We start from the raw sequence: 1,044,747 nt of genomic DNA, 5'->3' as shown, positions 1-1,044,747 counted from the left end.
TCAAAGCCAGGATTTCAAAGCAGATCTGTGCAACTTACAGCTAGGTGCTCTTTCCTCTACCCCATTCCTGCCCCTTAAGTGTGGCCAGGACGCTGGGAGGACAGTAGCGCTCGGGGCAGGGCTTCCTGGGGGTGGGTGGAAAGCCTTCCTTCTTTCTTTCGTTAAGTACCATGTGCTGGGGACCCAATGGCGGGCAAAGCCAGCAGGAGCTCGGCCCCAATCCTGAGGCTGAGTGGACAGAGAGGGTGCCGGCTGGGAGCAAGGGCCAAAGGCGGCGGGTTGGCTACTGTGTGCCTGGAGAACAGTTTGGAGGAATGAGACCAGGGTCCAGAATGAATTGTCTTCCCTGAGAACCGGAGGCCCATCTGCTGGGCCAGATATATATCCTACAGACAATGCAAGGACCTCTGGAGGCCCACTTTGGGCCCCAGGGATGCCGTGTAGCCTTACAGGAGCTAGAGCCCTGCTGCCAGTCAGGGCCAGGCAGGCCACCAGTGTCCCTCTGAGTACGGCCCAGGGCGAGCCACAACCACTCCCTGCCTCCAGGGAGCTTGCGTGCGTTCCCTAACCTCCGTGAGCTCTGCTCACTTACAGACGGGGGCCTCATCCGCCATCTCCTCCATAGCAGGAAGTGGGAAGATGGATCAGTGAGGTAACATTTGTGCACCTGACTTGTGAAAAAGCAGGGCACAGCCGAGGCATTCAGAAGGAAGCTGGGGAAGGGAGAAAAGTGTTTTGAGGGTTCAGACAAAACAGATCATTGCCTGAGAAGGGCCTTGAAGAGATGCTGTTTGAGGATGAGGCCCTGCTGGCCGCATCTCCAGCATCTGCACCCCTGGTTTTACCAAATCTCTTGACCTCCAGCCAACTTCGGGCCAATTCATCCTACCCTGCAGAATGGGTGAGGGCTCAAGCCTAAGCGCCTGGAAGGGGTCCCCTCCTCAGAATGCCTGTGTCCCCTTGGGACAGGCTCATCAGGAATCTATCTGATTGAGGTGTCAAGGAACCTGCTGGAGGGCAAGGTCACCAGGTGCCAGGGCAGGGGCAAGGTTGAAAGCACTAGAAAACTGGCAGCGCCTTCCAGGTGAAGGAAGCTGGCTTCTCCAGAAAGCCATCCCAGGGTGCTTCCCAGGAATCAGCTTAATTTTATATTCACAACAATCCTATGGGGTAGGTTCTAGAATTATCCCCATTTTACCAATGAGAAAACAAGAGGTTTTGTTTGCCCCGATCCCTAGTGAGGGACTGGGATTGTCCTCAGGCATTCGACCTCCTCCTCCCAGCTCCCCCAAGCCTGTGGCCTTCCTCCCTCATCCTCCTGCTGCCCCCCTGGTGCCCAACTACAGATCCCAGGTCCCACCACCCAGTGGCCCTCCGTGCTGTCCAGATACCCACACCAGCTTCCACCCCTCCTGGCCGCCCTGTCAGGTAAGCTTCGGGATTTTTCCATGCCCACATTGTCCCTGTCCTTCTCCCTGTTCTGCAGGGCCCCATCCAGCCAAGAGGCTTTTGGGGTGACTCCAACTGGACATGTTCCCTCCCCCATCTGAAATCTCCAGCTTGCTCCTCGGGTTGAGCTCCTCCCTTCCTTGAGCACCTCGGGAAGGCCTTGGCTTCAGCTGCTCCCCCTGCTCTCCTCATCGGGCTCCTCAGATTCTGACTCAGACTAGGAGGAGGGGAGGACAGAACTGCTCCTGGGTTCTCCTGCGCACAGGCCCTGGGCCGGGCTTCCCCACATTTAATCCTTACCACGGCCCTATGACCCCCATGCAACAGATGAGGACGTTGGAATTCAGAGTAGGTAAGGAACGTGCCCAAGGCTTCACAGCCAGTAAGCGGTAGGGCTGACTCAAGCCTAGCCAAGCTGACTGGGAAGCGGGTCTTCTCCCCACCACTTCACCAGCCTGTTCTTGTGCCAGTGGGTAGGTCTGGGTCATGCAGACACGCAATCCTACCAACCCAGACTGGAGCAGCCAGAGAAGGCTTCCTGATGCAGACAGAGGAGGTGGGGAAGGGGCCGAATCCAGAGGGGCCTGCCAGGCTGAGCAGCCAGCCCCCTGGCTCCTTCTAGAGGCCGGCTGACCGGGACCAGGCATCGGCTGAAGAGAGGGAGGCACTGGCCACCTTCTGGAGCTTCCTGCTCAAGAGGCCCCCAAGCTGACTTGCCGCCCACCCCCCACCCACCTGCACAGGTGAGGAGGGGCGAGACTGTCAAAGTAGCAAACCCCAGGCTACAACCATCTCCCTGGATGGGGCCGACCAGGGGGGCCTCTGGACTGCTTCTGAAACTGAAAACACAGCCGAGTGACCACCAGCCACCGAAAGCCACTTTGGCACCTTTCTTCTCCTTTCTTTCTTTGGGGAGGAGGGAGAGCTTCATAATCTGCCTTCCATTCATCCACCCCCTCCATTTCGACCCTGTCCTGGTCGTCAAGTCTGTAAAACCCTCAGTCCCCCACCCCGCGCTCTTGCAGATATACACAACACACACACACATTTACCTCCACCGTATGCACCGTACTCTGTCAGTTGCTGTTCTTGTTTAACTCGAGGGCTGACCCCAATTGACATGATGGTCATAGTACTTCTTAAAAGGGAGCCTCTCTCACTAAAGATGATAGTATTATATAACGTACATATATGCAAATGTATTATTCTTATTACTTTGACTTCTCTGGGCACCCAGTCATACTGTAGGGATAGCTGAACAATGAAATATGAGAAACTACAAAACTCTCCCGAGAACCACAGAAGGAGATGATAGAGAAATGAGCCATTAGCTTAGCTAGAAAGACCATGTCAATCTCCCAAGTACTTTAATGAAATTTAAATGAAAAATCTCAGTGGTTGGTGGTTGTTTTTTTTTCCTTTACCTTTATAATATTTCTCAGAATCACTTGGAAGAATGAATAAGTGAAAGAAATCCAGAGGCTGTTGGAATCGAGAGGCTGCTTAAGCATAGGAGAAAGCTATGATCAATAAAACAGTGTGATACAGGCATAAGAAAAAATAGTCTGTGTAACAAAACGGGTACCTAATAATGAAACTTAGTATCTATAAAAATGTAACAGAGGATAAGTAAGACATGGCTGCATGGAAAGGAAAGAAGGTCTTATCCAATGAACTGTTGTGGTATAATTGGTTAGTTATTTGGAAAATAATTAATCTGTACTCTATAAACCAAACTAAATCCAAACAGATCAAAGAGCTATGTGCCACAAAGGAAAGAAGAAAGAAAAGAAAGCCTAAGAACTAGAAAGAATGCTCAGTCCCTATCTGTTTTATTTCTTTTTGATAAAAGACTTCCTGAGTTAAAAAGCAACGTAAAGAAGGCATGGGAACCGGGGGATCAATAGGCTGACTACGTGCAGACGGTAAACAGTCATCCACTGAAAGTGCGAGAAACAAGATTGAAAAGTAGATAACCAGCCAGGAAAACTGTCTCAATAAGTGTAAGGGACATAGGGTTAAAATCCTTAGTTACGAAGAACTTATTCAAATCATTAGGAAGAGAAAATGCCAATAGATAGATGAGAACAGACAAGTCGAAGAAGAATCCAGATGTTGAAATTTTCTAGAAATAAGAGAAATGAAAACCTAAGATGGCATATCTAAACACCATTTTAATAGCTCTTTCTGATTATAAAAGTAACGCATGTTTATGGTAGGAAATCCAGCAAACAAAACTGACCTGCTTGGCCACCGTCCAGAAACGACCAGCATTAACGTTTACTGTGTGTCCTGCAAGTGGTGTCTCCTCTGCCTTTTTCTTTTTTTAATTAGGGTCGTATTGTTGGCGTCACACTTTCTGCCTATCAAGTTAACAAAGGTCGTTTTTAAAGCTCCTACTCAATGCTGGTCACCGTGTATAGCGTTCTGACAGTGTAGGTGCAGCTGAATTGGAAAGGGGCTTAAATCATCCTGTCCTTTGTCGGAGGCCACAGCTGAGCCCAGGAGACAGGGCAGGTGTAGGGATTTCAGTTGCCAAGGTCACAGCACTGCAGTCAGCAGGGAGTTTTTCAACAGGACAGACTCGGGGGCCCCACTCAAGTCCAGTGATTCAGAGGGCCCCTCTCCCAGGGTCCCCCCGGTATTCTGAGCTTGCCAGTGGTACCTCTGCCCCGAGTCTGGCTGCCCGGGTTGGGGTCGAGGGTCCGTGCCTAGCTAGCCGCGGGTACTCAGGCACTCCCGGAGCCTTGGTTTCAACGGAGACTCCCAGCTCTCAGGGTCATCATGAGGATGAAAGGACAGAGTCCAGCAAATGCGTCTAGCCCACTGCCACACCAAGTACGTGCTCAGATAGTGTTAGCTCCAAAGGACAAACTCCAAATGAGTATTTGCTGTCTGCCTTTATAACAAAGGACTCATCAAAGGATTTTTGCTGAACAAAGGCACTGTGAATTCAAATCTTTGCCTCCTGAGAATCAGAAAACTGCAGCTTCCAAATGGCAGTTTCCCCAGCTTTCCAAATATCTCCTGGCTAAATTTCAGAAAGCCCTGCTTACAGTCTTTTCTCTGAACACCTCCTACCTGGCCAAGGTGACACAGCACGTCAGAGGCAGAAATGGTCCCAGGCCCCTGAATCCAAGCCTGCCCCTTACTTCCTCCCCAGGCTTGATCCTTTAATGCCCAGGGACGAGCCGCCGGGGAGGGAAGGGAGGCTGTGGGAGGCAGGGGGAGGAGGATGAAGGCTGCTGTAGGCAGCCCCTCGAGTTCCAGGCCTGCTGGCTCATGAGGGAGTCACTGTGCCCAGAAGCATGGCACTCCTCTCTGGACAAGGGGCTCGGGCCAGGCCCCAGCCTTCCTGGCCCCTGGCCTTCCTCAGAGTCCACTGCCCACATCCGGGCTACCATTTCAGTTCCCCTCATACACTGTGCCTGGGCATCCTAAATGCTCCATTCGAGTGTACTTTCTTTTTGGGAAAGTCATTAAATTACTTTTGTGGAAACATTTTAATTCAATTAGATTGTTTTCTGATTGTAATAAATGTTAATTAATTGAGTGGGCTGGCTGTCCTTGGATCTAGCTGGCTTCTCTCCGTTTAATTAGGAGAGTGCGGACTTCTTTCTTTTTGCCATGACTCTGTGGTTTAAATTTATCTATTGTGCTAATAAAGTGATCAGGGAGTGCAGGGAGCAGATCATTTCTTCTATCTGAAATTTAATAGCCTGCTTCACTCACAGAGCTGGGTGGCAGCCCCTGCTTGATGTCATCGGGGTGTGACCCTGTTCTCTCATCTGGGCTTAATGAGGTTTCTCCATTTCTCTTGGGAAAAGAAAGAAGTTTTAAGTTCTGCAAACATCCCTTTGTTTCCCAAGAATACGAGTCACCTGGTTCCAGGGTTCGCTATCGCCGATTCCCATGGGCACAGCTGACCAGAGAGGCAGGTGGTCAGCCGGGTAGCTGAGCCCCCAAGCTTTTTGTCCAAGAGCCAGCTAGATGCCAGAGACCCTGGCAGGTTCTTCATCATAGAGATGCAGAGCCTGGAGCCCAGAGAGGGAAGGAGCATGTCCAAGGCTACACAGCATGGTTCTGGGACAGAGACATCTGTAGCCCAAGGAGTCTTAACTCATAACAATTTCAGTTCGGTTCAACTAAGATTGACGTGATTCAGGACCTGTGTTAGGTTTGAGGGCAAAGATGGATCCAAGGTCCTCAGAGAGGTTGCACAGCAGTGACTGTGATGGTTGTGTAAACCAGGGACAACAGAGGGGTCCGCACAACACAGAAGGCAAATTGAGGGACCAGCAAGTTCCCTTGTACTTGTGGGGAGGAAGGGCAGTCTGGAGAGCCTTCAAGGGGAGGTGTGCCTGCACTGGGTTTTGAAGGATAAACAGGACTTCCCCCAGGCAGACAAAGTATGGAGAAGGGCCTTCTAGACAGAGGCCCTTGTGCAAGGCTAAGTTCATTCTGGCCAACATGAGAGCCACAGGAAGCTCTCAGAGGACAGACATGTTCAGATGTGCACCGTAGGAAAGATCCTTCTGGCAGCTTCAGAGGAGGAGGGTCCAGAGGGGGAATCTAGGAGCAGCGACAGCCAGGCGAGAGAGGCTAGGAGCTCCCCAGCTCTGCTCGCTGCCACGGAGATGGAAGAGCAGGGCCAGACTCTAGAAATATTCAGGAGGTAGAGTCAAGAGTTCCTGGCTTGGGCAACTGCCCAGGTCAGGTCTCCCGAGGAGTCCCCTGGAGGAAGCAGGTGAGGAGGAAGGGAGAATTGACACCCTCCCTTTTGGACAAGTTCCTCTGCAGTGGAATGGTTTGTTCTTCCTCTGAATGGCTCTTGGTGGTGATGAGGCGGTATGATAGCAACAGGCGCTCCCACCAAATGCCATCAGCCGTGCTTTACCTGCACGGTGCGTGGAATCTTCAGGACAGCCCTGTGACATGCGTTCTCTTCTTACCCCATTTCACCAGTGAGAAAACCTGGGCACGAAGAGCGTCGGTGACCTTCCCAAGGTCACTGAGCTTAGGAAGTGGGAGAGTGCAGCTCCCCAGGCCGAGCCAGGGCTCCTCTGACCTACCCCAGAGAAACGTGTGCTCCACGTTCACATAAGGCTTAATTGGCTCTTTACCCAAAATTACCCATTCTAACAGGCAGCAAGACTCTAAGTTTTCCTCTGAGAAATCAAAAGACCTTCCTAGCACCACTGTGCCTTCCCCAGGACCAGAAGGTGGCATCTGATTCTCTCCCCTACCCATGCCCAGCCCATCCTGTCTGGCGGAAAGAGGGGAGGAGTGCAGGTTGGACTTCCTTCTCAAAGGTCCCACAGTACAGTAAGGAGGGCTTGGGCTCAAATGCACTTACTCTCTATGTGCCCCTGGGCCAGCCCCTCTCCTCTCCAAGCCTCGGCAACCCACTGTGTCTGCACAGCCCCTCCCGAGGTGGCATGGGGTCCCCAGGGCCTGGCCACACAGTACTCGGTGGTTGCTGTGATTATGGCTGTCCCAGCCTTGCTCCTGATTCTCTCTGGGCTGAGGTGGTCCGAGGACATAGGCCACCCTCGGAAAAGGATCCTCACAGGGGCAGCCACCAACCCCAGAAACTGGGTCCCAGGCCTGCCACCCAGGAATCAAGCTCAACGTCAGTGCAGCCTCTTTCTTTAGTAGATGCTCACCACTCAGAGAACCCTTGGGTAGTTTCTTTGCTGGGAGCCCCAGAAACAAGCCCTTCCCCATCCACACGCCAACCCCAACTCTGCCCGTCAGGATTCTGTTCACCCTTCAGGGCCTCAGTCTGCCCACTTCCTTTCCAACCCTGTGGAGCATCTCCCTGACTGCTCTCTGTGCCCCCCGCCCGCCCCATCTGCCACTGGGCACTTGTCTGATGCTGGCCAGCTCCCAGGCCGGGCCTCTGCCTCCGAATTGCACCCAAGGCCTGCCGGAGCCATTTTGGGGGGAGCTCCAGCTGAGGGTTGTGGACGGATGGAGATGGGAGGGAATTTACCAGAATGACATTCTATCCGCTCCCCCCACCTCACACACACACACACACACACACGCGCGCGTGCACACATATCACACAGGCCATATGCCATCTGGCGCACCTGCCCATTCCGTGGCAATGCGAGCCTCCCGTCTAGCTCTGCCCGGGCTGGCTCGGCGGCCTCTCCTCACCCAGCCCTTCTCTTCACTGGGCCCCCGGGAAGCATCCCCACCCTGCCCTTCTCCCTAGCACATATCCTGCCTGTGTGGCGGGGGCTGGCCTGAAGCAAGGTGCCACTCCACGCCACAGTAGTCCTGTCCCTGGGAAAGTGAAAGGAACATGGCTTGGGAGCTGGTCGTCTACCGGCCACAGGAAACTCCCACAAAATCCAGGGAATAAGCAAACCTAGATCCTTCCCACTAAGGCCAGGAAAGTGGACCGTGAAAAGCAAAATTAAGAAGGTTTCCTTCTCTCTCCCCACTTGCTAGAGAGCAACGCAGCAGGGCCAACTTGTTCCCAACTGACGGGTTTCCTGTCAGCGCCCACCCCCTTGCAGGATGGACCAGCTGTTGGTGCCAGATTAATGGCCACAATTAAAAGCAAAATGCCCTTGCTGTGGCCGACTATCCTCCCACACCTGTGAGTCTGGAGGCTGAGCTTTAAGCCCTGGGAATGGAAGATTTGTAATGAAATCAGACAGGCCTCTTAACCGCTGATGGTATCAGGGCCCACGGGAGATGCAGACTTATTTCCTAATCTCCTGCGGAGCATCTGTCAGCCCCACCACATAGCAATGTCACTCCTGTGTGCAGCAAGGACCTTTCATGGGGCGGACTGTCAACTGCCCGCCTGGCTGCCCACCCGCCTGCCTCCTCCCACCCCCCCTCCGGTCCCTTCCCCTTGCCCGAGCTCGGGCATCACGGACATTCACAAAGATCCACACACACGTGCGCACACACGTGCACACCGATCCATTCATGAGTTGCCTGCTCTGCTCTATTTGCATAGACGGAAGAAAGAAAAATAAGAATGGCTCTTCAGCAACATTGGCAAACAAGTATCGACAGAGTAAACATTCTGAAAGATTTCTAGAAGCTGAGAGGCAAATGAGAACAAAATGAGAAACCCATTGATGTCGGAGTCTGTGACCCACCAGACAAACTCTAGGAACTGGTTCCCCCCCAGAACCAGGGGCCCCCCAACTCTGGGCAGCAGGGCTGGGCAGAGGGGCTGGAGGAGGCCTTGGGAGCGGCATCCAGCCCACCCTTTGTCCTCAGGATTTACTGGATAGGACTGTGTGCTGAGTCAGTGGGGTGTCCAGCAGGCCTGCACAGCAGAGGGGCTAGGACCATACAACCACAGCACAGGGAAACCAGGAGGGGACTCGGCCCCGCAGTGGCAGCCCCTGCTATGCCAGAAACTTCTCTACTGCTACGGGCTATTACAGCCTGCTCCCCTGAGGGGGCCCTGAGGTCCCATTAGGAGGAGCTCCAGGAGTGGGTGGGTGGGAACAGGTGGCATATGGCCTGGATTCGGCCCCAGTCTCTCAGTGGGGAGAGCTCCCCATGAGACCTAGGACATGAGACACAAGGAATCCTGTCAATCCTGTCCCTCCATGGCCATTTGCTCTCAGTTCATGCTCTTGGAAGAGAATTTCCTGTCCACACCCCTTCCAACAAGGTTCAAATCAGGTCAGGAAACCCTGTGGCCTACATCCTCCTCTTGACATTCATAATATGCCTTACCTTATTAAAGACTCTGAAAAGTCCTGCAGTAACTTTATTGTATAAATTACATTCCATGCAGTTGCAGGTCCAGAGTGTGCAGTTCAATGAATTTTGACAAGAGCACACCCATATAACCCACAGTCACACCAAGATTTAAAGCCCTTTCATTGCACCAGAAAGCTCCCTCATGCCCCTTTCTCATCATCCCCATCCCTACCCCAGAGGCAACCATAACAATAGATGAATTTTGCCTGTCCTAAAGCTTCATATACCTGGATTCTTATGCAATCTGTGCTCTTTTGTGTCTGGCTTCTCTCCCTCAGCATAACAATTGCAAAATTCATCCACATTGCTGCATGTACCAGTAGTTCATTTCTTTTGCCTGTTCATCATTTACAGTTGTCCCCTGTGAAAACATGTTTATTACAGTTTGCTTATCTATTGTTATTCTGGTAAATATGTAGGGTTTTCCAATTTTTGCTTGAACAAAGATGCTATGAACACTTCTCTACTAGATGTTGTGAATGCGCGCTTTGCATTTTTCTTGGGCTGTTATGCCTAGGCACGGAATTTGCAGGTATATGCAAATTGCCAAACTGTTCTCCAAACTACCAGTTTACACTTCCACCAGAAATGTGTGAGACTGACGGTTGGTCGATACCCTCACCATTACTTGGTGTTGTTTCTGCAGTAACTTTTTAAGTTTTTTGTTTGTTTGTTCAACTCCTCACTTCCCACACCTATTAAACACTGAACATTTTTTCCTGTAAATCTTTCTAATATCCCATGGAACTAGTGTGCTGCAGAATTCACCATGGACAGTGAGGATCTAAATCTTCACTTATAAATAGGAGAAGTCAAAACATTAGTCACGACAACAAATCACCAGAATATGAGGAGCAAGAGAAGCTCAAAAGAGGGGATTGAGGCAAGAAGTCAGAAGAAAAGGTCTCCAGGGAAAAAGAGTGAGTTCAGTGTAAGTTGGTAAAAGTTCTGGGATTCAAGAGGATGTCACATAGATAAAACTAGAACAGGCTACTATGAAAGAGAAAGGGAATCCAGAAATTACAAACATGACTGCCAACATGAAGGTCACCTTAGAAGCATCTAAAAGGAAAATGCTGAAAATGCAGAGGGACTTGGAGAGAGAACCAAGAGCTCAAGAAGTTAGAGGAATATATCCCCGGAGCAAGGGGAGGCTTGAATTCACAGATTGAAAAAGCACACTACATGTTAGGGTGTGCTTGACAAAGAACAAGACCAATAGCGTTTGGTCCTGATATGTAAATGGACTAATTAAAGGGGCAAAATTAAGGCCTTAGAAATAGACAGAAATAATAAGAGAATTTAGTTTAGGATAAAGGTGGTATTTTAAATCAGAGGGAAAAACTATCATTTACTAAAGGGTTTTGGTACAACTGACCATGTATCTAGAAAAAAAGATGGCTTTCCATGTTATTTCTCATTCTAAAACAAATTCCAGATGGATTTTAGTTGTAAAAATGAAATTATAAAAAGAATAGAATAAAACATGTATATTAGGTAAGGGGCTATACTAGGTAAATTCCAAAAATATCAGCAGCTTAGCACAAGAGTTTATTTTTTGCTCATGTGGAGCCTGCTTGGAGGAAATGGAGCAAGCTGGGGATCTTGATTCCCAAGCTTCCAGAGACCCAGGGTGAAAGAAACTCTGTCAACAAGGGGTCTCCGAGGCTGCCCTGAGCATTGACATCCATCTGTGAGTCAGAGAACGAGAGATAGGATCATGTACGAGAGAGCACCCATATCCAAAACAGGAAAGACAAGTGGGACTAACCTTTGAAACTGAGGGATTTTAAAACTGGCAAGAGGTTTCTCTCCATAATTCTATGTAAATAAATTTGAAAAAAATCTAGTTGAAATGGTGACTTTCTAGGAATAGATTATTTATCAAAACTGACCCCAGAAGAGAGAGAAAGTCTAAATAGATAAATCTTAATGAAAGAAATAGAGAAAGTTGTTCAAGAGCCAATCCCTAAAAAAAATTTCAGAGGGGAACTCTATAAAGCTGAAAAAACAAGACATTCTCAATGCTCATTAAATTATTCCAGGGAATAAAAAAAAAATGAGGGCGTGAAGAGACAAAGTGAAATTATCCAGCAGACGAGTATGGAAACTCAGGTTGCCTGGTAGTAAGCTTGAATGTTCGCTGAGGGCTACCCTTACCTCAGCAGCCAAAGTTCAATTTTCCACCAGGCCACCAGGTGCCAGCAGTTAGTGTTCTAGACAACTCTCTGAAAAGCTGGTGTCTAAATTTAAATTGGACCTCCTCTTATGACAGATTTGTCTTATTCAGGGGATGAATTATTTTCCATTTAATTCTGAATGTAAATAGGAAATTATATGTTCAAGACATTTGCTAATAATTTAAAGATAAGCACTAATAATATGGATATGGGATATGGAACCTGAACACCACAAGAGGAACAAGGAACAAACAATAAAATACTTTGTCAACCCTACGAAATTCAGAAAAAGGAAAAAAAGAAAATATTGACAAAGAATAATGAACCAAAAACATGAAATAAAATGGCAGGAAGGCCAAACATTTCATTGTTACATTATGACTGTGAATTAATTAAATTTCTTTATTAAAGATAAAGACCCTAATATTAGGCACGCGCACACACACACATATTGTTGTATACACTCACACACAAAAATCTGATGATACACCAGTTACAAAATGCTCACTTAAAACAGAATGATGAAGATTAACATCAAAGGTCTGACAAAGATATCTCGGACAAATGCCGACCAACAGAAAGCAATGTATGGTATACTCATATCAGACAAGGTAGAATTCGAGGCAAGATGCATTAAGCAACATAAATTTTTTTCCAGTAAAAAACACAGTCTACCTAGAAGATGTGAAATAAAAAGGGACTTTAACCAAACCATAGTCATAGGGTGGGAGAATTTATCATAACCCAGAATCAAATTGAGTGGAGGAAAGAGAAGGTTTGAATAACAAATTGAACAAGCTTCATGTGTAGCCCAAAAGCAAACTATCTGCTTTCTTTTCAAATTTTCATGGAATGATAGCAACAACTGACCACATACCAGGCCGCAGAGATCTCAGTAACCAAACAGTAGAAATTATGTGGACCATGTTCCCTGATCACAATGTAATCAATCTAGAAAATAAACAAAAAAAAAGATAACGCCTTCACCTCAAGCCTAACCACTTGGAAATTCTCAAACATTCCTCTAAAGACTCAGGTTAAGTTGAAAAATAAAATTAGGATTACAACCTGTCTGATTTCATATCAAAACCTAGATAATCTGACTGAAGATTTCCTCATAGCAGTGGTCAGAGCCTTAAACTCCTTTGGGTAAAGTCAGTGACTGACTCATCCATTCCACAAAAGTTTTCTGAGTGCCTAATTATAAGCCAGCACCGCTCCAGGTGCTGGGGATAAAGTAGTGATCAAAAGAGAGAACATTTCTCTTGGTGGAGGTTATGTTCAAGTGGATAACTTAAGAATTATTGAAAAAAACATCCTGAATATTCAATTAAAGAAGCTGGAAAGGTACAATAATATGCCCTCAGAAAAGTAAGGGAGAGGAGTACGTAAAATATGAAAATTAATGACTTCAAAAGAAAAATAAAACAATTGATAAAATTAAGATCTGAATGGCTAAAATAAGAAACAACAAGTGTGGGTGAGGATGCGGAGAAAGTGGAATCCCCTTGCAGTGTTGGTGGGAATGCAAACTGGTGCAGCCACTGGGGAAAACAGTATGGCTGTTAAAGTTAAAAATAGAACTACCCAATAATTGCACTACTAGGTATTTACCCAGAGAATACAAAAACACTAATTCGAGAGTGTATATGCACCCTTATGTTTATTACATCATTATTTACAATAGCCAAGTTATGGAAGCAGCCCAAGTGTCCATCAATAGATTAATGGATAAAGAAGATGTAATATATATATATATATATATATATATATATAATGGAATGTTATTCAGCCATAAAAAATAATGAAATCTTGCCGTTTGCAACAACATGGATGGATCTAGAGTATAATGCTAAGCAAAATAAGTCAGTCAGAGAAAGACAAATACCATATGGTTTCACTCTTATGTGGAATTTAAGAAACAAAACAAATGAACAAAGGGGAAAAAAAAGAGACAAACCAAAAAACAGACTCTTAACTCTAGAGAACAAACAGATGGTTACCAGAGGGGAGGTGGGTGGGGATGGGTGACATAGGTGAAGGGGATTAAGAGTACACTCATCTCGATGAGCACTCTATATAGAATTGGTGAATCACAATATTGTACACCTGAAACTAATATAACACTCTGTTAGCTATACGGGAATTAAAATTAAAAACTTAATTAAAAAAATTAAGATTTGATCAGACTCTGCCACGTCTGACTAAGAAAAAAGAGAGAAATCACAAACATGTATCTTTAGAACAGACAAAGGGGATGATATGGCTGCAGATACAGAGAAGATTGTAAAGCTCATAAGCAAATAATGTGTATAAAACAATGTCAAAAAATGTAAAAACTTAGATAAAAATAGATGGCTACTGTGGACAAGATGAATAAATTACTAGAACTATGTGAATTAACAACATTGACTTCTGTGGTGGAAAATTTGCATGGCCCAATAACTTTAGAAGAATTTGAAAAGATTGTTCAGGATCTACTCACCAAAACACATAAATACCTTCTCAAATTCAAAGTAAAACTTGACAAACTATTGAGGCAAAGATAATCTTATTTAAACTATGTAGAACATAAAGATGGAAAGAGACTTTTGCAAGGCTGGCATACCAAAATCCAATATACAACATAAACATTGGAATTATAATGACAAGAACAGAGGCAGGAAGAGCAGGAAGGCGGGAGCACAGACCACCCTGAGGGAGAGCTGTTGTAGTGGGAGCTACTGTGTGTGTTCACTTGGACACGAGTGGCCTGTCACCCAAACGCAGCTGTGGGGACATCCCAATCTGTATTCCTACTCTCCCTTCACTCCCCGCCACTGTCCACATCTATGACTTCATGGGATGCTCCTTACACTCAGCTGGTCCACGGCAAGCGGACTGCTATGGTGTTACTGTCCCACTTGGGGGTGGCCCCAAAAGATGGTGGGGAAGAGAAATCCTCTCAAGGACAGAATGTAGAACAATACATCTTCTTGACCACTCTCCCCGAAGGCAAGATGGGCTGAGCTACAGATTTCCATTGGTTCATGGACAATGGCTAGTGGTCTAGCTGGACAACTGGGAGCTGGGAAAGAACAAGGTTGGAGGTTGGTGACAAGGTGGTCTGGGAGGAGAATATGAATGGATCTTTCAGAACTGGCCCAGAGGCAGAGACTGCTCTCCAAAATGTCCCCACTGGGAAGGAAGTTCTCAATGATCCCGTGGACAAGATGCCCACCCAGTGGATATCTATCAGCTTCTTTCCTCAGCTACACATGGGCCCGCTCAGAAATGAAGTGGTTTTGGAGGCAAGAAAAGAGACCACCTATCCAAGTAAGGACTTGACAGCCTCTCAAAGCTGAAGCAGCCAACACCACAGACAAGACTCTAATTTCCAGCAGTGGAGACCAACTTGGCAAATCTGATATACTGCAGTAGAGATGACCTATCAGCATTGGATAGCAAGCAGGTTACACTGGACTCCTTCCATCATGGAGGGCCAGTGATTTGTCCTCATTGGTATAAATATTTATATTGGAGCTGAATATACATTTTCTCTCCATGCTTCCATCAGGACCACCATTAGAGGACTTAATAAATACCACTGGAACAACCCATACAATACTGTTTCTGCCCAAGGAACTCAGTTAAAAAAAAAAAAAAAGTGAAGCAATGGGACGATGGTCATGGGATTCACAGGGCTTATCATACACCAGGAGAGTTGGGCTGATAGAAGAATAAAATGGGCCATTGAAGGATCAGTTGCAGCACCCTGGTAGACAACATCTTGTGAGTTTGGGACACTGTCCTCCAAGACATGGTATGTGAATTCAACCAGCAGCCCATGTATAGTGATCGATTTTGGCATTTGTCACTATCGAACGAAATAACCCACTTTCAAAAAATGTGCTTCTTGTTCCTGTGTCTGCTCTACATCTGCTGGTTTAGAGGTTTTGGTATCCAAGGGAGGAAAGCTCCAATCTGGGGACATAGGAAGTTAATAGTACCAACCAGCCATTATGGGCTCTCCATGCCACTAGATGAACAGGTCCAAAGGGAAGTCATGGTGTTGGCTGGAATGATTGATTGTGATTTGTGCTGTCCAATTCTATAGCTACCTGTGGCTATTATAAATTCATTTAAATTAAGCAAAACTAGAAATTCAGTTCCACATGTCAGGTGGTCAGTATCTGCATATGGCTATTGGCTACCATATTAGGTGATAACATATGGCTATTGTCTACAGAATTAGGCAGAGCAGATGTGGAACGTTTCCATCACTGCAGAAGTTGCATTAGACGGTGCTGATTTCGACAACCAAAGGGTAATAAGGAGGTCATTCCATGGGGCATGAAGAAACAGGGTTGCCTCTCTGGGACCCCTCTGCTCTACCTGCTAGCACTGGTATGAATGGGGGTCAATATGGAAGGAAGACCACAACAAACATATTTAAGCAGGACCACCAGGGCTCAGACCCCTCAAGAATAATGGTCCAGGCCACCTCACCATGTAAAGAACCCTACCCACTGAGGCGTTGGCTGAAGGCAAAGTCAACGTGGAATAAATGGTAGAGGAGGGAGGTCATACACCTTCACCAAGGCACAGAGCCCCATGTTCCCTCCCCATAGTTTCTTCCTTGCTCAGCCATGTGTATATTCACGTATTTTAATGAATTTCTCTTAGATTTCCCTTTAATCCACTACTGTATATACTGTTTGCAGAATACTGAAACAGGATTGGGACAGAATCAGAGAAGGAATGGACCTTGCCCCAGGGCCAGGCTCATCCCCCCCCCGGACTCCCCCGCAGGGGCCTGTGGCCACCATCCCCCGGAGTGGGGGGTGGGGGTTGCCAGCAGTGCCAGCTCCAGTGGGCGCTGGTGGGGCCGAGGGGGCAGGAGGGACAGGAGCTCTGCTGTGCTCTCTGGGGTGTGGGTCGGTGCATCTCGTCCTCTGGCGGCAGCAGACCCACATTTTGTGGGGCCTTAGGCTTGGATACGTCGGAGGACTTCTATAAGGAAAATAATAAAAATTATAAATACAAAATAAGGTACAAACATGAATATTACTTGGAATGAGAAAAGAAATCAAAACCACCAACAAGTACGGAAAATTGACATAGTCCAAATGTCACATAATCCCCCCAAATAGCATAATAGTTTTAAGTGCTACACACATCTTTGTAATACCCTTTTTTCCTTCATTTTTGGCTACATACCTTTTGGTCGCTTCTTCATATAATGATACTGTAAAGTACATTGCCTGACATTTCCTGTAAAGAGAATAGAAAAGATAATTTGGTGTTTCCTAAAAGGGAATAGAAAGATAATTCCTGGGGTGGTTAGCCAATCTGTTATTTTGTTACTAATAGTTTAGGAGAGTTCAGCTTCACAATTTGTCGATAAAGTTGGAAATTTTCAGGATTGTTGCCTAATTGGCAGAAACCTCTATCAAATAACTTTTATAAGTGAGCTGTAAGATTGTAGGGTGAGGACCAATCTTAAATATTTGGAATTGATGGCTCGTTAACCAGAGCAATTCAGATGCATCCTGGAATCACTGCTACATTGCTTTTAGCTGCATAATTGTGTAATAAAATGACTCTTACGCTCTATCCACTGTAGTTATTGATAAGTATGCGTAGCAGCCTTGTCACTGGAAGTTCCTTCAGGCCGTCTTGCTCTGTTGGTGGAAATTTCATGTGCCCCTTCATCTGGAACTACCAAACCTCATCAGGACAAGATGCATCAGTTACACTGAGATGTGATTCCATATAATGAGATGCATAAAACAAGCAACTTTACACAGAAATACCTACTGCTTGTGGAACTTCTACAGTACTCAAGCCCTGTAAACAATGAAATCCTGATACATTTTATTCTCCATGAATCTCATTAAAGAGAAACAAAATGTGTGATGCACTTATAATTGTATACACAGCATTACTGAGTATATTCTTTGAGAGGAGAGAATTTCCATTTTGACTGGGCATCCATGAGAAATGAGTCCTATGTTCTGATGGTGGAAGACATTTTCACCGACCCACTCTGGCTCTTTTCAATTCAAACCTTGTTTCTCCTCCACAACCTGCCAGTACTGGGTGCTGACCCCATTCATATTTCAATATGACGTCTCGCCAGAACCTTCATGTCATGATAACAGGTGGGTTGTTATGGTGGGTATTGGTGGGTATGAGTATTATTGCCCCAGAATGGCTAGCAATAATTTAGCTATACACAGGAGTGACTATAAACTACATACCTATATCCCACTAAACCAAATAAATGTATCTTCGGTTCAACTTCCCCTTAGCCAGATCCCAAAGATGTCCTCGGCCATCCAACACCATCCAACATGGTGGAAATAATGACAGGGAAGTTATAGTGAAAGAGACAGTGGTCTTAATGGAAACATTTTACTTCTGTCAGTTTTACAGAAACATTATGACCATGTACATGCATAGGACGGATCCCTCCCAGGGCTTTGCAGAAGGCCTGTGTGAGTTTCTCTAACATCACAGTATACCCACCTTTGGCTTTGGCTCTCAGAGCAGGAGTGGGGGAACCAGGGAATAGTCCCATTAATCATTCCTCTCGCCGAAAATCTCAACACAGTCCACACAACACCCCTCATGCTCACCCTCTACAGTCTGTGGAACGGGTATTATCATTTTCCCAGGCCACAGATAAAAAGTGGAGGCCCAGAGAGGAAGGGCTCTTGGCCAGGGTCACATAGTCAACAAGCAATACAGCCCAGCTCTTGTGCTTTGCCCAGGGCTCAGAGCCTACACAAGGCCTGCACTGTCTCATTTAGTGCACGGTCACTCTGACAGAGCGGCGAGGAAGGGCTTATGCTCCCATTTTATAGAGGCAGTAGCTTTTATAATCATCCGTCATATCCACACCCACAGGACAGTTGACAAGGCATTTGTACGCACATGAGTTTTATTTATAACTCTCAAGGCAACATGCAAGGAGTGTTATCCCTTTTTCCGGTAGAGGAGACTGAGGCTCATCGGAGGTCATATGGCCTGATTAAGGCCCAAAAGCAAGTCACTGCAAAGAGGCACTCCAAACCAGGACTCCCCACTCCTGGTTCAATGCTCTTTTCACTGCACTTGGCTCTCTTCCCCTTTAGAGATCAAAGGCGCCCCAGAGCATCATCTAGTCCCATCCCCTCGAGCCACACAGGAGAAGCTAAAGCCCAGAGAGGGGGGAAGGACTCCTAACCCAACGGTCGTTTTTCTCTCTGCCTCACTTCTGCAGGAGCCTTCATCTGCTCCCCCATGTCTAGGGGACCCCACTGCAGGCTGGATTTTGCCCTGACCTCTGAGTGACCCATCCAACAACAGCTTGTATCACGTAAGTCAATCACTGTCTTCCTCCCCAAACCCCTCTTCTTGGAAATAGTCTCCAACCCCGGGCCCCACCGAAGAGGGAGGAGAGTCTTAGGCAGCCTTAGATCCGAGTAGCCCCGCCCCTATGGCCACAGCCGATTGGATGACGCCAATGAGGGAGGGCAATCCAGACCAAGCAAGGTTAGACTTAGGCGCCAGAGCAGGTGAGTCTGAGCAATGGAAAAGGAGCCCAGACAGATGCAAATGCGGAGCCCCGCCACAGAAAGGCAGAAGCACAAAAAAGAGGTTAGGAGACCCCAGACAGAGCCTCCTGCCCTATGAGTTTACCAATCCCATGATTCCCAGCAGTACCTGGGCCCAGGTTATTTTTCTGTGTGATACACATTAGCACCCTCCCCACATTGAGTCCCATGAGTGAGTTTTCGTACCATGCAACTTAGACATTATAAATTATTTTTATTTTTTTAACAAGTTTAATGGGTGATACAATCATATGGTTTTAACTCATATGTGGAATTTAAGAAACAAAACAAATGAGCAAAGGGGAAAAAAGAGAAGGCGACACACCAAGAAACAGACTTTTTTTTTTTTTAAGATTTTATTTATTTATTTGGCAGAGAGAGACACAGCGAGAGAGGGAACACAAGCAGGGGGAGTGGGAGAGGGAGAAGCAGGCTCCCCGCCGAGCAGGGAGCGCGATGCAGGGCTCGATGCAGGGCTCGATGCAGGGCTCGATGCAGGGCTCGATCCCAGGATCCTGGGATCATGACCTGAGCCAAAAGCAGACACTTAACCAACTAAGCCACCCAGGCGCCCCAAGAAACAGACTCTTAACTACAGAGAACAAACTGATGGTCACCAGAGGGGAGATGGGTGGGGGGGATGGGTGACGTAGGTGATGGGGATGAAGGAGGGCACTTGTGATGTATGATGATGATGGGTGATGTACGGAAGTGTTGGATCACTACACTGTATATCTGAAGCTAATCTTACACTATGTTAACTAACTGGAGTTTAAATAAAAACTTTTAAAAAAATACGTTTTTTAAAAAAGTAGCACACTATATACATTGCTCTGTATCTTGCTTTTTTCACTGAATGGTCCTGGAAATCACTCCATGCCATAAAATGATGCACTGGTTTTACAACCAAAGTCCATGGTTTATGTTTGGGGTTTAATTGACCCGCCAAGGGGTGAGATGGCCCCGCAGGCCTGTCACTTCATCTCAGACAAAGGAGAGGCAGTATCAGGAGATATTTCTGGTCTTTTAGCTGGTGGGAGAAGGGAGGGAGTGAGGCTTTGGCCAGTGTCTACAGGAGGCCGAGGCCCTGACCTAGGGCTTGGCCGTGGCGGGGATACAAGCCCATCGTCATTATCTTACCGCAAGGCTTGCTGACTTCTGCCCCTCCTCAGCTTCCTCCGGCTCCTCCCTATGAAGTTCAGGAACAGGTTTCTCAATGACTTCATCATTCTGCCTCTTCTGCTCCACCTACTGAGTCGGTGCCCTGGAAACATGAAAGCTGCCAAGGCCTCCCTGGCTCTTCCCCCTCCCCGCGGGTCTCTCCTCCCTGGAGGAGCTTCCTTCGCCTGTGGCAGTGAGGGCTGTGTGTGCCCAGAACAGGCAGCTTCCCTCGCCCTCTGCCCCGCAACCCCTGGCCCTGGCAACTCTCTGTTGGGCTCCCCTGCCTGAGCTCTGGTGGCCTTTATCCTCTGCCTCCCTCAGGCTTCCCTGGCCCCGGGGCGGTACCCTCCCCATTGTTCCTGCCCTATGCCCAGCACCTCACCCTGGGCGCTGGGGCTCCCCTGGACCTGCCTCTTGGAATCACATCTCCCATTTACTCTTTCTCCTTCTCCCACACTTCTTTATTCTATTCTTCTGCAAATTGCTTTTGTAATTCTATCCCTGCTCTGTTACTCACTTGCACTGAAAAAAAATGTGTTTTTGAGACTTTCCAGCCTGCTCCCACATCCCGCCCATGATTTACTGCTGGTCACCTCCTCTTGTAAGGAACTCCAAAGGGTTTGCCTCTCTGTCTTCTCTCTCCCTGCCCCTCCTCCTTTTTTTTTTTTTTTTTTTTTTTTTTCAGATGTATTGTTTAGTTTATGGAGCCATTAATTAGGGCCGGGGGCCAGGACGTTTTTTCCACAGAGGAATTTTTGTTTCTGGATCGCATAGGGCCATTCCACTGAGTTGGCGTCAAATGTCTCTACCTGAACTTTGGGATTATTTTATCTGCGTGCACATGCACTGTAGCCCACAGCCAGGCATGAGAGCCCCGACTCCAGTCACTCCTTCCATCAGCAAACACTCCCTGTAGCCTCCTGTCTGTGGGCTCTGCAGTCAAATGCTCTACCCCTGAGCTATACCCCCTGTCTGTGGGCTCTGAGCTGGACAGCAGGACACACATAAGAACAGGACATCCTCAGGGCACCTGGGTGGCTCAGTGGGTTGGGCATCTGCCATCGGCTTGGGTCCTTGTCCCAGGGTCCTGGGATAGAGCCTCACATCCACCTCCCTGCTCAGTGGGGAGCCTGCTTCTCCCTCTCCTGTTCCCCCTGCTTGTGCCCTCTCTCTCTGTCCAATAAATAAATAAAATCTTAAAAAAAAAAAAAAAAGAATAGGACATGCTCGCTGCCCTCACAGATTCCCCAGTGTGTTGTGGAAGACAAGGCATGTGCAAGGATAATGGGGGGGCTACAGGTTGTATTTGTGCTGAAACTTGATCCCCTTTAGTAATTGTGAAGCATTTTTGAGCACCTGTTATGTGCCAGGCATTGTGCTGTTACTTCACTTACGTGGCCTCATTTCATTTTGACAACCACTTGCAAGTTGGGTATTGTTAACCTTACCTTACAGATGAGAAAACTGAGGCCCAGAGAGGTTGAGTCACTTACACACGGTGACATTGGAGCTGCAGCATCAGGATTTGATTCCAGGATAGGTTGACCCCAAGGCTAGGTTCCTTCCATGGCTGGAGCAGGCCTCTCTCAGCTCTGATAGCAAATAGGGGCAGCTTTCACACTGGTTCCCTACCTTGTCTCTTTTCTAACCCTCAGTGCGGCAGGTCGGGGATGTGGGTCAGAGCTGGGCCCAGAGGACAGAAGAGGGCAATTGGACTGACAGGGTGGGGGTGGGAAGCAAAGCTTGTCTGTCTGTCTGCACATGCGCAAGGACACAGCTAGCAGGGACGGTAGATCGTGGGGCTCAATCTCACGACCCTGAGATCAGGTCCTGAGCTGAAACCAAATCAGTTGCTTAACCAACTGTGCTACCCAGGCACCCCTGTCCTTTTTTTGGTGTGTGGGTAAAGATTTTATTTTTAAGTAATCACAACACCCAATGTGGGGCTCAAACTCACAACCCCAAGATCAAGAGTCACATGCTCCATCGACTGAGCCAACCAGGGACCCCATCAAATTCTTGGGAGTAAATGAGGCTATCTTTGCCTTTTCCCGCACCAGCATCTTCATTTGTGTGGAAGCCTTAATATCACGAGAATCACATCTGATAGGTGCTCCCAGCCCAAAAGGAACTACACTGTTCAATCAACAAACCACGACTGGGGTCTTCCCTAAACAGGGAGGGCATGGGATAAAGAAAGAGATGCATAAGAAAAGGTCCTTGTGGTCCTTGCCACAAGCCAATGTGGCAAGTGGCTTGATGGAAGAATGCCTGGGGGCTGGGGGCTGCCAGAGCTCAGGGAAGAGGATTTCACTCAGCTAGAGGGGGTAGATCAGGAATTCTTCTTGGAGGCAATGACTGAGCTGAATCTTAAAGGATGAGCAGTCCTTCAAGGTCAAGGCAGGTGAGAGAGGGCATTCCAGCACATGTACATGACATGTCCAAAGGCCGGGAGGGGGAGAGGGGGCAGGGCAGTTTTGGAGAACAGTAAACAGTTCAGTATGGCCAGAGCCTCTGCCAGGGGCTTTGTTACAAAAGGTCACTTAGCCAAGCTGGGAATTTGTCCCTATTCAGTAGGTGAAGAGAATGATTAAAATCCTTTAAGTGAGGGTAAGGCAGTCCGAGCTGCATTTTAGAAAGATCATTCTAGAAGATCTCTTATTCTAAATGGTGCCTGGAGAGTAGCCCCTATTGCAGCCTTCTGCAGTTCTCACACATACGCACACACAAAACACAAAAATGCAAAACAATTCTGAAAATCAAAACTGACAATCAATTACGAGAATCTGAAAGACAAAACAATTGCTTGTCCATGCTTCCACTAGGAAATAAAGCAATCCACTCATGTAAATAAAGATAGAAATACACTTAATTCTCTTTGCCATCCAGAGACCCCAAATATTTAACAACTAGAAAATCGCACAACTGCCCTTTTGCTGTAAATGGGCTGCTTTTTTGAGGTAGCCAGTGCAGTATTCTCAAATTCCTGTTTGTTTTTTTTTAAGATTATTTTTTTATTTTTTTATTTTAGGGAGAGAGAGAGAGCACAAGTGGGAGGGGCAGAAGGACAGAGAGAGAGAGAATCCCAAGCGGACTCCACGCCAAGCACGGAGCCTAATGTGGGGCTCAATCTCACGACCCTGAGATCAGGTCCTGAGCTGAAACCAAATCAGTTGCTTAACCAACTGTGCTACCCAGGCACCCCTGTCCTTTTTTTGGTGTGTGGGTAAAGATTTTATTTTTAAGTAATCACAACACCCAATGTGGGGCTCAAACTCACAACCCCAAGATCAAGAGTCACATGCTCCATCGACTGAGCCAACCAGGGACCCCATCAAATTCTTGTCCTTGCATCCACCTTTTTGCAACTAAATGAAGTTGCAATCCCCAAAAAACAAAAGGAGAGAAAGTAGGGGAGCCTACTATGGCTGGCACTTATCATCCTGAAAGGTGAAGAATCTCAAGGCAAAACACTGACATGAACGGAGAGAAGGAAGGGAGACCTGGTAATGATGTGTGATGATACACAGTTTTTCATAAACTCCACTGATCCAGAAATGGCAGAGAGACCAGACAACAGGAACAGAAGATGACCCCACTTATGGAGGAAGAAGTTAGAAAAATAAAACAGAAAACTAAGCCCAAGTAAAGTAGAAGAAAGACAAAATAACAAAAATGAGTCAAATAGGAAGACAATTTATTTTTTTATTTTTATTTTTTTTTTATTTTTAAAGATTTTATTTATTTGTTTGAGACAGAGAGAATGAGAGAGAGAGCACATGAGAGGGGGGAGGGTCAGAGGCAGAAGCAGACTCCCTGCCGAGCAGGGAGCCCGATGCGGGACTCGATCCAGGGACTCCAGGATCATGACCTGAGCCGAAGGCAGTCGCTTAACCAACTGAGCCACCCAGGCGCCCAGGAAGACAATTTATTAATTAAATTAAGCAATGCGGCTGGATCCACTCTCTATGAACAAAACTCAGTAGTACTTCTACTAACTACCTACAATTAGTGAAATTCAAAAACAATATCATTTACAATAACATCAAAAAAGCAACAAATATCTAGGAACACATCTAGTGAAAGGCTTACAAGACCACATACATTAATGAGAGAAATTAAATGAAACCTAAATCAAGGGAGGAAGGGATATACCATGTTCATAGATTGAAGGAGTAAGATTATTCATACCAACGCTATTCTAAATAGCCTGAACTGGAAACAACCCAAATGTTTCTGAACAATAACAATGCACAAATTCATCATGCTATAATCATACAATTAAATATATTCAGCAATGAGAATGAATAAACTTCTGCTGCATGCAACAACCCTGATGAATTCCATAAAGATAATGTGGGAAGGAATGCACTGTGTGATTTTATTTATAAAAAATTCCAAAACATGGGCACCTGGGTGGCTCAGTCAGTTGAGCATACAACTCTTGGTTTGGGCTGAGCTGAAACCAAATCAGTTGCTTAACCATGGCACCATGCTTAATGCAGAGTCTGCTTGAGATTCTCTCCCTTTGCCCCTCACCCTGCTCATGCGCATGCTCTCTCTCTCCCCCCCCGCCCTCTCTCTCTCAAATAAAAATAAATAAATAAATAAACAAATAAATAAATGAAATCTTTTTTAAAAAGTTCAAAAACAGACAAAACTCATCTATGGTGTCAGAAGTCTGGAAAGTGGGAGATAATGACCAACAGGGCCTAGGAGAGATTTCAGATGTTGGTCATCTATTTCTTGACCTGGGTGGTAGCTTCACAAGTGTGTTCACTTTGGTACAACCAAATTGTGCATTTATGGTTTGTGCACTTTTCTGAATATGTTTTAATTCAGTAAAAATTTTAATAAAAAAAGGAATAATTTAGGAAATGGAAAATTGTGATAAAAGGACTTACAAGGCTTCTCAAATTCCATGATCCAGATGAATTCTGTGTCATGTGTGGATACTACAGCTCCTCAAGAGAGCCAAGCACTTTATAGTTACTCACTTACTTAGCCCTCTCTGATTAAATAGTGTCCTATGAAATAGGTATTATTCTTATCATCTACCCACCCACCCTCATTCTGAAGATAGTCACAAAATCTGAAAAAAAAAAAAAATCAGCAAATGTCATTTCTCATTTTACAGGTGAGAAAACAGGCCGAGAGAGTTTAAAGTAACTTCCCCAGAGTCACAAAACAACTAAGGGGTAAGGACCAAGAGTCAAACCTCAGCAGTTGGGTCCCAGAACTTGCGCTCTATGCCACCCCACAGAGTCGGCTTGTCAGCTGTTTTTCTTCTGTTCAACTCCTTCCCCCATTCCTGGAACAGTGTTTCTCAAACTCCATAATTCATTCAACAATTTGTGCGGAGTCTTTGCCATGTTTGATGACACTAAGAACAATAGTGATTCCTATTGTGTTTCAGGACTTGCCAGTAATGGACAAACTTTTTAAGAGCTTGGAACACTGTGCCAGGATAATGGCTGAACAAAATGTCTTCTGCATTTTTGTCACTAGAAGCAGAGTTGTGATGGGCGGCATAATATGCATGTTCACTGCCAAGAAACTTGCATAATGATTTTCTGCATCTTTAAAGCCCTGAATCCATTAAGGCTTTTTAATTGGTATTGAGTAATACACCACATGCATGGCAGATATTATCCATAGCCATCCCTGAGCTCCTCTTCATACCACCTTTCATCTAGAACTGTTAAAATTACTCAGTTAACTATGCATAAATGTGTGGAATAATCAGTGTATTCTCAGCTATGTAAAAATGCAGAAAAAAATTTTTAGGAAATACACCAAATTATGAGCAGTAGTTATCTCTGGGTTGTAGCTTTTTGCATTGGTTTTTATTTCTTGGTATCCTCAAATTTTCTACAACGAATATATGTCACCTTTTAAATCATATAATTTTTTTTTTTTTTTTTTTTTTTTAGAGACTGGGGGAGAGGCAGAGGGAGACAGAGGCTCTTAAGCAGGCTCCCTGCCCAGCACGGAGCCGAACCGGGGCTTGATCTTACAACCCTAGATCATGACCTTAGCTGAAATCAAGAGTTGGACACTTAACCTACTGAGCCACCCAGGAGCCCTAAATCATACAATTTTAAAATCAGCTTAGAGTATATAAAGTTTTATATAATCATGTAATCGTAACTATGTCAAAATATGTATATATAGTAAAAGACTGGAAGAAGTTGTTAATAGTAATTATTTTCTGTATGTAGAGCAATGAGTTTTTTTCTTCCTTTAACTTTTTAGAACTTTACAATTTTTCTGTAGCAATCATCGTATCAGTCCAGATTCTAGATTACAGGGGTGCCTGGGTGGCTCAGTCGGTTAAGCATCTGTCTCTTGGTTTTGGCTCAGGTCATGATCTCAGGGTTGTGGGATCAGGGCCTCACGCTGGGCTTCGCGCTCAGCATGGAGCCTGCTTGAGATTCTCTGCCTCTCCCTCTGCCCTTTCCTTTTCCCCCTGCTTGCACACACTCTCGAAATAAATAAATAAATAAATAAATAAATAAATAAATAAATAAATAAATAAATAAAAGATACTTTAAAAAAAAGATTCTAGATTATAAACAATAGAAGTTGACTCCAGCCACCTTAAGCAGTAAAGGATTTATTGTAAGAACATTAGGTGCTTCTCAGGATCTTTTGGAAGCTAAGGAAGGCTTAGTAGAAGAGAAGCCAACCAAGGTTAAACCAAGGTCAATGGTTTGGTTAGGAGATTGTTGCTGGGACTGCCATCAGGCACTCCTAGCCAACACTGCTGCTGGACTCCCGGTGCCTGCGCTACTATAACTGTCTAACTGTCCCTGTGTCTTTATGTCACTCTCTCATGGTCCAGATTTCTGGGCAGGATCATCTGATTCACTAACAAATAATCATGTGCCCATGTTCTAGCTGCCTGAGCACAGGGAGGACTGTCTGGCTCTTGCCTGGGCTTCCTACAAGGTTTATACGGTAGGGATCCTTCCAAATTGATAGGGTGTTCAAATGTGGGAGAGCTCAAAAAAAGACAAATGTCCACTACACTCAGATATTAATATTATTAGTATTAGTATTATTAGTTGCAATGTCCCAAATCAGAGGGCAGAGCTGGTCTAATAAAGACACTAATCACCATAAGTAGGCACTGCTTTTATAATGAAAATAATAATTTTTTCCTTTTTTGATAAAACATAGACACTTGTATCATATAATGTGGATCAGAATGCATTTTACTTCACACAGTGGATTAAAGAGCAGGGTTTATTGGGGGAAGTTATAAGCCAAGGATCAGTGAGAAAAAGCAAAAGTACTCCATCTTCCCCTTGTCCCCCAGACAGGTGTGTCATGGTCGGGGCCACAGGACACACAGTGAATCTGTGTTTCTGGGGATGAACCTCAGCCCTCATTTGCTTTTTTTCTAGGTACAACTTTACCAGTAAAATCAGACTGCTTAAGCCCTGGGCAATAGGAATTTATAGAGTGCCAGGAGTTACCTGAGAAGGCTAATTTTTTAGAAAGGAGGAGTCTCCCAGTGGGTAGAAGGGTCAGCGAGGGATAGTGTGGGTCATGACACACTGGATAATATGATGGGTGTGCTGTTCATTGAACGGAACAACACAGGCAGAGGAGGGGTAGGTTTGGGGGAAGCGATGAGTTTGGTTTGGGACACACTGAGTCTGGAGAACATATGAGTCCTCCCCAGACAAGGTCAGTGTTCGCATTATACACACCCATAGCAGCCTGCAACTCTCCTTTTTTGCTTATCCCAATTGCACTTTAATCAATAATCACAGAATTAGTATTGAATCTCCACTCCAGGTCGTGAGCTCCCAGAGGTCTTGGCCCAGGTCTAACCACTTCACCGCTATATCCCCAGCACTGGCATAGGATCAGGCACAGAGTAAGTAAGCAAAACAAACATGTCGAATGAATTAATGAACCTACATGGAGCCCTGCAGCAGGCAGATATGTGGATAGGAAACTGAGAGACCTGGGATGAAGCTCTAGATTCAGGAGAGTTCCACACTTAGATAGTAACTGAATGGAAGCCACTGGCTAAGATGGGTTACCCACCGAGCCCAAGTGGGTTGAGAAAAATCAAAGAGCCTAAACCAGAACCCCAGGGAACATCATCATCCCAGGAAGGCAAGGCAGGTAAAGGTAGGCAGAGAGCAAAGGGAGGGTTGTGTTTTGGAAGCTAAGGGAGAAGAGAGTTTTAAGCATGGAGTCAGTGAAGTCAAATGCTGTCGGGAGGTCTTGTAAAATGAAAAACACCAACACTTAGGAAGCACCTGTGTGCCAGGCGGTGTCCTAACAGCTCTCAATGTACTAAATCACTTAATTCTCGAGACCACCACGTGAGGCAGGTGGGGGTTACCGTCATCGTTCCCTCCCTGTGATGAGGATACTGAGGCACAGAGAGACCACCCAGCTAGTAAGTGGGAGGGCTGTATTTTGAACCCAGGCAATCTGGTTCCCAAGTCCATGCTCTTCACCATTATATATGCTGCTTCAGAGAAGAGGTAACAGGTGGCTCATGGGTAACATCAATGGGAACAGATTTCAGCGGTGCTGTGGGGTGAAACCACATGGCAATGAGTGAAACGGTGAGTCGGAAGCAAGAGAGTCAAGACCAGAAGCCCAGCTCTTCCCTACAGAGTGGTCCAGCTGCACTGACACCACCTGGGAGCCCTTTCGACATGCAGAACCTCGAGCCCTGGCCCTATCTTCTGAATCAGACTCTGCAGTTTAACAAGCTCCTCAGGTGATTCATGTGCACAATGAAGTCTGAGAAGCGTTGGACTAGATGATCTTTCAGGAACTTTGGTTGAGGAGAGAGAAAGAAAAACACAGCATTAAGTGAAAGTTTTGTTTTTTTGTTTTTAGGTTGGAGAGCCTGGAGCATATTTATAGACTGAGACCAGTGGTTTGGAACTCCTGCAGCACATTAGAAGCACCTGGGGTGCTGTTAAAATGACCAGTTTCCTCAGGCCTACCCTTGGGAAAGCTGTGTGGCATGTGGGATGGGGGTGGAGACCTACCTGAGGGGAAGGCACAAGTAAGGAAGGACAGGATGGAGGTGCAGGCACCAGGGAATGAAAAATGGATGAAGGCCTCCTCAGGGAAATGGGAAAGGAAGGGATGAGGATGAAGAATGCAAAGGAGATATTTTGCAGAAGGAGAAAACGCAGTAACAGTAAAGCAGAGAGAGAGAAATTTTTAAAGGGTGGGGACCAGCAAGGAGATAGACGCTCAAAGGGAATCAAACCTGAGAGCCATGATTGATTGCTTTCTTAAATGCTAACTAAGACATGCGTGGTGGCAAGAATAGTACTTTAAGACAGTTACTGGCCTGCTCAGAGTCTTGTTGTATCTTCCCATCCATCACACATGGTTTACTAGGCACTTGGTTACTTTATTCTCTTCTCTCCACTGACCTCTGGCACACCAGGCTCTTCAGTGTTCCTTTTCCTAATCATCACATTCCTGCCTCAGGGCCTTTACACTTGCTATCCTCACCTATGGGCTGTTCTTCCTCCAGATATTCACATGGCCTGCTTCCTTACTTCAGTCAGATCTCCTCCAGTGTACTCTCCTCACAGAAGACTTCCCTTGTCACTCTCAATCCCCCGTCCTCTGAATTGTTTTCCATTACTGCCCAACATCAGTCCATAAAGCTACTTGCCTATTTGTTTAGGTCTGCCTTCTCTACCTGAATGCAAGCTCCATTGTCCTGCTTGCTGTGGAAAACCCACCGCCTGGAACAGTGAGGCACAGAGGTGCACTTGTAAAAAGTCTGGAGTGAATAAATGGCAGCTGCTACCTGGTGCAAATGAATGGGATGCTGAGATGAAAAGGTATTGCTGAGTGTGCCTGGGGAAGGTGATGAACTAGGGAGACTGAGGAAGAACAAGGTAAGGACAAGTAAATGGGCATCTTGAAGGGCCTGACTGAGGAGGAAGCACAGGGTTGTAACAGCAGGAGAGACTGTGGTTTCTGCATTAGACCACTCACTCTGTGTTGGTCCGGGCAAGCTTGTTAATCTTTCTAAGCCTCAATTCTCCCAACAGTAAAATGAGGCTGATAAGCATAGTACCTCCACCTGAGGTTGTGATGGGGGTTAAATGAGCTAGTAGCCAGAAAGAGCGTGATAGGCGGTAAGCTCTCAGTAAGTGCTAATTCTATGATCAATCCAAGATTGTGGGAAGAGAGTGAAATGTGGCAATGGGGGTGGGGTGGGGAGACGTTTCTGTAACCATTCCAAGTCCTGACCCAAAGTGTCCTACCCTGAGATTGACTTGTTACCTTGCCACCGCCCAACCACCCACGCAAACGTGTCTCTGCCTTGCTAAAAGGCCGTCAGCAGCCTTTTCTCCTTTCTGATGACTCTTCTGAGAGCTGGCCTAGCGCCTGGCACAGTAAGTTCTCCATAAATATTTGTTGGTGTTCACTGCACTTCTCCCAAACAAGTGCTACCTTGTCAGGAAAACGACGTGAAGTGGGAGAGATTCCGGTCTCCGACCTCTTTAGGGGAGAACGGGCTAGGCAGAAAGACAGGGTTCTGCGGGCTCTGAATCATCTCTAAGGCTGGCATAGTAAACTTAGCTCAGTAGGAGGGGAGTGGGTTTGTTCCTCTGGAACTTCCCTGAAGAGCCCTGGGCGTCCAAGAGCGGCCAGAGGCCAAGAACTGGCGCTGAATCTTCGACTCCTTTAAGAGGCGTGGCCTCGCTGTAGCTGCCGCGGGGGTGATTGGCTGAAGCTGTCGGGGGCGGGACTCGGTTGCCAGGGAGCGGCGCGGGGAGCCTGGGGCTCTGCGGCGGCTGCGCGCAGAAGCGAGGTGCTTGCTGGGGCAGGGGCTGCGCTACGGCACCGGGGGCTGCGGTGAGCGCCGCGCAGGCCGTGCAGTTCCCAGTGGAGAGGCGCTGCCGCCATTGCCGCCTCGCTCGGTGAGCGCATCCCGCTCGCCGAGCAGGGCCCCAGCGGGCCGCCGGCACCATGGGTCAATGCGGCATCACCTCCTCCAAGACCGTGCTGGTGTTTCTCAACCTCATCTTCTGGGTGAGCGGGGCCGACGGGCGGGGGAGGGCGAGGGGCCGGCGGCGCGGCCCAGGGGAGGCCTCGACTGAGGCGCTCGATGTGCCCGGCGCTGTGGGGGCGGCGGTGACGAGCTCGGCGGCGACGGGGCCCTGCGGCGGAGGCCTGTTCGCGAGGTCCCTCTCGGGCTGGGATGGAGGGCGGTGAAGGGAAGCCCCCGGCGGCCTCCGCGCTGGAGCTTGAGTCCTCGGCCGGCTGGCTCCGCGCCAGGGTCTCCGGGCCGTGAGGCTGGGCCGCCTCCCCCGGCCCTCCCGCTGGAACAGCCTGCTCGACCGAGAGCTCTCACTGCAGATTCTTTCAGGACCTCAGGCTCGAAATAGGATATTCCCCAAAGGGTCAGGCTCTGCTTTCTTTGTCAGGGCCCGGAGTCCCCACAGCTCCAGGGGCCGCCCCGAGGCGTGTGAGCAAACGGTGCCGGTCCGCGGGGACGCTAGCGACTCTGGGCTGAGGGATTTTGACTTACAGCTCTTTGTGTGTGGAGAACTGGTTAGCTGGTTACCAGCCCAGAAAACTGAAAGTAAGCCAAATAATTCTTTGCCCAAGAAAATCGGTATATTTGTTTTGGTCACTGGGCGTGAATAACCTGAGATCATAAACCCTGGTTAAATAGGATTCAGATGTCAAAACAAGATTTTGAAAGCAGTAAGTTCACTTTCAACAAAAGGTGGCTTATGATTTTTTTTGGACACGCCCCCAAGAAAGGGGTGTTTATAACCACTTCATCGCAGTTCAGGTTCTTACCTTATCAGGGACTTTTGTAATAACCGGTATTGTTCCTATCACTCTCCACCCTCTAGTCCATCTGAACCTTGCACCCTGATAAATCTTTTTAAGCATTTCTTCCCTCACATCATTTTATTTAAAAAACACCCCCGCCCCCCAATCTTCAGCAGTACAATAAGGTTCAACCTCTTGGTATTGCAGCTGAAGTCTTCAGTCACCTTTCCTTCCTCATAACTGGCCACGTTCTTAAACACTTGCTGTCCAGTCCCCAGACACTCCTTGAACGTTCCCACTTCCATACTTTTGTATGTCCCCTTTCAGCTTCTCCTTCTCACACACATACCTCATTTGGAAAGAATCCTTGCCTTCTTACATCCCCCCACCTCAACAAAGGATGAAACTTTGTTTCATGTTCAGAACTTTTCATGATCTGACTGCTGTAGCATAAAAGGATAATTACGTATAATAAGGCACTACACACAAATATTGCCATAGAGTCTTTTAGGGTATTTATGGTGTGATGGAAAGGGTCCTGATAGTACCTGTTCAAAATCACCCGCGTGACATTGGAGTTTCTATGACCTCTTCCAATTAGAGCAGTGTTTCTCATACTTTAGTTTGAGTTACAAACCTTTTTAAAAGGTAAAAGAATCTTTCGGGGATCTTCAAATGAGAGACACTCTATTAGATGATAAGGTACTTAGGCAGAGAGTTGGCTTTACAGTTTCTTGGGATTTTTATGGACATAGCTATTTGATTTTGAAAAATAAACTATCAAGTGAATTCTAGACTATTCAGTCTCAGGGACTGGACTTGTTAATGTAACAAAATATTTAAAATACAGGAACCATTTTCTTTAAATAATTAAACTTTTTGGGGTGCCTGCGTGGCTCATTTGGTTAAGCATCCGATTCTTGATTTGGCTCAGGTCATGATCTCAGGGTCCCGAGATTGAGCCCTGAGTCCCTGAGCCCCCGAGCCCCAGCTCTCACTCAGTGGGGAGTTGCTTGGGATTCTCTCCCACTCACATGCACTTTCTCTCTCAAACAAATCTTTAAAAAAAAATTAAAAATAATTAAATTTTCATTTTCTCTAAAATATCAGTTAATTCTAAGTGAATGCTCATGAATCTTTAGAAATGTCTTTAGAAATAAGTGTATGTACTACTGGTACTTCTGTAAAGAAAGGTTAGATTGAACTTCAGTTGTGCTTTCCTGGTGGGTTATTGCCAAGACTAAAGTCATACTGTGTAGTAAAAATATCCTTTTTCTAGGTTAGTAGGATAGTAAAGCTTTTGTGAACTGTGATGAGTTAAGCAGACATGCAAGGGGGAGAATGTGGCTTAGAGCAGGATTAGTGGAACATAACTAATGAGGAAACAGTATTAGATGTGTCTCCCACTAAACAATTAGTTTAAGGACAGACCGTTGGAATCTGATGATGCTGGTAATGATAACTAACATTTGAGTGCTTATTACATCCAGTCAAGGTGCTGAGCACTTTACAATGAGTGTCCTCATGGCAACCCCACCTGGCAGTAAATATTCTTACGCATATTTTACAGATGAGGGCATTAAGATTTACTGAGGTGAAGTTGCACACCCAAGGTGTGGCAGAGTCTGCCTTCAGACCCAGGTTGTCTGATACTCTAGAGCCTGTGATGTTAGAGCAAAGTGTGATTTTTTTAAAAGATTGGAAGGGGGAAGGAACTCATTAGCCAAGTTAGAGTCACTTTCTCTAAACCATACTAATTTTAACCTTGGTTAGAGCCTGTACCATCATTTAAACTACACTGACTTGTCAGTTTAAAAAATTAGGTCATCATGAGGAAATACATACAACAGATGTTAACTGGTTCTCTCTGAGAATTTGTAGTGCATTCTTCAGTTCTAGTAAGTGTATTCTTATATAGTGGCCCCTCCCTCCTTTTAATGCCTTAACACACACACACACACACACACACACACACACGGAAGAATAAACATTCCCTGCATAGAGCATATCAAAAGTTTACCTAGGTCCCCTTGGGCAACTTTGTAAAGACTTTATAGTTCTGTAGCACTGGTTCTTCACTATCAGATGGTAATGGCTGATTTGTGGATAATGGCTAACTGTGGATTAATTGCTTTGGCAAGATCTTTAAACTATACCTTTTAATATCTTGATAATCCTGTTTTAGTTGGCAGTTTGTTCAATGAGCTGTGGAAATAGGTATGTACCTGAAATACTTAGGCTTGGCACCAAATGACCTGACAGTCAAAATTGTTAATGTTGACTTGGTCCTTTGGACAGTGCAGTCTAAGAAAGTTAACTGTGGAAAGGCACAAACTAAAAGGGATAACAATCGTTTCTAAAATCCTGAAGGTTGTCTTCATGGAACTAGAGAGTTCCTTACCAAATTCCAGAATGTTAGGGCTTGTAGCTTGAAAGATAATTTTGGACAAGTGAAATCAGGTAAACAACTTGAATCTCTATTTTTTAAATGTAAGTGTATTAGTGCTACACCATGATAATTTATGGAAGACCAGAGTGTTTGAGGTACATGACTAAATGTTGAAGACTACTGGAATAGTCTTCAATTGATAATGAAATATTTCAAGGAAAACTAATGCCTCTTCTATAAACTGCACCTTTGTACCAAGGTCAGAAAGTATTCTTAATTCAGTGGGTCATTTGATCTGACCCATAGGAGGCCTCATCTAAAACAAGTTTAAATCAGTACTTTTTAATTTTCAGGTTTTATTCTGGTAAGTTAGTTTTCAGTCAAGTTCCATATTACACAAATTGCCTTTACTTTTTCTACCCTATAAGAAAAAGCCAACTGGCTAGTATTTATTTTGCTGATATGTGTCTTAGGCATTATAGGGACTACAAGACAAAACTTTGTCCATGCTTGTAGAATTTATAATGTGGCATATCTGTTTAGACTTTTGTTTTTCATTTGTGTTGAGAGGCGATAGTAACACTAAAACACTTATGGAGTAGGAAGTACTACAGGAAGGCCAGACACTTTTTAAGTGCCTTTATAAGTAACTTCAAAATGTGGCACCTTCACTAGTCATCATTCACTTATATGTAGTCCCCTATACATACAAATCATATTTGAAAGCCATATATAACCTTTAAGATTTATCTTTAAAAAAAAATTTTTTTTCACATTATACTTCCATCTGAATATATATAATTAAGGAAAGTTACTTTGTTAAATATAGCACAGATATTTGAGCACTTAGTTTATGCTTATATTATTGATAAAATGATATTGATAAAATGATGGAAAAGCCAGTGGAGGTCTTGTTCTTACAGAACTTTCTTTTTAGTGGAGTGAGCAAGCAAAAATAAGAAAAATATCAGATAGTGATGTGATTATGCAGACAATTAAAACATGGTGCTATCATAGAGTGAGTGAATGGCTGCCTAGGTTGGCAAAGAAACCTTCCCTGAAGAGGTAAAATGTAATCTGGACTATAAGCAGGAGTGGATTTGGGGGTGATGAAGGCATTTAAGGCAGGGAACAGCCTGGAGGCCTAATGGCAAAAATATACTTGGTATATTCAAATTACCAAAAAGGAGATTTAACTATATGTTCATGCTTTTGTTTAAAAAAAACTTATAATGACATATTTCAAGGAAAACTTCTTGTCAGAAATCTCCTTACACATATTTTGTGTTCTCCAGCACTTCTTATACATTTGAACTGGGGATGTGATACTTTTATTTATTTATTTTTTAAGATTTTATTTATTTGACAGAGAGAGACACGGCGAGAGGGGGAACACAAGCAGGGGGAGTGGGAGAGGGAGAAGCAGGCTTCCCGCTGAGTAGGGAGCCCGATGTGGGACTCGATCCCAGGACCCTGGGATCATGACCTGAGCCGAAGGCAGCCGCTTAACAACTGAGCCACCCAGGCGCCCGGATGTGATACTTTTAAACTGGAACTTTCATCAGACATCCTGGAATTCACTTCTCTATTTCCTGTATTTCTATCATCATGAATGACTACTCTGACAAAGACTATGTCATCAGAACACACCTTCAGCTAACAGATTTTTTTTTCCATACTTCTTTTTCAGTTCACCAAAAGAAAAGCTGTCAGTAAGCAAGTTATGGTACATTAATAGGAGACCTATTTCTTACCTTGTCTTTGGCAGTTAAGAAATTGAATATTTCCAGTCTTACTTCACTTACAGTCATCTGTCCACTGATCAAGTGCCTTGTGGCTCTGAGTAATTGTTGACTGAAAGAACTCAGCACTGGGAACTTGGAAGCAGTCAGATGACCAAATGCAGGAATGCTCTCTTTAGTTGGAATTTAAGGAATAGGTTGTTTCTTAGATTTTTAGAATATTTATCATGCATTGAAAATATTTTCATGGATTTTATTCCATAAGATCCAGTTCAGGTTAGGATTTTTGCAGAAAACATATTCCATAAAATTTATACTTGCACCAGACAGGTATACCCTAAGAATCATTCACTCATAAATGCTTGTTGAATATCTATGCTTTACTTGTTTCTGAGAAATACAACAAAAAACAAAAAGACAGTCCCTGTTCTCTAATAGCCCATGGAGTGAGGGAGCAGTTAGGCAAAATCATCTAATACCTGATTGAATTTAATTTCTAGGTGCGCCTTCCTCCTCCTCTCCCCGTCAGGTAAAACTTATGGACAGTCTCAAATCTGCCTTTATCTCTGCTCCTTCACCTACTTTAATAGTTTGGTAGAATCAGTAGATGAGAAAAATGACTTGTGTTTATATATTTGTTTTTAATTTACTAAAGGTGGTCTATAGTAAATGCCAAGATATTGTATCTTACACTGTTACTGCTGCTGATTAAATACATAACACCAAGGATGGACAAACTATGAAGTTTATGCATCTCAGGCTCCTGTATTAATAACTGATTGTTTTTATAGTCAGAGTAGGTTATGGGGACAGAAGGTCTCAGGAAAAAAATGCATGTTTAAATTCCATGCTTCTCCGATGACCCTTGGAGCCCTACAGTTGGAAAATAGCCAGTTTCCATGCTGTTAAAATAATCTGATATCTGGCAATTGGTTCATCTCCAGTTTCGTTGCCACCCGAACTTTTGGGTCTTTCAGCTGGTAGGTATAAATTGGATTAGATGAACATCTTTGTTAAAGTAGATAAACAATGGCATAAAAAAACTGAATACAGAAAAAAAAAGTGAAAATAGGGCATAATTGAGGAACATGACCTCTGGTATATCATCAAAATAATAGCGGTGTAAAAGGATGAAGATATTTCCTCTTTAGGAATAATGACAGTAATGCAGTGATGTAGTTAATGATGGAAGAAGTGGCTTATTGTCAAAACTTTGCAACCCTAAGTAGGGATTTGTTCTTTTTTTGTCTCCTTGAAAGGTGACGTTCATGTGGTGGTGGTTGGGGGAGGAAGGATAATGTGTACTGAAAGAATCAGAATTGTGTTAGATAATCAGAAAACATCTGAAGATGAGTCAAAGGCAGGTAGACCAGAGAAAAGTGATAAACGGGAGATTGGCAGAGGTGCCTAAAGTATTTGGGATGGAAGAGATGCTATTTTATGTTGGTGGTTAAGGGCAGATACAGGAATTCATTTGTGAGAGAACAACAAAGTCTCAATTTAGATATAATTTTAAATATTTTGGGACGCCTGGGTGGCTCAGTCAGTTAAGCGTCTGGCTTTGGCTCAGGCCATGATCTCAGGGTCCTGGGATCAAGTCCCACATTGGGCTCCTCCCTCTGCCTGCTGCTCCCCGTGCTTGTGCTCGCTCTCTCTCTGACAAATAAATAAAATCTTAAAAAAATATACAAATAGGGCGCCTGGGTGGCTCAGATGGTTAAGCTTCTGCCTTCGGCTCAGGTCATGATTCAGGGTCCTGGGATCGAGTCCCGCATCGGGCTCCCTGCTCCTTGGGAGCCTGCTTCTCCCTCTGCCTCTCTCTCTCTCTCTGTCATGAATAAATAAATAAAATCTTTAAAAAAAATTTTTTTGAAAAAAAAATTTTACTTTTCTGATTATGCAAATAATATATTTGCTTTTTTAAGAAGATACTAAAAACTATTTTAAGAAAACAGACTGGGGCACCTGGCTGGCTCAGTCGGTTAAACGTCTGCGTTCGGCTCTGGTCATGATCCCAGCATCCTGGGATCGAACCCCACATCCCGCATCAGGCTCCCTCCTCAGTGGGGCGCCTGCTTCTCCCTCCCTCTGCCTGCCTGTCTGCCTTCTTGTGATCTCTCTCTGTCAAATAAATAAAATCTTTAAAAAAAAAAAAAAAAGAAAAACTAATATCACCATAATTCCACAGGCAGAGACAAATGACATTTTAGTGTGTATTTTAATGTCTGCATATGATATATGCTTTTCCCTTAGCACATCACATTATTTATTATTATTATGCTTTAACAAAATATTTAAAAGCTATAATGCCAAGTATACCTCTGGATGCCAGGTTTTTTTCTTTTCTTTTATTATGTTAATCACCATACAATACATCCTTAGTTTTTGATGTGGTGATCCATGATCCACTGTTTTCGTATAACACCCAGTGCTCCATGCAGTACGTGCCCTCCTTAATACCCAACACCGGGCTAACCCATCGCCCCACCCCCCTCCCCTCTAAAACCCTCAGTTTGTTTCTCAGAGTCCATAGTCTCTCATGGTTCATCTCTCCCTCCGATTCCTCTCTGCTTCATTTTTCTCTTCCTTCTCCTAATGTCCTCCATGCTATTCCTTATGTTCCACAAATAAGTAAAACCATATGATAATTGACTTTCTCTGCTTGACTTACTTCACTTAGCATAATCTCCTCCAGTCCCATCCATGTTGATGTGAAAGTTGGGTTTCTCATCCTTTCTGATGGCTGAGTAATATTCCATTGTATATATGGACCATATCTTCTTTATCCATTCATCTGTTGAAGGGCATCTCGACTCTTTCCAAAGTTTGGCTATTGTGGACATTGCTGCTATGAACATTGGGGTGCATATGGCCCTTCTTGTCACTACATCTGTGTCTTTGGGGTAAATACCCAGGAGTGCAATTGCTGGGTCATAGGGTAGCTCTATATTTAATTTTTTGAGGCCCTCCACACTGTTTTCCAAGGTGGCTGTCCCAACTTGCATTCCCACCAACAGTGTAAGAGGGTTCCCCTTTCTCCACAACCTCTACAACATTTGTTGTTTCTTGCCCTCTCAATTTGTGCCATTCTAACTCTGGTGTAAGGTGGTATCTCAGTGTGGTTTTGATTTTAATTTCCCTGATGGCTAATGATGATGAACATTTTTTCAGGTGTCTGTTAGCCATTTGTATGTCTTCTTCAGAGAAGTGTCTGTTCATGTCTTCAGGTTTTTTTCTTTTGTTTTTGCTATAATTTTGTTACAATATTATCACATTTTGATGAACATACCTTCCATACAAATTCTTTGTTTCCATCTGACTTATTTTCTTAAGGATAGATTCCTAGAAGTGGAATTAATAGGTGTGAAAGCATAAATATTGAGGCCAGTATTTGTTGCCAGATTGCTTTCCAAAAAGATTATTCTGTATTAATCTGTACTTCAGCCTGAGGGTTCTTTTCTCTGTACCCTCACACATCTTTGAATACAGCTTGGCTCTCTTTTCTTTTTTTTTTAAGATTTTATTTATTTGCGAGAGAGAGTAAGAGAAAGCACGAGCAGGGGGAGGGGCAGAGAGAGAAGCAGACTCCCCACTGAGCAGGGAGCCTCACTGCAGGGCTCTGATCCCAGGACCCTGGGATCAGGACCTGAGCTGAAGGCAGACGCTTAACCGACTGAGCCACCCAGGCGCCCTGCTTGGCTTTCTTATTGAACAATTTGTTAGGTAGAAAATGATATAATTATTTTCGTAGCTTCAGAAAATCTTGGTAAGAGTAGATTTAATTTCTGAAAGAAGATTTGAAATCTTTGGAATAGTCTTTTTTTTCCTTGAAAGTTGATAAGAAAGTGAATGAAATATATAGCATTGGGCTTGGGAAAGGAGTAATTGCGTTTAATGATATGAGGTATTTTATCAGAGTAAGAGTTGAAACAAAGCATGTTTGGACTAGAAAATATTATGATATGTAGAATGCTACAAGAAATTTTAGGGTGATTTTTAAGACACTTGTAATGGCACAAAGGTGGAGTTTGGGGAAGCTTTCAGAAATACACTAGGTAGAATTACCAGTGGATTCCTTGCAGGAGAGAAGTGTGGTACATAAAAAACTAGTATGAGTGTACAGGAAACTGAATTAAATGTTAAAAGATGTACATAAGATGGATTTCTGCTGGTATTTTTATCCTCTGCTTTCTTTTTGAAATCTGCTTTCTTACAAAGTCTAGAGTACATAGTGTTTTTCACGTTGCCTTTTCTTGACTGTTTTTTCTCCCAGCATTCCAATCACTTTTACTTTACTAATTGATTCTTTGAGGCAAAAATTAGTCTGAAGGAGCAGTTCACGCAGGTGGTAAGAACTTGTCAAACATTGTGATTTTAGCTGAATGATCTCACATGGTCTCTTATCTTTACACTGTCTTGGTTCTTGCCAGTTCTGGACATGAATCGATGACTATACCAGTGTAAGAAAATCACTTCTCTTCTTCTTTGCTTTATCTTCACCTAAATGTTCTATAGGATGCTTTCACCTTCACATTTCTAAACTTCCATGTAGGTACACTTTTCACGACAGAGCTATTTTATTCCCTAGCTTGTAACAAGTCTGTTTAGTTTTTGATAGTGCCACATTCCCTTGTCAAGTTTCACTGTGGATGATGTGCACCCTTTCATTTCATATTCTTTCTTCCTTAGGAAATTAAAGAATTTAGTAGTTTTGTGGATTTCAGCATTTTATCAGCTGTTTCTTTCACAGAAGTTTTGAAAAATAGAAACAACAAAACAAAAAACCCAACTATAGTTTTCTATAGTTTATAGTTTCTAAACTATAGAAAAAGCAATCTTATGTGAGAATGAAATGTTTTACTTTAAAAGAGACTTTACATTTGTGTGTATGTAGTAGAAGGGTAAAAGGGTAAAATGAATATCGTACTTCTGGAACTTTGCTTCCAAAATTTGATAGCAAGATAGCTTTAGTTTTTAGAGAACAGCTTGGTATGGAAAAGCACTGGCTCTCCTAAAATTTTAAAATTCTGTGGCTTAATTTGGGGCATGAGTTTTTTAAAAGATAAGGAAGAATAGTTTTAAAAAATTATTCTTTTTGAAGCAGGGGAAATCGGAGGGGTAGACGAACCATGAGAGATGATGGACTCTGAAGGGCAGGCAGGGTTCTAGAGGGGAGGGGGGTGGGAGGACGGGTTAGCCTGGTGGTGGGTATTGAGGAGGGCACGTTCTGCATGGAGCACTGGGTGTTATGCACAAACAATGAATCATGGAACACTTCATTTAAAACTAATGTTGTAATGTATGGGGATTAACATAAGAATAAAAAAAAAAAATTATTCTTTTGGTAGTTTCAGCCCTCAGCCTTTCCTTTGAATTTCCTTTCATGTCTTTGTAAAAAGGATGAATATTTTTAGTATACTGTCCTGGCACAAATCCTTCTTTTAGGCTGAGTTTTTTTTCAGCAGTGACTAAAGCAGTGCAGTGCAGTGCAGTTGCTTCCAAGTTCTCCATTTCATCTCTTCTGTGGCACCTCCTCCCCCTCTGCAGCTGCTTTGTTGGCAAAGCCCAGATCCTTTGATAGATCTCAATCCCATCATGACCCTTCAAAAGCAGGATTTAACCCAGTTCACCTTTTAGCCTTTCTAATAGCCGTAATTCCTATATTAAACATCTGTATGACGACTCTGCATACTAGTTCAGAATTACTTATCATTTCCTCTCTGTTTACCATACAGCTCTACCTGTGTTCTTAATACTGATGGTTAGATGTCTTTGAAGAAGTTGCTTATTGTTTTTAGGCCTTCAGCTATTGTTAGGACACCTCCATATTTTCAAAGAAACTGATGTCATTTCATAAGTTGTTTATTATGCAACTTAAGATATAAGCACTGTATACAGATATCAAGAGAAAATTTTGAAGTTGTCTTCAATTTAGGAAACAAGCCTCTGTTCACGAGTAATTTGATTTATATACTCAACCAGCAATCAGTGCAGTTTCTGCTTTGGTGTGTGCAACTAGTAAGTTGTTTCCCACTATGTGTTCAAAATAGAGCTCTGTTACGTTCTCAACTCTGCTGTGTGAATTGGATGTTGACTGGTTTGCAGCCTCGGAAAAGATAACTGCTTTCAAGTCAATTAGAAAAAAATAGGCAGCCTTACAGGTGGCATCTCCTGCTAGCCTTCCATTGCATTTGTTACACGTCTGGTCACATCTGCTGTTGGTTTGTTTTTCTGCTTCCTCAGAGTCTCACTTTCAGTTGAGTGCTTCAGTCTGGGTGAAGGGTGGCACCACTGGAAGTATTTCCCTTGGCCCATTCCCAGGCAATACCAATTGTGAGTCTCTTCAGATGGGAAGCTCATCATTTTGTATTTAAAATGCAAGTACTTCGGGTGCCTGGGTGGCTCAGTTGGTTAAGCGACTGCCTTCGACTCAGGTCATGATCCTGGAGTCCTGGGATCAAGTCCCGCATTGGGCTCCCTGCTCAGCAGGGAGTCTGCTTCTCCCTCTCCCGCTCCTCCCTCTTGTGCTCTCTCTCTCTCTCTCTCACTCTCTCTCTCAAATAAATAAATAAAATCTTTAAAAATAAATAAATAAAATAAAATGCAAGTACTTCAGTGTCTGTGCTTCAGATTAATTGAATACATATCTTTTCCAGTTTTATCTTGTTTTCATTCAAATTTCTGTAGGCTAAAATTTCATTTATTAGAAGCTCAGAAATGGAGTTTATTTTAATTAAGCCTTTTAAGAAATAAAAATTACCTTTTAGAGTAAGAAAAGCTAAGAATCCAAAGAATAGAAAGATGACTAATGAAGACAAACTGGACAAAATTTGATTGATTCATATTTAGGATTTCTTCTAATTCAGTTGAGGACTGAAGGTATTTACTTTAGCAAAATATGTGTGTGTACATACACGTGTGTGTTTATCACACACATATAGTAAAAAGTAGTATTGGGATGCTTGGGTGGCTCAGTCATTTGAGCATCCCACTCTTGATTTCGGCCCAGCTCATGATCTTGGGGTTGTGAGATGGAGCCCTGAGTCCCTGCTCAGTGGGGAGTCTGCTTGAGATTCTCTCCCTCTGCTCTTCCCCTGCTTGCAAGTGTGTGCACTCTTTCTCAATAAATAAATCTTTAAAAAAAAGAAAAAGAAAAAGTAGTATTTGGTAAGAATGTTAAGTAGTCCGTGTACTTTTGTAATTAATGCACCCAAACTATTAAGCTGTTTTTCTTCTTTTCCCTTTTCTATACCTGCCTTCATCCCATAATAATATACCCTCTAAGTAAATATGTCAGTGAACTCTGAGAACTTTTGAACAGGCATAGTTGCTGTAAGTTCAGCATTTATAAACTAAAAATCTATTCCAGATGTGATGGCCATCAGGAATTTAGTAAACCGGATTAAGTTACCAAATCATGTTTGAATAGTGAACTAAAAACTATAAACATTAGACCGAAAAGGGAAAAAAACAAAAACTAAAGCTTATGATAGAAATGGGGGGGGGGTGCGATTTCAACGGAAAGGATGAGATGAATTATACTCAATAAATTTTGATTGATTGTGCCAAACACCATTCTGGGTGCTGGGTGGTGATACAGGGCTAAAAGACAGATGGGCAAAATTTGTGCCCTAAAGGTATGCTGAGACATGTATAGTTACTACAGTTGTGTGTGTGTACTGAGACATATATAAGTTGCGGCAGTTGTAATAAATGCTCTCTTAGAGCCAGGTGATGTGGGAGTGGATAAAGGGCACCTAATCCAGCCTGAAAAAGTCAAGAATCTGCATCTTAATGGACAACAAGAAGTCCTCAGGCAGGTGTGGAGAGGGCATTCCAAAGAGCACAGCAGAGAGTAAAGAAGTGAGAGTGTGTACATTTGGGTATAACAGTTTTCTCTTAGGGTGTATGTAATGGAATCTGAGGTGAGGTGCAGGGAGCAGCAGCTTTGTTCATCAGGGGCCTTATTTTGCTTCATTCTGAATTTAACCAAGCTGATGTCTTGATCTGGTTTGCCCAAACTAAATGTGTCCCATAGCCTTAAGAAATAAACTGCATGTTTAGGTTGAAAGAGTTCATGATATTTCTAATATCATTGTGGAGGCTGTTTTCTAGTTTGGAGATTAATGATTTATGTGTTAAATTTTAAAGGACAGTGAAACCATTCTTTTCCTGTGAAAGTCTCAAAGTGTTCTACAAATGGTAACTCATTACACCAAATGTTTTAACACTTCGCCTCACACTGCATTTGATCATTCATATTATAAGCAGGTGACATTAGGCTGTCAGCACAATGATAGCAAAATGACAAGGATAGAGGGAAGGAGAATGCATGTAAAACTCTGCAGCTGGAGAATGGTGTCTGGAGCAGAGCCGAAATAAGGCAGATCTCTGTTCCATGACTTTCTGCATTCACCTTCCCTTTAGGTGCTCTAAAACCTTGTTATTCAAAATGTAGTCCAAGAACCAGCAGCATCAGCATCACCTGGGAATTTGGAAATGCAGAGTCTCAGGCCCCAATCCCAGACCTACTGAATCAGAGTCTGCAGTTTAATAAGGTCCTCACGTGATTCCTGTTCACCTTGGAGTTTGAGAAGTACCATTCTAAAGAATAAATCTAAGGGTTTGCAAAGTTCTTTAGTTAACTCAGCCTTCTGGCTTAGGACAGTACGTTTTTTGAAAATGGATATCAAGGTTACTAGCTATTATTATATTTTCTTTTTCCAAGTGGGTGGATAAAGATTAGAAATGCAGATTCTGGAGTTAGATTGCCTGGATTCAAATCCTGGCTCTGCCACTTGTACATAACTAGTACATAATTTCTTCATTCGTTGAGGGCAACTACAATGAGCAAAGGCGTAACCCATCACCCCACTGATCTGTGGTAGACCTGTAGTTGAGTTGCAAATAAGCCTTTGTTGTGTGTTTGGGGGTGGGAGAGTTCGTTTTTGTCATTATTTATTGGATTCGTGGTTTCTTGATCTTAACCATCCGTTATTGAAAAGAAGGTAGCATTTGGGAAACTTTTCATCGTTAGTAAAGAAATGTTCTTACTAATGAATAATAGACTTTTCAGCTTCACTGTAAAAAAAGTATATAAGTAGATTTAAAAGTGATGGCAAATCTCATTAAATTATAACCTACTAAGAAATAGTAGGAACATTTTACTAACAGAGCATAAAGGTTTTTACCAGTGCTCTGATCTTGTTTTCTACAGGGGGCAGCTGGAATTTTATGCTATGTGGGAGCCTATGTCTTTATCACTTATGATGACTATGACCACTTCTTTGAAGATGTGTATACTCTCATCCCTGCAGTAGTGATCATAGCTGTAGGAGCCCTGCTTTTCATTATCGGCCTAATTGGCTGCTGCGCCACAATCCGAGAAAGCCGCTGTGGACTGGCCACGGTAAGTTACCACTTTACTGACTGCATGTGTCATCATCGTATGTGAGTGTATTTCGTTTGTGTTACTGGCTTCAATCAAGCATGAAACTCCATAGACTCTTTGGCTCTTATGATTGAAACAGAATTAGCACTTGTCTTCTAGCAGTTATCTCAGGTAACTGTTTTTATATCAAGACAGTATTTAGAGCAGTTTGTATTTAATTTTTGACACTGTTTTCTTCCTTACAGTTTGTCATCATCCTTCTCTTGGTTTTTGTCACAGAAGTTGTTGTAGTGGTTTTGGGATACGTTTACAGAGCAAAGGTATGTTGTCTACTGTAATTCGTATGTTTTAAAAGGCAGCTTAAGTGTTTCAAGTGAAATAGAACAAATTCATTTTATCAGAGTAAACATTTTCTTTTGCCTTACTTCGGTTTAGTCACTACTTTAAAAATCTAAAGTTAATTAGAAATTGCACAGAGAACAGAGTGGTGGTTGCCATTCGTGGGAGTTGGGTGAAATGGGTTAGGGGAGTCAAAAGGTACAAACTTCCAGTTATAAGGTAAATAAGTCATGGAGATATAATGTACAGCATGGCAACTAACGTTAGTAATACTGTAATGTATGTTTGAAAGTTGCTAAGGTAGTAGATCTTAAAAGTTCTCTCATCACAATAAAAAAATTTTATAATTATATGTGGTGAAGGAATTAGACTTCTTATGGTGATCATTTTACCATATAAAAAGTTTAAACCATGCTGAAACTATGTTAGATGTCAATTTTACCTCAATTTAAGAAAACAAAATGCATTTAGTAAACACAAGTCCAGTTTCCTGGCTTAATAAAGAGTACATACCAGAGAACTGAGCTTTTGTTTTATGTTTAAGAATATGGCAACAGGGGTGCTTGGGTGGCTCAGTCGTTAAGCGTCTGCCTTTGGCTCAGGTCATGATCCCAGGATCCTAGGATTGAGTCCCACATCCCAGCTCCCTGCTCAGTGGGGAGCCTGCTTCTCTCTCCCTCTACCCCTCTCCCTGCTTGTGCGTGTGCTCTCCCTTTCTCTCGCTCTCGCTCTCTCTCAAGTAAATAAAAGAATCTTAAAAAAAAAAAATACTGCAACATTTCAAGCTCTTTCTGAACACTTATTTCCACTGAAGGTACCTATGTAGGCATCTAAGATTGTGTTTAATGTGGTTTCTGATCTCAGGAAGTCTCCTGAAAGCTTAATTGGTTATTTCAATTTTTATGTACTTTTCTACTACAGTAATTTTTTTCTACAATGTATTGTGTGCTGTGTCAGTTGGGGTCTTGTGAGAAGCACATGCAAAGATGGTATTCAGTGTACATGGGTTATGTTAGAGGAAAGGTCTGTGAGAGAACATGGGGAAGGAACCAGGACTGGCTGAGGGCTATCAGGCTTATGCAAGTGTAATCCCAAGTACTTGTTAGTGTAATTATGTAGTTAATTAAATACTGACTAAGTCTAAGGAAAAAATGAGTATATGAAAAAAAGGAAATGAATAATTTGAAGAGACTTGGTAAAAACAAGTAGTTACTAAAACATTTTTGATCAAATCAGATATGGGTATGATCACTATTATAGGTTTAGGGGAAATTTATTAATATTTAGTAGATTCTACACTTTGATTATGTTGCAATGTCTCCACAGTTTAAAGAAACCAAACCGAAAGTCACTGTCAGTGTATTGAGGGTGTGATTTGTGCAGAACAAATGATAAAGAGCTCTAATCAGTGGATCTTATGCAAAGACAAGACAGGCTTGCATCTTAAGATCAGTGTGAAATATACATTTCTGTGCTTTAAGCTAAATGAAAATGTTTACTTTTTAAAAAGTCTGTGACTTTCTCAGTTAACTAACCAACTTCTCCTGACCATGGGAGGCTTCTCCCATTTGTTAAATACAGTATAACTGCATTTGCCACTGATTTTTATATGTGGGGTAATAATGAAAAACACAAGATATTCTCTGGATTGAGAGAGTATGTGAAAGTCAATTTAGGTCATGGTTAGGTCCTTTCACTCCACAAATATTTGTTAGGAATGGTTTTAGAACTTTGTCAAAATTATAGATGGGCTGCTTGGATTTCAAACTATATTTGACAGACATATATATTTGGGTACCATATATCTACCCAGCTCACCCAGTTGACCTTTGAACAACACAGGGGTTTTATATGTGTAAGTTAATTAATATATGACATAAATCTCTGGAACTCAAAGGGTAGAGATCAGCCAAAGGGTTTACCTACTGTCCCATATATTCTCTACCCAAGACATGCTAGAGAATATTCAGCTATCACCTGCATTTAATTTCAGCTGTCAGCTGAAGGAAAAATTTGCTTAAAATTTGATTCATCCAGGCCCACCTCTAACCTCAGGCTATTTCATGTGGTTGATTTGTTCATGCAGAATTTCCAGCTAACCCTTAACTAAACTTTATAGGCACACCGTAGTGACTGTTCCACATGGAGGAGAGGTTATAGCCCTTTGTAAAATCCTTCTGGAGCTTAAATTAGAGGCTGTTGTAGTATCTGATCACAATTCACTTTCCTCATTTGAGGCAGGATAATAGAAACATTAAACCAACAAGCAAGTAATTTCTGAACAAGATAGTTTTCTTTTTTTCCCCTTGTTGAATTCTGCTACAGTGTATCTTCTAAAGATCTAGCCTGGGGACTCTGAACTCCTTAAGGGCAAGGCAGTCATCTTTGTCCAGCAGTGGCAAGGTGCCTGGCACAATAAATATTATGAATTGGTCGATCGATTGAATGAAAAAAAATTACTTGTCAAGACTTCTAGTCTTATTTAATATATCGAAGTGTTCTACTGTTCTAATTTGTAAGTATTTAACTTTCTTTCCCTCAGAATGAGCTACAGATGAATAGTTGGTCTGAGAAGTTTGTTCAGATTTCCTCAGTGCATAAATTCCCTGTATGGGAGGGGGGACATAAAAAGTTTTCTGATTTCTGTTTTAGAGGAACTAAATTGAGGACTTCATTTTCCTTTGCTTCTTTAAAAAAAAACAAAAACCTTGGTTTTGGACATAGAAAAAGATGACTGTGGGTTGAGATCCTACCATCTATGCCCGTCCTGAGGAACGAGGGGTCCTGGTAACTTGAACACCAAGACAGCCATTGCCAGCCACTCCCTTCTTGCCCCCTTTCCTCTTTCTTAGTCACTTCCTCTTCTTTTCTTTCACCTTTCTTGCTATTTTGCCTGTTTTTGCTTTCCACCTACAGTACTGTTTAAGGCTAAACAGTCTCTGCCTTTAATTAATTAATTGGAGTATAACTTAAAGCTATGATAAAGACATAATAGAAGTATTCTTACTGTAATTTACAGTTTTAAATCAAAGGCATAATATGCCAATTTAACATTCAAACCATTGATACATAAGGTACCAGGCAGCTATGCCCCAAAAAGGAATGCATTGAATTATGCCCCTACTGGTTATCAACTTTATAGTTGTATCACATAACTGGTATAATTACTAAGTAGGTCTAATCATCTTAGAAGGGTAAGGAGAATCTGGTACAAGCAAATTTTACTAAATGACATTTTCTTGCCACTTTAGTGATTGACAGCAGTAAGTTATGAAGAGTTTATTTCCTGTCTCCTCATTCGCACAGCATTGAACTGTACTTTTTTCATAAAGGGCCACTTTTAAGGACTGATTTTTTTTTTTTTACCTGCGATTACCTTTGTATATTTGGCCAAATCTAAACATTGAATAATTCCAAATTCCATTTGGAAAGCATGTTGGTACTTGTTCCAAAAGTGGGCGGTTTTAAAGGTCTTTTATTTTTACCTCCTTTAGGAAATGAAAATGAGCAGATCCAACCCACTAAAAGTTTATTGGAAATGGAAGGCAGTTCATTTATAATTTACAAAATCTGTCTCAGGGTTCAGCTTCTTTCTCCCTCTTGAATAGATTGTTATTCTGCCATCTTGCACACAATCTTCTCTTTGAATGCTTTTAATCTGTGTGATGTAATATGTCTGAATTTTCACCTGAATCTCTGTGGAGACAGGAAGGGAGAAAATTTTTTTTCTAAAAGAAATTCACAGAGATATCTGGCAACTTGCCATACATGTCATTTAGGTAGTTTAGCTGGAGCCTTGACAAATGTTAATTTTACCTGTATTATTAAGGGACTGAATTCTTTGTTTCGATTCAGGTGGAAAATGAGGTTGATCGCAGCATTCAGAAAGTGTATAAGACCTACAATGGAACCAACCCTGATGCTGCTAGCCGGGCTATTGATTATGTACAGAGACAGGTGAGCTCTCCTGAGATGAATTTCTTTTTGAGGGCCAGTCACTGTTGCATCAACCTTAAACAAACTCTATTACTATGTAAATTAGATATGTATTTTCATAGCCATGGCTAGCTTCATGATGCGTGTAATATTTTTACCTTCACCCTTGAAAAGTTTTTTCCACTGTCACCTAATCAAAGCCAGATAAGAAGCATTTGACTTTTTACCAGAAAATAATTAGCCAGGAAGGTGATAATGGAAGAGAGGTATGGTCACAGGAAAGGTGGGAGCCTCGAGGGACTTCAGAGGAGGCAAGAGGTCTTTCATATACCTTTAGAAAGCAAGACCAGAAAAGATAGCATTGGGGGAAAAAAAAAGGAAAATTTGAAATACGTGAAGGTAGAGAGAGAATAGTATAGTACCCATAAACCTACCCCAAATTGTCAGGTTTTTGTCAGTCTTATTTCATCTTACCCCACATATCTTTTGCTAATTATCTTAAAGCAAATCCCAGACATTTCAGAGAAAACATTTGAAGCACATTGTCATTGGAAATAATACTTAACTCAGAACCAGATTTTTAACATGTAAGATATGAAGATTTTTCTTAGCTATAAATTACCCTTGCGGGTAAGGTGCTTTTCGTGTGGAGGTTCTAAGATTACTAGTCGTATGTGGCTATTTAAATTAAAATTTAAAATTCAGTTCCTTAGTCATCCTAGCCACATGGTAAGGGCTCATTCGCTTCAGGTGGCTCGTGGCTAACATGTTCAACATGCAGACAGAACATTTCAATCATTGCAGAAAGTTTTATCGGACCTCACTGGTCTAGAGTAGTTTAAAGCTCTGCAGTGCACAGAATTCTAAAGTTCAATACAGGTGTATGTGTCCTCTGAGGACTAATATTTCTCTTCTCTTCCCCACTAGCTGCATTGCTGTGGAATTCACAACTATTCAGACTGGGAAAACACAGACTGGTTCAAAGAAACCAAAAACCAGAGTGTCCCTCTCAGCTGCTGCAGAGAGACCGCCAGCAGCTGTAATGGCAGTCTGGCCCACCCCTCTGACCTCTATGCCGAGGTAAATCTGGTTTCTTGGCCAAGACTTGAATCTAGCTTGGTAACCTGTTTTTCTCTGTGAATTGTCTTTAGCTAGAGCTTTTCTATACTCTTTTGCTTGTCTTTAATGCTGTTTTATGTTATTGTAAATTCTTGTTAAATGCATTGTCTCTCCCTCTTTGGGTTTCTGTTATTTCCATTTCTGCCACTGAGTAATAATATTTGACCTTGCAGCTTTCACTTTTAAAAAAGACTTCTAATGAGGATGACTGTGTGTTTCAGGGATGTGAGGCTCTAGTTGTGAAGAAGCTACAAGAAATCATGATGCACGTTATCTGGGCGGCGCTGGCGTTTGCAGCTATTCAGGTAAGCGCAGCTAGCTGAGGCGTTGTTATCTGAGTGTGCTGATTCTCTGGTGTCAGCCGTGAATGGTTTTAATCATTAAGTGCAGTTAAAACTTTGTGGATATAGATAACTTGGAAGTGATTGAGGAACAGACCACCAGTTTCCAACATCTTCCATTTCCTGTCTCTAGACCTAGACCCAAAACGGTTCCAAGAAACCAGAGATCTGGGTGTGGGGACTGTGTTTGAGGGGACTCTGCTTTATATTCTTGACTTGAGTAGTGAGTGGCCTGTTCAAAATAGATACTGTTCCCAGTCCCAGTATATTCTTGGGAGGTATTTTAATAGAACTTCACAGAATTTTTAACAATTGTACTGCTTTATTTCACTTTGGAAATGGAAAGCTTTTTTTCAGTCTTTTTGTACTGTTTCTTCTTCTGGCTTATTTTTCTGTCCTCAAGGGTTTTCTGTGTCTATATATGTAAATCAAGAACTGATACTACAGCACTAGTCTCTTAAAGTGATAGAAGCAGTTTCACTGCTTTACAGAAAAGACCAGGTGAAAACGGAGGTTCTAACCTATTCTGGATTTGTGGACTTAGTTTTTTCAGACTGACAGCCATCAAGGAGTCCGTGTCATCACTTGGCACCTCTGCAAGTGAACCATGCCATTTTGGGTCGCGGAGGGGACTTGTTTTCCCAACTCCTACCAGTGAAAACAGTCTTTTTCCTACCTAAAAATGGCATGCACAGAGTAGCTGGTGATTGTTTAATTACCTCTGACTTTATCTACTCCTTCCTCCCTCCCTCACCTGAAAACAAGTAAGAAAGACAGCTATTTTTCTGCTCAGTACACCTACATTGCTAGTTTCTCGGGAGTATACAATGTATCTTGGGGATTATGTTAGAGGAGTCTTAAACTGAGAAGAGCCAATTGTTTGGAATGATTGAGAATCCTTTGTGTCAGATCTAGTTCTGAGTGTTCTTTTGGTAGTTCTTTTTTTTTTTTTTTTTTTTTGGTAGTTCTTGAAATATGCTTTAGGCCTAGAGAATCTATTTTAAGAAAGTGTAGGTATCTTTTAACTGTTAGATAAAACCAATGTAATTGCTAGTTTAAGTGTAAATTGCTTGGATTGCCTGCTCTCTGTATATTTGAACAAAAGCTAGTGTATTTAATGGGAAATGCCTTTGAAAATGGCAAAAAGGTGATTGTTTACTTTGCTGGTATGCAAACGGCCCTGAAATGATTCATTAAAAAGCCTAGTTCTTTATTTGCTATGGTCTCTGCCCTTCTAAGCATTTACTTTGTGGCTCAGCATAGCAGTAATATATTAATCAGGAGGCATGTATTTCATATTTTGATTGTGCAAACACATGCATTTAGCTAAAAATAATGAAACATAAGGGAGGTCTTTTTTCCCAAGTGAAATCCTGGTCTGTGCATTCTTAATGATTTTATTTGTGTTAATAAATCAGCACATACCAGCATGCAGCAAAAAAGCTTTGAAACTGTAAGGTGCTTGTGATCATGAAATATGCAGCATGTATAAAGAACACTGATGAAAATCGTTGCTTTAGCTATGTCCCTCATCTAGTTACGCTTATTAACCAGGCAGATATTGCTTCATTAAATATTTTTCAGTGGGGGCTAATAAATATTTTAACTAGTCTCTTAATTTATGTATGCCTTCTCATATGCATTTTATACTTAAATCACCCTGATTTAGGTAATGGCTGATAAAGATTTGATGTGTTCAGTTCAGCAAAACTCAGGAAAGGATTCAGAGTTTTCACAGACTCAAAACCTAGTGGTTTTGAAAATTTAAAAACTTTGGTTTTAAGGGAAAAAACATACATTTGAAATAATGAAAGAATTTTCCCGAATGTTTTCTTTTTTAAAAGAGTACCTGTTAATGTTCTGAACTTTTGATACTCAAAATCTGATTTAGATCTGTGCCCTCGGTGTGGAAAACCTGAGCAAAGGCAAAAACAGCTCAGAGATCAGTGATCTCTTGTGCATGTATGCCCATCCTGCTAGAGAAAGAGCTAGAAGGACACTTGGAGAGTCTCTAGTCCCTGTTTCCTTTGTTTTAAATGCCATGAAAATGAGGGGGCAGGGGGACAAAGATAGTATGACTAATGACCATCAGTGAAGCTTGAACCCTGGCCTCTTGTACTCTGCCTCCAATTACAAAGTGAAGAATTAAGGTTCTCAAAAGATTAAATTCTTCAATTCTGTTATGAAACCAGACAGTTAATTGGCACTTCAGCTTAAGAAAATACACAATGTGATAGCATTGAAATATCATTGGCACTTTCCTTCAGGTTCTAAAATAGGGAAGCTCTAAGAGCTGTCATAGGAAGTATGGTTTTAAATAATGTTAGGGGCACCTGGCTGTCTCAGTTGGAAGAGCATGTGACTCTTGATCTTGGGGTCGTGAGTTTGAGCCCCATGTTAGGTGCAGAGATTTCTTAAATTAAAACTTTAAAAAAAATAATGTTAAAGATTGAAAGATGATTTTTGGTAGTGTTGTATCAAAACTGAAGCATTGTCTTTTTTGAATTTGAGTGTGATTTATGGCACTGTTAAGCTACATTTTATTGAAGTTCTAAGGCATAAGGTGAATTTAAGAAAAAAATTTTTTTTAAGATTTTATTTATTTGACAGAGAGCTAGAGAGCACAAGCATGGGGAGCACAAGCCAGAGGGAGAGGGAAAAGCAGGCTCCCCGCTGAGCAGGGAGCCTGATGTGGGGGCTCAATCCCAGGACCCTGGGGTCATGACCTGAGCCCAAGGCAGACGCTTAACCGCTTAACCGGTTGAGCCACCCAGGTGCCCTGAAGAATTTTTCTCATAAACTTAATTGACGAATAGAAGGCTCTAGTTCACGTGTTAGCCATCTGTAGGTCCTACGGCTAAATCTAGCCCACTACCTCTTTTTGTGTTAGCCACACTCAATTATATATTATCTGTGACTGCTTTTGTGTTACAGTGACAGAGTTGCATGGTTGTAACAGAGACTGATTTTGTCTCTTGGTTCACAAAACCTAAAATATTTACTATTTGCCCTTTAAGAATACACTTGTTGACCCTTGTTCTAGTCTAGTTAAGTGATCTAGGTTTGAGTAGGACCAAAATGTTCAAGTTAAAAACCCTGAAAAATAGTAGTTAATTGTTACAACAGGATTTTTTAATGTGAGAGAAAGATTTTTAAAATTTTGCTACATTCCCTATTTTGTTAGCTTTCGTTTTTAATGATTTTACTTTTAAGTAATCTCCACACCCAACATGGGGCTTGAACCTACAACTTCGAGATCAGGAGTCGCATGTTCCACCAAATGAGCCAGCCAGGCACCTCTTTATTTTGCTCGCTTTTTAAAATCAGCAAGATATTTGACTTCTGTGAGCAGAGCCAGCCTCTTAAATTAGCAAATGATCAGTTAGGAATTTTATATCTAAAAGATCTGGTCGTAATAATAGACAAAAATCTAGGTTTGGATTTGGCAATCTCTTAAGTATCTGCTGTGAGTAAGGCTTTCTGCAAAGACAGTATGGGAGGGGCGCCTGGGTGGCTCAGTCCTTAAGCGTCTGCCTTTGGCTCAGGTCATGATCCCAGGGTTCTGGGATCGAGCCCCGCATCAGGCTCCCTGCTCCTCGGGAAGCCTGCTTCTCCCTCTCCCCCTCCCCCTGGTTGTGTTCCCCCTCTCGCTGTGTCTCTCTCTGTCAAATAAATAAAATCTTTAAAAAAATAAAATTAAAAAATTTAAAAAAAAAGACAGTATGGGAAAAATGGGAATTATCTGATGTCTTTGGAGTCTCATGAAGTTGGCATGTCCTCAAGATAGAGTGATCAAGAGCAAACTTTCACAGAGGACTGTTTCCCAAAGCCATGTTGCTTTTTTCTGGTCTATATGCCAAGTGTGAAGGAGGTTGAGCCTGCTATTTCCTTCCTGCTTCTTGATTGCCAGATATTCATTAAAATGACTTAAAATACATTAGTGAATAACACTTCAGATTGGGCCTCCAGATAGTTAAAATCTAGTGGGTTGATTCTGACACACTTTTAAAGAAATATTTCAAGTAATTCTTTAAAAATTTAAACCAAGGCTTGGGAAGATAATTCTTGAATGACTAGGTTTTGTTTTGTGTATCACAACCAGGGTATTGGCACTGATATAATCCACCAGTTTTATTCAGATTTTTCATTTCTATTTGTATATTTGGTTCTGTATAGTTTTATGACCTGGTAGGTTCCTGTATCTACCACCACGATCAAGATACTAAACAGTTCTAACACCACAAGGATTCTACCTAGTACCCTTTTGTAACTAACTGCACCCACCTCCATCCTGTGCCTCCTCCCCCCATACCCTGGCAACCACTAATCTGTTCTCCATTTCTAAAATTTTTGTCATTTCAATATGTAAATGGAACCATATGGTATGTAACCTTTGGTTCCTTCTTATGTCTTACTGTGGCTGCATAGTATTTCATTTGGGGGCATACTTTATAATTTATCTAATCTACATTAATGGGCACTTATATAAGTCTTGCTATTCTAGAAATGCAAGTAGTGAATATCCTCTGTATGCATGTACAAAGTCTATAGCTATGAAGTTGAAGAGTCAGTGGCTTTTTGATAGGTATTTCCACATTTTTCTCAGAAAAGGGTGTTTCCAGTGTGCAGTTTCAAAACCTTGTATAACAATACCTATTTTCCCATAATGCCCCCTACATAGTATATTCTAGAACATTTTAATCTTTGGCAGTCGGTTTTTTTAATCACCACTTGCCTCTCTATTTAGCAATCATTTTTTGCAGTTGCTTGATGTTATATTTAAACTAAGTGCAGATTAGTTCTCATGGCTTGAATATTGCAGGGAAAATTTTTATTGCAAGAAATAACTCTGGAGCTAAAATATTTCCAGGTCTATTGCTGGAAAATTTTAATAATCAGTGAAATTTCAGTATAGCAGAGCTTTGGCAGTGAGCCTGTAGTACTTAGTGATGAGGTTTGGACCATAAGAAGTTAACGTGCAGAGCTTAATGTTCATAAACAGACTCATTCCCAAGCATGAGTAGGGTTTTATCAAGCTTATTTAATTGTTTTAAAATCGGTACAAGTTGACTTAATTGAAATAAAAGTCAGGAAAAGAAATGATGCTTATTTCAGACACCATTTGAGAATGCTGACTCCTTCAGTAGAAGTTAACCAACTGAAAGGAATGTGAGGGAAGTGGCATAGGAAGAGAGATTTTTTTTCCAGAAAATCAGTAATTTCTGAGCTTAGCGTTTTTATTGCTCAATTTAACATTGCCTGGGAATATAATTGTGTTTGATTTTATAGCAGTTCTAAGAATATTTTGATGTACAGTGAATGGAAATGTATTTCTATAGGAATTAGATACAAAACATGTCCAGACCTGGCTAAAGATATTTACTGAATTTTAACAATATCCACTTTTAAAATGTCTTCAAGGTGCTTTGTGCTGTTATTGCACTTAGCAAATATTGATATAATGAAACTGATGGATTTAAGCAGCAAGAATATATCCTGAATGGGTAGAAAGAATATGGGCTAATTGAGGGCAGAAATTGGAGTGTGTGACTTTTATACTATGGAGAATTCAGTTTGAGGACATCCGTATTCTCTGTGTATTGTGTCTCATTAGTAATCTTCCACTTTAGACTTTGAGAGCTTGTTTATGGATCCAGTACATTTTGTTGAAATTGATTGACCCCATATATACAGAAAGCCTTGCCTTTTAAAAATCAAATAACTGAGACCTTTCACTGCCAATGAAAAGTTAGAACAGCAAATTAACTTACTCTTATTTAGCTCTTTTATTACTATTTATATTTTGTAAGAAGCCAGGTCAAAATTCTAGAATCATTTTCTCTTTAATCCAGTTTAATCCTCTTGCTTATTCAAAATAACGTGGCATGACTTTATTACAATTCCAGTTTGCTGCCACAGAAGGATTAGGGCTTATTAAAATGATGAAGGAAGAGTGACCTTTAAAAAATAATGTGTGTGTAATACAGAGCCAAATCTGGATTTCAAAAATAGTAAATAATTATGAAAGAGACAAAAACCTTCAAACCATTCTTTTGGCATCAAGATTAGTTTTCCACCATAGGGCTTTTGGGCTATTCATGTACTGAATTTTGTGGATTGTTAGTAAAGCCTGTGTCCCCAAATCCAGATGTCTGAAAAGACCACCAGTAAGTTTCCTTAATACACGTAGTCTTGGTCATTCCACTCCCTAGACCTTTGTTGTCCAGTATGGTAGCCACTAGCCAGTTACATGTGTCCCAAGTTTAATTTACATAAAGTAAAAAACATAATTCGGCAGTTGCACTAGCTACATTTCAGGTGCTCAGTAGCCCCATGTGGCTAGTGGCTACCAAGTTTGACAGCTCAGTTTGATAGAATGTTTCTATCATTGCAGAAAGTTCTTTTTTAGAGCACTGTTGTTGATTGAGAGTGGGGATGGCAGGAAGAGAGTCTTGTGTTTCTGCTTTTCACATATTGTTCTCAGGTGTGAGACAGGGAAACTAAAAGTTGGTTCCTAAAAAGTTAATGTATTCATTAGAAATTACTTCTGTTCCTGTTGTTACTGCGGAACTTTGAAACCGCTCCATTGCCAACCAAGAAATACACACTTGCTATGAGAGAGCCTTCAGCCTTCTTTTTTCCCCTGTTGTTTTCTTCCCACAGCTGCTGGGCATGTTGTGTGCATGCATCGTATTGTGCAGAAGGAGTAGAGATCCTGCTTATGAGCTCCTCATCACCGGCGGAACCTATGCATAGTAGAAAATGCAAGCCTGAGCTTTTTTTAGTCTTGTTGTTCTGATTTGGAAGGTGAATTGAGCAGGTCTACTTCATTAGCGGCCTGAGTTCATTTAGTTAAAGCACACAGGTGTTGGACAAAGCAGCTTGGCTCTTCATGTGCCCACCTACTTCCCTACCCACCCAGGATTTTCTTTTCCTCTAGTCTAGCTGACTCTCCATGTCCCTAAGTTTTTAAGTATGGCAGTATATGTTCTCATTTCAGAACCATTTGCAGGTTGCATAGTGTGGGAGAACCAAAGGAGGGCCTGGGCCTGCTTCTGTGACCTCCATGCAGTAACAGGGCTGCTGCCAGAGTATCACTGGGCCCTTTCAGTCTTCATGATGGAGAACTCGGGGCCAAAGGTTTTTGGGGGGAGGGGGAGGAAGCCAGCTGCGGTTAAAGTTAACACCAGATGGTGCCCCTCATCAGTGTCCTTTGAAAAAAACATATACTGTAGTCCAATAAGATAGCAACTGTATAAAATTGCTAAAATAGATTTTAGAATCATACAGTGTGTCTCTTGGTTCATCTTCAAAATCAGACTGGTTTTTGAAACTAGCAGTTTTTAATCAAAGCTGGCTTTATAGGAGGAGTATAATGTATGCACTACTGTTTTAAAACAATTAGTGTGAGTGTGTGTGTGTTTTTGTATGATTGAGCCTATTCATTGTAAGTCTAAACTCGTTAGGATTAATGTACCCATGTAGACTAGCAAAATAGTATGTAGATGTGATCTCAGTTGTAAATAGAAAAATCTAATTCAATAAACTCTGTATCACCCCTCAACATGTACTTTGTAATTATTTGGGGATACTTCAGTTCCCAAGCAGCAGTGTAATGTTTTAAATGTTGGTGCTGTCTACAGTTCATCAAGATTTGCATGTGTTTTAATTATATCAGTTGCCAAATTCTAAAGGCCTTGGGATCCAGAAAACCACAGATGCTTTTTAGTCCAGTATATCCTACAAATATAGAACACCTGAGCATGTGCATGACTCCGGCATACGGCGATGACGCTCTCCTGGCCTTTAAGGATAATGTGGAGTCCTGTTATAGGAGACATAGAAAGAAGCAGATAATTTCCATACAGGGCAATGACTGTAGTAACAAAACAATGGGAGTGCAGAGGAAGTACCCAGAGAGGTCAGAGGCAACTTCCTGGAGAAAAGGCCTGAACTCAGATAGGCTTTGTGGGAGAGGGCACACAGGAGTGTGAGATGGCTAGAGTGTGCAGGGAGCTACAAGTAGCTCATTGTGCCTTTAGCTTAAAATACAGGGCTGGGAAAAGAAGTTGAAGTGGCAAAGCGCAAGTCCTCTAGGGTGTCCCACTACATTCTGTGGAGGTCCAGTGTCCCTGGAAGGTGGAGGCAGCCATGTGTGGTGCCAGTGGACGTGTTGTGGATGTCCCTGTGGCTGCGGTAGGGAGGATGATTGGAGGGACTTGACTGGGCTTCAGTGAGGGGGGTGTAGTGGTTTGGGGGAGAGCAGAAGAGTGGTTGGTGGCAGTGGGGAGGGGGATGGTGGAATCCCATCACTGGTTGCATGTGGGACAGAGAGAAGGGAGAGGAAGGAGTCTAGCATGAGGCCCAGGTTTCTGGCTCAGTCGGCTGAGGAAACAGAATTAGGAATAGAGCTAGGGAGCAAATAAGGACCACATCTAGGGGTATGGGTTCACATTCCGTTTTGGATCAGTCCGTTTGGGGGAAATAACGCAGGTCTGTCCTGCCTGAAAATGGAGGTGTTGAGAGAGGGATAAGAACTAACTCCTATTCACGAAGCGGAAGTTAACTAAAACATTCATGGCTTCTGAGAACTACAGGTGGTTTGCTAGGTCCCCTGACCCATCCCCCCTCTTGTCCCTACAGGTTGCACAGCAGGCAGGGATGCTTTGCTTGTCCTCACGACTTTCACTAGTGCCTTCTCCCCCTAGTACTGTCTCTTTTCCTCCCCTTTCCGGTTTTCTATTGTACCATTCTGTGGCTGCCCCGTCACAGATTAGAGCTGGGGTGAACAATATCTGGACTGATGTTTTCTGCATGGCAGAACTGAGCCTCTAGAGTAGGAAATTGCTTTGGGAAAATGTGCCGATTGCTAGCCTAGTCTTTGAACTTGCCCAAGACGCTAATTTCACACACCCCTTTACTCATTCCTCTCTGCCTGGTCAAAGAGCAGCTTCCTCCCTTTTAATGGTGGACTAGGAGTTTGTATTACCCTGAGACTCTGGTCCCCAGTGCTTATTCTTCAGAGGGCAAAAGAGCCACTTTTTAGGTCTGAATTTAATGGATGAGCCCTCAGGCTGTGCCACTTTCCCCACTGTTGTCTGCACATTGGAATCACCTAGAGAACTTTGGGAACTACAGGTGCTTGGGTCCCTTGGGAGCTTCCAGAGAGCAGTGAAGGCTGAGAACCACTACCATATCCTGTTGCCTTTTCTTTGAAAGTTAATTTTATTTGGAAATAATTTCAAAGTTACAGAAAAATTACAAGAATAAGAATTATACATACAAGGCCCCCAAACCCTTCATTTAGATTCACCTATTCACATTTTGCCCTGCTTAACCTGTCACTTGTGTTCTTGCATGTGCTGTCTCTGTACCAGTATCATGGCCTTTAATACTTTGGTGGGGATTTCCTAAGGATAAGGATATTCTAATTGAGAACACTTAACACAATACTTAAACCCACCATTCGTGTTTCAGTTGACCTCACAACGTCCTTTATACCATTTCCCCTCCAGTTCTGGATCCAGTCAAGGACCAGGTGTTAATAGTTAGCTGTCCTGTCTCTTTGGTCTCCTTTAATCTGGAACGTTGCCATAGCTTTGTCACTTACGACATTGACATTTTGGAAGAATAAAGTCCCTTTTAAATGCTGCTACTCATTTTGGGTTTATCGGATGTTCCCTCTTGATTAGATTAGGTTTTGCATTCCAGGTGGTCGGAGCACTACCCGTGTCATGTGTCCTCTCAGGGTGTGACAGCAGGAGCACACAATGTCATCTGCCCTGCCATGGGGCTGTTCATTTTGATCACCTGATGTATCATTCAGGGTCCAATGAGGGGAAAATGTAAACAAGAAATGACAGAAACAGTTGCTTACTGTGGTAAAGATTGGTTAACTAGTAAAAGGGGGTTAAAAAAAAAAAGGCCCTAGAGCAGCTTAGTAGGAAACAGCTCCCACCCCGAGGGTCATGGAAGAGAGGACAAGGAACTGTCCTCAGAGCAGGGCCCTGCAAATCTGAGGGTCGGACCCCTGACAGGAGCACCACCTGCCCTGTGCTGTAGGATAAACTCCCCGAGGTGCCCAGCCCCGAGCCAGGAGAGCGGAGCGCTGGCGGCGTGGAGGATGCTGCTGGCACCCATGCCTGACCGAAACACAGTCTCGTCTAGCCTGGCCATCCTCTTCACAGGTCCCTGTTGGCCAGCTGGTAGAAGAGGAACGTCCCAGCATGGCAAGGAAGGGAGAGGAAGGGCAAGTTTGGCACACTTGGTTAGGGTGGTTTATAGTTACTGTTTTATCCCTTCCAACTCAGGCGATTTCTGGAGACATACTACTGTAAGACTAAACATTTAAATATCCTGCTCCTCCCTCCCTTCTCCCCCAGTTATTTTATATATCTATTTATATTTGCTATGGACTGATGGATTCCCATTTTTTTCGGTGGTTTAGAATTCCTTATTTTCCTTTTGTGTTTTGTTTTTGGTTCTCAAATAGTTCCAGATTTGGCCAGTGGGAGCCTCTTGAAGCTGCATTCTGTGTCCTGACATTTTTGTTGAACACTTTTGTAATTTCCGACTTAATAAAATGTTCCAGGCTCTTCTCGTCATACCCCTGGTGCCCAGCCCTGGAATCAGTTTCTGAGGAGCCTTGGTCCCTGGCTCTAGCTGTGCTCATTACTACCAGGGTGTCTTTGCCTCTCATCCTAAGAATAAGAGCTTGTCTTACTCTTTTAAAATTGCCCCCCCCCTTTTTTTTTAAACAAAAGTAACAGTGCTTTAAAAAATGTAAACCATAACAGACATCTGTAAAGAAAAAAGTACCCACAGGTAGACAAGTGTAGGATGGTGTGTATCCTTCCAGACTTTACATACATAAAACCAGATTTGGTGGTGGGGTTTAGTTTTGCTTTTGGCTAGTATATGAATTCTGTTCTACAAGGTCTTTTTTTCTTCATCACAACATAGTATGTGCTCTGTATCAGAATGTAGAATTCTGACATTTTTGTTAGCTGCATAGTATCATGCTTAACTAGCGTACAGTGGGTGGACGTTCAGATTGAATCCAGCCTTGCTGCAGTGAACACTCCCATACACATACTGTGAGGCATTTCTTTTTTTTTTTAATCTTTTTATTGAGGTGAAATTCACATAGCATAAAATTAACGATTTTAAAGTGCACAGTTCAGTGGCATTTATTAGCACATTCACAGTGTTGTGCAACCACCTCCTCTCTCTGGTTCCAAAGCATATTCATCGCCCATGTTGTGCATTTTTATATGGACTCAAGGAGTCTTAGTAGTGGATTTACTCTGGACCAAAAGTCACATTAAAGGTTTTTCATAGCTACATCCACTTGCCCTTTCTAGGTTATTCCAGTTTATATTCCCACTAGCAATTGAAAATGTGCATTTCCCTATACCCTTGTTGACACTTTGGGTATTATCAGCCTTTATTTTTCTTCCAATCTGATAGACAAGAATATGTATTTTTTGACTAGTAGCTAGGCCCAGAATGTTTTCAAAGATGTTTCAGTCATTTGTTTCTGTTGGATTTCCAGTTTCAGTCATCTGCCTAGTTTGATAGGTTGTTGGCGGTGGGCTTCTTTTCCCTTACAGGGCTAAGTTTACTTAGGAAATTTTTCTATGAAATTCAGTGCCTGTTGCTAGTGTGTGTGTGTGTGTGTGCGCGTGCGCTAATCTTCCTGATATATTTCCTAAATTTGTATCTTCTGGGTGGCTCTTTATTGCAGTGTCTCTGAGGTCTCCTAAGGGTGTCCGTGACCTTGTAGAAACACCCTAGGTTTACCTACTGAATACTTCCCTGGACAGTGCTGAGTGCATTGGTAGTGGTGAGGAAATGGCCTCACACACAGGTCCTTCTCTCCTGAGTCCTTCTCTCCTTCTCTCCTCACTGACAGGAAAGTAGATATGGAAATTCTAGTAATAAGATAGAAAAGAAATGTGTGTACCTTTGCATCCCTAGCACCTGACACATAGTGGACACTGAATGTCTGACATAAGTCACTATGGTGCCATAAGAATATGGTTTTCTTTTTTTTCTTTTTTTAAGCTGAAGAGCCCATTAGCCAGAAAGCTTCTCATCCCTGGCTGCATAGTAGAATCACCAGGAGGATGTTTAAAATATTTATGCTCAAACTCAACTGGCAGAGAATTGGTTTCAGTCTGTCCAAAGTGGGACCAAAGCATGAGCATTTTATTTTTTTTAAAGATTTTATTTATTTATTTGAGAGAGAGAGAATGAGAGACAGCACGAGAGGGAAGAGGGCAGAGGGGGAAGCAGACCCCCCGCCGAGCAGGGAGCCCGATGCGGGACTCGATCCCGGGACTCCAGGATCATGACCTGAGCCGAAGGCAGTCGCTTAACCAACTGAGCCACCCAGGCGCCCAAAGCATGAGCATTTTAAAAAGACTTGTTAGTAACTTCACTGAGCAGCCAGGGTTGAGAACCTCTGCTTGTCTGGGACAGAAACGCTACAAGTAGAGCTTGAGGTGGAGCGGGGGCTGCCTCTCTCTTCCCTTTGGCCCCCAGCAGGGTTTGTTGGGCACAGTTTGAAAGCCGCATCAGCCCCATGGTCCCGAGAATCCTGTGAGGATGTGGAGGATGGTGTGCCCACCTGCTGGTGGCAGTTCTGTTCGGGGCTTGTGCTGCTGCCTCACACGCCAGCATGGGAATTAGGCAGACGTCCTGGTTCAGCCCCAGGAGCAGGGTCCCCTGTGCTGAGGTTGCAGGGCCTGGGAATAGCTATGGGAAGGTGGTGGGAATTAGGTGTCAGGCCTCCGTGCATCTAGTTCGGCCAGATAGTGGATTGCTACCCCTTTGCTCCTTGTCACCTCTGGGAGGGACTTACTGATATAACTGCAGCTCTCCAGAGGGCATGCTGTGAGGGTGATTCTGCCAAGCCCAGAGTTGTTGCTGGTTATAGCCAAGATTCAGAGGTGGTGGGCCTTTTCGTTAAAAATGGTCATCCCTGGCTTTTAATTAGCACTTTTATCTAATTTGAATTTTATGGGGATAGCAACTTACACAAGGGGCTTATTGCACCCGTATTACTGATGATGAAAATGAGGTCCAGAGAAATGATCACTTGCCTATGATCACACAGGGAAGCCTGAGCCTGGCTTCGTCCTGATGTTGGCCATTCTTCTGTCCCCTGCTTCATCTGTCCGACCAGCCCTCCGTCGGGGAGAGGGCTGCTGTTATTTGTACATCCAGTTACACACATGCCAGCCCCCCTTTGTCTGGTACCATTTCTTCTGCTGGGAGGGCTGTCCGTCCACACGATTGGTTCACAGCCGCTGAGGTTCTGACCTGCTTGGTGCACAGAGTGGAGAATGCTGTGGAGGCAATGAATCGGACTTAGATTCATTTGTGGGTTTTTTCCCTGGGATGAATTAGGACCCACGAGTTGCTTTCAGTTCCATTCTCTGGCTCCCTGAATGACTGGAGCCCAGGCTCTGTATCTAACACTTATTACCCAGCGCCCTCTGGGGCCCATAGACAATGCAGCACCTGTCAGAGATGATAAATATCTAGGCCAAAGGTTTTTTTTAAAAATCTCTGCAGTCGAATGGAATGCTCGATCAAGATGACAGGGTATTTTCAGGGAATAAATAAAGCACTGATACCTAACTTACTCTTTTTTCTTCCCTCTTGGCTGCCACACATGACCTGACCCTGGTGGTCAGTCTCCTTGGCTGCCCTTCCTCTTCTGGGCCCTTGCTCGGGCTTTGTCCCTGCTGCTAGCCCCTTCTCTGCCTCCTGCTCGGCCTGAGGAGGACCTGCCCGTCCGCAAGGCCTGGCTCAGCTCAGAAGTCGCTCCTCACCTCCTTCTTTTCCACTCTTCCCGCTCCTGTCTCACAGCCTGTAAGTTACCAAGTCCTGTTGATCTGCTTCCCTCGTCCTTCCAGAATTGCTCTCCAGCCCCATTGCCACTTCCCAGACAAGCCGCCATCACCTCTGTGTTGGGCAGCCTGGGCTTGGCCTCCCGGTCACATCTCACCCTGCTTGCTGTCTGCCTTGTGTCAGAGGGATTATGGCATCTGTGTCCCCCCTCTGGAATGAGTGAGCTCTTTGAAGGCACCCCTTTGTCTCACACAGAGCCTGGGCTCCAGTCCTCAGGGAACAGTAGCCCCCTCCAGCAGCATCTCTCAGGGTGTGCGCAGTGGAGGAGAATGGCGTGTCCCCCTTCCACCCCTGCAGTCTGGCCCCTTGTGCTGACAGTGTTGGGCTCCCACAGGTGAGTGAGGGGGAGGCCCGGGACTGAGGAGCCACCAGTTTGCACTGGCTCTCTCCCTGACACCCACTCCCAATGCGTTTGGCAAGGATGGAGCCTTCTGTGGCCAGAGCAGGGCTTTGGCAGGCCTTGGCCAGCATTGGAAGTTGTGTTTCTGGGGGCCTGGGTCCAAAAAGAGAAAGGCCTGAGAGCATTGAGAACAGAAGACGAGTGTGGCCACCTCAGAGCCCAGGGCCAGCCCGCATGGGCTCTGGAGCCCCTGCCTGGGTGGGATTTGCCATGTTTGACAGGAAGTGGCACAGGCCGAAGTGGCTTCCCTACGCCTCAGCTGGGTCTGGGAGACAGGATCACTTGCACCCACAAGGTGCAAAGCCTGTCCTCCTGGCCTTTGCACCATGGCCCCTTCACCTCCAGTGGACTCATCGCCTATTTCCTCCCCAGACTGAGCTTGGCTCATCCCCAGAAGGTTCTAGGTGTTCCCACCTCCTCCCTGTGCTCACACATTTACCCCACTCTGATGCTCTTCTCTGTGCCCTGTCTGCTGCTGCCCTTCCGAGGCCCCTTTTCAGTCCCTCTGCTCCCAGAAAGCCTGGTGCCCCCATCACAGGACTCCTGAGCCCCTTCTCATTGCCCTACCCCGTCCCCCGACCCCTGCGGCCTTCTCCCATTTGCCCAAGTGTGAGTGTGTCTCCCTCACAGTCTGGGAGTTCCCAGACTGGGGCCAGGGCTCTTCTCCCTCCCCAGCAGACCTCGGGACAGACCTGGCCAGGGCCTCAGTGAGGACACTGGAAGTAGGCAAGCTCTGCCCACCCACCCGCCCCCCAGGACTTCTCCCCCACTCCTTTCCCTCATCTTGGTTGGGGCACTTGGGCACGGGGGCAGAAGAGTGAAAGGGACCCCTGCAGACCAAGGAATAAAAATGCACTCCTTTATTCCCTGTGGGAGAGACAGCTCAGGGAGCTGCCAGCGTCCATTCTGGGAGGCAGGCTCCATCTTGGGGCCCCAGGAAGGCCAGGGCAGTGATTGGGGGCACCACTGGCCTCACGGGCAGGGCAGGTCCAGGTGGGGGCTGCTGCCCCTTCCTCAGAGCTTTTCCAGGTAGGAACCAGGGACGAAGCCACGCTGCCCATTCCGTTCCACTGTCCACCAGCCATCCTCCCCCTCCAGGATGACTTCCAGGATGTCTCCCGCAGAGATACTCAGCTCGTCGGAATTCTGGGCAAGAGAATGAAAGTGCATTGGGCTGGAGGGGCCATTTCGGGGGCCTGGGGGTAGGCTCTGGTCGGCACCCCCACCCCAGGCAGTAAATGCGAGTTTGTCTCCCAGGTGGGCGCAGTCCTCAGAGCTGCACCTGGCCTCCTGGAGCCACAGAATGAGGCCGCTCTCTGGGCTGGGGTGGCCTTTGGAGACAGGTAGGGTCTGGGGTGTCAGACTGGTGTGGGACTCAGCCTCCTGCCCTCCCTGGTTTGTCAATGTAGACCTCCCTCACCCTGGGGCTTCTTCCCCTCACTTTCCCCCTGCCGCCCCCTCCCCCCCAGCTCTGCTCCAGGCCCAGGGTCAGGTGTGCTCACCATGCTCCAAACATTCCCAGGCCCACTGCACACAGCCTCCCCAGTGCTGGTGAGCTAGCCCCTGTCGTGCAAGCACATTCTCATTCTCTTGGCCTGTCCCCCTGCCAACCAAGGACCGGGCTTTGGGAGTCTGCACAGACCACTTAGCCCCGAGGGGATGGCTGCCTTCAATCCGGGTGGACTGAGGGGGCTCTGCAACCTTACCTCAAAGCAGGGAGCAGACTGAACTCTTGAGGATCTCAGCACAGCTGCCCTGTGGCCCCCTGACCCATCCTCTCCCCGTGGACCTCAGAAAACCAACCCGGGCCCAGCTGAGGGGCTCATTCTGGCTGTGGCTTGTTCTTGGCACCCACGGCCCCAACCTGAGGGCACAGAGACTGACCCTCGGACCCTTTCCTGCAGGTAGCCCCAGCGTCTGTCAGCGTGCCTGCTCATGCACGCACACCCAGGCAGACACAGGCCCTTGTCCCCATTCATCAACGTTTGCTCAGCAGCTCTACACCGAGCCACTCCTAAGTGCTGGGTGCTGTTCTGAGGGCGCACACGCCGGCACACTCCAGGGCACGAGCCTCTGTGTGGCCGCACTCGGGCATACCTGTGCCCTCCTGAGGAGAGGAGGGTGAGGGCCTCACCTGGGCCATGTAGTCATAGAGCACCCTGTAGCCCTGGGCTGGCAGGGTTGGGGGGCCCGGTGCCTCCTTCACTGCGATGGTAGAGTAGACAATCTCATTCTGTTCGGGGGTTGGGGTCAGGGTCTCTGTGAAGGCTGAAAGCAGTGTGAGAGGCCTGGAGCCCACTCCTTTCAAAGGCAGTGATCCCTGGAGACGCCCCCTGGTGTGGAGCTTCCCCAGACTTGGCTCAGCCTCCCCACAAAAGCATTTGGACAACCCATCCATGCCATATAGGAGTCCTCTCCTTTCCCCTGGGCTCAGTTGTTTAGTGGCCCCTGCGCCACCCCCAGTCACCTGCAGAAACTGCCAATGATGTAGTCTTGGGACTCCCGTGCAGCAGTCCAGAGAACCTGGGGACAAGAAGGAAAGCAGGTGGGCCCTGGAGGGAGGGGGATGAGGCAGGGGGCCCTCAAAGCTCCAGGGCTGAGCTCCCCCAAGGGTGGTCCCAGTGGCCTTGCCTTCCCCTGCCATACCCTCCCGGGCCTCCTCGGCTCCTGCTCCTGCTCCTGCGCCTGCTGCTCACGGGCCCTCCATGCGCCGCTCCCAGGGCCCTGTGCCCCTAGACCCCTGCTCCACCCTCCCCCACTGGTGAAGCCGTTGCCCCTCAGCGTGCAGCCCAGTCGTGCCCTGCTGGGGCCTCCACCTGCCTGGGCCCAGCCAGTCCTCCTCCCTGCGCTCCAGCGTGACCCGGCCAGCCCGGCCGCTCCCTGACCAGGCGACGTTGGGCCCCTGTGTACGCACGAGGCGGTGCCGTGGTCGTTCACCCCTTCTCCCGTGCCTGGCTCAGGCCTGGGCGAGCGGGAGTCGTGAAGGTTGTCGAATAAAAGAACGGGACAAGCAAGAGGCGGACACTGGGGCCACCAGTGGGGAGGCATGCGTGGGCACCCCACGGAGCAGGCAGGGCTGAGGGCTACATAAGAAGAGGCTGACGCCATTCCCAGCTTCAGGAAAGGCTTCTGGGTAGGGTCGGGCCAAGTCCTGAAAGAGCTTCACCAGGCAGAGATGGGACAAGGCCTGGGCAGTGAGCGGCAGACATGCAGGGGGAGCTCCGCACGGGCAGAGGAGTTTGCTGAGTGCAGTGGGCCCACCGGGGGCGTGGGGGACAAGACCGGAGTAGGGACTGGGCCAGACCCCAGGGGGTTCTGAGTGTGGCTCGGTGGGGCACGAGGGGCCTTTCCCCCAGGCGGGGAAGCTCCGTGACACCCACACCCCCACAAACAAGCCCAGGGCCCGGCGTGGACACTCGTGCCCAGGCTGGAGACGCAGGACAGGCGCGGGCGGACCTCAGGCCACGCAGCTCCAACAGCAATGACACAGTCCTGCCCCTTGGTAAAAGCCGGCAGGGCCGTGGCTGGGAGGAGCAGAGCTCGCGGCGGCCGCTGTGGGCCCTCCCTCCGCCCGTTTCTCCGGAGTTGTCTGTGCCTGTGCCAGCCCCCAGCTGTGCTTGCCTTCCAGCTGGCCCCTGCGGTGGCCCCTGCCCGCCCCGCCAGTGGCCAGGCCTCCTCCGGCCGCTGGGCCTTCTCTCGCGTCCTCATAAAGGCACCCCTTTCTGTCCTTCCTTGACATCACCCCAGGTGAGCTCTTCCGTCCAGGTGTTTAAATGACCACGTGTGTTGAGCTGCGGGTCCTCCCCAGGGCTGCAGGGAGGCCCGAGTCCCCCACGATTCCGCACGGTGAGATGGTGAGGGCGTGCCTGCCCTCCTCCTGGGGTCCTGCCTCCTGGAGGGGCATGCTGTGCCTCCAGAGGTGTCCTCAGGGGAGGCTCCAGGGGTTCCTGAGGCCTCAGGAAAAAGCTGGGAGGGCTGGGAGATCCATCCACCCATCCTCACCCTTCCCTACCACCCGCAGGCAGGGCCTTCCTCGGCAGGAGGTTGGATGGAGAGAGGGCGTCACAGGGGCCTTGGGGTGGGAGTGGGGCGCAGACACCACACGAAACACACAGATGCTGTCAGACCCCCACCGACAGGGCCCACAGACCCTCAGGAGCCTGGCTGCCGGAGACCTCCCTGAGCAGGCCATGGTGCTCTCAGTGGGCTGTCGCCGTTGTCGCCCAAGGCCTGAACCAAGAGAGTCCTTAGGTTCTGAGTCTGATGCAAACAACTCATGGGCTCCTTACCTAGCAAAGGCCAGTGACTTGTGCGGGTGACACAGTGATGCGTGGTATGAGGGCCCTCTGCAGCCAGGCCAAAGAAGGGGCCCTGAGAAGCCCGGGGAACTCTCCCAAGAGTCCTGGCTCTCGGGCCCGCGCCTGTGCCCTGATCCTGCCCCAGCCGGGAAGTGCCACCACTGCAGCGTGACTGTCCAGGGCACCAACCCAGGCTAGCAGCCGGGCCCAAGGGACACGGAAGCTGGCCTCGGGCCTCCCTGGAGCTCCCAGCACAGTCACTGGTGAGTAAGTGGGCTCTGATGATTTGCTCAATGTCTGGGACCCTTGGGCTGCGGGTGTCATGAGCCACATTGAGTCTGTCTTGTCCCCAGAGTGCCCAAGACCTACACACAGCACCAGGCCCACCGTAGGTGCTCGATAAGTACATGTGGAAGAGCCACTTGCAGGTGGGAAGGCTGGACCCAATTCCTGGTGCCTCCCCAGCCCCATCAGGCACCTCACCTCTTTATCATGCCGCAGGATGGCTGGACGCCAGGGCTGCCCGATGCCGGGGTGACCTCCCGATTGTAGTAGTTCTGGAAGGGCACCGGAGCTGTGGGCAGCAAGCCAGTGAGGCCCAGGGTGGCCAAGGATGGGGCAGGCAGGACCTATGCCACCTGATACCCCAACTGGTCCCTGTCCAGAGACCCAGACTCGGGCCCCACCTCCCCATTCTGGCCCTCAGCTGCCTCCGGGCTTGGGGAAGGGGCTTCTCTCACAGGCCCTAAGAGGGCCCCCCGTCTCTGCCCCCGCTTCTCAGTGTTGTAACGTTCTTAAACGCTGTGCGGCCTCTGCCTCAGGCGGCAGCGGCAGGCCGGGGACCCAGCCAGGGGACTGCGCCGTCCCCGACCCCTCCTCCGAGTCCGGCCAAGGCTCCTGCACCCAGAAGGGAGCTGCGAGCTGCCCTGCCCGTCCCGGCGGCGGAGGCTCGGAGAGCTGGGGCCAGGCCTCACCTGGGGGCTCGGTGCCTGTGCTCTTGGCGTGGATAAAGCCGTCGATGTCGGCTTCCACGTTGCAGCCTTCTAGTGTCACCCGCACCTCCTCATAGAGCTGCGGCAGGAAAGAAAAGAGGCTGAGGGACCAGGCCTCACCTTGACGCCCCCCCTCGTCCAAGTCCTGCACCTCAGTGGGCCTGAACTCTGGCCAGGAGCCCCCGTCCCACCAGCCTCCTCACGGGCCTTGTGTGCACAGCTCAGTGCCTATATTTGGGGGCGGTGGCATGAGGGGTCAGAGCCCCGGCTGACAGCTTCTCCTGGTTCCTAAACACTTGCTGTGCGCAAGGTCCTATGCAAGGGGCCTACCTCACTCCTGCCCTCGGAAGGAGACACTGCTTTCCCCCATTTTACAGACAAGGAAACAGGAAAAGTGACTTGCCCAAGGTCACAGAGCAAGAATTCATTGCAGCCAGACTGGATTTCATTTGAGAAGATCCAAAGCCCACACTCCTTCCTCTGCCATGAGGAAGGCACCACATGGGCTCAAGTCATTTTGGGGGGAAAACCCCCAAACCCCACAGTCCATGGGCAGAAAGGGTTAGGCAAGGAATAGCAGTGGGCATGAGGGAGTCCGAGCTACCTCAAAAGAGAGCTCATGGCTCTCAGGCTGCATCAACAGAGGTCAGAGCCCCTGGCGTGGAAGTGGCAGCCCCCCTGTCCTGGGGGACCCCACCCCAACACTCCTGGCATGTAGAGTTCAGTAAGGGGAACCAGGATACCGCAGAGAGTCTGGGGGGCAGAGGAGGGACTGGACCTTGGCTCCTGCAAGCACCAGCTGTGGAGGAGAGCCGCCCAGGGTCCTCCAGCATCTCTGCAAACCTCTGAGAGGCAGTGCCCACCAACCTCCCCGACCCCAGCAGAGGGGGCAGGTGCTCTGTGGCCCTGAGAGCAGAGTCGAGGACCTTGGAGGCAGGGGTGGGCAAAGAGGCAGACGCCAGGGCAACCACAAAGGCAGTCTTCCAGGTAGGGAGGCCAGGGCCCTATACTGAGCCCCCTGTCCTTGGGGCCCCAGGGGCAGAGGCTAAGCCCTGAGGTGTTTGTTGATGGACTCAGATGGACCCGGGCATGCTGTTGTCTGCAGGCTGCCGTCCCCTCACACCCCCACCCCAGCTCACTCTCTGGCCCTCCCTGTCCTTAGTCCCCCCACCTCATCGTCCTTGACACACTGCAAGGAGAGCTGGTTGCAGTGCACCCACATGGAGTTGCGAAGGACGGTCAGTCGGTCAAACTCTTGCAGCTGAAAGGCCTGGGAGGTGGAGGTGGGATGGAAGCGAGAAGTGAGGACAGGCTTGCGGGGCCAGGCCAGACTGGGGCCTGCCCGACGCATCCCCACCTCAGGAGGTGCTGACTAGCTCCACCCCGCTCTGCTGAGTCCAAAGGAAACACCCTTCTTGGGGATCCCCACCCCCACCTCTGTGCCAGTGCCTGAGGCTTCCGGTTCCGAATGCCCCCACCCTCCCTCCGGGCTCCACCACACACTGGAAAAAGCCCTGGGGAGTGTTGTAAGAGGAGCACTGGACCTGGCGTCCTGAAGCCTGTCTCCCAGGCCTTTGTCCACCAGCAGGACCCAGAGAAGCTATGAGTTTTGTCTGAGCCTCAGTTTTGCCCTCAGCAGAAAGGGGTGAAGGCTGCCTGCCTAAAACAAAGGGCCCCAGGGCACAAAGCCAGATGGTGAGCTCCCAGAGACAGGGACCCAGCGCTGGGCCTGGGGAGAGAGTGGACGGGTGAATGAGGGAATGAGGCCTTCCTCCCGTCACTGCCTTGCTTTCCCCCACGAAGCAGCTGGAGGGATAGACATCTTTCCCATTTTGCAGCTGGGGAAAGGACTCCATGCCCAAGGTCACTCACCTCACAAGTGGTCCGGTGTTCCTGCTCCCACTCGCCCCGCACCTTCTCCAACTGTTCAATGTTCTGCCTGTACACTCGCTCTGGAAGCACAGGTGGGCCTCAAGGAGACCAAGGCCCAGACACCCTCCCCGACCCTCCACCCCTTTGCGCCCGCAGTGCCCCTGTACCGAGTGCCCTCCAGGTCCTTGGAGTGCCCCCTCCTCCCTCAGAGAGACCTGCCCTGGCTTCTGGCGCCTCATTTGAATGCCTGTTAGGGCCACCTACTCTGGTACTGGTCTTTTGGCGGTGACTCTTAACTCCCCACTGTGCTCTGAGCTGCCCAGGGCTGCAGTGGAGCCCATACCTCAAGATCAGAGTTCAGGCCTCTTGCCATCCCTGGGTCCCACCCTCTCACACTTTCTGAGGCTTGGAGAAGGCAGCACTGAAGGAGGTAGGGGGAGCATGGGAGCTGTGGAGATGGAAACCAGCAGACTTGGCCATGACCTCCATTCCCAGAAATCTGAGGGACACCTATCTGCCAGCCAAGGGAGCAGCTGGGTCCTGGGAGAGGCAGAGCAGAAGGGAGAACATTTCCAGGGAGAGTGGGGGTGAGCTCTCTGGACTAGGAGGTGTGCCAACAGAGACAAAGCGTGTTGGGGGAGGGGGGTTCTGGCATCTGGTGAAGGATAGAAGAGAAAGAGGCCTAGAGAGGGCTGTTTGTGTGTATGAGAGAGGTGAGTGGGTCTGTCTCCCATGATGGCGGGGCTGTGAAAGTCCTGGGCTCTGGAGCCAGATAGCCTGGGTTGAAATGCAGTCACCACCACTTCTTAGCTGTGTGACCTTAGGTAAATTACTTAACCTCTCTGTGTCTCAATTTCCTCATTTGTTAAAAAGGGGGTTGCAACAGTGTGGCCGAACCAGTGGGGGCTAACCTCACCCACTAGCACACCTGCAGCAGCTGCAGCCAACCCTCTCAGCTAACTGCGCTGGTCGGTGACCAGCCCTCCCTACCAGCAAGCCTGCAGCAGTCACAGCCAAGTCACAACAGGAGGGTATATGTAGCCCACACAGGTGATACCTCTGGAGTCCTGGTTCTAGTGAACAGGAAGGATTGTGCACTGGGCCCCACAGGACACCTTCTACATAAGACCACTACTTTCAAGTCCAGGATACATAACTGACTTACCTAATACATAGAAACATACACAGACAAAATGGGGGGAAGAAGAATATGTTCCAAATGAAAGAACAAGACAAAAGCTCAAAAAAAAAAAAAAAAAAAAAAGAACAAAGCAAAGATAAACAATCTACCTGATAAAGAGTTCAAAGTGATAGTCATAAAAATGTTCACCAGACTTGAGAGGAGAGTGGATGAACTCAGAACTTCAACAAAGAGATGAAAAAAAGAACCAAACAGAGCTGAAGAATTTAATAACTGAAATGAAAAATACACTAGAGGGAATCCACAGCAGATTAGAGGATGCAGAAGAACAGATCAGGGATCTGGAAGATAGGGTAGTAGAAAATTTCCAAGATAAATAGCAAGAAGAAAAAAGAATTTTAAAAATGAGGATAGGTTAAGGGATATCAGGTGTACTAAAATTTGCATTTTAGGGGTCCCAGAAGCTAAAGAGAGAAAGGGGGCAGAAGACTTACTTGAAGAAAGAATAGCTGAAAGCATCCCAAGCCTGGGGAAGGAAACAGACATCTGGGTCCAGACATCCAGGGTCCAGGAATCACAGACAGCCCCAAACCAGACAAGACAAACCCAAAGAGGCCCACACCAAAACAAATAATCATTAAGAGATCAAGAATTAAAGCTAAGAAATCTTAAAAGCAGCAAGAGAGAAGCAACTAGTTATATATAAGGGACACCATAAAGCTAACAGCTGATTTTTTCAGCAGAAACTTTGCAGGCCAGAAGGGAGTGGTGTGATAAGAATAAAATGCTGACAGGAAAACAACAACAACAAAAAAAAACAACAACCTAAGGGTGTCTACCTGGCTCAGTTGGTGGGAGTGTGTGACTCTTGATCTTGGGGTTGTTTGAGCCCCACGTTGGGTGTAGAGATTACTTAAAAAAAATTAAAACCCCTAAAATCAAGAATACTCTACTTAGCAAGATTATCATTCAAAGAAAAGTTAAAGGAGTTCATCATCGCTAAACTGACCTTACAAGAAATGTTAAAGGGATTTTTTTTAAATGGAAAAGAAAAGGCCGTAACTAGAAGCAAGAAAATTATGAAAGGGAAGAAGTTCAATAGTAAAAGCAAACATACTGTAAAAATAGTAGATCAATCACTTATCCAACTAGTGTGAAGGTTTAAAGAAAAAAGTAGTAAAATCAATTATATCTACAAAAATTAATCAAAGAATATGCAAAATAAAAAGATGTACAATATGACATACATAAATGTAGAGGGGGGAGTAAAAATGCAGTGCTTTTAGAATGTGTTGGAACTTAAGTGACCATCAACATAAAATAAACTGCTATATACATAGAATATTATATATGAACCTCATAATAACCACAAACCCAAAACCTATAATAGATACACAAAAAATAAAGAGAAAGGAACCCAGCCATAACACTAAAATTATCAAATCATAAGGGAAGAGAGCAAGAGAAGAACTACAAAAACAACCAGAAAACAGTTAACAAAATGCCAATAAATACATATTTATCAGGGACGCCTGGGTGGCTCAGATGGTTAAGCGTCTGCCTTTGGCTCAGGTCATGATCCCAGGGTTCTGGGATCGAGCCCCACATCGGGCTCTGTGCTCAGCAGGGAGTGTGCTTCTCCCTCTCCCTCTGCCTGCCTGTCTGCCTACTTGTGATCTCTCTCTCTCTCTGTCAAATAAATAAATAAAATCTTAAAAAAAAAAAACATATTTATCAATAATAACTTTAAATATAAATGGAGTAAATGCTCCAATCAAAAGCCATAGGGTGACGGAATGGATAAAAAATAAAACCTATTTAGGGGTGCCTGGTGGCTCAGTTGGTTGAGCATCAGATTCTTGATTTCAACTCAGGTCATGATCGCAGGCTCATGGGATCAAGCCCCATGTCAGGCTCCACACTCATCGTGGAGTCTACTTGTCCCTCTCCCTCTGTTTCTCCCCCTGCTCTTGCTCTCTCTCTCTTTCAAATCGTTTTTAAAAAGTAAGACCTATCCAAATACTTCCTCCAAGAGACTCACTTCAGACCTAAAGACACATAAAAATGAAGGGATGGAAAAAGATACTCCATGTAAATGGAAGCAACAACAACAACAAAAGCTGGGGTAGAAATAATCAGACAAAACAGACTTTTCAAAAAGACTGTAACAAGAGACAAAGATGGGCATTACACAGTGATAAAGGGATCAGTCCAACTAGAGGATATAACAATTGTAAATATCCATGCACCCAACATAGGGGTACCTAAACATATAAAGCAAGTAGTGACAAATGCAAAGGGAGAAATTGACAGTAATACAACAATATTAGGAGACTAATATTAGGAGACTAACTCCACTTACATCAATGGATAGATGATCCAGACAGAAAATCAATAAGGAAACGATGTCTTCGAATGACATTTTAGACCACATGAACTTAGATATGTACAGAAGATTCCATCCCCAAACAGTAGAATACACATTCTTTTCAAGTGCACATGAACATTCTCTGGGATAGATCACATGTTAGGCCACAAAACAAGTCTCAGTAAATTTAAGAATGTTAAAATACTACAAAGCATCTTTTCTGATCACAACAGTATGAAACTAGAAATCAATTACAAGGGAAAAACTGGAAAAAAAAAAAAAAACCCACAAACACATGGAAGTAAATAACATGCTACTAAACAACCAGTGGGTCAATGAAGACTCAAAAAGGAAACCAAAAAATACTTGGGAGATGAATGAAAATGGAAACACAACATTTCAGAATCTCTGTGAGGTGGCCAAAGCAATTCTAAGAGGGAAGTTTACACCAATACAGGCTTACCTCACGAAACAAGAAAAACCTCATGTGAACAATCTAATCTTACATCTAAAGGAACTAAAAAAAGAACAAAGCCCAAAGTTAGTAAGGAAGGAAATAATAGAGTGGAAATAAGTGAAATAGAGACTAAAAAAACCCACAACAGATCAAATCAATAGATCAATAAAACTAAGAGCTGGTTCTTTGAAAAGAAACAAAATTGATAAACCTTTAGCCAGACTCATTAAGAAAAAAAGAAAGAGGACTCAAAATCAGAAATGAAAGAGAAGTTACAACCGACACCACAAAAATATAAAGGATTAGAAGAGACTACTAGAAAAAACGGATGCAGAAAAACCATTTGACAAAACTCAACATCCATTCATGACAAAAACTCTCAACAAGTAGGTTTAGAGGGAACATATTTCAACATCAAATGAAGGCCATATATGACAAATCCACAGCTAACACCATATCAATAGTGAAAAGTTGAAAGCTTTTCCTTTAAGATCAGGAACAAGACAAGGATTCCGTTCTCACCATTTTTATTCAGCCATCAGAAAAGAAAAAGAAATAGCCAAATTGGTAAGGAAGAAGTAAAAGCGCCACTATTTGCAGATAACATGACATTATATACAGAAGGCCCTAGAGCTTCCACCAAAAAACTATTTTGCAGGATACAAAATCAATATACAGAAATCTGTTGTATTTCTGTACACCAATAATGAACTAGAGGAAAGAGAAATTAAGAAAACAATCCCATTTATAATTGCACCAAAAAGAATAAAATACCTAGGAATAAATTTAATCAAGGAAATGAGAGACCTGTACTCTGAAAACGAAGGCCTTGATGAGAGAAATTGAAGACAACACAAGTAAATGGAAAGATACACCACGTTCATGGATTAGAAGAATTAATATTGTTACAATGTCCACACCACTCAAAGAAATTTACAGATTCAATACAATCCCCATGAAAACACCAACAACATTTTTCACAGAACTAGAACAAATCCTAAAATTTGTACAGAACCACCAAAGACCCTGAACAGCCAAAACAATCTTGAGAAAGAGTAACAAAGCTGGAGGTATCACAATGCCAGATTTCAAACTATACTACAAAGCTATAGTAATCAAAACACATACCGGTACATAAACAGATTCATAGGAACAGAATAGAGAGCTCAGAAATAAACCCGTGTTCATATGGTCAATTAATCTACGGCAAAGGAGGCAAGAATATACAATGGGGAAAAGATAATCTCTTCAATAAATGCCCCTTGGAAAACTGGAGAGCTGCATGCAAAAGAATGAAACCGGACCACTTCCTTATACCACACACAAAAATAAACTAAAATGGATTGAAGACCTAAATGTGAGACTGAAACCATAATGGTCCTAAAAGAAAACCTGGGCAGTAAACTCTTGGATGTCAGCCTTAGCAATATTTTTCTGCATCTGTTTCTTCAGTGAAGGGAAACAAAAGCAAAAATAAACAATTGGAACTACATCAAACTAAAAAGCTTTTGCACAGCAAAGGAAACCATCCACAAAATGAAAAGACAACCAACTGAATGGGAGAAGATAAGGGGATAATATTCAAAATATATAAAGAATTCATACAACTCAACATTAAAAAAATACAACCCTGGGGCACCTGGGTGGCGCAGTCTGTTAAGTGTCTGACTCTTGTTTTTGGCTCCGGTCATGATCTCGGGGTCGTGGGATCGAGCCCCGTGTTGGACTCTGCGCTTGGCATGGAGTCTGCTTGAGTTTCTCTCTCCATCTCCCTCTGCCCCCCACCATGCATTCTCTCTCCCTCTCTAAAATAAATCAATCAATCTTAAAAAAAAAAAAACCCCAAAACCCAATCTGATTAAAAAGTGGGCAGAAGACCTGAATAGGCATTTTTCCAAAAATGACATACAGATGACAAATAGACACATGAAAAGATGCGGGCGCCTGGGTGGCTCAGTTGGTTAAGCAACTGCTTTCGGCTCAGGTCATGATCCTGGAGTCCCAGGATCAAGTCCCGCATCGGGCTCCCTGCTCCGCAGGGAGTCTGCTTCTCCCTCTGCCTCTCCCCGCTCCCACCCGCCTCATGGCTTGTGCTCTCTCACTCACTCTCTCTCTCTCGCAAATAAATAAATAAAATCTTTAAAAAAAAAAAGAAAGAAAGAAAAGATGCGCAGTATCACTCATCATCAGGAAAATGCAAATCAAAATCAGTGAGGTATCACTTTATACCAGTCAAAATGGCTAGGATCAAAAAGACAGGAAACAACCGGCGTTGGCGAGGATGTGGAGAAAGGGGAACCCTCTTGCACTGTTGGTGGGAATGCAAGCTGGTACACCTACTCTGGGAAATAGTATGGAGCCTCCTCAAAAAATTACAAACAGAACTATCATACAGTCCAGTAATTCCACTTCTGGCTATTTACCTGAAAAAAATGAAAACACTAATTGGAAAAGATACATGCACACCTATGTTTAGAGCAGCATTATCTACAATAGGCAAGATGTGGAAGCAGCCTCAGTGTCCACCGACTGATGAATGGATAAAGAAGAAGTGGTATATGTATACAATGGAATATTATTTAGCCACAAAAAGGAAAGAAATCTTGCCATTCTTGACGACATGAATGAACCTAGAGGGTATGATGCCAAGTGAAATAAATCAGACAAAGAGAAATGCCATATGATTCCACTTTATGTGTGAAATCTAAAAAATGGAACAACAAAAAAACCAGAAACAGAATCATAAAAATAGAGAACAAACTGGTTGCCAGAAGGCAAGGGGGTGGGAAGATGCACAAAATAAGTGAAGGGGATTAAGAGCTATAAACTTCCATTTATAAAATACATGAGTCACAGGGATGAAAAGTACAGCATAGGGAATAGAGTCAATAATATTGTAATAACGCTGTGCGGTGACAGGTGGTAACCACATATATCTTGGTGAGCATTGCATAATGCTTATAATTGTCGATTCACTGTTGTACACCTGAAATTAATATAGTATCATATGTCAACTTCACTTCAATTAAAAATTTAAAAGGGGGATAGTAATAGCGCCACCTCGTAGGATTCTTATGCAGAGTAGTTGAAACATGCAAAGTACCAAGAACACGTATGTTTTTATTTTACTTGCATGATTATGTGAGAGTGGTGAGCATGTGCCTTTGTACAGTCATGTGTCCGTGTGTGTCCCCAGGGTGAGGAGAGTGGTGTGCAGGGGGCGGGGGCCAGGCCTCTCTGGCCACCATCCCAGGTTGGAGGAAGCGGGCAGGGCTGCGTACCTGCCTCCATGGCTGAGTCCTTGCACTGCTTGGCCTTGTTCTGGCTCTGAGGAGATGGAGGGAAAGCCATGCTGAGCTGGCCCCAGCCCTCGGGGTCCCAGCCTCCCCGGGGGGCTCTGAAGTGCTTCCATCCCACCCTTCCTGAGCCACCCAAGAGGACACTCAGGAGCCAACTGTGGGCACCTTCCACCGTTTACTCCAGCCTCACTCCACAGAGGAGCACAGTCAAAAAGGGTCCAATAAAAATACATAAAAACAGAAGCGTGCAGCCCATGCACACAGGTGTGACAACTGGATGTGAAGACCTGAGGGAGAAATGTGGATGGAGCCAGGTACCGCTGCTCCACCTGGCCACCGCTGACCCCGCTGGCTGGGACTTGGGCTCTGCTTTCGACTTGCTGCCCCTAAGTCGCCCTTGGGCCCCTGTTCACCCTCACCCCAGAGGCCAGAGCAGTCAAGACGCTGGGCTCTGGATGATCTGGGTGTGCATCCTTTCTCCATTGCTTCCTGGCTCTGAGACCTTGGACAATTCACTCACCGTCTCTGGGCCTGTTTCCTCTCTGTGACATGGGTCTCCCCAAGCCCCTCTCCAAGGGTTATGTGAGAGTTAGCTGGTCCTGCCTGTCCATGCCCTGAGATTCTAGGAAACCCCTTTCACAGATGGGGAGACGGGGTTTCAGAGAGGAGTGGGTAGATGTCCCAGATACAGACCTTTCTCGGGGTGTCTCTGGCACCCCCTCCTTCCCTCCCTGCCATGTTCCAGCCCTGGGTGACACCATATGGCCTCAGTGGCCCCACGCACCTTCTCCACCTGCTTCTGGGGGCCATTGGTGCTAATGCGCTCGAAGGCCTGCTCAGCGTCATCGGCATCACGGCACTTCTGCTCATATGACTTCTTGGACTGGGGGAGTGGAGAAGCGGGACTGGGGGGGCGCCCAGAGTGAGGCTCCCTGAACCCAGCCTCCCTTCTCCCTGTCGGGGGGCTGTGGGTGGAGTGGGGGCCTCCTGATGAGGGACAGGGGTCTGGGGGTCCAGAAGGGAGATGGAGAGAGGAGTTTTGTTCCCAGGCCCTGCCCCCCTGGGGACAGTGTGGCCCTGCCCATGGCCGCATCCTCTTTAAAGGCATGGTCACATCAAACCACCAGCAGGTCCCTGAAAATGCCATGCTGGCCTCTGCACATGCTGTCCCCTCTTGCAGAACCCCTTTTCTCCTCCCTAGGGGAGACAGCTCAGGGGTCCCTTCTCCCTCCACCCCAAGTCCCCAGCTGACAGCATGGATCATCGTGTGGGCCACTGTCTGGGACTGCCCGCCTGCTCATCAGTCAGAAGCTCCCCAAGGGCAGGGCCTGGGCCTATCCACATGGGCCCTTGGTTCCCCGTGCAGCCCCGAGCACCCAACAGGCCATGGTGTGTGTTGTTGGATGGGTGGTTGGAGGCTGGCCCTGTCCCAGGGGCCCAGCCCAGGGCTCTTGGGGTCCACACGATGCGTCCTCCAGGCCCGTGACCCTCACACTCACATCCATGGCCTTCTTGTAGAGAGATAGCTTGGTCTTCTGGACACGGTCCATGACGGCCTCGTACTGTAGGCGACACAAGGCTCTGAGCAGGGGGGCTGTGGCCTCAGGATGCTCCCTAGGCCAAGAGAACTGGTGTCCCTGGGATGAGGCACAGCATCCCCTCCTGGCTCTGAAGGGGGCAGTGACAATATGTCCTCCCTCTCCCGTGCCCTGCTCTTTCACAATCTGCTCAGGACAGAACACTAGAGCCCAGGACAGGATGTGCCCATCACATCTTTTTGCCTCAGACTCCAGCCACGATTTGGTCTCTCTCCCCGGACTACGCACCCTGCACACACACACACACACACACACAGCCCTCACTCATAGCCTCTGTACCTTCTCACACCTGTCACACACTGTGTACACACATGCATGCCAAATTCACATGACACACACACACACAAGTACACACTAACAGGTCCCCATTGTTCCCACTGCTCACACTTGCACGCCCAGGCCTTCATGTGCACACTCAGTGCCCACAGACATCACTCATAAGTACACACAAGCACACTCTCCTGCGTCCCTATGCACAGCCGTGGGCCTGTTCACACAGGGGCACACCCACGCACACACACGCACAGCCGACTTCTGCTGCTTGTGCGCACGCAGGGTCACTGCACCCCTACCTCACCTCGCAGGCTTCTTGTTCAGGCAGGGGAATGAAATGCGGCTCGGACAGAGGTTGGGCTGTAAGGAGCACTGGAGCTGGCTGGGCTTGGGTTCTCCGTGGGGCCCGTGTCGGCGGGGAGACGTCTGGCGAGCCCGCAGGTCACAGAGGCGCGGGCACACCCACGTGGAGACACCCGTCCCTGCTCACCGGCAGGCCCCCACGTGTGCCAGGCCCCCTGCCCCCCTGCCCCTGTCTCTCTCGCGCGCACACACGTACACACACACACGTGTCCATATGCACACACGTGTATACACACAAGCCCAGACTGTGTCCCCGCAAACTACGTTACGGTTCTCCACTTGTGGGGGCCCTGGCTGCTCTGGGGAAGGCATCTCTCTGGCTGCAACAGCTCTTGCAGACACGACAGCCCCTCTGGCCCCAGGAGAACTCAAAATAGCCAGTCCGGGGCCTCGCTGTCTCGGCGGGTGCTCTGCACCCTGCGGGCAAGTCCCAGCTCAGAGAGGTCACCTGCTCCAGCGCCTTGAGGCGGAGCTGGCCTCTGGGGCTGGCTTTGGAGACCAGCTGTCTGCTCAGGGACCCAAATTTAGAATCCTGACAGCCCGAGCGCCCGGGGGGCTGGCTGGGCGGATAGGGCGGGCAGTGACGCTAGATTTCTGTGGTCAGAGCCGCTCATCAGAGCCGGAGCCTGTCTGAGAAGACTGAGGGGGGCCTGGTCCATGGCTGGGTCCCCAAAGCTTGGGAGGTGGCCTGCAAGAGGGAAATTGAGGCACAACAAGGAGAAGAGCTTGCTCAGGACACCCAGGCCCAGCCTGGATCCAGCTGTGAGCTGGCAAGCCTTTCCCTTCACAGCTCAGTTGGGTGGACTTTTCCATTTTTCAATTCTTTGGAGAGTCTGCTATGATCCTTCATCTCCAAGTGAGAAGTGTTTCTGTGTGCTGGCCTCTCCCATCCTGTCTGGGGTGCCATCCTCAACACTAAAGCCTTGAGAGGCTGAGCACATGTCCCCACCTGCCTTCCCAGCAGCCACGTGCTCACCAGTCAGAGAGTCTCAGGCCTGGGAGGGGGCCCTGGGACACTGAGGTCACTAAACCCACCCCCCACCCCACCCCTGTAGCTTCCAGACTCTGCTTGCATACCTTCCATGATGGGGACCTTACTTCCTTTCCATGTAGTCCCTCCATCTAGGGACAGCCACGCCCTGCCCACGGGTGAGAAGTACCTTGGGATGCCGAGGTAAGCCCACAGCGCCCCACCGCCGCCCGCAGCCTCTGTCTGCCCCTCTCAGCCTGGGCAGCCCCGCAGAGCAGCTACTATGGCTGGCCACCAAGTCTGCCTTGCTCCTGGACAAGCAGCCCTGACCCTTGGGCTGAGGACCAGTTTCTAGCGACTCCCCAAATCAGGTTGCCGCCTTTGGATACCCCCAAGCTGTCAGTGATCCTCCACAGTCTGTTGTAGGAAGGTAATCAAAAAGACCTATGCCTTTCCCTCTTCCTGGCATGAGACAGCTCAGGGGAAGACCCCCAGTGGGGCTCTCAGGCCTGCACACCGGGCCCGGGTTCCAGTGGCCCATCCCCGCCCACACCCATCCCCTCGACATTGAGTCACTCTCACCCCCAAGCCTGGAGTGCTGTCTCCCCCCCTCCACGGGCTCCGTGTGGAGGGCCCATGCCCCCGCACCCACTTCACCTTCTTCCTCTGCTCCTTCTGTCTCTCACGGAACTCCTCGAGGCTCCGCAGCTCCTCGCGCAGGGCCAGGGCCAGCTGGATGTGGGAGCTGCCCACATTCTCCATTTCTGGGGGCAGAGCACAGAGGCGTGGAGCCCCAACCACCCCCCCACACCCGTGCCTGGACCAGCCCTGCACCTCCCAGACCCTCCTCCAGCCTCAGAGCCCTGTGTGCAGCCTGAGCAACCCCTCCCCGCCAGAACCTATCTGCTTCCATCTATGGGGACACGGCTATTCCCAGAAGGTCCTGTCACCCTGCAGCCTTGGGTTGGGGGCAGTCAGGACTTACGCTGCTTCAGGGAGTCAAAGGAAGCCCTCAGGGAGCTGCAAAACAGAAAGGCCAGGGTCAGGGGGAGGAGGGCACAGCAGGCCTGGAATTCCCCCCACCCCCACCCCCACCCCAGGGACTTTTCATTTGGTGGGAAGGCTCTAGGTCACTCACACACACTGATCTAGACCCAGACAGTGACCACCCCCTCAGAACCAAGCTGGGATTTCTGGAAGGCAGAGCTCCTCTTTGGAGGTGATAAAGCCATCACACCTCCCGGCAGTGGCAGAGTGCTCCTGGCTTCTGCATGTTTTCAGGGCTCTCCCTCCCTCATTGGGGTCCCTCTCCCACCCAGTCCTCTCCCATCAGGACGAGCTGAAGCAGGAGAGCGCAGGGTTCAGACCTGGCTTTAGGCAAGTGGCCTGGAGGGTGTTTGGAAGAAGCTGGGTGGGAGAGGCAAGCAGGGCAGGGGTACAAGAGGAGAGACAGGTGGGGCCTTAGGGCAGGAAGAATGGGATGTACGGGTAAGGACAGCAAGAGGCTGTCCCTGTCCCTGGCTGGGGCGGCTGGGCAGACAGTGGTGACATTTCCAAGAGAGGACCCAGGAGAGAGTACATGACCCAGGAGGGGGTATACAATAGGGTGCACCGAGCTTGGGGTGCCTGAGAGAACCCCTCAGGAGGAGTCAGGAGGCAGCAGTGTGGCCATTCTGGGGTAGAGATGTGGGTGCCACAGAGAGCAGGAAGGGAAGAGGGGGGCACTGGGGGACGATGCCCAAGGGTGGGGTTGCCAGACAGCAAATAAAAATACAGGGCTCCTAGTTACATTTGAATTTCAGATAAACAACAAATAGTTTTTGAATATAATGTAATATATGGAACATACTTACATCCAAAAAGTATTTGTTGTTTATCTGAAATTTGAACGTAACTGGGCCTCCTACAGCTTATCCAGCAGCCCTACTGTGGGGACTGCCCCCCAGAACCACGGATGGAGCTGGTGCCTGATCAAAGGTGTCAGTCCACCCAGGACCCAGTCCTGTCTCCTGGTAGGTAATGGGGCGCCATGAGGCAAACATCCCCTTGGGTCAGAAACACGAGCAACAGGGGCAAACACCTCTCTCCAGGTCACTGGGTCTCAGGGACAGGGACCTCTCGGTGGGGTGGGTTCCCCATTCCGGTGGAGCAGGAGAGTGACTGGAAATCCCAGCCTGGGGGAGCAACAGGACCTGGGCGGGGGCTCCTGCTCTGCTCTGCTCTGGAGCCGGACAGCCTGTGTGACCTTGGGCAAGGGACTTATGTTCTGTGCCTTGGTTTCCCCTTCTGTAAAATGAGGATAATAACACAAACAGGATGGTTGTGAGGAATAAATTAATTAATATGTCTAAAGCACCTCCGTCAGGACCTGGTTGTTGTTGCGCAACCCTCCCCCGAGTCACATCTGCACATCCCTGTCCTAGGTTGGGGGGGTTCCCCAGGTCCCTGAACCTGACCTGAGCTGTACCTCCAAAGTGCCCCACCTAAGAGCTTACTGGGTGCCCCCTCTTATCAGAAACCCGCCAGGTTTTGCGTTCAGGTGGGGGTGCCCTTGAGGTTCTCTGTGGGGCTCCATAGGTCGGACCCCTTCTCACCTCCCCATAGCCCGAGCGGGCACGTGGGGCAGACAGACTTGTGTTCACCAGCAGCTGTGTGAGGGGAGCCTGGGCCCGTCATGCCCCAGCGAGGGCCCGTGGGTGTCAAGTCTCCAAGTGCACCCAGAGACGGAGCACAGAGGTTGCAGACTGCCCTAGGGCAGTATCTGGGGTAACATTCTCTGCCTGTGTTGGTGGCCCCTTAACCAAGGAGGCGAAATAAGCTGTGGCTCCCTCTGCACCAGGATGCCTGAGGAGGCACAGTCAGTCGAGGCAGAAAGAGAAATTGAGGCCAGAGCGTGGCCGGGCGTGCTGGGATCACACAGAAGCAGCAGGCAGGGACCGGGTCGCTGGCCGCACGCTCCGCCGCCCCCTGCCCGGCCCCGCGCTCCCCTCCGCTCCCCTCCGCTCCCCTCCGCTCCCCTCCGCTCCCCTCCGCCGAGCAGCGCGCCCGCCCCCTGGTGGCCATATGTCCTCTTGACGTCCTCCCGGCACAGCCCTGGGCTCCTGCCCTCCTGCCGTGGTCTCCCCGCAAGCCTTGCAAGGCAGGCTTTCCAGGGGCCTCCCTCTTCTCATTGGACAGTTAGGGAAACTGAGGTCAACCAGGATCAGCAACCTGTTAGGACCCACAGGGATCCAGGCCTAGGAGAGAACTGCGGGGGTCTGGCCCGTGGCCGACCCGGGCCTTAAACTAAGTAGATCTCGAAGAGTGGTCGGAAGACCAGCAGCATGACCACCACCTGCGAGCCTGTTGGAAACACAGATTCCGAGGCTCCGCCCCAGTCCTCCTGAAGCCGGAACTCCAGGGGGCAGCCCAGCACTCTGCGCTTTAACAGGCCTCCGTGGCCTGCTGACGTCCGCTCGAATGTGAGAATGGCTGGCCTAAATTCTTTAATTCTCCATTCTCGCAGCTCTGCTAGGGAGGGTCCCATCGTGATCCCCATTTTACAGATGAGAAAAACAAGCATCAGGGAGGTGAAGAAACTGGTCCGTGGCCACACGGTGGGGGAGACGCAAGGCCAGCCCCCTGCTTCTCACCAGAGGAAGGAGAGGGGGGATTGCCAGGGTGACCCCGCCTGCCCTGGGCATGAGGGGTCAGGACTCTTCTCTGACAGAATTGATGCCTTCCAGTGGCTCTCCCTCCAACCCCTCTGCTTACTCACACACTCATGTCCTGCCTCAGTCTCTCCATTCATGGTGAGAGCTCCTCCAGGCTCAGTGTGACCCCCCTCCTCCACGGCCAGCCTCACCCACACCCCGTCAGGCCCCAAGTCCTTCATGACCACATCCCACCCCAGAGCTCAGGGCCTGCACATCCACCACCTGGTCTTCACCTCTTTTTATATCTCACAGCTCACAAACACCTCAAATGCATAATGTCCAAAACTGGACTCAGCTCCCCCCCACAAACCTCCCTTCTCAGCCCGTTTCCATCTCAGCAAAGAGCACCTGCACCTGGCTGGATGCACCAGAAACCCAGAGTCGTCCTTGTCTCAGCCCTTTCCCTCCCCCTGCACTGCCTTCTCTTTCACCTCCTCAGCCTCCTCTCTGTCTGCCACTCACTGCTACCACCCTAGCCTCAGACCATCAGCTCCGACCCCCCAGCATCAACACTTGATAAATACCAAGGCCTTTCTCAATCCTAAACCCACCCTGCCGCACCCTCCTTGGCCCATGGACTCAGGCCGTCCCTCCCAGCCTGGGGTGTCTGTCAGGAACCACAGCCTCCTGGGACAGCTGGTCCTTCTCCCTACCCCACCTTGGGATGCTGGGTGCCTGAGTCCACAGCACTGCCATGTGACATGCAGTCTCTGTTTCCACCCTGGTCAGTCCTGATGGTGACGAAGCCCATGCTCACCTTGGGCTCCCATTGGCTTGCTGCCCATTGGGGCTGCATGGGTGGCAGTGCTCATTCCACCTGGGGTGGGGTGTGGGGGGCAGGATTGCAGGCTGTGACCACTCCAGGTCCCCCCCGCAACTGCTCACCTCGGGGCTGCAGTCCTTCCTGCCCAGCCACCAGAGCTCCACTCACACAACAGGGCCCAGGACTCCACCTCTCTTTCTTGGCCCCAGACTTTCAAGAAGGCAGCCTTGGGGAGCACCTGGGTGGCTCAGTCGTTAAGCGTCTGCCTTCGGCTCAGGTCATGATCCCGGGGTCCTGGGATCGAGCCCCGCATTGGGCTCCCTGCTCAGCGGGAAGCCTGCTTCTCTCCCTCTCCCCCTCCCCCTGCTTGTGTTCCCTCTCTCGCTCTGTCTTTCTCTGTCAAATAAATAAAATCTTAAAAAAAAAAAAAAAGAAGAAGAAGGCAGCCTTGGTTGTGTGGGGGAAGGGGGGTTTCACTTTTCCTGGAACCAGAGGCAGCCCACTGTACGTTAGCCAAGACTCTCCCCTGGAGAATGGCCTTGAACTCTGATCTTGAGGATTTGCGGAGCATTTGAAGTCTTTCTCTGCTCCATCCGACCCAGAAGAGATGGCGTCTCATAGCTTTTCTCTCTCCCGGTTCCTCCCTCTTGCTGCCAGGACCTGCTCAAGCTTCTCTTCTATTGTGTCTGTGTCACATGGCAAGGACGGGGCCTCGTGCAGGCCTCTACCCTCTGTTATCTGCCACCAGTGTCCTTATGTGTGACTCATCCCATTGCCCTTTCTGCCTTGGCTCTCAGTACGCGCCCTGAAGTGCCCTGCTCAAACACGGTCAAAATTTCGAGTGTAAACACCTCCTTCCATATTCTCCCCACCATGTCACGTCCCTGCTTGAGCCTCGCTACCCCTGCCCTCCTGCTGGCCAGGAGGCTCCAGCCTCCCAGCTGACAGGAGCAGGCTCTTCTTGCCTCAGTGCTGGAGGCTGGAGGCAGGGCCTGATGGCGCTAGTGTCGGAGGGCCCCTGATGGGAATAGGGCCTGCCTGGCTCCCTCTAATGTCCTTAGCATGTCTTCATTCTCTGAGCTCAGAAGAGAGATCATGGAGAAAAAAAAAAATCCCTCTGACAGGAAAACCACAGCATTTTAGGTTGTGACAAGAGCAGGTGAGGTGGGGATTCAAACCCACGTGCCTTGAGGAGGTGTCCTGAATGGTGGTAACCACCTGGGGGCTCACGGGAAGTTGGCCCCAGCCCTGCCAGCCTTGATTTCCTTTCATTTCCAGAACCCTGTGGCACCCCAGCACCCTACCTGGGGCAATGTGAGCAAGACAGGCCTGGGCAGGGGGGAAATAGGAGCAACAACCAGAGCAAAGGCCCGGATGCTGGAAGGGAGAGTCAGGGTGAACTTTCTGCCGAGCTGGATGTGCAGTTTAAACCGTATCAATAAGCCCTTCGCCCACGTGATGAGGTCTTTAAAGTGCATTGAAAGGGCTTGTGGGGCTCCCCTAGTTCAGGGACCAGGTCTCATATGTGCATTCTCCATTCCACAGCCCAGTGGGAGTTTGCTGAGGCAGCATGTGGAGGAGGTGAATGCTGGAAATGATTTGAAGATGGGGGTAACCTCCCTTCAATATATATGGCTGAGCCTCCAGGCTTGAGCGAGGTTTCTGGCTGGTCTGAGGTCAAAGGATCATGCAGAAATGCTACATCTTCAGGCAGCAGAGGCCGGGCAGGCCAGCCCACTCTGCCCTCCTGCTCTCACTGGGCTTCGTCTGAGGTCACTTAACTCCTCAGCTTTGGTCCTCCCCATTTGCTCCTGTCTAGCCTATGCTTGCCCTCAGAGGAGCTAAGAATAAGCATCTCATGCAACCTAGGAGGGGGTTGGCCATGGGGGGGGCTGGGGACGTCACCCCACCAGGCGATGGGCCCTGGAGGATGCGCTGCCAGCCCCACGCTGAATAACCAGGGCATTCCCAGGGGCCAACCCCAACATACCTCCAAGTCTCCATGACAATGAGGAAGTGACCCATGCTTCCATGGCCACCCTTTACTCTTCCCACAGGGAGCCCTCCAGGTTGGAACTGGGACAGGGTGACCTGGTCTAATCCAAGACCCTAACAGTCACACAAGGGTGAGTGTTTGGGAGGACTTCCTGGAGGAGGTGGGGCAGGAGAAGGCCCTAGAGGGAGGGGTTCTGAAGCAAAGGATTGGGGAGGTTCCCCACGGTGTGCTAGAGTCTAGCTTTGGGATGGTGGGCTATTCATTTTGTGTTATTTTTAAATTTTTGAATTCTCCTGACTCAGCCTAGGGCATGGCAGGCTCATCATAGGCGCTCCATAAATGCTGGCTGAATAAATGAACGGATGATTGATGCTTGGCCCACGGTTAAGGAAAGGAATGACTGCATGGTCTCACTAATCTTAGTACATGCCACATGGCTCAACAGCTCCACTTACTGAGTGCCTGGTGTATGCAGTCAGCCAACCTGCACGCTGCATGGGGCATGACCCTAAGGCAGGCAGTAGGTGAACCAGGATGGGTTCGACTCCTGCCCCTCTTGCCCACTGGCTCTGAATTTGCCCTGCCTTTGCCCACCTCCAGCAAGTCCTCCAGGAGGAAGGCATCTCCCCTCCCTCTCCATCTCTCCCAGGAGGCGCCCTCCCCAGGCCACCCTGCTCTGACCACCCCAGCCTGGGTTCTCACCCACCATTCCCTGTCTGCTCTGGCAACATGCGTCTGGGCCATGGGGCCCCTGTGCTGGGTGGGCTGAGCCATGGGGCCTGGCACTCCCGACCTGGGCTCCAGCTCCTCCTTGGTAGGCAGAAAGGCGGACCCTGTCTCTACTCCTTGCTCTCTGGGGCTCTACCCCTGATGCTCCCACCTTGGACGAGGGCTGCCTTCCAGTGACACTGGACTCCGGCTTTCTAGGCCGGGGAGCGGCTGGGCCTTGAAGGAAATGGTCTAGGTTGCCCGGTCAGACTTCTCAGCCCTAAACTAAGTAGGGAGAGCCCAGTTTATCTGACATACACAGGTGCCTATAAGACCGGAAAGAACCCCACTGTTGATTGAGCTTTGCCCTGGCCTGGTGCTCTCTGCTTGACATGGTGATGCCAGAGCACCTCCGGGGGGGCCACTCCCCTCTCACAGCCCAGCCCAGAACTCAGAGGGGCAGTGACCCCCCACGGCCACGCAGTGTAGGAGGCAGGGCAGACCTTGCCCCACTTGGCCTCTTATAGCCGTGTAGGGGATCAGGACCACCCAGAGCATTGCTCCAGCCACTTCCTAGTCCTGCAGTGGGGCAAGATGCTGTGTCCCTCCCCACCTTCCCCACTGCCCACCAGGATCCCCTTCCATTTTGTTCTCTCCATCAGTGGCTTCTCCTTCCCTATTTAAGTGCCCAGTGACTCACAGGCTTCTGAGTGTGAGTGTGCCTCACACAGCTTGCCTCCAGCCCGGGTTCCTGTCATGGCCCAGCCTGGAGCACCCTCTCCCGCCCCCCACCCCCAGGAGGTCTCCTCTCTTTCTGGGAAGGTTCTCCTTTTCCATCTGGCTTGGGTGGCCAGCAGGCGGGCAGGGACACCTCCTGGGTCATACTCCCTCAATCCCTCTTCCCCAGGGAAGACAGAGAAGGGTTCCATCAGACTTTCATTCATTCCTTACCACGTCCTGCGCCCTCCTCTGCACCCAGCCTGCATCCAACCCCACCCCTGCCCTGTTTATCTGTACCACAGCCCACTGGAGTGGGCAGATGAGAACCCAACTCAACTTGTCCCCACTCACACGGTTCACAAAGGCCAAGAGGGGACTGGAGCTCATGCATTCTTACTTCCAGAGCTGTGTTCATGCTTTCTGCACCCAGGCACAGACCTTTGGGCATTGAGCATGAAGCTCCCCTGGCCCATACCACTTCTTGACCTTCTTCTAGCTCTCCCCATGTCTTCTCTGGCTCCAGTTTGGAAGCAGGAATGAGCCAGGGTCCCCTGTGTCTTTAGAACCCCCAGAGAATGTTGTATATTCAGGTTGTTCAAATGAGGGAACTAGGTGCCAGGTTTCGGAGCTCACAGGCTTTGGGGCCACTTTTGTTGAGCAGAGCCAGACGTGGACAGGCTTGACCTCCGGGGGAGCAGGGGCAAGGCTCAGGGTTGCTATGGCCGCTGCAGGCTCCACAGGTCGGCGCTCCTGGGTAGGAGGTCCTGGCCCGGGGGAGGGGGGGCAGGGCAGAGTCCACACCTTCCCAAGGCAGCCCCTCTATGCCACTGTTAGAAAGTTCTTCAGCTGCCCTCACATTGTCCCGCTCTCCCTGTCTGCTGCCCCGCCCCCCACTCTGCACACAGGGACCCAGGCCTCAGGACTGCAGGAGACCCCTGCTTCACAGCAGCAACGACCCCCATTGCCTCCCCTCCGAGCCAGGCCTGAGCCGAGCCTCTGGACTCAATTAATCCTTTGAGGAAGGTTGTGTTATCGTTCCGCTCTCTGTCGAGGAAATGGAGGCAGGGAGAGCATCAGGGAGCAGCCTGACCCAGCTGATGATCACACAGCAGACGGGTAAGGACGTGATACTGGAGCCCGGGCGTGGCCCCTCCCGCCACTGTCCCTGGTCACACCTCTGTCCTTGAGGCCCAGGCTATGCCAAGGCTACACGGGGCGTGGGCCACCAGGGGAGGGCCTGTCACCTGGCTCTCAGGACGAGGGCAGAGGTGCTGCTGGCCGTGCTACAAATGCCTGAGGACAGATGTCCTCTGTCCCCTGCCCAGAGCTTTCCTGGCACTCAGACAGCAGGGCCCCCCACCCCCGAACCTGACCTCACCCAGAATGCCCCGTCCCCAAGAGAGTTGTCCTCCAGGCATCTCCGTCCTGCAGCCATCCAGACCCTTCCTGGCCCTCCCCGCTCCACCCGCTGCCAGGAAGTCCTAAACGCTGTTGACGGGCCCAGAAAGCACCTGGCGAAGGAGGAGGGAGCCCAGGGCATGGGACCTCTTACTTGATCTCTGTCTGGCCGCCTGCCTTCCGGGCGATCTGCACCAGCTCCTTGCCATAGCGCTCCTCTGCTTGGGCCCTGCAGGAACAAAGCGCGGGCCCTGTGTCCCCACTTCCGCTGGCTGCGGGCCCTGGATGTCTGTGCTGCAAACTGAGGGTCCACCCACTCGGCCTCTGGGGGCCGGCGGGCCCTGCAGCCTCCTCCTTGAGAAGGTTAAGCCCCCAGCCCTTCTTTGAAATAAATGTTGGCCAAATACCTGCACATTTGAGGGGACATCAGATTCTTGGCCCACTGGGGGGAGGCCCTGGCTGGGAAAAGTAGGGAAGTCACCCTCCCGAATCTTCAGAGCAGGGGGTGTCCCAACAGCAGCTTGGCTGAGTGGGGGGGGCCTGCTGCTTCCACGGCCCACTCCCCCTCCTGGCCCCCTCCCGGGTCTGGCTCACCTCTGCCTCAGCAGTTCCTCCACGTCCTTGCACATCTTCCTGCCATCCAGCAGTCTCTGCAGCAGCACCTCATAGCCTGTGTGGGCCGTGAAGTCCCTGCACTGGAACACGGGACAGAGGGGTGCGTGAGTGTGGGTGGGGCAAGGACCCCACTGCCGCCTCCAGGGAAAGTCTCTCTCCAGCTGCTGGGGCCTGACCTGCCTGTCCGCCTCCAGGCCCCACTCAGGGACAGGCTCTCGGGTTTCAGGAGCCGGCTTCACGCCGGCACTCAGTGGGGCCCCCGTCCGTGGATGCGCCAGGTGTGGGAGCCCTACGCGCCATGAGAGCGCCCAGTCCAGGACGCAGCAACTCCAACACAAGGTGGCCGTGGGAAAGGCCACCTCCAAGGCCCAGTGATGACAGCCTTACAGGGTGCCCAGCTCAGCTTGCTCCTGTCACAGTCCCAATAACCCTATTATCTCCATCGTCCAAGGGAGCAAACTGGGGCACAGGTGGGGGAGGCTTGACCGCACAGGCCCGGCCTTGAACCCAGGCTGTCTGGCTTGAGTCCGTGCTCTCCACCTCAACACCACATGGCCTCCTGCAACAACAGCACCAAGTGGTGTTTCTTGATTGACAACTGTGTGTCAGCTGCCGTGCCACACTCTGTGTGTGGGCTCAGGTGACCTTCTTGTCCCCACCGGGTCAGGTGGGCCTTGAGAGCGACTTCCAGGAGGCGCACACACCCTAACACATGCCTAGGATCCCTGGCACATGGCCAGCACCCTAGGGCCAGCCCTTAAGCAGGACAGTGGGGAAAGGGGTATTTGGGAGAAGTCTCCCAGACACGACTGCCCCTCTGCTGCCTGGCACTTGCTCAGCCCATCCTGGCGCTCCTGGCCAACAGCATTCTCCCTTCTCAGCCCTGGAAGGGATTCTGAGCTGCTGGTGCTAGAGCTGGGGGACGGAGGTAGTACTTAAAGGGCCTCCTAGGGCCTCCCCTGGGGCTAGGGAGTTGTGTTGGGGCCAGGCTGCACACAGGGCTAACTGGCAGGGTAGGGAGATGGAGAAAGTGGTGAAACATGACGCTGACAGCAGGGCCTTCCTGCGTCTCTGACCCAAGCCTGGCTCCCGCACCCATGCCTGAGGAAGGACCCCCAGCCCCCACCCTCTGGGATGCTGGGCCAGGCGAGCCCTGAATTTCAGCACCTAGTTTGTCTTCTTTTCCATCCCCATGGACCCCCAAAGCCTCGGAGACTGGAGAAAGGGTCCTTGCTTTCCTGAGCACACATACCACAATCCCATCTCAGACCTCAGCGAATCAGTGGGGCCACAACTTGGGGGAGGCAAGTCAAGCCCATCTTAGGGTCAAGAGCTGATGGTGCACCTTTCCCCATCCATGCCTCTCCTCAAATGCTGTGTATGGGTATGTAGGGAGAGGCAGGAGAGGAGTCTAAATCCAGGAGAGCTTCCCACAAGAAGAGGCATTTGAGCCAGGTTCTAGGAGAGAAGATGTTGTTCTTCAAGGTCTAAGTAGAATCAGACATGGTAGGAAGGGCAGAGATTCCACAGATTGCCTCAACTGGCCCTGTGCCAGGTCCAGCCCTCCCTCAGCAAACTCAAAATAGTGAAATCTCCAGGCCTGTAGGATACCTAGGACTCCAAGCTTATTCCCTTCTCCATAAGCATCCCTAGAAATTCCTGAGGCCCAGGCTCAGCTGCCCACAGGGTGTCAAGCAGTGTGTGTGGGCCCTGGCTGGCTATTCAAGGCCCCAGCAGAAGGAAGTTGTCCCCAGAACCCCTGCCAGCCTGTCCAGGATCAGGTGTCACCCCCACATCTGGGCTGGTGTGGTTGGGCCAGGCTTGCATTTCTGTGGCTTTTGTGAGTGGCCATTCGCCCACTAACCAGCCAGCAGACCAGGGCTTTCCGCCTCTCAGTCCCTGCCCTCCCTCCAAACGCCCCTGGCAGAAGGTTGTGACAGATGGGGAGGGAGAGGAATCCGGAGCCTCAGCCTCCCGCCCTCTCCCCACGAGGGAGGCACTCTGAGCTGGACACCAGCGTTCAGGGCCCAGGGCCACAGACCAGCAAACTAGGAAGCATCTTGTCCAGTGCCCGTCAGTCCTCAGGGAAGCTGAGGCCCAGAGAAGGGAAGGACCTACTTCAGGAAACACGGGCAGAGGCAGGACAAGCATGTGGGCTTGCAGGGGACCTGTCACTGCTCCCTGGAGCCTCTGGGAGAGCTGGCATAGCCCACCCCTGCAGCTCTGCTCTCCCCTCCTAGGCCCCTACCCGGTCCCAGCTCTCCAGGGGAGCCCCTCCATCCTTACTGAGACGCCCAGACTGGAAAGACAAGCAAAACCAAACCTACGTTGGCCATTATGTAGGAGGCAGAAGGCAGCAAGGGGCCCTGCAGGCTGTGTCCCCAGGAGCTCAAGTCCCCAAAGTGCAGCAGGCTCAAGAATGGTGTTCAGCCTCTGCTCAGTGGCGTCAGCAACCGCTGTGGCCAAGTGAGCCATGGTCACAAGCGATGAGACTGTTCTGAGGAAGTGCCTGGCTCCCTAGGGGCTGCTCCCTCCCAGCGCTGCACCCCTCCCCCAGCCTGCACCCTCCTCCTCACCCCTACCCGACCACCTCCTCCTCCAGGGAATGGGTTCTGACTCATTACCCAGAGTTGGGCAGAGTCTGCTCAGGCTGCTGTTGAGGAAATGAATGAGCCAATCATTCAATTAAATAATCAATCAGTTCTGTAAGTTCACAGTCCAAGGCCCAGCCCGCATATCACCCCTGCGGCGGGGCGGAGGGGGGGAGGGGGGGGCTGGCCTTCCTTCCCAGCACCCACCCAGCTCCATCCTCTAAGTGCCAAGCACTCGCTGCCAGTCCCCCTCCTTTACTGACTCACATTTCCACAATGCAGAAGCTACCAGGCAGGGCCTCACCCCTCCTCTGTCTACCCACAGCCTCTGTTGCCTGAAACCCACCCATGGCCTTCATCTTAGTGAAATTATGGGATCTACCAGCCACACACTGGGAACATCACAGCAGTTTTCTTTCTTTTTTTTTTTTTTTAAGATTTTATATTTATTTGAGAGAGAGAGAGGCGCACAACGGGGGGTGGGGCAGAGGGAGAGGGAGAAGCAAACTCCCTGCCATCGGGAAACCCGATGCAGAGCTTGATCCCAGGACCCTGAGATCAGGACCTGTGCCAAAGGCAGATGCTTAACCAACTGAGCCACCCAGGCGCCCCATCACAGCAGTTTTCTTATTAAAAATGCCTCCCACCCACAGACGTAAGAACAGGGATGAGGAAACCCAAAGAGGGGAAGTGACTACCCAAGTTTCTCTCAAATGGTAAGGGTCAGAATCTGGGCTATGAACCCAGGTCTGCCTGTCCCCCAGCCCACATACCTACATCAGTGATTCAAGAGATAACCAGCACCGTTTTTCATTTTGAAACATCAAAAAATAATTTTAAAAAATTACTTTTGAAAATGATTACTCAAATTCTTTCCAGCTTAGATCAAAGCTGTATTTTGGGCTATCATCCAGTTACCATGGATTCACAGAGACCAGCTCTGTGCCCAGGCTGGGTCAGAGGAACTCTCCCCTGGAGAGGGGCCATGCTGGCTCCGCAGATGTGCACCCTGGGAAGCAGCAGGCAGCCAGAAGCCGGGCCTGCGCCCGGCGGCACCCAGAACAATCCATCCTGGGGGAGGGTGCCAGGTGCTGAGAAGCTACGGTCCCCTCCTTTGGGAGGCCTGCTCAAGCCAGATGTGGGAGCCCAGGCCTCGCCATCACGCTGGATCGGGCCTCCACCCAGGGAGGCCCGATCAGGACAGCAGGATGTCTCCTGAGGCTCTAGAAGGAAATGCTCAGGAAAGCTCTGAGCAGGTAGAAGCATACTCCTGCCTCAGCCTTCAGGCAGTGTGGGGAAGGCCTGGGTGTCCCGGGCTGCCCAGGGACAGCCCAGCTGCTTCCTTCTCTACGCAGGTCTACGTGGCAGCCATCGCCCAGGGTGCCGTGCCCGCACTGGGTGGATAGAAAACAGCCTTTGTACCCGCCACCACTTCTCCCTTTTCCTACCCATATCACTCTTGGTGGCTGCAGGGGCTAGACCACAGAGACCAGGGCCTGAGTATGGCATTTCTCTTCGTGGGACTTGGTTTCCTCATCAAAGAAGTGGGGGCAGAGGCCAACCTCTCCCCTGGCCCTGACAACCCGCTCCTCTAGGGCACAGCCCCCTCGGGGCACACTGCGGCTGCCGAGTCGGGACGGTGCCCAGGCCGCGTCTCAGAGACCGTGCAGACTCCGGCAGACTAGCTGTGGGTCATGACCCCTGGTCATTCTCCCTCTGCCAGTGAAATGGGCCCAGCAGTTCCCACCACCTAAGGAGCAATGAAATGATGTGCACAGCTGAGAACAGTGAACAGAGATCACAGCATGCCCGGGGTCCAGTATGAGGCTGAGGATTATTTACCCCCATTTTACAGGTGAGGAAAATGGAATGCAGGGAGGTCACCTAACGTGCCCAGGGCACAGGCGGGATTTGAACCCAGCTCTCACAGGCCAAGAGCTTAACTCTTCACCTACCAATCTCGTGCCTCTCTGCAACCCCCCAAGCTCAGTGGCTGCTCAGCAAGGGGGTACTCCCCAGGCCCTGCCCTGTCCCGGCCTGCCTGCCACCAGCCCCACCAGGCAGAGGCGTAAGAGGGATTGGCGTGCCCAGGAGTCGGCAGACATTCTTCCTGGGGACCAAGTGAAGGGCTGTGGAAGGTAGCTGGGAAGAGCTGCCCTGTGACTTGCTGCCCACGAGAACTACCTGACAGGGAGGGAGGAGCCCCCACTTGGGGCCCCGTGGAGTGGAGGGCTCAGAAGCGGACAGCTGCAGGGAGCAGAGCAGGGGGATTCTCGGGGGGATGCGGTCAGCAGAGAACCCAGAAGAGAAAGAGCTACCCCCCGGGCCTCTGCCCCCTGCTACGCCATCAGCAGCTCCCAGAGCTCCAGGGAAATAAGACCTTTCACCCCTTTAGAGTCACTGACCCCGCACCCCATCCCGTCTGAGGAGACACCATAAGCAGGGCTTATGGGGAGAAATGGCAAGTGAAGAAATGGACCCCGTCCTTTCCCCATCGTAGGCTTCCCATGTGGAGTCGGGAGACTAGGAGTGTTCAACTGAACAAGAGAGAAATTCTGATAGGAGGTTGAACTGGATGAGTATACCGAGACTAGAAAAGGACTAGGAAAAGCTCTAACACAAAGGCCCAGGAGTGGGGAGGGAAGACCTAACAGTGGCTTTAGAAGGTAGAAGAAAGAAAAATTCAGTTGCCAGCTTGCACCCTACCAGGCTCAAAAACCATTTTGTAAAATGTTAACCATTTTTGTTGAAAGCCTTTCTAATGTCTGACATGCTCTTGGGTTGATGGGCTCTTCATTCTTTAGCCTTAGGGGGAAAAAAAAATCACCTTTTATCAGTGGGAGAGGGGACAGAACAGGAGACTAGACTCACTCTTCTCACCCCAGACGCCCCGGAAGCCCAGGGCAGCAGTCCGAGCAGGCGTTCGGGGCCACACGATCCCAGTTTCACAGAAGGGACCTCTGCAGCCAGCGTGCCTCCCGTGGCCAGCTTCCTGGCAGCAGGTTACTGTTGCTTGTCTTCAGTGGACTGAGAAACCGAAGGGTGAAGATTATCAGGAAACTGAACTCTCCAGAAAGCAGCTCCCTGAAGGTGGGAAGTGGGTCTGTTTCCCTGCTGGGTCCCAGAGCCCAGCATCTGCAGTGCAAACACATTGGACGAGCGCCAAATAAATGTCTCAGGGAGGCCCTCGAGAGGATGTGGTTTTACAACTGCTGGCTCCGGAGATGTCCCGTGGAGGGGACCAGATCATTGGCTTGCGTTTCAGTGACTCATTACCCAACACCTTTACTAGCCAGACAGACTCATCCCCTCTACTTCTTAAAGCAGTATTATTGTCCCCATTGTACAGGTAAGGAAACTGAGGCTCAGGGTGGCTCAGTCCATGAGTGGCAGCCAGGCTCTTTTCAATGCCCTACAGCTACTACCCCACAGTGAGGCTCATCTCTGCCATTCTTAATTGGCAAATTGAGGAAGGCAAAGGACAAAAAACCCAAGTGTGGCTTGGATGGGTGGATGGATAGATGGATGACCAGAGACTTCTGTAAGCAAGCTAGTTGCTTCCCTGGAGTATCCAGGGGCAGGTGGGTGAAGAGAGGGTCCCAAGCCCAGGTGCTTGAGAAATCGCTGAGGCCTGCAGGCCTTTGTGGGGCCATCAGGAGCAGAGGGAGTGTCTGTGGCTGGTGTCCCCAGAGGCCCAAGCCAGGACTCTCGCGGGTAGAGGGAGGGAGGCCAACTCCAGATCAGCACAAGCAAGGGCCTCCCAAGACCAACCCAGGTGGTCCCAGATACGGCTGCACAGGGTCAGCTGCCTCAGCAGGTAGAGAACGCCCCCTCACAGGTCAGGGATTCAGCAGGGAGGGTGAGCTGACCCAAGGATTGGAGGGGTCCCTGCATAAGCAGATAACTGTGGGGTGATTTACAGCTTTTCTAAGATGGCTCAGGGTAGGTGCCAGAGGGAGAGAGCCAAGAAGGCAAAGACTGGACTTTTATTTTAAAGAAAAAAAGCACATTGAATGCAATTCAATGAGTGAATCTGGGTTCAGCTGGGCTGACAGGAGCTTGAGCTTAGAAATGAGTTTCCAGAGGATTCCATCTCTCCCCTGAGCCCCAGCCTCCCCGGAGCCTTCAGGGGCCCCCCACCCAAGCAGTCAAGCAGCAGGGCCTCTGAGATATTCAGGCGGTCACCCTGAGCCTTCCAGGGGCCTGTCAAAGCCCTGGGAACTTTCAGAGCCTCCCGGGAATCCCCCATCACCAGGAGTGGGGGGCAACACTGGCACCGGAAGAGGACCTGCTGTGGGAGGGGGCGCTATTGTTGGAGGAAAGCCAGGATGAGAGAGGTTATGTAACTTGTCCAGGCCCAGTTGTGTGGGCGGGCCTGCCTTTCAACCAGAATCAGTCTGGTTTAAAAGTTCTGTTCTTTTAGTTAGAGCTCCTCGGATCAGCAGGAAGGAAAGGTCTCCTACCGCACTCCCCTCCCCCAGGCTGTGAAGCCCTGCCCACTTCCCCTGCGCTCTCTCTAGTCTTAAAGGTCCAGCTCAACCCCCACGCCCCCTTCTCCCTCCTGCTTTATGAAACCAAAACGTGTAGAAAAAGTAGAACAGGGGAGGGACAGGGAGTGAACACCAGTCCAGGCAGAGGCCTGCAGGTGGGAATGAGCCCCTGAGATTCAGGAGACCCCTCCGAGTGGTCCTGGTGAGACCTGAGGGGTGCTGGAGCAGGTGTCTGAAGAGGTCGCATGAGGCCAGCTGCAGGAGAGCCTCAGGAGCAGGTGTGGGCCTTCCCAGGAGGTAAGGGGAACCAGGGTTCCCTTTCACGTTCCAAGTTCAGGGGAAGGGAGCTGGGTGGGGTGCAGTATTTAGAGGCCAGGGCTCTAAATACTTTGTTACCTCTAATCCCCAGAACCCCCTGGAATGTCAGGGCTGTGCCATAATTACTGCCCCCACGTTACAGATGAGCACCTGAGACTCAGCAAGGTGCATGACCTGCTTGGGCCACACGGTTCCTCTCCACCACCCCCACCAAGCTGATCTGGTAGCAGGGGCTCCCTTGATCTAGCCCTGGGTGGAGCAGGAAGCAGATGCCAGTGGGAAAGGGTGGGTAAGGGAAGCAGTGGGACGTGGAGGAAAGGAGGGAGCTGAGCCACCCCAGACCCTCAGCCCCAGAGGAGACTAACCCCTTCAGCAAGGACAGGCACTGTCCAGCCCCTGCCCGTGGCCGGCCACACGGGGCTCCTTGCCACACAGTCGTCAGCTTGTGGGTGACCAGCCAGAGACTAGAGGCTGGCAACAAAGGTCCACCTACTGTCCCTGCACATCCTGTTCCCCAAGTGTCACCACTCCCACACTGCCTACACCTGCCAGGGGAGGCCCCACGGAACCCCACCCCAGGAGGAAGTCCAGGTAGCAGAATGTGGCAAGAGCTCAGGCATTGGTTTCTAGTCCTGGCCAGTTGCATGGGCACAGTCAGTGTGACCGTGGGCAAGTCACTTAACCTCCCGAGCAAGAGTCCCTCCTCTGTAAAATGACTGTGAACCTGTGGCCCACCGCTGGGCTCTGAGGACTAAATGGAGGAGCCCAGCAACAGGCACCTGACACTGAATGAGTTCCTGGAAAATGGTGCCCACTGTAATGAGTACATATTAAGTCGAAGAAAGGAAATAAAAAAGGAGAGCTAGGTTTGAATCTGGGCTGTAACTCTTATTTGGACTGGTTGCTTCCAATCCCTCAGACTCAATTTTTTTTGAATTTGTAAAATGGGAAGAATGATTGGACCATGTGCCCTCACAGGACTGACGTGGGGTGTCTTTCTTTGTGGCTGTGAACTGCTCCTCCCTTGGGCTTGAGACTTGCTCAAGAGACAGAGATGGAGCCCTGGAGCTGCAGAGCTCCCATTGCTACACCCTTTCCTGAAAGCAGGGACAGACCCTTGCCGCCTCTGGAGAAAGCCCTTTGGCCTCCTCTGCTGGCCTTGGCAGATTCCAGGTCTCAGAGCTGACCCTGGGCTCTGGGTGCGAGCTGGGCCCCTGCACTTGCAGGGGGTCTGCACATGGGGCTCCTTGCCCCTACGAGGCCATTAACATGCACGTTTCCACGTCTCTATCTTCTAACCACAAACATCAATTTAATACAGACAAGGGGCCAGAGGCTCAGAGAATGGAGGGACTCACCAGGGCCACACTGTGAATGAAGTAGAATCAAAGCAGGGCATTGGGTTCTAAAGGTAGTGTGAGAGACAAAGATGGTACTCTCCAAGGAAGGGTTCTGTGTTGGAGGCTGGGAAATTGCTTTACCCTGCCCAACACAGCCAGTGTGCATCTGGCATAGAGCCACACTGCAGGAAATAGAGCAAGATGCCACCCCCTAGACCCTGTAGCGCTGGGCTACCTGAGGGACCCCTGGGCGATCTGAGACCATGCGCTGGTTAACTTTCCCTCTAATCTGGAAAGGCCGGGGCCAGAAGTCCCGATTTTCATAGGCCCCTCAGGTCCAGGCAGGCCAAGACCAAGGCAGACATAAGTTCCCTGCAGGATCTTCCCATGATCCACTGAGGAAGTTGGTGACCCGGCCTATGGGCCGATGCTCCTTAAGAGTGAGAGCCGGTGGGACCTCAAAGAAGCCCAGGAAGCCGGGAGGTGGAACAACTACAGACAGGATCTCGCCATCTGTGTGCTCGCGTCTGTAATGATGGTCATTCCGACATGGAAGGGGATGGAAATTGACCCTGGAGTCAAAGGAGCGAATGTGGCTGATGTCAGAACCCAGGAAAACCAGATTCTCCCAGGAGGGTGTTTCCCCAGTGTGCCCAGGCTGGGAGAGTTATAGAAGGTTTGTCCGAGACTGGTGGCCAATCCAGGCTGGGCAGCCACAGGAAGGTTCAAACCTCAGCTTCCTCACATATAAAATGGGAACAATAGAAACACTTCCACTCAGGACCTCAAATAGCCAATGATGTTGAAAAAGAACAAAGTTGAAAGACTCACACTTCCTGATTTCAAAACTCACTACAAAGTTAGAGTACTTTAAATAACGTGGTACTGGCATAAGGACAGACATAGAGACCAATGGAAGAGAATAGAGAGCCCAGAAATAAACACATACATGATTTTCAACAAAGATGTCAAGATCATTCAATGGGGAAAGGACAGTCTTTTCGACAAATAGTGCCGGGAAACTGGATATCCACATGCAAAGGAATGAAGTTGGACCCATTCCTTATACTGTATACAAAAATTAACTCAAAATGGATCAATGATCTAAATGTAAGAGCTAAAACCATAAAACTCTGAAAATAAAACATAGGGGAAAAGCCTCAAGATACTGACTTTGGTAATGATTTCTTGGATTTGACACCAAAAAGCACAGTTAACAGAAGAAAAAATAGATAAATTAGATTTTTGTCAAAATGAAAAACTTTTATGCATCAAAAGACACTAACAAGAGAATAACAAGACAATCCACAGGTTGAGAGAAAATATTTGCAAATCATATATATGATAAGGGATTCATATCCAGAATATATAAAGAAACACAGCAAACACAAATAATTCAAAATGGCTAATAAGCACACGAAAAGATGCCCAACATCATTAGTCATTAGGGCAATACAAATCAAAACCACAGTGAGACACCACTTCATGCCCAGTAGGCTGGCTGTAATTAAAACACACATGGGCACACAAGCACGTGCACATGCACACTCACACACACACACACACAGGTATTGGTGAAGATGTGGAGAAATCAGAACTCTCGTGCATTGCTGATGGGGATGGAAGTGAAGCAGCTGCTGGGGAGCGTGGGCTAGCCTTCTAAGCTAGTTAAACGTAGGATCACCGTATGATTCAGTAATTCCACTTCTAGGCAAATACCCCAAAGACCTAAAAGCAGGGATTCAAACAGAATCCCAGAACACTCATGTTCATAGCAGCATTATTCACAATATTCAAAAGGAGGAAACAACCCAAGAGTCCATTAACAGATGAATGGGTAAACAAAATGGGATATATACAGAGAATGGAATATTGTTTAGCCACAAAAAGAAATGAAATTCTGATGTCTGTTGAAACACGATGAACCTTTCCTTTTAAGGATTTTATTTATTTGAAAGAGAGAGAGAGAACAAGTGGAGGGGAGGGGCAGAGGGAGAGGCAGGCTTCCCGCTGAGCATGGGGCTTGATCGACCCCAGGGCCGTGGGATCATGACCCAAGCTGAAGGCAGATGCTTAACCAACTGCGCCACCCAGACGCCCCAAAACATGGATGAACCTGAAAGACATGCTAAGTGAAAGAAGCCAGACACAAAAGAACAAATATTGTATGATTCCACTTCTATGAGGTTGCGAGCATAGGCAGATTCATGGAAAGTAGAATAGAAGTAGGAGATGAGGGGAGGGAGGTGAGGAGTTAGTGTTTAATGGGTACAGAGTTTCTGCTAGGGATGATGAAAAGTTCTGGAAATAGTAGCGATGGTTGTGCAACATTGTGAACGTACTTAATGCCGCTGAATCACGCATTTAAAAATGGTTAAAGTGGTAAGTTTTATGTTACGTTTATTTAACACAAGAAAAAAATGTAATCGTAGAAGATTATAAGGTTAAAAAAAACAAACACAAACCTCTACCCTCTACTCATTCCCAAGTGAGTCGAACGAGGTTGCATCAATGGTACAAGCCAGGTGCGCTCATTGTCGGCAGTGCATCCAGCTTCACCATATGATGGGCACCAGGGCTTCCGCCGCACTGGGGACACACTCAAGAACTCCAGAAAATAGTGATGCCCAGCCTCCCACCCTGAAATTCAGATCTAACTGGCCGTGGGTGTGGCCTGGGCATTGGGACCTTGGAGAACTATGGTCGTATAAGATTTGGCTCCCTGTTACATTTCTGATCTTATCTACAAGTACCCCCACCTCGGTCCCTTGGTCCCAGCCACACAGATCTCCTTGTCCCTTGAACATATCAGGCACTCTCCTGCCTCAGCCCTCACCCCTCCTTTCCTCCCCAGTAGGGCTCAGCTTCTGTTTTCCCATTTCTGCTACTGGGAAGCCCTGAGCCCATCTGGCCGCCCCATCCCTGTGCTGGCTGTGATCTCTGCAGTACCAGCTGGCTCTTCCTATTGCCCAATAGTGGGTGCTGTCAACACCAGCGGAAGGGGCTGTCATTCGCCTACCTTCTCACCCATTGCTCAGGGCACCAGATCTTCGCAAACCACACACCTCCCGCTAACCCCCAGGGGCTCTCTGACCCAGGCCTGGGAAGGTAGCAGCCTGGCCTAGCCCAGTAACCCAAAGTCCACCTCGGTGGCATCCCCAGACCCACACCCCCTCTATGAGTTTTCTCTCTGCAAAACGGGAATAAGAATATCATGTTCACAGGGCTATTGTTGGAATTAAATGCATGTTGTCACTTGAAGCCATGGGCATGACTCTCTGATGGCAGAATTTAATATGCAATGGGAACAGAGTTGGGAAGGCATTCTGGGAATCGGAGGGTGCACACATGCAGCTCACCCTGGAGGTGCACATGCAATCGTAAGTCTGGGTCCCTTCAAACCTGTTTCTGCTCTGCTAACTCCCTATGGTGAGCAGCGGGAGGCGGTCCCCTTAGTGCTGCCCTTAGCATCCCCATCTCCAAAGCCTTTGTCTTAGGTGAGCATCACTCTGTTGTCCAGCAGATGAGGACACTGAAGTTCAGAGAGGGGAAATGACTTTCCAAGGCCCAGCAAGTGAAGGTGGAAGCCGGGTGAGACTTCAAGGAAGCATTTGGCTCCTGAGCCTGGGGGGAGACCCAGGTGGAGCAGGTCCAGGGCAGGGTCCCGGCGTGGGCAGCCCCCGGGGAACAGGGGGCCACTCTTGCTGGAAGCCCAGGCAGTTTCAGTTTCCACACCCTTCACTGTGTGGTTTGTGGCATCAGCTAGACTCTGGGTGAGGAAGAAGGGCATCCCGCCCACGGCCTGCTGCCTCCAGGCTCCTTTGCAGGAGAGGAACATCCGCTGCTGGAGAGCATGCAGAGAGCAGAAGAAAGTGTCTCTGCCACCACTTCAGGCCGGTCAGGACCTTTCACAATCTGGCTGGGGCCTTACCTCCCTACCGGGCGCCTGCACACCCCTGTGGGCCAGAAAACTGCCTTCCAAACCAACTGCGCCCACTTCCCCACTGGCACACCTTTGCCCTTGCCATTCCTTCCCCTGGAGTCCATCTGCCCTCCTGCGGTCTCCCAAATCCTTGCCCACCCTGCAAAGCCCAAGCAGGGCCCTCCGCCTCCATTCCAGGGACTCCCCCTGCTGTGCGTAGGTGCCAGGAACAGCCAGGAAGAGTACAAGAGTCTGTGGGAATTGGAGTGCAAAGAGGGCCATTGAGAAGCAGATCTTGTTTTCTGCTAAGAATAAAATTGAAGGTGCGAGTGACTCTCTTGACCCAGGCCGCTGCGGACAGTAAGTCCTCCAGGTCACCACTGCAGGCATCGAGCACAGCCACAAACCTCACACAGCTGACTGTGTCCTGTGGAGTGGGCGCAGATGACCCAGCTTCCCAGCCCCGGGCGACACGTACCACAAAGTGTGCACAGAGCGTGGAAGAGGTAAGACTATCGAACCACACGTGTCGCCTAAAAACACCATCTTAGGCTTGAAAACAAGAATTGCCTGGTTTTGTTTTTAAATATTTTCCTTTTATTTTTATTTATTTATTTATTATTTTTATTTTTTAAAGATTTTATTTATTTATTTGAGAGAGAGAGAATGAGAGAGAGCAAGCACATGAGAGGGGGGAGGGTCAGAGGGAGAAGCAGACTCCCTGCCGAGCAGGGAGCCCGATGCGGGACTCAATCCAGGGACTCCAGGATCATGACCTGAGCCGAAGGCAGTCGCTTAACCAACTGAGCCACCCAGGCACCCTAAATATTTTCCTTTTAAATGACATAAACAGGGGGCACTTGGGTGGCTCAGTTGGTTAAGCGTCTGACTCTTGATTTCGGCTCAGGTCATGATCTCAGGGGTGTGAGATGGAGCCCCGTGTCTGCCTCCACACTGGGCAGGGAGCCTGCTTAAGATTCTTTCTCTCCCTCCCTCTCCATCACCTCCCCCCTCCCACCGCCATGAACATGCACTCCCCAGCGCTTTTTCTCTCTCTCTCAAAAAAATTAAAAAGAAATGACATACATAATCTGTGTTCACTTATGGAAAATTAAGGGGGAAATAGAAAAATGAGCTTACTTTCAAAGCCACAGAAATCAATGTTAACACGTAGGGGGGCCCCCCCGTTTGTCCTACACGAATTATAACTCAAACAAGAATCAACTAGCCTATCTTTTTGATTTCAGGGGCAGAGTAAGTCGGCGGCCCACAGACCTGGGTGGGAGTCCCCGCCCTGCCCTGGACATGTGACCTTGGAGTAGGCCGGCCCATGCCTTCATTCAGGAGATGGGAGGACATTGACAGAGAAAGAGTCTGTCCTCATTCCTTCAGAGGGCCACAGCCAGGGAGGCACAGAGAAGCCAGCTGGTAGCAGCAAGGGCAGGACAGCTAGGGCCTCCCTCTCCCATCTCCTGCACTGTCTGCGTACAAGCCCCTGTTGCTCAGGAAGACCCACTCCTCAGCCACTGGCCTCCTTGATCTTCAAGGCCATCGGGGCCTGCCCTGCTGCAAGTTCTCCCCCAAAGTCTGAGCAGCTTCAGTTCCCAGCAGAGCCCCTCCAGGTCTGGCCCTCCCAGCCCCATCTAGGCCACTCTGGTCCCTCCTTCCTGCATCAAAAGGCTCCTGCCCAGCTAGAAAAGCGGCCCCATTCTCTCACCCAGAAATGTCTCCTCTTCTGAGAATCCACCCAAGGAAATAATCCTCAAGTGAAAAATTTTGATACACAGAGATCTACCCATTGCCTCTCTGTCCAGAAGAATGAATAACTGGCAGCAACAACCTAAATGTCCAACAATAGGGGATTGGATAAATGAATCATATGTCTACCAAACCCACAAGCTGGACTGTGTAGCCATTAACAATGGTGTTTTGAAACGAGGAAATCACACCCACACCCACACATGTTCAAAATGGAATTATGCTGAAAAGCAGAGGGGAAGGGTGTCCACAACAATGTGAGTACATTTAACCCCACTGAACTGGACACTTAAACGTTAGGATGGTGAACTTCATGTGAGGTATACTTTACCACAGTTAGAAATCAGTTTTAAAATGCAAGAAAAAGAAAGTCGGGGAGAACACAACACCGTGTACACAATCTGCTTGCACCTACGTAAAAATAATCTTAGGGAAACACAGCGAAATATTACCAGTTGTCTTTGTGTGATGAGACTAAGGGTGCTTTTTTCCTGGTTTTCTCTATTTTCCTTTTAGGATCTTATACTTAAATGAGAAGGTATATACATAGCTTCAAGTGCTCAGAACAGAATCGGTGCCCAGGGAACATGAGTCTCTCCTGATTTTCTGTGAGGCACCAAAGTGGGGCCTCTCTCCTAAATGCGGAACCTCGGAGTCTCAGAACTGGGAAGGGAAGGGGCAACAGCAGCTGAGCCGGCACATGGGGGAGAGGTGGGCCCATCCTTAGCCCCCTGCGTGTCCCTGGTGAGTCATCCCCCCACCCGGAAAGTGGTGTCTTCCTCTGTCCTCTGTGTGTTGGGGAGCTCAGCTCCTCCCAGCTGGCTGGTTTCCAGATGAGGCTGGAGCCTAGCCTCAAAGGGGAGCAATGTGGCTACGAGTCAGAGGGAAAAGTTCGGGCTTACTTCCTCCACCGCCTTGGTAGTTCCTGCCCAAAGCAGGGGGGAGATATCACTGTAGTATGTGGCCCAGCCTCCTCAAGCCCTTACTCTGCCTTTAACAACCGCCAAAGGGATAGGATGGGGATCTCGAAAAAACCTGGCCCAGAACTAGGTTTTCCCTCTTAAAACAACACCCAGTGGCTTGTTTGCATGGGTCTGGGAGGGAGGGGGAGGTGGGTGAGAAGGCACAGCTCCGAGCCCTGCCCCTCCCTGTGCCTTGCCCAGTTAGTAGGGAAGCTCAGTCTTCAGTGCTGGACAGTGACTTCCTTGAGGGCAAGACAGTCTCCTTCACCTGACTGGGTGTGGGGGTGAGGCTAGGGGTCCAGCTGAGACCACCTAGCAGAGAATACCGCCCGGCAAATATTTGTAGAATATAACTAAAGTGAAACAAAGAAGAAAAATGGGTTCAGGAAGGGACCATGGAGGCATTCACCGTTCATACCTTTATTCCACAAACACTGAACACTGTGTTGAGGATGCAGACCACTGTTTTCTGCAATAGAGTCTGGCTGCCTGCTGGGAGCAGAGCCACTGGCAAGGCGAGATTGGGAGGTGGGGGACGGGACCCTGCTTTCTCTGGGCTTCTGTGCCCCTCTGATTCACTGCTGAGGCAGGTTTTACGAGATCTAAAGCCCTCTCAGCTCAGGTAGCTGGTATTCTCACCCCCAACTTTGTCTCACTGACTGGCCCCGCTCTGAGGCCCAGCCACTAACTTCCTGCAAAGCTGCGATGCTCTTGATCATCTGTATAACAGAAATCAAATTATCCCTCCCCTGTGGCTAGTCCACCTCTGCCTCACTCCACAGTGGCCTGCATCTCAATGTTTTGCCACAGGAAAACACAGGCTATAAATAAATACCAGGTGGCCACACGGATGAAATGACAAACACAGACCTACCGAGGGACAGAAGCGGCTAGCTCCCATGCTGAGTGTTCCCACCACCTCTGAGCCATTATGTCTGCTTTTTAGAGTTTTTTGGTCTCCTCCCTGCTATTAGGCTACCAGCTCCCTGTGAAACAGTTCAGGCCCACCGATATTTATCAGTCACCAACTGTCAGGTTCCACGTAGACCCCTACTAAACGCTGCACCTATAAATTAAAAGACCACATGACTAAACTTGTTAAAATTGTGGGTAAAATTAGAGTTCATGGGCCCTAACTGAAAAATGATGGGGCAGCTCATGTGAGTAAAGTATGTGAGCTTTAATATAAGCTCTTAGTGCCTCAGAAACCACTTTTGTTTCCCTCTCTCACTGTGAACTAGTGCCAGGAACAGGGCTAGCTCTCACCTGCGCTCGGAGGGTTGAGAGTGCTATGGTATTAGACGTGATCCTTCTAGCTCACGGGCCCCCTTCCACTACGTAAGACCACTCATTTTCCCAAACTGTGAGGCTACGGGTTTAATGCCTTGGGCTACGGTGGGGGGCGGGCTGGGGGAGGGGCAGGCTGGGCTCTGTCCCTCGTACACAGCAGTTAGATCACTATGTCTTTTGTGTTACAGATTTGTCTGTAAATTGAGCTTCCAAATACTTCTATCAGCCTCATCTGATCTTCTTACTTCTCTGGGAGGTAAGAAGAACAGAAATTTCCCCTCCATTTTGCTGATGTGGCCCAAAGATCCAATGACCTGCTGTGCTGATAGAGGGTGTTAAAACACCCTGGGTGAGAGCCTGGACACTGGAGCCAGGCTGTCAGGGTTTAATCCCCACTGGGTGACCTTGGGCAAGCTACTTAAGTTCTCTGTGCCTCAACTACCTCCTCTGAATAATAGGGATGATCTCATCTACCTCATCAGTTTAAATGAATGAATAGATAAACAGTCCTGAGAACAGTGCCTAACTCATCTTTAGTACTCAGTGTTAGCTGTCCTCATGGGCTGGGCTGGCCTGAGCATCAGAGGGGTTCGAATTCAGAGGCCTGGGGGCAGTGATGCTGACAATGACCTTCTTTGGCATTTGCCCAGGCTCAGGGTGAGAAGCTCCCACTGGCCACTTCTCTCCCCATCTGTCTCTGGTCGTCCCTAGGCTAGATCCTCACTGCAGCCCAGGGAGCCAGCAGGGGAGGGGAGGAGGCACCTGGAGCTCATGAAGCCTGCAGTGGCTCAGAGGTGGGACAAGCCCAGAGCATGGCTGCATGTCCCTTAGAAAGCTGCCACAGGTGGGCTCCTTTCTTCCTGTGCTGCCTTCCCTGCCACACCCTGCCCCCCCATGCCATCCCCCACTGCAGATCCTGCCATGGGGGCTGCTCCTTGCTAGAGCTCTGCCCTCGGGAAGGTGGGGCCAAGGGCCCTGGGCTGGGACAGATGTCCTAGATGTAAAACGGTCTGCCCTGGCCTACCGAGTACCCTGGATTCCCAGGCCCTACCTCTTCGCCCCACTTCGCACTCTCAGTCGGAGCAGAGGTGATGACTCACTGCCCCACCCCCCACTGCAACCCCTGCCCCTTTGTGAGGGCCCAGCTGCCAGCCTGGTGCTTGGGTTGAGCTGAGCCAGGTCTGCCTCCGTTGGCATCTCTGACCTGAGCCCACCTCTTCTTTGTAGAGATGGGGAAATGGGAGCCCAGAGAGGAACAGGGTACCCTCCCCAGATGGCCCTCTGACCAGTGTGTGGTCAGGGCAAGCGGGAAGCAGGCCATTCGCATGCTGGCCACAGGCCCCAAGCAGAGCACGGCCCGGAAGGGAAGGAAGGCTTGGCTCATTAGCTCTCATCCTCCTGGCCGTAGGCCCCAGGAAAGGGCCCAGGGAGGGCCAGGCTGCTGGCTGAGGCTGAGCCGGCTGAGTGAAGGACCAGGGAGTCCTCTGCGGGGCTGGAGGGGGGCGCACCCTCAGGACAGCCTCATTCCCCAGCTCTAACCAGAGAGGTCTCAGCTTTGTCCCCACAAGCCACTGGGGACAGCCAGAGCTTGAGACACAGAGGGGAAGGTAGAGGCACAGCTGCCCGAAAAGCTGGGGGGATCCGGGGTCCAAGTGGGCTCGCAGGCTGCGTGGGGCCCACACCAAGCCATCTCGCTTCCCGAGCCTGTTGGGTGCCGCTATTTCATGGGGGACAAGGACTTGAAATACACCTGCACTGAACTGAAGAAAGGAAGCAAGGAATTGCCCCACCTTGCTGCCTCCTCAGAGGACCCCGAAAGTCTGCGAGCAAGAGAGGTTGTGTGAGGGGAAAAGAATTGTCATTCGGCGTTCCAGCAAGGTGCTGGGGACTTGATTACATTAGACGGCCTCTTTAAAGTCTCCCATTTGGTTGAGATGCTTATTAATATTGATCTGGACTGTAGAGCTGGGGAAAGTGAGGCTCGGAGAGGTCAAACAGCTCGCCCAGTCTCTAAGTAGCGGAGGCAAGACCCAAATTCAAGTCTGTCTGGTCCCCAAACCCTTGACTCCCACCTTCACCTCACATGGCCTTCTCAAGCTCTCACCCACATATTAGATTCTCCTACAAAGATCCTGCGGTGGGGGGAGGGTCCCCCAGAGAAGTCAGACCTGGGAGTAGAGAGGATATCCCTTGCCCACCGTGGTGAGGTTTGCAGAGAAGTCAGTACCCCAGACCAAGGACCCCCTTCTTCTCCCAACTCAGAAGGGACAGAAGCTCAGGTTATGCCCCAGGATAATTAAGGCCAAAAATCGACTGCTATTTTTATGAGAAAACCCCCCTCCTGGAGCCGCATCCCCATTAACTGCCACGGGGAAATTTCAGGCCCGCTGGCCCTCCCAGAGCCCGTTCTGCTTGTTCAGTGCCCCACCGTCTTCACTCACCCAAAAGGCATCTCTGAACTGAAGCTGGGGCAGCATCCTCAGGCGAATGCCACGGCAAAGCTTGCTCTCCTGCCACAGGCAGGGCTGAATGAGGGCCCGGAGCCAGGCGCACCGTCCCAGGCCCGACAGCGCTGGCCCAGGCCCCCCTCCTCAGCTGGCGCCGTCTGCAGCGCCTCAGAAGGCGGCCGCAAGCCAGAGAGGAGCTGCCGGAGGGAGGAAAAGGGCTCAACCTGTTTTGTTTGGGGCTAGAATCAGCAGCAAAATGAGGAAGGAGCAGTGGCCTTCCAGTGATGGGAGGGCGGGCCCTGGTGTCCGGCCGGCCCCTCGCCAGCCCTGTGCTGATGGAGACGCAGGCAGGCTGCAGCACTGAGAGCACAGATACCAGCCCGGGGTGGGAGGCTGCAGCCAGCGGGAGAGGCAGGCTGGCGCACAGGCCAGGCGGGAAGGCAGCCTGGGGCCTGCGCAGGAAGGTTTGTGCAAGTTCCCCTGGGGCAGGCACCAGGGCCCTCGCCCACAGGAAGTGGAGTCGCAGGGCTCCCTCGTGCAGCCCCGCCTGACACCCGCCACCCTGCTGCCCGCCTCCCCTTGTCCCCTTCCAAAGCCCTCGCTGGGCCATGCCCAGTGGCCAGAAACTTCGGGAGCCTGAAGCCCACTGAAGCTGTGGGCAAGGACAGGGCAGGAACCCGAGTGCTGTTGCCCACCACCCCGGCCCCATGCTGAGCCAGGCACAGAGCTGCTAGACTCTCCACCCCACCCCCCCACACCAGCAAACTGTACTTGAGAGGCTCACTCAGGCCCAGGACATCGCTATCATTCATCAAACCCTGGCTGCCTGGGGCCCCGATCCACAGCCCGCCCTCAAGGAGCTCACAGTCTGGGGGCAGACAGCTGTGTGTTGGGGGGTGTGGGAGATAGAGATGGGGTGAGCAGGTAACTAGCCAAGGGAGAAGAGCCTGAGCTCTCATAGGCACTGCCCCCTAAATCTCCAGATTACACACTCTCTGGGGCAGGAAGCCCCCCCGGCGCCCCCCCAGGGAGATGGGAGTCTTCAGGTTGAAAGACTATGGTTCAACTGAGAGACAGGATTATAAAGGCAATGTGGGAGTCTGAAAACCCAGGTTGAGGTCCCCGTTTTTGTTTTGTCTGGCCTCTGCCCTTTAGTGGTTGAGTGGGTGGTTTATCCACCCTCCAAGTCTCTGAGCTTCAGTTTCCCTATCGGCCACCCCCGCCCCCATCTTTAGAAAGGAGACAATGTTGAGAATGTTACCGGGATTTTCGGTTTGGTTGGGCAGGTGCTGGGGACACTGACCTTGGAAAGAGCCTTGGGCTGCAGCCCCAAACACAGCCCCAAGGAGCCAGGGCCTGACCACTCAGCAGAATATGCCTTCGGGGGGCCTGTGCCCAAGCTGGGTAGGTAAGAAGGGATGAGTCAGCCTTGTCCACAAATCACCACCCTTACCAATGCCTCCTTTACCACCGACTGCAGGTGGTAAGACAGATGAAAGCTCTTGTGGAAGAGAGCTCAGCTCCCAAGTGCCAGTTATGTGTGCCCAGGGTTAGAGATGGGGCACACCCATACTTCTGAAATAGCCGCCCCAGAGAGAATCCTTCAGGGAGAACTGCAGAGCAGTGGGGCTGCCCCTGGTAGACCCCGACCTCCAGAACCCTTAGGTTTGAGCCAATAAACATCTTCAGCATTGAAGGCACCCACATTTTCTGTTGCTTGCAGCTGATGATGTAGCTAATGGTGTACATATCACCTTGAACCCTGAAGGCCAAATGCGGAGGCTGCACCTTATCCTACTGATCTCTGATAGCACTGACTCAGCCTCCCTGGCCTCGGTTTTTCCATCTATCAATTGGGGTGATGCCTCTAGTTCTGGAGGCAGACTAGAAACCTGCTTGTGATAGAAGGCTTCTACCCTCTCAATGGCAGAAAACTTCACAGCCTGGCTCCTTCCCCTGCCTCTCCAGGGGTTCTTCCCATCACCCCCAACAAATTTCTGCTCCAAACAGGTCTTTTCCCTTTCCCCAAAGGTACCTTTCCACTGCTACAGTTTTCCCCTCTGCTCTCCAGCCTCCCTCTTGGCATTCCTTCCTCGGCCTTCCTTACCTGGGCAAATTCCCCCAGGGCCTACCTCAAGGACCCCGCACAGGAGGCCTTCCTTTCCCAATTGCTCTGGTCTAGCCAGGATGGCCCCGGAAAGATTACCGTGCTGGTCGCGGGCCAGATCAATCGCAGAAGGAAGTGATGGGAGGCATCCAAAGAGGCTCCCAAGTTCTCGGCTGCAGAGGACTTCCTCCTCCCCTCTCCCCACCCCACTTTCCACAGCTCCCAAGGCTGGGCCGCCCGAACAGCAACTCGGCTTTGGAGCCCTTGCCTAGTGCAGGGGACACCGTGAAGCTTTCTACATAGCCCACCACACTTGGTCCTCACCTCACCATTGCCTCCACTTCCCAGGGGAGCAAACTAGGGAGTCAAGTTTATGTGACTAACCCAAGGCCTCAGCCTGTGAACAGAGTACTGGGCTTCAGACTCAGGTCCGTCTGATGCCAAAGCCCAGGCACTTGATCTCCATGGGTGTCTTTTATCAACAGCCCTCTCTTAACGATGGGTTTCACCCTTCCTTTCTCCAGTTCTGCCTCCAGAACCTCTCACCCCAATCCAGAGCCAGAGAAACTGAGCCTCAGGAGGTTGCTGGGGCTGGTGGTGTTACTGGGCGAGAGTCCAGCGCTGCACACCTTGTCCAAGTTCACTGTGTTATTTGTGTCCATTGAGGACATGGTAGCTGCAAGAAACACAAAACCAAAGGGTCTGATGTGGAGGACGTGTGTTATCTCCCACAGGTGGGGCCGGAGACAGTGGGCCTCCAGATGGGGTGCGTTAGGGCTTCAGCTCAGCGTCTCTGTGGTTCTCCTCCATTTCTTCTTTTTTTTTTTTTTAAAGATTTTATTTATTTATTTGAGAGAGAGAGAATGAGAGAGAGCACATGAGAGGGGGGAGGGTCAGAGGGAGAAGCAGACTCCCTGCCGAGCAGGGAGCCCGATGTGGGACTCGATCCCGGGACTCCAGGATCATGACCTGAGCCAAAGGCAGTCGCTTGACCAACTGAGCCACCCAGGCGCCCCAAGTTCTCCTCCATTTCTGTCTCCCCCTGGGCCTGCTGCAGCTCTGCACTATCCAAACAAAGCCACATCTACAGGAAGGGAAAGTCTACCTCTCCTTGCATCTCATTTTCTTCAAAGTCCTCTCCACCCTCATCCTCCCAGGAGACCTCCCCTGCTGTCTCGTGACCAGAAGTGAGCCACACTTCACCACTGGGAAGGAGATCCCTTGGGGTGTCATGGATGTTGGGAGCCAACCACCGTGACTACCACAGCCTTCTCTCAGCCAAGTCCACAAACACCGCGGGGCACCCAGTCCTGCCAGGCCTTGTTAGAACTGGGGCCCAGAGGGCAGGCAGACCTGGTAGCTGCCTGGAGAGGCCCACAGACAGGTTCTAGAAAGATCTCTCCTGATGAGAAGTAGCTAGGGGTGGGGGGTAGGGGGTAAAGTCAGAAGAGGGTGTTATAATACCCCTGATAGAGAGAGAGAGGCAGGGCACCCAGGATGGAAGAGATGGACAGCAAGCCATGGAGGAGGTGGAAAAGCAGGACAGAGACACCTGAGTGCCCCTCAGAAAAGGGAGATCTTTTCGGGCCTCCCTCAGTCACCAGCTCCCCCAGGGAGGTGAATCCAGTCCTGAAAATCACAGGTTTTTAATGACTGTTCCAGTTGCTTCAAAACTCACTTTGCCTTGAGGTGCGGGTGGCTATGCCTCAGGCCAGGCTCTGGCTCCTCTTTAAAGGGGGGCGCCCCCTGCCCAGGCAGAGCCCCAACCTGTTTTGCATGGTATTTGAACACATCTGCTTGAAGGATTCAAGATGTAGTAGGTCCAAGGACTGAGAATAAAATGCAAAATCAGTGTTACATCGATCACCATCGCCAGCCCCTGGGCAGGGCTCCGCTCCAGAAGCCACTTCGTTTATCCTTTTGAGCCAAATGAGCAATAAAATCAATACTATTAGCCACCGTTGAGGGGATATCAGTACCTGCAGGACCTGCATGCATTTTACATGCTTTAGCTCACTGACTGCTTTCTACCAGGACAAGCTACATCATTTGTGGGGTCAAGGCAAACTGAAAATGTAAGACCTCTTACTAAAACAGCAAGGACAAAAATTGCCACTAAAGGCACTAAAATGTAAAGTGTTTCCCTTGGCCGTGTTCTCTCAGTCTGTCCTGGTGCTTTACTTGCTATTGAATGTGCTTCTGCCCAAACCCCATCAGCTGCTGGGTTTCCTCTCCGGCCCACTGCTGGACGGAGTTCCCTGGCTAGAGGCAGGGGAGTCAGCCAGTCCTCTCCCCTGCCCCCATGGATAGCAATCCCCAAGGGTTTTGCACACTCAAGCCAAGATGCACTTCTCTTTCTTTTCTTTTCTTTTTTTTGAAGATTTTATTTATTTATCTGACAGAGGGAGAGAGAGAACAAGCAAGGGGAGCAGAGGCAGAGGGAGAAGCAGGCTCCCCACTGAGCCGGGAGCCCGATGTGGGGCTCAGTCCCAGGACTCTGGGATCATGACCAGAGCCGAAGGCAGATGCTTAACTGACTGAGCCACCCAGGTGCCCCAAAGATGCACTTTTCACCTGCATCAGGAATGGGAGAAAGACTACCAACGCCCCCCCAAGTCACCTGCTGAATGTGCCATGGTTCTGTCAGCCTAGGGCAGTGACAGCCACCGACATGCCCCATCCTGAGGTGCCACCAGGCAACCCTGAGCCTCCCCACACCTGCACCCAGGTCCCTGGTGGGGGCAGAGAGTGGCAGTGGTTGCTAGGCAGGAGTGGAGGAAGGAAGTTGAGAACCAACGCAGGGGAGGTAGTAGGAGCCAGGACCACATAGGAGGCAAGGTTCCAAGCCCTTCACTGTCTCATTACACTTCACTTACAAAACACAAATTCGAAGATAATATTATTAAGAATTTCAAGGGGCTCCCGGGTGGTGCAGTCGGTTAAGCGTCCGACTCTTGGTTTCAGCTCAGGTCATGATCTCAAGGGTCCTGAGGTTGAGCCCCACGTCGAGCTCCGAACTCAACGCCGAGTCTGTTTGAGTCTCTCTCTCTCCCTCTGCCCCCGCCCTACTCTTGTGCGCTCTCTATCTCTCTCAAATAAATAAATAAACCTTAAAAAAAAAAAAAAAAAGAATTTCAAGATGGCAACCGCAGAGCATCAAGCCCCAAGCGCAGGGCTCTTCTGAGCAACGGCAGCCCGCATACCTGTACTAGCAGCTCATCCCTGAAGCCAAATCTCTTCACTACTGTCTGTTTCCCACACAACAGAGTAACATTTTCAGACCCAAATTTGATCATGTACCTCCCCATTGTCACCTTGCTATGACTTCCCATTGTTCCTAGGACAATGGGCATTGTTCTTTTTTTTAAGATTTACTTATTTATTTGAGAGAGAGAGAGGGAGTGGGGGGTGCGGGCAGGGAAAGGGAGAGGGAGAAAGAATCCTGAAGCAGACTCCCTGCTGAGCACAGAGCCTGACACGGGGCTTGATCCCAGGACCCTGAGATCATGACCTGAACTGAAACAAGAGTCGGCCGCTCAACTGACTGAACCACCCAGGTGCCCCAGTGGTCATTGTTCTCACACAGCTTACAGACCCTGTGTGCTCCAGCCCCAGCCTACCTTTCAACCTCTTCTCATACAGGAAAAATCTGAAGCAAGAGCTTGGAGCATCCCGGAGAGGGGAAGAGGCTGTAAAGGAGTGTCTCAAAGCTACTTGGTGACATCAGGAAGCCAGAAGGCCTTTACCATAAATTTCACTTGGAAATGGCATTGCCTGTGGTCCAAGGGACATTTTTTTTGTTCCTTTCATTTCTAACACGCTGTCTTAATAACATCTGTCATTCTCCAGGCAGGCCAGTCAACACATGCATCTCCTTCCTTCCTGGAGGAGCAGAGTGCACGTCCATGACGTTGGCCATGGCTGTCAGGTGCCCAATGGCTGAATCAAAATGTTCCTGTACCTAACCACTGTGGTCCCTTGTTCCTAGGGGAAGCCAGCAGAATCCCTTCAGGTGGCCAGAGGCACTGTCCCCTGGACTGGGGCTCACACTTTCAACCCCACCTACCTTGTCCAGGAACAGAAAAAAACCCATTGCAGTGCACTATTAGCCAACGTTGAGGGGATATCAGTACCTGCAGGACCTGCACGCATTTTACATGCCATCAGCCTCTACTAAGCCTTCCTTCTGGGCACATGAAAACAAGGCACGGCTCCTGCTAGTCTGGTGGGGGAGGAAGCCCAGGTGGGGACATGTGCTGAGTGGCAGGGCAACAGTGAGAGAGAGGCTCTGCTGGGAAGTCCTCCCACAGGAGGGGATCTGGGGCCTGGTAAATGAGAAGGAACTCACTGGTGAGACCAGGCAGGATGAAGGGAATTCCAGAAAACCTGCCATAGGCTGTTTAGGGTCTCACTGTATCCGGCCCTGTGCCAAGAACTTCATGTCCGGTAGGTCTCACTTCATCCTGCAGATAGAAAAACTGAGGCTCAGAGAGGTCAGTTAATTGTCAGAGTCCCATCCTAAGTGGAATCTTTCCTCCCTAGGGTGTGGGGCTGGAGGTGAGAGGCTAGGCCAGGGTCTGGGGCAAAAGCATGATGGGAAGGGAAAGAGGGGAAGTCCCCAGCTGAGGAGGAAGTGCGGACACCAGGGGCCGGGCTGGCAGGGGTTAGGGCTCCCACATAGTATCTGTCACCCGAGGAGGTATCTTCTCCCAGGCCCTTGATGGTTCCTGAGGGTGTGACCCTCAGCCCTGAGGCCGTGATACAGATTGTTTTTCAGTTTGCACCGGGAAAGCAGTTGCAAATAGCAAGGCTTCTTCCCACTCAGACAGCTCTTCTGACTTGACAAGAAGCTTTCAGATTTACTAATTCGCAGCCGCAGGACTGTGACTCTGAGTTTCCAAGCACTGTGAGTCTTCAGAAGCTGGGGTGCTGCTCAGGATCCTGGAATGACATCAGAGAGGTGCAAAGCGGCCAGTGGGCAGCTGGCAGAGTAACCAGAGAACCAGACGTGGGAAGGGGCTCCCTCAGTGAGGGCCAAGAGTCACCACCAGCAGCTCACTGGCCGGAGGACAGAGGCCTGCGTGATGGAAGGGCCCACAAAGACCATCTGGAGGTTCTCAAACGACAGGACGAATGCCTCCCAGAAGCCCTGAGCGATTTTGTAAAAAAGTATAAGGGAGCCTCCAACGTAGACCTCCTGACTGGGAGGGGGCCGGGGAATCTGCATAGTGTGTAGGTTTCACAAGTGAGGCAGACACACCCTTGGGTCAGAACTCCTGCTATCATCCTACTGCTCCATTTTACAGACTGGGAAACTGAGGCCCAGCAGGAGCGAAGCACTCGCCTGACTCTAGCAGGGAAGGCAGGCTGTAACCACCTCCCACCCACCCCAGCCCCTGGCCCCGCCCTCATCCCCGCCCAGCCTGTGTGTGTTTTCTATTGCGCGGCTCTCTCGCCTAAGAACTTCAGAAGTTTTTCGGCATCCTCTTCCCAGTTGGGTTGGTTTTAATTTCGTCAGAAAATGACTTGTTCACAGTAAGGCCACATCTGGCCTAGTCGATGTTTACTTATCACTGAGAACTTGGGATTCGGAGGCCAGGAGACCTTGACTTCACTTGGCGGCCGGAACTCCACGAAGTTGAGACAGAAGGAGGGGACCCCAGATGTCGACAAAGGTTCCCTCGGCGTGGGGCCGAGCCCCGGAGGCGAGAAAGTTGCGGGCGGGTCCAGGGAGGGGGCATCGAGCGCTAGACTTGGAGTAGGAACAGCGGGGTTTGAAACCTGTCCCAGCCTCACCTCGCCAAGACTCGGTTTCCTTATCTGAAAAAACGGGGATAATGCGCCTCTGTATTTAACAGGGTTGCTCTAAATTAGAGCTTAAATAAGGTGTTTCTAATGTGCCTAGCCCAGACGTTGAGAACATGAAGAGACGCCGAGCCCAGCTCGCACACACAGCAGGCTTCCAACCCACGGTGGTGACGCATCGGAGACAGGGCACTGTCGATGCCCACAGCCCTGTGCTCTCAGGCTCAGCGGGAAAAGCCTCACTCTCAGCGCTTCTAATAGCAGAACCAGCCTGAAGAGTGACTGGCAGCCTGAGCAGTGTGGGGAGCTGCCCAGACAGCAGACTCTCGTTAGACCATGAGACCCCCTGTTCTGGCGGTGCTGTTGTCCAGCTCCTAGTTCCCTCCCAAGCCTGGCCCTCAGCAGCACCCTCCTCCAGGTTATCTGTAAGAAGCATGTTTTCCAGTATGGAGGTTCCTCAGAAAGTTGAAAACAGAGCTACCCTATGACCCAGCAATTGCACTACTGGGTATTTACCCCAAAGATACAAATGTAGTGATCTGAAGGGGCATCTGCACCCCAATGTTTATGGCAGCAATGTCCACAATAGCCAAACTATGGAAAGAGCTCAGATGTCCATCAACAGATGAATGGATAAAGATGTGGTATATATACACCATGGAATATTACACAGCCATCAAAAGATGAAATCATACCATTTGCAATGAGCTGGATGGAACCGGAGGGTATTATGCTGAGTGAAATAAGTCAATCAGAGAAAGACAAGTATCATATGATCTCACTGATATGTGGAATTTAAGAAACAAGGCAGAAGATCACCGGGAAAGAGAGGAAAAACTGGAATGAGATGAAACCAGAGAGGGAGACAAACCATAAGAGACTCTTATCTCAGGAAACTGAGCGTTGCTGGAGTGGAGGGAGGTGCGGGTGGGACAACTGGGTGATGGACATTGGGGAGGTATGTGTTGTAATGAGCACTGGGTATTATATAAGACTGATGAATCACAGACCTGTACCCCTTAAACAAATGATACATTATATGTTAATTAATTGAATTTAAATTAAAAATAGTATCGGGGAAAAAAAGCATGTTTTCTCATTTTTTAAAAAACGTGTACATTTTTATTTGGATATGATTTTAAATTTAGAGGAAAGTGTACCAAGAAGTCTTGTCTCCTTTACCCAGATTTACCAGATTGTTTAACTTTTACCACAAGTGCTTTATTATTGTTTCTCTATTTTCATACATGCATATTAATTTCTTATATTATGTTGGTGTGGCATCCCTTCACTTCTAATTTCTTCAGTGTATATTTCCTAAAAATAAAAACACTCTCTTACATAACCACAGTACTGATACAACGCTATTGTCGAGGCTGCACTCCTCATTCAAACTAGATTCCAGCAATTGTAATGTACCTTCACTCTATTTTCTTCTCTCCTGCTCTCCTTCAATCCGTGAGAGTTCTTTTGTCTTGTCTTAACTTTCATGACACTGACACTTTGGAAAATTGTAGGCCAGTCACTTTGTAGAATGTCTTTCCATTCAGGTTTGGGTCTAGATCTTTTCTCATGATGAGATTTAGAGCTTGCCTTTTTGGCAGAAAGACCCCAGAAGTGGTTCTGTGTCCCTCTCAGTGGTCATATCAGGAGGCATGCGGTGTCAGCTGGTCCCATCACGGTGATGTTGACTTCGGCCGCCTGACTGAGGTGGCGTCCACCAGTTTTCTTTACCATAAAGTTACTGTTTTTCCCTTTGTGATTCATAAGTAGCTCATAGGAAAATTTTTTGAGACTATGTAAATATGTGTATCCTGTTCCTCATTGCAACTTCACCCACTAGTTGGCCTCCATTGATGATTTCCTAACTCCATCGGTCCCGATGTGTTTGTTAGTTGGCAGCCTACTGAAAGGGAGAGAGTCCCCTTACCCTCATTTGTGTATTTATCCATTTGTTTATATTAATGTGGACTTCTATTGCATCCAATGAGTTATAATCTGTTACTATTATTTATTTTGATGCTCAAACTGTCCCAGATTTGGTGGGTGGGAGCCCTTCTAAGGTGCTTTCTGTTTCCTTCTGATACAGCTCTATTGCTTTTTGAGCACTTCCTTAATTTCTTGCACAAGATGCACAGGCTTATCTTGTAGGTTACCTCCCCCCAGCTCTGCAATCAACCTTTCTCCAAGGATCCCTGGTTCCTTTCAATGGTGAGCCCAAAGCTTTTGCTTTTAACTAGTTCCTCTTTCTCTCTTGTCTCCCTGAAATGGTTGGACTAGACTTTGAGGAGAGGGTCCAGGCTTTGTAGGAGTGGGTGAGCCAAGAGGTTTTAGGTCATTGCTTAAACTGAAACCCTAGGAGTGCCTGTTCTTTGGTGGAGCCTAGAGAAGCATGAGTTCTTTTATTACCATTATCACTATTAATAACAATAAGCATTTCCACCCATTCAGTGACGCTCACTGAGTCCCCAGTCGGTGTCAGCCTGGGAAGAGGAAGAGCCAGCTCATAAAGGTATTACATGCCAGGCTGAGGGTCGGGACTTCAAGCTAAGGACACTAAGGGGCTCCTGAAGGCCTTGAAGGCAGAGGATCACGTCTCCCACTTTCCCTTGAAGACTCAAGGCTCAGGTCATGCCTCCTCTAGGATTGCGTCCTCTCTCCCTGACACCGAGGCCTCAGGACAAGATCACACAGAAATGGGAAAAGGAGAGATAATGTTTAACTGAAGAATAATCTGACGCCCTCTCCCAGCAGAAAGCCTATTACCAGACCCAGGAGCCAGCAGACGGGGAGGGGAGGGAAGTGGCGAGATATGACAAGCCTGACATTTCAAAACTGCCAGGCCAGAAAATCAGGAACCAGTGTGCTCAGAGTATCTGACTCTCCTAACAGGGACTCCCTTGGTACAAACACAGTGATTTCTTATTTGATTTTTCTTCTCCCTATCCACAGTTTTTTAAGCATCTGGACAAGGCACGGGTTTGTACTCTCCAAAATTTCTCTTCCACGGGACTGTCATGTACAGTTGAGCAGGTAGTTCATTGCCCAAGGTGTGACAAATGTGAAGATGCACTACCCAGATCCCCCTTCAAGGAAGGACCTGCTGCCCAGCTGCAGGGACAGTAATCGGCAGGCAGTCTCCAGTGTCCGTTCCCTCAGAGCCTTTCTCGGCTGCAGAGGGGAGCAGTGCCGGGCAAGGGTGAGTTCTTGTCTAAGGTCACACAACGAGCTAGTCAGAGAGGTGTTGGGCAGGCTGTCAGAGCCCCTTGGTGTCCATTCCTGCCCTTGGGCCTACCTGTGCTCACCTCGTACCTGGATTCACCTTATGTCCTGGTATTAACCCAGCCCTTCCCTTTGGATCTCAGCCCCCTGGTCTTGACTGTTCCTATGGGCCCCTCCTGTCTTCTCCCTCTTCCTTCGTAGATCCCCTTCTCAGAACCCTTTGTTCACTTTCTCTGGCCTTTGTCTTCGCCTTCTGCCCTGCCGTCTGCAGGGCTCCTGGGGGTCCTGTCTTGGCCCCTAATGACACGCATGGTGAAGACTAGAGCTAAGGCCTCACCTGGCAGCACCAGGTTACAGAGGGCCTGAATTCACTCCAGTCCCAATCACGAAGTGTCACACTGTAGCAGTAAACAATTAGTGTGTTCCTACTGGGTGCCAGGCATGGAATTACATGCTTTAGAGTCACCATGTCTCGTCCTCACAAAACTGCTCAGCCTGTCTTACCGCCCTCAGGAGGGAGAGCAGACATGGCCGGGCCACGAGACCCCCAGGTCTGTTTGATTTGAAGCCCACCCCAACCCTGTCTTGCTACTACAACCCTGTACCTCCAGACAGACCTCAGCACTGACGATACCACGACTACTATAGGGCATGCTGGGAAAACCATTCCAGACAGTCATTTGGCATTAAATATCAAGGGATTGTGGAAGGACTTTTAACATGTTGATATACTGTCAGGAATTCCGTGACAAGAAATCTACCCTGAGGAACGAATAAGAAACGTAGGAAACAATTTATATACAAAGATGTTCGTAACAGCATTCTTTATGCTGAAAACTACCTAAATGTCCAAGCCTAATTACATTATGGCATTGTTCTACTGGAAATACACTGCAGCCACTGAAAATATTTACAGAGGGTTTAATAGTAACAGGGGGAAGATGTTTATGACATAATGCCAAATAAAAATAGCAGATTTTAAATCACGCGTGCAGCTCCATCTCAACCATGACAACATGCTCTGCAACTAAAACAAGAAAAAAGGAAGTGCGAGTCTTGAGCAGCTCTACTTCTCCGGTGTTCCCTGCATGGAGGGGACACAGTTCCAACGGCGGTGTCCACGCCGATGGTGGCATCCTGCCTTGTCTCCCTCCCTACTGGGCTGCGAGCATCCCGATAGAATCTCTTTCCGAGTGGGTGCGCCACCCACACTGTGGAATGAGCGAGCAAATGAAGGAACAGAAGGGGTGGGAAGGTTGGCCCTGGGCCCAGGCCACTCACCTCTTTGGACTCAGTCTTCTGAGTGGCAGGATCTTAGATTTGCCACTTCCTGCTCTGAGCCCACAGCCAACCCAAGTCTCTCTTAAAGCCTTGGCAGCTTTGTCACCTGAGAAACAGGACAGTGTTTCCCCTGAGAGGTCCAGGATGGGGACGAGAGAGCATCCCCATCACCCTGGGCCAGGGGAATGGAGCTGGATGCCTGACCTGCCACTCGGGAATGGGCACCTTATATACACCATTCCCTCGAGTGTTCACAGCTCTAAAATGTTAGAATTGAAAGCCCCGGTTAACATATACAGAAACTAAGACTCAGGTTGCATCTTGCTCCAACTCTTATGGCTAATAAATGGCAGAGCAGAGATTCAAACTTCTCTATCTGCAAAACCCTCACCAGAACTGCAAAAGTGACCTTGGCGGGGTCCCTTCTCCTGTACGAGCCCTAGCTTCCCCTTGGACAGCAAGGTGCTAACTCAGAGGGCTCAACTGTTCCTCCCCATCATCACAGGTAACCCATGATGAGAAATACTCTGATGGGACCCCAACTCCACCCCAAGTCCCTGGGGGCAGCCTGGAGACTTGGAGACTATAGGACTGCAAGCCACCCAAGTGAGGCCATATCCACTGATCCCTTGCAGGCAGCCTTGGTCTGGGCACTGGCAGAAAGCCCAGGAGCATAGGAACACCTCACCCACACCTCAGATAGACACGTGTGTGGCAGGTAGCTGGCCATTTCACCTGACCTACTCTCCCTGGGCTGGCCTCTGAGGGGTGTGAGAGGGGCCTTATGCTGGCTTTGCTCGGCTCAGCTCTTCCAGCCAAGGAGCTCCAAGAAGCAGCCAACCGCCTCCAGCCCCAACACACATCCCGACTGCAGGGGAAACCAATGTAATAACAGCCCACACCTGCACAGAATCTCCCACTCACCTTAACCCACAAGGCGGCCAGGACAAGGATGGGCAGTCCCATTTTACAGGCGGAGATCTAAAGGCCCAGAGAAAGACAGTAGCTCTTCTCAGGCCACACAGCCGGCCAGTGGCAGAGCCGGGACTAAGCTCTAGGCTCTCAAGCCAGTGTTTAGTGTCTTCCAGTCGAGCCTGCGTTTGTCCTATTTATGTGACACACATTTACTGTGTATTAACCCCTGCCACAGGCAGGACACTGTGGGGCTGTGAAATGGGCAAGGGTTTGCAGTTGAGTGGAGCAGGGGAAGAAGGATGGGGTCTCACGCGGGGGGTTAATAGATGGGTTACAGAGATCACAATACGGGGGACGAGGTGTCAGGACAGCAGGCACACAGTGAGATGCCTGTAATACCTGCTGAATGAAAGGTTGACTGAAGGAGTGAGTTGTTTTATTAATCAGATGGAGAGAGGAGAGCAGGATGGACAGAGAAGCAGCCTGCGGTGTGGTGGCAGGAATGAGCACACGCATGGTGACACATGGACAAGGATACACATCTGAAAGGAAGGAGAAGTAAAGCTGAAAAGTTCGGTAGGGCCACATTTTTGAACCACTTTAAATGCCAGGCCAGGAAGTTTCAAAGATCCTTTGTAGATAAAGGTCGCCATTATAATACATGTTTTCAGACCATTAATTTGGCAGCAAAACAGTAAATTATCAAAACAATGGCAGCTCTGGTAGATAGGCCAGATAAGACTCAGGTTGCATCTTGCTCCAACTCTTGTGAGGGGTAGGCCTGGAGGCAGAGAGGCAGGTGAGGTTTCTAGAAAGGCATGAGGAGGCTGGGACAGGGTCAGGCTGGCACAGAGGAATAGGGAAGGATGGACGTGGGTGACGAGTGCATGGGCTTGGCTCCTGATACTGCTCGAGACAGCTGGGGCACCCTGCTGGTCAGCCTCAGTCCCACCCCATCCCAAAGGGCGGGCCTGGCCCAAGAAAGGAGACTAAGAAGACATCCAGCAGCAGGGGTCATGAGCTCTGGCTGCCAGTCAGTTTCCCGTCTGGATGAAACACAGCAACACAGTGAAGTGCCTGGCTTGGTGCCTGACATACAGTGGGCATTCAGCCCCCAGTGCTAACCCTAGACCTTGAGCTGCACCTTCCAGACCCCATAAATATCACTTCCGCTGGATGGAGGACTGCCCTGCCCCAGATGACAGAGCTGGAGTTAGGGCCGTGAACCCCAGGCCAAGCTGCTTGTGGCCCTGATGCTAGGAGCCACCTGGCTCCATATATGCATCTGTCTGGCCCTTGTTAGCCCTGCCCGCTGAACCACACCACCCCGAGGCTGGAGCAGTAGAAACGGGGCGGGGGGAGGGGGAGGGAGATTCGAAGTCAGATAAACCTGGCTGTGAATTCAGCTCTGTCCCTGCCCAGCTGCCTGTCCTTGGCAAGTTGCTTAGCTTCTCTGGGCATCATTTGTAGAAAAGGACCAACGATACTCCTGAAACAGGATGTTAAATGGGGCTTTTCTGTCATCTCAGAGTTTTGGCTGACACCCAAAGGTGAAGATGAGCAAAGATATTAGGAGACTACCTGTGCTGGCGGGGTCTGGCCAACAGGGGGCTCCAAACAGGTCCTGCACTGTTGCTCAGCATCCACCTCCAGCTTTACGTAGAGTCGGGGGCAGAGAGGAGACCGCTGACGGAACATGATCCCAGAGAGCGTTTTGGGGAATGGTGATGTATCTCTTCCTTTCCCCTCCTGCAGATTCAGAGACTCAAACATGGCATTAGAGCTTGATCAAAAGGCCTCTCTTCCCCACTCTCTCTCCATTTCTCAGCTCTGCTCTCCTTAGGGTGGGCTCTACTTTCAGTCAGGCTCTTTCCATGTGCTGTTCAAGGCTGACATCCTCATTTAGCATCCTCAGACAAAAAGGGACACGCTTCTCATCTGATGCTCCAAGGTTTCCTGCCTAGGCGCCCATCTCTGAGCCAATCACTGTGGCCAGGATGGGATGGAGTTTCCTGATTGGCCAGATCTGTGTCACATGTCCCCTCCAGGAGCCCACGTAGCCGAGGGAACTGAGAATGCTGTTGTGTACAAGGAGGGAAAGGGGTGCTGGGCAGGGGGAAACATTGCATAATTCACTGCTTCAGCCACAGGAAAGCTCGATGTCTCCTTTCCGGATCGCCCTGTGGGAAGTGGCTCCCTCCCCCCATGATTCTCTATCTCAGCAGCCTCCCAGTTTCCTTCATTGTTCTTCTTGCACTTTGTAACTACGTTTTTTCTGGCTGTTGGTCTCTCCTGCTCTCCAGTGTCAGCCCCATGACAGCCGGAAGCAAACATCTCTTGTTCACAGTTGTATCCTGCAACTAGCACGGTGCCTGACACATAAGAGACGCTCACAGAATAGTTGTGGAATCAAAGAGTAAATGTTACCCTCACAGTGAGTGCCCTTTCTCTAGGCAGCAGCCAGACTTAGAGGGTCTGCCCCCCACCGCCACCCCAGGCTGCCCCAGAGCTCACTGGCCCCCCACGGGCTCCTACTCACCTCTCCACTCTGACACCTCCCAATCTCACTGGCCTTACCCTAGCGTGGGTGTCCTTAATCTGCACTCATGCCCATAAGACACAGGTCTAGAGGGCAAAGAAAAGTATCCCGCCTCGGCTGTTTACTGTGTGGTGGTGTGTGTTCTGCACAGAAATTGGGCTTGCGTCTTCCTGAGATAAGCCAGGACACTGCTCTCCCGCTAGGGAGGAGAGGAGGCAAGAAATGGAACTGCAGGACTAGCCAGTGGTGGGGGGAGGGCTCAGCCTGTCTTGGTCACTTTTGGAAGAGTCTGGATGAATAGGAGGAGCTCCTGGAACAATGGTGAAAGATGGTGCTGTTGGAGCAAAGGTGGAAGAGAACGAAGCTATACCCCAAAGGACTTGTCCAGGTTTGGGTTCTGCCTGAGCCAGTTTCCCTTCATTCTCCCCAAGCCTTTATCGGAGTGGTCTTTACCATCCCCAGGAGGCCCCACCGAGCTCTCCCTTGGGAGCTGCCCTTGGTTCTGGCTCAGACCCTCAGATGGTGGAGGAACAGCACCCCCTAAAGGCCAGAGGGGTGGGACAGTGGAAATCAGCAAAAGCCCCCGCTAAGGTCCCCTCTTTAGGCTTGAAGAGCTTCGTGCCAGAGTCAACCTGGGCACTTCTGAATGGTATTTAGTGCCAGAAGCCTGAGCTTCCTAAGGTGGCTTCAGTCCAACAGTTAGTGAAGATGCTCCCCACAGGCCTTCCCCAGGTGCAGGGACAGGTGCATAGGCTCCATCTGATCCCAGGTATACCTGCTCAAGTCTTCCGCCTGCCCTACCCTGCTCCCAAGTCTCCTTAGCCGTGGGGCGAGAGGTGGCTCTTTCCCTACCCTGAGCTGTGCTCAGTATTCAGGACTTGTAAGCAACATTCGAGAAAAGTCTTCAGAGATGTGGGGCCTCTCAACTGGATCCCAGGATGACTATTCTCTGAGCAGAGACTGGCTGCTCCTCAACTCCCACTTTCATACCCCAAATCTGATAGTTTGCAGAGTTAACCCTGGCACTACAGAGAGGCGTTGTGGCTCTTCAGACTTCCAGAACATCTCTTCCAGGCACAGGGAAAGCATTTTGGCATCTGCTGCACTAGCAGGTTTCCAGGCTGAAACCTCCATCTCAGTCCTATGACCCAGAAGTTCTGTTCCTGTGCCCATGCTGGGGGAGGAAGCAGGTTGAGTCCATCTGCAGGGGAGTGGATTAGTAAAACGTAGGTGATGGGCTGCAGGCACACTCAGTAACATGAATGCATCTAAATGGAAGTGCTTAGTTTAAAAAGAAGGAACTCAAAATAAATAAGTAAATAGGAAATCAGATGAGATTTTATAAGACAATACCATTTCTGTACATGAATAATACAGGCATGGGTGGCGTGCTGATTTTTAACATTGGTGCTATTGCCTCTGGTGTTAATAAAATGAACACAGCTATCTTGTACTGGTGTGTAAAAGATTTCAGGACTTTGCTTATTTTTAGGGTGCTAGGGGAACGTTTTTTCATCCAAAATTTGAACACTAACTTCATAGACCAGCATGATTGTATAACATCTCACCTGTGTTAAATTTTTTTTTTAATTTGCCACTTTTGCATCTTTCACATAGTTGAAACTATTTCAGTAACTACAGTAATTCAGCACTATTCAGCAATTTAGTACTATTTTATTTTTATTTATTTATTTTTTCTTAAAGATTTATTTATTTATTTATTTATTTGAGAGAGAGCACATGAGAGGGGGGAGGGTCAGAGGGAGAAGCAGACTCCCCGCCGAGCAGGGAGCCCGATGCGGGACTCGATCCAGGGACTCCAGGATCATGACCTGAGCTGAAGGCAGTCGCTTAACCAACTGAGCCACCCAGGCGCCCCAATTTAGTACTATTTTAATAATAAAATTTGAAAATTTTACAAATTTACAGGAATAATGTACATCAGTGGAAATGTGAATATATGAGTTAATCACAATATATCTTTGCTCCCCAAATTATTTTTCATCTTCACATTGCCTGGCCCTGAGTTGGAATAACATACTTATTCTACATTTGGATAAAGTTCTTGTAATGTATTAACGCTTATAATTTTCCACTTACATTTAAGAAAAATACATAATTTTCCAAGTTAAAAAAAATATACTCACACAGAACACATGCAAGAATACGTGCAAATAAGAAGATAGGTATTAAGCACATCTGAATGTTTATAGTGGAGAGGGGGAAGAAAAGAAATGATGACATAAAAGGGAATTCATCAATTTGAAATCAAGGAGGGAGTCTCACTGAAGGGTGATAATGGGCCCAGAATGCTAACTCAACCTCCCTCCTGACACCTAAGGACAAAAATACAAAAAACCTTGAAAAGCTCCTGTCTCCAGGCGAAAGCCAAGTCCATCTTCTCCAGCTCTGGGGCCCAACAGCGTCCAAGAGTTTGAATCAAAAGTACAGTGGCCTGTGGCTTATCACTCACCCAGAGATCCTGCATTACAGAAAATTCCTAGAAGCTTGTAGGGAGGATGGTCGAAGCTCAAGTTTCACCCTATGACCGTTAAGACAGAGAGACGCGCCCCCTAGAGGCCAGAGAAGTGGCCTGTGGTTACAGGATTCTGTTTCTGGTCTATTTGAGTTGAATCAAACTTCAAGAGAATGAAGCCTGGCCATCTGTCCTGGCCAACCTCCAAGCCCTTGACTGCCCAAAAGCTCTAGCTATGAGCAGCGTTCAGGCTGCCATGGCTGTGGGGACAGGAACGGGCTGAGCAGGTCCCTGGCAGAGCACTGGTCAACCTGAAGCCTGCTGTGCCTTTGGTCCTTTACATCCAGCTCCTAAAAGAAACAAAATCAGCCAGGATTCCAGAGACACAAGTCTCAGATTCACAGAGTGCTGCCTGGCTTATAGAGCTCTGAAAAATCCCTGGCGTTTTATGTCTGCGATACATTCTGTATCACCACCTCCTATGGTACAGGAACCCTCAGGAAAATCATGAAGAAGGCAAACTTGGGTGGAAGCCTCTACCCCATCTGAAGTTCTCTGTTCATTCTTCAGCCCTCCATTCAGGGGCCAGGATGCCTGAGGCTCCGCTGCCCCAGCCCTTCCTGTGAGAAAAGCTGATCAACTTGTTCTCACTAAGGTGTGAGGGTCTGAAAGGTTTCCCCTCCTCGGACAAATTGCATGTTGCTCTGAGAGCCTGAGGCATGTATGTTGCTGCTGATGCTAATGAATGAAGTACTGATGGTGGGACTTCAAGCAGCTGAGAGGCAAAGAATTTTCAAATTAGGCCAAAAGACTGCCACCTGGCCAACCATCCCAATAACTGTTGGAGGCCTTATCCCCTGCTGTTTGGTCTTGGAAGCATGCCAGTTTCATCTTGGAGGCACAATATGAATTCAATTTCAAAAAGTGCTGTGACTTTTTAGAAGGTACGTTGTGTCTAATTGAACTGATATTTATTTACCTCCATTATAAATAATATAATTATTTTCACAATGTAATTATATTCTTTATAATGTTACTCCAAATAGTCAAATAATTATATTATTTATGTTACTCCAAACAGTCAGATTTTAAACCCTCAAAGGATGAATCAGTCTCCCAATTTAAGATGGCTTCTAGGACACCCTCTCCATCTGTGTGCCTTGATTTTCCTATGGCTTGTCATCTTGCTGTGGGAATAGGGCTGAGGACTGAGAAAATTAGCCTTTTTCCATATCCTTTAGATGAAAGTCATGTATTTAATCGTGGATTTTGAAAACTCCAAGGGCCTCCCCATTTTGCTTCATCTGAGATAAAATTCCCGTCCTCCTGCCAGCCATCACTGGTATCACCCTAGGGACCCACAGACTCTGGGCCCCATCACGGCCCTCCCCCAACCACATTCCTCTCCACAGCATAAGGAGTCAACAGGACCAAAGAGACATACCCAAGCAGAGGTGTACCCTCTTTCTGGAACAAATTTCAGGCTCCTGAACCTTTGGAATAGCCTTCCCAAACTGCTTCCAAGCCTGCAAGGGCCTCTTCTTCATAACTGTGTCCTCCTGAGGGTAAACCAAACTGTTGGCATGTGTAGACATAGGCCCAGAGGATGGCCAAGGGCAGCTTTGGCAGGCAGTGTGGACAGAGGTTGGACATGTGAGCTCAGATATCCACATGCACGTGCACACATTTCCTTGCAATGTAGGACGAAGCTGGGGGGATGGAGGAAGAGGAAGCCTTTTCCAAGAGTCCATGTTCCAGCACAGTCTAAGTATCTTATTTTATTTAAGATTTTATTTATTCGCGTGCACGCACACACGAGTGGGGGGAGGGGCAGAGGGAGAAGGAGAAGCAGATTCCCCACTGAGCAGGGAGCCTGATGATGTAGAACTCAATCCCAGGACACTGGGATCATGACATTAGCCGAAGGCAGATGCTTAACCCACTGAGCCACCTAGGTGTCCCTATTTTCTATTTTTAAACGTTTTATTGTGAAAAACCTCAAACATATCCAAAAGTAGAACAGAAGGTAGAACAGAAGAATGAACTCCCATGTTCCAACACCCACTTTCAGCAATTATGAATTTAGAGCCAAACTTATTTCATCTCTACCCCCATTTACATCCTCCCCCTCCTCTATTATTTCTGCCTTTAGATGTTTAGAAGAGTGACTCAAGTTATCATCACTATGGAAAAAAGAAAGATATTATAATCCAGAAACTCCAAGGAGGACAAGGAGTCCAAGAATTTTATGACAAGAGCTCTGGTTCTGTCGGGGAAAAAACAGACTCAGAGCCAGCAAGTGTTGGGCAGAGAAGGGAGGACCCTGGAGGCCAGCCCTCCACAGCAGCTCCTTGTGCCATCTCACATTTGGCCCCTTCAGAGTCGAAGAAGTATCCCTTGTTCACCTTTGGGACCCCCACCAAGGCAGGCCCAGACAGCCTTCTGGGCTTCCTTCAAGATGGGTTTCCCACAACATGGCAACAATTCCATTCATGCCTACCTGTTGGCTCAGGCTTTGGGGTCTGCCTTCCTTGTCATGTCTGCACCGAAGGTGGCTAAAGACTGGCATGTCCCGCTTGGGTGAGCTCCCATGACAGCTTCAGCCCTCTCCCTGCCACTATGATCCTCAGCCTCAGCTTGCGTGCACATGCACTGGGGTGCATCTGTGGGGGGAACAGGTGAGCCCTATGGCTGTAGCAGGCACACTCCTGGATTTGTCCCCCCTCCCTTAAACAACGCTATCTTGGTGATACCACATCCAAGGAAGCTTGTGGGCAGCTCAGGAGAAGCCTGGAAAGAGAAGTCTGGTTTGAAAAGTTGTCAAAGCTCCACAGAATCAGAGAAACTCAAGTTGGAAGAGACCCAAGAGGCACCTCAGAGATCACCAAAGAGGCCCCTCTTCAATCTGTTTTATAAATTTAGGTACAACGGTGTACTATCTAGCTTGAAGAAAGAGTTCTGATTTTTAAAAAAGTAATTAGTCTGCAAAACACTCACCCTAGGGCAGCTTTGTGCCTGATACAAGAATTCCCTTTCCTGTGGCATCTCTGTCACATGGCCATCCAGACTTACATGCTCGCAGAGCCAGGACGCTCCTTACCACCCATGAGATGCCATTCCACTGTTGGGCAGCTTTCATGATAAGGAGCCCCCAAGCCTCCGGGGTGGTCCTATTCCTGTCTTCTTCTCCTTGACTGGGCTGCAGCCAGTTAAAGGCAGAGCTCACATCCTTCCCCTCCTCCCCACCTCACCTCTACTCCTTATTAAATGTCCTCAGGTCCTTGGTCTGCTCCTTTGATATTTAACAGACCATTACCTGCCCTAAAGAGATTCTCTTGTCAGAAGTAAAAATGCTTTATGGCTATCACTTTAATTTGCTGTGCTACTGATTCAAAACAGCAGTTGTTTTGCTCTTTAATGTTTTTTTTTTTTCCTCCTAGTTGTGAGTTCTCTCCCTTTTTAAAGGTGTCAGATGGAAGGCAGGCCCTGGCAGGTCTGAGATTGCCTCCCCAGGCATTTCCTAGAGCTGTCCTTCTTCCCTTCCCCTCACGGAGGTTGTGGCTGTCAGGGGACTGGCAGCCTTAACTGCCAGGTTAGAGGCACAGAATTACCCAGGAAAGGCTTTCTAAACTACAAGTGAAGAGGTTTGATGACCCACACCAATAGAAACAGTCCTTCAAGCTGGTGGCTTCCCACCTGAACGCCTGCACTAGAACCATCTGGAGGGCTTGTTAAAACACATTCCTGGGCTCTGTGCCAAGTTTCCAATTCAGGAGGTGTGGGGTGCAGCCCGAGAACTTGCATTTCTAACCTGGTCCCAGGTGATGCCCCGGCTAGTGGTCACGGAACTACACTTTGAGAACCACTGGGTGAAAGGACCATGAGAAGCATTCACAATGAAACCAAGGTTTCAAAGAATGGAAGTGTTTCAAGTGCCCAGGAGGGAAGCTTGTGGCTGGTCCCGCACATTCTGCAGGGAGCTGAGCTCACCCATGCCTCTTTCCGAGGTGTACCCCCCCGCCCCCCCCCCAAATGCCTGCAGCATCAGCCCCCAGATGGACTCTCACAGGCCTGGAAGCAGTGTGTCTGACACGTAAGCCTTGCTTTGCTGACCATTTCATCCCAGAGACTAAAGGAAACTGCTCCTGGGGACCCAATTTTGGCCATTAAAAAAGAATCGGTAAGAAAACAGCCATTTCGTCTTGGCGGTGGCAGTAATCAGAGAACGGAACAGCCTGCTGAGCACAGTCATGCCCTCAACCAGCATTTAAACAACACCCATGTATGTCAAAGTGTCCGAGAGACCTCAACAAGGCACATTTCAAATTTCTGAGAACTATGGTTCCCAAGAAATGTGGCTCCTAAGAGATGAGAAATACTTTAACAATAACAGCGACCTGATTTTGCAATCCTAGACGACACTAGTAAGGAAGAGAAGCTGAGCAGGAAACCAAAGCAGGAGGCTGGGCTGTCATCAGAGCAAAGAGGTGTTAGAGTTTGGGGAAGGTGGGGGAGCTTGTTGGTTTTTTAAATTTTTACCACCTGAGCATCAAAGACTGACAACAGACTGTGAAACTTCCGGGTCCAAGAGAAAGGGCAATTAAGTTTAAGGGGCAGGAGCTGTTAATTGGTAGCCAAGGTCTGGAAAAAGAGGCTTCATCTCTGGCATCTTAACTCCCAGCTGTGGGATTCATCTTACCTTGCCACCTTATCAAAGCTTTGCCCTTTTGTTGCTTAGAAAGTCACTTTATTGAGACCTTGAAATGCTAAAGTTTTCAAACCTTGGCAGTGGCTATCAGAATTTAGATGAGCTTTAATCAGAATGTGTGTGTTTTCTGTTTTAACCTTCAAGAGGAACTGCTACAGTACCCACTGAGGTTTGACAAGAACTGTTTTATGACAGAGGGTTCCAGAGCTTTCCTTCACATTGTATTTTGGCCATGCTTGCTTCATCTTTTTATTATTACCTAGCAAGGAAAGAATTTCCTTTTTTTTTCTAGTCTAAACATTCCCCATGAGAAAAACAGTCTGCTTCTCTATTGAATAATAGGCCAAAGAGGCTGTTAATAAAAAGTAAAGTCTATTTAGAAATTAATGGTAGGTAAGAGTGAATATAATTCATGTTAATCTTATTTTTGCTACCTGACAGAGCATAAAAAGCAGATTGCCTTCCTGAGCTTCCTTTGAAGGAGTTGATTCTCTCCAAAATGTCTCTGCCATCTGTTGTGAGGACAGTTGTCTTACCCAAGGGCTCATTATTCCTTTCTAGATGAGTCAACATCTTCCTCACCCCCACCTCCCATCTCCCCACCCCCACTGTCTTTCCCTTCTCATTTTGTTAATAATCCATTTTCCACCTACTTCCCAAAACACAGATCCCTCCAAGGGCCCATGGATCAAGTCCACATTCCTCCCCAGGAGGGCACCACAGAGTCCACCACCAACCAGCCTTTCCAGCTTTCCCTTGCTCAGTCTCCTAGTTCCCAGCTCCACCCCAGAGCCATTGCCTGTGAGTTGGGCAGCCTGGAGCTCATCCATTCACTCAGCACCCACCGTGCCCTTACTTTGGCCCTGGGCCACAGTTTTTCATAACAATAACAACAGCTAACGTTTACTGAGGAATTTCCAAGGGGCCAGGCACTGTCCATTCAAGTAAGAACTCATTTGATCCACACAATATTAGGTAAAGATATATAGTAACTCATCAATGCCAGTTACCAGTAATGAAACAGACCCAGAGAGATGCTAAGCGGCTTGCCCAAGGTCAGGCTTCACAGTTGTGGGAGAGACAGAGATCTAATGTTTAAGTGTTGCAGTAGAGGTGTGAAAGTATAGTGGGAGACAGAGGAGCCTTCCACCATTCATTCATTCATTCATTTTAGTGGTTTTGGGGCACCTACTATGTTCCAGGCATTGTTCTAGGTGCTTGGAAAACAGGAGAGAAGAAAACAAAGAACTCCGATTTCAAAGAGCTTACATTCTTGTGGCAGGAAATGGACAAAAGAGAACACACATTAAAAGTAAAGTATATAGTCTGTTTGAAGGTGGTGAGTACTATGGGATCAAAAGAAGGGCTTAGGGAAAGAGGAGTCAGTATGTGAATGGCAGGTTGCAGCATTAAATAGGGTGCTCAGGGTAGCTGAATTAAGCAAGTGACCTTTTACCAAGACCTGAGGGAAGTGAAGGAGTTCCCCTATGGCTGTCGGGGGAACAGCATCCTTAGGAGAAGGGACAGCTAATGCAGAAGTACTGAGGCAGGAATATGCCCAGTGCCTGGTATGTCTGAGGAACTAGAAGGGTGTCCTGTGTGGAGGGAGAGGAGTGGATAAGGGAGAAGAGCAGGAGATGAGATTCGAGAGACAAGAGGAGGGGTGGGAAGCCGGATTCTGCAGGACCCTGTAGCTATCATAAGGACTTCGGTGGGGAGCAAGTCTATTCTCTGGTGCCCTCTAGAGAAGAGATTACGGAGAAGGAGGTGGAGGGTGGGGGAAGGGGAGTCAAGATGGAAGCAAGAAATAAAAGGCAATTACATTAAGCAGAAGAGATGCGCCAGGCAGGAGCAGTGCAGGGGGGACAAGTGGCTAGGCTGGAAATGGAATGAGAGAGAGAGGAGAGAGAGGAGTCAAGGACTCCAAGGCTTCCCGGAGCCTCGCTTAGAAGCCCGAGTGCTTTGTCTTTCGCCGCGCCCCCTCCCTCGCCCCTCCCTCCGACTCTATACTGCCTCCTTTACAGGTTCCTCTGATTTCACCGTTGGCTCTTAAAGGGCAAGGCAGCAGTCTTCGCTGGATTTGCATGCCCGGTGCCCGGCAGGACGGCCGTTTGCCCCACTGCAGGGCTCTCCATGGCTTGGTGATCTCTGGGCACTGGCGCGGCCCTGCCGCATTTCACTACGAGGAGCTCAGTGATTGTCAGAGAAAAAAAAGGAGGAGGGGCGAAAGAAGGAAGGGAGTCTCTGTGAATTAGCAGATTCGTTTGAAATCACACACCCCAAACTGGAAATAGATCGTTGAAGTTCCCTTAATATTAGCATTGTTAAAAAAAAAAAATCTACGTTAAAAAGATAACATCTACATTTTAAAATCCCTACATTTTTTTCTGTCTTTGAGAGTTAAATTGTTAAATCCATCGTCTCCACTTTTAAATTCCTCTCATAAAAAGGCAGTGTTTCTTCCTGTCTGTTTAAATCATATTCCACACGGAGATTGGTTATGTAACTTAGGAATGAAAACAATGTCATGCCTTACTTTTAGTTTGTCCCCTGGGAGGTTGGTACAGGAAACTTACTGAGGTGGAGGGCGGAATCAAAAAAGTTATAACCATAAAGCAATTCAATGAAATTTTTCTTAATTAAATGGGAAATATAAAATTCTCTTCAATAAATGTTTCAATTATTAAAACACACTCCATTTCCAACGGGTTGCTAGGTAAAGCGGGCAAAGACAGAGTCAAGACTGGAAGGAAATGAGAAGCTCCACTTTGTGCGCGATCCCTTCCATGGCCCTCTAATGAGGACCCAGACCCGGGGAAGGAGAGAGCGGCCAGGATTGCGATGCCGGCCGCCTGTGGAGTGACCAAAGGCCCCGGTCTGCTCTGACCCCAGCCTCGTGCCTTTTCCAGACACAGTGATGCAGCTTCCTGCCAGAGCAGACGCACTAAACAAACAGAGGCTTTCAAAACCAGGCTCTTAAAGCAGTACGCAGAGCAACTAGACCAGTGGTTCCAAATGGGGTGATTTTACCCCCTGGGGGACATTTGGCAACATCTGCAGACATTATCTGTCACAACTTGGGGGGGATGCTATTGGCATCTCACCAATAGAGGCCAAGGACACTGCTCAACATCCTGCTACACACAGGACAGGCTCCGAGCCAAGAATCAGCCCCCATCGCCAACTGTGCTAAGGTGGAGAAACCCTGACTGAGACCGCCTCCCGCAAACGAAGAGAAAGCCAGTGAGGCGGGGCTCCCACTGTGGGGGCCAGGAGCACAGTGGACTACCCCGGGGGGCTGCCCTGCTGACGGCCCCCCAGCTTCTGTTTCTCTTCTCTTCTCTTATTTTTTAAAGATTTTATGTATTTGAGAGAGCGAGAGAGCGCACAAGCAGGCGGAGTAGCAGACAGAGGGAGAGGGAGAAGCAGGCTTCCCGCTGAGCAGGGAGCCCGATGCGGGGCTCCATCCCAGAACCCCAGGCTCATGACCTGAGCCTAAGGCAGACGCTTAACTGACTGAACCACCCAGGCGCCCCAGAGCTTCTGTTTTGACTGCATGTCCATGGATGCCAGCTCAGGTGAGCGAACAGGTGAAGGGACCCAACTTCCCTGGTAGGCTTCTGCCATCAAAACTCGGTTTGTTCTCTGCTGTGAGCCTGATTGCCTGGGGTTTTATCCTGTCAGTGTCATTAGTGAGCTCTCTTCTCTCATGGGGTTTTGAATAAGGTTACCATACACCAAAGGATGTAGGGTCCCTTTCTCTTTTGCCAACCTTTGCAGTTATAATAAAAACTTGAATATGATACAAATGGAAATGAGAGAGGAAATATTTTTCTGCTTTCAAAGATCTCAAGAGGGTAGGAACAGAAGTCAAAAAGGGGATAATGTGGAGGGTATGGGAATTTATAAGGAAAGTTAGTGGGAAGGAAAGAGTTGAGGGCTTCAGAGGTCATCAGAAATACTGAGTTTCTAGAGGAGAGTGGGATTGGGGACTGGGGCTTAGAAAGATGGAGACCAACTCTGGTGGCTCCGCACTTTAGCTACACATGCCTGTTCCAGATCGTTTTATTCCCACAACCAAAATGATCTTCTCCAAGTCAACCTGACAAGCCCATACACTTAGTGGTGTTTTCCAGTAAACTCTGAAATGACCCACCTGGTTTTCTGCCTTTACCTCCTGGTTATATCCATCTGCAGAATCGACCTTGATCCAAGGTCTAAGGTCATTCCTAGCATCAGGAGCTACTTTATGGAGTAATTCTTACATTTTGATATAATTTCACACCTCAGGAAAGTTTCAAGAATATAACTTTGACTCGGATTCAACAACTGTTTACATTGTGCCCCGTTTGCATCATTATTCTCTTTCTCTTCTCGTCCCTCCCCAACCTCCTTCTCCATGCATTAACACACAGTTTATTTTTCTTCTGAACTGTTTGAAAGTGAGTTGCAGACATCGTGTTTCTTTCTCTTCTAAATACTTTAGTGTGTATTTCCTTAGAACAAGGACATTCTCATTAAAACCATGGTTCAATTGTCAAAAGTAAGACTTATCATTGGTACAATAGTATTAACTAATTACAGTACATTTCCAAATGCCAGTATTGTTCCATTAATGTCCTTTATACCTATTTTTCCTTTCTTCAGGATCCAACCCAGGATACTTGTTGTATCTCCCTGTCATATTTTAATCTCTTTTAAACTAGAAGGGTTCCCTGACCCCTTTTATCTTTCTTGACATGTCATGTTTGAAGACCATAGGGCAAGCATTTTATAGAATGTCCCTCCCTTTGTGTCTGTCCAAGGCTTCCCTGCAGTTAGATTCAGACTATTTTTTGCCAGGAATACCATAGAAATGATGGTGTGTCCTTCTCAATGACTATATCAAAAGACATAAAATGCTAGTTTGTCCAAGTATTGGTGATGTTAATTTTGATCACTTGGTTAACGTGGTGTCCACCAGGTTTCTCATCTATAAAGTTCCTATTTTTCTCTTTGTAATGAAAAAGTAATTTGTGGCGAGATACTTTGAAACCATAAATGTAATGTTCTTTATCAAACTTTCACACACTAGTTGTAGCATCCATTGATGATTTTTTTAAAAAGATTTATTTATTTGAGAGTGTGAGAGAAAGAGTGAGGGGCAGAGGGAGAGGGAGAGGCGGTCTTAAGCAGACTCCCTGTGGAGCCCGACTCGGTGCTCAATCTCAGGACCGTGAGATCATGACCTGAGCCGAGACCAAGAGTCAGACACTTAACTGACTGCGCCACCCAGGCGCTCCCGTTGATGATTTCCTAACTCCTTCAACTGTTCAACATTTATCAGTTGGGATTCTACTATATGGAGGTGGGTTCCCTCTTCCTCTCACTTATTTTTTAATTCATTACTTTGTATGACCATGGACACATAGATTCTTATTTCATTCAAAAGGTTATAATCTATTACCATGATTCATTTTGATATTTAAACTATACCATATTTGGCCAGTGGGAACCCCTACAAGGTGACACCAGTGTCCTTTTGACATGTCCCCATTATTCTTCTTTTGAGGAACTTTAAGAATTCTAGTTTAGTCATTTAGTTGACTCAACTGGCCTCTGGTTTGCTCTGACCTCATGGCTAAGTCTCAGGAACAAAATGCAAATGAGATCTAACTAGCAGTGGGAATTTTCTCATAATCAGCACATAGCATTTTCATTTTAAAAGCATGTAAGACTGCATTTTTTACTTTGCATTATTTTTGCATTATTAGATGCTACCAGTTTGTGGCCACATAACATCTCCAGCTCTCTTTCTATATAAATTAACACTAAGGCTTCTAGTAATTATGGCTGACTGAAATCCTGCTCCAAACGTATGGAAATCCTGGATAAAATACAATCTAAAACATTTAAGAATATAGATCAGAGTACAAGAGTGAGAAAGAGAAATTTCCAGGTGCTAGAAACAAAGAAGGAATAAAAACAAAGGAGGAATCTGGCCAGGACCATGAAGGAAGGAAGATCTCTTTGAGATGGAGACTAGAAAAAACACCACTCACTGATCTAAAATGGAGAAAGGAAGTGTAGTATCTGCCAGTCATGGGTACATAAGAAATTGAGATCCAAAACTGTACCTGTGCAGATATATGGGAGGTCTAAATTCACTCTATTGTGAAGTATGGAAACTTTAGGCTGAGAAATTTAACACAGAAACCTGTCTAGAACAGATAAAACCATGGGGTTTAACAAAGGACACTTCCACAATGTTGGACATACCAGATTCCCATGAAAACAACTCTCACTAAATGTGAATTCAGCCCCAATTTGCAAACCACAATGAGGGAGAGTCAGTTGACTAACAAATGGGAATATAACTAGAACTAACAGAATCATTTCAAAGATACTTTAACATATATATATTTAAATATCCAAAGAGATAAAGAACATAGAGACCCCAAGGCAAGAACAGGTTAAGAGACATTAAAAAAAACAAAAAACAAAAAACACAGCCATTGAAACCAACTGATATTATGTCTGCTCTCTCATCTTGTACCATTAGTAAATTCATTCAGTAGATATCTACTATGTGCTAATCACATACTCGACACATGATGGTAAAGAAGATACAGCTACAGCCCTCAAAAAGCCTACATTCCATTTTTTTAAACTGTAAGATAATACATTGATTTCTAAATAAACTGTTGTGCTTTTTCTTTTTGCCACACATAAATTTAGTAAATACCAGGTCTTTAAGTCTAGCAGGAGAGTAGCATTAATACAAACCATCCTCATCTCTTGCCTTCTCTAAGCATGTGTTAATTGTTGTTTTGCTTTGGTGGGTTGTTGGGGGGTTAGGGGGGCTTTGCTGAGGTGTTGTAGTCTATAATGTGGAAGGGCTGAAAGAGGACAGACTGACTACATTGCTGTGTAACTGGCAGGTAAAACAACTTATCAATAGCTTCATCACAGCTGTCTCAGCTTAGCCCAGCTTCCCTTTCCTGACTGCCATGAAGGTAGTCCACAATTAAATGTGATCAAGTTTTTCATTAGTGTACTCTTAGAAAATCAATCACTTGTATGATGTCACTGTTGCAGATGACAAAAAATCAATTCCGATAGTCCAGCAGCTGGCACCAAAAAGACCCTTGTTTATGATTTCAGTGTATCCTTGTAATGGGATGGCCTCCTTACCTGCGTTACTTTGCAAACACTGCTAATGTACAAGAGAGCAGAACAGTGATGCCTTCTGTTCACTGGAACCTGGTCTCAGAAGAGAAGAAAAATATCTTTGAAGAACAGAGAACTAATTAGGGTTTTATTTTTTAAGATATGTAAAACCAAGATTAAAGGCTATGTGATTTCTAAAAATCCCTTTAACCATTTTTAAATAGTTTTATAAACTCAAATAGTTTCCTTTCTATACCTCATGAACTCTCTGTCTTTGGTTAATTTGAAATGAAGATATAGCAAACTTTAGGTAATTGTTTTTCTTTGTGCTTGGATTGAGTCTTTTTTTCCAAATAAAATTGAGATATTTTGTATTTTGGTAGCTTCTCTGGAGGCCCTTAAGTAGTTGAGATACTCTCAACTGTTAGCAGTCGTAAAAAAATTTATAGCAGGCAGGAAATCTAGCCAAATATTTATTCCACAGAAACTCAATGTTGAAATGAAGCAAATTAGTTGTTATATTTCTATCAAAAACTTGATTCCAGGGGCTCCTGGGTGGCTCAGTTGGTTGAGCGTCCAACTCTTGATTTTAGCTCAAGTCATGATCTCAGGATTGAGAGATCAAGCCCCAGGTCCGGCTCCATTCTGGGCGTGGAGCCTGCTTGGGAGTCTCTCTCTCCCTCTCCCCCTCACCTCCACTCTCTTTCTCACTCTCTCAAAACAACAAAAATTTAACTCTAGTTGCCTTTCTTAAATCATTTTCCCAAGTGGAAAAGATTTCATAGCTTAAGTAGAAACTTCTCACTTAGAAGGAAATATTGTTACACAAAAACCTTAGAGAAACAACAGCACAATTTTTTTCCTTACATTTAAACCTGTAAAGGAATCTGAAAAGGCTACATATTGTATGATTCCAACTATATGACATTCTGGAAAAGGCAAAACTAGAGACAGTAAATTCAGTGGTCGGTAGGGGTTAGGGATGGGGAGGGTTATTAGGCAGAGCATAGATGATTTTTAGGGCAATGAAACTACGCTGTACGATACTATAATGGTGGATACCTGTCATTATTTATTCGTCCAAACCCACAGAATGTGCAACACCAAGAGTAAACCCCAATGTAAACTATGGTCTTTGGTCTTGGGGTAATGTTGTGTCAATGTATGTTCATTGATTGTAACAAATACCAACTCTGGTACAGGATTTTGGGAGCGGGAAGGCTGTGCACATGTGGAGAGCAGAAAGTATATGGAAAGTCATTATATGTTTTGCTCAATTTTGCTATGGACCTGTACATGCTCTAAAAAATAAAGCCTATTTTTTAAAAAAACTGCAATGGAAAGAAGTAAGGCAAATATGGCATCATGGCTTTTACCCTGAGTGTCCTGGCTTCCTTTAAATTGTCACAAACTAGACAGTCATTTTCTATCCTGCAAATTTGTCCAATCAGAACCATATATGCATTGATTTGTACAAATCCTGTCCACTTTTCCATTGTGAAGTAGTACCTGCAGTCAAACAATGGAAGTGATTATGTCCTTTAGCTAGGATCAGCCAACAATTCAGAAAGCCACATTCTATTTTTACTCTCATGTTATAAGGATAAATTTAAATTCTCCTATCAAAATAAAAATAAAAAGCAATTTTATTTTTAAGGTTTATTAAAATTAAAATCCAAAAAAAGCCTTAAAAATAAATTTTTCTAGTTTGACTTAGCAGAAAATACAGAAACTCTTTTCAAGCAGACAATTCTTTTTCTCTGTATGTTTATAAGAGCCAACTGTTTAATACTACATCTTCACTCAGGATAAGCTAAGCTCCGCTGTGGTTATACACCTCCCCTTCCTCCAAATCTCAGTGGCTTCACACACACACACACACACACACACACACACACACACACGCACAATCTTAGCGGCTTAACATAGTAAAAGTTTATTTTTTGGTCATGCAAAGTCCAGAGGGTCCAGCTGACCTCCACGTGGTCACTCAGAAATCAAGGCCTCTGGGATCTTGCAGACCCACCGTATCAACTGAGGCCTTCTCTACAATGCCATGGCAAAGAAAATGGGTTTGTCACTGGCCCAGTCTGGGAGTGACACACACTACTGCCACTCATTTTTAACTGGTCAGAAGTAGCTATTGTCTATCTGTAAGGGGGCTAGAAAATGTAATTTTCTTCTTGCCAGGAATGAAAGAACAGATGTTCTTCTAATGTCACCAAAATTCTTATATCTGCATGATATCAAGGCTTAATGTAGAATGCTAATTCTTAACTCATTAAGATGAAAATAAAATCCATATCTAATTATCTAATAATTCTGGTATAGATTTTGAAGAATCTAGTAATAAAAACAAATAGTTATCATATGCTAAGCAAACTAGTTATTCCAAATATCCCAATTTCAGTAAGGCTGACAAGTGATGAGTGAGTGATAATGGTATATCTTTAATTCTTAAACTGCTGTGACCAGGTAGGTGTTGTAGGTTGAAATGAAAACCTTGTACTTTAGATACCAAGTTAACGAGCTATCAGTATGGTATAAAAGTTTACAACTTGCATTCATAATTCACATCAGCAAAGATGAGGACGGGAGAGGGAGGCAGATGCTGTCAATTCTATCAGAAAAGAGCTTCAGGTTTTCCCAAATATTCATTAAGGCCTCATGAAGCCACTAGAAAGCTGTGTGCCATAGAGGACACGACTTTAGTCTGGGAAAAGATTAACAGAATACGTAGCTGACCTCTTCCCCCACAAATAAAAGTAATTTTTTAAAAAAGAAAGAAAAACTGGGTGTAAGGGCTAGGAAAACTCAAATTCCTCACCTTCTTACTTTTCTTATTCCCCCCAAAGGTAAATAAATTCATCTCCAGAATAAGGTTAAAACTGACCATTTAGGTATAGATAAACACTTACCAAGTATGATTTACTTTTAGTATAACAGATACTGAGCTCTACCACTGATAACTAACCAGCTCTACTGCTGATTTCAACCTGTGTAATTTTTAAAAAATATTTTATTTATTTATTTGAGAGAAGAGAGAGCATGAGCAGGGGTGGGGGAGGGACAGACAGAGAGGGAGAAGCAGACTCCCTGTGGGGCGGTGAGTCTGACATGGGGCTTGAACTCAGGACCCTGAGATTATGACCTGAGCCGAAGGCAGATGCTCAACCAACTGAGCGCCCCCAGCCTGTGTAATTCTTATGATTATTTCTAGCACCAAACAGCAAAACCACATTTGTTACAACAGCAACTGAAATATGTCAGGTATACATTCAATTGTAACATGATTCTTTTATCAAAAAGGAAAAAAAAAAAAACCCAAATAATATGCAGCAAGAATAATTCAAGGTTGGAGAACACTCACTACCCAAATATAGGAATGGATAAGGTAAGATAATGTGTAATTCAACAAAACCTATTCTAAATTTTAGGTTTATCTGGGAGATCAAAGAAAAACAAACATATAAAAAGATAGGACATTTCATTTTTAATCAGTCAAAAATGAAGAGTTCTGGACAATGTCAAATTCCACACACCATAATGCTATAGTTACACATTAAATATAATTACTATCTATACATATGCAAAAATATAAAGTTCTATTTCATACAGTAAAACCCTTTATAGAAACCATTTTAAAAGTAAGCAGAACTTCTCAACATTAAAATGTGAGGTATAAGTCCTTCTAAAGGTTCCTTTAAAGGTTTTAAAACAAAATGCTAAATCTAAAGACAATGTCCTTTCTGTCAGTTCCCAAGTTAAATCTACTTAAAACAAAAGAAAAATCGATAGCTCAGTCACATACTATTTAAATAATATTGTTCAGGCATCTCTAAAATCCTCCATTTTTTCAAGTATGGAAATAGAACTCAAATATCCCACAATACAGTACTAAACAGATGGAATATTTAGGAAAGATTTTGTTGTCATATGGCATAATATTGTTTTATTTCTTCAATACATTTTGAAATAAATACCAGGTTTTGTTTCATTTTTCTTCTAAAAGGCCAAAATTACAATCTACATTTAAGATCATTTTGGCTGTGGTAAGACTTGAGTGTAAAATATAACATCAATATTTTATCACAAAAGTAAAGCTGGTAACAAATTATAAAAGAAGACAGTATCCTATTCAGATCTACCCAGGGATTAAAGCTCATCATGATAGAAATATTCATCATGAAGCTGTCTGCCATAATCTGTAGCTTCACTGGTAAGAAACAAGTCCTGGTTCTCCAGAATCTCTGCTTCCGAGAGCTTTCTGTCACTATTCAAATCCATTTCATCAATTAGGTGAAGAGCCTTTAAAACAAAACAAAATAAATCAAGTATAATAAGTATTTTCAGCAAGATGTTCACGTTTCGATGTGATTTGTTTGTCAAAATCATTCAGGTATGCCAAGTACTCATTACTGTCTGAGTATCTCAAAATACTATACATTATAACCAGGGCTGTCTACACTTTTCTCATTATCCTCCTTCTTAATTTCTGCTAGGTTCTGCCTCCTCCCTACTCAACTCCTATTTAGGATATCTCAAGGTTAAACCAAATTAATATAACCCATTTTGGGCCCCTATAGGTAAATTATAAACTTTAATTGTTCAATTCACTGTGTGGTCAAATTAATACATGATATAATCTTAACTTCCTTGTCTCCCTGATAATCTAAAACAGCTCACAGATTTCAGTCAAGAAATGGCATGCACGGATCCTAGACAAACAACTCTGGTACTTCTCTCTTCAGCTTAAGGCTTTGAACTTCCTTTCCTATCACTAGCACCTAATTTGGGGGAGAAAAAAGGTGTATATAGTCACTTTGTAACACTCACCTCTTCTTGTGCAATGCCCTGATTATTGGGTACTACCCAAGACAACAGCTCTTGGGGGTCAAGCCTGCCATCAGTATCTTTGTCATAATCATTCAGGAATCTATCCTTCTCAACCAGTATCCACTCTGGATCTTCATTTGCTGCTTAATGGCAAAAATAAAACAATAAATATCACAAGAATGTAACATGTATCCAATAAGAAGTTTGGTACGTCCCTAGAATAAAGGAAATGAACTTAAAGCTTACTACATAAAGGAAGCCCGATGAAACAGATCTACTTATCTGAAAAGTCCTGACATAAGTACACACTATATGATTTTCCAAAGTGACACTTAAGTTTAAATGGCTCAGAGTTTCTAGATCGATGTGTATTATCACAAACTCGTAAGTCTGTTAACTGCTGCTACTTGTTCTGGTATCTAGTTTTCCCACAGTTGAGCTGGGTAATGTTTTTATGTACATCGTGTGACTATATAAAGCTTCCTACATGTGCTTAGCAAGTAATACCATGTGTAATTTTAAAGTGAAATTCACAGGAAGTGATGCTTTTCAGCAATAATTCTGTCTGAAAAGACAGCCGTGAATAGAAAAAGCTGCATATGCAAACTCCTCAAATTTCAAACGCTCAGTAAGACACCTTCTACACCCGTATTTATAGTATTTTGTTTCTCTTTTAAGATCTACATGCAAAGGTACAGGATTTTGTTTAAAAATATCAACCTTTACTTTCTCGCCCATTTGAATTGAGAATGACATTATTTGTTTGAAAAGGAAGAAAAATCTTTGAATCCAGACATGGAACTAAAAGTGAGCGAGACCACGTTCTCACGTAGGCTGAGTCCTTCTGTTTTGCTTGTATTATATCTAACTTGGCAGAACAAGCAAAAATCAGGCGCACCTCTTTCTTGTTCCATTTTCCTCTGTCAAACACAGCTCTCAATGAGCAAGACTGTCTCTCAATTCCTTTCTTCTTTAATTCCATGCTTTTTTCCCTCCTTCCACACACCCAGGGTACTTACTTGGATCTCGCCTATAGTCACCAAGAAATTCTTCCAAACTAACAAATCCATCACCATTTTTGTCATGTTCTTCTAAAGCCTCTTGAATGACAAATTCCTGTTGCATGTTCATAAAAAACCAAAATAAAACAATTAGTCACAAAATTTTCCCACCACCACCTGAATCTATTCCAGTATAGAACTTCTTTAGGAATAATCATTTTTGTTGTACATTCTTGCAAACTGTCTTTCTAAACAGTGGAATTCAGAGACAGGAATAAAACCACACGTACTGAGTAGCTTTAAATTCAACATCTTTAAGCTTCTACTAGCGAGAAGAACTCTGCTTTGCCCTCCTAAACAACCTCGGCATTAAACTCAAACTCCTATTTTCTGCATGTTTCCCTCCTTCTCCAAAAGGACACCTCTTACTACCCTGGTCTTCCTTAACTCCACTTTCCCTCCAGTCCATTAAAAACCCCAAAAGAACCCTTATCTTGGATCCCTCTGCCCAGAACTGTTGTTCTGCCTCCAGATCTAAAGCAAAGGTGCCGGGCCCCATAAACCTACACCTCCCTGCTTCCTCTTCCATCAAATCTACCCCATCCACCCCAAACTGCCCCAAATCTGTTCCTCTTTCTTATCATGGCTTATCAACCAGTCCTCTCTAACCCCAAGATTACACGATTTCTAGTTATACTGGACCCAAGATGACCTGTTTAATGGCCAGCTATTTCGGTTCTTCCCTTATTACCTTCCTATATCTTCTACCTTTTCTTACTTTGCCAGTCTCCACCCTGCACAGCACACCCACATCACGTTCTCCTTTATTTCAGAATCATAAAGTCTAAAAGAAAGAGAAACAGAAATACAAACCTAATCCTTATAATTTTTTCCCGTTTCAGTGGGCTCTCACTGCAGCTTGGAAGTCTGTCTCTGCCTCAGTTTCCCTAACACATACTCTAAAGCTGTTTTTTGAAAACTCCACTTTGAGTCTCACCGAAACACTCTCCAAATACTCTCTTGGCAAAGACCCACCCATTTTTCCAAACAAGGTACAAGGCTTCTGAAATGCCTGTTTACCAGCATTGCATTCTCCCCTTTAATTACCTCTATTTTTATGCCTATTCCTCTCATCCTTCCCTTCAATCTCAGGAATTAAAGTTATCTTTCCCCCTTCTCTAGAGTGAAGCCCTCAAGAGTCTTCCTAGATCCCATCCTTTCTCATTTCCTGAGTGCTTTCTTTCACTTTTAGCTCTGGCCTCTCCTAAGGCTCCACTCTCTTCTCTGTTAGCTCCTTCTTCTATGCCTTTAAACACATTCAAGTCCCCTGCACGCTTTAATTACCATCCTGGTTTCTTTTCTCCCATGCCAGGTCTCTTATAGGTTACGTTTATTATTCTCATTTCCTCACTACCTGCTGCCACCCAAATACCTTTCAGCCTGGATTCTAGCAACACAACTGTAACGAAAATATATTCTCAAAAGTCTCCAATTCTAGCCAAACCCAAGGGCTTCCTTTATATTTGTATGAAATAACACTTAAATACAAGTTGTTACTTTTTAAAAAATCAAATGTTACAGATTTTACATATAGAAATCAGGATCTTAACCAGAGATCCAAAGATTACTTTTGGAGAATCTGAGGATCTCCTGAAATTATTATCCCATATTTTGTGTATATGAGTATATGTAATTTTTCTGGGACAGAGTCCATAGATTGCTTATTTTTATTTATTATTTTTGTGTGAGAGAGCACTAGTGCACGTGCGCACACATGCGACTGCGAAGAGGGAGGGCTGTGGGGGGAGGGAGACAGGGAGACTCTTCAGCAGGCTTCACACACCCAGTGTGAGCCGGGCGCTGTGCTTGATCTCACAACCCTGAGATTATGACGTGAGCCATAATCAAGAGTCGGATGCTTAACCTACTGAGTCACCCAGGTGCCCCGACTGCTCTTTATTTTTAAAGGAGTCTTGATGCAAGATGAGTTAAGAATCCCTGATTAAAATGACTATTCTTCCATTCAAGTTATCCTCTTGGGAAACAACAGACTTATTTCAATAATGTTGCCATGGTTAAAATAAATTTTGGAACTTTATGAATGAAAGTTTCTCTAAATTCTAACTTTTAATCCAAATCAAAATCACCTAGTTGATCTTGCACCCTGCCTTTTCCTTTATCAAATATATTCTTAAATGGAAAAAGTGAAACACCAAAACAAATTAAGGTAAATACGAATTAATGAAGCTGCTCTAAATGAGACACCACTTTATGATCACACCTCTTATGTGCTGCAATCAACTCCAACTCGGCACAATCAAAGAACATCCTTTCCCAACCTGACACACCCCATTCTGTCAAATGTACACCATTTTAATAATTTTACACAAGCTCAAAATCTCAGAGTCATCTCTGACTCTTCCTTTCTCTTCTCATACTTATTTAGTCAGTCAACATTCCTGCTTGTGCTTCCTTCAAAACGATGTTCACGTCCATTTCATGCCATTGCCACATCATACTCTCGGACTGCAGCATGGTATGCCCAAATTATTTCATTGCTTTCACTGGTCATTCCCCTGCCAGTCTTCAAGTCAATTATTCCTTAATTCCCCAGATAATCAGTATCCATCATGCTCTGCCTGCCATGCTAGGAAGGGTGCAATTAGCTTGTCTCAACTTAATTTTGGCACTTGAACAAATTGTGCTCTGCACTGTTCTAAAATTAGGTTGTGTATTTTGTGCCAAGTGAGAAACCAGAAGCCTCAATGGCAAAAGTGGTGGCAACAGTCGTGTCTTGCCACTGAGCTATGGAGAAAAATGTTATTTGCACCCTTGTTATTCAAAGGCAGCAGCTTCTAACCATGACCCATTTAACATAAAGCTGTATCTTCCCTCCCTGAAATATCCAGAGAACCAAGCCACACAGCTAGAGGCTGAGGCTAGACAATAAACCTTAATATAAATACTTAGTCTATTTTCTACAAAGCTATTTGTTGTATTAGTCTTTACTCTCCAACATGATAGTTTCTCTTCTCAAGAAGCTTGCCAAGTCATAGTAGGGACTCAATCAATGTTTGTTGAGTTAAATGTAGAGTTCAACAAAAGTTCTGAAGAACTGGTACTTCTTTTAAGTACTAAAGGATGAGAAGACTCATTATGCCTCTTGCTGTAAACACATTAGTCAGTAGCAGCTTCATCACCCCCTAAAACCCTATGAAAAGGGATCCAAAGGTGGTAAGTTTTCCCAGAGCCAAAGTTTTTGCAAGTGATGTTGTAAACTAAACAGGAAATACTGATGTTACTGATATTGGAAAACAGAGAAAAGTCTGAAAGCTACAAAAAGGAAGGCAATGAAGGGAATGTGGCTGTGCAGGAGAAAACAGCCAGGAAGATTTACCTTCTCCCTCCATATGATGGAGATTTACCTTCTCCCTCCATATGATGGAGATTTACCTTCTACCTTCTCATCAGCACCCCTCCCCCCACCACCAGAAACCTTTTCCCACCCCTATCTTAAGTGGGGAGAACTTTGGATCTTGCTGTCTCTTAAAATTCCAGTTGCCCCATACAATTCATTTTAATGACTTAGAAAAAAACAGGTTTTAAAGTTTTGGTCACTCAAGAACTCTCTTAAAACTTTTCTTCCTTACCATCATATAATCAACTTCTTCAGGATGCTCAAAAGCAATAAATTCTTCAAGATTCAAACCAGGACCTGCATCTTGGTTTGCTTTCTCAAATCGCTTTTTGTCCTTTAAATGAAGCTTTGAAAATTAAACATTGAACATGATTAAGATCTTACCCACGTGGAAACATCATTATACATACTTTGAAAATTACATACTATGTGAAATCTAAAGTACATTCTCATACATTATCTTATCTTCCTTCACATCATTCTCTTGAAGGTAGGTTAGAAAAATCACAAACATTTATGAGAAGCAATAGAGAGACAGACTCTAGAGTCAGAGACGCAGATCTGAATTCCAGCAATGCCACTTACCAGCTGTGGCAAGGGCATTTTGCTTAACTTAGGGCAAACTGCTTACCCTCTCTGGTTTTCTCAACTATAAAATCGGGATAAAACTATTAAGCAATTGGGATGAGGACCCCTATCAAGCAATTAGTAAACCTGAGCATTTAAAAAATGTAATATGTTACATGTTACATATTATTATTACTGATAGAGAACGGAAAGTAAATGATTTATTGAGAGGGATGTCAGAAATACAGCTAAAATAGGTTGGATTCTGATCCTCCCTGTTCTTCTACAGTACTGCACCACTCTCTTCTTTAACAATCTCAGCTGTTTTGAATGCCCAAAAAGCAATAAATTCAGACTATGTGTTAATTCTTGATATGCCATTATCAAATTGTTTCTGGTCCTTGGAATGACTGCAAAAATGTTTAACAGGTTTCAGAAAAACAGTCCTCATATGAGAATACTTTTGATATATGTATCTAATATTTGGAAGTCTATTCTTGGTAGTCTCTTTATAGTGTTAATAATTATGTATGTTCAGGCATAAATATCAAAAGCTGAAGTGGACCTATTTTGAGGTTATGTAAATCTTCCTTTTTCTCTTTTTGTAAAGTATGCTCAAGTAGTAAATCAAATAGCAGCTATTAGGGACAAAATGCTTTTAATGCATTTTTCAAAGGTAATTCTGTAATCAAGAGCCTTGGAAGCCAATAGTGCTATATTGCTAATTCTGCATAAATTCCATTTTGAGTATTTCTGGGAAAAACTCTCCTTTCTATAAACTACATGTATTAAACAGCATATTTAAAAACATACAATTTCAAATATTTTAGGAGCTTTTAATTTATGTGTCTCACTGTTGAAAAGAAATGCTCTTTTCAGTTTTCTAGAACAGAAGTTAGGTGGCCGTCATTTACTGAATACTACTTCTTTTACAATGACTGATTTACAGTGGAGAGGCTCACTTCTTCCCCCAAAGAATTCATCTTTTAAACCATCCAGTTTCCATTAGCCAGTTATACTTACCAAATCATGACAGAAACAACAACAACAACAACAAACTTGTTTCCAAATAGCTGCTTTTAACTTCATGTTTCTTAATTTCAGATAACTAGACCAAATAATTTACACTTGATGTTCAGGGGTTTAACACGGGGAGAGGTAGACAAACAAGAATTTGAGATACTTTGTTGAGTCCATCAAGTTCTTTTTGAATAAACCACTATTCAAAATACTAAGTGCTTAGATTTCCTTATGAAAGAACCCTTCAGTTTGGAGCAAAAAGGTCCATGTTTCAGCAGTGGGAGCTGAATTTGGCCAAATTTGCCTATGGAAAGAAAGGATCTCTTTCAGCAAGCTCAGATTGTTTTTAAAAAAATTAAGGAAAGTAGTTTTCTGGTTCACATTTCTCAGATTTTTAAAATAAGATTAAATAATGAGATTTTAAAAAGCAGTTTTATTCATGGTCATTTGAAGAAAACCATTTAAGAGCAACTCAAATTAAAGAAGCCAATACACAGAAAGACTGTTTTTCCAAAATGGCAAACGATAACAACAAAAAAGGCTGTCAGTTTCATAAAACCTCAGCACACTTTTTTTTTTCTGTGTAAAAATATCGTATTCCAGTGGAGAATAGAAAGTGCTACATACAGTAGTAAAAAGGTAGAAATGACCATAATCATTTATTTTCATATTATAACAGAAACTTGTGAAGCACAAATCTGCCATCTTTTGGTAGACTTATGATTTTACATGAGTAAATATATAATATGTGATACCAGAACAAAAATCTAGGTCTTAAAAATTCTGATGAGCCACATCCCAGATTATATCTTACATAAATAAATATTGCTTGTACATGCACATTCAGCAGCTGGCTTTGGAAGTTACACCAAATGAACTTTTGCCAGGTAGGTTCCCAAACTTTAATTATCTTGCTTAAAAGTGCTGACTATAATTATTCATCATTACATAAAGAAATGCTTTTTCAGGCATTTCACAGCACAAGAGGGTCCTTACTATAGGTTATCTCCATTCTTTACATGGAAACTTATGAAAAATTAAAAAAAAAATTTGATGCCTGAATTTTATGTTAAGATTTATTTATTTGAGAGGAAGTATGGGGGGGGGTGGCGAAGCAGAAGGAGAGGGAGAGAGAGAGGATCTCAAGAAGACTCCTGGCTGAGTACAGAGTTTGACAGGGGGCTCCATCTCAAGACCCTGAAATCATGACCTGAGCTGAAAGCAAGAGTTAGAAGCTTAACTGAATGAGCCACCCAGGCACCCCTTTGTTGTTGTTGTTGTTTTTAACAGGCTTCCATATAGAAAAATTTTATTTTATTTAGATATCCAATTACTTTTGTTGGTTAGTTATGGTATAATGTTAAGTCTGTAACTTTGATTAAGACTGATCCATTCTTCATCCTTGCTTTTTTAATTTGAAGAATAATGCAGAAGTTTCTGGGTTCATCTTTATACCCCACGTCCAATTTTAGGGGGTTTATATCAAATTCTAATAAAGCATTATGATTAGGACTTCATGTAGAGACATGAAAAGAGACATGAGATAATATCTCATGTAGGGATATTCCTGGGTTGTCACAGAATAACCAACAGGACTCCCATTGAGAAGTGTTCATTTTAGGGATCCATCAATTCCTTAACACTATTAAGATCTATCTAATTCGGGGCGCCTGGGTGGCTCAGTTGTTAAGCATCTGCCTTCGGCTCAGGTCATGATTCCAGGTCCTGGGATAGAGCCCCGCATCGGGCTCCCGGCTCGGCGGGAAGCCTGCTTCTCCCTCTCCCACTCCCCCTGCTTGTATTCCCTCTCTCGCTGTGTCTCTCTCTGTCAAATAAATAAATAAAATCTTTAAAAAAAAAAAAAAGATCTATCTAATTCATTCTTAAAAAGTAGTCTTATAATCAACATGTACTGAGTACCTGGGTGGTGAACACAGTATTAGAACCAGACACTTTTTAAAACAAAAACTGTTCAAAAGCAGTTTATATTAATGAGTCCTGTATCTCTTCAAAGTGAAGATTTTCTTCTCAACACCACCATCTGTTACTAATCACACCCACCCAAAAATACAGACTCAAGAAACCAAACACACATATTTCTCATGTTTTGATGGGATATCATTAAATCTTTTGGGTGCCAAAAGGAAAAAAAAAAAGGACACAATTATAATCTGATTCTAGTAAGATTTTATTTTTTATTTATTTATTTTTTCTAGTAAGATTTTATAATACTATATTTAACTTCTCTTGTTACCTAGCAGGAAAATCATAATATCATACCATGGTTTGGTTTTAGAAAAGTCTCAGAACTCGAATGGTGCTTTTAAGATTAATTAATTCCTACAGGATATCTCTAGACAGACAAATCCCAAATCTCATTATCATTTGTTTCTTTTTTAGCACTAAGTAGTAAAAAGACTGATTTCCACTCTCTTCAGTCTGCTGTAAGATGAAGACCCAAATAAGGAGGAAAAAAGTGAAAAGGAATCTTAACTAATCTAAAACTGATATAGTTAACCAATGCTTCAACAATTTTAAAAAGCTAATTCTATACTAAATATTAAATACAAACCTACGTGAATCACACATGCTTTCTTCAACAATATTCTCTTAAATCAACAGAGAACTGTTTACCAGCCCAACTGCTACAATAGTATATTTAATAGTACAGTATAATAAATATATTACTATTTCTCCATACGATTATCCTCATTTTTTTGATATGAGGAAACTGAGGCATAAGGAAGTTTAATAACTTACCCACAACTACACAACTGTTAAATTATACAGCTGGATGTGAAGCTGGGCAGACTGGCTCCAAGGCTGAAGCCCTTAAACTCTACAATGGTGGCATATGCAGAGCATATGCATAGTCATTAGCAGAAAAAGCAATCCACTTTGTGTTAGTGATGGCCTACAGAGTTCAAGTGGCCAATATGATCCTAAAATAAACAGCATGTACAATGATAAATATGGCCACAACAAAAACTAAAAGGTAGGTACCCACAATGGGATAAGTAAAGGAACAGAAGAGGCTCAAATGTTTTCCAAGCACTCTTGACTAGTATTTTGGGAATAATAGTTTGCTACAAGGTGTTTGGTTTTGGTTTTTTCCACATATAAAAACATACCTTAAAAAAAAAAAAGTCTTTATAATGGGGTGCTTCGGTGGCTCAGTCAGTTAAGCATCTGAATCTTGATTTCAGCTCAGGTCATGATCTCAGGGTCCTGGGATTGAGCCCTGAATCAGGCTCTGCTCTCAGGGGGAGTCTGCTTGTCCCTCTCCCTCCCTTTCCCCACATGCTGTCTCTCTCTCTCTCTAAAATAAATAAAATAAAATCTTTATTTAAATATAAAGTCTTTATAATTACCTTTGAAATATAGAAGTATTGAAATAGCAACTTCTTAAGCTTATAGTCCTTTGTCTTGAAAAGTTCCTACAAATTACTAAAAGTTCTTATTAATTCCTAAATAAAAATGGTCTTCCTCACCTCTGCTTAAAAAGCATTAGAACAAGACATCTTTTAATTTTGACAAATTAAACCATGAGAATCAACAAAACTCATAGTGATACTAAATCTTCAAAAATGAGTTATTTTAAATGGTACAGCGTCTATGGAAGACCATATGGCAGTCCCTCAAAAAATTGAAAATAGAATTACTATATGATCGAGCAATTCCATTTTGGGGTATATACCCAAAAGAATTAAAAGCAGGGTCTCAAAGAGGTATTTGTACAACCATGTTCATAGCAGCATTATTCACAATAGCCAAAAAGTTGAAGCAACCCATGTATCTATCAGTAGATGGATAAACAAAATGTGGTATATTCACACAATAAAATATTACTCAGTCTTAAAAAGGAAATTCTCACACACAACATTATGAGAACATTATGTTAAGTGAAGTAAGCTACTCACAAAAAGACAAAAATATGTATGATTCCACTTATATGAGGTACCAAGAGGAGTCAAATTCAGAGACAGAAAGTAGAATGGTGGTTGCCAGGGGCCTACAGGCGAAGGAATGGGGAGTTGTTTAATGGGTTTAGAATTTCAGTTTTGCAAGGTGAAAAGAGTTCTGGAGATGGGTTGTATTAACAGTCTGAAGGTACTTAACACTATGGAACTGCACACTTAAAAATGGTTAAATTTTATGTGTATTTTATTACAATTTAAAAAATTTTGTATTATTTTATATAAAACTATCTGTTTAAAAATGGGAATCGGCCTCTATATTCTTAGTAACTATGATATAAAACTGTTCAATTATAACAAAAAATAAAATATTGAGATATATATTCAAAATACACTAAAAAGCAACTCAAAATGAGGACAAATGATGCCGCTGAGAAAAACAGATGCAAGGATAATTTAGGTAGTGCAGAATAAGAGGTCAAAATCCCGCTAGAAAGGAAATCATCAAAATGACCAGTGAAGTGGAACAGGTGATTGCCCAGAGAACAAGGCAACCCCAGTCTATGAGCTCAGGCCCTCTTGTGCTCATTCATGCAGGAAGGAAAAGTGAACTGATATGATCAAAAGGAACAACCTGCGCACTGGTACTCACCTGCCTAAAAGACTCCTCTTCTGCATCATCCAGAGCAGTGTTCTCATCAAAATCGATCACACGATCATACATCTGAATGTTGTATTCATCCCATGACACACTACCATCACTGTTTTTGTCATATTCAACAAACTGTTGTTTTGCTTCTTGCATAGCATAATGTTTAAAAGACATCTGAATCCACGAACTGAGTTCGCCTGTGAGAATTTCCCAGAACACAAATGAATGTTGACAATAATTCTGATATTTACAGAAGTGAAGGTTTCTAAACTTTCTCTAAAAGAAAACAAAAATCTTGAGTGTTTTCAAATACTGAGTGAGAACTAGCCCAGTTGTATCCATAGAAATAGGAGTAGAAGGTGTGAGAGTGGTTTGGAGTCCAAGAATATAACAATATGTGATCCAAACAGAATGCAAGGTCCTTGAGTAGTTTGGGTATGTTTTGTTCATTGAGGTACTCTAAATTCCTAGAAAGTACCTGGCTCAATCAGTTATTTGTTAAATGAATTACCACTTGGCCAAAATAGTACTTGACTTTTAAAAATTATCATCCACAAAATTGCAGATAACGTTTGCTAACTATCACAGATCTCTCAGGAGGTACAAATACGTTAATAATGACCTATTTATTCTAATATGTATTAGAAAAAAGTGTTTTCCATTTATTAAAGTAATATAAAGTTTACCTTTAAAATAAATTTTATTTATTTATTTTTTTAAAGATTTTATTTATTTATTTGAGACAGAGAGAATGAGAGAGACAGAGAGCACATGAGAAGGGGGGAGGGTCAGAGGGAGAAGCAGACTCCCTGCCAAGCAGGGAGCCCGATGCGGGACTCGATCCAGGGACTCCAGGATCATGACCTGAGCCGAAGGCAGTCGCTTAACCAACTGAGCCACCCAGGCGCCCAATAAAATAAATTTTATGTTGAGTTGAATCAAAACCATATTAAGGAAATAATAGATGGTAAGTAGCTAGGGCCTAAATTGTGAAAATGTATTCAAGTGACTGAAGTTTGAGAAACATTGTTACAGTATATGTCCTTCAACCATCATAAAACTTCTAGAGAAAATTTTAACAAAAGTATGGGTAGCATTTATGACTTAAGCCCTTCTTGCAACAGCTCTGTCTTGGTACCTGAAGACATGGGGGAAAGTTTCTAAATCTCTAATGTCCACATTCAGGTCAACTTTAAAAAATCTACTCAGAGATATTTACTACACTGCATTATAGAAAAAAGGTGGTAGGGAGAAGAACATGAATATTTGCAAGGATAGCAAGAGTACAGCATTTGGTTTAAAGGTTACACACCATTTGGTTTAAAGAGTGGTACCCCTTTATTGGTCTGGGGGAGGTCAGGTGAATAGAAAAGTAAAGACACTGTCTCTCCTGAAACTCTAAATTAAGGCAGAATTACAATTATTATAGCAACCATATACTGAACAATTATTATATATCAGGTCCTCCATATATGTTGTCTCTGATCTTCAAAACAAGGCAATTCTTATCATTTTCCATTTCCATTTCTAATCTAATCTATTTTACAGTTTAAGAAATTGCCATTTGGAATTGAGGACTCACAGCTGGTAAGTAGCAGAATCCAGATTCAAACCTATGTTTGGCTCCAAAGCCCAAACTCCTTCCACTGAATTTTGTTCTCTTTCAAGAACCTGAGTCCAGTCCTGGACTTTAAAGTGCAAATTAGCAAACTTCTCTGAAGGGTCCTACAAGTACAATGAGGGTTTCTTCTGGTTTATTTAAAGAGATCATCGTGACATAATAGAATACAGAATGGAAAAGGGGCCAGAAACATGGGTTCACACTTCAGCTCTGTCATAAGGGGCAAGTTTGCCCTCTCAAGTTTTTTTCTCTTATGTAAAATGAAGATTTGAACTAAGTTCCTTTTAACTTTAAAATTTTTTAAAGTTTACTATTAAATATTTGAATATTTACAGGCCCTTACAGACAGGTACCACAGTCTTCCAAATCAATTTTTTCTGTGTGCTTGCTAGTGTAACCAAAGATGGACAGACCTATTCTTAGTGGACAAACTACATTCTAAAGCTTTTGTTTTTATTTAGAGAAACCAAAATCTTAATATTCCCGAGGGCACCAATTTTACTGACAACGCATCTTAAATTTACCAATTAGTTTGCAATTCTCTCTCCAGCAACTTCAGTCCTTAGATGGTAAGCTATAAGAGTTATAGCAAAATATCTCCTGAATTTTTTTGGAAGATCAATTTGGAAAGTTGATATGGTTCACCACTTGAATTAAGCAATGAGGAGAGACAGTTGCAAAGCAACTGAATATTCTTTTAATAGTCTGTGCATTTCATTTCTGACTGGAGAAACTACCTAAGAGCACTCAGATTTTTTTTTTAATCTTTTTTTTTTTTAATTTTTATTTATTCATCTGAGAGAGAATGAGATAGAGAGAGCATGAGAGGGGGGAGGGTCAGAGGGAGAAGCAGACTCCCTGCTGAGATTTTTTTTTTTTTTTTTAAAGTAAGCTCTACACCCAACCTGGGGCTTGTACTCATGATCCAGAGATCAAGAATTGCATGCTCCAGCCAGTCAGGTGCCCCTCAGACTTTTTTTTTTTTTTTTTAAGTGAAGGATATTAAAAACTGAATTAAAAGCAAGAAATTTGGATTCTAGTCCTGGCTTTGCCACTCATTTTAGAAAGGCACTTACCCCTCTGGACTTCAGTATCTTCAGCTCTACAAAGAGAGGTGGACAAGATGATTCTAAGACCCCTACCAGCTGTAATAATTTGTGATTATCATAAATTCACATGCAACAGGTCTTTTTCCACTTAAAAAAAGATGCAAATCCTTAAATTCCTAATGAAACATATATCAAAAGAGCAATAAATCACGTCATGCCATAAGAAGGTTTCTGACATATTGTTGACACTGATAAAAGTCATATGAGGAATACGGTGTTTGTTCAATGTATGACTTGCACATATCGACTGAGTCAACGATGTTTATGTATTACTGGAGAAAGTCCTGATTTTTACTTGGGACCTCTATCTAAAGATTTTCAGATATAAACCTACTCAGCATGTCTTTTTCCCCTTCTCACAGTACACTCTCATTTGTTGCAACACTAGCAATCTACACGCAACAGACAGCCCTGCTTAAATGTTCGTGTTTCTGTCTCCTACAAAGGGACTTCTCCATTGTTAGTTGTGTAGGACGTCCTTACTTTCCGTGAGAAAGCCATCTGAGTCCAAGTCAATTTTCTTTATGATTGACTTCAGTCTTTTGTGTTGCTCTTCGGGGGAGAGTTTAACATATTCATCGACTTCTTCCTTCAGAGGGGTAAGCGATACACAGAGGGATAGAGCATTACTATCAGTGGGGCAAAATGGTGGAAAAAAAATAAGGCTACCAGAAGCCTTCTCTGCCCAGGGTTTTTGGGGTGACCCACACCTGTTCTCCAAGGCCCTTGCCTCCTACACACCCTCAGTGACCATGCCCCGTGTCGGGAGGGTGGAAGGGATCCGGCTCCCGGGCCGCGCTATTTCCTCAGGCGTAGAGGCCTCGGGGTCCCCCAGAGAGTGAGCGGCGCCCCGCCCGGACCCCATGGTCAGGCCGCCCGGGCCAGGCCTAGCCTGGCCGCCCCTTTGTCCCGGGACAAAGCCCGCGGAAGCTGCGGTTCGACGCGCGACCCTCCCAGCCCCGAGCCTGGCCACCTCACCTGGCCGCCCAACAACGCCTCACGGTCGTAGTCGCTGCGGTGCTCGCCCTGCGGGTAGTGCAGCTCCTCGGCGTCCCCGGCGCTGGCTACCGCAGCGCACAGCAGCAGCAGCCCCAGCGCCGCGGGCCTCGGGCCCAGCCGCATCGCTCCGGCCCGCCGCGGACACAGAGAGGGGAAGAAGGAGGCCGGCGGGGGCTCAGGCCCGCGGCTGCGCTCCGCGGGCGGCTGCGGACTGGCGGCGCGGCGTACGTGGGGAGGAGGGAACGCGACGCGCAGGGGGCGGTGGCCGCCGTTACTCGGGCTCGCGCAGCTTGGCGCCCGAGCGACAACTGCGGTGATGGGGATGGCCGGGCCGAGGCCTATATGGCCCGGCGGAGGGGCGGGGCGCCAGGCCGCGCCGCTGATTGGGCCGCACGGCGCTGGGGACGGGCCGCGGCGCGGTGGCGGTCCGCGGCGGGCCCAACGGCTCCTCGGTTCTAGCGGTGGCTGCCGGGAGGGGAGAACCCCGCGGGCGCCTTCCTCTGCCCCTCCGAAAACATGCCCCCACCTTTCTCCCGCCCTGTCTCTTCCCGTCGGCCTTGTTACTGCCAGAAATTCTCTGTCCAGTCCCTGTGTCCATCCGGCTTGCATCAATGAGAAAGGCTGCAGATTTGGGTGAAAAAAAAATATGGTACCTAGAAAAATGTTTGCCTTGAGGAACCAACCTACAGTATGCATTTCCCAGTCTTCAGTGCATGCCTACTTATTTATTTCACCAGAGCAGGACGAACAAACCCAGCTACCGAAGCCAGGTATTTTTATCTGATGCTTAATTTCGTGACTTACAAGTTCTGTGAGTTTGGCCAAGTTACTTGGCCCTTGAAAACCTGTTTGCTTATTTTTAAAATGGGCATAGTAATAAGATGACCTTAAAGAGTTGTGAAGATTAAATTAAATAATATAATGCGTTTAGAACAGTAGCTGCCACATAGGGTAAAGTGTTCAATAAATATGAGCTTACATCCATGTGGGTAGAAAAGCAGATGATTGTACAGAAGGAATAGCTTAGCAAGTACCCAGGAAAACCTTTATGGATAGAATGCATATACTCGTGGCTTCTATGCCATGTCTGTCTGCAGGTCTATGTAATTTCTGTACCTCAGCCTGAGCACACTAAACCCAAAGAAATTTGTAGGCTGCAGCTTGAGCCTTTTTCTTTCATTGATTGCTCCACTTAGGATCAAGCCTTTTCACACAGAAGAAAAGACTTTCTGGGTCCTCTTTCTCTTCTCACAGCTTATATTTGCATTGGGAGTAAGAATCCTGTTCCAAACTGAAAAACTGAGTGGGCACAAATCAGACAAATTTCCTGGGTCAGGATGGAATTTTACTGTTTTTGGTCAGAGATCATTGAAAGGTTTACAGAGCAGAGTAAGTTCAAATGGGATCTTTTAGGTGTTATAAAGAGCAATGCAGAATAAAGTTTTAAGTTTCAGAGTCTAAATATAGACTATGCCTTAGAGTTAATTTCTCTAAAACAAAGAAAGAAAGAAAATAAAGGTAAAAACTTTTATCACCAGCCATTTTAATTTGAACTTCAGTTCTGGGTTTTGAGGCAGTCTGTGAAAAAAGAGAAATAAATGTCCCCAACTCAGCTTTGTACCTATTGTTCTCCAGTAAGTACAAGGTAAACTTTGGCTAGCTTCTGATATGATTCCAATTACAAAGGGAAGGATACAAGGTATTATGGAAGTTCTTCCAATCTCAAAGGCTCCACACACGGAGGTTTGGGGGCAAAGGAAATCTAATGATATCTAAAGAGGCAGTGGGGTGAATAGCATAAATGTCTGAGCAACAGAAGCCATGGGTTCTGTCTTCCCTCAGCCCCTACATAGGCTGCTTTCCCTCCTTGGGCCTATTTTGTTCCTCGTAGGAAAAGGATTGGGTTAGCTCAGAGGATCTGAATTTGAGATCCTAGGGCTGCTAAGTGGGTCCTAAATGGTGTGATAATCTCCAAATCTCGTGCAAAATGTTGTGCATATGTACATTTCCGGAGATGAGGTCTATAGTTTTGCTTTCATCAGTCTCCAAAAGATCCATGTGGCAGCCCCTTTAGGAGTCTCTAAGCAATTCTTCATCTCTCTCTCTCTTTTTTTTAAAGATTGTATTCATTTACTTGACAGAGAGAGACAGCACAATCAGGCGGAGCGGGAGAGGGAGAAGCAAGCTCCCTACTGAGCAGGGAGCCCAATGCTGGGCTCAATCCCAGAACTCTGGGATCATGACCTGACCCACCCAGGCGCCCAGCAACTCTTCATCTCTTAAAATCCACAGTTTTATGATCTTGACAGTCAGGATTGTTAGGAAGCAGATTATAGTAAAGACCTGTGCTCAAGAGAGGCAAGATTGATGCACTGTCATTACCTGTAATTCATTTTATTCAGGAAAAAATAAGTATTTAAAATAAGGAGACTGTTAATCAAAAAAAGCATTATGAGAATCCAGAGATCAGCTTTCTTGACCTATAAAAGCCATAGCACATAACAAATTTGTTTTTATTTACATTTTGAGGTATAATTAACAGAGAGTAAAGTGCACAAATCTTATATGTACAGCTCAATGAATTTTTAGATGTATATACACCTGTGAAAGCTGCCCAGCACCCCAAAAATCCCCCTCCTGCTCCCTAGATACCATTTCTGCCACATGTAGTCGCTATTCTGACCTCTCTCCTCATAGGTAAGTTTTGCCTGTCCTTGAACTTCATATAGATGGCATCAGACAGCATTAAAAATTACTAATCATATGCCCTTCTGCCCTGCTGGAAAGTAGTATGGTGCCATGGAAAGAACACAGACAATCTTGGAATCAGACATACAGAGTTTGAATCTTCAGTGTCCATAGCTCACTCACTATATAACCTTGAACAAGCGGCTTCATCTTTTTTTTTTTTTGACTCTGTAAAAACTGGAATAATAAAAAACCATCTGACAAGTTTTGTGTGTGGAGCATATTAAATAATCTATATATCTGACCCATAGAAGAGGCTCAAAATTTTTTATTTTTCTTTCTTTCCCCCTAGAAAATTCCTACTCAATCTTCCAGACCCAACACAAGCATTTCCTAAAGGAGGCCTTTTCTAACTCCCTGCCAACCAAACTTTTTGATCTCCCAGATCTCTCTGTTTCATCATTGTTCCAACATTGTGCATATGTTCCTCTGCTCCAGTATTTAGCACAATCTACTGTGACTATTTTTTGACACCTACTGCAAGAACGTGGGAGCCTTGAGGTCAGGAAATGTGTGATTGCGCCTGTATTTCACTAGTGTCCCTGCTAGTAAGAGGAGCTCAATAAATTTTTGTGAAATGATTTCTGCTGTACTGGCATTCTCTTAGAAGTATGTGCCATAGATAGGAGAGTTAGCTTGGAAATTATTAGAAGAGGGAGTTTATAGATTTCTTCTTGAGTTGGGTAAAATGTGTGTTACAAACTGCGGCTTAAAAAACAAAGCAATACTTAACATATATGGTGGGGTCACTTGTGTTATAGGCCGATTCCCACGGGGATGAGGGAGATTTGGCACAATAAACAACTGCAGTAGAAAAGCCAACAAACTCAATGAATTTGTAGCTTTTCCAAAGTTGGGAAACACAAGACAAAGGAACAGACTATAGGGCAGTGACTGAAGGAACAACTTAGACTGAATGATCACACAATTAGAGGGATTTTGTTGGTTGTTTAATCTTTTATTAGTCTTTTGAGGAGAGAAGATGTGAAAATCCCAGGGTTATAATGGAGTCCTAGACGGTGACAGAAAATAGGCACGTGGGTGGTACTGTTACAATACCTAGAGAATATTTTTTATTTCCAAGGAGTATCCACAAGTGTGTAAAGTGGTCATAAAATCTTAATAACCTGTAAGAAGTAATTCCAAGAAATTCAATGTAACTGTTTCTTACTGAATGAGGGTTCCTTAAATTAAACATGAATCAATGATCAAATGTAATGACAGCTCTATCCTCAAATAGAAGCTATCCTCTATATCCGGCAATTCACATTTATGGCCCCAGGTCAGTTACACCCATCTCTGCCCTAAAGGCAGCCCAAGTGGACAGATATTAGTCAGATGCCTTCCCTGACTTGCTCCCTAAATCCACAGGGCAACTGCGTATCCTGGTTAACCTGGCATAATTGTTAATCATGTCCCTTTTCACTCTCAAAAGTATTCCAGAATGGGGTGATAAATTATAATGTCACCTTACCTTTGGGCCTCACAATCAAACTGTCCAGCCACCTCCCAGTTCCCCTCCCCAAGTCCTAGTCTTTATTAAGCCTCAGAACACTTTCCCACACTCTTTTCCCCAGGTTTTCAACAGGTCCTTAAAGTCTTAGTCAAACACAGTAGCAGTAAAAATAAAGAGTACAAAGAACAGAGGGATAAAACTTAGCTAAAGAAGGAAGTGAGACAAGGAGCAAAAAGAAGAGTAAGATTGTGGACTAAGTAGGAGTTTTTATGAATTATAATGAAATTGATTTTCTTTTGGCATTACTCAACCAGCTCTGAAGACTGTTTTGTCAGAGGAACTCCAAAACTGATACGAGCAGAGTAGCTTCTTTGAAAGACGAAACTTCCTGAATGTATACGTTTTGGGTGTTTGTAGGATGAAAACTCAGGATTGCTTTATAGTCACACCAAGCTTTACATGTTCTCAGATCCAGCTAACAGAAAACACAGTTGCTATGACTGCAACTCCATCACAAGATGGTATTCTGGGACTTGTACGTGATTTGGGCTTCAGTTTTTTGGATTCAAGATCAAACTAAGGTCTGTGGGCTTTTGAGGTTGGTTTTTGTTAAAAAAAAAAAAAGGTTGTACTGTGATGTAGTGCAGAAACAAAGGAATTACAAATATAATGCATGCTTACTTATTTATTTTAGGAAAGTCAGTATATACAAATAAGCAAAAAAAAAAAAAAATCACAAATCCCATTCTAATACATAACTGCCATTAACATTGATGTTTAACTTTCCAGAGTTTTTCTGTATGTGTTATATATACTTTTTTTTTTTAATTCTTATGTTAATCCCCATACATTACATCATTGGTTTTAGATGAAGTGTTCCATGATTCATTGTTTGTGCATAACACCCAGTGCTCCATGCAGAATGTGCCCTCCTCAATACCCACCACCAGGCTAACCCATCCTCCCACCCCCCATCCCTCTAGAACCCTGTTTGTTTTTCAGAGTCCATCATCTCTCATGGTTCGTCTACCCCTCTGATTTCCCCCGCTTCATTCTTCCCCTCCCACTACCTTCTTCTTCTTTTTTTTTTCTTAACATATATTGCATTATTTGTTTCAGAGGTACAGATCTGAGATTCAACAGTCTTGCACAATTCACAGCGCTTACCAGAGCACATACCCTCCCCAGTGTCTATCACCCAGTCACCCCATCCCTCCCACCCCACCCCCCACTCCAGCAACCCTCAGTTTGTTTCCTACAATTAAGAATTCCTCATATCAGTGAGATCATATGATACATGTCTTTCTCTGTTTGACTTATTTCGCTACACATAATACCCTCCAGTTCCATCCACGTCGTTGCAAATGGCAAGATGTCATTCCTTTTGATGGCTGCATAATATTCCATGGTATATATATGCCACATCTTCTTTATCCATTCATCTTTCGATGGACATCTTGGCTCTTTCCACAGTTTGGCTATTGTGGACACTGCTGCTATAAACATCGGGGTGCACGTACCCCTTCGGATCCCTACTTTTGTATCTTTGGGGTAAATACCCAGTAGTGCAATTGTTGGATCATTGAGGTTTTGATTTGGATTTCCCTGATGCCGAGTGATATTGAGCACTTTTTCATGTGTCTGTTGGCCATTTGGATGTCTTCTTTGGAAAAATATCTGTTCATGTCTTTGGAAAAATGTCTGTTCATGTCTTCTGCCCATTTCTTGATTGGATTCTTTGTTCTTTGGGTGTTGAGTTTGATGAGTTCTTTATAGATTTTGGATACTAGCCCTTTATCTGATATGTCATTTGCAAATATCTTCTCCCATTCTGTCGGTTGTCTTTTGGTTTTGTTGACTGTTTCCTTTGCTTTGCAAAAGCTTTTTATTTTACTAAAGCCCCAATAGTTCATTTTTGCCCATGCTTCCCTTGCCTTTGGCGATGTTTCTAGGAAGAAGTTGCTTTGGCTGAGGTCGAAGAGGTTGCTGCCTGTGTTCTCCTTTAGGATTTTGATGGACTCCTGTCTCACATTGAGGTCTTTCAACCATTTGGAGTCTATTTTTGTGTGTGGTATAAGGAAATGGTCCAGTTTCATTCTTCTGCATGTGGCTATCCAATTTTCCCAACACCATTTGTTGAAGAGACTGTCTTTGTTCCATTGGACATTCTTTCCTGCTTTGTCAAAGATGAGTTGACCATAGAGTTGAGAGTCCATTTCTGGGCTCTCTATTCTGTTCCATTGATCTATGTGTCTGTTTTTGTGCCAGTACCATGCTGTCTTGATGATGACAGCTTTGTAATAGTGCTGGAAGTCCGGAATTGTGATGCCGCCGGCTTTGCTTTTCTTTTTCAACATTCCTCTGGCGATTTGGGGTCTTTTCTGGTTCCATACAAATTTTAGGATTATTTGTTCCATTTCTTTGAAAAAAGTGGATGGTATTTTGATGGGGATTGCGTTGAATGTGTAGATTGCTCTAGGTAGCATTGACATCTTCACAATATTTGTTCTTCCAATCCATGAGCATGGAACGTTTTTCCATTTCTTTGTGTCTTCCTCAATTTCTTTCATGAGTATTTTATAGTTTTCTGAGTAAAGATCCTTTGTCTCTTTGGTTAGATTTATTCCTAGGTATCTTATGGTTTTGGGTGCAATTGTAAATGGGATCGACTCCTTAATTTCTCTTTCTTCTGTCTTGTTGTTGGTGTATAGGAATGCCACTGACTTCTGTGCATTGATTTTATATCCTGCCACTTTACTGAATTCCTGTATGAGTTCTAGCAGTTTTGGGGCGGAGTGTTTGGGGTTTTCCACATAAAGTATCATATCATCTGCAGAGAGTGAGAGTTTGACTTCTTCTTTGCCGATTTGGATGCCTTTGATTTCTTTTTGTTGTCTGATTGCTGTGGCTAGGACTTCCAATACTATGTTGAATAGCAGTGGTGATAGTGGACATCCCTGCCGTGTTCCTGACCTTAGGGGGAAAGCTCTCAGTTTTTCCCCATTGAGAATGATATTCGCTGTAGGTTTTTCATAGATGGCGTTTATGATATTGAGGTATGTACCCTCGATCCCTATACTCTGAAGAGTTTTGATCAAGAAAGGATGCTGTACTTTGTCAGAAGCTTTTTCTGCATCTATTGAGAGGATCATATGATTCTTGTTCTTTCTTTTGTTAATGTATTGTATCACATTGATTGATTTGCGGATGTTGAACCAACCTTGCAGCCCAGGGATAAATCCCACTTGGTCATGGTGAATAATCCTTTTAATGTACTGTTGGATCCTATTGGCTAGTATTTTGGTGAGAATTTTTGCATCCATGTTCATCAGGGATATTGGTCTGTAATTCTCCTTTTTGATGGGGTCTTTGTCTGGTTTTGGGATCAAGGTTATGCTGGCCTCATAAAATGAGTTTGGAAGTTTTCCTTCCATTTCTATTTTTTGGAACAGTTTCAGAATAATAGGTATTAATTCTTCTTGAAATGTTTGGTAGAATTTCCCTGGGAAGCCATCTGGCCCTGGGCTTTTGTTTTTTGGGAGATTTTTGATGACTGCTTCAATTTCCTTAGTGGTTATAGGTCTGTTCAGGTTTTCTATTTCATCCTGGTTCAGTTTTGGTAGTTGATACATCTCTAGGAATGCCTCCATTTCTTCCAGGTTATCTAATTTGCTGGCATAGAGTTGCTCATAATATGTTCTTATACTTGTTTGTATTTCTTTGGTGTTGGTTGTGATCTCTCCTCTTTCATTCATGATTTTGTTGATTTGGGTCATTTCTCTTCTCCTTTTGATAAGTCTGGCCAGGGGTTTATCAATCTTGTTAATTCTTTCAAAGAACCAGCTCCTAGTTTCGTTGATCTGTTCTACTGTTCTTTTAGTTTCTATTTCATTGATTTCTGCTCTGATCTTTATTATTTCTCTTCTCCTGCTCGGTTTAGGCTTTATTTGCTGTTCTTTCTCCAGCTCCTTTAGGTGTAGGGTTAGGTTGTGTACTTGAGACCTTTCTTGTTTCTTGAGAAAGGCTTGTATTGCTATATACTTTCCTCTTAGGACTGCCTTTGCTGCATCCCAAAGATTTTGAATAGTTGTGTTTTCATTTTCATTGGTTTCCATGAATTTTTTTAATTCTTCTTTAATTTGCTGGTTGACCCATTCATTCTTCAGTAGGATGCTCTTTAGCCTCCATGTATTTGAGTTCTTTCCGACTTTCCTCTTGTGATTGAGTTCTAGTTTCAAAGCATTGTGGTCTGAAAATAGGCAGGGAATGATCCCAATCTTTTGTTACCGGTTGAGACCTGATTTATGACCTAGGATGTGATCTATTCTGGAGAATGTTCCATGGGCACTAGAGAAGAATGTGTATTCCGTTGCTTTGGGGTGGAATGTCCTGAATATGTCTGTGAAGTCCATTTGGTCCAGTGTGTCATTTAAAGTCTTTATTTCCTTGTTGATCTTTTGCTTAGACGATCTGTCCATTTCAGTGAGGGGGGTGTTAAAGTCCCCCACTGTTATTGTATTGTTGTCGATGTGTTTCTTTGCTTTTGTTATTAATTGCCTTATATAATTGGCTTCTCCCATGTTAGGGGCATAGATATTTACAATTGTTAGATCTTCTTGTTGGATAGATCCTTTAAATAGGAAATAATGTCCTTCCTCATCTCTTATTACAGTCTTTGGTTTAAAATCGAATTTGTCTGATATAAGGATTGCCACCCCAGCTTTCTTTTGGTGTCCATTAGCATGGTAAATGGTTTTCCACCCCCTCACTTTCAATCTGGGGGTGTCTTTGGTTCTAAAATGAGTCTCTTGCAGACAGCATATTGATGGGTCTTGTTTTTTAATCCAGTCTGATAGCCTGTGTCTTTTGATTGGGGCATTTAGCCCATTTACATTCAGGGTAACTATTGAAAGATAGGAATTTAGTGCCATTGTATTGCCTGTAAGGTGACTGTTACCGTATATTGTCTGTGTTCCTTTCTGGTCTATGTTGCTTTTAGGGTCTCTCTTTGCTTAGAGGACCCCTTTCAAGATTTCCTGTAGGGCTGGTTTTGTGTTTGCAAATTCCTTTAGTTTTTGTTTGTCCTGGAAGCTTTTTATCTCTCCTTCCATTTTCAATGACAGCCTAGCTGGATAGAGTATTCTTGGCTGCATATTTTTCTCATTTAGTGCTCTGAATATATCCTGCCAGTCCTTTCTGGCCTGCCAGGTCTCTGTGGATAGGTCTGTTGCCAATCTAATGTTTCTACCCTTGTAGGTTACATATCTCTTCTCCCGAGCTGCTTTCAGGATTCTCTTTCTCTACGAGACTCGTAAGTTTTACTATTAGATGTCGGGGTGTTGACCTATTTTTATTGATTTTGAGAGGGGTTCTTTGTGCTTCCTGGATTTTCATGCCTGTTTCCTTCCCCAAATTAGGGAAGTTCTCTGCTATAATTTGCTCCATTATACCTTCTGCCCCTCTCTCTCTTTCTTCTTCTTCTGGGATCCCAATTATTCTAATGTTGTTTCGTCTTATGGTATCGCTTATCTCTCGAATTCTGCCCTCGTGATCCAGTAGTTGTTTCTCTCTCTTTTTTCAGCTTCTTTATTTTCCATCATTTCATCTTCTATATCACTGATTCTCTCTTCTGCCTCATTTATCCTAGCAGTTAGTGCCCCCATTTTTGATTGCACCTCATTAATAGCCTTTTTGATTTCTACTTGGTTGGCTTTTAGTTCTTTTACTTCTCCAGAAAGGGTTTCTCTAATAACTTCCATGCTCTTCTCAAGCCCAGCTAGTATCTTTAAAGTGATGATTCTGAACTCTAGATCTGACATCATACTAATGTCCGTATTGAGTAGGTCCCTGGCAATCGGTACTACCTCTTGTTCTTTTTGTTGAGGTGATTTTTTCCGTCTTGTCATTTTGTGCAGAGGAGAATAGATTAATGAGAGAACAAAATGCTAGCAGAGTAACAACGTCCCCAGAAAATATACTCTAAACAAATCAGAAAAGACCTGAAGCAGTGTGAAAAGAAAGGGAAAGAGAGAAAAAAGAGAAAGAAAAAAAAGAAAAAGAAAAAGATAAAGATAAAAACAAAAACAAACAAAACAACAACAACAACAACAACAAAAAGAACAGAATGTGATCAAACGTGATCAGGCTGGTATATAGATCAGTGCCACACACTAGATTTGGGGTGTATTTTGGTCTGTTAGAAGAAAGTGCCTCCCAAAATTTTAAAGAAAGAAAAACTTATATATGTACAAAAATAAGGGTTGATATGATGAAGGGATGGAATATGACTGTAAAGATGGAAATTATAAAAAATTTTATAAAAGGAATTGATAAGAAGTTGTTTGAAAAAAGAAAGAAGAGGATTTAAAAAAAGAAAAAAGAAAAAAAAAAGGGAGAGGATGTGATCAGGCAGGGGAATAGAAAACACCATATACTAGAGATTTAGGGTATATTTTAATCTGTTAGAAGAAACTATCTCAAAATTTTAAAGAGAGAACAACTTATATATATAAGCCAAAAATACGGGTAACTACTATGAAGGGATAGAATATGACTCTAAAAATGAAAAATAAAAATGTTTTTTTTAAAAAAAGGGATTGATAAGATGTTGGTTGAAAAAGGGAAAAAGAAAAATTAAAAAAAAAAAGTTAAAAAAATTAACTTTGAAAGACTAAAGAATCATGGTAAAAAAGCCGTGAATTCTATGTGCAGTATTCCCCTAGCGCTGGAGTTCTGCTGTTCTCATTGATCGGTAAACTTGGTCTTGGCTGGCTGTTCTCGCTGATCTTCTGGGGAGGGGCCTGTTGCCGTGGTTTCCAAATGTCTCTGCCGGAGGCGGAATTGCCCTGCCCTTGCCCCCTCCCGGCCAAGTAATCTGCTCCGGTTTGCTCTCCGGGGCTTTTGTTCCCTGCGAGCTTTCCGTACAGCTTTGGAGGTGGAGAGTGAAAATGGCGGCCTCCCAATCTCCGCCCCGGAGGAGCCGAGAACTCGGGGCCCCGCTCCTCAGTGAGCCCCCAGAGAAAAGCCGTCAGTCACTCCCGTCTCCCGGGTCTCTGGCCGCTCTCCCTGCTCACCTGGCCTGTGACCGAGCGTTTCTATCTCTGGCACCCGATCCCGGGTGGAGTCTCCAAACCTAGCAGATCCCTGCGGTGCACTCCCGCGCGGCTCCTCCCTGGGGGAGGAAGGTGAGTCTCCCCGGATCTGCCGCTTGTTGGGTCCCTGCTGGAGGAGCAGGGGCCCAACTGTGCCGCGGATCACAGTTTATGGCCACCCCGAGCTGAGAGCCCGCGCCTGGGCTCCGCCTCTGCAGCCGGCTTCCCTGCTCCGTTACCTGGGAGCTCTGCCGCACTCAGGCACCCCCGGTCGTCCTGTGACCCCGAGGGTCCTGAGACCACACTGTCCCGGAGGGTTCCACCCCCCGCTTAGCCACCAGAGTGACGTACCTCGGCGGAGCAGACTTTTAAAAGTTCCGATTTTCTGCCCCGCGGCTCTATCACTTGCCAGAAGTGGCCGACGGAGGCCCCTCCCCCGCCACCTATCCTTCTGAATATCGCCTCAGATTTACTTCTCCGCACATCCTACCTTCCAGAAAGTGGTCGCTTTTCTGTTCAGAGAGTTGTTGCTATTCCTTTTTTCGATCTCCTGTTGGGTTTGTAGGTGTTCAGAATGGTTTGATCCCTATTCAGCTGAATTCCTGAGAGGAGATGAAATCCAGGTCTCCTACTCCTCCGCCATCTTGCTCCGCCCCCCTGTATGTGTTATATATACTTTTGAAGGCAGATATACCTTATGCAAAAATAAGGTACAAAGGAAGCCACTACTATCAATGAAATAGCTTAAGAAAGCAGAGGAACAGGGCGCCTGGGTGGCTCAGTTGGTTAAGCGACTGCTCAGGTCATGATCCTGGAGTCCCTGGATCGAGTCCCGCATCGGGCTCCCTGCTCGGCAGGGAGTCTGCTTCTCCCTCTGACCCTCCCCCCTCTCATGTACTTGCTCTCTGTCATTCTCTCTCTCTCAAATAAATAAAATCTTTAAAAAAAAAAAAAAAAAAAAGAAAGAAAGCAGAGGAACATACCCTAGAGTGTTGTATAAGGTCTGGGGACAAGCTAAAAATCCTCACCAAATATCCATATTCTGTCTTAGGAATTTCTTGGTGTCAATTCTGTGTATCCAACTTTTGCCTGATATGCTTTTCCTCATCTTCTCCCTTTATAGTTGCATGTTTCCCCCTCCCACCACAAATGCTGCTTCATCTAGAGCCATCTTACATCTAGGCATGTGTAGTCTATTTTGGAATAGAGTGTAACAAACTAGACCTTTGAGTCTCCTGGTCTCTACTCTTACATTTAACTCATAATACCCAAAGTGAACAGTATCTCTCATGCTCTAGCTAAACAACCCCCGTCCCCCAGCACTCAATAGGAGAGTGGAATTGGAACACAAGTGGGAAAGACAGACGTGATTATATCTGTTATTTATTCTATTACAGAGGCCAGATCTTGGTCTCCTGCTTTCCTTGTCTTTTTCTAAAGAGTTCCACACAATGTGCACTGGGGAAAAAAAAAAATCTATATTCTGAAGTTGTTGATTGCAGTTTTCTATGTATATCAATTAGGTAACATTTTTTCATCGCATAGTATGGATCTTTTATATCTATACTGATATTTTTTCTGCTTGTTTTATCAGTTACTGAGAGATACATTTCATAATCTTCTACTCTGGTTATTTCTCTACCACTTTAAATTTTGTCAATTTTTGTCATATATATTTGAGGCTCATATTAATATAATACAAATTTATTATTTTTATATCTTTCTGGCAGATGGACATTTTGACATTATGAAATGTTATCTTTACCTTTAGTAAAGCTTTTTGTCATAATGGCTGCATTGTCTGATGTTAGTATAAGTACATCAAGGTTCTTTTCATTACAGTTTGCAGGTATAATTTTCCTATTCATTTACGTTTAGCCTCACTGTATCTTTATATTTAAGGTGTATTTCTTGAAGGTAGCATAGAGTTGAAGATTTACATTCAGTTCTTAAAATTTTTGACTTCTAATTTACTTATTCTATTTTTGATATAGTGACTGAGAGATTTGGGTTTAAAGCCATCATCTTACTATTTCTTTTCTGTCTGATATGTTCTATATTCTTTTTTCTCCCTTTTCTTGCCTTTTTAAAATTAATTTTCTTTTTATTATTTTGGTTTTTTCTCTTATTAGCTTGCTAGTTATGCACTGATTTATTGTTCCTTTAGTGATATCAAAGCAATTATGAAAAAATCTTTGATTTATAAAAATTTCTCCAATATGAATTAGAATTTTTTTTTTAAAGATTTTATTTATTTATTTGAGAGAGCGAGAATGAGAGAGAGTACATGAGAGGGGGGAGGGTCAGAGGGAGAAGTAGGCTCCCCGCTGAGCAGGGAGCCCAATGCGGGACTCGATTCCGGGACTCCAGGATCATGACCTGAGCCGAAGGCAGTCGCTTAACCAACTGAGCCACCCAGGCGCCCTAAATTAGAATTTTTTATTTCTCCTGAACAATGCAAGGATCTTAGAATCCTTTCATTACATTTACTACCTACCACAGGCCTTACTGTTATTGGTGCCATGTATTATAATTCTTTCTACTTTGTTAGATTCTATAAGATGTTATTATTTCACAAATCAATCTTTATTTAGTACCCACATAGTTACCCTAGCAAGTTCCAGTAGGAGAGTCACAGTCCACTTGTGTTCTACAGTGAAGCCATGACATCTATAGCAGCAGAGAATTTTCTTTGAAAATGGAGTTAACTCTGTTTTAACCATCTGAAAAGCATCTTTAGGTATGCTACTGTGCCTTGGTAAAGAACGAACATCTGGCTATGATGACTTTGTGAGAATGGGTCTCTATCTTTCTTTATTCCTTAAACTAGCAATCGTTGTCTAGTGCTATGTCCCCAGTCAGTACAGTACATCGGTCTGAGAACCAGAGAGTGGAAGTAGGAGCAGCCCTGGTCGCCATCAATCTCTGAAACCCGTTGGAAGAATTTGGGTTTTTGGTCCCCCTAACTTTAGGTCCAATGATTCTAGGTATCCTGCCTTCCAGAAAGAGGATACTTCTACCAGGGAACAAAGAGTACCATTGAACTTAATACTATGACTGCCACCTTGCCACTTTGGGTTCTTTGTGCCAGTAGAAAGGAGTTAACCATCTCGTGAAGGAAATTGACTTGGATAATCATGAGGAGACAGGTCTGCTGCTGCATAGTGGGGAGAGGCAGAAATGTTTGGCCCTTGCAGGGTGCCAGGGTGGCTCAGTTGGTTAAGCGTATGACTCTTGATTTCGCCTCAGGTCATGTTCTCAGGGTGGTGAGATTGAGTCCTGCATCGGGCTCCGTGCTCAGTGGGGAATCTGCTTGAGATTCTCTCTCTCCCTCGCCCTCTGCCCCTCCCCACACTTTTGCACTCTCTCTCTCTCAAATAAAAATAAATAAATCTTTTTTTTTTTTTTTAAGAAATGTTTGGCACTTGGACGATCCACTAAGGAGTCTCTTGGTACTCTCATGGCAGTTTTAACTATAAATGGAATTATAGCTGATAAGGGCGTAGTAATCAGGAGCTCAGGCTCCTCCAAGATGCGGATTGAGTCATCCCACCAGATAAACCACCTAGACCAGCAGAAGGACTACCTGAGGATGAGGAGAATCTAGATTGGATGGTAGAGGAGAGAGATGATGAATATCAATGATGGCCTTGGGTCCAGCTACAGCAGCAGAAGCTGTAGCTCATCTCACAAACCTTCCTTTCTTATGTTTTGCCAGAAATTGTAATTGACCAGAATCCTGGAGAAGTCGTGACAGGATAGAGTGAACCCAATGTGTTAAGCACATGGATCTGAGGAGTGCAAGAGGTAGACCTTGGGAGACATTGTTGATGCTCTGCCTAGATCTTCTGAGATCCCTTCTCTCACTTTGGTTGTTGTGTCCATTGACCAGCTACCATAGGTATTTGGAATAATGGGCCATACCTGTAACTTTCTCTGGAAGATTTCTCTTATATGTTTGAAGCCTCTGGGGCTAGAGATTCCTGGGAGTTCTACCAACCTCCCATTTCATGAACTGTGACCAATAATTGATTGGGGCAAAGTACAAAAATTCTACTCCCTTGCTTCAAGGCAAGACAGACTCTGCAGTATACTTTATACTCCTCAGCTTCTTGTAGGATGAAGCTGAAACTAGATTTCACCTGAAACCCCATTCTTGCATAATTTCTTGCCTATCCTACTTTCCTCCCTCCTCTCCCTGTCTCTTCTGATTGCACTCCAATAAATCACACACAAACAAATACCCATCTCAGGTTGTTTCTAGGGAACCTTACTTAAAATCTCTACCAAATAAACTACAGGCACCCAATTCTTTCTCCAGAGTAAGAAAGCAGTCATTCATCCAATGGATTTTTAATATCTGGGAAGACCACATGACCCTAAGTTATTGTAGGAAGCAACTCCTCAACTTCAACTTTAATAAAAAAAAATCATTAAAATTGGATCACAGCATATCTTGGCATACGTAACTATATATTCCTAAAGCATTTTAATAGATTTTGACTCACTTTCTATATGGAAGATTGTGTGTGTTTGTAGAAATTTCATTAACAATGAAATACGAAAGACTTCAAGATGTGAAATTAGCTTCAAGGGTGTAAATTACAGTGACAAGAAATTCCATTTACCACTGGAAGTTTTTTAGCTATTAAAGTGGTCTCAGGTTAGGTTGAATTTCCTGTCCTCTTAGATTTTCGAACACAAGCTGGATGATCAACTGGTGAAAACAAAACAAAGGGCTCTTCAAGCATCAGAAGCATTGGATTGGTAGCTAGTTGATGCAGGTGATCTACAGTTATGATCTGTATTCAGGAACTTAAATATAGTATTTTGAACCCTCTCTTGGTTAGAGAAAGATTCAACTGAGAAATTATTATTTCCAATCATTTACTTTTTTTTTTTTTTAACTTTGCTTTCTGGTACCTAGTACTAAATCCATCATTTATTTTGTACACATTTTTCTTCAATCAAATCTCACCTTTATGGTAATAGCTATTGATTAGAAACATAACGAACACACTAGTCTATGTGATCCTTCACTGAATTGTGTTGGGCAGTGACTATGATTGGAGGTGTGGACTGAAAACCACCAGCTGGCTTCTTATACCTGTAGATGGCTGAAAACCAGGTTTAAATTTCACTTGCTGAATTTAGACACTTATTGACACACAGCCTTTCTCTTATGTGAAAATTAAGGCATTGATTGTGAAGTAGGATGCCTAGAATTGAAGTGGAATATAGTGGAATTGCTGTCTGATGGTACCATCCAATATCCCTGCCCACCATGCCTCAGACCATACCACCATCCATAGCCCTTAAATATCTTATACACCATCATGTTATCCCATGTAATACTGCTTCTGACATGGAAAACTCACTTTATGATGAAAGAGTTAAGGCAATGAACTGATGTCTATGGGATTCACTGGTCTTATCATTTATTTATTCCATCACTCAGAAACAAGTGGTCTTATAGAGAGGTATGATGTCTATTGAAAACTCAGTAATAATGTTAGCAGGAAGATTTTCCAAGGTTAAGGTGTTACTTTACAAGGTGTGCTCTAAGTCAGCAACCAAGATATAGTCTTATTTTTTTCCATTGTAAAAGTATAGGTTCCAAGATGGTTTCCATAATGCAAACTAGAAAAATTTTTTGTTTTCCATCCCCACGATTCTTGATGGGCTGGTTTAGAGGTCTTGGTATGCACGAGAGAAATGCTTCTGTCAGGGGACCCACAGTTCTCCTGAATTGGAAATTAAGACTGCCACCTGGGTGCCTGAAGTTCTTCATGTTGCTAGGAAGATGGGTCAAAAATGGTGCTGGCTAGGATGATTGATCCTCACTATCAAGAGGAGATAGTGTCACTGATAAACAGTAGAGGCTTAAAGGACTATGGCTGGGACTTACAGATCTCCTTGGGGTTACTCTTAGTACTGCCATGTCCAGTGGTAAAGTTAATGGAAGAGTCCACCAGTCTTATGTGGGCAAGACTACAAAAGGCTCAAATCCCTTGGGAGTGAAGATCTGGGTCATTCAAGCAGGTAATAATGCCTAACCAGCTAGAGTTGTTGCTCTGGGCAAGAGAACATGAAATGGGTGGTGGAGGATGGAGGTTAGAAATATCAATTACAGCTTTTGCAGAAATTAAGGTTATAGAATCTGCCTAATTTTCTCACTTGTTCTGCTCTGCATATATTTTAAACTAGTTTTCTATTCTTTTCCATCCCTTTCTTCCAGGGCATGCTGGTGATGGTTAGCTTTGCAGTTTCACTCATGGGTTACAGAATTCTGAGACAGGATCATGATGGGACCAGAAGAGGACTGAATACCACACAGAGATTCAAGTTGGATTCAGCTACCAATGGGATTTGAGGTTATCATCATTTGAGGGAAGGAGTGAGCAAATTTTAATTTTTTCTTCTGCAGAATTAAACATGGGAAGAAGACTTTATGGTACTATTGGACAGGAGCAGTAAGGAAGTGAACTCTAGTGAATATTCTCACCTTTTTTCATCTAGCATCTGTTTTCTTCTTGATGACTGCAGAATTCCCCACCTTAAAGTCTGCCTCTCACTCTAGAAGCTGAAACTGGCAAATACTCACTTTCTTACCTTCCTTACGGTTAAGGTGTGGGTACGTGTTCCAACCAGACACAATCTCCCAATACTCAATAACAGGAGTAAGCCGCAGGAGGACTGCGGGGACTGCTAGACAACAACATTACAGAATGATCCAGTTCCTTGGGCAGCAGTGGTGCCTTCAGTGACAAATTCCAGGGTGTGAATTTTGGGTATGTTTCTGGCGGGGTAACAATGAGCCTGAAACATGTTCTCCCGCCCTCCTGGCAATTCTGGAAACAGCTTCTATATCATGTTTTTTGGTTTGCAAAGTTTGATTTTTATAAAATTTCATACTTATCAGCCAAATTGCCAAGATTAGTTAAGGAACCATATGCCCTTAGGAGGAAGGGGGAAGGAGAAAGAGAGCAAGCATGGAAAAGAATGGTAAAGCAAATGAAGCAAAGTAAGTTTAAAGGAAGGGAATATGGGAGTTCCTTAACTTTTTTTTAAGGGCTCAAACACAGGGCGTGAACTCACAATCCTGAGATCAAGACCTGAGCTGAGATTAAGAGTCAGACACTTAACTGACTAAGCCACCCAGGTGCCCAGTTCCTTAACTATTTTTGCAACACACACATATATGTGCACATATTTTTTTCTGATTCATCTGAGAGTAAGTTGTAAACATTGCTCCATATCCCTAAATACTTCAGTGTGTATTTCATAAGAACATGGGTGTTCTCTTACATAACCACCATACAATTATCTAAACCAGAAAATGTAACATTGATATACATTATCTAATGCATAGTCCATATTCAAATTCCTATATCATTTAAATAAATTGATATTCTGCTTACCTGAATCAGTGTTAGGTTCTGTGAACTCTGATTAATTCAAAGTCTCAGATATCACTTCCTCCAGGATATGTTCCTGGGTCCTAACTTTGGGTTAGGTGACTCTCTTGTGTACCATTATGATACAGGGTACTCTACCTATCGGAGTATTTATAACACTGTAATCATGATTATGTGTCTGCCTCTCTAAGCTGAATTAAGTCACTTAAAAGGGTAGCTAGGTCTCTTTTTCACTGGTCTTTCTTCACTGACTAGCACAGTTTCTGACACAGTAGAGGTTCATAAATATTTGTTGAACAACTGGATTTCTACACTTTAGTGGCAACTCAAATTAAATATGTTCTAAGTTGAATTTGTCATATTTGCTTTTTCAGTTGAAAGTTATATCTTTCAAGTTTCAATGTAGAAAGTAGAAACCATTCCAGGTTTTTTTTTTTACAGGAAGAAACTTATTATAAGAAACTGATGCATATAAGGTCTAGGAGAGCAAGATCCAGACTGGACCACTAGAAATTATTCCCAGAAAAATACAGAACTGGACCATCAACAACATTCCAAGGTCATCATTGGAATTATTTAAGACACACCTCCATAGCTTTGATCCAGGAGTCTGGAAACTGTAATCCAGAAGCTGCCACCACCTATTACCATAGATGATATCACTGCCTCTTGGTACTCAGAAAGCTGGAAAGTGGCCACTGGAATCCAGCTGCAGAAAGAATTCACATTTTCACAGGTTTTCTTGATAGTATAGAGGCTAACGAAGTGGCTTTAAACTTTATCTCACTTCTACGTATCGTATTTCACGGGTTTATTCCATTATCAGAAACTAACTCACATTCAGAAAACTAGTTGCAAAGGAACCTAGAAAAGGCAGTTTTCAGCTACCCAGGCTTTGCAATGCAGGAAGATACCCCATGGAGGCTGAATTGATCCCCACGATGCACCACAATGGCATCCCCATTCACGAAGTTGCTGAAGCCAGCGTGCAAAACTCAACGCCTTTCTGATGCCAAGATACTTTTCTTGGATGGAGGTGGTAGCACCTCTTCTCCATGAGATTAAATTTAGAGGATTCAATTTAGTATTTCCACAGAATGGGACAAAATACACCTTGGTTGACTGCTCCAGAATCACTGATCCTCTGAGCAGTTTTCTGCCCAAGAAAATGGCAGTCACATGACCAACTTGAACCCTCCTCCTTCTGGAGGTGGCCGTAACATACTAACTCATTTCTCAGGTACCCCCTGTGACTTCTGGGGTCAGTGCAGTGGAAGGAAAGTGGAGAAGCCAAAGCCCAGAGAGATGAGATCTGTGTGACGTTATGGAAAGAGCATGGACTTTATGGTCAGGTGGCCTTGGCTGGATTTGTCTCTTACTAAGTGTCACACCTGGAGCAAGTTCCTTAATTGCCCTGTGTCTTGATTTCCTCATATTTAAAATACCTATCTCCTAGGGTTGTTATGAGGACTAGATTAGATAACACAAGTGCCGGTATATAAAAGTACACAAAGGAATGTTGGTTCCTTTATTAGTTTCCTATGGCTACTGTGATAGATTGTGATAATCTTAGTGGCTTAAAACAACATATATTTACTCTCTTACAGTTTTGGAGGTCAGAAGTCTCAATTCAGTTTGGGCTGAAATGAAGGTGTTGGCAGGGCCACACTCCCTCCAGAAGGTCTAGGGGACAGCTGACCTTTTCCACCTTCTAGACTGTTTGGAGAGAGCTGAGACATGGAGGAAACATAGCCATTAATGGACATGTTGCCTGAGAAGGAGTGAGAGAGCATAATACCCTGATTGCTCCCTCCTCCCACCCTCCAGTATTCTGTCAGGGTCTCTCACTGGCCAAATCTACCTGGAATCCACTTGCCAAGGGTGCCAGAAATTATAGTTCTCCTAGAGTCAGGGCAGAGCAGGGGGAAGATCGGGAATGGACCAAGAGCAAACAGGCAAATAAGTGTCATGGTCCACACTGTTTGGTATTCAAAATATTTACCTCCTTTATCACAGTATCATGCTTCTTTCTAACAGGATGCAACTATGCTTCACACACATAAAGATGCCCTTGTCATCTCAACGTGGGTGAGATAAGTTATCATTGCCATTTTAAAGTCCAAGATCTCTAGGGAATTCAGTCTTTCCCAATAAACCCTGTTTCTTATGGTTTGGTGACATATGAACTAATTGGCAAAGTTAAATACCATTGACCTTCTTTGTGCAAAATAGTACAGGAAGAAGGAGAAAAAGAAAAAATGGTTAATATTAATATGTACATAAGAAAAATATGCATAGCTGTTAGTTATTTCTATAATCATAAGGGCAGAGTTGATATTTATCACTTTCTTCTTTCACTACTCATTCCATGCTTCTATTGTCCTCAGTCAGTGCTTTGACTGATTGTGGTTTTTCACCTGGGTAGTGACCAAAACCTTCATTCCTGAAGGATCTGAGTCCTACTGGTCCTACTGGTCTTGCCTTTATTGGTTTTTGCCTTTTTTGGGGTTCTTTAAACTTTTCTGTTGGAGATGGAAAAAGAGAGGCACCCCAGTGATTTCCCCCTGGATACCAGATAGGGTCCTCTCTGCCCTCATTGTTAACTGGACTTACCACTCCATCCAGTATTATAACCTCTCCTCTGGCTATTGGTTCAGTGGCATGAGGGCCCCCAAATAGTCAGGTGGCAGTTTCTATTTCTTATTTACTTGGGTTATTAGTGGGTGCTCATGAAAGTGTAGCTCCCTTGGGACTCTAGCAGATGAGGTAGATGCCTTTCTCCGTATCCCGTCTGTCCATCTGAGTTCATCTGCAGCTGCAATGGAGAGTCTCCTGCACAATGACAGCTTTCCCCTTTCTCTTGTCTCTTCCGGTGGGCTTTCTCTGGCACCCTGCCAAAGGGAAATAAAGCCCAGAAATGGGAAAGAGTTAATGTCCTGTGAGTTGGCGTTGATGAGTTGGTGTTGATGCTTTCCTGTCCTCCAAAAAGGCAATTCTGAAGCTTGTTCCACACTGTTTTTCAGAGGGTTCTTGGTGAGATTGAGCTTCAGTTGCCTACAGCGCTCATCGACTCATTGTCACACATTTATTGGCTTTTCTCCCTTCTCTGGCTCACTTTCCTCTTCCTCATTTGTGCTTCCTGGGATCATTGCCAAGGCAAACTATCCGCACCCAAGACCTGTCTTACAGCAAGAACTCAGACTAAGACAGGAATGAAGACCTCTAAACTAGAAGGGTCTAAGGTTGTGGAGAAGGAAAAGTAAATTTTGTCAGTGGGTCATGAGGTTTCCGGAACCTGGCTATTTTGCCTGTAAGAGGAACAGCACCATCTGTTGGTCAATGGCTCAAAGCATATATTCCATTCTGTAGGACGGCACTCTGTCTCATAGGGGTGTTATTCTACAGGTGGTGCTGTGATTATGACTTCAGGAGGCCATTCCACCAATCTACTAGGTCAATTGTTCTCAGATGATGGGGTATGTGATAAGACTGGTGATATCCAATAACGTGAGTCCATTTCTCTTGCTTTTAAATGAGACCGTTGGTGAGAAGCAACTCATTTAGCATATCATGACAATGAATCATGGAATCAGGACATTCCATAAGTCCACAGATGGTGTTGCTGGCAGAACCATTTTAGATAGGGAAAGAGAAAAAAGTGTCTATTTTAGTGAGGACAAATCTCTGTCCCTCTATGATGGTAGAGGTCCAACATAATCAACATGTCCCCACTGCCCCCAAAGAATCATAACAGGGGCTCAACACTGGCCTCTGCTGTTAGCAGGCTGGGCTTTCTGCCTTGGAGAGGGAAGTCCATGTTGTTGAGCCCAGGCATACCCTTATCCCTGTTGCCGTGGCTGCTAGTACACCGGCCCACTGAACCAGGACTGAGGTGGCTTAATAAAGGAGCTAACGTCAATCACATGGGTCATCCAACTGATAATATCGAGAGCCTTCTCTTCAGTGAATGCTCATTGATAAGCGTTCACCTGAGAAGCAAAAATCCTCATACTATTGGCCAGTTCTGAGAGATCCATCCATATACCTCCTCCATAGATTTCCTTATTACAAATATTCAGTATTGTTCTTGCCAAGCCTCTGAGTAACAGGCATAATAGTTAGCTACTACCCATGAGCCGGAAGAGGTTTATACTTTGGGCCATGTCCTCTTCAGGCAAAACGGACATCCAGATGTGCTGCCCAAAGTTCTCCCCACTGAGAGAGTTGACTTTCACCACTTTCCTTAAGAGTCACTCCTGAATGCGATGGTGACAGTGCAGTGGTCCACTTCCACCCAATGCTAACATACTGTGCAGACCCATCTCTAAATTAGACCCAAGTTTTTTTTCCCCCTGACAGCTGGTTATAGGGAACTCTTCATGAGGCCCTAGAGTCTGAGCCACCTGCCCATGCAACTTCCTTGTGCCCTCCTGACCTGCTCAAGTGTAATCTTTTCTATACCATTTTTAATTGATGATGGTTTGTTGCTGTGTGTGCCCAATCTTATGGCAGTTCAAGAATGGTAGCTGAGATCACATCAATCTTGATGTCGTCAAGACCCAGTCTCTACTAGAATTCAGTGCTCTTTCAGCAGAGGAGAACATGGCATTGTGTCAAAACCCTGGCATCCTGTGTTTTGGATCTCTTGTTGGTATTTGCCAGAGGGTCCATACAGCATCCTTACTTGCCACAGACACTTTGGATCTTCTGAATTATTAGGCTTGAGTAGCAGCATAGCAGCTGAACCTGCTGCAGAGCTTTTCGTTTCCCGGGAACACAGGTTTTTCAGTAAATGGGTCAGAGAAATATACCCAAATATGGTATATGTTGCCTCAGTGTGCAAGGTACAGAATTTTGTCTTTCATTTTGAGGCCAGGATTCTCGACTTAATTTTGACATTCGGGCTTGATAATTCTTGGTTGTGGGGAGGTGTCCTGTACATTGCAGGATATTTAGCAGCATCTTTGGCTTCTACCCACTAGATGCCGGTAGCCACTAACTCTTTTACCCCCAACTGGGACAACCAAAAATCTCTCTAGGTTTTGCCTGCTAAATGTTCCCTTGGGGACAGAATTGCCTCTGGTTGAGAACCACTGGTATAGAGAGATATTGCAACAATCCTTTTGCTGAATTTTTGTGTCTCTGGCATTCATGTGTCTTACTAAAAATAGTTGTTGCTTCCTGTTCACCAGGCCAATAGCGTGGTGTTATCAATGTAGTAGATCAGAGTGATGTTCTATGTGATATCCAGATGATCAAGATCCCTGTGGGCTATACCGTGACAACAGTTTGAGAGTCGACATGGCCCTGAAGTAAGATTGTAAAGGTATATTGCTGACAGGTGAAACTTTGCTGTTTCGTGTTAGTAGTCACAGGTTCTTTTGGGAAAGGCTTGGAGAAATATTTATAGTATATAGTTGTGACAATGTTGCAGTGTCCTTCCTTAAGGGGACCCAGTTTCTCCTGTAATCACTGGGCTCTGGGTATGTGGCATAACTTAGATCTGGGAACTAAATGAGAGGTTGTGACTTCCTTTTGTGACAACTCAAGTCAGGTTTCTGTGCAATAGACCTATAGTTTTCCCAGTTGTATATATCAAGTAATACTTTAGTAGACTGCCCATCTATTTCATTCCTAGAGACCTTGTCAAGTCTCTTCAATCATCCTTGGTCTAGAGAGAACAGTCATTGCAGAGTTTTCAAGGATGCCTATGTTTCTCTCACTAATGTTTTCTCAGTGCCTTAATGCCCTCTCGTCCTTTCCAGGAAACATAGTCAGGAAAAGGGTGAGCAGGTTACACATAATAGATCCACTCCAACATTCCCATCACTTTGATGCTTTCACACATTTTACCCTGTGGCTTGACCCTTGTGAATAAGACCTTTTACATTCATTTCTCCACATTATGTGACTGAAGTCCTGGCATCTCAGCTTCATCGAAGTCAACCAACAAAGTAAACCATTAAGGATGCTTCCAGGTGCTCAACTTAGTACATCAAAATCAGAATCTCAGGTAAGGACACCTGTATTGCAACTTAGCCTGGCTCATCAATATATTCTATCTTTTCTGATGTAGCATCCTTAGAATCTACTCCCATAGAGTTTTCTAGGTTACTGCTGATGTAAATACACACGGTATTGCAATTCTTTGAGTGTATAAGTTTTTTTATTTGCCCCTATAATAGACCTTACAATTCTGTCCTGGGTTCCTGGATTTGGTTATAGAAATGGGTTTGGAGGTAATGAGGAGTGGCGGATAGAATGTGAATTTGGAGAGAATAGACATCCCTTTCTTTGCAGGGCAACTGTTGTATACAGGATCTTTAAGCAAGGGAAGGTCAGTTTCCTAAGATGGGAGAGGGATCTGCTGTGGGATACCACTATTTTATACTTCTATTTCATGTAATTTCTTTACATGGATTAAATATAGTCCATGTGAAGTGCTTCAGCATAATACCTGCTACATAGTAAGTGCTCAATAAGAGCTAAGTACCTCTAGTATATTTTTATAGCATAATGATTCAAAGAGGGGCTTTGGAGTCAAACACACCTGGGTTCAAATCCTAGCTCTACTTGGGGCAGCTGGGTGGCTCAGTTGGCTAAGGGACCAACTCTTGATTTTGGCTCAGGTCATGATCTCAGAGTCGTGATATCAAGATTTGCACCGAGCCTGGTGATGGGCCCTGCAATGAGCCCTACATCAGGCTCCTCGCTCAGTGTGGAGTGTGCTTGAGATCCTCTCCCTGTGCCCCTCTCCCTGCTCATGCATGTGCTCTCTCTCATTCTCTTGCAAATAAAAAAATAAAATAGATCTTCAAATCCTAGCTCTACCCATTTCTAGCTGTCTGCCCCAGGAAAAGTAAAATCTGGGGCCTTTGCTGATTTGTAAAATGGTAGAAATTACCTAATTCTCAGGGTTGTTTTCAGATGATATGAGATTTTCTCTATATATAGTTTGCACATTGAAAATGCTTAGGCAAAGATAGCTATTACTATTCCAGTAATAAGGAAAAACTTAAACAGAGGCCCAGGTAGGGAGAGAAAGAGAGGAAGAAGTGAATTTTAGGGTCTCAATGTATTTTATTTTGTCTGGAACATAGGGTGGTTGAGGAAATGGCCTGGAAATGAGGCTGAAGAGGTTATCAGGCCTGATTCAGGCCTTGTGGGCCATGTCAAGGAGCCTGGAGAGATAGTAGAGCTAGTCACACAGCACATGGGACAAGTAGTACAGGCCAGGTTATGGTGCAATAACAAATGTTCCAAGCACCTGAGTGGCTTATGAAAACAAATGCTATGTGTCCACTGGGGAATCATGCAAATACATAATCTGGTTCTATTCCATGTCATCTTCACCTTGGAACCCAGGTTGAGGGAACAACTTTTCTCTGAAATAAATCGCTGGCAGATGGAAAAGAGACATGGTGAACCCATAAGCTGGCTCTTAAAATTTCTGTTTGTAATTGACCCTTCTGCTCACATTTTATTGGCCACAGCAAGTCACATGGTCAAGTCTGCCATCAGTGGGGCTGAGGAAGGGGCATTTTACAGAAGGGCACCAGAATATTTGGCAGAACAATAACTGAAACAGCTTTTGTGGCAAAAGTTAATGAGTGGTAACCCAATTAAAAAATGGGCAAAGGATTTCAATAGACATTTCTCCAGAGACACACACAAATAGCCAATAAGCACATGAATAGCTGTTGAACATCATTAGTCATTAGGAAAATATAAATCACAACCATACTTTATACCCACTAGGATGACTGTAATCCAAAAGACAGACGATATAAAGGCTGAAAAAGATGTGGAGAAATTGGAACCCTCATTAACTGCTGGCAGGAATGTAAAATGGTGCACCTGGTTTTGTAAGTCGTCTGGCAGTTTTTAAAAAAGTTAATCATAGCTACCGTATGACCCAGCAATTCCACTCCTAGGTATATACCCAAGAGAAATGAAAACACATGTCCACCCAAAACTTATACACAAATGTTCATAGCAACATTATTCATAACGATGAAAAAGGGGAGATAACCTAAATGTCCTTCAACTGATGAATGGATAAATCCAATGTGCAATGTGGTATGTCCATACAATGAAATATTATTTGACCACAAAAAAGGATTGGAGTATTGATACATGCTACAGTGTGGTTGTACCTTGAAAACATTATGCTGAGTGGAAGAGGTCAGTCACAAAATATTGTATGATTCCCTTTACATGAAATGTCCAGAATGGGGAATTGAGGGAAAAAGGGCAAGTGACTACTAAGGAGTATGAGGTTTCTTTTTGGGGTGATGAAAATATTCTCAAATTAATTGTAGTGATGGTTGCACAATTCTGTGAATGTATTAAAAACCACTGAACACTTTAAGTAGGTGAATTGTGTGGTATGTAAATTATCTCACAAGGCTGTTTTACCTGTATACAAGAAAGATAATGAGTGGTTTTTTTTTGTTTTTTGTTTTTTTTTGTCTTGTTGGTTTTGAGAGGGTCATGTGGAGGTAACCAGGTACTTAACCATGTAGATCTGGAGCTCAGGAGCAGAAATCAGGCCTGGAGATATATACTGGGAAATATAAAGCACAAAGTTGCTAACTGAGAAAAAGCAATCACCCAGGGAGAGTGTGTCCAGTGGGAAAAGAGAGGGCTTGCACTTATCCCTCAGGGATACCAACACTGAAGAGATGGAAGAAAGAAGAGGAGACTTCAAAAGAGATGAAGAGGGGTGGTTAGAGATGGAAGAGTGAGATCAAGAGAGTAAAGATGAAAGGCAAGGAAAGAGTGTTTCCAGAAGTAAGGAGTGTCAACTAATGCAGAGAAATTAAGTTAGGTCATGATGAATACGTTCATAGCAACTGCAGTTAGGAGATCCCGAGTGACTTTGGAAAGAATGGTTGCCATATGGTGGTAGGGCAGAAACAAGAGTGCAATGACGTGAGTTACTGGATATGAGTTGTAGTTGAGGAAGTAGAGACATTGTTTGGATGATTGAGGAAGTGTAGCGGTGAAAGGCAGATCTGCAGAGAAAAAAAGTAGAGGTTGAAGTGGGGTTTGGTGGGTTGGGTGGGAGATTTCAAGATGGGAGAGGTTGTTTAAATCCTTATGGGAATTAAAGGAGAGGAGAAAAGGAACAGTTGAAAAGAGGAATAAAGCCCCAACCACCTTTTATGAAATTGCAGTATGTTCCCTGATCCATCCTCCTTATGCTACCATAAGCTTATACTCTTAATTGTGAGGTAGACTCCCCTGGATTCCACGACTTCTGCATATTGTGGGTAACAAGGGAGAGGGAAAGGTTGAGTCTGAGTTTCCCAGATGGATGAAAAGTGATGTGGAATATTCATTTGATAATTATGGTCTGCCTTGAGTCTCTTTTCTGTTTTGTTCAGAATTGTGATTTAAACACCGTTCATGTGTTTATTTTGTCTTTGAAGTAGAGAAAACACATCTGTTAGGTCTTTGTACTTTGAGCCTTTCAAGCCTGGAACACAAGAGGGGACGAATAAAGCTTCACTGCGGAGGGTAAGCTGTGCTCGTCGGGCGTAGTCCTGCATGCTTTTCCGAAGCGTTTTCACAAGTACAGATTTTTGTGAGGCGGACTTCCAGGTCGCCAATCTGTGGGACTAACTGGCGGTGAGATGGGCGGAGGAAAGGGACTGAATCCAAGACTGGCTAAAAGCAGCGAGGCGAGCGCAGCCTGGGAAGAGGTCCGGAGAAGCAGCGACGCGGGGACAAGGAAACCTAACCCACGCCCAGCTTCCCGCCTCCGCGGCCGGACGGCGCTAACCCGGCTGCGCCTGCGCGCGGGCGGCCGCGGCGAGGGGCCCCGAGCAGCGCGGCCACTGCTGGGAGTCACGTGGTGCCCCGGGCAGCCGCCCCGCCCCTCCGCAGCCGCCCCGCCCCGCCCCGCCCCTTTCCCGGCGGGACGCTCGGAGCCGCCCCGAACTGCGCAGGGCGGCCGGGGGTGAGTGTCCGCGAGGGGCGCGCGTAGCGCAGACCCGGGAGGGCTTGGGCTGGGGCGCGGGCCGGCAGAATGCGTTGCGGGGTCCAAGGGACAAAATGGCGGCGGGTACTCCCCTTCACCCTCTTCCCTCACCTGGGAGTGCGGGCGGAGAGGGGCAGCGATCTGTGCTGGGGGAGGGGAGCCGCGGCTGCTCGGGAGGGCCGGGGGTTCCTCTCAGGAGGCTTGGGGGGCGGCGGTGGGCAGGCTCCTGGCCTGCCTTGCGGGTTCAGCTGGGGTGTGAGGGACGTGGGACCCTGCGCACCCCACGGCGGGGGAGTGGGCGGGGGACTGCTCACCCCATCACGGGGTGCGCGGCGGCGCGCTTGTCGAGGCTTCTGGAATGTCCAAACTGCAAGGGGCTTCCGGAGGAGACTGCCACCGGCTCTTCATTTGACAGGTGATCGCCATCATCATCTCATTCTCCGCAGGGTTTACCACGCTTTCCCTGCTCGATTATTCGGGTCTTAGTTCTGCCAGGGAAGCAGGGCCGGAATGGTCTCTCCGTCTTACAAATGCATAAACTGAGGCCTGGAGGGCTGAAGAGTTGAACCAATGCCTCGCACCTGGGAGTAATAGGACCCAGCCTTCTGCCTCTGTTAGTGCTCCTTTCCACCACTTCATTCGCGCCTTCTCCCCCCAGCCAGTGAGTGACGGGATTTTTAGAAAGCAGACAGAAAACTGATTCTCTAAGCACCTGCTGCTGTCAAGTGGCTCTCGCTGAGATGGGGCTGCCTGCCTGAGAGCAGCTTCCTGTTGCTGGTGGACTGTATCCCTCATTCTGTTTGTGCCAAGATATTTTCCACGAAAATAGCTATTCATTATAGTCATCTTACCGAATAGATAGCAATTCTTTGTATGTATTATAATTTGTTACAGTTTACACATTGATTTCACCAACATGAACTATTTCACTCTCATAATCCGAGGTGGAAGGGTGGGATAGGCATTATGTTCATTTTATGAATGGGGAAACTGAGGTTCAGAGACCTTATGACTTGCTCCGGGGTCACCCGCTGGTGAATGGTTGATCTGGGATGATGCTTTCCCATCTAGGGTTGGTAATCCGACCATTATCCCACTCTGATTTATATTGGTGCTCTGGCCCTTGTATTTTTTTCTGTGACTTTTCCTCAGAATGTGTTGGATGCAGATTGATTTATGCCACATATGGAAATGATCTGAATAATATCCACTAAGGAATTAATATTTTATTTTTCTTTCAAGATTTTATTTAAATTCAAGTTAGTTCACATATAGTGTAGTATTAGTTTCAGGGGTAGAATTTAGTAATTCATCAGTTTCATATCAACACCCAGTGCTCATTACCTCCTAATGCCCATCACCCAGTCACACCATCCCTCCACCCACCTCCCCTCCAGTAACCCTCAGTGTTCCTTATATTAAAGAGTCTTTTACGGTTTGCCTCCCTCTTTATCTTTATCTTTGTTTTTCCTTCCCTTTCCTTATGTTCATCAGTTTTGCTTCTTAAATCCCACATATAAGTGAAATCATATGGTATTTGTCTTTCTCTGACTGACTTGTTTTGCTTAGCATAATACACACCAGTTCCACCCATATCGTTGCAAATGGCAGGATTTCATTTTTTAGGAATTAATATTTTAATTAATTTAATATTAATCAGAGTCAATTTTTAATATTGGAAAATTTCTTTGTGGGAGGAAGTGTGATAATGATGGCTTTGAAGGCAAATTGATCTGAGTTTGAATCCCAGCCTCACTACTTGTCCTTTGGCAGATTACTTAATTTTTCTGAGTCTTGATTTCCTCATCTATAAAATAGAGATAATATCATTCACCTCATGTGTTTGTTGCTAGCAAGTAACTGAGGTGTCTGTAAAGCATTAAGAACTCCTTCCTCCATAGCTCTCAACAAATGCTTGCCTCTTCTTTCTCCCTGCTCCCTTGTGCTGCATTTTTTAATTCTCTATAGTTAACCACCTTTGGTCAGTCTCCCTGGTGGATTATGCATGGAAGCATAATCAGTGTTACTATACAAATGCATTTATAAATAATTTTGGTGACTAGGGTTCAGAGGATTAGTGTTTTAAACATAGACTTTAAAAATGTCCTTAGGGCTTCATAAATACTTAAGAATCACTAAAAGTTTGATTTGATATTGTTATTAATATCTTCACTTAACCTCTTTCAGGAACGTTTTAACGATAAGATGAGGGGCTTGAGATTCTGTCTTTTCTTTCACCTTCATAACTAACCACAATTCATCCTAATTTTAAAGGAGAAACAAAATTATTTGGGAATCACATGTGAACATTCTTTAAACATTTAGAAAGTGGTGGTGGCATTTAGTGGGAAGTTAAACAGAATTCTCTCTAATGGTGCAATCCTATATCCATTGTGACATTGGCGTTTCTGAAACTGTAGAAGTGATAACTGCAAGTGGCTTGAATAACAAACTAATTAATAAAAATCTCTTTCCAGTTTTATGCTTGGATGGTAACCTTTTTCACAAATATGTTTGGCTTTGACAGTACATCTTATGGGGTATAAACAGCAAAAAGTCCTAGTGGAACCACCTTACAAAATTATTAGGAGGAAATGATTTATAGAAAGTCTGTATTTACTCTGGACATGAAACACTAAAGATTTCATGAAGTTTTGCTAAAATAATGACTACTTTTTAGTAATTTCTTAAAGTAGTAAGTGATGTAGGAAAGACCTTAGGGTTCGAAGCCAATGGCCAAGAAAGAATTCTTGAGATGTCTTTGGTGCAAAAAGATGGTTTTAGTAAAGCTTGGGACAGGACCCATCGGCAGAAAGAGCTGCACTGGGGTCATAAGGAGTGGCCCATTATATCTTTTCAAGCTGGGGTGGGGATTAGGGATAGCGCAAATCTCTTAAGGAATTTTGGAAGCAAGGTTTCCAGGACCTTGAGGGGGCTATTGTTGGGAAAAAGTAATTTATTACTGTTTAGTAAAACCCTAGTCAAGAGACCCTTCACATGTATATCGGTGGGTCATATGCTTGGGGGATGATTGCCAACATGTATCTTGGGGAGTAAAGATAAAGTAAGTTTCCAAAGAAATTTTTATATGTTAAAGTAGACTTACAGGATCCTGGAGGGTCTGGTTAAGATTGCCTTTTGCCCTTAGCAAAGTATTAACATCAAAGCAGCTGAGTCCCTAGAGGAATGTCACTCTGCCTGTTTTAAGGACTTGTCAGTGGGCTGTAGGTAGTAAGGAAATTTAATTTTTCTTTTGCCTTTGTTTCCCACATCGGTAAATTCATTATATATTTTGAAAACATGTGGCTTAGAATAGTAGAATTAATTGCTATGTACCAGTCTATTTCAGTAATTATGTATGCATGGACAATCTTGTCTCATAAAAGCTAACCCCCCTTCATTGTTTTGAAGCAAATCTCAGACATATTTGATTTGTAAAGATTTCAGTTTGTGTTAGGCTTGTTTAATATAGTATTGCAAAAGAAAGGTAGTTTGGTATTTTCAAAGAGGCATGCCGGGTTCATGGGAGAAGATAAATGCCTCCTAGTTGATTTATTCATGGTAGTATATATGCGAGTGATCAGAATTGAAAATTTCATTAAACAGCTTGGAACTATAAAATGTCTGTGGTGTTCTTCAAAGTACTTATTTTGCCATAATACATTTATTTTCTACTCAGCAAAGATGTGAACAATTACTGATAGTTTTTGAGTATGCCGACAATGGCATTCTATAAGTACCAGACTCAGGGAAATATTCAGATTTTCTTCAATTTCAGAAAATGCCAGCACATTGAGTGATAGATTTTGTGAACATTGGATATTGCCAAACCCAATTTTTCTAGAATTTATTGGCAAACATGAGAACAATTCATAGATGTACTGTCCTGGCTTCTGTTAGATGGGCCTATATTTTTTAGAGTAGAGTTACTAGCAGGCTTCTCACTGTTTTGAACCTCCCATTTACTTCTTGCCTTTTCAGAACCTGTGTACGTAAACTCAGGTAAAGAAGCGAGTCAGGCCTTTGCTGGCATTTGAGCCAATCTTCCCATTTCCATTTGTAGGACTCTCAGGTGTCTCCACAGACTTTCTGGGACTGTAGGGCAGGCTAGGACAAGTGAGACTTCAGTTTATCACTGGCAGCAGCTTGTTCAGAAATCTCTGGGCCAGTCAGTCCTAGTGTCTGTTCCCTGTTTACTGACTTGTTTTTGTTGTTGTTGTTTTGTGCTCCATTTTCTGCTTGCCCATTGTTTCACTGTAGCCTAGAGTTTCTCAAATTTACTTGAATAGCACTGCCAATATTTGCCATATCCATTTTTTATATTAACTGATTGTTTATGACAGTGTTATAAATTTTCTTTTAAAATGGAAGTAAAGGTTTTAGAGAAAAATGTTATAGAAATAATAGTATAGGTGGTAGATATGGCAAATATGAAAGTAGTAACTGAATGCTTGAAATTTTGGAAGTTCTGGATTAGGTATTAGGGTTTTTTTTGTTTTTTGTTTTTATTATGTTATGTTATTCACCATACAGTACATCATTCATTTTTGATGGAGTGTTCCATGATTCATTGTTTGCGTATAGCACCCAGTGTTCCATGCAGTATGTGCCCTCCTTAATACCTGTCACCGGGCTAACTCATCCCCCCACCCCTCTCCACTCTAAACCCCTCAGTTTGTTTCTCAGAGTCCATAGTCTCTCATGGTTCATCTCCCCCTCCAATATCCCCCCCTTCATTTTTCCCTTCCTTCTCCTAATGTCCTCCATGCTATTCCTTATGTTCCACAAATAAGTGAAACCATATGATAATTGACTTCCTCTGCTTGACTTATTTCATTTAGCATAATCTCCTCCAGTCCCATCCATGTTGATGTAAAAGTTGGGTATTCATCCTTTCTAATGGCTGAGTAATATTCCATTGTATATATGGACCACATCTTCTTTATCCATTTGTCTATTGAAGGGCATCTTGGCTCTTTCCACAGTTTGGCTATTGTGGAGATTGCTGCTGTGAACATTGGGGTGCATATGGCCCTTCTTTTCATTACATCTGTACTTTGGGGTAAATAGCCAGTAGTGCAATTGCTGGGTCATAGGGTAGCTCTATTTTTAATTTTTTGAGGAACCCCTACACTGTTTTCCAAAGTGGCTGCACCAACTTGCTTTCAGGGTTTTTAAAAATAGCTTTATTGAGATATATCTCACATACCATAAAATTTAGCCATTAAAGTATATACTTCAGTGGTTTTTAGTGTATTCACAGATTTGTGTAACCATCACCACAATTTACTTTAGAACATTTTCAGAACCCCAGTGTGAAACTCCGTAACAGCCATTCCCCATTCCTGACCTCCCTCGCTTCTCCATCCTACTTCCTGCACCAGCCCTAGGCAACCACTCATCTTTTTTTTCTCTATGGATTTGTCTATTCTGGCATTTCATATTAATAAAATCATATTTGGACTTTTGTGCCTAGCTTCTTCCATTTAGCATAATGTTTTCAATGTTCATCCACGTTGTAGCATGTATCAGCACTACCTTTTTTTTTTTTTAACACTTTATTTTTTTAGGGCAGTTTTAGGGTCACAGCCAAATTGAGAGGAAAGTACAGAGACTTCCCATATCCTCCCTGCCTCTACTTATGCATAGCTTCCCCCTTTTTCAACATCCCCCACCAGAGTGGTATGTTTGTTACAATTGATTTAACTTATATTGACAAGTCCCTATCACACCAAAGTCTATAGTTTACATTTGTATTTACTCTTGGTGTTGTATTTATGGGTTTGGACAAATGTGTAATGACATGTATTGTATCCACCATTATAGTATCATAAAGAATACTTTCGCTGCCCTGAAAATTTTGTGTTCTGCCTATTTATCCCTCCTTCTTCCTAACTGCTGTAACACTTGATCTTTTCCTTGTCTCCATAGTTTTGACTTTTTCAGAAACTTTATGTCTTTATGGCTGAATAATATTTTATTGTGTGGATATACCACATTCTATTTATCCACCAGTTGATGGACATTTGGATTGTTTCACTTTTTGAATATAATGAATAATGCTGCTATAAACATTTGTATGCAAGTTTTTGTGTGGACATGTTTTCATTTCTCTTGGATATATACCTAGCAGTGGAATTGCTGGGTCATATGGGAACTCTAACTTTTTGAGGAACTGCCAGACTGTTTACAAAACCAGCTACAGCATATTACATTCCCAGAAAGCTGTGTATGTTACCTCCAGTTTTTCCACATCCTCTCCAATACTTGTTATTGTTTGTCTTTTGAATTATAGCCATCCTAGTGGGTGTGAAGTGGTATCTTATTGTGCTTGTGATTTGTATATCTGTAATATTCAACATCTTTTTGTGTTATTAGGTATTTATATATCTATTTTGGAAAAATGAGGACATAGCCTTTAAACCTCTTCATCTTTATAGATGAAAATACTGATACTCAAAAGAGATTAAATGACTTCTCAAGGTCACATAGCCAGTGCTTTGGTTGATTCCATTGTCTCTATATACTCTTTCCACTATATCATGCTTTCTCCTACTTTTTAGAAGTAAAGAATACAGATGAAATGGTCTGGAAATTCAGATGTAAAAGATCTCTGTCAGCTGGGGATGTCAGAATAGGCTTTTTGAAGATGACTTTTGAGTTGATCTGGAACAACTGGAAGGCTTTGAATATGTAGGAGGGTGAGAGCAGGACAACATGGTGAGCAAATATTCTTTAGCATGGGCTTTATTTATTAGTAAATAAGTATTTAATGCCTACTCAATGCCAGGCACTGTTCTAGGTACTGAGGCCATAGCGCTAACAAAACCAACAAACACCGTGAAGCTTATGTTCTTGTAGGGAGAGATGGACACTATACCAATTAAGTAAATAATATAAGGTGATAAATGCTCTAGAGAAGTGGGATAGGGAGTGTCAGGGGTGGGAGTCAGAATAAATAGGTTGCAATTTAATTTAATTTTATTTTATTTAAAGATTTTACTTTACTTTTTTAAAGTAATCTTTACACCCAACATGGGGCTTGAACTCAACAACCCTGAGATCAGGAGTTGCATGCTCTACTGACTGAGCCAGCCAGGCACCCTTGAATGAGTTGCAGTAATAGAGTGTTTGAGAAGGCCTCGCTGAGGAAGTGACATGTGAGCAAAGATGGAGTAAATCTTGAGTGTTCCAAGTAAGTACAAAGCCCTGAGGCAGGTGTGTGTCTGGCCATTTGGGGGAACATAAAGAAGCCATTGTGGCTGGAGTGGAATGAACATCAAAGAGGAGAGGAGTTGAGGTATGGTCAGAGAGGTATGAATATGATAGGCTACTGTGAGGACTTTGGCTTTTACTCTGAGATGGAGAGGAATTGGAGAGTTGTGAACAGAGGCACTGCATGTAAAAACAGAACAGTTTAAATGAGATATAGTTCATACATCATATAATTCAGCCATTTAAAACTTTTTTACATTAATTAATTTGACAGAGGGAGGCAGGGAGAGAGAGAGCATGAGCACAAGTAGGGGGAGCTGCAGAGAGAGAGGGAGAAGCAGGCTCCCCGCTGAGCAGGGAGCCCAACATGGGGCTCAATCCCAGGCCCCTGGGATTGTGACCTGAGCCAAAGGCAGACACTTAACTGACTGAACCACCCAGGTGCCGGCAATTCAGTCATTTAAAAAATGGCTTTTAGCATATTCACAGAGTTGTGCAATCATCACCATAATGGATTTTAGAACATTTCGTCATCCCCAAAAGAAACCCCATCAGTCATTCCCATTTTTCTCCAACTCCCTAGCCCTAGGCAACCAATAATCTGTTTTCTGACTCTATGGATTTGCCTATTCTAGACATTACCTATAAATTATATAATATATTGTCTTTTGTGACTGGCTTCTTTCACTTAGCATAATGTTTTTAAGGTGCCTCCATGTTGTAGCATGTATAATCACTTTATTCCTTTTTATGGCCCAATAATATTCCATTGTATGGGTTGTTTCCACTTTTGGCCATTATGTATAATGCTGCTATGAATACTTGGATGTAAGTTTTTATGTGGACATGTGTTTTCATTTGAGGTGCTGCATTTTAAAATGAGCAGATTCACTTGGCAATGGATAAGTTACCTAGGCTCCCATCCCTGAAGCACCTAGGTTCTAACTGCTACTTTCTTTTCTTTGTTCATTATAGGGTTAGGCCATTCTTTCTAGCAATATCTCTGGCCCTTTTTGTTCTATCTAGGTTTCTGCTTTGGGTTTCTTTGAGTAAAGGTTTGGCCACATTATGTTGATATCCTGAAAAGTAAGATCTGTTCTATGTGGAGGCTTATGTAATAGTAATTAAAATATTTTGATAAAATCTGTTTTCCGAAGTTCCTAAGAAGAGGTACAATGTTTTATATACTAGTTGTCATTCATTAGTGGGTCATAAATCAATTTAATGAAAGCAGCATTTGAAAAATGAGAAGGATATGTCAGAATGCATCTCACACAATAGGGATAAACATTAGGAAATTTTGTTTCAGTTAAACATATATTTGTGAACTGAGTAAGGATATACTGTATGTGTGTTGTGTGCACTATATAAATGGTAGTAAAAAAAAAGTCTCTGCATTGAGATCTCATAGACTATTCATTTAATTAACGGTGTTTCTCTTCTATTTAACTTAAAAAAATTTGGGGGGAGGACCTTAAGGTATTCTTAAGTATGGAATATTTAAAACATGCTATATTATATCCAAACAGGCAGTATAAAGGAGCAATTTTATTTTTCGTTGTTTAATGTAATGATAAACTTGTGATGAAACTTGTATCTTTTTAAGTATAAATATTTTTGACAATGTTATGAGTAAGAGTATATATATATATATATATATTTTATTGTAGGAGTCACACCCCAGGGGTTTCTGTGGTAAATGAGCTTCTTGGCATACAAGGAAATTAAAGAATGATGGTAAGTGATCGAGCTACCTTAAATTCTAACCTTAGTTTTTTTGTCCTCCTTTCCTTACATCTCTTTTTCATTTAGTATCTTTGCAATATACCCTAGAGCATCAGAGATCTTTATTTCCTTTAACAACTTCATAGTATTTCCTATTGATTTGTCTTGTTTTTAAACAGCTCTAATGGGCAAAGTGTAGTAAAGCACTGCTAGTCTGCCAACCGTGGCTTTAAGGAATGTGGCCAAAAACCCGAGAGTAAATTAAAAATGCCTGTGATCATCCTTAACAGATAATTCATACAATGAAAGTATGTTCACTGTACTTGTAGAATTCTTGAGCTTCTTATTCAGAACCATAGTAGTAACATTACCATAATTCTAACAAGTAAGAATTGAAAGCTGATAGCTGGATAGGGAAGAAGAGAAAATAATTGAGAATTAAGCTTTTGTGTTCTGTCTAATCATCAGGAAGTAAAGAACTCAAAAAGTCTAAAAAGCACTTTGGTCTGGGCCCATTTATCTTACAGCTACATCCTCTGTACTTGTATAGCTCCCGAGGGCATATTATAATATCATACAAAAGTTGCTCATAGTGATAACCTGAAAATACCAAGAAAAGAGGAAGTTCCTTCAGTAGCCTCCGTTTAAAAGTCAGGGAAGTATGATTTGGAGATTTTTATCCAAAATGGTAAAATGGAAAAAATTTGTGCTTAGCAGGGCAAACTTTATAGATTTATGTTGAATGCCTCATTTCCCAATGATGTTCATTTATTCATGATATACTTATTTCAGTCATTCATGATTTCTTTATCATGCCAATTTTTCATCATTCATGGGGAAGATAGATGGTAAATACAATGATGTTCATTTATTCATGATATACTTATTTCAGTCATTCATGATTTCTTTATCATGCCAATTATTCGTCATTCATGGGGGAAGATAGATGGTAAATATGTAATTATAGGATTTGAAATGTAATTGTGAGATGTACTACAAAAGAGTACAGGTTGGTTCAAGCATTTAAAAGTGGTCCTGGCTAAGTCTGGGGGTTAAAGTACTTCATTCTGAGAGAGTTACTTTTTAAGTTGAGACTTGAAAGACCAGTAGGTTTTAGTTGGGCTGGGGGGAATACCGTGTTAGCATGCTTTCAGTAGCACATGCTCAACAGTGTCACCAAGGATTTGGTAAATTATATTTTTCAAGGAATTTGTGCATTATATCAAATATTGTAAGTTGATATGTTAGTTATAATATCCTTTTACCTTTTTAAAGCCTGGAGGTTTTAGAATCTGTAGTGATGTTCCTTTATTATTCCTCATATTGGTTATTCTTTCATTAGTGTTTTCAAATAACCCATTTTAGGTTTTATTATTAGTTTTTCACTGTCATATGTTTGTCTTGTATTTTATTGGTTTTTGCTGCTTATCATTTCCTTCTTTTTTTGGAATTAATATGCTACTCTTTCTAGCTTCTTGAAATAGAGACTCAGATCATTGATTTTTAGCTTTTTGTCATTATATCATTTTATGGCTATACATTTTCCTTTAAGCATGGCTTTGGCTGCTGTACAAGTACTAGTGTGTCATATTTTTATTATGATTCAATTGAAAATATTTTAAAATTTCCAATGTGATTTCTTTGATCTGTAAGTTATTTAGAAATGTATTGCTTAATTTCCAAACATGAGGATTTTTCTGGTTATCTCTCTTTGGTACTTTCTATTCTTTGAAATTTAGTGAGGCCTGCTTTATGACCCAGGGTATCTACAGTCTGGAAAATAACATACACTTGAAAAGAATGTATATTCTACCATTGTTGAATGTTGGGTTCCAGATATGTCAAATATGTCAAGTTTGTTAATTATGTTATTCAAGTTTTCTGTATTGTTACTTAACTGTTTTTGTCTCCTTATTCTGCCAGCTTCTTAAAGAGGTATGTTAAAATCTTCCATGGTGATAGTGTTTTTTCCTATTTCAATTTTTCCTTATATGTTATTAGATACACATTAAGAATTATTATAATGCACTGGTTGATGAATCTTTTACACTTATGAAATATCATTCTATCTCTAGTGGTAATCCTTGCCTTAAAAGTCTGCTTTGTTTAATATTAATATAGCTACCATCCTTTTTTTAAATTTTATTTTAATTCCAGCATAGTTAACATATAGCATTATATTAGTTTCAGGTGTACAATATAATGATTCAGCAATTCTATATATTATTCAGTTTGTTTCTTTTGTTTTTTGTCCATTTGTTTTATTTCTTAATTTCACATATGAATGAAATCATATGGTATTTGTCTTTCTCTACCTGATGACTTTTTTTTTTAATGATTTTATTTTTTAGTTTATTTTAGAGAGAGAGAGAGCATGAGCGGGGGAGAGGGGAGAGGGAGAAGCAGACTCTGCGCTGAGCACGGAGCCTGATAGATGGGGCTTGATCTCACGACCCTGAGATCATGGCTGAGCCGAAATCAAGAGTCAGACAGTTAACTGACTGAGCCACCCAATCTAGGTGCCTCTCAATCTGGTCTTTTAATTTTCTGGGCCATATTAAGTAGACTCACCTTAAAATCTTTGTCTTATAGCTCCATTATTTGGATCATGTGTGGGTATATTTCTATTTTCTGGGTTTTTTCCCCTGATTTTCAGATATTTGACATGTTTCATAGTGTGTCATAATTTTTGATTGGGTGCAGATATTATATGTGAATAATTTATTAGATAAGATGATAATATATTCCCTAGAAAAGATGATAAGATGCCTAAGATGGTAGTATATTCCCTAGAAAATTTAGTTTTGTTTTTGGCAATGGCTAGGGACACTAGCAGTCATAGTTTAATCCTGCCAGATATTGAAATGATTCAAAATTGGCTCTGTTTTTTTGTGAGGGCTTATCTATTTCTAGTTTACCCTTATTCTAAGGGGATGGAACTTCAAGGTTTCAACCTAACGCCTGCGATGGCCCTGGACAGATTTTGTTTCTGTACTTTTGCAAGTCTATCAAACTCTGGTCAACTTTTCTGTCTTGGCTGTGTCCGTTGGAATTGCCAGGTGCCTCTGGGACAAGAGCAGACCTGATTGCTGGACTCACCTCTTTAAATTTCTTATTTTTCCTGATCTTGCCCTATGATTGCTTGCTTCCTTCACTTTTTTCTGGTGCTTTAAACAGAAGTTTAAAAAATATTTTGTTCAGCTCTTACAGTTTTTCTCAAGTGGATGGTTGGTCTGAATTACCTAGCCCTATATAAGCAGAAGGGAAGTTTATTTCTTATTCGCATAATAGTTCAGTGCAGGTATTTAGCAGTCAGCCTTTCACATTGTAATTCAGGGACCAACTCTATTTTTGTCTTTTTCCTCATTCTCTAGAGTTCTGTGTTGGATCTTCTGCATCTGGCCAGTAAGTGGGAGAAAAGAGAGAGAGAATATAAATGGTGATATATGAGATTTTCTTTATAAGCCAGGCCTGGTAATGACTTACCTTATTTTTGCCTATATTTTAGTGTGCAGAATTTAGTCATATGGCCATCTCTCTGCAAGAGCCCAGTGAGTGTTATATAGCTTTGTAGCAGGACAAAAATTTAGTGGTTTTGGTGAACATATTGTCTCTGTCACAGAGGCTGTTATAATAATTTATGTTTGACATGATGATGGCTCAGATTCAGGTGATATTAGTGGATTTACAATTTCAAGATATATTTAGGAGATAGAATTGGTAAGATTCGATATCTGTTCTAACAGAGATCTCAAAACAAAGTAGCTCATACAAGATTGAAGTTTATTTTTGTCCCTTGTGATAGTCTGGACAGCCTTAGTTGATCTAGGGCTTTACTTTACCTTTAGAAAGATGTGAAATGTCAGTAAGGTCTGACAAAGTTATCATAGGTTGCTGTACAGAATTCCAGCTCCACATCCTATATTAGGGAAATTGTACCAGTTACTCAGTTTCTCAGATAAGTTTGTGGTTTGTTAAAAGTATACATAAGTGCTACCACTCTTAGAATTTTAATGTACTCCTGGTGTTCAGTGACTGGTAATCTTGTCTTCATACTACTTAAAATATGAAGGGCTTTAGTAGTGGGAATTTAAAAGAAAGGGTCTTTCCTGAATTATTTAGAAAGCTGAAAAACCATTTTAAAAAAGAAGGGAAATAGTTTTATGAGCAAGTAGTATTATGGATGGATTTTGAAGAACTTGTGAGAAGTAGTAACTTTAATGGAGGTACAAACATAAAAATTTAATAAATAGTGCTTGAAGCCAGTTTAGGATTATGAACAAAGTTGCTTAAAGTAGAGATTATTTAGTTTTTTTTTAGCCTTAGCAGATAGGTTAAAAATTTCTTTTCCCAATCTAGGAGCAAGTCTCAGAAATTATATACTTAAATCATAAACTGTAAGTGTTAAACATAAAAACTTTCACTTAGGACTGATGTTTATGCTTTTTATTGAAACATTTAGTATTTGAACAAGCCTCTGCAAAATCTCCATATGGCACTAGGTGGCACACTGTGACTTTGGGATGAAAATAGTATATTTTGTTTAAGTCTCCTGGAAGAACCTAGATGAAAATTCTGTTTGAAATAGACATCTGTAATGTTATGAAGTATCTCAGAGTCATTTATTGAATAGCAAACCCTGATGCTTAGATTAAAATGCTTAAAACTATTGTATTTAAGTTACTACTGACATCTTTATAACAATAGGGTTATTAAAAATGACTAGAATTCGTGAGTTATTGAAAAGAGGTCACTTAGCATATGTTACAGAATGCACCTGTGATTTTATGGAAAAATGGTTTTCAGTCAGATGTTGTAGTAAGATGAATGTTATGATATTTTTGCATGTGAAGTACTAGAATTAAGAATTAAAACAAAGTCTTGAGTTGGTGATAGCTTTTTCTTTGAATTTGTGTATGTGTACTAAGAATAAAAGAACTAACTTTGGGGTGCCTGGGTGGCTCAGTTGGTTAAATGTCTGCCTTTAGCTCAGGTCATGATCTTAGGGTCCTGGGATGGAGCCCCGTATGGGGCTCCCTGCCCAGCAGGGAGTCTGCTTCTCCCTCTGCACCCTGCCCCCGGCTTGTGCACATACTTTCTCTCTCTCAAATAAATAAATAAAAGTCTTTAAAAAGAGAACCAACTTTGCAAAATTTATGGTAGAATTGAAACATTTATAGAAGAAAAGAATATTAGATTTCAAGTTTTCTGTTTTAGCATTATTATAGCATTGCTATCTTGTGATCACTTTAGTTCTTAGAAATTCATCACTTTATGAAGACTCTTAGAGAATAATGTATAGAATAATGCATTTTATGATATATATATCTCCTTATATCTACCTATAAGATTTTATGTGATTGCATAATTATCTGAAATTATCTGAAAAAGAGCTGAAAAGTAGGCCACCTATTTAAACTTGTTCATCTGGCCTATAAGGAATAGTGATACTTCTTGCTTAAAACAATGCTTAGGTAATTTAAATGGTAGATGCCAACTAAATTATTTATAGAGCTAATAATCACTGGGAGATGTGTTTAATCCAAAAAAAGGAGATTTTATAGTGTTAACTTGATTGGAAAATATGGGAATAGAGATGATTCAAGAATTTTGCACAGGATGGAGCTGAAATAGTGGTTGCAGATTAATGAGTTTCAGCATAAGTTTATGAATTAGGTAAGTAGATGCCATGTGGATATCCAGGGTAAAGTCAGAGGAATGAAGGAATGTGGGGGCAGGTATTTATTTTAAAGATGTAAAAGTTAAGTTCTGGCTGCTTTCACACAAAAAGGCATGATTGACTAGTTGTCACAGAGACTGTATGGCCTGCAAAGCCTAAAATAAAAAGTTGTTATCTGGCCCTTTGTAGAAGTTTGCTGACCCATGCTCTAGAGTGTAGTGCCTTTTTTCTTCTCTTCAAGTCATACTATTCATCAGTAAGTTACTTTGAGAATAATGTGTTGCTTTCTTTTTTACACTCCCCCAATAAACGAGCACTTAAAATCAACCAGTAGGTGAGGCGAACCCAAAACAGAAAGGAAAGAGTAACATAGTGCAAGTGAATAGTGTAATCACATTGAAAATAAGGGTGAGGATGAGAAGAACTAATTTAAGTAATTTTGGAAAACAAAATCCAGTACTTTGGATACTATAAGGCTAAAGATAACTATATAGAAATGTTGTAATCTTGTTAATAAATGCTGTGGGTGAGCAATTCTGAAACTACTTTATGTATGTAGTAGAATTGAACAGATAAGTAAATATATTTTAGGTAATGAGAACCAGGTTTCTGACTGGCAGAGAAAGAAATTACGAATAAGGGAAAGGCTAAAATGAACCCTGTGTATAGGATTGAAATCAGAGGATCAGACCTGTTGCTGTGTAAGTGGTGGTGCTGAAATGTGTACAAAGCAGTATTTGTGCTTCTTAGGGCACATTTTCAAACCTTGGTTTGTATTTATTCTTGAAATAATTTGTTTATGTTTAAAATTATAAGACCAGTCTTTTCAGAAATAAAAAGATCTGTGACTTACTTTCTTTTCTCTGTTTAACTACCTTTTCAATCCTAAATTAGTTTTAAGTGTTTCCTTTGTGAGAAAATGTGAGAAATAATGAATTTGTCAGCCAAATATATTTTATATGTTGACTAATTAATATATATTCTTTTTTCTGTATATAGGCATCATTCCAGCGCTCCAATAGTCATGACAAAGTAAGGAGAATAGTTGCAGAGGAGGGTCGTACAGCAAGAAATCTGATAGCTTGGAGTGTTCCTTTAGAAAGCAAAGATGATGATGGTATGTATTTTTAAAAGGTTTCATTTTTGTTGTAAATTAGGAGGGTATATTTAGTCTTAAACAGTAGATAGACTGAAAACTCTTTACAATTTGAACTGTTGGGCAAATTAGCATACGTTAAATAAGAAATAACTTTTTATTGCTTTTTTAAAAAAGATTTTATTCATTTATTTATTAGAAGGAGCATGCACGAGTGGGGAGGGACAGAGGGAGAGGGAGAGCAAGAATCTCAAGTAGACCCCGTGCGAGGGGGAGGAGCAAGATGGCGGAGGGGTAGGAGACCTAAATTTCGTCTGGTCCCAGGAATTCAGCTAGATAGTTATCAAACCATTCAGAACACCTACAAACTCAACAGGAGATCGAAGAAAATAGCAGGAGTTCTATGAACAGAAAAGCGACCACTTTCTGGAAGTGTATATTTTTCTGGGGTCGTTGTTACCCTTTTAGCATTTTGTTCTCTCATTCATCTGTTCTCCTATGGACAAAATGACAAGACGGAAAAACTCACCTCAAAAAAAAGAACAAGAGGCAGTACCGACTGCCAGGGACCTAATCAATACAGACATTAGTAAGATGTAAGAACTAGAATTCAGAATGATGATTATAAAGATACTAGTTGGGCTTGAAAAAAGCATAAAAGATACTAGAGAATCCCTTTCTGGAGAAATAAAGAACTAAAATCTAACCAAGTTGAAATAAAAAACGCTATTAATGAGGTACAATAAAAAATGGAGGCTCTAACTGTTAGGATAAATGAGGCAGAAGAAAGAGTTAGTGATATAGAAGACCAAATGATGGAGAATAAAGAAGCTGAGAAAAAGATAAACAACTACTGGATCACAAGGGGAGAACTTGAGAGATAAGTGATACCATAAAGTGAAACAACATGAGAATAATTGGGATCCCAGAAGAAGAAGAAAGAGAGAGAGGGGCAGAAGGTATATTGGAGCAAATTATAGCAGAGAACTTTCCTCATTAGGGGAAGGAAACAAGCATCAAAATCCAGGAGGCACAGAGAATCCCCCTCAAAATCAATAAAAATAGGTCAACACCCTGACATCTAATAGTAAAATTCCCAAGTCTCATAGACAAAGAGAAAATCCTGAAAGCAGCTTGGGACAAGAGATCTGTAACCTACAATGTAGAAACATTAGATTGGCACAGACCTATCCACAGAGACCTGGCAGGCCAGAAAGGACTGGCATGATATATTCAGAGCACTAAACGAGAAAAATATGAGCCAAGAATACTATATCCAGCTAGGCTGTCATTGGAAATAGAAGGAGAGATAAAAAGCTTCCAGGACAAACAAAAACTGAAAGAATTTGTGAACACGAAACCAGCCCTACAAGAAATCTTGAAAGGGGTCCTCTAAGCAAAGAGAGAGCCTAAAAGTAACGTAGACCAGAAAGGAACAGAGAATATACAGTAACAGTCACCTTACAGGCAATACAATGGCACTAAATTCCTATCTTTCAGTAGTTACCCTGAATGTAAATGGGCTAAATGCCCCAATCAAAAGACACAGGGTATCAGATTGGATTAAAAAAACAAAATCAAGTAGACCCCGTGCTGAGCTTGAAGCCCCATATGGGGCTCAATCTCATGACCCCGAGATCATGACCTGAACTGAAATCAAGAGTTGGATGATCAACTGACTGAGCCACCCAGGCGCCCATTTATTGCCTTTTTTTCTTAGCTGATATACAAATGGTTTCATGAAAGTGTTAGTTTTGCAGTTTCACCTAGGAATGAAGGTAGGTTTGTTATGATTGGCAGATTAGTTTTCTTTTTTAAGTTAGAGGAGATTGAGATTTTTTTTTTTATTAAATTCTTATAAAAAAATAAACAGATTTTAAAAAAATTTACTATATTCACCACAGTTACAGTTTAATGTGATGTTTTAGAAAAGAAGAGTATATTTCTTTAGTTGTTATTATTTGAACTAGAAAAAATACATTTTTAGTCCTTTCACTTTCATGGGTAGGATCATTGTGAGCACTGCCTAAATCCTGGGGATCTAGAAGATTGGATAGGGATGTAGAAAACAGGAGGTTGGGGTGTGCCAAAGGGGATCTCACTTTGAAATTTTCTCGGGGTTTATAGAATATTCCTCATCTTGGGTTTGTGCAATATCTTTTCATGCTTACGTTCAATTATAGATTTTTGGAGGGATTCTACAGAAATTATGCCGTACCCTTTTCAGTGGGTCAGAGAAGGCACATGATAGTGGTTTACTTTTGTTTCTAGTGATGCCAACATTAATCACCTGGTTAAGGTGGTATCTCCTGAGTTTCCGCATTGTAAAGTAACTATTGACTTTGTAATTAATAAGTAATTTGGGGTAAGGTAGTTTGAGACTATGTAAATGTCCTGTTTCTCTTGAAACAGTCTACTCACTACTTTCAGCTTTTGTTGATAATTCTTAGCTGAATAAGTTACTACTCTGGTAGTTGCAAAATGGTGATTTGCTAACCCCAGTGTTCCTTCTTTATTTATTAGCTGACATTCTAATGAAAGAGAGAGCTTTCCCTTTTTCCTTTTGTAGTTATATGTGTAAGTTTATATTTAATTTGTATGGAGTCATGGTTTCTTATTTAATGAGTTCCAATTTATCTATTTTGATGCTTAATTGTTTTAGATCAGTGGGAGACCTGTTAAGCTGGCTCCTGTTTCCTTTTGACATACTCTTTGAGGACACCCTTACTCAGGGGGATGTTTGAAGCTATATAGGAGTTCATCCATGTTTTATTCTTTTAGATTTACTTTACATTTACATATTTTTTTATATTTTATTTTTTATACTTTGTTATTTAAAAATTTTATTTTATTTTAGTTTTCTACATTTGTATCTCTGATCCATTTGTAGTTTATTCTTATATGTAGTGTGAAGTATGGATCTAATTTTATTTTTTTCCATATGGATAACAACTTGCTCTGGCATCACTTACTGTAAAGTCTACCTTTGCCCCATTTTTTTGGGATGTCACTGTATTGTAAATTAAATTTCCATATGTACTTACATTCTATTTCACTGGCTGTTCATCTAATTCATGTGTGAAGGCTACACTGTTATAATTCTAGAGGCATTATAGTATATTAAAATATCTGCTTGGACCAGTACTTCCTTGGTAGCTTTTCTTTGTCAGTCTTCCTAAGATATTTTTTTAAAAAAGATTATATTTATTTACTTGAGAGAGAGAGAGATAGCAAGAGAGAGCATAAGCAGGAGAGAAGGAGAAGCAGGCTCCCTGCTGAGCAAGGAGCCCAATGCAGGGATGCAGGACTCAATCCCAGGACCCTGGGATCATGACCTGAGCTGAAGGCAGATGCTTAACCGATTGAGCCACCCAGGCACCCCTTCCTAGATATTTTTAAGGAGCAGTTACTTTGAATCAAAAACTACCAAATAGAGGGAGAAATTAAATTTTTCTTTTTAAATTTAGCTCTGCACTAGCTAAAATTTTCATAAAGAAGCTTGCTGTTACATTAACTTTTTTGATAAAAAATATATATCAACATTATTTACTACAAAAGTAATAACAAACCTAAAAATGTCTTATGGTTGCTATGTATGATTCATATTATTTTAGAAATTTCATTTTCCCATTTTCCATGGATTATTCAGAACACAAAATAATCTGAGATTTATTAAACTTGCTTCTATTCAAGGAAGGAAAGAAAATATAATAATGAATCACATATCTGTATATAACCTGATTTTTCATGTAAGTACATAAAAAATTGACCAGTACAGTTTTTTTGTTTTTTTTTTAAGATTTTACTTATTTATTTGACAGAGAGAGACACAGTGAGAGAGGGAACACAAGCAGGGGGTGTGGGAGAGGGAGAAGCAGGCTTCACGCAGAGCAGGGAGCCCGATGTGGGGCTCGATTCCAGGACCCTGGCATCATGACCTGAGCCGAAGGCAGACGCTTAACAACTGAGCCACCCAGGCGCCCCTGGCCAGTACAATTTTAAAGCTTCATTCATGCTTGTTGCAAAATAATAGAACTGTGAGACCAGAGAATTAGAACTTTTGAATATCTAAATAATGATGACAAAAGAAGAATGTCAATTTCATAATTTAAAAAAAAAATTTTTTTATTCTTATGTTAATCCCCATACATTACATCATTAGTTTTAGATGTAGTGTTCCATGATTCATTGTTTGTGCATAACACCCAGTGATCCATGCAGAATGTGCCCTCCTCAATACCCATCACCAGGCTAACCCATCCTCCCACCCCCCTCCCCTCTAGAACCCTCAGTTTGTTTTTCAGAGTCCATTGTCTCTCATGGTTCGTCTCCCCCTCCGATTTCCCCCCCTTCTTTCTTCCCCTCCCGCTACCTTCTTCTTCTTCTTCTTTTTTTTTTTTTTCTTAACATATATTGCATTATTTGTTTCAGAGGTACAGATCTGAGATTCAACAGTCTTGCACAATTCACAGCGCTTACCAGAGCACATACCCTCCCCAGTGTCTATTACCCAGTCACCCCCTCCCTCCCACCTCACCCCCCACTCCAGCAACCCTCAGTTTGTTTCCTGCGATTAAGAATTCCTCATATCAGTGAGGTCATATGATACATGTCTTTCTCTGTTTGACTTATTTCGCTCAACATAATACCCTCCAGTTCCATCCACATCATTGCAAATGGCAAGGTCTCATTCCTTTTGATGCCTGCATAATATTCCATTGTATATATATACCACATCTTCTTTATCCATTCATCTGTTGATGGACATCTTGGCTCTTTCCACAGTTTGGCTATTGTGGACATTTCTGGGCTCTCCATTCTGTTCCATTGATCTATGTGCCTGTTTTTATGCCAGTACCATACTGTCTTGATGATGGCAGCTTTGTAATAGAGCTGGAAGTCCGGAATTCTGATGCCGCCAGCTTTGCTTTTCTTTTTCAAGATTCTTCTGGCTATGCGGGGTCTTTTCTGGTTCCATACAAATTTTAGGATTATTTGTTCCATTTCTTTGAAAAAAGTGGATGGGATTTTGATGGGGATTGCATTGAATGTGTAGATTGCTCTAGGTAGCATTGACATCTTCACAATATTTGTTCTTCCAGTCCATGAGCATGGAACGTTTTTCCATTTCTTTGTGTCTTCCTCAATTTCTTTCATGAGTATTTTATAGGGTTCTGAGTACAGATCTTTTGCCTCTTTGGTTAGATTTATTCCTAGGTGTCTTATGGTTTCGGGTGCAATTGTAAAAGGGATCGACTCCTTAATTTCTCTTTCTTCTGTCTTGTTGTTGGTGTATAGGAATGCCACTGACTTCTGTGCATTGATTTTATATCCTGCCACTTTACTGAATTCCTGTATGAGTTCTAGCAGTTTTGGGGTGGAGTCTTTGGAGTTTTCCACATAAAGTATCATATCATCTGCAAAGAGTGAGAGTTTGACTTCTTCTTTGCCGATTTGGATGCCTTTGATTTCTTTTTGTTGTCTGATTCCTGTGGCTAGGACTTCCAATACTATGTTGAATAGCAGTAGTGATAGTGGACATCCCTGCCGTGTTCCTGACCTTAGGGGGAAAGCTTTCAGTTTTTCCCCATTGAGAATGATATTCGCTGTAGGTTTTTCATAGATGGCGTTTATGATATTGAGGTATGTACCCTCTATGCCTATACTCTGAAGAGTTTTGATCAAGAAAGGATGCTGTACTTTGTCAAGTGCTTTTTCTGCATCTATTAAGAGGATCATATGATTCTTGTTCTTTCTTTTGTTAATGTATTGTATCACGTTGATTGATTTGCGGATGTTGAACCAACCTTGCAGCCGTGGGATAAATCCCACTTGGTCGTGGTGAATAATCCTTTTAATGTACTGTTGGATCCTATTGGCTAGTATTTTGGTGAGAATTTTTGCATCCATGTTCATCAGGGATATTGGTCTGTAGTTCTTCTTTTTGATGGGGTCTTTGTCTGGTTTTGGGATCGAGGTAATGGTGGCCTCATAAAATGAGTTTGGAAGTTTTCCTTCCATTTCTATTTTTTGGAACAGTTTCAGAAGAATAGGTATTAATTCTTCTTGAAATGTTTGGAAGAATTTCCCTGGGAAGCCATCTGGCCCTGGGCTTTTGTTTTTTGGGAGATTTTTGATGACTGCTTCAATTTCCTTAGTGGTTATAGGTCTGTTCAGGTTTTCTATTTCTTCCTGGTTCAGTTTTGGTAGTTGATACATCTCTAGGAATGCACCATTTGTTCCAGGTTATCTAATTTGCTGGCATGTAGTTGCTCATAATATGTTCTTATACTTGTTTGTATTTCTTTGGTGTTGGTTGTGATCTCTCCTCTTTCATTCATGATTTTGTTGATTTGGGTCATTTCTCTTCTCTTTTTGATAAGTCTGGCCAGGGGTTTATCAATCTTACTAATTCTTTCAAAGAACCAGCTCCTAGTTTCGTTGATCTGTTCTACTGTTCTTTTAATTTCTATTTCATTGATTTCTGCTCTGATCTTTATTATTTCTCTTCTCCTGCTCGGTTTAGGCTTTATTTGCTATTCTTTCTCCAGCTCCTTTAGGTGTAGGGTTAGGTTGTGTACTTGAGACCTTTCTTGTTTCTTGAGAAAGGCTTGTATTGCTATATATTTTCCTCTTAGGACTGCCTTTGCTGCATCCCAAAGATTTTGAATAGTTGTGTTTTCATTATCATTGGTTTCCATGAATTTTTTTAATTCTTCTTTAATTTCCTGGTTGATCCATTCATTCTTCAGTAGGATGCTCTTTAGCCTCCATGTATTTGAGTTCTTTCCGACTTTCCTCTTGTGATTGAGTTCTAGTTTCAAAGCATTGTGGTCCGAAAATAGGCAGGGAATGAACCCAATCTTTTGGTACCAGTTGAGACCTCATTTATGACCTAGGATGTGATCTATTCTGGAGAATGTTCCATGGGCACTAGAGAAGAAAGTGTATTCTGTTGCTTTGGGATGGAGTGTTCTGAATATGTCTGTGAAGTCCATTTGGTCCAGTGTGTCATTTAGTCTTTATTTCCTTGTTGATCTTTTGCTTAGACGATCTGTCCATTTCAGTGAGGGGGGTGTTAAAGTCCCCCACTATTATTGTATTGTTGTCAATGTGTTTCTTTGCTTTTGTTATTAATTGCCTTATATAATTGGCTGCTCCCATGTTAGGGGCATAGATACTTATAATTGTTAGATCTTCTTGTTGGATAGACCCTTTAAGTAGGATATAGTGTCCTTCCTCATCTCTTATTACAGTCTTTGGTTTAAAATCGAATTTGTCTGATATAAGGATTGCCACCCCAGCTTTCTTTTGGTGTCCATTAGCATGGTAAATGGTTTTCCACCCCCTCACTTTCAATCTGGGGGTGTCTTTGGTTCTAAAATGAGTCTCTTGCAGACAGCATATCGATGGGTCTTGTTTTTTAATCCAGTCTGATAGCCTGTGTCTTTTGATTGGGGCATTTAGCCCATTTACATTCAGGGTAACTATTGAAAGATAGGAATTTAGTGCCATTGTATTGCCTGTAAGGTGACTGTTACCGTATATTGTCTGTGTTCCTTTCTGGTCTATGTTGCTTTTAGGGTCTCTCTTTGCTTAGAGGACCCCTTTCAAGATTTCCTGTAGGGCTGGTTTTGTGTTTGTAAATTCCTGTAGTTTTTGTTTGTCCTGGAAGCTTTTTATCTCTCCTTCAATTTTCAATGACAGCCTAGCTGGATAGAGTATTCTTGGCTGCATATTTTTCTCATTTAGTGCTCTGAATATATCCTGCCAGTCCTTTCTGGCCTGCCAGGTCTCTGTGGATAGGTCTGTTGCCAATCTAATGTTTCTACCCTTGTAGGTTACATATCTCTTCTCCCGAGCTGCTTTCAGGATTTTCTCTTTGTCTATGAGACTCATAAGTTTTACTATTAGATGTCAGGGTGTTGACCTATTTTTATTGATTTTGAGAGGAGTTCTCTGTGCCTCTTGGATTTTGATGCTTGTTTCCTTCCCCAAATTAGGGAAGTTCTCTGCTATAATTTGCTCCATTATACCTTCTGCCCCTCTCTCTCTTTCTTCTTCTTCTGGGATCCCAATTATTCTAATGTTGTTTCGTCTTATGGTATCGCTTATCTCTCGAATTCTGCCCTCGTGATCCAGTAGTTGTTTCTCTCTCTTTTTCTCAGCTTCTTTGTTTTCCATCATTTGTTCTTCTATATCACTGATTCCCTCTTCTGCCTCATTTATCCTAGCAGTTAGTGCCCCCGTATTTGATTGCACCTCATTAATAGCCTTTTTGATTTCAACTTGGTTAGATTTTAGTTCTTTTACTTCTCCAGAAAGTATTTCTCTAATAACTTCCATATTTTTTTCAAGCCCAGCTAGTATCTTTAAAGTGATGATTCTGAACTCTAGATCTGACATCGTACTAATGTCCGTATTGAGTAGGTCCCTGGAAGTCGGTACTACCTCTTGTTCTTTTTGTTGAGGTGATTTTTTCCATCTTGTCATTTTGTGCAGAGGAGAATAGATTAATGAGAGAACAAAATGCTAGCAGAGTAACAACGTCCCCAGAAAAGATACTCTAAATAAATCAGAAAAGACCTGAAACAGTGGGAAAAGAAAGGGAAAGAGAGAAAAAAGAAAAAGAAAAAAAAAGAAAAAGAAAAAGATATAGATAAAAACAAAAACAAAGCAAAACAAAACAACAAGAACAACAAAAAAACAGAATGTGATCAGATATGATCAGGCTGGTATATAGATCAGTGCCACACACTAGATTTTGGGTGTATTTTGGTCTGTTAGAAGAAAGTGCCTCCCAAAATTTGAAAGAAAGAAAAACTTATATGTGTATAAAAATAAGGTTTGATATGATGAAGGGATGGAATATGACTGTAAAGATGGAAATTATAAAAAATTTTATTAAAGGAATTGATAAGAAGTTGTTTGAAAAAAGAAGAGGATTTAAAAAAAGAAAAAAGGAAAAAAAAAGGGAGAGAATGTGATCAGGCAGGGGAGTAGGAAAAAACCATATACTAGAGATTTAGGGTGTATTTTGATCTGTTAGAAGGAACTATCTCAAAATTTTAAAGAGAGAACAACTTCTATATATATGCCAAAAATGTGGGTAACTACTATGAAGGGATAGAATATGACTCTAAAAATGAAAAATAAAAATTTTTTTTAAAAAAGGGATTGATAACATGTTGGTTGAAAAAGGGAAAAAGAAAAATTAAAAAAAAAAAAAAAGAACAAAAGACAGTTAAAAAAAATTATCTTTGAAAGACTAAAGAATCATGGTAAAAAAGCCATGAATTCTATGTGTAGTATTCCCCTAGCGCTGGAGTTCTGCCATTCTCATTGATCGGTAAACTTGGTCTTGGCTGGCTATTCTTGCTGATCTTTTGGGGGAGGGCCCTGTTGCCGTCGTTCTCAAATGTCTTTGCGGGAGGCGGAATTGCCCCCCCCTTGCCCCCTCCTGCTTAAGTAATCTGCTCGGGTTTGCTCTCGGGAGCTTTTGTTCCCTGCAAGCTTTCCGTACAGCTTTGGAGGCGGAGAGGGAAAATGGCGGCTTCCCAATCTCCGCCCCGGAGGAGCTGAGAACTCGGGGCCCCGCTCCTCAGTGAGCCCCCAGAGAAAGGCAGTCAGTCACTCCCGGCTCCCCGGTCTGCAGCCGCACTCCGTGCTCACCCAGCCTGTGACCGCGCGTTTCTATCTCTGGCACCCAACCCCGGGTGGAGTCTCCAAACCTAGCAGATCCCTGCGGTACACTCCCGCGCGGCTCCTCCCCGGGAAGGAAGGTGAGTCTCCCCGGATCTGCTGATTGTTGGGTCCCTGCTGGAGGAGCAGGGGCCCAACTGTCCCGCGGATCAGGGTTTATGGCAACCCCGAGCTGAGAGCCCGCGTCTGGGCTCCGCCTCTGCAGCCGGCTTCCCTGCTCCGTTACCTGGGAGCTCTGCCGCACTCAGGTACCCCCGGTCTTTCTGTGACCCCGAGGGTCCTGAGACCACACTGTCCCGCGAGGGTTCCACCCCCCGCTTAGCCACCGGAGTGACGTCCCTCGGCGGAGCGGACTTTTAAAAGTTCCGATTTTGTGCTCTGCGGCTCTATCACTTGCCAGAAGTGGCTGACGGAGGCCCCTCCCCCGCCGTCTATCCTCCCGAATATCGCCTCGGATTCACTTCTCCGCACGTCCTACCTTCCAGAAAGTGGTCGCTTTTCTGTTCAGAGAGTTGTTGCTCTTCTTTTCTTCGATCTCCTCTTGAGTTTGTAGGTGTTCAGAATGGTTGATCCCTATCCAGCTGAATTCCTGATAGGAGACGAAATCCAGGTCTCCTACTCCTCCGCCATCTTGCTCCGCTCCCCCCCATAATTTTTTGATAAGGTTTGTTTTATATTGTTAAAACTTTGCCAATAATAGGGAAATCTTTATTTTGCTTTTTTTTAAAAAATAGCAACTCGTTCTTATTTATAGCTATAATATGTACTCAGATATTTCTGAGACTCATCCTTCAATTTTTAAAAGTTGTCTTCTGTTGTTTTATTTCTCTTTTCTCTGGTACTTGTTCTAAGCTGGTTATTCTGCTGGATATTCTAAAAAGCTTGCTGGTACACTGTTCTCTGTAATCAAAGGATGAATAAAGGGCTGTGTAGTTGAGTGAGAGTTCTGCTTTCCTCCGTGGTAGAACAGTTGAGGGAGGCCCACTGTGTGTGGATAAACTGTTAGTAGGTGTTATGGCTCACTTCATTTGTACTGCTGCAGAGGTCCTGGCCCAAAATTATTTTGCTGAAAGGAAAATTATTCTGTTTTACATTATAGATAGAATTTTATTCCTATTTTGAATTGCTCTCAAAAATAGAGTGATTATAAAACAGTAGTTAGTATCTTATAAAAAAGAACAAGTGAGAAAGCTGTATCTGATGGCAAAAATACAAAGAACTGAAAACTTCTTTTTTCAAATCAAACTGTGAATTTCATAAATCAGATAAATTTGTCAAAACAAAATGCTGAGGTCTTAAATGGTAAAAAATGTATTCTTGATTTTATTGTTAAAATTTGAATTCAAAGAAGTATTTTCCAGACCTGGTTATAAGTTGAGGAGCACCAACTAACTTGGCCTTGTTTTTAAATTGTCAGAATATCAGACTTATTTAAGAAGTTGATTTATTCCTGTTCTGAGAAGGCCATTCAATAAAATCAGTCCCTGAGACCATGGAAGTTTGTTTTTTATTTTATCTGTAGTTCATATTGACCACGTATAGATTGTACTGTTCTGTGATCTCTCGAACGAGGTTATGTGTTAGTATGCCCAAATGATTTGTATAGTTCTATTTTGTACTACCCATTTGTTGACCTTTATATTTGTCTGTCTATTCTTGCCTTGAAGGGAAATCCAAATGTCAAACTGGTGGAAAATCAAAGAGGACAATTCAAGGAACTCATAAAAATACTAAACAGGTACAGCATATACAACTTTCTGCTGAATTGGCTTTTTATTTCAGTGAGAAAATGTAATTTTTCAGGATTTGAATATTGTATAATTTTGTCTTCATGTAAAAATTCCGTGTAGCATTCTTTAGTTAACAAATGTGTATATAGTACTGTGTGCCTAGCTAGTACTAAATACTTTACAAATATTAATTTATTTGCTTCTTGGAACAGCCCCTTCAGTGTAGGCATTGTTATTATCTTCATCTAAAAATGAGGAAACAGAGGTAAGGAGAGGTTATATAACTTGCTAGTGAGTGACACAGTGAAGATTTGAACCCAGGTCATCAATTTCTTGTTTATGCTCTTAACCCTTCTGCTACACATCCCATATTTGTGAATTTTTTTATGATTTTCTTTCTTTTTATAGTATGTCTTTAGGTTGTAGAATAGTAAAAGTATTATCTCTAAAAATTTTCAAATTGCTTCATTAAAATTTTAGAGAACACAAGCCTATTTTAAAAGTGGTTTTTAGCTTTTTAATTCATAGTTACTTTCTCTGAGCTTTTCATATATATTATTTTGGTTTGATGTTATTAAATATACCAATATGACTATGCAAACCCAAAACTTCACATAAGGAAAACATTAATTGCTAATCAAAATGTCATTGTGAGTTCATAAAATAATCCCTGACTTCTCACCTACAATGGCATCAATTATAAAAAAAAATTTAATTAAAAAGATAAAAAATTTTCAAAAATAGGATAACCGTCTCTGTAGATCAGAAATAAACACACTGACAGGTAAGTGGAGTTAGGGAGACAAACTTAATGGACAAGTCTTATGGAATAAAGGAGGCTAAAATGCCCTGATTATCATGGGGAAACAAATCTAGGCACATGGTATAAAATTTTGGGCTTATGCAGCGTTTTGTACTAGGAACAAAAAAAGCTAGTCTGCCTGGTGTTATGCCCTGTGAATTGATGTCTGAAGCAGTAAAAGGAAGTGGCCCATGGTTTATGACTGGATCTGCTAGTATTCTTGACGGGTGAGAGTTTTTAGTCCCCAGTAAAAGACTTGCGGAAGTGGGACCATAGTGGGCTAGGTGATGGTCACCATAACAGTAGGACACATGGAGTGAGGGTGAGCAAAGTGAAGACGTAAAATACAAGAAATTCAAATTCAAAGTAAAATATCAAAGCATACAAGGAAAATAATGTTATAAAATATAGATAACATATTCTATGAGTGAGAGAATTTACTCCTGAGGTAATGAAAAAAGGGCATTTTCCTGAAGAAGACTTTCAAATAAATTTCCTTATTTCCTCAAAGGAAAGAATAAGTATAAAGAAGAAAGAGAAATTCTGACGTAAAACAGATGGGTATTAATTTTGAATATTTATAGATAAAAGTGAACCAATTAGAAAACTTATAATGAAAGTATTGTCAGTGAAATTTAAAAAACCCATAATTAATGGAATAAATGTACTGGACAAAGAGAAAATTTGTGATTTGGAAGACACTACTGAGGAGAATTTAAAACATATTGCAGAGAACTAACGAGATGGAAAATAAGAAAGAATTTAAGATTGAGAAATTCTATATGCTTTTTAGGACTTTTAAAAGTAGAGTGTAAATAATGGTGGGCATTGAATATTTGAAGAAATAATGTTGAAAAATTTTCTCACTTGAGTTTTGAAGAGCTTCAGAGCAAGACTGTGGAGCTGAGCAGGGTAAATAAAAATAGATTTATATACCTAGCTACATTCTAGAGAGTCTGAAGAATGTTAAGATTAAGGGAAAAAATCTATAAAAATACCAGGATGTAAACAAAACCACAGAGGAATGACAGGTTAATAGCCTTGTTTTGAACAAAGGACAATGAAGCAATATATTTGAAGTTATAAGACAAAATTACTTCTTAAAAAAAATGCTTTCTTAATTTTATTTATTTAAGAGAGACAGAGAGCACAGAGGGAGAGGGAGAAGCAGACTCCCCGCTGAGCAGGGAGCCTGATGCGGCGTTCGATCCCAGGACCTTGAGCTCATGACCTGAGCTGAAGGCAGACACTTAACTGACTGAGCTACCCAGGCGCTCAGACAAAATTACTTTTAAGTCATAATTTTATGCCCAGCCAAGTGCAAGAATGAAATAAAGCTATTTTTAGTTATTTTAGACAAAAACTAAGTGTTTGCCACCCACCGACCCTTAATGAAGGAACTACTAAAAATGAACTTCAGCAAGAAGAAAAAGTAACGTGGAGGAAGGAACTTGTTAAAAAGGTATCTGTAGCACGTGATATGATGAGCACTGGGTGTTATACGCAACTGATGAATTACTGAACACTACATCTGAAACTAATGATGTACTATATGTTGGCTAATTGAATTTAAATTTAAAAAGGTATTTGTAAAATGTGTTTGTAAATCTCATTACCTATTGATGGTTTGAAAAAAAACTCACACAATTAAATTTAGAGAAGTGGAACTATAGTTTTAGACAATATTAACATGAAGGTTGGATTGTAGGGAGTTTGGAAGGGAGAGTGATAAAATCCTTGTCTTATTTAGGAAGAAGTTTTTGTTAGGAAAATATGAATGTAAGTATGTATGATAAAAATATAAGGCTATCAGCTAAAAGCAGCCATGATTTCCAAATAGAGGAATATTATCAAATTGTATCCCACAATATTTGAAAAGAATGATATACCATGGGGGCGCCTGGGTGGCTCAGTCAGTTAAGCGGCTGCCTTCGGCTCAGGTCATGATCCCAGGGTCCTGGGATCGAGTCCCACATCAGGCTCCCTGCTCCGCAGGAAGCCTGCTTCTCCCTCTGCCACTCCCCCTCCTTGTGTTCCCTCTCTCACTGTGTCTCTCTCTGTCAAATAAATAAAATCTTAAAAAAAAAAAAAAAAAAAAGAATGATATACCATGACCATGTATATAAATTTAATTTTACATAACTTATCCATGAGCTGTGCTTTTTGTCTTATCTAGGAAGCCTCTCCTATCTCAGGATTATAAAGATATCTTTCTAGATAGTTTTAAATTTTTGTTTTCATATTTGGTCTTCAGTCCATCAACAGACTAAAAGAAAAATCACATTATCACTTCAAGAGGTGCAGTAAAAGCATTTGACAAAACTTGACACCCATTTATGATAAAAATTATCAATAAACTAGAAATAGAGGGAAACTTCCTCAACTTGATTTAAAAAATCTACAAAAACCCCTACAACTAATGTGATACTTAATGGTGAGAAACTGGAAGCTTTCCCCCAAGATCAGTTATAAGGCAAAGATGCCCCTATCACCACTGTTTTTCAACATTGTAATGGAAGTTCTAGCTAATGCAAAGACACGAAAATGAGGGAGGGGGAAGAAATAAAACTGTCTTTGTCCACAGATGATACGATTATATAAGAAATCTGAAAGAATCAACAAAAAAAACCCCTCCTGGAACTAATAATCTGTTATAGCAGGTTGCAGTGTACAAGATTAATACACAGAAGTCAGTGGCTTTCCTATATACCAGTGATGAACAAGGGGAACTTAAAATTAAAAACACAATGCCATTTACATTACCACTCCCTCAGATTAAATACCTAGGTATGAATCTAACAATGTATATGCAAAGATCTATATGAGAAAATCTATAAAACTCTGATGAAAGAAATCAGAGAACTAAGTAAATGGAAAGGCATTCCATGTTCATGTAGGAAAAGTGAATATTGTCAAGATGTCCTTTCTTCCCAGTTTGATGTGTAGATTCAATACAGTTCTCACAAATTATTGTATAGATACTGACAAACTGATTCTAAACTGTATGGGGAGGCAAAAGACCCAGAATAGCCAATGAAATATTGAAGAAGAACAAAGTTGGAAGACTGACGCTAGCCAACTTTTAGACTTACTGTAAAGCTATAGTAATGAAGGCAGTGTAGTATTGGCAAAATAATAAATAGATGATGGAAGAGAATAGAAAGCCTAGAAATAGACCCACATAAGTAATCAGCTACTCTTTGATAGAAGAGCAAAGGCGATACAATGGAGCAAAGGTAATTTTTTTCAACAAATTGTGCTGGAACAATTGGACGCCCATACATACACACACAAAAAGAATTTAGACAGATACCTTGTGAAGGGTATAAACCCTTCACAAAATTAAACTCAAAGAGGGATCATAGATCTAAATGTGAAAGCAAAAACTATGACATTTCTGATGATAACATAGAAAACCTAGATGACCAAAAAAAAAAAAAAAAACCAAACAAAAAAGAAAACCTAAATGACCTTGGGTATGGTGATGACTTTTTAGATATAATACCAAAGTTTGATCCATGAAGAAATCATTGGTAAGCTAGATTTCATTAAAATTAAAAACTCTGCTCTGCAAAAGACAATGTCAAAAGAATGAGAAGACAGGCCACAGACTAGGAGAAAATATTTGCAAAAGACATACCTGATAAGGGACTGTTATCCAAAATATACAAAGAACTCTTAAAATTGAACAATAAGATACAGTGTTACATTAGTTTCAGGTGTACTATATAGTGATTCAACACTGTATGTTAACTGTACTAGAATTAAAATAATAATAAAAAAACCTCAACAATAAGAAAACAAGCAACCTGATTAAAAAACAGGCCAAAGTTCTTAACAGACACCTTACCAGAGAGGATATACAGATGGCAAATAAGCATATGCTCTATATCACATGGCATCAGAGAAATGCAGATTAAAGTAACAATGAGATATTACTACATATCCATTAGAATGGCCAAAATTGGGAATACTAACAACACCAAATGGTGGTAAGGATGTGAAGCCACAGGATCTCTCATTCATTGCCTGTGGGAATGCACAATGGTACAGCTACTTGGCAGTTTATAAATTGCCAGTTTATAGAGTCATATAAAACTAAGCATACTACCATATAATCCATATATCTTACCATATAATCCAGCAGTCATGCTCCTTGGTATTTATACAAAGGAGTTGAAAACATATCCTCACAAAAACCTGCACATGGATATTTATGGCAGCTTTATTCACAATTGTCAAAACTTGGAAGCAACCAAGATGTCCTTCAGTAGGTGAGTGGATACATAAACTGTAGTACATCCAGACAATGGACTGTTATTCAGTGCTAAAAAGAAATGAGCTATTGGGGTACCTGGGTGGCTCAGTCATTAAGCGTCTGCCTTCAGCTCAGGTCATGGTCTTGGGGTGCTAGGATCGAGCCCTGCCTCAGGCTTCCTGTTCAGCGGGAAGCCTGCTTCTCCCTCTCCCACTCCCCCTGCTTGTGTTCCCTCTCTTGCTATGTCTCTATCTGTCAAATAAATAAATAAAATCTTAAAAAAAAAAAGAGCTATCAAGCTATAAAAAGACATGGAGGAACCTTAAATGTATTATACTAAGTGAAAAAAGCCAACCTCAAAAGGCTACATACTGTTTCCAACTATACGGCATTCTGGAAAGGCAAAACTATGGAGACAGTAGAAAGGTCAGTGGTTGCCAGATGTTCGGGGGAAGGGATAGGGAGGAGAGAATAGGCAGAGCACAGAAGATTCTTAGTACAATGACAATACTATGTATAATACCGTGATGATGGATACGTGTCATTATACATTCGTCCAAACCCATAAAATGAACAACACCAAGAGTAAACTGTAAGGTAAACTGTGAACTTTGGATGATTATGATGTGTCAGTGTTGGTACATCAAGAAAGTATGTGTTCAATTTTATGTGCCCATGCATTTTTCTGCAAATAGGTTCATAAGCATTGTTAGATTCTCAAGGGAGTCAATGAGTCCTTCTGACAGAGATGAGTTAGAAATCTCAGTTTCTTCCTTCCTCTTTCCCTTTACTTTTTCTCTTTCTCTCAAAAGTCATTGAAAAAAACAATATAACATCATGGAATTCAGTTGTGTCTAACTTTTCCCACAAATTTAGATTGCTTTTTCTTCTTGAGTATCTTAGAAGTAGTAGTAAGCTGTAGTAATGGGATAATTACCTGATTTTTAATCTGGGCTTTATCACTTAGTGTGAGACCTTGGGTTCATTAATTAATTTAGCTAAACTTCAGTTTTGTCTTCTGTAAAATGGAGATAATAATGTTACCTATGATACAAAATTGCTTCAAAGATTAAATGAAGTATAACTGTATGGAAAGCACTTAGCACAGTGCCTGGCACCTGGCAAATGTGCCATGAATGTTAGATGCTGCTGCAATTACTGTTATCACTGCTATTATTTTTATCAGTGGTAGGTAAGAGCCCTATACTTTGGAACTCTATACTGACTTAACCTCTACAATTTTATTTGCCTGTTCTTCCACAAATTTGGCAATTTTGCCATTAGTTTATTCACATTTTTTTCTATGAGCATATTTCTTCTCCTCTTTATCTTTCCCACTATAATCATACCTAACATTATTTAGGTACTAATTGTATGCTTGGTGCTATGTGAAATGCTTTATGAACATGGGAGCAGAAGTTGAAAGACTAGGTTCTGGTCCTAGTTCCATCACTCAACCTTTTGACTTGCTAAGAAATTCAATCTTTCTGACCCTCAGTTTTATCATCTACAAATGGGAATAATAATATTTGTTCTGTCTTTAGTTGTTGTAATGATTAAATGAGATAATGTATTCAAAATTCCTTCATAAAATATAAATATGCATGCAAGTATAAAGTGTTACCATTTTGGCAAAGTTAAATATCAAATTTGTGTAACACATTGCCTTTCAGATGGAATTATGTAACTGTAGTTTTTGTCTTACTGGCATCTTTCTTTGTAAAAGCTTCGCATAGAGCAATCACAAAGAATAGAAACATTTTAACCTGGAAGCAGTGGTGCCTATTTTACATTGTAAGAAAGGATGGTAAAATATTTGATGCATGATAAGGTACATACATAAAGGGGTGAAAATGAGTGAAAGTACTTTTGAGAATTCCATAAGACCTGAGTCTGAATTCACAGGAATTTACTAGCCCTTTGCTGATTGATGTAGAAAAACTTCATGAAGGAGGTATAATTTGGGAAACTTCTCAAGATAATTTTAACTTTGGATGGTGTCTAGGAAGAGTAATGAGGTAGTCTGGAATATCTGGTCAAGTGCTGGCGGCACAGGCCCGAGGCAGTGTAATGGTAAGCCGGCAGTGTTACTGTAGAGCTGTAATGGGAAGGTGGTCTCCTGTGGCTAGATGATCTTTGACAAATGAGTTATTAGCCTCGGAGCCTGTTTCCTAAACTGTAAAGTGGAGCTAATAATACATATTTTGAAGATTGTGTGAAGGAGGTTAGAAGATTATGTGAAGTTGATTTATGATCTGTAATCCTGTATAAATTGCTAATAGTTGTCACAGTTATCAGGAGAGTGGACAGAATTAAGCTTTACTTCAGGATAGATGCTATTTGAATGGGATTTTGAATTTGGTTAATCCAAGGAGGGGATATTTGCCATAATAATAAAATGATTTACACTAGGGCTGGAAAGAACTTGGAGAGCAATTGAGGCAAAGGTTTTATGGATTGTTAACATTATTTTAAATTTTATTGCTTGAGTATTGAGAATTTGGACTTGGACCATGGCTATCCCATAAAATATTTGCTAATTTTCATTTGTGAAATCTGGCAACCCTAGTCTGGATGGGGCACTGTGGAGGGAGGACAAGTAACTCCATCTGAGCCTCTCAAGCGTGTATAGTATCTGTGTGCGTACATGTGTTTTGTCTGCTTACTTTTTGCTGGTAAAGATTCTGTATGAATCAATGATTGGCTATAAAAGATTTATGAAGTTTAGGAATCACTTATATTGAAGGCCAAAGCCTAAAACAAAGCAGGAGGGTATTAGCCTCTATTTCAGATACTCTCCACTCTGGGGCTCTTCTATGAAAAAGAAAAACAAGCAAACAGGAATGATACACACACATACAAAACAACCCAAAGAAACCTGGTATTGTTTGTTGCTCTAACTGTAGTAGAGGTTTAGTATTTATTTATTTTTCAGTTTAAGTAGCCACAGAGAGATAAGCAACTCTTTTGTACTTCTAGTGAGAAGCTTCAGGTTTGCATTTTGAATTTCAGTCTTTATGTAAACTACGTGCTTTTTGGTGGAATGATTCTGTGGTATAGTCTGTAAAACTATAGAATGTAATCTTTATTTTCAAAGTTTGCCTGTGCAACTGAGGAAAGAATGGGTCCTTTAGTGGTCCTTTTTGACTAAGGGTCTGTTCACTGTTGAAGCCATGCTAATCTTCAGTAAGACATGTCTGAAATAAAAAATGACCTTACAAACCTGATGCTTTTTTAAGATGAGAAGCTTTGTTTTGATAAATTCATTGTGATATAAGATAAAAAGAAGAATGTCTCGTTTTTAAGTATTTATTTTGAAAAATGTGCTTTATAAAAAAATCCAATCCCTGGCGGCTTTTAAGAAATTTTTTTTTTATGTTTTGTTTTATTTCACCAGAATGCTGCAGTAGACTGTAAAATAACATCATCTACAACTGGAGATAAACACTTTGATAAAAGTCCCACTAAAACAAGGCATCCTCGGAAAATTGATCTAAGAGCTAGATACTGGGCATTTCTTTTTGACAACCTTCGCCGAGCAGTAGATGAAATCTATGAAACTTGTGAATCAGATCAGAGTGTGGTAGAATGTAAGGTAAGGTTTGCTTTGAGACTTTGTAATCCATTTAAAGCCAAATTCTCCCATTTTTATTACACCTGACCATATCATTTAACATCAGTATGCAATACTGTATTAATAACTGTAGTCACCATGCTGTACAACTTACTCATCTTATAACTGAAAGTTTGTACCCTTAGACCAACATCTATTTTCTCCACTCCTTGGAACCACTGTTCTACCCTGCTTCTATGAGTGCTTCATGTTTTTTTTGTTTTGATTTTTTGAATACTCTTGTTTTTTGCATTATCTAATTATGTAATATTCAAGATTTGGTACATAGTCCTGGGCAAGAAATCATAAAAGATGAATATGCACACACACCCCCATGATACGCAAAATTATTTAAAAAAATTTCTCCTATCTGCATTGTCCAGTACTGTAGGTGGCACTAGTGAGATTTTGACATTCTTTGGTTTCATGTTTAATGTCTTTAATTGGACATTGCTCCCTTTCTACTGAGATACTTATCACTCTTCTAATTCACTGTGGTCAGGGAAAAGTGAGATTGATAGCTAACCATAAACAGTCCTGGGTGGGATTGGGATGTCATTGTAAGGTGTATTTTCTAATTTCAGATAACCTTGTGTTTGTAATAGGATATTAGATACATAGTGCAATCTGTCTCTGAAAATACACTAAAAAGCCTGGTCTTTTAGAAAATAGAAACTGTATACTATATTACTTTATACTGAACAAAATTATTTTGAGAAAAACCAGAGTGATACATCTTCAGAGAAATATTATACAGTTAGCTTGTGTTTCTACAGTGAACAGGACTGAAAACCCTGGCATTCAGTATTTAACTTATGAAATATATGAAGGGTCAAAGAAAAGTTACGTGTTGAAACAGCAGCTGTGTCTCCTCTAAAATTTGAAACAGCCAAAATAGGTTTTAGAATAGCCTAAAAATATGATTCATCAGATGCAGATTTCAGAATGAACAGTAACTGAAATCCTCCAAATTTATAGTTTGGTTGTCACAATTAATATTGTTACTATCACCATGTGAAATTTTTTACATTTTAAGAAAGTAAGTTTAAACAAAATCATAAGCTTGGAGTTTAATGAATCAGCATGTTGTGGTAGAAAGCACTACTGACCTTAATTTTAGATTATAGTTTCTTCTATAAAAAAGTGAACATATGGGCCTAGATAATTTCTAAGTTAGCCATACAGATCAGTTAGATCAGAGATTCTTTGATTTTTGTAATTAAAAATAACAAAAGGTTGATTGAAGAAATAAAATTTGTTTATAAAATGTGTACTTCTTTACAGAAGTGAATTTGACCAATTGCAATCATGTTTCTGTGATGAGCAGAGACCCTTGTACCTGTCTGAATTTCTGGCTCTCTCATCCATCCACCAAAGCTTTCTTGGTGAAAATTCAGTAATAGATTTTTTTTTTTATGCAAGTTGTAGATCACAAAAATGGAGAACATTTTGACAAAGGGAGAGTAGTAGAGATGTGTTCTTTATTTTTTGTACTGTTCTGAGATGCTCAAAGGCTATGCCGAGAAATAAAATGAGAGCTTAAAAGTTATTTTATTTTTTTATAAGATTTTTATTTTTAAGTAATCTCTACACCCAACGTTGGGCTCAGACTCACAACACCGAGATCAAGAGTTGCATGCTCTTCCGACTGAGCCAGCCAGGTGCCGCTTAAAGTTATTTTCATACCCAGCTCTGCTTCTTTCTCCACCCAGGACATATAGGTGGTGATATAAAAAGATATAGTTTACCATTTGGTCTAAACATATGCTGGGTATATGATAACTAGAATTCTTTTTTTATTTTTGTCTTGCTCTGTTTTCAGTATAAAAACAATTATCCCTTATCTCATTTGATTTATCTCTGTGAGATCCAAAACCCAGAGGGTTTTCCTCACTGTCCAGGTAGATTGAACCCTTGTTTTGTGGATGCACTGACAAGATATATCCCTATTTGTGATTTTTGTGTTTTAGTCTTGTAACGTCATCACAATTCAGTTGTTTGTCTCATGTGTAAAATGCAGTTAATAACATCTGTATTATGTAATTCACATGCTAAGTATAGCATGATATGGAAAGTATCTTTTTTATTTCAGCTAGGATTATTGACCAGAGCCCTGCTCTATAATCAGAAGAGGCTAAGTTTCTAGTTGCGTTTTTTTTGTTTGTTATTTAGTTTGAACATGTGCCTGTTATGCCTCTTCACTGCATGAATTACTACAAATTGACATTCCAGCAAAACTGTACTCTAACCATCACCACTGCATTTCCCCTTCTCCTTTATAAAGAGTTGGGGTAGAGGATGGGTGAAGGCCTTTTAGAGAGTACCCAGTTAGTGAAGTGGTAGCCATCCTCTCACAAAAGTTTGAGGTGGGGTTTGAATTTCTTGTAAAGTTTGTGAGTGTGGCTGCAAGAGTGAGAGACTGGCTTCTTATTCTCTGGCTGGATCTTTGCTGTGCTGACTGATTTTGATTGCTTTTGGAATGTGTCCATCGAGTTTGCGGGATAGCATGATGGGTACAGATTGTACTTTCTTTTCCTTGTTTCCCATTTTAACCCAGGGGAAACTGGATGTGTGGATCAGGAATATTGGATATAGAAGCTGGTGTATACATCTCCTTTAGAGATTTCATAACACAATAGGCTTGCTGGAGTAGCTCATGGGTAGTATGCCTTGGAAGGAGATGGGATGTGAGTTCTCAGTAATCAGGTAAAGTGGAACCGCAGTGAATCTTGTGATTTATGTGAAGGAAGAAGTGTGAACATTGGTGAAGATGTTGGAGTCATAGGGGCTTTCTATGGGGGCACTTGATTAGATGAGAATATGCAAAACAGTGGTGGGGGGACAGATACTACTGGGGCAGAGGGAGCCAGGGTGAACCTGAACACTGCTTAGAGAACCACATATGCTACCTGTGCAGAAATCACCATGTACTGCAGAAATCAGTAGAGACCACTGACCTCAGATTGAGTCAGAGAAAGAGTAGGGATATATTTCTGCCTGGCAGCACTTGACTCTCTTGGCAGTCAGCATCACTGGAGAAGGACAGGCTGATGACTGTAGCAGACCCATCACTAATATCTGGTCAACTCTTGTAAGTTGAATATTGCTCTGTTCCCACAGCTGCTACATATGGCAAAAGATAGAAGCTTGTGAATGTAGGAGAGTGAGAAGAAGAGTACAGGGGAAGAAGAAGGGACCCAGTGAGAATAAGCCATGCCCCTCTCCACCACAGGCATCTGCTAAAAATCATGTAATTCTCACTTGTGCTTAATAGGTGGGTTATCTATAGATAGGATTTTAAAACCTTTGATAATTCAATATAACTGAAAAATTGTAGAATTACCTGAGCATACTCAGCAGGTTCAGTATTCAACTTAGTATTCAACTAAGGTTATAGGGGAAAAACATAAAAGTATTCTTTGTTTATATCTCAATGAGTTGAAATTTCTCAGTTCAACAAATAAGGATCAAAGTGAGATGTGAGAAAATGTTTTTTGAAAGGTGTGACATGGAGGTCTGAGTCCAAAATGGTGGAGAAGTAGGAGACCTTAGTTTCATCTGGACCTAGGAATTCAGCTGGATAGCTATTAAATCATTCTGAACACCTGCGAACTCAACCAGAGATCTAAGAAAAGAATAGCTGCAAATCTACAAATAGAAAAGCTACCACTTTCTGGAATAATGACAAGATGGAAAAACTCACCTCAAAAAAGAGAACAAGAGGCAGTATTGACTGCCAGGGACCTAATCAGTATGGACATAAGTAAGATGTCAGAACTAAAGTTCAGAATAACGATTATAAAGATATTAGCTGAGCTTGGAAAAAGCATAAAAGACAATAGAGAATCCCTTTCTGGAGAAATAAAAGAACTAAAATCTAACCAAGTCGAAATCAAAAAGGCTATTAATGAGGTGCAATAAAAAATGTAGGCTCTAAGTGCTAGGATAAATGAGGCAGAAGAGAGAATTAGTGATACAGAAAACTAAATAGTGGAGAAAAAAGAAGCAGAGAAAAAGAAAGATAAACAACTACTGGATCACGAGGGGAGAATTCGAGAGATAAGTGATACCATAAAGCAAAACAATATTAGAATAATTGGGATCCCAGAAGAAGAGGAAAGTGGGTGCAGAAGGTATATTGGAGCAAATTATAGTGGAGAACTTCCCTAATCTGGGGAAGGAAATAGGCATTCAAGTCCAGGAGGCACAGAGAAACCCCCTCAAAATCAATAAAAATAGGTCAACACCCTGATGTATAATAGTGAAACTTGAAAATCTCAGAGACAAAGAGAAAATCCTGGGAAAGCAGCTTGGGACAAGAGGTCCGTAAACTGCAAGGGTAGAAACATTAGACTGGCAGCAGATCTATCCACAGAGACCTGGCAGGCTGGAAAGTACAGGCATGATATATTCAGGGTGCTAAATAAGAAAAATATGCAGCCAAGAATACTTTATCCAGCTAGCATGTCATTCAAACTGGACAGATTAAAAAAAAAAACTTCCAGGACAAACAGAAACTAAAAGAATATGTGATCACTAAACCAGCCCTACAAGAACTATTAAAGGAGATCCTTTAAGCAAAGAGAGAGCCTAAAAGTAACATAGACCAAAAAGGAACAGAGACAATATGCAGAAACCGTGACTGTACAGGTAATAGGCACTAAATTCATATCTTTCAATAATTAACTCTGAATGTAAATGGGCTAAATGCCCCAATCAAAAGACATAGGGTTTCAGATTGGATAAAAAAGCAAGACCCATTGATAAGCTGTCTGCAAAAGACTCATTTTAGACCCAAAGACACCTCCAGATTGAAAGTGAGGGGGTGGAAAACCATTTATCATGCAATGGACATCAAAAGAAAGCTGGGCGGCAATCCTTATATCAGACAAATTAGATTTTAAAGATTTTATTTATTTATTTGAGAGAGAATGAGAGACAGAGAGCATAAGAGGGAGGAGGGTCAGAGGGAGAAGCAGACTCCCCGCCGAGCAGGGAGCCCGATGCGGGACTCGATCCTGGGACTCCAGGATCATGACCTGAGCCGAAGGCAGTCGCTTAAACAACTGAGCCACCCAGGCGCCCTAGACAAATTAGATTTTAAACCAAAGACTAATAAGAGATGAGGAAGGACACTATATTATAATTGAAGGGTTTATCCAACAAGAATATCTAACAATTGTAAATATTTATGTTCCTAACATGGGAACAGTGAATTATATAAACCAATTAATAACAAAATTAAAGAAACACATCGATAATGATACAATAATAGTAGGGGACTTTAATATACCACTCAGTGCAATAGACAGATCATCTAAGCAGATGATCAACAATACACTAACAATGAGACCGAAGAAAGAGAAGTTAAGGAGTTGATAGTTAAAGAGTTGATCCCATTTACAATTTCACCCAAAACCATAAGATACCTAGGAATAAACCTAAGCAGAGAGGCAAAGGATCTGTACTCAGGAAGCTATAGAATACTCATGAAAGAAATTGAGGAAGACACAAAGAAAAGGAAAAATGTTCCATGCTCATGGAAATGGAAGAACAAATATTGTTAAAATGTCTATGCTACCTAGAGCAATCTACACATTCAGTGCAATTCCTATCAAAATACCATCAAGTTTTTTCACAGAGCTGGAAAAAATAATCCTAAAAGACCCCAAATAGCCAAAGGAATGTTGAAAAAGAAAACCAAAGCTGGTGGCATCACAATTCCAGATCAAGCTCTATTACAAAGCTTTATTCATCAAAACAATATGGTACTGGCACAAACACAGAGCATAGATCAGTGGAACAGAATAGAGAACCCAGAAATAGACCCTCAACTCTATGATCAACTAATCTTCAACAAAGTAGGAAAATATATCCAATGGAGAAAAGACAGTCTCTTCAACAAATGTTGGGAAAGTTGGGACAGCCACATGCAGAAGAATGAAACTGGACCATTTCCTTACACCATACACAAAAATAGACTCAAAATGGATGAAGACCTAAATATGAGACAGGAATCCATCAAAATCCTAGAGGCAGCAACCTCTTTGACCTCGGCTGCAGCAACTCCTTGCTGGACAAGTCTCCAAAGGCAAGGGGAAAAAGGGCAAAAATGAACTATTGGGACTTCATCAAGATAAAACGTTCTTGCACAGCAAAGGAAACAGTCGACAAAACCAAAAGACAACCAACAGAATGGGAGAAGATATTTGCAAATGACATATCAGATAAAGGGCTAGTATCCAAAATCTATAAAGAACTCATCAAACTCAACACCCAAAGAACAAAGAATACAATCAAGAAATGGGCAGAAGACATGAACAGACATTTTTCCAAAGAAGACATCCAAATGGCCAACAGACACATGAAAAAGTGCTCAATATCGCTCAGCATCAGGGAAATCCAAATCAAAACCTCAATGAGATACCACCTCACACCAGTCAGAATGGCTAAAATTACCAAGTCAGGAAATAACAGATGTTGGTGAGGATGCAGAGAAAAGAGAACCCTTGTACACTGTTGGTAGGAATGCAAACTGGTGCAGGCACTCGGGAAAACAGTGTGGAGGTTCCTCAAAAGGTTGAAAATAGAGGTATCTTATGACCCAGCAGTTGTTCTACTGGGTATTTACCCCAAAGATACAAATGTAGTGATTGGAAGGGACACTTGCACACCAATGTTTATAGCAGCAATGTCCACAATAGCCAAACTATGGAAAGAGCCCAGATGTTGGTGGACAGATGAATGGATAAAGAAAATGTAGTACACATATACACAGTGGAACCCTACTCAGCCATCAAAAAAATGAAATCATGACATTTGCAACAACATGGTTGGAACTAGAGAGTATTATGCTATGTGAAATAAGTCAATCGGAGAAAGACAATTATCCTATGATCTCAGTCATATGTGGAATTTAAGAAACAAAACAGGATCATATGGGAAGAGAGGAAAAAATAAGACAATATTAAGAGATTCTTAATCATAGGAAACAAACTGAGGGTTGCTGGAGCGGAAGGGGGTGGGGGAATGCAGTAACTGGGTGATGCGCACATGATGGAATGAGCAATGGGTATTATATAAGACTGATGAATCACTGACCTGTACCTCTGAAGATATTAATACATTATATGTTAATTAATTGAATTTAAAATTTAAAAATCTCATTAAAAATTGTGGGTCACTACATCAAAAAACTAATGATGTATTGTATGGTGACTAATAAAATAAAACAAAAAAAATTGCATTAAGAAAAAGAAAGGAATGACATGCAGTAAAAGAAAATAAACTTTACACTTATATATATGGAGAGTCACAGTAGAAGAAAGGGTAATATAGGTCCAGGGACAGAGAAGGAATAATTGTGCAGGTAGGAAGAAGACCAGGAGAATAGGAACATCCTGAAAGCCATGGAAGAAGTAACAGTATTGGAGAGGTCAAGAATGATTGCAGTTGCAAGAAAGGTTTTTCAGTTTGACTTTCAAAAAGAACAAGAATAGATGGGATCAAGGCAGAAATTTGTGGTGAGGATTTGAAATTCCTTTTGATGGGTTCTTTGCCCTTTTTATTTTTGAAAAATATGAGGTATGGGTTGGAGGTTACAGCCCTGAAGGTCAAAGTTGTGATGGGAAATTCTTCTCTTTTCTGTGTCTTCAATTTTCCTTATTAGATTCCTCTCCAGTCAGTATTTAACTTGCTTTTTTCTCTTCCATCCTAAATGAGAACAGTAAAAACTCAAACCCTTTCTCTCCTTGTCCTTTCATCTCGTCTCACCCCTTTTTTCTCCTCTCCTTCATGCTGAAACTTTCTGTATTTGCTGCCTCCATTTCCTTTTCTCGCAGGTACTCATTAGACTGCTCTAGCCTGGTGCCACATCCTATCAGAGCTCCAGGGAAGCTCTTATTAAAGTGGCTGGTCATCTCACTATTGCCAAGCCCATTGGTTGTTTTTCAGTCCCTTCCCTCTTAGCAGCACTTCTCACAGTTGAGCACTTGCAACTTCTTATAGCATTTTGTCCTTTGACTTTCATGAAACAGTCTCTGGTAGTTTAGTTTCCTCCTTTGTTGGCTGCTACTTCTGCCTCCTCTTTTTTTTTTTTTTTTTTTTTTGGCTTTTTCCACCTGACCTTTAGCCCTTTAACTGTTGGGAGGTCATCAAGGCTCCTTTTAGTCCTCCTTCTTTTCTCACTACCATACTTTGTCTCTTGGCAATTTTCTCCAGGCCATGGCTTAATTTACCACTCATTTGCTGATGATTCTTAAATGTGTATCTCTAGCTTATCTACCTTTCCTCTGATTTTTAGACCTTTATATCCAACTTGTCTAGTTGGCACTTCCACTTGGATATCTCACAAGCATGTTGAACTGACAAACTAAATTCATGATCTCTTCTTCTACCCCAAACCTAGAGATGTATTTCTCTTTCCTGAATGGGCAGATATTGCCTCCACCTCATCCCTTTACTTCACGCCGGCCACTGTCCAATGAATTAGCTCCTAATCTGTCTACTTCTCTTGGTTTTCCTCTGCTACCATTCTAGTCTATGCCATTTTAACATAACCTGGATTACAACTGAAACCTTTGACAGGAGTCTCTGCCTCCATCAGTCCATTCTCCACATTACAGATGGAATGATACTTAAAAACCACAAATACATCTTCACATTTCTTTGATTATAGCTCTTTAAAGTTTCCCCTTGCTCTGAGCATTAAAATCTTCAGCATGACCGTCAAATCTCCAGTGACTTGATTCATGCATACCTCATTTCACACCATTTTTCTCTCCCCGCCTCTGCCTCATTTAAACCAGCCTTTCTTCAATTATTCAAATATATCATGTGTTCACATGTCTCCAGGACTTTCCATGTTCTGATGATTATGCCCAGAACACTCATTCCTCCTCCTTGGCCAGTACCTCCTCACCTCCCATATCCTTTTTTACCTAACTCCTTTTAATAGTTTAGGTTTCAGTTTAAGTGTCACTTGATGTTTCAGACTAGATCAGGTTCCCCTATAGTATACTCTCATTATATTCTTCTCCTTAGAAACACTTAGTACAATTGAAATTAAATAATTGTATTTTTAGTTTTATTTCTGTCTCTGTTATTAGACACTGAGCTCCTTGTCTAGTTTAAGTTCCACTGTTTGTTTATCCTTCTGTCATCAGTTCTTGGTACTGGAACTGGAACATATTAAATGCTCAGTGAATAGATGTTAAATGGCTGTGTGAAGCAATGAGATTACATACACTTTTGTGGTGACACAGTCTTCACAGTTATGTGATATCCCTTTCCCCGCAGTGATACTTAGCAGCCAGTCACATACTAAACCTGGACAAAGACAGTGAGTAGATGGTGGATTGTGGATTGGTGAAGGGGATATCAAGTTATTTAAAATTTTTAAAAAATGCACAAAGATGGTGGGCAGATGGATTAATCATAGGTTGGTATTCTATAGGCACATGCAATGGAATTTCATTAAGGTAAAGGAGTTGGAGAGTGTAAGAAAGTCGTTGGAGTAGCGGACCATGGAAGTTAAGCTGGATGGGGAAGGAAATGAACTATAAGATAAGCCTGAGAGATACAGAGAAAGTAGAGAAGCTAAGTGTTTGCGAATATTCCTTGGATGTGGTAGGAATGGTTAGATTCTCTGTGGATAGAAAGAGGTAAGTTTATATTTTTAAAGTTATTATTTAGATCCTCCAAATACATGCATTTTACCTCCATCATCTGTCAGATACTCAGATATTTTGAAGTCTTTCACTACTATTGCAATTTCTTCAATATCTCTTTTTAATTTCTAAGAATTTTTGTGTTACACATTTTTGCTATCTCTTATTACTTATATAAAGGATTATATGAGTTAACTTTCATTGTAAGTTTAACATTTTCTCAGTGTAAAAATGGCCCCATTGTCCAGCTTAATGTTTTTCTTTGTGAATTCTGTTTTGTGTGATATTAATATTGTAATCTCTCTTTTTTGTTGTTGTTTGCTCAATTTGCCTGTTACCCTTTGGCTCAGGTATTGAAATTTGCTACAGAGAACATGATATTCAGCACAGAGATAGCAGGTTAAGAGTTCACCTGTACTTTTATAGGAGTAGGCTTTGGTTACCTCACTATTGTCTAACATCCATCACCACACAGTCACAATTTTTTTTTGTTCCTGTGGTGAGAGCTTTTAAGAGCTATTGTCTTGGGGCGCCTGGGTGGCTCGGTTGGTTAAGCGACTGCCTTCGGCTCAGGTCATGATCCTGGAGTCCCGGGATCGAGTCCCGCATTGGGCTCCCTGCTCAGCAGGGAGTCTGCTTCTCCCTCTGACCCTCCCCCCCTCATGTTCTATCTCATTCTCTCTCTCAGATAAATAAATAAAATCTGTGAAAAAAAAAAAAGAGCTATTGTCTTGGCAACTTTTAAATATGTAATACAGTATTATTAACTATAGCCACCATGCTGTACATTAATCCCAGGACTTAATTATTTTGTAACAGGAAGTTTGTTCCTTTTTTTTTTTTAAAGATTTTATTTATTTATTAGAGAGTGTGCGCATGCATGAGCAGGGGGAGGAGCAGTGGGGGGAGGAGGAAAGAATCTCAAGCAGACTTCATGATGAGTGTGGGGCTCAATCTTATGACCCTGAGGTCATGACCGAAGTCAAAATCAAGAGCCGGGCCTTTAACCCACTGAGCCACCCAGGTGCCCTGGGAAGGTTATACCTTTTGACCACCTTCACCCATTGCTCCCACTCCCACCCCATTAATAACTGTCCTTTCCTTTATCTGTATCTGGTCTTCTGAGTCTTATTCTCGATATTTATTCTTTTTTGTGTTTCATTCATTGTAGGCTTACAATAAAATTTTGCTGTCTGATTGATTAAAGAATTAATTTCTCTTATGTTTATAACATTTTACAAAATATTTTGTGATTCAGTGTTAAAGTTGTGGGTTTCATTTTAGTCTATTTAACATGACACTTAATTGATGATATCCGGGTTGACAACTCTTTGTTTCTAATACCTGATTCTCATATATATTATAATCAGTAGAGCATAGATTATTTTTCTTTTGGTTATTTGGGAGAACTTAATAACTTGATCTCACAATTACCATGTCATAACTATTCCTAGGGTTAGTTAAACCTGACTTACCTAAGAGCCTAGTTCTTAGGAGTAAGCATCATGCCATTTTATACTATACTTCACTCATTTATTTATTTATTTATTTAGGTGTAAGCATGTTTTCTTTTAAATGTTATATTAGTTTCAGGTGCACAATTGAATGTTTGAACAGTTCCTTACATCACCTGGTGCTCATCATGACAAGTGCACTCCTTAATCCCCATCACCTATTTAACCCAACCCCCCATTTCCTCACCTCTGGTAACCATCAATTTGTTCACTATAATTAAGAGTGTTTCTTGGGGCGCCTGGGTGGCTCAGTCGGTTAAGCGTCCGCCTTTGGCTCAGGTCATGATCCCAGGACCCTGGGATCATGTCCCACATCAGGCTCCCTGCTCTGCGGGGAGCCTGTTTCTCCCTCTCCCACTCCCCCTGCTTGTGTTCCCTCTCTTGCTGTATCTCTCTGTTAAATAAATAAATAAAATCTTAAAAAAAAAAAAGAGTGTTTCTTGTTTTTCCCCATTACTCCTTTGTTTTGTTTCTTAAATTCCACATCTGAGTGAAATCATATGGTATTTGTCTTTCTCTGACTTACTTAGTTTAGCATTATATTCTGTACATCCATCTATGTCACTGCAAATGGCAAGATTTCATCCTTTTTATGGCTGAGTAATATTCCATTGTATGTATATACCAAATCTTTTTTTAAAATTTAATTTTATTATGTTATGTTAGTCACCATACAGTACATCATTAGTTTTTGATGTAGTAATACCACATCTTTTTTATCCATTCATCAATTGATGGGACATTTGGGGGGGTTTCCATATCTTGACAATTGTAAATAAGGCTGCTATAAACATAACAGTGTCTGTATCCCATTGAAATAGTGTTTTTATATTCTTTGTGTAAATACCCAATGTATGATTGCTGGATAGTAGGGTAGTTCTATTTTTAACTTTTTGAGGAACCTCCATAGTGTTTTCCACAATGGCTGCACCAGTTTGCATTCCTACCAACAGAGTAAGAGGGTTCCTTTTTCTCCACATCCTCACCAACAGCTGTTGTTTCCTGTGTTGTTGATTTTAGCCTTTCTGACAGATGTGAGGTGATATTTCATTGTAGTTTTGATTTGCATTTCCGTGATGATAAGTGATGATGAACATCTTTTCATCTGTGTGTTGGCCATCTGTATGTCTTCTTTGGAGAAATGTCTGTTCATGTCTTCTGGATTATTTGTTTTCTGGGTGTTGAGTTGTAGAAGTTCTTTATATATTTTGGAAATTAACCCTTTAAAGGTTATGTCATTCACCAATATCTTCTCCCATTCCATAGGTTGCCTTTTGGTTTTGTTGATGGTTTCCTTTGCTGTGCAGAAGCTTTATATTTTGATGTCTCAGTAGTTTATTTTGCTTTTGTTTCCTTTGCTTCGGGAGATCTATATAGAAAAAAGTTGCTGTGGCCTGTGTCAAAGAGGTACTGCCTGTGTTCTAACATTTTTATGTTTTCAGGTCTCACATTTAGGACTTTAATCCATTTTTTAATTTATTTTTTGTGTATGGTGTGTAAGAGAGTGGTGCAGTTTTCCCAACGTTTGTTTGAAGAGACTGTCCTTTTCCCTTTGGACATTCTTTCCCCCTTTGTTGAAGATTAATTGACCATATAGTTGTGGGTTTATTTCTGGGTTTTCTGTTCTGTTCCATTGATCAATGTGTCTGTTTTCATGCCAGGACCATACTGTTTTGATTACTACAGCTTTGTAAAATAACCTGATGTCCAGAATTGTGATGCCTCCAGCTTTCCTTTTTTTTTTTTTTTTTTTTTTTTTGAGAGAGCGAGAATGCACACATGAGTGATGGGGGGTGGGGGTAGATGGAGAGGGAGAGAGAGAATCCCAAGCAGGCTCACGCCCAGCACAGAGCTTGATGCTGGGCTTGATCTTACTGCCTTGAGATCATGACCTGAGCTGAAATAAAAAATTGGACACTTAACCCACTGAGCCACACAGGCACCCCTTTGCTTTTCTTTTTCAAGATTACTTTGACTATTCGGGGTCTTTTGTGGTTCTGTACAAATTTTAGGATTATTTGTTCTAGTTCTGTGAAAAATGCTGTTGGTATTTTAATAGGGATTGCATTAATTGTGTAGATTTCTTTGGCTAGGATAGACATTTTAACAGTATTTGTTCTTTTAATCCATGAGCATAGAGTCTTCAATTTCTTTTGTTGTTGTTTTATAGTTTTCAGAGTACAGCTCTTTCACCTCTTTGGTTAGGTTTATTCCTAGGTATTTTACTATTTTTGGTACAATTGTAAATGGGACTGTTTTCTTAATTTCTCTTTCTGCTGCTTCATTATTGGTGTATGGAAATGCAACAGATTTCTATACATTGATTTTGTATCCTTCAACTTCACTGAATTCGTTTACCAGTTCAGACAGTTTTTTGGGTTTTGTATATATAGTGTCATGTCAGGAGCAAAAAGTAAAAGTTTCACCTCTTCCTTACTGATGTGGATGCCTTTTATTTTTTTTTGTTGTCTGACTGCTGTGGGTAGGACTTTTCCAGGATTATGTTGAATAAATTTGGTCAGAGTGGACATCCTTGTCTTGTTCCACACCTTAGGGAAAAGGTGCTCAGTTTTTCCCCATTGAGGATGATGTTAGCTGTGGGTTTTTCATATGTGACTTTTATTATGTTGAGGTACATTACCTCTAAATCTACTTTGTTGGGGGTTTTTATCAATAATGGTTGTTGTACTTTGTCAAATGCTTTTTCTTCATCTGTTGAAATGATCATATGGTTCTTATCCTTTCTCTTATTGGTGTGATGATGTGTCACATTGATTGATTTGCAAATATTGAGCCACCTTTACACCCAGGAATAAATCCCACTTGATCGTGGAGAATTATTTTTTAATGTATTTTTGAATTTTGTTTGCTAGTATTGTATTGAGGATTTTTGCATCTATGTTCATCAGGAATATTGGCCTGTAGTTCTTTTTTTTAGTGGTGTCTTTATCCAGTTTTGGTTTCAGGGTAATGCTGGTCTCATAGAATGAATTTGGAAACTGTATTTCCTTTTATTTTTTTCGAATAGTTTGAGAAGAATGGGGCGTGTGGGTGGCTCAGTTCGTTAAGCGACTGCCTTCAGCTTGGGTCATGATCCTGGGAGTCCTGGGATCGAGACCCACGTCGGGCTCCCTGCGCAGCAGGGAGTCTGCTTCTCCCTCTGACCCTCCCCCATCTCGTGCTCCCTCTCGCTCTCTCATTCTCTCTCTCTCAAATAAACAAATAAAATCTTAAAAAAAAAAAAAGAAGAAGAAGAATAGATTTTAGCTCTTCTTTGAATGTCTGGTAGAGTTCGCCTGTAAAGCCATCTGGTCCTGGACTTTTGTTTGTGGGGAGTTTTTTTGCTTGTCTGTTAGTTTTTCTTACTGATTTAATTTCTTTGCAGGTTATCAGTCTGTTCACATTTTCTATTTCTTCCTGTTTCAGTTTTGGTAGTTTATATGTTTCTAGGAATTTATCTATTTCTTCTAGGTTGTCCAATTTGTTGGCATATAGTTTTTCTTAATACTGTCTTATAATTGTTTGCATTTCTGTGGTGGTGTTATTTCTCCTTTCTCATTTGTGGTTTTATTTATTTTAGTCCTTTCTCTTTTTTTTTCTCAGTAAGTCTGGTTAGAAGTTTATCAATTTTATTGATCTTTTCAAAGAACCACCTCCTGGTTTCGTTGATCTGGTTTTTTTTTTTTTTTTTTTAGTTTCTCTGTCATTTATTTCTGCTCTAATCTATATTATTTCCTTCCTTTTACTGGTTTCGGATTTTGTCTGTTGTTTTTCTAACTTCTTTAGGTGTACGGTTAGATTATTTGAAATTTTTCTTGATTCTTGAGATAAGGCCTGTATTGGTATAAACATCCTTCTTAGAACTTCTTTTGCTGCATCCCAGAGGTTTTGGACTGTTGTGCTTGCATTTTCATTTGTTTCCATGTACTTTTTTATTTCTTCCTTTATTTCTGGTTGGCCCATTCATTGTTTAATAGCATGTTATTTAACCTTCATGTATTTGTGTTCTTTCCAGATTTTTTCTTGTGGTCAACTTCTAGTTTCTTTCTTTTTTTTTTTTTTTTAAAGATTTTAGATTTATTTTTTGACAGAGAGAGAGAGAGAGACAGAGAGGGAACACAAGCAGGGGGAGTGGGGGAGGGAGAAGCAGACTCCCTGCTGAGCAGGGAGCCCCATGTGGGACTCGATCCCAGGAGACTGGGATTATGACCTGAGCTGAAGGCAGACGCTTAACTGACTGAGCCACCCAGGCGTCCCACAACTGCTAGTTTCTTAGTGTTGTGGTCAGAAAAGATGCATGTCCTGACTTCGATATTCTTGAATTTGTTGAAACTAATTTTGTGGGCTATAATCCATTCTGGAGAAGGTTCCATGTGCGCTTGAAAGCAATGTATATTCTGCTGTTTTAGGATGGAATGTTCTGAATATATCTGTTAAATGCACTGGTCCAGTTTGTCATTCAAAGCCCTGTTTCATTGTTGATTTTCTGTTTGGGTGATCTGTCCATTGATGTAAGTGGGGCGTTAAATCCTCTATTATTATTGTATTATTATCGATTAGTTCCTTTATGTTTGTTATTAACTGTTTTATGTATTTGGGTGCTCTTGTGTTGGGTGCATAAATATTTACAGTGGTTATATCTTATTGTTGGATTATGCCCTTTATTACATCATCTCTTCTTACAGTCTCTGTTTTAAAGTCTGTTTTTTCCGAAGTAACTATTGCTACCCTGGCTTTCTTTTGACAACCATTTGCATGATAGATGTTTCTCTGTCCCTTCATTTTCAATCTGTAAGTGTCTTTAGGTCTAAAATCTTTTGTAGGCAGCATATAGATGGGTCTTGTTTTTCTGTGCATTCTGTCACCCTGTGTCTTTTGATTGGAGCATTAGGCCACTCATTCAAACTAAGTATTGATAGATACATATTTATTTCTACTTTATGACTTGCTTTATGGGTGTTTGCAGATTTTCTCTGATCCTGTCTTGTCTTAGCTCTGGTTTTCTTTAGTGATATATTAGGATTTCTTTCTCTTTTGCTCTTTATATATTTATTAATGGTTTTTGACATATGGTTACCATTAGGTTTGTATATAACATCTGCATATTATAGTTTATTTTAAGTTGATGGTCATTTAAGTTTGAACCCATTCTTCTCTCCTCCCCATGTTTTAGATATATGTTATTGGATTTTATATCTTTTTCTTTTCTGAGTTCCTTGGCTGATTTTTTACAGAAATACTCATTTTCACTGCTTTTAAAAAAATTACATTTGTATTTATTTTTTATTTATTTTTAAAAGAAGATTTTATTTATTCATTTGACACAGAGAAAGAAAGAGAGAGACAGTGCACAAGCAGAGGGAGCGGCAGGCAGAGGGAGAGGGAGAAGTAGGCTCCCTGCTGAGCAGGGAGCCTGATGCAGGGCTTGATTCCAGGACCCTGGGATCATGACCTGAGCTGGAGGCAGATGCTCAACTGACTGAGCCACCCAGTCACCCCTTCACTGCTTTTTTGTTTCCTAAGCTTATACCCTAATTTTTGGTTTCTCCTTTCCACTCAGAGTATCCCCTTTAATATTTCTTGCAGGGGTGGTTTTAGTGGTCATGTACTCCTTTAGTTTTTGTTTGTCTGGGAAACTCCATCTCTCCTTATATTCTGAATGATAGCCTTGCTCTGGATAGAGTATTCTTGGCTGTGGACTTTTCCCATTCAGCACTTTGAGTATATCGTGCCACTTTCTTGTGTTCAAAGTTTCTGTTAAAAAATCTCCTGCTAGCCTTATGGATTTTCTCTTGTAAGTTAATAACTTCTTTTATCATGCTGCTTTTAAGATTTTTTATCACTATCTTATAAGTTTAATTACAGTATGTCTTGGTGTGGGTCTGCTTTTGCTGATTTTGATGGGAGTTCTCTGTGCCTCCTGGATCTGGATATCCATTTCCTTACCCACATTAGGGAAGTTTTCAGCTATTATTTCCTCAAATACATTTTCTGCCCCCTTTTTTCTCTCTCCTTCTTCTGGGACTCCTATAATACTAGTGTTATTATCTTTCATGTAGTCACTGAGTTCCCTAAGTCTATTCTTGTTTTGTGTAATTCTTTTTTCTCTCTTTTGTTTAGCTTAATTATTTTCCATTACTCTGTCCTCTAGGTCACTAATTTTTTCCTCTGCTTCTATCACCCTTTTATTCACTCCATTAAGCTTGTTTCTCCTTTGATTTTATTGAGCAGATTTATATCTGCTATGTTATTCCTTATCTCTGTGTCACTCATGTCTTCCACTCTTTTCTCAATTCCAGTGAGTATCCTTATGGTCATTGCTTTAAATTTTCTATTAGACACATTATTTATATCTGTTTTGCTTAGATCTCTGACTGTGGCCTTGTTGTCTTCTTTCATTTGGGATAAATTCTGTCTCCTCATTTTGTCTGTTTCTGTGTGTTAAGAAAATCAGCCATGTCTTCTGCTCTTGAAATAGTGCCTTTATGAAGAGGAAGTCCTGGAGTGCCCTGCAGTGCAGTGTCCCCTGTTCACCAGAACCTGGCACTTCAGGAGAATATCCTGTGTGTGTTGGTTACATCCTGCTGTTTTGTCTGAGCACTTTTCCTTTCAGTGTAGTTGTCTACGCTGACTTTCTTCCTGTGCGGACTGTGCCTGCTCTTTGTTGCATTAGTGGGGCCCAGGCAGGCCAGCTTTGAGGAAGCAGGCCTACAGGGGAATTTGGGAGCAGGATGGCAGTGTTAGCAAAATTTGTGTTGCACAACTAGTCCTATGCTGGATCCCCAGAAGCACTGTGGCAGCTGGGGATTGTGGCTGGGGTCACCAGGCATGTGTGCCATGCACGAAGATGGCTGGGGACACTTGGCTGGGTGCGAGGTGGCAGCTGTGAACCTGATGTCTGGGCTTAATGAGTGATAGTAGCTGGGGGTGTGTGGATGGGTGCTGCTGCTGGGTGGGTCGTGATGTGGCAGCTGTGTATTTGGCTGCTAGGCATGGCATGCAGGTTTACAAAATTTGCCCAGAGCCCTGGGCTGAGGCTACAAGTGTCTGTGCAGCCTCACCTCCTGTAGGTAGCTCTGTTTTTATGCTGGTAGGTGGCGGAGAAAAATGGCACCTGCCCCCTATCTGGAAGGAATGTAAAATGGTACAGCCACTATGGAAAACAGAAGTCAAAGAAGTTCACTAACACAGTCTGAAATCAGTATTAACAGATCAGTCTCCCATTTTCTGGTGTTATGTAAACTGCCATTTTTATGTTGCCTCCACACAGGCTGCTGTCTAAGGGTGGCAACCCAGCTTTCACTCACCCTTCGGGCTTGCCCAGTGCTGAGACAGCTGACTTTTAAAGCTCCAGGCTCGAAGTCCCACTGATTTCACAAACTCATGAAATTCAGCCCCTTTGTTTTTTTTTTTTTTAATTCATTCGAGAGCAAGAAAGAGAGAGAGAGAGAGCGCACACAAGCAAGGGGAGGGGCGGAGGCAGAGGGAGAGGGAGAAGCAGACTCCCTGCTGATCAGGAAGCCTGATGGGGGGCTTGATCCCAGGACCCTGAGCCCCTTTGGTTTTTATAGCCATAGGTTATGGAAATAAGTCTTACCCATGTAAGCTCTGTGGTGCAAGGATACATTTCTCTGCGCTGTGTGTGCAGCTCCCTCCCTCTCTTGGACAGCCTCCATTTGCCTTTCTGATCTTCCTAACCTTTCAGATGCAGCTTCTTTTTCTATATTTAGCTGTGGAGTTTGTTCTTCCAGTCTTTGGATAGTTCTCACTTGGATGTGGATGATACCTTATAGTAAATGTGGGATGGGATGAGCTCAGAGTCCTCCTACTCTGCCATCTTCCCAAGCTCCCTCTCCATACTTTTAAAGTATTTCTTACTGATTTCTTCATGTCTGCTCATGAAACTACTGTTCTCCCAGTCACCCATGTTTTCTCTTCTTTGTCAGCTACATAGTTCCTATCCATTCATCTTTTGCATTTTTTTCTTTTCTAATCACAAACTTCTCTCTTTCTTTCCTAGTGTCAGTATGTTGCATTTTAAATCCCTTATGAGTATGTGGTGAATTGTTGTCTTGTCTTTTTTGGGTATGCCCCCCTCTAGTTTTTTCCCCCCTTACAGTTCTTCTTACCAATGACATTAATCTTTGTAAAGTACAGTTCTGATCGTATTATTCCCCTGCTGTAAAATTTTTATTGGTTCTATCTCCATAGCCTTCTGAATCCAGAATAGACTGATTGTGTTGGCTTTTAAAACCTCCTACTATATGGTCTTACTTGACTCTTCCAGGCTTGTTATAATCAGTGCTAACCTGCCTCTATACTGTATTATATGTATTTTAAAGAGTTCAGAATTAAAGTAGTTTAGGAGAGCCAAATCCTCAGGGTCCAAACCCAAATTCTAGCATTTCCTTGGAATTTGGGAAGCTTTGGGATTTCAATTGGGAACTGTTTATTGAAAATGGATTTAGGGGCGCCTGGGTGGCTCAGTTGGCTAAGTGACTGCCTTCTGCTCAGGTCATGATCCTGGAGTCCCAGGATCGAGTCCCGCATCGGGCTCCCTACTCAGCAGGGAGTCTGCTTCTCCCTCTGACCCTCCCCCCTCTCATGCTCTCTCTCTCTATCTCATTCTCTCTCAAATAAATAAAATCTTTAAAAAAAATGGATTCAGTGTCTCTCATTTGGGAACTTGGATAATGCACTACGATGAAATAAGCTATTCTCTGTGACTTTGTTAAACTTGATCTCAGAAGCAGCCACCTGTTGCTTTTAAAGAGAGGAAATGGGGTAGGATCTTGGAAAGTAGATGTTTGTTCAAGTCAGTTTGGCACAAAAATAGTGTCTGGAGGGTGAAATTCATCTGCCCCTTATGTCATTTTGTTTGAATTCATTAGGTACATAATTGTATTTTGGGGGCCTTTCTGGGTATGCCTTTCTATCCATTTCATTTTCAGACATGAATTTTTTATGAAGTCCAGAGAGCTATAAGTAATTTGGACATCATTGTCTTAAACATTGGAATATCTGCATATTGGGATTAGATAAGTGTGGAGCTGAGGAAACTGCCATTTTAATTTCTTGAAAGCTCTCTTTTGGTTTGAATTTCCTGTTATTATGGAAACAACTGTTTGGGATTTCTAAGAGATACAGTTTTAGGCATGAGCATGTTATGACAACTGTTGGTGGAGTATAGGTGTTTTGTTCTATTGAAGGGACATGTATTTGAAGGACTAAGAGGCTTATGAAAAGAAATATAGGGAAAGTAGATACCAAGATTGAAGGAAAAATTTAAATATGATCTCAGGGTCCTGCTCATTGTGGAGCCTGCTTCTCCCTCTACCTGCTGCTCCCCCTGCTTGTGCTCTTTCTCTCTGTCAACTAAATAAATACAATTTATTTTTTATTATTTATTTTATTATTATTTTTTAAATATTTTATTTAGTTGACAGAGACAGCGAGAGAGGGAACACAAGCAGGGGGAGTGAGCAGGCTTCCTGTGGAGCAGGGAGCCTGATGCGCGCCTCGATCCCAGGGCCCTGGTGTCATGACCTGAGCCGAAGGCAGACGCTTAATGACTGACCCACTTAGGCAACCCTAAAATTTTTTTTTTTTTAAGATCTTTTTATTCAACTTCTAGAGTAGGGATTATTTTTTTGCCAGTTTTTAGAGATTGTAGTAAAATACACATAAAATTTACCACATTAGCCATTCTAAGTGTATAGTTTAATGGTATTAAATATTTTCATAATGTTATACAACCATCACCCTTATCTCCATAACTCTTTTCATCTTCTAAAACTAAAACTTTATTCCAATTAAATAATAACTTCCCATTTCTTCCTCCCCTCAACTCCTGGGAATCTCCATTCTACTATTGTCTGTGTTCTTTTAACTACTCTAGGTACCTCATAAATGGAATCATCATACAGTATTTGTCTTTTTGTGAGTGGCTTATTTCACTTAGTGTAATGCCCTCCCTTTTTAGGGCTGAATAATATTCCATTATATGTATATATCCCATTTTGCTTTTCCAGTCATTTGTTTTTGGAAATTTGGTTTGCTTCAAACCAAATTTAGCTATTGTGAATAATGCTGCTATGAACATGGTTGTACAAATATCTCTTCAAGACCCTTCTTTCAGTTCTTTTGGATATATATCTAGAAGTGGAATTGCTGGATCATATGTCACTATACTTTTAATTTTATGAGAAACCACCATGCTGTTTTTCACAGTAGCTGTACCATTTTACATTCCTTCCAGCAGCTCACAAGGGTTTCAGTTTCTTCCCATCCTCACCAATGCTTGTTGTTTTGTATGTTTTTGATAGTCATTGTCCTAATGGGTATAAGAGGGTATATCTCCCTATCTCCTTGTGGTTTTAATTTGCTTTTCCCTAAATATTAATCATGTTGAACACCTTTTCACATGAATAGTGGCCATTCATAAATCTTTGATGATATGTCATTTAAGTCCTTTATTCCCCCCTCCCTTTTTTTTTTTTTTTTAACAAGAAATGGTTTATTAACAGTATTTACAAACAGGAGCATGTCTTGGGCAGCTGCAAGATTAGTAGGTCTCTAACCTCTAACCTCTAACCTGACCTCCTATAAGACCTGCTTTCGTAGCTCTAGAGGCTTGGAGTAACAGTCACATCTCCAGAGCAGTGCATGGATGTTATGCCCCAAGGGTGTACTTGAGGGTGTGGTTAAGCAAAAAGAAAGTGGGGAGGGGCTTGCTTAAGGCTTCAGGTCGGGGGAAGGAGCAAGATAGCGGAGGAGTAGGAGACCTAAATTTCGTCTGGTCCCAGGAATTCAGCTAGATAGGGATCAAACCGTTCAGAACACCTACGAACTCAACAGGAGATTGAAGAAAAGAATAGCAGCAACTCTATGAACAGAAAAGGGACCACTTTCTAGAAGGTAGGACGTGCCTGCGGAGAAGTGAATCCAAGGTGATATTCGGGAAGATAGACTGCGGGGGAGGGGGCCTCTGTCAGCCAGATACTGGCAAGTGATAGAGTGGCAGAGCACAAAATCGGAACTTTTAGAAGTTGGCTCTGCTGAGGGACGTCGCTCCATGGCTAAGCGGGTGCAGAACCTGCTCTTCCAGCAGGGACCCAACAAGCGGCAGATCTGGGGAGAATCCCCTTCCTCCCCTGAAAGGAGCGGCGTGGGAGCGCACCACAGGGATCTGCTGGGTTTGGAGACTCCACGCGGGGTTGTGTGCCAGAGATAGAAATGCTCGGTCACAGGCCGGGTGAGCATGGAGTGGAGTGGAGACCAGGGAGACGGGAGTGATTTACTGCTTTTCTCTGGGGGCACACGGAGGTGTGGGGGCCCGAGTTCTTGGCTCCTCTGGGGCAGAGATTGAGAGGCTGGCATTTTCCCTCACATCCTCCAAAGCCAAACGGAAAGCTTGCAGGGAACATAAGCTCCCGAGAGCAAACCCAAGCAGATTACTTAGCCCAGACCTGACCAGGGCGGGGCAATTCCATCTCCGGCAAAGACATTTGGGAACCCCAGCAACAGGCCCCTCCCCCAGAAGATCAGCAAGAACATCCAGCCAAGACCAAGTTTACCCATCAATGAGAATGGCAGAACTCCAGCGCTAGGGGAATACTGCATATAGAATTAGGCTTTTTCCCCATGATTCTTTAGTCTTTCAAAGCTAATTTTTTTTAGATTTCTATTTTCTGAAGTTTTCTTTTTCCCTTTTTCAAGCAACATCTTATCAATCCCTTTAAAAAAAATTTTTTTTTTTATTTTTCCTTTTTAGAGTCATATTCTATCCCTTATAGTAGATAACCTTATCTTTGGTATATACATATATATGTTGTTCTCTCTTTAAAATTTTGACATACAATTTCTTCTAACAGACCAAAATATACCCTAAATCTCTAGTGTATGGCTTTGTTCTAATCTCCTGCCTGATCACATTCTCTCCCCCCTCTTTTTTTTTAAATCCTCTTCTTTGTTTTTTCAACCAACTTCTTATCAATTCCTTTTATAAAATCTTTTATAATGTCCATCTTTACAGTCATATTCCATCGTATTTACCCTTATTTTTGTACTTATATAAGTTTTTCTTTCTTTAAAATTTTGGGAGGCACTTTCTCCTAACAGACCAAATGCCCAAAATCTAGTGTGTGGCACTGATCTGTACACCATCCTGATCATATTTGATCATATTCTGTTTGTTTTTATCTTTTACTTTTTTTTCTTTTTTTCTTTTTTCTTTCCCTTTCTTTCCCCCCGGTTTCAGGTCTCTTCTGATTTGTTTAGTGTTTTTTTTCCAAGGGTTGTCGTTACCCTGTTAGCCTTTTTTTTCCCTTTCATTCATCTGTTCTCCTCTGGGCAAAATGACAAGACAGAAAAAATCACCTCAAAAAGAAGAACAAGAGGCAGTACCGACTGTCAGGGACCTAATCAATACAGACACTAGTAACATGTCGGAACTAGAGTTCAGAATGATGATTTTAAAGATACTAGCTGGGCTTGAAAAAAGCATGGAAGATATTAGAGAAACCCTTTCTGGAGAAATAAAAGAACTAAAATCTAACCCAAGTTGAAATCAAAAAGGCTATTAATGAGGTGCAATAAAAAATGTAGGCTCTAAGTGCTAGGATAAATGAGGCAGAAGAGAGAATCAGTGATATAGAAGACCAAATGATGGAAAACAAAGAAGCTGAGAAAAAGAGAGATAAACAACTACTGGATCACGAGGGGTGAATTTGAGAGATAAGTGATACCATAAGGCGAAACAATATTAGAATAACTGGGATCCCAGAAGAAGAAGAAGAAAGAGAGAGAGGGGCAGTAGGTATATTGGAGCAAATTATAGCAGAGAACTTCCCTAATTTGGGGAAAGAAACAGGCATCAAAATCCAGAAGGCACAGAGAATCCCCCTTAAAATCAATAAAAATAGGTCAACACCCTAACATCTAATAGTAAAAGTTATGAGTATCAGAGACAAAGAGAAAATCCTGAAAGCAGCTTGGGAGAAGAGATCTGTAACCTACAGTGGTAGGAACATTAAATTGACAACAGAACTGTACAGAGAGACTTGGCAGGCCAGAAAGGACGGGCATGATATATTCAGAGCACTAAATGAGAAAAATATGCAGCCAAGAATACTGTATCCAGCTAGGCTGTCATTGAAAATAGAAGGAGAGATAAAAAGCTTCCAAGACAAACAAAAAGTAAAGGAATTTGCAAACACGAAACCAACCCTACAAGAAATATTGAAAGGGCTCCTCTATGCGAAGAGAGACCCTAAAAGTAACATAGACCAGAAAGGAACAGAGACAATATACAGTAACAGTCACCTTACAGGCAATACAATGGCACTAAATTCCTATCTTTCAGTAGTTACCCTGAATGTAAATGGCCTAAATGCCCCAATCAAAAGACACAGGCTATCAGACTGGATAAAAAAACAAGACCCTTCCATATGCTGTCTCTAAGAGACTCATTTTAGACTCAAAGACACCCCCAGACTGAAGGTGAAGGGGTGGAAAACGATTTACCTTGCCAATGGACACCAAAAAAAAAGCTGGGGTGGCAATCCTTATATCAGACAAATTAGATTTTAAACCAAAGACTATAATAAGAAATGAGGAAGGACACTATATCCTACTTAAAGGGTCTATCCAACAAGAAGATCTAACAACTGTAAATACCTATGCCCCTAACATGAGAGCAGCCACTTATATAAGCCAATTAATAATAAAAACAAAGAAACTCATCAACAACAACACAATAATAGTAGGGGATTTTAACACCCCCTCACTGAAATGGACAGATCATCTAAGCAAAAGATCAACAAGGGAATAAAGACTTTAAGTGACACACTGGACCAAATGGACTTCACAGACATATTCGGAACATTCCATCCCAAAGCAACAGAATACACATTTTTCTCTAGTGCCCATGGAACATTCTCCAGAATAGATCACATCCTAGGTCACAACTCAGGTCTCAACTGGTACCAAAAGTTTGGGATCATTCCCTGAATATTTTCATACCACAATGCTTTGAAACTAGAACTCAATCACAAGAGGAAAGTCGGACAGAACTCAAATACATGGAGGCTAAAGAGCATCCTACTGAAGAATGAATGGATCAACCAGGAAATTAAAGAAAAATTAAAAAAAGTCATGGAAACCAATGAAAATGAAAACACAATTGTTCAAAATCTTTGGGATGTAGCGAAGGCAGTCCTAAGAGGAAAGTATATAGCAATACAAGCCTTTCTCAAGAAACAAGAGAGATCTCAAATACACAACCAAACCCTACATTTAAAGGAGCTGGAGAAAGAACAGCAAATGAAGCCTAAACCCAGCAGGAGACAAGATAATAAAGATAGAGCAGAAATCAATGAAATAGAATCCAAAAGAACAGTAGGATGGATCAATGAAACTAGGAGCTGGTTCTTTGAAAGAATTAATAATATTGATAAACCCCTGGCCAGACTTATCAAAAAGAAAAGGGAAATGACCCAAGTAAATAAAATCATGAATGAAAGAGGAGAGATTACAACCAACACCAAAGAAATACAAACAATTTATAAGAATATATTATGAACAACGATATGCCAGCAAATTAGATAATCTGGAAGAAATGGATGCATTCCTAGAGATGTATCAACTATCAAAACTGAACCAGGAAGAAATAGAAAACCTGAACAGACCTATAACCACTATGGATATTGAAGCAATCATCAAAAATCTCCCAACAAACAAAAGCCCAGGGCCAGATGGCTTCCCAGGGGAATTCTACCAAACATTTCGAGAAGAATTAATACCTATTCTTCTGAAACTGTTCCAAAAAATAGAAATGGAAGGAAAACTACCAAACTCGTTCTATGAGGCCCCCATTACCTTGATCCCAAAACCAGACAAAGATCCCATTAAAAAGGAGAATTACAGATCAATATCCGTGATGAACATGGATGCAAAAATTCTCACCAAAATACTAGCCAATAGGATCCAACAGTACATTAAAAGGATGATTCACCACGACCAAGTGGGATTTATCCCAGGGCTATCCCTGGGTTTGTTCAACATCCGCAAATCAATCAACGTGATACAATACATTAATAAAAGAAAGAACAAGAACCATAGGATCCTCTCAATAGATGCAGAAAAAGCATTTGACAAAGTACAGCATCCTTTCTTGATCAAAACTCTTTACAGTGTGTGGATAGAGGGTACATACCTCAATATCATAAAAGCCATCTATGAAAAACCCACAGCGAATAACATTCTCAATAGGCAAAAACTGAGAGCTTTCCCCCTAAGGTCAGGAACATGGCAGGGATGTCCACTATGACCACTGCTATTCAACATAGTATTAGAAGTCCTAGCCACAGCAATCAGACAACAAAAAGAAATCAAAGGCATCCAGATAGGCAAAGAAGAAGTCAAACTCTCACTCTTTGCAGATGATATGATCCTTCATGTGGAGAACCCCAAAGACTCCACCCCAAAACTGCTAGACCTCATACAGGAATTCAGTAGAGTGGCAGGATATAAAATCAATGCACAGAAATCAGTGGCATTCCTATACACCAACAACAAGACAGAAGAAAGAGAAATTAAGGAGTCAATCCCATTTACAATTGGACCCAAAATCATAAGATACCTAGGAATAAATCTAACCAAAGGCAAAAAATCTGTACTCAGAACCCTATAAAATACTCATGAAAGAAATTGAGGAAGACACAAAGAAATGGAAAAATATTCCATGCTCATGGATTGGAAGAACAAATATTGTGAAGATGTCAGTGCTACCTAGAGCAATCTACACATTCAAGGCAATCCCTATTAATAATCCTAAAATTTGTATGGAACCAGAAAAGACCCCGAATAGTCAGAGGAATGTTGAAAAAGAAAAGCAAAGCTGGTGGCATCACAGTCCTGGACTTCAAGCTCTATTACAAAGCTGTCATCATCAAGACAGTATGGTACTGGCATAAAAACAGGCACATAGATCAATGGAACAGAATAGAGAGTCCAGAAATGGACCCTCCTCAGGAAAGAATATCCAATGGAAAAAAGTCTTTTCAACAAATGGTGTTGGGAAAATTGGACAGCCATATGCAGAAGAATGAAACTAGACCATTTCCTACACCACACAGAAAAATAGACTCAAAATGGTTGTAAGACCTAAATGTGAGACAGGAGTCCATCAATTCCTGAAGGAGAACACAGGCAGCAATCTCTTCAACCTCAGCCGAAGCAACTTCTTCCTAGAAACATCGCCAAAGGCAAGGGAAGTAAGGGCAAAAATGAACTATTGGGGCTTTAGTAAAATAAAAAGCTTTTGCACAGCAAAGGAAACAGTCAACAAAGCCAAAAGACAACCGACAGAATGGGAGAAGATATTTGCAAATGACATATCACATAAAGGGCTAGTATCCAAAATCTATAAAGAACTTATGAAACTCAACACCCAAAGAACAAATGATCCAATCAAGAAATGGGCAGAAGACATGAACAGACATTTTTCCAAAGAAGACATCCAAATGACCAACAGACACATGAAAAAGTGCTCCACATCGCTCCACATCAGGGAAATCCAAATCAAAACCTCAATGAGATACCACCTCACACCAGTCAGAATGGCTAAAATTAACAAGTCAGGAAACAACAGATGTTGCCGAGGACGTGGAGAAAGGGGAACCCAACTACGCTGTTGGTGGGAATGCAAGCTGGTGCAGCCACTCTGGAAAACTGTATGGAGGTTCCTCAAAAAGTTGAAAATAGAGCTACCATACGACCCAGCAATTGCACTACTGGGTATTTACCCCAAAGATAAAAATGTAGGGATCCAGAGGCGTATGTCCACCCCGATGTTTATAGCAGTAATGTTCACAATAGCCAAACTATATACACGTGTGTGTGTGTGTGTATACACACACACACACACACAATGGAATATTATGCAGCCATCAAAAGGAATGAAATCTTGCCATTTGCAATGACATGGATGGAACTGGAGGGTGTTTTGTTGAGCGAAATAAGTCAATCAGAGAAAGACATGTATCATATGACCTCGCTGATAAGAGAAATTTTTAATCTCAGGAAACAAACAGGTTGCTGGAGTGGTGGGGATGGCAGGGATGGGCTGGCTAGGTGATAGTCACTGGGGAGGGCATGTGCTATGGTGAGTGCTGTGAATTGTGTAATACTGTTGAATACAGATCTGTACCTCTGAAACAAATAATATATTGTTAAAAAAAAAAAGATAGCAGGAAGGGAAAAATGAAGGGGAGGAAATCGAAGGGGGAGACAAACCATGAGAGACTATGGACTCTGAGAAACAAACTGAGGGTTCTAGAGGGGAGGGGTGTGGGGGGGATAAGTTAGCCTGCTGATGGGTATTAAAGAGGGCACATACAGCATGGAGCACTGTGTGTTATATGGAAACAATGAATCATGGAATACTACATCAAAAACTAATGATGTAATGTATGGTGATTAACATAACATAAAAAAATAAATTAAAAAAGAAGGCTTCAGGTCACAGAGTGGTCATTATGGCAGATTAGTCCAAGATCACGTTAGTCTGGTTTGCATACTCCATCCCTCAAATCCGACTCTTAAAATCTCAGGAGTTCACCTCTTCTGCAGTATTCCCTGAGCTATCAGAGAGGGGCTCTTTGCAGTATTTTTTTTTTGCCAAGTAGTGTTCAAGTTGAAATCAGAAACCACAGCAGGAGTGTAGACAGCAGCAGGAAAAGAAACATGGAAGAGGGATTAAACCACAAATTTAGCATGAATTTCATGTGAAGTATATATGTAAGTCCGTGTCCATTGCAGAAAAAGGTTTTTTCCCCCAGACCAAGAGAGGAGCAGCAGGAGACAGAAGAGTGCCTTGGATGGCTTCAGAAGAAGTAGATTTCCACCCCAGTGCCCATTTTTTAAATCTGGTTTTCTCTTTTTGAGTTTTAGGAGTTCTCTATATATTCTGGATGTTAATCCCTCATTAGATACTTGATTAATAAATATATTCTCTCATTCTTTGGGTTGCCTTTTTACCCTGAATAACGTCTTTGAATGCCCAAAATTTTGAAAAATTTCATGATGTCCAGTTTGTATATTTTTTATTTTGTTGCCTGTGGCTTTAGTATCATCCATGAAATCATTGCTAAATTCACTGTCATGAAGCTTCTGCTCTGTGTTTTCTTCTAAGAGCGTATACTTTTATGTGTTACCTTTTGGTCTCTGATCCATTTTGAGTTAATTTTAGTGTATGGTGTTAGGTAAGGGTTTACCTTAATTCTTTTGCATGTGGCTGTCCAATTTTCCCAGCATTATTTATTGAAAAGAGTGTCTTATCACCACTGAATGATCTTGGAACCCTTGTCAAAAATCATTTGACCAAATATGTGAGGTTTTATTTTTGGGTTTTCTATTCTTTTGTTCTGTATGTTTATGTCAGTACCATACTGTTTTGATTACTGTTTTGCAGTAAGTTTTGAGATCAGGACGGGGGAGTCCTCCTGCTTTGTTGTTGTTTTTTTTTAATTGTATTATGTTATGTCAGTCATCATACAATACATCATTAGGTTTTGATATGGTGATCCACGATCCATTGTTTTCATATAACACCCAGTGCTCCATGCACTACATGCCCTCCTTAATACCCATCACCAGGCAATCCTATCCCCCCTCCCTCCGCCCCTCTAAAACCCTGTTTGTTTCTCAGAGTCCATAGTCTCTCATGATTCATCTCTCCCTCCAATTCCGCCCCCTTCATTTTTCCCTTCCTTCTCCTAGTGTCCTCCATGCTATCCCTTATGTACCACAAATAAGTGAAACCATATGATAATTGACTTTCTCTGCTTGACTTACTTCACTTAGCATAATCTCCTCCAGTCCCATCCATGTTGATGTAAAAGTTGGGTATTCATCCTTTCTGATGGCTGAGTAATATTCCATTGTATATATGGACTACATCTTTATCCATTCATCTGTTGAAGGCATCTCGGCTCTTTCCACAGTTTGGCTATTTCGGACATTGCTGTTATGAACGTTGGGGTGCATATGGCCCTTCTTTTCACTACATCTGTGTCTTTAGGGTAAATACCCAGGAGTGCAATTGCTGGGTCATAGAGTAGCTCTATTTTTTTTTTTTTTGAGGAACCTCCACACTGTTTTCCAAAGTGGCTGTCCCAACTTGGCATTCCCACCAACAGTGTAAGAGGGTTCCCCTTTCTCCACAACCTCTCCAACATTTGTTGTTTCTTTCCCTGTCCATTTTTGCCATTCTAACTGGTGTAAGGTGGTATCTCAATGTGCTTTTGATTTGGATGTCCCTGATGCCTAATGATGATGAACATTTTTTCATGTGTCTGTTAGCCATTTGTATGTTTTCTTCAGAGAAGTGTCTTTTCATGTCTTCTGCCCACTTTTTGACTTGATTATTTGTTTTTTGGGTGTTGAGTTTGAGAAGTTCTTTATAGATCTTGGATACCAGCCCTTTATCTGTAGTGTCATTTGCAAATGTCTTCTCCGATTCTGTGGGTTGCCTCTTTGTTTTGTTGACTGTTTCCTTTGCTGTGCAGAAGCTTTTTATCTCGATGAAGTCCCAAAAGTTCATTTTTGCTTTTGTTTTACTAGCTTTTGGAGATATATCTTGAAAGAAGTTGCTGTGGCCGATGTCAAAGAGGTTACTGCCTATGTTCTCCTCTAGGATTTGGATGGATTCCTGTCTCACATTGAGGTCTTTCATCCACTTTGAGTTTATCTTTGTGAATGGTGTTAGAGAATGGTCGAGTTTCATTCTTCTGCATGTGGCTGTCCAATTTTGCCACCACCATTTATTGAAGAGACTGTTTTTTTTTTCCATTGCATGTTTTTTCCTGCTTTGTCAAAGATTATTTGACCATAGAGTTGAGGGTCCATATCTGGGTTCTCTATTCTGTTCCATTGGTCTGTATGTCTGTTTTTGTGCCAGTACCATGCTGTCTTGGTGATCACTGATTTGTAATATAGCTTGAAATCGGGCAACGTGATGCCCCCAGCTTTTTTCTCTTTTTCAACATTTCCTTGGCGATTTGGGGTCTTTTCTGATTCCATACAAATTTTAGGATTGTTTGTTCCAGCACTTTGAAAAATGTCATTGGAATTTATTCCGAGGTATCTTATGGTTTTTGGTGCTATTGTAAATGGAATCGTTTCTCTAATTTCTCTTTCTACAGTTGCGTTGTTAGCGTATAAGAAAGCAACTGATGTCTGTGCATTGATTTTGTATCCTGCCACATTACTGAATTGCTGGATGAGTTCTAGTAATTTGGGGGTGGAGACTTTTGGGTTTTCCACATAAAGTATGTTGTCTGCGAAAAGAGAGAGTTTGACTTCTTTGCCAATTTGAATACCTTTTATTTCTTTTATTTATTTATTTATTTATTTATTTATTTTTTTAAATTTTTTTAAAGATTTTATTATTTGACAGAGAGAGAATGAGAGACAGAGAGCATGAGAGGGGGGAGGGTCAGAGGCAGAAGCAGACTCCCTACTGAGCAGGGAGCCTGATGTGGGACTCGATCCCGGGACTCCAGGATCATGACCTGAGCCGAAGGCAGTCGCTTAACCAACTGAGCCACCCAGGCGCCCCACCTTTTATTTCTTTTTGTTGTCTGATGGATGTTGCTAGGACTTCTAGTACTATGTTGAGCAATAGTGGCAAGAGTGGGCATCCTTGACATGTTCCTGATCTTAAGGGAAAGGCTCTCAGCTTTTCCCCATTGAGGATGATATTCGCTGCGGGTTTTTCTTAGGTGGATTTATGAATTTGAGTAATGTTCCCTCTATCCCTATACTCTGAAGAGTTTTAATCAGGAAAGGATGTAGTATTTTGTCAAATGCTTTTTCTGCATCAGTTGAGAGGACCATATGGTTCTTCTCCCTCCTTTTATTAATGTGTTCTATCACATTGATTGATTTGCAAATGTTGAACCACCCTTGCATCCCGGGTATAAATCCCACTTGGTCGTGGTGGATGATCCTTTTAGTGTATTGTTGGATCCTATTAGCTAGGATTTTGTTGAGGATTTTGGAATCCATATTCATCAGGGATATCAGTCTGAAATTATCTTTGCCTGGTTTGGGGATTAAGGTAATGCTGGCCTCATAGAATGAGTTTGGAAGTTTTCCTTCTGTTTCTGTTTTTTTAAACAGCTTCAAGAGAATAGGTATTATTTCTTCTTTGAATGTTTGGTAGAATTCCCCAGGGAATCCATCAGGCCCTGGACTCTTGTTTTTTGGGAGGTTTTTGATCACTGCTTCAATCTCGTTACTGGTTATTGGCCTATTCAGGTTGTCAATTTCTTCCTGTTTCATTCTTGGCAGTTTATAGGTTTCCAGGAAGGCCTCCATTTCATCCAGATTGCTCAGTTTATTGGCATAAAGTTTTTGATAATAATTTCTAATAATTGTTTCTATTTCCTTGGTGTTATCATGATCTCTCCCCTTTTATTCATCATTTTATTAATTTGGGTCCCTTCTCTCTTCTTTTGGATAAGTCTGGTCAGTGGTTTATCGATCTTATTAATTCTTTTAAAGAACCAACTTCTAGTTTTGTTGATCTGATCTACTTTGTTTCTAGTTTCTAATTCATTAATCTCTGCTCTAATATTAATTATTTCTTTTCTAATGTGTGGCTTAGGCATCGTTTGTTGTTTTTTCTTTAGTCCTTTAAGGTGTAGAGTTAGTTGGTGCATTCGGGATTTTTCTATTTTTTTGAGTCAGGCTTGGATGGCTATGTATTTCCCCCTTAGGACCACCTTTGCAGTATCCCATAGGTTTTGGATCGATGTGTTTCCATTCTCATTGATTTCCCTGAATAGTTTTAAGTTCTCTTTGTTTTCCTGGTTGACCCAAGCATTCTTGAGCAGAGTGGTCTTTAGCTTCCAAGTGTTTCAATTTTTCCAAATTTTTTCTTGTGATTGAGTTCCAGTTTTAAAGCACTGTGGCCTGAGGATATGCAGGGAATAATCTCAATCTTTTGGTATCAGTTGAGACCTGATTTGTGACCCAGTATGTGGTCTATTCTGGAGAAAGTTCCATGTGCGCTCAAGAAGAATGAGTATTCTGTTGTTTTAGGGTGGAATGTTCTGTAAATATCTATGAGGTCCATTTGGTCCAGTGTATCATTCAAAGCTCTTGTTTCCTTGTTGATTTTCTGCTGAGATGATCTGTCCATTGCTGAGAGTGGAGTATTGAGGTCTCCTACAATTAACGTATTGTTATCAATATGACTCTTTATTTTGGTTAACAGTTGGCTTATGTAGATGGCTGCTCCCATGTTGGGTGCATAGATATTTACAGTTGTTAGATCTTCTTGTTGGATAGGCCCTTTAAGAATGATATAGTGTCCTTCTGTGTCTCTAATTACAGACTTTAGTTTAAAATCTAATTTGTCTGATATAAGAATTGCTACCCCAGCTTTCTTTTGAGGTCCACTGGCATTGAAGATGGATCTCCATCCCTTCACTTTCAGTCTGGATATATCTTTAGGTTCAAAATGAGTCTCTTGTAGACAGCATATGGATGGGTCCTGTCTTTTTATCCAGTCTGTAACCCTGTGTCGTTTTATGGGAACTTTTAGGCCATTCACGTTGAGAGTGATTATTGAAAGATATGAATTAATTGTCACTTATGTTGCCTGTGAAGATGTTGTTTTTATAGATTGTCCCTGTAAATTTCTGTTGTAGATCACTCTTGGTGTCTTTCTCCTTTTATAGAACCCCCCTTAATATTTCTTGCAGGGCTGGCTTAGTGGTCAGATATTCGTTCAGTTTCTGCCGGTCGTGGAAGCTCTGCATCTCTCCATCCATTCTAAATGACAGCCTTGCCAGATAAAGTATTCTTTGCTGCATGTTCTTCTCATTTAGTACCCTGAATATGTCTTGCCAGGCCTTTCTGGCTTTCTAGGTCTCTGTGGATAGGTCTGACGTTATTCTGATGTTCCTCCCTCTGTACATAAGGAATCTCTTCCCCCTAACTGCCCTTAAGATGGTTTCCTTGTTTCTAAGATTTGCGAGTTTTACTATTACATGCCGGGGTGTTGGCCTGTTTTCCTTGATCTTGGGAGGGGTCCTCTCTGCCTCTAGGACGTGAAGGTTTGTTTCATTCCCCAGATTAGGGAAGTTCTCAGCTACGTTTTACAGAAATACATCTTCTATTCCTCTTTTTCTCTCCACTCCCTCCGGGATTCCAATAATTCTGACATTGGAATGCTTCATGGTGTCACTTATTTCTCTGATTCTATTTTCATGGATTCTGAGTTGTTTCTCCCTGGCCTCCTCTTTTCCCTTTTTATCTATTACATTGTCTTCCAGGTCGCTTATTCATTCTTCTGCCTCAGTTACCCTAGCTGTTAGATTGTCTAGATTGGATTCGATCTCATTGATAGCATTTTTAAGTTTTGCCAATTCACCTTTTATTTCTGCCCTTAGAGACTCTGTGTTGCCATTAATTGACTTCTCCATTCTAGCCACTGTCTTCACAATTGCTAGCTTGAATTACATCTCCAACATCTTGGTTATATCTGCATCCATTTGTAAATCTGCAGCATAAGTCATAATCTCTGAGTCTTTTCTATTTTGGGGGCTCCTCCTCCTAGTCATTCTGTTGATGGGTGTTTGAGGGAATGTATAGAGTCCAAATTATTGACCAGAAGCCAAGCAAGATGCACCTGTTTTCTTGGGACCTTAGGGTTGCTGGCCTCTTGTTTTCCCAGCCTGTCTTCTGCGGGAGGGGCCTGCCGCGCTGTTACTCAGGCAACTGTGTTTGGCCGGAGTTGCCCTGCACCCCTGTGGCAGGGGATGGGCTCAGTGGGAATCAGTCTTTGGGGCTTTTGTTCTCTGGTGCCTTTCCCTGGTGGCGTTCTGCGTTTCTTCCACGAGTCTGAGCAGAAGAGACCGTTTCCAACCCTCTGCCTCAGAACTGAGAGACCGCAGTGTGTTCTTCAGTGAGCTGTCCAGGCCACACCGTCTCTGTTTCTGTCCGTGCTGCTATAAACTGCATTGTCCTGGGTTGTGCGCCCCTCCGCAGCACTCTAAGTCCTGCCTCCCGTTTGGGGCACGTCTCTGCCCTTTGTGCTTCTAAAACCTCCAGCCGCTCTCAGTTCGCCCTAGCAACCTGCCGCTCCGGGTTTCCGTCCCGGGGGCTGCCCTAAAGTCCTTCCCCGCACGTCTCTGCCCTTTGTGCTTCTAAAACCTCCAGCCGCTCCCAGTTCACCCGTGCGACCCCGCCGCTCCGTGTTTCTGTCCCAGGGGCTGCCCTAAAGTCCTTTCCCCCCAACTACCGGTCTGCAAGTCTGCGCTCGGTCCCCTGCGTGCAAGGCTGTCGCTCCCCGGCGGTGTAGGATCCCCACGGCCAGGCAGCCTCCCGCTGCCGTTTATCCTCCGATATCTGCCCGTGGAATCACGGCTCCCCGCTTCGTACCTCGAAACCAACCGCCTGCAATATTCTGTTTGTAGAGATCCCGTTCTTCTTACATCTCAGGCTGGTTTCATGGGTGCTCAGAGTGGTCTGGTAGATATCCAGCTCAATTCCGGGCACCAGTTGAAATAGGGTCCTCTACTCCTCCGCCATCTTGCCCCCCAACTCTCTTTGTTGTTCTTTTTCAAGATTGTTTTGGGTATTTGGGTTCCTTTGAGATTTCATATGAATTTTTGGATGGGTTCTTCTATTTATGTAAAACACATTATTAGGATTTTGATAGGGATTGCATTGGATCTGTACATTGGGTAGTAGTACTGACATTTTAATTAAGTCTTCTCTGAACATTGGATGTATTTTAATTTCTTTATGTCTTCTTTAATTTCTTTCAGCAATGTTTTTGTAGTTGTTATTGTACAAGACTTTCACCTCCGTGGTTAGCTTAACTCTTAAGTATTATATTCTTTTTGATGCTATTGTAAAGGGAATTGTTTCTGTAATTTCTTTTAATAATATTCATTGTCAGTATATGAAAATGTAGTTGAATTTTGTTTTGGACTTCATATCCTGCTACTTTGCTGAATTTATTTATTAGATCTAACAGGTTTTATTTATTTTTTTTTTTGTGGAGTCTTTAGACTGTATATAAGATCATATCATTTTCAAACAGATAATTTTACTTCCCACCAATTTGCATGCCTTTTTTCTTTTCTTTCTTTCTTTCTTTCTTTCTTTCTTTCTTTCTTTCTTTTTCTTTTTCTTTTTCTTTTTCTTTCTTTCTTTTTCTCCTTCCTTCCTTCCTTCCTTCCTTCCTTCCTTCCTTCCTTCCTTCCTTCCTTCCTTCCTTCCTTTCTTCTAATTGCTCTGGCTAAGCAGAGCAATTATATTGAACAGAAGTGGTGAAAGCAGACCTCCTTGCCTTGTTCTTGCTCTTAGAGGAAAAGCTTTCCCTCTTTCACCATTGAGTACAATGTTTGCTGTGGAATTTTCATATATAGGTTTTATTGTGTTGAGGTAGTTTGCTTTCATTCCTAATCTGTTGAGTGTTTTTTTTAATCTTATTATTTATTTATTTTTAATTTTTTTTATTAACCTAATGTATTATTTGTTTCAGGGGTACAGGTCTGTGATTCATCAGTCTTAACACAATTCACAGATCTGTTGAGTGTTTTTATCATGAAAAGGTGTTGATTTTTGCCAAATGGTTTTTCTGCTTGAATTGAGATGATTGTGTGTTTTTTCCCTCTATTTTGTTGATATGGTATGTTACATTGATCTGATTTTTTGCATTTTGAAACTTCTTTGCAGTCCAGGAATTAATCCCATTTGTTCATGGTGTATAATCTTTTTAATATGCTGCTGAATTCTGTGTGCTAGTATTTTGTTGAGAACTTTTGCATCAATGTTCACAGGTGTCACTGATCTGTAGTTTTATTTTCTTGTGTCTTTGGCTTTGGTATCAGGGTAATGTTGGCCTCATAGAATGAGTTACAAAGTATTACTTTCTCTTTCATTTTTTGGAAAAGTTTGAGAAGGATTGGTATTACTTCTTTAAATGTTTGGTAGAATTCACCAGTGAGGCCATTAGCTTCAGGGCTTTTCATTTTTCGGAGATTTTTTGATTACTGATTCAATCTCTATACTTGTTACCAGTTTATTCAGATATTCTCTTTCTTCATGATTTAGTTTGGGGGGCGCTGAGTGGCTCAGTCGTTAAGTGTCTTCAGCTCAGGTCATGGTCCCAGCGTCCTGGGATCAAGCCCCACATTGGGCTCCCTGCTCTGCAGGAAACCTGCTTGTTCCTCTCCCACTCCCCTTGTTTTTGTTCCCTCTCTTGCTGTGTCTCTCTCTGTCAAATAAATAAAATCTTAAAAAAAAATGATTTAGTTTTGGTAGGTTTTGTGTTTCTAGGAAGTTGTCTATTTCATCTGAGTTATCCAACTGTTGGCAAACAGTTATTCATAGTACTCTCTTAAAATCTTTTTTATTGTTGTAGAATTGGTAGTAATATCCTCAGTTTCATTTCCAATTTTAGTAGTTTGAATCTTTTCTTTTTTTTTTTAGTTCATCTTGCAAACGGTTCATCAGTTTTGTTGATCATTTCAAAGAACTGACTTTTGGTTTCTTTTATTTTTTATTGATGTTGTATCCTCTAATTTCTTTATTAATTTTATAATTTTCATTATTTCTTTCTGCTAACTTTGGATTTAGTTTGTTCTTTTTTAGCTCCTTAAGTTGTAAAGTTAAGTTTTTGATTTGAGATTTTTTGTTGTTGTTTTGTTTTTTTTTTAAAGATTTTATTTATTTATTCATGAGAGACAGAGAGAGAGAGAGAGGCAGAGGGAGAAGCAGGCTCTCAAGGAGCAGGGAGCCCGATGTGGGACTCGATCCCAGGACCCTGGGATCATGACCTGAGCCAAAGGCAGACGCTTAACCATCTGAGCCACCCAGGCGCCCTTGAGATGTTTTTTTTAATGTAAGCATTTATAGCTCTAAATTTCCTTCAGAGCACTGCTTTAGCTATGTCCCCTAAATTTTAGTGTGTTATTTTTATTTGTCTCTATTTTCTAATATCCCTTGTGACTCTTTTCCTTGATCCATTTGTTGTTTAAATGTGTATTGTTTAATTCCCACAGATTTGTGAATTTTCCAGTTTTAGTTTCATTACCGATTAATATTATCCTGTTTTGACTGGAGAAGATGCTTTGTGTGTGATGTCCATCTTTTTAAACCTATTGAGATTTCATTTGTGTGGCCTGATGTGTGGTTTGTCTTGGAAAATGTCTAGAGTAGGGATTCTAAACCTAGGGTTCCTAGACCTGTGTTTGTGGATCATCTGAAGATATTGAAATTATTTTATTCATGTATATTTTGAGTAGAGAGTCCATAACTTTCATCAAATTCCTTTTTTAATTTAATTTAATTTTATTATGTAATGTTAGTCACCATACAATACATCATTAGTTTTTGATGTAGTGTTCCACGATTCCTTGTTTTTGTATAACACCCAGTGCTCCATGAACTTTCATCAAATTCTTAAAGATGATTATGACCTGGAAATGATGTATCACAGATTCTTGATTAACCTCTATGCCACTTATACCCTGGATGAGAAACACGGCTGAGAAAGGATCATAGAGGGATCATGATACAGACTTGGAAATTTAACTTTCTCTCTGAAAAGGTAGAAAGGCCTAGTCTAGACAACCATCTCAGGAAAGGCTTAGTCAACTACTCTCCTATTAAGATGATGAGGCCCATTATAAATGCCTCTGGTTTTGGGGGTTCCTGAGTGGCACAGTCAGTTAAGCATCCAACTCTTGGTTTTAGCTCAGGTCATAATCTCAGGGTTGTGGGATTAAGCCTCACATCGGGTTCGGCACTTAGTGTGGTGTCTGCTGAAGACTCTCTCTCCCTCTCCCTCTGCCCCCCACACCAAGCTCTTTCTCTTTCTCTCAAATAAATAAATAAATCTTAGAAAAAAATGCTTCTGCTTTTGTCTTCTCTGTTGTTTTGACCAGGCCTCATTCCATGGTGCCAGTAATTCGGTTACAATTCTTGATTGTGGCAACATGTTAGACCTCCAGACTCTCTGTCTCTTTCTAACCATGCTTATGGCTTCAGCCTTTGTATAGATTGCCTCATCTTGAATCCTATTCATTTGCTATAATCCTGTCCATGAATCCTGTATGGTTTTGCTCAATCCCTATTATTCTGACCATGTCTTCCAATAGCAGGCTTCAACTCTTCTATCAATTTGCTCTGCTGCATATCAGACTCAGACTTCTTGTTGGAATGACTCCTTCCACAATTACGTGAGGGAGATACCTCCTTGTCTTTTCATGATTCCCATAAAAAATTAAATATATTGTAATTATAAAGTAGGATAATGGAATAAAACAAGGTAAGATCACTAAAAAGGTAAACATTGAATTCATAATGTTTACTGAATAATAATCAAGTTTTGTTTCTTTGGTGAAAACTAATAGGAATTTACTGGTGCCCTTTGGACAAATCAAAGAGTTTGAGCTGATATTCTTGGGAAACAGGAAATCTTTAGGAAATGGATTTTCTAAAAGGGTGTATCCCAGGAAAATCCTGTCCAGTGTTCTTAGGCAGGAAGCTTCTTATTTCCTGTTCAGGAGAGGATGAGACAATGATTTGAGTGGGATCTAGCTACACTATCATGGAGTTGCACTATACCATACCTCCTTTCCTCACTATTTTTAAATATTTAATGAGGCACAGTCATATACATGATGCTTTGCAAAGGTATTCCAGAAGATGTGCTGCCGCTGAGCTCAAATTACAACATGCACTGGAAATGATAACAATATCAGAACTAACAATAATTAGCTCTCATATGGCTTATCTCTGCAGTCCTCTTAGTTCTTTTTTTTTTTTTTTAAGATTTTATTTGAGAGAGAAAGAGAGAGTGCAAGACCACGCATGCATACTTGAGTGTGAGTGAGGGGAGAGGCAAAAGGGGAGGGAGAGAGAGAATTTCAAGCAGACTCCCTGCTGAGTCAGGAGCCCAACATGGGGCTCAGTCTCACGACCCTGAGATCATGACCTGAGCCAAAACCAAGAGTCAGACACTTAACTGACTAAGCCACCCAGGCGCCCCCTTTTAGTTTTTATATGCACTAATGTCTCAGATGAACATTTCATACGCTATTTCAGTTTAGTTGGAATGCTATACTTATTGATTATGGGATTGAAGTCTTTATGCCGGTTTGCTATTCATTTCATTAGGTGCTAGTGAAAATATGAACTAAGTAGCATAATTTATTTATACCAGTTATCCTCCAATAAAATAATGAATAAATGAAATTGAACAATTTGGGGGAGTTTACAGATGTAATTGTTCCTAGTGATGGACAAGTAAGGCAGATTTCCTAGTGATGTATTTGATTAAAGATTCAGGTATCTTCTGTGGTTTTCTTTGTTAATGATTAAGTGTTTACATTGAAATTTGGTCATGATCTGTTTCTTATGTAGAAGTGTTTGGTGTTTTGTCTTTTTAATCAAATTGGAAACATCTTTAATGAAGACCATGTCATACACTTTTTTGTTTCCACCACACTTCTGGGTATTCTGGGTATATAATAAAAATGTAATAAATGGGTCTTAAATCTAGTTTGTGGTACTCTAGTAAAAATTTACAGGGCCTCCAAAATATGATAGTATTTCTAGAATCTTTCCTTGGCAATTAGTTCATTTTTAAGGTATCATCTTTATCATTAAACTTAAACTGCAGTGATCTTTCTCAAAGTATTTTTGTTTTAAAATTAAGTTATTTGCCTCAGAAATAATTTTTTGATATAGGATAAAAAATTTTTAAATATGTATACTTAATTTAATAGCTACACTAATACTGACCTTGTAATTCAACTGTATTCACAATAGAACATGAAATTTCTTAAGAGAGTTGAGTTTTAGAAATATCAAAGGATGAATTTGTTAGGATTCTGGGAGATACAGCAGTTTCCATGAAAGGTACAGTTCTTGTTTCCTATTTATAATTAGAGTATTTTTTTCCTGTAAAACTTCACATTTAAAAAATCAAGAAATATAAACAGCCATAAATTTTAATTTCGCTTTGTCAGAAAGAAATTAAAAATGTACATATGATTTGTATTAGAAACAAAAATAGAATGTTAAATAGTATCAGAAATCATGATATCTGAATATGATTTTAGAAATTATATAATCCAGCCTTCTATTTTACCAATAGGAATCTGTAAAACTAAGTGACATGTCTGACATTATGTAATGAATTCATGGCAGAGCCAAAGGCTAGAACTTAAATGGACTTATCTTTCATGCGACAACTGTTCACTGATTATATATTATAGCATGCACTGTTTTGGGTGCTATTTATGAGCCTGAAAAAGTTATAACTATAACAAAACTGTTTTAGGTCAAACATATCAGATTGATTTAAAAATCAAAGTTTAAAAAAAATTTATTTAAAGACTTTCTTTTAGAAGGGAGTATCTGGGGCATCTGGGTGGCTCAGTCAGTTAAGCATCTGCCTTTGGCTCAGGTCATGATCCCAGGGTCCTGGGATCGAGTCCCACATTAGGCTCCCTGCTCAGGGCGGAGCCTGCTTCTCCCTCTTCCTCTGCCCCCCCCCCACTCTTGCTTGCTCTTGCTCTCTAGTGTGCTGTCTCTCAGATAAATAAATAAAATCTTAAAAAAAAAATAGAAAGGAGTATCTGTGCTACTCCTGCTGTGGATATTATATTGGGCTATTTATATTTTTCATCAAGGGATTCTGTTTTTTTAATTTTTTTCAATTATTTTCTGTTATTTTGAAATGATAGAAATTTACCAGATAATGAGTGCAGTACATAGATCTTCTTGGTGTCCAGATCACAAGATGAACAGTAAAGGTTATAATTCTGTTATATTATTCCTCTGGATTATGAAAAGAATTTGAGATTTGTTTGCTCAGGAGAAAGAATCTGTTTATGTCTTTTTTTATAATGGGGGAGGGCATTTTTTATTTGACAGAGAGTGAGAAAGAGCGAGCATAGCAGGGGAAGTGGCAGGCGGAGGGAGAAGCAGGCTCCCCACTGATCAGGGAGCCGGATGCAGGGCTCAGCCCCAGGACCCCAGGATTATGACCTGAGCTGAAGACAGACACTCAACTGATAGAGCCACCCAGGCACCTCCTGTTTATGTCTTTGAAGTAAATTTTGCTCTTCCATGCATGGTGACTCAATAGAGGTTAAAATTGTAGAAAAACATCATGGTATTTTTCTCTTAGGATGTGAGATGCATTATTACAAATAAATGGCATGAGGGAGAAAAGTGTTTTCCCCCTTTCAGGTTCAGGAATAGCACTTAGAGGAGTTTTGCCCATTAGTTATTATACTTGGTAATATGTATAGCAGGAGAGGTGACTTTGGGTTGTAGGATTGTGGAAGAGTTTTTGCATGTGGTATTTGTACTGTCCTTTGCAGGGAAAGTAGTAGATCTCATCGGATAGTAGTTATTCCTGTGTTTCCACTAAGCTAGTTGTATGACTTTGGAAAAAGTCACTAAACCTTATTCTGCCTTTGTGTTTATAAATGATGATTTTGGTCTAGATGAGGGCTGAGAACCTTCAGTCTGAAAATAAGTTTTTAGCTTGGTATTGGGAAAATATTCTGGCAGAAGAAATGCCTTAAGCAGATGTTTAGATAACCATGCAGGCATCAGTGGGGGATTTGATTGAATATGTTATTTTTAGCTTTGTAACAAAATATTTTTTAGCATCTTTATTTATTCCTAGCTGCAGTAGGTCTCTGAGTTTTCTGGGGGAAATACCATAAGAGAAAAGTGTGTAGTCAAGCCAACTTGCAAATGAGTTGAAATAAAAACTAGCTACTGCAGTAAGATATTTGTATCATTACCCAGGGAACTGCAAATTTTATTTATCTACAAAGATCCTGGTAATGATTGAATTATAGGAGAATGGTTTCCATTAGCAGATTTTCATTTATAGGTTTTCATTCATTGAATATGTTTTGTATTTTTTTTTTAAGCAAGCTGCTTATACTGAAAATTAAGGAGAGATATTTGAAAGAGATGAATGATAGAAGGTTGAAGATGACTGTGAATGATACTATTAGTTTTGAAAGTGGTTTACTTGCCATTTTCCTTTCAGATGATTTCACTTTTGAACTATCTATTCCATTAGTAGCTTTTAAAAAACTAAGTTCTTAAAAAATAAGGCTTTTTAAAACTTGTTTCACTTTTGGTAAAGCTCTTTCTTAGAAGGTTCCCTTTATCACTGACTTCTCATGTGATGCATGTTTCCATCCCTTCATCACTACAGGAGTAACCACGGTGCTCATTCCTGTAGCTGAATTGGAGGGCTGTGTTGATGTCCTGGGCTTAAGGGCCTATGCACTAGTATTGTGTGTCAGGAGGACAAAGGGATGGCGCCAATCATCCTGCTCTGTGCGCCAGTAACTAGAATTAATTACAAACCAATCGAATCCGTTGCAGCCAATTGGTAAACTAATTGGTAATTTTAGCTGTATATCTATATGTAGTTATCTGAATGCCTATAACATTACTTTCAGAGCCACTTTTGTTCTGTTTCATCCTGCTTGACAAAATGGCCTTCATAGCTGTAGGGAGAAAGATGTGCATCAGTGACTAAGAGGCTGCTCCAGCTGCTTGTCTTGTTTGTATTCCCTTGTTCATAAAACATGACTCGGATTACAGTTGCATGGTACCACTCTGATCATTTCTGATAACATTGTGCTCAACATTCCTTAAAATAGGTTGTTTAAGCCACCAAATGTACTTTCTCTGTGCCAACTAGTATCAGAAGTAATAGCTGCATATATTCCTGAGTGTTAGAGAGTTTTTCTTCCTTCTCTTTTTCATCTTTTTTTTTTTTTAGCTAAAAGGGAAAGCAAAAAAATTCTGAAATAAATTATTCTGAATTATATCTTTCTGTGCCTAATGTAGGTGATTAAAGTTGAATTTAATTGAATTTGAATTATATTTGTAGAATTGAGAAAAGGAAGCCAAGTACATTTTTAATTTTTCCTTTTCCTGATTGTAGAAGACTTTTATTACCAGTGATTTGGCACGAAGGATTACCTTTGAAAGGAAATAAACAATACTTCTTTGTTCAGAAGAGTATTTTAAGTTAGAATGTAACTTTAATGACTAAAGTGAAGTTGGTACTATATTTCATTTGTGACTAATTTGGCATACATTTATTAGTTTTGGATCTGATTTCCAAAGTATATCTATATTTTAAAAAACATTTATCAGTGAAAGTGTTTTTGAGATTTTGAGTTCCACTGAACCTAGAAGGTCAGTAAGACTTAGTTATGGAAAAGTGATGTATTTATAAACCAAATGATCATTTTTATAGTTGGTATTTTTTGATGATCATCTTGGGAGTATGGAAAGTTGTCTTTTATAGTAAAATGAGACACCTATGTCTCTATAGTAAAGTGAGAATGTTATGAAACTGATAGTGAAGTTCTTTAAAGTTCTTTGTCTTGTACATTTAAATGGCAACGTTAGCCAATTAACCACTATCTACACACATACTTACATTGGAGATAAGTTCTTTCTGAGCAATGGAGTGGTTCTCTGTGGTCTGTGCTTTTACAGTCTTATATAAATTTTCATTGCCATTAATATGCAAGACTAATTAGTGCCAAGAAAAAAAAATCTTTGCCACATGTGTAGAATGTAGTGTCACAGTAATGTAACTTGGATTATCCAAAGAAGAAAATTAGATTTCCCTGTTAAGATCAGGAACAAAACATTGATGTCTGCTCTTGCTGCTTATGTTCAGTATTGTACTTGAGGTTCTGGCCAGGGCAATTAGACAAGATAAAGAAATAGAAAGCATCCAGATGGAAAGGAAGAAGTAAAACTGTATTTGCAGATGACATGGGTCTATATATAGAAAACCCTAAAGAATCTGTGAACACATATAAACTATTAGAACTAATAAACTCAGCAAGGTTGCAAAACGCAAGATGAATACACAAAAATCCGTTGCGTTTCTGTATGTCAGTAATGCACAATAAAAAATGAAATTAAGAAAGTCCAATTATAGTGCATCAAAAAGAAAAAAAAACATTTAGGAATAAATTGAACCAAAAACGTTTAAGACTCGTACACTAAAAACTACAAAACACCATTAAAAAAAATTAAAGAAGACCTAAACAAAGAGGAAGACATCTGAGCTTACAGATTGGAAGACTTAAGATGGCAGTGCACTAAAAGCCATATGCAAAAAACCCACAGCGAATATCATTCTCAACGGGGAAAAACAGAGCATTTCCCCTAAGGTCAGAAACACGGCAGGGATATCCACTATCACCACTGCTGTTCAACATAGTATTAGAAGTCCTAGCCTCAGCAATCAGACAACAAAATGAAATAAAAGACATCTGAATTGACAAAGAAGAAGTCAAATTCTCTCACTCTTTGATGACATGATACTCTGTGGAAAACCCAAAAGACTTAACCCCAAAATTCCTAGAACTCATACAGGAATTCAACAAAGTGGCAGGATATAAAATCAATGCACAGAAATCAGTTGCATTTCTATACACTAACAATGAGAAGAAAGAGAAATTAAGGAGTCGATCCCATTTATAATTGCACCAAAACCATAAGATACCTAGGAATAAACCTAACCAGAGAGGCAAAGGATCTGTACTCAGGAAATTATAGAACATTCATGAAAGAAATTGAGGAAGACACAAAGAAATGGAAAAACGTTCTATGCTCATGGATTGGAAGAACAAATACTGTTAAAATGTTTATGCTACCTAGAGCAATCTAACATTTAATGCAATCCCTATCAAAATACCATCAAGTTTTTTTCACAGAGCTGGAAAAAATAATCCTAAAACTTGTATGGAACCAGAAAAGACCCCGAATAGCCCAAGGAATGTTGAAAAAGAAAACCAAAACTGGTGGCATCACAATCCCAGACTTCAAGCTCTATTACAAAGCTGTCATCATCAAGACAGTATGGTGCTGGCACAAAAACAGACACATAGATCAATGGAACAGAACAGAGAGCCCAGAAATGAACCCTCAACTCTATGGTCAACTGATCTTCGACAAAGCAGGAAAGAATGTACAATGGATAAAAGACAGTCTCTTCAACAAATGGTGTTGGGAAAATTGGACAGCCACATGCAGAAGAATGAAACTGGACTATTTCCTTACACCATACACAAAAATAAGACTCAGAATGCATGAAAGACCTCAATGTGAGACAGGAGTCCATCAAAATCCTTGAGGAGAACACAGGCAGCAACCTCTTTGACCTCGGCCTGCAGCAACTTCTTGCTAGACAAGTCTCCAAAGGCAAGGGAAAAAAAGGCAAAAATGAACTATTGGGACTTCATCAAGATAGAAAGCTCTTGCACAGCAAGGAAACAGTCGACAAAACCAAAAAGTAGCCAACAGAATGGGAGAAGATATTTGCAAATGACATATCAAATAAAGGGCTACTATCCAAAATCTATAAAGAACTTATCAAACTCCACACCAAAAAAACCCAAATCGTCCAATCAAGAAATGGGCAGAAGACATGAAGAGACATTTCTCTGAAGAAGACATACGAATGGCCAACAGACACATGAAGAAATGCTCACCATCACTTGGCATCCGGAAAATCCAAATCAAAACCACAATGAGATACCACCTTACACCAGTCAGAATGGCTAAAATTACCAAGTCAGGAAATAACATGTTGGCGAGGATGCAGAGAAAAGAGAACCCTTGTACTGTTGGTAGGAGTGCAAGCTGGTGCAGGCACTCTGGAAAACAGTGTGGAGGTTCCTCAAAAGGTTGAAAATAGAGCTACCCTACAACCCAGCAATTGCACTACTGGGTATTTACCCCAAAGACACAAATGTAGTGATTTGAAGGGACACCTGCACACCAATGTTTATAGCAGCAGAATCCACAATAGCCAAACTATGGCAAGAGCCCAGATGTTGGTGGACAGATGAATAAATAAAGAAAATGTGGTGTGTATGTATATACAATGGAATCCTACTCAGCCATCAAAAAAATGAAATCATGACATTTGCAACAACATGGATGGAAGTAGAGAGTCAATCGGAGAAAGACAATTATCCTATGATCTCAGTCATATGTGGAATTTAAGAAACAAAATAGGATCATATGGGAAGAGAGGAAAAAATAAGATGATATTGGAGAGGGAGACAAACTATAAGAGATTCTTAATTATAGGAAACTGAGGGTTGCTGGAGGGGAAGGTGCTGGGGGGATGGGGTTACTGGATGATGGACATTAAGGAGGGTACATGATGGAATGAGCACTGGGTGTTATATAAGACTGATAAATCGCTGACCTCTACCTCTGAAGCCAATAATACATAATATGTTAATTGGTTGAATTTAAATTAAAAAAATAAAATGGCAATATTTCCCAAAGTGATATGCAGAGTCAGTGCAATTCCTACCAAAATTCTAATCTCCTTTTTTGCAGAACGGACAAGCCGATCCTAAAATTTGTGTGGAAATGCAAGGGACACAAAACAGCCAAAACAGTCTTGAAAAAGAACAAATTTGGAAGGCCCACACTCCCTAAATTCAAAACTCACTACAAAGCTACAGTAGTCAAAATAGCATGGTACTGGAATAAGGATAGACATAGATCAATGGAAAAGAATTGAGAGCCTGGAAATAAATCCACACATCTGTGACCGTTGATTTTTTTTTTTTTTTAAAGATTTATTTAAAGAGAGAACTGGTGATGTATGGTGACTAGCATAACATAATAAAATAAAATAAAATAAATACATTAAAAAAATAAAGATAGAAAGAGTGCATGAGTGGGGAGAGGGACAGAGGGAGAGAGGCTTAACCAATTGAGCCACCCAGGTGCCCCTGTGATCATTGATTTTTGACAAGGGTGCCAAGACATTTAATGGAGAAAGAATAGTCTTTCAACAAATGGTGCTGGTATCAACTAGATACCCACACACACAGAATGAATTTGAATCCCTTCCTCACACCATATATAAAAAAATAACTGAAAATAGATTAAAGACCTAAATGTAAAAGCTAAACCTATGAAATTCTTTGAAGAAAACAGGTGTGAATCTTTGTGACCTTCGACTTGGCAATAATTTCTTAGATGTGATACCCAAAATGCAAGTAACCAAATAAAAAATAAATAATTGAATGTCAATAATATTAAAAACTTAGGTGTGTTATAGGATACCCCACAGAATGAGAGAAAATGTTTTCAAGCCGTGTATCATAACAGTCTAATATCCAGAATATATAAAGAACTTTTGCAGCTCAAAAATATAAAGGACAAATAACCTACGTTAAAAATGTGGCTCAGTTGTTTAAGTGTCTGACTCATGATTTCGGCTCAGGTCATGATCTCAGGGTTGTGAGATCAAGCCCTGCATCGGGCCCTGCTCTGGTCTGGGAGCGTGCTTAAGGGTCTCTCTCTTCCTCTCCCTCTGACCCTCCTTCCCTCGCTAAAAAAAGGGGGGGGGGGCAAATGATTTGAATAGATGTTTTTTCAGAGAAGGTATGCTGTGTCCAAAAAAAACATGAAAATATGCTCAACAATTTTAGTCCTCAGGGAAATGCAGATTAAAAGCATAGTAATACCACTTTACACTTACTAGGTTGACTAGACTCAACAAGTTGGAAAATAGCAAGTGCTCCTGAGAATGTGAATAATTTAGACCCTCATACAGACATACCTTGGACATCCTACAGGTTAAGTTCCAGACCACTGCAATAAAGCAAATACCTCAATAAAGCGAGTCAAATGAATTTTTTGGTTTCCCAGTTCATATAAAAATTATGTTTATACTGTAGTCAAGTACAGTAACATCATGTCTGAGGAAACAATGTATTTGCCTTAAATAAAAATATTTTATTGCTAAAAATTGCTAACAATCATCTGAGGTTTCAATGAGTTGTAATCACTGATTATAGATCACCATAACAAATATAACAGTAATGAAAAAGTTTGAAATATTTTAAGAATTACCAAAATGTAACACAGTGACATGAAATAAGCACTGTTAAAAAAGAAATGGCATAGATAGACTTGCTTAATGCAGGGTTGCCACAAACCTTTAATTTGTAAAAAACATGGTATCTCCTAACTGCCATAAAACAAAGGATAATAAAATGAGATATTGCTGATTAGAATGTAAAATAGTGTGGTGGTGTTGGAAAAGTTTTGGTAGTTCATGTTAAATTTAGAGTTACATATGACTTAGTAAATCCACTACTACGTAGTACACCCAAGAGAATTAGAAACATATGTTCATAGAAGAACTTGTATATGAATATTCATAGCAGCATTATTCATAATGGGCAAAAAGTGGAAACAAGCCAAATTTCCATCAACTGATAAGTGAATAAACAAAATGTGTTTATGCAATTACTTAGTCTAAAAAGTACTGAAGTACAGATACATGTTACCAGGTAGATGAACCTTGAAAACGTTAAGTAAAAAAATCCAGCCACAAGAGACCATATTCTATATGATTCTGTTTATTTGAAATGTCCAGAACTGGCCAATCCATAGAGACAGAAAGTAGAGTAGTGGTTTCCAAGGGTTGGAGAGAGAGGAAGATGGGGAGTGACTATTAATGAGTACTGGATCTCATTTTGGGATGATGACATTGTTCTGGAATTAGTTACACAACTCTGTGCATATACTAAAAATGACCAGATTGTATAATTTTAAATGGTAAATTTTGTAGTGTATGAATTATATCTTAACAAAAAAATGTTATATTTTGAGCCAAAAAAAAAAAAAAGCCAGTATTACACAAACTTTTCTAGAACATAGAAAAAGAGACAGCTCTTTTCAGCATAATCTTGATAACCAAAGCTTTTATGAGAAAGGAAAGTATAGGCCACTTAGGAGTACAGATGCACAAATACTAAACCAAATGTTGATACATTGAATCTGGTGATTCAAATATCGGACAATACATCACAATCAAATTAGGTTCATTCTAGTACTGAAATGTTGGTTTTAACCTTTCAGTATGAAATTAGTATTTACCAAATTAGATGATAAAGATGAAAAATCATACGTTTGTCCCAATAGATTTAGGAAAAATATCTGATGAAATTCAGCACCTATTCATGATATAACTAGCAAACTGAGAATAAAAGAGAACATCCTTACTGATAGAAACTTCCAAAAAACCTATGTATACATCATACTTAATGGTGAAATGTTGAGAACTTTTCTTCTGAAATTGGGAATGAGACAGAGTCTGCTTTCTTTATTTCTATTCAACATTGTACTTAAGAACCTAGCCAGCATAGGAAGACAAGAATAATATATAAAATATATAAGTCTTGGAGAGAAAGAAAGAAATATGTTGTTATTCACAGATGACATATTTACATTTATATACTTAGAAAATCTAGAAGAATCTAAAGAGAAATTATTAGATGTATTGAGTTAGTTAAAACAAGTTCAAAATATAAACATCAACAGTAACAGAAATGAAAAAAAATTTAAAGCAACTACCATTTATTTCTTAGGTCTAAAGCTAATAAAAGATGTGCAAAACCTCTACACAGAAAACTGTGATACATTTTGAGAGACATTGAATAAAATACAATACATATAAGTATATACAAATTTCTTCATACAATAGAAAAGACAATATTATAAAAATGTCAGTTTTCTTCTAGTTGATCTATAGAATCAATGCAATTACAAATAAAATTCTACCTTTTTTACCCTGGGAAATTGAGAAACTGATTCTGAATTTTTATGGAAATGCGAAGGGCCGGCATTAGCCTAGGCCACCCTGCAGTCAAAGATATAGTTGGAGGATTTACTCTACTGGGTTTTGAGATTTTATTTATTTTATTTATTTTAATTTATTTAAGCTTGATAAGTTCTTATAGATTTTGGATACTAGCCCTTTATCTGATATGTCATTTGCAAATATCTTCTCCCATTCTGTTGGCTGTCTTTTGGTTTTGTCGACTGTTTCCTTTACTGTGCAAGAGCTTTTTATCTTGATGAAGTCCCAATAGTTCATTTTTGCCTTTTTTTCCCTTGCCTTTGGAGACTTGTCTAGCAAGGAGTTGCTGCGGCCGAGGTCAAAGAGGTTGCTGCCTGTATTCTCCTCTGGGAATTTGATGGATTCCTGTCTCACATTTAGGTCTTTCATCCATTTTGAGTCTATTTTTTGGTATGATGTAAGGAAATGGTCCAGTTTCATTTTTCTGCATGTGTTAAAGAGACTTTTATCCACTGGATATTCTTTCCATTTGTTAAAGAGACTGTCTTTTATCCATTGGCTTTCCTGCTTGGTCGAAGATTAGTTGACCATAGAGTTGAGGGTCCATTTCCGGGATCTCTATTCTGTTCCATTGATCTGTGTGTCTGTGTTTGTGCCAGTACCATATTGTCTTGAATACAGCTTTGTAATAGAGCTTGAAGTCGGGAATTGTGATGCCTCCTGCTTTACTTTTCTTTTTCAACGTTCCTTTGGCCATTCAGGGTTGTTTTTGGTTCCATACAAATCTTAGGATTGTTTGTTCTAGCTCTTTGAAAAATGCTGGTGGTATTTTGATAGGGTTTGCATTGAACATGTAGATCCCTCTGGGTGGTATAGACATTTCCGCAGTATTTGTTCTTCCAATCCATGAACATGGAATATATATAAAATGTAAATGTAGAAATGAAAATAAAAAAGACTTAAAAAAAAGAATTGATAAAATAAGAAAATAGCTGAAAAGGAAAAAAATATAAAACTGAAAGACTGTAGAATAATACGAATGCTATATTCTGTTTTCCCCAAGAGCTGGAGTTTTGCAGCTCTCTATGATGGGTAAACATGGGATTAGCTGGATGTTTCTGCTGGTCTTCTGGGGGAGGGGCCTATTACGCTGATTCTCAGGTGTCATTCATTGCCCTGGCAGAATTGCATCCCCCCTTTGCCAGCAGTCTGGGCTCAGTGTAAGTGGCCCCCGGTTGTACTATGTGGCTATTTTGGTGCCTGAAGACTTTCAGCACCAATGGGGGGAATGAAAATGGTGGTGCCCTGATCTCTAACCCCAGAGCTGAAAGTTTGAGGGCCCGCTCCCACTCTTCAGTGAGCCCTCACAGAAAAGCAGTTAATCACTCTTGTCTCCCTGATTTTCATCCACACTCTGTGTTCACCCAGCCTGTGACTGAGCGTTTTTATCTCAGGTATGTGACCCCGACCCCGTTTGGAGTCTCCAAAGTTTACGGACTCCTGTGGTGTGCACCTGCACCGTTCTTCCCAGGAGAGGGACCCCTGCTCAGAGAGCAGTCGCCCAACCTCACAGTGGTTTGTGGTTTATGGCGACACTGAGCAGAAAGCCAGTGCTTGGACTCACTGTTTTTAGCTGGCTTCCCCGCTCCAGTGCTTGGGAACTCTGCCCCCTTTCTTTTTGTGACCCCGGGGATCTTGAGGCCATGCTCGCCCACCTGGGATTCTGCCCCACTTTGCCGCCTGAGCACCTTCCAGGCAGACTTCTAAAAGTTCTGATTTTGTGCTCTCCTGCTTATTCCAGTACCTGGCTTATGCAGGTTCCCTCCCCCTGTGGTTTATCTTCAGATATATCACCTCGGATTCTTCTTCGCACCTCCTATCTTGGGAAAGGTGGTCGCTATTCTATTTGTAGAATTGCAGCAATTCTTTTCTCACATCTCCAGTTGATTTCACAGGTGTTGAGAATGATTTGATAACTATCTAGCCGAATTCCAGGGACCAGACGAAATTAAGGTTCCTTACACATCTGCCATCCTAATTCCTCTGGGAGAGAGAATCTTAGGCTCCATGCCTCAGCACCATGCCTCTCGTGGGCCTTGGTCTTACAACCCTAAGATCATGACCTGAGCTGAAATCAAGAGTTGGACGATTAACCGACTGAGCTACCCAGGCGCCCCTTGAGTTTTATTTTAGAGCTACAGCAGTGTAGTTAGTTTGGTATTGTCACAAGAATAAACAGATCAAGATAACAGAGGAGAGACTCCAGAAAAAGACCCATGCTCTAAAAGGTAATGTTGGAGAATATCTTCCTGACCTATGTTAGGAAAATAATTGCTTAAAAATGACACAAATAGCATCAGTCTTAGGTAAAAGAGTCAGAAGTTAGACTACCTTAATATTAGGAATTTATGTTCATCAAAAGATTCTATTCCATTAGGAAGGTGAAAAGGCAAGTATATGTGTACAACACATATAAGGCACATATCCAAAAGATGTAAGGAACTCCTTCCTATCAAAAAGAAAAAGGCAGGAGTGTTTAATAGGCACTTGGGCTAGAGACTTGACTAGGCACTTCACAAAATGAGAATGGCTAATAAGCATATGAAAGGGCTGAAAATCATTAATCATCATCATATTAAACAAAAACGAAGCCATTACACAACATCAACCAGAATGGCTCAGGTTAAAAATAAAAACCCCAAGTGGACAATACGAAGTGTAGTTGGGGGTGTGGAGCAAGGAGAACTCATAATACACTGTTGGTAGGGAGTGGCAACCACTTTGGAAAACAGTTTGGTGTTATATACTAGAGTAGAATATATGCTCATCCTGTGACTCAGTATTTTCACTGTTTGGCTTATCCTCAACAGAAATGCATACGTATGTGCAGAGGACATGTATATAAATAACAGCATATAATCTGGAAATCACCCAATGTTCTTAGATTGGTTAAATAAATATGCATGCAATAAAATATTCTTCAGTAGTGACCTTGGAGAATGACAGTAAATGTATTGCAGGTTCATTCTGCAATATGAATGAACCTAGTAAACCAAAGTACAAAAGAAGTCACAAAATACTAAGTACTCTGTGATTTCATTTATATGAATTTCATAATCAGGTAAAATTAAACTATTAGAAGTCAAAGCAGTGGTTGCCTTGGAGCAAGGATAGAGTAGTGATTAGGAGGGGACACCAGGTAACTTTTAGAGACTAAAATTGTTCTGGGTGGATGGATGCAGGGGTCTTTGCTTTGAAATAATTAATCTGTACATTTGTCTTATGCATTTTACTGTTTATTAAACTTAATAATAAAAAAGGTTTATTAAAAGAATGGTCATGGGGGGGGCTTGAGAAGGAATATCAGCACTATCTCTTGATCCTTAGATTCTCAGCTTTACTAACTTCTTCCCGTATAGTGAGAATAAAAATAAAATAAGACCCTAAAAACTAAATCAGTAGGTTTGCTGCTTTCTCAATGAGGAGTATAATGTAAAAATTATTAATTCCCAAGTCCTTCAGTTTAAAGTTTGTTCTTAAAATTTTTCAGTATCAGAATGGAATTTAATGATTATTGTTTGTTTTAATTAGGAGGTGCTAATGATGCTGGATAACTATGTAAGAGATTTCAAAGCATTGATTGACTGGATTCAACTTCAGGAAAAGCTAGAGAAGACAGATGCTCAAAGCAGGTAATGAACTCTGGTCTATAAGCAGCCAGCAGTTTCAAAAGCAGTAATTGAAACTGACAATGACCTTGACCTAAGTTTAACTTGAAACTTGTAAAAATCTAAAAGTTGGGAGCTGTGTTTCTCCTTCAGTTCAGTAACAGATATTATTGGGTACTTACCTAGTGCAAGGTACTTTTATCCAGTAGAAAGATTTAATTGCTGAATATGATACATTTACTACTCTCATGAATTTGTAGTCTAAGGGTGGGGTAAAATAGGACTTATTACCACAAAAAAACTATTGCAGGTGTTCAGGGCAGGACAGGGTCATCTCTCTTGTAAGGAATAGATCAGGAAATATTTCATGGAGGATGCAGAAGAAGTGTTTAAAAGATGTGATGGATTTTAACAAGTGGTTGGCCTTTTATTTTATTTTATTATTTTTTTATTTTTTTAAAGATTTTATTTATTTATTTGAGAGAGAGACTGAGATAGAGAGAGCATTAGAGGGGGGAGGGTCAGAGGGAGAAGCAGACTCCCTGCCGAGCACGGAGCCCGACGCGGGACTCGATCCCGGGACTCCAGGATCATGACCTGAGCCGAAGGCGGTCGCTCAACCAACTGAGCCACCCAGGCGCCCCATGGTTGGCCTTTTAGATGAAGAGAGTAAGTTAAGACAGCTATTGAAGTGCAGAGCATGTGTGAAGTGAAAGTAATGTAGGGAAACATATAGTATTTCTTAAGGTAGTAGTCAGTGGGGAAAATTGATGATTTTTGATTAGGGGACTAATGAGAGATCAAAGTTACTTTAGAAACATTCACTTTTTTTTCTTTCAAGTTTTTATTTAAATTCCATTTAGTTAACATATAGTGTAATATTAGTTTCAGGAGTAGAATTTAGTGATTCATCACTTACATATAATACCCAGTGCTTATCACAATTGCCCTCCTTAATCCCATCACCCATTTAACCTATCCCCCTGCCCACCTTCCCTCTAGGAACCCTCAGTTTGTTCTCTGTAGTTAAGAGTCTGTTTTATGGTCTGCCTCTCTCTCTTCCCCCCTGTTTCCCCTATGTTCATCTGCTTCGAGAAACCTTCATTTGGAATCACCACACAACATCTGAGTCCTATGCACCAGGCTCTGGGACTGTTGTGGAGAAGGGAACAGACACAGTCCCCGTCCTCATGAAGTATATAGTGCATTCACAGGAAAAATTGATGTTAAATACTTATCAATGTACAAAGTGTCATGAAAATACAGTGTACTTTGGGAATATAAGGAAAAGCACAATCAACCAGTTTGCTGAATCCAGGAAGCCTTCCCCAAAGAGGTCATATTTAAGTGAGAAAGAAATATCAAGTTGGAGTTGGCATGACAAAGAAAGAGTAAAAGAGTAACCCCAGGTAGAGGTGATGGTATATATGATAACCTGGAAGTAGAGAGCACAGTAAGTAAAGGAATTTTGAGTTTAGCAGGACTGGAATGGAGAGAACAAGGGGAAGAGTAGCATGAGATGAGCCTAGAGAAGCAGGCTGGGACCAGATCATGTAGGGTTCTGTGGACATGTTAAAAACTTTAGACTTTATTTTGAGCCATAAAATATTTTTAAGTAAGGAAGTGACATATCAGAATTGTGATTTTAAAAGATCTTTCTGGCTGTAGTGTGGGAAGGTTGAGGTGCAGCAGTATAGTTTATAGATTATGGCTACTCAGACTAGAATAGTAGCAACAGGGAGAGTTGAGAGATATTCCAGAGATAGGTGATCAACTAGACTTAATATTATTTTGGTTATGTGCAAAGGCAGAAGAACAATTTATTATTTAGTTATGCTTATAAGTGAAACCTGAACCCTTGTGGACTAGGCCAAGTCACATGAAGCTACAATCATACCTTTTCACCCAGAGAAAACAGGCCTAGGCTGCCTCTTTCCCTTCGATTTAACTGTGGTTCAATTTCTGTAAGTGGAATTGTCCAGTAGAGAACACGTTTTTTGTCCTATCTGTATCAGCCCCATGGGGGATCCAGGGGAGTGAACGAATTCCAAGAGACAAATCCAGGAAAGCTTGATCCCCAGGAAACCAAATTCAGGGAAACCATGATATGTTGATCCTTTCAACATTTTTTTTTCTTATGATGAAAAAAAAATGTTTTTAAATTCCAGTGTAGTTAACATACAGTGTTATATCAGTTTCAGGTATACGGTATAGTGATTCAGCAATTCTGTACATTACTCTGTGCTCATCACAATAAGTGTACTCTTAATCCCCTTCACCTATTTCACCCATTCGTGCCCCCCTCACCCCCGTCATAGCCATCTGTTCTCTATAGTTAAGAATCTGTTTTTTGGTTTGTCTCCCCCAGCCTTTGTTTTGCCTCTTTTTTCTTTTCTTTTTTTTTTTTTTGTTTCAGAGGTAGAATTTAGGTGATCGCATGTAACACCCAGTGCTCATTACATCAAGTGCCCTCCTTAATGCTCATCACCCAGTTACTCTTTCCCCCTACCCACTTCCCTCCCAGCAACCCTCAGTTTGTTTCCTAGAGTTTGGCATCTCTTATGGTTTGCCTCCCTCTCAGTTTTCATCTTATTTTATTTGTCCTTCCCTTCCCCTATGTTCATCTGTTTTGTTTCTTAAATTCCACATATGAGTGAAATCATATGGTATTTGTCTTTCTCTGACTGACTTATTTCTCATCTCATAATGGCAAGTTTTGACACGGTTTTTTTGGTACTTGCTTTACCCACAGTCCCTGGGTGGGTCAGGCCTAGTCCATGTTTGTACCAAGCAGTTTCACCCCTAACCCCTGAGAAGAGGTGATTAGATTTGGGGGTGGTACATTCCTTCACTGGGTTGAACCAAGTTAAGGGATCATCATGCTAATTTGAGATTGGTGGCTATATTGTTCTTGTGAAAATAAGCAGAAGAAAGCAGGTTCAAAGAAAATGGAATAGATATACAGAGAGAATCAGGGATGAAGGAAATCATGTAGTCTTTGAGAGCTTAAGATTGTTGCTTTTAAGCCTCTTTCCTCTTGGTCTAATCCTCATGAGTCTTGATTCTAGTTTTTCCCCACCTTGGATGTCCTTGACCTTATATAGTTTCTATCCTTAGAGTAAATCTTTATTTCTTTTCTTTTTAAATTTAACTTGAGTTTCTGTTTCTTGTATCCAAAAGGGTCTATATAATATCACCACCAATGCATAAGAAGCTAACTAGATTTTTTTTGCCTGCTTATAAACTTCAGTCAGGTAGCGGTGGCTGTGTTGAGGGTTGTATTAAGAAAGATTCTGAGGCCAAGTCCAAGTTAGTTAACTCTGTCCTGGTACCATGTCCAGGTACCACACCTGAGACTTCTCTTTTTATCTCTTTTTATCTTAACCAGTTATCAGCATATCTGCTCTTTGCTTCTTGAGGCAGCTCCTAGATACAGAAAGCAACCTTAAATTCCCTGTGGATGGCATTATCCATCTTACTTTCCTCAAATCATGCATCAAAATTCATTTGAGATTTAAATGTAAAAACTGCAGTATAAATAGTTAGAGAAGAAAATATAGATAAATAATTATATATTTTTATTGTGGGTAAGGACTTTATAAGACAAAGGCAGAAACCACAAAGGAAAGTATTAATAGGCTTGATTTAATAGGAATAAAATATGCCTTTCTGCATGAAAAATTAAAATTTAAGTAGTTATGTTATCTATGCCAAAGGATATGTAGCCATAATAGTAATAATAGTAGTATTAGTAGTAAATGATTTCAAATCCATTAGAAAATGATGAAAATCCCAGTGGAAAAAAATGGCAAAAGTTACCAACATGCAAATACCAAATAAGAAATTTATTTTTTATTTTATATATTTTATTTTTTTTAAAGATTATTTATTTAACAGAGAGAGACACAGTGAGAGAGGGAACACAAGCAGGGGGAGCAGGAGAGGGAGAAGCAGGCTTCCCACTGAGCAGGGAGCCCGACGCGGGGCTCGATCCCAGGACCCTAGGATCATGACCTGAGCCGAAGGCAGACGCTTAACAACTGAGCCACCTAGGGTGCCCCTATTTTATATATTTTTTAAAGATTTATTTGAGAGAGAGATTGAGCACAGGCAGGGGGCAGGGCAGAAGGAGAGGGAGAGAAGCAGACTCCCCACTGAGCGTGGAGCTGTCAGGGCTTGATCTCAGGACCCCAAGAGTATGACCTGAGCCGAAATCCAGAGTCAGATACTTAACCGACTGAGCCACCCAGGCACCACCCCCCTACAAGAAGAAATTTAAATGGCTGGTAAAAAAAAGTTCAGCCTCACTAGTAATGTTAATAAAAATATATAATTTTAAAAACAACAAAAAAATTTTTGCTAATGAATTTAAAAACACACTGTTATTGAAATTTCTGTAAGAAAAAGAACTCGTGATTTGAGAGATTCTCCCTCTCCCTCCCCCTCTGCCTCTCCCACCACTGGTGTGCTCCCCCCCAAATAACTAAATAAATCAGTAAATCTTAAAAAAAAAAAAAAGAAGAAAGAAAAAACTCCTCACAAGACTGAAACTCTAGCATAGGAGTCAGCGAACTTTTCCTATAAAGTGCCAGGTAGTAATGTTTTTAGACTTTGCAAGCAATGCCATCTCTTTCACAAGCCATTGAAATTTCTAAAACAAGATCCTAACTGTTGGCAAGGTTCAACGGAAATGGGCACTTTTCATCTAGTAGAAGTATGATTTGTTAGAAGCTTTCTGAAAGGTGATTTGACAAATTGTCAAAAGCTTTAGATTTAATTTGGATAATCTTTTATCTGCATTTTCTTATTTTCTGACAACAAATATGACTTTTTTTTTTTAGGGAGAGAAAGAGTTTGGGGAGGGGCAAAGAGATGGGGAGAGAGAATCTCAAGCAGGCTCATTGCGCAGTGTGGAGCCCGATGCAGGGCTTGATTTCACAACCCTGAGATCATGACCTGAGCTGAAATCATGAGTCAGATACTTAACCGACTGAGCCACGCAGGTGCCCCAACAAATATCACTTTTTAATGTGAGAAAAAATCACAACCACTAGATTGAATGGAAAGTAAGAGGGAAGGAGATTCTGGGGAGTTACAGAGGTTCGTACTGAGGCCAATTAGGAATAGAGAAAACGCTACTTGAGGAAAACAGTTTATGTTTTATTTTTTTTTAGGATTTTATTTATTTGTCAGAGAAAAAGCAAGAGAGAGAGAAAGCGCACAAGCAGGGGGAGCAACAGGTAGAGGGAGAAGCAGGTTCCCCACTGAGCAAGGAGCCAGATGTGGGACTGAGCCACCCACGTGTCCCAGGAAAACGGTTTAGTAAAGATTGTGCATCCTTTCAAGGTTCTGGGACTAGTGAAGAAGTTAGCTTTCCCAGCAAAGAGCAAGGGAATGTTTATGCTCCCACTCTCATGTAGAGGAAAGGAGACTTCATATTTTCCTGTGTATTCTTCATTTAACCTCACAACTGTTTTTCTGTCTTGATCTCTGTTCTACACACTTGGTTTTCCAGGACATCAGACACAAATTGAGTTGTATAAGTAGACTGAATTAGTACCATTGCCTTTTTAATGTGTTTTTAGCTGGGTATGTGGAGGCTTTTAAAACATAAGTAGTATATCTCATGTCTTTGTAAACCCATGGCCTTTTTAGATAAGTAGGGTTATGTTGCTATGCTACCGTGGGTGGAAAATCCTGGACCATGCATTATATGTGTTGCTTTTTGGGTAATATGGTAACTTTCTGGTGAACAGTGCTCTAAGGAAAATTTGTGACCTGATTATGTTTTCACCCACTAACAACCAAGAAAAAATACTAGGTTTTTTTCTTTTTTCTCTGTTAATTTAATCTCTTGTATGTCTTAAATTGACAGACCAACTTCTTTGGCTTGGGAAGTAAAGAAAATGTCTCCAGGACGTCATGTGATTCCAAGTCCATCGACAGATAGAATAAGTGTGACATCAAATGCTCGAAGAAGCTTAAATTTTGGGTGAGATGAACTAAAAAAAACTAAGGCTTGCATTATAATAAATTATTTTCTGTGGATAATATAGTATTATAAAACTGATATTCCACTATAAAAAATCCATGTATATGTTTGTGTTTGAAATTGTTTGAATAAAAAAAAATCCAAGAGAGTAAAATTTAGCTTTTAGGAAATGTAATATATTCAAATATAATTAGGATCCAAAATTAAAACCCATAAACATATGTCATGCTAAATGATTCATAACATGAATTGACAATTGCTTTCACAACGAAAGATCTAAATATATTTCATAAGCTGTGTTAGTGTCCTGAAAGTTGTATCTTTATGCATTGTAATCCTATCAATGCAGTTTTTTTATATTAAAAAAATTTGCATTTATTTCCAATTTGAATCTTTTTGCAATATAATACATGTGAATATGACAACTGATGCCTTTCTATCTCTACCCTGCCATAATGATTTTGCTTAAAAAAAAAAACTTGAAACTGGCATGCTAGAAGGATTTGTATTGATGGTGAGAAATTTTCACTGCTTCATGCCAGAAATTAAGAGAAACTAATAATCATGTTGCAAAATGCACTTGAAGAAAAGTAATTGAAACAAATCAGATCTTTGTGCTATTCTTCAGATTATTTTACTTGAATTATTTTGTAAATTGAATCCAGCTTGTGGAATCACCTAGTCATGAGTTTTAGCGGACTAATTAATTAGATTAAATTTGCTCACTTAAAAAATAACTGGCTTTTTATGAAAATTTTATTAAAATATATAGGAAAGGCCTTTATTGTAACTAAAAGTGCCAAGTATAGTAGGTACCATGTTATAACAGTAAATATTTACAATATATTTTAGGGAAAAAATGACAACACTTAGATAAATGCAGAAAAGAAAACATCACGTTTTTAACACTTGATATTTCCATTGATTCTTCATGTTCTGCAATTGTAAGATAATCTCACGTGTTTAGTTTTCTATCTATTCCAAGAGATTTGTGTTGAAATTTTTTTTCACCATTAGAAACTGTGATACTCTATGGGACCTTTTCAGCTTTGCACGCTGATTTTGGAACCATATCTGGATTCTGTCTTCCTCTAGATTCAATTTTCGAGCTAAGTCTTCTCTGATATCAATGCCTGGTTAGCAGTTAACTCTAAAGACGTTTTCCAACACGTAATCTGGTTTTGACTAAAAGCAGTTCTGGGTCTCCAGCCTCTATACCAACTCAGCTCTCTTTTCAAAGACAGTCTTTCTGAGGCTGAAAAGTAATTTTCGTATTTCAAAAATCTTTCTTCTGGTACTGGGTGATCCACAGTACAAGGGAATGAGACCCCATTAGGAAGGCTCGGGATATGCACACATAGGTTAACATCTTTCCCTGAGGAGCTGCAGGTGTCTGCCCAAGGCCTGTGGGGTTTCACTGAAGGAACACAGTCTTTCTTCTGGTCCAATCCTAAAATGCTCTCAATTGAAAAGGAGCAGGGCGAGGGTTTGCTTTCCCCAAGCCGAGCACTTTCCAGAAGACTGGGAGCCATCCTCGAGTGGGCTGCCCAGAACGACAGCTCTGGCCTCTCCTGCCTCCTGGCTGGCTCTACCCTATGTGTACAGGCTCAATGCAGTTTTATAATTATTGTTTTATGCAGTTATATTTTAAATCAGATAGAAAAAAGTTATAAACAAAAAATATTTATATATTTTTTTTGTATTTACTTATGTAGTTACTTTTACTAGTGTTCTTTATATCTTCATGTGGATTCAAGTTATTGTGTAGTGTCCTCTCATTTCAGCCTGAAGGACTCCCTTTAGTATGTCTTGTTGGCAGGTCTGCTACTGACAGTTTTTCTCGGTTTTTGTTTTTCTGAGAATATCTTAATTTGTCCTTCATTTTGGAAGGATAGTTTTGTATAGTGCATAGAATTCTTGGTTGAAAGTCTTTTTGTTTCAGGACTTTGAATAGGTCCTCTCACTTCTTAATTTAAAATTTTTTTTTTTAATTTTAAATTTTTTAAAATTTCTTTTTTTTTAAAAGACATTTATTTATTTGAGAAAGAATGAGCAGGAGGGGCAGAAGGAGAGAGAATCTCAAGCAGACTGCAGAGCCTGACTTGGGGCTCAGTCTCACTACCCTGAGATCATGACGTGAGCTGAAACCAAGGGTTGGGTGCTTAACTGACTGTGCCACCCAGGCGCCCCCTCACACTTCCTTCTGACTCCCATGGTTTCTGATGAGAAAGCAACTGTTACTCTTATTAGGGATCCATTTTGAGATGCCTCACTTTTCTCTTGCTTCTTTCATGGTTTTATCTTTGTCTTTGGATAGTTTGTGATGTATCTAGGTGTGGATCTCTGAGTTTATCCTATTTAGAGTCATTGAAACTTTTGGATGTATAGGTGAATGTTTTTCATCAAATTTGGGACGTTTTTGTCCATTTCTGCAAATATCCTTTTTGCACCTTTTTCTTTCCTGGGAATCTCCCTATACCTATGTTTTTTAGTCAGCTCCTTATTTGCCCCAAATGTTACTGTCACTTCTGGCAGCTATAATGTTAAACAGTCATCACTGTTGTTGTCCTTAAATATCCCTGGGGAAATTTGTTTTAAGACATAGTTTTGTTTGGACTCTTAATTCTTCAGAGCGAATCTAAATATTGTATGTGTAATTGGAGGGGTGGTAAGTAGTTTACTTGGTCATTTCTCTTTCCTGTGTTAAAACCTAACCTTTCTTGGGGTGCCTGGGTGGCTCAGTCGGTTGAGCATCTGCCTTCGGCTCAGGTCATGATCCCAGGGTCCTGGGATCAAGCTCCACGTCGGGCTCCTTGCTCGGCGGGGAGCCTGCTTCTCCCTCTCCCTCTTCCCCTCCCCCTGCTTGTGCGCGCTCGCTCTCTCTCTCTCTCTCTCTCTCTGTCAAATAAATAAAATCTTAAAAAACAAAAACCTAACCTTTCTTGACTGCTTTTTATCCCCTCCCCGACCACGTCACAGTCATCGTCATCTCTTGTTACTACTGAATCTTGCATCTATTTGTATTATTATTATATTTGTGATGTATTATAACCTTTTTAATGTTTCTTTTTTGTACTTGTACTATAATCTTCTTTAACGCAATATCCTCTGTATCCCAAGCACCTAACATTGTACCTGGCACTTAGTAAAAGCTCATTAAGGTTACTGAGTAGAACCAGTGGAATAGGAGAAAGATATATAAGCAAACAAAACCAAGTAATGGTATATTCAAGCACCATTTTAAGGGATGTACTTATATAATGTAGTCCATTGGTCTGTGGTTCAGAATGTTGTATAATGCATGTTTTCTTTTAACATTGGAAGCCTTTAATGCGTGCATGGTAAAAGTTCTTGTACTGATCTCCATCTAATCATATTGTTGGATTAAATGGCATTCTTTATTATCATTATAAAACCTACTTTTTTTCAGTGTGCTGAAAATTGTGGTTCATAGGCTACTTTTTAATATATCTACTCACTTTCCTCTTACTGGTTAAGTGTTTACTCAGAATATATAGTCACCAAACTTGCTTTGTCTTCATTATTTAACTCATAATTTAAATATTAAATAAACCGGTTAAATATGAGTATAAAAAGAGTCATTGTTTCTGTGAAAACTTAAGACAAGTTGTTAGAAAGCTTTGATAAAGGTGAACTATTAAAGTTTTGCTGTCAAAAGATTGGGAAAAATATTGTTAAAGTTGAGGAGGATTATACCCTTAGAATGTTTAATAGGTGTCACTAAATTCTCACTTCATTTTAAAGAAACCAGAATTGGATATTGCCAATGAGGCATTATACTTGTGGTCATGGTTCATGTAAGGAATGTACACAAAGAAAAAGCCTGTTTTGGTAATGTCTGTGTCAATAGATTGACAAATTAATGCACATTTATATTATTAAAAGATAGGAGGTTTTTTTTTTTTTTTTACTTTTTTTTATTCTTTTTTTTTTTTAATTTTATTTATTTTTGAGAGAGAATTACAGAGAGGGAGAATGAGAGGGGTGAGGGTCAGAGGGAGAAGCAGACTCCCCGCCGAGCAGGGAGCCCGATGCGGGACTGGATCCTGGGACTCCAGGATCATGACCTGAGCCGAAGGCAGTTGCTTAACCAACTGAGCCACCCAGGCGCCCTACATTTTTTTTTATTCTTATGTTAATCCCCATACATTACATCATTAGTTTTAGATGTAGTGTTCCATGATTCATTGTTTGTGCATAACACCCAGTGCTCCATGCAGAATGTGCCCTCCTCAATACCCACCACCAGGCTAACCCATCCTCCCACCCCTCTCCCCTCTAGAACCCTCAGTTTGTTTTTCAGAGTCCATCGTCTCTCATGGTTTGTAAAAGATAGGAGTTTTTAAATTGAAATAAAATGTTCAAGGTATATATGTATATTTTTTAAGGTTCCCCATTTAACTGAAATTTTCTTTTAAACTGAATTAATGAGAGCTTTTATATTATCCCTGTTCCCATACAATATGTTATACTATATTAGATTAATGAAGTATTAGACTAACATAAATTTATGAATATATTTGACTTAAATTGCTCTGGTTGTATTCTATATATGTGGATATACACACCCGATTTATTTAAAATTTAAACATATTAAGCAAAAAAAAGATTTTAACTTCTTTTTTGAAAGTTAAAGGATTTTGAACTGTGTTAATTAAATTTCATTTAAATAAGCATGATATAAATAACAGTGATAGACAAGTGACATATAACCAAATGAGTGGGGAATAAAATGTTACACTGCTTTTTTATTTGGAAGTTCTTTTTTTTTTATCATGCATATTCCATTTCTTCTTATTGGCTGCATAATATTTCGTGGTATTTAGTTTTTTTCATTTTTTTCAAATTTTTTATTTTTTATAATGTAAACATTAAATATTTAATATGTAAATATTAAACAACACACTGCTGCACAAGCAGTGGGCCAAATAAGAAATCAAGTGGTAAATCAAAATATGTCTCAAAAAAAAAAGAAAACACAATATTCTACAACCTATGGGATGTGGCAAAAGCAGATGTTAGAGTAAAATTTATGCTATAAATGCTTGTATTAAGAAAAATAGTTGAAATAAATAAATTACAACACAAGGAACTAGAAAAAGAAGATCCTTAGCTGAAATTTAGTAGAGGAAGGAAATAACAAAGAAAAATCAGAAATAGAGACCCAGAATAATATTAAGTATATATTTAAATTTAAAAATTTTTAACTTTTATATTTGATTTATTAATGCAGAATTTTCTCCATAGGGGTTCACCAGGCACAGTGGCTGCTCCCCGTCTGGCTCCTACAGGTGTCAGTTGGGCTGACAAAGTAAAGGCTCATCATACAGGCTCTCCTGCTGCTTCAGATGTAGCTCCTGCTCAGTCGTGCCCACCAATGACAGTGCAGAAGACTTCTCGCAAAAATGGCAAGTGACTTTGTTTTTTTCTTTTTTCATGGAGCGGGAGAGAATCTTAAGCAGACTCCATGCCCAGCGTGGAGCCTGAAGCAGGCTTGATCTCACAACCCTGAGCCGAAATCGAGAGTCAGACACTTAACTGACTGAGCCACCCAAAATGGCAAGTGACTTTGAATCAATCTTTTTATATAGCAGACAGGTAGAAGCATATGGAGTTTTATATGTTTTACTTGAAACTGATGCTAATAGCATTACATATTTATCTTTTTGCATCATTTATGTGATATTAATTTGCCTTAAAATAATCTTAATAAAATAATCTTAAAAACTGTATGAAAGCTTATGCAGATCATTCTAATCTCAGGTTTGCCCTATGTAAATTTTAAGAGAATCATTCTTTTGTCAGTCCACTTATGAGATCTTTTATAACTCTTTTGACTTAAAGTAGAAAAAAATTGACTACTCTTTTCAGTAGCATGTCACCACTTCATTTCATTAATATTTGAGTATTATTTTGGTACTAAAATGATACTCAGTTTATCTTTGCTTACACATTTGTTTTCTATACCATGAAAATAATTATAATTACAGGGCACAAATAAATAGGACTATTATTCCGAGGGCCTGGTTATCCCATAAGAATTTCTTTAATGGACTTTGACAACAATGGTGTTTGTACTTTATCATATAAAACCTAGAGTATACAATGGAGAAGCAGAGGTCATAGGAAGGAGTTTTAAGAAGAGATTGGATAGTATCAGCCTTAATTTGGGAAGATAAATGTTGATACAATTGGGAGGATGGGTACCATGAGGGAGCAACCAAAGACTAGGGAGTGAGATTCTTATTAAACAAAAAGAGAAGTAATGAAAATGAGAACATATCAAATCTAACCAGAATCTCTTTTGGAACATAGACATTATCTTCTCTCTTAACTCAAAATTGTCTGAACTTAGAATATAAAAACCAAACTGATTGTCTAATGTAAAAAAAAAATTCTTTTCCTTCATTAAGTATTTTTATATAGAAATCCAGAGTGATTTTTTTTTTATTTTAAGCATTTACTAAGTTTAAGTTGTGCTAACTTCTTATATAGAAATGTGTATCCACATAACTGTATATTTATATATATAAAAATACACACAAACATAATTCATATCTATAGTAATATTTTGAGTTTACCTATGGAATTAATTTCATTTTGTGTCAAACATTTCATCTTTTACAATAAGGCTAATCTGTTCATGAGAATCTTCAGTCCATCTGAGGTAAGGAATATAATCCTGGGTAGGACAGGGATATGGTAGTAGGATGGTCAGAACTGCCTCTAGCCCATACAGGGTGCCTTGGTACAATTTAGAAAAAGGAACCATGTCGTCTGAGTAGACACAGCCATACACCAATAAACTTGGCTTTGTGAATGAAGCCTAGCAGGATTTCAGCCCTCATTCGCTGTCTTAGCCAGGTGCCCTTGTATAGGGCACCACCTACATATAGGTGACAGTCCTGGAAGGGGCTGTTCGGTGGTGGTGTGAGCAGAAAGTGATTAGGCCACCCTTGTAACAGCTTTACTCCTTGCCCAAAAAGACTGATTTAATTTGTCTGGCTGAGTTTGGTCGGATAGGGAGTCCATTCTTCTTCCAACCACTTAAATTGATTTAGTTGAAGAAGGAGATCTCCTTGATGGAAGATCATTTTCATGGTCAAATGTGCACATAGCTATGCAGCATCCAATTGGAATTTAAAGGCTTAATCTTAGGAAATAACCCAGTGTTCCTTCTTGATTCCTAAAACTTATGCTGTCAAGCTGGCAGTAGGTGAGCTATGCAATTTCTTTCTTTTAAGTGTCCTTAGTCTTGAAGTACAAACCATAAGGAAAGCCTATCCAAAACTAAGATGAATTCATCACTTGGAGTGGGAGATCAAACCATTGCTCTCGGAGCCTTGGCTCGGCTGCCTTTAGCCTGGGGCAGTGCAGAGAGGCTGAGGGGAGGAGAGAGAGAAGAGCCAGTGGGCAGTCTCCAGACTGTGCCTTTGCTCCAGGCCCATGGGTCAGAGGACCAGGGGGGTGGACACCTTGAGCTGGGCCCCTTGGTGAGGTAGGTGCAGGGGGTCCGTGCCCCAGCTGGCTCCGAGGGCTCCATCAGGCCCTGCCACAGCGTCTGTCACTGCAGCCTGTGGCTCTTCACCGCAGTCGGGAGGCTGTTGGGCCCCAGGGGCCACACTTGCGCTGGGGGCTGCCCTCGCCCCCCAAGTGAATTTTTTATACATCTGTAGAGCCCTGGATTTTAGAATTATTACGATGAATTTGTGTTATGAATTAAGGAGTAACTTGAGAGTACTGCTTTCTGTTTTTCTTTGATGGAAGATCCCTTTAGAGCTTCTTGGCTCAGAAAGAAATGTTTTATTGGACATAACAAATGCATTGCCACCTTTACATTACTGATACTCTTTTCCATTTTGGTCTCAGTAAGTCATGTTTGCTTATTCAAATAATACTCCTACTCTTACCCAGTATATTGCCCTTGGTTTCTCTATATAGACTAGTAGTATTAGAAAATTGAGAGTAGTCGTGACTTCTTTCTTCTAGGAGAAGGTAAGAGAATGCAGAACCAAGTTTAGTTTTTATATTGTGAAAGAGTCTGAGAAAAATGTGTTAAATCATTATTGCAAAAAATACTTTAAAGGACTCATGGTATTAAAGTATATCATGGTTTTGTTTAAAGCATTACTCTCAGATTATGAGTGTGACTCATTTGGTTGAGATGAAATGATAGGTCTTAATTATAACTAAGCTTAAAAGTATCCATGTTCATATATCAGGAAATTTTGTTTTTGACTACTTTGGTCTCAGTTTTGGGGTTTTGATGCACTTCTTTGAAAGTGATTTATGGTTTATATCTTAAGTAATTTATAATAGCACTAGCTCTGGTATTGAAGTTTGTAATGATAGCCTATAAAAATGATTTTTGTTAAAGGTGACAGTTGGAGCACATACATTTACTTTCCTCTTTCCTAAACTCAACTAAAATGATATAAAAGGATTGAAAAATAGGACTTACAGAAGAAGAGATAGGTTAAGAGTTAAAGACAAATTTTTGGAAGTTGGAAAGTAGACCAGTGGTGACATTTGAGTGAGCTAGCTGAATCCTAAACTCAGAGAGTGGGCAAAACTGTAAAGCAATCCAGTTTGTTCCACAGAACTCCCCAGAGGATAAAAAATTGGGAGCAGTTGTCTCTGGAAGTGAGGATAAAGGTAGGGATTATATGTTAGTCATCCCAAATTCTCCCCACTTGCCCTTAACTCTGAATAGTAGGATGACGGTATCTCCCTCACCCCACAGAATATTGGAGGTTTATTCTATATAGAAGGTAAAAGAGATGGTGTCTTACCTGAAGGATATCAGGCACATTGGAAAGTAGGGAGTAATATTGATTATTAGTGGGTTATGTGGAAGACTGTCTGTAACGATAATGTTGAGATGCCTCATCCTTGTTTCTACTTCAAGCCCTCTTCTCCCATTGAGCTGCCAGGTTTGCAGATCAAGAGAATCCACACCTGAGGAACAAATCCAGATCCAGTGTAGATCATGAGATATTGGTCTTTGAGGCTGATACTGTAATTGGATGAGTGTCTGCTATTCTCAGGAGATTTGAGCAATCTGAAGCCAGATTGTGGACTATGGTAGATTATCTGCAAAGATGGGTGCCAGCAATTTCTCCCATTCCTCCCCATCCATTATCAAGTGGTGGAGTCTGTTTTTCCTCCCCTTGAATCTTTGGTTTGCCCGTCGACTTGATATGATCAGTAGAACGTGGCAAGAGTGATTGGTAAATTCCCAGCCTAGCCTGTTTGGGGCCTTGCAGCTTCCATTTTTTCCTTGTTGGAAGCCAGCTACTGTGTAAAAAGGCCCAGCATAGGCCACTGAATAATGAGAGACTATGTGAGGAGAAAGAGGCCATGAGAAGGAGAACCTAGCTATCTCAGCCAGCAACTGGTACCAAGGCTTTATGCATGTGGTGAAGGCATCATGAACAGTCTGGCCTTAGGTGAGCCACTCTAGCTGATATTATATGGAGATGAGAGGAGACCTCCCTCCACTGAGCACTCCTCAGATTTCTGACTCAAAGAATTGCATGGAAATAACATGGTTAGTGTTTTAAGATGATGCTAGGTTTTGGGCTTGCTATATAAAAATAGATAATGGGATTACCCAATATTTGATAACATGAATTTTATTTTATTTATTTTTTTAAAAGATTTTATTTATTTATTTGACAGAGAGAGACACAGCGAGAGAGGGAACACAAGCAGGAATGGGAGAGGGAGAAGCGGGCTTCCCGCTGAGCAAGGAGCCCGATGCGGGGCTCGATCCCAGGACCCTGGGATCATGACCTGAGCTGAAGGCAGACGCTTAACGACTGAGCCACCCAGGTGCCCCAATAACATGAATTTTAGAAAGAGAGAGGAAGGAGGAAATCATGAAATTAAATAATTAAAGGAAATTTCCTTTAACAGAGGATATAAGTTTCTAGACCGAAAGGACCCATTAAGTGCCCACTACAGTGGATGAAAATAGAATGACAACAAAACATGTTAGGAAATTTATAAATACTACAGATGATGAGAGGCTTAAAATTAGAGAACATACTCATTTTATATACAATTGACCAAGAATCAGAATGGCATCTGCTTCTGGTAAATTACCCCTAGAAGCCACAAGAAAATTGAGCAATGTTTTCAGAATTCTGAAGGAAAATGATTTCTAATCTAAAATTCTATGTTCAGCCAAATTATCCATTAAATGTGAAAGTAGACTGAAGGTATTTTCATTCATGTAAGATCTCAAAATTTTTTTTTGCCTCCATGGACCCAATCACTGCTGGAGGATGCCAGCCCAGAAAGTGAGGCAAAGGTAATACTGTATGGTGGTGATCCCAGTATAATACCTGTGTACCAGGTCTAGGGAACAACCAATCCAGATTTTTGATGGTTACAGGGCTCTGGAAGAAAGGAATCCAGGACGATAAATGAAATTTTTAAAACATCTGATGTATTTGCACACATCAAGAAGAGATTTAAGGGGCGCCTGGGTGGCTCAGTCCATTAAGGGTCTGCCTTTGGCTCAGGTCGTGATCCTAAGGTCCTGGGATCGAGCCCCGCATCAGGCTCCCTGCTCAGTGGGGAGCCTGCTTCTCCCTCTGCCTCTGCTCCTCCCCTCCCCCGTTCTCGTGCTCTCTCAGTCTCGCTCTATCTCAAATAAATAAAATCTTAAAAAAAGATTTAAAATTTAGGAGAGTTGGGGTTGAATTAATTCTGAGTGCAGTAGCAAATATTGAGATTATATAACAGAGAGAAAAGAAATAGGAAAATGCAGAGACTCACAGAAGAAGCACACCTGTAAATTGAGTCTGTGAAGGATATAATTCCCCAAACTGTTGAAAAATCAGTCTTATATTTAAGAAGCACTGTGAACTCCAAGCAGGAAAAATAGAAAACAAATCTCATTTAGATGTAATATAATAAAAATACTAAAAATCAGGGAAAGAGAAAATCTCTACAAGTAGAACAACAACAACAAAAAAGACTGCAGTTGACTGAATAATCCTTGAAAATTCATATATAACTTTTGTCTCCCCAAAACTTAATAGCCTATTGTTGTACTGACAACATAGTCAACACATACTTTGTATGCTTTATGTATTATAATACTGTATTCTTACAATAAAGGAAACTAGAGAAAAAATATTTATTAAAATCATAAGAACAGATAGACTTACAGTACCATATCAAAAGAAATCCATGTTTAAGCAGACCCACACAGTTTAAATTCATGCTTTCTTAAGGTTAGCTATACTTTCAAAGGAGCAAGAGTAAGTTGATAGCTGATGGAAACCAGATGACAGTGGAATGACATCTTTCAGATGCTGAAAGAAAATAATTGACAAAGCAATTCTATATCCAGCAAAAAAGTGAATTCCAGATAAATAAAAATTGAAAGAACTTGAAATCAATAGAATTACACTAAAAGAAGTATTATAGTTTTTCAGGTTAAGGGAAAAAATCCCAAATTGAAACCCAGGAATGCCTAAAGGAATGAAGAACACCAGGAGGAGTAAACATGTGGAGCACATTAAATGTTTAGTATGGGCTGTTTCATAATGTCGTGCAAAGCTTGAAATACATAAAAAATGAGAATTTCTGATAATATTCCAAAAGACAGGAGAAGAATAAATGGAGATTATATTTTTAAGGATCCTAGCATTTTCTTTGAAGTTACAAAAATACTGACTTGTACTAGACATTTTAAGTCAAGGATGTATTTTGTATATTCAAGAAAACCACAAAGGAGAGTAAAAGAAAGTTCAACTAATTGATTAATGCAAAAGAAGCCAAGAAAGGAAAAAAAAAAAGAAACATAAAACAGATGAGACAAATCAAAACCAAATTATAAATGGTAGAAGTAAATGCAAAAACATCAGCTCTTACATTAAAGGTAAATGGTCTATTTTTTAAATTTTAATTTAATATTATTTATATTCATTTAACATATAGCATATTATTAGTTTCAGAGGTAGAATTTAGTGATTCATCAGTTGCATATAACACCCAGTGCTCATTCCATCAAGTGCCCTCCTTAGTGCCCATCACCCAGTTACCCCATTCCACACCCTTCTCCCCTCCAGCAACCCTTAGTTTTTTTCCTATAGTTAAGAGTCTCTTATGGTTTGTCTCCTTCATTATTTTCATCTTGTTTTTTTTCCCCTCCCTTCCCCTATGATCTTCTGTTTTTTTCTTAAATTCCACATGTGAGTGAAATCATATGACAATTGTCTTTCTCTGATTGATCTATATCGCGTAGCATGATACCCTCTAGTTCCATCCACGTTGTTGCAAATGGTAAGATCTCATTTTTTTGATAGCTTAGTAATATTCCATGTATATATCTATATCACACACCTTCTTTATTCATCTGTCGATGGACATCTGGGCTCTTTCCATAGTTTGGCTATTGTGGACATTACTGCTATAAACATTGGGTATAGGTGCCCTTTCAAATCACTGTTTGTATCCTTTGGGTAAATACCTAGTAGTGCAATTGCCGGGTTGTAGGGTAGGTCTATTTTTATCTTTTTGAGGAACCTCCATACTGTTTTCCAGAGTGGCTGTACCAGCTTGCGTACTCACCAAGATTGTAAGAGGTTCCCCTTTCTCTGTGTACTCACCAACATCTGTTGTTTCCTGACTTGTTAATTTGAGCCATTCTGACTGGTGTAAGGTGGTATCTCATTGTGGTTTTGATTTGTATTTCCCTGATGCTGAGCATTTTTTTTGTGTGTTGAGCATTTTTTTTGTGTGTCTGTTGGCCATTTGCCTGTCTTCTTTGGAGAATCGTCTGTTCATGTCTTCTGCCCATTTTTTGACTGGATTATTTGTTCTTTCGGTGTTGAGTTTGATAAGTTCTTTATAGATTTTGGATACTAGCCCTTTATCTGATATGTCATTTGCAAATATCTTCTCCCATTCTGTCAGTTGTCTTTTGGTTTTGTCCACTGTTTCCTTTGCTGTGCAAAAGCTCTTTATCTTGACAAAGTCCTAATAGTTAATTTTTTTTTTTTAAGATTTTATTTATTTATTTGACAGAGAGAGACACAGCGAGAAAGCGAACACGAGCAGGGGGAGTGGGAGCGGGAGAAGCAGGCTTCCCGCCAAGCAGGGAGCCCGATGCGGGACTCGATCCCAGGACCCTGGGATCATGACCTGAGCCGAAGGCAGACGCTTAACCGACTGAGCCACCCAGGCATCCCCTAATAGTTAATTTTTGTTTTTGTTACCCTTGCCTTTGGAGATATGTCTAGCAAGAAGTTGCTGTGACCGAGGTCAAAGAGGTTGCTGCCTGTGTTCTCTAGGATTTTGATGGATTCCAGTCTCACATTTAGGTCTTTCATCCATTTTGAGTCTATTTTTGTGTATGGTGTAAGGAAATGGTTCGGTTTCATTCTTCTGCATGTGGCTGTCCAAATTTCCCAACACCATTTGTTGAAGAGACTGTCTTTTTTCCAGTGGGTATTCTTTCCTGCTTGGTTGAAGATTAGTTGGCCATAGAGTTGAGGGTCTGTTTCTGGGGTCTCTATTTTGTTCTGTTGATCTGTCCATCTGTGTTTGTGCCAGGTCCATACTGTCTTGATGGTTACAGCTTTGTAATAGAGCTTGAAGTCTGGAATTGTGATGCCACCAGCTTTGGTTTTCTTTTTCAACATTCTTTTGGCTATTTGGGGTCTTTCTGATTCCATACAAATTTTAGGGTTATTTGTTTCAGCTCTGTGGAAAATGTTGATGGTAGTTTGATAGGGATTGCATTGAATGTGTAGATTGCTCTGGATAGCATAGACATTTTAATAATATTTGTTCTTCCATTCATTGAGCATGGAATGTTTTTCCATTTCTTTGTGTCTTCCTCAGTTTCTTTCATAAGTCTTCTATAGCTTTCAGAGTACAGAGCCTTTACCTCTTTGGTTAGGTTTATTCCTACATATCTTACAGTTTTTGGTGCAATTGCAAATTGGATCGATTCCTTAATTTCACTTTCTTCTGTCTCATGTTTGTGTATAGAAATGCGACTGACTTTTGTGCATTGATTTTATATCCTGCCACGTTGCTAAATTCCTATATGAATTCTAGGAATTTTTGGGTGCAGTCTTTTGGGTTTTCAACATAGAGTACCATGTCATTTGCAAAGAGTGAAAGTTTGACTTCTTTGCCAATTTGTATGACTTTTATTTTTTTTTGTTGTCTGACTGCTGAGGCTAGGATTTCTAGTACTATGTTGAACAACAGTGGTGATAGTGGACATCCCTGCCATGTTCCTGACCTTAGGGGAAATGCTCTCAGTTTTTCCCCATTGAGTAGGATATTCGCTGTGGGTTTTTCATAGATGGCTTTTATGATATTGAGGTATATTCCTTCCATTCCTACACTGTGGAGAGTTTTAAGCAAGAATGGATGCTGTATTTTGTCAAATGCTTTTTCTGCATTGAGAGGATCATAGGATTCTTATCCTTTCTTTGATTAATGTGGTATGTCATGTTGATTAATTTGCAGATGTTGAACTACGCTTGCAGCCCAGGAATAAATCCCACTTGGTCCTGGTGAATAATCCTTTCAATGTACTGTTGGATCCTATTGGCTAGTATCTTGGTGAAAATTTTTGCATCCATGTTCATCAGGGATATTGGTCTTTAATTCTTTTTGGTCAGGTCTTTGGTTTTGGGATCAAGTAATGCTGACCTCATAGAATGTGTTTGGAAGTTTTCTTCCATTTCTATATTTTGAAACAGCTTCAGAAGAATAGATTAATTCTTCTTTAAATGTTTGGTAGAATTCTGCTGGGAGGCCATCTGGTCCTGGACTCTAGTTTTTTGGGAAATTTTTGATTACTGCTTCCATTTCTTTGCTGGTTATGGGTCTCCTCAGGTTTCTATTACTTTTAGTTTTGGTAGTTTATATGTTTCTAGGAATGCATCCATTTTTTCCAGATTGCCTAATTTGTTGGCATATAGTTGCTTTTAATATGTCCTTATAATTGTTTATATTTCTTCAGTGTTGGTTGTGACCTCTCCTCTTTCATTCATGATTTATTTGGGTCCTTTCTCTTTTCTTTTTGATAAGTCTGGCTAGGGATTTATCAATCTTGTTTATTCTTTCATAGAGCCAGTTCCTAGTTTTGTTGATCTGTTCCACTTTTTTTTTTTGGATTTCTATTTCATTGATTTCTGCTCTAATATTATTTCTCTTCTTCTGCTTGGTTTAGGCTTTATTTGCTGTTATTTTTCCACCTCCTTTAGGTGTAAGGTTAGCTTGTGTATTTGAGTCTTGTTCTTGAGAAAGGCTTGTGTTGCTATATACTTGCCTCTTAGGACTGCCTTTGCTGCATTCCCAAGGTTCTCAACAGTTGTGTTTTCATTTTCATTTGCTTCCATGAATTTTTTCAATTCTTTAATTTCCTCATTGACCCATTCATAGGATGCTCTTTAACCTCCATGTATTTGTGTACCTTCCAAATTTTCTCTTATGATTGGGTTCAAGTTTTAAAGCATTGTGGTCTGAAAATATGCAGGGAGTAATCCTAGTTTTTTGGTACTGGTTGAGACCTAATTTGTGACCCAGTGTGTTATCTATTCTGGAGAATGTTTCATGTGCACTGGAGAAGAATGTGTATTTTGTTGCTTTAGGATGGAATGCTCTAAATATATCTGTGAAGTCCATCTGGTCCAATGTGTCATTCAAAGCCCTTGTTTCCTTGTTGATCTTCTGCTTAGATGATCTGTGAGTGGAGAGTGTTAACGTCCATTACTGTGAGTGGAGAGTGTTAACGTCCATTACTGTGAGTGGGGTGTTAACGTCCCCTACTATTATTATTATCAATGTTTTTCTTTAATTTTGTTATTAATTGGTTTATTTAGTTGGCTGCTCCCAATATAGGGACATAAATATTTACAATTGTTAGATCTTCTTGTTGGATAGACCCTTCTATTATGATATAGTGTATTTCTTAATGTCTTTTTTTTATGTTATGTTAGTCACCATATAGTACATTATTAGGTTTTGGTTTTTTTTTTTTAAAGATTTTATTTATTTATTTGAGATAGAGTGAGAGAGAGAGAGTGAGAGAACACAAGCAATGGGAGCAGCAGAGGAAGAGGGAGAAGCAGATTCTTCACTGAGCAGGGAGCCCATTGAGGGGCTCGATCCCAGGACCCTGGGATCATGACCTGAGCCGAAGGCAGATGCTTAACTGACTGAGCCATGCAGGCGTCCCAGTACATAATTAGTTTTTGATGTAGTGTTCCATGATTCATTGTTTACATATAACACCCTCTCCCCTCTGAAACCCTCAGTTTGTTTCTCAGAGTCCGTAGTCTCTCATGGTTCATCTTCCCCTCTGATTCTCCGCCCCCCTTCATTTTTCCCTTCCTTCTTCTAATGTCCTCCATGCTATTCCTTATGTTCCACAAGTTCCTTCTCCTAATGTCCTCCATGCTATTCCTTATGTTCCATATGATAATTGACTTTCTCTGCTTATTTCACTTAGCATAATCTCCGGGCCCATCCATGTTGATGTCGTATTACAGTCTTTGGTTTAAAATCTAATTTTTTTGATATAAGGATTCCTCTCCCAGCTTTCTTTTGAAGTCCACTAAACGCAAATGGTCTAAATATTAAATTTTTGAAATTATAGTTGCATTAAAAATAATGCCCGAGTGTGTTCAGCTTAAAGTGATATAACTTCAATTTAAAAACATAGAAAAGGCAAAAGAAGAAGATGGGAAAATATATTCTGTACATGTCCTATTCAAATCAATGGTGGTGTTCCTAATTCCCAGACAAAATAGAGTATCCAAGAAACAGTTTAAAGAGAAATATTTTTTTAATTATTTTTTTAAACATTTTATTGACTTATTTATTTGAGAGAGCACATGTGAGCACAGAGGGAGAGGCAAATGCCCTGCTGAGCAGAGAGTGGGATGTGGGACTCGATCCCAGGACACTGAGATCATGACCTGAGCTGAAGGCAGATGCTTAACCATCTGAGCCACCCAGGTGCCCCTATTTTTTTAATTATTAAAGGAGTATTTTAACAGAATTGGAAAACAATTCTTAATTTATATGTATGTAACACATTTTTAAAACATACAAAGCAAAAACTAACATATTGAGAGGGAAAATGGAAAAATCTATACTCATACTATGAGATTTTAACATAACTGTCTCAACACTGATAGTATAAGTACACAAAAATCAAGATATCTAAACAATGTGATTAATGAACCTGATATAATTGATATGTCTAACAAATATGCTGCTTCTTTTCCATTTTTTTCTTTTGATCCTTCAACCTGGAAACTTTTTACTGACATGTCTTCTAGTCCACTGATCCTCTATTCTGTATATCTAATCCATATAAAGATATTAATAATAGCTATTTTGAAAAGTCTGTGTCTGAAAATTAAAAATTAAAATATCTGAACTACCTGTGGGCTTGTTACTTTAAAAACATTTTGGGGGAGTTCTCAGGTATTTGATCCTTTTTTTTTTTCTTTTTTTTTTTTAGCATGCTTCATAATATTTAATTGAATATTTAACATAGTGTATTTAAAATTATAGAGGCTCCTTTCAAAAATATTGTTGTTTTTCATCTGGCAGGAAGATAGAGTTTAAGCAGTTTACCTTAATCCTTTAAGGTTTGGTTTGAGGTTTTATTAAAGTTGATGTGTTTTAGTTTTGTCCTTATTCCTTTTGGGTCTTAACTGAAAATCTGGGGTGTTTGCCATGACTACTACATTCCTTAATTCCTTAGCACTCTACAGTTGATATAATATGTGCTTAGCTCATTAGCATTCCAGCTCCTTTTTTTTGCTGGGTGTCATGGAGTCTTACTGTATATGTGCGAAGTTTAGTAGTTGTCAGACTCCTAAGGGAAGGTTAAATGCAGTTCCTGCCTCTCCAAGATTTTTGCCCCTGAAGTCTCAGTTATTTTAGACTCATTGAACTCTAGTATTTGTTTCATCTAGACAGGACTGCTGGTTTCTGCTAGGAGTCACTTCCCCTGCATTGTGAATTTGAAATGTCTTCAGGAAAAAATTCTAGGGTGAATGTGGATGTCATGTTGTCCTTCCCTTTTCTCAGGAATTGTAGTTCCTTAAATCTTGCCTATCTTGGTTGCTTTCCAATGCTTTTAGACAGTTCACATATGTAGTTTGTCTAGCTTTTATAGTTGTGTTTGGCATGAAGAGGGTTAATTTTGATAGACTACTTTGTCATGGTAGTAACTATAAGTCCAAATATATATCCAAGTACACATGGAACATTTACCAAAATTGACACATGCCAAGCTATTGAACAAATTTCACAAAATTTTAGATGATTGAACTCATTTTGTCTTCTTGAACACTGTGGAATTAAGTTAGAAATCAATTTAAAAAGATAGCCATATAATTCTCAATTTTTTGGAATTTTGGAATATATTTCTGAATAATCCATGAGTCAGAGAAGAAATCATAATGAAAATTATAAAATGGGAATTCAATGAAAATTAACATTTAAAATCTTGTGGGTTTAAGGTAATGCTGTGCTTTGAGGAAAATTTCTAGCCTCAATTTCATATATTAGAAAAGAAGAAAACCTATCTCTGGAAATTAGAAAAGAACAAGTTAAACCTATGGAACATAAGAAGGAAGGAGAAGATACAGGTGAGACTTGAGAAAATCAGCAGAGCCAAAAGATAATTCTTTGAATAGGCTAATAAAATTAGCAGACTTTTAGTACTGATTATGAAAAGAGAGGAGACAAGCTATAATACCAGGTATGAGATAAGGACATGAGTAGAGATCCCACGGATATTAAGAAGATAATAAGAAGGGGGTGCCTGGGTGGCTCAGATGGTTAAGCATCTGCCTTCGGCTCAGGTCATGATCCCAAGGTCCTGGGATCGAGTCCCACATTGGGCTCCCGGCTCAGTGGGGAGCCTGCTCCTCCCTCTGACCCTCTCCCCTCTCATGCTGTTTCTCTCTCGCTCGCTCTCTAAAAAAAAATAAATAAAATCTTAAAAAAAAAAAAGATAAGAAGATATTATGAACAATATTATATGCTAAATTTAGAAACAGAAGAAAATGACAAATTTTTTGAAAAACACTATGTAGCCAAACTTTCATAGCATGAATGAGAAAAACTTGAAGGAATTTAGTAAGTATTTTTTAAAAATCTGAGTGTATAATATTTTTTCACAAAGAAAATTCCTGATCAAGATGGCTTCATTGTGAATTCTTTCAAATTTTTAAGGTAAAAATAACATTAATCATATAGAAACTCTTACTGAGAATAAAAAAATGGATCTTGTTTTATGATGCCAGCATAACCTAATAAAGGATATTATAAAATAGAACATTTTCTTTTGAACAATGATAAGTTGTAAACAAAATATTACTGCATTAATATAGTGATAAGTAAAAATGGTAATACATCAGTAATGTTGGGATTATTTTGTTGCTTTTCAATTATTGGTTGTATAATTTGAATTTAGTGCTACTGTATTAATGACATTTGTAAAATTTTAAAATTTGTACAAGTCTGGAGTATAATAACTATGCTATGAAATATAATTTTGAGTTTTGTGTACTTACAAGATTATTCTAAGTATTTAGAAGCTCTCAGACAGGTTAATTGCATGATTTGCTATTCTCAACAAGCATTCTTCATTATGTGAATAATTTTTCAATATGGTTTTTACTGAAGGGTCCTTAAAAATGTAATTTGTTCATAGCTAATTTCTTAGTGTCTAAGAAACCTGTGTTATAGTTTCTGTTTTGATACATTCCTCTGACTTGCTTCAGTTATTTCACTTTTCCTTTTTATTACATTATAGTGTTTGTGTTGGCCATCATTTTGGTTATGGACTAGGTTCAAGTGTTAAGCAGTATTTCTTTATATAAGAAAGCTTTCAAAGAGGGGTGTTTTTCTTTCCTTTCAAAAGTAAAGTTATTAATCATACTGCTTCTAAGGGTGAGCCAGTTAAATTAAGTGGAAACTGAAATCTTTTGTTAAACTTAATTTCATAATTTAGTTGTTTTTTTATCTTTTGGCATGTATGATTTTTATAAGGTTGACTTTATATTTTAAAATATATATTATATTAAATATTAAAATAAATAGTAAATATAAATTAAATATATTAAATGTTAAATATATATATACTTATATATAACATATACATATATCTATATATCTATATATAATATATATACTTATTCTCCCTCACCACCCCAAGAAAAGTGCCTTAGCTTTATTGCAGGGAAGCTAGGGAGGAGCAGCACAAGTGAGGGTCTCTGCAGGAACTCCCATCGCTAAGCAGGACTTCCAGGCCCCAGGTCTGTCTGCAAGTCGGGAGAGGATAAGTGTCCTGTCCCCTTTGGTCCATCTTGGGCCAAGGGTTCCAGACCCTTGCTTCCTGGGGCTGAGGTAGGAAATAGCCTTGCCTGTTTTCCCCAGGGTCTCCAATAGTGTCCACACTGTGCTCAGAGTTGATGCAGACCTTCTTGTTGGGCAGGTCAATGTCAAACTCAACCCCTTTTTGAGCTTGTTGAGCACCTGACTGCATTAGAGCAGCCTTCACAGGTCTCATCCTCGGAGAACTTGTGCTTTGACATGATGATATGGATGTCGTGGTAATGGTGGCGACCCCTCTCATTTATATATTTATTTATTATATTTTTAATTATGTTAAGTTAGCCACCATACAGTACATCATTAGTTTTTTTACGTAGTGTTCAGTGATTTATTAGTTGTATATAACACCCAGTGCTCATTACAACATGTGCCCTCTTTAATACCCATCACCTGTGGCTACCCCATCCCCTAACATCCCTCCTCTCTGAAACCCTCAGTTTGTTTCCCAGAGTCCATAGCCTCTCATGGTTTGTCTCCCTCTCTGATTCACCCCCTTCAGTTTCCCTTCCTTCCCCTAATGTCCTCTGTGCTATTCCTTATGCTCCACAAATAAGTGAAACCATATGATAATTGTCCTTCTTTGCTTGACGTATTTCACTTAGCATAATCCCCTCCAGTTCCCCCCATGTTGTTGTAAATGGTGGGTATTCATCCTTTCTGATAACTGACTAATATTCCATTGTATATATGAACCACATCTTCTTTATCCATTCATTTGTTGAAGGGCATTTCGGCTCTTTCCACAGTTTGGCTATTATGGACATTGCTGCTATGAACATTGGGGTGCATGTGCTCCTTCTTGTCACTACATCTGTATCTTTGGAATAAATACCTAGTAGTGCAATTGCTGGGTCATAAGGTAGCTGTATTTTTAATGTCTTGAGAAACCTCCATATTGTTTTCTGCAGTGGCTGTAACACCAGCTTGCATTTCCACCAACAGTGTAAGAGGGTTCCCCTTTCTCCAAATCCTCGCCAACAACTGTTGCTTCCTGACTTGTTAATTTTTGTCATTCTAACTGGTGTAAGGTGGAATCTCAATGTGGTTTTGATTTGTATTTCCCTGATGGCTAATGATGTTGAACATTTTTCATGTGTCTGTTAGCCATTTGTATATCTTCTTTGGAGAAGTGTCTGTTCAGGTCTTCTGCCCATTGTTTGACTTGATTATTTATTGTGTGGGTGTTGAGTTTGAGAAGTTCTTTATAGATCTTGGATACCAGCCCTTTATCTGTACTGTCATTTGCAAATATCTTCTTCCATTCTGTGGGTTGCCTCTTAGTTTTGTTGACTGTTTCCTTTGCTGTGCAGAAGCTTTTTATCTTGATGAAGTCCCCAAAGTTCATTTTTGCTTTTGTTTCCCTTGCCTTTGGAGACATGTCTTGAAAGAAGTTGCTGTGGCTGATATCGAAGAGGTAACTGCCTATGTTCTCCTTTAGGATGTTCTCCTTAGGATCTCCAACTATATGGATTCTGTCTCACATTGAGGTCTTTCATCCATTTTGAGTTTATCTTTGTGTATGGTATAAGAGAATGGTCGAGTTTCATTCTTCTGTATGTAGCTGTCCAATTTTCCCAGCACCATTTATTGAAGAGACTGTCTTTTTTCCACTGGATATTTTTTCCTGATTTGTTGAAGATTATTTGACTATAGAGTTGAGGGTCCATTTCTGGAGACTCTCTTCTGTTCCACTGATCTATGTGTCTGTGTTTTGTGCCAATACCATGCTGTCTTGGTGATCACAGCTTTGTAATATAGCGTGAAGTCAGGCAACATGATGCCCCCAGCTTTGTTTTTCTTTTTCAAATTTCCTTGGCGATTTGGGGTCTTTTCTGGTTCCATACAAATTTTAGGATTGTTTGTTCCAGCTCTGTGAAAAATGTTGATGGTCTTTTGAAAGGGATTGCACTGAATGTGTAGATTGCTCTGGGTAACATAGACATTTTATTTTATTTTTTATTTTTTTAAGATTTTATTTGTTTGACAAAGAGAGACACAGTGAGAGAGGGAACACAAGCAGGGGGAGTGGGAGAGGGAGAAACAGGTTGCCTGCTGAGCAGGGAGCCTGACATGAGGTTCAATCCCAGGATCCTGGGATGATGACCTGAGTCAAAGGCAGACACTTAACAACTGAGCCACCCAGGCGCCCCAACATTGACATTTTAACAATGTTTATTCTTCTGATCCATGAGCATGGAATGTTTTTCCACCTTTTTGTGTCTTCTTCAATTTCTTTCCTGAGTGTTCTGTAGTTCCTAGAGTATAGATCCTTTACCCCTTTGGTTAGGTTTATTCCGAGATATCTTACGGTTTTTGGTGCTATTGTAAGTAGAATTGTTGGTCTAATTTCTCTTTCTACAGTTGCATTGTTAGTGTTCAAGAAAGCAACTGATTTCTGTGCATTGATTTTGTATCCTTCACAATTACTGAATTGCTGTATGAGTTCTAGTAATTTGGGGGTGGAGTCTTTTGGGTTTTCCACATAAAGTATCATGTCATCTCCGAAGAGAGAGACTTTGACTTCTTCTTTGGCAATTTGAATACCTTTTATTTCTTTTTGTTGTCTGATTGCTGTTGCTAGGACTTCTAGTACTATGTTGAAATAGTGGCAAGAGTGGGCATCCTTGGCGTGTTCCTGATCTTAAGGGAAAGGCTCTCAGCTTTTCCCCATTGAGGATGATAGTCGCCGTGGATTTTTCATACATGGATTTTGTTAACTTGAGTAATGTTCCCTTTATCCCTATACTCTGAAGAGTTTTAATCAGGAAAGGATGCTGTATTTTGTCAAATGCTTTTTCTGCATCAATCGAGAGGACCATATGGTTCTTCTCCCCCCTCTTATTAATGTGTTCTATCACATTGATTGATTTGTGAATGTTGAACGACCCTTGCATCCAGGGGATAAATTCCACTTGGTCATCGTGGATGCTTCTTTTTATGTATTGCTGGATCCTGTTAGCTAGGATTTTGTTGAGGATATTGGAATCCATACTTATCAAGGATATCGGTCTGAAATTCTCCTTTTTGATGGGGTCTTTGCCTGGTTTGGGGATTAAGGTAATGCTGGCTTCATAGAATGAGTTTGGAAGCTTTCCTTCTGTTTCTATTTTTTGAAACAGCTTCAGTAGAATAGGTATTATTTCTTCTTTGAATGTTTGGTAGAGTTCCCCAGGAATCCATCGGGGGCCCTGGACTCTTGTTTTATGAGAGGTTTTTGATGACCGCTTCAATCTCGTTACTGGTTATTGGCCTATTCAGGTTGTCAGTTTCTTCCTGCTTCAATCTTGGGAGTTTATAGGTTTCAAGGAAGGCATCCATTTCATCCAGGTTGCTCAGGTTATTGGCATATAATTGTTGATAATAATTTTTTTTTCCCCACATACTACAGGTATTTATTTCCTAAGATCCCATGACAAAATAAATGGAACCTTCCAGTGAAAGGGTTCAGAAGTTCAAACTTAAATAAATTGGGGCCAAAAAGCAAGTGTTTATTGAGAGAGACTATAGCTCTAGCTAAGAGTAACAAATACCTTAAATCTATACTATTCCCTCTCTTTGACTCTACAACAGAATTTTTTAAGTAAATATTAATGGTGGGTATATATAAATATATACACACAGAATATATGCAGTATACTTATCTTTCAAAGTTATATATCCCTATATTTTACAAATATTTATATAATGCCCCCAAAAGGAGCAAGCTTTCTATACTTTTGTTCCATACCTCTTATTGTATCTAAAAACAAAATGCATTATTTCTTCCATCATCAAAAGTCAAAAACTTTCAAAATATTATCTTTCCCTGTGGCCCTGTATTTTTTTTTAAATTTTTTTATTCTTATGTTAATCCCCATATGTTACATCATTAGTTTTAGATGTAGTGTTCCATGATTCATTGTTTGTGCATAACACACAGTGCTCCATGCAGAATGTGCCCTCCTCAATACCCATCACCAGGCTAACCCATCCTCCCACCCCCCTCCCCTCTAGAACCCTCAGTTTGTTTTTCAGAGTCCATCGTCTCTCATGGTTCGTCTACCCCTCCGATTCCCCCCCTTCATTCTTCCCCTCATGCTACCTTCTTCTTTTCTTTTTTTTCTTAACATATATTGCATTATTTGTTTCAGAGGTACAGATCTGAGATTCAACAGTCTTGCACAATTCACAGCGCTTACCAGAGCACATACCCTCCCCAGTGTCTATCACCCAGTCACCCCATCCCTCCCACCCCACCCCCCACTCCAGCAACCCTTAGTTTGTTTCCTGCGATTAAGAATTCCTCCTATCACTGAGGTCATATGATACATGTCTTTCTCTGTTTGACTTACTTCGCTCAACATAATACTCTCCAGTTCCATCCACGTCGTTGCAAATGGCAAGATCTCATTCCTTTTGATGCCTGCATAATATTCCATTGTATATATGGACCACATCTTCTTTATCCATTCATCTGTCGATGGACGTCTTGGCTCTTTCCACAGTTTGGCTATTGTGGACACTGCTGCTATAAACATCGGGGTGCACGTACCCTTTCGGATCCCTACTTTTGTATCTTTGGGGTAAATACCCAGTAGTGCAATTGCTGGATCATATGGTAGCTCTATTTTCAACTTTTTGAGGAACCTCCATACAGTTTTCCAGAGTGGCTGCACCAGCTTGCATTCCCACCAACAGTGTAGGAGGGTTCCCCTTTCTCCGCATCCCCGCCAACATCTGTCGTTTCCTGACGTGTTAATTTTAGCCATTCTGACTGGTGTGAGGTGGTATCTCATTGAGGTTTTGATTTGGACTTCCCTGATGCTGAGCGATATTGAGCACTTTTTCATGTGTCTGTTGGCCATTTGGATGTCTTCTTTGGAAAAATGTCTGTTCATGTCTTCTACCCATTTCTTGATTGGATTCTTTGTTCTTTGGGTGTTGAGGTTGATGAGTTCTTTATAGATTTTGGATACTAGCTCTTTATCGCATATGTCATTTGTAAATATCTTCTCCCATTCTGTTGGTTGTCTTTTGGTTTTGTTGACTGTTTCCTTTGCCTTGCAAAAGCTTTTTATTTTGATGAAGTCCCAAGAGTTCATTTTTGCCCTTGCTTCCCTTGCCTTTGGCGATGTTTCTAGGAAGAAGTTGCTATGGCTGAGGTCGAAGAGGTTGCTGCCTATGTTCTCCTTTAGGATTTTGATGGACTTCTGTCTCACATTGAGGTCTTTCACCCATTTGGAGTCTATTTTTGTGTGTGGTATAAGGAAATGGTCCAGTTTCATTCTTCTGCATGTAGCTATCCAATTTTCCCAACACCATTTGTTTTTTCCATTGGACATTCCTTCCTGCTTTGTCGAAGATTAGTTGACCATAGAGTTGAGGGTCCATTTCTGGGCTCTCTATTTTGTTCCATTGATCTATGTGCCTGTTTTTGTGCCAGTTCCATACTGTCTTGATGATGAAAGCTTTGTAATAGAGCTGGAAGTCCGGAATTCTGATGCCGCCAGCTTTGCTTTTCTTTTTCAAGATTCCTCTGGCTATGCGGGGTCTTTTCTGGTTCCATACGAATTTTAGGATTATTTGTTCCATTTCTTTGAAAAAAGTGGATGGGATTTTGATGGGGATTGCATTGAATGTGTAGATTGCTCTAGGTAGCATTGACATCTTCACAATATTTGTTCTTCCAATCCATGAGCATGGAACGTTTTTCCATTTCTTTGTGTCTTCCTCTATTTCTTTCATGAGTATTTTATAGTTTTCTGAGTACAGATCCTTTGCCTCTTTGGTTAGATTTATTCCTAGGTATCTTATGATTTTGGGTGCAATTGTAAATGGGATCGACTCCTTAATTTCTCTTTCTTCTGTCTTGTTGTTGGTGTATAGGAATGCCACTGACTTCTGTGCATTGATTTTATATCCTGCCACTTTACTGAATTCCCGTATGAGTTCTAGCAGTTTTGGGGTGGAGTGTTTGGGGTTTTCCACATAAAGTATCATATCATCTGCAGAGAGTGAGAGTTTGACTTCTTCTTTGCCGATTTGGATGCCTTTGATTTCTTTTTGTTGTATGATTGCTGTGGCTAGGACTTCCAATACTACGTTGAATAGCAGTGGTGATAGTGGACATCCCTGCCGCGTTCCTGACCTTAGGGGGAAAGCTCTCAGTTTTTCCCCATTGAGAATGATATTTGCTGTAGGTTTTTCATAGATGGCTTTTATGATACTGAGATATATACCCTCTTTGCCTATACTCTGAAGAGTTTTGATCAGAAAAGAATGCTGTACTTTGTCAAATGCTTTTTCTTCATCTATTGAGAGGATCGTATGATTCTTGTTCTTTCTTTTATTAATGTATCATATCACATTGATTTGTGGATGTGGAACCAACCTTGCAGCCCAGGGATAAGTCCCACTTGGTCGTGGTGAATAATCCTTTTAATGTACTGTTGGATCCTATTGGCTAGTATTTTGGTGAGAATTTTTGCATCCATGTTCATCAGGGATATTGGTCTGTAATTCTCCTTTTTGATGGGGTCTTTGTCTGGTTTTGGGATCAAGGTAATGGTGGCCTAATAAAATCAGTTTGGAAATTTTCCTTCCATTTCTATTTTTTGCAGCAGTTTTGGAAGAATAGGTATTAATTCTTCTTGAAATGTTTGGTAGAATTCCCGTGGGAAACCATCTGGCCCTGGGCTTTTGTTTTTTGGGAGATTTTTGATGACTGCTTCAATTTCCTTAGTGTTTATAGGTCTGTTCAGGTTTTCTATTTCTTCCTGGTTCAGTTTTCGTAGTTGATACATCTCTAGGAATGCATCCATTTCTTCCAGGTTATCTAATTTGCTGGCATGGAGTTGCTCATAATATGTTCTTATACTTGTTTGTATTTCTTTGGTGTTGGTTGTGATCTCTCCTCTTTCATTCATGATTTTGTTTATTTGGGTCATTTCTCTTTTCTTTTTGATAAGTCTGGCCAGGGGTTTATCAATCTTGTTAATTCTTTCAAAGAACCAGCTCCTAGTTTCGTTGATCTGTTCTACCGTTCTTTTGGTTTCTATTTCATTGATTTCTGCTCTGATCTTCATTATTTCTCTTCTCCTGCTGGGTTTAGGCTTTATTTGCTGTTCTTTCTCCAGCTCCTTTAGGTGTAGGGTTAGGTTGTGTACTTGAGACCTTTCTTGTTTCTTGAGAAAGGCTTGTATTGCTATATACTTTCCTCTTAGGACTGCCTTCGCTGCATCCTAAAGATTTTGAATAGTTGTGTTTTCATTATCATTGGTTTCCATGAATTTTTTTTAATTCTTCTTTAATTTCCGGGTTGACCCATTCATTCTTCAGTAGGATGCTCTTTAGTCTCCATGTATTTGAGTTCTTTCCGACTTTTCTCTTGTGATTGAGTTCTAGTTTCAAAGCATTATAGTCTGAAAATAGGCAGGGAATGATCCCAGGCTTTTGGTACCAGTTGAGACCTGATTTATGACTTAGGATGTAATCTATTCTGGAGAATGTTCCATAGGCACTAGAGAAGAATGTGTATTCCATTGCTTTTGTATGGAATGTTCTGAATATGTCTGTGAAGTCCATTTGGTCCAGTGTGTCATGTAAAGTCTTTATTTCCTTGTTGATCTTTTGCTTAGACGATCTGTCCATTTCAGTGAGGGGGGTGTTAAAGTCCCCCACTATTATTGTATTGTTGTCAATGTGTTTCTTTACTTTTGTCATTAATTGCCTTATATAATTGGCTGCTCCCATGTTAGGGGCATAGATATTTAAAATTGTTAGATCATCTTTTTGGATAGACCCTTTTAGTAGGATATAGTATGCTTCCTCCTCTCTTATTACAGTCTTTGGTTTAAAATCGAATTTGTCTGATATAAGGATTGCCACCCCAGCTTTCTTTTGGTGTCCATTAGCATGGTAAATGGTTTTCCACCCCCCTCACTTTCAATCTGGGGGTGTCTTTGGGTCTAAAATGAGTCTCTTGCAGACAGCATATCGATGGGTCTTGTTTTTTAATCCAATCTGATAGCCTATGTCTTTTGATTGGGGCATTTAGCCCATTACATTCAGGGTAACTATTGAAAGATAGGAATTTAGTGCCATTGTATTGCCTGTAAGGTGACTGTTACTGTATATTGTCTGTGTTCCTTTCTGGTCTATGTTGCTTTTAGGGTCTCTCTGCTTAGAGGACCCCTTTCAAGATTTCCTGTAGGGCTGGTTTTGTGTTTGCAAATTCATTTACTTCTTGTTTGTCTTGGACGCTTTTTATCTCTCCTTCAATTTTCAATGACAGCCTAGCTGGATATAGTATTCTTGGCTGCATATTTTTCTCATTTAGTGCTCTGAATATATCCTGCTAGTCCTTTTTGGCCTGCCAGTTCTCTGTGGATAGGTCTTTTGCCAATCTAATGTTTCTACCATTGTAGGTTACATATCTCTTCTCTCGCACTTTCAGGATTTTCTCTTTGTCTATGAGACTCGTAAGTTTTACTATTAGATGTCTGGGTGTTGACCGATTTTTATTGATTTTGAGATGTTCTTTTTTTTTTTTTTTTAAGATTTTATTTATTTATTTGAGAGAGAGAGAATGAGAGACAGAGAGCATGAGAGGGAGGAACGTCAGAGGGAGAAGCAGAGTCCCTGCCGAGCAGGGAGCCCGATGCGGGACTCGATCCCGGGTCTCCAGGATCATGACCTGAGCCGAAGGCAGTCGCTTAACCAACTGAGCCACCCAGGCGCCGATATTTTTATTGATTTTGAGAGGGGTTCTCTGTGCCTCCTGGATTTTGATGCCTGTTTCCTTCCCCAAATTAGGGAAGTTCTCTGCTACAGTTTGCTCCATTATACTTTCTGCCCCTCTCTCTCTTTCTTCTTCTTCTGGGATCCCAATTATTCTAATGTTGTTTCGTCTTATGGTATCGCTTATGTCTCGAATTCTGCCCTCGTGATGCAGTAGTTGTTTATCTCTCTTTTTCTCAGCTTCTTTATTTTCCATCATTTGGTCTTCTATATCAGTAATTCGCTCTTCTTCCTCATTTATCCTAGCAGTTAGTGCCCCCATATTGATTGCACCTCATTAATAGACTTTTTGATTTCAAGTTGATTATATTTTAGTTCTTTTACTTCTCCAGAAAGGGTTTCTCTAATAACTTCCATGCTCTTCTCAAGCCCAGCTAGTATCTTTAAAGTGATGATTCTGAACTCTAGATCCGACATCGTACTAATGTCCGTATTGAGTAGGTCCCTGGAAGTCGGTACTACCGCTTGTTCTTTTTGTTGAGGTGATTTTTTCCGTCTTGTCATTTTGTGCAGAGGAGAATAGATTAATGAGAGAACAAAATGCTAGCAGGGTACAACCTCCCCACGAAATATACTCTAAACAAATCAGAAAAGACCTGAAGCAGTGGGAAAAGAAAGGGAAAGAGAGAAAAAAGGAAAACAAAAAAAAAGAAAAAGATAAAGATAAAAAGAAACAAAACAGAACAAAACAAACGAACAAGAACAAAAAAACCAGAATGTGATCAAATGTGATCAAATCTGGCTGGTATATAGATCAGTGCCACACACTAGATTTTGGGTGTATTTTGGTCCGTTAGAAGAAAGTGCCTCCCAAAATCTTAAAGAAAGAAAAACTTATATGTGTACAAAAATAAGGGTTGATATGATGAAGGGATGGAATATGACTAAAGATGGTAATTATAGGGCGCCTGTGTGGCTCAGTTGGTTAAGCGACTGCCTTCGGCTCAGGTCATGATCCTGGAGTCCCAGAATCGAGTCCCGCATTGGGCTCCCTGCTCGGAAGAGAGTCTCCTTCTCCCTCTGCCACTGCCCCCTCTCATGTGCTCTCTCTCATTCTCTCTCTAAAATAAATAAATAAAATCTTTGAAAAAAAAAAGATGGAAATTATAAAAAATTTTATAAAAGGAATTGATAAGAAGTTGTTTGAAAAAAGAAAGAAGAGGATTTAAAAAAAAAAGGGAGAGCATGTGATCAGGCAGGGGAGTAAAAAAAACCATATACTAGAGATTTAGGGCTTATTTTGATCTTTTAGAAGAAACTATCTCAAAATTTTATAGAGAGAACAACTTATATATATATGCCAAAAATACGGGTAACTACTATGAAGGGATAGAGTATGACTAAAAATGAAAAATAAAAATGGTTTTTAAAAAAGGGAATGATAAGATGTTCGTTGAAAAAGGGAAAAAGAAAAATTTAAAAAAAAAAAAGGAAAAGAAAAAGGACAGTTAAAAAAAAATTAACTTTGGAAGACTAAAGAATTATGGGAAAAAAGCCATTAATTCTATGTGCAGTATTCCCCTAGCGCTGGAGTTCTGCCATTCTCATTGATGGGTAAACTTGGTCTTGGCTGGCTGTTCTCGCTGATCTTCTGGGGGAGGGCCCTGTTGGCATGGTTCCCAAATGTCTTTGCCCGAGGCGGAATTGCCCCGCCCTTGCCCTGTCCAGGCTAAGTAATCTGCTCGGGTTTGGTCTTGGGAGCTTTTGTTCCCTGCGAGCTTTCCGTACAGCTTTGGAGGCGGAGTTTGAAAATGGCAGCCTCCAAATCTCTGCCCCAGAGGAGCCGAGAACTCGGCCCCGCTCCTCAGTGAGCCCCCAGGGAAAAGCTATCAGTCATTCCCGTCTCCCCGGTCTCTGGCCGCACTCCGTGCTCACCCGGCCTGTGACCATGCATTTCTATCTCTGGCACCCGACCTTGTGTGGAGTCTCCAAACCCAGCAGATCCCTGCGGTGCACTCCTGCGCCACTCCTCCCGGGGGAGGAAGTTGAATCTCCCCGGTTCTGCCGCTTGTTGGGTCCCTGCTGGAGGAGCAGTGGCCCGACTGTCCCACGGATCATGGTTTATGTCAACCCCGAGCTGAGAGCCCGCGTCTGGGCTCCGCCTCTGCAGCCGGCTTCCCTGCTCTGTTACCTGGGAACTCTCCCACACTCAGGCACCCCCAGTCTTTCTGTGATCCGGAGAGTCCTGAGACCACACTGTCTCGTGAGGTTTCCACCCCCCGCTTAGCCACCGCAGTGACGTCCCTCAGCGGAGCCGACTTCTAAAATTGCCGATTTTGTGCTCTGTGGCTCTATCACTTGCCAGAAGCGGCTGACAGAGGCTCCTCCCCCTCCGTCTATCCTCCCGAGTATCGCCTCGGATTCACTTCTCCGCACGTCCTACCTTCGAGAAAGTGGTTGCTTTTCTGTTGAGAGAGTTGTTGCTCTTCTTTTCTTCGATCTCCTGTTGAGTTTGTAGGTGTTCAGAATGGTTTGATCCCTATCCAGCTGAATTCCTGAGAGGAGATGAAATCCAGGTCTCCTACTCCTCCGCCATCTTGCTGCACCCCCCTTTGATAATAATTTCTAATAATTGTTTTTATTTCCTTGGTGTTAGTCGTGATCTCTCCCCTTTCATTCATAATTTTATTAATTTGGGTCCTTTCTCTCTTCTTTTGGATAAGTCTGGCCAGTGGTTTATCGATCTTATTAATTCTGTCCAAGAACCAGCTTCTAGTTTTGTTGATCTGATCTACTGTGTTTCTGGTTTCTAATTCATTGATCCCTACTTTAATCTTAATTATTTCTCTTCTAATACGTGGCTTAGGCATCGTTTGTTGTTTTTTTTCTAGTACTTTAAGGTGTAAAGTTAGTTGGTGAATTCGGGATATTTCTATTTTTTTGAAGAGTGTTTTTTTTTTTTTTTAATTTTATTTATTCATTCATGAGACAGAGAGAGAGAGAGAGAGAGAGAGGCAGAGGGAGAAGCAGGCTCCCCGCTGAGCAGGGGGCCCGATGCAGGACTCGATCCCAGGACTCTGGGATCACGACCCGAGCCGAAGGCAGAAGCTCAGCCGTCTGAGCCACCCAGGTATCCTGGGATTTTTCTATTTTTTTGAGTGAGGCTTGAATTGCTATGTATTTCCCCCTTAGGACCGCCTTTTCAGTATCCCATATGTTTTGGACAGTGTGTTTTTGTTCTCATTGGTTTCCATGAATTGTTTAAGTTCTTTGATTTCCTAGTTGACCCAAACATTCTTGAGCAGAGTGGTCTTTAGCTTCCAAGTGTTTGAATTTTTCCAAATTTTTTCTTGTGAATGAGTTCCAGTTTTAAGGCATTATGGTCTGAGAATATGCAGGGAATTATCTCAGTCTTTTGGTATTGGTTGAAATGTGATTTGTGACCCAGTGTGTGGCCTGTTCTGGAGAAGGTTCTCTGTGCGCTCGAGATGAATGAGTATTCTGTTGTTTTAGGGTGGAATGTTCTGTATATATCTATGAAGTCCATCTGGTCCAGTGTGTCTTTCAAAGCTCTTGTTTCTTTTTGATCTTCTGCTTAGATGATTTGTCCATTGCTGAGAGTGGAGTATTGAGGTCTCCTACAATTAACGTATTGTTATCAATATGACTCTTTATTTTGGTTAAGAATTGGCTTATGTAGATGGCTGCTCCCATGTTGGGGGCACAGATATTTACAACTGTTAGATCTTCTTGTTGGATAGACCCCTTATGTATGATAGAGTGTCCCTCTACATCTCTTACAACAGTCTTTTTTTTTCTTTATTTCATTTTATTATGTTAGTCACCATACATCATTAGTTTTTGATGTGGTGATCCACCATCCATTGTTTTTGTATAACACCTTTTCATCCATGCAGTATGTGTCCTCCTTAATACCCATCACCAGGCTAACCAATCCTCCCTCCCCCCTCCCCTCTAAAACCCTGTTTGTCTCTCAGAGTCCATAGTCTCTCATGGTTCATCTCTACCTCCAATTCCCCTCCCCCTCATTTTTCCATTCCTTCTCCTAGTGTCCTCCATGCTATTCCTTATGTTCCACTAATAAGTGAAACCATACGATAATTGACTTTCTCTGCTTGACTTATTTCACTTAGCATAATCTCCTCCAGTCCCATCCATGTTGATGTAAAAGTTGGGTATTCATCCTTTCTGATGGCTGAGTAATATTCCATTGTATATATGGACCACATCTCCTTTTTCCATTCATCCGTTGAAGGGCATCTCGGCTCTTTCCACAATTTGGCTATTGTGGACATTGCTGCTATGAACATTGGGGTGCATATGGCCCTTCTTTTCACTACATTTGTGCCTTTGGGGTAAATACCCAGGAGTGCAATTGCTGGGTCGTAGGGTAGCTCTATTTTTAAATTTTAGAGGAACCTCCACACTCTTTTCCAAAGTGGCTGTCCCAACTTGCATTCCCACCAACAGTGTAAGAGCGTTCCCCTTTCTCCACAACCTCTCCAAGATTTGTTGTTTCTTTCCCTCTCCATTTTTGCCATTTTAACTGGTGTAAGGTGGTATCTCAATGTGCTTTTGATTTGAATTTCCCTGATGCCTAATGATGATGAACATTTTTTCATGTGTCTGTTAGCCATTTGTATGTCTTCTTCAGAGAAGTGTCTTTTCATATCTTCTGCCCACCTTTTGACTTGATTATTTGTTTTTTGGGTGTTGAGTTTGAGAAGTTCTTTATAGATCTTGGATACCAGCCCCTTATCTGTAGTGTCATTTGCAAATATCTTCTCCCATTCTGTGCATTGCTTCTTTGTTTTGTTGACCGTTTCCTTTGCTGTGCAGAAGGTTTTTATCTTGATGAAGTCCCAAAAGTTCATTTTTACTTTTGTTTCACTAGCTTTTGGAGATGTATCTTGAATGAAGTTGCTGTGAGCCATGTCATAGAGGTTACTGCCTGTGTTCTCCTCTAGGATTTTGATGGATTCTTGTCTCACATTGAGGTCATTCATCCACTTTGAGTTTATCTTTGTGAATGGTGTTAGAGAATGGTCGAGTTTCATTCTTCTGCATGTGGCTGTCCAATTTTGCCAGCACCATTTATTGAAGAGAGTGTCTTTTTTCCATTGCATGTTTTTTCCTGCTTTGTCAAAGATTATTTGACAATAGAGTTGAGGGTGTATATCTGGGTTCTCTATTCTGTTCCGTTCGTCTATATGTCTGTTTTTGTGCCAGTACCATGCTGTCTTGGTGATCACAGCTTTGTAATATAGCTCGAAATCGGGCAACATGATGCCCCCAGCTTTGTTTCTCTTTTTCAACATTTCCTTGGCGATTCAGGGTCTTTTCTGATTGCATACAAATTTTAGAATTGTTTGTCCCAGCACTTTGAAAAATGTCATTGGAATTTTGATCGGGATGGCATTGAAGGTATAGTTTGCTCTGGGTAGCATAGACATTTTAACAATGTTTATTCTTCCGATCCATGAGCATGGAATATTTTTCCATCTTTTTGTGTCTTCTTCAGTTTCTTCCATGAATGTTCTATAGTTACTAGAGTATAGATCCTTTACCTCTTTGGTTAGGTTTATTCCGACGTATCTTATGGTTTTTGGTGCTATTGTAAATGGAATCGTTTCTCTAATTTCTCTTTCTACAGTTGCGTTGTTAGTGTATAAGAACGCAACTGATGTCTGTTCATTGATTTTGTATCCCGCCACATTACTGAATTGCTGTATAAGTTCTAGTAATTTGGGGGTGGAGTCTTTTTGGTTTTCCACATAAAGTATCATGTCATCTGCCAAGAGAGAGACTTTGACTTCTTCTTTGGCAATTTGAATACCTTTTATTTCTTTTTGTTGTCTGATTGCTGTTGCTAGGACTGTACTGTGTTGAACAGAGTGGCGAGAGTGGGCATCCTTGGCATGTTCCTGATCTTAAGGGAAAGGCTCTCAGCTTTTCTCCAGTGAGGATGATATTCGCTGTGGGTTTTTCATAGGTGGATTTTTTGAACTTGAGGAATGTTCCCTCTATCCGTATACTCTGAAGAATTTTATTCAGGAAAGGATGTTGTATTTTGTCAAATGCTTTTTCTGCATCAATTGAGAGTACCATATGTTTGGTTCTTCTCTCTCCTCTTATTAAGGTGTTCTATCACATTGATCGATTTGCGAGTGTTGAACCACCCCTGCATCCCGGGGATAAATCCCACTTGGTTGTGGTGGATGATCCTTTTAATGTATTGTTGGATGCTGTTAGCTAGGATTTTGTTGAGGATTTTGGAATCCATATTCATCAGGAATATTGGTCTGAAATTCTCTTTTTTGATGGGGTCTTTGCCTGGTTTGGGGATTAAGGTAATGCTGGCCTCATAGAATGAGTTTGGAAGTTTTCCTTCTGTTTCTATTTTTTGAAACAGCTTCAGCAGAATAGGTATTATTTCTTCTTTGAATGTTTGGTAGAATTCCCCAGGGAATCCATCGGGCCCTGGACTCTTGTTTTTTGGGAGGTTTTTGATCACTGCTTCAATCTCGTTACTGGTTATTGGCCTATTCAGGTTGTCAATTTCTTCCTGTTTCAGTCTTGGCAGTTTATAGGTTTCCAGGAAGGCCTCCATTTCATCCAGATTGCTCAGTTTATTGGCATATAGTTTTAATGATAATTTCTAATAATTGTTTCTATTTCCTTGGTGTTAGTCATGATCTCTCCCCTTTTATTCATCATTTTATTAATTTGGGTCCTTTCTCTCTTCTTTTGGATAAGTCTGACCAGTGGTTTATCGATCTTACTAATTCTTTCAAAGAACCAACTACTAGTTCAGTTGATCTGATCTACTGTGTTTCTGGTTTCTAATTCATTGATCTCTGCTTTAATTATAATTATTTCTCTTCTAATGCGTGGCTTAGGCATCATTTGTTGGTTTTTCTGTACTTCCTTAAGGTGTAGAGTTAGTTGGTGCATTCGGGATTTTTCTATTTTTTTGAGTCAGGCTTGGATGGCTATGTATTTCCCCCTTAGGACCGCCTTTTCGATATCCCATAGGTTTTGGACCGATGTGTTTTCGTTCTCATTGATTTCCATGAATTGTTTAAGTTCTTCTTTGATTTCCTGGTTGACCCAAACATTCTTGAGCATAGTGGTCTTTAGCTTCCAAGTGTTTGAATTTCTGCCAAATTTTTTCTTGTGATTGAGTTCCAGTTTTAAAGCATTGTGGTCTGAGCATATGCAGAGAATATTCTCGATCTTTTAGTATCGTTTGAGACCTGATTTGTGATCCAGTATGTGGTCTATTCTGGGGAAAGTTCTATGTGCGCTCGAGAAGAATGAGTGTTCTGTTGTTTTAGGGTGGAATGTTCTGTAAGTATCTGTGGGGTCCATTGATCCAGTGTATAATTCAAAGCTCTTGTTTCTTTTTTGATTTTCTGCTGTGATGATCTGTCCATTGCTGAGAGTGGAGTATTGAGGTCTCCTACAATTAACGTATTATTATCAATATGACTCTTTATTTTGGTTAACATTTGGCTTATGTAGATGGCTGCTCCCATGTTGGTTGCATAGATATTTACAATTGTTAGATCTTCTTGTTGGATAGGCCATTTAAGAATGATATAGTGTCCTTCTGTGTCTCTAATTACAGACTTTAGTTTAAAATCTACCCCAGCTTTCTTTTGAGGTCCACTGGCATGGAAGATGGATCTCTATCCCTTCACTTTCAGTCTGGATATATCTTTAGGTTCAAAATCAGTCTCTTGTAGGCAGCATATGGATGGGTCCTGTCTTTTTTTCTAATCTACAACCCTGTGTCGTTTTATGGCAGTATTTAGGCCATTTATGTTGAGTGTGATTATTGAAAGATATGAATTAATTGTCATCATATTTCCTGTCAAGACGTTGTTTTTATAGACTGTCCCTGTAAATTTCTGTTGTATATCACTCTTGGTGTCTTTCTCCTTTTATAGAACCCTCCCTTAATATTTCTTGCAGGGCCAGCTTAGTGGTCACATATTCTTTCAACTTCTGCTGGTCGTGGAAGCTCTGCATCTCTTCATCCATTCTAAATGACAGCCTTGCCAGATAAAGTATTCTTGGCTGCATGTTCTTCTCGTTTAGTACCCTGTATATGTCTTGCCAGGCCTTTCTGGCTTGCCCGGTCTCTGTGGATAGGTCTGACGTTATTCTGAATATCTTCTCTCTGTATGTAAGGAATCTCTTCCCCCTAACTGCCCTTTAGATGGTTTCCTTGTTTCTAAGATTTGCGAGTTTTACTATTACATGCTGGGCTGTTGGCCTGTTTTCCTTGATCTTGGGAGGGGTCTTCTCTGCCTCTAGGACGCGAATGTTTGTTTCATTCCCCAGATTAGGGAAGTCTCAGCTACGATTTGCTCAAATACATTTTCTATTCCTCTGTCTCTCTCCACTCCCTCCGGGATTCCAATAATTCTGACATTGGAACGCTTCATGGTGTCACTTATTTCTCTGATTCTATTTTCATGGATTCTGTTTTTCCCTGGCCTCCTCTTTTTCCTTTTTATCTATTATATTGTCTTCCATTTCGCTTATTCGTTCTTCTGCCTCAGTTACCCTAGCTTTTATATTATCTAGTTTGGATTGGATCTCATTGATAGCATTTTTAAGTTTTGCCAATTCAGCTTTCATTTCTGCCCTTAGAGACTCTATGTTGCCAGTAATTGATTTCTCCATTTAGCCATTGTCTTCACAATTGCTAGCCTGAATTCCATCTCCAACATCTTGGTTATAGCTGCATCCATTTGTAAATCTGCAGCATAAGTCATAATCTCTGAGTCTTTTCTATTTTGGGGGCTCCTCCTCCTAGTCATTCTATTGATGGGTGTTTGAGGGAATGTATAGAGTCCAAATTATTGACCAGAAGCCAAGCAAAATGCACCTGTTTTCTGGGGATCTTAGGGTTGTTGGCCTCTTGTTTTCCCAGCCTGTCTTCTGCGGGAGGGGCCTGCTGCGTTGTTACTCAGGCAACCCTGTTTGGTCGGAGTTGCCCTGCCCCCCTGTGGCGGGGGATGGTCTCAGCAGGAATCAGTTTTTGGGGCTTTTGTTCTCTGGCGGCTTTCCCTGGTGGCTTTTTGTGTCTCTTTCACGAGTCTGAGCAGAAGAGACCGTTTCCAACCCTCTGCCTCAGAGCAGAGAGACTGCAGTGTGTTCTCCAGTGAGCTCTCCAGGCCACACTGTCTCCATTTCTGTTTGTCTGCTATAAACTGCAGCATCCTGGGTTGTGCGCCCCTCTGCAGCACTCCCAGTTCTGCCTCCAGGTCGGAGGAGGTCTCTGCACTTTTTGCTTCTAAAACTTCCAGCTGCTCCCAGTTCACCCGCGCCACCCCGCCGCTCTGGTTTCCGCCCCGGGGGCTGCCCTAAACTCCTTTCCCGGCCATTTCCGGTCTGCAAATCTGTGCTCCGTCCCCAGCACACAAGGCTGTCGGTCACCCACGGTGTAGGATCCCCACAGCCAGGCACCCTCCCGCTGCTGTTTATCCTCCGATATCTGCCCGCGGAATCACGGCTCCCTGCTTCATACCTTGAAGCCAACTGCCTGCGATTTTCTGTTTGTAGAGATCTAGATCTTCTTATATCTCAGGCTGGTTTCGTGGGTGCTCAGAGTGGTCTGGTAGATATCCAGCTCAATTCCCAGAACCAGTTGAAATAGGGTCCCCTACTTCTCCACCATCTTTCCTCCATCTCCTAATGTGTTACTACAGTCTTTAGTTTAAAATCTAATTTGTCTCATAGGAGAATTGCTACCCCAGCTCTCTTTTGAGGACCATTGGCATGATAGATGGTTTTCCATTCCCTCATTTTCAATTTGGAGGTATCTTTAGTTTTAAAATGAGTCTCTTGTAGATAGGTATGGAATGGTGGTGTCGTCTTACCCATTCTTCAACCCTGTGCCGTTTCAGGGGAGCATTTAGGCCGTTCATGTTGAGAGTGACTGCTGAAAGATATTATTTTAGTGCCATTTTATTCCCCGTGAAGTCCGTATTTCTGTAGATTGTCTCTTTAAATTTCTGGTCTCTATTACTCTTGGGTTCTTTCATTTTTTATAGAATCCCTGTTAATATTTCTTGCAGGGCCAGCTTGGTGGTCACATATTGTTTTAGTTTCTGCCTGTCCTGGAAGCTCCTTGTCTCTCCATCCATTCTTAATGACAGCCTTGCTCGATAAAGTATTTTTGGCTGCATGTTCTTCTCATTTAGTACCCAGAATATATCTTGCCAGCCTTTCCTGGCTTGCCAGGTCTATGTGGATAGGTCTGACGTTATTCTAATGTTCCTCCCTTTGTACGTAAGAAATCTCTTCCTCCTAGCTTCTCTCAGGATAGTTTCCTTGGCTCTAAGATTTGCAAGCTTTGCTATTATGTCCCGGGGCGTTGGTCTGTTCTTACCAATCTTGGAGGGGTCCTGTCTGCCTATTGGACACAAATGCTTGTTTCCTTCCCCAGATTAGGGAAGCTCTCAGCTACGATTTGCTCAAACATACATTCTCGTCCTCTCCACCCCCTCAGGGATCCCATGAATTCTGATATTTGAACTTTTGATTTCTCTAAGTCTGTTCTCATGGGCTTCTAGGTGTTTATCCCAGTTATCCTCGGCTTCCTTCCTTTCTATCATCTTATCTTCTAGCTCACTAATTTGTTCTTCTGCCTCATTTATCCTGTTAGGGTATCTAGTTTAGACTGCATCTCACTCATAGCATTTTTAAGTTCGGTCTGATTAGATCTCATTTCTGCCCTTAGAGATTCTATATTGTTGCTAATATTTTTCTCAAGCCTAGATATCGGCTTCATACTTGCTACTCTGAAGTCTATCTCTGACATCTTGCTTATATCTATATCCATTAGGTCTGGTTCCTTTCCTTATTGGGAGTTCTTCCTCCTAGTCATTCTGTTGAGGGGTGGTTGAGGTGTGCACGGTATTAACCACGACCCAAACAAGATGCACCCATTTTATGGAGACTCTGGGGTTGTCGACCTCTTGTTCTTCCAGCCTGTCTTCTGGGGGAGGGGACTGCCCCACTGTTTCTCAGTCAACCCTGCATAGGCAGAGTGGAAACCAGTGTTTCCTGTGTGGGGGTGGAGCTGGGCTCAGTGGAAACCAGTTTTTTGAGCTTTTGTTCTCTTAGGGCCTTCAGAGTTTCTTCTGAGAGTCAGAGCAAAAATGGCCACACCCAAACCTCTGCTGGAGAGCCGAGAAATGCAGTCTGCTCTTCACTGAGCCCTCCAGGACACACAGTCTCCATTTCTGTATGCGCTGCTGAAAACTTTAGCCTCCCTTGGCGGTCACGCCCACAGAAACTCTCCAGAGTTTGACCCCAGGGCCTGGGCGTTGTCTCTGCCTTTTTTGCTTCTAAAACTGGGAGCTGCTCCAAGTCGGTGCTTGCGCACCCGCAGCTCTTGGATCCTGTCTGAGCACTGCTCTAAAGCCCTTCTCTGGTCACTACCACTCTTCGAGTTTTTGCCTGGTCCTCAGTGCAGGACCCTTTTGGACTCTGGTGTTATATCACTTTCCAGGAGCCAGCTTATGGTGGCTCCTTACCCCTTCTGCTTATCCTCAATATCTGCCCACAGACTCCGCCCTTCCTACCTCGCCACCTTTGGAGTTTCTCTGCTTGTAGAGATCCAGATATATATTATTACATCTCATGCTGATTTCATGTGTGTTCAGAACGGTTCAGTAGATATCCTGCTAAATTCAGGGGGCCAGTTGAAACAGGGTCCCCTATTGCTCCACCATCTTGCCTGTTTCCTCTTTATACATATTTAGAAGACAAATGTCCATTGACTGATGAATGGATAAGGAAGATGTGGCATATATATATACATATGCATACATATGTGTATGTGTGTGTGTGTGTATATATATATATATATATATATATATATATATATATATATATATATTAGTGGAATATTACTCACCCAAAAAGAATTAAATCATGCCATTTGCAATGACATAGTTGGAAGTATAGGGTATTATGCTAAGCTAAATAAGTCAGTCAGAGAAAGACAAATACCATATGATTTCACGCATGTGGAATTTAAAAAACAGATGAACATAGGGGAAGGGAAGGAAAAATAAAATAAGATGAAATCTGAGAGGGAGGCAAACCATAAGAGACTCTTAATGACTATAGGGCACAAACTGAGGGTTGCTGGAGGGGAGCTGGGTTGGGGGATTGGGTAAATGGGTGATGGGCATTAAGGAGGGCACTTGATGTAATGAACACTGGGTGTTATATGCAAGTGATGAATCACTAAATTCTACCCCTGACAACTAATACTACAGGATATGTTAACTAACTTGAATTTAAATAAAATCTTGAAAGAAAAAAAAGACTGATATATAACATGCTAAATTTTTGAAAGTTTAATATGGATGAAAATTGGTCACAGCTTGGATAGTGTATGATTTAAGGTATAATATTAATTTTGTTGTTTACCATAATTGTTATATTTAAAAAAAAATTATTTTAAAGGCACATACTGAATATCTGCAGCAGCAATGGTAATGAAGTCTAGAATTTGCTTTAAAATCTTTCAGAAAAAGAGTAGGGAAGGGGAATTAGATGAAATAACAGTGGCAGAATGTTGATAATTATTAAGCTGGTTGATTGGAATGTGGGGCTCATAATACTATTTTTTTCTGTATTGCATATATGAGAATCATCACAAAAGAAATTTAAACATCCTTTCCCCATAGAGATTTCCAAGTCTAGACCTTTGAAATAAAAGATTACATGTCTGTTTTATCTTTATTTTAAAATATAATATACAATACTATCACAGTTGTATTTTTAAAAATAGGATAGTGAGTTAACATTCCCAGTTAGAGGGATATTCATTTTGTAAGTATTTTTTTTCCCCTTGAAATAAAATTCCTTCCCTTTAGTGATTCATTTGGTGGTATGGTCTTGATACCCATAAAACATGTAGTTTTCAGCTGTGATTAAGTTTCCAGTTTTCCAGAAATAAGTTTCAGAAATCAGCCTACTTTTCCCTATTAATTTTTTATACCACCTTTGTTAAAATACAATTCATATACCATATAATTCATCCATTTAAAATATACAACTAATCTATTGTTAGTATATTCACACGTATGTAGTACCATAATCGCAGTCAACATTTTCATCACCTCGAAAAGATACCTCTTGGCATTGAATTTTTGGATTTGACACTAAAAGCAAATGCAACAAAAGCAAAAAGCAAGCATGACTACTTCAAATTAAAGAGCTCTGTATAGCAAAGGAAACAAAAAAATGAAGAGGTAACCTATAGAATGGGAGAAAATACTTGCAAATATCTGCAAAATACTGCGATATATCTGATTGGGGTTAATATCCAAAATATATAAAGAACTCATACAACACTATATCAAAAAACAAGCAATATAATTTAAAAAATGGGCAGAGGATCTGAATAGACATTTTTCCAAAAATAGTATCCAACTGGCCTCAGGTACCTGAAAAGGTGCTCAACAACATAAGTCATTAGCAAAAGCAAATAAAAAACAAAATGAGATATCACCTCACATCTGTCAGAATGGTTGTCATCAAATAGACAAGAGATAACAAATGTTGGAGAGAATGTGGAGAAAAGAGAACCTTTGTACATTGTTGGTGGGAATGTAAATTGTTACAGCCACATAAATAGTATGGAGTTTCCTCAAAAAATTAAATAGAACTGCCATATGATCCAGCAATCCCACCTCGGGGTATATATCCAAAAGAAATGAAAACACTACCTTGAAAAGATACCTGTGGTTGTTCATAGCAAGATTGTTCATAGGAAGATTATTTACAATAGTCAAAATATAGAAACAATTTAAGTGCCCATTGATCCATGAGATAATGAATATTTGGATAAAGAACATGTGGTGTATATATATTTGAAAGTTGCTAAGAGAGTGAACTTAGACGTTCTTATCTCAAGAAAAAATATTTGTAACTGGGTGAGGTGCTGGATATTAATTAAAATTATTTCAGTAATCATTTCTTGATACATATGTATATCAAACAATACGTTGTACCTTAAACTAATATGATGTTATATGTCAATTATATCTCAGTGGAACTGGAAAGTAAAAAAAGAAATCTCATACCCTTTACTTAACACCCTTCTAGCCATGGATTCCACCAGTATTTTTTACTATATTTTATTTAGCTATTCTGATAGGTATAGTGTGATATCTCATTGTGGCTTTTAATTTGCATTTCTCTAATGGCTAGTGATGTTGAACATCTTTTGTGTACTTATTTGTCATTTGTATATACCCTTCAGTGTAATGTTTGTTCACTTCTTTTGCCCATTTTCTACTTGTATTGTTTGTAATATTACTGTTGAATTTTGAGCATTATTTCTATATTCTAGACATTAGTCCTTTGTTGGACTGTTGTTTATCTTTTCATTCTCTTGATAGAGTTTGTTGCAGGGGAAAATTTTCAATTTTGGTGAGGTCCATTAGGCCTTCTGTTTATGGATCATGCTTTTGGTGTCAAGTATAAGAACTCATTTGTCTAGCATATTCGGAAGATATTTTTTGTTTTGTTTTTCCTAAGGTTTTATAGTTTTACATCTTAAATTAGTGACACATTTTCAGTCAATTTTTGGGTGAAGTGTGAGTTTTAGATGGAGGTTTATGTTTTGCCTGTGGATGTCTTACTGCTCCACCACCATTTGTTAAATATTCTCTTTTGAAATTTTGTCAAAAATCAGTTGGGCATATTTGTGTGGATATATTTCTCGGTTTTGTATTCTATTTCATTGATCTGTGTTCTGTTGTTCCACCCGTACTGTACTGTCTTGATTACTCTTGCTCTGTGGTAAGCCTTATATTGAGTAATTGCTTTTACTTTATTCTTCTCCTTAAAAATTGTTTTTAACTATTTTAGTACTGTCTTCCTATATAAATTTTAGAATAAGCTTCTCTAATATCTAAAAAAATGTTGCTGGGATTTTGATAGAAATTATATTAGAGCTATTGATCATTTTAGAGAGAACCAACATTTTTACTGTGCTGAATTTTCTAATCAACATTTATTTTCTAATGAACATGGTATGTATTTCCATTTATTAGGTCTTTTTTTTATCAGTCTTTTGTAATTTTTAGGATACACATACTGTACCTTTTTTGTTAGATTTATTACTAAATATTTCATTTTCTTCAGTGTAATTGTAAATTTTTAAAAAAGATTTTATTTATTTATTAGAGAGAGAGCAAAAGTGGAGGGAAGGGGTAGAGGGAGAGGGAAAAGGGGACTGCCCAATGAGCAGGGAGCCAGATGCAGGGCTGGATCCCAGGACCCTGGGATCATGACCTGAGCCAAAGGAGATGCTTAACTGAGTGAGCCACCTAGGCACCCCAGTGTAATTGTAAATTGTTTTTAATTTCAGTTTCCACATGTTCACTGTTAGTATATACAAATGCAATGGATTTGTGCATGGACCTATATTCTACAACTTTACTGAATTTATGAATAATTCTGGATATTTTATGTGTATTCCCTGGGGTTTTCTGTGTAGACAATCATATCATCTGAAATTAGGGACAGTTTTATTTCTTCCTTTGCTTTATTTTTTGTTCTTTAAGATCTTATTTATTCATTTGAGAGAGAGAGCATGAGCGGGGCTAGGGGCAGAGGGAGAGGGAGGAGAAGCAGACTTCTGCTGAGCAGGGAGCCTGAGTCCGGGCTCAACACCAGTACTCTGAGATCATGACCTGAGACAAGGCAGATACATTAGGACTGAGCCACCCAGGTGCTCGTAGCTGTAGGCTTTTTGTAGATACTTTTTATCAAGTTTAGTAAGCTCCCCCTATATTACAGTTTAATGAGTTTTTCTCTTGAATGGGTGTTAGAGTTTGTGAAATACTTTTTCTCTATCACTTAATAAGATCATATGATTTTCCTTGTTTAGTCTGTTGACAGTCGTGGATTGCATTGAATTTTTTGAATGTTGAACCAGGTTTGCATACCTGAAATTAATTCCACTTGGTCATGGTTTGTAATTCTTTTTATACATTGCTAGATTTGATATGCTGATATTTTGTTGATGATTTTTACATTTAAGCTCGTGAGAAATACTGTTATTTAGTTTTATTTTTATGTACTGTCTTTATGTGTTTTTGTATCAAGGTAAAACTAGGCCTATAACTTGAGGAGTATTCTCTCCTCTTCAATTTTCTGGAATAGTTTGTGTAAAATTAGTGTTAATCCTTTTAAAAGTGTTTTGTAGAAATTGCCAGAGAAACTGTCTGGGGCTGGAGATATTTTGGGGGGAGCTTTTAAAGTACAAATTCAGTGTCTATAATAATTATGAGACTATTCAGATAGCCTGTTTCATCTTGGTTGAGCTTTGGTAGTTTGTATTTACTGCAGAATTGGTCCCTAGAAGTTTATTTTATAGAATGAATATGGTCTATCATACTGAATGTTTTGTATATATTTGAAAAAATTTTTTTTTACTGTTGTTGAATAGACTGTTCTGTATATGCTGTTTTTTCAAGTTGGTTGATTGTATGTTCAATTCTATATACTTGCTGATTTTATATCTAGTTCTGTCAATTCCTGGGAGTGAATTAGAAATCCCCAGATATAACTGTATTCTTCTCTTTTTCCTTTCAGCCTTATCAACTTTTTCTCTGTGTATCTTGAGTTTCTGTTTGGTATATACGAATTTAGGGATGTGTATCTTCATTGTGGAATGTATATATATATTATACATTATATACTGTATATTTCTTTAGTGGTTTTCTTTGCTCTGAAGTCTACTATATCTGATATTAATATAACTACTCCTTTCCTTATTAATGTTTGCATGGTGCATCTTTTTCTATACTTTCACTTTGAATTTACCTATGACCTTGTATTTAAGTGAATTTCTTGTAGATAACATATAACTCAATTGTATTTTTAAATATACTGTGCTAGTCTTTATCATTTGGTATATTTAGACCTTTTATAATTAAGGGTAATTATTGGTATGTTAGGGTAGGATATAGGCATGTCATCTTATTATTTTTCTGTTTTCTTTGTTTCTTTTTCTACTGTTTCCCTTTTTTTCCTTTCTTATGGGTAACTTGGCCATTTTTTTATGATTCCATGTTGACATATTTATAGTGTTTTGGAGTATATTGTACAGTTTTTTTAATAGTTGTTGCCTTAGGTATTACATTGTACATATGTTAAGTTATCATACTCTACTGGCTTTGATGTTTACCACCATGAGTGAAATGTAGAAACCTTCTAATTGTTTCCCTTTATTCTCGCTACTTCTATATGTAACTGTCTTAATTATATTGTTTCCTACATCAAATGGTGTTTTAATTTTTTGTTTTACTTTCAAACATGATTCAAGAAAATGAGAATAGTTTATTCTGTTTATCTCCATTTTTACTCATTTCAGTATTCCCTGTTTGATTTGTTTTAAACCGTCTTCTCTTATTCATTTTTCTTTAGGGAGCTTCCTTTAGCCATTCTTCAATGGCAGGTTTACCATTGATATGTTCTTTCAGTTTTTCCTTCATCTGAGAATGCCTTTATTTACTCTTCATTCCTGAGGGATATTTTCACTGGATATAGAATTTGCAACTGACATTCTTTCAGTCCCTGAAAAATGTGTCACTTCCTCCTAGCCAGCAATATTTCATACGAGAAATTTGCTGTCATTAGAATTTATGTTGTTCTATGGATATTTTTCCCTGTGGCTGCTTTCAATAATTTTTTTTTCCAATGGTTTAATTATGATGTGTCTTAGCCTGGGTTTGGGGGGACATATTTCCTAATTTCTTGAATCTGTAGTTTTATGTCTTTCATTAAGTTTGGCTCATTTTCAGCCATTCTTTCTTCACATACTTCTTTAGTTCTACACTCTCTCTCCTCTCCTTCTGGGACTCTGATGACACACATTACCTCTTTTATTATTGGCCCACATGTCCCTGAAACTCTGTTCTTGTTCCCAGTGACACTTTCCCAGCAAAATTGGGGCACCGCCTTTTACCATCTCCTTGGCTCCCCCTGGTGGTATATACTCATCTCTTCTTTGGGTCCCCCAGAGCTAGGGAGGGGCAAAGTGAAAAGAGGACAACTCACGCCATCTTGTTGCTGTAGAGTGAGGTGGAATCTTAGTTCCCTGCTTGGCCCTGTTGATACCATGGCAAGGGGCAGGGAGATCCAAGTGCCAAGTAAATCTGCCCTCCACCACTTCATTTTGTTGTATTAATGTTGGTCGGGTGGAAACTCAGCTTTCTACAGAGATCTGCTGATACTGGTGGAGGGGGAGAACAGAATATTGACTAGTCCCTATTTCACACTCTGCCTTTGATGCTGAATGGAAGTGGAGGCTGTGCTCACCATTGGGCCCTGCTGACCCTGGGGGTAGGGAGGACCACCAGTTCTGACTTCTACTGCATCATTCAGTCTCATTTCTGCTCAGTGGGTTATGGAGGTTCATCTTCCCACTGGGCCACACTGACAGTAAGGGTGTGCGAAAGTGGAGTGATGAACAACTCCAGTTCCTGCTGTCTTATTTAGTTCTGTCAATGCCAGTTGGAGGTGGAAGTTCAACTCACCATTCAACTTTGCTGACACTACTTTGGTGGGGGAATTGGACCACTATCTGCTTCTGCTAGTTGGCAATGGAACTTCAGGTCCCCGCTTACCCTATTGAGACCATAGGCACAGGATTTCCACGGATCTTCAGCTGGAATAGAGTGAATATCTTCAAAAAGATTTTCTGTTTTTTTTAGGCTCTTCTTTTCCCTGTCCTTTGGCTTGGCAAAACAGGTTTTGCTCATGCTTAGTTTGTTTATGCCTGTTGGTCCTTCAGGGTTGGAGGCTTGTATGGCGTCCTGTCTGGAGTATAATAAGGAAACCTAGAGAACTCACTGCTGTGCTGCTTTTTAAGTCTCAGGGTCTCTTGGCAGTCCTCGTACTTCTTTCTGTCTCTTAAAATCTTCCTAAGTTTATTTTACATGTTTTGTCCAAGGCTTTCTCTCGTAAGGAGGAGGACCTGGAGATGAAGATGGGCTATTCCATCTTGGCCAGAACTGGAAGTCTTCGTATTAATTTTGAAAGAGTACAATTAGCCTATAAAATTTAAAAATTGTAGCTATATACATCACTATAAACATATATACCTCAGGCTGTGACATTTTGAAACACTTCAGTGGAAGAGTCTTATTTATTTTAGGCTCTTTTGCTGTGTGAACTTTGGATGCAGGTCCTCAATTTCCTCGTATATGTGGTGAAATATTGGATTAGATCCTCTAGGATTCCTTCAATTCCTTCAATTAATAGTCTATAGTCTTAATAGTTTTTTTAAGCCAAATGTATGTCATTAGTACCTTAGGATAGAGGAAAAAATCTTGGACTTTGGAGGTAGGCCTATGTTTGGATTTTGAAAGATAGAGAGGCAGTTTTTATGTAACCAATGGGACATGGACACCAGAACCAATTTGTCTGGACTTGCATCTTGGCTTTACCTTTTCTGGGTGTGCAACCTTGGGAAATTACTTAATCTCTCTTTGTCTCATTTTTCTGAATGACAGATGGAGTAAATGAAATGACAAATGATAGATTTTATCAATGATAAATTTGGGATGATAGTTCTGTATTACAGGGTTGTTGTGAAGATTAGGAGTTATTCTGTGTAAAACACTTGGAACAGTGTTAGCGTATAGTATACACTGTATAAATGTTTATTATTACTTTCTGACTCTGTGGTCTTATATCAGTCTTAATCTGAATCTCAGTTTTGTCATTTGTAAAATAGGGAAATATTTGTGTAGTTGTATTAGATATTACACATGCACATATACACATTATGCTTTGCACAATAATTAGTGTCATGTTTGTATATTAGTTACATTTAATGGGAATTAGATTGGAAAATGTTTTTATTTTATAGATTTTTGAAAATATCATCTAAAGAAATCTTGATTTATTTCCTTCCCTCAACTGCATAGAACGGAAAGATGCTGAAGGATGGGAGACTGTTCAAAGAGGAAGGCCTGTTCGTTCACGATCAACAGCAGTGATGACAAAAGTTTCAGTAGCAACAGAAACATTAAGGTCAAAGGATGACAGTGATAAAGAAAATATACATCTTTTACCTGATGAAAGCATACGGAAAGGTGAATTTCCTGGAGATGGACCTTCTAATACTATAGAATCTCGGTCCAAAGACTCCTTACACTCTTGTGACCATCCTCTTGCTGAAAGAACCCAGGTAGTACATTCTGAAAATCCTTTTATTGCCTTTTTATAAAAGATATGTCTATGCTGAAATGTCTTATTTTCCTACTTAACTTTTTATTGTGAAATATTTCAGATCTCAAGAAAAGTTACATGAATGAACAATGAACCCTCCTATACCTTTTACCTAGATTCACAGATTAACATTTGCCTCATTTTTTTCTTTTCTCTCTATATCGATATATCAAAAACACATATTGTATGCTAAACATTTGAGAGTAATATGCAAACATCATAACCATTCACTTAAATAATCTCCAAGGAATAAAGAAACTCTTACTTAACCATTTTAATTGTAAAATTCAGGGAATTTAGCATCTATGTAGTGTTTTCACTTAATTTATAATTGATATTCACGTCCCAGTAATTTCCTTATAGAATTTTTTCCCTGAGCCAGGATCCAATCTAGAATCACACATTGTATTTAGCTTTTTTTTTAAACATCTTTCACCTGGGACAGTTTTTCAGTTTATTTTTGTCTTTCACTGTTAATGTTTTTGAAGAATACTTTGCATTTCTTATTTTGTAGAATGTTTTTCAGTTCATTATCCAAGTTAGCTTATGTATTTTTTTTTTTTAAGATTTTATTTATTTGAGAGAGAAAGAGAGAGAGAGCACATGAGAGGGGGGAGGGTCAGAGGGAGAAGCAAACTCCCTGCTGAGCAGGGAGCCTGATGCGGGACTCGATCCTGGGACTCCAGGATCATGACCTGAGCCAAAGGCAGTCACTTAACCAACTGAGCCATCCAGGCACCCTAGCTTATGTATTTTTTTTTTTTATACTTTATTAAAATACTGAGTTTATTTCACATGTATATTTTTGTCTCCCCACCGTTTCCATTTGTCTGACCACCACTACTACTATGTCCTTTCATAACATTCCATACATACTTAAAACCACTAGCTTATGTATTTTTGATAGAAATAAAGTGATTGCCCTTAGAGGGCATTTAGAGGCATAGGATATTAGTTTGCCCAAGTTTGTTGATTACTTGTTTTAAGTGGTATCCTACTGCTTCATTTGGAGTGTTATTAAAAATGATGATGAAAGAAAGGATCTTTTGGACTTGCTCTCCTTTTATGTCCTGCAATTCAAGTGTAGAGTAATTTCCTAATATTTAATACAGTTCTTTAAAGCTGATATTCTAGGTATTTCTATTAGTCCATTTGAAATTTATTTTACTTCCTTGATGAATGAATTTTTCAGGTATTTGTTTACATAAAGATTCATGTTCAACTAGTATAATTTTATGTAAAATGAAATATAAGAGATATTCTTTGATATGACAAGTATAAAAGTTGAAAAATAGTTATATTTTTCGATTTGGAATAGTATCTGCTTTTTAAAGTGTTCTCTCTTTACCTCTAGGATATTTATTTTTATTGGAAACTGTACTCAACTTCCATGTTTTTCTTCTTAATAATGATAATGGCTCTTAACTGTACATTGTTCCTGATGTTCTGTAACTCTTTAATGTATATATGCCTATGTGAGATTGGAAGTTCCTTGTGAACAGTGTCTTATGTTGCCTTTTAATTTCCCACATTACGGGGCACCCGGGTAGCTCATTCATTAAACGTCTGCCTTCAGCTCAGGTCATGATCCCAGGGTCCTGGGATGGAGCCCCGCATCGGGCTCCCTGCTAAGCAGGAAGCCTGCTTCTCCCTCTCCCACTCCCCCTGCTTGTGTTTCCTCTCTTGCTGTCTCTCTCTCTCTGTCAAATAAAATAAATAAAATCTTAAAAAAAATAATTTCCCACATTATGGAGCAAGTCCTAAACACATAGGAAATAATCAGTACTTTTGTTGGATATACCTTTAAGAAACCTTTTAATGTTAAACTTGATGAAGAAATCTCTCTCTCTTTTTTAAAATTGGTTTTTTTTTTTTTTTTTTTAGTTTATTTTATTTATTAGAGTGAGCCTGTGCATGTGGGGGGGAGGGACACAGGGAGAAGGAGAGACTCTCAGGCAGACTCCCCGCTGAGCACAGAGGGCTTGATCTCATGATCCTGAGATCATGACCTGAACTGAGATCATGACCTGAACCGAGATCAAGAGTCAGACACTTAACCCTCTGGACCACCCAGGTGCCCCAAGAAATCTTTTTATATCACTTAGCATATAGTTCAGCTTCGTTCATCCTCATTTTTATGGCCTCTACTTGGGACTGCATCTTGGTAATAGCATTTTTAATTTTGGCCTGACTAGATTTTAGTTCTTTTATCTCTATGGTAAGGGATTCTCTAGTGTATTCTATGCTTTTTTCAAGCCCAGCCAGTATCTTTATAATCGTTGTTTTAAATTCTACTTCAGACATCTTATGTCTTTATCGATTAAATCTCTGGCAATGGGTACTACCTCCTGTTCTTTCTTTTTGTGTGAATTTTTCCATCTTGTCATTTTGTCCAGTAAAGAAAAGAAAGAAAGAGGAAAACCAGTAATAACAACAAAGACAACAGAAAAAAAATCACTTTTTGCTAATGTATATTTTAGCTATAAAATTTAACAATATAATAATTATACTGGTTTTGTGTAATGAATAAATTTACATGATTGGGGATTTTAGGGATAACCATTACATACAGCTTTTGAGTAATTAAAGTATTGCTAAAATATTTCAATATAAAAAGTTCATTGCTATTGGTGTCTAAGCTAATTGATAACATTTGTTTTTTCCACTTCATTCTAAAAATGGAATTAGTATATTTATATATTTTTTCAACATTACTTTATAGTTTAGCTTTGGTTTTGTTGTATAAATGATATTGATTTTTTAACAAACAGGGTTGACTATATTGTAAACATCAGTAATGTTAATATAAATATTGCCAAGAAGATTATAAACTGTGGTGACTAATGTATAGATAATGTCGATAGTAATATAAACAATGTGATACAACTTAAATAATACTTACACTAAAATCAACACTTTGAGACACTTTTAAGTTTTGACCAATAGTAGGATTTTTAAAGTAGTTTATAAGACTTGACAAAGTTTAATATTTATATAAATAATCAATCAAAATGGGAGTTTTATAGCCACTGCAATGTTTATCTAATGTGATTTAAATAGTGTGAGTGGATTTTAAATTCACAATTTTAGATTTTAGTTCTACTTGGAGCTCATTACTCTGAATATAATTGGAAAACACAGCAGCATTCTTTCTGTACTCTGTTATGTGAAAATAAAAACTTGTTTCTATTTACTAAATTGGAAAGTTAAAAAAATGGATATGTATTTGGCCTAAGACAATATGTTGTTTGACTTAGTTTTCCTATCTCTGTTAGTTATGTGTTAAATATTCCTAAAGGGTAATGGGGAGGATATGGAAATCTAGATAGGAATTACATAATGGATGAGACTTCATGCTCAGGTATACTATACTTTTTATGGTATATTTCTCTTTTAGATCTGAGAATTGGTATTGTGTACCATGTGGTTTTACATGAAAGATACTTTAAGGTTTGTTAATGTTATTTAAAGAGAGCAAATGTCATGTTTTGCATAAAATGCCCTCAAAGTGTATATTTTGGTGAAAAGTGCCTTCATTTGATAATAGACAGACAACTTTTGGAAAAACCATGTAAATACCTTTAGTTATTTGAATATAAGACAAAGTATTATACTTGTGACTAGAATTTCTTTTGTGAGCTATGTGAAATAAAGAATCAGCCTACTAAAATAAAATGTAATTATAATATAGCTTTATTTCATAAAGCATTTCAGACAGTGCCCTATGCATAGTAGGTGTGCAAATAAAATTTGTTGCTGCTTAATGTTTCTTTTTCTTTTTTTAAACTTGAAACATAAAAAAGGACGAATGAGTTGTCTGTCAGCCAGTAAACTACTGTTTTAGTTGATAGATTTAGTATAATCAGTTTTTCTAGAATGGAGTGTTTGTGAGTATTTTTTATTATCTCTGATTCATTCTGTAAATGTGTTTTGTTAGTTCACAGTGAGTACATTGGATGATGTCAAGAACTCTGGCAGTAGTACTTTACAAGACAGTTCTGTGCGAACTTCTGAAATACCTGCTGTTCACATTGATACAGAGTGTGTTTCAATTACTCAGCAAGCTGACACACCTCCTTTGCAAGCAAATGACATGTTTTCAGCAGAGAAAGCAGGGATAGAAAGTGAAATGGACCCTTCAGATATTTCAAATGTGAGTGCTGCTAACTTGGTAAGAACAACTTATCAGAATTCTGAGTAAATACATTAAAAGGGCATAAACCCTAATAATAAAAATAAATTGTGTTGTGTATTATTTTAATACTTTATAAAGCATTTTATATGTGTTATTTCATTTTAACTTTTTATTCTTATAGCAAGCTTTTGATATAGTTAAGATTCTATTTGTTTTGTAGAGGAAGAAAATGAGACTGTCCAAGTTAAATAACTATTGCTAAAATCATTCATTTTGTGATTTGATCAAATGTTCTTTAGTTTGGCATTAAGAAACTAAACCAGTAATAATAAAGTCTTCCATGCAGCATCTAGCACTCTGATGGATGGGAAATGCTGCCTACTGGACTTTTAAAAATTCTCTTGTTAGTACTTTAAATAGCCTCTATCATTTGCTTGGCGTTGGTCTTTAAGATGAAATTTATTCACTATTCCCGTTGCAGAACCTTTAAAAATGCATTGATTTGGAATTATAGGTTTATGTTTTTGGATGACTGCTTATTTGTCCTCATGTCTTTTTGTTTCTCACTTTAGTATTAAGATACTTGACCTGAGGATAATCCAGAATGGGTCATTCTAATTTAAAAGTAACTTTCAAAAGAAGTAGGCACATATAAACATTTGTTGAGAAAAATTACTCAAATTTTATTTTTTAAATGGCTACTGTATACTATAGTTTTCTTCAAAACTTAATGCCTCATCATGCTGAAAGATGCTATCAACAGATGGTATTAGACCAAATTTTACATTTCATAAACATAATAACATTAGATACAGATGAAACTTGATAAGGGTTAAGGGAAAAATAAAGGTTATAGTAATAAGAAAATAGTAATAAGAAATACATTTAAATTTTTAAAATAAGGAATAAAGAGCAAATTGTATTTTAACTTGGCTCTTTTAGTGTGACTGTTTTTAAAAGTTTGAATATAATTATGGTCATATAAATACTAAACTTAATGTATGGGATAGAAGTTGATCATTTTTATATTTTTTATTTTCATAGCTAGATATCATATTAAATTATTTATTTTGTGGGGGCACCTGGGTGGCTCAGTTGGTTAAGTGACTGCCTTTGGCTCAGGTCATGATCCTGGAGTCCCAGGATCGAGTCCCCGCATCAGGCTCCCTGCTCAGCAGGGAGTCTGCTTCTCCCTCTGACCCTCCCCCTCTCATGCTCTCTCTCAAATAAATAAAATCTTTTAAAAAAAATTACTTTGTGAATTGATTCTGTGAGAATCAAATTTCAAAAGAGGAAAAAGATCCTATACTTAAATAAGCATTAAATAAGTATTTAAAAATTCTTCTTTCATCCATTTTATTTTGATCACATATGTAAATAAATCTTGTGGTAGAATATTAAAAACTCTTGGTTATTTTAAGGATCAGATTTACATACTTTACATACTCTGCTTTAAATATGAATGTTAATATATTCTTAGAGTTGTTAGAGGAATTTTAACTAAACTAAGATTTTAAAAAATTTTGTTTTTGGATTTGCCTTGGCAGAGATAAGTCCTTGGCTTGCTCTAGATATGTACCTCTTTGTTTAGGTTCTCAGTGGGGGATTATAGAGAATTGCTGCAGTGATGAGAGAATGGTTTTCTTTTCTTTCTTAATACAGTATCATCATGTAGCTGGTTAAAGGTAAAAATTCTGCAGTTCTCTTATTTAACAGAAATTTTGGTAAAAAAATGACTGTTAAAACCTTTCTATTTAAGGTCAAGTTTTGCCACTATTGTAAAAATGTGCTAATATAAAACCTAGATACAGTGGATCTATGTTTTTAGATTTACTAAAATTTCAAATTTTAATGAAAATTTGGAAATTAAAAAAAATAATATATGTAGATATTTATTTGAATTTCACAGTGTGAAAATACTAAAAGTTGTATATAGGTTATTGAATCATTATTTCATCCATAAGCTCTACTACTACATTAAAATCTTTTCAGGTCTTCAGAGACTAAATAGAAATGTACTCTGGGGAAGATAAAATTGGGAGAGCAAATAGGCTCACGTGAGAACTTACTTTCTGCAAAGTTATATATATTCAACTTTAATATTTGGATTTTTAAATTGTTCTTAAGTTGTAAGGTCTTTGTTGCACATTAACAGCAGTCAGTTTGTTAATATTCTAGGGTTTATAGAGAAAAAGCTTATAATGCAAAGAATTAGTCTCTCATCTAAACTCCCTCCCCCTGTTCTATTCCCCAGGGGCAATCTTTTGGGTTTTGGTGGGGCAGATTATCAAGAGGGGAGGTGGAAGAGGGGGGAGGAAAGGGAAAGCATTCATAAAGATACCGGTGCCCAGCTCCACTCCAGACCAATTCAGTTATAAGTTGGGGCTCAAGCATTTGCATATTTTGATACCTCTATAGAGATATAATTGATTTTCAGTAAACTTCAGGTATCTAAAATATATAAATTGTTAAAATTTTGATGTGTTTATACCTATAAAAACATCACTACAATCAAGAAAATGAACATAATGATTTCCTCCAAAAGTTTTCAGATTTCCCTTAGTAATCCCTCCTTTCTCTCCTTCCTGGTATTTCCTTCCCAGGTCATCACTGTTCTGCTCTCATTATATATTGATTGGCATTTTCAGAACTTTATGTAAATGGAGTAGTATAATCTTTTGTTTGGCTTCTTTTACTCAGCATAATTATTTTGAGGTTTATCCATGTAGTTGCGTGTACTAATAGTTCATTCTTTTACTGTCTTTAGGAGTATTCTGCTGTAGGCATGTAACACAGTACATTCATCCACACAGAATGTTCATGCATTCAGTTGTGGACAGATGTTTGAGTCATTTCCAGTTTCTCTATTATGAATAATGGCACCATGAATGTTTGTCTTTGTTTTGAACATATGTTTTCATTTCTTCTACAAAGATACCTAGAGCTCAGTTTTGTTGAGAGTGTTGTTCAGGTCTCTTAGATCCATGCTTTTTCAATACATGTTCTATCAGTTGAGAAACAGGTATTGAAATCTCTGAATATAACTGTGAAACTGTTTCTTTTTTTTAATACAACTTTATTGAGATAAAATGTACATAACATACAATTTACCCATTTAAATTTTACAATTTGATATTTTTCAGTATGTTCACAGAGTTGTGCAACAATCACCATGATCAGTTTTAGGACACTTTCATCACTACAAAAAGAAACCCAGTACCCATTAGCAATCACTCCCTTTCAACCCTAGATAACCACAGATCTGCTTTCTGTCTCTGTATATTTGTCTGTTCTGAACATTTCATTGAAATGGAATATAATATGTGGTCTTTTGTGACTGGCCCTTCACTGGGCATGGTGTTTTCAAGGTTCATTGATGTTTTAGCCTTCATTCCTTTTTGTGGCCGAATAATACTCCATTATATGGATATGCCACATGTTATCCATTTATCAGTTGAAGGACATTTGGGCTGTCTCCTTTTTTTGGCTGTTATAAATTATGCTGCTTTAAATGTTTGTATATATGTTTTTGGTGGATATATGGTTTCATTTCTTCGGGGTAAATACCTAGGAGTGGAATTGTTGGGTCATGTGGTAACTTTACGTTTCACCTTTTTGAGGAATTATCAGACTGTTTTCCAAACTGGCAGCACCTTTTTACATCCCCCTTAAGTTTATTTACTTTTGCAGTTCGATCCATTTCTGCTTCATGTATTTTGAATCTCTGTTATTAAGTCCATAAATAGTTAGGTGTGTTTTGTCTTTTTGATGAATTAACCCTTTTATCATTATGAAATGACCTTTCTTATCCCTCCTGATATTTTTGCTGTGAAATCTGTGTCTGATATTAATACTTCAGTTTTCTTTTGATTAGTGTTAGCATTGTAGCACTTTCACTTGTAATCTGTTTATATTCTGATATTTCAATTGAATTTCTTTTGGGCAGCATATATTTGGATCTTGCTTTTTATCCCATTTGACAATCTCTATTAATTGAGGCATTTAGACTATTCCAGTCCAAACTATTGATTATTGATATGGTTCCTTTAAGTATACCATCTTACGATTTGTTTTCTCTTTGACTCATCTGTTCTTCACCCCCTTTTTCTTCTCTTTCTCCCTTCTTTTGGATTAATTATGTTTAATAATTCCATTTTATCTGCTTTGTTGGCTTATTAGTCATAACTCTTTGTTATTTCAGTGTTTACTGTAGAGTTTCTAGTATACATTTTTAGCTTATCATATGGATTTATTAGTTAATGATTTGGATGCATATTATTTGTATTTTTTTCTAATGCGTATTTTTAATTTAGATCTCTATGTTTGTAAAGTAATATCACCATTACAGAATAAAATCTTTCTGTGTTCCTTTTATATATATATTTTTTTCTTTTGTTTTAAAGATATTTGATCTACAACTGTTTTGAATTTTGGCACTCAAACTAAATTCATACTTTGACATTCATAATACCTGTTATTTGTATAACTTCACAGTTTCTCATACAGAGCAGTCTGATAAAGAAGGTAAGTCATGGATTATTGTACCATTTTGTGGAATACAATATATGCTCTTGGTTTTAAGAAGTATCCAAGTCACACAGGTAGCATGTGGTTGAACCTATACTGAACCCCACTTTTTATAATTCCAGATCAGTGCTTTTTGTATACTGTTGAGTGTGTCATTAGAACATAAAGAAGTGATTACTTAACTTTCCACTCAACTGATCATTCTTTTGTTTATTTTTAATTTTATAGTCCATGGCAGAAGTTCTTGCTAAAAAGGAGGAGCTAGCAGATCGTCTAGAAAAGGCCAATGAAGAAGCCATTGCTAGTGCTATTGCTGAAGAGGAGCAGTTAACCAGAGAAATTGAAGCAGAAGAAAACAATGATATTAATATTGAAACCGACAACGACAGTGATTTTTCTGTGAGCTTTTATTTTTTTTTATTTTTTGTTAAGTTGTTTTTAATTCCACTGTAGTTAACATACAGTATTATATTAGTGTCAGGTGTACAATATAGTGATTCAATAATTCTTTACATTATTTATTGTTCATCATGGTAAGTATACTCTTAATCCCCATCATCTATTTCATCCCCCCTGCCTAAAGGAGTACCCTCAGTTTAAGGTATTTTTTTTTCCAACAAGAACATTTTTTACTTGAAGCATACTGCAGAACACATGTTCTAAAAGATATATATAAAATATTCCATCCAAGAAAAATAGAATACACATTTTCTTTAAGTACACACAGAAGAATCCCCTGGCTAAATCACATAAAAAGAGACATAACAAATATTAGAAATTTAAGAAGACTGGGATCATACCAAGTATATTTTCTATCCACAGTGGTACAAAACTAAAGATCAACAATAAAACAAAGTTGGAAAATCTACCATGTATATATTAACACACTACTGCACAAGCAATGGGCCAAATAAAATCAAATGGCAAATCAAAATATGTCTCAAAACAAAAGAAAAAGAAAATACTATGTTCCAAAACCTATGGGATGCAGTAAAAGCAGATGTTAGAGTGAAATTTATGCTATAAACACTTGCATTAAGAAAAATAGTTGAAGTAAACAACTTAACATTACACGACAAGGAAGTAGAAAAAGAAGAAACTTGGCTGAGATTTAGTAGAGGAGGGAAATAACAAAGAAAATCAGAAATAAATAAAATAGAGACCAGAATAAACAGTCACATAACATTGAAAGTCATGACCAGTTCCCCCCCCGCAAAAAGAAACAAAATTGGCAATGCTTTAACTATATTAACAAAGAAAAAAAATGAAGACTCAAAAACCAAAATGAGAAATGGAAGAGAAAACAATACAACAGATGATAATAGATTACTATAAATTTTTTATAGTAATAAATATAACAAATCAGATAACTTAGAAAAAAAAAAGGCAATTCCTAAAACCCACAGGTTACGAGGATTAACAAGATTGAATCATGAATCTTGAATCCAGAAAGTAAGAAATCTTCTTAGACCAATGACAAGAATGAAAGTTGAATTGGGAATCCGAAATCCCTGAGCAGAGAAAAGCCCACGACCGCACGGTTTCATTGGTGAATTCTACCAAACATGAAAAAAAAAATTAATGACAATCTTTGTCAAATCTTACAAATAATGGAATAGAGGGAACACATTTGGAATCATTCCATGAGGCCGGTACTACCCTGATACCAAAAAAGGATAAAAATAATACAAGAAAAAACGTCTAGTTTGTCTTATATAAGTATTGTATGATAATGTTTTTCCGCCACCTCACTTTGAATCTGCAAGTGTCTTTAGGTCTAAAATGAGTCTCTTATAGGCAGCATATAGATGGCTCTTGTTTTTTTTTAATCCATTCTGACACCCTATTTCTTTTGATTGGAGTGTTTGGTCCATTTACATTCAAAGTAATTATTGATAGATATATATTTATTGCCATTTTATTACTTGTTTTGTTCTTTCTGGAGATTTTCTCTGATCCTTTCTTGTCTTTGTCACTTTTGATCTCTCCTTTACACTGGAAGAGTCTCCTTTAATAATTCTTGCAGGGCTAGTTTAGAGGTCATGAACTCATTTAGTTTTCATTTGTTTGAGAAACTCTTTATCTCTTCTTCTAAATTATAGCCTTGTTGGATAGAGTATTCTTGGCTGCAGGTTTTTTCCATTTAGCGCGTTGGCTATAGCATGCCACTGCCTTCTGGCTTGCTAGGTTTCTGTTGAGAAATCTCTAGCTAGCCTTATGGTTTTCCCTTGTAAGTTAAAGACTTCTTTTGTCTCGCTGCTTTTGAGATTCTTTGCTTTATCACTATATTTTGCAAATTTAGTTACAGTATGTCTTGGTGTAGCCTGCTTTTTTTGATTTTGATTGGAGTTCTCTGTGCCTCCTGGATTTGGATGTCTGTTTCCTTCCCCAGATTAGGGAAGTTTTCTGTTATTATTTCTTTAAATAAATTTTATGCCCCTTTTTCCCTCTCTTCTTCTTCTGGGACTCCTATAATAACAGATGTTTTTCCATTTGATGGAGTCACTGAATTCCTAAATCTATTCTTGTGTTGCATAATTCTTCTTTCTCTTTTGTTTGGCTTCATTATTGTCCATTATTTTATCTTTGAGGTCACTAATTCATTCCTCTGCTTCTTCCAGCCTGCTGTTCATTGCATCAAGTCTGTTTCCCATATCACTTATTTCATTCTTCATCTCTGATTGATTCTTTTTTTAAACTTTTTTATCTCTGTTGTAAGGGTCTCACTGATGTCTTCTATTCTTTTCTTAAGCCCAGCGAGTATCCTTATGATTGTTGCTTTAAATTCTCCATCAGGCATGTTATTTATATCTGTTTTGCTTAGATCTCTGGCCATGGCCTTATCTTGTTCTTTCATTTGGGATAAATTTCTCCATCTTGGCAATTTGTCTAAGTCTCTGCCCTCTTTCCTATGTTAAAAAAAGCCAGTTGTCTTCTTCTCCTGAAAGTAATGGCCTTCTGAAGAAGAGGTCATGTAGTGCCTTGGGTCTGGAACTTCATGGAGTGTCTCTGGTATGTGCTGTGTGTGCTGTGCTTTTGTGTTTTGGCTGCTCTATCCTTCAGGCCAGTTGTCTGCAGAGGCTCTCCTTGCCTGCTGGGGACAGTGTTTGATCCCTGACCTGAATGTGTTGAGTTTTAACCAGATGTGCTCTGGTGTGCTTGTGAATTGATACCTGACACCAACTCTACCAAAACTGAGCCTTGCAGAACTCTCTGGTCAGGAGATGTGATATGGGCAGGGGTTTATGCTGATCTTCTGTGGGGAGGGGCCTACCATGCTGGGACTAAGGCAAGCTTGACTGACAAGTACCGTTCTGCCAGAGTGCAGGGGTGTGGGGCTTGGTGTAAGCAAAGTAGGCAGCCAGTGTTGGTGCTGAGCTGCTTCCCTTAGATGGCTCTGTGTTTATGCTGAGGGATGGGGAAGAGAAATGGCTCCATTTAGCTCTTTTGTTCCCAGAGAGGCATCTCTGTGAACACTGTGCTGCATCTCAGGGCAATGCTCTTAGAATAGCGAATAATCTCCCTACTGTGTGCCCCAGGTGTTCTTCAGATCACTATTTCCACACTGTCTGCCCCTGGTTTTTTGCCTGTCTTCTCTCCAGGAGCAGGGCTGTGCCGTCTGGGCTCCATCCCAGCCAAGCTGCTGACTTTTAAAACTCCAAATCTTTAAGCCCTGCTGGTTTCAAGAACTCACAGAATTCAGCCCCTCTTATTTTCCAAGCCAAAGGCTTTGGGAAAACGTTCTCCTTTTGCATTCCCCTGTGTGCTTGTTGCTCTCTCTCATCCTTCCCTGTGACCAGGGCTCCCTCCCCTCTGCAGTACCTGCAGTCTGATCCATTTCTCCCCTAAACCATGTCTCTGTACTTCCCACCTTCTTCAGTGTGACCTCTTCTCTCCCTTTAGTTGTAGAGTTTGTCCTGTCAAGTCTACAGGCTGATTTCTGGGGGATGATTTGATAGTTATCTAGTTGTGTTCCTGGGATGAGATGAGCCTACGGTCCTCCTACTTCACCGCTACCTTGGGTTCTTCTGTGACCTTTTAGAATTTTTATTTTTTTATTTTTATTTTTTTTAAAAGATTTTATTTATTTATTTCAGAGAGAGAGAATGAGAGAGAGCACATGAGAGGGGGGAGGGGCAGAGAGAGAAGCAGACTCCCTGCCGAGCAGGGAGCCCGATGCGGGACTCGATCCTGGGACTCCAGGATCATGACCTGAGCTGAAGGCAGTTGCTTAACCAACTGAGCCACCCAGGCGCCCCCCTTTTAGAATTTTTAACATAATTGTTCAAAAAACTACATTTAGAAATAAAATTCGTAGGGCCAGAAGGACTTAGAGTTGATGCAAAAACAATAGGAAATCTTTCTTTAGCACTTCACCGTAACGAAGTGTTTTTGTATATAATTCAGTTGACAAGTTGAAAGTTGCTGTTCTCATTTTACAAATCGATAAATTGAATCTTCAAAAAAGTAAGAACATTACTTGATTTTAATTGCAGAGATTGAAATAGGATCTAAGGTATTTTACTTTTTTCTGTTCAACTAATAAAAAGTAAATGATACATGCCTTGCTGTCACTAAGCACTCAGATATATATGTTGCTAAGAGGGACTTCTTACAGAATGGAAGTAACTATAAATGTTTCAAATATTTTTCTATTAAATTTTAATACCCAGAGAATAATCTGGAGCTCTTCTCATGTGTACTATGAATATAGCAGAGTTTTGTGGTAATAGTATGAGGCCAATATGTTTCTTTTAAATTTACTTGATTTGTCTCTGCTGTTAATGAAAAGTAGGGTTGTCTTCCTCTTAAAATGTATAGACTATAGTATTTTGGTGATTATTGTAACTATAAAAGGTATATAGCTTTTTTCTGGTTTTGAACTGTTTGTTAAATGTATTAGTAACAGGAATATTACATCTGCAGTTCATTTTTTAAGGTTATAACTATGTTCAAATATTTGTTTTTCACTTTTCCTTATTACATTTTAGGCCAGCATGGGCAGTGGGAGTGTATCTTTCTGTGGTATGTCTATGGACTGGAATGATGTCCTTGCAGATTATGAAGGTATTGTGTGTGTGTGTGTGTGTGTGTGTAGCTAGAAGGATTTAAAGTAGATTATCTTACTAAATGGAGTTTATGTATAAAATAAATAATTTCGAGTGGAAATGCTGATGATGCCTTTTAAAAGTCTGTTCTGAAATGTTGGTTTTATAGAACTATGTGGTTAAACAGTTACATTGGTTTTCTTTTTTCTGGGCAGCTCGTGAAACTTGGCGCCAAAATACATCATGGGGGGATATTGTAGAGGAGGAACCTGCTAGACCTCCAGGCCATGGAATTCACATGCATGAAAAACTTTCCTCACCATCTCGTAAAAGGTCTGGCCTTCAAAAATTAATGTGAAATGTTTCACAGAAGGGAAACTAGCTACTCCTGACTACTAAATAGAGTTGCTAAACAACATTTTAAGGCACATTACTCAGGATAGTTACAGATTCATTGAAAAGTGACAATGTTTTCCTGAAATGTTAGGCCAGAATTAGTTTTGTATACTTTTTATATTTATTTTAGGAATGTTGAAGACTAAAGAAGATATTTTTGGCTTTATCATGTAAACATTTGTGTCTTCTGTCCACTTGTTTGTGTTAATAGAACAATTGCAGAATCTAAGAAGAAACATGAAGAAAAACAAATGAAAGCACAGCAGCTAAGGGAAAAGTTACGTGAAGAGAAAACATTAAAGCTTCAGAAATTATTAGAAAGGGTGAGTTTTTAATATATAGAAAATTCTGATAGCCTTAAATTGTTGGGCTGATTTTTAACTTGACTGTTTTTCTTTTTCTTTTTTTGGTTTAAGAGAAGCTAGCAAAACTATAAAAAGAATTAAATTTTCTAGTAAACAAAAGCATTTCTACCTATACAATTACAGAAGGTTACCTGCAAAAAAGAAAAAAATGGACATTTCTAAAATTAGCTAGTAAGTTGATGTTTGCAGAGTTGGCATGGATTATTGAAGCTGCACTTTGTCTTTTGCCATTTTCATGGGGGCGTTTCTTTGGGGAGTCTTGTGGACAGTGTAGGATGAATTGGTAGGATAGTTTTGTGCCTCAGATTATCAGGTTTGAATAAGTGGAGCACTAATTGAATTTATAGAAGAGATTCTTAAAATAGTGTAACTTCTGATCAGGGTGATATAGTGGGAAGAACATGGGGTCTGGAGATGGCCAGGCAGGGGTCAAATTCCGGTTTTACCACATGATAAAATATGCCCTGGGCTAGTTACTTGACAATATTGCATTTCAGTTTCTTTATTTATAAAATGACAATTATAATTATTAACTTGATACAATGATTAAATGTGGCCAGTATGTATAACAGTGCATGGTGTTAGGATGGCTGTTGCTCATTGTATGGTCATTCTTATTATTACTTCAACATGGCAGATATAGATGAGTACTGTATTAGTTATGTGTGCTGTATAACAAATGACCTCAAAACTTACCCACTTAAAACAACAGATGTTTATTAGCTCACAATATCTGTGGGCAAGGAAACCAGGAGTGACTTGCCTAATGATTTTTATTCGGAGTCTGAGTTTGCAGTCATGCTGCTGGCTGGGGTCAGTCATTTGGAACTGTAGGATCTGCTTTTGGACTCACTCATGTGGTTGTAGGCAGACTTCAGGTCCTCTTTACCAGTTGGCCATAGACTTCAGTTATTTGCCATGTGTACCTTTCCACAGCCCAAGTGTCCTCATAACATGGCCACTGGCTTCCCCACCGAAAATAGTCTAGGAGAAAGGGAGGAAAGGAGGAGGGGATGGAGATGGAGATGGAGAGAAGGAAAGAATAAATGAGCTGCCAAAACTGAAGCTGCATTGCCTTTTATAACCTGATCTTGGAAGTGATATGCCATCACTTTTGCTGTATTCTGTTGGTCACAATCCTGATACAGTGTGGGGAGGAATTACAGAAGGATCTGAATACCAAGTGACTGGGATTGCTGGGAGCCATCTTGGAGTCTGCATACTACAAGTACTTATCACAACATGACAAAAGATATGTGACTGTTAGAGTATAGGTGAACTCCTTTGTTATTTTCTAGTACTAGAAAGGAGTACTAATATGCAGAGGTGAAAAATAATTGCATTGGGGCGCCTGGCTGGCTCAGTTGGTGGAGCATGTGAGAGACTCTTGATCTCAGGGTTGTGCGTTCGAGCCCCATGTTGGGTATAGAGAGTACTTAAAAATAAAATCTTTAAAAAAATATTATTTGCATTACTTATGTGTATTTTAAATTTGGGAGAGATAATTGGAGCAAATAATCCAAATATTTTTAAAAATGAGGTGTAGTATAAGATTCTGTTTAGTACAGTAGAAAAGTTGACTGGAAAAAGAAGGAAATCTGTGACTTTTCTCTTTACCTGAATCTCAAGAATTTGTCATTATTTTTATTTTAATCATTTGGAATGAATAAATCAAAATGAAAAACAGACTCCATGTTGTGGGGTTCTGTAAGAGTTAATATATTATTTAATTTCCAGCTTTAGAGAAATGCTGTAACACAACTACAACTTCCCCTCTTACTGTGTCATTTTTTTTTTTTAAGATTTTATTTATTTATTTGGGGGGACGGGCGAGCATGGGGGCGGGGAGGGACAGAAGGAGAGAGAGAAGCAGACTCCCCACTGAGCAGGGGTGGGGCTCAATCCCAGGGCCCTGGGATCATGACCTGAGCCAAAGGCAGACGCTTAACCATCTGAGCCACCCCGGCACCCCTTATTGTGTCTTTAAGACAAATAAAATTATATAGTTTATTTTCTTATATAATATGATCTCCAAGTATTCATGCAAACAGAATAATAATAAATTCTTGAAATTGTACAAGATGTTAGTGGTTCTTCAGTTTAATTTTTCCATTAATGTATCTCTGATTGATTTTAATGATAAATCCACCTTCCATTTGTATAATAGGTTATTGTTTCAGCACTGTTTTATATATGTGGTCTCATCACCAGAATTCTTTGTAGCTCACAGAGTTGAACAGATACTGAATCCCATTTTTTACAGGTGTGAAAACTGAATCTAGGAGAGGCGAAATACTGTTTCCAGTATCAGATGACTGATAATTGGCTGACTAAAGGGCTTTAAAGATCTGTCCTCTAGCTCCTAATCCAGTGCTGTGTCCGCATCATACTTTTTTAGGTGGTTAAATGCATAATTATGTAGCTAAACTTCAACTGAAATGTTAGTTTTCTTCCCACTCATGTTGAGCCAGCTTTTGATTTTTGCTAGCAAGTGAGAAGGTAGATTATGAACTCAAGCAGTCTGGATTCCTAGTCTGTGTTCATAAATCATGCTCCTTTAGGTCTTTCTAGGTTCTAGACTTTGTAATTCCTAACCTGTGTATCTGTTAAATTACTATATGTGAATATCTCACTCTGTATAGGAGAAAGATGTCCGGAAGTGGAAGGAAGAATTATTAGATCAACGACGCAGGATGATGGAAGAGAAATTACTTCATGCTGAATTTAAACGAGAGGTGCAATTACAAGCAATTGTTAAAAAAGCACAAGAGGAAGAAGCTAAGGTATATCTTAGGTGCTTTGAACATTGAGTTCGTTACCCAAGTACTTTTTTCAGTTGTTAAAGTAAGAAGCTGATATATGAAGTGATTATTTCATGCCAGAATAACAGATTCACTTAAAACTTATTAGGTACAATATCATATACTTAACAATAATCCTATGAGATGTATATTAATTTTTTACAGCTTTTTTGAGGTGCAATTGACAGACAATAAATAGCACATATGTAAAGCATCAGTTTGATGAGTTTTGACATGTAAATATTCCTGAAACCTCAGCACAGTGAAGATAATAAACGGTTCCATCGCCCTCAGAAGTTTGCTCATGCTTCTTTGTATTCATTCCTTCCTCCAACTCAGTTACTGTGCAATTGCTGATCTGTTTTTTGTCACTATGGATGTTAGCATTTTCTAGAATTTTATATGAATGGAATCATACAGTATACTTTTCCCCTGGCATCTTTCACTCAACATAGTTATTTTGAATGTCATCCATACTGTTGTGTATATCAGTTCCTTTTCATTGCTGAGAAGTATACCATTGTATAGAAATACCATAATTTGTTAATCTAGTCACTTGTTGTTAGGTATTTGTTTACTTTCTTGTTTTTTGGCTATTATAGATCTGTCTGCCATGAACCGTCATGTATAAGTCTTTGTGCAGATGTGTGCTTTCATTATCTTGGGTAAATACCTAAGAATGAAATAGAAGAGCCTCATAATAGCTTCATATTTAACTTTTAAAGAAACAGTTTTCCAAAGTGGTTATTATATAGGTCTCCCCCACTATCTGAAACCTTTTGTAATTTGGAATGGCATAAAGATGCAATTACCATTAATGTATATGGGAAATTTTTTGAGCATTTCCAGACCCCCAAAATAACCTCTTTTAGGCTTTTCTGATACATTAGGACACATCTTGCTAATGGACACACAAAATAAATTGAGATAAAGCATAGATGTTCACAAACACAGTTCAAAACTATGGTGGCCTGACCCTGAGATGCTGAGTGTAGTTCCTGGGGAAGGAGCTGGGCAGCACCGCACGTGCTGTCTGGGGTGTGCTGACTCCGTAATGTCTCACTATAAAACAAACACTGAACACGATTTTTGCTTTTTGCTTTTTTTCATAAAGCAGACATCCTCTTTGGATTTCTTTTGGTTAGCGAAAACAAGTACTAATGTAGGTCTCTCGAAAAAACAAAGTGGTATAATGAGAACTTCCGAAAAGCTTGTGGTACTTCTGGTATTAGACATTCTTACCAGCAGTGGATGAGAGTTCTAATTAACCACATTCTTACCAACATTAGATATGGTTACACATTGTAATTTTAGCCACTCCATTTTAGTATGTGTCTACGGTATCTCATTTGGTTTTAATTTTCTTTTTTTTTTTTTAATGTTATTTTCATTTTTGAACATCTTTTCACGTGCTTATTTCATATCTTTATCTCTTTGGTGAAATGTGTGTTCAAACATCTTGTTCATTAAAGTTAGATTGTTTTATTATTAAGGTTTTTTTTTTTTGGCTTTACTGAGGTGTAATGGACAAATAGTAAGGTATATAAGGTCTACAGCATGGTGATTTGATATACATATACATTGTGAAAGGATTCCCCTCATCAAGTTAAATACCACATTCATCACCTCACATATTTATCTGTGCATATGTGTGTGTGAATGTGAGAGAGAGAATGTTTAAGTTCTATTCTCTTAGCATATTTCAGCTATACAATACAGTGTTATCAACTGTAGTCACCATGTTGTACATTAGATCCTCAGAACTTATTCATCTTACAGCTGAAAGTTTATACACTTTTACCAACCTCTCCCTATTTCTTTTTCCACCCTCAGCCCCTGACAGCCGCTTTTCTACTCTTTGTTTTTATGAGTTCAACTTTTTTTTTTTAGATTCCAAATACAAGTGATACCATGCAGCATTTGTCTTTCTTTGTCTGGCTTATTTAATTTGGCATATTGCCCTCCAGTTTCATACACTTTGTCACAAATGAAAAGATTTCTTAGAGGACTTCATGTATGTTAGATATTAAGATCTATGTTTAGCAGATACTTTCTTGCAGTCCTTGGATTGCCTTTTCTTTTTCTTCTTTCTTTTTTTTTTTTTTTTTAAGATTTATTTATTTATTTGTCAGAGAGAGAGAGTATGAGCAGGGGGAGTCACAGGCAAAGGCAGAGGCAGGGGGAGAAGCACACTGAGCAAGGAGCCCGATGCAGGACTCCATTCCAGGACCCTAGGATTATGACCTGAGCCGAAGGCAGACGCTTAACTGACTGAACCACCCAGGCATCCTGCCTTTTCCTTTTCTTTAAAGTGTGTTTTGAAGTTTTAAAAATTGCTGAAGTCCCAATATATTAACTTTTTTACTTCTTTTTTTAAATTTTATTTTATTTTGTTAGTCACCATACAGTACATCATTAGTTTTTGATGTAGTGTTCCATGTTTCATTGTTTTGTGCTTTGTTTTGTTTCCTATTTAAAAAATCTTTACCTAAATTTAAGATCACTAAGATTTCTCTTAATTTTTTTGTAGGAGTTTTAAATTTTACAATGAGGTCTGTGTTCCCTTTTGAGTTAAATTTTGTATATGGTGTGAGGTAGGGTTGAGGTTCATTTTTTCATAGGGATATCCAATGTTCAAGTACCAATTGTTGAAAAGATTATCCTTTTTATATTGAATTGCCTTAGTACCCTTGTTGAAAAGCTATTTGCCATATATATGTATGGGTCTGTTTCTCACTGACTGTTCTGTTTCATTTGTCTCTGTGCCTATTTTTATGCCAATACCACTTTATCTTGATTACCCTTATGATATCCTGTGCCATTGATGTATAGATCTATTTAGTGCTTTGATGTTTTCAGTGTGAAAGTCACCTTATTTAAATTTATTCCTAAGTATGTACTCTTGTAGACATGATTGTAAATTGGAATTGTTTTCTTAATTTCATTTTCAGACTGTTTATTACTAGGGCGCAGAAATACAGTTGAATTTTATAAATCTCGTCTCTTGCAACCTTGCTTGAACTGGCTCTTTAGTTCTAATAGCTTCGTTAGTGGATTCTTTAGGATTTTCTATATACAAATCATGTTATCTGCAAATAGATATAGGTTTATTTCTTTTCCAACCTGGATGTCTTTGATTTGTTTTTCTTGCTTTTTGCTTTAGTTAGAACCTGAAATACAGTGTTGAATAGAAGTGATAAACGTGGACATGACATCTTTGTCTTGTTCCCAGTCTTTAGGGGAGGTATTTAGTCTTTCATCATAAAGTATGATGTTAGGTATGGGTTTTCATAGATGCCTTTCATCAGATTGAGGAAGTTCCTTTTTATTCGTATTTTGTTGTATGTTTTTATCACAAAGGGATGTTGGATTTTGTCAAATTGCTTTTCTGCATCTGTTGTAAAATAATGTGGTTTTTGTTTTTTGTTCTCTTGATATTTGCTATGTTACATTAATTGAATATCATGTTTTATATATTTGTCTAATTTTTTAGTTGTTTAAGATGGGAGGGTACATCTGGACCCTGTCACTCCATCATGGCTGGAAGTGGAAGTTTTGAACTATATATTATTATTATCTTTATCTTCTAGAGGAGCAATCTGAAGGCAGATTGTTGATGGTCACACAGCCAGAATTAAAATCCAGGTCTTTGTGGTTCCAAAGCCTCTGCTTTTACTACTGTGGTTTTAGTTTAGTATTCTCATTTTTTGGCCTTTTTTTCATATGAGTTAAATGAATTTTGATTTGTCAAATTGCTTAATATGTTTACTTTCATTATAATTTTATTAAGCCATAGTGGCTCCTATAAACATATTAACCCAAACTACAGTTTAAATACTTTCCATCAAGGTGAATGGTCAACTGCTGGGTGTCTTTACCTAAGGATATGAGCTGTCATTTGTAATTTTAAAATTCTTTTTTTTTTTTAAGATTTTATTTATTTATTTGAGAGGGAGAATGAGAGAGAGAGAGCACATGAGAGGGGGGGGGTCAGAGGCAGAAGCAGGCTCCCCGCTGAGCAGGGAGCCCGATGCGGGACTCGATCCCGGGACTCCAGGATCATGACCTGAGCCGAAGGCAGTCGCTTAACCGACTGAGCCACCCAGGCGCCCTGTAATTTTAAAATTCTTAATAATCAAGGTAAACTGAATCAAGAGTCTGTACTAAAATTCTTGGAAATATGAAACACTGCTTTAAAACCATGCTACCAATTGCTACCCTATCCATTTTCTTAATTTTTATTGCTTTTCTTAAAAAATCTGTGAAATTCCATTTTGGAATGTATTATGTCAGGGCACCTGGGTGGCTCAGTGAGTTAAGTGTCTGCCTTTGGCTCAGGGCATGATCCCAGGGCTCTGCTCAGCAGGGAGCCTACTTCTCCCACTCCCTCTGCTCCTCCCCCCACTCATGTTTACTCTCTCTCAAGTAAATAAATAAAATCTTAAAAAAAATAAGAAATGTATTATGTCTATAAAGAAAATAGACAATCTAGTTTTCTTCTTGTTCTCTCATTCATTTAAAAATGTTATGACAGGGGCGCCTGTGTGACTCAGTCAGTTAAGCGTCTGCCTTTGGCTCAGGTCATGATCCCAGGGTCCTGGGATCAAACCCCCCATCGGCCTCCCTGCTTAGTGGAGAGTCTGCTTGCCCCTCTCTCTTTGCCCTCCCCCCACATGCTCGCTCTCTCTCTCATGCTCTCTCTCACATTTTCACTCTCTCTCTGAAGTAAATAAATAAAATCTTTAAAAAGAATGTTATGATTGAATTGCTCTTAGGGTAATTGCATAAATATCTAAAAGTTTGCATGAAATATTGTCACATACTTTCATACCCAGACATAATAATTTATGAGACAGAATCTCTTTCTGCCTTTGGTTTTGTCACGTGCCACTATTTTCCAAGGTTGCCTGATCATAACAGTCATCTGATTTCTGAGGCTTTTCTTCGCAGGGTCTTTCAGTAAGCTGGAGTGGGGCCTGGGGAACTTTATTTTTTATAGGTCCTCCAGGTGAGTCTTAGGATCAGGAACTTTGGTTCAACATTCATCAAAGAATTGTTTCTTCTTCAAAAGTAACTTTTTGTCATGTTGAAGACTGAAGTCTTTGGAGTTGGATAAACTTGGATCCAGGTCCTGACTCTACCAATTAGTAACTGAATGGCCTTATGCGTTATTTTACCTTTTACCCTATTTGTTAATTTTTAAATTAGGAATAACCTTACCTACATCTCAAGAATTTTGATGAAAGGATTAAATTAGCATATGCATGTTTTGAAGCAGTCAGTGCCATCTCTGGTATACTGTAAATACTTTGTAAAATGTTAGAATTGTAGAACACCACATCCTATTTATGTTCTACTTCTCAATTTTTCCTCAATTCATTTTTGTTGTATTATTACTAACCCAAGAGTACTAATAATCCAGTCATTTTTTTCCTGGCTTTAAAAAATATATTTGGGCGCCTGGGTGGCTCAGTTGGTTAAGCGACTGCCTTCAGCTCAGGTCATGATCCCAGAGTCCTGGGATCGAGTCCCGCATCGGGCTCCCTGCTCTGCGGGGAGCCTGCTTCTCCCTCTCCCACTCCCCCTGCTTGTGTTCCCTCTCTCGCTGTGTCTCTCTCTGTCAAATAAATAAAATCTTAAAATATATATATATATATATATTTAAGTTCTACTAGAAATTTAATTCCCTTGAGACCTGTACCAAATATATTCATTTCAGTCCTGTTATTTAATCAAGATAAATTTTTTTTCTCATATATACATTTTGTGAATTCGTGGAGTAAATTAATAGTCATTTCAAATTCCTTCCTTCTTTTTGTGTACATAGATGGTTGAAAATAAACCACTGTCTGTTTAGTTGATAGCGACCGTTACTGTAGCCTGAGTTATTCAGAACCTAATTTTATCTTAGATCTTGGTCTATTATTTGATAGTATAAAATTGGCTTTTATTTTCGGTTTCTTAATGGTGTCACTGATTCATTTTCAGTTATAATATCTACTCATAATCATAGTTGATTTTAATTTTTTCATGAGGAAAAGATAGCCTTTTCCTGATTTATGGCAGTAGCCCTTTTCCCTTGTTCTGTGTCTTCTTGCCTGCTGTTGGAATTTGCCTCATTTCTTATGCCTCCTCCTTTGCTTTCTTCCTCTAGATTGCCTACTTGTGTACTCCCAATTGTGCGGATTGTCTGTTCTGCCCTTCTGTAAATCTGCAGATTCCTTGGAAAGAGCAGGCTGAGCCAATTTCCACCACCTCGTCATCCATGTTTTCTTGAATTTTTTATAATACCATTTTCCTCTGTGCTATACTGATTTGCCTTTCAGAATGTTATCACCAAGTTTAAAAGGCTATTCTGACTTTTTTTTCCATTGTGAACATTGTGAGGTACCTTTTTCTAGAGTATGCTACACTATGTTGATTTTCCTTCTGCTTTTCTAACTAATCCTTTCCTGTCTTCCCTTTTTCTTTTGCTGCCTATGTTTTACTGATTTCACCCACTTCACTTGTTCTTTTCCTCCAGTATCACAATCATTATCATTGCTTCAGCTATCATCTCTCTAATGACTCCTAGATTTGCATCTTTAGCCCCATCCCCTCAACTAATCTTTATTTTTTATTTTTAAATTTCTTTTGAATTTTAATTCCAGTTTAATTAACATATGGTATTATATTAATTTCAGGTGTACAGTGTAGTGATTCAACAGTTCAATACATTGCTCAGTGCTCATCACCTGTTTCACCCATCCTCCTACCCAGCTGCCCTCTGGCAATCACTGGATTGTTCTCTGTGTTTTCATATTCTTTGGGTAAATACCCAGTACTGTAATTACTGGATTACATGGTAGTTCTATTTTTTATTTTTTAAGGAACCTCCATACTGTTACCTACGGTGACTGTACTAGTTTGCATTCCCATGAACAGTGCACAAGGGTTCCTTTTCTCCACATCCTCTCCAACACTTGTTGCTTCTTGTGTTTTTGATTTTAGCCATCTGACAGGTGTGAGGTGATATCTAATTGTGGTTTTGATTTGCAAATCCCTGAAGATTAGTGCTGTTGACCATCTTTCCATATGTTTGTTGGCCATCTGTATGTCATGTCTTCTGCCCACTTTTTAGTTACCTTATTTGTTTTGGGGGTGTTGAGTTGTATAAGTTCTTTATATATATTGGGTATTAACCCTTTATTGGGTATGTTATTTGCAAATATCTTCCCCATTCAGTGGGTTGTCTTTTAGTTTTATTGATTATTTCATTTGCTTTGTGGAAGCTTTTATTTATTTATTTTTAATTAAATTCCAGTTAACATAGAGTGTAATATTAGTTTCAGGTATATGATATAGTGATTCAGCACTTCCATACAATACCCGGTGCCCATCACAACACATGCACTACTTAATCCCCATCACCTATTTAACCCAGTCCCCCGCACCAACCTCCCCTCTGGTAACCTTCAGTCTGTTCTCTATAGATAATACTCTGTTTCTTGGTTTGCTTCTCTCTTTTTTTCCCCCTTTGCTTTTTTTTTTTTAATTACACATATGAGTGAAATCAGATGGTATTTATCTTTCTCTGACTTATTTCACCTAGCATAATACTGTCTAGTTCTATCCATGTCATTGCAAATGGCAAGATTTCATTCTTATTTATGGCTGAGTAATATTCCATTGTCCATATATACGCTACATCTCCTTTTCCATTCATCAGTCTGCGGATGCCTGGGCTGTTTCCATATATGGCTACTGTAGATAATGCTGCTGTAAACATCAGGGTGCATGTATCCCTTTGAATTAGTATTTTTATATTCGTTGGGTAAATACCTAGTAGCACAATTGCAGGATTGTAGGGTAGTTCTGTTTTTAACATTTTGAGGAACCTCCAGTCTTCCACAGTGGCTGCACCAGTTTGCATTCTCACTAACAGTGTAAGAGGGTTCCCCCTTCTTTGCATCCTTGCCAACACCTGTTGTTTCTTGTTGATTTTAGCGATTCTGACTGGTGTGAGATAATATCTCATTGTAGTTTTGATTTGTATTTTCCCTGATGATGCGTGATGTTGAACATCTTTTCAACATGGAAAAGTGTCTATTCATGTCTTCTGCCCATTTTTAAATTGACTTATTCATTTTTGGGTGTTGTGTTCTATGATTTCTTCATATATTTTGGATACTAACCCTTTATCAGATATGTTGTTTGGAAATATCTTCTCCCATTCCATAGGTTGCCTTTTAGTTTTGTTGATTATTTCCTTCACTGTGCAGAAACTTTATTTTGATGAAGTCCCAATAGTTTATTTTTGCTTTTGTTTCCCTTGCCTCAGGAGACATATCTAGTATGAAGTTGCTGTGGCCCATGTCAGAGAAGTTACTGCCTGTAATCTCCACTAAGATTTTTATGGTCTTACATTTAGGTCTTTAATCCATTTTGAATTTGTGTTTGTGTATGGTGTAAGAGAGTGGTCCAGTTTCATTCTTTTGCATGTTGCTCTCCAGTTTTCCCAACCCATGTGTTGGAGAGGCGTCTCTTTTTTCCACTGGATATTCTTTCCTGCTTTGTCCAAGATTAATTGACCATATATTTGTGGGTTCATTTCTGGATTTTCCGTTCTGTTCCATGGATCTGTGTGTCTCTTTTTGTGCCAGTATCATACTGCAGCTTTGTAGTGTAGCTTGAAGTCTGGAATTGTGATGCCTCCGGTTTTGCATTTCTTTTTCAAGATTGCTTTGGCTATTTGGGGTCTTTTTTGATTCCATACAAATTTTAGGATTGCTTTTTCTAGCTCTGTGAAAAATGCTAGTGCTGTTATGATAGGGGTTGCATTAAATGTGTAGATTGTTAAAGAAAAAATAATAAATGTAGATTGAGAAGCTTTTATTTATTTTTATTTTTAAAAAAATTTTTAATTTAAATTTATTATAGTTAACATATAGTGTATTATTAGTCTCAGGGTGCTTTGAGAAGCTTTTAAATTTGATGTAGTCCCGGTAGTTTATTTTTGCTTTTGGTTCCCTTGCCTCAGGAGACATTAACTAGAAAAATGTTATTACAGCTGATGTTTGAGAAAATACTGCCTTTTTTTTCCTTTAGGATTTTTATGATTTCAGGTCTCACATTTAGGTCTTTAATCCATTTTGAGCTTATTTTTGTGTTTGGTGTAAGAAAGTGGTCCAGTTTCATTCGTTAGCATGTAGCTGTCCAGTTTTCCTAGCACTGTTTGTTGAAGAGACTTTTTCCAATGTATATTATTGCCTCCTTTGTCAGAGATTGATTGTATAATCATGGGTTTATTTCTGGGCTCTCTCTTGTGTTCCATTGATCTGTGTGTCTGTTTTTGTGTCAGTACCATACTGTTTTGATTTCTACAGCTTAATATTGTATCTTGAAATCGGGGTTTGTGATACCTCCAGTTGTTCTTTTTCAAGGTTGCTTTGGCTATTTGTGGTCTTATGTGGTTCCACACAAATTTTAGGATTATTTGTTCTATTCTGTGAAAAATGCTGTTGGTAATTTGATAGGGATTGCATTAATGGGCATTTTAACAATATTTCTTCTCCCAATTGATAAGCATGAGTATCTTTCCATTTGTGTCATCTTCAATTTCTTTATCAATGTTTTATAGTTTTCACAAGTTCTTTGACCTTTTTGGCTAAGTCTGTTCCCAGGTATTTTATTATTTGTGGTTCTGTTATAAATGGGATTGTTGTCTTAATTTCTCTTTCTGCTACTTCATTATTAGTGCATTGGAAAGCAGTGGATTTCTGTGTATTGATTTTGTATCCTGTGATCTTACAGAATTCATTTATCAGTTCTAGTAGTTTTTTTGTGAAGCCTTTAGGGTTTTCTATATATAGTGTTATCTACAAGTAGGGGATGTTTTACTTTTTCCTTACCAATTTCTTTTTCTTGTCTGATTGCTGTGGTTAGGACTTCCAGGACTATGTAGAATGAAAGTGGTGAGGGGCGCCTAGGTGGCTCAGTCCTTGGGTGTCTGCCTTCGGCTTGGGTCATGATCCCAGGGTCCTGGGATCGAGCCCCACATCGGGATCCGTGTTCCGTGGGAGGCCTGCTTCTCCCTCTCCCACTCCCTCTGCTTGTGTTCCCTCTCTTGCTGTGTCTCTCTCTGTCAAATAAATAAATATTAAAAAAAAAAGAAAGAAAGAAAGTGGTGAGAGTGGACATCCTTGTCTTGTTCCTGATCTAAGGGGGAAAGCTCTCAGCTTTTCACCATTATGACGTTAGCTGTGGGTTATTCATAGATACCTTTATTATGTTGAGGTATATTCCCTATAAACCTACTATTTTGAGAGTTTTTACCATAAGTGGTTGTTGTACTTTATCAAATACTTTTTTTCATCTGTTGAAATGATCATATGATTTTCATCCTTTCTCTTGTTGATGGATGTATCAAGTTGATTTGTGAATATTGAATCACCCTTACATCCCAGGAATAAATCGCACTTGATTGTGATGATTTTTTTAATGTATTGTTGGGTTTGCTGATATTTTTGTTGAGGATTTTTGCATGTGTGTTCATCGAGATACTGTCCTGCAGTTCTCTTTTTTTGTAGTGTCTTTATCCAGTTTTGGTATCAGGATAATGTTGGCCTCATAGAATGGATTTGGAAGCTTTTCTTACTCTACTACTACTACTACTACTACTACTACTACTACTACTACTACTACTTCTTCTCCTGCTCCTTCTTTTCTTCTTCTTCATAGCTTGAGAAGTATAGGTATTAACTCTTCTTTAAATGTTTAAATTTCATTGCTTATAATCAGTCTGTTCAAATTTTCTATTTCTTCTTGATTCAATTTTGGTGGATTATAGGTTTCTAGGAATTTATCCATTTCTTCTATGTTGTCCAATTTGTTTGCATATAATTTTGCATGATCTATTCTTATAATCCTTTGTATTTCTTTTGTGTCAGTTCCTTCTCTTTAATTTCTGATTTTGTTTGAATTCTTTTTTTTTTTTTTTTTTTGATGTGTCTGGCTAAAGGTTTATCAATTTTGATGTTTTTGAACAACCAGCTCCTGGTTTCACTGATCTGTTCTATGGTTTTCTTAGTTTCTGTTTAATTTATTTCTGCTTGTAATCTTTATTGTTTCTTTCCTTGTACTTTTTGTTTGCTGTTCTTTTTTAGCTCTTTCAGGTGTAAATTTAAGTTGTTTATTTGAGCTTTCTCTTCTTGAGGTAGGCCTGTATTGTTATAAACTTCCCTCTTAGAAGAGCTTTTGCTACACCACAAAGATTTTGGACTGTTGTGTTTTCTACTTATCTCCATGTATTTTTTTAATTTTCTCTTTGATTTCTTGGTCGACCCATTCATTGTTTAGTAGCAAGTTATTTAACCTCCATGTTTCTCCTGTTCTTTCCCAGATTTTTTTCTTGTGTTTGATTTCTAGTTTCATAGCGTTGTGGTTGGAAAAGATGCATGGCATGACTTCAGTCTTTTGAAATTTGCTGAGACTTGTTTTGTGGCCACAACTGATGTTTGGATTCAGTTACCTTTTGCTTGATGATTGTATTCAGTGGAACTCATCAGCTCACAGCTTCTATCTCCCAGACCATCTGCTTTTTCTGAAATATGTATTTCAGATAATGGTATCACTGATTTCCCATTAACTTAGACTTGGGAAAGTTCTGATCATTTACTTTGATTCACTGTTTTTATTGTTGTTTTGAGTAATTCTTGTGTATATAGCAAAAAGATAAGCTGGTCTTTTTGACTTCTTCCCCCATTTCCCATTATATATTCAGCTGCAGATTCTACAGTTCTGTAGTCTCTCACGTGTTTTTCTTTTTATGATAATTGCCACCAGGTTTTTTATTTTTTAAATCTCCCTCCTAAATATTTGTAGTTGGTATGCTTGCCTTTTTTCCCTACTCCCTTTAAATTAATCTTTCTGTAGGCTATTATTGTATTACCTCTTAGCTCAAAAACCTTCAGACTTTCCCTTATCTTCAAGTCTTAGAATAAATGCATTTCCCTAGTTTTCTTTAATATTATTTTATATTAAGAATAGTAACCATATCATTATTATAAAAATAATTCGTTTTCATTTTAAAGAATTGAAGCAATATAGCAAGAACTCAAAATTCCACCCTCAGAAATAGCCACCATATACATATACCTAATGGTAAATACTGTCCCAGACATCTCTCTAGAATAATGTTCAGATTGCATGAATAGGTAACTTTGAAAAAATGGAATTATACTATAAATGATACTTATGAATAAGAAGCATTAAACTTGATTTTATTTCCATTTTAAGAGATGGAAGTAAAATGGCAGTAAAATTGAGGGAATTATTGATTTGTAATAAATGTTTCTTTCTCACAAAAGGCTTATTTTTCATTATTTCTTCTAAGGTTATAAAAATTATGAAAAATTAAGAGTTGTGGAATGATTATATTTACTACACTCTATTTCATTTTATGACAGTTTTGAGGAAACTAGCACTACCATTTCTTTTTATTGTCCCTAATCTCCTCCCAACAGTTTTTCATAGTTTTATTAATTTTACATTGTTAAGATAGATAACATTTACACTTTGTTCTGAAAGTATAAATTCCTTAGTATAGTTTTCCTTCTGTATATAAATGAACTCACAGTTTCACTAATTCTCCATGTATGAGTTGTTTGTTTTGACTTGTCTCTGGTTGACTGGATTTTTATTAACAAGTGATTTTCAGGAAGAACTTATATATGCTCTATTCCTTGAGTTCTTCCATATCTAAGGCTGTGGCATTTCTGTCTGAATACATTTTTGCTAGAGATCAGGTTCATGGTTCATAATGTTTTTCCTTCAAATTTTTGTAGCCTTTATTTTCTTCTAGTATTAACTACTTCTGGGAAGAAGCCCAAGGCCACACTGATTTTTCCTCCTCTCCTTCTTGTAGGTAATTTGCATTTACTGCTTGGAAGCTTAAAAAATTTATTCTTCTGGGGCGCCTGGGTGGCTCAGTCATTAAGCATCTACCTTCAGCTCAGGTCATGATCCCAGGGTCCTGGGATCGAATCCCACATCGGGCTCCCTGCTCGGCAGGAAGCCTGCTTCTCCCTCTCCCACTCCCTTCCCCTCTGCTTGTGTTCCCTCTTTCACTGTGTCTCTCTCTGTCAAATAAATAAATAAAAATCTTTAAAAAAAATTATTATTCTTCCTTAGTGTTTTGTAATTTAATAAGATTTAATAAGGATATTCTTGGTATTGATCTTCTGAACAGTTTTTCATGAAATAACATGTGCTCTTTCAGTTTTCAATTTGCTTTCTTTTTTTTTTTCCATGGAAAACTTTCCGTATTATATGTTGGAATATTTTGTCTTTTTTTCCAAGATTTTATTTATTTATTTATTTATTCATTCATTCATTCATTCATTTATGAGAGAGTGCACACAAGTGGGGGGAAGAGTGGGGGGTGGTGTGCGGTGTGGAGAGGGACACGCAGGCTCCATGCTGAGTGTAGAACCTGGAGCTGGAGGCAGGTCTCAATCCCAGGACCCTGAGATCATGACCTGAGCTCCAAACCAAGAGTCCAACGCTTAACTGACTGAACCACCCAGGGGCCCTTTGTCTTTCTTAACTATAGATGTTATTTATCCTTATATTTGGCCATAATGACTTGTTCATTATATTCAGAGCTTATTACTTATACATAAATTTTCATTTTTAAGTTCTACATTAACTTATCATGAGACTTGCCTCTATTAGTGATTTGATTTTTTGCCATCTTTATTTGCTCCATGCTTTTTCTAATTCAGTGATAGTGTTACTTTTGTCCTCACTTTGTTTCCTTAGCTTTCTAATCTTTTATTGTTTTGTTCTGTTACCATTTTTTTGCACTATTAAATTCAGATTTTTGTTAACTTCTTTTATATTACAAAGTTTGCTGAGGGAGTTTTCTGATTTTCCTTGGGTTATGTTTTCTTCCAGATTGGGTTTTTTATTTTCCTGTTAACTTATGATCTATTTATTTATAGCTTTATTGAGATATCATTGACATATCAAAATTGAATATATTAAGGTTTACAGCATGATGTTTTAATATACATATACAGTGTGGAATGATCACAGCCCAGCTAATTAACACCCTTCACCTCTACGTAATTACCCATTTGTGTGTTTGCATATGTGCTGAGAAAATTGAAGCTCTATCTTCTTAGCAAATTTCAAGTATTGTTAAGTGTCATCACCATGCTGTACATCTCTAAAACTTATTCATCTTGCATAATTGAAACTTTGCACCCTTTGACCAACATCACAGTTTGAAATTTTTATCCAACTTTTGCACACTCTTCCCTCTAACTTTAGTTTACTTATTTATTTTGTCTAAAGCATTAAGTCCCATTCCTTTTTCTTTCATCTTGATTATGCTTAACATGTGAGCCCTGATGTAGTATGATTCATTTTCCTTGAGTACAGCTGTTTCTTATACTTTCAGTATAGTTTGAAGGATGGTTATGTTATTATCCTACTTAAAGAAGTGGCCACGTGGAAAGGTGATTGGGAAATCTTTGTTAGAATTATATTCAAACTCTCTTGTCTGAGATTTTTAACATATCTAGTGATAGTTTTTATTCCACCAGCATGGATTCCTGGAGTCTGTACTTCTGTTAGAGTCAGTCCCCGTGTTTACTTTCCTATTTTAGTCTACCATTTTCACTGTAGCATGCCTTCCCTCTGGCTTTCAAAAATGAGAAATTTGATCCCAACTGACTTTTTCCAGCTTTATCTTTAGCTAAACTTAACTCATAAGAGCTATGCTTTCTAGCAAAACTTGGCTGGTAAGTATCAATATATGCGAAGTTGAGGATGTCGTAGATATTTCACTACCTTGTTCCTAGTTGTCACTTATTTGGTATATGTTGAAGAAAAATGATTTGTTGCTTATTTTAAGTTTTCCCAAATTCATTAGAATAACATATGTACCTATTTAAATCTTAATGTAATTTATATAATTGCAAATTGTAATGAATTAAATAGAACTTTATAAGATGTTTTTGTAAGAATCTTAATTTGTTTCTTGATGTAAGATCTGCCACTAAAATATTTATTCTAAATCAATTCTTATGCCTGTGGGTTTCTTTTTTTTTTTTCTTTTTTTTTAATTTTTATTTATTTGAGACAGAGAGAATGAGAGAGAGAGAGCACACAAGAGGGGGGAGGGTCAGAGGCAGAAGCAGGCTCCCTGCCGAGCAGGGAGCCCGATGCGGGACTCGATCCAGGGACTCCAGGATCATGACCTGAGCCGAAGGCAGTCGCTTAACCAACTGAGCCACCCAGGCGCCCCTGCCTGTGGGTTTCTTATATACCCTGGATTACTATCCATTTTTGAGGCAAATATTAAAAGAAAAGACCCATTTTGTTTTATGCCTTATTTGTAGTATATATTACTATGAGAGACTCTGTTAGGTTTATTTTTGTTGGGTGTCTTAGAATTAACTTGATTTGATACTCACTTTCTTTGTTTTTATCGAAGGTAAATGAAATTGCCTTCATAAATACCCTTGAAGCCCAGAATAAGCGCCATGATGTCTTATCAAAATTGAAGGAATATGAGCAGAGGCTTAATGAGTTACAGGAAGAACGTCAGCGAAGACAGGAAGAAAAACAAGCACGTGATGAAGCTGTTCAGGTAGAATTTTATTTGGCAAGCAGTTATTGAGCACCTGCCATATCCTAGGCTCTGAGCAATGTGCTGAGGATCCAAAAAGGATTAAAACCTAGTCTCTGACCCCAGGGTGCATGGTTTACTATAGCACTCTGGAAACATGAAGTGTGATTGCCGAAAGACAACGTGTACTCCTTCAGATAAGATAATCAGTGTTTTCATCAACACATAGCAGTCATAGAGTTTGAATCTCTAGTCTCAACCAGGTGAAAGACTAAGTTGCTTTGGACAGATTATTATTTATTTTTTGCTAATTGGGTTTTGTAAGAATATGCTGCTGCTTTTCCACTTGAAAAAGGATTGTGTTTGAACCAATATATGGAGCCTTACAGATTTGGGCAATCTTTATGCTTATGACAAGGAATACCTGTCCTTTATTGGACAGTGTCATTGGATACTTTAATTGCTCTGTTTTTGTCCTCTGTAGTAAACCCTAACTTAGCTACTGTTTCAGGATAGGAAGAAAGGTTAACACATAAATTGTACTGATATTTACAAACTATTTTAGATCTTCTTCAGTAGAAAGTTTTGCCCATAAGACTCTTTAAGGACTTGACATTTTTTTTTAACTGATGTCAAAGATTTTATTCAATTAATTGATGAGAGATTCAGTAAGATGTTACAACCAGTTTGAGGGAGAATTTAAAGAATAGACCCATACACAGGCGATCAGTAATGCTGAAATGAATTTGTTGAACAGATACAAAACTGTTCCAACAGTAAGAGGCAACCATCAGCAGATGACCAGCCCTCCCCACAATCATACACATCACCATCATTTTCTTCCAACTCCAGTTGAAAATTAGCTCAATGACAATCAGTGACAAACCAGCAGACAGGGTGCTCCCTGTGATTATGTCTTTCCCATATTCAGTGCTTTCTCAGTTTTCCCATCACAAAGGGCTGAGTAAGTTTACTAAAAGGGGTCCATTGCCAAAGTGTAATGTCTGGTAAATTATTCCAAAAATGTGCTAAGGCTCTCAGTCATATCAAGTATGCATTCTGAATTCAAATTATATTTGTATCAAAGACTGTATTAGAAAAATAAATGTTTTCAGAAGAGGGGGATGATTTTTTTGAGGTAGAAAATATCCTCAAATGTGGACATGCACTTAGATGTAAAATACAAGCTATAGTTTGTTCACACTGAAAAGATGGTACAGCTCTGAGTTTGCTTTTGAGTAGAGGTCCACAGAGAGATTTTGAGGCCACAGATTTACTCAATTTTGCTAAGAAAGAGGATGATTTCTCAGGGCTCATCCATGACTTGGCTTTTCTACTCAGATTGCAAACCAAATACAGTTACCATCTCTTTTATCAGTTGCTATGGCACATTAAGACCAACACTTAAAAGAGTGAAGTAGTATAGGAAATATATGACTGTGACATATATCTTCATACACATATAAGCATATACATATATATAAGCATACACACACACGCGCGTGCATTTTACCTTTTACAGCCAGGGTTTAGAGAAACTAAAAAGGAAAAGAAATGAACACAAATATAATTTCACTTTGTCTTGGAAAAGGAAGTGTTTTACATATATATGTGCATGTATAAGTACACACATATATATACATACATGCACAAGTACTCATATACAGCCATGTATATGTATGTATGTATATTTGCTGCATATGAGTCTTACGTGATTATTCAAATATAATGAAATTGTATGATCGTTCACATACTGTTTATGATTATGCGAATGAGTGTTTTGATCTCTGTTCTGGACTGTTTCTGCTTTGCTGTCTCTCAGCTGTGTCGTGATTTGTCAGCACTAGCCAGAGTAGGCCAAGCCCACATGGGATGCGAAGGCCAACCTGATGGGCTGGAAGGAATACTCAGGTGGTGATTCTTCTGGGTGGCATGGGTCACCAAAGTGGGTGCAGTAGCCTTGACGCCCAGAGAGGTGTGGTGGGCTGTTCACTCACAGGGCGGCAAACCAAAAGCTTGGGCTGGAAGTCTGGCGGGGAATCCAGCACCAGGGTGGCCTTTGATGTCAAGTATTGGTGCAAGTTTCCATCTGGAACCTTGACTACCTGCATGCCAGCTGCAAGGGCCGCCTCTATGCCATTAGGAGCGTCTTCAAAGACAAGGCACTTCTCCTTGGGAAGAGGAGGAGAAAACCTCTTGCACAGGCTAGAAAAAAGGACTTGACGTTTTTGATGTAAAGAACAAATTTTGCAGTATTCATATATAAATGCAGATATACTTTGTTATGACCAATATTTATTTGTTCACTCATTCAGTGATCATTTATTGCATTACTACTATAAGCTGTATGCTGTGCTAGGCTCAAGGACATGAAAAGGATACATCGCTGTACTCAATGGAGAGACATGTAAACAAATCATAATCCATTAGAATCAGTGTAACAGGAAAGGTATTCTTGGAAGCACAAAGGAAAACACCGTATTCAAATTGAGAGTGGCAAGGACATGAAAAATCCAGGGAAAGCTTCCTAGAAGAGGTGATAGCTCAGCTAAGGTTTGCAAATGATGAGAAGTAGGCATTCCTTGCCGGAGATATGGGAGAGTACTACCCTATAGGGTTAGGGAACAGGTCCTGCAGGGCTTTGTTATGTTAAAAATTGGGGATGTTATCCATATTTCATGCTTTTTTATGTTACTGGTGATATTAGGCAGTTAAAAATAGCAATACATTTTTTAATTATTTTTTTTAAAGATTTATGTATTTATTTGACAGAGAGAGACACAGTGAGAGAGGGAACACAAGCAGGGGGAGTGGGAGAGGGAGAAGCAGGCTTCCTGCTGAGCAGGGAGCCCCATGTGGGACTCAATCCCAGGACCCTGGGATCATGACCTGAGCTGAAGGCAGACACCCAACGACTGAGCACCCAGGCGGCCCAGCAATGCATTTTTAAAGTTCGTTGATTATTCTTTGCTATTTGTGGGTATTGGCAGGCATTTCCACATTCATCCCTGATCTCTATTTGATTTGAGTTCAATGTCTTATTTAAATCTGAGTGCTAAGCTAACTTATGTTAAAAAATACAGAATGATTTTATTTGAAAAACTTCCACTTTTCTTCTCTAAGGAGCAGCAAAAATTTTTATTTTTACTATTTATAAATTATTTTTCTATTAACTAATATTCTTAAATGAGTAAATAAAATACGGTATTTGAAATTTCAATATGAGATGTCTCTTCAGCATTAGCGCTGTTACTCTGCTTGGGACCATTTTATAAAAATCATTACATTTTGTAAATTATGTATTACTTTTGAGGAACCATTAGGCATTAATAATTCAGAGATAATTAAGACATGATCCTTTATGGTAAACAATACAACACAGTGTGAAAGTGTTGTAAAACGGGGCGCCTGGGTGGCTCAGTTGGTTAAGCGACTGCCTTCGGCTCAGGTCATGATCCTGGAGTCCCTGGATCCAGTCCCGCATCGGGCTCCCTCCCCCATCTCATGTGCTCTCTCTCTCTCATTCTCTCTGTCTCAAATAAATAAATAAAATCTTTAAAAAAAAAAAGAAAGTGTTGTAAAACTATGTATAAGCTACAGAGTTATCACAGCAGAGGGAATAATTAATAATTAACTCTGTTGGTAGGAGGGGATTGTCAGGTAAAGTTGTCTGGAAGAGGTAACTTTAGCTGGGTTTTGGGGGGAAATATATGAGTAATATTGTATATTTTGAATAGAAGTGTTTGGTTCCTTTTTTTGGATTCATTTTATAGATCTGAAGATTTGAAATATAGTAGTTATGTTCCATTTAAAAATGATGACTCTTGTTTGATAAATTGGAACATTTATTAAAGCTTAAAGGAAAGCAGTTCTTTCTTGAAAGTAGTAGGGGATTTTCTATACTCACTAATACTTTCAAAATTGTTTTGACTGTTCAGAATTATTTTTTTATTAAAAATATGGAAATTTCCTATGGATTTAATTTTCTTTTTTTTTTTAATTTTTTTTTTTTTTTAAGATTTTATTTATTTGAGAGAGAGAGAATGAGAGACAGAGAGCATGAGAGGGAGGAGGGCCAGAGGGAGAAGCAGACTCCCCGCCGAGCAGGGAGCCCGATGCGGGACTCGATCCCGGGACTCCAGGATCATGACCTGAGCCGAAGGCAGTCGCTTAACCAACTGAGCCACCCAGGCGCCCCTGGATTTAATTTTCAATGTAAAATTTAAAACCTATCATGTTTAATTGACCTATATAATGTTGGAAAAGTCCACTGGTAATGTATAGCATATATATAGTTAAAATTTTTTTAATGTGTAGTCATTAGTAGATGTGCAAGGCACTAATGCCACACATTCTCTAGATAAAATAATAGTAAGGTCCTCTGCTTTACTTTCACTACTTTTACATTTTAACATTCCCATCAACTATTATAGGCAGTTGTGATCCTTCTTTCTTGTAAGTAAAATACTAAGTAAATGTTGTCATCATATATTCTCAGTTTGCCATTTTTCTTATGTAAATTATTGGTTAGTTTTAAGTTAAATTTCCTTGGATATTCTGCCTGTCCTTTTTTCCTAATCATTTGAATTGTAGGCCTAAAAGGGTAGGGATTTGTATTATCCGTTCTTAGGCTGCCATAAACAAATCCCTGACTATGAAACAAAGTATATGGGGGTTTCAGAGGTTTCAGAAGGCTTAAGAATTAGGTATCTTTCTAATTCATTATTTGTATGTATATAGATTTATAATGCATATTATTTTATAAAGTTATGCTTCATTCAACAGATATTTGTGGAACTCCTGTGTGAGATGCTTATGTGGAGTATCAAGTTTCTTTTATTTAGGAAACTTAAATTTTAGAAAGGAAAATACTAGCTGAACTTACCAATTTTATTCATTAGCTATAGTTACCAGTTATCTTTTTCCATTAATTAAAAACAAAAATTAAAAGATTGACTATTGTTTGAAGTCCTGTTATTTCTATTTGGATTATGTCTTATACACATGAATGAAATCAGCGAGTTGACATTATATTTACAGAGTCAAGTTGGCTACAATGCACATACACATAAAGTATATATACACCTATATTTTACTTCTAAGATCATTTTATAATTTTTGAAAGGATATTTTTAAAGCTTTTGGTTTTATAAAATATGAAGTGAAAAGTTCTGGTTTAATTATTTATATTTAATGCCTAAGCCTTTTGCATTTTATTGTGAAATGTGTTTTCAGACATAATACAGATTTTTTTAAGCTTTTATTAGTTTCAGGTGTACAATGTAGTGATTCAGCAATTTCATACATCACCCAGTGCTCATCATAAGTGCACTCCTTAATCCCCACCACCTATTTCACCCATCCCTCCTCTCCCCCCAACTGGTAACCCAGCCATCCCCTCTGGTAACCGTCAGTTGGTTCTCTATAGTTAAGAGTCTGTTTCTTGGTTTCTCTCTCTCTTTCTTTTTCCTTTGCACATTTGTTCGTTTGTTTTTTGTTTTTTTGTTTTTTTTCTCAAATTTCCCAGTATAATTTATTTACAATCCCACCACTAGACAGCAGATTACAACATTCTGAGCAGTGTTTCCCTACCATTTGGAGATATATTTTTATTAAAGTGAGATAAACAGGATTTCCCAATTGCATTAATATTATGAGTAGAGAGCAAGAACACAAGTGATGTGGGACTAACAATATTTATAGAAAAGCACAGGTCATTTGAAAGGGCATTGGGTATAAAACCTACAAATGGAGGATGAGGGAGATTTGTGGTTCATATTTAACTCCAAGTGGAATGATATTCCTCTCCTTTTCCTTTATTACTTTTTATTCCTTTCTTATTTAAGTTGCTTTCTGCTTTTTGATAATACCTACCATCTTAATCCATTAAAACTGTTTAAAAAAAAAAAAGATAGCAGGAAGGGAAAAATGAAGGGGGGAAGTCGGAGGGGGAGATGAACCATGAGAGACTATGGACTCTGAGAAACAAACTGAGGGTTCTAGAGGGGAGGGGGGTAGGGGGATGGGTTAGCCTGGTGATGGGTATTAAAGAGGGCACATACTGCATGGAACACTGGGTGTTATACGCAAACAATGAATCATGGAATACTACCTCAAAAACTAATGAGGTATGGTGATTAACATAACAATAAAAAAGCAGAAGAGAATTTATAGGAGTAAATTCTAATAATATCCAACAATCAAGTTCTTTTGTTACTTTCCACCTCCACTCTGCATTTTGTGCATTTGTTTTCTTCATTTGGATAGATAACAGTTTGTTTTGTTTCTTAAATCCCACATATGAATGAGATCATATGGTATTTGTGTTTCTCTGACTGACTTATTTCACTTAGCATTATACTTTCTAGCTCTATCCATGTCATTGTAAATGGCATGATTTCATTCCTTTTCATGACAGAATAATATTCCTGTGTGTGTGTGTGTGTGTGTGTACACACCATATCTTCTTTATCCACTCATCAGTCAGTGCATACTTGGGCTGCTTCCATTCTTGGCTATTGTAAAGAATGCTGCTATAAACATAGGGGTGCTTGTATCCTTTTGAAATAGTGTTTTTGTATTTTGGGGGTAGATATCCAATAGTGCCATTGCTGGATCAGAGGGTAATTCTATTTTTAACTTTTTAGGAACCTTCATACTGTTTTCCAGAATGGCTGTACCAGTTTGCATTCCCACCAACAGTGCAAGAGGGAGGGTTCCTTTTTCTCCACATCCTCGCTGACACCTGTTGTTTCTTATGTTTTTGATTGTATTAATATGTTTTTTTCAAATCATCCCCATTCCCCAGGTAGCTCACACAACCTCTCCCTGGCCCTTAGTCTTTATGATTAATGGAATACACTGATCAAGGTTCTTCTAACTCCTACTTATATAGCCTTGTGCAAGTCATTTTGCCTTAGAGAGCCCCAGTTTGTTGTGATATCAAAATTACTAATATAAGTAAGGACTTAGCAAAGCATAGAAAGTGCCCGATAAATGACAGAAAAAAAATACTAAAGCAATTCCTGTTTAGAGAACACTGAGGAGACATGTGAATACTCCTGATACATAATTACACTGACTACAGTAACTCCATACCTACAACAAGCCCTATCTACCCCAGTGGAAGAAAATCTTTTTAAACTAGTAAGTTAAAAAGCCCCTACATTATTTTTGTTTTGGGTTTTTTTTTTTTTTGGCGGGGAGTCCAGGGAAGGAAGGGGCTGGGAATTAGAGGGAATACACTGATTTCAGGAAGGCCTGAGTGGCAAATTACAGACTGCTGGAGGCATGCATTTAGGTTTTTAAATATATTCTTTGTGTCAGATATACTATTCATGAACTGGTTATAGTTATTTCACAGTACTAGGTAAGCATAATATGTGAAAACTTGTGTCACTATCTAAGATCTCAAAACTCTAAGACTGAAAATAATCAAATCTGGCACAGAAAATCATCTCCAATGAAGAAAATATAAATAAAAGAATTTTCTCTTAAATTCAAATTTCTTTGTTGTTAAAAAAAAAAAATCTGTATTGGACGGCCTATGGAATGGGAGAAGATACTTGCAAATGACATATCCACGAAGGGTTAATATCCGGTATATATAAAGAACTTATAAAACAACACCCAAAAACCAAATAATTAGTATATGAGCAGAAGACATGAACATCCAGATGGCTAACAGACACATGAAAATATGTTCATCATCACTCGTTGTAAGGGAAATATAAATCAAAACTACAATAAGATATCACCTCGTAACTGTCAGAATGGTTAAAATCAACAACACAAGAAACAACAGATGTTGGTGAGGATGTGGAGAAAAAGAAACCCTCTTGCACTGTTGGTGGCAATGCAAACTGGTGCAGCCATTCTGAAAATAGTATGGAGATTGTTCCAAAAGTTAAAAATGGGGGCGCCTGGGTGGCTCAGTTGGTTAAGCGTCTGACTCTCAATTTCATGATCTCAGGATCATGGTCTCAGGGTCGTGAGATTGAGCCCTGCATCAGGCTCCACGCTGGGCATGGAGCCTCCTTAAGGTTCTCTCTCCTCCCCCTCCTTTCCCACTCACTCTCTAAAAAAATAAAAAAAAGTTAAAAATGGAACTACCCTCTGATCCAGCAATGGCACTATTGGGTATTTACCCCCCAAATACAAAAAATTTCAAAGGATACAAGCACCCTTATGTTTATAGCAACATTCTTTGCAAATAGCCAAGATATGGAAATATCCCAAGGGTCCATCAACTGATGAGTGGAAAAAGAAGTTATGGTATATATACATAAAATGGAATATTATTCAGCCATAACAAAGAGTGAAATCTTGCTCTTTGCAATGACATGAATGGAGTTTAACAGTTTAGTGCTAAGTGAAATAAGTCAAGTAGATCAAATCATCATATGGTTTCACTCATGTTGGTATTCATGTGGAATTTAAGAAACAAAGGCGCAAAGGAAAAGGAAAGAGAGACAAACCAAGAAACAGACCTAACAATTGATGACAAACTGATGGATACCAGAGGGGAGGTGGGTGGGGGGGGATGCATGAAATATAGGTGGTGGGGATTAAGGAGTGCACTTGTGCAGAGCACGGGGTGATTAAAATACAAATTTTATTTTATTTTATTTTTTTAAGATTTTATTTATTTATTTGACAGAAAGAGACACAGTGAGAGAGGGAACACAAGCAGGGGGAGTGGGAGAGGGAGAAGCAGGCTTCCTGCTGAGCAGGAGCCTGATGCGGCGCTTGATCCCAGGACTCTGGGATCATGACCTGAGCTGAAGGCAGATGCTTAGCATTGGAGCCACCCAGGCGCCCCTAAAATACAAATTTAAAAAAAATAAGTAATAGAAATGAAAAATAATATCACTAAGAGAAAATGAAGATGTAATAATATATATACTTTCCATGAAGAAAGAATAATAATTTCAAGATAGTCTTGAAATTTACCCATAATTCTGTATTTGTAAATATGGAGGTTGATACGTTGAAAAAGATACTGAAAGACATTGAAGATAAGATAAAAATGTCAACATTTGGTTTTAATGAAACAGAACAAAAGTATTAGGAGCCATGATGGAAACAAAATCTCTAAAAACATGATTGAAATTTTTACATTATATAACAAAAAGTATCCTCATATAAAAAGTGTATATAAAATGCCAAACAGAAAAAATAAAACTATGTGCACATGAAAATAAAATCTATCAGTACAGCTAGTAATATGGTGATAGTTAGCAAAGTACTCCTAGTAGGCAAAAATATACATAGGACATAGTATTTCACAGTATTTTGATTATCTTCTGCCTTGATGATGGTAATTACTGAAAATTTTCTATATGCCAGGGCCTCTGGTAAGTATTTTTTATGTATTATCTCATCTGTTCTTCACAATTTCTGAAGACATTAGTACTATTGTTTTTTGTCTTTCAGAAAACGAAGGCACAGTTATAATATACCTAGACCAGAGTCCCTGAGCCAGTGAATAATAGGGTCATGAAACAAAATCAGGGAGTCTGACCCAGTGCCCACTCTCTTACCCACTGTGCTGTATTATGATGGCTCTTTTTCCTTGCCACAAGTTTTTTTTTCTTTCTCCACTTAACTCCTTCATGAATGCTTAGTTCAGAAATTTGTTAACTATACTTTCTTCATCATGTTCTGGCATTTCTGAAACCATTTGTAAACACCAGGCTTTAGAAGTGATTAACCATAAAATACATGTTAGGTTCTCACAGAATATGAATAACATAGTTTCTGTTTCAAAGAGCATTTATTCTTATAATTATGTGTAATACTGGTAAATGACATATGAAAACTACATATCCCTGATATTTAATTTTTTTTTTTTTTAATTCTGAGAAGCATCAGCCAGCAAGGGATCTACTTGGCTTGAATATATAAATTTATGTCAAAATGGTGCCACCTTTTATCATTTTCACTTTACACATAATTCGAACACTTTAAAACTTTTTTGACTGTAGGAACGCAAGAGAGCTCTAGAGGCAGAACGGCAGGCCCGTGTAGAAGAACTGTTGATGAGAAGGAAAGAACAAGAAGCCCGAATTGAACAACAGAGGCAAGAAAAGGAAAAAGCCCGTGAGGATGCTGCCCGAGAAAGAGCTAGGTACCTCATTTGCTATCATTATTTTGATCCTGATGAACCTGCTGTAATGAGTGGATGTTAACATCATGTCTAAACATAAAGCCATTTGCTGTCATGTAGATTTTTAAAGAAATAGTCACGATTTCCAGGAATTACATCATTGTACTTAAAATAGAAACCTTTTGAATCTTCCCACTGAATGGGAAACGATATTTCAAGATTTTTTGATTGCAGGAAACAGAATTTGATACTGGCTTTGCTTAAAAGAGTTTTTGGAAAATATTGGGAATATAAGTGATAGAGGAACAGGCTTGGAAGAAATGGTCAGGCGTCAAAGGCTGGGTCACAACGGCACAGTGGTGGCCTTTTGGTGGAACCAGTCGGGTCAGCATATTGCCACTCTGATTATGATAAATGACCTTCAGCCATCCCTACATTTTGAAATCACTTGTTTAAGATTCAAAGATCCAGGAAAAAACATTTAATTGGCTAAGTCGAAGTCACTTTTGGTTGCTGTACACCTTGCTGATGTGATATTTTCTGACCTCTTAATTGTGGCAAATTTAGTGGATGTGAAAAGATAGCTCTTTGCGGTTTTAATATGCTTTTCTAGTTGGCCAAGATTAATAATAAAGCTGAGCAACTTTGCTCGTACTTACCAACTACTCAAGTTTTTTTAATGTAAAGTGCCTATTTAAGTTTTTTGTTCATTTCTCTGTTGGAATATTTTCTTCTTGATATTTGGGAATTATCTTTACTAGATACCAATTCTTTGTCAGATACATTTGTTGCAAATATTTTTGTAGGTTGTGGCTTGCCTTTTTACTCTATGATGGCTTTTAATTAATATAATTCTTTTTTTAGTTTTTATTTAAACTCAAGTTAGTTAACTTACAATGTAATATTAGTTCCAGGTGTACAATCTAGTGATTCAGCACTTCCCTACAACACTTGGTGCTCATTACCACAAGTGCACTCTGTAATCCCCATCACCTACTTAACCACTCCCCCACCTGATTAATACAATTCTTGACTGCAGTGTAGTAAAACTGAACAAACTTTGTGATTTGTGCTTTTTGATCTTGTTTATGAAATCCCTTCCTCCCTGGAGTCATAAGATATTCTTCAAAATGTTGTAGTTAAGGAGGGCACGTGTTGTGATGAGCAGTAGGTGTTATGTGCAACTAATGAATCATTGAACACTACATCAAAAACTTATGATGTACTATATACTGGCTAAATGAAGGATGGGGAAAAAATGTAGGTTTTTTTTTTTAATAGTAAAGTCTTTATCTACCTAGAATTTATTTAATTGTATGGGTTGAGGTAGGAATCCAATTTCATTTTTTTCTCCAGTGGATACCCTGTTCTAACACACTTATTGAGGCATCAATTTTTTTCCTACTAATCTATAAAATTTTCTAATATAAATGAAGCTTCCATGTATGGATGGTTGTTTGTAGGCTCTATTTTCTGGTCCATTGGTCACTTTTTCTACCTCCTACCTTAATTCTCAAAACTTTACAATAATTCTTGGTGTCTATTACTATCCCTTACTTTATTTTTTAATTATTAGGACTGTTTTGGCCCTTTTGCATTTCCACTATTAGAATCAGCTTGGTCAATTCTATAATAAAAAAAAGGACATTGTAAAGATGTTGTGATTTTTGTTTGTTTTTGTCTTTTTTTAGTTTCAGGTGTAGAATTTACTGATTCAAAATTTATAAACAACACCAGGTGCTCATTACAGCTGTACTCCTTAATCCCCATCACCTATTTAACCCATACCCCCCACCCCGCCCATCTCCCCTCCTATATCCATCAGCTTGTTCTCTATACTTAAGAGTCTGTTTCTTGATTTTCCTCTCTCTCTTTTTTCTCCCCATGTTTGTTTTGTTTCTTAAATTCCACATACGAGTGAAATTATATGGCATTTGTCTTTCTCTGACTTATTTCACTTGGCATAATACTCTCTAGCTCCATCCACTTTGTTGCAAATTGCAAGATTTCATTTCTTTCTTATGGCGGAATAATATTCCATTGTATATATATACCACATCTTTATCCATTCATCTGTCGATGGGCATCTGGGCTCTTTCCATAATTTGGCTATAATATAATGATGCAGTAAACATCAGGGTGCATGTATCCCTTCAAATTAGTATTTTTGTTTCCTTTGGGTAAATATCTGTTAGTGCAATTGCTAGACTGTAGGGTAGTTCTATTTTTAACTTTTGGAGGAACCTCCATACTGTCTTCCATAGTGGCTGCACCACCAACAGGTAATAGGGTTTCACTTTTCCATATCCTCACCAACACCTGTTGTTTCCTGTGTTGTTAATTTTAGCCATTCTGACAGGTGTGAGGTGATATCACATTGTAGTTTTGATTTGTATTTTCCCTGATGATGCGTGATGTTGGGCATCATTTCATGTGTCTGTTGGCCATCTGGATATCTTCTTTGGAAAAATGTCTATTCATGTCTTCTGCCCATTTTTAACTGGATTATTTGGTTTTTGGGTGTTGAATTTTTAAGTTCTTCATAGATACACGATACTAACCCTTTATCAGATATGTCCTTTGCAAATATCTTCTCCCATTCTGCTGGTTGCGTTTTAGTTTTGTTGATTGTTTCCTTTGCTGTGCAGAAGCTTTTTATTTTGATGAAGTCCCAATAGTTTATTTTTGCTTTTGTTTCCCTTGCCTCTGGAGACATACCTAGTAAGAAGTTGCTGTGGCCCATGTCAAAGAAGTTACTGCCTGTAATCTCCACTAAGATTTTTATGGTCTCACATTTAGGTCTTTAATCCATTTTGAATTTGTGTTTGTGTATGGTGTAAGAGAGGGCTCCAGTTTCATTCTTTTGCATGTTGCTCTCCAGTTTTCCCAATAGCATTTGTTGAAGAGATTGGTTTTTTTTTTTTTTCGGTTGGATATTCTTTCCTGCTTTGTTGAAGATTAATTGACCATACATTTTTGGGTTCATTTCTGGAATTTCTCTTCTGTTCCATGGATCTGCGTGTCTTTTTTTGTGCCAGTACCATACTGTCTTGATCACTACAACTTTGTAATAGAACTAGAAGTCTGGAATTGTGGTGCCTCCAGCTTTTGCTTTTCTTTTTCAAGATTGCTTTGGCTCTCTGGGGTCTTTTGTGTTCCATACAAATTTTAGGATTGTTTGTTCTAGCTCTGTGAAAAGTGCTGGTAGTATTTTGATAGGAATTGCATTAAATATGTAATTACTTTGGGTAATATAGACATTTTAACCATATTTGTTTTTTTAATCCATGAGTATGGAATGTTTTTCCATTTCTTTGTGTCAGCTTCAATTTCTTTCATCAGCATTTTATAGTTTTCAGAGTCCATCTTTGTTTAGGGTTATTCCTAGGGATCTTACGGTTTTTGGTACAGTTATAAATGGGATTGATTCCTTGATTTCTCTTTCTCCTCCTTCATTATTGGTATATAAAAATGCAGCAGATTTCTGTATGTTGATTTGGTATCCTGCGACTTTACTGAATTTGTGTATTCTTTCTAGTAACTTTTTGGTGGAGTGTTTTGGGTTTTCCATATAGAGTACCATGTCATGTGCAAATAGTGAAAGGTTTGACTTCTTCCTTGCTGATTTGGATGCCTTTTTTTTTTTTTTTTTTGACATTGGCTGTAGCAATTTCTTTTTCTTTTTTATTTATTTATTTATTTATTTATTTATTTATTTATTTATTTTATTCTTATGTTAATCCCCATACATTACATCATTAGTTCTAGATGAAGTGTTCCATGATTCATTGTTTGTGCATAACACCCAGTGCTCCATGCAGAATGTGCCCTCCTCAATACCCACCACCAGGCTAACCCATCCTCCCACCCCCCTCCCCTCTAGAACCCTCAGTTTGTTTTTCAGAGTCCATCGTCTCTCATGGTTCGTCCACCCCTCTGATTTCCCCCGCTTCATTCTTCCCCTCCCGCTACCTTCTTTTTCTTTTTTTTTTCTTAACATATATTGCATTATTTGTTTCAGAGGTACAGATCTGAGATTCAACAGTCTTGCACAATTCACAGCGCTTACCAGAGCACATACCCTCCCCAGTGTCTATCACCCAGTCACCCCATCCCTCCCACCCCACCCCCCACTCCAACAACCCTCAGTTTGTTTCCTGCGATTAAGAATTCCTCATATCAGTGAGATCATATGATACATGTCTTTCTCTGTTTGACTTATTTCACTCAACATAATACCCTCCAGTTCCATCCACGTCGTTGCAAATGGCAAGATCTCATTCCTTTTGATGGCTGCATAATATTCCATTGTATATATGGACCACATCTTCTTTATCCAGTCATCTGTCGATGGACATCTTGGCTCTTTCCACAGTTTGGCTATTGTGGACATTGCTGCTGTAAACATCGGGGTGCACGTATCCCTTCGGATCCCTACTTTTGTATCTTTGGGGTAAATACCCAGTAGTGCAATTGCTGGATCATATGGTAGCTCTATTTTCAACTTTTTGAGGAACCTCCATACTGTTTGGATGCCTTTTATTTCTTTTTGTTGTCAATTGCTGAGGCTAGGACTTCCAGTACTATGTTGGACAACAGTGGTGAGAGTGGATATCCCTGTCTTGTTCCTGACCATAGAGGAGAAGCTCTCAGTTTTTCCCTATTGAGGATGATACTAGCTCTGGGTTTTTCATATATGGCTATTACTGTGTTGAGGTATGTTTCCTCCAAACCTACTTTATGGAGGATTTTTATCAGTAATGGATGTTGTACTTTGTCAAGTGCTTTTTCTGCATCTATTGAAAGGATCATATGGTTCTTATCCTTTCTTTATTAATGTGCTGTATCATGTTGATTGATTTGCAAATATTGGAGCACCCTTGCAGCCTAGGCATAAATCCCACTTGATCATGGTGAATGATTCTTTTAATGTACTGTTTGATTCAATTTGCTTATACTTTATTGAGAATTTTTGCATCCATGTTCATCAGGGATGTTGGCCTGTAGTTCTCCTTTTTAGTGGAGTCATCAGGTTTTGGTATCAGGGTAATGAATAGAATGAACTTTGAAGTTTTCCTTCCATTTCTGTTTTTGGAATAGTTTGAGAAGAATAGGTATTAACTCTTCTTTAAATGTTTAATAGGGTAGGGGCGCCTGGGTGGCTCAGTCGTTAAGCAGCTGCCTTCGGCTCAGGTCATGATCCCAGGGTCCTGGGATCAAGCCCCGCATTGGGCTCCCTGCTCCGTGGGAAGCCTGTTTCTCCCTCTCCCAGTCCCCCTGCTTGTGTTCCCTCTCTCACTGGGTCTCTCTGTCAAATAAATAAAATCTTAAAAAAAAAATGTTTGATAGGGTAGTTCTATTTTTAACTTTTGGAGGAACCTCCATACTGTTTTCCAGAGTGGCTGCACTAGTTTGCATTCCAACCAACAGTGTAAGAGGGTTCTGCTTTCTCTGCATCCTCGCCAACATCTGTTGTTTCCTGTGTTGTTCCTTTTTGCCATTGTGACCTGTGTGAAGTGGTATCTCATTTAGGTTTTGATTTGTATTTCCTTGATGCTGAGTAATGGTGAACATATTTTCTTGTGTCTGTTAGCCATTTGTATCTCTTATTTGGAGAAATGTCTGTTCATGTCTTCTGCCCATTTTTTGACTGGAATTTTGGTTTTTGGGTGTTGAGTTTGTTAAGTTATTTATAGATACGGGATTCTAGCCCTTTGTCTGATATGTCATTTGCAAATGTCTTCTCCCATTCCTTAGGTTGCTTTTTAGTTTTGTTGATTGTTTCCTTTCCTGTGCAGAAGCTTTTTATCTTGATGAAGTCCCAATAGTTCATTTTTGCTTTTGTTTCCCTTGCCTCTGGAGACATGTCTAGTAAGAAGTTTGCTGTGGTGAGATCAAAGAGGTTACTGCCTGTGTTGTCTTCTAGGATTTTGATGGATTCCTATCACACATTTACATCTTTAATACATTTTGAATTTATTTTTGTGTATCGTGTAAGATAGTGGTCCAGTTTCATTCTTTTGCGTGTTGCTGTCCAGTTTTCCTAACACCATTTGTTGGAGAGACTTTTTCCCCATTGGATATTGTTTCCTGCCTTCTCAGTGATACTTGTGGGTTCATTTCTGGATTTTCTATTCTGTTCATTGACCTATATGCCTATTTTTGTGCCAGTACCATACTGTCTTGATCACTACAGCTTTGTAATAGTACTTGAAGTCTGGAATTGTGGTGCCTCCAGCTTTGCCTTTCTTTTTCAGGATTGCTTTGGCTCTTCAGGGGCTTTTCTGGTTTCATGCAGATTTCAGAATTGTTTGTTCCAGCTCTGAAAAATGCTGGTGTTATTTTGATGGGGAATGCATTGAATGCATTGAATGTGTAGATAACTTTGGGTAAATATAGACATTTAAGTAATATTTGTTCCAATCCATGAGCATGGAATTTTTTTCCTTTTCTTCCTCAATTTCTTTCATCAGAGTACAGATCTTTTACCTCTTCGGTTAGGGTAATTCCTAGGTATCTTACAGTTTTTGGTGCAATTGTAAATGGGTTTAATTCCTTCATTTCTCTTTCTGCTGCTTCATTATTGATGTATAGAAATGTAACAGACTTCCCTGTGTTGATTTCATATCCTGTGACTTTGCTAAATTTGTGTATCAGTTCTACCAGTTTTTGGTGATTCTTTCAGGTTTTCTACGTGGATTACCATGTCCTGTGCAAAGAGTGAAAGTTTAACTTCTTCCTTGCCAATCTGGATGCCTTTTATTTCTTTTTGTTGTCTGATTGCTGAGGCTAGGACTTCCAGTAGTATGTTGAACAACCGTGGTGAGAGTGGACATCCCTGTCATGTTCCTGACCTTAGGGGAAAAGCTCTCAGTTTTTCTCCATTGAGGATGATATTACCTGTGGGTCTTTCATATACAGCCTTTATGATGTATAGATGTGTTCCCTCTATCCCTACTTTGTTGAAGGTTTTTTTTCAAGAAAGGATGCTGTATTTTGTCAAGTGCTTTTTCTGTATCTATTGAGAGGATTATATGGTTTTTGTCTCTCTATTAATGTGGTGTATCATGTTGATAGATTTGGGGATATTGAACTACCCCTGCCGCCCAGGAATAAATCCCACCTGGTCGTGGTGAATAATCCTTCTCATGTACTGTTTGATCCTATTGGCTGGGATCTTTGTGAGAATTTTTGCATCCATTTTCATCAGGGATATTGGACTATAATTCTCCTTTTTGGTCGGGTCTTTGTCTGGTTTTGGGATCAAGGTAATGCTGGCTTCATAAAATGAGTTTGGAAGTTTTCCTTCCATTTCTGTTTTTGGGAACAGTTTCAGAAGAATATTTATTAATTCTTCTTTAAATGTTTGGTAGAATTCCCCTGGGAATCCATTTGGCCCTGGATTCTTTTTTTTTTTTAAAGATTTTATTTATTTGACAGAGAGAGAGCACAGGCAGGAGGAGCAGCAGGCAGAGGGAGAGGGAGAAGCAGATTCTCTGCTGAGCAGGGAGCCCGATGCAGGACTTGATCCCAGGCCCCTGCGATCATGACCTGAGCTGAAGGCAGATGCTTAACCGACTAAGCCACCCGGGTACCCCAGTCTGGCCCTGATTCGTATTTGTTGGGAGATTTTTGATTATTGATTCAATTTCTTTGCTAGTTATGGGTTGTTCAGATTTTCTATTTCTTCCTGTTTCAGTGTTGGTAGTTTATACATTTCTAGGAATTTAGCCATTTCCTAGTCTAGATTGCCTAATTTGTAAGCATATGATTGCTCATAATATTCTCTTATAATTTCTTATATTTCTGTTGTGTTGGTTGTGACCTCTCCTCTTTCATTCATCATTTTATTTGGGTTCTTTGTCTTCTTTTTGATAAGTCTGGCTGGGGGGTTATCAATTTTTTTTTAATTATGTTATGTAGTCACCCTACAGTCAATCTTGTTAATTCTTTCATAGAACCAGCTCCTAGTTTTGTTGATCTGTTCCACTGTTTTTTTTAATTTCTATTTCATTGATTTCTTCTGTAATCTTTATTATTTCTCTTCTCCTGCTGGATTTAGGCTTTCTTTGCTGTTCTTTTTCCAGCTCCTTTAGGTGTAATGTTAGGTTGTGTATTAGACTTTTCTTGCTTTTTGAGGAAGGCCTGTATTGCTTATATACTTCTCTCCCATGACCGCTTTTGCTCTATCCCAATGGTTTTTGGACTGTCATATGTTCATTTTCATTGGCTTCCATGTATTTTTTTAAATTTCTTCTTTAATTTTCTGGTTGACCCATTTATTCTTTAGTAAGATGTTCTTTAACCTCCATGTATTTGTGGTCCTTCCAATTTTTTTCTTGTGTTTGACTTCCAAGTTTCATGGCATTGTAGTCTGAAAATGTTCATGGTATGATCTCAAACTTTTCGTACAGTTGAGGCCTGATTTGTGACCCAGTATGTGATCTTTTCGGGGGAGAATGTTTCATGTGCATTAGAAAAGAATGTATATTCTGCTTTAGGATGAAATGCTCTGAATATATTTCTTATGTCCATCTGGACCAGTGAGTCATTTAAAGCCTTTGTTTCTTTGTTGATCTTCTGCTTAGATGATGTGTCCATTGCTGTGAGTGGGGTGTTAATGTCCCCTAATATTATTGTATTATTATCAATGAGTTTAAGTTTGTTATTAATTGATTCATATATTTGGCTGCTCCCAAATTAGGGGCATAAATATTTACAATTGTTAGATCTTCTTCTTGGATAGAACCCTTTGTTAAGATGTAGTGTCCTTTTTCATCTCTTACCACAGTCTTTGGTTTAAAATCTAGTTTTTCTGTTATAAGGATGGCATATAAGGGTGGCTTCTCTAGCTTTCTTTTGATGTCCTTTGGCCTGATAAATTGTTCTCCACCCCCTCACTTTCAATCTGGAGGTGTCTTTGGGTGTCAAATGAATCTCTTGTAAGCAGTGTATCAATGGGTCTTCATTTTTTTTTATCCATTCTAATACCCTGTGATTTTTGATTGGAACATTTACTCCATTTACATTCAGAGTTATTATTTAAGGATATGAATTTAGTGCCATTGTATTACTTGTAAAGTCATTGTTCCTGTAGATTATCTCTGTTCCTTTCTAGTCTTTGTTATTTTTGGTCTCTCTTGCCCACTCACAGGGTCCCCTTTAATATTTCTTGCAGAGCTAGTTTAGTGTTCATGAACTCCTTTACTTTTTGTTTATCTTGGAAACTGTATCTCTCCTTCTAATCTGAATGACAGCCTTTCTGGATAAAGTTTTCTTGGCTGCTTATTTTTCCCATTTACCATGTTGGATATATCATGCCATGGCTTTCTGGCCTGCCAGGTGTCTGTGGACAGGTCTGATCCTAGCCTAAGTGTCTACCCTTGTATGTTAATGATCTTCTTCTTTTTTTTTTTTTATGTTATGTTAGTCACCATACAATGCATCATTAGTTTTTGATGTAGTGATTATGATTCATTGTTTTTGTATAACACCCAGTGCTCTGTGCAGTTTGTGCCCTCCTTAATACCCATCACCGGGCTAAGCCATCCCCCCAACCCCCTCCCCTCTAAAACCCTCAGTTTGTTTCTTGGAGTCCATAATCTCCCATGGTTAATGATCTTCTTTCCTGAGCTGCTTTCAGAATTCTGTCTCTATTTTGGTATTTTTCAGGTTTCACTATGATATGTCATGGTGTTGACCTATTTTGTTGATTTTGAGGGGAGTTCTCTGTGCCTCTTGTACTTGAATGCCTGTTTCCCTCCCCAGATTAGGGAAGTTCTCAGCTATGATTTGCTCAAATATACCTTCTGTACCTCTCTCTCTTTCTTCTTCCTCTTGGACCCCAATAATTCTAATATTGTCTCGTTTTATGGTATTGCTGATTTCTCAGTCTCCCCTCATGATCCAGTAGTTGTTTTCCTTTCTTTTCCTCAGCTTCCTTCCTTTCCATCATCTTGTCTTCTATGTCACTGACTCTTCTGCCGCATTTGCCCTAGTTCTTAGAGCATCCCTTTTAGACTGCATCTCTGTTTTAAAACATTTTTAATTTCGGCCTGATTAGATTTTATTTCTGCACTAAGAGATTCCCTAGTGTCTTTTATGCTTTTCTCAAGCCCAGCTAGTAACTTTATAATCGTTATCCTGAATTCCAGCTCTGACATTTTACTTATATCTCTATCAATTAGATCTGTGGCAGAGACTGTTAGTTCTGGTTCTTTCTTTTGTTGTGAATTCCTCCTTTTACTCATTTTGCCCAGAGAAGAATGGATGAACAAGAGCACAAAATGAAAAATATCAACCACTACCCAAGCGAAATACACACTAGACAAATCAAAGAGGTCACAAGCCAAAAAAGAAAACAAAAAGAAAGAAAAAGGTGAAAAAGAGGGTATATAATTTCCCAGGTGGACAAAATAGGGTGATTCACTTGGTCCTAGGTATATTTTGGTTTGTTATAAGACACTAAATCCCAAAATTGTGAAGAATGCAAAACTTATATGTATACATATATATAAATAAAATTGAATACAGTGAAAGGAAACAAAAAATGAAGAATGTATCTATAAAATGTAAATCTAAAAATGAAAATTGAAAAAAGACTTGAAAGAGTTGATAAAATAAGAAACTAGTTGAAAAGGAAAAAAGAAAAAAGAAAATTTTAAACTGAAAGAATAAAGACTCATGCAAAAAAATACCTCTGATTTTTTATACTGTTTTCCCCTAGCATGGGGGTGTTTAAGTTATGAGTGATCTATAAACTTGGTATTCACCTGAGGATCCTGCTGGTCTTCTGGGGGAGGGGCCTGTTGTACTGATTCTCAGGTGTCTTTGCCTGGGCAGAGTTGCACCACCCCTTGCTAGAGGGCTGAGCTCAGTGTAAGCTGCTTCAGTTGCTCTATGTGGCTTTTGTTCCCTGAAGGCTTTTCGCACCACTTTAGAGGATGGAAGTAAAAAAATGGCAGCACCCCACTCTCCAGCCCTGGAGCTGAATGATTTCAGCCCCCACTCTTCACTGCACCCTCAGGGAAAGGCAGTCAGTCCCTCTCATGTGCACCAAACTCTGCATACTCCTGCAGTGCACACCCACACCAATCCTTGGGGTTGGGGGGTGTCTCATTATACCCCACCACTGGCTGGGCCCCTGCTCAGGGAATGTTTGCCCTATCCTGTGCACACCTGTGCCGCTACTCCAAGGGGAAGGAGCCAAATCTCGCAGCAGTTGTTGCTTGCTGGGCCCCTGCTTGGAGAGCAGTCACCTGATTTTGCCATGGTTCATGGTTTATGGCAACACCTAGCTGAGAGGCCTTTCCGGGGCTCGCTAATTGTAGCCAGCTTCCTTGCTGCAATGCTTGGGAGCTCTGCCACACTTAGGCACCCCCGTTCTTTCTGTGACCCTGGGGATTCTGAGACCACACTGTCCCACCTACATTTCTGTCCCACTTTACCACCTGAGCACCTTCCGGCAGGGACCTTCTGCACAGGAGCAGACTTCTAAAAGTTCCAATTTTGTGCTGCACTGCTATATCACTTACCAGTAGCCAGCTTATGGAGGCTCCTTCCCCCCGTGGTTTATCTTCTGATATATCCCCCCTCAGATTCATATGTCCGCACCTCCTACCTTGCAAAATGTGGTTACTTTTCTATTTGTAGAATTGTAGCAGTTCTTTTCTTAGATCTCAGGTTAAATTCACAGGTGTTCAGAATGATTTGATAGACATCTAGCTGAATTCCAGGGACCAGATGAAATGAGGGCCCCCTACTCTTCTGCCATCTTTCCTCCCTCTTCCTAATTAAAGATATTTTCTAATATTTTTTATGATTTTTTGATCCATGAGTTATTTAGAATCATGTTGTTTAGTTTCCAAATACTTGGGGATATCTCCAATTTTCTGTTGTTTTCTAATTAAATCTTTTTTAATTGAAGAATATACTTTGTGTAAATTTAGTCCCTTTAAATTCATTGAGACTTATGGCCTTGGGTGTAGACTATCCTAGAGAAAGGTCCTACATGCTCTTATAAAGTATTTGTATTATGTTGTTGTTGGATGGAGTGTTCTTTAAATGTCAGTTAAGTTAGTTGATTGTTTTGTCTAGACTTCTGTATGCTTACTGATTTTCTGTTTTGTTTTATTAATTTTTGATAGATGGTTATTGAAATTTCCAAATATTTTTGAATTGTCTATATTTTCAGTTTTGACAATTTTTGCTTTATGTATTTTGGTGCCTCAATGTTATGGGCATATAATATGTTCCTGGGCTATTGATTCTTTCATCATCATTATGAAATGTTTCTCTTTGACATTTTAAAAAATATTTCTTGCCTTAACATCAGCTTTTTTTTCTGTTTTAAATATTGCCATGGTCACTGTTTACATGATACGTTTTTTTCTGCCCTTCTACTTTCATCCTTTGGTGTCTTTTTGTTTAAACTGTGTCTCTTATAGACTAAATATAGTTGAGGTTTCCTTTTCCATCTAGTCTAATTTCTGCCTTTTGATTAAAGTGTTTAGTCCATTCTCACTGAACGTAATTATTGATCTGATTGCATTTATGTCTTCTACTTTGATACTTGTTTTCTATACATCTGAAGCGTTTTTTTCATTCTCTCTTACTGCTGCCTTTTTTGTTAATACTTTTTAGTGCATCATTTAAAATTTTCATTTTTTAAAATATTTATTTATTTATTTGAGAGTGAGAGAGAGCAGAAGCAGGGGGAGGGGCAGTGAGAGAGGGAGAGATGCAGCTTCCCCACTGAGCAGGGAGCCTGACAAAGGGCTTGATCCCATGAGCCTGAGATCATGACCTGAGCCAAAATCAGTAGTTGAATGGTTAACTGACTGAGCCACAGGCACCCCTTTTTCTTGATTTTTAAAACTCTTATTTTAGTTTTGCTTAGTGGTTCCTCTCTTTATTACAGTATTTGTCTTAATTTATGACAGTCTACTTTTGATTAAAACTAACTTAATTTTGGTAAAATATAGCAACTTTGTTCCATTACAGTTCTGTAGCCTTTTCCTCATGTTATTATTGTCACATAAAGTATATCTATATATGTAATAAACTCAACAATGCAGTGTTATAATTATCTCTTTATGTAGTGCCACATTTTTCAAAGAAATTAGATTAAGAGAGAAAATATATTTATTAACATATTTACCATTTCTGGTGTACTTCATTTTTTTTGTGGATTCAGGTTACTTTTTGGCATAATTGCTTTTTAGCTACGTGGGCTTCTTTCAGTATTTCTTGTAAGGAAGTTTTGCTGTCATTGAATTATCTTGCTATTTGCTTATCTGGCAATATTTTGCCTTCATTTTTTTTTTTTTTAAAGATTTTATTTATTCATTTATTTGAGAGAGTGAGAGAGAGAGAGAGAGCACATGAGAGGGCGGAGGGTCAGAGGGAGAAGCAGACTCCCTGCCGAGCAGGGAACCTGATGTGGGACTCGATCCTGGGACTCCAGGATCATGACCTGAGCCGAAGGCAGTCGCTTAACCAACTGAGGCACCCAGGCGCCCTTGTTTTTGGTTTTTAAAATTTTTTGTTATTGTAGTATATTTGACATTTTCCTTATTTTGAATGATAGTTTTGTTGGATACAGAGTTCCTGGCTTTGTTCTTTTTTGTTTTCAGTATTTTGAATCTTCTGACTTCTGTTTTTTCTGATATAAAAGTTAGTCATTAATTAGATTGGTTTTCATTTGTATAAGGTGAATTGTTTTTTCCTTTCTGCTCTCCGAATTTTCTGTTTGTCTGTAATCAGTTTGACTATGATTTCTCTAGGTTGGTTCTCTTCATGATTATTCAATTCTGTACATAATTAAGTTTGGGAAGTGTTTGGGCTTATTTGTTCAGATATTTAATTTTCATTTCTCTTCAGGCATCTCTGATTTGTCACATTTTCTCAAACTTTCCATGGTTTTGATGACCTTGACAGTTTTGAATAGTGGTCAGGTAGATTGTAGAATGTCCCTCAGGTAGGACTTGTCTGATGTTCTTCTCTTGGTTAGATTGATGTTATAGCTTTCTGGGAGAAAGAACACAGAAGTAACTAAGAATTACCATTTGTAACACGTCAAAGGTTCATGCTGTCAATTTGAATTATCACTAATTTTATTAACCTTGATCCCCTGGCTAAGATAGTGTTTGTCAGATTTCTCCATTGTATAGTTACTCTAAAATTTTTTCTATGGTATCCTCCTTGGAAGCAAGTCATTAAGCATAGCCAATACTGAAAAGGTGGGGAATTATTCTCTACCTCCTTGAGAGGAGAATTCCTACATAAATTATTTGCAATTCTTCTGTAACGGACATTTGTCTGTTCTCTCCTATTTATTAAATGCTTTTTTAAGTGTCAGTGTGGACTTACTTATATTTATTTTATACATTGTGCTATAAACCAATATTATTTATTTTGTTGCTCAAAGTGTTCCAACTTTGGACATTGGGAGCTCTTTCATTTGACCCCTGTGACCCTTCAACATACTTCATAATTTTATTTTTTGAACACTTTCTTGCTCTTCTGGCACTGCAAGATCCTCCATACTCATCTTGTGTTTTCTCTACTCCACCCCTAGAATCAGCCATTTGTTTAAGGAGTCTTGGTTCCTTTTATTGGAAAGTTTTTTAAGAAAAAACCTCTGTATTGAGGTTCCCTATTTGTTGAATCATTGCCATAATATTTTTCTTTAGTTTGACATACTTTCTTTTAATTCTTTGAACATATTTGTAACAGCTGTTTTGTAGTCTGCCTACTAAATACAGCATATGGCCTTCTTCAGAGGCAGTTCCAATTGACTGCTTTTTTCAAAGCCTGGTCATACTTCTTTGTATGTCTCATAATTTGTGATTGTTTCCTTTGCTATTTCTTTTGTGTTTGTGAGTCTGTGCCTTTTCTATTCATTTCTTGTGGTTTTAGTGGTTTTTTGGAAGGCAACAGAGATAAATATGTTTTCAACATGCCGTATATAAATGAGAGCTCTAGAGGTAGTATTTAAACCCATACCTGGTATGGGTCCAGAAACCTATTTTTATAACTAAGAATTTGTGTCGCTTCTTAAACATTTATTGAGCATTATATTTGGGACTTAGGCACTCAGAAAAGAATGATTTAAAAAATAATATCCCTTTAGAATATGTAAGCCTCTGTATCCCAATTGTATTTTTTAACTTCATGAGATTTGTTACTCCAAGCAGTTGAGTTTATAATTTTTACTGTCTTTCTTACAGAGATAGGGAAGAACGATTGGCCGCACTCACAGCTGCTCAACAAGAAGCAATGGAAGAGCTACAGAAAAAAATTCAGCTCAAGGTAAGGATATTATATATTTTAATTTGGAATTCTAGAGCTTTCAATGGAGCATGAGGTTAAATTTTTTATTTATGGAATTGTGTAAAAATTTTAATTAATTTGAATTCTTAATATTTGGATAATGAGACATATGATTTGGTTATGATCACTTCTAACTCAGCTATCAAAAAACTAAATTTTTTTTTTTAAGATTTTATTTATTTATTTGGCAGAGGGAGACAGCAAGAGAGGGAACACAAGCAGGGGGAGTGCAAGAGGAAGAAGCAGGCTTCCCGCAGAGCAGGAAGCCCTACGCGGGGCTCGATCCCAGGACCCTGGGGTCATGACCTGAGCCAAAGGCAGACGCTTACCGATTGAGCCACACAGGTGCCCCCTATGTATCTAAAATATATAAAGAGGGGCGCCTGTTTGTATTCCCCCTCTCGCTGTCTCTCTCTCTCTCTCTCTTAAATAAATAAATAAATAAATAAATAAATAAATAAATAAATAAATAAATAAATAAATCTTTAAAAAAAATAAATTTATTTTAATAAGATAAAACAATGTGGAGAATAATTAAAGGAATTTTAACATTTCTTGTTTTTGTACTAACCAATTTGTCAGTGACTTGAAGGCATTACTATTTGGCTTCTGATATTCATACTTTTAATTATTTACAAATAAACTAGAAGATGATTAGTGTAATTAGTTTCACTTGCTTTTCAGTGCTTGTAAGTTGTGCAATTGTAACTTGGGAAATTATGATTAACTGCTATTTTCTGGAAAGTCTTTAGCATTAGTAATACAGTTTCTAGCAGTATATGTCACACTGTGTAACAATTATTTACACATTGGCTCCTCATGGAGATAGTAAATTTCATAAGGTAGAGGACAATATTTTATTATTTGTGTAGTCCTAGAACTTTTATCATTCATTTAAATTTAATGCAGCAAAAATTTATTGAGCTTTGTGGTAGTTATGGGGTACAGAGATGAGTAAGGCATGATCCTAAGTTTCAAGAAACTCTTAAACTAGTGTGAGATTCAGATGCTGATAATTTCCATGTGGATAGAGGTATACTTGGCGTGCTATGGAAGTACAGATGAGGACACTTGGTCTAACATGAAGGGTTTCAGAAGTCAGAGGAAACATTTTAGAGAATAACTCCTGAGTTGAAAGAGAGATGAGTTTAATGGATAGAATAGGTAGGTTCCAGTTGTATGAAAAAGTATGAGCATGAAGTCAGAAGTCTGGAATTGTGTTTTTTTTCAGCTTGGTTGTTTTTCTTTTGTTTGTTTTTGGGGGAAGTCACTGGAAGTGTAGAACAACCAGAAATGGTGTGGTGTGGAGTTAGTGTGGGTAGAGGTCTGTATCACGATGAGGTTTGTCTACTATCAGGATAAGCTTGGTCTTTACATATGGGTCAACATTTCCCATTGTGTATTCCCCAAAGTGCTTCTCCAAAGTATGTTGTAGTCAAATAAGTGTGTAATATGTTGCTTAGTATAGCTAGGTTTAATTGAGTCTTAGAGCACAGAAACATACCAGAGGCTCAGAATAGTTCCATGTTAAAAACCTGTTTAGCTTTAATTTACTGTTCTTCAAATTTATTTGATGATAGAACCTTTTCCACAAAACATTTAACAATCCCCCATGGTATAGTTCTATGAAGCACACTTTAGGAGACGTTACTGTGCATGCAGGAGATATTAAAGGGCTTTATGTAAATTCTTGCTCTTAGTGTTCAAGTTAACACTGAATTAAGACATTCTTCTTTTATTTTAGAAAATTTAATGGAAATACTATTTTTTCAAGTTCTCAGTATAATTTGAATAATTTTTTATATTCTCACACTTTGACTTCATTCACAGCATGATGAAAGCATTCGAAGGCACATGGAACAGATTGAACAAAGAAAAGAAAAAGCTGCTGAGTTAAGCAGTGGGAGGCATGCAAATACTGATTATGCCCCCAAACTGACCCCTTATGAAAGAAAGAAGCAATGTTCCCTCTGCAATGTCCTGGTAAGTTGTCATTATTAATATTGTGATGATATAATTTATTACTAAAGTTTATTAAACTATGGAAATATATTCTCCCAGTCTTTTAAGATTCATACTAAGGCATGTGATGAGTACCACGGATTTCTGTCATGATTTTTATGCAAAGTAAGTACTAGAAAAATAGTATTGGCATTTAGGAGTAGCAGTGCAAAGTGCTGATGCAAGCAGTTGCTGCTGAAATGGCTATACCTGCTTAATTGTTAGCCCAAGCAATATTTTTGGGTACTTGGACCAAAAAAGAAAAGAGTATTTTTAGTGCTGAAACTTGAACTTTGATACTCAGAAGAAATGATATCCTGTTAAGGTTGGCCACGAAGACATAGTTTTTTTGACCATGTATCTTCTAGGGGATTATCAGAATTGTGTTTTAAGGAAAATATTTCTAAGCCTAGTATGAAAAGGCTAGAGTGATCTCAACTTGCATATAGCATACTGGCTTGAATATGTATATTTATAATTAGATATAATTATATGTTGATTACAATTGCTTTGATTTTATGCTTTTAGATCTCTTCAGAGGTGTATCTTTTTAGCCACATTAAAGGAAAAAAACACCAGCAAGCTGTGAGAGAGAATAGCAGCATCCAAGGGCGTGAACTTTCAGATGAAGAAGTGGTAAGCTTTACTTTCATTCATTTACACTTATTTATTGAATAATCTAGTATGCTCTCTTTTATTATAAAGAATTGCATGTTTATATGTGATTATTTAAAACTATAACATTTAATAACTAATAAAATATATAAATGTGTCACTTTAGTGTACATTTTAACAAACATAGGAATAAGAGTGTAATACTGTTATATAATTTTAGTGCAAAAAAATGTTATCGTATTTTGATATTTTAATATCAAAGGAACCGGAGTGTATTATGCTAAGTGAAATAAACCAATTGGGAAAGACAATCATCATCTGGTTTCACTCAAATGTGGAATCTAAGAAACAGTGCAGGGGATCATAAGGGAAAGGAGGGAAAACTGGATGGAAAGAAGTCAGAGAGGGAGACAAAGCATGAGAGACTCTTAGCTATGGGAAAAAAACTGAGGGTTGCTTAAGAGGAGGTGGGTGGGGGGATGGGGTACCTTGGGTGAGGGGCATTAAGGAGGGCACGTGATGTGGTGAGCACTGGGTGTTACACGCAACTGATGAATTGTTGAACACTGCATCTGAAACTAATGATATACTATGTTATCTAATTTTGACTAATTAAATTTAAATAAAAAAATAGTAAAGGAAAGATTTGTTTAGTGATGCTCTACATTTCTTATAAAATAGTTAACGATATGAATGTCATATAAATTGACACTTTTGTATGAATACAGTATTTAGAAATTTTCAGAAATGCATTATTTATCTACTTATAATTGTTTATAATGGAATTTAGATTTGTATGAATATTTTTATAAATATTTTACATATAGCTGTTATCTAGACATGGATGACATTGCTAATCTATGAATTTGTTGGTTCTATTTGTAATAGCAAATTTCTAAAGCTACCCAAAGATGAGACATTCATGTTTGTCGAGCATCTCTTAAGATGCCCAGGAAAGGTTGTTGTGGTTCTATGAGGGTAGTACCTGTGTATACATGCATGTGTGTGTTTAACTCTTTTTTTCCCAGTGTAACATATATTAAGAGTACACAAATCTCAAGTATATAGTTTGATTAATATTTACATATGTTTCACTCACATGAAGATATAGATTATTTCTTGTACCCCAGAAGGCTCTCTCATGTTCTGTCCCAGACATGTCCGCAAAAGGTAACTAGTCTCTGACTCTAGCACCATCAGTTAGTTTTGTCTGTTCTGGAGCTTTACTTAAATGTTATCAGTCAATATGAACTTTTTGTGTCTGGTTTCTTTCACCCATCCCTAACTCTGTGAGATTGATGTTTAATGTTTATATGAAGCTATAGTTCATTCTTTTTTGTAGCTTTTTGTCAGTGCTTTCTAGGCAAAGACCATCAGGAACACATCTGTAGTTGAATAAAATTGGGTTTTATTAATTTATTAAAAGAATGGAAAATACATACTATGGGGAGTTATGGAGTTTCTCAATAAGGTGTTAGAATGAACTTATAGGATTTGGGCTTGTGCTAGGTGATTTGGTTGGGGAGGGGAGAGTTCAAGGACTTGGGGCTTTGGTCTGGATTGAATGCTGTCAGGAAGCACAGGTAATTTTGTGGTTGCTTCTTAATAAATCAATAAATCTTAGTGAAATAGGAGCACCAAAGCCACTGTTTTCTCCTGAGTTTCTGGACATGACCAATGCTTGAATGGAAATTGCACATAGTTATTCTCTGTGATTTTCTCCTTTTGAGGAGTTCTAATTACTTTGGCAGCTCAAAACCAAGTTCTGTCTCTTCAGCTCAGTAATGCTGCTACTTTCAGCTTGCACTGTTCTCCAGTGCCAAAAATAGGCATAAGCCCTTAAGGAAAAATCCAGAGTGAATGTGGAGCTCATCTCATGTGCTTCCTCTCTTCTAGGGATCATGGTCTCACAAGTCCTGGCTCTGTTGGCTGTTCTTTAATTGCCTTCAAATTGATGTTTTATATATTTTGTGCAACGTTTTGAGTTGGAAGATAGTCCAGTATAAGCCAGTTCACTGTGGCTGGAATTGGAAGTCTCCTAATGTTTAATTCCTGTATATCCATTGTTTGACATGCTTGACACATAGTAAGGTATTTAGTAAAAGCTCATTGAGCTGAGTTGAACTGAAAGGTTATAAGAATGGCTTTAGGTATCACTAATAAAACATGTAATTAATCATCTATTTAGTTTACCTCAAATAAATTTTTGTCCTTTACTCAAATTGTATTGGTATTTTAAGAGTGAATAGTAAGGATTTTTTTTTACTTGAATCATTCATATAATTATCCCCATTCATTATTTAAGTTTGCTGTTTAGAACTAGAGTCATGTGTATGTGTATGCCACTTTGAAAAAATCTTAAATTGCTTTCATTAGTTAGAATTTAATTATTCCATTTATAAAAATTATTTATAATTAAATTCTCTTAATTAAAAAACCACATTATTTAATTTATAACAAATTGTTTAAACATTTTCTGGAGTATTGCTATTATGTAAATTGAAATCTAAATTTTATGTGTTTTACTTCAGTGAGAAAAGTTGAGAAGGAAAGAATATTTAGTTCATGCAATTTGGAAGAAAAATATGCAGTATTATCCAACTTTTGTAGCTATTATAGCATAGCCTGATGTTTAGCTGTTGTGATTTGAGATTTGGTTGATGTGTTCATTTTGTGTACTATTTCAGCTCAAAGGAATTAAATTTTCTTAAGGTTCTCACTTAATTCATGTAGTTATTCTTGGTTATAGCCCTTTCTTCCTGAAAACAAGCATGCAATATAGCATGAATTATGTGATATAGTAAAGCAATTTTGTATTTACTCATATGGAAGTTTCATTTTTAATCAGTGGAGGTATCTGTATAGTAAACATACTTGTTCTACTTAAAGTTATTACTTGTCATCTGTGATGTTTTTATGTTATATACACCTTGTCTGTGACCCTTCTTCTTTGACATGTAAGATTTTATTTATACCACCTCTGACCTAATAAAATTGTACCTTTGACCTTATGCACTTGACATATCAGATAACTTACTCTTGATCTTTGACACATTTTGTTTTAAGCCTGTTAAACGTAATAGGTAGCTGCCCAACAAGAAAGGTATATTGTTTCGTGTTTTTATTGTAATTTTACAAGGGATTTTTTCTTGTTTTTTGAGACTTTACAAAAAGAGCGGTTTTATGTTTTATTTTTTTTTTCTCTTCATCTTAGAATCCACATGATAAAAGTAGCTAATTTTTGAAAGTCACAACAAATGGGTGCTAGTTTAAATACATTCCAAAATTTAGTTTTTCTACATTGCTAAAGAAATAATAAAATATAAGTTTTAACTAAAACTCTGATTTCTGTGTCATCCTGTTTTCACACTGATATCTAAAGAAGCTAATAGTGATTTTTGTGGACATTGAATGAAGTACAATTATATATAGAGAATGAAGTTGAAAAGGTTTTTTTTTTTAATCCATATATTTCTCTTTGTAGGATTCCTTGGCTTTAAAAGCATATAAAGTATACAAGCTCTGTTTGTTAACCTGTGTACTTATATAAAGTTTATTTTCATTTGCTGCATGGATTATAAAAAGGAGTTTCATGAAGGATGTTAACTATAATTTATTGGATGTTTACAAGCAAATGTGATTTTATAAATCCCAAATTAGTATTTCAGTGTGGAAAAATTATGCACATTAGGTGACTGAAAGAAAAAATGATATTTTAAATTAGCAAAACTGTAAACACGTTACTGTATTCAATGAAATGTAAGCTGATTTCTTTGGCCAGAGGGTGCTGGTGTTGAGGTGAAAGAAATCTCCTAGATGTCTCCCAGAATTGAGGACAGTCCAGGAAACAATAGATAATTCCTAATTGATTCGTTTCCTTACCTTGCTTACCTATGTAGAAGCAAAAGTATTTGTTCTCTTTTTTATAATCATGTTAGGAAAGCATTTTGTCTGCTTTTCAACAGAAAATCAAGTCAGATGAACAAACTAGAACTCATTTAGAATTACTCTTTTTTTTCTCCCCAGTACCTCAGTTGGGTACACTTTAAGTTAGATTGGGTAATTATCTAAAAATGTCTTACCCTTTCTTATAGGATATAGCTTCCATTGCCTAAATTTTCTCTTTAATAGGATGGGAAAAATTTTATGGGGTGTGTGTGTGTGTTTGTGTGTGTGTGTGAGAGAGAGAGAATGTGCGAGAGAGAATTGTGTGAGAGAGAACATGTATATATTCAGTGTATAACACACACATATATAGCTGATTGTTAACATATATTTCTTCTAACTTTTGGAATTCTTGTGGTAAATTCACTCACATTGTAACTAGGGACATGCAGAAAATTTTGGCTATTTATCCATAGCTGAGTTAGTCCTCTTCATTGATTTAAAGAAAGATTTTTAACTAGGTAACCAATTTGTTTTAAACTTTAGTTTGACCCAATAATTTAAACAGTTTCTCTGGTTTGTACCTAACCTCTTTTGAATAACAATCCTCGGTCCCCATCCACTTGCTTATACCTGTGTGGATTAAAGGAAGAGTATGGCTTATAGGACCCCATATTACGAGGAAAAGTTGAGGTCTTTCTACGTCTTTTGTCTTTTCCGGTTTCCAGTTTGAGGCCCTTTTCTACCTGTTCACTTAGTCTTCTCTGGGCCATCAGTCCTGAAAAGTGGCTGGTGAACTCTTGATCTGTTCTTTCCACTTAGTGTTCCAGTGGAGCATCAGACATTTATTTACCTCTTCCTGACCAGGTCACCCCTCAGTCTTCTCTGCCTACGTATCTCTGAGTCTTTGCCATAACCTTCATTCTGGCCCTGGCAGGCCTTTTGGCTTCTACCACAGGGTTCATACCACATAAGAATTAAGGACATTTTGGGAGAGCTAAAACACAAGGTCTCTTCCTGATTGCATAGCATGGCCATATTAATGGACCTATTTGGTGTCAGGGACAGGTGGAGAGATCATTTCTTTTGAGAATCAAAATTACACTTTTGGCATTACTCTCACTTAGCTAACACACTGTCCCCCTTAGGATACACATTTTAAAAATTTATTTCTCCTTTTATCTCCACAAATTTTTTTGGCTGGCAAGAAATAAAATTTACTTTAACCACTCCTCCTAATTCCAACCAGGCAACTAAGCCTTAAGGTTGGAAAAAGGAATTCTATATACTGTGGAGTAAATACCACAGTTTGAATCCTCCAGTCTTCATTATTGACATGCAAAAGGACAAGATAGATAAACTTATAAATCTCAGGCTTTTAGCTTGGTTTATAAACCTATTGTCTTGCTACTATTATCTGTTTTACATACCTAAACTGGATTATTATAGAGTGTATTTTTCTTGTATTTAGTTTAGAATAAATTCTAACCACCTGTGTACCTGAGTTGTATTGGACAAATGCCATATGCTAAGAAAGGTAAAGTAGATAATTACAGTCATAATTTTGAAATATTACTCCATTAATACCTGTTTTTCCTACTTTTTCTGATGTAATATGACCATTGTACTTTTACTGTTAATAATCACAGTCTCTTTTCTGTATTGGTTTTCTTTTAATAAACATTCAGTTTGGGAGATATTGATCATTAATCAGTGATTTAGAACAAGAAGCCTAAAGAACTGTAGTTTTCTTAAAGTTTTTTCAGATTCTGTGTCATTGGTTTGGTAAATTACAACTATATAATGTTCTCTTCCATGAATCTTTTCTTTCAAACAGTTGCTTTATTTTAAAGTGAAATTTCAAATAGGTAACAAATATCTGCAGTTTAGAAACTTAAGCTCTTTAGTATTTGATAAAACTATTTTGTGACTCCTAGACAGCTCTCGTAATACAATTAAACTATACAGATATGAAAAGCCATTTCAACCCTATTTCTCTGCAAGAGTCCTTGGACTATTACTGTAATACATGCTGGGTTTTTCTTTGCATTATTATGGTTATCAAATTTTACAGTTTGCTTACATTAATTAAGACTATTTTTTCCTCTTTGCATCTGTTTGGGAATTAGAATGGAGTATTCCAAGCTGATAATTTAAGTGTTAAAGTTAACAACATGTTTTGGCTGTTTTTTGTAGCTGATACCCATTGCCTTTACACAGTTAATTAAATACCTAAACACTATTGCTTTTGAAAAGACATAAACCCTTAAACTCCTTAAACTCTTATTCAAGATCATAGTAGCTGGGAATGACTACAACAGTGACTACTTGTATGCATCTACAGATTACACACCAATGCATTCTCATCTGGCTCTTGTGTGTCATTTGTGAGGAGTTGCAGACTTGTGGCCATGGGCAACATTCAAAGACCAAAGCAGTTGTGATGACTTTTGCAGCTGCTCTCTTTCAGTTGGTTGATAGAGGATCAGAAAGGGTTGCAGTGAGATAAATTTATACAACTAAAACTGCTTTTACTTGAATAGTCTCTTAAAGTTTTGTGATATGTACTTCTTTATATGGAACTTTTATGCATACCTAATCTTGAAATCCATAATATGACAATTTCATGTTGGAAGAATAAAGGGAATGAAGGATTTATTAATAGAAGCTTATAGCAGGAACAAGGGTGCCTGGGTGGCTCAGTTGTTTGAGCGTCTGACTCTTCATTTTGGCTCAGGCTGTGATCTCAGGGTAGTGAGATCAAGCCTCATGCAGGGCTCTGTGCTCAGCGTGGAGTCAGCTTGTCCTTCTCCCTCCCTTTCTGCCCTCCTCCCACTCGCTCAGTCATGTTCTCTCTCTCAAATAAATAAATAAATAAATAAATAAATAAACAAACAAACAATCTTTAAAAAAAAATAGGAGTTTATAAGCAGGAATATTCTTGCTCTGACAAGTATAGTTGACAAATTAGGCATTTTACCTGCCTAATTTATATAACTCTTATTTTCCTTACTAAATAATTGATTATAAATGCTTTTATTTTGGGGCACATGGGTGGCTCAGTCGGTTAAATATCTGCCTTCAGCTCAGGTCATGATCCCAGAGTCGTGGGATCGAGCCCTGCATCGGGCTCCCTGTTCATCGGGGAGCCTGCTTCTCCCTCTCCCTCTCCCTCTGCCTGCCATTCCCCCTGCTTGTTCTCTCTCTCTCTGTCAAATAAATAAATAAATCTTAAAAAAAAAAAAAAAAGCTTTTATTTTAATTCACACCTTATTAGGTTCTTTATCTGAAATTCAATGGCCAGTATATTAGTTCCAAAGTAAATATTTATAGATCAGATCTTTGATGAGAGTTAATTGAGCTTTAGTAATAATTATTTTGTCAATTTGACTTTGCTTGCAATCGTTAGAGTATGCACATCTGTTGTATCGGGAAAATCACAAAGTTGTGATTTTCACAATCCCAAAATTTGGTCCTCCCTCTCAAAAAAAATTTTTTTTTTTAGATACAAAGTATTTCAGCATCAGAAAGGAGTGTAGTAAACCCCACATTCCTGCCACCTAGTAGTTAAATGGTAACACTTCTTTTCTGGTCCCTCCATACTTGGAAAGATGGAAGGGATACAAAGTATATAAAGTGTGAGTGGTGAGGCCAGTTTTAGGGAATAGAGTTAAATCTGTATGTTCTGTGGTGAGAAGTCAATAGATAATCTTAAAACTGAAAAACGAAGAAGTAGCAATACAATATATATTCAGGAATATAGAGAAGAAAGATAAAGCAACCCCCTAAAACCATTGCACCTGGATTTGGGAAAGGAATGGGGAGAGCAGTGGGGAACTTCTTTCTCTGAACCATTGACTATGTAAAATATGTTTGCTGGTAACTTTGACAAAAGCAAAAACATTTTTAAAAAATAAAAGAAATACAACAGTGGTAATTATGTATGTGCCCATGTTGAAAAAATCTGTGTTCTGTCCATTGATTTTTGTTCGTGGTTAAATTAGATAACATGTCTGCAACCATAAAAGGCCATCATAGGGAACTTGGATATTTTGGCCAGTTAAAATTAATTCAATTAATTCATCATTCTTTTAAATTTATTGCAGTATCCTTTGATGCCATTAATCCAAATACTGGATTTTCCGGGGCGACTGGGTGGTTTAGTCAGTTTAGCGGCTGCCTTCAGCTCAGGTCATGATCCCAGGGTCCTGGGATCGATCTCCACATCAGGCTCCCCACTCCATGGGCAGCCTGCTTCTCTTTCTCCCCGCTTGTGCTCTCTCTCTCAAATAGATAAATAAAATCTTAAAACAAAGGAAATATTAAAAAAAAATTAAATACTGGATTTTCCCTTTTTTTCCTGTTATTTGTAGAATAATAATAAAACAACTATCTGTGTACCTACTACTCAGGTTAGTGAGAATCTCCTGGTAGGAAATTATGTTTTTGTTTGTTCGTAGTATTTTTGTTTGTGAAAGATATTTTCACTGGGTGTAGATTTGTAGCATAATAATTATTTTCTCTAAAAATTGAGTAGATACTATTTGCTGTCTTCTTGCTTCTATTCCTCATAGGGTAGATGTGTTCTTTATTATTTTTCAAAATTATCTTGGCTGTTCCTCTGCATTTTCACTTTGTACATAACCTTTGCAATTAACTTGCTAAACTAAGAAAAATTCTTTTTTGATTTTGAGATTGCAGTGAAATTATGTCAAGATTAAATTGGCAAGAGTAGACATCTTTTAAATATTTTTTCTTTTCATCCAGCAACATGTTTGTCTACTTATGTCTTGCATTTATGTGTTCAGTGAACCGTTCATTTTCTTCATTTAAGTCTTAAACATTTCTTAGTAGGCTTATTTTGTTTCTAAATTAATGGGTTTTAAAAGTATTTCAAATTTCAGGGTTTTTAAAAAATATTTTTTAAAATTTTATTTTAGAGACAGCGCACAAGCAGAGGGAGAGAGAATCTCAAGCAGACTCCCAGCTGAGCACAGAGCCCAACATGGGGTTCTCACCCCATGTTAGAGGCATAGCAGTACCTTTTGTTTTATGAGGATGAGTGTATATGTGTGTTTAAAAGTGTGAAGTGATTCATGGATTTGACTGCGATCTTATGTAGGGATCAAGCTAATCTTCTGGGCATTGCTTCAGTTTTAAAATATGTGATGCTAAAATGAGTGGTATTCTGTGTTTTCAGTTTCAACTTTTATTGCATTATGATCAGAAATTATGGTTTATCTAGGTTCTACTTTGGAGAGTTTATTGATTTTCTTTATAGCTTAATACATTGTAAAATTTAAAAAATACGTTTTCTCTCTCTTTGGGTATATATATTAGATCAGATTTGCTTGTTGTTATGCAAATATCCTCACTTTTTTAAACCTATTTTTTGTCCTCACTAGTATCCTTTTCTCAAAAATGGAAGGACTGTTCATATCCTATTATTATTTATGTATGTCTCCTTGTGTTTTAAAAATCTTTGTATATCACAGTGTTTTATCATCAGGATTATAACTATTTACATAATTTTTATCTGATGAATTTTACCTTGTAAGAATATGAAACATCTCTTTCCTATTTCATGCCTCTGCCTTGAATATTATTTTTGTATGGTATTAATTTGGCAAACCTAGTTTTGCATAATGCTGCCTGATGTGTCCCTTTATTATCCTTCCTCTCCCTTCTTCTCCCTTTTGCTCTTGTCCCCATCATAGTTTTATTTTTGCACCTAGGTCTATTCCTAAAAAGCATAATTTTATTTTAGCTGTTTCCTGCTCTGTTAAAAAGTACCCTGCTGTATGTAATCTTTTGGACTTAACTCTTTTCTACTGAATATTACATTACCTAGATTCATATGGATTGGAAATTTGTTGCTGTTTTTAAACATCTTTGAGGCCTGTCGTACATTAAACTACACTTATTTTTAAGTTTACAATTTAATAACTTTTGGCATATTCATACCCATGAAACTATCACCATGATCAAGACAATGAACATATCTGCCACCTCAGAAAGTTTCCTCATCTACTAGATCCCTGCTGATTTTTGCATACTTTTGTTTTATCAATTTTTGAGAAAGGGATATTGAAATCTTTTAATTGTGAATTTTTCTGTTTTTCTTGGCAGTGCAATCAGTTTTTGCCTTTATTTAGTTTCAAGTTGTGTTATTAGGGGCATAAATGCAAATGGTTATTATGTCCCCTTGATTAACTGATCCCTTTATTATGAAATGACCTTCTTTATTCTGAAGGAGTATTTATTCCTAGTAGTATTTTTGATACCTTGTCTAAATATGAATTAGCCATGCCAGGTTTCTTTTGTCTAGTATTAGAGTAGTATATCTTTTTCTTTTAACATGTTTATATTTTTGCATATATTCTTTTCTTAAACACTTAAAAGTTAAATAGACTTACGGAGAATCTTTGTTCTGGTGCTGTTGAGTTTTATGTGAAGCTGCTATCTCTTTCCAGCTCTTGTCACCTAGGGCTGTGAAAGCCACTCACAACTGAGGAGTTCTGGCTCCATCTCTGAGCATTCTTTTTACTTTGATTTTGAAAGGGTGATGTTATTTGTCTAATATCATTACTGGGATATTATTGAAATGATTTCTAAGGATGAAGCCTAATTGCAGTCTAACATGCTGTATTTGAAATCTGAGAATTCTCAGAAAATAGATTTCATTACGAGACTTGGTTCAGTATAACTGAACCATTTCCTTTTGCACTATTGAGCTCAGACCTTTCTCCATCTTCACAGCATGATAAATTAATAAGCTCGTTGAACTCTGTGCTTTTCTTTGAGTCATCTGTTAAATCTCAGATCAGATCAGAAAGGAACATCAGAACCTGCAAAAGAAGACTTTACCTCATTTATCATCTCCACCTACCAGAAAACTGAAGGAGTATTTGTAATTGTCACTGAGTGGCAGGGGACAGATGGTCGGCTATCATCCTATCAGAAGATGGCCTTTTCTCTTCGGCATGGTGTCTGTTTCACAGTATTTCATTAGCTTTATTTTTCTCATCTGTCACTTTAAACAATGTAATACATAGACTGTAGTAGATAAAAATAGAAATGTATCCTACACCTGTAGAAAGGGACCGTGGCAGAGTTGAATCTTTTGTAAAATGCACTAAAATAATCTATCAGGTTTTAAAAGTTGTCATTGTCTTATGTTTAATTTTTCAAAATGGATGCTTTCATAAAAGACATTATTTTGATAAAAGGTATTACATTTCAGATTTTCTTAAATTTACTGTTTGACAAAATTTTATTTAAATGGAATTCTAGGGGTGTCTGGGTGGCTCAGTCGGTTAAGCGTCTGCCTTTGGCTAAGGTCATGATCCCACAGTCCTGGGATTGAGCCCCATGTGGGGCTCCCTGCTCAATGGGGAGTCTGTTTATCCCTCTCCCATTGCCCCTCTCCCCCACCCCCCACTCATGCTTGCTCTCTCAAATAAATAAATAAATAAAATCTTACATATATATAATGGAATTCTCAAACTTTTTATCTTTTTAAAGCATTTTTCCAGCACCTGCTTGTACATTATGCATTAGTCCAGGCACCAGGGAAGCACAGATAAATATCATCAAGTGAGCCTAACTCTTCATTGTATGCTATCTCTGAGTTTCATGAATCTCTAAACACACTCATTTTAAAAAGTGAGCTAGTTCTTTATATGGTGCTTTCATTTTTTGAATAGTGTTTCAGTGATATCTGTACATACTTTATTTTAATTAATTTACTTATTTTTAGTGCTCAAGCTATACTTTAAAAAATACTATTTTATTTATACTCATGTATGAAAAAAAATGGCTGGTACTACCATGTTTACAGACATACCAATATTGGAAACAGAATTCAATAATGAATCATTTTTAAAAAGAACACACAAACATTAAAATACCGTTTGGTTATAGAAAGCAGGGCAGAGAAAAAAGACGTTAACTATCATTTTCATTTTCATTTTCATTAAAGAGCAGCACCCTCTGAGAAGAATCAAGTCATTTAGTAATATTCATTTATATTACAAAATAATATATACATAGAAAAGTTAGTGATTGTACTGATTTTGTTACTTATACTAAGCCATTTTATCTTCCTCACACTCAATGCAAAGAAATAAAACAATATAAAGAAAAATATGTCCTCATTGTTATTCACAATAAAAAGAGTCTGCTTCATTCTGCAGGCCTGGACATATTATATAATATGTACCATTTTAATTCTGACCCACTGAATAGAATCTCATGTATATTTGTGACTGAACTAATTCCATGGGAGCTGTGATGTACTGAACCATTTCTGTGGTATCCCTAGATCTCACTAAATTAAGAAAAGACCCTACACAAAAAAAAGATAACAATCTGTCCATAAATTATATCTGTAGACTTTAGTGTCAGGTGGGAAAAGAGGCCCTTTTTTGAGTACATGGATACAAGTATTGTTGTGGTCTAAAGATTGCCGGATTGATATTGTGTCTGTTATAAAGAGAAAGGGTATACATCAAAACCACTGCCAGATTAAGAAACTCCCACAATTTGTCTCAATTCTTCATAACAGAGCAAGTTCCCTTTCTAGGCTAACAATGAGTCCTGTATTGGCATTGCTGCTGGCTATGAAACTCACCACCAAAGGTAAACGATTGAATTGAACCACCTGGTAGGTGTTATAGTAACATGATACTCTTATTTTTTGGAAGTCCAAGTTTGCTCCCTTGGTCTGTTGGAAGGGCAAAAGTAGATAAGAAACGAGGTCTCAAAGCATGCTCTAGAGCATTATCATTGGCCACTTTAATAACACAGACTCTGTCTCTATCTGACACAACAATGGCATGGAGCCCTTCAACACTTGGTAATTTTTTGTACAGGAATCTCTTTAGGTCCTGGCTTCTGGGCTGCTGTGTTCTCTCAGCTGTAAATTTAGGGACAGCTTGTACATACTTTATTTGATATGACAAATTCCATCCTACAAATCAGTAATTACAAATCAGCTTTCCTCTGAAGTCATTCTGGTTGATAATCTGCTGGAATAGTTTTATGGAGGAGTGATATCAGTCAAAATAATCGTTTACTACAGATTGTTTCGGTGTTATTCTGGGTGAAACTGTGACACCCAGGGAGTCGTACCCTTTAACTTAAGCAGTTAGCATAAGCCCTTGGCATATAGTAAAGTATTGAATTAATGTTAATAAACTAAATGTTAATGAGCTACACTACAATTTATTGTTTTCAGTATACCATATCTCTGGAGAGTGATATTCAAAATACATGGAAGAGTGCTATCTAAAAATACCATGTTGTTTTTAGTTGAGTATTCTTTTATTTCTTCCCTTCTTTCATCTGCTTCTCTTTTTGTCCCAATTTTTCTTCTTCTTTTCTTCCCAAATACCTTCATCTCTCCATTCCCCCACTTCTTCCTCATCCCTCACTTTTCATACCCTCATCATCTTCCAGAGAAACAAAAACATGTTCAAGCCCTTCCAGCCTCTACCCTTCCCCAGTTTTTATAGAAGGCAATAAGGAAAGCTATAAAGTGCCTCCTATATATCTTATTTGTTGTTCCGCCAGGCAGGTTTGAAAGAGGGGAATGCCTCATAATATTTTTAAGAATTTAAGGAAAAACTTTATTTGATTCAGGAATAGACTGATATCATTGGATTTTAGATTCAAAGTTGAAGTACTGGATGGGGTTTAGAGAAAAATGCTGGTTTTCCAAACAATATGTGAAAACCCTTACATTAATATCTATTTAGATTAGTAACTTGACATCCACCCTGCTCTTGAAAGCAAACTTTTGAGTTGTAGAGAAATAAGTAAGCCTCTTGAGCATGAGATTGGATTTCTCTAAAGGAAACTTGATTTTCATTTAAAAATACATTTGTATTATTATAATGAAGCTTTAGTCCTTTTTTTCAAAGGAAATATATTTAAATCCTTTTGCTCTAGGAAGAATATCCTTAAAAATTCTCATATCTGTGTTATAATACTTGTTTTTAAAGATTTTATTTATTTGACAGAGAAAGACACAGCGAGAGAGGGAACACAAGCAGGGGGAGTGGGAGAGGGAGACGCAGTCTCCCCTGCAAAGCAGGGAGCCCGATGCGGGGCTCGATCCCAGGACTCTGGGATCATGACCTGAGCCGAAGGCAGACGCTTAACAACTGAACCACCCAGGTGCCCCATCATTTCTGTGTTATAATATTTTTAAGTAGTGGGGAGCAGATTATTTCTTTTGGTCTACCACATTTTATGAAATGTATTTATTCTGAGGCATAGCTTGAGTTCTAAAAATGGCAATTTAATAAAATTCTATCTTGTGTCATTTATATTTTCGCACGTATTCTATTTTTAGAGCTTTTTATATTCTTTCCCAAAGATCATGAATCTTACTATAGCTTAATTTTTTTGGGGGGGGGGGGTTGAGATAATCTCTTTTTTTTTTATTCTTATGTTAATCCCCATACATTACATCATTAGTTTTAGATGAAGTGTTCCATGATTCATTGTTTGTGCACAACACCCAGTGCTCCATGCAGAACGTGCCCTCCTCAATACCCACCACCAGGCTAACCCATCCTCCCACCCCCCTCCCCTCTAGAACCCTGTTTGTTTTTCAGAGTCCATGGTCTCTCATGGTTCGTCTACCCCTCCGATTTCCCCCGCTTCATTCTTCCCCTCCCGCTACCTTCTTCTTCTTCTTCTTCTTTTTTTTTTTTCTCAACATATATTGCATTATTTGTTTCAGAGGTACAGATCTGAGATTCAACAGTCTTGCACAATTCACAGCGCTTATCAGAGCACATACCCTCCCCAGTGTCTATCACCCAGTCACCCCATCCCTCCCACCCCACCCCCCACTCCCAACCCTCAATTTGATTCCTGCGATTAAGAATTCCTCATATCAGTGAGATCATATGATACATGTCTTTCTCTTTTTGACTTATTTCACTCAACATAATACCCTCCAGTTCCATCCACGTCGTTGCAAATGGCAAGATCTCATTCCTTTTGATGGCTGCATAATATTCCATTGTATATCTATACCACATCTTCTTTATCCATTCATCTGTCGATGGACATCTTGGCTCTTTCCACAGTTTGGCTATTGTGGACATTGCTGCTATAAACATCGGGGTGCACGTACCCCTTCGGATCCCTACTTTTGTATCTTTGGGGTAAATACCCAGTAGTGCAATTGCTGGATCATAGGGTAGCTCTATTTTCAACTTTTTGAGGAACCTCCATACAGTTTTCCAGAGTGGCTGCACCAGCTTGCATTCCCACCAACAGTGTAGGAGGGTTCCCCTTTCTCCGCATCCCCGCCAACATCTGTCATTTCCTGACTTGTTAATTTTAGCCATTCTGACTGGTGTGAGGTGGTATCTCATTGAGGTTTTGATTTGGATTTCCTGATGCTGAGCGATATTGAGCACTTTTTCATGTGTCTGTTGGCCATTTGGATGTCTTTTTTGGAAAAATGTCTGTTCATGTCTTCTGCCCATTTCTTGATTGGATTCTTTGTTCTTTGGGTGTTGAGTTTGATGAGTTCTTTATAGATTTTGGATACTAGCCCTTTATCTGATATGTCATTTGCAAATATCTTCTCCCATTCTGTCGGTTGTCTTTTGGTTTTGTTGACTGTTTCCTTTGCTTTGCAAAAGCTTTTTATTTTACTAAAGCCCCAATAGTTCATTTTTGCCCTTGCTTCCCTTGCCTTTGGCGATGTTTCTAGGAAGAAGTTGCTTCGGCTGAGGTCAAAGAGGTTGCTGCCTGTGTTCTCCTTTAGGATTTGGATGGACTCCTGTCTCACATTGAGGTCTTTCAACCATTTGGAGTCTATTTTTGTGTGTGGTGTAAGGAAATGGTCCAGTTTCATTCTTCTGCATGTGGCTATCCAATTTTCCCAACACCATTTGTTGAAGAGACTTTTTTCCATTGGACATTCTTTCCTGCTTTGTCAAAGATGAGTTAACCATAGAGTTGAGGGTCCATTTCTGGGCTCTCTATTCTGTTCCACTGATCTATGTGTCTGTTTTTGTGCCAGTACCATGCCGTCTTGATGATGACAGCTTTGTAATAGAGCTTGAAGTCTGGAATTGTGATGCCGCCGGCTTTGCTTTTCTTTTTCAATATTCCTCTGGCTATGCGGGGTCTTTTCTGGTTCCATACAAATTTTAGGATTATTTGTTCCATTTCTTTGAAAAAAGTGGATGGTATTTTGATGGGGATTGCATTGAATGTGTAGATTGCTCTAGGTAGCATTGACATCTTCACAATATTTGTTCTTCCAATCCATGAGCATGGAACGTTTTTCCATTTCCTTGTGTCTTCCTCAATTTCTTTCATGAGTATTTTATAGTTTTCTGAGTATAGATCCTTTGTCTCTTTGGTTAGATTTATTCCTAGGTATCTTATGGTTTTGGGTGCAATTGTAAATGGGATCGACTCCTTAATTTCTCTTTCTTCTGTCTTGTTGGTGTATAGGAAAGCCACTGACTTCTGTACATTGATTTTATATCCTGCCACTTTACTGAATTCCTGTATGAGTTCTAGCAGTTTTGGGGTGGAATCTTTTGGGTTTTCCACATAAAGGATCATATCATCTGCAAAGAGTGAGAGTTTGACTTCTTCTTTGCCAATTTGGATGCCTTTGATTTCTTTTTGTTGTCTGATTGCTGTGGCTAGGACTTCCAATACTATGTTGAATAGCAGTGGTGATAGTGGACATCCCTGCCGCGTTCCTGACCTTAGGGGGAAAGCTCTCAGTTTTTCCCCATTGAGAATGATATTCACTGTAGGTTTTTCATAGATGGCGTTTATGATATTGAGGTATGTACCCTCGATCCCTATACTCTGAAGAGTTTTGATCAAGAAAGGATGCTGTACTTTGTCAGAAGCTTTTTCTGCATCTATTGAGAGGATCATATGATTCTTGTTCTTTCTTTTGTTAATGTATTGTATCACATTGATTGATTTGCGGATGTTGAACCAACCTTGCAGCCCAAGGATAAATCCCACTTGGTCATGGTGAATAATCCTTTTAATATACTGTTGGATCCTATTGGCTAGTATTTTGGTGAGAATTTTTGCATCCATGTTCATCAGGGATATTGGTCTGTAATTCTCCTTTTTGTTGGGGTCTTTGTCTGGTTTTGGGATCAAGGTAATGCTGGCCTCATAAAATGAGTTTGGAAGTTTTCCTTCCGTTTCTATTTTTTGGAACAGTTTCAGAAGAATAGGTATTAATTCTTCTTGAAAGGTTTGGTAGAATTCCCCTGGGAAGCCATCTGGCCCTGGGCTTTTGTTTTTTGGGAGATTTTTGATGACTGCTTCAATTTCCTTAGTGGTTATAGGTCTGTTCAGGTTTTCTATTTCATCCTGGTTCAGTTTTGGTAGTTGATACATCTCTAGGAATGCATCCATCTCTTCCAGGTTATCTAATTTGCTGGCATAGAGTTGCTCATAATATGTTCTTATAATTGTTTGTATTTCTTTGGTGTTGGTTGTGATCTCTCCTCTTTCATTCATGATTTTGTTGATTTGGGTCATTTCTCTTCTCTTTTTGATAAGTCTGGCCAAGGGTTTATCAATCTTGTTAATTCTTTCAAAGAACCAGCTCCTAGTTTCGTTGATCTGTTCTACTGTTCTTTTAGTTTCTATTTCATTGATTTCTGCTCTGATCTTTATTATTTCTCTTCTCCTGCTGGGTTTAGGCTTTACTTGCTGTTCTTTCTCCAGCTCCTTTAGGTGTAGGGTTAGGTTGTGTACTTGAGACCTTTCTTGTTTCTTGAGAAAGGCTTGTGTTGCTATATACTTTCCTCTTAGGACTGCCTTTGCTGCATCCCAAAGATTTTGAACAGTTGTGTTTTCATTTTCATTGTTTTCCATGTATTTTTTTAATTCTTCTTTAATTTCCTGGTTGACCCATTCATTCTTCAGTAGGATGGTCCTTAGCCTCCATGTATTTGAGTTCTTTCTGACTTTCCTCTTGTGATTGAGTTCTAGTTTCAAAGCATTGTGGTCTGAAAATAGGCAGGGAATGATCCCAATCTTTTGGTACCAGTTGAGACCTGATTTATGACCTAGGATGTGATCTATTCTGGAGAATGTTCCATGGGCACTAGAGAAGAATGTGTATTCTGTTGCTTTGGGGTGGAATGTTCTGAATATGTCTGTGAAGTCCATTTGGTCCAGTGTGTCATTTAAAGTCTTTATTTCCTTGTTGATCTTTTACTTAGACGATCTGTCCATTTCAGTGAGGGGGATGTTAAAGTCCCCCACTATTATTGTATTGTTGTCGATGTGTTTCTTTGCTTTTGTTATTAATTGCCTTATATAATTGGCTGCTCCCATGTTAGGGGCACAGATATTTACAATTGTTAGATCTTCTTGTTGGATAGATCCTTTAAGTATGATATAGTGTCCTTCCTCATCTCTTATTACAGTCTTTGGTTTAAAATCGAATTTGTCTGATATAAGGATTGCCACCCCAGCTTTCTTTTGGTGTCCATTAGCATGGTAAATGGTTTTCCACCCCCTCACTTTCAATCTGGGGGTGTCTTTGGTTCTAAAATGAGTCTCTTGAAGACAGCATGTTGATGGGTCTTCTTTTTTAATCCAGTCTGTTAGCCTGTGTCTTTTGATTGGGGCATTTAGCCCATTTACATTCAGGGTAACTATTGAAAGATAGGAATTTAGTGCCATTGTATTGCCTGTAAGGTGACTGTTACCGTATATTGTCTGTGTTCCTTTCTGGTCTATGTTGCTTTTAGGCTCTCTTTGCTTAAAGGACCCCTTTCAAGATTTCCTGTAGGGCTGGTTTTGTGTTTGCAAATTCCTTTAGTTTTTGTTTGTCCTGGAAGCTTTTTATCTCTCCTTCAATTTTCAATGACAGCCTAGCTGGATAGAGTATTCTTGGCTGCATATTTTTCTCATTTAGTGCTCTGAATATATCCTGCCAGTCCTTTCTGGCCTGCCAGGTCTCTGTGGATAGGTCTGTTGCCAATCTAATGTTTCTACCATTGTAGGTTACATATCTCTTCTCCCGAGCTGCTTTCAGGATTTTCTCTTTGTCTATGAGACTCGTAAGTTTTACTATTAGATGTCGGGGAGTTGACCTATTTTTATTGATTTTGAGAGGAGTTCTCTGTGCTTCCTGGATTTTCATGCCTGTTTCTTTCCCCAAATTAGGGAAGTTCTCTGCTATAATTTGCTCCATTATACCTTCTGGCCCTCTTTCTCTTTCTTCTTCTTCTGGGATCCCAATTATTCTAATGTTGTTTCGTCTTATGGTATCGCTTATCTCTTGAATTCTGCCCTCGTGATCCAGTAGTTGTTTATCTCTTTTTCTCAGCTTCTTTATTTTCCATCATTTCATCTTCTATATTACTGATTCTCTCTTCTGCCTCATTTATTCTAGCAGTTAGCGCCCCCATTTTTTATTGCACCTCATTAATAGCCTTTTTGATTTCTACTTGGTTGGATTTTAGCTCTTTTACTTCTCCAGAAAGGGTTTCTCTAATTACTTCCATATTTTTTTCAAGCCCAGCTAGTATCTTTAAAGTGATGATTCTGCACTCTAGATCTGACATCGTACTAATGTCCGTATTGAGTAGGTCCCTGGCAGTCGGTACTACCTCTTGTTCTTTTTGTTGAGGTGATTTTTTCCGTCTTGTCATTTTGTGCAGAGGAGAATAGATTAATGAGAGAACAAAATGCTAGCAGAGTAACCACGTCCCCAGAAAATATACTCTAAACAAATCAGAAAAGACCTGAAGCAGTGGGATAAGAAAGGGAAAGAGAGAAAAAAGAAAAAAGAAAAAAAAAAAAAGAAAGATAAAAACAAAAACAAACAAAACAGAACAACAACAACAAAAGGAAAACCAGAATGTGATCAAATATGATCTATATGGTATATAGATCAGTGCCACACACTAGATTTGGGGTGTATTTTGGTCTTTTAGAAGAAAGTGCCTCCCAAAATTTTAAAGAAAGAAAAACTTATATATGTACAAAAATAACGGTTGATATGATGAAGGGATGGGATATGACTGTAAAAATGGAAATTATAAAAAATTTTATAAAAGGAATTGATAAGAAGTTGTTTGAAAAAAGAAAGAAGAGGATTTAAAAAAAGAAAAAAGAAAAAGAGACAAAAATAAAGGGGAGAGGATGTGATCAGGCAGGGGAATAGAAAGCACCATATACTAGAGATTTAGGGTATATTTTAATCTGTTAGAAGAAACTATCTCAAAATTTTAAAGAGAGAACAACTTATATATATAAGCCAAAAATATGGGTAACTACTATGAAGGGATAGAATATGACTCTAAAAATGAAAAATAAAAATGTTTTTTTTTTTTAAAAGGGATTGATAAGATGTTGATTGAAAAAGGGAAAAAGAAAAATTCAAAAAGAAATAATAAGACAAAAAGACAGTTAAAAAAAAATTAACTTTGAAAGACTAAAGAATCATGGTAAAAAAGCCATGAATTCTATGTGCAGTATTCCCCTAGCGCTGGAGTTCTGCCGTTCTCATTGATCGGTAAACTTGGCCTTGGCTGGCTGTTCTCACTGATCTTCTGGGGAGGGGCCTGTTGCCGTGGTTTCCAAATGTCTCTGCCGGCGGCGGAATTGCCCCGCCCTTGCCCCCTCCCGGCTAAGTAATCTGCTCAGGTTTGCTCTCAGGGGCTTTTGTTCCCTGCGAGCTTTCCGTACAGCTTTGGAGGCGGAGAGTGAAAATGGCGGCCTCCCAATCTCCGCTCCGGAGGAGCCGAGAACTCGGGGCCCCGCTCCTCAGTGAGCCCCCAGAGAAAAGCCGTCAGTCACTCCCGACTCCCCGGTCTCCGGCCGCTCTCCGGCCGCTCTCCCTGCTCGCCCGGCCTGCAACCGCGCGTTTCTATCTCTGGCACCCGACCCCGGGTGGAGTCTCCAAACTCAGCAGATCCCTGCGGTGCACTCCCACGTGGCTCCTCCCGGGGGAGGAAGGTGAGTCTCCCCGGATCTGCCGCTTGTTGGGTCCCTGCTGGAGGAGCAGGGGCCCGACTGTGCGCGGATCACGGTTTATGGCCACCCCGAGCTGAGAGCCCGCGCCTGGGCTCCGCCTCTGCAGCCGGCTTCCCGGCTCCGATACCTGGGAGCTCTGCCGCACTCAGGCACCCCCGGTTTTTCTGTGACCCCGAGGGTCCTGAGACCACACTGTCCCACGAGGGTTCCACCACCCGCTTAGCCACCAGACGTCCCTCAGCGGAGCAGACTTCTAAAAGTTCTGATTTTGAGCTCTGCGGCTCTATCACTTGCCAGAAGCGGCGGCCGGAGGCCCCTCCCCCGCCGTCTATCCTCCCGAATATCGCTGCGGATTCACTTCTCCGCACGTCCTACCTTCCAGAAAGTGGTCGCTTTTCTGTTCAGAGAGTTGTTGCTCTTCTTTTCTTCGATCTCCTGTTGAGTTTGTAGGTGTTCAGAATGGTTTGATCCCTATCCAGCTGAATTCCTGAGAGGAGAGGAAATCCAGGTCTCCTACTCCTCCGCCATCTTGCTCCGCCCTCTATAGCTTAATTTTTTTCATGTCTCTTTTAAAAAGTAAGGAACTATGAGAATCTTTAGGAGGAGTCTGAAAGAATATCAAGGTCATAAACTTCAGTATGAATCATTTCATTAAATATAGTAAATTATGGTAGAAAAAAACCATAAAAGGTAATTAAAAGAATAAGAAGGTTATAAACTTTGATGAGATTATGTCTGTATAGTTATTAGTTTCTTATATACATATATACAATATTGTTTAAGAAGTCACAATTGTGACTTAAAAGCTAGACTTAATTTGTGTGTGTGTGTGTGTGTAATTAGCCATCACTGATTAGCTTTTGGGCTTGTTACATTGATTCTTAGAATGTTAGAAAAGGGAGGACTTTAGGATGTCTAATCCCTTTATTTTACTAGGGAGGAAACTGAGGCCCAGATAAGTCGGTCATGAGTCGCAGAATTTATCTTGGTGTAGATATTTTGACTCATAGTTCAGTGCTGTTTCTACTGCATCAACCTGATTTTCTATGCCTAAAGGAAAAACAGTATTTCCTATTAATGCTTATTTAGGATTAATAGTATCAAATAGTCAAAATGGCCAACTTCCTGCCTTGTTAGTAAAAATAGGAGTTGCCACGAGGCTAGGAGGTGTACTTTGTCAGTTAGGAAGGAAGGAAATCCAGTAGCTTTTGGGGTGATTTTTTGGTCCTGAGTTCTTCGTATTTTGAAAATGACTAAGTAAATCATAGATACTGTGTCTTAAGGAGTACATTTTGCTTATCCTTGTGCCTGTGGCATAAATAGAACTGTGAGTAGATATGGAAGATGAGTGTATTTTTGCAGTTAATATTCATTCTTCTGCAGCACTAATAAGCTTACAGCAGCTGTAACCTTGTACAAATCAACAGTTTTCTTTAGAAAGCTTGCTTTTCTTTGCATTTCCATATTAGCGTTAACTTTGTAATAATTAAAATATTAATATTAATTGTAGAAAATTGGATAAAAATAATGCCTGCTGTTAACATTTCGACCTATTTTCTGCTCTTTGTATATTAATATATAAATCTTAAGTGCTTATTTATGTATAAACTACATTGCATAGATTTGAATCCTGATTTTTTTTTTTAAGATTTTTATTTATTTGACAGAGAGATACATAGTGAGAGGGGAACACAAGCAGGGGAGTGGGAGAGGGAGAAACAGGCCTCCCGCTGAGCAGGGAGCCCGATGTGGGGCTCGATCCCAGGACCCTGCGATCAGGACCTGAGCCAAAAGCAGATGCTTAACGACTGAGCCACCCAGGCACCCCTGAATCCTGATTTTTTTTAACATACAGTGTATGTTTTTAATATCATTACTATTATTTAAGATTAATCAAATCTGTGTAGTATCATCTTAATGTATGTGTCACAATTTATGTAATCAATTCCCTACTGCTATTTTGTTGTAAATCTCACTGCAGTGAGATTTGTAGAGAAATATTTTTGTAACTCTGTTTTCTTATGGCAGTTTTGCAGAAGTAAAGTTACTCAGGTATCTTTATTATTTTTTAACGGAGCATTTTATTAAATATTAAGTAGACAGGGATGTTTATATAGAATGGAGACAGAGATACCAGTATCTGAAAAGCTTCATTTGTAAATGGCCAGAGCCATAGATAACTTGAAGCATGTAACATTTCAAATAAAAGGAAATGAGATTGCTCTATTTTTCTGATCTCAGCCATTCCTTTTAAGAAAGGATGTCATCAAGGATTAGAGCCCAAAGGTTAGGTTCTAGGGTTCAGGGCAGCACTCAAATTATAGCAGGAATCTAGAACAGTGAGTAGGGAGAGGGGAAAAAAAAAAGGAACCAGATTTTATGGAACGGATTACTGCTGAGGAGAGAGTGAGAAGTGCTGCCTGCCTGTATACACAGGTGCTCAAGGATTGCTGGGATATACTGGATGCTGGACCTTGTGCAGCAAGATTAATTTCAGGAGATACGAACCAGTGGATGCATCCTGCTAGTGTACTTCCTATCACAACAGATTGGGCTATGGAATTAGGTGAAGAGCTTTAGAACCTTCATCTCTGACTCAGTAAGCAGAGCCTGGCTCTTTTTGGTCCGCACTCTTTCTTAGGAGGCTCAGGTTATTCATCATTTTGTAACTGCTAGTTAACTTTTGCCCTGTCCCATATTGGATCAATAAAAATATATAACTACTTCTTTCAGTGACGCACTTTCTTATTATTTCTACTTTTTTGCAGGACATTGTCTCCCATCCTTACAATAGATTTCAAACTTGCAGAATGCACTTTAGTACTTGAATAGTCTGCAGATATGTTAATTACATTTTAGTTTCGGCTCTTAGATGTTTGAGAGATACGAATATTATGATTTCATTTACTTCTTTTGGCAAGCCAGAGTTTTAAGATTCGTGTGTACAAATTACTTTTCCTTACAACGTGACTCTTCTGAACTGGTTATTATGGAGAATTTAAAACATAATAGTGGACAGAATAGTAAGCCATAACAATGATAAATTCATGGTGAATCCCTCCCAAATACTATTTTGAAGTCAATTCCAGATATTACTTCATAATATCTATTTTTAAAAAGCTTTTGTTTCTGCTAATTATACTTATTATAAAGAGAAAATTAAAAATCTATCACATTCATCTGTGAAAATTTTAGTATTTTGCCTTGTTTTCTTTTTTTTTTTTAAAGATTTTATTTATTTATTTGAGAGAGAGAATGAGATAGAGCGAGAGCATGAGAGGGGGGAGGGTCAGAGGGAGAAGCAGACTCCCTGCCGAGCAGGGAGCCCGATGCGGGACTCGATCCTGGGACTCCAGGATCATGACCTGAGCTGAAGGCAGTCGCTTAACCAACTGAGCCACCCAGGCGCCCCTGCCTTGTTTTCTTATAGTCATTTTACACATACACATATAAGTATACAAAGATATAGTTTACATATAAATTTTTTACGTAATTGCATTAGTTAGGGAAAAAACTAATTTGCTGTAATAAAAGAAACAAAAATACAAAGATTTTAAGAATATAGAAGTTTATTTCTTACAGTACAGCCCTGAGGTTAGCAGTATAAGTTGTCAGTGTAGATTTATGCCATGTGATCCATCTTTCCTTCCTTCCTTCTTTTCTTCCTTCCTTCCTTCCTTCTCTCCTTTTCTTTTTTCTTTTTGAGTATAGTTGACACACTAAGTTACATTAGTTTCAGATGTACAACTTAATAATTTGACATGTTTGTATACTATACTATGTTCACCACAAGTGTAACTATTATCTGTCCTGTTACATGGCTAATATAATACCATTTACTGAATTACATATGCTGTGCTTTTTCTTCCCTTGACTTATTTCATAACTGGAAGCTTGTATCTGCCACTCCCCTTCATCCATTTTGCCCAACCCCCTACCCCTCTCCCCTCTGGCAACTATCAGTTTGTATTTATAGGTCTGATTCTGCTTTTTGTTTGTTTATTCTTTGTTTTCTTAGATTCCACTTCATGAGTGGAATCGAATGCCATTTGATTTTTCAGGGACCCATCTTCTTCTTTCTCTATATCCTATGGCATATGCCCTCCCCTTCAGGCTCAGAGCTGTGTTAGATGCTCTTTTGTGTTCTGGTTTGCTGAAGAGGAAGAAAGTGAATGGGCCTTCAAACACTGAGCATGCATTCATATTCTCTTGATTAGAATTCAGTCATATGGCTACCTTTAGCTATACGAGGGACTTACAGGACTAGGAAATTCAGTTCCTAGCCAAGGAATAATGTGACTTCCTAAGGTTCTATTACTATACAGTGTGCTTCAGTGCAAGGTTTTTCTGGCTTTTCTATTACATGCCCATGGGCAGTTGAATCTAGAGGCTTGATTAGAGTAAGGTTCAACCCAAACCCATAATTAGTATTGAGTTCTATAATTGGGAAATCTGTAATTGGTATTGAGTTCTTTTACCAGCATGAATATAATGTCTGATTGTCTTTCTTTTTCTCATATTAATATTATTAGCTATTGATTAATGAACACTTAGGTCCATTAATTAATAGGTATATTCCAATTTTACATTTCATTTTCATTTATTATTTGATAATATATTTATAAAGAGGTGCTTTCCCTCATCTATTTGGTTACTGAATGGCAGGGTGAATTTTTATTTGCCTGTCTTCAAAGTAATGAATTGGTTCCCTAATATCCTGCAAAGGTTCCAACTGGTCTTTTTAAAAATATGTATTATTATAAACTCACAGATTTAAACACTTTTGAGGGGTTTCAGTCATTTGAAATTCTCCTTTTTGAAGCTCAAATTATGCCATATTTGGTCAGTGGGAGTCTCTTAAAAAGTTTGCACTTAAGTTCTTTTGACATGAGCCTAGTTGAATTTGATAGTTATCCTTCTACTTGGTATGGCAAAATATTTAGCCTTATGATGAGTTATTTCACTAAGAAGCCCTTATTATTTATATTTAGAAATGGTATTCCAAGAGCATTATTAAGGATGCTTATTGCTACTGGGTTGGTAATTGTGAACAGAATTAGGAAATAAATAAAATATATGTGATATGTATATGAATTGTGTATGTATTCACACTCCATATATACATCTGTGTGTGTACATATACATTTATTTTTTACTTAAAGATGATGGATTCATGAATTCTTAAAATTCAAATTTAAGATGAAGGGTGTTTTATTTAACCTTCTGTGTATTGTATCTCTTCCATACCAAACATTCAGGAAATCAAAGGCAGGGAATGATAAAATTATAATATCCATAATTTCCTTTACATCATCCCACATCACACACACAACAGTCTTAGAACAGCATTACCACTACTCCCACTGCCAATGTAATTACTGAGAATATAAGTTTTCCCATTCTTTCTTTTTTTTAAATAGTAATACTAAGAAAAATCTGAGGCACAGTCATTATATACTATTTTCTTTAGCCTTTAACCACCAGTTTAGTTTTAGCTCTTTAAGTTCGTAACGGTTAATACTAATCCTTATGTCTATGTCTTTCTAGTCATTTTGGTTTTCTAAGGCTTGTTCTTTTTTCTTTTTTTTTAATCTTGTTAAATTTTTGAACTTTTTTCATTTCTTCTTTTCTTACTTAAAAATTTAAACTACATAGAGCACTGGGTGTTATACGAAAACAGTGGATCGTGGATCACCACATCAAAAACTAATGATGTATGGTGACTAAAATAACATAATAAAATTAAAAAAAATAAAAAATAATTTTAATTCCAATATAATTAATATACAGTGTTACATTAGTTTCAAGTGTACATACAGTATACTGATTCAGGAGTCTATACATTACTCAGTGCTTATCATGATAAGTGTACCTTTAATGACCTCTATTTCACCCATTGTACCACCCCATCCCCCCCTGGTAACCACCAGTTCTCTATATTTAAGAGTCTGTTTTTTTTCTTTGTCTCTTTATCCCTTTGTTCCTTTGTTTTGGTTCTTAAATTCCACATATGAATGACATATTTTTCTTTATCTGACTGACTTATTTTACTTAGCATTATACCCTCTAGATCCAGCCATGTTCGTTCAAATGGCAAGATGTCATTCTTTCACATGGGTAATATTTCATTATATATATATACCACATCTTCTTTATCAGTTCAACTACTGATAGACACTTGGGGTGCTTCCATAATTTGGGTATTTGTAAATAATTCTGCAATAAGCATAGGGGTGTATTTATCTTTTCCAATTAGTATTATTGTATTCTTTGGGTAAATACCTAGAAGTAGAATTACTGGATCAAAGATAATTCTATGTTTAATTTTTTGAGGAACCTCCATACTGTTTTCCACAGTGGCTGCACCAGTTTGCATTCCCACCAGCAGTGTAAGATGGATGGTTCCTTTTTCTCCACATCCCCTCCAGCACTTGTTGTTTCTTGTGTTTTTTATTTTAGCCATTCTGACAGGTGTAAGGTGATATCTCATTGTGGTTTTGATTTGCATTTCCCTGCCATTTGGTAATGTTTAGCATCTTTTCATGTGTCTGTTGGCCATCTGTATGTCTTCTTTGGAGAAAGATCTGTTCATGTCTTCTGCCCATTTTTTAATTGGATTATTTGTTTTTTTGGTTATTTAGTTGTGTAAGTTCTTTCTTTCTTTCTTTCTTTCTTTCTTTCTTTCTTTCTTTCTTTCTTTCTTTCTTTCTTTCTTTCAAGATTTTATTTATTTGACAGAGATATAGCGAGGAGGGAACACAGCAGGGGGAGTGGGAGAGGGAGAAGCAGGCTTCCTGCTGAGCAGGGAGCCTGATGCGGGGCTTGATCCCGGGACCCTGGGATCATGACCTGAGCCGAAGGCAGACACTTAATGACAGAGCCACCAGGCACCCCTCTTTATATATTTTAGATACTAACCCTTTATCAGGTATGTCATTTGCAAATATCTTCTCCCATTCTGTAGGTTGCCTTTAATTTTGTTGATTGTTTTGTTTGCTGATAAGATCCCAATAGTTTATTTTTGCTTTTGTTCCCTTGCCTCAGGAGACGTATCTAGAATAATGTTGCTGTAGCTGATGTCAAAGAAATTCCTGCCTGTACTCTCTTCTAGGATTTTTATAAGGTTTCAGGTATCACATTTAGGTCTTCAATCCATTTTGAGTATAGTTTTGTATAAAGTGGAAGTATGTGGTCCAGTTTCACTCTTTAGCATGTAGCTGTCCAGTTTTCCCACCACTATTTATAGAAGAGACTCTTTTTTTCCTATTGCATATTTTTGCCTCTTTTGTAGAAAATAATTGACCATACAGTTGTGATTTTTATTTCTGGCTCTCTGTTGTGTTCCATTGATCTATGGTGTCTATTTTTGTGCTATACCGTACACTTTTAATTTCTACAACTTGGTAGTTTATCTTGAAATCGGGGATTGTGATACCTCCAGTTTTGTTCTTTTTCAAGATTGCTTTGCCTGTTTGGGGTCTTCTGTGGTTCCATACACATTTTAGGATTATTCATTCTAGTTCTGTGAAAAATGTTGATATTTTGATAGGGATTGCATTAAATCTTTAGATTACTTTGGTTGTATGGCCGTTTCACCAATATTTGTTCTCCCAATTCATTAGCATGGAATGTTTTTCCATTTGTTTGTGTCGTCTTCAGTTTCTTCCATCAATGTGTAACAGTTTTCAGAGTACAGTTTTTTGATCTCCTTGGTTAAGTTTATTACTAGATATTTTGTTGTTTATGGTGCAATTGTAAATGGGATTGTTTTCTTAATTTCTCTTTATGCTACTTCATTATCAGTGTATAGAAATGCAGTGGATTTCTGTGTATTGATTTTGTATCCTGCAACTTTAATAATTCATTTATCATTTCTAGTAGTTTTTTTGTAGTCTTTAGGGTTTTCTATATATAGTATCATGTCATCTGCAAGTAGTGAATGTTTTACTTCTTCCTTACCAATCTGGATGCCTTTTCTTTTTCTTGTCTGGTTGCTGTGGCTAGGATTTCAGGACTACGTTGAATAATTCAAGTGGTGAGGGTGGACATCCTTGTCTTGTTCCTGATCTTAGGGGGAAAACTCTCAGCTTTCACCATTGAATATGATGTTAGCTGTTGGTTTTTCATAGATGGCCTTTATTATGTTGAAGGTAAAATTCCCCGTAAACCCGCTGTGTTGAGAATTTTTATCTTAAGTGGATGTCATACTTTATCAGATGCTTTTTCTACATCTGTTGAAATGATCATACAAGTTTTACCCTTTTTCTTGTTGCTCTGGTGTACCACATTGATTGATTTGTGAATATTGAACCACCCTTGCATTCCAGGAATAAATCCCACTTGATCGTGGTTAATGATTTTTTTTTAATGTATTGTTGGATTTGGTTTGTTTATATTTTGTTGAGGATATTTCCATGTGTGTTCACCAGAGATATTGCCCTATCGTTCTTTCCTTTTTTTTTTTTTTTTTTTTAAGTGTCTTCATCTGGTTTTGGTATCAGGATAATGCTGGCCTCATATAATGAAATTGGAAACTTTTATTTTTTTTTAAAGATTTTATTTATTTATTTGATAGAGAGACAGCGAGAGTGGGAACACAAGCAGGAGTGGGAGAGGGAAGCAGGCTTTCCACTGAGCAGGCAGCCCTATGCAGGTCTCGATCCCAGGACCCTGGGATTGTGACCTGAGTCGAAGGCAGACGCTTACAGAAACCCAGACGCCCCGGAAACTTTTCTTACTCTTCTATTGTTTTAAATAGTTTGAGAAGAATAGGTATTAACTCTTCTTTAAATGTTTGGTAGAATTCACCTGTGAAGCCATCTGGTCTTAGACTTTTGTCTGATGGGAGTTTTTTTGATTAGTGATTTACCTTCATTGCTGGTAATCAGTCTATTCAAATTTTCTATTTCTTCCTGACTCAGTTTTGGCAGGTTATGTGTTTTCAGTAATTTATCCACTTCTTCTGTATTGTCCAATTTGTTGGCATATAATTTTTCATAATATTCTCTTATAATTATTCGGTAGTATTGTTTGTTATTTCTCTCTTTCATTCCTGATTTTGTTGGAGTCCTCTATTTTTGTTTTGATGAGTCTGGGTAGAGGTTTATCAGTTTTGTTGATTTTTTTCCGAAGAACTAGCTCCTTGTTTCATGATCTGTTCTGTGTTTTTTTAGTTTCTGTTTCATTTATTTCTGTTCTAATCTTTATTATTTCCTTCCTTCTACTGCTTTTGTGCTTCCTAATTTTCTTATTCCTGCTTATGGTCTTTCCTTCCCACTCAAAGAGTCCCCTTTAACATTTCTTGTGAGGCTGGTTTAGTGGTGATGAATTCCATTAACTTTTGTTTGTCTGGGAAACACTTTATCTTTCCTTCTATTCTGAATCATAGCCTTGCTGGATAGAATATTTTTGGTTGCAGAGGCTTTTTTTGTTTTTGTTTTGTTTTTTTTTTGGTTTTTTTTTTCAGCAATTTGAATATATCATGACCCTTCCTTCCAGCCTATAAAGTTTCTGGTAGAAAAATCAGCTGATAGCCTTATAAAGTTTCCCTTGTATGTAACTGTTTACTCTTGCTACTTTTAAGATTCTCTCTTTATCATACTTTCAGCCATTTTAATTACTATGTCTTTTTGTTTGAGCCTCTGATTTGATTTTATTGTGGGATGTCTGTGTCTGCTGGATCTGGATTTCTGTTTCCTTCCCTAGATTCAGGAAGTTTTCAGCTATTATTTTGCAAATAAATTTCTGCCTGCTTTCCTCTCTTCTTCTTCTAGGACCCCTATAATGCAAATGTTACTATACTTGATGGTGTCCCTGTGTTCCTTTTACTATTCTCAATTTTTTTTTAATTTTTTAAATTTTATTATCTTATGTGAGTCACCATACAATACATCATTAGTGTTTGATGTGGTGATCCACGATCCATTGTTTTCATATAACACCCAGTGCTCCATGCAGTACATGCCCTCCTTAATACCCATCACCGGGCTAACCAGTCTCCCCTCCCTGCTCCTCTCTAAAACCGTGTTTGTTTCTCAGAGTCCATAGTCTCTCATGGTTCATCTCTCCCTCCGATTTCCCCCCTGCCTTCATTTTTCCCTTCCTTCTCCTAATGTCCTCCATGCTATTCCTTATGTTCCACAAATAAGTGAAACCATACGATAATTGACTTTTTCTGCTTGACTTATTTCACTTAACATAATCTTCTCTAGTCCCATCCATGTTGATGTAAAAGTTGGGTATTCATCCTTTCTGATTACTCAGCCAATAGTTCATTTTTTATTTTGTTTCCCTTGTCTGTAGAGACATGTCTTGCAAGAAGTTGCTGTGGCTGATGTCCAAGAGGTTACTGCCTGTGTTCTCCTCTAGTATTTTGATGGATTCTTGTCTCACATCGAGGTCTTTCATCCATTTGGAGTTTGTCTTTGTGTATGATATAAGAGAATGGTCCAGTTTCATTGTTCTGCATGTGGATGTCCAATTTTCCCAGCACTATTTATTGAAGAGACTGTCTTTTTTTTCCATTGGATATTCGTTCTTGCTTTATCGAAGATTATTTGACCATAGAGTTGAGGGTCCATTTCTGGGCTTTCTGTTCTGTTCCATTGATCTTTGTGTCTGTTTTTGTGCCATTACCATGCTGCCTTGATGATCACAGCTTTGTAATACAGCTTGAAGTCAGGCATTGTCATGTCCGCAGCTTTGTCTTTCTTTTTCAACAATCCCCTGGCGATTTGGGGTCTTTTCTGGTTCCATACAAATTTTAGGATTGTTTGTTCCAGCTCTGTGAAAAATGTTGATGGTCTTTTGATAGGGATTGCATTGAATGTTAGATTGCTCTGGGCAAGATACACATTTTAAAAATGTTTATTCTTCCAATCCATGAGCATGGAATGTTTTTCCATCTCTTTTTGTCTTCCTCAATTTCTTTCATAAGTATTCTTAGTTTCTAGAGTATAGATCCTTTACTTCTTTGGTTAGGTTTATTCCTAGGTATCCTTTGGTTTTTGGTGCTATTGTAAATGGAATAGATTCCTTAATTTTTTTTCTTCATTCACATTGTTAGTGTATAGAAATGCAACCGATTTCTGTGCATTGGTTTTGTATCTTGCCATGTTGCTGAATTGCGTATGAGTTCTAGTAATTTGGGGATGGAGTCTTTTGGGTTTTCCACATAAAGTATCATGTCATCTGCGAAGTGAGAGAATTTGACTTCTTCTATGCCAATTTGAATGCCTTTTATTTCTCTTTGTTGTCTGATTGCTGAGGCTAGGACTTCTAGTACTATGTTGAACAATAGTGGTGAGAGTGGGCATTCCTGTCATGTTCCTGACCTTAAGGGAAATGGTCTCAGTTTCTCCCCATTGAGAATGATATTCGCCGGGGCTTTTCATAGGTGACTTTTATAATATTGAGGTATGTTGCCTCTAACCCTATACTTTGAACAGTTTTAATCAGGAAAGGATCCTGTATTTTGTCAAATGCTTTTTCTGCATCAATTGAGAATTTTATATGGTTCTTATCTTTTCCCATATTAATGGGCTCTATCACATTGATTGATTTGCGAATGTTGAACCACCCTTGTATCCTGGGAATAAATCCCTCCTGGTCATGGTGAATAATCCTTTTAATGTACTGTTGGATCCTTTTGGCTAGGATCTTGTTGAGTAGCTTGGCATCCGTGTTTATCAGGCATAATGGTCTGTAATTCTCCTTTTCGCTGGGATCTTTGTCTGGTTTTGAGATCAAGGTAATGCTGGCCTCATAAAACGAGTTTGGAAGTTTTCCTTCCATTTCTATTTTTTGAAACAGCTTCAGTAGAATAGGTATTGTATCTTCTTTAAATATTTGATAGAATTCCCCTGGGAAGCCATCTGGCCCTGGACTCTTGTTTTTTGGGAGGTTTTTGATTACTGCTTCAATTTCCTTGCTGGTTATTGGTCTTTTCAGATTGTCTGTTTTTTCCTGTTTCAGTCTTGCTAGTTTGTAAGTTTCTAGGAATGCATCCATTTCTTCCAGATTGCCTAATTTATTGGCATATAGCTGCTGATATTAACTTCTAATAATTGCCTCCATTTCCTTGGTATTGGTTGTGATTTCTCCCCTTTCTTTCATGATTTTAGTAATTTGGGTCCTTTCTCATTTCTTTTGGATAAGTCTGGCCAGAGGTTTATTGATCTTACGAATTCTTTCAAAGAACCAGCTTCTAGTTTTGTTGATTTATTCTGTTGTTCTTCTACTTTCTATTTCATTGATTTCTGCTCTAATCTTTATTATTTCTCTTCTCCTGCTGGGTTTAGGCTTTATTTGCTGTTTTTTCTCCAGCTCCTTTAGGTGTTAGCTTGTGGATTTGGGATTTTTCTAATTTTTTGAGAAAGGCTTGGATGGCTTTGTACTGCCCTCTTAGGACGGCCTTTGCAGTATCCCATAGGTTTTGAACCAGTCTGTTTTCATTTTCATTGATTTCCATGAATTGTTTAAAGTTCTTTTTTAATTTCCTGGTTGACCTATTCATTCTTTAGCAGGATGCTTTTTAGGCTCCAAGTGTTTGAGTTCCTTCCAAATTTCCTCTTGTGATTGAGTTCCAGTTTCAAAGCATTGTGGTCTGGAAATATGCAGGGAATAATCGCAGTCTTTTGGTATCATTTCAGACCTGATTTGTGACCCAGTATGTGATCTGTTCTGGAGAGAGTTCCGTGTGCACTCTAGAAAATGAGTGTTTTGTTGTTTTAGGAAGGAATGTTCTGTATATACCTATGAAGTCCATATGATCCAATATATCCTTCAAAGCTCTTATTTCTTTGTTGATCTTCTGCTTAGATGATGTGTCCATTGCTGTGAGTGGGGTGTTAAAGTCTCCTACTATTAATGCATTATTATCAGTATGGTTCTTTATTTTAGTTATTAATTGGCTTATGTAGTTGGCTACTCCCATGTTGGGGGCATAGATATTTACAATTGTTAGATCATCTTGTTGAATAGACCCTCTAAGTATGATACAGTGTCCCTCTACATCTCTTACTACAGTCTTTGGTGTAAAATCTAATTTGTCTGATATGAGGATTGCTACCCCAGCTTTCTGTTGATGTCCATTAGCATAATAAATGGTTTTCCAGCCCCTCACTTTCAATCTGGAGGTGTCTTTAGGTTCAAAATGAGCCTCTTGTAGACAGCATATGAATGGGTCCTGCTTTTTTATCCAATCTGAAACGCTGTGTCTTTTGATTGGAGCATTCAGCCCATTTCCATTAGAGTAACTATTGAAAGATATGAATTTAGTGACACTGTATTGCCTGTAAAGTCTCTGTTTCTGTAGATTGTCTCTGTTACTTTCTGGTCTATATTACTCTTAGCGTATCTCTTCACTTACAGAATCCCCTTTAATATTTTTTGCAGGGCTGGCTTGGTGGTCACACATTCTTTCAGTTTCTGCCTGTCCTGGAAGCTCTTTATCTCTCCATCTGTGCTGAATGACAGCCTTGCTGGATAAAGTATTCCTGGTTGCATGTTCTTTTCATTTAATACCCTTAATATGTCTTGTCAGCCTTTTCTGGATTGCCAGGTTTCTGTGGATTGGTCTGATGTTCTGCCCTCCATACATAAGGAACCTCCTCTCCTTAGCTTCTCTGAGGATAACTTCTTTGGCTCTACGATTTGCAAGCTTCACTATTATATGATGGGTTGTTGATCTATTTTTATTGATTTTGGGAGGAGTCCTTTCTGCCTATTGGATACGAATGCTTGTTTCCTTCCCCAGATCAGGGAAGCTTTCGGCTATTATTTGCTCAAAGATACCTTCTAGCCCTCACTCTCTCTCCACCCCCTTTGGGATCCCAGTAATTCTGACATTTGAACGTTTCATGGCATCATTAATCTCTCCAAGCCTTTTTTCATATACTATTAGTTGTCTTTCCCTCTTTTCCTCAGCTTACTTTCTTTCTATCAGCCTATGCTCTACATCACTTATTCTCTCTTGTGCCTCATTGACTCTAGCTGTTACAGCATCCAGTTTAAACTGCATCTCATTTATAGCATTTTTACGTTTGGCCTGACTAGATCTCATTTCCACCCTTAGAGATTCTTTATTGTCACTTATGCTTTTTTCAAGCCTACCTATTAACTTTATGGTTGCTATCCTGTATTCTATTGCTAACATCCTACTTATATCCATATCGATTTGCTTTGTAGCAGAGAACATTGCCTCTGGTTCTTTTTTTTTTTTTTTTTTTTTGGTGAGTTCCTCCTTCTAGTCATTCTCCCCAGAGAACGATGGGTGGGCAAATGAACAGAGTCCAAAATATCAACCATGACCCAAGCAAAATGCACCCCAGAAAAATCTGAAGTTGTTGAAAGCCACCACAGAAAAGCAAATAAAGTCAAAATGAAACACATGAATAAAAGAAAAAAAATTTTTTTTAATTTAAAAAGGGAGGGGTAGAGAGACTATAATCTCACAGGGTGGACAAAGCAGGGTGATCCACTTGTTCCTGGGTGAATTTTGGGCTGTGTGTTAGAAGACACCACATCCCAAAATTGGAAAAAAATTATATATATATAAAATATATAAATATACATATGAAAAAATATATATAATTGAATAGAGTGAAAAAAGGACTAAAATGAAGCATATATCTATAAAATGTAGATGTGAAAAAATGCAAGTTAAAAAGCGACTATGAAACATAAGTTGGTATAATAGGAATCTAGTTGAAATGGGAAAAAGGTAAAAAGAAAAAGCATAGAAAAAAAGAAAAAGCATAGAAAAAAAGAAAGGAGAATTTTATCTGAAAAATAAACGAGTCATGAGGGAACACATGGAGCTCAATATACTGTTTTCCTCTTGCTTTGGAGTTTTGTGGGATCCATAAGCTTGTCATCCACCTGTTCTTCCAGTCTGTCTTCTGGAGGAGGGGCCTGCCATGCTCCTTCTCAGGTGTCCCTGCCTGGGCGGAGTTGGCCCAGCCCCTGTCAGGGGGGTGGGCTCAGTGGAACAGGTCCTCTCTGTGGCTTTTGTTCACTGGAGACTTTCCAGTCCTCATCATAGGATCACAGCAAAAATGCCATGCCCAGACCTTTGGCCCAAAACAGAAAGATCGCAGTCCACCCTCTTCCATTAACCCTCTGGGACAAATTGTCTCCACTTCTGTATGCGCCAAAACCCATAGCCTCCTCCGGTGTGTGCCCACTGGGGCAACTCTCCCAGAGTGCCACTGCCCTTTGTGACTCTAAAACCATATGCTGCCATGGGCTCACATGTGCACCCACAGCTCCTGCGTCATGGTTGGGTGCTGCCCTACTGTCCTTTCTGGGCCACTACTGGGAGCCCTGAGAGCTTTTGCCCAGTTGTGGGCACAGCCATTTCACCCCTCCCAGGGGATGGTAAACGGCCCCCACGTTCAAGTCCTTTTCAGGCTGCTCAGGCAAAGAGTGATTACTGACTGCCATGGCTCCCAATTTATGGCGACCCAAGCTGAGAGTCCCCCCTAGGCTCATTGACCATAACCTGATTCCTGGCTCCCCAGCTTGGGCACTGTACTGGTTCAGGCACCCCATTCACTCTGTGCCTCCTTGGATCCCAAGACCACAATTCCCCACCTAGAATTTTGTCCTTTGCATTTCCACAGACCCTTTCAGAGAGGGATGTCTCTCACTAAAGAAGATTTCTAAGGGTCCTGATTTTGCACTCCAGTTTTATATCACTTTCCAGGAGCCAGTTTATGGAGACTCCCTCTCCATTCTGTATATCTTCCAGTATCTCCCCACAGATTCACAACTCCACATGTCCTACCTTCCAAAAACAGTTGCTTTTCTGCTTGTAGAGTTCCAGATATATATTCTTACATCTCAGGCTGATTTTGTGGGTGTTCAAAATAGTTTGATAGATATCCATCTAAATTCAGGGGACCAGATGAAACAGGGTTCCCTATTCCTTCGCCATCTTGCCTCTGGCATTTGTTGTGTTTATTCATTCTTCTGTGTCTTCTGTTTTCTCTTCACTTTTTTTTTTTGCATTTTTTTATCTTATTATGTTATGTTAATCACCATACATTACATCATTATTTTTTGACGTAGTGTTCCATGATTCATTGTTTGCATATACCACCCAGTACTCCATTCAATATGTGCCCTCTTTAATACCCATCACCAGGGAAACCCATCCCCTGACCCCCCTTGCATCCCTTGCCTTTGGCAATGTTTCTAGAAAGAAGTTGCTGCAGCTGAGCTCAAAGAGATTGCTGCCTGTGTTCTCCTCAAGGCTTTTGATGGATTCCTGTCTCATCTTGACATCTTTCATCCATTTTGAGTCTTATTTTTGTGTGTGGTGTAAGGAAATGGTCCAGTTTATCCTTCTGCATGTGGCTGTCCAATTTTCTCAATACGATTTGTTGAAGAGACTATTTTTTTTCCATTGGACATTCTTTCCTGCTTTGTTGAAGATTAGTTGACCATAGAGTTGACGGTCCATTTCTGGGCTCTCTGTGCTGTTCCGTTGATCTGTGTGTCTGTTTTTGTGCCAGTACCATACTGTCTTGATGATTACAGCTTTGTAGTAGAACTTGAAGTCTGGAATTGTGATGCCACCAGCTTTGCTTTTCTTTCTCAACATTCCCCTGGCGATTTGGCGTTCTTTCTGGTTCCATACAAATTTTAGGATTATTTGTTCCATTTCTTTGAAAAAAGTTGGTGGTCTTTTGATAGGGATTGCATTAAATGTGTAGATTGCTCTAGGTAGCATAGACATTTTAATAATATTTGTTCTTCCAAGCCATGAGCATGGAACATTTTTCCATTTCCTTGTGTCTTCTTCAATTTCTTTCATGAGTATTCTATAGCTTTTTGAGTACAGATTCTTTGCCTCTCTGGTTAGATTTATTCCTAGGTATCTTATGGTTTTGGGTGCAATTGTAAATGGGATTGACTCCTTAATTTCTCTTTCTTTTGTCTTGTTGTTTGTATATAGAAATGCCACTGATTTCTCTGCATTGATTTTATATCCTGCCACTTTACTGAATTCCTGTATGAGTTCTAGCAGTTTTGGGGTGGAGTCTTTGGGGTTTTCCACATAAAGTGTCATATCATCTGCAAAGCGTGAGAGTTTGACTTCTTCTTTGCTGATTTGAATGCCTTTTATTTCTTTTTGTTGTCTGATTGCTGAGGCTTGGACTTCTAGTACTAACAGTAGTGGTGATAGACAACATCCCTGCCGTGTTCCTGACCTTGGGGGGAACACTTAGGGATTTTCCCCATTGCGAATGATACTTGCTGAGGGTTTTTCATAGATGGCTTTATGATACTGAGGTATGTACCCTCTGTCCCCACACTGTAAAGAGTTTTGATCAAGAAAGGATGCTGTTCTTTGTCAAATGCTTTTTCTGCATCTATTGAGAGGATCCTATGGTTCTTGTTTTTTCGTTTATTAATGTATTGTATCACATTAATTGATTTATGGATGTTGAACCAACCTTGCAGCCTAGGAATAAATCCCACTTGGTTGTAGTGAATAATCCTTTTAATGTATTGTTGGCTCCTATTGGCTAGTATTTTGGTGAGAATTTTTTGCATTCATGTTCATCAGGGATATTGGTCTGTAATTCTCCTTTTTGATGGGGTCTTTGTCTGATTTTGGGATCAAGGTAATCTGGCCTCATAGGATGAGTTTGGAAGTTTTCCTTCCATTTCTATTTTTTGAAACAGTTTCAGAAGAATAGGTATTAATTCTTTAAATGTTTGATAGAATTCCCCTGGCAAGCCATCTGTCCCTGGGCTCTTGTTTTTTGGGAGAGTTTTGATTACTGCTTCAATTTCCTTAGTGGTTATAGATCTGTTCAGGTTTTCTATATCTTCCTGGTTCAGTTTTGGTAGTTTATACGTCTCTAGGAACACATCCATTTCTTCCAGATTGCCTAATTTATTGGCATATAGCTGCTGATATTAACTTCTAATAATTGCCTCCATTTTTTTGGTATTGGTTGTGATTTTGCCCCTTTCTTTCATGATTTTAGTAATTTGGGTCCTTTCTCTTTTCTTTTTGATAAGTCTGGGTGGGGGTTAATCAATCTTATTAATTCTTTCAAAGAACCAGCTCTTAGTTTTGTTGATCTGTTCTAGTGTTCTTTAGGTTTCTATTTCATTGATTTCTGCTCTGATCTTTATTATTTCTCTTCTCCTGCTGGGTTTAGGCTTTATTTTCTGTTCTTTCTCCAGCTCCTTTAGGTGTAGGGTTAGTTCGTGTATTTGAGACCTTGTTCTTGAGAAAGGGTTGTATTGCTATATACTTTCCTCTTAGGACCACCTTTGCTGCACCCCAAAGATTTTGAACAGTTGTGTTTTCATTTTCATTTGTTTCCATGAATTTTTTTAATTCTTCTTTGATTTCCTGGTTGACGCATTCATTCTTTAGTAGGATGCTCTTTAGCCTCCATGTATTTGAGTTCTTTCCGACTTTCCTGTTGTGATTGAGTTTGAGTTTCAAAGCATTGTGGTCTGAAAATAGGCAGGGAATGATCCCAGTCTTTTGGTACCAGTTGAGACTTGATTTGTGACACAGGATGTGATCTAATCTGGAGAATGCTCCATGTGCACTAGAGAAGAATGTGTATTCTGTTGCTTTGGGATGGAATGTCCTGAATATATCTGTGAAGTCCATCTGGTCCAGTGTGTCATTTAAAGTCTTTATTTCCTTGTTGATCTTTTGTTTAGATGATCTGTCCATTTCAGTGAGGGGGATGTTAAAGTCCCCCACTATTATTGTATTTTTGTTGATGTGTTTCTTTTCTTTTGTTATTAATTGGCTTACAGAATTGGCTCTCCCATGTTAGGGGCATAGATATTTACAATTGTTAGATCTTGTTGGATAGACCCTTTAAGTAGGATATAGTGTCCTTCCTCATCTCTTATTATAGTCTTTGGTTTAAAATATAATTTGTCTGATATAAGGATTGTCACCCCAGCTTTCTTTTGGGGTCCATTAGCATGGTAAATGGTTTCCACCCCCTCAGTTTAAATCTGTGGGTGTCTCTTGTCCTGAGCTGCTTTCAGGATTTTCTCTTTGTCTCTGAGATCCGTAAGTTTTACTATTAGATGTCAGAATTTTGACATCTATTTTTATTGGTTTTGAGGGGGTTTTCTGTGCCTCCTGGATTTTGATGCCTGTTCTATTCCCAAATTAAGGAAGTTCTCTGCTACAATTTGCTCCAATATGCCTTCTGCCCCTCTCTCTCTTTCTTCTTCTCTGGGATCCCAATTATTCTAATATTGTTTTGTCTTATGGTATCACTTATATCCTGAATTCTGCCCTCGTTATCCAGTAATTGTTTATCTCTCTTTTTCTCCGCTTCTTTATTCTCCATCATTTGGTCTTCTATATCACTAATTCTCTCTTCTGCCTCATTTATCCTAGCAATTAGAGCTTCCATTTTTTATTGCACCTCATTAATAGCCTTTTTGATTTTGCCTTGGTTAGGCTTTAGTTCTTTTATTTCTCCAGAAATGGATTCTCTAGTATCTTCTATGCTTTTCTCAAGCCCACGTATTATCTTTATAATCTTCATTCTGAACTATAATTCCAACATCTTACTAATGTCTGTATTGATTAGGTCTCTGGCAGTCGGTTATGAGTCTTGTTCCTTTTTTTGAGGTGAGTTTTTCCGTCTTGTCATTTTGTTCGTAGGAGAACAGATGAATGAGAGAACAAAATGCTAAAAGGGTTACAAGAACCTCAGAAAAATATACACTAAATAGAATAGACCTGAAACCAGGCGGAAAAGAAAGGGGAAAATTTTTAAAAAGAACATGATCAGGTGGGAGACTAGAACAAAGCCATACACTAAATTTAGGGTTTATTTTGGTCTGTTAGAAGACACTGTATCCCAGAATTTTAAACAAAGAAAAACTTTTATATATATATATATATATGCACAAAAAATAAGGTTAAATACATTGAAGGGATAGAATGTGCCTGTAAAAGTGAAAATTAAAAAAGATTTTAAAAAAGGAATTGATAAAATAATACGTTGGTTGAAAAAGGAAAGAAGAAAAATTCAAAAGAAGAAGAAAAAATTAAAGAAAATTTTAAAAATTAACTTTGAGAGACTAAAGAATCATGGGGAAAAGCCATGAATTCTATGTACTATATTCCCCTAGCCCTGGGGTTTTGCTGTTCTCATTGATCGGTAAACTTGGTCTGGGCTGGATGTTCTTCCTGATCTTCTGGGGGAGGGGCCTGTTGCAGACATTCTCAAATGTCTTTGCCCCGAGGCAGAACTGCACACCCTTGTCGGGGGCCAGGCTAAGTAATCTGTTCAGGTTTGCTCTTGGTAGCTTTTCTTCCCTGCAAGCTTTCCATACAGCTTTGGAGGATGAGAGTGAAAATGGCGGTCTCCCAGTCTCTGCCCCGGAGGAGCCAAGAACTCGGGGCTCCACTCCTCAGTGCGCCCTCAGAGAAAAGCAGTCAATTACTCCTTTCTTCCTGTTCTCCAGCTGCACTCCATGCTCACCTGGCCTGTGACCGAGTGTTTCTGTCTCTGGCACACGACCCCATTTGGAGTCTCCAAACCCAGCAGATTCCTGCAGTGCTCTCCCGCGCCTCTCCTCCTGGGGGAGGAAGGGGAGACTTCCCGGATCTGCCGCTTGTTGGGTCCCTGCTGGAAGAGTAGTGGCCCGCCCGCGCCACGCATCACAGTTTATGGCAACCATGAGCTGAGAGCCCACTCCTCGGCTCTGTCTTTGTAGCCAGCTTCCTTGTTCCAATACCTGGGAGCTCTGCCACACTGAGGCACCCCCAGTCTTTCTGTCACCCCGAGGCTCCTGAGACCACAATGTCCCAGTTAGGGTTCCATCCCCTGCTTAGCCACTGGACTGACATCCCTCAGCAGAGTAGACTTCTAAAAGTTCCAATTTTGTGCTCCGCTGCTCTATCACTTGCCGGTAGTCAGCTGAGGGAGGCTCTCTCCCCCCATGGTTTATGTTCCCAAATATCGCCTCAGATTCACTTCTCCACACCTCTTACCTTCTGGAAAGTGGTTGCTTTTCTATTCACAGGATTGCTGCTGGTCTTTTCTTCAATCTCCTGTTGAGTTTGTAGGTGTTCAGAATGGTTTGATAGCTATGTAGCTGAATTCCTGGGACCATTCGAAATTTAGGTCTCCTACTCCTTTGCCATCTTAGTCCTCCACATCATTAGTTTTTGATAGTGTTCAACAACTCATTAGTTGCGTGTAATTTTTTGGTGTGTTTTCATCATTTGTATTGTTGCTTAGTTTTGGTTCATTTTTTTTTTCTTTTAATAGTTTTGACTATTGACCTTGTTACTTTTATGTGGAATTAGTTTTATACGACCTTTAGAATAAGTAGTGACTTGGGGTAGCTATTAAATTTCTTGGAGCTGCTTTTCTATTATTTTTGTGTAACATACAGTAACTTGTTCTGAGAGTTTTTTTAAAGATTTTATTTGTGAGAGAGAGAGAGCAAAAGCAGGGGTATCAGCAGAGGGAGAGGGAGAGGCAGGCTCCCCGCTGACTAGGGAGCCCAATGTGGGGCTTGATCCCAGGACCCTGAGATCATGACCTGAGCTGAAAGCAGATGCTTAACTGACTGATCCCCCAGGCACCCCAAAATTTCTTGATTCTGTTTCTTTGCTCTCCTTTTATCACACCATTTTCCCATTTTTCATTATTCCTTTTGTGTCAGTTTCTTCCATGGATCAGTTTTGAGAGTTCATAAGGGACTAGCCTTCACCAGATTGTTCAGCCTTTTTTTTTTTTCAAGAGTTTATTTATTTATTTGTGAGAGAATGAGAGAGAGAGCATGAGTGGGGAGAGCGTCAGAGGGAGAAGCGGACTCCCCGCTGAGTAGGGAGCCTGATGCGGGAGTTGATCCCAGGACTCCAGGATCATGACGTGACCCGGAGGCAGTTGCTTAACCAACTGAGCCAGCCAGGCGCCCCAAATTGTTCAGTCTTTAATGCAGCTACATTTCATTCACCTGCCATTGGAATTGGTAAACTTCTTTCCATTTTAAATTCTATTCTCAAATTGGCCTATTAAGTTCTCCAGTGAAAAATGCTTCCTTTCCTAGAATTCTGTTTTGAAGTTCATTATTCACTCTTTTGTTTCCCTTTGATTTCTCCTTCAAAGACACTGAAACCCTATTGATGTCTTGATAATTTGACCTCACCTACTTCTGTTTGGGGGTTAGGAGGATACATTGTCACCTTGTTTTATTCACAATCTTCTGTTACAAGCATTTTAATGACTAATACTTCCTCATGGAAATATACCATAATTTTCTTAATCACTCCTTATGCTGAAACCTTTATACATGCTTTCCATCTTCAGAAGCCATCTCAAAACCTTCCTGTATAAAGTCTTTATAGTTTTAATGAGGAAATGACTATTAGTTATCCTCTGTCATATCCAACATTGTGTTTCTTTTACTACCCAGAACGGATTTGTTTCTTAGAGAAACTAAAATATAATGCGAACAACTAGAAAGAAATACATAATAACTTGAAATGTGTTTATAGAAAACTAGACAAAAGAAACATTTTAAGTCATAAAGGACAAATACAAATGGTCTAACATACTAACACCAGTATTTCAGACAACAGATTGACAGATATACAAACAAAATAGAAATACTAGGTACTGGCAAATCACTTGTAGAGATATAAATTAATCCCCATTTTGGTTGTTCAGTTTGGGAACACTTAATGAAAATCCTTAAAAATATGCGTAATCTACAAAGCAGGAATTTTAGTTCTATGATTTGATCATATGGGATAAGTAGATTATGTGTTTAAAATTTTAACTGTAGGAATATTTGTTGCACTGATACTTATAATATTGAAAATAAAAAATTATCCAAATATCTAAAAATAAAGCATTTAGTAAAATTAGGCATATTCATGAAATGGAATACCTTACAGCCACTAGGTTATGTTGTAGAATATTATTTAATGGTATGAATATATTTGCAGTGATTTTTTTTTTAAGATTTTATTTATTTGAGATAGAGAGTGAGCACAAGCGGGGGGGGGGGGTGGGGATTGGGGGGGCAGAGGTAGAGCGAGAAGCAGGGCAGGGAGCCTGATGTAGGGCTGGATCCCAGGACCCTGGGATCATGACCCAAGCTGAAGGCAGATGTTTAATCGACTAAGCCAGTGAGGCACCCCTATATTTGCAATGTTAAATGAAAAAAACAGTTTGTAAAATACCATAAATGGTGTATCCCACTTTCACAAAAATATATATACAAAAAAAAATGTCTGGAAGGATGTACTCAAATTATTTTTAGGTGTTAGTATTAGAGATTTTTACTTTTTTTGTTTTTTGTGGATTTTTTTGAGATTTTTATTCTTAATTTTATATTTATATTTTCTATAATTAACACTCATTTTGTATTGAGAAATAACTTACTATTAAAATAGTCAAACAAAAATATAAATATATTCTCATTTGTTCATAGTTTTGAGATTTAAAAAAATTTTTTTTAAACATTTTTTAAAATGTTAATGTGGGTACATAATGCATGTGTGTTTGTGTATGTAAATTGTTCTTTAAATAGATATGATTTTTGATAGTTCTGGATAGAGCCCCAAGTTTTTTTATATAGTGTCTGCATCTTGAAATAATGTATGAAATTTAGCCCTTTACTGATAACATATTAAATATTCAAAAAATGATAACATGGATGGTGATTTCACATATGACTTGCTTTGTACCACGTATCCTTAGGAGATATGATAAGAGGATTATCTTTATTTATAATATTGCTTTCATTTGATTTGAGACCTGGGTTATTTTTTCTGGATTTGAAATAAAGGTGTCCTCCCATACAACAGGCCTAGCTTATCAAAGAAAATAATTGCTTCTGCTTTTGAGAGAATATTTTCTCCCTTTGGCTGTAGAGTTTGGGGTTTATTTTTATTTTTTGGTACTTTATGATTTGAAAACTTTCATAATGAGTACAATTCTGTGGCCCAAACTTGTTTTCCAGTCATATTGCTAAGGTAGCAGCCAAGAGTATAGGCAGCCTAATCCTACTGTCTGATTTAAATTTAGGCTTGATCACTTTACTCTCTGTAAAAGTTGCTCAGTCATGATTTTGACTTTCTAACTTTGGGTAAGTAATTTGACTTTTTTGTTTGTTCTTATAGTTTAAATGGGAATAATAAAAATACATATCTTCTTAGTATGTTCTAAGAACAGTTTGAAGGACTAAATGAGTGATTATATATGAAGAACTTAGCTTAGTAATAAGCCTTCATAAATATTTTTGTGTTTTTTTAAATTGAGATATAATTGACATATAGCATTGTATTAGTTTTAGGTGTACAACATAATGTTTGAAATGTATGTTTGCACACACACACACACACATATATATATAGTGAAATAATTATCACAACTAACTTAACATCCATTACCACATAGAGTTACAATTTTTTTCTTGTGGTGAGAATTTTTGTGATCTAATCTCTTAGAAACTTTCAAACATATAATACAGTATTGTTAACTATAGTCACCATGCTGTACATCACACCCCCAGGATTTATTTATCTAATGTAACTGGAAGTTTGCACCTTTTGAGCACCTTCACTCATTTGACCATAAGTACTGTTATTAGTTCTTACTACTTTACTCTTTTCTCACTTATTCATTTATTTAACACATACTTATTGATTGATTGCCTTCCATGTGCCAGGTGCAGTACCAGATATAGAAACATCAGTGAGCAAAACAAAGTCATTGCCCTCATGAAACTTATATTCTACTGCAGGAGACTGCAAATGAATATTTGATGTTAGGCAAGTCCTTTGAAGAAAATTAAACAGAATAAAGAGATGGCAGATAGTACAGGGTGTTACTTAAGATTGGGTATTCATTTTAGCTTGGGCCATGCCACCTTTCCCAACTCCCAGCCCAAACAAACACACATATATCCAATATCTATATGTTAAAATTCAGTCCATCCTTCAAGAGATAGCAGACATGGTACTTCCTTCTTGAAACCTTTCCTCCTCACCCTCACTGACTGAATAGTGCTTTTGTTTCCCTTTTGAACTCCTATAGCACTCTAACACTCTAATGGGCACTTACTGGTTGATATTGTAGGGGGGGGTGTGTGTGTGTGTGTGTGTTTTAAACCTCTCTTTCTACACTGTGTAGTTGTGAGGAACAGGCATATGTCCTTATATCCTTAGCATTTATCACAACTGATGTGCAGCAAAGGTTTGATAAGTCAATGAAATCCTTTTTTTAATTTAAATTCAGTTAGCCAACTTGTACATCATTAGTTTCAGATGTGTTCAATAATTTATCAGTTTCATATAACACCCAGTGCTCATCACATCATGTGCCTTCCTTAAGTCAATGAAATCTTAAGTAAAACAATTTCTTCAGTGTTTTCCAAAGCAATTGTGAACACCAGAATTTCATAAAGATTACTTTTACTTTCATCTATATACTGTTATACTCACTGTAGTCTGTAGCAATGCTATGTTATTTTTTAACCAGCATCATCATCATCATCAATATTTATTTATCTTGCAGGAGCATCTTTCTTTAAAGAAGTATATTATTGACATTGTGGTTGAAAGTGCAGCTCTACCAGAGCCTTTGAAAGATGGAGAAGAGCGGCAGAAAAATAAAAAAAAAGCCAAAAAGATAAAAGCCCGGATGAACTCCAGGTACCATAAATATCCTTAAAAACAAAACAAAACAGAAACTGTTAGTGATATATCCTTTTTAATGTAAATCTAAGGAAGACCCTCTGCCCGGCACAAAAGTTTAAACTTGTTTGCTTTAAGAAAGCCTTGAAAATAGTACTGATGAGCCTAATTTATAGCCACTTTCTTTGATTGAGAAAGAAAACTGTGTATCGATCTAAAGCCCTTGCTTTCACCTGTTAAGAGCTCTTCTTATAATTGGATGCCAAAGCCCTGCCAAACTTGTGCCTCCTCCAGCATACAGTAGTATGTTTAAGTATGTGTAAACTAAGCCTATTTTTCTTTCCAACTATTGATTTTTAAATGAGGTATCAAAGAAAATCAATAGCAATCAACAAATAGAAGTCTGCTGGCTGCAGTGTCAAATCCCATGACTAGGTTTAATCACTTTGGTTGCCTGTCACAATAAGAAAAGTTCAAGAAATATCTTGAAATGGAAAGTGAGTTGTCAGACCTGTAGTTTATCATCAGCCTCCAAAGTAACATCTGAGGATCAGACAGCTGTGTAGTATATCATTACCTCACATGCTTTGAGCATCACCTGATGACTGATGAGTCTTATTCAGGGCACAAATGTAGTTCCTCTGTAGTAGATAATTTTGTGCTATTTGGGGGAAGGTAATCTAAATATGTTGTTTTACCTTTATTACCAAATGTTTTGAAAGTTGGAGAAGCTTGACCCATGGGATTATAGAAATATAGTTCTAGAAGGTGAAATGGTGGTTATCGCTTTCCAATTTCAGATTGTAGTTAAAGGTGTCCGTTTCATCTTCCAGAATCAACGAAAACTTGCAGAGTACTCATTCAAGCAAAGAATTTATTTTTTGAGATTCCTCTAAGTTTCTAAAAATAGTTTCACAGTATACTTGAAGGTATTACTGACCTTCATTTCTAGTTATGCTAAGTACCTGCTGACCTCCTGACACTGAAATACAGACAGCCCATTTTTGTGAGTTCTTTTTTTCCTCTGTGTACACATTCCCTTGCTAAGCTCCCCCAGTCCTGTGTCTCCAAATATCCTCTACTTAGTGATGACCACCAATTTAGTATCTTCAATTTTATTCAAACACAAACTCCTGTTCTCTCCCTCACCCCATTCTCCAAAACCCCTCTTTGTCCCATCGTTTTCTCTGTCTCAGTAAAGGGATACTCTATTCTAGCTTTGTATGCCAAAACTCTTGAAGTTATCCTTGACTTTTCTCTTTCTCCCACACCTCACATCCAGTCCAACTGCAAATAATGTTAGCTTGATTTAAAATATATTCAGAATTTGACTACGTCTAACTTCATTGCTTCCCCTGAACCCAATCCTTTGTTATCTCTCGCCTGAATTACTGCAGTAGCTCTGTGACTAGTATCCTTGTTTCTGCCCTTGCCTCCTTGCAGTTTATTCCAAATACTCTAGCCAGAGTATTAAAATGTAAGTTAGATCATGTCACTTCTCTGCTCATAACCTCAGGTTTCCTCTTCCCACATATATCCATACACCCATCTGCCTTATGTCCTCCTGGTCTTTGCTCACATGTTCCCTTTTTGGTGAGGCTGTCCTCAGGAGCTTGACTTTTGTTTTTTGAAACATAAGTAGTGGTAATTTATTAAACAAAACCTTAAAATTATAGGAAAAAATACCTATAATTCTGTTGCTAATATTTTGACATATATATCCTTTGTATACATACCTACCTATATCTATAGATTTTATTCTTCATTGCAGTATGATTTATTTAAGTGAAATGTGGAGATATCCAGTATGGTTTGTTGACTTTTGACAAATCTAGATATTCCAGGTAATCCATACTCCTATCACAATTGTCTTTGTGCCTCTTTCCAGTCAGTTTCGTACCACCTCTGGCCCTTGGTAATCACTGACCTGCTTTCTATCATTACAGATTACTTTTTCCTGTTCAGGAAAGGCATACCAATGAAATCAAACTCCCCTGTGGCTAGCTTCTTTTACTAAGTGTACTATTTTTGAGATATATCAGTGTTGTTGCATGTAGGTACTTTGATTCTTTTTATTATTGTACATATTCATTGTGTGCATATCCTACAATTTTTATTTATTCATCTGTTGATAGACTTTTAGGTTTCCAGTTTGGGGCATTTATAAATTAAGCTCCCCTCAAGTCTTTGAGTGTATATGAGTTTTCATTTCTCCTGGGTAAATACCTAGAAGTGGAATACCACATCATTTTCCATAGTGGTTGTACTCTTTTACATTCCTATCAGCAATATGTGGGACTTCCAGTTGCTCCATAGTCTTGCCAGTACACACTTGATATTGTTAATTTTTAAAATTTTTAGCCTATTTCAGCAGGAATGTCAAAGTATCTCAATGTAGTTCTAATTTGCATTTTCCTAGTGACTAATAATATATCTTGAGCATTTTTTCATGTGCATTTTAACCATTCAGTATCTTTCTTTATGTGTCTGTTGAAGGTTTTTGCCTATTTTAAAAGTTGAGTTGTCACCTTACTTCTGAGTTGTTTATATATTCTGACCACAAAGGTCGTTGTCAGATGTGTGCATTACAAATTTATTCTTGCAGTCTGGAAATTGCCTTTTACACTTTCTTTAAGATAGCTTTTGACAAGCAAAGGTTTCTACTTGTGATGATGTCTATTTTAGGGTTTTGGGTTCTAAGAGGTCTCTGAACAAAGGTAAAAATCCTCCTGTATTTTTTTCTAGAAGCTTTGTTAAGTTTTATTTTTGCATTTAGGCTTATGATTCATCTCAAATAAATTAATGGGTATGATATGAAACATTAGTCCAAGTTTATTTTTCCATGTAGGTAGCCAGTTGTTCCAACATTGGCTGAAAAGGTTTCTTTTTCCATTACACTGTTAGCACTTTGCGTAAAAAAAAAAAAAAAAAAGAAAGGAAGACAGAAAGGAAGGAAGGAGGGAAAGAAAGAAAGGAAAGAAAAAGAAAGAAAGAAAAGAAAGAAAGAAAGAAAGAAAGGAAAGAAAGAGAGAGAAAGAAAGAAAGAAAGAAAGAAAGAAAGAAAGAAAGAAAGAAAGAAAGAAAGAAAGAAAAGAAAAGAAAGAAAAACTCTTCCCTTTCTGTGTGAGTCTGTTTCTGGACTGTTCCATTCTTTTATTTTAAAACCTTGATAAAAAATAGAAATCAGCCTTTGAAGTGTAGATCCATTTCTGGACTCTCTGGTCAGTTCTATTTCATTGATATATTCATCTATCTTCAAACTGTCTTGATTACCATGGCTTTATACTAAGTCTTGAAATAAAGTAGAAGTCCTCCAACTTTGTTTTCTTTTTTGAAATTGTTTTGTTTTTCCAAGGTCTTTTGTTTTCACATAAATATTAAGATCAATTTTTAGTTTCTAAAATAAAAAAGCCAGTTAGGATTTTGATTGGGGTTGCATTGAATCTACAGATCAACTTAGGAAGAACTGACATCTCTATCTGATAGTGTTGGGTCCTCCACCCATGATTAAGGTATTTAGCTTCTAGTAATATTTTGAAATTTTCAGTGTAGAAGTTTTACAAATATCTTACTAAATTTATCCCTAGCATTTTTAGTTTTTTGATGCTATTGAAAATAATTTTACTTCATTTTTTTGTTGTTGTTAGTATATAGAAACAACTTGATTTTTGCATATTAACCTTACATACTCAGACCTTGCCATATTGACTTATGAGCTCTAATAGCTTTGTGAATTTATAAGATTTCTTTATGTACATAAACATACCTGAGAAAAAAACAGTTTTTTCAATTATATACTGTTTACTTCTTTTCATTGTCTATGGCACTGCATTGCATCTTCAGCAAAATTTTGAACAGAAGTTTTGGTCCTGGGGTGCCTGGGTGGCTCAGTCGTTGAACGTCTGCCTTCAGCTCAGGTCATGGTCCCAGGGTCCTGTGATCGAGCCCCACATCGGGCTCCCTGCTCCGCGGGAAGCCTGCTTCTCCCTCTCCCACTCCTCCTGCTTGTGTTCCCTCTCTCAGTGTTTCTCTCTCTGTCAAATAAATAAAATCTTAAAAAAAAAAAAAGTTTTGGTCCTGTTTTTAGGGAGAAAGCAATTAGTTTTTCACATTAAGGTATTATGTTAGCTGGAGATGTTGACCTTAGGGGAGGCTAAGCATGTGTGGGACAGCAGGGTATGTAGGGGAATCTTTGTACCTTCTCTTAATTTTTCTGTGAACCTCAAATTTCTATAAAAAATAAAGTCTTTAAAAATTTTTGTCTTTTTAAACCTGTAAGGATCTATAGTAATACCCCCTTTTTCATTCCTGATAATTATAATTATTCTTTGATTATTCTGGCCAGGAATTTATCAGCTTTATTAATCTTTTCAAGAATGAACTTTTGTTGTCATTGACTTTTCTTTATTTTTTCTATTTCACTTATGGTTTTCATTATTTTTTCTGTGTTTACTTGGTATTTTTTTTGTTTTTCCCTCTAGATTCGTAAGGTAAAAACTTAAGATTACTGATTTGAAACCAGACTCCTTTTCTAATATATGCAATTACAGCTATAAATTTCCCTCTAAGCTATTTTATATGTTGTGTTTTATTTTTTATTCAGTACAAAATATTTTCCAATTTCACTTCAAATTCTTTGACCCATTGGTTACTTAGAAGTGTAAGTGCTAAATTTCCAAATAATTGGGAACTTTCCAGATATCTTTTTGTCTTGATATTTAATTTCCTGTGGTGAGAGAAGATACTGTGCATAATTTCAATTCCTTTAAATTTATTGAGACTTGTTTTATGCCCAGCATCTGGTTTGTCTTGGTCAGTGTTGCATGTTTACTTGAAGAGCATGTATATATTTCTTGTGGTAGGTGTAGTTTCTATAATGTCAGTTGGGTCTAGTTGGGTAATAGTGCTGTTAAAGTCTTCCACTTGTATCTCTAATAATTGTCTATTTCATATTGTATCAGTTACCTAAAGAAGAATATTCATATTTCCAATTATTTCACACTTATATCTCACACTTCAGTATTTTCCAGTTTTGCTTCAAGTTTTGAAGCTTTGTTGATAAATACATACAAATTTAGTATTATTTTATCTCCTTGAAAAATTGATCCCATTACCATTATAAAGTGTCCTTCTTTTTTTTTTTGGTAATATTTCTTATGGTGAAGTCTATTTTATCTAATATTAGTATCATCATTTCCACTCAGTATTTTCATGATAAATCTTTTCCCATTCTTTTAATTTTATTCTTATAACTTCATCTCTTTATATATTTTTGTCCACCTCTTAAAATTGTCATATGTGAGTCTTCTGTCTTTTCTGACAGTCTATTATTTGCGGTTTTTCATCAGTTTACATTTAATGAAATTATTGCTGTGATTGTTGTAAGTGTACTGCTTCACTCTCATCTGTTCATCTGTTGTTTGTTCCTTTTTTTCTTCTTTTCTGCCTCCCTTTTGGATTATTTTTTTAGTATTCCATTTTCTATCCTTTATTGATTTAGTATCTCTACTACTTTATTAGTGTTTGCTTCGTTTAAAATATGTAACCTTAAACTTTCACATGAAAACTATATAATATTAAACCACTTCAGTTACAAGTTTAGAATCTTACAGTAGTATCTATCTTCTCTTGTTGTTTGTTATTGCCTTATATTTTACTTCTATATGTATATCGCACATCCCACTATAATTTTAATTTTTCTTCTAGTTATTCAGTTATCTTTACCATAATTTACAAAACCATTCCCTGTGTTTTCATTTTTTCATGTAGTTCTCCGGTTCTCTCTCTTAACTTTTCTCTTCACGTGAATTACTTCCTTTAACAGTTTTTATATTGCAGGTCTACTGGCAATAGATTTTCTTATCATTTGTTTGCCTGAAAATGTTTATTTTACTTTCATTCCTGATTGATGTTGAATTATGTGATAATGGTTTTTTTCTTTCAGTACTTGACAGTTTTGTTCTAGTCTTATGCTTGGGTTCTCCCTGATTAAAAGGCAGCACACAATGCCTGAGACTAATAATTCACAACGTGTTAAGTAACTTGAATTTAAATAAAGTAAAAAAAAAAAAGGCAGCACATATTCTTTTTATTTTTACTTTTTTATTATTATGTTAATCACCATACATTACATCACTAGTTTTTGATGTAGTGTTGCACGATTCATTGCCTGAAGGCAGCACATATTCTAATCCTTTTTTAACTATATACAGTATTTCTTGTTTTCATTTGGCTGTTTAGTATATTTTTCATATGATGGTTTTAAGCAATTTTATTATAATATGCCTTGATATGGTTTTCTTTGTGTTTTTCCTGCTTGCTGTTCATTAAGTTTCTTGAATCTGTGAGTTTATATTTTCCCTCAAATTTAGAAAAATTTGACCACTGTTTCTTCAAAAATTTTTTTCTATGCCAGACTATTTCTTTTTCTTTTATGGGATTTGCACTTAAAATAGAGTGTTTGATGTTCCACAAGTCCTTTTTTTTTCCTCTGCATCAATTTGGATAGTTCTGTTGCCTTATATGATGTTTTCTTTTGCTGTTTGTCATCTGCTATTAAAATTGTCCACTGAATTTTTCATTTTATATGTTGCATTTACATCTCTCTGAGTCCCTTTTGGTTCTTTATTATAGTTTCAGTTTATCTATTTCTAATTCTGATTTGTTCTTTTTTATGTTTATGGTTTCCTTTAACATATTTATGAATTTATTTGAAGTCCATCATACTTAAAATTTCTCCATCTGAAATTGTTTATTGACTGATTTTTCTCCCCAATACAAGTATGTTTCCTGTTATTTATGCCTAGTAATTTTGTTGCTACTATTTTTATTTTTATCCTTTCATTGGACAGTATGAGCTAGCTCTATGTTATTGTACGTTTGGATTTTGTTGTTTTTCTTAATAGAATGTGGAATTTTATTCTGTCATACAGGTTACATGCCTTGATTTTAAGTTTTGTGAGGTGGGTTTTGAGTAACCTTTAAATTTAGAGCTAGGTTGGCCCTACTCCTAAATGTTTGGCCTTTGTAAAGTCTCCACTGAATGACTAGAGTGTTCAATAAATATTTGTAATATAGCATTTGAAACTCAAACATGTCTCACCTTTATGCAAGCTCTGGTAATTGTTCAGCTTACAGTTCCCTGGTAGTTGATCTTTCCTCTGCTGTGGGAAGTCTTGCCATGCTTATTCATAAATTAATATGGCCAAAGACTTAAAGAGGACCTTTGGAGATTTCTGGACCTTTGTTGCACACATCCCTTCTCTCTTTCTCTGTGCATAAATGCCAACTGTCTCCTTGGCTCACCCTTACATCCTCTGTTTTGGTTACCTCTTTCCCCTCATATATAGCTGTTTGGAAAGTGCCTTCGGGTGAAAGATGAAGTAATCATGGGACCTAATTAATTTGTTTCCTTTTGCTCAGGGATTACTGTCCTAGGCTACTAGTTGTCTATACATGAAAATCAGTAATTCTGTATGCTTTAGGAATTTTCATTGTTGTTCATAACAGAAGGGCCAGTATGATATTAGTCTGTAGTGATTGAAAACAAAATTGTCAAGCAGCATTATCAGCATTCCCCAGTTCTTTTTTGCTGTAGCACTTACCATCATCTAAAATCCTATTTATTTAATTATTATTTACACTTTGTTTTTCTCTCATTAGAATATAAACTTCATGAGGATTTTTGTCTCTGTTGCTGGCACCCAGTATGTTTTCAACAAACATTTGTTACAAAGAATTAGATGAGATTGGATTGTGGGATTAGTGTTCATATCACTAGGATTTCTTTGGCATTTTAAAAATGGATAAAAGAACTATGAGTATTGCTTCCATAAATATCAGAGTTCAGTCTTGAGGCAGGATGGTCTGTTCCAGGTTTCATGGTAGAGTTAGTGAAGGTAAGGTTGTAGAAGCCTGATTCAAGACGATATAAAACTGGATATTTGGTTTTCCTTCAGCCAGTTAGATGAGGGACACTGTCTAATGGCAAAGCCAGAATTAGCAGGTGGTTTATATTGTGGGTATGTGTTCTAAAACTAATTAGTAGGGTTCTATATGACTTATTCATGGATGAAGAACTGTGAGAGTGCATGTGTTTCCTTAAAGTTTTTACATTCAGGCAGATTTTCTTCTGAAAGAGGAGTTCATACGAACAGTCAGAACTTTACTGCTGAAATTTAAGTGGAAAGGATCCATCATTTGGCACAGAGGACCAAGAAAAGCAAGATAGGCAGTAAAGCTCTAATCACTAGACTGAGTTTTAGGACAGAAGCATGATGACATTAAGCAAGAAACTAGATTTGTGGAACAGATTGTCATTGATCTGGAGTTTGAATGGAGGTAGGAATGGAGTAACGTAGAGAGCTGCTACTTAGAGCAACATTTGGATTCATAGGTTTTTCACTGTATATGGCCAGACCTGTGTCTGCAGTGTTGGCAGCTTGCATATCACCTTCAATGTCCACTGGTAATCGTTAGGCTAACAGAATCCTTATCTCTGAGAATAATTGACTTTCAAGAAGATGTTCTGAAATGATGCAAGGAGAGAATGAGGAGTGTGTGTCTATGTATATCTATATATATCTATAGATACAGGTATGTATACATATAAATGAATATATGAGAAAAGAAAGTGAATAGCTATCTGTCCACATATATGTTTATGTTTCGGTGTAAATTCAGATATAGATGCACAGACAGACATACACAGAGTTTATCTTGAATCTGTGTTTGTTTGAGAATCGAATAGGGTTAAGCCTTGGCTGACAGTTGACCAGTGAACCTACATGGCCATGGAGACCTAAGTTGAGCAGAGTAGAGGCAGAAGAAAGACATAAGGGCTAACAACTATTACAGGATTCTGATTTAGAACTTTAAGGTGAAAGCTAATATTAAATCTAATTTTAAAACTTTTTTACACTCATTTTGCATCCTTTATATGTGTCTTAAGGAATCCATTCAATCCATTATTCAAATATTTGCATTATCTTAAAAAAAAGTGAATAGGACATAAATATAAAGTATTAATAGAGGTAAATAACATATAAATAACTCTTACATGAGACAACGTGTCCAAAGTAGCAGAAGAAAGGTACAAATAAGTATTTAGGTGAATTCTAGGGAAATAAACTTCGTTATGACTGGGTAGTCAGGGAAGGCTACTTACAGTAACGATGGTGATTATAAAAAGAAATATGTATAAACAAAAAGTGTATTCGGGGGAAATCGGAGGGGTAGATGAACCATGAGAGACGATGGACTCTGAAAAACAAACAGGGTTCTAGAGGGGAGGGGGGTGGGAGGATGGGTTAGCCTGGTGGTGGTGGGTATTGAGGAGGGCACATTCTGCATGGAGCACTGGGTGTTATGCACAAACAATGAATCATGGAACACTTCATCTAAAACTAATGATGCAATGTATGGGGATTAAAAAAAAAAGTGGCTCGTATTTATTAAGTTCTTTATGCCCTAGATATTGTCTTAGACTGGGAGTACGCATTTTAAGCAATATTAAAATAGTCTGAATGTTATTGTGTTGGTAGTCATAAGAGGAAAAATTTGATTAACAGTTTAAATAGCCAATAATAAGTAGATGATCAAGTAAAGTATGGTACATGAGACTTTTTTTTTTTCCATTGAATATTCTTTCCTGGTTTTTCAATGAATATTTGACCATATAGTTGTGAGTTCATTTCTGGATTTTCTACTCTGTTCCATTGATCTATGTGTCTATTTTTGTGCCAGTACCATAGTGTCTTGATCACTGCAGCTTTGTAATATTACTTAAAGTTCAGAATTGTGATGAATCTAGCTTTGCTTTTCCTTTTCAAGATTACTTTGACTTTTTGGGGTCTTTTGTTGTTCCATGCAAATTTTAAGATTGTTTGTTCTAGCTCTTTGAAAAATGCTGATAGTATTTTGATAGGGATTGAATTAAATGTATAGATTGCTTTGGGTAGTATAGACATTTTAATATTTGTTCTTCCAATCATGAGCATGGAATGTTTTTCCATTTCTTTGTGTCATCTTCAATTTCTTTCATAAGTGTTCTGTAGTTTTCAGAGTACAGATCTTTTACCTCTTTGGTTAGGTTTATTCCTAGGTGTCTTACGGTTTTTGGTGCAATTGTAAATGTGATTGATTCCTTGATTTCTTTTCTGCTGCTTTATTATTGATGTATAGAAATGCAACAGATTTCTGTACATTGGTTTTATATCCTGCAACTTTACTGAATTTGTGTATTAGTTCTAGCAGTTTTTTTGTGGTCTTTTGGATTTTCTATCTAGAGTATCATGTCACTGCACATAGTGAAAGTTTGACATCATCCTTGCTGATTTGGATGCCTTTTATTTCTTTCTTTTTGTCATATTATTGCTAAGGCTAGAACTTCCAGTACTGTGTTAAGTAACAGTGGTAAGAGGGGACATCCCTGTCATGTTCCTGACATTAGAGGAGAAGTTCTCTGTTTTTCCCTGTTGAGGATGATAGTTTCGTATATGGCCTTTATTATGTTGAGATATATCCCCTCTACCCTTTTGAGGGCTTTTATCATGAATGCATGTTGTCATCCCAAAGATTTTTGACCATTGTGTTTTCAATTTCATTTGTTTTCATGTAATTTTTAATTTCTTCTTTGATTTCTTCAATGACCCATTCATTGTTTAGTAGCATATTTTTTAACCTCCATTTATTTGTGCTCTTTACAGATTTTTTTCTTGTGGTTGATTTTTAGTTTGATAGGGTTGTGGATGGAAAAGATGAATGTTATGATCTAAATCTTTTTGTATTTGTTGAGACTTGTTTTATGTCTTAATACATAATCTGTTCTGGATAATGTTCCACGTGCACTTGAAAAGAATGTGTATTCTGCTGTTTTAGGATGGGATGTTCTGAATGTATCCATTAAATCCATTTGGTCCAGTGTGTCATTCAAAGCCACTGTTTCCTTGTTGATTTTCTATTTAGGTGATCTGTCCATTGATGTAAGTGGGGTTTTAAAGTTCCCTACTATCATTGTATTACTACTATCAATTACTTTCTTCATGTTTGTTATTAAGTTTTATGTATTTGGGTGCTCCCATTTTGGGTGAATAAATATTTAAAATTGTATCTTCTTTTCTTTTAAACTTTATTTATTTAAGTAATATCTACAACCAATGTGGAGCTTGAAATCATACCCTGAGATCAAGAGTGGCATACTCTTCTGACTGAGTCATCCAGGCACCCCATAAAATTGTTATCTTCTTATTGGATTGTCACCTTCATTATTTTATAGTGTCCTTCATTGTCTCTTGTTATAGTCTTTTTTTAAAGTCTGTTTTATCTGGTATAAGTATTGCTACCCTGGCTTTCTTTTGACATCCATGTGCATGATAAATGTTTCTCCATCTCCTCACATTTAATCTCCGGGTATCTTTAGGTTGAAATGAGTAGGCAGCATATAAATGGGTCTTGTTTTTGTATTTATTCTGTCATCTTATGTTTTTTGATTAGGGCATTTACTCATTTACATTCAAATGAATTATGAACAGATACATATTTCTTTATTTTCTGTATATTCTTTTTTTACTTGTTTTGTTTTTGTAGTTTTTCTCTAATCTTTCATGGTTTGCTGGCTTTTTTTACTGATATACTTGGATTTCTTTTAATTCTGGGCATATTGATTTCGGTTTTTGATTTGTGTTTACCATTTTGTTTGTATATAGCATATACTGTATATAGCAGTCACTTTATTAAGCTGATGGTCCCTTAAACTTGAACCCATTTTTTCTCCTGTCCCCCCCCCCCCCATGTTTTAGGTATATGGTGTCATATTTTACACATTTGTATTTTGTGAATCCCTTGACTGGTATTTACAGATACATTTATTTTTACTGCTTTTTTCCCCACTTTTCATACTTTTATGTACAGTCTTTCCTTTCCACTTAAAATGTCCCCTTTAACATTTCTTCTGTCCTGGTTCAGTGATCATGAACTCCTTTAGTTTTTTTTTTTATCTAAGATACTATCTCTCCTTCTATTCTGAACAATAGTCTTGCTGGATAGAGTTTTCTTGGCTGCAGATTTTTCCCTTTCAGCACTCTGAATATATCATGTTACCCACTTGTGGGCTGCAAAGTTTCTGTTGATAAATCTGCTGATAGCTTTATGGGGTTTCCCTTGTATGTAACTGTCTTCTCTTGCTGCTTTTAAAATGTTTCCTTTATCACTACTTCTTGCCATTTTAATTACTATGTGTCTTGGTGTGAGCCTCCTTCAGTTGATTTTGTTGGGAAATCTCTGTGCCTCCTGGATCTGGATAATGTGTTTCCTTCCCCCAATTTAGGGAAGTTTTCAGCTATTATTTCTTCATATAAATTGGCTATCCCCAGGGTGCCTGGGTGGCTCAATCATTAAGCATCTGCCTTCAGCTCAGGTCATGATCCCAGGGCCCTGGGATCAAGCCCCATGTCAGGCTCCCTGCTCAGCAGGAAGCCTGCTTCTCCCTCTCCCACTCCCCCTGCTTGTGTTCCTCTCTTGCTGTCTCTCTCTCTCTCTCTGTCAAATAAATAAAATCTTTTAAAAAAATTAATTTGGTATCCCTTTTCTCTCTCTTATTCTGAGACTCCTATAATACAAATATTATTATGCTTGATGGAGTCACTGAGTTCCCTAAGTCTGTTCTCATTTTGGATAATTTTTTTTTCCTCTCACCTGTCAGCTTGATTATTTGCCATTCCTCAGTCTCCCAGGTCGCTAATTCATTCCTCTGTTTCCTCTATCCTGCTATTTATTCTATCTAGTGTATTTTTAATTTCTTTCGTTGTGTTGTTCATCTCTGATTGGCTCTTTTTCATCTCTTTGTTAGTCTCACTGATGTCCTCCACTCTTTTCTCAAGTCCAGTGAGTATCTTTATGATCATTACTTTAAATTGTCTATCAGGCGTATTACTTATATCCATTTTTCTTAGGTCTCTAGTTGTGGTTTTGTCCTCTTCTTTCATTTGGAACCTATTCCTCTGTCTCTTCACTTTGTCTAACTCTCTGCCTGTTTTTCTGTGTGAGGAAAGTCAGCCATGTCTCCTGCTCTTGAAAGTAGTGGCCATGAGAGACTCTAGACTCCGGGAACCAAACTGAGGGTTACAGAAGGGAGGGGGATGAGGGGATGAGGTAACAGGGTGATGGGTATTAAGGAGGGCACATATGATGATGAGCACGGAGTGTGATATGCAACTAATGAATCGTTGAACACTACATCAAAAACTAATGATGTACTATATGCTGGCTAATTAAACATAATAATAAAATAAAATAAATTTAAAAAACAAAAAAAATAATTATAGACTTCTGAAAAAAAATTCTTGAAAAAATAAATAAAATGGGGATAAATAACACCTATATCCCAGGGCTGCTGTGAGAATTAAGTATGATTATGAGAAAAAAAAACCACAATGACCCGTATTTAGAATATAGTATGTATTCAGTAAATGGTAGATTTATTTTTCCTGATTTTGTATTCAGATATCTGATTCAGTGCCTGATTTTTAGATACCTTAAATATAATCAAATATTAACATTGGAAGAAAGGGGTTTTTTTATTTTTAAAAATGTTTTAACCATTCTTGACATTTGCTTTTTTCATTTTCTTTATGATGGTTTTTGAATTTGAAAATATTCTTTTTTGGTGAAGTATGTTAATTTCAGCTATAATGTTTATTGGATATTATTTTTAGGAAGCTTAAATGTTAAAAGTATATTCACCTGGAAAGATATTCATGATTTCACTGTTTTATATTTATCATTATAATTTATTTGGTGTGTAGAGAGAAGTAGGGCTTTTCATTCTTTTTTTCTCCTCCAGTTTTTAACTGTTTTAGAATCTACCAAAGTGAGTGATGCCTCCCCTATTAGTATTAATTTTTTTTGGAGTTATTAGGTTCAGATGTACATTTCATGACAACCAAATTATGGTCAAGTGATTTTACCATCTCCTTCTTCCCTATAAAATTCAAAGCTGGATATAAATAAATGTTACCCATCTTCAACAAAGCAGGAAAAAATATCAATGGAAAAAAAGACAGTCTCTTCAATAAATGGTGCCGGGAAAATTGAACAGCTATATACAGAAGAATGAAACTCGACCATTCTCTAACCCCATACACAAAGATAAACTCAAAATGGATGAAAGACCTCAATGTGAGACAGGAATCTATCAAAATCTTAGAGGAGAACATAGGCAGTAACTACCTCTTCAACATTGGCCACAGCAACGTCTTTCAAGATACATCTCCAAAGGCTAGTGAAACAAAAGCAAAAATGAACTTTGGGGACTTTATCAAGATAAAAACTTCTGCACAGCAAAGGAAACAGTCAACAAAACAAAGAGGCAACCCACAGAATGGGAGAAGATATTTGCAAATGACACTACAGACAAAGCGCTGATTTCCAAGATCTATAAAGAACTTTCAAACTCAACACCCAAAAAACAAATAAGTCAAAAAATGGGCAGAAGACATGAACAGACACTTCTCCAAAGAAAACATACAAATGGCTAACAGACACATGAAAAAATATTCATCATCATTAGCCATCAGGGAAATTCAAATCAAAACCACATTGAGATACCACCTTACACCAGTTAGAATGACAAAAGTTAACAAGGCAAGAAACAACAAATGCTGGAGAGATTGTGGAGAAAGGGAAACCCTCTTACACTGTTGGTGGGAATGCAAGTTGGTGCAGCCACTTTGGAAAACGGTGTGGAGGTTCCTCAAAAAATTAAAAATAGAGCTACCCTATGACCCAGCAATTACACTACTGGGTATTTACCCAAAGACACAGATGTAGTGAAAAGAAGGGCCATATGCACCCAATGTTCATGGCAGCCATGTCCTCAATAGCCAAACTGTGGAAAGAGCTGAGATGCCCTTCAACAGATGAATGGATAAAGAAGATGTGGTCCATATATACAATGGAATTTTACTCAGCCATCAGAAAGGATGAATACCCAACTTTTACATTAACATGGATGGGACTGGAGGAGATTATGCTAAGTGAAATAAGTCAAGCAGAGAAAGTCAATTGTCATATGGTTTCACTTATTTGTGGAACATAAGGAATAGCATGGAGGACATTAGGAAAAGGAAGGGGGGGATTCGGAGGGGGAGATAAACCATGAGAGACTATAGACTCTGAGAAACAAACTGAGGGTTTTAGAGGGGAGGGGGTGGGGGGATGGGTTAGCCTGGTGATGGGTATTAAGGAGGGCACGTACTGCATGGAGCACTGGGTATTATATGAAAACAATGAATCGTGGATCAGTACAGCAAAAACTAATGATGTACTGTATGTTGACTAATATAATAAAATAAAATTAAAAAAATAATAATAAAAAAGAAAGGAAAAGAAAAAGTGGCCAGGGTGCACACTTTTAAAAAGGGGGCTCTGGTCCTCTTCCACAGGGGATGCCCAGCCTCCTTGGAAACCAGGGCTGGCTGGGGTTGCTCTGCAAAGCACACCAACTGGGAGTACAGTTTTAACAAGTTGGGTGTGTCCTCCTGGGAGGTGACCAGCCCTTGAAGCTGGGACTAGAGCCCCACAAAATGCACAGGTTGGAAGATGGTATGTTGGTGAGGTTTGTGCAGGTCTTCTGAGGGAGGGTGTCCATAACTCTGGGGACCGAGGAAAGTGTGACTGGAAAGGGCAGATCCGTAGAAGCACAGAGGGCATGGGGCTTAGTGTAAGCAAGTTACATCACAAGTGTTAGGACTCTGCTGGCTCCAGTAGGTTGCCTTGTGTTTCTGCTGGGGAGAAGGGGAGGAAAATGAGCCTGAAATCGCCTTTGTTTCTGAAGGCATCTCTCTGCCATCCCTGCCTCTTCAGGATGCCAACACCTCTGAGATAAGTAAATTACTCTCCCTTCCATATGCTGCAGATGTTTTTTAAAGTCCTGCTTCTATGCTGGATATCCACAGGATGTTTATTGTCCTGTCTCTTTAAGGGCAGGAACTCCACTTTCTAATGCTCTCTGGGCTCTCTCAGAGCCAAGACCACTGATATTTAAAATTTTAGGCTTTAAGTCCCACTGGTTGTGAGAACTCAAGAAATTCAGCCCCACTTGCTTTCAAAGCCAAATACTATATGGATTCATTTTCCCCATGCAGGCTTCCCAGTGTGATAATCTGTTTCTTTTACTTATTCAGCCCTGACCAAGGCTATACTGGGGAGGGGGTAACAGGGTGATGGGTATTAAGGAGGGTACATGTTGTGAGGTGCACTGGGTGTTATACATAACTAATGAATCATTGAACACTACATCAAAAACTAATGATGTGTACTATACAGTGGCTAACTGAACATAATAAAAAAAAAAAGGAAAATAGTTTCTTAGTTCCTGAAAAGTTAAACATAGAATTACCATGTGACTTAGTAATTCCACTCATAGTTCTATATGCAAGAGAACTGAAAATACATTGTGAAATAAAACTTGTACATGTATGTTCATAGCAGCATTAGTGAAAAGAGCCAAAAAGTGGAAACAACTCAAATGTTCATCATCTGTTGAATGGTTAAGTAAAATATGTATACCCATACAATGAAATAGTATTTAGGAATAAAAGGAAATGACGTACTGACACATGCTACAATGTAGATGAACTTTGAAAACATTATGCTAATTGAAAGAAGCCAGTCAAAAAAGGCCATGTATCATATGATTCCATTTATATGAAATTTCTAGGATAGGAAAATTCATAGACACAGAATGATTAGTGGTGTTTAGGGTTGGGAACAGGAGGGAAGCACTGGGAATTGATTGCTAATATTTACTGCATTTTATTTAGGGAGTATGAAAATGTTTAAAGTTAGAGTGTGATGACTGCACAACCTTGTGAATGTATTAAAAACATTGAATTGTACATTTAGATGGGTCAATTATATGGTATTTGAATTAAATGTCAGAAAAGTTTGTTCAAAAATAAAATGGCAGAAATAATGCTAAATACATGATAAAATACTGATAAAAATATTGATAGAAAATAAGGACTCTTGAATTAAAAAAAAAAATTCTTGAATTATGTGAGTGAAAAACGGCTCAGTAGGGAACTCCAAAAGTTCATACCCCTGTAAAAACAGTGATTAAACTGGCAAAAACAGATTCAACTTTTTGGAATGCTGGGAATTAATCAAAAGCTTACTGCTACTCAGGGAAGGCACAGTGAAGACAAATCAGAATGTCATTAAGAGTGTTTCATGGCATTTTAATTTACCCTGATTCCATCTTCCACTCCTCAGCTCAGCAGCATCTTTGAAGACAACCACCTGCATCCCTGATACAGGTACCTAGTACTGGAGGGTGCAAATCTGACCTTACATTCAAGGTTGTATAGTTGTTTTGACCTGTTTGATGGTTCTCTGAAGGATGTTGCCTTTCTTTCATCTAACTCAGAATTCTCCCAGAGCTGGGGAGGCTACCTAGGGGCAATTGTCAAAAACAATTTAAAGGCAAATATATTAGTCATTATAGTCGAGCAGGAAAAACAGAGCAAATGATAGACTAATCAAAAAGCTTGTAGGGGGTGGGTGGGGGAGGTTGAGGATTGAAATGCTTTGAGTAATAAGGGCTTTGAAGAGCTCCCACATACTCTGAAAAATCTAGAAGGCCACATGCATACCAAGGGCTGGATGCACATTCAGAAAAGACCTGAGAAGTACCTGAGGTCTTGTCTCTGGCTGACCCTGAGACTTCTATGCAGTAGGAAATGAAGACTAAGGAAGAGTTGTAAACTGCCAGAGTTTTGTCACTTTGCCTCAACCACACACACAGCTAATTTACAAATATTAGATTGACTTTTTTTTTTTGTCATTCCAGGTGTTTAAGGAAATCACTTGTATCACTAGTTGATCCCTAAACTAATTGAACAGAGACTTCAGTGGCCATAATGACAAAGAATACAAACTTCAGAAAATCAGTTCAGAAAGGTTACTAAACAAATATATAAAACTACATCAAGCAGGAAAAACACCCCCTGTCAAAGGAGGAGATTTGGATTTTCAGCCTTGCCACACTATAATATTTAAGATGTCTAGTTTTTGTTTGACAAAAAGTTACAAGGCGTTCAAACAAAAAGAAAGTTAGCTTATACACAGGAAAAAAAATTAATAGAAAGTGTCCAGGGGGAACCCAGACGTTGGCCTTACTAGAGAAAGACTTTAAATTAAAATGTTAAAATATGCCCAGAGAACTAAAGGACCCATGAGAACAATATCTAACCAACTGGGGAATAGTAATGATGATATTATATTAAATTTATATTTATATTTTAGTACATATAATTAAAATTATAAAAAAGTGAATAGAAATTTTGTCATTGAAAAAACAGTGACTGAAATGAAAAATCCACTTGAAGAATTGAACAGCTAATTTGGGCAAGTAGAAATAAGAATTAGTGAACTTGAAGTCAGGTCAGTTGAGATTATCTCCATGGAACAGAAGGGGAAAAGAATGAAAAAATGAACAGAGTTTGAAAGATGCATGGACCAACATATACAGAAAGGAAGTCTCGGAGAGTAGAGAGAAAAAAGGGCAGAACGAATATTTGAGGAAATTATGGGTGGAAATTTTCCAAATTTAGTTATGCTAGAGGAAATGAGAAGGGAATGAAAATGGTACTCTGGAAAATACCTGACACAAAACAAAGCAGTAATAAGGAGAAATTGAAGGAAAAAAGATGTATAGGAAATAGCAAAATAACAAAAGAAAATCAGTCTTCATCAGTTATTGTCCACAAATGTTCATAGTAGCTTTATTCATAATAACCCTAATCTGGAAAGAAGTAAACTGCCCAACTGTTGTATGAATAAATTGTGATGTCCACCTAATAGGACACTACACACAGTAAAAAGGAATTAATTAGTAATACATTCACCACTATGAAAGAATCTCAAGAGATTTATGCTAAATGAATCCAGAAACAGTAGAGTATGTATGATTGTGGTAATTTGATATTCAGAAAGCTCTAGTGCTAAAAAGCAGATGAATAGTTGCTACTAGCAAAGGAGGAGAGAGTGACTCCAGAGAGTTATGAAAACATTTTGTGGGGTGGTAGAAATGTTCTACATTATGATTGTGCTTTCAGTTATATTGGTAGACACTATTGTGAAAACTCATTAATTATACACTTTAAATTGTTTTATTGTACGTGAATTATGCCTCAAAATAAGGGTAGCTCAAAAAATGAAAAAAAAAGAAAAGAACAAAAAAATTAACACTTTGGAATCAAGGGCTTGGGGGTGTAGAGAACATTGTTTTGTTTTGTTTTAATTTTATTATGTTAATGAATCAAGAACATTGTTTTAAGTAAGAGTTTTTTAGGAGTAAATAAAAATGGCCTAAAAACTCAAAGATCTAGAACAATATTCACATCAACGTCCATGGGAAATACGATAGATGTTATTTATTTATTTTTATTTAACAAATACACATGAGGGGCGCCTAGGTGGCTCAGTCGTTAAGTGTCTGCCTTCAGCCCAGGTCATGATCCCAGGGTCCTGGGATTGAGCCCCGCATCGGGCTTCCTGCTCAGCAGGAAGCCTGCTTCTCCCTCTCTTCTCTGTGTCTCTCTCTGTCAAAAAAATAAATAAAATCTTTAAAAAAAAAAAAAAACGAATACACTTGAGACACTTACAATATACTATATCTTTAAAAAAGATAAAAACAGATGAAATAGAGGTTAATAAGATCTAATTATTTGAGAATATTGGTAAACTGTGAAAAGCTAACAAAGGTTAGCAAGTGAAAAGGCTAACAAAAAATAAAATGGAGTAAACAAATAACCCACATTAAGAGTATACCCAAGATGACATGGGGATTAAAAATGAGGGAATGCGGTATACAACACTAATAAAATTTAAAATCTTAATAAAGTAGGTCATTATCCATAAAACAAGTCATCAGAATTTAATTGTAAGAGTATCTGAAAGGACTTGTTTTCTGCTTTATCTCTCACTATTCCCATGTTTTAATCTTTTGCTCCAGCAAAATGGATCTGTACACTATTCCCTAAGCATAAGTAGTGTTTTCCCATGTGTTCAGCATTGTTTGCTTACTTTTCTCTGCTGTTAATGCCATTTCCTCATTTTTTTGTGTATTCAGATGCTCCCGATCTTTCAAGCAAGTACACATTCCATTTCCTTCAGGAAACTTACCTTTAGCATCCTAGCTGGAAATGAGCACTTGTGGCAATACTCATCTTTCACTTACTCTGCTTCGTAGACTTGGGTGTCTTTTCATAGTGTTGTATCTTCCTCTTCCTTATGGAGAATAAATTCCTTGAATATTCCTACTATGTTTTTACCTCATCCTTGCTATGTATGTATCTCCTAGTTTATAGAGAGTAGGAACTCTGGAAATAAATATTTGATTGCTGAAAATTTGATCAAGACAAGATTCATATTAGGAAAAAGTGATTAACCACCATTTCAGGTAAAGTTAGAATTTTTTGGATAATTTTTTAGTTATATGTGCATGAATGACAGAATGGATTTGATCCTTCCCACTTTAAGCCTTAGATAAATGTATTTTTTGATATAATAGGCCTCTTCTTAAGCCTACTTTCTTCTTTGTGAACTGGGGATCATACCATATCGAGTTTTTAGGACCGTGTATGAGACAATGGATGTTTAGCTCCTGGAAAAATACTTGGAATATATTCAACCTTCCATAACTGTTGCCCTTTCTCCCTTTCATACAAGTTCACAATTTTTTTTTATTAACATATAATGTATTATTTGTTTCAGGGGTACAGGTCTGTGATTTATCAGTCTTAGACAATTCACAGTGCTCACCATAGCACATACCCTCCCCAATGTCCATCACCCAACCACCCTATCCCTCCCACCCCCTTCCACTCCAGCAACCTGTTTGTTTCCTGAGATTAAGAGTCTCTTATTGTTTGTCTCCCTCTCTGGTTTCGTCTTGTTTCATTTTTCCCTCCCTTCTCCTATGATCCTCTGTCTTGTTTCTCAAATTCCTCATATCAGTGAAATCATATGATAATTGTCTTTCTCTGATTGACTTATTTCACTTAGCATAATACCCTGTACTTCCGTCCACATTGTTGCAAATGGCAAGATTTCAATTTTTTGATGGCTGCATAATATTCCATTATATATATATATACACCACATCTTCTTTATCCATTCATCTGTCAGTGGATATCTGGGCTCTTTCCAGAGTTTGGCTATAGTGGATATTGCTGCTATAAACATTGGGGTGCAGGTGCCCCTTCGGATCACTACATTTGTATCTTTGGGGTAAATACCCTATAGTGCAATTGCTGGGTCCTAGGGTAGCCATGAATTCTATGTGCTATGTTCCCCTAGTGCTGGAGTTCTGCCGTTCTCATTGATCGGTAAACTTGGTCTTGGCTGGATGTTCTTGCTGATCTTCTGGGGGAGGGGCCTGTTGCGGTGGTTTCCAAATGTCTTTGCCGGAGGTGGAATTGCACCGCCCTTGCGGGGTGGGCTAAGTCTCTGCACGGGTTTGCTCTCCGGAGCTTTTGTTCCCTGCAAGCTTTCCGTTCGGCTTTGGAGGCCTCCCAATCTCTGCCCCAGAGGAGCCGGAAACTCAGCCCCGCTCCTCAGTGAGCCCCCAGAGAAAAGCCGTCAGTCACTCCTGTCTCCCCGGTCTCCGGCCGCACTCCGTGCTCACCTGGCCTGTGACCAAGCATTTCTATCTCTGGCACCCGACCCATGTGGAGTCTCTAAACCCAGCAGATCCCTAGCACTCCTAGCAATCCCTTAACATTGACTTAATTTGTAAATTTCTCTTTTTGAAAGAAAAAGAGGAAAATACTAATTTAAATTTTATCTGCTCACCCAAAGGGTCCTAGTCTCCAGCGCCACTCCTCCCGGGGGAGGAAGGGGAGTCTCCCCAGATCTGCTGCTTGTTGGGTCCCTGCTGGAAGAGCAATGGCCCGACTGTGCCGCGGATCACGGTTTATGGCAACCCCGAGCTGAGAGCCCACTCCTCGGCTCTGTCTCTGCAGCTGGCTTCCCCACTCCGAAACCTGGGAGCTCTGTTGCACTCAGGCACCCCCGGTCTTTCTGTGACCCCAAGGGTCCTGAGACCACACTGTCCCAGCAATGGTTCCACACCCCCAGCGTAGCCACTGGAGCAACGTCCCTCAGCGGAGCAGACTTCTAAAAGTTCCGATTTTGTGCTCTGCTGCTCTATCACTTGTCTGGAAGTGGCCGCCGGAGGCCTCCTCCCCCGCCATCTGTCCTCTCCAATATCGCCTGGATTCACTTCTCCGCACGTCCTACCTTCCAGAAAGTGGTTGCTTTTCTGTTCAGAGAGTTGCTGCTATTCTTTTCTTTGATATCCTGTTGAGTTCGCAGGTGTTCAGAATGGTTTGATCCCTATCTAGCTGAATTCCTGGGACCAGACGAAATTTAGGTCTCCTACCCCTCTGCCATCTTAACTAAGGACCAAGTTCACAATTATTTGCCACTGTAAGTGGTTATTCCCCATTTTCATATGCCTTAATATTTTGGCTGATAGCAATGAGCATGTGTAGGTCACAACAATATATAATTTAACTCTAATTTATTCTTTTGCTCCCATGTTTAACCTGTGCTAGTTCGCTTTTTCCTTATTAGAGCTGTTGCAATTTGCATCTTTCATGATTTTTTATGAAGTATTACTTATTTTTTCATTGCAGTCTAGATTGGTATACACATTGTGACTAATTCTTTCATAGGTCACTAGACTAATTCTTTGAGACTAGGACCCTTTGGGTGAGCAGATGAAATTTAAATTAGTATTTTCCTCTTTTTCTTTCAAAAAGAGAAATTTACAAATTAAGTCAATATTAAGGGATTGCTATAGTGACACCTATGTTAAATCGATTAACTGTTGATGGCTATCCCTACTGGTTCAAGCAAGCTAGAGCCTAGTTAGACAGTGGCAGAGAAATGTTATCTAAGATTTTTCTAGACTTTCAGTATTTAGCAAATATAAATAACAAAAACAAAAGAAGATAAATCTTTGAGTGTCTAGTCATTTCCACTGCCTTTTAAATTATTTCTAATGGTAAATAACTATTCTTGTATTCAATTTTGTATTATATACCTCTTAAGGTATATGGATGTTTAGCCATTTCAACTGTCTTACAGAAACTTAATATGATTTCAAATTTAATTATCACGATTTTAATATTTCTGAAAAATAAGCCCCATTCTATACCAGGTCTGTAAACTGAGAAATGTTTATATGAAGCTCCTCTTTATTCTATGAGGAAATATTTATTTTTTAATCTTTTTTGATAGCATTTGTAGTATTTTAAAGAAATATTCTCAGAAATCAAAGTGTTACACTAATGTTTCTAATACTGGAACAGGAAAAACATAATCAGGGTTTTAGTTTGTTATAAAAATTGGCAGCACAATAACTAACAGTGATAAAACTTTTTTCTCTTCAGGGCCAAGGAATATGAGAGCTTAATAGAAACAAAAAATTCTGGATCTGACTCACCTTATAAAGCAAAGTGAGTATTTTACTCTGCATTTTATTTATCTTACTGATGTCTGCCTGTATAAAAGTTTATCTGAACTTGTATTCCTGTGACCCTAAGCTTTATATCTGAAGCCTAGAATTTCATTCTTCTAACATAGTGTTTTCCAGCAGGGGACAATTTTGCGGTGCTTGGGGATATTTGATCATATTTTGATTATTACAGCTGGGAGAAATGGTGCTATTCCCATCAAGTGCATAGAGACCCAGGGATGCTCTTAAACACTCTTCAGTAGGCAAGACTGAAGCAAAGAATTATCTCATCCCAAACGTCAGTAGTGCCCAGGTAGAAAAATCCTGCTCTAACAGAATAGGTTCTGGCAGCCCTGTGCTGGTTCTTGCTCTGAGGAGGTCTTGTTCAGGATTATGGCCAGGGCCACTTGATAGATGAGGAGTTAGACTCCACCACTGGCTGTTAGTTTAACTACACAATAGCTAAACACAACCACCATCGTTTTGCTTCTCTCAAAGATATTACCGGTTAGAGGTGCAGTGAGGGAGGTACTCAGAAACACTGCCGATGGGAGTGCAGGTCAGTGTAGTCTTATTGAAAGGCAATGTGAATCCAGAGCTTAGAACATCTACTTTAGGCTGCTGAGGGAAATAATGCAAAATGTGCCCAAATATTTATATACAAAGATGACTATTTTAATACTGTTTTTCATAGTGAAGAAAGAAAGAACTTAACTGCCACAAATTGAGGAATATCTATAACCAGTGGTTGGTGTAGATATGCTATAGCATTTTAATGCGGCAATTATTTACATTTAAAGGTGTTTTTTTTTTTTTAAGATTATTTATTTATTTGACAGAGAGAGACACAGCGAGCGAGGGAACATGAGCAGGGGAAGTGGGAGAGAGAGAAGCAGGCTTCCTGCGGAGCAGGGAGCCCGATGCAGGGCTCAATCCCAGGACCCTGGGACCATGACCTGAGCCGAAGGCAGGCGCTTAACAACTGAGCCACCCAGGCGCCCCAATTATTTACATTTAAAACAGAAATATTGTTGCCTGTCAGAAATGACATAACCGATCAGAAAATTACTTTTATTAATTGTTGTTTTGAAACTATTAGTCATTGCCATTCTAAAAGAAAAAACTTTGTAAAATATTAAAGAAGTTAACAAAATTATCAAGATTATGATGATATTGTATGTCTGGAAAACCCAAGAGAATCAAGTGAAAAACTAGTAGAAATTAGAGAATCAATTCAGTAAGGTGGCTGATCACCAAATGTGATAATATTAATAATAGGTAATGTTTACTGAACCTTTGCCTCATTCAAGGGTCTTTACTTGTGTTGACTCCTTTATTCCTAACAATAACTCAATGAATTTCATTAGGGAAGCTAAACCTTACAGAGGGTGAGTAACTTACCTTACGTTTATGCAACATCCAGGCTACAAAATTAATACTTTCTTTTCTTACAATCAGTTAGAAAACATAAATATCATTATAATAGCAATAAAAAATAAACTTAACAAGAAATATGAAGGCTCCATAAAAATTAAAAACCTTAAAATGCTAACAAAGGGTATTAAAGAAAACTTACGTAATGGAAAAACAAATTATACTCTTGGATAGAAAACATGGTATAGTAAATTCTCTAAATTCTCCTACAAATGAAATGTAATCTGAATAAAACAACTACCTTTTAAAAAATAGAATAATTTTAAAGAATGTATGGAAAAATAAATGAGAATTTCTGGAAAAAAATTTAAAAGAAGAATGAGGTAGGACTGTGCTAACAGATATTTAATAATATCTTAATGATACCTATGTAGTTAAAATAGTTTTGCATTGGCATATGAATAAAAATGTAAATTGATGGAAGAGATTTTTAAAAACAATCTAGAAACAGATTCAAATATTTGAGGAAATTTAATATATGATGGTTGGATAGTGTTTACAAAGATAGCCAGAAGAAGTTGAGCCATTCCTGGAGGCATGGCCCTGTGTGTTATAATATAACTTTGCCACTATTCCATCAAGAGGTGGACTCTCTTTCTTTTCCTCTTGAATTTGTTCTGGCCTTTTGACTTGTTTTGACTACTGTGGAAGCAATAGGTGATAACCAAGACTTGGCCATAGAAGTCTTGAGGCTTCTGCTTTCAACCTCACTTTCTTGCTCTGCTGTGATTGCCCTGTAAGGAGACTGGGTCAGCCCTCTTAAGGATGAAAGATCACTTGGTCATGGGGATAATCCTTTTAATATGATGCTGAGTTCATTTTGCTTGTTCTGTTGCGGATTTTTGAATTAATATGGGATATCACATCTTATTAAGCCTCTGCTTGTGTTACATTTGCTTACTTATGTCCCATTGGCCAAAGCAAGTCATTTCACCAAGTCCAGAGTCACTGTAGGAGACTATACAAGTCATGGATAGCAAGACATAATTCAAGGGGGGGGGCCTTTTTTTTTTTTAAGATTTTATTTATTTATTTATTTTTTGTAAAGTTTTTTTTTTTTTTTTTTTTTTAATTCGAGACACAGAGAGAGAGAGAGCATGAGCAGGGGAGAAGCAGAGGCAGGGGGGAGAAGCAGGATCCCCACCGAGCAGGGAGCCCGATGTCTGGCTCCATCCCAGAACCCTGGGATCATGACCTGAGCCGAAGGCAGATGCTTAACCATCTGAACCACCCAGGCGCCCGAGATTTTATTTATTTAACAGAGAGAGAGACAGCCAGAGAGGGAACACAAGCAGGGGGACGGGGAGAGGGAGAAGTAGGCTTCCTGCAGAGCAGGAAGTCTGATGCGGGGCTCAATCCCAGGACCCTGGGATCATGACCTGAGCAGAAGGCAGACACCTAATGACTGAGCCACCCAGGCGCCCCTAGGGGGGGGCCTTTAATGTAACAACCTATTACAGAACTTTCTCTGTATTCTCTTCTTACTTGACTGGCTGCTCTTTTTCAGTATCTTTTCCTTGGTTCTTTCTTGTCTCCTTGACCTCCAACATTAGCATGCCTTTGTCCTGAGAATTCAAATGCAGAATTATTCCCTTGTCAATCTTACTCAGTTTTATGACTCTAAACATTTAGTCACTGATGGATTTTAAATATATGACTCCAACCCAGCCCTCTCCTCAGAACTCCAGACTCATATATCCATCTTCCTGCTTAGTATTTCCACATGGATATCTGTTCAGTTGGACCCCTCAGGTGAGCATGTGCAAAATTAAACTCCTGAAATTTACTCCCAAACCTTACCCCTCATATTTTTTGCTCATCTTTAGGAAATAGTAAGTCCATCCTTTGAGATTAAAATCTTTAAAGTTATTCTCTTTCTTTTCACTTCACTTTTGGTCCATCAACAAATTCTGTTGGCTCTATCTTTAAAATATATTCAGAATCTGACCACTATTCATTACCTCCATAGTAACTACTCTAGTCTAACCTATTATCATCTCTCATCTGGATTATTGTAGTAGCCTCCTAATTAGTCTTACACTGCTTCTGCTTTTCCTTACTACAGTCTGTTGGCCACTGGCTAACCAGGGTGTTCCTTTAAATTATAAACCTAGAAAAAAATCACAGTAGCAATAGAAGCATAATTTTTCAGTGTCTCCAAATCCTCAATAGAAACCAGATAAATAGTTAAAACCAAAAACCCATGGCATCATTTACCAAAAAACAACATTACCAGATAGCTCCAAGAAATCCAAAAAACAAGTAAATCCAAACAGCCACAAGACCTGCATGGTATTGACATTAGTGTGAAAGAAAGCAAAAAGAAACAACTGGGATAGCAGTTGTAAAGAAAGGACAAGAACCCCCAAATAACTAATGTTTTCAATGCAAAGTATAGGGAACCAATTTGACAAAAGCACCTGAACCTCATTTTCCAGTAGGTTCTTCTGGAAGGGCTCACGTGAACAGTGTTGCCTTGCTCTTGCATGTTGGTAATTTTTTGCCTTCAAAAATCAGTTTTGCTGGGGCGCCTGGGTGGCTCAGTCAGTTAAGCATCTGCCTTTGGCTCAGGTCATGATCCCAGGGTCTGGATGGAGCCCCGCATCGGGCTCCCTGCTCCGCGGGGAGCCTGCTTCTCCCTCTCCCTCTCCCTCTGTGCGCTCCCTTGCGCACACTCCTGCTCTTGCTCTCTCTCAAAAATAAATAAATAAAATCTTTTAAAAAATCAGTTTTGCCAGTTGCAAAATCCTTGGCCCACATTTTTTTTCTAGAGGATCTTAAATCTTAAAAATCACTTTAGACAATCAAAATTATTAAAAAGGCATCAATTTAAGGACTAGTGATGAACAGAAAAGTTATAGTTTCTTATAGAACTAGGACTAACTGATGGCCAAAAGAAAAAGAATACTACATAATAACTATCTCATAATTTTATAGTATAAGAAAAATATTGGTGAATATGAAGAAAACATGCTAATAAATTAACCATTCTCTATATTGGTAATGATATTAGTAATGTTATTCTGAGTCTGTTGTGCATATAAAATGGGATAAAGTAAAGGATATTATGGAAATTAAAATTCTTTTTTTTTAATTTTATTTTATTATGTTATGTTAGTCACCATACATTACATCATTAGTTTTTGGTGTAGTGTTCTGTGATTCATTGTTTGCGTATAACACCCAGTGCTCCATTCACTATGTGCCCTCTTTAATACCCATCACCAGGCTAACCCATCCCCCCACCCCCCTCCCTTCTAGAACCCTCAGTTTGTTTCTCAGAGCCCATAATCTCTCATGGTTCGTCTCCCCCTCTGATTTCCCCCCCTTCATTTTTTCCTTCCTGCTATCTTCTTTTTTTTTTTTTAAACATATAATGTATTATTTGTTTCAGAGATACAGGTCTGTGATTCAACAGTCTTACACAATTCACAGCACTCACCATAGCACATACCCTCCCCAGTGTCTATCACCCAGCCACCCCTTCCCTCCCACCCCCACCACTCCAGCAACCGTCAGTTTGTTTCCTGAGATTAAGAATTCCTCATATCAGTGAGGTCACATGATACTTGTCTTTCTCTGATTGACTTATTTCTCTTAGCATAATACCCTCTAGTTCCATCCACGTTGTTGCAAATGGCAGGATTTCGAGGAAACTAAAATTCTTTTATCCCATGTTCCTGAGAAGCTGAATCCTCAGTTTGTAAGAAAGGAGATAGATGTGATATAGAGCAGATCAGGTAACACTCCTGCAGGACTGAATTTGAATTATATGAATTTATGAGGTATTTTATCTTTCAGAAAGTGTTATGTATATGTTTGTGTGTGTGTGTACATGCACATCTATACATGTTATATATATATGAATGTGTGTATACACACATTTATTTCCTAGCTTTGTCCACTGAAGAGGCCTAGAAACAGTGATCAACAGTGAGCTCATTGATTTGGGACTTCAAATATCACTTCTCACTAAAAGAAGCAAGAACGTCTTAGAAAAATGCCTAATTCTAGACCCAAATGCCCTGTCAAATGAGATGGCAAGAAAGCTCTCAAAGACTGCTAGTGTTTTTCCAAAGGAATCAGTAACCAATTTAAGAGTTTTTTTACTGGACAAAGACAGGACAATTTGAGCTTCCAAAAGGAAAATTATTATAACTGATTGAACTTGGTAACCCGATAGTAGATGAAGTGTCTCCTTATTAAATTATTCTAGCTAATAAGTGAAAATGATTCTTTCTCTCTTCCTCCAATTACCCCTCCCTTTTCCAGAAAAATTTAATCCTGAAGTTGTTAGATGAGAGAACCCAAGAGCCATCTGCACCAGCAAGATGGCTGGAGGTAGCAGTGGTGCAGTAAGGGATGGCAGAATCTGAGTTGACTGAGGTGGACATTCATGCAGAGATAAGAGGGGTGGCCAGATGTGGAGGCTCAGAGCCCAAGTAGAGAGAAGAGAGCTTCTGTGGAAGATGGGCACCATGGCCTGGTGTGGTGAGTCAGACAGAGTGAGGAGGGCACCTCTATGGAAGGGCATCCTGGCACAATCTGTCAGAGCCCAAGTGAAGAGGGAAGCCTGACAAAGGCTCTTGAAACCCAAGCAGGGTTAGAAAGCAAAACAGCCCAGACTGGGGAGTCAGAGCCCAAGCAGGGACATAATAGCATGCATATAGAAACAAAGATGGGGGGGCGCCTGGGTGCCTCAGTCAGTTAAGCGTCTGCCTTTAGCTCAGGTCATGATCCTGGAGTCCTGGGATCGAGCCCATGGCAGGCTCCCTGCTTAGCAGGGAGTCTGCTTCTCCCTGTGATCCTTCCCCCTGCTCGTTCTCTCTCTCTCAAATAAATAAATAAAATCTTAAAAAAAAAAAAGAAAAACAAAGATGGGTGATATGTTACATGTAGGGTATTGGTCAAATACATAAATATATTAAGAATGATGAAAGGCAGATTACTCACTGTTGGAGAAGAGTTAAAAATATCCAGGGAAAGTAGAAAGACCCTCTAGCGAATAGAATTATAGGTATTAGTTTTAATTGTATTTTCCAATATATAAAAATAGAAATATAGATGTAAATGTGTAGGGATATATATGAGATATATATTTTTTATATTTATTTATAAAATAATACACACACATTTCCTAGCTCTTTCCACTGAGAGTGAGGGCCTGGGAATAGCAACATCCTGATAGCACTGAGCACATCAAGTACACCCATATAATGTGAAGGCAAGGTGGTTCCTTAAAAGGGAAAGATGGTTTCTTTTTCTATGAGAAGGGATGCTGGCAGGCAAAAATGAAAGGTGTCCAATGTAGGAGGCAATGTATGTACATGGATTTTTTCATCTTATATAGGGATTTCTTAAGCTCTTTTTTTTTTTAATTTTATTATGTTATGTTAGTCACCATACAATACATCATTAGTTTTTGATTAAGCTCTTATCTTTTGAAATAAAGGCTTGAACATATTATTTAAAAATAGAAGGGGAACCAATTGCCCTGAGTTTAGACTATATACCTTTCAAATAGAGGAAGTGAAAGAAAAAAATGTTAATGTGTTTATGTCTTCCTGTCCATCATACTAAACAGCAGCATTTACTAAAGTGGACCCAGTCTCCTTACATTTTTACAAATCATCCCAGTGATCCTAATGAACCACCCAAAACTTGACTGTGATAACAGATTAGGGCTCCTTACAGAAATATATTTACGTTTCACGTTTACCAGTGACATAGTTGAAGTTAGAGTTGTTGTGGGAATTTGTTTAAGTTTTGAGAAGTATTTGACCTTACAGCATTCTCCACAAAGCTTTTTATCTGACAGATAATTCTCATGTTCTAGGCTAGGAGTTACAAAGCCTCTACTTTTTCTTTTCATGCTAGAAAATTTTTCTGCCAGAAGTAACTCAAATAACAATTCCTCTGTTAAAAATTGCACCCTCCAAACGGCTTCTTTTCTTCCCCTGTAGGGAAAATATAATTTTCAGGGCCTAAGTCCTGACAGTCTATAAGTATTCATTGTATGAATCAAAATCTGATGCTTTTTTTCTTGAGGGCGGCTATATTATTTGTGGTACTTTTGTAGAGGCAGGGAATGAAACGGAGGTTTATCTCATGTTACCAAAGCATCCCCTTGATTTGGCATTCTTCCTTGAAGGGTAGGTTCATATCAATCCCAGATTTGATTTACCTCAGGGTGAAATACAAGCCTCTTGTATTCTGTGAATTAAAATGGTCCTTGTGCCTCCCTAAGTACCCCTGGTTTTCAGTGGAATGTGACCATTCTTGGTAAGAATACTGCTAGATTCATATGCATCCATGGCTATGGCTGGATATTTAGTTACATGGTGTGCAGGCTTTATTCAGCCAAAAGCTGAAGTGGCTACTTATCTATCACACGATAAAGTTCGCTGCCAATATTCTTCAACATGATAAGGTCAGTAACTTTAATCGGATGGGACTCTAGCCCATATTTGATTGAAAGGGAAAAGAAGTATGTTGTTCTTATTCTATTTTTGTGTTTTTTATACTCCCTTTTTCCTTTTGTTAGATTGAGACCCTCTGTCAATGAATAGTAATAATAGTTGGTCATTTATTGAATGTCTACTTTACTCCTGAATGGTGTCAGGTACATTACATTAATTACTTCCGATATTCAAAAGCTCTGAAAGGAAAAATTATTTATTTGTGAATAAAATGTCCTTATTTGAATTGATTAATATTGTTTGGAGACAAAAGCATGAGATTTGAGTATCAAATTGAGTCCCTGTTGTAACTTTTACCAATCGTGAGACCTTGGGAAAGTCATTGGATTTGTCTGAGCCTTAGTTTCTTCATTTTTCAAATGGGAATAATACTAATGGACATTGTTTTCGTAGGATTACATAAGATCATGTACATTAATGTATTTTGTAACCTATGAAGTTATGGATATTATTAAGATTAAAGTGAAGAAGAAATTAGTTCTTAGTCCATTCATCATTAAATATCTGTTGACTGCACTTATGTTAGGGGTAGCATGTTAGGTGCTGTGGATAAGGCAGTGAATGGGTAGACAGGAGCCCTCTTTCATAAAGTTAAGACTGTGCTTCTGTACTGTTCAATATAATAGCTTCTAGCCACATGTGGCTATTTAAATTATTAAGATTAAATGTAACATAAGGGGCGCCTGGGTGGCTCATTCAGTTAAGCGTCTGACTCGATTTTGGCTCAGGTAATGATCTCAGGGTTGTGAGATCAAGCCCCGCTAGGGGCTCTGCACTGAGCAGGAATCCTGCTTAAGATTCTCTCTCTGCCCTTCACCCCTCTCCGCCGCTTGCACACTCCCTCATAAATAAATAAGTAAATAAATAATGCAACTTAAAATTCAGCTCCTCAGTCACACTAACTATACTTCAAATAACAATTCCTCTGTTAATAGCCACAGTTGGCTAGCAGCCACCATAGCGGACACTACAGATAATAGAACATTCCCATCACTGCAGAAAATTTTGTTGCAAACCTCTGCATGGGGAAGACTTGTGAGGAGCAATTTGAAAAACTAGTCAAATCAGAAAAAGTAATGTTTGAGCTGAAAACTCAGGGTAAGTAGAAATTTTCTAGATAATGTGGAGTTGAGGGAAACATTTCAGAAGGAATGAATGAAGAGTATTTGCAAAGACACTGAAGGGGAAGAAGAAGAGGGTGATTTTGATCCAGAAAGACTTCATGTACAGAGTCTGTGTGGCAGGATTAGCCCTACAAGGGAGGAATCAGTCTTCCTTGATTGTAACAGGAGAAGCAAAGGAGAATATGGGTGAAATACGATAGGTTTGTAGAGTTTGTGGCAGAAAGTGAGAATTTTCTTGTTCCAGTAGTTCCACTTTCATTCTGAAGTGTAAGATCTTCTTTTGAAAGCAAGAGGGAGAAAGGAAATGATGGGGTTTTGAAGAGAATGGATAATGTATGGAGCAAGTCTTTGTGGAGAGTGGGAGAGTGAGCAGACTAGATGGATTCAGTAAGATCCTGAATGTGTAGTCATACCAAGATCAGAGATTATCCAGCTAAAATAAATTAATACATCAAAACACTGAGAATGGTGCTGGCCTACAGAAAGAGTTAAACATTAGTGACTATTACCACTGCTGGGGTTTGGCTAGTAGGAGTGACAAACAGAACAACAGAAAGGGAATATTTCATATTTACCAGAAAGTGACTATAATGATGGCCTACAGAATCTATCATGGGTTAAAATGGAAGTGAGACAACGGGAATGATGTATAGGGGAGAATTGGAGAGATCTGGGAATGTGTCTGGTGAATATCTGTTGGTGGGCTACTTAAGCAAATAAGTGGAGAGGAGAGGATTGCTCAGAATGAGGTACATGAAACAGAAGAAGGAAGGGCTACAAAGAAGTATTACACTTCACTCACGAAAGAATCCCACAGTCTAAGTAATGTGTGTTATTTCCTGGTGAAAAGCAAATAATTGCTCTGCTAAGTAAATGACATCATCAGTGGCAGGCAATCCCCAAATGGCTTGTAAACTGAAACATGGGGAGTTTGACATTTTGAGAGTTTACAGGGCTTACAACATAATATCCAAGCCTACCCTGAAGACTTAAATCAAAATATGAAAACCTGTTGAGTTTCTTATACTCATTTTCTCTGCCATTATAGTCTCACCTTCTCCCCATCTGCAATTTTATTCTAGTTTAAATGTCACACAGAAACTGATGGTAGCTGTTATTCTAGCTAATCCTGTGGATGGACAGTACTGTCCTCTAATTCTATTTTGTGCCATGAGAACTAGGTTGGTATTCATGAATATAAAGTAGTCTCAGCCTGAGGAGTGGTTTGTTTGTTGCTCCTCAAAGCTGCTCTGTGAAGCAGTTTCTAATACAATCATGAAAGTAACTTTTGTTTCAAAATGTTTAGGAAAATGAAATATTATGGTCTAATTCATTAAAGTCATTCTTCCCTTTCATTTTGTATTAAAGGCTTCAGCGATTAGCTAAAGATCTTCTAAAACAACTACAAGTACAAGACAGTGGCCCATGGGCAAACAATAAAGTTTCTGCTTTAGATCGGACCCTAGGAGAGATCACTAGAATATTGGAAAAAAAGGTATGTAACTAATCTCTTGCCTTGCTTGGCCTTTATATTTGTGGTTCTTTCTCACTATGACAGGACATAGGACCATAAGGCTGACTGACTCTCATTTATGCATTTCTTCTGTGTTTCCAGAAGCTGGTCAACCACTGATCAATGTTTTTTCCTTTCATTCTTAATTAAACTGATGTTGTTTTCAGTCATTTTAATTGAAATCCTCAATAGCAAATATATGATCTTTGGATCAGTCATATTTTTTGCCACACAAACAAAACAAAATTATTTTAAATGGAATCACAGTAATAAAGGTGTACAATTTTATGGCAGAAAATGTAAAACTTTGAATTATAGAACTCATGAATCACAACCAGATTTCCACAAAGCGCCAATTTCCTTACTGTTTTTAAAGTATTTATTATTCAGTATAGAAAATTTTAAATATACAAAAAAGAAATAAACTCCCTGTAATACCCACTGTTGACATTTTATTACATTTTCTTATCTTTTTATTGTACACTTCCCACATTACTTTATCCGGCTGATTTTATCATAAATATTTTCTCATGTCTTTAAAAATTCCTTGTAACCAAATGAACATATCACAGTTTATGCAATTTATATCACTTAGTTGGTTTCTAATTTTTCTATCTGATGTAATGACATCTTTGTTTATTATCTGCATTTTTTTGTTTTTTGTTTTCTGGGTTTAAATTTATAATATTTGAGATACACAAAATAATGTAGTGATAAAAATAACCTAAATATAATGAATAGCTGTGAATTCACCACCCAACTTAAAAACTAGACTGTTCCCAGCACATCTGTGGTTCCCAGTGTGATCCTTCCACCCCCATTCCCATCCCTGCTCCCTTTGAAGGAAATACTGTACAGTATTAAAGGGATATCTTTTGTTTTTTAATAGCTTTATTTCTTTATCACATTTATAAATGTATTAAGTAATATATTATTTAGTTTTGCTTGTATTTGACTTATATGAAATATCATACTGTAGATGTCTGTGATTTTTTTCAATCAAAATTATGATTCTAAGTTTTATTTAGGCTTATAAGTGTAGCTGTTTTTCACTTATTTTCTCTGTTGTGAGGGAGTACTTCATTGTGTTAATAACACAGTTTTTTAATCCATTTTCCTGACACAGACATTGTTTTCCAGGATTGAACTCATTCAGGGTTGAATGTGTATGGGTTTGTGTGTGTGAAAGAGAAAAGAAAGTGAGCAATTTTGCTCAAACATTCCTGTATCAGAGCAAATGAACAAATTTCTCCACAGACTTTAGTCTACATCAGAATCACTTAGGACTTGTTAAAGTACACCCCACCTTGGGTTTCTGATTCAGTAGGTCTGTAGTGGGTCCTAAGAATTTGTATTTCACAGGTTACACTGATGCTGCTGGCCCAAGGATCATACTTTGAGAATCATTGCTCTTGTCTAGGGCATATGCCTCAGGGGTGGAATTACTGGGTTCTCAGGCATATGAATGACCAGCTTCACAAGATAGTGTTCAGCTGCATTTTGGCGTCAGACAGTGCAATCCTCTGTAGGAACTGAGAGCAGCATATTCACTGAGGCATTGTGGCAGAGCCACAAAGAGTCAGTTCTTCTGGATAACACATCCCTTTCAGAGTGTCAGAGAGTTCAGAAACTGGTAATTGTCAGACATGTGCTAGATGGAAATGTTTGGAGGTTTGATATACCTTGGAAAAATCTCTATTTTAAAATTAGCACATACTGATTATTTTTATAAAGGGTATTTTGTGTTTGAACTAAAAAGGATTTACTTGAAGATACCACTATGTGCACCTTATCTCATGAATATTGTTTTAGATTGAAGTAATCACAGAATTTTTGAGGAAAAGGTAAAATGATCTGTATAAGAAAGGTATTCAGTATGAAAATCTTAAGTAAAGTTATTTCATTCACAAAGGGGCAATTTACTGGAATACCACTGATTCCTTATAATTTTGGGGAGAAAAATGTAGTCTGGCTCCAGTCTAAATGGTCTGTGTCAGAAACCTTGCTGTAAAGCTGTCCTCAGAGTATACACTGCAGGACCACCTGAGAGTCTAAACTTACCTACAGTAAGATCCTTTTGCTATTTTTATAACGAAAATCCCTTTTACCTAGCCAAGACAGACTCACTTTATGTGGAATTCTGTTCATAGAGTTATACTGACATTTCAGAATTCAGCTGATATTTATGATTTCAGTCTAGAAATTGTAAATAACCATTCATTTTTGTTTGGAAAACTGCCTGAAGTAACAAAATCATTAGCACCAAAGCCAAGTACCCAGTGAAGGATTTGAAGACAGCCTAGAAGTGACAAGGGTGGGCCTGGTGGAACTTGGGCAAGCACTTCCTGAGGAATGGTGAGAGATCAGTCTTGAGGTCTTTACCCTCTTAATTGAGATCTCAACACACTGATGTTTTCTGTTAGTGCTTTGATACAGTTTTCCTTAGATACTTTTTCTAAAGTTCTGAGAACTACTTTAGAGCTAACAGGTTAAACTTTGTGATGCACAAAAACACTCTTGTAATGAAAGAGATCGGGAAACTGAGGAAACATGCCTATTGTAGTACTTACCATTTGTGTCAGGTCCCTTCTGACTTTTTGGGTTCTCAGATTCTGTTTAGAAATAAAGAGTCTGTAAGCTGTGTTGCATATGTTACAGTTTTTAACAAACTCCACCCAATTCTGTAGGAAATATGGCAGCCTAGAGAACTTGCACCCACTCTACCATCAAAAACATATAAAAATACTGGGAAAAATTTAAAGTAACTTTCTTAAAAGCATCAAATTGCTAAGAAGAAATTGAAGAATTACCAGGCCAAAGAAAAACCAAGAATTTAGGAAGTTGTATTCAGTTATAACTGAATCCCCCAAGAGCATTTGCCAGGCTTGCAAATGTGAGTTATGATTTGCAAGCCTCATGGGATGGGGAACAAAAGTAAAAGATTAAGGGCTGCCTAAGTTATGACATCTAATAGGTTTTCTGTTTACAAAGGTAAGACCACCATAACCTATTCTGTGATACAATCATGAACCCTCTTACCTCATTCTCAGAGACTGCAAAAGAAAGTGCCTTGGCATAGTGCAGAAGTTATAACTATAATCCAGCCCTGGAGTAGACTTGCAGCCCAAATTCACATCACCTGTATCATTTCAAATGGGGAATTGAATTTAAAGTAATCCCAGATTGATTAGTGGTATCCCTAGGAACTGGCAGAAGGAAATGCAAGTCCTCACTTAAAGAAGATACCTTTTTCCTAGGCCTCAGATAATTTCTGTCAAATAATTTTACAAGAACAAATAGCCACAGTCCAAAAGAGGGGGTGCAAAAGTAAATAAATCATTATGAGTAATAGCAAGCAGAAACTAGAATTGCAAGGCTTTTTTGTAAATACCAGTTACAGATCATAAAACTATGTTTCTTATCTTTTTTTTTTTTTTAAAGATTTTATTTATTTATTTGAGACAGAGAGCATGAGAGGGAGGAGGGTCAGAGGGAGAAGCAGACTCCCTGCCGAGCAGGGAGCCCGATGCGGGACTCAATCCCAGGACTCCAGGATCATGACCTGAGCCGAAGGCAGTCGCTTAACCAACTGAGCCACCCAGGCACCCTGTTTCTTATCTTTTAAGGAAATAAAAGGCTTGAAAATATCTACAGTTATGGACAGAGTAGGTAAATCAGAGCAGTTCTACTGATGCCAATTATTAAAGCTAGACAAAATATAAACTGGAACTGAATTGCTAACAAAGTAGTGAAGAATTACTGGGCTGAGATTTGGACACATGGCATTTTGGGGCTGGGTACAATTGGTGATCCAAAAGAAGTGGATGAGAAGCTAAGTAATATTTTTGACATTGTTGCAGAACTTGTGGATTAAAAATGTTGTAGTCTAGGACTATCAATGGTAGGGACTGTGGCAAAACCCCCATGTTTTGGGTTGAGATCTTAAAGGGCTGCACTAGGTGAGAGGGTAGATTGGAAGTATGCCAGTCATTGCACAGACCACAGCTCAACTTCAGATCATCTGGGTGGCTGAAAAAAAAAAAAAAAATCACAGTTGCTGTAAAAAAAGTAAAATGATCTTGGATTGCTAATACCTCCAGGTGCTTATAGAAGCAAATGGGAAATCTACTCTGAAGGAAGATAATATCAACCTAAGTCTCAAATTACTTCAGCAAAATAAGTTTCAAATACAATGTCTGACAGAGAAAGGTAATTAAACATATAAAGGGGCAAGATAACATGGATAAAAATTGGTAGAAACGGACCAATAGGGGCTATGCTTACTATGTTCAAGGATATAAGTATTAATTATTTTTTTAAAAATATAGCACATTTGAAAGAAAATAAAAATTTAAGAACTGAACATTTTGGTAATCAAAATTAAGAAAACTATACATCACATAACAGCAAAATAAACCCACTGAAGAGAAAATAAGTAAATTCTAAGCCCTAAGAAGGAATCCAGACTAAAACATGGAGAGAATATATGAAAAATACAGAAAAGATTAGAAGAGGCATATCAAATATAGTGAAGTGTTTAATTTATGTATAATTATCCACGAGGAGAGGAGAGAACAGGGCAAAAACAGTTACCTGAAATGATTATCATTTAGAACTTTCTAAAACTTATAAATCAACCCAGAGATTCAAGAAGCCCAGTGAAGCCCAAACAGTGAAAATAAAAAGAAATCTACATCTACAGACATTATCATGAAACTGGAGAAAATCAAATTACAAGCCAATCTCATTCATGAACTTAGATTCAAAATTCCTAAACAAATTTTTGCAAACAAAATCCTGCAATGTATAAAAAGAATAGTATATCACAACAAAATTGGATTTATTCAAGATATTCAAGTTTGGTTTAATATTGGAAAATCAGAGCTTATCATATTAATATAAGAAAAGAGAAAAATACGTGATCATCGCAAAAGATCCAGCCGAAGCATTTGGTAAGTTCAGTATCAAATCAATTCATGATTGTAAACAAGGAATAAAATGCAATTTCCTTAATCTCACAGATTGTATCTAAAATAAAAGTGTAGCTAATATCATAAACTAGTAAGTTTAACAAGTCTACTAGGATACAAGAATAGTATATAAAAATCAATTTTATTTATATCATCATCAAAATACTAAGTATCTAGGAGTAAACAAATCATGTTCATGGATTGGAACCCTCACTATAGTAATATATCTTTTCATCACAAATTGATTTGTAGATTCAGTATGCATTCACAATTAAAATTCTTTATATTTTGCAATTGAAACTTTATTTTCTTGAAATTGAAATGCAGATTCTAAAGTTAAAATACAGAATTTCAAAGAACCAATAATGGCCAAAACACTGTTGAAAAACAATAATATGGCAGGATTTGCTCTACCAGGTATCAAAACTTATTATAAAGTTGCAGTAGTTAAGATAATGTGTTGTTGGAACAAAGATGGCAGAAAAGAATGTAACATAATTAATTAAATTCATATATAGTATGCTTAATGCACGATGTGAGGCAGTTATGTATATATAGAAAAAGGAAGCACTATAAAGCATTAGGGGAAAGTATGGTCCCTTTTGTAAATGATGCTATAATGATTGAATATTCTTTTTTTTTTTTTAAATAAAACTTGACCCCACCTTACATCATGATAATCAAAAAGTTAAGTTCAAAGGGACCTAAATGTGAAAAGTAAAAACAAACTTTTAGGAGATAACAAAGAATATCTTCTTCACTTCGGGGTTTTGCCAAGACAAGAAAAGGACACAAGAGAAATTAGCTATATAGGGAACTGATAAATTTGAATTAAAAATCAGAAATTTTGTGCATCAAAAGTTACCAGAAAAACAGTAAAAAGACAATAGAATGGAAGAAGATCTTTATATGTATAGCTCATGAAGAAGTGGAATCGGGAGTATATAAGGAATTCTTACAAGTTAATAAGAAAAAGAAATAAATAGCCAGTAAGGTAAGGGTAATAGGCATTCCAAAAGAAGAAATCTAAATAGCCAATAAATAAATGCAAAGAGTGTCAATCTCTTTAGTAATCAGATAATTCCAAACGAAAAACTCAGTGTGATGCTATGATTCACTTATCAGAATGGCAAAAATTAAAGACTGAAAATACCAGCTATTGGCAAAGATCTAGAGCAATGGAATTCTCACACACTGTGATGATATAAGTTGGTACTACCATTTTAAAAAGGAGTTTGTTATTATGGACTAAAGTTACAAGCATACACATCATATTTTCCTTGTAGGTCTATACCCTAAGACAGCAATTCATATATGTACCAGGAGACGTATATACAAATGTTCAGTGGCATTTTTATAATTACCATATATGGAAAAAAGCCCAATTATCCATCAACAGCTAAATATATAAATTATGGTATGTTTGTATAATGGAATATTATTCAACAATAAAAATGAACTACAGCTATGGGTGACAACATGGATGTATCTCAGAATGTTTAGTGGGCAAAACAAGTCACCAAAAAAAATATATGTATGAATATATGTACATGTGTACATGTGTATATATACAAACATGTACATACATACAGACACTGTTACATTTCCAGTTATATAAAGTCTAAGAATAGACAAAAGTACCTATATTGTTTTGGAATATACACATAGAAGGGAAAACTATAAAGAAGACAGAAAATATTTCTCATAAAAATCAGGATATGATTATTCAGAGAGTTGGGAGGGAGATGTGATCAGGAAGATTTATGTAGGTGGCTTCTTGAGTGCTTCTAGTCTTCTTTTTCTTGACCAGATGGCAATTATATACAATACTCAAATTATAATTATTCTTCAAATTGTACTTATATGTTTTCTCATTTTTCTCACTTTTCTGTATGTATGTTTCACAATGAAATTACATTTAAAATTCAAGGGTTTTTTTTTGTTTTTTTTTTTTTAAGATTTTATTTATTTTTTAGAGAGCGAGCGAGAGAGAAACAGCATGAGAAGGGAGAGGGTCAGAGGGAGAAGCAGGCTCCCCGCTGAGCCGGGAGCCCGATGTGGGACTCGATCCCAGGACCCTGGGATCATGACCTGAGCCGAAGGCAGACGCTTAACCATCTGAGCCACCCAGGCACCCTAAAATTCAAGTTAAAAGAAATTGCTCCAAAGACCCTTTTGTTGCAGAAATGTTTAATTATTTCAAATAAGAGTTTCTAAAACATTCTTATATATGCAAAGGCATTTTCCTTGTTTGTGCCATTTTATTAAATTTGACCCAAGTGAGCATGATTTGTATTTTCATTGACTTTTCTCATTACTCTGTGATGATGAACATTACATTTGAATTTGGATAGTAACAGCATCCCAGAAGCTTTCTGTGGTTTATCAGTAACATGAGACATTTGTATGCTGTTAGTATAAGTAAACAGTTTAAGCAGATGGATTGGACATGGAGTTTTTCCAGTTGCGTTTTCTGACTTTTTTTTTTAATCCTGCCAAACGTAGAGATTCAGCTGTGATTCTCTTGAAGCTGAATAAGCAAACCACGTAGCTGACAGCAATCATAATTTGAACTGAATTGAGAGATGTCAAATCTTTGACTTTTTGATACCTTTAGTAAACCCTGCCATGTTTCGGTGTTTTTGAAATTTATCTTGCAAAATTCCACCAACAGATAACTGTGGAAGGTAGAAAGGTACAAGCTCTTACCAACCCTGCCCTTTTTTTTCTGCTTTTTTGCCAACTGAGGTTTGTGGCTATTTAACACATGCCTAGACTCAGAGGAGAAAAACCAGTCATCCCTGAGAGCTTTTTCAATCTAATTGTATTCAGAAAATTGTGTTCAGGTCTGGCTAGACACTGCCTGTCTTCCAAATTTCATGGTTTCATTTGGTTTTGCTTCTCTTGTTTTCAGCTGGAATTCTGCAGTTGAAGAATTCTATCATAGAAAACTCTAATTTTGATCCTCTCACGTTATTATGTTCTCTATTTATGTATTCATGACAGTTGATAAATAAATGTAAACAGCTTATAGGACACCGATATTTTGTCAGAAGGTGACAAATATATCCTGTAGTCCAAAGTAAAATGAAAATGTTTCTTATACCTTCTTCAGCTAGTGTGTATTAGAAGATGAGTGTAAGAGGGGCGCCTGGGTGGCTCAGTTGGTTAAGCGACTGCCTTCGGCTCAGGTCATGATCCTGGAGTCCCAGGATCGAGTCCCGCATCTGGCTCCCTGCTCAGCAGGGAGTCTGCTTCTCCCTCTGACCCTCCCCACTCTCATGTTCTATCTCATTCTCTCTCTCAAATAAATAAATAAAATCTTAAAAAAAAAAAAAAGATGAGTGTAAGAAAAATGGAATTCATTGTTACTTCAAGAATCTGACAAAGGTTTAATCTATACATGGTTTGTATTTTAAAAAAAGAAACAAAGAACATAAAGGAAGGAGTGTTTATGTATTTTGTTTTAGATGGTTGTTACATAGATGTATGCAGTTGCCAAAATTCATCAAACTGGACACCTAAATATGTGCATTTTATTATATGTTAACTATATGTCAGTAAAACAAAACAATTAGATAATGACTTCAAAATAGCTTATATTATTTTTCAGATGGTGAGGCTTGCCTTTATAAAAACACACTGTTTTAGTCATCTCATCTGAAATCACTTATTATGGCTTCTTTATAAAAAGGACTCTTTTTTTTAATTTTATTTTTTTTAAAGATTTATTTATTTGAGGGAGAGTGAGTGAGCAGGGGGAGGCACAAAGGGAGAGGGAGAAAGAATCTCAAGCAGACTCCCCGCTGGGCATGGAGCCTGACATGGGGCTTGATCCCACAACCCTGAGATCATGACCTGAACCAAAACCAAGAGTCGGATGCTCAACCAGCTGAGCCACCCAGGTGCCCCTGAAAAGGATTCTCTTAAAAGCAAATAAATTTGTTATAAAAACTTGATGAGGGGTGCCCGGGTGGCTCAGTCATTAAGCGTCTGCCTTTGGCTCAGGTCACGATTCCAGGGTCCTGGGATGGAGCCCCGCATCGGGCTCCCTGCTCCGCAGGAAGCCTGCTTCTCCCTCTCCCATTCCCCCTGCCTGTGTTCCCTCTCTCACTGTGTCTCTCTCTGTCAAATAAATAAATAAAATCTTTAAAAAATAAAAATAAAAACTTGATGAATATTGACAGTGCTAGTTTATAGGAACATTTTCTACACAATTTGTGGTATTTTCTATTATGATTATATAAATTAACACTTGCACAGAATAATGAATAATTATAACAGCAAAAATCCCAGTGATTAATTGAAAAATAGAACATTGCTAGCATCCCAGAGCCCTCTGGCTACCCATATTTATTTTGCCATTCATACCTTTCTCTTAATATTTGGATAAACTATTACTTTGACTTTATTTTACTTTTATCGTTTTATCCCCTAAGAGTATGTCTGTAAATAATATATGTTAGTTTAAACATGTCTGGTTTTAAACTTTATGGAATGGAATGCTACTGTCTGTAATTTGGTGTCTTGCCTCTATCAAGATTATGTATTTAGGAATTTATGTTGTAGAGGTTTTTTTTCATTGCTCTATACTGTGTTGTTTTACCACTTACTACAATGATAACTTCTTCATTCTGCCATTGATGGGCACTTGGTTGTTTTTATGAAAAAGTATGCTTCTAAACATGTATCCTGATACTCATGTGCAAGTATTTCTCTAGGGAGTGGAATTCCTGGGTCATGAGGTATGTATATCTTTAAATTTTCTTGATAATGCTAACTTGTTTTCCCATTCACATTACTACCAGGAGAGTATAAAAGTCCTGTTGCTCCTTTCTTTTCTAACACTTGGCATTACCAGACTTTTTAATGTTTGCTAATCTTGTGGGTATTAAGTTGTATAGTTTTAATGTGAATCTCTGTTATCAGATAGATTTAGGCACCTATTCATATTTATTGGCCATTTGAATTTCTTCTCTTTTGACTTGCATGTTCAAATCTTTTGCCCAACTACTAATTTGTAGGAATTCTTTGTATGCTCTGGACAACAGCTCTAGTTTGTTCAAATGTATTAAAGGTATTTACTCCTATTATTCAGCTGTCTTTTTACTCTCTTTTGGCTCCTTTGATGAACAGAAGTTCTTAATTTTAATATAGACAAATTTATCAATATTTTACGATTAATAATTTTTGCTCTTCTTCACAAACTATTTTTCTACTCCAGAGTCAAGAAGATCTTTTTCTATATATTCATCTTGAAGTTTTATAGTTTTTTCTTTTAGTTTGTTATCCCCTTGGAATTAATTTTTCTATTTATTGTGAGGCAGAGGTTTAATTTCATTTCTTTTTCCCAGCTGGATGCTGAATTTCTTGAGCACCATTTATTGAAAAGACCAGTTTTCCCTACTGTTCTTTAGTATCTCCTCTATCATAAGTCAAAGGTTTATAAATACAGTTGTTTTTCCTAGTTTCTCTGTTCTTGTACTTTATTCTCTCTCCAGTTGTCTCTGATATGCTCTTAAAACCGTCCATTAATTTCTTAATTTTAATCACAGTATTTTATTTTCTCTGTTTAGAAAGCCTACTTTTCAAATCTGCTATGTCCTTTCGTAAAATTTCTTGTTCTTTACAGATGTTTTCAAACTTACCTTTTATTTATACACAGAAAATATAATTATGTCAATAGTCTATCTCTGATAATCTCAGTATTTTATGTCTTTGAGTGTATGTTTACATTGTCTATTGTTTTTCCAATTTCTTTCTTATGATGTTTCCTTTTTAACCCCTTAATTTTTCATTGAGTGCTACTTGTAATTGTTAACTTTTGCATCTATATTCAGGGGATACTAGTCTGCAGTTTTCTAGTGATGTTTTTGTCTAGCTTAGGTATCTGGATGATAGTGCCCTAATGGAATGAATTAGGTAATATTCCCTCTACTTCTATTTTTCGGAAGAGTTTGAGAAGGATTGGTGTTAATTCTTTAAATGTTTGGTAGAATTCACCAGTGAAGCTCTTTGGTCCTGGATTTTTCTTTGCTGGGAGGTTTAGGATTACTAATTCAAACTCTACCTGTTACAGATCTATTCTGATTTTCTATGTCTTTTTAAGTCAGTTTTAGTAGTTTACATGTTTCTAGGAATTTGTCCATTTCATCTAGGTTATCTAACTTGTTGGCATATATCCTAGTACATGTTGACCATAGTAAACTCTTAATAATCCTTTTTATTATTTTAAGGATATTGTAACATTGTATTGTTAATTTTGTTGATATTTTCAAAAACCAACTTTTGGCTTCATTGATTTTTCTCTATTTTTCTAGTTTTATTTTTATTTATCTCCACTCTAATTTTCTTTATTTCCTTTAGTTTTAGGTTGGCAAAAGAGTATGGTTTGGCTGTGGTTTACTCTTCTTTTCCTAGCTCCTTAAAACATAAAATTATTGATTTGAGGTCTTTGGTTTTTGGGGTTTTTTTTTTAAGGAAAATAAATTTCCCTATGAGCACTGCTTTCACTGAATCCCATAAGTTTTGTATATTTGTGTTTTCATCTTCATTTATTTCAAAGTATTTTCTAATTTCTCTTGTGATTTCTTTTTTTTTTTTTTTGGCAATTATTTAATTTTAATTCCAGGGTAATTAACATATAGTGTTACATTAGTTTCAGATGTACAATATAGTGTACTCTTAATCTCCTTCATTTGTTTCACCCATCCTGTACTTACCTCTCTTCTTTTAACCATCAGTTTGTTCACTAACTTCAGAGTCTGTTTTTTGGTTTGTTTCTACCTTTTTTTGTTCCCTTGTTTCTTAAATTCTACAGATGAGTGAAACCATACAGTATTTTCTTTCTTTTACTTATTTCAGTTAGCATTATACCCTCTACATCCATTCATGTTGTTGCAAATTGCTAGATTTCATTCTTTTTTATGGCTGAATAATATTCCATTTTGTGTATTTAACCTCATCTTCTTTATCCATTCATCTATTGATGGATACTTGGAGTGTTTCCATAATTTGGATATTGTAAATAATGCTGTAGTAAACACAGGGGTGCATAGATCTTCTTGAATTAGTGTTTGCATATTCTTTGGGTAAAGACCCAGTAGTGCAATTACTAGGTCATACAGTAATTCTGTTTTTAATTTTTTGAAGAACCTCCATGTAGTTTTCCACAGTAGCTGCATCAGTTTGTATTCCAACCAACAGGGTGCTAGGGGTTTTTTTCTCTACATCCTCACCAGCACTTGTTTCTTGTCTTTTTGATTTTAGCCATTCCAACAGGTCTGAGGTGCCCTTGTGATTTCTTATTTCACCCATTGGTTGTACAAGAACGTATTGTTTAATTTCCACATATATGTGAATTTTCTAGATTTCCTCCTGTTGTGGTCAGAGAAGATAAATTGTATAACTTCAGTCTTTTAAAATTATTTACATTTGTTTTGGGGTTATTGTATTTGAACAATTTTTAAGAATAATTTGAGACCTAATATAATGGTGCCTTCATCTGGAAATATTTTCATTTACTTTTGTTAGGTGATAAGAGTACCAGTGTTTCTGGAACCATCTTAATCCAAGTTCAAATTCTAAGGTTCCCAAGGCCACAACGGTGTCCTGAACATAGGCCATAAGTAGGTTGATTGGCCAGTTTCAATTTCATGCTTACCATAAGGATGAAATTTTTAAGAGTCTTGCTTGGAATGGTTTACCTTGTATCATTCTGTAAATGTTTCTCATAGATTAGCAAAAGCAGCTTTGAGGGCTATGCTTCTGTCTCTTGGTTTTCACCTCCTCCTGGATTTTGACTTACAGTTCTCTCTCTGGTAATTTTAATTCATTTAAGGATATTTTTAAATGTTACCTTTTTTTGATTTCACTGGGAGGGCTTATCTTCATTGCCTTACTTGCCATTTTTGAATGAAGTAGTCCTTCTAGTATCATTTTAAACCACATTATCAAAATAAAATATGTAAGAGGATGGAAAGATTAAAATAATGTCTGTAATGGGGCACCTGGATGGCTCAGTTGGTTAAATGTCAGACTCTTGATTTCGGCTCAGGTCATGGTCTCAGGTGAGACTGAGCCCTACATCAGGCTCCCTGCTCAGTGGAGAGTCAGCTTCTCTCCTTCTTCCCCTTTCCCCATTCACACATGTGCACACACTCTCTCTAAAAATAAATAAATAAAATCTTTAAAAATAAAAAAAAAAATAATAATGTCTGTTACATCAGGATTTGGGGAAATGGCTGTTCCAGTTATCTAGTTGTGTGTGGATCAACCTGTTTTATATCAAGCCATGTTGCAAATCTTGGAAAACAGTATGTTGTCTTCTACTTAGAAAAGTATCACATATGGAGGATTTAGTTTTTAAAAAGATTGAGTTCTCGAAGGTAGCAGGAGGGGAAGAATGAAGCGGGGGAAATCGGAGGGGTAGACGATCCATGAGAGACGATGGACTCTGAAAAACAAACAGGGTTCTAGAGGGGAGGGGGGTGGGAGGATGTGTTAGCCTGGTGGTGGGTATTGAGGAGGGCACATTCTGCATGGAGCACTGGGTGTTATGCACAAACAATAAATCATGGAACACTTCATCTAAAACTAATGATGTAATGTATGGGGATTAACATAAGAATAAAATAAAAAAAAAACATTCTAGCAAAAAAAAAAAAAAAGATTGAGTTCTCTCTTTGCTGACTGAGCATAGTGCAGGTCCTCATTTAGAAAATTATTATTTGGTTCTTTGACTAGAACTGCAGAAAATTAGACCAAAGCTGAATTTTTAACTAAATCCCAGCTACCCACTCTTTTTTTTTGGTGGTTGTTTTTTCCTCTTAGAAGTAAGGAGATAATGGTATGCCTCATGAGAGCTAAGCATGATGACCAAACTCACTATTCATCTGGCTAGGTGAATGCTTATCTACTGTGATTAAACACTTTTCCTTAGAATATTGCTAAAGGAAGATACTCAAAGCCATTTGATAAAAAAGTATACTTCCCTAGAGTGTCAGTTTTATTCAAACATTGGAGGCAAAAAAATGATTAAAAATTTTTATACTCAAGTTTTTATCCATACCTATGCAAAAGACTATTTTAATACTATCTTTTGAAGAAAGGTAATTTATAAAATACTTTGTGGTAAAGTAGTTGATAAAGAAGTTTTCAACAAGGTATGTCAGTTACATTAAGCAAGAAGTGTTGTGAACATGATATTTGAGAGCTGGAAGTAGGACCATGATTATGTAATCTTAATGTATTTGCTAAAATGATAATACTATTGATAAAATTAAAAATAGATTGTTAAAGTTTTTCACTAATAAAGTTACTTGTTGAGTATATCTCTATTACAATTAAAAGTAAATAAGTAAATAGATAATAGTGTAGAAGAGCACCTGTTCACACAAAAATAGACACCTAGGTCAATGGAACAGAATAGAAGACCCAGAAATAAACCCACAGTTATATGGTCAATTAATCTTCCACAAAGCAGGAAAGAATATCTAATGGGAAAAAAAGAGTCTCTTCAACAAACGGTGTTGAAAACCTGGAAAGCAACATGCAAAAGACTAAAACTGGACCACTTTCTTATACCGTACACAAAAATAAATTGAAAAAGGATTAAAAACCTAAATGTGAGACCTGAAACCATAAAAATCTTAGAAGAGAGCACAGGCAGTAAGCTCTTTGACATTGGCTGTAGCACCTTTTTTCTAGATGTCTCCTGAGGCAAGGGAAACAAAAGCAAAAATAAACTATTGGGACTATATCAAAATAAAAAGCTTCTACACAATGAAGGAAACAAACCTAAAAGACAGTCTACAGAATGGGAGAAGATATTTGCAAATGACATATTTGATAAATGGTTAGTATCTAAAATATATAAATCAAAACCACGATGAGATACCACCTTACACCAGTCAGAATGGATGAAATTAACAAGACAGGGAACAATAGATGTTGGTGAGGATGTGGAGAAAGGGGAACCCTTCTACACTGTTGGTGGGAATGCACCTGGTGCAGGCACTCTGGAAAACAATATGGAGGTTCCTCAGAAAGTTGAAAATAGAGCTACCCTATGACCCAGCAATTGCACTACTGGGTATTTACCCCAAAGATACAGATGTAGTGAAAAGAGGGGGCACCTGCACCCCAATGTTCATAGCAGCAATGTCCACAATAGCCAAACTGTGGAAGGAGCCAAGATGTCCTTCAACAGATGAATGGATAAAGATGTGGTTCATATATACAATGGAATATTACTCAGCCATCAGGAATGATGAATATCTACCATTTATATCAACATGGATGGAATTGGAGGATATTATGCTAAGTGAAATAAGCCAATCAGAGAAAGACAATTATCATATGGTTTCACTCATATGTGGAACATAAAGAATAGTGCAGAGGACAATAGGGGAAGGGAGGGAAAACTGAATGGGAGGAAATCAGAGAGGGAGACAAACCATATGAGACTCTGGACTCTGGGAAACAAACTTAGGGTTGCGGAAAGTGAATTGGGTAGGGGGATGGGGTAACTGGGTGATGGGAATTAAAGAGGGCACGTGATATGATGAGCACTGGGTGTTATATTCAACTAATGAATCATTGAAGATTATATCAAAAACTAATGATGTACTATACCTTGGCTAATTGAATTCTAATTTTTAAAAAAAGGAAAAAAATAACTGATACAACTTAACAGCTCCCAAACCAAATAATCCAATTAAAAATGACAGAAGACATGGACAGACAGTTCTCCAAAGAAGACATCCAGATGGCCAACAGACACATGAAAAGATGTTCATCATCACCCATTGTCAGGGAAATGCAAATCAAATACACAATGAGGTATCACCTCACACCTGTCAGAATGGCTAACATCAGCAAAGCAAGAAACAACAGGTGTTGGTGGGGATGTGTAGAAAAACACTCATGCACTGTTGGTGGGAATGCAGTCGCTGTGGAAAACAGTATGGAGGTTCCTCAGAAAGTTAAAAATAGTACTACCCTAGGACCCAGCAATTGCACTACTGGAATATTTACCCAAAGAATACAAGAAAACTAATTCAGAGGGATACATTCACCCCTATGTTTATAGCAGCATTATTTACAATAGGCAAGATATGGAAGCAGCCCAAATGTCCATCAACTGATGGATAAGAAGATAAAGAAGTGTGAGATAGATAGATAGATAATGGAATATTATTCAGTCATAAAAAGAATGCAGTCTTACCATTTGCAACAACATGGGTGGAGCTAGAAAGTATAATGCTAAGTGAAATAAGTTAAAGACAAATATGATATGATTTCACTCATATGTGGAATTTAAGAAATGAAACAAATGAACAAAGGGGGAGAAGAGAGAGACAAACCAAGAAACACTCTTAGTTATAGAGAACAAACTGATGGTTACCAGAAGGGCAGGGTGTGGGGAGTTTGGTTAAATAAGTGATGGAGATTAAGGAGTGCACTTGTGATGAGCACTGGGCAATGTATGGGGTCACTGAATCACTAAATTGTACACCTGAAACTAATCTGACACTGTATATTAACTAACTAGCATTAAAATAAGCACTTAAAAAGAGAACCTGTTCAACCCAGCATATGCCATGAGTGATTTCACTTCTCAGTAAGGAGTTGTGATTATTGAAGTTTCTGCCCATAACAACCTGCCAGTATTCCATCATGCTACCTCTCTGGCAATATTCTGTCTTGGGCTCACCTTAGTGATTGATTGCCTGATGCATGAGTAAACACTTACTGTTTTTAACCACATTTATATAAATCTAGGTTCTCGGAAATAGTGACAGTAAAAAATGAAAAATTGCCCATATAAGGACCTTGATGCTAGCTGCCTTCAATTCAGCTCAGTATACCTTATATACTAAGTAAGACAGATAGAAAATTCTTTTCCTTCTCCATGGCGTATAATATAAAACATTATTTTCTGCTTAACATAAACATAGAAGATATCATGAAAAAAGATGCAAAAAATTTTTTTCAAATAAAATACTCATGAAACCTTAACTTATTTCTTGCTGTTACTAGGTATACCCCCCGCCCACCACATACCTGGAAATTCAGTTTTTCTGACATTAGAGATTCCTAAATGGACTGTTGGAATAACTGCCTTAGAATAAATTAAATCATCCAACTTGTGCTCTATTCCATTCCCAGGAACTATGAAGAAACAGGATTGTTGAAAGTTGTGTGTGCTGTGGGTCAAAATTGGACCATAAGTGGGAAAGTGTTTCAGGAAGCAGCTGAAAGCAATGTTAAAAGCATGGACCCAGAACCTCCTACCTCTTTTTTTTTTTTTTAATTCTAGTCAGTTAACATACAGTGCAATATTGTTTTCACAAGTAGAATTCAGTGATTCATCACTTAGATGCAATACCCAGTGCTTATCACAAGGGCCCTCCTTATTACCCAACACCCATCTAGCCCATACCCCACCAACTGTTCCTACCTCTTTGTGTGACCATGGAAAAATTATTCTCTCTGGGCTTTAGTTACCTTATTGTAAAATGTGTGATATTGACACACCCCAAAGGACTGTGTGGCTATTAAATTAAATAATACATGTTAAATTCCTGCAGTCAGTAGGCAGTCAGCAGATGTTGATACAATATAATGCAGTCATTAAGACCACAGGGTTTGGGGGCGCCTGGGTGGCTCAGTCGTTGGGCATCTGCCTTCGACTCAGGTCATGATCCCGGGGTCCTGGGATCGAGCCCCACATCGGGCTCCCTGCTCCACAGGAAGCCTGTGTCTCCCTCTCCCACTCCCCCCTGCTTGTGTTTCCTCCCTTGCTGTGTCTCTCTGTCAAATAAATAAATAAAATCTTAAAAAAAAAAAAAAAAAAGACCACAGGGTTTGTAGTTATGGGCCTGAATTCAAATTCCAGATCAGCCTCGTAGTAACTCTGTAAACTTAGCTAGATTATTAACCTTTGTAGGAAACTTCCCTTTTCCCCTTTGAAAAATATTGATAGGATTACATATCTCTTTCAGTTGTGAGAATTAAAATTTAGTAGCATTATAATCAAGTAATATTTATTACAGGAATGAAAGGATACTGTAACATCTAAAAATAAATTAACATAAATCACTATTTTAAAAAATTAAAGGAGAAAAACAGTATCAGTAGAAACAAAAGGCATAAATAAAATTCAACACTTCTAATTTTTAACAATTTTAACGATTTAGTTTTAAGAACAAGAGCCTAATAAAGGGTGGTTACCAAAAACCTGCAACAAACATTGTATTTAATACTGAAACATTGATATACTGTCCTGGAGTGTCTGGCCAACTCGATGTAGTAGGAAAAGACAGTGCTGATAACTGGCTGATATGTACAGCCATATGGATTGTGGAAAGCCAGTGCTCCATCTTGACTGGTTGATAACTGTGTGTTATGTTATTATTTTTTTAAGATTTTATTTATTTATTTGAGAGAGAGAGAATGAGAGACAGAGCATGAGAGGGAGGAGAGTCAGGGGGAGAAGCAGACTCCCCGCTGAGCAGGGAGCCTGATGTGGGACTCGATCCCGGGACTCCAGGATCATGACCTGAGCTGAAGGCAGTCGCTTAACCAACTGAGCCACTCAGGTGCCCCTGTGTGTTATGTTATTAACATACTTAGACCTTATGCCTGAATGAAAGATAAGCAGGGATGAAGGCAGGTGCCGGATGAGGGCCCTAGATGAGGGGATAGCAAAAATTAGGTCTCCTAGGATGAAAAGGACAGTCTCTGTAGGCAGACCCTATTGGGATTAAGTAAGCCAGTTCTTTGAACCTGAACACTGCAGAGTCAAGGCATACCACAGATTTGTCTCCCCAGGCCACCCAGGAGATGGAAGGCATAGTGGTAGTGAAAGTGAAGGAGGAAGATGAGGAAGACTATTTCCAAAGGGAAAGAAATAGCATAGAGTTATCCCCACCATTTCTTAGTCGGTCCACAACCATGAATGAGAGAGCCTTGTTCCCATCATATTTGGTTGCATATCGAATAGCAAAAGAAAAAATGGCTTACACAGCTGCTGAAAAAATTATTCTTCCAGCATGTATGCATATGGTATGGACAATTTTTGATGATAAGTCAGGTGATAAATTAAGAATTATACCTCTTAGGGCGCCTGGGTGGCTCAGTCGTTAAGCGTCTGCCTTCGGCTCAGGTCATGATCCCAGGGTCCTGGGATCGAGTCCCACATCGGGCTTCCCACTCTGCAGGAAGCCTGCTTCTCCCTCTCCCACTCCCCCTGCTTGTGTTCCTGCTCTCGCTATGTCTCTCTCTGTTAAATAAATAAATACAATCTTTAAAAAAAAAAAAAGAATTATACCTCTTAGTGACAATACGATATCTCATCAAATCTGTATGATTGCAAAACATTTAGAGGTGATGCTTATTGCACAGCTGCAGTCTGGGATAGGTTTTGCAATCCAACTTGATGAGAGCACTGATATTTTAAGTTGTCCAACACTCTTGTTTTATGTCAGGTATGTGTGGCAAGATGATTTTATAGAGGATCTGTGTGTTGTTTAAGTTGAAATTCACACATAATTGTACTAGATTTATTTACTGAATTAGAAAAGTGCTTTGTTGGTCAATATAAATTAAACTGGGAAAATTGTAAAGGAATTTTGAGTGATGGAGCAGCAAATATGACTGGAAAACATAGCAGGGTTATTGAAAAATGGTTAGAAGTAAGACATAACAGTAATCTTTGGAATCACTGTTTTATTCATCGAGAAGCTTTGGTATCCAAAGAAATTCCGCCAATTCTAATGGATGTATTGAAAAATGCAGTGAAAATTGTTAATTTAATTAAAGGAAGCTCATTGAACAGCTGAGTTCTTGAAATACTATGTTCAGAGATTGGGAGTTAACCATACCCACTTATTGTTTCATACAAAAGTTCATAGGCTGTCTCAAGGAAAAGTATTGAGCAGTGTATATGAACTCAGGAATGAAATTTACATTTTTCTTATTGAAAAGCAATCTCATTTCGCAAATATTTTTGAAGATGACATTTGGGTAACAAAATCGGCGTATTTAAATGCCGTTTTTGGCATTCTTAATTAAATTCGAAAGAATGGGGGGAAATAATGTATTTCAATATCTTACGTATTCTAGGATTCCAAAAGACATTATTGTTGTGGCAAGCAAGACTTAAAAGTGATCACCCTAGCTACTGTGTATTCCCAACTTTGTTGCAACACATTGAAGAGAGCATTATTAATGAAGACCGTTTAAAGGAAATAAAATTAGAGATACTGATGCATCTCACTTCTTTGTCTCAAACCTTTCATCACTACTTTCCAGAAGAGAAATTTGAATCATTAAAGGAAAATATTTGGATAAAAGATCCATTTGTTTTTTCAAACCGCAGAATCAAAACTTGTAGCCTGAAGAATAGGATGAGTTATTGCTGCTCAGTTCATCCTTCACACTAAGGAATTATTCTAAGACATTAAGTTTATCAGCATTTTGGATTAAGATGGACTCTGAAAAACAAACTGAGGGTTCCAGAGGGGAGGGGCGTGGGAGGATGGGTTAGCCTGGTGATGGGTATTAAAGAGGGCATGTTCTGCATGGAGCACTGGGTGTTATACGCAAACAATGAATCATGGAATACTACATCAAAAACTAATGATGTAATGTATGGTGATTAACATAACAATAAAAAATTAAAAAGAAAGATTAAAGGTGAATCTCCATTGCTAAGTAGAAAGAGCATATTGCTATTATTACCATTCACAACTACCTATTTGTGTGAACTAGGATTTTCAATCTTGACATGGTTAAAAACAAACAAAAGAAATAGGCTCAGTAGTACACCTAACGTGTGTAGCCTTATCCTCCTGTGTTCCTGACTGGAATGAACTTATGAACAGGCAAGCACACCCCTCACATTAAATCGAATCTCTATGAAATTTTGTTTTTGTACTTTTTAAAGTTTTAGTAGATTATATTTAAATATTAATAAAATTATACTTGGGGAAAAAGATAAGCAGGAGAGAAAGTTGAATATATTTGCTGATAATATGCTTGTCTACATGGAAAAATCCAAGAAAATCCAATAAAATTCCTGGTTACAGGATCCATTTACCAGAGTACTGTCTAGGCCAGTGACCAACTAATTAGAAATGTAAAAAAGGAATAAATTTCAGTGTAATTTTGAATAACAACAAAAACTATTCTATGCCTAAGAATAGTCTTCAAAAAAAAAACAAGACTTTTCTGGACAAAGTTATAAACCCTACTGAAACAATGTTTAAACATATGGAGCTACATGATGTTCATGATTGGGAAGACTAAAGATGTCAAGTAAACTTTAACCATAAATAAAATTCAGTTAAAACTGCAGTGAACTTTTTCATGAAATACTAAATGATGATCGTAAAGTGCTTTTAAAAAATTAAAGGAGAATGACCAATTTTAAACAAGAAATAAATGAGTTCTTTGATATCATTAACATGGTGGGATAAGCATTTTCTATCATCTTTCCCTATAAAGAACACTAATTTAGACAATCACCCACTTCAGGAGTCCCAACGGAGAAGTTTCAGCACACTGTTGAAGCAAAAAATCTGAGATCAGATGCAATGAAGAGGACAAGATGAAACCTTTATTAGTATCAACCCTACCACCAAGAGGCACAGCTCAGTGTCATGAGAGACCTTGCTGTGTGATTTCTTCCTTGGGGGTAAAGTGAGAGCATGTTAGTGGGAGCCTGACTTTCCCAGCTGTGTGGGATGCTGCCAAAAAGACCCATTTCTTTTTAGCCCCATCCAGAATATTAAGGTGTGCTTCGTGTCTGGGTTGTGGAGTGTGGCTGCTGGGTGAAGAGCAGCAAGGGCTCTTGGAAGACATCAAAGAAAAGTGAATCCTACTAACCACATTGCAGACTCCATTAGGAAGCTCACCCACAAGACAGTGGGCAAATCCCAACTGGCCTACAGTAATCCTAGTGCTCTGTGCACCTCACACATATACCCCCTCAGCCTGGGACCAGTTCTGTATGCATGCCCTGACAGCAGTGAGAGGAAACCTTTGCAGATGGCTAGTGAGCATGCACAGAAAGCCAGCCCAGCTCTGCAGGACTGGGAGAAACCACACAAACTTGATCATTTAGCACCACCCTAGGGAAAGCAAAAGGGAGGCTGTCAGCATATGGCCTGGCTTTGCAGGATCAAGAGAAGGCATATAATCTTAAAAATTCTCCCAGAAGAAAGAACAAGAAATAAGGAGCAAGTGTATCCATAGAAAAGGTCTGAAAGAGACTTGTAATCCATAACAGGGCTGACCAAATGTATTTTTGTCCCAAAGCCAATCAGTAAAAACTAAAGGAGATGACGGCTTTTTAAAACGTGAACAGCACTCCTTAATCCTCATCACCTATTTAACCCAAGCCCCCACCCTTCTGGTAACCATCCGTTTATTCTCTATAACTAAGAGTGTTTCTTGGTCTGTCTCTCTCTCCCTCTTTCCCTCTCTTTCTTTTCCCTTTGCTCATTTCTTTTGTTTCTTAAATTCCACATATGAGTGAAATCATATATTTGTCTTTCTCTGACTGATTTATTTTGCTTAGCATTATACTCTCTAGCTCCATCCACGTCATTGCAAATGGCAAAATTCCCTTCTTTTTTATGGCTTAAGAATATTCCATTGTGTGTATATGTATGTGTGTGTATGTGTGTATATATGTATACACCACATCTTTATACATTCATCAATCAGTGGACTCTTGGGCTGCTTCCATATCTTGCCTATTGTAAATAATGCTGCTATAAACATAGGGGTGAATGTATCCCTCTGAATTAGTTTTCTTGTATTCTTTGGGTAAATATTCCAGTAGTGCAATTGCTGGGTCCTAGGGTAGTACTATTTTTAACTTTCTGAGGAACCTCCATACTGTTTTCCACAGCGACTGCATTCCCACCAACAGTGCACGAGTGTTTTTCTACACATCCCCACCAACACCTGTTGTTTCTTGCTTTGCTGATGTTAGCCATTCTGACAGGTGTGAGGTGATACCTCATTGTGTATTTGATTTGCATTTCCCTGACAATGGGTGATGATGAACATCTTTTCATGTGTCTCTTGGCCATCTGGATGTCTTCTTTGGAGAACTATCTGTCCGTATCTTCTGCCCATTTTATTTTTTTAAAGATTTATTTATTTGTTTGTTTGTTTGTTTGTTTGTTTGTTTGACAGAGACAGACACAGCGAGAAAGGAAACACAAGCAGGAGGAGTGGGAGAGGGAGAAGCAGGCTTCCCGTAGAGCAGGGTGCCTGATGCGGGACTCGATCCCAGGACGCTGGGATCATGACCTGAGCTGAAGTCATACGCTTAACAACTGAGCCACCCAGGTGCCCCGATTCTCCCCATTTTTTAACTGGATTATTTGGTTTGGGGGCTATTAAGTTGTATCAGTTCTTTATATATTTTAGATACTAACCATTTATCAAATATGTCATTTGCAAATGTCTTCTCCCATTCTGTAGGTTGCCTTTTAGTTTTGTTTGTTTCCTTCACTGTGTAGAAGCTTTTTATTTTGATATAGTCCCCAATAGTTTATTTTTGCTTTTGTTTCCCTTGCCTCAGGAGACATATCTAGAAAAAAGTAACTAACTGGAATTAAAATAAAAACTTAAAGGGGCGCCTGGGTGGTGCTCAGTAGGTTAAGCATCCTCCTCTTGATTTCAGCTCAGGTCATGATCTCAAGGTCATGAGATCGAGCCCCATGTTGGGCTCCACACTCAGCATGGAATCTGCTTAAGACTCTCTCTCTCTCTCCATCTGCCCCCTCCCCGCCTCTCTCTCTCTTTCTCTCTCTCTCAAATAAATCTTTTTTAAAAATTAAATAAATAAATAAATCTTTAAAGAAAGAAAAGCAGAAAATATACAAATATGTGAAAATTAAACATTATCCCCCTAAATAACCAATGGATCAAACAAGAAATCAAAAGGGAAATTTAAGAATATCTTGAAACAAAGAAAAAAATGGAAACACAACATATGAAGACTTATGGGATGCCACAAAAGCAGCTATAAGAGGAAGTTTATGAAAATTAATGCCTACACTTAAAAAAAAAGAAATCTCAAGTAAACAACCTAACTTTATACCTCAAGTGCTTAGAAAAAGAAGAAACTAAACCCAACGTTAGTAGAAGAAAGGAAATAACAAATATTAGACCAGAAATACATGAAATAGAAAGAAACAATAAAAAAAGATCAATGAAACAAAGAGCGGGTTTTTTGAAATGATAAACAAAATTGACAACACACTAGGTAAACTAAGAAAAAAAGAAAAGATTCAAATAAAATCAGAAAGAAAAGATACATTACAAGTGATACCACCAAAATGCATAAGGTCGTAAGAGACTACTATGAACAGGTATACACCATCAGATTGGACAACCTAAAAGAAATGGATAAATTCCTGGAAATACATGACCTACCAAGACTGAATCATGAAGAAATAGAAAATATGAACAGAAAGATAACAAGTAAGGAGCTTGAATCAGTAATCAAAAACCTCCCAACGAAATAAAGCCCAGGACCAATTGGTTTCACTGGTCAATTCTACCAAACATTTAAAGAAGTATTAACACTAATCCTTTTCTATTACAGACTATTCCAAAAAATTGAAGAGCACACTGCCATACTTATTTTATGATGGCAGCATTACATTGATATCAAAGCCAGAGAAGGACACTACAATAAAAGAAACTATAGGCCAGTATCCCTGATGAACATAGATGCAAAATCCTCAACAAAACAGTAGCAAACCAAGTTCAAAAGCACATTAAGAGTCTTTCTTTTTTTTTTTTTTAAAAGATTTTATTTGAGAGAGAGAAGGAAAGCAGGAGCAGAGGGAGAGGAAGAAGCAGACTCCCCACCAAGCAGGGAGCCCAGTGTGGGACTCAATCCCAGGATCATGACCTGAGCTGAAGGCAGACACTTACCCGACTGAGCCACCCAAAATTAACACGCCCCTCAAAAGCACAGTAAAAGGATTATATATCATGACCAAGTGAGATTTATTCCTGAGATGCAAGGATAGTTTAACATACAAAAATGAATAAAGGTGATATGCCACATTAATAAAATGAAAGATAAAAATCTTTCAACAAAATTAAACATGACTTCATCATAAAAACTCCCAACAAACTGATTATAGTTTAAGCCATTTATGACAGCTAATATCGTGCTCAACAATGGAAGTTTGAAAGCTTTCCCTCAAAGATCAGGAACAAGACAAGGATGAACTGTCACCACTCCAATTCAATATAGTATTGGAAATCCTAGCTAGAGCAGTTAGAAAAGAAAAAAGAAATAAAAGGTATCCCAACCAGAAAGGAAGAAGTAAAATTGTCTGTTTGAAGATGTTAAGATCTTGTACACAGCACTGGGTGTTATATGCAATGATTTCAAATGTACGTGCAAAAGCATGAGGAAAGTGCCATAGACTAAAATAAGAAACCACAATGCCATTGGATAGACTCCTATCATCTCCCAGACCAGAACCCTAACCCTAGCCCTGGCTGTGCAACTTCTTGTGCCCGAGCCCTAGTTCTGAGGACACAGTCGATTGGAGTCACCTGACAGATGCCAGATTAATCAGTCAGGAACACAGAAGGAAACTGTGCCACTTGTAACCATCGGATATACAGTCAACTATTTGATAAGGGAGCCAAGTATAGTCAATAAGGATGGGATAGTCCTTCCATACATGGTGTAGAGCAAACTGTATAATCATGTGCAAAATAAAATTGGGCTTTTTCTTACAAAAATTAACTCAGTCAAATCATCATGTTGTACACCTTAAACTTACACAGTTCTGTATGTCAATTTTATGTTAATAAACTGAAAAAATAACTCTAAATGGGACTAAATACTTAAATGTAAGACCTTAAATCATAAAGCTCCTAGAAGAAAACATAGGGAAAAAATTCCTTGACACCATTCTTAGCAATGATTGTTTGGATTAGACACCCAAAGCACAAGCAACAGAAGCAAAAATAAACAGCTGGGACTATATTAAACATAACAGCTTGTGCACAGCAATATATACAACCAGCAAAATGAAAAGGCATCCTATGGAATGGGAGAAACTATTTGTGAACCATATATCTGATTAGGGGTTAATAACCAAGCATATAAGGAACTCCTACAACTCAATTGCTAGTCGTCGTTGTCATCACCATCATCATCATCATCATCATTATCATCATCATCATTGTTACCTGATTAAAAATGGGCAAAGGGCATGAATAGACATTTTTTCAAAGAACATGTACAACGTACTCAACAGCACTAATAATTAGGAAAATGCAAATCAAACCCACAGTGAAGTATCACCTTACAACTGTTAAAATGAGTATTGCCAAAGATAATTAACAGTTATTGACAACGATGTGAAGACTAGGGAACCCTTGTGTACTGTTGGTAATGTAAATTGGTATTGCCATTGTTCAAAACAGTATGGAGGCTCTTCAAAATTTTTAAATAGAACTACCATCTGATCTAGCAATCCTACTTCTGGAAAGTAGTTGAGGGAAATGAAATCACTCTCTTGAAGAGATAGCTGCATTCCCATGTTCATTGCAGCATTGTTCACAATAGCCCAGACATGGAACTACCTCATCAACAGATGAATGGATGAAGAAAATGTGGTCTAGACATATAATGGAATATTATTTAGCCAGAAAGAGGCTATCCTGCCATTTGTGACAACATGGATAGATCTTGAGGGTGTTATGCAATGTGAAATAAGTTAGAGAAAGACAAATACTGTGTGGTCTCACTAATATGTGGAATCTAAAAAAAAAAAAAATCAAACTCATAAAACTGGATAGTAGAATGGGGGCTGCCAGGGCCTGGGGGAATGGATAGAGTAAATGAGGAGATGTTAGTTAAAGGGTATACACTTCTAGTTATAAGATGAAACTTGAGAGTATTATATATTTAAAAGTTACTAAGAAATTAGATCTTAAAAGTCCTTACCACACACACAAAAAAATAATTATGTGAGGTGATGGAGTTGTTAACTAACCTCATTGTGATAATCATTTTGAATATGTGTATCAAATCATCACATTGTGCACCTTAAACTTCCACAATGTTGTATGTCGATTATATCTCAATCAATCTGGAAAAGAAATAAAACAAAGATAGTCACTTAAAAAACAAAACAGAAAAATAAATGAGACTTCTTTTTAAAGCTATAGTAATTAAACATGTGATGGTACAAATACACAATACATATGTGGAAAATATTAGCCCATAAACTTTTACATATATATGTATATTTATAAAACACATATGTACATATGTATAGAGAGTGAATCTTGGTGTATGACTTAAGTTGCATATTGAATATTGGAGTAAATGGGACTGGGCCAGTTATGTTTCCATATCAAACAATCAGTGAATGCATGTATGACTAAGTGAGTAAGTTGGTGATGGAATTAATAAGACTGCTGTCTGACTCCATGCATGAAAAGTAATTCCAGGATAAGTTAAAGACCTATATGTGAAAAAGCAGAACTTCAGGAGAAATAGACTATGCCTTTATGACATTGCTTTGAAAAATAATTTAAGATCCCCAAAGCATATATAATTAAGGTAACATGACCATATTAAAATAAAAAAAATTCTTCAAGAAATAATTCAGCATAAAGTTATATGCCGTGAATGAAAAGAAGATATTTGCAACACATAAAACTGGCAATTGGACTAGAGAAAATATATTTAAATTATCCTACAAATGAGTAAGAAAAAATTAGTCCATTAGAAAATTGAGTGAAGTCATAAAAGAGAGAAATCCCAATGGCCATTAAATATTTGGAAAGGTGTTCAACCTCATTAATACTCTGATCTCTGTAAGTTTAAACAAGATATCATTTCATTCCCATTATTGTGACAAACATACCCCTGAAATAAATAATACATGATATGTTAATAAAAAATAAATTAAATAAATATACAAATTAAATCAGGAAAAAAATTGAAAATACAAAATACTAAGTGTTAGAAAGCATATGATGAAAGGAATTCCTCATATAGTGGTAGTGGGGGGTGTAAATTGAAACACTGCTTTGTAGAGCAGTTTGGCAAAATCTGGTAAAATTGAGGCTGTGCATGCTGTACTTGACCCAAAAAATTCTATTTCTAGGTTTATATTGTGAAGAAATTCTTATACCTGAGTACACAGAAATCTATATAATGATGTGTGTTACATCATTTATATTTTTATTATGTTATGTTAATCACCATACATTACATCATTAGTTTTTGATGTAGTGTTCCATGATTCATTCTTTGTGTATAACACCCAGTGCTCCAGTACGTGCTCTCCTTAATACCCATCACCAGGCTGCCCATCCCCCCTCCCCTCTAGAACCCTCAGTTTGTTTCTCACAGTCCATAGTCTCTCATAGTTTGTCTCCCGCTCCAGTTTTCGCCCCTTCATTCTTCCCCTCCTGCTATCTTCTTCTTCTTCTTTTTCTTTATTTTTTTTTTTAACATATAATGTATCATTTGTTTCAGAGGTACAGGTCTGTGATTCAACAGTCTTACCCAATTCACAGTGCTCACCATAGCACATACCCTCCCCAATATCTATCACCCAGCCACCCCATCTGTTCTACCCCCAACACTCCAGCAACCCTCAGTTTGTTTCCTGAGATTAAGAATTCCTCATATCAGTGAGGTCATATGATACATGTCTTTCTCTGATTGACTTATTTCGCTCAACATAATACCCTCCAGTTCCATCCACGTCATTGCAAGTGGCAAAATTTCATTCCTTTTGATGGCTGCTTAATATTCCATTGTGTATATATACCACCTCTTCTTTATCCATTCATCTGTCAATGGACATCTTGGCTCTTTCCATAGTTTGGCTGTTGTGGATATTGCTGCTATAAACATCAGAGTGCACATACCCCTTCGGATCCCTACATTTGTATCTTTGGGGTAAATACCCAGTAGTGCAATTGCTGGATCGTATGGTAGCTCTATTTTCAACTTTTTGAGGAACCTCCATACGTTTTCCAGAGTAGTTGCACCAGCTTGCATTCCCACCAACAGTGGAGGAGGGTTCCCCTTTCTGCGCATCCCCACCAACATCTGTTGTTTCCTGACCTGTTAATTTTTGCCATTCTGACTGGTGTGAGGTGGTATCTCATTGAGGTTTTGATTTGGATTTCTCTGATGCCAAGTGATGTTGAGCAGTTTTTCATGTGTCTGTTGGCCATTTGGATGTCTTCTTTGGAAAAATGTCTGTTCATGTCTTCTGCCCATTTCTTGACTGGATCATTTGTCCTTTGGGTGTTGGGTTTGATAAGTTCTTTATACATTTTGGATACTAGCCCTTTATCTGATATGTCATTTACAACTATCTACTCCCATTCTGTTGGTTGTCTTTTGGTTTTGTGGACTGTTTCTTTTGCTGTGCAAAAGCTTTTTATCTTGATGAAGTCCCATGACTTCATTTTTGCCCTTGCATCCTTTGCCTTTGGCAATGTTTCTAGGAAGAAGTTGCTGTGGCTGAGGTCAAAGAGGTTGTGCCTGTGTTCTCCTTTACGATTTTGATGGACTCCTATCTCACATTTAGGTCTTTCAACCATTTTGAGTATCTTTGTATGTGGTGTAAGGAAATGGTCCAGTTTCATTCTTCTGCATGTGGCTGTCCAATTTTCCCAACACCATTTGTTGAAGAGACTGTCTTTTTTCCATTGGACATTCTTTCCTGCTTTGTCAAAGATGAGTTGACCATAGAGTTGAGGGTCCATTTCTGGGCTCTCTGTTCTGTTCCATTGATCTATGTGTCTGTTTTTGTGCCAGTACCATACTGTCTTGATGATTACAGCTTTGTAATAGAGCTTGAAGTCAGGAATTGTGATGCCACCAGCTTTGCTTTTCTTTCTCAACATTCCTCTGGCGATTTGGGGTCTTTTCTGGTTCCATACAAATTTTAGGATTATTTGTTCCATTTCTTTGAAAAAAGTGGATGGTATTTTGATAGGGATTGCTTTGAATGTGTAGATTGCTCAGTAGCATTGACATCTTCACAATATTTGTTCTTCCAATCCATGAGGATGGAACGTTTTTCCATTTCTTTGTGTCTTCCTCAATTTCATGAGTATTTTATAGTTTTCTGAGTACAGATCCTTTGCCTCTTTGGTTAGATTTATTCCTGGGTATCTTACGGTTTTGGGTGCAATTTTAAATAGGATCAACTCCTTAAATTCTCTTTCTTCTGTCTTCTTGTTGGTGTATAGGAATGCCACTGATTTCTGTGCATTGATTTTATATCCTGCCACTTGACTGAATTCCTGTATGAGGTCTAGCAGTTTTGGAGTGGAGTCTTTTGGGTTTTCCACATAAAGGATCATATCATCTGCAAAGAGTGAGAGTTTGATTTCTTCTTTGCCTATTGGGATGCCTTTGGTTTCTTTTTGTTGTCTGATTGCTGTGGCTAGCACTTCTAATACTATGTTGAATAGCAGTGGTGAAAGTGGACATCCCTGCCGCGTTCCTGACCTTACGGGGAAAGCTCTCAGTTTTTCCCCATTGAGAATGATATTCACTGTGGGTTTTTCATAAATGGCTTTTATGATATTGAGGTATGTACCCTCTATTCCTATACTCTGAAGAGTTTTGATCAAGAAAGGATGCTGTACTTTGTCAAAAGCTTTTTCTGCATCTATTGAGAGGATCCTATGATTCTTGTTCTTTCTTTTATTAATGTATCGTATCACATTGATTTGTGGATGTTGAACCAACCTTGCAGCCCAGGGATAAGTCCCACTTGGTCATGGTGAATAATCCTTTTAATGTACTGTTGGATCCTATAGGCTAGTATTTTGGTGAGAATTTTTGCATCCATGTTCATCATGGATATTGGTCTGTAATTCTGCTTTTTGATGGGGTCTTTGTCTGGTTTTGGGATCAAGGTAATGGTAGCCTCATAAAACGATTTGGAAGTTTTCCTTCCATTTCTATTTTTTGGAACAGTTTCAGAAGAATAGGTATTAATTCTTCTTGAAATGTTTCATAGAATTCCCCTGGGAAGCCATCTGGCCCTGGGCTTTTGTTTGTTGGGAGATTTTTGATGACTGCTTCAATTTCCTTAGTGGTTATAGGTCTGTTCAGGTTTTCTATTTCTTCCTGGTTCAGTTTTGGTAGTTTATACATCTCTAGAAATGCATCCGTTTCTTTCAGATTATCTCATTTGCTGGCATAAAGTTGCTCATAATATGTTCTTATAATTGTTTGTATTTCTTTGGTGTTGGGTGTGATCTCCTCTTTCATTCATGATTTTATTTACTTGGGTCATTTCTCTTTTCTTTTTGATAATTCTGGCCAGGGGTTTATCAATCTTGTTAATTCTTTCAAAGAACCAGCTGCTAACTACTGGGTATTTACCCCAAAAATACAAATGTAGGGATCTGAAGGGGTACATGCACCCAGATGCTTATAGCAGCAATGTCCACAATAGCCAAACTATGGAAAGAGCCAAGATGTCCATCGACAGATGAATGGATAAAGAACATGTGGTGTATATATACAATGGAATATTATGCAGCCATCAAAAGGAATGAGATCTTGCCATTTGCAACGATATGGATGGAACTGGAGGGTGTTATGCTGAGTGAAATAAGTCAATCAGAGAAAGACATGTATCATATGACCTCACAGATATGAGGAATTCTTAATCTCAGGAAACAAACTGAGGGTTGCTGAGTAGTGGAGAGTGGGAGGGATGGAGTGGCTGGGTAATAGACATTGGGGAGGGTATGTGCTATGGTGAGCGCTGTGAATTGTGCAAGACTGTTGAATCACAGACCTGTACCACTGAAACAAATAATATATTATATGTTTTAAAAAAAAGAGAGAAGAAGAAGATAGCAGGAGGGGAAGAATGAAGGGGGGGAAATTGGAGGGAGAGACGAACCATGAGAGACGATGGACTCTGAGAAACAGAGTTCTAGAGGGGAGGGGGATAGGAGAATGGGTTAGCCTGGTGATGGGTATTAAAGAGAGCATGTTCTGCATGGAGCACTAGGTGTTATACACAAACAATGAATCATGGAACACTACATCAAAACTTAATGATGTAATATATGGTGATTAACATAACAATAAAAAATTAAAAAAATAAAAGAACCAGCTCCTAGTTTCCTTGATCTGTTCTACTGTTCTTTTGGTTTCTATTTCATTGATTTCTGCTCCTATCTTTATTATTTCTCTTCTCCTGCTGGGTTTAGGCTTAATTTGCTGTTCTCTCTCCTTCTCCTTTAGGTGTAGGGTTAGGTTGTGTATTTGAGACCTTTCTTGTTTCTTGAGAAAGGCTTGCATTGCTATATACTTTCCTCTTAGGACTGCCTTTCCTGCATCCCAAAGATTTTGAACAGTTATGTTTTCATTTTCATTTGTTTCCATGAATTTTTTTTAATTCTTCTTTAATTTCCTGGTTGACCCAATCATTCTTAAGTAGGATGCTCTTTAGCCTCCATGTATTTGAGTTCTTTTCGACTTTCCTCTTGTGATTGAGTTCTAGTTTCAAAGTGTTGTGGTCTGAAAATATTCAGGGAATGATTCCAATCTTTTGGTACCAGTTGAGACCTGAGTTGTGACCTAGGATGTGATCTATTCTGGAGAATGTTCCATGGGCTCTAGAGAAGAATATGTATTCTGTTGCTTTGGGATGGAATGTTCTGAATATATCTGTGAAGTCCTTTTGGTCCAGGGTGTCATTTAAAAGTCTTTATTTCCTTGTTGATCTTTTGTTTAGATGATCTGTCCATTTCAGTGAGGGGGGTGTTAAAGTCCCCCACTATTATTGTATTGTTGTCAATGTGTTTCTTTTTTGTTATTAATTGGCTTATAGAATTGGCTGTTCCCATGTTAGGGGCATAGATATTTACAATTGTTAGATCTTCTTGTTGGATAGAGCCTTTAAGTATGATATAGTGTCCTTCCTCATCTCTTATTATAGTCTTTGGTTTAAAATCTAATTTGTCTGATAAAAGGATTGCCACCCCAGCTTTCTTTTGGTGTCCATTAGCATGGTAAATGGTTTTTCACCCCCTCACTTTCAATCTGGGGGTGTCTTTGGGTCTAAAATGAGTCTCTTGCAGACAGCATATCAATGGGTCTTGTTTTTTTATCCAGTCTGATAGCCTGTGTCTTTTGATTGGGGCATTTAGCCCGTTTACATTCAGGGTAACTATTGAAAGATATGAATTTAGTGCCATTGCATTGCCTGTAAGGTGACTGTTACTGTATATTGTCTCTGTTCCTTTCTGATCTATGTTACTTTTAGGCTCTCTCTTTGCTTAGAGGACCCCTTTCAATATTTCTTGTAGGGCTGGTTTGGTGTTTGCAAATTCCTTTAGTTTTTGTTTGTCCTGGAAACTTTTTATCTCTCCTTCTATTTTCAATGACAGCCTAGCTGGATATAGTATTCTTGGCTGCATATTTTTCTCATTTAGTGCTCTGAATATATCATGCCAGTCCTTTCTGGCCTGCCAGGTCTCTGTGGATAGGTCTGTTGTCAGTCAAATGTTTCTACCATTGTAGGTTATAGATCTCTTCTCCCGAGCTGCTTTCAGTATTTTCTCTTTGTCTATGAGACTCATAAGTTTTACTATTAGATGTCGGGGTGTTGACCTATTTTTATTGATTTTGAGGGGGTTTCTCTGTGCCTTCTGGATTTTGATGTCTGTTTCATTCCCCAAATTAGGGAAGTTCTCTGCTATAATTTGCTCCAATATACCTTCTGCTCTCTCTCTCTTTCTTCTTCTTCTGGGATCCCAATTATTCTAATGTTGTTTCGTCTTATGGTATCGCTTATCTCTCGAATTCTGCCCTTGTGATCCAGTAGTTGTTTCTCTCTCTTTTTCTCAGCTTCTTTATTTTCCATCATTTGGTCTTCTATATCACTAATTCGCTCTTCTGCCTCATTTATCCTACCAGTTAGAGCCTCCATTTTTTATTGCACCTCATTAATAGCCTTTCTGATTTCAACTTGGTTAGATTTTCGTTCTTTTGTTTCTCCAGAAAGGGTTTCTCTAATACCTTCCATGGTTTTTTCAAGCCCATCTAGTATCTTTAAAAGCGTCATTCTGAAATCTAGTTCTGACATCTTACTAACGTCCGTATTGATTAGGTCCCTGGCAGTCGGTACTGCCTCTTGTTCTTTTTTTTTTGAGGTGATTTTTTCTGTCTTGTCATTTTGTCCAGAGAGAACAGATGAATGAGAGAACAAAATGTTAACAGGGTAACAATGACCCCAGAAAAATATACACTAAACAAATCAGAAGAGACCTGAAACCGGGGGAAAAGAAAGGGAAAGAAATAAGAGAAAAAAAAGATAAATATAAAAAAACAAACAAACGAAAAACAAAACAAAAAAACAGAATATGATCAAATATGATCAGGCTGGTGAATAGATCAGTGCCACACTCTAGATTTTGGGCGTATTTTGGTCTGTTAGAAGAAAGTGCCTCCCAAAATTTTAAAGAAAGAAAAACTTATATATGTATAAACATAAGGGTAAATATGATGAAAGGATGGAATATGAGTGTAAAGATGAAAATTATAAAAGATTTTATAAAAGGAATTGATAAGACAAGAAGTTTGTTGAAAAAGAAAGAAGAGGATTTAAAAAAGAAACAAAAGGGAGAGAATGTGATCAGGCAGGAGACTAGAACAAAGCCATACACTAGAGATTTAGTGTATAATTTGTTCTGTTAGAAGAAACTGTATGTCAAAATTTTAAAGAGAGAACAACATATATATATATACATACCGAAAATAAGGTTAACTACTATGAAGAGATAGAATATGACTGTAAAAATGAAAAATAAAAAAGATTTTTAAAGAAGGGATTGATAAGATTTTGCTTGAAAAAGGGAAAAAGAAAAAAAAAGTTAAAAAAATTAACTTTGAAAGACTAAAGAATCATGGGGAAAAAGCCATGAATTCTATGTGCAGTATTCCCCTAGCGCTGGAGTTCTGCTGTTCTCAGTGATCAGTAAACTTGGTCTTCGCTGGCTATTCTCACTGATCTTCTGGGGGAGGGGCCTGTTGCAGTGATTCTCAAATGTCTTTGCCGGACGTGGAATTGTCCTGCCCTTGCTGGGTCCAGGCTCAGTAACCTGCTCAGGTTTGCTCTCAGGAGCTTTTGTTCCCTGCAAGCTTTCTGTACAGCTTTGGAGGATGAGAGTGAAAATGGCGGCCTCCCAATCTCCACCCCAGAGGAGCCGAGAACTCGGGACCCCAGACCTCAGTGTGCCCCTAGAGAAAAGCAGTCAAGCACTCCTGTCTCCCTGGTCTCCAGCCGCACTCCATGCTCACCTGGCCTGTGACCGAGTGTTTCTATCTCTGGCACCTGACCCTGTGTGGAGTCTCCAAACCCAGCAGATCCCTGCGGTGCAGTCCCACGCCGCTCCTCCCTGGGGGAGGAAGGGGAGTCTCCCCGGATCTGCCACTTGTTGGGTCCCTGCTGGAGGAGCAGTGGCCCGACTGTGCCGCAGATCACGGTTTATGGCAACCCCAAGCTGGCAGCCCACTCCTTGGCTCCGTCTCTGCAGCCGGCTTCCCCGCTCCGATACCTGAGAGCTCTGCCACACTCAGGCACCCCCGGTCTTTCTGTGACCCCGAGGGTCCTGAGACCACACTGTCCCAGCGAGGGTTCCACCCTCCACTTAGCCACTGGCGCAACGTCCCTCAGCGGAGCCAACTTCTAAAAGTTCAGGTTTTGTGCTCCACTGCACTATCACTTGCCGGAAGCGTCAGATTGAGGCCCCCCTCCCCCGCCGTCTATCTTCCCGAATATCGCCTCGGATTCTCTTCTCCGCACGTCCTACCTTCCAGAAAGTGGTTGCTTTTCTGTTCAGAGAGTTTCTATTCTTTTCTTCGATCTCCTGTTGAGTTCGCAGGTGTTCAGAATGGTTTGATCCCTATCTAGCTGAATTCCTGGGACCAGATCAAATTTAGGTCTCCTACTCCTCCGCCATCTTGCTCCTTCCCTTACATCATCATTTTAATAGCAAAAGCCTGAAAACAACCTAAATGTTCATCAGTGGAGGAATGACAGTAAGAAAAAGAATAAGTTGCAATATTGTCATATAATACAATATTGTGGAAGCAGCTCATTGATTCATTTAATTAAAAAACTTAAACGAACTTTCCACGGTGTGCTAAACACTTTGATTCCTGAGGATACGATGAGAAACAAGATAAAGTCTTAATTCATCGGACTTCAGATGCGGCAGTTAAAATGGGCGGAGGCAAAGAGTACATTTACTTTGTGAAAAGTCATCAATCTATATACTTACAACTTATGTACTTTTGGTATGTGCACTTAAATAAAACATTTACTTTAAAAAACTAGTAAATACAATGTTAACCAAAAAAACAAATTGCAAAAGTCTACCATTTATGTAACATTTTAAAATATTCAAAGAAATGTCATAATTCTTGAGAGAGGAAGGGAGTGATAGATAAAAGTATAAAAACACCAATAGGAAGAATATATACCAATTTATGATAGTCATTACCTTTGAGAAGATTAGGAGGGGATGTTAATGGTATCTGTCTTGTTTATTTTTCAAATGCAGCAATTTTGAAAAAATAACAGTATTAGATGTGGGCAGTGGGTACATAGATTTGGGTTGTATTATTTGCTATAGCTTTGTGCATAATTGAAATATTTCATAATATTTTATTATTCTCAAAATTGGTAAAGAGAAGGAATAGAGTATCATGCCTTATATATGAATAGTATCCCAGGGTAACAAAGTAATTAATAAATTCATAAGGGTTCATAAAGATAGAAAGTCCTGTAGTGTAAATCTCTAATTAAATAAATCTAGATGACAACCATCAGTGGTTACTTAAACCGTTAGGTGTATGGTTAATTGTGGTCTTCCCCAATTATATTTATTATATAGAAGGTTTCTTAGGTATATATCAGTCTTAAAGAAACAGAATTCATATATCATACAGTTCACCTATGTAAGACTTACAGTTGAGTTTTTGTTATATTCAGAGTTGTGTAACCATCACCACAATCAATTTTAGAACTGTCCATTGACTGATGAGTGGGTAAAGAAGATGTGGCATATGTGTACAATGGAATATTACTCTGTCATTAAAAAGAATGAAATCTTGCCATGTGCAACAACATGAATAGACCTAGAGGGTATTATGCTAAGTGAAATAGGTCAGTCAGAGAAAGACAAATACCATATGATTTCATTCATATGTGGAATTTAAGAAACAAAATAAATGAACAAAGGAAAAAAGTGACAATAAAACAGACTCTTAAGTATAGTGAAAAAACTGATCATTGTTAGAGTGGAGGTGGGTGGTGGATGGGTGAAATAAGTGAGGGGGATTAAGAGTACACTTGTCATGATGAGCACTGAGTATAGAATTGTTTAATCAGTGTATTGTACACTTGAAACTACTATAAAACTGTTGTTAATTATACCACAATTAATTTTTAAAAATTTACATAAAGAGAAAAAGCAAAACAACTCAAATGTTTATCAACAAATTAAACATGGTACATCCATACAATCAAATATTATTCAGCAATCAAAAGGAACAGAATACTGATACATACGACAATGTGGAAGTGCCTTTACAATTTATGCTATGTGACAGAAGCCAGTCACAAAAGTTTACATATTCTATGTTTCCATTTATATAAAATTTCCAAAATATACAAATCTACATAGACAGAAAGTAGATTAGTGGTTTCTTAGGATAGGGAGGTTAGGGGAAACGGGAAGTGACTGCTAAGGGGTACAGGGTTTCTTTTATAATTTTATTTATTTTGTTATTTTAATTTTTATTTAAATTCTAGTTAACATACAGTGCAATATTGGTTTCAGGAGTAAATTCAGTGATTCATCACTTACATACAACACCTAGTGCTCATCACATGTGCCCTCCTTAATACCCATCAGCCATCTAGCCCATCCCACACCCACCTCCCTCCATCAACCCTCAGTTTGTTCTCTATCATTAAAAGTCTCTTGTGGTTTGTTTCCCTCTCCCTTTTTTTTTTCCCTTTTCTTCCCCCTTCCAATATGTTCACCTGTTTTGTTTCTTAAATTCCACATATGAATGAAATCATATGGTATTTGTCTTTCTTTGGCTTATTTCGCTTAACATAATACACTGTAGCTCCATCCACGTCATTGCAAATGGCATTTCATTCTTTTTTATGGCTGAGCAATGTTCCATTGTACACATATACCACACCTTCTTTATCCATTCATCAGTCAGTGGACACTTGAGCTGTTTCCATAATTCGGCTATTGTAAGTAATGCTGCAATAAACACCCGGGTGCTTATGTTTTTTCTAGTTAGTGTTTCCATATTCTTTGGGTAAACACCCCATAGTAGGATTACTGGATCATATGGTAATTCTATTTTAATTTTTTGAGGAACCTTCATACTGTTTTCCAGAATGACTGTACCAGTTTGTATTCCCACCATCAAGGCACCAGGGTTCTTTTTTGTCCACATTCTCACCAACACTTGTTGTTTCTTGTGTTTTTCATAATTAGCCATTCTGGCAGGTGTCAGATGATACCTCACTGTGGTTTTGACTTACATTTCCCTGATGATGAGTGATGTCGAGTATCTTTTCATGTGTCTGTTTGCCATCTCGATGTCTGTAGAGAAATGTCTGTTCATATCTTCTGCCCATTTTATTTTTTTAGAGAGGGAGAAAGGGAAGGGAGGGGCAGAGGGAGAGAGAGAATCCCAAGAAGGCTCTATGCCCTGTGCACAGCCCAACTTTGGGGTTCAGGCCTACAACCCTGAGATCATGACCTGAGCCAAAATCAAGAGTCAGACGCTTAACCAGCTGGGCCACTCAGGCACCCCTCATGTCTTCTGCCCATTTTTTAATTGGATTATTTGTTTTTTGTGTGTTATGTAATTTCTTTACATATTTTGGATACTAACCCCTTATCAGATATATCATTTACATATATCTTCTCTCATCCAATAGATTGTCTTATGTTTTGTTGATTGTTTCCTTTGCTGTGCAGAAGCTTTTTTGATATGACAGTCCCGTACTTTATTTTTGCTTTTGTTTCCCTTGCCTCAGGACACATATCTAGAAAAATGTTAATATAGCCGATGTCAGAGAAATTGCTGCCTATGCTCTCTTCTAGGATTTTTATGGTTTTAAATCTCACATTTAAGTCTTTTGAGTTTATTTTTGTGTATTGTATAAGAAAGTGGTCCAGTTTCATTCTTTAGCATGTAGCTGTCCAGTTTTCCTAGCACCATTTGTTGAAAAGACCCTAACTCTTTGCATATAGTCATGGGCTTATTTTTGGGCTCTCTCTTCTGTTCCATTGATCTGTGTGTCTACTTTTGTGCCAGTGCCATAATGTTTTGATTTCTACAGCTTTGTAGTATATTTTGAAATCTGGAATTTTAATACTCCAGTTTTATTCTTTTTCAAGATTGCTTTGGCTCTTTGGGATCTTCTCTGGTTCCATATACATTTTAGGATTACTTGCTCTAGTTTTGTGGAAAATGCTGTCAGTATTTTGATAGGGACTGCATGAAATCTGTAGATTGTTTTGGGTAGTATGGACATCTTAACAATATTTGTTACCCCAATCTATGAGCATGGAATATCTCTCTGTGTCATCTTCAATATCTTTCATCAGTGTTTTATAGTTTCAAGAATACAGGTCTTCCACCTCCCTGGTTAAGTTTATTCCCAGGTATTTTATTATTTTGGATGCAATTGTAAATGGGAATGTTTTCTTAATTTTCCTTTCTGCCACTTCATTATTAGTGTATAGAAATGCAACTGATTTCTGTTTATTGATTTTATGTCCTGTGATCTTCCTGAATTCATTAATCAGTTCTAGTAGTTTTGTGTTGGGATCTTTATGGTTTTCTATATAGAGTATCATGTCATTTGCAAGTGGTGAAAGTTCTGCTTCTTCCTTACCAATTTGGATGCCTTTTATTTCTTTTTTTGTCTAATTGCTGTGGCTAGGATTTCCACGGCTGTGCTAAATAAACGTGGTGACAGTGGACATCCTTGTCTTGTTCCTGATCTTAGGGGAAAAGCTCCTAGTTTTTCACCACTGGGTATAATGTTTGCTGTGGGTTTTTCATAAATGGCATTTATTATGTTGAGATATAATATTATGTTGTCCTTCCAAGCCTACTATGTATAGGTTTTGGTAATGAATGGTTATTGTACCTTATCAAATGCTTTTTCTGCATCTGTTGAAATGATCATATGGTTTTTATCCTTTCTGTTGTTGACATGTGATGTATCACCTTGACTGATTTGTGAATATTGAACCACTTTTGCATCCCAGTAATAAATCACACTTGATCATGGTGAGTGACTTTTTTAATGCATTGCAGGATTCAGTTTGCTAATATTTTATTGATGATTTTTACATCTATGTTCATTAGCAATATTGGCCTGTAGTTCTCTTTATTGGTAGTGTCTTTACCTGGTTTGGGTGTCAACGTAATGCTGACCTCATAAAATGAATTTGGAAACTTTCTTTCCTCCTCTATTTTGAATAGTTGGAGAAGAAATTAACTCTTTAAATCTTTGATAGAATTCACCTGTGAAGCCTTCTGGGTTGGACTTTTGTTTACTGGGAATTTTTTGATTACCAATTCAATTCCATCACCAGTAATCAGTCTATTCAAATTTTCTATTTCTTCTTGATTGTTTTTGTAGGTTATATGTTTCTAGGAATTTATCCATTTCTTTGTCATTGTCTAGTTTGTTGGCATATAACTATTCATAATATTCTCTTATAATCCTTTGTATTTCTGTGGTATTGGTTATCATTTCTTCTCTTTCATTTTTTTTTTTTCTTTGAGTCTTTTTTTTTTTTTCTCTCTCTCTCTCTTTGATGAGTCTGGCTAGAGGCTTATCAATTTTGTTGATCTTTTCAAAGAACCAGCTTCTGGTGTCATTGATTTGTTTTGTGTTTTTTTGTTTCTATTTTGTTTATTTCTTATCTAATCCTTATTATTTCCTCCCTTCTACTGGTTTGTGGTTTTGGGTTTGTTCTCTTTTTCTAGTTCCTTTAGGTATAAGGTTAGGTTTAGGTTCTTTATTTGAGATTTTCCCTGGTTCTTGAGGTAGGCCTGTGTTGCTATAAACTTCCCTCTTAGAACCACTTTTGCTGCATCCCAAAGATTTTAGACCATTGTGTTTTTATTTTTGTTCCCATTTTTTTTTTAATTTCTTAATTCTTGTTTGACCATTCATTGTTTAAGAGCATGTTATTTAACCTCTATATATTGGAGTTCATTTCATATTTTTTTCTTGTGGTTGATTTCTAGTTTCATAATGTTTTCAGAAAAAAATGCATGGTACAACGTCAAGCTTTTTTAATTTGTTCAGATTATTTTGTGGCCTAATATGTGATCTATTCTGGAGGATGTTCTATGTGCACTTAAAAAGAATGTGTATTCTGCTGTTTTAGAATAGAATGTTCTGAACATATCTGTTAGATCCATTGGGTTTAATGTATCATTCATAGCTACTATTTCCTTATTGATTTTCTGTTTGGATGATCTGTCCAATTATGTAAGTGGAGTGTTTCCTACTATTATTATGTTTCTGTCAATCATTTCCTTTATGTTTGTTAAGAGCTGCTTTATTTATTTGGGTGCTTCCATATTGGGCACGTAAATATTTACAATTATTATATCTTCTTGTTAGATTGTTTTCTTTATGGTTATATAGTGTCCTTCTTGGTCTCTTGTTACAGTTTTTGTTTTAAAGGTATTTTGTCCAATGTAAGTATTGCCATCCTGGTTTTCTTTTCACTTCCATTTGCATGATAAATCCTTCTCCATCCTTTTACTTTAAATCTTCATGTGTCTTTAGGTCTGAAATGAGTCTCTTGTAGGCAGCATAGAGGTGGGTCTTGATTTATTTATTTATTTTGTCATTGTATGTCTTTATTGGAGTGTAGTTTATTTACATTCAAAGTAATTATTGATAGGTATGTATTTATTGCCATTTTGTTACTTGTTTTATAGTTGTATTTGTAGTTCTTTGTCCCTTTCTTCTCTTGCTCTGTTCTCTCACATTTTGCTGACTTTCTTTAGTAATTTTACTTGGATATTTTTCTCTTTATTTTTTTGCATATCTCTTACTGATTTTTGATTTGTTGTTATCATTAGGTTTTATATAACATGCACAAGCCATATAGCAGTCTGTGGTAGTTGCATAAGTTTGAACCCATTTTTTTTATGTTATGTTAATACATACATTACATCATTAGTTTTTGAGGTAGTGTTCCATGATTCATTGTTTGTGTGTAACACCCAGTGCTCCATGCAGTACATGCCCTCCTTAATATCCATCACCAGGCTAACCCATCCCCCAACCCCCTCTCCTCTAGAATCCTCAGTTTGTTTCTCAGAGTCCATAGTCTGTCATGGTTTGTCTCCCCCTCTGATTTCCCCCCTTTCATTTTTCCCTTCCTGCTATCTTCTTCTCCTTCTCCTTCTCCTTCTTCTTCTTTTTTAACATATAATGTATTATTTGTTTCAGACGTACAGGTCTGTGATTCAACAGTCTTACACAGTTTGAACCCATTTTAAAAGCACTAAATTTTTACTCCTCCTCATATATTAGGTATATGGTGTCATACTTTAAATCTTCTTATTTTGTGAATTCCTTGACTCATTTTTATAGATATACTTACTTTTACTACTTTTGTGCTTCCTGTTTTTCTTACTCCTATTTATATTCTTCCCTTTCCATTCAGAGTACCCTTTAACATTTCTTGTAAATCTGGTTTAGTGGTGATGAATTCCTTTACCTTTTGTCTGGGAAAGTATTCATCTCTCTTTCTATCCTGAATAATAGCCTTGCAGGATAGAGTATTCTTGGTTGAAAGTTTTTTTTTTCTTTCAGCACTTTGAATATATCATGCCACTCCTTTCTGTCCTTGCATAATTTCTGCTGAACAATCAGTTGATAGCCTTATGGGGGTTTCCCTTGTATGTAACTGTTTTCTCTTGCTGCTTTTAAAATTCTTTGTGACTACTTATTGCCATTTTAATTATTATGTGTCTTGATGTGGACGTCCTTGGTTTGATTTTGTTGGGGGTTCTCTATGCCTCCTGGATCTGGATTTCTGTTTCCCCAGATTCCAGATGTTTTCAGCTATTATTTCTTCAAATAAATTTTCTGCCTCCTTTTCTCTTCCTTCTCCCTCTGTGATCCCTATAATGTGAATGTGATTATGTTTGATAGTGTCCCTGAGTCCCATTAGTCTATTTTTATTTTTTTTCCCTCTCTCTCCTGTTTAGCTTGATTACTTTCTATTACTCTTTCTTCCAGTTGCTGATCTGTTCTTTTGCTCCCCCTAGTCTACCATTTATTCCCTGTAGTGTATTTTTAATTTCAGTTATTGAATTCTTCATTTCTGACTGGTTTTTTATTATGTTTTCTATCTCTTTATTGAGGGTCTCAGTGAGGTCCTCCCCTCTGGTTTTCAAAGCCAAATGTTGTGCAGTTCATCTTGGCTACTGCAGGTCCTCTGTGCCTGGGGTGCCTGGGGTGGGTTCTGCTCCTGTTCTCTCCAAGCCCTTTACTGTCCCTCTCTCCTGTGACAATCCCATGGGCCAGTTTGGCCCCTGACCACCTCTCCGCCCTTCCCATCCTTTTGACTTTGGTCTTTTCTCTACATTTAGCTGTGAAAGGTTTGTCCTGCCAGTTTTCTCATTGTTTTATGGGTTATTTACACTGCTATGGGTGTTAACTACTTGTGTCTGTATGATGATGTGAGCCTAGGATCCTCCTCCTCCATCATCTTCCCTGGAAGTCTCAGTTGTTTTTGCTTTTTGTGTATTATAAATAATTCATAAGCATTCATGTGCAAGTCTTTGTGTGGCCGTATATTTTCATTTCTTTGGTGTATATGTCTAAGAGTGAAGTTGCTTAGTTGTATAGTAATTTATTTATTCAACTTTTCAAGAAACTGGCAAACTCTCCCAAAGTCAGTGCACCATTTTACATTTCCACTAGCAATATGTGAAGATTCCAATTTATTTTCATTCTTACTAATTTCTGTCTTTTTAAATATAGACATCCTAGTGGGTATAGAATGGTATCTCATTGAGATTTTGATTTGCATTTCCCTGATAACTAATGATATTGAATATCTGCATGTGGCTAATTGTATATCTTCTTTGAAGAAATGTCTATTCAAATCCTTTGTTCATTTTTTTTTAAGATTTTATTTATTTACTTGACAGAGAGATAGAGAGCACAAGTAGGGAGAGCAGCAGGCAGAGGGAGAGGGAGAAGCAAGCTCTCCGTGGAAAAGGGAGCCCAATGTGGGGCTCGATCCCAGGACACTGGGATCATGACCTGAGCCAAAGGCAGACGCTTAACCAACTGAGCCACCCAGGTGCCCCTCTTTGCTCATTTTTAAACTGGGTTATTTGTTGTTGAGTTGTGTCTTTTATATGTTGTGGATATAAATCCTTTATCAGTAGTATGATTTACAGATATTTTCTCTCATTTGTGTTATCTTTTCATTTCCTTGATGGTGTCCTTTGCAGCATAAAAGTTTTAAATTGGGGACACCTTGGTGGCTTCTCCCTTTTGCCCCTGCTCACGCTCTCTCTCACTATCTCAAATAAATAAATAAAATCTTTAAAATAAAAAAAGTTTTAAATTTGATGAAGTTTGGGGCGCCTGGGTGGCTCAGTCGTTAAGCGTCTGCCTTCAGCTCAGGTCATGGTCCCAGGGTCCTGGGATCGAGTCCCACATCAGGCTCCCTGCTCGGCAGGAAGCCTGCTTCTCCCTCTCCCACTCCCCCTGCTTGTGTTCCTGCTCTCGCTGTGTCTCTCTCTGTCAAATAAATAAATAAAATCTTAAAAAAAAGAATTGTTAAAAAAATTTGATGAAGTTTAATTTATGAGTTACGTCTTTTGTTGCTTGTGATTTGGATGTCTTAATCCAAGGCTATGAGATTGAGGTTTTAGTTTTCATGGCATTAGGGAACTCTGTACCTTATGAGTACAAGCCTTCCTAAAATGGAAACAAGAAAACTATTTTTCCAGCCTCCCTTACAGCACATATGGTCTAAGTTCTTCTGTTGAGAAACACCCATGCCATATTTTGTATCAGAGTTTAGAGAGGTAAGAAAGAAAGACACAAAAAAGAATCCATTTCAATAAGGGTAGCAGCAGATACATGCAGTTTTCAGATTTCAGGATTGTCAGGTGTTAGAGGTAGCATATAGTTCCTTCTGTGCAGTGCAAACTACAGTGCTGTGCCCAGTAGTTGCAAGCAGTGTCTGCACTGAAAATCTCCCTCTTGCCCTTAGTAATCCATGGATTACTGCGTCAGGATGCTAACTGGAAGCCTACTTCACATTACTTTAAATAAGAAAAAAATGCATTTATTTCTATCTTAAACCCAAACCAGTTTCCTAAACTATACTAAAATACAGTAAAATGGGAATATAAATAATAGACACATTATGATGTAAATTGTTTAAAATGTCATAAAAATATAATTAGTATTTTGCTTTGCACACAGTAGCATATTACACATCCCCTTTGTTGACAGTGCATTTTTCAAAATGTCCACATGTAATCCTGACATTCTGCAAGTTCTATTTAGAGTATAATTCAGCTTGTGTATTTCTGTATTTAAAATGTACTGGTTTGGGGTATATATAAATTTTTCTGTATACATACCTACTGAAAAACTTTGTATTGAGAAATAAGTGTGTTCTATGAATTTTGAGTATTAAAAACCAAGAGGCATTCCAGGAAAATGTTATCCATAGAAACATTCTTCAGAGGTATGCTTGTTTTTATTGAGCATCTGTATTGTACAAGGGGTGCAATTCTTGTCTCTAATTCCATATTTTATATAAAAAATGTTTGTGTTTCCTAATCCCATCCTAGATACCCTAAAACTTATACAGAAGGCAAAAGACATAAAATTCTTCCTTTTTCTCAAAACCTCAATGAGATACCACCTCACACCAGTCAGAATGGCTAAAATTAACAAGTCAGGAAACGACAGATGTTGGCGGGGATGCGGAGAAAGGGGAACCCTCCTACACTGTTGGTGGGAATGCAAGCTGGTGCAGCCACTCTGGAAAACTGTATGGAGGTTCCTCAAAAAGTTGAAAATAGAGCTACCATATGATCCAGCAATTGCACTACTGGGTATTTACCCCAAAGATACAAAAGTAGGGATCCGAAGGGATACGTGCACCCCGATGTTTATAGCAGCAATGTCCACAATAGCCAAACTGTGGAAAGAGCCAAGATGTCCATCGACAGATGAATGGATAAAGAAGATGTGGTATATATATACAATGGAATATTATGCAGCCATCAAAAGGAATGAGATCTTGCCATTTGCAACGACGTGGATGGAACTGGAGGGTATTATGTTGAGTGAAATAAGTCAAACAGAGAAAGACATGTATCATATGATCTCACTGATATGAGGAATTCTTAATCGCAGGAAACAAACTGAGGGTTGTTGGAGTGGGGGGTGGGGTGGGAGGGATGGGGTGACTGGGTGATAGACCCTGGGGACGGTATGTGCTCTGGTAAGCGCTGTGAATTGTGCAAGACTGTTGAATCTCAGATCTGTACCTCTGAAACAAATAATGCAATATATGTTAAGAAAAAAAAAGAAGAAGGTAGCGGGAGGGGAAGAATGAAGCGGGGGAAATCGGAGGGGTAGACGAACCATGAGAGACGATGGACTCTGAAAAACAAACTGAGGGTTCTAGAGGGGAGGGGGGTGGGAGGATGGGTTAGCCTGTTGGTGGGTATTGAGGAGGGCACATTCTGCATGGAGCCTGGGTGTTATGCACAAACAATGAATCATGGAACACTTCATCTAAAATTAATGATGTAATGTATGGGGATTAACATAAGAAAAAAAAAATTCTTCCTTTTTCCTGAGCTAGATAAGCTCTACCTACTCATCTTACTTTATGGAAAATTATAAAACATCTTATCAGATGAGTTCTAGATTCTGAAGCTAGCTTTGTTTAGATATAACCCTAGGCAAGTCGCTTCCCTCCCCTAGGCTATACTTTGTTTACAATAAGAGAAGTAGTTTGAATTAGAAGATCTTTATGGTTCTGTCCAGCTCAAATTATTTGTTTTGCTTTAAGCACATGATATAAGCAGAAAACATTCAGATCAGCAAAACAGTTTTTAAAGCATCTGCCTTATAAAATGCTCAGGTTTTCCTCAATGGCTTTCATCTTGTAATTACTCTCAGAGAAACCCAGGTGTTCCCCTTATTTACAAATTATATACTGATCTTACAGCATTGGAAGACGGTGATCAAAAATTGTTTTTATGTCTATTTTGTTCATTTAAAATATGTTACCAGCAAGTGTTAAGAAAAAACACATGAACCACAAAATTGATTATTAACTTTTATCATATATATTTCTAGGTGAATGTCTATAATAGGAAAAGGGCAATGGGAAGATAAATTTGGCAGTGTTAATAGGCAAGCCCTCATTGGAGTATTTTTTTTCTTTTTCCAAGCATTACTCTGCCACCGGTGAAGTCTCATTATTTCTAAGTGTCCTAATCAATAAGGTCATGAAAGATTGATTTCAGGAGCTGTCACTGTGTTTATGACAAGAAGCATATAGAGTCATTTATAGGAGTGGGCAGTAATTTTCCTGTTAACTAGCAAGTCAGGGAATCAGTAAGCCCATCATACATGTCTTTAGGTGGTGAGGAGAATCTCAATGGTGTTCATCACTGACAGAGAAGGAGACTAATATTGTTAATTGAATTTCCCTAAAGAGAACAAAAATATACCATCATGTAGGGGGAAGGGGAGAAGGAGTAAATCTATACAAATCTCCAGTATGTATGAGTTGGTTGCATTGATTTTCCTCTGCTAATGGCCTGGGATAGATACAGAATTGTCGTCAGAAAATATAAAGTTGATTACAACAGCTCCTTTCTATTTATGACTTTCAGAAGTCCTGAGAGTGGCAACGAACAATGTTTCAAACAGAGCATATGTATTTAAATATATGTAATTTTAAAATAAAATATTTTAGCTTTATTTTTTAAACTAATGTGTGTTGTAGGAAATTTGTAACACTTGTTCTCTCATTATTTCTTATGAATATGATTTTAAGGACCACACAATATTATATAATATGAAAATAGTATAATTTATTTGGCTAATCCTTTATTTAGGGGGGCCATTAGGCTCACAAAGCCTTTCTTTTTTTATTATTTTTATCCTCATTTTATTTTTATTTATTTTTATTTTTTTTTTATTACGTTCTGTTAGCCACTCTATAGTACATCATTAGTTTTTGATGTAGTGTTCAATGATTCATTAGTTTACATATGACACCCAGTGCACATCACAACACGTGCCCTCCTTAATACCCGTCACCTGGTTCCCCCCTCCTACCGCCCTCCTTTCTGAGACCCTCAGTTCATTCCCCAGGGTCCATAGTCTCTCATGGTTCATCTCCCTCTCTGATTTCTCCCCCTTCAGATTTCCCTCCCTTCCCCTGTAGCCCTTTGTGCTATTGCATGTTCCACATATGAGTGAAACCATATGATAATTGTCTTTCTCTGCTTGACTTATTTCACTTAGCATAATCCCCTCCAGTTCCATCCATGTCGATGCAAATGGTGGGTAGTCATCCTTTCTGATGGCTGAATAATATTCACAAAGCCTTTCTTAAAGAAAAATAATCTTTGTTACTATAATACACTTTCATTATAAAAAATAAAGCAATATAGAAATACATAAATAGGATAAGTGAAATCACCCCCATTTCTCCCTCCTGGTCCTTCTCCTCAGACATAACAGCTATTAACAGTTTGGAAAGTATCTTTCCCTATGTTTTGTCTGTATATTTTCCTGTGTTTATACACATACCTTTTTTCTTATTAAAAATACCAGGCTATAAAGCTTTCTTTTCAGTTAATAGCATATTATGAATATCATTCCATATCAGCATTAAGATCTACCTAATTCTCTCATTTTTAATTAGCTGGGTTTATTTTTTTTTATTTAAAAGAAGTGGCTTCAAAAATTAAACTGTCTTCTGAAAGGGACTATAATGAAAAGGAAATTCCTCTTTTACTTAATGTTGGCAGTTTTTTTCAAGACTGCATAGTATTCCATGGAATAGTTGTACCTGTATTTTCCCATTTCCTAAATTCCTACAACCATTTTCCTATTGATACACATTTGTGTGGATTGTTTTGGGGATTTAGCTTTTTCAAAAATGCCTTAGTGGACATCCCTGTACATATGTCATTGTGGACTTGGGCTTATTTTCCAGGATAGATTTACTAGATGTAAAATTAAAATTTTGATTTTTTAATAAAAGCCCAGATAATCCTTCAGATATGTTAAAAAGTAGTAACCTTCTTAGCCGATATAATTGGGATTAGTAGTTTGGTCAGTTAAGCCCAAAAGTCAAACCAAGGAAATCATGATAAATGACACCTAAATACTTTTGATACTTGTTTTAATATAAAACATTTAAATGTATATTCATTTGCCAATCTTCTGATGTAGGGGCAAGGCTTTTCTTTGTGAATAGTTGTCTTCTTTGGAATTCCATTAGTTATTCTTACACAAGTAATACCTATAATATCTAAAAATTCCACTTTCAGGGCCTTTTTAAGTATAAAACAATCCATGTTTATAATCAGTCCTCTAGATTTTTACATTTTCCCCACTCCATTAAACTTGTCTAACTTACACCTAATTTGCTCGCAGTTTTGTATAGTAACTACTATTATTAAATCTTCCCAAAGCATTCAACTTAGTTTTTATAGAAACTTTTTTTTTTCTGTCATTAGTTTACTTGACATTTAGTTAAATTACATACTATAGTAAATAGTCAATTGACATAAATTTGTTTGGGAACAGATAGAACTTACTCATGATAACACCCAGAGGCAAGAGTGCTCCCTGGGATATAGGCATCAGCCTACAAGTTTTACTGAGGAAATGAAGAATGTCTAATAATTAATCCATCATTTTGGCTATATGGAGATCAGCTAAAAAGACTTCATATTATACTGATTCATATGCCTCTCCATGGTTTACAAGAGCCCATTTCTGCTCATCCTTGCCAAAACTAGGCATTATTAATTCATAAAGCATTTTAAGGTTGGAAAATGTCAGTGAACAGCAAGAAAACCCTAGCATTTATTGAACATCTACTCTTGTAATACTTTCTAATGTTGTTTTGTAACTCTATAATGTTTATCTAATGTTTTTCCCATTTTAAAAACAAAGACATTGAAAAAGTAAATAAATAAAATTAAAAATAAAGACATTGAAACAAGGAGAGATTAACTAACTTGGCCAAGGTCACATAGTAAGTGGTAGAGCTGAGATTCAAAAATATTTTTAAGACATTTTTACTTGACATACCAAGTTTACTGCATGAATGAGATATTCAGTTTTTCAATGTCATATTCACAAAAGAAGTTAAAACATTCTGGAAAAAATATTGAAGTAGTCTCCATAGCATAGGAAATATATTTTCCTTTCATGATATGTACTTTCAGACTGGTTGATAAAATTTAATATAAGTATAGATTGAGCCTACAAGGTACTTTGCTATTTTTTAGAAATTATTGGATGTTATAGAATGTTAGAAGATAAGTAACCTTAGTAGTTATTTAGCTGACTCTCCCATTCCCTTATTTGTAAAATGTTGGTAATGCACTGTGATGATGCTTCAAGTCTGTAAAGACCTTAACAACATAAATTAAAATAGAATTTCTTACCCTCTTAGCAGAAGAGGATCACATGGTCATGATGGGCATGATAAATCATTCGGTCTAGAATCATAGATGTTAAATTCATTTCTGTGGTGTGTCTAAACATGCTTGAGCATGTCTGCATAGTGCAAGTAAAGACGTGTTTCTTTTTACATTAAGTTTTACCTGTTATTATGGGAAGTATCCAGATGTAAATGAGGGAGACAGACACACACACCAACTTGCTAGGCCACAGTCCCTGAAAATCTTTTGTTTGATAACCCTCTTAATAGGTTACCTTGAATTCTCACATACTCCATCCCTAAGATGATATTTTTGGCACTACAATTCCAAAAGAAGATAAGCTATTCTTGATTTTACCGTATGCTCTTAAATTTTTTCTAGAACAAAAAATATTAGTAAATGGCAAAGTTGGTTGAATAAAATTATGATCTACATATCTTGCTGAATACTTGTATAAGTATTTCTGTAGGACACATTGCTAGAAGTAAAATTACAAAATGCACTGTTGCATCCAGGGTTTTATGAGAATCTTTTCTTTATTCCTTGTCTTTTAAGATCCCTATATCAGGGTAAACTCCTAAAGCATGTGAAGTTCTATTCAACTGAGCAGGGATGGAGAGGTGTCGTTTCTTCTCCACTGGGAATTCTAGCTGAGCCAAGAAAAGAGCTTCAGGAAAAGGGGCTATAGCAGTGATAACAATAAACTTGAAGTGCCCATGGTAGATCCCCCATTTTTCTGATTGGAAATCTCGTTATTAAAAGACCAACTTATGTATCATATCCTCTGGAAGCCTTCCCTAGCAGGCTGCCCCTTCTGTATCCATATACTCATACACACTGTCTGTCGTTATACAGGATAAGCTGCTCTTCTTTTATAATCCCATCCATTCATGTTTACCTCTCTCATAGTACTTCTCATTAGTGTATTGTAGTGGTTCTCAACTCTGTGTCTCAGAATTACTTAGGAATTTTTTAAAAGATTTTTACTTATTTATTTTAGAGAGAGAGCACACACAAGTGGGGGCAGAGGGAGAGAGAGAATCCTCAAGTAGACTCCCACTGAGTGCAGAGCCTCATGTGGGGCTCAATCCCAGGACCTCAAGATCATGACCCGAGCCAAAACCAAGAGTTAATCGCTCAACCAAGTAACCCGGTGCCCCTAGCTTGTTTGTCTTCTTACAGGATTGTAGAGTCCTTGAGAATCCTTTTGTCTCAGTGTCCCTAGAACCCAGTCCAGTGTCTGACATATTAGCAGATACTCAACAAAGACTTACTGAAGAAACCACAAAATTAATGAGTGATTGAGATTATTCAGTTAACTGGGAAAATGGTAAAGAGTAAACTTATGAACAGTGTTTATATAAAAGGTTTTTATAAAAGGTATAAAATACACAATTGCAATTTCTTTGAGGACTGAATGACAAATAGGCCAAAATTGTAGACTATGCATTAGGAAGACTTTCTTGCCTATGAAGATTTCTAAACTCTGTCAATAAATAGATAATTTATGAAGGGTGTGGATTTCTTTCCATAAGCTGGTAGCTAAAGATTTTTTCCTATACACTGAGAATTTAAGCCCAAGCATCCATGCTATGCAGTTCTAGACTTCAAGGTGAGGACACACTTGGAGGAAAAAGTTAGAATAATATGGTCCTAGGGAGAACCAAACCAAGACTAAAAGTACTTACCTGAGGCTATTCTGGTGTAGTCAGGGTCTTAGGTATAAAAATGGGGCTGATTATCTTGACTGATATAAAAGGCAAAGGAAGGGCACAAACAGAAGAAAAAGCAACTGTACCTGGAAGGAACAGAAGCAGATGGAAATTGCCACATAGATTGGGTCAAGAAGTAAGTTAGCACTAGGCTGTGACTGGAGAGTATGGTTGAGTGACTTCTTTTGCTGGTATTGGGTCTTTTCAGAGACAGGCATGGTAGTTTAAAAGAAACTATAGAGGGCTTAACATGTAATTCATATTCTATGAAAAACAAGACTGAACCAACCAGTGGCAAGAACTAGACCAGATAAAAAATTCATGCTTTTGTCTTTGATTTTATAATTGCATGTTTTACAAAATGAATCTAGCAGTTTTGATTTAAAATATAATTGTATCATAGGAATAAAGCTATGTCAGTTGTTTTAGCTGATATGATCAGGGTAAAATATACAGATTCGTCTGTTTTCAGTTGTCTCCCTTCTCCAATCTTTTTTTTTTTTTTAAAGAGGTCTTTGCAGTGTGTTTTACATATTGAGATTATTGGCAGAATGATGGAAGAAGAGTAACCATAAATCCATTAGAAAAAAATTAAGATTTTACTTTGCTATATAGTGTAGTATGATTACCTTATATAAAATATGTAAAATAATTTAATTGATATTAATTGTGGACTGTAAGAAACTAAGTCCTTGGTTTTAGACTCGTTTAGTAGATTTGATACTATGTCTTAAAGTGACCTCCATTCCATTTCTTTAACTCTTTTTAAACATATTTAGAAATTAAAAATTTTAGGGGCGCCTGGGTGGCTCAGTCGTTAAGCATCTGCCTTTGGCTCAGGTCATGATCCCAAGGGTCCTGGGATCGGGCCCTGCATCAAGCTCCCTGCTCAGTGGGAGGCCTGCTTCTCCCTCTCCTACTCCCCCTGCTTGTGTTCCCTCTCTCGCTGTCTCTCTGTCAAATAAATAAATAAAATCTTTAATAAAAAAAAATTGTTTTCATATAACACCCAGTGCTCCATGCAATAGGTGCCCTTCTTAGTACCCATCACCGGGCACTGGGTGTTATATGAAAACAATGAATCATGGAACACTACATCAAAAACTAATTATGTACTGTATGGTGACTAACGTAACAATAAAATTAAATTAAATTAAAAAAATTAAAAATGTTAATAAATTTGTCCTTCATGTTTAGAAGTCATCATTAAGCTTTACGTGAATGTAGCCCAGGAATGCAGATGTGGGAGTTAGAAACATTTATAGACTGACATAAAAATTCAGCAATATTCTAACTTATCCAGGTTTCCCATGCTGTCTGAAAGTAGAACATTCTCATGCAACCTTTCCTAAGCCAAAATGGCATAAAGTGAAGAGTATTCCCTACTTTCCAAAAGATTCATGTTACCCCACTTCACTTTTACGAAAAGCTCAGCATCTGTATCTGTTTTTTTGCTAGCTGAAAGAGATCCGAAGAGGATTTTCACTTTTAGGGAATGGTAATTGCTTCTTTGCTTTATGCCATTTCAACTTACAAAAGGTTTCATAGGAGAAAGAATGCTCCGCTTTCAGGTAGCAGGATAAACCTGTACTAATGTAGGGCTTTCCTAAACGTGAAGTGGTGTAATGTAAACTTTCAGAAAGCACAGGTACCTGTAATTTATAAATATAAATATAAATGTAATTTAACCTTATTTATAATTGTAAAATAATAGACTTTGGCTTGCAGTGCCATCTTAAAAGCTAACTTGAAGTCTTCACAAGAGCTTGACTGGACTTGTATAACTTTTATTCACTGGATTTATATAGCTTTTCAGGAAAACACCACAAAGAAGTAATAACAATTTTCTCTTATATAATTGAGGAATGGAAAGAATGAGATTCATTAGGTTTTATAGAAAATCAGAATTATACATTTTCTTCCATAGTCTTCTACCTAAAATTTAAAAACCAGAAATTAAAACTAACAAGATTTTAAATTCTGTTCTAATAAAAAACTGTCCTTAAGAGTAAAGAGAAAAATGTACCCTTTTTCTACCAGTTACTAATTCTTTTGTCTCTCATATTGCTTATTCTTGCCTCAACTAAGTTGCGACAATATCTTTGGTGCATATTTTTTGAAGACTGATGACAACACTTATGACCTCCCAAAGCTGCTCCCTTAGTGACCACTAATGGTTTATCTAGTGTCAAACAAGATCTTTGTTTTCTTGATTTTAGATAAATTTGCAGCCCACTGCTTCACCAGTCATGATGTCAGTTGTTTACATTTCAGCAAAATGTTTGTCGTAACTTTCAAATACTGGGGAACTGTGGACAGACGGTGTTTATCATGTTGTAGAAACTGTCAGAAATGGTTGGCCTCAACATAACTGAGTTGATCTTAGTGTTTACATTTTAATCTGCAAACTGTCAGTCCTGCTTACTGTAGTGACCAATTGCAGCATGAGAAGATGAATAGCACAGAATTTTTATACTAGTTACCATATATTGCTCTGAATTAGTCTTTTTAAAGTGTGTTTTACAGTGATGATGGCTGAAGGATGAGAAGAAGCCATTCCAGCATTGGAAATGATATTACTATTTTGGTTAATGACCCTCTTCCAAAAGTGAAATATGGAAACTCATACGTAGAATGTGTTTCCTGTTAGTGATATTCTTGCCTGTCCTCTCCAAGTGAGGTCAGAAAAAAATGTGCTGACAGGTAGACAGAGGAGGAGCTCTTAGAAAGGAGGGATGGCTCCTTGCTTGCACTATGCTCATGTCAACTATTACAGCCATTTAAAGCCTGTTTCTCAATTTCAGGCATTTACTCAATCACTTATTGAACAGGGGTGAGGGGGAGTATATAAATAAATTTAGTATTGCTTAAGCTGTGTCCATAGATCATGTATATGTATATAAATATTGACATATTGAATTTTTAACAGTACACTTCCTTCCTGTCTGCCTACATTTCTTCTTCTGGAACACCCATTCTCTGAAGCCACCCTCTGCTCATTCTTCAAAACTAATCTCAGTAATCTCCACCTTCAGAAGCCTTACCCCAGTCTACTGTTTGACTTTATTATCATCCCTGCCCAGCTTTGTTATAGCTGCATATTATAATTTGTCATTTCTTCTACATAATATAATTACTGATTTTCTTATTTATCTCCCCCTACTAAGATATAATCTCCTAAAAGGTAGGGACTGTTTTATTTAACCATGTGTCATTAATGTAAAGAAGAGTGTTTGGCATATAGTAGGTGCTAAATAAATGTTGAATTATTTAATTTAGGACATCTTATTCCTAATCTAGAACCCTAGCTTCCATGCCTTCCCTTACTTGTTCTTTCATTCTTTGCTTCTCCAAAGGCATTATTCCATGTTGATCAGAACAGCATCCTCTATATTGTGCCTTCACCATCCTTTTTTCTGCATTTCCTTGTGATGTTTTCTTTACTCTCTTTTTTCTTTTTTAAGAGGGGGTGGTGGGCGGGGAGGGGCAGAAAGAGAGGGAGAGACAGAATCTTAAGCAGGCTCCATGCCCAGTGTGGAGCCCAACGCGGGGCTTGATCTCACCACCCTGAGATCATGACCTGAGCTGGATGCTTAACTGACTGAGCCACCCAGGTGCCCTGTGATGTTGTTTCTGTTATAGGCCCCCATTTCCTCTCCTTATCTATGTCTACTGTTTTCTTCAAGACCACATTCAAGATGCATTTTCTTTGGAAAACCTATATTTAACTCAATCCCTGATTCATTTAGAGACTGTGGTGAGTGATATAGGTCCTCAGGATACTTACTGAAAAAATATATGAGACTATAGTTAATAATACTGTATTGTATATTTGAAAATTACTAAGAGAATAGATCTTAAAAGTTCTCATCACAGGAAAAGATTTATAACTGTATATGGTGATGGATGTTAGCTTAATGGTGGTGATCATTTTGTAATACGTACAAATATCAAATTATTTTGTTGTGTAGCCGAAACTGTATATTTATATAATATAATATAATGCTATATGTCAATTATATCTCAATAAAAACAATAATCAGTCAAAAAATGAATGATAAATAAATTGTTGAGTGAAAAGTCAACATTAGCCTGCAGACTTACAAAGGATAAAATAGAGCAAACAAAGAGGAAAGTAAGTGATGAGAAAAATATCTTTATGAAGTTTGAATATTAGCCATATACTGTCAGTGTAGTCATCTCTATGACAAGGAAGAACAGTAGCACAGAAATGATAAGCTTCAGTTTCTTGCCCCAGATGTGCCATTGCCTGGATGTATGCCCTTGGGAATGACAGAACCTTTTAGCTTCACTTTCCTAATGTCTGAAGCAGTAGTTCTAAGGGTTCTTTCAGCTCTCCAGTCTAGGATTCTTGCAGATAAGAGTGGCAAAACTCTTTTCTGAGTGGAGCTATTTGGGAGACTGATTTGAACTTAACGAATGTGTGTCTCTGGAACCATACTGCAGAAGCTCTCCCTGCTGGAAGAGTTATGTAGTCATGGCAGAGGGGGAATTTTAGGTTATTATTTGACTAAAGAGGACAAGCATTGTAGGAGTTCAAGACAGTGGTTGCATCATTTAAAAAGAATTTAAATTTTTTCCCCTATAATTGCCTCAAGACACAATTAAAGAAGAGTAGAATATGAATTAGAAAGCTTTCAGCAAGCAGAATCAGAAGTTGCTGAAATCTCAGAATAGATGCACCATTTCTCCAACTCTAGAATATTAATAATGCTTATATTTGCAGACTGTGCCATGGTTTCCAAAAGATCTTTTTCACTCCATTCTTCATATGAGCAGATCCTCTTACAAAAGTTAGACCAAAGCTGATGGGCCCATAGGGGTTGGAATGAGGACAAGGAAGTAAAGAGTACCTGGTGGGGAGTGGCAGGTGGGAGAGAGCTTATGTTCTAACTACTCCATCCCAGAGATGATGTGTATGGTTGTTGGGGATGATTTTGATGATCCATGTTTCTCCACCATGCCCTGATACCAAAGGGACAAGGAATCTGCTGAGTAAAAGAACATAAATACAATCTAGTCATCTAATTCAGATTGGTAGCTAGGCCGCTGGCTCTCTGTGGGATGCTGAAGGCTGCCTTTACTCAGAGCCAGAAGATACTGAGATATAGAAGACATCTCTAAACAATGTAATTACATAGGTGCAGACTAATAATCATAATTAACACTTATTTTGTGCCAGGTGTACCATTCTAAGTTTTTAACCTATATTAACACAGTTAATCCTCATAGCAACCCTCTTGCTTTTATTATCCCCATTTTATAAATGAAGAAACTGAGCTGTAGTCCAAGTTCCCACAGCAAGTAAGTGGAGAACCAGGAGCTGAAAACAGATAGCTTCCTTTCAGGGTCCATGCTATTAATCCCTATGATGTACTGACTAAAACAGGTTGATAATTATCTTGCTGCTTCTTGTTTGCTTCAGTGTGCATCTGAATGTGACTGTCTTTAGCTCCCCCAGCAAGAACTTTGGATCTGTCTTCACACATTCTCATAAGCTACAAATATAAGAGTCATAGTTTCAGTATCAGAAAGATATCTTAGAGGGAGTGTTTTTCCAGCCCAGTAAGGAAAACAGGCATCTCATCCCAAGTGGCTTGATCTTCTGATTTCCTCTACCAACTTAAGTAGATTATTCTAACAGGTTTTAATTTAGAATCTATATGCCCCTCAACTTTTCTTAAAATATTCGTGAGAAATAACCAGTATTCTTGAAGGCTAACATAATCAACTTTTTAATTCTGAGATTTGCAAACTTCTGCCCTCAGTTTTTGTTATATTGAGTTAAGTAAATGCTTTTATCTATATAGTCCAAAACTGATTTTTAATTACAGTTGATCCTTGAACAGTGTGGCACTTAGGGTGCCAACCTCCTGAGTAGTTGAAACCGATGTATAATGTTTGAGTCCACAAAACCTTAACTACTAATAGCCCACTATTGACTGGAAGCCTTATTGATAACATAAACAGTCGATGAACACATATTTTGTGTATGTATCATATATTGTATTCTTAAAGTAAGCTAGAGGAAAGACAATGTTATTAAGAAAATCATAAGAAAGAAAAAATGCATTTACAGTACTGTACTGTGTTTATTTTAAAAATCCATATATAATTGGATCCATGCAGTTCAAACCCATGTTGTTCAAGGGTCAGTTTTGTGGTTTGGATTAAATATATACACACATAACTTTAAAATCCTTCGATTACAAGAATTTGTTTTCTGAATGTTTTCTTCCATCGTTACACATCTCCCTCTGTCTCTCCCTTCCTTCCTTCCTTTTCTTTTTTTCCTTCTCAGCATTGTAAAGTTGTTCTGTGAACCATGGTACATGATTAACATATAATGGTGATGATTTCCAGATACATAGCCTATTCACAGAAAACAGATGCTCTCTAGTTCCCGTGGTGCACACTCAGAAACCACGTGCAGGTACACACTCTCACCACCTTCAGTTATTTGGAAAAAAAACCATAAGAAGAACAAGATCCTCTTAAGTAAGTATGTCAATGAAGGGGTTGATAAATTTGCCATGGTGTCTTTAGAACAGATCTTTCTGGACAGTGGAACCCAGTACATGATGCCTTTAAAATGTTCTCATTCTCAGACCATATTTAGGTTATCTGAATGTATTTTAAATGCTCAGAACATGAGTTACAAGGTGATAATGCCCATTTCTCTTTCAAAAGAGTACAATGACCAAAAAGTAAATAGGATGCCTGAGAGTAGGATTCACTTGGTCATTGAAAGCCAATGAGTCACATGATCATTAAAACATAAAGCTAAGTTATAGCATGGTAGATAACTTGGCTGATGCAGACTTTATTGTATGTGTCCTGCCTTTTACTTTGGAAGGATATTTCATCTTTCCACTGAAAGGCATACAGTGTTTATTATGCAATATGTTCTTATGAGTGCATGTTCCTGCATTCCTGCATTCCTGAAAATTATGTTAGCAGATCCTTAGGAAGTAGATCATTCTTCCAACAAATATAAATGCCTAAATGGTGTACCAGCTCCTGCCCACAAGGTGCTTAAGTCTAATAGCTGACTACAGAAAAGTAAAGAGGCAGTTAGAATAAAATAGAATAAGCTGTGACAACAGGTCTCCTTGCTTTCATCCTTGCTACTTTCAGTCTCCTCTCTACATGGCATCCAGAGTGAGCCATAAGTCACATCACATCACTTCCCCACTCAGTCCATTCCAGTGGCATTCCAGAATATTTGGAGCAAGAGCTAAAGTACTTAGAGTGGACGAAGAAAGCAATAAATTTACCCCACAATTACATTTCTGACTTTATGTCTGACATTTTTCCCCCTCACTCTGCTTTCACCTCATGGACCTTGCTGTCCCTCATATACTTCAGCATTCTTCTGCCTTAGGCCTTTGAACTTACTCTTTTCTCTGCTGAAAAGCTACATGGCTTATTCCTCACCACCTTTGGGTCTGTACTCAAATGTCATCTTCTCAGGAGGTCTTCTCTTACCACCCCTTTAAAACTGCAACCCCTTCTCCCTCCACAGTCCCTAGCCCCTCTTCTCTACTTTATTTTCCTTAATCACCATGTAACATACTTGTTTATATTGTTAATGACTTTCTACACTAACTGCAATGTAACTTTCATGAAAGTAGGGATTTTTGTCTGTGCTTAATCAATACTTATTGAATAAAAGCTAAATACAAAGTACTATGTACTCACATAATCCAGTAATGAATATCAGAGAAGACTTTTAAGTTACAGCCAAGATTTCACAGATGAGTAGGAAGTTTTTTAACAGTGTTTCAGGCAGAGAGAAGAGCACTTGCAAAGACCCAGAGAAGCACAGAAGAATGTGTGGTACTCCAGCCATTCATCATAACTGGAACATTGCAGTGATGGGGAGTGGTAAGCAGTGAGAATGGAGAGATGATCAGGGACCAGATAATGAAGGGGCAGATAAAAACTTGAGGAGCCACTGAAGGATTTCAAACAAGGAGTGATTAGGTTTGCTACTTCCTTTGAAAAGATTCTTCAAGGGGCGCCTGGGTGGCTCAGTCGTTAAGTGTCTGCCTTCGGCTCAGGTCATGGTCCCTGGGTCCCGGGGTCCTGGGATCAAGCCCCGCATCAGCTCTCTGCTCAGTGGGAAGCCTGCTTCTCCCTCTTCCACTTCCCCTGCTTGTGTTCCCTCTCTCGTGTATCTCTCTGTCAAATAAAATCTTTAAAAAAAATCTTAAAAAAAAATTTACTACTTCTTGGGGTGCTTGAGTGGTTAAGCGTCTGCTTTAGGCTCAGGTCATGGTCCCAGGGTTCTGGGATCAAGCCCCACATCAGGCTCCCTGCTCGGCAGGAAGCCTGCTTCTCCCTCTCCCTCTCTGCTTGTGTTCCTCTCTCTCTGTCAAATAAATAAAATCTTTAAAAAAAAAAAAAAAGATTCTTCAAGCTGCAGTGTAGTGAGTAGATTAGAGGAAGCCAAACCTGTAGCAGAAAAACATTTTAGGAGGCTATTTTTTTCTTAAGTTTTTATTTTAATTCCAGTTAACATACAGTGTACAATATAGTGATTCCACACTTCCCTACAGCACCCAGCGCTCATCACAAGTCCCCTCCTTCATCCCCATCACCCGTTTCACCCATCCCCTCATTCACTTCCCCTTTGGTAACCATAAGTTTGTTCCCTATGGTTAGGAGACTGCTTCATGATTTCTTTCTCTCTCTCTTATTTTGTCCCTTTACTCATTTATTTTGGATATTTAAATGAGATGGTGGCAGACTAAAGTAAGTTGACAGTGGTAGGGATGAGAAATAGATGCATTTGAAAGTATATAAGAGACAGTATTGTCTGTGAGAAGTAAGGGAAAAGAAGCTGAAAATAGAGTAGATGATGGTGGCTTTCAAGGTCAGGTCTATTAGAGAGAAAAGTAACAAATTTCATTTTGGACATGATGTGCTTATATGACATCCAAATGGTGCTGAGATCCCTAGTAGAAAACTATAAAAACATGGGGCCTAAAACACACACACACACACACACAGGGCTTAAACAGACACACAAAAAGATGCTCAACATCACTAATCATCAGGGAAATGAAAATCAAAAACCACAATGAGATATCACTTCACACCTGTCACAATGGCTAAAATCAAAAACAAAAGAAATAACAGGTGTTGGTGAGGATGTGTAGAAAAAGGAACTGTCATGAACTGTTGGTGGGAATGCAGACTGGTGTAGCCACTGTGGAAGACAGTATGGAGATTCCTCAGAAAATTAAAAAGAGAATTACTATATGATCTAGTAATTGCACTACTGGGTATTTACCCAAGGAATACAAAAATACTAATACAAAAAGATCTCTGCATCCCTATGTTTATTGCAGCATTATTTATAATAGTCAAACTATGGAAGCACCCAAAGTGTCCTTCGATAGATGAATAAAGAAGATGTAGTGTGTGTATATATGTATATATACATACACACACACACACACATACAATGGAATATTAGTGTGCCATAAAAAAGAAAAATCTTGCCATTCGCAACAACATGGATGGATCTAGAGAGTATTATGCTAAGTAAAATAGGTCAGAGAGAGACAAATATCATATGATTTCACTCTTGTGGAATTTAAGAAACAAAATAAAGAATAAAACAGAGAGAGACAAACCAAGAAACAGACTCAACTACAGAGAACAAACTGTTGATTACTGGAGGTGGCAGGTGGGGAGGGGATGGGTAAAACAGGTGAAGGGGATTAAAAAGTATACTTAATTGGGACTCCTGGGTGGCTCAGTTAGTTAAGCATCTGCCTTCAGCTCAGGTCATGATCTCAGGGTCCTGGGATCGAGTCCCTCATCGGGCTCCTTGCTCAGCAGAGAGCCTGCTGCTCTCTCTCCCTCTGCCTGCCCCTCCCCCTGCTTGTGTGTGCTCTCTCTCTCTGACAAAATCTTCTAAAAATTTTATTAAAAAGTATACTTATCATGATGAACACTGATGAGTAATGTATAGAATTGTTGAATCACTCTGTTGTACACCTGAAACTAATATAACATTATTTGTTAACTATACTGCAATTAAAACTAGAGGCATCTAGGCTAGAGATAGAACTTTGGGATCAGCTTGATATAGTGAAGAAAACAATAGAAATGGATAATAATCTCTAGAGTAAGGAAAGGCTAGAGCAGAAGGGTGAGGAATAATATTATTTACTCCACAGATTGCCAGACTACAGCCCATGAACCAAAGCTGGCCTACTGCCAGTTTTTTAACGGCCCACAAAGTAAGAATGGCCTTTATGTTTATTAATGATTACATTTTACATAATAGCCTTGATTTTGCGTCTTGGCCTGCAAAACTTAAAATACGAACTATCTAGTCCTTCAAGGAAAAGCTTACTGAGTTCAGCAAAAGAAGACAAGCCTTCAAAGACAAAGATAAATGTTAATGAGACTGATGGGGGTGATAAACAGAAGAATAAAGTGTCGTGTTTATCAAGGGGAGAGACAAGGGTTTTCAGATAGTTAGGCATGTTGGCATATCTCCTCTGCTTCAAACACATACCACATCTCTTCTGTTTCAAATATATAAAAATAAGAAAAAATATTTAAAAAGAAAACTAAGAGGACATAGCCAGGTTAAAAGCAAAATTGGGATTTCAGTGGACCAGAAATGGAATGAATAGAAACACAAAGTAAGAAAGGGCAGAAGCCATAGTACTGTGGCACCCCTGGTCCAGGGGCACAGTGGTGACTAGGATTGGGTTCCTGCAGACTAAAAGCAGGCAGGTGCCCTGTAGAAAGCCATGTTCACGACCTAAGGTCAGAGCTTGGGGTAGGGACTTTTCCACTCATGCTAGGAAGCTGAATAAAAACTGCTGTTGACCACTGCCTAGTGCATCAGCTTGTCAGGAGCTTCAGGCCTAGGAAAGAAGAGAACACAGTGCCTCACAACCAGAATTAAACCAAGCCACCTGCCTGCTCAGTGACTGAATCTGTAGTATTCTCAGTATTACTGCTGCAGCTCTAACCTCTGAATTGCCATTTGTAGGACCTAAAGTCCTGGGTGCACTTGTGAAGCTGCTAAATAAGGGAATAAAGGGATAGGCAGAATAAAACCTGTCTCTCAAATGTGCCTGCAAACCAAAACTAGACATGAATAAATCAATTTTAGGAAATACGGGCATGAAACAACCTTTTAAAATGGAATAATAATTTATAAAAGATGACATTAATTTTATAGAACTATCTGAAAAAGATTTTTAAATACATGTAATATACTCAAGGAGATAACAAAAGCATCCACTTAAAATCAACAGGAAGGATGAAGAAGATAGGCAGAAATGAAATAATAGGTGACATGAAAAAGGACTGAAAATCTAGGAAAAATACAATATTTGAAATTAAAAATAAACAGCATAAAATCTAGACTGGAAGTAGAGAATTAATCAATAGCTTGAGAGATAGTATTAAAAATATACCCAAAACACAGCAGAAAAACAGAAAAAGGGTGAAAGAATGATTGAGTCCTACAGAATGTAGACTGAGAGGTTCCATAGCATTTATTTGGGAATTCCAGAAGGAGAGAATGGAGAGAAAAGTGGAGTTAGTATTTTGCACTTAACATCTAAGAATTTTCAAGAATTAAAGAAGGGCATGAATTCACACCTGTAGATCAAAAAAAAAAAAAAAAAGAAGCAGCAGCAGCAGACATTTAAAACTCCCAGAGAAGGGACAGATTACCTAAAAAGTAGTTACACTGATAGCAAACTTCTTGTCAGCAATAGGAGGTGCCAAGAGACAACAGAGCAGTATCTTCAGAATGTACAATATCAGTGAAGAATTTTATGCCAGTGAAACATGATTCAAGAATGAAGGCAAAATGAAGACATTTTCGGACATTCAAAAACAAAAGAAATATAACTACTATACACCCTCAGTAAATCAATTAAAAGATCTACTTCAGCCAGAGGAAATAAGTTCATACTGAAGGAATGGGTTGTAAAAATGGTGAGCCTAGAAGCTGTGAAAATGCATCTTTTGTTTCATTAACCATTGACAGTGTTAAAACACTTTTTTTAAAATTTACCTGAAAAGGAAAAAACGTAACGCTTTAGTTCCTGATAACAAGATAGGAGGAGGGTATATAACTGGAATCGTGAAGGTGTCCTAAGGGCCGTATGCTGGAAATGGTAAAATAAGAGTTGAGGTGGGTGAAGATTTTAAGTAGATTACTATTCCTATAAATCAAAATTACTACACAGGAATAATGTTAAAAGTTTGTATTCTAGATTAAGGATTCAAAATTAGATAAATCAGGGGCGCCCGGGTGGCTCAGTCCATTAAGCGTCTGACTCTTGATTTAGGCTCAGGTCATAATCTCAGGGTTGTGAGATCAAGCTCTGCATCGGGCTTTGCGTTGGGTGTGAAGCCTGCTTAAGATTCTTTCTCTGCCTCTGCCCTGCCCTCCCTCACTCTCTCTCCCTCTCTCTAAAAAAATAAAAATAAATTTAAAAAATTAGATAAATCATAGGTGAGGCCAATGATATAAGACAAAGATAAAATTATTTGATCTAGTCTTGAAAATCACTAATAGGGTAAAATTCTAATAGTGATTAATTAAAATAGGCACCTAGATAAGGGAAGCCTATGTTTTTTAGGTACATATAGAAAATTCAACCAAAAAATATTAGTATATATTAAGTACATACAGAAAATTCAACCAAAAAATAGGCACCTAGATAAGGGATACCTATATTTTCTACATATAGAAAATTTTCCGAAAAATAAAACTACCTTATAGCCATATTCAAACTTAGTTAATATTATTATGACCAATAATAGTGTTTAATTTTTCATAATTTAAGGGACCAATGACGGCTTGTTTGAATGGTCCCGGTCTCTTAGAAAATCTTCCCTCCATATAACCCCTAACCTATAGCTAACAGGGGCATTTATAATTATTCCTGAGATCTTTCAAAATTAGACTCCAATTCCTGTTTCATTTCAAGAATATACTGCAGAGGCAAAAATATGCAGTAAGGTGTAAATAATATATTTTAAGACATTCACTTACATGTATGTTGGTCTTATTTCTAATGGAGCCACCCATAAAAGCCTAGTAACCGAAATGAAAACATTTTCCCAAGAGTAATGATCTCTTTCCTATTTTTCTTTTCTTTTCTTTTTTTTAAGATTTATTTATTTGAGAGAGAGAGGGAGTGTGTGTGGGAGCTGGGGGAGGGGCAGAGGAAGAGGGGGAGAATCTCAAGCATACTCCCTGCTGAGCATGGAGCCCTGCACAGGGCCTGGATCCCCCGATCCTGAGATCATGACCTGAGCCTAAATCAAGAGTTAGATACTTAACCATCTGAGCCACCCAGGTGCCCCTGTCTTCTTTGAACTCTAAATACTTTGTATCTTTCTTAGGACAAGTACCACGTTTTGCCTTAGCTTAGAGCTACTTGTTCTGACTTTTAGCTCCCCTTATAGACACTGGTCTTCTTGAGATCTCATACCATGGCTCTTTATCCTTCACAGGGTGCACCAGCACAGTCGGTATGCACGACACACAAACGTTGCATGAGCGGCTGTTTCATATATCAGAGTTTTGTTTGTTTGTTTTTTACTATAAACAAATTATTTTACAGTATGTTTCTGCATGTTGTCTTTCAAAGCTATGAAAATTTTATAGATTTGCTGGTAAAGTTTCTATTTTAATAATTGGACAATTAAGTTAAAAAAGAAAACAGATGAACATAGGGAAAGGGAAAAGGAGGGAGGCAAGCCATAAGAGACTCTTAACTATAGAGAACAAACTGAGGGTTGGTGGAAGGAGGTGGGTGGGGGATGGGCTAGATGGGGGATGGGTCTTAAGGAGGGCACTTGTTGAGATGAGCACTGAGTGTTGTATGGAAGTGTTACATCACTATATTGTACACCCAAAACTAATATTACACTGTATGTTAACTAACTAGAATTTAAATAAAAACTTGATACAAAAAAAAAAAAGATTTGCGTACCACCAATTGTGTTGATGTTTTGAAAGAACTTCAAACCATGATTTAACATAAAAGAGTCTTATTTAAGTCCCGACTGTCATTTCAGTCCTAACAGAGTCAGGAATTGATGGCATATGTGAAGTAACTGAGGTGGGAGAGGTTAAGTGAATTCACTTTGATCACATACAACAGTGGGGATTTTTGATAGTTGATTTATGCACCTTTTTTTTTTTAACTGACTAAGACAGTGAAGTGGAAAATATATCATCTTCTCTAGCATAGCTGATAACATGCTGTAGTTGTTTTTCATATATAAAGCATGTATTTTCTTAAAAAAATAAATAAATAGCAGTTTCCCCTCTTCTCTGCTCTCAGAGCCCTCCGATCATACTTCTGTTAGAGCATCTACCGTAGAATTATGGTGAGTTGTCTGTATTCTTAATACAGACCCACCTCAGTACTGGCATTGGATGGATACCCCCATTTTTTGGGTATGAGTCCCTGAATGTAGTTCAATTGCCTTTGGAATTTGGATCCTTAACACTGTTTACATTATCACACTTTCTGAAGCACATCATTCTGAGTCTCTTTGTTGATTATGGGTTGGTTCTATGAGATTCCCATAAAGGGTAATCAGTGTCTATGCTGGAAACCAGTAACTGAGTACTTCTATGGTCTCAATCTTGGAAATGTACTAAAATGTTCTGTGAGAGAGAGAAACATGTGAGTCCACACCAGAGACTAACATCAGAGACTTTTGTCTGATTCCAAGTTTTCCTCATTTTGTGCAAATATATATTTCTGATCTATTATTTAAGACTCTGTAACTCCAGTCCTGTCAACTGAGTCTGAATCTTTAGTAAAGTAGAAAATATTTTTATAAAATAGTGTTGTCCTAATTTGAATTTTATGTATCATGTTTACTTGAAGCATTGTGCCACTTTTATTAGAGTTAATATAGCATGATAGTTAAAACTATTCAGTCTATTTTGAGATTGCTATAAATATTTAGGAAACCAATATTTCAAGAAGTTGTGTTTTTTAATTAGACCATTTTGTTAGCATTTTTAATCACTTTATTAAGATATAATTCACATAACATAAAATCCACCCATTTAAAGTATACAATTTACTGTTTTTTAGTATATTCACAGAGTTGTGCAGCCATCACTATAATCAATTTCAGAACATTTTCATTACCCCATAGGAAACTCCACACCCCTTAGTCATCACTTCCATCCCCCCTAGCATTTTATTAATATTTACACTTATGATTGAAATACTTATTTCCTACCTTGTCTTAGTATAAAAATCAGAAGTTCACTCTGTGTGTGTTTCAGACATCTGTTTCCTCTGTACAGTCCAGATTTTCACATCTTACAAGTTATATGTTTAAATGAGCTCCAGATGTAGTAATTTGTATATTATCATTTTATTCTTTTTCCTACCAAGAATAAAACTTAAAAATTATTATATTGTAGGAGACCCAACTGTAGCTTTGACAGAATTAAAATCAGCAGTCTGTTAACTGACTTACCGTCAGTTTTATCCGTGATTGTACAGTGATTAAAGAGGTATCTCTCCACCAAATTCAAATTAGAAGATAACATACGGGGTAAATCAGTCTCTCTCTTGCTCTCTCTCTCTCTCGTAGTTTGGATTATGTGTAGTTAGTTTTATAGTTCTTGACCTAAATTGTTCTTCATAGATTTAGACAATTATTAGAAGATTAGTCACAAAACATTTTGGATTTTTCAGAATAGAAAAGCCCATGTATGTGAATGACAAGCTATGCTATACATTAATAGTCTCTTTTGATTAATAGAAATGATATGTAAATCACTTGTCAGAAACACATGAAATGATTTTTTTATCTGTGTCATTTACACTAAATTCTTGCTGGCACAGAGCATTTTCTGAATTAAAATCTCTGTAGACAAGCAGTAAAATGCATAATGTACTTATGAATAATACATTAACATCCTTATAGTCAAGATCAGTGATAAACAAATTGGTAGCCTAGTGTCTGGGGACACATTAGACTGCTGAGTCCATTTGATAAGAGGACTTTTTGGATTCGTCTACTATCTTTGTATCAAGTGCCATAGAAACAAATTCAGTACATTTCTTATCTAATTCAAATGAGTATTTTGGTAAATCTGATGAGTCTATGCAGCTTTCCTGAGGTCTTTGTATCTGCTTCGTGTATCCTTTGTATACCCTTTCTATAAGTTGTATCATTTATGTGTTCTTGTGATGCCTAACTATAACATCAGGGACAGGACTGAATTACTAAGGGTGGACTCCTTATCATTTTGATTTATTAACTAATAAAAATTACTCTTTATAGTTTGGTTAACTTAATAAACTCAATTTGAGAGGTCCTTTCTGATAAAAGCATTCATCATGGTACTTCATGGTCTTACGTTCACTGACTTTATAATCCTTACATATTCGTGAAGAGAAACTAATTATACCAGACTAGAATGCTACACTCTAAACTCCATAAAGGTACAAACATGTCTGTTTTATCTGTCCCCAGCACCTAACATGAGGGCATAGTGGTCACTGATAAATGGTTGTTGAATAAATGAAGGACAATGTGGAGCATTGGTACACAGACAGTACTAAAGTGCTGGTTAATTCGTGTCTCGGATGGTATCCAGTCAGGAAAATAGTAACTACTCTCAGTATTTCAAAAAGAGGGGTATTTAAACCAAGGATTTCATTACAGAAGTTACTGGGCAGGCTAGAGGAGTGAAAAGAAGAGGGCAATGATACCCAGAGACTGATAACTACAGGGAGCTGTTCCCATCTACCACGGCACCACTCAGGGCTGGAGGAGTAAATGTGGGCAATGCCAGAGTTCAACCTTTGCCTTTTCCAAAGAATATTTTTGAATAGTTACAATGTATACATTGTGGGTATATACGTAAGTTAAATTCTGATATAAATAATGTGTATTGGGCAGAGGACTCCATATATAATATGGTTCTCCTTTGCAGCTTGTGTATTTTGGTATTTCATATATTTAGGGACTGCAGTCTTCTGATTTATTCCTTTTGTAGTCTGGGAGGTGATTTATCAGTACAAAAATCACTAGGACCTACTTGATGCCAGGCACTATGTTAGATATTAAGATCATAAAAATTAATTTTTAAAGTGCAACTTATTAAAATTTAAAATCAATTAATTAACATATAGTGTATCATAAAGTGCAACTTTTAATATGTAAGTAAATTTACCTGATTTAGGCTCACATCTTCATGTAAATATATTCATACCATGTATATAAAGTGTTAAGCTTGTATAAAAGTTTTTAACAGTTTTGACCTGCCAGTTTACTTTGAAGTAGCCATAGTTCTTCCTATCAAGTTGTATTGTTCTGAAAGAAAGAAAGAGAGAGAGAGAGAGAGAGAGAAAAGTAATGTACCTGCCTATCTGTTGCAGTCTCCTGGCAGGCAGTGCCAATCACAGGCCATCTGAAATACGGTAACTATATTTCTTGGTAGATGAGAGAAAAGATGACTTGTCGGAAATAGGTTTACTTAATAGAATGCACATTCTGGGAAGACAAAATAATGTCTGTGGATAGCTAAAAGCTTTCAGAGCTTCAGGATGCACTGCCTCTGAGCTTGTGGACACTGGCTAGGGCTTGGGAAAGGAGCACAACAGCGCACAAAAATCACTGAGTCTAGCCTCCTCTTTGAACTGTTCTGTGTTCAAACAGTTCCACTCTCTGAGTTTGGGTACAGATTTTAGTGGCCTATGATATAGGCCTGAGGCTGTGCTCAGAGAAGAGATGCCAAACCAATATTGACAAAACCTTTAGAGAACATGGAATCCTTGTAAATTCAAATTAAGGAGAAGGAAGAGTAGGCTTTTTTGTTCAGAGTATATAGCAACCAATATATGGCATCCACTGGAAGAAAAATTATCTTTCCTAGAAAAATCACCATGTGTTCTGTTTCTTCCCCTCCTCCATATTTTACTTCTTTATCTTTTGCATGGAATTAATATTATTGAACAGTAATGGCTAATTAATGACAAATATGGTAAAATGTACAATTTTCAGTCCTTTTTACAAATACCCAATTTGAGCTACTGTTTACAATCATCAAGGTTATATATTAAAAAGTTAAAATGGTTTTTTAAAGTGTTTTTCATTTGGCATTATGAAAAGGAGTCATGAGAGCTCTTTCTGCATGAGCCCTGGGTCCTGTGGTTGCCACATACTCATTTAGCATTTAGACATTATCTTGGAAAATCATTGGATTTTTTTTATGCCTAGTTTACCCAATTAGATTCTAAGCTGTTTCATGGAGGAGATTATGATTCTGTACCAAACCAGTTCATATCCTTTATGCCTTATGTATACAAGATGATTGGTAAAATGGCTCTTCTTTCTCCCCTTTCTCCTCACATCCAATTAATAGCCAAACCTGAAGCTTTTACTTGTATATATAGCTTCTAGCCAGCCATCCTATCTCTCTATTTGAATTGTCACTGATGGTGCTTGGTCCCTGCTCATTTCTAAATTGGAATATGATGATCTCCTATTGGAGTTCTTTGTCTTAACCCTCTCCACTGTATCCTCCTTAGAGCTTCCGTAAGTGAAAATCTGGGTGTGTCACTGTCTCTTTTAAACCGTTTTGTGTCTCTCTGTCACTTTAGAATAAGATTCAGACTCTATATTTTTGCATACAGGATCCCCTGCAAAATATGTTCTCTTCCTACCCTCTGGCATCATGTCTCAACATTTCTCCCCTCACATGTTACACCAAACATTTTAAATGGGTTATAAGTCCTTGAACAGGCCCTGCACCCTCTTACCTCCATACATCTCATCCCCTAGAACACCTGCCTCTGTCCCACTCAACTCGTTTGCTTTCCCCAACCCCCACACCTCACACCGCCCCCAACCCGGCACACACATATCCACCCTTACCACATAAACAAATACTTCACCTGGATGGCTTCGTGTCTTTTGAGACTCAGCTCTGGTGTTCCCACTTCCAGAAGTATTCCTTGTCGTTCCCCTGATCCTCAGCCAGCCAGGTTAGGCACCTACTATGTAAGCTCAAAGGATACCCTGTACCTGTGTCATACATGGCACTTACCACACGACATAGACTGACCTGTTTTCAGGTCTTTCTTTCTCAGTAGAATGTGAGGTCTTTGAGGGCAGATCCTGATCCTCTGTCCTGCTGTCTTTCTACCACTTAGCTAGTGTCAGGTACATAGCTGGCAGGCAATAAATGTTCAAATAAATTCAGCGGGTTTTTTGCTTTGTCTTCAGTCCATCCCTTGCCTTAAGTCAAGCAAATGCCTAAATATTCAAGACAGATGCTTGCCTGGGCCAAATAGCTTACTTTACAGAAATGGCCAACTTGGCAGATTTGGTGATATCAGGGAAGACTTAATTCTGGGGCTGTATCACAGTCTATTCAGAGGGAGAATTGGTATTGAAGTGTTGCAGTACAAGTTGTGACTCATCATTTCATTGTGCTTGCTTTCTTTAACATATCCCAAGTTTATTGTATTTATGTCAAGGACCAGAGGAAACTAGAAAATAAATGTTTATCTCAAAAAAGCTTATAATTTATATCGTTTACTACAAAATCCAAAGTACAGATATTAGTTATTTTTAGGTTCGGTCTTCTACAGCACTGGCTACAGTTCCTTATAAATTCTAGGTACTACGTAGTTTGTTTGCTGAATTGATATAACAAGCTTCTTCATATATAAACCCAAGCCAATGAGTTGTAAAATATACCATAAAAATTTAGTAAGATTGCAGAGCACATAACGTTTGCCAAACTACCCAAAAAGCCTACCTTACTATATTCTGTGGCACATCTGTGGCCTCATCTAATATGTTTAACTTTCATAAGGAAATTAGATCATTTTCAAGTTCCATCTAAAATTTTTTTTTTTTAATTCTTTCCTGCCTCTTACCATTTATTTTTAACTACTTGAATAATGGCCCTTTTCCAAAGCTTCGGGAGTCTCTGTCAAAAACAGCATAGAGCCTGCCCATATCTAGAAGTTTATGGTTTATTTTGTCTGTAGTGCTATCATCCTGTCTAGGGAAACTTCTCAACACTAACTCTGTATCATTCATTACCCTCACCTTGCAGACATTTTAGTTCAGTGAGACAATTTTATTTTTCAGTGCTTGCTGTGCAGAGAGGGAATATAGTGTGATGGTTAAAGCTGGGATTCTAAACTCAGACATATCTGGATTTGATTCCTAGATCAGCTCTTACTGGTTAAATAATCTTAAACAAGTGACTTATCTTCTTGGAGCTCTAGTTTCCCCTTGTAAACAGGAGTGGCAATTGTATCAACCTCACGCTGTTGTGAATATTACACGAGACACTGCCTACAGGGCAGCACTCGTAATACCTGGGGTGTGTACACATGTGCTCAACAAATGTAGGTGATTTTTTTAATGGGCCAAGCACATAGGAAATAGCAGTAATTAAGACATATATAGGCCCTGCCCTTCTAGACAATTAAACAAGTAATTACAATTAAGCGCAATGAGTGAGGAAAGGACTGAGGAAATGCAGAGTTGTTATGGTTATAGCAGGAAGGCTGAATACAACCTAGACGTCAGAGAAGGCCTGTTGGAGGAAATAACATGGAAGCTGAGACTGATAGGGCAAGAAGGTAGACTCTTAGCTAAAACAGAAATATTTATGGGAGAGATCATACTTTAGTGCAATTTTGAGATGTCACAGAGATACCAGAATATGTCCCCTCAAGAAGCCTCAGAGGGTAGGAACTAGTATTTATTTGATGCCAGTATGGTAGGTACTTAGCAAGTGTAAAAAAGATGATGATTTATGCCGCTCAGCTGATTTAATCCTCTCAGCAACCACTTGGGGTGGAATTGTGTGTCCTAACTTATGAGTAAGAACAATGAGGTATCAAGAGGATAAGTAACTTGCCTGATGTTATATAGCTAATACGTGTGAAAAGGTTGGGATCCAAACCATGGCAAAATTATTCCAGAGGCCATGCTTATAGTTCCTAAACAGTGAATAAGACACAGTTTGTGCCCACAAGGAGCTCAGTCTAGAGGACAATAATTGTTCTGGGCTACAGCTGCCAGGGCAAGAATTATTTTGCAATCATTTATATCACAAAGTTAGCAACCCTAAATGGTCTTTTTACCTGATTCCCCCATACAGTACATTATTTCTGCATCTTTCTCCAAACCCTACCTCTCCCGCTCTGTGCTAAAAAGGTCTAGCATCATGTGCTATTTCATGTTCACACATGAATGCCTTCAGAGGGACAGATTCTTTTTAGGATCTTTACATTTCTTTTCCATATGATAACATCATATTGGGAGGATATGGACTTGCATGCTGACTTAAAAGCAAAACTGATTGCAGACTTCAGACTAAAGGCTTTGTGTAAATATAAATTGATCATCACATTTCCCTTCAAATGAACTTGAGTATTTCTTATAAAGAAAAAGGAATTTATATTTGCCTTTTCATAAAGCAAAAAGATTCTGTAATGGTCCGGTGTTCTCCAGACTTAAAGACTCCTCTGGGTTTTATTTGCCTTGAATAAGCGGACTTTTAAACATTTTAGTTCACCTTTACTAGAGGTCTCATCTTATTCTCACTAGCTAAAAGCAGTAGCACAGAGCAGCTCTAATGTTAGAATTCAGGGGGTAGGGGGGCAACATTAATTCTTCAGTAAATATTTGACCATGTTTGCTTTAGCAAAATTAAGAAGAAAGACCAGATATTCTGAAAAAGCCTTCACACTATTCTCCACAGAAGAAGGTATTGTTTGCAACATTTTAATGGAGAACAGAAGCTCTGTGTTGTTAAGCAGTTCTCATCCATGACCAAAGTATAAGTTAACCTGATTATCTTCAAGTCCAAAATCTGAAGGACTCCTTATTTTTGCCTTCTTCCTTGCCACATTTTGTATCAGTCTTCTAAGTAACAGATTTTGCACTGCCTTTTGTCTCCTCTGTTTTCTCTCTATACCTTTTAGATGCTAGAGAACAAGAGAGCCTAAACCAGAGTGCTGGCTCCAGATAATCCCTCTGAAAAAGCATTGCCTATCACTAGCCATTTCCCTCCTTTTAATTTCCTCTGGGCTAGATAAAGCAGACCCTAGCAGAATCATTTCTAAAATCAGTTCTTCTTGACTTTCCTAGTGCCCAATCACAAGGCTTTTAACCTAGTTGCTTCTGGGGAAAAGAACAATAACAACAAAAAAAACCCTTGCAATAAATATCCTATCATGAGCACAAATGGAGAAGGCATACTCAACAGACTTGGAAGCAGTTTCTGTGCTGAAGTTAGAAGCAAAGCCTACAGAGACTTCACTGACATTCAGGAAGGAAAGGGTTTTGAAAGACTGCCCCAGTTAATAAAAATGTATTGAAGGCCTTTTGGGCCTGGAGCTGCAGAGGGAGCGCATCTTGGGCCACCTGGAGTCTTTTCTAACCCTGATCCCACATTCCCTCTCTCCTCACTCAAGGTCTGCTTCCCTCCTGCTGTGTGCACATTTCTTCCCATTTCCTGACAGTGTCAAGAACTGCACCACCAGTTAAAAGAACTACTCATATTTCAGTCCCTTAGAATCTAGTTTGCTCTCATTTCCTTTTTTATTTACTTGTGATGGTCAAACTTGGCATTCCTTTACATTCTCTGAGTCTGGATTATTTCAAGAATTTTTTTTTTTAAGTTGCTAGTGAATGCTAATATAAGAGAGTTAAGGATACCTCCTCTAATGCCAAAAATAACTTCACCTTGTCTTCAAAATAGTGTTGAGCTAAATGCAATGTGGTATTCTAGACTTGATGCTGAACAGAAAAAAAAAAAAGCACCAGTGGGAAAACTAGGGGAAATCCAAATAATGCTGTAGTTTAGTTAGCAGTATAATTTTAATGTAATTTCTTAGTTTTGATATATGTACGGTGGTTATGTCAGATTTTAACATGAGGGAAAGCTAGATTAAGGCATACAGTAATGTAGTGTCCTTGAAACTTTTCTCAAATAAATAAATCTAAAATAATAAAAGATCTAAATTTCAAAATAAAATTTTCTTTAAAATTTTTTAAATTTAGGATTTTGATGGATTCCTTTCTCACATTGAGGTCTTTCATCCATTTTGAGTTTATCTTTGTGTATGGTGTTAGAGAATGGTCGAGTTTCATTCTTCTGCATGTGGCTGTCCAATTTTCCCAGCACCATTTATTGAAGAGACTGTCTTTTTTCCATTGCATATTTTTTCCTGCTTTGTCAAAGATTATTTGACCATAGAGTTGAGGGTCCATATCTGGGTTCTCTATTCTGTTCCATTGGTCTATATGTCTGTTTTTGTGCCAGTACCATGCTGTCTTGGTGATCATAGGACCGGGAAAGAAACAACAAATGTTGGAGAGGTTGTGGAGAAAGGGGAACCCTCTTACACTGTTGGTGGGAATGCAAGTTGGGACAGCCACTTTGGAAAACAGTGTGGCGGTTCCTCAAAAATTTAAAAATAGAGCTACCCTATGACTCAGCGATGGCACTCCTGGGTATTTACCCCAAAGACACAGATGTAGTGAAAAGAAGGGCCATATGCACTCCAATATTCATAGCAGCAATATCTGCAATAGCCAAACTGTGGAAAGAGCTGAGATGCCCTTCAACAGATGAATGGATAAAGAAGATGTGGTCCATATATACAATGGAATATTACTCAGCCATCAGAAAGGATGAATACCCAACTTTTACATCAACATGGATGGGACTGGAGGAGATTATGCTAAGTGAAATAAGTCAAGCAGAGAAAGTCAATTATCATATGGTTTCACTTATTTGTGGAACATAAGGAATAGCATGGAGGACATTAGGAGAAGGAAGGGAAAATGAAGGGGGGGAAATTGGAGGGAGAGATGAACCATGGGAGACTGTGGTCTCTGAGAAACAAACAGCATTTTAGAGGGGAGGGGGAAGGGGGGATTGGTTAGCCCGGTGATGGGTATTAAGGAGGGCACGTACTGCATGGAGCACTGGGTGTTATATGAAAACAATGGATCGTGGATCACCACATCAAAAACTAATGATGTATTGTATGGTGACTAACATAACATAATAAAATTTAAAAAAAATTTTTTTAATTTAATTTTCATTTTAAAAAAAAGTCCAAGATTTTACAAAATTGGGATATTTAGTGATAAGTATGCCAAGAGCCAAGCACATTTCTATAACATGCTAGATTTTCCCACAACATTCTTTTTTTTTTTTTTAAGATTTTATTTATTTATTTGACAGAGAGAGACACAGTGAGAGAGGGAACACAAGCAGGGGGAGGGGGAGAGGGAGAAGCAGGCTCCCCGCAGAGCAGGGAACCCGATGTGGGACTCGATCCCAGGACCCTGGGATCATGACCTGAGCCGAAGGCAGTCGCCTAACCAACTGAGCCACCCAGGCACCCCTTCCCACAACATTCTTTGAGTAGATCCATCTTACACTCAAAAGTCAGATAAACCTAGACTCAATGCCCAGCTCTGCCACTTGCTAGCAGTAAAAACTTAAGTGACTCCTCTAAGGCTGTTTTTCTTATCTGTTTAATGGATGATGATTCCTACCTCATAGGGTTATTGTGAGAGCTTATATCATAACAGCCCAGGGCCTGCTACATAGTAAGCCCTTGAAATGTCACCTTTAGCCCTCCAGGATGACACTTTGAGAAAAGTAAAGTTTGGGTTCCTGTTCCTTCCTTAAGTTTGTTTTCACTTTTTAAAATTGCCCTCCCCCTCCCTCATTCTTCTGTGTCCCTCCTTAAAGACATAAAAGAGTTTGGGTCACTACTTTACTTGAGAATTTGGTAAAAAAATGATGCCAACATGAGTAGGGCAGTACATAAGCAAAGATACTGTTGGCCTTCACCTCTCTGGGCTTGTCTCCTTCAGACCAGGGCCTGCCTTGCCTTGCCTTGCCTTGCCTTGCCTTGCCTTGCCTTGCCTTGTCAGCACAAGTGAGAACTAGTAACCTCTTCCACATTTTCTAGTTTACTTGTACCCTTACCTTGACTTTGCCAGGCATGTGGCTGTTTCTACACCTTTTCTTTCTCATTGTGGCTTGATGGATTTTTCCCTCTCCTCTTAAGACAGTTTCTGGTGTTAGAATCCTAGAAACTAGACTGTACCTTTATTTTTTTGATTCAGCAGCCATTTACTGAATACCTACTCTTTTTAAAATGTTTTTTTTAATTGAAGTATAATTAGCATATAGTGTTACATTAGTTTAAGGTGTACAGTATAGTGATTCACAATTCTATGCATTGCTCAGTGCTCATCAAGATAAGTATACTCTTAATCCCCTTTATTCCATCCGTCCCCCCACCTACCTCTCCTCTGGCAAGCACCAGTTTGTTCTCTGTATTTAAGAGTATGTTTTTTTGTTTGTCACTTTTTTCTTTGTTTATTCATTTGTTTTGATCCTTAAATTCCACATATGAGTGAAGTCGTATGGTATTTGTCTCTGACTTATTTCACTTAGCATTATACCCTCTAGGTCCATTCTTTTTGCATATGGCAAGATCTCATTCTTTTTTATGACTAAGTAATCTGAATACCTATTTTTTTTGCTAGATTCTATATAAACATAATTCCAGCTGTCCAGGAGCTCACAGTCTGCTTTGTGATTAAGTATAATCAGTATGATCTAGTCTATAATTAAATAATAAAAAAATGAGTCAAGAACTATAAATATCATGATGGAGAGTGAACAGAGTGGTGTAGGAACACTCTCCCTTTCCTTGCCATCTAGGTGGAGAAGAGCCTCTGAGTCTCTAAGGTCCTGCCCCCTGGTTGCTGCTAGACCTAAAGGAGTTTGTCCGTGTTACTCACTTCTGTCCATATCACATTCTTGCCCAAAAGAGATTCTCCCTGGTTTCACGGTTCCAAGTTCCTTTTGCCTCTAAGCTTTAGAATATCCAGGACACCTGAGATGCAGAAATAGCGGGGAAGAGGAACTGCTATGGTAAGACTCCTCAAGTTCCAGGTAGCCTGGAAGTTGGGAAAGGTGGGAGAAATAAAGCAGTTGTTCAAGGAACCTCATATGTAGGTCCTTGACTTTGGGTTTTTGTCTTTTTATGTGATAGCGTAGTAACTCAGAAAACTGTTCATATGGACACCCATTTTGTCCTGAAGAACTAGTCAAAGGAAGCATTTCCTTTGTGGACATACAGCTCTTTGTACATCCCCTCACTATAGCACTTTACTCACTGTACTGCATTTGTCTATTTTAAGTCTGTCTCTCACTGGGACTAGGAGTGCTGGGCCTGGCCAGGGCCTGCCACTAGGCAGCTTGGCAGCCCGTGAGGGTGAGGGAGATCAAAATAACTTCACTGTGTGTTTTGTTGGCTTGCAGTACTGACCTCTATAAGCTGATCTTTGGTCATCTATCTCATAACAGCTTAAAGGGAAGGAACAGGAGGTCTTGGGTCCTGCTTTCATCCTTTAGTTTCCGCACCCCCCTCCCCCACTCACCCTGGCCTCATCTCACTTAAGTCCAAAGAGGTCAAAAATGGCACAGTTCAGCCCCCTTAGGGAGAGCCTCCCAAAGGGTCCAAGTTCCGATTAACATTACAAAGGACTTGTTTCTCTCATCTTGAGAAAGCTTTTCCGGCCTCTCTCAGCCCCACTTACCTTATTACCCAAGCCTTCAAACTGTAGCTTATGATTTTACTCTTTTTGGCACCACATTTCCTTAAGCTTCTGATTTCCTTGTGATATTCTTGACCCCAACACCTGAGTCCTGTCAAGTGTGAGTGTACAGCTGCAAAGCTGAGCCTAGACATTATGTAGATTATGGGAATTTGAAGAAGCCCACATTAGAAGGCTTAGAAGGGAAAAATCATAGAACAAGGACTATCAGCTCATCATGCTAGCTTCTTTTAAGCTAACACTAACAGGTGAAGATAGTAGAGGAATGAAGATGTCCTTTAGGTGTTAGGAAAATTTTCCATATGGGAAAAATAACCATAAAAAAATTTACTCCAGGATCTTCTCATCTCTATAAATTGGGCTACTGAGTTCTAAATGTATGGACTTGCCTAAAACCTACTTATATTATCTCTAAACAGGTCTTAAGGTACCACCAGATGCTCAGAACAAATCTAGCCTATCCTGCTAATGAACATGCAAACAGTTTTCCCCATCTGCCACCTCTGTCTAAAAGGCTAGGAAGGCCTTCCTCCCTGATCACAAAGAACATAATTACCGTCTATAGGGAAGTCAAGTACAAAGGCCACCAGCCTTTGTAGGCCACCGAAGATTAACAGCTGCCTCTCCTTTGATTGGGAGAGGCAATAACAGTTACTCTAGTTAATAATTGAATGGATTCCCAGGCCATGTAATTCAGATTGAAGCTGTCATTTTTTTGCTGGCCTTCAGCTAAGCTGGGTTATTAGAATGGAGCCACTAATCCTATTAGTCAGTTGTCAGTCTCAGAGTGGGAGAGAGCAGAGGAAGGCAGAGCTATTAAGGTGTTACACCAGGTATGTAAGTAAAGCCACACATTTCATCTTTAGAGGTAGTTTTTCCTCACTCAAATCAGGACTGATAGAGCTCTTTATGAGTGTTCCATTTTCATATGTCTGAATGCAGTGTATTTGGAAAAGGGGTAAAAGGAAAAAGGAAAGGTACCTAGTTCACCTCTTTAGATGAGATATTGTCCGTCATTAAACAAACTTACCTTGGTGCCTACAGTGTGTGCATCCTGTGCCTGACCCTGATTGAGAATGCGGAGATAGGAGAGTTTACGCTTTACAGCCAAGTACATGAACACAAATAAGTGTGGGGTAATGTAGGAAGTGATTAGGGCCCCAAGAGAAGTACAGTTAAATACAGAGACCTTTAACTTTAATTGAAGCTATCAGAAAGGCTTCCTGAAAAACACTGGATCTGGGTCTTTCCCAGACAATGTATTTGAGGAGCATCCATTCCCATTGTGGCATTAACATGTCCAGGAGTACAGAGAGCAGTGTATAGAAGTACCGGGTGATTAGCACAAGAAGTCAGTATGGTGGGCTCAGAGAAGAAAAGGAAAGGGAAGACTCTCTGCATCCTTTGAGTCTGTGGATTGTTGTGTGAATGTGATTTCCATTTTGTATTTGCTTATAGAGCTTTGAATGCCATATGCTTCAGAAGGTGGGTTCCTTCCTTAATTTTAACATTTGGGCAGCTCATCATTGAGCTTGATTTTCCCTTTTCTGTCCTCCTGAGGTGAAAATGCCATAGGATATCATAGGATTGTTTCATCCACTTTTATGTATAGAGAGGAAGAAGCACTACTCATTTGAACTGTGTGAAGGAGTAGAATCCAGAAGGAGGTGTTCCTCCTTTCTCAGGGGCCTCGGGATTGTGTTAGCCTCTAATAGCTCACAAGGCGTTTTTTGCTCTCAGAGAGAAGTCTTTCCATTTGTTCATCCTTTTGTTCTGTCTCTCATTCATCAGGTATTCACCAAGCCTGTTCTAATCCAGAACTGGGGCTGCAGAGGTGAGTCAGCTGTTACACTTAAGGAGCTGACAGAACAGGGCCCTGAGGTAGGGCAGAGATGATGGGATGAAGAGAAGATATTGGAGATGAAGGAGAAGTTAGGAAGATCCTAAACAGGGTTGCCATCTGGCCATGTTCGATGGAAGAGAATCTGGAAGTGGCTTGTTGCATTTGCAGTGCAGAAGTCCACACAGCCAGAAACCGCCATGACTCCAGAGGGAGATTTGTGAGGTTTTTTTATTTCATAGTTGGTTTTGCTTTTTTGGTTTATTTCCTTGAATAGCTGCAAGTGATAAATTAAAACTTCAATTTTCAATAATACATAAGTAAAAATTTGGCTGTGAATGGCCTTTATCTTCCTGAAATTGGCATATTTTTTCCTGCTTAATGTCTTTTAGAGCCTATATCTTAAGTTTTTCAAGAGGTCACATCCATGTTGTTGGCACTGCATAAAAGGCTTTGAGTTTTGTGTTGTTTTTAAAATGTAGATGTATACATTAAAATGGTCTGCTTTTACTCACTCCTTTTCCCCTCTACTTCTGCAATGTTGACCCAGTTCTCTCCCATTGTGGAAAAGTCTACAAGAACAGCAGTGGTGCTACTTTATTCCCTGTGGACAGATTGCATCAATTGGTACATCTGCTTGGCTTGAGGTATAACATACTTTGTTTCTGAATTAAGAGATATCAGTATATGAAGGCTTTACATTGAAATGGATGTACCTTCCTTGACGGCTATTAAGGAGGCTCGAGGTGAATATGTCCTTCAGTCTTGAAAAACTGAATTTTATTCTTTGGTCATGAAGCTCACTTACAGTGAAAAACTATTCTACAAGGCACACACGATAAGGAGTAAAGGATTTTATCCTGCAGTCATACCAGAGAAGTCACTGACTGTGTTTTCACAGTCAAATCATGTACAAGTATCCTTATCAGCCTTCTTTCTTAAAACTGTCATTCACAACCATTGACTGAGCACTTAACTGAGTGCAATCCCTTTTGCTAAGTGTTGAGGATGTGGTGAAGCAGACATGGCCCCTGACCTCAGGAAGCTCTGAGTTTAGTGGGGGATACAAAGATAAAACGCTGGAGGATCATCCCCTCTGGGAAGGAGGAACAGTAGATGCAAAAGCACAAAGGCATGAAAGAGAACGGGCCCTGTGGGAAATTTGGTTGAGGGAGAGGCAGGAGCATGGCAGGGAAGGCTATTAATGGGGCATCAGATTCTGAAGACTTGTGCTAAGGAATTTGAGCCTCCTGTAGATAGTGAGGAAGAAAAGTGGGGATCATTCAAGTGTTTTAAGCAAAGAATGGCATGATTACATTTACTCTTGAGGATATTATCCTCATTGCATATATAGGCATCCAGAGCAGGATGACTCAACAGGGAGTCCCCAGTCCATTGCGAGGCCACTGTCACTAGAACAGGGTGAGATAAATACACAAATCAAGAGTAAGTTTTAGCAAATTGGCGGAGTAAATTATGTCTGTTTTATCTAATACTTTAAAATGTGGTCTCCTATTTTGTACATCTTTTTTTCCTCATTTGATAGGTATTTCGTTTGTATTGCATTTCACAAAAGTATTGGTCTACAGTGGAGTAAAAATCAAAGGATGGAAAGGAAAGGAATAAAACCCTGACTTTGATCTTAGAGTATTTGGGAAACACTGCTCTAGAGAATAGGCTGGATTGGGGTGAGCCTGGAACAAAAGATACTAATTAGGTAATTGCTGCAGTACATCAAGCAAGAGACCATGAAAGCCTGAACTGACATGATAGGAGTAGGCAAGAGTTGACAACTACAACAGAAATGGAATAATCAGAACTTGGAGGCTGAATCAGTGTGCAAGCTGAGGAAGAGGGAAAAGTCTAGAAGGGCAAATATTCTTTTAAGAATCTGCTGAAAGTTGGACCCTTGCCCTATGCTTTACTTTGAGCTTTTCCATTCCCGTTTCACAGAGCTGTTGCATTTATTTTTTAAGGTGGTTCTGCATTTTTAACATTATTAAAGATTTTATCTATAATTCCTACTTCTTTTGAGTATAAGAAAAAAGGAGGTATTTATATGTGTTTACTTCTCTATCTTGACTCACTGTTCCTCTGCTGTATTCCTTATGCTTTAGATGTTTCCATGGTACCAGATGCAATAGAAACATTGCTGGTGGGATAACCATTCACTACCAAATTAAATCCAGAAAACATTCATACATACTATATGATCTCATTTATGTGAAATTCTACAATAGACAAAACTAACCTATATTTTGTTTCTTCTTTTTACCTTCTGATCCCCTTCACTCATCCCACTTCCCCCACCCTCCTGTCCTCTGCAACCACTAATCTGTTCTCTGTATCTGTGAGCTTTTGTTGTTGTTGTTGTTGTTAAGATTCCACATGTTTTTCTCTGCCTGACTTACTTCGCTTAGCATAATTCTCTCAAGGTTTATCCATGTTGTCACAAATGGCAAAATTTCATTCTTTTTTGTGGCTAAGTAATATTCCGTGTATTTATATACCACATCTTCTGTATACCTTTTACTTATCATTGGACACTTAGTTTGCTTCCCCATCTTGGTTATGGTAAATAATGCTGCATTGAACATAGGGGTACATATTTTTTTTCAAATTAGTGTTTTGATTTGCTTCAGATAAATACTCAGAAGTGGAACTTCTGGATCGTATGGTACTTGTATTTTTAATTTTTTGAGGAACCTACATACAGTTTTCCATAGTGGCTGCACCAATTTATATTCCCACCAACAGTACACAGGGTTTCCCTTTTCTCCACATCCTCATCAGCACTAGTCCTTCCTTCCTTCCTTCCTTCCTTCCTTCCTTCCTTCCTTCTTTCTCTCTCCTTCTCTTTCTTTCTTTGATAATACCATTCTAACAGGTGTGAGGTGATATCTCATTGTGATTTTGATTTGCATTTGCCTGATGATTAATGATGCTAATTAAACATCTTTTCATGTACCTGTCAGTCGTATGTCTTTTAAAAATGTGTATTTACATCTGCCCATTTTTAATCAGATTGTTTGTGTTTTTTGCTATTGAGTTGTATGAGTTCTTTATATATTTTACCAGAAATATGACTTGCAAATATTTTCTCCCATTCAGTAAATAGCCTTTTCATTTTGTCGATGGTTTTCTTTGCTGCATAGAAGCTTTTTAGTGTGATGTAGTCCCACTTATTTATTTTTGCTTTTTTGCTTTTGCTTTTGGTGTGTAATCTATGGTACTGTAAATCACATCTGTGGTTGCTCCAAGGAGGGGGGGATCAACTGTAAAAGTGGCATGGGGGAACTTTCTAAGGTGATGGAAGTGTGTTCGGGTCTTGATAAGCATTTCTCAAATTTATTTGAAAGGTATGCTTAAGATCTGAGCCTTTCATCCAATTGTAAAGTGTGTCTCAATTTAAAAAACTACTCAGTAAACATAAGGTGTTCAATCCCACTGATTATCAGTGAAAGGCAAATAAAAACCTCAATGAAATGCCATTATACACCATTAGAATGACTGAAGTTTAAAGAAAAACGATAAAATCAATTTTGGTGTGAATGTAGAATAACTGAAATTATTACTGCACTGCATTGTGTACACAAATTGTTCCAAATGCCTTAGAAAGCCTTTGGGGGTGCCTGGGTGGCTCAGTCGGTTGAGCGTCTGCCTTCGGCTCAGGTCTTGATCCCGGAGTCCTGGGATCGAGTCCTGCGTCGGGCTCCCTGCTCGGCGGGGAGTCTGCTTCTCCCTCTCCCTCTGCTGCTCCCCCTGCTTGTGCTCTCTCTCTGTCTGTCAAATAAATAAATAAAATCTTTAAAAAAAAAAAGCCATGGGCGCCTGGATGGCTCAGTCAGTTAAGTGTCTGCCTTCGGCTCAGGTCATGATCCCAGGGTCCTGGGATCGAGTCCCACATCAGGCTCCCTGCTCTGCGTGGAGCCTGCTTCTCCCTCTCCCACTCCCCCTGCTTGTGTTCCCTCTCTTGCTGTGTCTCTGTCAAATAAATAAATAAAATCTTTAAAAAAAAAAAAAAGCCGTTTGGCAATAGCTAATAAAATTGAACCAGTGTATACTCTGTGACCCAGGAATCCCACTCTTCAGCATAAATGCAGCACAACTGCATGTCACATTTGCACAAATACATGTACCAAAATGTTTATAGCAGCAGCATCCCGAGTTTGAAAGTGGAAACAACCCAAATGTCAGTTAGCAGTGAAACATTTAAATAAGCTGAGTAAGATAATAAGATAGTAGCCATTTTCAGCCTGTAATGTTAAAAGTGAAATTAATGTAGAAGGGAGAAAAAAAGACACTAAAGTAAACTTTTCCAATTAAAAAAAAATAAGTTGAGGTATATAATCAGATGAAGGAATAATATATTCCATCAAGGAAAAGGAATGAAATATTGGTATAGGCAGTAGTATGGATAATTTAGAAAAAAAATTGAGAAAGAAAATTTAGATTCTATGGAATATGTAAAGTATGATTCCATTTTTATAAAATTGAAAAGAAGACAAAGGGAATCTGTGATTTTAAAAATCAGGATAGCCTTTATATTTGGGGAAGAAGGAGAGAGAGTGAATGTGATGGGTATCAGGGATATTATGGGATGTTATAAAGCTTTATTTTTTATTTTTTATTTTGGAGTTTTTACAGGGTGTGTTAAGTTTGTCATAATTCATCTAGCTACACAATTATGATTAATGTAGTTTTCTTTGTGTTATATGCTAATACAAAAAAATTTTTTAAAGATTTTTTATTTGAGAGAGCACCAGGAGGGGACAGAGGGAGAGAGAGAGAGAAAAATAACTCCAGCAGACTCCTTCCTGGGCTCAGAACCCCATGCAGGGCTCAATTTCGAGACCTGAGATCATGACCCGAGCCAAAACCAAGAGTCAGACGTCTGACTCTTGATTTCAGCTGGGGTCATGATCTCAGGGTGCTGAGATCAAGTCCCAAGTCAGGCTCCATGCTTAGCATGGAGTCTGCTTATCCCTCTCCTTCCCCCATGCCTCTCCTCCAGCATGTGCTCACGCTTGCTCTCTCTCTCTCAAATAACTAAAATAAATAAGATCTTCAAAATTATTATTATTTTCTAATCATATTGACATCCTAGCATAAGAAAGAATGGTAACAGCATTATGGTTTCAAATTACTGAATACACCTGGGTTTTTCAATTTTTTGATTGTTAGTTTTATTGCAAAGAAACATTTTTTTTCATTAATAACAAAAATTCTTAATTATCTATCCTAAAAGTATGAGTTCTTGTCTAGGATTCACAATAAAGCTATTATAGTCTCAAACTGTATTTTATTGTGCATGTAGTGAGTAATTGAATGACTAACGTACTATACTACCAAAGTCCAGACATGTACTAGAGCCAGTCAGTAATCAATAGTCCACATCAAGCAGAGCATTGTGCTTAGAACATCAGAAGAATCAGGCAAACATGTGTGACAGAGCCTATGTATAACTTATATCTCTCCCCTATGTATCCTCTCGCGCCAAAAAATACTTCATGGTGACTAACATAACATAATAAAAAATATTATAATTAAAAAAAATACTTGAGTATCTCAAAGATATTTCAAGGCTTCATCAACTGTAGAATACTATTACAAGAAACATAAGGTGATAGTATAATAGGGGGGTTATGTATTCGTGTGCTAGGGCTGCCATAACTAGCTACCACAGAGTGGGCAGCTTAAACAATAGAAATGTATTTTCTCACAATTCTGAAGGCTGGAATTGCAAGATCAAGGTTTTAGCAGGTTTGGTTTTTCCTGAGGTCTCTCTCTCCTTAGTTTATAAATAGCAGGTTTCTCTCTGCCTCACATAGCCTTTTCTCTGTGCACTTGCATCTCTGATGTCTTTTCCCCCTCTTATAAGGACACCAGTCATCTGGATTAAGGCCCCACCCTAACAGCCTCATTTTAACTTAATCACCTCTTCAAAGACCTCCTCAAAATAGTTACATGCTGAGGTACTAGGGGTTGGACTTCCACATAAGAATTTGGGGGCAGGGAGACACAATGTAGCCCATCACAGGTTGCTGACCTACTTTTTTTCAGAATATGATGCAATGATTATGATTCTGTGTATGTGTTAAAAACTAATACAATGTACCGTAGAATGGCTCTCGCCTCTCCCATGCCAAAGCAATGCAAAGAACTCAGGGATGCTCCTTTCACGCGATTTGTAAACAATTTAGAAATTGTTTACAGGAAGAAATAATCATAGGTTGAATTCTAAAATGGTAACTTAATATCCTCCCTAAAATAGCTGAAGTGGTGAACAAATACATGTAGATGGTTAGATATTAGATTATCTTCTATTACTGAAGAGAAAAATAATAGGAAGGCTTTGTGGCAGTCCATTTGTCTTGTTAGGTGGAAATTAACATTACAAAATGATGTGGTCCTTCAAAGTATTGCTAAAAATTCTGTGTAAAAAGATTTTGTCCTCTGCATGGAGTGCTCTATCCCTTCCCCTTTTCTTTTGCCTGCTTCAAAGCCTCAGCTTTGAAGCCTGTGCTGACCCTTTCTCCAGTATATAGTTGGTTCCCCATTATTCTTACAGAGCACCTTTCCTTTTTCTTTAAGGTACTTATCATAATTGAAATTATATTATTTATGATTATTTGATTGGTGTTGCTCTCATCCACTAAATTTTAAGCTTCATGGGGGACAGCAATTCTGTCTTTTGTGTTCACCAGTTTTGACCTACTGTACCTAGCACTGCTTAAACATTCAATAAATATTTGTAGAATAATGGAACCAACAGAATGTTTGACACTACAACTAAATATTTCATTTGGTGATAATTTTATGCCTGGGAAATTGGGCTAATTTCTATTTGTGTTTCTGTCTAGAATGTAGCAGATCAGATTGCGTTTCAAGTTGCTGGTGGATTAACAGCCCTTGAACACATTCTTCAAGTAGTAATCCCAACCACAAATATGAACACAGCTTCACGAATTCCTCCTAAGTAAGTATAGTTTTTAAATCTGTCCTTCACGTTTCATTTGTGAGTCATTTCTGCCCTATGGTTTCCATATGGGGGACCATAAGAAAATTGTATGTGTATTCAGGCTTGAATAGCAAAAACTTACACCCCCCCCCCATTAGGGAGAAAAACAGAGGTGCTCAACTTTACTTACAAAACTCAAATTGAGCCAAAAAAGCCTTAGGAAGGAAATCTCTTTGGTCAATGACCTTCTCTAATCCTAAAACAGGGAGAATGGATGAACTCCTGGGCAGCTATAACTGCTTACATAAATTGAAGGGAACTGAATAGTAGTAACAGAAAGGTAACTTTCTGTGTTGAGTACAAGAAGAGGTAAGTACATTAACAAAAGCCTGAGCTGTGAAATTTGAAGAAATCCTTAACTAACGGAAGAGCAGTCTGAAGCCAAGACTGCCATAGTCTAGAGTCCTGGCCAAATAGCTGTGAGAACTGATTGCAGTTTGGTCTTTAACTGCAAATTGCTCCTTATCATATGGATCCCACACAAGCTTTTGACCCAAGATCTGCTTTCCCCTTCTCTTAAGTCACTCTGTGACCCCTGGCCACCTGGGATACAGTAGCAGACAGCTTTAGTTCAGAAGTATTACATTTCGGAGTGGTAGCATGCACAATTTCTGGATATTTTGTGGAGACTCTTATTTACAGAGTTTAAATGAGAAGTTTTGATAAAAGTTCACTTATATCACTGAGAAAACTTAAATATTTAGTTAGCCAACATAAGTGAGTGCTTTATTTGTCCATTGGATACTACAGAAAAGAAATTCCAAGAATATGTTATCTTTCCTCCTGAGGGACATTTTGGTAAAATAAAAATAGCACTGGCTTTGGAGTCAAACGAACCTGGATTCTGTTTTACCTCTATTGGTTCCTAGCTGGGAGAATTTGGGCAAGTGCCTTATTCTTGTTGCATCAGTTTCCTCTAAACAGGGGTAATCATATTCACCTCTCCTGTGCTACTGTGGGGATCAAGTGAAATATATGTGAGAGTTCTTTGTAAACTTTAAAGTGTTATATAAATCTGAGGTGACAGTTTCTAAGTAATAGTCTTGCCTGCCTTAAGATAGTGTTGTCTCTTTGAAATGAGACATTTCTAAGTACAAACTGTTTGATACTGAAATTAGTTTGGGTTCCTCGCTCTACTGACAAAGTAGAGATTAATAAAAGAAGGTATAGGTATCCTTTGAGTCAGGATATCTTTCTTTTTTTTTTTTTTTTTTTTAAGATTTTTATTTATTTATTTGACAGAGCGAGAGATAGCGAGAGCAGGAACACAAGCAGGGGGAGTGGGAGAGGGAGAAGCAGGCTTCCTGCCGAGCAGGGAGCCCAAGGCAGGGCTCGATCCCAGGACCCTGGGAACACGACCTGAGCCGAAGGCAGACGCTTAATGACTGAGCCACCCAGGCGCCCAAGTCAGGATATCTTTCTACGGAACACACATACAGGTTTTCTAACCCGGGAGAGTTGGTGTTCCTCATCAAAATGGATTTATTGACAGTATATTGTTTGGCATGTTGTCATCACTCAGTGTTTGTTAACTGACAGGGAGGGAGAGAGAGAGAGAAAAGAATGAAACAATAAATTTGAGATAAGAAAGGAAATGGCCTTTGATTCTTTGGGACAGTGCTTTGATAACTGTTAATCACTCATATTGTTCATCTTAAAAGCACCTGTAGCTTCTTTATTTGTCTTGTTCTGCTTTTTTGTTTCGTTTTGTTTTCTGCTTGGTTTCAACATGCATGACACTGAGTTCTCTGGCTGGTAACCCAAATTAAATGCCTGTTTCGCAAAAGCTACTTTTGTCATTGTGGCAAAAAGCATGCTCTGGTACTTATCTGTGACCATCATTTAGGGAACAGAAGAGGTTTCCATAGCTCCTAAGAAGACCTAAGCAAGAATTAGCACACCAACATTGGCAAGGAGCCCTGGAATCCTGAGAGTCCAGACCAGTGCACCTCTGATGGCCACGAGCTGACCACAGTGCCAGGATTGAGAGTTTGTTTCTCAGTCTCACCTTAGGCCAAGAGATTTGTGTTCAGCCAGGCACTGCTTACTAAGTGGGGCTCCACTCAGGGCAGTGGGCATCGAGCAGCAATTCTAAGATTCTCTTCTCCTGAGCACAGATCAAGATCATGACTCTACTTTCTAAATTAGCCTCACTTTTCAGGGCTAAAGGATTAAGGCTATGAGAGTATTATGCTGCTTACTCAGAAAGGGGCAAGAGACATGCCCCAGCTGTGTGAGAATTAGTATAGACTCAGAGCATCCTGGTAGGCATGTGTCAGTGGCTTAACTCAGAAAGTGTTCTTTCTCATATTCCTTCCAGCTACTATTGTGCACAAACCCCTGCCCTGCTCTTCAGCCTTCCATAGTCCCTGGGGACTTCCTTTGCTCTCAACCTGCCCAAGCCCTCCCCTTCCAACCCTGATGAGCTCCCATCCCTCAACTCCATGAACCTTCTGTCATGTTAGCTCATTTTGTTTTCTGCTTACCCAGAGAGGCTGGGTTTTTTTGTTTTTGTTTTTTTACTATCCTGCATTAATTTTTCTCAGTAATAAACAGCAGAGGTTTTGAGAAGTATCAGCCACTATTGAGGAACATTTACCATGTGGATCATCTAGACAATTACCATGTGGCTCACCTGTGACTACAAACCTCGAGTTTCACTGCCCCTGCAGCCCTGAGCTCTGGGAGTGGAGAGACCAGCCCCCTGCTTCTCTTTCTCACCACCCTGCCTCTCTCCCTTTTCATTCTACATAGCACCTCAGCAGTTGCCCTATAATTGTTGCTAGGTAACTTCCTGGGAGTGAATATTTGCTTCTAGCAGATTTTTTTAAATGTGAAATTGAGAATTTTACCCACTTCTGAAAATTTAAATTTGTGAAACCTTTCTGAAATCCTTAGTGGGTTGTTTTGCCTTTGTTAGAACCAGGGAAAGCCCATAAAACTGCTTGAATCCTTGAATCCTTGAGAGGACTTCATTAGGATGTGGTATTCCAAAATCAACCTTCTTAACAAATGTGCTCCAATAAAATTGTTTTCAGTGCCAAGAAAGATCAGCCTGAGACAAGGCAATTTTCATTTCATGTGGTATCTACTTTGGGAATGACTCCTGTTAATTTACCTGCTAACTTTAATTGCAGAAAACAAGTACAAAAGAATGAATGACTATTCTAGCCTTTTCTTTGGTTTAGGCTAATAATAGTTGTTTAACATAGCTTTTAATATTTGAAAGTAAATGGTGGTCTGTCATTTTTTGGGGCATAGAGAATGCCCCATGTGATGTAAATAAGGAGATAGATCTGCTGTGACTAGAAGCTATGGCCAAAGCTTTGTGTTGTGTTTTGTTGTTTTTTTTTTTTAAAGATTTTATTTATTTATTTGAGAGAGAGAGAATGAGAGAGAGCACATGAGAGGGGGGAGGGTCAGAGGGAGAAGCAGACTCCCTGCCGAGCAGGGATGCCGATATGGGACTCGATCCCGGGACTCCAGGATCATGACCTGAGCCGAAGGCAGTCGCTTAACCAACTGAGCCACCCAGGCGCCCTGTGTTGTGTTTTTAATCCTATATTTACAGAGCAGCAGTGATGCTAAAAGGGAGAGTTGGCACTCCACATCTCCAGACCCCTTTCGGGCAACAATAGATGTTCTTATTTCACAAAGAAACCTGCAGACCTTTGGGGCCATGAAAAATAATCATTGGGCTAAGTCTTCCCCAGGTTGCCTTTTACTTACTTGGTATCCCTAGTTCTTTATACTCATAGACAACAAAGGGGCCAAATGGTTAGCTCTCCAAGCACTCTAGGTTTTCGATTGGAGAACTCACTAGGCACCCTATTTCTTCTCTGTCAGCCTTGCTTATCTTCCTTCATTGTCCCTCTGGACCCAATTTTTTATATAGAAGTAGTTTCATCAATATGAAGCAATGCAGACAGCATAGTATAGAAGAAAATATACAGGCTCTGGCGTCAGATCAGAACTTAAATTCTCTGCTTTTCACTTATTAGTTATATGACCTTGGGCCAAGTTGCGTGTTATAATGGAGCCTCAGTTAAACAGTAACACTACCATGTTGGGTAGGACTTGTTGGCTGTTGTGAGAATTAAAAGTGCATGTGTTTGTTAATTGCCCTGTACAACAAAAGCACTTAGCTAATATTGGTGGTTTTTGTTGTAGTTGTTATGAGGTTGACTTTACATTACCCTACTTAATTACTGAGCTTTAAGTCCCTCACTCTGTGTCAGCTTGGCTTCTAAAGAGCTGTAATCTGTTCATTTTACTTGGGCATTTGTTTTTTCCTCTTAAGCCCAAGCTTCATCCTGGTAAATTTTAGCCTTGCCTGTCAAGATCCTTTTGGATCCTGATTTGACCTCTAACTTAGTGTCTTTTTCTTTAACTTTGTGCCAGACCTGAAGTTGATCTGTAGAACACATACATCTTCATCTAAATCACTGAAAAAATATCCTACACATTAGAAAATAGTTCAGTTTAGCACTTTATTAATGTACTATCTTGCCAAGTATTCCATTTGTTGTACTCTCATCTCCCCAAAGAGACTGTAATTTCTTGGGACCAGAAACCATAGTAAATATATTATTTTTTATTATTATAAAAACAATATTATTATTTATTGTAAATCATAATGGCATCTTAAAAAATATCATTTGAATATGTGAATAAATTCTTTTTCCCAAAGTTGGAAATAAAGCAGTAAAAGAACTCACTGCATTAAATACTTGACTCTGTGGACTTCAAATATGATCACATCTCAGCCAAATAGGGTCCTCTTGATTTTGACCACTCTGTTAGCTAGACTTTAGGAATTTTTTTTTTAAATTCTGCCTTTAAATTTCTGTGTACTTGTAATTATATCAAGTATCTGACACTGTTACTTATTCAAAAAGCCGAATGGGAATGCTAGACCTGTATTCTTGGTCATCCTTATCACAGTTTTAGAACCAGAGCACACTGGTATATATAAGATTGCCCCCATTTTAAACTATGTTGAAAAACAGATCCTTCTGGAGCGCCTGGGTGGCTCAGTCGTTAAGCATCTGCCTTTGGCTCAGGTCATGATCCCAGCGTCCTGGGATCAAGCCCCGCATCAGGCTCCCTGCTCAGCGGGAAGCCTGCTTCTCCCTCTCCAGCTCCCCCTGCTTGTGTTCTCTCTCTCACTATGTCTCTCTCTGTCAAATAAATAAATCTTAAAAAAAAATTAAAAATTAAAAAAAACAGATCCTTCTGACTGCTGTCTTTATGAAGTATACCTATTTATTCAGATCAAACAAATTGAGTTGCTTTTTTGCTTCTTCATGGTATAGACATTTACCTGTGAAACAGTAGTCACTGAATCATAATAATAATAAAAGTAAATATAAATATAATAATAAATATAAATAAATATAATAATAAAAGTAAATGAATTTAGAATGATATGAGGTGGAGTTTTGCTTCCTAGGAAGATAATTTATAAGATATCACAAATTTATTCTCCAAAGTAAAATAAAATGAAACTTGTGATTTTATGCAGTTTATCCACTTTTTACTTGATCCTTTGCATTGGTGAGGAGACAGACCTTAATTAACATTACCGAGTGTGTTCTCGGTGCCAGTCACTCACTGTGCTAGGTGCTTTGCATGTGTTACCTTGTTCACTCCTCCCAGTCACTAGCAGCCATGTCTGTGGCCCACTACCAGAATGAGAGTTGGCAGCCGTCATATTTGGAGCATGACTGCAACCTGAGAGAGCCGTGATATCCCTTTTGAAAGCATGTTTATTCATTCCAAATGGCAAAGAGAATGTTCAGAATTGCTTTCCCATGATTACTGAGGTTTTGTCCCTAAAGGCTTCTGTTCCCTTTTCTTGGTCTTAAGATACAGCGTAGAGACTGGTGGAGTTCATCTTATAGTGGAAAAGAGATATCCCTTTGTGTTCCAAAAGCAGGTAAATAATCTAGGGCTTCCAATCCTAATAACCAGGGGAAAAACTATTTCCTAGGGAGTCCCTTCTTAGGGTCAGTTGTATGCATGTGTGGACATGGGAATGGGATTACCACATCTAGGAACCATTCAAAATAGACCCTGTCCATAGGGAACTTAGAGTCATAGAAAATGAGATGGATTAAACTCTAAATGTCATTAGTAGTAGCCTACTGTGTTACCTTTGTGGAACAGCCACTCCGGTGATATACAGACAAACTCGTCATAAAAGGAATGTTTTGCTAAATATCCAGTATCTGCTTAGTTTCCTGAGATGCTTCACCTCATGTGCTCTATAGCTTACTTCTTATTCTGGTTTCTTGACTCCTTGTTTTTCTGGGTGTTGTGGATACTACCTGTTCTAAGCATTGTACCGATGCCTCTTCTTAGCAGCTCTCTCTTATGCCATGTGATCCTTCCCTCAATGGCCATACCTGATTAAACCAAAAGTGGACATTTGACTCCAGCAGCCAGTCTGTAGACCAGCCAACAATATTGGACTTAAAACTCAGCCCAGAAAGTTAAACTGAGCCAGTCAGGTTTCTCTCTCAGGAATTTGCAGTTGGAAAGTTGTAGAACTCCAACTCATTTTTTTCTAGTGTATTTGAATTTGAAAAATCATGTAGAGTAACTTCTGGGATGGCCATTACAGGGCTCTGTTTAGCAGGGCCAACAAAGGCCATTTGGGGAAAAAGGAGGAGAACAGAACTGCTTCAGGAAAGAGAAGGGAGATGGAAATGAGAGCGGGTCCAGTCTACAGAGCTGGCATTGTTCCTGCCCTCCTGAGGTCTAGTAGTTCATATTCTCCTGGATTCGTGGGAAGTTCCCAGTAACCTTACAACAAATGACTCTTTTTACTTGAAAGTATTCTTACTGAATTTCTGCCCCTTCAAACCGAAAGAGCCTAATACTTTTGAATAAAAATATTGAAGATTTTTTTAAAGATTTATTTATTTATTTGGGAGAGAGAGAGAGTGCACGCCCAAGCAAGGGGGGAGTGGCAGAGGGAGAGTGAGAGAGAGACCCCTCCAGCAGACTCCCTGCCGAGCGGGGAGCCTGACATAGGGCTGGATCCCAGCACACTGAGATCATAACCTGAGTCGAAGTCAAGAATCAGACGCTTAACCTACTGAGCCACTCAGTCGCCCCAACATTAAAGATTTCTTAAACTCTAGATTGGCTTGAAAATACTTGACTGTGTTATAGAACCTTCCTTGTGACCTCCTTTGTTTTTCTAAATTCTTTCATATCAAGAAAGAATTAATGAATGACCACAGTATAGAGGGAGCACACTCTACAAGTTCTCTAGAGTATAGTTCTTTGTGAACATTAAATGTTTCTATAAGCTGGTACTGGCTGAACTTTCCTTTTCTTTACTAACCCTAATTTGGAGAATCTGTATAGAAAATAACGTAGATTAAACTTGCTATCCCTGGTTGCTAAGGCAAACACACTTAAGTAACATACTCTACAGTGGGAGCTTATCTTCAGAATCAAAGATAAGAGAATGTATTATGTATTGTTCTTTAAGAACAAATAACAGTACTACTCATATTTTTTATAGCTCTTAAGTGTTAACTTCCTTGGTGATCCTTAGGTCCCAGATTGGTTACCGCATCATTAACTTTATAATTAGGACTTACTTTGAATTCCAGCAACATTTTCTTACCATTTATGAACAACTGAAAAATCTATTTCTTTAGATCCTGCTCTCTCAGACTTGATCATAATGGGCCATAGTCCAACTTTTTAATAAAAATAAGTTTGTTAATGAGAAACTCAATCATTTTCTGAAATTAGAAACCAGTTTCCTGTTGAGACGATGAGACTACAATGTTTTGAAGGTGAGAAGACTGCAAGAGCAGCTATCCCTCCCCCACTCAAATCCTGGCAGCATGATGCAGCTCAGAACATTAATCCTGTGCTACAAGGTAAAGCTGCATTATATTTTTAAGAACTGAATAATATGCCTTTAACGGCACAGTTTCAGTTGCTAGGGGAGAGACAGCGTTTGTAAGAGACCACTTGTCCTCTATTCCTTAAGTCATTTTATAATATTTAACAGAAGGAATAAAAGCATTGCCTTATATTTTTTTCAGGGCAACCTTTTCTGGGATTGCACTTTTGTTTCTCGCAGGGAAACCAAGCAGTATCTCCATATTATTCAACATCTACCACAGAGCATGGCATACTCAAGGACCTGATGCAAGCCTTGGAGCATTGCATCGTCTCATGCCTCTCTCTCTCTCTCTCTCTCTCTCTCTCTCTCTCTCGCAGTAAGAAATGCAAAACTTCATTCTGGAGGGGGTGGTTGTTTTACCAAAATTGCACCTGTAGATGCTGGATTCGTGTTTTCTTTTTTTTTTTTAATGAGCATTTTTTATTTATTTATTTTTATTAACATATAATGTATTATTTGTTTCAGGGGTACAGGTCTGTGATTCATCAGTCTTACACAATTTACAGCACTCACCATAGCACATACCCTCCCCAATGTCCATCACCCAGCCACCCCATCCCTCCCACCCCACTCCACTCCAGCAACCCTCAGTTTGTTTCCTGAGTTTAAGAGTCTCTTATGGTTTCTTTCTTTTTTTTTTTTTTTTAAGATTTTATTTATTTATTTGACAGAGAGAGAGACAGTGAGAGAGGGAATACAAGCAGGGGGAGTGGGAGAGGGAGAAGCAGGCTTCCTGCAGAACAGGGAGCCCGATGTGGGGCTCGATCCCAGGACCCTGGAATCATGACCTGAGCTGAAGGCAGACGCTTAACAACTGAGCCACCCAGGCGCCCCTCTTATGGTTTCTAATAAAATTAGCAGTTTCAAATTTTGTTTTCATAGTCCAATCTACATTAAGGCATTTGCTTAGAAAGCTCTCAAGTAATATTTTGTCCAATGTTTTTGGTTACCTATCTACTTAAGAAAATCTTTAACTGGACTATATCATTGTTAAATCACTCCTGGGACATTACTCACAACTTATCTGAGGCTCTGACTTGCTTGCCATTTTCTTTATACTGTTACCTTCTCAATTATTTTCACCAAGTCTAGCTATTGATTCAAAGATCAGGTTAATTGCCTTATTGAAAATCAAAATGCATATAAATAGTTCTCTACATTGGCCTTTGAGTTAAGGTAAAAACAAATGTCTCACCTTTTCAAATTGATGTATTCTAGCAAAGATAGTTGTAAAGTTAATTTCTATTAAGTGAATCCAATTTTCTTATTAATTTCCTTCATTAAGTCAGCAATGAATTTCTGTGGGCCAAGTGTCAGTTCATTAACAGTCGATGGAGAGTTGTAGCCAAGTCCTTTGGTGTTCTAGACAGTGTAACACAGCAGTCTTGTTGAAAACAAGCTCCAGCACTTTCAGAATTATGAATTATGTAGCACTTTCCTAACTTTGTTCTTGTCACCTTCTGGGGCTTGAATTCTTGAAAACACCTAACATAGGATGAAGATTATATCATGTTTTACAAATACATACCACAATCTAACACGTAATGTATCTTAGGCTAAAATTTACTTCTGTAAACATATTCACCTTCCCACTTGGTTAGTTTTGGAACTCAAGCCAGAAATATCTGTATTTCGAATTAGAGAAGAGGGAATATAATGCACTAATAGATTAAACTCAACTGGGATTTAGTGTCAGAGCATTAGGGTTCAAATACCAGCTTTGCCAGTATTTGGTGTGAGACCTGTCTCTTAAGACCTTATTAGCTATAGTATTTTTCATCTGGGAAATAGGGGAAAGATTCCTATCTCACAGGGTCACTGTGAAGATAAATGCTAATATGTATAAAGGGGCTTTGTGAATTGCCATGCCTTAGCATGGGACACCTGTGGCATTTGGGGCAGAATGCAGGATTGTCCTGCCCACAAGGTGTGTGACATCCTTTGGCCCATTAAATGACATTAAACACCCATTATATACCTGTGTTCCCAGTTGTTTTCAAAACCAAATATGTCATTACACATTTCTATTGTGAACTATGTGCTGGGCAATAGAGTTGTGGAAATAAAAAAGACATTGTCCATATCCTCAGGAGGCTCACTTGTTAGGGTTGAGCTAAACAGGAAAAGATGTAATTTAGTACAGTGTGCTAAGTAAAACTGTAGAAGTATGCACTAAGTACAGAAAGAGCACAAAGGATGGAGTAATTAACTGACAGAGAAGGACACAGAGTCTTACCTAAAGGTTATAACATGTGAACTTGGTTTTAAAAAAGATTCAAAGTTTGCCAAATTAACAAATCCTCCTAAGTTAGCAGAGAGCACAGCATATGCAAGATCATGGAGGCCTGAAATAATAGGATGTGCTTAGGGAGCTGTAAACATTGGTATTATTGGAACACAAATGTCCTAATATCATTAGAACAGTATCAGAAATATCTAGGTATGAGAAAATTGGGCAAATGGCAATTCAGGAAAAAGTAAAAGGTTTTTATTCCTTATTTCATATTTGGGGGAGAAAAGTTCGTACCAGTTTTATTCACTCATCTATTAATTGTTGCTACTATCTTAATTTAAGCCCTATTGCTCGTACTTTTCTAACCAAACACAAAGAGGAATTCAGTCATTTAACACACCTGTATTGCCAGGTACTTGGCACTTTGTTTATTCTCATGGCTAGAAGGTGAGTGAGAGAGAGAGAACCTTTGTAAAGGGGTGCTCTGAACCCCTGCAAAACACTTGGCATTTTCAGAAATGCAATAGCAATAAAGCTGCTTTATAAATATATTAGACTTATTTAAGTCTTTGGCTTATCTTCACCAATTTTATCACTTACATACGTGAAGAAACTGAGGCTTAAAAAGACTAAATGATTTATCATCAGTCATCAGATTGGCAGCTAGGACTGAGCATCCTCGTCTGGTATCCATTTTTCTATACCTTATTGCCTTATTGTTTCTGATGTGTGAACATTTAACTTTCACTATTTTAATAAAAATAAAGTACCATTTCATTAATATCTTAGAAAAAATTACTGTCATTATTCTGTGAGTTGCCAGACAGAGGTTTTTTTGTTGTTGTTATTTGTTTGTTGTTTAGTTTTTGACTTTTGGTGGGGGAGAAACTGTTTGATTGGCTTTGGATTTTCAGTTTAGGATTTTTGGTAGTAGCTTATTGGTGTAGGTACAGGAAATGTACCTGAAAAAAAAAAAATCATTTTTCCCACCTAGGAGTCAAAGAGGGACAAGAGGAACTGATCTAACAGAAATTAAGAAACAGAAACCAAAACCACTTAAAATGATTTGTATGTATAAGAGAAAATGCTCAGGGAAGATCTAGCAATGAAGTCGAAAAAAGAAATAAAACATTTCATTGTTACCTTAAATACCCTTTTCAGAACTTAAATCAGGTGACATACATGGAGTAAATTTCTCATAGTGTTTACTTGCCATCAGTAACTGATAATCAATACTAGGGAGTTGGAAACCACATGCCACCTCATGTGTCCACTACATGATAGCCCTCAGGAAGTGTTAATAAGATGGTATTTGCCAGTGTGGGTGAAATCTGGAAGACAGCCCATTTGTTAATAAACAATTCCTTATTTCTAAGCAGGATTCTTTTAATATAATTCTAAATATTTTTAGATCAAGGTTTACTAAAAGTAAGTAACTTTCCCTAAGACAATAAAAGTAAAAAATTGTTTTGCAAGCTAATTAGCCATAGTGATTGATAAATACTCTTCTCCATTTGATATATTGAGGCATTTTGTTTGTGTCTCAAAAGGCTGCAGAGACGGTTATAGTTGACAGCTGTTGTACCACTAATAAGATTAAAGTAAAGAAATTAGTTTTGTCGACTTTAATCTGCTGTTTAACACTGCAGACCACCTGGGGTCTTCTCCAGGGCCCGCATGTTTAATTGTGAATTTAAAATTGCATAACCAGATCCTACTTACGAACATATCTGAAGACTGGCTAATGGTAACTTGTTCCAGGACAAGACAGAGTTAGCACTAGACTTTAGAATTAATGTTTTAATTTGATGCCCACCCTACATTTTTAAATGTATTATTCTGATCTTTGAAACATAACACCTTCTCAGTGGGAGGTTAATTTTAGGAAATGAAGAAAGTTTAATTAGGTTGGTACTTAAGATATATCTGATTTTCCCATCTAAAATTAGAATATGTCTCTGTGGAATAATTAAATTGCCAATTCTTATTGTACCAAATTGACCAATTAAGAAAAGAAACCCTTGCGATAACACATCTAGTTGAAGATTTCTTACTCCTTGCTCTGGGCATCATTATAATTAGGAAAATAGTTTAATTTAAAAATTAATTTTGGTTTTATCAAAATGTCATGTTGTAGAATGTGATGTGCAATGCAAAAATCCTTTGTGATTATTTATTACATTGAGTTTTAATGCAAACTGAAGTATAGAGTATATATAATTTATATCCCCACAGTGAAGATCATTTGGTCAAGCAGCATTATTAGCATCCCTGGAAGACCCCCCCATCTTGAGCTGAGATTTGTTGTTCCTGAATGTTGGCTCCCTCACTAGCCCTGCCCACCCCAAGTGTTCTGGCATCAGACAGATGGAGCAAGAGCAAGAAAGGTAGTGTGGGTTTAGACTAGTCTTCACAGCTCCAAATTTCCTCTTCATCCACAGCTCATGCTGATCCAAATATCCCATTATCTACTGCAAAAGCCTTCCCAAATTCTGTCACAGGTTCACCTTTTCTGTGGTCACAAGAATGCCAATACTGAACAATCCACAGGTGCATCGGGCATCACATAGGGAGTGGAATTCAGTTTGCCTGCCTGCTGCCTCCAGGATCAGTACCTTGAAGAAGTTGGTGGGCACCGCCTCATGGTTCTTGCTGATTACCTGGTACTACTTCACATAGGACCATCCATCAGCCTCCATCCTGCAGGTGGACCCAGACACACAAGACCTTTCAGGGCTCCCAGGGTCTGGTCAGACCCAAGGCCGCCATCTTCAGGAAGCTTTCCCTGACCTGACCTCTAGCTTGTGGCCATCTGCAGGACTGCCCCTCAGCATGAAGCTTCTGTGCCTTTTGCAGCTTCCCCAGGAGGCTAGAAGCTCCCTCCAGGGTAGAGACTGACTTTGACCGTTTCCCTCATGCCCATCACTGGGTCAGGCAGAGTGGGTTGTGGCAATAAATACTACTGAAAGAAAAAAATTGAGGGAGAGTATATTAGGAAATGACTATAGTGTAGCTGATAATCTGATAGTGTAGCTAATACAACCTCATTGGAGGTGAGGAATGCTTATGGCATATGCCAAAATATGTTTTAACTGTTTTTAGTAATTATAATTAGTGGTGGTACTATTCATTGTTTTTCTGAAACTGTTGTGTGTTGTAGCATAAAGCAAGTGAGTACTTAACGGATATTCTAATTCTGTCATCCTTGATACCTTTGAGAGCCAAGATTCTCAGTGTCAAAGAAAAGATAGAGAGCTATCATATAGAAGAATTTAAAGGGAAAAAAAGATCCCTTAATCCTGAATTTGAATCTGAAATATCACTATGCTTTCGTAAGATATTTTATCTTTAAGTAGGTGGCATGGTTCCTACTTCTACTCATTCTAATGACTGTTTTAAAAATAGAGAAGTGGAAAGTGTCGGTAATTAATGTTAATGTATTCCATAGTTATATATTCTTATATATTCTGCTTGAAACAAGGAAGACAGTTGTCCCTTCATTAGACATCTCTGTGCTCAGCCAGCTTGGTACTGCACACTGTGATGGAGCAAGAGGAGCAATCAGGCAATGACCTTATCCAGAAGAGGGGCGCCTGGGTCGGTTAAACATCTGCTTTCCGCTCGGGCCATGACCCCAGGAGTCCTGGGATCCAGCTCCACATCAGGTTCCCTACTCTACAGGGAGCCTGCTTCTCCCTCTCCTCCCCGCTTGTGCTCGCTCTTGCATTCTCTCTCTCAAATAAATAAATAAATAACTATCTTTAAAAAAAAAAAGACCTTATCCAAAAGTAACTTCGAGTAATTGTGTAATGGAATTGAGTTCTCAGTCGTTCAACAGGAGTCTCAGTTTTCAGCCTCAAGAATTGTCACATGCAGTTCTCAAGTGGGCCACTCATGCAAGGCCAAGCCTAGATCACAGGCTTCATTCTGTGGGCAGCCATTCACTTGGTGAGTCCAGTTAAGGCATTAGAATTCTAACTGCAGTCGGATCTCCCTAGTTACAGATAACTCTTTTTAATACTATCGAAGGAAATTATTTTAGGGGCGCCTGGGTGTCTCAGTCAGTTAAGCATCAGACACTTGATTTCGGCTTAGGTCGTGATCTCAAGGTCGTGAGATCGAGCCCTGCATCAGGCAAATTCTGTGTCATTTCCTAACCATCCTCTGTGTTTTGTGAGGATCTGTCACATTCCCACACTTACCCACACTTACCCACATCAGGTTGAAAGAGTAATTGACGAAAATGCCAAGTTTCTCTTTGCAGCTCTGTTGATGGGACTCTGGTACTTGCTGTGCCTACTTGGCACAGATGTTTGCTCTGCAGGAATGTAGAGTCACTCACTCTCCCCTATGTATGTAACTGTATATCGTTTATGAAATGCTAATGCACAAAGGAATTTGGTAAGTTATAATATATATTGGGGCTCTGGTTTTAAAATGCCCTTGGCAGTTGTTCTTAAACGTCTGCTGTCTTGACACAGGTGTAAGACGGTGGATTTTGGTGAACAGTGCTTTCTGAAAAGTCTTAACTACTGCAAACTGCATAAGGATATAAAGTAAACTATGTACTTCCTAAGTTATAATATCAAATCCTCTTAGGCTACAACCACCTGGGGCTTTTCTCTTTATTCCATAATGTGTAAGTACTAATCTTAATGTCTGAGTTGTACTACACTTGTTTTCTACTATTGTCCTTTTTGTATGTAAATTTGTTACTGTACTTATTGCCAAAATACCCAGTCTTGTGATTCCTTTTCTGTCCTCTGTTTTTCAGAGGCAACATGTTCAGTGAGAAGACTCACTGACATAAGATTCATTCACGTAGTCACGATCATTTGGGACACAAAGCCCTTATTTCAGCCCAGCCACAGTATACTTTTGACAGAATGGGCAGTAAGATTTTAATGTCTTTTCAGAAGATATTTTAAAATCTGGGGCTTTCTGTTTGATGTTAAAAAGTGCTTCTAGTCATTTGAGTTTTAAATTACAGGGAAAACTCCTTGAGCAGACCACCCAGGCTGGGTTCAAAGAAGTGATCTTTCTGAGACAGGTGCTTTTCAAATAGAGGTTGTCTTTCAAACAAGTTTTACTGAGTGGACAAGTTTTTCCTGACCCTGAGATTTTTGGTGCCCCCCCCCCTTTTTTCTCATCAGAAAGTAGTTTCTTTGTAGAAGTTTCTTGGGGGAGTTTTGTGAGCAAAAGATGATATAGATGCACATTCCACACTTTACCAGTAAATGTGTTTTCTTTAAAGTACAGACAGCATTAGGACAAAATCTTATACCTTGTTTTTTATGGGTATGTTTATTGATGCTTTATGATATTCTACAAACAATTGTAGACAGGTTGTGTCTATTGAATAAAACAGAAAAATAGAAATTAAAAATCAAGATTATAAAAATTATAGATAAAAGCCAAAGGGAAAAGTAGGATACAATTATAAAGCTATAAGGTTCCATATGTCATTCTAAATGTAAAACCCTTATTTTTTTTAAGTCTTTAGGGATCTATAATTTTATGTTAATCCTACTATAAAGCTACAGTACACAAAACCATGTAATATGGCACAATGCTTGACAAAATTATTAATTAGAGTAGGAAACCAGGGAATATATCCTGTATTTACTTATGATAAAGATACCATTTCAAGCCAGTAGAGAAAAGGTGAATTTTTCAATAACTTATTAAAGGAGGGGGGATGGTAAATTTAGGCTTCTGGCTCCCACCACATGCCAAAATAAATTCCAAATGATTTGATAGTGAATTATAAAACCCTAAAATTACTACCCACAGTGATAATTCAAGAAAAAATAAATACAAAGGGCTGGATACAAATGTATAGCTACCCTATCTCATAATGAGGAAGAACTTTTTAAATGATCAAAGAAAGGGAAGAAAAAATAAAACCACAAAGAAAAAAATTGTTAGACTACATAAAATTGTTTCACTTCAGGGACGCCTGGGTGGCTCAGTCATTAAGCGTCTGCCTTCGGCTCAGGTCATGGTCCCAGGGTCCTGGGATCGAGCCCCGCATCGGGCTCCCTGCTCTGTGGGAGGCCTGCTTCTCCCTCTCCCTCTGTGCCCCCTGCTTGTGCTCTCTATCAAATAAATAAAAACAATCTTTAAAAAAAATCTTAAAAATGTTCATATCCTTTTACCCAAATTGTCATTCCTGGAAATTTATCCCAAGCAACCAGAATGATATTTTTGGTACAGCTGTTATGAGCACGAGTTGTGCCATTGAGCACATCCTATGTCTGCTGAGTTCCCAAGCATATAAGGTGGCCCTCCTACTATAGAACCTGAGAATTGCTTCCCGGTTTTCATTGTGTCTAGGATATAGGCATGAGACCTAAACTTCACAACCCAGTATACCTATTCCAGGCTTCCACTCTGAAGCTGATAAAGAAGTAAGGAGATCCCAAACTCTGTTCTTTTGACAATTGGAGACAGCTGCATCTGGCGTCCAAAGTCACAGTCTAAGTTCAGGCTGTGGCATATGGTGCCTACTGGTTTTTTCATCAGATCTATTTAGTGTTGTGTGATTTGGGTATTGGTCCTGGCCATGTAACTTCTATGCCTGTGTTTTCTAAATCTTACAATATACCCAATAACCTATCAATTAATTTCCTTTCTGTTTAAGTCATCCAGAGCTTTCTTCCTGTGGCTTGTAACTAAAAGACTATTATAACAGCATTATTTGTAACATTGAAAGTTGAACACAAAAATAGTAAGGGATTGATTGGGGGGAAAATGTCATATCCTTAGTATAACACTGTTCATCCTTTTAAAATCGTGCACTATTTCTCAGTATAAGTATTTTAATCAGAAAAGAAATTTAAAATAGTAGTTGCTTACAAAATTGTTGGAAGCGATTGTAGACCTCTGGGTTGACTCCAGAACAATATCAAACATATCCACTGGGGGCACTGCTCCCCCTGAGGCCAACACAAGTTGGGAAGGAAATAACTTAATGCCATACACAACTGTCTCTCACACCCAGGAAACCACAGAACGGGTACAGATCAGAGATTAGGAAATCAAAGTAGCACAATCCCACTGGTTCTTGACACCCAGAAGCTGGAAAATGGAACCTAGAATGCTGCTGCAGGAAAGCCTCATATTTCCAAATCGTGTTTAATTGCAACCAGAGCTGAGAGCCACAGGAAGATGTCTTCAACTCAGTTCAACCTCCAAATTTTGTATGATAATATTTGTATGGTGGAAAAATCTCTTCAGTATGCATAAATTATGGCTGGAAGGATATGTAAGCTAGTAACCATGGTGATTTCTTTATTTTTTTTTTTAAGATTTTATTTATTCATTTGACAGACACAGCGAGAGAGGGAACACAAGCAGGGGGAGTAGGAGAGGGAGAAGCAGGCTTCCCGCCGAGCAGGGAGCCTGATGCGGGACTCGATCCTGGGACTCCAGGATCATGACCTGAGCTGAAGGCAGACGCTTAACGACTGAGCCACCCACAGGCGCCCCAACCATGGTGATTTCTAAGGTGGTAAATTGGGTGGCTAAGGGACATAAGAGGGAGATGCTTTTTACCATATACCCTTTTTGTGCATGCTGTACTATGGTTGTCATTCATAGTCAAAAAGTTACAAAGGTAAATTGTAATTACATCAAAGCTTGGTAGTTTTTACTGCACTTCATGGGAAAACACCCTCAGGTCTCTGGAGAACCCTTCAAGGCTTTTTGAGAGGAGGGAACAGAGTAGGGCCCTAGGTTCCCCACTTCTGCTTCAGTCAGAGAAACTCTGGTTTTATCAGTTCTCTGGTTTAAGCATCTAAGATTTTGTAAGCTTTTTAATTTTTTTACCTTATTTTTATTTAAGTAATCTCTACACCCAATGTGGGGCTCGAATTCGTGACCCTGAGATCAAGAGTCTCATGCTCCTGTCACTGAGCCAGCCAGACACCCCAAGATTTTGTAAGCTTTTAATCTTCTGAGTAAGAAAGCATTCTGCTGCTTAAAAAAAAAAAAAAAAAAACTGAAGACCGTTATTACAGAATATTAAATGTCATGGAGAAATATTCATTATGTATTTGTTAAATAAATGTACATTTATAAGAATAGGGGGAGCAAAGACCAGAAGTACAAATACCAAATTATTTCTTGATAGTTTTCTTTTTTTTTTATTATGTTATGTTAATCACCATACATTACATCATTAGTTTTTGATGTAGTGTTCCATGATTCATTGTTTGCGTATAACACCCGGTGCTCCATGCAGTACGTGCCCTCTTTAATACCCATCACCAGGCTAACCCATCCCCCCACCCCCTTCCCCTCTAGAACCCTCAGTTTGTTTCTCAGGGTCCATAGTCTCTCGTGGTTCTTCTCCCCCTCCGATTTCCCCCCCTTCATTTTTCCCTTCCTGCTATCGTCTTTTTTTTTTTTTTTTTAACATATAGTGTATTATTTGTTTCAGAGGTACAGGTCTGTGATTCAACAGTCTTACACAATTCCTTGATAGTGTTCTACTATTTCTTTGTCCTTGTCTTTTCCAAATTTATTACAATTATTTTAAAAATTATTTTTATAGGGCAGCACCTGGCTGGTGCACTCTCTCTCTCTCTCTCTCAAATAAAGAAATATTAAAAAAAAAAAATAGTTGGGGTGCCTGGGTGGCTCAGTCAGTTAAACGTCTGCCTTCGACTCAGGTCATGATCTCAGATTCCTGGGATCAACCCCTGAGTCAGGCTCCCTGCTCATTGGGGAGCCTGCTTTTCCCTCTCCTCCCCACTCGTGCACTATCTCGCTATCTCGGTCACTATCTCTGTCTCTCTCAAATAAATGAATAAAATCTCTTTAAAAATTTTTTTGATTTTGTTTGATGAGCACTAAGTGTTGTATGTAAGTGATGAATCACTGAATTCTACTCCAGAAACCAATATTGCACTATATGTTAACTAAGTAAAATTTAAATTAAAAAAGACATTATCAGATAGACTATTAAATACATTTCCATTATCTGCTATGTAACTAAGAAATTTGTAAGAGGCAAGTATTAGATGCTAACAAACACCTGCCTTTGTATAAAAAAATTATAAGCTTTTATATCTAGCTGATGGGCCTTGTACCTAATATTTGGCTTTTTTTTTTTTTTTCAGAGTGATTTCCATCCTGTACCTGTTGCTTTTGTACCATTCATTTTATGTATTTTAAATTGTGTAGAGAAAAGCTGCTCAAGTTTTACAAATGGTGTTTCTCTCCTATTAGGTCTCTCTGCAATGCAATCAACGTTTACAACCTCACCTGCAATAACTGCTCAGAAAATTGCACCGATGTTCTGTTTAGTAACAAGATTACCTTCTTAATGGACCTCCTGATACACCAGTTGACGGTATGTAATATTACTGCTTTGAGTTAGAAGCAGTTAAGGTTTGGGAAATATTCCCTGTGGAGAAAACTAAAAGAATTCAGCTTATTTACCCTCCAGATGAAAAAAAGTGAAGATGATGGGGGAGAGTGAATTAGGAACTAGCAAAGAAACCTCTTAATTTGACAATCTCATATTAGATTCTCCTAAATTCCAGTATTTAACAGATAATATACTTGTAACACTTGCTGCCAAGTTCACAGATTTACACGGTTAGACTGGGGGCTTCGGATTCAGTTGGACTCCAAGCCAAACCTTTGAGCCCACAGGAATGAGTGCTATAGAAGGGAAGAAAGCTTGAAAGCCTCAAAACCTCTCTTGCCAACTCAGTTAGAAGGGTAGTTCATAAAGGACTTTTTGATGGCCCTTGATATCTATTTTTTTGAAGCAAGAAACTCTTCTGTCAAAAAGGGACAAACCTGTTATACTTTTGAAATAGAAACAAGCAGCCAATTGTAGCCTTAAATTTTACTTCAGTTCACAGATGTTGAAAGAGATAAGCTCAGTATAATATCCAAAGGTTTAGGTCTATCAACTGCAGCCTCCAGAACACAACCCTGGGGCCAGAAGTTTCCTGGTGAAGTTTCTGAGGCCCTGAGGTATTGGCACAAAATTTCTCTCAAGCTGCAAGTTTACAACACAGGAGATTTATTTTTCAGAACCGATTTACTTTTGCTCAGCACACAGTTCTAATACCTGTTTCTAAACTATATGCCTTTTGCTCTCTTTCCTCTTCCATCTCTCCATCTGGTTAATTTCTGTACATTCTGCAGACCTTAACTGAAACATAATGGCATCTTCGTCATGAAACCTTCCCTAACCTGACTCTCCCCAAGTCCAGGTTAGGAATTTTTTTTATGTGCTCCTAGGCATTAAATCATTCATAGAATTGATCACATTGAATTAACTATTTACTTGTCTGTTTCCCCATTAGCCATAAAATCAACAAGGATAGGAGATAACTTATCACCCTCTTCAGGATCCTAACATAGTTCCTGACACTTAGTAGATTTAGTATATCATTGATGAATATATGAGCAAAGAAGTGGATCCCCAACATCTCAAGCTGAGAATCAGAAAGGGAATGATGAGGCCCTTCCAGGCAGGCATATGGATGATGAGAGGGGTCAACAGAGAGAACAAAGGCACAGACCTAGAACTGTTTACACAGTACAGAGGTGGCTATTTATCATGATGACCCTGAGTCATCACCTGAGGGCTAAATTTGATTTGGTTTTATCTATAAAAGAAGGCACTAAAATATGGGTAAGACATTTTAGCACAAAATTCTACTCAAAATAGTTGAAAGGCAAGGACAAGGAGAAAAGACTTAGCATTTGTTGTATGGCCTTATATTCCAGACATTTTAACTTATATTGCCCCATTTAATTTTTTAAAACACAAAGTCAGTATTATCCCATTTTACCAACAAGGAAACTTAAGTCCCAGAGAAATTGGCTTGCCCAAGACTACAGAGATTGAAAGTCACAGAGCTGAGAGTCAAACCTAGGTCTCTCAAACCCAAATTGAGAGATATTCCACACAATAACTGCTACTTTTCAAAAGTGTCAATGTCATGAAAGACAAAGAGTGGAGAACTCTCACAGATTGGAGGAGGTACTGACAAGTAAATGAAATGTGGTGTCCTACACCAGGAAAGGACATTAGTGGGAACTGGGAAATTCATATAAGTCTACAAAGTAGTTAATTTTATTCACTCAATGTTAATTTCTTGCTTTCAATAATTACAGTATGGTTTTGTAATTTGTTAACAATAGGGGGTACCAGGCAAAGAGAACTCTACTATTTTTAAACATATCTCTTAGTTAAAAATTATTTTAAAATAAGATGTGAAAAATTAAAAAAAAAAACACTATGTTGCATGCTGCATCATCTGGAAGAATTTATTTTGTGAAACTTATTCTGTATTGGTAATGGAAGAAGAGACATTAATATACTTTGAAAAGGGCAGGTAACAAAAAAGACGGCCTTTGAAATGTGAAGGGATGAGTAAGATTTACAGACAGGACCTTCTATCCTAGCTCTTCAGTATTTTCTGTTCAAAACTTACTCTTACTTAGAGATATCATATGAAGTAGTTTATTATTCTCTCACTTAATAATTAAGTGCTTACTGGGGTACCTGGGTGGCTAAATCGGTTAAGTGTCTGCCTTTGGCTCAGATCATAATCCTGGAGTCCCAGGATCAAACCCCGCATCAGGATGGATCCCTGCTCAGCGGGGAGTCTGCTTCTCCCTCTGCCCTTCCCCGCCCCCCCGCTCATGCACACTCTCAGTCTCTCTCTCTCTCTCTCGCTCTCTCTCTCACTTCACGTTCTCTCTCTCAAAAAGATAAAATCTTTTAAAAAATACTGTTAAAAAATAATTAAGTGCTTACTATTTCCACTTCCAGAGAAACATGGTATATAATCCCCACCATCCGGGAAATCCCATTTTAGGAGTGGGAATGGATACACAGATTGCATGTAGTAAACAGTGTGATGGCGGCCTATACAGACTACGGTGGGAGCACAGAGGAAGGCGTTTGTAGCCTGGGACGTCACAAAGGAGGGACATTTGAGCTAGACCTTAGCTCTTCATAATAGCTATCATTTACTAAGTGCCTACCATGTGCCAGAGCTTGTAAGTAGCTTGATCCTCTCCCTCTACTTTGAAAGCCCGAGTTTCCTTTAAGTAATATTTCCTTGCTTGTGACTTCATGGTTTCTTGACACTCAGAATAGCTTTTAATCTCCCAACCAATGGATTTCAGCACATTCTGTGTTTATTTTGCTCAGTTCAGAACTTTAATCCTGGGGCATTTGTTTGCCAAACACATTTTATTCCTCCTTTCCTTATACGTGGCACTTCCTGGTTTTTACAGTTCCTTTTAGGCTCCTTATTCTCTAGCTGTCAGTTCTAATACTGCTGTGACTCCATTGGTGACACTTGGGAGAAGAGGTTGTGTTTCCTAATTTGGGGAGACAGAGGGTAGAAATGACTAGGGAGGGTGATTTTTATGTTTCTTTTCTTTTTTTTTTTTAAGATTTTATTTATTTATTTGACAGGAGAGACAGCAAGAGAGGGAACACAAGCAGGGGGAGTGGGAGAGGGAGAAGCAGGCTCTCTGCCGAGCAGGGAGCCCAATGTGGGGCTCGATCCCAGGACCCTGGGATCATGACCTGAGCCGAAGGCAGAGGCCTAACAACTGAGCCACCCAGGTGCCCCGATTTTTACATTTCTTGAATTCATTTGAATATATTTCCATTTTTCTTGATAACTGGTTTGATATCCATGTCACCAAAATATGGACCACCTATTTGCAGTACCCTGTAAGTAATGGATAGAAAATAGTCATCAACATATTTTACAGAAGGATGAGAAGGAAGCATAAAAGAAGCTAATTAATTGAGATCTGGTGATATTTATAAGATACTTAATAATGAGGCACTTCAACCTGTTTGGTTCTTTAGCAAACTGAGATGGTTTAGAAGAATTTTTTTTTTTGTCTAGCTGCTTAGACTTTGTTTTGGCATTCTTGTATTTCATATCAATTATGTGCAAAGCACTGTACAGATGCCAGGGTTACAGAGGTAAATTGGACACACTCTAGAAGCCCACAGTTAAGAAAGGAAGAACTTGCACACATAAATACTAAGAAAAGCTGTGAGAAGTTCTGTCACATAGAGCTACAGAGCCTAAGCAACCTAGAAGAGTACCTGGCACATAAGAGGTGCTCCTTAAATATTTAATGAATGAATTCTAACTTGGAGCATTAGAGAGGTTTTGGGAAGAAATTGGATTTCAATATGCCCAGAGGAAGAGTAGAAACTCTACAATTCTGAGTTATGATTTTTACAAAAGATAAATTAGCACAGTTGGCACTGTAAAGTATACCTTGCAGTAGAGATTCAAAGTAGGATTTTTTGGGACAAGCTCTTGGGGAATTTATCTGGAGCCCTGTAAAAACAGTACATTTAGATGGGCATGATCTAGGATGAAGTCTCACGTAGATGTATTATTTTCCAAGAAGCATGAGAGTTTTTAAATATGTTAAAGCAGATTACTTCTGTCATTCTAGAAGCATGGTTAAGCATCTTTTCTGTGCCTAAATCTTCCCAGTGCCCAGAACAGTGAGTCTCTAGCTTCAAAATGTCTCCTTGAGGAGACCAGACATGCACATTGGAAGGCAATAAGAAGACCAACGAAAAGAGCAAGATGGCAGAACAGGAAGTCCCAGCCTTCATTCCCCTACAGAGACACCAACTTAACAGTATATGGACCAAAATACCATTATGAGAATTCCAGAAGACAGTTAAGATGTTGCAGTATACCCCCAGGCGATCTCAAAGCCAAGAATAGCCACATTGAAAAGACTAAGAACTGTTTCATTTTACTTGTGTTCACCCTCTCCCCCAAGCAAGCACAGCTCAGCACTGGCAGACAATACCCCAGTTCATGGGTTTTCCTTTAGGAGGGAGAGTGTGAGTCTGGCATTCTATCTTTTTGGAGGGCTGCCCAAGGGTCTTGTACCTGTCTCACCTGACTCAGGATACTGACAGAGAGCTGGCATACTTTGGATTCCTAGCAGCCCCCGATAACAAGAGAGAGGGCAGCTTGCTGCTGTAGGACCAGAGAACTCACAGTGTTGCAGACAGACACCAGAGGGAGCAAGAGATTATGATGTCCTGAAAAAGAAACTAAAAGAAATGAACAAAACTCTCTAATTGAGAAATTGTACACACAGGCCCAGAGAAGTCACATCACCCACAGAAAGGTTTCAGAAGCGCCCAGATTTCCTAGCCAAGGTGATTGGTGTCTTCCTTTTTACAAAGTCAGGATATAAAGTCTAGAAGAAGTACCTTTTTTTTCAAATGTGCAGATCCCAACACAAAGGCATAAGATACGCAGAGAAACAGGGAAATGTGGCCCATACAAAGGAACAAGGTAAATCTCCAGAAACCAATCTTAAAGAAACAGGTATATGAATTAACTGACAAAGAATTCAAAACAGTTATCATAAAGGTGTTCAGTGAGCTCAAGAAAATGATGCATGAGCAAAATAAAATAAAGTATTTTTTAAAAACAAGTTTTAGGGCTAAAGAATACAATAATTGAACTGAAATTAGTACAGGAGTTCAAGAGCAGGCTTGATCAAATAGAAGAAAGAATGAGTGAACTCAAAGACAAGTCATCTGAAATCATGAGGTCACAAGAACAAAAAGGAAAAAGAATGAAAAAAAATGAAGAAATCCTAAGGGATATATGCAGTACCATCAGATAGACCAATCTACACATTATGGTACTCCCAAAAGAAGAGAGAATGGGGCAGAAAGCTTATTTAAAGAAATAATAGCTAAAAATTTCCCAGTCTGGGGAAGGAAATGGATATCCAGATTCAAGAAGTTCCACAGACTCCAACTATAATGAACCCAAAGAAATCCACACAGAGAAACATAATCAACTTGTCAAAAGTCAGAGACATTTGTAAACCTGTGGCATAAGTCATAATCTCTGAGTCTTTCGTATTTTGGGGGTTCCTCCTCCTAGTCATTCTGTTGAGGGGGCGGTGAGGGAATGTACAGAGTCCACCTTACTGACCACAACCCAAGCAAGATGCACCTGTTTTCTATGGACCTAGGGTTGCTGGCCTCTTGTTTTTCCAGCCTGTCTTCTGGGGGCGTGGCCTGCCACACTGTTACTCAGGCAACAGTGTTTGGGCAGAGTTGCCCTGGCCTGTGGTGGGGGATGGGCTCAGTGAATGAGATTGAAGCAGTGATCAAAAACCTCCCAAAAAACAGGAGTCCAGGGCCTCATGGATTCCCTGGGGAATTCTACCAAACATTCAAAGAAGAAATAATACCTATTCTCCTGAAGCTGTTTCAAAAAATAGAAACAGAAGGAAAGTTTCTAGACTCATTCTATGAGGCCAGCATTTCCTTAATCCCCAAACCAGGCAAAGACCCCATCAAAAAGGAGAATTTCAGACCGATATCCCTGATGAATATGGATTCCAAAATCCTCAACAAAATCCTAGCTAATAGGATCCAACAGTACATTAAAAGGATCATCCACCACGACCAAGTGGGATTTATCCCCAGGATGCAAGGGTGATTCAACATTTGCAAATCGATCAATGTGATAGAACACCTTAATAAGAGGAGAGAGAAGAACCAACCATATGGTCCTCTCAATTGATGCAGAAAAAGCATTTGACAAAATACAGCATCCTTTCCTGATTAAAACTCTTCAGAGTATAGGGATAGAGGGAACATTCCTTAAGTTCATAAAATCCACCTATGAAAAACCCACAGCGAATATCATCCTCAATGGGGAAAAGCTGAGCCTTTCCCTTAAGATCAGGAACACATCAAGGATGCCCGCTCTCGCCACTATTGTTCAACATAGTACTAGAAGTCCTAGCAACAGCAATTAGACAACAAAAAGAAATAAAAGGCATTCAAATTGGCAAAGAAGAAGTCAAACTCTCTCTTTTTTACAGATGACATGATACTTTATGTGGAAAACCCAAAAGACTCCACCCCCAAATTACTAGAACTCATCCAGCAATTCAGTAATGTGGCAGGATACAAAATCAATTCACAGAAATCAGTTCCTTTCTTATACACTAACAATGCCTCTGTAGAAAGAGAAATTAGAGAAACAATTCCATTTACAATAGCACCAAAAACCATAAGATACCTCAGAATAAACCTAACCAAAGAGGTAAAGGATCTAGAAACCACAGAACACTCATGAAAGAAATTGAAGAAGACACAAAAAGATGGAAAAATATTCTGTGCTCATGGATTGGAAGAATAAACATTGTTAAAATGTCTATGCTACCCAGAGCAATCTATACCTTTAATGCCATCCTGATCAAAATGCCAATGACATTTTTCAAAGTGCTGGAACAAACAATCCTAAAAGTGTATGGAATCAGAAAAGACCCCATATTGCCAAGGAAATGTTGAAAAAGAAAAACAAAGCTGGGGGCATCATGTTGCCCGATTTCAAGCTATATTACAAAGCTGTGATCACCAAGACAGCATGGTAGTGGCACAAAAACAACGGAACAGAATAGAGAACCCAGATAATGGACCCTCAACTGTATGGTCAAATAATCTTTGACAAAGCAGGAAAAATATGCAATGGAAAAAAGTGTCTTCAGTAAATGGTGCTGGGAAAATTGGACAGCCACATGCAGAAGAATGAAACGCAACCATTCTCTAACACCATACACAAAAATAAACTCAAAATGGATGAAAGACCTCAATGTGAGACAGGAATCCATCAAAATCCTAGAGGAGAACATAGGCAATGACCTCTTTGACATTGGCCACAGCAACTTCTTTCAAGATACATCTCCAAACGCTAGTGAAACAAAAGCAAAAATGAACTTTGGGGACTTCATCAAGATAAAAAACTTCTGCACAGCAAAGGAAACAGTCAACAAAACAAAGAGGCAACCCACAGAATGGGAGAAGATATTTGCAAATGATACTACAGATAAAGGGCTGGTATCCAAGATCTATAAAGAACTTCTCAAACTCAACACCCAAAAAACAAATAATTGAGTCAAAAAATGGGCAGAAGACATGAACAGACACTTCTGCAAAGAAGACATACAAATGGCCAACAGACACATGAAAAAAACATTCATCATCATTAGCCATCAGAGAAATTCAAATCAAAACCACACTGAGATATCACCTTACACCAGTTAGAATGGCAAAAATTGACAAGGCAAGAAACAAGAAATGTTGGAGAGGTTGTGGAGAAAGGGGAACCTTCTTACACTGTTGGTGGGAATGCAAGTTGGGACAGCCACTTTGGAAAACAGTGTGGAGATGCCTCAGAAAATTAAAAATAGAGCTACCCTATGACCCAGCAATTGCACTCCTGGCTATTTACCCCAAAGACACAGATGTAGTGAAACGAAGGGCCATATGCACCCCAGTGTTCATAGCAGCAATGTCCACAATAGCCAAACTGTGGAAAGAGCCAAGATGCCCTTAAACAGATGAATGGATAAAGAAGATGTGGTCCATATATACAATGGAATATTACTCAGCCATCAGAAAGGATGAGTACCCAACTTTCACATCAACATGGATGGGACTGGAGGAGATTATGCTAAGTGAAATAAGTCAAGCAGAGAAAGTCAATTATCATATGGTTTCACTTATTTGTGGAATATAAGGAATAGCATGGAGGACATTAGGAGAAGGAAGGGAAAAATGAAGGGGGAAAATCGGAGGGAGAGATGAACCATGAGAGACTATGGACTCTCAGAAACAAACTGAGGGTTTTAGAGGGGAGGGAGATGGGGGATGTGTTAGCCCGGTAATGGGTATTAAGGAGGCCACGTACTGCATGGAGCACTGGGTCTTATACGAAAGCAATGAATCGTGGATCACTACATCAAAAACTAATGATATTGTATGGTGACTAACATAATAAATAAAACAAAATAAAATAAGTCACAAGAATGTAACAAGAAAAAAAAAGAGACAAATAGAGAATTTTGAAAACAGCAAGAGGAAAGTGACTTGTCACGTGCAAGGGAACCCTCATAAAAATCAATGATTTCTCACCAGAAACCCCACAGGCCAAAAGGGATAGAATGATATATTCAAATACTAAAAGAAAAAAATGCCAACCAATAAAACTATACCCAGTAAAACTATCCTTCAGAAATGAAGAAGCAAAAACTTTTCCAGATAAACAAAACCTAAGGGAATGCATCACCACTAGACCTGCCTTACAAGAAATTCTAAAGTGAGGGGTGCCTGGCTGGCTCAGTCTGTAGAGCATGGCAACTTTTGCTCTTGGGGTTGTGAGTTTGAGCCCCACATTGGGTGTAGAGATTATTTTAAAAAATCTTTAAAAAAATTTTTTTTAAAAAGAAGAAATTCTAAAGTGAGTCCTTCAAGTAGGAACAAAAGGATGCTAAACAGCAACAGGAAAGTCCAGTTGATCCTTGAACAACATGGGTTTGTACTGCATGGGTACACTTATATGTGGATTTTTTTAAATAAACATATGGTACTGTAAATGTATTTTCCTTATGATAATCTTAACATTTTCTTCTCTCTAGCTTACTTCATTGTAGTAATATAGTATATAATACATGTAACATACAAAATATGTGTTAATCAACTGTTTATGTTATCATAAGTCTTCCAGTTAACAGAAGGCTCTTAGTAGTTAAGTCTTGGGGTAATCGAAAGTGTACATAGGGTTGGCACCCCTAATCCCCATGTTATTCAAAGGTCAACTGTGTAAAGCTTGGCTGGTAATACAGAATGATGTATTACTGTAACAAGGAGGCTGTAAATCATTTTAATTCTGACATAGAATTAATTATAGTATAGAAATTTTCTGGTAACAACTTGTATATTTCTTTTTTTTAATTTTTTTTTTTAGGTTATGTTAATTACTATACATCATTAGTTTTTGATGTAGTGTTCCATGATTCATTGTTTGCATATAACACCCAGTGCTCCATCAATATGTGCCCTCTTTAATACCCATCACCAGGCTAACCCATCCCCCACCCCCCTGCCCTCTAGAACCCTCAGTTTGTTTCTCAGAGTCCGTAGTCTCTCATGGTTCATCTCCCCCTCTGATTTCCCCCTCTTCATTTTTCCCTTCCTACTATCTTCTTTTTTTTTTTTTAACATATAATGTATTATTTGTTTCAGAGGTACAGGTCTGTGATTCATCAGTCTTACACAATTCACAGCACTCACCATAGCACATACCCTCCCCAGTGTCCATCACCCAGCTACCCCATCCCTCCCACCCCCACCACTCCAGCATTATGCTAAGTGAAGTAAGTCAATCAGAGAAAGACATGTATCATATGATCTCACTGATATGAGGAATTCTTAATCTTAGGAAACAAACTGAGGGTTACAACTTGTATATTTCTATATAAAAATATAGTAATAACTGTAACTATAAAAATATACTAATGAATACCTAATATACAAATAGATATTTTGTGGGCCACCTGGGTGGCTCAGTCAGTTAAGCGTCCAACTCTTGATCTCAGGGTCGTGAGTTCAAGCCACACATTGGGCTCCATGCATAAAAAAATGTATTTTGTGACAACAATAAAATAAAATATTGGGGAAATAAGTAAAAGGATAGCATATTTGTTTGCAATTGAAGTTATTATTAGATTAAAATGGATTATTATAGCTATGTTATATGTAAGCCTACTGGTAACCATAAAGAAAATACCTATAGAAGATACATAGAAGAAAACGAGAAAGGAATCAAAGCATGTTACTACAAAACAATCAGCAGTACAAAGGAAGGCAGCAGGAGTAGAATGAGGGACTAGGTAACTACAAGACAGAAAATAATTAAGAAAATGGCAATAGTAAGCCCTTCTCTACCAATAATTACTGTAAATGTAAGTGTGTTAAACTCCCCAATAAAAAGACACACAAAAGGCAAGATCCAGCTATATGCTGTCTACTCAAATAGACTCAAAAGACTCACTTTAGATTTAAGGACACACATAAGATGAAGGTGAAAGAATTGAAAAAAGATATTCCACACAAATAATAACCCAAAGAGAGCAGAGTGGCCATACTTTTTAAGACTAAATAGTCTTAAAGTGAAAAACTCAGAAGAGATAAAGGACAGTTTTCTATTTTCCAGGAAGATATAACAATTGTAAATACATAGGCACCCATCAGGACACCCAAATATAAGAAGCAAACATTGAAAGAATTGAAGAGAAACTATGACAGCAACACAATAAAGGTAGGGGATTTCAATATCCAAATTTGAATAATGGATAAACATCCGGAGAGATAACTAATTAGGGAAACAGATGCTTTAAACAATACTACAGACCAAATGGACCTAACACATTTATACAAAATATTCCACTCATCAGCAGCAAAATACACATTTTTCTCAAGCACACATGGAACATTCTCCAGTATAGACCACATGTTAGTTCACAAACAAGTCACCAAATCTAAGATATACCACATCTTTATCCATTCATCTGTCTGTCATTGGACACTAGGACTGCTTCCATATTTGGTTATTGCAAATAGTGCTGCAATAAACATAAGGGTGCATCTATCTCTTTTTATTAGTGTTTTCATATTCTTTCGGTAAATACCCAGTAGAGGAATTACTGGATAGTAAGGTAATTCCATTTTAAATTTCTTGATGAACCTTCAGACTGTTTTCCACAGTGGCTGCCAACAATGCACTAGGGTTCCTTTTTCTCTAATCCTCGCTAACACTTGTTGTTACTTGTTTTTTATTTTAGCCATTCTTACAGGTGTAAGGTGATATCTCATTGTGGTTTTGATCTGCACTTCCCTGATGATTAGTGATGTGGAACATCTTTTCTTTTCATATGTTGGCTATCTGGATGTCTTCTCTGGAAAATGTTCATGTCTTCTGCCCATTTTTTAATTGGATTATTTGTTCTGGGCGTTGAGTTGTTTGTTTTTGTTTTGTTTTGTCTTGTTTTTTAATTCAGCTAGCCAACATATAATATTTTTGATGTAATGTTCAATGATTCATTAGTTGCGTGTAACACCCAATGCTCATCACATCACATGCCCTCCTTAATGCCCATCACCCAGTTACCTCATCCCCCCCCCCACCTCCCTTTCTGCAACCCTCAGTTTGTTTCCCAGATTCAAGAGTCTCTCATGGTTTGTCTCCCTCTCTGATTTCTTCCCATTCAGTTTTCCCTCCCTGTCCTTATGATCCTCTGCTCTATTCTGTATATTCCACATATGTTGAGTTGTATTAGTTCTTTATATATTTTGGATACTAACCCTTTATCAGATATGTCCTTTGCAAATATCTTCTCCCATTCACTAGGTTGTCTTTTAGTTTTGTTGTGTGTTTCCTTTTCTGTGCAGAAGCTTTTAAATTTGAAATAGTCCCTTTTTTGCTTTTGCTTCCCTTGCCTCAGGAACATATCAAAAAAAAGTTGCTGTGGCTAATGTCAAAGAGGTTGCTGCCTGTGTACTCCTCTAGGATTTTTATGGTTTCAGGTCTCACATTTAGGTCTTTAATCCATTTGAGTTCTTTTTTTTTAGTATGGTGTAAAAAAGTCATCCAGTTTTATTCTTTTGCATGTAGCTGTCCAGTTTTCCCAGTATCATTTGTTGGAGAGACTTTCTTTTTCCCATTGCATATTCTTGCCCCTTCTGTTGAAGATGAATTGACCATATAGTTGTGGGTTTATTTCTGGATTCTCTATTCTGTTCCATTTATCTGTGTATCTGTTTTTGTGCCAATTCCATACTGTTCTGATTACTACAGCTTGGTAGTATATTTTGAAATCTGGAATTGTGATACCTCAAGTTGTGTTCTTCTTTTTGAAGATTGTTTTGGCTATTTGGGTTTTTTTGTGATCCATACATATTTTAGAATTACTTGTTTTAGTTCTGTGGAAAATGCTATTGATATTTTGCTAGGAATTGCATTAAATCTATAGATTGCTTTGGGTAGTAAGGACATTTTTTAAGAGTATTTGTTCGCCCAACCCATGAACATCTTTCCATTTGTTTGTGTTGTCTTTGGTTTCTTTCATTGTGTTTTATACTTTTCAGAGTAGAGATCTTTCACCTCCTTGGTTAAGTTTATTTGACAACTTCTTAAAATAAGACAACAAACAATGAAGTTTGCCACATTGATTGACTCTTCCTTTCACAAATGATTTTTCTGTTACCTGTGATGCAGTTTGATAGCATTTTACCCACAGTGTAACTTCTGTCAAAATTGGAGTCTGTCCTCTCAAATCTTGCCATGGCTTTACCAACTAACTTTATGTAATATTCTCAATCCTTTTTTGTCATTTCAATAATCTTTATAGCATCTTCACCAGAGTCTACCTCAAGAAACCACTTTCTTTGCTCATCCTTAAGAAGCCACACCTCATTCGTTAAAGTTTTGTCAGAGATTGCAGCATATCAGTCCCATCTTCAGGCTCCACTTCTAAATCTGATTCTCTTGCCATTTCTATCACATCTGCAGTTACTTCCTCCACTGAAGTCCGGAACCCCTCAAAGTCCTCCATGACGGTTGGAACCAACTTCTTCCAAATTCCTGTTAATGTTGATATTTTGATCTCTTCCCATGAATCACAGATGTTCTTAATGGCACCTAGAATGGTGAATCCTTTCCAGAAGGCTTTCAATTTACTTTGTCCGGAACCATCAGAAGAATCACTGTCTGTGGCAGCTACAGTCTTACAAGTATATTTCTTAAGTAATAAGACTTAAAATTCACAGTAACTCCTTGATCAGTGGAATGGATGTTGTGTTAGCAGGCATGAAAACAATGTTCATTTCATTGTACATCTCTATCAGAACTCTTGGGTGACCAGGTGCATTGTCAGTAAGCAGTAATATTTTGAAAGAAATCATTTTTTCTAAGCAAGTAGGTGTTCATAGTAGATTTAAAATATTCAATAAACCAGGTTCATAAACATGTGTAGTGATCCAGGCTTTGCTGTTCCATTTATAAAGCAGAGGTACAGTAGATTTAGCATAATTCTTAAGGGCCCTAGGATTTTCAGAATGGTAAATAAGCATTGACTTCAACATAAAGTTACCAGCTGCATTAGCCCCTAACAAGGGAATCAGCCTGCCCTTTGAAGCTTTGAAACCAGTCATGGATTTCTCCTCTCTAGCTATGAAAGTCCTAGATGGCATCTTCTTCCAATATAAGGCAGTTTCATTTACATTGAGAAAATCTGTCATTTAGTGTAGCCACCTTCATTAATTACTTGAGCTAGATTTTCTGGATAACTTACTGCAGCTTCTACATCAACACTTGCTGCTTCACCCTACACTTTTACATTATGGAGATAGCTTCTTTCCTTAAACCTCATGAACCAACCTCTGCTAACTTTTCTTCTACACTTTTCTCACCTCTCCGCCCTTGTAGAATTGAAGGGAGCTAGGCCCTTGCTCTTGATTAGGTTTTGGCTTAAGAGAATGTGATGGCTGGTTTGATCTTCTTTCTAGACAACTGAAACTTCTGTGTCAGCCATGAGGCAGTTTCACTTTATCATTAGTGTGTTCACTGGAATGGCACTTTTAATTTCCTTCAAGGAAAAAAAAAATTTCCTTTAGAACTTTTCCTTTGCATTCACAGCTTGGCTAACTGTTTGGTGCAGGAGGCTAAGCTTTTGGCCTATCTCAGCTTTCAACATGACTTCTGCACTGAGTTCAGTCATTTCTAGCTTTTTATTTAAAGTGGGAGACATGGAAATCTTCTTGTCACTTGAACACTTAGAGGCCAATGTAAGGTTATTAATTGGCCTAACTTCAGTACTGTGCCTCAAGGAATAGGGAGGCCCAAGGAAAGAGAGAGTTGGGGGAACAGCTAGTAGGTGGAACAATCAGAACACACACCTTTATCAAGTCCATCATCTTATCTGGCTTCAATTCCTAGTGCCCCAAAACAATTACAATGATAACACCAAAGATCACTGATCATAAATTACCATAACAAATATAATAATGAAAAAGCTTGAAGTATTTCAAGAATTTCCCAGTGTGACACAGAAACATGAAGTGAACAAATGCTGCTGGAAAAATGGCGCCAGTAGACTTGCTCAATGCAGGGTTGTCATAAATCTTCCATTTGTAAAAAATGCAATATCTGCGAAGCACAATAAAGTGAGATGGGCCTGCATTTGCACTCTCATGTTCACTGTAGCATTATTCATAATAGCCAAGAGGTGGAAATAACTTAAATGTCCATTGACAGATGAGTGGATAAAGAAAATGTATATATATACAGAATACTATTCAGCCATAAAAAAGAAGATGGTCCTGTCTTACGCTACAACGTGGATGAACCTGAGGGCAGTATGCTAAGCAAAATAAGCCAGTCACACAAGGACAAATCCTGCCTGATTTCACTTACTTGAGATATCTGAAGTAGTCAAACTCGTAAAAAAGAAAGTAAAATGGTGGTTGCCAGGAGCTGAGAAGAAGGGAAATGGTAAGTTCCTGTTTAGTGAGTATTGAGTTTCAGTCATGTGAAATGAAAAAGTTCTGGAGATCTGTTTCACAACATTGTGCTTATAGTTAATTGTATTGTAATGTATACTTAAAAATTGTTAGAGGGTAAATTTATATTACATGTTTTTATCATTAAAAAAAGACCAGTGAAAATACTACTGAGTGCTGGGAAAATAGATTAACAGACTTCTGTTTGAAATTGTAAATAGTCCATATTACAGATGAGCAAATTGAAAAGTGGCAGAGAACACACAAGTACCTAGTGATGAAACCATGACCTGGATCCTAGTCTCCTGAGCCCTTATCCAGGGTTTCCCTTCCTGTAACCTGAATCGATGTGTCCTCACTTTATTGAGTTGACAAATGAGACAAAGCAACATATTTATGACTTTAATTTTATACATGTTTAATATTGTCACCTGGGTAGGATTCACTGAAAAAGCATTTAATTAAAAGACTTGTAATTTCTTGATGTTTCATTGCGTTTTAAAAAGCATTAAATATTTTATTAGCATCCTCATTTTTAATTCATAGTGACCTGTTCTTCATGGAATATTTAAAGAATATGCTGATATATTGTGTGTATATATTTTCTTAGCCAAGGAGTTTGTTAATTGAAAGGTGATGTACAAACCTTAAATAATTGATATGATACTGTTGGATCAAAGAGGCTATTGGTGAGCGCTTCAGAAGGTGACAAGAAAGTTCTGTATATAAACAAAGAAAATACAAGTGCAACCCTACAGCAAGGGGATTGTTTTTTACTGAGTCATGTGCAAAGCCATGCAGGTGCTTGTTTCACTTTCATTATAGCAGCGAAGGCCTGGAACTGGCCATTAACCACATTGTTTTCTTTGTACTGAAGAGCCAGAACATGGACTCCATAGTTAATTATATGGGATTAGAAATCCTTCAGTCCTCCACAGGTAACAGTATTCTTCCTGATACCAATTGCATCTTATTACCTCCTTTCACTATGTGGCACTTACTCGGGCTGTCAAGGACAACCTGCCCTTTTTCATCAGTAATGTGAAGTCTGTTTGTGTCTAATGGGCCAAATATCTTTTTGACACAGAGTATCAGAACCAGAGAGGAGGCCTTCATAGTATCTGGTCTAGTTCAGTCCTCCTGTTTTATAAATGAGGGCAGTGGAACTCAAAAGAGGAAAGGGGTGGAAGATATGTGGGGTGGAGTACTTGCCAAAAGTTTCAAAGCCTCTTAACAATAGAACTGCGATTCAAATTCAGGTTTCCTAAATCCCAACCTAGGATTCTTTGCACTCTGTTACTTGACACACTGCTAATTTAGGTTTGGCAAGAACATTTAAGTGATGTTTTGATTGTTGTAGAGCTTTTTACTCTCAAAAATCCAAAAAAAAAAAAAAAAAAAAAGATCTAGCAAAAAAAAATTTGGATCAGATTATAACTTTATTTTTTCTTTTTTTAATTTAAAATCAATTAGCCAACATATAGTACATCATTTTTTTTTATATAATGTTCAGTGATTCATTAGTTGCATATAACACCCAGTGGTCATCACATCAAGCGCCCTCCTTAATGCCCATCACCCAGTTACCCCATCCCCCCACCCACCTCCGCTTTTGCAGTCCTCAGTTTGTTTCCCAAAGTCAAGAGTCTCATATGGTTTGTCTCCCTCTCTGATTTCTTCCCCTTCAGTTTTCCCTCCCTTCCCCTATTGTCCTCTGCACTATTCCTGTGTTCTACATATGAGTGAAACCATATGATAATTGTCTTTCTCTGATTGACTTATTTCATTTAGCATAATCCCCTCCAGTTCCATCCACGTCAATGCAAATGGTGGGTATTCATCCTTTCTGATGGCTGAGTAATATTTCATTGTATATATGAACCACATCCTCTTTATCCATTCATCTGTTGAAGGGCATCTCAGCTCTTTCCACAGTTTGGCTATTGTGGACGTTGCTGCTATGAACATTGGGATACATATGGCCCTTCTTTTCACTGTATCTGTATCTTTGGTGTAAATACCTAGTAGTGCAATTGCTGCGTCGTAGGATAGCTCTATTTTTAACATCTTGAGGAACCTCCATACTGTTTTCCAGAGTGGCTGCACCAGCTTGCATTCCCACCAACAGTGTAAGAGGGTTCTGCTTTCTCCACATCCTCGCCAACATCTGTTGTTTCCTGAGTTATTAATCAGACTGGTATCTCATTGTGGTTTTGATTTATTTGTATTTCCCTGATGGCTAGTGATATGGAACATTTTTTCATGTGTCTGTTAGCCATTTAACTTCAAGCTGTAGTCATCAAAACAGTATGGTACTGGCACAAAAACAGATACATAGATCAATGGAACAGAATAGAAAGCCCAGAAATGGACCCTCATCTCTTTGGCCAAATAATCTTCGACAAAGCAGGAAACAATATCCAATGGAAAAAAGACAGTCTCTTCAACAACTGGTGTTGGGAAAATTGGACAGCCGCATGCAGAAGAATGAAACTGGACCATTCTCTTATACCATACACAAAGATAAACTCAAAAGGGATGAAAGACCTAAATGTGAGACAGGAAACCATCAAAATCCTGGAGGAGAACACAGGCAGCAACCTCTTCAGTCTTGGACACAGCAACTTCTTGCAAGACACGTCTCTAAAGGCAAGGGAAACAAAAGCAAAAATGAACTAGTGGGGGGGCGCCTGGTGGCTCAGTCACTTAAGGGTCTGCCTTCAGTTCAGGTCATGATCCCAGGGATCAAGCCCCATATCAGGCTCCCTCCTCAGCAGGGAATCTGTTTCTCCCTCTGCTGCTCCCGCCTCCCCCCACCCCAACCGCTTGTGCTCTCTCTCTTGTTCATTCTCTCTCAAATAAAATCTTTTTTTAAAAAAATGAACTCTTGGGACTTCAAGATAAAAGGTTTCTGCACAGCAAAGGAAACAATCAACAAAACTAAAAGGCAACCCACGGAATGGGAGAAGATGACAGTACAGATAAAGGGCTGGTATCCAAGACCTATAAAGAACTTCTCAAAAACACACAAAAAAACAAATAATCCAGTCAAGAAATGGGCAGAAGACATGACCAGACACTTCTCTGAAGAAGACATACAAATGGCTAACAGATTATAACTTCAATTGTCCTTCTACTGCAGTCATATGAAATAGTATTATCACCATCATTACGACTACAACCTAAAATCGTTATGACTGCTTGTGGAAGAAATTGATACATCCAGCACCGTAGCAGAGATTTTATCACACTGCCTTCAAATGGAAAGCAAATGGAATTATTAAGTATATAAAAATCTTGAATAAAACTATTAACAAACTTGGTTTAACACATAGAACCTTAAATATTAAAAATACATTCTTTATAAGAACACATGTAAAATTTACAAGAACTGACTGTGCAGTAGGCCACTGAGCAAGTCTTAATAAATGTGAAAGAATCAGTTATACAGATGATCCTGTTCTGCTTTAGGTATGACTGAATAAGCTCCTATCAGACTGACCCTCCTGTATATAACAAATATAAACTCTGGGTAAAGTATGAAAAAACAAATACCTAAAGGTACTAGAGACCATTCAAAAGCTGACACATTCTGATTAGAATAGACACTTAGAAGAAGAGAACAGCATTGTGTGAGTTCCCTGGTTTATGCCTTTTTAGAGGGCAGGGCATAGTTGGTACCACATGCAACTGCTAGAATTACCATAGCTAATCCAGTCTTTTTGGCCTGAAGAACTAGAGGACAATTCAGGGCAAAAACAACTGCTAGAATGTGAGGATGAAGTTCAGAAAGGAGAGAGCCAGAAAGTGGGATCCCCCAGTATTTATAAATGTCTGAATGATCCTAGTACCATAGTGGGACACATAGAGCTAAAGACAAAAGAACTGAAGTGAGATTTCAGCTGCTGTCCATGAATAGTTTTGCAGTTTGACTCTAACAAAATCAAATGCCTGCTTTAAAAAAGAAAATCAAACTAAAAAAGTACAGTAATTGAAATAAAAAATTCACTGAATAATAAATGAGAGGGAATGATGGTAAGTAGAAATATTACCATTGAACACCGCAGTAATAATTACTGCAAGAGAGAATCATTAATGGATGTAAAAATTAGCAAAAGTATGACAAGAAACAAAGTATTTTCAAAGCCTCAAAATAACTCCCCACAAGGTAACTTTTAATTACAAAAAGGGAAAATAGAAACCTTACAATAAAGAACTTGGTAGATATTACCTTAACCATTTGATCAAAGCTAGTATCACCAGAAACAACATATCAACATCATTTACTTTCTGATATTATCTACTTAGAAGGTCATAGCATCATTTTTGAGGTTTTCTTGTAAAAGCATATCTATCAATTAATCATGAGAAAATATCAGACAGATCCAAATTGAGGATAGTCTACAAAATAACTGACCTAATGATGTACTATATGGTGGCTAACTGAACATAATAAAAAAAAAAAAGTTGAATTGGTTATTTACAGTCTTTCCACAAAGAAAACACAAGGCCTAGATGATTTTACAGGTAACTTCTAGTAAACATTCAAGGAATAGATGATTTCGTTCTTAAAATATTCCAGAAAGAGAAAAAGTGGGATTCCATCCCAATTCATTCTCTGAGGCCAGTACAACCTTGATAACAAAACCAGACCAAAAAAATTGCAGGCTAGTCTCTATCAGGAGCTGAAAAGCAAAAACTTCTAAAAATATTAGTAGACTTTAATAAATTCACTTATTCTTTTAATTCCAGTGTAATTAACATACAGTGTTATATTATTTCCAGTGTATTATATAGTGATTCAGCAATTCTGTATATTATTCAGTGCTCATCACTGTAAGTGTATTTGTAATTCCCTTTCATATTTTAGCCTTGCCTCATGCTCCTCCCCATCAGTTTGTTCACTGTATTTAAGAGTCTGATTTTTGTCTTTTTCTTGGTTTCTTTTGTTTCTTAAATTCCATGTGAGTGAAATCATATGGTATTTGTCTTTCTCTAACTTATTTCACTTAGCACTATACAGTCTAGATTCTTCCATGTTGTTGCAAGTGGCAAGATTTCATTCTTTCTTATGGCTGAGTAATATTCCATTGTGTGTGTTCATAAAATATATGTGAAGTGAAACAATAAGTATTTGTTTTATTGATATACTAGGCTTAGATCTGTGCTTAACAAGCAAGCCTAATAATAGCACCATGGTTAGACTATAAGCTTGCTTTTCCGAGCCATCATTTTATAATTTATTAAGCAAACAAGTGATCAAGTGTCTCTCATCCACCTGATGTGATCTTTTTATGTACATACTGCTAATAAGTCCCATTTGGAACAGCTGAAAATCTTTTAGCAAAAGCTTTCGAGATGCGCTCATAAACGTAGTTTAAATTTTGCAAGTTAAATTAGAGCAAATGGAAGGAACTCAAATGAGTACTTGCCCAATCAGAGCCCATTACTTGTAAGTTATCAGCCTGCACACTGCCACCCACCCACCCCTACCCACCCCAGCCAAAAATTTAAAACTCTACCTTGACTCAATTATTGAAAACCTACCTGTAATGAAGTGAAGGGATTAATTTCCATTCCTCAATTTCTCAAACCTAGGTTAAAAAAAAATCTAAGGAATACTTACCAAAATCAGGAAAATTAAAGTCTGCATAGTTATGAATCAAATTTTTTCTACTATAACCAAGTTGCATACAATTACATCAATTGGTTCTTTATATAATCTAGAACTGAGCAGGACAAAATTTAGAATTGGAAAGCTGTAAGAAATAGATTCCTAACCATAGAAGTTGTACATTTTAAACAGGCATGAAACTGATGTATATATATCAACATCGTCTTTATCCGTTCATCTATTGATGGACACTTGGGCTGCTTCCATAACTTGTCTATGGTAAATAGCGCTGCAGTAAACACAGGGATTCATATATCTTTTCCATTAGTGTTTCTGTATTCTTTGGGTGAATACCCAGTAGTGGAATTTCTGTATCATATGGTAGTTTTAATTTTTTGAGGAACCTCCATACTATTTTCCAGTGTCTGCACCAGTTTGCATTCCCACCAGCAGTGCATGAGAGTTCCTTTTTCTTCACATCCTTCCCAGCATGATGTTTCTTGTGTTTTCTGATTTTAGTCATTCTGACAGGTGTAAGGTGATATCATTGTGGTTTTGATTTGCATTTCCCTGGTGATTAATGACATGGACCATCATTTCATGTGTCTGTTGGCCATCTGGATATCTTTTTTGGAGAAATGTCTGTTCATGTCTTCTGCCCATTTTTTAATTGGATTATTTAGTTTTTGGGTGTTAAGTTGTATAAGTTCTTTATATATTTTGGATACTGACCCTTTATTGAATAGGTCATTTGCACATATATCCTCCCGTTCAGGAGGTTATTTGGTCTCCCATTTTAGTTTTGTTGATTCTTTCCTTTTCTGTACAGAAATTTAGATTTTGCTTTTAATTTTGATTAAAAATAAATTTATAAATTTATTTGTCTCAATAATTTATTTTTGCTTTTTGTTTCCCTTGCCTCAGGAGACATATCTAGAATGATGTTGCTACAGCTGATGTCAGAGAAATTACTATGGTCTCTTTTAGGATTTTAATCATTTCAGGTCTCACATGTAGATCTTTAATCCATTTTGAGTTTATTTTTTAGTATGGTGTAAGAAAGTGGCCCAGTTTCATTCTTTAGCATGTAGCTGTCTAGTTTTCCCAGCACCATTTGTTGAAGAGACTCTCCCATTGCATATTCTTGCCTCCTTTGTCAAAGATCAATTGACCATGGTATGTTTCTGGGCTCTCTATTCTGTTCCACTGATCGATGTGTCTGTTTTTGTGCCAATTTCATACTGGTTTGATTTCTACCCTTGTAGTAGATCTTGAAATCTGGGATTATGATACCTCCAGTTTTGTTCTTCTTTTTCAGGATTGCTTTGACTACTTGGGGTCTCTTGTAATTTCATACAAATTTTAGGATTATTTGTTCTAGTTCTGTGAAAAATGCTGTCAGTATTTTGATAGGGATTGCATGAAATCTGTATATTGCTTTGGGTAGTATGGACATTTTAACAATATTTGTTCTCCCAATCCATGAGCATGGAATGGAATGTCTTTCCATTTGTTTGTGTTGTCTTCAATTCCTTTCATTAGTATTTTATAGTTTTCAGAGTACAGGTCTTTCACCTCATTGGTTAAGTTTATTCCTCTAGATATTTTATTATTTTGGGTGCAGTTGTAAAGATTTGTTTTCTTAATTTCTCTTTTTGCTACTTCAGTATTAGTACATAGAAATGCAGTAGATTTCTGTATATTGATTTTGCATCCTGTGACCTTACCGAATTCATTTATCAGTTCTAGTAGTTTTTTGGTGGAGTCTTTAGGGTTTTCTATATAGAGTATCACATCATCTGCAAATGGTGAAAGTTCTGCTTCTTCCTTACCAATTTGGATGCCTTTTATTTCCTTTTTTTTTCTTTAATTTTTCTTTTATTATGTTAGTCACCATACTGTCATCATTAGTTTTTGATGTAGTGTTCCGTGATTCATTGTTTTCATATAACACCCAGTGCTCCACGCAGTACGTGCCCTCCTTAATACCCATCACTGGGCTAACCCATCCCCTCACCCCTTTCCCCTCTAAAATCCTCAGTTTGTTTCTTGGAGTCCATAGTCTCTAATGGCTTGTCTCCCCCTCCGATTCCCCCCCCTTCATTTTTCCCTTCCTTTTCCTATGTCCTCCATGCTATTCCTTATGTTCCACAAATAAGTGAAACCATATGACAATTGACTTTCTCTGACTTATTTCACTTAGCATAATCTCCTCCAGTCCCATCCATGTTAATGTAAAAGTTGGGTATTCTTCCTTTCTGATGGCTGAGTAATATTCCATTGTATATATGGACCACATCTTCTTTATCCATTCATCTGTTGAAGGGCATCTCGGCTCTTTCCACAGTTTGGCTATTACGGACATGGCTGCTATGAACATTGGGTGCATATGGCCCTTCTTTTCGCTACATCTGTGTCTTTGGGGTAAATACCCAGTAGTGCAATTGCTATTTCATAGGGTAGCTCTATTTTTAATTTTTTGAGGAAACTCCACACTGTTTTCCAAAGTGGCTGTCCCAACTTGCATTCCCACCAACAGTGTAAGAGGGTTCCCCTTTCTCCACAACCTCTCCAATATTTGTTGTTTCTTGCCTTGTCAATTTTTGCCATTCTAACTGGTATCGCAATGTGGGGTTTTTTTGCTTTTTTTTTAATTTAATTTAATTTTATTATGTTATATTAGTCACCATACAATACATCATTAGTTTTTGATGTAGTGATCCATGATTCATTGTTTTCGTATAACACCCAGTGTTCAATGTGGTTTTGATTTGAATTTCCCTGATGGCTAATGATGATGAACATTTTTTCATGTGTCTGTTAGCCATTTGTATGTCTCCTTTTGAGAAGTGTCTGTTCATGTCTTCAGCCCTTTGTCTGTTGTATCATTTGCAAATATCTTCTCCAATTCTGTGGGTTGCCTCTCTGCTTTGTTGACTGTTTCCTTTGCTGTGCAGAAGCTTTTTATCTTGATGAAATCTCAAGTTCATTTTTGCTCTTGTTTCACTTGCCTTTGGAGATGTTCCTTTTCTTGACTGCTTGCTGTGGCTAGGACTTCCAGTACTATGTTGAATACAAGTGGTGAGAGTGGACATCCTTGTCTTATTCCTGATCTAAAGGGAAAAGCTCTCAGTTTTTCACCAATGAGTATGGTGTTAGCTGTGGGTTTTTCATAGATGGCCTTTATTATGTTGTGGTATGTTCCCTCTAAACCCCTTGAGGGCTTTTATCACGAATGGATGTTCTACTTTGTCAAATGCTTTTTCTGCATCTGTTGAAATGATCATATGGTTTTTATTTATCCTTTCACATTGATTTGTGAATATTGAACCACCTTGCATCCCAGGAGTGAATCCCACTTGATCCTGGTAAATGACTTTTCTAATGTATTGTTGGATTCACTAATATTTTGTTGAAGATTTTTGCATCTGTGTTCATCAGAGATATTGGCCTGTAGTTCTCTTTTTTTGTATTTTCTTTATCCTGTTTTAGTATTAGGGTATTGTGGGCCTCATAGAATGAATTTAGAGTCTTTTCATCCTCTTCTTTTGTTTGGAATCATTTGAGAAGAATAGGTATTAACTCTTCTTTAAATGTTTGCTAGAATTCACTTGTGAAGCCACTTGTCCTTGCCTTTTGGTTTTTGGGAGTTTTGGATTACTGATTCAATTCCATTGCTCGTAATTGTTCTCTTGAAATTTCTATTTCTTCCTGATTCAGTTTTCGGGAGGCTATATGTTTCTAGGAATTTATTCATTTCTTCTAGATTGTCCAGTTTGCTGGCCAACCATATATATTTTCTAATATTCTTTTATAATCCTTTGTATTTCTATGATGACAGTTGTTTCTTTTTCATTTTTGAGTTTATTTAGTTTTCTCTCTCTCTCTCATGAGTCTGGCTAAAGGTTTATCAATTTGGTTCATCTTTTCAAAGAACCAGCTTCTGCTTTCATTTCATGTTTTCTATGTTTTTTTCAGTTTCTATTTCATTTATTTCTGCTCTAATCTTTATTATGTCTGATCTACAGTTTTGGGGGTTTGTTCTTATTCTTACTCCTTTAGCTATAAGGTTAGGTTGTTTATTTGAGATTTTTCTTCTTGAGGCATGCCTGTATTACTATAAACTTCCCTCTTAAAACAGCTACATCCCCGGGCACCTGGGTGGCTCAGATGGTTAAGCGTCTGCCTTCGGCTCAGGTCATGATCCCAGGGTCCTGGGATCGAGTCCCACATCGGGCTCCCTGCTCCTTGGGAGCCTGCTTCTCCCTCTGCCTCTCTCTCTCTGTCTCTCATGAATAAATAAATAAAATCTTTAAAAAAAAAAAAAAGCTACATCCCCAAAATTTTGGAGCATTGTGTTTTCATTTTCATTTATCTCCATGTATATTTTTATTTCCTCTTTGATTTCTTGGTTGATCCATTCATTGTTTAGTAGCATGTTATTTAACACCAATGTGTTTATGTTCTTTTCAGATTTTTTTTCTTGTGGTTGATTTCTAGTTTCATAGTGTTGTGGTCAGAAAAGATGACTTCAGTTTTTTTTTAATTTGTTGAGATTATTTTGTGGCCTAACATGTGATCTGTTCTGGAGAATATTCCATACGCACTTGAAAAGAATGTGTATTCCACTGTTTTAGGATGTAATGTTCTAAATATATCTGATAGATCCATTTGGTCCAATGTGTCATTCAGAGCCATTGTTTTCTTGTTGATGTTCTGTTTGGATGATGTATGCATTATTAAGTCGGATATAAAGTCCCTTACTATTATTGCGTTAATATTGATTACTTCCTTTATGTTTGTTAATAGCTGACTTATGTATTTGGGTGCTCCGTGTTGGGTGCATAAATATTTACAATTGTTACATCTTCTTGTTTGATTGTAGTATCCTTCTTTGTCTCTTGTTATGCTCTTTGTTTTAAAGTCTGTTTTATTTTGTCCAATGTAAGTATTGCTATCCGAGCTTTGTATTCACTTCCATTTGCATGATAAATGCTTTTCAATCCCTTCTCTTTCAGTCTGCATGTGTCTTAGGTATGAAAGGAATCTCTTGTAGGCAGCATATAGATGGGTCTTGCTTTTTTATCCATTCTATCACCCTATGTCTTTTGATTGGACTGGTCTACATTGAGTAATTATTGATAAATATGTACTTATTGACATTTTGTTTCTTGTTCTGTGGTTGTTTTTGTAGTTCTCTGATCCCTTCTTCTCTTGCTGTCTTCTCTTACAGTTTCCTGGCTTTCTTTAGTGATGTACTTGAATTCCTTTCTCTTTATTTTTTGTATGTCTATTACCGGTTTTTGATTTGTAATCATCATTAGGTTTATATATAACATCTTGTGCATATAGCAGTCTATAATAAGTTTAAGCCCAAGCACTGAAGTTTTACTCCACTCCCCACCACATTTTAGGTATATGGTCATACTTTATATCTTTATATTTTGTGAATCTCTTGACTGATTTTTTTAAAGATTTATTTATTTATTTTAGAGAGAGAGAGAAAACACAGGGGGGAAGGGCAAGGGAGAGAGGAGAGAGAATCCCAAGCAGACTCTGTGCTAAGTGTGGAGCCCAACATGGAGCTCAATCCCATGACCCTGAGATCATGACAAGAGTCAGACACTTAACCTCCTATGCCACTGAGGCTCCCCATCCCTTGACTTACTTTACTGCTTTTGTTCTTCCTATTTGTCATATTCCTGCTTATGGTCTTTCCTTTCCTAAGAGTCCCCCTTAATATTTCTTATAAGGTTGGCTTAGTGGTGATGAATTTCTTTAACTTCTGTTTGGAAAACTCTTTACCTCTTTTTCTATTCTGAATGATAGCCTTTCTGGATAGGGTATTCTTGCTTGCAGGTTTTTTCTTTCAGCATTTTGAATATATCATACCACTTTCTTCTGGCCTGCAAAATTTCTGCTGAAATATTAGCTGATAGCATTATGGGGTTTCCCTTGTATGTAAATGTTTTCTTTTCTCTTGCTGCTTCTAAAATTCTCTCTTTATCACTACTTTTTGCCATTTTAATTACTATGTGTTTTTGTTTGGACCTCCTTGGGTTGATTTTGTTATGGGATTTTGTTATGGTATCTCCAGCATACGCTCTGAGATTAGTAAACACATCTCCCTCCCATATACCCCTGGCATCTTTCAAACTACTGCTGCTTTGCTGTATCTCAGAGGGCAGGGACTCCATTTCCTATCACCACCACCACCCCCCCACCAGTTCTCCCAGAGCCAAGTTCATTGATTTTTAAAGTTTCAGGGTTTAAGCCCCACTGATTGTAAGAACTGAAGTTAATCCCCTCTGGTTTTCAGAGCCAAATGTTTTGGGGATTCATCTTCCCAGTGCAGCTCCCCGGTGCCTGGGGTGCCTGGGGTGGGATCTGCTCCTCTCCGTCTCCATGCTTGGGGTCCCTCCCTCCTTCAGACCATCCCAAAAGTCAGTTTGGCTCCTGTCCCCATCTCTACCCTTTCTACCCTAGTCCTGTGGCCTATTCTATACATTTAGCTCTGGAGAGTCTGTTCTGCCAGTCTTCAGGTCATTTTCTGGGTTATTTACAGTGATGTGGGTGTTGTAAGTGTATTCGTAGGACAAGGTGAGCCTAGCCTACTCTATTATCTTTGCATTGATTTATTTTTTTAAATATTATTTTTATAAAAAAATACTGTTTTTATAAAGCATGAAAGCAAGGAAAACTAAACGCTATATTCTTTAGGGACACATACAAATGTGATAAAAAGCTTTTTAAGCAGGGGAATGATAAACAGAACTCATGATCATGGTTACTTAGGTACAGAGGCAGGGGAATGGGATAGCAGAAAAAATCAAAAGTAGTTTAAATCTATTGGTATTGTTCTTAAATTATTAAATTTTAATTAGTAAATTAAAGCCATAGTCTCAGTCTTCTTGGAATTTACAGTGTGGTAGGTAGATAGTTGAAACAAGTAAACATGTATACCACATTTTAAGGGTTATGATGAGTCAAGACAGGGTGTGAGATGTGCAAGGTCAGGGAAAAGCTCCTGGAGGAGGTGATATCTATTATCTGAGACCTGAAGGATGAGTAATGTAATCATTATATAGGTAAATGAGAGAAAATGTCAGGCTTAGCAAAGCTTCCAGCCTAAGTAAAGGGAGGGGAAAGAGGAGTAAGTGCTAGTGGGAACAGCTTTGGCTGGACAGAAGCAAAGATCAGATTATGAGGGATATTGAGTTGATGGTGAAATGACATGGCTTTAGCCTACAGAAGTTTGCTTGTCTCTCAGGTTTCAAATATGAAGGAAAATGTGAGGAAAGAATGTACCTATTTTTTTTTAAGTTTTTTAAATTTAGAGAGAGTGTGCAAGCGGTGGGAGGGTGGTCAGAGGGAGAGGATGAGAAGCAGACACCCTGCTGAATGTGGAGCCCTACATGGGGCTTGATCCCGTGACCTGAGCCAAAATCAGGAGTTGGACACTTAACCGACTGAGCCACCCAGGTGCCCTGAAAGAATGTACCTATTATACTGCTGTTTGGAGAAACAATGGTTTATATTTCAAATAGATACAAATGGTAATTGATCTTTCAGTTTAAGCAGGAAGACTTGTATCTCCAATTCTGCTCCAGGTATCATTCTGCCATTTTTTACCAATGAAAGATAAATATTTATTTCATTTATGAAATACACTGTACCAATTACCTAAGAATAATGGAAGTGTAATGAGGAACAGGATATTTACCTGGTTTCAGAGTACATCCCTACAGAATTATTTTTTAAGTTTTTATTTAAATTCCAGTTAATTAACATACAGTATAATATTAGTTTCAGGTGTACAATCTAGTGATTCAACAATTCCATACAATACCCGGTGCTCATCACAACAGGTGCACTCCTTAATCCCTATCACCTATTTAACCCTTCCCCCCACTGACCTCTCTTCTGCTAACCATCAGTTTGTTCTCTATAATTAAGAGTCTGTTTCTTAGTTTCTCTCTCTCTCTTTTTTTCCCTTTGCTCATTTGTTTTGTTTCTTAAACTCCACATATGAGTGAAATCCTTTGGTATTTGTCTTTTTCTGACTTATTTCACTTAGCATAATACTCTCTAGCTCCATTCATGTCATTACAAATGGCAAGATTTCATTCTTTTTTGTGGCTGAATAATATTCTATGGTATATATATATATATATATACCACATCTTCTTTATCCACCTATCAGCCAGTGGACACTTGGACTGCTTTCATATCTTGGCAATTGTAAATAATGCTGCTATAAACATAGGGGTACATGTATCCTTTTGAATTAGTGTTTTTGTATTTTGGGAGTAAATATCCAGTACTGCGATAAATGGATCTTTTTATCAGTGTTCTTTTTTAAATTTTTATTTATTTTTATTTTTTAATTATGTTTTTATTTTAATTCCAGTATAGTTAACATTACAGAATTGTTATTCATTACAAAATGAAGGTAACTTTATAGTGGAAAAACCTGGCTCACACTACCTGATCAAGTGATCAAAGTGTACATTGTCAATAGTGCACAAATCAAAACTGTCTGCCACCTGATAGGCTGTACTGAGAACATAGCATCACTTCTGTAATATGGCTGCCAAAAATACATAATCTGAATCTAATCAGGAGGAAACATCAAACATACCCAGATTGTGGGACATTCTTCAAAATAACCTATAATCTTCAAAAGTCTCAAAATCATGGAAGTTCAAGGAATCACTGAGAAGTTTTTTTGATGGGTAGAAAAGAGACACGGCAACTAGATGTAGCATGATTCTTGACCACCAACTTTTCTGAAGTTTGAGATTTTATACACACAAACACACACATACATTTTTAAAAGACGTGCGAAGGAAAAGTCCTTAAACCTGGAATGATTTGATAAGACTTACGTGGTTTCCATCAGCTACGTGCATTGACCTCAGTGGCTGAGACACTTGATAATTTAAATACTAGGGCTTATATTTTAGGGCTTAAAAATGGCCTTGAACTAACAAACATCTCCTTTTTGGAAAAAAAAGATTATTCCTATGAAAGTGAAGCTGTCATGGTAGACTATATAGCTATAGTTATATAATTGAAACACATTTATAATACTTGCAGAGGAATTATTAACACAGCTGTTTATGAAAGTTCTTTAAGGGAGAGGACAGCTATTCAATGTAAATCTTGTGCTGATTTAAACACACTCTTGTCATTTAACATGGAGATTCAAGGAAATATGCACGTCCAGTACTCAGATGGGAACCTGTAGTAGAATGTTCTAGCTGCAGAGAGAAAACTGCAACTGAAAAGCACAAAGGCTATCATCAACAATTGCAAAGCAATAGTTCTATTAGTTTAGGAATAGTTCTAATAGTTCTAATAATAATTTGTGTCTAACAAGTCTGGAAGTACAGATTTGGTACCTTCTGTTCAGGAAGAGGAGAGACTGGGAACAGAAGCCTGAGATAAAGAAACCTAGCAAGGGTAATAGTCATACACATACACACGTGTGCACACACTGAGAAGGCAGAAAGGTGAGAGAAAATGAAAGAGTGAGACTAAAAGGAAGACAAGAGTGAGACCCAGGAAGAGAACCAGAACAGAAACGAGAGGAGGGCTAAGGAAGGAGAAAGGATGGAGAAGAGAAGAGACTACTAGTGGTCACGAGTGGGCCATGCAGAGAAATGAGAAAGACAAATACAGAGAAATCCTGTTTAGGCCTTTTCCAGCATCCTGTAATAATGCAGTCTCTCTGCCCGCCCTCTTGAAGCTTACATCCCCACATCTTCACATTTATACTTAGACATAGCAGGACATCAAGCAGAAGGCCTTCTGGCTTTTTCAGTAAATGAAAGAAAACAGTAACCCCAGACATTAAAATGGTCATACACACAGCTAAGTTCCTGTGTCTGTGCCCTTTCCCACTCTTCTTGGGGTTTTATGAGATGTGGGAAATGGACTGAAAGCATTCTTTGTGGTTGGCCTCTGCTCTTGCTCAGTTGATTCTCACCTGTGAAAGCACTCTGGTTAGAGAAGTGAAAGCAGCAATATTAGGTCTCATTATCGCCTCTGATTGCAGCAAATGAGAATCCATTAAGTCTGTACCCTTCAGTATGTAATTGTGTTCCTTGAAAGATAACTTGCTTTCTCTTGAATCTTGACAAATAAGTTAACAAATCCCTGTGTTTTAAAAAGTGTGATTTAAGTTTGGCCATTTATGAAGAACATACACTTACTCTACTTCCTAGCAATCTCACTCCTAGCTATTTACCCAAGAAAAATGAAAATATTTCTTCACAAAAAAGATTTGCACAAGAATGATCATAGCAGCCATATTCATAAATAATTAAAATCCCTAAGCAACATACCACCAACAGGTGAATTGATAAGTTGTGGTATATCTATACAGTGGAATAATACTTAGCAATAAAAAGGAATGAACTGGGGGAGGGGGGAAAGATGGCAGAGGAGTAGGGGACCCTATTTCAACTGGTCCCTGGAATTGAGCTGGCTATCTACCAGACCACTCTGAGCACCCACGAAACCAGCCTGAGATGTAAGAAGATCTGGATCTCTACAAACAATATCACAGGCAGTTGGTTTTGAGGTACAAAGCGGAGAGCCCTGATTCTGTGGGCAGATATCGGAGGATAAATGGTGGCGGGAGAGTGCCTGGACGGGGGGATCCTACACCGCTGGTGAGCGACAGCCTCGCGCGTGGACGGGGCACAGACTCGCAAACCAGTAGCGTCGGGAAAGGACTTTAGGGCAGCCCCCGGGGTGGAGGACCAGACCAGCGGGGTCGTGCGCACGTGAACCGCAGCCTCCGAGACGCAAACCCGGTGGGCCGGGGTGGCGCCGGTGAACTGCAACCCCTGGGGTGGAAACCCCAAGCGGCGGAGTCACACACACGTGAACTGCAGTCCCCAGGACAGGACCCCAAGCAGCGGAGTCGCACGCGCGTGAACTGGGAGCGGCTGGTGGTTTTAGAAGCACAAAGGGCAGAAACATGCCCCGGCCTGGAGGCAGGACTGGGGGCGCTGAGGAGGGGCGCACAACCCAGGCCGCTGCAGTTTATAGCAGCACGGACAGAAACGGAGACGGTGTGGCCTGGAGAGCTCACTGAAGAACAGACTGCGATCTCTCTGCTCTGAGGCAGAGGGTTGGAAACAGTCTTTTCTGCTCTGACTCGCGGAAGAGACGCAGAAAGCCGCCAGGGAAAGGCGCCAGAGAACAAAAGCCCCAAAGACTGATTCCCGCTGAGCCCATCCCCCGCCACAGGGGGACAGGGCAACTCCGCCCAAACAGGGTTGCCTGAGTAACAGCGCAGCAGGCCCCTCCCGCAGAAGACAGGCTGGGAAAACAAGAGGCCAGCAACCCTAAGGTCCCAAGAAAACAGGTGCATCTGGCTTGGGTTCTGGTCAATAATTTGGACTCTATACATTCTCTCAAACACCCATCAACAGAATGACTAGGAGGAGGAGCCGCCCAAACAGAAAGGCTCAGAGATTATGACTTATGCTGCAGATTTACAAATGGATGCAGATATAACCAAGATGTCGGAGATGGAATTCAGGCTAGCAATTGTGAAGACAATGGCTAGAATGGAGAAATCAATTAATGGCAACATAGAGTCTCTAAGGGCAGAAATAAAAGGTGAATTGGCAGAACTTAAAAATGCTATCAATGAGATCCAATCCAATCTAGATAATCTAACAGCTAGGGTAACTGAGACAGAAGAGAGAATAAGTGATCTGGAAGACAGTATAATAGATAAAAAGGGAAAAGAGGAGGCCAGGGAAAAACAACTCAGAATCCATGAAAATAGAATCAGAGAAATAAGTGACACCATGAGGCGTTCCAATGTCAGAATAATTGGAATCCCGGAGGGAGTGGAGAGAGAGAGAGGGCTAGAAGATGTATTTGAGCAAATCGTAGCTGAGAACTTCCCTAATCTGGGGAATGAAACAAACATTCATGTCCCAGAGACAGAGAGGACCCCTCCCAAGTTCAAGGAAAACAGGCCAACACCCCGGCATGTAATAGTAAAACTCGCAAATCTTAGAACCAAGGACACCATCTTAAGGGCAGTTAGGGAGAAGAGATTCCTTACGTACAGAGGGAGGAACATCAGAATAACGTCAGACCTATCCACAGAGACCTGGCAAGCCAGAAAGGCCTGGTAAGACATATTCAGGGTACTAAATGAGAAGAACATGCAGCCAAGAATACTTCATCCGGCAAGGCTTTCATTTAGAATGGATGGAGAGATGCAGAGCTTCCATGACCGGCAGAAGTTGAAAGAATATGTGACCACTAAGCCGGCCCTGCAAGAAATATTAAGGGAGGGTTCTATAAAAGGAGAAAGACCCCAAGAGTGATCTACAACAGAAATTTACAGGGACAGTCTATAAAAACAATGTCTTCACAGGCAACATGATCACAATTAATTCATATCTTTCAATAATCACTCTCAACATGAATGGCATAAACGCTCCCATAAAATGGCACAGGGTTGCAGACTGGATAAAAAGACAGGACCCATCCATATGCTGTCTACAAGAGACTCCATTCTGAACCTAAAGATACATCCAGACTGAAAGTGAAGGGATGGAGATCTATCTTCCATGCCAGCGGACCTCAAAAGAAAACTGGGGTAGCAATTCTTATATCAGACAAATTAGATTTTAAACTAAAGTCTGTAATAAGAGACACAGAAGGACACTATATCATTCTTAAAGGGTCTATCCAACAAGAAGATCTAAGAATTGTAAATATCTATGCCCCCAACATGGGAACAGCCATCTACATAAGCCAACTGTTAACCAAAATAAAGAGTCATATTGATAACAATACATTAATTGTAGGAGACCTCAATAATCCACTCTCAGCAATGGACAGATCATCTAAGCAGAAAATCAACAAGGAAACAAGAGCTTTGAATGATACATTGGACCAGATGGACCTCATAGATATTTACAGAACATTCCACCCTAAAACAACAGAATACTCATTCTTCTCAAGCGCACATGGAACTTTCTCCAGAATAGACCATATACTGGGTCACAAACCAGGTCTCAACCGATACCAAAAGATTGAGATGATTCCCTGCATATTCTCAGACCACAATGCTCTAAAACTGGAACTCAATCACAAGAAAAAATTTGGCAGAACTTCAAACACTTGGAAGCTAAAGACCACTCTGCTCAAGAATGTTTGGGTCAACCAAGAAATCAAAGAAGAACTTAAACAATTCATGGAAATCAATGAGAACAAAAATACATCGACCCAAAACCTATGGAATACTGCAAAGGCAGTCCTAAGGGGGAAATACATAGCCATCCAAACCTCACTCAAAAAAATAGAAAAATCCCGAATTCACCAACTAACTCTACACCTTAAAGAACTAGAGAAAAAGCAACAAACGACGCCTAAGCCATGCATTAGAAGAGAAATAATTAAAATTAGAGCAGAAATCAATGAATTAGAAACCAGAAACACAGTAGATCAGATCAACAAAACTAGAAGTTGGTTCTTTGAAAGAATTAGTAAGATTGATAAACCACTGGCCAGACTTATCCAAAAGAAGAGAGAAAGGACCCAAATTAATAAAATGATGAATGAAAGGGGAGAGATCATGACTAACACCAAGGAAATAGAAACAATTATTAGAAATTATTATCAACAACTATATGCCAATAAACTGAGCAATCTGGATGAAATGGAGGCCTTCCTGGAACCTATAAGCTGCCAAGAATGAAACAGGAAGAAATTGACAACCTGAATAGGCCAATAACCAGTAACGAGATTGAAGCAGTGATCAAAAACCTCCCAAAAAACAAGAGTCCAGGGCCTGATGGATTCCCTGGGGAATTCTACCAAACATTCAAAGAAGAAATAATACCTATTCTACTGAAGCTGTTTCAAAAAATAGAAACAGAAGGAAAACTTCCAAACTCATTCTATGAGGCCAGCATTACCTCAGTCCCCAAACCAGGCAAAGACCCCATCAAAAAAGAGAATTTCAGACCGATATCCCTGATGAATATGGATTCCAAAATCCTCAACAAAATCCTAGCTAATAGGATCCAACAATACATTAAAAGGATCATCCACCACGACCAAGTGGGATTTATCCCCGGGATGCAAGGGTGGTTCAACATTCGCAAATCAATCAATGTGATAGAACACATTAATAAGAAGGGGGAGAAGAACCATATGGTCCTCTCAATTGGTGCAGAAAAAGCATTTGACAAAATACAACATCCTTTCCTGATTAAAACTCTCCAGAGTATAGGGATAGAGGGAACATTCCTCAAGCTCATAAAATCCATCTATGAAAAACCCACAGCAAATATCATCCTCAATGGGGAAAAGCTGAGAGCATTTCCCTTAAGATCAGGAACACGTCAAGGGTGCCCACTCTCACCACTGTTGTTCAACATAGTACTAGAAGTCCTAGCAACAGCAATCAGACAACAAAAAGTAATAAAAGGTATTCAAATTGGCAAAGAAGAAGTCAAACTCTCTTTTCACAGACGACATGATACTTTATGTGGAAAACCCAAAAGACTCCACCCCCAAATTACTAGAACTCATCCAGCAATTCAGTAATGTGGCAGGATACAAAATCAATGCACAGAAATCAGTTGCTTTCTTATACACTAACAACACAACTGTAGAAAGACAAATTAGAGAAACGATTCCATTTACAATAGCACCAAAAACCGTAAGATACCTCGGAATAAACCTAACCAAAGAGGTAAAGGATCTATACTCTAGGAACTACAAAACACTCATGAAAGAAATTGAAGGAGACACAAAAAGATGGAAAAATATTCCATGCTCATGGATCGGAAGAATAAACATTGTTAAAATGTCTATGCTACCCAGAGCAATCTATACCTTCAATGCCATCCCGATCAAAATTCCAATGACATTTTTCAAAGTGCTGGAACAAACAATCCTAAATTTGTATGGAATCAGAAAAGACCCCTAATCACCAAGGAGATGTTGAAAAAGAAAAACAAAGCTGGGGGCATCACGTTGCCCGATTTCAAGCTATATTACAAATCAGTGATCACCAAGACAGCATGGTACTGGCACAAAAACAGACATATAGACCAATGGAACAGAATAGAGAACCCAGATATGGACCCTCAAATCTATAGTCAAATAATCTTTGACAAAGCAGGAAAAAACATGCAATGGAAAAAAGACAGTCTCTTCAATAAATGGTGCTGGGAAAATTGGACAGCCACATGCAGAAGAATGAAACTCGAGCATTCTCTAACACCATTCACAAAGATAAACTCAAAGTGGATGAAAGATCTCAATGTGAGACAGGAATCCATCAAAATCCTAGAGGAGAACATAGGCAGTAACCTGTTTGACATCGGCCACAGCAACTTTCAAGATACATCTCCAAAAGCTAGTGAAACAAAAGCAAAAATGAACTTTGGGGACTTCATCAAGATAAAAAGCTTCTGCATAGCAAAGGAAACAGTCAACAAAACAAAGAGGCAACCCACAGAATGGGAGAAGATATTTGTAAATGACACTACAAATAAAGGGCTGGTATCCAAAATCTATAAAGAACTTCTCAAACTCAACACCCAAAAAACAAATAATCAAGTCAAAAAGTGGGCAGAAGAGATGAACAGACACTTCTCTAAAGAAGACATACAAATGGCTAACAGACACATGAAAAAATGTTCATCATCATTAGCCATCAGGGAAATCCAAATCAAAACCACACTGAGATACCACCTTACACCAGTTAGAATGGCAAAAATGGACAGGGAAAGAAACAAGAAATGTTGGAGAGGTTGTGGAGAAAGGGGAACCCTCTTACACTGTTGGTGGGAATGCAAGTTGGGACAGCCACTTTGGAAAACAGTGTGGAGGTTCCTCAAAAACTTAAAAATAGAGCTACCCTGTGACCCAGCAATTGCACTCCTGGGTATTTACCCCAAAGACACAGATGTAGTGAAAAGAAGGGCCATATGCACCCCAATGTTCATAGCAGCAATGTCCGCAATAGCCAAACTGTGGAAAGAGCCAAGATGCCCTTCAACAGATGAATGGATAAAGAAGATGTGGTCCATATATACAATGGAATATTACTCAGCCATCAGAAAAGATGAATACCCAACTTTTACATCAACATGGATGGGACTGGAGGAGATTATGCTAAGTGAAATAAGTCAAGCAGAGAAAGTCAATTATCATATGGTTTCACTTATTTGTGGATCATAAGGAATAACATGGAGGACATTAGGAGAAGGAAGGGAAAAATGGGTGGGGGGAATTGGAGGGAGAGGTGAACCATGAGAGACTATGGACCTGAGAAACAAACATGGTTTTAGAGGGGAGCGGGGAGGGGGGATTGGTTAGCCCGGTAATGGGTATTAAGGAGGGCACGTACTGAATGGAGCACTGGGTGTTATACGAAAACAATGGATCGTGGATCACTACATCAGAAACTAATGATGTGGGGTGCCTGGGTGGCTCAGTTGGTTAAGCGACTGCCTTAGGCTCAGGTCATGATCCTGGAGTCCCGGGATCGAGTCCCACATCGGGCTCCCTGTTCAGCAGGGAGTTTCCTTCTCCCTCTGACCCTCCCCCCTCTCATGCTCTCTCTATCTCATTCTCTCTCTCAAATAAATAAATAAAATCTTTAAAAAAAAAAACCTAATGTATGGTGACATAATATAATAAAATTTAAAACTACAAAAAAAAAAGGAATGAACTATTGATACATTCAGCAACATGGATGAGTTATTCAGAATTCATGGAAGCATTATTCAGAGTGAAAAAAAATCCAATTCAAAAGTCTACCTACTATATGATTCTAGTTATTTGAAATTTTATGAAATGCAAAATAATCTATGACAGAGCATAGTAGTGATTGCCTAGAGCCTCAGGGGTAGAGAGCACAGGGGACCTTTTGTGGGTGTTGAAAATGTTCTGTATCTTGATTATGATGGCTCTTACATGGACATTATCATTTGTCAAAACTTATTGAAGCATACACTTAAAATGGGTATAGTTTAGAATAAAATTTATTTTTAAAGTGTGCTTTTGAAAATGTGGCAAAATATCAAGTGGTGAGTCTAGGTAAAGAGTATATAGTTCAGTGTATACTATTCTCAGGCTTTTGTGACAGCTTGACATTTTTCAAAACAAAAAATTGAGGGAAATGTGCTTTTGTGTACATGCAGAAGGGTCCTTTGACTTCTGGCATTGTATGCTAAGTGAAATTTTATTTTGCCCTAGATTTAGAAGGGGAAAAAAAAATACTCTGTCCAAAATACAGTGATGTAAAGACACCAACTGGATTATTGAGGGGAGAAACAAGCCAGAGAGCTAATGACTACACATCTTCGTATGCACTCATAATTCATTCTCTCATTTTTTCTTGATATGAAATACATAAAGTTAATGGCTATTGATTTTCTTTCCTCGTATTTTAAGTGAGCACAATTAATTTATTTATATGCCCTCTTCAGTCAAGAATATGCTATACTAGACATCACAAAGAACACGGAGGGACTAGAGTGTGGAATTTGCTCTCAGGAACCTTATAGTCTAGCATAAAGGTCAGCCAACTAGGATCCACATGTCAAACCATCACTTGTTTGTAAATAAAGTTTATTGGAACAAAGCCACACCCATTCATTACATTTGGTTGCTTTCCCCCTACAATGGTAGAGTTGAGTAGTTGTGATAGAGACTGTGTGATATACAAAGCACAAAATATTTATTATCTGGCCCTTTATAGAAAATGTGCACCATCCTCTGGTCTAGTAAAATAAAACATGAATGCCAAAGCAAAGAATGCCATAAGCAAAGTAAAGATCAGGTGTTCTGAGAGGTCAGAGAAAGGAGAGATTCCTTCCTACTAGGAAGGTAGGAGAAGGCCTCATTGAGGAAGTGGTGTTGGAAACCAAACCTACGTAGGAATTAGGCAGGTGGGAACAGTGTGGCAAATGGCTGGAACAGGAGGCATGGAAGGAAATCTTTCCATGTGCTCTTGAAAATCACCAAGTAGAGAGAAAAGAAAAGCTAAATCAACAACCTTAGACCCACTTGTCAACATATCATAAAATATCAAGAGCTGTTAAGAACTTTAAAGATTCTCTCATACAACCCTTTCAAGTTTCAGATGAGGGAACACACTCAGAGTCTTAAATAACTCGTGCAAGGCCACATACAAAGTTAGTGGGGAAGCCATACTAAAATCCATTGCTTTTGCCTCCAAACCTTGTACTGGACACATTGAGACACTTAAACTAATATTTACTGAACTGCCTTCCTAGAGTGGCTCTGTGGGAATACAGAGAGACCCTCTAGAACACTTTTTTCAAATCACACATATTCTCCCTTCCTTTGAGATTTAGTGCTTGCCCTAAGAAATATATGGGGATTTGTTCCCCAGATCAATGTTGTGAAAGGAGAAGACTGAAACCTTTTTTAAATTGTGTTTTACATAAAGTTTAATAGATATTTGATAGGTATTTTTAGAAAAACAAGTAAATGACATAATTTTGAAAACTTACTATTGCCTATCATTAACTTGGGAAAATCGGGCTTCTTTGTTGGAGCAGATTACCTGTCTTGAGACTAGCACTTCCATATTTTTCTGACAGTTTTAATTCCTGCATGTGTTTTTGTCCAAGCTGCCAAAAACTAAGCTGTCACGTGGAAGACCCCAGCATCATCAGGCTTTATTGTTTCATTGTCATTAGGCCCTATTCTTTCCCCAATACAAGAGAAGGCACAGCTCATGGGCTTCTGTCCCATTTACCACCCCTTTCTGTCACAACCAAGCATCTTAAAGAGCTATCTGCCTCCACCCTTTTCATTTCATCACTACACATTCACTTTCTATCCACTGTACTTGGGCTTTTCCTCCCACCATCTACTCAGAATGCTTTCACCAAGATCACCAGTGATTCCCAGGTTGAAAATCTTCCCTCCTTTGGTTTATGTAAGTCTCCCTCTGGACTGTCCTCCTAGTGGGCCATTTTGCAAATGTTGATGTTTCCCAGGATTCCTTTTTGAGTTTTTCTTCTCCTCCCCATCAAGCTGTACAATCTTCATGGACAGTTTTATGTTTATGGCTTCAACTATTATCCATACCCTGGTGATCCCAAATCAGCATCTCCATACCTAGTATCCGAAACTTATCATGTCCAAAACTGGGACTGTCCTCCCTTCTCCTCTATTCCCTGTCCTGGTGAATAACTCCTTCCTCTCCACTCCCCAGATATGCAGTTTAATCAGATTATTCTCCATTCCCCATCATCTCTCATTTGTAACAATACAGTAGCCTCCTTCCCGGCCTTTAGTTTTAACCTCTTCCATAACAGCCTACACATTATGACCAGTCCTCTTTCTGAAATGAATCCTTCACTGGCTAACCTTCTAGATTAAGAGCTAAATTCCTTAATGAAGCACCCCAGGCCTCTGTGATCTGACAGTCTGATTTCCCGCTGCTCTGGCTGCACGCAGTAACCTGCAGCTCCCTGAGTGTCCACACACTCTAATGCCTTTTTTCATGCTGTTTGCTTTGGTGCATTCTGCTGCCCCACACCACCACCACCCCACCAAGTGAAGTTCATCCCTTGCTATGAGACCCAGCTCAGGAGGTACCTCCTTTGGGCAGTGTTTCTTGCACCAGTCCTCACAGTGCCATGAGTTTATTTCTAGGGTTGTCGCACTTACCACATGGAATTCTAATTCTGGTATATTTACCTGTGAACTCTTGAGAGTGAAACTATGTCTTTATCTTCACCATTGAGCTCGTCATAGAGCCTAGGACATAGTATTTGAAAAATATTTGATAAGTGAATGAAAGAAATTGTTGTAGGCTAATGTGTTTTGTGGATCAGAGAATTATACTGTTATTTCAAATATAGGTGAAATGTGGATGACATACATTTCCTTTCTGGTGTGAATTCATGTACTTCATGATCTACATATAAGTACTTCCTTAACTACAGGAAACAAACTGAGGGTTCTGGGGGGGTGGGTAGGAGGATGGGTTAGCCTGGTGATGGGTATTAAGGAGGGCAGGAACTGCATGGAGCACTGGGTGTTATAAGCAAACAATGAATCATGGAACACTACATCAAAAACTAATGATGTAATGTATGGTGATTAACATAACATAATAAATAGAAAAAAAAAGTACTTCCTTAAGCTGAAGGAGTTCCTCCACAGTGTTAATCTCCTTTTTATAAAGTAGATAAGCATGGCTCAGTGATTATCCATAACCTGTCTCTCCTCACAAGTTTCACCTTAAACCTTTCTGAAGAGATTAAACCAAAATTCAGCTCTCATTTCTATATATGCAAAATGTAGAAATGCCTATGAGAAGGTAATATGTATGTATATTTTCCTAAAGTTCTACCTTTGAAACTTTCAGAGGTACTTGCTTGCAGCTTTTGCTGAATATGAAGCATCGTATTCTTTTCTGAAAATAGGCATAGTAGTACTGCTCTGTGGGAGTATTGTATGGGTCAAGTGTGACGATGTGGGTGAAAGTGTCAGCACAGCATCTTACATTGCTGATGGATCATGAATCGTCAGCTGTTCCTCACACTACTGCCTTTCCCACCACTACTATTAACCGCTACAAGACAAATCCCTGTGAAGTGACAGTGAGTGTTACTCTCTGGAAAAATCTGAGGCCTTAAGAAGCAGTTAAGCACTCGTGCAATGCCCTTCCACTATGGTGGTTTCAGAGAAGTTTGAGTGGGAAGCTGGGACTTCACCACCACCCTCCTGTGGAGGCCACTTGGGGGAAAGTAACATGCTCCCTCTCCAGCTCCCAGCCAGTGTGGTATCAGTGAAGAAACTATGTGAGGAGCCTGAACTCCTACTCTCACCGAACAAGAATGGGACACCCTCCCGTCCCCCTGGGGGTGTCAGTGAAGGCCAAGTGGGCAACCTGGACTTCCATCCCTATCTGACAGTAACAACATGTCACCGCCTCTCCCCCATCAGTGTGGTATCAGGGGAGGTAGTCTAAAATGCAAGATTTAAGTAAGATTCAGAGTCTTATAACCTAATATCCAAATGTCCAAGACACAATTTAAAAATCAGTCATCATACCAAGAGCCAGGAAAATTTATAGCTGAGTGAGAAAAGACAGCCAAATAGATATTGTGATTATCTCACAGGATTTTAAAGCAGCTATCATAAAAATGCTTATGCAATCACAAATACGCTTGAACAACTGACAAAATAGAAAATCTCTCAGCAAAGAAATAGAAGATACAAAGATGAACCAAATGGGAAATATTAGAATGGACAATTATAAATCTGTGAAAGTGTAGGCATGCACATGTGCAAGTGTGTGCACACACACACACCCCTCTCCCCTTCGCACACTGCTTACCCCTAGCCCATTAGCCCCAGTTGCTTCCATTTTAGAAATGGCACGGTTTGAGTTTCCAAAAGAGAATGAAAGCTGTTGTGGTAAGATGTATCCCAGCATGGGCTCCTTGGTTAGCTCTGTGCATTCAGAGAATTCAGGCTTAAGTCTGGTGTGTGAGAGGCACAGAAAGCAGGCATATCGCTTTTATACAGAAGTAGGAGGAACAGATCAGTTTGGGAGTGATAGAGATCTATCTGATAAAGATCCCAATGGTCTGGCATTTGGTTTGAAGAAAATTAGCTCCAGAGTATAAGGTGTGGTAGTACTTTAGCTTCTCTGTTGCATCAGTGTAAAAGATACTGAAGGTTAGAGGAAAGACCGATAGGTTTTAGATGACTGTGAACTTAGTACGTTAGGGGTGTTGCCTGACTTCTGAAAAAACCCGTGATAGCATGTAGTTGAATACTGTTCTAGAACAAGAGGATGATAGTCCCCCTGCAGAATAGAGAGTAACCAGATAGGTAAAGGAAGTGTAAACCATGCCGTGTAAGAAACAAATGAAGAAACTGGGACTCAGTAGACATGAGAGCTGTTTTGAAATTTCTGAATGGTTCTCCTAGGAAAGGGCAGCACTCCTGCCACAGAGGAATGAGGAGACCAATGACCAGTGGGTTGGTGAGGAGCTAACAGGGCTGGCAGCAGGGACAGACACTGCCTTAAACACAATAATTAGAACTATCTAAACGTGGAAAGGCCTGCCTCAGTGAGTACCCTGTGGCTGAGGATGTCAGACCCATATTAAGAAATCCCTCTATGGTTTGAGAAGATGAACTAGATACTAACCTAACTATGGAACTGTCCAATGCTGAGGGTCTCTGATTCTCTGTTCTTCAAGTTCCTCCCTCTAGCATTATTATTATATAATTTCCTAAGGGGTGGTATCATTTTACCTCCGTTTTCACTGGTTAACTATTTTCTCACTGACATTAGTATGCCTGCTTCCATCTCCTTTTTCACTGTTTTTGTTATTTCCTGGTTCTTGTTTATATTCCAGGTAGATGACTTTACTTAGATAACTTCATGATCATAAATAAAGTTCTACAGAATCATAGAATCTGAGGATTCAAGGAGGCCTTAGAGATTAACCAGTCTAACCTCGTACCAGGAAGATACAATGATATTGAGTGGGATAAGTCACTAAACATAGAATCTAGTGTCTAATTGAGAAACTATTCCATCATTTACTGACTTCACAATCTTATGCAAGTTGCTTAACCTATCTAAGCTTCTGTTTTCTCATTGGCATAAAGGGAGAATAATAGATATATTAGAGGGTTGCTATAAACATTTAATGAAACAAATGCATATAAAAACACTTCATTCATCATCTTACTCCCAGTAGACTCTCAGTAAATATTAGTGAAAGCTGAATTCCCTGATTTTATAGAAGAGGAAATGGAGACACACAGGTCATGCTGGTACTAGTGGGTAAGCTAGACTGAGACTCAGGCCTCCTAGATTCCAACAAAGTACTCTCAGCATACCAAAGCTGCTTTCTAAATGCCTCTAGAAGCTACTTATTCTTTCATTCCACAAATACTTAGAAGCACAAACTAGACCATAGGCACTGGAAGTATAGAGGCAAATAGTAACTCACAGTCTAGTAGGAAGGACAGGTAAGAGACATTTAAAATGCATTGTGGTTAGTGTAATAAACCAGAGCATTCTCAGGGGCTCGGTTGAGGCATAAAACTTACATTGTGGATGGGGAAGACAGAGGATGTATCACATGGACTGCAGCAACTGAAAGAGGAATAAGAGGTGAAGAAGAATAGGATATTGTGTGGACAAGGAGTAACCTGCAAAATTTACAAATTTACCCAACGTGACTACATACTATACTTTTTTTTTAAGTGCTGGTTTTATTGATTTATTTATTATTGATTTACCTTCTGAATGAGTCACAGTCATTGGATGGTCTTTTTAATTGAAAATCAGTATCTGCATGCAATCAACAAATATTTTTTGAACACCTATACTAGTCAATGTTGTTTTAGGACCAAGAACAGAGAAGTAAACAAAGTCTTGCCCTTATGGAACTTATATTCTAGTTGGGGGAAAAAGGAATGCATTTTAGGAGATGACCATTGCAATGGAACAAAAATAAAGCTGAGTAAACAGTAAAGAGAAAGTGGTTTGGGGGAGAAGAATGTTACTTCATTTTTTTTTTTAAGATTTTATTTATTTATCTGACAGAGACACAGAGAGGGAACACAAGCACGGGGCAGTGGGAGAGGGAGAAGCAGGCTTCCTGCCGAGCAGGGAGCCCGATGTGGGGCTCGATCCCAGGACCCTGGGACTATGTTCTGAGCTGAAGGCAGACGCTTAACAACTGAGCCACCCAGGTGCCCAGAATGTTACTTTAAAAAGGTAGTCTACAAAGGCTTAAGAATAGGGTAGCATTTGAATTGAGCCAATAGACAGATCAGGAAAGGCCTTGTTGGCCATTATGAGGTTTTAGGCTTCTAGTTTACAAGAGGTAAGAAGCCAGGGAGTGTTTGGAGCAGAAGAATGATATGATTCAACATTTAAAACCAAGATATTTCCAAACATCATGACCACTAAGGCATGTACTCTAAAGTTTGCTAAAATTATATCATTTAGGACTTTGCATAAAATATTTAAACAGAGACTAGAAGTTACAAATTATTAGAAAGGGAAATAATATGTGGCATAAAATATAACGCTGTCTTTAATACAGTCAATATTATTTGTGGAATTAAAAAAAGATGTTGAAAACTATTAGCTATTCCTATTTGATTTGTTTTTATACTTCAAAGTAAATCATCAGGGTAAGTATCTTTCATTGGTTCTGTTTTTATGCATAAAAAACATAAGCATGGGGCACCTGGGTGGCTCAGTCATTAAGTGTCTGCCTTCGGCTCAGGTCATGATCCCAGGGTCCTGGAATCGAGCCCCACATCGGGCTCCCTGCTCGGCGGGAAGCCTGCTTCTCCCTCTCCCACTCCTCCTGCTTGTGTTCCCTCTCTCGCTGTGTCTCTCTCTGTCAAATAAATAAAATCTTTAAAAAAAAACATAAGCATAGATGTTTTATAAAATATCAATAGGGAAAAAACTGTTGTACGTCTAATGACAGTAACTAAAGGAAATAAAATGGTGCCAACAGTATAGAAACCTATTTTGCTGTTGGAGTCCTTCCACATTTTTTGCCCTTTTTTTCCTTACTCTGACACTGTCTTAAGAGGTGCTTTCTTCTTCTTTTTTTTAATTTTTCTTTAAATTTCAGTTAGTTAACCTACAGTGTAATATTAGTTTTGGGTGTACAGTATAGTGACTCAACACTTGCGTACAACACCTGGTGCTCATCACAGCAAATGCCTTCCTTATTCCCCATCACTGATTTCACCCATCCCCCCACCCACTGCAGTCTGGTAACCATTAGTTTATTCTCTATACTTACAGGTCTGCTTCTTGGTTTGCCTCCCTCTCTGTTCTTTTTCCCCTTAGTTTGTTTGTTTTGTTTCTTAAATTCCATGTATGAGTGAAATCATACGGTATTTCTCTGACTTATTTTGCTTAGCATTGTACTCTCTAGATCCATTCATGTCATTATAAATGGCAAGGTTTCATTCTTTTATGGCCAAGTAATATTCCATTGTATATATATACCACATCTTTATCCATTCATCAGTCAATGAACACTTGGGCTGTTTCCATAATTTGGCTATTGTACATCAGGGTGCATGTATCCCTTTGAATTAGTATTTTGTATTATTTGGGTAAATACCTCATAGTGCAATTGCTGGATCACAGGGTAGTTCTATTTTTAACTTTTTAAGGACCCTCCATACTGTTTTCCAGAGTGGTTGCACCAGTTTGCATGCCCACCAACAGTGCAAGAGGGTTCCCCTTTCTTCACATACTCCCCACACCTGTTGTTTCTTGTGTTGTTAATTTTAGCCATTCTGACAGGTATGAGGTGATACCACATTGTAGCTTTAATTTGCATTTCCCTGATGATGAGTGATGTTGAACATCTTTCCATGTCTGTTGGCCATCTATATGTCTTCTTTGGAGAAATGTCTGTTCATGTCTTCTGCCCATTTTTTAATTGTATTTGTTTTTTGGTGTTGTATAAGTTCTTTATATTTTTGGATACTAACCCTTTATTGAATATGTCATTTGCAAATATCTTCTCCCATTCTATAGGTTGCCTTTTAGTTTGCTTCCTTTTCCTGTGCAGAGCTTTTTATTTTGATGAAGTCACAATAGTTTATTTTTGCTTTTGTTTCCCTTGCCTCAGGAGACATATCTAGAAAGACGTTGCTGTGGCTGCTGTCAGAGAGGTTACTGCCTGGGTTCTCCTCTAGGATTTTGATGGTTTCAGGTCTCACATTTAGGTCTTTAGTCATTTTGAATTTATTTTTGTGTCTGATGTAAAAAAGTGGTCCAGTTTCATTCTTTTGCATGTTGCTCTCCAGTTTTCCCAACATCATTTGCTGAAGAGACTGTCTTTTTCCCATTGGTTAATCTTTCCTAATTAGTTGAAGATTAATTGACCATATAGTTGTGGGTTCATTTCTGGGTTTTCTATTCTAATCCCTTGATCTGTGTGTCTGTTTTTGTGCCAGTACCATAGTGTCTTGATCACTACAGTTTTGTAATATAACTTGAATTCCAGAATTGTGATGCCTCCAGCTTTGCTTTGCTTTTCCACGGTTGCTTTGGCTGTTCAGGGTCTTTTATTCTAGGATTGTTTAGGATTTCAGGATTGTTTGTTCTAGCTCTGTGAAAAGATGCTTTGGTATTTTAATAGGGATTGTATTAAATGTGTAGATTGCTTTGGGCAGTATGGACATTTTAACAATATTTGTTCTTCCAGTCCATGAGCATGGAATGTTTTTCCATTTCTTTGTGTCATCTTAATTTCTTTCGTCAGTGTTTATAGTTTTCAGAGTACAAGTCTTTCACCTCCTTGGCTAGGTCTATTTCTAGGTATCTTACTGTTTTGGGTGCAATTGTAAATGGATTGATTCCTTAATTTCTCTTTCTGCTGCTTCATTGTTGGTGTATAGAAGTGCAACAGATTTCTGTACATTGATTTTTTATCCTGCGACTTTACTGAATTCGTGAATCAGTTCTAGCAGTTTTTTGGTGGAGTCTTTCAGGTTTTCTATATAGAGTAGCATGTCATCTGCAAATAGTGAAAGTTTTACTTCTTACTTACTAATTTGGATACCTTTTATTTCACTTCATTACCTGATTGCTGTGGCTAGGACCTCCAGTAGTATGTTAAATAACAGTGGTAAGAGTGGACATCCCTGTCTTGTTCCTGACCATAGAGGCAAGGCTCTCAGTTTTTCCCCATTGAGAATGATATTAGCTGTGGATTTTTCATATATGGCCTTTATTATATTGAAGTATGTTGAGGTATTCTCTCTAAACCTACTTTGTTGAGGGTTTTTATCATAAGTGGTCGTTATACTTTGTCAAATGCTTTTTCTGGTTCTCATGATCATATGGCTCTTATCCTTTCTTTTATTAGTGTGGTATATCATGTTGATTGATTGGTGAGTGTTGAATAATAAGTCCCACTTGATCATGGTGAATAAGTCTTTTAATGTATTAATGGATTCAGTTTGCTAGTATTTTATTGAGAATTTTTGCATCCATGTTCATCAGGGATGTTGGCTTTTAGTTCTTTTTTAGTGGAGTCTTTACCTGGTTTGTATCAGGGTAATGCTGGCCTCATAGAATGAATTTGAAAGTTTTCCTTCCCTTTCTATTTTTTGGAATAGTTTGAGAAGAATGGGTATTAATTCTTCTTTAAATGTTTGGTAGAATTCACCTGTGAAGCCATCTGGTCCTGGACTTTTGTTTGTTTGGAGTTTTTATCTGTTTCTTCCAGGTTGTCCAATTTGTTGGCATATAGTTCTTCATAATATTCTCTTATAATTGTTTGTATTTCTGTGGTGTTGGTTGTTATTTCTCCTGTCTCCATTGTGATTTTATTTACTTGGGTCCTTTCTCTTTTCTTTTTGATAAGTCTGGCTAGAAGTTTATCATTTTTATTAATTTTTTCAAAGAACCATCTCCTAGTTTCATTGATTTGTTCTACTGTGTTGTTGGGTTTTTTTAGTTTCTCTTTCATTTATTTCTGCTCTGATCTTTATTATTTCCTTCCTTCTGCTGGCTTTAGGCTTCGATTGTTGTTCTTTTTCTAGCTCCTTTAAGTGTAAGGTTAGGTTGTTTACTTGAGATTTTTCTTGGTTCTTGAGTTAAGCCTTTATCTCTAAACAATCTCCTATTGGTTCTCAGTGAACTTAATTCATATACTGACCATTGTGAACAAATATACTATACAACTTAAAAATACATAACCTCAACTTCACAATACTAAAAATCATTTGGATAGAATTACCGCTGGATTACCAAGTTAATTTTCTCTCTCATGGAATCATGTTACAGAAGGATGGATTTGTACTACTAAGAAAAGCATCTTTCTGTGTTTCAAAAAAGAATGTAGAAAGTTTTTGAAACTACTTTGGTAGTGTGGGGTAGTGGTGGATAAAGAATGTGAATTTGCCTTTTAAAAGTGATAATGACTTTTAATTTAATTTTGCTAAAACACTTTGCCTCGGGTCTTGGTCCTATAAATATTGGATTTCTCCTTGGAATAGGTTTAGAGAAGCAGGACAGTACAATTCCAACCTGATGGTTTCTTTATCCTCAGGAAAGTCTTCTCCTCTGGACCATGGTTTCCTCAAATATAAAATGAAAAAAAAATTGATTGTGAGGTTCTTTCTAGATCTAAAACTATATGAAATATCTGCAGATTTTACAAAGGTCAAATATCTTTTGAGAGGAAGGAGACATTTTATAGTAAGAATATGTACATGAAATCAGTTTGTAATTTGCTACTATAAGATAATGACCATACCAGTATATTCTGAAGAAATATACTAAAGGAAATACCTTTCATCCATTGGAGAAAAATTGTGGTTTTAGATTTCTGCCTCAGGAGTGACAGTTTCAGAAGAGCCAAAAGCTACATAGCTCTGTTTTTTCCCAGGCCAGGCCTGGTACATACCAGCAGGTGGTGGTTACAAGCACTGCTGCATGCCAGGAAGGTAACCTTCCCCTGCCCTTCACAGACCACCCACCCCAGGATGGAATGTGTTCCAGATTCAGGTAAGCCAGGTGTGCAGTAGATCAGGGCAGTGAGCAGGGGGGAGGGGAGGATTTTGCTAGCACACCTTTCCTAAAGGACAGGGCCCTCAACTTGCAACGTGCCCTTGGCCAAGCAACTGTGCTGGAAGGATGTTCAAACTCCAGTGTCGGTCTATAAACATGTACCAGAACTCTAAGTGTGCCTTTCATCTACTAAGTGCCCCCAAAGAGCAGGCTGCTAATGAGTTATTTTACCTCTGGCAAGTAACAGTGATATCCACCTAGACAAAAGACAACAGTATAGAGTATTGCTCTGAATACATTATCCTTACAGTACAGATACCTTCTCCTGCAAGTTTCTTTTTATCAAATCTCATTTTTAAAGAGGAGAAGGAACCTTTTTGTCTCACTGAAGATAAGCCCCTCCTTACCTTAATTTAGGCAATTTTGAAATTCTTTCCTATGGGTGCCTGGGTGATTCAGTTGGTTAAGTGTTTGCCTTCAGCTCAGGTTGTGATCCCAGGATCCTGGGATCGAGTCCCGCATCGGGCTCCCTGCTCCACGGGGAGCCTGCTTCTCCCTCTGCCTTGCCTCCCTCTCTCTCTATCTCTCTCTGTCTCTTATGAATAAATAAATAAAATCCTAAAAAAAAAAGAAAATTATTCTTTCCTAGATGAAACATTGGTTTCCTATTAAAGCATTGCAGGGCGCCTGGGTGGCTCAGTTGGTTAAGCAACTGCCTTCGGCTCAGGTCATGATCCTGGAGTCCCTGGATCGAGTCCCGCATCGGGCTCCCTGCTCGGCAGGGAGTCTGCTTCTCCCTCTGACCCTCCTCCCTCTCATGTGCTCTCTCTCATTCTCTCTCTCTCAAATAAATAAATAAAATCTTTAAAAAAAAAAAAAAGCATTGCAAAAGAAAAATCTATATATTGAAGGATAAGGAAAATTTCTATGGCCATTTGAATAAAATGTCCTGGTGAGACCAAAAAAGACTTCACCAAAGATTACAAGCAAAAGAAAAGTCTGTTCTCAGCAGTGAAGGGATCAATACTAAATGAGAAAACACACATATACATGCACAGAATTCTTTGGAAAAATATGATGGACTGAACTGAATGTCAGGCTAACTTAGACTGTTGGAAACTAGAAAATTATGGGGAGAAAGTAAAAGACTGTTCAGTATAGTAAGGGCCTTTAGACCTAGGTCTGAAGTCCCAGGATTCAGTGCAGCAAGCCTAACAAGGGAAGCTTGGCTCCTGCAGGCCATAAGGTTCTTCATCTAACTGCCAGATTGTTGAGAAGTTTTTCAATTTGTGTTTACTTTATGAGAAACTGCCAAATGGTGTTTCTAAAATTAAGTAGAACTCCCCAATGAAATAGAAAATCAAAAGTTGTCATTGGTGGACAGAGAATATAAGAATATCGTAAAAATATATCTGATTTACTTTACACTGAGCTTATTTTCTTAGGGCCAGTGAAGAAGTGACATTTGATGCTCAAACCACATTGACAGTTTCTGAATAATGAGATTAGTACATTTAACCCAGAATTATCCCAACAACCCTTAAATATAATATTTTCTTACCCTTTGGCCAAGATAAAGCTCTTATAGAATTCTTCTTCTTCTTCTTTTTTTTTTTTTTTTTTAATGGTGGAGGCATCAGAAAAACAGTGTTTGGCCCATGACCAATATTCACTTCCCTCCACCAAAGACAGAGATTCTACAGAATCCTCAGTAAAAGAGGTACCCAATGAGAGGAAGTCAGTGTGGGGTAAGAGAAAGCACATGGGCTTTTTTTTTTTTTAAAGATTTTATTTATTTATTTGACAGAGAGAGACACAGCAAGAGAGGGAACACAAGCAGGGGGAGTGGGAGAGGGAGAAGCAGGCTTCCCGCGGAGCAGGGAGCCCGATGCGGGGCTCGATCCCAGGACCCTGGGATCATGACCTGAGCTGAAGGCAGACGCTTAACGACTGAGCCACCCAGGTGCCCCGAAAGCACATGGGCTTTAAAGTCTAATAAACTCAGGTTCAAGTCCCAGACCTTCCGTTAACTAGCATGTCCTCGATATCTCTGAACTTGAATTATTAATCTGTAAAAATTAAATGTGATGATATAAGAAAAATGCTTAAGCATTTTTGGCTTAGTAGAAAAACCTCATAGATGTTAATCTCCATCCTTCCTTCTCTTACCCCCCTCTCAGTGAGTATGGCTCATACCCCTTTTGGGGGGGGGGGTATCTTTAGGTTGTCATTTTGAGCATAAGCAGTTACACTGATATATAGTAAGTAATAATATCAGAAGAAATAAAGATGAGCTAGTCATAGAAATAACTGAGTCTCACACTGAAGTGCCTTTTTGCACTCATATATGTCCTTTCTTGTGTTTCCAGAATTGGTGTCACATTTTGCTACTGCCTGTTTCTAAAATGGTCACCACTTTTCTCTTTTATATTGTTCTTTCTGTTCTTCTATAAACCATGAAACCACAGCTTGTTACAGTTTTTTGTAAAATCAGAGTCTCTGGGGTCTGAATGACCCTTAAGGTGAACAGAACATCACTCTGATCCCTTGATCACTTACATAGTAGATACGCAAATATCAGATAAGCAAGTGATTAAATAAATGACACTAATTTTGGTATCTTAGATTTTATTTTTTCTTAATTCTCAACTATATTCTTTAAAGATGCAATTTGTGGATAAAGTACTTCTAATTAAACGAAAGATTGCCAAATACACATGCATAGTGTTTTATTTGAAATACCTGATGAAAAAGAGTACAAGTTTCTCGAAAAGAAAGGATTATGAAAATTTGTGATGATGGAGAAACCTGACATTACCCAGAAATGTATTTCTCATATTCTCTCTGTAGTGTATAAAAGAAAAAAGAAAGTTGTGTTTTTGTTGGATTTATTGAGTTAATTTTAAAATGTGGCCAATTTGAACACACAAGTTACATTTTCTCTGCCTGAGGGCACTGCTAATATTACAGTAGATAGATACAGGCCTGAATCCTCAAAAACAAAGAAAATGGGAAGAAAAGGAAAGCAAATATGTTTTAATCTGGAAAGCAGATAGCTGAAAGACAGTTACCTGAAAGCTAAAACCTAAATTAACAGGAAGAAAAATGTCAGGAGAAAATTTGTGCCACAGAACTCCAGAAGGCACAAGAATTAGAGGCACCAGGTTTCGCAGAAGATGAGGATGAAAGTGGGGCTGGAAAGAGGGTAATTGGTTGGCAGTCTAAATAAGAGGCAGTTTATGGGGAGTGGCTCAGTCGTTAAGCATCTGCCTTCAGTTCAAGTCATGATCCCAGGGTCCTGGGATCAAGCCCTGCATTGGGCTTTCTGCTCAGCGGGAAGCCTGCTTCTCCCTCTCCCATTCCCCCTGCTTGTATTCCCTCTCTCTCTCTCTCTCTGTGTCAAATAAATAAATAAATAAATCTTAAAAATAAATAACTAAGGGCACCTGGGTGGCTCAGTCGTTAAGCATCTGCCTTCGGCTCAGGTCATGATCCCAGGGTCCTGGGATCGAGCCCCTCATTGGGCTCCCTGCTCGGCAGGAAGCCTGCTTCTCCCTCTCCCACTCCCCCTGCTTGTGTTCCTGCTCTTGCTGTGTCTCTCTCTGTCAAATAAATAAATAAAATCTTTCAAATAAATAAATAAGAGGCAGTTTAGCTGCCCTGAATTTCATCTGCCATATGTAGAGCCAAGAGCCTCCTCCCCGCAACTGTGGCAGAAGACAAGAGTTTGAACCAAAGTTACTACAGGCATGGGGATACCATCTACAGGCACAAAAAGTCATACAAAAACAAAATGATTTAGGAAAAATCTATTCCTTAAATAATGAGCCACTCAGCCTCCTTCTTCTATGAATCTCTGCAAAAATGGGCAGCCCATCTTATATACTCCAGGCCTGGAAGATACAGGATTTCATTCTTATGAAACCAACTCTCCTGGGAGAACAGACATATAAATACTAATATTTGGGATTCCTCACTGGGAAAGCTAGGTCTCTGTTTAGTCACCCAAATTGAAGCCCTTCACACAGAGTTTGTATCCAGCTTATGATTGGATCAAGATTGTGATACACTAATCTGTATGTATCAGTCTTGAGTATGAGCAGAAAGCCCCACATGACCACATATTTAAGGAAAGCTTACAATCTAAAGTACAGAGAAAGAACTCAAAGGAGACAGAGACCATGTAGGAAACAAAATAAAATCTTAAAAAAGTATAATTTCATAGAGATGAGAAATATTGTATCCATAAAACAAGAAACTATAAAAACAAAACATATAGGGAGCCAAAAAGAGCTCCTGAAACTAGGGCGCCTGGGTGGCTCAGTCAGTTAAGTGTCCAACTCTTGGTTTCGGCTCAGGGTGGTAGGAGTGAGCCCCCCGTGGGGCTCCGTGCTCAGTGCAGAGTCTGCTTGAGATTCTCTCTCTCCCTCTCCCTCTGACCCTCTCCCACACATGCTGCTCTTTCTCTTTCTCTCAAATGAATAAATAAATCTTTAAAAAAAAAAAAAAAAAGAGCTCCTGAAAATTAGAAATATCACAGATGAAAAACCTCGTAGAAGGACTGGAAAATAAAGTTAAGGAAATCACCTAAGAAGTAGGACAAAAAACAAAGAGATGAAAGGCAGGAGAAAACAAAATATAAGAAAATTACACGCTCAGTTCAGGACCAAAGTCCAACAGAGAAAATGAATGGGAGGAAATTAGCAAAGAAATAATGCAAGAAATTTCCCCATAAGTGAAACGTGGTTTTCTGATTAAAAAGACCACTGAGTTTTTACACCAAAAAAAAAAAAAAAAAAAGTGACCTATACCAAGACACAGGAAATCAGGAATAAGAAGTTCCTAAAAGTTCCCAGAAAGGAACAGGCCATGTACAAAAATATTAAGAATTAGATTGGACCTTTTAACAGTGCTTGAAGTTGGAAACAGGGGAGCAGTCTTTCAAAACTCCAAAGAAAAAGTAGTTCCAACTAAGAATTCTCTATTCAGCCAAACTATCAATCAAGTATAAGGATGAAAGAAAGATATTTACAGACACACGGGTCTCAAAATTTTTCTTTCTCATGCACCCTTTCTTTTTATTATTATTATTATGTTAAGTTAACCACCATACAGTACATCATTAGTTTTTGATGATTCATTAGTTGCGTATAACACCCAGTGCTGCACCCTTTCTAAGGAAGTTGTTGGAATATATTCCTCAACAAAATGAGAGAATGAGAAGAAAAAGAAGACGTGGAATCCAAGAAATAAAGGGAATCTAACCCAGGAAGGGGTGGGAGGAATTCTTAAGATGAAGATGAAGGACAATCTCAAAATGAGAGTCCTGTAGTGGGCTTACAGAGCAAGCAGGCCAGATTAGTGCAGGGGTGTGGTAGGTTTCAGGGAGAATGTCTCCACTGAGGAGGCTAAAAAGAACCAACAATCCCTGATGTGTTTGAACTTGAGAGGAAATTCCACTTTAACCGGAAAGGGTGACAATGAATTAATGACAGATAAATAGGAAATTCAGCATACAAAAAAAGTTACCTGACTAAAACCAAAAATTTGTATAAGAAAGTAAATATAATCATCATATGCTAAATAACTTAACTATAAATAATATATGTATAGTCATAATGGAACTAACAAAACCATGTAGTTAATAGTACTGTGGACCAAATGTTCTGCTTCTCTCCCTCTTTCCAAGTACGTAGTAGGATGACATTTCTTGGCTCCCTGGTGGTTGGGTTGGACTATGTGATTACTTCCAGCCAGTAAGGTGTGAGCAAAATGGTGTCACTTTCAAGTAATGCATTTAATGTTGATGCAGGACCTTACAGAGATCTTTTTTCTTCGCTGCCACTGTGACCTGTAGTGCTCTGTACTGTCTGATACACTGGTCACTATTAAAATAAAACTAACTGAAATTTAAAAAATCGGTCCCTGTGTCACATTAACCACATTTCCAGTGCTCAAAAGCCACATGTGACTAGTGCAGATATAGAACAGTGTAGACTGAAACACTTTGATTATCTTAGAAAGTTCTTTTGGTCTTTGTTGCTATAAATGGTGGTTGCTTTGTCACCTGGGCTCCAAAGTAAGGACAACAGGGATGCAGAGCAGAGCCTCAGGCAGCCTGACATGGACATGTCATGTGAATGAAAAATTAAGCTTTCTTGTTTGAAGCCACTGACATTTTTGACGAGTGTTTCATTGCAGCATAACCTGCTCATTCCAACCTATGCAGAAATCCTAGGTTCGAACTCCATTCGTCATATACCACCTTCTGTATTGGGACAGGCTAGGTTACGCTAGTCACAACCTGAAGAGGTTTGTGTGACTGTTTTATAACTGCTATAGAGTTTCAAAGGGAACTTTCACCAGTTAACTGGAGCACACACTGCAGAAATATTCTACTCTAATTACTTGGGCTTCAGAATGGCTCAGTGGTCAGAGATAACTTATGGTCAACAGTCTTAAACAGGCCGTTCTCAGAAAAGTGATTTTCATGGAATGTCTACATGAACAACAACAAAAGGAATGGAAGGAACATTTGCTTGTGTTTATAAAGATCCTCTTTTTAAATCCAAGTGGTCATTTATTCCTCTATCTTCTGATAGAACTGGTGCAGGTATAGAGTGAGGATAAGCAAAGGCTGATTGTTACTAAGTGCATTTGTCAAGTGTAATAGTTCGCCAGGTGTTTTCCCCTTCTTCCTATTATTTGAACTTTATAGTAGTCCCAGCAGGTAGGCAGCTATAGAAACTATATCTCAGAAATGTAAAATTATTAAAGTCATGTAATCCGCTAGAAGAAAAACTGGATCTTGAATATAGTACCATCTGATTCCAAGTCCAGACCTCCTTTCTTCCCATCCTTAGCCTATTGTCTCTGCCCCTTTCTTGGTAGTAAGGCCTTCAGGAGGCAGCCCCTCCTCTTCCTGGGAAGAGTAAGCCTTTAAGTAGCCAGCATCACAGAACAAGGGCACAGAGCTCCCAGCATGGTAATTATGTATTTAACCCTTGTACTTCTGAAGTCATCCTTCTCTATGAGAGCTGATGTTCATACGCAGTAGTATTTACTCCTGGCAATAATAGAATCATAGTAAGAGTAGCAGTGTAGTAGCAGATAACACGTCTGTGGGGCTTACCTGTGTGCCAGACATCGTTCTCAGAATTTACACAGGTTGATTTACTGCTGCAATTACAAACCCAGGTTCTAACTCCTAGTCCCAACTTTTAACCATGTTACTTCCTGTAAACTATACACAAAGATAGCCAAATATGATCCTATGTATTAGGAAAAACTGTTTTGCCATTTTGTGATAAGAAATACAAATTTCATTTTAATAGAGAAATTTAGATTAGATATTTTTAGCATTCACTTTAACAAGAAAACAGTGCTGCTGTCAGTTTACCACTTGGTTCATTTTCTGGGCTCATACAAATTTTTAATATAATTTATTCAATTGAATAAATAATATTTATTGAGTACTTACTAGATGCCTAGGCATGAGCTAAGCATTTTATGTGGATTAGCTCACTTAATCCTCACAAGAACCCTAAGATACAGGCACTGTCGTTGTCCCTGTTTTATAAAGGAGAAAATGAAGCTTGGAAGTAGTAACCTGCCCAAGGTCACTCAACTAGCAAGGACAAAGCTGAGACTTGAACTCAGCAGCCGAACTTCAGAACCAACACCTAAACATTTAGCTAGCCACCTCTACAATTTCAAAATTACTTAGGATTCCAGAAAGTTTCCAAATTATCTCTGTCCATTTCTGGTGGTTTTACTGAAATACAATTACTATATTTTTTTCTATCTAGGTTTATGTTCCTGATGAAAATAATGCTATTTTGGGAAGAAATACAAATAAGCAAGTTTTTGAAGGTTTGACAGCTGGACTTCTCAAAGTCAGTGCTGTGGTTTTTAGCTGCCTGATTGCCAATCGACCAGATGGAAACAGCCGGCCAGCTACACCAAAAATATCGACACAGGAAATGAAAAACAAACCCTCACAAGGTGATGCTTTTAACACTCGAGTTCAGGACCTCATCAGGTAAAATTGCTAGATTTCTTCAAACTTTCTTCTTCTTTAAAAAAATATTATATTAAAATTATTTAAATCTCAGGGCCCATGTGATGGCATTGGTTCTCACAACACCATCCATAAATTCTTGGTGGAAAATATACTACGTTTTGTACAACAAGAGAAGAAAAGTCCTACTAATGAAAAGCAATACAGTTAGAGCTCATCTGTCATTCTTGATATTTAGATATTTGATGTTAGAATATATAGTGTCCAAGCTTTTATAACTTTCTTTCTGTCAACTATTTCCCAACTCAAGAATTTCTGAGAATTCCCCTATTTCAGGTCATCTCTGGTTTTAATTTTGGTTCAGACTTAAAACAGTAATAGCTACCATTTATGGAGCATTCATTATGTATATGGTATGGTAATAGAGGCTTTGCAGCTCTATAGGTATAGGATTTCTAATTCAGACTTTGTAGGTGGGGAAGTTGCTCAGAGAGGTTAAGTGCTTTGCCTAAGTTTATGTAATAAATAAATTAAAAGTACGTTGGAGATTTGAGATCAAAACTCAGGTCTAGCTGGACTCCCAAAACCTGTGTGCTTTCCACTACACAAATGTAGTGATTTCTGACACCTGTTCAAGGTCAACCTTGTTCACTCCTAAAGGTCACCTTTTCTCCAGGGAAATTTACTCCTATTCTGACATCTGAACTCTTTTTCCCTCATGAATCTTGAATCAGGTAGGACATTTAATTTCCCAACAGGATTCCATTTAGTGTTAATCAGTTACTTACCCCACCTATCAATAACTTTTCTGTGATCAGGACTGATCTCTGGCTTCCAAAATCCATGCAGTTTGTTGCTCTGAAGCTTATGGTAGGTTAATAGGAGAAAAGAGAATGTCCTCTTCTGCATTTGCCTCAAAAGAGTTCATAAATTTCCTCTGGTTTTTCTAGTGCTTTCTTGAGAACAGTCGTTTCATTTGATATCTTTCTTACCCTTGATTACTTTGTTCACTTTTCCCTTCCATCTGCCTGCCCTTTTTCCCCAAGCATATTTATTGCTAGAGAGTACTAGGCCCCTTGGGTTCACAACCATTTATCTTAAAGCACTTGACTTTTACCCTCCCTGACCTTTCTCTCAGTTGCTTGATCCCATTCAATTTCCCCATCTCCTTAGGTCACTGTAGAACCTAGCCCTCTCTGCTTGCTGATACATGCCATTCTGTTCGAGCATTCTCCCTTGGGCTACCGTGTGATGCAGCAACCTGCATTCTTGTCCATACCTTGGCTGTGATGAGGTGGAAGGACCAGCCAAAGGCTTCAGTGTAATCCTAATGGGCTTTCCAGGAGAAAGTACATACATTTTCACATATATTATTATAGTTACTAGATCCTTCATAAAGGAGGAAGGTATTGGGGGAAAAAATAACTGGTAATCTGCCAAACCAAATTTCTTGTAACTTAAAAAGGATGATGGATAATCACAGTCCTTTAGAATGAAACTCTGCTGCTCTTTCTCTGACTTGAACCACTTTGGGTGAAGGTTGTTTTCTTATACATAATGCATTGTTAGTTGGCTTCATGATGGCTATGTATAGAACCACAAACTGTAGTTTAGATCTGCCTAATGAAGCAAACAGAACATGTCTAATTATTTCCATGCTTGCTTTCTCACCTCCTCAGATATACTGACAAGAGATCTCACCCCACTCCCCACCATAACCTGGGAATTTGTTGTCAGTTTCTATCTGTAGAGTTGTAAAGCTGGGCAGAGAGAGTTCCAACAGTCTTTGGTGCTGTTCTCTGGCCTGCGGTCCGGAAGTGGAGCTGGAGCGGAGCACACTGACATGTGTCTCCTCCTTCTCCTCATCTGGCATAAAAGAGTCAAGAGGATTTTTAACAAAGATGGTAATACCAGTCCTTATTATTTTACATGGTTCGGTCAAGTGTCTAGATCTAAGGGATTCTCAGAAATATTTATCAGTTCCTGCAAAGGTCACCTGTAGCAGTTTGTGCCAGACACCATACAAGGTCCTGGGATACAAAAACAAAAAGACCTTTAACAGAATATCTAAATATTATCATTTGGCTGTCAAAAATCAGAACTTTTTTCTATAAAGTGAAAATATTGGCAGTTACAGTGTTTAGCACAGTTCTATGAAAGCAGTATTGTTTGTAGGATAGAAGCAGATTGCAATTTGAAAAAACACTTATTTGAAATTTGCTCAGGAAATGGACCAACCCTGAAGCTCCACAATTCTATTTTTTCCAACTTTCTTGAGACATGGTTGACATATAACAATGTATAAGTTTAAGGTGTACCATGTGATGATTTGATACAGATATACTGCAAATAATTACCACAATAAGGTTAGTTAACACCTCCATCACCTCCCGTGATTACCTTTTATGTATGTGTGGTGAAACATTTAAAAGCTACTCTCTTAGCAACTTTCAAGTACATGACACAGTATTGTTAACTATAGTCACCATGCTGTAAATTGCATCCCCAAAAGGTATTCATCTTTTTTTTTTTTAAAGATTTTATTTATTTATTTCAGAGAGAGAGAATGAGAGAGAGCACATGAGAGGGGGAGGGGCAGAGGGAGAAGCAGACTCTCTGCCAAGCAGGGAGCCCGATGCGGGACTCGATCCTGGGACTCCAGGATCATGACCTGAGCCGAAGGCAGTTGCTTAACCAACTGAGCCACCCAGGCACCCCAAAACGTATTCATCTTACAAATGGAAGTTTCTACCCTTGTACCCTTGACTAACATCTCATTTCCCCTAGCCCCTAGGCCTTCTATTCTTTATTTCTAGAAGTTCAGCTTTTTTAGATTCTACATCTAAGACACATCATACAGTATATGTCTTTTACCATCTAACTTATTTTACTTAGCATAATGTCTTCAAGGTCCATCAATGTTGTTGCAAATGGCAGGATTTCCTTCCTTTTTTGGATAATATTCCATTATACGCACACAAAGACACACACACATGCCATATTTTCTTTATCCATTCATCCATTGATAGACCATTGATAGACACTTAGAATTGTTTCCATGTGTTGGCTATTCTCAATAATGCTGCAGTGAACATGGGAGTGCAGATATTTCTTTGAGATGGTGATTCATTTCCCTCAGATATATACATAGAAGTGGAATTGATGGATCATATAGTAGTTCTGTTCTCCGTACTATTTTCCACAGTGGCCATACAAATGTACATTTCCACTAAAAGTGTACAAGGGTCCACTTTTCTTGACATCCTTGCCAAAATTATCTCTTGTCTTTTTGATAATAACCATTCCTAGAAGTACAACATGGTAGCTTATTGTAGTTTTGATTTGCATTTCCCTGATGATCAGTGATGTTGAGCATCTCTTCCTGTACCTGTTGGCCATCTGTATGTTCTTTGGAAAAATGTCTATTCAGGTCCTTTGCCCACTTTTCAATCAGATTATTTGTGTTTTTACTATTGAGTTGTAGGAGTTCCTTATGTATGTTGGATATTAACCCCTTATCTGACATATAGTTTGCAGATATTTTCTCCCATTCAATAGGTTGCCGTTTCATTTTGTTGATTGTTTCTTCTGCTGTGCAGAAACTTTGAAGTTTGATGTAGTCCCACTTCTTTATTTTTCCTTCTGTTGCTTTTGCTTTTGGTATCATATGCAAAAAAGAATTGCCAAGTCCACTGAAAGGAGTTTTTCCCCTGTGTTTCCTTCTAGGAGTTAAATGGTTTCAGGTCTTAACATTTGTCAAGTTCATTTTTGTGAGTGGTGTAAGATAGAGCTCCCATTTCATTCTTCTGCAAGTGGTTATCCAGTTTTCCCAGCACCATTTATTGAAGAGACTATCCTTTCCCCATTGAGTATTCTTGGCTCCCTTGTCAAATATTTGTGGACTGTAGATGCATGGGTTTATTTCTGGGTTCTCAGTTCTGTTCCATTGGTCTATGTGTCTGTCTTTATGCTGGTACCATACTATTTTGGTTACTAGAGCTTTGTATTATAGTTTGAAATCAGGAGGTGATGCCTCCATCTTTGTTCTTCTACAGGGTTGCTTGGGCTCTTTGAAGTCTTTTGCTGAAGCACAATTCTTTTCATCATATCCAATTAGAAATTTATATTTATCTCTCAAAACAGAAAAATCAAACTGTACAACCAAAAGGCAAATAAATAAGTCCAAGTCACTGATACCAGTCTTTGGAATCGAAAGTTATCAAATGTAAGGCATCTATTCAAGAAGTTATAAAACTGTACTTTAGCATTTTGCTAGCCAACAAACCCTAGCCACATGTCAGGAGGTAGCATAGGCATGTCAGGCTCCACAAGTTTAAAACTGAACGCATAATCTTTCCACCGAGAGGAACCCCTTTTCCTGTGTCCTCTGTCCTTATCGGTGGCACCAATATCCCATTCAGTTACTTAAGCCAGCAATCTGAGCATTGTCAGACTCCTCTCAGAGACTCCTTTATCAAACCAATATTCAAGCCAGTCTTTACTACTTATTGATTCTGCCTTGTCACTCTCTCCGATTTATCACCTACACTCTACTGCTGTGTCTTTAAGTGTCCAGGTTCTCTTGCAATAACAGATGGCTTGGCTGTTTCTCTCTCATTTCTCCTTTTCAAAATAACTTCTTTTTCCTAATTACAGAAGTAATGTGTGCTCAATGAGAAAAACAATTTGGAAAACACAGAAGAGAACAATGGGTATTTTTGTAAACACACAAAAATTACCTTGAATCCTTCCACCCAAAGATAATCACTGGGTTGCCTTTGGTGTACAACATGTGGTTATTTTATCAAAAAAAAAAAAAAAAACCTGTAATACTTGTACATATTACTTATCATGTTTTTATTTATTTTTCTAAATCAATAGGAACTTGCAAATTACTTTTTACTGGCTTTCCAAGTATTTCATTATGTAGCAATGATTTGCTTCAAGTAACCTTTTATTACTCATGTAGGTTTATTCTAGTTTTTTTACTACAGATACCACTATGAAGAACATCTTTGTATGCTCATCTTTCCCTGCAAATGATTGTTTTCTTAAAATAAATGCTAACAAGTAGAATCTCTAGGTCAAAAGAATATGCATTAAGGGTTTTTGTCCATATTGCCAAATTGACCTACCCAAAGATTACCTATGAGTAATCATAGGTTTACACAATATTATACAGCATCATTCTTTTGAGCCTTCATATATTAAGAACACTAGGCACGTTACAGAGGGACAACTGTGTGAAGAGGCAGCAAAAGGGCAGCCATCTGAAAACCAAAGAGAGTCCTCAGAGGAGTTCAATATTGTCAGCCCCTTGACCTTGGACTTTAAGCCTTCAGAACTTTGCTGAGATATGGACGGAATGCACTAAAATATTACCAACCATCCTGTACTAAAGTGGAAGCACAGTGCCACAGATGATGCTTCTGCTTGTTTGGAGCAGTGCTAATTCCTTGGGGTAGGTCTCTGTTTATAAGATCTTAGTTCTCTAGTATAGAGCTGATTGTGTCATTGACCAGATGGCAACATAGGTTCTTGCCAACTCCAGTCCCCCTCACAAGAAGACCAACTAACAACTATACATAGATAAGACGCTACTGTGAAAATACCAGAAATTGAGGGTGGATGAGGCTGAAGTACCCTCCCTGAACCTCAGAGACCGAGAAGAACTGCATTAGAAGGGTAAAAGGAAGAGCTAACACTCTGAGCACATTACCCCTCCCCCAGACTGGCACAGTGCTACACTGAGAGGGTCCTGCTAAGCCTGTAGTTTCTCCAGTGCAAAAAGAGAGCCCAAAGTAAACATACAGCTCCCCCGGGGTTGTAGGACACTCCCTAGGAGGCCCACTTGGGTTTTGCCTCATGAGGATCACTGGGAAGTCTGCAGGATCACTAGGGGAATCTGCAGGGCTCAACCACACAGGGCTGGGGTGGCAGGAGGTCGGGGGGGAGGGGGCGGGGATACTCACAGCAATCAGCTCTCAAATCCTGGTGGACTGCATTCCTGAGCAGAAATCTCAGCATTTCTGCCCATTCACAGAGCTGAACCAATAGTCCCATCTGGGCAAGGAGCTTGGTTGGCCGTTCGGCCTGATTTGGTTCCTCAGTCACCAGGTTGTACTGGCTGTAGAGCCTGTTCTAATAGTCCCACCCAGGCGGGGAAGCAAACTGACATCCCTGCCCAGCTGCTCAGCATTACCTCGGGTCTTGACCAGCCAAAGAACCCAAGCAGCCATGAAGCCCATCCTACAGCTATGCTCAGACAGGTAGTCAACCCAGCATCTCTGCCCAACTGTTGACCATAGTTTCTTGCCCCACACATAACCAGGAAGCCTGAACAATGACCCTGGGAAACCTCAAAGCATAGCCTATAGCCCCATCCAACTATGAGATATAGCTGGGAGCCCCTGACCACCAGAGAACCCAGCGGACAAACTTGTCCAACACCAGAGTACAGCCAGCAGCCTACCTGAAGTCCAGCCTGCAGCCCCACCCAACATCAAGGCACAGCCTTTCAAAATATGGAAAGAAAAAAATGTCAACCAAGAATGCTGTACCTGGTGATGCTGTCCTTCAGAAATAAAGAAGAAATAAAGATTTTCCCAAACAAACAAAAGCTGAAGAAGTTCACCACCATTAGACCTGCCTTACAAGAAATGCTAAAGGGCATTCTTCAAGCTGAAACAAAAGGAGGATAACAACAAAAACACATGGACGTGTAATACTCACTGGAAATAGCAAACATATAGGCAAAGTCTAAATGTCTGATACTGTAATGGTGGTGCACAATTCACTTACAATCCTAGTTTAAAGGTTAAAAATCAAATGTATTAAAAGTAACCATAACTACAGTAATTTGCTATGGTTATTGGATACACACTATAAAAAATATAAATTGTAGCATCAATAACCCAAAATGTGAGCAGAGGAGAAGTAAAAGCATAAAGTTTCTATATACTGTCAAACTTATCTGCTTAAAGTGGGATGTAATAAATATATTTTATTTAAGCCTCTTGGTATCCACAAAGGAAAACCTGTAGTACATACACAAAAGATTATTATAAAGGAGTCAAATCACACCACCGCAGAGTCATCAGATCACAAAGGCAGACTGCAAGAAAAGAAGCAAGGAATAAGGAAAGTACAAAACAATCAGAAAACAACAAAATAGCAATAGCGAGTCCTTACTAATTGATAATTACTTTAGGTGTAATGGGATTAAATTCTCTAATCAAAGCACATAGAGTGGCTGAATGGATGAAATAACAAGATCCAACAATATGCTTCCTACAAGAGACTCATTTTAGCATTAAGGACATACAAAGTGAAGGGATGGAAAGAGATACTTCAAGGAAATGGTAACTAAGAGAAAGCAGGGATAGCTATATTTATATCAAACAAAATGGATTTTAAGCTAAAAATAGTCAAAAGAGACAAAGAAGGTCATTGTATATTGATAAAGGGGTCAGTCTACTAAGAAGATATAACAGTGATAAATATTTATGTACCCAACTCTGGAGCACCTAAATATATAAAACAAATACTAATAGAACTAAAGGAAATAAACAATAATATGATAATAGTTATTGACTTTAATACCCCATTCCCAACAATCGACAGATGTACCAGACAGAGAATCAATAAGGAAACAGCAGATTTAAATGCTGTAGGCCAAAAGGACCTAATATATTTGGAACATTTATCCAACAGCAGCAGAATATATATTCTTCTCAAGTGCACATGGAACATTTTCTTGGATAGATCATATATTAGGCCACAAAACAAGTCTCAACAAATTTAAGAATATAGAAATTTTATCAAATATCTTTTCCTACCACAATGGTATGAAACTAGAAAACAATAATGGGAGGAAAGCTGAAAAATTTACGTATACATGGAAATTAAACAGCACAGTCCTGAACAATCAATGGATCAAAGAAGAAATTTTTTTAAATGTTTTTAAGACAAATGAAAATGGAAGCATTTTCTGAGATGCCAAACCTTATGGGACACAGCAAAAGCAGCTCTAAAATGGAATTTTATATCGATAGATACATATATCAAGAAGCAACAGTGATCTCAAATAAACAACCTAATTTTACATCTCAAGGAACTAGAAAAAGAACAACCTAAGCCCTAAGATAGTAGAAGGAAGGAAATAATAAAGATTAAAGCAGAAATAAATGAAAAAAGAATAGGAGAACATTAGAAAAGATTAACAAAACCTTTAAATGGACAAACCTTTAGCTAGACTAGCCAAGAAAAAAGAGAGTGGACCCAAATAAATAAAATTATACTTAAAAGAGGAGACATTATACCTGATAGCACAGAAATACTAAGGATCATAAGAGGCTGTTATGAACAATTATATGCCAACAAGTTGGACAACCTAGAAGAAGTGGGTAAATCCTAGAAACATACAACTACCAAGACCATATATCATAAGGAAATAGAAAATCTGAACAGACTAGTAGCAAGTAAGAAGATTGAATCAATAATCAAAAACCTCACAACAGGGGCGCCTGGGTGGCTCAGTCATTAAGCGTCTGCCTTCGGCTCAGGTCATGGTCCCAGGGTCCTGGGATCGAGCCCTGCATCAGGCTCCCTGCTCCATAGGAAGCCTGCTTCTCCTTCTCCCACTGCCCCTGCTTGTGTTCCTGCTCTTGCTATCTCTCTCTCTCTGTCAAATAAATAAGTAAAATCTTTAAAAAAAAACAAAACAAAACAAACAAACAAACAAAAAACCCTCACAACAGAAAAAAGCTCAGGACCAGATGGTTTCACTGGTGAATTCTACCAAACACTTAAAGAATTAATGCCAATCCTTCTCAGACTGTTCCAAGACAAATTGGAGAGAAGGGAACACTGCCAAACTCATCTTACAAGGCCAACATTACCCAGATACCAAAGCTAGAAAACAGAACTACAAGACAAGAGAATTACAGCGCAATATCCCTAATGAACGTAGATGCAAAAATTCTCAACAAAATACTAGCAAACCAAATTCAACAGCACATTAGAAGTCTCATACACCTAACACCTAAGTACCAACTGATAACATTTTTCAGTAACTGATAACACTTTTCTATATTGCCTTAGATCTTTTTTCTTATTGGTAAGAAACCAAATGTTGCAGGTGCAGCTAACTCCCTATCTTCATCCTTTCCCCTTACTCCCTCTCAGGAGGTAAGTCACTATGTTAGTTTGTGTATATCATTCCCGTGCATGTTTTTGTAATTTTATATATATAAATGCTGTATATGAAAATATGTATGTGTATGTTTATGTAAATATATGTATAAACTTTATGTGTATATGTGTACTTAAAGATCACATAGATATCCATAAAGTACATTATCTACCTTCTATTTTTTCATGTATTTAAAATTTATATAAATGCCATCATACTATTTTGTCCACTTCTATTTTCACCCAACATGTTGTTGAGATTAATTTATGTTAATGCATTTAGATCTGATTAATTCATTTTAACTGCTCTACAGATTCTTTTAAATGTATAAATTCACAGTTTCCCTTTCCATTTTCCACCTGAGGACAGTAATTTCTACTTTTTCACCATTTCAAGCAATGATGTAGTGAACATCCTTATAGAAATCTTTTTTTGCACCTCTATGGGAGTTTCTTTAATTTACATGATTACAGGGTGCCTGGGTGGCTCAGTTGGTTAAGCGACTGCCTTTGGCTCAGGTCATGATCCTGGAGTCCTGGGATCGAGTCCCACATCAGGCTCCCTGCTCAGTGGGGAGTCTTCTTCTCCCTCTGACCCTCCCCCCCTCATGCTCTTTCTCTCTCATTCTCTCTCTCAAATAAATAAATAAAATCTTCTAAAAAAAATTTACATGCTTACAATAGGAATTTATGAATGCTATGATAAATGCATGTTTAACTTTACCAAGTAATACCAAATTGTTCTCCAAAGTAATTATACAGATTTCACTTCTCATCAGCGAAGGATAGGAGTTCATTTCCCCATATCTTTATCAATGTTTTATGTTAACACACTTACGAATTGCCAACCTGATACGTGTGAAATGGCATTTTGTGTCATCTTCATTTACATTGTCTTTTTTGTTGTTGTTGATTGACTTATTTATTTCCACTATCAAATGTTTATTAGTATACTTATGGAAAATTGGACAGCCACGTGCAGAAGAATGAAACTGGACCATTTCCTTGCACCACACACAAAAATAGAGCCAAAATGGTTGAAAGACCTAAATGTGAGACAGGAGTCCATCAGAATTCTAAAGGAGAACACAGGCAGCAACCTCTTCAACCTCAGCCATTTACATTGTCTTTATCTAGTTGAGGTTGAACATTGTTTATTGGCCTTTGTTATAATCAGAATTCATTTGTAGGAAACAAACCATCAAAACTATTTTAAGCAGAAAGGATTTAATACATGGAATTAGGTACTTACAAAATTTTTCCAAGGGCTGAAAGAGCAGGTTCTAGACTAGATCTCTGGGAATGACTCCCAGAAGAACACTGCAAAACTGAAGAGCTACTATTTCTGTCAAAACCAAGAACTGCTCTATCAAAACGATGCATTGTGCTGAACCACTCATATTGTTCAGTCCAGGAGCTCACTGCCTCTGGAACACACTACATTGGCTAGATCTCTACCCCTCAAAAATATATGACCCAAATTCTGTCTCTCAACCTCCAGAATACCGGTGAATGCATTAAAGATTTGAAGACCTCCAAAATAATCTGACCCATTGAGCGAAAATTAGGCTTTCCTGCTGAACTGTAGTAATACTTTGAACATACCTCTTATAGAAATTATTAGGTGTCAGTCTCTAAGAGGTCCTTGGGGTTAGCATCAGTATCATATTTAGAAATAATTGAATGAGGGCGCCTGGGTGGCTCAGTCATTAAGCGTCTGCCTTAGGCTCAGGTCATGATCCCAGGGTCCTGGGATCAAGCCCCACATCGGGCTCCCTGCTCAGCAGGAAGCCTGCTTCTCCCTCTCCCACTCCCCCTGCTTGTGTTCCCTCTCTCGCTGTGTGTCTCTCTGTCAAATAAATAAATAAAATCTTTAAAAAAAAAAAAAAGAATGGATTAATGCATGATTACAAATAGTTATGCCCCCACATCTCTTGCATCATTTATGGGATGAATTGGTGACATTCAATTAGACAATGTTGGGAGATTTCAGAAGAGATGATGAGTTTTTGTTTGAACATATCCATGTAGGAGTGCCTTGGGACCCCCAAGAGGAAATATCCAAAAATTAGAACTCCTGGAAATAAGTTCAGAAAAGAAATAGCCCCAGAGATAGAGAATTAGGAGTTATTAACATATCAAGGATAGTTAAAACCATGGAATATCATGAGTTTACTAAACCTAGTTCAGAAATAGAACTCCTTTGGACAACATTTCAGTTGGGATGAAAGTGGGTAGCTGGACAAGGGTGGACAAAGAAGAGGCGGCAATAAATAAATTTATATATATATATATAAATCTTTATACAGAGGGAGATAGATTAGATAGAGAGAGAGAGAGAGATCTTTCAGCTTATACATTCCAGTGGCAAAAGCTGCAGGGGGACTCATTTTAAATCTCAAATGGTAAAATAAATGGAGACGCCCATTTCCTGGAGCATTCACAGCAGCTTGTTTCCCAGAATGTATATTCTAAGAAGTCCACATTAAAGCTTTTCATCTTGTATATGGTTAACAGTCTCAACATTATAATTTCAGCCTAACAGCTACAGTGTGAAAGATATATTGCTGCTGATCCCAACATCCATTGGAAGATTCTACATTCTTCCCTCAAAACTGTGAAGTTGGCAATACGAATTTTTCTGCACTGATCCTTTAGAGCCATTTAGTTTCAGCATCTTTTTAGGCAGTCATCTAAAGATTGTCAGAGCAGTGATTCAGGACCCAGGCAGTTTAGAACAACATTGGTCAGACTGATGGCCCCCAGTAACCAAAGGAGACCATGCTCAGAAAGGACCACCTGCTCAATAGTGTTCATTATGGTTTGGTTTGGTTTTTCTGTGCTTCTTCATTCCTTCTGGAAGTCTTTCCTCCTTTCTAGCTATTTCAAGATCAGTACAGGAAATCCAGTTAAGCCATTTTCATCTCAAAACTAGGTGGTTTTGAAGTTTTGTGTGGTCATTATTAGTCTCAGGAATAGTCTGAGAAAATATTTTCCATTCTTGTTTAAAAAACTCATACCTCAGGGGCGCCTGGGTGGCTTGGTCTATTAAGCTTCCAACTCTTGGTTATGTCCAGGTCATGATCTCAGGGTTGTGAGATTCAAGCCCTGCATCAGGCTCCACGCCCAGCTTAACATTCTCTCTCTCCCTCCTCTGACCCTCCCCACCCTCCCCTCTAAAACAACAACACTAACTCATACCTCGGTAAGGACCCCCAAAAATGCCATACAAGAGTGTATTTAGTGGAAAGGACACTCTTATCAGGAGTCAGAAGACCTTAGGATATTGCATCTCTCCTGACTGGGCTAGTATTTCACTATCCCTGAGCCTCAGTTTCCTCATCTATCAAATGGGAATAGTAATACCAACCCCCACACAGTGAATATGGTTTCCTCATACCCTACAGGTAGGACTATAAATTGAGTCAACGTTTTTTTTTAATGTAACAGGGCTGTACATATCAAGAACTCTGAAAATCTGTATACTCTTTGGCTCTGTAATTCTACTTCTAGAAAGTAACTTGAAGTCTGGCAAGGATTTGTACACAAAATGTTCATCCCAACATGGTCTATAGTGACGGATACTGAAAACTACCAGAAGCTCCAAAAATATTCCACTGGTAGGAAATTATTCACCCATTTAAAAAAATGATGTTCATGTATGCAATCAGACCTCTAGAATCTAGATCATTTTACAGGAAATACATAGTTCAAAAAAATATGGTAAATGACACCACAGGGATATAATCAGCAAAATTTAGATTGTGGGAAACTATAAAATAAACAACCAGGGTTTTTCAACAAATAAATTTGCAAAAGAAGAAAAGAGATGGAGGGGTAACATACAGAGTAAGAAGAGACTTCGAAAGATACAGTAGCCAATTATAATGTATGGTTCTTATTTGGATCCTAATTTTTTAAAAACTATTAAAAATGTTAAGACATTTGTGATACTTTTGGAAATTTGAATACTAGTTACTTGATAGTACTTGATAGAATTTGTACAAGTACAAGATAGTACTTGATAGTAACTAGATAGTTACTTGATAGAATTACTGTTATTTTCAGATGTAATGGTATTGTGGTTGCTTTTTCAAGTTCTTATTTTTTAGAGATACAAACTAACACATTTATGAATGAAATTATATAATGACTTAGACTTGGTTATACATTATGCAAGATAGGTGTGGATGGGTGGGATTGGCCATGGTTGATGGTGATTAGGGATGGATGATAAATGCATGGGGGTTTGTTATCCTACTCTGCCTTTATTTGGTTTATGTTAAAACTTTTCAACAATATAGTTTTTAAAGGTTTAAAATGTAATGCTTATAAAGATATCTTTCATGATACAAAAAATGCCTAAAATAGTTGAATAAAATTCAGTTTAATGTCAGTCATATAGATTAAAAAAATCAAATAGAAAAAACAAAAGGAAACATATCAAACTGCGGTTGTCTTTGGTGACATTATGGCCAACTTTTTCTGGTTTTTTTCCTGCTTTTTTTTGCTATATAAATTTTCATAATAAGCCTGTATTACTTTTATAATCATAAAAAGTAATTTTTCTACTTTCTATGGTTAGAACTCTTTTAGAAACTTAACTTGAAATAACTTAAGCAAAAAAGGCTAGTAAAATGGCTTCTGTAACTGGAAAGGTAGAGGTTTGAAGCTAGATGCTAAGACTCCAATTATACCATCTGGGTTTTGTCTGTTTTCTCACTTCGACTTGTCTCTGCTTGGCTTCATCCTATAAGCATATATTTGTGTAACAAGTAAGTTGGCTACCAGCAAACCCCAGGTTCATATCTCTCAGTTTAGATATCCCCAGAGAAAAGAGATTCATCCTATGGTCATCTGTTAATCCCGCAGAAGATCCTAATTGGTCCTTTTTAGGTCATGTACCCATCCTAGAACTTGTTATTATGGCCTAGCTGATGAACTTTGACTATCATGGAGTACATACTAACTTCTGCTTTTGTAGGAGAGCACAATATTTAAGAATCCCACCAGGACTACATGGTATAGGAGAGGAGAATATGCTAGGTGGACAAAAACCAAAGCTGTCACTATCCACTCTCTCATGGGACTGTTGGGAAATTCATTGGGATGATTAATATAAAAACACCTTCTAAATTGAAAAGTTCTGTGCAAATATAAGAGTCCGGTTTTTTAGTCTGATTCTATTAAATCAGAATATGATAAGATCCTCATTGTGTGCATATGTCAGTCTGTCAGTTTCTTTCATTATAAGAGAATAGGTCTGGTGGTCATCATTTCATACTTCCCAATTTTAAAACTGTAGGAGATGGGGCGCCTGGGTGGCTCAGATGGTTAAGCGTCTGCTTTCGGCTCAGGTCATGATCCCAGGGTCCTGGGATCGAGTCCCGCATCGGGCTCCCTGCTCAGCAGGGAGCCTGCTTCTGCCTCTCTCTCTCTCTCCCTGTCTCTCATGAATAAATAAATAAAAATCTAAAAAAAAAAAAACCTGTAGGAGATGTTGAGTAGCCCAGGTGAGTATATTTCCTAATATAAGAGGAGAAAAGGGGCATTATATTGAACCTTCTAAGTAGTAAACTTGGAAGAAGCTCCAGATATGAATTATTCATCAGATTTTCCTTACTTTCACAAAAAGGTATCTTGGTAAATGAATAGTGATGGGGACTATAGTGCACTCATGAGCAGAAGCATCAATTCCTTTGCATTTATTGCTAAAAGTTAACATGTTGATTTTCAGAACTACTGTATTCAAAGTCCTGCCCTTTTCATATATGTAAATACAGTAGCACTGAATCAGTATAAAATCTCCAAGCTAAGGCTGATTTATCTACGAGGTCATATATAGTCTTAAAATACTATTTTCAATAATAGCTGCTTTGCGGACTAATAAAGGAGCTACTATTTTTGGTCCAGTTTAATAAACAGCTCTGGAAAGCTGTTTAATGGTCTGAAAAGATGAAAGTGACTTCTTAAATGTTATTGTCAACTGTCAAGACTGGTACTTTTCATAACAGAAAGCAATTAGATTCTCACTGTTATACTCCTAATGGTGATAGGGTTTTGAAAAATAGAGAACCTACATTTAGCATTAGAAATTTAGGTTGTAACAAGAGTATATCTGGGTAGCATCATCTTATTTTCTGAATCCCTACATTCTAGTGAATTTGGCTCTCTGGTACTTTAAAAAATATTGCTTTTCAAGAGTGTAGAGGTAATTATAAATAATTTCAACTATTGACAGACACGGGGCACCTGGGTGGTTCAGTCATTAAGCGTCTGCCTTTGGCTCAGGTCATTGTCCCAGGGTCCTGGGATCGAGCCCCGCATCGGGCTCCCTGCTCCGCGGGAAGCCTGCTTCCTCCCTCTCTCACTCTCCCTCTTGTGTTCCCTCTCTCACTGTGTCTTCTCTCTCTCTCAAATAAATAAAATCTTAAAAAAAAAGTCAATTATTGACAGACTCTTTAGACCACTAAAAATGATCAGATAATCATTTTCACTCATCTTTCTTGAAGAATAGCATCAGACTAACCAAAAGAGGGAAGAGAATCACTTACAGAAATAGCTGATTATTCAGGACTAAATCTAAGGAAATTATTAGTTGAGATGCTTTACCCAAACCTGTGTTTGCTTGTTAGAGGGGTCTAAGTTTTTCAGACTCATCTTTGAAGATATTGCCAGCCCATGCAGACTGATAACACACGTGTTTCTCCCTACATCTAGCTACATGGTGAACATAGGTCTGATCAGCAAGCTTCATGGCTGCTTCCTCTCAGTGCAAGGACCAGTGGATGAGAATCCCAAGATGGCCACATTTCTGCAGCATGCCACAGAACTCTTACATGGAATGTGCATGCTGTGCTTTGCTGTCACCAGAAGGTAAGGCTTGTACTTGATATCAATCTGGACTCAACTTTGGAAACATCTCTTAAATTTTGCCCGTCTTGGGGTCATTTCATAGGGATGCAAGTGGTCATCGTGGCCTCTTTTCTTCTTTGTCCTACCTTTGTCCTTATTGGTCTCCCATATTGAGACTAGCCTTATATTTCTTGTTTTTTCCTGGCTACACACTCCTGTCAGAGTCTGTTTTTCTTGTTAGTATCATACACTTAACTATCATTGCTGGAAGAGATCTTAGGAGTCGTCCAATCGTACTTCCACTGAAATTCAGGGGAATCAAGTGATTGTCCTTGAGTTAGTGAGTCAATAACAAAGCCTACACCAAATCAAGGCAGACCCTCAGCACAACACAGTCCATGACTGTGTTCACAAGCTTTTATTTATTGTGAATAAAATAAATTTATTTATTTTATTTATTTATTATTATTATTTATTTATTTATTTATTTTATATTGTGTTCACAAACCTCCTAGGTTTGTTTATTTTCCCCTTTTGTCTCTTTCTCCAAGATACCTTCATGAATAAGGGAAGGGAGCCATCCAAAAACAGTAGCTCCCTGAAGTTACATATGACCTATGTGTAGGACAGACAACCCGATCAGATGGAGGCCGGTGGCATGGGTAGTGAAAGAATTCACCCGGGGCAGAACAAAGGAGATAAAAGTTTATTGAAACACTACAGGGGAGCTGCGGGCAGGGCAGCTAAGGAGAGACAGTCTGCCACGAGGCAGTGGTGGGGGGGCTGTATTTGGCGGGGCGGGGTGGAGGTATGGGAACGTATGGAATTTTCCATTTTTGGTACCTGTGCGCGGTTGTAAGTAGCCTATTGGTCAGCTGGGGCTTATGGATATTCTGAGGTGGGTCGCCTAATGGGCCTGTTTGTATTCAGTATGGCAGGGGGGTTTGGGGGGTCACTGTGGGCCCTCTACCTTACTCAGGTTTCTGTTGCTCAAGTTGGTTGCCCAAAAGCGGCCTCTACACTATGGGCATGATTATAGCCAACGTGCCAGGGACAACTTCTGGCCTGGTTGGCTCATTAGACCCCTTACCCCATCCTGTGGACTGTCCTCAAAAGCAATAATTCTCTAAGAGGGGCAGAGTAAACCCCCATTATGTTCTTTTCTCTCCCCTCCCACCAGTTAAGAATAATTTGCAATAATGATTCAGTGTTTCTGATAGGAATATGACATAGCCCTCAGGCATATTAAGAATGTTCAGTAAAATAATTTTCTTACAATTCTAAACAGCACTGCATATAATTTTTTTTTTTGCTGTAGCCCTTTTTATTTATATTTTATATACTTTTCAAACATACCCAAAAGGAAAGAGTACAGTAATGAATGCTCTATAGTATCCATTGTCTAACTCCAACTATTATCAATATTTTCCCAGTCTTATTTTATCCCCCCACTCACCCCCTGGGTTTTTGTTTTGTTGGGTTTTTGTTTTGTTTTGTTTTGTTTTGTTTTGGGGGGTTATGGTATTCAGGTTTAAGTATTCATTTCACCGAAGATACTTCAGCATGCATCTCTGATGCTATTATCACACCTAGTATAATAAACAATAATTTTGTAGTATATCCGGTCCATGTTCACTTTTCCCCACTGTCTCAGACATCTTTCTACCTTAAGTTTCTTGGAACCAGAATCCAAATTTCAGGTGACATTTGGTTGTTACATCTCTTAAGTCTCTCTTATTCTGTAAAAGTTCCCTTTCCCCTCGGCCTCTTTTTTTTTTTTTTTAAGATTTTATTTATTTATTTGACAGAGAGAGACAGCGAGAGAGGGAACACAAGCAGGGGGAGTGGGCAGGCTTCTGGCGGAGCAAGGAGCCCAATGCCCGGCTCGAGGCAGGGCTCGATCCCAGGACCTGAGCCGAAGGCAGATGCTTAATGACTGAGCCACCCAGGTGCCCCTCGGCCTCTTTTTTTATGCCATTGGTTTGTTAGAGAAAGAATTTATATGGTTTTTTAAGGATATGTCAAGAAGAAAATTAAAACTAAAATAAAAATTAAAAATTTGAAACTTCTAGACTAGCTGCTTAAAGAAATATCCATCCATATTCAATGTACACAGAATGCCAGTGACTGTTCAGAATATTTTAAAAAAGAAAATTTGCTTTCTAAAATGGACCTGCTTAATATTTTTTAGTCTGTTATACACAGGACCCCGAAACCCATCTATTCTTCCTTATGTTAACCTCCCTCTACCCCAGTCACATTTCTAGGAAGATTAAGACTACCTGAATGTCAGGGAGGACAAATGATTTTCTCAATTACATATATGGAAAACAGGATCCCCTTCTCTTTAACACACACAGTCATGTCCTCTTCCAGTAGACATTGAGCATCTGCCCTGTGCCAGACACCAAGACAAGTACCCAAGATACTACCCTCAGGGAGCCCCGAGCCTGGTCTGGGGTCAGACCCATAAACTATACTCAGCATTCCCTTCTAGAAATGCAGACAGAGCCTGCCTTCCAAGGGTTAGGTGATAACTTAGGAAGTGGCTATTTGTGGGTCTATAACCTAAATATGATCAGGTGGTACCCCACTACAGAGAGGCTAGCAGCGGTAACAGGGCTCCATCCAGGGCATTGGCACCTGCCAGCTTGGGGTCTGCCATGCTGCCCAGCTAGTTCCTGTGCAGTAGCCAGGCTGCTCCCCGGAGGGTATCCTCTCACCCAGGAGACCCCTTCTGACAGTGGTTCTTTCATATACACAGCATTATAAACCTGCCAGTATCTCAAGTCTTTGTCACCTATATTCTTTCCTTAAATCCAGATGAGTATCACACACGTAAGCATTTCCATATGTGTTCATTGTACAGTTTGTGGGCTTCAGCTTTCACTTACACACACAGATTTAGTCATCTGAAATCTGTGGAGCTTGAAAGAAGCTTAGAGGTCATTCACAGCACTCACTCTTTTTTTATATATTTTTATTGTTATGTTAATCACCATACATTACACCATTAGTTTTAGATGTAGTGTTCCATGATTCACTGTTTGTGCATAACACCCAGTGCTCCATGCAGTACGTGCCCTCTTTAATACCCATCACCAGGCTAACCCATCCTCCCACCCCCCTCCCCTCTAGAACCCTCAGTTTGTTTTTCAGAGTCCATCGTCTCTCATGGTTCGTCTCCCCCTCTGATTTCCCCCCCTTCATTCTTCCCCTCCTGCTATCTTCTTTTTTTTTTTCTTAACATATATTGCATTATTTGTTTCAGAGGTACAGATCTGAGATTCAACAGTCTTGCACAATTCACAGCGCTTACCAGAGCACATACCCTCCCCAGTGTCTATTACCCAGTCACCCCATCCCTCCCACCCCACCCCCGACTCCAGCAACCCTCAGTTTGTTTCCTGAGATTAAGAATTCCTCATATCAGGGTGCCTGGGTGGCTCAGATGGTTAAGCGTCTGCCTTCGGCTCAGGTCATGATCCCAGGGTCCTGGGATCGAGCCCCACATCAGGCTTCTGGCTCAGCGGGGAGTCTACTTCTCCCTCTCCCTCTGCTTCTCCCACTGCTCATGCTCTCTCTCTATATATATCTCTGTGTCTCAAATGAATAAATAAAATCTTTAAAAAAAAAAAAGAATTCCTCATATCAGTGAGGTCATATGATACATGTCTTTCTCTTTTTGACTTATTTCACTCAGCATAATACCCTCCAGTTCCATCCATGTCATTGCAAATGGCAAGATCTCATTCTTTTTGATGGCTGCATAATATTCCATTGTATATATATACCACATCTTCTTTATCCATTCATCTGTCGATGGACATCTTGGCTCTTCCCACAGTTTGGCTATTGTGGACATTACTGCTATAAACATCGGGGTGCACATACCCCTTCAGATCCCTACATTTGTATCTTTGGGGTAAATACCCAGTAGTGCAATTGCTGGATCATATGGTAGCTCTACTTTCAACTTTTTGAGGAACCTCCATACTGTTTTCCAGAGTGGCACAGCACTCACTCTTACAGGGAAAGCAACTGAGCCAAACTAACTTGAATTAGGATACAAGATTCCTACTTCAGTGCTCTCACCTACACACTTGACTTTGTATAATTCAAAATGTAGGAGCATATATTTCATTTCTTTGAAGATTTTCTCAATTACATATATGGAAAACAGGATCCCCTTCTCTTTAACACACACAGTCATGTCCTCTTCCAGTAGACATTGAGCATCTGCCCTGTGCCAGACACCAAGACAAGTACCCAAGATACTACCCTCAGGGAGCCCCGAGCCTGGTCTGGGGTCAGACCCATAAACTAAGAGCTGCAGCTCTTCAATGGACTAAATCTTAAAGGATCCAGAAAGACAATGGAGGAAAGAATGCAACAGAGAAAAGGGGCATAATATGTGCACTGTATGATATAGCAGATGTTATTGCTGTCTTTGGCCCCTCTGGAGGTCACCTGCCAACGGATTCCTGTATTTCTCTGCCTGCCTGGGGATATTCTCTGGACAAGTGGCTGTTTGCTACAAGTGCAGGGGAGTTAATACCTCCAGGAGTGACTCTCCAGCAATAAATGGGTGGATTGTATCCCGGCTCCACTAACCCTCAATGAGACAGTTCCAAGGTGTTCTGTACAGTCTGTCAGAGGGGCACCAGTGGTAAGCTATGCAGTGACACATCCTTGATCAACTTTCTCCCTTCCCTCTTTCTGTCCTCGGCTTCCTCCCAAGTAAACTACTTGCACTCCTATCCTTGTTTCAAGGTCTGGTTTGGAGGCAACCCAAATCAAGAGATACGGATATACAGGATATTGTCTCATGCTCAGTTTGATGGAGCTGTGCAATAGGGTGACTATGAAGAGCGACAGGAGATGAAGTGTTAAATGAACTCCATAGATGTTAGCTCCTAGGAGGCCAAAAGGGAGACAAGACCTTGATGTGCTACACTAGAGCTGTAGAAAGTCACTGAAGTTGTTTAAGAGAGAGTAACAGGATCAGATTTCTGTTACAGAATGATCATTCCTGAAAAGTGTAGAAAGGACTGGAATGGCATGAGCCTAGAGGCAGAAGGAATAGTGGAGAGGCTCTTGCATGAGCTAAGTGGGAAATGTTGAGGGCTGTGGGGACAATGGAAATAGGAGCAAATGCATTAAGAGGAGACAGAATATATGTAAGAAAGATGGCATAGAGCTTGGTGACGTGGGAAGTAAAGGGAAGGGAGGAACCTAAAATGGCTCCCAGGTTTCTGACTTGAAATTTGTGAGTTGTAGATGGTATCCCCTCCAGAGTAAGGAATCTAAGCAGTTTTCCATAGAGGAAATATGCCTAAGGATTATCCAAGTAGACCAATGTCTTTGTATATATATATTATTTTTATGTACATATGCAACCAGATTTTTTTTTTAAAGATTTTATTTACTTATTTGACAGAGACATAGAGAGCACAAGCAGGGGGAGCAGCAGAGGGAGAGGGAGAAGCAGGCTCCCCACTGAGCAGGGAGCCTGATGCGGGGCTTGATCCCAGGACCCCAGGATCATGACCTGAGCCGAAGGCAGACGCTTAACCGACTGAGCCACCCAGGCGCCCCTGCAGCTGGATTTTAAATAAATCAGTGATTAACGCTTGGTGGTTTTTAAGAATTCTTAATCCATTTTTCCCATTGTAATTTCCTTCTCCATCTTCAGTTACTCAACCAATTTCTATTAGTAGGCCTTGCTACAAAAGCAGATTATTCTAGGAAAAAAGGTCCAGGTGTTTCCTGGCTTAATTTACCTAGGAAATTCTTAGCAGTATCAGTATCAGCTGCTTCTGTGAATGAGGTGAAAGAATGATCCCTAATTGCTGCTCTCCTCATCCTTCATTCTTCAACATTTCCTGAACGCCACCAAACCAGAATACAGGGAGTTTTTCCTACCTCTTCAGATTAGTTTGCCTCTCTTTACAAGACCATTTCAAGCTACTTCCCATTTCTTCATGGAAATTTTATTTCTAAACTGTAAACTACAATGGCCTGTTGAAAGCACTTTGTTACATGTGTCAGAGTTTCTCTCTAGAAGGTCACAGCTGTGTCTGGGTAGAAAGGTAGTGTGGCTGTTGTTATATTGGGGTAATTCACATAATGCCTGTTTGGGCTATCAGGACAAGCCAACCAGAGCCAGAAAGTTGAGGAAGGCTTGTTGTCAAAGATCTTTTATGACCAGCAGGAATAGGAAGACAAAGAGGAGCCAGAGAGGCCTTCAAAAGTCGCTTCTTATGAGCTGGCAAGCCCTGAGATAATTAAGTACACTGATTAGCCCAGGGCTTTGGGTAAACACTGCAGTCTGCTGGTGGCCCGGCCTTTGAGACGGTGATTACAGCGGGGTTGCCTTTGCTCTACTCTCCTATTGTGCCCTTAATCCTCTCATTTTTACCTAGGTTTTCTGAAAGACAATTTGGGTGTCAGGGGTTATGTTATTAATCTTTGCTTCAGCACGGCGGGAGGGGGCGGGGGGCGGGGGGGGAAGATGGATGATTTTTGTACCAGGCCTGGTTTTGAACTTGCATTTAAGGAAAAATTGAAATTGTGATCTTCTGGTGAAAGGATTGATTTTATGTTAGGATTACTCCAGAATGTGAATCCTAGAACTTTTCTCAAGTTGTAATTCTTAGTCACTTAAACAAAATTCAACCCTCTGTAGTAGGACTTTCAGAAATGCTTATTTCTTTGGCCTTCACTATTACTTTTCCATTCTTGGTTCTTTAAGTAGTAAAGAGAAAAGGATAGTTTTCAAATCTCAGGGCAGCATCTCAACTGCCTTAATTGGCTGAGACTCACAGAGGCCCCCTTAAGGTGCTGACTCCTTAGCTGAATGAATAGGATCAGAACAGTAATGAGTGATTATAAATTGGAGCCAACACAGGCCTTTTATGAGTCAGCAATCATTTCCTAGTCCATAACTGTACTCGGCACTACAGGGAGAAAGCCAAGAAGCAGTGGATCCACAGTGAAAGAGTTCACAGTCCTTACGTAAGGAGAAGAGCTTATAAAACCTAGCTAATTCTGACTACTTGGAGGAGCCTATTCTGAATTCTAGAATATATTTATACAAAAAGGAGTTTGTTGTCATATGTATTTGTGGGCCTTATTTTCATATCCATAAACTACACTAACAAAGGGGGTTCTAGCCAAGGTCCCTGGAAACCTGTGTCATAAAAAGATAAGAATGATTTATAATTTAGCTCATTAACTATGTGGATATAAATGAGTGCTTCTCAAGTGTTTAAGGGTGCTTGAAAACCATTTGTTCAGGCAAAGGTAAACTTTAACTCTGCCTGCCTGAATTATTCTCTCATGCATTAAACAAATATTTATGTAGCATTTGCTCTGTGCCAGGCCCTGTGCTAAGCTTGGGAGAAAGCAGAAATGACTCAGACATCACTTGTGTCCTCAAGGACCTTGTCAACTAGTAGAAGAAAGAAGACGCGTATACCAAGACCCATGGTATAAGGCAGAGTGATGCAGAGGATAGAAGATAACACAGGAAAGCACTTAGCACACTGCCTGGCACGTAGTACATGCTTAATAAACATTTGCTACTGTTACTACATCATCATTGATGGAGTTAAAAGGAGGGAAAGACCACTCTTAGTTGTAGGAATTAGCGGTTTCCTAGAGCGCCTAAAATTTAATGTGGGCCTTGAAAGGAAGGGTTGGAACATTGAGAGCTGAGAGAGAGGCAGATACGGAAAACAGCTAAAGCCAAGACATCATGGCAGAGAAATATGAAGAACCAGTGGAGTATTTCCTTGAGCTGCATTGTGAGATTTTAGTGCCGCCCAGGTTGTTGGGAGGTTCAACTGGGATAATAAATGTAAAAGTCCTGTGTGAACTATATACAATGACTTGCTGAGATGTGGTGGCAGTGGTGTCATCAGGGAAGTGACATGCTAAGCATATTTTGGGAGCATTAATCAAGTATCAAGAATACCTGATGGAGAACATATTAAAGAGAGGTAGAAAGTGGGAGAGACCATTAACAGTCACCTGGACAAAAAGCAAAAGGAATGAAAAAGAATTTTTTTTAAATCCTCTCTAAGTCTCTCTTTTTATGTATGATCTCATCAGACTCCGGACATCATCATCTCTGTCTCATCTCTCTTCCTTATACCCCAGATCTAATCTGTTGTCACATTTTTTGACTAGAAGGAACTTTAATGTTACCTTAATCCAGTCTTCTGTTCATGTGTGAATCTCTTCAGTAGCCTCATCCAGTCTATATTTGAATATCTCTTTTGACAGGGAACTCATTACTTACTAAGGGAACTTATTCTGTCATTGATAAGTTTTAATGCCTAAAAAATCTCTGATACCCATCTGTAACCTGTTTCCTTACTGCTACCTATCAGAACTAGTCCTAATGCTCCTTGACAACTTACAGACTATTCTAATCCTGCTTTTCTCCCTGAGCTTCTCTGGTCTCACCCTTCCACATATTTTCCTTTGCTTTTCTTCTCCTTGTTCCAATTACTATGAATATATAACAGATCACCCCAAAACTTAGTGGCATAAAACAGTCATCTATTGGGGCACCTGGCTGGCTCAGCAGAAATGCAACTCTTGATCTCAGGGTCATGAGTTCAAGCCCCACATTGGGGGTAGAGATTACATTTAAAAAATAAAATAAAATCTTTAAAAAAAAAACAGCCATCTCTTAATCTCACAGACTCCATGTGTCAGGAATTTTGTCAAGATACATAGAGAATGGCTTATCTTTGTTCCACAGTATCTGGGCCTCAGTTGGAAGAAGGCTAGAAGTTGGAAGGCTAGCAGTTGAAATCTTCTGAGTGCTTATTCACACACATCTGTCGTTCATATGGCTGTTGCTGAGGACCTGTCCATCTGGTCCCTCGGCAGAGGCTAATTTGGGCTTCCTTACAACATGGTGCCACGTTCCAAGAAGGAGCATCTTGACAAAGGACCAGGTAGAAACCATATCACCTTTTACGAGCTAGCCTCAGAAGTTATGCAGCATGACTTCCAGAGTTCTATTCAAGACAATCACAGAATCCCCCCAACTGCTTCAAAGGGAGGAGAAATAGACTTGACCTCTTCATGGGGAATATGAAGGTCCTAGAAGAGCATATAGGACCAGAAATATTGCCATGGTTGTGTTTGAAAAATACAGTCTTCCACCTTCCAGCCTACACTGAAGATGAATGTGTTTCCAGTATCCTGTTCTCATCTGTCTTCTATTCTCTCTGCAGTCTCATATCTGATTATTGTCACCCTGTCTCTTGACATCACTTCTGTTAACTTTTAAACCTTTTGTGATCATTAGCCACTGTCCTTAGACAAAAGACTTTCTGAGATTGGGAGATAGGGAATGAAGTGAATATAATAGGACTCAGCAAGTAAAAGTAAGGGAAGTAACATTTGTTGAGCACCATTTATGTGTCCTGGGCTAAATGCTCCTTGTGAGTTATCTTCCAGCAATCCTGCTCACACCTTCCAGGGGAGCACGGCAGCCTCTAGAGTGATAAGGAGGAATGACTACCGCATGCTTCAGATCTAGAGAGTGAGAAGAACACAAGAGCAGGAACTTCTGGGCTGTTTCTGCATTCACAACTGGGTGATGGCTAGTTTAAAGATTTCTGAAAGATCTATCCCTGCTCTAGTAATAAAGACTTAGTTGACTTATAGGGACAGAACGATGACCAATTCATTGCTACAATTCAACTTGTATGTCCACTGTGTGCCAGGCACTGTGTCAGAGAAAGGGAGCTTTCTGGACCATGCCCCACAGGACCAAAGTTTAGGGGCAGCCTTCACTGACTTCACTCCCAGAGGGGGTAGGGTATGACGAAGGCAGAGAGTACATGTGTCGGCTCTAAGCCGTGTCGGCTCACCAGGCTTAGAGCAGCAGAATATATCCAGGATACACTTGCAGTTGGACTCCCACTGGCTCTAGGACTTCGGAGGGCAGGATCTCAAGAAGAAAACCTTTGTTGTAGGGTTGTTGAAGAGCACAGGTTTGGGAGTCAAAAAAATGTGGGTGCCGTTCCTACTCTCCTAGCTCTGGGACCGGTGGCAGATTTAGCTTCTCAAAGCCTTTTTCCTCACATTGTAAAAGTGAATTTGATAATTCCTCCCTCACAGGCAGGGGCAAATGGGAACTAACACATCTGTCTCTTGTCTAAGGTGCTTTTTTTAATATATATTTATTGTACCCCACCTTTTTCCAAACAGTTTTGAGAGAGATTACAGTATATGTAATCATTTGATGAATGAATTCATTTTTTTTAAAGATTTTATTTATTTATTTGAGACAGAGAGCATGAGAGAGAGCACATGAGAGGGGGGAGGGTCAGAGGGAGAAGCAGGCTCCCTGCCGAGCAGGGAGCCCGATGCGGGACTCGATCCAGGGACTCCAGGATCATGACCTGAGCCAAAGGCAGTCGCTTAACCAACTGAGCCACCCAGGCGCCCCTCATTCTTTTTTTTTTTAATGAAAAAAAATTAAAACAAAAGAAAATAGGAAAAAGTAAATCAAGGCAGGAGCAAGTGAAGTTAAGGCACAGATCATATTCACAACAAAGCCCTGATGGACATTTCCTCTCAGAATTCCTACTGGCAGTTTCTACCAAGAAGTTATATTTCATACGTCAGATTCTAAAGCTCATTGGCTTTCACCCAAAGTTGGCTGTTCCTCTTCACTACCTTATTCTGCTCATGATTCTTGTCATCTGATCTCATTTTAAGACCTAAAACCTTAGGGCGCCTGGGTGGCTCAGTTGGTTAAGCGACTGCCTTCGGCTCAGGTCATGATCCTGGAGTCCCGGAATCGAGTCTTTAAAATAAAAAATCTTTAAAATAAAAAAAAAAAAAAAGACCTAAAACCTTAGTTATCTCTATCTTCTGTCTCCCAGAATCCATTTCAGTCCTATCTGATATGAAAGGGATGCTTGCCTCAGAAATATGAGATGGAACCTACTATTTACACCTCTTACTTAATATTTGTCTACTGCTAATTCATTAGTTCTCTTGTCCTGTGTATTTGTTTTATGTCTTCAGCTAAAATTTCCTTAAGGAAAGATACTAAATGTCCTAGCAGTTCCCCCTTGAGGCACCTAGCTAGCACCAGCCAGAAACAAAATAGAAAGGAAATAGCTTGTGACTGGCAGAGTTAGCAAACACCGGTGTGTGTCATTAACCTATGCCAGGGCCCCATTTCCTGCACCTGCTCTTCACACAGGAAGAAGAGCTGCCCACATCTCATGTTCTTCTTCCTCGGAGGTAAGAAGGAGATGTCCGAGGCCCTCATTCCTTGGCCAGGAATGAGACTAATTCTTCCTCACTTCCTTCCATTGCTTTATTCTTTATTCAGTCATTTATTTATTCCTTATTCATTGCTAGCTATTGAGCAGTTGATATGTGCCATATATCGCTTCTCGGCCTTTTGGCTAAGATCAAGTGTGATATGTGCCATATATTTGTCAAGGCATTAGGAATGTAGAGTGAGCAAAACACCTACATTTATGAAACTTACAATCTAACAGGAGAAAAAGACAATAAACAAATAAACGAATTAGATAATATGAGTTAGTGATGGCAATATGAGAAAATAAAGCAGGGTAATATAGCACAGTGGCTTGGGCAGGGGCTTCTGTAGATGGAGTGGTTAGGGAAGACCTCTCTGGGGAGATGACACTGAAGCTAAGTAGTCAATCATGTAAAGATCCAAGGGAAGAATATTGTAGTCAAGAAGAATGCTAAGTTGATGACTCCCAAATATCTGAGGTGGGTGTATTCCAGAAACAGAGAAGGCAGAATACTGGAATGTGGTGAGAAAGAAAGAAAGTGCTAAATGAAGTCAAAGTAAGGGCCAGGAGATGAGGACGGAGAGAGTAGAAGTTTGGGTTTTATTCTATGTATGATGAGAAGCCATGTGAGGATTTTAAGCCAGAGAGTGGCATGATCTGATTACTTAAAAAGTAAAAAGAGCATCTGTTTACTCTGTGAGGAATGTGTTAGAGGTGCAAGAAGAGAAGCAGAAAAGGTCGGTCAGGAGGGTACTGCAGTCATCATGCAGCCCGATATGACAGCTTTTCCTCCCAGTTACTCACCCAGCAGAAGCAATTGCCTTCACTTGGCCACACAGCAGAGCCTCTAGCAGAGCTCCTTCAGCCTAACGAACAAATTCTGAAGACAGGAGAAGCCAAAACATCAGCAAAACTAGCCAAAATCAGCACAGGGCCCTTCACTACTTACAGTGACTATGAGAAAGCGAAAGTTAGGAGGTCAGAAATGTCCCATCGGAGAGGCATGTTTGGACAGCAGCCCTAGCCCGCAGTTCCAAGATCCAGAACTAGATCCTGTTGTCAGTCACCCAGAGCTCCTTGCATTCTCACCTCCTGGGTTCCTCCCTGACCCTTCTTCCTTCCACCTTTGGTTGTCCCAGACTATCTTGAGGTCATCACCTCTGTATCTTCCACTTTCTTGGGCCTCCATTCAGACCTCTGCCAGCCCCAGTTTCTTCTTATTGACCTCACCCTTTACCTCCTGTTCCCATTGGTGTCCCCCTGGTCTTCCTCTTTCTCCAGCCTCTTCCAGTCTGTTGGTTCCAAACAGCAAGAATGTCCATCTCTTTTCATCAGCTATCACTTCTCTTCCCAGAAAGGTTTCCTTCTCAGAAGTTCCTCTTTGAGTTCAACTGAAACTCGTCATCAGGCACTTTGGAAATCCTCTCAAATATTAGCCAGCCTCACCCTACTTGATAATCTTACTCTTTAATTGTCCCTATAGTTTTCTCTTCTCTAACCAAATGTCCAGATATCTTACAATGCCTACACATCTTTCCCACCTTCAGTTTTCTCTTCCTCTTATATCTCCACTAAGTCATCCACATTCCCTTCAATGGGGCTCCAAATTAGATCTGCATCAAACAAGCTATAGGGTGTGTGTGTGTTTGTGCGTGTGTGCAGGAGAGTATAATTTTCAAAGTAGATTCACAGCTGTTACAACATCCCAGGACTGAACAGAATCTTAGACATTGCTGTGTTCCATGCCCAGCTAAGGTTTGAGTGCCCTCTGCCACTTGACTGGATGTGATCCTCCACTTTTTCCAGAATAGGGAAGAAAGTAATAGCTTACCAACATCCCTTTGGGGTGTTCTAATTCTTAGAAAGATTTTCATAAGTTTATCTACTATCTGCTTTCAGGTAATGTCTCTTCTCTGGGGTCATAAATAACAATATAATACCTCTTCAGTTTGAAAATAACCTTTATGGCCTCCAGTTCTGAGATGAATTTCCCAATTCCTTCAAATATTCCTCGGATGACATTGTTTCCAGATACTTCTACCACACAAGTCACTTTCCTAGGGAACTTGCTTATACATCAGTGTCCTAAATGTAGTATGGCATCCAGTGCTGGAGCCCATGCTTCCAGGGTAGGGAGCAGGACTGAGCCTTTCTAGTTATGTATATTGTGCTCCTATTAATTCAGTCAAAATTGAATTATAGTCATCGGTAAACAAGCAACACTCTTTCTTCATTTTAACTGTTAGGCAGCTCATTTGCTAAGCCTTTTTCCCCACTTACCCCTGAGAGCTGCATTCCAATCACCTGTCACATATCATCTTCCCATTCCAAACATATGTGGTTAGTTTTTATAAAATCTAAAAGTAGGATTTAACAGTTATTTCTATAAATTTCATCCTTTTTTCAGTTCTTGTTTATTTTTAGTTAAACTTTTTTATTGATTACTTCCTCCTGCTTGAAACTATCTTCAGTTTGCTTCTAGGACACCATACTTTTCTGGTTTTCCTCTTACTCCATTGGTTTCTATTTTTTAGTTTCCTTTGCTGATTTCTTCTTCTCTCCCCAACTTCTAAATGTTTATCGCAAGGTTCAATCCTCAAACCACTATCTATGCTCACTTACTGGATAGGCTCCTGGCTTTAAATATCATGTAAGTATTGATGACTCCCAAATATCTCAAGCCCAGCCACTCCTCTGACCTTAACTTGTATATTTATTCAGTCATTCAACAAATGTCTATTGAGTGGCTACTGTGTCAGACCACTGTTCTAAGCCCTGGGGACAAAACTGACAAAAATAGCTACCCTTGGAAAGCTCATTTTATCCAATTTCCAATTCATTATCTCCACTTGGATGTCTAATAGGCTTCTTGATTTTAACAAGTTTAAGTCTGAACTCCTGGTTTGCTACCCCAGTCATGCTCTATCCACTGTCTTCCCCATTTTATAAATGGCAGCCACATTCTTCCAATTATTCAGGCCAGAATCCACTGAGCCATTTTTTACTCCTCTTTCTCTCACACCCACATCCAATCTATCAGGAAATCCTGTTGGCTTTCCCGTCTGAAGATTTTCAGAATCCAACCACTTCTCACCACATTCATAGCTACCAGCCTGGTTCATCCACCATGATCTCTCACTTGGATAATTCAAACAGCCTCCCTACCTCTGCCTTGGCTCTTCTAAAAGCTTTTCAACCAATTAGCTATAGTGATTATTTTTAAACCTAAGTCAGATACATCACTCCTCTGCTCAGAACCTTACAATGACTTTCTTTCTCATTCAGTGAAATCCTTATAATGTCCTTACAGTGGTCTATAAGACCCTACCTGATCTTCTCCCTGGCCTCTCTGATCTTGTCTCCTGATGTTCTTCCACTCACTCAATCTGCTGTAGCCACACTGGCCTTGCTGTCTCTTGAACATGTCCTGCATGTTCCTGACTCCAAGACTTGAGACTTGCTGCTTTTCTGTCAAAAATACCCTGGCCTCAGATAGCCTCATGGCTTCCTTCCTCACTTTCTATAGAACTCTGCTAACTTAACACCTTAGAAAGAGCTTTCCCTGGGGCGCCTTTGTGGCTCAGTCATTAAGTGTCTGCCTTCGGCTCAGGTCATGATCCCAGGGTCCTGGGATCAAACCCCACATTGGGAGCCTGCTTCTCCCTCTCCTGCTTCCCCTGCTTGTGTTCTCTCTCTTGCTGTCTCTCTCTGTCAAATAAATAAATAAAACCTTCAAAAAAAAAAAAAGAGCTTCCCCAACCATCCTATATAAAATAGTATTACACATTTACCTACGTCTTCATCCCTAGCCACGTCCCCTGCTTTTTTGGAGCATTTTGCACACTTGACATACTATATATTACATATATTGTTTATTTGTTCCTAATATCCTCCTGCACTAAAATGTAAGCTTTATCAGGAAAAGGGCATAGATTTTACTGCTGAATCCTAGTGCCTTGAGTAGTGCTTGTCACAGAGTAGGTCCTCAATAAATATTTGTTGAATAAATGCGTGAATTGTGAATAACTAGTCTCATTGTGATAGGCAGAATAATGCCTCTCCTGAACACTACCCAAAAAAAAAACAAAGTACACATTCTTCTCAAGTGCACATGGGACATGTTCCAGGATAGACCAGCCATTAGGCCAAAGATGAAGTCTCAGGAGATTTAAAAAGATAGATACCATTCAAAGTATCTTATCCAACTATAACAAGATAAAGTTAGAAATCAATAACAGAAATAAAACTAAAACATCCACAAATTTATGGAAATTAAACAACACACTCTTAAACAACAGATGGATCGAGGAAAAAATCACAAGGGAAATTAGAAAATACTTCTCTGAAACAAGTAATACATTATATGTTAAAAAAAAAAAAAGAAGAAGAAGATAGCAGGAAGGAAAGAATGAAGGAGGCGGAAATTGGAGGGGGAGACGAACCATGAGAGACTATGGACTCTGAGAAAGAAACTGAGGGTTCTAGAGGGGAGGGGGGTGGGGGGATGGGTTAGCCTGGTGATGGGTATTAAAGAGGGCATGTACTGCATGGAGCACTGTGTGTTATATGCAAACAATGAATCATGGAACACTACATCAAAAACTAATGATGTAATGTATGGTGATTAACATAACATAATAAAAAAAATAAAAAGAAAATACTTAACGATGAATGAAAATGAAAATACAATATATCAAAACTTACAAGACACAATAAAAGCACTGATGAGGGGTAAGTGTATAACTATAAACACTTACATTAAAAAAAGAAATATCTCGGGCGCCTGGGTGGCTCAGTTGGTTAAGCGACTGCCTTCGGCTCAGGTCATGATCCTGGAGTCCCGGGATCGAGTCCCGCATCGGGCTCCCTGCTCAGCAGGGAGTCTGCTTCTCCCTCTGACCCTCCTCCCTCTCCTGCTCTCTGTCTCTCATTCTCTCTCTCTCAAATAAATAAATAAAATCTTTAAAAAAAAAAAAAAAGAAATATCTCAAATCAACAACCTAACTATACAGGGGCACCTGGATGGCTCAGTTGGTTAAGTGTCTGCCTTCAGCTCAGGTCATGATCTCAGGGTCCTGGGATGGAGCCCCACATCGGGCTCCTTGCTGAGCAGGGAGTCTGCCTCTCCCTCTCCCTCTGCCCCACCTTTCCCTCCCACTCATGCTTGCTCTCTCTCTCTCTCCTTCACCCTGTCAAATAAATAAATAAAATCTTTAAAAAAAAAACTGACTATACAACTTAAGGAACTAGAGAAAGAAGAACAAACTAAACTCAAAGCTAGCAGAAGGAAGGAAATAATAAAGATTATAACAGAGATAAATGAAATAGAGAATAAAATAACAATAGAGAAAATCAGTGAAACCAAAGTTTGAGTTCTTTGAAAAGAGCAACAGAATTCACAAAACCTTCAACTAGATTAACTAAGAAAAAAGAGAGAGAAGAATCAAATTACTAAACTCAGAAATGAAAATGGGGTGCTCACTTTGGCAGCACATATACTAAAACTGGAATAATACAGAGGAGATTAGTATGGCCCCTGCACAAGGATGACATGCAAATTCTTGAAGTGTTCCATGTTTTCTATAGTTAAAATATACTTGAAATTTACTAAGAGAGTAGATTTTAAGCATTCTACCACCAAAAAAAAGATAACTCTGTGAAGTAATGGATGTGTTAACTTGATTGTGAGAATCATTTCACACTGTATCCATATAGCAAATATTCATGTTGTACACTTTAAATAAGTTATAATTTTGTTTGTCAATTATACCTCAATAAATGTGAGGGAAGAAAAGAAAGTGGGAACGTTACTATCAATTCTACAGAAATAAAAAGGATTGTAAGAGAGCGCTATTAACAATGTATGCCAACAAATTGGCTAACCTAGATGAAATGGATAAATTTCTATAAACAAAATACCTACCAAGACTAAATCAGAAAGGAAAAGAAAATCTGAATAGACCTATAGAACTAGTAAGGAGATTGAATCAGTAACCAATAATGTTCAAAGGAAAGCCCTGGACCTGATGGCTTCAGTTGTGAATGCTACCAAACATTTAAAGAATTAACACCAATCTTTCTCAAGCTTTTCTCAAAAATTGAAGGGGAGGGAACATTTCATAACTCATTTTTTGAAGCCAGCATTACCCTGAAACCAAAGCCAGACAAAGACACTACAAAAAGAGAAAACTACACACTGATATCCCTTATGAACATTGATGTAAAAGTGTTCAACAAAACTACCAAGCCAAATTTAGCAGATACAGTAAAAGGATTATACGTCATGACCAAGTGGGATTTATTCCTGCAATGCAAAAATGGTTCAGGACATGAATATCAGCCATTGTAATTAGACCACATTAACAGAATGATGGAAACAAAAATGCATGATCATCTCAACTGATACAGAAAAAGCATTTGACATATTCAACACCCTCTCATTATAAAAACACTTGGGGTGCCTGGGTGGCTCAGTCAGTTAAGCGTCCAACTCTTGCTTTCAGCTCAGATCATGATCTCAGGGTTGTAAGATCAGGTCCCACATCAGGCTCCGTGCTCAGAGCAGAGTCTGCTTGAGAGATTCTCTATCTCCCTCTCCCTCCCCATTTGTCTCTCCCCCTGCTCACACCTGTGCACACGTTCTCTCTCTCCCTCTCAAATAAATAAATAAAATCTTTTTTAAAAAATTTTAAAAACACTCAAAAAACTAGGAATAGAAAGAAAGTACTTCCACATAATAAAAACCATATATGCAAATCCCACAGGGAACATCATAGTGATGGTGAAAGACTAGAAGCTTTTCCTTTAAGATCAGGAACAAGGCAAGGATGCCCACTTCCTCCACTTCAACATAGTACTAGAATTTCTAGCCAAAGCAATTAGGCAAGAAAAAGAAGTAAAAGGCATCCAAATCAGAAGGGAAGTAGTAGAATTATCTTTGTTTGCAAATGATATGATCTTATATGTAGAAAACCCTAAAGATTTCACACCAAAAAAAAAAAAAGACAAACCTGTTAAAACTAGTAAATGAATTGGCAAAGTAGCAGAATACAAAGCCAACTCACAAAAAGCAATTGCATTTTTATATATTAACAATGAACAATCTCAAAGGAAATTATGAAAACAAGTCCATTCACAATAGCATCAAAAAAATAAAATATTTAGGAATTAATTTAACCAAGAAAGTGAAAGCCTTTTACAGTGAAAAGTACAAAACATTGCCAAAAGAAATTGAAGAAGGTATAAATAATTGAAAACACAGTCCATGTTCATGGATTAGAAGACAATATTGTTAAGAAGTCATTACTTCCCAAAGCAATCTGTAGATTTTATGTAATCTTTAGCAAAATCTCTAATATTTTTTTTGCAGAAATAGAAAAAAACAATCCTAAAATTCATATGGAATCTCAAGGGACCCCAAATAGACAAAACAATCTTGAAAAAGAACAAAGCTGGAGTAGTCACATTTCCTGATATCAAAACTTACTTCAAAAGGAAAAAAAAAAAAACCATAGTAATCAAAACAGTGTGATACTGGCATATAGACATATATAACAACAGAACAGAATCGAGAGCCCAGAAATAAACCCTCACACATATGGACAAATGATTTTTGACAAGGGTGCCAAGACCATTGAATGGGAAAAGACAATCTCTTCAACAGGTGGTGCTGGGGAAACTGGACATCCACATGCAAAAGAATGAAGGTGGACATTTTTCAAACACTATGACTCAAATGGCTCAAATACCTAGAACTATTAAACTCAGAAGGAAATGGAGCAGAAGCTTCAGGACTTGGAATTTGGCAGTAAAAGATAGGACACCAGAGACATCGGCAGTAAAAGAAAAAGTAGACAAATTGGACTTAGTGAAAATTTTTTAAATTTATGCATCAAAAGAGAATATCAACACAGTAAAAAGGCAACCTGGAGAATGGGATAAAATATTTTCAAATTATATATCTGACAAGGAATTAATGTACAGAAACCATGGAAAACTCCTAAAACTCCACAACAACAAAACACTATTACAAAAGGGGCAATAGACTTAAATAGGCATTTCTCCAAAGAAGATATATAAATGCCCAATAAGCACATGAAAAGAAGTTTAACATTACTGATAATAGAGAAATGCAAATCCAAACTATAGAGAGATACCACCTCATACCCATTAGGATGGCTACTATCCAAAAAAAAAAAAAGCAGGTGTTGGTGAGAATGTGGACAAATTTGAACCCTTGTGCTTTATTGGTGTAAATGATACAGCTGCTGTGGAAAACATGGCAGTTCCTCAAAAAATTAAAAATAGAATTACCATATGATCCAGCAATTCCACTTCTGGGTATCTGACCAAAAGAATTGGAAAAAAGGATTTTAAAGACATATTTGTATGCCTGTGTTCATAGAAGCATTATTTACAATAGCTAAAACATGGAAGCAACCCAAGTGCTCATCAGTGGATGAATGGATACACAAAAAGTGGTGTATACATACAATGGAATATTATTCAGCCTTAAAAAGTAGGGAAATTCTGCCATATTCTATATCATGGATGAACCTCAAGGACATTATGCTAAGTGAAATGAACCTGTCACCAAAAAACTAAATATTCAGTGATGATTCCACTTATATGAAGTACTTAGAGGAGTCAAAGTCATAGAGACAGAAAGTAGAATGGTAGTTGGGGGGGGGGAGGGAGGTGGGGAGTTTTGTTTAATAGGTATAGAGTTTCAGTTTTACATGATGAAAGAGTTATGGGGATGGTTGGTGGTGAAGGTTGCACATCATTATGAATGTATTTAATACCAATGAACTGTACACCTAAAATAAGATGGTAAATTTTATGTTATATGTATTTTAACACAAAAAAAAATGGGGAAAAGAATAATGGCCTGCCAAAGATATCTATATCCTAATCCCCCAAAACTGTGAATGTGTTATTTCATATGGCAAGAGAGATTCTGCAGAAATTAAATTAAGATCTTGATATGGGAAGATTATCCTGGTTTATCCAGGTGGGCCCAATGTAATTACAAAGGTCCTTGTAAGTTAAAGAGGGAAGCGGTAAAGTGAGCGTTAGAGGGACTTGAAGGTGCTCTGCTGCTGAGTTTGAAGATGGAGCAAGGGGCCACAAGCCAAGGAATGCATTTGTACTCTACACACTGTGAAAGGCAAGGAAACAAATTCTCCCCTGGAGCCTCTAGAAGGAACACAGCTCTGATAACACCTGATTTTAGCCCAGTAAGACTTATGTTGGAAATTTGTATTGTTTTGAGCCACTAGCTTGTGATAATGTGTTATCACATTATTGGTAGGAAACTGATACACATGCCTGCCCCTCATGTAACCTCCCTAGGACAGGGACCTAGTCTTGTTTGGCTGCACATGTCACAGGTGGTCACTGTTCTTGGAGCACAGGTACTTTAGCTTTTCAAATTGAGAGTATCTGACAGATCATCATGCCCCTCATGCTCACTACAAAGCCTGATGAATGATATCACTGGATGTAGGTCAGCTTTCCCAGAATATCCCAGTACTTAAAGCCCCACACTGGACTACCTCTGAAAAAATAATTCACTTTTTCAACAGTGAAGTTTACATCCCTCATTGGGAGAGACAGTGACTTAATCCCACCCACTCCCAACACTATGCAGACCATTGAGTGGAATTGTCAGTGTTCAGGGACTAAAATGGGAAGTTCTCACAAGATGCCTGGGGATTCCAGAACTGAAAGAATGAACAAAGCCAAAATCCAAGAAGATAGGAGAGCAGTCTAGAAGATCACTAGCACTGAAGGACATCAGGGTTGATGTTACCAAGCCAGAAAAATGGGGACCAGGCAGAAGAGAGCAAACAAGCCAGGAACAAACAGGGGAAAGGGGGTTGTAGTATCCAGGGCTGTTACAGTTGCTTTTGGGGGCCAACTAAAGCCTGGTACATAAGTAGTTTAAAATACCAAAGGTGAATGGATGGCATTTGATTCATGCCCACACAAATTGCTGCCTCTTTTTTTTTTTTTTTTTTTTTGCGCATCTATACTTTCCTTTAAGGCAAAGTAGGATTTTCAGATGCTGTGCAGGAGTATTGATGGTCCAGTTATAGTTTTTCCTAATTGAATCTGGCTTTTAATGGACAGAACTTAATATGCCACCAAGATCTCTAGTTCTAGAGAACAAAGAAAAACACTTTAAAATTCAGTAAAATTGAGAAGATCTCAATTGAATATATAGTTTCAGATCTGATTTTTCCTATCTTCCATGATTTTTAAAAGAAAGTTTTGTAACATGTCTGATATGAATAAGGCCTTTTACATTTTTATTATAAACATTTGGGCTTAAAGTTGTTGTAATTGACAGTTAAGAACAACAGGAGCCAGTGGCCTGTTCATGAATAAATTATCTGTATTTCAGACTAAATCAAAAGTAAACATTCCCTAAAGTCCTTTCAGGTCTACATTAGTTCTGTGCAAGCCAAATGCAGTAGACAAGCCCTCTCCCTTCCCCTCGTTCCCGTAAATTCTATGGGCTCACTTTAAAATGAACAGTCTTAACTAAAAGGCAGCCTACAAAATAGGAGAAGATATTTGCAAATGACATATTGGATACAGGGTTAGTGTCCAAAATCTGTAAAAAAAATTATCAAACTCAACACCCAAAAAAACAATCCAGTTAAGAAATGGGCAGAAGACATGAATAGATATTTTTCCAAAGACATCCAGATGGCTAATAGACACATGAAAAGATGCTCAACATCACCCGTCATCAGGGAAATACAAATCAAAACGACAATGAGATACCACCTCACACCTGTCAGAATGGCTAAAATTGACAACACAAGAAACAACAGGTGTTGGTGAGGATGAGAAAAAAGGGGAACCCTCTTGCACTGTAGGTGGAAATGTAAACTGGTGCAGCCACCCTGAGAACAGTATGGAGGTTCCTCAAGAAGTGAAAAATAGAACTACCCTATGACCCAGCAATTGCACTACTAGGTATTTAGTATTTATCCAAAGGATACAAAAATACTGATTCGAAGGGGTACACACACCCCAGTGTTCATAGCAGCATTATCAACAATAAGCAAACTATGGAAAGAGTGCAAATGTCCATTGACGAATGGATAACGAAGATGTGGTGTTTGTATGTGTATACACAAACACACACACACACACACACACAAAGTGGAATATTATTCAGCCATCAAAAAGAATGCAGTCTTGCCATTTGCAATGATGTGGATGGAGCTAGAGTGTATTATGCTAAGGGAAATAAGTCAGAGAAAGACAAATACCATATAGATTTCACTCATATGTGGAATCTAAGAAACAAAACAGATGAACCTATGGAAGGGGGAATAAAAAGAGGGAAACAAACCATAAGAGACTCTTAACGATAGAGAACAGAGTTGATGGAGGGAGGTGGGTGGGGGATGGACTAGATGGGTGATGGGTATTAAGGAGGGTGCTTGTGATGAGCACTGGGTGTTATATGTAAGTGATGAATCACTGAATTCTCCTGAAACCAGTATTATTGCACTGTATGTTAACTAACTAGAGTTTAAATAAAAATTTGGGGGAAAATGGTCTTTCCTCTGAAGTAATATTGTATGCATTTTGAACCATTTGCACATCTAAGTTATTGAATGGTTATTTAATTCATTTTTCTGAATCAACACTTTTATTTCATCAGGAGAATATTGCAAGAGATCCTGGGTTGTGTTGTTTACAGTTTGTGATTAGTGTTTTCCTAAATAATGGGATGGGATGGAGAGAGGAAGAAAGAAGTAGTCTGATGACCTTCACTTTTTTTTATTTTTATTTATTCTTTTGAAGAAGTAATAGCAGTGAATTCATGTCATTTAAATGTTTAGAAAGATTAAGTATGACAAATTGCTTTAAATGATAAAGTTATATTTCTGACTACCTGTATTTGAATATGCTGATAATCAGTTTAAAAACAACACAGGCAATAAGGGTAAGGTCACCATTCTGAATCACAGAGCAATAAAACTGTTGTCAGCAGCAGTGATGTCACTCATCCCAAATGTCCAAAAGGCTATTGGAAATTAACTTTAGGTAGAAATGCCTTCTGACTTGCCATTGGTTCTAAAAGGCAGTCAGTGTTAAAGCAGGAAAGAATGTCCAATGGGAAAAAGACAGCCTCTTCAACAAATGGTGTTGGGAAAATTGGACAGCCACATGCAGAAGAATGAAACTGGACCATTTCCTTACACCACACACAAAAATACTCAAAATGGATGAAAGACCTAAATGTGAAACAGGAATCCATCAAAATCCTTGAGGGGAACACAGGCAGCAACCTCTTCGACCTCAGCCACAGCAACTTCTTCCTAGAAACATCGCCAGAGGCAAGGGAAGCAAGGGCAAAAATGAACTATTGGGATCTCATCAAGATAAAAAGCTTTTGTACAGCAAAGGAAACAGTCAACAAAACCAAAAGACAACAGACAGAATGGGAGAAGATATTTGCAAATGACATTTCAGATAAAGGGCTAGTATCCAAGATCTATAAAGAACTCAAACTCAACACCCACAGAACAAATAATCCAATCAAGAAATGGGCAGAAGATATGAACAGACATTTCTGCAAAGAAGACATCCATATGGCCAACAGACACATGAAAAACTGCTGAACATCACTCGGCATCAGGGAAATCCAAATCAAAACCTCAATGAAATACCACCTCACACCAGTCAGAATGGTTAAAATTAACAAGTCAGGAAATAACAGATGTTGGTGAGGATGTGGAGAAAGGGGAACCCTCCTACACTGTTGGTGGGAATGCAAAGTGGTGCAGCCACTCTGGAAAACAGTATGGAGGTTCCTCAAGAAGTTGAAAATAGAGCTACCCTATGACCCAGCAATTGCACTACTGGATATTTATCCCAAAGATACAAATGTAGTAATCCAAACGGGCACCTGCACCCCAATGTTTATAGCAGCAATATCCACAATAGCCAAACTTTGGAAAGAGCCCAGATGTCCATCAACAGATGAATGGATAAAGAAGATGTGGTGTGTGTGTATATATATATATACACATATATGTGTACATATACACACATATACACACACACAATGGAATATTAATGCAGCCATCAAAAAAACGAAAGCTTGCCATGTGCAATGATGTGGATGGAACTAGAGGGTATTATGCTAAACGAAATAAGTCAATCAGAAAGACAATTCTCATATGATCTCACTGATATGTGTAATTTGAAAAACAAGACAGAGGATCACAGGGGAAGGGCAGGAAAAATGAAACAAGACGAAACCAGAGAGGGGAAACAAACCATAAGAGACTCTTAATCTCAGGAAACAAACTGAGGTTTGCTGGAGTGGAGGGGCGTGGGAGGGATGGGGCAGCTGGGTGATGGACACTGGGGAGGATATGTGCTATGGTGAGCGCTGTGAATTATTTAAGACTGCTGAATCACAGACCTGTACCCCTGAAACAAATACATTATATGTTAATTTAAAATAATAATAATAAATAAATATCAACTAAGGCTTCAAAAAAAAAATAAAAGGCAGTTAGTGTTAAGCAAACACAGACCCCTTTTGGGAACCTTTATAATAAAGTCAGACACATTAATCTCTACTCATGTGTCTAGTCAGGGTCTGACCCCAAGCTCTTAGGGCTACAGTGGAAGAAAGGAAAGAAGGAAGGGCCAACTGACATTAGCTAACAGAGTTTGTGTAAAGGTTCAGGTGTTCCTGTAAGCAAATAAATGTCATTTCTTGATTTGTCCCATAAGACAAAAAATATCTCTCCGTGATGATACAGGATCACATTACAGTCTCCCTGTACTTTAACAGTGTTCCGTTAACCCCAAGATTTGACTTAAGAGAAGGGATGGAAAGAAAAGAAGTCACCTCCTGGTTACTCTGGATGTTTTGGTCCTCAGACAAAGCACTGCCCTTAAAGAGTTGCAAGTCCTTGTGGTTCCCTTGCCTTTGCCACTGATAAATGTGTATGACCTAGAGCGTCTCAACTAATCTTGGTGGGTGCATCGAGGGGGAGCAACACCTTCCCTCCCAACTTTGAAAAACTAAGAGTGAGATGAGGTAAAAGATGTGAACGGACTTAGCAAACCCTGTTAGAGGGCAATGAGATGACAGTGTTTCCCGAGAGCTGCTTTCTTGAGAAGAGAATAAGGTGTATGATGTCATCTCACATCCTTAGCAGTATCCGAAATAGTCCACATTCAAGAAATAAATGCTTACCATGGTTATGAATAAAGCTCTACTTTGATGAAACTAGTAGCGAATTAGAAAACTAGACAAGAGACCAGAAACTTGCCAGCCAGCACTTCTGAATTCTTATTAGTGCCATCTCCCGAGTGTTTCTGGGCAAGTGGATGAGATTAGCGTAGATCTTTAATGCCCCTCTCACATTCCAGATTCCATCTGAAAGGAACAACAACAAAAAAAGCTGTGGGGTGGGCACAGTGAGGACCTGTATTCATGTTAAAAATAGGGAAGAGTATTGGGGCGCCTGGGTGGCTCAGTTGGTTAAGCGACTGCCTTCGGCTCAGGTCATGATCCTGGAGTCCCAGGATCGAGTCCCGCATCGGGCTCCCTGCTCGGCGGGGAGTCTGCTTCTCCCTCTGACCCTCCGCCCTCTCATGCTCTCTCTCTCTCTCATTCTCTCTCTCAAATAAATAAATAACAAAAATTAAAAAAAAATAAAATAAAATAAAAATAGGGAAGAGTATCTATCATAAAGGAAGACACTGAGCAGGGACTTGTAACTTCTCTTCCAGAGGAAAAAAGAATGTGTCCATGAAAGGAGACAACTGACCCACGAGGAAGGGCGTGGAGACCTGAGGTTTTGTGTAAACATGCGGCTGTAGCAGCTGTAAACCTTTTACATCTTCTCAGATTCTAACCCAGGGGAGAAAAAGTGAGGGCTTCTTTCCAAGCATTTCAGCAAAGGGATCTCCGTCGGTTCTGTGAGCTCTGACTGTGACAGGTGCCACCCCTGAACCGTTCTGGACCGCCAGAGAAATAAAGTGTGCCTTTTAGTACCTTAGGCCCTGGAATCAGAGTGAAGGATGAGGGGCCCCACCTGGAGCACGTTGGTTACGAGAGAGAGAGAGAGAGATCATTCTCAGAGAGAAATCTGGGTGCAGTTTCTAGGGGAAGAAAGGATGGACGAATGCTTGGCAGCCACATTTACTAAAACTGCAGGCTCCTGGTCACTAGATGCTTCATGTAGACCCGAGTTCAGGAGTGAGATGGATTTAGCAAACCCTTGCTGGCTCTGCTATTGACTTTAGGAACTCATTTGTCACTGCCGTTGCTTCTTGTTCACCCATAGCCCTGCCTGCCAGTTACTAAGCTGACTTCATGGTGGTTTGTATAAAGCTAGTCTAGCACTTGCTTGTTCTTGGGAGTCTGGCCCCTACAACCCATCCTGCCAGTATTCCTTGATGATGGACCTGTGCTTTCAAGAGCAGGTGAAGCGTCTCCCTACCACAGGATACCAACACGCTGCTGAGTTTTTGAGGCCTCACGCTTTCCTGGTAGCTGCCTCCCCTGAGAATATTCCGAAAGGAAACTATGGTATTTCGGAGTTCCAGTAGCTCTCATGGACTCTGTCCAGTTTGCCCAGATCTAGAAGCTAAACGAAGCAAGCCTACCTAGGCTACAAAGCACGGGTGGGGGGGAGGGGGGAGGGGGGCCCTCAGCGCTGGCTGCGGAGTGCTCAGCTGCCCACTGCTACAGCGGCCTGGTCTCCCAAGGGAGGGCAGGCCCGGCCACCGTGTTCCCGGCTGCGTGCGTTCCCCGAGGTTTCTGGTTACCTTACTTTGCAACTCAGATGGTTTGCTTTTAACGGTCTGCTTGTCTTGTTCCATTTGACTTATAAAAATGCTCACATTCTTGAGTAGACTTAAACAGCTGAATGTTTCTTTGTCAGGTCATACAGTATATTTGACAATAATCGCCAGGATCCCACAGGACTGACCGCTGCTCTGCAGGCCACAGACCTGGCTGGAGTTCTGCACATGCTCTACTGTGTCCTCTTCCACGGCACCATCTCGGACCCCAGCCCTGCCAATCCCAAGGAGAGTTACACTCAGAACACGGTCCAAGTGGCCATTCAGAGTTTACAGCTCTTCAACAGTTTTGCCGCTCTGGACCTGCTGGCTTTCCAGGTACCAAGCATTGGTCACTGTTGGTGCTAACCAGCCAAGAGTTCATATTTTAGTATAGACAATGGTGTGAGGTTCTTCTCCTGGATTAGGACATAAGGAATAAACTACAGTACAGGAAATCACAATACATACCATTTAGAAAGCTGCTATCTTCTGGGAACCGTATTAGGTGCTCTACATATGCGTTCTCATTTATTCTCATGATAGTCCTGCAAAATATTATACCCATTCTACAGATGGAAATGCTGACAGTTAAGTAATTTCCCCAAGGTTACACGTGGCTTTGCCAGGACTGGTACCAATGATTTTCTAACCCCGAAATCTGTGCCACTCTGCTACTACTAAATCTTGTCTCAATTTCTTTATAGAAAAGGCATTATTATCCCATCAGCTTTTAAATATTAAGGAAAGTCCTGGTTTCTTACACAAACAGAACCAAAATTAGATAAATTGTTTTGTTGATAGGACTTTCTGTGGATGATTTAACGGATTTGTGTCCAGTGTAAAGTGCATGTGTAGTTATATGTGCACACCCCTATAAATTCAATTTTTATAGCTGAAGGAAGAAGAATTGCTTTATGCTATAACACCAGACTGTCAGCTTAGAAATAGATTTTTTTCATGTAGGAAATTTAATTTTCAAAAACACTGAACCTTTGGAACAGAGCAAGCCCCAAGGAGTAGACTTCTCTTTCAGTTTATTAACTGTCAAGCGATTTCATTAAAAAAGGAACAAACTTGGCAGATGATGAACCCATAATTTAGATGAATTGCTTTGCTCAGAGGGAAAAAGGTTATAGAGATACAAATGTATGAAAATGGTGGGCTTTGGCCATTCCCAGATAGAAGAAACGCTTGTTTTGTAGCTGATGACAAATGTGGAATTCTTGTCTTCCTGTCATTCTGTTCACAACAGGAAAGTAGTGAGTAAGTTGTATCATTGGATTCGATATCTTTCAACTTTGTAGAGTTAGTTTATCCATCATAAGAACAGAAATCTCTTTAGGGTTAATGCATTTCAGTTTCCGAAGCACTTGAACTGGCCTTAGGTGATAACTACATAATCTGTAAAGTTCTGAGAATCTGCAGGCACGTGCACCTCAAACAGGAGATGTCTGCTCCAGAGAATGCCAGTGGCTCATGCCTCTGGGTTGAACATAACACCTGTGTTTTATGAAGAACCAAGCCCATCGTGTTCAGTGTGGAAACAGCTTGGAAATCAGGAGACACTAAGTTTTTGCTTCAGAACATGGAGACTAGCAGTCTACCCATCAGCTAGTCCAAGTAAAGTGATTTCCTTTGTCACCAGGGATTATGAAAAGAAATATCTGAAACTGTCTCTTAGCTTCTGGTGTTATAGGTTTTCTGACCAGGATTCATACTTGCTGCAGGGTGCTCCACATCATAAACAAAAGCACTTGTATTAAGTCAGCCATTCCATCAGTCACTGTTGAGTGTCAGGGAGCCCAGACCCATGCGCGCCCCACACCATTCCTGTGAGGTCACAGCCTGTTCAGTCTCACTCAAAAGGAGCACCACTGAACCGCAACCAGCCCTGCTCCCCTAGTGGCCTTTAGGCACAATGGTCAATAATGTTAGAAAAATCATAAGCTTATTTCTGGAGCCCTTCATGGCAAACTAACATAAAAACCGAGATTTCTCCTCTCTAGCTCCTTGCTATGTCCAGCCTGAAATGTATTCCCTACTTGAGCCACTTTTGTCAAAAGCAGCAGGGAAAACACCAGGGTGACTCAAGAGTGTTCAAGCCATTCTTAGAATCAAATATCCTGCCTCCCAAGTAGAATGTCTTTCTTGGCTGGTTCCTAACAGTTCTCCAGTACATTTGCTTCTTTCCTCTCTGTCCTTCATGCAGCTCTGTATTTCTCTTAACTTTCTTTCCTGTTTTTTTTTTCCTTCTTTTTTAATCTCTGTTCTGACTCTCCTGTTTTATCTTAGTCCATTTGGCCATAATTGTTTCTCATTCTCTCCCCAGACATTATTCTCAGGTACTCTTTTCCCCTTAACTAGTGCATGGGCCAGGAAAGCCTGCAGGAACCTTCCTCCTGCCTGCCATCCTTTTGATATTCAAGGTCCAGCACATTTTTTCTTACTCCTCATCAGCACATGTGGGCACCCAAATGCCCAGAATTTCTAGCATCGGGTACTCTAATACATCTACCAACGATTACCTTATTGTTCCAGTTACTTTTATACATTAAAAAAAAAACCTTATTAGATAATAACCACTTTATTATGATCACAGATTCTATGGGCCAAGAATTCAGACAGGGGTGGCTTGTCACTGCTCCATGATGTAGGCCTTCAGCTGAGAGCCTCCAACAACAAGTCGGGGAATGGAGGGGCAGGTTGACACAGATAGCTGGGAGCTAAAATTACTGGAGGCTCCTTCACTCTCCTAATGCCTGTGATGACTTAAAGACTAGGTTCACCAAGGACTATTGGCCAAAGACTCTACATATGGCTTTTCTATGTGACTTGGGCTTAAAACATGGTGTCTAGGTTCTGAGTGAGTGTCCTGAGAGGAAGCTTCCAGAAAACAAATGTTCCAAAAGAAACAGAAACTGCATGGCTTTTTATGACCCTGCTTTTTACAAGTCGTATAGCTACATATCAACCGTACTCTTGGTTAAATCAGTCATAAGCCTTCCAGCTTCAACGGGAGAAGGAATAGGCCCCACCTCTCAGTGGGAGGACTATCAAAGATTTATAGGCATTTTTTTGAACCACAGCACTCTGTTTAGCAAGCTAAAATAAAACGTCCACACAGATGTAGAATAAAACATAAGATGTAAAACGTAAGATGTAAAATAAAACGTCCACATTGATGTAGATGGACATCTGATCAAGCATGTAATGCTCAAGTAAATACAATACAGATATACAGTATTTGCATATAAAGCAATGGGTGAGTTTGGGAGAAAAGTACTATTATGATGAATATGGTCAGAGACACTCATGTTCTAGTTCATCAAGACCACTTGCATGAGTGAGATTTTAGGGGCGCCTGGGTGGCTCAGTCGTTAAGCGTCTGCCTTCGGCTCAGGTCATGATCCCAGGGTCCTGGGATCAAGCCCCGCATCGGGCTCCCTGCTTGTGTTCCCTCTCTTGCTGTGTCTCTCTCTGTCAAATAAATAAATAAATCTTTAAAAAAAAAGTGATATCTTAGGAACTACGTTTATAAAAGACAGGAAAAGAGATTTTAGGTACAGCATGGGTCTGACCTCAGAAAAATCTGGGAGACAATTTATGAATTGCCTGAGAGGATCAAAGGAACTGAAGAATAAAATCGAAATGAGATAAATGGTCTGACCCGCTAAAGAGTTAAATAAGACAATGTAAGACATGTTGACCATTTGAGGACCAAGGAATCACAAGAATGCAGAGCTATAATAGGCATCCTCATCAAACCTTTGGATCTGGAGTCAGATTGATGTGACTTTGGGCCATTATACTACCAAGTTTTATGACCTTAGACAAGTCATTTGAACTCAGTTTCTCATCTGTAAAACAGACTAAAAACACCTACCTCACAAGTGTGAGGGTTAAATGAGATAATGTAGAAGCACTGTGCTAGCTAGCATATAGTAGGCCCTCAAGAAATGTGGATGCAGAATTTGCCCAAACTGTTTTTGCAGATGTTGATTCAGAAAGTTGACTTTTGAATGCTGCATCCCCAGTGCCCCTCCACACTTCTGCAAAGCCATAAACCCGTGTGCTCGTTTCACGTGAGAACCTATCATGTAGTAGTAACAAAAGGTTAGCCATTAGAATATTTCCTTAGCTTGTTCCATTTCATTGTATACTAATAAGGCTGTCAAAATATTTTTCCCTCTTCAGCAAAGAGTCTGATTTCACTGTGAATTCATATTGGCACAGATGGCCTTGAGATCCCGGATATTGTATATCGCATACACTTTGACAGATTTTACAATTGAAGGTGGTCTCAAGAAACAAATCAATGTACTGACTTGGCAATTAATTCTGGCTAAAAAGGAAATATAGTTTCCTTGAAAAATTGGTTTAATTTTTATATTCAAACTTACATGCCCCTTGACCTGCTCTTATCAGTGAAGGTTAAACAGAGGGTACTGGGTCACAGCCTGCTGGACAGAACTAATTAAATAAGGGCTGAGCTGAGAAGGTGTCACTGCCTGATTTAAAGGAACAAAGCTCTCATGAAGCCTCTTTGGGGCTTGAAAAACATTTTGTCTCAGGGCAATGAAACTGAGACAGAAGGCACTCTTAAAATTTAGTGGTAATTTTATTTCAGCAATACTCACTAACAGGACTGTGTTTCACCACTGTTAGGCAAAGTGAATTCATTGCAACTTCCAAGCTGCAACATATCTGACCTGGTTCAAGCCCACCAAGACCTTGAATCAAGAGATGAGTTTAAAATGCTGCCTTTTCCCACAGGCTGGCAGGGGTGCTTCATTCCAGTGTCGGCTGCGAGTGTATTCTGTGGGCTTTGCCTCTCCCCTTTGCCCTCCTGTCTCTCTGTCTGTTTGACATGTTTATTAAATAGAAGCTTCAGGCTTCACAGACAGAGTCAGGCTCTCCTCCCGCGTCGCCCACCAGCAACAGCTCTGTGCCTGTCTGGAGAAAGGATCCCAGAAGCCTCACAGTTGAGGGGGCTTCGTGGTTTGTTTTTATTGGGGGGAGGCAGGGTGTTGGTTTTTTAACATTCTTTTGGGAACGTTGGGTTTCTAGAGCTGTTTGAATAATAACCAGTTGTTTTTTATGTTGCTTTCCTATTTGAACATCAGTAAATAATTAGAATTGTGTTTTATCCCTGTGTTCAAGAAAATGTTTTCTGCTTCAGGAAAAAATAAAAGTATTAGAAGTTAGCTAAATGGTAGATTCACAGGAGAATATTTATATTTTTCCACATTTTCTACAGTGAGACTGTTTGTACAATGAGGAAAAACTACTACAAATGGAATAAATAACCATGCTTTAGGTGGATAGTGTCTTGATCCACAGGAGTATTTCTCCATGTCTCTTTTCAGGTTAAATGTTGCATTTATTATGATCATTTATTAGAGCAGGAATCCCCAAACTGAACTATTAAACATAGTGCTCTAGAAATTTCCTGTGCTGGGCCGCCTGGGTGGCTCAGTCGTTAAGCGTCTGCCTTCAGCTCAGGTCATGATCCCAGGGTCCTGGGATCGAGCCCCACGTCGGGCTCCCTGCTCGGCGGGAAGCCTGCTTCTCCCTCTCCCACTCCCCCTGCTTGTATTCCCTCTCTCCCTGTGTGTCTCTCTGTCAAATAAATAAATAAAATCTTAAAAAAAAAAAAAAAAAGAAAGAAAGAAATTTCCTGTGCTTTTCCTGCACCATAGCAGAAAGTGCACAGGGTCCAGTCTTGCTTTGTGATTTGCAGCCCTGCCTCTCCCCGGGCTGAGGAGTTCTAACTGCTCCTTGTCTTCGTCAGTCTATTGTAGGGGCAGAGGGCTTGTCCCTTGCATTCCGGCACATCGCCAGCTCTCTACTGGGCCACTGCAGCCAAGTCTCCTGTGAAAGCCTCCTTCATGAGGTCATCGTCTGTGTGGGCTACTTCACTGTCAACCACCCAGATAACCAGGTAAGAGGCCCCGGACACTTCCTTAGACTGCTCCCCCAATCCTGAGAGTGTGAGGTATTGGAGTGAGAAAAGGCAGGCTCCCGTGCTGGAACCCATCTGTCCTGTGTGAGGCACTTTAACCAGGCTCCAGGGACAGGTCTCTGACTTATTCTATCCGAAGAGGTGTGATCAGCACTAGATTAGCACCAAGGCCTCCTCTTAGAGCTATAAAAATAAAATATTTTTAATAAAACATTCACTACACAGAAGTATCACACCCTTACCACATAGGTTCTGATGTTCCATCCATATATTTGTTTTGTTTTGATCAGGTAGATTGCATCTTTCAGCTTGGGTTACTTAGGGGTGCTTAGGGGCTGTCAGGTGGTGTTGGAGGGGGGCCTGAGAAGGTGGGACTTGGGCTTCTTCCCCTTGAGTCACCCAGAGTAGTTTTGCTTTTAACTGTTTGGATGATGTGGTTTCCAAGCAAGAGTTCTATTTGTTAATAGGGTTCTGCTGCTTTAAGAAGTTGGGAAGACTTGTGTTACCGATTTTGTAAAAAAAAAAAAAAATTAATAATAGTAATGAGCACTTTATTTCTTTTTATTTTTAAAACCAGAGTAATGGCATAACTAACATATCAGATAGTAGATCCTGACAGCCTCATTTATCCAAAGCCTTCTGCAACCTTAACTGTATGGATTATAGCTGAGAAAAAAGCTTCTGGACAACCCTTAACCCTCACTCCAAATTAGTAAGTTTATTTTAGGCAAATCTCTAACAAGCGTACTTATTAGGTCTGTTTAGCCTACAGCAAACTAGACTAGGGCAGGAGAAGGACAGGAGTTGGTTATAGTGACAGAACCAAGTACAAGGTGAGAAGCTGCACACTACGAGCTGAAACTGTTTATTTAATAAGGAGAAAGAGGAAAGAAGAAAATAAGGCAGGTCCCCAAACTCAGAAATAGCAGTCATCTGGGTTCAAAGGGACACTAAACCCTGTATTTTATTTCCAAGAAGATTCTTTTTTTTTTTTTTTTTAATTTTTTTATTCTTATGTTAATCCCCTTACATTACAACATTAGTTTTAGATGAAGTGTTCCATGATTCATTGTTTGTGCACAACACCCAGTGCTCCATGCAGAATGTGCCCTCCTAAATACCCACCACCAGGCTAACCCATCCTCCCACCCCCGTCCCCTCTAGAACCCTGTTTGTTTTTCAGAGTCCATCGTCTCTCATGGTTCGTCTACCCCTCCGATTTCCCCCGCTTCATTCTTCCCCTCCTGCTACCTTCTTCTTCTTCTTCTTCTTTTTTTTTTCTTAACATATATTGCATTATTTGTTTCAGAGGTACAGATCTGAGATTCAACAGTCTTGCACAATTCACAGCGCTTACCAGAGCACATACACTCCCCAGTGTCTATCACCCAGTCACCCCATCCCTCCCACCCCACCCCCCACTCCAACAACACTCAGTTTGTTTCCTGCGATTAAGAATTCCTCATATCAGTGAGATCATATGATACATGTCTTTCTCTGTTTGACTTATTTCACTCAACATAATACCCTCCAGTTCCATCCACGTTGTTGCAAATGGCAATATCTCATTCCTTTTGATGGCTGCATAATATTCCATTGTATATATATACCACATCTTCTTTATCCATTCATCTGTCGATGGACATCTTGGCTCTTTCCACAGTTTGGCTATTGTGGACATTGCTGCTATAAACATCGGGGTGCACGTACCCCTTCGGATCCCTACTTTTGTATCTTTGGGGTAAATACCCAGTAGTGCAATTGCTGGATCATATGGTAGCTCTATTTTCAACTTTTTGAGGAACCTCCATACAGTTTTCCAGAGTGGCTGCACCAGTTTGCATTCCCACCAACAGTGTAGGAGGGTTCCCCTTCCTCCGCATCCCCGCCAACATCTGTCGTTTCCTGACTTGTTAATTTTAGCCATTCTGACTGGTGTGAGGTGATACCTCATTGAGGTTTTGATTTGGATTTCCCTGATGCCGAGCGATATTGAGCACTTTTTCATGTGTCTGTTGGCCATTTGGATGTCTTCTTTGGAAAAATGTCTGTTCATGTCTTCTGCCCATTTCTTAATTGGATTCTTTGTTCTTTGGGTGTTGAGTTTGATGAGTTCTTTATAGATTTTGGATACTAGCCCTTTATCTGATATGTCATTTGCAAATATCTTCTCCCATTCTGTCGGTTGTCTTTTGGTTTTCTTAACTGTTTCCTTTGCTTTGCAAAAGCTTTTTATCTTGATGAAGTCCCAATAGTTCATTTTTGCCCTTGCTTCCCTTGCCTTTGGCGATGTTTCTAGGAAGAAGTTGCTTCGGCTGAGGTCAAAGAGGTTGTTGCCTGTGTTCTCCTTTAGGATTTTGATGGACTCCTGTCTCACATTGAGGTCTTTCAGCCATTTGGAGTCTATTTTTGTGTGTGGTGTAAGGAAGTGGTCCAGTTTCATTCTTCTGCATGTGTCTATCCAATTTTCCCAACACCATTTGTTGAAGAGACTGTCTTTGTTCCATTGGACATTCTTTCCTGCTTTGTCGAAGATTAGTTGACCATAGAGTTGAGGGTCCATTTCTGGGCTCTCTATTCTGTTCCATTGATCTATGTGTCTGTTTTTGTGCCAGTACCATGCTGTCTTGATGATGACAGCTTTGTAATAGAGCTTGAAGTCCGGAATTGTGATGCCACCGGCTTTGCTTTTCTTTTTCAATATTCCTCTGGCTATGCGGGGTCTTTTCTGGTTCCATACAAATTTTAGGATTATTTGTTCCATTTCTTTGAAAAAAGTGGATGGTATTTTGATGGGGATTGCATTGAATGTGTAGATTGCTCTAGGTAGCATTGACATCTTCACAATATTTGTTCTTCCAATCCATGAGCATGGAACGTTTTTCCATTTCTTTGTGTCTTCCTCAATTTCTTTCATGAGTATTTTATAGTTTTCTGAGTAAAGATCCTTTGTCTCTTTGGTTAGATTTATTCCTAGGTATCTTATGGTTTTGGGTGCAATTGTAAATAGGATCGACTCCTTAATTTCTCTTTCTTCTGTCTTGTTGTTGGTGTATAGGAATGCCACTGACTTCTGTGCATTGATTTTATATCCTGCCACTTTACTGAATTCCTGTATGAGTTCTAGCAGTTTTGGGGTGGAGTCTTTTGGGTTTTCCACATAAAGTATCATATCATCTGCAAAGAGTGAGAGTTTGACTTCTTCTTTGCCAATTTGGATGCCTTTGATTTCTTTTTGTTGTCTGATTGCTGTGGCTAGGACTTCCAATACTATGTTGAATAGCAGTGGTGATAGTGGACATCCCTGCCGCGTTCCTGACCTTAGGGGGAAAGCTCTCAGTTTTTCCCCATTGAGAATAATATTTGCTGTAGGTTTTTCATAGATGGCTTTTATGATATTGAGGTATGTACCCTCTATCCCTATACTCTGAAGAGTTTTGATCAAGAAAGGATGCTGTACTTTGTCAAAAGCTTTTTCTGCATCTATTGAGAGGATCATATGATTCTTGTTCTTTCCTTTGTTAATGTACTGTATCACATTGATTGATTTGCGGATGTTGAACCAACCTTGCAGCCCAGGGATAAATCCCACTTGGTCATGGTGAATAATCCTTTTAATGTACTGTTGGATCCTATTGGCTAGTATTTTGGTGAGAATTTTTGCATCCATGTTCATCAGGGATATTGGTCTGTAATTCTCCTTTTTGATGGGGTCTTTGTCTGGTTTGGGGATCAAGGTAATGCTGGCCTCATAAAATGAGTTTGGAAGTTTTCCTTCCGTTTCGATTTTTTGGAACAGTTTCAGAAGAATAGGTATTAATTCTTCTTGAAATGTTTGGTAGAATTCCCCTGGGAAGCCATCTGGCCCTGGGCTTTTGTTTGTTGGGAGATTTTTTATGACTGCTTCAATTTCCTTAGTGGTTATAGGTCTGTTCAGGTTTTCTATTTCATCCTGGTTCAGTTTTGGTAGTTGATACATCTCTAGGAATGCATCCATCTCTTCCAGGTTATCTAATTTGCTGGCATAGAGTTGCTCATAATATGTTCTTATAATTGTTTGTATTTCTTTGGTGTTGGTTGTGATCTCTCCTCTTTCATTCATGATTTTGTTGATTTGGGTCATTTCTCTTCTCTTTTTGATAAGTCTGGCCAGGGGTTTATCAATCTTGTTAATTCTTTCAAAGAACCAGCTCCTAGTTTCGTTGATCTGTTCTACTGTTCTTTTAGTTTCTATTTTTTGATTTCTGCTCTGATCTTTATGATTTCTCTTCTCCTGCTGGGTTTAGGCTTTATTTGCTGTTCTTTCTCCAGCTCCTTTAGGTGTAGGGTTAGGTTGTGTACTTGAGACCTTTCTTGTTTCTTGAGAAAGGCTTGTATTGCTATATACTTTCCTCTTAGGACTGCCTTTGCTGCATCCCAAAGATTTTGAACAGTTGTGTTTTCATTTTCATTGGTTTCCATGTATTTTTTTAATTCTTCTTTAATTTCCTGGTTGACCCATTCATTCTTCAGTAGGATGCTCTTTAGCCTCCATGTATTTGAGTTCTTTCCGACTTTCCTCTTGGGATTGAGTTCTAGTTTCAAAGCACTGTGGTCTGAAAATAGGCAGGGAATGATCCCAATCTTTTGGTACCGGTTGAGACCTGATTTATGACCTAGGATGTGATCGATTCTGGAGAATGTTCCATGGGCACTAGAGAAGAATGTGTATTCCGTTGCTTTGGGGTGGAATGTTCTGAATATGTCTGTGAAGTCCATTTGGTCCAGTGTGTCATTTAAAGTCTTTATTTCCTTGTTGATCTTTTGCTTAGATGATCTGTCCATTTCAGTGAGGGGGATGTCCCCCACTATTATTGTATTGTTGTCAATGTGTTTCTTTGCTTTTGTTATTAATTGCCTTATATAATTGGCTGCTCCCATGTTAGGGGCATAGATATTTACAATTGTTAGATCTTCTTGTTGGATAGATCCTTTAAGTATGATATAGTGTCCTTCCTCATCTCTTATTACAGTCTTTGGTTTAAAATCTAATTTGTCTGATATAAGGATTGCCACCCCAGCTTTCTTTTGGTGTCCATTAGCATGGTAAATGGTTTTCCACCCCCTCACTTTCAATCTGGGGGTGTCTTTGGGTCTAAAATGAGTCTCTTGCAGACAGCATATCGATGGATCTTGTTTTTTAATCCAGTCTGTTAGCCTGTGTCTTTTGATTGGGGCATTTAGCCCATTTACATTCAAGGTAACTATTGAAAGATAGGAATTTAGTGCCATTGTATTGCCTGTAAGGTGACTGTTACCGTATATTGTCTGTGTTCCTTTCTGGTCTATGTTGCTTTTAGGGTCTCTCTTTGCTTAGAGGACCCCTTTCAAGATTTCCTGTAGGGCTGGTTTTGTGTTTGCAAATTCCTTTAGTTTTTGTTTGTCCTGGAAGCTTTTTATCTCTCCTTCAATTTTCAATGACAGCCTAGCTGGATAGAGTATTCTTGGCTGCATATTTTTCTCATTTAGTGCTCTGAATATATCCTGCCAGTCCTTTCTGGCCTGCCAGGTCTCTGTGGATAGGTCTGTTGCCAATCTAATGTTTCTACCATTGTAGGTTACATATCTCTTCTCCCGAGCTGCTTTCAGGATTTTCTCTTTGTCTCTGAGACTCGTAAGTTTTACTATTAGATGTCGGGGAGTTGACCTATTTTTATTGATTTTGAGAGGGGTTCTCTGTGCTTCCTGGATTTTCATGCCTGTTTCTTTCCCCAAATTAGGGAAGTTCTCTGCTATAATTTGCTCCATTATACCTTCTGCCCCTCTCTCTCTTTCTTCTTCTTCTGGGATCCCAATTATTCTAATGTTGTTTCGTCTTATGGTATCGCTTATCTCTCGAATTCTGCCCTCATGATCCAGTAGTTGTTTCTCTCTCTTTTTCTCAGCTTCTTTATTTTCCAGCATTTCATCTTCTATATTACTGATTCTCTCTTCTGCCTCATTTATTCTAGCAGTTAGCGCCCCCAATTTTGATTGCACCTCATTAATAGCCTTTTTGATTTCTACTTGGTTGGATTTTAGCTCTTTTACTTCTCCAGAAAGAGTTTCTCTAATAACTTCCATATTTTTTTCAAGCCCAGCTAGTATCTTTAAAGTGATGATTCTGAACTCTAGATCTGACATCGTACTAATGTCCGTATTGAGTAGGTCCCTGGCAGTCGGTACTGCCTCTTGTTCTTTTTGTTGAGGTGATTTTTTCCGTCTCGTCATTTTGTGCAGAGGAGAATAGATTAATGAGAGAACAAAATGCTAGCAGAGTAACCACGTCCCCAGAAAATATACTCTAAACAAATCAGAAAAGACCTGAAGCAGTGGGATAAGAAGGGGAAAGAGAGAAAAAAGAAAAAGAAAAAAAAAGAAAAAGATAAAGATAAAAACAAAAACAAACAAAACAAAACAACAACAACAAAAGAAAAACCAGAATGTGATCAAATATGATCTATATGGTATATAGATCAGTGCCACACACTAGATTTGGGGTGTGTTTTGGTCTTTTAGAAGAAAGTGTCTCCCAAAATTTTAAAGAAAGAAAAAGATATATGTACAAAAATAAGGGTTGATATGATGAAGGGATAGAAAATGACTGTAAAAATGGAAATTATAAAAAATTTTATAAAAGGAATTGATAAGAAGTTGTTTGAAAAAGAAAGAAGAAGATTTAAAAAAAGAGAAAAGAAAAAGAAAAAAAAAGGGAGAGGATGTGATCAGGCAGGGGAATAGAAAACACCATATACTAGAGATTTAGGGTATATTTTAATCTGTTAGAAGAAACTATCTCAAAATTTTAAAGAGAGAACAACTTATATATATATAAGCCAAAAATATGGGTAACTACTATGAAGGGATAGAATATGACTCTAAAAATGAAAAATAAAAATGTTTTTTTTTTAAAAAAAGGGATTGATAAGATGTTGTTTGAAAAAGGGAAAAAGAAAAATTCAAAAAGAAATAAAAATACAAAAAGACAGTTAAAAAAAAAAATTAACTTTAAAAGACTAAGGAATCATGGTAAAAAAGCCGTGAATTCTATGTGCAGTATTCCCCTAGCGCTGGAGTTCTGCCGTTCTCATTGATCGGTAAACTTGGTCTTGGCTGGCTGTTCTCACTGATCTTCTGGGGAGGGGCCTGTTGCCGTGGTTTCCAAATGTCTCTGCCGGAGGCGGAAGTGCCCCGCCCTTGCCCCCTCCCGGCTAAGTCATCTGCTCAGGTTTGCTCTCCGGGGCTTTTGTTCCCTGCGAGCTTTCCGTACAGCTTTGGAGGCGGAGCGTGAAAATGGCGGCCTCCCAATCTCTGCCCCAGAGGAGCCGAGAACTCGGGCCCGCTCCTCAGTGAGCCCCCAGAGAAAAGCCGTCAGTCACTCCCGTCTCCCCGGTCTCCGGCTGCACTCCATGCTCAACCGGCCTGTGACCGCGCGTTTCTATCTCTGGCACCCGACCCGGTCTGGAGTCTCCAAACCCAGCAGATCCCTGCGGTGCCCTCCCGCGCGGCTCCTCCCGGGGGAGGAAGGTGAGTCTCCCTGCTCTGCCGCTTGTTGGGTCCCTGCTGGAGGAGCAGGGGCCCGACTGGGCCGCGGATCACAGTTTATGGCCACCCCGAGCTGAGAGCCCGCGCCTGGGCTCCGCCTCTGCAGCCGGCTTCCCTGCTCTGATACCTGGGAGCTCTGCCGCCCTCAGGCACCCCCGGTCCTTCTGTGACCCCGAGGGTCCTGAGACCACACTGTCCCGGAGGGTTCCACCCCCCGCTTAGCCACCAGAGTGACGTCCCTCGGCGGAGCAGACTTTTAAAAGTTCCGATTTTGTGCTCCGCGGCTCAATCACTTGCCAGAAGCGGCCGACGGAGGCCCCTCCCCCGCCGTCTATCCTCCCGAATATCGCCTCGGATTCACTTCTCCGCACGTCCTACCTTTCAGAAAGTGGTCGCTTTTCTGTTCAGAAAGTTGTTGCTCTTCTTTTCTTTGATCTCCTGTTGGGTTTGTAGGTGTTCAGAATGGTTTGATCCCTATCCAGCTGAATTCCTGAGAGGAGACGAAATCCAGGTCTCCTACTCCTCCGCCATCTTGCTCCCTCTCTCCAAGAAGATTCTTAATGTCCTCAGTGCTAACTCTGAATGAGCATGGAGGCAAAATATATGTTCTCTGAATTCCCTTTTAAGAAGGTTGAGGAACATGCAGTCCATTCTAGAAAGATTTCCATGATTAAAATATAGAAAATGTGGGGGGCGCCTGGGTGGCTCAGTTGGTTAAGCAACTGCCTTCAGCTCAGGTCATGATCCTGGAGTCCCGGGATCGAGTCCCGCGTGGGGGGCTCCCTGCTCAGCAGGGAGTCTGCTTCTCCCGCTCCCGCTCCCCCCTCTTGTGCTCTGTCTCTAAAATAAATAAATAAAATCTTTAAAAAAAAATAAATAAGTAAAATAAAATAAAATATAGAAAATGTGGACCCTTACCAGAACAAGCGTCATAAATGGAAAAGTTCCCCTTTTTCAGGCACTGTTGCCAGGAGGGTAGATCTTTTTCACCACTGCCACCCCCCCTGCCCCCCACACATGCCCTGGGAGCATTCTGGCAGTGCTCTCCCCTTGCTAGCACCCCCAGGTACTGGTGCTTTGTCCTTTCCGTGCACCAGGCCCAGCAGGTTCATGAGTCTCTTACAAGCTGCTCAGGGAAGGAAAGCTGAGGGAAATCTCCTATGTGATTTTCTTTTCTCCATGTATATTCATTCAACCTACTAAATTTGCATTTTATTGTCCCTTAGAAGTTTGTTTTTCTTTTTCTCATTACAAACGTATTCCTTACTCATCATGAAAAAGACAGGCAAGTGCAGAGAAGACGGAATCACAGTTACTCCTGAGGTCACCATCTGAGATAGCCACTGTTACCATGTTGGCAAGTTCCCTTGCAGTCCCTTTTCTATGAATATTTTTTCCAGTTTCATTGAGATATAATTGACATATAACATTGTATTCATTTTAGGGTGCAAACTGATAATTTGATATATGCACATTATACAAAATTATTACCATAGTAAGTTTAGTTAACATCCATCACTTCACAAAGTTACAGATTTTTTTCTTGTGGTGAGAACTTTTAAGATCGACTATCTTAGCAATTTTCAAATGTATGATACAGTGCTAGTCATCATGCTGTACATTACGTCTCCAGAACTTATTTATCTTTTAACTGGAAGTTTGTGCCTTAGGACCACCTCACCCATTTCACACCCCCCGCCACCCCACTATGCGTATTTTACATAGCTGAGATCATAGTGCACATACACTGATGTCCTGGTTTATACCCTTAACGTGATGGGTCTTCCTCTACTTACGCTGGGGTTACGTCCCAATAAACCCATCATAAGTTGAAAATATCTTAAGTGGAAAGTGCACTTGATACAACTCACCTACCTTCAGCATGCTCAGAACACTTACGGTAGCCTACAGTTGGGTAAAATCATCTAACACAAAGCCTATTTTATAGTAAAGTGTTGAATATCTCATTTAGTTCATTGACTACTGTAGTGAAAGTGAAAAACAGAATAGTTTCTGAGTACAGAATGGTTGTTAAGTCTATCACTTGCTTACCGTCATGATCACGCGGCTGAAGGGAGGCTGTGGCGGGGGGGAGGTTGGGGGGTTGCTGGCTGGGAGCTGCCACCACCCAGCATCTCCAGAAAGTATCATATCACTAGCCTGGGGAAAGATAAAAATTCAAAGTATAGTTTCTACTGAATATGTGTTGCTTTCATAAGGTCGAAAAATCATGTTGAACCATCATAAGTCAGGCGCCATCTGTATGTCAAAATCATTCTTTGTGAATATCTGTTTTTACCGAAGTATAGTTGATGCACACTGTTGTGAATATCATTTTTATTGGCTGCATGGCTTTATTTTGTATAGACAGCCCACGGTTTACCAAACAATTTCCTGTTTTATACTTAAGTTGTTCATCATATATCATGATGCTATCTACGGCACTTGTAAAGGGGTGAGTAATTTGTGGGTGTGATAGTGTTTTGCTGCATTACAGCTCCTCAGCAAGAGTTCAGCTCCTTCAGCACATCCGTGTTTGGGGATGGCTTAAAACTTTTTGCTTAAGCCAACTCTTCTGTGATGAATTTACTGAACTCAGAATTGTGTGGGATTTAAAAGAGTTTTTCTGCCGCTGCTAGATCACAGACTGATCCTCTCCTGTAGATCAAGCATACCTCCTAAGTTTCTGTGGGCTCACCAGAATGAATGGGAAATGAGGTCAAGAGAACTGGCATTTGGAGATGGCTTGGCAGCAATGACTGGGACCAGGTGAGAGAGCAGTGACTGGGCACACAAGGACAAGAGGAAGCAGGCAAAGAGAGTAGCGGGCGGCACAGGCAGGAGACAGGGGCACTGTGGCTAGTCCGCTGGGGAAGAAGATGCAGCAGGGATATGGAGATAATTGTCGAGAGGTGAGCTTGCTATGAGGAAAAAATTAGAAAAGGGAAAAAAGCCAGATCCCCTATTTTGACACCTGCCTTCCAGAAAGATTGAAGACTAACCTGGACATCTACTTCTGATTAGAGACAAGATCAGAGAAGTCACTTCAGCCCCAGGCAGTAGTTGATGAAATGCAACAATCTACGAGAAGAAAGAATATGATAAAAAGTAGAGGAGAAATCAGAAATTGTAGTAATTGTCAAACACTGAGACACTGCGCCTATGGAGATGCTGTTTCTAAGCATAACCCCTGGTATTTGTAGAATTCTTGGTGCTGTTCTTCCTATCTGTTGTCTTTTGAACCTCATCAGCACTTCAGTGAGGCTATAAGTACAGCGGGTATTTCTGCCTCACAAAGTGAGGAACCAGGATTTGAAGAGGTGAAGTAAGTCCCTGGACATGACGTGAAGAATCACTAAAAGACCAGGACTAGAACCCAGGTCTTGCAGAGTCCAACTCAGTGTACTTTTCATTTCATGTTGCTTAAGAAAATCACATGTGTATGAAAAAGTGCTCAACATCCCTCGGCATCAGGGAAATCCAAATCAAAACCTCAATGAGATACCACCTCACACCAGTCAGAATGGCTAAAATTAACAAGTCAGGAAACGACAGATGTTGGCGAGGATGCGGAGAAAGGGGAACTCTCCTACACTGTTGGTAGGAATGCAAGCTGGTTCAGCCATCTGGAAAACAGTATGGAGGTTCCTCAAAAGGTTGAAAGTGGAGCTACCGTATGACCCAGCAATAGCCCTACTGGATATTTACCCCCAAAATACAAATGTAACGATCTGAAGGGGTACGTGCACCCCAATATTTATAGCAGCAATGTCCACAATAGCCAAACTATGGGAAGAGCCAAGATGCCCATCAATAGATGAATGGATAAAGAAGATGTGGTATATAGGGGTGGCTGGGTGGCTCAGTCGTTAAGCTCATCCTTTTTTTTTTTTAAGATTTTTTTATTCATTTATTTGACAGAGAGAGACAGTGAGAGAGGGAACACAAGCAGGGGGAATGGGAGAGGGAGAAGCAGGCTTCCCTCTGAGCAGGGAGCCTGACCCAGGGCTCGATCCCAGGACCCCGGGATCATGACCTGAGCCAAAGGCAGGCGCTTAATGACTGAGCCACCCAGGTGCCCCATGATAGGTCATCCTTAAAAGCTGAAAATACCCTGACCACCCCCCCCCCATATTAATAGAGGCGCTCCAATGACAGACACTGATGAGCAGGGACTTACAGGTGCGATGTCACGTGCCTTGCTCTGTGGAGCCATCTCTAGCCGCAGTTGTTTTAGCTGCATCAAAGGGTTGTGCTCATGCCATCCAGCTGCATGGCACGGGCTGCGTAGGGGGAAATAGCCTCAGTTTACTAAAATGATAATTGCTCATATCCCAGTAGAATTGGGGAGTTTTCTGTAACTGAAAAGCTGATTGTCTATTTCATTCTAAAAACTTGTTTTATTAAATTCCCTTTCTGATCCCCCCAAACCCAGTAATTTGCTGAGTGTTTGCTGAGGGGATGTGGTACATATAGCTTTAAGCTCTCGTCCCAGCTCTGGCCACAGATTCATGGAGTCTTCCCGTGGAAGGCCTCTGAAGTCTCTAGTCCCGCTGCCTCAGATTACAGGTGGAGTAACCGAGGCTCGGGGAAGGAAAGGGGTTGCGGAGTAAGAGCTCGCGTGCCCCCACCTCACAACCGGCAGTCCAGTTCCTGCCCTTTCCAGCTCTCTTCTGTTCTTAGGAAGCGAATGTATTTAACCTGATGCCACGTTCTCTAAATCAGAGGAATTTCAGAGGAGAAATTATGATGCTCAATTCATTTAATGCTTCTGTATCATTAGTCAGAAGTCATGTTAATTTGCAGGGCCTGTTTGTCCGCAGTGGATCCTTTATTTCCTCCTGGGGAAACAGCTTGTGTCTTTGTAAGACAGGAGATTTTGAACAGCCTAAGGCTGTTTTATTAGGCAACTGCTTTGCATAAAGGATTGGCACTTTTTATTTGCCACCATTTAGTCTATTAGCTGGAAAGACTGAGCCCCCCTGATACCAAAGATGACTTCAGAAGAGAAACCTGGAGAATAAATATAATACCCCATTCTTGATGGAACCAATCATCTGTTTCCTATCGTGCTGTAGTTTCTAACTAAAATGTTGGTTTTTTAATCAAAAACTTCCTTGTATTTTATGGCAATTTCATGACTCTTTCTAAATTCCTTCCCATTTAATTATTATAATGAACATAATTAGTATGTGCTGTCAGCCCTTCACTTTATTTACATTTTATATTGAATAATTAAATGTGGTCTGATAATTAAATTAACTCGAATGACAGATTATTTGACTGCCTGCATATTACTGTATTGGGAATAAGCACCTTTGCATATTCATTTTGGTTAGTGACTTTTTCATTTGGAAAGACCCCATAGATCCCAGTTCTCAGCGCCGGAGTCTCTTTTGGCAGGTGAAAGGAAGGGTCCCTGTGGCCCCCCCTCCCCCATCCAGCTTCTCTGGAGAGAAGTCCTTGCAGATTGAGCAGCCATCTGCACTGTACCAGAAGCCCGACCACTCCTGGGGAGACGAGAACAGGCGAGTAAGCTGGACAGTGAAGCCTTTGAAACTAGATTCTGCCTGAGCTGGGTGACATGCATTTCCCAGGTCTTTTGTAATTTGATGACTTAGTAAGAAAACCTAAACATTAATTGACTAAACATATCTGAAATGTATCTGTTGTGCTCACCTCAGACATTTCCCTGCAAACAAAAACAGGGCACTTTCCTAGTTGTACACCATCTGCGGGTGAGGGAAGCAGAGTGATGTTTTAAGAGTGGCAGTTTTCCAGAGCCCCATTTCAGCTTTTAGAACTTTCAGAAGGGGCCTAATTCTTCCTCAAACATTCTTAACTTCAGTCTTTGTTTTTCTCAAAGGCAGGTGGTCCTAGGTCACGCCCATTTGGTAAACTCCCCCGGCCCCATGCAAGTCCATGGATGGAGTCCGCTGTGGTGGGCTCAGGGCAGAAACGCCAGTGTTTGAGGCCTTCCTGTTCTCCCGGTGTCGGCAGCTCGTTCTTTAGCTGTCACACAAGCATTCAACCTTCTGTATCTTCTTTCTTTCTGTGACAGATACAGTTCCTTTCATAAAATGAAAATGTAGGGCGCCTGGGTGGTTCAGATGGTTAAGCGTCTGCCTTCGGCTCGGGTCATGATCCCAGGGTCCTGGGATCGAGTCCCACATCGGGCTCCCGGCTCAGCGGGGAGCCTGCTTCTCCCTCTGACCCTCTCCCCTCTCATGCTGTTTCTCTCTCGCTCGCTCTCTAAAAAATAAATAAAATCTTTAAAAAAAATAAAATGAAAATGTATCATGTCTTAAGGAAAGCTTAACAATTTCAACACTATAACCATTTCAGAGTTACTCTCTTTATTATAGTACCAAAGAAAAATGTGGGGTTTTTTTTTTCCCCCAAAAAGAGAACAGTAACTTTCTTAACTATATATAACTTCTGCCTATCTAAACATTTAACACCTCTAGTGAGTGACCTGGCAAGTATTAGAATGGAGAAGTTTGCCAGTTAGCAGTTTGGGCTGATGATATTAAAAGTCACCAATTTCACAGAAGCCAAATAAAAGGTACCTTTTACTCCCCTCATCTCTTTGGATGAATTTTCCAACACAAGGGGAGTTTAAAGCACCACATGCTCACACCAGGTAAAGCCCCTGAGAGCTTGTAAGGAATGCCTGGCTGTCTTCCCAGGGGAACGGCTAGAGCAAACGGCAGCCCCCGCTGAGCCCTCGGATGGACACTTGCACCACTCGGCACTGACCTTGGCCGTGGATACTTGTACTGTGCAACTGAGAAAGGAACATTCTTCCCCCTTTGTATGGGATTACCTCCTAATTTGTAACACTTGTAATTTGCACAGATCTCCTGCTTGTGGTCGATGCAGCAGTAGTTAGGGTGGTACCTGAATGTATTCACATCATGGATCAGTCTGCAGCTGAGGTTTTGAACTCGATCTCCAGTGGTTCTAAAAGTCAGACGTCCTAGAGGATAAGAGCATCAGGTTCTGAAGTCGGCTGGCTTGGAAATCCCTATTCTGCTCTATGCTAGCATGATGATGACTTTGGGCAAGTTACGGACCGCTGAGCCTCGGTTTTCTCATCTGTAAAATGGAGATGTCACCACTACTTTCCAGCTTGTGCAAATTAGGTGAGAGAGTATAGGGCCTGACCCATAGTGAATGCTTGAGAAAGGAGCTGTTGCTATGCCCTTGCCCTGTTAACACCATCTTCACAGCACTAAATAATACACCTGCTTCAACAGTGGGTTAAATTCATAATTCTGACATACTGATCTGAAAAAAACAAGATCCTACAGATAAACTATCCTTCCTGTACCAGTTTTCTCAGTTTCTCATTTTTGAGGAATTCAGATCCAGAACATTCCAGTAAAGTAACTGTCCTGAAACTAACATTAAAACTTGGAAGTTGAAAGTTAGCCATAGCTTCATCTCAGTGGGACTATAAAAAGTTGGGAACCCCCTAAGCCCCTTCAGCATGGCTGTGAGACCAGGCGCATGAGTAGGGTCATTCTGAAGCCTGTTGTAATTAAGCTGCAAGGTGACACTTAGCTAATCATTCCCTTCTGAGTTCCATCCCAAGATGAGGCAGAGCTGTGGAAGACACACAAGGGAAGTCAAGAAATAAATCGTCAGCACCCTCTTCCCAAAGTACCCGAACCCAGACCCTCTGAACAGGCTGAATACTGTCAGGACAGCTGTGCACACAAACCTCAGTCATCCTTTGCTCCCTTAAAAATCTTCTATTGGGACATCAAATATGCATAAGAAAATCATGCCAGAAGGAATGTCCCATCAGTTTAACTCCTGACCAGTGGTAGATCTAATTTTTCTGGGCCTGCCTTGGTCTTCAGTCACTGAGGGACCTTTTTCATAAATCACCGAGATGGAGTATAAGGAATTAAAGTATAATCACAAAGAAGACCCCTCCCCTGAGATAGGAAATTCTATCAAGACCCTCATGAGTCACGGAAAGCCCATCACCGTGGATCAAGCACTGGTGCAGCGGTGAGGGAGGCCTGATCCTTTTACGGCCGCTCAGCTGAGCAATCCTGGGCAGGTCACTGTGCTTCTCTGGGCTTCACTTTCCCGTGTGTCAAAAGAGTTAGGCCGGGTGCTCCAAAGAGCCCTTCCTCCTCTCGTAGAGGATAGATACATAATTCTGAGACGAAGTGTGAATTCAGGGCCAGGCCAACATAAGTCGATAAATTTAATCATTTTCATTTCTAAGTATAGCATCAGATACTCCACTCTAGCCGCAGCTGGTCTCGTCGCTGTTCCACAAACACACCTCAAGCCTCTGTCCTTGCTGCTTTCTACCTCGAATACTTTTCCCTCGGAAATCAGCATGATTTGGAGAGGCTTCCAGATTTTTTCTCAGATGTCATGTTATCTGGCCTTCCCTGACCACAGTATCTAAAACGGTAGATAAGCCCCATGATTACTGTTTCCCCTTTACCTTACTTTATTTTTCTTTATATACCTATTGCCTTCCTGCCATATAATTGTTTTGTCTGTCTTCCCATCCCCACGCTATCCCACTAGAATGGAAGTACCTTGAGAGCAGTCTTGGCCTCTAGTGCCTTCAGCAGTGCTTGGCACAGAACAATTACCTCATACAAACATTTGTTTAATGAACCATTGGGCGTTGCGGTGATACATCTCTCCTTAGGCATAATACTGCAGAAAAGGTTAAAATGGTCCCAGATTTTGAAAGATACAATACTTCTATTTTACTGACCAAACCTCCTGACCTGACTTATAGCTAGAAATTTAAGGGCCATTTCTTGGACACTATGGGTTATTTGTCTTCTAATCTATTCTAAAAGAAGCTTCTTAGTTTCGTTTTTGCTGGAACCAGTAGTTCTGAAATCCAAAGGAAACTACTGTGTTTAAAGATTTGGCAAATACTGTATTAGAGAAAACAGTGGCATGTGAGAGAAAGCTTTGGGGCGGATTTAGGATAATGTCCTAGCCCCTCTTCTCACTTGGATGATCCTGAGTGTCACTTTCCCTAACTATAGCATAGAGACAAGTCTTAACTCATAGGGTTGTTGTGAAGAGTAAATGTCATCCTTACTACTCAGGTCTCAGATTTAACTCTTGGCTAGGACAGTGGATGTCTGTGGAGTCTTTGCTCACCAAGTTGGTGGCATTGTCATGGCAAATCTACTCTGACTTATGATTTGGTTTAAAAAAAAGTTTTTGACAGGTGTGTCCCACTGTAAGAAAGCACACTGCAGGAAAATCTATACTTAAAGGCTCCCAAACCACCATATTGTTCATTCATTTTAATAACACGCTTCCTAAGGGCATCTTTAAACATTTTCCTCCAATCTCTTCACATGCAGTTCCTTTGGGAACGTGTCCCTTTGCTGGGCCGTCAGGGCCGCATGCCGTGTCAGAGAACCTGGTGAGTGAGAGCCCCGTTGTGGCAGCACGTGCACTGGCCTCTGCTTTAAGGCATCAGTACTGTGCTTTCGGGGCGCCTGGGGGGCTCAGTTGGTTAAGCGTCTGCCTTCGGCTCAGGTCAGGATCCTGGGATCCCGGGATCCTGGGATCAAGCCCCGCATCGGGCTCCCTGCTCAGCGGGAAGCCTGCTTCTCCCTGTGACCCTCCTCCCTCTCATGCTCTCTGTCTCTCGTCTCTCTCTCTCAAACAAATAAAATCTTAAAAAAATAGTAAAAAATAAAATTCTAAAAAAAAAGGCATCAGTAGTATGCTTTTGTAGCCTGATAAGAGGGACATGGGTTCTGGGCCCAGCGACCTAAGTTCTGGTCCCAGCTTACTAGCTCTGTGTTCCTGCACAGGCCCGTTTCCTCATCTATAAAATAGGGATGCCACCGAGAACACCTCAGGGCGTTGTTGTGTGAAGTAAATTAGACTATGCACATGGTGATGAGCACATTCCCTGGGCCAGAACACATGTTAACGGTGATGTTATTGAAATGATCATTGTCTGCCTCCAGATTCCCTATTCTTAGTGGGAGAGGCCGTGGAGTGTGCACTCAGTTAGCCCTGACACTTGATATCACCTTAGACGGGCCATCTCTGCTGAGTATGTGTCCTCACCCGGTGAGAAGCTGGAGAAAGCTCTGGGTGTCCCCTGCCTACAGGGTTCCTCTGTGGACCCAAAAGATGTAGAAACACCAGGCGATCCTCCTGTAGATGTCTCTGGGCTCAGTGCACTCCATGCGCTGCTCTGGCATAGCTGCTAGGGGGAGTTGGGGGGGTCGATCTGTCTCTGGCCAGCTGCCAGCTCCCCCTCCCCAAGGGGCATGCCTAGTTCAGCTGGACATACCTGACAGGTGACAAACATATGCTTGTCTGGAGGGCACTGAAGGAGAATCTCCACTCACCACTTTGGGCTGGAGAAGTAGGAGGAAGGGAGACCTCACACCCAAATAATTCTCTTTTGTAAGAGCAACTGCTAAACTGAAAACACACCACAGAGATAACTCAGAGGTGCACTGAGATTGTGTTAGGAAAAGAAACTGGAAAATGGCTCACATGAATCAATGTGAGCATTTAATGGGTCTTAATTGGAACCTTATCCTACTGTACTTAGAGCAGCGAGATGAAAGCGAAAGAAATCTGAGAGACCATTTATTTCACTCGAGAAAGCAGTAAACTGAAACTACAAAAAGATTTGACTACTATTATATTTTTATGATTAAATAAAATGGTCATAGACTGGTGCTGGTGAGCCCATAAATGCCCCATGGAATGCATCCATGCTCTCTGGCTGCTGTTGGGATGTGCCCAGAAAAATCTCTCAGCCTACGCTCTGCATTTATTAACCCTGCTGTTCTCACACCAGCCAAGGTTTGACCCAAGTTCTCCTCACAGGAATGACCCAAAGCCCACTTGGAATATTTGTGTTTAACGGCATGATTAAATGCATCACCTGTCCACCTCCCTCACACGCACGCATCCTGTTGGTCTGTAAGGGACATAATCTTGGCAGTACTATGTGTGTCTGTGTGTGTGTAATTTTAAGTTCTCTTTTCTTAGAGAAGCTGCTTTAGAAAATCAGAACAGCTATTAGTTGAGAGTTCGTGGGCAGCATGTTTTATATGGTGACTCTTTTAGTCATTCGTAAGGAAAAAAAATAAGCTCTTTTATTACCATATTTAAGCGTAGTATCTGTGCAGCTGCCAGCAGCATGAGGCACTCGTGTGTGTGAGGACTCACAGCACAGGATGTTGTCATTTCTGCAAGGTCACAGGTCTTCAGAGACCATTTAGTCCCACACCCCTCATTGCCAAAGAGGAGAAGGACCTGCTCAAAGTCACTGGAACCAAGCCTCCTGACATACTGTCTAAGGCTTTCTGTGACCAGACTTCCCCTCCCCCCTCCCCCACCCTGTGGCAGATGTGACACAGAGAATGCAAATAAACAGAGAATCCAAAATAAAGTAGTCCCTTAAATGTATGATGATATGATGAGTCTGTATTATTTCCAAGGTCTGTGCTCCTTAGACAAGGTTCTTCCTCAAACATAAATTGAAATGGAGCAGCCCTTTTGAGTATAGTCCTGGACAGATTATAGAATCCATGACTTTTAGGGTTAGCCACGTGTTTAAGATAATCTAGCCCAACCTTCTTGTGCTGCACGATGTGTTTGAAGGGAATTTAGAACACGCCTCATTGGAAAGGTAACTCTTCTCACAGGATAGACAACATGAAAGAAGGAAAAAGAAGCTCTAACACAGAACAGAATGCTGGAGGTGACTTATTCTTGGGGAAATGCCAGAACTGTGAGCTTTGTGTCCACATTCATCACTCATTCCTTCTCTCGCATATCCACTTTTGCTACATGCCCAGCCTCTGGGAGATGCAGAAATGAATACAACCCAGGTCTTGTCTTGTGGAACCCACAGCTTGGGAGCAGTGCCGTCAGTGTGGAGACTCGGTCCTTCCTTGTCCTTCCTTCAGCAAACATTTAACAAGTGCCTGCAGTGGTCCAGGTGCTCCTCTGGACACCCGGGATGCACTGGGACACAAAACAGACAAAGCCCTGCCCTCCAGTTGCTGACATTCCGGGAGCGAAGGGAGGGACAGACCATAAACAAACCTGGATCTGTGCTAGAGTTCCTCTGGGAGAGAGTTCATGGTGGAGGTGGTGTTTGGCTAATACCTGAAAGTGGAAGAGATACTTACTGGGTAGCAAGGTAGGAAAGACCATAAGCAAAGGCACTGAGATGTAAAATAGCCTGGCAGGTTCAGGGAAGAGCAAACTGTTCACTCTGACTGGAGCTTAGGAGGTGGGGGAAAGAATACGAGCTAAGAGTGAAGAGGCGGGCCGGGCTCAGGTCAAGGAACCTATGTGCTAGATCCAGAACTTGAGAATCTCACCTCTAGGAGATGACGAGAAGCCCCTAAATGTTACTAGCAGGAGATGGTATGTTCAAACTATGTCCCAAAGTCACTCCAGTTTGTGGAGGATAGCAAGATAGGCATCAGGATTTTTGTACTGGAGACCCAGGACAGAGCAGGCGCCCTGGTTCTGAAGCATTGCTCTCCGCCGCGGGAGCACAGTGATGTTTGAGGAGGTAGCCTGCCCAGACGCCTCTTTCGCACCCTTCTGCTGGTGGTAACCAGCACAGAGCCTATCTCCCTGAGGAAGCAGAGAACAGCAAGTCAGGGGCCTTCTCAGTTTCCCTGGAGGGACCCAGGAGGACAGCCACTCAACCCTCACTACATGAGGAAACCCTCGTTTCTGTAGGAATCCCCTGCTCGCCAAAGCTTGTGAGAGGCCACAACCCTAACTATGGGCTTTAGCCTCTCCTCCTGACCCTGGCTGCTCTCCTCTCTTTTTCCGTTCTGCCCTCACTCTCCGTCCTCCTGACACTGTGCTAGTGCCTGACAGCAGTGAATCCCTGGGACCACCGGGAAGAAGGCTAGCGCTTAAAGGGCCTACCTCCCACAGGGTCTGCCAAGGTCTCTGCATTTAATGTCAGCCTAGAAATCTATTTTATGGCAGGAGCAAGTCTGGGAGGAGAAAAACTTACTTGCCGCGCTAACCAAGGGACTCTTCGTGTTTCTCAACTCTGAATTTGATTGGCTTATGTATGTGGACAGACTCTTTAAATTTTTCTCCTGTGATACTTAAATAAAGCCACTTCTACACCCTCCCTACAATACCCACAAGGCATCAGGTTAGAGAAACAAGGTGTATGTGTTTGAGGCATACCATTTTCTTTCTATGATTCATAGAGGTCACCCGCCTCAAGGCCCCTCCTGTCATGTTGTTTCTATCCCGGGCCTGGGCTTCGGGTATGATAAGACCGGTCAAGAGCAATGTGGACAGAGCAGCTTGGCCAGGCCACCGTGCCTGCTGCCTCTTCATTCCAGCCTCGTAGCAGGACCAGTTTTATGGAGAGGAATGTAACAACTACTTTGTTTCTGGTCGGCTAGAAAAAATATTCTTTGTTCCAGTGATTTACAGACTCTCTCTGCTGTCTCTTTTAATGAATTTAGATGTCTAGACACCTATTTTTGCCCCTCTGTTGAGGACATCTTGTCTCTGACAAGAAAAGGAAAAAGCAAAACAAGAATTCTTAGGCGTAAAGAATTTGCTTGGTGAGATTTAACTATATGCATACATGTCCACTCACCCTACCACACTGACCGACAGAACTGGCTGGACCTTCGGTTTGACCAGCTCACAAGGCTTGCTGAAAGCGGCTGCCCATGCCCCACTCTACCCCTACTCACTGTACTGTTGTCCCAGGGGGCCGCTGACTTCCACAGGGTGCTGGCCAAAATACCCAGTCCGCTCTTCTTTCATATCCAAAGATGGTGTCACCTGAGGACCTTGAAGGTTCTGACCTGAGTAAGCCCAGGGCCCTGATGTGGCCCTGGAATTGGGTTTAGGAACCAAAGCTCAGCCCTAATTCATTCATTCTCCTGGTAGTTATTGAGCACCTGTTATTTGTCAGACACTGTGCTAGGCACCATGGCAGATACTAGGGATATAGCAGTGAATAAAAGGAACATAGCCCCTGTCCCTACAGAGCTTACAGCCTTGAGACTATTGAAAACTGGGGATTTACATCTGTTCTTTGCCTAAACAAGTGCTCATGTGCCTGGAGCCAGGCAGGGCCATGTGTATGGTTCTGTCTTCTGGGCCATGGCAGACACAGGGCTGGGATCCTGAGGACATAAGTATTTAGAAACTTGCCAGCAGGCATTCTGAGGATAGAGAGAGAGAGAGAGAGAGAGAGAAATAAATAAATAAATAAATAAGCAGAGCTTTCTAAAATCACTGTTGGAATTCCTCCTAAATAAGGGGGAAATTCAGGATCACTCTTAGATCTTAGCAAAATCAACAGGATTCATAGAGTACAAGTAGGTAAAACAGAATTTGACCATTTTCTGTTTTGTTTCCTTGAATGTAGGTGATCTCTAGAGAGCTGAAGATTTTACTATAGGCCATCATGGTTGTATCTATGATTGATAGGTAGACACATACATACATATTTACATACATAGGCAAGAAACCGCTATGGAGCCTTTCTCTAGCTTATTGCTATTATGGTTTTCTGTCATGGTTTTGGTATCATCAGGGAATGAGTTGTTCCCATATAAGTGGCCATTTGCAAATTACCAAAATTACCTTTAAAATATGATGTTTATTTAACATTAACTATTTGTTCTCATTCTTTATTATAGTTTCCTGCCTTCTTAAACTTAAATTATACTTAATACATTATATATTTTTTGATCCCTTAAGAAATAATATCTGGGGCGCCTCGGTGGCTCAGTCAGTTAAGCATCAAACTTTTGGTTTCGGCTCAGGTCATTGTCTCTGGGTCATGAGATCGAGTGCCACGTGGGGCTCCTCGTGGGGCTCCACGCCCAGCACAGAGTCTGCTTCTCTCCCTTGCCCTCTGCCCCCCCCCCCGCCCCGCTCATGCATGCTTGTACTCTCTCTCTCTAGAATAAATAAATCTTTCTTAAAAAAAGAAGTGAATATCTACCATAGTGTTAGGCACATGAGGATTACTGTGTGTATGGAAGCAAAGTTTTAAAGTGTAGAGTACTAAGTAAAGATATGGGTTATAATTAATAAGATACTTTACTACAATATGATAATGTTCTCAAAACCAACTGAAAAGGGGCGGCTGGGTGGCTCAGTCAATTAAGTGTCTGCCTTACTCAGGTCATGATCTCAGGGTCATGGGATCGAGCCCCGCATCTGGCTCCCTGCTCAGCGGGGAGTCTGCTTCTTTCCCTCTCTCTTCTCCTCCCCTTGCTTTTGCTCTCTCTCTCTCAAATAAGTAAATAAAATCTTTAAAAAAAAAAACTGAAAAGGGTAGGGATATTTAGTCTTACACCAAGTGGTTCCAGGCAACTTTTTGAATTTCCATTTCCGTTCAAAATAATTTTAATTCCCACCTCTTCATTTATTAGCATCAGCTGATGCTGATACTTCTTCCTGTTGTCAGTTTTTCTCCAGCAGTCTCCTAATTTGCTGATTGCAATCTATTATAGGCCAGAAAACCACTTTGATTAGACTTGCTTCTGAAACGTGAATTGTTAGACTGAACTGGAGCTTGCAGAACTTTCCTGTAAGTAATTGACATGGATTCCATGGAAAGACGGGGCACTCTGAGGGCAGGGATGTCTGTGACTTGTCACTACCCCCTTCCAGGTGCCTCATACCGCACTTGGCCAGAGTAGGTGCTCAGTAAACATTTGATGAATAGGCTAATTTGTCTGCTCAGAGGCCTGCTTGCTCACTTCCTGGTTCTGGGCTGAATTCCAGGTAGTCACAGTTGGAGGAAAGGGGCCCTCCAGGTAAGGAGAGTCCGGCTGTTTTCCATTTGTATAACAGGATAGACTCCATGGGCCTTCCTAGCCACTCTCCTTGGGATCCTATGAAATGAGTGCAGCAGTTGCCATTTTACAGATGTGAAATCTACAGACGCGCCCAGGCCTATTCCATTTCTAAACCAAATCACCACTACTCAGTCCCCAACCTCCACTTTCCTTTTGTCCTTTTTTAAATTTAACTGTTGGGAAAAACTATTCAGGTTATACCAATAGTGTTGGTTTCAAAAGTATCAGACCAGCTTTGTGGGCCCTCAAAATTCAAACGACAGCCAGCGGCAAGAGTCACAAGCCAGCGCTCCCTGTAGAGCCACGCGTCTCGGCAGCCTGCTCCAGAGTGTCTGGCTCTCTCACCGACACTCCTTTCAGATTCTTATGTCTGATGATTTGAGGCAAACCCTTGGCACTTCCCAGCACAGCCAACAACTGGTTATTTGATACCTAGCCAAGCAGAATATAGGTTTTTGAAGAAAGGCCTTTTGTGTTGGTTTCATCTGCGTACGTGGGTTGGTTTAGCCTTTGTAGAATGGCAGCGTGTCATCCTCATCTCCACGTGGGCTGGCAGAGGTGTGCGAGAAGCTGGCTGGCAGCCAGTCATGGGAATGAACTCCGGCCCAGCAACAGAGAGCCCCTGTGCCCGGGAAGGGGTGGCCTCAGGAGTCTCATAGCCCTGGACCGGCCTGGGAGGTGAGAGGCCGCCACTCAGAGGAGTTTTCCAAGCCCAACTCCACCAGTGACTGGCTGGGGGACCTGGGGCAAATCTCCTGAACTTTCTGAGTGTTAGATTTCTTCTTATAAAAGAGTATAGTCATCCCTGTCTGCCCACTTCAGAGAGTGTTCAGAGACTCGGACAATGTAGGCAGAGGAGCTTTATAAACTATTGAGTACCGTCTCTCCAGTGACAGGCTTTATGTCGTGGTGAGTGCTGCTGAGGTCCTAGCAATGCAGTGTCGTAGAAGACTTTGGATTCCTTCACACCAAATGAGAGATCAATGTCACTCATGACCCATGGTGGGGGGCAGGGGGGGTTGGATCTTTTCCAGACCTGTCCCTATAACCAGGCCAAGGAGAGAGGTCCCCAAGCCCAACTTCCTTGTAGGGTAGAAGACAGCTTATCAGAAAGTTCACTCTTTAGGGATGTGTTAGTAGTCAGCTTGGGCTGTAGTGTGTTTCTCACATTTCTGGAGACTGTAAGTCTGAAATCAGGGTGCCAGCCTGCTTGGGTTCTGAGGTCATGAGATCTGGTGGTTAGCTCACTAGTTCTGCTGCTCCTAAGTCTTCTCCTGCTGGTGGCAGACTGCTAGCTTCCTGTATCCTCACAGGGCGGAAGGCGCCCTGAGAGCTCTCTGGGGTCTCCTTTATAAGGACACCAATCCCATTCGTGAGAGCGTGATCGCTGTCATCATAAATCACCTGCCAAAGGCCGCACCTCCTGATACCATCACACTGGGGGTTAGGATTGCAACATATGAGTGGAGGAGGGACACAAACATTCATTCTATACCAAGGGACAACATATGTAGACCTGAGGCAACATGATGTGAAGACCATTGAACCCTCTGAGTTAGAAAATGGGCTCTGTACCTAATAAGAAGAGATAGAGTAGGATTCTTCCCCAAGGCCAGGCACAGATGAATTTGTTCACTAGGAACCCCCTGTCACTTTGATTCACTCATTCCAGTAACTCTCACGTGCCTCACCCTCTAGGAGAGCAGTGGGGCCCACCTGCCCTTTTGCATCTGGAAATGAAGCTAAACACACTTACACTGTGATCGCAGCTGCCATGTTTTGGGCTTGAAAAGGAAAGGCTGTCTCTGGTTTCGCTGCCTGGGCAGACTTCCTGGGTTTAAGGATTTCCTTAAGTGCTTCAAGGGAAGCTCATCCTGGGTCTGAATCAGGAGCCCACAGCACAAGCCTGTTAGCTTTAGCCCTTCCTGCTCTGTTGTCAGATTGACAAGTCTAGCACAACAGCCTCAAGACAGACAGACACACACACACACACACACACAGAGTTAGCTAAGCCTTTCTCTCTCTACCACTTACCTCTGTTTCTTGGATCGTGCTTGGGCTGGGATTTTCTTTTCAGAGCTGTCAGAATGCACTTCCTAACCCCCACCACAAGATCCTGGCTGGCATCCCCAGCTCTGTTTGCATAGCTCTCTGCTGTGTGAGCAGGGCCAGGCAGAGGCCAGCAACGGCTTCCCAGGTAGCATGAAGCTTGCTGAGGAGTCCCAGCCAGAATGCAGGGCCTGCTGCCGCCAGACCCCGTTCCAATGAGTGGCCCTTATGGAGAAATGGGGCTGGCATGATGGAAAGCACTCATTAGGCCTCATACTGGGAGGGGACTTCGGGTCCTACAAGTATATGGAAGCCAGAGAAGCAGGAGAAGACTTAGGAGCAGCAGAACCAGTGAGCTAACCACACACTCATACCTAATACTGTTTTTCACATTATGGTCACAGACACGTCTCACTTGCTCCTCCTCTAAACCCTGAAGGCTGCCATCTGTCTCTCTTTTTTTTTCCCTTTCAATTCCAGTGTAGTTAACATACAGTGTTCTATTAGTTTCAGGTGTACAATATAGCGATTCAGTAATTCTACACATTCCTCAGTGCTCATCATGATAAGGGTACTCTCAATCCCCTTCACCTATTTCCCCCATACCCCCACCCATCTCCCCTCTGGTAACAGTATATTTGTTCTGTATAGTTGAGAGTCTGTTTTTGGTTTGTCTTTTTTTTTTCCTTGCTCATTTGTTTTCTTTCTTAAATTCCACATATGAGTATTTGTCTTTCTCTGACTGACTTCTTTAATAATTTTTTTAAAAGATGTATTTATTTATTTGAGAGAGAGAGAGAGGGAGAACACGAGCAGGGAAAGGTGTCCCTCTGACTGACTCCTTGCACTTAGCATTATACCCTCTAGATCCATCCACATTTTTGCAAATGGCAATATTTTACTCTTCTTATGGCTGAGTAATATTCCATTGTATATATACACCACATCTTCTTTATCCATTCATCTGTTGATGGACATGCAGGCTGCTTCCCTAAGTTGGCTATTGTAAATAATGCTGCAATAAACATATGGGTGCATATATCTTTTTGAGTTAGTGTTTTTGTCTTCTTTGGCTAAATACCCACCAGTGGAATTACTGGATCATATAGTAATTCTGTTTAATATTTTGAGGAACGTCCATACTGTTTTCCAGAGTGGCTGCACCAGTTTGCATTCCCACCAACACTGCAAGAGGATTCCCCTTTCTCCACATCCTTGCCCACGCTTGTTATTTCTTGTGTTTTTTATTTTAGTCATTCTGACAGGTGTGAGGTGATACCTCTTTGTGGTTTTGGTTTGCATTGCCCTGATGATGAGTGATTATGAGCATCTTTTCATGTGTTGTTGGCCATTCAGGTCTCTTCTTTGGAGAAATGTCTGTTCGTGTCTTCTGCCCATTTTTAATTGGATTATTTGGGTTTGGGGTGTTGAGTTGTGTAAGTTTGGTTTTTGGGTTCTCTTTTTAGAGAGAGCACACATGTGAGTGGGAGTACGGGTGGGGCAGAGGGAGAAGGAGAGAGAGAGAGAGAATCTTAAGCAGGCTCCATGCCCAGCAAGGAGCCCAAAGTGGGGTTCAGTCTCAGGACCCTGAGATCATGACCCAAGCCAAAATCAAGTGTCAGACACTTAACTGACTGCGCCACCCAGGTGCCTCTGTAAGTTCTTTATACATTTTGGATACTAACCCCTTATGTCATTTGCATATATCTGCTCCCATTCTGTAGGTTATCTTCTGGTTTTGTTGATTGTTTCCTTTGCTGTGCAGAATACCCATCCCTATTTTATAGGAAGAACCCTGAAGCTCAAATTGGTTAACTGACCAGAGCTAGCCTTAGAGCCCAGGGCTACCCAACAGCAAGCACTCTTGAGCCTGTAGATGTGTGGCTCATAGCCACTGAGGGACAACTGATCCCCAATCAACTCTGAAATAGACCTGGTTAGCAAGGCTAGTCTTTCTAATGAAACATTGTTCTGGCCAGGGGCATTGAGGAATCAGTTAGAGCTCTGCTATGGGCTGAGTTGTGTCCCCCAAAATTCATATTTTGTACCTTAACCCCCCAATGTGACTGTACTTGGAGATAAATGAGGTCATTAAGGGTGGGGTCTTGAATGAGGTAGGATTGGTGGCCTTGTAAGACTAGGAAGAGGGGCGCCTAGGTGGCTCAGTCGTAAAGCGTCTGCCTTCGGCTCAGGTCATGATCCCAGGGTCCTGGGATCGAGCCCTGCATCAGGCTCCCTGCTCAGCGGGAAGCCTACTTCTCCCTCGCCCACTCCCCCTGCTTGTGTTCCTTCTCTCGCTGTCTCTCTCTCTCTCTGTCAAATAAATAAATAAAATCTTTAAAAAAAAAAAAAGACTAGGAAGAGAGCTCTCTCTTTTCATGTGCACTCAGCGAGGCAAGGACTCATGGAGGTATTGGTCTGCACACCAGGAAGAGAGCACTCATCGACCATGCTAGCACCCTGATCTTAGACTTTCAGGCTCCAGAACTGTAAGAAAATAAATTTCCGTTGTTTAAGCCACCCAGTCTATGGTATTTTGTTATGGCAGCCTGAATAGACTAAAACGGGCTGGTATTTGAATCTGGGAGCTTCTCTCCACCTAAAATTCCTCCACTGATTGGCCCTGAAGGTCCAACCCACCTTCTCAGTGCAGCCTTCCACATTCATCTAAGGAGTAACCCTTACCTCCCACGGGGTCCCCTAATCCTTTGTCCTTCCCTGTCTGATGAGCCAGTCTCCTTTGTATTAGTCTGTCATTTGTGTACATACCTCCGCTCCCTGAGAGCTAAAGCATGGATTCTGTGTTCCTATAGCACTGAGCGTAGGAGGCACTCACTAAATGTCCACTGAATTTAGAGTTCTCTCCTGACTCTCTCTCACTGCACCAAGTTATACTTTACCTATACTCTCTACTTTGTAGAACGCACAAAGATTGGAGCTGGTGAGTGGCCAGAGGTCGGCAGATGAAAGAATCAGCACATCCACTTGTCTGGTCCAGATTCCTTTAAAAAAGAATTTTTTTTTTTACTAGATTCCTTCTTAACACTAGCATTCAGATCTTCCTGGCCCTCCACCAGGCTGTAGCACACATTGGCAGCATGTAACTTTCCTTCTTTTAAAGCCTCTTCTTCCCAGAACTGTTGATAGTTCCAAAACGGAGAGGGAGTGGGGGGGTCCCTCCCCCTCATTCATTCCCCCAATCCCTTGTCAATTATAATGAAGAAAAAAGTGGTGAATACCAGGGCATTTGGGTAAAAGATGTCCTTCCTTGATGATGGAATTAGGCCCACTGGCCTCTGTTGAGAAGACCAGAGGAGGGACCCATGCTGTGTATAGTAACTCTCTCTTATGTTCTAGTACAGCCAAATAGTTTCTGTATGATTTGTCTTAAATTCAAAGTCTAGGAATCTAATTTTGAGTGAGAAGGAATATATTTAAAGATCCAACACCCTTGGTCACATTCTCTTTCTTTATTTGGGTGTATATTCACTTAATAAAAATTGAGCGATTCACTTGAGAGCTGCATGTATGTTATACTTTGGTGAAAAGTTTACTTTTGAAAAAATTCTCCACCTTGAAACCCAGAGAAATTGAACCATTTTCCCAGGGTTACACAGCGAGCTGGTGCCCAGAGTAAAGGCAGGAACCCAGCCCTCCCAGCTCTTTACTTAGTACCTATTTTAAAATTGCACCTAAGAGCAAGTGGAAAGTTGAATTTCAATTTCTTTTAATGTGAATGTTGCTGGCAATTCCCCTGGTTTCCTTGGAGCCCTAATCTGCATCTGGAAGTGCACATCATATGGGGGGGGGGGGTCTTCTCATTATTATGGACCCATACCAGCTCCCTACATGCTATCTAACTGATGACTATGACCCCCAAAGAAATCTAGAGCCAGGCACCTCCTTTCTCTTGGGGCACTGGTCTGAAAAGGAGCTCTGTGGGAAGCCCCTCTGGGGATGTGTTGGCCTGTATGCCCTGAAAGGAAGGGCAGGTGGCCTGGCCAGACTCAGGGTGGTGCTCACCTTAGGCCTTATCAGCAGCCACTTGTCTGGAGAAAGGTGACAGACCAATAGTTACTGACTTAGCTACAGCTCCACCAGGAAGGCATAGAGAGAGAAAACATTGTAAATCTGAGATTTTTCTTAACTATTTCCATTTCATTCATCTGCCAAGACTTTCATATTCCACGATGACTCTCTATTGACTTTGGAAAGCTGGAGCAGCTCATGGTGACACTTGACTACCCCAAGGCCTGGGAGCCAGTGACTTGATGAAATAAACCTGAGCCCTGCCCTCAGCCCCTGATCTGTCCACAGCCTCTCAGGCAACTCTGTCCAGGCGCACAAGGCCCTGGGCGGCAAGGTGATGCTCTCCGCGCGCCAGCCTTTCTTCCCTGCCCCTGTGGGAAGTGCTGAGCCTACTGCAGCTGACCACCCTGCTATGCTCATTGACAGCAAAATGCCACCCCCCTGTACCAAAACCCCCCTTAATTATCCAGGAGTGGTCTCGCCCACCAAGTCTCAGTGCTACAGGTTGCCCCCCTCCTAGACTTCCTAAGCCTATCTTCCCACAATGCCTGAAATGTGGTTCTAAGGACAGTGCCGACGAGATGTCCCAATGGCTCACAGTCCAGGCAGGGGGTGTGGCTCTTAGCACCCCTGGCAGACCCCTTACCTATACCCTGATTAAATTCTATCCTGGGTGGTCCTGTGGGTAGAACACCCTACCCAAGGTGACCAAACTTCCTACATCCATTTGTGTCTTCTGCACCACAGGGACTTAAAAGTAGTGGCCTCTGGCAGGTGGTCTCACGACACTGCTGGTGACCTCTGTAAACTCACTCCTTCAACAAGCACGGGAGAGCCAGTTCCATTCCTGGAGGGGACTGACAGGCCCCTGAGGGGCTCTCCTGCAGCCTAGTGAGGGTCAGGAGTCCAGGTGGAGGAAGTTCTCGTTAAGCTTGCACGTTCTGTGCTCGTTTACCAGGAACCAGGAGTTGTCGTCTTCGAGTTAACATTGTGCCCATGCCAGCCAGACTGGCCAGTTTAATATCTTTTCAATTAGTGAATCTTCCAATAATAGCATTTTAACAATGAAGTTCCAAAGAAAAGAACTTCTGCTTCATTTTTGGACAAGGGGGAAAAGAGACTTGGAATAATGGTATCATTATAAATTCTAAAGTGGTGGTCATTTGGCTGTGCTACAAAATTTGTAGCTAATAATTAAAGCTTTAAGTAAATGCTTTATCAATAAAATAGATGATGGGACATATTTTTCTCAGCCAGTGGTCAGAAATGGCAGCACATAGCCATGTGCTGAATTGTCACACTGTGAGTCTTTAAAATTCCTGCTGGATTTGAAGGTATTAACAAGTCCCTATCAACATTCTCTAAAGGTTTTTGATGTCATTTTAGCTATTGAACTAAAATATGTGAACTATTACTTTGTTGATTTTGTTCTTAGACCAAACTGCATTATCATCTGAGAGTGTGTTCTTAAAGTATTGTTAAAAGTACTTTGAAAACTTGTAAATCCCTGTAATTTATGTTTCTCCTGCCTCTGCTGTTTCATTCTGTCCTTCTGGTTTTAATTTGAATGCAGTCCTGTCTGGGTGTGTACCTGTAAAATTATGTTTTTCCAAGTACAATTTACAGTCCTGACCTTAGATTTTACAGTGTTCCTAACTTTCTGTGAGCTTCTTCTTATACCAAGAAGTGGGCTGTGGGTCACCCAGCTCTTTCATATTAGAACCGTCTAATCAGGGTTACTTGAAGCAGACCTGATTTTGACATTTCTTAGTTTATCATGTAGGCCTAGGGAGTAAATTAGGAGGGCTTCCCTGCAAGCCCGTTAATTGTACTGCCCCATTTCTTAAAATGTACACAGTTGTAAACCTAGACAGCTTCAAGACAAGAGTCTCATTTATCTAAACAATTCTCCTTTTAGACTCAATGGCACTGATGGAAACACAGATAAAGAGTTTGGGTCAGGGGAAGGATCTTTTGGAGCCTGTGCTTGCTGAAACTTCCCACTCCCCTTACAGTCAGTCCCCTTTTCTTTCCAAAGGCTCATCTGCATACTGAAGAGGTCTGTCAGGAGCTAGGTTAGGGGAGGACTGCAGTGGGCAGAGGCTAGGTAAGAGAGGGATCATTCTTCTGAGCGAGCTCTTTGCAGGTTTCAGGGCATAGGGCTGCTCAGCTTTAAGGGGGAGGGTGGGGGCGGGCGCTTAGTTAAAGCAGTGTGCATCTTGAATCCATTTCAGAGGTATCCTCTCTCCATGGCAGCCTTGCTCTTCACTGTGGAGTATAAATGGCTGCAGAACTTTGGGGATCTTTTCCTTAAGTTAGGAAATGAGATTACTTTCTGTTCCTTTCAAAGATCGCTTAGGAGTTCGGAGTCTCTCTTTTTTCTCTCTCTCTCTCCTTACACACCTTCCGCCTGTTCTCCATGGTTCTCCCAGACACTGTTGGGGGATGCAGGAGGAAGGGCGGGCCGGCTTTCTGGCTGTTGACCTAGGTTCGCTCCTGTTTCAGGTAATCGTACAGTCTGGCCGCCACCCCACGGTGCTGCAGAAGCTCTGCCAACTGCCCTTCCAGTATTTCAGTGACCCACGGCTGATCAAAGTGCTCTTCCCTTCACTTATCGCTGCTTGTTACAACAACCGTCAGAACAAGATCATTCTGGAGCAAGAGATGAGCTGTGTTTTACTGGCCACATTCATTCAGGTACCTCCTGTCTTATGCCTGATCCTCTGGCTTTATGTGTAAGCTAATGCAGTTGAAAAGTAAAAGTGAACCAGCTGTTTATTCTTGCCATCCACAGTATCTCTTAAATTTTGCACGTATGTCTGTGCTTGAAAATGAATTTCTAAAATATGAGGATAGTAAAACTGGGGTTGAGTGTTGTATAACTTCTACTTGGAGGATTTCAAGAAAAGGATATTTTTCCAGTTGACAAAATGGTAAACCCATACCAAGGAAATGTTTTTAAAAAGATGGCCAGACTTCTTTAAGGCTTTAGCATTTACATTCATCTAGCTTTTAGTCTAGCTACAGGGAATAGATAAGGATTGCAGAAGAAAGATCAAGTAAAACTTCAGTTGATTTGTAAGTTTTTAAATAAGTATGATTCGTACGCACATGTGTGTATGTGTAATAAAATCCTGTTATATTGCTTTGTAAAAAGCTCTAATACTTGTAAGAATGGCCTTATATTTTTCTGATCCAGCTCAAGTCTATAGGACGGGAATCAGAATTAGCACTGTAGCAAAGTAAAGCAATGTTTCCACATCTAAATTAACTCAGTCAACTAACAATAGAAAATCAAGTTGGCTATTCTTTAACAGTTGCTAATAGTTAATCCTGAGTTGCTGAAAATCTTCCATTTTCTTTGAAACGTTCTACCATAAAAACCAGTGTGTTTTTGTTCCATGACATACATGTGATTAACAGACAGTGTTTTCTGTTAGTAATAATGAAACAGAAAGCTGAGCTCTGTATTAGTGTTGTTCCTTATTCTGGCTAATATACATATATCATTGTTGAAAGGATGCAATCCTGCCCGGCTGGTTGGGATGGCTAAAGAGTCAAGCTTTCTTCACCTTAGATAGTAGTTAGTGGTTTACATTTTTTAAACTATCCTCTATTAGGTGATCAGTTAATAAACACAACTAGATCAGTTGTGTTTAGAAATGTCTACTTTCAGCTTAGTTGTTCTCTTTGAGTCTGGGTTCTATTTTCTGAAAATTTTTTCAAAGATACTCAGATCCACAGGGAGGGTATGGATTTTTTTTAAAAAAATCTTATGGTTAAATTAAAATCTTAATAAAGTCTTGCATAACCATCATATCAACATTTAAGAATTCTCATATTCTTAAAGCCTTATGATTAAAAATTAAATAGAAAATACAGTATAGAGGATTTTTAAGACTGTGATCTTAAAATTCATTCTCTTATTCAGCAGGTAATTTTTGAGTGCCTTGGTGTAGTGGGCACTACTCTGGGCACTGGGAATACAGCAATCAAAAAAGCAGATGAAAATTCCTGCCTTTATAGATCTTCCATTAAAGTCGGGAGAGTCAGACAAACAAAAATAAGTCAAACAACAGATGGCGTTAAGCACTGTGCAGAAAAGTCAGTCAGGGAAGAGGGATAGGGACTGCCAGGGGGTGATGAGCAGAGAGGCCTCACCCAAGACAGTGATGGTTGAGGAAAGACAGTCTTGCTTCTGTACCAACTTAGTCCCTTACATTTTCAGTTGCTTGGAAAACAATTTATAAAAATACAAATGATATCAGAATCTAAAGTAAAGAACATATATATTACTTGTTTTCATCTCGTATTGTTCTTAAAGTATTTCCAACACACATTTAAATGTAATTTAATGTAACACATTTAACATACGTTTGGATGCACACATTTTGTACATGTTACAGAAATTTCTTATTTGGGATAGCTTCTTAGATTAGTGAAATTGATTCAGGCTTTTTTTTCTATAAGTAATTATTATCAGGGGAAAGAATATATATTAGATTTTAGTTTATAGAATGGTTCTTGGAGGTTCCCATGTGTTAGATTATTAATAGTCACTAGAAAATGATACTAAAAATAGGAGCCGGTGGTTTGTCATAGGTTTCTGAAAATTTACATATTATGTACAGTATTTTTCACTTTCCATCTAAAAGTAAAATTACTCGACTTTTAAGATTTAGCTGCAGAATACATAAGGGCTTTTAGAATTATGCTTTTTTAAAAAATGTTAAAAACCTGTCAGTATTTTAGGATAATAAATCTGGCTAAAGCCTTCAGTTTGTTAGCTGAAATAAAGTTGTAGTTTCTCCAGTAGATAGCACCATAGTCCCTGCTGATCCGTGAGTCATCACTATTTGATTTAAATTAAGAGAACCTGAACATAACTTCTTAAGCTTTTATATTTGGGCTCCAAAGTATTCGAATATGCAAAGATAGTTGTCTCAGAATTCAGAAGCACATTTAAAGCTGCCCTCAGCGAAAGTCTCTGTTCCTAGCCTTGGTATAAAAACATTTCTCTTGTCTCACACAGGATTTTGTACAGACTCCAGGCCAGGCAGATAACCAGTCTTATCAGCCCAAAGGTACGTCTCTATTGAAATGAAATGTCGTGTGTTTGTTAGCCGAACAGACATGTTTCTAACTCCACCCTCTGGAGCTGTTACAGAAATCAATTTATTACATCACCTAAAACATTTGAGATCCGGATATCAAGTATATTTCAATGAGTAAAGAAACAGATTTTGTCATCAAGCATGAATGCATCAGAATAGACAGAGAAATCTATGGAAGTAAAAGAAAAGCACAAAACATCTTTATGTAATTTGCTCTTCACTGTGGAGTATAATATTCACCTCATGCAACATACAATAAATGGTGAATAATTACTGAAGAGCCACTTCGTAATACAGGAGACAAGCAGATAATTCTACATGGCCTACATTCCCTCACATAAATGCTAAAATCACATCAGTTTGGTTTCCTGTGTTCAGAATAAAATTATTAATGATAGTAGCCCATATTTTCCCCCCTAAATTCAAGTACTTGAATTTTTTTATTGAAAATAAAAAGTATAAAATTGTTTTACTTGGAGAAAAAGCCATCAGATTAGCAAGAGTTCAGAGGCCTGGGGTGCCTGGGTGGCTCAGTCGTTAAGCGTCTGCCTTTGGCTCAGGTCATGATCCCAGGGTCCTGGGATCAAGCCCCGCATCGGGCTCCCTGCTCAGCTGGGAGTCTGCTTATCCCTCTCCCTCTCCCCCGCTTGTGTTCCCTCTTTCGCTGTGTCTCTCTCTGTCAAATAAATTTAAAAAAAAAAAAAAATTTTTTTTTAAATAAAAAATAAAATAAAAAAAGAGTTCAGAGGCCAAAAGATTTACAAGTTTTTTTTTTTTCCTGTAGTGTTCCTGCTGAGGTGTTTCTATGATCAGAGCTGGAGATGTAGAATTTTAAAGTGCATTTTTACTTTTTTAAATATTCTATACACACTGTAATTGAGAAGTACAAGTTGCTCTTTGTCTGACTGTCAGAACAGCATCTCTGATTAATGAGACCCTAATACAGATTTTCCCCAATTCTTCCATTAGTGTGATAGTCTTTAAAGTGGTTAGAGGCCCACTCCCAGCAGGACCCTCTAGGGCACCCACCAATTAGCCCTTACTTGGAGGGGTGGGGAGTCACCTTGGACACAAGCACGCGTGCACGCGGGCCCCAATTATCTATAGGGGGCAGGTGTTGAAAAGTATACAGAAAAGAATATAAAGCTGTAACAATATCATGAAAAAATGTCATGTTTTATTGATTCAGGTATTCAGAGAAGTAAACAGAAAGCTATGGCCCTTTTCAGAAATTCCAGTCAACATCACTGTCGGTATCATTTGTCTAAGCCAGAATTAGTGTGCAAGTTCAGGTCTGCCCTGATTTACTCACAGCCTTTTTTTTTTAAGCTATTGGAGGCTATGTGGGAGAAATCAGTGTAATTTGTTACTATTTCTTATAAAACAATGTCTTAAATTTTGAATATATGAAAATGTCTTGAAAAATCTTCTAATGTATTCATTTTTAATTGTACAGAAATTTTTTTTTGCCAGTAAGAAGTATAGACATTCTTTTTTCTTCCTTTCTCCTGGCTGTAAGGATGAGTCACCATTGGCTACATGTCTGGCAGGCAGAGTCCCAAGAGCTGCCTCGGTCTGCTTGGTGGGCTGAGGCCTGTGGGAGTTTCAACTTACTTTCTTTTCCAAGGGCCCATCTTCTCTGACGTCCATGCTTCCCCCAATTACACTGGGCTTAATCCACAATACAGCAAATGGGGCCGTGTTCTCTGCATTTGTCAGAAAGGGTCATCGTTATATTGGTGACAACTCCTGATATGCTTACTTGGTTTAAAAGAAACAATTATGCCACACTAAGGTCTGCACTTCGGACGTCTGTTCCCCTTTTGCTTAGATTTAGTCCTCATAAAATGTTTCAAGGCATTTTGAGTTCATGGCCCAGGTGAAGCTCTGCACTGTAAGTGTAAAGTAGCTCCTGGTAGCACCACATTCTTATTGCTGAAGAAGACTTCTGGTGTTCAAATACTCACTGCTTGATCACTGCCCAGCAGGAGACTGTTTTCTTTGCCTACATCAATAACCAATAAAGTTCTGACTCATTCCCTCTGCTTTGTCGGATGACTGAATGCCAGTTTTGAGCTTTTTTATAAAGTTATACTTAAAATATTTTAAATTAGACTATTTTAGGAGACAAACGTCAAGTTCACATACAGATTTACCATTTCAAGCCTATCTTAAGAATGGAATATCTGTCATTTTATTTTGTTCACCGTACTTATTTCCCCTATTTTCTTATTCTGGAATCCAAAATCCATTTTTTGTAATGTTTTACAGAGGGGTTAATATCTGAATATGTTAGAAGCAATCACAAATAAATTGTGATTAAAATGTGCATATATATTATGCTGTAGGTAGATATAGATAGATCAGTTACCTTCTTTATATAAACTTACATCATGGTTTATTTGAAGTGCATGTCTCCATTCTGTAGTCTGATATCAAAATAATTTCAGTTGCTTAAACTTCAAAGAATTTAACTATTTTCTTTTTTTCCTCTCAGGAAAATCCCTTGGTTCCCAAGACTATCTCGAGCTGGCTAACAGATTTCCTCAGGCAGCCTGGGAAGAAGCGCGACAGTTTTTTTTAAAAAAAGAGAAAAAATAAATGACTTGGTTAGTTCTGTATTTGAGTACCCTTGTTAATATTTTAAATTGTTCAAACAAATGTTCTAACTGTTCCTTAAGAAGCTCATTTTCACATGTTTATACTCTCCCCCTGCACTGTAGATACGGTATATACTTTGCACTATTTATAATGACTGTAGATACTTTAATGTTCTAATTCTGCAAGTTGAGTTTATTTCACTTATGCACAATATTTTGGAGTTCAGTAACCTACATCCTATGATAATATATACTTTGCATTTGTAATATGGGTGAAATTAGACATAAAATTAGCAAGTCTGTTTTGTTCTTGTAATAAAATAACTTATTCCGTTTGCAGTGATGACTTTTCTTATTAAGGTAGTTCAAATTTGTATACAAATTTGTAGTACAAATTTGAAAGAAAAATGTTAACTCCAACTCTGGGAGTCTCTTAAAGACTTAAAGTTAACCCCTAAATTTCCCTTTTTAAGGTGTGGAGTAAAGATGTCTGTAACGCTTGGGTATTCTAATTGCGTAATATGTGGGGGGCTATTTGAAATGAACCGGGAGCACTGTATTCATTGGTCTGCCAACTCTTCCTGGCAGACCTTACTGAGAACCTCCTGTAGCGTTGCTGAACTGAAATTATTCTCCAGAATAAACATTAGCGATTCAAAAAGATCAGCCATAGTGAATCACCTTGAAGTATGTTCTCAATAATTGTGAAGCAACGCTGAAGTAAAAGTAAAACAAAGGCCACAAGGGCTCTGAGTAGAAGTTGTAACCGACCCCGTGCACCGCTCCCAGCTGAACGTGAGAAGTCAGCCCGGGGGACGTCGACGTTTTCCGATCTCCTGCTCATCGTTCCTCCACCTTAAGCCGATGGTCAGTGCTAAGCCGTTCACTGAGTGATATCTGTAACAATTTCTGTCAGATAAGGATCAAACATTACCAAGAAAAAAGATGTGGTTGGAAAACAAGTGGCCTGAATATGTGTCAGAGACCAGACTATAGGGAGGTCGGGGGGAGAGGGGGCCGGGACTAGAAAATACGAAAGTTTCATGGGTTTTTAAAAAGCAAACTTAACCTACCTAATGTTCAGGACACTTCTTTTTGGAGCCTCACAAAGCTGCTGAGTTACGTGTATGCTGTTTTTACTTTGCAAATCGGGAGAAAATAAAGAGGTCTCAAAAATCCCAACAATCAATCAATCAATGGCGAACGCCCCCAGTGCGCTGCGTGCTCCCGCCGGCGCGGACCCGGCGCCTTCCGCACTTCGGGCCGCCGGGGCCGCTGCCCGGCTGGGGCGCCCACCCCGCGAGTGTCGCCGGGGCAGCAGGGCGGGGGCCACCCGCTCCCGAGCAGCCCCTCCCGCCAGGACTCGGGCGACGACCCGGCCCGAGGCGCGGGACCCGAAATCCGGGTCCCCGCCGCGGCGCGCGCAGAACCACGGCGAGCCGGGCTGTGCGCCGCGCCCCGAGGCCGAGGGACTGGGCCCCGGCGCCCGCACCCCCCTCGCGGACCGCTGCCGGGGCTCCTCCGCGGCCCGGGGCGGGGGAGGGGCGCGGGGCGGGGAGCAGACAGGTGTCCGCGGCCGGCTCTCTCCGCGACCAGCAGCCGCCCGCCCGGGGCGCCCCAACCCGGAGAGGAGTTCCCGAACGCCGCTCGCCCAGTGCGTCTTGGGGCGTGAACGCAGAACCCTTGCAGCAGCTGAAAGGAATAATCAAATATTGATAAGATTTCCTGCAAGACGCTTCACAATAGAATATACCTTCTTATCTAATCGGAAATTTGCCAGAAAACCATAAATAATTGAGACAGCTGTGATTAACCTCCCAGAAACCATACCAGAATTCGCAGTTAAACATTTAATTGAATGGTGTCGTTTGCCCCCCTCGTCCGGGAGGGGAGGGGGTTTGATGGAGACGAATGCCGGCTCCGCCCGGCTGGGGAGTTTGCGAGAATCCGGCCTGGAGCTGCGCAGCGCCTCGCGACCCGCACGGTTTCTGCGCGTCTTGAGTTCCCTCCTTTTAGGCGCGTTCCGCGCGGACAGAGTGATTTAAGCTCTAACTCCGCTGAGTTTTACGACTTCTAAACTCTCCAGGGCCGGGGGGCGGGCGGTGGGGGCAGGGAGCGGGCGGGGGCGCGCGGCGCGCAGGTGAGAGCGCCGGCGCATCTTGTTCCCAGTCTGCGGGGACGAGTGCCACCCACTGGCTTTCTCCTGCGGCCGGGGCCGCATCCCGGGTCTCCCGAGGCTGCGGGGCCACAGGTGGATCACGCTGGGCCCAGGCGAAAGGCCTCTGCTGGGTCCAGCCTGTAAAGCTGACGGTGCGAATGGGCACAGCTGGAGCAAAAGCAACAGTTTCGCTCGGGCATCAGAGCCCAGAATCTGTGCCAAATAGGAAAAAGCTGCCCACAGCCCGGCAGCAGTGACATTTGAGCGCCCAACGCGGTTGCCCAACTGAGTTTCCTGCTCCCGGCGGCAGCTCGCTTTCCGGGGAGCCCGGCAGGGCTCGTCGTCATCCTGGACGCCCAACAGGATGTCGGAGCCGCAGCTTCCTGCCCGAAGTTCTGGAGCCTCTCTCTGGCTCCAGACACTCGGGGACTCTGTGACACCCCAACCCCTAACGTCGCCCCCGTTGAGCCTAGGTCCGGACTTCACCTCCCGGACCAGCCTTTCCTTTCTTCCTTCCTTCCTTCCCCAGCTGGGAAACCACTTGGGTCCTTTCTTCCAGAGCTCCTTGCCCGCCTTCTAAATTCTTGGTTCTCAGTAATCTGGAAAGGGATTACTCCTCACCATCCCTATTCTTCCACTTCTCTCTCCCAGTTCCCACGTCCCCAGCACAGGGGTTCTCCTGCCTTCTGTATTCAAACCACCCCCTTATCCTGTTTCCCAGCGAGAAGATTCTTAGCCTTCCTGAACTCCTGCCCCTCCGCTCTCTCCCTGACTCATTCTCCCCCCGCCCGCCAGCTCCTGACCTTCTTGAGGAGGTGCCCTGATCCGAAGGCCCGACTCACCTAGCACTCCTGCCTTTCGGTCCCGATTGCTGCGGGGCCCCAAACTTGCTTTATAAATTGAGCCAACCCCAAATCCACATCTGGATCCCAATGAGTATTTCCTTGTGCCCTTTTTCTCTGCCATTACTACTCTCAGTCCAACTGCGTTTATCTGCATCGTTCATGCGGGGGCTCTATCAACAAGGTGCTAGTCTGTAATTGGTCACCCAATTCTCATTATTGCACTGAATCCCAGTATCCTGAGGAGAGTTTACCTTTACATCAATCAGACCCATATTTAAAAGCCTCTAATCTTCCCTACATCAGTTTAATAAACTCTGAATTTCCTGCTTGGAACTTCTCTTCAAATAGTTTATTATTCATTCATTGTTTCCTCTCTCCAGCATGCTGCTATTCAGCTAATTCTCTTGCTCTCTTTGGTGATCATTTGTACAGGAAAACACAGCTAACTAAATGTGTGGCAATGTATGTCCTTCCGTGGGCAGCAGTGGCAGAATCTTAACATTTTCTAGAGAACAATCTTAGATGATGTCTCACTTAAACCCAGTACTTGCAGCTCTGAGCTTTAAGCCATTCCACAATCAAAATTGAAAGGCTGATTTCTGTTCCACAGCCCATTAAATATTAAAGTTCGTTGGGAATACTGCCACAGGGACTCTGAATTTCCCAGAATTGTGCAGCCTTTCAATATGTATTAAATTTTGTGGTATAATGGCCATAAACTTTTCCATCTCTGGGAATCCCTTTCCTGCCTCAATTACATAGGGCTATCCAAATTACTAGATAGGTCTTCTGAAAAAAAAAATTATTCTAAAGTGAATCTAGTTAAATAACTCCCATTTTCCACCTATGGCCCCTTTTTATTGAACTGACTTTTTACCACACAATTGGGTGTCTCACTTTCAAAGTTCAGTAAGCATAAAATACAATATTTGTAATTGTTACAGGTAATTTAATTTACAAGGAAATCCCAACTGTATTACAGAACATGTTTAAAGATGGCCTGGGAACCAGTAAAACTGATATTTATTAATGTAACTAACCAAGCATAGATCTGACACCTCACCAGCGACCATTGCAATAAGGCTTCAAAGTCAAAGGCTTTCCCTGGTAACCCACATGGGAAACAGTCCGCCCTTTTGGGCAGCTAGCAGCAAACTACAGAAGAGCTTATGATGTTTTATACAGTAATACAGATGGCTTCAGGCATCCTGATACACAGTAATCACTTTTATCTGGGTAATTTCCCAATATTCAAAATCAGCACACTCACATATCAAAAAGAGGAATTAGATATTTGATCCAAGAATAAGAGTTTACTGTAATTAGCAGATGTTTCCATTCATAGCATTAAAATACTCAGCCTGTCAAAAGCACAAATTCAGAGCTAATTAACAATAAACATTAATGAAATTCTTTACTCGAGAACTTGTTTCCTTTTTTAAAATGACAAAACCCAATAAACTGGATTAATCAGAAGTTTTTAAAATTAAGATTTCTTGGAAGTTTAGCATCCTACCCAATGGCCAGCCAGGAGGTAAGAGGAAATATCTATATTTCTGTTTGGGAGGGAATGGTCTCAGTTAAGGGAGCGAAGCCTCAAAGAACCTAACCCTGATTATTAAAACAGGCACTTGAGAGGTAAAGCTGGTCCTCATTAACCCTAGGATCTCTTCCCTTATCTCTAAGTTTGCGGCACCATTTCCTAAATCCTAAAGAAAGGGAATGTTCTCTTCAAATTTTGTGCTAGCATCACCTTGACTTTGAGGAAGTAAAATATAAATTTGGTTTGATTTTCCCACCTCTCATTTTCTTTCAATAATTGACTTCCAGTCTTCCAGTTTTCCTTTTCTAATGGGGGCGGGGAGGGGAAGGGACCCAGTGATGGAATCCTGCCGTCAGCTCCGCTGAAAAACCGACAGTGGCCTCTGGCCATCCAACCAGCCCAAAGCTTCCTAACAGAAGGCACCTACTCCTTTATCCAGCGACCACAGCTGCCCCTCAGACACGTTTTCCCTTACCAGACTCTACCTGAGCTATCCCCTATTCAGGACACTTCCGTCTTCCAAAACAAATCCTGGACAAAGAAGGATATACTTGTGGGTCATTTATCTCGAGGGACAAGGAAACGGAAACCCAATGCCAGAGATTCTTCAAGAGTAGATTGACTGCTGGGTGGCAGCTTCCCGAGTCCACCAAGTGAGGCCTGTTCTGAGGAAAAGAACTGTCCCAGGCTGCCAAAGGGTTAAATATTTGTTAAGGGTAAAACCTGAGCCTCCTGTTTTTTGTGCTTGCCCGGGGGCCTGCTGGAGATTCAGTATCTCCCGCTTATTTCCTGCGATCACTAAAGCCCGTTTTCAAGAAAACAAGGCGCAGGGGTTTGAAATGTCACACCAAGTGACCTGGGCACCGCATATCCAGGGGCCATTCCCAGCCCCCTCCCACCCGGGCCATCCCCCGCCCCCTGCATTTCGGGTCTGGAAAGAAAATAAACCAAGGACACGCCAGACTGGTTCTGGGTGGACTTATTTTCCCGGGCAGCCGCGATCCTAGCGGGGGCTTGTTGTGGCTCCTTCAGTGTATCGTTTGCAGGTGATGCCAAATGCAGATAAGGAGCCGCCACCCGGCCTTCTCCTCTGTCTAGACGGCGGAATTAATAAATGCAGCGAGATTGATCACGTCGCGCATCCACTCTGGGGACAGCGCCGAGGGTGAGCCGTCACAGACCCCCTGTTCGCCCCGGGCCCGCGGGCTCCCTGCTCGGCGGCTTGGCCGGAGTGGCAGGCGGGCGAGGCGCCCGGGGCAGGGGGTCGGGGAAAAAAAGCGCCGGCAGGGCCCGAGTGCGCCGGCCGAAAATGCAGCGAGGGATGGCGGCTCGGCCCTTGGCGGGCACGAGGCTGCATTCTGCTCCAGGAGCCTCAGAGGCAAAGCCGAGGGAACGAGACGCCCTCGCCCACCCGAGCGTCGCCGGTTTCCCGCTCAAACGAGGTCTCCCCACCTGCCCCGCAGGCTTCGGCCGCGAAGCGCCGGAGACCCGGGCGGAGGGTGGGCAACGCCGAGACCTGCCTGGAGCAGGGAGCGCGCGCCGGCTTCCGGGAGGGCCGCGGCGCTTTCGGCGCCGGCCGGGGCCGCCGGGGGGCGCACGGACCCAGCCCCGCCCCCCGCGCAGCGCCCAATCCCCGCCGGGCCCGCCCCCGGCCGCGCGGGAGCCCTCGGAGGGGCGGTGCGCGAGGCGCGGGCACGAGCAGCTGGGCCCACCCCCCGGGACCCCGCGGCGGGCTCCGCCGCGCGGCGTTTTCGTTGAAACCAGCTCCAAGCCCCAACCTGGGTCGGTCCAGCCCTCCCGCTGCGCCCACGGCACACAGGAGCAGCATCGCATCGGGTTATTATTTTTTTATTAAGATCAAAATATCCATCCCGCTGTGAACTGGCTGTTCTCACAATAAATAACAATAACTTACGTTTTGTTCGGCAAAGGCTCACACACTCTGTCCTCCGTCGACTGATAATTTAAAACATTTTCAAGGAAAGTCTCGTTTCTACTTTTTTCCGGCAATCATGCGCTTTGGGGATTCAGTGTCTGTTCCGTTTGAATCGTCCCGGCTTAGAGCCCGGGCAAAGCCGCCTGGGAGCGCGGCGCGGCTTGGGGTAGGGGCTCGCCTGAACGAGTTCGGGGTGGCCCCGCGCCGGGTGGGCCCCGCCTGTTCTCCACGGGTAGGAGGCGCGGACAGAGCGGCGCTGGCCACGCGCAGCGAGGGAAGAGGAGAGGGCAGAGCTAACGCTAGTAAATCCCAAATTCTGGTTTTGAAAAAATAAAAGTTCTTGGAGCAGGGCTCTCTGGTCTGGTGAAAGCAGGTTGTATCCTGGAGCTTTGGGCTGTCCTGACCGCTTCTCTGTCCTCTCTCTTTAAATAACAATAATAATAATTACAAAGGCGCGAGAGAGTTTTCGGAGCTGGAATGGCTTGAGCATGGGTGAATCTCATGCAGGGAGCATGCGAGGTCCGCGGGCTGGAGAGGATGGGGTCCTCTCACGTCTCCACGGGACTCGGCACCATGCTGTTGGGGGTGTCCGGGAGCTGCGAGGACAAGGAGGTCACATCGCTGCCGGAGGAGTTGCCTAGCGAGCCAGACTCAGAGAAGGAGACCTGAGGATGAGGAGACATCAGGAAGAGGCGGGTGAAGAGGCGCTGGAGCTGCTCCCAGGCCGCATACTCTGAATTCGAGGGCGTCCCTTAGGGACAAGCCTCTGGCTGGAAGCAAGGCCTTAGGAGATGTGGGCTAGGTCCCCAGGCGCACGCTGGGGTATTAGGGCGGGAGCTCGGGTTGGTTAATCCCTCGACCTCCCTTGCCAGTGCTTTAATCCAGGGAGACCTGGTTAAGAGCGAATTATGGGCTGAGGTGTTGTTGCAGTCCCCTTATCTATCCCCTTATCTCTCGTTGCCTAGAGCTGTCCCCAGCCCCTCATCCCCTGCGAAGTCCCTCCTTCCCACCTTGATCAAACAGCTAAATCCCCCCCTCCGAGTCCTGAGGCCCGGGTGGGTGGGGCAGGACCTCACCAGCTGCTGGAAGGCGGGTTGGTCCAGGTCACTCTGGAGGGCAAACTCGCTGAGGGCTTTCCACGGTGGCTGGTACGTCTGCACCTCGACTGCGCTGCCCTGCACAGCGCTCTCGTGCCGGATGGGACTGCCCGCCACCAGGGGCGTCCCGGTCAATCCCTGGAGGCTCTGAGGGACAAGCAGAAGTGGGGGTGAAGGATGCTCAAGTTAGGTCCTGCGTCTCCCACCACACCCTTGACATTGAGGCCCCAGGCACTGGCTCGAGATTTGGGGCCTGAAGGGGTTTGGGGGCCTGAAGCGGTTTTGGCGGAGGCACTCCCAACACCACAACCAGGTAGTTCTCCTTTGCCAGTTAAGATACTCCGGACCCAGGAACCTCCACCATAGTCCAGCCAAAAGGGGGGCCAACAGAGCAAAGAAATTCGAGGCCTCTGTGCCCATTTTTCGCGAGGAAAAGTGTCCAAACCAAGCCACGCCAAGAGGACACAACCTGCCCCGACTAGCAGGAGCTGCATAACCACGCCGCCTCGGGCTCGGAGCTGTGCCTCCAACTCAGCTCTGCCGCAGGGACAAGAAGATCCGACCGAGGGTACGATAATTAAGCAGCCTTAATCCCCAAGGCAAGCCTTGCTCCGAACACGCAAACACACGCTATTTGGAGAATCCAGTTGCCCCTGGATCTCCCCAGAGCGCGCCCAGAACTCGGGGCCCCGCCCGACCCGCTCCTCCGGTGCACAGCCCCTCACCGTCTTGTCGTTGTGCTGCTGCTGCTGCAGCTGCTTCATGAGGATGGATTTCTTCTTGTCCTTGCAACGCTTGTTCTGGAACCAGACGCGGATGACCCGTGGGCTCAGGCCGGTCATCTCCACCAGCTGCTCCTTCATGAGCGCGTCGGGCCGCGGGTTGGCGGCATAGCAGGTCCGCAGAGTGTGCAGCTGCTTCTCGTTGAGCACCGTCCGCACGCGGGTTGTCTTCTCCGTCTGTTTGTGCACGTGCGCGCGCAGCGAGGGCTGCCGGCCCGACCCGGGGTCTGCGAGGACAGGGGGACTAGAGGTGAGCGCGGGGCCGCCACCCGCCCGCCCAGTGCCCCGCCCTGCGGCGGCCGAGCCCTCCCAGGCCCTATTTCGTTTCTCTTCGATTCCGGTGATTTCGTTTTATTGTTCGTCTCCCTTTCCAGCTGTGCGTCCTACCCGGAGGGAGCAGTGCGTTTTCGTCCCTTCCCCGGTTCCCGGTGCGGGCAGCCCCGGAGCGCGGTCCTCGGAGCGCCAGCAGGGCGTGGGAGCCCTGCGCCAGGCCGCTGCGGGACAGGAGTGGCCGCTCCCGCCTGTGCCTCCTCCACTTACCCGACCCTAGGAATGCCCGCTTGGGCCCTGCGGGACGGAGGCCCTCCGGAAGAAGTCGGAGTTTCAGAGGAAGAGGAAGGAGGAGCTCCCAGGACTCTGGAGGGGGAAGGGGGCCCACGAGGGCCCGGAGCGCCGCGCTGCTTCGCGATTAGGGGGCTTGTCTCCCGCTCCTGGGGGCCTGCAAGAGCCCTTCATCCTCGGTCGGAGACCACTCGGACAGGGCCGCAAAGACCTGGCCTGGAGCGCGGATGGGCCTCCAGGGACAGAACGTTCTTCCCTGACAGCCCTCGGGCCTCAGCTCCCGGGTCTCCTCCTTCAAGGCTCCAGGTTCCCCGGCCCAACGGCTGCTCACCCTCCCGGCCCGAGCGCAGCCGCTAGCATTCTCGCTTGGTTTGGGGTTCTCTCAGCTCCGGGTAAATAGAGCCTGATGCCCGCGGCCCGCAACCCAAACCCGCAACAAACAAAAGGGAGCCCCTCTGAGACCCGAGATGGAGTGCACTCAACACCAGCTTCATCCTATTTCACACCCCCATCCAAACCAGGTCCACACATCCATGGATACATGCCGCACTGTTTGAATTTTTATCCCGGGGCAGGCATAACTAGGTCTGGATAAATATTTACAAATATCCATCCTGCCCAATTTCCTCACTCAATAGGGGAGGCAAACCGAGGACCAGAGAGGGGAGGAGCATTACAAGACCACACAGCACCCAGAGGCTCAGCCTGGTGTAGAGCCTGGTGCTTCAGGTCTGTGGCTGCCTGCTGGGAGCTGCCCAGTCTGAGGCAGGATGCCTGACCACTAACGTGCACTCAGACCCCATCTCTGGGCAGCTCCTGATTAGGACCCAGAACATCCCCTGAGTATTTTCTATGATCCCAAGTCCACTGTGCCACCACACCCTCCTCCCGGAGAAGCACTTGGCTAAATTGTTCATCAAACTGGGCCCCAAAACACCAACACAGACACCCACTCTTTGTTGGGGCGGCTAGCTAGCTAGCCTTCTGGCTGGCTGCACTCAGGCCCAGCTCTAGGATGGGAGCTGTATTCCTTACACACATACCCCCAGGCAAACCTATCTTTCCTCTCTGGCAATACCAACACACTGCTTGAAATTCCCCATACACGTTCCCCAGACAGACACCACTTCGTTTTCTGTCGTCATTCACCCTCCTTCTCCCGGCCCGGTGTCCCAGTATTCCCGATCATGGAGAACACAATTCTCCACAATGCCCCCATAGGCACACACACTCATATGCACACAACCCCGGTTCATGTTGACCCACGAACGAATTGTGTCCCACCCCCCTAGCCCCATCCCCCACCCCCCGCCCTGGCATACACTGGGCTGTGTTCCTAGCCACAGTTCTGCACTCACACAGAAGCACAAAGTCCTGGCAAAAGGAACCACGCATGAGTGACAACTCTTCGTCGGAGCACAAGCACCCCTCTACACACACGCACGCACTCACAACGGCGCCGGCGGCGCCGGGCGCGGCGCGCGCGGCTTACCTGACAGATGCAGGCCGCGGGCGCCGGGGAGCGGGCCGGGGCTGCGCGGGCTGCCGGCCGCGGCGCGCTCCAGCAGGAGGCCGTGGTCGGCGCGGCAGAGCAGCTCGTGCTCCCGCAGCGAGAACTCGTCGCCGGGCAGCAGCTGGCGGCTGCACACGGAGCAGCGGAAGCACTCGATGTGATACACACTGTCCCGCGCCCGCATCACCAGGTCGCTGCTGCTGAAGCCCACCTGGCACTTGGCGCACTTGATGCCGAACAGCCTGCGGGCCCAAGGCGCGGTCGGGGTCAGCCAGGGGCCTGAGGCCCGCCTCGCTTCCCGGGCTGCAACGGGCTCCGGGCACGCGCGTCCAGGACGCTTTGTGGCCCACAGGGATCTTGCAGGGACCGGCCCTCGGGGAGTTCGCGGGCCCAGACGCGCACGGCGGCACACGTTCGGAGTGGGGGGGTGGCCTTCTCCCCAGGCCGGGGAGCGCAGACGAGCCACCGCCTGCAGCCCCAGCCCCCGCAGGCGGTAGCTGAGCCCCGGCTCTCGCGGGCCTCACCTGACATAGTCCCGCTTGCAGTAGGTCTTCCCGTCTCTCACGAAGCACGTGCACGTCTCGTCCAGGTACTGGCTGCACTCGGCGCACTTGAGGCAGGCGGCGTGCCACTCCAGGTCGGGCGACACCCGCAGGATAAACTGGTCGTGGATCTGACTCCCGCAGCCCACGCACATGGCGGTCCCGGGCTTCTCTGCCGGGGAAAGGCGCGTGGCCCGCGTCAGGCCAGGCTGCCCGGACCCGGGCGGGCCTCGGCCACTCCAGCCCCAACCCAACTCGCTCGCTCGTTCCCTTTCAAGAATTGCGATTACAGGGAAAAGCGGGTTTTCTAAACGTCCGAACAATTGGAAACGAAAAAACAAAATCTTCTGAATTTGAGGGGTTTTGTCTCCCCTTCACCTCCCCCCCTTTTTTTTTTTTGGCTACTAAATTCATTTGGACACAGTCGTTTTATCCATATATCTTGTAACTAAAAGCTAACAGGTGAGAAGAAAGAATAAAAAGACATTTAAGCACTGCGGACGCCACCGCATCAATACTGAACGGTGATGTTCCGGCATTTCTGTCCACATACTCCCTCTTACAGCGACTACCTCCAATCCCAACACAGACCCATCAGCTTTCAGCGGAGTCTCTTCTCGTCCTCTCTGACATTCTTAAATATCCCAGATCAAGCTAGAGAAATCTGTCTTCTTCGAAAAGCCAAAAGACACGCAAGCTCACATCCCCAAATCAAACCTAATTGCCTTAGCGCAAAAGAGAAGATTTCACAGCCTGAGGCCAGCCTAGCAGCCTAACATTGAGAATGTTTCATTGTAAATTAAAACAACAGGATTCCAAAGGATAAGTGGCCTGCAGAAGAAATGCATTCGTTTTGATTTTTCTCTCCCAGCGTCCTGTCAAATAGAAGCCACTTGTAGAATCCGCTAAACATTCTTCTGCATTAGAAATATTGCATAGTAAGCACACACACATACACACCCACACACAGAAAGACTTACTCTTGGAATGATCCCCCATAGCACCCAGAAAAGGATAATGAAAAATAATATCCACCATGCAGAAAAGAGATGTGCGCAAAGTGTGCGGCCAGGGGCAGAAGGACGAGGGTCGCGCGCCCAGCCTCGGCTCTTTGGTAACTAACTCCTCCTGCCCCGCTGAGTTGAAGGAGCGATTCCGCACCGGCCCGCACGCAGCATGACGTCAGCACGCACTCGCCCGGGGCCGGAGCTGGGGGCGGGACCTGTGGCGTCACGAAGCTTCCCCAGAACCGCGGGGGGATGCGGGGGAGGTAATGGGGACCTGGGGGCTGTTGGGCGGGGTGGCTTGGGAGGAAGGCGAGGGTGACGGGGGATTGGCTGCAAGGAAATAGGCAAACCCTGATTGGTCCGGAGTAAACAATGGAGCGCAGCCCCCTCGTCCGAAATCTACAAGGATCCTCTCCCTTACCCCCGGTCGGGCTATCCCTGCTGGACCTTGCGTCACCGCCAAGCGGGCTCCGTGGCCATCGCAGCTCTGAGCTTCCTCTTGGACTTGCCGGACGGTCTCCCCAGGCGTGCCCGAGCGGGGTGATGGATACCTGAGGAGTGTAGGCAGGGAGAGGCCTCTCCTTTAAATGCTCCCTTCTTTCACAAATAAAAAAATAAATAAAAATAAAAACCCACTGTTTTGGAACTGGGTGGAAAGGGCGGTCTATTTGGATACAACCATCACCGTCCAGCCGGTCACCTTTCTCTTCTCGTGCGCCTTTGTCCTCAGGGTCCAAGGCAGAGAGAGAAGTTAGAGAACGACCACTGGAGGTTTGGATAAATTCTTTTTGGACTTCCCCTTCCCTATCCCCTCCTACCTCCCACCCCCCCCCACCCCCACCCCCCGTGGAAAACTTATCCAAGTTGGAGCATTAGGTGGGTAGCGCCAGAACGCAAAATCCGAAGACGCTCATCGGATCCTGATTCGAGACTTGGGCAGGGAGAGGGAGGTTAATTTGATACGGACTCCCCTCATCTTTCCCCTACCCGAATAGCTCAGCTCCTTCTAGGAACAGTGCTGGGGTCGAATGTGTGTCCTACTTCCCAAATAAGCGATTTTTATCAACTCTTCTGTTTCATTTCACGAACTAACTGCAACGCAAATAATCAGAAACAAATGTGGTGCGCGGGGTAATTTTCTATCTGTGCAGCGGCTCGTGGGTCCTTAGAAAACCCAAGACTTCTGAGCAGAGTGCAACCATTTTTTTCTTTCAAAGAAATCGCTGTGGGTTTTGTTTGAAAGGGTTCAAAGACTAGCCCATGAATTATAAATAACATGTATCTAACCATGATGGCTGTTGTTTTCCCGTTGAAAGGTGTACCAAGAACTTGGTGCGTGCCTGGGCGGGACGCGGTGCGCGCCTGCGGGTACAATGTCTCCACTGGAACCCCAGACCCCTGCCCAGGTCCCTGCGGGCCGGTCGGCCTGAGGGCGCGGTGGAGCGCGGCGGCCCTTCTACTAAAAATCTAAGGCTGTTTGTCCTCGAGCTTCTAGGCTGCTCTCCGGGAAATGGGTGCAGCCAAGGGAGAGACTTTGCGGGGAGCCCGGGCTAGGCCCTCCATGCACGCTAAGCCCCCTGCCCGACGACGATCCACCGCACAGCCCGTGAACGCCCAACCGCAGCCAGCGCTGTGTCTAGCGCTTCACGCTGGCTGTCCCGTCGTCGTCCCGCAAGGCTTCTGATCACGCCACTACCTTTGAAACGTGGTCCTGTCCCCGGTCTGAATTCGCTGTGCCAAGCCAGGTCTTGCGTCTTTGCCTCCTAGTTCCCAAAGGGCGCCCACCCTGAGTGTGTGTGGAGCAGGTCTGGGGGGGCGGGGGAGGGGCAATGCTGAGGCTGTGTCTTTGTAAATAAATGAGGTTGAGGAGCGAGGGGGAAGGCAATCTGTGCTTGCGTCTGAGCCAGGCCACTCTGTGACCTAAGGCCTCTTGTTTTACTTTTCTGTCCCTCAGTTCCCTCATCTGTGAAATAAGGGATAAAATAATAGCTATCTCTACTAACTGTAAGAATTAAAACGATTCTCTGGGAAAGGCTTAGAAGAATACTCGGCATATAGTAAGTGTGCAATATGTTTAACTATGGTCATTATTGTTACTGGCTGTGGCCTTGTGTTGTCAGCCTCTATGTATGCTGCGTCCTTCCTGTGGGGACGGACCCCTGTGTGTGGATGTGGAGGGAGGTCTACATGTGTCTGTGTGTGTATCATCTGGAGATTCCTGTGTGTATCTCAGTGTGTGTTTGCTCCCTGTGGGTCTACTGCGGGGCAGACAACCAAAAAGCGTGGCCTGAGTATAGAGTTTGTATACACGTGATGTCTGTGTATCTGGGTGCACAGCCCTGTAATGGGGGGCCAAGGTGAGCATACTGGTGAGCTAGGCTGTGTGCCTGGACCATTAGCTTCTCCCTCAGGCCACCGAAGCCTGGCCTGACTTCCAGCACCTGGCCAGGAACAAGGGAATAATCAATAACTCAAAGATGAAGGTCAACCAGGAGAGGATGGATAGCTCCAGCAGAATCTTAGGCCTCAACTTTAACCCTCTTCTGCCAAGAGGAGAAATTCATCATCACCCAGAGGAAAAAAACCATCTTTGTGACCATTTTAAGGGGAGAGGCGGCATAGTCACCTCTCCTGGGATGCCAGGAAGCCAAGTCAAGAATTCATATTTGTTCAGCCCCTACCAAGTGCAAATTCCCTGTTATTAGCCCACAAGGACTTTACAGCGATGTTATGAGGTGGGTAATATTAAACTCATCCAATCCCCAAGGAAACTGAGGCTTCCTGAGCAGACACAACCGCGTCCAGTCACAGGCTAAGTTGGGGCTGGCATGCACAGCCAGGTCAGCCTGGTTCCATCTGCCTTGCTGCTTTCACTGTGGTTCCACCACTCACCCCCCTCCACCCACCTCTCTGGAGCTGTAAAACCAGCAGCCTGTTTGAAGATCCCCCAGTGTGCATCTCCTGGGACACAGCCCCCTGGGAGACCAGTGCTGGTGTGAGAGGAGAGAAACCTCTTCCACTGGGACAGTCACAGGGCACCATTGATCTGGCCCTGCCCAGTTTCTCTGCCTCCTGGCCGCTCCCAGGGTGCCCTTCTGGAAGAGGCAGGGGCCACACTGCTCTGCACATCCCAGGCTACTGCACGCAGGAGACCTGGGTGCCTCCTTTGCTGGGCTCTGGAGCACTGTTCTCACTTAGTAGGAATAGAGCTTGAGCTCTATAGCTCTGTGTTATCCCATAAAACTAGCCCCAACTATGACTCCCTTCCTGGGAAGATTTCAGAAGCACAGAGAAGTCTCCCCGAATTTCTTCTCCCCAAATCTCCACACCCCATCACTGCTGCCTAAAACTCTGTTCACAGTTCCACTGAAAGATCCACTTACTGTGCAAAGACCCTTGAGAAAGAACAGAATACAGGTGGTCATTCACACTCCAGTGATAGTGGCTCTTACCCTGGGAACGAGACCTGAGGGCCCCAGAGCTAGGGGTGGGGGTGGGGAGGGGTTGTCACCAAAGCAGGCCGGATCGCTAAAATCAAAACAAAACAAAAAAAGCCGACTTTTATTATTTTACAGTTTTGCTTAGTCCTCCCATCCTTTCTCTTCCTTCTACAATTCTAGAACGAGAAAGCTGGATGAGCCTCTAGAGACTGTCTCTTCTGGGACTGTGTTTGACAGAGAAGAAACTGACCACCACAGAAGGTGTTCCTCTCCCTGCCCATCTGTGCAAGGCTAGATCCACTTGGGGGGCCCGGACGGCTCCGACACCTGCACACACGCAAGCACATGCATAACACGCACACCCACACTGGACTTCCTTCCCCACTAACTGCCTTCCCATCCTTACCTGCTTGGGAGACCTTCACTGGCACAAAGATGTTTTGTCTCCTTGTTTTCCTGGAGTCACGTATGTGCGGAGGAATACTGGGAATAAGCTACATCTTCAGTATTGTCACCATGATGGCTAACATACTGGCCTCTTGCTTGGGGCCACCTTCACACGCATGACTGCCCTTATCCTCACAACAATTCTGGAAAGAAGTTACTATTGTTGGAATTATCCCTACTTCACAGATGAGGAAACTGAGGCTCGGAGAGGTTAAGTAATTTGTCCCAGGTGACAAAGCTGGTGGAGCCTATGAACCAGCCTCTCTGCCTCCAGATCCTGCTTAGGGAGTCACTGCACCATCTTGCCTCCCGATCACTTACAAAGCGGATGCCACAGGCACGATGCCCCCCTACACAAAGGAAGTTGATGCTTGTGGAAGGAGCATTAATCTTTACCATGAGTATCAGCAAGGAAACTGAAGCTCAGTGACCTTGCATCCAGCAGGTAAGTGACAGAGATAGAGCCAGAAGCCAGGGCTCTCCCTGCTGGCATCCCTGGGGATGGGGTTCTGCCATTGTCCCTCTGAGGGCCAGCCCCATGCCCAGAGTCCTCTACTTTTCTCCCAAGGCAATTGGTGATGTTGTAGAGAAGAGGCCAAGGAGGGCCTCAGCATTCACGTCCTCACCCACCATACAGCTCTGAGAGTGGGGGTTTTGGTGTGGGATTTTGGCACCATGCTTCAGAGAAAGCAACTAAGACCTGAGAAACGGCAGAAACTTGACAAGATTCTAGGCCTCCTGACATCCAAACCTGTGCTCTTGGCCCAGCCTCTCTTGCCTGCCTCCCACTGAGTCCCTTTGAGCACACGGGAACCCCATGGCATGGTGCCACTGGGTCCCCTCTCCCTCCCGAGCCTGGTCCCTCTTCCCTAACCCCCATTGAGCACCTGCTGCAGGCTGGGTCCTGGGCTAAGCAATTGCAGACCATCTCATTTAATGCAGAGGTCGCACACCTGTGAAGCCAGCCCTGCCTCGAAGGTAGGTAGGTCTTAAACATTTTTTTTAAGATTTTATTTATAGAAGAAGGCAGATGCTTAACTGACTGGGCCACCCAGGTGCCCCAAAGTTAGGTAGGTCTTATATTCACCATTCAGCAGCTCAGAAATGAAGAAATCAATAACTTCACATGTTAATACAACCAGTAAGAGGTGGGACTGAAACTCAAACCCACACCCTCACTGATCAGTGAGACTAGTTGCAAACTTGTGCTACTGAGTCTATCCATATGGGAATGGTCTTGTTTGTTCGTTTGTTACTTTGTTTACAGTGGACATGTGTTGAAGTCATTCTCTATTAAGAAACCCATGGTCAGGGTGCCTGGGTGGCTCAATCAGTTGAACATCTGCCTTCGGCTCAGGTCATGATCCTGGGGTCCTGGGATAGAGCCCCGCATCAGGCTCCCTGCTTGGCAGGGAGTGTGCTTCTCCCTCTCCCTCTGCCCCAGCCTTTTGTTTCTTTCCAAATAGCACCCTGAAGATAGCTTTAGGGACAACTGCTAACCCTGGATTTTGGGACTGGAGGGGGCCATGGGAAGGAGCTGTGCCTGGTGTTTTGGGGGAAAGCTGCATTTTTCCTATCTCTCCAGGAGGGGGAGTCCTCGCCAACTTGGCACAGCCTGGGAGTGCTTCTGAGCCTCTGGCCGGGCGCACTGGTGTTCCGGGCTGTCTTCTGCCAGCCTACAGCCTCACTGGGCCTCCCTTCCAGTGCTCCGTTTCCACCTAGAATGATTCCTTCCCTTGCTGAGATCCAGGTAATGGGTAACATGAGGAAGAAAGGGAGGAAAGCAATGAAGGAGAGACAGCTCCACAGGGAATAGATTCACCAAAGCAGGATTGGATGGTTGTTTTGCTGAGAGGCCAGCCTCCTGCCACATGGGCTAGGCTTCAGGTTGGGGCCCTGGATGGACAGGCTGTCCTTCACTGAAGCAGGTAACACAGTAGAGAAGAGAGGAAAATAATGGTAGGAGACGATTCTCTCCTTTGACCAAACTCTAGCCAGGCTCCTCTGAGCCCTTTCTCCACGAGGCCTCAACCTTGAACAAAACACTAACATGGTTTCTAGCAGCTCAAGGCTGCATCCATAGGACCACCCTGCCCCCCCACCCAAGTGCCTTCCTCAGAAAACTCAAGGCTGTCAAGAGAATTTACCGTTTGTTCCTGTCAACATCTGAAGATAGGGCCCCTGTCTCCCAGCCACTGCGGAGGGGAGGAACCCACCTTGGATAAGCACCAACTAGCAAACCCAGGTGGGTTTCTCATGAACCAACCCCCGTTTCCTCCCTTCCTATTCCCTCATTCTCCCTTTAAAACACCTGGTCACCTCTGTACAAGTCAAAGTTGAGTCCAGTTCACATGGGACTCTTGGCCCTGGTACTATAGTATATTGCTGATTAGAATCTGTCCTTGCCACTTTACCTAGAGTCCGGCTTTGCTCACCTTTGACTTGGAATCAGCAGGGTGGGGAGGGCAGCAGTGGGGGCTGGAAAGACTTCCTGGAGGCCACGGCATCTCGTCTGAGCCCTGTGGGATGAGTATGATTCTTCCAGGCCGAGAAGGAGGAGGAGGAGGGAATGGTTTTGTAGACAGAGGAAGGAGATATGTGAGTCAAGCGCATTTGGGGGGAAATGTGGACAGTGGGGAGAGGCTGGAGTGAGGACCGAACGTGGGCAGGGGCACGAGCAAAGCCACAGCCACACCACAGGTGCATGTGGCTGGACTGTCACAGAGGAGGCAGCCAAGCAAAAGACTGAACGAGAAGTTTGGGTTCCACCGTGGGAAGCCTCACACGCCAGGCTGAGGAACTCTGACGGCATTCCCCTGACAGAGGAGAATTTCTGTGATCCTGTTGTAGTGTGAAGAGATTCGGATGGGAACATGGCATGAACAGAGCTGTTCTGTGGAAAGATTAACACACGGATGAGTCAAGTGAGCCAAGAAGTAACGAGGACATAAATCAGGGGGGTGTGGGGGCAGGGTGTGAGGCAAGAAGACATGCCTGTGGACTTTGGGCTGGCCCCTCTCTCTCTTTAGAAACAGGCAGGTCAGGAGGAAGGCTGGTCTGGGGGAGGGGTGGATGGTGATCAATTAATCTCAACCAATCACATGGGGTAAAGAGAAGAATTTCTATATGTAATCCTGAGGCAAGAGGAAAAGAATACCACTTATTTGTAACTTACTTGTTAAAGATATTGAAAAAACATTCTGAAAATCTGGGTTAAGATTCAGACCCCAGCATCATGGGGACCAATTTTGCATTGTGAATTGTATCTTTCTGGGGTGGAAGGAGACTTAAGGTTTTCTCTGCTGTGCTATCTGGGCCAGCCTTGAAGTCAGGGAATGCAGGCATGGACTCAGAATCACCCTGACTCACGTGGTCTTTGTATTTCTCGTTAGTAGTATTTCTAGATTCAAATGAGAGGAACTGTCAGCTATCTGCTTCATTTGAACATTAGTGATGCTTATTTTTCAATGGATTTCCCCAGCAGAAAAACTAAATATTGTCATTAGCTCCACCATCCGGCACAGATGTGTGTGGGTTTAGGTTTTGCAGACTTTGGGGTCCAGTTACAGTCCCCTAACCAATCAGAGATGCTTCCCTTTTATGAGACTCAGACAAATGGATAATGATTTATCGTATGTCCTCAAATGTGAGGATGCCTCTTCATAAAGCTATAGTCATAGTCTTTTAAAAGTTTTTTGGTGGGGCGCCTGGGTGGCTCAGTTGGTTAAGCGACTGCCTTCAGCTCAGGTCATGATCCCAGGGTCCTGGGATCGAGTCCCGCATCGGGCTCCCTGCTCTGAGGGGAGCCTGCTTCTCCCTCTCCCACTCCCCCTGCTTGTGTTCCCTCTCTCGCTGTGTCTCTCTCTGTCAAATAAATAAATAAAATCTTTAAAAAAAAAAAAGTTTTTTGGTGTTTTGTTTTTTTTAAGTAGGCTCCACGACCATTGTTGAGCCCAACGTGGGGCTTAAACTCATGACCCTGAGATCAAGACCTGAGCTGAGAGTCGGATGCTTAACCGATGGAGCCACCCAGGTGCCCGTTAAAGGTTTTAAAGGACGTCTTTTAGTCTTTCCAACACACATTCATAAGATGCTAAATATGTATGTTTTTTCTCCTAACAAGGACCAAATATTCATGCCCTATTTTGTCTCTTTATCACCTTAAAATAAAATAGGAATTATAAATGACACCAAATGTTTGGCTACAATCGAAGTCCATCAAGCAACAATTTTTCAAAAAAAAAAATGCACAGACGATCCTCTTTTACTGGAAAACATCTTCTGAAGGCTACAGTTACTAGCAAATTCCAAAAATAGACAATAAATGAGATAATAGAATCTGGGTTGTCACCTTTTGTCCAGTGGGATTATCCGATGTCTAATCATAGACAGATTGTGATTAATGTGATTGTGGATGGGGCATTAATCCGATTCATGGGGAATCTGGTCAGATTTTCATCTGCTCCAAATGTATAATTGGTTTGGAGGCAGCAGAAAAGCAGCTTGTACCAGATTTTGCCGCATCACGGTGACGAGGTCTATTTTGATCAGCTTGAGTTATGGACAATAGAAATTATTTATAGCCACTTTAGACATGCCTTATACTTGTAAAGACCTTCAAAACAAAATCACACTCCTCTTGCTGTTGTCGGACTCTCATTCAGCTGAATCCTGGTGCCCACAGCTTATAAAAAGCAAGGAGGAGAAGAGATTAAAGGCCGGTAGTTTCCTCATCAAATACTGACTGAACATTACAAGGAGCAAGAGGTTGAGCCAGGCAGTAGAAAAGGCCAACGGATGCATACAGAGTGGTCTTGGCCCCAGAGGATTTTGCTCTAGTTGAGAAGAGGGACCCAGCCTCAGGAGAGCACAGGCATCCACAGAAAGCAATACGTGGTGAGGCTCATTCAAGCCGAGCGTGAAGGAGAATTCCCTTTGAACTAGACAAGTTTCACGAAGGTGGTGGGATTTGAGCTTTAAAGGAGAGAAGCTTCCAGTGTGGCTCATGAGTGAGGAGGGAGAGTGCCAGGGGCAGAGGCTGGGCTGCTCATATGCCCCGGGTGCAGGGAAGGATGGTCTGGGGAGAGTGGAGGGAGGGAAGGTGCTGTCATCGGTTGAGAAGCTATGCCCTATGGATGGCGCTTCATCGATCTCCTTCATTCCTCGTGCATCAGCAGGGTGCTCTGGGCTAATGGAAAGCCTAGCGAAAAGTGGTATAAACAGGAAATGAGCTGGCTCAAACAACAAGCCCAGAGGTAGGGCAGACTGTATGGTTAGATGAGCCTGGGGTCTGAGGTGTCATCAGCAGGTTCTTTCTGGTTCCCTGCTCTACTGTTGACAGACTCAGCTTCATTCTGAGGGTGATTCTTATGTTCACACAATGGCTGCCAAAATACTTGGGACCATATGCCTCCTGTCTGTGTCCAGGGAGAGCAAGGAAGCTTCTTTTCAGAATCCCCCAGAAAACCTGTTTTCTGTTCTATTGACCCACACTGTCTTAGATCTGCCCCTTCCTGAACCAATCACTGACAAGGAATTAGGGATTTCCATGTTGGCTTAGACTAATCAGCATGGGCACATATAGCCCACTAGTGGGTGCTGATAAATGCTTAAGAACTGGCTCTTTAGGAAAGAACTTATATACATACATATATGTTCATTATAAATTTATTGATACGAAGGAAGTATAGCAAATAATTTACAAATAATAATAAAATATGCAATTGTATTGTAATTGTACATTGTAATTTGAATTGTAAATTGTAATGGTAATTGTGATTGTAAATACGTAATTGTATGGTAATTGTAAATTCCACATAGCCAATTGATTCTTATAGAATACTTTCATTGATTTTTGCCAAACTTTTGCTAATTTATGGTTGCATAATTAAGTAAATAAATATCTTTCCTATAACCTAGCAATAAACAATTATAAAAATATAGTACAGTTAGGGGTGCCTGGGTGGCTCAGTTGGTTAAGCGTCTGCCTTCGGCTCAGGTCGTGATCCCCGGGTCCTGGGATCGAGTCCTGAGTTGGGCTCCCTGCTCAGTGGAGAGTCTGCTTCTCCCTCTCCCTCTGCCTGCTGCTCCACCTGCTTGTGCTCTCTCTCCCTCAAATAAACAAATAAAATCTTTTAAAAATATACTACAATTAACATATTTTAAATGAAAACATTGGGCGCCTGGGTGGCTCAGTTGGTTAGGCGACTGCCTTCGGCTCAGGTCATGATCCTGGAGTCCCGGGATTGAGTCCCGCATCGGGCTCCCTGCTTGGCAGGGAGTCTGCTTCTCCCTCTGACCCTCCCCCATCTCATGCTCTCTCTCTCTCTCTCTCTCTCTCTCTCTCTCTCATTCTTTCTCTCAAATAAAAAAGAAAAAAAAGAAAACATTTAAAATCCTATCATTAAGTCAACAAGAAATGTAAAAAGTCTATATGAAGAAAACTTTCTTGACTAGGGCCATGTAAAACAAAAAACACATGGAGTACCAAAATATGTTCCAGTATAGAATTATATATATATGACAACAGTTTTCCTCCAATTTATCTATAAATGTATAAATCCATAAATGTAATTTGGTATACCACAAATATAATTAAAATGCCAGTGGAATTTGACATAATAATTCAAAAGATAAAATGAAAAAAGAAATGTGTGAGAATTAGTGAGGACAGTTTCTAAAAGAAGAGAAATGAACGGTGCTTTTCCCTATTAGATATTCAAATGCAGTATAAAGTTCTAATAATGAAAATAGTTTGATACTAAAGCAGAACTTGGTAGATTTATTTTTTTATTTTTATTTTTTTTTAAAGATTTTATTTATTTATTTGACAGAGAGAGACACAGAGAGAGAGGGAACACAAGCAATGGGAGTGGGAGAGGGAGAGCAGGTTTCCCGCCGAGGAGGGAGCCCGATGTGGGACTCGATCCCAGGGCCCTGGGATCATGACCTGAGCTGAAGGCAGACACTTAACGACTGAGCCACCCAGGCGCTCAGAACTTGGCAGATTTAATGTAACATTGAAAAGGCCAAAAATCAGACTTTTGGTTTGATAGGAATTCAATGGAAAAGCAAGCAATGATTCAGTATATATTACTGGTGCATTTGAAAAAATTTAAAGTCAGACCTCTCTGCACCCCACCATTTACCAAAACCTTCTTCAGATGGATTAAAGATTTAAATGTAATGATAAAACCACAAAGGCACTAGACAAAAATATACGTGACTCTTCCTGTAACCTTGGGATGAGGATGGGCCTTCCAAGTGGCACAAGGAAGGTAGACCCCAGACGGGAAAGACCAATGAGTTTGACCGCATAAAAGTGCAATGACTGTTGTGCTTTCCAGGCATCCCCATGAGGGTGGCATCGTCTTTAAACCCTGCATGGCAATCCCTGACACACCACCATGATGCCCAGGGAAGACAGGGTGACCTGGAAGTCCAGCTGCTTCCTTAAGATCATCCAACTCTTGGGTGATTATCCAAAATGCTTCACGTGGGAGCAGACAACATGGATTCCAAGCAGATGCAGCAGATCCGCACGTCCCTCCACGGGAAGGCTGTGGTGCTGATGGGCAAGAACAAGGCCATCCAAGGGCATCTGGAGAACAACCCAGCTCTGGAGAACCTGTTGCCTCATAACTGGGGGAATATGGGTTTTGTGTCACCAAGGAGGACTTCACTGGGATCAGGGACATGCTGCTGGCCAATAAGGTGCCAGCTGCCGCCCGTGCTGGCGCCATAGCCCCCTGTGAAGTCGCTGTGCCAGCTCAGGACACTGGTCTGGGGCCCGAGAAGACCTCCTTCTTCCAAGCTTTCGGCATCACCACTAAAATCTCCAGGGGCACCATTGAACTCCTGAGTGATGTGCAGCTGCTTGAGACTGGAGACAAAGTGGGAGCCAGTGAAGCCACATTGCTGAGCATGCTGAACCTCTCCCCCTTCTCCTTGGGGCTTTGGGCTGATCATCTAGCAGGTGTTTGGCAAGGGCAGCATCTACACCCCTGAAGTGCTTGACACGACAGGGGAAACTGCATTTTCACTTCCCAGAGGGTGTGCGTGTTGCCACATCTGTCTGCAGCTAGGTTACCCCACTACTGCATCAGTGCCCCATTCTACCATCAATGGATACAAGCGGGTCCTGGCTTTGTCTGTGAAGGCTGATGACACCTTCCCACTTGCTGAAAACGGTCATGGCCTTCTTGGCTGATCCATCTGCATCTGTGGCCACAGCCCCAGCCAAAGTTGAAGCAAAGGCAGAGTTGGAGGAGTCCAATGAGGATATGGGATTTGGTCTCTTAGACTAATCACCAAAAGCAACCAATTCAGCTAACTTTATTTGTGAAACAAGGAAATGTAGGCTTACTTCTCTTACAAAAAAAAGCAATGTTTATTGCTGTTTATTATTTATGACAGACAAATGGGTTGATAACCTTACAAAAAGAGGTTTAATGGGGTGTCTGGGTGGCCCAGTCATTAAGCATCTGCCTTCGGCTCAGGTCATGATCCCAGAGTCCTGGGATCGAGCCCAGCATCGGGCTCCCTTCTCCGCAGGAAGCCTGCTTATCCCTCTCCCACTCCCCCTGCTTGTGTTCCCTCTCTCGCTGTGTCTCTCTGTCTGTCAAATAAATAAATAAAATCTTCAAACAAAAAAAAGGTTTAATGTATTAATGACTTAAATAAGAAAGTGATGAATGCTAACAGAAAAATGCACTGGAAAGAAGAAGAAAGCATTATCAATTACACATGAAAAAATTATTGTTGCACCATAAACTCAGTAGCTTAAAGTAACACCCATTTATTGTCTCCCAGTTTCTGTAACTCAGAATTCTGGACATGGCTTAATTGGGTTCTCTGCTCAGGGTCTTACAAAGCTGAAATGAAGGTGTTGGCTGGGCTGCATTCTCATATGAGGCTTGACTAGGAAAGATAATCTTCCAAGCTCCCAGACTGGTGGTAGAATTCATTTACTTGCAACATTATGTCATGACAGCTTGCTTCTTCAAAATCAGCAGCAGCAGCAAGGGAGAGCGAGCGAGCGAGAGAGAGAGAGAAAGAGAGAGATTCTGCTGAGTTGAGTTTCCAACTTGATGGGGACTTTTTTTGGGGGGGGACTTTTTTTTTTAAGGTTTTTATTTATTTATTTGAGAGGGAGAGAGAGCACAAGCAGGGGGAAAGGGAGAGCGAGAGGGAGAAGCAGACTCCCCGCTGAGCAGGGAGCCCGTTGAGGGGCTTGATCCCAGGACCCCAAGATCATGACCTGAGCTGAAGTCAGACGCTTAACTGGCTAAGCCACCCAGGTGCCCCTTGAGGGGGCCCTTTTAAAGGGTTCACCTAATTAAGTAAGGCCTACTTACTTTTCATGAACCCCAAATCAACTGATTAGAACTTCAATTACATCTGCAAAATCCATTCACTTTTGCTATACTTGTTAGAAACAAATCATAGACATTCAAGGGTAGGGGATTATACAGGGTTTGGATCATTGGGGGTAACCTTAGAATGTACCCACCACATTGGTAACAAAAGAAAAGCAAATTAAAGCATTATGAGTAATCATTTTTGGCCTCTCACATTGGCAAAGATTTAAAAATCAAAAACCCCAAAATTCCCAGTATTGGCAAAAAAACTGGCCCTATCATAGCCTGTTGGAAGGAGTGTCAAGGGGTACAACATTCTGAAACGGCACAACAATCTGAAATGCAATTTTGCAAAACTTGCCAAAGACTTAAAACTCTGCAGTCTCTTTGACCCAGCATACCTTCTGCTAGAAACTAGTCAGGGAAATACTTACAGATAATGTACATAAAGATTTAATCTTGAGGTTGTACACTGAAGCTTTATTTATAATACCAAAAACTAAAAAAAAAAAAAAAAAAAAAAAGAGGAGCCTTATACAAAAGTATAAGGCTGGTTAAATAAATTGCGGTAAATCCATATAATGGAAATGAACTGATTCACACTGTTTTATAGTTTGAACCCCAGTGCCAGGCACCCCTGGTCAGAATCCAGGCTCTAGCATTTAGCAGGTCTGTGAAATGGGTGTGTACCAAAACCTCTCTGAGCCTCAGTTACAAAGATGGAATAATAACAGTACCCACCTCATCGGGTTGTTGTGAGGATTAAATACTCATTCATGTACGTGTTGGGCCAAGTCAGCACTTAATTGTGGAGCAGGAGGGGGAAGGATGGAGTATCATGAAGTTACCAAACAGCTTATGCAAAATAATTCCATTTTTGTTTTAAAGAGTTAAATGATAAACTCAGCAAATAGAATAGAAAGTCATCTTTCAGACTATTAAATTTACTTCCTCTAAGAAGTGGGATTATAGAGAATGTCTATTTTCTTCTTTATGCATTTTTAAATTCACCGATTGTCTTACACTATATACTTATGACTTTAGAGGGAAAATACACAAACTCTCTTTTTTTAAAGAAAGGAAAAGTAAGCCCTGAATGATCAGGATGTCCTCAAGAACGAAGTGGGGATTGAACAGGTCTTGTATGACAATGGTTCTCAGACTTTTGGAATTCAAGATCTAAGAAAAAACAATAGGGACATCATATGGGACTGCCACTATTCTGTGTTGCTAGGTGAGACATCTATTTATTTTTTTTTAAGATGTAATTTATTTATTTGATAGAGAGAGTGAGAGAGCACAAGCAGTGGGAGCAGAGAGGGAGAGGGAGAAGCAGGCTCCCCACTGAGCAAGGAGCCTGATGTGGGGGCTCGATCCCAGGACCCTGGGATCATGACCCGAGCTGAAGGCAGACACTCAATCGACTGAGCCACCCAGGAACCCCCGCCAAGTGGGACATTTTTTTAAAAATTACTATCTACTATCATCACTTGATATAAGAGGAAACATATTAACACCGAAAAAAGAAAAGATCAGTTTCAGAATAAATAGTCCTTTCCATTGAGTTTTGTGAAAAACTCATTGCATCATTTTTATTTTTCTCATCTTGGGCTGAATATTGGGAACAACTGGGGTAGGGTCTTGGAAATGAAAAGGGTCACCAGCAAAGCAGGGAGGCAGCAATGTGGGCACTGTGGAAGGTCTGGCCCCAAGGCTCTCATTACAGTTTCATGGTGTGTGAGGTGAGTATGGAGACTCCTGGAGGCCAAGTGATGATTAGTTCTCAGGGATCCTAATGACGATAACTTGAAATCCATTTCCTAAGCACTGAGAATACATCTGTGAATAACCAGACATAATCCCTACCCTTTCTCATGGAGGAGGAGACTATGGGACAAGTGTCTTTCATTAAATCTATGAGATCAGAGGAGCTATCAGTCTCCTCTCCTGCATCTTCTACAGGACTGGTGAAGGATAGCAAGCTCAGCAAAGATCTAAACCACAGAGACTTCAGGTGCCCTGAAAGTCTGGCTGAGGACATTACAGGGAAAGACAGCCATCCAGTGGGACTTCGGATGGTATCTCTTGGGCACCTGCAGGCTCTCTGCACCAACAAATGTTTTAGTATTCATTTCTATCTATGAGTATATTGGAAAGATATGCATGTTTTATTAAGCTCAGAATAAGACTTCAATATTTATGTATAAAGCTCAAGCTTCACTTCAGCATTAAGAAGGCTAGCAAAATGCAAGTCTAATTTGATAATGTAGGCATATTCCTTTGCCATTAATCCCATGAATCATACATGTCTCCTCTAAGAGCCTGAAATCTGAATATTTTAGCACAAGTAAAGTATCAGGAGAGTAAAAACTCACTAATTGGGACAAACTGGGAGCAGTCAGAATGCATTCTAGAAGATGTTAAACTCAAAGTTACCTTCTCATAAAATCTATACATGTCTATATATACATTATATTAAATATCAACAAAATTGACAGGAGATGAGCCATGGCCAGAGATCCCATCTTAGCTGCTTTCACATGGAGCTAAGAATGCCATAACTTTAGAACCTTGTTTATTAGTGTGCCTAGAGATGCAGCCAATGTCTGAAAGAATCGTTTTGGAAAATAACCACTTTTTCACGATGGTAGATAAAATCAGCGTGTTTATTATACCTTTTTTTCACAGATAATTATAATGGATGTCTTTACTTCAGCTGGGATTCTTTTTTAAAAAAACAATTTTATTTATTGAGAGAGAGAGAGAGGGAGAGCAAGCAGGGAGAGGGGCAGAGGTAAGGGAGAGAGAGAATCCCAAGCAGACTCCACGCTGAGCGTGGAGCCCAACACAGGGCTCGATCTCACGACCCTGAGATCATGACCTGAGCTGAAATCAAGAGTCAGACCCCAACCAACTGAGCTACCCAGGCACCCCTCAGCTAGGATTCTTCTTATAAATTCACAGCTTCTAAACTGAACACTGCAAAGTCTTCCATCTTGTAATTGACACATATGGGGAGGGTTTCCCAACTTTCCCAAGTGAGAAGTAGTTGGCTGTACTTCTGATTGGCAAGGTCTCTTTTTATAAAGTACTCTTGTTTCTTTCTCATTAGGGGAAACCTACTTCTTAAGCACTTACTATGAGCTTCTAGAATGGAAGCCCTTGAGGGTGAGGACTATGTCTCTCTTACCCTCTGGGCTCAGAATAGAGCCTGCATATAACTGCTCAATAAATGGTTGTTGAAGTTGTGTCCAGGTGTCCCTGCTTAGGTGGTAGCCAGCTTCCAAGATGGCCTCCAACGATCCCTGCCTCCTGTTATTTTCACCCTTATGTAGTCCTCTCTCATACTCTATCAGGATCGGTGAGTGTGACAGGGGGAATATGGCAGTCATGATGATATGTCACTACCAAGCTTAGGTTGTAAAGGACTGCAGCTTACATCTTGGTATCTCTGCTTTTTTTTTTTTTTTTTTAAGATTTTATTTATTTATTTGAGAGAGAGAGAGTACAAGCAGGGCAGAGGGAAAGGGAGAAGCAGACTCTCCGCTGAGCAGGGAGCCCGACACGACTTGATCCCAGGACCCCGAGATCATGATCCGAGCCGAATGCAGATGCTTAACTGATTGAGCCATCCAGGTGCCCCGCTATCTCTGTCTTTATCTATCTCTCTGATCTCTGCCTTTGGGAAAAGCCACATAGATAGGTCCCTGTGGTAAGGCATTGCAGCCTCCTGCCAACAGCTACCCAGGTGGTCTTGGAAGTCTGAGCCAGAACCACCCAGCTGAGCCATTGTATGATTCCCTAACCCTCAGAAACTCTAATATAATAAATGTTGTTTCAAGATGCCAAATGCGGAGGGTAATTTGTTACACAGCAGTAGAAAACTAGTACAACATGAACTCACACCCATTTCTCACCAAAACCCTATGAGGAAGACATTCACAACACTTTCTGACCAGTGAAGATACAGAGGTTGGCAAAATCAAGGAACCTGTCTAAGACATCCTGGATATAAACCCAGGTCAGACACCTGCTATCTCTCAGAGAATAAAAATATCACATTTCTCTTACCCAAATAATCTTACCCTTAAAATCTGTCACTCTGTTATCATTTGGGATTTTGACATCTGGTAATAATAAGAGCAGTGACTATTAAAAATACACCAAGGGAAGCTGTTTGCATAACCCATAAATGTTCGAGGTTTCACGGTCATGATTTCCAAATAGAGAAATGACAACACATTGGAAGGAAAAGATAAGTTGAAAGGAGAATCTGAAAGTGGCATAGTTAAAATCATCTCTATTTTTAGCACAAAGAAAGAAGTCCTGGGGCGCCTGGGTGGCTCAGTTGGTTAAGCGACTGCCTTCGGCTCAGGTCATGATCCTGGAGTCCCTGGATCGAGTCCCACATCGGGCTCCCTGCTCGGCAGGGAGCCTGCTTCTCCCTCTGACCCTCCCCCCTCTCATGTGCTCTCTGTCTCTCTCATTCGCTCTGTCTCAAATAAATAAATAAAATCTTAAAAAAAAAAAAAAAAAAAAGAAGTCCTGTTGGCAAACACTGCTAAAATGTAGGACCATTTTCATGTGCTATATTTAGGAAGTCAGTGAATGTCATAGCAAAACGATTGCTTGTTGAGAACTTGGATGAGCCTTGAAAATATGAATATAGGCCCATTGTTATGTGGCCCTTATTGAAGCAGAGGAGGGGACCACCCAGAAACAGTACTCTGGGATCCAATCTCCCTCAGCCTCCAAATGCGAAGTGAAAAAGTGGGTCTGCTGTGCAAGCACAGCTTCGACAAATCCTTGGATCTCTTTTTCTTCCAACCAGACTGCTGCCCTTAAAATACTCAAATACAGAAATTCTGGGGTGGCTCTGGGAAGCAGTGAACTTGAGCCATATAGATGGGTATCAGAGAGAACTGAGGGGTATTAAGTAGATCAAATTAAGGTGTAAAACAGCAATGCTCACTCACAGAGTCCTGAAACACTGGTGGGCCTAGGTTGGTGTACAAGATGTGTACAAGACCTTTGTAATTATCAATGATTAAATTACCACCTTTTTGAAATGATTTGTTAAAACAGAAAATAAATGAGAGAACTTATCATAACATCCCTCACCTTCATGTGTGATGTGTGTGTGTCTATGTTGTGTGTGTATCTATATCCTATGCAATTTACACACTTAAAGTGTACAGTTTGATGGGTTTTAGTATATTCACAGAGTTGTGCAACCATCACCACAATTTTGGACATTTTCATTACGCCCTCCCTGAAAGTACATACCCATTAGCAGTCACTCCCCATTACTCATGCCCTCCTCAGCCATAGGCAACCACTCATCTACTTTCTATCTCTACAGATTTGCCTATTCTGGACATTTCATACAGAATCATATACTCTGTGCTGTTTTGTGACTGGCTTCTTTTACTTAGCATGATCTTTTCAAAGTTCCTTCATGTGGTAGCATGCATCATTATCTCCTTATTACTGAACAATAGTCTATTGTGTGAACATATCACATTTTATTTATCCATTCATCAGTTGATGGTCACTTGCGTTGTTTTCCCTTTTTGGCTATTATGAATAATGCTGCTATGAACATTCGTGTACAAGTTGTGTGTGAACACACATTTTCATTTCTCTTGGGCACACACCTAGGAACGGAATTTACTGGTCATATGGTAACTCTATGTCTAACATTTGGGGAGCTGCCAGATTGTTCACCCAATTGGCTGCATCAGGTTCGACTTTCTCCACATCCTCCTCAACAGTTGTGGGATTATCTGTCTTTTTGAGGATAGCTGTTCTAGTGCGTGTGAAGTGCTATCTCATTGTGGTTTTGATTTACATCTCCCTGATGACTAATGATGTCAAGTTTTTTCATGTGCTTATTGGCACATGAAGACATTTGTATATATTCTATGGGAAAAAGTCTACTCAGATTCTTTGCCCATTTAAAAAATTGGGTTCTTTTCCATTATTGGGCTGGAAGAGTTCTTTATATATTCTGGATACAATCCCTTATCAGATATATAATTTGCCAGTATTTTCTCCCATTCTGTGGGATGTCTTTTCACTTTCTTGATGGTGTCTCCTGAAGTACAAAAGTTTTAAATATCAATAAAGTCTAATTTATCAATGTTTTCTTTTGCCACTCATGCTTTTGGTGTTACCTAACCTAAGGTCAAGATGATTTACTCATGTTTTATTCTAAGAATTTTATAGTTTAAGCTCTTATGTTTTGATCTATGGTTTATTTTGAGTTAATTCTTGTGTGTGGTATAAAGAAGGGGTCTAGCTTCATTCTTTTGCATGTGGAAAACCTCACAATGAGTTACTTTTTCAAGGAGAAGCAAAAGAATGAGATTTTTGGTGCCTGACCTTTCATTATAGTATTTAAAATTCAAACGATTAGATTCTAACTTCCCTTGTGGCCCTTAATTCATTTCCCCTCCCTCCTTCCCTCCCTCCCTTTCTTCCTTCCTTCCTTCTTTCCTTTCTCCTTTCACAGTTGTTGCCAACTTCTGTTGTTATTCCTTCAGACAATTAACAAATAATTATTGAACACCTGCTGCACGCCTGGTAGTTCACCATGGGATGAAGGAGAATATGTACAAAACATAGACTCTGTCCTAAAAGAGTTTGCGGTTCAGTTGAGGTAGTGAGTTTCACATATATTAAACATTAACCAATAACAAGGTCAATAACAACCTAGGGTTCAAACTGGTCCCAGAAATACAGTGAAATATTTGTATTGTGGCAAGACAGCAAAACCACATATAGATCAATGAATACAATTGAAGAGATATGGGGATCAGAGCACTCACAGGGTGCTGGTGGAAATGTAACATGATGTAGCCACATTGGAAAACAGTTCGGCAGTTCCTTAAATGGTTAGACATAACGTTGCTAATTCTAACCCTAGAGAAATGAAAACACATCCAAAGTGAAAAAAAAACCCCAAATGTCCACTGATGAATGGATAAATAAAATGTAGTATACCCATGTAATAGGATATTATTCAGTCATTACAAAGAATAAAATATGGATACATGCTACAACGTGGGTGAACCTTGAAAAGATTGTGCTAAGTGAAAGAAGCTAGTCACCAAAGAGCACAAATTATATGACTCCATTTATAAAAAAATGTTCATAATAGGCAAATCCATAGACAAAGTAGATGAGTGGCTGTTTAAGGTTTGGGAAGTGGGGTGATGGGGGTGCAACAGCCAGAGTTTGAGGTTTCTTTTTGAGGTGATCAAAATATTTTAAAATTGACTGGGGTGATGGTTGCACAACTCTGAATTTACCAAAAATAATGTTATCTGTAAAAATTAAATGGGTAAATTATATGGCACATGAATTATATCTCAATAAAGCTGTTGTTAGAAAACAAAGACACAAAGACAACCAAAGCCAGAGGGATGAGGAAAAGGGAGAGATAAGTGCAGGCTGGGAGGTCTAAGAAGGCTTCATAGCAAAAAGCTCATCTGTTCATCCATCTATTCATTTGTTCATCCATGAAGTATGCATTTACATGTGCCAGATACTGTGCTAGGTGCAAGGGATCCAGCAATGAATTGAATAAAGCCCTTGCCCTGAAAAATAAAACATAGTTAGGAGAAGGAGAAAATGGAGAGGGGGCTACATATCAGTGGTTGAAGAAAGCCTCTTCTGGGAGGTAGTATTTAAGCTGAGACCTGAATGAAGAGTGACTGCAAACTATGTGGAAGCTCTGGAAGAAAAGCATTCCAGACAGAGGGAACAGCAAGTACAAAGGCTGCAAGGCAGGAGTATGCTTCTGTGTTGGAGACAGAATAGAAAGAGTACCTGAAGTGGGAGAAAAGAGATAAATCAGAGAGTCAAGCAGGGGCCAGATCAAGGAAAGATTTGAAGCCATTGCAAGATCTTTGGATTTTTTTTCCTCAGTGTGATGGGGGAGGGTTTTGAACAGAGATGGTATAATGTGGTTTATATTTTAAAAGCGTCTCTGTTCTGAGGAGGATAGCCTGTGAAGGCAAGAGCAGAGGCTCAGAGACTAGCTGGGAGGCTGCTGCAATGGTCCCAGGGAGAAAGAACGGGGCTTGGACCTGAGTGGAAGCAGAAAGCTAAAACCAACAGGATTTGCTGATGGATTGGGTGGAGGACATGGGTCGGATTTTAAAATGAAATGTTTAAGTTATGTTTCTACCAACATCCTGATTGTAAATTATACAAGCAGAGATTTCAAGATGGTGACCTGCTGTGCATGTTTGTGTGTGCATGTGTTTTAATCAACTTTACTGAGGCGAAATTTACACATAGTAAAGTTCACCAATTTTAAATGCACAGTTTTTTTTTAGTTTTGATAAATGTATACAGCCATTGCATATACTACAATCATGATATAGAACCTTTTAATCTCCCTAGAACGTTCTCTTATGCCCATTTGCCAGGCCTAACTCCTAGAAACGCTTTACCTGTTTTCTGTTCCTGCAGTTGTGCCTTTTACAGACTCTCATGTAAATAGAATCATACGTCTTTTGTGTCTGGCTTATTTCATTTAGTACAGTGCTTTTGAGCTTGATCCACGGAGTTGCATGTGACAGTACTGTGTACCTTGTTCACGGCTTTACAGTGGATGCAATAGACCATCCGTCGTCATTTTGGGAAGCTCTAACAAAATACCATAGACTGGGTGACTTAAACAAGAGAGATATGTTTTCTTACAGTTCTAGAAGTCTGAGATCAGGGTATCAGCATGGTTGGGTTCTTGCGAGGACTTTCTTCCAGTCTCGCAGATGGCCAGCTTCTCTCTGGGTCATCACATGGGGGAGAGGGCACAGGCACATTAATCCCATTACGAGGGCTCCAGCCTCATGGCCTCCTCCACACCTAATTATCAAGGCCCCATCGTCAAATATCAAATTGGGGGTTAAGTCTTCAATGTATGAGTTCTGGGGGATATAATTCAGTCCACAGCACAAATGATTACACCAGATCACAATTTGTTCCATGAATCTCCCAGTGAATAAGTGGTTAGATTATTTCCAGTTTGGAGCTGTGATAAATTAAGCTGTTATAAACATTTGAGTACAATTTCAGTCTGGTCTTGGGCGGAAGTATGGCAATAAAACCTTCCCACTGCTAAGCCATCAAACTGCTGTGTGACAGGACAAGTCAGAATATTCAGCTTCTATTTCTGACACACAAAAAATTGTGGAACTGACAATATTCCACTAGAACGCATGATGTTCACTATTGGCACTGTGAGCAAACGACACGTGATAGATTCAAAATATTTTCAATGAAACGGCTGCTGAGGCACAACACAGTGGACCCCTACAGGCTCTGCACGCCTTATGTTTTCACAAGCTTTTACATTTGTCTAACTGAGCTTTCTCTGCTCACACATACTTTTACCACCATCAGTTGTAATACATCTTTGCAGATTCCACTTCAGGTTGCACTGAATTAGTGTTTTCTCAACTTTTTTGAAAATATCCTGTTCATTCAGACTTTTCACAAAGGCCCATCCTACAGTCATTTCAAATTTGGCATTGACTCCTCGAATAAACAATACTAAGTGAGCGGTATCAGTAACATCTGTTAACTCATCAAAAGCCAGGGAAAGCTACTGGAAATAATCTGCTTTGGCTCTCAATTGATTACTGACTTCCTCCCCCCCCCTTCTCTTCTGCCCCCAAATCTCATAGTAGCAAACAAGTTCATTCTCTCTGCACACATTTTGTCAGCTGCTGCAGTCAGGCCCAATTTAAGGAATTTGCCATCAGTAAACGGCCCTCCTTGTTTGGCTAACAAATGAATGACTCAGTAACTTTGGTTACAGTTCACTTGCCTTCTCTACCATCTTGAAGAAATTCTGATGTAATGAGATAGTCTGTTTTAAATATCTCACGTAGCTTATATTCCCTTTTAAATTTTCTAGTTTTTCTGATGGTTGTTCTCCTATGAATTGAGAATGTAGTGTTGGGTGTTTTGTCAATATATATTGCATTCTTTTAGCATGGGTATCATGTTATTGCATAATAAACACAATGCATTGCCATCTAGTTCAATAACAGAAGAATTCACATTCCGTTGGATTACCGTTCAGGCCGGCACATCAGCCCAGCTTCTCCTTCTGCACAATTCTGCTTCTGTCTCACCTTACACAGTTGTGGATCCTAAGAGCACCCTCCTGCTCATCCTCATGGGCTTGTTCCATGAGAAGAGCCTGCTTCCAAGAGGAGCAGGAATGTAGGGGTGGTCTGAGAAAGCAGGTGATGGGATGGGGTTTTGGAGTCATCTTTCTCTTTGCTAGCCTAGCACCGAGGACCCCCTCGCCGCCGGGACCTGGGGCACAGATAACTCTTAGCGTGAAGTGGTGGTCCAGGTGTGAAGACTTTCACTGGTGGTGAACTGGGACGGTATGCTTCCAGAAGGGAATGTACGAGGCACCTGAGAGACCCGGGGGGAAGGAAACGGCAGGATGGGACTGGGTGGGCAATTATTAAGCTTCACTGAGGCCTTATGGAAAAAATTATTTTAAAGACAAGGAGTCAGGGCACCTGGGTGGCTCAGTTGTTAAGCGTCTGCCTTCAGCTCCGGTCATGATCCCGGGGTTCTGGGATCAAGCCCCGCATCAGGCTCCCTGCTCAGTGGGGAGTCTGCTTCTCCCTCTCCCTCTGCTGTTCTCAATCTCTCTCACTCTCTGTCAAATAAATAAATAAAATCTTTAAAAAAATAAAAAATAAAGGCGAGGAGTAATTAATAGGCAGTTGTATAAAAGCTAGAGGGCCTCCTATAGCAAGGCAAACTTCAAGGATCTAAAGGATCCCCATCATTTTTCTATTTAATTTACCAGTATTGCCCCTGCGAAAATCAGCTGAAACCTAGATGATAACAGTAGACTACCACAAACTCACCCAAGGAGTAGCCCTATGCAGCTCCCACACCAGATTTCCTATCTTTGCTAGAGAAATTAACACAGCCCCAGGTATATTTCCTATGGACATTGATTTGATGAATGGGTTCTTTTCTTTTTTTTTTTAAGATTTTTTGGGGTTCTTTTTTAATCCCTATGAGAAGAGTGGCTCAGGAACAGTATGCATTCACATGGAACATACAACAGTATACGTACATTTGCGGTCTTCCTCCAAAGTTATGTTAACTTTCCACCTGTCACAATCCTGCAGAACATCACACTGAAGCTATTACATTGATGACATCATACTAATTCAGCCAGATGGGCAAAATTTGGCTAGCACATTAGAGACCTGGGTGTAACACATATACTCCAGAGGGTGGGACATAAATTGTATAAAGTTCAGGGGCCTGTCATATCAGAAAGATGTTTAGGGGTCCAGTGTCAAGGGCATGCCACATATCCCATCCAAAGAAAAAGAGAAATTACTGCATTTCCTACCATGAAGAAGGAAGTATAATGCCTGGTAGTTCTCTCTGGGTTCTGGACACAGTATATTTCACACCAAGAATATTGTTCTGGCCCACATACCAGGTGACACAAAAGGTCCCCAGCTTTCCTTGGGGCTCAGGGCAGAAAAAGGTTATAGAGCAGTTTCAGGCTGCAGTGCAAGCAGTCCCTTTATGCTTCTATAGATGGTATAGATGGTATCAGTGTTTTCAGTGGTAGAAAAAGATGCTCTGTGCAGTTTATGGCGAGTTCCACTGGGAGTCACAACCTTGGGGCGTTGGAGCTCAGCCATGCCATCTCTAGGAGAGATTTATGTGCCTTTTGAAAAAAACTGCTGACGTGCAGGGCCTGATCATAGGATACCAAGTGACCGCATGTCAGAACTACCCATCATGAGGCAGGCTCTATCAAACCCACCAAGACATAATATCAGGCAGCCAGCAACAATCCATCCTCTGACGGAACTGGTGCATCTGGGATTGAACACAAGTAGGCTCAGATGGTTCAAGCAAGTTTTGCTTGAGCAGGCAGCCCAGACGTCAGGTCATCACACCACCATTAGACCAGCACCTCCTCAGCTCGCACTGATGGCTATATGTAGGCTTCCTTACAATCAGCTGCAGGAGAAGGAAAAATCCTGTATTTATTTGGCTTGTGGAGAGTTGCCTCAGTATGTGACTGAGAATGGATGGCAGTTACGATATAGCCTCACTTAGGGGTGACCTTGAGAAACAGGGGTGAAAGAAGATCTCAGTGGGCAGAACTTCAGGAGGTGCACTTGGGCATCCACTTTGTGGACAGAGAAGTGCCCCAAAGTTAGAATATATATGAACTCAGGGGCAATGGTGAAAGGACTGTATGGCTGGTAGGGGCCTGGAAGAAGAAATTTGGGAAGATTAGGGATAAGGAGCTTGGGATAGAGGCACAAGGATGGATAGATATATGGGAGTTGCTACAAGGTATGGAGATCTTTGTTTAAGTAGTCTCCACACGCAACATGGGGCTCAAACTCACGACCCACAAGATCAAGAGTCACATGCTCTACCGCCTGAGCCAGCCAGGTGCCCCTAGAGTATGAAGATCTTTGTATCACATGTTAACACCCACCAGAAGGCATCCACCGTAGAAGAGGCATTAAATAACTAAGAAAGGCAAAATTCACTTGGCTAGGTGACCTTAGCCAGTCTCTGTCATCAGCCACCCAGTGCTGGCACTAAGGACACATGAATAAAGTGGCCACAGTGGCAGATATAGAGGCTAGTATGAGCCTAATAGCATAGGATCCCACTTACAAGGACTACTGCTAGCTACTGTAGCTGCTGAATATATCCCCAGTATGATAGCAGTCCTCCAGGAGACCAGTTGGCCATGTAGTAACAAGTTGACTACATTGAACTCCTTCCATCCTGGAGAAGCCATGATTCATCCTGGCAGGAATTAACATATATTCTGGGTACTGTTTACCTTTCTTGCCCACAGGATCCTATCCAGTACCGCTACCTGAGGGCTTTTTGAATATTTCATTCACCAGCACAAGATCTTACATAATATCATGTCAGATCAGGGACCCAACTCACTGAAGTGGAGGTTCAGGAATGAGTCCCTGATCACAGGATTCACTCATCTAGTCATAGACTGGACCACCCAGAAGCTGCTGGCCTGAAAGGGCATCAGAATGGCCTCCTGAAGGCCCACTCGGAGTGCCAGCTTGGAGGCAATACTTTATGAGGATAGACTTCATCTTCCGGGATGCTACGTACATCTTGAATCAAAGACCTTTATATGGTGCTGTGTCCCCAGTCAGAAGAATACATGGACCCAGGAACCACAGGGTAGAAGCAGGAGAGACCTACTACCATTACTCTCAGTGGGCACTTGTAGAATTTGGGCTTCCAAATCTCACAACTCTGGGCTCTGCAGGGTTAGAGGCATTTGTCCCCAAAGGGGGAATCTTCCACAAGAGGACAAGGCAAGAGTCCTATTGAACTAAGCTACAGTAGCTACCTGAGCACTTTGGACACCTTGTTTGCAGGGACCAGCAGGCAAGAAGGAAAGTCATCATCTTGGCCTGGAGTGATCTACTTGGGTGCTTCTCAGTACTCTCTTGCTCAATTTTGACAATAAATGGACAAGTGCAGCAACCCTGAGCCCCTGAGAAATTGTGGTGGTCAGGTAAGCCACTAAGACCAGAGGAGATGCTAGCTGAGGGGGAGGGGAATTTAGGATTGAAAACAAGTAGGGAGACAATGAGTATCAGTTGTGGCCCATGGACAGGTGCAGTAGTTGGGGCTGTAGTTTGTCCCACTCACCCTCCTCTTCTACGTTTCCACCAGGAATCCTGGGGGAGCTCTCCTGAAACTGGCCTGTGAAGAGGAAAGAAGATGGTGAGGTGTTTTCCAAAATAGACTGGAGTAGGCCTTCTAGGGTTGGCTGTGGCAAATCCACCCTCCCTTTCCCCACCCACCTCTTCCTTTTCCACTCACTGAACATCCACAAACATGAACCAGGTAGTAAAAACCATGGGTCTTGCTACCAAAGTATCTCATAACTGAGTGGGAGCGACAGACATCCAAATATGTATGTAGAAAATCCTCTAATATAAATGTTTTAGCGTTCACGTTTTGGTGGAACTTGACCTCCAGGTAAACATAAAACTCCCCCACAAAGTCCCTAGGGGGCGTCTCACGTGTGTTCAGGAGTAGGTCTGGTCCGTTATCACAGACTTCGGCAGTTTTCTGCCTTTTCCTCTCCTCTGGCTCTGCTCTGCTAGGAACCGCTCTACTCTGTGGGTATTGCACCTCTGCGGGCACAGATGCCGTTGATTCACTGCAGCCTGGGAGGTGCCAGAGCTGTCCCATGGGGGTGAGGCTGGGGCATGTTCTCCCCACTTTTGTGTTATGCTTTGTCATGGGTGGGGAGGCATGGAAGGAGGTTAGTTTGTGTACCCATTTTTGACATGGTTTTTTAGTTAAATATCCCTTTCAGTTTTTACTTAAAGTACTCCACCCTCTTCCTTCCACTTCCACAGGACTCAGATAAGAATCGAGTGGGGGACCGGACTGGGAGGCAAATGCAGTGATAAGTGGAACACTAAATTGTCCCTTCCACAGACGATTCACTGGAGGGCATCCAACAGCTCCAGTCTCCTCATGGGCACAGACATCATCTAGGTGGTTGCAGCTTATGTTCAAGCTGAGTCCTCCCCTCATTGTTCACAGAACCAGGAGGATGAAAAAGAGGGAAGGATTCGTTTATCCTGGAAGATCAGGGAAGACGCTACAGAAGAAATGTCCCCTGAGTGGAGTGTTAAAGGTGGAGTAGAGGTGGGGAAGAGGAAAGTGGAAAGAGCAAAATCTGAGCACGGGGCCCTTAAAATGTTTGTTGACTCAAAGTTCTTGCTCCAGAGAACCTACATTCCCATGCAAACAAATCAGCAATAAACAAATGAACAAAAATGTGTATCCTTGACATATAAGCCCTATGTGAGCTAATAGGGCTTATATGTCATGTTAAGGGGTTTGCATTTCATCTTAAAAGCCCATAGGGGGTCACTAAAGTGTGTTCAACAGGGGAGTAACATCACCAATCTACCCTTTTGAAAGAGCTCTTTGGTTGCAGTGGGAGATGGATTGGAGGGTGAAGACTAGAAGCTGGGAGAACAGTAAGAAGGAAACTAGAGCAATCCAAACACGGAGTCGGGTAGAAGAGAGTCCTAGATGGATTTGGGAGCTGTTTAGGAGTGGAGTCGCTAGAATTTAGTGACTGGTAGGATAAGGGAATGAAGGAGAGAAAGGAGTCAAGGATGGTCCCTAGGTTTCTGGTTTGAGCAGCTGCGTGGAGGTGGAAAGCATTCCCTGAAAAAGGGAATATAGGAGAATTAAATCTGGAAGGGGATGTTGTCAATTGTGTGGGTTTGAGATGTTCCGGGACTTCCTGAGGAGATGCCCAAGTAGGCTGGTATATATGTGGATCCAAAGGTCAGGAGAGATTTGGCAGCCAAAGGCACTAAAGCCAGGATGTGGGTGGGGTGCCCAATGACAGGCAGAGTGGGGAGAGGAGAGGGCCAGGGTGGGCCCCAAGTCATCCACATCCAAAGCCTTGCCCAGTCTATTGTTCCAGCCATTTGCCTCTTTCTGCAGGCAGCACATGGTCCTGTCCCTGTCCTTGGACCTTCCCCTTATGGGTTTTTGCCCACAGGGTTCTTTTTTCTAGAACCTAGCTCAAATATCAACAGTTTGGTGAATCCCTCTTTCCATAAAGGAATGATATGTTTATTTGTATGTTTCCTCCAGAGTCTGGTGAGGTCAACATCTCATGCATCCTTTTATTATATTCCCCTGACATGGAAAATATGTTCAGCACGTTACAGGTGTGTAGCATTGATACGAGTAAATGAGCGAGCAAAAGAATAATTGGAGAGGGCTGGGAAGCCAGGAGAGTGACGTCAGCAGCTCAGGGGGAAAGTTCACTGTAACAACGGTGCCCACCGTGGGGCTGAGAGGCCTTCTGGGCCACCGTCACCTCTAAGTCACCAGCTCTGCCAGGCCTTCGGCATCCGCGACCTCCCAGAGCAAAGCCTCACCTTCTCCCTACTTCCAAGTCTGGGCCCTAACTTTCCGCCGTCCCCATTGGTTGCGCGACTGCCCAATGGGCAGACAGAATCCGTGAGCTCCCGCTCTTCGCCTGAAGTGTTTCCGCTCTCGTTCGCGCGTCTCGCGAGCGTTATAGTGACTCCCAGAGGCGGGTTTCGGCTCCCGGCGCTGGAAGGGTGACGGTGTTTCGAGCGGACGGGAGCAGAGACCATGTTCCGAGCTGCGGCTCCAGGGCGGCTCAGGCGGGCGGTGAGTCCCGGAGGGGTGGGCCGGGACCGGTGACGGTCCGGCCTCAGTGTGCTGTCCCTGTGAGAGTCTTGGCGAAGGTCATCGTCTCCCACAGACCTGACCGGCCTTAACGCAGACGGGCCCAGCCCGATCTGTAGCTCGGGCTCAGAGTTTTGGGGCCTGCTCTGGACTCCTTCCGGGTCGCCAGCGTTGGGGGGCGGGGGCGAAGTCAGAGGTCAGGGTGACCTCAAGTATGAAGCTGCGCTTCTGCTTCCCCCCCCGCCGCCCCCCACCTCCGGGTTTACTCCGCGCTCTCCCAGGCCGCCGGGTTCTCCACGTTGGCGGGGAGCAGGCTGCCACGTCCCCGGGAATCACCAGCGGAGGGAGGAAAATGTCGCTGCTGGGAGGCCCTTTTGGAAAGAGTTTAAAACCTGAATTCACCTGGAAGCCAACGTTTCTGGAGAAATTAAAACCTTTTCTCTGGGCGCGTCGTGGCTGCTGGCATCCGCTCACAGTCTGGGGGACTGGGGGGCTGGAAGGGTGATTTTGTGGAAACTTGCTGTGCTCCCTGGCTATTGGGGCAGTGCTGAGGATAGATGATTGTAGTGTAAAGTCAACCATCCAAGTTGACAGCTTTAGTCAGTTTTGAAAAGCAGGCATCTTTTCATACTACAGGCTGACCTGCTTTTAAACCAGTAGTAGATTGTTGGTTAAAGAGCCAGGGAACTGTTGATAGTGGTAAGTTTTTGATACTTTCCTTAGTGACAAATCATGAGTTTACCACATTTTTCTCTTGTGAGAAATACTGATAGAAAGTATATTTTTGTCTTTATGCTATGGGACAATAGTATTTGGAGGTTGACCCATTACAAGTCAAGTAACAATTTATATTGTGGATTCTATAAGTTTTCCAGTTTACAATTAGGTTAACTGAAAAACAAGATTGTTAAACTGGGTCAGAAACCTTGCTGATGTTTTGTACTTTTTCTACAGGTTGTTTTATGCATGCATATTTTCCCATCACACCACAGAGATTTTTCTAACTGAGACATAGCTGGCAATCTTCCTAGATGTCTGTAGGTTCTTTTTCTGTGTATTCCTTGTTTCATTAAAAAAAAAAAAAAGTCCTGTGTGTCCCTGTCTCCTGTGAGAAAAGTTCAAATCCCCATCCTTCAGGGCATTGTTCATTCTTTTTTTTTTTTAATTTATTTTTTATTTTTTATTTTTTAAAGATTTTATTTATTTATTTGACAGAGAGAGAGACACAGCGAGAGAGGGAACACAAGCAGGGGGAGTGGGAGAGGGAGAAGCAGGCTTCCCGCCGAGCAGGGAGCCCGATGTGGGGCTCGATCCCAGGACCCTGGGATCATGACCTGAGCCGAAGGCAGACGCTTAACGACTGAGCCACCCAGGCGCCCCCATTGCTCATTCTTTATCCCAGGAGATTTTTTTTCCTCAGAAGATACAGATATAAACAAGTTAAAGTCATTGATTTGGGAAAATCCCACGTATCAGAGTCAGACTGGCAGAAAAATAGCTATGCAGTAATTAGAAGGTAGTTTTGTGGGCAGGTTAGGAGTCTGGCATAAGTGAAATAATCTTGCGCCTGGGTGGCTCAGTTGATTAAGTGTTTGCCTTCAGCTCAGGTCATGATATCAGGGTCCTGGGATCGAGCCCCATGTCTGGCTCCCTGCTCAGTGGGGAGTTGGCTTCTCCTTCTGCCCCCCACCCCGCTTGTGTTCTCTCTCTCTTTAAATAAATACAATCTTTAAAAAAAAATAAGTGAAATAATTTTAGTGGGGGCAATTTAGGACTCAGATGTTTTATAGATCTAACAGAAAAAATGGAATGATTAGCTTAAGTTTAACACAATTTGCCAATAGACATACACGGTATTTCCAAATCTTTATTGTGGTTTGCCAAAAAGTTTGACCTTGACTTACTTTGAAAATATGAAGTCAAGCTAAGTAGAGTAGTTGCCCTAAAGTCATAAGAATGTTTCAGAGTTGAATTTCAAGAATATAAGGAAGTGGCGGGAACACTTCTAAAATAGATCCATAAATACACATACATATTTAACTTTTTAAATTTTGAAATAATTTCAAACTTACAGGAAAGCTGTAAGAATAGTGTACATAATTCTCAAAACCCTTTCAGTTTTACTAGTTGTTAATAGTTTGGCACATGTGCTTTATTTCTTTTCATATATACTTATTTTTCTTTCTCCTTTATTTTTTTTTTTTTTATGATTTATTTATTTGAGGGAAAGCGCGTGTGCATGCATGAGAGAGAGAGAGCGAGAGAAAGAGAGCGCGCCCCAGCACATGCACTCTGGGGGAGGGCCAGAGGGAGGAAGAGGGAGAATCCAGAAGCAGAATCCTGTGGAGCTGGATTCATGGAGCCGAGATCCTGACCTGAGCTGAAACCAAGAGTTGGCCACTCAACTGACTGAGCCACCCAGGTGCCCCTATTATTTTTCTGAACCATTTGAGAATGTGTTGCAGACATGCCCCTTATTCTTAAGTAAGTCAGTGTGTATTTTCTGAGAACAAGGAGGTTCACTTTCATTTCCGCAGTAAAATTGACAAAGTCAGGAATTTTAACAGTGATACAGTACTGTTATCTAATTGCAGACATTCATATGTTGCCAGTTGTCGCATTAATATCATTTATAGCAATTTTTCTAACAGTTTGGTTTAGGGTAGACCAGGATCATGCCTTGCATTTAGTTTTCATGTCTCTTTAGTCTTTGTTAGAAAAGCTCCTCAGCCTTTCTTTAGCTTTGATGGCATTGACTTTTTCTTTTAAAGATTTGTTTATTTGACAGAGAGAGACACAGCGAGAGAGGGAACACAAGCAGGGGGAGTGAGAGAGGGAGAAGCAGGCTCCCCGCTGAGCAGGGAGGCCGATGCAGGGCTCGATCCCAGGACCCTGGGATCATGACCTGAGCCGAAGGCAGACGCTTAACAACTGAGCCACCCAGGCGCCCCTGGCATTGATATTTTTGAAGAGTGCAGGCCTTCTTTTTTGTTGACTGTTTCCGATTTAGGTTTGTCTGGTGTTTCCTCTTGGTTATTTTGGTGGGAGTCTCGCAGAAGTGATATGTGTTCTCAGTGCATCATGTTAGGAGGCTCGTAATGTTGATTTATCCCATTATTGGTGATACTAACTTTACTTAGCTAAAGTGTTGTTCACCAAGTTTTTCCACTAACAAGTTACTACTTTTACCTTTGTGATTTTTAACTAATTTGTAGGGAGATACATTGAGATTATGTAAATCTCTTGTTTCTCATCAGACTTTCACCCATTAGTCTTAACATCTATTGTTGTTAAGAGAAATTATTACTAAAATGTAAAATGGTAATTTTTTTAATTCCATCATTCCTTCTACATTTATTAGCATTCTATTATAAGGAAAAACATTTCCTTCTTGCTTATCTATGTATTTATTATGGATCCTTTATTTAGTAGATTGTAATCCATTAATATCACATTTTTTTTATTAGGTGATGTTAATCACCATGCATCATTAGTTTATGATGTAGTGTTCCGTGATTCATTGTTTGCATATAACACCCAGTGCTCCATTCAGTACGTGCCCTCTTTAATACCCATCACCAGGTTAACCCATCCCCCCACCCCCCTCCCCTCTAGAAACCTCAGTTTGTTTCTCAGAGTCCATAGTCTCTCATGGTTTGTCTCCCCTCTAATTCCCCCCCCTTCATTTTCCCCTTCCTGCTATCTTCTTTTTTTTTTTTTTAACATATAATGTATTATTTGTTTCAGAGGGAGAGGTCTGTGATTCAACAGTCTTACACAATTCACAGCGCTCACCATAGCATATACCCTCCCCAATGTCTATCACCCAGCCACCCATCCCTCCCACCCCCCACCACTCCAGCAACCCTCAGTTTGTTTCCTGAGATTAAGAATTCCTCGTATCAGTGAGGTCATATGATACATGTCTTTCTCTGATTGACTTATTTCACTCAGCATAATATCCTCCAGTTCCATCCATGTCGTTGCAAATGGCAAGATCACATTCCTTTTGATGGCTGCATAATATTCCATTGTATATATATACCACATCATCTTTATCCATTCATCTGTTGATGGACATCTTGGCTCTTTCCACAGTTTGGCTATTGTGGACATTGCTGCTATAAACATCGGGGTGCATGTACCCCTTCGGATCCATACATTTGTATCTTTGGGGTAAATACCCAGTAGTGCAATTGCTGAGTTGTATGGTAGCTCTATTTTCAACTGTTTGAGGAACCTCCATACTGTTTTCCAGAGTGGCTGCACCAGCTTGCATTCCCACCAACAGTGTAGGAGGGTTCCCCTTTATCCGCATCCCCGCCAACATCTGTCGTTTCCTGACTTGTTAATTTTAGCCATTCTGACTGGTGTGAGGTGGTATCTCATTGAGGTTTTAATTTGGAGTCCCTGATGTCGAGCAGTGTTTAGCACATTTTCATGTGTCTGTTGGCCTTTTGGATGTCTTCTTTGGAAAAATGTCTGTTCATGTCTTCTGCCCATTTCTTGATTGGATTATTCTTTGGGTGCTGAGTTTGATAAGTTCTTTATAAGATTTTGGATAATAGCCCTTTATCTGATATGTCATTTGCAGATATCTTCTCCCATTCTGTCGGTTGTCTTTTGGTTTTGTTGACTGTTTCCTTTGCTGTGCCAAAGCATTTTATCTTGATGAAGTCCCAGTAGTTCATTTTTGCTCTTGCTTCCCTTGCCTTTGGCGATGTTTCTAGGAAGAAGTTGCTGCGGCTGAGGTTGAAGAGGTTGCTGCCTGTGTTCTCCTTTAGGATTTTGATGGACTCCTATCTCACATTGAGGTCTTTCAACCATTTTGAGTTTATTTTTTGTGTGTGGTGTAAGGAAATGGTCCAGTTTCATTCTTCTGCATGTGGCTGTCCAATTTTCCCAACATCATTTGTTGAAGAGACTGTCTTTTTTCCATTGGACATTCTTTCCTGCTTTGTCGAAGATTAGTTGACCATAGAGTTAAGGGTCCATTTCTGGGCTCTCTATTCTATTCCATTGATCTATGTGTCTGTTTTTATGCCGGTACCATACTGTCTTGATGACAGCTTTGTAATAGAGCTTGAAGTCTGGAATTATGATGCCACCAGCTTTGCTTTTCTTTTTCAACATTCCTCTGGCTATTCGGGGTCTTTTCTGGTTCCATACAAATTTTAGGATTATTTGTTCCATTTCTTTGAAAAAAGTTGATGGTATTTTGATAGGGATTGCATTGAATGTGTAGATTGCTCTAGGTAGCATTGACATCTTCACAATATTTGTTCTTCCAGTCCATGAGCATGGAATGTTTTTCCATTTCTTTGTGTCTTCCTCAATTTCTTTCATGAGTATTTTATAGTTTTCTGAGTACAGATTCTTTGCCTCTTTGCTTAGATTTATTCCTAGGTATCTTACGGTTTTGGGTGCAATGTAAAGGGGATCGACTCCTTAATTTCTCTTTCTTCTGTCTCCTTGTTGGTGTATAGGAATGCCACTGATTTCTGTGCATTGATTTTATATCCTGCCACTTTACTGAATTCCTGTATGAGTTCTAGCAGTTTTGGGGTGGAGTCTTTTAGGTTTTCCACATAAAATATCATATCATCTGCAAAGAGTTGAGAGTTTGACTTCTTCTTTGCTGATTCAGATGCCTTTTATTTCTTTTTGTTGTCTGATTGCTGTGGCTAGGACTTCTAATACTAGGTTAAATAGCATTGGTGAGAGTGGACATCCCTGCCATGTTCCTGACCTTAGTGGGAAAGCTCTCAGTTTTTCCCCATTGAAAATGATATTGGCTGTGGGTTTTTCATAGATGGCTTTTATGGTATTGAGGTATGTACCCTCTATCCCTATACTCTGTAGAGTTTTGATCCAGAAAGGATGCTGTACTTTGTCAAATGTTTTTTCTACATCTATTGAGAGGATCCTATGGTTCTTGTTCTTTCTTTTATTAATGTATTGTATCACATTGATTGATTTGCAGGTGTTGAACCAACCTGGCAGCCCAGGGATAAATCCCACTTGGTCATGGTGAATAATCCTTTTAATGTACTGTTGGATCCTATTGGCTAGTATTTTGGTGAGAATTTTTGCATCCATGTTCATCAAGGATATTGGTCTGTAATTCTCCTTTTTGATGGGGTCTTTGTCTGGTTTGGGGGTCAAGGTAATGATGGCCTCATAAACTAGTTTGGAAGTTTTCCTTCCGTTTCTATTTTTTGGAACAGTTTCAGAAGAATAGGTATTAATTCTTCTTGAAATGTTTCATAGAATTCCCCTGGGAAGCCATCTGGCCCTGGGCTTTTGTTTGTTGGGAGATTTTTGATGACTGCTTCAATTTCCTTAGTGGTTATAGGTCTGTTCAGGTTTTCTATTTCTTGCTGGTTCAGTTTTGGTAGTTGAAACATCTCTAGGAATGCATCCATTTCTTCTAGATTATCTAATTTTCTGGCATAGAGTTGCTCATAATGTGTTCTTATAATTGTTTGTATTTCTTTGGTGTTGGTTGTGATCTTTCCTCTTTCATTCATAATTTCATTTATTTGGGTCATTTCTCTTTTCTTTTTGATAAGTCTGGCCAGGGGTTTATCAATCTTGTTAATTCTTTCAAAGAACCAGCTCCTAGTTTTGTTGATCTGTTCTACCGTTCTTTTGGTTTTTATTTCATTGATTTTTGCTCTGATCTTTATTATTTCTCTTCTTCTGCTGGATTTTGCCTTTATTTGCTGTTCTTTCTCCAGCTCCTTTAGGTGTAGGGTTAGGTTGTATATTTGAGACCTTTCTTGTTTCTTGAGAAAGGCTTGTATTGCTATATACTTTCCTCTTAGGACTGCCTTTGCTGCATCCCAAAGATTTTGAACAGTTGTGTTTTCATTTTCATTTGTTTCCATGAATTTTTTTAATTCTTCTTTAATTTCCTGGTTGACCCATTCATTCCTTTGTAGGAACCTCTTTAGTCTCCACGTATTTGAGTTCTTTCCAACTTTCCTCTTGTGATTGAGTTCGAGTTTCAAAGCATTGTGGTCTGAAAATATGCATGGAATGATCCCAGTCTTTTGGTACCGGTTGAGACCTGAATGTGGCCTAGGATGTGATCTATTCTGGAGAATGTTCCATGGGCACTAGAGAAGAATGTGTATTCTGTTGCTTTGGATGGAATGTTCTGAATATATCTGTGAAGTCCATTTGGTCCAATGTGTCATTTAAAGTCTTTATTCCCTTGTTGATCTTTTGCTTATTTGATCTGTCCATTTCAGTGAGGGGGCTGTTAAAGTCCCCCACTAGTATTGTATTGTTGTCAATGTGTTTCTTTGCTTTTGTTATTAATTGGCTTATATAATTGTCTGCTCCCATGTTAGGGGCACAGATATTTACAATTGTTAGATCTTCTTGTTGGATAGAGCCTTTAAGTAGGGTATAGTGTCCTTCCTCATCTCTTATTATAGTCTTTGGTTTAAAATCTAATTTGTTTGATATAAGGATTGCCACCCCAGCTTTCTTTTGGTGTCCATTAGCATGGTAAATGGTTTTCCATCCCCTCACTTTCAATCTGGGGGTATCTTTGGGTCTAAAATGAGTCTCTTGCAGACAGCCTATCAATGGGTCTTGTTTTTGTATCCAGTCTGATTGGGGCATTTAGCCCATTTACATTCAGGGTAACTATTGAAAGATAGGAATTTAGTGCCACTGTATTGCCTGTAAGGTGACGGTTACTGTATATTGTTTGTGTTCCTTTCTGGTCTATGTTACTTTTAGGCTCTGTCTTTGCTTAGAGGACCCCTTTCAATATTTCCTGTAGGGCTGGTTTCGTGCTTTACAAATTCCTTTAGTTTTTGTTTGTTCTGGAAGCTTTTTATCTCTCCCTCTATTTTCAGTGACAGCCTAGCTGGATACAGTATTCTTGGCTGCATATTTTTCTCATCTAGTGCCCTGAATATATCCTGCCAGTCCTTTCTGGCCTGCCAGGTCTCTGTGGATAGATCTGTTGCCAATCTAATGTTTCTACCATTGTGGGTTACAGAACTCTTGTACCGAGCTGCTTTCAGGATTTTCTCTTTGTCTCTGAGACTTGTAAGTTTTACTATTAGATGTCGGGGTGTTGACCTATTTTTATTGATTTTGAGGGGGGTTCTCTGTGCCTCCTGGATTTTGATGCCTGTTTCCTTCCCCAAATTAGGGAAGTTCTCTGCTATAATTTGCTCCATTATACCTTCTGCCCCTCTCTCTTCTTCTTCTGGGATCCCAATTATTCTGATATTGTTTTGTCGTATGGTATCGCTTATCTCTCGAATTCTGCCCTCGTGATCCAGTAGTTGTTTAGCTCTCTTTTTCTCAGCTTCTTTATTTTCCATTATTTGGTCTTCTATATTACTAATTCTCTCTTCTGCCTCATTTATCCTAGCAGTTAGTGCCCCCATTTTTTATTGCACCTCATTAATAGCCTTTTTGATTTTGACTTGGTTAGATTTTAGTTCTTTTATTTCTCCAGAAAGGGTTTCTCTAACATCTTCCATGCTTTTTTCAAGCCCAGCTAGTATCTTTAAAATCGCCATTCTGAACTCTAGTTCTGATGTCTTACTAATGTCCATATTGATTAGGTTCCTGGCAGTCGGTACTGCCTCTTGTTCTTTTTTTTTGAGGTGATTTTTTCCATCTTGTTATTTTGTTCAAAGGAGAATAGATGAATGAGAGAACAAAATACTAACAGGGTAACAATGACTCCAGAAAAATCTACACTAAACAAATCAGAAGATACCTGAAACCAGAGGAAGAGAAAAGGAAAGAAAGAAAAAAGAGAGAGAGGAAAAAAAAGAAAAAGATAAAAACAAACAACAAAACAGAATATGATCAAATATGATCAGGCTGGTGCATAGATCAGTGCCACACACTAGATTTTGGGCATATTTTTGTCTGTTAGAAGAAAGTGCCTCCCAAAATTTTAAAGAAAGAAAAACTTATATATGTACAAAGATAAGGGTAAATACGATGAAGGGATGGAATATGACTGTAAAGATGAAAATTATAAAAGATTTTATAAAAGGAGTTGATAAGATAAGGAGTTGGTTGAAAAAAGAAAGAGGAGGATTTAAAGAGGAAAAAAAAGGGAGAGAATGTGATCAGGCAGGAGACTAGAACAAAGCCATATGCTAGAGATTTAGGGTATATTTTGGTCTGTTAGAAGAAACTGTATCCTAAAATTTTAAAGAGAAAACAACTTATATATATATATATATACCAAAAATAAGGTTAACTACTATGAAGGGATAGAATATGACTCTAAAAATGAAAAATAAAAAAGATTTTTTTTTAAAAGGGATCGATAAGATGTTGGTTGAAAAAGGGAAAAAGAAAAATTAAAAAAAAAAGAAAGTAAAAAAAAATAACTTTGGTGAAAGACTAAAGAATCATGGGGAAAAAGCCATGAATTCTATGTGCAGTATTCCCCTAGCGCTGGAGTTCTGCCGTTCTCATTGATGGGTAAACTTGGTCTTGGCTGGCTGTTCTTGCTGATCTTCTGGGGGAGGGGCCTGTTGCTGTGGTTCCCAAAGGTCTTTGCCGGAGGTGAAATTGCCCCGCCCTTGCCAGTCCGGGCTGAGTAATCTGCTCAGGTTTGCTTTCGGGAGCTTTTGTTCCCTGCAAGCTTTCCGTGCAGCTTTGGAGGACGAGAGTGAAAATGGTGGCTTCCCAGTCTCTGCCCCAGAGGAGCCAAGAACTCGAGGCCCCATTCCTCAGTGAGCCCCCAGAGAAAGCAGTCATTCACTCCCATCTCCCCGGTCTCTGGCCGCACTCCTTGCTCACCTGGCCTGTGACCGAGCATTTCTATCTCTGGCATCTGACCCCGTGTGGAGTCTCCAAACCCAGCAGATCCCTGCAGTGTGCTCGGTTTATGGCAACCCCAAGCTGGGAGCCCACTCCTCAGCTCCGTCTCTGCAGCCGGCTTCCCTGCTCGGATACCTGGGAGCTCTGCCGCACTCAGGCACCCCCGGTCTTTCTGTGATCCCGAGGGTCCTGAGACCACACTGTCCCAGCAATGGTTCCACCCCCCCACCCCCCCCACCCCCGCTTAGCCACTGGAGCAACGTCCCTCAGTGGAGCCGACTTCTAAATTTTCGATTTTGTGCTGTGCTGCTCTATCACTTGGCTGGAAGTGGCCGCCGGAGGCCCCCTCCCCCGCCATCTATCCTCCCGATTATTGCCTCGGATTCACTTCTCCGCACATCCTACCTTCCAGAAAGTAAGTGGTTGCTTTTCTGTTCAGAGAGTTGCTGCTATTTTTTTCTTCAGTCTCCTATTGAATTTGTAGGTGTTCAGAATGGTTTGATCCCTATCTGGCTGAATTCCTGGGACCAGACGAAATTCAGGTCTCCTACTGCTCTGCCATCTTGCTCCTCCCTCTAATATCACATTTTTAAAAAAAGGTTTATTTTAGAGAGAGAATGTGTGCGCCCCCGAGCTTGTGTTGGTGGGGGAGGCACAGGGAGAGAGAGAGAGAGAATCCTCAAGTAGATTCCCCGCTGAGTGCAGAGACCAACATGGGGCTCCATCCCAGGACCCTGAGATCATGACCTGCACTGAAATCAAAAGCTGGCTGCTTAACTGACTGAGCCACATAGGTGCCTCACTATCTTAATTTTTTGATGCTCTCAAGTCCTATATTTCTAAAGTGGGAGTCCCTCTGGCTCCTGTTTTCTAATGATGATGTGGGAAACAAATGCAAAAGAAGAAAATTAAATTTCCTTATTGCCTACAGCCCACTGACAAGTCCTTGAAACAGGTAGAGTGACCTTCCTCTAGGAACTCACCTCCCTTTATGATTAACATTACTCTGACTCCCAGGATCCTGTAAGTCTTCTTTAACATATAAATTCCTTTGGAAACTTCCTTTATCTTTACCCTCAAGATACATGTTTGCAATCATCCTCCAAGAATATGGACTACTAGGGGCGCCTGGGTGGCTCAGTCATTAAGTGTCTGCCTTGGGCTCAGGTGGTCCTGGGATCGAGCCCTATATCGGGCTCCCTGCTCAGCAGGAAGCCTGCTTCTCCCTCTCCCACTCCTCCTGCTTGTGTTCCCTCTCTCTGTCAAATAAATGAATAAAATCTTGAAAAAAAAAATATGGCCTTCTAATCTGAAGGGTCTCATGACGAAGGTTATAGACAGTAATAAATGACCTTTCCCTAACAATGGCTAGCCCCTCAGTAGCTAGTCACCCGACATAGCGCCAGTATAGCTCTTTCTGCCACAGGTCATGTCTCCGTGCTTTAATAAAACCACCTTTTTGCACTGAAGACATCTCAAGAATTCTTTTTTGGCCATCGTCTCTGAACCTTAGCATTTATACATCAGTGATGTCATAAAGTCAAGGAGCTTATCTGAAATCCCTACTCTTGAAATTTAAAAAATTTGTTCTGTAGCTAACCATGAGTTATTTAGGAAGGTATATTTCTACAAATCTATATTTTTAATAATAGATTATTAAAAGGTTGTCTTGAACTGTTAACAATGTGTATATAGTAACCGCACTTAAAAATGATTAAGATGAGGGTGCCCGGGTGGCCCAGTCATTAAGAGTCTGCCTTTGGGCTCAGGTCATGAGCGAGTCCCACATCGGGCTCTCTGCTTGGCGGGAAGCCTGCTTCTCTCTCTCCCATTCCCCCTGCTTGTGTTCCCTCTCTCACTATGTCTCTCCCTGTCAAATAAATAAATAAAATCTTTTAAAAAGAAGATTAAGATGATAAATTTTATAAGTGTTATTTACTGCAGTTAAAAAAAAAGATACCTTAAATTGTTAGAACGTAAGTTAAATGACTTGCATTTCGTATCCAAGTTGTTTCTAGTATTGACCTGATTTGTGCCCTTGAGCAAAGTCCTTCATCTTTGGGGGGCTCTTCAATGTCATCTGTTTAATGGAGGTGGTATTTTACATCTACAATAAAGAGCTAGAGAACACATTAAGAGGAAAATAGGTAGGCATTTGCAATTAGTTAACATTCTTGTGGGGAAATCAATCTGAATTATGAGTATTATTTTATATTCATTTGCATTTGAAATTGATTTGTTGACTAATTAAGATACCAAAGAAATACTTTATGTGGAGAGTGAAGCAACCCTTTTCAAGGGCATTTGAATGTTCCTGTTTTTGTATTCATTGCCAGACGGGGAGGCATAACAATCATGATTCAGAAGCTATGAAATTGGTGTGAAGAAACATGACATTTTTCAGAGTCCATGCCCTATCATTGACAAATGAGATTGAACTGTGTAATTTGCATGCAAATTTTAATTTCTTTTGAAAGAAGAAAGAGAGCCAATTTCGATGGTTCTAAAAGATTTATTGTATAAAGTGAATTCTGTAAAATTACGCTGCCTGCCAATGTGTCTACTAAGGGTCTTGTCTGTTTTTAAAGTGAAGTAAATTGAGTGTGTTTTTAATATTATAATCAATGTCATATGACATTTCTAGTAATGATTAAAAGCTACCATATTTTATTATTAAAGAGGTTAAAGTAAGTTATTTATTTTAAGTACAAAAATGTACTATACATTTTATATTACAAAATGTATGTTAAAATAGGGATAGGTGACTTTAATTACATATTATTTATCTTTTTCATTAGAACTTGGGAAGATTATTTTATTTTATTTTTTTTAGATTTTTTATTTATTTATTTGAGAGAGAGAGAATGAGAGACAGAGAGCACGAGAGGGAAGAGGGCAGAGGGAGAAGCAGACCCCCCGCCGAGCAGGGAGCCCGATGCGGGACTCGATCCCGGGACTCCAGGATCATGACCTGAGCCGAAGGCAGTCGCCTAACCAACTGAGCCACCCAGGCGCCCCAAGATTATTTTTTTTAGATATTATTTACTTGAGAGAGAGAGGGAGAGCGTAAGTGGGGTGGGAGAGTAGAGGGGAGAGGGAGAAGCAGGCTCCCTACTGAGCAGGGAGCTGGACACGGGGCTCCATCTCAGGACTGTGGGATCATGACCTGAGCCGAAGGCAGATGTTTAACCAACTGAGCCACCCAGGTGCCCCAGAACTTGGAAAGATTTTATAGTTTATTCCTACCTTTTTATTTTTGAGTTAAGAAGCAAAAAGACCCTCATGTTGTCCTTCCCCTTACCCATATCTCACTTCGTTTTCAAAGATGATGGGGGGGCGGGGAGTAGGTTAAAATTATTCTTACTACGTTAGGTTTGAGTGGGTTTGTAAGGGTAAAGCAGGGAGTTAGAATCCAGCTTTTTTTTTTTCTTCTAACACCTACGGTAGTTTACTACATGAACACAGAGTTCAAGTCATAGCAGGAACTCCTGAGCAGTAAATCTCTTGGTTACACCAAAGACTGAAAAAATCAAAGGCAGTGTCAACACTGTTAAGGTTGAATAAGAGAAGGACCAAAATATATTCATTGGATCTAGCTATAACAAGGTTGTTAGTGACTTTGAAGAGATTGGATTCAGTCTTATGGTGGATGTGAAAGCCAGTTTGCTGTGAGTAAAGGAGAGAAAGATGAGGCAGTAATTGGTGCTCAGGTATATTATTTTCAAGAAGTTTGGCTCTGAAAGGGTGGAGAGAGAATGATAACCCCTTTTAGCCCTGCCCTCAAAAAGTATACCCTCTCAGAAAGGCCAGTGAGCTCTATGAGGTATGTCGTTGGTATGTGAAAGAAAACTTCACATTTTATTATTTAAGTCTGATCAGTTTTGCTAAGTTTTCTGAAAGCATGATGGGGTATCTGTTGTAGTGATTTAACAAGTTTATATACTGTTCTTGGATAATTAAGTTACTACTGAGATAACAAAGAGTTGCTTTTTAGTTTATCATTCTGAGGAAATTTCATTTAGTCACTAAACATTTCTTTTTTTTTTTTTTTTAAAGATTTTATTAGAGAGAGAGAGACAGCGAGAGAGGGAACACAAGCAGGGGGAGTGGGAGAGTGAGAAGTAGGCTTCCCGCAGAGCAGGGAGCCCGATGTGGGGCTCGATCCCAGGACCCTGGGATCATGACCTGAGCTGAAGGCAGACGCTTAACGACTGAGCCACCCAGGTGCCCCAGGCACTAAACATTTCTTGAGTGCCAGCTGTGTGCCAGGCACTTAGTGGGTACTAAATTCACAGTGGGGAACAGACACGCCTAATTCCTGCCCACATGGTGTGGATAGATGAGGAAGACAGACATTGAACACATTATTTTAAGTATGATCGATGTAACAGGTGTATAGGGTATTTGGGGAACATGTAGTGGCAGGGAGGATAATCTAATTAGGGGGCTGGGGAAACTGACAAGATATCTGAAATTATTTGTAAACTGAGGTGCTTTATAATTGTTATTGAGTGATGAAGTAATAGGGTGGAGGATTTTCTTTAGATGAAAACATCATTTTTGAGTTTTGTCTGTCTTAAGTCACTTGTTTATTTTAATTCTGTTCATATTGTATGTGTTCTTATTAGATATTCTGGTTTTTAAATATGAATTATTTGCAGGGTTGAGCTAGAAACAGAAATAAAGCATCAGTCGTGTTAGTTTGACTGTTAAAACAAAATCGAACGTCCATGTGAATTTTGTGTAAGGTAAGGTGGAACATGCTGAAGGAGCCCTGGAAATTAAGAAAAAATAGTCCTGGAATAATGACACAGTGTGAAAAGTAAGATCTGTAGCACCCTTGTTTCATTTCTGTATAACTCTGAAGGGCCGTCATAGCTCCATGGCACTTTGTGGGTTCAGCCTAGATCTTTGTTGTGACTGCACTGCATTCTTGCAGTTTAGCTTCCTCCACTACCCAGTCCTGACTCCTTGATGCTCATAGATGTTGTTTCCAGGAGTACTCCCCAATAAACTTGTACACTCACACATACAAAAGGAAGATATAAGTGTAAGGTGGCAACAAGCATTTAAAGCACCCACTATATGCAATGAATTAACTTCTCTCCTATGTGTCTAGAATGGTCCTAGTTATGTTCATTCTTGGGAGAATTAAGACAACAGTCTTTTAGATTTTCTGTGGCTTAGATGAGCAGCCTTGGAGAAAGGCTGATCTAGAGTCTTAATTGCTTTCTATAGCTCAGTGTATAGAGTAGAAGTATTTAAAGGATGTTTTTAAAGCAACAGATTTTTTTTTTTTAAATAGACCATATGTGAAAAACAATAGACTATTTGGGGAGCAGTTTTAGATTCACTGCAAAATTGAGCAGAAACTACAGAGTTCCCATGTATTTCCCCTTGCTTGTCCCCACCTTTCTGCACTATCAGCATCCTGCTCCAGAGTGGTACTTTTGTTCCAGTTGATGTTCCATTTACATATTATCAACCAAACTCCATAGTTTACATTAGGGTTCACTTTTAGTGTTCTACATTCTGTGGGTGTATCCCAAGTGTACAGTGGCATGTATCCACTGTTACAGTATTATACAGAACAGTTTCACTGCCCTAAAATCTGTGCTCTGCTTATTTCCCTCTAACCCCTCTGCCCCCAACCCCTGGCAACTGCTGATCTTTTCACTGTCTCCAGCTTTGCCTTTCCAGCATGTTGTCTAAGTGGAACTGTACAGTATGTAGCCTTTTCATGGCCTGATAACGCCTTTTTTTCTTTTTTAAAGTGCTGAATATTCTGTTTTCTGGATGAATTACAGTTTATCCATTTACCTACTGAAGGACTTTTTGGTTGCTACCAAGTTTTGGCAATTATGAATAAAGCTGCTGTAGATATCCATATGCAGACTTTTGTATATAAATAAGTTTTCAACTCATTTGGGTAAATACCAATGAGTATGAGTATTGGATTATATGACAAGAGTAATTTTGTAAGAAACTGCCACATTGTCTTTCAAAGTGGCTGTACAGTTTTTAATTTCCACCAGAGTTCCTATTGCTCCACATCCTCGCCAGCATTTGATGTTGTCAGTGTTTTGGATTTTCACTGTTCTAATAGGTATGCAGTAGTATCTCATTTTTGTTTTAATTTGCAGTTCTCTAATACATGATGTTGAACATCTTTGCATGTGCTTATTTACTGTCCATATATCTTCTTTGGTGAAGTGTCTGTTCAGATCTTTTGCCCATATTTAAAAATCAGTTTCTTACTGTTGAATTTTAAGAGTTCTTTGTGTTCTTTTAGATTACAGCCTTTTATTAAATGTCTTTTGCAAATAGTTTTCTCCCAGTCTGTGGCTTGTCATCTCATTCTTTTGATGAAGTGGTTTTTAAAATCAGTGTTCAGTTCATTTATTGGATATCTCCTCTGGGCTAGACACTAAAGTAGAAGCTGGGGTTATGGTGGTTAGAAAATCAGATATGGCCCCTGTCCTCAAAATCAAGTGGAGAAGGCAAAATAATCAGGTGAATATAGTCAAGTGTGATAAGCTATAATGAAGGCAATTCAGTGTACTCTGTTGGTGCTAGCAAAGTTAACTAGTCCAAGGAGATCCAAAGAAAGTTTTTATGTTTAGCTAATGTTTATCGAGCGATTTATGTTCTAGGCACTATTCCAATAATTCAGTTCTCACAACTCTGTGAGGTTGTGAGAGCATCATCTCTATTTTATGATCGGGGAACCAAGACGCAGAGAAGTTACAGTGGAAGTGGAATTCAAACCCAGGCAGGGTGGCTTCAGAGCCTATACTATTTACCACTGCCCTGTACTAAGGCTTCTTGGAAAGATTGGCATTTAAGCAGAAAACTTAAGGATGATTGACTGGAAGCTAATCGGGTAACAGGGGAAGAGGTCCTCTAGGTAGAGGGAACAATGTGAGGGAAGGCTGGGGGTCAGAGAGAGCAGGGCAAGTTCAAGTATCTGAAAATAGGGTGTAAATGGAGAGAGGAATATATGGCTAGAGAGAGAGATCACGCCATAAAATAAATGCCTGGTAAGCCAACCTGAAGAGTCTAGTTGTATCCTAGGGGGGCAGGAAGCAATTGATGTGTTTTAGGCAGGGGAGTAACATGCTAGATTTGTGTCATGGAAAGATCACAGAGAAATGGATTGGAGGGGAGAAAGCTGGGTTGGAAGATGTTTGGAGTGTTATAGGGGAAGGATAAAAGCCTGCCCTAGGTGGTAGCATTGATGATGGAGAGAAGTGAATGGATTTAGGAGATACTTTATTTAGAAGGGAGAATTGGTATGACTTTAGTAGCCGATTGGATGTGAGGGCTGAGAAAAAACTCAGATATGACTCTCAGATCATGGTTTGGGCAGCTTGTTAGAGAGTGGTACATCTCCTGAAGAACTCTGGATGTAAAATCTGGTAAGGAGCTAGAGGATCAGGGGAAAGATGAATTAAGATTTGGATCTGCTGAGTTGGAGAGTGTTTGATGGAGACAGGCAAGTTAAGCAGTTGAAAGTGCAGAGAGTAACTTAATTTCAGGTCTAGCACTTAGGAACGAGATTTAACATCTCTTTCTCCCTCCTTCCTCCAATATATATGTGATTCTTTTATAGGTGGTAAATTATAAATTAAGGCATGGAAATGAGAAGTGAATAGTCAATAATTTCAAATATTTCTGTGAGAATAGTAAGGTAAAGCCTGAAAAGTATCTGTTGGTAATTTTGGTGAGGACATAAGCCAGAGTGCAAGCAGTTGAGGCATGAATGGGAATTGAGGAATTAGAGAATTGGAGTGGAAGATGGTGCTAGTGGGTTTTTAATTTTGGGCTTCTTTAAAATTGGGCAGCAGGGGCGCCTGGGTGGCTCAGTCTTTAAGCGTCTGCCTTCGGCTCAGGTCATGATCCCAGGGTCCTGGGATCGAGCCCCATATCCGGCTCCCCACTCTGCGGGAAGCCTGCTTCTCCCTCTCCCACTCCCCCTGCTTGTGTTCCTGCTCTCGCTATGTCTCTCTCTGTCAAATAAATAAATAAAATCTTAAAAAAAAAAAAAATAAATAAATAAAATTGGGGAGCCTCAAACATGTTTAAATGTTGATGGGAAGCAGCTCTGGAAAATGGGAGAAGTTAGAGATATTACTGAGAGATAGAAAGAAGTCTTCCAACTAGATTTGAGAGGACAGAACCTAGAGCCCAGATAAAGCAATCAAATCTAGGACCTGTAGCAGCTTCCTTTTTGATAGGACAGGGACAGTAATTTCTGTTGGATATCAGGAAGGTGAAGCAGGTCCTCTCTAATGGCTTCAGTTTTCATTGTGAATGAAGTAGGAAATGAGGCTCTCTTCTGAGAGTAGGAAACAGACTCTATTAGCAATTGAGAAACATCAGAAGGGGATATTTGATCAGAGTTGCTTTGGAAAGTGAAAGTGCCAATGTGGATAACATAGAACATTGTCAGGCAATTTTGAGGGCCCAGATAAGGTCGATGAGCCAGAGCTTATGGTGACAGCAGCCTGCATTAAGTAATTTCAGTGTTTTCAAGAGGTTGAGATTCCTTTCTGGACTGTTACCTTATTAAGTCTTTCTATAGTTATCTTTAAATGTTAAAGAATTTGGCTCCTTTTTTCCCCCCGTAAAAAAAGAGGGCCCTAAAGTACACAGATGCAATGGATCATAAGATAATAAAATGTAACTTGTTTAAAAACCTTTCCAGTAATGGACCTTTTTGAATCTTTAGTAGTTATCTATACCACGCTTATACCTAAAGTAGGATTTTAGGGCTCTAAAATGTTTAGAGCTGGAAAAGAGAACTTTTACATCATCTTTTTTTGGTTCTTTTTGATCAGTGCTATTTTTTAAAAATCAGGAAAATACTTGCTAAATGAAATCTTATAGGAATGACCCATCTACAGGTTTCCCCTGCTATGCAAAATAGAGCTTTCCTATAAAACCTTTCATAAGCTAAAACAGTGTAAAGTGAAGAAGCAGTTGCCATTAACTTATACGGAAACATTTTTTAGTGTTCTCAGACTCAAGAAATAACTTCTCTTAGGCTCTTCTGTTATCATAGGATACATCTTGTTAACGGATGCACAAAAGAAATTAAGACAAATCACAAATGCTCACACAGTTCAAATCTATGGTGGCTTGATGCTGAGTGTAGTTCCAGGGAAGGAGCTTGATGGTGCCCCTCTTGCTGCTTTGGGGTGCACGGTAAAGCACTTTGGGGTACAGCTTGCTGCAAAACAAATGCTGAATGCTAGTTTTGCTTTTCACCTTTTTTCATAAAAATGAAGATCCTCTTCCAATTTCTTTTGGTTAGGTAGGGGGGCGCCTGGGTGGCTCAGTCGTTCAGTGTCTGCCTTCGACTCAGATCATAATCCCAGGGTCCTGGGATCGAGCCCCAATTGGGCTCCCTGCTCGGCAGGAAGCCTGCTTCTCCCTTGCCCACTCACCCTGCTCATGTTCCCTTTCTTGCTGTGTCTCTCTCTGTCAAAATAAATAAATAAAATCTTTAAAAAAAGAAAGGGAAGAAAGAAAAACAAAGAAAACATGTAGGTCTTTCATAAAAGTGAAGTGGCATAAAATGAATTTTTGAAAAGCTGGGGATACCTATATAAAAGAACTTAAAAATGATGGTACTTTGATGTGACCTAGTAATTAAAAACACAAATTCTGGAGTCTGACTGCTTACGCTTTTTAAAAAAAAAGGTTTACTTATTTATTTGAGATAGAGCAAGTGAGCATGAGCAGGGGGAGGGGCAAAGGGAGAGGGAAAGAAATCCTCAAGCAGACTACCTGCTAAGTGGCTAAGTGCGGGGCTGGATCATGACCTGAGCCAAAATCATGACCTGAGCCAAAATCAAGAGCTGGCTGCTTAACTGACTGAGCCACCCAAGCACCCCAGACTGCTTACACTTTTAAACAGGCTCTGCTTCCTAGCTAGGTAGCCATTAAGCTCCAGTTTCTTCATCTGTAAAGTCAAGGTAATAATAATACCTACGTCATAGAGTTATGAATTTTAAGTAAGATACACAGTTGGCCCTTGAACAACATGGATTTGAACTGCATCGGTCCACTTGTATGTGAATTTTTTTTTTTTTTTTGATAAAGAGTGCAGTACAGTAAACGTATTTTCTCTTCTAATGATTTTCCTAATATTTTCTTTTCTCTAGCTTACTTTATTGTAAGAATATGGTATATAATACATATAACATACAAAATACGTGTTAATTGCCTACTGTTATTGGGAAGGCTTCTGGTCAACAGTAGGGTATTAGTTTTGGAGGAGTCAAAAGTTACATGTAGATTTTTGACTGCATCAAGGGTCAGTGCCCTAACCCCCATGTTGTTCCAGGGTCAACTCTTTCCCAATATCTGTATCTTTTGGTTTATTTAATTTGGTTAAAGCAGAGCTGGGGAGCCATTCTGGCAACCCCGCTTGCCTGGTTTTTACTTTATCCTGTGTGGTGGTTCCTGAGGTGTGCCTCCCTGACACCCTTAGTCTTATATGGAATGTAGTTTGAAATCCTCTGAGCTAGCTCATCTCCCTCAATTTACAGATAAAGAAACTGGGCTCTAGATTGAGGCATAACATTTGAAAGACTACAGACCAATTTCTTCTGCTACACACAACTATTACTGCTGTTAAGCCACATAACCATGTTTAGGTGCTGTAGCTTCTCTTTCGGTGGTATCTGAGGAATAGAAGGTAGAACACTGAGTTAGAAAGAAGCTTAGTATTAAAAACTATAAGGAGGGGTGCCTGGGTGGCTCGGTTAAGCGACTGCCTTCGGCTCAGGTCATGATCCTGGGGTCCTGGGATCGTGCCCCGCATCAGGCTCCCTGCTCAGCTGGAATCCTGCTTCTCCCTCTCCCACTCCCCCTACTTGTGTTCCCCCTCATGCTGTCTCTCTCTCTCTGTCAAATAAATAAATAAAATCTTTTTAAAAAATAAAAACTGTAAGGAGACGAACCATGAGCGACGATGGACTCTGAGAAACAAACTGAGGGTTCTAGAGGGGAGGGGGGTGGGGGGATGGGTTAGCCTGGTGATGGGTATTGAGGAGGGCACGTACTGCATGGAGTACTGGGTGTTATACACCAACAATGAATCATGGAACACTACCTCAAAAAACTAATGATGTAATGTATGGTGATTAACATAACATAATAAATTAAAAAAAAACTGTAAGGAGTCAAGTGATAAAGTAATATGGAGTGCCTATATGATGTAATAGTAATTAGTAAAGATTGATCAGGTAGATGAATGAGTGGGTTCTTAGGTATGTTCTTTTGTTGTTGTTTACTGTTATAATTTTGAATAGTCTTTTAAAAAGAATATACAGGGCGCCTGGGTGGTTCAGTCGTTAAGCGTCTGCCTTCGGCTCAGGTCATGATCCCAGGGTCCTGGGATCGAGTCCTGCATCGGGCTCCCTGCTCAGCAGGAAGCCTGCTTCTCCCTCTCCCACTCCCCCTGCTGGTGTTCCCTCTCTCTCTGTCTCTCTCTCTCTCTGTCAAATAAATAAATAAAATCTTTAAAAAAATTTAAAAAATTAAAAAAATATATATATACAGTGTCCCCCTAGAAGTTCCAAAAACCTTGATGATTCCTTGGGAGAACTGCCTAATTTATCTTATGATAGAACTATAATTTACAGCAAATATGGGCCTTCTGCCACCAAATGTTGGATTTATTCTTGAAATGGTGATGGAAATCTCATAATTTTTATAATAAATGATGTGTGAAACATAATAAAAAATATGGTATCTGTTATGTATTGGTAATAAGGAGTTTGTTACTGGCAATTCTTGTGAAATGTGATTTAAATCATAAATTATGCCACTGAGTCCTAATTAGAATTCTTTGTAAAAGATACTGTGATCTTCTGATTAAAAAAGAGAAAGTACTATATATTTCTACAGATGTATATTTAAAAAAATTGTACTGGATTCTTTGAATAGGCATGGTATTTGCCTTCTAAGAACTTTCATTCCATCCCAAGAATTGTGAACTGTTGTGAATTGCTACAACTTTCTGGAGAACAGTTTGTGTCAGTCAGTATTAAAAGCTTTAAAAGTGTGCCTACCTCTTGATCTAACATTTTTAGGAATTTGTTATAAGAAAATAATCGTAAGATATGCATAAAGATTTCTTACTTTAACCCACCTCCTGTAAGAAGGCAATTTTTTTTATTGTAAAAAAAAAAAAGTTATACAAGCAGGTACTTGATCTGGCAACAACAAAAGTCTCATCCCCCCACCTCCTTCCTTGCTTCCTTTGAGTAAACAGAAAGGGAAGAAAAAGACAAGAAATGCCATCCATGATACATAATGCAGTGATTCCTTCCTCTCGCATATCCCTGTAGTCTCTGGTCCCCAGCTCTGGGATTGGTTCATCAAGGATAGAGATGGTTGAGAAGACTGAGGAGAAGGTTGAGGATGAACTGGTACAGGTAGAAAGCTTATGGGAAGAGGGTCCCTATAACTTGTTGAAGGTTGCAGAGAATCTGGCTTAGTCTTCTATGGAAGGAGAGCAGCTAAGCTCTGGCCAGGTTCCAATCAGAAGGGTCTTTCAAGACTAAAACTCTCATTTGTTGAGGATGAGTGCAGAGATGTAGCTGTAAGGATGGTCTTTTCTGCATTGTTTGGTTTTTATGCATTTTATTATTATTATTTTTTTAAAGATTTTATTTATTTATTTGAGAGAGAGAATGAGATAGAGCATGAGAGGGGGGAGGGTCAGAGGGAGAAGCAGACTCCCCGCCGAGCAGGGAGCCCGATGCGGGACTCGATCCCGGGACTCCAGGATCATGACCTGAGCTGAAGGCAGTCGCCTAACCAACTGAGCCACCCAGGTGCCCCATTTTATTATTTTTTTAAAGTAATCTCTACACCCAATGTGGGGCTCAAACTACAGCCCTGAGATCAAGAGTTGTATGCTCCACTGACTGAGCCAGCCAGATGCCCCTGCATTGTTTATGATAATAAAACTACTGGGGCATCTGGGTGGCTCAGTTAAGCGTCTCCCTTCTGTTCAGGTCATGATCCCAGGGTCTTGGGATCCAGCCCCATGTTGGGCTCCCTTCCCCGGGCGGGGGTGGGGGGGTCTGCTTCCTCTCTCTCTCTCTGCTGCTCCCCCTGCTTGTGCTTTCTCACTCTCTCAAATAAATAAATAAAATCTTTATAAAAAATAATAAATTACTAACTACCCAAATGATTATAGGACTGGTTAAACTGGTATGCTCATATACTTAACAGCAATAAAAAGGTAAAGAATATTAAAATATAGCAATTGGTATTTACAATATAGTAAATGAAAAAAAATATGTATTTTGTAAATTTAATTGTGTAATGAGCATTATAGTCCCATGCCTGTCTGCCTTTCATTCATTCCCTCCTTTGTAAATTTCCAGCTCTGGTGTAAATTTTGTACCATGCTTTCCTCACTCCAGCTCCAGATTAAAGATTATTGCTGAATTAAGCCTTACAACCATGCCACTTGATCCTCAGTGCCTCCTTTTCTCATTTCTCATAGTGATTTTTCACAAGGATAGTTCCAGAGTTTTCTTATTTTGTCACATCTATGGTGCCCTTCCTCATGTTTTCACATGATAGGAACACCTAAAATTCTTCCTTTCTTCCTCTTGATTCTATATTTCATGATCTGCAACCTCCAGCCTTTTGGATCTCTTCATTGATTGAAAAACTGTTCTCATAATTGTATGTAAACAAGTCGTATTTCCCTTAAAATCTTTGAGTATAGTGACCATTCTTGTTCATCTTTGTGTTCCTGGTGTTTGAAATTATTCCAATGACCGTGAACTATTATTGGTCTCTTGATAGTCCACAGTAGATATAGGTGGATGCTGGTTGGTTCCAAGATATGGTCTGCAAGCTTCTTTTTTGAATTCAGAAGTATGTTTAAACAGTTGGAACCCCAGCAAAATTACTGTGTGGTATTGTATTTTAAAGACAGATTTACATTATCAGTTATTTGGGTATTGAATGCATTTTGCCTGAAAGCAATAGAAATTGACTATAGTAATAGATTTCAAACCCATTATTTCTGGATATACTGTATCTTTAGCAGTTGTGCTGCAAGTGGATGTAATTGGTAATAGTTTGATTCCTAGTTTGATAGGTAATATGTTCTACTTAAGAATTTTACATTTATTTTATTTATTTTTATTTTATTTTTTTGAGAGAGAGAGCATGCATGCCTGAGCGGAGGTGGGGGTGAGGGGCAGAGGGGGAGGGAGAGAGAGAATCCCAAGCTCTGTCTCATGGCACTGAGAGCATGACCAGAGCTGAAATCAGGAGTTGGATGCTTAACTGACTGAGCCACCTAGGCGCCCCTCTACTTAAGAATTTTAAATTTAGATGTAGTTAGCAATTTCTCATTGAACACACAATATTCAGAAACATAGATTAGTGGGAAAGTTGTTTTGAAATAATTAAATTTTTCTAACAGAATACAAACTTGCACTTTGTTTTTATTAAGTAAGAATATTAGTAATAGAATGATAGACACAAATAGCTTAATTTTTGCCATTGAGTAAGTACTTTATAAATACATTTATAGAACTGAGTGTTGTGTACGGTTTTTTTAAAGCATACATGCTTAATAATTAGAGTTTTAAAAACCTATTTGTATTACAATATTCTTTTCCACCTTTTTTTCCCTTTTAGGCCTCAGTGCTACGATTTCAGAGTACCCTGGTAATAGCCGAGCATGCAAATGATACCCTAGCACCCATTACATTAAATACCATCACTGCAGCCAAACGTCTTGGAGGTGAAGTGTCTTGCTTAGTAGCTGGAACCAAATGTGACAAGGTGAGAAATTTTTAAGGTCAACCATAGCAAATATAATCTCCATCAAGAGACAGGGAAAGATGGCCACAGAGAATTATGCTGAGGACTGTAACCCAAACTGAGCTCTAATCCTCATTAAATGGCCAGTGTCATAGTCATTACTACATGTGAAAAAGGAACTAAAAGGTTTGCTCACTAAGCATTTTGTCTTTTGAAATGAGGTAAAATACTTGATTTAGTTCCACTGGCACCATCATGTGCCATCAGGTACCAAGTAGAATGATAATATTTGAGTCTCCTTAGAGGTTAATAGCCGATCCCTTTTTTGTATTGATGAATATACCAGCTAATTGCGTTTAATTCCTGAAAGTGGTAAATCTGGACAAAGTATCATGGATATTAATTTTTAATTGGTGTAAGAATTCAAATGTAAGTACTATGCTTTTCAAACTATAGCTGTTAGTAAAAGGTGTTCTTTGTTTTTGTTGTTGTTGTTGAAATGAGATACAGGTTTGTAAACTAACCCTCTAGGAAGGTTCTAGAATATGGTTTGCAGAATCTGTACCACTGGGCTACAGTGTAGTTGAAATCATGCCTCAGTTAAGTTGAGCTACCAATTCCCTCCCGTACCATACAGGAATTGCCAAGTGTGCAGTTGGGGACTTAGACCTCAGAGGAAGAAATCTGGAGAAAGCATGTTTCTTTTTAGAGGATTTTATTTATTTTTTATTAAAGGGCATTGATGCAGAGCATGTGTTATAATGCAGGTTCAGAATGCTAGTGTCACTTCCGTCTAATTTCTCACATGAAATTAGTATCCTGAAAGAATGTATTCTAGCAGGTTTGGGGTTAAGTTGTATGGGTTTCTTTACCTAAATCCTGCTAACAACTAGGAATCTTATTTATTTGATAGTAACCAGAAGGTGTGATGACATGGCTAAGCTATCTTTTTTGGTTGCCCTGCTTTTAGATATACAAGTTCTGGGTTTGATTATTTGGCTGTGATTTTAAATAATTATTCAAATATTTTAAAACTATTTGAAATGCTATTTTATTCACACTGTTTTGAGAAAAATCGAAGCAGAAACCATTTTCTCTTTAGTTACAATCTTATTGTTTTGTCGCCTTCTAATTTGAAAGAAAAACAGTACCTGTATAGAGAAATTCTATTAATAGCTTAGGCAGATTTCAGTTTTCTACTGTTTTTTGTAGTCATTTATCGTAAGCAGCAAGTGATTTTTCTGTGTAGTGCCAGAAGTTTTTGCTGGTAAAAAAGATAGTTTTGGTAGTACAGGATAGTCTGCCATACTTGGTTCAGCAGAGGTACTTTTTGCTATCTGGGAAACAGTGACCATTGTTGCAGCCTTACCTTCCATTGAGTAGGGGGCAGGAGGCACAGCTTTTTATGCCTACTCATCAGTGAATCAGCATGGAGGTAAACAAGAAGACAGAGACCATGATATGATTGTTAGGTCTCTGCTAAAGCGAAAGCCAGTCTTGCTGTAATTAGAGAATTAAAAGGGGGAATTCTACTTGCCTTTTATATATAGGAAATCTGAGTAGTCAAAAAGCTTTCCCAGAACTTCATTCTCATTCCACACGGGAAAAATGAGGAATTAAAATAAAAAATTATTTTGCTTTATCATAGATAAATATATGTAGGTGGGCAGGAACTCAGAAGTTGACAATGGACTGTTACATAAGATTTTTCTATTGCCTAAATTCACTAATTTTAAATTCAGCAGAAATTATTATTGCCAAATAAAGTGCAGTGGCCTATAAACCAGTGTGGTTAGGTCCTATTCTTTACCTCTAGGAAACCCATTCGTTGTGTTATTATTGTGTGTGTGAGAGAGAACCTAACCATTGCCTCATTTTCACCATTTGTACAGTGATGAATTTATACTTGCATTAATTGAAAGGTAAAAAGCACAATTTATAACTAAATTTGCATAGAGAGCTGTGCCAGTTTTGGCTTATCAATTAATACTTTTCTTTTCCAAGGCAGGAATTTTTGTTTAAGATAATTGGTAGTAAGATCAATTGGCCTAAGATTTTTTTTTTTGTTAAAGAATTTTTTTTCACTTATGTCACCCTTTTTCTGTTCAGAACAATTTCTGTAGTTTAAAAAAAATTATTTCTGTCGTTGGCTATCAGATTTTATGTTCTGTTGATATTTGTAGTGGTGGCTCTATTTGTATCTTTCTGTTAGATGGATAATTAAAAACTTTTAATTATAGGTGGTACAAGATCTCTGCAAAGTAGCAGGTGTAGCAAAAGTTCTGGTGGCTCAGCATGATACATACAAAGGCCTCCTTCCAGGTGAGCTTTTCCAGTGGAAAAAGTGTAATGTCTGAAGTATGCTTGAATATAAGAATATGAAAATATTATGAAATGTGTTTATCAAATGTGTTCAATTCTCAGAGGAGCTGACACCATTGATTCTGGTGACTCAGAAGCAGTTCAGTTACACACACATCTGTGCTGGAGCATCTGCCTTCGGAAAGGTGAGAAGATTGAGAATGTGGAATCTGATGTTATTACTTGGAAGGCGTTAGCGTTCATTGTGCTGAAAGTGTACAACAGACTCTGTTTAGGTAGCTAATCCTGGCTTTCTGAATTAATATGGTAGTTTTGCTAAAATTTATTCTTTCAAGACTTTGTTAAAATTTCTGTAAAAATGCCATCTCCACATTTTCAAATTTTTTCACAGAGACAACTCTATTCTTTCAAGATTTTGTCATAATTATTAGAATGCCACTTCCAGATTTTCAAATTTTGTCATGGAGAAAACTCTAGGATATTTTTAAAGATTATTTTTCTTTCTTTCTTTTTTTTTTTTTTAAAGATTTTATTTATTTATTTGACAGAGAGAGGCACAGCGGGAGAGGGAACACAAGCAGGGGGAGTGGGAGAGGGAGAAGCAGGCTTCCCACCGAGCAGGGAGCCCGAGGTGGGGCTCGATCCCAGGACCCTGAGATCATGACCCGAGCCAAAGGCAGACGCCTAACGACTGAGCCACCCAGGCGCTCCTAAAGATTATTTTTCTTTAAAAACAATGTTGAATTGTCTGTGCCTGTAAATGTAATTTGTAGTAGTAACCCATCTTAAGCAGTGGTTTATTTGGGTGGCTGATGGATATTTACAAAGGCCAAATTCTATCTCCTTGGGGGATTTGGAAGGGCTGTGTGGTAGTTGGAAACATCCTTAGGGTAAAGAAAGCTGTAATCTGATCATGTGCATTGTGATATGTCTGAAGAAAGAATGTGCTATCAGATGGTTAGTTACCTGCACGAAGTTTTAAAAAAGATGGAGGGAAACTAAGGGGGAGCCTAAGAGAATTTGTCACTGGGTTGTTCTTGCTTTCTCTGTGGCCCTGGGTTTTCTAATTCCCTTTTCTTTTATCCCATTCTTAATAAGCTGCAGTTTTTAGTTTTAAAGATTATAAATTAGGTTGTACACAAATACATTTTTATTATAAAGGATGCATATAGTATAGTAGTATGCAGAGCAAGGTGTCAAAGTCCCCCTTTCTTCCCAACTCCGTCTTCCTGTTTCAGAAGTACAGTGTTAACAGTTGTACATTCTTTTAGTCCCCTTGCTATGGATTTTGAAATTATAATACCTGTATAAATTTTTTTTTTACTCCCAAAATGTAATAATATATTATGAATTGTTTTGTTACTGGTGGTTTTTACTTAAGAGTGTGTCTTGACAAGTATCATATGATCTCACTGATATGAGGAATTCTTAATCTCAGGAAACAAACTGAGGGTTGCTGGAGTGGTGGGGGGTGGGAGGGATGGGGTGGCTGGGTGATAGACATTGGGAGGGTATATGCTACGGTCAGCGCTGTGAATTGTGTAAGACTGGTGAATCACAGACCTCTCCCTCTGAAACAAATAATACCTTATATGTTAAAAAAAAGAAGATAGTAGGAAGGGAAAAATGAAGAGGGGGATATCGGAGGGGGAGACAAACCATGAGAGACTATGGACTCTGAAAAACAAACAGGGTTTTAGAGGGGAGGGGGGTGGGGGGATGGGTTAGCCCAGTGATGGGTATTAAGGAGGGCAGGTATTGAATGGAGTACTGGGTGTTATATGCAAACAATGAATCATGGAACACTACACCAAAAACTAATGATGTAATGTATGGTGACTAACATAACATAATAAAATAAAATTAAAAAAAAAAGAAGAGTGTGTCTTGAAAAATAAGACATGGCTGTCTCATTTTTTTTATGGCTGCCTAATACTCCAAATTTAGCCAAGGATGACCAGTTAGGTTGTTTCTAATTTTTTGCATTTGTAAACCTTGCCATAAGGAAATGTCCCTGTACATACATCCTTGTATACATGTGCTGCTAGAAGTGAAATAGTTGGGTCAAAGACTATGTACTTTTAAAGTTGAGATATATATCGCTAAATTGCTATCTTAAGAGGATGTCTCAGGTTGCATGAGAGGGTGACTTGCCAACACCTGGTATTGTACATTTTAACATTTTTTCCCCCAATCTGATGGGTGAAAAACTGTATCCTTTTAAATGTTGCATTTCTTTTCGGGGCGCCTGGGTGGCTCAGTCGTTAAGCATCTGCTTTCGGCTCAGGTCGTGATCCTAGGGTGCTGGGATCGAGCCTCGCATCAGGCTCCCTGCTCAGAGGGAAACCTGCTTCTTCCTCTCCCACTCCCCCTGCTTGTGTCCCTGCTCTCGCTATCTCTCTCTCTCTCAAATAAATAAATAAATAAAATATTAAAAAAAAATGTTGCATTTCTTTGATCATGAGATCAAATATCTTTTCATACAGTTATTGGTTTTTATTTCTTCTTTGAATTGTCTTGATTTAACTTTTTTCCTTTTACTTTCATAATTCTGTTGTAACTGATTTTAAAGTATAAGTTGAGGAATAAGATATAATCTCTTATATCAAATAATCATGTTGAGTGACAATAACAGTGAGCTTCCAAGACATCGATCTCTTTTTTTGCAAAATGAGTAGTGTTCGTGAATATTTATCTGTGGTGCAGTATTGCTTCTAGACGTGAATCACGGCAAACCATGTAGAGAACTTGCAGAATAACCATGTAAATTGCTGTAGTTTGTTTTTAACCTTTAGAATTATCAGTTTGAACTCATTAAATTTTTTCTTTTAAGGTTAACAATTTCTAGGCAGTAACAATGTAAACACATGAGTTTAATGAACAATTATCCTTTTATTATTAGGTTGTCACATTATAGACTATTATAAATTTTTAGTTTTTTTATAGAATTTAGTAATTGATAAGTAAAGTGGTTCCACAGACCTATATGACCTTGGGCTAGTCATTTTACCTTCCCGAAGTCTGTTTTTCTTATGTGTAAAATGACGCAGTATGACCAAGTGATGTCCAAGGTCTACCAAAGAGAGATGTTAAAAAAAAGGGGATGGGTTTCTTCCCTAACTCTGGAGAAGATTAAGTCAGAGGATTAAAATCCAACTTATGTTATAGATGAGCATTGAACTAAAAGATCTTTGTGGACCATTCTATCTCTGAGAATTTGATTCTGTGTTAGATGATGTAAACAAATTTCATGAGTCTTGAGTTTGTGGTGACAGTTCTCTGAAAAGATTATTAAACCAAGAAAGGGTGTTTGTTGCATCTAATTAGCTAGATTTTAATAGTCTGACCTTGATTGCTGTGTTGTAACATACGAAAGTTGGGGTTTTTTTTTTAATTTTATTCATTCGAGAGAGTGAGAGAGAGAGAGGTTTTTCCCCTGAAACCAATGTGGTCAAGCCTGTTTGGATAGTGTAGAGATAGATCTGTTCACCATCTACCCTCTCAGGACATTTAAGTGAAAGATCAGACCTGGAGAAACATATGCCTTTAAAGCACCATGGTAAAGTTTTTTCAAGGTGTGCTAAAATGAAACATGGAATAATGGAAGTACAAAAGATACTAAGTTTCAAGCAATTTAGAAAGTTAAAAACTATAAAAAGAGACACAGTCTGCATAACATAATGTTTGTAATAGAATTTGCTTAGCCAGGTAACAATATTCCAGTGGTATTTCCTGAATAGTTAAAGAAGGTGATTTCAAAAAAGAGTTACTTAGCGAAGCAGGCTTTAAATACTATCAAATTTGATTTGTTTCGAAAGTAGGTATCTTCTAAACTTACTTACCAAGTTAGAAGTATGTTTAATGGCATTTTAATTGTTTTCCCAAATGCTTTATTTTCTAAGAGATCTTATGTTTTTCTATTTGTGGTTTTATAAACTGTGGTACTTTTCAGTAGTTCTTCCTGTCATGGTTGAAAGAGGACTGCTGTATAATAAAGGTAAAAATAAACTGAAAATTAGAAAATCTTTCCTGTTGTAGATACAACACAAGGAAAATTGACTCAGGCCATCAACACCTGTTAGCATCAGTATATATAGAACCACTTATTAGATATAGGGTAGGACACAAGAGGAATGGAAGACATAAAACCTCTACCCTGGGAGTGCTTAAGTTTAGTTGAGGGTCATTATAAGTATGTATATTCAAGTTATTTTATTTATTTATTTATTTATTTATTTATTTATTTATTTTTAAAGATTTTATTTATTTATTTGAGAGAGAGAGAATGAGAGACGGAGAGCATGAGAGGGAGGAGGGTCAGAGGGAGAAGCAGACTCCCTGCCGAGCAGGGAGCCCAATGGTGGGACTCGATCCCGGGACTCCAGGATCACGACCTGAGCCGAAGGCAGTCGCTTAACCAACTGAGCCACCCAGGCGCCCCTATTCAAGTTATTTTAAAACAAACTACATGTTAGTGCCAATTAAATAATGTAATTGTATATGCATGTAGGAGGATACAGAATAAAGGAGTAATTAGAGGGTAATCTTGGGAGAATTCTTAGAGAACAAAGAGGATTTGGGGATGGAATGGAGGAGAGGAACTTGAATACTGTTATAGTGAGCGTTTGCTAGAGATGGTGTCATGTACCAAGTTCAGGAGATGCCATGGAGTAAGCTCTGTGTAGAAAGCAGTGTAGAATTCAGCTTTCTATTTGTGTGATAAAAGCAACGCGGGATGTCTGGATGGCTCAGTGGGTTAAGCATCTGACTTCGGCTAAGGTCATGATCTCTTGAGTCCTGGAACGGAGCCCCGCCTTGGACTCCCTGCTCAGTGGTGGGTCTGCTCCTCCCTCTCCCTCTGTACCGCACCCCTGCTCGTGGGCACGTGCATGTGTGCTCCCTCTCAAATAAATAAATCTTTAAGTTAAAAAATAAAAGCAACAGTTCACTTTTTTTATTACACTTGATGATGTTATCATCTAAGGAAACCTTTGAGACTAGAAAATAGGGACATTCAGTCTTCACTAACTCTGTTTTAGAGTCCTAGAGTCATAGAATTTTAGGCTAAAACCAGGAATTCTCTTCCTGTCATTTATGAGGTGAAGTAACTGAGACCTGGGGATACTTTCCCAGTGATCTCTGCTAGTGAGGGCAAAGTCAGCACACATATCTATTTCAGAGATGTTATGTGCACATACAAGGAAAAACATTTACATTAATTTTGTTCCTCCTGTACAGATTATATAGGCTGTGCTTCACCTTTCTCATTCTTGTTTGTTTTATGGTTACATAGGATTCCATTATATGGATGAGCTATAATTAATAGACCTATCCCCTGATGATGGATATTTAGGTTAGTTTCGATCTTTTTTAATGCAATACTGAGTTTTTAAAAAGGTGAAAATGTCTGCTTTGAAATTTTTTCTTTCATATACATTAAGTAAATATATACATATATAATCTGTTTTAGTATTTGAGAATTTTACTACTCTTCTAAACATTTTTCTGTTTTACCTAAATTCAGTAATCCATGATGGTCACACTTTGTGAGTGATGTTTATTAAAGCAAATATCATATCTTGTAATTCAACATAATGAGTTAAGATGGTTTATTACTTTAAAACTCATAAAACTCTTGATGTAGTTAGAGTAATGATAGACTCTTACTTAATCTCAAAGACTATCCAAAAAGTTGTGCTGGAAGTTATAGTATGTCTAAAGGTGCATATGAACTATAAAATATTTGAATTAAAATTTCTGCAGAATATGCATTTTGAGAATGTTAGTGTTGATAGTTGATAGCTATCCATAAGTATATATGTGTAATTTACTGCTATTTTTGCTTTTAGAACCTTTTGCCCAGAATAGCAGCCAAACTTGATGTTGCCCCAATATCTGACATCATTGCAATCAAGTCTCCTGACATATTTGTGAGAACTATTTACGCAGGTGAGTACCCAAGGAAAATAATGAATCAACATGTTAACTTTTCATGAATTTTAAAAGCAGAAATTAATTTAAAGTTAGTATTTTAAACAAGTCATACACTTGCTTTAAATGGACCATCTTAAAAGTTTCTGAGAAAAATCTTAATCTTAGATTTGCTTCTAGACCATGACATGACAATCTGTTTGATAGATCCAGAGCACAGTTCTTTCCTGCTTGGTTATTCAGTTTACAGAGCGATGAGATTTTTCCAGTCATCAATAAAAATTAGATTCACTAGTGGCACCTGGAGAGGCAAAACTTTTCCATTAAAAAAAATAGTATTCTTAATCTTCACTGCTTCTACTCCGTTTCCATCTGCATTAAGAAATTCATTTCAGTGTCTCTTTAGTTGATTGATCTTCTGCTAAGCACACTGGTCTCTAGTGCGGCTAGAAAAAGTAGTGAACTCTTTGTTCTTTCTGATTGAAGTTGTGTGTTTTCAATTTAATGGTCAGTTCTCAAATTAGATCTTTCATCTTTAATAGAGTTTGAGGGGAAATATTGGTCAAGTTTAGGTTGCTCTTATGTGATTGCTAACCCATAAGAAATGTCTTAAATTCTTTTAAAGTCTTGGCACATGATACCTCTTGTTCTTTATGCCCTATCATGTTTTCTTTCTTTTTTAAAAAAAGATTTTATTTATTTGAGAGAAAGAGAGAGAGCGCCCATGCGCGCATGAGCGGGGGAGAGAGAGGGGCAGAGGGAGAAGCAGACTCCCCGCTGAGCAGGGAGCCCGATGCCGGGCTCCATCCCAGGACCCTGGGATCATGAGCTGAGCTGAAGGCAGACGCTTAACTGACTGAGTCACCCAGGTGCCCCTGCCCTATCATGTTTTCATTTATTTTCTTCTCTTAGTAAGCCTAGTAGCTGCATTCTTAAGTTGTTGCAGCTCATATTCTTGAGTTACTGTGTTTTTGGAGAAGGAAGCTTTTGTTTATATTCCTTTTAGAAAGAGTACACCTTATTAGTGTGGCTTCCTAGCCTATTCCAATTTCTTGCTTCCAGGCAGGTCAGCACTTGTCCTGCTTTTAAATAAAACATCCAAGGTTATACAAATATCCACTGATAAGTTTCTTAAGTATTATGGTCCTTTTTTCTGTACTTGGTAGAGGTAGAAAACAACTGGTTCATAGTTATTTCTTCCTTCTTTTCATGAAGTAAATTCTGAATCTCAAAGGGTTACTTGCCTTTCATGGGTGTTTTTAAAAAAATAAATTGTGTATTTCAGGAAATGCTTTATGTACAGTGAAGTGTGATGAGAAAGTGAAGGTGTTTTCTGTCCGAGGAACATCTTTTGAAGCTGCAGCAACAAGTGGAGGTAGTGCCAGTTCAGAAAAGGGTGAGTGTTCGTTTGAAGTTTGTTTTGTTTCTTGTTTTTTAGTTCACTGATTATATTAGAATAAGAGATGGCCTCTGGTTAAATTTCTTAAACAGTGTCTGAGAGCTCAGTCTAAATAATATTCCCAAGCTTTCCAAAAAGAAGAAATATTTATAATGTGCCTTTTTCATATCATTTTTGGTATTGGTATAGTTGCTTTCGTAGATCAAAGGGGTGTTGCTTTACTTTTTTCTCACTGTTTCCTATTATAATACTTGGGAGACTCCATATAATAGAAGAATATAATTAATAGTGAATTTATAGAGGATGTTACTCTTTAATATAGATAGATAGATAGATAGATATAGATAGATAGATAGATAGCTTATTTGAACCTCATGGAGGGTTATTCCAGTTTTATAGATAGACTCAGAGAATTACATGACTTCTCAAAGGTCATATAGCTAATGAGGTGAAGGCTGGAATCTAATCCCTTCAATTCTTTCCAAAAATCAGAGAGAATGAAATTAGAAGCACAAAAAATTCACAGTAACTAACAAACTTAAATTTCATGGAATTAATTCTTTATGTGTTTCTTTTAAAAATTACTATTATTGAATTTTAACTCACGGTCATTCTTTTGTTATCTGTATCAACGTACGCAGTATCAAGTCCTTCCCCAGTGGGGATAGCAGAGTGGCTTGACCAGAAATTAACAAAAAGTGATCGACCGGAGCTAACTGGTGCCAAAGTGGTGGTATCTGGTGGTAAGTGGAATATTGTAATTTATTAATTTTAAAAGATGTTGTAAAATTAAAATTGATTTTATTAGTATTTATTTTAGAGCAGCACAGATTTTCTTTTTTCAAATGTAAGAAGTAGATAAGATTGCAAATATTATTCCCATTTTACCAATTAGGAAAATGAAATGAGCCCGATGGTAACACAATTTGGGCTCTCAGTTGCATATTTGTATTGCTGGCACCAGGGGGAGCATGGTACAAATCATCTCCACAGCTGTATGGAATGGAGTTTATGTTTACTTAATTTTTTTTTTTTCCATCTTCTTCAATTAGGTCGGGGTTTGAAGAGTGGAGAGAACTTTAAGTTGTTATATGATTTGGCAGATCAACTACATGCTGCAGGTAAAGATATTTTCTTTAGTAGAAAAATACTCCCTTTTTGTTGGAAATATTTTTTCTTTATTATTTCATTTATATATAAGTCACTCAAGGCTGCAGATTATTTTGCTTTCTCTGGTTTTCAACTTTTCTCTCTGAAATGGTTTTTATTAGTCTCCAAGTAAATGGTATACCATTCAGTGTGGAGAGGGTCCTTATGCTTTTTTATTGTTTATCTGACACTCTTATATTTGTGAAATCTTTGTTATTTTTCCATTTATTTATTTATTTATTTATTTATTTATTTATTTATTTATTTTTAAAAGAATTTATTTATTTGAGAGAGAGAGAGGATGAGAGCAGGTTGAGGAGCAGAGGGAGAAGCAGACTCCCTACTGAGCAAGGAGCCCGATGGGGGGCTCGATCCCGGGACTCCAGGATCTTGACCTGAGTCAAAGGCAGCCACATAACTGATTGAGCCACCCAGGCGCCTCTGTTTTTCCATTAAAAAATTTTTTTAAATGTGCCTACTTCAGATTCAGGAATGCCCTTGTTTTTATTGGTAGTTTAATAACAATCTCTTATAAAAGTAGAAATTAACATTATTTTAAAATTGTAGTTAACCATTTATAGGAAAGATAGAATATATTAAAAATGTACTGATGAGAGTGGAATGGTTTTTGAAATCAGAAAATAAATATTTTAGTTTTTAACTATAGAACTATTGCATGAATATATTCTTTTTACAGTGGGGTGCTGGGTAACTCTGTTGCTCAAGTGTCCAACTTTTGATTTTGGCTCAGGTCACGATCTCAGGATCGTGAGATGGAGCCCCCGCATTGGGCTCTATGCTGGGCATGGAGCCTGCTTAAGATTCTCTCTCTCCCTCACTCTCCCCGTCCTTCCCTGCTTAAGATTCTCTCTCTCTCCCACTCCCTCCCCATCTCTCTCTCTATATATATATAAAAAAAAAAAAAAAGAAGAAGAAAGAAAGTCTCCATTCTTTTCTTTCTTCCCCTTTGTTAAGAGTTTTGTGTATAACTTTCTAGGTTTTTCGTATGCTTTTATATTACCTGATCTATGTACTCATAGAAACAGTAATGGTTTTGTCTGAATAAAGGCATGATATTGACTCTATAATCAGATGGTTTTATTTGAGGGTGTTTATTTCATTCACTTATTCTTTAATTGAACAAATATTTATTGAGTGTCTGCCATATGCCAGGCATTATTTTAGGAACTGGGAAATAGCAGTGAGCAAAATAAGCAGTCTCTCCCCTTGTGGAAGTTATATTTGTATTTGGGTAAGACTAGACTTATATTAGTTTCTGTGGCTATTGTAACAAACTGCTGTAAACTCTGGCTTAAAACAACAGAAAATTATTCTTACAGTTCTAGAGACCAGAAGTATGTTGAAATCATGGTGTTGGCAGGACCACACTCTGGGAGCAAATCTGTTCATTTCCAGCTTTTAGAGGCTGCCCCAACATTCCTGGGCATGTGACTGCATCACTCCAATCTCTGCCTCTGTCTTCAAATCACCTTCTTCTCTGTGTATCTGTATCAAACCTCCCTCTGTATCCCTTTTTTATAAGGATACTTGTGATGACGTTTAAGGGACCACCTAGATAATTCAGGATAAGCACCCTCTTTTAAGATCCTTTATATCATATCTGCTGCCATGTTGGTAATACAGATTCTGGGGATTAGAAAGTGAATATATGGGGCGCCTGGGTGGCTCAGTTGGTTAAGCATCTGCTTTGGCTCAGGTCATGATCCCAGGGTCCTGGGAGACCAGGGAAAGTGCAAAATGGAAATGGAATGGAAAGTGCAAAAAGGGAGGGTAGTAAGAGATAAGACGGAGAGTAATAGACCAGACCATATAGGGCATTATGTGCCTTAGTAAGGAGATTGCTTTTCTCTTGATGAAATAGGAAACCACTGAAAGGTTTGAGTAGAGGAGTCACATGACCTGACACTCTAGCTACAGTTTTGAGTATAGGGGGATAAGTTTTGAGTGTAGGGGGATAAGTGCATTAACAGGGGGATCAGTTAGGAGGTTGTTTTAATCATTCAGGTGAGAGATACTGGTGGTTTGAATCAGGTTAGTAGCAGTAGATGTAGGGAGAAATAGTTTCAGGATATATAGCTGAAAGTAAAGAAACTGGGATTTCTTGATAGATTGGACATATATATTATGAGAGAGAGTTTTTATCTGGCAGTTGGTAGGATGAAATTACCATTAGCTGAGACAGTAAAGACCCCAAGTGGCACAGTTTCCAGGGAGAGATCAGGAATTCCATTTTAGGCATATTAAGTTTTAACAGTAAACATACAAATAGAAATGTCAATTAAACTGTTGGTACAGGAATGTGGAGTTCATTGGAGAAGTTTGGGCTGGAGTATAAATTTGGGAATCAGTTGCATTTTGATGGTATTTGAAGCCATGAAACTAGATGACCTCACCAAGGGAGTGAGTGTAGATAAAAAAGAGGTCGCAGGACTAAGCCCTAGACACTGTAAGATTAAAAGAGGAGAAGGAGAGAAAGAAGACCAAAAGGAGTGTGGTAAGTAAGGCAGGAAAACCAGGACAGAGAGCATGATGTTTTGGGATCCAAGTGAAGTGTTTTAGTCAGGTATTATAGTAGGTCAAGGAAGATGAGGACTGAGAGTGACTAATTGATTTAGCCACTTAGAAGTCATTGGTGACTGAGCATTTTTAGTGGAGTAGTGGGCAAAACCCTGAGTGGAATGGACTTAAAACAGTGATCCTAAATGGTGGTTACATGACTACATTCACTTTATGATAAACCATTGAGCAGTACATTTGTGATTTGCATGTGTTTTGTACGTGTGTTTTGTCTTAATAAAGTTTTTAGAAAAAGATTCGGAGGCCTGGAATTGGAATCAATGAATACAGACAACTCTTTAGAGAGATTTTGCTATATGGGAAAGCAGAGAAATGAACAGTATTTAGGGGAGAATGGGGCCAACAGAGGGGCGTTTTAAAGAGGGGACAAATAATAGCATGCTTCTGTGCTGATGGGAATGCTCCAGTTGAGAGGGAAAAATTAATTATGCTGGAGAGGGAGGGGAGAGTTGCTGGAGTAATGTCCTTAAGTAGGCAAAAAAGAATATGGACACAGCTGTAGGTTGATGGGTGTATGTTAGTTGGAACATGTGGAAATTCGCTTGTGATGATTTCAATTTCTTAAGTGAAATAGGAAGCGAGGTCATCAGCTGAGAGTGAGGATGTTAAAGAGTATTGGACATTTGACAAGAGAAGAAAAGATATGAAATTTTAATTTAGGAAACAGAATTAAGGCCTATTTATTTAAAGTAAAACCTAGTTAACACAGCTCAGTGTTGGTGTTTTTCTCCAGTTATGCTGAACTACAGGGGACAGGTAAGGAAAAGATAGAGAGGTTGTTTAGTCTGTTAACTGGAGATTGAGATTTTTTCTAGTTGAGAGTGATGATGAAGGCAAGGAGATTGAAGTCGTATGCAATGAAGTGATTAGAGTCATTGATCATAGAATTTAAGCTAGGTAAAGAGGAGACAACATGGGGCGCCTGGGTGGCTCAGTTGGTTAAGTGGCTGCCTTCCGCTCAGGTCATGATCCTGGAGTCCCGGGATCGAGTCCCATATCCGGCTCCCTGCTCAGCGGGGGTTCTGCTTCTCCCTCTGACCCTCTTCCCTCTCGTGCTCTGTCTCTCATTCTCTCTCTCAAATAAATAAAATCTTTAAAAAAAAAAAAAAAAGAGGAGACAACATAGTGGGAGAGAGGGTCAGTGAATAGAAATATAGATCCCAGTGAGGTCAGAGGATTGTTGGAGCTGGGTGTGAAGGGAGTCAGCTGGAAAGAGTAGGTCACAGAGAGACATTGGAAATTGAGATTGTCAAGGGATATCGGTAATGGAAAGGTTGGGGATATGACCATGGGTGTGGCTGAGTACATAGATGATTGGAGAAGAGTTTAAGGAACCAAGAGGCCAGGTGTTGAGATCTCTGAGAATTAAGACTAGTGTTGGAGAAAGTGGCAATGGCCCAGAAGCTAAAAATCATTGAGAAATGAAGGGGATTGGACTCATGGTTAATAGCTGACACAGCAATAAATGGGTGACATGATCTGACGACGTGAGATTCAAAGCTGAAGGCTTTTAAGGAGGAAGGAGGGAGAACTTCCAGAAGGTGTCAGTGAAGAGTCCCACCTCCAGGCCCAGTGGTATGAAGATGGTGGCAGACAGAGCAACATCTGGAGGGAACTGCAGGGGAGTCATTGTCGTCAGGGAACATCTAGACAAATGAGAAGATGGGTGTAGATTAGGGAGCATGCAGAGCATTATGGAGATTAGTGTGTGAATTATGAAGGATAACCTTTGAGTCTGGGCCTTGTAGTGACTGAAGTAAATAAAGGGCAGTATGTGACCAATCCTCACTGATTCAGGTAGTGTTGAGACTATGTGCCTTAGGAGGTAGTAGGAATACTGTCTGTGGCTTCCTCTTGTCCTCTCTAGATGAAGATGAAGAGGACCCGAGACTCGTTCTTGACCCCTGCTGAGAGGGGTGACCTTACTCCAAGTACAGGGCTCTTTGTTGACTCCTGCTGAAGGAGGATACAAGGCTACTTCTCATTTTTTTTTAGATAGGTTAAAATTTATCTTGTGTTATGTGTAACTTATCTTTATCTGATCACAAGAAATAATGATATCATAGTACCTTCAAAAGTTGTGAGGTTTTTGCATAAAGGAGGGTTATATAATGGTATCCCAAACAGATGATAATATATGTTTTATGAATGCCTAGAGGCCTTTTTGATAAAGCAAGCAGAGGACTTCAGCCAAATTTAAAATTTAAAATCCTTGGGTATAAATAGAAGGCATTTCTTTAAAAAAAAAAAAAAAATTTATTGTTATGTTAATCAACATACATTACATCATTAGTTTTTGATGTAGTGTTCCATGATTCATTGTTTGTGCATAACACCCAGTGCCCCATGCAGAACGTGCCCTCTTTAAAATAGAAGGCATTTCTTGAAGTTTTGTGTATAAAGTGCACTAGTACTTCATTTTAGAATTCTTGATCAGTGAGAAGGGGATTTTTTTCTAAAACAAGGCCTTTATAAAATAAATTTGTAATTGTACTTATCAGTATCTTTTTATACAGTTATTAGTGAATATCCCAACCAGCTGATGAAGAGCTTAAAAAAAAAATGACAAATATGTTTTCCTCTTTAGTTGGTGCTTCTCGTGCTGCTGTTGATGCTGGCTTTGTTCCCAATGACATGCAAGTTGGACAGACGGGAAAAATCGTAGCACCAGTGAGTATTGCGATAAAATATGCCGTGCAAAATTCTCTGGGGATAAAAAGTTTGTGTGTGTATATATATATTTGTTGAATAACCATCTCAGATACTTTTCAGTGTGTCTAAGCAGTTAGCCATTACAGTGGTGAACATGTCCTCACGAGGTCTGTGGATTTCTTGGTCTCAGTTAAAATGGTTAGCAGTTTTTAATCCAGCATTGTCTTTCAGATTTTTTTTTTTAAAGTTTTTATTTAAATTCCAATGTCTTGGGGTGCCTGGGTGACTCAGTTGGTTAAGTGTCTGACTCTTGATTTCAGCTCAGGTCATGGTCTCAGAGTTGTGAGTTCGAGCCCGATGTTGGGCTCTGTGCTGGGCCTAGAGTCTGCTTGGGATTCTCTCTCTCCCTCTCTCTCTGCCATTCCCCACCCTCTCTCTCCCTCTCTTAAAAAAAAAAAATTCCAATGTCTTCTGGATTTTTTTAAAGCAGTGGAACACTGTCAAATTCACATAAAATCTTTAAAAAAAATTCACATCACAACACCAAATAAAAAATTGGTGAAAATAACATTTTATTAGTAAATGGATTTTATAAGTTCACATTAACATTTATTTACCATAAAGCCTATTATTAATAAAAACTGTATTAATGAACACAGAATCTTGAAATCAGGAGCTATGAATAATAGTTGTCTCATTCTGAACACCTACTTTATCTCTCTTATTTTGTCTAGCTGCATGAAATTCAGAACATTCTCATCCATATAGATAAGTGATACTAGAATATTCTTCAGTTAAACCTATCCAAAACTTAGAAAATAAATACTTTGGTTTCAAAGTTCAGTCACTAACCGTATCTAATGATTATTCATATTACATGAGTAGACATCTTCAGGCTTGAATTTACAAAAGATCAGACCCACAACGTTCCTAATTGATGATAATACTACAAGAAATTCAGAATGCACTGAGGTGGCAGACAAACTTTTATTTAGTTTGACTGAAAGGCAGCACTTGTTAAGTAGAACAGCTGAATGATGGAATGACCAGTGGCATCCTTATCTGTATTGAAAATAAATGTCCACAAACAATGAATCATGGAACACTACATCAAAAACTAATGATGTAATGTATGGTGATTAACATAACAATAAATTTTTTTTAAAAAATGCTGATATAATAAATAAAATCCACATATAATAAAAAAAGAAAATAAATGTCATACAGTCAGCTTTCTTCAACATTGCCATTGTGAATATAGAATTATTTAAATTTTTTTATAAGGAATTTAAATATATTGAACACTTTAAAGACTTTCTTTAACATAAATCATATAATCCCCAGAGATTCTGATTTATTAACTCTGAGTTAGGCCTGGTCATGTATATATGTATGTATTTGTGTGTGTGTGTGCGCACGCACATTTAGGCTTTAAAACTTAAAACAATCTAGGGGTGCCTGGGTGGCTCAGTTGTTTAAACATCTGGTTCTTGGTTTTGGCACAGGTCATGATCTCAGGGTAGTGAGATCGAGCACCTTGTTGGGCTCTGCCCTGAGCATGGAGCCTTCTTAAGATTCTCTCCCTCTCCCTCTGCCCTTCCCGTCTGCTCATGTGTGCATGAGTGCTCTTTCTCTCTCCTAAAAAAACCTTTTTGAAGCAGTCTCAAGTGTACAGAAAACTTGTGAGTACAGACCAAAAACCTTTATTTTTGTGGACTATTTGAAAGTAAGTTGCTGAGATGATACTCCATCATCCCCAGATAAGTTATGTAGAACATTCTCCTATATAACCACCATACAACTTTTAAAATCAGGACATTACAATGGATACATTAATTCCATCTTATCATCAGATCCCATTCAGGTTTTGCCTATTGTCTAGTAATGTCCTTTATAGCAAGAGGCTTTAGCTCAGAATCACATGGTGCATATAGTTGTCATGTATCCTTCCATCTTAAACAGTTCCTGTCTTACCTTGACTTTCATGACCTTGGCACTTCTGAAGATTATAGGATAGCTATTTTGAAGAGTAGAATGTCCCTCAAATTAGGTTTGTCTTGTTTCCTCACAATTCAATTCAGGTTATATATCTTTGACAGGATTATCACAAAAGTGGTATTTCATCCTATCAGGTGGTACACAATTTCATTTTGTCTTATTACTAATGATTTTTACTTTGATCTTTTCATTAAGGTGATAGCTGTGAAATTTCTCTGCTATAAAGTTACCAAGAGTTGAAAGGTGTTCCCTACTGTTCTATTTTCTGAATGATTTGTGTAAGATTGATATATTTGTTTTGTTTTGTGTTTTGTTTTAAATGTGATAGAATTCACCAGTGATGCCATTTTGGCCTGGAATTTTCTTTGGTGGAGTATTTGACAATTAACTCAGGTTCTTTAATGATTTTAGGGCTATTCAAATTTTTGATTTTATTTTGAGTCTGTTCGGCTAAGTGATATATTTCGATGAATTGGTCCAATTTTTCTAAGTCAAATGTATTGGATAAAGGTGTTTATAATACTGCCCTATTTTCATTGTCTATAAGATCTGGAGTGAAAGCTCCTCTTTAATTTCTGCAATTGGTAATTTGTGTCTTCTCTTTTTTGTTCACTTTCTCTTCATCAGTCTAGTGAAGAGTTTATAAAAATTTTTTAAAAATCTCAGTGATCCAACTTTTTTAGAATGACAGACTTATTGAGATATAATTCATGTACCATACAATTCATCCAATTAAATGTTTAATTCAGTGGCTTTTAGTATATTCACAGTTATACAACCATCACCTCAGTTAGTTTTAGAACATTTTCATTGCCCCCAGAAGACACATACCTGTTTTTTTCCCCAACTCCTCCAGGCCAAGGCAATTAACATTCTACTTTCTGTCTATATAGATTTGCCTGTTCTGGACATTTCATATTAATATTTCATAATAATTGATTATATAATAGGTGGTCTTTTGTGTTTTTTTTTTTCATTTAGCATAATGTTTTCAAGGTTTATCCATGTCATACTATTACTTTTTATTGCTAATAGTATTCCATTATGTGGGTATACCACATTTTATTTATCCATTCATAATTTGATGGACATTGGGGTTGTTTTCACTTTTTGGCTATTACGAATGATGCAGATATGAACATTCATTTACAAGTTTTTGTGTGGACATATATTTTAATTTTTCTTGTATATATGCCTAGGAGTGGATTTGCTAGATCATATGGTAACTCTGTGTTTAACCTTTTGAGGATCTGCCAAATTGTTTTCCATAGCAGCTACACCAACAGTGAGCCAAATTTTAGCTTTGTTTAATTGTTTTCATTGTTTCTCTAATTACTTCAGGTTTACCTTGCTCATAAGGCAGAACTTATTAATTTTGTATTGTTTATTTTTAAAAAAATTTTTGAAGTTTACTTATTTAAGTAATCTCTGCACCCAACGTGGGGCTTAAACTCATGACCCCGATATTATGCTGAGCGAAATAAGTCAAACAGAGAAAGACATGTATCATATGACCTCACTGATATGAGGAATTCTTAATCTCAGGAAACAAACTGAGGGTTGCTGGAGTGGGGGGTGGGGTGGGAGGGATGGGTGACTGGGTGATAGACACTGGGGAGGCTATGTGCTCTGGTAAGCACTGTGAATTGTGCAAGACTGTTGAATCTCAGATCTGTACCTCTGAAACAAATAATGCAATATATGTTAAGGAAAAAAAAAAAAGAAGAAGATAGCAGGAGGGGAAGAATGAAGGGGGCGAAAATCGGAGGGGTAGACGAACCATGAGAGACGATGGACTCTGAAAAACAAACTGAGGGTTCTAGAGGGGAGGGGAGTGGGAGGATGGGTTAGCCTGGTGATGGGTATTGAGGAGGGCACATTCTGCATGGAGCACTGGGTGTTATGCACAAACAATGAATCATGGAACACTACATCTAAAACTAATGATGTAATGTATGGGGATTAACATAACAATAAAAAAATTTAAACAAAAAAACTCATGACCCCGAGATCAAGAGTTGCATGCTCTTCCACCTGAGCCAGCCAAGCTGTATTATTTATTTTTAAATGTAAATATTAAAGGTATAAATTTCTGTCTAAGCACTGCTTTAGCTGCATCACACAAATTTTGATATATTGTATTTTTATCATTTAAAAATACTTCCTAATTTATAAAATTAGAAATGTTTAATTTCTAAATATTTGTGTTTTTTTTTTCCTAGAGAGCTTTCTATTACTGATTTCTAATTTAATTTTGGGGAATATCTCTGTAATATTTCAATCTTAAAATTTTTTGAGACTCATGGCATGGTAAATGCCCTATCTTGATGAACTTGAAAAGAATGTATTGTGCCATTAGACACTGCAGGAAAAAACATTAGTGAACTTGAAGATATGGTAGCAAAACTCCAAAATGACACACAGAGAGAAAATAAGAAAAAAAACAGAAAAAAAAAATGGACAGAGCATTGATGAGCTGTGGGACAACTTTAGCAGGCCTAATATATGTACAGTTGGAATAGCTAAACTTTTTGGAGAAATAATGACCAGAAAATTTTTACATTTGATGAAACCTATAAACATATAGATCTCAGAAGCTCATAAGCCCCAAGAACAGTAAATGTGACAGAAACTACAAGGCACATCATAAAGTGTTTAAAGAATGATAAAAAGACATTCTTAAAAGCAGTCAGAAAAATAGGAGTTAAATGCTCCAGTCAAAAAGCAGAGACTGACAGAATGTATAAAAAGCAAGACCTCATCTATGTGCCACCTGTAAGAAATGCATTTTAAATATAAAAAAGATATACACTGAAAGGGAAGGGAAAGAAAAAGATACACCAGGGTGCCTGGGTGGCTCAGTCGGTTAAGCGTCCAACTCTTGATTTCAGCTCAGGTCATGATTTCAGGGTTGTGAGATCAAGCCCTGTGTCTGGGCTCTGGGCTGCATGCTCATCAGGGAGTCTGCTTGAAATTCTTTCCCTCTCCCTCTGCCCCTCCCTGTGTGCACCTGCTTTCTCTGTCTCTCTCAAATAAATAAATAAATCTTTATCACTGACCTTTACCTCTGAAACCAATAATGCATTATATGTTAATTAATTGAATTTAAATAAAATAAATAAATTTTGGGGGGGGGAAAGAAACAGATATACCATACAAGCAGTAAGCATAAGAAATTAAGAAATCTGAATGTCTTTATTAATATCAGAGAAAGTAGACTTTAAGACAATGACTACTACCAAAGATAAAGAGAGACATTACATAATAATAAAAGGATTAATTTATCAGGAAGACAGAACAATCATGATTGTAGAAGTGCCCAACAACATAGTTTCAAAATACTTCAAGCAAAAACTAAGAGAACTAAAGTTAGAAATAGACAAATCTATACTCATAGTTGGAGATTTTAACACTTTTTCCTAGTAATTGATAAAATAAATAGAACAAGAAATTCAGTAAAAACATAAAAGATCTAGACCAGGGGTCAACAAACTTTATCTGTAAAGAGTAATACAGCAAGTATTTTTTGTTCTATGGGCCATAGAATGTACAGCTATAGACAAATAAATAAATGAATGAGCATGGCTCTATTCCAGTAAAACTTTATATACAGAAACAGGCAGCAGTCTAGATTGGGCCTGTTGAACACTTATAGACAGTGTGCCACCTGTACTTTACCCTGGAACTCCAGTTACACGTATTTTAAGTGTATATTTAAATAATTTCTGTTGGTCTATCATCAAGATCACTGACTCTTCCATAAGTTCAAATTTGCGGTTAAAACCATCTAGGGAGGGGCGCCTGGATGGCTCAGTCGTTAAGTGTCTGCCTTCAGCTCAGGTCATGGTCCCAGGGTCCTGGGATTGAGCCCTGCATCAGGCTCCCTGCTCAGCGGGGAGCCTGCTTCTCCCTCTCCCACTCCCCCTGCTTGTGTTCCCTCTCTCGCCTTGTCTCTCTCTGTCAAATAAATGAATAAAATCTTCAAAAAAAAAACACACAAAAAAAATCTAGGGAATTTCTTATTTCAGATTTTCTTCAGTTCTAGATTTGCATTTGGTTCTTTTTATAATTTTAATTTCTCTGTTGACATTTCTTATTAGTGCAGTCATTGCAGTTAACTTTTCCTTTACATTCTTGATCATACTTACAATAACTGCTTTAAAATCCTTGTGTACTAATTCCAAAATCTGAGTTATTTCAAGGTTGATCTCCTTTGATTGTATTTTCACATTTTCCTGTTTCATTATATGTGTAGTACAGTGCTTCTCAAATTTTTTGTCTTAGGATTCCCTCTCAAGATTGAGCGCTCTCAAAGAGCTTTTGTTTATGTGGGTCATATCTATTAATACTGACTGTATTAGAAATTCAAACTGAGAAAAATTTTAAATATTTTTAAATATTTATTTACTTGAAAATAATAAAACTATTTTTCTTAATATAAATATCATTTTGATGAAAATAACTTCTCTAAAAGAAAAATGATTTTAATGGGAATAGTTGCATTGCTTTACATTTTTGGCTTCATAGTTAGCTTAATAGAAAATTACTAGATTCCTTGAAGCGGGGGAAATCAGAGGGGTAGACGAACCATGAGAGACGATGGACTCTGAAAAACAAACAGGGTTCTAGAGGGGAGGGGGGTGGGAGGATGGGTTAGCCTGGTGGTGGGTATTGAGGAGGGCACATTCTGCATGGAGCACTGGGTGTTATGCACAAACAATGAATCATGGAACACTTCATCTAAAACTAATGATGTAATGTATGGGGATTAACATAAGAATAAAAAAAAGAAATAAAAAAAAGAAAATTACTGGATTCTTATTTCTGTTTCCACTGTTTTCTTGTATCAGTTTGATTAAAATACATGAAGAAAATCTACCATCACACATATATATAGTTGGGAAGAAAGTATTTTAATAGCCTCTTCAGAAAATTGTGGATATCTTTCTTTTACTTTTACATTATACCAAAATTTGACAAGTAGTAATCTTTTTTTTTTTTTAAGATTTATTTATTTATTTGAGACAGAGAGACAGAGCAAGCAGGAGGAGGGGCAGAGGGAGAGGGAAACAAGCAGACTACCCGCTGAGCGGGGAGCCCAGTGCGGGGCTTGATCCCAGGACCCTGAGATCATGACCTGAGCCAAAGTCAAGAGTCGAATGCGCAACTGACTGATCCACCCAGATGCCCCAACAAGTAGTAATTTCTTAAAGGTTATTTACAGTGTGGAATGTGAAACCATATCATTGACCTTTTCATACTTTTATATTAAAATCCATTGGTCTACATTGCAGTTTGAATGGATCTTTTACCATCTTGTACATCATGCATTGTTCATTTAGAAAATAAAGACATACTTTGTTTTATTGTGCTTCCCTTACACTTCACATACATTCTGATGTTTTGTTTTGTTTTGTTTTTTTATAAATTAATGGTTTTGGGCAGCCCTGCATTGAGCAAGTCTATTAGTGCTATTTTTTCAATAGCATTTGCTCACTTCGTGTCTCTGTATCACATCTTGGTAATTCTTACAATAGTTTCAAGTTTTGCATTATTATTATTATATTTGTTATAGTGATCTGTGATCAGAGATCTTTGATGTTACTATTACAATTGTTTTGGGGCACTATGAACCTCACCCATATAAGGCAATTAATTTAATCAATGAATGTTGTATGTGTTCTGTTTCACTGACTGGCTGTTCCCCAATCTATCTCCCTCTCCTCAAGTCTCCCTATTTTCTGAGACACAACAATATTGAAATCAGGCCAATTAATAAACCCTCAATGGCTTCTTGAGTGTTCAAGTGAAAGGAAAAATTGCACATCTCTCACTTTAAATCGAAAGCTAGAAGTGATTAAGCTGCGTGAAGAAGGCATGTTGAAAGCTGAGACAGGGCATAAGCTAGGCCTTTTGTGTCCAACAGTTAGACAAGTTTTGAATGCAGAGAAGTTCCTAGGAAAGTAAAAGAGCTACTTCAGTAAACAGATGAATAAGAAAGTGAAACAGCCTTACTGCTGATATGGAGAAAGTTTCAGTGGTCTGGATAGAAGATCAAACCAGCCACAACATTCCTTTAAGCCGTTTACTCCAGAGCAATTCTCTTCAGAGCAAATCCCTTCAATTTTGTGAAGCCTGAGAGGAAGAATCATCAGAAGAAAAGTTTGAAGCCAGCAGAGGTTGGTTTATGAAGTTTAAGGAAGGAAGCTGTCTCACAAGGTGAAGAAGCGAGTACTGATGTAGAAGCTGCAGCAGGTTATCTAGAAGATCTAGCTAAAATAATTAGTGAGTGGCTACACTAAACAGATTTTCAAAATAGACAAAACTGTCTTTTATTGAAAGAAGATGCCATTTAGGACTTCCATAGCTAGAGAGGAAAAATCCATGCCCGGCTTTAAAGCTTGTTAGGGGCTGATGCAGATAGTGACTTTAAGTTGAAGCCAGTGCTCATTTACCACTCTGAAAATCCTAGGGCCCTTAAAAATTATGCAAAATCTATTCTTCCTGTGCTCTAGAAATGGAACAAGAAAGCCTGGATGACAGCACGTATGTTTACAATATGGTTTACTGAATATTTTAAGCCTAATGTGGAGACCTCAGAAAAAAATGATTTCTTTCAAAATATTATTGTTCATCAACAATGCACCTGGTCACCCAAGAGTTCTGATGGAGATGTATAAGATGAATGTTGTTTTCATGTGTGCTAACACAAGCATCCATTCTGTAGCCCATGGATCAAGGAGTCAATATTTGACTTTCAAGTCTTATTGTTTAAAAAATATATTCTATAAGGTTCTAAGTGCCATAGGTAGTGATTCTTCTGATGGATCTGGGGAAAGTAAATTGAAAGCCTTCCAGAAAGGATTCACCATTCTAGATGCCATTAAGAACATTCATGATTCATGGAAGAGGTGAAAATACCAACATTAATAGGATTTTGGAGGAAGTGGATTCCAACCCTCATGGAGGACTTTTGCGGGGTTCAAGACTTGAGTAGAGGAAGTAACTGCAGATGTGGTGGAAATAGCAAGAGAACTAGAATTAGAAGTGGAGCCTGAAAATGGGACTGAATTGTGACAATCTCATGATAGAACTTTAATGGATGAGGAGTTGCTTCTTATGGGTGAGCCAAGGTGATTTCTTGAGATGGAAACTGCTCTTGGTGAAGATGCTGTGAAGATTGTTGACAACAGAGGATTTAGAATATGACATAGAGTTAGTGATAACGAATTTTGATAGAAGTTGTACTGTGGATAAAATCAGAAAGCATCACATGCTATAGAGAAATTACAGAGAAAAATGTGACAAACTGTGCTGTTTCTTATTTTAAGAAATAAGACACCCCAGCCTTCAGCAACCACCACCCTGATCAGTCAGCAGCCATCAACATGAAGCAAGACCCTCCACTAGCAATAAGATTATAACTTGTGAAAAGCTCACATGATGGTTAGCATTTTTTAGCAATAAAGTACTTTTAAATTAAGGTATGTACATTATTTTGTTAGACATAGTGTTATGGCGCACTTAATAGACTACAGTATAGGGTGAACATGCACTGGGAAACCGAAAAATTAATTTGACATGCTTTACTGTGATATTTGCTTGATTATGGTGGTCTAGAACTGAACCCACAGTATTCCCAAAGTATGCTGTAAAGGTTAACTGAGTTTTGCAGATCTCCCAAATGTTGACATATGTTATCAGTATCAAAAAGTCAGGTTCATTAATATCACCACTGATCTCATTAGAAGAGTCTTTAAACCTCATGCTATGGATATAAGTTTTTTAGAATTCTGATTATCACTTAAAAGCTCAAATTTTGTCATTGGCAACAAAAACTTTTAAGTTGTTTTCTCAGAATTGATAAGCTCATTTCATTCATTTTCAATAAAATGTCTGCTAAAAAACATCAAATATCTGCCACTTGTTCTTTGAAGTAAAAATGTTGGTCCATAAAAAAAGTGGCTGGTTCAGCTTGTAACTCAAACCATCACCCAAATGGTTTTCCTCAAGACAGTTGTTGTGCTTTGATACACAGTGGAAGTACCTTGTGTACTTCACAGTTTATAATACAGAATACTAAAAAATGTGTACTCAAAGGTCAAGGTTTAATAAAACTAATAATTTGTACTGCATCAAGAACAATCTTAAGTGAAACCAGCTTTTTATTTTTCAGGTTTTTTTTAAACTGAGTATGTGGCCTTGAAGAATGCTGTGACAACTAGTTCAGTTTGGTGGGGCTGTCTGGACTAATGCAGACAGTAGTTTTACCCACTATTGTTTTTCTGCATCATCAGTGCAAAGGTCAATACAGTTTTTCCAGGATAAATAATGAGATTCAAAAAAGTTATTTAACCCTGAGTACTTATTTGAGCACCATTCTTTTTGCCAAGCATTCACATAAAGGAATTCTTAAATGATTAGTTGGTATTGATTCTGGACAAATACAACTAAAACACAAAACAAAGCTGCAACTCCAAACTGTCTTCTCTGTTAATATTAGCCGGGCAGCTGAGAAGCCACCTTGCACATCTCTAATGCAGGGGTCCCCAGGGTTTTAAGCAGGGTACGTTTTTCAAATTGGTGGTTCTCTCTCTGGAATTGTTTTCTTCCTTTCCAGCTAACGTGGCAGCCACAAATTTGTTTGTGTGTTTCCTGAACTAGTAAGACTGCAGTTTCTATCCAAAGCGACTGCTTTCTGATTGGCTTTTATCCCCTGTGGGAAATCTGCAAATGCCCCAAGGGAGAAAGTAGTGGTATGAGTTAGACTCATCTTGTGCTTCCCTCCCCTACAGAAGTCGGCCTTCTTAAATGCTGCCTGTCTTGGTTGATCTCCAGAGTATTTAAGTAGTTGCTGTCTATATTTTAACAAGGTTTTGTAGTTTTTCTCTGCAGGAGGGTTTAGTCTGATATAAGCAGTTCCCTCAGGACCACGTGCAGGAGTCCTAAGGCCCAGAGTCAAATGCATTACTTCATATGTGCTCTGATGAGTACAGAATTAGATTATTATCTTCCTAAATAATATTTTAATTAATGCTACTTAATATTGCATTAGGTTTTTGGCAGGCATATCCCACTGTTGGCATGTATTACACTTGTGGACATCCAAACTCTCAGTTTTCTCCTTCACCCATATATTATTGTCTGTTAAACCCATGTCTCCATTGTCTAATAATTGTTCTTTGTGTTTAAAGCTGAACACTGTCGTTATTAAATTTGGGTTTTTGTTCTCCACCATTGAAGCCTCATGAATCTTTTAAAGCTTGATTTCTATTCACATTCCTCTCAACTTTACATTCTTTGAAGATCCTGTGTTCTATTTTGTTGCCATTCGGTAATAGCTATGAGAAGCATCACTGTGGTTCTCTCTGATGAAAACAGTAAGAAGTTCCCTATTCAAGTAAGGGGACCACAAAGGCAAATTTTGTTATCCTTACAAAACACTTTTATTACCGATTGTTTAAGAAAATGGGAAAATATATAATACCCAAAAGATGCCATGAATTTAGTTATACTTTTAAATATATTTTTATCATTCATAGCAGTTTACACATGCATATGGCAGACGATTGAACATACATAGAGAGAACAATTCCTGGTGTGTTTATGGATTCATGTTCCCTGCAAGAATTCCAAATTTTTTATTTGGAAATAATTTCAAACTTAATAAAAAGTTCAAAATTAAAAATAGTACAGTGTCTGTGTATACACATATACACACAGGTTTTTTTTTCCTGAACATATGACAGTAACATCATGACCCCTAAATACTTTAGTGTGTATTTCGCTTATTTATTTATTTGAGAGAGCAGGCACAAGTATGGGGAGAGGGAGAGGGAGAATCTCAAGCAGACTCTCTGCTGAGCATGGAGCCCAACATGGGGCTCAATCTCATAACACATGAGATCATGACCTGAGCTGAAATCATGAATCAGACGCTTAACCGACTGAGCCACCCAGGTGCCCCTTTTAGTGTGTATTTTCTAAGAACAGAAATATTCTCTTACACAACCAAAGTACACTTACATCCTCTGTTTGGATTTTGTCAATTTAAATTCTAATTTGTCTTCCATATTCTAATGGGATATGCCAGTTTTATCATTTAGTTTCATAATGCTCATTATAGTATTGTCCCATCTCCATACAGAATCCAGTTTAGGGTCAGGTATTGCATTTAGTTGTCATAGCTCTTTAACCTTTAGTCTCGTGGTTGTAGTAAGGAGTAACTCTCACTTCTTATTTAGCCTCAGTCTTAGGCCTTCTGTACCCTTCTTAGTGTTCTACTCCTATTCCCCACCCCCCTAGCTGTAGTAGCCAAACTGCTTTTTGTCTCTTCATGGGAGGTACTGGTTGACAGTTTGGTCTTGAGAAAACTCAGATGGAAGATAAAGGTTGGAGATACGTTAAAACTAGGAGAGACGTTTTTAAAGAAAATAAATTATGTATCATTCTATTCATTTGCCAGATTTAGTCTGCAAATTTGGCACTAGGTTTTCTAGAAGCCAGTTCATATTGGGAAACAAGATCAGTGTCCTGATTTATAGTGTCCCTAAGGTAAAAACAAACTAATTGCACATGGGAAGCATAATTTGGCCTGATAGCAAGATCAGAGAGAGAGAGATTTATCCCTTGAGCCCTTACAAAGAGGACCCTATTGATTAACATCCTCAACAATGTCTTTACTATAAATAGGACAGTGGTTTCATAAGGATGTTGTTTTTTTTTTATAATGTCCTTCAATGTCAGCCAATTGCCTAATATTTAAGTGCATTTCCATAAGGGCCCAAAATTATTTGGTTTGGGGCTTGCTGCTCTGACTTTTCCAGGATAAAATTTCATAGTAGTGACTTAGTTGTAGAACCCTTCAGATGAAATCTTGTCAGGAATCCCCATGGATAATAGGAAAAGTGGAGTTGCAGTGGAGGGGTGTAACCTAGAGTGTTGCTAACATAGCTCTTTCCCTTCTCATTTTTCTGAAAGAGTCTCTATGGCCCCTCTGCAGAATGATTAGAGCCCTGAGCACATTTTAAAAACCACTTGTCCAGGAAAAACTGGTAGATTGCATAGCCTCAGTTTTCCACAAATAGATCTTCTGAACTGACTTTTGCTTTTGTCCTCTGTTAGTATATATCAACATTACCTTAAATTGTACCAATTTTAGAAACTCCTTATTTAGTACTATTTCCCTTATTCTCAGTTGCTGATCTTTCCTTCTACTTCATAAGTCAACTTACTGTCCTCTCTATAAAAGCAAAACAATACAACTTAACCTATATACATCAAAGAAAGAGGTGAGCCTTTTCTAATTTAATGCTCATTTCTCTACCTGTGTCCTTGGATCCCATTACTTCCTACCTCCTTTGGGACAGTATTCCATTATTTACCCCTGTGTTCTGGGTTCAGAACCTCTCCCTCCTGCTCCTTTTTTTATAATCTTAAAAAGGAAAATTCTTTGTCTACCCAGCAGCCTCTTTTCTCTACTAGCTACCTCCCTTTTCATCTCTCTTGGTACGCTAAGCTTGAAAAAGTAGCTTACGTTTGCTAAATCCACTTTGCTTCCCATTCTTTCCTATTTATTTAAAAAATTTATATGTATATAAAGAATATATATACAAAAGATATTTTATATATATATGAATATATATAAGGAATATAAAGAATACAGTATACACCTTTGTTTTTACTACCAAATTTAAGAAACAATATTATAATACAGTTGAAAGCCCCTATGTACTTTCTTTAATACACATCCTTCCTTTCCCTCAAAAGTAATCATTACCTAAATTTGATGATGATTTCAATACATTTCACTTTTACTGTATATCTACAGTTCCCTAAACAGTATATTGCTGAACTTTTCAACTTGAGTACCGTGAATGATTTACAAGTGTGCTGAGATGTTGATCCTCTCAGCCTTTGGAACAGGAGACATTATGACTAGACTTGTTCACGTAGCCCAGGGTACCACACACATGCTGCCATTGTTTGTGTGCCATGATATAAAAAAATTAGGAAACACTGATAGGTAACATTGTTTTGTATACATTTTGTTTTGTTTTTGTTTTGTTTTTTTTTGTATACATTTTTTTAACTTTATAGCAACAGCATACTGTATGTGTTCTTTGTTTTTTTTAGTCAATCTTATATTTGTGAGATTCATCCATTTTAATTCAGGTAGCAGTTTTTCATTTGTGTTTCATTAATGTATGGTATCCTATTATAGAAATATGTCACACGTCACCCATTTTCCTAATACTGGATGCTTTATTTAGGTAGTCTATAATTCCTGCTGTTACAAATAATGTTACTGGAAGGGGCGCCTGGGTGGCCCAGTCGTTAAGCATCTGCCTTCGGCTCAGGTCATGATCCCAGGGTCCTGGGATCGAGCCCCGCATCGGGCTCCCTGCTCCGCGGGAAGCCTGCTTCTCCCTCTCCCACTCCCCCTGCTTGTGTTCCCTCTCTCTCTGTCTCTCTCTCTGTCAAATAAATAAATAAAATCTTAAAAAAAAAAAAAAAAGAAAGAAACAAATAATGTTACTGGAAGATTCTTACATCTCCTTGTATGTTAGTGTTTCCCTAGGGAAGTATGCCTGAGAGAGAAACTGCTCAATTATAGGAAATGTTCAGCTTTCCAGATGTTGATGAAGGGTCAACCAAAGTAGCTATACTTATGAGCAGTTTATAAAACTTACCTTTATTCCCATCCCCTTTGAACTTTGGTATTTTTGGTTTTTTAAAGTTTTGCCATTCTGGAGATAGATGGTAGTTCTGGAGATAGCAGTGATGGTTGCATGACAAGGTGAATATACTTAATGCCACAGAACTGCACTTAACAGTGGTTAAAATGGTAAATTTTATGTAATGTATATTTGCCACAGCTTTTTAAAAAAAGCTGTACTAGTCTGATGGGCATGAAATCTCACTGTTTTTTGTTTTATCTGTTTTATTTGTTATTAGGCATCTTTATATTCTAAATGGGTTTTGTTTGTTTTATTTTTTTTTAATATTTTATTTATTTGTCAGAGCGCAAACACACGTGCACAAGCAGGGGGAGTGGCAGGCAGAGGAAGAAGCAGGCTCCCCACTGAGCAGGGAGCCCGATCCCAGGACCCTGGGATCATGACCTGAGCTGAAGGCAGATGCTTAACCGACTGAGCCACCCAGGCGTCCTAAATGTCTGTTAATGATTTTTTCCCCCTGAATTTCCTGTTCATATCTTTTTGCCCATTTTTCTGTTGAATTTTTTTTTTCTTACTGGTTCTTGGAAGTTTTTTTTTTTTTTTTTTTTTTTAAGATTTTATTTATTTATTTGACAGAGAGAGACACAGAGAGAGAGGGAACACAAGCAGGGGGAGTGAGAGAGAGAGAGAAGCAGGCTTCCCGCGGAGCAGGGAGCCCAATGCGGGGCTCGATCCCAGGACCCTGGGATCATGACCTGAGCCGAAGGCAGACGCTTAACGACTGAGCCACCCAGGTGCCCCGGGTTCTTGGAAGTTTTTAATTAAACGTTTTAGTTACTAATCTTTTGTTGATTATGTGTGTTGCATAAATTTTCTCTCAGTTTTTAGCCAGCTTTTCCTTTTTTAAAAAATTATGTCTTTTGATAAACAGAGCTTTTAATTTTAATGTGGTTGAACTTATTTTTTTCCTTTATAGTATCTACAGTCTGTTTTAGGAATCTTTCCTAAGACAGGGTCATAACGATATTCACCTGTATTTTTTTATTAAAGTTTTATTTTTCAAGATTTTATTTTTGAGAGAGATAGTGAGCATGAGTGGGGCGGGTGGTGGGGGGCACAGAGGGAGAAGCAGATTCCCTGCTGAGCAGGGAGTCTGATGCAGGACTCAATCCCAGGACCCTGGGATCATGACCTGAGCCAAAGGCAGACCCTTAACTGACTGAACCACCTAGGCGCCACTTTTTTCCCTATAACTTGTAAAGTTTGCTTTGCACATTTTGGTTTTTAATCTACTTGATTTGGTTTTTATGTTTGATGTGAAGTAGATACTCAGTTTTATCCTCCTATAACTAATCTTTGATTACACATTCTCTTTCTCCTCCACTGGTCTCTAGAGTCACCTCGTACATGTTTATATACATGCACAGGTCTATTGCTGGGCTCTCTGCCTATCAGTCAGTTGTTTGTCGTTGTATCAGTACTACACCTAAAGCTGTAGTAATAATATTACCTAGTTGGGCAATTCCTCTCTCCTCTGTTCTTCAGAACTGTTTAGCTATTCTTGGCTCTCTGCCTTTCTCTTGCAGTTTTAGAATTAGTTTGTCAAACTCCACAGTTGAAGTTTTGATTGGAAATGTAAGTTTGTCTTATCCAAATTTGGTGTGATTTTTGAAAGTGTGTAGTTGATGAAATTCAGAGAGCCCAAATCTCTATTTTATTTTTTTAAAAGAGAAAATTAATAACTAGTTCCCAATCCACCCAAAAACCTTAAATAATAAAAATACACCAAGATTTTCAACATAATATAAAATATTTAAAATCAATTACTTAGTTGTTTCGCACTTACTATAAACTCATTAGTATGTTTCTGGACAGAATTCAGTGATACTGGACAGTGTCAGATATTTCTTCTGTGCTACTCCAAACATGTACGAATTGTAATGTGAATAAATAATGAAAAAATATGCTAAAGATACATGATGAAGGCAAATAATTCTTACCTAATAACCAAGGTCATTTAAAAATGATAATTTACTGATTGAGGACTTGCCTGGGTGAGATTTGGTAGTGCAAATTGGGAGAGTTAAGTGGTGAGTCAGGGTGTGCGGGAAGGAGTTGGTAAAGGGGCTCACATTCAGATGCTGAGAGGTGATGGGCTGTTTTCTCTTCATGGCTCCTGAGACTCCAGAAATAGATGCTCTGAATCATTGTCCAAAGACTGCAGTTAAGCAACAAGATGAAAAAAATCTCAAAATAGCTACCTCCTTGTGTTCTCGTTACTTGTAGTTATACAGTGTGAGCATGAGATATGATCCTGTCAGTTAAATAGCTGAGACACAACTGCTGAGTGGACACAGCAGTCTCTCTGAGATTCATAAGCACTTTAAATGTGCACTCATGCAAATTCATTATAGTTTTTAAAAAAAAATTATTTGATTAGTGACTTCTGGATTTGAAAAGTACAAGTTGTAGTAAATACTCAGAAGCAAAAATTCCTCCAAGTGAGGAACTGTGGATGCATAGATTAATTTGGGGAGAGTTGATATCTTTGCAATATTTAGTCTTCTATACAACATGATTTTATTTCTTCCATTTATTTAGGTAGTTTTATAATTTCTTTATAAATGTAGATAGATAAATAGGAATGCAATTTATGTTTATATATTGCTTTTATTAATTTATCTGTAGATTCTTGGGTGTTGTACATACATAGTCATGTCTTCTGGGAATAATGAAATTTTGTTTCATCCTTTTGTTTAATTTTTTTTTCTTACTATGTCAGCTGTGCCTCCCTGGACGTTGTTAATGGAAGTGGTGATGATAAACATCCTGTCCCTTATTTTCCAGTAATTTCTAATAGGTTTCACCACTAGGTATGATGTTTGCTATCTCTTTTTAGTAGATATCTTTTATGAGATTAAAGAAGTTTTCTATAATAGTGTCATATAACAGTTGCTTGGTTGTGTAACTTAACTTTCACTTCTGTGTACCACAGTTTCTTCAGCTATATCATGGTGATAATGAATGTCTCTACCTCATGGGAAATTGTGAAGATAGAATAAGTATATGTAAAACACTTAAAACCATACCTGGCGTATAGTATAAGTACTGTGTGTTAGCTATTTTTACAGTTACAAATCCTTGTTTGCTGAGAGATTTTTTTGTTCTGAAATCATGAACAGGTATCGCAGTCTTACTCTATAACTCATATTTGACAGTCTCATTGGATTTTTTTAGGACATTAATTAGTATTTGTTGAGCTCGGTGGAGTGACGTGTTTATGCTATGACTAGAATTTAATTCGAATGACTTTGTAAGCCTTGGCATATATAATGGTAGTTCCCGTTTTACATTTTTCTCTGGATTGCCTTTTAGAAGCTCTGTTTGTGACTTAACCTTCCTGTGCATCCAAACATAAGCATACTGCAATGATTAAAGAATCTGTTACCTACTGCCAGGGAAATGTCTTTTTACACTTAGTGCAACTTCTCAGTGGAAGTAGATTACTTTGTCTATATTTTGGTATTTTACTAACAGATCAGTGGTCTGTTTATAACTCTGAGAGTAGATGAATAGTTACTAGGTGAACAAGCAGTTTGGGGGAATTTACCAATACAAGAAATTTTGTGTTGGGGGTTCTCTTTTGAAAATTCTCTAATGTTGAAAAGTCTGTGTAGGAACAAACTTGATAGAGTTATTTGTATACAGCTGGGACTGACTTTATGGACTGCTTTTCTGACTTGCTAAAAAGCTAAAGATTGACAAGCTCTTTCATATTGCATTATCCAGCTTGGCTTTTAACTCCAGGAGAACTGTGTTCACAAATTGATGCTCTATTCCTTTGGGGTTGGTATAGAAGCATTAAATTGTACTAAAATATTCATATGTGAGTGCATTTAGCTGAAAGCAATTGATGTTCTATTCCTAAGAGGGCCGAGAGAACTGCTGTATGGACCTGCAGTCCAGAAAACACCCTAAGCATGCTTCTTAAAGGTAATTATGTGGCCTGGATGATCAGAGTCCTGACGATGAAGTTTAAAATGACAAAGGAGAAGTTGTAGAATTTATAAACTGAGGTTAGGTAGTATAAATTGTTCAGTTGTGCAGTAAAAATCTTTTTGCTAAAAATTAGTTCTGATTGTATCTTTGCATTCAAATTGTAGCTTTGATTTCTTAGCTAATTTTTATTAGACTGGTTTCTTTAAACATTTATTCCAGAGGACCAGTATCAGTGAAGTTTTTTATTCATTTCCATTTTATATATAAGGTTGAAATTTTTAAGTTTTGGAGAGTCTTGAATTCTTTTTTCATATATAGCTGTTTAAAAGCATGCCACTGTTATGATAAGTTGACATGTCGTATAGGCAGTCCATCTAATTTCACAGCTGGCATGAAAGTCGATGAGCGTAGACAACAGATCTTTGTCTTAGCTATCTTTATGTGGTAACTGGAAAGGAATAAAACTACTCTAAATTTCTATTCTTATTCTAATTGTATTTTTGGTTCTTTCACATAAATGCTAATTTATTGTCTCATAAATAGCTTCAGATGTGATAAACATGCACATGAATGTCAGAGAACATGAGACACTGTGATAGAAGGAAATGTTTATTTAATGGATAATTGATCATTTAGCCTATGTACTTCAGTCTTTTTTTCACTTTAGGGCCAAAGATATGAAAACTTAAAATCTTGTACAAAAGAATATTTGAAAAACTTAGTCTAATTATTTTTATATATATAATTAATATATAATGTTATATATTAATATTAACTAAATTTAGTCTGAAAAGGAATTTGGAAAGTGGTATAGTGTTTGGGACAAAAGCGTGTATTCCATTTTCTTGAAGTGAGATTACTTAGAGGGTCTCTAGTTAGGTTGGGTGAATAGTAAATTTATTATTTTCTTATAGGCACTTTCCTTTTCCACATTACTAGCACCACTAAAATTCTTATAACTTTAGAAAGTACTAAAAGGAGTCTTTGTGTAACTTGGACTGAACTTCACAACTCTGGTCGCCTTTTTTTTTTTTAAGTAAACTTTACTTTTGAGAACAGTTTTGGCTTTACAGAAAATTTGCAAAGATACTCCAGAGAATTTCCATAAATCCTGTACTTGGTTTCCCCTATTTTTGTTGATATATTTTTTTAATGTTATATGAACTGTTTATTTTTGATAATTGTCAAAACCACAAAATTCTAGAACTTAAGTTTTTTGAAGGTGGAGAATTGTGTGAAGGCTCTGTCAAGGTGATAACTTTCTTTTTAAAGATTTTTTATTTATTTTTTGACAGAGAGATAGAGAGAGAGGGAACACAAGCAGGGGGAGTGGGAGAGGGAGAAGCAGGCTACCCGCTGAGCAGGGAGCCTGGTGCAGGGCTCTATCCCAGAACCTTGGGATCATGACCCAGGCTGAAGGCAGGTGCTTGACGACTGAGCCACCCAGGCGCCCCAAGGTGATAACTTTCTAATGACTTTTTTATTGTGGTAAAATCTAATAAAATTTGCCATTTTAACCATTTTTGAGTGTACAGTTCAGTGGCAGTAATTACATTAACAGTGTTATGCAACCATCACCATCTATGTCCAAAATTTTTCATCACCCCAGGGCGCCTGGGTGGCTCAGTTGGTTAGGTGACTGCCTTCAGCTCGGGTCATGATGCCAGGGTCCTGGGATCGAGTCCCACATCTGGCTCCCCCTGCTCTGCGGGGAGCCTGCTTCTCCGAACTCTGCCTCTTCCTGCCATTCCCCCTGCTTGTGCTCTCTCTCTCTGTCAAATAAATAAATAAAATCTTAAAAAAAAAAAAGACAAAACCAGAATTTTTCATCACCCCAAACTGAAACCCTATACCCATTAAGCAGTAACTCCATTCCCTCCCACCCCAGTCCCTGCTAATCTCTCATCTACTCTGTCTCTGTGGTTTTGCTTCTGCTAGATAATTCATAAAAGTGGAATCATAACAGTATTTGTCCTTTTGTGAGTGTCTTATTTTAGTTATGTTTTCAGATTTCATTTATGTTGTAGCATGCATTAGAACTTCATTCCTTTTTATGATTGAAAAATATTCCATTAATATTCCATGAATATTCCATGTTTATCTATTTATCTGCAGGTGGATACTTGGGGGTTGTTTTGTTTTCACCTTTTGGCTATTGTGAATAATGCTGCCATGAACATTCACATACAAGTATATGTTTGAGTCTGTTTTCAGTTCTTTTGGGTTTATATCTAAGAGTAGGATGGCTGGGTCATATGGTAATTCTGTGTGTAGGTTTTTGAGGAATGGCCAAACTGCTTTCCTCTGGTTACTTTGTAGCTCTCATGAGGTCCTTGGCATAGAAGTTATCTTAAGAATTTTAGAGTAAAGATCAAGAAATGCTATGCAGAAGCAATGCCTAACTCTTCTTAGTAATTTTAGGAAAGAGACAGCTTGGTGAGAGAAAAGAATACTGCTTGGAAGTCAGGTCCTAGTGCCATCTCTATTTTGTGGGGCCTCAATTTTTTCATTGATAAAATAAAGCAATTACATAGGTAATCTCAGAGGTGCCTTACTACAAAATTCTACGTAGGTATATATAATTCTAACTGATTTCGATCAATTAAAAAACCTTGCTGACAAAAAATTTGATAATCAAAGTTTTTATTTGACCTGCTAAAATGCGAAGCTTTGTAAATAGACTGATTCTATATCTAAGTGTTTTGATGGTATATTCCCAAATATTTCAGTGTAAATTAATCATCTGAATAATTTTAGCAAAGTATATAATAATAAACTTGGCTTTCTATTATTCCAAGTATGCTTGAGGAATATTTTCCCACAGTGGAAAATCTGTGAATTAGCATAGAAGTGAACTAGGCAAATGCTGCACATTTAATTGCAAAATAGCTAAATATTAAAAAATTTATTTTATTTTAAATATTTTATTTATTTGAGAGAACACGAGAGCAAGAGAAATTGACAGAATGAGTGAGGGGAGGGGCAGAGGGAGAAGCAGACTCCCTTCAGAGCAGGGAGCCCGATGTGGGACTCGATCCCAGGACCCTGGGATCATGACCTGAGCTGAAGGCAGGCGCTTAACTGACTGAGCCACCCAGGCGCCCCTAAAATTGATGGTACTTTTTTATATATAAATTTAAGTTAGCTGTTCATCTAATCTCATCTTGTGTTAGTGATTTTTCTCTAAAATAAATATATTTATTGCACTTTTATAGACTAGTGGCTTCAGTTAAAAGCATATTACTTTTATGTACTGTCATAATATTGAGTTATTTGTAGTATAGTAGAAAAAGTACTGAATTTATTTTTTTTAAAGCGTTTTTTTTTTTTTAAGATTTTATTTATTTATTTGACAGAGAGCGATACAGCGAGAGAGGGAACACATGCAGAGGGAGTAGGAGAGGGAGAAGCAGGCCTCCCCCTGAGCGGGGAGCCCGATGCGGGGCTCAATCCCAGGACCCTGAGATCATGACCTGAGCCGAAGGCAGATGCTTAACGACTGAGCCACCCAGGCACCCCAAAAGTACTGAATTTAAAACCAAAGGGATTGAGTTAAGAAGCCAGCCTTTTACTAGGTACACTATACATAACCTTGGACAACACACAGCCTGCCTGAAGCTGTGCTTTTTCTTCTATAAAATGGGAGTAATTCCTATCCTATAGAGTTACTGTCATAGTTATGTGAGATAATGTCTGTAAAGTACAGCGTGGTTACCAGAATATCATAGACAATTCATGTAACTGTGATGATTAGTATGCCATCTTGACTCCTGATAAAAACCTGAGCTAGTCCTAGTATAGAAGTATTATCTAATGGCTGGGACGTATGTTCAGCTTTAAATCAAGAGTATGGGTAAAGTCCTCCATTGTAAAACTTAGTTTAGCCATAATCCTGCCTGAGACTTCATAACACAGGCATAGAGCTGTTGGAGAAAAGAGCCACAGATAGTTGTGCTTTGTGTTTTGGGGCCTCCTCCAAAAAGAGAAGAGACTTAACACAATTTGGCAAACAGAGGAAATAGTTTGGCCTTCTAAGTGAGCAACAGGATGAAATATAGCAATACTAGTGCACAGGAGACTTGCAGTAATTAGAAAGTATAGTTTGGTTAATCTACTTCTCAGAGATGTTCATTATTTGCTATGATAAATTACATTTAACTCCTAACCTGGCATTTGTCCTATGTATGTGTGTTGTGTTTTAGCTGTAACAGTTGCTGCTTAAGGTAATGCCTCTGTAGTCTTCTAAAGGAGAAGGTTGAGAAAGCATTTGCCATTTTGGGAAACTGTTGTCCTATCTGAAGCCGTCGTAAGGTTATTGTTTTTGAGTGCATAACATTGGATCTCTGAGCTCTGGAATTACTTAGAGGATGTCTTTTAAAATTTTTATCTTTGAAGAAATGTAGTTTTTTATGTTCCTTCCTCACCTCTATCTAGAAAGGAAGACTGTTGGTAGAAAAGAAATTTTAAACCTGATTTTTAAAGAGATGAAACAATATTGGCTTGGCTTTTCTGCTCGGAAAGCTTCACATTTAACTACTCCACTCATATTCATATTTCATATAAACAAAAAAATGAATGTTTAAATCTTTCTACTTTGTTTAAAGTAAAGCAGATCTAAAGTGGCTGCAGGCAGAATACTGTCCAATTCCAGAAAAACAGTGAATGTATGAGTTTACATCACAAACTCATGTAATTTCAACTTCATATATATATTTGTTTATATATATACACACAGATTTTGTTTTGTTTTTAGAGGGAGAGAGCATGCAAGTCAGGCGGAAGGGCAGAGGGAGAGGGAGAGAGAATCTTAAGCATGGAGTCCAACATGGGGCTTGATCTCAAGACCCAGAGATCATGATCTGAGCCGAAACCAGAGTCACCCAGGCGCCCCATATATATATATATGTTTTATATGACCAATATGGTATGTCTTGGTACCTGAATCTGTGGTATGTATCTCCATATAAGATTGTGTTAGAATCTTGTAAAGAAATTTACCCCAACTTTCTAAGGCAGCCAGCACTGTCTAGAAAGTTGGGCAGAATTTCCAACTTTATTGCTAGTACTATATGCAATAAAGAAACTACTAAGTATCGATGAAAAGAAATTTTCCCAATACATTATCCCAGAAAAATCATATCAGATTAATAACAACTTCCTTGAGGTGGTGGTTGCCACTTTAAAGTGGAATATAGATAATAGTTGGCTGTCTTATGCTTTCTAGTTTAAAGATTTAGTGATCATTTAGTAATAATAATAGCATAAACAATAACATCTAACCTATTTTGAACACTTCACATGCATTGAGTTATTTAATGATCACAACAGTCCTATTAGCTACAGTTTATCGCCATTTTACACATGAGATTGAGATTTTGAGAGGTTAAATAACTTGCCTGAGAACATAGAGGGTATGTGGAACAGTCAGGATCTGAACCCATCTCTCTCTGATCTTATTTATTTGGTTATAATAGTGATTGAATAAATGTAGTGGTTTTGTATACTTGATTATTTTCAGCTTTCTTTTTTTAAGATTTTTATTTATTTGAGAGAGAGCGAGCATGAACAGAGGGGAGGGGCAGAGGGAGAGGGACAAGCAGACTCCCCACTGAGCAGGCAGCCCTATGCAGGGCTTGATGTGGGGCTCAATCCCAGGACCCCGGGATCATGACCTGAGCCAAAGTCAGATGCTTAACCGAGTGAGCCACCTAGGTGCCCCTCGTTTTCAACTTTCTTGAATTGAGATCTTAGCTCACTAATTTTCTATAATCCTTGTTTCCTAATATAAAAATTTTAAAGGTATAAATTTTTTTTGTATTACTTTAGCTGCATCCTACAATTCTGATAAGCTTTGCCTTTTTTTGGTGTTTCATTCCAAGTATTTTTAAATTTCTATTTAAAAAAATTTTTTTTACTCAGATTATTTAGATACTTTTTTTTTTGAAAAGTGTGTTTTTAAGGATAGATTTTTCAGGTCCTTCTAGAGTTTTAAGAAAAATTATAACTTACAAGAGGATAAAATTTGATAGTTTCTTTTCAGAGTATAAATTTACTGTATTAAGCCAGTGGTTTTCATCTGCTTCTGGCTTTCCTGTAATGGTCCACACTACCTAAAATTTGATGGACTTTTGTCATCTATTTGTGACTGTCTTGGCTGCCCTCTTGTTTCATCCTGCTGCTTCTCATGCTGGTCTTCAGCTTTGTTACACTGCGGACTTTCCTTTTTGGTTCTCTCTCAGAGTTTAAAACAACCTATAAATAATCTTGTTCTGAGCCAATACAAGCAAAGCAGACACATGAGACTAATATCATTTTATCTTTAGATCTACTGTCAGACCATGTGCCATAGTAACCTTGTAGAGTTTACAAGAAACCTGTTCTTTAGCTTATTCTAAAATTATCTTGGATCTGTGCTGTCCAGTATGATAACCACTAAGCTACATGTGGCTGTTGAGCACTTGAGATGTAATTAGTCTGAATTGAGATGGCATTATTAAAATTAGCTTTATTTGTTTGTTTTTTTATTTTATTTAGTGTGGCTATTAAGCTTCATTAAGCTTAGTCAGTTAAGCTCCTGGGTGGCTCAGTCAGTTAAGCTTCTGCCTTTGGCTCTGGTCCTGATGTTCTGGGATCAAGCCCCGTGTTGGGTTCCCTGCTTAGTGGGGAATCTACTTCTCCCTCTGCCTCTGCCCTCCACTCATGTGCTCTCTCTCTGGCACTCTCTTTCTCTCAAATGGATAAAATCTTTAAAAAATTTTTAAAAATTAAATATGTGGCTCACGTTATAAATCTTTTTTGGATTTAACAACAGCGTTAGACAAAAATCACAATGTGAGTGTAAGAGACCACTTTCTCCTTAGCTTCTGCACTAAAATCCTCTGGAGAGTAGGACTCAGATAATACCTCTAGGAATTCCAGGTTTCCTGCACAAGGTTTGGGTTAAGCAGGAGTGATGTTCATTCTTTGTGAAGAAAGTAACCAAAACTCAAATCACCTATCAGAGAATACTCTGGCCATGTTGATTCCACAGGCTGGTTAAATTTCTGTAAAAGTATTTAAGATTTCATTCCAGTCATCTTTCTGTTTATCAGACATGCAGGTTTGTCATTTAGTTAGGACAACAAAACCTGCTTTTAAAAGCTTGTTTTGAAAAAATTAAATAAAAGCTTGTTTCGTCTGAAGGACTAAGGGAGCCAGAGCAGATGGGATAAGCTGCAAAAGTGGGTTCCTGTTTGGCAGAGAGAAGAAATGACCTCAGAGGAATGTCATCCCCTGTTCTGCTTCCTGCTTCCAGAGACCTTTCCACTTCTCAGTGGCAGGTACTGAAAGCATTTGCATAAGAGAGCAGAGCTCTGTCATACTTTGATTTTTCCCCCTAGATTGGATTATAGACTTTTTTATTTTTTATTTTTAATATAATTTTATTTTGGTAAGTGACTTGTGTCTAATTATAAAAAAGTAATTCCAAGATTATATCTCCAATAAATCTTTTCCCTCCTAGGATAATCTAAAATATCCACTTTTCTCTTAACACTTTCCCTTTCTTTTTTTAATAGTAATTTCAGTTTTTTAAATTACTATTATGTTATGTTAATCACCATACATATTACATCATTAGTTTTTGATGTAGTGTTCCATGATTCATTGTTTGTGCATAACACCCAGTGCTCCATGCAGTACGTGCCCTCCTCAATACCCACCACCAGGCTAACCCATCCCCCCACCCCCTTCCCCTCTAGAACCCTCAGTTCCTTTCTCAGAGTCCATAGTCTCTCATGGTTTGTCTCCCCCTCCAATTTCCCCCCCTTCATTCTTCCCTTCCTGCTATCTTCTTCTTTTTTTTTTTTTTTAACATATAATGTATTATTTGTTTCAGAGGTACAGGTCTGTGATTCAACAGTCAGGATTATAGACTTTTATTATTTTACCTTAACCTATGCTGTTAGACTGTGAGCTTCTTGAGGACATGGGACAAAGAATCACAGTTGTCTTTATATAGTACCTGTAAGGTATAACAGCAGTATCAACAACAGTAAAATCATAGTTAACTACTGTCTCTCAACTTTTTCCTGTTATGGCATACTTAGAAAATTATTGTGTTTGTACCACAGAGGATTCTGGATGCCCTGTACATACAACTTTTTTGTATGATTTAGGAGAAAAGTACCTCTTTCTCAAGTTACTTTACTGCCATCTGTTGGAAAATTATTGTAATAAAAATGAGTTCTGTAATGACTATGATGTAAGTGACACCTCCCTCCAGAGCTGTTCAGTTAGTAGCTCAGCTGTATGTGGCAGCCTTGAGACCACCCCAGGAGCCTAGTTGGCCAGCCAGTGGGCTGAGAGAATCAATATTTGAGCAAAACTCAAGGCACATGAGTGTCTTGGGAAACTGGATACTATGCTAAGGACTGAAGCCTCATTGTACCCTTTGAAGTAAGGATTCTTATAATCCCAGTTTTTCAGATGAGCAGGCAGAGGCATAGAGAGGATAAATAGCTGGCCTACGGTCCCGTGTCTATCAGGTGGCTGAGCTGGAATTTAAACATAGGCAATGAGACTCTAGAGCCTAGGTTCTTAACCACAGTAATATATTCCTCTTGCAAACTGGATGCAGCAGTTTCCAAGCCCTGTTCCTATTTTCATCTCAGCCCACTGTAAGGTGTTTTAGAGCCCTGCCCCTGAATTCTTTGGATGAGTCTGCAGCTGTCAGTCTTTTTAGGTTTTGACAAAAGAAGAGGGATTTGTGCTTTCTTCTGCTGGTCCTTGTTTCTGTTGAAGTAAGTGCTGTCCCTTCTTTATATTTCAGAATAACCTCTGGTCCTCTTACTGCCCTGGTGGCTTTACTTCTTCCCACCAGTCCCCATTCTTCATTTGCAGAATGACAGCCAAAACTGCTGCCAACTCATGTAGGTTGATCTAATCTCACTTCTAGATTCCTTCCCTTTGTTAAGGCTCCTAGGATTTTATCTTCAGGACTAGCCCTCCTTACTTCTGTGTCTGCTCCTTTCTTTAATCCTACCTCTTTTTGAACCTTTAATTGCTGCCCCCTCCAAAATCACATCTCATTTTCTATCCAAATTATCTTACTTTCTGATTTTAGAAGGTAAGTGCCTCAGGGCAGGGATTGCCTTGTTATGTTGTGAAGCAGTGTCTAAAGTGCTCCATAAATTAGCATCTGTAGAGAGTTTTATACATACTAATTATTATTATTGAAATACAGAAATGCTTTCTGAGCCATAAAGAAGCATCCTAAGATAATAGTCTAATTGCCTGTACATGTTTTTTAAAAAAGAAGAAAAAAGTCTCTCTTCCTGCCTGAGAGAGCTATTAGATCTCAGAACAGATCTCAGATCAGCAGCCCAAATCCCAGGACTCTTTCTGGTTATTGTTTCAATGCTTTTATATTTATTCAGAGAACCATATTTGTAAGACAGTAAAATGAGGTCCTGTTGGTCATGTGAACCCATCTGGATCGCTTACTCTGGCCAGAGGGCAGGAATGGCCCTTTGGTTTGCTTTGGCCCAGTTTCTTTAATTTCCTTAGTGACATTTATGGTTAAAGTAATGGTATTCATTTCTCAGGGGTTTTAAAATACATTTCATTTATATTATATTTATGTAGATGTTTACTGCCAGAATGATCATTTTTTATTAGTATTTTATGATGCAAATGGAGCTTTTAAGACTTGTTGAATTTTAATGTAGACATGTATGTTAGAAGGGCTCATTTACAGAACTATTGATCTTTTCCAATGCTTGCTTTGAGAATGTACTTGGAAGAGTGGTTAGTGAGACAGTTGTCTATCTGGATGTTTGTCTTTCTAAATAACTTGCTTTGAAAATCTTGGCCTGGTTTTCCTGAATGTGATATTTAATAAGTATATTTTTTTGATTAACAATTTAATGATTGTCCTTTTAGGAAAGAAATGCTAGTCAGAATAGTGGAAATGATATTGAAATTATCAGTTGAAGTTACCTGTAAATCTTAAGTAAAAAATAGTGGTGCTTTTTCATAAAAAAGAAGCTGGTTTATCACTCATGGTAGTAGTGGCCATGTCTGATGAGAAGTATAACAGGGTCTTATTGCATTGTCCAAATGTAAATGGTTATAACAGACACATTGCATATGTTTAAGATAGAATCATGGAGCTTGGGATTTTTTTTTTATCCTCACCCATACATTTTACTTCCTATAGCCTAAGACCATGTTTTTAGACCAAATTGCACCTACTTACATTTAGGCTTTTCGTGATAACTATAGAGCAAGTTGAATTGGAAAACAAGCCCACCTCATTTTTAGATGATTGAACTCACTTTGGGGACTAGGTTGTCTCCTTTTCCAGGGTATATAGTGGTATCTTGCTGCTTTAGAAATAGTTGGACACTTTATGCCTTTATTTTTTTATTTTTTTAAAGATTTTATTTATTTGAGACAGAATGAGAGAGAGAGCACATGAGAAGGGGGGAGGGTCAGAGGGAGAAGCAGACTCCCTGCCGAGCAGGGAGCCTGATGCGGGACTCGATCCAGGGACTCCAGGATCATGACCTGAGCCGAAGGCAGTCGCTTAACCAACTGAGCCACCCAGGCGCCCTATGCCTTTATTTTTTAAAAAGATTTTATTTATTTATTTGACAGAGAGCGCACAAGCACGGGGAGCGGCAGGCAGAGAGAGAGGGAGAAGCAGGCTCCCTGCTGAGTGGGGAGCCTGACGTGGGGCTCAATCTCAGGACCCTGGGATCATGACCTGAGCCAAAGGCAGACGCTTAACCGACTGAACCACCAGGGGTGCCCCCACTTTATGCCTTTAAAGATAAAGCCTGGGTATATACCATCCCCTGGCCTGGTCCTGTTGGAAAGAATTATAGGTTTTAAGTTGCTCTTATGAGCCAAGGGATCATCTGTTCTAGTGGTTCTTAGCTCTGGCTGCACATTAGAGTATCCTGGGGAACTTTTTTATGAAGCTCCAATTTTGGGGCTATACCCCCTCTGTTTACAGTTGAGAAACTGAGAGAGGGGGAAATTGACTCGCATACAGCCACACACACTGAGGTGTTATGAAAAATCATAGCATTATTTACTGACATTATCCTCAAATCTTGGTTGAAATGCTCTCACAGACAGGAGTCCATCAAAATCCTAAAGGAGAACACAGGCAGCAACCTCTTTGACCTCAGCCGAAGCAACTTCTTCCTAGAAACATCGCCAAAGGCAAGGGAAGCAAGGGCAAAAATGAACTCTTGGGACTTCATCAAGATAAAAAGCTTTTGCAAAGCAAAGGAAACAGTCAACAAAACCAAAAGACAACCGACAGAATGGGAGAAGATATTTGCAAATGACATATCAGATAAAGGGCTAGTATCCAAAATCTATAAAGAACTCATCAAACTCAACACCCAAAGAACAAAGAATCCAATCAAGAAATGGGCAGAAGACATGAACAGACATTTCTCCAAAGAAGACATCCAAATGGCCAACAGACACATGAAAAAGTGCTCAATATCACTCAGCATCAGGGAAATCCAAATCAAAACCTCAATGAGATACCACCTCACACCAGTCAGAATGGCTAAAATTAACAAGTCAGGAAACGACAGATGTTGGCGGGGATGCGGAGAAAGGGGAACCCTCCTACACTGTTGGTGGGAATGCAAGCTGGTGCAGCCACTCTGGAAAACTGTATGGAGGTTCCTCAAAAAGTTGAAAATAGAGCTACCCTATGATCCAGCAATTGCACTACTGGGTATTTACCCCAAAGACACAAAAGTAGGGATCCGAAGGGGTACGTGCACCCCGATGTTTATAGCAGCAATGTCCACAATAGCCAAACTGTGGAAAGGGCCAAGATGTCCATCGACGGATGAATGGATAAAGAAGATGTGGTATAGATATACAATGGAATATTATGCAGCCATCAAAAGGAATGAGATCTTGCCATTTGCAACAACGTGGATGGAACTGGAGGGTATTATGTTGAGTGAAATAAGTCAAACAGAGAAAGACATGTATCATATGATCTCACTGATACGAGGAATTCTTAATCTCAGGAAACAAACTGAGGGTTGCTGGAGTGGGGGGTGGGGTGGGAGAGATGGGGTGACTGGGTGATAGACACTGGGGAGGGTATGTGCTCTGGTAAGCGCTGTGAATTGTGCAAGACTGTGGAATCTCAGATCTGTACCTCTGAAACAAATAATGCAATATATGTTAAGAAAAAAAAAGAAGAAGGTAGCGGGAGGGGAAGAATGAAGCGGGGGAAATCGGAGGGGTAGACGAACCATGAGAGATGATGGACTCTGAAAAACAAACAGGGTTCTAGAGGGGAGGGGGGTGGGAGGATGGGTTAGCCTGGTGGTGGGTATTGAGGAGGGCACATTCTGCATGGAGCACTGGGTGTTATGCACAAACAGTGAATCATGGAACACTTCATCTAAAACTAATGATGTAATGTATGGGGATTAACGTAAGAATAAAAAAAAGAAAAAAAAATGCTCTCACATTTTGGAGCGAGCAGTTGTTAAATCATAACGAGTGCAGAAAACAAGGTGGGACCACCTGACGCTGTCATTGATTTTAAAGTCTCTGCCCTGTAATAAAACTGAGTGTGACAAAGCCACCTTCAGTGCCTCCCTCGTTATTCATAGTGAGGAGAGACTGCTGTCCGTTGTGACAAAACCGTAGCATCAGTTTGGTTACATGGTAGATGAACCCCTACCCAAGGCATTGGGTTCATTTTATGTGTGGGGAAAAGCTTTTCAGTTAAAGCTTTAATTATATCTAGTAGACAGATACTATGTGTGTTCATTTTATGTGTGGGGAAAAGCTTTTCAGTTAAAGCTTTAATTATATCTAGTAGACAGAATGAAGCAGCTAAGCTTTTTAAATTAAGCACTTACTAGTTTTCCAAACATGGACACTTTAAATTTTTAGATAAAGGAGCAGAGAGCAGCAGTCAGTGGTCATGCTCTTTGTTATTACTGGGGGCAGAGGGTCAGAGCGGGGTGCAGATACTATCATCAATGTTTGCTTAGAAACTACAGTCTGGGAGTCCTTTTATAAACCTTGAAATACAGAGGTTTAGCCTAGTCCTTCAAGAAGTTTCTATTAGGGAGATTGTGTGTGCATGTGCACATGTATGTGTGTCTGTGTTTAGAACCTCTTAAGGCTGATTTGTACTTTTGTTTTTTTCTAAATATGAAGTTTAATAAATATATCTTAATTATCATCTTAACAAATATCCTTTTATGAGGAGGCAACAAGTCAAAATATATTTTAATACGCATGAGTATGTGTTTTATGTACATTGTGTATATATTGTGAATGGATATATATGGATATATATTGATATTGATAAATATACGTGTGTGTGTGTGTGTATAGTGAATGGATATATACAGAGTGATGTGTTAAAATGTGGTATCTAAATGAGCAGTCTAGACAAAAAGTGCTACCTCACAGGAAATTGTGAGATTTAAGTAAACAGTTGATGTAAAATGCTTAGCACATACTTACTGCTCATTGATTTTCATTATCCGCATATTTATTATTATATCACCACTAGTGTAGGAATTCAGAGGAAAAAGAAGACTATGGGTTAGATCAGGGAAGGAGGAAAACATAATTTAAGTAAAACATATTGCATCTTTTTATTTAATTTATCTTTAGCCTAAGACTTGAATTGCTAATAGCAATACTGTGGAAGATACAATATAATATGTATAAGTACATATTAATGATATGGTCTCTTTTGTTTCAGGAGCTTTATATTGCTGTAGGAATATCTGGAGCCATCCAACATTTAGCTGGGATGAAAGACAGCAAGGTAACTACACAATAATAATCCTAAAAGAAAAATTTTCATATTTTAAAATTTTGGTTTCACTCTGTTTCCATATAGTTACAGTGCATGTACGTTCAACCATTCAGATTAACGCTCTGTCTACGAATAGAAAGAAATACAAGGTGCTGTTCACTGCTTGAAGCTGTACCGTTGGTAAGAGAGGCAGTGCTATTTCATGGAAAGAAGTGTGACCCTGAGTCCCATCTCTGCCCCTAGCTTACCACATGATGTGTCTTGTCTGCACCTCAGTTCTTTGCCTAATACAGCTGTTCATTGATGATGTCTAAGGTCCCTTTCAGCTCTGACCATCTATGGGTAGAAAATTTAGCTTGAAGAGAGCTTGATGAGGTTCTGACCATCTAACTAGTTTATGAGGTTTCTGATCCCTGATTCTTTGTCTGCTTCACCCTAGTCCCCTAAAAGTCCCACCCTCATATGGCAGCAAAGCTCCTCTTCTCAGGTTTGTTACTAAGGTGGGACAGACACATTTAGGGTTGGAGCATCTTAATATCTCAGTTCTCAGTAATTGTTAACAATATAGTGTATAAAGGAAACATTGGATGCTAACTTGCTACTTTGGATTATATCGGGAAGCCCTGTGTAAGGATTCTCTGAGCATATATTTCAGAATATGACACATGAATTCATGCATACCAGTGCACAGTTTGAATTATGAACTTAGTCTTTCATGAAGACAGAGATGCTTCTGACACTCCAGATTTTATCCATTCAGATGGAAGTTTGATATAAAAGGTAATAAAACTTTTAACAGGTTTAACTTCTAACTTGAAAAAAAGCATTCACTACCTCCTTGTAACCTCTAAATGAATTGGCCCAAAACCAGTCAGATTTCACAGTTGGATGGCAGGTTTCTTTACTGAGCTATGAAAACAAGCAGTGCCAGTGGGGAAAATGTTACTGCTGCATTAAAGGAAAAAAAAAAACCACTCCCAACACCAGCAACCTTAAAAAATATTTTTAGCTGGGTGTGTTCAGACATATCTAGAATTCTACTTCTCTAAAATAAAAGATTCTGCCTGCCAAGATGATCCTGGTAAAAATTGTCATGCCGTGGCAACAGGTCTGGATTGGGGGAGAGATGGACTAGCTAGTGTATGTTAAAGCAAAAAGGGAACAATTGAAGTAAGGAGACCAGTGTTGGGAACCGTCTATAAGAATAAATTTGAGCCAAGATGTTGTATGTTTATGCAGTCAACAAATATTTATTAAGCACTTACTTTGTACTAGATGCTTAAATGAAAAAAACATAGCTCTTGTTGTCACCGCCTCGTGTGGGAGACACAGCAATCTCTGGTTGTGATTTTGGTTAAGGTCTAAAATGGGATATTAGAGTAATTGGCTTAAATCTGATACTCACACGGCATACTAGTTACAGTTTTAATTAACATCGTCATATAGTTTAAAGATTATGGGATTTGGTTGTTATATCAAACAAATCAATGTAATGAGAGTACTTTTTGAACTATATACACATTAATATTGAATACAATCTGTGCTTTAAAAGCTGTATAAGGAGAGGAGCATGAATTTATAAGGACATATTAAGAGAGCTGTAGGATGCAAGCAAGATTTTATGATACTCATTTACAGTTGACAATTCAGGAATATTCTTTTTTTTTTTTTTTTTTTTAAGATTTTATTTATTTATTTGACAGAGACACAGCGAGAGAGGGAACACAGCAGGGGGAGTGGGAGAGGGAGAAGCAGGCCTCCCACAGAGCAGGGAGCCCGATGCGGGGCTCGATCCCAGGACCCTGGGATCATGACCTGAGCCGAAGGCAGATGCTTAACAACTGAGCCACCCAGGCGCCCCAGGAATATTCTTTTAGTGATTTGAAAAACTATAACCATCCCAAATCTTTCTTCTTAAATACTTCAGTGGTTCCTTGCCCACAGTTGTGTGCTCTTGCTTTAAAAATAACTTTTATATAGTGGGAATGAAAAAGCTTTCAGATGATTAAACTGTCAGATGTTTGACTAGGTGGCCTCCAGGGAAATCATTAACCATCATTAATTAAATAAATCTCTGCTAGTTCCTATGAAGCAGGCTTACATATTCCCAGAAGAGAAACACCTCGATGCAAATCAAATGCCTGTGATTCCAAATGTTTGTACTTGTGACTTTGGATTTGAGGCTCATACTGAAACCATCATTTCTGGTCTCTGACCACCCATCTTTTAATATATATGGCATGTTTGACTGGAGTAGTAGTTACCTGGACTACACTGTGCTTCAATTTCAGATATTCTGGAATATTTTCATCTTTCTGAGAGACCCTGGGGGAGTTACACATATGTCATGTAGCCTATATGTTAAGTCAGACTGTATCAAAATTTTCTTAAATATGTTCCAGTTCTTTTCAGGTGATAGAGTCACAAGCAGGTAGAAACTTAATTTTACTTCTGGAGATATATATCATAATCTATTAAAATAACACCACATTAGAGTCAAATATTAGAGTCAAACTTTAATTTTACTTTAAATGAAGCATCTATGGAGGGGATGCCTGGGTGGCACAGTTAGTTAAGCATCCAGCTGTTGGTTTCGGCTCAGGTCGTGATCTCAGGGTTGTGGGATTGAGCCCCACCTCGGGCTCTGTGTTCAGCACAGAGTCTGCTTGAGACTCTCTCCCTCTCCTGCTGCCCCTCCCCCCATATGTGCGTGCATGCTCTCTTTCTTTCTCAAATTAATAAATAAAATCTTTTTTTTTTAAAGCATCATGGAGAATACCAAACTATTTGTAATATATAAATCTGTTACTAATAAGAGAATAATTGGTAAATGTAGCACCTTTTTTAGGACTATTTCTTCTTAATTTGTTACAAATCTGTCATTATAGCCCTTCACATTAAAAAATTTTATAGGAGATAAGAGGATCTTTTGGAGACATAGTAATTTACTTGTTGAAAAGGGTGTCCTTTTCTCATTAAATGGTCTTGACACTTGTCAAAAATTATTTGACCATATATGTGAGGGTTCATTTCTGAGTTCTCTGTTCTATCCCCTCAGTCTGTATATCTCTCTTTATGCCAGTACCACACTGTTTTAATTACTGTAACTTTGTAGTAAGTTTTGAAGTCAGGAAGTGTGGATCTTCCAGCTTTGCTCCTTTTCTAGATTGTTTTAGCTATTCAGGGTCCCTTGAGATCCCATATGAATTTTAGGATAGGTTTTTTAATTTTTGCAAAAAATGTCATTGGAAGGACAGTTTCAGTGGATATAAGATTTTTGGTCAAGAGTTTTTTTTTTTTAGCATTTTGAATGTATCAGCTAACTGCCTTCTGGCCTCCAAAATTTCTGAGAAATCTGATGATATTCTTATTGAGGATCCCCTGTATGTAATGAGTCACCTGTCCTTGTTTTCAGGATTCTCTTTTTATCTTTGGCTTTTGAAAGTTTGATTATAATGTGTCTTGGTGTGGGTCTCTTTGAATTCATCTTTCTTGGAGTTTGTTGAGCATCTTGGATGTTTATCTTCATGTCTTTCATCAAATTTAGAAAGTTTTCAGCCACTGTTTCTTCAGTTATTCTTTCTGCCCGTTTTTCTTTCTTCTGGGACTCCCACAATACATATTTTGGTTTGTTTGATGTTGGCCCACAGGACCCTTAAGTTCTGATTACTTTCTTTAATATTTTTCTTTCTATTCTAAGGACTTGATAATTTTCATTGTCCTACTTTCAAGTTTGCTGAAATCAGCCTTTGAATCTTTCCAGTGAATTTTTCATTGCAGTTATTATACTTTACATCTCCAGAATTTTCTTTTTGGTTTCTCTTTAGGTTTTCTGTCTCTTTTTTGATAATTCCATTTTGTTCATACATTGTTTTCTTGACCTTCTCCACATCTTTATAATTCCTGAACATCTTTAAAATGGTTGTTTTACAGTCTTTCTCTAATGGAGATGCCATCAGATCTTTCTCAGAAGCAGTTTCTGTTGATTTTTTTTCCTTGAATAGTCCCATATTTTCCTGTTTCTTAGTATGCCTTGTGATTTTTGTTGTTGTTGTTGAAAACTAGATATTTGAATCTAATGATGTATTCCTGGAAATCAGATTCTCCTCCTTCCCCAGGGTTTCCTGTTTTGTTGTTCTTGTTTTTATTAATTCTTGGTTTTTTATTGTTGTAGGCTATCTCTGTGCCAAAGATTAACCTGAGGTATAAACTTAAGGTCTTTTTGTGTCTTTTCTGAGCCTGTATGTGAGGTTAGTTTGTAATTTTCCCTGTATATGCAGTTGCTTTTGAGTGTCCTAGTCTTGAATGTCAGGCTCCCAAAAGGAAAAAAGAACATTGAAGGGAGGCAGAAGTGCTTTGACATTTTAAATCCCCTGGAGGTAACTTTAGCCAGAGGAGGCGAGGGGCTTGTAACAGTGGGGGAGGTGCAACAGCAATGGTCTTCCTCCTCTTTGTATGCATCTCTTTGATCAGTAGCAGCAGTCAGTAATCCAAGCACAGGTCCCCAGTCGTCGGAGGACTGGGTTCTTTTTGTCCACTCTGTCTCCTGCAGGCTGTGTACAGTCTGCTGCAGGAACATGTGCACAGCTGCTTGCCATTGGGGGTGGGGAATGAGTACCTGTTACTGCACTAAGAGCTGCAGTTCATGCAAGCCTTCCCCTGGAAGTTGCAGACCTTCAATAGACTCTGGATTTCCAAAATGGTTACATTAGACAGATTCTGCCAGGGCAGTTGTTAGCAGTGTAGGTAGGAAGACAGATTCCTCCTGATGCTTCCTACTTTGCCATCTTCCCAGAATCCTCTCCTCTGATTTGTTACTTCCTAAAACGTTTTTCATATGTCAGTAAAGAACTTAGAAAAATAATGGTTTAAAACCGTTTTAAATACTGTGATGGGCTAGTGGTGCTGTGGGAGATAATTTTATGTGCAAACCCAGAAATTTCTAAATTTACAATATTGGCACAAATGAATCAAATCAATCTTATTTAGTAGACATTTTTAACCATATAAATTTGTTGTTGGGAGTGTTAAACTAGAACCATCAATCTATGGTACGTTTTCTTGATAAAGACCAAACTCTTTGTTTTTATTTCACAGACAATTGTGGCTATTAACAAAGACCCAGAAGCTCCAATTTTTCAAGTGGCAGATTATGGAATAGTCGCTGATTTATTTAAGGTAAGCTGGCCTTGGGCGAGATGGCTGTTACCTAGCTTGTCATCCAAGAACTTCTTAGAGTTGGTCAGGAAAACATTGTATGTTTGTGTACCTGGGTGTCTGTCTTTGTATGTATTATATTAATATAGGTACACAGTTTTGAACTGTGAAGTTGTCCTAATAAATACATGAAGTTTATATAGAGCATTATAACTTTACTTTTAAGGAGTCCATACTGTCTTTAAAATATCCACACACTAAGTTAGTACACAGTGTGAAGTGACTCAAGAAATTACGACCTAGAATCATATTTGGCAGGTACCTTAAATTCACATCAAATACCCTCATTCAGAGATTTGCCAGAAATGCTACAGCTTTTCTTGTCTTTTAAGTTTTATTTGTTTAAGTAACCTCCACACCCACCATGGTGCTCAAACTCACAACCCCGAGATCAAGAGTCAGATGCTCTTCCGACTGAGCCAGCCAGGCACCCCAGTGCTACAACATTTCAAGGGAAGACTGGGCACTCAAGTACAGCTTATCTGACTCAACAAATATGCTCTGCTTGCTGTGTTTGAGAGTTAAAGGCCTTCCTGATGTGATATATGTAGGGGAGAACACTTATTTCCCATTCTCGTACTTTTTTGAGTGTTCTTTTTACCCTGCCACCACCCCTGTATTTGCCCTCCCCATGAGCAAAATTACTTTAGTGATACTGATGTGCACCATTTGGCCACATTTAAAGGTCATAGCTCATGCCTGGCCTGGTTTCTTTCTGTCCCTCAGGGCTTGCCTACAAACTTCCTTGTTGCCTTGTGCAGAAATCACTCATGCAGGCATTGAGGCTCTGAAAGTAGCACCCAACCCTGGGAGGGCTAAGTGGGTTTGCTAGAGTGAGGAACCCCTCGCACAGAATTACAGCAAGTTACTGTGGGCCTTTAATAGAGAGGCTGCAGCCTGAGAAGAGAGCCAGGGTGGTCCCCTTGGCAAGAGAATTGGCCCATTACCATGGCTTCACCAGCACTATATATGATGCAGATGAACTAATGAGTATACTTTGAGAGCACATCTGTACTTTGAAGTATATATATGTTCATGCTCAGTGAAGATGGACCCTTCATCTGCTCATGCAGAGACTAGAATGGGGCTGTTGCCCTGGGTCAGCCTTCCCCTTGGCACCCCCTCCCCGCCCCCTTAAAGAGCCTATATCTTGCCTTTGGGAAGAATACAGCCCCTCCTCAGTGATCCTGGGGTTCTGTAATTGAAATTTAGGATTTAAGTATTTCTGCTGCTCCTGTTACCTGGCCCAGCTGTATAAGAACAAACGATAATTAATGACAGTCATTTGACCACTATAATATACCAGTGGGAGGAAAAGTTAGTATGAAAGAGAAATTTTTTGTATCTCTGTACAAGGATAACTTGGTTCAGGTAGCAAGCATTTAGCTACAGTGAGAAGCTTAAAGGAGTAAAGACCTTTTAATTCAAAAATGAAACACCTCTGAACCCTCACCATGTATCGAGTTGACATGTTTGCAAACAGACATCTACTGTGGTTGCCTTGTATTTTTCTCCAAGAGCATATTTAAGTAAGTTTACAAGTAATTTTGGATTTTGGTTTTTTTTTATTTTAAAGATTTTATTCTTGACAGAGAGAGCACAAGCAGGGAGAGCGGCAGGCAGACGGAGAAGCAGGCCTCCCGCTGAGCAGGGAGCCCAATGTGGGGCTTGATCCCAGGACCCTGGATCATGACCCGAGCCGAAGGGAGATGCTTAACCATCTGAGCTACCCGGGCGCCCCTAATTTTATTTTTAGGATACGTTTTTCTGTTTTCTTGTGTACTATGTATTGCAACCTACAGAGTGGGCTTATTTGATAAATGGATGAAGTGTTAGACAGTTGGAAATTTGTGATGTTTATACAGTGGATGCCTGTCTTGGGGCAGGAGCATCTTTGTAGCAATGACTGATGGAATGGTGTCATACACACTATGCCTCTTGCGTTAAGGGCAGCTCCCAGGTTTGACATGAGAGAGAGTATGCAAGCGAGTGAGGGTGTGTGCACATGTACGTGTTGAAAGGGGTATTTTGGTGAGAATCCTAAGACAGTAGAAGTGGAAAGGGACCTCAAGAATCAGTGAGCTGATTTCTAACCAGAGGTTCTCAAGCTATTTTTGGTGTTTTAAGAAGCCCACATTTGATAACGTGTTTGGACTAAGACCTAAAATTTATTTGCTTATAGCTAGAATTATATTAAGGTAGTGGTTATCTCATGCTCAGAAGTTCTGAAGCACAGTTATATATGCCTTTGATTAATATAAAGGGAGAAAAGTTAATCCTTTAAAAAGCAATCTGGGAGGAAAACTGATTAGATTATGAAAATATTAAAAATCTGGCTTGAGGGGCACCTGGCTGGCTTGGTTGGTAGAACATGCAACTCTTGAACTCAGGGTTTTAAGTTCAAGCCCCACATTGGGTGTTGAGATTGCTTAAAAATAAAATTAAAAAAAAAAAAAAAAGTACTGCTTGAGTTGTAGCCTCCCAGTTGCTAGTACATATGTAACACAAGCGAGTTATGTTCTTTTTAAGTTGTCTGTTGTCCCAAAGAGATGTGATTTGGGGAAATTATTCAGCAAGTTTTAGGAACAATTAAGCAAGGCTCCTGATTCTGTTCTTTCACTCATCACCCTACCTTTCCGACTCATCAGGGACTCTGGCCAGGTGGTTCACCACCACTCCTCTACCCTTGATAAATTGCAGTAAAAAGGACCTCACCTTTGGCAGACTCTAGGAACCTAGACGATATCTATCAAATTGTGTTTTCAGTTGAAAGCAGAATGAGTATAACATAGATGAATATTATAGTAATTCTGACTGAAGAATGGACAAGGTGGTGTATGAATATGCTCCTCAGAACCATGCTCTGTCTTTAAAAAATCAAATATTTAAAGGTGTAACAGCACATAAAAATATGGTTATGCAAATTATGAATGAGAGGTAGCATTATCTATTTCAGATTAAGATTTTAAAGAAAATATCTGAAGTTGGGGCACCTGGCTGGCTCTTGATCTTGGGGTTTTAAGTTTGAGCCCCACACACTGGAGGTAGACATTACTTAAAAAAAATAAATAATAAATTATAATGAAATCTTTATTTTTTTAGAGAGGGAGGAGGGGTGCAGAGGGAGAGAGAATGTTAAGCAGGCCCCACGCCCGGTGCAGAGCCCAATGCAGGGCTTGATTTCACAACCCTGAGATCATGACCAGAGCCGAAATCAAGAGTTGGACGCTTAACAGAGTGAGCCACCCAGGCATTCCCAAAAATAAAATTTTTAAAAAAAGAAAAGAAAGAGAATATCATAAGTCACAAAATAGTTATGTTTTTAAAAAGGACTTTTTTAGACTAAATTTCTGTGTAAAAATTTTAAATTTCAAACTATCACATAATAGACTAATAATACTCTGAATGATAGGGTGTCCACCAAACTTTATTGTGTCTGGAGTAAAAATGTGTATGTATTTTATTTTTTAATATTTATTGTTTTACTTCATTCTTCAACAATCATGAGTTAAGAGACATGAGTTGCTTTTTTTCTTCATATAAGAAAAATAATACAGTACGGTAGTTAAGAGCTTTAATTCAAATTCTGTCTTGGCCACATACTGGTTAAATTATCTTGGCCAAGTTATTTAATTTTTCTGAATATAAGCTTCCTCAACAGTAATACAAATATACTACATACCTCACAAGGTTGTATTGAAGGTTAAATGAGATTATACCATACCTAGTACAGTCTGTGTTAAATATTAGGCTACCTTTTTGTATTTCCTTTCCTACAGGTACATAGTAGGTGTTCAATAAATGGTAAATATTATAATCGGAGTCAGAGTGACAGACTATAGGACACTACCTGACTGGTTGTTATTGTTTTTTTAAATAGTTTTCCTGAGATTTAATTCACAAATCATAGAGTTCACCCTTTTAAAATGTATAGTTCAGTGATTTTTAGTATATTCGGAGTTATGCAACCCTCAACTATCTAATTCCAGAACATTTTCATCACACTGAGAAGAAACCGCATACCTCTTCTCAGTCACTTCCTGTTCCCCACTCTCCCCAGACCCTGGCAACAACTAATCCGTTTTGTGTTTCTATGGATTTGCCAGTCCAGGACATTTCATATAAACAGAATAATGTAATATATGGTCTTTTATGGCTGGTTTCTTAGCATAATGTTTTCAAGATTCATCTGTGTTGACTTTTGTATCAGCACTTTCTTTCTTTTTATTGCTGAATAATATCCGTTGAGTGGCTATGCCTCATTTTGTTTATCCATTAATCATTTGATGGACATTTGAGTTGTTTCTACTTTTTTTTGCTATTAAAAATAATGCTGTGAGCATTTAAGTTTTTGTGCAGATATATGTTTTTATCTCGTGTGGGTATATATTTAGGAATGGAATTTCTGGGTCACTCGATAACTCTATTTTTCACATTTTGAAGAACTGCCAGCCTGTTTTCCAAAGTGGCTGACCCATTTTACATTCCCACCAATAATATATGAGGGTTTCTTTTTTTTCTTTTTTCTCTTCTCTTCTCTTCCCTCCCTTCTTTATTTGTTTATTGTATTATTGGCTTTATTAATAAACAAGTCATGAATCAGGCAGCATCCCATTTAGCAAATAGAGGGGAACTCCTGTCTTTTCATGTTCTTGATGTCCTTTGATGCACAAAAACTTATATTTTGTCGAAGTCCAGTTTATCTATTTTTTTTTTATTGCTTGTCCTTTAGTAGGTGTCATATATGTGAAACTTTTGCCTAATCCAGTACAGTGATTATAGGCCTGCAAGTATCTGTTCAAGTCCTCACTTTCATTTCCTTTGTGTATATGCCTACGGATTGCTGGGTAATATGGTAATTCTGTGTTTAGCTTTTTGAAGAACCTCTGAACTGTTTTCTCTAGTGGCTGCACCATTTTACATTCCCACCAGCAATGTGCAAGCTTTCCAGTTTGCCTATATCTTTGCTCACACTTGTTACTTTTCATTTTTCAAATCAGAGCCATCCTGGTAGGTATGAAATGGTATCTCATTATGGTGGTTTTGACTTGCATTTCCTTAATGACTAATGATGTTGAGCATCTTTTCATGTGCTTATTGGCTATTTGTGTAGCTTCTTTGGAGAAATGTTTATCCAAATCCTTTGTCCATTTTTTAATTGAATGTTTGTCCTTGTTCTTGAGTTGTAGGAGTTCTTTATGTATTCTGGTTATTAACCCTTATCAGATATATAATTTCCAAATATCTTCTCCATTTTGTAGGTAGGTTGTCCTTTCACTTTCTTTATAATGACCTTTGCACAAAAGTTTTTAATTTTGATGAAGTCCAATTCATCTATTTTTTTCTTCTGTTGCTGATGTTTTTTTGGTGTCATATCTAAGAATCCATTGCCAAATCCACGGTCATGAAGATTTAGCACTAAGTTTTCTTCTAAGAGTTTTATTGTTTTAGCTCCCGTAGTTAGGCCATTGTTCCATTTTGGATATGGTGTGAGGTGAGGTTCCATCTTCATTCTTTTGCATGTTGTCACAGCACTGTCTCTGTTGGAGAGACTATTTTATTCCCATTGATTGGACTTTGCATATGACATGTTTTTTTAAAGCTATTTCCACTTCTCCCCAACATAGCTGTTCACTAGAGTCATTCTAATCTCTTTACACTCTTTCTCTGGAACCTGCAGGGCTTATCTCTGTCTGCTTCCTCCAAAATCCTTTTCTTCTTCATGTTAATGTTCTGATTTTTCTGAGTCCACACTTAATCTCTTCCTCAGAACTCCTGGATTTTGAGCATTTAGTGCCGTTCTTCTCATCATCTTACATTACAGTGTAAGATGGGCACATTTTTGATTGCGTGGTTCATAGGTCTCTGTCTTTTCTCCCCAGCTAGGGAGTGGAACTCTTTGTGGGCAAAAATTAGGCCTGAACTTCTCTATTTCCCATGGTGCTTACCCTGGGGAAATACTAATTAAATGACTGAAATATAGTTGTGTTGTGATGTCTATCAGTAGATTGTCTTATTTTAAATGTAAATTCACTTTCATTTGGTCTTACTGACTAGGGAGCTGTGTCTACACTATCTAAAATAAAAATAAGAATCCAGATCTCTGAGTTTGCTCAGGCTGTCAGACATTCAGTGAACTTGAGTGGCATTTTCTTTTCCCTAACTAATAAGACATTGTGTAGTATGCTTGGAAAGTCTGAGGTTGATCTAGTAAAAAAGGATATAGATGATGGACAAAGTTCCCTCAGCCCTTTTTGTGTCTCCCTGCCACACTCCACAAAGGGGAGTGTGGCAGGGAGACATTCTGGAAGGTTTTTAAAAATTGTATGTTCTAAATCGAGTTAATGTTTCATTTAAAAGAAGTTGGGCTCTAGCCTATTTTTCATGAAACACGTAGGTCCCATGAGAGGCTTGTTTAGCATGTCATCTGTGTGACTGGCATCAGCTCATGGTCTCTCCGCGAGCAGAGCTGGGAGAAGTGGTGCCAGCACTTAGTGCTGCCCCTCAGCTAATGCCTACTGGCTCCATGGTAAACATGGGCCTTTTAATAGGCTAGAGACAAAGTGACATTCGGAAGAAACAACATGTCGACAATTTCCTTAATAAATTTTGTACGAACACATTATTTCCACCTAATGGAAATGTAGCTCTCTTAAATAATTGAGAGGCTGTATTCATCAGTGGTGAGTTCAGCTGGGATCTCTCTGAGCTAGGACAGTTGACAGCCCCGTGGAAGACTGGGTAACTGATATTTTACACAGGTGGCTCAGCTAGTTTTCAGGTGGGCTCCGGGTGACATTCCTCTGAGTCCCCGTGCCCCGCATACCTGTGCCATCCACGCTGCCCCAGAGCAGCTCCGCACTGAAAGCTCCAGTTGCAGTCACTGAACTGCCAAGACTAAGAGTAATTCATCCTTTTTAAGATGGGAGCCAACTCAGTCAGTTTTCCCTCACTGTGGTTTCTTTCTCTGTCTGCTGACCAGACACTGCGTTAGCACAAGGCCTTAATTTCATAAAGAATGATGAAATTGAATGTTCAGCATGCAGTCATTTTTATGTGCTGAAAGATAGGAACATGTGCTGAGGAAGCAACTACAGTGTTTGTGGAATGAAAGAGGAGTGAGCAAATGAACAATGAGAAAACAAGTGCTGGAGGAGGTTGACAGGCTCATGTCTGAACAAGAGACTTTGGTGTGGACTTCGAAGCAAAGGCAGGAATGCAGTAAGGGAAAGAAGAATACCCAGAAAACATGAAGGTAAAAAATACACATTACTCTCCTCAAAGAAGAAAAAGTGGGCTCCTGTTTGTTGTGGTGCCTGAGGTTTGTGATTGTGTCAGAAAGGTTCCTAGGCAGGGCGTCTGGGTGGCGCAGTCGGTTAAGCGTCTGACTCTTGGTTTTGGCTCAGATCATGATCTCAGGGTCGTGATCTCAGAGTTGTGAGGTCGGGCTCCATGGTTAGTGTGGAGTCTGCTCAAGACTCTCTCTCCCAGGTGCCTCGGTGGCTCAGTCAGTTAAGTGTCTGCCTTCACTCAGGTCATGATCCCAGGGTCCTGAGATTGAGCCCCACATCGGGCTCCCTGCTCAGTGGGGAGTCTGCTTCTCCTTGCCCTCTGCCCCTCCCCTCTGCTTGTGCTCTCTCGCTCTCTTGCTCTCAAATAGATAAAATCTAAAAAAAAGTCTCCCTCTCCCTCTGCCCCTCCCCCTCTAAAATACATAAATAAGTATTTATTTAATAAAAAAAAGAAAAAAGAGAGAAGTTCCTAGGCAGTGTGTGTGCTCATGGTCTTAGCAGCCTTGTGTCCGGGTGATCTTCCCTTCAAAGTCTTGGGGTGCCTGGGTAGCTCCGTTGGTTGAGCATCTGACTCTTGATTTTGGCTCAGGTCATGATCTCAGGGTCATGAAGTCAAGCCCCTCATGGGGCTCTGCACTGTGGGAAATCTGCTTGAGATTCTCTCTCTTTCTTTACCTCTGCCCCTCCCCCCACTCATGCTCTCCCCTCTCTCACTCTCTAAAATAAATAAATCTTTAAAAAAGAAAGGTATGTAGTCATCCCACATTCCCACAGACAAGAGGAGAGCCTAGGGGGGTGTGGTGGGAATGAGGGCGCACCTCAAGCCTCAGCAGCAATGCACATGGCTTCTTTTGGTTTCTGTGTACTTTTTTAAAAATAGATTTTATTTATTTATTTAGAGTGAGAGAGGCGCCTGGGTGGCTCAGTCGTTAAGCGTCTGCCTTCGGCTCAGGTCATGATCCCGGGGTCCTGGGATCGAGCCCCGCATCGGGCTCCCTGCTTGGTGGGAAGCCTGCTTCTCCCTCTCCCACTCCCCCTGCTTGTGTTCCCTCTCTCACTGTCTCTCTGTCAAATAAAAAACAAAAAACAAAACAAAACAAAAAAAACTTCATTTATTTAGAGTGAGAGCAAAAGAGATAGCGTGAGCAGGGAGAGGGAGAGAATCTTCAAGCAGACTCCCTGCTGAGTGTGGAGTCCGACTCAGGGCTTGATCCCTCGACCCTGAGATCGTGACCTGAGCTGAAATCAAGAGTCAGATGCTTAACCGACTGAGCCACCCAGGCGCCCCTACCTCTGTGTACTTCTTCAGGAGCTGTGACCATATCACACTGAAGGCTCAAGTTGCGTAATTACTTTTTGTTTTTTTTAATTTGCAGGTAGTTCCTGAAATGACTGAGCTGTTGAAGAAGAAATGAGTTACAATGTTTTAAGAAAGTATTCAGAGTATTCAACTGAAATAGAAATTCATGGCTATTATAGTAATCATTGGAAAGTTTGGAGAGCTACATATCATAATTTGAGAAAAATTCTCACAGATGCCAGAATGCTTTTTTGTGAGCCTATTATTCTATTTCTTTTATTTGTGGTTCCAAGTAATTATTTTTTAAAGTTTTCTAATTCTGTAATAAAATATATAATAAAACATTTCCACAGCTTTAAAACTACTGACAGAAATGTGCCTAGCTTTGTAAAGAAAGAAAATTGAAGAAAGGGAGTAAAAATTTATTTTTTCTTTGCCTGTCTTGTTCATGGACGTGTTTTAGGCAAGATTGTAAATATGAATGTTCTCTCCAGACTAATCATCTTAATCTAGTTGTTGAGAGAAGGGACCTAGATAGGCAAATTCAGAGTTAAAAAAGCATGGCCGCAAAGCATGAATATTATGTTAAATATACTCCAGTCTTCAGAAAACCGTAACTAATAAGACAAAAGCAGACCAGACTTAAACCTGAACCTGCTAAATGAATTTAGTTGCCTTACATTAAATTTAATTTTCCATTTCGTTCAGCTTATAGGAGTTTGTGTCTATAAAGGAGAGGGGAGTGGAGAAGGAGGGACTGCTTTGACACAATACAGCCTCTTATGCTAACAGTTTGATATTATAAATGTTAAAATCCTGCTTAGAGAATGCTTTGGCTTTTCTCTGGCCCTCCTGATGCTTCCTTTGGGCTCTCTTAGAAGACAGCCAAGCATGTGAGATGGCCACATGTGTGGCTGGCTTTGGCACTCTCTCTCTGCTGCCCTAGAGCGTGACAGAGACGGAGGGTGTCACAGGGGCTAGGAGCCGGTATGCGTGCGGCCCGGGAACAGAGGCTGGGGAGGCTTTGGCCCGTCCTGTGGGAAGGGGTCCTGGAAACGTCAGGGTCAGCAGGTGAGTAGAATGAAGACAACTGCCACCTGAAGCAGATCTGCAGAAGTTAGAGTAGTCAACAGGCTAAGGACAACAGCGGGGAGGAGATGGGGAGTGACCAGTGGTACAAGAGGGGATGGGGGCCGAGGTGGTCAGCCTGTCCCTCTCTGTGGCCAGCCTGGGGCTTGGCTGCTTAGACTCTTTTTGATTTTGTCACAGTCACTTGCTATGAAACACTTTTAGAAGTTAAATGTCTCTGGCATCTCAACCTTCTTGAACCTAGTAGGATGAGAGGATGGCAAGAAAATGAACCACAGCATCCTGGAATGTCAGAGCTGAGCATGACCATCTGGTTCCTCACCCCCGTTCACAAAGGGACACTGAAGCACAGAGAAATGGTGAAGAGAACCAGCTGACTTGTCCAAGGCCATGTGGTTTGAACCACTCTTGTGAACATGATTCCCATATCTTGTTGCTGCGTTCGAGGCTCTTCCCGGGGGAGCTAACCTTGCTCAGGGCCTTCTCCATTTACGCTGTTGGACACTATAACTTGGGGACAGGAGAGATGCAGAGGTGACAAGGCAGAGGTACCCCGAGTCTAGGGTATGCTGGCTCACGGAGGACCGATCCCAGGTGGTACCTTTGCATAGTTCCTAGCCTCAGAAGTGGAACTGATAGGTCTTTCTCTCGGTTTCCTCCTGTCATGACTGCCGTGTCCCACCTCCAGGCAGTTTACTCAAGTGTTTTACTGGGTACAACTCATCATCATAATAGCATTGAGTATGGCACTCACTGTGTGCTGGGCACCGTTGTAACACTCCGCACATATTGAACCCCTTCAGCCCTCAACACCCTGGAAGATTGATGCTATTATCATCATCCCTGTTTTATAGGCTAGGGAGCTGAGACACTACAAGTTCTGTAATTGTCCAAATTCAGATAGCCTGTAACGAGAGCCAGGATTTGAAACCAGGAAGTCTGGCTTCAGAGCTGTGGTTTTACCGGTAGATGTTTCTACCTCACTTCGGCTCAAGGAACAGGGAGACTCGCTGCGCAGTAACCTTGGGTAAAAGGCACTGAGTGCTTGGTGCCGGGTGGGCAGGGCACACATTCAGGATCCTAGCTGGGGAGGAGAGCCCGTGTTCTGGGTTTGTCTCTCCTGCAGGATTATATTCAACCCAAAAAGCCCCTCTTAAGTGACCACTTAGAGTTTACCTTAAAAAGGCACCTGTGTGAGGTGGAGGCAAATTGTTAAAACTATAATACATGCCAGAAGGTGAAATTTGATGTGTTCTTTTTATCCCAGTGTTTTATTGGACACCAAGCTGTCAGCTCCTGATGCCTCTGCCCCTGTCTCAGGCTTGAGGACCCAGAGCCGCAGCTGGAAGCAGTGTGGGGAAAGATGTTAGGGGTAGTTTTCTTTAGTGTGTGTGTGTTTTCTGCTTTTCTGCCTAGTTGCTTGAAGTCTTTGGTTAAGCTCATACGGGCCCTGGGAGTTTGGTGGCCTGGTTACTCTGGCCAGACAGAAGCCCTGAGAGGACAAAAGTACACATGTAGAAAGGCAGCTCTGTGAGGGCAGAGCTGAAAAGGTCCTTGAGGCCAGCTGTCTAGATCAAGCAAATGCCCTCCTCTATGGACTGAGACCCAGTGAGGGTCTGGGCTGAGCTTTTCAGTAGTTAAGCACGAAATCCAGCATTTTCCCTGGTCCTGGTTCTCTCAGCAGTACTGTGGGGAATATTCCCTGCTGGGTTCCCTGGCTAACTGGTTTTTCTGTGTGGGACTCTGGAATAAACCCCTGCAGGAGTCTGGCCCAGCCACCGCCTGGAAGTAGCATCCTGCTGGGCTCTGAGAATACAGGCTTTTGGAGGCAGAGCCCCTGCCCCCAAGATTTTGCAGCTAAGGAGTGATTCGAAAGGAGACTTGTATGAACAGCATATACGGATAGGGCTCCCTTAGTGGGCCAGCCACGGTCATTCCTTCTGGCCTGGAGGCTTTGATATTTGCATGTGGGGCAGAAGTGGAAACAGAACTCACATGGATGCTTGAAGCGGTGAGGGGCAGAAACCAGGGGTTGAGGATGGTAGGTGGTGGAGGCCACTGACTGATAGGTGAGCAGTTTGGCCTTTTCCCCCATAGGTCAGTGGTTCTCAAACTTTGCCCTCAAGGAATACTGCCATTTCAGGAGTTAGACCGGGAATTACGGTAGTGTGAAAGGTCTTGTTCTGATTTGCAGGGAAAATTAATAGAATTTTCTCAATCCTAAGTCCTGCACACTTTTTTCCCTAAAACTTTGGTGGCTGCTATCCCTTGTCTTCTTAGGAATTTAAGCAGATTCCAAAGTGAAAGGACAAGTAGCAATGGATATTAGCTAAGGAGGTCAGCAGGACTGACGCCCTACAGCTTTTGTTTCATGGACATGTGTTGAATTCTTAATACCTTCTGCTAGTTGATAATTGTTCCTTGTTTGCAAGTTAGAATTAAATATGTCTGTATATCAGGAACATTCCACAAAGTGCTACCTGACTTCCTGAGGCCTTGCCACCTGAACAAGTCATAAGGGGCTTCCTAGCAACAGGGAGCCATTGCATTTGTTTGAGGAGGGTCCCGAAACCTCGGGGAATAACTTGAGCCGGTGGTGTATTCAGGATGGCTAGGGGGAGAGGACGGAAGGGATTGGGAAGCTGTTGCAGGAATCCTCTGGCCTTATGCCCCAGATGGGTTTGGCTGAAAGCTCTCTGGTTGCAGAATGGGTCCCTGGAGACTGTGGAAATGGGTCCAGTGCTGTGGGCGAGGCTGGCAGAGAGTGGGGCCCTTCCTCCCGGGACGGTGTGGGAGCCTCGCTGCCGGCAGAGCCTGGGCGTGTCTGTACGCGGCTGGAGGCCTTGAAACCCCAACCGTAAGTGCGCTCTGCTATCTTTCTGAAAGGGATGATCAGCTTGGTTGCATTTCACGCTGTCTCTCATGAGGGATTTTTGTTTTGGTCTACATAAAAGTGGGCTTAAAAGGCTGGGAAACCCGAAGAACACTATTGATTATAACAGATGGATTTGGTTAGCTGTTGCTGAGCTAAAGGAGGCTTGACTGATAACCTTGTAAAAGGCCCATATTGGGTGATATACTGCCACAATTTCATATAGCCCTGTGAGGAGCACAAATGAGGAAAAGTTGCTGATAACTTGGTTTATAAAACACTTTCATGTAAGTTACCCCAACAGAAGTGAAAAGAGTAGGAAAGGGTGAAGAAATCAGGCTCTCAGAAGTGCCCCAGGTCACAAAGCGAATGGTAAAACTAGAACACAAACCAATATTCTTAGCAAATACTATTTATTAAGAATCTCCTAGGGGCATTATACAGCCTTCTGTAATACAATGATCCCTAAATGGGTATCATCACCCATGCTTTCTGGATGAATGGACGGGCTGAGAGGTAACTGACCCGAGAGGCGCCATCAGCGAGATGTGCGGCCTGAACGAGGCTCTGGGTCTGGAGAGCTTGACCTTTCCACCATACCAGGCTGCCTCCCAGCGCCCCCGCTTCTCCAGGACTCTCCTCTAGCAGCTGTCACCTCAAAACAGCGAGCTTGTCATTAGAAGCATGGTACAGAGGTGGCATTGGGAATTCATTGGGAAGGAAGCTGGCATTTACTTTCTACGGTGCCTGGATTGGTGAGTGGCCAGGTCCTAGTGAGGCTTCCCTGACCTGGGTTTCGCCTTTGCCTCCCACAGCCGGCCGTGTGGTTAAAGGCAGGTTTCCTACTGACTTTTAGTGCACCCACCTCCGGCCAGTGGGAGGGCTGCATGGGGACCACTGGGGTCTGGGACCTGGGGACACTGAGTGGGCTGGTCACAGGGCCACCTGTGCTCTTATCCTGGTTCTGTTACTGCCTCAGGGCCAGGCTGGTCATGCTCCTTCCTTCGGGCTTCATTTTCATCATCTGTGAAATGGCAAACTGAACTTGGTGATCTTTCAAGCTATCTTCAGATTTAACCTGTGAATGTGTTGGCAGATTGCAAACAGCTTAGGTAGGTGGAGACAAAAATTCTTTTTGAGAGCTTGTTATGCCCACGATGCTGGGCTGAGCCCTTTATACACCTCATTCAAGCCTCGTACCCCACAAGATGCAGCAGTAGTCTCCACTCCACAGATGGGAAAACGGAAGCCTCCAGACCTTAAAAACACTTGCCCATGGATTCACAGCTAGTGAATGGCGACCTTAGGCCAGCATCTACTCTCAGCCACATGTCCTGTCCTCTCTGGGATCATGGCCGAAGCAGGCTGAATGGAGAGGCGCAAGACAAGGCTACTGAGCCAAGTTCAGAAGGAGCAGCTGAAACCACCAATGAAGAAGGCCCGGCCAGGACAAGGTACAGAAACCGAGAACATGACAGACTCTGGTCCCCAGCCCCTGATTCCCCAGCTAGCCTGATATTCCTCCATTCTGAACCACTCTGTTCAGGGAAGCAGGGGTCTTTGTACTAGACTCTGGATCTGGTCTGCACACTGGCTCTTTCACAACATTGAGCAAACCCAGGTCCCAGAACCCAACGCCCCTTCTTGGTGCGGCAGAGGCGGAGGTGAGCCTACCTAGTTATGAGGCCTAGTTGATGTTGAGGAGGCTCCTAGAGCACTTGGTGAAAGGTGCCCCGTAAATCTCAGACACTGAAGAATACTTCCACATCCATCGCAGTGTTTAATGTCCTGATTGATCTCCGGGGTAGTCCATTTCATTTGCTTGTTCAGGATGAATAGGCAGTCTGCTCCCTATGCTGTAGCCTAGGGCTCTGCATAAAATTATGCTAGCACTGTCTCTTTGGTAGCTTGCAATAAATTTAGCAGCAATGTTCCATCATTTTATCTGGATAATTGAGTTAACTATTCACCAGGAGTTGATACCAAACTTTTCAGCACTGGAGTGAAAAAAAAAAAAAATCCTCGCTCAGTTTATGTCAGAAAAACAAAGGTTTTTAGCTTGTACTGGAGAAGGAACGGGAAGGCCGGCAAGTTGCCTCCAGTCTGGAGAACAGTACTCTCTTACCCCACTGAGGGTGACTCCGAGGCATCATTTACAGAGGAACCAGTGGGGATATGCGAGCAGCGAGAGCTCGGAGGAGCAGACCGTGCCTTGGCTGGCCACTGGGGCTGGGGGCAGGGCCCTTGTCCTCCCAGCACCAGTGCACCCCACTACCACCCTCCCCACACCACACTCTCCGCTGCAGCAAATGAAATAACCGAGCATCTCCTGCACAGCCTTCCCCAGAAGTGCAACACCCCAGGCATCTATTATTAATAAGGATGGTTTCTCTGTCTCCCTTGAAACATTCTCAAAGGGCTTTCCCTTCCATTATGTCATTAGCTATCCCAGCAACCCTCTTGGGGGTGGGGGGCCCAGGAGTTATTATTATTGTTGTACAGGGGGAGGAGGTGGGCCCAAGGATTGGCTTGGAACCACGTAAATGGAAACAGGGTTGGGCTGACAATCCAGGTGCCTGGGGGTTTTTTTGTTGTTTTTTTTTTGTTTTTTTTTTTAAAGATTTTATTTATTTATTTGAGAGAGAGAATGAGATAGAGAGAGCATGAGAGTGGGGAGGGTCAGAGGGAGAAGCAGACTCCCCGCTGAGCAGGGAGCCCGATGCGGGACTCGATCCCGGGACTCCAGGATCATGACCTGAGCCGAAGGCAGTCGCTTAACCAACTGAGCCACCCAGGCGCCCCAGGTGCCTGGGTTTTGACACACCCTATATGCCTAACAGCGCCCGAGGTGAAGGATGGTGGAGTGACCCTGACTTCTCTCCAGCCCGGAGGAGTCCATGCAAAAGCTGGGATTAACCATGCCAGCCCCTGGAGTTGTTGTTGGGTGTCCTTGCTAAGCAACTCTATACAAGTATCCTATTGACTAGTTAGTAAGATACTCTCCTTTTAAGAAGGCTTCCTTGGACCTTATCTCATTTGAGGCTCTCATAGCTCAGAGAGTAGGGCCCCCACCCTAGTCTTTTCTCTTGAGATGAGGAAGTTGCACCAGAGAGGAGCATGGAGGCAGCCCCAGGACAAGAGCTTCAGTCAAGAGCAGTCCTGGAGTGAGAAAGGAGGTCCTGAGCTGGGGGCCGTGGATAGAATGAACGCCCATCATGCTAAAGAGAATTCCAGGCCACTAGCCTCTCTCCGATCATGCAGGATCTGTGAAAAACCCCACAGCTGTGGACTTGATAGGAAAAGCCAAGGTTTGGGTTGTAGGCCTTGGCCAGGGCTGGCTGGAGGGGAGCCAGTATGTCATTCAGGGAGGGCCTTACAGCTCCCCAGTCCTGGGCAGACTTTGAACTGGGTCTGCAGGGCTCCAGCCCAGCTCTGCTGTGAGGTGGCCAATAGCACTCCTAGCTCTGAACCTTGCCCTTGCTGCCAGATTTGGCACTGCAGGGTGGCACGCTGGCCACAGGATTGCCTCCTCTCCAGCTCCAGGGGCAAGGCTGAGCAGGGAGGCTGGCTCTGCAAGAGGGGCCATGGGACTCTGCAGACAGAGTGGGCTGATCCCTCTAGACCGGGGCTGGGGGTGGGGGGGCGGCATGTGGGCTGATGGATGGATGGCCTGGGGGCCAGAGTCCTGATTTCTATCTTTGGCTCTCTTGATGACACCTAGTTTAATTCCAGGAAGCTCATTTCAGCATATCCAGCATGGTATCTAACCCAGATAGACCTGGGTTTGAATTCTGCCACTCGTTTACCACTTAGCTATGTGTCCTTGGCAAGTCATTTAATCAATCATTCTGTGCCTCTTTCCTCTGGAAAGCAGGGAAAATAGCACCACTTTGCAGACTGTGATAAAGAGGGAAGACTGCAAAGAGCACCTGTGACAACAGGAAGTGGATACATGGGAGTCATTATTATCACCCCCCTTGTTGGCTTACAGGACACAGTGGCTATTCCCCAAGCTTTCCTCCCTTGTGGGCTCCGTGAGAGGGCAGACGAGCAAGGGGGAGCCATTTCCCAGAGCTGCAAACCTCCCAGGGAGTGCTCAGGCTCCATCTCCACTAGCCCCCAGCTAGCTGCCCACAGACCATAACTCTGGGCTATGGCCCCCAGGGGAGCAGGGAAAGCCAAAGCCTTTACTCTCCACCTCCTGCATACCAGGCCTTGCGGCTCCACCCCACGCCTGTCCCCAGGTAGGCAAGTGGCTTCCTCTCTGTGTGTGCAGCCTCTAACACTGTGACTGTGGACTCTGCCCTCCGAGAGCCGGGGGCCACTCTTGGTCTCTTTGTCCTCAGTTTTAATTGGCTCGAGGGGCAAGCCTAACACTGGTACTGCCGTTCAGGCATGAAGCCAACACTGAGTGCTCACACAGAATTTCGCATCACAGCGGTTTGTAAATGCCCTCAGAAATCAGCTTTCCAAAGTAGAGCTCCTCTGTAAATCCCATTTCTAGGTGGGAAACAGGCAGAGAGCGGTGACCCTCGCCTAGCAACTGACCCCATGGCTCTCCTCCCTGTCCTGTGGTTTCCTCTGGAGCAGAGGCGGGTGCTGGCTGGTGCCTGGGTGTCTGTGCGGGTGCAGGGCAGGCTCCCGTGCCTGTGAGAGTAGCCAGCCCGCGCCTCGGGGCCGGGGCCATGAGGGCTCAGCCAGCTGGGCCTGGCTGGGGACTGGAGCGGTTTCTAGCCCCGCAGGGGCAGACCGCTAAGTACAGGCCCCTGTGGCTCCCACCCTAGAGATGATCGCCCACGTGATGGCCTCCCCCCATCACGTGACCAGAGCCGAGAGCAGCACGTTGCTTCCAAAAGCTCTGAACCCTGGGAGCTCTAAGTGCTTAGCACACGACCAGGTGCACGTGGGCTCCGGTTTCAGTGCTTCTCCTGTTAGTGTCTGACCTCAGGAAAATCTCTTAAACCTTTCTGAACCCCAGATTCTTCCATCTATAAAATGGGGCTAGAAATACCTGCCCACAGGATTGCTGGAAGGGCTAAAGGAGCCCAAGGGAGTAGAGGCCTTAGTAGAGTGCTCAGCAAGGGTGGCCGTAATGATGCCGTCCGTGACTCAGAATGCCTCTGATTTTCCCCCCGACGGCTCGGGTGGACACTGCTCATCTCCCCACGAATCAAGATGCAGCTCTTTGCCTGCAGGTGGGGCTATCTTACAATTTAGCTGTCTTTCCCAAGGGGCTCTGCCCAAGCCTGTGGCCCTATGCAGGGTTGTGGGGTTCTAATGGGACTCGGGCCTGAGCCCCGCTTTCGAGGACCAGGGAAAGGCAGGCAGGGAAGCAGATGCTGCCATGGGAATCACTGCACTGTCACAGTGAGTCCAAGGGGCCACAGAAGCCCCGAGGACATCCTGACCTATAGTGAGGGACTAGTGAGACACAGTGAGAACCACCCAAAGACAGAGGGGACGAAGAACCGGTTGGGAGGGTAGCCAGAGGGATAGGTAAGCTAAGGGGCTGTGACCATGCTGAGTTCAGCTAGGGCAACACGCACCCCTGAAATTAAAATTAAGTCTTCCCTTTGCTGTAAACATAAAACAAAACATAGGGGTTACAAACCCAGAATCCCTTAGAGGCTCTCTGGCAAGGGAGACACTGATCAGGCTCATCAGCCTGGGAGGACCCACTAGTGGGACATGGAGTCAGAGGCTACAGCTGGGCCTCAGCAAGGCTGTGATGGGGTCTAAGGCCGATGCTCTGGAGGGCAGAATGGCCAGGGCTCATGACTGCTTGTGAGGGAGGAGGGGGAGTCAAGGGCGCCAACGCCATGCATCTTCATAGCTGGGTGGATGCTGGTGCCCTGGCTGGGAACCTGGGAGGAAGAGCAGCCTTTGGGCAAGATACTGCACTCAGTTTTGGACCTGCGGAGTTCGAAGACCTCAAGGAATGGAGTCCTGCCTGCGTCAGGGAGCTGAGTGTGGGAGTTGTCGACAGGGAAGGCAGAATTCTGAGCTCTGTTTCGGTGGTAAGATGAAAGGGGGCAGGGAAGACACCAGGGCAGCGGCCTCACCAGGCAGTGCCAGAGCTTCTCACCTGGGGTCCAGGGCTCCCTGGGGCCTCCCTGGGTGGCTTTTCACCAGGCCGGGCCAACCCAAACCCTCTTCCCCCAGGGGCTAGCAATTGCAAAGGAAAACCTCCGCCAACCAGAAGTCTCAGTGCAGTTGGTTTTTATTATTAAAGCCAAGTTGTAAAACGGCTGTCCCTGCACCCCACCATGGCCCTCCCACCCACCTCCAGATTCATCCCATTATGTCCTGTGAAGGTGAAAACTAGATCTGTCTGGAAAAGACTCAGAGATGCTCATGCCGAAGGAGAGAATGAGGACGAACGAAATAGGCTCAGATGGCGGTCTCAGATGGTGGTCTCTGTGTGACTGTGTCGGCTCCACCCCGGATTCCGGGAAAAGACGAGACGGCTGGGGGTGGGGCTAGATAGCCCCTGCTCACAGTGCTCTTCCCAGGGCTTCAGGGTGGGCGCCAGGGACGAAGGCCACGAAGAGGCTGGGCTGGTCCCTGCGCTCTACCCTGCTGAAGCTGGGCCACAGGCTGGTTTTTGTAAAAATGGTTTAAAAAGACCCCAGCCATGAGCACCACCCTCCCCTGAGCAAGGCCCGAGGAGACGCCACTCTGGGCTCTGAGGTCTGAGGCATGTGGCCTCCTGGCTCGGTGACACCTCCCTGGAGGCAGGCAGCACCCTGGGGGAGGCCCTGCGTGTGGCCCCCCGTGGCCTCCGGGGCCCTCGGAGAGCATCCAGATAGCTCTTGGCCCTCCTCCCACCCAGCCCAGCTGGAGGCTCTAGGCTTCAGGGACCCTGTGCAACTTCTGCTCTTTGGATTCCAAAGATCTGAACTTCTCCTCCAGCATGGGTGCAGCAGGCTGGAAGTGGATGACAGGCTTGATCTGAAAGACTGTGAAGCCCTCCTGATTCTTCTGGTTGAAAAGACTTACCCTGGGCTCCAGCTCAGGGCTGCTTTGGGCCGAGCCCGTGGGGCTGGGCCAGGTGAGAGGGGCTGGGTCCAAGGCCCCCTGGGACGGGCAGGGGTCCTCCGACAGGGAGGACAGCAGGTCCTGGACCGCGGCCTCTGCCATCTGCTGCTGGGGTGGTGGCGGCAGTGGCCGAGGAGAGGGGCCGGGCTCTGAGGATGGCTCCTTGCGGCCGGTGCTGCAGTCTGTGGAGGAGCCCAGCGTCTGGCTGCTGTCACTCTGGGCCCGGGTGACAGAGCTGCAAGTTGAGTGGGAGGCGCTCTCGGACGTGGCACTGGCACACGTGCCACTGCTGCTGGGCTTCAGGGCCACGTCGACCAAGCAGAGGTCCGAGGAGAGATCGGGCCGGTGGATGTCAACGGCGGCTGTGGTGACTACGCATACGGCTGGCTCTGGGGCACCACTGTCTGCAAGAAAGGAGGGGATGCCCGTCACACCTCACCCTCTGCTACACCTCTGTGGGCCCTGATGGGGGCGCCTCTGACCCAAATGGCAGCTAGCAAGTGTGCACGGGCTCTGCTGGGGCACGCCTGGGTCTGTGGTCCAATTTCCCAGAGTTCACGGCCCGGCCCCGCAAGGATTCCGCCCCGCCCTCCTCTGGCGGACTTCACCAGACACGCGACACGCACTGGCCAATCATCTGTGAGGACTGATCTGTGGCCTCTCTGAACAGCTGTGCTCTGCCCGGCAGTCAGCAGTGTTCTAGAATAGACGGTAGCTGTTCTGCCCCCAGGTGCTGGAGGAAAGCTGACAACCCGGGAGCAGCGTCCCTGGCTGATCTGCCATGGACCTGTGTTGATTTAAACCACGGAGATGTTGGGGTTATTTGCCACGGCAGCATAACCTAGCTCATCCTAACTCAGAAAGCAGGAGGTGCCAGGACTAGGAATCCGGGCTTCATGGTCAGGTGGAGTCATTCAGTTTTAAATGGGGCCAACACGAGAGTGACATGATCAGAGCTGTGTCTTCAGAAGATTGCATCATCCCTGTAGGATGCATTGCAGGGTGAGCACAGAGAACACTCCAGAGGTCTTTAAGGAAGAAGTACCAAGGGGCTGCATTACAGTGGGTACAGTGGGGGCAAGGTCTCTCCCCAAGTTGTGGAGAGAGTGCACTGGGGGAGAGGTCTGAGCTAGAGATGGTGGTCTCTGAAATCAGCAGACTGGATGAAGCTTTGAAAGAGGGAGAGAAAGAGAGAAGAGATCTTTAGGGGGTGACATTGTAGAAAACAATCCACTGCATGACACATGTCACACAATGTAACATTCTAGCCTCACAAAGGAGTATACGAGGATTCAAGGAGTGTCAAATACAAACTACTGAGATTCAAGACATTGGCCAAGGAAAATGGGGTATTCTTTTAAAACTCAACCTTTCCCACAAATGAAAACCACTAGGCTCCCTGAAACTTCTTTCAAGAGAAAGAATGAAACAAAACGAGCAAGGACATGCGCCACACCTGTTGCTTCTCAAGCCCAGCTCTGCTGTTACCTCACCCCCATCGTGATCACTCCGTGAGGGTCTCGGGTTGAGAGGCGCTGAGGTCTCCTAGATTTCTGATTCCAGCCCCCTCTCCATATGAGGACCCCCATGCTGCCCTCATTAGTGATCACGGAGTACTCCAACCTCCACACCCATAGCCCCGGCGCTGGACTCTGCTGGGAGCTAAAGCTGCAGGTATTTGAACCTGAACTCTGCCTGCAGTGATGGTCACAGGCACCAGGGGATGGGCACGCCAGGCCGAACTGTCCCCATCCTCAACGTTAGGGGCTGCAAGGGGCGGCATGTGCAGAGTGGCCCCGGACACACACTCACCACTGCTGGGCCCGTTGTAGTACTGGCTGACGTAGCTGTTCATGTCGTCTCTCACGGCGGCACCTTGGCAGAAGAGGACAGAGAAGGGGAGTGTGGCAGCGTGCAGAGAGTCCAAGAGCAGGCTGTGGCCAGTTCGTGTCCCTCCCTCTGTACTCCCACCCCTCCCCATCACCACGAGAAGAGGCTCATGTCTCCCAGGAGCTCTCTGCTGCTTCCCAATCCTCAGTGGGGATCCGCCCCAAGGCTGGGCTGGACTGGGCGTCAGGGACCCAGGTCCTCATGAAGCATCTGGCTTGACATAGGACATGGGCAGAGCCTTTTCCTTCTCTGTCCTGTCTCCCCCAACTGTGAGATGGAAACAGTTCCTCAGGGCTTTCCCTGCCAGGATGGCCCAAGTCTCTGAGTCTACCTGAGGTTCTCAGGGTGCCCACTGTCCTCAGTACAAAAGTCTCAAAGCCTTGCTAGCGGCCCCACCCAGCCAGCTGCAGAGGCTGATCGTTGGTGACAGCCCGCTGGCTCACCTATCAGAGGACCCAGTCTCCCACGCAGTACGGGGATGGGCCGGGGGCTGCTCTTCCCCCCAACCTATGAAGTTCCTAGCATGCAGTGAGCGCTCGATAAATAGTTATTGCATGCATAATGCATGACGAGGTGTAAATCTGTCCAAGGAGATGACATGGGAACAAGGGTCTCAAGGAAATATTGGTTCATCGTCTTGACAGGAATAAAGAAGGAATGGGAGAGAGGAGAGGTGAGAAATTCAGAGTGGCCTGAGAATGGGAGGAAAAGCAGATGACTGGAGACCCCAAGGAGCTTGGCCTTGTTCTAAGGGCACTGAAGAACCACAGGAAAGTTTGAACATGGTCAGGTGTGACTCACTCCCAAGGTTGTGGGGAGAGTAGTTCAGAAGGTGCCAGACTTTAGGCAGAAAGACCAGAAACGAGGCCCAGGTGAGGCTGACAGGTTCTGAGGTGGGGATGGGTGGTGATGCCTGTTGGGACAGAAGGGAGGGATCAGGGTCAAGTGATAATTAGGAGGGACCTGGCAGGGTTTGGAGAATGACAAGATGACTCAGTTGACTCAACTTGTCAGACTGAGCTCAGGGGTTGCTCTTTAGCAACTGTGGTCTCCCCTGGGTCCTAGGGTCCCTCTTAGGAATCAGACCTGATTTCAAACCTCAACCCCACCACATTTTAGCTAAGGACCTTTCGTTTAGGTTCTCTCTAAGCCTCTGTTCCCTTATCTGTTAAGGAGATTAAAGGAGCTAACAAATGTCAGATTTCTCGAGTGGGTTCAGGCACACAGAAGGCCTTCAACACACGGGAGTCTAGTCCTTCCTCTCCTACGGAAGTCTGAGGGAGTCCACACGCCTGGACGCTTCTCCCTTGAGCGGTGGTCTACGGATGAATGGACCAGACGCTTTCTGTGGCCGCCTTCCCGGGCACACCTGAAACCACTGCGGAAGCCAATCGGCTGGACATTGGGAGGCTTCGAGGCGGCACATACAGACCTGGCTCCCAAAAACTTTTTTGGCCTCTTTTGATCTTTAAATGCCTGGGGTGAGAGGTGTGTTTTGCATTAATGCCTGAATTGAGGGAGGGGCCTGAGGCTGGCTCTAGGCCCTGATCCAGGATCAGCCAGCAAAGCTCCCTCAGAATCACAGAACAATACAAATCTCCATGGCTCTTCGTTATTGACGTGGTAAATGCTGTGTGGCCCTGCAGATCACCCTGGGGGTCAGGTGGAGGCTGGGGAGGCTGCTCCTGGCCAGCAGTGAGAGTAGGCGGTGGCACCAGGCCTCTTGCGCCAGACAGGAGGTTCTGGTCACTTCCCTCGGGATGAGCCTTCGGCCTTGACTGCGGAGGCCTTGTGACATGGGCAGAACTGTGAACTCAGCTAAAGTATCCGCAGACCCGTGAGAATTCATCCCAAGGGAGTTACAGAAGGTGGCCTGGGGTGAAGAAGAAAAACCAGACCCTAGAAAACTGGACGGCTACATGCAAACAAATGAAACTGGACTACCTTCTTATACTATACTCAAAAATAAACTCAAAATGGATGAAAGACCTAAATATGAGACCTGAAACCATAAGCTCCCAGAAGAGAGCACAGGCAGTAATCTCTCTGACATCGGCTGTAGCAATGTTTTTCTCGAAATGTCTCCTAAGGTAAGGAAAACAAAGGAAAAAATAAATTACTGGGACTAGACCAAACTAAAAAGTGTCTGCACAGCAAAGGAAACCATCAACAAAATGAAAAGGTAACCTACTGAATGGAAGAAGATATTTGCAAATTATTTTTGATAAGGGGCTATATCCAAAATACTTAAAAAACTCATACCCTCAACAGCAAAACACCATTAAAACACGGGCAGTGGACTTGAATAGACGTTTTTACAAAGAAGACATCCAGATGGCCAACAGACACATGAAAAGATGCTCCACATCACTCCTCATCAGGGGAAATGCAAATCAAAACCACAATGAGATATCACCTTACACCTGTCAGATTGGCTCAAATCAACAAAACAAGAAACAACAGGTGTTGGCAAGAATGTGGAGAAAAAGGAACCCTCGTGCACTGTTGGTGGGAATGCAAACTGGTGCAGCCACTCTGGAAAACAGTATGGAGGTTCCTCAGGAAGTTAAAAATAGAGCTACCTTACAATTCCACCACTGGGTATTTACCCAGAGAAAATGAAAATGGTAATTGGAGAGATACATGCACCCCTATGTTTAGTGCAGTAGCATTTACAACAGCCAAGATATGAAGCAACCTGAGTGTCCATGGATAGATGAATGGATAAAGATGTGGTACACACACACACACTGGAATATTGGGCATAAAAAAGGATGAGATCATGCCATTTGAGGCAACATGGATGGACCTAGAGGGTATTAGGCTAAATCAGAGAAAGACAAATGCCATATCACTTCACTTACATGTGGAATCTAGAGAACAGAGGAATAAACAAACAAAAAGCAGAAACAGACCCATACATACAGAGATGGGAGGAGGTGGAGGATGGGCAGAATGGGCGAAGGGGAGTGGGGGCTGTGGGCTTCTGGTTATGGAATGAGTAAGTCACAGGAATAAAGGGCACGGCCTGGGGAATCCAGTCGATGACTGTAACAGTGTGGTATGTGACAGATGGTAGCCACACTTGTGAGCACAGCGTAACATACAAACTTGTAAAATCACTGTTGTACACCTGAAACTAATGTAACATTGTGTCAACTGAGCTTCAATAAAAAAAATTATAAAAAGGGAAACCGCAAGTCTTATTAAAAAAACAAAAACAAAAAAACCCAGATCCTAGTTCCCGTCCTGTGCGTGCCGCAGCCATGAGAACTTGAGCAGGTCACCTCCCCTTCCTGGGCCTCAGTTTCTTCATCCGTACCACCAGGGGCTGGGCAGGCTCTTGTGGATCGTGAGCGGCTGCGCCGGACGCCCCCGGCACATCCACCAGCTCTGGAAGCTCCAAGAGGGGAGAGAGCAGCGCGGGAGGGGGCCAGAGGCATCAGGGCCATCGCCGCATGCCTGGGCAGGAGTCACCTCGCTGCTGACAGGGGCTCTCCACCTTGGCCGGCATACCTGGGGAAGGGGGTGCCCACCTCTCTGTTGAGCAGCTCGGATAACCAGCTGTGGGCAGCTCTTGTTCACCTGTGCTCAGCAGGACCACAGTGTGCCCCACCCTGCGCCGGGTACTGAGGCCAGGACTCCCTGCCTCCAAGGAACACAGTCAGGGCCTCCCCAGGATGTCATGCCTTGGTCAAACAGCCCATCTCCGTTTAGTCAAGCCTTGCAGAATGTGGTCCTGTCTCCACAGGTACCACGGCTAAGCCGATTGCTCTTCACTGTCTATGTGACAGACCTTCTGACACTTAAAAAGCCCTCCTGAGAAGTCTGTTCTGGGAAACCACCGTCCGTTTCCCACCCGTCCCGAGTTTTCCAGCCTTCCCACTCTGAAGGCCTCCCTCTGGGCTACAGAGGTGACCAAAATGGGGGGGGGGGTAAGGGAAGGAGCCGGCATTCACTGCGCCTTTGAAGCCCCACACCTTGGGTTCGGTACACCCCATGCTTCTTTAATCCTCACCACTGCCCTGCGAGGCAGGGATGACTCAGTAGACTGGCCCTTCCCAAGATCTGGGATCACTCCACTCATGCAGCCCAGCAGCCTCCTGGTGGGGACAGCGACCACCCTACTCTGCTGACTCTCGAGCTGCCCAGGGCTTCCATGCAGTGGCGGGGCAGGCCAAGCCCTGCGCACACTTGGCTGTGTCACCCCCACGGAGGACTCTGTGTTCCTCATCCCAGGCTAATGTAAGCTTGCTGGTTTCAGCAGAGAGGGCAGTGTGCTGAGGAGCACTCTTAATCTTGGCTCAGTGTCAGGGATTAGCTCTTCCTCCTATCTCAGTGTTGATGGAGAATGCCACATGCTCATCTACACCATTGAAGAAACCACCTAGGCTAGGAGAACTGTAGCCCAATGTCTCTCCTGAGCTTCTGGCTGACCTGGTCAACTGGACGTCTTCTGCAGGACCTCCAGCCACCACTGACGCAACATGTCCACAACAGAACTCAGTTTCTCCCTCCACCTCCATCTTGGTGAATGGTTTCCTTGCCCACCCAGGCTGGGAACCTGGTCACTTCGCTGTGCTTTCTCTTTCCTTACCAACAACCCAACTCCTACCAAGTCTGTGACTAGTCGAGGGACCCCCTGATACCTCTGCTATGGTCTGGTGGTCCAGCCATAGGTCAGACCTCATGCTTTTCCCTTTGGACTCTTGTCACATTTGTGGGTTTAATGAACAGGATTCTAGCTCCATGGATATGTGTGACACTGAACCTAGGTCCCACCCAGGTGGCCTCCAGAGGTTTGTCCAGTCTGCATTTGTTCCCTCTACTCCAAACCTGGACCCACACAGGGGCCTCAGAATGAGCTTTAAGACAAATCTGAGGGGCGCCTGGGTGGCTCTGTCAGTTAAGCGTCTGCCTTCGGCTCAGGTCATGATCCCGGGGTCCTGGGATTGAGCCCCGCATCGGGCTCCCTGCTCGGCGGGAGCCTGCTTCTCCCTCTCCCACTCCCTCCCTCTGCCTGCCACTCCCCTACTTGTTCTCTCTCTCTCTGACAAATAAATAAATAAAATCTAAAAAAAAAAAAAAAAGACAAATCTGAAAGGGAGGCCTGCTTGGACTCCTCCAGCAATGTTGACGCTGGTCCTCCCTGTTCTCTGCTTCAAGCAGGCCCTCAAGTTCTCCAGAACGGACCACTTGGGCTGGGGTTGTGTCCCCACCCACACAGGGGCCGAGAACCTCTGAGGGCAGGGGCCACATTTTACTCAGCATCTCCCTCGCACTAAGCACGGGGCTTGGCCTATGCCAGCCTCCACTAAAGAGTGCTGACTGGACAGATGACTGTGTCTGGGTCAGAGGCCTGCAGGGCCTCCCAGCACCTTCCGCCTCACCCTCTGCGAGGCACTGTCATCCTTCAGCACACAGCCTTGCTCCCGGTCACTAGCACCTGCCTGGACGCTGGTGACTGCTGGGTGCTTGGGGGCTTGGGGGAAAGGAGAGGAGGCAGGCACAGAGGCTTGTGGCCAGGAATAGGCCACCACGGAGCCTCCACAGGGGTCTGCCCACTTTCCACCTAAGAACAATCCCCCGCCAAAGGGTTTGTCTTGACTCAGCCCCAAGGCGCCCTGGGACCACGAAGGAACCACCCCACACTGAGGGCTGAGCTCAGGACAAACCTGCCGCCTTGTGGTCCCAGGCAAATCCCCAGGCCCTCTGAGCCTCAGCTTCCTCTGAGGTAAAACGCTGGTGAGCTGTACGACTTACTGAGACAATGAATGTCAAATCTAGCCCAGGGCTGTTCCGCACCTCTCCGAATCCCCGCCCCCGGAGTTCCCTTCCAACCCCGAAGTCTTGAGTCTTCTGCAGCAGCTGCTCTTGGCTGCCTGGCGCCTTCTTTCCCGGGGTGGGGGTGGGGGGGTGGGGAGCGCTCTGCAAATGCATCCTGACTAATCCGTCCAAAGCCCTTGGGGTGCTGGTCATGGCAACGCTCCTCATGTGTGTCTGCCCACTGGGCGGAGCCCCACCTGCCTGGTAAGGCAGAGGTTGAGAGACTGTGTGTGAGTCAGCTGGGGCTCCTGGAGGGGGTGGGAGGAGCCGTGCTGTGGGTTGGGGGTGCCAGGACCCCGCATCCTGTGCAGACACAGGCCCCAGCGCCCAGAGGGAAGCCCTGGTTCTTGGTTCGGGGCTCCTCCTCCCTGACTCCAACTTGCTGCTCCATGACTTGGCAGCCCTCCCAGAAGGAGTGCACCTGCTGTGTGCCATGCATGAGAGCTGTGCCTATGACCGAAAGCCCAATCTTTCTCAGGGAAGATAGGCTTCTGCTACTGTTCTTATTTTGGAAAAACTGGGGCTCAGAGACAGGACCAGCAGCATAATTGTGGGGCCCCTTGTTCAAAAAGCATGAAGGTCCAGAAATAAACCCATGCATACATGGGGAAGGGCAGTCTCTTCAATAATGGTGCTGGGAAAACTGGACAGCTACATGCAAAAGAACAAAACTGGACCACTATGTTACATCATACACAAAAATTAACTCAAAGCAGATTAAAGGCCTAAATGTGAGACTTGAAACCATAAAACTCCTGAAAGAAAACATAGGCAGTCAGCTCCTTGACATCATTCTCGGCAGTGATTTTTTTTGGATTTGACAGCAAAAGCAAAGGCAATAAAAGTAAAAATAAACAAGTGGGACTACATCAAACTAAAAAGCTTCTGCACAGTAAAGGAAATCATCAACAAACTGAAAAGGCAACCTACTGAATGTGAGAAGATATTTGCAAATCATATTATAATAAGGGGCTAATATCCACATTGTATAAAGAACTCATACACCTTAACAGCAAAAAGAACCAAACCAATTAGAAAATGGGCAGAGGATCTGAATAGACATTTTTTCCAGAGAAGACATCCAGATGGCCAACAGACACATGAAAAGATGCTCAGCATCACTCATCATCAGGGAAATGCAAATCAAAACCACAATGAGAGATCACCTCACACCTGTCAGAATGGCTAAAACTAAAAACATAAGAAACAACAAGTGTTGGAGAGGATGTGGAGAAAAGGAACACTCGTGCACTGTTGGTAGGATGCAAACTGTTGCAACCACTATGGAAAACAGTATGGCGGTTCCTCAAAAAATTAAAAACAGAACTTCCATAGAATTCCACCTTGGGGTATTTATCCAAAGTAAACAAAAAACACTAACTTGAGAAGAGGCGCCCCCACATTCATTCCAGCATTGTTCATAACAGCCAATACAGGGCAACTGCATGAGTGTCCAGTGGTGGACGGATGAGGAAGATGGGGTATACGTGTACACACACACACACATGCGCGCACGCACAATGGAATATTATTCAGGCATAAAAAAAGAAAGCAATCTTGCCGTTTGCAACATGGATGGCCCTGGAGGGCATTATGCTACGTGAAATAAGTCAGGCAGAGAAAGACAAATACTATAGGAGCTCACCTATGTGGAATCTAAAAACAAAACAAAAACAAGAAACTCGGAGCTCACAGACACAGAGAACTCATTGGTAGTTGCTAGAGGTGGGGGTTGGGCAAAATGGGTGAAGGGAGTCAAAAAGTACAAATTTTGTTATAAAATAAGTAAGTTGTGGAGATATGATGTATTGCATGGTGACTACAGTTAATGATAATGTATTGCATTTTTGAAAGTTGCCAAGTGAGTAAATCTTGGAAGTTCTCAAGAAAAACATTTTGTAACTATGTATGGTGACAGACGTTAACTAGATTTATTATGATCATTTTGCAATATATATATAAATATCGGATCATCACATAGCATACCTGAAAGTAATATGCTATATGTCAATTACACATCAGTTAAAAAAAAAGGCATTAGGAATTTCAAGAGGGTGACAGCAGGGCAGTGAACCAAGTTCAAGGCCCTATGTGACCAGCGGGGTCACCCAACCATGGAGCCAGTCCTGCTCAGAGAGTTAAGTCACTTATTCAAGGCCAAGCTGAGATTCAAACCCAGCCCGGAGTCTTCCACTGGTATCCCTTCCTCATATCACCGTACCCCCCTCTGCCCCATCAGCTGCCTCACTACTTGTGTGAGGACCTCCCAGGTCTAGCCCTACAGCTCTGCAGCTTCTCCGGCTCCTCAGTGCCCCCCAGTGATATTCCACTGTGTATACATACCCGATCTTCCTCATCCGTCCACCACTGGACACTCATGCGGTTGCCCCGTATTGGCTGTTATGAACAATGCTGGAATGAACGTGGGGGCGCCTCTTCTCAAGTTAGTGTTTTTGTTTACTTTGGATAAATACCCCAAAGTGGAATTCTATGGAAGTTCTATTTTTAACTTTTCGAGGAACCTGAGGAGGCCAGCGGTGGCAGAAACCCCAACTGGTCTCGGCGGCACACGGGCCTCTCCTCTCCTGAGGGCCCACGCCAGGGCCAGCTCTGCTGGGCAGAAGGAAAGCCCAGACTGGCCGCCGGGCACGTCTGGGGGGTTTCTGTGAGCTCCGGTGCAGCACGGAGGGCCGCCGCCGTTGGCCATGATATATGGTGGACGCTGTGGCGCTCCCCCCGGTGGCTGTAATTCATAAATTATGGGCGAGGTTCAAGACTAATAAATTTGGGAGGGAAGTATTAATGACTACACAGGGGCACCGTGAACTTGACAGGCCCCAAAGCCTGGAACTTTGCAGCCTGGGTTTTAAAAATGATTTGTGCCAGAGCAAGTCTAAACAGAAGCTGGTCGGCGTTAGTCTGGCTCTGACCTGCGAGCAACTGCTGAACCGCGGGGACCCCTCAGGCCTCCCGCCCTTCGGGGCTGCCCTCCCGCAGAGAGCACGGCCCCCTCCCGGGGCTCCTGTGGCTTCCAGCTCACTTCTGAGGGTTAATCCCCTGACCGTCTGTGCACTGTCGTGACACGGTGGGCCTCAGAGCCCTCACTGGCCTGAAGCTCATCATGAGCAACGGATGCTGCCCTTTCTCCATCTCCAGAGTGGCCCAGAGCACCCCTAGCTTGTCTGGCCGTAATTTCTAATGTCGTGGAAATCCCTCCCTGGACACAGCTCCTGGTCAGAGAGGAATCAGCTGGGGGACGCCCTGTCTCCCTGGCCCCCTGGAGGCTGTGAATCACGCATGCCGCTTGCTGGGCCCCTGCGTCTGCCCTCCGCCTCAGAGGTGTTGGCTTTGCTGTCGATCGCTCTGCAGGCTGCTTGTGAGGGGGCACAAGAGGCGCGTGGGGGAATGTACTGGGCAGGCGGCACGGACCGGGGCAGGAGTAGGGCAGCTGTGCATCTAGAGAGGGGGGCGGTGGGGGTGTCACAGGAGAGATAACGGAGGGCAGGGTGGGGGTCCAGGACTAGAAGGGAGGAGCGTTTGCAGCTGCTCCCAGAGGGGCATGTTTGGCATCTCTCTGGGAGGCCTGAGTGCCTTGTTCAGACACCCTCCCCGCCCAGCACCCAGTCTCCAGGAGGGTCAGCACAGACCCCAGGACATGCTGGCTGGTGACGCACAGCTGGTCAAATTCACCCTGAGTGGGCTTCATGTGTGACCCAGCTTTCTCCCTTCTTACTCCACCTCCCTGCTTTCCCTCCTGGAAGTTGCTCACTATGGGGACAGCAGAGGGAGGGAGTGGAGAGGCAGGAACTCCTAGAACATGTGGGATTATTTTAAAGGCTTAGTTTGCAGACTCTCCAAACCCAGATCTTGACTCCCTGTGGGCCCAAATGGGGCATCAGGTGTCGAGGGTCTGGAGGTCACTGGCTGAGGGGCAGTAATAATGGCCACGCTGTTATCTTGAGAGCTGAGGATCCTGATGAGAGAGGTGCTACAGAACATGGGCTGTTCTGGAAGTGCTCATCTGAGCACAGGTGTTTACAGGTGAGCACACACGAAAAGAGAACAGAACCAAGCAGGCCCAAGCCCCAGGCGAGCTGCAGCCTCCAGATGGACTGCGAGCGACAAGGAGCCCCCCCACCTCCGCGGGCAGAGCAAGAAGCTGCCCAGCAGCATCCCCTCAGCTCCCTCTGCCTGATCAGGGAGGAAGCTCCTGGGAGGGACACTGTCCCTCCCATCCTTGGGAAGTAAGACAAGTGGGCAAAAGCTGCTGACTTCCAGAGAGCTTTCCCAAAAAGAATATTCTTTTATTATATTCTTGTATTTTGGACTCCACAAACACCAGCCTGGGGAGCTGAAAGTCAAGAGGGGTTTCTGGAGTGGACTGTTGCCACATGGGCCTGCGCTCAGAGGGCTGCAGGGACCCACACGAGAACACATGGTATCCGCAAGCCTCGTCTCGTTCTTTAATCAGCTGCGGGCTTGCAGATAACATTTCACGCAACAAGCTCTAGGGGGAGCCTGCTGAGGGCCAGGCTTCGGCGGCCCTTGTGGGGACATACATGTAAACGCTCACGGCCCAGCGGCCCCACGGCACGACTGACTGGGGCCTCGCGGCAGTTCCGGTCAGGTCTAGAGAGGAGAGAGTGGTGGCTGGGAGCTCACTCAGAGATGGGTTTTAAGGAGGAAGAGAAGTATGGCAGGCAGGCCTGGCCTGCCAATGCACAGCGTGTGGAAAAGCTCTAAGACCTACAGCTGCACAAAACACTCACAGAACTAGATGTTTCACCCGCCTGAGGGAAGGTGAAAAGAGTGGGAGGAGTGAGGCTGCGGAAGCGAGAGCGTCAAGGGTCTATATGCCACCTGTTAGAGGGGGAATCATTGTGTGTCCCCCAAACGTATCCGTTGCCCTAACCCCCAGGACCTCAGAATGGAATCTCATGTGGCAGTGAGGTTGTAGAAGTCACTGGTTAAGGTGAGGTCATACTGGAGTGGGGTGGGCCCCTAGCTCAGGATGCCTGGGGTCTTTATAAACAAGGAAATGTGAACACAGACACACAGGGAGAATGCCAGGTGGAGAGGGCGCCAAGGAATGCCAAGCATTACGAGCAAACCACCAGAAGCTAGTAGAGAGGCCCTCACAGCCCTCAGGAGGAGCCAACCCTGCCAAGACCTTGATCTCAGACTTCCACCCTCCAGAGCTGTGCGACCGTAAACTGACGTTTAAGCCCCTGGCTTGCTGCGGCAGCCCTAGCAGCCACCAGCCAAGGTATTAAACTGGGGAGGAATCCAAGCTACAGTCCAACGCAGATAGTTGTAAAGTGCTGCATGGTTGGGGCAAAAAGCCACTGCCTAGGGATGGGCTGCGGGGGCCCATGTGGGGAACAGTGGGCCTGGGTCAGCTGTGAGCTCAGGCCGGGCAGCCACTAGAAGGCTCAGGAGCCTTCTAGCCACATCTAAGGGGTCTTAGATTCAGAACAAAAAAGCAGGGGTGGCCTCTTAGCACTCCACCCTTGTCTTGCAGCTCCCCAAGAACTGCGTTTTGTTTTGGATGTCACTCCAAGAGGAACCAAAACATTGGAATGTTCAAGGAGGGACAATACAGCAAGAATCTGGAGAGCTCCTCCCCTGAGGACTGGTGTGGAAACGCAGTGACAGTCCCTGGAGGAGAAAACACTTAGAGGCCAATCTCCAAAAGGACACTTCAGTATAACATTGTATGTCAAATATACCTCAATAAAAAAAAAAAGAAAGGATGCCTTTCACCAATGCATAAAAACTGCAGCCAAGTGGGAGAGGCAGGTACCCCGGGGCAGACCTCAGCTCAGTCTGAAGAATTACATTTTTTTTTTAAAGATTTTATTTATGAGAGAGTGAGTGAGAGTGCGTGCATGAATGGCGGGGAGGGACACAGGGAGAGGGAGAAGCAGACTCCCCGCTGAGCAGGGAGCCTGCCGGCTGTGGGGCTCAATCCCAGGACCCTGAGCCAAAGGCAGATGCTTAACTGACTGAGCCACCCAGGCGCCCCTGAAGAATTACTTTCTAATAGGCAGAGCCATTTGAAGTCGGGTTGGTGTGGGCTTCTCTGGGAGGCTGGGAGCACCTACTGTTAAAGGTAAGCTGAGGCCAGCAAGAGTTTTAGATGGGATTAGCACATCAGTTGGACTCAGAGAAGTCTCTCCTAGCCCCCAAATTCTACAGTTCTGAGATCTGTAGGTCTCTCAGAAGATCATAAGTGCAATCACCCCACTCCACAAAAGCTGTTCACAGTGCCTTACTCCAGAGCTTTCTCACTCCATCAGCTCCTCGTATTTCCTAAGAGGCAGACAGAGCTGGAGTTTCCCTTTATAGAAGGGAACACTAAGCCTCAAGTCATAGAGCTGGGGAGTAGCAGAGTCCGGGGCTCTGGCCTCCCACCTCCCAACCGCCCAGCCCCGCCTGGCTGTCCTGGCAAAGGGAACATGGCACGGCAAGGTGAAGGGGCCCTCGATCAAGCTGGGGTTTAGGGTCCCACAGCCTGGGTTCCAAGCCCAGCACCACCATTTCCAGTGTGTGACCCTGTGAAATTCTCTTGACCTCTTTGGGTCTGAGTTTCTGGCTCCATAGGAGACAAAGGAGGTGTGAGGATTAAACCAGGTCCAACTATAAAAACTTCCCTTGGAGGGATTTGATAAACTTTCATTCCCTTACCTTTAGGTAAAAAGCGTGAAGATGAATTACTCTGAATTATTAGGGGAGGTCAATATTTAAAAGAATTTCTTGGTAAAGTGAAATAACCCCTTACCCATCATTTTAGCAATGACATTTTCAGGTGCAAGTTAGGACAGGGAGGACTCAGACATGAACAGGAAAGGCACCTGGCGGGGAAGGGGGTCTGTGTTGGGAGCTCCCAGGACCCCTTGGGGCCCTAAGGTGGGCGCAGATCACCCCTGTGCTGAGGTAGATCCCTGGCCTGAGCCCATTAGAACACAGCTTCCCGAAATCCTGCGAAGGCCCAAACCTGACATAGGTGAGGGTATTTTCACCCCATGACAAAACAATACCCCCTGACATCTGTGGGACTGTTCTGCAGCTCCGGAGGCCACTTGTACCCACTTCCCTGAGCCTCCCAACAACCCTGTGAGAAAGGCTCTGCATTGTTCCCATTTGTTAGCTAGCAAAACCAAGGCTCAGAGGGTTAAGTCCCCTGTCCAAGGTGACACCGCTGGCCTTCTATACAGCACTCTGCCCCGGATCAGGCCCCATGCTCCCATCTCCACCAACATCACCTGTCCATCAATTTGCTACCAGCGCCAAGACTTAGGTTCGGGGCTGTACTGGCCCTAGGCCTGGACTTACTATCCGGGCCCTTACAGGCAGGGCAGTAAGAATCTCAGGTCTCTGGCTTGAAGCCTAGCTCTGCCATTTATTAGTGATGCGCCTTTGTACGACTTTTATTTCATCCACAAAATAGGAAAGTCATACTTCCTATTGCTCTGAGGACCGGGGAGATAACGCACGCAAAGCACGCCGGCGGCCCACAGGCATGAAATGGGTACAAGTCACTAGGCTCATTTCCAGTTTGGGTCAAGGTATCTTGGCTAAACGCTTGCTCCCGGGCTCACAAAGGTCGTCGTGGGGGTCCCCCGATCTGAGCCCCGGCCCGCCCCAGGCCCGCCGGGACACGCGCCCGCAGGCAGGCAGCTGGACGCAGAGCCCCGGGCGGGGGCAGGCCGGGAATGGCGGGGGCGGCGGGCGGGCTCACCTGGCGAGGGCTGCAGCTCCTCCACGACGCTCTCGGTGGCCGTCTCCTCGGCCCACGTGCCGGCCTCCACCACCTTGTAGCGGCTGCGCGGCTGGCTGAGCACGTGAGGGGCCTGCAGCGCCGCCTCGCGCTCCGCAGCCAGGTCCAGGTCCTGCTGCGCCAGGTGCGCCCGCAGCTGCCGGATCTCAAACTGCAAGAGGAGAGGGGCCGTGGGCGGTCGGGGCGTGCCGGGCCGAGCCTGAGCCCTGGGACCCGGGGTGGGGGCGGGAGGCGTGCGCTAAGCGTCCGCAGGGTGTGGGTGGGGAGGTCCTTACAAATCTCTAACGACACCTATCGCCAGAGCTTTGGACTTTTCTGGAGCCTTTTCCAAGCAATAAGGTGTATTCCTGTGTCTCATTTCTGGAATACTGTAGTCTGGCCGCATTGGGAAGACAAGATGGCCCTGAGAGGAAACACAGCTGTGGTCTGTGGGAAGGGTACTGAAGGGCGGGGGGGGGGGGGGGGGGTGTCGAAAAACCCGGGTTTGAATCTTGTTCTATCTAGTTCCTTGCCTAAATGTGCGACCCAGGTGGTGCTTGTCAAAGTGAAAGCCTTATTTAGGTGTCTTATACTGATGCTGAGTGGAAGACCGCATGCCCGGGAACATCCAGGACCAGCCTAACCAGCCTTGGGAGCCCATCCTGGCATCATGTGCTCGCTGGGCTGTCTGTCCACCATCCATTTGTCTTCCAGCAACACCCACACTCCTCTTCTAGGAGGTGTTCAGAAAGGACTGGGCTCTAGCCCCCGCTCTGTAGCTTTCTGGCCGTGTGGCCTCGGTTCCCTTATCTGTATCATAGGGGTTCTCAGCCCCCTGGATCTCTTTGAGGACTTGAGTGCTAAATAAAGGCTTTGTAAAACGCTGCACACATTTTGATTTTGGTTAATTTTGTTGTTGTTGGGAAAAGCTCTTTAAAGAGGTTCCCAGATGCCTCTTGGGTTCGTGGCTGAAATAGCTGTTTACACTCGGACCTTTCTGGGCCATCTGGGCCAAGACAAAGTTTGGGTCTGACCTTGAAGGGCCTGGCTGTGGGCTCAGGTAAGGAGAGCTTTCACTGCCACCTAGTGCCCCAAGCACACATTGCATCGCTGTGCACAACCTGCCGGCAAACCCCCAAAGGCCTGAAGGGGGGGCGGGTGTGGTCCCAGGGAGGCCCAGTGCCTGGGATCCCTACCTAGATTACCTACTTCCCCATGATGCTCAGTGACCAGCCCTGACCCCTCCCTGTAAAGTTAGCTTCACATCTCCAACTCCTACTTGACAGCAACACGGAATTGGCTTACAGGAATCACAAAAACGACCTGGTCAGAATAGGACTCTTCACTGTATCTAAAAACTTGCTCCTCAGGTGGTTCCATCTCATCTTAGCTGGAGCCAAAAATGTAATCACCTCCTTTGCTTCCTTGCTTTCCCTCCCCCACCATCCAATCTGTCCCCAAGTCCAACTCCACCTCCAAGTGCTATCCCAAGCCTGTCTACCCCCTCCACCTCCACCACCTTGGCAACTCCAACTTCTACAGCCTTTTACTAAATCTATCCCCCCAATAGGAATCACAGGGATTCTCACAAACCTAGATCAGATCATGTCACCCCCCCTTGTGACAACTGAGGACCGTTGGGAGAAAACCCAACTCTTTACCCTTGACTTACAAAGCAGTGCATGGTCTGACCCTGCCTATCTCAGACCTGACACCCCACCCAAGGCAGCCACCCAGGTATTTTGTCACACCAGCCTGTTTGAATTCTCTGCATTGTACTTATCACCTTCTGATATTTTAAAATCTATTTTAATATTTTTCTTTTGGCATCAGTGAAATGCACAATTAAAGCATTCACTAACATTAGGGACGCCAGGCAGCAGACTGACATCGGGGCAACCTCCCAATGTCAGTGTCCACAGACTTTGTCTCTGAGTGAAAAACCACTCAGTTTTTCAGAGAGCTCATCAGCCTCTGGCTGCCTCTGTGTGGGAGCAGGGCAGGGGGATGGTGTAGAGGGTCCCACCATTACATGGAAGGATTTTCAATGAATCCTTGGTTTCAGCCCTGCCTAACCCAGGGCCCACTTGCAGAGCCCTCTGGTTCAGTTTCTCCAGAGAACAAACCTCTATGATTCTTGCAGGGTGGGGGCGGGTGTGGTCTCCTGGCTGTGCAGGATTGGGAGGGGACCTAGGGGGCTCAAATATTGTGTGTACAGGCATTTAGTCAACCCCTCTCCCTTTGGTCAGCTTCCCATTCACCCGCTTTCTCCCAAACTCTCAGGGGTTCTGAGGGGAGAATTAACCCATTTCCCTCACTATCCTCCGCAAGCACTTTAGTTATAAATTCTCCACTCCAGTAGATCGGTTACCCCTTTCTCATCCGCTGTTCATTTTCTTCAAATCCACTGAAATCTCTATCCTCTTTGACGTTATGGACAGGCCTTAAAGAGACACTTTCTTAATTCTTATGTGTTCATGGTTTTTAAATTATCATTTTAGTGGAGTTTGGGAAAGGAGATCAGATAAATATGTGTGGTCACTCCACCATTTTAAGAACTGCCTATCGGTTTTCCCTCTCTCTCACTGCAGTGATAGTATGCTGGTTAAAAGAAAAAAAAAAAAAGCCCCAATGAGTAGTTTATGCTAACCTCTGTGGTGCAAATACTCCACCATGGCCAATTTCAAACTACCAACACAGTGTCATGGAGAACTGGGAAGAGGTGTCCTTAATTGGCTCTCCGGAGCGAGAGCTCCAGCCCACCACTGCTACCCTTCACCCCTTAATAAAATATAGTCTCTGTCAGAGCAGGGATCTTGTCTGTTTTGCTGCCTGGTATAGAGAAGGCCCTCAATAAATATTGTTGAATAAATGAATGAATGAAACTATTCAGCTTTGCTCAATTCTGTGGTTTCAGGCTGAGCCCCAATCCTAGCCCAAAGCTGAGACAAAGTGTAAGCCCTGACCCTGCTCACACACTAAGCTCTGACCATGGTCACATACTGAGCCCCAGCCATAGTTACTCTGAGCCCTACACCTGCTCACACACTGAGTCCCAAGCCTGATCATACACTGAGCCATGACTCTGCTCTCGGTCTAGGCTCAGACTCTGGACCTCAACAACCCAGTACTTAAATGGGTCTATCGTTTGCAGAGGCTGAGAAAGTGAGGCTGGCTTACTATAGGGTGGACTTCTGTGCATGGGGAGAGAGTTCAAGCCACCCCTCTGGCAGCAAGTTCTCAGAGGTCACATAGGGCCTATGAGGCAACCTCCTGAGCTCCTCTTGCCCAGGCTGATCTGAACTTCCCATGGGCATACGTAGCCCACTTTCTCCAAGGCTGCTCATCAGGGCCAGTAGGCCCATCTAATGGCCTCCTAGGCCACTCTGAACAGATGCATTATTGATAACTTGTAATTGATCCAGAGCTACCCCTGAGTGTCCCACTGGAATTCAGGCCAGACAGCCAGAGGCCGGGGCTTGCCTAGCCCAAGCCCACATGTGCAGACATGGGCACATACATTAAGACAAGTTTTAGGCTAGAGATATGAACCCCAAGTGTATGGGAATTCTCCTAGGCAGGCATGCATTCATTCACTTACTCAGGTAAAGCATGGTGAGGGCTATGTTCAAACTGTTACGTGTTTTAGAATGGAAATGCCTCTCCCAGCTTGGAAGTGAGTCCTCAGTGGCCCCAAGCGAGGGGGGCAGTGTCTGCTGCATCGCAGCAAATCTCCCATGACAGTCTCAAGGGCTGACCATGGTGTGTCTGCGAGACAGGGGGCTGGGGGGTGAGAGAGGCTGGGGAGATCAGCAGGGGCCACACCAGGCAGAGCCTGTTAGCCCCGGTAAGATGTTACAAGGATGTCAGCCTTTTAAAAAAAAGCAACAAGAAACCACTGAAATCTTTCGAGCAGAAAAGCAGAGTGTTGGAGGAGGTGTTGCGGTGATTCAGACGAGCACTCTAGGAGGATGGTGCTGGCAGCAGAACGGAGGATTGGACAGAGATGGGCCAGGGTGGAGGCGGGAGTGGCAGCCAAGATGCTACTTCTGCAACCCAGACCTGATGACCAGAATTTGGACGAGGTTGGGGACAGTGGAGACAGGAGGTAAGGGAGCTATTTAGGAGGTCAAAGTGTGGGCATGGGCATGAATGGAATGGGTGAAGGAGAGGGATATAAGTTCACAAGCTTCAGAGGGTGTGGGTGGCTGGATGCTCTCGGCCCTTGCCCTGAGAAGGAATGATGGATTCCTTATAGGGGAACTGCAGATAGCTCAGCCCAGCTCAGCTCCAGGGGGCTGGCAGGACCCTGGGACCCTCAGAGCCTGGTTGCTGCTTCCCCCATACTGAACAGGGCCATGTGTGCTTCCCCAGCTAACTGAGGGGCTGTCGGGGGTCCTGAGCTATCAGGACCTCATTAGTCAGTGGGTGAGCTGGGGCTCTAGGGTGGGAAGGAGCCTCTGTCCTGCAGACAGGGTAGGGAAAAGCTAAGGCTACAGGATGCATCAAAAGCAAAGCCAGGCCTGCAACCCAGGCCTCTGGCCTCTAGCTTCACAGACTTTGTGTCAAGGGGAAGCCTTAGGGGCGAGATGGAAGAGACTGAGCTCAAGCAGAATACAGAGGGCTTGATGGTTACAGGGGCCGGGAAGGAGCAGGAGGTTCCCAAGTGGGAAAAAAGCAAGGGCTGGAGGAGGCAGGAGCCTGAGTTCTGGGCCCATCACCCTCCCTCACTCTGACTTGTGGTGAGTCTCTTTTCCTCTCTGGGCATCAGTTTTACTGTGTTCAATAAGGCAAATGGACCAGCTGAACTCTGAGTCTACGACAAGCTCCGTGCTGGCTCTGGGACCCCCGCTGGGAGGGAATAAAGTACAAATGACAGGTAGCTCCTGTTTTGAGGGCCACCCCCTGCTCCTTGATGAAATGCCCCATTTCCAGAGGGCCGGCTCTTTACAGAAAGATAACATAATCCAGAATCTCTAAAACACATTATCAACAGTGTGTAGCACACAATAAGAATTACTAGTCATGCAAATAAGCAAAAAAGGTGATAGATTATCAAGACATAAAGCAGTTCAGAGGCTGCTTAGAATTCCCACTGAAGCGGACCTATGTTCTATTTGAGTTAGCAGATAAGAACTTCAAAATAACTGTGATTAATATGTTAAAGTGGGGGAAAGATAAACAGAATGGATGTAGCATTTCAGCAGAGAAACAGAAACTATAAGAGGAATCCAATAGAACTTCTAGAACCTCACTCAACATGCAATGTCTGAAATTGGGTATTCCACTGGATGGATTTAGCAGCAGACTGGACATAGTAGAAGATAAGACTGTTGAACTTGAGGATACGTCTATAGAAAAACATCTAAACTTATGGCCAGAAAAGGAAAAAAAAAAAAGGCAGGGGGGAGAGTGAGTGAATGGAAGAGGGTCTAAGATGGGAGACATGATCCAAGGGCCTAACATGCAACCACAGCTCCAGAAGGAGGATGAAAGGATGAAGACAGAAGCAATCAGTCAACAAACCGTGGCCAAGAACTTTCCAAATCTAATGAAAAACATCAATCCACAAATTCAAGAAACTCAGAATCCTAAACAGGATAAATACAAAACCCCACCCCTGGACCCTCTGCAGTCAAACTGATGAAAACAGGTAAGAAGAAACACTCAGGCTCTCCAGGGCTTGCGTGGGCCTCCAGGGCTGAAGGCACATGGGGGCTTTGAGGACAAAATGAAGCATATTTTCCATTGGCACACTGGCCTGGGGAAATAAAGACCATCCCGAGACTCAGGAAAAATGAAAGTGTAGTCACAGCCCTTCTTAACGCGCATCATTAGCTAAGTATTTCTATCAGATAACCTGAGCAGATTGGCCAGGATCCACAGGGAAGTCCTCAGCATGCATTACAGAGTGAGTCAGGCCCCTTCCATTGGGGCTGGGCTTTTAGTGCCTGCTCGGTGGGGCCAGACCCCTGGGGCTGCAGGGCCGGCCCACCCAGTCCATCTCTGCCTTTAACGGTCTGGTTTGTGGAGTACGCTTGACATGGCTTTGGCCTGATCAATGCACATTCTGGCCAGAAGCTCAATGGCATCCTAATGCAACAGCAGTAATTTTCTTCCATCCTATTAGTGCTGTCTGCACAGCCTGCCCTGCCTTTAAACCTATCTGCTATTTGGATGGCATCCAATGTTTATTTCCATTAGTTTTGCCATTGTTGGTAACAATAAAAATCAGGAGACAGTTTGCAAACTAATGAGTTAGCAGTGGGGGAGGCTGAATTCGACCTTGGCCCCTTTCCATCCATTGTGAAGATGACTGGTAGTTGGCCATAAATTTAAATTATGGCAAAAGGATAACATAAGTTATTCCTCTGATGGCTAATTTTATCAGCTAAATAGGCTTGTCATTAAAGCTATCTGCTGTTTTACAAATCACTTCCCATGCTTAAACACACACACACACACACACACACACACACACACACTTCCTTTCCCACAGTGGAGATCTTGAATAATCCAGGTAACAAAGGCGATTGTGCTGAGCTGGGGACTTGTGGGCTCTGCAGGAAAAGAGGGGACTCTCTGGAATGAGCCAGCATCAAGCACCAGCCCCAGAACCAGGGTAGGACCCCTTTTCTGTGGTTTCCCATCTCCTGATGGCCACAGAGGCCCTTCTCAGGGCTGGCGGCCCAGCCTCAAAGGTGAGAATTTGTGTAGCCATCGGCCTTCTCTCAGGGGTGCTGAGCACCAGGGCGCTGTGGGTGCAGAGCAAGGCCCCCAGGTCACCTCCCACCACCTAACAAGTGGGCTTCGACCCCCTGCACAGGAAAGTAGGATGGATGGAGGGGGAGGAGCAGGACGCCGCCCCTCCCCACACTGCCGACTGCCACCGGAAAAGCCTGTTGCTTGAGGTCAAGATTATCATCCAGTTTCTCCCAGAAAAGGGCCGGGGAGACTTGCATCACCCAGGGAGGATTACTGAATGTGACTGTGCCCGTGGGACTAGGGAAAGGGGCAGAGAATGTTCTTGGGCACACAGACCACTTCAGTATGCGTCAGGTGCCTCAAGTGTGACGGCGTAAGTGAGTCCCACTTACGAAACGGGGCAGAAGCCTGGCTAACTGCACAATTCTCTACTTCTCCCCTGTTGAAGGGAGAAAGCCCCGAGGACTTAGAGGCAGCAGCTAGAAAATGGGAGGCGCCTGGAGGCCAGAGTGACTGGGGAATGGTGGCTCGTCACCCACTGCCCACAGCAACCTGCTCTGGGCTGTGATGTGAGTGACAAACTCTTCTTGTGTTAGGCCACTGCGAGCTCTGGATTTGTTTCATGTAGCAGCTTGTGTTACTCCTGACAGTGACTTGTCCAGACATCCTGTTTCTGGCATAGGGAAACAGACCCTGCCGCCGAGTTCCACCCCCAGCCCTTGCACCACAAACTGCCACCCTGGCAAGCAACGGCCTCTCTCAGCTGTTGTCTTTCCATCTATAAAGGGGTTAATAAGACCTAGCCTACCCGCTCTGACCATAAGGTTAAAGGAAGCTAAAATACATGAGAGTGCATTTGTTAAGTGGTCACCATTATATGAGTGATTTAGTATTACTTTCTCTTTCCTTTTTTTTTTTTTTTTTACATTTACTGAAAGACTCCAGACTAGACTTCATATATGTTACTTGAATTAGTCTGATCCTTACAGCATCCTCGTGACATAAGCCTTGTTTCCTCCATTTTCCCAACAAGGTCCAGGGATTAAGGGGGAGACTAGTCATTGTTGGAGTGGAGGTTAGAATCTCGCTTGTTGGCTCCTCGTCTAAGCGGACTCCCTCCACCCCTCTGGGCTGCCCCCACGGAGGACTCCTTATTCAGGGACTGATGCTGGCCCAAGGCCTGAGGCTGTCCTAAGGGGTTCACAGAGCTTCATGGGCCTCCTTTGCAGGCTGGGCCTCAAGTCACCCTAGATACCTGGGTTTTTGCTAATGGTCTCAGGGTGAATGGTACTGAGGAAAGAGAAATTAACTTCCTTCCATCCTTCCCACAGGACCCAGCAGAGAAGAGAAATACATTTTGACAGTGGGCCAAGTTGGATCCTATTAACTCTAGGCCAAAGGCAAAGCTTACAGGGACTTCAGAATATGTTTCAAAATTCGAGCTAGATCCTGCACACAGCTGTACATAAAACCTCAGGAGTGGTTTCTTAAGATGAGTTGGAAGAATAGATCATTGCAGTGACTTAACCACTGCATCTAAAACAGTTTTAATTTTTGAAGTTTTAATTTTTAATTTTGAAACAGTTTAAATTTTGAACACCATCTCTCTGGAGGACAGTAACTAGCATCCCACCTCTGGAATCCATCTGTGTACCAGCAAGATTAATGCCTAAGAAAATCTGGCCAGGATCCAGACAGAGAGCAAAACACAAGTGAATGGGGAGGAACTTTCCGCAGAGGGTCTGAGGCTATCTGCTTCTGTTGCAGAAGTGAGCAATCTGGAAGCAGACCACCGAAGGCCAGCCAGGGCTTCGGAAAGGTAAGACTGCCCAACAGAGCATCCTCCTTCTCTGTTGGCCCCAGATTTCCAGGAGGAATCTGCTAAGGATGAGGTGAGCCCAGGGGTCAGAAGAGATGATGAAAATGAGGGAAACACTGTATCCTGTCTCCCTGCAAAGACCAGAGGCCAGTGTGGTCCAGGGGGGAAGCACTGCAATGAGCCCTAAGAGACCCCTGTTTCCATCCTCATCTCCTAACTGCTGTGTGATGTTGGGCACACCTCTCCCCTTCTCTGTGCCTCAGAGCACCCCCATCTGCCGAATCTAGGATTGGGCCAGATGCCCTCTAAAGACCCTTTCATTTATAACATACAGTGGTCCTGGGGCATGTTGGGTGTGCCTGTGGTAAGAAAGGAGCTACCACGGGGCGCAAAAGATCAACTGTACAAGATATTCAGGCAAGAAACCAGCAAACTGTGTCACCCGGGAGTCTCTACAGGGTCACAGCAACAAGCAATTTAAGCTTTCTAAAAAAGCTAAGATGAATAAAACAGAGTGACTTTACAGAGCAGAGATCTGACAAACGCTACCTCAGCCAGGTGAGGTCAACATCAGCGGTGAGAAGTCATGTTGATAGTAGGCACCCTCGATGTGATGTGATGTGATGTGATGTGATGTGATGTGATGTGATGTGATGTGATGTGATGATCTTCCTTGCCAAAACCCGTAACTCCAGTCTAATCATGAGAAAAACATCAGACAAATCCCAGTCACGGGGCATCCTACGCAATACCTGCCCGGTACTCCAAATGGTCAATGTCATCAAAAACAAAGGAAGTCTGAGGAACTTTTATAGCCAGGAGGAGCCTAAAGAGATATGATAACCATATGTAATGCAGTGTCCTGAATGGGATCCTGGAACAGATCAAGGACATTAGCTAAAAACTAAGGAAATCGGAAAAATGTATGGACTTTAATAATAACATACCAATATTGATTCATTAATTGTAACAAACACACAATACTAATGTGAGATGTTAACAGGGGAAATTGGGTATGGGGTATGTGGGAACTCTGTACCATCTTTACCACTCTTCTATATATCTGAAACCGTTCTAAAAAATAAAGTTTATTTAAAAAAAGAGCTAAGATGAATAAAATCTTGGGAACTATTTATACAGATATATCTCAGGGAGAGAGCGGGATGAATGCAAATTGACTGTTTCATTTAAACTGAGATTCTACACGTTTCATGGGAACTTTGGTAAATTTCAGTGTTTTAGGTAGCACATATGAATTAGAGTGGAGATTGCTTTATTAAACTGAGAATTCCAGCAGGCAGAGAGAGAGCAAGAGTTTTTGACAAAGAGGACTAGAATGACCTGAAGGGGGGTCGGGGGTGGCAGGGAGGTGGGTAGCAGCAAGGGACTCTTTGGAAATGCCACTGAGACAGCTGAGCTGCACGCAGGCTCTGGTTTAAAGATACCCTGGCGCCTTATCTGGCCAATGTCTCCACCAAGAGCCGAGAAGTGACATGGGTAGAAAAATGACCCTAAGCAAGGTGGGCTGGGAAAGAACAGTGTTCCATTAGGACAGCTGGGTCTATTCCTGGCTCTAAAAGCCCTCAACTAGCCGTGAGCTCTCGGGCAAGTCACCCACTGCTCTGTCATCTTATCTATAAAATAAATGGGTCTATGTGGGGGAGAGGGGATGGGCTCGCATAGTCACCATTCATCATGGGTTAGGCTTTAGGCTACACCATCTCACAACCATCCTTCAAGGATTTTATTACTATTCCTCTTTTTCATATTAGGAAAATCAAGGGCCATGCAGGTCCCCTCAGTAAGCAAAGCCACAAGGCCCATAAGTGGCCAGGCTGGCTTTGCACTCAGGTCTGTCCCTAAAGTCTATTCTTAACCGTTCTAGACACTACTCTCTCAAAGCATTTGGCTATCCCTGATGTGTAATGAGCCGGCACTCTCATTTTTTTTTAAGGATATTTGTGACCCAGTCAAGTCTCAAACCTGGTCCTAAAACAGAGCTGAAAATGAGGCGTCCACGTGCCCCACCCCGTGGAGTGGGCATCACTCAGCTTTGGGAGAGCAGCAGTCCTGGTTTCTCTGCTCTTACCGGTCCCCCCCCCCCCCCGCCTTCCCTGTGGCCCGCTGGGATTCCAGCCCAGCTGGCCCTTTTTGCTGTCTCAACTAAGATGACAGGCTTCAGGTGTTTTTTAAATTAAAATGGTTTGTTTCTGTTCATCTCTTTTCCAGATGTCGCTACCTAGAGGGAATCTGTCTTTATTTATTAGCTCTTTCCTGTGCAGAATCCAAGGGAGTCTCCCTCTGGCCAGGACCCCTGGCAAGGAGGCCACATGTGGGGTCTCTGTGGGCTCAGGACGGGGGTTCCTGATGGAAAGCACTGGGGGTGGGGTTGCCATTAGGGTTTTCTCTCAGCCCCGTGGCCCATACGCTGTTACTGTGGGGCATGCAGTAGGGTCAGCTTGTTCTCTGCCGGGCTGGGAGGCTGTGTGAGAGTTTATGAAGGGCAGATGTGGCACCCTGTCGGTGTCTGTCACATGGCCAACCGCAGCCCCGTGGTGTTCATTTTCCTATTAGACAGTAGACTGAGAGCTGCCTGACCAAGCTCCAGCCAGGTCCTGGATGACACCCAGATCTGTCCTCTCCCCTCTTCCTCTAGACCTCTGTCTGCCCCAAACCTAGGCCTCTCTCCCCTGGTTGGTTACAACAGCCTCTCAACCCAGGCTTTCTATCTCCATTCCTTGCCCTTGCCCATCCTGCCTCCAACAGCTGCCAGAGAGATCCATCAAAAACTCCAACCTGAGCAGACCTCCCACCCCTGCTTCTAATACCCCCAGGCCTCCCCCTTCCCTACAGGGTGGAGCCTAAATTCCCTGGTCAGCCACGTAGGCCTTTCCCAAGCCTGCCTCCAGATCCTCCTACCTCCTCTCTCTGCTCATACCCTGAATGGCCTTGAGCTCCCCTGGTACGACACCCACTCTAATGCCTCACCTGTCCCCTCTGCCAGGCACCCTTCTCCAAGTGGCCCTGCCCAATGTCGGCTCCTCTAGAAACCCATCCACTCCCCTGCCCCCGAGCCCTGGCGTGCAGAACCCCAGACTTGTCCCTGCTGAAACATGCATGCACCAGACTGCCCCTGTTTATTTATGGGCCTGCCAGACTCGAGTCACCCAGAGCCTCCTGGGGGTAGGGGCCAAATCCTCTCCACGGCAGTGCCCCCAGTGCCCAGCACAGGTTGGGATGGTGCTGGTGGACCAGATGCACAGGGGAGAATGAAGCTGATGCTAGCCACTTTGGGACTAGAACACTGGTCTTCCCAGGTCCACAATCCTGTAAAGACTGCCCCACACCCAGGATCCCACGGATGATGTGCTCCTGAGGGCTGTGTCCCCTGATGTCCCCTCTTGTCACTCATAAGCATGTTGTGCTAAAATGAAAGGCCATGGTGTTCCCAAAGTAGATAAAAAGACCTGGCTCCCTGACAGACATTCCAAGGAGATGATTTTGAAGACTCTGTGTGCCTGTTCCTGTGGGACATTTCTAGGGATTAATTTGTGCTGACATTCCACAGGTTTCCCACTCCCTCCAGCTCTTCCTCCAACTAGGAGAGGTTGGGGTGGAGGAGCCAGGAGACCCACCACGAATGGGCGCTGGGCTGCAGGCAAATGTGAGTCAGACGAGGCCTGCCCTGGGGGAGCATCGCATTCAGCAGGAGAAGCAGTCCCGCGTGCAGGTAACCAGAGCCCACGGCAGTGAGTGCCCAGTGCTCTGTGGAGGCCCACAGAAGGGCTGGGGAGTAAGGGAGCAGCGACTGCTGTGGGAGGGGAGTGCCGTGTTTAGTGGAAAAGCCAGGACTTGCAGGCTGCACACAAATTAGTTAGGCAGGGCTGGCAAGGGTTCAGGCAAAGGGCACAGCACAACCAGAACGAAGGGATGGGATGGCACGGGGCTTGTCAGAAGGGCAGGTGACTCCATCTGACTCGGTCAGAGTGTTTATGTACGAGATGAAGGAGGTATGACGTTGACAAGCTAGGCAGACGCGTGCGGCCCTCAGACCCCATGGGGAGTGCCCAGGTGCTTGGCAGTGGGGCAGGGGGAGGGACCGACGGGTGTCCAGCCCCACTGCACTGCAAGCCAGAGTGCTGAGCCCCACACGGGATAAGTAGCTGGGGCATACTATGCCTGGATTGGCCCTGGGGACTAAGGGTGGGGGGCATAGCTTATGTGGCTCATAGAGCAAAGGGCAGTGGCCCTGTTGTTTCCCCAGAATGCAACGGAAAAGCCAGAATGACCATATATGTCAGTTCGTCTATTCTCCTCCACACTTTCTACCACCTTGCTAGCTGGTCCCCTCTATGGCATTCCCACCTTGCATACCGGGTACCAGATCATTCGTTCCCTGGAGGCTGTGTTTCTACAGAGCTTTGTAGCCTTGCTGCAGGACCCAGCTGCCCGCCCCCTTGGCTCTGCTGAGCATGGCCTCATGGGGCCTGTCACCTCTCTGTCTTCCCCACAGCTCCTGGGAAGCACAGAGAACTATTAACACCTCTTTGGGGGTGTCTGGGGGTCCTGGGTGGTGACTGGCCCACAGTGTTGCCCAGCAACCTCTGCAGACAGAAGTTGTCCCCTGCTCTAGAGACCACTGTGTCGAGAAGACTCTGATGAACTGAGTCGGTGACTCGGCTGGCTCAGGCTGGAGAGCTGACTGGTCACTGTGGTACAAAGAAAAAGCACCCCGACCTAGGAGTCGGTGCCGAGCCCAGGCCTGGCTAGGCTGAGCAGGAGTGACCTTAAGAGACTGGTTTCCCACTCTCTGGGCCTTAGGTTCCCCATGTGTCCTTGGGGGGCCCTGCAGTTCTGGCCTCCTGTGGCTTTATGGGCACCACCGGGACCCTGGGCCCTGAACAGAACCGGAAGTGGCAGGGTGTTACCCCTTGCTCCTGACAGATCTGCGTCAGTCTCTCCAGCTGCTCATCTTGGATGACCTTGGCCTTCTCGTACTGCTGGATGACCATCTCCATCTCCACCTTCACCGGCAGGACGTAGGCTGGAAGACAGAGACAGCTCCGTGAAGAACTTGGCAGTAGCGGGACTCAGGCGGGAGAGGGGCCGGTGCCAGCAGCCAGCCAGCTGCAGGTTCAAGTCTGGGAGCAGTTCCTAGAGGAGCCAGGGAGTGCGGGGGTTGGAGGGATGCTAGGCCCCCCCACAGCACCCAGACAGTCTAAGAGGGCTAGAACCCCAACCCGCGGTGACCAAGAGATCCGTTTTCCTCCTTTGCCCTAGTGACAGCACACTTCATTCTGGCCGTGTGCACAGCTGCCCGGAGCAAGGGCTGGATTTTTGAGTCTCCTGTGTGGCTGTGGGTTCCAGAGGCTGGCCCCAGCGGCTTCTGCCTCCTCAGATCTCTGCTGAAGCCAGTTCACACCCAGGGTGAGAGAAGCAAATTAACACCCCCACAACCACACAGCACATCCCTATCCTGAGGCTCCCAGTGGCACAGCCACGCCTGCTGTGTCAGGAAAAAGGGGGAGCAGCTGGGAAGAGCATTCACAATGGGCTGTCAGATCCATCAGTGTGAGGGTGTCCAGCTGTTCAGGGCCGGCAGAGAAGAGCCAGAAGGCGCTGTTCCTGTTCTGCAGGGAAAGGATGTTCTCGTGAATGGAGCCAAGGACAGCGCCCTGAGCAGATGGGGGTGAGTGAACAGACAAAGAGCACACTGGTGGTTGCCAGTGGGCCTGAGCTCCACTTCGGGCTCACAGCCTGCTTTGCTGTGTGACCCTTATCCCTCTTAGCCTCAGTTTCCCCATCTGTCAAGTGACAGGAATGGACTAGACGACCTCTCAGCGCCTTCCCAGTTTGGGCCTTCCAAAGTTGGACCAGTCACATTCCAGTTTGATGAAGATTCTGGATTAGGAGCTAGCTCCCTGACAAGACATCACACCCAACAGAGCTAACTGGGTGGGATGTGGGGGCAGGGAAAGGGAGAGGGTGCCCTGCCAGGGGATGAGAGACCCCAGAGGCTGTCCTTCTTGCCTCATACCCTCCCCCCACTGCCTGGCAAATGCTGTTGGGGTATTCTCATAGCCACGATTTCCGACATTTGCAACCCAAATTCAGGGCCAGAGTGACCTTAGAGTCTATATACTATACAGTCTATAGTCTTAACAGTGTATCCCAGTGGTTTGAACCTGCTCTAGAGGCTCAGAAGGTCCTTAGAGATGCCCCCTGGAGAAGAGAGGCAAGGAAGTGGGCTCTGGCCCCCCACTCCGAGTCAACCAAAACGCTCCACTTTTAATCTATCTTTCACACTGGAGAGCTGCATAAGATTTTGCAGAAGAAAGGGTTTTGCTACTTAAAAAAAGCTTGGGAATCATCATTTGTACAACCTCCTTGTCGGGCCTTGCCCCTCCACACGACCACCTGGCTCAGGCTGCCCACACTCCCGCAGGAGCCCACCTCCTAGAGAGGCAGACCAGCCCATCTGCAGTGGCTCTGTGCCTAGTCTGGCTGAGGTGAGGTGGGCCTCCCTGTCATGTTCTGCGAGGTCCAAGGACCACCCTCTGGAACCTGGAGTTGGCTCCTCCATCTTCCCCATCCCCAGGCCACCCCATTCTAGTTCCCTGTCCTGTTCTTCGGGGACGAGGTCTCCAGTCTTCTCTCAGCCAGGCGTCCCTTCCTGTGGTGGTTGTGGGGGGGGGGGGGGTTTGGGGTGGGAGACACACTCGGGTCTGTCACCACTTTCTGGAAATAGATGAACCATCCGGGTTAGGGCAGAGCTCTCTAAATGAGGTGGCCCCGTGGGAAGGGTGGCCTTTGACTCTGAAGGTAGAAGGCAGGGAGAGAGCAGAGTGGATCAGACATTCTCTGGGAATGGAGGCCCAGATGGGAGCATGCGTCACTGAAACTGACTAAAACAAGCCAAAACCCAGACCAAGCCAGCACCTCCCTGGAAACACTCTCGAGTTGTTTGTGGGTCGACAGGCTTGGGTGGGGCACCCCTTGTTGGACACAGTGGGGAGATGGGCCCCACAGGGAGCAACCCTTTGACCAGTCAGCTGGACAAAGCCAGTGGTGAGTCAGTGGCAGGCGTGCATCCAAACACTCAGGATGTACAACACTGGCGTTCTGGAATGGCAAGCCCTGCTGTAAGTTCTCATGCGAGGCACTGGCCGTCGGGACATAAAATAAATAGGTCTGTTGGAATGAACGCTCAAGTGTTTGCATGTGACATCTGGGCACCGTGTGCAGTTTCCGAACACGTGACATGGAATGAGCAGTGACAGGCTTGGTCTCCCTGAGCCAGCAGTCTCCTTCCTCCAATCCCTGAGGCTGGCTGGGTCATCCCTCCCCCCTATCCCGTAACACGTGGTCTCTCTCCTTTCTTAGTTGATAGCTCCAGGTTCGGTAGCAGCCACCTGCCACCCAGCCAGCTCTGCTGACCCTTTTTGGACCACTCACCATCAATGACCCTCTTCACCCGCCAGATCCGGAGCATGATAATGAGGCTGATGGCATCCCAGGGGCTCCTGGGCCCATTGGCCACAGTGGACGCCACCATTGGGGCTAAGGACAGGATGATCACAGCCCCGTCAAACACCTGTGAGAGGAATTAGATTTCAGTGTCTTGGGCCACCTTCCTGAATGTCCTGGAAGCAGGTCAGGCAAAGCAGCTGGTGCTGGCAGGTTTCTCCAGGAGATCTGTCCCCACATCAGGCTCCCCTATCCCTGGCTGTCTCTCCTGACTCTCCTCAGTCTCTTTAGTGACCTACTAGCTCCTAGACATGCTCCTGAGCACTCTCTTTCCTCTTAAGTGACCTCAGCCCATCCCCAGCCTTTGTTCTGATGGCCTGGGGTTGCTCCCAGCATCTTTTCCCAGCGTCTCGTCCCTTCCTGCGATGGGGACTGTATTCCATGTCCCAGGGTTCCTGTTCTAGCCTCGCTGAATCCCTCACTGGCAGTGGGAGCTGAAGACAGGACCCTTCCCCTTGGGTAGCACAGGAGCCCAGAGCCCACATCTCATTTCTATCTGATGCTGAGTCTCTCACCACACAGGGAGGCAGGGCTAGAAGAAGAGGGGGCCCAGCATAGGCAATTCAGCATGGGGTGATTCAGCCTTGGGCCCTGACCTTCTATCTACCTGCTCAAGCTTGGGTTCATCTAGACTTCTATGGGCCAGGCCTCTGTTAGCATTAGGCCCAAAGATGCTACAATGTGGATGTGGGGTGGGGGGTGGGCGAGGAAGGAATGGACAGCAGACACTGACCGCCTTGCCTTGTTCTAAGTGCACAAAATTCCCAGCGACAGCCAGGCTTCCTCGGCCCCTCATCCCCACTCACTGCACCAGGCCCTTCTACACGAAGCAGAGCAGCTGGATGCTCTGCTGAAACAAGGCTGAGAAGTGCCTAGATGGTTTCTGGCCCAGCTCTCTAACCCCTGGGCCATTTTAGAGTGGACTCATTTGTTTTAAGACACATTTCAAAGCTTTTCCAAATGATTCAAGAAAAACTTTTTAAATCTTGCCGAATTTTGAGGAGAATTTTTAGACCGTCCCTTTGCCAGGAACTTTTTGCGTCTGCCTGCCCCCTCCCCACAACCCCAACAACACAGCTGCAGAAACTCCTGCATCCAGTGTGGAAGGAGCAGGCCTTTTTGATGCTCCCATCCGGAGGGACATTTTCCAGCTCCCAGGACGGCCAGCATGGGGGGTGGGTGTGTACACTGGCCTTTACCTCGATTTTGTTTTCAATATAATCCCAGATCCCAAGCACCACAATCCGCAGAACAGTCTGAGGAGAGGAAATGAGAGAAGAGATTATAGTTACTGCTCTCCAGCCCCTGCCCCTCCCTCCCCCCAGCAGAGAAGATTCTGGAGCTCAGAATCGGGGCTCTGCATCCTTGTTCAGTAACGGAAAACATCTTCACCATCTGCTGTTTCTCAGCCCACATGCTCTCTCTACCACACTCTGCCTCAGCTCCTGGTTTGTGTCACGATCTGTGCAAACCTCCCCCTGCACCCCAACACCCTGCAGGGCTCCCAGGACATAGAGAATATACTCCTATCCTTTGAAAAAACACTCAGGCCCATCTCCCTTTCCAGAGTCATCTCCTGCACTCCTGTCTATGCCACAAATCTATAAACATGTAAGCTCTTTCCTCTTTTGCCTTGCCTTTGCATGTGGCAGACTGTCTGTTCACACCTCTCCCCACCCCATCTCTTCTTTCTTAGAGAATAACTGGATAATTAGCATGGTCACCCAGCTACAGCTGACATTTCCCAGCCGTGGAAGGTATTAGGCTCCTTCTCCTCTTTCCCTCTTCCCAAAGACTAGAATGTGCAGGTATGGTGGTGAGCCATCCTCAGGTAGGGCGGGCTGGGCGACAAGATGGAGGCATTCTGGGTCCCCAGCAGCCCCACACCACCACGTCTGCCTGAACTGTTCACCCCACCTGTCCTTCCATGAGAGCGAAGTGGACCCTGCCTTGTTGAAGCCCTTGTGTTTTCTGTTTTCTTTTAGAGCAGCATGGCCTGTGTGCTAAGCAACTATGCCCTCTCCTTTCTCTACCTGGAAAAGGCCTTCCTGTCCTTCTGGCCTCTGCTCAGATGTCACCTCTGTGAGGTTCTCCCACATCCCCTGGGCTCAGTGCCTCTTTCCTTGGCGTTCCTGTAGAACTTGGAACATCAGTCACTCTTCTGTGGCACTTCATCGTACCTTGTGGTGATTACCTCCCTGATGCCCCAGTCAAGGCTCAAGAGACACCGATTTCTCTCCATTACCCCTAATCCCTGACATAGAGTAGACACGGAATGCTTGTGAGGTTTGGGTGAATGAACAAATGCACGTGTGAATGACTAATTCCTTAAAACCCCTAGTAAGTCATTCCAATGCTGCTGCCTTCAGGCCAGGTTTCCTCATCAAGGCTACATACATCTCCCTCCAAAGAGAATACTTAGACATGCTGGTACATTTGTCTGGAGGCCCTTCCTTAAACCAAGATGACTAGTTCACAGTAATTCACACCAGACGGTGTCTCTTCTCCCACGAGCTGCAGTACAGGGCCAGCACGTGAACTCAACAAAGCTGCCAAAAGCCCATGGATCTCCACCCACATTTAAACCACAGATCGGCTTGGCTGATAAAATTCACCTCCTCCTTATAAAAGACTATCCTGTTCTCATGAAGGAATGCATAGGTGGGGTGCTGGCGGCATCTTTGACAACCGCGAGGGTCATGTGACAGCCTGATGTCCATTCTCACCTGGCTTCCTGATCTCCCGGGTAGGGGACCCGTGCTTAACTGTAGGATGGCTCCGAGTGGGTGGACAGAAATCTGGGTTGAGGTCCAAGATATCCTGAGGTCACAGCTCAGTAACGGACTTGTTGTGTGGCCTTGGGCAAGTCAGATCCCTTCTATGGGCCTCAGTTTCCCCTCTGCCAGAGAGATGGGTTAAATGATGTGAATTTTCCAATTCTTTATGAAATTAACCTTTGCCATTTACTGTATACCAATAAGTGCTGGGCCCTGGGCCAGCCCTCCTCACGTGTGGTTCTCGTTTTGCAGAGAGGGAAGCTGAAGCTCACAGAGATTAAGGAAGCGGCCCAGGTCACTCAGGCATTGGATGGTGAGCTGGCCTTTGGACCCAGATGTTTTGGACTCCGCATGGTATACTCAAGCAGTGTAACCACCATGGGCCTGGTTTCTCTGGTTGCTGTTCAATCCATCTAACTGTACTGACATTGAAATTTGGTCTTTGTCGCCCCTGAAATGTCACACCAGCCACATCCACTCCAAATTCCCAGTTGTGAGGCTCCCAAAGCAAAAAGTGCAGGCCAGGACAGAGGGGAACAGGGCCTGGTCCGAAGAGAATTTCTCCTGCTGCTTCTCCTTCTCCTTTGTCCTCTTTTAAGATTGTGGTAAAATACACGTAACGCAAATTTTACCATTTTAGCCATTTCTAAAAGCGTACTGTGGCATTAAGTACATTCGCACTGTCACGCAACTGTCACCACCATCCGTCTCCAGAAGTTTTCCATCGTACTCACTAGACACGAACTCCCCATCCCCCGCCCCTGCCAGCACCGTTCTACTTTCTGTTTCTGAGGTTGACTCCTCTAGGAACCTCCTATAAAAGGAATCTTGCCGCTTCTTTATAAGCAAGGCAGCAGCCCAGGGGATGTGGGGCTGGGGGATGAGGAAGGGAGCCGGCCAGGCATGAGCTGCAGCCAGCAACCCCCGCGAGGGGAGGAGCCAGCAGCAGGCAGCGCGCGCCCACCTCTGGGCTCCGAAGCGATGGAAGTGGAGCGGCTGGAGGACTGAAGCAGCACCACAGAAACAAGCCGTGTGGCTGGGGCACGGGGCTCCCTGCCTCCCTCCCTGCTGGCCCACCCCCCCAGGATCCGTCCTCTGAGGCCCAGCTCAGGTCACCCTCCTCTGGGGGCGCCTTTCCTTCCTAACCCGGCCTATGGAAACAGAACAGCCAAAGGCAGCTGTGGAGAGAGCTGTGGAAACACCTCCTGGTCCAGCCTCGCACCGCAGAGGGGGAAGGGTGGCCTGAGACAGCTGCTCCAAGTCCGAGTCAGAGCTAGAACGAGAAGCCAGCTCCAAGACACCCCACCTGGTGGCCCTGCCCTGCGGCGTCCTTTGCCAAGCTCTCCTGTCTGCAGAGACAGGCACCTGGCCACCCTGCCCTGCCACGGGCTGACTCACCCACGGACAGCTGTGTTTCTCAACATGCAGGCAAGGACCCCCTGCGTCAGTCACATCTGGGGATCTGTCTCAGCTGCAGATTCCTGGGCTGGCCTGGAGGTCCAGATATCAGAATCTCTGGGGGCAGGGCCCAGGAATATGCCTTTTCCACAAACTTCCCTAGGGTACCCACCAGAAACCAGAGGGATTTATCAAGTGACATGCCCCAAGTGAAAACAGGGAGGCCGCATGCCCAGATGCAACAGGGAGGAGAATTATAGCAGCAGTCAAAAGTCGGATCCTCTTTCTGGCCCTCTCCCTTACTAAGCATGGGCCAACGGCTAGGATGAAGGTGGACTCGCGCCCCATGCTGCCCACCTCACCAGGCTGCTACGAAGCTCCACGGGGAAGACAAGAGCAGGGCAATGAGGAGGGGGTGTTTTATCACTCACTCCCACCCCTAGGCCCCTCCTCCTGCAATCCTGCCCCCAAGAGTTGCAAAGGGCTTTGAGCAAGGGTCCAAGGGAACTGAAATCCTCAGCTCCAGCTGCCTCTTTCCCACCTGGGACTGAGGGTTTTCAGCCCCCTTCATTCCAGCCTTGCCTTCAAGAGATAAGGTTGCTCTGACACATGGGATAGGCCAAAGTCTTAGCGAAACCTCAATGACAGCATCATGTGTTTACTATAAGCCCAGCTCCCATGCCATCTTGCAGGTGCAAAAACAGGCTCAGGGAGAAACAGGTAAACCCTTTGGTCCTCAGGCCCCTCTTCATTCCCACCTCAGGTACCCTCATCTTTTCCCTCAGGAAGCCCTGCTTTCTGGAAGGACTCCTCTCCCCTCTCCCCGGAGAAGGGATTTAGGCTTTAGGCAGCCGGAGGGAAGAGTGAGACCCTTGCCTCTGCTTCAGGGCCTGTCTTAGGTGGCAGCAAGGCCTCCTGTCCCTCCTGAGAAGGCCCCACCTTCTCTCCCTGGAATGGGGTCGGATGAGCTTCTAGGGCTTGGGAACCTTGGGGGATACAGGCAGAAGCACCTGCTAGTCTATAAGATTCCTCTATGCAAATTTTTAAAAGGTACCCCGTTTCCAGGCAGAGGGAGGTCCCCTGGCTCACTGCTTGGTGAGCAGAATGGGGGCTGGCACCCTTGCTCCCTGCAGAGCCATCCCCGAAGCCAGGCCCCATCAGCGGGGGAGAAGGGAGCTGCATACGCCTAGGCCTGTGCCCCCACAACACTGCAGCTGGGCAGGGTGGGAGAGGGGGAGGGGGGGTGCAGGCTGGCCTAGGGAATACTACCCACGGTGCGCACTAGGTGGCTGGGGGCTGACCCCAAGCACTTCTTCAAGAAGCACATCTACTCTTGGGCGAGTTTTCTCTGCCAAGATAGCTGCTGATTCCAAATCCCCCCCATCCCTGGGTTAAACGAGAGCAGCAAGAGGAAGACATGGAATCCAGGATCCAGCCACAAGGAAGAAGAAAGAAATGTGAGGAACCCTTACCAGGGCTGAAAGCAGTCTTGAATTGGTGCGCAGAAGAAAGGCTTTCTGGGTAACAGGTGCAGATTGGGGGTGATGCGTGGAGCACAATAGCGCCTCCTAGGCTTAGGTGTTGATAAAACAGGAGCAGAGGGACCAGCCTCCCCTTCACTCCTCCATCCCTACACCCTCAAAATCCATGGGCACAGAGCAGTGAGCCAGAGACTGCCTCCTCCCCAGGAGGCTGGTGTCTTCCCTAGGAGTCGACACGTGAACCTCCTGACCAGTCACAGTAGCCAACACCTCCGATACCTCCGGGGGACTGGGCTCCCAGGCAAACTGGCTGCGCTCTCCCTGGTGCTGGCTTCATTTTGGCAGGAGGTTCCCAGCTACCTTAAAAGAATGGGTAAGAGGTCCGTAGGGTAGAGGATGAGGTGGTGGACAACACGACCAAATGTCAGTCCCTTAAATGTTGAGTGTGTGCGTTCTGTGCCAGCCCTCGGGTCAGGAAGCAAGCCTGAGATAACACAAGTTGTGCAAAGTTGAGTTCCAGAACTTCCTCTTAGCCCAAGAACCTTCTCAATTTCCTCCATTCTAAAACATCCCTCACTGACCCCATGTCTCCCTTTGGCCACTGCTGTCTCCCTTCTCCCAGGTGGAGGTTTGGAGGATGCGTCTCCACTTAAACCACTGCAATCTGCCATGAGCCCCACCACAGCGGTGGAACCGCTCACACCTTGGTTACCGATGACCCCTTGTTGTCAGGTCTCATGGAGAATGTCCTGCGATTTATCTTAGTGTGGCGTCGTGTGGTGCGCTGGGCACTTCCCACCTCTTCAAGGAACCCCCCTTCTGTCTCCAGGGTACCAGCGGCTCTGGGTACTCCTCCCACTTCCCTGGCCACACCTTTGCATTCACCTGTCCATATCAACAGTGTTTCCCAGGACTCCAGTTTCTTCTCTTCTCCCTCCCCTCATCCCTGGACGATCATACCCTTGGCTGCAATTCCCACCGATACCTGGAAGCCCCCTAAGTCCATGTGTCTGGCTTAGAAACTTCCTCCTACAGCAGCTCTGGCTTGGTAAACCCCATCACTATCGCCTCTTTGGCTTGTCTTCTTCACTGCCGTGCTCCCTCCAACCCCTGGGCACCAGTGATGATCAGTGATGATCAGTGTAGCCTTTAATCTCTTTCCCGCTTGTCCCTTTCTCCATCTCCCTTCCACTTTCCGGTTCAAACCGTTAACCTCACATAGCTGAGCCATGCCTCCTAAATGGTCTCCAAATTCCAGTCTTCCCCCTTCCTCCAGACGTGGCTGTCAGGGTGATTTCTCTAAAGAGCCAATTTCATCAGACCCCTCTTCTGCTTAGAGGCCTCCGGGGACTCCCACTGGGTTCGGATCAAGACCCCAGCTCCTGAGCAAGACATTAGGGGCCTTTGTGACCTGGTCTTGCCGGGGTTCCCCCGAAGTCTCTCCACCTCTCCTGCCATAGTGGATGACCAGACACATGGTGCTGGCTCCCACCTCTGTCCCCTGTGCATTCTGTGACCGCTGCTTGAGGTCCTTCCAGCTCACCCACCTGGAAGTTCACACGTCTGCAGGCAGATTGCTTCTATGACTGCCTTAAGCTTGCACTTCAGCTCTCACGTTTGCTTGGCTGCTTCCCAGCTGACCACAAACACCCTGAAGCCAGGCCTGCTCAGTGGCACCTGATTTTTATCTCTGCGCAGCACCCTGGACACCTGGCTAAGGCGTGCAAAGACGGAGGGCTCCTGGCAGTGATGGAAAAGCAGCAAGGAGTCACGGCAGGCTTGCTCTAGGGCCGGCCCCAGGGGGGCACGTGGCACGAGCTGGGGACGGCAGCAACGGACCTTCTGAATCAAGCCTGATCCCTTGAGAAGTCCAGTGCTCTGAGCTCTTACCCATTTCTTCCTCTTCAGTCTTTTTAGGGCACTTTCATAATCCTATCAGGCTTTCCCTGCGAGGTGGTGGGGCAGCCGCTGTTCACATGATGGATGGGACGAGTGAAGTCAGAAGGGACAGGATGTGCAGGGGCTCTCTCAGCTGGGGGTAAGGCAGGTCTGGAGCCCCGATTTCCCTCCACCTCTCTGAAACGTGGAAAGGGAGACAGGGAATACATCCTCTCCCTGAAGTGTGAGCATGCTCCACCTTAGGGGGGGTCAAGAAGGCAGCCCAGCCCCTAGGACAGGTCCAATTCCCTCAGGTCAAAGAGGAGGAGGCCAAGGCGCAGAGAGCTCCGGTCACTTGCCCTAGGGCATCCTGCACCTCCAGGGCCAAACTGGCTCCCGCTTGCTGAGTCCTCATCAGACACCGAGGGGCGCAGATACATCATCTCTCAGAGCGTAAAGCACAGCACCGCCCTCTTGCCTTCTGTGTGATGACTGGGGCTCACCCCTGGGAGCAAGCAGCAGGTGGGAGAGGGCCCCCCTCACGAGTACAGAGTCTTGGGGTGGCTGCTGATTTGGAGAGGCAGCGCTGGCTCAGTTTGGTTTGGCAATGGCCTTCTCTGGGCACACGGCACAGGTAAGCCAGCAGGCCAGGCTCCCTCGGGACCGAGAGGCCGTGTTGGAGAGGAGGTGGCCCTCACAGTGATGGTGAGAGAAGGCCTGATCAGCTGACAGGTGGAAAAACAACATGTGGCCTCTCCATGCAATGGAATTGTATTCAGTCATAACAAGGAATGACTCACTAACCCATGCAACAACCTGGGGAAACTCGAAAATGTTACGTTGATGCAAAAGATCACATATCGTGTGATGCTGTTTGTGTGAAATACCCAGACTAACTAGTTAAGTTCACAGACACAGGAAGCAGATCAGGGGTCGGGAGGGGTTGGGTCAAGGGGCAATGGGGAGTGACTGCATCATGGGTTTGGGCCTCCTCTGAGAGGGAGGAAAACGCTTTGGCACTCGAAAGAGGTGACGTACAACACTGTATGCACCAAATGCCACTGGATGGCATAGTTTAAAAGAGTTAAGTCATGCAAATTTCACCTCAATAAAGTAATAGGAGGAGGAGGAAACTGCAACTACCACCACCGCCCTGAGGCTCGGATCTAGAGGGCCAGCCATGCGTCAGCTTTCTCCTCTTCCAGGAAAAGAGTGGGGCCGATCCAAATCCCCGCACGCCCAGCATTAGGGGACAGGGCCAGCCCCTCCTGGCCTGCGCAAGAACCCTGCTGCAGGGTGGCCCAGTCTGGCCAGGCCCCAAGCCTGCACAGGCTCGGGAGGAGAAGCAGCTGGGCTCCCTGGCTGTAAGCGGACCAGCCAAGGGTGGGGTTGCCTGTGCTTTGCAAACAGCATTTGCACAATTCTCCATCCGGACTCCAAAAGCTCTGCTCGTTCTTGGGTGCTCCAGAGCCATCTGGAAGCACAGTGACTATCAGGGCCCAGGAAACTTTGAGGGCACTTGCTTTCACCTTGGGCCCCTGTAGGGACCCCACATAGCCTGCTTGACTGAGGGGATACCCACCCTCACCACTTTGAGAAGCATCTCAGGCAAGTAGCACAGCCTGTTTGAACAGATGTCCTCAACCTGAGCCCAGAGCAGCCTCAACCCTTCTCTTTGGGTCTAGATGTGTCCTCTGGGGCCCGCACAGCCCAGGGGACCCATCTGCCTTGAAGCGGCCCTTAGAGCACTGAAATGGGCAAAGGATGGGGTGGAGCCTCCTTCCGGTCCCACCTGTCATTTCTGCAGACCCTGGGCAGCTTTCCACTTCTCTCCAGGCCTCAGTTTCCCAACTTATAAGATGTCACACCCACATTCTGGGTTGCCCTAAAGCTTAGTTGAGACAAGGGCCAGAATACTGCTCAGGACTAGTCAAAAGGTACCACAGCATCAGGAGCCCTTTGGGTCAAACCTCTGTAGAATCTGTGAATGAACACCCATTCGTTCAGTCCAGCCAGGCTTGGAGTCTTGGAATGACCCCCCCCACCCCCACCTCGGCCTATAGCCACGTCTCTACGTATTTCCTGAGGAAAATGGGGCCAGCCTTTAAGGGGTGACATTCACTTCATACTAGACGAGGCAGGCGTGCCGGTCGCACTAGGTCAGGGATCAGACGCTTTGCAGGGCTGGATCTCTTCTTTCTCGGCTCCTGGCCCTGGCCCTTCCCCCAGATCCTTGGTTCCCTCACAACCTGCTGGCACCAGGGCCACAGAGGGATGCAGGGGTGACAGCCCAGATTAGGAGCCCTGAGGGCCCAGTTTGGCCAGAATTGGCCAGGTAACCCCAGGCTGCTCTCCTTGTCTGTAGAGTTTGAAAAAGGCCACTACCAGCATTTTCAGTACTGAATGCACTGCTGAGGGACGTTTGGCTCCCCTGGCCCTTCTCACTAGAGGTGCCCCAGTCACTGAGGAGCACAAACACCCTCACACAACTCCAAGCCCTCTGGGGAACAGGGGTGGGGGTAACTCTCTGAGGCTGTTCTAGCCCCTTCTGATGCTTGGTTCTTCGGGCACTCCATGACATGTGAAAACTCAGGCTCATGAGTTGGGCTGCCTCATCCTCAGATCACTGTGTAGCAGCCCCTGTGTTCACGCAGGGCAGGGTGCCCTGTGACGCCCCCATTAGCCCTCTGATACTACCCCGTTATGGCTCCACACAAACTGGTCTTTGGTCTTCAACAAGGCCAAGGTCAGGGGCACAGTCATCCCCCCACCACACTTGCTGAGCCGGAGGGAAGCCCCAGCCCCTCCCGCTCTGGGTGTGTGTCTGCACAGGGGCTTGACTGTCTCAGGTGGCTTGTCTCTGGCAGTGACAGGAGGGGAATGCCAAATTCATGCTGGGTAATAAATTCTGCAAAGCCAATAAAACCAAAGCAGAGGGATAGAGGGAAGAACCACAGCAACTGATTAAACGTTTTTGTTGGCAGTCACAGACACATGACACATTTTCCAAGGTCTGCATCAAGGAGACATCTGGCCATACATAGCCCATGTGTTTGTGGGACGGGATCATGGGGAGTGGAGGCGAGGGAGCTGGGGAGGGCAAGACCCTCCAAAGAGCAGTAGTCTGGGAAGCAGGCACTGTTGAGGGGCTGCTGAGTCACCTCCAGGGCAATGGTCTCAGCGAGCTGGTTGGGATCTGCCCCCACAGCCGGAGCTTCAGGTCCAGGTTTGCCTGCCAATTCTGTGGGCTGCGGGAGTCGAGGCCTGGGAAGGGAATGTTCTGTGCTTGGAATGCCTGTCGCCCAGCCCTACCACACCCCATATCCAGACTCAGGATTCTGGACTGATCTTTGAAGGATAGTGAGGGGGCCATTATATGGGGCCAGAGCTGGCCCACAAGGGGACCTTGGGACCCTTAACTCTTTGGGTTTCCTGGTCATGTCTCCAAATATTCTGTACTTCCACACCTTCACTCATGAGCATCCTTCTTCCCTTCAAGGCACTGCTGTGCTCTGGGATCCAGAGCCCCCTGTGCCCACACTCAACTGATGTGAGCTGTGTGTGCGTGTGCACGCACACACACATGTACATGTGCATGCATCTTCCCAATAGGCTTTTTTTCTGCCATTCTCCCCATGCTTGCTGACCCCGCTGAAAGGCCCCGCTGGGGCCTCTGCATGAGCTGATGTGGGCCTGGGGCAGTGGAGGTAGGGCACACGGCTGGAGAGGGACAGTGACCAGCTGACTCAGGCTAGTCTCTCGCTCTGTTGGGAAGAACTGGATTTCCACATGAAATTCCCCCATCCTTCAATGACTCACCACTGCTCACAAGATAAAGCCCAACCTTCCCAGCCACCCTGGCAGACCCTGCCTGTAGCAGTCCCAAGTCAATTTCATGTGCTCAAAACAAGGGTCATTCACCCCTGTGTAAAGGCAGAGAGCAAGGTGCTAGGATCCTGGTTGCCCACACAGTTCAGTCTCACACCGGGCAACTAGCTGGCACTAAAACCCAGTGGCCCAGGAGTCCCCAGGAGCTTTTTCCCTCTTACCTCATACACGGAGATCCCGACTTGGGCTTCATTGACTGGCTCGAGCAATGGTAAAGGGTGTCCATGATCCCTGATGTCACCACTCCATTCATGTGCCCCTCTGCTTATACTCGGCCTAGCCAGACCCCACGGTCCTGGAGCCCCTGCTCAAGTCCACTGCCCAGGCCTACGACTCCATCCTCTCTGCCCTCTGCATGCCTGAGCCCCAAGGGGCAGCTTCCGAGCCGCTCTCTCCACCTGCAGGCCCCCTGGGCATCAGCCCAGCCTCCTGCCTGCTCCTTACCGGATGCATGACCTTTCGCTCTCCCTCAGCCACATCCTACTCAGTCTCACCTTCACACATGTCATTGCCCACCCCTTACTCAGACGACACCTGCTGAGCCTCTGGGATTCCATGCAGGGGTCATGTGCTGGGGCCCAGGCCTCCCTGGAGGCATCAGCAGCTGCTCCTCCAGTGGCACCTCCTGGCCCAGAGCCCAGCCCCTGACTTGTCTCCCCCTCTTTGCAGCCTTGAGGTCCAACAGAGGGCGGGACACTGATAAATGTTTAGGGAACAGAGCTTGGTCTCCCCAGGGCAGGAGTTGCCCTAAAGAGGTCACAGGGCCCAAGTCTTTACCTACCTCTGAGAAGAACACAGAAAGAATGACCAGACTGATCCAGTGAATTATGCCGGCAAATTGGAATGCGCTGGAAACTGCAACGAACACAATAATGGGCCAATTTTAGGAGCAAGGAGTTAGGTGCGTTGGTAGATGGCCTTCAGAGCATGGAGGCCGACCTCTGGGAGCCCGGGGCCTGCTCATGTGAACATTTAGATCGGGACAGAATCAGGCCAGAGAACATCAAGGGCAGCTTAAAATGGTGTCTGTGGTGGAGGTGGTGGGAGGACGGAGGGCCAGTGGTGCTGTTCCTTCCTCTCAGAGGCCATCTCTGTCTCCCCCATCAGCTGCCTCCCAGAATTCCAGCTCAGTCCCATCGGCCTTGGTGGGCTTGGGAGCCATAGCCATTCTCCCAGAAAGGAGCCCTCCAGAGTGGGGCTTATGAAGACCTTCGTGGCTTTCAGAGTAGGGTAGGCAGCTTCAGTCAAGTCTAGATGAGCTTTCAGAAACCCCTACCACAATTCACACCCAAAGCTCCGGTCATTGTTAGTGGGACTCAAGACAAGCTAACTTTGACTATTCATTGTGAAAACTCTGAGTGTAGAGTTGGCCATGTCGACGAGGATGTTTGGGGGATGAGGGTGAAGCCAGGCCCAGTACGGGGCATGTCACCTCCTGACCGGGGAAGCACAAGCAGCCAGGGTCTGCTATCCTTCCATGTTGCTCCATTCGCCCTCCAGACTCCAGAGTGCAAGTGGGGAGAGCCGTGAGCCCCTGAAAGCTCCCACCCCACCTTCCACCAGACAATCCCTGGAGTGAAGGCGCTCTCTCTGAAAGACCCTTTTAAAATACGGGAGCCATGACCAGCCCCCGAGCCTAAGCAGGGCATAGTTTATCAGGTAGTGAGGTCAAAAGCAGGGTGCTGGGGCCCAGGTAAGGGTCAGGTGGGCTCTGATGGGGAATGGATGGATGGGGATGCTTCCCAGAAGGCAGTCCTGAAAGGGATACCACAGGGCGGGGCCAAAACAGGGTGCAGGCATGCTGCTGAAAACACACCTATGCTGCCTCTCTCCTGGGCTTGGGCCAGGCCTGCTTAGCATGCAGCCCTAGGGGCTCAAGGAGAATACCCAGGGCCTCGGTGGGGAAGGCTGGCCTGAAAGACAAGAACCCACAGACTCCCCCAAAGCGCTGAGATCAGTGAACCCTGGGGGTGGGCAGAAACCCGGTCCTGGAGCATGTCCGGGGTGGCAGGGGGGAGGGGGAGGCTGCAATACCAGGTTCCAGGTGGGAGACCTCAGGGTCCCCTGGCGTTGGGCCAGTGTGACCCCCTTAGAGGATGAGGCCTGGAGGCACGTGGATTCTTTCCATCCCAGGCCACATGAGGACTGGTGGGAAGTGAGAGTCTGAGGCCTGTGTGACTCTGAAAAGACCTCCAGATGATTCTGAAAACATAAAATTTCTCCCCATTATTTCTCAAATGAATTCCTGTGCCTTTTTTTATGGTTTGCTTTAGAAGAGCAATAAATCTCTGATTGTGCATTTTATGGAATTTAAGATGCCTTTTATGAGCTGCTATTGGATCTCCCACCAAAATCAATCTCCTGGATACTTAATTTTAAGCAAAATTCCAGTGTCGGCCAGGTTCTCAGTTCTACTCAATGCCTTGTCACAACCTGAGCAGCCGAGGGCCCCAAATATAACCTACGACAGGGAAAGAAAGACTGTTATGGCCAAGGCCTCATAAAAAGCAGACATATGGATGAGTGGGAGGGAAAGTATACAACATGGTTTAATTGAAGACAGGTTGAGTGTAAAACCAGTGCTGGTCACTTTATGCTGGAAGACCCTTTGATTGGAACCAAGGGGCCACCAGCTGCACAAAACCCAACGAGGCTTATCAGACAAAAGCAATTCTGTACTCCCTGTCATTCTCTCTTAGGGAGCAGGGAAGGCTCACAGGGTGTGGAAGGAGCTCTGATGGACCCTGAAAACAGAGGCTCCAGTAAAAGAACTGAGGGCATTTGAGAAAACAAGTCGAGGTCAACTTAATGGGTTTGGAGGTGGCTGGATCTATTGTCCTAGATTTTGCCAATGGCAGAATCTTGGGGGCCAATAATTTCATCTCTTTTTTATTTGCACTTGAATAATCCACTTCCTGAATCGGGGAAATACGGGGATCCAGGAGCTCTACCACAAAACACTCACTCACCCAAAGCCAAGGGTGAAGACTCCTGGCTCCCCCCACTCGTGCACTAAAATAGGGGTCTGCAAGGGTTGGGGGCAGGAAGTGCCCCTGCCTCGATGGCCACATTACCACAGGACATCCAGGAGGGCAGAAGAGGTAGCGGGACAAGCCATCGACTGCCATGTGCAGCAGGCTCCCATAAACACAAGACTAGAACGAACACCAAGAGACCTATGGTGGGAAGGAAACTGGCTGGACCACTGAATGGCCTGGTGGCCTGAAGTCCCTTACCTAGGGAAAGTCTCTAACTTCTCCAAATGTTAATTCCCTTGCCTATAAGATGAGATAAAATCAGTCATGTCCACCTCACAGGGTTGCTGCTAGGATCGGATGTATGGAAAAGTGCTTTCAAGATGATCACAGACATAAGTAACTCTGCCAACTTACGGCTGCATAAAAATACAAGCAATCCTATCATCACTGTGGATGCTGTTATTATCAGTTACTACAAGGTGATCACTTCCACACACAAGAACTCTCTGTAAGCTACAAAAAAGTCCAACCTGGAAAATTCCAAATGGGAACAATTAAAAAAAAAAAAAGTGCACACAGGGGTCCCCAACGTTTTAGATCTCATCAGTTTCTGATCATGGAATGCTGGGGCGGGGGCTCTGGAGAGGCCACATTGGGGAGAAGGGGCAAACGGATACTGGGAATGACGGGGAGAGAAACTGCCAGATTTCCTCCCTGGGCAGTAATCCCCATGAGCCATGGGGCCAGGGGCGTGACAGTGGCATTGGGCGGGCAGGGGGAAGGGGAGGTGGGCAGATGGCACTGCTGGTTGGGGACCCCTGATGGATGCACATTGAATATTGACATCATATGTATTTGCATATGTATCTCTCTTGCTACTCACACTGGAGAAGCTTTATATCTATTAGAAGTTCCAGAGTCAGGAGAATCACCACCAATATTACACAGGCTACCAGGAAACTGTTGAGACTCGCACTGAGCAAAAATACCTGCCACACGGCTGCTCTCTTCCCACAGCACGGCTTCAGCCAGGTAGACCTGTGGGGACAAAAGCGGGAGAAGAGGAGGGGATAGGGGTTGAGATCCCAGCCACTGCCCTGGTCTCAGACTCACCCTCGTCATTCCTCCCGGGCTCTAAATTTCCCAGCAAAATGCAACGTTTTCCAAGAGGCCACTGGGTAGAATCATGAAGAGCAAAACCAACTCATGAGGAGATGGAGCTATAGGCTGACCTGGGCAACTCACAGCATTAGTCCATGTTTCAGTCTCCTCATCGTTATAATGGGTGTGAAACCCACATCTCAGAGGCTCCTTGTAATCACTGGAGATCACAAAGATCAGCGGAGAGCCTGGCTAGGTGTAAGAACTGCATGAAAATGAGCTGTTATTATTGTACGTCTGTGTGTGGTCTGGAGTCTAGCACAGGCTCTGAATTTAGGAAGCCCTCAACTCACCTCTAATAAATGCTCAATAAATTAATGAATTTTCAATGCTTTTCAGCTATACAAACAAAGATTTGAACTAAATCTCTATTTAGTTCAACGTGGGTTGTATGGAATCCTAGTTCCACAGAATGTCGATGGCTGTTACTTGATAATTTCTATGGTTGGACATGTTTTGGAAAATTGGGGTCAAAGTCAAGTGGCTATTTTTCTAGGCAGGACATTTCAGTGCCCTTAATATGTTATTATGCATCATCATGCTCAAAAGGGATCAGAGTATCAGTGCTTTCCAAACTCGCTGGATCACAGCAACATCTTGTCGCCGAGCATCTGGTGGGACAAGTGCTTCATGGACAATCTTTTGGGAAACCCCAAGAGGTGGAGATGAAGCCACCAAGGGTGGGATTTTTCCCGAGTAGGACTGGAAGTGGGAAGGAGGGGCAGAACCTCAGAGCTGGGTAGGTCCTTCAGGCATTTGATGGACGCCCCTCAGGAACACAAGATCCTGGGGGTGCCTGGGTGGCTCAGTCGTTAAGCATCTGCCTTCGGCTCAGGTCATGATCTCAGGGTCCTGGGTTCGAGCCCCGCATTGGGCTTCCTGCTCGGCAGGAAGCCTGCTTCTCCCTCTCCCACTTTCTCTGTTTGTGTTCCCTCTCTTGCTGTGTATCTCTCTGTCAAATAAATAAATAAAATCTTTAAAAAAAAATCATATTAGGAACACAAGATCCTGGGAAACAGGGGTGCCTCTAGGGGGATGGGGGAGCTCAGGCCAAACCTCACTGCCTTGTTGAGGAAGAATCAGGCATCCTGAAGGAGAAGAGGTAGCACTAGGCAGGGAACCCTCACTTCTGGCTCCACTTTCAGACACCCAGGACTATGTGTGAAGGTATCTCTGCATTCTGGGCCTCAGTCTCCCACTTATAAAACTCCTTAACTCCTACTGAAAGTTAAATGAGGGAATGTATCTGACCTATAAAGCACCATGTTGCTGAAATGGGTTGATGAGGACGTTGATGTTGTTATTCGATGGCCAAACACTTGGCTGTCCCCCTCCTCTCCATCCAGAGGGAGCATCTGCTGAAGGGGGTCAGCATCCCCCCCCCCCTGCAGGGATCCCAAGGGTGTCACTGGAAGAGGGAATTCTGAGATGCTCCCTTCTCTGCAAAGGAATACTGTGAGTGCTTTGAGGTGGAGTTTCTTCCTCACGATCCATCTAGGGAAAGCTTGAAGGAGCCCCCAGCTGTTGGAGGGTGGTACAAAGACCCCAAACTGACATCATATAGAGCTCAGGAGGGTTGCCAGAGAAAATACAGAACATCCAGTTAAATCTCAGATAAACAATGAACAATTTTCTAGTACAAGTACATCCCAAACACTGTGTAGGATATAGTTACACTAAAAAAGTATTCATTGTTTATCTGAAATTCAAGTGAAACTGAGTGTCCTGTTCAGAGCAGAGAGGTGTGGAAGGGGTCTGGTGAGAGCAGCTGTGATTTCGTCAGAGGGACGCATGAGAACCCTGAGTTACAGGTAGAAGCCAGAGCCAGGGAAGGGAAGGCCAGCAAAGAAGGATGAGGGTGCTGAGGCCTCCACCTCACAGCCCAGAGGCCCGGAGGCCCGGAGGCCGGAGGCCAGGAGAAGCCTGAGGCTGCAGCTCACAGGTGCCCCAGGAGTGCATTGCTTTTGCATATGAAAGACCCTGTGAAGCCTGAGATCTCTTTGGCCTTCATGACTCAGCTGATTTCTCCCCATCCATCTGCCCACCTCACCTACCTGCCCTTTTCCTTTTCCCAGTGTGATATTCCTGCCCCAACTTCCCAGTGGCCCTATTTTAATCCTTCACCCCTTCACACCTCTCTCGTGCCAGCCTGCAGCGGCCTCAGCACTTCCCTCCTGCCCTCCTGTCAACCCCCCCCCCCCCCCCCCCCCCCCCCGATCACTCAGCACCGCAAGCACCGCGCTTGCCACTCCCAAACGAGACTCCACTCCAATTCCACCTCGGAAACCCAGTCCCATTATTGGTGGCCCCGAAAACTGATGTCATTTCATTGTCATCTGGAAGGTGAGGCAAGCACGTTCTGCAATTATAATTAAAAAGGGGAGCTGTGAAGGCCATGTACCTGGGCTGTGTCACCCCGAGCAGCCCGCAGGAAGACTTTTGGCACATTCAATGCAAGGAGCTGGGGTAGCTGTTCGCCTTGGTGCCTTGTGCACCCCAGGAGAATGGATGCGCCCCTCAGAGTCTGCTCCTTCTACCTTCAACAAGGTCCCTGGGTGGCTCAGTCGGTTGGGCATCTGCCTTCGGCTCAGGTCATGATCCCAGGGTCCTGGGACTGAGCCCTGTGGTAGGCTCCCTGCTCAGCGGAGAGTCTGCTTCTCTCCCCCTCTCCTTCTGTATGTGCTCTCTCTCACTCTTTCTCAAATAAAATCTTAAAAAAAAAAAAAAAAGAAGAGGATGAAACAAAACATTTGTTTCTCTACAAACAGAAGACTCTGATCTTGATTGTCCTGCTTCCATGGGAGGGAAAAGTCATTTTACGTTGCTGCTTAAAACACTGAAATGCTTATTTTTATTTTCTTGTTTGGTTAGAAAAACTCCCTAACCAGACCAGGGGTTGGTTATTGGGAAGCTGTAGGTACAAAGTGGGGCAGCTGAGACTGGGGACTCGTGGCCAGGTAAAGAGCAGGTGTCTGGAGTCTGCCCGCGGTGGGCCACAGCGCTCCTCGGCTTCGGGGAGGAGCCAGGTAGGGGACCAGGCAGGCGGCAGGGGAAGGCCTGGAAGTCAAAGGAATGCCAGGTACCCACCAGGTGCTAGGGAGGCACTGTGATCAGGCCGCAACCCTTGGGCAGTTTACATCTGAGTGGGTGAGGGAGTCAAACAACAAACATAACACATTTGTAGATTATGTGGTGTACTACAGGTGGTAAGTACTGGGGGGGGGGGGGGAGGTGATGGGGCATCAAGGGTGACCTTTTAAATAAGGTGATCAGGATAGGCCACACTGAGAAAGTGACATTTGAGAAAGAGTTGGAGGGAGTGTGGCCTGGCATATCTGGGGACGTGGTAGAATGTACACTACATAGCGACTATTCATGGTAAAATTCTGCTCAGGCCGAAGAACATCCAACAGAATAAACACGAGAAGAACAGGAGCCAGGAGTTGGGCTGGGAGGAGAGAGGGCTTTCCCCTTCAGTGCCAAGTGCATTTTGCCAAACCCCACCAAGGGCTGATGCTGCAGGCATTTCTACGGCCCTGGGCACAACTGCACAGTTCCCAAGGAACCCCCAAGGCAGCGGCCAAACAGAGCCTGTGCCCCCCACACTTGTCCTGTTCTTCCATCTGCGCCAGCCCAACTGCCCCTCATGCCTGCCCTGACTTTGCTTTCAACTACCAGCCCTCAACCAGACCCACTGGGGAGTGACCTCAGGCAGCCCCCATTCTGCACAAGGTCAAGAGGTTCTATTTGCATCCTGGTAGATGTGGACCCCAGGGCAACATACATGGGGGTGGGCTGAACTGAAGCAGATGGAGGGACAGAGCGTCTGAAGAGGCTCAGTTGCCCTGGGGCTGGAAATCTGCAGTCTGCATTGTGGTTAGTGGTTCTTTACGGGGGCTGCATCCTTGGACCACCAAGAGAGCTTTTAAAAGTTCCAGTGCCCAGGTCACACACCAGACCATTTCAACCACAACTTGTAGGGTAGGACCCAGGCCTCAGTATTTTTTTTTCTTCTTAGGTGATTCCAGTGTGTGGCTGAGATTAAGAACCAATGTCCTAGGTCCTTGACGCCAAGTGGTCTCCATGGACCAGCAGCATAGGCATCATCTGGGACCTGGTTAGAAATGCAGAATTGGGGGCTTGCTCTGTGCCCACTGAGTAAGAGTCTGCATTTCAGTGAGATGGCAAGTGATTTGGGGGAGAACTGCTCTGTGAGAGGTGGCAGGGATTTCGGGAGATGGGTGGAGCATGGCAAAGGGGGTCTGGGAGCAAGAGCTATGAGCCAGTGGAGGCAAGCAGGTGCCGGCCCAGCCACTGGGGGAGTGAAGAGGCAGGCAGGCCCACTGGGCAGCCCCCCCCCCCCCACACTCAGGGACACTCACTGAGACTGAGTGCGTGCCTTTGTGGGGGTGTCAAGGGCTTCCTCAGCCAGAGACATGAGGCTGAAGTCAGAATCCAAGCAGGCTCTTGGCTTCTAGTTCCTTGAAGAGCAGGACCATGGACCCCAAGGCTCCAGGACAGAGGTTGGGCTGAAGCAGCAGACTTTCTGGCTGAGGGACTGTTTGGAAATCCCAAGCTGCTAATAAAATTCCTGTGAAATTCAAATGACTCAGACATTCCTAAGACACTGTGTTTTAGCAGAAAAATAGAATGTGTCCAGTTTCAAAATATCCCTGAGTGGTTAAATAATGACTCGAGGAGCTTAATGGGCCAGAAGGGAAATACGCATTGACTTGTTAATTAGAGAAGACACTTCCTTCAGCATCCAGACCAATCAAGGCCCGGGAGCTGGTTCTCAGGATGGTGTTATCCCTGGAATTGCCACCAGAGGGGAGGCGTCTATCAATTTCATAGCTTGCTACAGCGACAGCAGAGGGGCCCGCTCCAGGAGGCAGGCTTGGGCTGCCAAAGTCTGTAAATATCAACAGCCAGATGGCATCCCCTGGCAGGTAGGCAGGTGTTCTGCTGCGAGGTTCTACTAGTTCCCGAGGCCTCAGAGAAATCCTGGGGCGGGAGTGGGGGTGCTGGGTACCTTTACTGCTTCTGCTTTATATTCTTAGGTGTCTTGATAAAGGTTTGAAAGAATAACTTCTAGAAAATTAGGATGAACTTTGGCCAGTTTCCGAAGTATCTTTCGTGTGAGGTAAGGCTGCGGGAGTGGTCCGGAAGCAGGCAGCTCCAGGTCACTGCTCCATCAGGCAGCATTCCCAAGCTTGGCACTGAAATAGCCCCTTTCTGAAAGGTGAAGCAGAAGCATGCCGTGCGAGGACAGCAGAGGCTGTTTGCTCCCGTGGCCTCTCCCGCCCCGGCAATCCATGAAGCAGTCGGGCCTCTGTGGCTGCCGGGCTGGCATGGCTGGGAACATGCATGATAGGGGAAGGGGGCGGTGGCGAGAGTCTGCGTAATGTGGGGCCCTTCAAGTTGTCCGAAAAGGTGCTCACAGGCAGTGTCATGGTGTCCCGGGAGGAGGCAGCAGACGACAGAAAAGCTTATTTCCCTGTAAGCAGCCAGACCAGATGGCCCTGTCAGTCCTACATTGTGATTTTCATCCATCAAGTCCCCTAGGAAAGGAGCTAGGGGAGCGGGTGGAGGGAGTCAGAAGCCTGTCTGGTAGTGGGGGCCGGAATGAAGTCCCGAGCACTGGGATTCCCTACCCGCCCCTAATGCGGACCTCAGGAGGCACTGCCAAACCAGAGCCTCAGAATCCTGCTGGGTTGCAGAGCTCTCTAACGGGACAAAAACTGTGGCCCTGTGCCTAAAAAATGCAGAAAACCACAACACTGGGCATCACATTCTAAGGGGTGCATGGACCTTTCGAATCTCCCTGAGGGATCATCGAAGGACACCTGGGCTCCAGGTTCAAACTCCAGGACTGGGCAGTGTGAGACCCCTCCTAGCCCCAAGGGCTCCAATTCCGCGATGCTTAACACGCGGGGCCTGGATGCTGCAGACGTGGTGGTGGTGTCAAGGGTCAACAGAACAGCCCAGGGCCCCACTCGACTGCATTTGTTCCTGGCGATTAAAACACTGTCAGAGGAAGCCATGAGGTGGACTTTAGTCCAACTTCTGGCATCGACCTAGGCTTTATTTTTATTGATTTAACAAACACTTATACAGCATTTACTATGAAACAGGAGTTTTCCAAGCACTTTACAAATGTTAACTCATCTAGTTGTTTTAGAAGACAATTCCTTCAATTTTTTTCTTTGTTAACGAATGGTGGGGAAAGCCAGACTTTTCCATCAGTTGGGTTTGGGTGGCAACTGGAGTCTCCAAGTCACAGTCTCACAACTGACTGAACTCCGAGTGTAATCTTTGAGTCTTAATTTCCTAATCTCCAAAACAGGAGTAAGTATTATCTACCTTTGCAGGGTTGTTGTTCTAAAATATTGAAAATAACATATGGAAAGCACATAACAGTGCTTACTTCATTCATGTCTACTATACGTATCTACTATGATGATGATTTAGGTATGTGGGCATTAGAAAAGGGATTAATTAATCTAAACATCAACATTCATTCCATTCCAGGCATGGTTATTACGTGCCCCCTAAATGCCAGGCACTGTATTAGGTGGTGAGCACATGATAGTGGACAGGGCCTTTATCCTCACAGAGCCTGAAGCCTTGTAAAATGAATTCTGACTAAGCGGTGAGCTCCTAGTCCTAGGCCACTCTGAAAAGCAAAACAAATAAAGGGAGAAAAGCAGGAGAGGGAAATGAGCCTACATGCATAGGAGTTCTCCAAAGAGACAAATATCCACTTGTGACAACCATCAACCCAATGCCCACAGGGACACGCTTTTGCTAAATATCTGAAAGGGTCAGTGGGGTTCCTTTCTGTCCCAGGGAGAACCAGAACAACAGGAAAAGCGCTGTCAGGCATCCTCTTTGTTCCTGCACCCAATTCCAGGAGGCAGGCCACAGAAGTGCACTCAGACCCAGAAATACGAGCACATAAATCCATGTCACGTAACAGGAACTCTCAGGTTGGAGGTGAGAGATGACCTCCCGGCCGTCTGGGGAACTAAAGAAATTGGTTTCCATACTGGCAGCTTCAGTTCTGCAATCAGAGCTAAAGGTTAGCCTCACTGCCTTGGGGAAGAGAGCAGGAGGAGGGCTGTGTGCAGCGGGGGTCAGGGAGTCTGACATTTGCTTGTCCCAGAATCTCAGGTTTCTTGCATCCTGGGAAATGCCAACTCTGGGACAAAGACAGCAGGGTGTGGCGGTATGAGCTCGGGGCTGGGAGCTAGGAGCTGTCACCCACCATGGTGAGGCACAAAACCCCCCTCTGGGGACACAAAGGCAGACAGACACCACAGACTGGCTGCTCCTACTTGCGGGGGGACCCAGGGCATTGTCCACGTGCATCTGAGGGGCCACATCTGACCTGTTAGGGACTGGGGTGCTGCTGGGCAGTGGCTCTAAGGCGCCCTCCCACCTCAGGAGTCCTCAATTCGCAGAACTGGCCACAAGTCTGAAAACCTCCTTTGCCAGGCTTTGCAGCAGGGATGTGTGGATTAGGCCAGCTTCCTCACCTACTGTTTTCCACTTCTCTGTCGCCTGGCAAACCCCGAGGCAGCTACACTCCCCCTTCTTCTATTTGGCCAAAGTGTGGATTCCAGGTGCCTCCACAGGTGACTGAGGATCCCCAAACACCATGAATTCAGCCCACTTGCAACGGGGGACTTGTCCTTGGGCTTACACTTTCCTCCACCATTCTAGGCAGCACTCACGCACCCCGCGAAGGTGGTCAGAGGCGCTCTGCCGCCACCTAGTGGTAGCTTGCGGCCATACACCCGGCACCGGCGCATCAGTGTGGCCGGAAGGTTTATTTTGTTGAGAAAGAATAAATCTGTGAATTTATTGCCTTCTTAATCGAAGAAAAATCTTTGAGATTCTTGGACTACAGAGAAGAAGCTAACCTGTGCTTACCGGGAATTTTTTTTAATCTTAATTAAACCTTTATTGCCTGTTTGGGGCATCAAGAAGCTTCCTGGAAGCCTTAGCCTATTGAAAATACAGAGTCCCAGATCCAGCCAGTACGCCAGAGGAAGAGGCGTTTTATTATAGGCAGATCTTACTGACATCAAAAAAAATGGATTAATGAAGCTCCTTTTGAACGTTTTTCTCCTTGGGGGAAAAACACAAAAGACTTTGCCAGCCAAGTGTAGATACAGAACTTTTAGATGCACTTGCAAGGTCATGGCAGGGATGCACCTGCCTTTTAACTCTGAGCCCCAAAAGGCTTTTCCTCCTCCCTCTTTTTTAAAAAAGATTTTATTTATTTATTTGAGAGAGAGCGAGAGAGAGCGAGCATGAGTTGGAGGAGGAACAGAGGGAGGAGAAGCAGACTCCCCAGTGAGCAAGGAGTCTGATGCGGGACTCCATCCCAGGACCCCGGAATCATGACCTGAGCTGGAGGCAGACGCCCAACTGACTGAGCCACCCAGGTCAGGTGCCCCAGGCTTTTCCTTCTTCTAGGTGAAGTTGGCATGTTCTGAGGCAAATCTAATTTATTTTTTCTAGGATGACTTTGTGGAGGGGTGTGGAATTAGCAGGGATGCTCAGGGGTGGGCCAGCCACAGACCGCAGCCTTGCATTCCAGGGCATGAGAAACCTGGTCCTGGGGTGGCTGGGTGGCTCAATCAGTTAAGCGTCTGCCTTCGGCTCGGGTCATGATCCTGCAGTCCTGGGATCGAGCCCCATGTTGGGCTCCCTGCTCAGTGGGGAGTCTGCTTCTCCCTTTCTGCTCTCTAATAAATAAAATCTTAAAAAAAGAAACCTGGTCTCTCCCTGTGGCTCATCCTTGACCCCACAGAAGTCGGGGACCATACCCTAATTCTCCCCAAACAGAACTGGCTTCCCCTTCTCTTCATCCTTATCTTAACACAGTCCTATCCATTCACTCATTCATCCAACTCATTCCTTCTTTCCATCAACACTCTCTCTATTCCAGGCTCAAAGGATCTGATCCTTGCCCCGAGGGAGCACATGGTCCAGTACTGGAAGCAGACTGGTGAGCAGGCCAGTAAAGCCCAGTGTCACGAGTGCTTAGATAAAGGGAGACAAAGGGCTAGGGGTATACAGAACCCTGGGGCCCTGCCCTGGGTGGGGTGGGGGCACAGAAGATTTCCTGGAGGAGGTGGTCCTTGAGCTAGACAGTATAGGGAGAAAGGACAGTATTTTGGGCTTTGGTTTAGGATGTTCCTCCCCTTCCCCTTCCTTGCCTCCAGCCTCTGTTTGCTGGCATATCTAAAATTAGTTTAGTCCTTATTTAAAGATGTTGCTATATTGGACCTTTTTTTTTTTTTTCCCCAGCCTGACAGCTAAAAAGCCATTCCTGTGCTATTATGTCTTCTTCCTCTGACTGTGAAGTTCTGACAGAAATGTGCCATTGGCGTCATCTTTAAGTAGTAACATCCCTTTCTGTCTACCCCTCCTTCCTCCAAGCTTCTGTTTTCCAGGGGGCTAGCCCTGACCTCTCAGGTCTGACATTTTAGAACCCTAAAATATCAATAATTCCAAAAAGCTGAATGCCTTTCATTTCTTACTTTATTTTTATATTTTTGACAAAGACTATCCCACCACATCTCATGACCCTCTCTGTACCTTCTTTCCACCAAAAATACGGGGAGCACTATTTCTCTCTGTGGCCACAGAATCTCCTCTGTAAAAGGGGGTGAATGACTCTTGCCTTATACTGCCTTTCTCAACACATTCTATCACCATCATCACCCTGGGGTGGAGACCTTGGGCTTCTCTGAATTTCCTCTTTTGTGGCCTCTTGTCTAGCCCAGCACTGTTGGCAGCAGAACAGAAAGATGGAAGGAATCTGGTCCTTTAGCCTCTGGACCAACCTTGACGCTGCCTAACTCTGTGCTCCATGTTCCATGGGCTAATCAAAGTCGTCATTATTTGAGTTTGAGATGGGCTTTCTGTTGTATGCAGTTCAAAGTAGCTGGCTGATAGTCACCAAGCCTTTGTGAGAAGGGTGGTATACTGAAGAGGTATGAAGGCAGCAGGAATTTACAGGACGTGGAGATGGCAGAACATGAGGGGTGAGAGCAAAGGAACTGGCCTGGTCTCTCAGGTTATCAGTGTAGTACGGCACTGTGACCAGCTCAGCTGGGGCTCAGACATGCTCAGACACCTTCTCTGTTTCCCCTCTTCCCGTCTCCTGAGCTTTCACATCTGTGGACGTACTTGCAGGTTTGTGCTGTGTCAAAACACCCCAACCAGTTAAAGGTATCATGGGAGGGCAGAGCAAGAAGGCGGCCATCTATAACCCAGACCCTTAATGACTGAGCCCGGTCAGGGGGAAGAGGCAGGGAGAGAAAGGATGATGACCACAGGGGTGTGGTGTGCTAGCGCCGCCCCGTGGATTGGCTTGGACAGCTGCTGGTAGAGGGGTGAAGGTCAGCAGCAAACAGGACCAGAGCTGCGGCCATAAGCAGAGCCACCTCCGGGTTCACAGACAGTGTAGTATGGTCGGGGGCTGGTGGGGGGCTGGTGGGGGGAGGCTGTTCTTCCCCACCTGGCATGGAGCCCACCCTGTGTGGGTACGCGTGGCCTTGGGGTTTCTGAAACCCCTGAACTGATCACAAACACTGCCACATTGGGAACTGTTGGTGGCAGTGGGTTCATGGGCAGTGGACATGGATGAGAAGGAGCCAGAGCAGGGAAGGAGGAAGCACACAAATCCCAGTAGTGACCACACCTGACTGACTAGCTTCACGGAGTTTTGGTGTCTCGGAAACCCGTGGCTCCTGATAAGGCGGCAAGGAGGCTCAGAGTCATTCCAAACGAGCCAAAATGCACCTGTGACTCATTCTGCAGGTAATGGGTCCGGAGGCCTGGCAGCTAGATATAGGTCCACTGATGGGAGCTATAGAAAATACATTTTGGGAGAAGACAGTTCAGTTCCAAGTTTGGGTTTGAGAAGGCCAGAAGTGGCGCCTGGGTGGCTCAGTTGGTTGAGCGACTGTCTTCGGCTCAGGTCATGATCCTGGAGTGCCAGGATCGAGTCCCGCATCGGGCTCCCTGCTCGGCAGGGAGTCTGCTTCTCCCTCTGACCCTCCCCCCTCTCATGCTCTGTCTCTCATTCTCTCTGTCTCAAATATATAAATAAAATCTTAAAAAAAAAAAAAAAAAAGAGAAGGCCAGAAGTTCTGGAGGGGCAGGATGTGGCTCCTCAGGCTGGACTTGAGTGCTGTTACTGAAAAGGCTGTTTTTAGCAATGACTTGTATGGAGACAAGAACTCTCCTGTCAAATATGCAGCCAACTCAGGAGAAGAATAGACTATTCCATGGATACTTGTTAGGATTCTGAGGTGTGTTTGGGATCCCTGTGAAGACATCCAGGAAGTGGCTGGATATGAGCCAGCAGTTCGAGAGAGAGAGATCTGCATCAGAGATATGGCTTTCAAAGTACAAGTAGGAAAATATTAAGTCATGGGACTGGACGAAAGTATCCCATGTATAGAATCAGTAGAGAGAAAATGACCAAAGACAGAAAATGAAGAGCCCCAACACTGAGGGACCAAGCAGAGAAAGAACAATTTTTAAAAGGCTTAGACAGCAGAGCCAGAGGGGCAGGAAGAAAATCAGGAGAGTGTGGTATAGCAGCAGACACAGGGAGGCTGTGTTTGAAGAGGGCAGAGGCGCTGCTAGTTTCCAGTGCTGGCCAGAGGATAGCATAAGGGTCCCAGCAACACAGAGCAGTTTCCACCACGCAGATGGGGCTCAAGCTGGACTGCAGTAGGGATACAGGAATGTAAGAATGTAAGGAATGTAAGGAATGTAAGGAATGACTGCGAGGGAAAGGGGACATGGCAAGTGCAGATGAGGCTTTCAAGAAGTTTGGCCACGAAGAGGAGAGAGAGGGTGGCAGCTAAAGGGGACGTGCAGTCAAGGGAGAATGTGAGACAGGAGTGCCTGGTGAGTCAGGGTGAGGATGTAACTGATGGAACCGCATTCAGAAGGTGGGAGAAGAAGGGGATCAGAGCTCAGAGATGAGGGGGACCCTAGAAGGAGCAGCGGGGGGCTTGAGGGGTAGGGTGCAGGCCCACTGGAACAGTTTCTACTTTCTGAGGAAGGAGCAGAGGAGGTCATCTGCTGAAGGCAAGGGGGGACTTGAGGAAAACAGAAGCAATCTGAGATGATCACCTGGGACCAGGAGTGACCGCCAGCCAGGACCACAGAGGGACACTGTCAGGCAGAACCGAGAAGAAAGCTGAGAGTAGAGATGTTCAGTCTGGGGAGGTGCTATTATGGATCGAGTGTCTGTGCCCACCCCCCCCGCCCCGTGCCTGATTTTATCTTGAAGCCCTAACCCCTTGTGTGATGATATTTGAAGGTGGGGCCTCTGGGATGTGATTAGATTTATACGAGGTAAGGGTGGGAACATTAGGGAGGATATGTGTTGTGGTGAGCGCTGTTATTGTGTAAGACTGATGAATCACAGACCTGCACCCCTGAAACAAATAATACATTAATAATAAAAAAATATATAAAATAAAATTAAATTTAAAAAAAAAGAAGAGGAGGAGACCAGACCTCACATTCTCCCTCTACCCATAGGTAATGAGGAAAGGCCATGGGAGGGCAGAGCAAGAAGGCGGCCATCTATAACCCAAAGAGTCCTCACCAGCCACCAACCCTGCTGGCACCTTGATCATGGACTTCCATCTCCCAGAATTGTGAGAAAATAACGTTTCTGATGTTTAAGGCACCAGCCTTTTGTTAGGGCAGCCTGAGCTGACCAAGGTGCCAATCTGCACAGATGGCTGGTTCTCCTCCCTGAACCCTGAGCAGCCTGGGTATAGGAGCATAGCGAGCAGGCAGTGGAGACCTGTAGTCTGGGCTCTGCTAGGCAGGCACATAAGAAGGACTATGGGCTCTTGGGGAAAGGCAAGGCCCTTGATGGAGACGGGGCTCTTCTGCATGCCTAGGGGCTTACCCCCATCACAGCGACTGGTCCTTCTTCACGGGGCTTTCATGGGCAAAAGGGAAAACGGATTCAAAACACCCCAACCAGTTAAAGGTATCTGAGAGTGTGGCCCCGCTGTGGTGTCACGTGTGCAGGACATGTTAACCACAGTCATGACTGTGATGTTGTAAAGGGACAGGTCACAAACAGAAGCCCAGTAGTGCTAGTCTGGATCAGGGGCCAGGAGATGAGGCTCTGTTTCAGACTCTGCTGCTGTGTGACCACGGGCAAGTTCCTTGCACTCTCTAGACTCTGGAATATTAGAGTATTTAGCATAGATTTTTTTGTTTTGTTTTATTTTGTTTTTAAGATTTTATTTATTTATTTGACAGAGAGAGACACAGCGAGAGAGGGAACACAAGCAGGGGGAATGGGAGAGGGGAGGGAGGAACAGGCTTCCCACTGGGTAGGGAGCTTGACATGGGGCTTGATCCCAGGACCCTGGGACCATGACCTGAGCCGAAGGCAGACCCTTAATGACTGAGCCACCCGGGCGCCCCTAGCATAGATGTTTTCTAAGGTCTTTCCAGCTCTAACATTTTCAGATTCTGGGTAATGTAAAAGCACTGAAATACCACTGAGTTAAAAACAAGTGAATGGTGGGGCAGCTGGGTCACTAAGGCATTTTCTTGCTGGGATCCCTGAGGTCTCGTCATTTCCTACAGACAACATTCATGTCTCTATATAACACTTCCTTTGGCACTTTTTTTTTTTTTTTTAAGATTCTATTCATTTATTTGACAGAGAGACACAGCGAGAGAAGGAACACAAGCAGGGGGGGAGTGGGAGAGGGAGAAGCAGGCCTCCCGCGGAGCAGGGAGCCCGATGCGGGGCTTGATCCCAGGACCCTGGGATCATGACCCGAGCCAAAGGCAGACACTTAATGACTGAGCCACCCAGGCGCCCCTTCCTTTGGCACTTTTTAAAAAGAGGTAACAGGCCCAGAATGGAGTCACCCATGCTAAGCTGCATATCAGCAAACCGAGACTTAATACCTAACTTAACTGTAGCTTCAGCCTCCCCCAGGAATGTCACCTTGAAGCAGTCAATCTGGAACTACCTGGTCAGCACCAGCGAGGTCATCTTCCTTACAGACCCTGCCATCCCTCAAAGAAGGTGGCCTTGCCTGAACAGTCCACTCTTTCCTGGAATAACTTTCTTGCGCGGCCTCCTTCTGCCTGTAAAAGTCTTTCATTTTGTACAGCTCCTCAGACCTCCTTTCTATCTGCTAGATGGCATGGCACCCAATCCATGAATCACTGAATAAAGCCAATCAGATCTTCAAATGTACTGAGACGAATTTTGTTTTTTAACAGTAAGAAGAGGTGTTTTTAAAGAAACTTACGTCACACCTTTTGGAAGGCTGACCAGAACTGTAGGTAGCGTTGTTTGGTGGTGTTTCCGAATAGGCCAGGTTGGAAATTCTGGGAAACCCCCAGGAAATGCAGCAAGAGCCAAGAAGCCTTGTGAAGAGAGGCCTGTCCCCTCTGCAGTGTGCTTTTGTTTCACTTTCCCCTCCCCTGGCTTCTGCCCTGGGCCTGCTCTTCCTTCCTCCAGGAAACCCTCCTGCCGCCAATGCAAGCTCCTCACTGAGAGCTCCAGCAGCCGGGCACATCCCCTCCCCGGCCGCCTCCTACCCAACAGGAGCAGCTTTCCGGGGCACACCTGGACACTCACAGCAAATCAAGAGCCTCTCTGCCTCGCGGGCACTTCATTTGTACTCTCAAGAAGCAGAAGCCTTGCCGGGGTCTAATTCAGGAGCATGTGGAATGATAAAGCAGGCCTCTGTCCAGGCTCTCTGGGGCGGGGAGGGAGCCGCACAGCGCGCACCGCATGCCCACAGGCTGCCCGTGTGCACATTGCCCCGAACCAGAACTCTTGGAGGCTTTCCCGTTTCTCTCCCCACCTCCTGACTGCAAACCTGAAAAGGGCCTAACACTGGCTCAGGCTGGGCGAGAAACAGTCCTCGGGAAAGACTGGGACTTGTTACCAGCCGCACTACCACTTCTGACCACCAGACTGCAGTGTCACGGTCACCAGGGGCTCTGGGAAGGAGCAGCAAAGCACTAAACCAGACGTAGGGCCTGTGCAACGCACAGGAGGCACGGGCTTGAAACCGGCCTTGACTCAGGGCCTCAAGGATCTGGAGATCCAGAAGCCAGCCCTGCCATCAGACAGGTGCTGACGGCACTCAGGATGCCAGGCATCCCTTTGCTAGCTTCTACCTGCTGGCCTGTCCTTTTCCCCCAGTGTCCTCCCGACTCTACTATGCACAATACTGAGAGAAAATTATATTTTCAGAGAGAGCCCCTGGGGTGCAGTTTTTGCAAAATGTGTATGGCTTTACAATAGTTAGGAAATTTCTCTCAGGAAGTGGGAGAGCCCCTTCGGGAAACAAGCACAGAAAATCCAAGCTCTGCAAATTTACCTTTAGCTAAGCCCTCTCATTTGCTTCTAAAATAACCCAGCAATCCTTCATTTTTGTATTCAAAGCAGCCAGAATGTTCCAAACTATGTACAGACACCTGAGAAAGAAGAGTGGCCCAGAAGTGGCTCCTAAGGTCCTGGTCAATGTTTAAAATTCTCTATCTATGGACTCTGAGAAACAAACTGAGGGTTCTAGAGGGAAGGGGGGTGGGGGGATGGGTTAGCCTGGCGATGGGTATTAAAGAGGGCACGTACTGAATGGAGCACTGGGTGTTATATGCAAACAATGAATCATAAAATTCTCTATGAGCAGAAGGGTGGGCTGGGAAAAGTCTGACCTGCTGGGAGACCCTAGGACCTGTTCCTGCCCTTCCAGGTTCCCCTACATAAAAGGAGAGCATCGAACTGGTGTGTCTCCCCTGCCCCATTCGGCTCTAACACCCTATTCAGCTTCAGAAGGTTTGTAAGACAGACCAGGCTAATGAGAAATTAACTGGGGAACAAAGGCATCCAATCTGCTTGACAAGCTAAGTAGGAGTGGGTAGGGGCCACTCCTTTGACTCAAGGACTAGCATATCCTACATGTCCTTGCTGAAAAGAGAGCAGCTAATGTCTGTAAAGTTCCTAGCTAAATGCTGCTAAATTCCCTTACACACTCAGCATGTTACTGCGTGTAGAATGCTTTCTTCCCAGCCTCTTCCCTGGCGAGAGCTGGCTGACAATGGGCAGTGCAGTCCAAGTCCACCCCCTATGGTCTCTGTGACCTTGGGCCAGCTCCTAATCCCTGTGGGTCTCCTGATTCCCAAGTGTACAGAGAGGAGGTTGGATGGGCCATTAAGGAGTAATTCAGTCCTGAAACAATTTTATGAATCTCTGCGTTCCAAGCAAATGTCACATAAAAGGTTATCTAGCAGCGACAGATATTTCTGTGCCCGAAGCATTTTTCTGAGGAAGCAATGTCTGAGGAGAAAAAGAGCTTGGGTGGCCAATGTGAACTTCTGGTCTCTAACCCCTGTGCTGCCTCATTGGAGGTACCCATGGAAACTCGGGGGATTATGCGAAAGCCTTCTTAGCTACTCACCAGTCCTGGCACCTACCCTTCTCTTTGGTAATCTTCGTCCAGATTTGACAGGAGTTGCGAACCCGCCGTGGAGAGGTCGACCGCAGCCAGGGGCAGGTCACGATAGGCAAAGTTCACCAGCTGCACGGGAGCAATGCTCTTGGTTTCTTCATCTACTTGTTGGGAGATGATCTCAACTTCAGAAATTCCTCCTTCTATGGCAGGCCTGAGTTGGGGAGAAGGGCAACAGGGCAGTCAACCCTCAAGAACAAAGTAATTTTTCTACTCCCCGAGGGAAGGAAGAAGAATGCATCAGAATCTATGGTGTGCTGGTGGCGAGCAGGGGAAGCTTGAGGTCACCAATCCTCCACGCTGGCCATCCAAGGGACTGGACTGAAGCCCCTGTGTCCTCTACCAGTTGGGGAACAATGGAAGAAGGGAAGGAGGAATTGCTCAGATTTGAAAATAGGAGCTATGGAGGTAGGATCTTTATCAAGGGGGCTAAAGACCCAGATGGAAATTCTGCCCACCAGAAAAACCTGGGCTTAGATCTTTAGGATTTTTGGTCCTAGACTTTATATTGGAGTAATATATATATATATATATATATATTTTTTTTTTTTTAAAGATTTATTTATTTATTTGACAGAGAGAGGGAGAGCACAAACAGGGGGAGGGGGTGGCAGGGAGGGGCAGAGGGACAGGGAGAAGCAGGCTCCCCACTGAGCAGGGAGTCCGACACCTGGCTCGATCCCAGGACCGAGATCATGACCTGGGCCAAAACCCAAGAGCCAGACGCTTAACTGACTGAGCCACCCAGGCGCCCCGGAGTAATATACTCTTTTAAACTGTTTCCTGGGTTTCTCTGTAAAGGTCCTTTAAAATGTTTCTACCATCTGTACCACAACAGAGAAGAGAGGTTTCTGTTTGTGACTGGATGTACTGCTGGTGGTTGGGGAACTGACCTGGGGAGACCACCTGGGCCTTGGACGGTGAGGACAGCAGGGGCCAGCTGTCCCTGGCTGCCACTCCCTTCCCACTTAAACTGGTCCTACTCCATCTCCCCTCTTAAGGCTGAGAGTAGGAGAAGGAGGCCACTTGATCAAACTTCTGTGGAGCTGTCAGTCTCTTACGTCACTGGTGGGCTTACGCAGGGCACTGCGAATACCTGACAACTACTCCGGCAATACAAGGCTTCTGAGCTCCAGGCAGTATCACCTCCCAAACTCCTGGTGGATATGGCAATTCGGTCACTACTGACAGAAGTGGGAGGGGGGTATTACACATCCTGCGGCGTGGCTGACAACGAAAAAGTGTCCTGTCCCAACACCAACAGGGACCCTGTGGAGAGATGCTGGGCTAGATCACTTTGCTCTACCTTCCTGGGGTGCCGTCTTTGGTCCCCCCAACACATCCCTGACCCTCTCTTAACCTGTAGAACCTGAGGGGTTGGGTCTTATGCTTCTGGCCAAACAATGAAGGTCAGAAAGAAAGATGGTGTGAATGGAGAGGAGTGGAAATTAAATGTCTGAGGGAACACTGAGAGGCTGGTTTTACTACTGGGGTGGCAGTCAGTCTTGGCAGCTGTTCTTGGGCTCTGTGTCGACTCCAAGGCTGACCTCCCTGGGGCTTCTCTGGAGCCTCAGTTTCTCCAGCTGAAACACAAGGAGGTGAAACAGAGGCTCCTTAAGGGCTCATTCTCACCCTAGCATCTGATATGGAGAAGAGACATGGAGCATGGGGGAGGAGCTCTGCAGGGACAAGTCCCTCCACCTAAGTTCCAAACTTTCCTTTTCCAACCATCACTGAAAGCTAACCAGCCACACACAGCGGCAGTTATCCAGGAATGTCAGAGCCGAATCTGCCCACTGCTCTCTTGCTTGAATCATGCAGATAATTGAGGAAAAAGAGGGATTTTTATTTGAATGCCACCAGTTGGGAGCCTAAACGACCTGGATTCACCAAGTAATTTCCAGTGCCCTGATTCTCTTTGGTAGGCCTTATTTAAACCTTTGCTTTTTGCTACCTGTCAAGCACAGATAATAGTACTCATCATTGTGTGACATTTACAAAATGACTCAAGATCTTCAGACAGAACAGTCATAGGATGTGAGGCTTCTGTGTTTCTCAACAATTGAAATAAAAGTGTGGGTGTTTAGTGGGGAATCCTGGCTCCTCCAGGTGTTTCCAAAAAAGTCAATGCTGGGTTGAATTTGTTCTCTTTTCTTCTGGGCTACTCACAGAAGCTACGGGTGGCTTAACTGCACACAGAGAACTTTCTGATCCGTGGGATGTTCAGAGGGCTGGAGTGAATTTCTGAGACTAACAGGATGTGGCTTTGAGCAGCAGGGGACAGGCTTCTTCTGCCTTCCTGACTTTCTTGCTCTCTGTTTCCCCCCCTGCCAGTGGTCATAGCAGCCCAGCACCATCTCTGGTCTGCGGTCATCTCAGCAGGAGGAAACAAGGCCTCCCTTGGTGGGAGTGAAGGTCCCACAGTTCATAGCCTGGGTGTTGAGACTAGCCTCTGGTCTCAGATATGAAGAACACTATGATGGACGATGGGTATTAATGGCCCCATTCTTCACCCTCTCCTTTTACCATGGGACCCTGCAGAGCTCCTCCCATCAGAAGGAAGAGTATGATTCTCCTGCCTTGATTCTGGGCTCAGTTTTATGATTTGTTTTGGTCAAGGGGATGTTAGCAGACGTGACACAGGCAGAGGCGTGAAAAGGAGCTTCAATTTCTCTTGTACCTCCGATATTGCCATTGGAAGGTGACCAGCCTAGCCTATGGGAGGATAAGGGACACACTGAGCAGAATCCAGTTTCACCGAAATCAGCTGACAGCAAGCCAAGCCCCATATCTAAGAGTGATTCCAGATGAGCAGGTATCTAGCTGGCTACCCCACACATGGAGGAATAGATACTGATGCTGTATTCTGCTCGGGTACCACGGTTGTTTGTTACACAGCATTACTGTGGGCAAGAGATAACGGGTTCCTGCTCCAGATGGCAGCAGCCAGCCCCAGAGCTAGGCAGGCTGGGGCAGTATGGGGTGACAGAAAGAATGCTGTTCTCATCGTGGTATTTTTGCCAGTGAGTTGCAAAACACAAAATAAGTGACCACTCTCTGGTGTTTGGTAAGATGAAGTGGTGGTTTACATGGCATCTTAGGTTCGGGGAACTGAAAGCACTTCTGCCCTTGGTTTCATAAAGCCTACTTTTAGAAACCCTCTCATGATTTCTAAATTTACTTGCAATTCCCATTTTGTTAATTCACCTTAAGCACATCCTAATCTTGTCTTGAGGTTTGCTTTTGAAGTTTTCCCCATTTTCCATGACATCCAGCTAACGGAAGTGTGTACAGTGGTTGCTTGGAATCAGAAGATCCCTGTCTTATGGAAGGTGTACAACAGTTGTGGACTGCAGAATTTCTCTGCTTTTTTAAACCAAAAAATGAGATGACATTAGTGGGGCAACTCAGAGAAAGAGCAGATTTTAACATATCATTTTAATGTCAGGCTCAAGGACAAAATCGTCTGGAGCTCCTCCACCTTCACAGGGCTGAGGAAGGAGCTGTTGGTTGCACCCACGATTCTGAGGTACCAACTCAGCAATCACAGAGAGGAGATCCCGGTGTTACTTACTGTGGATTGGTCATGTTGAAAGATGCAACCAGAGCCATGGGTTTTCTTAGTGTCTCCTGGGGCTCAGCCGTCTTGAAGCCTGCCGTCAGCATTTCTAAGTGTGAGTTCTTACAAGACATACAAAATGGTACCTTGAAAACAAATTGAATGGTAGGAATTTATTACACTGTCAAACAGATGTCAAACCAAAGTCCTCCTAAACTCATCTAAAAATGGAAGTCCTTAGAACTTTCTTTGATAAAACAGCACTTTTCTTCAAAGTTATGTTTGAACAAAGTATGTGTTGAACAGATTCTTACAATTACCCAATGTAATTACTCTCCTTTTTAGAGATGAATAAATATGTCCAGAGTGACAAGATGAATTTTCTGTGTCACACATAGATGACAGAGAAAGCCAGACTGGACCCCGGGTTTTCTGACTTTTCGTTTATAGTTCTTTCCACTTTTCCAGCATGCCTAAGCAAATCAGGGTAATTTATACTCCAGCTTTAGGAATCTCAAAATTCTCAGGTGTTTTCCCACAATGAGAGAGGCAGCACATCCTGGAGCCAGACTGCCTGGGGTCAGAGCCTGCCTCCCACTTATTAGCGCTGTCACCTTACTTAACCCCTTTGTCCCTAGTTTCTCCACCTATAAGATAAGAATGATAATAGAACTGGGGCGCCTGGGTGGCTCAGCCATTAAGCGTCTGCCTTCAGCTCAGGTCATGGTCCCAGGTTCCTGGGATCGAGCCCCACATCGGGCTACCTGCTCGGCAGGAAGCCTGCTTCTCCCTCTCCCACTCCCCCTGCTTGTGTTCCCTCTCTCGCTATGTCTCTCTCTGTCAAATAAATAAATAAAATCTTAAAATAAAATAAAATAAAATAAAATAAAAAGTCTTATTTAAGAATGATAAGAGAACTAACTAAATGAGTTAATGCATGTGAAAACACTTAGAATAGTGCCTGGCGTGTAGTGCTGGCTTTTATTATCACAAATATTATTTTATAAATTTAAATTGCACTGTCTGTTGAATCTGAGCACATTCCAAAGCATTTGGATTGCTGAGTGTAAGATTTCCTCCTAAAATTTGGACTAGGTAAACAGAATATACTTTTCTATAAACCAGTGCCATGGGACCACCTGGAAGTCTTCTAAGAGACAGTAACAATCTGGCAGAAAGAACACAAAGACAGAGAGCTGGGTTCTGGGTGATTTTGTTCATGTTACAAGGGAGATTGCTCCAAGGGGCAATCCTTGTGGAGACTGCATTCTGTTGCAAACTGTCTTTCCTGCAAGACATCACCATGAGAGAAACCCCCTCTCCCAATCCCAAAGCTCAGCAAGCAGAAACACTTGAACCAGAGACAAAAGAGTTGTGACATCATGTAAAAGGCACAGACACTCCCAGGGTGAGAAGTATTGGGAGATGGATGGTAAATCTGCAAACTGGGGAAGCTCCCTGAAGTTCTGTGTAATTAAGAAATGACAGCTGAAGTTAAAGGTACTTGAGGAAATCTTGGGAAAGTCTTAAAGCAACTAGAAGAGAAATGGAGAACTTTCTAAAATTAGAAGGGCTTTAATATACGAGGCCACCGTTTCCACACCAGCTGTACGTGGGGCAGAAAAAGCAAGGGACAAGAGCAGGGAGAATTTGGATAGGTTTTTTGGTAACCATACCCTGCTGAGGGTTTCCCCTTTACCTTGGTATACCTTAGTAAGAAGGTTCTAAACATTAGAATCGGAACTCTCCCTTACAGTATTTGGAATTGGGTATTAATTGTACACTAAGCTTTATATGGGTCTCCATTCCATAATAGAGACATAGTCAGTCTCAATCTTTCCTTTATAAGCCTCAGTGAAGTCAGGCTCAGGGTACGCACAAACAGGAGACCATGGGAGCAATGCCCGCTTCCAGCGTGGTGTTTTAACAGGCTGTATTCCCAAGTGAGCAAGGCTATAGAGGCAGTGTTGTGACTTTCATCAGGAGATTTATGTCTTCTTGTTCTTATTTTTGTGATATTAACAGCCCTTGGTGATCACTTCCTAGATCCATAAATTCATTAGGATTTGCAAAAGGGGGATACTATGATTTTATCATGCCTTTTCCATTTATCAGCTTGTATGAAGACAAACTCCTCCTCATCAACTATTTGATTAGCCTAAAATACAGTTCACATAGAAAAGGATAAATGCTCAACTTTTCTTTTTATTTACTGATTTTCAAAAGTTAGTTAATTGGTATCTTGTTATCTTCCAAACTCGATCAATGAGGTATTTTTTTTTTTTAACTTTCCACAGCATCATGGATTTAAATTCATCCAGCAGGAGTTGAGTGAAGGAGCAGACTCCCTGTAAGCGGGATGGTAGTTTCCTGAAAAGGAGATATGGGACTGGGTAAGAAACAATTGGCATCTCCAGTAGAAGGCAAAGATGAGGTAGGAGACAGGGTAAATCATATTTGGACGGACAGTGAGTAGGCTGCTTTAGTCAGTGGTTTTGATCCTTAACAAGCAGCACATTTTAGAAAGCAAGCTCCCTGAAGATGTTATTTAAAAACAATATTCTCCAAATAAAATAACCCCAAAGCACAAGCCTAGCACGAATCAGGTGTAGTCTAGCACTCTATAAATGAACATTTGAAGTGCAAACCTGCTGTCTCATAAACCTAGTAAAAGCAGAAGAGAAAACCTGTTTTGGATTTACAGGGTCTGGCTATGGTGGGTAGTGAGGCTGCTTTTTTTGACTTTAGTAAAATCCACTTGTTGCTCATTAGCCTTTGTAATTACCAATATCATTTGCTTGTTCCAGCCCGATCTGCAAAATTCAGGCTGGCATCCTAGGAATTTTAAAGCCGAAAAAGATTTCTTTCCTTTTTTTTTTTTTTTAAAGATTTTATTTATTTATTTGACAGAGAGAGACATAGCGAGAGAAGGAACACAAGCAGGGGGAGTGGGAGAGGGAAAAGCAGGCTTCCTGCTGAGCAGGGAGCCCGATGCGGGGCTCAATCCCAGGACCTTGGGATCATGACCTTAGCCACAGGCAGACGCTTAACGACTGAGCCACCCAGGAGCCCCTGAAAAAGATTTCTAAGATCAAGTTGTCAGTTCCCTCACTTGCCAGGTGAAAAAGTCCGTAATACAGTTCACCTGTCCCCAGAGGCGCCCAGGTCTGTTCCTCAACCCTTACTTGTGTAATGGCCCCTTGGCATACACATCCCATTGGTTTCCAAGCCTGGTTTACTCAGAATCACCTGGAGGCCTTTGGGGACATATAAATTCTTAGGCTATACTGCAGAACTGCTGAATCAGAACTCTGTAGGTGGAGTTTGAGAATCTTTCTTTAAGTTCCCCAGGTGTCTGACATGCAACCACTCCATTTGACTATTATATCAATGGTTCTCAAACTTTCCATCGCATCAAAATCACCTGGAAAACTACTGGCCCCAACCACAAGCTTTCTAACTTAGTATGTTTGGGGTGGGGGCCTGAGATTCATATTTTGAACAAATTCCCAGGGGATACTGGTTTGCTGAACCACAGGCCACATTTTTTCCTTTTTTAAAAAAATAACATGTAATGTATTATTTGTTTTAGGGGTACAGGTCTGTGATTCATCAGTCTTACACAATACACAGCGCTCACCATAGCACATACCCCTTGTTTCATTTTTCCCACCCTTCCCCTATGATCCTCTGTCTTGCTTCTAAAATTCCACATATCAGTGAGATCATATAATTGTCTTTCTCTGATTTATTTTATTTCGCTTAGCATAATACCCTCTAGTTCCATCCATGTCGTTGCAAATGGCAAGATTTCATTTTTTGATGGCTACATAATATTCCATTGTATATATATACATCACATCTTCTTATCCATTCATCTGTTGATGGACATCTAGGCTCTTTCCATAGTTTGGCTACTGTGGACATTGCTGCTATAAACACTGGGGTGCAGGTACCCCTTAGGATTACTACATTTGTATCTTTGGGATAAATACCCAGTAGTGCAATTGCTGAGTTGTATGGTAGCTCTATTTTCAACTTTTGGAGGAACCTCCATACTGTTTTCCAGAGTGGCTGCACCAGCTTGCATTCCCACCAACAGTGTAGGAGGGTTCCCCTTTCTCTGCATCCCCACCAACATCTGTCATTTCCTGACTTGTTAATTTTAGCCATTCTGACTGGTGTGAGGTGGCATTTCATTGAGGTTTTGATTTGGATTTCCCGGATGCTGAGTGATGTTGAGCACTTTTTCATTCATCTATCGGCCACTGGGTGTCTTCTTTGCAGAAATGTCTGTTCATGTCTTCTGCCCATTTCTTGATTGGATTATTTGTTCTTTGGGTGTTGAGTTAGATAAGCTCTTTATAGCTTTTGGATACTAGCCCTTTATCTGATATGTCATTTGCAAATATCTTCTCCCATTCTGTCGGCTGTCTTTTGGTTTTGTTGACTATTTACTTTGCTTTGCAAAAGCTTTTTATCTTGATGAAGTCCCAAGAGTTCATTTTTGCCCTTGCTTCCCTTGCCTTTGGCTATGTGTCTAGGAAGAAGTTGCTTCGGCTGAGGTCAAAGAGGTTGCTGCCTGTGTCCTTCTCAAGGATTTTGATGGATTCCTGTCTCACATTTAGGTCTTTCATCTATTTTGAGTCTATTTTTGTGTGTGGTGTAAGGAAATGGTCCAGTTTCATTCTTCTGCATGTGGCTGTCCAGTTTTCCCAACACCATTTGTTGAAGAGACTCTCTTTTTCCCATTGGACATTCTTTAATGCTTTGTCGAAGATTAGTTGACCACAGAGTTGAGGGTCCATTTCTGAGTACTCTATTCTGTTCCATTGAGCTATGTGTCTGTTTTTATGCCAGCACCATACTCTCTTGATGATTACATCTTTGACTTCACAGATATATTCAGAACATTCCATCCCAAAGCAACAGAATACACATTCTTCTCTAGTGCCCATGGAACATTCTCCAGAACAGATCACATCATGGGTCACAAATCAGGTCTCAACTGGTACGAAAAGACTGGGATTATTCCCTGCATATTTTTGGACCACAATGCTTTGAAACTAGAACTCAATCACAAGAGGAAAGTTGGAAAGAACTCAAATACATGGAAGCTAAAGAGCATCCTACTAAAAACTGAATGGATCAACTAGGAAATTAAAGAAGAATTAAAAAAATTCATGGAAACAAATGAAAATGAAAACACAAGCGTTCAAAATCTTTGGGATATAGCAAGGTGGTCCTAAGAGGAAAATACATAGCAATACAAGCCTTTCTCAAGAAACAAGAAAGGTCTCAAATACACAACCTAACCCTACACCTAAAGGAGCTAGAGAAAAAACAGTAAATAAAGCCTAAACTCAGCAGGAGAAGAGAAATAATAAAGATCAGAGCAGAAATCAATGAAATAGAAACCAAAAGAACAGTAGAACAGATGAACGAAACTAGGAGCTGGTTTTTTGAAAAAATTAGTAAGATTGATAAACCCCTGGCCAGACTTATCAAAAAGAAAAGAGAAATGACCCAAATAAATAAAATCATGAATGAAAGAGGAGAGATCACAACCAACACCAAAGAACTACAATTATAAGAACATATTATGAGCAAGTATATGCCAGCAAATTAGACAATCTGGAAGAAATGGATGCATTCCTAGACATGCTTAAACTACCAAAACGGAACCAGGAAGAAATGGAAAACCTGAACAGACCCATAACCAGTATGGAAATTGAAGCAGTAATCAAAAATCTCCCAACAAACAAGAGCCCAGGGCCAGATGGATTCTCAGGGGAATTCTACCAAACACTCATTAACAAGGAACCTATTCTTCTGAAAGTGTTCCAAAAAATAGAAATGGAAGGAAAACTCCCAAACTCTTTTTATGAGGCCAGCATTACTTTGATCCCAAAACCAAAGACCCCACCAAAAAGGAGAATTACAAACCAATATCCCTGATGAACATGGATGCAAAAATTCTCACCAAAATACTAGCCAACAGGATCCAACAGTACATTAAAAGGATTATTCACCACGACCAAGTGGGATTTATTCCTGGGCTGCAAGTTGGTTCAACATCTGCAAATCAATCAATGTGATACACTACATTAATAAAAGAAAGGACAAGAATCATATGATCCTCTCAATAGATGCAGAAAAAGCATTTGACAAGTACACCATCCTTTCCTGATTAAAACTCTTCACAGTATAGGGAAAGAGGGTACATACCTCAATATCATAAAAGCCATCTATGAAAAATCCACAGCAAATATCATTCTCAATGGGAAAAAACTGAGAGCTTTCCCCCTAAGGTCAGGAACGCAGCAGGGATGTCTACTCTCACCACTGCTGTTCAACATAGTACTAGAAGTCCTAGCCTCAGCAATCAGACAACAAAAAGAAATAAAAGGCATCCGAATGGGCAAAGAAGAAGTCAAACTCTCACTCTTTGCAGATGATATGATACTTTATGTGGAAAACCCCAAAGACTCCACCCCAAAACTGCTAGAACTCATACAGGAATTCAGCAAAGTGGCAGGATATAAAATCAATGCACAGAAATCAGTGGCATTTCTATACACCAACAAGGAGACAGAAGAACGAGAATTTAAGGAGTCGATCCCCTTTACATTGCACCCAAAACCATAAGATACCTAGGAATAAATCTAACTAAAGAGGCAAAGAATCTGTACTCAGAAAACTATAGAATACTCATGAAAGAAATTGAGGAAGACACAAAGAAATGGAAAATGGAAAAACATTCCATGCTCATGGATTGGAAGAACAAATACTGTGAAAATGTCTATGCTACCTAGAGCAATCTACACATTCAATGCAATCCCTATCAAAATACCATCAACTTTTTTCACAAATGGAACAAATAACCCTAAAATTTGTATCAAACAAGAAAAGATGCCGAATAGCCAGAGGAATGTTGAGAAAGAAAAGCAAAGCTGGTGGCATCACATTTCTGGACTTTAAGCTCTATCACAGACCACATTCTGATCTTCTGAATCAGAAACTACATGAGGTAAAGATGGCCTTTTAATCCCTGGTTGCAAAGCTACTGTGGTGGAACTGTCAGCAGAACCTACTCTGGCCAGGCAGAAGGAGGCCAGGTTTATCAGTTAGGAATACTTTCATTTGCAAGTAACAGAGTATCTGACTACCAGTGACTTAGGCAGTGAAGACTTTTAATTATCTTACCTAGGAATAAGCCTGGAGGCAGTGGCTCTGAGATATCACCAAGGACTCAAGGTGATCCTTCCCCAGTCCTCTGTGTGATGCATTACTCACACTTATTGCCTTGTGGTTGCAGAATCGCTGCTGCAGCTCCAGCTTGCATGCCAACTCCTAAACAGGAAGAAAGAACCAAAGGCTTTCTTTTCATAAGCTCTGATCTTTTATTCTGTAGGAATTATCTTTCCAAGCCCTCTAGCCAGCATCTCCTGGTATCTCCTTGGGCAGAGCTGGGTCACATGGTCAGATGGCCGTGAAGAAGCCTGGGACAATGGGCAGCTCGCCAAAGGAGTAAGGAGTGATAGGAGAGCCTAGTCCAGTCATAATTCATCCCCTGGGGATGGGCATATTGTTTCCATAAACAAATCTCCATTCTCTCAGCAAGAAATGGGAAGGAGCTGTTGCAGGCATAACTAATCGTCTGCCAGGCCAGGTTTGGACACTTCTTATATGGTTCTGTGGCTCAGCTGAATAAGTTTCCTAGGTCTCCAAATAAGACTGACCAAATATTGGTAAGTGGCTGGCAGGAAATATAGAGGATGTGCTCTCACAAAATCTCAGGGTTCTTTTATTTAAAAAGCATTGCATGTGTGAGGCTCAATTTTGCCATCATCAAGCTTGCTGGAGAATCTGTTCTTAGTGAGAAGCCACTGAGCACTGGCACCTTTCATGGACATCATGTTCCACACTCCCAGGAGGAGAAAGTTGTGTTTCTTGTGCTGAATGAGAAAGGTTTCTGTGTAACAACAAAAGGTCATCCTTGTTACCTTGACCCATTAATACCTTGCTCCACTAACAAGGAACTAAAATGAAGACAATCAATCATGTACCCAAGCATTCTCCCACTGTAATCTCCAGTCTATTGCAAAATTCTTAGCTACCAAATGAGTGGGCAGGGAGCCCACAGTGGCTCTCTTTTCTAGATGTAGTACGGTGTCCTATGGATGCCTCTAACTTTCTATTGTGTTTGCTCCTCTTCACTTAGATAGTCATGCAGCCTATCAATTATTATCAGTCTCATCAAGTATGGGAAACATGGAGCAAGATCACACAAAACTAGATCCCATCATCCCAAATTATTTGGGTATTCTAAGAAGAAAATCAAGAAGACCATTTTCATAATCTTTTCATTCCCCTCAATATTTTTTTCCTAACAAACATTCCCTAAATTGAATATACCATGTCCCTGCTGGACAAAGGATCCCCTCACTGCCTCCTTACCCCCAGTTGGCCTGAAAAGAATGCCACCTAGCAGGCACTCCTCAACCCTGGCCTGCTGTCATTCTCCCTCTGGAATTCTGCAGAGCTTCTGGGAAACTCTATTATCTATGATTTTGGGAAGTACCAACAATGAGCTGGGGCTGTAATGGCTGCTCCGTTACCCCTGACCCCCCACCTTCTGGAACCAAGCAAATCTTAAGTATATATGCCAAACTTTGCAAACCGCCAAAGCAATATTTTGCTTTATGTGATATTAACTAAAATATGTTAAGAACCTGGATATAATTAATTTTGCTGAATTCCACATGCTACCAGGTAAGTGACCATTCTTAGGTAAATGGAGGGAAAAAGTCCTCTTTCTTCAATACTTTTATACTACAAATGGTATGATGTGAAAGCGACCCCCATTCTTTACCCTCCCCTACCAATGCCCCCTTTGTTACAGACTGCATGTTTTTGTCCCACCTCACGAGTCCTGTTTTGAAATCCTAACTCCAATGTAATGGTATTAAGATGGAGGTCTTTGGATAGATCGTGGGGGTGGAGCCCTCATGAATTGGATTAGTGCACTCATGGAAGAGATACTTGGCCATGTGAGGATTCAGCAAGAATATAGTTGTCTGCAAACTAGGAAGAGAGCTCTCACCAGATACCAGATCTGCCATCACCTTGATCTTGGACTACCTAGCCTCCAGAACTGAGAGAAAGAAATGCTTGTTGTTGAAGTCAACCAGGCTGTGGTATTCTGTTACAGCAGCTTGAATGGACCAAGATAGTCTCCTAACTTTTCATTGCCCTTTTACCCTGTCTCTGGGTTTGGCTATGTGACTGGCTTTGTGCAAGTGGACTGGAGGGTGTGATGGTTAATTTTATGTGTCAACCTGACACATAAAAAAGGATATTTAAACATTATTTCTGGGTATGTCTGTGAAGGTGTGTGTGTTTTTCAAGACTTTATTTATTTTAGAGAGAGACAGAGAGTGCGAGCATGAGCAGGGGGAGGGGCAGGGAGAGAGGGAGAGGGAAAGAATCTCCAGCCAACTCCATGCCCAGCATGGAACCCAATGCAGGGCTCCATCCCACGACCCCAAGACCACGACCTGAGCAGAAACCAAGGGTTGGATGCTCAACCAACTGAGCCACCCAGGCACCCCTGTGGAGATGTTTTTGGATGAGGTTAACATTTGAATTGGTATACTGAGTACAGTAGGTGTCCGTCCCCAATATGGGTGGCCTCATCCAATCTGTTGAAGGCCTGAATAGAAGAATACAAGGTTGAGTAAGAAAGAATTCTTTCTCTCTGCCTCACTGTCTTTGAGCTGGGACATCAGTCTTTTGCTCTTAGACTTAGACTCAAATACCACTGGCTCTCCTCGCTAGACTTTTCAGCTTCCATAATCATGTGAGTCAATTCCTTATAATAGATCACTTTATTGACATATATAATATATATATCTTATTGATTCTGTTTCCCTGTAGTACCCCAATATATCAGCAAACATGAAGCATTGGTCATGTGTTTGGGCTGGCCCCTTCTCTTGCACATCACCATGACAACATACACACCTGGGCTGGCCTGCTGCAGGATGTCCAGTTGCCTCAGTCAAGGCCAGCCAACAGGCAGCTGCCCTACTGAGTGAGCTCAGGCAAGACCAGAAGAACCACCTGGCTGTTCCCAGCCTAAATTGCCAACCCAGACTCATGAACTAAATAAAGTTTTTTTTTTAATTCATTATTCAGTTCTTTATTAGCATCTTCCATGTTCCAGGAACAATACTAAACATTGATATTATCATGATAAATGAGACCTGGTCACAGCACTCAAGAAACTTGTGGACTAGTGATAGAGACAGATGCATAGGTAGAAATTAAAATTCAAAAAGGTGAGAATAATGAAACATTACAAGAGTGTTCTGAAAGCTATAAACTGCCTTATAAATATTAAGCAACTAATGATTCCTCACACTGGAAGGCACAATCCACAATCCCCCTCTTCCTTCAGCCGTCTGTCAAGGAAAGGTTTGTTTTTTTTTAAGCCCATCAAGTTTTGGGGGGTAGTTTATTATGTGGCAATAGATAATTGATACATTATAGACAAATGTCCACTGCAACACATAAAATACAAAGACGTATATTTTTAAAGCATGGAGTTTCCCTCCATCCTCCATCTTAACCTTTCACATCTCAGTTGAGGTCCCTATGTTAACACCCAGGTGTAGAAATCCTTGCTCAGAATCATGTACACATGTACTCACATATATAGGCTAATTTTTGTGGGTTTGTGTTTAACAAAATAAAACCAACTCTGCAATTTGCTTTTATCACTTATCAATATATAATGGACATCCTTTCTGGTCAACAGATAAAGATTTATACCTTTTTCTGATTTCTTAATTCATATATATACACACATGCACATATACAACTTTACGTAAATTGCTTGTCATAAAATTCAAGTTTTTAGTGGTGCCTGCTTCCCCTACATTATCTGCCTTACTGTTGTCCTCCCCCAACAGACATATGTGCACACACATATAACCATGTTAAACCTATATGTATCTTTCCTCACTGTTCTTTGTGCTAATAATTGTACAGTTGTTTGCTTTATTTAAAAGTATGTATTATTCATACTTATCTATTTTTTGCTTTTCCCGCTCAATATCTGGTAGAAACCTCCTCTCCCAAGTCAAGCAGAAAACTCAGATTCATTCTTTAATTAATGGCTGCATAGTATTTCATGGTGTAGATGTGCCATAAGTTAGTTTACAATTTGCCCACTGATGGGTAGTTTCTGATTTTTTTTTTTTAGACCACTGTGAAAATGCTACAGTAAACATCCTTGCATACATTTTTTAAAAATTTTATTTATTTATTTGAGAGAGAGAATGAGATAGAGAGAGCATGAGAGGGGGGAGGGTCAGAGGGAGAAGCAGACTCCCTGCTTAGCAGGGAGCCCAATGTGGGACTCGATCCCAGGACTCCAGGATCATGACCTGAGCCGAAGACAGTCGCTTAACCAACTGAGCCACCCAGGCGCCCCCTTGCATACATTTCAATCTGTATTTATTTTCAGTTGTATGGGATAGAGTCTCAGGAGTGACATTAGTGGGCTGAAGAGTATATATTTAAAATTTTAACAGTTAAAACAAGACTGCTTTCCCAAGGACTGTAATAATTCATACTCCAGTGCAACTCTTTGAGGGAAGAGTCTTAATCACTCACAAGCTGTTGAGGGTGGCTGTGAACACTTGCTTAATTATACCCCCTTCCTCATGGAGCACTGGAATAAGAACAGGACACAAGGGTGAAAGCAAAACTAGTAATACATAACTTTATGCCACAATATACTCAGTTGACTTAGGGACCATCCTGTCATGGTATTCCTATGGGCCATTTCAGCAACAGTCAATCCCCTGAGAATCCTACTTTCTTCCTTGTGCCATAAACCCCAACCATCCAAAGCAAACCAATCAAATAACCAGTTTCTGGGTTCTCTTGGGTGCTCACCCTGTGCCCACCGCCAGGACTTACAAGCTAGAAAAGAGAATGGGTAAAAATACAGAACTTAAGCTAGATATAGTTCCTGACCAACTAGATATCTTATCAAAGGAGAAGAATTTTAGGAAGAGTCACCCTATTTTTCACAACTTTAGTGTACCAATATATAAGACAGTGCCCAAAACATTACCAGACACTGTCAGAAGGTGGCACCAGAATTTCCTGAAGTTGTCCCCTCCACGGTTGTGCCCTCCTGTCCTCACTCCCAGGGAAGTCAGGTCTCCTTTCATAGATCACAGGTCTTTGCATGATGACAATGGCCAAAATGTTGGCCAATGTCCCATTTTTTTTTTTTTAAGATTTTATTCATTTATTTGAGAGAGAATGAGATAGAGAGAGCATGAGAGGGGGGAGGGTCAGCGGGAGAAGCAGACTCCCTGCCGAGCAGGGATGCCGATGCGGGACTGGATCCCGGGACTCCAGGATCATGACCTGAGCCGAAGGCAGTGGCTTAACCAACTGAGCCACCCAGGCGCCCGGCCAATGTCCCATTTGAACACCAATGGCACAGTGCTCATTGGCACGAAGCTGGGGCTCTGGTTTAGGTCAGGATTTGGGGAGAAGTGCCACTCACTAATACCTCTCTTTGTATGACCCAGGTCTTGTTGGAAGCTTCCCAGCTGGAGCTATCACTCTATATGACACTGCTGTGCAATGGTGCTCTAGGGGCATCTCCGGGGATGCTGCAAAGACCTCACTTCCTTCTAAACAACACTGTTTATTTTAAAAAAGGGTAGAGACTGGAGCAAACGCAAACCAAGGTATCTACATGCCTTTATGTGGGTCAGGACCCCTCAGATTACAGGCATTTATAGAGATCCCAGCAAGTTCCAAGCTTGGTGCTGGGCATTGGGATGCAACATGGTCTAAGGCCATCCCTGCTCTCAAGTTTCCAGTCTCATCAGATTACAGGTTCCAAAGCAGCAATACGTGAATGAAGACTAAAGGGGACATGTGCTGAGCAGTACAGAATGAAGATGTGGCAAGAGGAAGGCAGGAGGAAGGCAGTGTGGGCTGCACAACTGAAAAGGCAGTGGCTCTTCACACGGCTGTTGCGACCTGGCCTTGCCCTGGACCACTTATCTGGTCAGTGGCAAGGGTAAGAAGACAACACCAGCTTTCCCGCCTCAAGGCCAATGGTGTCCACCAGAGGTTCTAGCTGCATTGGGCCTGAGAAATACATGCAGAGCTTGCCTAAAATGCAGATTCCTGGGCCACTCTAGTGATCTGGATCCAGGAAGCCAGGAACTGGAGTTTCCTTGCAGCCCAGGTGACTGACCCCCTGAGAAAACCTGGCCTACCGAACTTACCCACCTCCTATTAGCTTTACTCAAGAACCACAATCAGGGTCTCTTTAATTACACAAACACCTCTGGGCCTCAGCTCATTCCAGTCCCCTCTCCTGCCAACCCTCTGTGAACTGCCTGCCATTCCCAGCTTGTCTACACTTGGAAAATCCTCCATCATCTCTAGAAGCTCTGGGCCCTGAGTCCATTTCTCCGGCTTCAATAGTCCTTTCTTATCTGCCCTCAACTCAGAACAAACTACAGATATTCTCAACAAGGGTTACATCCAGGCTCAGAAAACACAATGAAACAACTCTAAGACCCAAACTGGGTTCTTAACGCAGTACAGGCTGCATGGGATAGAGGTATGGAAACTGGGAAAATCCCTTAGAGCCCAGTTTTGCCACTGGGATGAGGTGACGGACCCACCTCAGGCACTGTCACAGTATTTCATTTGATCCTGGTAGGTGACATAGTACGGCATGTGAGAAATTTTTACTGTTACTACCACAAATTGTCTCTAAGAAGCCACCGATATAAGGTACGCAATTTAATAACAGCTTGTCAATGAGAAAACTTACATACTGTCACATTACATCTGTGCATCAACTGGAAGACCCTGATCGTTTCAATATTGGGAAACTATTAATCCAGTGTTAGCACTGAAGATGGTGAATATGGTATTATTGTTAATATTGAACATTTAAAACATAAGATAAAAATAAATTAATTAAATATCAGGATAGCTGAGGAAGAAAGCAGTCTAGAGCCACCCTGCAAACTCTCCCTTCTGCTACTAAACAACCAAAAAGCCAAGGGAAGGGGGAGAGGGAGCTCAGGTGTAAAAGTACAGAAGGGGGCAATCAGTCCATAACATCCATCAAGAGAGAAGCAACCTGAGGAGCCACAAAGAGCCATCTCACTGAGACTCCTAAATCTGGAAGGGTCAGGGAGGTCTCTTGGGAGAGCCAAGAGAGATGTGGCGGCCACACTGGGGGGCAACTTTAATCTTCTCCATTATCAGCAAGTGCCCCCAGGCTGCAGAGGTGGGCTGATCATAGCTGCTCTGCAATCTGTTCCTCTGGCCCAGTTCCCAAGTGGTGTAGACCTGCTCAGGTGCACCTGCAGGGGCAGGTCCAATCACGGAAGAGACCAGGGCCAATGCTACCCTGGAGGGGCTTTCTCCAAAGTGGCTGTTCAAGGGGGAAGTAGGGAGCTATCAGGAACCAAAGGGTGACCTCTGCCAAACTTCCAACAGGACAGGACAACCTTCTAGCTCAGTGGATAGAGACCCAGGGAAGAGCCTAGCCACAGCCTCACTCTGAGGGGTGAAGACAAGGGAGGCTGGCTCCTGATTTCCACAAACCAAATAAAAGTCACAGACCCTAAGATGGCCCACCTTATCAGTAAACAAAGGCACATAAATTCAAACCATTTTTCTCCTAATGGACTGGGAAAGATTTATAAAAGCAGCACTGATGATGGTGTGGGAATAATGGCCATTCACACACACTATTGACAGGACTGTAAATTGTTACAAATTTGCTGAAGGGTAATTTGATAATATTTATCAAAATTATTTTAACATGCACTTTTGTTGACCCAGCAATTGCACTTCTAGGAGATAGATTTTAAGGAAATAAACTATTAAATATACACACACACACACACACATATATGTTTGTTGGATCATTGTTTTAATAGCACCATGCTGAACACGTAGCAGATGCTCCAAAAATATTTGATACAGGAATAAAATCATAAATTGAAAGCTATATAAATGTCCATCAATAGGAGACTGGTTAAATAAATAAGGAACCTGTATATTATGAGATTGTTATATAGCCATTGAAAAGGATGAATGTCGCCTAGAGCTGAGGGTTGGGAGGGACTGACTGCAAAGGGATATGAGGGAACTCTTTGGAATAATGGAAACATTCTACATCTTGATTTTGGTGATGGTCACAGTGTCCATTTAAAATGAGTGCTTTTTATTGTTTTTAAATTATACATTCAGCAATATAGCTGATTTTTTTTTAAAAATGAACTATTGAAACTAATGAAAATTATTCTCATTAACAAAGAAAATTGTCTACAATGTAACATTAAATAAAAAGGTCATAGAATAACATATATGATGATATATGTTTTTATGATATGTATTTTATGAAAAATACATAGAAAATATGTGTGTGACACAGTGTGGAACTGGACTTTCCTACTGTTCTAGAGTTGTGTGGATGCCCTAAAGTTAAGGACAAACATGGTAAGTGCTCACTTTTTCTAAAGAAAGATGCCAGACCATTTATTTGGAACTAACAGATGGTCAAGCTGGTCCAGTAACTACTACACCCCACAGCCCGTAGGAGAGAAGGCTAGAAAAACCCATGCCAGACTCCCAGGCTGGCTGGGGCAGTGGGAGATGGCCAGGTAAGGACAGAGGGCAGTGATGAAAGCAGCTTGTCCTTAGCCACCAGCTAAGCAAGGATGTGGCACCAAAGTTCTTAGTGAAAATTAAACTCAATAGTTTAAGCAGAGCATGGATTTTTAAAGGATACTGAATCCTGGGTGGGCCAGAGAGCCAAGCATAGAAACTACATGGTCGGGATCACCAACCAGACCCTGGCGCTGCTCCAGCCAAAGTATCACTGATGCTATGGCACCACAAAAACATTCTCTCCTTCTCCCTTCCAGGTCCTAGGTCCCACAGCTCCATCTCACTGGCAGAGATAGGTCAAACAGCTGCACCCTGGCGGCAAGGGAGGCTACTACCTTGGATGGTGGACTCAATTGGGAATTTCCCTGAATCTAGAAATGCCATTTAAATGATGCGGGATGGTCACAGATATGGAAAGTACCCTCTGTTGTTATAGATTTCCTATGGGCATGTTGACCAGCCACCTAAGAAGGCTGCCTCTTAGGCCAAAGGGTCCCAGGGGCATAGTGCCAAAGCAGGAACTAAGAGTAGCCCTAAGAAGTTAGGCAACGTGTCCAGTGGAATGGTGCATGCAACACCTTCCTCCCTGGCCCTGCTAGGGGAGGGCTGTGAGTAGGCAAGACACAGGAGGTGGGTTCCTAAGGAACTTGCAGAAGCATCCTTGGAGGAGGCAGAGTGCACAGAGGGAGTGGGGTGTGTCAGGGCAGCAGAAGAGCTGGTCCGTAGGTCAGGCTGTATTGATTAGATGAGAGACTGAAGTTTTGATTTAGATGGGATATTTCAACTTCTGAAAAATGAGCCTATCCGAAATCCTGAGAGTGATTAGAAAATCTAAGGCACCTTCAAACATTCACATCAGGTGGTGGAAAAGGGGAGACAATAGAATATGTTGGATAAAGGCATAAGTTGATTGCTTCCTATCAACTTCTGTTCATCTAAAAGGTCTGGGTAGCTGTATTACCAACCACAGTTATACATAGGGAGGCAGAGAAGTGATATTCTTTTTTTTTTTTTTTAAAGATTTTATTTATTTGACAGTGAGAGATACAGCGAGAGGGAACACAAGCAGGGGGAGTGGGAGAGGGAGAAGCAGGCTTCCTGCTGAGCAGGGAGCCCGATGCGGGGCTCGATCCCAGGACCCCGGATCATGACCTGAGCCGAAGGCAGATGTTTAACGACTGAGCCACCCAGGCGCCCCAAGAAGTGGTATTCTTGAGGACAGTTCTCAAATCTCAGTGCTTTTTGTTCATCAGCATCTTTTGTTTTTAAAAAAGGATATTTCCATTAAAAAATCTACATATGAGGGGCGCCTGGCTGGCTCAGTCATTAAGCATCTGCCTTCGGCTCAGGTCATGATGTCAGGATCCTGGGATAGAGCCCCACATCACATTGCATCGGGCTCCCTGCTCCACGGGAAGCCTGCTTCTCCCTCTCCCACTCCCCCTGCTTGTGTTCCCTCTCTCGCTGTGTCTCTCTCTGTCAAATAAATAAATAAAATCTTAAAAAAAAATCTAGGTATGATAGAACTTGAAAACATTGTGCTAAGTGAAAGCCAGCCATAAAAGGCCACATATTGTATGATTCCATTTATATAAAATATCCAGAACAGATAAATCTCCAGAGGCAGAAAGCAGATTAGTGGTTGCCAGGGGCTGGAGGGACAGAAGAATGGGGAGTGATTGCTTTATGGGTACAGGGTTTCCTTTTGGCTTATGAAATGTTCTAGAACCAAACAGAAATGGTTGTACAGCAGTCTGAATGACATGAATGTACTGAAGGTCAATAATGGTAAATTTCATGTTTTGTGTATCTCACAATTTTAAAAACTGGGAAAATGAAAACAAAAACCAATGAATGACAACAAACATCTAGATATAATGATTGACAGGGATATATGTCCACCATAAATTAGAAAAAGTGGGTTTTAAAATTATGCCCAATATAAGAAATCCAATGTGTGAATGATACATAAAGCAATCTGAAAGGACAGATCCCATGATGGTAATAGTCATTATTTCTGGGTGGTGAGACCACTGTTAACCGTTTATGTTTCTATATTGTCTAATTTTCCTTTATAATGAACTAAATATACTGTTTAAAATATGTACACAGGGTAAAAATTGGTCAGTGCATAAGAGAGGTACAGAGAAGGGACTGTGGAAATTCAGCGGCAGAAGACATGGCTGGGTTCTTGTTACTTCTTTAAAGTAGCCTCCTGATATGTGTCCTTACCGCCATGCTTCTTTTCTTGGATACATCTTACAGCTGCCACCAGATGCCTTTTCTGGAGCATAGCTGTGATTTGCTCATTTCTTGACTCAAATACCCTCAGTGGTTCCCCACTGCCTACTGAACATAGTCTCAATTCCTTGGCCTGTGATTCAGAGCCTTCCACCATCTGGCCTCAACCTTTTAAACCATTCCTCATCCTCCATGCACTGCACTCAAGCCACCTTATCCAGACACCATGTTCCTAGTGCATGGACACACACACACACACACAACCTCTCTGCCTCTGCTTCTAGAATTTTTTCTGCTTGGAATATGGATTCCCCTATTCCACAAGCCCCAGTCATGCCTGGCTCTCCCACCCAACCTTCTCTAAACCAGCTTCCACTTGAGGACAGTAAGAGAGGAGATATCTCTTTAGTCTCTCCCGCCCACTTCAACTGTACCTCTCTCAGGGCATGAATTACTTTTCTACTTCCTGTTATAGTGGTTTATGTTCACGTTCTATCTACTCTAGACATCAGCTCCTTAAAGGTCAGGGTTCCTAATCAGCAAATTAAAAAAAAAAAAAAATCTCTCAGGCACATTTCTATGTGCCAGATTTAGTCGGTGGCTTTTCTAAAGACAAAAATAATGCAAAGCTCTTGGGTGGCCCCATGAGTGTGCTTCCCACATTCAAAAAGTATTCCTCAATAATCCATCAAACTCGAGGACAGCTCTCAGCATGTCAATGCTGTGCTGAGGCAGCTTGTGGAGATGTCGTCAGCAGTGAACGTGCAAGGTCATTTTGGTGTCTAAGGAGAAACTTAGCTGAGCTGTTATGCGACAAATCATCTTCCTTCAGAAATCAGTAGCACATTAGAAAAATTAATAGACTTTATTTTTATTTTTTTATTTTATTTTATTTATTTTAAAGATTTTATTTATTTATTTGACAGAGAGAGAGAGACAGCAAGAGAGGGAACACAAGCAGGGGGAGTGGGAGAGGGAGAAGCAGGCTTGCCCGCAGAGCAGGGAGCCCGATGCGGGGCTCGATCCCAGGACCCCGAGATCATGACCTGAGCTGAAGGCAGACGCTTAACGACTGAGCCACCCAGGCGCCCCTATTTTTTTTTTTTTTTAGAGCAGTGTTAGGCTTACAGGAAAATCAGTGGAAAGTACAGAGCATTCCCCCTGCCCAATGAGACCCCCCCCCCGTCTCAATGGTTTCCACCATTATTAACATGTTATGTTAGTGTGGTACCTTTGTTACAAATGATGAACCAATATTGATACTTCATAAGCTCTTCAGTTTACATTAGGGTTCACTGTGTTTTACATTCTGTGGGTTTTGACAGAATCATAATGTCATGTGTCCACCATAACAGTATCCTACAGAATAGTTTCATGGCCCCCCAACCCCCTCTGTTGTAGCCGTTCACTCCTCCCTCCATCCCCCTGAAAATCTGACAACCACTGATCTTTTCACTGTCTATAGTTTTGCCTTTTCTAGAACGTCATATAGGTGGAATCATAGGCATGTCGCCTTTTCAAATTGGCTTCTTTCACTCAGTAATATGCATTTAAAGTTGTTCTATGTCTTTTTGTGGCTAGGCAGCTCATATCTTTTATTGCTGTTTAAACTCCATTGTCTGGATGTACCACAGTTTGTTAATCCATTCACCTATTGGACGTCTTGGTTTCTTCCGGTTTTTGGCAATTATGAATAAAACTGCTATAAGCATTTGTGTGCAGGTTTTTGTGTGGACAACCCCTTTGGGTAAATACCTAGGAGTGCAACTGCTGGATCATATGGTAAGAGTACGTACCTTCAGTTTTGTGTGAAACTGCCAAACTGTTTGCCAAAGTAGCTGGACCATACCATGTTGCATTCCCACAGGCAAAGAGTGAGAATTCCTGTTCCTCTACAACCTCACCAGGGTTTGGTGCGGTCAGTGTTCTGGGATTTTTCCATTCTAATAGGTATGTAGTGGTATCTCATTGTTGTTGTTGTTGTTGTTGAAGATTTTATTTATTTATTTTGACAGAGAGAGACACAGTGAGAGAGGAAACATAAGCGGGGGGAGTGGGAGACGGAGAAGCAGCCTTCCCGCTGAGCGGGGAACCCGACATGGGACTCGATCCCAGGACCCTGGGATCATGACCTGAGCCAAAGGCAGACGCTTAGCAACTAAGCCACCCAGGCACCCCGCTTGTTGTTTTAATTTGCAATTCCTTAATGACGTATGATGTGTAGCATCTTTTCATATGCTCATTTGACATCTGTATAGCCTCTTTGGTGAGCTAACTGCAGATATTTTGCCCACTTTTTAGCTGGGTTGTTTTCTTATTATTGAGTTTTAAGGGTTCTTTGTATAATTTGAACACAAGTCCTTTACCATATACGTGTTTTACAAATATTTTCCTTCCAGTTTGTGGCTTGTCTTTTCATTACCTGTTGTTTTTTACCTTTGGGAAAATAAGCACCACAGCAGACAGACAGCCTGGGCCATCTTTGACTTCCAGCATTTATTGGGCAACTCTGTTTGACATCCAGGTCTATGGGCTTATGCTTGGCTCTCTGTCTGTGCTCCATTCACTGGCTTCAAAAGAATAACTGATTTTTAAGTCAAATAGAAAACCTTGCCACTGCCACTTCTGAAGTGTGCCAGGAAGCACACCTGAATGTGCATTTATTCAACAAATGTTAGAGCCCTTGTAGGAATTCGGTGCTGGGCCTGACTCCTTGCTTGCAAAGCAGCCTCACTGTCTCTGCCACATGCCCTGGGCACCACATAATGAGAGGAGCCCACAGCCTTCTCTCTCAGTCCATGGACTGAGTTCAGAACAAGGCAAAATGACCCTCTGGACTCTCTGCCAAATCCCACACTACACCTGTCCCGCTTCCATCCTCACCCTGCCCTTCAGGGTGACCAGCAGCCCAGCACCTCTGGTACCTGCTGAGGTCTTCTAGCACTGGCTTGGGGTCCACCCCGCTGCGCCTCTGATCCCAGGAGCACCTGGTGCAAAGACCCTCCCCGTTGGCCCAGCCCCAGGTAAATGTGCTTTCCATGGCTCATGTGGCCCCTCAGGTGGGACTCAAAGGGCGACACACAGAAGAATAAGATACAGACTTGCTTCCAGCCATCTAGTTGGAAGAGGATATTAACATAAAGTAAGTGCCAAAGAATTCTGCACATAGCAAATACAGTTGCTTAGTGTGGTTAATATTTAGGAGACTTGTATTGTGATTTTGATTGTAATCCCTCCCCCTTGTTTCCTCACCTATAACAAAGGCCGATAGGGATGAATTAGATCGACTCTTTTCAGAGTGTGGTCGCTGGACCAGTGGCAGCATTGGGATCACATGAGAGCTTGTTAGAAATGCAGATTCTCATCTAATGAATCAGAGATCTGTACCTTAAGATTCCCAGGAGATTTCTAGGACATCACAGTTTGAAAAGTGTTGGGATGCATGATCTTTAAACTCCCTTTCAGTTCTAAGCTTCTATAATCTGTGTCAATTCTTTTGACCCTGTCAGGAGGGAGGCTGCTAGGAGTTCCCTGGGAGGATGCTGACTGGCTGGGCCTAAAGAGAGCCTGAGGGTGCCTCAGCAAGCAGGCTCCAGTCCCAGGCATCCAGGCAGGTAGGTAGCCACTGGCTGCCTGTCAGCATGACCCTCCGGAAGATTCGTGCTGCCCTCCTGCCAGGGAAACAGCTCAAGTTGTCACGACGGAGCATGACCCAAGATGGAAGAAGCTAGGGGTGGTGCCCACGTGAGGTGAGCTCTGCCCATTTATGCAGCTCCCCTTAGAGACCTGGCTCCCCATCACTGAGCAGGCTTGGCTGCCCTGCTCGCCTTTTGGGCTGCTGAACAGAGAGTGAAGGGAGAGAGGGGAGTTTGCAAGGAACATTTACAGCAAGTTCCGAGGCTGTAGACACAGTAGTGGGGGAGGGACAGGTGTGTGCTAAAATCTCTCCCTGTAAATACAAAGAACATTTCAGATACCAAATTCCTTTCGTTTCTTTGGCCTGATTACTTGCACAACAGAAGGACACGGAACACAAGCTATGTAGTGGGAACCAGCAGTGTAGGTTCTAGCCCTGACTTTTTTTTTTTTTAAGACTTTACTTATTAATTTGAGAGAGAGAGAGAGAGAGCCTGAGCAGGAGGGGCAGAGGGAGAGGGAGAGAGTGAGTCTCAAGCAGACTCCATGCTGAGTCTGGCGCCTGACACAGGGCTCCATCCCAGGACCCTGAGATCATGACCTGAGCTGAAACCAAGAGTTGGACACTTAACTAACTGAGCCACCCAGGCGCCCCCCCCGACTCCCCAACTTCTTTCTTTTGATGGATTTGAACAAGTCTCTTTCCCTTTCTGGACCTCAATGTTCACACCTGTAAAATGGGACCAGATTTGCTCATTCAAATATCTCAGCTCCTAGGATGAGCCTGACACTGGGATAGGTGTGGGGAACACAAGTGATATTTATGGAGTTGACAGTTTGCAAACACTTTTTTTTTTTTTAAAGATTTTATTTATTTATTTGAGAGAGAGAATGAGACAGAGAGAGAGAGGATCAGAGGGAGAAGCAGACTCCCCGCCGAGCAGGGAGCCCTGTTTGCAAACACTTTTGAAGAAACTTCCAGCTCAAATATTCTATTTTAAAGAACGGCTTTAGACTTAGACCTAGGTTCAAATTTGAGCTTTGCAACATACTAGCTGGGCACAAGCAACCTCTTAAATCTTGGTTTTCTCATCTAGAACATGGAGGTAGCAGTTGCTCTCTCATAAGGTTGCGATGAGGATTAGACACGCTTCAGGAGGAGGACTCAGTGGGGTACCTTACACATTCACCACGTGCCCTGCAAGAGCTACATCCTCTAGTGTGTGAGCCACCAGCCACATGTGGCTAGTAAAAGGTGCACTGGACATTGAAGACCTATGTACAAGGGAGCATTGTCTGTAATGTATGTACCTTGGCAGGCCTAAACACTTATTCTAGCACATCCATTCATCTCTCATCCTTTCAAACATTTCCTGAGCTCCTACCTGGTACCCAGATCCCACACTAGGTATGGGGGTGATAGAGATAACAGACACCATCCCTGCCATCTTCTTGTGCAGGGCTTGGCAAACTAAGGTCTGCAGGCCAAATCCAGCCCACTGACTGTTCCATGCCTCTTCTTTTATGTATTGTCTAGCTGCTTTTGCGCTACAATGGCAGACTGAACGTGACAGAGACCGTATGGCCCACAAAGCCTAGAATATTTACTACCTGGTCCTTTGCAGAAAATGTTTGCTGACCCCGGCCTTTGAGCAACAAACATTTAAGCAAATAATGACAATGTGACATGATCAGAATTTGAAGAGAGGGAGGTTCCAGAGGCAATTCCCAAGCTATGCCTTGCAGGACCATGGGTTTGTTGGGAAGACAAACTGGTAGGGAAGTGGAGAGGACTCTCCAGTAAGAAAAAACTACATATGTGACCACAAAGAGGCAAAACAGGGTCAATTCTAAAAGCTGGATCTGGCAATTGTTAATCCCATCACTCTCCCTCTTTCCCAGATGACTACTTGATGCCTTTCCTCTTCTCACACCTCCAATGCCTCTGTTCACACCCAGCTGATGACCTCCTTCTTATGACCCTGGGGAAACTAAGATAATCAGCAGAGAAGCTCCAGACGCTGCCACCCTGCCCCCACTGCCCACCGAGTTTCCTTCTTATCTGCAGCCTTGCCATTGCTTCTGCCTTCCTCCCTCTCTTCCAATGAACTGTTCAAATCCTAGCCAAGGCCTACCCTACACCTAAGGACTAGATCCCATCTGCTTAATAATTCTCTCACTGTCCCTCTTCACTCCTGCATCACTAATTTCTCCCTCTCTGCTAGATGGATCCCAAGTGCTTCAAACATGCTACATCACTCCTCCCATCCTGAAAACATTCCTTACCATCACCAGCCTCTCCAGCAGCACCCTTTTTTTCTGTTCCTTCCTAGCACATTCATTTGAAAATGTGTGCACATGTGCTGCCTCCAATTTCTTTCTTCTCATTCTCTTTTAAATCCACTATTTCACTCAAGCTTTTGCTTCTACTTCAAAACTGCTCTCATTGAGCTCACCAACAGCCTCCTTATTACATCTACTGGCCAAATCTCAGTCCTCAATTTCCCTGGCCTAACTGCAGCATCTGATCTGGTCAATCACTCCCTCCTCTTCAACACACACTCATTACTGGCATGTAGGAATCCATGGCCTCCTGGATTTGCATCCTCATCTCCCCCAGGCTCAAGACATATAAGCACTATCTAACAGAACTTCCTGAGACAATGGAAGTGTACTATGTCTGTGCTGTCCCATACGGTAGCCTTTGGCCACATCTGGCTGGTGAGCACTTGAAATGTGGCTAGAGGACTCCTGGCTGGTGGCTTTTTTTTTTTTTTAAGATTTTTATTTATTTATTTATTTGACAGAGAGAGACAGTGAGAGAGAGAACACAAGCAGGGGGAGTGGGAGAGGGAGAAGCAGGCTTCTCGCTAAGCAGGGAGCCTGATGTGGGGCTTGATCCCAGGACCCTGGGATCATGACCTGAGCCAAAGGCAGACACTTAATGACTGAGCCACCCAGGCACCCCTGGCTGGTGGCTTCTGTGTTGAATAGGACAGGTCTACTTGCCGATGCTCAAAATATATCTTTATCCTCAAGTATTTCCCTTACTTCCAGACTCATGGACCCAACTGCATACCAGACCTCTCTGCCTAGATGTCTCACCTGCCCCACCACAGCCTTTCCCATCTCTGTTACTGACAACTCCATTCTTCCAGTTGCTCAGGCCAAAAAGCCTTGGAGTCATCCTAGACTCCCCCTTCCATGCCCCACACCCAACGTGTCAGCAAATCTGTCAGTTCTACCTTCCAAGTACATGCCCAATCTTCTCACCACCTCTCCCATCCCGGTCCCAGTCTCAGGCATCTCTCAGCTGGGTTACTGCAATAGGCAACTAACCACTCTCCCTGCCCCCACCTGCCCTCCACACAGCAGACACGTCACTTCCCCGCTTACTACCTCCCAGTGGTTTCCCATCCTGGCCAGTGTGTGATGGTTTTCGCGGTCCTACATTCTGCCTCCCGCTGCCTCTTGGACTTCCAGCCCTCCAGCCCCACCAACTCTGTCCTTCAAACACACCAAGCACACTCCCACCTCTGGACCTTTTCTATGCCAGGAGTGCCTTCTTCAGGGGTCCCATGGCTTGTCCCCTCCCGTCCAGGTCTTTGTTCAACTGTCATCTCATTGGCAAGGTCTTCCCTGACCATCCTCATTGAAATAGCATGCTCTGCCCACATTTCCTATCTCTTCTATCTGCTTTATCTTTCTTCACAGTATGTCCCATCATCTGCATAATAGATATAATGATTATTTATTTACTAAGTATCTCCTCCATTAGAATGGAAGCTCCTTGAGAGCAGGGCTTTTATCCCCAGCACCAAGAACAATAGGTGCTCAGGAAACATTTGCTGAATGAATGAATTATAAGTGGAGGAGTAGGGAAGGTGGAGAGGCTAGAGGGGCAGACGGCTCATGAAGAGACTAGTGACACACAATGCTGGGGGCTCTGGACACAGTGGAGAGTCACTTCAAGTTAACCAATCGCTTTGTGCCTCTGTCCAGGTGGTTTCTTTATCCTCCCAATACTGCTGACCTCCTCCCACAAGCCTCCGTCTTTAGGCAGTAGGAAGCAGCATATCCCTACTTCCAGTTGAGGAAGCCAGATCTTTTTTTTTTTTTTTTTTTTAAATCTTCCTCCCTCCCTTCCTTCCTGTAGTCTCTATACCCCACGTCGGGCTTGAACTCACAACCCCAAGATCAAGAGTCACACGCTCCTCCAAATGAACCACCTGGGCACCCTGGAAGCTGGATTTTTACTGTGTGAGTAGCTGGGGTGGTTCCCAAGTCTGTCATCCAACCGAAGGCATTATCTGAAGTGTAGTGATCTGCTCTTGACCCCCACTCCTTCGTCCACCTGGAGTGGGCAGCTGGCTAGGGATGGGAAGGTTACCTGCCTTCACGGTGCCCTCCCTCTGCTCTGGCTGTCTGTAGGTGAGTGGAGTCTGAGGGTAATAAACGGGTAAGGAGAGGGTTATTTCCTCTATGTGAGTCTGACGCTAGAGTCCCCAAAGGAGCAGGATCTGCCTTTTCAGGATACTAATGAGACATTTTGCAGTTGTGGTGTTGGGACATTTTCATTCTGGAAGAGCCGCTGGACATCATCCTGGGACTGGTCTAACCATCTCACTTCTTAAGTAAAGAAAACGACGCTCAGACAGGGGTGTTGGCCTGCCCAAAGTCACTTTAGGAGTTCGTGCCTGAGCCAGGCCTGGAATCTGGGTCGGTCTCCTACATCTCTTCACAACATGGTGCTGCTTGGATTAACAGTGTCCTCTGGGTCCATTTCTCTTGGCCCCTTTTTCAGACAAGGCTCAGTGGTTTCAACAAAATGCAGATTCCGGAGTCTAGGAGAGGCTGCACTGTCACAGCCTGGGTAAGGAGCTTCCTCTTTTGGGCCTTAACCTCTGTGGCTGTATTTAAGGGTCTGACCCTGACCCTTACACAGATGATGGAAATTAGAGAACGAATTGTAGTTATCATGGCAACTCTGAAGGGCTTTTGCACAGGTACTTCAGCTGCTTGGTGTCCCTCAGTGAGATGGTTTGCTAAACCTCAGCAATGACCAGCCATGCTATCCTGGGGGAAAGTCACTAACTGATGCACCTATCCACCCACTCATTTGTCCCTGACACCCAAAAAGAATTTGTGCCAGCTTGCAGAATGACATCCAACATGTGGCCACCAAAGGAAAAAGAAAAGCTCAAAACCATGCTCAGATAAAAACATAAAAAGATTATAGGGAAAAAACCCAAGCTAAGCATTGAACATGTATTGCTTTGGTTAAAAAAAAAAAAAAAAAAAAACCAAAAAACAAACAACAAACAACAACAACAAAAAACCCTTAATAATCTAAGCTCATACAGTTATTACAATTTAGTTGTGGGCTTTCAAGTCCTTTCTACTCGCTGGCCTCAGTTTCCTCATCTGTAAAATGATGGGGTTGAACTTAAAGATCTAAAATCTATGTCAGTGTTGTTATTCTGTGCTTCTGTCTTTCTAGAGGGCTGGAACAGAGTGTCTACTCTACATCTCTCTCTCTTCCCACCCCATGTCCCTGGTGGCAAACGATGACTGACACATGGACATACTTAAGCTACGTTTTCCAAGTTCTCTGACATGAAGAGAACAGACATAGTCTGGCATCAGCAGAAGCCACTCATCCAGTTTATTCAACATTTACTGAGCACATACCATAGGCAGGGCATGGCGCCAAGGCTATGGAGATAAGCCAGAGAAATCTGACAAAGATGCTGTCATCAAGACATTTTCAAAGGCAACTGTAGTAAAGTCAGCAGTAGTAGGTCCTAAAGAGGGCAGAGGCAAAGCCCTATGGGAGCTCAGAGGATGGAGAGGCCATTTTTTACTAAAGGAATTTGGCATGCTTTTGGAGGAAACTCTTTCATATGGCCTTGAAGTAGGGGTAGGATTTTTAAATGATGAAAGCAACCCATGTATATAGTAAAAACAATTCAAATAGTTCAAAAGTATACAAAATGACAGAAAGTAAAGGTTTTCCCCTCAGCCTCCCACCCCTAGCCTTAACCTACAGAGGCAACTACCCCAGGTTACTTTAAAAAATATTCTTCAACATCTTGTCTGCTGCATCAACTTGGGTTAGTATATCCTGTCCCTTCAGTGTGTGTGATGAGGTCACTGGCACCCGGACTGCCCCTCCTGAGGAGACAGAACAGTGCAAGGCAGAGGTAAGTCCTGGAGCCAGACAATAGGGGTACCAATCTCAATGCTTCCAGTTTCTAGCTGCATGACTTTGGGCAGCTTACTTCACCTCTCCGTACTTCAGTTTCCTTATCTGGAAAATGGATATTAAAATAACATCTAACTCGTAGCATTGGTATGAATTCAATAACCTATAAAAGGCTTAGGATAGTGACTGGGACATAACAGGGATTCAATAAACGTTAGCTATCATATTGTTCATATCTTTCTCAACAAGCAAACTTTGAATGGCTATACCAATACTTTTTTTACATGTCACAGTTTAAATAATTTAGATTCTGTTCTGAAGCTATATAAAGTTTTGGATACTTTGCAAATTGCTCATAAATTGAATTTAAAACTTCAAGACCAATAAGCAGCATTTATGTTTATGCAGAATCAGGTAGTGTGAATAAATCATCACAGAAAGGGATATAATACTATTTCATTGAATCCATATTGTTGGATGGAAACATTCAAGTATGTGGGTTTCTTTTTTCTTTTTTTTTTTTTTTTTTTTTTTTTTTTTTTTTTTTTTTTAATTTTTTTATTCTTATGTTAATCCCCTTACATTACAACATTAGTTTTAGATGAAGTGTTCCATGATTCATTGTTTGTGCACAACACCCAGTGCTCCATGCAGAACGTGCCCTCCTAAATACCCACCACCAGGCTAACCCATCCTCCCACCCCCCTCCCCTCTAGAACCCTGTTTGTTTTTCAGAGTCCATCGTCTCTCATGGTTCGTCTACCCCTCCGATTTCCCCCGCTTCATTCTTCCCCTCCCGCTACCTTCTTCTTCTTCTTCTTTTTTTTTTTTTCTTAACATATATTGCATTATTTGTTTCAGAGGTACAGATCTGAGATTCAACAGTCTTGCACAATTCACAGCGCTTACCAGAGCACATACACTCCCCAGTGTCTATCACCCAGTCCCCCCATCCCTCCCACCCCACCCCCCACTCCAACAACACTCAGTTTGTTTCCTGCGATTAAGAATTCCTCATATCAGTGAGATCATATGATACATGTCTTTCTCTGTTTGACTTATTTCACTCAACATAATACCCTCCAGTTCCATCCACGTCGTTGCAAATGGCAAGATCTCATTCCTTTTGATGGCTGCATAATATTCCATTGTATATATATACCACATCTTCTTTATCCATTCATCTGTCGATGGACATCTTGGCTCTTTCCACAGTTTGGCTATTGTGGACATTGCTGCTATAAACATCGGGGTGCACGTAGCCCTTCGGATCCCTACTTTTGTATCTTTGGGGTAAATACCCAGTAGTGCAGTTGCTGGATCATATGGTAGCTCTATTTTCAACTTTTTGAGGAACCTCCATACAGTTTTCCAGAGTGGCTGCACCAGCTTGCATTCCCACCAACAGTGTAGGAGGGTTCCCCTTTCTCCGCATCCCCGCCAACATCTGTCGTTTCCTGACTTGTTAATTTTAGCCATTCTGACTGGTGTGAGGTGATATCTCATTGAGGTTTTGATTTGGATTTCCCTGATGCCGAGCGATATTGAGCACTTTTTCATGTGTCTGTTGGCCATTTGGATGTCTTCTTTGGAAAAATGTCTGTTCATGTCTTCTGCCCATTTCTTAATTGGATTCTTTGTTCTTTGGGTGTTGAGTTTGATGAGTTCTTTATAGATTTTGGATACTAGCCCTTTATCTGATATGTCATTTGCAAATATCTTCTCCCATTCTGTCGGTTGTCTTTTGGTTTTGTTAACTGTTTCCTTTGCTTTGCAAAAGCTTCTTATCTTGATGAAGTCCCAATAGTTCATTTTTGCCCTTGCTTCCCTTGCCTTTGGCGATGTTTCTAGGAAGAAGTTGCTTCGGCTGAGGTCAAAGAGGTTGTTGCCTGTGTTCTCCTTTAGGATTTTGATGGACTCCTGTCTCACATTGAGGTCTTTCAACCATTTGGAGTCTATTTTTGTGTGTGGTGTAAGGAAGTGGTCCAGTTTCATTCTTCTGCATGTGTCTATCCAATTTTCCCAACACCATTTGTTGAAGAGACTGTCTTTGTTCCATTGGACATTCTTTCCCGCTTTGTCGAAGATTAGTTGACCATAGAGTTGAGGGTCCATTTCTGGGCTCTCTATTCTGTTCCATTGATCGATGTGTCTGTTTTTGTGCCAGTACCATGCTGTCTTGATGATGACAGCTTTGTAATAGAGCTTGAAGTCCGGAATTGTGATGCCACCGGCTTTGCTTTTCTTTTTCAATATTCCTCTGGCTATGCGGGGTCTTTTCTGGTTCCATACAAATTTTAGGATTATTTGTTCCATTTCTTTGAAAAAAGTGGATGGTATTTTGATGGGGATTGCATTGAATGTGTAGATTGCTCTAGGTAGCATTGACATCTTCACAATATTTGTTCTTCCAATCCATGAGCATGGAACGTTTTTCCATTTCTTTGTGTCTTCCTCAATTTCTTTCATGAGTATTTTATAGTTTTCTGAGTACAGATCCTTTGTCTCTTTGGTTAGATTTATTCCTAGGTATCTTATGGTTTTGGGTGCAATTGTAAATGGGATCGACTCCTTAATTTCTCTTTCTTCTGTCTTGTTGTTGGTGTATAGGAATGCCACTGACTTCTGTGCATTGATTTTATATCCTGCCACTTTACTGAATTCCTGTATGAGTTCTAGCAGTTTTGGGGTGGAGTCTTTTGGGTTTTCCACATAAAGTATCATATCATCTGCAAAGAGTGAGAGTTTGACTTCTTCTTTGCCAATTTGGATGCCTTTGATTTCTTTTTGTTGTCTGATTGCTGTGGCTAGGACTTCCAATACTATGTTGAATAGCAGTGGTGATAGTGGACATCCCTGCCGCGTTCCTGACCTTAGGGGGAAAGCTCTCAGTTTTTCCCCATTGAGAATAATATTTGCTGTAGGTTTTTCATAGATGGCTTTTATGATATTGAGGTATGTACCCTCTATCCCTATACTCTGAAGAGTTTTGATCAAGAAAGGATGCTGTACTTTGTCAAAAGCTTTTTCGGCATCTATCGAGAGGATCATATGATTCTTGTTCTTTCCTTTGTTAATGTACTGTATCACATTGATTGATTTGCGGATGTTGAACCAACCTTGCAGCCCAGGGATAAATCCCACTTGGTCATGGTGAATAATCCTTTTAATGTACTGTTGGATCCTATTGGCTAGTATTTTGGTGAGAATTTTTGCATCCATGTTCATCAGGGATATTGGTCTGTAATTCTCCTTTTTGATGGGGTCTTTGTCTGGTTTGGGGATCAAGGTAATGCTGGCCTCATAAAATGAGTTTGGAAGTTTTCCTTCCGTTTCAATTTTTTGGAACAGTTTCAGAAGAATAGGTATTAATTCTTCTTGAAATGTTTGGTAGAATTCCCCTGGGAAGCCATCTGGCCCTGGGCTTTTGTTTTTTGGGAGATTTTTGATGACTGCTTCAATTTCCTTAGTGGTTATAGGTCTGTTCAGGTTTTCTATTTCATCCTGGTTCAGTTTTGGTAGTTGATACATCTCTAGGAATGCATCCATCTCTTCCAGGTTATCTAATTTGCTGGCATAGAGTTGCTCATAATATGTTCTTATAATTGTTTGTATTTCTTTGGTGTTGGTTGTGATCTCTCCTCTTTCATTCATGATTTTGTTGATTTGGGTCATTTCTCTTCTCTTTTTGATAAGTCTGGCCAGGGGTTTATCAATCTTGTTAATTCTTTCAAAGAACCAGCTCCTAGTTTCGTTGATCTGTTCTACTGTTCTTTTAGTTTCTATTTCATTGATTTCTGCTCTGATCTTTATGATTTCTCTTCTCCTGCTGGGTTTAGGCTTTATTTGCTGTTCTTTCTCCAGCTCCTTTAGGTGTAGGGTTAGGTTGTGTACTTGAGACCTTTCTTGTTTCTTGAGAAAGGCTTGTATTGCTATATACTTTCCTCTTAGGACTGCCTTTGCTGCATCCCAAAGATTTTGAACAGTTGTGTTTTCATTTTCATTAGTTTCCATGTATTTTTTTAATTCTTCTTTAATTTCCTGGTTGACCCATTCATTCTTCAGTAGGATGCTCTTTAGCCTCCATGTATTTGAGTTCTTTCCGACTTTCCTCTTGGGATTGAGTTCTAGTTTCAAAGCATTGTGGTCTGAAAATAGGCAGGGAATGATCCCAATCTTTTGGTACCGGTTGAGACCTGATTTATGACCTAGGATGTGGTCGATTCTGGAGAATGTTCCATGGGCAGTAGAGAAGAATGTGTATTCCGTTGCTTTGGGGTGGAATGTTCTGAATATGTCTGTGAAGTCCATTTGGTCCAGTGTGTCATTTAAAGTCTTTATTTCCTTGTTGATCTTTTGCTTAGATGATCTGTCCATTTCAGTGAGGGGGATGTTAAAGTCCCCCACTATTATTGTATTGTTGTTGATGTGTTTCTTTGCTTTTGTTATTAATTGCCTTATATAATTGGCTGCTCCCATGTTAGGGGCATAGATATTTACAATTGTTAGATCTTCTTGTTGGATAGATCCTTTAAGTATGATATAGTGTCCTTCCTCATCTCTTATTACAGTCTTTGGTTTAAAATCTAATTTGTCTGATATAAGGATTGCCACCCCAGCTTTCTTTTGGTGTCCATTAGCATGGTAAATGGTTTTCCACCCCCTCACTTTCAATCTGGGGGTGTCTTTGGGTCTAAAATGAGTCTCTTGCAGACAGCATATCGATGGATCTTGTTTTTTAATCCAGTCTGTTAGCCTGTGTCTTTTGATTGGGGCATTTAGCCCATTTACATTCAAGGTAACTATTGAAAGATAGGAATTTAGTGCCATTGTATTGCCTGTAAGGTGACTGTTACCATATATTGTCTGTGTTCCTTTCTGGTCTATGTTGCTTTTAGGGTCTCTCTTTGCTTAGAGGACCCCTTTCAAGATTTCCTGTAGGGCTGGTTTTGTGTTTGCAAATTCCTTTAGTTTTTTTTTGTTCTGGAAACTTTTTATCTCTCCTTCAATTTTCAATGACAGCCTAGCTGGATAGAGTATTCTTGGCTGCATATTTTTCTCATTTAGTGCTCTGAATATATCCTGCCAGTCCTTTCTGGCCTGCCAGGTCTCTGTGGATAGGTCTGTTGCCAATCTAATGTTTCTACCATTGTAGGTTACATATCTCTTCTCCCGAGCTGCTTTCAGGATTTTCTCTTTGTCTGTGAGACTTGTAAGTTTTACTATTAGATGTCGGGGAGTTGACCTATTTTTATTGATTTTGAGAGGGGTTCTCTGTGCTTCCTGGATTTTCATGCCTGTTTCTTTCCCCAAATTAGGGAAGTTCTCTGCTATAATTTGCTCCATTATACCTTCTGCCCCCCTCTCTCTTTCTTCTTCTTCTGGGATCCCAATTATTCTAATGTTGTTTCGTCTTATGGTATCACTTATCTCTCGAATTCTGCCCTCATGATCCAGTAGTTGTTTATCTCTCTTTTTCTCAGCTTCTTTATTTTCCAGCATTTCATCTTCTATATTACTGATTCTCTCTTCTGCCTCATTTATTCTAGCAGTTAGTGCCCCCATTTTTGATTGCACCTCATTAATAGCCTTTTTGATTTCTACTTGGTTGGATTTTAGCTCTTTTACTTCTCCAGAAAGAGTTTCTCTAATAACTTCCATATTTTTTTCAAGCCCAGCTAGTATCTTTAAAGTGATGATTCTGAACTCTAGATCTGACATCGTACTAATGTCCGTATTGAGTAGGTCCCTGGCAGTCGGTACTGCCTCTTGTTCTTTTTGTTGAGGTGATTTTTTCCGTCTCGTCATTTTGTGCAGAGGAGAATAGATTAATGAGAGAACAAAATGCTAGCAGAGTAACCACGTCCCCAGAAAATATACTCTAAACAAATCAGAAAAGACCTGAAGCAGTGGGATAAGAAGGGGAAAGAGAGAAAAAAAAAAAGAAAAAAAAAGAAAAAGATAAAGATAAAAACAACAACAAACAAAACAAAAGAACAACAACAAAAGAAAAACCAGAATGTGATCAAATATGATCTATATGGTATATAGATCAGTGCCACACACTAGATTTGGGGTGTGTTTTGGTCTTTTAGAAGAAAGTGTCTCCCAAAATTTTAAAGAAAGAAAAACTTATATATGTACAAAAATAAGGGTTGATATGATGAAGGGATGGAAAATGACTGTAAAAATGGAAATTATAAAAAATTTTATAAAAGGAATTGATAAGAAGTTGTTTGAAAAAAGAAAGAGGATTTAAAAAAAGAAAAAAGAAAAAAAAAGGGAGAGGATGTGATCAGGCAGGGGAATAGAGAACACCATATACTAGAGATTTAGGGTATATTTTAATCTGTTAGAAGAAACTATCTCAAAATTTTAAAGAGAGAACAACTTATATATATAAGCCAAAAATATGGGTAACTACTATGAAGGGATAGAATATGACTCTAAAAATGAAAAATAAAAATGTTTTTTTTAAAAAAAGGGATTGATAAGATGTTGTTTGAAAAAGGGAAAAAGAAAAATTCAAAAAGAAATAAAAAGACAAAAAGACAGTTAAAAAAAAATTAAAAGACTAAGGAATCATGGTAAAAAAGCCGTGAATTCTATGTGCAGTAGTCCCTTAGCGCTGGAGTTCTGCCGTTCTCATTGATCGGTAAACTTGGCCTTGGCTGGCTGTTCTCGCTGATCTTCTGGGGAGGGGCCTGTTGCCGTGGTTTCCAAATGTCTCTGCCGGAGGCGGAATAGCCCCGCCCTTGCCCCCTCCCGGCTAAGTAATCTGCTCGGGTTTGCTCTCCGGGGCTTTTGTTCCCTGCGAGCTTTCCGTACAGCTTTGGAGGCGGAGAGTGAAAATGGCGGCCTCCCAATCTCCGCCCCGGAGGAGCCGAGAACTCGGGCCCGCTCCTCAGTGAGCCCCCAGAGAAAAGTCGTCAGTCACTCCCGTCTCCCCGGTCTGCAGCTGCACTCCGTGCTCAACCGGCCTGTGACCACGCGTTTCTATCTCTGGCACCGGACCCGGTCTGGAGTCTCCAAACCCAGCAGATCCCTGCGGTGCACTCCCGCGCGGCTCCTCCCGGGGGAGGAAGGTGAGTCTCCCCGGATCGGCCGCTTGTTGGGTCCCTGCTGGAGGAGCAGGGGCCCGACTGGGCCGCGGATCGCGGTTAATGGCAACCCCAGCTGAGAGCCCGCGCCTGGGCTCCGCCTCTGCAGCCGGCTTCCCTGCTGCGTTACCTGGGAGCTCTGCTGCCCTCAGGCACCCCCGGTCTTTCTGTGACCCTGAGGGTCCTGAGACCACACTGTCCCGGAGGGTTCCACCCCCCGCTGAGCCACCAGAGTGACGTCCCTCGGCGGAGCTGACTTTTAAAAGTTCCGATTTTGTGCTCCGCGGCTCTATCACTTGCCAGAAGCGGCCGACGGAGGCCCCTCCCCCGCCGTCTATCTTCCCGAATATCGCCTCGGATTCACTTCTCCGCACGTCCTACCTTCTAGAAAGTGGTCGCTTTTCTGCTGAGACAGTTGTTGCTCTTCTTTTCTTCGATCTCCTGTTGAGTTTGTAGGTGTTCAGAATGGTTTGATCCCTATCCAGCTGAATTCCTGAGAGGAGACGAAATCCAGGTCTCCTACTCCTCCGCCATCTTGCTCCGCCCCCTCTTTTTTCTTTTTTTAAATACTCCATCAAATTGCTCAAAATCATGCCATATTTCAATGTGTTTCATATTTGGTCCAGACTTCTTCCACAGGTTTTTCTTTATCTTTCTGAAGTTTCTCATTGCCTTTTTTCTTATGGAAAGTAGAAATATATGTTTTCTTTGTGATAAGGTCGCCCAGATCCCTAATTTTCCTGTTAAACAGTCAATTTGGGACACATCACTCTATGGACCTATTGCATGACTGTCGTCCTGCCTTGGCTACATTTTTTTCTCTCACATCCCATGTCTTCTTCTTTGTTGGATCCCTTTTATCTTTGCTGGAGTACATCCTCAAGTAATTTTCCTCAGTAAAACTGTGTGGAAAGGAAACTTTCTGAGTCTTTACTTGTCTGAATGTGACATTATTTTACATTATACTTTCTCTAAATTTTCTCCTCCTACTTCAACACAGTGTCTTCCATTTCTGGCCTCCAATAGAGCAGTTTCGTCGTTAGCCAGTAATCAACTAATTACCAAAAGCAGTGGACACCTTTTAACCCTACACCTTTCTGTAGAATTTGACATTGTTGATGACCCTCTGATTCTTAAAATTCTCTGTTCTCTTGCTTTTGGGGACACTATGTATTCTTTGTTTTTTTCCTCTTTCTCTTTTTATTTCGTTTGAGTTTTTTCCTCCTCTTCATAACCCTTCAAAACTGGTATTTTTTTGATGTCCCATCTCTGCCCACTGATGGTCTTTCTCTGCATGGGCTTTCTGAAATAGCTCATCTAACACTAGGGCTTCAGCCACCATCTGTGTGTTGAAACAGAGCTCTAACCAAATGTTGCATAAGAATTTCAAAATTAGTATTTCCAAATCTTAATTCATTATCTTACCTCCGTCCAAAGGCTGTTTCTGCTCTTGTGGTTTTAATTTTGGTTCATGGAGTCACCATCCACCCAAATCTCCTTATTTAAGAACTGTGGAGTCATCCTCAACCTTTCCCTCTTCCTCATCTCCCAACCAGGTGCCAAGTCTTCCCAAGTCTATAGCAGCAATGTCTCTGGGATTTCATCATCATCTCTGTTCTCACTGCTACCTGAATTCAAATCCTCACTATTCCTCACTTGGATTACTGAAACAGCCTCCTAACTGGACTCTCTGCCCACACCCTCTCCCCCATCTCTTTACCCTTCATTCAGCTAGTTATCTTCCAAAAAATTTTTTCTTTTGTTATCAAAAGAATTTTTGTTGTTATCAGAAGAATTTTTTCTTTTGTTATCTTTTGTTATGCCTTTCCCTATTTAAGACCCTATCTCTCTACTGTATATAGAACGCTTAAAATCCTTAGGGTCACACACACCACTTTGCAATTTATCTCTCTACATTTATTTACATTTTCAACCCCCTCTCACCCTTCAACCCCATTATTTTCTACACTTCAGCCACAGAAATTTCTGAGGATCCCATCCCTCTAGTGCACTGTTCCCTTCATAGCTTTCCTACTGTTTTGTTCCTAAGTTCTTCAAGCCCAGTTGTTCCCTCTGCATTCCCAGAGGACCCTGCTAATAACTTCTGAACTTAAAATATTGTTGCTATCTGTTTCCATCTTCCTTTCTAGCTATGCTGTCCAGTTCTGGGACACCAGGCCTATGCTTTACTCACTGGTATCGTCAGCACCCAGCACAGGTCTAACCACTAGAAGATGCTGCAATTCAATGTTGAGGGAAGAAAATAAGACACACCCTTGGGGAATGATCATGTTTAGGAGTAGGAAGAGGAGCCATGATGAGGGTCATGTGAGGGTAACAACCCTGCAGAGCAATAAAGGACTAGGGGAGAGAATTCCAAGCACGAGGAAATGGTCAGCAATGTCGAATGCTGCAGGGAGGATGAAGATGAGGCAGGGGAACAGGTCACCAGATCTGGAGATGTGGTGGCCTCTGGCTGCCTTCAGGAAAAACATTCCAGTAGCATGAGAAAGGAGTAGAGATTTGAAGGGCTTAGGAGAGAGGGAGTGGTGAGGGAGCAGTTCTTTCCTGACCTAACTATTACAGCATTTGACATCCACCCTTCTTTAAATCATTTTCCCCTTTTTGGGCTTCCATGATGCAACTTTTTTTTTTTTTTAAGATTTTATTTATTTATTTGACAGAGAGAGACACAGCGAGAGAGGGAACACAAGCAAAGGGAGTGGGAGAGGGAGAAGCAGGCTTCCCGCTGAGCAGGGAGCCCGATGCGGGGCTCGATCCCAGGACCCTGGGATCACGACCTGAGCCGAAGGCAGACGCTTAACGAATGAGCCACCCAGGCGCCCCTATGATGCAACATTTTAACATCACCTCAGATCCCTTCAAGGGCTCCTTGTTCACTATCACCCTCTAAATGTCAAGGATTCAAGGGTTCTGTTTTTAGCTCTTTTCTCTGCTTACTGGATAAACTCTCCTATTCATGACAATTTCAATGATGCCTACCTCTAGGCAAACCCATATCCTTATCTCCAACCTAAGTCTCCCCAGGCTTCAGGCCCATATTCATTTATTTATTTAGTTGAGAGAGAAGGGGAAAGAGAGAGAGTGTGTGTGCAAGTGGAGGGCAGGGACAGAAGGAGAGAGACAGAACCCCAAGCAGACTTGGCCTGAGTGTGGAGCCTGATGCAGGGCTCCATCCCATGACCGTGAGATCGTGACCTAAGCCGAAACCAAGAGTCGGACACTCAACCAACTAAGCCACCCAGGTGCCCCCAGATCCATATTTAGTTCTGCCCATTGGACCTGTAGATGCCCCAGAGGTACAACAACCTCACATTTCTGAAACTCAGCTCATCTCCTGTAACCAAAACTCTCCCCCAACACCTGCTTCTCAGTTTCCACTGATTATAGCTCTACTACCAAAGAGTCTAATACCCACTACCACTGCTTAAACCTGGCCCTAAAATTTCTCAGCTGCATTAATACAATCTCCCCAAGTCAAGTCTCAATACCTTCTTCCAGCATTCTCCACCCTGCTTCCAAAGACGTCTTTTTTCCCTAACATGTAAAAAAAAATTGACACACAATTTACACACAATAAAACATACATTAAAAGTGTACAGCTTGGGCGCCTGGGTGGCTCAGTCATTAAGCGTCTGCCTTCGGCTCAGGTCATGATCCCAGCGTCCTGGGATCAAGTCCCACATCGGGCTCCCTGTTCGGCAGGAAGCCTGCTTCTCCCTCTCCCACTCCCCCTGCTTGTGTTCCTGCTCTCGCTGTGTCTCTCTCTGTCAAATAAATAAATAAAATCTTTAAAAAAAAGTGTACAGCTTGATGGATTTGAACAGAACTATCATCCCAATTGAGATACAGAATATTTCCATTGTCCCAGAAAGTTCCCTGATGACTCTTTGCAGTGGAACCCCTGACACCCAGAGGCAAATACTGTCCTAATTTCTCGTACCAGAGATTGGTTCTGCCTGTTCTTAAACTCTATGTAAATGGAATCACATGGCATAGATTATTTTGTGTCTGGATTCTTTAGTTCAACATAATGTCTGTGAGATTCATCTAGGTTGTTGCATTTACGAGTAGTTTGCTCTTTTATATTGCTGAGTAGTGTCCAGTTGCATGGATATACCACAATTTATTTTTCCGTTCACCTGTTGATGAAAAATTGAGTTGTTTCCAGTTTGGGCTCTTATGAAAAAGTTGCCATGAGCATTTTTGTAGAAGTCATTTTTGAATACATATTTTTAATTTTAGGTAAATATCTAGGAGTAGAATTGCCAGTTTGTAGGGTAGGTGTATGCTGAACTTTGTAAGAAGCTGCCAAACAGCTTTCCAACGTGGTTATACCATTTTATAATTCCACCAGTCATGTCTGAGAGTTCCAGTTATCAAAAGAAGTTTTTTTTAAAAATGCAAATCTGTCATACTATTTTCCTACTTTAAACTCACCTCTGGCTTTTCCCACACAGGTTCAAATTCCACACGACGTAGGCAAGGCCCTCCATTTTCTGTCCTATTGTCCGGCCTCACCTCTTGCTATGTCTCCACATGCTCACTTCTCTCCAGTCTACCAAACTCAGTTCCCTCAACTCATGATGTTCTTTCACAGTTTTGCATAAGCCCTCCCCTCTGCCAGAAGGCCATTTTCTTCCTCATTTGCATATCTAATGCCTACTCATTTTTTCAGAAGTGTTTGCTGATTACTTCACACCTGCACCCACACCCCTGTGAGCTAATTGCTGCTATTCCCTGCTCCCCTGACGCACAGGGTTTAACTCCATTATAATACTCCACTTGAAGTACTAGAATACATTATTTCCTTCTCTCTACCTGACTAGTTCCTGAAAGACACTCTCCCGTTCCTTCTACGACTGAATGATGGCCTACCTCCAGAGAGACACTATGCTAGGAGCTGTGCATAGAATGAGGAGTAAAAACAGTCATGGTCCAGGCTCCCACAGAGCTTAGGGTAGAGTGGAAAAGACAGTCAAGTAATTACACTCATAAATGCAAAATTAGAAACTGAGTTAAGTGTTCTAAACAAAAGGAATGATGAGTCTATAAGAATGTAAAAGATGAATCTGTCCTAAATGGGGCAGAGGAGGGGGCATGAAAGGAAGGTTTCCCTGAGGAAATAATGTTTGAACTAGGATCAAAAGGAAGCACAGGAATTAAGTAGGTGAAGTGTGTTCCCTCCTTGTGGTGGGAAAGAACTTGGGACTGTTCAAAAAAACCTGAAACTAAGCAGGTAAGGACAGAACAGAGACTGATGGCCCCACATGAGGGCAGAGAGCTGGGAAAGGCCAGAGCACAAGTTGCTGACGACTTGGTCCCTATCTTGCTTGAGACCAGGGGGCAGAAGAACTAGTAGTAGTATCCTTGGCCGACAGCCCTGATGGCTGCCCATTGTCTGTCATTGTACCCAGCACATGGTCGTGCATAATAGACATTTATGAATAAATTTTAGAAGTGTTCAAGAAGTTGACAGCTAAAGGAAACAGACTATGTGTATCCTGAGTGGGCTGCAGCATTGAAGGAAGAGTGTTTTTAAGAAAAGGCACAATGTAAAATGTGTTGAGGGACTACAGCTAACAGAGATCAAGAGATGAAGTACGTAAACCGAGTTGGGAAGGGACGCAATCAAGAATACAAAGATTATTAATGTTTTGAAAAAGAAGAACAATTCTTCGAGGTGAGAGAAAGGGCAGGAAAATGGGGAAAACTCTAGAGAAAACACACTGTTGGGAGAGACATTATTAGTCACGTGGCACTGGGGACATGTTCCTGAATCCATGTGATGCTGTCAGCCCCTTTTTCTCAGCTGTGCCATGGATCTTGCTCATGACCACAGTCAGCAGATTTATGGAGTGGTGACCGTACAACTGATTAGGTGCTAGAAGTGTTCACCTACATTCCCCATCCCACTAAATTTTCATAATAATTCTGCAAAGTATAGAGTTTTAGGCTCAATTCACAGATATTTACAGAACTTATGTTCAGAGAGGTTAAGAAGCGCGCCTGGGTCTATACTGTCAGTGAGTGGCTGACCTAGAATTGGAATCCAACTCCATCTAACTCCACCATAAGAAGCCACAGCACCTTGGGAGCCTGGTAACTCTATTCCCTTTCCACTGGTTTCAGATGTTTTGCTCCAATATGGCTGGAACATCATCTTTAGTGAGCCTAGGCACAGTGCAAGGTGGTAGAGGCAGTTTAATTTGCATAATGTGACTCCCAAGGTCTCAAATGAATGAATGAGGAATAAAAAGGAAATTTGGGAACCTAGAATGTAATATTCCAACACAAAACACATTATCCTCTTACTGAAAAGGATCAGAAAGAAACCAATACTGGAGCGCATCACAGGCTAACCCAACTAAAGATGGGACAATGACTTGTCCATAGTCAATGGTATGGCTGAAGAATACTATGGAGGCATGTCTTCCCGTGACCTTTTGAGCTCAGTACACAAATGCCATCATAACTTGAGTGGTAAGTAGAGTGATTATGGATGGGGCAGCCCTAAAAGAAAAACCTATCCCACGGAAAGCTACAAAGCTGTGAAGGTCCTGGGCCAGGAGACAGGTGGCCACATCAGCAGAGAACAGTAGGTGATGTGGGAACCAGCCCCATCTGTAGAGAACAGTACTGCTGGAGTGATTGCAATTAGAGCAAGGCAGGAGAGCCCAGTTTGGAATGGTGCTCTTAGGGATCTTAACAGGAGACATGATTGTGTATCACTGCTGCCACCAGATAGGGTGGCCTCTTGGTTATTACCAAGTTTCTTTACGATTATCTTACAGTCTGCACTTACAAATTGGGACCTACTTAGTCTGTTGCTGCAGTTGACTCATATTTATTTAGCATAACCTAAGACTCAGTCAAGCCTTGGCATCTTTTCCAGCTTTAGGAGCTATAGTGGGTTGAAGAGTGTCTGCTCCCCACCCCCAAATTTATGTCTACTCAGGACACGGCTTTATTTAGAAGTAGTTTGTAATAAGATGAGATCATACTAGATTAGGGTAAACCCTTAGTCCAATGACAGGTGTCCTGATAAGAGACAAAAGAGAAGTCACAGAGGAGAAGGCTATGTGAAGATAAAGGCAGAGACAGCCACAAGCCAAGGAACTGCTGGGGCCACCAGAAGAGGCAAGGAGAGATTCTCCCCTGGAATCTTCGGGGGGAGTGTGGCTCTGCCAACACCTAGATCTTAGGCTTGTGGCCCCCGGAACTGTGAGAAAATAAATTTCTGTTCTTTTAAGCCACCAGCTTTGTGGTACTTTGTTACAGCAGCCCTAGGAAACTAACACAGGAGCTGAGGTTGTTCTTCCTAAACATGTTGAAGGGCTCTCCAGCCCCTAGCAGCCCCTTAGGGTACCTCCATATATATATAAGTGCCAAGAAAAAATGTCTCCTAGATTTTGAATTGAGGGAGAAGTGTGATGTCTCCTGAGGTAGCATGGAGGGCTCAATGATAACAGCAGATAGAATCTGGAAGACCCAAAGGCTACACATCAAAAGGCCTTATTGTGTATGGCTTTAGCTTGGCAAATTTACTAAGTGTCAGGATGTGGCCTCTAGTTTTGTCAGTCTCAGGGTTGAGTTAGCCTAAGCGTGATTACTAAATCATGCTAATCAAACTCACAAGAAATAAAAATTAGGCTGCAAATGTATTCATCTACACGTGTGTGAGAAAAAGAGAAAGTTTCTCTTGCAGTATCCAAAATACTCAGGTTCACGACCAGGGCCAAGTCAGCACACCTGGAAGCTCATCAGTGACTGTAAGCTGCTTGGAATCAAAGCAAGGAGGCAGAGTACCACCCAGCAAGCAAAGAGGAGGGAATGCCATCCAGGCGATGAAGAAGCCTAGTGACCCTCCCTCTACCACACGTATTTGTCTCCGGCACCACAAAATTCAGGCCTGAAAGTCTGCGGCATTCACTACAAGTTTCTAGGTCTCTGGCTTCTGTTTATGTTTTGGGGCCAACTGCCCCACTTCTACCCACATAGCTTTCTTCTAAATAAGGTGTTAAATAATTAAGTCTAAACTTGCTACATTATACTTATGTTCTGAACTGGCCTCCCTAAGTCTACAAACCAGGTCACCTTAACTAATGTAATGGGTTCTTCCAAATTCACATTTACAATTTGCTTATTCCCCTAATAACGAATACCACCTGTATGAATTTCCTCTGGCTGCTATAATAAATTGCCACAAACTTGGTGGCTTAAAAGAACAGAAATTCATTCTCACAGTTCTGGAAGCCAAAGGTCCAAAATCAGTATGTCAGTAGAGCTGTGCTTCTCTCTGGAGGAGAATCCATTCCTTGCTTCTTCCACCTTCTGGTCACTCCAGGTGTTCCTTGGCTTGAATCCACAATATTCTCATCTGTCTTTGTGGTCACACTGTCATGTCCTCCTCTGCTCTGTGTCTAATCTCTCTCTGCCTTTCTGAGGACACTTGTGATAGTATTTTTCCAACCACCGGTAGATAATCCAGAATGATCTCCTCATTTCAAAATCCTTTACTTAACCACATCTGTAAAGGCCCTTTTTCCAAATAAGGCAACACTCACAGGTTCCAAGGACTTGAGGTGGATACCTTTTGGCATTGTAGGGCCTGCCACACTGCCATATGTGGATTTTGAAGACTGGGACCTGTCTTGATTTATCTTCAGTATCTCATACACGAATGGACTGAACAGGTAAAGTAAAGCAATCTTATCTCCAAATTCTAAGGCACCTCACTACCACTAAATACTACCAACATCCCTCTAAAAGGTAACCCAGAACCTTGATACCAAAGGCTTCTCAAGCACAGGTCAACATGATAGGGTTTCATGTGTACATGATTCAATGTGAATTATTTCTGACAGTGAATCCATCCCTTCAGGCCAATCTGTCCGTATAAATATAATCACAATCAGCATCATCTCTGACTATGGTATCAAACATCTTATGTGATTATCTTTTGCCCTACCTGTTCAAATCCTTTCTACCCTTTCAGGCCCAGCTAATGACCCACCTTCCTGGGAACCCCCCATACTTTCTTACCCTCACATCTCATGATCCTGTCTTCCTTTGTGAGCTCTTCCTGCCCCACCCAGAGGAATCATTTCTGCCTGGGACTTGGTAAACTCTTCCTGAGTGGGATTTTCTTTTTCAAATAACATTCAATGATGGATGTGAGGGAGATCTGGCTGTGACATCTGTCACCCCATTGATCGCCAGGGTTGATGCGGCTGATCTGGCTGGATAGGCGGTTGTCCCCTTCCTCCCTCACCGCTCCATGTGCATCCCTCCCAAAGCTGCATGCTCGGTCGAAGAGGACGACCTTCCCCGATAGAGGAGGACTGTTTTTCGGTCAAGGGTATACGAGTAGCTGCCCTCCCCTGCTACAACCTCCAAACAAGCTCTCAAATAACACTCAATGAATACAATATAGTATATTGTTGGAATTTTGTTAAATAATTGTTGGTTGATGAATGTAAGGGGAATTCTTTTTTTTTTTTTTTTTAAGATTTTATTTATTTATTTGACACAGAGAGAGGAAACACAAGCAGGGGGAGTGGGAGTGGGAGAAGCAGACTTCCTGCTGAGCAGGGAGCCCAATGCGGGGCTCGATCCCAGGACCCTGGGATCATGACCTGAGCCGAAGGCAGACGCTTAACGACTGAGCCATCCAGGCACCCCAAGGGGAATTCTTAATTGTTAGAGTGCAGATTAGAGTCCATAACAAACTAACACTGTTCTGTATGCTAAGCCAGGAAAAAAAAAACCACAACAAAAAACCACAAAAAAACCCACTGGTTTTCTTGGAGGGCCCAAGAGAAGAGAGGATATCTGTTTTGGGTCAACTGACTTAGAAAATTAGGTGACTGTCGGGTGGCTCAGTCGGTTAAGCGTCTGCCTTCGGCTCAGGTCATGATCCCGGGGTCCTGGGATCAAGTCCCGCATCGGGCTCCCGGCTCCACGGGGAGCCTGCTTCTCCCTCTGCCTCTGTCTGTCTCTCTCTCTCTCTCATGAATAAATAAATAAAATCTTAAAAAAAAAAAAAAGAAAATTAGGTGACTGTCTCCTGGAGGATGAGATATTTAACATTCAACTAGAAGGGAACGTTCTCTCACCTAACTGATAACTGGTAAGACACAGTCAGGAAATGAGAGAAGTGATTTTCTTTTTTTTTTTTTAAGATTTTATTTATTTATTTGACAGAGAGAGACACAGCGAGAGAGGGAACACAAGCAGGGGGAGTGGGAGAGGGAGAAGCAGGCCTCCCGTGGAGCAGGGAGCCCGATGTGGGGCTCGATCCCAGGACCCCGGGATCATGACCCGAGCTGAAGGCAGACGCTTAACGACTGAGCCACCCAGGGGCCCCGAGAGAAGTGATTTTCTGGCAAGAAGACTGGTGGGAACCACCATCTTTCAGTAATGCACCAAAATGACCAACACAAAGAGAGGAGAGGTACCCGCTATACGTTCTCTAGGCCTTTTAGAAAACATGGAGTTGTTCCTTTGGCCACATACACGCAAATCCACAAGAAAGGTGATATCATGGACATCAAGGAAATGGGCAGTGTTCAAAAAGGAACGCACCATAAACATTACCATGGCAAAACTGGAAGAGTCTACAATGTTACCCAGCATGCGGTTGGCATTGTTATAAACAAACAAGTTAAGGGCAAGATTCTTGCCAAGAGAATTAATTTATGTATTGAGCATATTAAGTGCTCTAAGAACCAACACAGTTTCCTGAAGTGTGTGAAGGAAAATGATCAGAAAAAGAAGGAAGCCAAACAGAAAGGTGCTTGGGTGCAACTGAAGTTCCAGCTTGCTCCAATCAGAGCAATACACTTTGTGAGAACCAACTGAAAGGAGCCTAAGCACCTGGAACCCATTCTCTATGAATTCATGGCATGGTAAGTGTAAAAACAAATAAATAAATAAATAACCTCAAGACTGTAAAAAACGAAAAAAAGAAGGAAGACCCTGACTGGAGTCACATTTCAACTACAAGCCATGATCTTCATATTGCTAAATATAAACTTCAACCACCTTAGACACAGACACAACTGATCACTCATTCCTCCTTCTTGAAACACTCTCTCCACTTTCAGGAGACCATACCATCTGGTTTTTCTCTCTCCTCACCGGATGTTTTTTCTCAGTTTTCTTTGCTAGGTCCTTGTCCTCCTCCTCTTGACCTCTAAATGTCCACATGCCCCAGGGCTCTTTATTCAGACCTTTTATCTTACCCATCTATCCTCCCTGCCAGGGCCTAGATGAACTCACTCAATCTCATGGTTAAAATGTCATCCACAAAGGCTGTCTTCAAAATTTTCATCTCCAGCCCCATCCTTTCCCCTGAAATCCAGATTTGCATATCCAACTGCTTACCTGACATCTTCAGTTAGACATCTAATAGACTGTAAAAATGAACACTGAAACACAACTCTTTATTTCCCCCCACCTAAAAATCTCCTCCTCCTCCATCTCTACCTCAAAAAATGGCAACTTCCTCCTTCCAGTTGCTCAGGCCCAAAACATTGATGTCCACCTTGGCTCCTCTCTTTCTCTCCTATCCCACACCCAATCCATCGGCATATCCTACCGGCTCTAGCTTCAAAATATATCTGGAATCCAACCACTTGCCCCCCTTCCACTGAGAGGGAAGTCACTGTCCTCTCTCACCTGGGTTACCGAAATAGCCTCCTCACTACTCTCCTGTTTCCTATCCTACCCCTGCTGTCTACATCCATACAGCAACCAAGTACACCTTCCAAAACAAATTAAATCATGTCGTTCCTCTGCCCTCAACTATCCAAAGGTGTCTCAACAAACTTTAAATAAAATCTAAATTCTCACCATGGAATACAAGGCCCTATGAACTCCCTTCCCAGTTTTATTTCCTATCCCCTTTTCACAGCACTCCCCTTACACAGGCCTCCTTGCTGTCCTCAGCAAGTTATTAAACTGCCTGTATAATACCTTAAAATATAAAATATAATATGGTATAAAGAGGAAATTGTGACATCAATAACATAAATTGTGTGGGTGGAGATGTAACAGAGTAGAATTTTTGTGTTTAATGGGTACAAAGTTTTAGTTTTGTGAGATGACAAGAGTTCCGGAGATGGGTGGTATTGATGATAGCATAACAATGTGAATGTATTTGAGGTCACTTAACTCTGCACATAAAGATGGTTAAAATGGTATATTTTGTTATGTGTATGTAACCATAATTAAAATTTTAAAAAATCATGGATATGTCTCAAAGGATAGGCACAAAAGGTAAATAACTACAGTAGCATTATAGATGATTTTTTCCTTTATTGCTAAAAGTGTTTCCAATTTATGTATTACTTATGTGTGTTTTTTATGTATTACTTCTATAATAGAAATACATCAAAAGCTGTATATAAAACTTACACCTAGGGGCACCTGGGTGGCCCAGTCATTAAGCGTCTGCCTTCAGCTCAGGTCATGATCTCAGGGTCCTGGGATCAAGCCCCATGTAGGGCTCCCTGCTCAGCGGGGAGCCTGCTTCTCCCTCTCCCCCTCCCCCCCGCTTATGTTCCCTCTCTTGCTGTCTCTCTCTCTGTCTCTCTGTTAAATAAATAAATAAAATCTTTAAAAAAAATAAAACTTACAGCTAAAACTTACATAACTTACACAAACACAGGAATAGACTCATATAGAGAACAAACTGGTGGTTGCCAGAAGGGTGCGGGGTGGGGGGTTAGGCAAAACAGATGAAGGGGGAAGAAAACCATTATACCTCGTATAGTATTTAACTACATAAATATCTGAAAATTAACCATATGTGTCACCAGCTATGAACCCCAAACTCCCCACTAAGTGTCATCAATTTTAATGGACTCATTTCCAAAGGAACTGGACAGGAGGTCTTTAAATATAGGAGTGTTCAGATTTTCAAACGCAGACTGTGGATGCTACCTGACACACGCAAATCATGCTACAGATGAACAAGCTGTTGCAAAAACTCCGAACATCTCTACACTGTGTCATTTGATAATGTGGTGTCTTTTGACACAGACCAAGCTACAGAGCTGCCTACAGTGTATAATTAAGGGTTTCAGATGTACTCCTGCCAAATGCCATTCATCTATGCTTGACTTTTCCAACAACTATAACCAAAGTATAATCTGTGAAGCAAGAACACTGTGTGAATTACTTTGTCCTGCTGTTTTAAGGCATTGCACAGTTCAGAGTAATTATTCTGGGATCCCTAAACCACAAAGTCTAACCCCATTATCTGACAGGAAAGGATGCCAGGACTCAGAAGAGTGAAGTGACTTGTCCAGGGTTACACTTCTAGTAGATGGAACAGCATATGGGCTAAACTCTAGAAATTCTTATGCCTTAATCTGATGCTTCTTTTCAAAATTTAGAATTTTACCCTTGGAAAAGGAGAATAACAAGTAACAGTCTCAGTGTGGTTACAACTAGAAATGACTTTATTTATAACTTTTGTCTGTAGACCGCAGAGCTTTCTGGTTACACTTTCAAGAACTACCTCATTTCAGCAATTAAGGCTAAGTTTCAGGTGTTTAAATAAAAAAAAGAACAATTTTCAAAGGCAGATAGATTCCTGATAATTGGGCAAAATCTGAGTTGAGTGTGATACTTACATCTGTAAAATATTCTGTTTAGAAACTTAAATTGTCTTTTTTGTACCATCTAATCAATCCTCACAACAATCCTGAGATAAACAGGGCAGGTATAAGGACCCCGATACTTAGAGAAGAGGTGAGCCACAGGTTCTAGAGATAATGAACAGGAGCCTATATGACCTGAGGTGGTACGGAAATGGGGAATGTACAACAGACTAGTCAGGAAAACTAGGTTCTAAGTTCTAGTTCTGCCACTAACTAGCAACTTGACTTTGGGCAAGTCATTTGCCTCTCTGGGTCCAGTTTCCTCGTCTGTACAATGAGGATGCAGAATGTGTTAGCTAAGGCTGTGAAAACAAATACATATACTGAGTGGCTTAAACAAGAGAACTTTTTTTTCTCACAGTTCTGGAGGCTAGAAATCCAAGGTTAGGGTCAGATTCTGGCCAGAACCCTCTTCCTGGCTTGCAGATGGCCACCTTCTTTCTCTTTCATTCTCTTCTTCTTCCTCTTTTTTAAAAATTTATTATTTTTCTTTAGTAATCTCTACACCCAACATGGAGCTCGAACTCACGACCCTGAGATCAAGAGTTGTATGCTCTTCTGATTGAGCCAGCCAGGCACCCCTCTCTTCCTCTTCTTAGAAGGCCATAGTACTATTAGATTAGGATCCCTCCTTATGACCTCATTTAACCTTAAGTACCTTCTGAAGACCCTATCTCTAGTGATGTTGGGGGTTAGGGATTCAACATATGCATTTTGCGGAGGGGCAACACAATTCAGTCCATCATGGTCTCTGGAGTTCCTTAGCACAAATCTGGAACACAGAAGATGTTCACAGTTGTCTGTGGAATGAGTAATTCTACCTTGCCTCCCAGATTCAAGCAACTGTACAAGGCCTATTTCTAGACTATTGGCCAGTGATCATCTTGAAGGTCTGTATGCTTTCCCTTTTCAAAGGCAATTATGAGCCAAAGCAGGTCTCTCACAAGGTTGGAGCCTTAATTCTTTTTTTTTTTCAGAAAGTAGTATGTTTAACTGTTACTTTCAGCCTTTGAGGATCACATGCAATCTGTGCTACTGCATTTAGACAGAACGTAATGGTGAATGTCAATTGGAGGTGGGCTTTAAATCAGAAGTCTACAGCTAGATTTTCTAACAACCACGAAGGTTTATGAGCAAGTGGGGCCCTTCACCAAAGCACAAAGTACCTCGGCATTCCTACTTCATCCCTGAAGCACCTGAGCATGCTGTCTCAGAGCAGCTTTGGGGTCAGAAGCAGCCTCTGGTAGGGAGAGCCAGCTTACCTCAGGTCAAATATAATTCCCTCCAATGGTAATTGGAGTCATTATTTTATGATTTAATATACTTATTGTCAAAAGTAGAAAAGTATTTTGGGCACTTAAATAAAATTCCAACAAAAATATCCCAAGGATGATTGGAGTACTGCATTGGCATTGTTGTTTTCAGACCCAAGACCTTGAGGAGTATGACGGTCTGAATTTCTGTAACTACTTTATTGGTTTACTTCTCCTTACTCATGATACAATCCGTAACTGCTTATACAGAGGGTCCCCTAACTGTAATGGTTCAATCTATGATCTTTTGATTTCATGATGGTGCAAAAGCAGTATGCATTCAGTAGAAACCATACTTCAAATTTTGAATTTGGATCTTTTCCCAGGCCAGTGATATGCGAGTGGCAGCTCCCAGTCAGCCACAAGACCGCCAGGGTAAACAACCAACACGTGTACAGCCATTCAGTACCCATACAACAATTACTCTGTTCACCTAGAGTATTCAATAAATTACATGAGATATTCAACACTTTATTATAAAATAGGCTTTGCATTAGATGATCTTATCCAACTGTAGGCTAATATAAGTGTTTTAAGCATGTTTAAGGTGAGCTATGGTAAGCTATGATATCCGGTGGTAGGCTAGATGTATTAAATGCATTTTCCACTTAACAACATTTTCAACTTACAATGGGGTTATGTACCAAAGATCTGTAGATGCTAAATTTTCTCTATGTTAGTAATTTCAAACCCAAGTTTATCTTTCATGTCTATTATAATTTTCATCTTCATTTGATCCAAACTATCCAAATTCTGATATTCTGTGAATTGGGAACATACTGAGTTTTCTGGATTGATCCTAAAGAGCAGTGGTTCTCAAATGGGGATGATTTTGTGTACCCTAGAGGACATTCAGCAATATTTGGAGCATTTTTGATGATCACAGCTGGGGTGGAGGGTGGTAGTGCAACTGGCACTCATTTTGCTTGGACAGGATGGCATCAGGACAGAAAAAAGTCCCAAACACTGTATAAAATCCTAACAGCTTCACAGGTTGGGAGAATTTCAAACTCCTTTTAAAAAGAATTAAGTTACTCCCTGTGCTCCCATTATTTTAGTGATTTCTATATATCCCTCCTCATTCCAAAGGTTCTGAGGTGGTTAACTCTCCCTGTAGTGTTGACTCAAGTTTCCCAAATAAAGCTTACATAGGCTTTAGGACTGATCAATACAAGTTTCAGTTTAGGAGGAAAAATGATTCTGGAAGGACCAAGAAAAGCTATCATGTTTTGGCAGCTAGAAGACAGGAGTTAAATTCCTAGTATGTATATAGCGCTAAATGCTGAGAAGGATATTTTTAAAAAGTATAAATCACAGCTGGTGTCCTTAAGTAATTTATAATTTGCCTGAGAGAGATAGGCTGAGTGCCCAAGGGAGGATGGCTTCCATTACACACAGCCAATGCTCAGGGCCTCGAGGCAGGCAGGCACAGCCTTCAGCATTCTCCCTCCTCTGGCCAGCTAAAGAAGGGCAGGGCAGGAAGGGGTGAAGATGATCCTCAAGTGGGGAGTGCATAAAGGCTTGGAAGTGGGCACACACTAGGAAAGGTTGGGGGCAGTAAGTAAGCTAGTTATAAGCGAAAGTTACAGTTTTATCCTGCAGATACAAGGGAGCCTCGGGAGGTATCCAAACAGGAAGTTATAATGATCAAAGATGACATTTACTAAGTGCTTACTCTTTACTAGGCACATTCATTTAATTTCTTCTTGACAGCCCTATGGCCTAGCTACTCTTCTTCCCATTTTACAGATGAAGAAACTGAGGCTTGGGGGGGTTAAATAACTCACTCAAGTCACACAGTTAGCAAGTACTAGAGCCAGGATTCAAACCCATTGAGCCCACACTCTTAACCACTTCTCCAGACTGCCTCCCGATAGGATAGGAACGATGAGAGCAGAGGAAAAGACCAGACACATTTGGGAGTGTGCTGCCAACAGAGCATTTCAAGGAGTAGAAGAAGTCGATAGGGTCAGATGTTGCTGAGCCATCAGGAATGAAATGTGAGAAACAGCCACTGGATCTGTGATTAGGCAATCATGGGTGACCTTTAAGAGTTCCATTTCAGTAGAGGGGTAGGGACAGGCGTTCCTTGTAGGACATCATGGGAGGAGTGACAACAGAGAGAGCCCCAGGAAAGAAACTGACAATGAAAGGACAGGGAGAGATGGGAGAGAAATTCCCAACCTTTTCTTTTGAGACTATGCCCCCAAACAGTGGAACACTTTCTTTGAGGGACTACGATGTATTTCACCCTGTTCTTTTGTTTTGAAGGGCAAGACTAACAAATTGCAGTAGGCATGGTTAAAGGAGAATTAGCAAGTGTCACAGAAATTGTTTATTAAAAACACTGCATCAAATTGAGGTACAATTCAAAGATTTAACTGTTTGAAGGGACATTGTTATGGAGAAAGGTTACTGGACCTCTTGACCTTATATACCGCATTGGCTGGGCCCTAGGGGATGGCAGTTTGGTAACTAAGGTAGGAGACGACCATGAGGGCATCACAGATGAAAGAACTCATTTCAGATCTGTTTTAAGCCAAGAGAGAGCAGCCAAAAGCAACGTGTGTTACGGTTTTAGATGGAAATCCAGAGAACAGCTGCCTGATTGCAGCCAGGACTTCCAAAAACCTGGGCTGTAAAGGGCAGAATACTTACTAAAATTCTTTGTTTTAATGAGCTGTAGGAACCTGAGTTATCAACCCCTGTTCTAGCTACTTAGTACTTTTTATGACAAATTAAAAGCAGTTTTAGGGAGGCTACATTTTTTTCGAAGGGGAATTCTCTACTGGCGGGTAATTCAGACTGCCTAGGGCAGCAATTAAAGCCACCGAGGAGGAGAGAGGAGGAGAGAGGAGGAGAGAGGAGGAGAGAGGAGGAGGAGGAGGGCTCTCTGTGGCTGAGGAGCAGTTTCACTGACTTTATCCCATAACCATGAACTTCCTCCAGCATCCCAGTGTACTCAATTCTAAAGTGTTCTAAGTCTGAATTATTCCCCCCAATACCCATCATTTTGCTCCGGCCCAAGAACTACTGCAAACAAAAGATGTATGAAAGGTAACCATGAGTCTGGGACTGCTTGGGCCAAAAGAATCTCAGGCTGTGATGCTGTTGGTACGTGCTTCCTGCCAAAACTCAGACACGCGAGCTAAGTGCTTTGGCAATGAACTCTCACACTCTGGCTTAAACAGGAAAGATACCAACAGGTATTTAATCTTTAAAAAGTGCAACAGTTTGATGCTGGTAGTGCAGTGATTAGCCTACCTGTGTGAATGTCCATCGATTCTTTTTCCTTTCTAGCAACTTAGGCCACTAGGAAAGTTGGTGGAATCTGGTGTCTTCTTCTTTGGAAGTCTTCAAAAAACATTATGTACACCAAATAGAGGGAAACCTGAACTGGTCTCCTCTTCATCCCTGGCCATCTCCCCATGTACCTTTTGCTGCCTTGTCACACATCCCAGCTCTCAGGTGACTTTTTTTTCATCTTCCTTTGTCTATCTGGGAGGTTTCTCTCTCCCTGACACCCAGTTAAGACAAGATCCCTCCTGATTCTTCTCTACTTCCTTTGCTATTCCTCCAAACACACACATAGAGTCTCTGCATTTTAGAGTTTCACTGCTCACTATGGGGAAGTTTAAGGGCTAACAAAAACAAGGAGGGTAGGAGGCTAGAGAGATTCAAGGATATCACAGTGACTTGTCAGTTCTTTTGTACAACATCAGGGTTCGGGGAGTGAACAAAATAGACAAAATCCCTGTGCTCTGGAGCATTCATTCCCTGGGGGAGATGGACAATAAACAAAACAACCAATTCGTAAGGTAAATAAACTAAGTAGTAAAATAAACTAGCAGAGGGACTATGAATGAAAACAAAGCAGGGAGGAGGGCTAAGAATGCTTTTGGGAGAGTGCTTAGTTTTAAAGAAGTAGTCAGACTTTGAGCAAAGCCAAAAGGAGGTGAGGGAGCAAACAAAGCAGATATCTGTGGGAAGGGCATTCTAGGAGAGAGAACCACTAGTGAGTGTTAAGGCTCTGAGGCGGGGGAACAGCAAGGAGGTCAGTGTGGATGGGCGGAGGCAAAGCGCTCTTCGTTCTGCAATCAAAACGAAAAAGCCCTGAATCTGAGCCACACTGATCTGGGCTTGCATCTCAGCTTGGCTCCTTAAATCTCCTGGACCTTGGACTCTGTCTCTCTTCATCTATACACAGTTAACCACGAAGGATAATTGCAAAGGGTTAAAAGAGATACAGAATGTAAAAATACCTATCATAGGACATGGATCATGCCCAGTTCCTACCCACCACACATTAGTCCCTTGCCTCTTCCCCTGGTTACAGGGCTCCTCTCACCTAGCTCCCATTGTGGCTGAATAACACATATCTAGAAGTAGGCCATTCACGGGCCTCTAAGAATGCAAGATCCATTACCCCGTGGAATAAAAAAAGGCCCTGCAAACCATAGGCATCTACGTATAGTATTGTTGACAAACAGTAACATTTCAGTATCCACATTAAAAAATTTAGAATTCATACCAAACTATTTACTGACTATTGCTGAGGGTAAGATTACTAAAGATTCTAGTCACTGACCTTCTACCTTCTATATTTATGTAATGCTTAAGCATTTTACAATGAGTACATACTATATTTACAAGTAGAAATCACAATATAGGCTAGAGTTGATGCTGGAGAAGTGACTCCCTGACCCTCTCCTAGATCAGTATCGAGTAGCCACTATTCCACCTCACTTACCCAAGCAAGGCCTGCCTTGTGGGACCTAACTTTAGGACCCCTTACACCTTCTATGTGGGGAAACTGGGTGCAAATAAGGCCAAAGGGAGCTACAGATGAAGGGTTCACAGATGAAGGTCCTATGGGAGTGTGCCTGGCCAGCAACTGTGAACTCTGGTCCAGTTTGGAAAGGGGATGGATTAACTCATGGATTGTGAACCATTTTCTTAATAAAATTAAAACTCTTGCAATGGCTGCCACTACGGAGAGAAAAAGAGACCAATGAAAATAAAGTATCTTAAAGTAAGCTGACTGTGAACTTCTTTTATGATTCAAGATTGTTGACACTGAAAAAAAAAATCTCATTTTAAAGAATACTAAGTTAAGAATACTATAACAAAAAACGCATTTCACAACTAAGTAGCTTACAAGGTCAGTCAAAGAGAGATAAATAAGCCAGTTCTGATCCTGGAGTCCTGGGATAGAGTCCTGCATCGGGCTCCCTGCTCAGCAGGGAGTCTGCTTCTCCCTCTGACCCTCCCCCCTCTCATGCTCTCTCTATCTCATTCTCTCTCTCAAATAAATAAATAAAATCTTTAAAAAAATAAAAAAAAATAAAATCCTGCTTGAATGGAATAGAGTAGACTTCTTACTTCTTGGATGCTTTTTAATTATGAGATTTCTGACTGAAGAAAATAGTGATGCTCTACATAGGAAAACCCATTTCCTCTCCAGAAATCAAGCAACCTCTCTTTGCTTTCTGCTGCTTCCCCAGTAACATCAGGACTCATCTCGAGTTTATCTGATCAGACTGGAAATCCTCAGAGCGGAAAGACTCCATTTCAGCATTTCCATAAGCACTGGGGAATATGCTCTTCTAAAACCCAGTGTTTTCCATGAGGCAAAGTGGCTATGCAAATTGCTTTACTGTCAACACAACAAAGCATAATGAAAAAGTAAGATCATGGTGTTCTAAAACCAGTTGTCTTACCCAAGGAAGAAAATAGAGCTTACAGAATTTATGAGTATCTTATATTTCCTAATATTAGCCATCAATTTATTATTAAAAGCTCTAATTTCCATGGGATATAATTTTCAAATAATCCCTTATATTTACTTATACCTTTCTCACTACTATCTTAAATATGTGACCTGAATATAAAAGTTTGTAGCCTCACTGAGGGGATTTTCCAATGATGCAACTACAGTAATTTCTAAGTCTATGAGAACTACTGGAATGTGTAGCAAAATCCAATATTTGCATTATAATAATGCACTTGCAAAAAAAGATTAAGTATACATCCATAGCTGAATGCACAGATTCTAAGATTTTCAAGTGAATAATTGCTACCATAGAGAGACTGGATTATGGTCGACTGGTCTGAATTCCTTCACCCCATTAAGGCACTTACATACAAGTGTGATAGACAATGTTGTTCTTATGACTGGCACTGAGACCAGAAGCCGGCGTGCAGGGTGGCAAGAAGACTGGAGTGGGATGCGATAATGAAAAACACGAGTGATTCATTCTATCTGATGCACATACATTTTATAGATTTAAATCTGAAGGGAAACAACTTTTTTGAACTTAACTGCTTGTTTGAGAGAGTTAAATGGAAGCATGTCTAGGACACCATTTTTTATAGGCTCAGTGCCACCTCAAAAAATTCCACACAGACCCATTCTGAGATAACCGTTTCTCTTACTGGAAATCCACAAAGACTGATGTGGAATCTATGAAATGGAAAATCAGATCCAAGCATGTATGCTCATGCATAAGCTTGATCTTAATTAAAATATAGATGCAGTGGCAGCACCGGCGTTAAAGGTTCCTCCCAATGCCACTCCACCCCCAGCAATCAGATGCACTTGAGTTTGCATCTTTATTTCGATTCTCCATTCTCAACTGTGTGACCTTGGGCAAGTTAGCTAACCCTTCTTAGTCTTACCTTCTTCATCTTCAACATGGAGATAATAGGTTTGTTGTGAAGATTAAATAAGATCATGCACAAACACCCTTTAGCTCCATACCTGGCACATATAAGCATTTAAGAACGTGTCCTCATGATTAGATGTGGCACACAGACTATGGTTTACAAGCAATTAGTTCTGCCACCATATCCTAATGTCTTGGGATACCCATTTTCATTTTATGCTTCTAGCTTGTACTATTCTTTTTACCACAGTATGGGGGGGGAGGGGCAGAGAAAAGTAATCAGTTATATATACCCCACTTTTTGGACTGCAGCTTGAAGCAAGGTGAAAAGCTAGGAAATCGGTAACCTAGACACTGAAAAGAAATTCAGTCTTTAGGATATGATGTTATAAATGTATGGAATATATACAAATCATGTAATTTATAACATATGGAGCATCAAATCATAGATTGAAATTTAAAAGAACAAATGACAAGCAATGTTAAAGAAGATAGGAAGAACCAGTATGGGCCTATCGCTAAGTATTAGTGACTGAAACAGGAATTGGTGGGCTAGATTATGGAAGATTTCATGGGGTTTGACTTCCAACAGGTGGCAAGCTTTAGTCATCTTCAGATGCAAAACCTTAATGAGTTTGAGTATGCAAGTCTCGAGGATTCTGTTCAAGGCCTCCTCTCGGCAATCACGGGAAACAATTTTCTGGGTTTAAGTCTCCTTGGCAAGTTAGCAAACAGGTAACTGTGTGCACCTGTCCCTTGAAGGGGATTCTGGCCTGACGGTGAAAGCCCACCATCCTTTCCTGACAGCCCATCCTGCCGCTGTAGCGCCTGCAGACAAATGGGGGAAGCCCACTAGGAAGTGGTCACGACCAAACAAGCCACAAATGCCCAGGGTGTGGGATTTCCACCTCAATACCACGCCTGAAAACCGAAAATAGGCGCCACTCAACCCATACTGCAATGGGATTCCCCCCAGCAGCAATCCACCTCCCCCCACACCCCAGCTTGTATGTTTTATTAATAAATGCAAGATGGCACACGGAGGCAAAGAATGGGAGGTAAAACATCTGCAGCTGGACCCGAACCAGAGCAGTTTGCAAAAATAAATAAGAAGCATGTGACAAGAAGCAGATCCCCAGGCTGGAGCTGAAGCTGAAGCCCTGGATTGCCCCACTCACCCATCTTGCTCCCCCGGCGAGCGGGGATGAAGGTCAGTGGTAAGATCCCAGCCCTCTCGGACACACACCCTGCAAACCTTGACCGGTCCCCACCCCCGCCCTGGCCACAGGACCCGGGCATCGAGGCAGGGAAGCCCTGGCCACGGCCGGCTTCGAGGACACATACCTGCTGCCTGGGCTCGGGATTCGCTCGGCTCTGCAGCGGCGCCGGCCGCAGCTCGCGCTCCCGGGGCTCCCCTGTCCGCCCCCCACCCCCCCCGCCCCCTCGCGGCTCCGCCGCTCCCTCGGCTCCTCCGCCCACCGCGCTCGGGGGCGCGCGCGCGGCCTCGCTCCGGCGCCTCGCCGGGCCCACGCCTGCGCCCTCGCCTTCCGCCGTTCGCGCGCGCACGCGCGCCCCGGAGGCTACGGAGCGGTGGCGCGGCTGTCTAGGAAACCGCGGCCTCCGGGGGTCCGACTGGCGGCGAGAGCCGGGCAGGGGGCGGAGGCTGGGCCGCCAGCAGGGCTCGAACGCAGCGTGCCGGCGCCGTGGCGTGGGTGAGGGGGTCGCACGGCCGAGTTGGGGGGTCCGCATGTGCGCGTGTGGAGAGGAGGGGGTCGCGAAGGGAAGGTCTGAGGTGGAGGCGGGCTGGGCGCGCCGGGGAAGCAACAAGTGCGGAGGCTGACCGGGCCCCGGCCGGGGGGCTTCGTACAATCGAGCAAAGAAGCCTGCTCAGGCTTTGGTGCAGCGCTTTGCAGTTTCCAGAGCTGTTGCCAGTTTTTCGTTAAATCCGCACATGGCACCCTGTGAGGGAGCGAACGGCAGGCGTTGCCCTCTACGTTTTGAGGCCATCCAGGAGGGAAAGACTCAGAGACCACTGACCCTCCATGGGCTGTCTTGGGAGAAAAATGCCTATCAGGACCTTCATTTGATAGTCTCAGCCCAGGACCCTTGTAGGACAGTGTGTCTCAACCTTTTTTTCCCCCTTTCCATTATCGCCCTCTTAAATCTTTTTAGACATTTTGCTCACGAATCACTGCCCTCCCCCCATGAAATTCAAATATCACTGATAAACTATAGCAGTTTAGCTGTTTAGGTGTAGCTTGCTTTTTTACATATATAAGATTTCGCCCCTTGGAGATGATATCGACCTCGTTGAGAGTGTGTTGTAGGACTATGTTTCTAAGTTAGCAGGTGGGGTAAGTGGAGTAGGTGAGGATTCTGGATGCACCCACAAATATTCTCTGTAGAAGAGTCCTCACATGTATATATGTACAACTCTAATGTCTCCAAGTACTGCCCTGAGTAGTGGAACACGGTCACTAAGGCAGCTTCTGAACTCAAAGCTTTTATTTTTAGTTTCCATCAGTTTATGCTAAAAATATAGCCATGGGGTTCTGACATTTTTGTTAAAATACTTGAAAAGTTTGGAAACCCTCCTTTCTAGAACACATACTCCAGTGTAGCCCTTGGCTCTGCAGACAACCTTGATTTCCAGTTCTCCTACCTCTTCTGAAGGCATTTTGTTTTTCTTTAGGCCCATTTGGCCTCCCAGGAATGTTTCTGTCATTCTTGCCTCCTTCTGCCCTTCTGCTTTGCTAGCTAAAAGATGGAAATTGTGAAATTGAAAGACTTCAAAACCTAGGTCATGAAATTGCCCCTGAGCCTGGATCATGCTTTTCTCAGACCAAGGAATATCTATCTAGGTAGGGAGTATCTAATTTGGCAAGCTGGGAATAGGTCAAGTTTCTTCAGGTCATCCCTCAGATTTCAGTGCTGCTTATACTAATCGTGGAATTTCAGAGGGAAAAAAGCCCTTGGTAGTGGTATTTGTAGAGGCTACCTGGGTTGCCAGAGGATTTTTCTTTTACATTTCCAGAAGGAAGAAATGTGGACTGGAGGGGAGAAAGTGGGGATGGGTCAAGAAAATTTGGGAGTATGGATAACATGGAGGTGAGTAGACTATAGTTTGCTGACAAGTGGTGGCAGCATTTTGATTATACTTGAAAAAAAAAATAAGCCTTCGCATGGTTGGCTCACATTGTTATCCACTGCATTTTTCCCTCACTTAGAGAACTCTAAAGATTTGATAACACCGTTGAAAAGCACCCAGTTACAATGCTAGTTAAAAGAGTAGGACAAGTGTTTTGAAACTTACAGACGAAATGGAAGATCACTTTGGTTTACCTGGAGTCTTTGTAGTCCAATACAATTTTTGGTTCCAGGTGCAATGCTACTTCAAGGGAAATTTTTGTTTACAATGGCTGCTGTAAAGACAGCCAGCGAGGGAAAAAAACTATGTAGAAATTATGTGCTAACATCTTTTACCTGTATCTTCTAAGTGTGCTACCCCAACCTCCTTTTTTGGTAGTCTGAGTTCATGGAAAATGTAGGTGCAACCATTTTATATGGTGAAGTAAAAACAACAACAACAACAACAAAACCCACTCCGGACACGTATAATTTGTCAGCTCTATGCTGCCCCCTGGTGGTATCCTACTTCACAGCGCATACTCAAAATCTTCCCTCTCTCAGGTAAATTTTGGTATTGAAAACAGAGGTAGATAGAGTGGCATTCGGCTTTCTCCAAACAGGTCCTGTTCTTGTGTTCAAATACCCCTAACACCCAGAGGACTAGCCCTTGAGGCTGACCAGTTTAGAGGAACTGTGAAGAGCTCTGGCAGGCCTCTTTAGCTTGTTCTTAGACTTGCCTGTAAGAATCACTTGGGAACTCTTGTTTAAAATCAGATTCTGGGGGGCGCCTGGGTGGCTCAGTCGTTAAGCATCTGCCTTTGGTTCAGGTCATGATCCCAGGGTCCTGGTATCGAGCCCCACATCGGGCTCCCTGCTCTGCGGGAAGCCTGCTTCTCCCTCTCCCACCCCCCCGCTTGTGTTCCTTCTCTTGCTGTCTCTCTGTCAAATAAATAAATAAATAAAATCTTAAAAAATTAAAGAATAAAATAAAATCAGATTCTGCGACCTTATCTCAAACATATTAAAATCTAATCTACAGGAGAGTGGCATGTGATTTTTATTTTCAACTGCCCCAGGGGATTCTTATCAATAGGAGAGGTTGGGGAATACTAGAGCTATAAACAGAACAGGTGCTGCTTCAGAAGACCAGGTGACTAACCAGAGGGAATTTTGTGGGTGAGGGAGTTCCACAGTACTAGTAAAATAGGAGCTATAAAGCAGGAGTAGAAGAAATTAACTGGGAAATTAACACTCTCTTGCCAGATACACCTGCTTCTAATGTGGCTGTAATTGGCATGATATCCCATACCAAAATGTCTTTGGAGGTAAGTCAGATTATTTTTTTATTTTTAGTGAGCTCTACACCCAATATGGGATTTGAACTCCTGACCCCAAGATCAAGAGTCGTATGCTGTACCAACTGAGGCAGCCAGGCACCCCAGATTTTCTTTAAGTTAAAAAGACTGTCTTTTCAAGAGTAGCAGAATCACATAATCAGAAAATTTGTGCGTGTATATAGCTACAGTATTATGAGAGGGCAGATTAGAGATTATGTTGATCTTGTGAATGTCTGAAAAAAATTGATATCAGAGTTAAAATTTGTTCTCTTGAGGTAGTTGCTTGTAAAAATAGAACATGAATGTGACACCACATGATTTGTGAAATTTAATACCAGGAGATCTTAAATTGTTAATGTTTATGTATCTGTTAATATTTTAAAACCTTTTCTAAATGTTGATTTTTAACACCACCTCATTTACTTAGAACACACAGGGAGAAGGCCAATCTGAGTTAGTGAGAATCCTGAAAAATGGAATACACGTGACTTTGTGTGATACTTATTTAAACACTTAAGTATATACACAATAGGTGCTACCAAAACAGCTTTTAAAAAATCCTGCTGAGGGGCACCTGGATGGTTCACTCGGTTGAGAGTCCGACTCTTGATTTCAGCTCAGGTTGTGATCTCAGGGTTGTGGGCTCTCTCTCTCTAAAATGAATAAATAAAATCTAAAAAAAAAAAAAATCCTACTGAAATGGCTTTAATGAATAAATATGATTGACTTTAAGTTAGTCAAGTTCATGTGCATATAGTCTGTGTGGGTAAAACACAAAGCGTACTACCATGCACTCAGTAGGCCCTCAATTAACATTTCGTATTAAAAAGGTTTTCTTACAAGTAGATTAAATATACTTAATGCAGCAAACCCATCTTTACAGATAGTACTTCAATGGCAGATTTTACCTTGAGCAGTGGCATACCAAGAGTGGGACAATAAGAGCATCACCTTAGGTGTAGGCAATAATAATTCTCATTGTCCTTAGAAAATTTAAACTGTAATAAACCCACTCAAAGTCTCTCTGCTTTTTACTACTGGTAATTTTTATGTATCAAATTCTAAGCAGTCTTGGTGATTAAAAAAAAAAATCTTTCAGGGTGCCTGGGTGGCTCAGCTGTTAAGCGTCTGCCTTTGGCTCAGATCATGATCCCAGGGTCCTGGGATCGAGCCCCGCATCTGGCTCCCTGCTCAGCGGGAAGCCTGCTTCTCACGCACCTCCTGCTTGTGTTCCCTCTCTCACTGTCTCTTTCTCTGTCAAATAAATAAATAAGATCTTAAAATCTAAGTTCTGAACAATTTCTGTAGTTATTAAGTTTTAATAATGCATATATAAACTTTAAATTAGCACATTTTAATTATCATTTAATAAATATATTCTACATGGAAGATAATTCAGAGAACTCCCAGTTATTCAGTTGGCCTTCAGTAAACATAGAGTCATCTATGTGGGTATTTTCCTAAATAAATTCATAAAAATTCAGGGTAATTCAGAGTTTTGGGCACAGTTCATGTCCTCCTTAGGTCTATATCTCTCATTTAAATAACTCTTATTAATAAATAGTGGTAGCATGGTGATTGTAAGGATGAAGAAACAGAACCTGATTGCTTCAGTGTTTTTATTCTATGTGACCAGTTAGAGTTTTCATTTGTGTGGAAAATTTAAGAGTGAAACAAAGTGCAAACTTTGAGGTGTAATTTTTCTGGTTGGTAAGTACAAATTTTAGTTTATATGTGAAACTATTCTTTTAAATAACTGAATCAAATATTTTTAACTTTGAAATTTATTCTTTTTGTTAATGTTTACTTCAAAACTAAAGAACAAATAAGAGAATAGGAGGTGTATTGTTTTTATTTAGTACTTCAACAGACCAACATGTAATTTAAGTTTTTCCTTTCCTCAAAAATGTTAATTCCATTACTTTTTTTTGGTACTATAATATTTATCTTATACTGGCATATAGGTAGAGTCGAATAAAAGAATTTTCACAGTCTGGGGGTGCCTGGGTGGCTCAGTCAGTTAAGCGTCTAACTCTTGATTTTGGCTCAGGTCATGATCTCAGGGTTGTGAGATCAAGTCCTGAGTCAGGCTCCATACTCAGCATGGAATCTGCTTGACATTCGCTGCCTCTGCCCCTCTTCCTGCTCGAGCATGCTCACTTGTGCGCGCTCTCTCTCTCAGACAAAAAAAATCTAAAAAAAATAATTTTCACGGTCTTTCTTTCCTGGCTATTATTATTTGTTTCATTTCATGATCCTTACTTGAAATAATTTTGTCACATAGGGGAAAGGGTATTAAAAAGGTTTTCTATGAACCATGAGAGACTATGGACTCTGAAAAACAAACTGAGGGTTCTAGAGGGGAGGGGGGTGGGAGGATGGGTTAGCCTGGTGGTGGGTATTAAAGAGGGCACGTACTGCATGGAGCACTGGGCGTTATATGCAAACAATGAATCATGGAACACTACATCAAAAACTAATGATGTAATGTATGGTGATTAACATAACATAATAAAATTTAAAAAATGTAAAAAAAAATGCTACCCCTCTGTATGTCATATTCTGATTATTCCACTGGGCTAAAATGATCATAAAGTGAATGGTATTCAAATTAAGTGGGCTTTACTATAAGCTTAATATTTAGAATTGTCCTTCACGAGAAAACTGTTCCTTGGGCATAATTCATGTGCCAAAATGGAATATCAGTGATTTTAAGTATATAAAATAAGTATAATTATATACTGTATTATATATGTAAGTATACTTATATAAATATACTTATAAGTATATAAGTATATAACTATAATATATGTAAGTATATAATATAAGTACATCCCCGCTGAGCAGGGTGTGTGTGTGTGTGTATATATATATATAAAATATAGTATAAGTATATGATGTATATATGTATATATAATATAGTATATAAGTATATATGTATATATATAATATAGTATATATAGTATGTAATATATGTGTGTGTGTATATATATATACACATACATACACACACATACGTTTTTTAAACATGAAAATGATCCAGTATTCAAATTCTAGTAAAATTGGGCTATTTTAAAACTTAGCAAGTACATATCTATGTGTTTATTGATGGAATCCTAGTAATTGCTGGCATTTATTAAATGTTTATGATGTGTCAGATACCATTCTATGTGCTTTATATGTGTTAATTTTGTTATAACAACGCTAACGGGAAGGTACAGTTATCTCATTTTATAGAGAGAAAACTGAGGCACAAAGGGATTAAGGAACTTGTTCAAGATCACACAGCTAATTAAGTGGAGGAACCAAGATTCATCCTGATTCAGAGTCCCCAAGTTCAACCCTAGTGCCTCAATGACTCACATATATACACCAAATTGTGCCTCAATGAGTTTGAGAAATCATTTTGTAGTGAGAAAAGCATTCTGGATTTTAGGGTTCCATCACGAATTCATTCTATAACTTTGAATGAGGCAATTAGGTGAATGTCCCTTATTTAGAGAGGCTTGAACTGATTCCATATAGAAGTTCTCTGAATTTCTTTCTAGTTGTAAATTTTGATGATTCTAGGATTATTTTTATGTAAAGAAGAAGATTTGATTTTTCATTTATCTAATAGGCTAAAAATGAACTAGAAAACTAAAGGACTTGCTAATATCAATTGCTATTATCAATTGTTAGATTGAATTTAAGGTAGATAAATTTTTGATGTTTTGCAGTTGCAAAATTATACTATTAAACCTTTTATGTTCATTATTTCTTTGACTACAGAAAGACCATAAACTTCTTTGGGATTGATTGTGCATTCCAAAAATTGGCATGGTATAAAAATATATTATTCATATATGCTACTTTTATATAATTCACATGTTGTGAGCCACTGCCTTGACCTTCTCAGTGCCAATATAAAGTAAAGCTCTTTGGGGGAAATGAACTTTTAAAGTGGAAAATAGATTATACTGTATACCACTTTTCCTCCTTTCTCATGAAGGTTATCACCTTATTGAAATGACAATCCTTATTAACTTTCTATCCATAATATTTTTTCTTGGTAGAGACATAAAAAGTAACTTTTTAAAAAAAAGATTATTAGAGAGAGAGGTGTGTGAGGGGGCAGAGGGAGAGGGGACGCAGACTCCTCACTGAGCATGGGGCCTGAGGTGCTGGGCTCTATCTCAGGATCCTGAGATCATGAGCCAAGACCAAATGTCCAATATAGAACCAACTAAACCACCCAAGTGCCCCAAAAAGTAACTTTTTTAAAAAAGATTTTTTATTCATTTGAGAGAGAGCAAGCAAGAGCACGAGCAGGGGGAAGGGTCATAGAGAGAGGGAGAAGCAGACTCCCCACTGAGCAGGGTGCCCAGCTGGGGGCTCCACCCCAGGCCCACCCAGGATCATGATCTGACCTGAAGGCAGACTGACTGAGCCACCCAGGTGCCCCCAAAAGTAACTTTTATAATAAAAGAAATACAATTCCTTGCCATCCCTCCAAACTCCCTGCTTGAAAGGGCACCCCCCTCCCACCCACCCGCATTCAATACTCTTTTTTTTTTTTTTTCTTTTTTCAGGGAAGGGGAGAGAGACAAAGCATGTGACTGGAGGGAGGAGGCAGAGGGACAAGCAGATTCTGCTGAGCATGAGCCCCATGTGGGGCTCAATTCTACGACCCCGAGATCATGACCTGAGCTGAAATCGAGAGTCGGATGCTTAACCAACTGAGCCACCTAGGCACCCCAATACTCTTTTAATAAAATTCCATTTCCCTCTTAATCCAGCTTTTAGTTTTTAACAATAAGTTAATAATATTTAACAATAAGTAGTTTTCCTGGAGCTAAAAAAAAAAAAAAAAAGGAAGGAGGAGAAATTAAACATTAACAAAGTAAGATTTCTGCTGCTTATTATGAAGTCCTCAGGAGTATCACCAAGTAAAGAAAAAGCTCATATGAAATTTGTAAACATTCTACTTTCCTTCTCTTCATGTGCTATTAAAATTGTTACGTAAAATATTTTCCATTTTTATTTTTCTTTATGGCTACCATAATTTCTATCAAAGCAGAGGAAATAGAGGTAACTGTAAGTCAGAGCCAGTTTCTACTCTGCAATCTAGGAGAAAAACCTTTTACCCAAGGACAAATCAGGTAAGTATTTGTTAATTAATTCTCTCATGTTTTGGGGCCATATATGTAGCCATAATTTGTCAACTATAACCATAGATCATGGATTTAATTTAACTAAGAGACGATAAGGTAGATGCCACAGTATATAAAGTTCTGTAACTTAATTTATAGAAGTTTGGGTGTAAATTCTAATATTTGAGAAACCTGTAGAACCATAAAAACATTAAAAACAACAAAGTTCTGTAAACTGGTTAAATCTAACTCTGGTCTTCATGATTTAAAAACAATATGAATAGAGCTAAAGAAGGTTAAGAAGAAAGTTTTGGAGAATAGTCGGAGTCTGGAAAATAGTCCAAGTTGTTGAACTTAGAAAAGCAAAGGCTAAGAGGTGATAATGCTTTTCAAGTAGGTAAGATATTGTCATACTGAGAATGGTGCCTATCCTTTTCCCATCTCCAGAGGGGAAATGCAGCAGGATAAATTTACATTAGAAAAAGGTTTTCAAAACCACAATGAGATACCACCTCACACCAGTCAGAATGGCTAAAATTAACAACACAGGAAACAACAACATGTTGGTGAGAATGCAGAGAAAGGGGAACCCTCCTATACTGTTGGTGGGAATGCAAGCTGGTACAGCCACTCGGAAGCCAGTATGGTGGTTCTTCAAGAAGTTAAAAATAAAGCTACCCTATGACCCAGCAATTGCACTACTAGGTATTTACCCCAAAGATACAAATGTAGTGATCTGAAGGGGCATGCACCCCAATGTTTATAGCAGCAATGTCCACAATAGCCATACTGTGGAAAGAGCCAAAATGCCCATCGACAGGTGAATGGATAAAGATATGGTATGTGTGTGTATGTATGTATATATATACACATATGTTTGTATGTGTACACACACATACAAAGGAATATTACTCAGCCAGCAGAAAGGATGAATATTTACCATTTATATTGATGTGGATGATATTGGGAGTATATTATCCTGAGTGAAATATGTCAGAGAAAGACAATTATATGGTTTCACTCATATGTAGAATATAAGAAACAGTGCAGAGGATAATAAGGTAAGGGAGGGAAAACTGAATGGGAAGTAACCAGAGAGGGAGACAAACCATGAGAGACTCATAACATTGGAAACAAACTGAGGGTTGCTGGAGGGGAGGTAGGTGGGGGATGGGGTAACTGGGTGATGGGCATTAAGGAGGGCATGTGATGTAATGAGCACTGGGTGTTATATGCAACTGATGAACATTACATCTGAAACTAATGATGTACTATATGTTGGCTAATTGAATTTAAATTAAAAAAGGAAAAATCAAAGATTTTGAAATTAAGGATGTTTAATATTAGAATGATTTACATCAGGAAGTTGTAGAATCCACTTTCTAAAAGGTCTAAGTAGCCTGATCATCTGCCAAGAATAGCTTATATACCCACTTACACATCCAACTAATTTTATGGTGCCGTTATTTATTTTGAAAAACACATAGTGATTTTTGTCTAAGGCAGTAGCTAACATGGTATATTTCTAATGATAGAATATTTAAACTTACAGAACTGACTTTAGGAATATTACAGAAAATTATAAAGGTATTTTATGAGCCCAGAAATAATCATGTATTTTATTCAGTTCCATTGTTGACTATGTGACCATCATTAACATGTTTAATTTTTCTGTTTCATGTAATACTCTCCAAATATGGGGCGCCTGGGTGGCTCAGTCTTTAAGCATCTGCCTTTGGGTCAGGTCATGATCCCAGGGTCCTGGGATCGAGCCCCGCATTGGGCTCCCTGCTCAGCAGGAAGCCTGCTTCTCCCTCTCCCACTCCCCCTGCTTGTGTTCCTGCTCTCACTGTCTCTGTCAAGTAAATAAATAAAATCTTTAAAAAAAAAAAAAACAACTCTCCAAATACATATATGTTAACACCGACAGAAATTGAATTATGGACTCTTAATGAATCACCTCTACCAAGACTCAAGAGAAGGATGGGAAATTTAAAGATGACTGTTTTCAGGATTGTTGAGGGCTGCTTTCTGAAATGTATGATAAGGTGCAGATTTCAAACAATAAGTGGACCACGGTGTGATAATCTGAAAATGGCATTTAGGAACAAAGAAAAGGCTGTTTCTCACTTATTTCTATTGATTGAGAGAAAGTGAGGAAAGTAAGGACTAAATAGTTATATTGGAAAAGGCAACTTGTGACTTAAGGGAAAACCAGATTTTTATGAAGAGTGAACTGCGGAGGATAAAAGGAGTTTATCCTCAAAGAAATGGACTCTCTAGTAGGTGGGGGTGGAGGGTAAAGAATGGCTTGAGAATTTGAAAAATTGGGTGTGGAGTGAGTGTGGTTGGGTTTGAGGGGGGTTGAGTGTGAAGCTGTGATAGTCGGAAGCAAAAGGGAAAAAAGATGTGCTGATGGAGGTGACTGACTAAAACAGATGAAGAGAAAAGACACATTAGAGGAAAATCAGGGCCATTAAGATATTTCATTATGAGCAAGAAAATATTAAAGATAACCAGTTATGTAGTAGAGGAAAACTGGAGGGGATGGTGATTACTCCAGGACTGAGAAGGGCACACATATGCAAAAAGTCACCAGGCTGACTGACCCTTTATTTCAAGAAGAGTTTTCCTAGAACAGTGTTCAGAGACTTAAATGTGGATGTTGATTGTAGAGTGTCTGGTCCTCAAGGACATAGGCCTCTAGGAAGACCAAGGTGCCAGGGACAACACTAAGGGGTCAGTAGGGTTGGAAAGCTATGATTTTTGTCTTCTTTACATCTCTGTGTAGAGCTGTAGCATTTTGTATCCTACAAATGCTGCGTAATTCAAGACTATTCCTGGCAGCAAAGAATGGAAAGTTTGCTATTGCTATGTGGCAGTAGCTTAAAAGAGTTTTTTAAATCACTCACCAGCCAGCTTCAAAACTGTGACTCTTGATGAGTTATTAATTTGGGGGAATTTGTGTTATTTCATATTTTGCATATAAAATGAATCTTTATTATCAATTCATTTCCTGTTTGCATAAAATGCAACCTTAACAGGAAACCTAAATAGTTTTCCTGTTAAGAGTAATGATAGCTAACATTCATTGAGGGCTTCTTATTGCCAGGCACTTTACGTGTATAGATTCACTTTATATTCAGACAACTTTTTGAAGTAGGCACTATTATTCTGTCCCAGGCTGTCTTGTATAGGTGAGGAAGCTGGATGCAAAGATTTTTATCCCATGTCACACACTTATTCTGTGGTGCAGTGTTCCAATGTGGAACTGGGATTTGCATTCCAACTTTCTGGCTCCTGCTTTTGCCCCCTATACTACATACCTTTTTATATATAAAAATTGTGAGTTGTGGGTTGCTTGGAAACTATTATTCTTTGAACTGTCGGTGACTTGAGTATATTGTAGGTGGTGCAGTTTGTCAAAAGTGGCTTTTGTGTACTGCTACATAAAATGAAAATTGACTTATTGCTATTATAAATGTCTTAAAGAAGTTCATGCCAATATACTTAGTGATGTGAAGAACTGTTGCCTTGGTTAGGCCAGTTGCTGTTATTCAAATAAGACCACATTGGGTGATACAACCTTAGTTAGTGAATTTCCCGGGATTTGACTCAGTTTTGTGGTCTTAGAAACCTGGTCTAGTCATTAAGTGTCCCAGAGAGGATTAAATTAGCCTAACAATTTCATCAGCCGAATATGTAAAGCCAGAATGCAAATTTATTAATTTACAATGAGATAAAACTGTTACATAAACCAGTCATACCAGGATGATCAATGTATTTTCTTTCAGGTTGTGAACCTAGATGAGAAATCAAATTCTAATCAAGAGGTTTCTTAAAATGGAATTTTTTTTTTAAAGATTTATTTATTTATTTGAGAGAGCGAGAATGAGAGAGAGTACGTGAGAGGGGGGAGGGTCAGAGGGAGAAGCAGGCTCCTCACTGAGCAGGGAGCCCGATGCGGGACTTGATCCCGGGACTCCAGGATCATGACCTGAGCCGAAGGCAGTTGCATAACCAACTGAGCCACCCAGGCGCCCCTAATCAAGAGGTTTCTTGGTGAACAACAGGCACCATGAATATTTCTTGTTTCCCCTCCCCCCCCAATTTGTCTATTTCAGAAATTCCTCAAGGATATCATCAATAATAGCTGCTATTGGCATTGTACTGTCAGTCCTTAACTTATAAGATTTATTTACTTATTTATTTGTCAGAGAGAGAGACAGAACACAAGCAGGGGGAGAGGCAGGCAGAGGGAGAAGCAGGCTCCCCGCCGAGCAAGGAGCCCGATGCGGGACTCGATCCCGGGACTCCGGGATCATGACCTGAGCCGAAGGCAGTCGCTTAACCAACTGAGCCACCCAGGCGTCCCAGTCCTTAACTTATAAATAGCCTCCACCCCTGTCCCCCCCTACCAGGGGCTCCGCTGCCATAGAAACAGTTGTTAATAAACATGGGTATTTAGGGTGCCTGGGTGGCTCAGTTGGTTAAGCGACTGCCTTCGGCTCAGGTCATGATCCTGGAGTCCCGGGATCGAGTCCCGCATCGGGCTCCCTGCTCGGCAGGGAGTCTGCTTCTCTCTCTGACCCTCCTCCCTCTCATGCTCTCTGTCTCTCATTCTCTCTGTCTCAAATAAATAGATAAAATCTTTAAAAAAAAAATAAAATAAAATAAACATGGGTATTTAGAGACTCTGTGGGTACAGAATTGAAGGAAGGGAAAGTCTTGAAAAGCAGAGTTGCAAAAGGGTGCTAATTTCATGTATGGACTCCTAAGTAGGATGAGTAGGGATCTCTATACCTAAGATGTATTTTTGTAGAACTGCCTGAAGGGCTTTCTCCCCTCACTTCTGTTATATTGCCTGAAATTTCACCAAATAGAGATTGGTTTCTATTTGTTAAATGTTCTCTTATAACTATAAATATCTTTGTGTGGTGGGTATTCTTAGTGACCTTACTAATACCCATTCCCTGTTGCTCACCTTCATTTTCTTAGGGGCGTCAATGTGCCCAGCTTTAAGCAAAAAACCCTAGTTAAAGCCAGTCATAACAATCCCATTCTCTTTTGCCAGTGATTCTGAAGACAAGTTTGTTGACTTTAGGGAAGGTTTTTGTTTTCCTGATAAAGAGACCATAGGGGGCTGGTACTCTCCTCTTTCCACTTTCTTTGTGCCTTAAATGCAGACACGAAGCTGGGAGACTAACAGTCATCTTGCAACCATGAGATGACAAGTATGAGGCTGAAAATGTGATTCCAAACAAACTGAGGACCATGGAGGAGATGGATCAAGAGAGTTTGGAACCTTGTTGGACAGTACATCCAACCTTGGACTGCCTACCTCCAGGCTTATTATGGGGAAAAATAAGGGGCGGGGGGAGTTGTAACCTTTGTTATATGATAGCAAAGCTTTTGATTAACCTGTGCCTGCTGTTTCTTGGAAGGCTGACTGTGTGCAAACTGAAGCTGCAGTGTTAGGAAAAATTTAGAATATTTTCATGTGTTGGTTACTTTTTGTGGCTTTTCAGAAGAATCCTAGAGAAGGGGGTGAACTCAAATTAGTGTTACTCAGCATGAGAGCAGAAAGGGCAACAAAATACAGCTTAGGTATAGAGGTATTCTTTTAGCTCACACTCTAAATTGACAAAGAGTCCCATATTTTGGAATTTTGTAGGGATTAAGGGCAGTACCTCCTCACCTAAGACTATTTTTAGAATTGCTTCAAACCTTTTATGAGAGTTCAGAGGTCAGTAGCTAAGAGATGAAAATCTCCAGGCCTAAAAATTATTTCTAGAAATGTTTTACTCACAGGAACTGATCTGAAGAAAATAGACCAGAGACTTGATGTGTTTTTGAGGGAATTTGAGGGAAGCTGGCAATTAATTGTGATTGTTTTTACCTTTTAAGCAGTTCTTGTACCTTCTTCCCTAAGGCAAACCAATATGAAGTAGACCACAAAAGCTGTGGAACCCCTGAGAAGGGCATCCACTTAAAAATCGACCTTAGATATGGTTATACGGGACAGTGACAAAGCAGATACTCTAGAGACTTTAACAGCTGCCAGACTGACTAGTCAAGGAGTTTACCTTATTGCCTGACAAAGAATCTGTGATTTCTGACCAATAAGATTTGATATGGATTGTGAACTGTTGACCACTGTGTGCTCCCTATTATTCCCTTTCTTAATGGAATTTTTATTGAGGTCACTCTGTTCTTTCTTTTTCACTATTTTATAAATATATATAGGAAGGGAGTGGTTTAGAGACAGGTTATGTTTTAGCAATACACATGGTCAGATATAGCAATAAGAGTTGCTATATTTGTACTACATAGAACACATAGAAAGTCACCCAGAGATCCTATTTCATGGGGTATTTGGATGAAATAGTGGGGTTGTCTTCCTTGAGAAAATGGTCTTTTCTGTTTAACATATATGTGTAAGAGGTGTGTGTGTGCATATTGAGTTGAGGACTGGCAGACATTGTTGGTGGCCAGCCCATATCCATTCCTTACCTGTACCATAAAAATTAGAAAGTTGAATATTTGGTTTTTGAATCTTTCTTACTGCTGCAGTAGCCATGCACTACAATTCCAGATTTCAGTCTATGAATCTGCTGGGGGACTTCATGGAAAGCTTTCCATTTTTCTAAATAAGGGGCCAGACAGGGCTGGGGTTAAGCCCTTTTCTTGCTTTGCCTTGGATACGATATTTGTAGCTGCAGTGATCATCTTGGAAGTATTAGACAACAAATACGAATGCAAAAAGTTAATGTGTTAGGATGATGGAGCAAGAGTACTGAAGATATTGATGGCATTATTGATTGCTAACCCAGCCTTAGCAATCACTGAGTTCAAGACTTTTTGTCTTGTGTGAAAAATGAATCCATGTTTCTATATGCCATTGTCAACTGGGTTCTCTGTTCCCTATAACCCAAAACGTCCTTAACAGTTACAGTATGTCTCTTTTCTGTACTACAATGTCAAGGATAGCTTTTGTTCATTTTTAGTCATGATGTCTTACTAGTAAGTAATGGCTATATGAAGAGAATCTTTTTTAAACTTTCGAAGTGTTACTATGTACAGGCATCTGCTCAATATGTGGCCCAGATTGCTTTTTTTTTTACTTTTTGGAAGAGAACATTGGCATATCTCAGCATTGCACTTTTAATATAATTAAGAAACACCTTTTTAAAAAATTATGTTATGTTAATCACCATACATTACATCATTAGTTTTTGATGTAGTGTTCCATGATTCATTGTTAGTGCATAACACCCAGTGCTCCATGCAAAACGTGCCCTCTTTAATACCCATCAACAGGTTAACCCATCCTCCCACCCCCTTCCACTCTAGAACCCTCAGATTGTTTTTCAGAGTCCATAGTCTCTCATGGTTCATCTCCCCCTCTGATTTCCCCCCTTGATTCTTTCCCTCCTGCTATCTTCTTGTTTTGTTTTTTAACATATGTATTATTTGCTTCAAGATACAGATCTATGATTCCACAGTCTTGCACACTTCACAGTGCTCACCATAGCATATACCCTCCCCAATGTCTGTCACCCAGCCATCCCATCCCTCCCACCTGCCACCACTCCAGCAACCCTCAGTTTGTTTCCTGAGATTAAGAATTCCTCATATCACTGAGGTCATATGATACATGTCTTTCTCTGACTGACTTATTTCGCTCAGCAAAATACCCTCCAGTTCCAGCCACCTCGTTGCAAATGGCAAGATTTCATTCTTTTTGATGGCTGCATAATATTCCATTGTATATATATACCACTTCTTCTTTATCCATTCATCTGACGATGGACATCTTGGCTCTTTCCACAGTTTGGCTATTGTGGACATTGCTGCTATAAACATCGGAGTGCACGTACCCCTTCGGATCCCTACATTTGTATCTTTGGGGTAAATACCCAGTAGTGCAATTGCTGGATCGTATGGTAGCTCTATTTTCAACTTTTGGAGGAACCTCCATACTGTTTTCCAGAGTGGCCGCACCACCTTGCATTCCTCCCAACAGTGTAGGAGGGTTCCCCTTTCTCCGCATCCCCACCAACATCTGTCGTTTCCTGACTTGTTAATTTTAGCCATTCTGACTGGTGTGAGGTGGTATCTCATTGAGGTTTTAATTTGGATTTCCCTGATGCCGAGCAATGTTGAGGACTTTTTCATGTGTCTGTTGGCCGCTTGGATGTCTTCTTTGGAAAAATGTCTGTTCATGTCTTCTGCCCATTTCTTGATTGGATCAATTGTTCTTTGGGTGTTGAGTTTGATAAGTTCTTTATAGATTTTGGATCTATATCTGATATGTCATTTGCAAATATCTCCTCCCATTCTGTCAATTGTCTTTTGGTTTTGTTGACTGTTTCTTTTGCTATGCAAAAGCTTTTTGTCTTGATGAGGTCACAATAGTTCATTTTTGCCCTTGCTTCCCTTGCCTTTGGCGATGTTTCTAGGAAGAAGTTGCTGCAGCTGAGGTCGAAGAGGTTGCAGCCTGTGTTCTCCTTTAGGATGTTGATGGACATCTGTCTCACATTTAGGTCTTTCAACCATTTTGAGTCTATTTTTGTGTGTGGTGTAAGGAAATGGTCCAGTTTCATTCTTCTGCATGTAGCTGTCCAATTTTCCCAACACCATTTGTTGAAGAGACTGTCTTTTTTCCATTGGACATTCTTTCCTGCTTTGTCGAAGATTAGTTGACCATAGACTTGCAGGTCCATTTCTGGGCTCTCTATTCTGTTCCATTGATCTATGGGTCTGTTTTTGTGCCAGTACCATACTGTCTTGATGATGACAGCTTTGTAATACAGTTGGAAGTCCGGAACTGTGATGCCACCAGCTTTGCTTTTCTTTTTCAACATTCCTCTGGCTATTCAAGGTCTTTTCTGGTTCCATGCCAATTTTGGGATTATTTCTTCCATTTCGTTGAAAAAAGTGAATGGTATTTGGATGGGGATTGCATTGAATATGTAGATTGCTCTAGGTAGCATTGACATCTTCACAATATTTGTTCTTCCAATCCATGAGCATGGAACGTTTTTCCATTTCTTTGTGTCTTCCTCAATTTCTTTCATGAGTATTCTATAGTTTTCTGAGTACAGATTCTTTGCCTCTTTGGTTAGATTTATTCCTAGGTATCTTACAGTTTTGGGTGCAATTGTAAATGGGATTGACTCCTTAATTTCTCTTTCTTCTGTCTTGTTGTTGGCGTATAGGAATGCCACTGACTTCTGTGCATTGATTTTATATCCTGCCACTTGACTGAATTCCTGTATGAGTTCTAGCAGTTTTGGGGTGGAGTCTTTTGGGTTTTCCACATAAAGTATCATATCATCTGCAAACAGTGAGATCGTTTGATTTCTTCTTTGCCAATTTGGATGCCTTTGATTTCTTTTGTTCTCTGATTGCTGTGGCTAGGACTTCTAGTACTATGTTGAATAGCAGTGGTGAGAGTGGACATCCCTGCCGCGTTCCTGACCTTAGTAGGAAAGCTCTCAGTTTTTCCCCATTGAGAATGATATTCGCTGTGGGTTTTCATAGATAGCTTTTATGATATTGAGGTATGTACCCTCTATTCCTGTACTCTGAAGAGTTTTGATCAAGAAAGGATGCTGTACTTTGTCAAATGCTTTTTCTGCATCTATTGAGAGGATCATATGATTCTTGTTCTTTCTTTTATTAATGTATTGTATCACATTGTTGGATTTGCGGATGTTGAACCAACCTTGTAGCCCAGGGTTAAATCCCACTTGGTAATGGTGAATAATCCTTTTAATGTCCTGTTGGATCCTATTGGCTAGTATTTTGGTGAGAATTTTTGCATCCATGCTCATCAGGGATATTGGTCTGTAATTCTCCTTTTTGAGGGGGTCTTTGTCTGGTTTGGGGATCAAGGCAATGGTGGCCTCATAAAACGAGTTTGGAAGTTTTCCTTCCATTTCTATTTTTTGGAACAGTTTCAGAAGAATAGGTATTAATTCTTCTTTAAATGTTTGGTAGAATTCCCCTGAGAAGCCATCTGGCCCTGGGCTTGGGAGATTTTTGATGACTGCTTCAATTTCCATAGTGGTTATAGGTCTGTTCAGATTTTCTATTTCTTCCTGGTTCAGTTTTGGTAGTTGATACATCTCTAGGAATGCATCCATTTCTTCCAGGTTATCTAATTTGCTGGCATAGAGTTGCTCTTAATATGTTCTTATAATTGTTTGTATTTCTTTGGTGTTGGTTGTGATCTCTCCTCTTTCATTCATGATCTTATTTATTTGGATCCTTTCTCTTTTCTTTTGATAAGTCTGGGTAGGGGTTTATCAGTCTTATTAATTCTTTCAAAGAAGCAGCTCCAAGTTTCGTTTATCTGTTCTGCTGTTCTTTTGGTTTCTATTTCATGGATTTCTGCTCTGATCTTTATAATTTCTCTTCTCTTGCTGGGTTTAGGTTTTATTTGCTGTTTTTTCTCTAGCTCCTTTAGGTGGAGGGTTAGGTTGTGTATTTGAGACCTTTCTTCTTGAGAAAGGCTTGTATTGCTATATACTTTCCTCTTAGGACTGCCTTTGCTGCATCCCAAAGATTTTGAACAGTTGTGTTTTCGTTTTCATTGGTTTCCATGAATTTTTTAAATTCTTCTTTAATTTCCTGATTGACCCACTCATTCTTTAGTAGGATGCTCTTTAGCCTCCATTTATTTGAGTTCTTTCCGACTTTCCTCTTGTGATTGAGTTCTAGTTTCAAAGCATTGTGGTCTGAAAATAGGCAGGGAATGATCCCAATCTTTTGGTACCAGTTGAGACCTGATTTGTGACCTTGGATGTGATCTATTCTGGAGAATGTTCCACGGGCACTAGAGAAGAATGTGTATTCCGTTGCTTTGGGATGGAATGTTCTGAATATATCTGTGAAGTCCATTTGGTCCAATGTGTCATTTAAAGTCTTTATTTCCTTATTGATCTTTTGCTTAGATGATCTGTCCATTTCAGTGAGGGGGGTGTTAAAGTCCCCCACTATTATTGTATTGTTGTCGATGCGTTTCTTTGCTTTTTTTATTAGTTGCCTTATATAATTGGCTGCTCCCATGTTAGGGGCATAGATATATACAATTGTTAGATCTTCTTGTTGGATAGACCCTTTAAGTAGGATATAGTGTCCTTCCTCATCTCTTATTGCAGTCTTTGGTTTAAAATCTAATTTGTCTGATATAAGGATTGCCACCCCAGCTTTCTTTTGGTGTCCATTAGCATGGTAAATGGTTTTCCACCCCCTCACTTTCAATCTAGAGGTGTCTTTGAGTCTAAAATGAGTCTCTTGCAGACAGCATATCGATGGGTCTTGTTTTTTAATCCAATCTGATAGCCTGTGTCTTTTAATTGGGGGCATTTACCCATTTACATTCAGGGTAACTATGGAAAGATCTGAGTTTAGTGCCATTGTATTGCCTATAAGGTGATTTTTACTGTATATTGTCTGTGTTCCTTTCTGGTCTATATTACTTTTAGCCTCTCGCTTTGCTTAGAGGACCCCATTCAGTATTTCTTGTAGGGCTGGTTTCGTGTTTGCCTATTCCTTTAGTTGTTGTTTGTCCTAGAAGCTTTTTATCTCTTATTCTATTTTCAGTGAAAGCCTAGCTGGATACAGTATTCTTGGCTGCATATTTTTCTCGTTTAGTGCTCTGAATATATCCTGCCAGTCCTTTCTGGCCTGCCAGGTCTCCGTGGATAGGTCTGTTGCCAATCTAATGTTTCTACCATTGTAGGTTACAGATCTCTTGTCCCAAGTTGCTTTCAGGATTTTCTCTTTGTCTCTGAGTCTCGTAAGTTTTACTATTAGATGTCGGGGTGTTGACCTATTTTTATTGATTTTGAGAGGGGTTCTCTGTGCCTCCTGGATTTTGATGCCTGTTTCCTTCCCCAAATTAGGGAAGTTTTCTGCTGTAATTTGCTCCATTATACCTTCTGCCCCTCTCTCTCCTTCTTCTTCTTCTTCTGGGATCCCAATTCTAATATTGTTTCATCTTATAGTATCACTTATCTCTCAAATTCTGCCCTTGTGATCCAGTAGGTGTTTATCTCTCTTTCTCAGCTTCTTTATTTTCCATCATTTGGTCTTCTATATCACTAATTCTCTCTTCTGCCTCATTTATCCTAGCAGTTAGAGCCTCCATTTTTTATTGCACCTCATTAGTAGCCTCTTTTTTCGACTTCGTTAGATTTTAGTTCTTTTATTTCTCCAGAAAGGGTTTCTCTGTTATCTTCCATGCTTTCTTCAAGCTCAGCTAGCATCTTTATAATCAGTGTTCTGAACTCTCATTCTGACATCTTACTAATGTCCGTATTGATTAGGTCCCTGGCAGTCTGTACTGCCTCTTGTTCTTTTTTTTTGAGGTGAGTTTTTCCATCTTGTCAGTTTGTTCAGAGGAGGATAGATGAATGAGAGAACAAAATGCTAAAAGGGTAACAACGACCCCAGAAAAACACGCTGAACAAATCAGAAGAGACCTGAAACCAGGGAAAAGAAAGGGAAAGAAAGAAAAAAGAAAACAAAAAGAAAAAGATAAAAAAAAAAAAAAGAATATGATCAAATATGTTCAGGCTGGTGATGAATAGATCAGTGCCACACACTAGATTTTCAGTATATTTTGGTCTCTTAAAGTAAACTGCCTCCCAAAATTTTAAAGAAAGAAAAGCTTATATATGTACAAAAATAAGGGTAAATACGATGAAAAGATGGAATATGACTTAAAGATGAAAATTATAAAAGATTTTATAAAAGGAATTGATAAGGTAAGAAGTTGGTTGAAAAAGAAATAAGAGAAATTAAAAAGAAAAAAGATTGTGATCAGGCAGGAGACTAGAACAAAGCCATACACTAGAGATTTGGTGTATATTTTGCTCTGTTAGAAGAAATTGTATCCCAAAATTTTATAGAGAGAACAACTTATATATATATACTTAAAATAAGGTAAACTACTATGAAGGAATAGAATATGACTCTTAAAATGAAAAATAAAAAGTATTTTTAAAAAAGGGATTGTTAAGATGTTCGTTGAAAAAGTGAAAAAGAAAATTTTTTTTTAAAAATAGAAAAAGAAAAAAAAGAAAAGAAAAAAAATTAGCTTTGAAACACTAAAGAATCAGGGGAAAAAACGCCATGAATTCTATGTGCTGTGTTCCCCTAGCGCTGGAGTTCTGCCATTCTCATTGATTGGTAAACTTGGTCTTGGTTGGCTGTTCTTGCTGATCTTCTGAGGTATTGGCCTGTTGCTGTGATTCCCATATGTGTTTCCTGGAGGCGGAATTGTCCCGCCGTTGCCGGGTCCGGCCTAAGTAATCTGCTCGGGTTTGCTCTCGGGAGGTTTTGTTCCCTGGAAGCTTTCCGTACAGCTTTGGAGGACAAGAATGAAAACAGTGGCCTCTCAATCTCCACCCCGGAGTAGATGAGAACTCGGGACCCCACTCGTCAGTGAACCTCCAGAGAAAAGCAGTCAGCCATTCCCGTCTCCCTAGTCTCTGGCCGCACTCCGTGCTCACCCAGCCTGTGACCGAGCGTTTCTATCTCTGGCACATGACCCCGTGAGGAGTCTCCAAACCCAGCAGATTCCTGTGGTGGGCTCCCACGCTGCTCCTTCTGGGGGAGGAAGGGGAGTCTCCCGGACCTGCCACTTTTTGGGTCCCTGCTGGAAGAGCAGTGGCCCGACTGTGCCGTGGATCACAGTTTATGGCAACCCTGAGCTTAGAGCCCATTCCTCAGCTCCGTCTCTGCTGCCAACTTCCCCCCTCCGATACCTGGGAGTTCTGCCACAGTCAGGCATCCCCGGTCTTTCTGTGACCCCGAGGGTCCTGAGATCATACTGTCCCAGGGAGGGTTCCACCCTCCACTTAGCCACTGGAACAACGACCCTTAGCAGAGCCCACTTCTAAAAGTTCCGATTTTGTGTTCCGCGGCTCTATCACTTGCTGGGACCTGGCTAATGGCGGCCCCCTCCCCCGTGGTCTATCCTCCCAAATATTCCCTCGGATTCACTTGTCTGCATATCCTACCTTCCAGAAAATGGTCTCTTTTCTGTTAAAGAGTTTCTGCTATTCTTTTCTTTGATATCCTGTTGAGTGCATAGGTGTTCAGAATGGTTTGATCCTTATCTAGCTGAATTCCTGGGACCAGATGAAATTTAGGTCTCCTACTCCGCCATCTTGCTCGTCCTCCTTTAATCCATTTTGAGTTTGTTTTTGTGTATAGTGTAAGAAAGTGATCCAGTTCCATTCTTTTGCAGGAAGTGTCTAGCTTTCCCAACACCATTTGTTGAAGAGAGTGCCATTTTCCCTTTGCATATTCTTGCTTCATTCTTGCTCCATTTAGCACCTATCAAAGATTAAATGACCATATAATTGTGGGCTTATTTCTGTGCTCTCTGTTCCACTGTTCTGTGTCTCCTTTTGTGCCAGTACCATCCTGTTTTGATTCTTATAGCTTTGTAGTATATCTTGAAATCTGGGATTGTGATACCTCCAGTTTTGTTCTTTTTTTTCCCCAAGATTGTTTTGACTGTTCTTTTGTGGTTCCATACAAATTTTAAGATTATTTGTCCTAGTTCTGTGAAAAATGCTGTTGGTATTTTGATAGGGATTACATTAAAACTGTAGATTGCTTTAGGTAGTATGACATTTTTACAATACTTGTTCTCTCAGTCCATAAGCATGGAATATCTTTCCGTTTATTTGCATCATCTTCAAACTCCTTCATTAATATTTTACAGTTTTCAGAGTAGAGTTCTTTCACCTCTTTGGTTAAGTTTATTCCTTGGTACTTTATTATTTTGGGTGCAGTTGTACATAGGACTATTTTCTCAATTTCTCTTTGTGTTACTTCATTATTAGTGTATGGAAATGCAAGGGATTTCTGCATACTGATTTTATATTCTGTGACCTTACTGAATTTATCAGATTCAGTAGTTTTTTGTTGGAGTCTTTTGGGTTTTCTGTATGTAGTTTCATGTTATCTGCAAATAGTGAAAGTTTTACTTCTTCCTTACTGATTTGGATGCCTTTGATTTCTTTTTCCTGTCTGATTACTGTGATTAGAACTTCCAGTACTATGTTGAATAAAAGGGTGGAAGTGGCATCCTTGCCTTTTTCCTGATAGTAGGGGAATGCTCTCAGTTTTCTACTATTGAGTATGATGTTAGCTGTCGGTTTTTCATAGATGACCTTTATTGTGTTAAGATATGTTCCCTCGAAACCTCCTTTGTTGTAAGTTTTTATCATGAATGGATGTTGTACTTTTTTTTTTAAAGATTTTAATTATTCGTTTGATAAAGAGATAGCGAGAGAGGGAACACAAGCAAGGGGAGTGTGAGAGGGAGACATGGGCTTCCCTCTGAGCAGGGACCCAGATGCGGTCCTGGTATCATGACCCCAAAGGGAGACGCTTAACAACTGAGCCACCTAGGTGTCCCTGGATATTGTACTTTGACAAATGCTTTTTCTGCATTTGTTGAAATGATCATATGGCTTTTATCCTTTTTTGTTGATGTGGTGTATCATGTTGATAGATTTGCAAATATTGAACCACACTTGCATCCTAGGAAAAATCCCCCTTGATCCTGGTGAATGATTTATGTAATGTATCATTGGATAGATGGGTCTTGCTTTTTTATACAATATGATACCCTGTATCTTTTGATTGGAGAATTTAGTCTAACATTTACATTCAGAGTAATTATTGAAAGATATGAATTTAGTGCCATTGTATTACCTGGAAATTCGCTGTTTCTATCGATTGTCTGTTCCTTTCTGTTACTACTTTTGGGCTCTCTCTTTGCTCAATGGATCCCCTTTAATATTTCCTGCAGGGCTGGTTTAGTGATCACAAATTCTTTTAGTTTCTGTTTGTCCTGGAAGCCCTTTATCTCTCCTTCCATTCTGTATGAAGCCTTGATGGATAAAGTATCCTGGCTGCATAATTTTCCCATTTAGTACTTGAATATATTATGCCAATCCTTTCTGGCCTTCCAGGTCTTTGTGGAGTTATCTTGTGCCAGCCTTATGTATTTACCCTTGTAGATTACGGACTTCTTGTTCCTAGCGGCTTTCAGGAATTTCTCTTTATTTCTGAAATCTGCAAGCTTCACCATTATATGTCAAGGTGTTGACCTATTTTTACTGATCTTGGGGGGGGGGGTGTTCTCTCTACGTCCTGAACTTGAATGCCTGTTTCCTTCCCCAGAGTAAGGAAGTTCTCAACTATAATTTATTCACATAAATGTTCTGCTTCTCTCTCTCTCTTCTTCTTCTTCTTCTTCTTCTGGGACCCCTGTTTTTCGGATATTATTTCACTTAATAGTATTGCTGGTTTCTCAGAGTCAGCCTTCATGATCCAGTAGTAGTTCTCTTTTTCTCAGCTTCCTTACTTTTCCTCATTTTGTGTTCTGTATGACTGACTCTTTTGCCTCATTTATCCTAGCTTATAGAGCCTCCATTTTTGACTGCATCTCAGTAATAGCCTTTTAAATTTTGACCTGATTAGATTTCAGTTCTTTTACTTCTCTGGAAAGGGATTCTTTAGCGTCTTCTATGCTTTTTTCAAGCCCAGTTAGCATCTTTATAATCGTTGTTTTGAATTCTACTTCTCACATTTTATTTATATCCATATTGATTAAATCCCTAGTAGTGAGTACTCCCTCTTGTTCTTTTGGGGTCAGTTCCCTCATCTCATCATTATGTACAGAAAAGAATAGAAGAAAGAGGGAGAAAAGACAAAAATAACAATACCACTAGAAAAAACAACCAAAGCTTTAAAGAAATTGGTCACTTTTCTATTTGTAGAATTGCAGCAATACTTTTCTCAGTTCTCTGATTGATTTTGCAGATATTCAGAATGATTTGATAACTATCTAGCTGAATGCCAGGGGCCAGAAAAACTTAGGGTCCCCTACTCCTCTGCCATCTTAACTCCTCCCCCCAGAGTCTCTATAAGCCAGCTACCAGAAAGTGATATAACCCTGGAGCACAAAATTGGAACTTCTAGAAGTCTGCTCCTGTGAGGGTCATCCGTGCCTGAAAGGTGCTCAGGTGGTGAAGCAGGGGAGAAGTGGGACAGTGTGGTCTCAGGATCCCTTGGGTCACAGAAAGAATATGGTGTCTGAGTTGGCAGTGTTCCCAAGCATTGTAGCAGGGAAACTGCCTACAGTGAGCAAGGCCTGAAAGTGGGCTCTTAGTTCCGTTTGCCATTAACAGCGAACCACCATAAAATTGGGCAACCACTTTCTGAGCAGTGACCCTGCAGGCATCAATATGTGGTGACCCTCCTCCTTCCCCCTGGAGGATCGGAGCAGGCGTGCTCCACAGTAGTCTACAGACTTTGACACACACGAAAGTGGTTGACTGCTTTTCCCTAAGTGTTCACTGAAGAGTGGGGCCAACAATTTTTCAGGTCCAGGGCTGGAGATTGGTGTGCTGACATGTTAAAATTTCTTTCCATCCTCTAAAGTGGCGCAAAACCTTCAGGGATCAAAAGCCGCATAGAACAACCTGAAGCAGCTTTCACTGAGCCCAGCCCTCTGGCAAGGGGTGGTGCAGTTGCACCCAGGCAGACACCTGAGAATCGTTACAACAGACCCTTCCCCAAAAGATCAGCAGGAGCATCAGGCTAATACCAAGTTTATGGATTACACAAAACTGAAAAATTCCAGCACTAGGGGAAAATGGTATATACAATTTGAGTTTTTTTTCCACAAGTCTTTCAGTTTATAATTTTCTTTTCTTTTTCTACTTTTCAATTAGTTTATTTTATCAACTCTTTCTTTTTAAATTTTCATTTTTACATTTAAATTTTATAGATATATTCTTGGGTGCCTGGGTGGCTCAGTCATTAAGCATCTGCGTCGGCTCAGGTCATGGTCCCAGGGTCCTGGGATCGAGCCCTACATCGGGCTCCCTGCTCAGTGGGAAGCCTGCTTCTCCCTCTCCCACTCCCCCTGCTTGTGTTTCCTCTCTCGCTGTGTCTCTCTTTCAAATAAATAAATAAAATCTTAAAAAAAAATAGTGTCGGGACACCTGGGTGGCTCAGTAGGTTAAGCGTCTGCCTTCAGCTCAGGTCATGATCCCAGGGTCCTGGGTTTGAGTCCCACATCGGGGACTGCTTCTCCCACTACCTCTGCCTCTCTCTCTCTCTATCTCTCATGAAAAAATAAATAAAATCTTTAAAAAAAATGTCCTTTTCAAAAGAAAATTAAAAAAATAAATTTTATAGATATATTCTTCCTTTTTGGCATCCTTTCATTGTATTTATTTGTGTGTGTGTGTGTGTGTATACACACATTTATGTATATGTATGTAGTATATGTGTGTATATGTTTTTCTTTCTTTACAATTTTGGGATCTAGTGTCTGTTAGATTTTATTCTCTTTCCCCTCCCCCCTTCTCTGTTTTTTTGGTTTCTGATCTCCAGATTTGTCTAGTGTATATTTCGCTGGGGTCGTGTTTGATATTTTTGATTTTGTTCTCTCATTCATCTATTCTCCAGACAAAATGACTAGAAGGAGAAATTCACAACAAAAGAAATAACCAGAGGTAATATTCTCTGCCATAGATTTAATCAATATGGTAATATAAAATGTCACAGCTAAAATTCAGAATAACAATTATAAAGATACTAGCTGGGCTTTAAAAAAAGCATAAGACACTGGAGAATCCCTTCGTGCAAAAGTAAAAGAATGAAATCTAACCAGGCTGAAATTAAAAATGCTTTTACTGAGATGCAGTCTAAAATGGATGTTCTAAAGGCGAGGTAAATGAGGCAGAGGAGAGAGTGACATAGAAGACAAAATGATGGAAAATGAGGAAGCTGAGAAAAAGAGAGAAAAACAGCTAATGGGTTATGAGGGGCGGCTTCAAGAAATCAGCGATACCATAAAGTGAAACAATATTAGAATTATTGGGATCCCAGAGGAAGAAGAAAGAGAGGGACAGAAGGTACATCTGAGCAAATCATAGCTGAGAACTTCCCTAATCTGGGGAGTGAAACAGGCATTCAAGTCCAAGAGGCACAGAGTACCCCCCTCAAAATCGATAAAAATAGATCAACCCCCTGACATATAATAGTGAAATTTGCAAAGTTCAGAGATAAAGAGAAAATCCTGAAAGCATCTCAAGACGAGGGGTCCTTAACCTACGAGGGTAGAAACATTAGACTGACTGCAGACCTGTCCACAGAGACCTGGCAAGCCAGAAAGGGCTGGCATGACATATTCAGGGTACTGAATGGAAAAAATATGCAGCCAAGAATACTTTATCCACCAAGGCTGTCATTCAGAATGGAGGAGATATAAAGAGCTCCCAGTACAAACAGAAACTAAAAGAATTTGTGATCACTAAACCAGCCCTGCAGGAAATATTACAGGGGATCCTTTAAGTGAAGAGAGAGCCCAAAAGTAACATAGACCAGGAAAAAATAGAGACTATGTATGGAAACAGTGGCTTTACAATGGCACTAAGTTCATATCTTTCAATAGTTACTCTGAATGTAGATGGACTAGGTGCTCCATTCAAAAGACACAGAGTATCAGATTGTATAAAAAAGCAAGACCCATCCATATCCTGTCTACAAGAGACTCATTTTTAGACCCAAAGACACCTCAAGATTAACATGAGAGGGTGGAGAACCATTTATCATGGTAATGGACATCAAGAGAAAGCTGGGGTAATAATCCTTATATTAGACAAATTAGATTTTAAGCCAAAGAGTGTAATAAGGGATGAAGAGGGACACTATATCATACTATCCAAGAAGAAGATCAAACAATTATAAATATTTATGCTCCTAACTTGGGAGCAGCTAATTCTATCAACCAATTAGCAACCAAATTGAAGAAATACATTGATAATAATGCAATAGTAGTAGGGGACTTTAACATTCCATGCACAAAATGTGTAGATCATCAAAGCAAATGAACAAGGAACAAGGGGTTTGAATGACACACTGGACCAGATGCACATCACAGATATATTCAGAACATTCCATCCTAAAGCAACAGAATACACATTCTTCTTGAGTGCACATGGAACATTCTCCAGAATAGATCACATTCTGGGAAGTAAATCAGGTCTCAACCAGTACCAAAAATTGGGATTTTTCCCTGCATGTTTTCAGACCACAGTACTTTAAAATGAAGTCAATCACAAGAGAAAACTTGGAAGGAACACAAATATGTGGAGGTTAAAGAGCATCCTATTAAAGAATGAATGGATCCACCATGAAATTAGAGAAGAATTTTAAACAGTCATGGAAAGAAATGAATATGAAAACACAGCTTTCAAAACTTTTGGGATACAGCAAAGGCCGTCCTAAGAGGGAAGTACCAAGCAATATAAGCCTTTCGCAAGAAACAAGAAAGGTCTCGAATACACAACCTAACCTTATACCTAAAGGATCTGGAGAAAGAACAGCAAATAAAGTGTAAACCCAGCAAGAGACAATAAAGAATAAAGATTAGAGCAGAAATCAATGAAATAGAAACCAAATGAATATTAGAACAGATCAACGAAACTAAATGATGGTTCTTTGAAAGAATTAAAAAGATCAGTAAACCCTTGGCCAGACTTATCCAAAAGAAAAGAGAAAGGACCCAAATAAAATTATGAATGAAATAGGAGAGATAACAACCAATATTGAAGAAATACAAACAATTATAAGAACCTATGAGCAATTATATGCCAACAAATTGGGCAATCTGGAGGAAATGGATTCATTTCTAGAGACATATAAACTACCAAAACTGAACCAGGAAGAAATACAAAACCTGAACAGACCCATAACCACTAAGGAAATTGAAGCAGTAATCAAAATCTCCTGGAGGGAGGGGAAGATGGCAGAGGAGTAGGGGACCCTATTCCAACTGGTCCCCAGAATTTAGCTGGATATCTACCAGAGCACTCTGAGCACCCATGAAATCAGCCTGAGATGTAAGAATATCTGGATCTCTACAAACAATATCTCAGGCGGTTGGTTTCAAGGTACGAAGTGAGGAGCCATGATTCCGTGGGCAGATATCAGAGGATAAACGGCAGCAGGAGGGAGCCTGGCTGTGGGGATCCTACACCGGCAGTGAGCGATAGACTCCTGTGCTGCGGACGGGGCACAGACTTGCAGACCGGTAGCGGTGGGGAAAGGACTTTAGGGCAGTCCCCCAGGACAGAAACCCAGAGCGGCGGGGTTGCCCATGCGAACTAGGAGCAGCGGGCGGTTTTAGCAGCACAAAGGGCAGAGATGTGCCCAGACGTGGAGGCAGGACTGGGAGCGCTGCAGAGGGGTGCACAACCCCGGACGCTGCAGTTTATAGCACCACAGACAGAAACGGAGATAGTGTGGCCTGGAGAGCTCACTGAAGAACAGACTGCGATCACTCTGCTATGAGGCAGAGGGTTGGAAACGGTCTCTTCCGCTCTGACTCTCAGAAGAGATGCGGAAAGCTGCCAGGGAAATTGGCCAGAGAACAAAACCCCCCAAAAAATTGGTTCCCACTGAGCTGCATGACTATGCACTGCCTCACCGGCGGTGCAGGATCCCCATGGCCAGTCTCCCTCCCGCTGCCGTTTATCCTTTGATATCTGCCCACAGAATCATGGCTCTCTGCTTGGTTCCTCAAAACCAACCACCTGCGATCTTCTGTTTGTAGAGATCCAGATCTTCTTACATCTCAGGCTGATTTTGTGGGTGCTCAGAGTGGTCTGATTGATATCCAGCTCAATTCCAGGGACCAGTTGGAATAAGGTGCCCTACTCCTCCACCATCTTATCCCTCATCACTTTTTATTTCTTTTTTAACTTATTTTTTGACCTACTAGTTGTTCAGGAGCATGTTGTTTAATCTTCACATATATGTGTCTTTACCAGTTTTCCTCTTGTAACAAATTTCTACTTGCATATTATTGTGGTCAGAAAAGATACTTGATTAAGATTTTTATTTTGGTGGCCTAACATGATATATCCTGAAGAGTTTAATTGAGAAAAATGTGTATTCTACTGCTGTTGGATGGAATGATATTTCTGTCTGTTTGGTCCATCTGATCTAGTGTGTTGTTTAAGTTCAGTGTTTATTGGTTTTCTGTCTGGATGATCCTTCCATTAATGAACATTGTGTATTGACGTTCCCTGCAATCATTGTATTGCTATTTCTTAAGATTTTTTTTTTTAATTCATGAGAGGCAGAGAGAGAGAGAGGCAGAGGCAGAGGAAGAGGGAGAAGCAGGCTCCCCACCTAGCAGGGACCCCTATGCGGGACTTGATCCCAGGACCCTGGGATCATGACCTGAGCCGAAGGCAGACACTTAACCATCTGGGCTACCCAGGCGCCCTTCCTTAAGATCTTTTAATATTTTCTTTATATGCTGATGTTGAGAGGATAAATATTTACAATGGTTATATTCTCCTAATGAGTTGACCCTTTATCATCACAAAATGACCTTGTTTATGTCTTGTTTCACTTTTTTTTGGCTTAAAATCTTTTTTTGTCCGATAAATACAGCTCCCCTCTTTTCTTTTGATTTCCATTTGCATGGATCTCTTTTTTTTCCCATCATTTCACTTTCAGTTTATGTGTGTTCATAAAGCTGAAGTGACTCTTTTGTAGGCAGCATAAAGTTGGTTTTAGTTTTTTAATTCATTCAGCCAGTCTGTCTATATTGATTGGAGGTTAATTCATTTAAATTTAAAGCAATTATTGATAGGTATAGATTTCCTACTGACATGTTGTTTATTCTTGTTTCTTTGTAATTCCTTTTTTTCCCTTTCTTCCTGTTTTGCTTTCTTTCTTTGTGATTTGATGATTTTCTGTAGTGTTATGATTAGATTCCTTGCTCTTTCTTATTTGTATCTCAAGTATAGGTTTTTGTTTGGTGGTTAACAGAAAGCTTACAGAAAACATCTTGTAGTAATGATAGTATATTTTAGCTGATAACAACTTAACTTTGAATGCAAACACAAGGGCGTTTTTAGAGCCTTCCTCCTGCTTTGTTTTTGATTTTAAAATTTACATCTTTTAAAACGGAATAGCCATTAAGAAATTATAGTAGTTATAGATATTTTATTACTTTTGTCTTTAACCTTTATATTAGAATTATAAGTGATTTACCCACCATTATTACAATGTTAGGGTATTCTGAGTTAACTAAGGATTTTCTTTTATCACTGAATTTTATACTTTCTTTTCTTCTTATGTTACTTATTAGTGTCCTTTCATTTCAACTTAGAGAATTCTTTTTTTTTTTTCTTTTAAAGATTTTATTTATTTATTTATTTGAGAGAGAGAATGAGAGAGAGAGAGCACATGAGAGGGGGGAGGGTCAGAGGGAGAAGCAGACTCCTTGCCGAGCAGGGAGCCTGATGTGGGACTCGATCCCGGGACTCCAGGATCACGACCTGAGCCGAAGGCAGTCGCTTAACCAACTGAGCCACCCAGGCGCCCCTCAACTTAGAAAATTCTTTTTGACATTTCTTGTAAGGCTGTTCTAGTGTTGATGAACTCCTTCAGATTTTGTTTGTAGGAAACTCTTTATCTCTTTTTCAGTGCTGAAGGACAACTTTGACTGGTAATGTATTCTTGGTTGGCAGTTTTTCTTCTTTCAGTACTTTGCATATATCATCCCACTCCCTTCTGGCCCTCACAACTTCTCCTGAAAAATCTGCTCATAGTCTTATGTGGGTTCCCTTGTTCATAAGAAAGTTGCTTGTTTTAAGAATCTTTCATTATCTTTAACTTTTTAAAAAAGATTTTATTTATCTGATAGAGAGAAAGAGAGAGAAAGCATGATGGGTGGAGGGGCAGAGGGAGAGGAGGAGCAAACTCCCCACTGAGCAGGGAGCCTGACTTGGAGCTCAATTCCAGGACCCTGAGTTCATGACCTGACCTGAAGGCAGATGCTTAACCAACTGAGCCACCCAGGTGCCCCTATCTTTAACTTTTGACAATTATTTATAAAGTATCTCAGTGTGGGTCTCTTTGGATCCATCTTTGATATGTTTTGCACTTCTTGTATCTGGTTGTCTGTGTCTTTCTTTAGGTTATGGAAGTTTTCAACTATCTTTTTTTTTTTTTTTTAATTAGCTTTCTGTCCCCTTTTCTCTGTCTTCTCCTTTTGAGACCCATATAATGCATATATTTGTTCTTTTGATGGTGTCCCAGAAGTCTTTTAAGCTATCTTCATTCTTTCCCTCCCTCTCTCTCTCTCTTTTTTTTTTTTTTGTTCCTCTAATTGGATGATGTCCACTGCCCTGTCTTTGAATTCACTGATCCTTTTTTCTGCTTGATTTAGTCTGCTGTTGAACTATTGAATTGAATTTTTCAGTTCATTTATTGTATTCTTCATCCATATTGTATTATCTTTGATCAAATTCTCCCTTGGTTCATACATTTCTCTCCTGACCTTAGTGAGCACCTCTGTTCCTGTTATTTTGAACTCTTTATGGTTCAAATCACTTATTTTCATTTGATTAAGTTGGTTTCTGGAGATTTAACTTGTTCTTTTGTTAAAACCACATATTCTCCTGTTTCTTCACTTTTCCTGATGCTCTATTTGGTTTCTGTGCATTAGATAATATAGCCACCTCTCCCAGTGTTGTTAGACTGGCCTCATGTAGGAGATGAACCTCATCAGTTAGCTCATCCCATGCTCTTGGTTGCCTCTCAAAACTCTGTGTTTGTTGAAGTTGCTGTGTGTTTTTAGTGCCTGCAGTGGTTGTGGGTGTGTCAGAACTTGTAAGTGTCCCAAAGGCATGGGAAATACCCATATCCCTGTTCCGGTTCTTAAAGGACTACTAATTGCCAGACCCTTTAGGTTCCTGATGCAGGTTAATTGGAAGCATGGCCTTCCAGCAGCATTTAGGAAGTCAGGACATCAGATGTGTAATCTAGCCCCTATTAGGTAGAAACTAGGAGCTACCAGTTCATACTTACTCATTCTGTGCTAATCCAGTGGTAATAGTCACTGGGAGTGCTTCTAACTTATTCCCAGATTAAACTACCTCTTTGTTTTGTGTGGTCGTAGGGTTGTGAATGCTGAACTGTAGAGTTAGGTCATTTGAGAGCCATTCCCTCAACTGGCAGCCATAAAAGATGGGGACACCTAGACTTGTGCACAAGGTCCTTTTAGGGAGAAACTGGACTTGGTTTTACTGTTGGAATGAGCTGAGAGGAGACAATTGGGGGGAGATACCATCAGCTCTAAAAACTTCTGGGAGGATCCCAGTCTGCCTCTACGTGCAGGCTGATCAGAAGGTTGGCCCTCAGGAAGCAGGTGGGAAAGTATGCAGTCAGATGCTTTTAAGGGGAAACCCATAAGCTGGGTATTTTTGTCTGCTTCCTCTGTACTGACTCCTGGGGTGGGGAGGGTCAGGGGACAATAGTTACATGAAGTGCTTATATGTCCATTTGAAAACTGCTCTTTAAAAAAAATATATTGTTATGTGGGACTTGTGAATGCTGTGCCCTGTTTGCTATGAGAGCTACGTGATTTGAGGGTCCGCCCCTTAGATGGCAGCTGCAAAATATGAGACAAACTCCTTCCAGGGTAAAGCTGGATACTTGGTGCTATTGTTGGAGTGAGCCAGAGGGAGAATGTGCAAAGTGCTCACCGGCTCATTCAGGCTCCTGGGAACATCTCACTTAGCACATAGATTCAGGCTAATTAGAAGTTTGACCCTTAGGAGCAGCTGGGAAAGTATGTAGTCAAACTTCCAGGGAGAAACTGGGAGATGGGTGTTTTTGCCTGCTCCCTTTTCACTGAGCCTGGAGGGAATAGTCATGGAAAGTGCTTGTGTGTCTGTTAAAACTGCTTCTTTGTTTACTGTAGTCTTGTAGGACTTGTGAATGCAAGCATATGTTGACTCTCAGAGATTGGTAATTTGGGTATGTGTCCCTCACATGATAGCCTTAGAGGTTGAGGTGTTACATGTGTGGTACAAATCCTTTGCTTCTTAGGGAGAAGCTGAGAATTGGCAGTTTCCTTCTTTTGGAAAGTGCCATGCCACGGGTGGGGTTTATGGTGAGAGTGTATCTCAGCTTTTCCTACCTGTTTCCATGTGGGTATTTTCTCAGTTGCCCAGTGTGCAGGAGTCACTCAACTAGTTTCTGCATTTCTCACAAAGAGAATTGATCTGTGTGGAGCTATGTGGAGCTGTGTATTTGGTTCATCTGAGATAGGCTGGAAGGAGACTCCTATGTCACCATCTTGGTGATGTCACTCCCCAGAGTTTTTAATTTCAATGAAATACAGCTTATCAATTCATTTTTTCATGGATTATGCCTTTAGTGTTGTATCTAAATGGTCCTCATCAAACCCAAAGTCATCTAGATTTCTATGTTATCTTATACAAGTTTTGCACTTTACGTTTAGGTCTGTGATCCATTTTGCGTTAATTTTTGTGAAGGATGTAAGGTCTGTGCTAGATTATTTTTCTGCAGGTGGATGTCAGTTGTTCACCATTTGTTGAAGACTATCTTTTCTCTGTTGTATTCACTTTGCTCCTTTGTCAAAGATCAGTTGACAGTTATGTGGGTTTATTTTGGGCTCTGTATTCTGTTCCATTGATCTAGTTGTCTATTCTTTCACCAATACCATACTGTCATGATTACTGTAATTATTTATTTATTTATTTGACAGAGAGAGTGCACAAGCAGGGGGAGCATCAGGCAGAGGGAGAAGCAGGCTCCCCACTGAGCAGAGAGCCCAGGACCCTGGGATCATGACCTGAGCTGAAGGCAGGCGCTTGACTGACTGAGCCACCCAGGCGCCCCTACTGTGACTTTATAGTAGCTCTTGAAGTTAAGTAGTGTCAGTCCTCCAACTTTATTCTTTCACTTCAAAACTGTGTTGGTTATTCCTGGGTCTTTTGCCTCTATTATAAACATTAGAATCAGTTTGTCAATATCCACAGAATAACTTGCTGAGATTTTGATTGGTATTGCATTAAATCTGTGGATCAAGTTGGGAAGAACTAACATCTTGACAATACTGATTCTTCCTATATGTGAACATGGACTGTTTCTCCATTAGTTCTTCAGTTTCTTTCATCAAAATTTTGTTTTCCTCGTATAGTTCTTGTAGATATTATGTTAGATACATTCCCAAGTATTTTATATGTTGGTATGTTAATATAAATGGCATTTTTTATTTTAATTTTTAAAAAATATTTTTATGTATTAGAACACAAGCAGAGGGAGTAGCAGGCAGTGAGAAGCAGGCTCCCCGCTGAGCAGGGAGCCCCATGTGGGGCTCAGTCCCAAGACCCTGGGATCATGACCTGAGCTGAAGGCAGACGCTTAACCAACTGAGCCATCCAGGCGTCCCAATTTTAATTTTTTTAAAGTAATCTCTACATCCAACACTGGGTTTGAATTTATGACCCCAACATCAAGAGTTTCATGCTCTACTGACTAATCCAGCTAGGCACCCTGGCATTTTTTTTTTTTTTTTAGGTTTATTCATTTATTTTAGAGAGAGAGCACAAGTGGGAGGTGCAGAGGGAGAAAGAACCTCAGACTCTGCACCAAGTATGGAGCCCAACACGGGGCTTGATCCCACTACCCCAAGATCACGACCCTAGCTGAAACCAAGAGTCAGACACCCAACTGACTATGCCACACTGGCATTTTTTTAAATTCCAATTGTTCACTGCTGGCATATATTAAAGCAATTGACTTTTGTGTATTAACCTTATATCCCACAACCTTGCTAATAATCACTTATTAGGTCCCAGAGTATTTTGGTTGATTCTTTAGGGTATTTCATATAGATAAACATGCCATATGTAAACAAAGATGGTTTTGTTTCTTCCTTCTGAATCTCTATGCCTTTTATTTCCTTTTGTTGTCTTACTGCATTAGCTAGGACTTAACAATATGATGTTGAAAAGGGGTGACGAGAGGAGACATCCTTGCCTTGTTTCTGATCTTGGTGGGAAAGCTTCTACTTTCTCACCATTAAATATGATTTTAGCGGGGCTCCTGGGTGGCTCAGTCAGTTAAGCATCTGCCTTTGGCTCAGGTCATGATCCCAGGTCCTGGGATCGAGCCCCGCATGAGGCTCCCTGCTCAGCGCAAGTCTGCTCCTCCCTCTCCTCCCCGCTTGTACTCTCTCACTGTCTCTCCTTCTCTCTCTTGCAAATAAATAAATAAAATCTTTAAAAAGAATAAATATGATTTTAGCTGTAGATTTTTGGGTAGATGTTCCTTATCAAGTTTAGGAAATTCCCTTTTTTCCGATTTGTTGAGAGTTTTTGTCATGAATGGATATTAGATATTGTCAAATGTTTTTTCTGCATTTATTGGTATGATCATGTGATTTTTCTTTTTAAACCTATTAATGTGATAGATTACATTGATTTTTGAATGTTGAACTAGACTTGCATAAGGAGAATAAACTGTACTTGGTTGTGATATATAATCCTTTTTAGACATTGTTGGACTCTATTTGCTAATGTTTTGTAGATGATTTTTCCATCCATGTTCATGAGAGATAATGGTCTGTAGTTTTAATACTGTGTCTGGTTTGGTCATTAGGGTAATGCTGACCTCATTGAGTGAGTTAGCAAATATTCCTTATGCTTCTTTCTTCTGGATAAGATTTTATAGAATTGGTATAATTTTTTTCTTCATTGTTTGCTAGAAATCACTAGTGAACCCATGTGGGCTTGGTACTTTCTGTTTTGGGAGGTTATTGTTGATTCAGTTTCTTTAATGAAGGTAAGTCTTTTTGGACTATTCTTTTGTGTTTTGGTAGATTGTGTCTTTCAAGGAATTGGTCCGTTTTATCTAGGTTATAAATTTGTGGGCATAGAGTTGTTAACACTCCTTTATCATTTTTTAATGTCCATGTATTGTCCCCTCTTTCATTTCTGATTTTAGTATTTTTCTGTCTTTTTTCTTTCTTTTTCTTAACCTGGCTAGGGTCTTATTGAATTTATTGATTTTTTATGAAGAATCAGTGATTGGTTTCATTGATTTTTCTCTGTTGTTTTCCTGTTCTCAGTTTCACTGATTTTGTTCTAATTTTTCTTATTTCTTTTCTTCTACTTTGGATTTAATTTGATGTTTTGTTTCTTTTTTTTTAACTTTTGTAAGGTAGAAGCTTAGATGATAGGGCACCTGGGTGGCTCAGTTGTTAAGCATCTGCCTTCAGCTCCGGTCATGGTCCTAGGGTCCTGGGATCGAGCCCCGCATCGGGCTCCCCGCTCTGCAGGAAGCTTGCTTCTCTCTCTCCCACTCCCCCTGCTTGTGTTCCCTCTCTCACTGTGTCTCTCTCTGTCAAATAAATAAATAAAATCTTAAAAAAAAAAAAGCTTAGATGATAAATTTCAGATCTTTCTTCTTTTTTAACATATGCATTCAATGCTATAAATATTACCTCTAAGCACTGCTTTTACTGCATCCCACAAATTTTGAAAAGTTGTAATTTTCTTTTCATTTAGTTAAAAATATTTTAAAATTTATCTTGAGGTTTATTTTTTGACCCATATGTTACTTAGAAGTGTGTTGTTTAATCTCTATGTATATGGAGATTTTCCAGCTGTTAGTATTTTCTAGTTTAATTTTATTGTGATCTGAGAGCACATATTGTATGATTTCTATCTTGTTAAATGTGTTAAGGTATATTTCATGGTCCAGAATTTGATCTCTCATGGTGAATGTTCCATGTGACCTTGAAGAGAATGCGTGTTCTGCTATTGGATGAAGTATTCTATAGATGTCAATTATATTTGATTGATATATAGTTATTTGATGATTCTGTTGAGTTCAACTATGTCCTTACTGATTTTGTGCCTCCTGGATTTGTCTAATACTGATAGAGGGATATTGAAGTTTTTAATTGCTTTTAACACTTTCTCCTTGTCTCACAATCCTCACCAGTTTAGTAACATCCCATAAGGGGTTAATTCTTAAAAATTTAGGCCATTTATTTGAGGAAAGTGTTGAATATAAGTCCAATTTTATTTAATTTTCCTCTCAGAACTGATGAAAAATAGCATAGGAGAATAAGCAGCATATATAAAATCCAGAAACAAGTTATTTTAATTTTTTCTAGTTAAATTCTTAATATCTGTAAATGTAGGCTTTCAAACTATGCCCAAGATATAAGGCAAATAACCATCCACTGGATCAATTTGGGTAAGTTCTATGTCTTTTGGGGTTTTGGTGTTTTGGGTTTTTTTTTAAGATTTTATTTATTTGACAGAGAAAGAGAGAGAGAGAGCACAATAAGGGGAGTGTTCCCTCCTGAGCAGGGAGCCCAATGTGGGACTCCATCCCAGGACCCCAAGATCATGACCTGAGCCAAAGGCAGTTGCCCAACCAACTGAGCTACTCAGGTGCCCAGTTGTATATCTTTTGAAGTCTTTGGTTCATTTTCTGTTTTTTAATTTTGTAGACTTTAGCCCAGGGAACTCTGGGAGGCATTTCATATTGGCACTGAATGAAGGAGCAGGTCTATTGAATGGTGGTTTCTCTGTGCTGTGACGGTTTGTCAAACTCCGCTTTCTCTACTCCAACTGTCTTGAATCTCTGGGATTTGATCACCTAGCTGTGCTTATTTTTGCTATAGTATAACCTGCATAAAACTAATAAATATTTGGGCGCCTGGGTGGCTCAGTTGGTTGGGCGACTGCCTTCGGCTCAGGTCATGATCCTGGAGTCCCAGGATCGAGTCCCGCATCAGGCTCCCTGCTCTGCGGGGAGTCTGCTTCTCCCTCTGACCCTCCTCCCTCTCATGCTCTTTGTCTCTCATTCTCTCTCTCTCAAATAAATAAATAAAATCTTTAAAAAAACCTAATAAATATTTATATTTATCGTCATTAATATTTAGCTGTATTAATAGTTAATATTTATTGATTACTCATGTGAGTCAGGAACTATTCTAAGGGCTTTACACAATTAGGTTTTTCTTTTGAGGATTAAAAGAAATAAGAGGTTGGTTATACTTATATATCTCTTTTACAGGTGACAAAACTATTAAGCAACTTGCTCAAGATTATGATTTGTAAGTGACAAATCCAAGTTTTCAACACAGGGCTGCCTTGCTCCAAAGTTCATTCTCTTAACTGCACTACATGCCTCAATTCCGAGGACTATCTGACTAAGTTTTAGAAACCAATTGCTTAGGATTGAAAGTATAGAACAACATGAAAGTTGTGCTCTCTTATAACAGCAAAACACGTATTTCTAAGTTTTCTAATTCTCAGCCCCAAATCTTATTCTTATAAATATAGCTTTAGTACTTTTTACTTCCTAACAGTGACAAATTGTGGTTTATACCAAATTGAGAATATAAAATATAGAAAAGTGCTTAGATGCTTTTTCTTTGAAATTACTGCTTTAGAGGGAGGAAAATATATCCATGGGTGTTTTAATTTAGTCCCAGTAATATTATCACTAACTTCCTCCCTCTCTCCATTTGTTCCTTCTTTCCTTTTTTCCTGTTGGAATAGATTGTGGTACTTTGTAGAAATTAAGCTTTTGGTATTTTATTTCTAATCTTGTAAACTGTGCCATTTTTCTATATTTGGAAAGGGAGGTTTAATGTTTTCATTTGAAATAAATTTGAGTTCCTAATATTAAAGTGTTATTTTATTATTGGTGCTATAAAATTTCATTTATCATTGTGTTTTAATAAAACCTCTTATTTCTTATTTCAAAGCTTTAATGAAGATCTAGTTATATACGTTCTCTTTCACAGAAAATTGTGTTGTGTAAAAATGATTTTATTTTAGTGTCTATTTTTAAAAATGGGGATGAAAGTCCTCTCCATTCTCTACCAAGTAGACGGAATATTTTTATATAGATTGTATTTATATTTCTAAAAAGTACTGATTTTATTTTCTTTCATCAAAGTTAAAGTAAAAGCCTTAGGTGATTGGATGACAAGGTTCTACCATTCTATGAAAATGTCAGAGGTTTTTTTCCATATGAAGTTAATAGTGGCTCCATCATTCTATAAAGATGCAAAACTACAATGAAATAGGGCGCCTGGGTGGCTCAGTTGGTTAAGCGACTGCCTTCAGCTCAGGTCATGATCCTGGAGTCCCGGGATCGAGTCCCGCATCGGGCTCCCTGCTCATCAGGGAATCTGCTTCTCCCTCTGACCCTCCTCCCTCTCATGCTCTCTGTCTCTCATTCTCTCTCTCTCTCTCAAATAAATAAATAAAATCTTAAAAAAAAAAAAAACTACAATGAAATATATCACCTCACACCTATCAGATGGCTAAAATCAACACAAGAAACAACAAGTGTTGGTGAGGATGTGGAGAAAAAGGAACCCTTGTGCACTATTAATAGGAATGCAAGGTGGTGCAGCCATTGTGGAATAATTATGGAGTTTCCTCAGAAAATTAAAAATAGAACTACCCTATGATCTAGCAATTGCAATACTGGGTATTTACCCTAAAAATACAAAAATACTAATTCAGAGGGATACATGCACCCCCTTTGTTTTTTGCAGCATAATTTACAATAGCCAAATTATGGAATCAGCCCAAGTGTCCATCAGTAGATGAATGGATAAAGAAGATGTGATACAGGGCGCCTGGTGGCTCAGTTGTTTAAGTGTCTTCCTTCGACTCAGGTGGTGATCCCAGGGTCCTGGGATCGAGTCCCACAACGGGTTCCCCTCTACCCTTCCCCAATCCTTGTGCTCTCGCTCTCTCTTTCAAATAAATAAAATCTAAATAAAAGATATATATATAATGGAATATTATTCAGCCATAAAAAGGAATGAAATCTTGCCATTTGCAGCAATACAGATGGAGCAAGAGAGTATTATGCTTAGATAAATAAGTCAGTAAGAGAAAGACAAATCCCATATGATTTCACTCATCTGGAATTTAAGAAACAAAACAAACCACCAAAGGGGAAAAAAGAGAGTGAGACAAACCAAGAAACAGACTCTTCACTATAGAGCTCAACCTGATGGTTACCAGAGGGGGATTAAGAGTACACTTACGATAAGCACTGAGTTATGTATAGAATTGTTGAATCACTATGTTCTACACCTGAAACTAATATAACACTATGTCAGTATACTGGAATTAAAAGAAAAAGCTTAATAAAAAGAAGAAAAGAAAAATTAAAAAACAAAGCCTTTTTTTTTTTTTGGTAAAATCAAGCATTTAAAAATGCACAGTGACTTTTCTTGCTCAAATTTATCTTTCATGAGGACTTTTCTGGTTATTTACCTGAAATATTTAAAGACCAAATGTATAGTTGCAGCTTGAATTATCTGTCTTCCACAAAATTGTCTAGGGGCTACATAGTGACAAAAGGGAAAAAAAACTGGCTTCACTGCAGTTCAGTCATAAGACTGAAGTGATCTATTATCTGTATGCTTCATTTCCATTTTATTTTTTAATCTTTCATGTGTGCTTGAAAAAATACATATATTCTCTGGGTACAAAGATTTATGATATTTACTGGATCAAGCTTGTTAATTGTATTATTTTTCTGATTCTACCTCGCCTTTTAACTTGAGAGTAAGGTACATTTAACATTCCTATAGTGAGATTAAGGATTTATCTTCTTGTGTTTCTATCCATTTTTATCTTATACACCCATTTCAAACAGTATTGTTAAATATGTAATTGTTTTCTCATGGGATTTTATCTTTTATTAGTATGAACCATTTGTCTTTATGTCATTTTGTGGTTTTTGCCTTGAAATCTATTGTCTGATACTGTTATTGCTGCGTGGTGCTAGGTTAGCATTTAGCTGCATTCTTTTTCATTCTCTTATTTTAACTTTGTCAGCTAATTTTAGGTATGTCTCCTGGAAACAGTACAAAGCTGGATGGTAAGTGTTATATCTTGTTATTTTATATTACTTAATTTAAAAACCTTTGTCTTGGGCGCTTAGGTGGCTCAGTCATTAAGCGTCTGCCTTCGGCTCAGGTCATGATCCCAGGGTCCTGGGATCGAGCCCCCGCATCGGGCTCCCTGCTCAGCGGGGAGCCTCCTTCTCCCTCTCCCACTCCCCCCTGCTTGTGTTCCCTCTCTCGATGTGTCTCTCTCTGTCAAATAAATTAAAATCTTAAAAAAAATAAATAAAAAATAAATAAAAACCTTTGTCTTGGGTCACCTGGGTGGCTCAGTTGGTTAAGTGTCTGTCTTTGGCTCAGGTCATGATCTCAGGGTCCTGGGATCGAACCCCGTGTTGGGCTCCCTGCTCAGTGGGGAGTCTGCTTCTCCCTCTCCCTCTGCCCCTTCCCATCCAGCTCGTGCTCTTTCTCTCTCTAATAAATAAAATCTTAAAAAAAAAAACCTAAAACCTTTGTCTTTTAATCTGAGATTAATGTCCATATAATTATTATGGTTATTGATTCTATGGAATTATTACTACCAACCTGTTTAAGCTTTTTAAATTTATTATGTTTTCTTCTTTTGTTTTTATTTTTTCCTTTGTGCTTTCTAGGCTCATCAACTGTTCTTCATTCTGTCCTTTTTTATTCAGTGGTTTAGAAATCTTTGCATTTTTATCTCATTTTCCATTTGTTCCTCTTACATTCAATTTGACCACAAATTTAAATATATTTTTCAGATCTAATCATTGCTAAAAAAATCTATATCCTCTCTTTGACCAATACTGAATGGCTTCATACTCCTTATTTCTCATTTTGAGAGCTACCTGATTTGAGTTTCACATTATTTCATTTTTTAAAAAATCATGCATGAGCTATTATTTTGACATAAAAGGAAAATATAATCTTTATTTCTTCCTCATCTGGTCTCTTTCTCTTCTTACCATTAGGCATCTTGTCAGAATTTCAGGATCTAGTCTTCTGTCTCTTAGTTTTTTTCTCATGATTTTCTTTTCTTTGACTTTTTGCATTAGATTCAGAGTGAGTTACTTGGCTTAATCTTCTAATTCACTACATCTTTTTCATAGTGGTTTCCTGCAATACAATTCTGATGCTAACCACCTGTAGTTAGTGTTAGATTCCATGGATTAAAGTGCATCTTGCTTGACAAAACTGCCTTACTTCAGATGCCAGTTGCAAGTTAGGGGTCCCCAGACCACCTGTTCTTTGACTTCAAATTTGGAGGTTCCCACAACCCCTCAGGTTCAATAAATTCACTAGAATAACTCACAGAACTTAGGAAAGTGTTCTATATATGATTACAGTTTATTATAATGGATATAAATCAGGACCAGCCAAATGTGAGACCTATAGGGCAAGGTGTGGAAAGGTCCTGAATGCAGAACTTCTGTGGTATCTCCCTGTGGAATCAGGATATGTTACCCTCCCAGTATATGCATGTGGTCACCAGTGAGAAACCTTTGCTGAGCTTCTGTGTCCCTGGTTTTTATTAACTTTTATTGTCATTATGTAGGTATGATTGAACTCAATCTCTAGTGCCCTTCTTCCCCCATCCTCCCCAGTGATTGGACTGGCTCAAAGCTTTGATTAGAGGGTTGGCCCTGTAATCACATTGTCAGTTTCTTTGGTGACCAGCCACATCTTGATCATCTTATTGGTATAAATTCATAACCTCAGGTATGATCCAAGGGGTTGATGAATAACAAAGACACTCCTATTACTTGGGAAATTCCAAAGATTTACTCTCCCTCACAGGAAGCAGAGACAAAGACCAGATATATTCTTTATTATATAACACATTGTATTGGTTCTCTTTAAGTATTTGGTGGTTCTTAGTTGTATGCTGACTCATATTTGAGATTTATTCTGCTTTCCTCCCTCTGAATGCTGTTTCTTCATATTATCATCTCTTCTTCAATCCCCTTTAGCCCCTTGGGCTCTTCCAGCATTCCACCCTGGGGCAAACTTGTCTGTTGCCTGCTGCTTAGCTAACATAAGTGGAAGATTCAGTAGGAAGAGTTAATCCATTTAGATGTTTTTATTTTAGTCTTCCTATTATTTCCCTTACTAGTGAATCCAGGCCACCCTTCTCCTCTTACCCATTTCCTCTAAACACAGAATATTCTCAGAACGTTTTCCACCTTTTGCATCACTCCCTTCCTAAGCATATTTAAGCTTCATTCATTTCTGCTATAACTTCCATCCCATCTCTTTTCTTTTAGAGCTCTTAATTTTTTGTTCTGCTAATTACACTATTTTCTCTCACTCATATTTTTTTTTTCATTGAGAAATACTATTTGTTTTGGAGGTAGAGAGAAAGCAGACACATTACTTTTATTTATTTTAAAGATTTTACTTGTCAGAGAGGGAGAGAGTACAAGCAGGGCAGCGGCAGGCAGAGGGAGAAGCAGGCTCCCCACTGAGCAAGGAGCCTGATTTGGGGCTCAATCCCAGGACCCCGGGATTATGAAGTGAGCCGCAGGCAGACACTTAACTGACTGAGCCACCCAGGCATCCCTAATTTTAGAATTTTGATCCAATCTCTCTTCAATTATATTTTAAAACTGATTATTGCCAATCTGTAGGAAATACCTTGTTCTTCATATATTCATTTTGTAGTTAGCTACTTTATTTACTTACTAGTTCCGTGACTTTCTTGTTTGATTTCCTTTGGGTTTCCTAATAGTATTTTGATCTTCTTTATCTATTTTCTTCTAATATTTATAGATTGGTGTTTTTTAATTATCTCATTGGATATTTCTGAGGCAATATTTGAAAATAGTAATAATGGGTCAGACTTTTTCTAAGTTCAAAGGACTAGCTTTTGAATTTATTCACTAAGTCTGTTCTTTGTCTCTTACAGTTTATGATTTTATTTTTGTTATCTTTATGCTTTTCTGAGGTTTGTTTTATTGACATACATGTTTTGCAAATGAGAGTTATATGTCAGCTACTGTTCCAAGCACTCTACATATATAATCTCTAATCTGTGATCCTCACTCTTGCAATATAGATTGTATAATTCTCATTTTACATTTGAGGAAACTGTGGCTCAGAGTGTTTAAGTAGCTTGTCCACGGCCATATTACTAGTAAGGGGTGGAGCCAACATCCACACCCAGTTCTCTGACTCGAATTTATTTTCATTTTTACTGTTCTAAAGAAAACATTTAGGACTATGAAACATCTTCCTAGGACACCTATTGTAATACATAGTAATCTTGCATGGTTTCAGTTATCTAGGTGTATTGATGAAAAATTTTGAAGACAAATTCCCAAAGATAAGGATTCCAAAATTTTAACTTTTTCTTTTTTTTTTTTTTTAAAGATTTGATTTATTTATTTGACAGAGGGAGACACAGCAAGAGAGGGAACACAAGCAGGGGGACTGGCAGAGGGAGAAGCAGGCTTCCCGCTGAGCAGGGAGCCCGATGTGGGGCTCGATCCTAGGACACTGGGATCATGACCTGAGCTGAAGGCAGACGCTTAATGACTGAGCCACCCAGGCAGCCAAAAATTTTACTTTTTTAAAAAAAGATTTACTTATTTATTTCAGAGAGAGAGAGAGAGAGAGAAAGTAGGGGGTGGGGCAGAGGGAGAGAATCCCAAGCAGACTCCCCACCAAGTGCAGAGCCCAATGGTAGGGCTCTATCCCAGGACCCCAAAATAATGACCTGAGCTGAAATCAAGAGTCCAGCTGCCCAACCAACTGAGCCACTCAGGTGCCCCCCAAATTTTAGCTTTTTAATTTAATTTTTTTAATACATTAAAATTAGAAATTATATGACTTCTGGTCTTAAGGAATATATGGTGGACACTATTGACTGCTTCCTCAATAGCCACTTCCCCTCTCTTCTTTTATCAGAACCCATATTTTATTCAGTTATCAAGGTGGTCTTCTATTTCAGGTAATGTTTGGTCCCTTCTGAACTGTAAGGGCGCTGACTTTTTTTTTTTTAAGATTTTATTTATTTATTTGAGAGAGAGAATGAGATAAGAGAGCATGAGAGGGGGGAGGGTCGGAGAGAGAGGCAGACTCCCTGCTGAGCAGGGAACCTGACGTGGGACTCGATCCCAGGACTCCAGGATCATGACCTGAGCCGAAGGCAGTCGCTTAACCAACTGAGCCACCCAGGCGCCCAAGGGCACTGACTCTTTTTTTTTTTTTTTTTTTAAGATTTTATTTATTTGGTAGAGGGAGACACAGTGAGAGACACAGCGAGAGAGGGAACACAAGCAGGGGGAGTGGGAGAGGGAGAAGCAGGCTTCCTGCCGAGCAGGGAGCCCAATGCGGGGCTCGATCCCAGGACTCTGGAATCATGACCCGAGCCGAAGGCAGAAGCTTAACGACTGAGCCACCCAGGTGCCCCAAGGGCACTGACTCTTAATCATCTAACTCAAACATGGTGATTCCATTCCCCTTGTCAGTGATTGGTTTAGAAATGAGCAAATGATATTATTCTGGCCAATAATACTGGAGGAAAAGTCTGCTAGGTACTCTAGGAAAGTTTTCCTTACTTAAAAAAGGCATAGGGTAAAGAGTTTTTTTATACCTCTGGATGTCATCTCAGTTACTTCCAGATTGCTGTAGCAGGCATGAGGCCATGAATATAGGCAGCCTACAAAAAAGGTTGGCAGAGCACAAAAAAAAAGATTCTGGGTCCTTGATGACATCACTTTAACTTTTGTTTAAGTCATTTTGAGTTGGTTTGCACTTGCAGACAGGGCATCTTAACTGATAGAGAATTTATTGAGAATGTGATATGATATGTGACCAAATCATATGTTTTACAAGTGCTGAGCAAGGTATACTTTTTGATTTTAGTTAAAAGCAGAGTTTTATAGTCATATTCCTGCTTTGATTCTAGACTTTTCCATGTAATGAGCAAGTTACTTAATTTCCCTAAGCCATAGATTGGCAAACTTTTCCTGTAGAGGTCCAGATAGTAAATATTTTGGGCTTTATAGGCCATACAATTTCCATTGTACCTACTTAACTCTGCTATTGTGACATGAAAGCAGCCATATGTAAATGAATGAGTGAGTGTAGCTGTGTTCCAGTGAAACTATTTATATTTGAATTCCATATTTCAAATGGATATAATTTTTACATTATCATAAAATATTCTTTTTGTTGTTGTTTAACCATTTAAAAATGTAAAAAACCATTTTTAGCTTGAAGGCCATCAAAAACACCACCAATTCTAAGCAGTAAACTCTTCATCTGTAAAATAGGCATGATTAATACCCACCTATGCCAGGAGCACCTTGGAAAATATGATTGAGGTATAAGAGACTTTGTGACCATTTGCTACATGGCATCTAGGAAGAAATGGACTGCTTAACTGGATTTTTAGAGTATAGTCCTGCAAAGCCTTGGTAATTTAATTCCAAAAGCTAATTTATATGACAATAGGAGAAGAACTAGAAGCATAATGTTCTGCTTCTTAAATCTTGGTCTCTGGAGACATTAAGTATAACTTGCTAATTATGTTATTTCTTTTAGAAAATAGAAGTTGTTTTTCTCTCTATCTGAAATGAAAAAAAATTATTCCATATCATAACTGTTAACTTATAAAAGAGGAGATCATGTCACTTTGTCACTTTAGGAAACAGTCTTCAGGTCATACCAAAGACACTGACCATGGATGAACTGCTCCCCCGCTCCCCACTTTTTTTCCTCCTAATAATGGCTGAACAGAAAAGAGGCAGTTTCAGCTGCTCAAGCATTTGCAATAAAAACCTCATTAGCAGGTATCTTAGAAACTATAGGAAGCGATGTCTGATTATAACATAATATTAACCTGACTAGAAATAAAAGGGTCTTGTTGCAAAAGGCTCTTTGGTTGATTTCTGTCCCTTAGATTTCTGAATTTTTTACTCTCAACTTTATAAAAACAAAACAAAACAATAAATTAATTAGGACCTGACAAAAGGAGGTGAGTTCTCTCTGATTTTTGGCAAGGATTCTTAAGATCACTAAATTAGCATTCAGATTACATATACAGATTAAAGCAGATAGGTGTAAAGGTGTAAAACTTTGTGGGAATTCAAAAATTATCCATTGTTAATTCAGTTTTTTGTTATTTTTTATCCTTGCTTATTTTATGTCTCTTGGAGCTGTCAAAACTTGAGAGGTGTGGATGAATCATTACTGCTGTAGTATTTCTGTCCATTTCTCTTTATATCTAACATTTTAATGCAATGTTATTTGGTACACAGTGGTTTAAGATGTTGCATTGTAAAATATACCTTTTATTAATATAAAGTGAACTTTATTATTCTATTTATTTTTACCTAAATTCCATTTTGTCTGATCTTTCTTTCTTTCTTTCTTTCTTTTTTTGTCTGGTATTTCTATACAACCTAGTTTCTGTTGTCCATCCTCATAATTTTAATCTTTGGTTTTTGGTGTTTTTCTCTGAATAACATATAGTTGTTTCTTAGTAGTCTTAAGGGTTTTATCTTTTATGGTGGGTGATTTATAATAATAAATATAAATAATTTAATGATTATCTTTATTTTCCTTCAGCCATCTTATTTTATGTATTATTTTTGTTCTGCCTTGATTCTTTATAACATTTACTGTATGATTTATTTCCTTTAATTCCACCAGTTACTTTAAAATTAAATATTTGTTTTTAATTCTACTTGATTACTTTTACCTGCCAGCCAACCAGCTTCTCTTTAATCTGTAGTTCTCCTTCAGAATCAAGGGTGGAATAGTGAGAACTGGTTTTTTGGTTCAAGATTGTGGATTTAGTACATGGGGACTCATGGTCTTATCTCTTCTTAAATCCCATTAAAATAGACTAGGAAGTGGGGCGCCTGGGTGGCTCAGTCGTTAGGCGTCTGCCTTTGGCTCAGGTCATGATCCCAGGGTCCCGGTATCGAGCCCCGCATTGGGCTCCCTGCTCACTAGGGAGCCTGCTTCTCTCTCTCCCACTCCCCCTGCTGGTGTTCCCTCTCTCACTGTGTCTCTCTCTGTCAAATAAATAAATAAAAAATCTTTAAAAAAATAGACTAGGAAGATATGAAAAGGTGAAAAGGAAAGGAGTTAAGGGTTACTGATTTTGACAGTTTTCTGGAAGATGGAAAACAGATGTTGGTGGATTAAAACCATAGCCCCCAATGTGCTATAAGTAGGCTGCAGTGAACTGGGGGCACCAACCTCTCCTGCCTGCTAGAACCCCAGAGGGACTTCAGGCATAGTCTTGACAGGAAGGACAGAACAAGAGTAAGAAATAGGATTGACTAAGGTAGGGAGTGTGGGAAAGAGTTAACTGGAGATCAATATATAAAACAGCTGTGGTAATAACTCCTCCCCTCACCCCCCATGCAGAATAGGCTGGAGGGATTGCAGTCAGGTGTATACTCCCAAGAAAAAAAGAAGTCTCTTTTCTAAAGAAATTAAGTGAAGTCAGTGGGGAGCTGGGACTTCCAATATGGGCTGTTGGCTCTGAAACAGGGGTCAGCAGACTTTATGTGACGTGTCAGATGGCGAATATTTTAAGATTTGCAGGTCTTATAAGGTTACGATTTCTGTGGTATATATTTCTTGCAGTTTTTGTGTTTGTTTTCAACAACTCTTTAAAAAGTAAGTCATTCTTAGCTCAAGGGCCATATAGAAACCTGTGATCTGTAATTTGCTTCCACACTGCTCTAGAAGGTCCTCCTTAATCTCTCATCTGATGGCTCTACAGTCGGCTAGCTAGCTCCTCAACCAGCTCTTCCTGAAAATAAACCTGCCAGTCAGATGTTCTACCCAGGCATATAGAGCACCTAATCATAGTTCTTACTCAAGGTGTGAGGTCTGTTGAGAAACAGATCTACTTAAAGAGCAGCAGAGGAATTCACAGCCCTTACCTAGAATAATCAACCAAATACTGCAGTTTTATTTATTTATTTATTTTAAAAGATTTTATTTATTTATTCATGAGAGAGACAGAGAGAGAGAGGCAGAGGGAGAAGCAGGCTCCCAAGGAGCAGGGAGCCCGATGCGGGACTCGATCCCAGGACCCTGGTATCATGACCTGAGCCGAAGGCAGACGCCCAACCATCTGAGCCACCCAGGCGCCCAGTACTGCAGTTTTAAATGTGAGTAGACAACCAAGCCTTACCAGATATTTGAGGAAATGCAACAGAATAGAGAAGACCAAGATAAACAGAAAAACTGATCCTGAAAGCAAGTGATATAATGCGGGGCACCGAATAGAACCTAGAGATATTTTTTAACCAGTATATTGTGAGAGATTTGAATTGTTGTTGAATCCCTAAAATGGGAACAGTTGTAGAAAATTAGTAAGAGAATAAAAAGCTCTTTAGGAATTAAAGATATCACTAAAGTTTTAAAAAAAGTCGAAAGTAGGAATAAAAGGTACAGTTGAAAAACATCTCCCAGAACATTGATAAAAGGAAATATGACAAAATATAGACCCAAAGGGGACCAGCCTAGGGTGTTCAACATCCAAATTATAGGAGTTTTATAGCAGAGGGGGAAATTATCAAAATAAATAATAGATAATTTTCCTAAGGCTTAAGTAACATGGGCCTTCATATAGGAAGGGCACAAAATGATTGTCCAGCACTATTTGGAAAAAAATTTTTTGTGAGAATGAGACTGGGTATCATTCTCAAAACTTCAGAACCCCAAACATAAATTGAAGATTTTAAATATTTCCCGGGGGGGCAGTGAGAGAACAACCAGACAGGTTACTTCCAAGTTTTAATGATCAGACTGGCATCGGACTTCTATCTTTATTACTGGATACTAGAAGAAAATAAAGCAATATAAAATTTGTTTTCCATGTAAATTAATATGACCAGTCAAATACTGTCATTCAAGTGCAAAGACAGAAGAAAGATGTCTTTAGTCATGCAGGAATTCAAAGTTTCTACCACATCCTGTTTTAGGAAGTCAGTTGATGATGTAATGCAGGAAAATGAGAAAGTAAACCTAAAGGAACACAGGTGATCCAGGAAGTAGAATCGTCCAAAAGGTCATGCAAGGGAAATTTTAGAATGACAGCTGAATTAGGTAGCAGTTCTAGAGAACCTTCAGTACAGATTTGAGCAGGAGGTAGAGGAGAGCTTTGGAAAGGATCTCTCAGAGAATAAAAGGGGACTACATGCAGTAAATAGTATGATTAAGAGCTGAGTATTTGAGAATCTATAATAAAGCACATTAT

The 1,044,747-nt window shown here is 41.2% G+C and overlaps 8 protein-coding genes, 3 long non-coding RNA genes, 1 other non-coding gene and 4 pseudogenes across 37 annotated transcripts; 8 read left to right on the top strand and 8 right to left on the bottom strand.

The window, feature by feature from the left end:
- Positions 1–16,052: 16,052 nt before the first annotated feature.
- LOC135361546 (uncharacterized) lies at positions 16,053–36,154 on the bottom strand. The gene is made up of 3 exons (XR_010404939.1): positions 36,059–36,154; positions 16,575–16,628; positions 16,053–16,367 (listed from the first exon to the last, which is right to left on the bottom strand). It is a non-coding gene; the product is annotated as an uncharacterized LOC135361546 (long non-coding RNA).
- TSPAN3 (tetraspanin 3) lies at positions 30,910–58,736 on the top strand. Its single transcript, XM_045899619.3, has 7 exons — positions 30,910–31,162; positions 45,264–45,455; positions 45,683–45,757; positions 49,632–49,733; positions 50,640–50,792; positions 51,053–51,136; positions 57,836–58,736. The coding sequence occupies exons 1-7, from the start codon at positions 31,100–31,102 to the stop codon at positions 57,926–57,928; spliced, it is 762 nt and encodes a 253-aa protein (XP_045755575.1). The 5' UTR covers positions 30,910–31,099; the 3' UTR covers positions 57,929–58,736.
- Positions 58,737–66,328: 7,592 nt separating this feature from the next.
- Positions 66,329–112,586, bottom strand: PSTPIP1 (proline-serine-threonine phosphatase interacting protein 1). 5 transcript variants are annotated; one of them, XM_045899616.3, is made up of 15 exons: positions 112,131–112,586; positions 92,998–93,098; positions 92,558–92,632; positions 84,109–84,143; positions 83,781–83,887; positions 81,419–81,481; positions 80,704–80,802; positions 79,902–79,947; positions 72,655–72,734; positions 71,954–72,052; positions 70,765–70,861; positions 70,274–70,364; positions 67,960–68,015; positions 67,627–67,760; positions 66,329–66,638 (listed from the first exon to the last, which is right to left on the bottom strand). In XM_045899616.3, exons 1-15 carry the CDS (start codon positions 112,164–112,166, stop codon positions 66,507–66,509), a joined length of 1,251 nt encoding a protein of 416 aa, XP_045755572.1. In that variant the 5' UTR covers positions 112,167–112,586; the 3' UTR covers positions 66,329–66,506. The 5 variants fall into 5 exon arrangements, with proteins under 5 accessions (XP_045755572.1, XP_054369364.1, XP_045755574.1 ...); XM_054513389.2 differs by having other exon boundaries at positions 67,627–67,751; XM_045899618.3 differs by having other exon boundaries at positions 67,627–67,697.
- A 33,222-nt stretch (positions 112,587–145,808) lies between these two features.
- Positions 145,809–161,798, bottom strand: RCN2 (reticulocalbin 2). 2 transcript variants are annotated; one of them, XM_045899614.3, is made up of 7 exons: positions 161,458–161,798; positions 160,963–161,068; positions 157,750–157,946; positions 151,826–151,939; positions 148,194–148,290; positions 147,175–147,317; positions 145,809–146,646 (listed from the first exon to the last, which is right to left on the bottom strand). In XM_045899614.3, the coding sequence occupies exons 1-7, from the start codon at positions 161,599–161,601 to the stop codon at positions 146,494–146,496; spliced, it is 954 nt and encodes a 317-aa protein (XP_045755570.1). In that variant the 5' UTR covers positions 161,602–161,798; the 3' UTR covers positions 145,809–146,493. The 2 variants fall into 2 exon arrangements, with proteins under 2 accessions (XP_045755570.1, XP_045755571.1); XM_045899615.3 differs by having other exon boundaries at positions 147,175–147,314; positions 161,458–161,745.
- A 28,283-nt stretch (positions 161,799–190,081) lies between these two features.
- On the top strand, positions 190,082–729,178 carry SCAPER (S-phase cyclin A associated protein in the ER). Of its 8 annotated transcripts, XM_064570077.1 has the most exons (33): positions 196,740–196,896; positions 197,195–197,371; positions 199,062–199,128; positions 205,796–205,913; positions 217,262–217,332; positions 225,782–225,979; positions 280,492–280,592; positions 286,444–286,560; positions 291,829–291,989; positions 335,706–335,968; positions 339,947–340,180; positions 344,900–345,070; positions 349,663–349,738; positions 349,935–350,052; positions 350,327–350,438; positions 353,123–353,263; positions 368,763–368,918; positions 378,884–379,026; positions 394,236–394,317; positions 396,169–396,321; positions 396,868–396,975; positions 443,400–443,536; positions 466,978–467,043; positions 477,448–477,574; positions 565,516–565,631; positions 585,074–585,197; positions 642,256–642,488; positions 658,380–658,535; positions 685,765–686,002; positions 691,458–691,607; positions 723,635–723,826; positions 726,162–726,213; positions 728,741–729,178. In XM_064570077.1, exons 3-33 carry the CDS (start codon positions 199,123–199,125, stop codon positions 728,842–728,844), a joined length of 4,224 nt encoding a protein of 1,407 aa, XP_064426147.1. In that variant the 5' UTR covers positions 196,740–196,896; positions 197,195–197,371; positions 199,062–199,122; the 3' UTR covers positions 728,845–729,178. The 8 variants fall into 8 exon arrangements, with proteins under 8 accessions (XP_064426151.1, XP_064426146.1, XP_064426153.1 ...); XM_064570081.1 differs by lacking the exons at positions 196,740–196,896; positions 197,195–197,371 and adding an exon at positions 190,082–190,155 and having other exon boundaries at positions 339,947–340,162; XM_064570076.1 differs by lacking the exons at positions 196,740–196,896; positions 197,195–197,371 and adding an exon at positions 190,082–190,155.
- LOC123860977 (homeobox expressed in ES cells 1-like) lies at positions 287,536–288,092 on the bottom strand (annotated as a pseudogene).
- LOC123861990 (copper transport protein ATOX1-like) lies at positions 306,835–307,184 on the bottom strand (annotated as a pseudogene).
- Positions 409,366–426,899, bottom strand: LOC123861989 (ragulator complex protein LAMTOR3-like; annotated as a pseudogene).
- On the top strand, positions 675,298–675,404 carry LOC123862555 (U6 spliceosomal RNA). The gene has a single exon (XR_006795259.1). It is a non-coding gene; the product is annotated as a U6 spliceosomal RNA (small nuclear RNA).
- Positions 729,179–735,266: 6,088 nt separating the features above from the next.
- ISL2 (ISL LIM homeobox 2) lies at positions 735,267–740,027 on the bottom strand. Its single transcript, XM_045901872.3, has 5 exons — positions 739,803–740,027; positions 739,258–739,520; positions 737,148–737,431; positions 736,402–736,569; positions 735,267–735,990 (listed from the first exon to the last, which is right to left on the bottom strand). The coding sequence occupies exons 1-5, from the start codon at positions 739,973–739,975 to the stop codon at positions 735,874–735,876; spliced, it is 1,005 nt and encodes a 334-aa protein (XP_045757828.2). The 5' UTR covers positions 739,976–740,027; the 3' UTR covers positions 735,267–735,873.
- A 12,096-nt stretch (positions 740,028–752,123) lies between these two features.
- LOC123862292 (putative ribosomal protein uL10-like) lies at positions 752,124–753,020 on the top strand (annotated as a pseudogene).
- Positions 753,021–770,170: 17,150 nt separating this feature from the next.
- On the top strand, positions 770,171–857,695 carry ETFA (electron transfer flavoprotein subunit alpha). Of its 4 annotated transcripts, XR_010404930.1 has the most exons (13): positions 770,171–770,333; positions 794,856–795,002; positions 797,222–797,303; positions 797,406–797,488; positions 803,153–803,252; positions 804,520–804,630; positions 805,275–805,376; positions 805,686–805,754; positions 810,968–811,050; positions 843,466–843,531; positions 843,607–844,302; positions 848,620–848,700; positions 857,408–857,695. XR_010404930.1 is itself a non-coding variant. In XM_045899611.2 (12 exons), the coding sequence occupies exons 1-12, from the start codon at positions 770,295–770,297 to the stop codon at positions 857,444–857,446; spliced, it is 1,002 nt and encodes a 333-aa protein (XP_045755567.1). In that variant the 5' UTR covers positions 770,171–770,294; the 3' UTR covers positions 857,447–857,695. The 4 variants fall into 4 exon arrangements, 3 of the variants coding, with proteins under 3 accessions (XP_045755567.1, XP_064426145.1, XP_045755568.1); XM_045899611.2 differs by lacking the exon at positions 843,607–844,302; XM_064570075.1 differs by lacking the exons at positions 843,466–843,531; positions 843,607–844,302; positions 848,620–848,700; positions 857,408–857,695 and adding an exon at positions 840,830–840,895.
- A 9,834-nt stretch (positions 857,696–867,529) lies between these two features.
- TMEM266 (transmembrane protein 266) lies at positions 867,530–993,559 on the bottom strand. Of its 6 annotated transcripts, XM_064570071.1 has the most exons (13): positions 993,463–993,546; positions 942,733–942,879; positions 937,724–937,896; positions 935,542–935,672; positions 931,933–932,121; positions 915,140–915,294; positions 912,060–912,133; positions 901,056–901,112; positions 899,785–899,923; positions 897,258–897,373; positions 883,788–883,977; positions 870,143–870,205; positions 867,534–868,734 (listed from the first exon to the last, which is right to left on the bottom strand). In XM_064570071.1, the coding sequence occupies exons 4-13, from the start codon at positions 935,658–935,660 to the stop codon at positions 868,139–868,141; spliced, it is 1,698 nt and encodes a 565-aa protein (XP_064426141.1). In that variant the 5' UTR covers positions 935,661–935,672; positions 937,724–937,896; positions 942,733–942,879; positions 993,463–993,546; the 3' UTR covers positions 867,534–868,138. The 6 variants fall into 6 exon arrangements, with proteins under 6 accessions (XP_045755561.1, XP_064426142.1, XP_064426141.1 ...); XM_045899602.2 differs by lacking the exon at positions 937,724–937,896; XM_045899606.3 differs by lacking the exons at positions 867,534–868,734; positions 937,724–937,896 and adding an exon at positions 868,755–869,499.
- LOC123860975 (uncharacterized) lies at positions 887,796–905,101 on the top strand. Of its 6 annotated transcripts, none has more exons than XR_010404933.1 (6): positions 890,947–891,079; positions 891,842–892,329; positions 895,898–896,059; positions 897,274–898,018; positions 899,713–902,602; positions 902,886–905,101. It is a non-coding gene; the product is annotated as an uncharacterized LOC123860975 (long non-coding RNA). The 6 variants fall into 6 exon arrangements; XR_010404934.1 differs by having other exon boundaries at positions 890,948–891,079; positions 899,713–902,042; XR_010404936.1 differs by having other exon boundaries at positions 890,952–891,079; positions 899,713–899,982.
- On the top strand, positions 920,115–925,907 carry LOC135361544 (uncharacterized). The gene is made up of 3 exons (XR_010404937.1): positions 920,115–920,366; positions 924,377–924,436; positions 924,739–925,907. It is a non-coding gene; the product is annotated as an uncharacterized LOC135361544 (long non-coding RNA).
- LOC123862054 (large ribosomal subunit protein eL21-like) lies at positions 980,893–981,333 on the top strand. Its single transcript, XM_045901706.2, has one exon. The coding sequence runs from the start codon at positions 980,893–980,895 to the stop codon at positions 981,331–981,333; it is 441 nt and encodes a 146-aa protein (XP_045757662.1).
- Positions 993,560–1,044,747: the final 51,188 nt, after the last annotated feature.

This window comes from Mirounga angustirostris, unplaced genomic scaffold, assembly GCF_029215605.1.
Source record: "Mirounga angustirostris isolate CCGP_5_RB_7025 unplaced genomic scaffold, mMirAng1.0.hap1 SCAF_9, whole genome shotgun sequence".
Lineage (NCBI taxonomy): Eukaryota > Metazoa > Chordata > Mammalia > Carnivora > Phocidae > Mirounga > Mirounga angustirostris.
This window is presented reverse-complemented; position numbering and strand designations above follow the sequence as displayed.

Bases quoted from the DNA above. Each gene is read 5' to 3' on its own strand.
- RCN2 (XM_045899614.3), bottom strand. From the start codon at position 161,601: ATGCGGCTGGGCCCGAGGCCCGCGGCGCTGGGGCTGCTGCTGCTGTGC. The intron at 161,069-161,457 runs GTGAGGTGGCCA...ACCCCTCTGAAG, and splicing joins AGGCGTTGTTGGGCGGCCAG to GAAGAAGTCGATGAATATGT. The intron at 157,947-160,962 runs GTAAGGACGTCC...AAATTCTCACAG, and splicing joins AGATGGCTTTCTCACGGAAA to GCGAACTCAGTTCGTGGATT.
- ETFA (XM_045899611.2), top strand. From the start codon at position 770,295: ATGTTCCGAGCTGCGGCTCCAGGGCGGCTCAGGCGGGCG. The intron at 804,631-805,274 runs GTGAGTGTTCGT...CAACGTACGCAG, and splicing joins TAGTGCCAGTTCAGAAAAGG to TATCAAGTCCTTCCCCAGTG. The intron at 805,377-805,685 runs GTAAGTGGAATA...TTCTTCAATTAG, and splicing joins CAAAGTGGTGGTATCTGGTG to GTCGGGGTTTGAAGAGTGGA.
- SCAPER (XM_064570076.1), top strand. The intron at 280,593-286,443 runs GTAATGAACTCT...TTAAATTGACAG, and splicing joins AAGACAGATGCTCAAAGCAG to ACCAACTTCTTTGGCTTGGG. The intron at 349,739-349,934 runs GTATTGTGTGTG...TTTTCTGGGCAG, and splicing joins TGTCCTTGCAGATTATGAAG to CTCGTGAAACTTGGCGCCAA.
- TSPAN3 (XM_045899619.3), top strand. From the start codon at position 31,100: ATGGGTCAATGCGGCATCACCTCCTCCAAGACCGTGCTGGTGTTTCTC. The intron at 49,734-50,639 runs GTGAGCTCTCCT...CTTCCCCACTAG, and splicing joins TTGATTATGTACAGAGACAG to CTGCATTGCTGTGGAATTCA. The intron at 50,793-51,052 runs GTAAATCTGGTT...TGTGTGTTTCAG, and splicing joins CCTCTGACCTCTATGCCGAG to GGATGTGAGGCTCTAGTTGT.
- LOC123862054 (XM_045901706.2), top strand. From the start codon at position 980,893: ATGCACCAAAATGACCAACACAAAGAGAGGAGAGGTACCCGCTATACG.
- TMEM266 (XM_045899604.3), bottom strand. From the start codon at position 935,660: ATGTCTTGTAAGAACTCACACTTAGAAATGCTGACGGCAGGCTTCAAG. The intron at 915,295-931,932 runs GTAGGTGCCAGG...TTGTCCCCACAG, and splicing joins GAAGATTACCAAAGAGAAGG to GTCTACCTGGCTGAAGCCGT. The intron at 912,134-915,139 runs GTGAGTAGCAAG...TGTTCGTTGCAG, and splicing joins AGATATAAAGCTTCTCCAGT to TTTCCAGCGCATTCCAATTT.
- ISL2 (XM_045901872.3), bottom strand. From the start codon at position 739,975: ATGTGCGTGGGCTGCGGGAGTCAGATCCACGACCAGTTTATCCTGCGG. The intron at 737,432-739,257 runs GTAAGCCGCGCG...CTGTCCTCGCAG, and splicing joins CCGCGGCCTGCATCTGTCAG to ACCCCGGGTCGGGCCGGCAG. The intron at 735,991-736,401 runs GTGAGGTCCTGC...CCTCATCCTCAG, and splicing joins AACCCGCCTTCCAGCAGCTG to GTCTCCTTCTCTGAGTCTGG.
- PSTPIP1 (XM_045899616.3), bottom strand. From the start codon at position 112,166: ATGCTGCCCCAGCTTCAGTTCAGAGATGCCTTTTGG. The intron at 92,633-92,997 runs GTGAGCCAGACC...TTGTTCCTGCAG, and splicing joins GAGGAACTGCTGAGGCAGAG to GGCCCAAGCAGAGGAGCGCT. The intron at 79,948-80,703 runs GTGCGTGGGGCC...CCATCTCCTCAG, and splicing joins CCCAGAAGCAGGTGGAGAAG to AGCCAGAACAAGGCCAAGCA.